At 41.9% G+C, this 1,153,433-nt stretch overlaps 3 protein-coding genes, 1 non-coding gene and 5 pseudogenes across 15 annotated transcripts; 3 read left to right on the forward strand and 6 right to left on the reverse strand.

The window, feature by feature from the left end:
* Positions 1–9,506: 9,506 nt before the first annotated feature.
* On the reverse strand, positions 9,507–10,337 carry LOC110548208 (26S proteasome regulatory subunit 6B-like; annotated as a pseudogene).
* A 123,052-nt stretch (positions 10,338–133,389) lies between these two features.
* On the reverse strand, positions 133,390–133,515 carry LOC132649411 (small nucleolar RNA SNORA67). Its single transcript, XR_009587844.1, has one exon. It is a non-coding gene; the product is annotated as a small nucleolar RNA SNORA67 (small nucleolar RNA).
* A 32,011-nt stretch (positions 133,516–165,526) lies between these two features.
* Cdkal1 (CDK5 regulatory subunit associated protein 1 like 1) lies at positions 165,527–714,950 on the reverse strand. 9 transcript variants are annotated; one of them, XM_060373110.1, is made up of 18 exons: positions 714,855–714,946; positions 714,247–714,290; positions 709,127–709,223; positions 705,221–705,390; positions 702,390–702,502; positions 697,079–697,118; positions 628,140–628,224; positions 569,487–569,583; positions 560,202–560,250; positions 549,027–549,147; positions 483,377–483,480; positions 397,794–397,960; positions 358,346–358,491; positions 313,129–313,309; positions 283,660–283,722; positions 199,711–199,794; positions 196,797–196,961; positions 165,527–166,390 (listed from the first exon to the last, which is right to left on the reverse strand). In XM_060373110.1, the coding sequence occupies exons 4-18, from the start codon at positions 705,291–705,293 to the stop codon at positions 166,190–166,192; spliced, it is 1,689 nt and encodes a 562-aa protein (XP_060229093.1). In that variant the 5' UTR covers positions 705,294–705,390; positions 709,127–709,223; positions 714,247–714,290; positions 714,855–714,946; the 3' UTR covers positions 165,527–166,189. The 9 variants fall into 9 exon arrangements, with proteins under 9 accessions (XP_060229093.1, XP_060229090.1, XP_060229089.1 ...); XM_060373107.1 differs by lacking the exon at positions 697,079–697,118 and adding an exon at positions 707,756–707,798; XM_060373106.1 differs by lacking the exon at positions 697,079–697,118.
* LOC110565798 (elongation factor 1-gamma-like) lies at positions 635,710–643,627 on the forward strand (annotated as a pseudogene).
* Positions 684,703–684,809, forward strand: LOC132649409 (U2 spliceosomal RNA; annotated as a pseudogene).
* A 44,950-nt stretch (positions 714,951–759,900) lies between the features above and the next one.
* On the reverse strand, positions 759,901–840,067 carry E2f3 (E2F transcription factor 3). 4 transcript variants are annotated; one of them, XM_060372758.1, is made up of 7 exons: positions 839,262–840,067; positions 773,277–773,388; positions 771,736–771,955; positions 769,976–770,134; positions 766,729–766,843; positions 764,447–764,582; positions 759,901–763,526 (listed from the first exon to the last, which is right to left on the reverse strand). In XM_060372758.1, the coding sequence occupies exons 1-7, from the start codon at positions 839,634–839,636 to the stop codon at positions 763,264–763,266; spliced, it is 1,380 nt and encodes a 459-aa protein (XP_060228741.1). In that variant the 5' UTR covers positions 839,637–840,067; the 3' UTR covers positions 759,901–763,263. The 4 variants fall into 4 exon arrangements, with proteins under 4 accessions (XP_060228741.1, XP_060228742.1, XP_021513995.1 ...); XM_060372759.1 differs by having other exon boundaries at positions 771,736–771,937; positions 839,262–840,055; XM_021658320.2 differs by lacking the exon at positions 839,262–840,067 and adding an exon at positions 838,071–838,781 and having other exon boundaries at positions 771,736–771,937.
* A 5,017-nt stretch (positions 840,068–845,084) lies between these two features.
* Positions 845,085–845,866, reverse strand: LOC110561798 (triosephosphate isomerase-like; annotated as a pseudogene).
* A 143,113-nt stretch (positions 845,867–988,979) lies between these two features.
* On the forward strand, positions 988,980–1,092,983 carry Mboat1 (membrane bound O-acyltransferase domain containing 1). The gene is made up of 13 exons (XM_021660055.2): positions 988,980–989,237; positions 1,040,645–1,040,790; positions 1,041,825–1,041,902; positions 1,051,274–1,051,369; positions 1,063,667–1,063,722; positions 1,067,063–1,067,117; positions 1,068,686–1,068,869; positions 1,070,303–1,070,495; positions 1,076,147–1,076,250; positions 1,080,002–1,080,066; positions 1,083,821–1,083,953; positions 1,086,661–1,086,812; positions 1,091,589–1,092,983. The coding sequence occupies exons 1-13, from the start codon at positions 989,142–989,144 to the stop codon at positions 1,091,725–1,091,727; spliced, it is 1,497 nt and encodes a 498-aa protein (XP_021515730.1). The 5' UTR covers positions 988,980–989,141; the 3' UTR covers positions 1,091,728–1,092,983.
* On the reverse strand, positions 1,000,825–1,001,027 carry LOC132649368 (U2 spliceosomal RNA; annotated as a pseudogene).
* Positions 1,092,984–1,153,433: the final 60,450 nt, after the last annotated feature.

Consider the following 1,153,433-nt stretch of genomic DNA (forward strand, 5'->3'; position numbering starts at 1 on the left):
AGGACAGAGAAAACAGGAAGGGCTTCTCACTGCACACAGCCCTCATACGTGAATGGGGATCAGCGCATAGGCTGATGGATACTAGTCCTTCAGGTCTTAAGGACAGATGCCTCCCCTCTCCACAGACAACAGAAAATGCCCCCAGACCATCTGAAACATTCGATCCTGAAGCTTGCGCCTGGCCAGAGACTGTTTCTGTCTTACTGGAAAGATGATAGAGGGAAGCTTTGCTTCTGAGAGGAACAGTTCCTCATTCCTGCTTATATCTTCCTGACTCCTATTGTTCTTAAACATAATTTTGTAATTTATTTTTTTGTTGTTGTTTTAATTTATGTTTAATTTATTTTTTAATAAATAAAAATTTATTTGTTTTAATTTATTTTTTAATAAATTTTTAATTGTATTTTTAATACAATTTATTCACTTTGTATTCCAGCTGTAGCCCTGTCCCTCATCCCCTCCCAATCCCGCGCTCCCTCTCTCTTCTCCTCCCATTCCCCTCCCCAAGTCCACTGACAGGGGAGGTCCTCATCCCCTTTCCTCTGACCCTAGCCCAGCAGGTCTCATCAGGACTGACTGTATTGTCTTCCTCTGTGGCCTGGTAAGGCTGCCCCCCATCAGAGGTTGGTGATCAAAGAGCCAGCTACTGAGTTCATGTCAGAGACAGCCCCAGCTCCCCTTACTAGGGAACCCACTTAGAGACTGAGTTGCCATGGGCTACATCTGTGTAGGGGTTCTAGGTGAGCTTCATGCATGGTCCCTGGTTGGAGTATGAGTCTCAGAAAAGACCCCTGGGCCCAGATTTCTTGGTTCTTTTGCTCTCCTTGTGGAGCTCCTGTCCCCTCAAGGTCTTTCTATCTCCCCCTTTTTTCATAAGATTCCCTGCACTCTGACCAAAGTTTGGCTATGACTCTCAGCATCTGCTTTAAAACCCTGCTGGGTAGAGTCTTTCAGAGACCCTCTGTGGTAGGCTCCTGTCCTGTTCCCTGTTTTCTCCCTTTTCCGAAGTCTATCCAGTTTGCCTTTCTGAATGAGGACTGATCCTCCTTCTTGCTTCTTGTACAGATTTTAGTATGATTATCCTATATTATATGTCTAATATCCACTTATAAGAATCAACAAGTTAGACAAACCCTTAGTCAAACTAACTAAAAGGCAATCAGAAATGAAAAGGGGGATATAATAACAGACACTGAGGAAATCCAAGCAATCATTAGGTCTTACTTCAAAAGCCTATATGCCACAAATTTTGAAAATCTAAATGAAATGGACAATTTTCTTGATCAATTCCACTTACCAAAGCTTAATCAAGACCAGGTAAATAAATTAAATAGGCCTATATCCACTAAGGAAATAGAAGCTGTCATCAAAAGTCTCTCATCCAAAAAAAAAAAAAAAAAAAAATCCAGGGCCATATAGTTTCAATATAGTTTCAGCACAGAATTCTACCAGACCATTAAAGAAGAGCTAACACCAATACTCTTCAAACTATTCTGCAAACTAGAAACAGAAGGAACATTACCAAATTCATTCTATGAAGCCATAGTCACCTTGATACCTAAATCTCACAAAGACCCAACAAAGAAAGAGAATTTCAGGCCAATTTCCCTTATGAACATTGATGCAAGAATACTCACAAACTGAATCCAGGAAAACATCAAAGATATCATTTATTATGTCCAAGCAGGCTTCATCCCAAATATGTAGTGGTGGTTCAATATATGGAAATTCATCAATGTGATCCACCATATAAGCAAACTGAAAGAAAAAAAAAAACACATGATAATCTCCTCAGATGCTGAAAAACATTTGATAACATCCAGCACTCAAGTTTAAAGTCCTGGAGAGATCAGGGATACAAGGCACATACCTAAACATAATAAAGGCAATACACAACAAGCCTATAACCCAACATCAAACTAGATAGAGAGAAATTAAATCAATCCCACTGAAATCAGGGACAAAGAAAGACTACCCACTCTCTCCATATCTCTTCAACATAGTTCTTGAAGACCTTGCTAGAGCAATAAGACAATTAAAGGAGATCAAGGGGATTCAGATCAGAAAGGAAGAAGTCAAAATATCACTATTCACAGATGATATGATAGTATACATTAGCAACCACAAAAATTCAACCAGGGAACTCCTACAGCTGATAAACACTTTCAGCAAGGGGCTGGATACCAAATTAACTTAAAAAAATCAGTAGCCCTCCTGTATACCAAAGACAAATGGGCTGAGAAAGAAATTAGGGAAACAACATCCTTCACAATAGCCACAAAGGAGATAAAGTCCCTTGGTGTAACTCTAACCTAACAAGTCAAAGACTTGTATGAATTTATAGTTTTTAATGAAACAACATGACCATTGAAAATTTGCCATTACTACTCACCCTAGAGACAGCAAATGTTGAAAATCTCCGGACTACTCAGTGGAGGGCTGGAATGGACTGACTGTACTACTCTGTTTTCTATCATGATAACAACATGTCTGAGGCTGGGTTGAAAATATATTCACTGGTTGAAACTTATTTTTATACATTGTATAATATAGAATATATACAGCTTCTCCTGTCTCATCTCTTCCCAGATCTTCCCCACCCTCCAATCTTACATGCTTTTCTCTCTCTCCCTCTCTCTCTCTCTCTCTTAGAAAACGAACAGGCAGCCGAGTGTAATAATGCATACCTGTAATCCCAGCACTCAGGGAGGCAAAGGTAGGAGGATCTCTGTGAGTTCGAGGCCAGCCTGGTCTACAAAATGAGTCCAGGACAGCCAAGTCTACACAGAGAAATCCTGTTTTCAAAAACAAAAGTAACAACGACAATAAAAAAAAAAAGAAGAAAAGAAAGAAAAAATGAACAGGTAAATTAAATTAAACAAACAAGCCAAAATAAAACAAGCAAATAGGAAAAAAGAAAAATCTTACATACTCAGAGACAGACAGGCAGACAATAGACAGAAAGACAGACACACAATTGGAAACCATAATATAAAAGCAAAAGGTAAAAATGCCCAAACAAAGTATTGTGAGACTAAAAATCTCTCAAAATACCACTGAGTCCATTTTGAGTTGGCCATCTACTGCTAGGGAGAGAGGAGGCCCTTAATTGTGGTTTATGTCCCCAGTAAGGTTCTACTGGGGAAAACTAATATTTCCCTTGTGGGCGGTTGACACTTGGAGATAGCTTCTGGGTTAAGGATGAGGCCTTGTGTCTGCTTTCCCTTTCAGTGTTGGGACGCCATCTGGCTTGGATTCGTGCAGGCCCTGTGTATGCTGCCTCAGTCTCTGTGAGTTCATATGCGTGTCAGCCCTCAGTGTTTAGAAGAATCTTTGTGTCCTTAGTGTCATCCACCCCCTCTGACTCTTGCCTTCTTTCTGCCTCCTTTTCCACATAGCTCCCTGAAACCCGGTGGGGGATGGATTTGATGGAGACATCCCACTTAGTCTCTCCTTCTTAGCACATTGTCCTGCTGTGGGTCTCTGTATTTATTCCTGTCTGCTGCAGGAGGAAGCTTCTCTGGTGATAGCTGAGCAAAAGACACTGAGCTATGGGTTTAACAGAATATTGTTTGGAGTGATTTCAATGCTACATTCCCTTAGCAGAAAAAAAAAATAGTAGTTTGTTTTCTCCTTAGGTCAATGGCCTATCTAGACTCAGGTTCTTGGGCACCCAAGCTGTATCGGGCATGCATTCCATCTCATGGAGTGGGTCTTAAATCCAATCAGATATTGGTTGGTTACTCGCACAAGCTTTGTGCCGCTGCTCTACGAGCAGAGGCTGGGTACTTAACAAGGAGAGATCTCTTTAGCTCAAAGTTTTGGAAATGTCAGAGGTTGGCACGAGAATCATCTCATCTCTGAAAAGGACCATGGCAGACGGCATCACCACAACAGGAGTGTATTTAAATGAAACACATCACATGATAAGACAGAAAGGCAAAGCAAAGGAAGATGCCTGGCTTGCTCAGCTGCATACATGCTGTGTGACAACAGTCTCATCCCGGCCTCCCTCTGCTGGCTGGATAGAAAGAGGAGGGAGGGGATAGATAGATCATAGACACACAATCCTCTCTCAAGAACTAACTCAGGTCCCCATCAACTTCCTTAATCCACTGTGAGGAGAGCATCCTCAGTGACCTGTTAGGGGAAGTGTATGAATACAACACCAACTCCACTCAGAGGGACAGAGAACTGATGATGGTGAACTGTGGTCAGACCCACAGATCCCCCAGATGTGGGATAGGACACGACTGGAGGTCTGGGAAGAACTGACGAGTGTGGAACTGAAAAGCAAGAACTACGGGCCTGGCAAACATCACCAGCCTCCTCGGGAGGCCCAGCTGGTGCAGAGATTTGGGCAGCAGTGGCTTCATCCCAGAAGAGGAGCCTCTGAACTGGGAGTGAGTCAGCAGGAAGGCAGTGGAGAGAGCGCTAGCTGTCACTCATGAGTTACTCGGTACACTCATCAGGAAAGCAGGTTTTTCTCCAAAGGGGTTTATTTCTAGCACTAGCCATCTGGATAATTTAGAGAGGGGTCTGATACCCTGTCAATCTCTGGATCCTCAGGCTGGGTTTAGTTTTAAAAATTAAAAAACAAAAACAAACACAAAACCAGCCTTTCATTTGTATCCAGGGTAGGACACTAGTCACTTGGGGGCGTGGGGAGCTAGAACACACTTGATTTTGCAGAGAGGAACCTATTAAGCCCATATTCACTTACCCCTTTACAAAGCCAGCACAATGGAGGAATTACACAGAAGAATCCAGAGCCGAGAGCCAACCTAACATTCTCCCCACTGTCAGAACTTACAACTTCCCCCCAAATGCAATTTTTCTCCCGTTACAGAGTTGAAGGTATATGAACGGTGTGGGGATATAGCTCTGTTGGTAGAAGGCTTGCTTTGCATGAATGAAGTTCTGGGTTTAAGCCCCAGCACAGAATAAACCAGGTGTGGTAGCACATACCCGTTGTCTCGGCACTCAGGCAGCGGATGCAGGAAGGTTACAAGTTCAAGGTCATTCACACCAATAAAGTGAATTTGAGATTAGCCTGGGCTACGTGAGACCCTGTCTCACAAGGGGAAAAAGTTGAAGCAAGGGGCCAGACTCATCTTGAATTTCTGTGGGACATGTGGGGCACTTGCTGTTAGGTCTCTTTGAATTGCTTAAGGGGAGCCTAAGGGTTTTTTGCTAAGGTCACTCACTCCACAAGTAAATTTCTAGTATTTTTTATTAACAAATATCTTCCATATTTCACACAGTCCCATTCAGAAGTTCAAATGGAGGGTCAGCTGTAATTTCTTTTCTTATGTTCATTGGGGCAGCCTGCATACATTAAAATGAGGCAGGCAGAAAGCAGCGAAAGAGATTGGGGGTAAAAAAAAAAATCTTGGGAATAGTCTCCTCTGTCCATCAAGAAGAAACGAGGCGGTCAAGCCACTTCACAGGGCTCTGCATCCCCACCCTCTAGAACAAATATAACCTTATGCTGCTGTTCACAGGCCAGGTCAGCGGGGAGCCAGCCCAAATTCAGAGCCCTGGAGATGCAGATATGCTGGCTCCATTCCCAGGAGGCCAGGGCAGATGAAAACCTAATCACTTGCTTGTGATTAGGAAACCAACATGTCACATCCTGCCTGTTTAGGGCAACAGACCTGAAAACCACGAGACATTCTGTGTCACGCGGCGACTGACACCGAGTGTGGCTGGGCTGCAGATAGCGACCCCCTTACTCTTGTGCTTTTGAGGCTGAGAAAGTTGTCTCAGGGATGCTCAGAAGAAGTCGGAGGCTCCCGACAGCTGTAAACAGGATAGCACAGACAGGCAGGAGCAGCTTTGCTGGCTCTCAGGGAGACAAAGCACAGTTCAGTTGTGTACTGAGTCCTGAATTGTTTGGCAAGAAAAGAAGGCAAGCGTTGGGGTACAATAAGACTTAGTGACAAAACAGACTTTGCTCAGACTTGACAGTCTCCATCCTCCGGGCCTTCTCATCACCAACACGTACATGGAAAGTCTAGGCAACCAAAATCAACTCCACTACCTCCCCCACTGATGCCTTTTCTGTTTGAGCCGAAGAAGGTGCATCAAAAACCGCAGGGTGATGCGTGCCAGCTCGTACCTGGGGGCATGTGTTTGCAGGCATAAGGGAGGAAGGGAGAGCCACATTTCTCTTTTTATCCCTCCACAATAATGAGTGGGTACTGAAAAAGAGGCCTCAATGGGCAGAGCGCTGCGGCACAAATGTGAGGACTAGAGTTTGTATCTTCAGCACCCACATAAATGCCAAGTGGGCATGGTTGCCCACTTATAATCCCAGCACGTGGGAGGTCGAGGCAGGGCATCCCTGGAGGAAGCTGGTTCACTAGACAATCCTGTATGGATGAGCTGTGGGTTCAATCGACTTTTGTCTCAGAAAGCAACCAAGGAAGGCTCTAGACTAGACATCAATGTCAGGCCACCGCATGCACACAGGCAAACACACATGTAATGCACCTACACATAAAGAGGGGGAAGACGACAAAGGAGGCCCAACTGTATCTACACAGAAGGGGTTTTCCTGCAAGATAGATGATGTCTTTCAAGTCCTGAGGCACGCTTGATTCCCCTCTGCAGACAGTGCAGGGGCTTTTCCCAGGGTGCCCTCCCTCATCCTCTAACACTTCCAGGTGTCCAGAAAAAAGAAGAAATGCTGGCTAAGGGAGGGAGTCTCTCAAAGCTCTAATTGCAACTCTGACAAGCCTCAGATCAAAGGCCTTTCCTGGGCTCTTTGATCTCTTGATAACCACATTTAGCACCCTCTCCTGGCTGTGCCTGGGGCCAGCAGCCCTCCCTTCTAACTCCCTCATCTCTTTCTGGTTTAAATAATTCAACTGCTAAACAGTTCCAAGGGGGTGAAAATAAGCAAATACTCCAAAGAGCCAACTTGCTTGCTAGATTCAGCAAAGCTTCCTCGACCTGTAAATCCCCCCCCCCATGAGGATGATAAAAGTGAAGGATGAAGAATTCTAATGGGCATGGCCATTATTTTGAAGGCCTTAACTTGAGTTCAACTCCTGTAGCTAGTGTATGGGAATGGAACAATGACCAAAACTCCACCTCCAGGGAGACCTGGGTTAGAAGCAAGGTGTAATGAGGAGCCCTTCTCTTTTGTCACCCCCGGTATCCCGTTTCCAAGACAATTAAATGACTTCTTTATGTAGCAGAGCTGAGATTCTCCACCAGGTGTGCCTGGTATGGTCTGTTCAGAAATGATCTTGATTCAGACAAGGGAGGTCTGTGGGCTGGAGGGTGGGGGGAGGAGTCCAGTCTGTAAAGAGCTTGTCTTGGAACCCTGAGGACCTGAATTCCATCTCCAGAACACAAGTTCACAAAACAAAAACAAACAGAAATAAACAAAACCCTGTGTGTGTGTGTAACACAAACAGCCAGCGCTGAGGAAGTGGAGACAGGCTAACCCTTGAGGCTCACTGCTCAGCCAGCTTAGTCTTGGTGAGTTCCAGGCCAGTGAGAGACCGTGTCTCAAAAAACAAAACAAATGGAGCATTACCGGAAGAATATCAGCAGAGGCTATTCTCTGACCTCTACACAACACACACACACACACACACACACACACACACACACACACACACTTGCTTCTACTCCATTCCAGGCTTTGCTAAACCTCAGATCCCAGGCAAATAAGGTTTGAATACAACCATGTTCTATGGAATACTTGAGCTTCCCTGACTTCAAGGTCATCTGTCCATTCTCAGCCACCATCCTCTTCCTCTCTATAACAGGGAAGGACGTTGATTCCAGCACAAACTGATCTTTTTCATCCTAGAAGACTCTTCACATTCATCTAAGCTCTAGATCTTATTATCCTTGGCCATTTCAGGCAGAGTGTGGAAATCAGTCTGAGGAAAGAGAAGCCAGCTGACAGGAAGAGATGAGGGTCTAAGGAACTAAAGAGAACTAAGTCAGACTCTCTAAGGGATGTCCTTTTGCAGAAGAGCTTGTGTAAACTCATCCACCTACACAGAGCTCAAGCCAGGACAGAGCATGTTATCAAATCCTGACTTCCTTGTCTCCAGGGCCCAGCTTCCAAATTGGAGCTGCCTCTGAAGCTCTGCCAGACCTGTTCAAACACAGCTCACTGCCCAACCCCCAAACCACCACAACTGGGAGCTCTACCTAGGTGAATTTTGTATGAAACTGGAGAATTCGTAGTTCTGGAAATTTCCTAAGTGACAATGATTAAGCTGGTCTGGAGATTCCCCTCACAGATCCACCACTCTAAGGCTGGAGAAAGATAAATGGTGCTTGAAACTCAAGTTCACATACATTTTCCAATTCAGGGCCATTCAACAGCCTTTTCTTCTCCCCCCCCCCAGCTGAAAATGCTTTACAGTACTCTCTCCTCACTAAAGTCTACATTCCTTCCTTCACACACTCCTTCTCACGAACATGCATTAGGCACCTATAGTGTACCAGGTAGCGCTAGGAGCCTGAGGACACAGAAATGAACTAGACCCTCTTCTCTTCCTCCCTGAACACAGGAGATGAGAGTCCTGTGAATGCAAGATTAGCACTGGAGGGAGCAAGGTTACAACACAGGTGGTCCAAGTCGGTCACAAAGGGGGAAAGAAAGGGAGGATGGATCCTTCACAGATTAAATGCTGGGCTGGATTTGGGAGGCTGGGGAAGAGGTTTCCAGGACAACGAAGTCAAAAGGGTTCACAGAGAGTTTGGAACCAGGAGAACAAGTCTGAGGGCCTCAGATTTAAGTCCTAGGTTTGATGGTGATGGGAAATTCACCTAATGGGTCCTGTTAAGATGTTTGGCTTTTCCCTTTTAAGATGATGGTGAAGCATTGGGTGGTTGGCTTGTCATGACAGATAATATCACTAGATTTGTCATCCTAATGAAGGAAAAGCCTTGTCATTTGGAAAGTCATGGGAGTGGAGGGGTGAGAGGCTTAGTTCATTCACCAGGACTGCTGTAGCAGAATACCATCAACTGAGTATCTTAGAAACAAACAGAATTAGCTCTCCGAATTCTGGAGATGGAGAAGTCCAATTTCAAGGTGGATATGGGTGTCTGGTGAGGGCCACTTTCTGGCTAATAGGACCCTTCTATGTTCTCATGTGGGTGAAGACATGATCCTTGTATGTGTTTCTTGTATGTGTGTGTGAGGGATGGACATTTATGTATGTGTGTGTCTATGTATGAGCACAAATGCAACAGGAGAACATCAAGTGGCTTGCTCTGTCTCTCTCCACCTTATTCCTTTGAGACTGAGTCTCTCAGTGAACCTGGAACTAGAATGACAGCCAGCAAAGGTCAGTGATTCTCCTCAGGTCACAAAGGCAATGACTTCCAGCATTTTACTTGGCTACTGGGGATTGGAACTCAGGTCTTCAGGCCTACATAGCAAGAACCCTTATCCACTGAGCCATTTCTCCTGCCCTTCATTGATCCTTTTTATAAGGGCATTAATCCTGTTTTTGAGACCTCTCCATTTATAATCCAGTCCTCCACCTCATACCATACTCTTGAAGGCCTTTGTATAAATCAGAATTCTGGGAGGATAGGAACATTCTATCTTGGACACTCTTCAGACCATTTAGGGGGCCGTTACCCAGGTGCTTCTGAACAAATTGAGCCTACCACACGGATATATGCAGCTGTCGTGTGATGCTCCACATCCTTTGCTAACATTGTCTCTCCACAGCCAGGTGGGCCATACATTAGGACACTTTAGGGAGGATCGATGCTGATCTGCTTGTGCAGCTCGAGGTATGTGAGTGGGAGTTCCGTGGCCTCCCGCACCCCCTGCTTCTGCATGTCCATGCCTCCGATGTCTGCAAACATCACATCTGGCTTCTGGTCTGAGGTGAGCATCATGATGCTGCTGTCAGCCTCGGGAGGCAGGACACCCACCAGTGTGTGTTTGCGCAAGGCCCCTGAGGCATTGGGTTTGGACAGTTCCCAATCAATGGTACTCAGGATGTGCACATAATAGTTAGAGCCTGTGGTAGAGCCCACAATGGCTGTGTTCTGATCCACAGCCTCCAAAAACTGGCCAATGGCCAGCGGGATGCTCTAGATTCTCTTCACTTCCTCCTGGGTGTGAAGGAATTCCTTCTTCAGGTTCTTCTGCTCATCCTTGATATACTCCTCCCTCATCTCAGGAACTCCAGCTCTTTCTGTAGCTTCTTGTAGTGGCTGTACACGTCTTCCAGGTCTTTGGGTTCAGGCCCCAGAAAGGACAGGCTGGTCTGGGGCAGAGACACAGACAGCGCTGGGATCTCATCCTAAATTTTCTTCATGGAAATGCCTATCTCCTCCATGGTGACCAAGCCGGCCTCAGTCCATCCCGGCCAGTCACCATAGTTTAAATTTACTGTATCTTTTGGTGGCATCTCCAAAAGCCACTGGGATTACAGAAGAAGAAAAGAGGAACCTGGAAACAGTCAAGGCTCCAAAAAATTTTAAATTCCTTTGAAATTGATGTTAGAGGATTGAATAGAAAAAATTAACTTATTTCCTAGGCTGAAAACTACTTCCACGGCTAGTGAGATGACTCAGCAAGTAAAGGTCCCTGATGATCTGTATCTGATCCCTGAGAAAACCCAGTCGCTTAAGATGACCTCTGAACTTCATAACATACACATAACCAATAAGGGTTAAAAATGCTTTTTTAAAAACTACTTCCAAGAAAAATTAAGATTTTTTTTTCTTAATAGAAAGCATAACATGGCATTCTATCATCGGTCCTTCGCAAAACACATTTTGGCACTTGAGAACTAACTTAATTAAGCTAATCTTGTATATCAATCTCATTTCAATACATGAATTCTAATGTCATCGAAAGTCTCCATTATTTCACTTTCTCCAACTAAGAAAAAAATTTGGGGATTCAAAATATTTTGGGAAGTTGGAAACAGTGAGGCAGGAGGATTGCTGCACGTTCAAGACCACCCTGAGCAACCAGGAGTTCCAGGCCGGCATTGGCTATAAAGTAGACCCTGTCTCCAATAAAAGAACACTAGTGGGGAAGAAAACAGGGCTAGAGCCCCATGGCAGACAGCGCATAGGAAGCTTTGGTTTCAGTGTGTGGCACCACAAGCTGGTTAGAAAAGGGGAGTTGTTTTTCTTGTGTGTCCTTGGGTAGGGGTGCAACCAAGCTCTCAGGCCTAAAAACCCACCATTGAAAAAGAGTCTTGACTTTAAACGAATAAGAAGGTTGGTCCATGTAAGCATAGCTAACTATGGATTAGCTATGAAGATTTCCCTGAAGATACAGAAGCAAAATAGACCCCTGGACAACGAGCTGCAGCTTCAGAGGGCAGAGGCATTTTCATAAGTCAGCCCTGTTTGCACGTGGGCAATAGGCCTAGCACGCAAAAGCGGTGGAGCCTCCTTAACAAGGCAAGGTTTTCAAAGCATCGTCAGGGGTTCCATGCCAAGTGCTGGGGGACAGAAGTGCCACAAGCTGTACTAAAAGACAAGACCCTGCCCTGTGCGAACACAAGGCCACCAGTAGTCCCGAGGATGGAGGCTGCTCCCTAGCTCCATCCACGACCTTTGTCTAGTCACAGGAGAGAGTGTCACCCACTTGGTGTCCACAAAGCGTCCTTGTCAGCTGTCACAGCTGCCAGCAGCTCTACCCATCCAGGGAACCACAACTCTAAGGGCTCCTCTGAAGTCCAGAGCCCTGACCTCACCATGGGAAAAACTCATTCTTTCACTCAAAAAAAAAAAAATCTTCTAAAATGAAGTTAAAGCAAAAATGAAATGGGAAAAATAAGAGAGCAGAAATGAGACGGGATGACTCATGACCACCTTCATGGGAGCTCTTTCTGCTGAGCTCACTCATCACTGCTTTTGCTCTTGTACATTCAGGTCAGACCCTGGTCATCTGGAGGTCAGGGAAGGCAGCTTCTAGGATATCACTTCTAGCTCATCCCTCTAAAGCCACACAGTTCAAACAACAGCCAGGATGACTCCCAGGGGCCACAGTGACCTCAGCCAGGAGGGCCTGTTTCCCAAGGCCCTTCCACCTGCAGCCTTGGCAGGGCTGAGATTGCTACTGGCCTGCTTTGGCTCTTGGCAGGCATCCCAAGAGTGATGTTTTTACAGCAAGTCCCTGTGAAGGTTGAGGGGGGAAACGGTATTGGACATTTATTTTGAGCAGTACATGGGAGAAACCGGCAGTGCTATGGAGATGGCAGAGTAAACCAGGCCGTTGTTATTGTCATTTCATTCTGCTCTCAGTGTTCCTGGCCTAGGCCTGGCTCTGCCTCACCTGGGCTCTCCAGTTGCCAGACTAATTTCTGTTTGTACAACGATCTGCACTTTGGACTCTGCCTGAACCTGTTTCCTTGAAGCACACCAGACGTTGAGACCACCCCATTCCTCACTCTCCTCTGTTTCTCTCCTAGACTCATATTTAAAATTCCTCTCCTGTGGCATCACTGAGGTAGGGAGCAATCTCATGAGTCATCTTACATGAAGGAGGATGAGAGCTGCAGCAGATACTGCTCCTGGATCAGTGATTTGCTTGCCCATTCTCTTCTTTCTCCTACCTGTAATCCCAGATGACTGGCTTGTTTGCCCAGCCTCCCTTTTAGCCTTGAGTGGCCATGAGTCATAATTCTGGCCAAAGAGACATAGGTACAAGGCGGTGCGCCCTTGGGAGTGTTTGCACCATAAATGGAACAACATAGCTAGTATTGTTGTCTTTCTTGGAAACAGGCACAAAAGCTGAAGGTAGAGGCCATGGAGGCTCCCAGAGCAGATGGTGTGGAGCCTGAGTTCATTACAGCAAGACCTTCATCCCTCCTTTCCTAACACTGGGTTGCAGGTCCCTATAGCTGCTTATCTTTCTGGCTCCTCCTTCTTCCAACACTCACTCATCAGCCCACCTCTGCAGGGCCATCTGGCCCGAGACTTTCCATACCCCTACCAGCCATCCTATTGCTGGGAGAGAGATGTTGCTTATCTTCTCCATTGCCTCTGTTTTACTTAACAGATACTGTGATGAGACTATGAGAGAGAGACTCTTCTCAGCTTCTTAAGGGTTAATATAGTATAGACACAATGGAAACAAAACATTCAATTCTCCATTTCCCCTTCCTCTTGGCTTTTCAGATAATCACCATTCTGCTCCCTGTTTCTATGAATCTGACTAGATTAGATTTCTTTTTCTTCTTCTTCTTCTTTTTTTTTTTTTTTTTTTTTTTAAATGGAATCATGTAGTGTTTCCCCTATGGTGACAGGCTTTTCTCACTGAGCACACTGTCCTCAAAGCTCATTTTTATCACTATACACAGTAGGATCTCCTTTTTGATGGTTGAATAGTATTCTATTTTGTGCACACATTTGAAGTAATCACTTCCCCTCTCTGGGTCTTGTCTACAGCCAGACTCACACGTGTCCTTGAAATGGCAAACACTGTAGCTTGGTGATGTTATCTGGTACCTCCACTTCTAGCATCCTACACAAGGATCACCAAAGGTTTAAGCTTCCTTCTTCCCCAAATATGTCTTCCATTATTTCAGGTACACGGGAATGGTTAGTGTTCGGGAAATCCTAGGTTTCCATACCAGCTCTGCCAAACTTGCCCAGTCACAGTGTTGAGTCATTTCATCCCTTTATACCCTCAAATCTCTCCCTTGTCAAAAGAGGCCATTTTGTTTAGAGTTGTTATAAAATACTTCAGAGGCACACAATAATTGTGTAATAGATATTAGTCATTATTCTCAGTAGGGTCTGTACCAATACGCAGTTGTAGGGCCATCTTAACAGACACCATCAGTGAGATTCCTACTGCACAGAGACTGGCCCATTCACTTTTAATAGAAGGAAGTGCATTGTTAGCAAGACATTACGATTGTCCTGAAAGCTTCACTATTTTAGAGGAAGAAGATGAGATAGAAATGTGAACACTTGGAAAGCCAGCACCAAGGAGAAAGCCACCAGAAGAGCAGGCGCTGCAGGTCAGGAATACATAGCTAGAACTTGTCTTGACCTTCCTCACCTTCCATCCCCACCGAAAGAATGATAAAATTAGAGCTCAATAAAAATACGAAAGAGGATGTGAGGGATGAAGGAAACCCTGGGAAAAGGCACTTTTGCCCCCTACCCACCCCTGAATGATACTAATGAGTTCCTTTTCTTCTCTCTTGTTTTTTGCTTCCTCTGGTTTAAAAATAAAGTGTCCTGTTTTAGCTCTAATTATGCCTTTTATTTTCATATTTATAAGATTAAGATTGTGCAACCTGCCTGGGACAAGCTGTGATCGCGGGCACTTGATGTGTGTTTGAGACGGAAAGGGCCTGGGGAGCCCAACCGGAGGACGCAAAAACGCTGATGTAGTGTGAGAACTTTGTTGACTTATGTCTCAGGATTGTTCTCCCAGGCAAGGAAAACCATCTTTAAAAAACAAACAAACTTGTATTCTGGGGTAATTCCCAGAAAAGACGCAGGTATGGTTAGTGAGATGGGATTTGGTTTTGTTTTTCAAGCTGCAACCGAGTGGCGAAAGGTCAGCTCTGTGTTGTAACCCACGCTGGTGCCTGTCTCCGGTAATCCAAACCACAGCCCTCGGAAAGAAGAAACCATGCAGCATGGCAATTAGTAAAGCAAAATTTCATTTTCTAAATGCCTGCCCCCGGATACCTTAGGAAGCGAACTGCTGAGTTGTAGAATGTGCTGGAAAAACTCTGGTGGTTGGAATTTCAGAATAGTTTCCTTAGGAGAAAGCTGTTAAAACTATTTCCATAAAAAGGAAGTCCGTGAGGTGGGAACTGAACAGGAGACAAGGCTCTCAGGAGTGAGAGCTTGGGGATGTGATAGAAGGGAGGATGAGAGGCTGGTGGATTGGAATGGATTTCCTAGGGAGTAGGATCCTAGCTCACCTGCAAGGAATCCTTGTGGTGTGGGCTGGGTGCTTCGTTCTATGCCCAGACCAGATAGAGTGTCAATACTAGCCTACATTATACAACCCTAGCTAGGGTGTCACCTCCTCAGGTCCCCAACACTCTATCCTCACAGCCAAGAAAAGAATCAGTCCACCTACACACAGGCTACGAAACTTCTAACTGATCGAACCACGTGGCAGCATCATGAGAACAAAAGTTTTAGACAGGCATTGTGGTTCATGCCTGGAGTCCCGGTACCCAGAATTCTGAGGCAGGAGGATTGCTCTTGAATTTGAGTCTAGCCTGTGCTATAGATTAAGGCCCTGCCTTAAAGCTGCCCACCCCTACACCCCAAAACAGGGGCTGCCTGGATGGGTCAGCAGTTGCTGTACAAGCCTGAGGACGTGGTGACAGTACCAAAACCTCCTTCAAAAGGACAACTGTGAAGGTGCACATCGTTAATCCCACAGCCCGATCTGGGATAGGAGGGGAGACCAAAACAGCCTGAAATGTGAAGTGCAGCGGAAACCATTAGAGAGACCTTACTTGAACAAAATAGGAGGAGAAAACAAACTGCTGAAAGTTCTCCTTGACACACTTACACACGTTGCTCATTAGGTGAAGCATGCTAGACTTAATTTGGCAGTTCAGCCATTATATTTGGTTGTGGTAAGAAGCCATCTTCAAATAGAGCAGGAGCTGAAAGCTTCAGGTTGACATCACTCCCCTGCCAGCCTGATACCAGAGCTTCGTGTAACAATGAAGGAAATGGACTAGAACTTGATTTTCCCTCCGTGTACTTGACTCCTATCCTAAGAAACCGAGCAGCAACCGGCTGTAGAAAGGTGAGTCTCTCTAATCCACAAACAGGGCAGTTCTTTTCTTAGAGGGTACATTGTGTGACCACTCCAACAATCGAATTCATAGGTCGAAGCCCTAAGCCCGCATCCCTCAGAACCTCACCTTATTTGGAGTTCAGTTGAAAACATACTCCGTGTATAAAGAGGCCGTTGGAGTGATCCCTAATGCAACCTGACTGGTCTCCTCACAGAGAGTCGGAGCAGACACACAGAGGCTGCCACACACCGGGAGAATGTCGTGAAAGTGAGGGCAGTGACCATGTGATGCTCCACAAATCAAACGCTGACGGTGGGCAGCCATGGGAGCAAGGGCTGAAGCGTTTCCCAGCCCTTCTCAGACCCAGCAGGAACCAGCCCTCTGCGGCTCTCAGAACTCCCTCCTCCAGAGCCCCGCGACAATAAATTAGCCACGCCGGCAAAGTGGCTCGGCAGTTAAAGACGCTTGCACCAAGTCTGGTGAGCCGGGTTCAGTCCCTGCTACCCACATGGTGAGAGGAAAGAACCAGAGCTCACAAGCTTTCCTGTGACCTGCCATACACACACATAGTATATACGTGTCCTCAGGGGCTTGCTGCCAAGTAGGCGGGGCTTACTGCCAGTGAGCCCCAAGAATCCTCCTGTCTCTGCCTAACCAGCACTAGCATTGCAAGAGTGCACTCACACACCTGCTTTATTATGTGGGCTCTAGGAAGTGAACTCAGGCCCTTGTGTTTGCAAGGCAAGACCTTTTCCGACTCAGGTACCTCTTCAGTCCCAGTATGTCAATATCTTTGTTGCCAATTGCTAGGGACTCAGAAAACGTCAGGAAAGGAGGCAAAAAGGCTCCAGAATATCGCTGAATTTCTTTTGAGCCCATGATCTATGTCGCCTGAATATTAAAGCCTACCCTAGCAAGTTTTTAATGGACCAAAATCTCCTTAGCCTAAAAGAAAGCTATTTTGAATGGTTTTCTGGCCAGAGAAGCAACAGAGGCGCCTGGATTTTGCTGGGAGACACTGACATCAACAGGAAAGCAAAGCAAGTGGAGCTGAATATCAGCAAGGAGGTTTTCTTGAATTCAGCTTTTTCGAAAATAATCCATTAGGCTGATTATTTACGTGGTGCAGGTCATGAAAATACCGGCTATCTACCGCCCTGAATGGCTCCCGGGTGTCAGGCCACCAGCCCTAACATTTACATTTCCTCACACTGCTTCGCTTTGATCTGACTTTTTCCTTCCCAGCTCCCAAGCCCAACTGTTAACAAAACTCCACCCAAAGGCTGCACCCTACCGGTCCAAATACAAAAACAGAGAACTAAAATTGGGTCTAGCAGGGGGAAAAATATGACTCCTACTTTACCGGCTCAGAAGGCAACACCTCAATTCCAGTTTGCAAAACTGCTAGCAACAGCATTTGCGAAGGGGAGAGTGACTGTACTTGGGATTAGTTGGTGGAATGCCTGTCACCCAATCACGTAGCTGTTCCAGAAGGTCACCATGGTTTGAGTGTGAAATGTCCCTCACTGGCTGCTGTGTTTTGACACCGCCCTAACTAGTAGCGCTATTTGGAAGGCAACGGAATCTCCTGGAGGTGGGGCCATGCTGGAGCAAGTGGGTCATTGGGGGAGGGCCTTGAGGTTTGACAACCTGGCCCACTTCCTGTCAGCTCTCTGCTTCCTGCATGGGAGCTGAATGTGAAAAGTGGCCTCAGACTCCCGCCACCATGCCTTGCTTACAGTGATGGGATGTGTCCGGTCCCTCTCTTACACTGCTTTTGTCAAATATTTTGTCACAACAGGAAGGAAAATAACCAGTACAGGTATGCTCCTGGACAAGGTCTTTAAAACAAAAATAGCACAAGAAAAGATTTTTGGCTAAAATTCAAATAATCTGGAGATAAATATTGAGGTTGGACCAACAAGCCATCTCACATAAGCACACAGACACGGCTCCTGTGAACCTAAGGGGGTCGCCTGCATTTTGAGTCCTCTCTGCACTCACTTTAGGGTGGTTGTCCTCTTACTAGCAGTGAACTTGAGTGTGGACGCCTGCATCCTTGGTAACAGTCTAGCGAAGTGGGAAAAGTCAAGGTCTCCGGCAGAGGCCAAGGATGCATGGGTACTCTTCCACCGTGCGTGCTGTCCAAACCTCAGAAAACTTCTTACCGTGGAGGGCTATTGTGAGGATTAGTGAGAACACGTGCCGAGCTCAAGGGCTGATTCTGAGCAGTTCTTAATGTCTACTTCAGTCTACCGTGGGATATGTTGAGTTCTTCGTCCTCTAACCTTCAGTTGCTAAGAGAGAACACATGAATGATAAACACAGTTACTCTTCTCACGGCTGTGACTAAATAGCTGACAAAAGCCAGGTAAAGAAGGAAGGGTTCATTCTGGCTTACAGTTTGATGGGCTACAGTCCATGCATACCCACATACATGTACATACATCTCTGGAGTGTACTGCCTAACCAATCTAGCCGGTTGGTGAGAATTCTGTGAGAGACCCCGTCTCAAAAAACAAGGTAGAAAGATAATTGAGGAAGAGCCCTGATGTCAATAATAAAATAAAGGGAGATAAAAAAAATTCCCTTTCTTAAAAAAAAAAATAAAATAATAAAATAAAAGAGAGCCCTGATGTTCTCTTCTGGAGTCCATATCCATGTACATATATTCAAATACATGCACACACATACATACATATACACACTAGATGTTAGAGATAGATAGATAGATAGATAGATAGATAGATAGATAGATAGATAGACAGATAGACAGATAGATGTCAACCATCCCAACCATTCCCTGTATCTTTTCTTTGGGTATTTGTTTGTTTGGTTGGTGTTTTTGTTTTTGAAGCAGATCTCCTAGCTGGTTTCAAACTCACAGTACTCTTCCTACCTCAACCTCCATAAAGTTAGCGTTATGGGATGAGCCAACACGTAGCTAGTGTTTGAGAACTTTTATATTAGTATGTTTAAGATTATGATGGGTTTGCATATATACCCAGAGTTAACAAAATTCTCCCCTCCTTATTACTGAGAATACAGTAAATCAGATACAAGACACAATTTGCTTAGGATATCCATTCCTCCATTCACTGAAAGAACCTCCCTGGTGCAGCACAAATCACTCTTCTGGGCATGTTTCTGTCACTTCCAATTCGATCTTTTTTTTTTTTTTCCTAATGTCCCTTATCTACTCCAATTCTCTTTTCCTATGCAGTCAACACTTCTCCTTTCTCCCATGCCCAGACGGCTGAATGCTGCTTCAAATCATCCAGCCGATGGAAAATTTACAGGCTCCTCCTGTATGTGGGGAGATGTATCATGTACTGAGGTTTGAGACAGGACAGGCACAGTGGCCCAGTGCCCACACGTACATCACTTAGTAAGGAAACAGTTCACCGGCAAAACAACATGAACATACCACATTATAGCAGGTGACCTCTGTCGCACAGGGAAAATGCTGAGGCTGCCATGATGGAGAACCCCTCAACATTCTCTGCTCTTTCATTCTTTGGCTGCATAGATTCATCCTCTCTGCTACTTTCAGATTCATGCCCCTCAAACACAAGCTTGATCATAGCATAGCAGCCCCGCTTATCCATGGGTTCATATGCCAAGACCCCTAGCAGTAGCTAACACCATACGTAGCACTGAATACTGCATGGGCTTGGGCCTCTCTGTTCCCTATGTGCCTTCCATACCCCCATACTCTCCACCTTTCCATGTTTTCTGCCCTCATGTCTGCTTTGAAATCACTAAAACTGGAGCCAATATCCAGTTAAGTAAGAGTCTTTTGCACTAGCACTGAGGTACTCTGACAGTGTCTCTACTAGCTGAGATGGTTACGGGGTGGGCAGTGTACATACATTGCCTACACACCGAACAAAAGGATGGCTTTGCTCAGCCAGGTAGAGATGGAGCCAGGTGGAGCAAGACTTCTTAGTAATCAGAGCAGTGTACAACTAAAAACTCACACATTCCTTATTTCTTGAATTGTTTCCATACGATTGGCCAAAAATAACCGAAACGTCAGAAAAAAAAAAACAGGTCAGGGAAGACTAGTATATTTTCCTTTTCAAATTTATCCTTAACACACATTGATGCACTTTTAGTCTTATGCTCTGGATCCTACCTGTCTTTCCAGTTTACCTTCGATAATGAGTAATCAGAAACACCTACAGCATTCTGGGATACTTTAGCACCTTCCCATGCTTCTCTCTTTGACTTTGATGTCTCTTTTGTTCTTTGAGGTCCCTCCGTAGACAATTGAGACTCTTTTTTTGGACCAAGTTTCATGTAGCCCATGCTAACACCAAACTCTGTATAGCTAAAGGTGAACTTGAATTTCTGATCCTCCTTCCCTTCTCCCAAATGCTAGGATTTTAGGCATGTGCCACCATATCTACTTTCTGAAGTGCTGGGTGTGGACTCAGATCTTTGTGCATGTCTCAAATCCTAGCACATAGCTTTCCCTCTAATACAATTGCTCCCTAGTGTACAGTCACAAGTTTTCTGTTGACACTGACCCTGTTCATAGTTGTTCTGTCTAATGGCAATTCCTTCTTTCACCAATTCTTTAACCCATGTTCCTTTGCCTATTGAAGTATGGTGGCCTGAGCATCCTGTCCCGTGTCTTCCCTGCCCCGCATTTCTAAGCCTCTGGCTTTGGCTTAGTGAAAACTGATATAGTTGAAGGAGCAGTAGGCGAGGGCCAGGGCCAGTTCTGCCTGTACACACTACTTCTCTACACCAGAATGGCCCACCTTCATCCTTGAAAGTCATGACTGAGGTTTGAAAGCCTTTCCAATCTTCCATTGAAGACTTTAAGTCTCCTCAAGTCTCCAGTTCTCTATGACTCAACCTTGAAATTCCTATTCCTTCCGCACCGAGACAATGACTGCAGTTTACAAAGCAAGTTAACTTAGCATGGTGTTTGTTTCAGAGAACAAGAGAAATGCATTTCCGGCACATGACAGTCTTTATCAAAAGGAAAGTTTCTTTTTCTCCTACTCCAAAGTAAGCTGTGTACAAATAGAGATTGCACATGCAAATCATGCTTAGGCGTATTGGCTAACCCACACACCACTCACTGGCTTTAACTGGTGAAGTAAAAGTAACAGTATTGCCCCCGGGCTCAGCTTGACCACTGATCAGGTATCAAGGTTTGTGAATATCTATCTGTGTCGCACAGATGCTGGCCAAGTAACAGGCTTCCACTTCCCCACTTCCGGAGCCAGGACCCCCTGATGTGAGCCCCACCCCCACTTCTGCTCCTGCTTAAAATCCTCCCTCTCTTTTTCTCAAAAGCACCTGAGCCTACCACAGAGGGTATTAGTATTTAAGCACCTGCTTCTGAGTTGCCTAGCAACCTATGCTGTCATTATGAGTCTCCAGCCAGGTGGCCACACCTGGAAGGCATGTTTACCTTGCTCCTTGAAGGGACCAACTCGCCACGTGGTCCCTCTCTTGCTCTTGCTCTCTCTTGGCCCCTCTTGCCCTCTTGGCTCCCTGCCCTCTCCCCTTTCTCTGTCGGGGCAGCCCTCTCTCACCCCATCATGTCCTGATCTCCCTTTTTTTTTCTTTCTTCATCTACATGTAATAAACCTCTTTCATATAAAATCTGTTGTGTGCCTCATCATCATTCATTAATTGGTCCTAACAGAGGACCTCTGAAAGACTCTACCCAGCAGGGTATCAAAGCAGATGCTGAGAATCATAGCCAAACTTTGGGCAGAGTGCAGAGAATCTTATGAAAGTAGGGGGTCATATTAAGACCTGGAGAGCACAGGAGCTCCACAAGGAGAGCAACAGGAGTCTTTTCTGAGACTGACACTCCAACCAAGGACCATGCATGCATGGAGATAACCTAGAACTCCTGCTCAGATGTAACCCATGGCACCTCAGTATCCAAGTGGGTTCTTTAGTAAGGGGAACAGGATCTGTCTCTGGCATGAACTCAGTGGCTCATTTGTTAATCAACGCCCCCCCCCTCCCCGAGGGTGGTGCAGCCTTGCCAGGCCACAGAGGAGGACAATGTAGCCATTCCTGATGAAACCTGATAAGCTAGGGTCAGATGGAAGGGAGGAGGTCCTCCCCTATTAGTGGACTTAGAGGGGCATGGGAGGAGAAGAGAGAGGGAGCGCAGGATTGGGAGGGGATGAGGGATGGGGCTACAGCTGGAATACAAAGTGAATAAACTGTAATTAATTAAAATTAACATTTTTTCAACTATTTATTTATAGCATCTTTTAAATTATTTTTTTCTTTTTTATTATTATTATTAATTACACTTTATTCATTTTCATTTTGTATCCCCCCATAAGCCCCTCCCTCCTCCCCTCCCGATCTCACCCTTCCTCCCCTTTCTGCATGCATGCCCCTCCCCAAGTCCACTGATAGGAAAGGTCTTTCTCTCCTTCTTTCTGATCTTAGACTATCAGTTCTCATCAGAAGTGGCTGCATTGTCATCTTCTGTGGCCTGGTAAGGCTGCTCCCCCCTCAGGGGGAGGTGATCAAGGAGCAGGCCAATCAGATTATGTCAGAGGCAGTCCCTCTTCCCATTACTATATAACCCACTTGGACACTGAACTGCCATGGGCTACATCTGTGCAGGGGTTCTAGGATATCTCCATGAATAGTCCTTGGTTGGAGTATGAGTCTATAGGAAGTTCCCTGTGTTCAAATTTTCTTGTTCTGTTGCTCTCCTTGTGGAGTTCCTGTCCTCTCCAGCTCTTGCTATTTCCCACTTCTTACATAGAATTCCATTCACTCTGCCCGACAGTTGGCCATCAGGCTCAGCATCTGCTTTGATAGTCTGCAGGGCAGAGGCTTTCAAAGGCCCTCTGTGGCAGGTTCCTAGGTTGTTTCCTGTTTTCTTCTTCTGGCTTTCAGAGGCCCTTTGTAGAAGGTTCCTAGGTTGTTTCCTGCTTTCTTCTTCTTCTGATGTCCATCCTCTTTGCCTTTCAGGATGGGGATTGAGCATTTTAGTTAGGGTCCTCTCTTTTGCTTAGTTTGTTTAGATGTACCGATTTTAGTGGGTTTATCCTATGTTGTATGTTTATATGAGTGAGTATATGCCATGTGTGTCTTTTTGCTTTTTTTTAATTTAAAAAAAAAACTAAAAAAAATTTTTTTAAAGCATCCCACATCTTCTAGTTGGCCCTTTCTCCATCTCTTCCTCTCGAGCATGTCATCTTGACCAGGAAGTTGTTGCCTTCCAATCCAGGAAGGAGCAGCCCCAAATCCATCCATCCCACTTTCACCTCACAGATTCTGGAAGGGCTACTGAAGACAAACTTCATACCAGCCATTTTCCTCAGTAGACTTTCCAAATTCAGCCTTCTTAATGAACTCTAAGCATGCACACCATTGATGAAGAATGAGGGAGGAAAGGGGTGAGCTTGGTGGTCCTAGGGGGCCTGCTGTGTTGGCATGCTCCGTGCACCAAAACAGGTGTTGCTGCCATCATCCACAGGGTTTGTTCTTGCTAAGAAGAAGTCTGAGCCTATGACTTTATCCATGCTGGACTTTAGTGAAAGTGAAGATATTTTCAAAATTTTGTGCCTGGGATCAACCAAAGTTTCAGGCACCTGCTTATCACTCACTCTACCATGGACTGATACTCCCTCCAAGTCCTGTTTCTACATTTTAGACGTGTACTTAACGCAGAGGGTTACTGAAGGCCAATCTTCAGAAAAATGGCCTTCAGTTTTGAGCTTAATATCCTTACCCTTCCCCAGGACTCATGAGCCTCCTCTACAGAGTTCTCTTTTCTGTGGAAAGCTTCCAACCTCAGACATGCACATGTTCAGATAGGACTGTCTCAGTCTATACTAGAATGTCCCTTCATTTTAACCCTCTTGAGTGCTTGTTAAAATGTGAGCCCTGGCTTTGCCTAAACCCAGGGAATGAGAATATCAGAGTAAGCTTTCTTGCTTACTGTGAATTCTAATTTCAATCCACTGGCTAAGAGATTTCGGAGTTTTAGAGGAAGGTGCTACCTTCTAAGGAGCTTGTGATTTCTGACCACTGTGTAGGGAGCGTGGGAAGAGGGGGTGAGCTGGAGACATTGTGAAAAACAGGGATTTTATTCTTATTGTACACAAAGTTATACTTCATTTGAGTTATCAGTTTCCAGTCACAAACTCCACCTTCTTTAGTTTGCTGGCCTCTCAAACCTATGTCACCTTAGAAACGCTGAACATGGGAGTGTCAGTAAACATTGAAGATGGGAGGCTGGTGGCCTGTCTCTCTTAGGAGTTTAAACTTCCTTCCACATTCAACTCTAAGAATCTCACTTCATGCCTTGATGGGGGAGCCAAGGACTCTGCATTCCTTCTCCACCTCCTTACATTCCTTCAATAGATATACTGCACCATGCACAGGACTTTCTCATGGATGTGTGGCAGAGGGATTGTGTGTGTTTTCATGTGTGTATGCGGGGAACTGGGGGTGGAGGCCAGAGGTTGGTGTGAGGTGATATTTTTGAGACAGGGCCTCTCACCGAAACTTGTGTTCACTGAATGGCTAGACTTGCCAGCCAATGATGAAGCTGCCTGTCCCCACTCCCTGCACATTAGAGTGACAGACACCCATAGCAGTACTCAGAGTTTTGCTTGGTTATTAAGATCCAAACTCAGGTCCCCATGCTGTGCAGCGAGTGTTTTACCCACAGAGCCATCGCCTCAGTCCTGAGAGAGACTTCTGACATAAGAAGTCTCCAGATGGATTTGAGTTGTTTTCTTAGATCCCAGCTAATAGAGTCTGAGAAGTAGCCCCTTGATATTTTCCTCCAAATAATTTTCACATGTCAGTTTCCCAAAAGGCATTAATATTTTTGCAGCCTTAATTTGCACAGATGCTGCTTGGCTTCTGACAGGGTTACATCCCAATAAAACAGCCACAGATGGAAAACACTCTAAGTGCCTAGCACATTGAATACGCCCAGTCTACCAAACACCACTGCTTAGCCTAGCCTACTTCGGACTTCCATAGAACATAGACTATGTTTGTGGGTCCATTGGTCGTATCCCAAGAGTTCTGTTTTATAACCAAGTGTTCAGTATCTCTGGTAATTTGTTGAACACTGTACAGAAAGTGAAGAGAAGACAGGTGGCGTGGATACAACTGCATCTTCTTGAAGAGAAAAAGTTATCAGTCACGGTGACCATCTTTATGTCTGTGCATAGGCACACACTCACAGACACATAATCAAACACACACACACACACACACACACAGACACACACACACACACAAGTCCATTGGCTCTCAATGGTTATTTCCTAAAATATTTTTTCCAAGCAAATTCTTAGCTGCAGTTGCTCTTCCCTGCCTAGCATTTTTTCCTTTTGGAGTTGGGACATACATGTGCCATGGCATGAGTGTGCAAGTCAGAGGACAACTTGCAGGAGTCAGTTCTTTCTTTTCACCAGAGATTTAACTCAAGTCCCTAGCCTTGGCATCAAATGCCCTTACCCACTAAGCCATCTTGCTGCCTCCCCTTTTACACTTATTTGTATCTCTTTCGCAAGTGTATTGTGATGTGCATGTGTGTATGTGTGTGTGTGTGTGTGTGTGTGTGTGTGTGTGTACATGTGCAGGTGTACACATGTGTGTGGAGGCCAGAGGTTGACGTTGAATCTTTTTGATTGTTCTCCACATATATTGAGGCAGGGCCTCTCATTTGAACCCAGATCTCACTGATTTGGCTAGTCTAGCTACCAAGTTTGCTCTAGGGGGTCCTCAGTACTCCCACCAAAGCATTGGGATGATAGGGAATTTCCCATGCCTTCAGCATTTATCAACCAGAAAAATGCTAGGCAGAAAAGACAAACTGCAGCTAGATTGGCTTGAAAAAAAAAAAACTGTCTTGACAAATAACCATTGAGAGCCAATGGAATTAAGTGTGTGTGTCAGAGATCTAAAGTCTAGTCCTCAGGCTTGTATCTTATTCACTGAGTCATCTCCTCAGCACTAGAACTTTCTTTGAGAGGAAGGCCATTTTTGTTCAGTTGCATCTGTAAACCATGGGTCTCCGTGAAAATGCAGCTTCTTGAGAGTGTATCATAATAATTAATTCAGGGTCTTCAAGGTCATGTGCCAGTGGGTCATGAGACTAGGATCATTGTAATGGACAGTCCCAGAGTACGTGTGTGCTGAATGACCCTACCAGAAGATGGACATGTCTTGGCTAGAATCTGGGCAGCAAGGATGGAAAGCAAGGCAAAGACCCAGTCTTCCTTTCTTAAAGTGTGTTACATCATCTGAGTGCAGTTTTGTGTACATACTCATTTGATTGTCTCTCTTGTTTTATTTAGATGAAGAAAAAAAACTTTTCTGAGTCCCAGTATAAGAGTGTGTGGGTGAGGAAGGAAAGTGAGTTAGTAGCACTCTGTCTGCTATCCCTCATTTAATTTTCTTAGCTACTTGGTGAGATCTCTGTTGCATATTCTAGGTGATGGAACTGGAAACAGTCACATCTGCTCTTCCACAGGATGGTTCCATGATCTCATGTGATCATGACCTAGGATCTACATTTAACTGCCACAAACTTCTCTTTTGCATATACTAGCTGAAGACACTTTGACCTCAAACTGATATGTAAATTCTCCTCAAGACACCAAATAACACTTGGATAAATAAGTACAGTGGTAAGGCTTCATGTTGTTCAAAAGAGGAGAGAACAATCCTTTTTCTCTATGGCACTTGGAATCATGCCATCTTAATAAACCTCCCTAGCCTGTGGAATTTAAGCCAGAGAAAGCAGTATCATAACATGTTTGGTGGCTGAGAATGTCCTTCAGAATCAAGAATATGAGTATGCAGAAAAAGAAGTGGCTAAATAATTCACTCGGCGGCTTTTCATATTAGTATCATTGCAAACTTTATTAATTCTCACAAAATGGTAGGATTTGAAGTTAGGATCAGTGGCCTATGAGAAAACATGAGTTTTCATCATTTTAATATGTTTTTGTAGCCCAATCCCAGATACCATCCAAAGCTACATTTCAAAACAATAGTGCTGGAAACAATTATTTTCGAACAAAGACATTATTTTAAATGTTCATGTTGAGTAAATAACTGGACAGTGACTTACTCCAATTAAAATCTCATTACAGCTTCCTGTCGTGAAAGGATTGTGGAGCTGGCTGGAGCTGAAGTTTTCCTTTATCGAGAGGATGGAATTTCCATGAAGGTCAGGGTTTATCCCTCCAGCAGAGGTTAGGCAGGGCAATGTTTGGCAATAGAATAAAGAGCCCAGGAGGGATGGAAAAGTGAGATTATAGAGAATATTAAAACACACTTGGTACTTCCCTAAACATGAAACACGTTATCATGATACATGTATGCTGTTGCTGAGTACACAGGCTTAGAAGGCAGAAGAAAAATTGTTTTCTTTTGCTCTTTCTCCCCCAAAGGCCTCTGAGTTTGTATAGACACACCCAAAACATTTGGCTTCTTCCCAAAACTCCAGACTCCAGCACTGCTATAAAAATAGCTGTGAGCTACACGGAACAAAGGGTGGGAAAGCCTACGCTGTTGAAAGGAGCCTTGTTTCTCCTCAGCCTGTTAGATTTTCACATGTACAAACTCATCTGGGCATGTAGGTAAGTGCACACAGACAGCCACATATGCAGGGCTGAGAGTCACATGACATGAAAGTTCCCCATAGGGTTATGATTTCTGAATTCTCTCTGTCTCTCTCTCTTTCTCTGTCTTTCTCTCTTTCTCTGTTTCTGTCTCTGTGTGTGTGTGAGAGAGAGAGATACAGAGAGAGAGAGAGTCATTCCAGATGTCACTAGATAACAGAGAACTGTTTCCATGAAAAGCTGTAGAAACAGTCTTAGCTCATATGGAAATAATGTTTTTAACTAGCTGGGAGTGGTTCCTGGGGCTTGCCCTGATTCTGCCAGGATCCAAGCCCCTCCCTTGGACCACTGTAGAGTCTAGACTCAGGTAAGTTATAAGAATGGGTCCACAGAACTGTTGTAAAAATTCATCTTGGATTTAGAAAAGGACAATCAATTCAACAAAACTGAGTCAGAGCCAAACTTCCTCTCAGACTGGAACAGAACCCCTAGGACTTCAGATTGCCAACCAAGCCCCAAATAGATAGATAGATAGATAGATAGATAGATAGATAGATAGATAGACAGATAGATAAATAAGTGCTGCAATAAAGCTACAGAGGTGCACAGAAAGAAAGGCTTCAGATGAACCAGAAAGAGTCACGTATATCATAGCAAGAAAGAGAATCATCTCTATATAACTACAAAATTAAACTTGCCACTCTTCGGTTTTTCTTTAATACTTGTAAGTAATGAACTACCTTGGTTACCTAAATCAATTTCACATAATTTAAAATCTACTGAAATGTCACCATTGTCTCCTGAAATTAAAATCTCTTTTTTTTTATTTCAGGGCGAGAAAATATGAGTATATTCTTCAGACCTATACATCCATTGACAACTTTGAAGAAAACTGTGCCGTGCCGGTCCCAACCTCATATTTCTTTCACACGCTCGTGTGTGTGCATGTGAGCTGAGAGAGCGATGTAAATAAGTGTATGCATTTGTGTGTGTTTATGTGTGCAAATGTATGCATGTGTGCTCAGGTGTAGAGGCCAGAGCACAATGTCTTGTGTCTTCTTCGGTTGCTCTCCATCTTAGTTTTGGAGATAGGGTGTCTCAGTGGGTCTACAGCTCACTGATTCTAAAAGCTCTGGGCGTCCTCCTGCCTCTGCTCCTCACAGCTGAGGTTACAGATACCCGCTGTCATGCCTGAGTTTTTACATAGGTGCCAGGCATTCAAACTCAGCTCCTCATGAGTAGGTAAGCCTGGCAATCTCTACCTACTTAGCCACTTCCCTGTGGCCACGCACTGGGTATTGTCACATGCTTCCAGCTCTTTTCTTAATATCTGGGAAGTAGGGAGGGAAGTAACCAAGGAAAGCTTGGGTCGCGCCATACACACTGCATGTGTCTTGTGAACCACAGACACCCCGTCTGTACAATGGTGAGGCTTTGCTGTTTCCAGGCCATGCTCCTAAGTCTTCATTTCCCCTGTGCAGTTGTGCTGGCTACAGCTGTTAAGAACAGGGTTACATAGTGCATGCTACAGAAGGCTTTGTGTGCCTCCAAAATGCTCTTCTAAAGGCTTTGTGACCTCTATCCCTCATTAACTTGGGAAAGCTACACAAATGGTACATCTTTTTTTTCTGTGCGTTCTTGCATGGTGTGATGTTCTTTCCCTCTGTGTCTCTGTGTCTCTCTGGCTTTCTGTTGCTCTCTCTCCATGAACATTGCCCACATCTTCCTAAGTCTTTAGGATGGAAATGTGTTTTCACTATCCACGTTTTTTAAAAGACAGTCTCACCCTCTGCTAAGAGTTGAGCTAACCGCTCCATGCTACATAAATATGATGGCCCAAGTTGCCCTTCCCCCAACACCCACCAACATGTTGACATCATGTACACACAACAGAATAATAATAACTACATTCTTAAAAACAACAGGGTATGGTGCCACACACCAGTACTCCCAGCACTGGGGAGACAGAGACAGGCAGATCTGTGGGCCAGCCTAGCCTGATCTGCAATAGTCAGATCCCAGTGAGAGACACTGCCTCAAAAGTCAAGGTGGATGGTTCCTGAGGAACAGTACCTGAGGTTGCCCTCTGATTTCCACATGCACCTATGCGTGCACACACACACATGCACCAGGGGGAAAAATGTGCCTGAAGATTGCAGAACATCCCTAAAAAAAGCCTGGCTAGAGGTGATACTCCAGAACCACAGTGAATACTATTCTGATAGTGTGTCTCGTGGTCAGTTTTCACTAGCCACTTAACTCCACTGAGACATCACCTAGGAGATTGGTAAGGCATAGCTCTGTGGGGAGCACATTAGGGTGTCTCCGGAGAGTAGTATCTGAAGGAAGAAGGTCTGCCTTAGACGGGAGCAGCACTGTCCCATGGCCAAGGAGCCTGCATAAAATACAAAGGCAACACATAGAGAAGGTAACAGGCTGTTCAAGCATTTTCTCTCCACTTCCTGGTAGTTATGATATGAAGGAAACCCTGTTCCCTGCCACATACTCCAGTTGCTACAATGTTCTGCCCAAGCACACGGATCCAAATAAACATGGCCGAACCACCGAAAACCAACCAAAACTTGCTCCCTCCAGTCATTTCTTCAGACATTTTGATCAAAACTATACAAAGGGAACTAATACAATGTTACCCTTCTCTGCAGACCTTGGAAGGAAAGTTAAGGGGTCCATGGGACCATGAAAGAAAGTTCTACTTGGAAGCGTATATGCAGGGCAAACTCTCACTTTCTGAGGCAAAGGGCCAAAGAAGATGCTAACCATTGATCTGTATTACACATTATTATGTATAGTTGTACATCTCATATACATATATTAGTATACAAATATGCATATATTACCTACTTATCTTATGCTTGTCTTTAATTAGAAAGCTGTATTTCACTGTGCGGATACTTGGTAAGTACATGAAGTATGATGGAAACAGCCAAGGGAGAGTCTTTACACTTCAGAGAAAGAAGAACTGCCAAAGGCTTGATGTCAGGGCCCAAGCAAAGGGAGAGGAGCAGGTTTGTGAGGTAAACGCTTAGGAGGATAAGCCCTCATCTTCATTCACATGAGTTCAGGTTATTTTTATTTGTTTATTTTGTATTTTCCCCCTTCCTACAGAGCCTTCTGGAGACCAGCATTACAGGAACAATTTCAATAAGCCTGATGGCATCCTCGTTAAAAACAATAGTGAGTGCATTTTGCCAATACTCTAATCTGCCAGGACAGGCGGTAAGCATAAGAGGGATTGGTCACCTCCATGCAGTGACATCTAAAAGGGAAGACTTGGTCAGTGCAGCTTCAAATGAGATTATTGATTAGGTTAATTTTCCGTGGGATATTGGACTTGGTTTGCAATTCAACATCAGAGTTCATTAAATTTGCATTGCGGTTGATCATCTTCCATTAAGAAGCACATTGTGAAGTTTCATTACTGGGAAATATATGTGTGTGGACACTTCCTTAGTGCCAGTGCTAAGAATGAAGATCCTGGAGCCTCCTATTGATTCCATTGAATTTTGTTGGACAGCCTAACCCCGTATTGCTAATTTCTTGAAAAATTAGCATCACTACCAGTAAATAGAAAGGTGCCAAGACTAGAAACTATTGTTGAGGTTTTTTTTTTTTTTGTATTGAGTTATTATTTTTTTATTTTAATTTATTTATTTATTCACTTTACATCTCCATTGTAGGCCCCTCTTTCCTCTCCTCCTGGTCTCACCCGCACACTCACTTTCTCCTTTTCCTCCTCCCCATATCATACCCCAGCACATCAAGTCTCATCGGGACTAAGGGCATCCTCTTCCACTGAGGGCCAACAAGGCAGCTCCACTAGGGGAAAGTGACCCAGAAGCAGGCAACTCAGTCCATGTCAGAGACAGCACCGACTCTACTTACTAGACGACCCACATGAAGATCAAGCTGCCCATCAGCCACGTATGTGTCGAGGGCCTAGGTCTAGTCTATGCAAGCTCTTTGCTTGGTGCTTCAGTCTCTATAAGCCCCCATTGGCCCAGTGAGCTGACTCTATTGGTCTTCTTGTGGAGTATGTCTCATAGTCCCTTCACACAATGAGCAGAAGGCCACTTACTAATTAACACTGTTTTAGGGCTGGAGCTATAGCTCACTGCAGAGCACTTGTCTAGAATCCCCAAGGCTCTGGGTTCCACGCTTAGCACAAAACAAACAAAACCATCAAAAACAACAACCAAAGGCAAAAACAAAACTTTAAACAACATTTCCATTTAACTTATTACTCAACTTGGTAACTGTTAATGATGACTTCACTTAGGAGTCTATTTGAAAGCTGGGTCTGTTTGTCTGTTTATGTCTTTATATGGATTTTAAAGGCTGTGTTTCTAAGGCTGAGTAGACAGTACATATAAAGACAGTTTGTCTTACAGCACAAGGACCCAAGTCCAATTCCCAGAAACCTGATGAGAAAAGCTGCCATGGTGGTGCTTGTAACTCTAGTGCTAGGGAGGCAGAGACAGGCAGATCCCTAGGGCTCAGCTTGCTGGCCTGTCAACCCAGTCTAGTTGAAAGGCCACAAGGCCCAGGGAGAAACCTTGTCTCAAACAAAACAAAACAAAGAAGCAAGATAAATGACTTCTAAGGAATGACAGCCCAAGTTGTCCTCTGGCTTCCATAGGCACATGCACAAGTCACACACACACACACACACACACACACACACACACACACACACAGCATATTTCAGTAATATGACCCAGAAGTAATATATCTGACGACTAAAATCTAAGCTCTGGAAAGCCATCATACTAACCAGAAAAGTGTTTAAGAAAGAAGAGGAAAGCATCCTTGGAAAGACAGGATGGTGGCAGGTTGCTCTACAGATCTGAACCTCTCCCTCTCAGTCTTGGTTTTAGAAGAAAGAGTACAGGGGTCCTCACGAGGGCACCGGAATATGTTCAAAGGCAAATGAGAATTTTAAAGGAGGAGTTTGAAACTCCTAAACTACTTTTTTAAACTCTCACTTATGAGAGACCAGGCTCCCCAGGGGTTTTAATCAAAGCTGTTGAGATGTGGAAAGTTCTCACATTTATTTTTTGACTGCAACCCTGCAGAGCCTGTGCCTCAGGATGATAAGCGAAGCACGGGGAAGGTATTTGTGAGGCTGGGAGTTCTACCTTGTTTCTGGACTCCAGAAACCACATGCTGTCTTTTTGTCCTCAATCATGACATGACAGAGCAGACAGGAGCCTCCCAGTAAAGTGAAGGTTCCACTTTTCCCATAGGGAAAGTGTGGACTTTGGCCACCCCATCTATCAATCTGTGTGAGATATGTTTTAGAAGAAATGCCAACTCTGAGCTGACACAGCTGAGGAGCCCCCCCCCCCAACCACCCACACCCCTTCTGGCTCCTACTTTATTCTAGAGCTGTGACAACAAGAAACCCAGGACATGTCACCACATCCTTGAGGATGCGATCCCAGAGGGTCCTCGTGTCTCTGTGTACAGAGCTCAATGTCTCATAGCCAGAGTGAAGATGGGCCCAGAAAACCAAGTCCTAGTCACAAAAAAAGTGTTCACTAAAATGTCTGTTATTATGACTGAAGTTTGTTTTTTTTTCCAGCTGTAACAAAATAGTCAAGAAAAATGCAGACCTTATAACTAAGCTAGGAGCAGAGTGTGAATCTGTAGACAAGACAACTTTTAAAGGCCAGAGCCACAGCTAAGGGAGTCAAGTCAATGTCAACTCAACAGAAGTCAATAAAATAGAAGTTAAACTCACACAGAACCCAGCCACAGGTTATTTTGAAAACTGATTCTCAGCTTCAGCTATTCATTAGCATCACCTGGCTCCAAAATCCACTCTATCCTATTTATTTCCAATCTGAAGTGAGGAGGACGTAAGCATCATTATGTAGAAAACCCTCCTCGATTGACTTTAACTTGAAAAGTCAGTTTATAAAATGCTGAGCTAAAGGTTTTTGAGACAAATATTTCCTTGTAGGGCAGGCATCGAGAGCAGGAATTTGGCCCTAGCTCAGGATAGGGAATGGATTACATGTGGCTAAATGGCTTGTGAAAGATCAGAAACAGGTTGGTAGGTAATAATGATGGTAGATGTTGGAGCAACTTCATCAAGCTTTGTTATTAAACCTGGCTTTGGCTCCAGGAAAATGGAAAGAGTCTGATCTTCAATTTGGGGCAGTCATTGCTATCATCCCCTGTGTTATAAATAAATTTTAAAAAGGTGGTGGGCTATATATTGCTTATTATTAGCCCTAAGATTATCATGGCGGTATTATCTAACCCACTATGACAAATTATAAGACACAGACACCTGCTAGATTTATAATTGTCTTGTTGACCTTGGGCCAGGCAGATATTCCTACCTCCACTGTCTAAATCACCTCACCATCCATCGCTTAGTCCCCATCCAATGCCATACTACTTAACCATCCTATCTTCCACCCATAATCTTATAAATACTTGATTTTATTCTTCATCTGGGCCTTTTCAAGCCATTATTGGAGTCCTTCATCCCAGACCCGTGTGGTTTCTTCCCCAGGCCAATCCATTGTGGCATCTGCCTTCTTCCTCTCTTCCTATCCATCCATCTCCCATGATTCTCTCTTGAACTCAAAAGCCCAGGAACCTTAACCATGCCTACCTCATTCAGCCCTGCCTAGGCAAATTCCACTTAATTAGTCAATCCCATAGGTTTATACAACATGGATAGGTGTACCCAGATCTGGAGGACTAGTAACATATATCAGACCAAGCTCCAACAATCTCCCAAATTGTGATTCCTTCAAAGTCACGTGGCCTTGCTGTTGGCTCTGTAACCTCAGGGCTCTCTTCAGAGATTCCAGACTGTACTCTCCCACTAGATCCTGCTAGATAAGAGGCCCTTAATGTGTGCACTTATCCCCACATGAAGGACCCTCAATGTACCAGCATTCCTCCAATATCCATAGGTCACCACTAAAATAGTCCTCAAACCAGTTTAGTGTTTTACAAAAGAGGAAGTATGTTTCACCCAAAATGCATCTTTGAGCATTTTAAAAGGTGACCGCCTTTCTCTTTATCTGATGGGAAATAGTTCGAAAGGCAGAACATCCTATCAAAGCTAACTTGCAGAGGTCAGTTACCAAGAAGAGACTTAGGACTGTCTGGCTGTCTTCAAAGTACTCAGCAGGTATGAGGACATCCTCCCAGACTGGCTTACTCTATCACCAAACCTTAAGCACTGTCAACGCCCAGGTAATTTCCCAGGTTCTATCACTGCCTTCCAGGTTACATACATCATGAGGACTTTCCCAAATGACTAGACCGTTGTGTCACCCTTGAACTTTCCAGGCATTGTCTGGGATTAAACTGGCCTGGTAGTGAAAGTTCTTCAGTGGTGACGCTGGATTTGATTATTAAGCCGGCTCTAGAAAGCACCATCTGTTTTGAGTGTGGCTGTCAGCAGTTTCTAGGTTAAGGGTATAGCATATCCACCAGAGCCCAATAGTGCTCCCCACAGAGCGGCCACTGCAGTTAGCAAAACCGGCACTAACAACATCCCTCCTCCTCTGACAATCATGCCCTCTCTCCTGCTTCTGAGCACTCTTGCAAGACTGCGGGAATTGTGGGCATCGCAACTAGAGCCACCAACACACAATAACACACAAAGCTTATTCCCTTCTTCAATGTCTTCAGCAAAGCTCCTTGGTGCAGGCGTCTGTGGCATTTTAGTTCTTTTCTAGGTTTCTAGGAAGGAGTCACATTGCAGATCATAAAGCTTCAATCATCTCCCTCTCCCACTTTATTCTTTGAACGAACCACACTGAAAAAAAATAACTAAAATTTCAAAAATCAGCATTTTCCATGAACATCCAGCACCCCCCTGGAGTTACTTGGGTTGTCACATTTGTTAGAAACTAGGCTTACAAGTGATTCCTTTCTTCCTCATTTTTCCTTTTATTCTTTCTTCCTTTCTTCCCTCCTTCCTTCCCTTTCTTCTCCCCAAAACTCCAGTTTGCAATGACTCAAGGTCCAGAGCACCCCTAAATCCTACCAGAGTGTGACAGTGCTGGGTTCACTATGCCACCCAGCGAATGGTTTCCCTGAAAAATGGAAACTTTTAAAGATCTATTTTATATTCTAGATTGTGTTTGTGTTCACCTGAACTTGAGGGAATGATACAGAGACTTCTCACACACCTGTGTTGTACAGCTATTTCCCCTGAAGTGAAGCATTCCCTGGCAGAGGGAGATGAGAGACTCCTAAGACGCAGAGAAAACTTGGCAAAGCTACAAGATTCACAGCCCATCCCTACCAGCCATTGTGTATATGCGTAGCAAGGACTGCTGGGAAAAGATTGTAAGCCACAGAGCTGCCTGAATGTTGCAAAAGGAGCCTCAGAGGTATAACTCTTATGAGTTTTCAACACACTGGTGGGAGCTTCTCAAATGCCTATAAGTGACTTCCATATAGCCATTAATTCATGAAGGTGCATTCGTGTGGAATCATTTTTCTTTCGTGTGTATGTGCACGTCGGTACTTATTTGTGTGAATACATATGTGTGCGGATGTGCACACATGTGGAAACCAGAGGTCGACGACTTCATATATTGTTCCCTCCAAGTCATCCACCTTTTCCCTCTGAGACAAGGGTCTCGTTGGCCTGGAATTCCCTGGTTCGGCTAGGCTGGCTGGCCAGCAAGCCCCAAGGATCTGTCTCTGAATATCCACAGCTGAGATTATAAGCACACTATACCATGCCTGGCTTTTCTTTTCTTTCCTTTTCTCTTTTTTCTTTTCTCCCCTCCCCTCCCCTCCCCTTCCCTCCCATCCCCTCCTCCCCTCCCCTCCCCTCTCCTTTCCTTTCCTTTCCACAAGAGTTTCAGGGCTGAAACTCACATCCTCATGCTTGCATGACAAGCGCCTTACCAACTGGACCATCCCAGAATCATTTCGTTGCTGTGACGTCATTACCTCATCTAGCATAAATAAATATGTTCTCACATTTCCCCTGGACCAGTCCTATCCCAGCCTACTTCCTCCATATGCACAGCGCCTCCCCCATCGTGGACGAACCCCACCAGAGCAGTGCGCTCCTATGACTGCTGAGCCCCTGCTTGTTGTTGCTTGCCGTTTTCCCACTCATAGACCTCGATTCTGAGCTATTACTCAAACAGGCCTCAATATTCCACTAGCTACTGCAACAGGCTTGTGTCCAAATTCTCAAGTGCAGAAAACGCCTGTCACCGTCTTGACGTTAAGCAAACCATTGGGGACCATTTCTAGGACACCATGTCGGTGATTGGTCTGTGTATAAAAGTTAGCCGGCGAGATCTACCGGTGCTGTGGCGGCAGCATGTGGAGCACAGCCTGCATTTTTGCTTTTTTATGACATCAAAATGGAAGGTAATGAGTTACAAGTACTTTCTTTATAAGAGAAACATCTCCCAGCTTCTTTTTTTTAGAAATATATGGATCCTCCACGTATTTCTAAAATTATCTTAGTTCCAAAGCAAACCATCTCAGCAAGTGGGTCCTCATGTGTGCTTTGGGACTGTCCAAGGGGGGATGGCCACACTGTGAACACTTTAGCACAGCAGCTTTTGCTGGCTTTCTAACTGCGATTGAAGAGGTCTTCATTCTCAAATGCTTCCAAAGATGGAACTCTTTTTCTTTTTTTTAATTAATTTATTCATTTTTTAATAAATTACAGCTTATTCACTTTGTATCCCCACTGTAGCCCCCTCCCTCATCTCCTCCTATGCCCCTCCCCAAGTCCACTGATAGGGAGGTCCTCCTCCCCTTCCCTCTGACCCTAGCCTATCACTTCTCATCAGGCCTGGCTGCATTGTCTTCCTCTGTGGCTTGGTAAGGTTGTTCCCCCATCAGGGGGAGGTGATCAAAGAGCCAGCCCCTAAGTTTATGTCAGAGACAGTCCCTGTTCCCCTTACTAGAGAAACCACTTGGAGGCTGAGCTGCCATGGGCTACATCTGTGCAGGAGTTCTAAGTTACCTCCATGAATGGTTCTTGGTTGGAGTATCAGTCTCAGAAAAGACCTCTGGGCCCAGATTTTTTGGTTCTGTTGCTCTCCTTGTGGAGCTCCTGTCCCCTCCAGGTCTTTCTATCTCCCCCTATTTTCATAAGATCCCTGCACTCTGCCCAAAGCTTGGCTATGAATCTCAGCATCTGTTTTGATACCCTCCTGGGTAGAGTCTTTCAGAGGCCCTCTGTGGTAGGCTCCTGTCTTGTTTCCTGTTTTCTCCCTCTTCTGATGGCTATCCCATTTGCCTTTCTGAATGAGGACTGATCATGTTCACCAGGGTCCTCCTTCCTGCTTAACTTTTTTAGGTATATGGATTTTAGTATGGCTCTCTTATATATATGTTTAATATCCACTTATAAGTGAGTATATACCATGTGAGTCTTTCTGCTTCTGGGATACCTCACTCAGGATGATCTTTTCTAGATCCCACATTTGCCTGCAAATTTCATGATTTCCTGGTTTTCAATAGCTGAGTAATGTAAATGTACCACAATTTCTGTATTCATTCCTCAGTTGAGGGACATCTGGGTTGTTTCCAGATTCTGGCTATTACGAATGAAGCTGTTATGAACATGGTTGACCAAATGTCCTTGTTGTATACTTGAGCATCTTTTGGATATATGCCTAGGAGTGGTATAGCTGGATCTTGAGGAAGCGCTGTTCCTAATAGTCTGAGAAAGTGCCAGATTGACTTCCAAAGTGGTTGTAAGAGTTTACATTCCCACCAGCAATGGAGGAGGGTTCCCCTTTCTCCACAGCCTCTCCAGCATGTGTTGTCATTTGAGTTTTTGATCTTAGCTATTCTGATGGGTGTAAGGTAAAATCTCAGAGTCGTTTTGATTTGCATCTCCCTGATGACTAAGGACTTTGAGCATTTCTTTAAGTGTTTCTCTGCCATTTGATATTCCTCTATTGAGAATTCTCTGTTTAGCTCTGTACCCCATTTTTTAAATTGGATTACTTGATTTGTTGCTTTTTAACTTCTTAAGTTCTTTATATATTCTGGATATTATCCCTCTGTCAGATTTAGGGTTGGTGAAGATCCTTTCTCAGTCTATAGGCTGGTGTTTTTTTCTGATGACAATGTCCTTTGCTATACAGAAGCTTTTCAGTTTCATGAGGTCCCATTTATTGATTGTTGATCTTAGCGACTGTGCCGTTGGTGTTCTGTTCAGGAATTTGTCTCCTGTGCCAATGAGGAAGAACTCTTTTTCTAAAATAGCTTCTCAGGGAGCTCATATGTAGCAGGCTATAGTAATTTAAGAAGAGTGCAGCTAGTTATTTCATAACCCCCAAAATTCCTACTGACAACACTGAAGTCAGAAAATAGGATATGTTTTGGATACTAGAGTCCAAGATAACAAGTGTTGTTGGCACTTAAGTTCGTGGAAAGGCAGGGTTTTTCTTTTTAAGATAATACCTAACTTAAGTGATTATGGAAGCCTGAAAATTCTTTCCAACTGTCCTTCCACAGGGAATTTAAACAGATTTAAGCCTATGATACTTTCCTGTTTTCATTTTCTGTTTTAAAAATAAAGCTTTGTCAAACTTCTTAACTTTGTAGAGTTCTGTTTCAAAACTTGTTCTGTTTGGCTGGAACAGTATGATGTTTGTTAAGCTCCCTTTTCTATTATGCATTGTCCAAATAACCTGTAATAGTCTAGCATGTTGCATTTATAGTATTTAAACCTTGCTTGCAAAGCCCAGTGGGCAAAAAAAAAAAAAAAAAAAAAAAAAAACCACAGACAAATTAAATTACCAAGAGACAAATTAAAACTTTTTCTGGACATCATCATGGACAGAAGAAGAATCAGAGTAAGCAGGTTATTTTAGGGATAGATATTGTAAACTGTCCTGAACCACTGAGGCCTGACAGCTAGAGCCTCTGAAGGCTAAGAGATCTGATGTGAAGGTAGGTGCTTACCAACCATCTTCTGCAGCCTTTCCCTATGTGTCATTTTATTTTTCCTTTGGGAGTGGAGTGCATGCCATCACGGGCAGGCGGTAGGGACACCTGGTCAGAGTCCACCGTCCTTCCAATATGTGGGTCTCCGGGGTCAAATTCAGAATTTCAGGTGCTTTCACCCAATGAGACATCTTACTGGTCTGCCTTTGCCTGTTTCTGCAAATTGCATATTTCAAAACACTCATGGAGGCACGGGGATGTGGCTTAGTCATACAGCACTACTGCTGAGTATGTGTCAATCCACCAATTTCACTTCTCCCGACACAACTAACAATGGATGCAGAATGGAAGACTGCACATGTGTCTTAGGTTGAGTTACTACTGCTGTGAAGAAACACCATGAGCAAAGCAGCTTGGAGAGGAAAAGGCTTATTTGGTGTATGCGTCCACATCACAGTTGATGAGCCAAGGAAGTCAGCACCAGAACTTACTGGGCAGAATCCTGGGCACAGGAGCTGATGCAGAGACCATGGAGGAGTGCTGCTTGCTACTTTGCCCCTCATGGCACGCTCAGCCTGCTTTAGTATAGAATCCAGGACCACCAGCCCAGGGATGGAACTATCCATATGGGCTGGGCCCTCCCCGATGAATTACTAATTAAGAAAATGCCCTACAGGCTTGCCTAGAGCCCAGATCTTATGGAAGCATTTTCTCAGCTGAGACTCCCTCCTCTCTAATGACTCTAGCTTGTGTCAAGTTGACATAAAACTAGCCAGTACCACATGCCAACAGGACTCTCAGGGAGGGGGTGCTCCATAGTAGAAGTTGCAACTAGTATTTGCATGCTCTGCAGGCTGTTCTGGTTCAACACACAAGACCCTTGGCCTGTATGTCACATCCCTGGAAGCTGCTAGCAAGCATAGCATCACACATGAGATGGGAAGCTACAACCAAGAAAGACTGAGTCTACAGCACTGAACTGACTGACCCAGCCACCATGCTTTATCTGGTCTGCTGGTCTCCAGATTTGCACAGTCTTCTCTGTCTGCCAAAGCCATGCCAATGGGCTCCAGCACGCAACTAAGACTTTCAAACGACAGAATATCCTTGGGTCAGAGTACAACTGATATGAAATAGCTAAGGAGCCCAGGAATACCTGGGCTTGAAGGTGAACATGCCAGCTCTTTTTCTGATACTGTTGCCAGCCTCCACTATCCTCTGTCGTTCGGCTGAGACTTTTGAGTCTCTTGTTCCTCGTCTATAAAACAGAGAGTGCTAACACCTTCCCCAGAGAGAAGGTGTGATTGAGTGGTTAATGAGAAAGAGCCTCCAACATGCTGCCCTGTATATTAACAGGGTACTCAAAGAGTTGATATTATTATCAATCGTGACTATCTGGTATTAGGCTAAAAATTATTGCCAATTTCACGTTGCAAGAAATTCTTTAAAAAAAAAAAAGAACTATGGAAGTATGTTAGTATGCTATATTTCTTCAAAGTTTTCTCCTTCCGTATCCTCAGCCCTATCACATATTTTATCATCCATTTTCTTGGATCAACATATCAATCCATCCATTCACAATCTCTTTAATAACCATTATATTTATTCCAGACTTGAAAACAAAGAAATGCTTGGCAAGATCTGGAGTCATGGGATCACTATTAAGATATCTTATACATACATACAGAGAAAGAAAGAGACAGAGAGAGACAAAGAGAGAACAATAGTTCATTGACCATCCAGAGGTGGGGAACTATCTATATTTGATGGCCTCTAACTGTCATTTATTTCTGCTAGACAATCATGCCTCCTACTGTCTTAACCCAGTTTTTAAAATTTATTTTACACACTCCAGTGGCAGCCTGCCTGTCACAAGTCACTTTTATTGCCATGATATATTTCATGCTAGATTTGCAGCTGCTGGAGACATCTTTAGGGAATAACATGATTTAATGATTAAGTCCCAGTAAGTAAATACATAAGCACCAATATGTCATATGGCCCACACACAGCCTATGAGGACATTGGGTTCATATGGGGCCATGAATACACTCGTGTATATGTAGAGGCCAGAAGTCAACCTTAGGTGTTTGTCCTCAGGTGACACTGACTTGTTTTTAAAGACAGAGTCTCTCTTTGGTCTATAAGTTGGTCAGTAGGTTAGGGTGGCCGGCCAGTGAACCACAAGGAAAGACCCATCTCCGCCTCACCTGTGCTGGCATTATAAGCAAGCACCACCACGCCTGGCTTCCCACATGACTTCTGGCTTAGGTGCTCACCCTTACAGGGCAAGCACTTTACCTCCTGAGTATCTTCCTAGACACGAACAGAGACTTGTCAGCCCCTAACCAATTCAGGTCAGGTTTCAATGCTTTCTTTGTTCCCTCACCGTGTTGAGTTTCCTCAGATACCTCGGTGATAACCCCTGCCTAAGTAGGGTACATCAGTTACTTTTCTCAAGTTCAGAGAAAAGGTGTTGAGGTATCAGGAAGTCGACTGGCAGGGATAGGTGGAAGCCCAGCATGAGTGACATAGAAGGAGAGCCTTGACATAAACCCAGTGCATGGAGGACAGTCTAATACATGTGTGTGAAACTTGGGAAGGACTTGGACTCCATGCAGAAGTCCAGGCCATTTGCTTCTGCATTGATAAGGGATGCCTGTGGCTCTGCAGGACTAAATAGGCATAGAGATAATTAGCTAGTCTGATCCCAAGTCATATTTTCTACTCTTTGTTTCTACGAGTTTCAAAAAATTTTAGTGCTGGGAGGTAAGCGTTCACTTACAAAAACAATTCTTGTGAGAGAAAGTCCATTAAACTATCATGGTGACTGAAGCGTGCCAGCCTTCGCTGTTATAAATGTATTCACAGCCCTTACACCCAAGTCAAGTGTGGAGAAGCCTAGAAAAGCATGAGGTGTCTCAAGTGCACACTTAGAGATGCCCTCCACAAATAGCCTAGCAAGCATTCCTCAGTGAAGAGCTATATGGACAGCAGATGCTATTAGCAGCTCGTGACCTGGGAACCAGAAATAGGGACCACAGCAACACACATTAATCCAGCTGCAGCTTCCAAGCTCCTATCGCAATCCCATCATCTCCTCAGTGGAGCATTCTTCTCTCCAGGAAGGATGCCTCTGGTTTTTGCTGTTTGCATTCTTAGTCTGTGTGAGGTGAGTAGTGTAGTTGAGTTTGGGCTACTAAGCTCTAGAACATTAGTGAAATGAATGTCCGAATGCGGATCCTCTGGGTATTTTGACCATTGTGACCCCGGAGTGGGAAAACCTAAGGAAGAGATGTTTGGAAATGTCACTGTAATTCTATAAGTTTGTTCATCTTTCAACAATTGATCTGGTATATGATTATCTGTTTCTGGTCCCTAATGTACCTTCCTTCCTTCCTTCCTTCCTTCCTTCCTTCCTTCCTTCCTTCCTTCCTTTCTTCCTTCCATTTTTTTCTTTATTTGGGCAGAACTCAAAGGATAACCCTTGGGACTTAATTCTCTTTTCCACCATGTAGGTCCTGGGAATTACTCAAGTTATTAGGTTTGGTAGCAAAGCCCCCCCCCACACACACACACACAAGTCATCTCACTAGCCTGGTCTCTAACAGTTTAAAGAAACTCACAGAGACACCATGCTTTCAGCTGTAACTTCCAACGATGCATTTATGATAAACTGCCACAAAGCTTCTTCTAAAGGCCCAGGGTTTGCACATTCTTTGACTTTTGCTTCTAATTAGGGTGAACTAGGAACCTTCCGGAATTTGTGACAAGTACCCAGCCATGTTGATCATCCAAGTTATCGTCTGGAGAAAGTATATGCAGCAACTTCACCACTTCCCTGCTAGGCTTGTGCCCTCTGCTCTGCTTGGTGAGCAGAACAGGGCCACCTAGTCATCCCGGACAAGGGTTAGGCCAGGGCTTTGTCCCATTTGTACAACACGACTCCTCAGATGCTGAGCAGAGCCATCACTATGTCACACCTCCTCCCATTGATACAACATGTCCTTCAATATATATATTATCTTTTTTTACAAGTCAGGGGTCAGTGCGTTTTTTATTTTGCTTTTGTTTCTGTTTTTCCAGTGGAGAGCCAAATAGCGAACACTTGGGCCTCTGAGAACACACAGGAAGAAGCACATTTTGTTCCTTGCACATTGTAACTGCTTTTGTTTTTCACTTTTCAAGGAGGGATTGTTCAGCTTCCTCGATTATTCAGTTCTGCCACTGCAGCACATCCTCAGGCATAAATGATGTGTAAATAAATGAGTATGTTGACTGCATTCTAATAAAACTTTATTTTCAAAACCAAGCCTGGGACCAGATTTACTGTGTAGTCTGTAGTCAGCTGGCTCCTGACATCTATGGTATGTGCATTTACTCATTAGCATTTTGATAGCCCATTATTTTGCTTGTTTATTAATTATTATCGTGTGTATGATGTGTGATTTGAAAATGGAAGTGCATGTGTGGATGTCAGAGGGCAGCTTTCAAGGACAGTTTCCTGTGGGTCCCAGGGATCAAGCTCAGGCTTGTGTGACAAGACTTCACCTGCTGTGCCATCTCACTGTCTTCTGTTATTACTTTAGAGCTGCTTTCATTGGCATTTATTTCCGCTGCATGGCAGACAGGTAGGGCTAGTGCTCTGTAGAGTCATTTTATATGTAGGTAATGGAGGCTCATGGACACCTCCCTGATAGGGTCAGTCAGGAAGTCATGGTGGAGACAAAGATGCAGCCTCCTTGAATCCAGTATGTTTGCTATTATGCCAGTGTTTCCCAGAATCCACCTCTCTCTACATAGCAGGTATTGAAGTAGAAGTTGTGGTAGCAGAAACAGAAGTAAGGGTTACGAAAAAGAAGTTCTGGAGTCACATGTGTTTGAGAAACTCCACATGACCCGAGCTTAAGAAGGCCTTTTGTGTTTGTTATGAGTCTCCAAGTGGGGATTAGAGTCCGATAAGTTTTCCAAACATTTTAGATGCCAGATCATTTTAAGATTCTCATCAAAGAAGCTCTTAGGACTCTTTTTTAGATTGGCTTTTGGAAAACCCTTCACTAGCAAAAACACAAACTCCAGAGAGGTCTTTCAGGGAAGAAATGCCAACCTGAAGCCCTGGATCAGAGCAAGTGTGAGTTCCAATTAGTCCTGGACCCAGGGAAGTGATAACTGATGTGACCTGTCACATAGCAGGCCTGAGTTCAGCCACCCTCTCCACACATCATAACTGCGTCTGCTGTTTGCCTTCTAGGAGGAATGGCTAATCTGATGGGTCACAGTCCAAATGGAAAGTCGGCCTTTTTCTCTAATAGCTTCTTCAGCTGAGGACATGGGCTTTGGCTGAGATGCAACATACAGTTTGGGTAAAGTCCATATTTCCTGAAGAAACACTTCTCTTTATGATGCCAAGTGCAGGCTATTTCACTGAGTCAGTCAAAGAAATTCTGTCCCTGGAAAGACATTTTGGTGATGTTTTGAAGGCATTATGACTGGGAACCCAGGGATGTCTGTGCCCTAAGTATGAATACTCCATCCCCCTATAGGACTCCAAAGTAAGGATACTCAAGAAAAAATACCATCACACTCATGCCAATTAAAATTCACATTATTAATGTCATAAGTATTCCCAAATTCTAACAATGGCTCCTCTGATAATACCAGTCTAAGTGAGGGCTTCACTCACTCTTACTACCAAATGTGAGGGCATCACCCACAAACTCACAGGCATGTGAGGATCTAAAATTTAATACTATGGCTGACCCCCAAGGGATACAGATACAGTTTACTGAAGAGGTTTTGGGCTTCTACAGTTCTGCAGCTCCATATCTTAAGTATAAAGACCTTTCTCCCACCAGTCAAACCTGAGTGATGGTTCTCAACCAGGCCAGAGGTATGTCTCTGGGGGTCATGAAGATTGCAGTTGAAGAGGAAGGGAATCCAACCAACCAGCTGGGATAAATGGAGAAGTGAATTGTGTTAGTTACTTTCTTCATTGCTGTGACAAAACCCCTGACAAAAACAACTTGAGTGAGAAAGGTTTGTTCCAACTCAACACTGTGAGGTTATAGTCAGTTCTGGTGGAGAAGGCGTGGTGGCAGGATCTTGAGGCAGCTGGTGACATTGTATCAACAGTCAGGAAACAGAGAGAGATGAATGCTACTGGTTGCCCAGCTCATTTCCTTCTTTTTTATTTGGTCAGGGAACCCTTGGGATGGTGCCACCCATACTCAGGGTGTGGCGTCCATACTATGTTAAATTTTTCCTGGAAAGACTGTCATCAAAACATCTAGAGATCTGTCTCCATGGCGATACTAAACTGAGGTGAGGTGACAATGAAGATTCACTAACATGCCATGGGGTCACTCGCTTTCACTGGGAACTTGTGTTTCACCGAAAAACCGTTGCCACCAAACTCAGCTCTGTCCCCTCACGACGTTCAGAATGGTGGCAGCCCTCATGGTGATAGTGTCTGGGCTACGGAAATGGCAACCCAGGTTCCAGTGTGTGCCCTCCATTTTCCCCACTTCATCCAGAGCAACATTCAAATGCCGGCTCAGTTTCATTCTTATTCTGTCTCCTTTGAGCAACCACAAGTTCGGGAGGGGCCCAGTGGGTGGAAATGTGAGGATGGGATGAGAGGAACACCTGAGTTCCGGACTCACACAATTACATCAGAGCTTTTTCTTTTTCTTTCTTTCTTTCTTTCTTTCTTTCTTTCTTTCTTTCTCTCTCTCTCTCTCTCTTTTTTTTTTAAACAACTGGGTCAAAGGGCACGGCAGATTTTGAAGGGATGGAATGACCAAAAGACACTTTCCCCCCCTCTGGGATTTGAACAAGCCTAACTCAATTAAGATTGCAACAGGGAGGCACTTGATTTTTCTAATAAACACGTATCTCAAGAGATGTCAGCAGTAAACAAGTTCTAATAAGCCATTGACAGGCAGGGTTCCCAGCAGTCACTTTAGGACTTGCAGGGTCAGTGGGCTGTAGTTTTCCATTATTAAAGTGGGCGGGGTTGGGGGTGTGGGTGCAGGGAGAAGCTGGAAATTACTGCCAGAGCCGATCAGTTCCACTAAAAATGCCCCCAAACAGCACTCTTTTCCCCTGCCCTGGAAATTATGGGGCTCACTCCACCCTTCTAAATTACGCCATCCTGATATACTTTATTTTCCAACTAAATATACAGAATAGGGATATCACCTGATAAAGTGACCTGAGCTGCTTTTGGCCAGTCGCATGTATTTTTTTTTCCAGTAACAGAATGAGGTACTGGATGGCAGGGCCTTTAGAATCAACAGCCAGCACGGCTTTGTCCTGTGTGAAAAATGTGTTGCCAGCAACTCGTGCCTCATACCAGAGATGAGCCCCAGGGGCTGTGGCTATAGCCTGGATGTAGTTTTGCACAAATCACAGCCAAGGAAGGGGTGTATAAATATATTGCATTTGAATTTTGCCCAATACGTGTGTCTCTCCCCCTCTGTGCCTTCATAAATAATCCAGAGCCTGCAACAGAGGGAAGAGTGATGGTGAAATCAGTTTGCAAGCTTAAAGTAATCGCTACCTGGGTGTAGGAACGGCAGCCAACGGCCTTGAAAGCTGGTTATGATTTGGGTCTGGGTGGCTCTGCTAAAAAACCCCAACTGGTCCTCCCCACCGAAATAAAAACATCTGATTCTGGAAGGAAGTCTCAAGAAAGGCAATCATCTGTTTCCAGCTGGTACAATTGTTTAATAAAATGCCTGCTGGGTTTCTAGAAGTAATATTTTGCTCTCTTCAGCAACCATGAAAATTACCCTGAGTTAGCGGGGCGGGGCTAACTCGACCCACCGGGAGTTTTCTCAACCTGAGGCATAGGATGCTCACGACAGTCATTTGTTCTGTGATGGTTTGAAGAAAAAGTTTCAGAGACACATAGTAAACTGGAGGAGAAGAAGAAGAAGAAGAAGAAAAAATCCCAACAGAAGGCCTAAGCCATTTCGCTATTGTAATAATTATTCCTCTAATGTTTTAATCAAAGGCAGCAGCCTGTCTCTCCCCTCATCTATATTCAAGCCACCACGCTTTGTAGGAGTTAATCTCCACGCCTCCAGGCTGTTAGGAGAGAGAGGAAATTGGCAGTCCCTGAACTACAGAAGCCTGTAGGAGAACAGTACCTGGCATTGCCCTTAATTATCTCGATTATGTTAATGCATGTTGTTTGTCAACAGCCAGGAGAAGAAGACTACGGGACTGTGAGGTAATCTGAGAGATTGCTTTCTACGAAAGTTTGGCCAATGAAGGTTTAATAATTCAAAAATAATCGGAATGTAAAGATAGATGGATTTTGTATTTAGGAGAGTGAAGGAACAAACTAAGGCCCTATCATGATAACCCCCGCTAGTGTGTGCTTTCTTAATCACTTGCCCAGCATAAGTGAATAAACAGACATTTCCAGTTAAATGAAAACATACAAATATTAGACACACAGGCAATGCGGGGGGTGGGGGGAGGCAAAGTATTTACTTTCCAGGAGCTCAATAATTACATAAAAATTAAACTAGATAAGATGAAAAATTGGTGTCACATTTATTCAAATTCAATTGAAGTACATTTTGAGCTATCTATCCATGAAAAAGATAATGATGCTATTTAGCATTCACAGCCCCAACACAGATCATTTTCAGAACAGAATGCAAATATGTGAGTCTCTATTTGCTATTTTTCGTTTCTGTGTCGAAGTAACTGACAAAAAAAAAAAAAAAAAAATCCTTGAGGATTTGTTTGAGTTCGTTGTACCCACAGCTCAGCTTACTTTCTCTGTTGTATCCAGCCCAGGACTCCTTGTCTTTCACATTCAAGGTAGGTCTTCCTTCTCTGGTTAAGCCTTTCTACAAACAACCCGACAGACACACCCGGAAGTGTCAGTCTTTGGTGATCCGGTGGAGCTTACAAAGGTGGATAATCATCACAGAGTCTGGGCCAGTCTTCTGGTTCCTGCTCCCCAGTCCCTGATCTAGCCTAGGCTACCCAGCTAGAGACTGGCCAACAGCTATGCTAGTCACACACAGGCAGGCTGTGTCCCCATATCTGGGACAGAAGGGAGGAAAGAGAGCCTGTACTAGTTTCCTTGCAGCCCTCCCTGAGGGTTGGTAGGCCCTGTGGAGGTAGCTGGAATGCCAGCTTTTCTCAGACTACCCCGTGAGCTGTCTGAGCTACGCACCGCTCAGTAATGCTGGGAGAGAAAGCAAGCAGGGGTTTGTGGGAATGTCCAGGCTCCGCCTTCAACTATCTTCTCTCTACTGAGGTAACTCTAACCAGGCTACTTGAATTCAGCAGGCTGTTCTGTGCCTTTGTGTTATGGCTTGCTGGAAAACAGGGGAGGAAGGGGGCCTGTCGGTGTAGGTACAGGCAGACTTCCATTCTGACCAAGCTATCAGAACTGGAACCTTCCTTCTGAAGGTTATAGGGCCTCTCAGAAGGGTCCTTCAACACCCAGGGTAGAACAGTGGGAGAGCCAATAATCAAAGACCTGGATTTACGCTGCCCAGGCAGATGCTGTGGGTCTCTACTTCTAAGTGGCTGACCTGAGTAGGACTTTTTATGAAGTACATGAGTTAGCAGGTCACTAAGCCAACTTCCTTACCTGTGAGATGGAGCTAGCACGATACTCCTTTTCATTTGGATTATTTTTATGAAAATTAAGCAAACAAAAAACAAAAGCGCAAAAAAAAATGATTATTTAGAAAATGTTATGAGCAGTCAATGTTGTATTGATGTGTTCTGCCTTTTCTTTCTCTTTTCCTGCATCTCAATGCTCTCTAGTTTTCAGGAAGAGAAAAACACATTACCTAATAAAAAAGTTATTTTTCCCAGTCCACAGTGCACCCAAGATGCTCCAGTGGAGAACAGTCTATGCCCTTCGTCATATGTTGGAACTAAACTCCACAGAAAAAGAATAATTATCTCTTTGAATTATTATCTTTTAAATTTGATTAAAAATGAAGCCAGATTAATCTGTGGTCAGCCCTCCAAATTCACAGGCTCCATTTTCACAGAGTTGACCAAATGGAGATTGAAAATATTTGGAGGCAGGGAGGGGAGGAGGAAAAACTTCTATGGACCAAGTATGGGCTTTTTCTTGCCTTTCCCTAAACAGTAGAGTGTTAGAATGATCTCCCCCACATCTGTATTGCATTCTGAGTAATCTAGAGGTGATTTAAAGTATGTCCGAGGAGCTGTGTCGCTCACATACAAATAGCATTCCACTTCACAAGGAGTGATTGTGAGCACCTGCAGGGTTTGCTGTCTATTGTGGGGTGGGAATCTGGAAAACAGTTCTTCAGCAACAACCAAGGACTGCTTAAAGAGGACGGAAAGAAATTTAGTTCCCCATATTCCTTAGATGCAGAGAGGCTGAATGCTCTGAAGCTTGAGTGGAAGATTGCACAGTAAGATCTAAAGGATACGGGTCAGGAGTCCCCCTTTTCATGATCTCCTTTTCTGATTCTGCCTGGGGCAAAGCCAGGGCTGGCTGATCCTCTCTCAACTGTACTCTAACTGTTTTAGGATGGCCAGATACAACAGTTCAGAAGCCACCTGAAACAGAGGAATCACCCATCAGAGACTTTTCTTTCTTCTTTCTTTGTTTTGAAATAGGTCTCATTATACAGCCCAAGTGGCTTCAGCCTTAAGATCCTCCTGCCTCAGCTCTCCAAGCGTTGGGATTACAGATGTGAGTTACACTAGGTCTATTCCGGGCATATTTGTGTGGTATCATTTACTTGTTTATTTTTGCAGTGCTGCAAACCAAACATGAGGCCGCATTGACTGCTGGGAAGGCATGCTACTGAGGCCTGAGCTGGTTCTCCTGGGAAGAGTAAGTGGGAGAGGGGCTGCGTTAACACTCCAAGTTGCTTTTGTATGTTGCAGTGAGACTGAGGTGAGGTTAAGTGAAGATTTGGGGTTAAAGTGACAGAGTCTGAAGCAGTGAGGAAGATGCATGCCTAAAAGAACCTATGGCTGAGTATGAGGTAACCAAGCTAGACAGAAAATACAGATAGGGCTCTGGGCCAGTGACAGTAGGGCCCCTCGACAGCCCTTGAGGAATGTGTGCAAAGCACTGCTGTCCTTTGAATATTCTGCTTTTTAATGCATCTGGTTGTAGCAGACTGAATCGTAAGTAAGCATGGCTTCTAACCAGAAGCTTCCATCTCGGAGAAAAGCTCACAGAAAGGGGCCTAAAAGTGAGCTAGCCAAGAAAGAACATCGCTGGGACATCTACAAGGTGAGAGGCAGTGCTAATGGCCAAGGGGGTGACAGCCAGCAGAGATTCAAGATTGAAGCAGGAGTCAGAGATGGACAGAGGGTGTGGACAGCACACGATGTGTGAGTTCCTCTCTGGTTGGGCCAGGGGAATAAGCACAGAGGGTCAGCTCTCCACTGGGTTGGTTCAAGATGACCCAGAGATTTAACCAATCTCAGTAGAGATTACTTCCGTCTAGTTTTTGCCCATGGTCCTATAAAATCCCCAGACAATAAGGTTCAAGAGCTTTTACCTCTTTTGGAACCCATTCTGCAAGAATTTCTCTTCTTCTTAATTCCTTAAAAAAAAAAAAATCATCACTAAAACATATTATTTGGCTTAACTTAAACACGTCAGAAAATTCTCATAAAGAACACAGCAAAAAAGAATAAAAGAAAAATCTGTCTTAAGTTCTTAAGTGTACACATGTTTTATTGCTAAAAGCTGTTTCTACAAAACCAGTATTTCTAGTTTTTAAAAGTAACCTACACTGGTAACTTCCTGTCTGTCACGCTTTCTGTCTTTCTGCTGCCAGTGTTCTCAAAGCTCTCCCTGAGAACAATGGCCTGCAGCTTCATCCTCATGGTGCTACCTCCTTTCTCTCTCCAGAATCCATTTTCTCCTTTTGTTTTAAAAAGAACCGTGGGAGTCTAACTCAGCCTCCAGCAACAGAGACCAGCAAACAGACCCGGCAAGGCAAAGCTTTTTGCTGGTGTCCCCAAAAGCAGTGCTTGACATAGAATCTGAGCAGATTTTTTTTTTCTGCCAAGTGTGATTTGGGACTATAGTTTAACCTGTACTCAAACTTCCTGTGTAACTGAGGATGACCTTGAACTTTTGATGGCCTTCTGCCTCCCAAGCGCTGGGATTATAGTGTGTACCACCACGTGTGGTTTATGTAGTGTTGCCTTTGGTATGTGCACAAGAGTACAGATGCACTCCGAGGCCAGAGGCATTGAATATCCTGGAGCAAGAGTTACAGGCAATCATGAGCCACCTGAGATAAGTATTGGGGACTGAACTCGGGTCTTCTGCTAGAGCAAAATGGTAGTTTGATGAGTAATGTCACTCCTAGGCTCAAGTATTGGAATACTAAGTCCTCAATTTGAACTCTTCCTTAGCTGCTTGGGAGGTTATGGAACCTTTAAAACGTGGAGCTTGGCTGGAGGAAGTCACCAAGGGGCAGGCTTTGAAAATTCATATCCTCACCCCCTCTCTGTTACTCTCTCTGCTTTCTGCATGCAATTGAAAACTTCACCTCTTAGCTTCCTGCTTCAGGCATGCAATGCCACAGTGCCCCTGCCATTATGGACTCTTATCTCCCTGGAACCGTAAGCCAAAAGAAAACTATTTCTTCCATAAGTTGCTTTATTCACGGTCTTTTACCATAGTAAACAAGCATGAAAGCATGAGTTCTTAATGATGGAGCCATCTCTCCAGCCCTGAGACTGATTTTTTTAAGCTATTTAGTGCACACTGTTGTCAGTTTTTCTGAATATTTATTCTCCTAAGCCCAGCAGACTATCAAACTCATTAGGGCCTGCGGTGTTTAGACCAAAGCCTTTGTGTGTTGGTGGCCGGTGAAAACAGCAATTACCATAAAGCTAATAAGGACTATCCATGGTCTCCTCTGCTTCGACCACAGGATGTAAGAACAGGAGGGGATTTGATTTGTGGTCAATTATTTACCAAGCTTGAGACATGGAGCTTTCGTTAAGTGAGGGAGAATTAGACAGGCTTGAGAAGAAACTGACTGGAGACAGACCTCCATCACAGAGCTCAAACCGAAACCCGGCATGGTTTACATGCAGCCACATCCTCGGCCCCATGCCTTGACCATCCTGCAGACTATAGGCTGCTGACCGCGTATGGTCGCTCGGACGGGAGACTGCATCCATTACAGCTGCCCTGCTTCTCCAAGAACGAGGACTGTGGATTGGAGGAAGACTGCAAACCCTGGTTAAAGCAGGAAAAAAATAATGGGGTCTAGTGACTCCAACTTCCTATTCAGGGCACCGACTGTAAGCATTGGAAGAATGGGCAGGGGTCAAGAGATGTGTTATCAAAACAGTCCTGACCCTGGCACGATCTTCTTGATCTTTGTCTCAGCTCTGGCTCTTTAAGATGATCTGATACATTGTTAATCTCTCAGTCCCAGGCAGGTTTGAAAGTGTGGGGCCAATCTGGTTCCCATGAGAGGAGACACCTTAGGCAGACGGAATCAAGGAGCTGTCTGAGCCAAAGTGTTGAGACAGACTCAGCACAAAAGCGGAAGTATCAGGTTTTCAACCTGATTTTAATTACTTTGGTGTCCCAAGTGAGGAGTCTGTATTCTCTACCAAAAGTAGCTTCCAATTGTCTCTTCCACTGCTGAAGTAGATACGGACGCAAACACAATAGCCAAAGGCTTCTGCTGTGTGAATGTAAACTTTCACTCCTTTCCTTTGCCAATCCTTTCACTGTGAGCTGTGAGAGACTGGCCATACAGAGCAGTATGAAAAGAATGCTAGCCGATAAACTTTGTCTCATCACATTTCCCTCCACACGTAAGAGCTGGCCAGCACATGGACTGTCTTGGGCCAAGTCTCAATGCCTGCAAAGTGTTCTAGGAACTGACTTTTTTTTTTTTGTACACTCTTTGTAACTTGCTTTTGACGGCATACATGCCCATCAGGGGACTTTCCCCTTCATGTTCGGCAGTTAGCATTGAATCTCCTTGGCAGGCTCCCAGTAACTGCAGAACCTCACACCTGCCAGTGCTGGAAAGTTCTGGAAACAGAGACTCTGTGCCAGACATTCCTTTGGAGCAATTCACTTCATCCTGTGCCTCATCCTGGCTAATAGAGGAGCCAACAATTTCTTGAACCTGGTGAGACTTTTTGCAGCAGTGGTGTGCAGTGGGGATGTTTAAGAGCAGATGTGAACGTTGACCCCAAAGGGTTCTCGCCATTGCTCTCGCCTGCTTTCTCAGCAGCCTCACTTCAGCACTTCATCTCCAACATCCTAACGCATCCCCCTCAGAGTTGTCTCTTATGACAACTCTGAAAAGCTGAGTGGAAAGGACAGATGACATACTTTGAGCATTTATATCATGCCAGACTTCATGCAAGGTATTTTTCTCCGTGTATGCCACATGATCCTTACTGACCAGCCTTGAGGCAAATGAAGGGCAAGTTCCCATCACACAGATGAAAATCTGTAAGCTCAGAGAGCAGAATCTTCCAGAACTGAAGGTTAACTCCTTTTTCTTATCAACATATAATCTATTCAAATAACATTTCACACTAAAAACAATAACTCATAATTATGCCCATGACCTATTACATATGCTTTTTTTGGCATGTCTGTGTGGTATGTGACGTGTGTGTTTTGTGTGTGTGTGTGTGTGTATGTGTGTGTGTGCAGATGTGTGTATGTGTTCTGTTTCTGTGGATGTAGAGGCCAAAGGTGAATGTCAAGTATCTTTCGTGATCTCTCTCCATTCTGTTTATTGTGGCAGGGTCTCTCATTGAATTCAGAGCTTGCTGATTTGGCTAGTCCATCTAACCATCCTGACTTGGCCTCCCAAGCGTTTAGATGAAACAGGCTGCTAGGCCCATATCAGCTTTTATCTGGTCAACACACGGGAAACTGAACTTGAATCTTCATATGTATACTGCAAATGCTTCATCCACTGAGCCTTCTCCAAGCTCCCTATTACTTATGCTTGTTAAGGTCCCTTTGGTGAAGGTCAAGGATACCACACATTGAAAGTAGAGAAGGGTTCCTGCCTGGAACTTCTTTTTTTCCCCCCTGCTTAGAACTTCTTAAACACACATGTCCTCCACCTTCCCTGGAGTATTTGACATGTTCTATTAAAACTACTTATTATTTGTGACAGAGAGACAGTCAAGAGAACTGGCAGTTCTTCCAGAGGACCTGGTTTTGATTCCCAGAACCCACAAGATGGCCCCCAACTGTCTGTTGTAACATCAGCTCCACTCTTCATTTGAGCTCTTTAAATCTTTTAACTGCGCTTGTGTGTTTTATGCATGTTATGTGTGTACATGGCATAGCAGGTGTGCCATGGCACATACGTGAAGGTCAAAGGACGACTTGCAGGAATCTGTTCTTTCATTCCACCACGTGGGTCCCAGGGATTGAAATCAGGCCATCAGACTTGGCAACAAGCTCCTTTACATGCTGAGCCATTCCACCGGCCTCACTCCTGGCATTTTACCACCATGAGCGAAGCTTCAATACACAACGGTGAATGCGTGTCTCTGAAATATTATTTCTATATGGAGCAAATTCCCTGGAGTATTGAGTTAAACTATGTATAGGTTCCTTTTCCAAAGGGCTGTTTCAGTGGTTCTCCGTAAGGCCCCAGCACAGGTACCTGAGAGCAGGCACTTCCGCTGAGCATCTTTCCAACATGTTTCTCCAAGGTTCGAATGAGCTTTACATTGAACTCCCTGCACTTGTTTCACCATTTCTCTCCGTGAGCTCCACCAGGGCAAGTGTCTAGAGCAACTCTTATGAGGTTATTTCCGCCTGGAGCTGTGATTGGCAAACATAAACACTCAATAAAATAGAGTTTAACGGAGCTGGGAGGGCCTGTGGGTCAGGTGCTTGTCATGTAAGCACAAGGACGTAAAAGTTGGGAGGGTACGGCTGCCCCCTGCACTCACAGTGCTCAGCAGGCACACTCAGGGGATCTCAGAAACAACACAGCTAGCTAGAAGAACTGACCAGCCCTGGCTCACTGAGAGCCCCTGCCTCTGTAAATAAAATGAAAAGTGATAAAAGAAGGCATCCAATGCCAACCTATGGCCTCCACACACGGGTGCACCTATACCTGTACACATATGTACTCACACACATGTGAATGCATGCACATATATATATATATATATATATATATATATATATATAATTTAGTGAATGAATGAATGACTATCCTTCAACCCATGGCAATTCTCCTCTGAGGAACTATTGTAAAGGCATACCAGTGGATATGCACAAATATTTATCCAAAGGAAGAATCATTACAGCATTGTTCATGAGTGCAAAAATACTGAAAACAATGCTATGAAGTAAAATAGATAAAAATATCTGGTCCAGGAAGAAATTCAGAATGATCACTCTAAAAGCTAATTATCACTTAGATGATGCTGATATTAAAAGTATAATATAAATTCTCTTGCTTAATCATATTATACCCCAAAAGGCCATTAAACACTACACAATTTCCTACTTACTCAAGGAAATGCCCCCACAAGCATGAGTCATTGGAACAATATACAGCAGACGTCACTAGCAATTTGTTTGTATCAATTAAAAACTAGAGATTATTTTTTTTCTTAATTTATACTGTTTACCCCAAACAACTCCAATTTTTTTAAGAGAAGAATTAAAACCAAAACAAAACAAAAACCTCCCCTTTAACATTGCATGGTATCTTCTGGTATCTCTCTCTCTCTCTCTCTCTCTCTCTCTCTCTCTCTCTAAACAAATGTGCCAGTATAAAGAGAACCATGATGCACAGATTCACATATTCTTGTCCCTAACTGAACCTGAGCACTGGATAGACTAAGGACAAGGCCTTTCATCTGCAAAGTAGAACACTGATAATGTCATTTACAGGTTTTGTGCTTAAAATTTCTAGCTTACAGATCCAGTGAGTCAAGATTTTAAAATTCATAAGAACTTTTAAGAAATTGTTTTTTTAGTTTTGTCACTTTGTATACTTTTGAAATAGCAATTAAGAAAGGAATTTTCTGAAAAATATGAATATGTTTTATTTGTGTAAACCTATATTTAGGTATATACACATTTTTGAGAACTCTGATTATATACATATCCAGTCCAGTCCTACAATAAAACTGCTACATCCCTCCATGGAGTAGTTCACTGGCCATCCCATTTTTCCTAGAGAATGTATGTCCTGAGGCTTGTTTCTCTATGAATGAGGTATATTTGTCTCCTTGGTCTTTTCAGGTTGGCCTAAAGGGCCATTCATCATCCTGTCCAGAGCTCAAAGAGAAGCCTCCAGGAACAGAAGGTGCAGTGAGCATGTCAGGACTGGGCAGCGATGATGAAGGTGCCCATCCACCTGGGCAGAACCAGGCACTGGCAGGCTTGTGATGAAGAGGGTCATTTGCTGCTTCGCTGCCTTGCACGGCAAGTCAGGGCCCCACATGCCCACTCCCACCCCTAGAGCATTTCTCTCCCTAATGGCAGAGGAAAGAAAAATGAGGTTTTTCCTCTCAGTGGAGAAGGGACTGGACAGTGGCAATACAAAAAGAAGCTCCAAAGTAATTATACGAGTGTGCACTCCCACCAGCAATGGGGGAGCGTTCCCCTTGTTCTACATCCTCTCCAGCATGAGCTGTCCCTTGAGTTTTTGATCTTAGCCATTCTGATGACTATAAGATGGAATCTCAGAGTCGTTTTGATTTGCATTTCCCTGATGGCTAAGGATGTTGAGCATTTCCGTAAGTGCGTCTCAGCCATTAAAGAGTCCTCTGTCGATAATTTATGTTAGCTTTTACACCATTTTTAAAATGGGTTGTTTGGTTTGTTGCTGTTTCTTGAGTTTCTTGAGTTCTTTATATATTTTGGATATCAGCCCTTTGTTAGATGTAAGGTTGGTGAAGATCTTTTCCCATTTTGTAAGCTGCCATTTTGTCCTTTTGATGGTGTCCTTTGCTTTACAGAAGCTTTTCGGTTTCAGGAGATCCCATTTATTAATTGGTGATCTTAGAGCTTGAGCTATTGGTGTTCTGTTCAGAAAGTTGTCTCCTGCACCAATGAGTTCAAGGTTGATTCCTGCTTTTTCTTCTAACAAATTTAGTGTACCCATTTTATGATGAGGTCCTTCATCCACTTAGATTTGAGTTTTGTGCAGTTATAAATATGGATCTATTTGCATTTTTCTACGTGTAGACACCCAGTTAGACCAGAACCATTTGTTGAATTTCTGTTTTCCATTGTATGATTTTGGCTTCTTTGTCAAAAATCAAGTGTCTATAGGTGTGTGGCTTTATTTTAGGTCTTCAATTAGATTCCACTGATCAGCCTGTCTGTTTCTATGCCAATACCATCAGTTTTTATTACTGTTGCTCTATAGTACATCTTGAAATCAGAGATGGTGATACCTCCAGAAGTTCTTTTATTGTACAGGATTGTTTCAGCTATCGTGGGTTTTTTGTTTTTCCATGTGAAGTTCAGAATTGCTCTTCCAAGGTCTGTAAAAAATTGTGTTTGAATTGTGATGGGGATTTCATTGAATCTGTAGATTGCTTTTGTTACCATGGCCATTTTTACTATGTTAATCCTGCTGGTCCATGATCATGGGAGAGCTTTCCATCTTCTTTCCTCAAAAACTTGAAGTTCTTGTCATATAGGTCTTTCACTTGCTTGGTTAGACATCAAGATATTTTATTTATTTGTGGCTTTTTTTTGTAAGGGTCTTGTTTTTCTAATTTCTTCTTCAGTCTATTTATCATTTGTATAAAGGAGAGATAATTTTTTTTCTGAGTTAAATTTTATATCCAGCCACTTTATTGAAGGTGTTCATTATCTGAAAGAGTTCTCTGGTAGAGTTTTGGGGGTTACTTATGTATACCTGCAAATAATGACATTTTTCTTCTTCCTTTCCAATTTGTATCCCTTGCATCTCCTTTAGTTGTCTTATTGCTCAAGCTAAAAAACATTATGGAAATCAATCTGATGAGTTCTCAGAAAACTGGAAATAGTTCTACCTCAAGACCCAGCTATACCACTCCTAGGCATATTCCCAAAAAAATGTTCTACCATACCACAAGAACACTTGCTCAACTATGTTCATAGCAGCTTTATTTGTAATAGCCAGAAACTGGAAATAACCTAGATGTCCCTCAACTGAAGAATGGATAAAAAAGGATTGTATATTAACAAAATGGAATATACTCAGCTATTAAAAACAATGATCTCATAAAGTTTGCAGACATGTGTACAGAACTAGAAAAGATGATCCTGAGTGAGGTAATCCAGTCCCAGAAAGACAAACATGTTATGTACTCGCTTATAGATGGATATTAGCCATTTATAAAGTACAGGGTAATTGTGCTACAATCCACAGACCCAAGGAAGCTAGGGGACAAGTAGGGCCCAAGGGAGGATGATTGAATCACACTGACAAAGGGAAATAAAATAGAGATCTGGGGTGTATGGAGGAAAGGAATTGGGTGAGAGGGGGTGGGGAGGGGAAACAGGAAGGGTCAAATGTGGGGAGGATGGGGGGATAAAGAACTGGAAGAGAGAACTGGAATCAATGTTGGGGTTATCACTGGGACAAGCTGGAAATCTAGGACAATGGAAACTCCCAGGAATCTATGCTAAGACTCCTAGCAATAGGAGATAGAGAACATGAAATGGTCACCTCCTGTAACCAGGCAAATCTTCCAATGAAAGGATGAGGACACTAACCTAGGAACAAAACCTTTGACCCACAGGTTTTTCTCCTTGTAAGAGGTGCAGGGATAAAGAGAGAACAGAGAGTGAGGGAATGGCCAACAAATGTCTGGCTCAACTTGAGTCCCATGCCATGAGAGAGAGCCCACCCCTGACACGTAATAATATTCTGCTATGCTTGCAGACAGGAGGCTGGCATAACTGTCATCTGAGTGGAGCTGATGAAAATGGATACAGATACCCACAGCCAAACATTAGGCAGAGCTCTGGGAATCTTGTGGAAGAGGGGGAAGAAGGGTTGAAAGGCCCAGTGAGATCAAGAACACCACAAAAAGAGAAGAAAGAAAGAAAGAAAGAAAGAGAGAGAGAGAGAGAGAGAGAGAGAAAGAAAGAAAGAAAGAAAGAAAGAAAGAAAGAAAGAAAGAAAGAAAGAAAGAAAGAAAGAAAGCCTACAGAATCAACCAACCTGGGCCAATAGGAGCTCACAGAGACTGAACCACCAACCAAAGAGCATACATGGGATGGACCTAAGGACCTGACACATATGTAACAGATGTACCATTTGGTCCTCATGCAGGACCTCTAACATCAGGACAAGGCTGTCTCTGACTCTGTTACCTGCCTTTTGATCCCTTTCCCATAACTAGATGGCTTTGTGTAGCCTCAATAGAAGAAGATGCCCGCAGTCATACTACAATCTGATAGCCAATGCAGGTTGATATCCATGGGAGGTTTCCCCTTCTCTTCGGAGAAAGGGTGGAAACATGGGGGAAGGAGATAGAAGAAGGAGGGGCTGGGAGGTGTAGAGGGAGAGGAAGCTCCGATCGAGATGTCAACTAGATAAATTAATAAATGAAAACAAACAAACAAACAAAAACAAAAAGAAGCTCCAAAGAAAGGTCACCGCACAGCAGCCACCCCTCCAAATACCCAACAAACAACAAATACTGAACTTTTAGAAAACAAGAAATACACACCTCTGGTCTTCTCATGTTTACCTCCACCCTTTGTGTGTAGTTGTTGATACTTTCCACAGAAACTGAGAGCTCAACCCATAGGTGTTCATTTATATTCTCTTTAAAGATGGGCTTGCACATTATAGCTCAGGCTAACTTGGAATTTGTGGTGATTCCCCTGCCTCAGCTTCCTAAGTATTGGGATTTCAGGCATTAATCTCTCTACACTAAGCTCAGCTTAAGCTCTTTCTTTGGTCTTGGTGGACATCAGGCAAAGCCAGGGCTAGACCAAAGAAACAGAAAAGCTGCCTTAAGACACAGTATGAGTGCCTCAAGGGCAATTCCCAAAGGGTATAAAGTTCAAGGTAAGCATGGAACTGGCCATACCTGCTGTCTCCTGGTGGGTGTCTTCTGGTCAGTTCAATGCGCCTCCATTGAGGATGAATGAAATCACTGAAAGCCACCTGGACATAAGTGTTCTATTGTTCTGAAAACAAATTCCTTTTCGAAAGAGCACTTGGGTTGGGTCACGAGGTCTGTCAGTCACTGAACCATCCCTCCCTAATATAAGCGTTATCCCTGGGGAGCCAAGGTTGTCACCCAAAGAAAAAAAAAAGGATCTCAAGAGTCCATGATGGCCATCTTCCTGTCCAATTCCCTTGGCAACAGCTGGTCCCTTCTCCTGTGTTTGCTTATTTACCTACATAAGCTGTTGTGAGGGCAAAGGATTTATTTCCTTTCTCACCAGTGTTGAAACAGTACAGAGAAAGGTATACACAGTTATTTAATATAAGTTTTAAATGACACGGGAGTTCGAGAAATAAAGACTAAGGGGAACTAGGAAATCTGTGTGCGTTTATGCTTAGCTTTGACGTAGGGTCAGTGGCCGCAGAGCAATGTTTGGTTAAAGTAGGTGTACGATCCTGTTGTGATAAGCCGGAAGAGTTTAGTAAGGCTTAGTGGTGGAGATCCTTTCCTCTGTGTCTAGGGAAGTCACATTTTACCCAAGGTCTCCTGATCTCCTTCAGGCAAAGGTCAGAACATTCATTCATGGCCTGCTTCAGGGGAGAAAAGATCGGAGGACCCTTCCTACTGCTGCTCTTCCACAGAGGTCACAAGGCTGCATTTGGGGCTACACTTCCTGAAACACAATTGGCTGACCGCCATGCCAATTCCTAACAGTGGTGGCTTGGCGCTGATGAAGCTCAAGGCCCCTTCTCTGTCACAAAGGAGCCGCAGCGGCAGCATGAGTGACAAGTGGAGGCAGATGCCTAACTGGCCAGCTTGGCCTGGAAAGCTTCACAGGCCCATGGTGGGGGGCACTTGTGAAGGCTTCAGTTATTCCTTGTGCAAGCACAAAGGTTCACAACGGGGGTGGGGGGGGGACAGGCAGGGCTGGCACCTGGCAGTCCCCGAGAGCAGGGAATTCATTGTCAACAAGTTTAAGGGCCAGTGGTGTTCCCAAGAGGCCCTAGGCCAGGAGTTTGGACTCCTGGGGATGAGCTGATCCTACTACGAATATGTTTGTCTGGGAGCCTGTGGATAAACAAGCTCCAGTACTGAGCCCAGTCATGCTGGATAAGACGAGGCCTGTAGGCTCTTCTCCGCCTTCCACCAATTAGCAATAAAACATTGGGGCGGCTCTCCCCTCTTCTCTGTACCTTCTTGCTTCTCTGCAGATGATGTCACGGGTACCTACAGGGGGACGAAATGTGTTGACTTGTTTCCCACTGTGATTTGAGTTTTTGAGGGAAACGGGTTGAGAAACCTGATATTGATCAAGATATGCCCACTGGTACAATAGTGGTGTGGATGTTATGGGAGTAATCAACCACTTTCTGGTTGGATTTAAAGTCTGCTCAAGACAGAACTCATGCCTAGACTAAGAACCTGGGGCCTGGGTAGATCAGCGGCCCTTGTGGAGCGTCTACTGCTATTATTCCATTAAGCATTAAACTGTGCCCGAAGTACTTATCTTTATGCCCTCGGGTTAGGACATGTCTGGATTCTTGTCAAAGAGGCTTCTTTCTGCAGTAATGTTGCTTAATGCAGACGCCCACAGTTAGTCAATGAACAGAGACTATGAGGCTATGGAGTGCTCCGCTGTAAACTAGACATCCATACCAATCGAATCCCTTCCTCTCAAGGCTCAGGGATCATCATGGAAGAGGGAAGTGAAGAGTCTGGAAGGTGGCGGATGACTGGAGTGAAAGACTGGGCCACTGCACACATGAACTCACAGCAGCTGTGACTGACACAATCAAGCTGTAGTGAAATTTTTGGTTTCTTTTACGTGTGTGTGTGTGTGTGTGTACGTGTGTTTTATTTTGATCCCCCCAAATGTGGGATGTGGAAATGTTTTAGTTCATCATCATTTGAAAACAAACTCGTGAGAGGGCACATGATCTTGGTCAGCTGAGGGACACCTTGAAAGCGCTTTGTGATGTTTTGCTGGAAGCTGTCTGGTGCAAGGAGTGTGGTTTTTAAACATCCTTTGTGGACTCCGAGAAGGGATAAACAGAAGCCAAGGAACAGGGAGACATCACTTCCGCATCACTATTCTTTGTAAGGTGCACATTGCTTGGTTGGTCTTCATTTTTCTACACTTCACTTCTTGAAGAGAAACACTCCAGAGCTGAGGACCTCTCCTGGCACTCCAGCTGAGTCCTGCAGCTCTTGATGACTGGCAGAGGCTCGCGGTTTCTGCCCAACCGTGCTGCTATTGTTGGTTCCTGTAGCTGTTTGGTGTTGGCTATTTGACTGGACTGCTGGCATCTGGACAACAAAGAGTGGACTTGCCCCAAGGAATTACGTCTAAAAAGATCCACATCCCCTTTTCCTAATAACCTTCTTTCCCCCCTACCTCTGGTAAGAAGGGAGGTACAAGCGTTTAAGAACCCTAAATAAAACAGGTTTGGTTTAGTTGTTGTTGTTTTGTTTTGTTCTGTTCTGTTTTTTTAAACTAAACCTACAGCAAGCCAGGCAAAATCGTAGCAGAGATGGTACAGAAAAAGAGGGTCCTGGAGTCTCACCCTTACCTATGAAGCTATTGCAGCTGAAGGCTAATAGGAGAGAGAGAGAGAGCCATCTTCTTAGGTCCTGAGAGACCGCCCATGCTCTAGTCAATGGCCCTATCTCCATGAACACACTAATGTTAAGTGCACTCAGGGTTTTTGTTTTGTTTTTTTAAGCACATGAATTTGGGAGATAAAAGTAATGAGGTGGAGAAAAATGTGTTCTATGCACATATACAATTCTCAAATAATAATAAACAAATGCAAGAAAAAAAAAAGTCAAAGAGCACAAACAAATGCTATCCCCTAAACCCGAAGGTTTACCCAAGTAACTTTAGAGATTCAGATGTCGCCAAAGGCATCTAAGTAGCAGACGACAGATAGAGAAAAACAAAGACGCACCAAATAGGAACAATAGAAAAATCAGGTACAGTGACTTCACCGGCTGATCCCCGCAATAGGGAACCAGGGAAAGAGAAACGGTCTTGGGTACTTGACAGAGTCATGGCTGAGCTGTAAAGCTGAGCTCCTGCAGAGAAACCCCAGAGATGAAATTTCATCTGTGGTTCTTGGAGAGGAGGCCTCACTCCGAGGCCCAGGTAGGCCTGGAACTTTCTAGGTAGCCCAGGATTGCCTGGAATTTGAAGCTGTCCTCCTGTTCTCAGCCTGAAGCGTTGGCATTGAAGGCAGGAACTACCTCAGCTGGCTGTTTTGCTGCTTGGGCAAAGAATCTGAGGAGTGTATAATTAGCAGGTGCAGAAACCTTGGCAACTTCGTCTACACTTGCAAAGCTGCTGTTGAGGCGCTGGGGTCCCAGTAAATACCGAGGCGGGGTGGCGATTGTTGTGTTTTTTTTTTTTTTCTGTGTGAAGAACGTTAAGCCTTCACTCATGTAGACGGTCCCAGGAAGATGTTGTAATGTGAACCTTTTGTTCCTGTTTTCTTCTTGCTGCGCTGAGACCCACGCGTGTGTCCTTTAGGACCCTCGTGACTTAAGACAGTTAGCATTTCAGGATTTGACTTTGCCAGAAGCGTTTTAGTCTCCAACAGAAAACAAAAATAGATGCACTTCAAAATGATCCAAGTGTTGTTGTGCTTCCGTTTTTGTTTTTGTTTTTTTCTTTCATCTTGCCAACCTAAAAGAAATTCCTGCCATTTGAAATAATCACCGACTCCCCGACTCTGCGGAGAAGCGTTAACAATTAAGCAGCCTTTGTGTGGCCCATCCTTTGCCTGCCTGGGTAACCTGTGAGCGGCACAGTGAACCGGAGGCGGTAATGGGAAGGCACTCAGCGGTAGGAAGGAGGCTCCTTTCCTCGAAACAACGCAATACAAGCTTGCTTTGATAAGCCCCACCGTTTCTCCTCAGCGTGATGTATCTGGTGCGTTTAACTCCTTTTGTGCCGACGAGATCACGTGGGCCCGGACACCAACTCACCAACTCTTCCCTCCCCTCCCCCTGCACATTTAAAACACTAGCAGGAAACAGAAGTAGAAGCCATTGCTCCAAAGGTATAAGCGGTCTTCGTCATGGTCACACATCTTCTCTGTTGTGTGTTCCGGTGAATGTGGGGGAAGCTCCCGCTGTAACCTGATCACCCTGAAGCCAGGAGCACCAAGGCACCACCCCACTCCCAGGCAGCTGCCGGGACAGGTAACTGGGGAGCAGCGCAAGGTCAATGAAAAAGAAATGGCAAGATTCCGTGCAGGCAGAAAGACGTCTGTCTTTAAAAAGGGAAAGAAGCTTATTATCTCTACACCCATAAGCCATTATCACCTAGAAGAAATGATGGGCCTTTTTGTGCCAGTGTCGGATGTGTGCATGAAAGGGTTAAACTCAGAGTCCTTGTATTTTATTTGGGAGTAGTCAGGTTCCAAGAAAGATCTGAGCAGCCTACCACAATATATAAAATTCAAATCAAGTAGTTAGTTTTGTCAATTAAAATCAAAATACATATACAATAAAAATCTATCCACCACCACCATCCTGAATTACAGGCCTGTACCACTAGGCCTGTATGTGTGCTTTTTCACACACGTTATAAGAATTACACTCATGTTTTTAAGGTAGGCACTTTACTGACTGAGCCATCTCTCTAGCAAAACTAAATTCTATATCCATGAAACAGCTTACTGTTAATAAGTTTTTATTTATAACAAGTTTGTGTATTGACTACTGACATTAATTGCACTAGATAAAGACTAAATCTGGGCATGGTGACACTTGTAATCCCATTAATAAAAAGGTGAGGTAGAAGGATTGCCATGAATTCAAGACCAGCCTGGGAAAGATGGCAACATCCTATCTAAAAGGAAACAAACAAACAAAAACAAAAAACAAAAAAACAAAATTTAATCATAGCATCATGGTCTTTGCTACTCTTTATATTTATATATATAACTATATAGTTACATTTGTTTGTTTATGTACACACACTATGGAATTTGTAAAGGTCAGAGGAGTCAATTCTTTCCTTCTACAGTATGAGGGATCCCACTCCGGTCCTCAAGCTTGGTGACAGATGCCTTTGATCCACTGAGCCATCTAGCCAGACCAGGTCTTGCTGTTTTTTATGGAAAGCTTCTAATTTGGGAGCATTCTGCCTCTCAACTAAACAATCCATTTGGATAACAAGTAAGGAACTCAGAGCAGAATGAAGCTTGTAATATCAGGACATTAAACACACATGTTAAGGTCTGGTAGTTTGCAGGAGCTGAGCCACAGATGTCTCTGGCGGCCTTCAACAGCCAGTGTGAAAAGAGAAGCAGAAGCAGTTACAGGAATCAAAAGCTAATCTCCCCAACTCTCCTGAGACCAGGCAGAAAATGAGTTTCAGGCGGGACTGTGAGTGAAGAGTGCAGACAAAAGGTGTGTGAGGGATTAAAACCAAAGGAGCTGGAGGGGGATGAAAATGGATGGCTCCCATGCAAGAATCAAAAGGAAATTTGAGTATCCTTTTAGGGTTCACGGATGCAAAGGACTGGATGCAATTTACTTGCCCTAAGCTGGGGGTGAGAGAGTTCAAAGGCTCCAAATGCTAGGAAATGGCACGTGCATTAGGAAATGGTGTTTGTGGGGGGAACCCTGGTGTGTGTGTGTGTGTGTGTGTGTGTGGTGTATGAGTGCCCATATGCATGGAGACCAGAAGTTGACTCTGGATATTTTCCTTGTACTCCACCTTATTTCCAAGACAGGATCTCTTACTGAACCTAGAGCTTACCTGCTCAGCCAGACTACCTGGCCCACTAACCCTGGGGATTGTCCTGCTTCTAGCTTACCAGTACTGAGACACACACACACACACACACACACACACACACACACACACACTACAGTGTCTAGCTTTTTATATGGCTTCTGGAGATCTGAACTCAGGACCTGAGTTGTGTAGCAAGCATTGTAGCAACCGAGCCATCTCCCCAGTCCCAAGGAATGTTGAGTTGGTCATTACGTACTGCATGTATGTAACAAGTTGTCATACTGTTCCTGTACCATACTGACAAAAATGTACAGTTTCTGTGTACTCACTAAAGGGAAAAAATTACAGCAAAAATGCTGACATAGATTTCGGGGTGTCTAGTGGAGAGTGGGTTCAAAGTCAGGTCACAGGCAATTATGAAGGAAACTTCTTCCGACACTACTAAGCCAGTCTGGAGACAAGGAAAAACTCATCTTCAAATTGATTTCTAAGCCCAACACCTAAGATCCATATTTTCATCACGTTCCTCCTGTACTCTGCACTGATGTTATAGGGTTTCAGGATGTTCTTCTAATGGGGAAAATCCTTCAGATGCTGGAACAAGAATCTACTAGAACAAAAATTCGAGAGAATGTCTGCTTCATATCAGGCATAAACAGAGATGAAAATCAGTCTCTCAGAACGCATGGAAGGCATGGATGTTCCCAAGAGACGTTCTTCGAGCCAGAGAAGAAAATGGTTGCAGGCAGTGTTCAGGGCAACACTTGCAGCTTGACTTGTTAAGGCAGCTTGACTTGGAAGGCATGTTAGCAGCATTTCCCAAGTCAGGAATTTTCAAGCACAAGGCACGGCGACTTCACATAGCTATCTCCCAGGTCTACAGAGCCAGAGTAGACCTCTAGAACTCACGGACCTCTAGAACTGCTTTCAGCGCAATTGGGTTCTAAGAGCCTATAAACTGGAGGAGTCTCTGGGGTTTGCCTGAAGGATAAGTTCCAAGGACACCAGAGAAATCATTTAAATATCCCCAAACTTCCAGGATTTTTGGTGTTTATTTTTTGTCATTTTGTTTTGTCTTGTTTTTAAATCTGGAGTATGACTTGATAAAAGTGCCTTTAAAATCATGGGGGAAAAGGAGAATCAAATTAGAGGCAGGACAGTGCTAAACAGGTGTAAAAATGGAGCACACCTCCATGTGTGCATGAATCTGAGATAGACTGATCCTTCTAGTTACAAAGATACAACATCTAGAAAGAAGTACATTTGACGCCAAATTAAAGGTCATAAGGGCTGGAAATGAAAGAACTTGAAGGCAAAAGAATGAAGAGAAGCAGCCCCTGGCTTTTCTCAGGGTTTGCTGGAAGAGAATGCTCGCTCCTGTGCAGAGAGATAGTGTTCTTACCTAGAGAGGATGGAGAGAGGGTGATGTCTCGGACATAGAAGTCATGTGGTGTTAAAAGGAGCTGTTGGCTAGGGGTGTGGCTTGCTGATAGAATATTTGCCTTGCATGCTCTTAGTCCTATTGTCATTCCCCGGTACTGCATAAAGAAGAGGAGGAGGATGACAAAAAAGACAGTGACAGTGATGATGACAATACAATGATGATGACAACAACTTTTCATTGGCTAGGGCTGTGATGAAAAGATCCTACAGGCTGGGTAGCTTAAAAAGCAGAAATGTATTTGCTCAGAGATCTGGAAGCTGAGCCAGATGGGTTTCTCCTGTGGCTTCTCCTTGGCTTGCAGGTGGCTACCATGTTGAAATAATACAGCTGTGATTGATGCCCACATGATCTCTGTACATGGATCCCCGAGGCGTCTTTCTCTTCATAACAGGACCTTGATGCTATTGAGTAGTGCCCATCTTCATGTCTTTTCCAAAATGTATATATGTACATTTGGGCAAGGACCCAATTTATTGTGTAACAAGGACCAGCAATGCCCCTACACTAGGCCTAGAGAGGCAGTAGGGAATTAAGAACTGATGCTGCTCACCAGAGGCCTTCCAGGAGAGGGAAAAGTCAGCAGTCCAACCTTTGTAGGTAAGGATGTGAGCTTGGAACCTCTCCTTCCTGCTGAAATAGAAAGTGTGCCTGAGACACTGACCTGGAATATTAGCCCAGGACCACTGATACCCCAAGCTCCCCACCAGAAAAATAAAACCTAGAAACTTCACCAGAGGAAAATTTTTTATAATACAGGCCGTGGCAGAGATTTTTCTCAATCACACTAAAAATCGATCCGTATTAAAAATATACAACTTGGGCTGCATTGTAAGCCCTAGGTTACAAGCACATAATGAGTCACTATCTCAAAACAAAGCAAGCAATACAACAACGCTAGGCATAGCAGCAAACACCTGTAATGTGATTACCCAGGGGGCGGAGACAAGAGAATCATGTATAGCAAGTACTTGTCAAAACTAAGAAGAAAGCTAGAAAACAATAGAATAAAAGCACAAATGACAGGACCAGGTATGGTGGTAAATGCCTGTGATCCTAATCAGTGGAAAGGAGAAGCAAGTGGGTGGGTCAGCAGTTGATGAGCCTCCTTAGCTAGCCTAGGCTACATGAGATCCTGTATTTAAAAAACAACAGCAAAAACCCAAAGGACAACAACCGTAATAAGAGCGATTGCAGCAGAGAAATGGTTCTCGGTACATCCCCTAGGTTACCACGGAAATGATTAGAAATAAGTGCTCTCAACCCCACACTTTGAGAATCAGAACACTTTAAAGAGGACCTCACTGGTGTGCATTTTGGCAGTCCCTCCAGGACCACAGATGGCAGCTGACAGGCAAGAAGCATTGCGACGGAGAAAGCAGCTTTCCACCAAGATCATGGGATTCTGCACAACACTTCCTCTCTAGAAGAGAAGCCACCTCTTAGTACTCATGCCACGTTGTCCACGGCCCCATAAGTGGCCTTCTGCTCAATTATAGGGTCACCTTTGTCACTTCTAGCTTGTTGCCCTACCCACTGTTTCTTCTGCAAAGAGCAGGTGCCCAGTGTGCTTTCACTGAGCTGTGTGGCATGAGTTCTTTAGAATGCCTCAACTCCCACTGGCGCTATTTTAAATGGGGTGGTCATCTTCTATCCCCAACATGGCCAAATTTAAAACTTACAAGCATGAAGTGATGGAAACACCCCTGTAGGGCTGCCCTGGCTTACAGTCTGTACAATGGCTATATTTGAAAACTCTGTTGGGCTACTAACATCTTAAATCAGAGCCGCTGTGTTGATCCACTTGAGACCCTCCTGAGATGACCGGGACTATGGACGTTCCGCGTGGAAGGAGAGGGAAGGGTTCCGAGTCCTTTCAGAGAGCCTCACATGGCCCAGAGATTCCAATCCCTCTAAGTAAGAGGTAAACAGTTCACTGGGGTGAAACTTCTCAGTGGCGCTGCTACCCATTTGTCACCCAGGGGGTTTCTTGGTGACTGCAGGTGCCCGTGAGTCACCCCTACTCCCTTAGATATCTCCAGTAAACACATTAGCTCAGCAATGGCTTGAATGGAATCTTTTGGTCTGTCGGTGCTCCCTCTACCTGGGGAAGGTGTTTCTTTACATTTCCCCAGGAAAAGTCACACAATATCTCCAGTCTGCATCTCCACACTGGGAATCCTGCCCTCTGGAAATTCCTGTGTCTTCACTCAACATTCGTTCCATAAGGGCATCAGCCATAGGGACTTGCCCTACTGCTGTGTGGTAGCATCTGGGCTTAACTAGCTACAGCTGCAATGTACTTTTCCCAAATAAGGTCACAACCCAAAGTACTGTGGGCTTCAGAGAGAGAAGATGACACAATTCAACCTACAATAGACACATACAATATGAAACATACATCTTAAATTACATGACATTGTAAATAGAAAGCAATGCCATGTAGAATTTATGGACACATAAATGCATTGTAAATGTATAAAATGTATGAGAAGGAAAACAGCTTCAGGACAAAACCTCCCTCCAAAGAGGGAGAACAGGAGGAATCTGGAAAGGAGATGCAACTACATTTTAACATTCAATTGTTTAAAAATACGACAAAACACAGTTAAGCGTTCAGATGTAAATGTCTATCATACTTCATTTTCTATTGCTATAACTCATATATACTCATGCCCAGTTAGAATTTTACTTGGCTCATAGTTCTGGAGGCTGGGAAGTAAACCATATCTGATGAGGGCCCTCTTGCTGTACCATAACATCATGAAGACATCACATGATGAGATAGAATATGGGTGCTAGCTCCGGCCTCTCTTCACCACCATACAAACCTACTAAGGCCATCATGGGCTTCACCTTTATAATAGATAAATTGTGTAGCTCTTTCCTCCAAATTAAATATTCCTTCCTGGGAGGAGACCCACAAGACTCAGGAAGCAAAGAAAACATGCAAGGCTTAGGAAGTTCATGAAAGCTATGAAATTCACATGACACTCCCCCGCCTCCCACACAGGATATAAAAGTAGTCAATAATTCCTCAGGGTGCAGATTCTCTAGGGGGGCTACCTGGAAATTGGGCAGGAAGCTTCAGAGATGCAGCTTCTGTGAATCATCACGCATGCAGGCTTTTCAGTGATGCACCTACTCAAGTCACCCCTGAAAATAACCCCAGTAAACTCACTGTTTCATCAAGCTGAGCTAGACTTGGGTAGAATCGTTTCTCTGGTCTATCACCAGTGCAATACACAGATATTAGTTTGAATCTCCCCCCAGGAAAGATTATAAACAACATCTAATCTTAAATTATATGCAAAGGTCCCATTAATATGTGAATTTGGGGATCAAGGTTATAACACGTGAACTTAGGGGGACACAACCAGATTATAGCTATAATTATGGTAGCTGTGACCTTGTTCTCTGATAATTTTTGTATGTCTGATATATTTTAATTTTTGTTTGTTTATTGGAGAATGTAGCAATAGAAAAGTGTTGTTGCGATGATGAAGGTGAAGTGTTTGGACATGCCCAGGCACAAAGCCATATTAAGTTCCTTCTGGTAAAGACATCAAGAAGTGCTGAGAAGCAGGTGATAGTTAAAAAAAAAAGACTTACCTGTGAGAGTTGAATCAAGAGCCAGCCCAGACTGCATGGGGATGGATGGATTCCATGTCTAGCCAGCAGCCACAGGAATGGGACAATGGGGCAAGTTGATACAAAGAGGACAACAACACACGTTGAAGAGACACCGCCAAGGTCAATCAGAAAGGCAAGGCTGCGACATAGGTATCAGTAAAATACAGGTTATCCGGGTCCAAAAATGCCATCCAAATAGAGAGAGATCCAAGGGGCAAGTCAAGATTGACAAAATAGGAACAAAAACGCTGGCTTTCAAGCAAGACAGGGTCAGAAATTTTGTCTGGGTTCCAGAAAAGAAACCACGTTCCCACAGCTTCACCACTGAAAGCTGGAAAATGAATGGCCAAGACCCAGCCTTACCCCAGACTCACTGGGAGCTAGGCGTTCAGAAATTTTCCTGCAACTCAGAGCAAATGCCAGAAGATAGCACCAAGGAGGAGGTCAATGGATTCGAACTGGTCTATTCATGAGTATTTGGGAAGACTCGACCTTGGCCAGACCTGGATCCAGAGCCCATAGCACTTACTATTTCATTTAGTACTTACATCAAAGTTAAGGAGGGAGAGAGCTGGTTTCTCAAGACGGAGTTGCCTCACAGAAAGAGTGGGCTGCAAAGCTGAGACCAAACCTCAGCTGTTGGTTTCCAGAACTCACAACCTGGGTCTCTACGCATTATGAGCATCAATCTTACTTCATCCCTAGGCACTGGAGACAAATCAACGAACGAGCCTAATAAAGTCTGTGTTCGCTATGCGTATGTTTTAGAAGTCAGCTCCTTCCTCCATCTTAAATAATAAACGTGGGACTGGAGGCTTCTTTTTAGTGTGTGTGTTGGGGTAGTTGCCAGGCAAGAAGGTGTAATCCGGAAATTGTACCCTTAGGCGGCTCTGTTCCCTGTGAAGGCCAAGATTTCTGAAAGACACTTCTAATCATTTTAGAAGGGACAAAACTATAATGATGACCTTTGAGCTGCGAGGACAAGAAGGAGAGTCGCCCTGATGGGCTGTGTGCCAGCAACGAGACCCTGGTCTGGCTGAGTACACAGTGATTATTATGCTAGCCTGAGGAGGAAGAAAAAAAAAAAGTCAATTCAAAAACTGCTTGTTCATGTCATGGTAAATCCTTAATGGTTTTAATGAAAATTCTTCTCCTTCATGAGATATTTTCCATTTTAAAGAAGAACGGCAAATTAATACAGCATTTCCAATAGCCTTTAAGTCAGGTTTAATTGGGGCAATTCCCTCCAGTGAATCGGAAGATGACATTCATCTTCGCTGCCTGGGTAGAATGTTAAACTAGAGACAGGGGTGAAATGTCAAAGTAAAATAATGCTAATAATTATTCCGAATGTTACATTCTCCTTGACTTTGGAATTTAAAGGGCCAAAATGAAGGCTTTTTGTCAAAAGTCAAGAAGTCATCTAGAGACGTGGCTGACATTTATGATTAATGTAATCTGGGATTATTAGGAGAGAAATGTAGGCCTATGATTAGCTTCTCATAGCTCAGTATTTCATTTTTATATTATTATAGGAACCATATAGTATATGGATATAAAAAATGCTGACATGCCATGGATAATCCTAATCTCCTGGAAATTTCAAAAGGAAACCTCTAGAGAGAGGCCTTTTTAATTAAAGTGGCACTGACCAAATAATTAAATTTAGAGCACTGTAGTGAAAGAGAGAAGAAAATGACCCCAGCCAAGGCTAGATAATGATTTCTTAGGCACAACACACGTGTGCACACAAAAGAAATCAGGCCTCTATCTGCCGGGGCCTGTCCCTTCAGAGAATTTTCTGGTTCATTTGCAGTGACAAAAGAGACAAAGCACAGCCCTCCATGTTATGCCCTGAGCTGGCAACTCCACTGCCTCAGAAAAATGAGGCTGTGACTAAGAGCAGAGGCCCTCTGGAGGAGGAGAGATGGTTCCCGGAGTTGCTGGGGAAACACAGCCCTCACTGAAAAATAAAGCTTCTGGTCTAACGCTGGCTCTGGGAAGAGTGCAGCGGTGCCATGGAGCCTGCCCCTTAGAACTCAGCTCCTTGCTCCAGGCTGCTGCCTTCCCTGGCAAATGCCTGGCATTCACTTCCCTTGCAGAAGCTTGCTTGAATGAAGCAGAAATGGCAGAGGTACAAAGGAGAGGAACAGGGCAGGACTCATTCCTGGGAAGAAAATAAAGAAGAGGGTAGGGAGTGGATGTCTTACAAATAGGTGAAAAACTAAGGGTAGAACTTTTAAGAAAGATGGGGAATGGGAGATAATACTTAACCCCGCTAAGGGCCTGGACTAAATCCTCCAACAGTGAAAAATCAAATAAAATTAAGTCACAAAAGTGAGAAACGTTATGCCACACAATCAAGCAGTGTGTTTGCGTGTGTGTGTGCATATAAACACACATAAATACATACATATGATATGTATACACACATACATATATATATATACACTGTGAATATATATAATTCTGCTATATGTTTAAACTTCACTATACCTTATATTTACTGTAGTATTACTTGTATTTTTTTCTCCATCAAGGACAGAGGGGAGATACAATGGGAACAGAGGAAGAAGAGGGCAGAGGGCTGGAGAAAGGAAGATGAGGGAACAGCAGACATGGAGAGAAAAGTGAGAGGAAGGAAAAAGCACTGAGACCCACAAGTGCAGCTTTGGGTACATCCTGGTGTACAATATTGACATTCCTGTTAATGTCTGATCGCCTCTCCAGAAATGAAGAAGCCGATTCTCTAGCCTGAAGTTTCTGTCTCAGGTTTCTATCAGCTCAACCACCCCAGCGTTACTTCTTTGCAGAGAACAGAGAATGAGTATTCTCTGTTCCCTGTGAAAATCTGTGCTAACAAGAAAAAGGCAGGCTCTCCCATAGTTAGTGTTGTCTTGGGTAAGGTTCAAGCATTTGACATCAGAAGGAAATTAAGAGACATTATTTGAGCCTTCCAGAGCTCTGGATACTGAGGCAGGAGGACTGCAAGTTTTACTCTAGGCTGGGCTACAGAGTAAGAACCTGTCTCATGAACAAACAAAAAAGAAAGACAAAATAAAGGAGCAAGGAAGGAAGGAAGGAAGGAAGGAAGGAAGGAAGGAAGGAAGGAAGGAAGGAAGGAAGGATGGAAGGAAAAAGAAAACCAAAACCCACCAAACCAACCAACCACGACACGTCAACAGTGAAGGGAGACCATTTGAAAAGGACCCACGTAAGCTCTTTTTACTTTGTGTTGCGCTAATATGCATGTGAATACAAATGGAAGTAGTATGCTTACAAATCTCAGTGAGGTTGAGTCAAATCTGTTAGAAAGCCTTCTAAATGAATACAGCCAACACAAGACTAGAAAAGCTTTTAAAGCGTTCAAGTCCAAGACGTGACCATTATCACAGCCTGTCTAAGTCATTCCAACCGCTCAGATGCCATTGTTGGAAATGTGTCCTCCAGCTGGCTTCACTAGAACTTGGAAGGGCACAAAGAAAAGATGCAAGTGGAATGATCTCTAACCATCAAAATTCGTCACTGTCACATGGCAGTGGGGGCTGATTGTGGCCACTAAAACTTCCCCCATCGCGCCTCTTGCATTTCAGCATTCTTGGTGACCCTGGAATGTGGTGATGCAGAAACCTCTGTGCCACATGAGGTCAAATGGGAGAAACAGAGAAAGCAGACAGCAGTGGAAACAGTGCTGAGAGCTTGTCCATCAGCAGGGGTTGTAGAGAGCAGCCCAGAGGGACAATCCCAGAATATGGTTTAGGAAACTTGTCAAAGTCATGTGGGGAATAGAAGGCCTGACTGAATGTTTAATTAGGGGAGAAAGTCCCAAGTGAATGCATATTGCTGATATGGGAACAGCCATGTAAGAATAGCACTATCTCAGACCCATGGGGGTTGGCAAAGTCTTCCTCTGGGTGAGGCTCAGAGGAGTGGCAAAGCATTTTCTGGTCTCAGTACAAGTATTTGTAAAGAGTTGAGAAGTGTGTGCAAAAACTAGCAACTGCAGCTTCTTCCTCCCTGATGACTGCAACCAAAGACCGTTCCCCAGAGACCTCCTCCCAAGACCAGCTAATGAACATGATGAGCTTCCGGTGGGTGTGTAGTTGGTGCTACTTCATCAGTCTCTCTTCCTCCCCCACCCCAGACTAGGTTTCTTTGTTGTAGTCTTGGCTGTTCTAGAATTTGCTCTGTAGACCAGGCTAGCCTCAAAGTCACAGAGATCTGCCTGCCTCTGCCTTTTGAGTTCCTGGCTTCATCTCTGTGCTAGTTCCAGATCCCCAGATTTTCTGTACATGTGTCAGTCTGTCTGTCCTTTCTTCATTCCATCCTCTTCCTAGTCAATTTCAAAGGACCATGTCATACTGGATGCAGCGGGAGGGGGCAGCTCTGAGCCGAAGTTGTCAAAAAAGAGTAGCGTATCCATTACTGTTCTCGTTGACATGCGACCTGAACAAAAGCTTAGGGAGGAAGGGGATTGTTTTGGCTTACAGTTTAAGAGAACACAGCCAGTCCTAGGAGAGAAGGCAGGGTGACAGGAGCAGAAGGCAGCTGGTCACGCTGAATCTGCAGTCAGGAAACAGAGAGGTGATATGTGCCATTCAGATCACTTTCTCTCGTTTATCAAGTTCAAGATCTGAGCCCACGGAGAGTGCTATCCATATTCAGGGTGGTTCTCTGCCGTTTCAGTTAAACCTTTCTGGAAACATACAGCTTAAGAAGTACTTATGTGAGTCCTTTTCAAATAGTTCCTGTTCAACGCTATGTTATCATTGATTGGTTGGTTTCGTGTTTATTTTTGCCCTGCCCACCCATTTGGTTTGTTTATTACTTTTGACACACAAGGTCTCACTATGTAGCCCAGCTGAGGTACATCCAGAAATATGTTTCCCTGGTGATTCGAAATCCAGTCATGCTGAGGATCAAGCTTAGCTATCACAAGCAGGAATTAGGGGAGTTTTCCTCCCATCCCAAGGAAACACTGCACAGGTGTACAGCAGCCCACGGCTCAATAAATGGCGGTATTTATTTATGACATAAATTTATTATTTATGTCAGCATAAGTGACAGAACCCACGTGTCATATTTAACCTCTCTTTTCTCCTCTGTCCTGGTAGGCTAGTGTCACCCTTAACTTCATACATAACAACCTGGTCCCCAAGGTAGTGTTATTTGGAGATGATGAAAATTTCAGGAGGAATGGCCTAGTGAGAAGTCCTCAGGTCATCCGGGTGTGTCCTGGGCCACATGAGACCTTGTTCCAAAAAGTCTGTACACATGTGTGTGTGTGTATGTGTGTGTGTTGGACACAGTGTGGGGTCCAGATCCACACCCCAACCCTACCTGTCCCAAAGTATCCACATACCATGGAAGAAGAAAGGACTCATGGGTAAGTGTTATATGTGTCTCATTAAAGCCAGTACCTCTACTATGGGTCCCTCTTTGGAAAGAGACAGACATGGCCAGCTAGAGAAAAAAAGAAGTTGAGTTGCAAAGGCTGCTACTTGAGGGTGGAAAGGGTATCCCCTCAGCAACAAGAGAAAAAAGGCAGAGTTCTGCGCATAACTCTTAGGGCTCCAAAATGTCAACCGGAACAGGGACATGAAAAGAGATGACATGGGTGGGTAAAGGGAACAGAGAGGAAGTGAGAAGTTGCTTTCACTCAACATGCTCCCTCTCTACAGGGGATGTGTGGAGACTGAAGACAAGACTCACAGAAGTTAGCTCACTGGTGACTTCAGGTAAGAGGATCATCAGTTGCAAGATTATAAAAATGAACTTGCCTGCAGCTCTGAGGACCACCAGTCGCAAGATTTTAGACTTGAGGGAGCCACTGGAAAAGTCAAAGTGAAAAGACGCAGGGCTGTTCTAAATGTCACTCTTGGGGACAAATGGAAAAAACTAGAGCTTTGTCCCAGTGTAAATTAGAGGCTCCGCCCTGCAGCAGCTCTAGAGACAGAACCATCACATTGTCTGAACTTACAGCTCAGTAATTACAGCTTGGTCACTAACCACTAGGTTAAAAGATGCCCTCCTTCTACAGCCTTAGAAAGCCCATTTCTATAACTTTTAAACATGAAAAGCAAGGCTTTAATATTAATATCCACACCTCTTGAAACAGTTTATTAACCCACTAAGTAAACACACTAATACTGATTGGAGACATTCTGTTTTTAATTAAAAACTATATCCTCCAGACTGATAAACCAGTTTAATCATCATATTTGGCCCTGGAACTGTCTCAACGGTTTCCAAACATCAAACCAAACCTCTAGGGGAAAAGATTTGTCAATTTTATAATTTTAAAGAATCTGAGACAAATTATGACAACATGTTTTTTTAAAGCAAAACTTGTTTGAGCAACAGAAACATTTGAGCAACATTGTTTTAATAAGTTTATTGTCTCAGAAAGTGAAGAAACGGAGGGCATTGGGACATAATTTTTAGCATGTGCATTTTCTAAAGATCAGATTTAAATGCTGGGGAGATAGCTCAGTGGAGAAAGGGCTTTCCCTTCACATTCAAGGACTAGAGTTCAAATCCCCAGAACCCACATGGTGGTCGACTGTAATCCTAGCACTTAGCAGGCAGAGATAGGATCTTCAGGGAAGGGTAACTAACTAGGCCAGAGGTATCAGCGAGCTCAAGGCTCAGTGAGAGACTGTGCCTATATAAATAAAGCGGAGAGTGATGGAGAAAGACACCCACAGTTAACCGCAGTCCTCAACATCCATGTGCGCGTTCGTGAATGTGTACTTCCATAGAAACAAGGGCCCCATGTATGCAAACACACACACACACAAAACTCATGCATGAATCATATGAACATGCAAAAAAAAATTGAGAGTTGTGAGTTTATATTGTTGAATGTGTTTGTGTTCATTAAGTGATGGGGATACCAGACAGAGAATGCAACATGTTCTATAGTAGAGACATTGTCAAGCTTGTCATAGAATGTTCTAGATCCGCACTCTTGAGATTATGGACCAAATAAAATGTCATGAATGCTTGTTAGCCAGCCACATCACCTTCAGCCATTATGCTTGGTTTCATGTTCGTTAAGTATGAAGGAAATGATAATATTTCTTTGGCTCTGTTTCTGAACTTTCAGTATTCAAAAAATGACATAATTTGGATACATTAGTTTAAGAATCTACTAAAAAGTCACAGAGAAAGACAAGATATTTTGTTTCTACAAACCCTTTTTTCCCCCTAGCTAGTCTGAAATGGCATCAGCCACACAAGAGAAAAACAAGCCAGTAATAATCACTATCCACAGGTCATATCATTCTACATGCTAGTGGTTACTGTCTACAGGTCATATCTTTCTATTGCTCATTAATATAGTTACCCACAGAATTACAAAAAAAATATTTTATAAAAATTAGTAATAAAATATTGGGTGTAGGTAAGAAGCACTTCTAACAAAATTTACTTTCAGAATCAAATGCATTTCATTAGCATCTGCCCGATTATGCAGTTACACAATTTGTTTTGAAACCCTGTTGGCCAGTTATATTATCTACTACAGCAGAATGGAGAAAGCCGGGACAAACTTCAGCTACAGCAAACGTTACAAATTACACTGTGAAGCAAAGAGAATTAGAAAACTTATTCATAGCTCTACCAAAATAACATCTCTGACTTAGGATATCTTCAGGAGCATTATTGCAGGTATTAATATGTACATTCACCCACAGTAAATCTAAAATTCAAGGTAGGCAGGGTGGCTCATGCCTGTAATCCCAGCACTTAGGAGACAGAAGCAAAATTGTCAAGGATTGGAGAAACAGCCCAGGGTTAAAAGTGCTTTCTGATCTTTCAGAGAACCGGAGTTCAGTTCCCATGGCAGCTTACAAACACCTGAAACTCCAGATCCAAGCTATCTAATGCCTTCTTCAGGCTTCCGTGCCTCCTTGGAGACCCACATATAAGTAGTGTTTATCCACATAGACACGTGAGTGAAAATAAAATAAATATTGTTTAATTGCCATGAATTTGAGACCTACCTGGGCCACCAAGTGATGGTGAACAAAAAAGTTGGGAATTGGAAATCATCTAACTTCGTTTTTTTCTTCAAAACCCTTTTTATTTGTTCTAGATCCTGTGCATTTTCAGAACTCTCTAAAATCAAATTAATCTCCACTAAAAACCTTGATGGGATTTTCATAGGGATAGTATTGAGCTTGTTGGTTAATCAAAAGACAGTTGTTACCCTGGCAATATCGACTATTCCAGTCCATGAACATGGACTATATATCCATTTATTTAGAATTCCTTAAGTGTCTGTCATGATAAAAATAAATTTGAGAAATTTCTGTCCATAAATCCAGCTCTACAGAAAGTGCTAGAAGAAAAACTTCAGTCTGGAGAGAAAGTTATCTATACCCAAGAGGACAAGAAATAAATAAAACCAGAACAGTTAATAAAAAGCAAGGGAAATCCCACACCACCACAACAAAATGACAGGAATTAATAAATACTGCTAATTAATAACTCTTAATAGTAAAAGGGGATCAATCTCTCTGCTGCATCCACAAACCATACCTTGTCATCAAGGACAGACATCACTTTAGGGTAAAAGGATGGAAAAAGATATTCCAAGCAAATGGAACAAAGAAGCAAAATCAGTCGGAATAGACACAGAAGGATGCTACCAATGGGATATTGCAATTCTAAACATTAATACACGAAACACAAAGGTATCCAAGTTCACAAAAGAAGCGCTAGTACAGATAAAAATCACATATTGCACCTCACACAGTGAGAGTGAGTGACTTCAGTAACCCATTCATTTTCATTCTGACAAACATTAAGCAGAGATGTATTCGGTGCTAGGTAGAGATGCAAGCCTGAACTCCAATCAGAAAATGGTTGGCTAGTGCCATGACATTTGTGCCACTATTGCATCAGTGGACATATCTTGTTACGGTATCTCACAACCACTTTATTCTCCTCTTCGATGTCTGGAAAGGAAGCTACAGACAACAAACAGTGCCCTTCCCACTCTAGCTTAGGTAGCTTGCTGTTTCTTTGCAACATGTCCCGTGCTGTCTCCTTAAACAAAATTTACTGCTTTGCAATTTGTGTGCACTTTTCCAGTTCTTTGAATAAGATGGCAAGAATCTGGAAACACCCACTCCGGATGAGACTGCTGGTTAAGCTATGTCATTCAGATTTTAGTTCCTCTGGATCTATATTCAGAAGTGGAAATGCTGGATCTCAAGCAACATTGTTTAACTTAACCACTATTTTATCTAATGATATAGGTGTTCAATATTTCCCATGGCTGACATTTGCACAGTGTATCTTTTTTCCTATCAATTTTTTAGTAAATAAGTTTGTGTCTTTGTTGCAGATATATTATTGTTAGATCTTTCTTTTCCATTCATTCTGGAAACTGCCCCCTTTGTACTTTTTAGTCTATTTACATTTAATGCAATCATTAGTTGGATTTATTTTTGCCTTTTGAAATGTGTTTCCCATGTCTCAAGTCATTTCTTTCATTTCTCCAACTCATTCTTTGTAAGTTTCTTTGGTGCTATATGTTTTCTCATTTGTTATTTTGTCTCAACTAATTTTTTAATTTATTTTTTTAAAGGTTGTTCTATAGGACTATGGGCATTTGTGTATGTGTGTGTGTGTATGTGTGTGTGTCTGTGTGTGTGTGTATGTTGTTCCCTGCAACAGGGTCTCATATAGTTCAATGTACTTGAGCTCCCTATATAACCAAATATAACATTGAAGTTCTGACCTTTCTGCCCCTACCTCCTGAGAATTACAAGTGTATACCAGCATGCTGGATGTATCGACATCCTTATATATATATATATACATATATATCATATAATTATATATATAAATATATAATATCATATAATTATATATATAATATTATATAATATATATATATATAATTAAATTCAATTGCAATTAACTTCCTTCTGGTAAAACACAGTAGTTCTCCTTTGGGAACTCCACTCCCTCCGTCTTCCACTGTGCCATCATCATCATATACACTACGCATATATATGTTACAGACAAGGCAGTGTGTCCCACCAACTGTAGCTATTGCTTTTCACAACTTTTCATAGGATAAATTTATCCAACCTTTTGTATTTACCCACTTATTTCCCATTCAACCCGTAGCTTTATTTTCTCCCCCAACAAATTCTCTGCCTCAACCTCCTCATTTCCTTCCCGGAAAGTAGCCCGGCCCCAGGAAAACACTCTGAGATGATGAGCTATGATTGGCTTCTCCTGAGAAATGTTTCTGTCTGAAGGGCGGAAGGAGCTTTTCTGGTAAGCTGCCGAGCGCCATCTTTCGAAGCATCTTCCTGGAAAGCGGCTTCCTGTCTAACGTTAGAGAAGCGCCTCAGCTTACAGTCTTCGGCTTCCCGGAGCTTCAGTACGACTGGAGAACCTTTGACCAGGTACTGAGTTGCTTCAGGGACTCCATTTGCTCCATGTTTCTGACAATCGCTGTTTCCTTTTTGCCTCTAAGTAGTGGGTTTATTTCCCAGGTGTGATTACTTAGAACATTCTTTCCTTGTACTTTAAATAAAGGGATTAACAAAGAGACGTTTTCCTGAGGTGCAGCGAATGAACTTAGACTTAAATCTGTTGTCACTATCACCCTGGAAAGAAATCCTTCTATATTCAAAATATTCAACTTTGAGATAGTTAATAGAAGAAGTCTTAGACATCTAACTTTTCATTCCACAAAAATTTACAAAATCATTATTCTTGGGCCTGACAAAACTTGACTGAATATTTCATAACGATATAATAATTATGGCTTCAGGACACCACTATGAAAATATTCCAACATGCCATATCTGTTTAAATATATGAACAAACCTATGTGTGTAATTTTGTTGTCACTAAATACACATTTGTTTTCATGTCTTTACCATTGTTATTCTTGCTGGTGGTTTGAGGTTTCTAAAATAAGTTCCCAGCTTCTTATCATTTAAAATGTCAATCTAATGTTTGTAGTTATGACATTCTTGATAATAGGGCCCGTATAATCCAGAAAAGGGGGGAAAGAATGAGAAAAAGAGAAAAGGAGAAGAGAAAGAGATAAAGAAGGACAGGATAAGGGGTGGGGAGAGGAAGGAGGAAAGGAAGAAGGACAGAAACTTAAGGGAAGACAGAAAACATAACCTAAAAAATGCTAAGTGAGAGGTTCAAGGAAATCACTCTGTTCTTTTAGTTGTTTGCTTCATCTAATTACTAACAAGGAACACCATGTGAGCCCTGAATGGAAGGGAGTCTAGAGAACGGAGTTTAGAAGAAAATCTAAAACAAAACAAAACAAAAAAACACAAAAGAACAACAAAAATCCTGCCTATTAGTCAGTCACCACGGCACTTTAATTAAAAAAGAAAAAAAAAGTAAAAAGTAAAAAGAAAAAAATCTTTTTCCCCCACACAAAAGAAACCATTGAAATGGAAGCAAGAAGTGTCTTCAGGAAAATAGAAAGGGTTTGATGCAGAAAATAGCCAACATCCTACACAGTGAGACATTGTTATTGGCAAACGGAAAGCAATAGTTCAAAATTTATCAAGCTTATCAGTTCCACCTAATTAAAGCTGTAGCCCAGAGGGCATGGTAAACCAAACTCTCATGACTCACTTCTGAGCTCCTGCCTCAGTGAACCTCCATCTCTCTCCTGAAATGTGTCGGGTGGCGTGGGCTCATCCTGACCTCCATCAGAAGGCAGCCACATAGAAACCGTTGACTCCACAGAGCCTCTGGATGAAATTAGGTAGTGATTACATTCCTGTCATCTACGACAGAAATGTGTTTCCAGCCAGACTTTTGCCAGAGGATGCATGACATTTGTATGTGAGCCCGTCTGGAAAAGGAGTGTCTGAGGAGGCTGGGAGGGTAATTTGAGAACTTCCATCTTGTATACTGACACCCTCTCCCACTCTATTTGTTTAATATGAAGACCAATGCTTTCCCAGAAAATCTCTCCTCTCAACCCAGAAGATTCTTCAGTGTGAACGTTATCAGTTCTTGGGGTAGCTGGATGACAGTCAGCAGAGGCTCTGGAAAGCTCAAATTAGAAACAACGGAAATAGAAGATGAATTCAAATTCAGACACGCACAGCTCCGTGTTCTCTTCACACTTTCCCATCATCCTAAAGTAACTTTTCCTCTAGAAGGCACTTCTTTTCCCGTTTTGGTTCCTATGAAGAGGTAGGGATTCTCAGGCACTTAAGACCCTGAAATTAGAAATGAAGTGTGTTCTCTCCCCCACCCCAGCATGGTGGAGTGTGGGTAGAATAGGTGAGAGGCAGGAAACTTGCTTCACAGAGAAGTCAAAATGCAGGAGGAAATACAAAAAGCCCAAGTCTCATATCCAGTGCTAAGTCAATGACTAAGAACTCACAAAGGTAGAGAAAAGGACAGCAGATAGGTGGGGCTCATGCTAAGCACAGACTTAGGAGGAAACTGTCCTGTACTTAAAACAAGCTGAGGGCACCAGGGGATCTGACTCCCTTCAGTGTGTCAAGGTCCCCATGAGGCTCTGTTCTAGATTCCCTTGCAGTACCCTCACACTATATGGAGCCCAACTGTGCTCTTTAGGAGCCAGCAGGAACTGTGAAGGAGTGATGACTCGGAATGACAAACTCTAAAGCTACAAAGTTTCAGAGCTTACTCATCTCCCTTCATTGGACAGATAAAGAGGCCGGGGGCTTCAGGGAATGACACCCTCCCTCCAATTACACCATGAAGAGTTACAAAGGCAGGGGCTGGAGATGGCTCAGCAGACAAGAGAGTGGGCTGCTTTGGCAGAAGACCTGAGGGTTACCCTTCGGCTCACAACAGCCTATCACTGCAGCTCCAGGGAGATCCAGTGCCTCTATCCTCCTTGAGCACCTGCACTCACGCATGCATATCCACGCACCGACACACGCAAAAAAAAAAAAAAACAGTTACTAAGGTAATTGCTAGCAAAACTGAATGCCCATCTCAGCACCTAGCACTCAGTACCGTGATATCTTTCCTCAAACAATGCTAGGAGCTTATTCTCTCCCACGTGGGTCTGGCTTAATTCTGAGCTCACTAGCCAGGGCCTTTCCTATCTCCTTAGTGGAGAAACACAATAATCCAAACTGTGAATGGTCTAGAATCAAGCTTTGCAGTTTTCCCTCTAAGTTCATGTTCTTGTGAAAACGTTCAAGACTCAGAAATTATAAATGAAGTGTGTGTGTGTGTGTGTTTGTTGTGTGTGTGTGTGTGTGTGCGAGCATGCACAAGTTCATGCATGTACACATACACAAACATTTTCCTTGGAAGCATTTTTTACTTGCCTGTTTATTTATTTTGAGAAGATCAATATGATTATCCAAATCGTGGTTTCCAGAGACACCAGAGGCTAGGGCCTGATTCTTCCTGAGTGACATTGTGAGCAGTGGCCTAAGGCCAGGCAAGATGAGAGTGTTCATCACGCGCCTGTGAAGAAAATACTATTGTCTACATTTCAAGGGAGATAGAAACATCCCTGTGCCAATAACATTCAATTGTAATGTCAGCCCCTGATATAAGTAAAGGGGGGAATTTTGACATTCTTGGAAAGTTAAGTGGAAGACTTAAAATTCTCAGAGATACAAATAACCATTGTAGATAAAGGGAAGTAAAAACACTGCAGCAGGAGACCACTATGACTGGACTCCTCTTCTGGGTTACAGAGAACTTGGAGTTCTCCTGCTAACACTGCTGTTACCACTTGTTTATACTTCTAAAGAAGCTGAGGGGGAGGCGGTTGTCACATCTACCACCTAAAGAAATAAATGGTGCCTTGGTAAGTGATAGAAAGCCTATGGTCACATTTTTTTGTCTTTCTTTTTTTTTTTTAAGGAATACTGTTTATCCTTCCCATTGGCACTACCTTGGCAAGAAAAGGAATCCAGGCCTATTGGTAAAGCATGAGGGTCTGGTCAATGGCACCTCTGTGATGGCATGGTGGCACATCCTTATAATCCCAGCAGTAGAGAGGTAGAGACAGGCTCCACCTGGGGCTCACTGACACCCAGCCTGGTCTACTTGGTGAGACTGTCTTTATATAAAGTGAGGGCATGGCTGCTCCAAGCTATGGCTGAGGAATTATTATTATTATTTTTTTTTTGTAGATGTGAAGGAGAGTACAGCCAAAGGCACCTGGAAGAAGACTAAATATGGACCAGCAGACTGGACCAGGCCATGATAAGCGAGACAGCAAAAGAGAGAGGACCAAGAGAGAGGGACCAAGACAGAAAGGGCCAAGAGGACCAAGGCGCATGGCTGAAATGGCAGGGTTCTATAGGAATAAGAAGCTTGAGGAAGGGAAGCCCATGACAAGTTTAGAGTGGGGGGCTGGATGAGAAGAGGAAGGATGCCATGAACTCTGGAACAAGTAGTTGTGATGCTCAGAGTACCTGAAGGCCAGCATGTGCTTTGGCATGCTAATAAGACACCTCAGTTAGCCATTTGTCCTGAATGGTTTCTTTCTGAACCTGATAGTGTCTGGCCTCCACACACATGTACATACAGGTGCAAAAACACATGAACATACATGTGTGAGCACATATACACACAGAATCCATTCATAGGTCCAAACAAGCATGGATTTTAAGTGCAAGAGAAAAAAAACACTCTCTCCCCAGCCCCTACCCCCACCAAGAGTTCCCATGTTGTCCTGGGAAGCCACACTGTGGGGCTTGGATTGCAACTTTGTCTTTCAAACCTTTTCAACATGCCAGCAATGAAGTGTCCTGGCCACTGCCCATCTGTAGGTCCAGCCCTCAGCAAATGTGTCAAGATTAAAAAAAAAAAAAAAAAAAAAAGAGTTGCCTTCATTAGTCTCTGCAACCTTTACAGCTTCAGGCTGCCGAAAATTGAGTCTGACAGCCACTGAGCTTGTGGTTCTCAAATCATATTGCCTGGCTGACTGTAAAATTCTTGGAGCCCAGCCCTTCCTCCTTTTGGCTACTGCCATGCTGTGGTGGAAATCTCACATCAGATCGCGGATGCTGGTGCCTTTGGGAACTGAGGTTTGAAGCACCGCCCCTGTCAGAGGTATGGGAAATAGAGAGAGAGCCACCAGCTGCAAACTCAAAGGCTGGTGAGTGGTTGGGAAGGGTAGGGGAAGCTACTTTGCTTGAATGCACCTGTCAGTTGAGGTATGGGGCCTTTTCCTCTAACGCAAGGCAATGTTTAAGAAAGGGTGAGCAAGCCTGTCTCTCCAATGGGTGACAAAGTTATCACAGAACTCCCCAATATATATATATATATATATATATATATATATATATATATATATATGCTTCCCTAAGCAATGTATGTCTATATAAGGAATCGATCTACTTACCACTAAAAGAAAAGCAAAACTAAAGAAAACTTCAGTTTCTACGTGTAAAATGTTTAGTGTTAAAAAGAAGAAGAAAGCACAGATGTTGCTTGGCTCACAGTTGCAATCAATCCTGTAAGAGATCGCTTTACATCAGGACTCCCACAAGGCTCCTGCAAGGAGCCAGGAACCATGGACTCAGTTTTCATAAACGCCAGAGAATTGGTTTCAATCCCTTCTACACAACTTGCAGAGCTCCGGCTAATGCAAACCATATCGGCTTAACTTGAGAAAATGTGAATAGCTAAGGCTTTTCATAAAATGTCCCCTCCTCAGCCTGGATTGTGGGCAACCCTAGAGTCATGTTGTAAAGCTTTGGAGTGTCTCAAAGCTGAGTCTACATGGTGCTGCTTAATCATGAACAACCAGCTTCACCTGGACTGCTTTGTGAAAGGCAGAACTATCCTATCCACTCCCTCCCCCCCCCACACACACACCCAGACCTGACGTGATTGTCCCCACTTGGCTTCCCTCTGGCCAGGAAAGCTTTGGCAAGTTTTCTGTTTTTGTAAAAGCTGAACAGAAGAGCTGAGGAAGATTCAGTCTGACAGTTAGCGAGTTTGTGGCCTTCAAATCACATTGTGTGCCTGGCTGTAGAATTCTAATATTATAATCAAGACATAATGTTTCTGTGAAATCTAATTTGAGCCAAGTAGTTACAAGCCATGGGTAATGTCAAATGAGAAATTTCATAATTCAAATAGACCATTTATCCATTTTCTGCATTTTGGGAAAGTCCTAGATGGGATTTGAGTTTCTCCATTTTCTTCTGTACCCATTGAGGCATTGTGTGGTAGGCAAAGTGTCTGTCCTGGCTGTAGAGTCCTCTGCCTTGACAAAGGAATCTATCTGGTCACCCTCACCCACCAGGGTCATCTGAAAGAGACCTTGGGTGCTATGGAAGTGTGAGATGGCAGAGTGACACATTCTCCCTCTCCAGAAAAAGAAAGTTCTTAGGCCACCAAAACAGCAAAGACGTGGAGACTTGGGCTATCTAAACCAGACACATCAGCAACTCCATCAACGTTTAAAGACAGAGCAAATGCAGGAGTGGTTGGTGGTCAGTGCCTGGAGGAGGCAGGAAGGCTTGAACCTGAGTGCTGGAGGCAACGGCAGTGCTGAGCGATCAGCCAATCCACCTTCTCAGAAACCCCAAGTGCTGAACACGGGATGATGCATTTATCTGGACTCACGGGGTGCCCCTCTCCTCCCTGATCCCAGAGACACAAGAACAACACAGAAAGAAAAAAATGTATATTACATTTAAGAATAAAGCGTAAGATGCTATTTCCAAATACGAATAAGGTCTAGTAGTTAGAAGAACCTAAAAGTTAAAAAGGAAGCCAGACTTAAAAACTCAATAAGGCACAAGAAAATGAGGTACATTTATTTTTAATTAAAGAGAACAGTCAACAGTAGTTAAAGACAATAAAATTAAAGATTAAGCAAGAATGCCCCAAACTTGAATAATGGGGAACCATCCACCACAGACACATATATAACCACAATAAAACATAATGCAACACAGGTATTTTAAGAAATGATACAGCTAGATTGGGAAGAAAGGAAAGGGGAAAAAAGTTACTACCTTGAGATGCTCAGGTTTCACAGAAGGAATTCAACATCCAAAACTGGCCCAGTAGAAAACAGCCTGGCAGTTATGGCAGGCACACTCCAAGGTGAGCCCAGCGTTCCATGCCCTTCTCTTTTCTGTCCCCTTAAGCCTGGGTATGCGCCCTCGTGCCTGCTTTAGTTCTGTAGCTCCAACCTAAGGCCTCATGAACACAGGCAGGTACCAACGTGGCTGGGCGACACACTCCAGTGCTTCGGCCACTGAATTTGTGACATTCTGTTATGGCAGCCTGAACTCACTAGTGGGCACCTTTTTCTCCAGGGTGCTTCATAGTGCATCTTAACGCTTCCCAAGTCTGTTTCTTTCAAGGAAGAAGTTTGTTTGTTTGTTTTTTAATACTGAAAGTATTTCATGGATGAGAACAAAGAATCTGAGAGCTTAATATAGTTCAAGAGAACAACTAGAAACTGCTGCTGCTGAGTGAATGCATATGTAGCAAGCAAAAAGAGGGGGGAAGAGACAAGAAAGCCCAGACCTGAGAAGAACACGTAACCATTGGCTGCACAGAAGAAAGCTTAGAGGAAATCATTTATTACAGAAAGCCTGGAGACAGGCCCAATGCCTAATAATTATGTTAGATTAATTATATAACAGTCATACATTAGAATGTTATTTGGTCATCGAAATGAAACATGATAGTTATTTAAAGCGATTTTGGAAGAGCAGTTAACACTCTTAAGAAAACACTAGCCATATTGCTAGGGAGGAAAATGTTACAAAATATGATGAGCAACACAAATCCAATCTAGGAGTGAGCGTATCTCTCTGGGTGAATTCCAGGACTTGCCTTATCCATAGTGGACACGGACTGTGGGCAGTGTGCCCGAGCTGTAGATAGTTAGCCAGTCCTGCTTCTCTTTTGTTTCATGAACAGGGAAGGGGGAGCTGTTGGCGACTCTAGTATTAAGTTAGATGATCCCTTGTGTGGGATCATCTTTCCCCAGCACCTAAAGACAGGGAATCCTGCCATGGAACTGCCTGTCAAACAACTCAGGAAGTCCAGAGGTAGGAGAAGCACCCCCAGAAGCGGTCTGGGTGCCCATTTGTGATGACGAAGGCACCTTCCTCTCCGCTCCCGCCCTGGCCATCTGTCCCAGAGCTACGGCTTTAACTGAGCTCATGGAGGGGCGCTTGTCCGCAGATGCGAGACAGGAACGCTCTGTCGGGTGCACAGAAAGGCAAGCGAGGGCTTCATAAAACATACCCTGTGCGCTCACCCCACCTAAGTTCCAGCAGTAGCTCTAGGGGGGGTGGGTGTGAGAACACCCCCCTCTCAGAAGAGGACACGGGAAATACCAATGCTGAACGTGTGTGGCTGGCAAAAGCGTACAGAACTGATTTCATGTTTATTAACTAAAGCAACCGAAAGCGTAGTGGGTGGAGATACACGGGGAGGGCCGTTAGCCTTTGAAAGGGCTGACAGAGCAGCCACGCAACTCTAACTCCCCAAAGGAAAGCAGGGAAATCAGGGAAGAAGCCAGAGCCACAGCCTCTCCACTCAGCAAGCCATCATTTTATCAATGATAGTGTATCCTTTTGCGAAACCTTCTCTAATCCTTCTGGGTGTAATGAGACCAGGGGCCAGACTTGCAGCTCCCGACTCCCAAACAATACTTGAGCTGATTTCCTCTTAGGGATTTAGCCAAGGCTGAGTTCGGTTTCTGGACGAGGAAAAACAGATCAAGCGAGTTTTATTGGTTGAACTGAGTCCATCCCTTCCCCACAAAAGATATGATGAAATTCCTAATTCTCAACATCTCCACATGTGACACTGTTTAGAAATGGGGTCGTTGCAGATTTCATTAGTGAGGTTAAGGCGAGGTCACACTGGAATACTGTGGGCCATTAATTCTCTATGACTGAAGGAAAGAAAAGGCATAGACACATGAATGTCGAAGACATATGGCCCCAGAGGCAGAGGCTGAAGTAATGTACCAAAAAGCCAGAGGACATCAGGGTATAGTGGACATCAAGGACACACAATGCCCAGAACTTGCAGCCACCCAGTCTTCAGGGTTCAGCTATGGCACCCCTGCCATAAAAGACTATGGGGAAACTTGTCTCCAGTGATTTTGAGTGGAATGTAACTAACCTACCATACAGTCAATTTAGTTGGGAATTATGATGAATAACTGTTGAGTTTCCTGTGCATAAATACAATTGAGCAAATGCTTCATTTTCATCTATTAGAGTAGTGTGCTCCCTTTGCAAACATAGGCAATGCCCACGCAGCAGAAATGCTAACGAATTTAACCTTCTCTCTGAAAAGAACTGTACTCCAGAGGAACCTATAGTTATGTCACCCAGCTCTGTGCCTTGGCCCAGAAAGAACCCTTGTGGGCTCAGACTAAGCCTTTCTGAACATGTCTAAGTGAAAATGCAAATACTTAGCAAGTTATGACACAAAAGTCAGTATATGACATGGTCATTAACCAGCTCCCCCAGCAGTTAAAAGTGTATGCTGCTCTTGGAGAAGACCTGAGTTTGGTTTCCAGCACTCAAGTCAGATGACTCAAGCACCTGTCACTCCAGCTCCAGGAGATCCAACACCTTCTTTCCCACGCTCCTGTAAACCTGCAGTAACACACACACACACTCCCTTACAGACATGTACACATCACATGTTTAAAAATAAAAGAATGTAATGAAGGACGATGAATTGAGCATCTACTATGTTCCAGATTAATGCTGTGTTTTTAAGTGTCATTTATTTAGTCATGTGCGTTTGCCCCAAGATATACTGTGTCACCGTGATGTGGGACCTAGACAAATAGTGCAGCTTTCTTTAAAAAAAAAAAAATCACCTGACATAGGCAGATGAGCCATACTCCTGGGTTGGAAGCACTTGGACTCATGCAATAGGCATTTAAAGGCACAAGCAATGTAGGTCCAAGTTGCTGGGGGTGGTGGGGGCAAGAAGTTCCCATGCCAGAAATTTGGGTTGAAGTGGCAGATCACGCCTGAGACCTGCAGAGGTGGAAGAGCCAGGGCATCATTGTTCAACATGATTCATTTAGACTCTCTAACATGTATCATGTGTTTTATAATTGCCTTATTTATCTTGAGGCGGGCAGATGTTTCACTTACACTGTCTCAATATCCTCACCATCCATCTCCCAGCCCCCATCCAATGCCATCTGCCTTAATCCTCCTCATCTGGTCTACCTTCCGTACATAATCCTATAGTACTTGCTTTTATTCTTCATCTGGACCTTTCCACACCATTTTTGGAGCCCTTTCTCCTGGCCCACATGGTTTCTTCTCCAGGCTAAGCCATCATAGCATCCTTCTTCTTCCTCTCTTTCCATCCATCTGTCCCGTGATTCTCTCTTGAACCCAAAAGCTTGGGAATCTTAGCCACGCCTATGCCATTCTGCCCTGCCTAGATGGTTGATTGCCATCTAATCAACCAATCAGGTATGTCTTAGGCAGGTTTACAAAACAAGGATAGGTGTATCCAGGTCTTGAAAGCCAGTAACACACATCAGACCAACCTCCAATGGTGACGGCTGTTCATCTCCACTGTAACATCTCTTACGTAAGGCACCTAAGAATTTATGACAAAGCCAGAAGCCATGTGATTTTTAAAAATAAGATTTACAGATGGTATGAAAAACATGCAATCACTAACACCTATGCTCTCACCCCTCCCCTTCCACCCCAGGATAAGAAGCTAGCTGTTTTCTTCTTTTCTAAGGTAACTGACAAATTCTGAGAAGGGGGTCAAAAGAAGACTGATGGATGTAACAGCCTCCAAATACAGAGAACTTGATTAAAACTAGCCACAGCCTGTATAAACTACAAGAAAAAAATTTAGTCTGAGGCACCCTGTCCCCTGATTCCTGCTTACTTTAATGAGTTATTATTTAGCTCTTCTCAGACACAGTATTTATGAGTCCTATCACTCCAGAGGCTGAAATAAGGGATTAGGATAGGTTTGACATCAGCCTGGGTTATATAGCATGACCACTTATCAATAACACACACACACACACACACATACATACAGGGTTAGTAGGTAAAAGTTCTATCCACCAAACCTGAGTTAGATCCATGGAATCTGTATATAGGAGAAAAGTGATTCCTACAACTTGTCCTCTGACCTCTGTATGTACTTACACACACACACGCACTAACCCCATGTCAAATATGTAGTATATAATAATGACTGTATGTACACATGCACATATACACATGCAGCTGCATAGCTCTTGTTGTCTGTATAAGAACAAGGGTTAGCGATACCTCCATCCTCCCCAGCCTCCCTTTTTTGGATCTACTGCCAGACTTTCTGATGATAGGTTCTCCCACCCTACATTCCTCCCATTCTCCAAGTTCAACATCACCCCAATGCAAAAGAACTGCTCAGAGAGATGGTGACATGCTACAAGCACAGAAATTCCGACTGCATGGACAAAGGCTGATCATTTGAATAAATGAAATAGACTCATGACTGCAAAGCAGCAAAAGAATATTCAGAATTGGAGTAGGAATGGCGCCTCCGGACACTTTGTCAGCTGAGAGAGCCTCCCTCTCTCCTGGAACTGCTCTAAGAGCTTTAACTATCATGCTACTGGGACCAAATCTTCCCCCTAGTAACTCAAGCTTGCCAACGATGTCAGACCAGCAAAGATAACCGGCAGTGTGCAGAAAGTCCCTTTTCTCTAGGTGTCTTAGTTAGGGTTTCTTTTGCTGTGAAGAGACAACATAACCAGGACAACTCTTAGAAAGGAAAACATTTCGTTGGGGCCGCCTTACAGTTTCAGAGAGTTAGCCCATTGTCATCATGGCAGAAAGAGGGGTGGTACGTAGGCAGACAGGATGCTGAAAAGGTAGCCGAAAGTTCTATGTCTGGATCTGCAGGCAGCCAGAAGAGAAAGTGACACTGGGCCTGGCTGGAGCGTTTGAAACCTTAAAGGCCACCCCAGTGATGTATTTCCTCCAACAAGGCAACACTCACTCCAATAAGGCCACACCTACAAATTGTGCCACTCCCTGTGAACCCGTTGGACCCATTTTTATTCAAACCACCACATTTAGGGACCCGTATCTTCCAAACATTTTCCTGTATGCTTGCTTCAGGTTTTTAGAAGGTAAAGTTGAATCATGAACTTTGCTCTCAACAGAAATAGTCCTTCCCTGTGACCAGTTTGCTAAACAAATAAACAAAAAAGGACTCCACTTCTGAAGTTTAGTCACATATTTTCATTAATAACATGCATATCCACTACTAGTTATAGATATATATGATACTTTTAAATTAATAGTTTTGTTAATTGATCTTAAAAAAATAATTTAGCCCAGATGCTAAGGCAAGCTGTCCACTTGAACCCAAAAATGTAGGGCCGAGCTTGAGAACAGAGATCTCATCTATAAACAAATATGTTTTAAAAGAGCATTTGAGGTCATAGCTTAGGTGGTACAGTGCTGACGTGGAATGCACAAGCCCTGGGTTCTATCATGGGCACTGCATCAATCAGGTGTCATAGCACAGAGCTGGAATACAGCCACTCACAGGTGCAAACAAGAAAATCAGAAGTCCGCAGCCTTCCTAGATTGCATGAGACCCTGTCTCAAAGCGATACAGAAACAAATTGAAACTACATCTGTCAACTGAAGACAGGATAATAAAAACATTTATATTCTTATCATGGAATTTTATTCAGCTGTATAAAGGAATGGAATGCTAATGCACAGCATGCTGTGTGGAAGGACCCTGTCCCAAATGAGGAAACGAAATCACACTGACCTAAAGAAAGCATGCTCTCTGGTTCCATGTTTATGAAATGTACAAAAAGACAAACCCAAAGAGACAGAAAGCAGACCAGCAGTTGCCAAGAGCTGCGGGAAAGGAAACAGAGAATGACAGTTTAGTAGACATGAAACTTCCTTGTGGGGTAATGGAAAGTTCTATAATTGGATGATAACAAAAGTCAATTCTTTTACATGTATTTTATCATAATTTTAACATTTAATTAATTCTTTGAGAATTTCATAAATGTGTTTTGAACATATTCACCACTCCCCAACTTCTTCCCACCCTCCCACTCTTTCTATTCAGCTTTGAGATTTCATCATTGTTTTTCTTTTTCCATAGAGTCCAGTATTTTTCTCTTATTTATCTCTTATTGAAAATAGATGTTCTTCAGACATTTTTTGTTTACAGCTTCCCCTCTCCCAAATCCTCCAAGATCCTTCCTACCTCTCCTCTCATCTGGATCCACACTCTTTCTGTCTCTTGTTAGAAAACAAACAGGCATCTAAATAATAATAATAAAATGAGACAAAACAAAACCAGACAAAGTGTAAAAGACAAAACAAACAGAAGAGCCAAAGAAAAAGCACAGTAAACTCATGTAAGACATAGAGATGCACACATTCACAGAAACAGGAATCCCTTAAAAACACAAAATACAAAGGGCCTGTTAGGTAGAAAATGAAGGTGGGGGGAGAGAAAGAGAGAGGGAGGAAATGAGAAAATGAGAGAGAGAGAGAGAGAGAGAGAGAGAGAGAGAGAGAGAGAGAAAGAGAGAGAGAGGAGAAAGAAAGAAAGAAAGAAAGAAAGAAAGAAAGAAAGAAAGAAAGAAAGAAAGAAAGAAAGAAAGAAAGAGAAAAGAGAAGGAAGGAAGGAAGGAAGGAAGGAAGGAAGGAAGGAAGGAAGGAAGGAAGGAAGGAAGGAAGGAAGGGAACCTGACAAAACATTATGAGATAAAGAACCTTCATGGAGGCCATTGAGTTCATGTAGTATTGCAATCTACTGTTAGACATGGTGCCTGTCCCCAGTGAGACTCCTTTAGAGAAAGCTAATTTTTCATTTGCAGGCACTTACTGGGGATAGTGTCTGGGTTGGGGATGGGGGTTTTTGTTCACTTCTCCTTTCAGTCCTAGTACTCCTTCTGGCATTGGTCTGTGCAAGCTATGAAGTCTCTGTGAGTTAGTGTGTGCATCAGCCTCTCACTCTGCACAATGTCTGGCTGTGTGTCTCCTATATCTGTTCCCATCTCCTGTAGGAGGAAGCATCTCTAATGATGGCTGAGCAAGGCGCCGAGAGATGAGCAGAGCAGAATGTTGTTAGGAGTCGTTTTATTACTCTGTTCCTTCAGTACATCAGCAGTGTTTGGTTTTTCTCCTAGGCCTCCGTCCTAGTGAGTCTCGGGTTCTTGGCCCCCTGAGCAGTGTTGAGGATTGGTTCCATTTCAAGAAGTCTTAAATTCAAACACATAGTGGTTGGTTGAGTAACTCACAAGCTTTGTGCCACTATTGCAGTAGCATGTCCTGCGGGCAGGTTATCATTTTATAGCAAAGGATTTATACCTTGTAGTGTTCATCTTTCTCTCCCGGTAGTGAGCTGAGAACCTTCCGGTATCATGAATACTGGTCCATAGGGTGAAGGCTCTATGGTGGTACCAGCTTGACGTCTCCATTTTAAATGAGTTGTGTAGGCGTGGTCTTCAGCAAGAGAGCCTTACCACCAGGAGTCTAAAATTAGCCTGGGTTTCTGCTTTTTTAACTATATTCTTGGGTCTATCTTCTTTCTTATGGTGCAGGTAATCTCTGATATACTAATTGGTTTTAAAAAAAAATCTAAAAATGAAAATGTGTGGCAAGTAAAAGAAATGAACCAGTGTGCTGAGCACACCTTCAATGGACAGAGCACACCTTCAATGGGCGTTGGAGGTGGCAGCTACAACCACCAATGTATCATAGGCTTTTATTCTATGCCCACTCAAGTAACAGCTCCTAAATCAACTGCCAGTCACCGTTTACCACAAAAAATATGAGGGTTAGGTTTAGGGTTAGAATTAGGATTAGTGTTAGCATGTAGCTCAGCGGATAAAATGCTTGCTTATTAACATCCTCAAAGCCCTGGTTCCATTCAGAGTACCACATGAGCTGGATGGGGTCGTATATGTCCAAGATCCTAGCACTTGACTCGTGAGTAAGAGAAACAGCAAGAGGCAGGAGAATCGACCATTCATAGTCATTCTTGGCTACCTAAGTGAGTCTAAGGCCAGCCTGAAATACATTAGACCCGTCTCAAACAAAACAAAACAACAAATACAAAAGCAGCCATCCATTAAACAAACAAACAAAACCCCAAGTGTTTATGAAAACTGAGAGGTTATAAATACTGCTGGTGGGACTGAAAATTTGTGAAGCCACCACGGAAATCAATATGGAGGAGCCTTTAAAAATTAAAGCTACATGTGACACATGACCCAGCTATCCCATTCCTGGTTATATACTCCAAGATTCTAAGTCAGTTAGCTATAAATGCCAGGAAATGTGAGTTCACCAAAGTTAAATTCACAGTGGCCAAGTTATAAAATCAGCATAAGTATGATGAATGGATAAAGAAAAGCTGATATATGTAAATCTGAGATGCTTTTATATAGCTTTAAGAAGCCAAGAAATGCATAAACCAGAAAGAAGAAAAAAAATATCACCTATGAAAATGGGAACTAGAGAACATTATAAGGAAAATAAACCAGATTAACAAAGGCAGGTAACACATTGTCCTTCGTGTGTTGGATTTAGAGAAAAATAATAGACATAATAATAAAAAGAGATGTGGACAGGGAAAAGAAGAAGAGGGGAGGGGTGTGAGAAAGAGTCTATTGGAGGGGTGAATATCATCAAAATACATTATATACACGTGTTAAAATGTTATGACGAACCCCATGCCTTTGTACAATTAATATGTGCTAATTACACACACACACACAAGCACACACACCGCACAAAAGAAACAGATAATTTGCATTTGTGGTACAATGCACAATGGGCTGGGAACACTAGACAGTTTTCACAAGGTTGATTTCCTTGGGGGCCTCTCTCTTCTAGATATTCCAGTGGCTTAAAATACACTGTCGTTCAGACCTGGCGAAGTCCTCCTGGGGGTGGGGGAATGAAAGGCGGTTTGGCTTGTATGCTGAGACTTCTCTTTTATTTAAATAGCTCGCATCTCAAACTGCATCTTGTGTTTGCTTCAACAGCATTAAGCCCTAGTGTGTCACCGCCTCTCTGTTTTCAGCCGTGGAGACTGGAAATCTCCACACAGAACATTAACTACGTAGTTTGAGCTTGCAAGGTAATAGATCCTTGGAAACGGCCGTGGCAAAGCCTGCCTGGGCTTCCTCCCATGACAATAAAGCATTGTGGTTCTTTTTATTGAATCAGGAGCATTTAAGTCACAAATACATCTATGCAGAAAGCCATGGTGTCAGCTCCTCAAATGGATGACTGAAGGAACCATTCAGTCCCGGCCCTGATGGGCCCTGGTGCTAACACTGAAAATAATGGGCTAGATTAAGAACTGCTGCAACCCGCAGCAATCAATGACACCTCCAGACTGCTGATTCGAGCTGTGATCACTCTTATTTCACATGCAAAGCACACTGCATTAGCAGCAGATGGCATCTTCCTTTTCCTCGCTGGACTTCCTACTGCTTCCAAAGGAACCTGCTTGGATTAGCTGACTTTCTCAGGCCAGCCGAATGAGGCTGCAGCTGGCTGACAGGCCTGGCTACAAAGAAAAATGAATCCCGAAAGATAAGCACGGCTATTTATTGGGTTTAATAAGAAGAAAGAGAAAGAAGTAACTGCGTTCTGAACCTCCTGGATCTCCTTTCTAAACCCTGACAACTCACAGACCCCTCAGCCTGAAACACGCAACAGAAGACAACTGTTCAATAGGCTCCATTCACTTATTATCACTACACGACAAGTTATAAGTTAAACTTATAACTTATAAAGTGGCATTGAAAGAATATTTTTTAATCTTCTTGTTTATCTCTGTGTGTCTCACCTGGCTCTTCTGCTTTGGGGTCTCACGTGTGATGAGGTGCATGGACTATAAGCACGTGCTGGCTTGACTTCGGAAGCATCTACTCACTAGCTGGTTGGCAAGAGTCCTGTAGGCCTGAGTTTCCTGCTTACTCATGAGCACTGGCCTAGGACCTCCCTCTGTTCCTTGCCGTAGATCCTCTCTCTACAGAGGTTTACCACAGAATAGCTGGCTTCCATCAGCAAGAAAATGGGTACCAGGAAGCAGCCTGGGGCTATTTTCACATAACACCTGTGGGGTAGATCCTTCTACCTTCAGCACCTTACTGGTCTCTACTCTAATTTCCACCATGGAAGAAGATGTGACATCTTAAGGCATCCAGTGCCTTTGATTTCCAAACTCTAACTGTTTAACCAGTTCTAATAATCAACCCAACTCCCACTGGCTTTTAAATACTTATAAAGTCTTAAGAGAACAGTAATTAAAGATATATATGAAGGACTTTTTTATAAATCGGAATTTTGAAGTGTTTTGTATTGAACATAAAACATTCCCCAAAGTCCCGTGTGTTTGAACCCTTGATTTCCAGTTAGTGATGCTGTTTGGGGAGACTGTGGAACCTTACAGAGGCATTCATCCTTTCCAGTGGTGATACACCACTGTCATCTCTAAATGTGTTGGACCAAACATGCTGAGGTTCATAGACACACCTGTAAGAGGTGAAGCCTGGCTGGTGGAAGCCTGTCACTGAGGATGGATTTGTGGGTTGTAGCTTCCTGTTGCTCCAGTGGAGCCTTTACTTCCTGCATAAATGTGACCAGAGGCAAGCTCTACTACTGTAAGACTAGAGCCTCAGCTGCAATTGCCTCCCCCGCCATGAAGGTCTGAGCTTAAAGCAAGCCTTTCCTCCACTATACTGCTTCTCGTTAGGTATTTGGTGGCAGAGGTAACTGATACAGGAATGCCCAAGAGCTGTGTGTAAAATGGGAGTGACAGTGAGGCAACTCCAGCGACCCCTGTTTGGGTCCTGAGCTCTGTCAGAATAGAGGAAGTGTGCTAAGCAGTAAACAGGCAAGCATTCATTTTCTCTGCTCCTGACTATGATAGGATGCAAGTCACTCCTGCCCTGTCCTCCCTGCTGTGATGGACCGTGGCCAGGAAGTCTGAGCTAAAATAAACCCTTCCTCCTCTAAGTTGCTTTTTGTTGGAGAAACTAAAATCACAGGTGAAATCTAACAAGGTAGCTTTAAAAATTGCCTCATGAGTTAGGAAGGTGATTGATTGATTTGCTCTGCTCTGTTCCACCTCGCAACTCTTATCTGAATCAATCGCGTAGAGATATACAACTGGGGCTGCGTACAGGGATGTAACAAACAGAAGCCCAAACCGTGTTCACATATCCAAATCCACCTCAGCAAACCTGAAGCACTTGGGAGTACAGAAATCTTTTCACTACCAACCTAAACTAACACACCAGCCACAGCCTGAAGATTTCCAGAGTCCAAGGGCTATCCAGCTGATATTTCTAGTCTAAACAGACAGGACACACCTGTACTTTACACTCTGTTTTCATATTTACAAAGTATGTGAAATATAGGTTCAAGATTAAATAATAAATTAAATAATAAAAATAAATTACTTCAAGATTAAATTCAGAAGAAAATTAAAACGTCTTCAACTAGTCCCAGTTATTCAACATCAGTGTTTTTATTTTATTTTTTTTTATGAACCCTTTATTCTGGCTCCAAAGTAACAAATTCAAGGATTATCAGCATCTTTAATTTTTTAAGAATGTATATAGCCACCCCCTGGTACCATGTCGATTTTTCATGGATCCCCAAATTGGAGGATGTCCAAGCTCCTTATGCAAAATAACACACACTTTGAAGACACACTTTGAAAATCATCTCTTCTTCAGTCATAGTATCTAGTAAGACGTAAATACAAAGCGGTGTTATACTCTTCTATTCATGGAAGAAGTGCAAGAAAACTGTTCATTTTGAGTATTGGCACGATTTCCTAATATTTTTTATTCACTGTTGGTTGAGTCCACAAAACTAAACCTGCTGCCTGGCCCATACTTCCCAGAACCACCTAATGGCAAGGGAAGAGGAGGCGTGGGGTTATTCCTCCCCAGACTTCTCTTCCTAGAAGAAAATGGATAGGTGGGCTGTGCAAGTCCTCGTGGCTTGTCAGCTGGTCTCCAGTGAGATGCGAGATACAGTGAGGCTGATCTATGTTTCTGCTTCTGGCCTGACCTAATGACTCACTAATTGTAATTGACTGAACACCAGGCAGCAGCTCTCACATGTCAGGACTCATTTCCGTCACCGTTCTGGTTCCATTGTGTTCCGCTAAGAAACACGCAGGGAGTCACCAAAACATGACACACCCAAGGTCAATATCACAATCCAGAAGATGAAGCCAGATGGTCGGAGAGCCGGGGGTGGGAGAAAGGACAGGAGCAGGGAGCGTCAAGTCAACGGGGCACGGCAGGATGAGCGACTGAGGTCACCAAACTTGAGCTACTGTTGATCACACGCTCTTATTGACACGTGAGGGAGCACAGTCCTGAATAGTTGGGGTGTCAAATAAAGGGATTTCAAAATGCAGCTGACCTCACACTCACTAGATAAGACAGGCTCAACTTATCTAAATACCTAAGCACCTCTAGTTTATCCAACTATCTTTCTGTGCCTGTTGTTGGGCTGTGTGACAATGAACTTGACTGGCAACTTGATTGGCTGGAGATCTACCTGGGAGATTAGTAAAGTACGTTCTGTTTTTGTGAATGGACTCAGACAGGTCTACTGCTAGTGTAGGTGGTACCATCCCATAGGCTGAAGATTGGGGTGGAGATGGGGTTGGGAGGAGAGAAAGCTCAATAGCCCAATAGCATGGCTCAATAGCATGGCTCTCTCTGCTGCTGTCTGTCACAAGGTGAGAAGCCGTGATGGTAAGTTTTTGTGAACTTGACACAAAACTAGAGTCACCTGAGAAGAAAGACCCTCAACCGAGAAATTGCCTCCATAACACTGGTCTGTGGGTCTTGGGTTGTATAAGAAACACATGTGTGATGGTAGCACATGCACTTGGGAGGTGGAGGCAGGTGGATCTCTGAGTTTGAGGCCAGCCTGGTCTATAGAGAAAGTTCTAGGACAGACAGGACTACACAGAGAAACCCTGTCTTAAAAAGTCAAAAATTAAAAAGAGAAAAAGGAAACTCAACAAGCCACAAGAAGCAAGCCAGTAGATAGCATCTCTCCCTGGCCTCTGCATCAGCAACCTGCCTTCTGGTTCCTGTTCATGCCTTGGATTTCCATGGATTTGATGGACTGTAAATTGTACCAAACAGGGAAAAAAAAAATTCCTCCCCAAGGTGCTTTTGGTCATGGTGTTTATCATGGCAACAGAAGCAAACTAGAATGGAGGCTTTGCTCCACCTTGTAATTCCTGCCGTGATGTTCAGCCTCACCTCAGGCCCACAGCAATGAATCAGCCAACCATGAGCTGAAACCACAATGCAAAAGAAATCTTCTCTCCTCTTAAATAATTTATCTCGGTATTAGTCACGGTGACGGAAAGTCTAACGCAGGCAGCGAGATGCCTCTTCCCATTGTCTTTCAGACTCACATGTAACCTTGTGAATTTATAAAACTATCACAAGAGAAAGATCTGGGAGAGGCTAAGTTGTCACGCATACACGAGGCTCTCGGTTCAACCCCCAGAACCCATGTACACAGAAAAAAATCCCATGCATAGTGATGCGTGCTTATAATCCAAGTGCTAGGGAAGCAGAGGCCTGAGGGTCCCCCCTGTGTTCTGACCAGCTAGCCAGCCAGATTGGTGAGTTCTAAACACTGAGAGACCCTGTCTCAAAAAAAGTACAGTGAACACTAGAGGTTGACCTATGACAGGCCCACACACGCCTGCAGTACACACATCACCTACACACACACAAACACACACCTTCAACACCTACACACATACGCTTTCAAAATCACCTCCACTATACACACACCTACACACACCTTTACACTTATATGGACACAGCTATATGCACACATACACCTTCACAAACACCTACATACACACACACACACATACACACACACTAAGCATAATAAACAACTATTAAGTATACCCAGTAGAGTACTATGTACCCAGGACTCTTCAAGGGACCAGAGAAAGGCAAATAAGAGATGCTTCTTGCTCTCAGGAAACTTGTTCACCCCCTCCACTTCACCTCTGCTTAGATATTCATTTTCAGTCATGGTGAAAGACACATAACAGCAGACTCACTGTTTCAGCCATTTTTTTTTTTCGTGCACACTTTGGTGACAGTAAGTGTGTTCACATTGCATAACCATCACCATCATCCATCCATAAAAGTTGCAAAACTGAAACTGGGCATGGAGCTGTGTGTGTAATTCACTCTCCACAGAGACCAGTTTCCTTGGCATCTCAAGCACTGCTTGGGGTTAATCCCCCCAACTCCAGGAAGCCTGGCTGGTTATGAGCTCCTTTATCTCTTCACACCCAATGCCCCTCCAACTCTCCCAGGAGACCGGGATATTGGATCTGGCCAGCAACCTTTGCTTTCAGTCCCTGCTCGTCTTCATTGGAAGAGCCTGAGAGCAGCCTGCCCGTATTCCCAAAGTCCTGGCTGCTTGCTGGGACAGATTTCTCCTCCTTACACTGTATTTATTACTGGGGTGTGAAGCACAATTTGCAGATCTCTCCCCTACTTGCCTGCTGTTAAGAGCCTGCTCCATCCTTTAGCTCGCTCTGCCTTAGAGACACTTGCTGTTTGGTACTGAGCGTAAGACAGTGTGGGATGCTCCCTGAGGCCTCCCAGACTCGCTCTTGCCCCCTCCCCTGCCTTCCTGTGCATGGCTCTTGCCATGGCTAGTTTGCAACTGTGAGAAAAACAGCAACTTAACTCTTTGCCAGCTGTAACACCCCCACTCTCTCCCAGAGAGCTGTTCCCTCCCCATTAGATTACCACAGCAAACTGATAGTTACTTAAAAAAAAAAAACTGTCACAATAGGAGACCAAATGCTGGCAGCAGATAAAACAAAAGGAGGCACTGAGCTCTTTAATTAAGGCTCACGAAAGCATGTGAAGCCTAGCTTTGAGTTACCCTGCTGTGTCTCAGCCTGATTAGCTCTACTGCATCTGCTCCGTTTCCTGGCCTCCATCTGTACTGAGAGCAAGAAATGTATTTGGGCTGCCCCGATTCTCTGTGAGATGACTCCAAGGCATAGGCTGTAGCTAGACTAACGGTGATGTGTGCTGACAGAGCCTGCTCGGTCTCCTCACCATGTGGACATTATAGAATCCCGTCACCTTGCCCGTACCTGACATTAACTGGCATCTGAAAGGCTGGCCTTGGTGAAATGCTCGATTTCAGGGAAACCTGGGCACCTCTGGATGATTCCTTTCACCATCGTGGAGTCTGCAGATAAAAACGGACCCCCCCCCCACACACACACACACACTCTCACAATCCTCATGCCTATTCGGCAGTGATTGATGAGCCTTCTTCCTGTACGGAGCGACATAAGAGACTCATCGTTTCAAGGCAGTAAAAGTGCGGTGGGTTTTCTGCAGCGTTAGAGATTGACCCTAGGCCCTTGCACATGCCAGCCAGGTGCTCTATCACCGAGCTGCACACAGCCCCAGACCCTTGAATAGGTGTTCATGTATACTGAGTTGTTCTACTAAAGACACTCTGGCCCTGTAGATTCTTCAAGAAGCTTCTTTATCTCAGGTTATAAAAGCAAGATTCGCTTTAAAGTAGCACTCCTGAAGGCTAAGGGCTGTAGCTCAGAAGTAAGTACTTGCCAAGCATGTACAAGGTCCCGGGTTCTATCCCCATCACTAGAAGAAACAATGTAGTAGGTGAGAGGGCTCAGTGGGTAAAGATGCTTGTCCCCAGGCCTGAAGACTTGAGCTTGATACCTGGGACCCATATGGTAGGAGAAGAGAGCCTATTTCTGCAAGGTCTTTACTTCTACATGTATGCTATGGCACAGGTGCCCCCTAATTAATTAATTAATTAATTAATAGGCACAAAGTTCAATGGATAAGGAAGAAAGGTTAGAGATCAGACGAGTTGGGGGAGGAGTAAAATGATCCAGCACAGTGTACAAAATTCTCTAAGAACTAATAAAAACATATCTTAAAATTAATAATAAGTTGCCAGGCATGGTGGGGCACACCTTTAATGCCAGCACTTGGAGAGAGCAGCAGAGGCAGGCGGATCTCTGAGTTCATGGCCAGACTGGTCTCCAGAGTGTGCTCCAGGACAGCCAGGGCTGCCCAGGGATGCCCTGTCTCAAAAAACATAAATAAACAAACACACAAATAAACAACAATTCTTAAAAGTAGTCCTCTACAGAAATCGGAACAATTTTATCAATACATCAATCTGTGCATCACTAAAATTGATTTCCTAAGTTTGCCTTAGTAGAAAATGAAGCATCCAAGCTAGCTCCGCTACACAAAAGCATAGGGCTTAAATTCTTCCCCGGAAGGCGCTGATCTGAATTTCAGTTAACAGTAACGTATCACTGTTTATTTCTTGGACTTCACAAGTACACCACCGAAAGGTGATACCATCAGCAGAGAGTGGACAACTGTGTAAACCATTCTGCGGGGTGAGGGGGCAAGAGAACACTGAGTGATCTTTGCAACTCTTCTGCCCACGCATATTATTCCAAAATAAAACAAATTTTAGAAACAAAACAAAACGCCCAAGCAGAGTAGTATGGTGTTCACCTGTAATCTCCGGCGTTAGGGAGGCTGAGGTTGGAAAATAAACAGCTTCAAGGTCAACCGGGGCTAAAGAGCAAGTCTGTCTCAGGGTGGCAGAAACAGCTCAGTGGTTTGGAATAAGACCTCAATTCAGCTCCCAGCACCAATACAGGGCAGTTCACAACTGCTTGTAACTCTGGTTCCAGGGGATCCAACACCTTTTTCTGGCCTCCCACACTCAAATACACATACCCATACAAAAATGCATCATTAAAAAGAAAAGAAACTTTTAAAAATTGTTTCAAAGCAAAACAAAAACAAAAAACAAAAACTTTGCATCTTTTTATTACTTAGATGTAACAAAAACAGTATTTAATTTAAACTGAGTGTTATGAGACATACCTGCCAGCTCTCTAAGCTCATAGAAGGGAAGAGAATAGAAGCATGGTACCTATGAATTCAATGCAAATTTATTCATGTATCGTGTGTGTGTGTGTGTGTGTGTGTGTGTGTGTGTGTGTGTGTGTGTGTAATTTTAAGCCTTGGGTTCCTCATTTAAGGGAAACCATGGTGTTTTTGTTTCTGAATCTGGCCTATTTCACTTACCATAATGATCTCCAGTTCTGCCAACGTTCCTGCAAGTGTCATGATTCTATTTTATGTTACAGCCTCCTCAAACACCACGGTATATATGTGCCACGTTTCCTTCACCCTTGTGTTGATGGACATAGAGCCTGGCTCTATTTGCTGGTCACCGTAAATAATGCAGTAATGAACACAGATGTGTGGGTATCTCTGTGGTTCGTTGACTTCGAGTCCTTGGAAATCTTCTGACACTGACACTAGCTTAGGGAGAGTAGCTTCTTGCTGGGTACTCCCAGTTTCTTCCGTTGTGGCAGGAGATACATCAGATGTTGAAGAGTGTCAGAGAATCTGGGGAGGAATTCTAGAGTATGAACACTTCCATAGTAAATAGTACAGTGAATAAAACAGAAGATGAAGCTAAGAGCAACTCCGGGAGGTATTTCCCTTTTAAGGGACCAGGCCAGAGAGCCAAAGTGCAAGACTCTGTAATACGGAGAGCCACTGGGAAAGTTGGAGCACATATGGTTCTCACTGTTACATGCTGGGTTCCCTATGTCTTGTTCATGCCAGCGTGTTAAATCAGAGCGGCGTTCATGTACGAGTGCTACCTTCCCCTACCTGCCACCTAAGCGACTTCTTTTGGAACTCATACGTGTCCTCCCTTAGGGACTTAGAGATGGGATAATGAATTCGCTCCCTGAGGCCCAGAAGTAGGTTTTAAATTAAACAAGGTTCTGCTGGCCCAGACAGAGGCAGCTCTGGATAGCAACAGTAATTATACCTTACCAGGCTTTGGGCTGGGCTCACTGGCTGTTTAAGCCATGGAAGAGCCTAGAATCTACAGTGCCTGGGTCTTTTAAATTAATTATGGACGGCACTTTGCCCCATGCGAGGAAGTGTTTAATAAATAATCAGGAGATTGCAGAAGCACTGTTTAATCGCACGCCAGAAAAGAGAAAGGCTTGCTTTTCTTTTTGGGAAGAGTCAAGTCCAAAGAAAGAACATTTGTTTACAAGTTTGAAGGGGGAGAGGAGAGGACCGCCTTTATTCCTGAGTGAAAATAATGCAGTGGTTCCTGCTACTGTCTCACATCAACTTAAAAGTAATTCTTACAAACTAAGAGAAAACTGAGTGGGGAGAATGCTTTCTTTTAGAAATTTAATTCCCAAATAATTATTTGTAGACCCCACCCTTCGTAAGAACACAAGCAATAAACTGCTTTGTGCCCATGTCATCCACCAGGAAAAGGAAAAAAAAAAGTCACTCTTTAGACATTTTCCATCCCCTCTTTCCTTTCTCCCCCACCCCTGACTTCCCTTGATCTCACCCAAAACCACACCAATTCCCTCCCAAGGAGATCAAGATCAAACAATCAAGTTCCGTGCTGAATATCAACAAAGTCGATAGCAATGGATGAGTGGGGGCGAAGGAGAGCATTTCACATCGCATTTAAAATGTTAAATCGGGTTCTTATAATTCCCCTGATTTCGCTTTTTTAATTAAAAAATTCAAGCTTTATTCAACATTTGCATATTCATGCCTCTATAATGTGCACTGATTGCATTAAAGGCAGAAAAAAAAAAGCATGTAAGTGCATCCCGAATATAGTTGCTCATCAAGCACACAGTCTATGTGTGCATAGATAAATATTTCCAAACAAATTAACATACACCCCAGCACAGGTGCTCTGGCCTCACAGCTCCCTCTAGCTATTTCGGTCTTACTCTTCTTTCAAGATCCAAGGGCCAGAACTCCTGTGTAAATGTGCACAGTTTGATGACTTGATGTTAGTGGAGCTTTTCTTCCTCAAAATCACTGGTCAGAGGGACCAAAGTGTGTGTGTGTGTGTGTGTGTGTGTGTGTGTGTGTGTGTGTGTCTGTGTGTGTGTGTTTGTGTTTATCTGCAATGTTCATTCAATACCAAAAGCAGGCTGGGGAGATAGCTCAGTCAGTAAAGTGCCTGTCACACAAGCATGAGGAAGTGAGCTTGGTCACTAGTACCCACAACTGCTGAGCATGGCAACATACATATGTTACCCCATTGCTGAGAAGGTGGAGACTGGGGGATCACTTCGGCTTGCTAATCAGCCGGTCTAGTCAATAGTTGAGCGCCAGGCTCTGTGAGAGAGACCTCCTCTTCGAAATAAATATATATACAAATAAAGCAGTGGGGTGGGAGAGATGGTTTTGTAGTTTAGAGCACTTGCCGCTCTTCCAGAGGATGAGTTTGGCTCTAGCTCATGCTTGCCTGTAGCTCCAGCTGCAGGGGATCTGACACCTCCGGCCTCCCACCCACACCAGAGTGCCTGCACAGTTTTCTGTAATCAGCACAGAGCTCCAGCAGTGGCTCTTGGAAGGGGCATTTCTCATCACCAGGAAATGATTCCCTATCGTCCAGTGAGGCAGGCACAGGGGGTGGCCATCAGGAGCCATCTGCTCTTGCCCTCAGGGCCATAAAGTCTCCAGCTCTGAGAAACAGGACAGGCCATGCTTGGTCTGAACCAGAGGCTGGGTACTGCCCACCCTGGCTATATAAACAAAGCTTTATCAGGACACAGACATGCCCACTTTTTCTCCACAGCTGAGTGCACCCTTCCAAGAACAGGTTTTCGTTGCATTGAGAGAGACCACATGACCAGCAAAGGCTAAACTATTTACTGTTTACAGGAAACATTTGCGAAGGCCAGGGGCAGCCAATCTGCCAGTCACCTTCAGCTGGGACGGTATAGCGTTGTATAGAGCAGGTGCAGACAAGGAGGTTGGCATTCGCTCCTCCTGACAAGAGACTATATGTCAGAAGCACTTGCAGAAATAAGAGGAGTGAAGAGCACCAAAATGTGAGTGGAATGAAGAAAGAGGAATGCATATGTGATCTGAGCATCTTTTAGACATTCAAACGCTTCAGCATAAAGGGGGGACTCAGAAAGGGAGCCTAGACTGTAGATCACAACAGTCGCTTTCTGAACTCAAGCAGACTTGCTAGGGGTCATCCCCAAAGCTCACACTGGAGTTCATCTCAGCGTAACAGGGTTGAGGCTTGGTGGGACCTTTTAGAGGTGATTAGCTCATTAGGAAGGCTGAATGTGTTTCTCATGGGAGTGAGCTCAAGGGCCGATTGGTTTTCCTTGAGTACTTGTGTTAGAGACTTCAGCTTTCCTGTGGGAACTTGCTGCTGCCCAGATTCTTTCCTGTGTGAATTCTGCGCTCACTGCTTCCTTTTCTGCCCGAAGGCCCGCCCCAGAGAAGCTGATCTGCCAACATCATGCCCATGGATGACCAAAACAGTAAGTTAACCAAACCACTTTCCTTATACATTCCCCGTGTTTCGGAGGTTTCTGATAAAGCAACAACAACAAACAAACAAACAAAAAACAACCAAACAATGAAACAAAAACCCACATAATAATATTTTTCAGAGTTCTTAACAACTATGACCCGTCAGCCTTCCAGGATTCCAGGAATGCTAAACAGCTTTCTGACATTCAATCAAAAGACAATCATGTTGATGCTTCAGCTATCAATTTTTTTCTAGATCTTGAGTACTAAACATTTCAGAGATCTACAAAGGTCTGTTTATTCCTGCTCTCTAAAAACACAGACTGGAAAGGAGGAGGAAATGAGATTTCTAAACCAGGGTAAAGGTTTGAAGCTGTAGTTAGTTGGTGGGATGTTTGCCTCGGATGTGTGAGAAAGGCCCGAGTTTGATCTCCAGCCCTGCATAAGCCTGGCATAGTGGTGTGTGTTTGTAATCTCAGCACTCCAGAAGCAGAGGCAGGAGGATCAGGAGTTCAAGGTCATTCTCTGCTACATAGTGAGTTTAAGGTGAGCCTAAAGACGGGAGACCCTGCCTAAAACAACCGCAGGTACATAAATGAGAGTAAGCAAGCAAAGATATAATTCTCCACTGTCCTTGCTCGACTTATTTTAAGACTGGTAGCTAAGCCGGTGTACTCCTTTAATCCCAGCACTCTAGAAGCAGAGGCAGGTGGATCTCTGTGAGTTTGCAGTCATCCAGGGCTATGTAAAAAGATCCTGTCTCAAAAAAAGGTAGCTTGCTGCCTAGGGTAATTGAGGAAGCATTAGAAGTCCATCTGTGTGTAATTTTTCTCTTTGTAGTAATGATTGGTTAGTTCGTGGGTGAAGAAGACTCTAGGGCTGGTATTTGAAGAGGAAGTGAGGCTAAACCCTACATGAGATCAAACTGTGAATAAAGGAGAATTAGAATAAAAATTGACAGCATAGTTCACAGAACCAGAGCTGTGGCTCAGCTGTCTGGAAGTCACTGCTATCATACGCTTTGGACACGAGACATGAAAAATTGCCTAGCTCTGTGCTGGCGGAGAGCTTGCGAGAAGCACATTTGTCTGCACTTTGTCGGGCCTGTGACACTGGGAAGGCCAGGGGCTGGTGAGAATGTTGACAGGCTGATAAGTTTCTTTGGAAACAGCCTGTGAGGGCTGCCAAGAATGCAAGGCTTCGTGTCCTGGTTCCCCAGCTCTATCTCCCATGCGCACACAAGCACAGCAACCCAACTTTAAAATAGCTAGTGCTGCATTGGGAATCAAGAACTCAGCCTTTACCCTGCCTCTGTTACTAACAGGAGCACAAAGACCACTTAACTTCTCCCCGTCTGTGTGTCTACCAAGGGTGTCAGGTTGGGCTGTGGAGAGAAGGGACCTCTCCAATGACTCGGTTTCTTGGTAGGCTTAGGACTCGGAAGGTGAAAATGCTTAGCCGGTGCTAGCCCTAAGTACCTTAAGTTATCACATTCCATCTTGCTGAAGTTTCAGCTTGGAGTGACCTCTTTAATGAGCTCTCAAAGAGTATGCGTACCACTGTGAATGTGGGCTTATTTAGAAAGAGAGAGAGAGAGAGAGAGAGGGTTTCACACGTGCAACTAAAGATCTTCCAGACACAGTAACTATGGGCCCCAAATCCAATGACAGGTGTCCTTGATGATCACATGAAGACAGAAAGAGGGGCTTAACATTTTGCAGCACCAAATACATAGAGTCCTGAGAAGCTGATGTAGATGTCGTAGTTTGAGTGTGAAATGTTGAGCTAATTAGGAAGGTTTTGAAACCCTAGGAGGTGGAGCCTCATTGGAAAAATAGGTTCGCGGGGGGGGGGGGGGGGGCTTGAGTTTGGGTGGCCCAGCCCCACTTCCTAACTTAAAACATTATGAGACTTTTTTTTTTTCCATTTTTATCTTTGTAACTTGATCACAGGTTCTCAGGTGGGAACTTTGTAGAATGAGAAACAGTGCCATGTTGCAATGTCAAAAGCTTGAAAATGCCTGTGTGGTTGTCATTCTGCTCTGGACCCTTGAACACAGTGGAATCAGACAGTGTGTCTGACTGGTATATGGATCACATGGTCTTTGAGATTCCCCATTCTCTGCATGTTGAAATTCCTTTATCATCCTTTCCTCCCTCCCTCTTGGCTGTAACACAATATGTTTATCTAGTAACACATTGTGAGCTTATCTGGAGCTAACTCTTTGTTGTTGTTTTGTTTGTTTGTTTGGTTATTTGGTTGGGTTTTTTTTTTTGTTGTTGTTGTTGTTCCTTTTGTTTTTCTTTTTGTTTATTTTTTGGTTTTTCTAGAGGGGGTTTCACTGTGTAGCCCTGGTTGTCCTGGAACTAACTCTGTAGACCAGGCTGGCCTCAAACTCGCAGAGATCCGCCTGTCTCTGCCTCCGGAGTTCTGGGATTACAGGCATGTGCAACCACCTCCCAACAACACATCTACCTCTTAGCTGTCATGAACAGAGCTGCTGCAGACATGGGTGCGCATGTGTGCTGTGTTTTACTCTTCTGTCTATGGAGCTCTTATGCTCATGCTTCAATCAGAACTAAAATATACCATATGATTGTTGGTTATTAATAACCTCAAAGAGAGTCTCAGGGCCGTAAGTAAATTCTGCTAGTGATAATCCCTGCCACCTTCTTTCCCTAAAGCCCCTTTCAAAGAAACCCCCTTTGCACATTGACAGTTTCAACAGCTGCTTTCCTGTTCGGGCCTTAAGAATAAGTACAGTCTTTGCCTCTTTTCCAAAGGGTGCTGTTATTCACATATCAGGGATGAACTGATTTGTTTTCTGCTTTATTTACATTCCAAAGAAAATGTTAGTGTTTTACGACATTGTCCCCGAACTTCTGACACCTAGGTTACCCCTGTGGATTCTGAGTGGAATTCTACAAGGAAAGCTGAGTGCTTTATCTTTTTATTCCAATGTGTGCCTCTGCCACTTTCCTTAGGCCTGAACCAGAGATTTAAGGGCCTACAATCTCCCCCTATGTGTGCAGTAGAGCTCATGTGCACAAACTTACCTGTCTTTTGGGTTCTAAAAAGAGCCAATTTCTGCTCAAAGGCTAAAGCCTGTTGTTTATATCAGACAAATGGGTTTAGGCCAAGGAGCAGTTCAGACCAATTATACCACATCAGCAAACAGGAAGGGTCATGATGTGGGTACAGGACCAGCCATTTTACTCTGCTTATGTCTAAACTTTCCCAGATTTTGTATTCAAAAAAAGCAAAGGAGCCTAGTATGGTGGCACATACATTTAATCCTAGCATTCTGGAGTCAGAGACAGGAGATCATGAGTCTGAGATTAATATCTACCACCTCAGAAAAGGCCAATTGTGTATGTGTGTGCACATGCAAAAACTGAAGGCTTGCTTACTCATGTCATTCAAGCATACCTCTCCCTGCCCCATCATTCTGTCAAGTAACTTTGTTCACCAGGTAATCTTTCCATGACTCAGTTTCCTAGTTTTCAAGAAAGAGTTAACAGCAAAAAACTGTTATGGTTATTACTTGGCATCGAAAGATGCTTAAAGGAATACCTTCAGACATTCAGGCTTCAGTAATCAAAGCAGTTGTATCAGCGGATCATTAATGGGAAAGAAAAGACTACGTTTTCTCTGTATGGGAACGTACCATGAGCTCCCCAAAACACATACACACACACATAAACACACAGGCCACATGCACCCCCCCTACACACACACAGCAAGCTACACAGATACACATCATACCACACACACACAAACACACAGCCACATGCATACACACACTCTACATATACACACACACCACACCACACCACACCACACACACACACACACACCATACCATATACACATCACAGCACACACATGCACACAGAACGTTGGGAGTAATGAGCTGCAGAGAAGCAGGAGCAAGGCTGAATCCACTGAGGACTTGGAAGGACATAGCAGACCTCCAAAGTATGTATAGCTTAAGAGTGGTGGAGTTTTGACATTTTCCCCCGAGCATTTTAATGGTGCCAATGTGTGAAACAAACAGCACATAAGAAGGGGGCTGTCTAGAACCCCACACAGGGTAAAGAGGTGAAATGGAATTAGCTTGCACCTTATGGCTGGTCCCAAATTGGTGTGCCAAATGGGACCCCAGTGAAATGATCATCCCTGCTTCCACAAGCTTCTTGTTTCCTCCCCTGCTCATTTATTTTGACTCGTTTCGTGCTTCCTTCCTGCCAGACCCTCCCACTGATCCTCAAGGAATACCCAGAGCTTGGCCTGCCCTTATCTTTTACATAAACAGTCTTCTGACTTTTATGGATCATAAAGCTGTTTGCAGATATCCAAGTTAGCACAACCTACTTCCATTAACAGCATCATTTAACACTTCCTTCACACGACAGGGATCTAAAAGGTTTAGTAGCCCAAGGAGAACCCAAAGTGAACCAAAGGAGTCTGCGCTCCGAAGAGCTTGCTTGTAAATCTGAGGTTTATGTTCCCGTGTAGGGATCCTGACATCTTTCGAAAATGACAACAGGAGTTTTCTGTGTGGAATAGTTGTATATATGTGTGGCTTTTCAGAAGGTACAATCAAGCTGTAGGTCCGGAGGCAATCACTCATGGGCTTTGCCTTGTCTGTCTGTTGACTTGCGTGTTCTATCAGAGTGCCTTTTAGTGCTGGGGCCTATGACTCTGCTAAGGTTGACGTGTCCCGTGCCAGTTCCTGTGGGTTCAGAGAATCCCTCTCCCATTCAGACAAAGGGTGGATCTGGCCCAGATTTTCGCCAGCTGCATTGCAACGTGTCCCAACTGACTTGTTCTGATTCCCTGAGTTTCGCTTCCCTCCCGAATACCTTTAATCAGGATGACCCTTGCCCACTGTGACACACAGAGCTATAGCCCTGAGCAGCCTGTTCCATCTTCCCCAACCATTAGCTTCCAGCCCCCACAGACGCCACGGTTCTTCCGGTCTTTGCCAAGCCTTAGGTATATGTCCTTCCCAGAACGCCTTTTGTAGAATGACTAGAGGCCTCTGTCTTTTTCTGGGGTAGGGAGACCTTTTCTCAGACCCCCGTTCTGAAACAGCAGACAGCTTTAAACCCTATATAGACAGATTTTGTTTTTGTTTTCTTACCTATGTGCACATACTTACAATCAATTCTAATTTATAAGTTACACACAGTAAGGATTTATAGTAAGCAATAAAATGAAGCAATTGATGCATTATGTTTGTAATTACCCTCAACTTTTCAAGACATATATTTTAAATTTTACTTTTCTGGTTTGGGAAGAGTTTTTGTTGGTGTTTTTTGTTTCGTTTTGTTTTGTAATACAAAATATCTGTAGTCCTGGCTGGCTTTGAACTCACAGCAATTCTCCTGCCTCTGCCTCCTGGCAGTTATAAACCACCATAGCTGGCTCAGGATATTTTATTATAGTATAGATCTCAACAATTCAGCATGTGATTTTTTTTTTCCCTAAGCTACATTTTCATTTAAACACTGTAGCTTCCATCTGGTAAATCTGAATTTCCAGGATTATGATTCTTGTGTGCTAGCAACATTATTGAGCAAAATAAGGGTTTCTTGAACAAAAGTATGGTATTTTCAAACTTCAACTGTGGCCTTGATTTCCCAGGTGATGTTACTAATGGGTTGGTAGTGTATACGGCATAGAAACGCTGGACAGAGGAAGGACCCACATCCCCATGGGACAAACCAGGGAAAGATGAAATTCCACACTACTAAGAATGATGTGCGAATTTAAAACTAAGAAATTGCTTATACCTAGAATTTTCCCTGTAACATCTTCAGACATTGGTCAATTGAAAGTAACTGAAACTATGTAAAACAAAACCAGAAGGAAAGGCAGAATCATTGTTTTTCTCCTCACCATTTTCCTGCAGAGGAAAGAGAAGTGACTCTGTAGCTAAAGAGACAGCAGTGAGCCCTGAACACTGACATTCCTTACCAAACACCCTGCTAACCTTTCCAGGCAGAAGAACTTCTGCCTTTCTGGTGAGGGGTAGCTATGGGGTAGGGTTGTTTGAGTTCGTGCCTTCCTCCCCTCTTTCCTGGCCTACTCTCTCTGAAGTTTTGCACACAGTCTTGGGCAGATAGCATGACTCCTCCTTGGGCCCCAGGGCTGTGTACCTGGGCAGGGCTCAGGGTCTGCCTGCCTTAGCAAGCCTTCAAAGCCCGGCATTGTTTTCTTTTCCACACTTGGTTTCTTCTCAGTTGAGCCAGACCCTCATGTGCCTTCCACCTTCTATGATCACCAGCAGGAACCACTTCCTTGAGCTTTAAGAATTTTATAAATACAAGGTTCCTGAATAAACTGCATTGAAAAAAAAATAATTTTATAAATAGAAATAAAGTTAGAATAAACTCTTCTTCTTGTGATTAGGGTACACAGGAAAGCACGGAGAGCGCACAAGTTACTGATTAATATCCTACTGAGTATGTACTCAAAGGGCAGAGAGGAAGATGGCAGAGAGAAATGCAGTCATTACGGGCACAGGGCTCACAGTGAGAAAAGCAGAAATTAATTTACATCTAGCAGAACAACACTGGGGCCAGAGATGTAGATCAGTTGGAAGAATGATTTCATAGTTTGCATGAGGCACTGGGTTCTGGTTCAGCTCTCCATGAACCAGAGGTTGCGGCACAGGCCTATGATCCCCGATCTGGAGAGGAGGAGGAAGGAGAATCAGAAGTTCAGTGTCCTCCTCAGGGGCATAGAGAATTTGAGGCCAGCTGGGGCCAGGTGAGACCCTGTCTCACAAACAACAAAAGTGCATTTTTGCGTTTCCAGGTTGTCCATGCCCTCGTGGTACACGTCAAAACTGCACGCACACTATTGGAGGTGCTGACTCCATCCTACCACAGATCTGAGGACACTGACCATAAACCACATCCTTGTTTTTGCTTCACACTTAGTGAGGGGTGAGTGGGACTCCCCACCCCTACCATGGTTGACATCCCTAGCCTAGAAATGAAAATGAATAGATCTCATCAGACTGAGATAAATGGATACAGGTGGCTCAGCTGTGATGTTCCTGTAATCTTTCTTAGACTCCTTGAGGTAAGACTTAAGTTCAAACCCCGACTCTGTCGTTCGCTAAATGGGTCAAATCACGCAATGTCAAATTGCCTGGTCAGATTGGCACTTCCCTGACTGCCCTTGTTTTCTTGTACAGCGTGTGTTGGTGATTAAATAAGGCACCGCACAGGAGCCCAGCAGTGAAAGTCATTGCTCAGTGCATCTCAGTTATGTGTCTCTTTACCATAGCTGGGAGTGGGGGGAGGCCTTCCCATCAAGAGGATGTGATTCTATCACTGTGAACTCATGGCGGCAGGCAGTTCCGTGGAGGCAGGAGTATCTGGCTGGGCCGCTAAACATCTGTGAAGACCAGGAAACAGACGGGACACAAAATGCAGCCAAGCTATAAACCTTAAGACCCATCCCCTAGGGAGCTACCTTCTCCTGGGAGGCTCCACCTCCTGAAGTTCCTCATACTCCCCATCCGGCAACTCTAGCTAAGGACTAAGAGTTCAAACACAGGAACCTATTGGGGCCATTTTCTATGTAAATTGAAACAGTACCTATTATTATTTCAGTTCCCTTTTGATGCCCCCAAGGTCTGAGGTCTGGAAACCTCCCGATAAATTCCAAGGAGGAGTGAACAAGGCTGACATTTTAAGAAACGCCCCCCCCCCCGGAAACTTCTTCATGTGTGCTGTTCACCATGACAACCAGATCTATGCTGTGGAAGTCAAAACTTCCTCCTACTATAACACACAGTTAGTCTCAAGACAGCTTTTTCTTGTCTGCTGTAGACCCTACTGTTTTTCTCTCAAGTGAACTCAGCTTAGTTTGTGTTCCTGAAGCATGTTTTGGGGCCTCTGTTCAGGCTTTACAATATTGGGGGGCGTTGTTTGTTTGATAGTAAGAGTTTTACTGTGTAGCTCTGGCTAGTCCGGAAACCACTGCGTAGATCAAGCTGGCCTCTAACTCACAGAAATTCTGTCTGTCTCTGCTTCCTGAGTGCAGAGACTAAAGGCATGCGTCACCATGTCCAGCTCCTGGAAAAGTTTTGAAAGCACTTTTCAACCAATAACAAGTTTGGGTTTTTTTGGAAGGAAGTATGTTTGTCATAGGTAAGATAATCTTGCTCAAACACAGCAGAGCAATAATATTAAATTATTCACTGTCATTAATTATAAATAAATGAAAAACATAATTTCCGTTTTCTTCCAAGTTTTTAAACGAAAGCAGTTGGGTTGGGAGCCCAGCACACTATCTCAGCAATCCAGAGCTATCAAGACAGGAATTCAGATCCTAGGGCATACTGGTGAACACTTGTAATCTCAGGCTGGCGAGGCTAAAATAGAGAGATGAAGAGGTCTAGGTCAGCCTAAGCCAAACAATAAAACCTTGTCTGAAACAAACCAAGACACAAAACCCCAACAATCAAAATTCTAAAGCATTGACTGAACACAAATCTCCCAACTAGAAAGTGAACTATCCCCAGGGGGGAAAAGCTATCACACCAACCTGCCCATGATAACTTTATCCTCCTTCACTCCAGCATTAAAATATCAAAATCCATTCATCTGTTACTCAAACTCTCGCAGGGAATGAAGAGATAAAAATGCCAACAAATGAAAAATTCATCACACAAGCATTCACAAACGTACATCTCAATTGTGAGTGTTTTACAAGTTCATAGAGGTTAAATTAACCTTCATCTTTGTCTTTGGGTAGCTTTTCCTGTCTTCTGTTTGTCAGTGGGCCAAAATAGGATAGAAGCCTAAGGCCAGGTGGTCAGATTGTGGTTTGGTTCCCAATCCAGGATCCATGATACTTCTCTCTTGCGACTCTTGGCCTTGAATGTACATTGGAATTTCCTGGGAAATGTTAAAAACTGTGAGTCAGCTCCTGGTATGATGGTTCTGGAACTTTAGTACATAAGAGGGACCGCTTAGAGAAAGCCAGATATGGAGGCACCAGCCTAACTGGCGTCATCAGGGGATGAGGAGTTTCAGGGTCATCTTAGATGACATAACCAAAATTCAAGGCCAGTGCGGGTTACATGAAATACTGTCTCAGTCAAGCATCTCTGCCAGCTCCTAAAACAGAATCACTCGGAGAGTTTCTAAAACTCCCAAAGCCCAGGCTCAACTCCAGACCAATTATATTCTTCTCTCCTCTCCAGAGCAGGCACCCAGGCATTCCTAGCCCTCTAGGGTGCTGATGCAAGCCTGCGGTGGCGTGGCAGTGGGAATGTTAAAGCTTCCTGAAAGCCCTCCTTGGCAAGGTGCTGCCCTGAGCACTGGAACAACACGAAGATGAACATCGAAAAGATGGCTGGAGGACTTATGTGGCTTAATTCTCATTCTCTCTGTGACCTATACAAGGTCTATAATACTCCTCACTAATACTGTTCTGATGGATGCTGCTGCCCTCTTGAAAACTATTTTCCAGCCTGTCCTGAGCACCAGATAGGCTTGGGGTGTGGCTTATTCACAGTCAGGGTGGAGAGTCTGGAAAAGCTCTCGAAGAATGCCCTAAGGCTACATGAGCTCTTGGCCTCAGCTCTCTTTTTTTCTGCCTGAAGCACAGGACCTGGAAAGTCAGATGACTCTCATGCAACCAATAGATGCTCTTAGAATGCTGGGCAGATGGTGGAAAGGATGCGGGGTCTACCGGGGAGCTTGACAAGCCAGCCCAGCTGTCTAGAGAGGGCTTCTTTGTTTCTTGTTGTTTCAGACCGGTAGAAGTAGCCTTGGGTGACCGTGAACTCAATACATAGCCAGGATTGTACTTCCGCTGCCAAATACTGGGATTACCAGTGTTCAGTAACACATGGCCCTTAATTTGACTAAACTTTCCACCCATGTACATCTTTAGGAGATGCTAAACCTTCTAAAGAAGGAAGGAACAAGGGAATACAAGTAGAAGGCAGGTATTCACAGAAACTTTTAACAGGGAAGAAAATAAGGATTAAAAACTGTGTGATCCAGGCGTGATGATGATCCCAGCCCTCAGGAAGCAGAGCCAGGCTGACCTGTGAGTTCCAGGCCAGCCTGGTCTACAGACTGCTCCAGACCAGCCAAGGCTACATAGCAATACCCCATCTCAAACCAGACAAAACAAGAAACAAAGTGAGGGCTAGAGAGAGGGCTCCATGGGTAAGAGCGCTTGTACAAGTCCGAGAACATGAGCCCAAATCCTCAGACAGCACACTAACAGCCAGGCATGCAGTTTTGTAAGCCCTGCACTGTGAGGGGCAGAGAAAGGACAATAATCAGGACCCGCTGGCTGCCACCCCAGCTCCAGGTTTGCCAATAAGTCAGCAAGTAATAGAACAAAACGTGGGACATCATCCTCTGGCCTCAGCACCACACACCACTCATGCACATACACAACATTTTCAATTAAAATCTAAAATCCAAAGCGGCGTGAGGCAGAAGTGCGGAGCCGAGAACATTTATATTTGAGGGATTAAGTGTCTTACTACTAATGCTATTATTACTTCTCAGTGGCCATCTGTTAGGCCATGGCTCTTTAAATTTTTGGTTTTTTTTAAATCTGGTTATTTTTCAATCTCTATGATTCTAAAATTAGCTATGTATTTATTTCAAACTTATACATCCCCAAATGAGAAACCGACAAACAAGGGAGGCGGGTTTTTGTTTTGTTTGTTTTCCAAGTATAGCGATTTCTCTAATCCTAAAAGTGTTTTGTTTGCACAACTTCCTTTCTTATTAAAGACTGCTGAGTAGCTGTGAATGACAAGTGGCCATGATTGTCACTGACTTCCTTAGCACCTGAAGAGCTGAGCACCATTAAGACAGTTGGATGTTTAAGGTTAGGAGGAGGAGTAAATGTGTTAGGAGGGCAGCAAAGAACCCTTTCTGAGAGGGAGGGTAATTTTAATGGAAAAACCTTTTCCTAAATTAAATTTATAATATAATTGAAACATAAAGACACAAAGATGCATATTAATGATACTCTGTGTGATCCATAGATATACACACATACTCAAACACATCTCAAGTGTTTGTCCCCTCCTTATGGAAAAAAAAAGAAAAAGAAAAAGAAAGAAAAACCAAAAACCAAAACCAAACCAAGTCAAACAAACAAAACCCCCACAAACCCGCCAAACCGCAAACATTCTTGGCCATAATCATTGCCATCCCTGAACTTATGATGGACACAACGGATTTTATATGAAAGAGGTTTATTGGATAGAGAGAAGGAAAGAGCAAGACAAGATAGGAGGACGGAAGGGGGCACCCAGACAGATAAAGGGGAGCAAGCAGAAGACAGCAAGAACAAGAAGGCAAGAGAGAGGCAAAGTGGCTGGCTGGTCCTTTGTTTTTAATTTTAATTTTTAATATAATTTTTATTTATTACAATTTATTCACTTTGTATCCCAGCTGTAGCCCCACCCTCATCAAGTCCCAATCCCATCCTCCCTCCCTCCCTCCCTCATCTCCCATGCCCCTTCCCCTGTCCACTGATAGTGGAGGACCTCCTCCCCTTCCATCTGACCCTATCCTATCAGGTCTCATCAGGACTGTCTTTCATAGTCTTCCTCTGTGGCCTGGTCAGGCTGATCCCCCTCAGAGGGAGGTAATCAAAAAGCCAACCACTGAGTTCATGTCAAAGACAGTCCCTGTTCCCATTACTAGGAAACCCACTTAGACATTGAGCTGCTATGGGCTACATATGTGCAGGGGTTCTAGGTTATCACCATGCATGGTCCTTGGTTAGAGTTTTCAGTTTCAGAAAAGACCCCTAGGCCCAGATTATTGGTTATGTGGCTCTCTTTGTGGAGCTCCAGACCCTTCCAGGTCTTTCTATCTCCCTCTTCTTTCATAAGATTCCCTGAACTGTGCCCAAGGTTTGGTTATGAGTCTCAGCATCTGCTTTAATACCCTGCTGAACAGAGTCTTTCAGAGACCGTCTGGGGTAGGCTCCTGTCTTGTTCCTTATTTTCACCTTCTTCCAATGTCTATCCCATTAGCCTTTCTGAATGAATATTGTGCACCTTACCCAGGGTCCTCCTTTCTTAACTTCTTTAGGTGTACTGATTTTAGTATGATTATCCTATATTATATGTCTAATATCCGTTTATTAGTGAGTATGTACCATGTGTGTCTTTCTGCTTCTGGGATACCACACTCAGGATGACCATTTGCCTGCAAATTTCATGATTTCCTGGTTTTTAATTGCTGAGTATTATTTCATTGTGTAAATGTACCACATTTCTGTATCCATTCCTCAACTGAGGGACATCTGGGTTGTTTCCAGATTCTAGGTATTACAAATAAAGCTGCTAAGAACATGGTTGAGCAAATGTCCTTGTTGTATACTTGAGCATCTTTCAGATATATGCCTAGGAGTGGTATAGCTGGATCTTGAGGAAGCCCTATTGCTAGTTGTCTGAGAAAGTGCCAGATAGATTTCCAAAGTGGTTGTAAGAGTTTACATTCCCACCAGCATAGAGGAGGGTTCTCCTTTCCTCACATCCTCTCCAGCATGTGTTGTCATTTGAGTTCTTGATCATAGCCATTCTGATGGGTGTAAGGTGAAATCTCAGGGTCGTTTTTATTTGCATCTCCCTGATGGCTAAGGACATTGATCATTTCTTTAAGTGTTTCTTGCCATTCAATATTCCTCTATTGATAATTCACTGTTTAGCTCTGTACCCCATTTTTTTAATTGGATTACTTCATTTGTTGCTTTTCAACTTCTTAAGTATATATATATATATATATATATATATATATATATATATATATATATATATATATATTCTGGATATTAGCCCTCTGTCAGATATAGAGTTGGTGAAGATCCTTTCCCAATCCATTGGCTGTTGTTTTGTTTTGACAACAGTGTCCTTTGCTTTACAAAAGCTTTTCAGTTTCATGAGGTCCCATTTATTGATTGAGCCTGTGCTGTTGGTGTTCTGTTCAGGAAGTTATCTCCTGTGCCAGAGTTCAAGGCTCTTTCCCACTTTTTCTTCTAAGAGGTTTAGTGTGTCTGGTTTTATATTAAGGTCTTTGATCCACTTGGACTTTAGTTTTGTGCAGGGTGATAAGTATGGATCTGTTTGCATTTTTCTACATGTAGCTCTCCAGTTAGACCAGAACCATTTGTTGAAGATGCTGTCTTTTTTCCATTGTATAGTTTTGGCATCTTGTCAAAAATCAGGTGTTTGTAAGTGTATGGGTTTATTTCTGGATCTTCTATCTGATTCTGTTGATCTGCCAGCTGGTTTCTATGCCAGTACCATGCAGTTTTTACCACTGTTTCTCTATAGTACAGCTTGAGATCAGGGATGGAGATACCTCCAGAAGATCTTTTATTGTAGAGGATTGTTTTAGCAATCCTGGGTTTCTTGTTATTCCATATAAAGTTGAGAATTTTTCTTTCAAGTTCTGTAAAGAATTGTGTTGGTAATTTGATGGGAATTGCATTGAACCTGTAGATTGCTTTTGGTAAAATGTGTTGCGACCCACGTAATCGTCTCACCAGCAAAAACGCACGCGGACAACAGGATCCTTCTGCAGCAAGCTTTATTACAGTCAAGCAATGAAAGGAGGAAGACCCCCGAGCCCCGAAGTGGCGCTGTTTATATAACCCCTGCTCGCACCAGAGTGGTGTGAGATGACGTATCATTCCCTGATTGGCTGCTCACCCATGGTGTGTGATGACGTATCATCCCCTGATTGGCTGCTCACCCATCACCCCATATGACAACCCGGGCTGGGCAGTGACTTGGCGCGCCTTCGCCTTAGCACATGCGCAACTCCACGTGTTTACCAGGATGAGAGCCGGATGCCAGCGCCATCTTGTAATGGCGACCAAACCCCGGCTCTCCACAAAAATGGCCATTTTTACTATGTTAATCATGCTAAGCCATGAGCATGGGAGATCTTTCCATCTTCTGTTTCTTTCTTCAGAGACTAAAAGTTTTTTTTATACAAGTCTTTGACTTGCTTGCTTAAAGTTACACCAAGGTACTTTATGTCCTTTGTGGCTATTGTGAAGGGTGTTGCTCCCCTAATTTCTTTCTCATTTGTCTTCTTGCCCATTAGTCTTCTGTATACTGATTTTTTTTTAGTTGATTTTGTATCCAGCCACTTTGCTGAAGGTGTTTATCAGCTGGAGGAGTTCCCAGGTAGAATTTTTGGAGTCACTCATATATACTATCATATCATCTCCAAATAGTGATACTTTGACTTCTTCTTTAATGGAGCAATGGAACCTGCCTGTGCATCTATCTGGCAGTGGACACATGATGACATCATAGGTTGCTAGGCAACCCAGAAGCATGCTGCCTAAATACTAACAATCACCTCTTCCAACTGTGCAATATCTGCACTGTATCTCCTTGCTCCTACCTACCTGAAAGCTTGCACCCATTGGTCAAGCTTCCAACACACTCCTCAACCTCTGGTAACCACCATTCTCCCCTCAATATCCAAGAGAATAACTGTGCAAAGCCTCTTACACCTGAGCGAGGCCACTTGGCCTTGTGCCTGGGTCATTTTACTTCTCATAACTGTCCATAGTTCATCCATGTTGTCACAAACTGAAATCCATTCCTTGCTCTTAATTCTGTTGTGTATATACCCACTGTTTCTTCACTTATTTGTCAGCTAATGAGCACTTAGGTTGTTTCTGTGGCTTGGCCATTATAAACTGTGCTGTAATAAACTTGGAGAAGTGATGTTGCTTTGACATTCTGATTTCATTTCTATGTACCCAACAGCAGTATTGCTGAATCATATTTTTTTTAGGAAAGGAGAGGGGCTAGGCTCATGGCTCAATGGCAAAGTACGTGGCTAGCATGTGCAAAACCCTGGCTTCAAGCTCTAGTACTTGAGGAATCTGCATGATGAGACTGTGAATCCCCAGTCATTGAACAGATTTACTTTAAAACCACCAGTGGGCTGAGGCTCCTTTTCCTCCACAGCTACGAAAGCTTTCCACCTGAAAACAAAACCAAAAACATTTATTTATATATTCTCTGTATGAGTGCAAGGGAAGGTCAGAGGACCTGTAGGAATTGACTTTCTCCCTCCACCATGTGAGACCCAGAGAGCAAATTGAGGTCATCAGGCTGGGCAGCAACCACTGTGACCTGCTGAACCATCACAGGCTTTCTTTTGACTTTTTAAGAGCAGTCTAGACAATCCAGTCTTGCTGGAATGAGGTGGTATCTCGCTCTGGAGTTTTGTTTGTTTCCTTGCTTGTTTATTTTGACACAGGCTCTCATGTAGCTCAGGCTGGCCTCCTGATCACTGGCATTAGTGTGGGCCTGCATACCTAGCTTTCATTGTGGTTTTGATTTGGGTTTTTTTTCCCAATCATTAGTGGCATTCTGCATTTTTCATCTATCCACTGGTCATCTCTATACCTTCTTTTAAGAAATATCTGTTAGATCTGTTGCCCATTCTTAGATTGTTTGTTTTTCTATTATTGGGAACAAGCAAAAAGAATCTTATTCTAAGTGCTAACATTTTGTTTTTGACTTCATTTAATTATAGGGAGAAACTAAGTTCAAGGTCCCAGGCCCTCGGGGAGCTGGGGACTTCCCAGTAGCTGAACAGCTTCTGTTGTAAGGAAACAGTTGTCTGAGTCCAGACATCTTAGAGACAACTTGTAAGGAAAAAGTTGTTTGAGTCCAGACATCTCAAGAACAATTTCTCCATCTTATTGGAAGGGTCAAACTAAGTTCATGTTCCCAGGCCCAGGAGCCTACTCCTATCCTGATTGATGGAAACTCCCCTGCTCAACCCCTTATGTCAAAATATGATTGGACAATTGTTGTAAGCGCTGTTAAAATTTACTATTGTTATATCTTCTGGTATAGCTGCTGTTCGTCCTAAACAGCTGTATAACCAAATCACCACACAGAGACTATGTTTATTTAGTTAACCTAGAACACAATGCTGGGCAATAGTTACTCCCTCCTAAACCTCCAAGCCCTCATATTTTCCTAACATTTAGATTTTACCCATTATACTTGCTTTTTGTGAAATATTATGCCAAGTCCATCTCCATGTAGTTCCTAGATCTCTCTCCTCCAGCTCTCTCTCCAAGCTCTCCCTTGCCCTTTCTCCTCCCACTCATTTCCTGCCCTCTGGCTCCTCCCTTTGCACAACATTGTGGCTAGTTGTTTTATTTTGGCCTGTTTACACACAGTTGAGACAGGATGCTCAGAGTAAGTATCATAATGTAATATCTAGATTGAAACCAGAGAGTGGGGAGAGAAATCAGCATTTGAAGGAACATGGGTAAGGTGCATATATTTCAAAAGAACATTATGCCAACAGACAATGCTACAGCCCACCTCGTTCCCCTCACTTTATGGTTTCATCCTTTGAGTGTGCTGCACAAGGTCCCTTTAGTGTCACAGTTCAGCTCCCAAGTCCTGCAGCCCTGATCTATCAGTAGAAGCTTGATTACAGTAAGTTTTTGTCATCTGCATTGACCTTGGTGTTTGAATTATGTTGGATTTAAGTGGACCCCACAACACCATTAAGTTATTTTAAGTTCTTCATATATTCTAAATATTTGTCTCTCCTGAGATGTGTACTTTGCAATTTCTTCCTCCCATTAGTAAGTTGTCTCTTCCTTCTGATGAGTCTTTTGTTGTTGTTGTTGTAAAGATGTACAAAGTTTTGATAGAATCCATTTGTCTGTCTTGTTTGTTTGTACTGTTTCCTGTTCTTTAGAGAATCTTGGGCAAACAGCCTTGCAAATCCAGTGTCTTAAAGTGTCCCCATAATTTGTTGTTGTTATTACGTTGACTATGTACCCTGAAGCTTTGCTCAGGTTGTTTGTTCTAATAGGTTTTTGGTTTTGTTTCTTGTTTTTTGTTTGTTTTTGGTGGGAGTCTTTGGGGTTTTCTACCTAGAAGATCACACCGTGTAGCCAGGCTCAGTGGTGCACACCGGCAATCCCAGCACTCTGGAGGCAGAGGCAGGCAGCTCTCTGTGTGTTAGAGGGCAGCCAGGACTATACCAGAAGAACCTATCTCAAAGAAAAAGATTACAGCATGTGCAAAAAACTTAACTTCCTATCCTACTTGGATATTTCTTTCTCTCTTTTGCCTGGTTGCTTTGCCAAAGACTTCTAGTAGCAACATGAATAAAAGTAGTGAATGCTGCCGCCCACCTTTTAGTTTAGGCCTTACAATAACAGTCATTTCAGGCAACATTTCACTGTTGAGTTATATTGCAAGCTCTTGACTTGGTATGCATGGCCTTTCTCACATAGAGGCCTGACTTTTCTAATCCTACTTTGCTCAGCATTTTTTTTTATCATGAAGTTAAAGTTGAGTTCCTTCAAATGCATTTTCTGTATCTATTGAGATGATCCTCTTACATTGTATTCATATGCTATATCATATTCATTGATTTGCGTATGCTGATCACAGACAATCATCTTTTTAATGTGTTGCTGGACTCAACTTGGTACCATTTCATTGGCACATTTATATCTGTATTTATCAAAGCTAATGGTTTGTTGTTTTCTTTCTTTTGGTGCCTCTATCTGGTTTTGTTTTTGTTTTTGCTTTGTTTTGTTTTTTTTTTTTTTTGTCTAGTAATTTGAGATTGGTATCATACTCAATAGTAGAGCTGCCTTTGGTGGATAACATTTTTTAACGAACTAATTCAATCTCATTAACAATTACTAATTATTTTCTTAATGATTTAATTTTGGTAAGTTTTATGTATCCAGGAATTTATTTCTTCTAGATTATTAAATTTGTTGGAATATAAGTTTTCTTTCTTAATAATCTCTACCAATTCACTGCTTTTCTGTAGCATCAGTCTCTATTTTCACCTTGAATTTTATATCCTCACCCACATCCCTGCCCCTGCCCTATCCTGAGTACTAACTGAGTACTCACACTTGCTCTACAGCTGGGTACATCCCTGGTCTCCCTTTCTTTTAGTTTGGCTGAGGATGTTATAGTTCTGCTTAAATTTAGTCTTCTTCAAGTCTGTATTTCATATAGTTCTGTCTAATCTTTACTTTTTTCTTCTATTAATTCTGCGTTTCTTTTTCTGTTTTAGTTCACTGAGATGCAGGCATTGGTTGTTTAGTTAGTTCTGATCCTTCCACTTTTTTTTTTCGGGGACAAGGTTTCTCTGTGTACTGTTGGCTGTCCTGGATTGGCTTTATAAACCAGGCTGGCCTTGAATTCACATAGATCCGCCTGCCTTTGCCTCCCTGAGTGCTGGAATTACAGGTGTATGCCACTGTGCCCAGCTCCTTCCACATTTTTAAATATAGGTTTTTGTAGCTCTTCACTTAGCTCATAATACTTCTTTGGCTCTGTGTCATGGGTGTTTATATGGTTCATCTCCATGCTTGTTTGAAGAAAAAAATTAAAAATTTTAAATTAGCAATAAGATTTCCTAGTTCATTTCTTGATTCCATTGGTTGCTCAGGAGTTAAGTTTTCAGGTATTTATATAGCTTCCAACATTTCTGTTGTTATGTAGTCCTAAGTTTATTGCAAGTCAGAAAAGTTACTTGATATGATTTCAGGTTTTTTGGGTTTTTTTGTTTGTTTGTTTGTTTGTTTAATTTGTGAGCCCTGTTTTGCGGCCTGTCATATGACCTGTCTTGGAAACTGTGCCATGTGTGTTCTGCAGCTGTTGGGTGATTCTCCATGGGTGTCTGTTTTAGGTACACTGGGACTAGATAACACTTGGCTTTGCTGTGCTTTTGTTGGTCTTTTCATTGCTTAAAGTCTCCAACTATTATTGCAATGGAGATTTTATTTTTCTCAGAGCTATTAATGCTTGTGTTAAATATTTGAGTTATTAGGTGCATATATGTTAGGATTATTCTTTCTCCTGCACACTTGTAATAACTCATTTGGAATGACCTCCTTTATATCTTTTTATTGTTTTCAGCTTACTGTTTTTTTTATCTAATGTCCATTATGGATACTCCTCCTTTCTTAAGAGGTACATTCATAGGATACCTCATCTCATTCCACACTCTCAGCCTATGTTTCTTCTCAGGGGTGAAGTTAGCTTTGTGTAAGCAACACATTGTTGGGGCTTGTTATTTTGGTGCTCGTTTTTTAATTGGATCATTCGATTCATTGACATTTAAGTTAATTATTGATATTATAATTGGCATTACTATATATAATTATATACCACATATATATAAATAAGATCTTATTAAAAACTATTTTGTGACTTGTTTTCTAGTTTATTCCATTCTTCCTTCCCTCGCTCCCTCCCTCTCTCCTACCTACCTGTCCTTTCTTTCACACATGCCACTGTGTGGAGATGACAGAACAACTTGCAGGTGTTGCTTCTCTTCTCCCACTATGTGGATCCTGGGGATGGCTCTCAGGTTTGTCAAGCTAGACAGTTGGTGTATTTATCCCTGAATCATTTCACTACAAGTGAATTTTAAATCTCAGGGTGTTTTGTTTCATTCATTAATGCCTTTCAGTTTGAAGATCTCCCTCTAGCATCTTATATAGGACATGTGAAGTTATAACCTCTCAGCTTTTGTTTGACTGAGAGTGTCCTTTGTGTCTTTCCATTTCTAAAGGATAGTTTAGCTGGAAACAGTATTCTTGATTAATCTGGAAATCTGTTCTCTGGGGATAACAGTTACTTAAAATCAAAACAGCCATAATAATTCACACAAAATCCCCACAGTGTCAGGCCTAGAAGGAGGTAAATGTGGGTTATCAGTAACATTCGCTGCCTCCTGCCCCCCCCAGCTGAACATAATCCTGCCTCAGGTACATGTGGTCATGGCAGGTGCCAAAGTATACAGAAGGTAGACAGTTAACTGTGATGAGCATCACACTAGAGTGGACTTTTCTGTGGTGCAGCTGCCTTGGAATCATCCACAGTTCTAAAAGTGGCACCTTACCCTGCTCTTATAAGTAAGCTGATCAATGACTTGCATGGAATAATTTCTTCAGGCTGTTGTGGCTCTCTTCATCAAAGGTTACTAGACTTAGACTTCATGGGAAAAGTCACTGGCAGCTAACAGTTTCTTTCTCTAAGTACATAAAATCTCATGCCATTATCTTCTGGGCTGCAAGGATTTTTTTTTTTCCCTGAGAAGCTGGTTGTCAGAATTGAGACCCCTTGTATTATGTATTTCTTCTTATCCTAAAATTTCTTTTTATCTTTTACCTGTGCTTGGGTACTGTGCCAAACTTAATTGAGAAAAAAACAAAAAGAAAAACAACTAAAAACACCTGTGCCTGATGACCTTTTGGTCTTCATGTACTAGGATATTTGTATTCTTTAATTTTGGGGGTGGGAGTTTTAATCATCCCTGAATATACTTTCCTTGGTACTCTCAAATTTCTATGACTCTATAATCTGAATGTGTGTATGGATGTATGTGTGTGTGTAAATGCATCTGTGTTTGGTGCACACAGAGGTCAAAGGTCAGCCTTAAGAGTCATTCCTTAGGTACGTTGTCTACCTTGTATTTTGAAGTAGGACTCTCATTGAGACCCATGGCCTACCATTTTGGACAGACACCAGTGAAAACCCCAGCTATCCACTTTCCCCTCCTTCTCTCAGTGCTGGGATTATGAATTTACATGGGTGCTAGAGATTGAACTCAAGTCCTTTCAAGTTTTACCAACCGACCTATCTCCTAAGCTCCCTGAAGGTTTACTTATGGTGCTGTCTCAAAGTTGCTTCAGGCTTCCTTCATGACTTTATTCCCTTTTCAGGGAGTGCTTTTTCAAGCATTGGTCACTGTTAATGCCAAGGATTTAGATTTATCCAACTTATGCTTTCCTAGTTCCACTCTATGCCCACATTTTCTTAAAAGTTATAAAAAGAATTATGAGAGATAAATGAGAACTATTCTGTTTCTTATTGCCATTGCCAGTTTTTACTTGAACCGTCTAGTAATATGGCTAAGTCACTGTGTGGGGTGAGAAGAAATGTGACAAGGACAGCTATTGCATGACCTGGTAGGTACCAGTGAGTCCTGTTATGTCCTTGGCTTTGTTTTCATGTGAACAGCAAAGAACCCACAGCCCATATTGTTCTTAATGTATTGTAGCTCTGACCTCAGGCATTTGCTCTGGAGAGAACAGCAAAATACTCTTAACATTTTGAAAATGGCAGGAATGCTAATAAGAGAAGCCACAAAGACCCAAGAAACTGGAATTCTCAGAATTAGGTGGGGGAATTAATCTTAAATCAAGTAAGCTCACAGTTCATTCTCCTTTTAAATCCAGTTTCATGCTAATGGCAAATGCCATGATAGGAATTATTTCTCATTACTGTAAACTACAAATACTGATCTGTAAAGAAACCATGAGAATCTGATTAATTTTAAGAATTTATCAAAATAAATGTTCTGTACAGAAAAGTAAATCAGGCCATAGAGAACAATTTCCATTGGTAACTTGAAAGTTAGCCCAAGGCTGCTTTAACTACAGATATTTGCAGAAGATGAATTATAAGATTAGTGTTTATTGTGCAATTGTTTGAGCAACTTTGGATAAGGCAGTGGTTTCACAAATTAGGGAAGAATAGGGGCTGTTGAAATGGCTCCGTGGGTAAAAGCACTTGCTGCCTGTCTAAGTCATGTTCTATTGCTATGAAGAGACACCATGACCAAGGCGACTTATAAGGTATTTAATTAGGACTGTCTTACAGCTTCATAGGGTTAGTCTACAATCATCATGTCAGGAAGCATGGCGGTAGGCAGGCAAGCATAATGCTGGAGCAGTAGCTAAGAGCTGACGTTTGATCCACATGATGGAGGCAGAAAGAAAGCAAGACTGGACCTGGTGTGGACTTTTGAAACCTCAAAGCCCACCCCCAGTGCCACACCTTTTCCACCAAAGCCACACCTCCCAACTCTTCCCAAATGGTTCCACCAACTGGAAAACATTCAAATGCATGAGCCTATGGAAGCCAATCCCATTCAAACCACCACACTCCTAAACCCAGTGACCTAGGTTCAAGCTCCAGAACCCACACGGTGAAAGAGAACCAAGTCTACTAATTGCCCTATGACCGCCACACACATACCCATGGAATGGGTATGTCCACAACAAACAATAAGCAAATGTATAAATAAATAAATAAATAAATAAATGAAAAAATAAATAAATGTGATACTAAAAAAAAAAAAAAAAAAAGCCAGCTCCTCTGAGTGCTGTATCACCATGATAAATGTGGTCAGTTCAGATGCTCCGAATAATCTGAGACACAGCAATATATCCCAGTGGCAACAATTCTCCTATTGAGACACACAGAAAAAAATATGGAACTCCTCCAAACCATTGAACCTTTCCTTGTAACTGTTACAAACACGCAGCAGAAAACATAGACTATTGACACTCCCCACCCCCCCCAAAAGGGTGTTTGATCTGTACATTGAGTGGCACAGCATATCTGGCCTGGTGTTTATCTTACTATGGGGAGAGAGTAGAGGCACACAAACTCCATCAGTCAGATGTTGACTAGCACCCTCCCAGTGCTTTCTGGCACATTTCACATCATGCACGAAAATAACACAACATGTGGGGCAAACCGAAGTCCTTAACCTCAGCTTTGCTTTCTACTCTTTCTGCTACGTATAGTCAGCCATCATCCAAAACTATTAAGTGGAAGATTCCAGAAATAAACAATGGTTAACTTTAGCATTGTACATTGCTCTGGGTGCTGTGATAAAATTTTGCCCCATCTGTTCCTTCCTGACCACAGCATTATGTCCAACATAATGATAACCTGTGTACAACCCATCCACCAATCAGCGAGTCCCCACTTGATTATAAGGCCAATGGTCCAGAAGACATCCCAGAGCTGTGTTCAGGTAACAATTTTACTGAATGTTGGTCCAAAGTGCCCACATGAGGGAAGGCAGAAAACCAGGAAGGACGGATGAACCCTGGTGCTGTGTGACATTGCAGAGAAGGTATACCATAAAAAAGGTACGCATGGATTTTGGTAGTTTTGGACATCTACTGGGTGGGGGTTGGGAGGTCTTGTAATGTTCCCATGCAATAGATAGAAAAAGGATACGGTACTGAGGAGCTGGCTGTCTCAAGCCTACCCTACCTTTCCCAAGGCTGAGGATATCAGTGTTTTGAGAGTCTCAAACAGGGACCTGTTTAGTCTTTCTTTCTTTTTTTTTTTTACTTCTTTTATTTTTGAGATTATAATATAATTATACCATTTCCCCCTTCCCCATTTTCTCTTTAATCCTGTCCATATACTCCTCCTTGCTCTCTTTCAAAATCATGGCCTCTATTTTCAATAATTACTGTTACATGCATGTATGAATACCTATATACATATATGTTTCTAAATATAATCTGCTCAGTCTGTATAATGTTACTCATGTATATGTTTTCAGGGCTGACCGTTTGGTTTTCAGTAACCAGTTGTTGTCTTCCTAGGGGAGACTGTTTCACCTGCTCACAGCATAGTTGCCTCTAGTTCCTTGTGTGGGATTGAAGCCTCATGGTCTTTTCCTCATCCACTTTGGCATGACTATTGTCTTTGTCTAGCTCATGTTTAGGTAGTCATGTTGGTAAGACTTTATAGGTATAGCTTCTGACGTTACTAGTGTAGAGAAATTTTAATCCAACAACATGGCTGCTCTGCTCACATCCAAAGACCTTCTAGGTCTGTGTGATCTGGCTGAAATGTAGACACACCACACAACTTTATTCCCTCTGGCTGGAGTATAGACATGCCCTTAGTATATACCTTTAATCCCAAGCAATGAATACAAAGTTAGTTTGAAGCACCCACGTTCAAAAGTGACGAATCAGAGAAAGATTTGACAGAAAACGAGTCAGAGATAGGATATCCCCAACTCTCATGAGAACAAACAAGAAAGAGCAGTAGAGCTGAGACAGTAGAGAGAGAGAATAAAGTACAGTAGAATTCAGTAGAAAAGACAGCATAGTAGAGAAAGGAGTAGAGTTGGGTACGGGAGGGTCTGTGGAGATAGTAGAGTTTGGGAGTACAGGTAAGCTCAGTGCAGTTAAATGCAGTTCAGCTAAGTTCATAGAGTTCGGTGCAGTTCACTTCATGGAGTTCAGAAGCAGAGTAATTCAGTGAGGAGCTGAAAGAAGCCAGATTGAGTCAACCTACTTGGAGAGGAGTTTCAGCCAGAATAGCTGAGTTAAACCAGCCAGCCAGAGTTCAGAAAGAATAGAAAGGGCAGGTTATTGAGTAGTAAGTCTCAGAGGCTGAAACATTCTAGGCCTAGGTTAGCACACAGAGACAGTAAGACTCTGAGACGCCAATTACAAAGCTTAACTTTACTCCAGTTAGCAGAACATGAGACTCTTAATCTCACAGTTATGGGTTCGAGCCTCACATTGGGTGCCCGATATAAAAGTAACTTTGTATTCCCTAGAGTAATTGTCATCTCAGAGGCTTACTGCTAAATAATACTAGGATTTCCCCAACGTTTCGTGTGTGTGTGTGTGTGTGCATGTGGGGACCAGAGAACAACTTTCAGGAATTGATTTTTTTCCTCCCATCATGTGTGTCCCAAGGATGGAACTGAGCCTGCCAGGTTGGCAGCAGATACCTTTACCATCTTGCTGGCTCAAATATATCATTTTATGGATGAATCAAAATCTAGCATTTTATAAGTATACATACTCATTTTTTAAATCATATTTTAAGTGGCCAAAGGAAGTCAAAGAAAATAAGCATCCCTTGATTCACCAAGACCTTAGGTATGCCGAGATGCCATGTTCAAGAGAAGGGCAATGATGAGCCCCTCGTAGAGGATATCACTTTGGCCTAAATACATTTTTTTTTATTCTCTGATAATGTCATATAATGAACATGTGTTTATCGTATCTAGCCCTTTCATCCAACTCTTCCCAGGTCCATCCTCACTTCTCCACCTACCCAACTTTGTGTCCTCAATAAAAAAGGAAAGGAAGAAAGGAAGGGAGGGAGGGAAGGACAGAGAGAGAGAGAGAGAGAGAAAAGAAAAAAGAAAAGAAAAGAAAAGAAAAGAGAAAAGAAAAGAAAAGAGAAAAGAAAAGAAAAGAGAAAAGAAAAGAAAAGAAAAGAAAAGAAAAGAAAAGAAAAGAAAACTATCAGGTCTGATGTGTGCTTCCCAAGAGGGTATGGGTCATCCACTGGAGCCTGGCTGACCTACCAGGGGACAACAGCCTTAAAGACATGGACTCTCCCTCCCCCAGCAGCTAGCAATTGCTCCTTTGCTCAGGGTGTTCGCTTCTCCTCTCCATGCTGGGATTTTGTTGGACTTGAGCTTGTACAGGCCTTATGCATACTGTCACAACCACTGCTGTGAGCTCATCTGTGCGAATGCCCTGTTGTGTCTGGAGAACTTTCACTGTAACCTCCTACTGCCTCTGGTCTTACAGTCTTCCCATCTGCTCTTCCTCAACGTTCCCTGAACCTCGTGAGGAAGGAGTGTGATATGGGTCTCATTCAGGGCTAAGCATTCTGCAGGTTCTTATTCTCTGCACCTTGATCAGTTGTGAATCCCTGTGTTAATTGGCATCTGCTGCGCAAAGGGGCTCCTTTGACGAGGGTTGAGGGGTATATTGCAAGAAGTCCTTAGGAAAGCCTAGCTTGTGAGACACCATCAGGCAAGCACTTTCCTGACTGAGCTACCACCAGCTGTTCGGATGTTTTGGTATGTCCCGTGTATCATTGATGCCTTAGCCATTTCAATATGTATTCCTTGGCTGCAAGAAGCCAGTTCTTTGTGTTGTTGGAAACATGAGAGGTGAGGCAAGGAAGCTGTGTGGGCATTCATAACAATTCAGTTTCTAGAGCTTGTGGTTCATTGTGTGCCTATAAAAATGTGTGTGTGTTTCAAGACAGGATTTCTCCGTACTGTAGCCTTGGCTGTCCTGGAACTTGCTCTGTAGACCAGGCTGGCCTTGAACTCAGAGACCTGCCTGCCTATAATTCTTAAATGCTGGCCCTGGTTAAAGGTGTGTGCCACCATGCTTGGCTAAAAAAAAAAAAAAGAAGAAGAAAGAAAGAAAATGTATTAAAGCCACAACCAGGTATCTCTTATACAACTGTTAGAGTGACTAAAATGTCAGTAACTAAATGTCCCCTGCTAATAACAACTGCTGGTGAGGACCTGAAACAATGATTTTCATCACTGGAGGGAACACAGAATCATCTAGACACATTGGAAGACCATTTGGCAGTTTGCTACACAAACAGCAAAGCTTGCTCGTAACAAAAAAGAATCGGCAATCTTGCTTTCTGATGTTTACCCAGATAAGTTGAAGACTACGTAGTAGCTTTTTATGTAATTGCTTCAATGTGAAGGCAACCAAATGCTATTGTATAGGTAAAAGATAAACAAAATATGCTTCATCCATACAATAAAATATTATTCAGTGATTTTTTTAAAAAATGGCCTACAAGCCACAAAAGACATGAATGAATTTTTAAATGTATATTGTTGTGGCCGGAGTGATGATCTAACAGTTTAGAGCATGTGCTGTTCTTGCAGAGGACCTGAGTTCAGGGCCTAGCACCTATGCCAGATAGCTTGCAACCACCTATAACTCTAGCTCCAAAGGATTCTATACCCTTTTCTGGCCTCCACTGGCAACTGCACTCAGATGCTTATATACACATATATACACACGTAATTAAAAATCATTAAAATAATAAGTAAAACAAATATATATTACTAAGTAGAAAAAAGTCAATCTAAAAATGCTACATGTTGTATGATTTCTACCAAATAGCCTTCTAGAAAGAACTCATCTATAGGGGTTGATAGCTTAGTGGTTTCCAGGAATGCAGAAAACAAAGATGAGAAGATTAAATAGGGAAGTCACAGAAACAGGTTTAGGCAAAACTCATTCTGGTTTCTGTTATAACTCTGAATGTAAGATAGTAAGAAAGTAAGAATTCTTAAAAGTCTCGGGAAGTATGAAAGAAGGAGGAGTTAGTATGATGTGGAAAGGATGAGCTCCACAAGGACCAAATATATCTGGGCACAGGGGTCTTTTCTGAGACTGACACTCCACCAAGGACCATTTATGGATATAACCTAGAACCTCTGCTCAGATGTAGCCCGTGGTAGCTCAGTAACCAATTGGTTCCCATAGTAAGGGGAACAGGTATTATTTTTGACAGAAACTCAATGGCAGGCTCTTTGACCTCCCCATCCCCCAATGGAGGAGCAGTCCTGCTAGGTCACAGAGGAGGACTTTACAGCCAGTCCTGAAGATACCTGATAAAACTGGGTCAGATGAAAAGGGAGGAGGTTCTCCCCTATCAGTGGACTTGGAAAGGGGCACGGTGGAGATGAGGGAGGGAGATGAGGTGGGACTGGGAGGGAATGAGGGAGCAGGATACAGCTAGGATACTGAGTTAATAAAATGTAACTAATAATAAAAAATTAAAATAAATAAATTTTAAAAAAGGTCTTGGGAAGCTATATCACAGCCTCCTCCCCTCACAGTTTCAAACAACCAAGAAGGTGGGTTCTATGACTGAGGAAATAATGGTTTGTTTTTAATGTTTTTAGTATGGATCGCATATCCTCCATTGTCAGGAAGCAGAGAGAGATGAATGTTGGAAATCGGCTCACAGCCCCTTCGTTATTCCTCAGGTGTGGGACCTGAGTTCCTGGGATGGTTGTCAGCCACATTCAGTGTGTGTGTTCTACATTCCGTTGACCCCTTCTGAAAGCATCCTCATAGATATACTTGTAGGAGTGTTTCCACGGTGAATAAATGCTGTCATGTTGACAATGAGGACCTACTACCATAATGTACATGTGTTTTGTGGCACAGTTAACTGAGAGGGACAAAAAGCCTTGGCACTTCAAAAGCAGCAAGCAGCCTGGCACTCGGATCTTGGTTTATAAATACTGTTATTTCAAAATATTGGTGCAGTTGTTGACGTAACATTTCCTATAGCATAGCATGTGTTTGTTTGTAAGTCCAGTTGTTTCCCATCCTCTTCCCCTAGAGTCATAAAATTAACTTTATAAACTTCATATAACTGAGTGGGTTTAATTCATTATTAAGATAAGAAGAGGAAACAATTTAAGAACAAACTGTAAAAGAAAAAAAGAAAACTTAAGAGGAGACGAAAGCATTGATAAAGTGAAACCATCCAAAACTTGGAGAATCGATATCAGCATGTGTGGCTTGTTAAGGGAAGTGTGTCACTGGAGGTGGGCTTTGAGGCTTAAGAAGCCTAAGCCAGGCCTAGTGGCTCACTCTCTTCCTACTGCCTGTAGATCCAGATGTAGGACTCTTCATTACTTCTCCAGCACCATGTCCGCCAGCCCGCTACTGCCATGCTTTCTGTCATGGCGATAATGGACTAAACCTCTGAACTGTAATCAAGCCCCAGTTGAATGCTTCATTTCTTATAAGAATTGCTATGGCCATTGTGTCTCTTCACAGCAACAGAACACTAAGACAGCATGTATTGAACATCTACAATGAACCCTATACTGGATCTGACACCAAGTAAATGTCAATGTGGTTTCTGAATCTAATGAGTGATATTTACAGTTTAATAATAAAATAATAAATTATTGGTTTAAAATAATTTAAAAAAGAAGCATCGTGTAATAAAAGGAGCCAAGGGTCCTTGGAGAAGTGGGCTCGTTCTGAGTCTGGGACAGAAAGTACAGGAGATGAGCTGGGGGTATCCTGCAGTGTCAGAAGTAACAAAGTGATTACACCCAAACAGATAACCAGTTGACGTGTATATCAATAGGGACCACTCCAAAGCTCTCATATGTGAGCCCTGTTGAGAACCATTGGCACAGATAAAAGGGAAAGAAATTAGAACCAATCTATAGACACTAAGGGCTGGGAAACAGTTGAGTGATGCGGTGTAGGCTTTTAACACATGTTTGGCCTTAATTTCTGTTCCCAGCACTCTCCTCAAAAATTAAACTAATCTAAACTAATCAAATAAAACGGACACTGTTTGGAATTTTTTATTCAAAACAGTCAAGTAAAAGACTATATTTTAAGATTTGGGGGAAAGTAATTCTTGATTACGTACTGATTGGTATCTAAAAATTTTGTGTTAATTTTGTTATATTGATTTATGCAAAAAGGTACTCCTTCCTATTTTGGATGTATTTAAGTTGAAAAAGGATGGGGATTGCTTGATATCTGGTATTTGCTTTAAAATTCTAGGTTGGGCCAACAAGATGGCTCCATGCTTGTCCACAAGCCTGACGACCTAAGTTCAGTCCCCATGATCACATGACAAAAGGAGAGAGCAGACTCTCAAGCTGTCCTTCAGCCTCCACCTGTACACCGTGGCCTGCCACCACCATCCCTCGCACACCTCGGACATGATAAACAAACAGGCAAACAAATAAATAGATGCAAATTTAAAATATATTCTATATTGTTTTCTATATTCTATAGAAAACAATTAAAAATTAGAACAGGGATGGAAGAAACAGAGCATAAGTAGGAAATGAAATGATTCAGGGAGGTATGTGATGGGACCACGAGGCTTGCTAGACTCTCAAGTTTTTAATAGGTTTGAAATATTTTGGAGAAAATCGCTGAACATATCTAAGGAAATGGAAATATATGATCCCATGGGAATGAGATGTCAATTCTAGAAAAATGGTTTGGGGGAATCCTTAGAAAGTTAAACATAGTCTTAGTTCATTCTATTTCTAAGCTACATACGAAAGAGCTATAAATAGGTACTTAACAAATGTATGCATATGCAAAATAACACTATTCACAATACTGAAAGGTGGAAACCACTCAAATGCCTTCCAAGATATGAATGGGTAAAGAAAATGCACACGTATGGATGTGTGTGTGTGTGTATACACTTTAAACTTTGAAACAGTACACCAAGTGAAATAAGCCAAGCCAAACACAAGACACATATTGTATCATTTCAATTATCTGTGATATCTAGAATGAACAAATCCATAGAGCCAAAAGAATTAAAATCAAGGTTTATGAAAAGTTAGACTAGAGGTGCCTGGGCCTGAGGAGTAGTGAGTGGTTGCTGAGTGGATACAGTGCTGTCTAGATACAAATGGAGCAGCACAGCATTGTGGAATGTATTGCCTGCCGTTGGAGTGTGCACGTATGTTGTGTGACTGTCACCGTATTTAAAAATGAACGCTGACAGTCCAACCATTAGGATGAAGGACTAGGTTAGCGTGTGATGTTGGGGTACCTCACCCCACCGCCCTTGTGACCATAGGTGACCTGGAGGTCCACGCTTCTTTCTTGTCTCTGACCATTGGGAATGATGTACAGATAAGGAGAAATGGCTGAGCTGATAAATGTTACCTTTGAGAAGGGCCCGTCATGTTTTAGCTCTGTTAGCTTCTTTGATTCCTTGGTGTTTGCTTGTTTGTTTAAGTAATTATATTGCCAGAGTACTTACTCAGGAAAAACACGCTGTTGATGTTTAATTAAGTGAAATCCACAGAACCAGACTGATTTTTAATATAGTATAGATTCTACTGAAAGCACCATCCATCCCACTTTCCAATTGTACCTGGCAGGTGGGAGGAAAAGGGGTAGCAAAACCTGTCAGCACGAATGCCTTCCCCAGTCCAAAGAGGACTACCTTAAGCTCCAACATGTAGATATATGTGTGGGTATGATGTATATGTGTGTGCCTGTTTATGAGTGTGTGATGTATATGTGATCTGTGAGATGTATGTGTGTATATATGTCTGTGTGAGTAAGAACATGTGTGTGTCGTGATAGAGGTCAGAGGACAACTTTCGGGAGTTGGTTCTATCTTTCTGCTGTGGGTCCTGGGGATGGACTTAGGCTCATGCAGTGAGTGTTTTTATCAGCTGAGCCATCTTTTCAGCCTTCTCTTTTAAATATTCATTAACTTGTGGGAGGGTACTTCTGTGTGCAGGTGAGCTTGCATGCATGTGCAGGGCAGAGGACAGCCTTGAGTGTTGCTCCTCAGGAACCATCCCCTGTTTTTTGTTTGCTTGTGGTTCTTCGAGACAAGGTTTTCACTATGGGTCTCTGGCTGACCTAGACAAGTAAGTAGACCAGGCTGACCTTGAATTCAGAAGTCTACCTGCCTCTGCCTCTCAAGTGCTGAGATTAAAGGCATGTGCCACCAAGCCGGCCTCCATAGTTTTCAAGACACTGTCTCTCAGTGGACTTGGGCTTTGCCCAATTTCATGAGGATAGCTGGCCAGCATGTTCTGGGAATCCTCCTGTCTCCACCTCCCCAGAGCTTCAATGACAAGCACTTGCCACCATTTGGGCACTGGGGCTCAAATCCGGGCCCTCGTGTTTGGAACATTCCTGGACTGAGCCATCTTCTCCCCAGCCTGTTTTATTTTCCTTCCCAGCCCAAACACTTCTTCCTTCCCTTTAGCCTTCCTTCACTTCCATCATTAGGAAAACATCGCATCTTCTACCAGCTCGTGGTATCAGTTTTCCTGGGAGGAGGCAGTGCCAGCTGACCTCAGTGTGAATTAAAACATATCAAAGAGTTGGCGTTTTAAAGTTGCCAGGCCTCCTCTGCCATGAGGAAGGACTCTAGTTACCCTTGTACTCCAGAAAGAGATTAGCAGCCAGAAATCACTTTGACATCGTCAGTTACTCTACTCATACCACAGGGAGATTTAATTCCAGCCTGTGAAATTGTAATTGCTTCTCAAGGAGAAGTGAGGAATCCTGGGTGATGGCCACAGCCAAGCTCAATGTCAGAGTTGCCAGTTGCTGCCACATCAGATATGACTTGCTGTTATTCAAAAATCACTCCGGCTTCCCAGACGGGAAGCTGAACTGGGGAGTGAAAGTAAATTAACAGAAACTGTCAGCTCCTCAGAAGAGCCAGACAGCAGTGTGACAGAGGTGGGCGACTTCCCATCAGAAAAGGAACTTTCTCCCTCACACTAGTTTAAGATAAAGAGTTCCACAAACAAATTTTATGACTTTAGGTGTGCAGCTAAATGATGTCACTATGAAGCCACGATAAGATGAAAGCTGACAATTTCTAGTCAACGATTCTTGGAAAATGTTGGGGGGGGGAGGTTTTGAAGAGTAATTAAAATAATGAAGATAACATGTCCGTATCAGACTGATGCTTACAGTGGATTGAAATTACCTGCTATTGAAGTTAAACTGTCTTGAAAAATTGCTTCTCTGGCTAGGGCTGGAAAAAGAAACTGAAGCCTCCCTGGCTGATCCCAGAACAGGTACAGACGGGGAGGTATCTGTGGTCGAAGAGCACCTGGAGCCTGTCACCTTTAGAGACAGGAACTGCCTGGCTCACGGCCTCCAGATAGGCTAGTTCATCAAAAGAAAACCTTGCCATGTCAGCTAGGCTGGCTAGCTGGCCAGTGAGCTATCAGTATCCAACTGACTCTGTCAACCAAACCTAGAGGTTATAGGCATTCCTAGCCATGCCCAGCTTTTTGTATGCTGAACTGTGATTTGAACTTAGATCCTCATGCTCACTGAGCAAGCACTCCTAACCACTGAGACATCTTCCCATCCCTTTAAATAAAAAAAAATTTACATTAAATATTTATGTTAAAAATATTTACATTAAAAAATATTTGGTCTGGGGCATTGCCTATTTGTTTTAGAACTACAGAAAGTTCAGCGGGCCGTGGTATTACATGCTTATAATCTCATCACCATGGAGGCAAGAGGATCCATAATTCAAGGCTAGTTTAGGCTGCTTTGAGAGTTCTAGGCCAGAGTGAACTCAAACACAGTGCATCTTTCTAAAAATATCTAATATGTTAGAGACGTCAGTCTGTGGTGGGTCGTTTGGCCAGCGTGCTCTAGGTTATGTATTTGATCTCTGGGAACCAAGAAAGACATTTGAGATATGGATTTTACTATTCCTGATTTGATGAATTTTAGAGCAAATTTTGTGTGCCGGCGTTCGCCTTCTGCATAAAGTTTAACTAAAAGGCGGCTGTGCCGATTTTCTTCTTTTCCAATAGAAAGAAGCGGGAAGGGATTGATTTTGCTGTTGTTTCCATTGCGAGGTGCTCCCTTTTGTCACTCTGCTTACCAGTTAAGCAACTGTTTGCTGAGACCTTGTGCGGGTCCGCCATGATAGTTCAGAACACATACACAAGCCAGATGTGGTGGTCCACACCTGCACGTAAGAGGCCAAGTGTGAGGCTAGCCAGAGTAGACAGCAAACCCCTGACTCGAAAGAATAAAATTACAACAGAGCCTCATCTTGTTTTAACCACTATGTGCTACAGAAACCAGAGTTCACCCTTCCTCTCTGCTCTGTGACCCTTCCTGATCATCTCTCCATCCCAACCCCCTTCCACTCTTTCACTCTTTGGTGACTTCCGTTCTTCCCACAAGGTCAACCATTTAGTTTCCACAATGAACGAGCTCATGTGTCTGGCTTCTTAATGTAATGACCCTCTGAGTGTCTGCCGATGACAAAAATCACATGATTTTTGTGGTTGGATAATAATATTTCATTATACACATACATCTATGTTACCATGGTAATCCACAGTGTGCCAAAGGGAAACTATAACATCTGTCTACCTGCCTATAGATAAATATATAGATACAACTTGGATCACACACACACACACACACACAGAGAGAGAGAGAGAGAGATCATTCACATTTTCCCATTCATCCACTGATGGGCATCCAGGTTGATTACATTTTACTATGAATAGTACAACCATAAACACGGGCATACGTGCACTTGTTTTCTGACTTTATACCCTTTGTATATAGTCGCTAGTAGTGTTATCAGATCATATTATAGTTCTATTTTCAGGTTTTAGAGGAATATATATATACTGTTTGGCATAATGGCTATGTTACTATCCCCACCAGCATGTATAAGAGTTCTCTGTTGGTTGGTTGGTTTGTTTTTCTTACTCATGACAGCTATTCTAACTGGGATGGGGGCATCTAGGAATGTGACTTAGTAGAGAATTCACTAAAGCAGGCCAGTGTGCCCTGGGTTCTATCTAGAATAAGGTGACGTCTCACTGTGGTCTTGATTTCCGTGTGTCTGACATTTTTTGACCATTTGTGCGCCTTCGTTTAAGTAACTATTTAGATCTTTAGCCTATTTTTAAAAATAATTTAAAATTTTTTTTTATCAGTTACATTTTATTAACTCTGTATCCCAGCCATGTCCCAATCCCTCATTCCCTCGCAGTCCCTCCCTCCCTCCCTCATCTCCTCCCTGCCCCTCTCCAAGTCCACTGATAGGGGAGGACCTCCTCCCCATTCATCTGATCCTGTTTTATCAGGTATCTTCAGGACTGGCTGCAAAGCCCTCCTCTGTGGCCTAACAGGACTGCTCCTCCCTTGTGGGGTGGGGAGACCAAAGAGTCAGTCATTGAGTTCCTGTTAGAAATAGTCCCTGTTCCCCTCACTTTGGGAAACCAATTGGTTACTGAGCTACCACAGGCTACATCTGAGTGGAGGTTCTAGGTTATATCCATACATGGTCCTTGGTTGAATGTCAGTCTCAGAAAAGACCCTGTGCCCAGATATATTTGGTCCTTGTGGAGCTCCTATCCTTTCCCCATCAGACTAACTCCCCTTCTTTCTTATGATTCCCTGTACTCTGCCAAAGGTTTGGTCGTGAGTCTTTGCTTTGAAAATACTGCTAGTTAGAGTCTTTCAGATGCACTCAGTAGACTCCTGTCATACGTTCAATGCACATCCCATCTGTCTTTCTAAACGAGGATTGATCATCTTACCCCATGTCCGCTCAATTGATTATCTTTTTTAGGTGTACAGATTTCATTATGTTTATCGTATCTTATAGGTCTATATAAGTGAGTATATCCCATGTTTGTCTTTCTCCTTCTGGGATATTTCACTCAGAATGATCTTTTCTAGATCCCACCATTTGCCTGCAAATTTCATGATTTCCTCCTTTTTGATTGCTGAATAGTATTCCATTGTATAAAAATACCACAATTTCTGTACCCATTCCTCCGTTGATGGACATCTGGGTTGTTTCCAGGTTCTGGCTATTACACATAGAGCTGCTATAAACATGGTTGAGCAAGTGTCCTTTTTGTGTACTTGAACAAACTTTGGGTATATACCTAGCAGTGGTATAGCTGGGTCTGGAGGAAGCACTATTCCTATTTTAATTAAATTTTTATTTCTTACATTAGTTATAGTTTATTTACTTTGTATCCCAGCTATAACCCCGTTTCTCATTCCCTCCCAATCTCACCCTCCCTCCCTCATCTCCTCCCTGCCCCTCTAAGTCCACTGATAGCAAAGGTCTTCCTCCCCTTCCAACTGACCATGGCTTAGCAGGTCTCTGCAGAACTGACTACAATGTCCTCCTCTTTGGCCTAGCAAAGCTGTTCCTCCCTCAGGAGAGTGCAGGTGGGTGAAGAGGTCAAAGAGCCAGCCATTGAGTTCATGTCAGAAACAGTCCCTTTTCTGATTACTAGGGTACCCACTTGGATACTGAGCTGCCATGGGCTCCATCTGAGCAGGGGTTCTAGATTATATCCATGCATGGTTCTTTGTTGGAGAAACAGTCTCAGAAAAGACCCCTGTGCCCAGAATATTTCGTCCTTGTGGAGGTCCTGTCCTCTCCAGGTCATACTAACTCCCCCTTCTTTCATATGATTCCCTGAACTCTGCCCAAGGTTTGGTTATGAGTCTCAGTATCTGCTTTGAAATACTGCTAGGTAGAGTCTTTCAGACGCCCTCTGTGGTAGGCTCCTATCTTGTTCCTTATTTTCACCTTCTGATGTCTATCCCATTAGCCTTTCTGAATGAAGATTGAGCACCTTACCCAGGGTCCTCCTTCTTGCTTAGCTTCTTTAGGTGTACAGATTTTAGTATTTTTATCCTATCTTATAGGTCTAGTACCTACTTATAAGTGAGTATATACCATGTGTGTCTTTCTGCTTCTGGGATACCTCACTCAGGATGATCTTTTGTAGATCCCATCATTTTCTTGCAAATTTCATGATTTTCTTGTTTTTAATTGCTGAGTAGTATTTCATTGTGTAAATTCACCACAATTTCTGTATCCATTCCTCAACTGAGGGACATCTGGGTTGTTTTCAGGTTCTGGCTCTTACTAATAAAGCTGCTACGGACATGTTTGAGCAAATGTCCTTGTTGTGTACTTGAGCATATTTTGGATACATGCCTAGGAGTGGTATAGCTGGATCTTGAGGTAGCACTATTCCTAATTGTCTGAGAAAGTGCCAGACTGATTTCCAAAGTAATTGTACAACTTTACATTCCCACTAGCAATGGAGGAGGGTTCTCCTTTCTCCACATCCTCTCCAACATGTGCTGTCTTTTCAGTTTTTGATCTTAGCCATTCTGATGGGTGTAAGGTGAAAGAAATCTCAGGGTCATTTTGATTTGCATCTCCCTGATGGCTAAGGACATTGAGCATTTCTTTAAGTGTTTCTCTGCCATTTGATAGTCCTCTACAGAGAATTCTATTTAGCTCTGTACCCCATTTTTTAATTGGATTACTTGATTTTTCTGCTGTTTAACTTCTTGAGTTCTTTATATATACTGGATATTAGCCCTTTATCAGATAGAGGGTTGGTGAAGATCCTTTCCCAGTCTGTAGGCTATTGTTTTGTTCTGACAACAGTGTCTTTTGCTTTGCAGAAGCTTTTCAGTTTCATGCGGTCCCATTTATTGATTGTTGCTCTTAGAGCCTGTGCTGTTGGTGTTCTGTTCAGGAAGTTGTCTCCTGTGCCAGAGTCCAAGGCTCTTCCCCACTTTTTCTTCTAACAGGTTTAGTGTGTCTGGTTTTATATTGAGGTATTTGATCTGCTTAGACTTTAGTTTTGTGCAGGGTGATAAGTATGGATCTATTTGCATTTTTCTACATGTAGACATCCAGTTAGACCAGCACCATTTGTTGAAGATGCTGTCTTTTTTCCATTGTATAGTTTTGGCATCTTTGTCAAAAATCAGGGTCCATAAGTGTGTGGGTTTATTTCTGGGTCTTCTATCTGATTCCATTGATCCACCATTCTGTTTCTATGCCAGCACCATGCAGTTTTTATTACTGTTGCTCTATAGTACAGCTTGAGATCAGGGATGGAGATACCTCCAGAAGATCTTTTATTGTAGAGGATTGTTTAGCGATCCTGGGTTTCTTGTTATTCCATATAAAGTTGAGAATTTTTCTTTCAAGTTCTGTAAAGAATTGTGCTGGTAATCTGATGGGAATTGCATTGAATCTGTAGATTGCTTTTGGTAAGATGGCCATTTTTACTATGTTAATCATGCTAAGCCATGAGCATGGGAGATCTTTTCATCTTCTGATATCTTCTTCTATTTCTTTCTTCAGAGACTGAAATTATTTTACATACAAGTCTTTGACTTGCTTGCTTAAAGTTACACCAAGGTACTTTGTTATTAGTGGCTATTGTGAAGGGTGTTTTTTTTCCCTAATTTCTATCTCGGACCTTTTGTCTTTGGTATACAGAAGTGCTTCTGTGTTTTTTGTTTGTTTGTTTGTTTTAGTTAATTTTGTATCCAGCCACTTTGCTGAAGGTGTTTATCAGCTGAAGAAGTTCTCTGGTTGAATTTTTGGGGTTGCTCATGTATACTATCATATCATCTGGGAATAGTGATACTTTGACCTCTTCCTTTCCAATTTATATCCCCTTGATCTCCTTTAGTTGTATTATTGCTCTAGCTAGGACTTCAAGTACTATGTTGAAGAGACATAGAAAAAGTGGGCAGCCTTGCTCTGTCCCTGGTTTCAGTGGGATTCATTTAATGTCTCTCTGGTTAGTTTGATGTTGGCTATAGGCTTGCTGTATATTGCCTTTACTATGTTCAGATATGTGCCCTTTATCCCTGATCTCTCCAAGACTTTAAACATGAATGGATGTTGGATTTTGTCAAATGCTTTTTTAGCATCTAAGGAGATGATCATGTGGTTTTTCTCCTTCAGTTTGTTCATATGGTAGATTACATTGATGAATTTCCATATATTAAACCACCCTTGCATGCCTGGGATGAAGGCTACTTGGTCATGGTGTATGATATCTTTTATGTGTTCTTGGATTTGGTTGCAAGTATTTTATTGAGTATTTTTGCATCAATGTTCATAAGAGAGATAGGTTTGAAGTTCTCTTTTTTTGTTGGGTCTTTGTGAGGTTTAGGTATCAAGGTGACTGTGGCTTCATAGAATGAGTTTGGCAATGTTCCTTCTGTTTCTATTTTGTGTAGTTTGAAGAGAATTGGAGTTAGTACTTCTTTGAAGGTCTGGTAGAATTCTGCACTGAAACCATCTGACCCTGGGCTTTTTTTGGAAGGGAGACTGTTGATGACTTCTTCAATTTCCTTGGGGGATATAGAACTATTCAATCTTTCTACCTGATCTTGACTTAATTTTGGTAGATGGACTCTATCAAGAAAATTGTCCATTTCCTTTAGATTTTCAAATTGTGTGGCATATAGGCTTTTGTAGTACGACCTAATGATTGTTTGGATTTCCTCAGTGTCTGTTATTATGCTCCCCTTTTCATTTCTGATTTTGCTGATTTGGATAGTTTCTCTCTGCCTTTTAGTTAGTTTGTCTTGTTGATTTTCTCAAAGAACCAGCTCTTGGTTTCATGGATTCTTTGAATAGTTTTATTTGATTCTAATTTATTGATTTCAGCTCTGAGTTTGATCATTTCCAGTCATCTGCTCCTCTTGGGTGTATCTGCTTCTTTTTTTCTAGGGCTTTCAGTTGGGCCATTAAGTTGCTTATATCAGATGTTACAAATTTCTTCTTGAAGGCACTAACTGCTATGAATTTTCCTCTGAGCACTGCTTTCATTGTGTCGTATAAATTTGGGTATTTTGTACCTTCATTTTCATTTGAATTCTAGGAAGTCTTTAATTTCTTTCTTTATTTCTTCCTTAACCCAAGTCATTGAGTAGCAAGTTGTTCGTTTTCCATGTGTGTGTAAGCTTTTTGCTATTTCCATTGTTATTGAGGTCCAGCTTTAGTCCATGGTGGTCAGATAGAATACAAGGGATTATTCCAATCTTCTTGTATCTGTTGAGGCTTGCTTTGTGGCCCACTATATAGCCTATTTTGAAGAAGGTTCCATGCGGTGCTGAAAGAAGGTGTACTCTTTTGAGTTTGGGTGAAAAGTTCTGTAGACATCTATTAGGTCCATTTGATTTAGGACCTCTGTAAGTGCCTTTATTTCCCTATTTGGCTTCTGTCTAGCTGATCTGTCCCTTGGTGAGAGGAGAGTGTTGAGGTCTCCCACTATTAAGGTGTTGGGATCAACGTGTGATTTCATCTTTAATAATGTTTCATTTACGAATGTAGGTGCTCTTGTATTTGGGGCATAGATGTTCAGAATTGTGATGTCCTCTTGGTGGATTTTTTTTTCTTTGGTGAGAATGTAGTGCCCCTCCTCATCTTTTTTCGATTAATTGAGGTTGAAAGTCTCTTTTATTAGATATTAGGATAGCTACCCCAGCGTGTTTTCTGGGTCCATTTGCTTGAAAAAGGTTTTTCCAGCCCTTTACGTCCAGGTAGTGTTTATCTTTGTTGCAGAGGTGTATTTCTTGGATGCAGCAGAATGTTGGATCCTATTTCCACAACCATTTTGTTAGTCTGCGTCTTTTTATTGGAGAGTTGAGTCCATTGATGTTGATAGATACTAGTGACCAACGAATGTTATAGTTTCTTTTGATGTGGGGTTGGTGGTGTTACTGTTTTTCATTGCTTGTGTTCTTTTGATTTTTTGTTGTGTAGTTATCTATATCCATGTTTTCTTGGATGTAGTTGTTTTCATTGGTTTGGAATTTTCTTTCAAGTATCTTCTGTAGGGCTGAGTTGCTGTGTAGATAGTGTTTAAATTTGGTTTTGTCATGGAATATTTTGATTTCTCCAACTATGTTGATTGAAAGCTTTGCTGGTTAGAGTAGTCTGGGTTGGCATCTGTGGTCCCTTAAAGTCTGCATGACATCTGCCCAGGCCCTTCTGGCTTTTATAGTTTCTGTTGAGAAATCTGGCATGATTCTGATAGGTCTACCTTTATATGTTATTTGGCCTTTTTCCCTTGCTGCTTTTACTATTTTTTCTTTGTTCTGAAGGTTTAGTGTTTTGACTATGATGTGACATCAGGAGTTTCTTTTCTGGTCTAGTCTATTTGGTGTTCTGTAGGCCTCTTGTATGTTTATGGACATCTCTTTCTTTAGGTTGGGAAAATTTTCTTCTATGATTTTTTTGAAAATATTTTCCCGACCTTGGAGCCTGGTATCTTCTTTTTCATCCACTCCTATTATTCTTAGATTTTGTCTTTTCATGAAGTTCTTGATTTCCTGGATGTTTTGTGTTTGTAACTTTTCTGATTTTATTTTTTCTTTGAGAGACATATCAATTTCTGCAAGTGTATCTTCAGCACCTGAGATTTTCTCTTCCATCTCTTGTATTCTGTTGGTGATGCTTACCTTTGTAGTTCCTGATCTTTTCTCTAAGTTCTCCAGCTCCAAGGTTTTCTCTGTTTGTGTATTCTTTATTGTTCCTAATTATGTTTTCATGTCTTACACCATTTCCTTCATCTGTTTGAATGTGGAGTCCTGCTATTCAATGATGGCTTCTATTTTTTTGTTCATTTCCTCTCTATATGCTGCTAATTGTGCTTCTACTTGTTTGGCTGTATTTGTCTATATTTCTTTGAGCGCTTTGTTCATTTCCTCTCTATTTGCCTCCATTTGTGTGGTTATTTCTTTGAGAGCTTTGCTCATTTCCTCTTTATTTGCCTCTACTTGTGTGGCTATTTCTCTGAGAGATTTGTTCATTTCCTCTTTATGAGCCTCTAATGACTGGATAAGCATGGTTTTAAAGTCATTTTCTTGTGTTTCTGATGAATTGAAATGTCCATTGATTTTGGGGGTTGCTGGTGAAGCCATGATGTCCTGATTTTTGTTGGGTGTGTTCTTACACTGGCTTCTGGCCATCTGCTTATCTGTAACCCTCACTGTTTGTTCCTGGAGTCTATACTTCAGACTGGGTTCATCTTTTTCTGGTTTCTGGAATGTTTTTCAGGAAGATAAAAGATTTTCACTGGTTTGAGAGTACATTGGTGTTTCAGCTGTACCTAGGTGAGGAATATGATGCTGGCACTATTCAAAAGCACTGTTAGTGGGCGCAGTGTGCAGGTGCAGATTTCCTGACTACCTCAGTGGCCTACAGACCACTGGTATGCAGATCTGTCTGAGAATGCTGACCCAAGAATCCCTATGTTGCCCACAATAGGAGCGTGGGGGGTAGGGATCTGTTGTCTGGTGACTTGGTAGAGGGGCCCTGGATCTGGGGCTCTGCAAGCACTCACTTGAAGGCACACTCACTCTCTAGCAGGACCAGTCAGAAAGCACAGGGGTTCCCCTTGTTCTCTAATCTCCAATTTGATCCTGCAGGGGCAAATGCGGGTGTAGGCCAACAGTCAGTGGTGCTGTAGCAGCAGGTCTTGGTGTCCACCGGCACTATGTGCTGTGCTGGGAGCCGCCTGCACTGGGGCCCTGGCACTGTGCTCTGCGGTAGACTCTGCAGGCCACCTCAGTATCTTTCACCTCCACCAGGGAGGGATTATGGCAGCCGGTCCCAGGGGAGTGCCGGGAAGGATTGAGTATGCTCGGTCCCAGATCTCTTCTTTGCTTGGAGCTGCTGGCGATGGGGCCTGGGCGCTGTGCTCTGTGGCAGAATCTGCAGACTGCCTCTGCTACCTTCGCCAAAGAAGGAGTAGGGAGGTGGATACTGGGAAGTGCCTGGGGATTGAGCCCCCAGGAAAAGTCCACGGAGGAGTCCGCTAATGACCGGAATCTAAGTGGTCTCAGTTTACGGTTAGTCCCCTTTCTCCCTGGAAGCCTTGATATCATTTTTCTGGTTTCAGCAGCCCCTCCACTCACCAATTTTGGAGTTTCAGATCCTTTGCCCCTCAGATACGGTGTACACACTGGTTGCTGCCATCTTGGATCTCCCAAAAAACAATTTAAAAATTTTAATTAAAATATTACTATAACATTTTCTCCCTTTTCAAGTCTCTCCCATGTCCCTTCTTATTTCCTATCAAATTCATGGCCTCATTTATTTATCATCATTGTTAATGTTGTTGTTACATATATTTGTAAATATGTAAAAACCGTTTTTTGGGTTTGTTTAATGTTGCTTGTATGTATATGATTTCAGAGCTGATCTCTTGGTATTGCATAGCCAATTAGGGGGCTCACCCCTGGGGAAAACTAATTCTGCCTTTCTCAGCAGTCCTTAGTTGCCTGTAGTTCTTTTGTCTAAGGTGGAGTTCCTTGACATATACCCATTTTCTGCTAGCATGTCTATCAGTGTTGGTATTAGGTCTCATTTAGGCAGCCAAATTGGTATGGTATCATGAGTGTGTTTTCTAGGAGGCACAATCTCACAGCAAACTTCTAATCCTCTGGCTCTTACAGTCTTTCTGCTCCCTCTTTCACAATATTCCAATAGCTTTGGGTGCCTATTTTTGAAATAGGTCACTTGTTTTATTTTTTCTTTTTTGACTATTTCTTGAGTTCCTTATATATTGTGGCTCTTAATCCCTTGTAAGATATATGGCTGGTGAAGATTCTCTCCTACTTTGTTGGCTTCCTCTTTATTGATTGTTTTCTTAGCAGTATAAAACTTTAGTTTTATGACATGAGACTTGTCTGTTGTTGGCCTTAATTCCTGGACAAACGGAGTGGTAGTCAGAAAGTCTTCTCTACACTTCTACCTTGTAGGGGACTGACTATATTTTCTTCTAGCATTTTCAGCATTCAGCTTTCACATTATATCTTTTGTCCATTTGGATTTAATTTTTGTGCACGGTAAGAGATCTCCTTTCATTCTTCAGCATGTGGCCATCCAGTTTTTTTTTTCTTCCAAGTGAACAAATGTTTTTAATTATTGTTTTTAATTAGAGGGCAGAGAATTTAAAATTCTGTTTCCCACATTCTCTCTCAGCCCTGCCCCTCTCTCTCCAGCGCTAGGAGTTGAACCTCGGCTCTCATCATGTTACACAAGCATGCTTCCTCCGATGGCACCCTTCTACTGAGCTCTATCTCCAGCTCATGTTTCTCTTCTGTGGAATCACTATTTTACAGACAAAATTTCTTTGTAGCCATCTCGTAGAACCTGTGTTAGAACAGGATCTAGAACACCTTAAATGTGTTGCCATGTGACAAACATGTTAGATTTGTTTTGTTTCACAGGTAAGGACCACTGTGCGAGCATACTCTGAATCCTAACCTTAGGATGCAACACATGAATATTTGATTTGAAGGAGGGGTAACCCCGTTTCTTAGGGGGCCTTGGAAAACTTAGGCCCTTCACCTAATGCTTTTGGTCATCTGTTGTCTGTGTATGCTGACAACATATGTCTTGTTCCCGTGGATTCATGTGCTTATTCAGTTATTCTCTGAGCCTCCACTATGGCATGGATGAGTCATGTGACACAGTAGTGAAGCAACTAAGATCAATCAAAAGTAACTGTCCTAGTACAGCATCTCTACCCCAAAGCAGTATTGGGATCCTTGCTTAAAAATGCCCCAAACTAGAAGGCTGGCTTCAGGCAAGTAGGTTAGTTCTTTCTGACTTCTCTCTCCCTCAGTGCAGTAAGAGGTCTACCTCACAGCCTCTAGGAGCCTCTGCCTTTTCTCTATGATGACTGTCAGGTTCTCCACCCCCAGTCTTCTGAGAAACATCAGATTCTGGCTCAAGTCAAGGGATGTGAGACAGTTCTCAATTTTTTTCCCCAAGCACTGAGAAGGAGCAATGGTTTTGCAGTCAACTCAATTCTCAACTGAAATTTCAAACATTACTGCAGAGAAGTTTGAGTTTTCTGACACATTACAGAGCAACAGAGGCTGTTGAAGATTGATTCCCAAAAGACAGGCAGCAGTGACTTTTCACAGCTTTGTATTCGTGTTTTCAGTGCCCAGTTACTAGAGGTTTTGCTTTTAATATTAATTGCAGTTGCAACGGTTACTCGGATAGACAGCTTGGCTTTGCCACACAGCACAAGGGAAAACTGCTGTTAAATTGCCTTTTCCTTTCCACTTTCTTTTTGATTTGGAAGTCGACAGCATTAAAAACATTCTAGGAAGGGGAGGAGGACCTCCCCTATCAGTGGACTTGGGGAGGGGCATGGGAGGAGGGTGGTGTTGGGAGGGGATCAAGGAAGGGGCTACAGCTGGGATACAAAGTGAATAAATTGTAATTAATAAAAAATAATTAATTAAAAAAGTATTCTTCTACCTGAACTTGCACCCTTTTGAGCCACTTCATTTTCTTGCAGCGTTTTGCCATTTTCACAGCCTTAGGCAATCTAATCAACTTGATAAGATTAACTGTCTTAGACCCTCGTCCAACTGACTTTTGCTTAAGACTGGAACATTCAACCTTCCTATCTTCAAAAGCCTTGCAGGATGTTGAGACAGAGAGATCTTAATTGAAGGCTTAGAGATTGTATCTTGCATGGACGGCATCAGACACCTTACATTTGGGAGGAAAATTATTGGAGAATCAGAGATTAAAAACAAACAGAACTGGGAAGATGGAGCAGGGAAGGGGCACAAGCACAGAAGACCTTCCTTTGTGGGGAGGATGTCCTTTAAACACAGCATTCTGATAAAATACTCAAAATTCCATCTGTGTTCTGGCTAGTGGTACGACAAGTTGACACAAGCTATAGTCATCTGAGAGAAAGGGGCCTCAATTGAGAAAATACTTAAGATCAAGCTGTAGGCAAGGCTGGAGGTCATCTTCTTATTTAGTGATTGATGTGGGAGGGCCCAGGCCGCTGTGGGTAGTGGTGCCCTGGGCTGCAGGTCCTGGCTTCTGTAATAAAGGCGGCTGAGCAAGCCAGTAAGCAGCATCCCTATGGCCTCTACATCAGTTCCCGCCTCGACTCTCCTGCCTACTTTGAGTTTCTGTCTTGGTTTCCTCTCAGTGGACTGTGTGATTCAGGATACCTGAGTCAAATAAACCCTTTCCTCTCCAAGTTGCTTTTCGTCATGGTGTTTCATCATAGCACCAGAAACCCTATCTATAACACTGTCCATCCTGAATGTTACAAAACGGAACCTGAGCTTCAAAGATGGTTTGTTTGCAGGAGGCCTTGAGTTTGCTCTCTGGTACTCATGTTTAAAAAAAAAAGAAAATCAGGTGTAGTGCCATGTGTCCGTGATCTAGTACTGAAGAGATGAAGACAGAAAGCTCATCAGTGGGGCTACCTGGCCAAGCAGCCTAGTATAACAGCAAGCCCTATGACCCAGTGAGTGACCTAGTCTCAAAAACAAAAACAAACAAAAAGCAAAAACAAAAAACAGTGGCCATCTCCTAAGGAATGACATCTGAGGTTGACCTCTGTCTTCCTCATGGGTGAGCATACATGTACATTTCCATCCACATACCAACACACACATGCACACATGTTATGGAAGTTTGGGTTTGGATATGTAAACATGTTTTCGTTTTAATCCCAGGTGTGGCATATGGGACTGATTCAGACTGTCCACAGCAGCAAACTATTTGATTTGTGCCAGCTCTAAGAGGAGCTCTTAGCCAGCTACAGATGGTTTAATTCTAAGAACTCTGAGAGCCTAAGAGTGTTGGGGGAGGTCCAAGAAAGCAGAAGGCTGCTGCTCCTGGGTGCTGTTGCAGTTGCTGAGAAGAAGTCAGAGATGTCCTGAAATGAAGACTAGACTTGCCCCAGGGAACCCAATGACCCTAACCAGCAGGAAGTAGCCAAAGAGAACTCTGCCCCTTCTCATTACCAACCTTCTTTCTCCTATATGCTCTTGGGGTGTTGTAAGGGATTGGGGTGAAGAGGGTTGTTGGAAGAGATGCATTAAGAAACCAAAATAAAACAGATTTTAAAAGGGCGTAGCACACACACAGTCAGTCTTATAAACAATCACACTCTCAAATAATGAAATTAAAATTAAAACTTAAAAGGATAATTTAAAAAAGATCCCAATTTCTGTGAAAATTTCAGTCCTTAGCCATAAGCTTTGTATTCTCCCTTTGTTTCACTTGACTTCCATTTCAGCTCTCAGATATGGAACGAAATGAGACATGATATTGACTCTTCCTGCTGTTTCTTGGAGCAGAGTGTCCCGTAATAAGGCCCAAAGCGTGGAGTTCAGGCTGCACAGTTGTCTGGTTTTTACAGTTGCAAAATGGCAACTTTTAGCACTTTCATGTGCCAGGACCCAAACTCTAGACTCTTTTTATGAAGTTTGTAATTGCAGGTGGTAGAGCATGAGATGGTACCTGTGGTAAAGGAAGTCCTTCTCTTATCTCTCAAGTGACTCCAAGTAAAGTTATAGCCTGCACACAGACTGCAAACATACATACAGTTCAGAAACAAAAAACCAAGAACATCTACTTTTTACAATCGTCTTCCAAAGAAGTTACCAGGATGACATTTTTTTTGGTAAGCATTCACACCCCTTTATTAAGGACAGAGGACTTGCATTCTTAACAGAACAAGTGTGGTAACAATCTGAGGTACAAAATGGTGGCTTTGATCCTTTAAATCACTATCAATGATCGGAGAAGGCTGCAGGTGTTAGAGAGATAAAGAGTTGCTAGGTTCCTGGAACCATTCTGTATGGGAGTGCCAAAGAAAAGATTAGGTAAGGAGAAGAGATGTTGGATACCAAAGGTGGACTTGTGTCTCACTCAGGCACTTTCTTAATTAAAAGAATGATGGGATCCACACATCCAGTTCAATCTCTTCATTATAGAAACAGTCCCAAGACAGATGGAACCAGCGTCAGCAGCGATGTTGCTGTCAGCCATAATAGTAAGATTGGGAGCACTAGGACCTGGCTGAGCTGGGGTATAGCTATATCATGTCTGAAAAGGGCCACACTGGGAAATTTGACTGTGGACAAAGGAATAAAACAAAGGTAAGGATTTAACGCTTTCTAGGCCTTGCTGTAAAGATCCCAAGATGCAATACTTCATTGTATGTTTCCAGAAATGTCAAAGCTAAGGTGAGGGATGCTCATTGACCCCAAGAATAAATAAGAGGAACAGCCATTTTCACACCATCACTGCTTGTCTTACCAAATGTGGGCCTGAAACTAACACAGGCTCTTCCTTAGCTATTGCATAAAATCTAAATTTCTCAGTACAGCATCAAAATTCTGTGTTTTTCTTGCTGTTGCTGCTGTTTTGTTTTGCTGGCTTTAAAAAAAATACTATGGCCTATTTATTTTGTGTGTTTGTGTATTTGGGGAAAGGGAAGCACACATGTGCAATGCCATCCATGTGGAAGTCAGAAGATGCTTTGCAGAAGTCAGTTCTCTCTCTCTCCTTCACAGGAGTCCCAGGGATGGAGCTCAGGTTGCTAGGTTTGGTGGCAGGTGCTCTTACAGGCTAGTGTCCAAGAAGTGTCCCATGCCCAATTTGTACAAGGTCGGGGATCAAACCCATGGCTCTATGTGTACTTGGCAAGCAGTCTACCAACGGAGCTAAATCCTCAGCCTCAAAACTCTTCATAACACGGACTGAGATTATTTCTTAGTCTAATTTCCAGTCCTGTCTCATAGGAAACACTTTTCCACATCCCTGACAGAAACTCTGCATGTTCATATATAAAGTCTCCTTTACCTGTCCCATCCACCACTGGGAGTCTGTATTCTAGGAAGCTCAGATGAGCTGACTCTTGGCCTTCTGTATCTGGTTTAATTATGTGGCCAAGGTTCCCCTGAGGCGAAGGACACAGCTCAGTGGTAGGGTGTAGGCTGATTATGTGCAAGTCCCTGGGTTAAGTCCTCGGCAGAAATGAGTGCATGAATGAATGAGGGCTCCTCTGCGTTGTATCATACCACACTTACACTCGTTTCCAGGGCCGAATTGTACTCTGTTGTATGTATTTACATTGTGTTTGTATGATGATGCCATGGACACTGGGGTAGTTTCCAGGTTTGGTTGCTGTGAATAGTATTACCATGAACGCTGGTATTTAGATTCTTTTGGGTGTGTAGCTAGGAAAGAAATTGCATCTTGGGGAATGTACATCTTGAGGAATCAACATGTTGGTTTCCAGTAGCTTTCATCAGTTTCTGCTGCTATTGGTCATCTTTTCCTGTGAGTACAAGCCATCTATACATCTTCTTTGGAGAAATGTTTATTCAAGTCATTTATTTAGGTTTGGATTATCATTTTTTTTGTTGTTGTTGTTATTGAAGTTCTTTATATACTGGACTCTCTTAACTGTTTTTCTAGATATGTTGTTTGCAAATATTTTATCCAATTCTGTAAAGCTGTTTGTTTGTAGCCATTATGTTTTTTAGGTGCATCAAAAATTGTGAAGCTCAACTTATTTTTATTGTCTGTATTTCTTTTTAGTTGTTGTTTTCTTTTTTCCTATTTGTTTATTTATCTATCACTTTACAGCCCGGTCTCAGCTGTGTTGCTCCTTTCTTCCCATTCCCACCCTCATACTCCCCTCTCTCCATCCCCCCTTCTTCTTCTCAGAGAAGGGAAGGCCCCTCATGAACCCACCCTGGCACCTCAAGTCACTGCAGGACTAAGCATACTTCTCACTGAGGCAGACAAAGCAGCCCAGTGAGGGGAAAGGGATCCAAAGGCTGTATCCCTCCTGATGGCACATCTATAAAACCAACGTCATGACGTATTCCTTTGAAATTGTCTTCTAATGGTTCTATAATTTTAGTTACGTTTTGGTTGTTAATCTACTTGGGGTCAGTGCAGTTTTTGTTGTTTTTTTAATGGTGCGAGGTCCAATTTCTTTCTTTGAATGTTCATATCAACCCTTCACTTCCCCCATAAATCTTTCAACCATGAACTCTTCCTTATTGAATAAATCATGGTTCTTTTGTTAAAAAAAAAAAAATCAGCTCGGTTTAATAGCAGGCTGACCTCCCAAGACTAGTTGGATAGCACAATTGACTTGCTCAGATTAGAAATGAAGGAGGAGGAGAAAGAAAATTCAAAGTTGGTTGGGAAGGTATGGGAGGGTGGTTATGGTAGGAGTTGGGGATAGGAGATGAATATGTTTAAAATGCATCGTATGGAATTTTCAAAGAATTAATTAAAATATTGTTTTAAAAATCAATTAACTTCCTATGCAAGAATTTACTTCTGGACTTGCTATCCTATTTCACTGAGCTGCATATTGGTCCTTATGCCCATACCAAGCTGCTGTAATTACTGCAGCATTTTTGCATGTTTTTATAATGATTTTATTATTTTTATTTTTGTTTTTCTCAAGATAGGGTTTCTTTCTCTCTGTACAGCTTTAGCAGTCTTAGAATTCACTCAGTAGTAAAAGCTGGCCTTGAACTCAAGAGATCTGCCTGCCTCTGTCTCCCATACCCAGTCACACAATTTTGTTTTTTAATTAAGAGTGATATAGACTCTTCACAATGCTGAACATTCCTATTCATGAACCTGGTATAACTCTCCACGAGTTCTTTCTTATATATACCTGCAATGTTTTTCAGTCTTCAACATACAGATCTTTCACTTCCTTGGCTATATTCATCCTAAGTAATTAATTAAAAAATACTTTTAAGATATGATTGTAAATGTAGGTACTTTTCCAATTTTGCTTTTCAATTATTTGTTGCTGGTGTAGAGATACTTGATTGTCTTCTTGTGGCCTTTTATTTTACATCTTTACTGAGTTTATTTGTTAGCACCAGTGGCTTTTTTACGAATTTCTATAGGGTTCTCTATAGGCAGGATTGCGTCATCTGCAAATAGTTTCCATCTTCCTTTTTTCTGTTTTACCATGTTGAGGAATTTTTCCTTTGTTTCTTGTTTTCTATTTCTCTTATCCTCATGTGAGGCTGTCGGATTTTAACAAATGCCTTTTCTGTGCTGTGCCAAATGAGATGATCACATGTCCCTTACTCTTTACTCATGATGTACTACGTTAATTTTTCTTATATTAAGCCACCCTCAGGTTCCTAGGATAAATCCCATTTCATTATCATAAGTGTAATCAATCCTTTTACTGCTGGGTTCAATGTGTTAATACTTATGTTAATATCCTTGGCATCTGTGTATTCCTAAGGAATCTAACTAACATATCTCTTTTCTCATCATGTTTTTTAGTTGACTCTGGTATCACATTTCTCTGAGTAGCTGGGATTTTTTCATTACAGTATAATGGTTCTCTCTTGCTGTCTAAGGAAGTCTAGTACCAAGTATTGCTGCAAAGCATTTTCTCAAGAGCTCTAAGCTCTAGGAAGAATGTTCCCAGGGTCCCTCATTTACATGTCAAGTTCAAGATGAAGCTCCACGTGCCAGATGTCTCCATTACTTCTGGTTATTTCAAAACAAACTACTGTGCAAAGGTACAGTATCTCCTCTCCTTGGAGAAGTGCAAGAATGACTTTCCAGGTTGACAATGTCATCAGGTTTACCCCAGATGCCTTTTTGAGGGAGATACTGCATGACCCTAAAGTTAGTTGTGTATTTGAAATTATGAATTCTGTATCGATTGTGAGCATAGTATGGTATACTTGTGCCCAAACATAAAATGTCTTAAGTAAACAGCATGCTTCCTATTTGGAAAACCTTAGGTCTGTTAAAAGCCACAGGTTTTATGGCTCTCTACGGAAGCAGCCTGGTGTATCATATAGTCATAATGCATTGGCCATACTAAATGCAGATTAGCTAAAGAGAGCTGAAATCCCCGATAGGCAGGCTTTTCTGGACTGCACACTCCCCTTCTTTTGGTCCAAGGCCATCCCTTCCTCTGCTACTTCCTTCTTGCACAGTCCTCATCAGGGCTGGTGACTTTATAAGCTCAGAAGCTAGGCAAACTGAGACCAAGCGAGATCCGCATTTCATGTTCTCCACCATTGGGGTGTTTTGACTGTAGAATTCTAGGAAACAGTTCTGAGAGGATAGAAACCAGTTCTGGCTCTGCCTTCTTTTGCCCTTGAGCCGGGGTGGGGGTGGGGTGTGTGGCTTACTAGGCCTCCCTTTTAATCTAGATGCCCTTTTCATCTCTGGCCACAGAAAGTCCCCTTCTTGATCTTAGATCAGCCTTTCAAATCTGTGCTTGAACTTATGCATTAATTTGATCTCTTCAAATGCAGCTGCAATCCATTTTCTTTGAATTTTCCTCCCTTTGCTGAATTTGTTAGAGTCAGACCCAAAGTCCCTTGAGGCAGGAATCTTTTTATCCCATATGTAACTCTTTTGAGTGGTCATGTATTGGTATCAGAATCTAAAACTATTAATAAAATTGGGTTTCACCCCCTAAATAATATGAAGTCCCTTTAAAAGCCACACACCCATGTTGAAGAGACGGATTCATCAGACTACTCTTGGTCTGCTGATTAGCCTCATTATATGAGTATCAGAAAAAACTGAAAATCAGCTCCCATTAATCATCAAATTAAGAATGTCATCAGATTATAGCAGAATGGTCCCTGTTTTTCTATACCTCGTTTATCTGCTGTTCCCACAAATGTGTTGAAAAGTAATTTGTTAAAAGCAATAACTTAGTGCTATCTTTTAGTCTATGACTATAAAAGTTCATAGAGCCCACTTCCACAGTGGAATGTCATTTGGGATCATCTGAATCTATGTTCCCATTCTAAAGCAACTCAGAATAAACAATCTCATATTTCCTTTGGAGCATCAGCTCTCTTTTGCCTCTATAATGGCTAATGTTTTGCAAGGAGAGGAAGTGATATATTGTGTATTTTTATTTTAGACAAAGTCTCACTGTGTAGCTCTGGCTGGTCTTGAACTTGCTATATAGACCAGGCTAGCTTCAAACTCAGAGATCAAGCTGCCTCTACCTCCTGTGTGTTGGGTTTAAATGCATGTACCATCACATGGAAACCTCTAGGACTTGCAATTTCAACATCCTATAAATCAAGTTCTATGGAGGGCTAAGAACAAGTGTATTCCTGGCTGGGTAAACTAGAACAAGCCTTTAATTCCAGCACCCAGGAGACAGAAGCAGGCAGATCTCTGAGTTCAAGGTCACTCTGGTCTACAAAGTAAGTTCCATGACAGCTAAGGCTATGTAGAAAGACCCTGGTTTTGTTGTTGTTGTTGTTTTGTTATTGCTTTTGTAAGAAGTGTAGTAAAGATGGGTGGACCCTAGTCTATCAGGTCTCATCAGAACTGGTTGCATTGTCTTCTTCTGTCCTGGTAAGGCTGCTCCCCCCTTGGGGGGAGGTGATCAAAGAACAGGCCAAGCAGTTCATGTCAGAGACAATCCCTGTCCCCATTACTATGGAGGCCACTTGGATACTGAACTGCCATAGGCTACCTCCGTGCAGGGGTTTCAGGCCATCTCCATGAGTGGTCCTTGGCTGGAGTATCAGTTTCAGAAAAGACCCCTGTGCCCAGACTTTTAGGATCTGTTGATGTCCTTGTGGAGCTCCTGTCCTTTCTAGGTCTTACTATCTCCCACTTCTTTCATAAGATTCCCTGTACTCTGCCCAAAGTTTAGCTATGAGTTTCAACATCTGCCTCAATACCCTGCAGGGTAGAGGCTTTCAGAGGCCCTCTGTGGTAGGCTCCTGTCCTGTTCCCTGTTTTATCCCTCCTCCAATTTCAGAGGGAAGTAGAAGAGGACCTTCCTTTTCATTGGACTGGGAGAGGGACATGGGTGGGGAAGAGGGAGGGTGGGATTGGGAGGGGAGGAGGGAGAAAGGTACAGGGGGGATACAAAGAGAATAAACTGTAATTAATAAAAATAAAAATAATTAAAAAAGAAAAATAAATAAAATGGAATTGAAGACTCAGAAAAAGAAAGAAAGAAAGAAAGAAAGATGGGTGGACCAATAAGATAACTTGAAGTAATTAGGACCCCAGATTAAATATGCTGAAAATGAATTTTAGGTGGTATAACACAGCAGAAGTTCTCAAATGGTCTTGAATCATGGTGCTGGCAGACTGAGGAAACAGCCATGGGTTCTATGTAGAACCAGTGCATCTATATATGCACTATATATGCACTGGTAGATCTTAATACACGCTCGTGTGCTACTATCTCAGAAGAACTATTTTTAAGTATGTAGCATGAAAAAAAAAATCCTTACTTCATGTTAAAATCATCACAGTGACTTAGCAATGCCAGCACACCACAACTTAAGCCTTGAACCAGGGTCCTTGTGTTCCTTCCCTTCCTAGCCATGCCTTGATTCTCATTTGATATTTGCTTTTTATCACACCCGTGGACAAAAATCTGTTCTTACAAAGATACGGTATCAAATGTATCACATATCACATAAATTAATGTTGAAACGGAACTATTTTTTTAAGCTCATTTGTGTTTGTGTGTGTTTGTGTGTGCTGTGTATAGCACACTGCACATGTGGAATCAGAGAATGACTTTGGGGAGTTGTGTTTCTCCTTCTCCCTGTGGGTCCCCTGGAGATGACAGTCAAGTCATCTGGCTTGGTGGCAAAGGCCTGTACTCACTGAACCATCTCACTGGCCCCCAAACGGAACTGTTGTGAGCTAGCAGTTTGCATTACATTTGATAAATGCTGTTTCCTTCAAGAACTTGAAAATACCCAAGGCGCCTCTGTGACCTCCCTGTGGTTTGTAGGGTGCTCTGGAGATCAAGCGAGCCTTCTAAATATGCATCTTCATTTTCCTTGCATGCTCTTCAGACAGGCCTGTGGAATGGTTTCTCCAAACAAGGATCCCGACAGATCTACCGCATTGCATGTCATCTTCGCTCAAGCCTAAAGAAAGTCTTTTTTCTTTTTTTCATTCTCCCATAACTTCCCTTCCCTCCCCCCTCCCATTCTTCATTTTAAACTCTTTGTTTTATGTCAAACCTCTTAAAGTTTCGCTTATCGCTTGAACCTTCCATCCATGGCATCTTATATACACTGACTGGAGTGAAGTCGACAGGGAGAGCAGGGCTGTTGATGGAACATTTGTTGACATCCGTTTCTCAGCATAGGGCATGGTTTTTACTAAATCTCCACACTCTCAGGTGGGCCATTTCATGTTTGGTGAAGCAGGGAATAGGAGGAAAGAACAAGGGGAGTAAAGAAAAAAAAAACTTGACAATTAAACTTTTATTTAGTATGTGCATTAAAGCCTAGTGTAGGATGTCACAGAAAGCCGGGCTCGCCTAGGTCCCAAGCATCTTCACAGCTAGTCCTAGATACATGTTTGTTGGCAAAGGTCAAGCTGAGGTCAAAGATGAGATGAGGGAGCAGGACAGCCCAGTTCTGGGCAGAGGTTAGATTGTGCTCCAGCTTCACCTCTTCTCTTAGTAGCTCTGTGTTCTTGGGTGAGGCAGTCTGATGAGTTCTTAATCATCTTTTCGGTTATGTGAGAACAATAACTGTGCCAATTTGTTTCTTCAGAACCGAACAGCACTGATAAGACAAAGACACACTTTGTGTCTAGCACATTCTGATAGTGAATGGGCTATCCACATCCTTATTATTAAAAAAGGGGCGGGGGCACCACTATAAGGAGCTGATAGCAAGAGGTCTGCTGAAGACCTCAAAGGTACAGAGAAAACACAGGAGAGTTGGCTTCCTACCACCTGCTGGTGAGCTGGAAAGAGGTACAATCAGTTCAGTGTCTACGATAGTTGAACACAAGCAAATGCTGTGATGAGGTAATTCTGAACTCCTCAGTATATGTCCAGAACACATTTATGTATGTCAAGGCATCTTAGCATGGCTCAAAATACGAAAGGTCAGAGACAAATATAGAATGGGTAAACACAATGTGTTTTTGGATAGCAGAACGCTATTCTGCAATAAATGTCAACGAGTCACTGCTACATGTGACCGTTGGAATGACTTTCACAAAGCTGAGCAAAAGAAGGTAGACCTGAAATAGTTTGGCTGCATTTGTGTAAATCTCTAGACAGACAGTGTTAGAGATGGGGACAGTGGTTATGTTTTCTGAGGTGGAGTTAACGGTGGGAGCTGTCTGAGTGGCCTCCTGTTGCGAGCTTAAAATGTAACTCACTTTGTGGAAATCCAAGCTAAATTTCTTACAGGACTTTTTACTGCAGTAGTGTATCTCCTCTTGTATGTCCTTCTTATAAGAGCGACATAACCCACAGGTCAAGTCCTGTCCTAGCAGACTGTTGGTATGAGTCGGGTCATATGGAGACAGCCATTAAGGCCCAGCAGTTTACACAGTAGCTCATTTCTTGCTCATTGATGCATACGTAGCTGGATCTGGAAAGTTCCCTGGATGAGGAAAATTTCATTTGGCCACAAAGCCTACCATCACTACAAGGCTGGGATTAGCACACGGCCAACTGTACTGGTTCGTTTTCACCCAGATGACCAAAGACGGCACTTTTGCACTTAATATTCACTGCTAAAGAATGCATGCAGGCTGCTTGGCTTCAAAGGAAAAGCAGTGGAGCTGCCCTAGACAGGAAAGGCAAGGCAGAAAGCATCAGTGCCAGTGCCAGCCACACCTGCTGCAGCCACACAGACATGAGTCCCTGGAAGGCTTCCACACCCTCTCAATGACTCAAATGTAGAATAGGACAATCTTCTCTCCTCCCTCCCTCTCTCTCTAGCAGCAGGTCACAGGAAAGAGCAAGCTAGATTTCCAGGCCATTGCTGTCCCCTATGCAAGCTGGTGACCAACACAGTGATGAACACTGTGTGTGACAGTTCTCTGCTACAGGGCCTGGCTGGTTCTACTGTAGACCAAAGAACACGGTGGAGTCACAGTCATGGAGAGTCCTAACAGAGGAACAAGCATTTGAGAGTTATTATGAGTGTCGTGTATGTCATTTTCTCGGAGGCAGGAAAAATTAGGGGAAGACTAGGAGAGAGGAAAGCAGAGGGTTAGAGAGGAAGAAAGGGATGGGGATGAGGAAGAAGAGAGATGGGTGAGACAAGAGAAAGAGGAAACCTGCCTCCAACAAGCTCTAGGTGTAAAGCTTTTCTGCTGTCCACTATAGAATGGGTCTAGGCTTAGAAAAGTGTTCTGATGTTTGCTAGGTTCTTATTAAATAGGCACCACACTGGCACTCACTGCTTATCATCAAAGCAATGGCCGTGCCTGTTCAAGAAAGGCCGTCAGTGGCAAGCTTCCCCCAGCTGCTACAACTCCCCATTTCTGCAACCACTGTACATGATGTGTGTGATGGTAGGAGTGAGAACATTTCAGACATGCATATGAAGGTCGGAGGCCAATCTCGAGCGTTAGTCCTTGTCTTCTGCCTTTTTGTTCTCTGATGCATACAGCAGGTGGCTGGCCTGCGAGTTTCTAGGACTTCTCCATACTGCCACAGGAGCGGGGTTACAGATGCATGCAATATGACATCTGGTTTTCTGTGGGTTCTGGGAATCTGGATGCAGGTTCTTACACCTGCATGGCAAGCACTTTACCCACTAGTCCATTTCCCCAGCTCTGATCTTTGCTGCCCTTTGAGAACTGGCTGGTTGCTTTCCCTTTCACTAAAGGTTTTAATTAGGAACTTATTCCTTACAGATGCTTCATTTCATTATATTGTAGGAATAGACTTTGACCAAAAAAAGCAAGAGAGAAGAGCAAGCAGAGCCAGGCTTGTAGGTACCTTGAATACAAAATGAATCCCTCCTAGAAGCATGTGACAGGTTCAGGAGACTTATGTTAGTAATGAGTGTTCATGTGTGAGTATTTGCACATGTACATTTTTTTCTTTTTGCTGACATTACATTTTAGGATAGGCTTTTTAGGGGACACATATAAGGAAGAGCTGACAGAGGGGATGGGTCGAGAGAGGAAAACAATCCTATCGTACCTAAAGGGATTTATTTGGTTTCTCTCTACCTACCCAATCCAAATCATTCATTCAAACTCTGATAAACGCAGGCTTCGCTTATTGCACCAATTCCATTTATTGTGAAAGAAGTCATTTCAGTTAGTAAAGACTCATGGGGTTGGGTCACAATCATAAATGTAGCATGTCTGGTCGGCCATGTTTGGAAGTTTGTGGGTACCATAGTCATGGATTCTTCACATTTTCAAAACGCTGGGAAGAGTCCTTTAAGTGGCAGACTTGGGTCCAAGTTCCCAAAATAGGTTTCTATATAAACTTTCTGGGAACACATCTGTTCTGAAAAAGATGTTTGTAGCCCAGGGCCTCCAAACACAGCCTGAAGAATGTTTATTAAGGGCTGGATGTTCTTCCACACAAGGGAAGGATGGCCAGAACCACTGGTGGTGAGAGTCACTATGCACTTAGGTTGGAGCTTAATGACTGGTAATTAAAAAAAAAAATAAAAAGAGGGAGGACCACTTGCATTTGTTGCTAAAAAGAAGTCAAAAGGTGTTTGATGAGAAAGACACGTTCCAGAAGCTGTGATCTCATTTGAGGTCAAATGGCTCAGCTCAATGTGAGACAGGGTGAGCCTCATTATGAAGGGGGTCCAGACAAGGCAGTGTGACCAGTTTGGATGACCGCCTCTTGAGAACTGGTGTAGCTGATTTCCTGTTTGTTGAGGATTTTAATTAGAAGCTTACTCCTTATGGATGCTTCATTTAGTTACACTGTAAGTATAGACTCTGGCCAGAAATGCAAACAGAAGAGTGATGAGAGCCAGGCCTGCAGCTACCCTCAATACACAGTCGTGCTGGAACATCTGAGGCACCATTCTGGAATATGCTGAGTCATGTCGAGTTGCAGTGCAGGTGTCTGAAGCTGAATTTAGATGACTCCCAAGCCTATTTCTGAATTCCTATAAAGAGAGAAACAGGTAAGTAAGAAAAATAATCTTCAGGAAAAAAGTTCCTGCTGCTCTATTAGCCATGGTTCCTTACTCTTTCAACACAGACATATCTGGATGCCCTGCAGGGTCCAGGTAGCCCCAAGGTTGGTAATAGGTAGGTCAGTTTCACTGAAATTAGAACACAGTCATGTCTTTAGCCTACATGGAAGACATTTTGTTCATCAAACACAGCCTTGAAGGCAGCCATTCCAAGGTGGTCTGCCATTGGAGGAAGGCTGAGTCCACCTCCAGGAAGGCTTATACAGGTCTGAGTGGCCAGAGAGGTCCAATCGATAGAGTTTCCTCTATTTAACTTGGTGTGCCAGACACAGGAAAGCCTAGACAACCTAGACAACCCAGCTTGAAAAGAAGGCAAGCGGTGAGTCAACATGACTGCCCTGGTTCAGTTCTCTGCATCCACATCAGGTAGCCAAGGTTCAGTTCTCTGCATCCACATCAGGTAGCTCATAACTATCTGTAACCCCTTCTGGACTCAAAAGATTACTGTAGTCACATGCACAGACTCATAAATATCACACATACATATAATTTAAAATGGAACAGAAATTAAAAAAATTAAAGCAATGTGTATATTTTACCAGATTCATGTAGAAGAACCCTTGTTTTTGCTGTAGGAGACTGACTGGCTACTTAAAGTTGTAGGCTACCCGGGTGTCTTTCTCAACCCCAACTGTGGTCAAAGTTTTGCTTCTGCCCCTCGCGGGCATTTGGGCCCATGCTGCCAATGGTGGTGTCTATGCACTAGCCGTCTTTAACGGAGAGCACGCAGGAGGGTAGGCTGGAGTAGCATCTCCCGTCAGGAGTGGGGCAGTGCTGCGCCTACCTTACCACAGCCTCCAAGAGACAGCTCTTCTGCGAGGCTGGCGTGTGTGGTATCTGCTACAAGCTTCTACTTCAACTGACTTAAAGAGTTCATGAGAGGTTTGAAGTGTTCAATAACCATTAGGAGTTATTTGCATGAAACTGCTGTCAAACCTGGAGGACTTCATTGATGTGTCCAGCAGTTTCAGTGCTGTTGGTATGTAGGCATATGTTCACCAAGTAACCTTGCTTCCATGTGTCATAAAAAACAATTCGCCCATATTCCTGTCCACAAATGTGCCTTTGGTAGAGACGACAGGTTCTAGTTTATACCAGGCTCTGGAAAGGAAAAGGTGGTTCTCAGCCTAATAAACTTTTCATACTTGGGCGTTTTATCATAATGCTGATACCAGTAAGACTTCGGTAACCTCCTAATTCCATACCTTCTTCTCTCTTTCCTGTTTGAATATCTGTTAATACTTTCAATTTTTTCCTGGGCACGAACTTCCTGCCTTCTCTTTTCCTTTCTGCTTAATCACGATGAAAAGTCCTTTTCTTCTGTCTAGTCCAGAACCAGCACTGTTCCTGTGGAGGCTTTTGCTTGGCCTGCAGTCTAATGTCTACCAGAGAGAAAACTAACCTTGCCGCCAGCCCCTCCAAGTGTCCATAAGTCTCTCAACATTTTGCTTGCTGTTTGTTCTGAGCCCCATCTTGTGTTGAACTCCTGATCCTCTTCCTTCTATCTCACAAGTGCTGGGATTATGGACATGAGCCTCCATGCCTGCCTAGTTTTTGTTTTGTTTGAGCCATCTCCTCCTCCTCCTCCTCCTCCCCCTCCTCATCTTCCTTCCGTTAACTTTCTTCCTCATTTTCTCATGATAATCCAAATGACGTTCTTACCGAGTATAATTTAGTCTATTCATTTTGAAGCATAGTGACAGCAACAGAGCTGCTGGGTACAGACTCTGGGGTGCAATGAAACTCTCAGTGGTTGGATCTCAGAGACCTACACACTGACTCTGAGCAGCTCAAAATAGAAGCAAGGACAGCACTTACATATGGAAACTTCGGGAAGAATGCAGACTTTTTCAGCTGGAGACAGAAGGCATGAACACTTCAAAAGCAGCACAGATGAGGCATGTGGGGAGGTGGCCCCAAGGAACTCCACAGCCTTAGCTGCTACCATACCCTGTGGCACACACTGCTGGGGTAAGTACACACTGTTGTGCAGGCACTAGCACAGATCCTGTGGCTATCTGACAAGAGAGGAGTGTCCTTGAGTGGGCTTCCTAGGATCTGCTGCTCTCCCACCACTGACTGGTTTGAGGCTAAGGGCTCAGGCCCTACACTGCTGCTATGGCAGAGCCAGCTTCAATAGTAGTGTTTATTTAGTATTATTTTAAATAATACGTTAAGTCCCATTTCAGAGTAGAAACACAGTACAGGGAGTGATCTATGCTGAATGTTGCCTGCATTAGCACTAGGCGAATGGCAGTGGTCCCACTCTTGCTCCTCTGACCTGCCCTACGTTCAGACTCACTGACCAGAGTCAAACTACAGGGAGACCATACCAATATACAGTGTTCCATGAGAAGAAAAACCTCTGTAGCAAACCAACACCCAAGATATACTTTCAGGAGAAAGCTGCTTCCCGAGAAGCTGCATTGTTGAGAGTACCCTGATCTATAAAATGATCAAATTTAAATGTAGAAACAAAGATAACAAGACCTCTCAAAACAAGGACTAGATGCCAAGGAAACTGAAATGGAAGAAAAACATGCCAGAGAAGAATTTAAAAGAACAATGATTTAAAAAGAAAAGCATCTCAAGGCCTTGCATTAAGGAAGGGGAAAGATCAGAGCAGAAATAAACGAAACATACATGAAAAGAGTGAAAAAAGAAAGCCTAATGACCTGAGTTTGGTTTCCAGGACTCACAAAGAATGAGAGAAACTTCTGAAAATTGTTCTCTGTTCTCCACACATGGGCAGTGGCACACATATTTATGCCCACACACAGAAGAAAGAAAATAGGTGTGGAAAGTGTCAAGTTGACCCTGTATACAAATGATATGGTTCTTCTCTGAAGAATTCAAGAAACTGTTAAAACTGATACACTCACTAAAGTAGCAGGATCTAATCTTTCTATATGTCAATAACGAGTTTGATGATAATGAAATCCACAAAGCAATTCCATTTACAAATAGCTATAAAATATGTGGGAATAAACTTAACCAAGATGTGAAAGAGCTCTGAAATGAAAATCACAAAAAAGAAAGAAAAAGGCACGAATAGAACAACCTCCCAGGTTTTTAGGAAGAATTAATGTGGTTAAATGACCTTCCTATCAAAAAGAATACCGAGACTTAATGGAATCCCCGCCAGAAGTTAACTGTCTTTATAAGACGGTAGAGTATAATCCTACAGTTCCTTTGGAACACAAACAAACCCCAAACAGTCAAATCTATATTGAGCAGATAAGAACAAAACTGGAGGCATAATTCATCAAATACCACAGCACTGGCAGAAACATCAACTAAAATCTCCCAGAATGTCCACTGGAGAAAAGAAGCACTTTCAATAAATGGTCATGGGAAAATGGACATCCACATAGGAAACGTAAAAAACAAAAAGAACAAAACTTCCCAAAAACTCAAACAAGCAAATAACAAAAGCCTATTCAAAATGGATTAAAAACCTAAAATTAAGACCTGAAATGAGGGCTGGAGAGATGGCTCAGAGGTTAAAAGCACATGCTGTTCTTTCAGAGGCCCTGAGTTCAATTCCCAGCACCCACATGGTGGCTGACAACCATCTATATAATGAGATCTGGTGCCCTCTTTTGGCACGTAGGCAGAATACTCTATAAATAATATATATATATTTTAAAGGCCTGAAACTAAAACTACTTGAACAAAACAGTTGTAACATTTTGATATACTGGTGTAGGGGAATGACTTTCTGGATAAGGCCTCCAGACCACAGGAAACAAAACTGAAACTGTCAATCAGGCTGACATCAAATTGAGAAGGTTCTTCACAGTGAAGAAAACAATGTGAAGACTCAAAAACACAAAGTGAGAGAAAACCTGTGCTAGCTATTCACTGGACAAAGGGTTAATAGTAAGAGTGTGTAAGGAGCCCCAAGCACTTAAAAAACAAAAAAACAAAAAAACAGAGAGTGGGCTAAGGATCTGAACGGACTGTTCTCAAGAAATAAAATGGCAAATCCATTAAAAAATTTTCTCGTATCATCAACCATGAAGGAAATGCAAGTCAACAGCTGATCTTAGTTAGAATGGATATAACCATAAAAGTAACTGATGGCCAGAAGCAAATCCCCAAATAAAGATGCTGGTGAGGACATGCAGAAAAGGGAGTTATTTTAATACCACTTGTGAGAAATGTCAATTACTATGCCTGCCATGGTGAACAGTGCGGAGAGTCCTCAGAGAATCAAATCCAGAGCTACCTACCATCTGTCCAGCTCCACTTCTGGGTGGATACCTAACACAAATGAAGTTGGAAGCAGGAATCGTGATCAGAAAACAGAGCTTTCGTTTTGCATGTGGATGTGTGGCGTGCATATGTATATGCATGTTTACATGTATATGGGCAGCTGTATGCATACATGTAGGGGCCATGGGTTGATGCTGCGCGTCTTTCTCAATTGCTCTCCACTTTATTTACTGAGACAGGGTCTCTTAAATCCAGGCCTAACAGATTGAGCGGGTCTAGCTACCCAGCTTGTGCCAGGGGTCCCCTGCCTCCACCTTCCAAGCACTGGGGTGACAGGCCATTACCACACCTACCCATCTTTTCCTGTGATTGTGGGCACTGGACCTCCAATCCTATTCTTGTGTGTCAAGTGCTTTATCTAATAGAGTATTTACTAATACAGACTGTATATAGGAAAAATGATTATACATGGCAAAGAATATAATGTACATTAGAGAAAAATTTAGCAGTGGCCAATAGTACCAGAAAAAAAAAAAAAAAAGAACAAGTAAGGCCCAGACTTTCCCTAGATCTTTTAACTCCTATAAGGATACTCATTCCTAAAATCTAAGACGCCTCTTTAATATGACTAATTCTATTGAATCTTATGAAAGAAGGGAAGATAGAAAGACCTGGAGGGGACAGGAGCTCCATAAGGAGAGCAACAGAACCAAAAAATCTGGACTCAGGGGTCTTTTCTGAGACTGATACTCCAACCAAGGACCATGCATGGAGATTACCTAGCACCCTTGCACAGATGTAGCCCATGGCAGCTCAGTGTCTAAGTGGGTTTCCTAGTAAGAGGAACAGGGGCTGTCTCTCACATGAACTCAGTTTCTGGCTCTTCGACCACTTTCCTCTGAGGGGTGGGCAGCCTTACCAGGCCACAGAGGAAGACAATGCAGCCAGTCCTGATAAGACCTGATAGGCTAGGGTCAGATGGAAGGGGAGGAGGACCTCACCTATCAGTGGACTGGAGGAGGGGCATGGGAGGAAAACAGGAAGGGAGGGTGAGATAGGGAAGGGTTGAGTGAGGAGGGGCTACAGCTGGGATATAAAGTGAATAAATTGTAATGAATTTTTAAAAATTAAAATGCTGGGGAAAAAGCAAAAAAAATGTTATTGCTTATTAAAACAATTCTGATATTTATAACTTTTAAGAATTTGAGTTCTCATAAAAATCTTTCTCAAAACAAATGTGAAGCAAGGCAAGATCTGATTTTCATAGAATCAGGGATACACTGAGAGTCCCCACCATGTACCCTTCTACCTCCTTAGAAATCTCACTGCTCCCTTGATCAATTTCTAAGCCTACCTACTTGCTAGCTTTTCCTAATATCTGGACACAGGATCTTTTCATGTAGCCCAAGATGGCCTAGAAGTCAAGATTCTCCCTCAGCTTTTTAAGTGCTAGGATTATAGGTGAGATTTACATAGTTTAATTTTCCACAGGATAGCTTATCAAACCCCAACAAAGTAATAAATTAGCTAAAAACAGAAGCAAATAAATACACCTCCAAACCAACCTAACAACAATAAGCTTTCAAGTTCAGAAGCGCTAGGATGAAGCCAAGGATTCAAGTCAATACTTCAGAAGCCAAGATTTCAAGACATTACAGGTAAAGGCAGTTGGGATGGTAGCCCCAGCTACCTTCCCTAGGAAAGATGTATGTTTTGCTGAGAACAGAAAGAGGGCTCTTTAACTATAGTAAGCTCTTAGTACCATGACTCTAGGAGCTGTGAGTGCTGATTCTGGGCTCCACTCCCAGCTGCCCGCGAGGTTCTCAGACACAGTCTCCTTTCATTACCAGCACTTCCTTAGCTATAAAGTGGTGATACATTAGTATTTGTGTATCACTGGGTTGTAATGAAAAATAAGTGAGACATGTGTAAAGTACTTTAGGCATTTAAAATTCAGCTGAGATCAATGCATTCCATGTTACCCTGAGGTTCTAATGGACCATGCAAATGACCTCAAAAGTTCTTGTAAAATTATAAACTCCTCACTTTATTCTCTTTCCAGATATGATTAATCCACTCATGGTATTTTGGTTTATTACAAATAGCAGCAGGAGGCATGCGGTATGATGACTGAGTGCAGGTTTGAATTCTGAGTCAAAGTTTAGCTAGCTATGTGATCCAAGCCTAATTATTACTTCTATGATAGAAGAATACTAACCTCAGCCTTAAAATGGTGTTTAAAGTTAGAAGATATGCCATGGACTCTTCCCGGGCTCTGGGCACATAAGAAAGGTTGCTGTTGCACAGAGGGATGTGGCACAGAGAACTGAAGACTGGGGTCTCTCATACTTAGCAGCAGTACCAAGATAATGATGTCCTGTCTTCAGTCATGTCCACACAGACATTAACCCATGAGAAGGAAGCTATCCTCAGCACAGCCAGCACTTATGCTCACCGAGAGATGAGCAGGAAGGCTCCCTGTTAGGCAAGAAGACATGTGGAGTGAGCCCTAGGGGGAAAGCTCTTAACTAAGGCCACCTCCACCCCTTCTCTCTTCTTGGTATGATTTTCTCAGGTTTGAACTGAAGACAGGATTTGGCTTAGAAAACCCTTGTCAACTATCACCTGCCTGCATGTCCTATGCTCTATCCCTAGCACAATGCATAAGAGTTTAGGGAGTACATCTGCTTACTCCTGCCCTATCCCATGGAGACTCCTGAACGGACCTCCTTAGTTCTGTAGCAGATGCTCAGGATCAGTACCAAGGAGGAGGCAGTGCTAGCTGAATGGACACTGAGATTTCCACCTGTTCCTTAGTGTCATATATTCACATTTTTTATGAACATGCTTTCCAGGGAAAATGCCATGTGCCTGCTGGATTTCTTATTAGACCAACCGGTACAGGGGCAAGTTCACTTGTGAGGAAATGGTACAATGTGAACGTAAATCTCCATTTTCAACTAAATCTAGACTCATCTGGGAGACACAGTGCGAGGCGTGTCTGTGATGGTATTTTCACCTAAATAAGGAAGGTGATATGCCATGGGCTGGAGTCTTGGGCTGAATAAAATGAGGAGAAAGAAGAGAGCCAGCTAAGAACGAGCATGCATCTCTGCTTCCTCGCTACAGATAAAACTGACGAGTAGCTTATCATCCCTGCCTTTCAGACCATGATCCAAGACCACCTTCCTCCTTTAAGTGGGTTATGTCAGATATTCTCACAACCACAGGAGAAGTAATTATGACTTGAACAAATTACCCTAAATCTGGGATATTAAACAATACAAAACTATTCTTAGGACTCTGGAGGTCACATGTTCTAAGGTTTTGTTGTAGACAGGGATGAACTCCTTGCAGAGGCTCTGGGAAAGAACACAACCCTTGCAGTCCTAGGTGGCTAAGAGGCTGCTTCTGTTGCCTGGCCTATGGCCTGTGCCTCCATTTCAAGCTGGTAGCAGAGAGGCAGTGACTTATCCTGGCATCATCCAGACTAATCTAGTCATCTCAAGATCCTTCCTTAGCTATGTCTGCAAAGTCTTCCTTTCTATGAAGGCATCATATGTGTAGTTCCAGTGACTAAGATGTGGGCCTACTGTACCCACCACCATATAATCCCTCAGGCTCTTCTCCCACTAGAAAGTGTGCTAAGTTTGGCAGTACAGGAGAATACACTCCAAAAGAACTTCGCGGTGCTCACACATGGCAGAGCAGCTGTAGGCAGCTGTTTGCCTGGCTGGCCATAAAGCCTCCTGGGGGAGGAAAGCAGGAGCCCTTACGGGCCCAGCCTCAGTTAACCTTTCCCTTCCACCTATCACAGGTCTGAGTCTGCTTACTGTGGGGCCTCCAGAGCTCTGTCCTACTCATGGGACTTGCAGCCACCAGAGGCAAAACCTTGACCAAAAGAAGAGCTCCTGGAAGGTGGTCAGCTGCTGTTTGCTAAGTGGTGGGACATTCTACTTGTTTGTCTATAATTTGTATTTACGGTGCCAGCAATTGCAAATATCCTTTCCTTGGGAGCTGTATGGGTTTGGTCTCCAGTGGAAAGAGGTTGGGTCATTTGGTGACTTCCTCAGAAGCCCCTGTCTCCTTACCAAGAGGACTGATGATCAGGTGCCCATGGAGTAGGCTACAGAAGCAGAGGGAAGCAGTAGTGGCATGTGCATAGTAGGCCTCACCCTATGGGCATTTTTTGTCTTCCAAGCTATCCAATGAAGGAGTAGGTAGAACTTAACTGAGCCAGTCACCTAACTCAGTATGATGAATAGGGAAGAGAGGCTAGGCTTTAGCCCTACTATGCACAGCACACACCAGAGATGTATATAGGGTCAACTGTAAGGAAGAAAGTGCTATCAGGTATCTCATCATTATCAAACTGATTGACATGAACCCGGGTTTCTAGTGAATAGGCTTGATGCACCCTCCCTGAAGCTGTACCCTGTGAGGCAAGAGTGTCAGTTCCTGTTTCTCTACAGGAGGCCATTCCATGAAAGCCAGCCAGCCAGCTATTCCTCGATGCTTTTTTTTTTTTTTACAGTTCTGCGCCACAATGAGACTGTGTCTGTACAAGGAGTATAGCTGCATTTTCTCAAAGCATACACACATACACATGTGCACACATACATACACAACTGACATGTTCATACTAGGACATGCTGCAAAACGCATTTTAATGAAAAACAGTTGGTCTGGTTCTGCTCAAATGAAGACAGCCCTGTAAGAGAGTCACCACCTGCCTTCCCAGCTTGTACAGCAGCTTCCAAATGAGCTCTTCTGTCCCTGACACCTGCAGGTGTTGCCAGGGCCCTGCAATTACATTCCAGTGCCAGCTCTGTTGCTCAGATTGGCAGGCAATGTCATTCCCCGTGCTTCAGTCATTCATGCCATTCAGAGCAAACAGGATACACAGTGACTAACGGTACCAAACTATCTCAATTTTTCTTCTGGACGTCTCCTAAACTGGAAACATGCTATATCATAGGAGTCTTTGATTCTCCTAACCTAGAACATGCTACTGTCATAGGAGTTCTTGAGTATATCCAAGCCAAGGATGCTTCTAGTTCTTGATGCTTAAGATGTTACGCACAGAGCCTGTCGGCTGAATAGGCACAGTGGAATATACACAAGTGCACTGAAGTTAAGAGTTAACCCGGCCTTTTCATCTGAAAGCCTGACACACAGTGAGCACACACTGTTAGCTTCCATGTGTTACTTTTAAGCATGAGCGATTCAACATCAGATATTATTGAGATGAAGTTCTTTCCCAACCCCTCGCCCCAAATGCTTAATTACTACCAGGCCATTAAAATTGCAAGGAAAAATATTTTAAACACGAACATAACACAAAATCTCACTCTAATTTAGTATCTTTTTTTTTTTAAGTCTTATTCTGGTGATAGTAAAGGCTTGTATTTACTTTACTAATAAGATTGAACATAAATTATTAAGCTATTTACTATACGATCAAAGGAATTTTGGGTTGTATTCTGAAATTTTGCCTTGACATCCACCAAAGTAATAGATCTGATGTGTCCCTGCATGGCCTCGGTGACCCCTCTCTTTCAGGATGCCCACCCTTTGGATGTGGGCTGTGCCTAGGGAAACAAAACAAAGCCCAGCAGATGCCTGTCACCTTATTGTGACTCCTGGGGAGTCTGCATTTCATCTGACTCAGGAGACATGAAAAAAAAACTTCCAAGCTCTGAACTTCTTATAAGGGATTGAAGACATTTCTTATGTGTAAATTTGTCTCACGTCTCAGTCAGATGCACCGTTAACAACATCTTGAAGTGCAAACTAACAAGGATGGAAGAGCTGATGCTTGATCGCCCCTGTCTCAGGATAAGTAAGCCTTTCTATCAGCTGTGTCTCCAAAGGGCCTGACGTGGGCTCAACAGAAAGGCTTTCTGCTGAGCCCCAGCACATGACCAATGCCAGGCAGCATCCAGGGAAAAATCTCAAGATCTGAGTTTTTGCTTTGAATATGAAAGTATTTTTGTGTCAGAAAGTGATCTACCATAACTGCATTTTAATTCTTCAGATACAAACTTCAAGACCCACGTCTTACAGTAAGCATCATTAATGCAAATTGCTCATCCATCCTTGACACACAGGCAGGCCTTTGCATAAAGAAGGAACAAAGGGCCACACTTTGATCTAAAGTCTCTAATCAGTGCCTAGAATAGGAGCAGAAATCTGAGGTCATTTATTCTAAACTGGAGTAGCATTAACACAAGTTAAAGCTGCTCTACAGGCAAGGTTGGGAAGAGGGAAGTTGAATCTGATCATCTGATGAGAAATGCAATTTCTACACCACTTTTACCCCAGCACATCTTGCAGGCAGGACAAATTGTAGGTAAAACGTTTTGTGGCTGAGTTGGTGTCCCAGTCCCTGCACTGGGAGTCCTGTCTGGTTACAGAAGCTGGCCTATTCTGGCTCCTTATCCTCCACTGGTAGACGTCTCAGCTAGGGATACCCTCACAGATTCCTGTGCATTTATATGGCACTTGCTCATCCCCAAGATGTCCCCAATTTTGGTTGTTTCTCCCAGAATTCTCTTTCTCCAAACTTCCCCCAATCTGATCTCTCCTGTTCTCATCCCCACCTGCCCCCCTCCGCCTACCCTCATTATCTATTCTATTTCCCCTTCCCAGGGAGATTCATGTCCTCACCCTGGAGTTCTTCTTGTTATTTAGCCTCTCTAGGTCTGTGGTTTGCACATGATTATCCTTTACTTTACAGCTAACATGTGCTGGGTAAAGGTGGTGTAGAAATTTTGTGAGAGGGGCCTACCAATGACTGGTCCAGCTTGAGACTGATGCCATGAGAGGGAGCCTACCCCTAACACTTCCTAGAGGGACAGGAACCAGAGGTGGTATAGCCCAGAGACCTAGGTCCAAACACAACTGGCAAAAATAAAAACAAGTCAATGAAATGATTTATAATGACACTCTACTCTAGCCATAGACCGGAGCCTACCATAATCATCATCAGAGAGGCTTTATCTAGAAACTGATGGAAAAAGTTGCAGAGGTCCACAGCCAAACATTAGGCAGAGCTCAGAGAATCCTGCTGAAGAGGAGGAGAAAGAGCCAGAGTGGTCAAGGATACTACAATAAAACCCACAGAATTAACCTGCCTAGGCTCATAGGGGCCTGCAGAACCTGAAATGACAACCAGGGAGCCTCAATGGGTCTGCAGGAGGTCCACCTCTTATAGGTTATGATAGTGTATCTTAGTCTTCTTGTGGGACTCCTAATAGTGGGAGAAGGGGCTGTCTCTGTTACCTGCTCTTGGGATCCTTTTCCTCTTACTGGGTTCCATCATGCAGTTTTAGTAAAAGGGAAGGTGCTTAGTCATACTGCAACTTGATAATGCCATGTTTGGTTGATATCCTTGGGAGGCCTGCCCTTTTCTGAACAGAAAGCAGAAGGGGTGGATGGGGGTTATAAAGGGATGACTGGCAGTCAGGATGTAATATATAGAAAAAAGAATAAATAAATAAAAAAAATAAAGAGGTAAATTCTCACGGAAATAATATTTATATCTATATAAAATATGAACAGATACTGCTAAGGTTGAAATCTCAGTACGCATCAGTTAACACTGCCCTCTCCTTGGTACCAGGCCCTGGGTATTCACTGGCGGGCGAGTAAAATCTTGCACAGCAGGCTCAGGACACATTACTGATGAAATCCTTTCAGTATTCTTTCCAACCACAACCAGAGCCAACCTTACTCCAAAGCCATGTACACAGGAGTGGTGAGGATACTGGGAAACACAACAATTGAAATCTTCCAATGAATCTTTAGGTAATCAATCAAACTCAAAAACTACTACTGAGAGTTTCTCTCCAAGTAGGTAACCATGTTTAGGTTATATTTTTAAATAAAAAAGAAGTCACAGGTGATATTAGCATCATTGTCATTTGATCTCCTCACAGGTTCTAGGCATCATTTTATCTTTTTTTTGTTTGATTATTTTATTAAGTTATATTTTTTATTAATTAAAATTTATTTACTTTGTATCCCAGCTGTAGCCTCCTCCCTCATCCCCTCCCCCTTCCGTGCCCCTCTCCAAGTCCACTGATAGGTGAGGTCCTCTGACCTTCCATCTGACCCCGAGTCTATCAGGTCTCATCAGGACTGGCTGCATTGTCTTCCTCTGTGGCATGGTAAGGCTGCTTCTCCTTAAGGAGGAGGTGATCAAAGAGCCAGCCACTGAGTTCATGTGAGAGATAGGCCCTGTTCTCCTTACTAGGGATCCCACTTGGACACTGAGCTGCCATGGGCTACATATGTACAAGGGTTCTAGGTTATCTCCATGCATGGTCCTTGGTTGGAGTATCAGTCTCAGAAAAGACCCCTGAGCCCAGAATTTTTGGTTCTGTTGCTCTCCTTGTGGAGCTCCTGTCCCCTCCAGGTCTTTCTATCTTCCCTTCTTTGATAAGATTCCCTGCACTCTGCCCAAAGTTTGGCTATGAATCTCAGCATCTGCTTTAATACCTTGCTGGGTAGAGTCTTTCAGAGGCCCTCTGTGGTAGGCTCCTGTCCTGTTCCCTGTTTTCTCCCTCTTGCTATGTCCATCCCATTTGCCTTTCTGAATGAGGATTATCATCTTACCCAGAGTCCTCCTTCTTGCTTAGCTTTCCTTAGGAATACAGATTTTAGCATGCTTATCCTATATTATGTGTCTAATATTCACTTATAAGTGAATATATACCATGTGTGTCCTTTTGCTTCTGGGATACCTCACTCAGGATGATCTTTTCTAGTTCCCACCATTTGCCTGTAAATTTCATGATTTCCTTGTTTTTAAAAGTTGAGTAGTATTCCATTGTGTAAATGTACCACAGTTTCTGTATCTGTTCCTCAATTGAGGGACATCTGGGTTGTTTTCAGATTCTGGCTATTACGAATAAAGCTGCTTTGAACATGGCTGAGCAAATGTCCTTGTATACTTGAACATACTTTGGATATATACCTAGGAGTGGTATAGTTGGATCTTGAGCCTTGAACTCACTGGCACAGGAGACAACTTCCTGAACAGAATACCAACAGCACAGGCTCTAAGATCAACAATCAATAAATGGAACCTCATGAAACTAAAAAGCTTCTGTATATCAAAGAACACTGTCATCAGAACAAAACGACAGCCTACAGACTGGGAAAGGATCTTCACCAACCCTGTATCTGACAGAGGGCTAATATCCAGAATATATAGAGAACTCAAGAAGTTAAACAGCAACAAAGCAAGTAATCCAATTAAAAAATGGAATATAGAGCTAAACAGAGAATTCTCAATACAGGAATATGGAATCAGTATCCTTAGCCATCAGGGAAATGCAAATCAAAATAACCCTGAGATTTCACTTTACACCCATCAGAATGGCTAAGATAAAAAACTCGAGTGACAACACATGCTGGAGAGGATGTGGGGAAAGGGGAACCCTCCTCTATTGCTGGTGGGAATGTAAACTTGTACAAGCACTTTGGAAATCAATCTGGTGCTTTCTCAGGCAATTAGGAACAGTGCTACCTGTAGGCATCATTTTCAATGCTATTAGCTAGAATCATGGTTTAGCATCATTTGGCTCCATGAGCTGCATGAAGTGAATAAAGGAGATTGCAGGTGTTTTTGTGTCTCAAAGAGCTTCATAAAAGATGAGCTAACAGATAAAAGTGTCTCCTATAGATTGTGATGATGACAGATACTCACTTTGAAAGTGATAGAAAAAAAAAACTAGTTAAGATAATTTTTATGGTATAAACTTACTAAAGTTACAAAACAATCAATCAGAAATTAACTTTTGTTTGTTCTGCTTTTGTTCTCCTTGTTTCCAGGTTCAATTCCCAGCACCCACATGGTGGCTCACAACCATCGTGAACTCCAATCCCAGGGGATCTGACACCCTCATGTGGCCTCTGCAGGAATGAGATGTGTAGATATACACGTAGCCAAAACATTCCCTTGGGCACTGCAGAGAACACTGTGCTCATGTGTAGTCAGGAGGAAGCTGTGAGCACTGGACCACGGAACAGGTCCATTACTGTGCATTACCCACTCCAGAGGAAGCAATGCATGGAAGTGCCAATCTCACTTCCCCTGTGACCTACGTGCCCTGAGCTACAGGCTCTAGCAGGGTGCGGGTGAGAGATTAGGGTGGCCAAAGGCAGAAACAGCCCCCGGAGTTGGTGCCTAAGGCGAGCAGAGTCTGACCTTCTGAGAATGCCAACTCTCCATTTGCCCTGACACCTTTCTTTCCCTTCCTCAGCCCCCGTAACTAAACTGCCTCTTCTTCAACATGTTTCTTTTGCCACCTTCAGCTCCTAAACTGTTCTTGTCTAACTTCCACAAATGGGCCTCACTGGATTAAAGTCTCCTTAGCTGACTGCCCCTTTCTGGAAAAATCTCAAGGAGAACTGTTTCCCTAGCCTCTCCAATTTCTGTCCCTAGGCTCATGGCCTGCATCCAGCTTCCAAGTCAGGTTCCCCCTATCATCCAGACCCTTGGTTCTCCTGCTTGCCACTCACTTTAAAAACAACAACAACAACAATAATAATAATAATAAACCTTTGTGATTATAGTAAGCCCATTTGAGAAACTCATTTTAAGGCCAGTTTTTAGCAAATTTGATTTGAGGGGTTAGGATGGTGTCTTAGCCAAGGTTTCTATTGCCATGACAAAACACCATAACCAAAAAGCAAGTTGGAGAGAAAAGGGATTATTTGGCTTATACTTCCAGATCAATGTTCATCATTAAAGAAAGTATGGACAGGAACTCAAACAGCAGCAATCTGGAGGCAGGAGCTGATGCAGAGGCCACGGAAGGATGCTGCTTATTGGCTCATTCTTCATGGCTTGCTCAGCCTGCTTTCTTATAGACCCCAGGACCACCAGTCCAGGGATGGCACCACCCACAGTGGGCTCAGCCCACCTCATCAATCACTAATTAAGAAAATGCCTTATGGCGGATCTTATTGGAGACATTTTCTTAGTTGAGATTCCCTCCTTTCAGATGGCTCTAGCTTGTGTCAACTTGGCATAAGACTAACCAGTACAGCAGGGATACCTTTAGAGCTGTTGTCCTGCCCACCACAGGATGCAACAGTTTAAAAGTGGCTGGCCAATGTAAGAAAGCAGAGAAATAAACATCTCTTTGGGTGCCCATTCAAATTTCTCACATTTTATATAGACTCTCTAGAAGTGTAGTTTTCAATCCCCTTTGGGGGTTGAAGGACCCTTTCTCAGAGGTCACCTGAGGCCATTCAAAACCACAGATATTTACATCATGGTTCATAACAGTAACAAATTACAGTTGTGATGTAGCTACAAAAATAATTTCATGGTGGGGGGACGGCTACAACATGAGAAGCTGTATTAAATGGCTGGAGCATTAGGAAGGTTGAGAACCACTGCTCTAGATAGAGTAACAAATGATCACAATCTATCTAACTGCCTTAAAACAATATACACTTAACATTTCCTATTGAAAAAACAGTGAGAAGGCTCCTGCTATTAGCATTCAGATTGTTTTTGAGAAGCCAGGTGCTTCTGAGGTCCAGTCTTTCCAGTTCTATAGATCTGTGAAAAAAAGGCATTATCGAGCCAGAGGCATTACATCTAAGGCTGGGGCAGAATTTTGTAAAATATGTGTAAAAACCAAAAGCGACAATTTTGGCCATTTTGAAATGCAGTGTTCCATAGCATCCTTACATTTACTAGGTTTACTTAGGGTGCAGCTGTTACTAACAGGGCATCATCCCACACAGAAGCTGTCTCCATTGTAGCAGCCCGTCCTCACCAGAGGGCCAGCACTCAAACCTTTAATTCCACACCATATACGTGAACTGCTCATTATGATCCAAGGCACTGCTTTGAGTATTCCCCATTCCTTACCTCAGTCTATTGTAAAAACAAAAACAAAAACAACCAACCAAACAAAACTCTATGAATCAGGCTTTGTTGTTCCTAATTTGTAGCTGGGCAAGCTATCCAGAGAGGGCAAATGCCCAAAGGCTGATGGCACAAACTGAACGGGTGAGGCCACAATGCCAAAGTCACTTCTGGCCTCAAGCTCATGGGCACAAGGGCTGCTTTATTCTTCTTAAATGAATGCCTGCAAGAAGGAAGCTTGATGAGCCAGGGGCCTGTGGGAAGGAAAGCGTTCCTCTTGATAAGGTCTGCAACAGTTCTTTGCTGCTAGTGTTCTTTGGACTTCTACCTCAAGGGGTGGCAAATCTGAAAGTCACTGTATCCAGTTTTGCAGATTGGCTTCCTACCAGATAACTGTCCTAGATAACCAATTTGATGTCTGGCCTGAATATTTATGCTTCTTGGTAGTTTTATAGAATTGCTTTGGGAGATAGAGGGAAAGGAGAAAATTTGTTTTCCCAAAGCTGTTCATTGCAAACCATGTCAGAAAGCAAACACAGTCTATTCCTTTAAACATTTACGATCTGATTTCTTTTTAAGAAGCATTGTTTATTATTTGACACACAATTAAAAGCTGATGCTGAGTGTGACAGGGAACATGGGCTGTGTTTTTAACTAGTTCAAAGAAGGGGTAGAAGCTAGAATTCATGGTGGAAAGTATCCCTGCTCTGTGGTACTCATTCTTATAGTTCCCATGAAAGGAATTTAACTTTCTGAGATCATTATCTGAAAGGAGCTTTTGCAATCCGTTTATCGTGATGTCAAGACTTCAAGGAGTGGACTGAGACGCTTCCCTGAGTGTTCCTGCTCAAAGAGCACACTAACATGCGAGTGGTACGCGGAAGTCTATTGTATACTCCCAACCCTCTGCTTAGAGAACTTACCCATCCCACCCTGCAGATCACTGAAAGCCAAGTGCATTCAATACATGGGGGCAGAGTACAAACTGGTGATGGCCATGGTATTATGGTCTGGAGATGAATGAACATGTCATACCGGGTAGGATGGCCCTGCTCTTGTGAACTGCCCTCGCACAAGTCTCTAGCATTTCATCCCAGCGTGTCTCTTGCCTTGTCATGAGGACTCAGTCACCAAGTGACTGTATGGAGCAGATAATCTGCTCCGCAGGGCCCACTTAGTGTGGGTAGGGCATGGCTGGTGTTGTGCAGGAAGACTGAGATCTCAGGGTCAATCTGTGCTGCAGTGCAGCAGAGCTGATTCTAGAGGAAGACATATCCTCTGACGAAAAGGTGTAGTGTAAACATTTAGCTTCCAAACCCAGAGTTCTCAGTCTTCATACTGAACATTACTTCCCTCTGACTTTCCTGCTTTAGGTGTGACAGAACATCAGACGTAGCCCTGTGGATTCTGCATCTACTCATGACCCCTTCACACAGAGAAGGGATGACCTAACAGAGTCCTTCTCACCTGCAAAGCCCAGCTCTAATCTCTCAACCATGAAACCTTCCAAGTGGAAACTGAACCTCCTCTCCACAATGACAGTTCCCACTGTCAAGTCTATCTTGTCATCCATTTCACCACAAACCCTTCTCAACTGTCTTTGTTTCTAGGGGCAAACACGAGATGCAGGCTCCATGATTAGAGGTAGCATGAGCATTTGGAAGACTGGGAGAGCAGACAGGGCATGGGGGCACAGAACAAAGGCCACAGCTCCCACCAACTCCTCTGATGTGCTTTTAGAAAACAGCAAAGACTCTGGTTCCTGCCTTCAGAGATTCTACAAACTGCCCAGTGTCTGCCTTTAAAACCTCTTTCTATTGAGGCTGTTCAGCTGTGTCCTGTTTCTTGCAAAGGGCTCTGGCCATCATACCTCTTCAAAGACTTTCTTCCATGTTACATTCTGATACTATGTAGCTTAGTACTGGGCAAGTCACACATTTGACTGACACATGCACACTGTTTTAGAATAAAAGTGCCACAGACTACTGGGGACCATTTTAATAACAGGTCTGGAGTTTTGGAAGTCTTGATGAAGATCTGTCAGGGCTGCTTGAAAATTCATATATAGTACTTCCTTGCTGTGTCTTCATCAGGTGTTGTAGAAGATCCAAACCTTCTGTACTGGGACCTCTGCCACCATACCTTGTGTCCCAAAGTCTGCACCCTTTTCATGGTGTTGATTGTTTCCACTTAAGAATTTTCAGGAGACATGAATACTAAAACGCACATTTCCCTTCCTTACTCTCTGAAAGGCAAGTCCACACCTAGACCTTTGCATTTCATGCGGCAGATAATACAATGCTTAGCATTTTTGGCACTTCAGAGTTGATGATAGAATTTTTCATCCAAACCCTTTCTGGAAGGTAGGAAAAAGTACTAGTATGTCAGAACCACCGGTACAAACTGGGATGGTCAAATAAGAGAGGGGGTCTCATCTAATACTGGAAAGTAGTCACTGAGTGGAAAGGGAAAAAGACATGTGGAGAAATAATGAAATGACACCGAAGACACAGGAAAGCTCAAGAAAGCTGGGACCCACTCACCACAGGGGACAGTGTTTTTAAAGATTTACTTAGTTCTAGCCTTTGGGGGTGCAAATGGGGCACCAAGCAATCCGGATTCATAAGCTGCTGAATCCAGCTTTTGATCTAAGAAGGAAGCTTTCTCACCAAATGCTTTCCATGCGCTGAATAGATTCACTTTACATCTGAGAAAGATCATCTACAAATTAGACAGTTATGTCATTGGGCTAGCTGAATCCAACTGATTGCTAACTCAAATGGATTATAAAAAGTCCAGAGCATTAGCAAAGAACACCTTTGGGTATGGCTGCAAGTGTGTTTCCTGAGATGAACTGAGTAAGGCCTGCCATGAATATGGGCAGCTCTATCATTTGGGTAGGGGTCCCAGGATGCATAAAAAAGGAAAAGAGAGAAAGGGAGCTGAGTGCCAGCATCACTTCCCTTCTTTCTTGGTCCACCCAGATGTGAGCAAGCAGCAACCCATTTCTGCTGCCACAGCCTCAGCTACTCTTGACTCTGTGTCATGGTGGAGTGTACCTTAAAGCCAAACTAAGCCCTTCCTTCTTTGAATGACTTCTTGTGAGGTGTTCAGTGACAGCCATGGGAGCTAGGGTACCTCTTTAAGACTGTTACCCTCACTCTATTTTCTGCTCACCAGAGTCACAAGAGAATAACACAGAATAATGCAGAACAACTATAACGGCCAGTCCTAAATCTCCACAGAGGCCCAAGACACTTTCATTGCTTATATCTAATATCAAGTCCAGTGCCCAGATAACATATTCAGTGAAGATGAAAACACAAGCAGTCAGAAGGCAACTGCATGTTGTGCATGTGAGCAATTCAGGCTCAGGTGCCAGATTCTTTGCTCTTGAACCCAGCCTCCCTAGCTCTGGGCATCTGTCACTGCCTTTGTCTCAACTTTACTACTCTTTCTCCCCCATCCCAATGGGGTAAAGGATACAGGGTATTGCGTGTGAGCACACGTGCATGTGTATTAAATTTCACTGTAGGCACCTCTTTGTCATTGTGCACAGAAATGCTGAGAACACTTTTCATGGTATCCAGCTGTCCTCCCCCAGACTACAGGAACAACCCTAGTTGTCTCAGTGCTAGGCACATAGTAGAGGCTCACTAAATGGTAGCTGTTACTATTATTATCAAGGCACAATTAGTCCCTTGATGCATGCAACTCTCCTCTGTATGCCCAGTTCCAACCCTCAGGAGGAGGAAAATTATCATCACTGATTGCACAATTAGGGTGCAAATGAAATTTAAGCTAATTGTTCAGAATCAGCTCAGCTGATGATGCTTTGATGGCACTCAAATTGGTACACGAAAGGTATCGTAAACAGATTCTACACAGTTTCGACTGACATAATCTACGTTAGTTCAGCAGTGTCCAAATGGGTTCGGAAGGAAGCGTGGAGTAACGGCTCTGTATCCAGCCTGTGCATCTCAACTGGGTCCTAACTGCTCTACAAAAGATACCGATGAGGTGCAATCTAGAAGACAGCGATGCACATGATATTACATGTGCTATGTTCTTAATTGTCTGTGACACCGATTTAACACTCAGGCAATAAAGAACTCAGTCTTGCATGGTTTAAAATGAAAAAAGGAAAATGAACTGGAAAAACGTCTTGGGATTGCAGCCAACATCTTGTGGGTAGAAGGAGAATAGGAAGGAACACACCCTTATTTGCTCCTAACACGGTTAGCTGATCTGTTTGAAATTAGATCTACTTTCAACTGTTTTAACTTAATTATTAAGCCATTTCTTAACCTCATGAATGAAGTTTTCATATGCTTTCAAATCTGGCCCCGAACTAATAGCCCCTTTCACTTCAGTGGTTTTGGAAATGAATGTCAGACGGGAAGGAAAGCATTTAAACAGTGTTTTTTCTAAGGGTCAAAGCTCTGAAAACATAGTATAGTCTGTACATAAAATTCAGTTCATCTGATGGTCTTGCTGGTCCTTTGTCAGGTAATGAGGCAAGCACAGCAGCCTAGAATGCCTGCTTCCTTACCAAGAGTGGAGACAGGCTTGGAGCTGAGCTGTCTTATTTGCTCAAGTGAGCCACACATGCCATAGTGTTGTGCAGGGGTCAGAGCACAACTTGCAGGCATTGGTTCTCTCTATCCCTCGTGTGGGTCTCTGGGATCTAACTCAGGTGGTCAGGCTTCACGGTAGGTGCTTTTTTCACTGAGCCATCTCACAGGCCCATCTGTGGTTTATGTTAATATCATTCTCATTGTAGTCTCTTAAGGTGACCGACCTGCTTTCCTCTGCCATTTTGTAAGAAGTCAATGGATAATGGGTGCATTAGACGTTGTAGACTAGTGTATAATTTCTATTGTCAGTTAAGTAAGACCATGCCTTAGTGTAAGTTGCAATGTTGCTGCTGTTGCTAGTATCGTGGCACTATGTACTGTGCTAAGCCTCTCTGTTACATCCTGTAAAACAGGTGCTCCTGTGGGTCTCATCGGCAGCGACCTGGGCTGGTGACGTTCTCCACGTTCATTCTGTTTGTGAGGGGTGGAACGAGGATGTAAACTCTGGGTATTAGGGTCCAGAATGCATGCTCTGAATTGCTGTATTGTACTGTATAGGAAAAGCCAATGTAAGCAAGGTGCTTTAAAGAGGTCCACAGTCAAAACAAAGGCTAGGAAAGCACTGTTATGCTTACTAAGTTCACATACCCACAATGTCCACGTACATGTCCACTTTCATCTCGTCTATACAAGGTAACACCTCTCCTCTCTAGAGACACTGGGGAGGGAGTTATAACAGTAGTGCAGAATTGTCACTGTAATTTGACCCAAACCTGTCAGACCACAAGCTCTCCTGGCCTTTCACAAATGGCCCATTTCTTTCTTAAACCAATTCTACCAGCAAGAAAGAACTTAACAAAAGAATAAATCTTTGAAATAAAACTAACTATTTGTAAGCTTAAAGTTCAGGAGAAAATGTTTCTGCCAGGCATGGCCCAGCTCACAGTTTACGTACTGATGTGAGAACTGGCAAGATCAAGTGCTTTGGGTAGGGTAAGTCACACAAGCCTCCAAGGGAACCGTCAGCAGCTCTGCTTCTCTCATCACGCGAGGCCAAACGCTGCTGTGACCTAGTACAGAAGGTGATCAATGCTGCCCACTTCCTCATTATTTCCTGCCTTTCTTCCCTTCTTTTCTTGGATCCAGTGAGCTTAGTCTACTATATAAAGAGGAATTCCTGACCAGACGTTATCAAATAAGACTCCTGCAATGGAGAAAATAGAATATGGCATTAAAGCACTTGCCTGGCACACCTGGATGGCCAATTGCAAAACCATGAGATGACATGGGACACTGCTGATGGCACAGCTATGAAAAGCAGTACACACACACACAAAATCAGCTCCTCAAAAAATCAGAAACCGAATTACTCTATGATCTAGAGCAGGGACTTAAGCAGACATTTGTGTACCATATTGCTAGGAAGCCCATGATGGCAGCATTCCAAGTATGCTCACATGGAAGACTGGGCAGAAGAAATGTAGTGGACTACTACTTAGCATGTAATGGAACAATGAAATATCACCAGCCTTTGGGAGGTTGACATATGGCACAATATGGATGAAATTTGAGGACATCATGCAAGTCACAAAAAGGCAAAGGCAGTACAATGCCACTTTTATTAGTCACCTCCAGTAGTCAGAGTCATGGAGACAGAGATCAGAAGTTGCAAGGGATTAGCAGAGGAGCAGAAGGGAGTTACTGCTTAGTAAGTATAGAGTTATAGTTTTTATAACATTAAAGGGAGTCCTAGAAACTGGTTGCAGAACAATATGACACTATTAAAATGGTTACAATGGGAAATTTATTCATATCCATTCTCCCTTCTCCTTTCCTCTTTCCTTTCCTCCTTTCTTCTATCCATCCATCCATCCATCCATCCATCCATCCATCCATCCATCCATCCATCCATCCATCGCTGGATACTAAAATCAGGGCCTCCTGCATGATAATAAAGTTCTCTACCACAGAGCCACAACCCTAGCCTTACTTTAAATTTTTTTTTTTTTTTTTTCTGATACGGTCTTAGTAAGTTGTCCAGGCTGGTCCTTAACATACTACATAGCCCAGGAAGGCCTTAACTTATGATCCTCTCAGCCTCTTGGGTAGCAGGGATTACAGGCCTATGCCACCAGGTCTGGCCAAATTTCAAATTAAAACAAAAATTATGTGTATGATGTCTTACGTGCACATATGTCTGTGAACTATGTGTTTGTCTGGTACCCACAGAGGACAGAAGAGGGTGTCAGATATCCTGGCATTGTATTTACTGATGGTTGTGATCTGCTACATGGTGCTGGGAATCAAACCTCAGGAATGGGTTCTCTCAAAGAGCAGCCAGTGCTTTTAACCACTGAGCTATCATCTCTCTAGCCCTACAGATTTTATGTTGGTCTTGAAGTTAGTAAGACCTAATGGAAAAAGTGGCTCCTTTCCTGTTTCTTCTCATTTCATGACTCTGAGTAAGTTATTTATTAGTCTACTGATGTGTTGGTTCCTTATCTGTGAAATCTGGATGGAAACAGTAACCTATCAATAGGATGATATGAATGCATGTAAAATACTTAGCATATCACTTGATCCATGTTAATCACTCCCTAAATGTTGGTTTGAGCCTATAGCAGAAGGCATGGAGAATTTAGCCAATGGTAAAGAAGAATCCTTATTTGAGATTTGATAATGGAACATGATTAAGTTTTTAAAAGGATTTTTTCATGCTGGGGCTATAGCTTAGTGGATTATAGGGCCTGGCCAGAGGTTCTCAATTCAATTCCTAGCACCACCTGAAATGAGGTGCTGAAGGCACACATGACTGAAATTTCAGATACCCCAGAGGTGGAACCTGGGGGATCAAGACTCAGAGCTTAAGTGAGGCCTTGGCCAGTTGCTACCTGGACTACATTATACTCTGTCCCAGGATGACAAAAAAAAAAGTTAGACCCTCAAAAACTCTTCCTGTTTTAAGGTTATTTACTGATAAGTTTACAGATAAAATGATAAATAAACTTCCCTAACAAGTAATTGGGGTAGGAGCTAGATTGGCAGTTAAGAACACAGATGATGTAAGACTGGCTATACGGTGATGACTATTCAAGGTGGGTAATCATGGGTATGTGGGTGATAATACTCTGCTATTGTTAGATGTGCTTGAAATTCCCTCTAAGTAGATTTTATTATGACTAGTAAAACAAAACCTGACCCCACTCTTGTCTGAGGAGTCACAGATAATTTTTCACTCTATTGAATGGCTGCAGATTTGCACAACTCACTATGCTTACCCACCCATAGGTTTCCTTTTTGGCTTGTTACTTGTGCCAGGATCTCTCTGTGTAGCCCAGGCTGGCCTGGAACTTACAGTAATCTTGTATCGTTTTCTAAAGTACTGAGTATTGGGATTACAAGTGGATGCCACCATGCCCACAGGTTTCCTTTTCATGTCTACCTGCAGTTTCTATATCTAGTGTGAGGAAAGCTATGTATGATTACATTAAAATATTAGAATTGCTACCTTTTAGTATAAGATACTTCTCTCTAGCTTGAGAACCATTTTCTTAGGATGCATGTCTTAAATGTTAATGTATAAGTGTCACCAGAAAGTTTGCAAAAACCAAACCAAAACAAAACAGATTATGCGGGAAGAGCATACATGACATGAATGTAGAAGGAAGGACCATTAGAGGTGGAAAGGTTTAAGTGGAAATGGAATTAAAAGAAAGGGGAAACAAGTGAGTAGAAGAAGGTTTAACCAAAATTAAAGATGCATGAAAAAAACCATATGGAAACCTACTCTTTTCTAAGTTATTATATTTAAAAATATAATAAACTTTGAAGGGAGGTATCTTACTGGGGTGGATAATGTTCTCATATCCCGTGCCAGGTATGGAATATCATCTTCTGAGCTGCGCTGTTGATCAGAGGGGACCCAGATAACCACCAAACAATACAGAATATTGCCATTGTTCTTGATTACCCACTAGAACGTGATAAGACCCTATGGCTGAAGACACTTTGGTTTCAGGTCTTAGCGAAATGAAGCTGGAAATGAACTGAAAGAATCTTCTCTATTGGCTCGCTTTCTTAGTAATGGAGTACCATGCAGGCTGGAGGAGAAGAGTCATTAATGACCTTGTCAAGCTACTGACCCTGTGAGCTGTGACAACAACCAGCCAGGCAAGATGTGCTCACTGGGACAATAGTGGCCTGACTGAGAAGAAACAGCCAACAAGTTGTGATTGGATCTGATGAAGGAAAAAATTCATGTAAGTGTGGTAAAAAACCCATGGCTTGGGAGGTCATAGTCCTTAGAGTCCATGGTAGTTAATTGCCTTCTAGACATTTATATTTATATCCAGAGATGAGTGTTATTCTCAGCTTTGGTCAGAGGTGCTTCTGTTTGTAACGAGTGATGGTTAATGTAGAGACTCATAACTGGTCAAAGTGTGGAGAATAAATGACTGCTGAATAGTCAACCCTAAGTAGGGCATCTTTATCGTTTCCTCCAAGGCTGACTGAAGTGAAGGCAGAAGAAGGGCTGTGATTCTGACTCTTGGACATGGCATGTCGCACTGATGAACTTACAGCAGTGGTGGCTATTTGCCTAAGACTGGGAAGTCGGTTTTTCTTTATTTACTAGGAAGGGGCTCATTAAGGCCCCAGCCCTTCTTAAGGAGCATGCAGGTTGAGTCACATTCCTCAGTAGTATGGTCACTGATAGACTGTCTTTGCTCAGATAAATTCTTCCTACTTATGCTCATACAAGCAAGTGCAATTAAATGTAAAGGGATGTCCCACCCAACATGTGAACTGTGTGATAGTAGGAAGAAAACTCTTAGGAAAGAAGAAGAGGTTTTGAGGAAGGAGATAAGATAATGAGGGTTCAATATAAGCGACGATTTATATATTTATATACCTGTGTATGAAATTGTGAAAAAAATTTTTTAAGAAAACAGATCATGTGCCATGCAGGTATGCACCTTTAATCCTATTCTTGAAGAAGAAGTGCTGTGAGTTCTGAGCCATTCCTCGGCTTCACAGTGAATTCCAGACCAGCATGGACTACATAGGATGGATGGCCTGATTTAAAAAACAGGGCAAGACAAAACAATTCCATACCATTAAAAACCACTTCAGTGAGCACTCCCAGAGTTTTTTGACTTAGAGGATGGTGAGAGGGTGGGTACAGAATTTGTTTTCTTTCCCAGTTCAGGGATGATGCTGGCACTGAGCAGGAGGACCATAGTAAAGAATTAGTATTTTAGAATACATGTCACCATCCCTCCCTCCACTGTGAGACCACAGTCCCCTGGCATAGCTGTTCTAAAGGAAAGGCAGTCTGGGTTTCATTTGATTTACATTAGTCTGTCAGTTCAGATGCCTTCACTTAAATTATTCCATAACATTTTCTAAGTCAACCATACTTCCTCAACCTATTTCTTAAGTTGTGAGTGGCATTTGACTTCCATCTTTCCTAAAAATAGTCAGGCTAATTGTGTCTTTTTACTCTTCTCTCCTTCTCCTCTTCTTCTTTCTCCTCCATCTTCTCCACCTCCTCCTCCACATTTCTAATAAAGCTAGAAAGAGGAGGATGGGCAGCCTATGACATTGCTAACTGTCGTGATTGTGCATACCTGTCATCTGGGGAAACTGAAGCAGGGAACGGCCTCAGCAATGGATCAAGACCCTGTCTCAAAATATAAATTAAAAAGGAGGCAATTCCATGGTAGAAACCTCACATCATACATGGGAGGCCCTGGGCCCAATTCACATTGCTTCAAAGAAGAAGATAAAAAAAGAAAGGAGATTTCTCTCTGTCCTTTTCCATGAAAATATATTTCTTAGAGACAACAAATTTACTATAGTTCCTTTCCACCGTTCTCTGGGGGATCTAATCATCATTTAAAGTAATAGTTTTAACTTTTTATTAATATTTAAGGAATTCTACCTTCTTCCACAGAGAAGCATTGAGTCTACTCTGTCAAGTGAGATTTTTTCCATCACTGAACAGTCGAAGCAGAAGGTTCTTTAGTGCTCATTATAAATTACCATGTTGTATATGAGACACAGCGTTTGAGGAGCCCAGGGATAGAAGTCAATTACAGAGACAGAACCCTATAGTGCAGACCTCTTGCCCCCCTGCCTAGACTGCGTCCCCAATCAGCGGTCCCTCTCACCAGCTCCACTGGAGGATGTCAGTCGGGCCGAACTAGAAATGAAGTAAGCCCAAAGCACAGTGCTAAACATCTAAAACATGACCAGAGAGATGGCTTAGCAGTTAAGTACACCTTTTCAGAAGAGTTGCATTTGGGGCCTAACACGCACACTAGGCAGCTCACCACCTGTAACTCCTGTTCCAGGAGATCCGGTGTTCATGTTGGGCCTCCTCAAGCCCCTGCACTCACATGCACATACAGTCACGCAGGCACTCTCATGTGTATAAAAATTAAGAAATAACTAATCATTACAACCATGAAATTATCAATTAGGGGAAAACATTTATTATTGAAAATAACTTTAGGCACAGTAACTTCCTTTAGATGCTTTGGGTTTCTCTCTGCACTCCTTCTCTTTTTTGAGATGTGGGGAGGGTCTTAGCTGTGCAGCCAAGAATGACCTTGAATTTGTGATGCTTTTGCCACTCCTCTCCAGTGCTGAAATTGTAGGCATCATGCTATTCCTTTTCTGTTTAAATTTCTTTACAAAGCATGTGGGAAGGGATTATTCAAGAAAAAAAAAATTAAAACTATAGAGTTCAGATAGTTACAAATTCTGAGAGGACTGGCTCTCTGGTATCATCCTAGCAGAAATACCCATCCCTGCCAAAGACAACAAGAACCCTTTATTATGGCTAAAATAATCAGCAACACTAACAGAACAGAGATGTTTTTCCTGAAGTCTCTTCCCAAGATTGGGCAGAAGATTAAAACCACACGAACTTGAGGTAAGGAAACTTACCAGCAGGGCTGAATTTATTCCTTTATCCACACTGTGAGGTGGGTATTTCACTCCCACTTCACAGGCAAAACTAAAGCTCTGAGCAGTTTAGACTAAGCATGTACTGGTTAAGCCAGGTGCAAACCCAGGTCCCTGTGACAAAACTAACCACACAGATCTAGGTGTTTCCCCAAACAAACTCCAGGACCATCACTGCTGTCACTGAGGTCACCATGCCTGAGGTGTGGTTATCCTCCCTCTACTCTCTGCTTGAAAAGCCTGTAACTACTATGTTCCCTTCCTGCTTGCCTTGGTTCGCCTATTACAGAAAACAGTGCGTAGTAACAGTACAAATTCACTGGCAAAGCCTTCTGATCCAGGCATGTTGGGTTTATGTTTAAAAATGAACAAATATAAAGAGTTAAGGAAAAACAATGACACAAGAAAGAGCTGTGTGATGTTTCCCTTAACATAACCCCCACTGGAGTCCTTACTTGCAGTTTCATGCATAGAGAAGAATCCATTTCTATCAGCCCAGGGAGCCAGGAGCCACATGACCTCATCATACCTAGCCCTCTGTGCTGTCCTGTGCAAAGGCAGGCTGGTGGTTGGACTTTTAGATTTTTAGAAAGCACAAAGTATACAAGAACAGCAGAAGGGGCTGCTTTCCCTTGTTCATGGATTGCTAGTAAACAAGAAGGCTTAAGAATATGAGCCCTCGGCCACAGAAGATAACAATGCAGCCACTCCTGATGAGATCTGCTAGACTAAGGTCAGAAGGAAGAAGAGGAGGACCTCCCCTATCGGTGGACTTGGGGAGGGGCATGCATGAAAGAAGGGGGAAAGAGGAGCTTATGGGGGGATACACAGTGAATAAAGTATAATTAATAAAAGTTAAAAAAAAAGAATATGAGCCCTCATAAGAGATGCAAATGTGAGAACTAAGCCAGGCAGGGTCTTTAGAAATATTTGTCTTTTCTTGTAAAATTCTTTTCACTACAGAACTGAAAATGAACCTCATAGGGCTGTAGAAATAGCACAGGGATAGAGAGTTTTTCTGGCATATGTGAGTCCATGAGTTCAAGCCCCAGAATGGCAAATAAAGAAAAATAATCTCTTAAAGCAACTCTATAGGTTAGCTAATTTTCTTGAAAAATATCCAAAGAATAAGCTGATAAAATCCAGTTTAGACTACTGTTGCTTCAAGCCATCCTCTTCAACTTCCAAATAAGATTAAAACAACAACAATAGCTAAAATACCTCCCAAGTGCCAAGCAATCATTAGTGATTTTGTTTGTCAAGTTTTAACAAGATAGAAACCTCAAAACTGGGTATAGTGGTACATTCCTGTAATCCTAGCGCTTGGAAGGTAAGGACAGAAGGATTCAGAGTTCAAGGCCATCTTCAGCTACTAAATGATTTCAAGACTAGTCTGGAAATACATGTGAGAATTGTACACATGTCAGTACATGTGAGCCTGTCTCAAAAAAAATACTGGCATGCGATAGCTCAGTGGATGAAAGTATTTGTTGTACAGCCCTAACAACCCGAGTTTAATTCCTGGATCTCACAGTGGAAGGAGAGAACAAATTCCCCAGAGTTCTCTTCTCTGACCCCCACACACATATGCACTTAAATACACACACACACACACACACACACACAGTATGTATACACAAAAGAAGAAAGATGGCATGGTTTTGACATATACTAATCCATGCCCCTCTGCTGTGGGTCTGACACCAGGTCTGGGTATCCTCCTAGGCAACTGTCAAGCACAGATGAGGTACCACTCTTGCTGGATTTGAGTTCAGCATCATCAGTGCAGACTCAGGTAGAGGTAAGACACTTGCCACTATTCCTGAAGTAAAGCTGTATTTCTGTTATTTTAATTACGATGTCTTTACCATTCATTTGAAGTAAGAACTACAAAGGAAAATGATCTAGGAATTGCATGGGAGATAAGTATTAGTTATCTTTTTTTCCATATGTTAAGTCATTGCTACATATGTTTGTGGGAGTGGGATGTTTAACAATTGTGTTGAAGAAAGGACATCAAATGATGCTTAGAAATGTGATACACATTTTCATTTTACACTCCATCAGCTTTTACAACTGTAGCTCAATGAAATGTGTGAGAGAGGTTGGCAAACAGCCATATTTACCAAGGTATAAAACAGGGGCCAGGTTACTTTTTTTTGTAGAATGGAAAAAAATGTTTAATTTTCACTTCACAGGACTCAAGTACATATGCAGCTCACACTAGCATGAGGTGCCGCGGCCACACGAATGCTACAGCTTAGTGCCTGTCCACCTGTGGGCTTTGACTGTGTTATAAATAGCTTTGTCAGCAGGAGCACACTGGGTCCTCATCTCCCTCCCTTCAAGAGCAATGATACAGAACCATACTAGATCTGTTCACCCTTGGTGTTGCATCTCTTACCTGCAAACAATGGCTTTTTACCTTCTACTTCTGGCCTGGGAAAGGAAGTAGTTTATTCCCTTTCTGGGCAGAGAAGCACAAGTCTAGACATCAGCAAAGGGGCCCTGCACACCCAGATCTCCATCTGTCAGAGAGCAATGCCTTACACGTCCTTAAAAGGGGGACGGTAATTGATCAGACACATGGCGCAGGGTCACTATGCTTCCCGAGCTACTATTTCATCAGCAGCATTGAGGGAAAGAACTTCTAACTTACCTGTGTCAAACCCGAGACTTCTCCCTTGGCCAGTGGCTTGCTGATGGATGGGGTATAGACTCTGCTGTCTGATACTGGCTGTCCTTTCAAAAAGTGCTTTCCTGATTCATAAATGTCTACTTCAACCATTTTCCCCATGAATGCAGGATTCTTTGGCACTAAAACCTTAAAACAGATATTTAGAAATTAGAAGTTTTAAATAATCAGTCTTATTTTACAGTAGTTTGAGGTTACAGAACAATGACATAGAAAGGCTTTTTGCTCCCCACAACACTCTCCCCATCATTAACGTCTTACATTAGGATGGTGTGTTTGCCACAATGAAGAATGACAAATGATATGCCACTGTCAACTAAGTCCACACTTTATTCATATGCTCTGGGATCCCATTACAGCCAGCTCTATTTCCTGGCTGCTCAAGGATTTGGAGCCCTAGAGAGTGGTAAGGCTTTTCTAAGAGGAGCTGAAGGGCTGCAGACCCAGGGCCTCTATCACCAGACGACAGCTGTCCTAAAGCACAATGACAGGAGACCTGGGAAATTTCAGCTAGCTAATCATTTATGGACAAGGCCTTCAAGACCCTGCCTTTGCCTGTCCTGCACAATGAAAAAAACATATTCAAAAATTATGAAAACCTCACACTTCCAATACCTTCCAAGTTAGCTATCAGAAAAAATGGGTTAGTAGATACTTCATATGAAGGCCTCTGTATATGTGTGTGTGTGCGCGTGCAAAAAAGTAGGAGGAAGAACATTTCAAAGTAACTCTTTCAGTAACAGCACACTGCTGCTTGTCTAAATGACTCCTCCAGCTAATGGCTGCCATTCACGCCTTTTGTTGTTAGAAAAGGAATGTATTTGTTAGTCTCCTGAGCCAATCTCTGTATAGAAGCAGCCACTCTAAAGCCTACTTCGGATGGCTCCCAGCGAATGGTCAAATGGCTCTTCTCTGCTAGAGACCGCTGACAGAGGTACATGCTTACTCAGCAAGTGCCTCCTTTGGAGGGGACTTAAAAGGCAGTTTGTGTGCATTCTATCCCCTCAGACCGCGGCTTTAGTACCGTAGCTACTTGCCAACCTCTTCAAGTCAGGGTCCAACACAAACAGGTCAGTTCTAAACCAGCAGTACTTTGATATTTTGATACAATCTTATTTAGAAAAATAAAAGCGATGGCATCATTCAAAGGCTTAGTTATAGAGACAAGTCAGGGAACGAGCCTGCAGTAAAAAAGGAGAGAGAGAGAGAGAGAGAGAGAGAGAGAGAGAGAGAGAGGAGGGAAGAGCCTGCAGTTGCATAGCCAATGTCCCTGAGAAGCCACACTGGTTGGTCTTTCTGAGGTTTTTATGATCACTGCACACACAGCTTCATCATAGGGCAGGGAAAAGGTCACCTGAAGGGTGGCTGACTCTTGGCAAGCAGGCCAACCAAAAAAGCAGTAGTATTGGGTCCTTTTAAATTAATTTTCATAAAGCAAGAAAATCCCTAGCCCAAAATATGTATAGAAATTTTGGTGCTATTCCTGGGGAATACAAACCTTCTTGATCTGCTGTGTTGACCTGAATGAAGGGCTCAGTGTTTCTTGTTGTCTCCACACCCCTTGGGTTTTAATAATTGGAAAAAGCCCAACTGCCTTCCACTGGAGGAAACAGCTAATGAGGCATGCCATTGCCTTTAAAATGAAGGGAAAAGGTTCCCTGCTGAGGCACAAACCCAGATGGCAAGAGAAAGGAGAGGGAAGAGGTGACCACATACACCGTGGTTCTCCCCAGGGCTGAGCAGAGGGTTGGCAGGCATAGGAGAATGGCTCCTCTTGAGATGGAAACAGGAGGAGGCTCGGCTTAAAGATGAGGCATGAATACTCTTTTATTATCTGCAGCCTTCTCTTGGTACCCAACAAGTGTGTCTACTTGAGCTCGGAAGGTCCCAACTAGGACCTGCTGCCCAGTTTGATAGTATTTCACGTGGATAAGCAATAGTGAGGCCTCTTTCCTGCTTTCTAACATGAGTAATTGTTTCCCTTGTCCAGCCTTATTTGAAGTGCCCATGTAGTACTTAAGAATCCCCAAATTCTAATTCCAGTCATGACCCAGAGGAAAAAAGAAAAAAAAAAATAATCCACTTCTCATCTGATGAGAGAGAACGTAAGGATAGGAAACCCCATTTGACATTAAAGAAAATTAATAGGACTCAGAACCATCTGCGGCCATCTCACTCCACTCTCAGTGTCTCCTGGGACATGATTCCCATTGTCCTACTTGGTCCATCCAGGGTTCTTACCTGAGGGAAACACTCTGTGAGTCATTCTGACACGCTTTCCCCCAATGGGGAAGTGAGGCCCAGTTGCTGACAGAAGTCAGGTATAAACCTCTCTCTATAGTAGCTGTGTTTGGATACTGGGCTGATATATCTTCTTAAATTCTAATTTGCGAAAAAAGGCTGGGCACAGAAGAGAAAAGGTCTGCTCTTTAGATTCCACTCAAGACTGATGAACCACTGTGGAGGCCTTGAGAGGATGAAGCAACTTCCCTTGGTGGGTTTCAGAGGCCACCCAGGGTGCCCTTCCTGCCAGCCTTCCTCACCTGCTGGTGAGAATGAACACCTACAATTCCTGCTGATGTGCTTAGTTCACATACTCTTCCTGCCTTCTGATCGGGACTCCCCCTCTCCACTCACTCAGTGTTAGCTTCTAGGTTCCCAATTACCAGAAGCCTAAGGCAGTCCTGTCCTACACATGTAAGCCCTCAAGTACACTCTAACAATTACTCTCTCTATGAATGCACAGTTAGCCTGGTTTGCTCTGTGAATGCACTGTTAGCCCCTGCTAGCCTGGTTCCCTCCACTCATTCAATCCTTTCTTCTTCTTGTCCCTATTGCTTAAAATGATAAAAGAAGTGAACACTGGAGTGGTTCTTACCTGCTCATAGAATCGGTTATGTGCAACATAAAACTTAGAGTCAAAAGATTCTTCTGTTACTAGCACTTGTTGTCTTTCGCCAATCTGTGGGAGAAGAAAAGACAAGGATAAAGAAGCAAGAATCTGAAAATAAGTATCAGCCCATAGAGTGTCCTGGACCTGCTTCTTGAATTTAAAGTAGGATGCAGATGGTCAGTTGCTTAACAGACAACACTGTGCATAACTCATTCAAATCTCTTGAAAAACATTAACTATGCAGGAATGTAAAATCATCACAGCACAAACCCTTACTTTTTTTTACATGGCTATGAAATGAATTAATCAGATTTCTTTCTTCCACATAAGATACAACAAAAGCTTCTAAAATATACCAAGATCCAAATACCACTTTGTTTCTTGCAACAAACTCGCACAACAAGTCAGAACAAGCTGCTTCTAATCCAAATGCAGGAAAATATTTTGGCAATACGATAGAATAGTAATAAACATTAATTTGAGTTATAAGGGATATAACACTAAAGAAAATGCACCCAGAACTAGTCATTAGGGGCTACAGAGATGGTTCAGCGATTAAATGTGCACACAGCTTCTGCAGAAGACCCAGGTTTGAGTCTGGCACCAATACTGGATGGCTTACAACTGCCTGGAACTCTAGTTCCTGGGGATCTCATCTCCTCTTCTGTTTCCAGGGCACCTCAACTCACTCGTGAGCACATTCCCCCTAACACACAGGAATTTTTTTTTTTGGGGGGGGCTGCAGGGTTTCTCTGTGTAGCCTTGGTTGTCCTCTCACTTTGTAGACCAGGCTGGCCTCGAACTCACAGCAATCCGCCTGCCTCTGCCTCCCTGAGTGCTGGGATTAAAGGCCTGTGCCACCGTGCCCGGTTAACACGTGAATTTTAAAATATGCGCATAACTTAGAAAACAGAACTGGCTGTTAGATCTCTACACCTCAGTGTTGCACATGTCCCATACAATTTTGAAATTATGACTAATTTGCCTAAGTATTTACTTATATTTTCTCTGTTGTAGGCAAGTGTCTCTGTGCTGTAGCTACAATTCCATGTCATTGTTATTTTTTTTAAGAGCAAATATGAAATTATGAACTTTGAAGATCAATGGATGGAACTAGAAAACATTACATTGAGGTAACCTGTATCAGACCCAGAAAGACAAATGTCACATGTTCTACTCATTAGTGGAACTTTAGATTTGTGCGTTTGATTGGGGGCATCTGTAGATTTCCAGAAAACCAGAGAGGGCATTGGTAAGGAGGAGGGAGAAGGACCTTAACGTAAGGTAAGAAGGATAATAAAACACAGATGAAGTGAAGGGGAAAGTGAGAATAAAAGGGGAATAAAAGGTCTAGGTGAGAGGGATGGGAGGACAGTACAAAGGAGAGATGGATGATTAATACTAAAGATGTTTGAGAAAGGCATCTGATGTACATGCACATACACACACATACATATCCATATAAAGAGTTTAATTGGAGTTACCCTACACAAGGGATGATGTTCCTTCTTGTACTGAATAGTTTTTTATTTTATTTTACTTTATTTTATTTTATTTTATTTTATTTTTTTACCAACTTGACAGAAGCTAGAGTCACTTGAGAAGTAACCTCAATCGAAAAGGTGCCCTCACCAGACTAGTTTGTAGAAAAGCCTGTGGGGCATTTTCTTGATTGATGGTTGGTGTGCATGGGCCTACGTCACTGTGGGTGGTGCCAGTCCTGGGCAGGAGGCCCTGGGTGTATAAGAAGGAGACTGAGCAAACCATGGGAAACAAGCCAGTAAGCAACCCTTCTCCATGGCCTCTGCATCAGCTCCTTCCTGCAGGTTAAGGACTTGAGTTACTGCCCTGATGTCCATGAATGATGGACCTACAAGCTGTACGATGAAATAAACCCTTTCTCCTCAAGTTGTTTCTGGTCATGGGGTTTTATCATAGCAAGAGCAACCCTAACTAAGAGACTCCTAGCAGTCATAGGTTCCCACATAAAAAGCCCAGTGCCATATGTGGGATGCATCCCCTTGAGAGATGTCCTGGAGACTCCCAAAATAATACTACCATTGCCATTGTTCTTGGTTGCCCCACTTGAATTTGAGAGTAAAGCCCTACTGCTAAATGACACAATCTGGTCACAAGACATGGAGAAAACAAGCTGGTACTGGCCAGGGAGCTTCTTCTCTGCTGCCTAGCTTTCACAGTATGAGAAAGTGCTATATATGCTGCCAGGAGATAAACTCATCAACAGTTTTCTCAGCTATGAATTCTGTAAACAGGAATGACAGGGATGGCAAGATATGCCCACAGGTGCAATAGTGGCACAGATGTTATGGAAGTCATTTCATTTTTGTTGGATTTAAGGCCCATTTTACAGGAGAAAACACTTGGTCAGATTGTTAATCTGGCCAAGAATCCATGATTTTGAGAGCTCACAGGCCCCAGTGGTGACTTTACAACTATTATTCTGCTACATGGACATAGTATCAAACTGCTGTCAAAATTAATATCGTTATACCCATACATTTGTACAGCTGTCAGAATTTTGTGTGTGTGCTCTAAATGGTAGTTAAAGCAGAAACTCACATCTGGTTAAAGTATAGACAGTTAGTGTCCGTGGAGTGCTCAGCCACAAATGAGACATCTATTACCCAAGCCTCCCTTCCTGACCCCCCCCCACCCCCAGTCCCAGGCACATGGCACAGTACAGAAGGAATGGAAAGATTGTAGGAGCCAGAGGTGAGGGAGAATGGGTACAAAACAGTATCTTCTGGACATGATGACCTCATGAACACAAGCAACTGTGATTGTCCATACAAGTCCAACCCAAGATCAAGCCAGGTGATGTTCAGGTAGCTGAAGAGCTACTGACAATTGATTTCTTATGGGGAAAGGAGAGTCAGTTTTTTCTTTTAAGAGTGTAGTCCTTGAGGGCTGGAGAGATGGCTCAGTGGTTAAGACCACTGGCTGCTCTTCCAGAGGCCTTGACTTCAATTCCTAGCAGCCATACGGTGGCTCACAACCATCTATAATGTGACCCAGTGCCCTCTTCTGGCATGTAGATGTGCATGCAGATAGAACACTACTACACACAAAATACATAAATATTAACAAACAAACAAAAACATAGTTCCTGGCAGGTTGACCATGCTCCAGTGAATGGCCTCATACCATGAAGATATGGGCAGCATAAAATGGACTCAGGGGTTAATTTTAAAAAAGAGAGAGGACACAAAGCTAGGAAAGGTAGGAGGAGGTCGGATCTCTGAAGACTTATGGCAAGAAATTTGGGGTGTATATGTGAAAATAAATTGTATGAAATTTTCCAAGAATTAATAAAAAAATATTTTAAAAAGCAACCAATGGGTCTGTTTAGCCTGTATTTCCAAATTTATGCAGCCATTTTTAATAACCATAGGTTAAATCAGCCAAACAACAGTTAAAGAAATGTGACTATGCTCCCTCCCAGTTGCCATTTCCAAGATTATTCCATTGTGAAATACATCATTTAAAGGATCAATTACTTAAAAAACAAAACCCAACATTTTTTGATAGAGCAGAAATGTCTGCTCTATCAAACCAGCTGTAAAACTGCCTGGAATTACTTTTGCTGTTGCTACTTGGTAAGTACACCCCATACTGGCATGATGATGATTTTTTTTTTTTCAAGAAAGTCCTATTTTCATTTGTGGGGACTTGTCACTGTGTTCAGGCAGTTATCATTTAGAAACCATAAACACAGCTGCACTGAACAGACCACCTAACAATTAAAAAAACCAAGAGTAAACTCCCCTCTCCGTCTGACATTGCCAACACCTAAGTACACCCCAACGTACCATCTAGCTTACCACCCTATTCAAAATGTAGTCAAGTCTCCTTAGCCAAAGGCTATGAGGTCTCTGATGATTTTTTTTTTTAATCATGACTGGCCTCACTCTCTGAGAAGCAATGCATACTGCTATAACACATCTCTTTAAAAACAATCCAGCTAGACCCCCAAGGAAGGTTGCCCTAATTCCTTTGATGAGCTTCCATAGTTTATATAAAAAAAAAAAAGACTGGAAAATAGTAGGTTTCACGGGTGTTTATTCTTTGGAGAAAACTAGGATGTTTACACACAGCTCAGTGTGAGTTGCTTATGACTTAGGATAAGGAGCTGTCGATGGTTCTTAAGGTAATCTGCAATTATACTTCATCTAGCATTAACACTGTGAGAACACTGAAGGTGTGTGCTGTTCTCTGTTTCTCTAAGCTGGATGGAATTTATGTAGCTAGTTGTTTCCATATTGTTGGGCTGTTCTATTTCACATAGAAATATAAATGAAAATGACAATAAAATACAATGTATCAGTCAAAAATAAAACTAAACCAAAATTCTGCACATTAGTGTAGGCAGCTGGGATTTTAACAAATCAGAGAATCATTTATAGTTGAACCTTTAACTGTAATTTGACAAAAAGGCCTAACACTGGAGTATGTAGAGATGGACAGTAGCAAAGGCCTTTTTCACCTATAGACCTTGGGTCATTGAAGAAAGCTGGGCACTGATCAGAGCTGCTGCAATCCATCTCCACCTGCAAAAGCTACAGTAAGAAATAATAAAGCTCCCCTTTGTGATTTTCATGAATGAAGACTTGGACTGGCTATCAGTCACAACCGTGAAGAGAACTGACTGTTTCAAGTCACCTTAGAAGCCGTAAGAAGTTAAAGAAAGGCATTTCCATAAAGGATTTGGCTATGGAAACAATAAGGACCTTACAGATTTGCTAAACTGTATTGTAAGCCCCATGTCTTTTATATTTTTTAAACCAATCCTTCAATGCTAGGCATGGAATTCAGGCCATAGCACAGGTCTGCCAACTGAGTTATACCACAGTCAACAAACCTCATTTTAGAGGAAACATTTATTTTATTTTATTTTATTTTATTTTTTAATGTTTTCTAAATAGGATCCTTTCCCCAACCCCCAAACTCCACTAAAGACTCATCCATCAAGACTTACAGTGATCAGCATGGTGTGCCTTATCATGAGTGGGGAGGCCCCACCCCAGAGATAAAAAGAAGGCATCTGGCAGGAGGGTCATGCCATAGGCCTCCAGAGATGCATCAGATCATACTTCCTAGCTACTTTGCTAGCAGCAGGGCTGATTCATGAGAAGGAACCTGGGCTTATCTTCCAGAATGATAGAGCGAGCACTGGGCCCTGGCCAGCACCAGGCCACAAGTCAACTCATCTGACATTCTGCTAAGACTTGACCTTCTGCAGCTACCCCCCTTCAGTCACAGAACTCTGCTAAAGGCAGGAACCACCCACAGGAATGCAACCCACAGGTCATGTCACCCGGTACAGAGGACGAAACAAAATCCTGTAAACACATAGGGGCTGGAAAACATGTTTTTCGAAAAATTGCCAGTGGCAGCACAATACCAGACTCAGCAGAAAGAGTTAAGATGCCACTAAGCAAGTCTACAGACTGTTCTAATGGTGACTACAGGGCAATCTTGACATTCTAGGACAGGAAGAAAGGCATGGCAGGCTGCAGGAGCATGTGATCTAGCAGCTAGAAGGAAAAACAAAATCCCCAAACTCCATAACTCCCAGCCCAAAAGCACACTGAATGCTATGCGTGTGGATAGGAGAGAAGAGGGCTCCCGGGTATCTGTCTGTCAGCAGATTATCAAGATAAAAGAGACGTGACTCTGCTTTGGCCTTCACTTCTCTATGGGAAGCTGGTAGAACTGAGAAAGCCGAGAGGAAAAATACAATATTTAAAACACTTGGAGATTTGGTTCCCAGAGCCTACATCAAAAGGCTCATAACTACCTTTAACTCTAGTTCTTGGGAATCTGATGCCCCTTCTGGACACATCTGGAACACACAGACAGACAGACAGACACACACACACACACACATACACACAAATATACAAATCATAAAAGACATTTTATACCAAAGTTTCTATCTATCTATCTATCTATCTATCTATCTATCTATCTATCTATCTATCTATCTATCTATCTATCTACCTACCTATCTATTTTTAACTCTAGATCTGTACTTAGGAACTGATATGAACACAAGACTTAATGGGAATCTGGCAAAGAAAACTATAACTGAGGCTGTGTCTTTTCTCACGGTAAACACGTGCAGAGAGCACTCTGAAAACACACCCTTGTCTTTTGCGCTTAAACCAATCAGCTGATCTTTAACGACCACCAAAGAGCACTCATAACTCTCTCAAAGGGCTGCCCATGACTACTATCTGCCAAAAAATTTTAACAAATCCCCTTAAAAAAAAAAACCTTCAGAAAGATGCCTCTTGTCTTTCTTGTTCTGTAAGTGTGTATTTTTACAGTCAAATAAAATGTTTATTTGTTTAATGTGTGGCCTCCTTAGAGCTAATGACTTTTGCTAGGGATCTATGTCCCCACTTAGATGTTCCTATGGGAAACTCACTTTCTTTTACAAAGCTGTGGTCTTCAGCACATCTGACAGGGAAACACCCTGGTCCTAACTTGGAATCAAGGGACAATGTGACCCATCTGCTTGCTTCTTAATTCAGCTCTCTGGACTCTCCAGAGCAGCACCTGATCTTGGTATCCACTCGGTAGACTCTGTCATTTAGTCATCAAATGTCAATGGAGAAAGTGATTTTTTTCCCTCAGGATGTACAAAACATCATTTAACCCATTTTAACCTAACTTTAAAAGTCACTCTGTGAAAGCTGAATTATGAAGCATCCTGTAGGACTATCTGCATAACAGACTGGGTGATGGAATAAAGTGAGGACAAAAGTGCATAAATTCTCACAAGACCCTGAGTGAAGGGGAACCTCCAAGAGCTGCAGGTAAACACAGTCCTTGCCCATGATTGTCAGTGTGTACAGTGGCCCAGGTCTTGGAGAGATGGGTTGAGAGAACCAATCTCTGGACTCCCAATCGCTCCTACCCCACCATCTCATTCCCCTCCATCCTACAACTAAGACAAAAAGTAGAAACTAAAGCCAGTATTCCCCTAGACAGAGAAAGAAACTATGACCATGGAGGGAGCTTAGCAGTCTTGCATTTGAGAGAGGGATCCAGGGTCTCCCAAGACAGGGTGACTTGCACAGCAGCAGAGGCCATGAGAAAGAGGCCCTGGAACTCAGCCAACTCTGCTGCTCCCTGTTCAACTGATAACTAAAGTGAAAAACTCACAGCTTCACGGACCTCATTCTAAAATATTTGACTTCTCTGAGTCTGGAAACACTAGAGGATGAACACAAGGGAAGGCTTTTCAGATTCAGTTCCTGTGCAGTTTTCAGCCTGTTACATTATCAGAGGTTGTGTCACTGGCGTCACATCTCAGCTTCAGGTTTCCCAAGGGCTCTAAACACGCAGCAGAGGAACATGAGTAAACACATAGCATGTAAGAAAGCAGTGGTTGCCCACAGACTCTGGCTGCTGACTGCATGCTCAATCAGAAGCACACCATTCCTCCACTTCTTCTCAGGCAACACCCTGCAACACTATACAAAAAAGCAGAGAGAAAAACTGAAACCAGCTGTTAGAAGCAAAGCAGCCGTTATTCAAATCCAAGACTAAATTGGGATCTGGGCAAATGCCTTTAACCTGGTAAGAGATGGAACTATCTAAGCCTTCTTCACGTGAGACAGGCAAACGGGTCTCTAAACTCATGTAAGGCTTTACCTGTACAGAGTGTGTGAAGTCTTTTCCTTACTATTTTTTTTTCTTTTTGCCATTGTGTTACACTAAGAAAACCTGAGAAGTATACTTGGAAAATAATACCAATGTAATTTCCATTTTCAAATTCTAGGTTATAACAAGTTTTAGTATTTTAATTTAACTGTCAAGGAGAACAAAAATGCCACAAAGCCCCACAAAGGTTAGTTAATTTGGAAAATTTGTAAACATTCACACACACACACACACACACACATGCATATATAATCTGTGAGAGAAACATCTATTGCTTGAAAAGCTGTCAAATGGGAAAGGAATGGTTGCCAGAAAAAGCCAAGATTTGCTTTTTCTACACTGAGCTTGGAGATGGGTTCCTGAGATTCCGGCACTTGCGTGCATGAGGCAGGAGGAGGCCCATCACAGGTTTGAAACCACATGGCTACGCACCGAGTTCCAGGCCAGCGAGGCTACAGTGTGAGACCATGTTTCAAAAGCAAAACAAAAGAACTTTCTGTCCATACTTGCTAAACCGTATGTGCTTATAATCATTTATATCACAGTCCTAATCAACTTGAATTTTATCTCTATCCTATGAAATATTATAACATGCTACTACCTCTGTGGCTTTATTTTTTTTTTTTTTCATTGTAGATAATAAAATACAATTTTTCTACCTGACTGACTTCTGAATGCATGACTCTGGTAAATGTCAAATGTCTTTCATTAGCTCCAGTCAAATTAAGTTTGGTTTTTTGTTTTTTTTTCCCCTTTCCCCTAAGCTGCCTGGAACATGTTAAACACAAGGCTGTGTGACCTTAAACTGTGGAATAATGTTTCTAGTGTCTGTGCAGAAGCCTGCCCTCACACACACCTTTAGACTAATTGCCGCAGTGTGCTGTTGCCAGCCAACCGCTGCCATTACACCTGGAGAGAAGCTTGGCCTTGTTGTCTGCTGATGAAAATGATGGCCTTTCCAGTTTGACTCATCGCTCACAACAGGCAGAGCTCGTGGCGCTGGATCTCCAGGCACTACTCTCCTTGACTGTTCATGCACGCTTGTGTGTTCTCCCATGCCAGGTGCTGGGATTAAAGAGCCAGGTGCACATATGCTAAAGACAGTGAGCAGTGATACCAGCAACAGCAATGAGTTTCAACACCATCCTTACGGCACAGTGCCATTCTGTGTGAAAGAGGGACACGGCACAGCAACGTGTACCCGAAGAGGCGATGCCTCGGAAAACAAGCAGGGAGGCCCAGCCCAACAGTCACAGAGCTACCTTGCAGTCACCTGGGCTATGCAAGGGCTCAGAGAGGCTGACATTTATTTTTAAAGGAACTTGTGCCTAATTATGAAACGATGATAAAAATATTTTGGTTAAAAAGACATTATTCTCCATATGGAAAACTGTTGTTTTCTATGCTTATTAACAGGTCCAATTTTATTCAAGAGGGAAAAAAATCCTCCTTTGAAGCAGAATGTCTATGCTTTTAAAGCCATCTATATTTGCATACAGATTAAATGCTCTGAGGATCTCATTGGCTCTCCTGCTTATTCCTTTCACTCAGAAATAACCTAAATATGAAGATATTTTGAAAAACAGGTCCTCCCAAAGTCTTTTGTCTCAAAACGACACAAGACACAGAAGCTAGACTCCAGACAGTTGAGGCTGACTGAAGCCACCAAGCCAGAAGCCTTAGTCCCTTTCCCTGCAGTGGCTGGCTCACTTTCTTTTGGCTGTGTGGCCACCCAGCCACATAGGCAAATCCTGGTGGTTTCTTCTCGGCTGGAGGGAAAGTCACTCTTTATTCCAGAACTGTTTTCACCAATTGACCAAAAGCAGAGGTGCCTAGCTACTTGACAGGTAACCATTTGAGACCTACGCCTTTAAGTAGGCCCTATACCTAGGGCTGACAAGACATGGAATTCAAAGACCTTTAGAGGCTTAACTACCTGCTTGGTATTGGAGAATGCTTCAGATGAGGCCTACAGTGCTTTAGTAGAGAGAGAGAGAGAGAGAGAGAGAGAGAGAGAGAGAGTATTTAATCGTGGCACTGATGGACAGCATGAGATATATGCTGTCAATGAACTAACACAAATCCTTCCCCCTTATCAGATTTGGCATAAGTATATCAAACCTACTTTTCCCAGCCCAGGGAAAGTTCTACCATGCTCAGGTAGTAAGGAAAAATGCTCAGCATCCACAGATAACCAACTTGTTTGACTAGATATTGACAGTACAATCTACCCATGGCATCTTATTAATGTGACAATGTGGCCTCCCAGGAGATAGGCAGATAGAATTCTCTACTCTTTTAAGATTTATTTTTGTTTTGTATTTTTGATAATGTGCCTGTGTGTGTGTTGGGGGTATGTATGTAGGTGGTATTTGATATTTGTATTAGTGCTGTGGAGGCTTAAGGCATAAGATACCCTTGAAACTAGTGCTCCATGTGCTTCTGGGCCATCTGAAATGGGTACTAGGAAGAGAACTTAGGTCCTCTGGAAGAGCAGAAAGTTCTTAACCATTGAGCCATCTCTCCAGACCCCATCTCCTGAAGCTCAATTCTAAAAACTTAACTCTTGACCCACCTCTATCCTACTGATCTTTCCCATTGGTCCCTTTTGGTCATTATTTGGCAAGTCTGGGCCAAATTTCTTTGATAAACATCTCAGAAAGGTAAACAAATACATTACATACTTTGACTATATGTAATGTATCACCCATACATCAGAAAGATGAAATAAGATATCTTTATCTATTTACATTTTAATGGATTAATAATTAATTAAATTTTTGTATATTTGCCCATGAAAATGTGTGCTGTGATGCATATATGAACTTGCGGGAGTTGGTTTTCTCTTTCTTCCATGTGGGCCTTATGGAGATCAAACTCAGCTAGGTTATCGGTCTTGACGGCAGGGGCCCTTGCCCACTGAGCTATCTTGCCAGCTGTAAAATGCTAATGTTGAGAAATGAATGTATAGTGGATTCCTCTTGTCTATGTTTTTCTTTTTCCCCGACTCAGTAACACTTAGCCAGCCTCAGTCTAAAACTCTAGCTTGAAACTACACACTGCTCTGAGTGGCATCACGTTGTCTGGTGACCTCCTGCTGTGTCCCACCCAGGACATAATCATCCATTGTCCAGAGAATGTGCACAGTAGGTACTGTTTGCCCATTAGTAGCCACAGCACAGTGTGGGTCAGACAGCTCACATAGCATTTATTATGCCATATTGCTATATTAGCAGTTATTATTACTACTATTATTATTCTCTTACTGTGTCTTATTTATAAATTAAATTTTAGTACAGCAGTGACACAAAAGCTTAGCTTGCCCTTCAAAGGGAATAGAATAGATAACTTACTGTGGAACTAATATGAGTGACCATGGCCAGAAGCACAGATTTAGGGTACCCTAAATTCCACGATCCAACTTACTACTATTTTGATAAAATTTTACAGTAACAGAATGAAGAACATAAGTCAAGGTACCTTTCAAATCCATGGGTGGGTGAGTCAACGTAGGGAAATCTCAGCTACAGTCCTCAGATACTATCTGAGGACATCCTCAGACTTTGATTGGTAAAAACATGGATTTTGTTTCTACATTTCAAAGGATTAACTTAATGCACAAAGATGTTAGGCCACATAGAGAGGAGATTAATAGATCACTGAAGTTCTCCATAAACTGGCCTTGAAGAAATTCTTTCCAGGAACTTCTGTGTAAGAGGAAGGTGTGCCCTGGAAAACCTCATGATACATTTAGAGTTTGGTATAACCTGGGCTTCAAGGATCCATGGATGGATCTGACTGTATCTACAGCAGGTATGGGGCCTACTATATAAGCAACATAGCCTTCAAGTTAGGAAGAAACAAGAAAAATTTCAGCACTTCTGACTTACTAGTCACATACAGATGTAACACAACAAATGCTATTACTTATGTAAGTATTATATAGTTACTGTTTCATAGAGGCTTTATGAAATAGTAAGAAGACAATGAATGCTCCCAATTAAAGAATGAATTGCTGAAAGATCAATTCAAAGCACACACACATACTATCAAAATAATCCAAGACATATGTGAAAAGACTTCCACCATGATTTTAGCCAAAGGAATAAACACTGGATAAATATCCTTTTTTTCCACAAATTGTTACACCGAATGGAGAGCTAAGAATGAATGAATGAATCAATGAACGAATGAATGAATGCGTGCATGCATGCTCGGCTTTATTTCTTGCCATGCACTCATAAGGCACGGATGGGCTCAGGCTTACTTCTGAAGGGCTCCTAAACAGGCCATCTTCTTGGAAAACACCTGTAGAAATCTGTTTCAATGATGACACAATAAACTGAGAAAAACAAAGTAAACAAAAGAAAGAAGGGCAAATCTGCATTTGAGAGAGACCAAGTTTATGGAAACTAGTGATGTGTAGTCAGCACCCATCCACCTGCTCCCAGGTTTCCTTCAGAGCCCTCATTTCAAAGAGGGGACAGCCGAAAGGCACAGTCAGACACATGTCGGTGGTGCAGGGCTCAGGGAAAGGCAGAGGATTCGTGTTTGAGGGAGGGGCTGTAGGCGTGGTTGGTACACTGGACGTTTTCCAACCCTGGTGCAGACAGTTGCTTTTCAAGTTGTTAATCAGAGAAGCTGGTTGGCTTGCATGGAATTTTCAATTCAGAATTTGGATTCAGGGTGGCATAGATGAAAAGGAAGAATAAATAAGTCTTAGCCCGGACCCAGATGAGAAAACCAAGGTCCCTTAGAAAATGTGACTTGGTCAAGGTCATAAGGCTCATATTATTTAATCCATTAAATTAAATATCCTGACAGGTGTACTCATCAAGTGATGAACTGACCGATTACTCTAAACAGCCTATGTTCAGTACAATGAACTCTAGTGACATACAGCCCAGGGCACAGCACAGGCAACAAATTCAAAGTGGAATGTGCTGCAAGTACCCACTGGTTCAAAACAAAAAACAAGGAACTCAACATGAGGCCAGGGATGTGGTTCAGTTGGTAGAGTGCTTGCCTCCCTGTCCAGGGTTCAAATACCAGCACCATCTGAAAAGGGGTGTGCTAAAACATGCTCGTAATCCCAGCATTTGGAGGCAGGAGGGACTTAAAAGGCAGAGAGTGGTCACTTTCAAATGAAAAAAATTTTAAGCCAAAAAGTGAATTCCTGAAATTCAAACTGCCTTTGGTAAAATAAGTCTTTTATCATCTACCTTTCTACCAAAGAAGTCAGCATACAGAGGAGTGATAAATAACAAGCCTGGTGCGACACAGCCCACTATCTGCCAACCATTTGCCAGTCAGGACCGTGGCTGAGGAAACAGAAAGGATTAAGCAGAAATCAAAGACTGCCAAGCTCTAATGGTGTCTAATTAGCATAACAAAAGACACAGCTACAATCTTTCAGCAGTGGGCCATACATCTCATTAAAGAAGACTGAATGGCAATTATTCTTTCCAGCTATCCTTCCTTTTTCTTGCTTCTAGGCTTAGCTCTGGGAGACCCAGACCTGAGCTGGAGAGCATCTGCTTTGTTGACCACGCATCCGGGCTGCAGGGGGGAAAAAATCCCACTTTCAGGACCAGACACCTGCATCTCTCAGTCTTCTCTGCTGGGGAAATGGAACTTCTTCAAGTACAAACAAGTCCCACTATGCGTTTGATAAGAATAGAATACTGAGAAATGTCCACATTGACTTAACAAAACAAAACCCCAAACTAAATCCCATCCCCCTTTAAATGTCTGTGTTGGAAGAAAACTCCATCTATGTGTTTCTCTTCACCTACTCTAGCTCTTCCCCTTTAATGGCACTTCCCTGTCTGAGACATAATGAAGCTGAATTGAAATTCTACCAAATTCTACTGCAACCTGTAATTAGCTGGGAGCACATGTGCATCACACATCATGCAATTTAAATGAGAGGAGCCTGGTTCAGATGCAGTCTCCCTGCTTCCTTTGGATGACAGACAAGTGTGAAAATACATGAAATTCAACACAAGAAGATGGAGCTTGTAGACAGGGGGCATCTTTTGCACACATTTAAACCAAGAATAAAAGATTCCCCCTAAACAAGTAAGCAAATAAACCTATTTCTCTAGAGTGATTGCTAAGAGAACAAAAGTCTCAACGAATCCTTATATTAAACTATTCTGGGTTGAAAGAGGAGTTTAAAAAAAAAGGACACAGTCATTTAATCTGAGTATTTTTCAGTTCTGAGCATCACTTTATGATCAGCAATGCCCTTTTCAAAAGGGAATTTGGCGCAATGGTTCTTTGACTTTTTTTTTTTTTTCTTCCCATAATGCCTCCAGCTGCCAAACACAATATTGCATTGTGGACTGAAGCCAAATCCAGCCAGGTCTGTGGCTGCTCTAGGAAAGCTGTTTATCACAGATGCAGACAGGAACCTCTGCTAGAGATCCCAGAACAGCACAGGGAAAACCAGCCAACTGGCTGGCCTGGCTGGGAAAACCCACCAGGTCTATGCAGTGTGTCTGGGTTTTCTAAACTCTTATAGCACTACTGTATGGCAGACACCAGGAGATTTTGGGACCACTTGAAGCCAGACTGAAAGCTGGGCCAGACATTTTTATACTATAATGCTTTGTGTGGGGCAGTATACAGTTAAAATAACCTTAGGAGAGTACTTAATTCCTAAAAAGCTCTTTTTTATGTGGTAAAAGACTTGGAATTCAAGAGAATTCAATGTTAGAACGCTGGCCTGTAATCTAAAAGCAGCCCCTAATTTATGGTCCTAACCAGGACAGGGCTGATCCATGCTCCCTGCCATGTATGCTATGCTCAAGTAAATGAGGTGAAGGTTCCTGCCACCCTGTAGGTTATAGAAAGCCAGACAGACTTGGAAAGGGGCAGGGAGAAGACGAGGAGGGAGGGTGGGATTGGGAGGGTAAGAGGGAGGGGACTATGGCTGGGATACAAAGTAAATAACCTGTGATTAATATTAAAAAAAAATGTAACTAAAAAAAAAAAGAAAGCCAGACCGTTCCTCTTTCCTGGTGACTGGCCGGAGACTCGCCAGGGAGACTGCTTGGGGTCTGTATATAAACATTACTTTCTGAAGAGGCCCACCAGCCTCCATCCACCTCTCCTGGTGGCTCTTCTTGCCCTCTCTCATTCTGACCCTTAATGAAGTTCCTCTCCAGGTTTTAAAGTGAAGCCTTCTTCCTTCCCAGGTCCCATCTTGTTCAGACCTCCATATATTGTCTTGTTTCCACTCAATGTTCCTCCTTTCACCTGGAGGTCCAGTCACTGCTATTCTAATACATCTGGTGGAAGCAAATGACATGTGCCAGGCTCCTTTGCAGACCAAGTTACCGCTCATAATATAACTACTTAGCCACACTGGTGGCACAACAGGGTATTTTAATTTCCCAATGACTCTCAATCCTGTTTCAGAGATCAACATTACACAAATATATTTACTTACATGTTGATTTAACGTTTTGACTCAAATATATGATAACATAATATGAGCAGCAGCTTGTTCTTTTTCTAAAGTCTATTCACGACACATTTACATGTTTTGTTTGGAACTCTCATGTGAACTATGACCTTGATGGGGAGGGAACGTAAGAAGACACAGAAGGGATACAAGTCTCTTACTGTGGACTCTGTCTAGGAGCCAGAACTTGGCACACCTGATAAAGCTGAATTTGCCTACAGGGACTATGCACATATTTCTTAAGATAACACAAAGGACAATGCTAGAAACGACTTCTGCTTCCTTGCAGCCAGCATGTCTGTCGCCCTCTCTCATTCCAGGCAACAGAGTTGCTCCCACATGTTACCTGGGAACCCCTCTTGGGCGTCTTAGTCCCATTAATAATTTAAGAACAAAGTGAAAAGAAAGCTTGAGGACAATTTTATCAGAATTTGAAAGAAAAACTTTCAGGTACACAAGCTGGAGTATTGGCAGCTGCTTAGAGGAGAAAGACTGAACCAGCAGCCCCACTGGAGAGAGAAAAACACCAAAGGACCAGAGAAAGCATACTTTACTTAGGCTCCAGCCAGCATTAAAAGTCAGCCAGCCAGCAAACAGAGAAGAAGGAAAAAAAGTACTGTCATTCTGTGTTAGGACTCAGAAAGGGGGCAGACCTAACAGAATTCATGGTATCTCTTGTGTGACTGAGCAAAGTGCAAAGATTCTGGGCAGGAGGAGTACTGCCCAGAATTATATTGAATTGATATTAATAATGGGATGATTTTCTTCTCACCTCTTTAGCATCACTTAAAGTGAATCATCAGCCTTTCTGAGGCAGTCCCTTTGGTAGGTAAGAGACTGACCTAATTTGATTAACTCTTAAGGGATGAGAAGATGGCATGTCCTCCCAGAAACTCTATTCGTTTCTTAAAAATTTTTTAATTAAATTTTTATTTTTTATATTAATTACAGTTTATTCCCTTTGTATCCCAATGTAGCCTCCTCCCTCATTCCCTCCCAATCCTATCCTCCCTTCCTCATCTCCTCCCATGCCCCTTTCCAAGTCCACTGATAAGGGAGGTCCTCCTCCCCTTCCATCTGACCCTAGCTCTGACCCAGGTCTCATCAGGACTGGCTACATTATCCTCCTCTGTGGCCTGGCAAAGCTGCTTCCTCCTCAGGGAGGGGTGGTAAAAGAGCCAGCCACTGAGTTCACGTCAGAGACAGTCCCTGTTCCCATTACTAGGTAACCCTTGGAGACTGAGCTGCCATGGGCTACATCTGAGCAGGGGGTCTAAGTTATATCCATGAATGGTCGTTTGTTGGAGTATCAGTCTCAGAAAAGACCCCTGTACCCCGATATTTTGGTTCTGTTGCTCTCCTTGTGGAGCTCCTGTTCTCTCCAGGTCTTACTATCTCTCCCTTCTTCCACAAGATTCCCTGTACTCTGCCCAAAGTTTGGCTATGAGCTTCAGCATCTGCTTTGATCTACTGCTGGGTAGTCTTTCAGAGACCCTCTGTGGTAGGCTCCTGTCCTATTTCCCATTTTCTCCTTCTTCCAATGTCCATCCCGTTTATCTTTCTGAGTGAGGATTGATCATCTTACCCAGGGCCCTCCTCCTTGCTTAGCTTCTTTAGATGTACAGATTTTTGTGAAACTATTCTTTTCACCAAATGAAATAGCTTCCTTTAACTGGCCCCCATTGCTACTACAATAAAAGGACAATGAAAGAATGAAGTAACTTTTACTTTCTGAAATATATTATTAGAATAATTATGTGCATGAGCCTTGTATTCATTTTATATTGAGAGGCTGCGATGTGATAGAGGAACTAGGCTATCACTGTAATAGAGCTGACAGCATTCTGCTGCCTTCAGGTAGCACCACAGCTATAGCCTTCATTTCAGTGAAAGAGAGAACCTCAAAAACTTCATGTAATTAACCAAATTCAAACCTTTCACGAACCTTTCATTTACTATGCAAAAGCAGCTCTGTGAGCAGAAACATTTCTAGCAGTGTTCTCTGTTTGTCTTTTTGCCTCTTACTTTGATACAAGGTCTCATGTAACTCAGATTGGCCATAATCTTCCTTTGTAGCTGAGGAAGGTTTTGAACTTCTGATCATCCTGCCTTAACTTTCCAAGTGATGGGAGTACAGGAATGTTATAACTACCATGCCAGTTATAACATATTTATGGTATCTATGCTATTGTTGGATATCTTTAAGAAAGGAGTCATGAGACTGTTCTAAGTAGATAGCTGCCTACAGGCTTTTTCTACTTCCTGCTTCGTAATGGGAGAAAGCTTAAAAAACAACATGGGAGGAGGGAATGTGTGAATAGGGAGATTGCTCAGTGGGTAAAGTGAGGAACTGAGTTCAGATCCCCGGCTCCCATACAAAACACCAGGTGGAACAACCTTCTAAGTCTAGTGCTAGGGCTGGCAGAGAAAAGAAGATCCCTGGGGTTTGCTGGCCAGCCAATCAGTGAACTTCAGATTCAGTGAGAGACCCTGATTTAAAAAAATAAGGTTGGAGAGTAAATGAGGAAAACTCAGGCCTCTACAAGTGTACACACAGAAGTGTGCACCTGAAAACAGGTATACAGATTCACACGTAAAATAACATGGTGGACTGGGATGTATTTAGGTTGGTAAAATATTTGTCTAGAATGTATAGGAACCTGGCTTTGATTGCCAGTCCCACATGAGACTGATTGTGGCACATAGCTACAATTCTAACATTCACTCAGAAGTGACAGGAGGATCAGCAAGTTAAGGCCATCCTCAACTACACAGAAAGTGTGAGGCTAGCCTGGACTATACTGAGACCCTAGCTTTGTGTGTGTGCGAGTTTGTGTATTTATTTATTTTTAACACGGTATGAATATGTGCCTCGAGATTATTTCTCATGCTAACAGACTGGAGGGTTCTGGAAGGAAGACGCTCCTGGATGTAAGGGGGCAGGTCAGCAGCTCTTGGAGTACCCCATCCCTACTAAGGAACCAGCTTGAAAATGCCCCAGCTTAAAGCCCTGGCTCAGACAGACTGCCAAAAAGTAAGACAAAATATACGTAATGGAAGGAAGACAAAGGAGTGTTTTCGATACTGATAAATCTATAATTCATTCTGAAGGAGTTTCTGGAGAAATGAATTGTGCTGGGGAAGAAAAAAAATAATCGCACAAGCAGTTTCCTATAGTATCTAAAACTCAATCCCGTGCCTGCCTGAAAGAGTTAAGGCTGTGTGTGCAATATAAATATTTATTATTCTTCTTTCAAAAGGATAAGAAAAATTTCCTCTGCATGCATGAATTTCAGATGGCCAAGCAAACATACAGATACGGCCAGGAACCATCATCTTAATGAGGATATGGTAATGATAATGATTTCTTTTCCCCCAGCCTGCTTATGTGTGATCAAAACCAAGAGGTTTTGATTTTATTCTAAGCCATGCACAGGCCCAGGAACGACTAATGCTCTTAGAAGCATATGGACAGGGTGACAGAAATACCAGCAAGGGCTTAAAGTGGGCCCAGGGTGAAAGATTCATTAAAAGTGATAAATCGGATAGGCCTTGTCTAACACTTGCCATTGCATATTCAATATAGCATGTCAGTGACGATGCATTTTAACTGTCTTTATTTTTACGAGTGCTGCCAGGTTTTAATTACAGATTAAACAGTTATTTGCAAATGAGTACTTCTTCATTAACAAACCAAAATCATAATAATAAACAATTCTCTGTGCCTAAAGAGTACACCTGGCAGCATGAAGTTTCAGAGCAGTGCACATAATGGTCCCATGGTAGGAAAAACAGCCTATTCAATGTAGGCAAGCTAAATCACCCCACCATCTCACACTGGTGTTTATGTGGGGAGCTGGTTCTCCCCTTTCACCACATGGGTCTCTCACTGGAACGAATGTAGGCTGTCAGCCTTGGCAGCAAGCACCTTTAACTTCTGAACCACCTTGCTGGCCCTACCTTGAACATTTTTTAGAGAAATAAACAGCCAAGATGAAATATACAACTAGATTTCTACTTCTGCTTGTCCTGTTTTTGAAACAATGCCTCCATCATACCACTTCTTAGTATCTCCTGAATGGTGGAATCAGCTTTTGGTGGGTATAAATGTCTATGTCTGAAGCCATACCATCAGACATTAATATTCTGAAAAATGCTAACTTGGACTCTACCTATCAGTGGTATTTTTCTCCCCAGAGGGTTTACTTCTGTAATATAAAGTAAGGGCCTTAGAAAAAGTCGTCTTTTGGTTAGCACCTATAATAGAGAGGCTACAATAACAACCTTATTTATGGAGCTCTTTATTTTTCAGTTTCTCATTCTCCTTTGCTGTTGGCAACTCACAGAAACAAAGACTCCAAGCGTCTTTGCTGGAGGCTACTGTGTGAGAGAGCCCACCCAGGCCCCCAGGTCCCAGTAGATGCTTTTTGTAGCATCTAATACTACAGTCTCTTTCTTGCTATTTATTTATGTGGCTAGAGCAACACAAAAACAAAAGCAAAGACACTATAATAATCACTAATGCCACACATCCTATTAGTTCAGGAAAGTCTAAAATGATAGGAAATGAAAGAAGAAATTTCATATAATCAGAAATTTCCTGATTATATTTTTTTGTTCTGTATTTTGGATTAGAGTATCAAATAGAGAACTGCAAATGTCAAAATGCTGACTAGATAAACTGTTTCAGTGGTATCTTTCTCATTCTGTGCTACTATCATGAAGACTCTGAGACTGGCTACCTTTAAAAACATTCCTCATAGTCTGGACACTGGAGATTCTAAAATCCAGGTGGGGCAGCTGCCCAAGACCTCCCAAGGCATTACAACATTGCAGAAAGTAGAAAGGCAAAGAGACTGAGCTCCAAAGTTGAACATCACTCAGAGGCACACGAATTTGAATACTTGGTACTGTTTGGGGTGGGAGGGTAAGGAAGCCCTAGGAGGTTCAGCTGAAGGAGTGGGTTTCTGCACAGTACATTAGAGTGGTTTAAAGTCCGACTCCATTCTCTCTTTGGTCTGCCAAGAAGCAAGCAGCAGCCACATGTCCCCGCTGCCCTCTTTCTCTGCCATGATGCACTTTCCAATCAGAATATCCTTCACCAAGGCCACAGAGAAAAGATGACAGAGATACTGGCAAACAAATGTTCTGGGCTCCTCAGGCTGTTCCCACCATCTTGATAAACATGCCAGTGAAATCATGTTGGATTGTTCAGGGACCAAGAAGACCCATGGTGGGCTCCAAACATCCCAGTACTGCCTACCCTGCTGGAAAGATAGCCTTGATAGTGCAGAAGTAACATGCAGCCTACACAGGGTGAGGCTAAGTACAGGCCCTGCTGGGTTCTAGGTTGACTAGTCCAACCTAGAACCAGTTCCATTAATGAATGCCTGTATATCAAAGAGAGAGAGAGAGACACTGAGAGAAACTGACTCACTCTGTAGCTCTAGCTGGTCTAGTACTCTCTATGTAGGTAGACCAGACCGGCCTTGAACTCACAGAGATCTACCTCCCAAGTGCTGGGATGAAAAGTATACAGTACCATGACCAGCTGGCGCCATGTCTTAAAAGACTGGAAGCTGCTGGACAAAAACAGGCTGCTGCTTTATGACATTTAATGTTAGTGAAAAGGCTCACTGGCCATACCTGTTGGGATATTGACAGCATATTGTAACTGGAGAGGTGTCTTTTTTATTTTTTTTAAACAAAACAAACAAGCCCCTCAAACTCTTTTTAACAGTATGTGCATAAACATATTCTTTTCAAGATGCTATATTTGCATGTTGAAAAACTGCCGAACCAGGGGCTGGAGAGGTGCCTCAGTGGTTAAGAGCACTGGCTGTTCTTTCAGGGGATCAGTTTAGTTCCCAGTACCTATGGGATAATTCACGACCATTTTAATTCCAGTTCCAGGGAATCTGATGCCCTCTTATGGTCTTCAAGTATATACATACACATGTGAACGTGCGTGTGCGTACACACACACACACACACACACACAAATAAATAAATAAATAAATCTTAAAAAAACCCCATGGGCTGAAGCTTAAACCTCAAATGATTCTCTGATGGTGTGCTCATCAATGAAATTATTAGCACATTTCATCTAAAGATGCATGTCAAGGAAGACTCCCATTTAATGTTTTCACTTAGCATATAAACAGTTAGTGTTTTACTAATATGGCTAAATTTGGTACTCAACACCACTTCAATCTGGCTGAACCCAAAGGTACCGAGTCCCACAGCCCTGGCCCCATGGCTGGTAGGCGGCAACTACACTCACCTTCTCACCCCATAGTCTAGAGTCTGAGCTACCATGCCATGCTACACCCTCAAGTTTAAAGTCAAGTTATAGTTATAAAGAAACATTGCCAATGCATAATTAATCCTGGAAATCTGATCACTACAGATAGCTGGTGAGGAGTTAAAATGATTTTTATTATTATTAGATGACCTTTCCTAAACCAATATTAAATATTCATGTTAAGAGATAAATATCAAGTGACACCTTGACAGCCACCAAGGAATCAAAGCCACAGCATGGCAAAAATGGTGACTTTTATTCACTTATTAGTAATTTAAATCTGCCTGGTCTCAAAAGTTGGATAAGCTGGTATACAATAAAAAGCATTCATACCATGTAGCCTTTGAAAATGAAAACAAAATAAGAAATGTGTGAAGGAAAAGCTTAGGTGTAGGTCTAAGCTAGGCCTGTGCAGCTAAGCATGGCATGTGCCTTGGGGCTGCGTGCTGCTGAAGAAGCTCAGAGGCAACAAGGCCATGGCAAGCCGATGAGTGAGAAAAATTGATTTCTAATTCTAAATAATTTAGTCAGCTGATGATTCAGTCAGCAGAGCTATTTTGTCATCTTTGCCTCGGTAAGCATTTCGTATAAAGAGCTGCCCAAGATCCAACAAAACAGAACATTAAAATATATTGCTACGTCTAAGTGTTTCTGGCTGGTAACAGCACTGCAGCTGCCATCTCAGGGGGCCATCACTAATGTTCAACTGGATTAACACTCTCCTAATGGGGTTCTCTACTCTAGTTTATGTCTCTCTGATCTGTTTTCCATAATTCACCCAGGAAGTATTTTAAAAACTAAAGTCTAGTCAAGTCATGCTTCTGCTTAAAGCCCCTCCGTGGCTCCCCACACTCACGGAAGAAGGCCCACCTTTGTGTTGCCTCGCAGCCCCTCCATACTTCAGTTTACCCATGAGTGCACACGGGGTCAGATAATAAAGATGTTATAATTTATTGAACCAATTTCCTATGAAGACACCTGGCTTGCTGCCAGTTTTTGACTATTAGCAGCAACAACAACGTGCCTCTTTGGATTTGTGGGTGAACATTTATCTAGATAGGGAATTATCAGGAGGAAAGAATGCTTCAGCGTAAACATTGCCACATTTAAGTTAAGCTACTTTCTACAGTGGCTGTGTCAATTTATACTTTCTTAGAGAGTTTATGGATACTTTCTTTTCTACATCCAACAGTGCATAGTATCATTTTCAAAAATGCCACAGACCACACACAACCAGTCTTTGCTGACATAAAAGGTCAAGTATTTGTTATAATTTTCATGCATTTTTTACTTTGACCATTTTTCTGTGAGTTACAATAACTGAATTTCTAATGCTTATCTGTAACTACATCTTGTTATTTACTATAAAGTCTTTACTATTTTGTACTAAAATTTACCAAAACCTCATTGGACTTTTTTTTATTAAGACTATAGTGAGTCTACAGAATCATATGGGCAAGTTATTACCATATTACACTATCCTACCCAGAAATAGGCTTATGTTTTAAAATGTAAACGTATCATTTATATTTTTCAGATAATTACCACTTTTCATCATATAGGCCTTGAGCAGTTCTTCTTTCTTCCCCTACATTTATTTTTGTATTAGTGTGTATGAGTGTAGGCACATGTATGAGATGGTATATGTTTGTACCACAGCATAAAAGTTGGAGGTCAAGGGCAACTCGGGGGAGTAAATTTTCTCCTCCTACCATGTGATTTCAGGGACTGAACTTGGGTTATCTGGCTTGTCAGCAATTGCTTCCTCACTGAGTGACCTATTAGACAATTAGAGCAATTGCCTGCCTCTAATTCTTTTTGGCATATTTCTAGAGTATCTCATTACTTAGGAGTGAGATCTTTATCACATTTATTGTTATGGCCCTGTCACCCTAAATACACCTGATCTTCTCCACTTCTTTTATTTAAATTAAACTTTTAGTTAAATTTTACTCTAAAGGGATCTTGTATATGGAACATACACATTTGTTTTAAAATAATTAGACTTCCTGTAAGTGTTTGTGTTCCTGTATATATACTATGTTAGATTAAAAGTTTCATAAGATGAAAACTATTTCCATGACTTATTCTGATACCTAGCATGGAGCTTACATATTGAGGCAATAAACAATAACTTTTAAATACTTATGTGTGGGGTGTATATTTACGTGTGCCCCCACACACATGTATGTAATATAAAGTGTGTGTATAGGTCAGAGGGCAGTTTCAGGAGTCATTTCTTTCCTTTCACCATGTTGGTTCCAAGGACCAAACATAGATCATCAGGCTTGAGAGCCAGTGGCTTTACTTACTGAACCATCTTGCTAGCCCAAACATAATTTTTAAAGGGAAGAGATTTAAAATATTGATTCAGAAATTTCTCTTTAAAATTTATAAACAAGAAAAGAATGTAAAGAATAATAAAAAGGCCCCAAGTAATTACATAAATGAAGTAACTAAAGACAGATGTGGCTCTTCCTTGGAATCTTAGGAGACAGATGGCTTGTTGTGAGCTTCAGGGATGGTGGGCTCCAGAGTGAGTTCTGGGGTAGCCTAATTACAGAGTAACTCTGTCTCTTTTCAAAACCAGAAAACATTTCAAAATCCATAACAATCACATGGGAGCAAACAACCCCACCAACCCAACAATAACACATAAACTTTGAAGGTTTTTATCCTGACCCTGTACTCCAGCAAGTCATTCCCCAGTAGCTCTTCCTCTTGCCTCTCCATGCACATACACAAACACATACAAACACGCCTGTACCCCCCCCCACACCAGACTAGCACAATCATCAGATAGAAACCACCTTGAGCAGCCTCTTCCTTCTTTTCGTGTGAAGTTCCTCATGAGTCTCCCCTAGCATGGACTCTGTTCTATAGCCCAGCAGGTACACCCAAATTAAGTTAGCTCCTATCTTGGGTATGAAATATCTTACTTAATATCTGTTTTGGTTTTAAAAGAAAAGGATATTTACAAATGGGACGAAAGGAAAGGTGAGCTGGAGAAAGAGAAACAAGAATGGAGCAGTGAGGGAGAAAGAATATATGGATATTGACCTCTGTTGGTTTAAAGAGTATTAATATTTTACCTGAAAGAAAACTGATAAAAGTCTGCTTTTTACATGGTTTGTGAGGACCACAATATGTTAGATGTTTTTACAGTTCTTTGAGACTACACTCATTTCTAAAATATTCTCTCTAGGCCTTAGAAACATATGGTGTGCTTTTATTTTGAAATTACTCCTTTTCAATTTTCCCAACTGAGGGTACTGCATGATGATATGGAAGACAACAGTTCTGAGTCCAAGGAAATAATGGCACATAACACTTGTCCTCTTGTGTGGCTATGTCAGTTAGGTACTAAAGGCAATCTTACTAAAAAACCAAAAGTGATCTCTCTGTAGCTTCCACATGTTACCTGGGAACATTTGCCCAACTGAGTCATCTTTCCAGGCTGGCTGTAGGACCCTTAAGGTGGCTTGAATGGGACGTTAACTAAGACACTCTCCACTCCCCTTCATTGTGACAACACTGGGCTACAAGACTGTTTTTATTTTACACTTTTTGCTTCTGATAGGCAAACAGCATCTATTGCTCTGGGTAGGATGTACCCTAAGAGCACTCCCACAATCATCCTGACTGTACACAGGGCCGGTCTCTGCAAAGCCCTGTGTCAGTAACCACACTCCTATGAGCTCATGGCTGCCATGGCTGCCATGGCCACACCTAGAAGATGCCATTCTACAAGGGCTACACCTTTTTGCTTAGCCCGTTAGATAGGTTCTCTGGTTTGCTCAAGCTCTCAAGAGCATTTTCTTTCCAGAGCCCGAGTCTGATGCCCTGGAAGCCTTTAATGGCACCCTCCGGCTACACAGTGAAGTCCAACCATCATATGCCCACAATCTCATGCGCGATGTAAGCACATGGTGTCCTCCCCTCAAATGTGTCAGCTTGACTGCAAATATCTGGGCATGCTAGTACACATCTGCAATTCCAGCACTCAGGAGGCTACGGGAGGGACATTAGGAATTAGGGGGCAGCCTCAGCTCTGTAGCAAACAGAGGTGAGCCTGGGCTACACTAAGACTTTGTCTTAGAAACACAAAGAAAACAAGTTAGTAGAGAGAGCAAATTCTCCATTAAGCACTGTTCTATGGAACTCGTATGTGACACGTCTAACTTAACATGTAAGAGGCTCACAATGCCAGGATTCTAAGAAGTACTGCTTCTATCATCTGTTTCAGGGTGTGTAACTATGAGCAGAGAAGAGTTAACCTACTGCTCAGAGCTCACACAGTAAATGGAAGAGCCAGGGAATGAGTGCAGGGGTCTCTTTCTAGACTGGTCTCCCATCTGGAGAACAGAGTTCTGGAGCAGACCCTAATTCCAGAGGTCAGGTACTGCCTCTCCTCAGCACACTCCCAGCATGCTGTGTGCTCTTCTGCAATCAGCCAGCATGGCTCCCCTGCAGGGTCCTGAGGATGGAGGAGAGCAGTGGCTGCGGGCTTGGGACCTCACCATGTCCAGCGTGCTCAGGGTATGGCCAGGACTTCTAGTACAAGGAAATGAAAGGTATCTTTCAAAGAAGAGCTATGATGTCAGCAGTCGTTAACTGTGCTAGCGTATGCACAGCGCTCCTCAAAGGGCCTCTTAATATTTCCCACAACACGAAGCAGAGCAAAAGAGATGGGTGATTGTAAAGGTTTTTTAAAGCCCAAAGTGTCAAATGGAGGAGTCATTCATATTTGTGAAAGCTTAGTAGAACTGCTCCCAGGAACAAAAATAAGGCTGTGTTTTTATTAGCTATCAATTGTTTCTTGGTTCTTTACAATCTCAACTTAAACTTGCATCACGGTTCTTTTTGCTATTTCTTTCCTTTCTTGGTTTTCATCAGTGTGCGTTTACTGTACCTGGCACATTTACATACAGATGCATTACACAGTTTGAGTGGATCTGCCCCTCTCCTCCTCCCCATTCCCATTAGTCTCCCTTGTTTCACTTCCACTTTCCTGTCATATACACATACACAATGGTATATGCATCTCTATAACATATATGAGCTACAAATGACAGAAAACTTACTTGTGCGAGATTGCCTTAATTCTCTTGCTGATTATTTCTAGGTGTAGCTATTCCCCAGCAAGTGACATACCTTTGTTCTTTACAGCTGAGAAAAATCTCAGTGTTCTTTTTTATAGTACAACACAAAAACTCCCGTATGACAGTTAGGAAAGCTGGACAGTAAAGACATTGGTGGCTTCAGGCGTGGTGTGCTCGGGTGGAAATCCTTAGACAGCATAATCATCTCAGTAAGCCAAGATCTTTCCTCTCCTGGACAGGACATGGGGGTAAGGGTCAAAGGAACATGTGCGGTTAGCCTCAGTGCTTCCAAGGATTGGCCCAGTTACTTTGCATCAGAGCTTTAGCTAGGAATGAAGTCTGTAGGAAGGAGGGGGAAAAGGGATAGGGGTTCTTGCTGTCACATCTACCGCTCAATCTTAGCTGCCTACGCATTTCTGTTTAAAAGGCAATTTCCAGGAGCCGAGAGGATGCCCCAGGTGTAAGTACCTTTCTTGTAAGAACAAGAACCTGAGCTCAAGCCCTAGGATCCACATACAAAGGCAGGTGTGGTGGTCAGTGTTCACAATCCCAGCACTGGAGAGGCACAGCCAGGTGGCTCCCTCAACTCCCTGGCCAGCCAGTCTAGCCCACCTAGGAGCCCCAGCCAACAAGAGACGCCACCTCAATAAAGGGTGGATTGCCTGAAGAACGACAGCTGAGGCTGTCTTCTGGCCTCCGCAGGTACACAAGCACACCCACACCCACACAGAAGTGGTCTTGGATGCACAGGAACACAGAATTAAAAGCAAACAAACTAAAGTGTGTTCTGAACCCATCAAGATGAAAAAGATGGATCTTCGCTATGGTGTTCCAGGACTGTGGAGGCACCAGGTGATGGTGAAGTTGGGAAAGTTCAAGTGCTAGGAACTTTTCACAGGTGAGACAAATGTTTCTCCCAGGGAAAAGCCCAGGAAAGAGAGGGTACTTAACCTCACCTTCAGTAGGGTGAGTTCTGGTCTCCCTTTTACAATGCCAAGCTTGGGGTTTACATGATAATAATGTCACCGATGGCTGTCCTCTCAACCCCCCACTAAGCAGTTTCAGGCATAAATGCTGACAAGCTGACTTTGTAGCACTGTTTTTAAATTTTTTTTCTCCTTCATTTGGGGAGTTTAGGCCTCTACTTCCCTTCCACCAGCACCACTCCCCCAACCTTAAGGAGGGGAGAAAAAGGTTAGTGGGGAGAGGGAGCCTAGATCCCTTTACTTTGGCTATTTAGGGTCAAGGGGTTCTTTTAGGGCTCTATACCTATCTCCATCAAGCGCGGACACAGCTAGCAGTATCCTCCACGCTGCTGAGCCTGGAAGTATTTCTCTTCATCTGTATGCTCCAAACCACCACAGTGTCTGGTCTCAGGTCTCTCTGAATGCCACGCTTCTATGCCTTCTCTTTCTCAGCTCTCATATTTATACTCTCAGAGTCCTAGACCACGACCCTCTCGGTGCCGCACATGGAAGGCCATTACCAGCACGAAAAAATTAACAGGTGTGGATAAACTATAGCTCAATTAAAATCCCACACTTGGGATTTAAACAAAAGCAAATTTACATAACATGCAAATAAACAAAAACTTCTATTCCACAACTTAGTGTTAGGACAGGGAGTGCTGGGAGACACTGATAGAGAGGAAAAGGGGACCAGGGGAGGCTGAGCTGTGCTTGTCTGTGCTAAGTTGAGGCCCCAGCTCAGACTGGCTGCTCTAAGGTGTTAGGGATGGCACTGGTTAGGCTAAATTCTATTCTGGCTCAATCTAAGCTTCCTAATCTTATAGATTCTAAACATGACTAAAAGGAATTAAAAAATATTCCAAAATCTGGGTCTTCTGTAGGGGTTCCACTTTTTATTTCAAGAACAAGGACAAATAAAAATTTTTAGTAGCTAGGACAACAATCATGCCAAAACAAGAGATTCTGATGAAGAGCATATCTATCTGTCTGTCTATCTATCTATGTATCCATCCATCCATCCTCTGGCAGGGTCTCATGTAGCCAACACTTGTCTTAAAACTGTGACTAGAGAAAGAAGGTAGTCTTGAATTTCTGATCTTGTCTCTACCACCCAAGCGCTGGTATTAGAAGCCAGGGCTACCATGCCTAGCTAGAAAAGCCTATTGAAGAGTCAATTAAACTTACTATATTGTAGTGTGTGTATGTTTTAAATTATGCCTGCAGATTGGCAAAAACATCCTTTGGGACTAGCATTCAATATAGCAGTAATTAGGAACAAGGGAATAAATCATTCTGGGGCCATAATTAAGCCAGAGCTGGAAGGACAATTGTAGGGGTAGAGAATCCAGTTAATAATGAGGATAAAAGCATCATTTTAATGACACAAAGCATATGAGAACTCAACTCCACACACATTTTCCTAATTTTTTTATTTAATAAGTATCTATATAAGTAATTCAGGAAGATTTGCAGAATTCGAAATTTGAAGTGGTTAGCAAGGGAATGTTGAGGAAGAGTGGAGGTCACTGGGGAGGAAAAGAAAAACTGGGAGAAAGAAGAAAAGATGGCTTAGGGCAAGACCTCTAGGTCAGGGTCTCAACCCTCCTAATGCTGGGACCTTTCACTACAGTTCCTCACGCTGCAGTGACTCCTGGCCACAAAAGTATTTTATCGCTGCTTTGTAACTGTAATTTTGCTCCTGTTATGAATCATAATGTAAATATCTGATATGTGGCCCTGCAAAGGGACTGTGACCCACAGGTTGAGAACCATTGCTCTAGGTTATTCTATGATCCACAGTAGCCCAAAACTGCCATTTGAGGGGTCTCACGCAGAGACTGAGAGGTTGGGCTTATTTCTGAAGTAAGTGGTGATCCAAGTGAGGCCTCCGCACTGCTGAGGGCCTGGCAGAGCTGTGTGTGAAGTAGTCTCAGGTGGCTGGGGCTGAAGGCCTAGGAGCAGCTACCTCTTCTATGGCCTGTCTATCTATCCCAGTCACTGCTTCAAAGACAGGACTGAGCTGGGCATTTGCAGGAGGCAGAAAGGGCACTTACCTGCCTAAGACATGAAGTAAAGGGCAGACTGTGTGTTGGGAAATAGACCTAGTGTCCTTCTGTCCCAGAGGCCTTGCTGACCAAGTGCAGCATCAATCCCAACACAGGCTGTCTCGGAAGGGGTTAGGTGTGGTTCAGATATTAGATACAGGTCCTTCAGAGCAAGCAAGAGACAGGGACATAAGGATGGGGACGCTGAGCCTGGGCACACTAGGTGGCTTCTGCTGTCTCTAGTAGGGAAATACTCATTTTTATGACTCCTAGTAGATTACAATTTTATGGGAAATACGGAATCAACATGAAAAGATACCAGCCGTGTTGTTGTGGTCTCTATATGTCCCTGGGAAAGTACGTTTTGGAAGTTTAATCCCCAATGAGGGAAGGTGGGAGGTGTTTTGGTCATAATGCTCCATTCTCATGACGCACTGATGCCTATTACCGAAGCGTTAGGGCTGTGAATTTGCCCCTGTGCATTCCTCCCCTTTTGCCTTCTACCATGAGATGACACAACACGAACAACGCTCATTAAAAAGGGACCTTCTGACCCTGGGCTTTCCACCTTCTAAAATTGCAAGAAATAAACCCTACTACTTTATGGATTAACCAATTTAGAGGGGCTTGGTAATAGCACAGAATAGACTAACATATATTTCATCTGTTTCCTAACAGCCACATGATGGTGATGTGCTTGGATGTTCTCCAGATTTTGGGGCAGAAACAATAAATCTAGGTTCACAGTGTGTGTGTGTGTGTGTGTGTGTGTGTGTGTGTACCTGTGGAGGCCAGAGGTAGATATCAAGTGTCTTCTACTACAGTCTACTTTACTAGTGTGAATTAAAAAAGTATATCCATGTGTTTGGGGGTGTGTTGCCTGTGTGTATGTCATATGTTTAGGGGTGTGTTGCCTGTGTGTTTAGGTACCTTCTACTATTACTCTTCTCGCATGGAACCTGAAACTTGCTGGTTGGCTGCTTTAGCTAGCCAGTTTGCCATGGGAATACCATCTCCACCCTCCCCCTCTGAGTGTTAGGATTACAGGTGAGCTATCATGTCTGGGTAGCTTTTATGTGGGTCTAGAGTTTCACACTTGGTTCCTTGTGCTTATGTGACAAGTGCTTTTTTCCCTTTGAACCACCTCCTCTACCTTAGCTTCTGAGATAGAGTTCACTGACTGGCTAGATTGGCTGGCCAGCAAGCCTCAGACAGCCTCCTGGCTCAGCATCCTAGCACTGGATTAAGCAACACCTGTAAAAACGACTGGCATTTGCTGTGGGTAAGCACTCTGCTGATGGAGCTATGTCCCCAGTTCAAGGTTTTTTTTTTGTTTTTTTTTTTTAATGCAAAATCCAAAAAATTTAGTGGGGTCAGTAATTTGCTCATTAAACAAATTCAGAAAAAAGACCCAAACAATAAAATATGTCTTCACCAATGTTTTGGGAAGACATAGGGGCGGGGGGAGCTAAAGCTGTGTCAACCGAGTGTAAGCAGAGTCTCTACAGGAACCCCAGACTGGCTCCAGTGTATTTCTTTTGAAAGGAGTCAGACTTGAGTCTTAAAGTAAGACTCAAACTGTCTTCTCGAATTAGAGTCACATTTCTAGAGTCTGAAAGCTTCTCTTCCTTCCACACTGAGGCACAGCTCAGCCTGAACCTTGACGTCCCACACAGATTAAGTCCTGTAAGCAGTGTCTGTACTCCTCACTAAAAGCCTCTGCTAGCAGCAATCAGCACCTGAATTCAGTTCCAGGTTAATAAAAAAGCCCTTCAGATTTTCCATCTGAATCTGCCTTTCCTTTGCACCGAGACTGAACTTCTTTCCAGGCATATCTCTTACTAGGAAATGACAACAATTATGAGCCCCCTGAGATTTAAAATCTGAAACCTGAATCATCAAGGCTTAATAAAAGCCCACTAAATTCCTTTTTGTGTTATGTCTGCTTAATTACTCCGAGGCCATCCAGGAAACAGTTCGGAGTTTGGATGTTAGCTTTACAGAAGAGTGGGTTGAGGGTCTTTTTCTAAATTAAATTTTATGCTCATATTTAAAACACACGTATTAAAGCGTTATAAATCTAAGTGTAGGTCACTGCTATAAACACCATATCATGTGGATAAATTCTCTTAATAAATGAAACATGTTCTTTTTCAGAACCAGCACATTCTTACTTCATTCTTTGGTTGAAATGGTAGATACATCGTACCTGTGAGAACTACAAACTTGATTGTGGCTACAGAGCACAGGCGACTTTGTAATGGGAGAGCAGTTGCTGTGAATCCCTCATGTCTAGCTGCTGCTGCTTAAGAACAGGGAGGATGTAATATTACTTTCACTGTGACAATGTTAATATTATGCAGTATTTTCACAGGGAATGACAATGAAGTCTTGTGAGGTACAAACGGGAGACAGGCTTTGACCAGGAAGATCAGTGACACGACTGCACAGAGCTCACCTGCCTTGATCCCAACACCCCATTCCTGTTACCATAACAGATCATTTTCCCTTTTAGTCACTTTTAGGTTTTCTTTAATTTACACCTTAATGGTCCAGAGTCCCCTATCCTTTCTTCCCTTCTTTCTCTCCTGCTTCCTTCCTTTCTTTTTGCACTGAAGGTTCAACCTAAGGCTTCATGCATGTTAAAGAAGTAGGTGCATTACCACGGAGCTCCATCAGCGGACCACAGGCCACCTTCCCAATAGACTAGCCAATGTTAGTTAGGCTGGGTTTGTTGTAGCGTTAGACAGAAAACATTAGTTCCCCCCTCATCAAGTACAGGAGTTATAACAAAAACAAAGAAGCGCTGCCAGGAGCAGCAGCAAGCCTAAACTGAAACGTCAAGATTTTCAAACTAGGTTCTAAGAAGAGATGACAAACACTTGCAGGACTTTTTAAAACACAAAAACTAGGGGCTGGAAAGATGGCTCAGAGGTCAAGAGCAATGGCTGCTCTTCCAGAGGTCCTAAGTTCAATTCTCAGCAACTGCATGGTAGCTCACAGGCACCTATAATGAGATCTGCTGCTCTCTTCTGGCGTGCAGGCATACATGTAGACAGAACATGTATCCAGAGTAAATAAATAAATCTTAAACAAGATGAAACAAAACATAGACAAACAAAAAACCCACCAAAACTGAAGGTAAGTTAATCGCAAGAGCAAACTGTATGCACTGGGTCAGTGTGGCCTGGTATACACACCTTCTGGAGTCACAAGAAACAAAACCCATCAGGCAGCACTGTCAAGATCTTCCTCAAGAGTTAGGAAATCAAAATCTTGTCTTTTTTTTTTTTAATCCACTCTGTACCTGTACCCTGAACTGGCCTCACGTACCTATCTCAGCCTCCCATGTGTTTGGGATTAAAGATGTGAGCCACTATGCCTGGTTTCTTCTTGCCTTAATCTTGATCTATGATGGAAGTAGGGGAAGGTGTGACTCTCAAACCTGATCTGAAGTAGTTTTCATTTTGAAAGGCAAATCTCTAGGACAGACCCAGGATATAAGAGCTCAGCAAAGTGGTAATCAATTGAGGAGGCAGCCCTGCTGGAGTGGCTGTCTGTGTGAGGAGGACATGATTTCACAAAACAAAATGCCATATAGTTACAATTCTTCTCATTTAACCTTTTGTTTCATAGGAAAAAAAAATCTTTGATATATAACTGACTCAATTACTCCTCAACTTTTCACTGAGCAGCTACTGCATGATAGGTGTGGTCTCTATTCTTCCAGAGTTTATACTGTAAAGAGGGAGACAAAAAGCTATCAAGTCAGCATGTAAATATTAAGCAGTGTTATAAATTGGATCCTAAATTTTCCAAGTCTCATGTTGAAAGCCAGCCAATGGTGTTCTTGTGAGATAATGGAATCTTTAGTAGGTGGGGCCTTCCACTGATAGGTGAGGTCCTCCTCCCCTTCCATCTGACCCTAAGTTGTTTTTTCCAGACTTTCCTCACAGCAAGTGGTGGGAAGCAGAAAGACACAAACTGCAACTGCTGTGTACTGAGGGGTGTGACAGTTGGGAAGAGTGCATTAAGTCGTGATTTGACCTGGGCAAGAAGGTCAGGGAAAGGTTCTGAGGAAGCCTTGGAGATGAAGTCTGAAGGTGACTAGAAGTCAGGAGGCGGGAGCCTTCCAGGCAGAGGTTGGCTGTCAACAACAGAAAAGTGTGAACAGTACTTGCTTAGAGGTAAGAAGTTCCCTGCTGGGAAACTACTCCACTGCACAGTTTGAGAACTGATACCTAACGCATTAGCATTTCCAAAAAAGGATTATTGGGGGTTGTGTGTGTGTGTGTGTGTGTGTGTGCGTGTGTGTGCGCAAAATGCCATTACTCTGGTATTATAATCCCAAGAGCTGGAGTCCTGAGTAAATAAAAAGAGAAAAGAGGAGAAGCCAGTTGAGTTCTGGCATTTGCCTTCCTTTCATAACCAGTCCCCAGGGATGTGAGCAGGCAGGTACCACATACTTCTGTCACCAAAGAGGTGCCTGCTGCCAGGCCGTCCCTACTTTGATGGACTTTATTTCTAGAAACCATGAGGTAAAATAAACCTCATCTTCTTATCTGGTGCTTGGTCATGGTGACAGGAAAAGCAGCCGATACAAGAGAGGAACAAGAAGGAACAGCTAGGGGATCTATTAGGAGGTTGAAAATATTGCCTGGGCTGTATCCAAGCTGGAGCGTTTCACAAATGTAGATTCCTTTTCACCTGAACAAGAAGTTGGATTCTAACTGGGAAATAATCTTGATACTCTAACTCTACCACATTCATTTTCAACAATACTTTAGAAATGAACTTTATGATGAGATACAGAGGCTACTTAAAACTATGTTTTAAAAATTCAGAAAACAAGGATTGCAAGACCTTACATTAAGGCATTAAGTAAACGATTATCAAGCTTGTTGATGATGGTCAAAGCAAATATATTTGGAACATCAGCTGTCATAACAAATCTGCATGATGGAAAGGCACACCATGTATAATTAGGTATATAATTACAAAAATATAAAACTAAAAGCACATAATTAGTTTGTATGTTTCCAGTTGAAAAAAATGACAAAAATTGATAGCTAAAAGTTATATGGGAATTTCATGCAAATGTTTAGTTATTCCAGCATGAGTTTTAAAGGATGAAATATCTCCACTATCTCAATTAAACTGCTCAGATTAGAGAACACTTGCTTGTTGGCAGAGATGAAATTTACAGGAGCTGCTGAGTTTAGACTGCAATTCTATGAATGCCATCATATAACACAAGGCTGATGGATAGTCAAGAGCACAGAAATGGAAATGTGAAAAAAACCTAAAGATATTCCCAACACAGAATGCCTGTCTGTGGCTTGCAGAGTAACACAGAGGGCATAAACCCACACATTTGGTCAAGCTCTAGCTGGGTCGCTCTGATGTCTGCTCTGTTAGCTGGCTTGCAGCTATCATGAAGCTTGTTTGAGTTGCCTCCCATCCTAAGTAAAGTGGTAGCAGACTGGATCCCTGCAGAAGCTGGAAGCTGAAGGCAATGGCAACAAGGGCTCTGACAGCCTGGCACTGTAGTGGGAGGACAGAACAGACTCAAGTAAAAGGAAGTAGGAGCAGGATGACTTATTGCACTGGGTCTGTAAGTCTCCAGATTCCAAGCTTAGCTTGGGATAGGAAATAAGGAAGATGAGAGAATTTCATGTCCTGACTGAGACAGGGATGTATAAAGTCAGAAACACAAGCCTCCTATGCACACAGAATCCAGTTCAGTCAGTCACACAAATACACAAAGACTTACAGAGGCTTTTGTGTAGTGTTCATACTTTTACAAACACATGTCAAACATAATGCTTACACATATGAATAACATACAACTGGACTCTTGGCCTGATAATCTATGATGGTAAAACCACAAAGAAAAGCCAATCCTTGGAAAGAATTTAAGATGAAAGAGAGAAAGACAATATTAACCTTGCTTAGTGTCACACTTCCCCGTCATGGCTACAAATAAAATGCCCTGAAGAGTGCTTCTTTCCCAAATGAACAAGCACACGTAGACATACATTTTGACTGTGAAGATTTAATTCACAACAGAAGGATGTTGCTTATGGAGTGAGAAGTGAAACTGAAGATCCCTCTAGGCATGTCCAGGTGACTGGCTAGTTTTCTATAATGATGAGCAATGTGCTCACCTTTCTCAGGGACTGATTTCCATAAGGCTAGTTTAGGTGACAGATCAATGTCAGCAAACAAAAGAAATACCTGATACCTCATCCAAGCAAGCAGTCTGCTTTTCCTTGTGGAGTATTTACTCATCTATTTATTTTCTTTTTATTTATTTTTAATAATTTATTCACTTTATATTCCAATTGTAGGCCCCTCCCTCATCTCCTCCTGGTCCCACCCTTCCTCCCTCTTCCTCACCTATCCCCCTTCCCTACTCCACTGAAAGGGGGAGTCCTCTTCCTTTACCATCTAACCCTAGCCTATCAAGTCTCATCTTTTTCTTCTGTGGCCTGGTAAGGCCACCTGCCAGGGGGAAGTGATCAAAGAGCAGGCAACCAAGTTCACGTTAAAGACAGCCTCTGTTCCCCTTACTAGGGTACCTACACGGAGACCGCACTGCCTATAGGCTACATCTGAGCAGGGGGTCTAGGTCCTCTCCATGCATGGTCCTTGGTTGATTGTCAGTCTCTGCAGGACCCCATGTGCCCAGATTTTTTGGTTCTGTTGCTCTCCTTGTGGGTCTTTCTATATTCCCCTTCTTCCATAAGACTCCCTGAGCTCTGCCCAAAGTTTGGCTGTGAGTCTTGGAATGTGCTTTGATACCCTGCTGGGTGGAGTCTTTCATAGGGCATTTATGGTAGGCTTTAGATAGTATAAATCTTTTACCTTTCGCCTATATCTATTACTTAAGACTACTCCCTACACCAACAACAAAACATATCCATAACAACCATGACAACTCATACAAGGTATCTGCGCCAGCCTATGGTCTTGCATTTATAATGCACATTCTGTGTGACCATGACCATGAAAAAGAGCCCAGCAAATACCACAGGCAACACTAGCCATCTCTTACTGTGAAGGCACAGAGCTGGGGAATTTATACATATCTTTCTTGTTTGAACTTGAAAGCGATTGCTAATAGCTTCATTTTACCACTACTATAACAGAGTGTTGAAGCAAATGTGTGCAAGGCGATGGAGCTTATAGATGATAAAGCAGGTTCAAACCTGCATTGCCTGAATTCTGCCATGCCCTTAAAAAGCCCATCTTGTTCCACTCTTCCGACCCTCGCTGTAAACATCGCAACAAAGACAAGTGCATATAGGTGGGGACGTAGCTCAGTGGCAGGGTTCTTACACAGCATGCACAAAGCCCTGGACCCACTCACAGGCACCAGAAAAGGAAAACATAAACAGAAGAAAAAATAAGCAGAATAGGGTCTAGTAGAAGAAACTAATAAAGACAAAGGAAGACTTATATGAACTTAGAACCAGTACTGATGAAAACAGGCAATGGCAGCACCAGACCCTTCCTGGCACAACTTAGCAGGTGTCTAGATTTCTGATTCCCACACAGTTTGTACTTCCATAACTCTCGGAAGAATTCCATCCTGAACAAGGCCAACAGGACATGTACCTGCCTCACTTCCAGGGGACCAGGGTCTTCTGAGACCTAAGTATCCAACTGTACAAATGCTTGGTGGCCATGTCTCTAAACAGCCGACCTGTGCTCTGTCCTACTTGTGTGCATACTCCTCCTCTCCACATGGCCTAGTCTGTTTCAGTTCCTCACAGATGGGCTGACCTCTCTGCCCCACAAAACAACACCAGGAGGAATTGGGACGGGAGGAGGGAGGGAACCATGGGGAGGATACAAAGTGAATAAAGTGTAATTAATAAAGAAATGAAAATATTTAAAAAAAAGAAAACAAACAACAACAACAACACCAGGAAGCTTTTCCCCTCCCTTTCCCTTTCACAGAAGGGATTAATGCTCACTCAGACAACTTCAAAGATACAGCCATAAAAAGAAAGCAAGGTCACCTGGGTATATACCTTCTACTAACATTATGCTATTGTTTACTATCCTTGGTTTTTCTTTTCTTTTCTTTTTTTTTTTTTAAAGATTTTATTTGTTTATGCATTGAGTGCTCTATCTGCATGGATGCTTGCATGCTAGAAGAGGACATCAGATTTCAGCATATAGGTTGTGATCCACCATGTGGTTGCTGGGAATTGAACTCCAGACCTCTGGAAGAGCAAACAGTGCTCTTAACAGCTGAGTCATCTCTCCAGCCCCAGTCTTGGTTTCTCTAAGTAAATGTATATTAATTTTATAAAATTGATATCACACATACAAGCTATAACAGTTCAAGTTTTGAAAAGTCAATGAAAATTTCTTATCACTGTAACGTGATTAATTGACCACCTTGTACTGTACTATACAAACATGGTATATTTAAGTTATCATCTATCACTGACCATGCAGGCTGTTGCTCACACTTGATCCTTATCAAACAGTTCTGTGTTGAACATCCTGTAGATTTATGTTTGCTTGGCCATGACCTACATTATAATATATTCCTCAGCACATTTGGCTCGCTTTGATTTGCCCTTCTTACAGTTTATGAAATTTCTTTCCCAGCAGGACTAATTACTAATGCATGGGGAATGGGTCTCTTGAACATAATGAATAATCACCAAATTGCACAATGACTTATAAGTGAATTAACTAATTCATTTAACAAATCCTCATTAACCTTCCATACATGCTGGACTGGAGATACAGCAGGCAGGCTCTGTCCCTGCTCTCAGAGAGCTTTCGCTGTCTCCAGGGGAAGGGTAACAATAGCCTGTGAAGGAGGAAGGAGCACCTGGGAACTGACAGGAGGGACTTCTAGCAGGGCTCTGCTGATCCTTCCTCACACCAACATCTTGCCCTTCTGGCCACCACAGACGACACCACACCCTCTGTCCCACCCCTCACTCCACATTCGCTACTTCTAGCTTGAGTTGAAGTAACATTATTTCATTTATACCCCCCTCCCCTTATAAAAAGAGTTGTTACTGAATGATAACAATTCCTTAAAACTGCCTCCCCTCAACACACTGACTACAAAGTAAACAATGTTGGGCGAGAACTAGGAAAAACAAAGACAAAAAACCAAATCATTTAGGGAAATGTTTTCAAAATATTTTTGAAAAATCTGAATTTCAATATTTTCTAGCTTATGAGTATTTAAATTATAATATTTCTCATAATTAATTTTAATTTCAACACTGGCCAGAAGTAAATGACCTAAATATTTTTTAACTGGAAACAATCACAAACAGCTCTTGTATTCTAAGTTAACTTCACCACCCTGGTATTTTTATAATTTTCTATGGTTTGGCACTTGAGCACTGTAGGAGGTTAACCACTTGCAGAGCGGTTTGCTTTTCTACTCTAACACCAACTGAACAGAACTATCACTGTGTCTGAGAAGACCTGCTGCACCACTGCTTTGGGAGCGAGCCCCACACCTTCCCTAAGAGCAAGCATAGAGGCAGCAGGAAACAGGTCAAGATCTTCACAAAATTTTGGTCTCGGTAAATACAAGATGACTGAGACTGAGCCAGACAAAACCGGTACATAAGTAATGAATTAATTAAAAATAAATTAATTTATTTGTTTAGTGTGTATACTGAATACATTAATAAGAAATAAAGAAATAGAAATGGAGAATGTTGAGCCCATTTTGTCTCCTGAGAATGAATTTTGATGTATTTTTTTTCTTGTATTCAGCTGTAAATGAAGGCAGGTGTGATGGAGCACACCTTTTGATCCCAGTACCCAATACAGAAAAGGGTGAGGCCAGGCTGGGCTGTATAAGGAAACCCTGTCTTGAACATATGTTTCCCATTAAGTTCTACCACATGTGTATCTTTCCTTATACAGAGATACGGATGTTCTATTTATCTGACTATTCACTGCGTGGATGTATATAAAACACCTCTAATCTTCACTAGTATTTATTACTAAGAAAAACCAATGAGGAAAAAGTACTTTCATTATTTCTACCTTGGAGATGCGGAAGCTGAGGCACAGAGCAACAGAGCATCTGGCCCAGAGTCACAGCTGAGGAGTGAAGGCAGGCAGGAGCATCATGGACCTCAGCTGTCCAGGGATGCAGGCAGAGGCTCCAATCTCCCTACCTTGTCCCATGGGGAAGAATTCAGTTTCCTTCCTTAAATGATTTTAAATATCTAGAGAACCTGAATCATCATGGTCTTACCTTGTCCCAAAATTTTGCTCTTCTGATTTCAGTTCTGTGATTAAGTGCACACAGGAAAGGAACAAACAATAACAACAAAACCTCAAAACACCTAAAAGTAAATACTGGCTATTCTTCATTCCTCTCCTCACATTCTTATTTAAAAATTTTAAAATTATTTTCCCTTTTTATTGAGAGTTTTTATTTTTTTAATGTATGTATGTAATGTGTACCATATGCATGCTTGGTACCCACCAACACAGGTGAGAAGAGAGCATCAAATGCCCTGGAACTGGTGTTAGGGACAGTGGTGAACCATCAGATGGGTGATGGGAACTGAACCTGGATCCTCTTCAATAAAGTATCCTCAACCACTAAGCCATCTCCCTAGCCCCACTCTTTTTCTTATTTAGGATAAGCATACAAAAATCTTCTTGAAAATTTTTATTGCAGAGCACCTAGATGTATCTATCACAGTCTGCTTCCTTCTGTGGCCTCGGGTTCTAACTGTACCCTGAAACGTTTATTAGGACTATGTTCTAAGCAAAGGCAACTTTGTTCCTAGGAGGAATTCTTCTGAGAGCTAAGAGAACTGTATCCATACATAACCGGCATGCAGCATGAGATGGGTAATAGAAAGCTTTGCTACATGATTAATCAGCTGCTACAATAGAACAGATCTGAGCTACATTCACTTACACCAGAACAAGGCAAAAGCAAAGTTCAAAGGACATTGAATTAATTCACTAAAGTCTTAAATAAATCCATATGCAAGGAATTATTTTTCTTTGTATTTCAGAATCTATGATTAGAAATGACAATGCTTAATGACAAAAAAAAAAAAAATCATATACCTCCCTCCTGCCAATGAGGCTGTCAATACAGATGACAAGTGTCAAAACACTATTAGAAAAACAGGTTAACAGTATAATTGGGGGCATACACAAATTACTAAATCATATATATCTAATTCAGATAAATGTGAAATTTCAAAACATCACCTACACCTGAACCACTGCATATGAATTATTCACATAGCTTTATATAGTAGGAGGATTAAAAGAAGAAGAAAAGACTCAAGAATCACTTTTAGACGATGGAAAATGGTTCTCAAACTGCTGATTTTCTAGTCAAATGCAAATATTTCTTGAGGAGCAAGAATGGGTACATGAGTGCACACAAATGGGTGTGTGTGTGCTGCTCTAATGGACGGCTGCAGTTTATGGTGGGAATGGCTATGAAGAGGCCCTGGTTTGGGGATACATTTGGGCAATGGTCAGGGAAAAATACATTGGGATTTTTTTTTTTTTTTTAATTGAGAAACACTCTTTGCCTTCAACATGATTTTGCTGTGGGGCTGGGGAGATACTCAGTGGTGAAAGGGCTTGCCAGGAAAGCACAAGGACCAGAGTTCAGATCCCCAGCTCCCACATAAAGCAAGCCAGGCACCCTGTAATCCCAATGGTCAGTAGGCAAGCTGCCTAGCTGTAGTAGCCAAATTGGGGAGATCTGCATTCTGTGCAAGTTCTTTCTCAATAAATAAGGTGGCGAGGGCTGAGGAAGATATCTGATATAGACTTCTGCCCCCACCCCACACACACCAAGCATACAAGCACAGATGCAAACACACATACATACACAAACAGGGATGCACTCACGCACCATGTGCGTGCGCACAAAAGGATTCTGCAGTGATTGGAGGACATTAAGCACACTAACAGATACACATAGAACATGCTTTACAATTTGGGGTATAAAGAAATGTTCAGAATGAGAGTTACAATTTGTATAGGCTGTAGGAGGAGTAAGTGCTTTGTCTATCTTGAGAGCTAGGTAGGACTTCCAAGCAGGTGACTTAGCTCAGTACCTGCCTGGTAAGTTGAGGCTCTGGGTTTGATTCATAGACCCTCTAAACTGAAAGAAAGAAAGAAAAAAAAAAGCAGCTTATTACGGGAGAGTGAAGACTGTCATTGTAGCCAGTGTTCTCTGACCTTGACTTGGCAAATGTTTGCTGAGTGAGTGTTTGTCTAGGTGATAAACAGAACATTGTACCCACTAACTAGATTTGGCAGCTGAGAGCTAGTTAAGAGAAAGAACTCTGGAGTTGCTCCTTACTCCTTGGCTCCATGCCTGCACCTACTGAGTGGCCAATTCGCTGCTAGCAAATTAATGACAACTAGAAGACAGCAGGCTAAATTAAGACTATTACTAAACTCCGCCACCTGAAAGCAAAGGGCAAGGTATACACATATAGACTCCTGGGGGCAACTGGCAGAGGTCCAGCCAAGGCCTGCCACAGAGGAAGGGGAGGAGGAGCCAGGTTAAAGAAAAGATATTCTCCTGAGACAGAATGCAAGGGGTGAGGCCATGACTGAGGCACTGAATTGGGGGTGAGCAAAGGAAAGAAGGGAAAGGGTACAGGTGTCCCCTTCTTTTTGCTTTTAAAGACAGGGTGTTCTTACTCTATGGCTCTGGTTGGCCTTGCATTTCCTATGTAGATGAAGCTGCCCTTGAACTCAGACATCTGCCTGTGTCTGTCTCTGCTGGGATTAAAGGCATGTAAAGTGATAATATAAGTTAAAAGAGTGCATAGGTGATCTTCAGTCAAGACTGCTGCAGTTACTCAGCTCAGCACACTGTGGAGAGAACAAGTAGGATTCGGGCTTTGAAAATGGCAGAGGATCACTGTGTAGTGGGGAAAATGGGGTGTTGTGCAGAGCTAGGAAAGTCAGGGCATTTTTGATAGAAACCATGCTTTTTTTAACCCAGGTTTTAACTGTTTCATGGTTTTATCAGGAACTGTGCTCGGCACTGTGGGAGATTCAGAGACAGGTAAGATCTAGCTCCTGTTCACAAAAGTTAAATGACAATCCTGAGATACTCTTGGTAGAATGTGAATATATGGAAACAAAAACAAAAACAAAACACGAAATGACAGCGGCAAAATGTTACACGAGGAGAATTCAGGACATGCCAATTCTTTTCTCGTCTACCAATGGTTTCCACTGTTTCTGATCCTTTTTAATAGGAAGTCATTTACTAAGTTTTTCATGTTGAAGATGACATTTGAGTTCTCTGGTTTGTGGGAAAAGTTGCAGGTCCCGAGATTTGGTGAACAAAACAGGTCATAGCCTTTGGTTGAACCTAGGATCATCTTTTTAGGTAGACAGATTAGATGTCTGTTTTGGAATGGCCTTTTGGCCAACAGGTGGAATGATGGGACACAGCCACACAGTTTCCACTGTCTGTCCACACTGAGGAGGGTTTGAGAAGGAACAAGCACACAGCAAGCTATCCTGCTTCTCCTTTGGGTCCATCCAGCTTTTCTGTAATTCTCTAGAGCTAGCTAGGCAGCTGACAGCATGGATTTTTATTGAAGAAATGCTATGACATTTGTTCTAAATGTCACATTTCTCTCCCACAAACTAAAAATAGCTTGTCACCATACCCCTACCCCTAATAAAATTGTTGGCTTGGAAATGACATTGATAAGCAAAATGAAGCATATAACCTTTTCTCCCCTTTTCTATAAATGTTTTATTTATTCCCAAGTAACATTTTGTGTCTTTTGTAGACTGAGATCAAAGGGACAGAGCAGTAAATTTTACTGCACCAGTAGTCTCCTGCAGTATGGGACTGTCATTTTTAAAGCACGTCTTAGCCAGGCACGGCTGTCATTTGAGTAGTGATCTAGTGACTGACAGAAAATATCTGTAGAAATAATATGTGCTCTCATAGCCATGTGACATTTTATGAGCAGTTTGACTGTTTTCATTACTCTGATTTCAGTCTGCTGAGGAGGAAGTTGGAAAGCCTGTGACGGGCACATGCACAGCCTGCCAGGATGAAGCCGACAGGACAACCTTGAAATTGGGCTGCTGCATTTAATAAGACCATGTGGCAATTATCTGAAAGCATTTTAAATAGTAAGTTGAATGAAGTGCATAATCTGATCAATTCCAAGGTCACCAGCTTTACTGATAAGAATACATGGCTAACTGACAGCCTACGTCCAAACTGCACATAGACATTATGGCAGCCTTCAGTATCCCAGCTAGGGTTTTTCTGGAGTAGGGTGAGGTAGGGAGGGTGTCAAGTAGCCCATGCTGGCCTCAAACATGCTATGCAGCCAAGGGTGATCTGAATTTATGATTTCCTGCCCTCATGTCCTAAATGCTACCACCACTGGTTTATGCAGTGCTGGGTAGGGAACCTAGGCTTCAAAATCACTAGAGCAACTGCCATATTAACTGAGCCCTTTCCCTATTAGATTTTAAGAGTTAATGTTCAGATATGACAGGAAAATCTCCTTTTAACAAACTTTACATCGAATGTGCTCGTTAGAAATGGAATTTCGTTAGAAATGGAATTTCACTTACAACAGAATTAGAACATGCTGCTGGAAGACATGTTCCAGGAGTTTTGACTTAGTTTTAAAGCAAGACAAATAAGGAATAATTGTGTACTGAGCCTGTGAATACAAAACCTCCTCTTTTCTTTTTCCTGGGAAGGTTCTACATTTGATGGAGGGAATCTTTGGTTTCACAGCTTCTGGTGTGAACAGTGTTAGGGCCTGTGCCTACTGTATTATTTTGCTGTTTGTTTTGGGTCTCTCAGACCTCTTCTGGATCAGAAATGACTGATTCACCTGATGAATGACTACAGCCAACTCCGCAACATTTGCATCTCAGTTGGCTTCTTGATTGTCGACAAGAGTCACCTTCAGAAAGACAGAACTTCAAATTTCCAATGGCCTACCATTCTGCTAGATAAGGCATGCTAACAGAGCCCTAACTCTAATAAAACTCTTGGGAGAATCTGAGGACCTATAAAAGCTTTGGGATGAAAGATCCAAAGGAAGTCATAACCAAACTATTGCAAACAAACAAGATGCTTTCTCCATGGTCTACTACTAAAATAATTCGTGTGTGTGTTCAGTTTTTAATGCTTGGGTTTAAAATAAAGCACTACACTTCCTACTCTGTTGTGAACTCCCAGTCCCCCAACTATCTACCTCACTGTCAGTTGTTCACTATCTGCATTTCTAAGCCCACAGCACCTAAAGACACACAATACCTACTGATGCTTCCCTGACAGCAGTAAAGTAAGTGTGCTCCATGCTTCAAATATGAAAAATTCTAGGTCTTAGTTGAAAATTTAGCCTCCACCCTGTTTATTATTTTTAGCCACCAATCAATGATAAAAATTTCAAACAAAAGTATTTGTACTTGTTTCTTGACCCCCATTTTTATTATCTGTTACCATGTAATTTTTCCAACTTATCATTCTTGAACATTATCTCAGACAGATACTTTTAAAATTTCTCCTCTTTTCTTTAATTTTGAAACTCAATCAGTGTCTTCAAAAGGTGTGTGGCAATTATTACTAGTGACAAATACTGAATATTTCTAATAAAATTGTATAAAATTTATTTAGACCTCAATAGTACTTTGAGTCTATTGTTTTATTCAGGATATAGAAGGCATTAAAGATACATGCTTCTGAATTCTATAACATAACTGTACATTCTTTTGTAAATAAAGCCTGTCCAACATGAACAAATTAGATATTCTCTGTATGTATATATGTGCACTGCATGTAGGTGCATGTATGCATGGAAGCATGTATGTGCATGTGGAGGTCAGAGGTCAACCTTGAGTTGACCTTATCACTCAGGAACGGTACACTTTGCTCTTTGAGATCGGGTCTGTCACTGGGGCCTAGGGCTTATTGATTGGGTGGGGCTGGGTGGCTAATGAGTCCTAGGGAGCCTTCAATCCTGCTTCTTCAGCACTGGGATAGAAGCACACATTTGCCTTTCTACTTGGATGATGGGCTCAAACAGTTCCTCACGCTTGCGTGGTGAGCATAACTGAGCCACTTCCTCAGCTACAGCCATTAAGATTTTTGCAAATCTGGTGGTTAGCAGCATCTGTTAGGTTGGATTTTGGTTAAAGCTGAATTAAGAGTATTCTCCTGAGTAAATGTAGCTATAAAGTGAGGCAGAGAAAGGCAGCCAAATTTATAGTCATAAGTCTAGATTTTCACTCTGTGACCCCTTAGTTGAGGCATAGTTTCTTTGATTCATTCATAAACCCTCTCAGATTCCAGCCTGCTTTCCCATCCCCCTCCAAAACAAAACATTTATTAACCAAAGCTTCCAACTGTGACAGAAATTGCAGTCAGGTTAATGCTACAGATGGTGTAAAAAATGCAATCTAAAAACATGATTAAAAACTCAGGAGCTAGGTAACTCAAGTTCCTCTCCGATATGGATGACCAGACATCTGGGAGGAAGGAAATGCACTTTTTTGGTTAATTAGTTTGCTTTTATCCATCCCTGTAATTAGAACATGCTTTTCCCCTACTTAATCCTAAGCAGTCATTAGATTTAATAAACCTTTCTAGATTGTCATAAGCAAGAAAATGAATCAGTTAAAAAATAAGCACTAAGCTGCATTAGCAATATGATTGCAACATCACGAGGATAAAAATGTTTCTGTTTAATTATTAAAGATTAACTACATCATTTTATAGCTTGTCACAAACAGATTATACAGCCCCATTTTCTCAATGTTAGTTTAGACGGCAGAGAAAACAGTTACCTCCACAGATTATAGCCCACCAAACAGAAGTGATTATTAATAATTCTTTCCAAAAAGTAACCTACAATTAGCTTCTCCTCAGGTCAGGCAGATTCCCACCTGGCAAAGGAGAGACAGTGGCCTTAGTTGGAGCCCCGACTAGGGCCGGAGGGGATGTGTTTTCTCCCCAGGTTCTTGGTGGCTGATAACAGGACAGTCTGTGCTGTCCTCACTGTTCTTACATCTAAGCTTTTGAGTGACAGCCTGATCTCCCAGACAGCCCAACACGGCCATGTAAAACCACATGTCTTACCAGCCCCTGAGTTGCTTGGCTGGCCAAGCTGATAAGAAAGTTAGTTATGCACATGACATTGCTTTTTAGATGATCAAATTATAAAATTGATTTTAAAGAGAAGAGGCTATATAAAGTCACAGAGCCAGCTTTGGAGTCTTCTACCTGCTGGCTTTCTCTACAGTAAAGGAAGTTTTTCTTTTGTTCTATGTCAAGAAACAATGGAATCAAATGACCTTATGTATAAAAAAGCCAAGGGCAGTGCTCACCTGGGTTTTATGACCCACACATGGAAGTTAGGCTTGTTAGATGGCAGGTTCTGTGGCACAGGCATGGAGGGTGAGTCTCCTGCACCCTTTGCCTACATTTTCCTGAAGATGCCTTTGTTCATAGCACCTGTAAACATGACTGCTGATAGACCACAGGAACCCAAAACTTCCAAAAGTGGAGCTTTGAGCCTATAGTAGACGACAGACGTACAGAGGAGAGAAGGTGGAGAGCTTGATCATAGGAGGATAAGAACCCTGCACAGATTAAAGAGGATAGGGGAAGAGTCCACCACTCAAACAACACTGCAGGGTGTACATATGACACTATGTGGTATTTTCTGTTTGTTTATTTTTGTTTCTGTTTTTCCTACTTCACAACTCACAGTGATCAACAGAAAGGCAACAAGGCCTATCCACATTTATTCCGAGCTGAGCCTGGCTGGAGTTGGTTGCATGGGCTGGGGATGTCAAAGGAAGAAATTACTCTTACATGTACATTCTCTGTGGGATATGAAAGAGGAACTCTATCTAATTCTCTTCTCTCTCTCTCTGCAATCTTGAGAGCTGATTGGCCACATTAGCCATGTTGTTTTTCTAATTTCAGACATTTTAGTTAAAAAACTCAAGACCCACAAAACACATGTCAGAGTCTCAACAGATACTGAAATGCTTTTTTTGTCTTCTCACTAGACAATTCTATGACACACAATCAGACCCACTGATACGGCGGAATGTTGTCATGCTGGATACCTACAACTGAGACGTTCATACCCCACCACCATCAGTTTTCACGTGCATTTAATTTTGATTAAAAGCGTTCCAGTCCAGTCCACTCAACCTTTCAGAAATACAACTTTTTGGTTGCCTAGTGATAACAAATGGTATCAAACTAAAGGTTCAGCCACAAATTAGCTGTGGGATTTCAGACTAAGAATAAGCACTTCTGGCCTGTGATATGGCTTGATAAGATGATCTCTATGATTTGAATTTTAAAATTATCTGATTTCACACTGTCTCTAATTCATAAACTGCAAATCTGACTGTTTTGTTTTGTGTTTTTTGCCCCGACAGATTAACAAAATTTTGTTTCTTAAAAAGAAGGGCTGGCCTGGTACCATGCTGGAAGTGTGGCTCAGTGGTAGGCAGCTTGCCTGCCATCTATGAATGCCCTGGGTTTGATCACCATCACTTCCAACCAAACCAGGAGGAATGAGTTAAGGATCTTGTTATTAATGAGATGGACTAGAAGAGCTGCATGTTGAGATGGAGGCCTGATTAAGCGCTGAGAGAGAATTCTGGCTTTCTAGGACTTTGGAATCATTCCAGATGGAACACAGTTCCCTTTTCATGGTGCTGTGACAAAGCCGGTGGTACTGAGGAGTCACTATGGAGTTGTTTACTCTAAATGAGGAAAGATCAGCTCAGTAAATAAGGATATTTATGTTAGTGGCATAATCTAAATTTTTTTTTCATAGACTTTCTGGTTTTTATCATTGGGAACCAAGGTGAAAATCTGCATATTCTCAACAGTTACAAGGACAAAGTTGCTTCCTGGAAACGCAGGCTGGGAACCAAGGCAGGCTGTGTAGCTCCCACCACTTCATCTGCAGCCCACACAGAACACGTGCAAGACATTAAACTCCTGAAGGCTGCAGGTCACTTAAGGGGACATGGCCACCTGGGGCTCAAGCCCATCAGAACAGAGCTGACTCTGAACACATGAGGGGTTTAAAGCACTTTGGATTTCAGGTGGTGGGCAAATGAGCAGACTTCAGACAGAACAGATGTGGAGACCGCAGTGCCGTGGCAGTCCCGGTACCCCATGCCTCAGCAGCTCACACCTCCGTCCTGCTCACCTGGTCTCGTTTCCTTGAGACTTTCATGTACAAGTTTTTTAAAGTTTAAATTCTGCATGTGCGACACATCTGGGTGTGTGTAGCACACACTTGCTCGTGCACACACACTTTGCATTTAGAGCCTTGTTGTCTCTCCTCTATCTCGTCCCCTTGTTTGTTTGAGGCAGTGTCCTTTTGGTGGACCCAGAGCTTGCTGATTGGCTAGACTTGTGGGCCAGTAGGCCCTGGGGATTCAAGCCCTTCCCATCCCCTCCTTTGGGAGCAGAAGGTTTACAGAAGTGCACCACGGGGTCCAGCATTTGCAGGGGCTAGGATCCGACGGTCCTCGAACAGCAGGCACTTTCTCAACTGATGCTCGTTGGGTTTTAAGACCTGGTATTATCTGTCACAAATGCATACTCACTGCCTCTTAGCTCTTGTCACCTGCTTTAAAAACAAGTATTGGGGGAGGGCACAGGGGAAAGGTTAGAGAAAGAAAAGGGATCAAATGAAATACGTTATCCTCTCAAAAATTTTTACAGAAAAATGTGTTAATTTACATGACTTCAAAGCTCTGTCATTTCTCCTTCAAAACTCTGTGAGGTTAAGAGCATTGCTTGCAATTGTATGCCCACTTTATAGATTAGAAAACTGCGAGTCAAGAAAGAATAGAAATAAACCTGTTATAAGTGCAAGACTTCATACAGATATGATTCATCCCTATGGTGCTATAAAGCACTACATAGATTAGAGTGATTAATGTGATCTGTGTGTGTGGGAAGTGCATATGTGTGCAGGTGCATATGCACAATGTGTGCTCTGTAGGTCAGAGGTCAACTGCAGATATCTTACCTTAAGGACTGTCTACCTTGTTTTTTCAGATAATTTCTCTCACTGGCCTGGAGTTTACCAAGTAGTCTAGGCTGGCTGGCTTGCCAGCAAACTTAGGGATCTGACTGCTTATTGCCCCAACACTGGGATTACAGATTTCTGCCACCATGTCTGGCTTTCTACTAAAAATTTTGATGTTTTTCATCTTTAGGCTCTCTCTTCTTGTAGCCCCGTTGAGTGCCAGGACAGCAGGCAGCTTGGCATTTGACATGGACTGTTGCATGTCTTGAGTTCTTCTAGATAGGCTATCACTGGCCTTTCAACAGAAAGCAGAAACAGACACAATTAACCTCTCAAGTTGGGTCCCTCACAACAGAGGGCTGGAAAATTAGGGTATTAAGCAACGGTGTTGGGTACAATCAACAGTCTCTCAGGTTGACTTAACGTGGAAAGAAAATAGCATCAGACAATCGTCCTACAGCTGATTATTCTATATAAGAGCACAGTGGGTCATTTCAGGGTTTCACCAAACACGTTTGCTTTTGCGTTGCACAAATACACCCAGAAATACAAACAAGTCCTGTGCAAGGCATGACCCTAAAAGTCTGATAAATTAAAAACCAAAATGTTAGCTTCTTATTTAACATGCTCTTGAGTCAATTTTTATTCCAACACAAAATCTAAGCTGTTGTTTGTGTGGCTCTTGGTCACCCTCACTTTCCTTCAAGAAGGAAATAAGTGATCAGACCCTGGGTGGGAAAATGCTGATAGAAAGAGTTACATGGTCCACCTCACCCTTAAAAGACACATTTATCACAGACACGTTTGCTTTGATGAGGTACCACTTTAAAAGCAGCCCCCCCCACGCCAACAAACTATAGAAACAGTAAGAAGAAAATACACTTGGAACCTATCACTTTGGGCCCACCTTCTTCCAGGACATGGTTAGTGCCTCCCTATTGGGTGCTCTAAGAAACAAAAGGTGACTCCACAGAATACATATCTGGATGTTTTCATTCCGTCATCTGAAAGTGAGGACCAGGGTGAGCCGGTAGATCAGTTCTGTCCCTGTGTTCTGAGCTGGACAGGATGATGATGTGGCCACATGCTGGTGGATTATGCATTCCTCTGTTACAAGGCAAATTTAGACATTCATGCTTCTTTCCAAACAAAGCAGACATGCTGTCTGGCAAGACTTTTTTTCTGCCCTAGTTAGAACTCTTGTAAGTGAAGCTGGTGAGTTTTATTATCAGGAATGCCAGTTCTGCTCCATAGAAGCCATCTTTATGAGGGTAGCACCACTTAATACACAAGTCAATAAACATGTGGCTGCCATTACCATCTCCTGTGTCTTCCAGGAACTTCATGAGAATAACATTTCCTTGCTTAAATTTGCTCACAAAGTAGTTCATATGTGCTCTTTACAGCTGAAGTATATTTTGTGGTCCCCTTTTCTCTCAGGTGTTATTTGACATCTTCACCGTGTGACATGTTATCATCTACAAAATTCACACTGGAGAGCTGTAACACTGAGTTACAAAAAGAAAATTCCTGTTTACGGTTTTGCTGGTGAAATGTGTAGTGCTGTTCCTCAGCTGACCAGGCCCAGGGCACTGAACACCATGAGGCCTGGCAACTACAGCCTCATCTCTGCTTCCCTCCTGTTCACAAGGGCCCAAGGGGTCATAATGTCTGACTGCAGTGGCCTTCCTCAGCTCTCAGCTGTTCATCTTCAGGCATCTCCCCAGAAGGAAGGCGGTGGCTTAGCAGTACCCACACATGCTTCTGTGGAGTAGAAACTGGACACTCGCTTCTGTGGAGCCCTGGCTCCTTGCAGAGCAGCCTGATTCTCAGGAGGGGCCCTGGGCTTTCTGGGTGGCATGATAGCTTTGGCGAGGTGCTACTGCCTTCCCTTGAGCTCTAGGTGATGAGAGAGGTGTCATTCTAGCTGCATTTATCACAGTCACAGCAGCAGCCCCTGCCCAGAGCAGAGGGAAGGGAAGAACTTACAGGCAAGGTCAGCTTCCTCAGCACCTAGCCAGGTGTCTGCTGTGAAATGTCACAAAAGGGAACACCTAATGCCACCAACTCCAATACCCCCTTCTTTGAAAAAAAAAAAATTCAGATCTATCAGGAGCCAGTTTATTTATAAAACATGATAAAATGGCCAGAAAAATGGAAATAAAGGCAGGTACTTTTGTTTTTAGCAGATTTAAACAGCATGAGATTATTACCAAACTCCAAAATACTCATTCTAAATTCTAAGTTTTGAGTCAATACTTTTATAAACACGCTGGGTCCATGGCTCATAGTTTGGTCACTGCTGGCCAGGCCCTCTTCTTTCTTGATGTGTCCTGTCCTGGTCTTAAGACCTGAGCTAGGTGGGATTGGGAGGGAATAAGGGAGTGGGATACAGAGTTAATAAAATGTAACTAAAAAAAAAAAAAGACCTGAGCTAGCCCCAGTAGAAAGGGCTAGCCTTTTCTTTACCTGTTCTCTAGCATTGACAAGAAAGGTTCCCTGTAGAAGAAAAAGATCATCCTGAGTGAGGTATCCCAGAAGCAGAAAGACACACAGGATATATACCCACTCATAAGTGGATATTAGACATATAATATAGGATAAACACACTAAAATCTGTACACCTAAAGAAACTAATCAAGAAGGAGGACCCTGGATAAGATGATCAATCCCCAATCAGAAAGGCAAAGAGGATGAACATCAGAAGAGGGAGAAAATAGGGAACAGGACAGGAGCCTACTACAGAGAGCCTCTGAAGGGTTCTACCCTACAGGGTATCAAAGCACATGCTGGGACTTATAGCCAAACTTTGAAAGGCAGAGTGCAGGGAATCTTATGAAAGAAGGGTAAGACAGAAAGACCTGAAGAGGACAGAAGTGCCACAGGAGAGCAACAGAACCGAAAAATCTGGGCCCAGGGGTCTTTTCTGAGACTGATACTCCAACCAAGAACCATTCATGGAGATAACCTAGAACCCCTGCACAGATATAGCCCATGGCAGTTCAGTGTCAAAGTGGGTTCCATAGTAATGGGAACAAGGAACAAGGACTGTCTTTGATAGGAACTGATTGGCCTGCTCTCTGATCACCTCCCCGAGCCGGAGAAGCAGCCTTGCCAGGCCACAGAGGAAGACAATGCAGCCACTCCTGATGAGACCTGATAAACGAGGATCAGAAGGAAGGAGAGGAAGACCTCCCCTATTAGTGGACTTGGGGAGGGGCATGGGAGGAGAAGAGGGAGGGAGCTACAGGGGGGATGCAAAGTGAATAAACTGTAATAATAAAAATTAAAAATAAAAGAAGAAAGGTTGCCTAACTTGCATTGCTAGTGTTGCTGCGATCCTGGCATACCGGGTATTAGGCTCTTCCTGGTCGGGACGAGACAGCATTCAGTGTTCTCTAGATAAACTACCTGACAATGTCACTAACAGATTCATTTAATAAAAATTTACTTATCAAGTAACCAGGATATGATAGGCAGTGAATGAGTTGCTGGGCCATGCTTTTAGTCTAGTGGGAGAAACAAAAGGTCACAATCAACTAAGTATTCAGAATGTTAAAGAGCCACGTATCCTACTCTGGGTGTGAAATTAGCAAAGGCTTCACTGAGAAGCTTATGGCTGAGCTGAGTTCAGAAGGCTTCAAAGCCCTCGCTGGAGGAGAAAGTAGGGTGGGAGAAGGAGCAATGAACTCTGCGGACCTGTGTGAGAAGACAGGAGGGTGGCTTGGATGAGAATGAAGTAGTTCAGCTAAGCTTACACACAGTGTAGGAGTAAGGGGCATAAGAATATGACTCAAGTGTAGTTCTGAATACAAATTTTAAAAATTCCAGCTGTTATCAGCATGTGCCAGGGGCTATGCTTTTTTTTTTTTTCTGTGACAGATGGCAACATTCAGGATGTTTAGCATCCTTGGTCCCTGGGCACCAAATGCCACTGGCATCATTACAAATGATACGCCCTTTCTTCTTTCCATATACTGTCTTGGGAGAGTGGTGCTAGCCCTGTAAGATCCTAAGGTAGGTAGGTGATTTGGTCAGAGCATAGACGAACCCTGTAGGGAGAAGGGCACCTTTTTGCCTGAGTGAAAGTCTTATTCTAAGGCATGCCCAAAAAGTGGGTTGGAGGTGCAGGACCACAATGTGTCCACTGACAACTACATCAAAGTCCTCTAGTGTTTTTCTATGGTTTTTGTGTAAATAATTTATACGTAACATAACCATAAATTCAATTCCACTCAACAAGCATTTACTTACAACCTTTTAAACCCCAACTCCTTTTCTAGGTTCCTTGAGGGAAGACATGTTCCCTAATCTTGAGAAATTTATATTCTAGCAGCTAAGGTATAATTAAGTAAAAACACAAGGCCATATATAACCCAGCATTTGACAGTATTATTCATATGCTTCATGGGTACATTTAGCCATTAAGTGGATTCTGCTGTGTTCCTACCTTGATCTTTCACATTTACCTTAAATCTTCTACCAGAAAAGAACAACAAAGAAACAAAGTCAGCAGAAAGCTATGACTGCCTGCAACCCTGGTCTTTCCCTTATTAGAGACTGTGGGGAAAAGGCCATCTTGATTTACCTTAGGGGAAAGCTACATTCTTGCCTGTAATGGGTATCTTCATAATTAACGAGATTTGTAGTTGTGTGCTGTACTTTCTATGAGCACAGATGTTAAGAAAAGGCATCCATCCTGAGAATTGCACTGAGGGTTGGAGCAGGCTTTCTTCTTTCAGTTTTATCATATTTTTGTTGGGGCATGCTGATGACCTTGAGTGATGGCATTAGGCAGATACCATCCTATGTTCTGTGCTGGCTACCTCCTCAAGTGACACCACTATCCCCTAGTCACTGACACCAGGGTCTCTGGGAGTGATTGCTTCTGTGTGAAGAAAGCAGTTTCTAATGATTTATGGATCTCCTTCATCCAGTCACAAGTGACCGGAAAAGTGACTTCTTATGGGGCAAAAAAGAACTTAAAATAGGTAATTTTTCAGGTGCACCATGAGGACACATTGCAGAAAGCCTGCTACAAAATAGGAGGCTTGCTATCATGGAGCAACAATTCGTAGTTGGATGTCAGCCTAAATACTGTTCTTTTTTCAAATTGAACATAGCCAGGAGCCTCTCCTGCTGACTCTCCTTAATAATTTACACATAGAAGTTCATTGTGTGGTCACGTTCATTGTGTGGTCCTGGAAGCAGGTGTCTGTGAGGGACTAGGAATTAGAAGAGGTAGCTGCCCTGTGAAGCTGGTGTGACTTCAGGTATCCCCAGGACTGGGGCTTTGTACTTTGTCTGACAGTAGGATCAGCTGAGCTCATCCTGGTATAGCTCATCCTTCCAGTCATTTTGTCTAATTGTCATGGAAAGATGTAAGACATAAAGCACAAAATGTATTTTTATATTTAATAATTCAGTTTTCCCAATGTCTAGACTAGATATATGACATAGAAATAACTTAGTAGGAAGGGAAATGGGCAGGAGAGTTTATGAGCTAGTTCTACAAATCAATTGTGTGTTATTTGTCACAAAAGAAGACAGTATTTTTCTCTCATTCACAGATGACCAATGTGTGGGTCAGAAGAATTAGGAAATGTGCCCAAAGTTCCTCCAAGTAGTCAAAGAGTGTGTGTGTATGCTGGCCAGGGCCAGTTGGATGGAAGTATTTGCTTTTCTCAATATATGATGCTGCCTAGGGTTTTAGCAAAACTGGATTTCAAAAAAAAAAAAAAAAAAAGTTAGAAATGAAATCATGTCTGTTAAATGTTAGAGATTGTAAAAGCTTTGGGTTGTGGTTATCTGTGAATGAAATGACAACAGAATGTTTTGCAAGAAAGGATGGGGGATAGAGAAAGGGGGAGAAAGAAGGAATTGGGGAGGAAGAGAGGAGGGAAAATGATGATTATTATGGCCAAGTCACTGAATTTATTTGGAGGACTCATGTTCTTTTTCATGACAAAATGCAGATGGCAATAAAGTACCTACTCATACTTCAGTTGAACCAAAGTGAGGCTCTAGTAGTACATATAGAAGTAAATGACTGGTTAATGTGAGAGAAGAAACAGATACAAATAAAAGAAAGAAGACTGGGACACAGCTCCGTGTTAAGAGTGCTTGCCTAGCACGTTCAAAGTCCTGAGTTCAGTCTCCAGCACCACAAAATAAAGAGTAAAAAAAAAAAAAAAAGATAAAGAGAAAAAGAAAGATAAAAGAAAAGAATGAATGATGAAAGGAACAGGAGGAGGAGAAGGAAAAGCAAGAGAAGGGAGGTGAGAAAGGAAGGAGAATAGGAAGCTAACTAAAGCAACAAGAACAAAATTGAGGAAAGACCAAAAGAAGTGAGGAGAAGGCTCTGGCACAGGAGCTTGTGAGTAGTCCAGAGTGGTCTCAGGAAGAGCCAGTTTTTGTAACGCGAAGCTGAATGGCTCGACAGTGAGGCTTATGCCACTTCTCAGGAAATTATGGCCACCACGCTGTTTTGCTGGCAGCTTCTTGTCTCTGATGTTTACTTACATAAACTGTATTAGGGACACTCCCTTTTATTAGTCTGCATTCTGCCATCTGACCACATGAACTCAAAGAGCAATCACACTCAGTTTATACTGATAATTCTAATGAAATTATTACTTTATAAAAAAATATTCTCAAAGTGTTTTAATTCAAAGACTCCAAAGAATGCTCTCTCAAAAGACAAATACCTCACTAACCTTGTCTATATAAGAGATGGCTTTAACCTGTTGTTTTGGGGCTTTTCATGCTTTAACTACCTTCTGAGAGCTTTATGTCGGAACAATGAAAGTAGCTTTGTTCTTTATGTGATAAATATGTTTTTGGCAATAATGGCCAAGAACAAATTGTCAATAATGGAAATATTCAAATACTCATAATTACTAATATTCTGGGTGATCAACTATGATTAAAAATAGCTTTTTTTTTTTTCTAAGAGCAGTATCCTCCACTTGAAACAAAATAATTGCAGTACTATAGGTCAACTATGCAATAAGGACTTCCTGAAAGCAAAGAATGCCATCACTACAGATTCTAAGTCAGCTGAGTCTTGTGGGCCCTTTTGCTCCTGCACATGCTGACTGAATGCGGTTGTAGTACTGTCTCTTTCTGCTTGCTACTTCTGTTTGATTTCTGGTCTATATTCTGGAGGATGCAGGCCCATGCTAGTAAGATGGACTGTGGGTGATGACAATAGTGACCATTGCTGTGGCCCATCAATAACCCTGGAAGCTTCTAGAAGACCAGGTGAAAATAATTTGTTGCAGCATTGGATAGATAATTCATCCATGTAATTCATCAGTGTGACCATCATCTAAATGCAGACATTATCAGGGGAAATATGCACGCTTTTTGGTCTCAAGGGAAGAAGAATACATTTCTTTGGCCCAAGTAATGAGTCATAATTCTCACAAACCTTTTTAGGCTTGATGCTAGCTGTGAATTCTTCATGCTTTCAAAATTCCAAGAGCCTTTGGCTAAGCTTTCACAACGTGATTTCTTCAAAATATATTTAGATCTTGTTATGAATACTACTGGCAGCTAACAACAGTGGTGCCTCTGGTCTTGTGCATGAATAGTGGAGTTTAAAGTAGCTGTTTGCCCCATCCCCACAACACACTGACAGAGTGCTAAGACAAGGGGCACACAGAGCCTTACTGTTTCTATTTCCAGAGCCTCACACACAGTGCTAGAAGTAATGAATGTGAGTTTTATAATGTGTCATAGAATGACTACTGAGTCCCACTTACAAAGACAGACTGTCCACAAACTGACACTGATCTACTCTGTGACATTAAACACAAGTGGTCAGAGGACACCTGACTTCAGCTAATGGCCATGGGAACAGAGAACACATAGCCTGTAATGGAAGTACTGTTCTCTGATTTGGAGAGCTACACATATGTCTGGTTGCTTCTTGACAATACGGCAACATTAAAAACTATAAAATAGGATAATGAAGAAGAGTGTATTCCTATGCTTCTGATAAGGGAAGAATGAAGCAAAATAGATGAATCAATCCAATACCAAGTGGTAAGCCCTGAGCATACACAAGTTAACATCATACAGAGCAAGCAGGTTGTTTTTTTTTTTTTATGTTTAGGAGTATATGTGTTTCTGTTATAATAATTAAAGAGGCCATGAATTTGAGAGAGAGCAACAGGGGTGCATGGGAAGGTTTAGAGGAAAGAAAAAAAAAGGAGAAAATGATGTATTATATTTTAATTTTAAAAATATTTGAAAAAGTAGTTACAAAGAAGGTCTGAGAGATAGCCTAGCAGGTGAAGTGCTGGCTGCACATGCATCACAACGTAGGTTCAATCACTGGAATCCAAGTAAAGACACCAAGCATTGTGGCACAAATTTATGATTGCAAGGCTGGAGCATCCCTGGGGTAGTTGGACAGCCAGTGGAACTGAAATGACGAGTTCTAGGCTAAGGAGACCTCTTGTCTCAGAAGATGAAATGGACAGGAGTCCAAGAATGAAAATGTAGTTGATCTTCGGTTTGTACATGTGTGTACATGCACCTATACACACATGTGTACATGCACGAGCGAAGTTATAGATATAAAAGCCAATCTGTGGCATCTTGGAAGCCCCCCTGAACTGATGAGATGGTATGGTTTATAGGCTCTCACACAGTGTCCTGCCCAGTCTTCACCATGAATGCCCTTAATTTCCAGGAGCACAGTCCAATAGCTTATATGTTGCTCAAAGAAAGAAATGAAATCATGGTGTATTTCACCAGTGTTTGCCTCCTGATAGGTTACGAATAGTTTGTAGCTTGAACAAGAACCTCTGAAGGGAATTCATGCAAGAAGCGAAATTCAGGCAGCAGAAAGCTGGTTTGTTCTTCACAGTGAATGGAACATAAAGGAGACTGGATCCCAGTGCCTGGACTCACACATGTGACAGATGCAATGCAGGAAATGTAAATTAGCGTGCACCTTCATACATGGTTACACAATAGTTTTACTGAATGACCCCTACAAGCTATTAAGGAGAACCCAAGGAGGGATCACCTCTTTTCTCAGATTTGAGGTCACTAAGGTTTTCCTTTATTTCTTTGTAACAAAGCAAGCCCACTAAGATGATAAATCTCTTAAAATGGGGTTAACCTGGAAACAGCCTAGCCAGTTGACAGCTATTTTTAGATCATCCAAAGATGCACAGCCAAGATGCCATCCTGTGTTCTCTGGCAAAGTCAGCACTCTGCCTGCATTCGGAGCTACAGGAGAATCACCACAGACAGAGACTGATTCTGGGAGGTTCTGCTTTCTAATTTGTCTATGCAGTGTTGGTGACTGTGAGTGCATTAGAAAAATCAATTAATAAAGGGAATTAAGCAATAATGAATTCTAAATTATTGGAAGAAACATAAAAATGAATTTTAAATAAGAAACAGATGAGCTGAATGTTAAATGATGGATTTTACCCCTAGAATGATTTTTCCTAGCTCTCCACAGGCATCTTAATGTGACAAGCCTTAAGATGACAGTTTTTGAGCAGGTAATATCTTACATACATTCTATGGCTATTGCTCCTGGTGCTTAGGCGACTAATTAAACCTCATGAAATTACATTTCAAACAGAAGCTTCAGTTCGCTTATTTCTCAACACAAACTCTGAGTATGTGCCTTCTTTCCCAGGCTTTATTCCATGATTGATCACTATTACAGTGTGTGCCGTATTTTGCATTCTGTGGAATACAAACATTAATCTTCACTCACACTTCAATACTATAATTCATTAAAACACATACTTTGAGTTTGGCACACATATAAGAAGATGTAACCACACAGGAATATGGTATTGTTATGACAAAACACAATTAATAAAACATAAAATGTGTTTTTTGAAGTTATGGTTTTAATTTGCTCCTGCAAGAAATATGCTCCAGCAATGCTGAGCGAGGTAACTTCCCCGGAGAGTTGAAATCCATTCCCTCCCTCCTCTCCATACTGAAGGGATTATGATTAATACTCACTAAATCTCTCCTCCTGGAAAATGCCCTAGCAAAATTCAATACCAGATTTGAACTATTGATAAGGACGGAGCCCCTAAATTTGGAATCTACTCTACTTGACTTGTGAATTCCTATCCTGCCATTCCTGGCTCCTCTTCTTTCTTCAGATTATTACACAGACGGGGACAGAGCTTGTCAAGAGTGGGGCCAGAGAGGTAGCACAAAAGAGCATGGCCACAGCTGCCCCCAGCAACCGTAGATACCTACATTTGGTACAAGGAGTTCATAGAACAGAAATCAGTTTGCCACTTGCATTTAACCTGTATTCCAAGAGGTAACTGAAGAAGAAGATAGTAAACTCAGGGAATGGGGTGACGGAAATACATCACTCTAAATTCATATGCAGTGCCACCAGAATGTGGTGTGGTCATCCAAATTGTGTACATGGTCTTTTTCATAATTTCTCAATCTTCATAAACAAATGTATGAGGGGGAGGTTAGTACAAGGAAAAACAGCATTAATGGGTTGTATATTAATATTTATGCTTTACTATATAAAGACCTTGCGTATATTATGACTCTCCCTTGCAAGCTGAATGAATAACTAATGTTACATTATGTATGGGTACATATTAAGCAGACATGTCTACACTTTCTTAGTTCGGGATATGATTAATGCAGCCTATCAGAAGCCAGATGGTGCAGAACCAGAGGCATCAATCAAAATGAAAAGACCACTGCGTGCTATCCACAATGAGGTTCTCACAAATGGAGATTCTGTTCACAGACCCTAACTGGTAATAGGCAGAAAACGCCAGGAACATAGCTGCACTGTCCCACTGGGACGAAAACTGGTAGCTGAGGCCTGGCGGGATAGAAAATCTGGTGTGGGAATACGGGGCCTGGAGTCCTTAGAACCAGACAAACCAACAGCCCATCCTTAAGCTTTAAAAAGGAAGCGCAGCTTTTCAAATGATTTTAATAATGTTCACACTGATGACAGATTCTGTCAAACAGCACCCATCTCCCATCTGATTTAAGAGGGGACAGGGTGCCTCGCAGCAACAAAGCAGCTGCCGCTGCCCGTCCGACACGTAAACTGGCATCTCACTTCTTTTGGATGGGCTTTTTTATAAATAACCCCAAATGCTTCAGTGTTACTTTGCAGTGTTTTTCCACGGCAGTTTGAGGCTGTTGTGTTTAATACTAATGACTATTTCTGGGGCAGCTGTAGGGAGAAAGGCGGCCGAAGGACATTTCCTGTTCCTTTAATAGCTTTACATAAAACCCACTATAGAAACACAAGGTGCTTTGTCTTTGTAAATGTGTTCTTAGAAAATGTTGAATGATCCCTATGCACTGTAGGACCTCACAAAAAATGAAAATAAATATATAGGAACTGCCTCCTAATAGCCACTGGAATTCTAGTTTCAGGGAGAGAGACATGTGCAAGCAAAGAGAAAATTCCAGCAAAAACAACTTCTCTCAGAAGGGTTGTGAGGCAAAATTGTTGAGATACTTAAATGTATTTTTAAAGTACAAGAATAAAGGTTAATAAAAGTGAAAGCATTAATATTTATGTAAAGATGTGTTCCCTGTAAGATAAAAATTATATTGTAACTGGCTGCATTTGCCATGAAAACAGTCTGGAAGGGAGACTTAAAAACAATGGCATTTCCTTCTATTTTCATTGTGTAGTTCTGAAACAGAACAGAATTCATAACTTATGTAGGATATTTTTCAACCATCTTCTCCTATCACAGAAGCATCTTCATATGAGCATTGTATAGATTCTGCACAGACATAGGTTCTTAGTTAGGTGTTACTGTGGCATACTGATCCCTGAATGCCATCTTTGCCAAATGACCTAGAGGTGATATAACTAGTTTCGTTAAAGGCAAATATTTATGTTTTTTCTCCCTCCCTCCTTCCCCATCTCACAGTAATGCCGTCTTGAAGATTATTTCCTTAGGGTAGAGTTTTCAGAAGCTGAATTATTCTGCTAACTCATATGAACTTTAAGGCTCCTTCTAAAATTAATATTCTCATCCTATACTGTAGTGTCAACTCAAAAATCTCGTTTAACTTTACAAGGAGAACAATAATTTATAGTTATTTAAATTTATGTTGCTTTAATTGTCAGCTGGGTTAGGAATTTCTCTGTGGCTACATATTTCCATGTTTAGTCTTATTGATACCTTTATAAAGATATGCTATCTATTCATTCAAATGATCACAAATCGGGCCGGAAAAGTCAAGGGGGCTTGCTGCTCTTGCAAAGGACCCAAGTTCCATTCCCAGCACCCACACTGATCTATTTCTACAATTCAAGGGGGCCCAACGCCTTCTTCTGGCCTCCAAGAGCACCTGGATTCATGTGTATGTGGCTCCAAACACACACACACGTACATGTTATCTTTTAAAAAATATTTTATAAAGAAGACTCACAACATGCATTATTTTAGAGTACTAAATACTCATTCCTTGAGAGCAGTAAGTTGTATTTCTTTAAAAATATCCACGAATAAAGACTTCAGACAGGTCTTCTCTGGAAGCAATTCCAAATCATGCAACACAGTTTAACGCTCTGGACCAATCAACAATGCCTTCTAGTTTCTGGCTACGGTCTTCCAGTATTGGGAATGTTAGATGAGAGCTGGTCTTCCCAAGGAATAAGTTTTTGTTTCCTGGCTACCAGAGCTCATGCAGTTAGCATCTAAGTGCTCTGGCTTATTTATGAAGACTTTTCTGATTTCTGTATTTCAATAAAGACCCCACAGGTAAGGAAGATACATGACAAGAAAGGAAAGAATAGTAGCTGTAGGCTTAAATTGAAAATTTTAAGATTTTTCAAACACCTACTTTATTTAAGGTTCTTAAACACCTCTACCTCTCTTTGCACACCCCAACCATGGGTAAGAGATTAGTAGGGAAAGGGGTTGTAAACCTCCTTTATCTACTCTCTGCTGATTAGGGTTGTCGGGATCTTTGGGAATATACCAATCTCAGTTGTTGGCATACCAGCAATCCAGTCAAACAGCAAAGCATCAAACCACAGCAGCAGCAAACAGCAGCAACAGCAACAGTGGTGGTGCCACAAAGCAAAAGCAGCAAAGCAATCTGAACTGTTTTAAACCGTAGAGAAGCAAAAGACATCGTCTCACTATCCATGGGCTTCTATTTATCCCTTCTCAGGGTCTACACAAGGATGTTTTCCAGCTCACAAAACCCACACCCCTCACAGGCGATAGTTTCCAGCTGACAAACATCATATGCCTTTTCACAGGGGCTGTTTTCTGAGGGGCGGAGGACACATTACTACATACCACACTTAGAACCAAAACAAAAACATATTCACATGACACAACTGAGTTTCCAAAGAAACCAGAAACTTCCACTTCAAATAGCTGCATTCAAACGTGTAAGAGAAGAGCAAGTGACCCCAGCAAAATATCACACTGGTTCAGATACAACATATAATTTAAGAGCTAGGTGTGACTGAGGAAAACCACTTGACAGGAAGTTACTACCACAAACAACTGGGAGTTCTAAAATGTGGCAATGTTTCTGCTAAAAATAGAAAATACAGTTAATACACAAGCAGAGATATACAAATCTTCTCTGCCAAAGTAACAGTCTTTTCAAAAGAAAGTGGTGCATGCATCATCCACTCCTCCCTATAGATACTGATCCTGCATAAAAGGGTCTCTCCATTAGATTGCATGTACATTGAATACACTGTTTGCCCCTTGTGTCTACCAGGGAAGCATGCTACCACTGACATAATGTATTGTATGGATGTATCTGTCCGTCTATCTTGTAGGTATCTGGTATGGCCTGGAACTTGGTATACAGACTAGGCTGCCTTAGAGTTTACAAAGATCCCACCTCTGCTTCCTGAGTGCTAAAATTACAGGTGCCACTGTACCTGGCGTGGTAACTAGTGGATTCTAGAATCATTTATGCAATTCCCTAAGTAGTCTTGGGATCACATATTTTTCTTTGGAAAATTTTAGAGTGTGTGTGTGTGTGTTTGTGTGTGTGTGCGCCAGGGTGAGCCATGTGGTGGTCAGAGGATAACCTGTGGGAGGTAGCTTCCCTTCTATCATGTTGGTCCTGGGGTTCTAACCCTAAATCATGTCATCAGGCTTGATGGCAAGCATCTCTCCTAACTGAGCCATTTTGCTGGTGTGAGGGATCGCAGTTACTTTAGTACTACCATCGGAGGTGGTACAGGGCAAAACCAGAGCTAACAGTTCTTATAGCAATGATGGTCACTACTAACTGGCAGGTGATTTCTGCCATATCCTTAATCATGCTTGCTAAGTGAGGTGTACCAGAGTTGTGGGCTCCAGAGTAAGTAAAAATCAAGAGGCTCTTCAGAATGCAAATATTGGAAAATCATAATATCTAGAAACAAAAATAAATACCAGTGTGTTGTTTAGGGGGAACAACCTACAAAAAACCAAACACTGTGGTGAGGTAAAAATATCACCAGACTAGGTGTTAGCTAATCTGAATTTAAGGTATAGATTTACCATTATGAAGTCAATTGCCTGCGGGCCTCAGTCTATACATACATCACAAAGCAAGAAAAGTTATGGGACTGTATTACACTGACCCCCCTAAGCTTCCAACCCACCAGGGCCAATGTTTAATGACTTCAAATACATACTCTGTTATTTTTATTACATTGAATAAGCCACCTACCATCAACATATCATCATATGAAAGTAGGTAATCATGTTTGGGGTTATTCCTAGAATTCTTAGTACAATTTGCTTCACTGCTCTGTGCCTTTATTTACTCATTTTTTGCTAAACTAGAACATGAAGTATCCTCCTCTAAGTGGATGGCTGTACCACACCTACTGAGTGCAGTATATTAATGAGTCTATATTCAGGTTCATACTTGGCAGTACAATGCCAAGGTACAAAATCTCTGAAGGTTCACCCTGAACTCATGTAGTCGGACTTTGATCCTGCCAACCACAGGCTTTTTCAACTGTGTTATCTTTGAGAGTCTCAGTGCTACTCCCAACTGTCTTGTTTTCAAAAGCATCAGAAAATTTTGATTGGCTCACAGAGCACCAGAACAATATTTTCATTTTTCTTCATTAGATTTCCAGATGGCTGGATTTTTAAAATCTACTTTAAAGACCCTGGTAATATTTCAGAGTTCTAAGTCACATGCTTCTAATAACAATGAGATTATCTCAATGTTAATATTCTTTTCAAGATAATTAATTATAGCAATAAATGTTTATTGACAGAATTTACAATACTAATTACTATAACAAGAAATACTTATGGAGCCCTTACTGCTTTCAAAGTACTGTGCTCATCTCTTCAACAGCATTCTCTTGTTTAATCTCTATAGTGACCCTGTGGGGTAGGTACTGCTTTTTATTTTTTGTTCCATTTTAGAGATGAGAAAGCTAAGTCTTAGAGAAGGTAAATTATGCATGCTGTACACAGCGGGTTCAAAGCCTGTGCACACTGTCCTGCTACCATACAAAACAGCTTCAGATCCTACTAATGTGGATTTTTACGATGGAGCAGTCCATTACGCTGTTTGGAGTGCTCTCATAGAAGTCTGTGAAGCATGTAGTCTATTTAGAGACTCACCCCAAGGAACAGTCATCACTCCTGATACACTTTCCATTAGCACTGCTGTGCACTTAGTTGTCTGCCTTTGCTTCCCAGAAGCGTAGGCTTTTATTCACGACTGTAGCCAGAACTCAGATTCTGTAGCAACACAGCTATTCTTATTATTACAATGTCTCTCACGTCCACCCTGTCTTAAGACCTAGCATGTATCTGAAGATGACCTTGACCTTCTGATCCTACTGAGTGCCTCGCCACATCTACTTTGTGCCTGCTAGGCAAGCTCTTTACCTACTGAGCTACATCTCTTTTAACTGACTGTGGACTTTTCATATGGGGAATTCTATGGTTTCTTTGGAAAATAATGCAAGTATTTCAAGTATTAAAGGTAATGAGTTGGCCAAACAGAATCATCTTTTAATTATAATGATATTTTATGTAGCCAGTTAAACCTCATGAGGTAGTGATCATCAAAAGTAACATTAAACTCTTGTCAAATGGAAAGTTTGCATTAACATACTCTCAGAGATTCTGTAAGTCATGTTAATTTAGCATGAAGCTGGTGATCAGAAAAAAGACAACCTACTCCAAATTGACTACGTGGGTGGGTAGCAAAGCATAACTTTGAAGTCAGTCTTCAGACTCCATCCTACAAGTATTCTAGAATGTCAATGTAGTAATAATAATTGTGTAAAAATAGCTCATAAATTCAATGACTTAAGTTTACTATATTGTTCATAAAACAGTATATGGTATACACACACACATACACACCCCCCACCTGATTCCCTAGAATATCAAATGGTCCAGTAACATTGAACAGTTGTATATATCTATGTGTATGGCATCTCAAATTAAATACATATGATTCAAATATCTGGGAGATTCATATATAGATAATACTATTCCCAAGATTTTTCAGTGGAATTCAAAATGACTCAATATGACCAAAAAATTCTATCTCTATGTGTATGACATTTTAGGTTAAGCACACACTGTTCAGATGTTAGTGAAACTCTTAACTATGGATAGTGTGGTCACGTGCGGTATTGTGAACACTAACTCTTTCTGCCTCCTTTTTCCTCTCTCAGAGAACTTGCTAAACCTTTATCCCTCATACCTCAGCCACTGCAATATGAAGGGGTGCTGCACTGTTAGATCTTGGGGTGAAAACCTTGACTGGTTTAGTCCCAATTTAGGGAAATATGTATTTGTACATCTAAGTCAATTGGGCATAACGAAATTACAGTTGGTTTTTCTAGACGCTCTGAGATCTCCTCTCTTTCTCATTTTTGATTAAGCGAGGGCCAGTAATTGCCGCTTGCTATTTCCAAGGAAGTGAGCCCAAGAAGAGTTGTGTTATCAGTGAGTGATCTTCGATACCACTCAAAACAAATGCCCCATGTGAGGCCTGATAAGGATTCTGACTTCAGAGTCAAGTCTTGATTAATGCAGAAATCACCATGACAGTCAGTTAAGAAGCTAATAAGTTATAAACAGAAGCCATCTCTGTTAATCAAGAGCATATGCTGAGTTGTTCACAATACAGTCATGAATAAAACCTTCAACAAGCCAATTAAGATCCTTAGAGAAGAATGACATCATCAGAATGAGTAAGGTGATGGCAAAATAAGAGATCCAAAGGTTATACTCAAGACTGCAGTTTGAACAAAATCAATAGAGATCAGTTGCACTTGAGGGGCAGAGAGAAGGTATTGCATATACAAGAGTGAGGCAGGAAGACCAAGCAAAGTGCTAAGATTTAGGACAAGTGCCAGGGCAGCCAGCAAAAGAATCAACTGCAGATGCTCAGTAGGCATGGGGATGTATAACTTTACAATGAAGCAATTTGCATAAATTATCCATTCAGAAGCAAAGCAACGTCATGTACATGTGTAGGACCCCGAGCATCAGAACACTACAGAGCACCCAAGAGGATTCTAATGACCCATAAGGCTAAGAATTCCTGCAGTCCAGGGAACATCTTGCCACTGTTAGGATCCTATATACTCATCACATAGCTGCAAAGGGAAACAACATCAACTTAGAGTCATTCTACATTTTATATAAAAAGGGTAATAGAAAAAAAAAATAGAAAAAATGAAACAGAATTACAAGCCTTTTAATTTCTTGTATGTGCATGAATCACAAAAGTAGAAGGCAAAAGTGAGATGCATAGCTCAGATATTCATATCAATAAAAGCCATGTAAGAACTAGACAGCTAAAACATTATGCTGGCCAGGCACAGTGGTGCCTGCCTGTAATCTTGCATTCAGTGAGGCAGAGGGTGAGGCAGAGGCAGGCGTATCTCTGTGAGCTGGATGCCAACTTGGCTTACTGAGCAAGGCCAGGGATAGCCAAGGCTACACAGAGAAACCCTCTCTCAAAACACCAAAACAAAAAAACAAACAAAAAACATTATGCTCTGTCCTGAACCATACTCCAACCCAGGAAAGCATCATTCTCATTCACACTGAACATCTACTGTATGTCAACCAATATATGAATTCAGCAGGGACCTTTCCAACACAAGCCTGTCCTCAGAGAATTCCCAGCTGTCCATAAGAGGCATGGTCTATGAGGCCGGGAAATAAAGCCAGGGGGAAGACAAGAAGAGTACCTAGAATCCTGGGAGGAGGTGAGGGTAGAGGAAAAGGGGCAACTTTTAGAAGGCAGGGCTGATTCTGCAAGATCAAACAGTGGCCATGTCAACAAAACCTTCCAGAAATAGGAAGCAGTATGCATTCAGATATGGAGAATGGAGAGTATGAGGGAAAGACAGAATTTGGCAAGGAAGGCATAGAAGACAGGAGGCAAGAAGCTACCAGTAGGGCCAGAGAAATGGCTCAATGGTCAAGAGTGTTTACTGCTGCTGCAGAGGATCCAGGTTTGGTTCCATGCTAATTTACAAATGCCTGTAACTCCCTTCTGGGGGTCCAATTCCTTCTTGTAGTCTCTACATGTTCCTGCATACACAAAGTGCACATAAACTCACACAGGTGCCCACACACCAATAAGAAGCATAAATATATTCTTAAAATTAAAAAAAGAAATTACTCGCTACAGAGAGCCTTGCTGGGGTGTGTTCTGCAAATGGTCCAGAACCATGAGGTATTTCACAGTGGGGACAAACATGATCTGAACAGTAGGTCACAAGTCTCTGCTTGTCAAAGCAGTTGAAGAGTGGGTTGGATTTGAAAGAGGTCATTGAGAATGGAAACAGGAATACTAGCGTGCAGGAGAAAAAACTCACATGAACACTGTCAAAGGTTGACTCAAAGGTAATGGCCACAAAGAGGATGAGGTCAGATCTGGGACAGAGAAAAACTCAGACTTGTTTTCTGTGGTGGTTGAGAAGCTAGGTAGCTATGTTGCTCTTTGGCATGAGGAGCCTGTGTTACAGGGCAGGCAGGGAGGCCCTGAGGAGCTCAACCACACACCTGGGCAGGGGCATGACTTAAGAGGAGCCAACATGGGTGATAAAGGCCAACAGCATCACAGAGAGACTCCAATGAAGAGAAGTCTGGAGAAGAGAAGGAAGAAAAGGACAGAGTCTCTGCTGGGCATATGTTAGGAATCTATCACATGAATGTCATGAAACTTACAGACTTAGGTATGTGTTTTGCCACCTTGAGAGAAGTTTTTAAGTACAGGTCTCTTACAGATTAGACATTTTATGAAAACACAGGTTGGAAAAGTCTTTCATTTAAGAATAAAAAAATATTTGGCTTTATGTAAAAATGAATACATTTGAATTACAACTGTTGAATTTTGGTTCACACAAAAAATAAAAGGGGTAAAATAAATTAATAGCCAACTAGAGAGTTAGCTGGAAGTGTGAGCGGCTGCTGACCTCCAGGGCACTCATTTGCTGGCGGCTGAGGAGCAATTTTAATCTGTTGCCCTAAGCCTCACTGGAGAGTCAGGTGGTGTTTTAACAGGAGACTAGTTTCACCTCAGCTTTTCAGGGCAAACTTTCAGACTTTGACCTTTTTGATCTTTTTCAAGGAAGTAAAAGGTGATTGTGAAGTCAGATACATACACTGGCAAATGGATTTGTGGTAAAAGTGGTCCTCTGTGACACACCAGAGTGATTTCTAGTCATGCTCAGCACTCATGGAAAGGGAGAGAATGACGGATCTCCCCACAGAGGACTGGCCCCATTGGGATGGATGGGTCTTGACTACGCTGGTCCCTTCAACTATGCTTAAATCTGAGCATGCTCAAAGCAGTTCAGGATTTTCCCACCACTGACAAGGTGAGAAAAATAATACCAGCCAGAAGGCATGGACTTTCAGGAGAGTCAGGACAGCCCAGCTAACACTCATGTGAGCTGAGTTCATATGTCCCCTAGCATGACATCTTATGTACACGATACCTTCCTTATGATATCTTAAGTATCATCACACATCTGCGAATCTTCTCTCATGTAGTTTGGTGTGTTAATGTTTATAAAATACTCCACATTTTTATTTCATGTCTCTCTTTTTTAAAATAACTACATCAGTATTTCCTTTTAAATTTTCAAAAGACTGAAAGAGACCTATGTAGCATGTCACCAAGTTAAATGAAGTCTATGGCAGATGGTAGTGAGAGAGTATGAAATTCAAACAGAGCTCAAGGGAACAGAACCCATGTTGCAAAGAACATGCTCTTCAGGCCACATCTTGAAAGCCCGGAAAAAGATGACAACTCTGCACAAACTCAAGTAGAGAAATTCATGTTACTACAAAGAAAATACCTTTATACCTCTATTCTTCCAGTAGTGGAAATATACAACAATAGCTCAAGAATACATATGGTGTAAAAATTATTATAAAAATTTAAATCCCCAAAGGTAGGATGTAAATAAATCCTGTGCAATTCTTATCGGGATCTCATATGTGGAATATATTGGGACCTTTGGAGAAAAATTCTTATAGACAATATTTTAATGAACTCTTTCAATGTAAAGTTTTTGGTTTTATGAGTAAGGATTCTTAAACGTTTAACCTCAGCTTCAGAGTACTTGTTTATTTTCAAAATAAAATCAGGCATTTTGTGGTAAGGCCAACAAGGGGTGGGGTGGGATTAAGACCACAGAACCTCAAACTGTATGGCTGCAATACTCTGCCTAAGTTTTGGAGGAGGAAACAGATGAATTCCTTCAGCCAGTTCTTATTCACAGAGCACAGCACTTCTCATTTTCTACCATGTCAGGTATGGGGAAATAAGATTCACCAGGGACATATCACTGCTCACATTCTGAAACCTATAACGTCACACTAGCAATCATACTGATTGACAGTACACTGTCACACTGTTTGGTACCGGGCACTACTGCATTTTATCCTCCAGATGATCCGATAAATAGGTAAACGTCATGGACTCAATGTCTTAGTTACTTTGCTATTGCTGTGATGAGTCACCACCAAGACCAAGGCAACTTATAAGAGAAAATGTTTATTGAGTCTCAGAGTTCCAGATCTCTAGAGCCTATGACCATCATGGCAGGGAGCAGTAACAGACAGGCAGACATGGTGCTAGAGCAGTAGCTGAGAGCTTACATCTTGATCCACAGGCACCAGTCAGAAAGAGCACTAACTGGGAAGAGCACTGGCTTTTGAAAGCCCAAAGGCCACTCCCAGTGACACACCTTCTTCAAAAAGGACATACTTCCTAAATCTTTCGGAACAGTTCCACCAGCTGAGGACCGAGCCTTCAAACCATGACACCCAAGGACACGTTTTTCCCTTGTATGTGTTAGAATCTCTCATGTTGATGTGCACCACTCTAATGAGCAGTGTGTTTTTTTCTTTCACAGCATTATATAAATTAATGGTGAGATTGAAACACATAGCACGGTAGTGTGAAATAGAGTAATACTCTTAATCCTATAGAGGAAGAAACTTAGGTGAGGAACACACATCTTGCCAATATCACATAGCTGGTATTTGCAAAAGTCAGAGGCTTCAATTGTAGAAGTTGCTACTTATAACAAATACAAAGATCTAATTATATTTCAGAGTTATTTGTATTAATTGAAAAAACTAATTTTTAAGAGAAAAGCAAATTAAAACAACGAGGCACTGGCTGACACAGTGTGCCACGTGTGGAGAAAGAAGTACTGTCTTAGAGCACTGCTGGAAATGAGTCATAAAACGGGTGCCTGATGATACCAACAATGACGGAAAACACATACACCTAACACCCAGACATTCTCCTAGAGCTTTCTTACAAGGAATGGCTGCACAGGCATGCAATGGCATATTTACAAGATTATATGGTGTGACACTGTAAGATCAAAAGACCAGAAGACACTCCAAGATCTGTCGATAAGAGTCCGCTGAAATAAATCTGGTCAACACCTGGTCCAGAACATAGTGTATTTTTTGAAAAAGGAATGTGTCAGCCCTTTAGGTGACGACTGAACCAATCTCCAAGATAAGCTGTAAAGTGAATGAAAGAAATAGAAGAACTCACGGCGCTTTAATGTTTGAAATTTAAAAAGCATGTATCAATATGTGTAAAATAACTCTAAAAGTATGTGCAAAACCCCAGAAACAACTGCTGTCTTTAGGGAGGGGTGTAGGAGTCTGCAGGACAGGGCCAGCAGGGAGATTTTCTTTGAATATGGTGTCGGGTACATGGACTGCCTGATTTATAACTGAAAATGAAGAGTGTCTTCGCATGCTCTCCTACAGCTGGGAAGCGTGCACTGTGACTAACACTCCTGGGCTATTACCACATCCCTGCTGTGTCCCCCCAAAACAAACTAGAGTAAGAAGACTGACTCTCAGCCCCCTATCAGCTGTGCGATGATGAGCAAACACCCTGTGTTACTAAGATATGAACAAAATACATTTCATAAGAAGAAAAAAAAAAATCAATGTTGTACCTCAATTCAGCATCTTTCCCTGGTGGAAGGGGAGGAAATCAAGCTCTGATACCTATGCCCAGCACCTTCACAGCACAGTAAGGTAAACTGTGACATCAAGTGAATATGTGACAGAGCCAAATAAATACAAAGTGATGCTCGCCCATATCCCGTTGAATTGCAAGCCTCACATCTGGTCTCTCAAGAAGAGTATGGCACACCAGATAACAAGGGCACATACAAGTTGCAGGAGAAAACCTTCTATGTGTATTAGAGAAGATGAGAAAGAGGTAAGATTAATCTGTGTCTTCTTGAAGGATGAATAAGAATTTAACAGGGCGAGAATACTCATTGTTTCCCAAACAGCAGAAGTGAGTCAAAGGGCCTCGTTAGTCTGCTTTCAGCAGCGAAAATGGACACATGTCCTGTTGATCGCTCATGGTGCCCTCTCCAGTATTAGAGAGACCAAGACTGCCGTGCACTGCACGGCAGAGCTCAGAAAGGACACCCCCAGAAGGAGCAAAGAAGGGCAATAAGCCAGACCACTGAAGCAACTGTGTGGGGAAATGTTAGTAAAACGGGAATGCGGGCTACGGACAGGGAAAGAGAACCAGACTGCAGGGCAAGAGAATGAGAGGACAACAGAAAACATAAAGAAGCTGTAGTTATTAATGGGAAGAAAGGGTGGAAGGCAAGGACCCCCAAACCATGGCTGCATCACTTAAATTTTTTTATTTTATATTAAATTATGACAAAATAATGAAGACAAATAAGTAGTGTTAAAAGCCAAATTTCACTTAGAGATTTTTATTTCCTTGAAAATAGCTAGATTATTATACTTTCTAATGATTAAAATGGAATACACTTACATACAAAAGAACTTGAGTCTTTACAATTCTTGTACTTTTATCTGCATTTAAGTTACACCTAGAGGTTTGAGCAAAGCATCTTACCTGAATTTTTAAAATTACAAATATTTTAAAAAAGAGATACATTTAAGCCTTAAAAGGCACTTAAAGACCAAATGTTGGAAGCAGAAACCTTCACCATCATTAGCAGCAGGTGGAAGCTAATTTTCTTTTCAGATGGTGAAACTCTAGTTTTCTAATTTCAAAGAAAGACAATGGAAAGACAATAGTGTAAGCCCAGTACTTGTGAGGCTAAGGCAGGAGGATTTCCAGGAGTTCCTGGCCAGGCTGGGTTACAGAGTGAGACTCTGTTTCCACTTCTCCTGTATGCTCCGAAAGAGTACAAACATACACATTTTTGAAATGTTGCAAAGAGACCCCAGAGGGACTGAGCACTTGGCCGATGGAAACACTTTCTCACTAGTATCTGGAGACAGAATTTTGGTTATTCTGGGTAACTCAGAATCTAAGCTCAAAGGTGGCAATCATTTAATGTGGCCCACATATGGGGCCTTGCAGTCACTTGATAATGTGCTGAGGAAGAGGAGCCAGGCCTGGGGAGTCCCTTCCCCAGCTGCATCAATCCAGACGCCACCAATTACAGGACTCTCAACAGCCTCAAAACAGAAACAAAAGAGGGGGAGCCTGTGACGTGTCACTAGCAGAGACGTTCAGCACATCTCCTAGCAGAGACGTTCAGCACATCTCCATACAATAAAGAGCTAAAAATAAGTCATTAATTTTATTTTCTGATAAGCTGCACTTCTGAGAAACAAAGTGTGCCATCCTAGGGGGGGTGGTTAAAATTCTTCTTTCCTGAAAATACGTTACAGCACTTTTAAATTTAATTTCTCTTTATAATTTCAATCAACTTTTTTAAATTTTATTTTATTTTATTAATTACACTTTATTCACTTTGTATCCCCCCATAAGCCCCTCCCTCCTACCTTCCCGGTCCCACCCTCTCTCCCCTTTCTTCACACATGCCCCTCCCCAAGTCCACTGAGAGGGAGGTCCTCCTCTCCTTCATTCTGATCTTAGTGTATAAGATCACATCAGGAGTGGCTGCATTGTCATCTTCTGTGGTCTGGTAAGGCTGCTCCCCCCTCAGGGGGAGGTGTTCAAGCAACTTTTAAAAAAGGATTTTCCAAGTTAATATGTTTTCATAAAATTCAAGAGAGTCTGGGTTTAGCAAGTTGTTTTTTCTTAAAAAAACCGAGTAAATGCTTGATAAGCTGTGCCTGACAGTTGTTAACCTGATGGTGTCATTTGGTGCTCTAGGCAGAAAATGAATGAAGGGAAGTTCTGAAAAATCTCTCTCTCTACCTACTTACCTATCAGCTACCTATTCATTCATTCATAACTATGTAAATATGTGGGGGGGGGTGCACGTATGTGTGGTATCTGTGGAGATCTGAAGAGAACACAGGAGCCCTTAGAGCTAGAGTTCAGGTGGTTGCAGACTCCCCACCATGAATGCCGGAAACAGAATCCAAGACTTCTGCAAGATCAGCAAGTGAATTTGATGCGTAAGCCATCTCTGCGGTCTCTGAAAATCAAGCTTGTTCTACTCTATTATGTTTAGAATTTTTCTTTTAATGTTTTGAGTCAACCTGTCCAAATGTAATGTGTAATCCATGTAGAACAAGTGTTGGCAAAGGAAGACAAGACGTACAGTTAGATATCTATTTCAGAAAGAACAGTGAATAAATGTTTTAGCACAAGTAGGCCTATGCAATACGTGGAACACATGCAATTAAACTTATGCTAAAAAGTGCTCACTGTTTACCTGAAGTTGTGATTAAGCTGGGTGCCTTGTGTTCTCATTTGCAGGCTCTGGGAGCCTGGCATAAAAGTGGGCCTACCACAGCAAATGAACACTGGGCTGACCCCATCTGTCATTTTACTGGGGATGAGAAAGGTTTGTGAGTACCATACATAAAGCTGGTGAGACATGGGAAAGATGGACCATGGGGTAGGGGATATATTGAGATCATGGCAGTATCAAGAGAGAAAGAGAATAGGCACACCGACTAACTGGACTCAGGGAGTCAGGGTGGAGGGCATGCTCTAGTGACATGAGCAGCTGGAGATGAGCAGTGATGGACCTGGTGCTGGGTCCAAGGCAACCCCTCTCTCCACCATACCAGAAGCAGTAAAGCACCAGGGATAGGAGACACCGATGCTTTCAGGGTTGATAAATATTTGAAACATAGGAACTAATATCTCAATTAAATTTTAGAATCAGGACTTTAAAAAACCGCTTTGCTTATGAACTTTGTTTTCCCTCTATTACTGATGCTCCTTTGGGATACCTATAAAAAGAAGTCACAAAGTGAACTTTTACTTCCTCCCATATGCAAAACTCTCTTGCTACCCTCTCCAGAGGGTGGTGTTGTCATACACACGTAAACAGTCTTCCAAATGTAACTGAGATTACGTCTTAATCTCACATAAATCAAGAGAATCAGTTGTTGGCTCATGGAAATATTTCCATCCACAATTCTTTGCCAATAGAACCTGCATTGAAGGGGTGGGGTTAGGGTTGGGATGGTTTTTTTCCCTGCACCCACCCTGCCCTGTTATTACTTGCAAGCTCCATGTGTCATGACCTCCCTTCCTCCCTCCCCCAGCTTCACCGGGGCTTTAGGTTTTGAGCTCCGGCTCAGCCCAGTTCTGTTTGGCCAGCTGCTGTGTTTTGGGTCTGAGACCACTCTGCCACTTGACCTCCATAGGCCCATGAGGAGAGTCAGAGAAGGAAGTAAGCTGGACAGCACACTATGGGCGAGCCCAGCAGTGGTCAAGAGGCTTTGGCTAGCTTCTGTAACACATTAGCCCTAGCACCTAGCTTCAGGCAGCTTCCTCTGCCAGGCTCATTTTGACCTAATCAGGCTGTTCATACCTGTATGTAGACTATGATCTGGGGTTAAGGAGAGAGAAGGTAAGAAGGCCCACTTGGGTGTAAGTTGTGTTTGCTAAGCTACCTCTTATGAGAACAACGGTTACTGTTGATTTCCAGCTATTTGTGCCACAGAGGTGATGGGCATCTGTGGAGCAAGACTTCTCTGAAAGTCTGGCTGAGTAGCCTACAACAGTTTCTGTGTTTCAGGTTCCTCACTGGTGGGACAGGGTACAACAGGCCCAGCCTTAAATTTATCTGTCTATTGTTTGTAGTATGGATGATATCTCTCTCTCTCTCTCTCTCTCTCTCTCTCTCTCTCATGTGTAGTACGTGTAATCTTATCTATCATGTGCAGTGCATGAAATATGTGTAGGCCCACATGCCCCAAAATGTATGTGGATGTCAAAGAACAATGTTTTGTAGTTAGTTCTTTCCTCCTGCCTTCATAAGGGTTCTGGGAATCAAACTCAGACTGCCAGGCTTGTGCAGCAAGCAACACCCCCTTCCCTGCCTTGCCTGCCCTGCCCCCAGCTATCCGTCTGGCTAAAGGACACTCACTTTCAAGAGCTAGTATGAAGGCTGAATAACATATGTGCATGCAAAGCTCTGAGAGGGGTTCTAGCTACATGGTGGGCTTTTAATGGTTTCTTTATTATAACCCACAGCCATAATAAAGATCCCCTTGTCTTCCATTCTCATCGTAAATTCTCAGGCTAACTGGCAGAGTAGAATTCTGGGATCTGTGGGTCCCAGGGTGCATCACTTTAACATTGAAGATCATTGCCCTGTATACTACTTTTACCTATTCATCCCTGTAGCTTCAGCAGTCAAATAAACTAGACTAACATGTAATATATATTTTACATTAATATCACATTTAAAAGAAAATATATACATATACCATCAAAGTTAGGCTCAGGGAAACATGACCTGCTACTTAAATATGATGCAATTAAAAGGGGGCCAGAGGTTTTGGATTAGATTAGCAAAGGGAAACACGCCATGAAAGCAGAAGACAGCTGAGCTCTGACAGCAGCCGTGGTGACAATCACATGGCCATCTCCTAAAGGGAGGCATTTTAATAAATGGAAGCAGTTTTTATATTCAAAGGGTTGTTCATATGTGCTTTATTCTGAGGCAAGGTAATTTGTCTTTAGAGGGGAACTGAGAGAATGAATTTAATCTTTTCTCAAAGTTTCACATCCCTGGATTCTGAGGCCACCACCTGAGTGTGACTTTCTTATAAGGATGTGTGACACTCAAACAGTAAGGAAATGCCATCAGTTAGACATTTGCTCAAAATCTCCTGATATTTAACAACATCCTTAAAATTACTTTAAAAGCATTTTTTTGTCTTTGCCAAAGATGGAAAATAGAGTTACATGCACAAATGACTCTGGGCAATCTGCTACAGAACTGTTTTAAGCACGGCATCAACATGCCAGATCAATAACTTGTTTCTTTATCTGCACATGCCATGAGAAATCTGGCTACTGTAGAGTGCCGGATCAATTAAAAACTGGATTTGCTATTTCCAGAGAGCAGATAGCTCAAGGCTCTGTAGGGCCAGCAGGCAGGGATCCAAATCCCATCTCTCTCTGGAAGCACGGCTCACAGCACTCTGATGCTGTGTTGTGTAGGAGCATGGGGGAGAGGGAAATGAGGACTTGACAACACAGTGGCTGCCTCCAGATTGAAGGAGGCAGCCGTCATTCTTCAAACAGCAGGAGCTGGGTATCAGAGCCAGGTGAAAGGACTTTTGCTGCTTTGCATCTCTATACAATCTGATAAATAGACATAAATATATTGCTTTTGAGATGAGACTGTACATTTTGGTTACAAGTATCATGGAAGTATTTATGAAACTGCTATCACCAAGATGCCTAAGCTCTTAAGGAAGAACAGGACAGCAGTATAGCCCAAGACTGTAGATGCATATTTCCCTTGTATACTTCTGATCAAAGTGGAAATGATGAAATTTGACCTCATATATTTAGGGTACAAAATTTCACTGAGCTCTAGTAGAAATGGTTCCAAGATATGTTTGAATAAGCAGTTCTTAAAGTATTCTTAGGATGTGTGGATTATTGAAATAAACTCCTTTTGTATGGTTGGTATCACAATTAAAAAAATATGCTGGCGTGTGGTGAGAAATTGCTCAGTGGTTAAGAGCTCTGGCTGTTCTACCGGGGCAGATTCCCAGAATCCACATGGTGGCTCACAACTGTCTCTAACTTTAATTCCAGGGAAATCACATGTCCTCTTCTGGCTCTCATGGTCACTGTGTACACATGATACAGAAATATACATGTAGGCAAAGCATACATACACATACAGTAAAATAAGAACTTAGAACTGTGCTTGGGCTGGGCTCAGTGGGTAAAGTGCTGGCTATGCAAGGATGAGGGCTGTGGTCAGAACCCAAGTAAAGCTAGGGAGATGTGGTGACGTGACTGCTTGAAATACAGAAATCACACATCTCCAGAAGAGCTGGCTAGCCAGGCTAGCTGGAATTGGTCAGATTTGGGTTCGGTGAGAGGTCCTGCCTCAATACATGAGATGGAGAATAACCAGGAAGAAACATCAACGTTGGCTTGTGCACACATGGGCACGCACGCCTAGACAGTCACACATATGTCCATACACATGAAAACATGACAGACAAATAAAATGCACTAACACATCATTACAATGTTAGCTTTAGAGAAATCTTTCCAGTTTGTTTGTTTGGGTGGGGGCGGTGGGGAGGTTAGGGGAGCAGCCATGGTGCCAGGAGTGAGCTAAGGGCCTTATGCATACTAGGAAAGAGCTGTACCACTGAGCTAGTTACTGAGTTCCTGGAATGATACTCTCATGTGTATACGTGTGCATATACACACGTTTATATGGGTACACCTATGTGTGGTATGTGTGCTTGCAGAAGTCGGGTCAAATTTAGCTGTTGTTCAAGAGCTGTGTACCTTTATTTATTTGGGGGACTTAGTTTCACTGGCCTAGAGGTCACCAAATATGCTAGTTCATAGGACAATGAACCCCGGCATTGGTATGAGAAGTGTGTGCTATCACATCCAGCTTATTTATATTTATTTATTTGTTTGTTTTTTACCAACTGTGTTCTCTATCTACTACCCCCCACGCAATCTTTATGATGAAAACACCATCATCTAAAAATGTTCGTATGTTTCACAGTACCTTATTTATAAATATTAGTGTGGGACACACTGGTCAACACGCTTCAGCTCTTACGTTCTCTCCCATTTGCTGTCCCTCACTTAACCGCTCACATATGTCCCACCTCTCCATGATAACACTGCATCTACTCAAACCTTTTCTAAGAATGAGCTATTCCTAAGAGTACATTTTTGCCCCCCAAACGCCAATGTTTTCAAAAGTAAAATATATATACCTGTTTAAAAAAAAATGTTTGCTTCATGATGTAAACTAATGCTAATGATTAACCCTGGGGTTATTAAGGTATCTGGGTCTTGGGGTCTATATTAACTGGTCCTGGGCAGCTGCGCTTTCAGAGGTCCTGTCGTTACAGCCCTCTCTTTGTTTGCAGGCTGCCATTTCTGTTGAAGCAGTAACCACCCTTTTCTAAATTGCTGTTGGGGCTGACTGTGTGGTTTGGGCAAGCAGACATATATATTGGTAAATGTGGATTTACATAAAAGAACAGACTGTTGGTGGATGAGGAACCAAGGCGAAATGAGGTGGGGGAAGGGATTTCAGCAGTCCTCTGAGCAGTCGGGGCCAGGTTGGCTCTCCTGCCAATTCTGAGCTATATTTTGAGTTAAGCGGATCACTGAGTAAGCAAGATCTTGTGCTGAAACAAGCACTGGTGTTCATTTTTGTTTTATTTGGAGGTGAAGTTGTCAAGTGCATTCATACACAGCTATTTTCTGAGACACATAAATTTGTTGAAATATATATTAAAATAATAGCCATCACCAAAAGACAATGAAAAAGCCCACTGTAACAAATTCAGAAGATGTATACTGAATTTTTTTTTTTTTTTACTGCAGCATGTCCATTAGCTGTGTCTATGTATAGAGAATATTTCTCAATACAGCTAGCTGCTAAAGGAAAGATGAGATGGGCCTCACAAAATCAGAGAGCATGACAGCGACAACCCATAGAACTGCGATTAGAACAGGAAAATTCATGTAGACTACCTAGCTTAGAACGTATTCAGCTTTGCAGATGTTAAACGCTGCTGCAGACCTGCACAGGGGTTTTCTAACTTTTTTCCTTCAAAGTGACTTCATATTTTGTAACAACTTTTTTACATTAGCAGATTATAAACATCTGTGTTCCACTAATAATTCTAGATTTCCCCTGAAGACATAAATTCTGATAAAATCTAATAAGAAAAAGCAAGGCAAAGAGAAAGAAAAAGAGAGATGCATCTTTTATGCGCATCATATTTTCCTCAGGATAAATATACATGGCACATGTTGATAAGTATGCCTTTAGTAGGACTGTTCTAATTAGATCCAGCCCTAACTTACCTGGGACTTACGGAAAGGAAAAACTCAATTCTGGATTGACACTGTGTGCCCTGGAAGGCCTGCAGGTCTGTTTTCAGAAACTACAAACTCTAGTTATTAAAACAGCATAGTGAAAAGATGGATAAAATATAACTAGATTCTCTGCTATTCTGGGCTGCCTTTCCTGAATTAGAATGGATAAAAGAGAATATGCATTGGTCAAATATGTTTATATGGTCTTTTATAAAAGTTGTTATTATAAAAATTCTTGGCAATAATTTTTAAAATATGGAGAAACAATGATCCAAAATGAATCTCTCTACATCCCTAGCTACATTTTCAAGTAAAAAAAATATTTCTCAACATTTATTCAGGTGCATACCTTGCTTTTGCTTGCTTTTTGCAATAGCATTTAAGAGAAAACCGAGTGACCATTTGCCACCTACATGAGAGCATTAGGGTATGATTACGAAATGAGCCAGCCTCACTGAAACAGCATGTTTGTTTAACCTGGTGACTTTCCCATGTCTGTGCTAAGGAGGAGCAGGCCTGGCTATGGTGAAGGGGGAGGTGACAGAGAGCAAATACACCTGACTCACTGAGACAAGGCTAGAACATCAACGACTCTTTGTAATGACAACTGTTCTAGCACTCACCAGCAGGCAAGGTGATCATTTCATTGACCCACTGTAATCTGGAATGAAATCCGAGGAAATGATAGCAGCTGAAGCATAGCAGCCCCATTTCTGAGCTCACTCAGAATAATGAACCCACTGAAATGCTGAGTTTTCCATCTTTGGCATACAAGGACATCAAGGGAAAAATTAACATTGAAAGCACAGCCAGAGAGAGACGAATATGAGAAGTTCACTTTCAAGCTCAGGCCTACGTTTATTTTAGTCTCCCATCTCTAGTATTATGGAAAGTTTCAATCATATAGAAAAATACACAGAAGAATGAACCCCCACAAAGCCGTCACTCAGGTTCCATAATTGTCAACACATGGTCCAGCTTCACTTTATGCACCGTATCCACTCCTTCTTGACATTTTTTAAGGAGGTTTTCAGATAGGCAAAGTTTTATCTTATGTAAGCTTTCATTTACAAGGCACATGTACATTTTTCTAACTATCACTCCAGACATCTCATTGAGCATAAGATGTTTGAATCAACTTTAACCACATCTTGTAAAATATTTTATACTCAAGCCTATCTACCTAGAAAACTGATTTGCCTGACTGTAATTGGATAATTAAAATGACAAAGTAGTGTGAAATGCAACTCTATTATTCTATTTATGGTAGGGGGAGAAGCACACTCTAAGACCGAGAAGCGTACACACTCATGTACTCCCTATGATTCTAGGCTTTGTGAACATTCCAATTAACGATGAAATAAACATAGCTTAGTTAAGATTTGCCTGCATGGAGCATAGAAAAGTGGGAGGAGTTATTAAGGGGCCCTGGAGCTGCCTACCACCCCTATCCCCTTCTCTACAAACATACAGAATAACAGACAATACCAACAGATCAACATTTATAGGCTCAAAAATCACTAATCTAGCAGGCTAGCTCCTCGTAATAATTTACTACCAATCTGAGAGCAGAGATCAAAAGGAATTCCATCCAGCATTTCTATTCAATTCTTCACTGCCAACGACTAATTTGTAGGGGAATGAAGTCCTCACAAGATGAAGCCAAAATCATCTGAGGTGACTTTGATACAATGCCACAAAGGATATGAAGAGGAAGCCAGTAGGCGCTACAGATGGCTAGGCTCCATTAGGAGTTCTAATAAAAGAATAAAGGAATTTCCCTCATCTGTGATAGAAGTAGGAAAAATTCAGACAACTCAGGCAAAACCTTTGATTTGTCAAAGCTTTTGAAAATTTGTTGTTAAATGCTACCTTTAGTCATTAGTGCACTTATGCTAATTAAACGGTCTCATGAAGGGCAGGCAAAACTCCCCACAGCAGTTTGGCCAGTCTTGGTCCAGTGCTGTCGCAGGACTATGTCCCCTTCCCCCTGCACTTCCAGATGTCACTGGATCCCAGTTCTCTTTCAAATGAATTCCCTCCTTTCTGCAAGTAACTGACTGGGGTTGGAAAAACATTTCTATGAAATGATAGTTTATGGTATCACACATCTCTACAAAGCATAAACACTTCTGTTAAAATTTTCTGGTGCTAAAGTCAATTAGTCCCTTGTTATACATTAGAAACTCTAAGTTCTTTGAAGTTGTATCAACTGCTGGCATATTCATTTTGTCTCTTGAGTCTAGACATCTCCCTATTCTCAACTGAGGAATGGGATTTTTACATTAGTTATTTTGGCTGGTTGAAAACTTCTACCATGTCTCCTGCAAGTTCATAGGTAAAGACTCAAATTTATAGTAACACTTCAACTGGGTGATTTTTGTTTGTTTGTTCGTTTGCTTTTGAAATAATCTCAAATTAACAGATTTATTGGAACATTCATGGCATTCATACAAACCTCAGAGAACCTCTGAGGTGTTCACAATGAGGAGGTGGAGTATTAGGAATTCTCATATTGGCATCAAGCATATGATTTTTGAACTTAAAATTGTCTGCATGTGTGCAGTTCCTGTGGAGGAGAGATGAGGGCTCTGGATGCTCAGGATGGGAGATATAGATGGTTGTAAGCCACTATGTGGGCATGGGAAATTGTACCAGAGTCTTCTAGAAGAGCAACTAATACTCTTAACCAATGAGACATGTCTCCAGCTCCTAATTTCTGTGCTTTTTAAAGGAGTTCTTAGTCCTTTACAAGTATGTTGAGAAATGCTTATAGGTAAAAATATACCTGGAAGTCAGTCCTTCAAGTGGGCATAAACTGAAGGGGAATGGCTGTAGGTCTTTTCTGGACAATAGGATGGAGTATGGGAGGCCTGACACCTTGGTCTTCTGCTGTATTAGTCTTGGTAAGAGCATTTCAGCAGTCCGGCTATGTGCTGCTTCTTGTACATATTATTTGTTTCGTACAGTAAGTAGCAGAAAAGTAAAGACTCGAGATTTAATAATAAAGGTTTCACCCACCTCTACCAATTTCACAGCCTCATTCACTCACCTTTGTATTTCAAAAGAAAACACCAATCACCTAAAATAGCAATCACTACCTCCATCTCAAGAGAATACCCAAACAGTGTTTGCATACTTCACTGATAATGTACAGATGGACTTTGTTTGGTTTGGGGCAGAGCTCAGGAGTGAGCCTGGGGCTTCATGCATGTTGGGTAAGAGCTTCCACAGAGCAATAGCTCTGGCCCCTGTAACTATATTCTAACTTGAAAAACTTGCAAGTAATTCAGTTCGGAAACAGAAAGTTTCAGTTTAATTTATAAGACATTTTAAAACATGACTATAAATGTAACTGGTAATGTATTTCAAAATCATTACGTAGCAGTGAAAGCTGGGCTGCCCATTTAGGAAGAGCTTGGTCTGGGAGGCATCACAGGTTAAGCATTCCCCTACATGTTTAGAACAGGGACTGTCAAATCCTCTAATCACATTTCTCTTACCTTGTGGTCATATGGATTGTAGGAATGAAACACCCGAGAAAGGTCTTTTGTCCTTTGTTTTTTCTGTGGAAGAATAAAAAAAACAAAAATATTTGCGTTGACAGGTAGCAAAAAAATACATGTATGTGTACTTTTCTATCTTCCTATAGACGGACTATTGCTTGGTGCAAGTGGACAGCAGTCAACTGATAGTTATATAGGTCAACTGTCATGTAGCAGGCAGGCTACCTCTTCCTAGAACAGTGGTTCTCAACCTTGCTAATGCAACCCTTTAGTACAGTTCCTCATTTGTGGTGACCCCATCCATAAAAATATTTTGTTGCTACTTCATAACTATAATTTTGCTACTGTTCTGAATGGTAACATAAATATTTTTTGGAGACAGAGTTTTGTTAAAGAGGTCGTGACCCATAAGTTGACAACTGCTGTCCTATTAGGTATTTTAATTAAAGGTAATCATCATCTCAAACTATTTCCATGTACACACCTAGAAACTAGAGTGAGGAGAAAGAAACCTTAGCACACATTTGGGTCCTTTCAACTCTGTTATGAAGCCACCAACTGATCCTCAAGCACTAGTATCTAGTTGGGTGACATTGCTACACCAGGTTGCCTGAAACATCTCGAGTCTATCTGCTTGAACGGGCAGCTGCAGTTGGGGGGCACCTTCATTATGAAACTGTTCTACAGCCTGGTACCCAGCATGATGTATCCTATACACAGTATGTACTCAACAAATAATGGCTTCATAAGTCAATGACACACTTGAGGCAGAGAAGCATGTACTATCATAAGCCTCACAGGCAGCTATGATGAGACAAGGCCCTTCACTTCTAATGAGGTGCTCTTCTCAAGCTAAACCCAGACTCTATGCAAGAACTCTCAAGCTTGCTCCCCAGGCTGTGAGAAAGATAAATATGGGGTTCTGTCATTGCAGTCAACTTGAAAAGAACCTTGTTTGCTTGCCACTGTATGCTTATACGGTTCCATATCAACTTGGTGAACAAACATGTATACATATAATGCACAAACACAGATGGAATTATTACTCTCAAAGGAGGAAGGCTGTTCTAGATTGTTGTGACATTTGCTTTCTAGTTCATGCTCCACCCTTGCCAAACTTCCATGCTGTGAATACAGACTCTCATTCACTCACTAGACATTCTCAAACTCCAAAGCTTTAGAAATCCAAATGTTTTCTGTGAATCATTTTCTGGTTTGCTTCTTTTTTGAGGTAGGGCATCAGTACATAACCAAAGCTAGCCTGGAACTTGTAATCCTACTGTTCCAGCCAGCTGAGTGCTGGGATTGAAGGTGTATTCTGCTATACCAGGCTATACATCATATTTTGATACAATGACAATCTTTGCACAAACTTTTCTATAAGCCTCAAAGTTCTTATTATTTTAAGAAACAAATTGTGTATGTCTAGTTTCAGGATCAAATTATATGCATGCTTATGACCTTGATATGGTCAAATTGCATCCTCCACATTGTTTCTTCCAATTTGCCCTTGCACCAGGAATGAATGAGCAATCACAAATTGAGAAGGGCACTCTTGATATGTTTTCTCCTCCATTTAGGTTAGAATTTTTCTAAACTTACAAAACTGATTGTTTTTTAGAATAGATAATGAATACTCTTTCTGCTTATTGAAGAATTCATAATATTTATTTCTTGTACATCACAGAATCAGCCGCTGTTATATCTTACAGTTCTGTCATGCAAGTGACTCATAATGTTCCTAATATCCAAGTAACAAGCAACTGGGTGCTCTTGTTTGAATGAATCCTTGTCAATTATTTTTGAGGCCTAGAGAGGGGTGAAGACTTCAGCATCTTCATGGCTATTTCCACCATCCAACTCCTGACTGCTAGGATCTGCCTTAGATCTGATCATAATTAGGGTCACATATGCAAATCCTTTATACATACTCAGTTGTGAAACTGAGAACAGCTCTGTAGGAAAACTATTCTGAGAGGAACAATTTCATGGGCAGCGTTTCCAGGCAGTTGGTGTAGTCACATTCTCATGCCCACTGATGGACATCTTTTCCTGATGAAGTTCCTGCCTCTTTTGCCCAGTCTCAAGCAGTGCTTCCAATCACCTCATTGAAGTGATATAACCCCTCTTTTCTTTTGGCCCACACAGCAGAGATGTGTCTTTCAGGAAATAGGAAACAGTTCTCTTGATTAATGAAACATTAATCTTACGAGCCTTGGACTCTATTAGGAACAGTCACTTGTCCCCCAGAGTTTTCAATTAGCTTATGCTTTTCTCTTTCCTTCCTTATTCCCCTTAAGTTGGTGGAATGGTTCTTGGCTATACTTCAGTCAAAAGACAAATGACAAATACTAACACTTCCTTCAGTGGGAGACTTGATGTAACACATTGGGACATTTTTTTTCCCCAAAAGGAAATTATGCTAGTGAAGGTAAGATGGGAAACATACCAATAATCAACTTAGGAAGTGCCTGAAGGCTGAAAAGCCTCACAAATGGCCCTCTGACCAGCTAGAGCTGGCTGGTGGGTAAGAAATGGCAAAAGTTCTTTTGTGTGGCATTTTATGTGGGCTTGGATATTCCAAATCCACAGGTGCCTTTCATTTTAGTTCTCTTTTTAAAATTTTACTGGGGGGGGGCACTAGGACTTCCTGCAAATTAAACACATGTTCTCCCACTGAGTCACCTCCCCCCACCCCCAGTCCTATAATACCTTTGTCATAATATACTTCAAGTGATTCGGAAGAGGAAGGAGGCAAAGGTAATGAAATAACACTATTTAGATCACCCCCGCCCCCCCAAAAAAACCCAGGAGGTAAATAATACTCTATTTCTGACAACAAACTAATTATACACACATGCAGTAGAGTCCTGGTCATGAACAACAAAAAGATAAATGCATCAACAGAGCTATCTGAATGTCCTGGGTATTCCTCCTCTGAAGTCAGTTACACAGCCAACCCTGCATTTTCTGGAAGGAAAAAGTAAGTTATTTCCTGGTTCTTATACGTAGGTTTTGTTGAGGGCTGGGGAGACAGCTTAGTTAGTAACATGTTTACCATGGAAGCATGAGGACATCAGTTCAATTTCCAAAACCCATGTAAAACACCAGACATAATCGCACATACTTGTAATCCTGGCTCTGAAGAGGTGCAACTAAATGGTATCCTAAAGTTTTCTGGCCAAATAGCTTAGCCTAATCCTCAAGCTCCAAGACAATGAGAGAGAAGGGTCTTAAAATATAAGGTGAGCCCTAAGGAATGAATTCTGAGGTCTGCCTATGGCCTGCACACACATAACCCCACACATGCGTTCAGATTCTCTTGTACATTTACACTCAGGTAAATAAAGTTTTATTGAAACACAGCCACATACCCACTCATTTGTGAGTGTTTTCATGCTCCAAAAGCAGAGCTGGATTGTCACAACAGAGAGTGTGGATCCCTCAAACTGTAAGTTATTTATCACCTGGCCCTTTGCAGAAAAAAGTTAGTGACTCAGATTTAGAGTCTGTGTTCTAACATATCAGCCAGCACCTCCACCCCCGGACTGAAAATCAAGCAATCAACTTTCCAAAAAGATGCCCTGCTCCTTCTATCTGCTCTTTGAAGATAGAGTAGAAGCAATCATAGCCTACATCCTGGAGCATAACAATGAACCAGTGAGGCAGAATAATTCCCAGTTGTCTAGTTATTATGACTTGACTTTACACTGCATTATATAGGAAGGTAGAGAATATTGCCAGTCAGGATCTGGAGCATGCTGAAATAGATTTGGGGTGTTCATAGCCTTTCTACATGTGTCCTGTGACTTTTGATCACAGAAGCTTTGAAAAGAAATATTTTACTAAGTTTTGGGCCTGAAGCCTCATGAGTTGTACATACAAATGATGAAGACATGGATGTCATGCCTAGCCAGCATGCTTCTCAGACAAGCAACATGAAGAGAGCTACTCTGCAGGAAATAATGAGCTTTGCTCTCAGCAGTTTTAACTGAGACCAAAAGGAGTAATTCGGCATTTTCCTGTTGCATAAGAACACATGCCTAAATGACCCCTCCTTTTCAGCCTCTTAAAACAAACATCTCAGTCATGCAGCCACCTGTGAATTTTCCAAGCATTTAAAAAGTAAACATTAGAACATGCCACATGATGGACTTATAACCAGGGTGACATGGAAAGTGCTTCTCCCAGAATCTTGCAAGGTACCTTCAAGCCACCTTCATCACCATGCAAGTTCCCATGCATGGATGGCAGAGCTAGAGAATGCTGAGCCCTGCTGTCTATGCAGGCTCAACTTATATACTGCAAAACAAGGCAGTATATAAGTTTTTTAGAACTTCTACATTCTTTTTTTCCTCCCTTTTCACTAAGGCCTCAATGTTTAACTAACTAATTAACTGTTTATTTTGTATTGACAAGCCAGCCATCTTCCCCCCACCTCACATCACAAACTGCTTTAGTATTCTCTGCTAAGGTCAGAAACACCTCTATCCTTTCTCTATAGTTATGTTCAACTTCTTTTTCGAGAAAACCAAACAAACTTTACTCCCTGCCCCCCCTGAACAGTACAGGTTGCCAATGTTAATAGTTTAGGCTTTCACACAGTGGGAAAAGAAGCCCTGAGTTGACAGGCAGTGGTGTCGTTTACAGACAAGAGAGTAGGCTGAGTATAGTCTCATAGACAAAAATAGAGGAGTCAGCTGGATTAAGGGAAAGGCTACATAAGCAGAATGTGCACTGATAGAGTAACAAATGGTCAAACCTGTGATGCAGAAAGAAGTCCTTAAAGAGACAACAAGACTGTCCTTCCCGTGAGAGAGTGAGAGGCTACTGAAATCATCCCAATCCAATGAAATACCCCCAAGGAAAACTGGGATGAAGTGAGAGGGTAGGAGGGATTACACACGCTGAGAGGCAGCACGGCTGGCGACTAACCCATGGTGGAGAAGAGAGCAATGACTAGAGGAGACTCCAGGAGGCTGCCTTCAGCACAGGAGTAGAGGCGCTTTCCATGGAGTGAAGAGTCCACATGAACAAACAGCAGACGGGAGTGAGGAAAGTTCAGTGTTCAGCACCATGAGTTTAAGGCGGCTGGAGACATCTGGAGAGCAGTGAGAAGAAGCTCAGAAGAGGGTGCATGGGCCATGGGCTTGGGGGTTCTGAGTACACTGGTGCCATTTAAGGCAGAACTGGTGAAAGATCACAAACAAAGCTAATGGAGTGAGGAAGGAGAGATGTGTGTCTACTGACCCTGGCCAGCTGCCTGCTCTGGGCTTTCTAAGGCCAAGCAGGCAGCTGGAATATGTCAGTGGTATCGACCCTTGCTGCAGGCAAGAATGACTGATACTCCTGTCCTCCCCAGTGTCTCAGAGTTAATTGGTCTTGTGGGATCCTAGCAAGCTCGCTGTATTTCCAAGTCATGGTTAAAGTTTGAGGTCCAGGATTCTCCTTAAGGTCGCTTCTGACTTCGATGCTACCAGGCCAGTTCCCTAACCTCCTTCGGCTCTTACCATCCTCAGGAACTTTGATCTTCAGCTCTACACTATGCCTGCAGCTTTGCCTTGCTTCCTAACCTCTTCTCTTACTTAGGACATGGTCTCTTTATCCACAAATCCCCCTGGGCCACACTGAGCTTGGGCTGCAGAGCAGGCTGATGCTACATGTCTAAGTTAGTGAGTGCTTCTGAAAAGAAAGGGAAAGCTAACTTAATAAGCTTGGCCCTTCACTGTGCTCTGTGTGGAAAACATCAGAAGCTTTATTAAAAGCATTGACAATCCCAGCTGTCAGGCAACAATCCCACATTCCTACTGTCAGTTTGTTAGTGGTGGTCCTGAGGTAGCAATCCTCCATCAAGCCCAGTGAGGAGGAAGAAAAAAATGGTCCCTGGAATTGTGGAATTTAAATCACAAATCTCAAGTTTTAGAAAGCAGATGAAAAACGGGTGTGAAATCAGGCTTTACACGCACACACACACACACACACACACACACGATCACAGAGCTACATTCCCAATGCCTCTGCTTTTTCTAAAGCATAGGAAGTATTTCCTTACTGTTTGTTTTTTTTTTTTTTTTGAAAGAGCTCTTCTGTGGCAATAGGGAAAACAAAATGAAACAAGACTGCTATGTCCAATGTAGATTTCACTGCTTGCTCTCTAGTAAGAGCTAAAAGATAAAGAAGATAATCTTTCACATCACTGAGTGGCTGCTCCACTTGGGTGAGGGGGACATGACAGTGAAAGCATTTTCTGCAGGACAAAATGGCCAGTATCAGGGTGTACATGAGTCTGGTCACCTCATCATAACAGTATACAAATCAAATAACAGGCTGATGCTAAATGTACAGCTGATGAGAAAGAAAGAAGGCATTCATGGGAAACATCTTTTCAGCATACTCATTTCTTAGATAACAAGAGCACTGTGATGACCATCCATAGGGCCAGGGGAAGGTGACAACAGAGTAGCCCATTTACCTTTAGGTCCTCAATGGCAACAGCCAGGGAAACCTGCCGGGAGATGGTGATATGTGAGAAAGTGGAAGGGAACAACCATGCCTTCGTGCGGGCACACTTTATTTTCTACAGAGAACATTTATTTGCAAGGAAAAGCCTTTATTTGACAACAAATGCATGGTGGGCACAGAAGGAAAGATTCATTTTTGTCACAGTTGTTTCCCAAATGAGTAGCCATTACCAGCAATGGGACAAAGTCCAAATATACCAAGAAGCAGATTCTACACAATGGTTCATTCAAGCATGCTCTGTGTACATACACATACGTGCAGGCAAATACAATCAATTTTAAAATCATCTCTTCCATGCTGTCACTCTATCCCATCAGAAATCCTCTCTGCAAAGAGCTCTTAATTACTGTCACTGTGTGTCACTTCCCGGCACTCAAAATGAGCAAGAACACGGGTGGCTCTGATAGCCACTCAGTATTGCCAGTCTTCACTCTGCCATCCTGACTGGCCACAGGAGAAGACAATGTCCTTGCCTAGCTACATCATTATCTCACTGGTTCCTTTCGTCATTTTATAAGTAAAGCACTTCCCAATATGTAATCTGTCAGACAAATAGATACCCGTTTTTGTACTTTGAAGTTTGTCTTTACGTTTTCAAATGTCTTGGATATGACACAGAGTGAAATTTGTATGTATAAGATACACTGGGATTCAGCAAGGTTCACTCCTTCTGTAGGCAGCACCTGTCTCTCCTACTCAGCTCCTTAATACTATTCCCACTACCTGGAAGGACCATAGTGCCATTTTCAGGTACTGGATTCATTCAAAATAGTCTCTTCTGGGGCTGGAGAGATGGTTCAGCAATTATGAACTCCCCTAACCCCCATCTGATGCCCAGCACAGATGGTAGCTTATAACCATCTGTAACTCTAGTCTCAGGGGATTGGATTCAATGGCCATTGTGGGCACCAGGTACATACCTGGTACATACACATACATGCATGCAAATAAAATTAACTTTCAAATCATCTCTTCCATGCTGTCACTGCCCATCCCAAGAGAAATCTCTGCAAAGAGCTCCTAATTACTGTCACACTGTGTCAATGCCTTTTTGATGAAAAAGCCATCATTTGGTCACTGTGTACCATTCCTTCCCTAATACTACTAAAGAAACTGCATGAGGAAGATGTTCATAAAGTTCACTTATTCTTTTTCTCAGCCTCTATAATGTTGGTTTATCTTCACTGAGCCTTCTGGGTCCTCTAACTACCTGGCCCTCTCTTCTTCTAACACCTCAATTTATGATATAACACTTCAACCTATTTCTGGTTGGTAACCTTAGCTTCCCCATTCTCTTTTCCTTTATTCCTTCTCCAAGTCTGATCAGTCCCCCAACCATGTAAACATTTCAATGGATCCTTCTACCATGGATTGTTCTTCAAAGTGTGGATGTTCTGCTGTTCTATCTCTTTTTTCTATGAGCCTCCTGACCCATTTTTCTATGATGGCCTCCTTCACATATACTCCATTCTCTGAGCTATGACTATACTAATTTTTGTATTTAACCATTTTCTGCAGGCACCATACTAGTGTACCTGAAAGTAAGCCAGCTGACACTATTGACTTAGCAGAGCTCATGAACTCACAGAGAGGAAAAGACAAGTTTTGCGCACACTTAAACCAGCAGATAAGCACACAGTGAGTGCTGACATGTTGGCAACATGAATCCCAAATGTTCTGGATGGCAATGTCTGGTATAACTACTGCTTAATAAGAGTGTCTCCTATAGAATGGATATCTAATTCAAGACTCCTATGCAGATTGTTAAATCAGGAATCAATCACCTGGTTGGACAGCACTATTATTACTCAAACAGCTACAGATAATGCTTCAGGGCTTTAAGACTATCATGGTGAACAAGTCACAGCTTTAAATTTGCCATATAGGGAGTTTTCCTTTGAGTCAACTTATACTCAAGGAAAAATTTTTAATTATTCTTACATTTTCATAGAGTTCCTTTCTCTGATGATAAATCCTACATAGGATACAGGAATGACAATATTCATGAGCTTCTGTGGGAAAGAAAAATAGCAAGATGGGCAAAACCAACAGGTACATTGTGGCTTCTCCTTACATAAAGACTAAGTAAAACAACCAATGACCATTCAGGATGTGGTCAGACAGTATGTGCTTTATGTTACCAGGTTTCACAGCAAACCCAAGTAACTGAGAATACAAGAATGCTACACCCCACTGTCTCCGTTTGGTTTTACTGCTATGGTAAACACCATGACCAAAAGCAACCGGGGGGGGGGTGCAGAGTTTATTCTAGCTGACAGTTCATAGTATAATACCTAGAGAAGTCAGAGCAGGAACTCAAGGTAGGAACCTGGAGGCAAGAACCAAAGCAAAGGCCATGGAGGAACACTGGCTTGGTCCTCACAGCTTCCTCAATCTGACTTTTTATAGCACCCAGGACTGCCAGCCTAGGCGTGGCATTTCCCACAGTAAACTGGACCCTCCCACATCAACCTTCAACCAGAACAAGTTGCCTACAAGCCAGTCTGATAGGGTTCTCAGTTGAGGTTCTCTCTTTCCAAATGATCCAAGCCTGTATCAACTGGACATAAAACTACCAAGGCTCCTCTGGCCCTTCATCGCCTGAAAGCTGATTTGCTAGATAAAGCAAAGAAAATGGGACTTCATTTCATTTCCAACAACCTTACCAGTAGTTCGGCACCCTTATCCAAGAACCTGACATCCTTGGAAGTGTTTTCCTGTTTCAGAGTCTGGCATAGAGATGTTCAATTAGTTGAATCTATTTAAATAGTCCCGAATCCAAACCCCCCTGAATCTTGAAACTCTTCTGGTCAGAAACATTTTAGAGAAGGGAAACAACCCACAGACAGAAGCTTCTGTGCAGAAAGACAATTCCTATTATTTCTAGAGTTTAAAACATCCCTTTAGGGCATGATCACTCTTCTCCCAGGGATATTTTAAACAATCTTTAGTTACAGTGTTAAAGCTCTGATGTCTACACCACCTTAAAAAAAAAACACAGGTAACATGGAACAACTCATGTGCAGCCAGTGTCCAACACTGTTATCTTTGTCTTTATAAACATCTAATATATATATTTATGGTTAAAGAAAGCAGGGCCAAGCAGATTTATTTTACTTTTCCCCACTTCCTTAATAACAATATCTGATGACCATGAATTGTTTTAAAAAGAATTATTTACAACTGAACCAAAAAGGAAAGAAGAAATCAAGCCAGAGATATGTGTGAGGGTAATATTTTGGAAGTAGATAAAACCAGTGAGGGGGAGTTTTGCTCATCAGCACCCTGGCATTCTGTGCATTTTTAAAAATTGCCATTATACTTATTTTCCCATTTGTTGAGGTCCTGTCCCTGCACTGAATCTAACAGTCAGCAAGGCTGAGGCTTGGAGCCAATCCTGTATACATGGAATCTGGAGCTGCCCAAGCCCTATTAACATCCGCAGCTTTGTACCAGCTTGCAAAGGCCAATCTGCACAGTGCCCAAGAGGAGTGGGGGTTGGGGGTGAAAGAAGAATGGAGAAAACTAAATTTCTCTGACCCACAGATAAGCTGCTGTATAGTTCTAAAAACTGATGAAAACCAATGCACCTCCTCCATGACCTCAAATAAGCCCCTGTGTCATCCCATTTGTGGAGAAGCTTGAAAACTGTTCCATGCCAGTTATTGCTGCCTCTCTCGATAAGCCCAAGACTCATTTTTATTATGATCCCACGGCTGCGACCTGGAAGGTCAGACATGACCACGGACGCTTGATAACTCCCCTACTTTCTACATCTAATTTAGCACCTACTGTAAAAAATCATTTCTATCAACAATGCAGCCATCACTGATCTCTCCCTCAGACCTATCACACCAATAATATGGAGTCTAAAATTCATTTCAAGGGTGGCTGGGCTTTTTGACCTATCTTCTCTTCAAGTACTATGTCAAAAAATAGAGTTATTTTTGTTCTATATATTAAACACACACATTTTTCTTTTATCTTTGGCCTTTATGACAAAGAAGTCTTTATTTGATAACCAGAGGACAATTTAATAGACAGCTCAGCCTTCCCCATTCTCTTGTTTTTATGTCAATTCAGAAATCAGTTTGATGCTTTTTTATGTTGTAGAGCAAGGCTGCTACACAGAGGTCCACTGGATGTAAATTCTGAGGCTGACCTTCGCCATACAGAACTGTAGCTACCAAAAGGGAGGGCTCGGGCATGTACAGATTGTGGGAGTGGGGAAAGAAATTAGAAAATGTATGAAATAGGACAGATGGCCAAGTTTTCCCCCATGCCATTCAATATACAGAAAAACTTTCATCCCACAAACCTGATGGAAGGTAGCTGCTAAGAACACTAGCTTCTGGGTGATGGCACTTGAAGCCTAGAGCAATGGGCTTCAGCTTCTCATTCTCATGGCTTTGGTTGTAAGCTTAGGAGTTTGGAAGCTACATTTTTGAGTGTAGGTTGCTCCTTGCCTGTCTGTGACTTCTGTTTGCAGCAGAATAGAGAGACAGCCATTTGAAACAGAGCCATTAATGGTAGAGAGAAGCTACCTGCACCACAGCATATTTAACCCAGTGGCTTTCCAACTAGTTACATTCATGTCCACTATCTATTATTATGATAAAACACATGAAGATCTGTACATTCTCATCATAGTTTTGGAGGATCAAGAGCATGGCACTGGGGCACCAGAGATGGGAAGAAGGGTATGGAAGGGGTGAGGCTGGGACCTCCTACTAGGTCATACCTCTTCCTGTATTGCTGAGATTTGAGCCCAGGGCTTCACGTATCCTCAGCAAGCACTTCAGTTTTGAACCGAGCATATTGGGCTCATCTTTAATGACTCTACCACTTCAGCACTGCCATACTAAGTGCCAAGTCCTCCCTTCCTCCACCCTCTGCATGCATGCCCCTCCCCAAGTCCACTGATAGCGGAGGTCTTCTTTTCCTTCCTTCAGATCCTAGTCAATTAGTCTCATCAGGAGTGGCTGCAGTGTCTTCTTCTGTGGCCTGGTAATGCTGCTTCCCCCTCAGGGGGAGGTAATTAAAGAGCAGGCCAATCAGTTCATGTCAGAGACAGTCCCTGTTCCTATTACAATGGAACCCACTTGAATACTGAACTGCCATGGGCTACATCTGTGCAGGGGTCTTAGGTTATCTCCATGCATAGTCCTTGGTTGGAGCATCAGTCTCAGGAAAGACCCTAATCAAGAGAGAGGACTCTTGCTAAAATGCTCAATTCCTATACAGAAAGGCAAAGAGGATAGATATCAGAAGAAGGAGAAAAGAGAGAACAAGTCAGGAGCCTGACACAGAGGACCTCTGAAAGGCTCTGCCCTACAGACTATCAATGCAGATGCTGATACTTATGGGCAACCTTTGGGCAGAGTGCAGGGAATCTTAGGAAAGAAGTGGGAAACAGTAAGATCTGGAGAGGACGGGAACTTCACAAGGAGAGCAACAGAACCAAAAAATATAATACATTTTTAAAACATACTTTGTGATGCCGTTATTGTTCTCAGAATTCCCTTGTCTGCCGGGTCTTTGTGATTCCACATAAATTGTTAAATGAGTTTTTTCATTTTTGTAAAGAATATCATTGGGATTTTAACAAGGGTTTAGTAGAATCTGTGTCTGACAGTTTTGAACCTTTAGAGGATATGTTGTTTAATACTATTATTTTGGCTCATGAACATTGGATTCTTGTATCTTCTGCAGTTTCTTCTATTGGTGTTTTAAGTTGTTTTTTCTACAAAGATCTTTCACTTCTTTGGATAAGTTTATTCTCCTTTATTTTTTGATGCTAATATAGAAAGAGGCTTATCTTCCAATGTCTATCCTGTTTGCCCTTCTGAATGAGGATTAAGCCTCCTCCTTAGGGTCCTCCTTATTTGTTTAGCTTCTTTAGGACTATAGATTTTAGTATGTTTATTTTATATTATATGGCTAATATCCACTTATAAGTGAGTATTTACCATGTGTGTCTTTCTGCTTCTGGGTTACCTCACCCAGGAAGCAGAAGACAAGGCCTTTCACAGGGGGCTGCTGAAAGATTCTACCCATTAGGGTATTGATGTAGATGCTAAGACTCATAGCCAAACTTTTGGGCAAGTGCGGGGTATCTAATGGAAGAAGAGGGAAGATAGAAAGACCTGGAGGGGACAGGAGCTCCACAAGGAGACCAAACAGAGGCAAAAAAACTGGGCTCAGGGGGTCCTGCAAAGACTGATGAATCAACCAAGGCCCATGCATGGAGAGGTCCTAGACACCCTGTTCACCCATGGGTAGCTCCGTCTCCCATGTGGGTTCCCTAGTAGGGGAAGCAGGGGCTGTTTCTGACATAAACTCAGTGGCCAGCTCTTTGATCACCTCCCCCTGGTGAAGTGGCCTAAATAGGCCACTGAGAAAGAAGATCCAGATACTCCTGATGAGACCTGATATCCAGGGTCAGATAGTAAATGAGAAGGACCTCCCCTATAATAATAAAAAAGAAAACAAAATTTAAAAAAGGCTTATCTTAATTTATTTTTCAACTTGGTCAGTATTTTCATATGAAATTGCAAATGGATTTTTGAAGTTGATTTTGCATCTTGCAACCAGTCAATTCGTTTTGTGGATTCATAACTGCTTTCAGCACAGAGGGTAATATCATCATTAAAGATTTCCTTCCTGTCTTATTCTTTACCTTTATTTATTTATTTTTGGTCTGATCACTCCTTAGTATTTTCAATAATACGGAAAAGTGATAGAAGAAGCAGTGCTTGTCATATACCAGATACTGAGGAAAAGGCTTTCAGTTTTTTCTCTGTTATGAACTAGCTACACAATTTTGAGGACTTTCTTTGAACTTCTAAATTGCTGGTAGCTTTGTAGTAGTTGTTGTTTTGTTTTTAATCATGAAAAAAATACAAACTTGTCCAGTGCTTTTTGTCGTGTGAGATAATCATGCTCCTTTTACATTTTTTACTGTTGTATGTGCCACAATCATGACCTTACAACTATTAATCCATTTTTGCATGTCATGGATAAGACCCAGTGGGTCATGGTGTACAATCTTTTTAATGTGCTTTGAATTTGGCTTGTTAATTTTTAACTGAAAAATTTCACTACAATGTTTATGGCCCGTGGTTTTCTTTGCATGATTTAGGTATCAATATAGTGTTAGACTTGTGAGATACATTTTTTTTTTAATGGAGTTGGAGCTGGATATGGTATCCTAGATCTTGGACATAATGGGCAAGCACATTACAAGTGAGCTACAATACCAGCCTTTCCTTTTCATCTTCTGGAAGAAGGTTCTTTCAAAGTGCTCTGGCTAGCTCTTATTTGATCTGTTTGCTCTTAAGGTCTGGCACACAGCTACCTCCTTTAGCATCCTGGAGGTCTGCTCACCTCTTATCTGTGCTAAGCCGTATATTTCCTTTATCCCATGTCCTCTTCCTTCTCCTACTCTCTTGTTTGATGATGCCCAGGCTGTCTTTAAAAGCCTTCTGAAAACTACATAAAGTCATAGACTGGAGAGCATTTTCTTTTACAACGGTCACTGAATGCCCTTTGGGTGCTGTCCAGATGTCTGAGCCACTCTGATCCCTGATCCTTTCAACATGAACTTGTTCTTCTCCCTTATCTTGGCTTAAGTCTGCTGCAGACTAATGATTCAGGCCTGTGGTGGCCACTTTTTGCCTGGCAATAAATACTCTTGAGTCAGTGGAAATACTTTTGAATTATTATCTTATTTTTGTGTTCAGTCTTCTTAGAAGTCATATTAATTAAAAGTTGAATTTCCTAAAAAATATTTCCAAACTACTTTTTTCTCAACTCCATGGTATTTTCCTCTTTTTTCTTTATTTATTACAATTTATTCACTTTGTATCCTAGCTGTAGCTCCTTCCCTCTCCTCCCAACTGCACCCTCCCTTCCTCTTTTCTTCCCATGCCCCTCCCTAAATCCACTGATGGGGATGTACTCTTCCCCTTCCATCTGACCCTTGCCTATCAAGTCTCATCAGATTGGCTGCATTGTCTTACTCTGTGGCCTGGTAAGGCTGCGCCCCCCCCCCCCCCGGGCTGGTGATCAAAGAGGCAGCCACTGAGTTCATGGCAGAGACAGCCCCTGTTCCCCTTACTAGGATACCTAGTTGGAGACTGAGCTGCCATAGGCTACATCTGTGCAAGGGTTCTAGGTTAATTCCATGAATGGTACTTGGTTGGAGTATGGCTAATATCCAGAATATAAAGAACTCAAGAAGGTAAACAGCAACAAATCAAGCAATTCAATTTAAAAATGGGGTCCAGAGTTAAACAGAGAATTCCCAATAGAGGGATATGGAATGGCAGAGAAACACTCAATGTCCTTAGTCATCAGGGAAATACAAATCAAAACAACACTGAGATTCCATCTTACAGCCATCAGAATGGCTAAAATCAAAAACTCAAGTGACAACACATGCTGGAGAGGATGTGAAGAAAGGGGAACCCTCCTCCATTGCTGGTGGGAATGTAAACTTGTACAACCACTTTAGAAATCAATCTGGCGCTTTCTCAGAAAATTAGGAATAGCGCTTCCTCAAGATCCAGCTACACCTCTCGTAGGCATATATCCAAAAGATGCTCAAGTATACAACAAGGACATTTGCTCAACCATGTTTGTAGCAGCTTTACTTGTAAGAGCCAGAACCTGGAAACAACCCAGATGTCTCTCAACAAAGGAATGGATACAGAAATGTGGTATATTTATACAATGGAATACTACTCAGCAATTAAAAACCAGGAAATCATGAAATTTGCAGGCAAATGGTGGGAACTAGAAAAGATGATCCTTAGTGAGGTATCCCAGAAGCAGAAAGACACAAATGGTATATACTCACTTATTTTCCTCTTTTGTTACCATGTTTGCAATTTCTAAGAGTTCCCCTTTGTCTTCTAGAGCATATGTTTTAAATGGTACCCTGATCTTTTTGTTGTTGTTGTTTAAACTTGAAAAACGTCAAGGTTACCTTTTATTTATTCATTTATTCACTTAATACACATCAAATATTGCATCTTTTTCTTTTTTCTTTATATTTTTTATTAATTACAATTTATTCACTTTGTTTCCCACCTGTAGCTCCCTCCCTCCTCCTTTCCCAATCCTACCCTCTCTCCCTTTTTTCCACTCATGCCCCCTTCCCCAGCCCATTGATAGGGGACATCTTCCTCCCCTTCCTTCTGATCCTAGTCTATCAGGTCTCATCAGGAGTGGCTGTACTGTCTTCCTTTGTGGCCTGGTAAGACTGCTCCCTTCTCAGGGGGAGGTGATCAAAGAGCAGGCTAAGCAGTTCATGTTAGAGATAGTCCATGTCATGAGTTCAGTATGGATAGTAGTTCCTAGAGTATTTTTCCTCCACCCAGAGTCCTGTTTCAATTTTCTTTCTCCCAACCACTTTGTTCAGTCCTTTGCTTCATATCAGTTATTAACTTTTCTGAGATATTTGATGGTCCATGAATGGTATTCATTCCCCAAAGTAAGGGCCAAAGCAAAAACAAAAACAAAAGTGAGTGACAGTTTCAAGGCCATGTCTGAGCTTGGTGTGACATTCTCCATAGGATGACCCACCTGGATGCTTAACTCTAGAATTTCTGTAGGCAATGATTCTTAGTACTGGCCTGGCCAGCTTTCCCAAAGAGATGCTTTTAAACTCTTCATAGGAAGAAAAGTACAGATGTTACTGACAGTATTCTACTTAGTGAACAAAAACAGCATTTTCCCTCAACCATATCCAGTGTCCTTCCACCTATATATAGTTTCTACTGTTGCCTCACTGTGCAAGCCACCATGTTTCAGTTAGGAAAGAGAAAGGATGTCACATAGAAGCCAGAGATAGAGGTAGGAGTAAAAGAAGAATCTAAGCATTTTCTCTTCCTGCCTCAGTTTCCCTTACAGAAGTACCAGCTAATTACCTAACCACTTGAATAATCTCCAGCATCTGTCTTCTAGTATTTGTGGTGAACTGGTTCCAAGACTCCCAAGAATACAAAGAAATCAGATGCTCAAGTTCCTTATATAAAATGGTGCAACAATCACATTCAGCCCACACAGATCCTTTGACACTTTAAAATGAATCTTCACTTGTAAATTATAATACCTAACACACTATAAGTTCTTGGCAAGTAGGTGTCATAATGAGTTACTAGGGGAATGATGACAAGGAATAATGTTGGTTTGGTAAACAGCATTTTTCCCTAAATGACTATCCATGGATGGCTGAATCTGTGAATGTGATGCCCATGCAGGATGGCCTACTCTACATGAATTCTATATGGGCCAGTCAGCTTTGGTCACATGCTCATTTGCTTTCCATCTATCACAGTGCTGCTGACTCTGAGTTCTCCTTATGGGTTAACAGTATATGCAATAAGCCTTACACTATAGTTATGACAGTGTTTGTTTATAAAAGAATAAAATCAGATTTTTTATTCATTGAAGATTTCTTAGAAGATGTGCAAAGACCCAGAGTTTACACACACAAGTAATTCATGAATTCCTTTAAAAATATCCAATAGCAAATAAAATGAGAATCCAGCACTCCATATCACAAACAGGACAAAACAGAAGAAACTTAGGATGAGGCTAGAAATCACATTTTTTGCATATTTTTTTTTCTGCAGACTACAGTAGATCCAAGCTTACAACCTACAAGGAACAGTTTCTACCAGTAAAAGGGCATCCCGACAGTAGAATGATATATTTTTGTTCTTGATTCCAGAACCAGCTGGATCGTACATGGGAAGGTTCCCCCCATTTCTTTATATTAGTTTTCCCCTAAAATAACAAGTTCAAAGAACCAAAAACTCACTTGAGAGAATACTTTGTGATTTCACAGATACCGGAGGTTGAGAGGAAGGGCAGGAAGAAATTTAAGATGGAAGGGAAGTATTTCTGACTCCAATAGCATGCAGCCAACACCAGTTTTCATTCTGTGGGAGCTAGCAGTAAGTCTCATAGCACATCAGGAGAAATGCTTTAGACATGACCTGTGAATTCTCCTTCAAGCAGAGATTTTTATCATCCATAAATCTATCCAGCTTCTATCAACCCACATACGTTTTTGATCTGCACAGTTTTGAGGAGGAAGGTTCTACATGTATCATTAACTGCCAAGTGAAGGAACAGGCACTTCAGTGAGATAAGTTCTGCCCTTTCTATCTTTATTTTCCCTTCTCTGCCCCTAAATTCTAAATTTGAGCTATTTTATTTTACTTTTTTTTAAAAGATAGGCTTAGGGTTAAAAACTGTTAAAAATAATCCAAAAGTTTGAAATAGATTAAAACTAAAGTGAAAAATGTCTTAGACTATGTGACTGTGGCAGTTTAAGTAGCCAGAAAATGGGAAATGGAACCTAAACCATTTGAGATATTTTACTTTTCATAGCCTCACGGCTCTGTCGTCTGTGACATACTTGTGATTAAAAGCTTTCATCTAAACACAGTAAATAAAGATTGTTCAGAGAAAAAGTATGACTTTGCCTCTTTCTGACTGCCCTCTTTTAGGAGGGAAGGAAGGCAGAAGTACATGTGAAAAATTCAGAAGTAAGGTGTTTGGAGGGGTGGAAACACATGCATGAGTGAATTTGTGAGAACATAGCAAAATGCTAAAATAGCAAAACTGATGAATCTTGGGAAAGTGTTAACTAAAGTCCCTGTACTATACCTACGTCTTTTCTGCAAGTCTAAAATCATTTTTAGAAAGTTAAAAACAGGGCCAGAGAGTTCAATGGGTAATGGTGTGTGCTTAGTAGCTCAAGAACCTGGGCTCCGTCCCTGGTATCCATTTGGTTGATGGAGAGAACTTGTCTTGTGAGTTGTCCTTGTACCCTCACCTATGTGCCATGGCACGCATGTGCCCTCATGTATACCCATGCACACCAAATACAATAAAACTATGAAACTTCAAAAAAGTAAGCTAAAATCCTTTCTCAAACCACCCATGTAATTGCCCTAAGAGAACATACTTTAAACGTCAGCATTTTGTTCTCTAAAACAATTAGGTATTTCTGGAATGAATATTTCCCTTGCTGTTTATAACAGCAAGGAACAAGAGAGCAGAAAGAATACAGCTGCAGTCCCAGGCTTTCCACTTCACTGTGAGGCAAACCAATGCAATGACTCTAAGCCCAGCAGAAACACTAGATTCCTGAAAAGATGACAAGAAGCAGGATACATGGAAAGCAGGGACCATGGCTTCTCTGTCACACACTGATGATCACACAATGGAAGCTTTGTCCTCACCCCGCTAACTTCCTGTTTGAGGGTGCTTTGCTCTGAAGAGCAAAACTAAGAAGTCAGGACACATCTCCAAGATGACAACGACTCAAGGATAGAACAAAATCGACAAACTACGCTCTGATCCATTTGAATACTTATCCAGTTAGGTTTAACTCTCCTGTCCTTAATTATGAAATAAACAAAATTCTAAGGAGCAGAGTCAGAAATGAGCTTCATGCTACATTACCAAAATGACTGTTGCCCTGAATGCACATTTAACATCAGCTTGAATTCTTGAAACTACGCTGATCATTCCCTTGAAAGAGGAAAAATACAGAATTAATATTGAACCATGCTTATCACAGAAAAAGAAATACAAATCAAAATAATGAGACCGAACCACAAGGTCCTTCTGCCTTAGAAGTCAGTCCAAAGAGATTCATCTCTTATAAAGCCATTATTAAGGTAATAAAAAGTGAGTTCAAATTGACTATTATAATTTTAATAAATCAGGTTCATATAAAATTCAGAATAATCATGTAGATCCTTACAATTTTTGTGGACTTTGTATAAAACAAGGCACATAATTCCTAAAAAAATAACAAAAACAAAACAAAAAAATCCTAGACGGAAATATAATAAAGACAACTTTTAAAAGGATAAGATTTATATTCTCCACAGAAATCTAGTCAGACATTCTCCATCTTCATACCCTCCACCACTCAATAGCTAACACAGAAAAACCACCTGTAATCATATATTTTCTTAGCCATGGTAATTAAAAATTCCTAAAAGCAGATTAAAGTTAATGCCAAAATAAAAACAAATATTGAAGAAATAATTTGAACACACTATGCAGGTTTTGTTTATTTTGCATTGTTTTCTGTAAGATCATTACATATCTAAAGTGAAGCTCACTCTCACTAAGGTGAAGTCATACTGACACTGTATTACCCCAAATTTAGATTTTTAAAAGGATTTTGAAATGGTGGTGCAATGACTAACTGGGGGCACAAGCAGAGACAGCCCTGTCTTTGTATGCTTGTGTGTTTTGAAATGGCTGTCATTAACAGGGGCCTTTGAACAGCTATCAACAAAACTCTGATGCTCTTTACCATGTTGAACAAAGAGGATCACAGAATCAGGGCTTGCTTTGGACCTACTCTCTAGTGCACAGTGAGCATCCTACAACTCACATAGCTGATTGATATGGTGTTAGAGTTCATCATGACATACCCAAAGATTGGGAAGATAGGCAGGAGGTCAAGTACAACAGACAGAAAACTGAGGTGGTCACAATGACTGTACTTGGGGAAAATGTTAGGATTTGGAAAACAAGGTTCTGACTGGGAAGAATCAGCTTATGCTTTTAAAAATTATTTTATACATGAGTATTTTGACTTGCATGTGTGTGTGTGTACCTCATGTGTATCTATTGCCTGTGGCGGCCAGAAGTTAAGATTCTCTGAAACTAAAGCTATAATGTGTGTGCTGGAAATAGAACACAGGTCCTCTGCAAGAGTAGCCAGTGCTCTTAACTGCAGAGCCCCACCTCTTCAGCCCCAGGAATTTATTCTTCAATACAATCATTTTCCACGTAATAGCCCTCTGCTGGGCCTGTCCTGCCAATGGGAAAATGGCATGCCGCCCCAAGTCCACATGCATGCACAAGGTCTTGGTCCTGGAGATCATGAGCACCTTAAAACTAGCCCTTACCTTCATGAGCGCTTCAAACATCCATTTCAGCCTAGATTAACACTCAGATTCAACATGGTGGACAGCCTAGTGCTTGATGGGACTGTTGAGGCTGCCGTGTTGCGCAGTACTGGCAATCCTTCCGTTCCACAGCTGAGGCTTGGCAACAACTGTGATTATTTTTATATCCTTCAAAGCTTAACATTATCTTTTTTTTTCCTTGGGTTTTTAAATAAAGATAGACAAAAGAATAAAAAGAAGCGCTCAAGTTAATAAGGTGCTTTAAGAAAAAAAAATCTAATCTTTTTCAACTGTGTTCCAAATTGATGCTTCCACAGGTTACAAAACACAGACTTGATAAGTTTATGTGGTGCCTAGAACAATAAAAACACAAGAAAAGAAGAGGGAATGAGGAAAAAGCCTAGTAACTGCATAGTAGAGACAGTTTGAACAGAGAAAATCAAGTTGAGGGTGTGAGGGAAGAGATGGGATGAGGTTGGCAGGGTTGGCATTTCTACTTCAGAGCTGCTCAGGATCCAGTCTCAGAACCACTAGGATTTAAATGTCAGTAGTACCAGTCAAGTAGAGGCAGTCGGCATTCTCCTCAGTTTTTTTAAATGTTCAGACATCCCTGGAAGATGTAGTAGTGCTGTCTAGAGTATATGAAAGGCCGAGAACATGACCCCCATAGAACAGGTTAAAATTATCCACAGAACAGAGAACAGCTTTGTTATTAGGACTTAGCTTTGCTATTAGGACTTAGAATCATCAAACCTGAAAGAGACTGTGCGATGCCTCAGGAGCTTGTCATGGACATGCCAAGACCCACTTACTAAACTGTTTCCAAATACAGTCTTGCAAAATCTCCTAATGGGCTTTCTGAGGACTCTGTCCCTCTGTAACTTCCTCTCTAAAATGAGATTTCTACAGGTAAGTACTGGTATTTGGAAGCTAGTCCCAGGTCAGCCGGGAGCTATTTAACATGGCCTGTAAAGTCACCTTATCCTAAGCTTTCCCTACAGACCCTGACTAATTATTGGCAATAACCTACTCCTGCATGTTGTGTGTCACCCAATCCCAAACAAACAAATCAGAACCCACCTATCCAGCCCCAAGAAAAAGAATTTTAAGCTCATTAAATGTTCTATGGTTCCCTTGTGCTCACTAGCTGGGAAATGGTCTTGCTCCCTCACACGTAGTCCTCTTGTGAGGAAGGACAGTAACTCAGCCTTTACAGTTCAGCTTACACATCTATGACATACTTGACCTGTGCTGAGCCCCTGCCATTTGCGTTTTAGGTCAACAAGGATAGGACAATTGCCTCCAAACTTCTCAAAGCCCAGAAACTCAGACAAGGTCCAGATGTCTTGACAAGGTCAAGGTGCAAATCGAAGCTTTTTTGTTTGTTTGTTTGTTTGGTCCTCTTGCCTCTGCCTCCCAAGTGCTGGGTCCTCCCAAGGCATGGACCACCATCACCTGGCTCAAATCAAAGTTCTTAAGCTGTTGGATGTGACAGAGTCACATAACTGAATTAGGTTTGAGAAAAATTCAGCAATGGTAAAAGATCTCTGAATATGCAGTGATTAAAAAAAAATAATTCAAAATAAAAAGTATAATGAACGTAAGAGTACCTGGCAGCTTTGTGTGTGTTCTGTCACACAGCTTCACCAGAGCCTTCTTCACAACAGTTAACACCAAGGGACATTGCTGGAACTCCCCAGCTCAGATCCAGCTCTCTGTCATGCACTGCCAGGTGGCTACTGTATATTTTCCTGCTCCTACAGAAAGAAACTCTGAACACTTTCCTACTGTCACCTCTTAAAATTTAAGAATCAAATTAGCCTATCTTTGAATGAACTGTGCTGCAGTGTTTGGCTTTAGAAACTACTTTTTGAGTTGTGGACTTGAATTTCACAAAACAAACAAACAAACAAACAAACACCACCATGAAATTACTTTTTGGCTTGGGACTAGGACAGAATTTCCTGCCACTTCTGAAATAGCCCTAAGAATACTTCTACCATTTTGTACTAATTATTTATGAAGTTTTCCAGTTAATTGATGATTAATAAATCAAAATGTCAATCATCTCTGTAATATGTTGAAGATATAATATGTTCTGCATTATCAGTTACTTAGCTAAAATTTAATTCGTACTTAAAAATAAACAAGCACTATATCACTAGTATACAAATGTTTTTGTCTTCAAAAATTGGCAAACTCATATACATTCAAGTAATTTTAAAATAAATTCTTCTGTTTCGATTTGTGTATCTGTTTTACATATTCACAAACCCAGTATCATGTAACAGTTTCCAGTGGAAAAAAAAAAAAAAAAAAGTGTGAGAGGAAGCCATTTAATAAGCCCTGGTATAAATAAGCCCTGTGAAGGTTAGTTTTAGTTGTCATTTTGCCACAGTCTAAATTATCTGAGCGATAGTCTCAATGAAGGACTTTTTAGATCAGGTTGCCCTGTAGGCATGTTTATGGGAGGTTGTCTTTGATTGAATTAATTGATGTGAAAAGACTGAGTCTGCTGTGGGTAGCACCACTTCCTAAGCTTGGGGTTTTTGATGAGTAAGAATGGAGAAGGTGAGCTAAGCACTAGAGGAATGCACGCATTCATTTTCTCTCTATTTCTGACTAGTTGCTTCAAGTTCCTGCCTTGATTTCCTCCTAATGATGACAGCATTTATGTGCTTGACCCATTCTTCCTTAAAGTTGTTCTTGCCAGAGTATTTCTTATTACAGCAACAGAAATGAAACCAAAACAGAGCTTTAATAAAGCATGGGAGAATAGCCTGCTTGGATAATAGGAGGCTTAAATGAGGGGTAGCAATGCCCCAGGTTTTTCTAACCACTCTGTCCCCTGCCATGTAAAAAGATAAGCAGGGATTCTGAAAGGAAAATCAAGGAAGTGTTGCATTTGAAGGTGAAGTGGTTCCAGAGGCCATGTGCTTGAATATTTGGTTCCCAACTAGGGGTCTTGTTTTGTGATGTTGGTGAGCCTTTACAAAGTGGATTTGCCTGAGGTGAGTTTCTGGGGCACAGGCCCAGAGGGCTACAACCCAGCTTTGCTTTCCCCCAAAGTTTAACAGATCTCGGAGATTTGAGAACTCCAAGACTTTCACTCTGACTACTATGACATTTCTTCTTACCATGATGGACTATGCCCTCTCAAACCATGAGCCAAGATAAATCCTTCCTCCTGTAAGCTATTTCTGTCTGGTATTTTGTTAGAGCAATGAGGAACATAACTAAGACAGCTGGTAAGTACAAGCTATACAACACCTGAGCAGAAGGTGCCAGAATGAACTGACCAGACATCAAGAGTAGAAGGCTAAGCAGAAGTTGCTCTGAGCCCTGAGCACATTAACCATTACTCTGAGCCCCGATTTCCTGATGTTTAACATGATGTTAATAGCAGTGCTTGCTTCAGAGACTTGATGTGAGAATGCAATTATATAATCCATACCAAGTCCCTCAAAAACTTAAGTATACTCATGACTGAGCGTCAACTGTATGTTCTTTTATCATGTTACTACAACTGGGACCAACAATTATCTTATCAGTAAGATATCATCTAGCTAAGTGTTCACAGACCTACAAATAAGCATGAGGTGTTTACTGGGACAACAAGCCTTTGTTAGAAAAAAAAAAAAATCAGTTATACAGCTTTCACCAGAAGCCAAACAGTCCTACTCACAGTGGAGGAAATTAGTGTAACATAAATGTAGTCTCTCTGTGTGTTGTTCAGACAGGGCCTCTTATGTAGCCCAGGTTGGTACCAACCAAAGACCATTCATGACCTGGACCTAGGCCCCCTACAAAGATGTAGCAGAGGACAGTTTAGGCTTCATGTGGGTCCTCTGTAAGGGAAGTGGGGACTGCATTGGCCATGGACTTACTTGACAGGTTTTTTTTATCCTTCCCCTGGTGGGACTGTCTCACCAGGCCATAGGGGAAAAGGACATGCTCAGTCCTCATGCAACTTGATGAGCTGAGGTGGATGGGAAAGTGAATTCCCATTTTCTGAGGAATAGGTGAAGGGGGAAAGGAAGAAGGGAGGATGTGACTGGGAATGAAGGAAGGATAGGGCTACAACCAGGATGTGAATAGATAGATAGATAGATAGATAGATAGATAGATAGATAGATAGATAGATAGATAGATAGATAAAAGTGAAACAGAGATACCATTCAAGCCAATAAGCCAGGAAAAGGAAGCAGCCAAACCCTCCCACTTACTGGTGAAAAGGTGACCCTAAAACCAGGCAATGGAGATTCAAGTGTCATTAAGCATGCCAAGGGATCTTGGTGATGATTACATTCTACTTTCCACTTCTTAAGTGAGCATCAAGTGCATAAACAGCCAAGCATTTCCAACCCTAGAATCATTCTTACTTCCCTGTGTTACCACAGAGTCACCCAGGAAATTCTGTTATGTGATCTGCTGAAACAAATAGACAACAAAAGAATAGTCAGGCTAGAAATCATGCCAAGTACAAAGAGAAATGGTATCCAGAAAAATAGAAGATACTGCCGCCACCCCAGAATTAAACCCAGAAACTTTCAAATGCTAGGCAAGGGTCTGAGCCCTGCACTATATCTATCCCCAACTCTCTCCCTGCCTCCCTCTCTCCTTCCTGCCTTCTTGTTTTGAAACTAAATAGTTGCTGAACTGCCTAGGCTAGTGCTAAGCCCATGTTTTACCTGCCTCTGTCTCCCCAGTAGCTGGAGTCACAGGCATCTAGCACTACCTACTCTTTAAGACAGACAACCAGAAGAGGTCACGTACAACTAAATGGCAAGAATGCCAAGGCAGAAGGGTTTCCATGAAGCTGTGCTTGGGACCCAATTCCTAATGAACCATCCTGGACAACCTGGAGTCTGAACCCCCGCTCCTTTGCTCCTTAGAAAAACACTGGATGTGGACATCTGAGACTGTGTGCGTAACATGCCATCGCGGAAAGGACCAGGGTTCCTTGTACTGCAGTGTCTTGTTTTTTAAAATACTCAGTTATCAGACTTAGGATCAGATTCAGAAATCAAGGGGTTTTGGCTTTGTTTGTCAAGCATGTAGTCAGAGATATAGAGCTCTTTCATACATGTTTATGTGTGGGAAGAAGGAGGGGTATTTTTAAATTTTTATATATTTGAATATATTTTTTTTTAAATACAATTATGTCCTGACCCAATAGGCTGTAAGATCTAGAAGAGCCATGATAAATCTGCACATGATTTAACAACCTTTTGCATTCTGCATCTGTTCTAAGCAGCCAGGTCACATATAGCAAAAATGGATTCACCTACATGAGTCTCTATCTGTCTTGAGGACATCCCTCTGGATGTCTTCTTTATCTTTCAAAATACACAGTCCTCAGGGCTAAGGCAAGAAGTGTCCACTGTGGTTTCTTTATGCTAGGGATAAAAATTCTAAAACTTCTGCTAAGTGAACCATGATTCTTTTCTACTAATATATTTAGAGACATCACTTTTAATTTTTGGCTCCAATATGTAAGGCAAGTAGTAAGCATAAGTTTAATATAACTTAACACTGTAATGAAGTATGAATAGCCCAATAGATAGTTGTGAGTGAAGGTATATTCCCCCAAGGGACAAACCTATTCAAATAAAGACCATGACATAACATGACATAATTTCATCAGTTTTCATTAAAATTTTCTAAAAGGAAGTCTAAAAATGATGACTAAGGATCAGAGTTTTTTTTTTTTTTTCTTTTTTTAACCTAAGTAACCTTTTCCAGGGAGGCTGAGAAGCACAGCCACTATTAAAAATATTGCTAGAATGAAAACAAATGACTACTAAGGGAGAAAGACATAATGCAGTAGAGAAAATAAACATGTAAATTTGACTTTTCATCAATACTCCAAGGTCACTCTCATTTGCTTGGGTAGTTACACCATTAAATCTTCTGCATAAACATCCTTGCAACAGCTAATAAATACATTTTAGTTTAGCGTTTCATGAAAATATATCATCTGATTTTCATTATAAACTCTAAGCTGTTCTGTTTCTTTTTAATAACCATAGTAAAGAACTGGCAAGGAACTTACCCTTTGCCTTTTGAAAAATGCAAACTTGACTGGCCAGTACTGTGGGCATCCGTGATTTGCATGATTAAGAAACATACATAGTTTAGTTCATATGTGTGTATGTGTATGTATGTATGTATAAAACCCTTTCTTACCAAGAGTCAGTTTTAAAGCAGAAGAGAAAGTTGTTATTGGAGAGCAGCTGGAAGTGCTAGTCCTTCAGCATAAGTTAGACTCACTTTCATTATTGATTTGTCTTAGCAAGGGAATGTGGAATAAATCAGAGAAAATATTTATTGCTCATTTACCACAGTCTTTTTATTTTAGTGAATGTTGTAATAAGCTTTTTCATAAACTACCTGAGACTGGTAGGGTAAATAATTATTAATTTCTGGTAAATGTTGGAGGTGAAAGAAGACACAATGTATACTATAAATCTACTCCATGCCAATAAATCTCTAAAGTTTCATCATTAATGTCCAATTCTCTAGGATTTATGATTCTGGATTCTATAAAGCTAAAACTTCATAAAATGGTCTTTGTTCAGAGCATAATTACTAAAATGTAAGAGGCATCAGATTATGTCCCCAAAACATTTATTTTGAAGTCCTAATCACCCCAAAACAATAGAAATCACATTGCAGAAGACAGCAGTCAAGATGAGTGATAGAAGGAATTTCTAGCCCTCTAGGAGATGGAGGTCTTTGCAAGACACACACAGGGACATCTGGTAACAATGAAGGCAGAGACTACACAATGGCAAACCAAGGAGCTCTCAGTAAACCCCAGAAGCTAGGAAAAGGCCAGGAAGATTCTTACACATGTGTCAGAGTTGGCATGGGCCTGCCTTTGCACCTCTAGCCCTCAGAAATGCACAGGCATATAATTCTGTTGTCTAAGGCACCTGTCTTGTTTGTTGCAGCAGCCAAGATAGAAACACATGAAGAAATTTAATGAATAGCTGGTAGAAAAGGGACTGTGATTCAAGACAAGACAAAGAAACAAAATCTTGTATTTCTGAAGGTTTGTCACCCCAAATCACAAAGAATTCTAAAAACTTTGCAACAAGAAAGCAAAGAACATATTCCAAATGGGCAAAAGCAGATGCCCCACCCAGGGGAACACATGTGAGGAGGGGGAACAAGTGAGAAGATACTCATCACCAGATGTATTTAGTGAACTGCAAATTAAAACCACAGCATGTTGGGGTACCACTCAAGAGCCAATAAGCTGACAGTTGAATACTACTCATTTCCAAAGAGATATAAAGCCACTGTTAGATTACATTACCTAGGTACTATACAAACATCATGAGAACAGAGCTCAAAGCTGGTAGGCTCTGATATGATATGATAGCTTTTTTATACATGGCTACAGGGGTTTTACATTTATTCAACTATTTATGAAGGAGATCTTCTAGTACCTAGCCAAGAAGGTCAACTGCACTTCCCATGAAAACACAATTATACTCTACTAGACACAGCAGTAAAACTTACACACGAATGATACGAAAGACAAAAACAAGAATGGTGATAACTATATCAACTGCAGTTCTTACTTAAGAAGCTGAAAATGCCCACTTCCTTCAGATAGTAGGATGGATAACTTATGAGGAAATATTAAACAACAGAGAAAATGGATGGCCTACACCCATTTTGCAAAATACTAGATTCACTAACATAATGAAAAGAAAATGAACAAAATCCAAATTCAAACGCTGATGAAGTCATAAAGTCTCCTGTTTAATCAGGAGAAGTTTCACGGTTTCCTCTCAGAAGGGCGGGAATAGTGATCTCTTTCTGCATGGCCATGCCTGGGACCTGAATACATAAAGAATGTTCTTAATCTGATTGATTGCACATTTGACAGCCACCAGCTGAAAATGCCCAGGAACCACTCGGAATGATACAGAAAACTTGGACACTAGATATGCTTTAGCTCACAAACATTTTTGATGAAGCTAGAAACACTGTATTGAATTATGACAGAAAACAGGGCAACAGCTGACAGAAGCCCAGGATGAAGGAACAGAGAAACGCAGGGGAGGAGAAGGTGTCGGGCATGCTGACAGACCTGTCCCACACCTGACCGTGACACTGGGTGCACTGCACATGCATTGCCAATTCACAGTCCCCCCAGCACCCTGAATCATACCTTAGTAATAAATGACTTAAATAGAAATGGTAATAAATTAGTTTATCTTCATGTCTGTGCAAAGTTAATTAATTACTTGTGGCATTAAAGTTTGGCCTTTTTTTTTGTCAATTAGAAAAAGAATTAAGCAGTCTATATATTTACACTGAGAATACAATACACATTTGTTTGGATGGATAAGTTGATGGATAGGTAGCTAATGGATGGGTAGCTAGATGATAAATGAATAGAAAGAAGATAGAATATAGATAAATAGATGTTAGCTAGACAGATGGAAGACAGTAGACAGATGATAGATGTGCAGGAATCAAATAAGAAAAACCAAAAATTTCCCAACAAATAAATAACCAAAAGGGTCTTTTACTCAGGAGGAAAATATGAAGCCTATTTGCCTCAAATATTTATTTTTTATTTAATTTATTTATTTGCTTTAAAGGGCTGGAGATGGGAATGAGAGCCTCATGTATGCTAAGTAAGTGCTCTGTCACTGAGCCACATCCCAGTCCCTGCTTCCATGTAGTTAAATGCTATCTGTTTTCAAAACATCCAAAGATTTACATAAGTAAATAACAGATAGTTTTTAAAAATTCTTTTAAACTGAACCTTTCTCAAGATAAAAGTTGATATTGTTTGCCTCTCATAGCATAAGGTCATTTAACTCTCCCATGCCCATGCACAGCTTAGAACTGACCTCATGCTTTGCAAACTAAGCATTAGCCATTGAGCCAGTAGCACTGGGTAGGCAACACAGATTTGTTGTGTAGCTACTGGCACAAGCTAATGGCTCTATGAGTGTGCTCTTACCACGTGTGCTGGAACCTGTTCAGCTTTTGCAGCAGGAGTTCCGGGTCTTGGATAGAACTGGTTGATGAAGAGGCTTGGAAATTTGTACTCTTCAACAAGTTTCACTGTTTCTTGAAAATCCTGATCGGTTTCTCCAGGAAAACCACAGATAATATCCGTAGCAATCGTTATTCCAGGAACCCTGGAGAAGAAAAACAGACAAAAATGTAAAAGAAGTTGACTTTGAGCCAGAATTATTTTTATTTCCTTGACATTTTAAATGGCATTTTAAAAATACAGTTTATTTTTTAAGGACAGAACACTTGAAAATAGTTTTGAAAAGCCCTCAGTACTAAGAGGTACAATGAATAGTGGCCCTTGGTCAATCTCAGAGGCACTCATATTTAATCCTTTTAGACACTTTTTTTTTTTGGCTTTATTTTCTCCTCACTGTCTTAAAACAGATGCTTACTCCGCTGTTTCTGGATTGTTGGTTTTCCAAGGCAGTATTTAAGGACTTTTATATTACAGTAAAATGAACTAGCTGTAAATGTACTCTAACCCTAGGCTCTTTAATACTGTATTGCTGCAGAGATAACTTGTGGACCAAGCTGTTTCTCAACAACATTTAAGGTTTTTGTTTTTTTTTAAGGATATAACTGCTTCTTTGAAAAGTTTAACATTTTCTGTTTCTAAGCTGGTATCTTCTCAAAGCTCTATCAAACATACCAAAAATTAACAGAAGGATGAACTGCTGCACAGTGACAAAGAGAGTACAAACATGTACAGTGTCCTGGGTTTAAAGCCTGTCATAGGAAGGGGTGGCAAAACAAAATCAAACCTTTTTTCTAAACACTTGATGTATTGGATTGTTCAACATTCATGTCCCTTGCTTCTGAAAAGGCCACTTAGTTTCTTATAGTATGCACTACTCTTGCTTAACTGCTGTTTCTTGCTCTCCTTTTCCTGACTTGATTTCCTGGACCTAGGGTCTTGCTAATTTTTGATTATTTTCTTCAGTCGGAAGTGTGTTCTCAGTATCAGCTGACGTTGTTGTTAGGTCTCAGGATGTCTGAACACACAACTTATTGGCACTATCTTGGCATATTAACACGCCAAGTTTAAAAGGATAGTCCACCACAATTTTGCATTGTTCCTTTTAAAAAATGCTGATAGATAATGAAGGCATGAGATCCACTCCTGTATACACTCACACTTTTTCAGTGCTGGATATTAAACCTAGGACCTGTGTCAGCCAGGTCAAGTGCTCTATAGCTGACTCATATTCCAAACATACATACTCCATTACATGTCTTATATCACTCTCTTTTTAGGGTGTCAGATTTTTCTATATCATTTTAAATTTTACACTAATATGCTTTTTATTGTATTTTAAAAATCTTTATACAAGGCACAATTTACAGACTAAAGATCTTTCAATCTAGGAATCTAATTTTCTCATATTATTTAATAATTTCTCTAAGAAATTGTCGTGTCATTTCTTTAGCAATTTCTCTAGGAAATAACTATATATACGTGCATGAACACTCTTCCTCTTTCTATCTCATTTTCCATGTGTGTTTATTTGTTCTACCACAAAATTTACTTGAGCATCTTTCCCAGTCTGTAATTAAAAAAAAAAAAAAAGACAGTAATTTGATATGTTTCAGTTTCTTAGAGATCTTTCTCCATCTTCAGTTTTCCTTTACAGGACACCTTGTTTTTTGTTTTAGAGATACAACATCATTTCCTTTGGGCTAAAAAATTTCATCAACAAATATGCATTTTCACTATAGTTTTGCTTTTAAAAAACAAAGCACTAAAAACATTTTAAAAAGATGTTTTATTTTGTTTTATGTGCACAAATGTTTTCCCTTCATTATATGTCTGTGCATCACATGCCAGGTACCCACAGAGGTGAGAAGAGGCATTAGATCCCCTGGAGCTGAAGTTACAGACAGTCTTAGAATTAAACCCAAGTCTTCTGCAAGGGCAGTCAGTGGTCCCAACTCCTGAAACATCTCTCCAGCCTCTACAGACTTTGAATCATAGATTGAATATAGAGCAAACTGCCTGTGCTTTTGGTAGGCCCAAATGCTGGAGGTGGTGCCATTTTCTCTACAGCCTTACAGTTTCTATCAGGTTGGCTGAAAGTTCTCCTACACCCCAACAGTATAATGGTAACAAAACAATACTAACGATACTCCAAAATTATGAATGACCCTGTAAATACTAGGGATCATACTCCACATCACACTATACCTATTTTCCTATCATACATGATTCCTCATGGTTGAACACAATAGTTTTTTGGTAGAAGAGAGAACGCTGAGTCAAACTGCAGAGCTCCTAACAAATTCCCCAAATAGAAGCTTTCCAGCCACCTCTGCATAGTACTTTGTGTCTTTGTGAAGAAAACATGACACATTTGTAGAAAATAACCTCTTCCCATTTCTACTTTGGCTCATATAGTCATTAATTTGGATGCAATTATAACTTGTAAAGCAATTCCAAGGATTTTTCTGTGTAATGATAAATATGAGGAAAAGTTCTCATACAGAATAAAAGAAATGGTCTACTGTGACATAAATCCATTTCTTCCTTCTTAAAGGACAATCAAGATCACACTTGAAAAACCACAGAAAAAAACACTTCCACAGAAAGATGCAGAAAAAAGAGAACATTTTCTAGACTAAGTATATGAAGAGAAAGAAGTGTGTAAATAATTTTTAATGAGCTGGTTTTACACTTGCCTTCTAACTACTCATGACCACAAGAAATTCATAGCTAAAAATGGAGGCAAAAGATAACAGATGACAGAGTCCACCTCTCCCAGGAAATTAAAAATATCTTAGAAACTGACCATGAAACATGGCAAGAAAGGAAGACAATTGGTCCTTGTCATAATTTCTGAATCCGACTGAATCTGGCAATAGCTGTGGGGTATTCCCAAAGGAAAGTCCCTTTCTGATCACCCCACCCTTCTCTATCCATCAGCTGCACTCAGCACTGGCCAGCACCTGTTTACTTTGGCTTTCTTGGTGGTGGTGGTGGTGGTGGTGGTGGAACCTTTAAAGGAGCCACAATAAATGTTAAGATTAGAATATTAAAATATGAATGTAACTAGACAATCAACTCAAAAACTGGCCTGGTAACGCAGAAGATACAATACTATGAATTGATAGCATTTCAATATTTAGAACTAGAAGCTGTTTAATTGTTTCAAAGTATGTAAGATTAGAAGGTGGTTATTTATGTCATAAAAGTGGAGTCTGTACTTTACTATCAGGCAAGGCTCATCTATACATTTATTTAAAATATGCAAATGTTACTACTTATAGTCTTGAAAATAATCCCTTAGGCAAGCCAACCAAAATCTCATTTACATTGTTAATTTGTCTAGCAAATAGTTCTTGGTATGCAAAAAAAAAAAATCAAAGAAGTTTAAAGAGAAACAAATTCTAATTTTGTATCTTGTGATTTAAGAAAAAATGATGAAGGTATAAAATAAAATACTATTACACTGCCTTTGATACACTGAATTTTCAAAATTCTAATTTTTAAAAAAATGTTCTTTTCACAAATTTATTGAAGTTGTGAGTAAAAGATATGCAATCACTTACTAGCATGTTCTTGAATTTTAAAACCTTTTAATATTTATGTTTCTCTAGTAGTTTCAGGAAGTAATTTTAAAAGGAAGAAATAAAAATATTCAAAGAGCTGCAATAACATAGAACTTTTGAGTCATCATTTTCTCTATCTTATGTTTACTGCCAAAGCAGGTTTGTTAGATAACCTGAGAACAGAATAGGAGGATCCTAACTGCACATCTGTCAGAAAAAGCTATGTTCAGTTAGGAAAGTGAGGAGCCTGTAATGAAAACATAGTATCTGCTAGCACTAGGTTGGGATTTAAGGGGTGTGTGGGGGTACCTAAGTTGGCAGAATGCTTACTCAGTATGCATGCCCTGGGTTTAATCTCTAGCACCATATAAAATAGTTTGGTGGTACAAAAACAACACAAGACAAGACATTTCAAGATTCATTTTGCCTTGAATTAAAAACAACAACAACAACACACACACACACACAAATGCACTCCACATTTTGATTTCTTAAGAAGAGTTTATATAACCGAGGCTGGTCTCAAAACTAGCCATTTAGCCAAGGGTGGTCTCAAATTCCTCTGATACTCTTCCCTCTCTTTCCGAATGCAGGGATTGTGGGTACATATACCACACCTGGCTGTGCACATGCATTTACTACTTAAAATGCATACTTTAGTTCATTTCCATATTTTCATTTGCTGTTAGGTATTTTATTGCCAAGGATGTGAAAATGACTGAAAAGCCCGGAGTGACTGGGACAGAGCCTAACATTGCTTGGACACTTATTCCCAGGATCTGGCCAGTGCATCTGGAAGAAGTAAGTTCCTTCACACAGCTGTATGTGCTAGCACTACCGCTGCAGGTGCAGCATGAGTTATGCTGCCTTTGGCTTTGCTTGTTCCTAGTCAAAACATTCACTGATAAGTTTACTTGAGTGGACAGGATGCTCAGAAGGGCACCTGCTGAACAAGGCCTGTATGCATCACCCATCCTTACTGCAACCTTGTCAGAGAAATATAAACACTGAATGACAGGTGATGCACTAACAATTTATATTTTGCTTAAGACTTCTTGTAAGCCTCCGTGACAAATGAGGAAAATATCATAACTGGAATAAGATTCAAGGAGGTGAATTACAGACAGTTACACAATTAGGGTATATTAAATGAGGGCCCTGGTCTGAAGTTTTTAATCTCTATTGAAGGTTGTCTTCCCTCTGACCTTTGTCCACATGTGTCCATGGCATGCCTGTGCTAGAAGCATTAGTGGATCATAAGTTCAGCAGGAACAAAACTTATTATTAATAATAGTTTTTCTGCAGTAATTTACTGCTATATTAAAGCCTGCCTGTATTTTTGCAGTAGTATTTTAGAGCACAGTTATCTATGCTCTGTCTAGAGGTTAAAAGATTCGTTGAAGGTCACCAGGCTATTGCTGGTGCAATCAGAATTTAAACCCAAATCTTCCAGCCCTTCCAGCCCTTTCCTTTGCTCACACTGAACAGAGAGGCAATTTAAAACTAAATGGCTCTAGGATACATTTATTCTTTCTAAGACCTATTGTTGCCTTTATTATTATCATTATTCTTCTAGAAATGAATGTGATTATTCCTCCATAGAGATGGCTCAGAGAGAAATAGTAGCAACAGTGTCAGAGAAAGAAATCATAACTTACACCCAGACAGATTTTGGGCTCTTCATTAACAGCCTTGCTACCAAAAGTTATTTCAAAGATCCTAGCTTTTGCCTCATTTTCCACACGATGGGGATCACAACACAACCCTTTATGGGTAGTTGTGAGTGTGAGGCATTGCAAATGGCAGCTGGTATACAGAAGGAGCTTAATTGATGCCCCTTTACTTCTAATTTCTGTAAGAGACTAAGGCAGGAACCACACTTGCATGAAATTTCTATGCAAAGTTCTACCACTTCCACAGCCTGTTTCTGGTACGGGTTCTTGACAGCTGGTACCTTAGGTAAGTGCTAGGAAACTACAGAACAGAATCAGAATGTAAATGCCATCGAAGGAGATCATCCATAACATAAGCGTTTCATTTTCCTTTATCACAGATTATATTAACAACACTGGAAAACATGGAAGTTTGTGGTTTATGATCAAGTGTAAGAAAATTTAAATGCTCTAGATCTGAATAATATTCAGGCTACAGTGACAAGAGACTTAAAATGTCTAGTGAAGGGATTTCATCAGCATTTCATAGTCTGAGTATCTGCAATGTTCAGCATGATTACACAAAAACAGGTCTCTACTAGTTGAAAACTAAAAACAGTCTTAACTAAGTCAATGTTTATTTACAGCAATGAGCGTAGGGGGATGAAGAGATGGCCCAGAGGATAAGAGCACTTGTTGCTCTTACACAGGACCCATGCTAGGTTCCCAGCAGTCATGTAGTACATCACAGCCATTAGTAACTCTAGTTCCTGGGGATGTGAATCCCTCTTTGGTCATCCTTGGGCACCAGAAACACTCACGGTACACATACATACACGTAGGAAAAACATTCAGACACATTAAAAAAAAGTAAATATTCTTTTTAGAAGATAGAAAAGATGAAATAAACCAGCCTTTTAGCAAGTTTAGGACACATTTCATTTTTGGAAATTTTTTTCAAATGGGTAAAGTTATCTTTCTGATTCTGTCTATCCATCCTAACTTCTCTCCAACTTCAGCATTCACGGTTTAGAATCTATGTATGCATGTGTCTGTCTGCCCATCCATCCAACTACTTTCCTATATTAAATACCCTCTGTTCAGAATATGAACATGAATTCTTTTCTTAGCACACCCCTGGCCAGACCATCAAATACATAAGGAGCTGTGTCCTGCTACTTTAATGAGACCAGAGGTGTAGTCATATTGTGTTGGGATCAAATAACAATTCACCATAAAAAGAAAGACATTAAAATCCTTCTACCTGAAAAGTCAATATAGCAAGCAAGAGCACAATTATATTCCTAGAGGTTAGCTTGGACTAAAAAGTAAGAAAATGCAGCCTTACCAGGCCATAGTAGAGGACAATGCAGCCACTTTTGATGTGAACTGATGGACTAAGATCAGAAAGGAGAGGAGAACCTCCCCTATCAGTGGACTTGGGGAGCGGCATGCATGCAGAGGGAAGAGGGAGGGTGGGATTGGGAGGGGAGGAGGGAGGGGCTTATGGGGGGATGCAGAATGAATAAAGTGTAATTGATGAAAAATTTAAAAAAAAAGGGAAAAAAATAATTTAAGAACCTTAAATGACTTTTAAAAGTGGAGGAAAACATGGAGTTAGTCAATTTACATGGAGCACGTCTCGCCCCTGGGGGCAATGGTCTCCTGAACCTACTCAGACCTCGGACACCACCACTGCTAGTTCTAGAACTGATGCAAAATGTTCCAACAAGAGGGTTAAGGCTTCTCATAATACTTCCTATAAGCCCACACCTGTTTGTTTATATCCCCCATTTTTTATTCATTATTAGCCAGATAGAGCCAAGTAATTGTGGTGATGATACTTGCTTTTTTGCCCAATGCTGGAATGCTAGTGAATTTAGGTATGACCTGGTTACTCGCATGCCTCGATGGGTGCCTGTGCCCATTGATGCCCCTCACGCTATGACTCTCTTCAGACAGAAAGGGATCTTGGAACTACAGCCGCCATTGTTACTGTAATCTCATTGGCGGCTGTTGGAGCTACCACCGTGGCATTAGCCATGAGTCATACTGTCCAGACTGCTCAGACCCTGAATAATCTTTTTTAGCCAATGTAGCTCATGCCTTAGATGTACAAAAAGGAATTAATGCTCAACTAAAAGGAGGCTTGATGGTGTTCAATCAGAGGATTGACCTCGTGCAGGAGCAAATTGATACCCTATGGCAAATCGCTCAACTTGGCTGTCAATGAAAGTATGCTGGACTTTGTGTCACTAGCATACAACATGAGAATTTTTCCTGTGCTGCAAATCTGTCTAAACAATTGTCTAGCTATATTTTAGGTAATTGGACTAGAGAATTCGATAATACGATGGAGTAGCTGAGAGTGGCCATTATCACAGTAAATTCTACCAGAGTGGACGTAGGACTAGCCACAGGATTATCATCATGGATTGCTGCAGCCATGAATCATCTGAAGGAATGGGCGGGCATGGGAGCATTAGCACGTCTTCTGGTGTTGGTCTCCTTGGTTTGCCTGTGGTGTATATGCAAGATTAGAGTCTCACAACAGCGTAATGCAGCCATGATCATTCAGGCCTTTACAGCCATTGAAGCAGGACAGTCTCCCCAAGCATGGTTGGCTACCATAAAAAGCTAAAATGTTACGCTCAGGATGCGAGGCTAAGCACTGCACTCAGGGTCAGCCGCTTTTGACCCAGAGAAGAGCAAGTCTGATTGCATGCGGGTTGATGCCCCAGGTCCCGCCTCTGAGAAAAAGGTATCGGATGGGTCTGATGCTCTTTGGATGGATGACACCTAAATGAACATCGGTACAAAGTCCCAATTTATTTCTAATATCAGAGATCAGACCTCTACTCTTGCCTGATGCGTCTAAAACAAAATGGGGGAACTGTAGAGAGCTGCGTAATGCCGCGCCTTAAAGATGGAGCTGGTTTCCGCCTTCCACTTTCCCGATGGTGAGTGCTCTCTGTCACAAACAACTCCATAATTGATTAAGGCTGAGGATCTGGCTTGCTTCCTTGTATGTGGACCTATCTGCATTGCCCACATGGCACGCTGGGGTTGGCTACCCAGAGGCTATTTAAGCTGTGGGCTGGCTTTCCCCAGGGTCAGATGATTGTTCAAGGTTCCTGAATAAACTGCATTGAAAAAAAAAAAAAAAGAGTAAGACAATGTACCAAAAGCAAGCACACACTTTTTATAAGTCAACAAATGTGAACTTTCATGCACACACACACAAACATATAAAAATTTAATGATGGTTAAAGAGAAGTTTAAATGTATTTGTGTGAAGTTTTCAATATTTCAACATCAAGGATGTTTCAAACATTAGGCAAAATGTGATGTTGACATGAGAGTAACTATTAAGCCTTTCTTTGGGGAATTTTTTTTTTTTTTTACTAATTAGTTCTAGTTTGTTGGTTTTGTAAGATTAATTTACACAATCAAGATGGACATAAGGCCACAGGAGCAAGTACAGCTACCCAACGGCCAAAAGTAAGTTTTTTTTTAAAGTCTTAGTTTTAGTATGACGGAGATAAACTTGATGTTAAACATATACATATGTGAAAATGTCCTTCTACAACCTTCTGGTGCTATATGTAATGAATATACACAATGAAAAAATATTAAAGAAATTTATTTTAAAATAATTTTTTGATATATGTATCACTAGGTTATTTATTAAAAATACAAGATTTATAATGCAGGCTTTTAATCTTTACTGAAATTAGTAAGACATTCAATAAAGAGGAAAAATCTAAATAACCCATTTAGTTAAATTTTACAGTTTGGTTATTAAGTATAAAAACGAATCCATCTGACACAGCAAGATGTCAAATCATTGAGAATATATCAAAGCTTCTAGCCATGTGGGGAAATCAGAATTTATAACTACACAACAACTGAGCTAAGTATCTATAGTGAAAATGGGTGAGTGTACGTGGAAAGTGTTCTTGAAATTCAAAAAGAACGGTGGTAATAAAACAGACAAGGGGTGGAAAAGCATGGGGACAACACGAGTTGACAACACTGAAGAATTTATTACAGTTCCAAACCTGGTATGAACCCAAAAGACACAGTTTTGCTTCAAGAAAAAAGCAAAATGAGTCATCACTGTTAACTAAAAATTAGATAAATACCACACTAAGTAAGATTTTTATCCAGTGACACTGTGTTTGCACTGCACTGCAAATATTTTGGAATAAGCACAAACCCTTACATAAGACCAAAGATATTGCTTTAAAAATTAAAAGTAAGCATACTGAATAATACTGTTATAATATTTAAAAGGAGCCATATTAAATTTCACAGGATTCTCACACATCTGTTATTAAAATCATTTTATGACAGTGTGGGTTGGAGTGAAGGTATTTACTATCTATGGTACTGTTAACATGAGTCTTATATGAGTTTTTCTGTTTCTATGGTAACTTGAATTATAAGGTTCAATGAAGCCGGATTTGGTGATGTGTATTTTTCTGTTATTCAAGGTGAAAAGGAAATGAAACAGTCCTAACATTCATAAACTTCAGCGAATGTCTGAATTCCATTTGGAGATAAGATGATAATTACTAAAGTAATTAGAATTCTTCCTGGATGGAATTATTTTGCACACAGTAGAAATTGAGATTTGGAAAAGAAAGCATGGGTGAGTACGTTCAGCATCACTAATTAATTACAGCCCAAACCACTCTGCCATTCTGATACCTTGGAAGTCACTATACCTTCTTCTGTTGGCTGCTGACTACAATGGGGAAAAAACTACCCCCCACCCCCATCCCGTAAGTCAGAAAGATAAAGTAGGTGAAATCATTTTATTCAAGAGAAAATCCAATTACAGAAATAATCAACTTTTCCCTCTTGCTTTATTTTTTCATATTTGAAAGGGCATTCACATTAGCAGAACCAATTAAATGGATATCAAGACGGGGTACAAACTACAAAGTTGGGCAAGTTTCTTAAATCTTTTAAAATTAGACTATGAGAAAAAAAATACTTATTGAAATTTCAGAAACTCAACCCTGGATCACAGGATTCTCTAATGGGAAGCATTATCACAGGGTGAGAAATGCTGAGTGTTAAGAAGGATAATTTATAAATTTATATGGTCATAATACAGTGCTTCTAATACATAGCCCAGTATCAACAACAAATGAGCCTAATTAATACTCTTCACGGGTATGTTATCATTAAAATTAGTATCCAGAGGGCTGGGGTTGTAGATTCAGAGAGTAGATTACTTGTCTAATACGCAAGAGCCACTGGGCTCTATTCGGTACTATGTAAACTGGGCATGGTGGTGCACACCTGCAGTACCAACACTGAAGAGGTAAGGTGGGAGCACCAAGGTCATCCTTGGGTACAGAGAGAGTTCAAGGCCATCCTAGACCACACGAGAGTCACAAGAAAGAAAGAAGAGGGCAGGGCAAGGAAGGAGGGAGAAAAAGAAACAGGCAAACAAGCAGGCAGACAAGAAGATATACCTTCCTCTTTTTTTAATACTGTTTCTTTTATATATATATATACTAATTACAGTTTATTCACTTTGTATCCCAGCTATGGCCCCCTCCTTCATCATTCCCTCCTAATACTATCCTCCCTCATTTCCTCCCAAGCCCCTCTCCAAGTCCACTGATAGGGGAGGTCCTCCTTCCCTTCCATCTGACTGGCTGCATTGTCCTCCTCTGTGGACTGGCAAGGCTGCTTCCCACTCAGGGGGAGGTGGTCAAAGAGCCAGCCACTGAGTTCATTTCAGAGACAGTCCCTGTTCTCATTACTAGGGAACTCACTTGTATACTGAGCTGCCATGGGCTACCTCTCAGCAGGGGGTCTAGATTATATCCATGAATGGTCCTTGGTTGGAGTTTCAGTCTCAGAAAAAACCCGTGCCCAGATATTTTGGTACTGTTGCTCTTTTTGTGGAGCTCCTGTCCTCTCCAGGTCTTACTAACTCCCCCTTTTTTCTTAAGATTCCTTGTACTCTGCCCAAAGTTTGGCTATGAGCCTCAGCATCTGCTTTGATACACTGCTGGGTAGAGTCTTTCAGAGGCCCTCTGTGGTAGGCTCCTGTCCTGTTTCCTGTTTTCTCCTTCTTCCAATGTACATCCTGTTCGTCTTTCAAGACAGCATCTTCAACAAATGGTGCTGGTCTAACTGGATGTCTACATGTAGAAAAATACAAATAGATCCATATTTATCACCCTGCACAAAACTTAAGTCCAAGTGGATCAAAGACCTCAATATAAAACCAGACACATTAAATCTGTTAGAAGAAAAAGTGGGAAAAAGACTAGAACTCATTGGCACAGGAACAACTTCCTGAACAGAACACCAACAGCACAGGCTCTAAGATCAACCAACAATAAATGGGACCTCATGAAACTGAAAAGCTTCTGTAAAGCAAAGGACACTGTCCTCTGAACAAAAAGACAGCCTAAAAAAAAGAAAAGACAGCCTACAGAAGATATACCTTCTTAATAGAAATCAAACAGCCCACTAAATCAAAGCAGATTTGCAATTTGCAATTATTTTATTCCGAATCAGTTGGACTGCTTTTTCTTCATCCTGATCAGTTCAGGGTTGGCACACTATGGCCCACATGCCAAATCATCCTGTTGCTTGCTTTATAAATGAAGTATTACTAAGCCCTGTAATACTCATTCATCTGCATTGCTTACAATAGCTTACTTTGCAGGAGCTGAAGCACCATGACAGCTCCAGGACAGACCACAGGGTCTACAGACACACAGCCAGCTACCACCTGGTGAAATTCCAGGCCAGCAACTCCCTGGCTTTTGCTAAGTCCTTTGAGGGACACTGTTTGGGAGGTGACAATAATGATTTTTCAAATTCATGTGTAAGCAAGTTCACTCCTGGCGTCTACTAAGAATCTTCCCTGTGGTCTAGCATTTTGGAAACATTTTCATGATTTTTCATTACAACTATAGGGTCTCACATGCTTTTATCTCCTAAGGGGCCAGAAGCAGCAGGTAAGTCTTAGATGAGGCAGCAACCTCACAGGTTGGGGTGGGGTAGCGCTTTTTAGAGCCACAGACCATGTGAAGTGCTCAGGAAAATTGGGGAACAGACAAGGGGTCAATGAATGCAATACAGTACAGGCTTGCCTTGTCTACCAATGGTTAATGCCTGTTTTGCCTGATACCAGTCTCAGTAGTTTAAAGTCAGAGAGGGTGACTCTGTCAGAGGAGGGGAAAGTGGAGACTCACAGGACTCTAAATGACTGGCTTCTCTTGAGGGAAAATTTACACTTTACTGCATTGTGGATGATGATGACATCCTGTCTCAAGTGAGTACTTTGTTTAAAAGTGCATGTTTAACTAAGAGCCCTCTCAGCCTCAATTGCTACCTCTAGAAATGATTGGAAGGTCAAGGCTGGGCCAATGCTTATGATGCAGAGCTTGACATTATGTACCAATTTCTGTCAAAATTTGGGGGCAGAGGGTGCAACAGAGTCCTGAAAACAAAGGCAAGTGTTTGGGGGACATGTAGAGGACTCTAGATACTGCCTCCAGGTCACAGCAGCCTGCTTTGTGACCTGAAAGGGCCAAGTCCTGTTACAGTAGTAGCATCTCTTCACTCAATAGTACCTCTCCAGAGGCTCCCTCTGAACATCTGAGAGGGCCCAGAGACAGGTGACCTCCAGCTTGTCCCAGCCAACACTCACATGGTTTATACACTGAGCCTGTCTCTGCTGTCACTACCTCATGGATATTCACACAGCATGAATTTCTACCTTGGACACCCTAGTCTATTCTGTCCCCGGCCATGTCGGGCTGGCCTTTAACTGTGATGAGTGTTCAGCTTCCATAGCCATATGGCCTTTCTCTGAACTGGCTTCACAGTCCCGTGGAAGCCAGGCTTCATGGACACCCATAGGGTCCAATACTGCAGCTGCTACAGAAGCAGTGTTAACATACCTGACATCATACCTAAAATCATCCAGGGTCTGGACAATAACATGACATCACTGTTAGTAAAAGAACTGAGGAGTCTTGTGGTAACTCTTATAGCTTGGGAGACCCTGTCTTGCAGTTTGTAGCCTAGCACATAAGCCAAGGTACTTTTGCTGCTCACACGATTCATACCTAACTGATGGCTCCAAAAACTCACAGCAGGCCACAATGCTCATGATCCTTCTGTGTTATTTCTACTGTGATAGGGTTTGGCTCAGCCTCTCCTTCAAAACTCAACATGAACCATAACCCCCAATGCTGCAGTATCAAGAGGTATGGCCTTCGGTGGAGACTAGCACTCTTTCCCTATAACTGGATGAGAAGGAACATTCTGTCTAGTTTTGTCTTTTGTGTGGGAACTCCAAGGTGGCTCCATCTAAGAAGAATTCACTAGACACTGAACCTTCAGGTGCCTGAATTATAGATCTTCAGCCTTTGGAACTGTATACACTGTCTAGTAATAGTCACTGTGCTAGGCAAGAGGGATCAGCTAAGAGACTAAAACATAAAAACAGCATTCTGACATTCAAACAGGTAAAAGCAGGTAGGAAGATGGCTCAGTCAGTACTGTGATCTGAATCTGAATTCCCAGCACCCACGTAAAAAGCTAGTTGTGGTGATGGATTACAAATCCCAGTGCCATGGAGGAAGGGGTAAGCAGATACCCTTGATGATGGACGAGACAGTCCACACAATTGGTAAGCTCCAGATTCAGAGAGGAACCCTGTCTCAAAACTCTAAGATGGAGAGCAATAGGAAAAGCCAGCTAATGGTGACCTCTGGCCTTGACATATGCATATATACATACATAGTGAACACAATCATCTCTCTCTCTCTCTCTCACATACACACACACTGTATGCACACCAAAAACGTGACTGAAGTACACAGTGGAGTAAGTTGATAGGAGTCTTTTCTTAAAGCACCTGACTGAATCCTTGGGAATTATGTAGAATAATCATTAATACATTCATTAACCATAAAGGTTAAAGATAAATTACAATATAATAATTTTGTGCAAATTATTTGAATAAATTTATATGGGTGAAGTACTGATGAGTACCAATATGACCGGCAAGTATATAAATGTGTCATACTGACAGCCAGCTTTCGGAATAGAAAGGTATACCAGGAGGAAGCTCTAATTTAAACAGGACTGGGTTCAGTCTAACCAGCGACAGTTGAATCCTTTCAAGCAGGAGCAAGGAAATGAGAGCCGAGCAGGAAGGAAGGGAACTGTGCTATGACCAGCAGCACCAGGTGCAATACAAGGCAAGGAAGAAGGTGGACATGGAGGCATGGAAGAACACAGACAGTTATGCCCCATAGAGAGTGACACCAGAATAAAGAAATGAGGGGTGCTACGGAGACAGGGGGTTTGCCACCTCCCAGTGTAGGATGTACTCCAACTAACCAAAAGTATGTCACTGCAAGTATCTCCATGTAGCTCCATCTGCAGTGCAACTATGGTTAGTTATAGCAAGCATGAATAATTTCTCATCAAAAGATTAATAAAAAAAAACTTAGTTAGTAAAATACAACTAATTTGCTTCACAGACTATAGTATCTGTTCCTAAGGACAAGGTCACACATTCCATTTAGCATTCTAGAAAAGCTGTTCTTAATGTCTGATGATATGTCTATAAAATGGTCACATAAATAAGCTGAAAGCCAACAGAAAAGCACACAAATAAACGACTGAGCAAAATGCAGAGACATGTACTGTCACTAAAAGAGAGAAGTGGAATGAAAAACATCTTTGAGGACACAAATGTAAAGATACAACATCTTCTTAAGTGACTCTAAGATGCCTCATGTAGGAGATCAGAAAAAAATGGAATGAAGCAGCGAATCACAGGTGTGGGGTCAGGAGGAACAGTAAATGCCATGTAGGTCAGCTCCTGAAAATGCGGGCAGACGAGCTAATTAGGGCTCCAATGATGTCGCAAAGAAAATCCACCTTAGTCAATACTAGCAATTGAACTGAGAATTGATTTAATCAGTATCAGTGAAGGAGGATGTCTATGCCTGAACACCGAACCATGTGTCGAGCCAGATGCTTCAGCTTCCGGGAAAACCTCACTCCCAGATGCCAGGTGCTCACCAATAGCAGTTGAAATAGCTACAGCTTTAGCAGTGACAGTGTTCAAGGCAAACCCACGTGGCATGCCCTGAGACTGGCGCACAGTCCCTCATTCGATCCTCCAATAATCACACAAACTATTACTGGTATACTATTCTAAATGCTTTTTAAAATTTGAATGTATTTTGTAGATACTCAGAGAGGTTACGTGGCTTCTCCTAGGCCATAAATTAAGGAACAGTGAGAGTTGTGATCTGTAACCTTTCAGTTTTGTGTCAAAGTCTAAGCTCTTTGTGCCATACTTTAGTATCTTTTGGTCAAGCAACATTAGAGGGATGATGCAGGAAGCCTTCATGAAAGCGATGTGTGAGCACAGGCTTACCCAGGAGATGGACAAAATAGAGGCAGGAGGAATTGGGTGGGTGAGAAACAGGAATGAAGAGTAGATGGCACAGCCCATCACTATACAAGGTAAAAAAGGCATCTGATTATAAGTGACAATAAAACCAACAAAAGAACACAGAGGCGTATGTGTGTAAATTTTGTTATTGATGACCTTTAACCAGAGATTACGCGTCATTTCAACTTGTCAGTGTAACAATCTAATGAAATACACCATGTTCACTTTCCCAGTACTAAGATTTTTAATTCTAGCATGTGTTTCCTATTTATAGAACAGTCCGATTTGCTACATTCCACATGTTCAAAAGACACAGGTGGCCATGGCACCTGTTAGCACAGGTAGAGAGAAAAATGGCACACACACTCAAGCAAAGAAGTGCACTCATGTACAAACATGTGCTCATGTATAAAGCAGCAAACACCATGGATGTGGGGCAAAGCAATGGGAGTGCAGGGGTTTCAGCTACAGAGGAGTCAGGACCAGAGGAAGGGTGTCAAAGATGTTTGCAGAAGCATAGAAAAGGCTCTGGGGGAGTGGCACCCTCAGAGTGGGATGGTGCTGCCAATGCTTTCTGTATGCAGGAGATGACTGTGACGAGGGAACACAGACAGTGATGGCCCCAGCCACGGCAATGGCAGGGAGAACCGGCCAGACTGAGAAGATCCTCGTACCTACCCGGGAACCCCAAGCCATTAGAGAAGTGCCGAGCATGTACCAGATGAGATGTAGTGTAGTGAGGGCAAGGACCAGTGTCATCAGGCTTGCTTCTCTGGCCTACAAGGCACTATAAATATCTGAAGTGTGTCTGGAGGGGACACACAAGGACCACGGAGCTGAAAGACAAGCTTGATGACAGATAAATACAATCAATTCATTGAACTTATTAGAGGTGATGGGAGAGAAGCTGCAGCCGACATGGAGTAAATCAAGACTGAGCACTTTGATACCAATTTCTCCTGTTTAAACAGAAGATATAAACAGCATAGAAGAAAGAAAAGGAGGGTCTCAATCAGAAACTGTGAGACTTTCTAGGCTCTTTCAGAACACACATCAAACTCCACTAAGGTAGAGAGAGAGAGCTCAGCAGGTCAAAGTGTTGACCACCAAGCCTGCTGACCTGATTTCAATCCCCAGGACCCTGACAGTGGAAACATAGAACTGACTCACAAAAGTTGCCCTCTGAACTCTAGACATAGACACTGTGCATATGCATGCAAACAAACAAACAAACAGTAAATGAATGAATGAATGAATGAATAGAAAAGCCTCCAATTTTACACCATGTCCTTAAAAATTAAGGTCCCTGGGCTGAGGCCAGATGGTATGGTTGGGGGCGGGGAACAAATGCCTAAACTACATGCTGCCATGCAATCTTCAAAACCAACTTCAATGATGGAGACATTTCTGTACACTGACTTCAATAATGCAGAATGACCTACTATAGACCCTTATCCATATACTGAAGCCTACAGATTTAAAATTAAGTCCATATTCATTAAAACATAAAACTGCCTCAAAAAAAAAAAATCTTTCAGATTAGCAACAAATGTGATGGCCAAACACTGAATGTTGTGTATATTAAGAAAGATTTGAAAATACATTTTTCACAGTAACAATGACAACAATCTTAGCTAGAAAGAAAATTTGATATTAAAACTGTACATTATTCAATTGGAAATTTAGTTTAAAAGCTTAACATGATTTTAAACGTGAAACTTTTTAAAATGCAAACCTCCTGTTTCCATTACTTTTTGCAAATGTAAACCCGCCCATGGCGTGCATATTCCCAATAAATACAACAGCATGAGATTCCACGCTAGCAGGACACCCGCTAACATCTTTTATTCATGTTCGTGCTCCTGGTGCAAGGCAATTATATTATTTCAAATATTTTAAAAATGTTTTCTGTGACTAGCTAACATAACCACAGGTTACCTCACAAATCACTGCTTTCCCTTTGGGCTCCATCTAAATCTACAAGAGAAAGACTTGTCTGGGGCTGTGCACACACGGGTGGAGCCGCTCAGAGGCTCTCAGCCTGGTGCAGTTGCACCTGATTGCAACAACACAGCTCTGAATGAAATTCTTGGGAAAAGTATGTCAATGTAGATTCTGTTTCCTGTCCCAGATCCAGGCCCTTTGCACTGGATAAAGCAACTGTCACTAATTCTGGAGAAAAACAACACCACCACAAAAAACCAAAACACAATGCTAAAAGCTGGTTACTGCAACTCTATAGACTTTGTCATCTTACCTGGTCTCTCGGAAAGGCACACCATGACCTGAAGTCTCATTATTGGTTTATCTTCAGATATGGGGATAGGGGCACAGAGAGAATACTGTGCCTAAGACTGAGACAGTGCAAGGATCCAGGGAAGGTGGGATGAACATTTGTCATTTTTTTCTTTATTTATTGACACGACAATTACGAACATTAAGATTGTGACTAAAGCTGGTATAACTGACAGGAAATGGATTTCTGTGTATTAATTCCAGATCCACACATGATATGTAGTATGTCATCTATTTCTATTTGAGGGAGTAGAAGGTAGCTTTAAAGATTAATATGTTTATTTTAGATGCTGAAATAATAATCTTAAAATATAATATTTTATAAATTTGAAGCTGTTCATTGACATTTGCCAAGTGAATGAAGATTTAGTGAAGTTATTCAATTTATTTAAATCCATAAATTATGCTATGTGACGTATTAGTTGTAGCTACTGACTGTTATTAGGCTATTACTTATTCTACATCATTGTCATTCAGCTTATCTCAGTAACATTGACTACTCAAAAAAAAAAAAAAAAAACCCATACATTTAATCTCCACTTGGCTGACATTCAACTCAGATTGACTATTTCACACAAAGCCTCATCACAGCGACAGAGGACTTCAGACCGTTATTGTTTTATGACTAAAAATGAGTGACTTAAGACAAAAAGCTCAACATCCTTAAACTTCATTTCTATTCATTCTCTAATAAATACCATCTGTTGTGTACTTTAGGGATATAATACCCGTCAAAAACTCCATCATATTATGAGAAGCGGCACCGAGTTGATCTGAAATGCATATTTGAACAGATGTGTTTAAATTACATCTCCGTCTAGCCACACGCATTAATTCAGAGCAAGTGTGTGTTGATTTAAAATGCATAAAAAGGGGGATTTGGAGATGCATCAGAAGTGAACAACATCTCCGAGGATCAAGGCTCGAATTACAAAAGGTCAGTACTAAAAATAAAGTTTGTTGTTTCCTCAGGGTTGGATTCAGGAGCTGTTCATGAGAACCGACTTCATGTTTGCTGCACCAAATCAGGATCTAAAACTATACTAACACTATACTAAGGCTGTTTTTTTTTTTTAATATTTTTTCCAAGTAAAATTCAAACTTCAAAATGGGACAGTTGACACTGAAGTATAGAAAATTATAAGATGTGTCTGCTGACTGACACCAGTTTATAAGGTTCAGTCTTCCATTTTCAACTGTATTTTATGGGTCTCTAAAAATTTTGTCTGTGAGTTCTCCAGACATTGTAATGTCCTCATCTCATATTTTGTAGGTAAACTAAAATAAAAAAAAAATTCAATCAAATAAACAACTACAAAGTTCATCAGTAATCGGCAAGAAATTGCCCCTGAAGGAATGTGGGCATAAAAGCAGCCAATTTGTATCTATTCTCTTGTCACTATCAATAATGGCTGAGCTGGTGAGAGTCATGGTGACTTGCACATTCTCCATTAGGTTAAGGGGAAAAAAGAATGCCACTTCACCACAGGTACACAGCCCTTGAGTCCTCATTCTCAGCAGAGAAACTGAATTTGAGAACACAAGTAAGTTACTGACTCTGGAATATTCATTCCCAGGTAATCCTATTACCTTAATCCTGGCTAGGACTAGCAGATACTTTCTTTAACCACAGATTAAAACAAAGTTTAAAAAAGGAAGACTGAGACAAAGCTTTCTGTAGTTCCCATCTTCCAAATTAACCCGTTGTTTTATTGGGGCAATTTAAGAAAATAGAGACGACCTCATCAAAAAGATTTTCAGGTTGATTTACAAAGGAGAGTTCAGGGAGGAAGAAGGAAACCCAACTTTTCTACAGCACATGCAGACAAAATGCCTGTACACATGAAGTAAAAACGAATGTCTAACTTGTCCTGACGCATGCTTTAGGAGTTTAGCAGATGATACTTATGCCTTGCTTTACACTCACAGCTAAGATTCACTTTTTCTCAGTAGGAAAAGAAAACTCCCTAAAAAAGTTGCTAGCAAACATCTATGGACAATTTTGCTATAGACTTGATAATGTTTCTTAAGAAATTCAACACCCAATTACATAGAAATTTGTTTTGATGAAAAGCATATACAGAAATCAAGTCTTTTTTAGACTGAGATGAAAGAGGGAGGAAGAGGGCTCAGTGGGTAAAAGACTTGCCATGCAGTTGAGAACCAGCATTTGAATCATGAAAACCAAGTAAAATCCAGGCATCAAAGAGTATATGTGTAATTCCAGGGTTCGAACAGGGAGAAGTGGAGTCAGGAGAGTCCTGGAAGCCCACTGGCCAACTAGCATGGGGTACATAAGGCAGGACAAGAAGAGAGCCTTCTGAAACATAGAAGGCAGGAAAGGACACCCAAGAGTCTCTAATGTGCACATGTGCCCCAAGCAAGAGAGGCCACATGGGACTGGGTAGCTACCTGTGTAGCTGAGAAGAGCTGGCACTGAAGTTTTAAGTGGATGTAAGGAGCCTGATAAAGGAGGTTCATATAAAGAGGAATGAAATGGAATTCTAAAGTGATAGCCAAGTGCAAATATATTTAGCAAAAATCATGATATACTGCCACCATGAACTAGAACAGCGTTCCTATGAACATGTATTTGTGTGAAAGAAAAAAAATGAAATTCCTAAAAGCAAAGGACATACAAATTGATTTTAACAACTAATTTTGATGAGAGGGGATACTGAGCTTTGAATTTCAGCAAGTAAAATATTGTCCCAAATAAGGTCATTCCATCTCCTGTAGCAGAATTATGCTCATTACACTATATCAATATATGTTCTTCATTTTCATCACCGAACCCTTAATGAAATTTTTTGAGATGTGTATAGATATACATACATGCAAGGTTTTGTGACTCCTAGGTGAAGTGCTCATCTACTAATTTTGGATAGCTTATACACACACACATCAAAATGGAGTTTTCTGCTCAAATATGAGTTAGAGTACCAACAAAACTTACAGCTGATATACTGGAACTAGGCATGATGGTGCCTTCCTGCTTCAACTCTAGCACTCAGGAGACAGACACAGGAAGGCGGTGAGTTCAAAACCAGCTTGAGCTACACAGTAAGACTTTATCTCAAAACAAAACAGTAAAGGGAAGCATAAGCATAGACCTTGTTTCAGTGATTGTCTATTTTGAATAATGCTATAAAGAAAATATAGATTTACCTGTTTAAAGAATTTCCTACACGCACAATGTGTCTGAGTGGACTGTAAATGGTTCTAGACTCTTGTCACGAGATGCAGAATATTTAACTTAGTATTAAAATAATCTTTAGCGCTAGGGTCTGGCTATGTAACAGAAGATGGTCTTAAATTCACGATACAGCTTGTGCTGGCTTTAAATTCTCAATCTCCCTGTCCCCACCACACAAGCACTATAGTTAAAGATTCATACCACCCAGTCAGTTGAGAAATTAAGCAACAGTCAATAATACATTCTCATGATTGCCTGACATGACTGCAGATAAAAGGAGAGATGCTAAAACAAAATCCATACTGAACTTCAATCACAAATATTAACAAAAACACTCATAGAACAAGCATTTTAGTAGGAAAGGTTTCTAATATGGCATTTCAGTTTTGTTGTATTTCATGAGAAGGAGCCTCACTAAAACGCATCATTTCTTTGTACGTGATGTGTGGGCAATCTCCCACATTGTAAGCTTTATAGATTAAAAGATTTAAAAAGTAACTGAATTTACAATTTACAAATAAGCATCCTAAAATGAATTTTTTGTACCCTCAGGGCCCTTTTTCTAGATAGTGAAAATGTCATATGTGAACTGTTCATATTTGATTTCTTTGGGTTTATCAAGTTGAACTGAGATTGGTTTTTTTATTTTTTTAAATAACAGCAGCAACCATATTTTCATTTTCTTGAGATTAGTTTATCCTTTTTATTCCCCCCTCCCTTGGATGAATGAACAGCTGCCCCAAACCAATCCTATGTTCATATGAACAAGTATTTCGTGTACTAAACTTGCAGTCAGTTTGTATTGGCCTGATGACAAAACAGATGCTTTCCTTAGTGACTTGCTACCTTTAGTAGGTAGGATCACCTTTGATATCAGGCTACACGTGTCCCCATAAAATAAAACCTTTCTGGCCAGCTCAGATACGAGCTGCTTCAGTTAGCCACCTACTGGAACCTAAACAGGTGTAATTTTGAATATTGATTTTTATTTTATGAATATCTTTTATTAGTACTGAAAGCAAAAGATTTCAGAATCTCCCATGGTAGAACAATGATGACTCTGAGCCAATAAAAGGAAACCAGCAAATGTTTAGGAGATGAGACAGAAACTGTCTGGCAATGCCATTTTGTCTTCATGCGCCTATCTCAGTGTAGTTTGGTTTAATTTTTGGTATTTTCATCCCAACTATGAAATATATTTTCTGCCTTTTACTTTTTTTCATAGGCAGGCCCTGGACCTAAGACGACATTTTTCTTGTCTTGCTCCTTTCTGCAGTACCCTCAGCCACTTCTCCTCCAACCCAGGCTTTCCTCTTTGCTGTAAGCACTTTCTCCTTGCAATTAAGCACTCTTGCAGTCTCCCTTGTAATCCCTGGTACTCTTCCCTTGCAATTAAGGAACAAATCAACTCAGTTTGTATTGCCTAACTCTTTTATCTTCTTTCCCTAACTGGTTCCAAATATTTGCCTTTTCAGACGTCTGCAAGAACAGACTACATCTCTGCTTTTACTCCTTACCACTAACTTGCTGGTAAATCCTCTCCATCCTGGCTCCTGCTCCAAAGTGCTGATGAAACTCTGGCCTCACAACGGGCCACTCCTTAAATGTTCTTTTCTGCTCTAGTTCTACTTGACCTATATACTGTACTTGATGTGACTGACTAGTCATGCCTCAGTTATTCCGTTTGACAAGTAAATGCCCATGCTCAGGTTCTAGAGCGAGGAAACCCGCCTTTCCAGAACCCACCGTCCACAGGTAAACGTGGCAAGCAGGGGCAGGGGCAAGGCAGATTCAGCAGGGATCTTGTACAGATAGCAACACTCTTTCCTTCGTTCGGGTCACTCACTCGCTGAATTGTAAACTACTAGGTATTCTCTTATCCAAACCTTGCCATCTCTCTCAGCAGGTGTCTTTGATGCCTCTCTTCTCAGTCTAGTCTTCTTCTCTTTTCTCCTTTATCTTTTCCCCAATAACATGAGTCGTTCTGGGAAACTGTACAGAAATTTCCTTGCTCAACTTAAGTCCTGTGATTTATTCCTGTGATTTATACCTACTCAAGCTCTAATGAGAGGATAAAAGGCTAAGAAAATAGCTCAGAGGTAGAAGTCTTGCCTATAATATGGGAACCCTGGGTTCAATCCTCAACACTGCAAACTAAAAGAAACAAGACAAAAAGCAAGGGGGTGTTAGCATACTGATTTATGAAAACACTTCAAGTCTGGTATGACTTGTGTGACAGTGCGACCACCCATTGTCTGGGGAGAATACAACAGCAGTGTATTCCTTTCCTAAACATGACTTACCCTCCCTGTTCTTTCACAACTCCCCAGCTGTATTTTCTTCAAAGCCTGACTAGTTTACAAGCCACAAGCAAATGTGCCTGCTGCTCACTGTACAGTAGAGGCATATGAACCCTTGTTTGGACTGGCTTTTTCTCCTGCAGCCAAATTCAAAAGGCATTGTCTATACAGAGATCTTCTTTTAAGAAAAGCATTTATAAATAAGCAAAGTGACTGTTATTAGCCTATCATCACTTAACAGTTAAAACAAAGATAGAGGTCAGTCACCATTGGTAATGGGAGAATAAAAGAAGACTTAAGACTTTTGATAACAGCCAAGAATTTTCTGAAAAATGTTCAGAACCCATGCACACAATACACTGCAAGACATTGGGTTGCTATAAAGATAAAAGGCAAAGTAGCTAAATGGGTTGTTGACATCTAAACCAAAGAAAAGACATGCAAATCAATTACATCTAGAAAAAGCTCAACTCCACCCAGCTCCACTAATCCCCAATCTTGATTTCTAGTCTCAAAGGTGCTATTCACACCTGATAGTTGAGGTTAGTTAAGCCCTAATCCATGACAGACTATGCCAGACAGAACTCAAAGATAGTTCCCAAACCAAGCTCTGTAAAGACACTTTTCCTCAGTCAATCAAACCCAAGTCTAAGTGATGAGGAGGAGGAGGAATCCTGCAGATGTAATTAAGAACCCAAATCTGTGAGCATGATGATGAAAGCTTTGTTCTGATGGCACAACAGAGTGAGTGAGCCTGTTGGTAAAGTAGCGTACTTTCAACGATTGCTAGCAGAAGGGAGTCAGAGAACATGCCAAGGTTGGCCTGAAAGATATCAAATATCCAAGTTGTCAACTCTCTGTGGAGCATTGGTGAGGAGCTATGAGTTAACCTCTAGGACCCAAGATTGGTCCTAGCCCACAAGCCAGTAGGAGCAGTCAGGAAACCACAAGACACTGAAACTATATCCATTCTCAAGGTTCTGTAAAAGGAACCTAAGGCCCAGCTGAGAAGACAGCAGTGAACATATTGATCTAACACTCAAGAAAAGCTGAGAATAAGAATATGCTGGTTAGTTTTATGTCAACTCAACACAAACCAGAGTCATGAGAGATGAGGCAGCCTCAAATGAGAAAATATCCCTGTCAGATTAAGCTGTATGCAAGCCTTTGGGTCATTTTCTTAATTACTGATTGATGTGGGATGGTCTAGCCCACTGTGGGCAGTAGTGCCACCCTTGGCTGGTAGTCCTAGTTTCCATAATAAAGCAGGCTGAGCAACACATGAGGGGCAAGTCAGTAAGCAGCACTTCTCCACGGCCTTTACGTCAGCTCCCGCCTCCAGGTTCCTGTCCTGTTTGAGGTACTGGCTTCCTTCAATGCTGTACTACTATGTGCATAAGCCAAATCAACCCTTTCCTCCCCAACTTGCTTTTGGCCATGTTGTTTCATCACAGCAATAGTAACCCTTATTAGGACAAGAACTAAATGTTACCATGCCAAATTTCTATCTATAGAAACTGAGAAATTCATTTGTGTCAGTCAAAGCCATTAAGTTTGAGGGCATTTATAATATATAGCAAGGGCAAACAAATACTCAAGAGCGTGAAATGGAGCATTCCAGTCAGGCACAATGAAAAGAAAATAGGTCATAAGAATGAACTAGTCAGTCCTCCAGTTATAGCCTCCCCAGAGGAGACAGACAGACTTACTTTGCTTGAGAAACAGAGAGAGAGAGAGAGAAGAGAGAGAGAGAGAGAGAGAGAGAGAGAGAGAGAGAGAGAGAGAGAGAAACTATATATTATTTGTTTGCCTTTGTGGTAGGATCTTTTTTTTTAGGAACTTTATGAAAAAATTTACTTCTTAGAACTACTTTGAGAATACAACGTTTTTTTTTAATTTTTATTATAGTTTATTCACTTTGTATCCCCCCTGTACCTCCCTCCCTCCTCCCTTCCAATCCCACCCTTCCTTTTCCCCACCCATGCCCTCTCCCAATCCACTGAAAAGGGAGGTCCTCCTCCCCTTCCCTCTGATCCTAGTCTATCAGGTCTCATCACGAGTGATTGCATTGTCTTCTTCTGTGGCCTGGTAAGGCTGCTCCCTCCTCGGGAGGAGGTGATCAAAGAGCAGGTCAATCAGTTCATGTCAGAGACAGTCCCTGTCCCCATTACTATGGAGCTTATGTCCATAAGGTTAACTTCACACTTGCTATGTAAATGGAGTTGGCCCTGAACTTGCTTCTATACCTCCCTTCTATACTAAGCCTGGTGAGCTTACTTTCCAAAGTGCCTCTTAAAAACATCAAAAAACCAATTTTTTTTCTTTTTCCAATAAGAATATATTATTTTCTATACAATAAGGAAAAACAAGAATACAATTTCTATTATGTTTTGATATCATACATCTTTATAGTTTATTCTTATTTGGCGCCCTCTCCACCCTCCCCAACCATCTTCTTTTGGTGGGCCCCTTCCAATCCTCAAGCCGGCCCCTCCTTTCAGAATGCATACATTAATTGCTTCCATTTCTCACTCTTGTTCCCATCTCCTTCCTCCTCTTATGATGTCTTCCTGTTCTTTGTAGGCTAACCAAAACATTAATGAAAATAATTTTTAAAAATTTCCTAAGAGTAAATGAAGTTACAGAAAAGAAATTTCTTCATATAACAAAAGAGCAAATGTGTTTAAAAAAATAAAAAGAAGGTAGTATTTGATTAAAAATAAAAACTGATGCTATTTTCATACAACCTTGAAGTTGGGGAAAGTAAGCCATTTATCATACTGCCCCCCACTCTGAAGGCTAAGCCCTTGAGTTTGAATTCCTCTTGTCTTTCCTTTCTCTCTCTCTCTCCTCTCTCTAATTTGCACAGTGATCAACACTTCAAGAAAAAAAGCTTGTGACATTAGTTAGATGGGCTGTAGGACATCCCATTAACTAGCTATGAGATTTTGAGCCTCTTCACATTCTTGTTGTTAATGTACAAATGGAGAATTCCTAACCATTTATTATACAGTAAACTACCTTCATCTCCTAACATTATATGTTGTGCCTTGTCCCCCAGCAGGAATATATGTGGTAAATAAAGTCCTGCAGGGCCAACTTTAGTTCAACAGGGCTGCTGTCCTCAGAGTGAAACAAGACAGCTGTGTCTCCTCTGCCTTCTATATACAGAAGATGTGGAGAGAAGGCAGCCATCTACAAGTCAGGGCAAGAGCCCACACCAGAGACAGAATCTGCCATCATCACCTGGATCCCCTACTTTCAGTCATTAGAACTTCAAGAAAACAAATTTTTGTGGTTTAAGCCACTCAGTGTGCTGTGCATTGTTATGACAACCCAAGCAGACTTACTAATAAGTGCCTGCTAAATGCTGTGAAGATCTAGAGATAACGCCTACTCAGTTCTAAGACCCTGCCTGGCACAGAATGGACCCTGAAATGGAACCCATTATTACTGTCAAGGTTGAAGAGGTTGAGTAAGAGTTACAAAGTGATGACCAACTGGGAAGTTCTTTCAACAGTCTAGGAAAGATACTTTATTTACAGATCCCTGGGCTTTCACCAGAGTGACTGGGTTTTGTCCACACCACAGCCTCCTTCAGCTTCCCTAGTTCCTGGTCTGGCCTGTTGCATTCCTGGAGCCAGCTTCATTTCTTCTTTTCCAACTCTACAGGTTCTAAATCAGGCTCCTAGGCCAAAGCCCTCACCAGCTCCACACAGGCCTTCCCTCAGATGATGCTTCTTTCCTGAATGTGGACACAAAGGTCTCCAGATCAGTCATTACCACTCCTCACCCATTTGCCCACAAGATCTTCTTGATTGCTTCCCCAGCCACACTTGAGGCAGGAAAGATGGGGTCAGGCCAGTGTTTAAGTGACAGTTATGAGAGGACAGTGGCTGAAGGAGCCCTTGTGAGGAGATCCAATCTTGCTGCTGAGGATTTGCTCTGGTTGTTGCAGAATTATACATAAGCTGCATGGAAAAGATTTGATATGACTGATGTGAACATGTAGGAATGCACTCAGAAGAAAAGAGACTTAGGAGCCATAGAGACGGCTTGAAGGGGATCAATTGTTAACTTCTTCAGCAAGGCTCCAGCCATAGAGGAAATGCACATGGCACAGATTGGCCACTGGAGGACAGATGGGCAAGAAACATACCAAACATGTTGTAGGAAGCACCACTAGTAAGTACCCTGGACCCAGGCTGTGTGCAAGCTGGAAGACCTGAGAGTGAGGGGTCAGGAAAAGGATGAAGAGGAGAGAACAGGAGAAGGGATGATATACGCCAAGAAGGTTCTGAGCACCGCTGGCTGGTATTAGTCACTATCGTAAATGGACAAAGTAATTCATAAGGTCATGTCCAATAAAAGATAAAGACACCCAAACAACCTGGAGTGTCTGGAAAGGAAACAATTTTCTCTGATAACATCTTCGTTAAGACTGCGTATGTGTCTGGTTTATACACGGGCTGTCTCAGTTTTTCTCCACAATGAATTCCTGGAAAATGCATCATTAAAGTCTGCCTTTTCTCACAGGAATAATAAAAACATGGACTGCTGCTCTCCTGTCTGTGACTCAGCATGGAATAAACTGTGATAACACCACAACTATACCATGAAAGCAAAGAGATAACAATAACCCACACAATCCTGGGAAACAGAAACAGCAGGATCCAAGTCATTAGGGCAGCGCCTTAGAATGAAGAGACCCCAGAGTCTGTTCAGTCCTCTCACTCAAAAGGTGGGGCTCACATTGAAGCTAGAGAAATTACTTTATTCCTGACCAAATTTAACAATAAAACTTTTTCTTTCTTTTGCCTGGAAAGCTGTCACAGCCTGCTTTAAATGAATTAACCCAAGTGGGCTAAAATTAGTGCATTTAACCATATAAAGATGTACAGTGTTCTACAGTGAACCCACAAAACAGTAAAATACAACTGTGCCCAATCATTTATTTTGTAACATCCAACATTTATATATTAGCTGTAACAACAGCACACTTATATTTAATTGTAACCTCTAACCATTACCCCCACCTCAAAAGGAATAAAAAAAAAACCAAACAACAAAAAACAAAAACCTCATACAGAAAAAAAAAAAAACAAACACAACTCATACAGAACCCTACACACTGCTAGCAAGCTGAAAAGAATTCAAGTGTTTCCGCAAAAGCAATGACTAAGCAAAGGTGTAAACTGATAAGAGTATTATATACCTTCCAAACCAAAGAGTGACCCCTGTAACAAAGACTGACTGCAAGGGAAGACCGCTTTCTCAACATGAGAGGTACACTTTTGGTGAGATAGATGCCCTTGAGCCATCCATGCTCTCTTAATTAACACACCACCCATACAAATAAATAAATAATAAATAAACATTGAAGACATACTCCTACATCTCACAATTTTCTACAAACTGCTTCAATTACTGAGTGAGTCTGTTAGACTACACAGCCTCATGCCACCTATCAAGCTGCTCTAGAGTTTATCCCAGACAAGAAAATTACTTCAAGTGTTTGGACGCTGTATTGAATTGTTTCTAAAGGTATTCTAGATCACATAACTGTGAGGTATAAATTAGCAATACAAATATAGGGAGATGTATTTATTTCCTTGGTTAAAATATAACTGTCAAACTGTTATTTTGTTACCTTTATCACCTTCATCTAGAAATTAATAACATTAATAACAAAGGGAATGTTACAGTTTAAAATCCACAAACCTTTCCTCAAGTGCTGATGGCTTCCTCATGTGAAGACACTATATAAACCAAAACAAATCAACTGTGATGCTATTTTTCCATATCTCGCCATGTACACAACTCACATACTACGTTAGAGTGGAGACTGAAAAATGATGAGACCAGAACAGAGGTATTCCCATTTATGTCAAACAGAAGCTAAGCAGATGTGATCACTGGTACATAAAAACACATAGTGCCACCCTGTATATTGTTTCTATTCTGTCTGAAAACCTACACACTGCTGTTGCATAAATGAAAACCTAACTGCAAAGTAAAACACAAATCAGGAATATTGGAAAACATTGTTTGGAGGACAAAATTTTAGTTACTGGAAAAGAGAGGCAAGTACAAATAAGGAGCCAGTTAGCCAAGTGATTTAGAGACTAAAGTGTAAGAGAAGAGAGGGGGTGAAATTTGACATGAGTATGTAGAAAAGATAAATCATTTGATTTATGTGCTTCAAGACTTGGGCATTCTGGCTTTCCACCATACATTCATTTACAAAGAGAACACAAAGGCTGTTCCTATCAAAACACTGCCCTTAAGTTATCTTGTGACTCACAGAAGAGGGTAGGGTAATAATCATTCTGCACTGCCTTCCCTGTGTGACTTGGTCCTTCACAGGAAAGCCATCCCTTTGATGAACTGAACAAATGTACTTTACAAGGACTTCATATCACCTGAGAGTAAAGCACATAAGTCAGTCCCAAAGCCTAACAAGAAGTTTCCATTAGAGCATGTATGTACACATTGATAAAATTTGGTATGACCAAATGTTCAAAGGCCAATGGCATGAAGAATTAAATCACAATTTATCTTCAAACTTCAAAAGGAAAACTTCCTTAAAATAAACTGCTGTTTTGCTGGTATATATCCTCATACTTTTAACCTTAGATCATTATTCCAGTCATTATTTAATCTGAATGATCTAATCAGGACATAACAAAAGGTGATTAATGCTAATGCAATATAATCCCTGTCTTTCCTTGGCCTAAACCATGCTACACAGAGCTTCCTAAGAAAATTATCAAGTGCTGTACTTATAGACATGGGCCATGAAACAAACGGATCAAGTATTTCTCACTAAACATCAACAATACAAGCTAGAAATGAACAGAAGTGACACTAAACCACAGTCCATCAGCAGCCCCAGCAGCGATGAGGCCAGATGACCAGCATGGACCTGGGGGGTTTGCAGGGGTTGAACTCTGCCCTAGTAAGCCCTGAAGGGCCCCAGAGTCAGGCAGTAGTGTGTGTAGTGACACAGGGGTTGAGCTGGACATGCCCTCCTGCCCTCTCTCTCATACAGTGGCAGGGTTTACTGGCAATGGGTAGCAGCTAAGCCAGTTGACCCAAACTGGTATCAGGTCTGATTATGTGTCAAACTCTTTTGACAACTTAAATCACCAGTGTGAGAGCAATCACTAGCAGCTTAGCCAGGTTCCTGCCACAATCTATTGTTTGGAATTAACTGAAACTGATTACATCTCTCAGGACACTGGACACCAGCCAAACCATGAGGATCCCAAAGATAATTCACCCCTATCAAATTATGCTCGAAACTCACTCTGGAACGTGGCATGAACCTCTAGAACATTCTTTTATTTTTTATTTATTTGTATACTAACAGGAGGGCCAGATAATGGCAGACACAATCTGAAGATTAGCATTCCTGAGTGCTGCCAGAGAGAAGGCAATGCTTCCTGAGTTAGCATCATTCTATAGCTTAGTAGCTTTTCAACTTACGGTGCAGACATTTCTGAACAAAATTATTTTGGTATATGCATCCTTTTTCTGTTGCTACATCAAAATACTACAAATTGACATATTAAATTGAGGTTCCCTTGACTCATGGCTTTAGCGGTCAGAAAGTGCAAACAGCACGACACTGGTATCCAGCAAGAAACCTCTGGTTACACCACAACGTGATGGAGAAGGGGGAAAGCAAGTGGTTCACAGAGGAGAGAGATCCCATCATGCACCAGGAAGCAAGTGAGACTCAAGGGCCACAATCTCTTTCTGTAGCAGTCACTCTTGGGGCTACTAGCTTGGGCCTGGAAAAAATACTAAGTCTCAGCATCTGCTGAGACTTATGGCCAACTGTTGGGCAGAGTGCATGGAATCTTATGTAAGGAGTGGGAAATAGTAAGATCTGGAGAGGACAGGAACTCCACAAGGAGAGCAACAGAACCAGAAAATTTGAACACAGGGGTCTTCCCAGAGACTCATACTCCAATCAAGTACCATGCATGGAGATAACCTAGAACCCCTGCACAGATGTAGCCCATGGCAATTTAGTTTCCCAGTGGGTTACATAGTAATGGGAAGACAGACTGCCTCTGACATAAACTGATTGGCCTGCTCTTTGATCACCCCCTCCTCCCAAGGGGGAGCCGCCTTACCAGGCCACAGAAGATGACAATGCAGCCACTTCTGATGAGGTCTGATAGACTAAGATCAGAAGGAAGGAGACGGGGACCTCCCCATCAGTGGACTTGGGGAGGGGCATGCGTGAAGAAGGGGGAGGGAGGGGGAGGCCAGGAGGGGAGAAGGGAGGGGCTTATGGGGGATATAAAGTGAATAGTGTGTAATTAATAAAAGTTAAAAAAAAATAACCCAAAACTACTCAGTCTCCTCTGAAGGTGACTTATTGCTTCCCGAAAGGTGCCACCAAAGGGTTCAGCTACCTCAACACCCTCACACTAGAACCAAGCTTCCCACACAGGAATTCTGGAGGGCATTCCTAACCATATCCATGCTACAGGCTCTCACACACTGCCCTGTCGAATTCCTACCCTACTAGTCTGTTATTAGTTTCTTTTACTTTAGAACTTTAAGACCTTACCCAAACACTTACTGGAATTAAGAAGGATGAGTTTCCATGCATTTTCACCAACACTTCAGTGGGAATGAGCTCATTCAAAAAGTTACCATCAGTTCCCATGATGGGGGGGAGACTAAAGTAAAAACGCACAAGGGAGAGACAACTGAAACGTGTAAAAGCTGACACGAACGGGGCCAACTTAGGATGCTGGTTGTAATCCTGGGGGAGGAAGAAAAAAAGGAGGGACAGAGGAGGAGAAGGGGACACAGAGAGAAGGTAAAGAATGTGAGATGGATGGATGAACATTAACTTAGCAGGGCTTCAGCTGAGCATTAAGGGCAAGGGCCTAGAACTGGTGATGAAATCCCTGATCCTGAAAAAGCAATCTTATTTTACCCCTAGAAACTCTAACTGACAGTATCACTCTTCTGGACATCAGTATTCATTAATTAATATGCAGAAACTGTTATACCACATTTTGGGTGAGTTATGCCCAGTGAATGATGCTTCCAATGAAAAGAAACATTTTATAAAAATGTGTAAAAGAAAATTAACAAAAGAGAAACTTCAAACATTTTTCTTCATCTATGCATATATATGTATCTATGTGTGTATGCATGCATGTATTTATGTATGTATGTAACTATCTAATCTACATACATATGAATGACTCTACATACGTATTTCTGTCTTTATTAGCATGGTTTAAAATGAATGGGCCATGGGTGTTGGCTTCAAGCACACTGAAACTGATTTGATTTTTGTAGAATTTGTCTAGGCTATGCTCTGCACTGTGGGTATCTTTGTTGTTATTGCTATTATTAGGAGGTAAAGCAGCAACCACTCTTTAATGAGTGCTGACTTTGGGAAGCCTGACATATCACATATTATTTCATTTAATTCTCATAAGAACTGTAAAGGTTTGGAAGAAGGTTTGAAAGAACATTGTTTTCATTTTACAGACAAGAAAACTAAGGTGACAGATGCTGAACAACTTGCTCAAGACTTTAGCTAGGACTTAAGCCTAGCTCACTGGTCCCTAGTCCTGCACTGTCAGCACTGAAATCGACCTTGTTATTCACTGTTACCCAATTTAGTTTTTAAAATATTTCATTTATTTATGTAGTGTGTGTGTGTTGGAGGTGGGGGTGGGGGAAGAGGGAGATGTAGGTTCATGTGTGGCAGTCAAGGGACAACTTTCAGGAGTTGGTTCTTTGATCCCACCATGTAAGTTCCAGGGACAGAACTCAGTCTGTCAGTCTTCAGCAGGAGGTGCTTTAGCAACTGAACCATCCATCTCTCTCCCCCTATCTAATTTTGATTATACCTACACAAAGTTGTTTGAAGGAAATTCTGACATTCTAGGACCTCAGCAGCTCTCTACCTAAGTAAATGGGTCCAAACAATATCTGCTTTAGTATTTTTTCCTTTAGTTGTTCATTTTTAAAATTTATGTTATGTTAGTTATGAATCTGATAAGGTGTCTTCGTGTCTAAAAGTCGTTTTTAAAATAGCCAACTAACTTCTTACCAGGAGGTGTCAAAGAAAATCACAAGTCTGAACAAAGCAAAGTGGATGGCACCTGAGGAAGGACACCCAAAGCTGACTTCAGACTTCCACAGGCATGCATACATGGCAAAACGTGCATATGAGGAACATACACACTCATACACATGCATACATACATACAGAGAAGAATAAAAAAAAATCAAGAGATTTCCCTAAGTCAGAGGGAGAGAGAGAAGGAAGGAAGGAAGGAAGGAAGGAAGGAAGGAAGGAAGGAAGGAAGGAAGGAAGGAGAAAACAGGATGTGAAGAGCCAGGAAGAGAATGAGAGAATATGAAAATACATGAATGTATGAATTAATTTATCAGGCCTCCAGCTGAACACAAATGGGGACATTTTCAGCCACCTTTTCATTTTACATGATCATGATCTTGTTAATTAGACTGCCCCAAACCATGCATCCCTTAGCGGTTTTCTTTATTTTTCTATTCTAGAACACTGCTTCTCAACCTTCCTAATGCTGCAAACCTTTAATACAGTTCCTTATGCTGTGGTGATCCCAACTATAAAAGTATTCTTGTTTTTACTTCATAGCTATAATTTTGCTACTTAGCAGTGTCTCAGTTCCTAATACCATCAGAAATATGTGTTATCTAGAGATTACAACCCAGATGTCGAGAACTGCTGTTCTAGAAAAGGAAGAAAGAATAAACAGAAAGAAATGTTTCTAGCATTGTAACTTTTTAAATTAATCAACAGGATCATCGCCTGGTGTGGCAATGAGGGCTAAAATCTCAAAGGTTTTGAGATGTAGGTAGGAGGTTCAGCGGTTCCAGTACACCCTAGGCTACCTTAGAACATGTCTCATAAAATCACCACAAAAAAAAAAAAAAAGATTCAAGAAACTGGTGTTAAATGTTCCTCTCTGAACTGATTGGTAAAGGAGGTGGTCTAAGAAACAGTGCTGACCACATTAATATGGTACTCTAAAAGAGCAACCAGCTTAAAAACTAAATTGGGAACAATTTGAGGATTCTCTTCCTATGGTCAGACAAAATAAAAATTAAATGTCCCTACTGATGACTAGGCACCTCCTAGTGGCCTGTTGGCTGTTGTAAACATTCTGAGGGAGGAACCTAAATCAGGAGGTCGCATCCTGCCTGCCACTGCAGAGATGATGCCTCCTGTACACATCCAATTAATAAGAAATATTTTCAACCACTATAATGCCCAGAAGACAAGACAGCATATTTAATCATCCACACCAGCCGAGCCCATAGGCCTCTATGACACTGCGGGGCTGCCTACAGCTTTTGGCAAAAATATGATTTGCATTTCATGGATCTAAGCCCCTAGTATTTATGCTAGATGGCCTCCAGTCTATTTTTTTAATGTGAAACAAAAGTCCTGTAGGAACTCTAATTCTACACCCAGCACCTGACACAACAGTTGGAAGATTATGACACAAATCTAAATTACAAAATACATAGAAAGCTTGCAGTACTATAACAAATGGGCTCATGTTGAAATAAATTGTCACAAAACTAAGGCAGACATGCCCTAGAAGAAAAACAGTAATTCAATATCTAGGACAACAGAAACCAATTAATTAAAAGCAAGAAAGGAAAGAAAAACTATGTCACAAATGAGAATGATAGAAGATGTTGCAAATGTCACACAAGTTGTCCCTGTAAACCTATGACTTCCCTGACATGACCGTACAGGAAGCACCAGAGTCACTCTCTACCTTCCAAAGAAAAGCAAGGCAACAATAAATACAGAGTAACACTGCAAAAACAACTATTCAGTTGAAGCCAATAAGGGTTTATCTTACTTTATCAGTCAATAAAAGCGAAAGCATCCAACATGTTGCATTTGCTCATGCAGAAGGAGGCACCAAACAGAGTGTCTACCATGTAGACAGAAGGGTCTCCAGACCATGAAGGAATTTGCCCTCTTTCTCCCTCCCTCCCTTCCTCAGTCCCCTCCTCCTGTGTATTTTTCTAAAACAGTCTCACTCTGTGCAGCAAGCTAGCCTTTGTCTCACTGTGATTCTACTGACTTAGCCTCTCAAGTGCTGGGATCACAAGCCTCTGCCATTATACCTGGATTTTTGAGAAAAAGAATAATTATCACCAACAATACAAATATTGTTGCTATCATATGCACAAGTAGGCATGATATCCAAGAATAATGATCATAAATTCAATTATTTTTAGGGGCAGCTATTAAAACCATATGTGAGAACGCTAAAAACTGTATATCCTGACAAAGAGACTCTTGGTGGTTGTTTCATAACAGATTCATTTTATCCAAGAATAAATATATAGATGCCTGGAATAAATGCTGTGTTTTGTAACTTCCTTTGTGCTTAGGAATGACCATGTTCTATTCAAATAAGTCACACAAAGACTCACAGATTAATACAACTTCCCACAGAGTGTCTTTTGCATGCTTTCACTCTCTTGGTGTTTGGAATACAGACTTGAGGCTTAGCTTTGAATTAGTTACTGTGAGCCTTGAGATAGAAAGTCCTGCTAATGATAGCTGAATATCAAAGCTACTCTGGGCCGTAGGACTTAAGGTCTATCCTGTAACCCCGGGGCTCTACACGCTCCCTCTGCCAAGCTCTGATCTCCATTGACTCTCAAGGATCAGTCTCTATCTTCATCACTTTCATTTCTCTCACTTGAAAACAAGCCAGATTGTAACTTTAGCATGCATAAAAATGGGCACACACAGGCCAGAGTGATCTAATCAAAATCTTTCCCTAGACTGCTGGAATTAAGTACATCACAAACAAGGTCAAACAAATTATACTTTTATCTTTAGAAAAATTTTAATATAAGATCTGTGACCTTGTATTTCCTGACTGACAGAAAACAAAACAAAACGACTAAACATAACCATTCATGAATTAACAGATTTTCCTCTAGTGAAGCTAACACTGTGGCTATAGGCATTTGTATTTTAACCATGATAAGCAAGCGTCAGCTCAGAACACAGTTTTATTCACATCTTGATGTTTCACTCCTAAAAAGCACACGACAGAAGACTAGCACAAAGCATAAGCATTCGTCTTCTTTTGAGTCAAGATCTAGCTGTGTAGCCAGGCTGAGCTCACACTGGTGAAGTGTCTGCCTCAATTTCCCCAGAACTGGGATAACATGTATGCTACCACACCCTGCTTGGCTCTTTTGAAATTAGTATTAATCTACAGTGATTTTGCTTCTCAAACATACACACACTGGCCAGTGATTCCCTTCCTGCTGCGTCCTGACTGGGTATCACATTGGGTTCTGAGCCTTGTATACATAGAATACACACACACACACACACACACACACACACACACACACACACACACGCACACAGAGGGGTTGAATGACTTGTGCACATCCCACTACACTGTTACCTAGCTTCTGGAGAAAACATTGTCCCAGAGCAGACGATTTGGATGAAGAAGGCCAAAGATGTGCACACAGAGACTGATGCTAAGCACAAAGCAAAGGACACAGAGGGGCAGTGACTGGGAGCCCCATTGCATTGCACCTGCACAGAAGATAGGGTGCCTATCATTAGGAATCCAGGCTGTGAACAGAAAGGCTTTGTGTCTTATGTTCTATGTACTTTGCCCTAGAAATCATAAGTACATAGAAGGAGAAACTGACTTAATTTAAAATTGTCACCATAGAGGTTATGCAAGAAAACATTGCTACAAGATAGGACAAACTTGGACTGAAGAGATGGCTCAGTGTTTAGGATTGCATACCACTCTTCAAGAAAACCAGAGTCTACTTCCCAGCACCCACATCAAGTGGCTCATAACTGCCTTTAATTCTAGGGCACCTGCAGCCATGTGGAACATTCATACTAAGGCCCATATATACATATGTGTGATTAAAACTTAAAATGAAAAGATATGAAAACCATTGGTACTGAGTCTTATTTGAAGATGTGCACTAGTATGCTTCATTAGGAATCCCTACGATTTCATTTATTGAATATTTAGTGCTGACAAACGATCTCTCTCTTCTAGGTTGTTTCCAGATTCTGGCTATTACAAATAAATTGCTATGAAAATAGTTGAGCAAATGTCCTTGTTGAATGGTGGGGCATCTTTTGGGTATATTCCCAGGGGTGGTAAAGCTGGATCTATGCATGGAGAGGACCTAGACCCCCTGCTCAGATGTAGTTGATTGGCAGCCCAGTTTCCTTGTGGGATCCCGAGCAAGAGGTGCAGGGGCTGCCTCTGTCATGAACTCTTTGCCTCTTTGATCACTTGCCCCTGGCGATGCGGGCTTGTCAGGCCACAGAGGAAGAGCATCCAGGCGGTCCTGATGAGACTTGATGAGCTATGGGCAGATGGCAAAGGAGGAGAACTCCCCTTTTCAGTGGACTAGGGGAAGGGAATAGAGAAAAAGAGGAAGGGAGGGTGGGATTGGGAGGAGTTGAGGGAGGGGAGCTTCAATTGGGATATATAAAGAATAACTTGTAAAATAAAATAAAAGTAAAGAGAAAAAAGATTTCTCTCTCTTTTTCCTTGTGGTCACATTCATATACAGGTCATTATCCTCTAATTCAGGGTGCCTCAGCCTGGACGGCAAGTGACCATGTAAAGGAATAGATGTTGACTCCAAGAAGAGGTTGTATATCTCGGAGAAGGCTTGTGTCATGCTAAACATTCTGTTTAATTGCACAGCCTATTCTTGACTGATAAACTGCCATCTTAATTGTTTCTAATGTGAACTCAGTTACTAGCTCTGTGAGTGGTCACTTCACCTCCATGTGCCTTCAATGCCCTACCCTGTTAAATGGGGAAAGTAATTTCTTCCTAGTGCTACTGTAGGAATTCAATGAACTGATGCATAAACAGTCAGGTCAGCAAATTCTGCCTGGCCTCATTGTCAGTGATTAGCTAGCAGGCACCCCCAGAACACAGAGGTTCTATGGAGACTAAATACTATATTCTAAGAAGAGGAATTTGTCAGATTTCACAAAAAGATTGGTAAAATTTCTCATGTAGGAAGAAAACTTTAACTACAGCAGAGTAAGGATACCTCTCTAAGCCTCCTTCTTAAGGGGTTCCAAAGTGAGTGACACTCATTCATCGAACATTCATTCATCCCCACCTCCTGACAATTCCGCCCTCACTGCTGTTTTCAGTGGACATGTGCACACAAGCTTGTGCAGGGGGCTCTCTGAGTACATACTGAACATCATGCTAGGATCTGAGACAGTTATCAACATAAGAGCATGAAGATCTCACCATATACTGTACGCATACACTGCATATGCTATTCAAATGCTTACCTCCAGATCTAACGTCTCACCTGCATCCTGGTCTACAGTTCCTACAGCCTATGGCATAGCTACACCCTGATCCCAGGTCAGGATGAAGCCAATCCGCTTTGGGCCACAGCTGTCTCAACTTCTATGCACTCACCTTGGGACATGCCTCCCTGGGCATTGCTTTCTAGAAACACGGAATCCCTTTTCCTGTACTTTCTTCTAATAAATGAATGTGGATCATTAAAAGGCAAAAGACAGGAATTTTGGCTCCAAACATCTGCATTTTCTCAGCACCGGCCTGAACATTTTCCTGCCTTCAAACTTCCCTGAAAGTAAATTAATCAACTAAAGTTATCTTCATTCAGGTTTTCTGTACACAGGCAGAAGGAATCCACCAGATTCCTGACCAGCATGCCCTATGAATGGTACCCAGTTGATCTCTAAATAGAGTATAAAACTTCATGAACCCAGCCCCACTGTCCATGTTTCTCTCCGCATTCTTATCTTCCAAGCTCCTACCAGAATGGCCCTTTAAGCACTTCTTTCAACATTGAGGCTTTTAACCTGAAAGTACAAACTCTTCTATATTCAACCCACAAAACAGTTCAAGTGGCCTAAGAACCACAGTCAAGTTAATCATGGCAGCGGCTCCAGTTCTTGTTATCAATTTCAATCTTAGCTTCTTTTCTGTTGCTATGATAAAATATGTTGAAAAAACCAACTTAGGGCAGACAGGGTTTATTCTGGCTCACAGGACACACAGTACACTCCATGATGGTCACATTACACATGGAGTCATATACACATGCATGCTGGTGCTTTGCTCCTTTCTCTACTTAGAATCTAGGTCACAGCCATGAATGGCACTACCCACAGTGGGTGGGCCTTCCGATCTCAATGAAAGCAATAAAGATGTCCAGAGGCTCATCTGCCAGGAGAGTCTAGATTGTGTCAAACTCACAACACTATCCACCACACAGTCCAGGTCACTATTTCTACCTTAATTTGTGACTTTTGTCATTATTATAGCTAATACAACTATAACAAATACAGCTAATATAAGCATATGTATGTAGGTGCACTTGTGGAAATCAAAGGATGATTTTCAAGAGTTGGTTCCCTGCTTCCAATGGGTGCAGGGGTCATTTGGCTTGCATGGCAGATATTTTCACATGCTTGCTGGCCTGACCATGTCCTGAGATCAGATACCAAGGAGCTGTGTTTGACATCCACACATCTCTGTACCATCTTCAGTCTAAGTGGACACTGCACATTTTGTCTCCTAGCTGCTGAACCCACATTGTGGTCTCCAGACAGCTAAGCACATGTCAGCAGCATAACACACTAGTCAGAGTAATGGATGAGCAATCACATAGCCTTGGTTTGCATGTAGGTTCTGCTGCTAACTGCATGACCTTGGACAAATTACTCACTAGCTTTCTCCTTGATGATTAAAACTGTTATTACGTGCAAGGTTCTTGGCATATAAGTAAGTGTTCAAAAAATTTGTTCAGATATTGGTTTTAATGTTATTTAAATTATCATTGGTATTACTGTTGTTACAGGTACTTCAATTGGTGTTGGAACCAGAATAAAAATCACAAGAAGAAAATAATAGTCTCACCCTGTTACTCATTAGTTCATTAATGCAGATTTCAAAACAAATTTTTAATCATTCCCACCCCCATAATACTCACTTGATACAATGTAGACTAAAACTATTTGTACTGTCCATGTGGCTAAACCTTGGTGTAATTATAAGATAATATGCAGCTGAACTATGGAAGCACTGACAAAGAAAAGGTGCTTATTATAAATATCCTACTTCTCAGTTCTGGATTCAGATCTGTATTTAAGGGGCATAGCATGAAGGCAGCAAAAATGTACCAAGGTTCAGGTGATGGTAGGTGTTTGTTTTCTGAAAGGATTATGCAATCATAAAGGATATAAAGTGGCATGAATGGCATGACAATTTCTCTTAACCATAATACATAAACACATGATACAAAAAATTTACCCAGCATGCAATTTGCCAACTGTGAATGGAACTCACAATGCAAACAAACAAACAAACAAACAATGAATTTTTCTACTGATACTTGTTCCAATGAAATATATTTACTCTGTTAAAAATTCTGAAATAGCAACAAAAACGAGAACACCACATTGAAAAGCAAAACAAAGATAAACTAGTGAACAAGACACCAGGGACACTGAAACAGCAGCCTAGTCAGAGACATGAGAAACAACATAATCCAGGAAAGCCAGAGGACACTTCTGAGGCTATTATTTCTGAGGAGCTTATTCAGAGAACACCAAACACATCTGGAAATGTACCTAGAGGAAAAAAATAACTAATCCTTGTTAAACTGGTCTTTTTATTTATTCAGGTTATTTTATTCTTACACATATTGCTACTTATATGTATTTTCTCCTTGTTTATTTTTTTCCTCCCATTTTTGAGATGGGGTCTTATTTTGTAGTCCAGTCTGGTCTTGAAATTGCGGCAATCCTCCTGCCTTACCTTGCAAAAACTGAGATTACAGGCATGAGTTACCATATCCTAAAGCCACTTATATTTCTAAGTCATTAGGAATAAAACTAGATGGACTAGGTGGAAGAAAACTCAAATTTAACACACTTCATCTTTTTCCAGCATGTTCTTGTAATAGACACATGGGGAACCCGGCCTAAAGACAGGAAGGAAAGATAACCCAGAATGTGGTGGATGAGCATGATTCTTGCAGAGCGTAGGAATGACCAGGAAATCCAACCCATTCTTAACAGGCCCCAAAGTTAGGGAATCCCATTAACAGTAATATAACATAGAAAAAAAAATCCTTAAATTGAGGATAAATACTTCAAAATTGCACAAAAAAGGGAATGATCATATTCTTAAAATCTCAGAAACATATTAAGAAGTAAAATGTATGTAAACCTATTAAAAATATACAGACTTAAAAAAAAGAACTGTGTTTATTGCTTTAACAGTTCTCTTTCATGTTCCTACAAAGCCCACTATGCATTTCAAAAACCATCAATTCATTTAAACAAAATCATCTGTTGGGTTTATATATCTGTGTAGACTTCAAGTCATGACTCTCTGCTTGTGGTCAGCTGTTTTAAATGAGCATATTAAGTAATTTAGACACTTTTTTTTTTTTTTTTTTTGCAAAGGCTGCAAGATTTAATGAATTCCCATATGCCTCAACATGTGCCAACCCTACCAGGTTATCTTCAGTCCAGCTGCTGTTATGATAATAGCTGCCAACTTTCAAACAACTGCAGAGAATAATGAATAAGCTACGAGTTGGCTCACAGGTAAACTTAGATTGCTCCCAGCTAAAATATAGGCCACTTTCAACTGTAAAAGAAAATTAATTAAAAAGAGTTCACCTCTACTCCACTGTGTGAGAAACAGGGCTCAATAAAGACCTTTGAATTTGTAGCTTAAAAGCCTGAAGCTTCAGGTAAACTCCTTAAAAATTTGTGGATTCCTGACTTAACGCTATAGGTTGAGGTAAAGGCTAGCCTTCTGAGCAGACGAACTGGGAAAAGCTTCATTCACAGCAGAAAGATCTGAGAGCCTCATGATGCTGATGTTAAGATTCACTGCAAAAGTCCCCAAAGACTTTAGGGGAAATGAGACAAATAGCAGAAGAAATACACTTCTATACATGTATGAAATTGTCAAATAACAAAATTAATCAATAAAAATAAGAGAAATAAAACAAAGAGAAGATAAAAACACCAAATAGACCAGTTTATATCAGGATAATGAGTGATCCACAGCTAGACACAGATCATCATGTGAACCTCTTTAAGAATGAAAGTGCCATACTGGCCATTAATAAATATCAGAGAAAACAATATTGTTAGTCTTAGAGCACACTCTGGGACTTCAGTAATCCAAAGCAAGCACAAATCTATCTTGCATAAAGCCATGCTAGTTTTTAAAGGAGTAGGGAATGGTACAACGAAGAATACCAACCAGAGCAAATATTCCATTTTTTTCCAACTTCCCATAGTAACTGAGAATTATTTCTGGGATTGATGAGCTTCCTTAAGGAGGTTGGACAAGTTGTCTTTAGCAGAGAACAGAGCTCTTTTGTGCTGCCTTCAAGAGCAGACATGGCTACTTCTCCCTAGTGTTATGGTTCTGATGAACTTTCTAAAACCATGCAAGGACTCCTTTACTCACACTGATAATGGCTTAGAGGGTAACTAGGTTTTCTCAGTTGTCATACTGGCTTTGTCGTACAGTTTTCCACATATTCTAATTATTATCTAACCGTGAGCTTCACTATACCAGGTTTACTTCTATCCTTATTGTATGAGGATCATGCTCAGTAAAATTTAAAGTCTCCTCTAGATGTAGACTGGCTATTCTCAACTTCATACTACATACTACATAGCCATGAAAACTGAAGTTGTGAGATTAAATGTGTGTGTGGTATATTCTCCAGGGATCTCTGGGGTCTGAGATGCTGGAAACACTAATGGGTCCCATTAGAGCTCTTGATAATAAGATCTCTAGGTAGTGAAATTAACCTTGGGAAACTCCACAAATACCACAGACAACTGAGACTACAAGGAAAGGACTCTGAGTTTATTCTGTGAAAAATGGCAAGGGATGACTTTCTAACATCTTAATGTGACTCATATCTGACCACTATACAGCTCATGGAGGCTGCAGAAAATGTTCAAGATGCAGCACATTCAACAGGCCCATCTTCAGAGCAACACAAAGACTGGGATATTCTGTGACACTACTGCTCAGTTTAGTTGCCACAGTAATTCCCCCAAACACCTGATGACTCACTTATTCAACCATGGCAGAGCGAGGTACTTAGGCCTTAGTCTCATTCCAGCAGAGTAAACCAACAAGGTACTTGGGAGGGAATCTGGTATATTCTACACAGAGAATGCTTGTCTACACTGGCAAAATATTGTGTAACATGCATGAAATTTCACCGCAATAATGATACACTTGCTGTTTGGGAAACCTTCTCCAGTGTCAAAGCATTTGGAAGGACTTTATTACATGAGACAAGTTTACCTACAAAAGCAAACGCCAATGCACAGAAATGGCATATATTTGGCATGAAAATCTACATTCTTTAGCCTGGGCCAGTTCTACTCAAGATCCAATAGTGCAGGAGATGGAAGGGATTTGCAACAATTGTGTATATTGAAGGCTGCACAAACTGAATGCTAGAATTCTGCAATCCTGGAATAAATACACTACTTATTCCCAATTTGAATATTTGAACAATTCACCATATTTGTTTGAATGTACCCTAACTGTCTTTATTCTTGGGGATTATAATAATCAAGACAGGCCTTGAGGTGGAAAAAAAATTAAAAGTCATGTTAAAGAAAGATGAAAAGAAACAGGAGAAGATCAGAAATACCGTGTGCCATAAAAATTAGTGAGTAATTAAAGGTGGAAAAAATAATTGCTGGCAATTTGTACAAAGCAATCATACCCATGTAGGACATGGACATGGTGCAAGAGCAGGTAATTAGGAATAACAAGAGGGAGACAACAACAATAGGGGTAAAACACAAATTACAGACAGAGAGAAGCACGCTGCAATGTGCCAAGATAAATGACACACTCTCAGAGGTGAAGATGGTGCCCTAGAATTGAGGAGGGTCTGGGTGACCGTGGCCAGTACCTCTGTTTCCTGCCTTGTCTAATCACAGAATGCATTCCATGTTTGGAAGGGAGATTTTGAAGAACATAATTATGGGCTGCAAGTGTTTTTCTATGGAAACAAAATTATCATTCATGTCTGAGATTGTGTAAATATGCCTTAATTTTGGTCAACAGCAATTTGAACTGAAGAAAATAGAATCCTCCAGCCTCTCTGTAAACTTCAAGCACTCAAGTTAACTATAGGGATCAGTGTGTACAAGCAAAGACATTCCAGACTGTGAAAACTCCAGTCAGGAGAAAAAGATCCATTCTGCAGTGACAGACTTGGTCACTTCCCCCATACAAAGCCAGCTCACAACTTCAAAGGCCACATGAAAGGAGATGTAAAAGGCGAGCTAAAGGAGGGCAGTTTTTAGCCAGCAGGTCAGGTATAAAAATAATCACAATTCCAACTGCCTTAGTAAGGCGGGTTGGCTTACACAAATCAACGCTGCTTTGTGAACTCGGGAAAGGGGAGAAAAGAACCCACATCAAGGGCCCCAAGGAAATGGAGGCTTTGAGAGCTTCCGGAGTCTCGCCCTCTGCCGTGTACCTTAAGTGTGAGGCTGGAGTAAGTGCCCAGCTGCCACACACCTCAGGAAGACAGAAAGAAATGGTTATTTTCCTAAGTGCTAGCAGACTTACTTCTCCTTGAGAAAATCCACAACTTGTTTGAAGTCAGCCACGCAGTACTCTCTCTTCATGTCCATGAGTACGCTGTCAGAGGCAGACTGCACGGGGATATGGAGGAAAGCGTAGACTCTGGGGTGGTTGAGGATTTTTGCCATTTCCTGAGAGAGATGATAGGAGAAACATTCATCATTTTAACAAACTCGAGGCAGCACTTTCCTTCAGATCTATATATATAACTGCTGGCGAACAAACACTCAAAAGATGGGCTGCTCTTTGTGACTCGGAGGGCTGCATGGCTGGCAGCTCCATGGTGATCCTGGGTGTCTGGTATAGCCTGCAGAGGATCCTAGAGGGAACTATGTACTTGTTCACTGTCTCTTGCATGACTTAAAAAAAAAAAAAAAAGTGAAATCAGATAAAGTCAGAGAAAAAAGTATTTTTGAGTGCGTCAAAATTAGCCAGCACTCCTTCTTCCTTACAAAGAAGTTTTCTATTCTACTTGGCGATATCAGCAGAAGAAATCTCAACAGTTAAACAGCTGAGACCTCACCATTTCATCTATTTGAACATAGAAAGTTCCACACTTAAGTGCAAAATGTACTTTTTCAATGTTGAAGATGAAGAAGATCCAGAGTTCTCTTCTTTCTTTTCTTTTAAATCTTTTTGTTAGAATTCAGTTTAGTTGCTGAGGGTGTGTTTTGGGTATTTAGAATGGGAAAGACACATGACCAAACAATAAAGAAAGCCCAGCTTCCTACAGCATGCCTGAGAGTAAGAGGCTGGGTTCAAAAGATAAGAAAGAAGTGGAGAGGAACGTTGAGGAGGAAGAGGTGAGAAAGGGGATCATGTGTTGCAAAAGTAAAGACAAAAAATCTGAGGGAAACAAATTATGCACGTCTGTTTTAAAACCTCTTCTGAGAAAATAAAGAACCAGAAAGAATGAAAAGTCGAAGTCATGAAAGAATGTCCAAAAGGTGCTGTTAACAGTGTGAGTGTGCATGTTGTATCTAGTCTTACAGGAGAGAGAGCACACAGCACACAGGACAGCTGCCACCACCCCTCCTGCTACACCCTTGGAACAATGATTTGATGGGTATTATACAGCCGAAAGCCAGCTAGTGCTTCCCATGACCCTTCAGTCACTTTCAAGTCAGTCACGCTCACACCATCCCTGCTTTTTGATGCCCATTTTCCTTCCCTTGGCTGCACATTAGCATTGTCAACAAAGCAGAAGCCAGGTGACTACCAATGAGACACCTTCTTAGCAGAAGCTTTGTTACTATTATTTCTTTTGAAAAGCCCCTTTCACTAAGAAATGCAGGTGACCAAATAAAGTTACTCATAACTACCCTACATCTCCTGGCCATCTCCTGGGAATCAGTGAGCACACATGCATGGCTGCGGATGGACTGCTATGAGTGGTAGTTGAGTTTCTAAGGAGGTAGCAAATTAAGCAGCTGCAGCTCCACGCTCAGGAGTCTGTTTGAGCAAGCACAACTTACTTGTTCTCTAGTGAAAATGTTGGCCCTCTGCTCTGATTCCTACCTTTCTGGTTTCTCCAAACCAAAAGATTAAGACACCCAAAGCTTGAGAGAAAGATCCGTAAGATCTGTTTTCTCAAGGGGCTGACTCAAAGGTTAAGATGTTGTTGGACATATCTATTGTGTCGAAAAGGTATCTGAACATACATGTTTGCATTTTTTGAGCCTCAAATTCCTCATCTGTGATAAGGGGATGGTGGCTACACTCCCTTTACAGAGCCAGTGGGCTACTATTAAAAGGCAGTAAAATAATCCAGATATGTTTTACCAGTGAGCACGCCATACACAAACGAAAGATACTACATACTGAGCAGTACAATAGTATCTAAAGCCTGCTTTACCAGGGGTGGGCAAAGGAAAGTGCATTTCTTGAAAGCACATGGGGTGGACACTGACTGTGGAGAGGGCACAGCTTTAGGCATGACTTGCCCCTAAAACAATGTGCCAGCTTACAGAAGGCTGTAGGAACATGGTGGCCTTTTCTTCTTCTGTTCTCAAAATAAGCTTCCTTGCTAGCAGGGACCCTCTGCTTGATACTACACATTTCAAAAATTTGAAATGTAAGGCAATGGGGCACAAAATTAAAAGAGCCAGGCCCCTTGATTAAAGCCTGTGTTTCATGACCTGGGCACGACTGCAGCACAGTCAGTGACGTGCTCGCCTGGGTTCCAGTCCCAGCACCACATAAAACCAGGCATGATTATTCAGGCCTGTAATCCCAGCACCAGAGGTAGAGGAAAGAGGATCTAAATCCAAGGTCATCCTCAATACACAGCAATCTCAAGGTCATTTATGAATTACGTGAGATACCAAAACTATTCTTAATAATGCCTGTGTTCTACCCTGTCACAAATACCTGACAATACAGGTTAGTAGAGCACCAGCTCTGCTTCTCTTCTACTGCTCCTTTGGCACTCTTGGTAAAGGATAACCTTTGCTTCTTCCCTTTCCAAACACTTCTTCCATTCTGGTCTCTCAGCCACCAGATCCCAGTGCTATCCAATGTTCCTACAGTGCTGTCTGGCAGTGCTGTGAGCTCTCCAAGACTGAAAGCTACACAGAAGCAGGAGTTACAGTTTACTGTTGTCTGTACAACCCAACAAGGGTTCCTATGACACTAACGATTCTTACAGGCACTCATGTATAGAGTCATATGGGTGGTGAGATGGCTCAATTGGCAAAGGTGCTTGCTGCCAAGACTGACAACCTTAGATCTGAGTTCAATTCCTTGGGATTCACATTGTGGAAGGAGACAACGGACTCTCTAAAGTTCTCCTCTAATCTACACACAAACAAGTGTACACACACACATACAAATATAAAAAATATTCAACACAGAAACAAATTAACCACAGCAACACACACACATTTTGCATTTATAAATATCTGTTTTATGGACATACATTTAACATCATATATTAGTGGGATAGAATATGATCTTTTAAAGCATGCTTGCATAATAATGAGATTATATCAGAATATATCTACATTTCATAGGAAGACAGAAGTTTGATTAGTATTGAACCAGTTTGAGAAAAGCAGGTCAACAGGCATCAGCTTCCTTTAACTTTTGGAATGAGGGAAAGCATGTCTTAATATGAAGAAAATTAAAACCCAAGACTGCAAAAGTTGCCCCATTGCAGAATCTATCTCTAGGGTCTCTAGATCTTAATCATAACATACAACCCAACAGAAAGAATCTACAGCCCACCATTGTGCTGAGGCTCACCAAAGGAATTTATAGAACAGACACAAGGTCTAGGTTCACCAATGGAACTTTCAGCCCAATGCATAAATATGCCAAAGACCAAGGGAGAATTTTGTTCTGCTGTAGTTCTATGTGTAGCTGGAGGACAGTCTGCATGAGGAGGCAGGAATATGAGGGGCACATTTATACACATACACATGCGTGCATGGGATAGGTATATGTCTTTATGCCTTGAAGAGCTTGACAACACTATTTCAACATAAGGTCACTTATAATTTAAGAGTTGATATGCCAAGGCTGATCAAAATATAGATGGCAATTATTTGACAGGCAGAGACTGAAGAATGGCTAACCAGATCAATAAGCCAGTGTTTCTCTCCTGCGCTGTTATATGGAGCTGTCTTCTTAGAAAATAGAAATTACACCCATGTTTATTATTTATTTCTGAACTCAAAATATCAAGAAAAAGCAATAAACTGAGTGCAAAAAGCTCAATATGAAAGGGCAATCTGGTGAGTGTGCACATTTTAAAACAACTGTTAAGTGTTATTTTTGTTGCACTGCAGTCATCAGAGCCTGTCTGATTTTGGAATGTCTATACCACCAATTCATGTCTGAGTACGCCTGAGTACTGCTGAGCTAGAAAGGTAGCTCAGCAGTAAAGAGCACATACTTCTTTTCTTCAGGCCCCAGGTTCAGTTCCTAGGTGGTGCAACTGCAGTTCCAGGGAATCTAACATCCTAATCTGACCGCCTAGGCACTTGCACTCGTGTGCACATAGCCCACACAGAAACATCTGTTCTGACCTCCATGGGCATTTACACTCATATCAACATAACCCGCACAGATACATCATTAAAAAGAATAGAAAGGAGTACAGAAACTATATATCAATGATAAAATGTGACATTTATCTTTCTGTATCTGCATTACCTTACTGAGTTACCTCACATCCATCCATTTCCCTGTGAATTTCATTTTTCTTTATAGCTGAATAAAATTCCATTGTGCATAGATGCCATATTTTTATCTATTCAGCAGCTGATATACATCTAGGCTGTTTCCATGACCTAGCTATTGTGAGTAGAGTAGAAATGAACTTGTTGTTTTACTGTGATGATACATATATTAGCCACTTTCATTATGCGTAAAATTCAGTGCCATCAAGCATAGCCACAAAGTGAAACAACTGTCACATGTTATCTGTAGAGGAATTTTAATGCAGTACATGGCTGTTCTAGCAAGAAATCACATCCAAAGGCCTTAGAGGTCTATGTGATCTGGCTGGAATATAAACACACCTTTAATCCAGGAGACAGAGGCAAGTAGATGTAAGTCCAAGGCCAACCTGGTATAGAGCAAGTTTCAGGTAAAGAAAAGCTTAGGTCCAGGTGTAGTGGTACATGCCTTTAATCCCAAACAACAAAGGTAAAGTTAGTTTGTAAATAGAAGCACCCATGTTTGAAAATGATGTTTAATTGAGTGGCAGAAAAGGTAACAAATCACAGAAGACTTGATAGACTAGGATACTCCCCAACTCTCAAGAGGAGAGGAAAGAAAAGCCACTTAAGGGGCAGTGGAGAGGGAGAGAAGGCAGATTTATTAGGTCAGGAATAGACAGACAGGTTGCAGAGACTGAACACAGTTGAAGACTGAATGAGCCAGGGAGGGAGAAGGAGCCAAAAGATTAGAAAAGATTGCTGGAGTTTGTTTGAAGCCAAGCAGAGCACTTCAGGGGCCAAGAGAGAAGCCAGACTGAATCAGTCAGCTGGGAGAGGAGTTTGAGCCAGAAGAGCTGAATTGAACCACCCAGCTCAGAAAGAACAAGAAATTATAAGGCAATAAGTCCCAGAGGCTGAAACATCCTAGGCCTAGGTTAGATTGTACGGAGGCTAGAAGCTTCCAGGACTAGGCCTAGATTAGCAGAGAGAGGCAATAAGCCTCCAAGGTAACAATTACCTTAGGATAATAGAAGTTAATTTTACAGTTATCTATGTCCCAAAAGTTTTATTATTCCAAGTTAAAACTGAGCACATTCAAGATCAAAACTATATTCCCTTCTCCTTGGGATCTGAAAACATCTCTTTCCTTTGGGTCTACATCTCTGAGGACTCCAATCACTATATATGGAATCATACAGTCTGTGATTGTTTCATCTCTGGTATATTTTATTTTACAGAATCTTCCAACGTCCATTTCTGTTGTAGCAATCCACATTCTTGCTTTCTCTCTCTTAGGTGGCTGATGGGTCAAAATCCACAGTCAGAGGACACCGTACAGATTGCATGCACACATTTCTCTATCCTGCAATTACACCAGTGTCTTCATACCCAAAGGCTATAAACAGTTTTATTTCTCTATTTCCCTGATCTCTAATTGTATATTAATCAAGTATCAAAATGTTACACTTACTATCTATGTGATTATATAAATGAGTGGGTATTACAACCTGTTTACATGATTGCTTCCAGTGAGTACTGCAATAACTGCAGGAGAATATTCAAAACAGCACTGCCCCAGTGCTGGGTGATCCCGTTCTGAAGTCACCTTCAACTCTGACAAAGTCATGCGTGCCCCCATAGAAGACAACCAGAAACATATTTCATCCATGGCTTCATTAATAGCGTCAGAGCAGCATTGAGTCGATCAGCAGTGCCCACATTTCCTCTCAGCAAGTGAGCAATCAATCACCATAATAGCATCAGAAAGCAAAGGAGAGAGCTTGAACTGGGGGCAATCCCCAGTCCTGGTGTCCCAAATAGAAAGGCCTGGTTATTGTGAATGGATTCTAATTTATATGTGAACTTAGTTTCATTATAACAGGATGTTGGCTTTTAAACTATAAAGGGTTAACATTTTTCAGAATTTGAGCTAAAATAGGTTGAGGAAAAATGTCTGTCCTAATTAGCTTTCACAGAAACACTCAAGGACTGTAGCACACCTTCATCTTCCCACATCTCGGTGTCAAGGCCAAGACCACACTTTACATTAGAAAGATAAAAATACACATTTCTATACCAATGTCAAAATGCTAAAAGCTGAAGACACACACACAGGCATGCGCACATGCGCGTACACACACAAAGGCACACACACTAGTTTTCACCTGATATCATCAGGATTTACCTTATATTCAAGTTATTTCTCTGTTCTCAAAAGTAGGCTGGTGATAGGGAAGTGGGGTAGTGGAACTAGGAAAAGTTAGGGAAGCAATTTGGGTAAATATTGTCAAAACCAGTTGTATGAATATGTAACGTCTCAAAGAATAACAACGTTATATTAAAAAATTGTGGCGATAGTGGCATAATTCTTTAAGTATATTAAAATTCATGGATTGAATGCAAACCAACAGTTAATTTCACCTTATTAGCTTTAAAATAAAATAACAAGCCTAGCAGGGAAATGTGTTTTTATTCAAACACTCTATATGATGAACAGATATACTTCCAAGAAGAAATAATCGTCTTATAATTTCCCTTTTTGCATTTTCAAAAAGACTGAAGCTACAAAACACACCATAAGCAAATCAATAACTGATCAGTTTAATGGGTAAAGGGCAAGCCAGTTAAATTAAGCGTTCAGCTGAGAAAGCTCAACTAGCTTCTATTAAACATGACATAAATAATTAAGGAATCTAATGGAAAGGCAGATGCAAAAGATTTGTTTTAAAATATTTACATCATTTATCTCTTGTCTGATTATCCAATTTGAAGCTTACCTTAGAAAATATTTGTTTCCCATTTTTGGCAAAACACATACTTTAATCTGATAACTTACCTACTTTAGTTACAAGTTACTTGCTAAGGAGATGCGGCAGCTAAGCAAGTATTTATTCAGCATCAAATATGTTCCAGGATTAGCCAGGCAGACAGAGACACTGTGCATTTCAGAAATGGGTGCCAAGGCAACTGCCTCTCGTGATAGTGGTGCACCAGTTATATCAGGTGCTCTACTGAAAAGCTCAAAGCGTGCAATTCAACTCCATCCTACATTTCTAAACAGAAGCCCTGATGCTTTGACAGTGGTTGTGTTCCCACTGGTCAAATATTCTAGAAGAAGAGACCCTTGAATGAATAAGGACAGAAACTCCAGGTGTAGGTGGTTATCCTGTGTTTCATTTCAGTCTCAATTTGGAGATGTAAGCAACTTAGTGATGGACAACAGTTATTGCATAGTGAGAGCAGGGGCAAATTTCCTTGGTAGCTACTATGATTTTCTTGTACAACATACTGTACACTATCTTCCCTGCCTGTGATAGCTGATGTTAGTAGGCAGCTTGACTAGGCTCAGAGACACCTATAAAAAGCCTGGCAAAATATGCCTTATCCAGATTATAAAAGCAAAAGACTTGACAAAATACTATTTCAAGGTGTAGGTGTAACAGTGGTTCCAGAAGATACTAGTGTTTAAATCATTAGATTAATAGTAATTCAAATGCATCAATGGGCAATCATCATCTGATCTATCAGGGAGCCAAACCAAATACACTGCAGAAGGGGAAAAAAAATCCCCTCTTCTTTTTTTTATTTTTTTAATTTAATTTAATTTTATTAATTACACTTTATTCCCAAATAAGATTCCCCCCATAAGCTCCTCCCTCCTCCCCTACCAATCCCACCCTCCCTCCCCCTTCTTCACACATGCTCCTCCTCTCCTTCCTTCTGATCTTACTCTATCAGATCACATCAGAAGTGGCTGCATTGTCATCTTCTGTAGCCTGGTAAGACTGTTCTCCCCTCAGGGGGAGGTGATCAAAGAGCAGGCCAATCAGATTGTGTCGGAGGCAGTCCCTCTTCCCATTACTATGTAACCCACTTGGACACTAAACTGCCATGGATTGCATCTGCGCAGGTGTTCTAGGTTATCTCCATGCCTGGTACTTGGTTGGAGTATGAGTCTCTGGGAAGACACCTGTGTTCAAATTTTCTGGTTCTGTTGCTCTCCTTGTGGGGTTCCTGTCCTCTCCATAACCTACTATTTCCCACTTCTTACATAAGATTCCATGCCCTCTGCCCAACAGTTGGCCATAAAGTCTCAGCATCTGCTTTGATAGTCTGCAGGGCAGAGTCTTTCAGAGGCCCTCTGTGGCAGGTTCCTAGGTTGTTTCCTGCTTTCTTCTTCTTCTGATGTCCATCCTCTTTGCCTTTCGGGATGGGGATTGAGCGTTTTAGTCAGGGTCCTCTCTCTTGATTAGTTTCTTACAGAGCAACAGTTATAAAAACTGCATAGTACTGGCATAGAAACAGAATGGTGGATCAATGGAACTGAACAAAAGACCCAGAAATAAACCCACACACTTAATCTTTGACAAAGATGCCAAAACCATACAATGGAAAAAAGATAGCATCTTCAACAAATGGTGCTGGTCCAACTGGATGTCTACATGTAGAAAAATGCAAATAGATCCATACTTATTACCCTGCACAAAACTGAAGTCCAAGTGGATCAAAGACCTCAACATAAAACCAGACACATTAAATCGGTTAGAAAAAAAAAGTGGAAAATACCCTAGAACTCATTGGCACAGGGGACAACTTCCTGAACAGAACACCAACAGCACAGGCTCTAAGACCAACAATCAATAAATGGGACCTCATGAAACTGAACAGCTTCTGTAAAGCAAAGGACACCGTCATCAAAACAAAACGACTGCCTACAGATTGGGAAAGAATCTTCACTAACCCTTTATCTGACAGAGGGCTAATATCCAGCATATATAAAGAACTAAAGAAGCTAAAAAGCAGCAAACCAAGTAATCCAATTAAAAAATGGGGAACAGAGCTAAACAGAGAATTCTCTGTAGAGGAATATCGAATGGCAGAGAAACACTTAAAGAAATGCTCAACCTCACTAGCCATTAGGGAAATGCAAATCAAAACAACCCTGAGATTTCACCTTACACCCATCAGAATGGCCAAGATGAAAAACTCAAGTGATAATACATGTTGGAGAGGTTGTGGAGAAAGGGGAACCCTTCTCTACTGCTGGTGGGAATGTAAACTTGTACAACCACTCTGGAAAGCAATCTGGTGCTTTCTCAGACAACTATGAATAGCGCTTCTTCAAGACCCAGCCATACCACTCCTAGGCATATATCCAAAAGAGGCTCGAGTACACAATAAGGACATTTGCTCAGCCATGTTTGTATCAGCCTTATTTGTAATAGCCAGAAGCTGGAAACAGCCCAGATACCCCTCAACTGAAGAATGGATGCAGAAAATGTGGTACATCTACACAATGGAGTATTACTCTGCAATGAAAAATAAGGAAATCATGAAATTTGCAGGTAAATGGTGGGACCTGGAAAGGATCATCCTGAGTGAGCTGTCCCAGAAGCAGAAAGATACACACGATATATACTCACTCATATAGACCTATAGGATAAACCTAGTAAAATCCCCTCTTCTTGAGGACTGAGATTTCCAGGTCTTTCCCTCAGGTAGAGAAGCCCCTGCCCCAGGCCTTTGGACACCTGGGCATACACTAGTATCTATGTGGTGCTCAGGTTTTCAGATTAAATGAAGCAGACCATCAGCATCCCTACCTCTCAAGATTCAGAGTCCTCCATGAATTGTGACAGTTATATCTCTACTAAACATTTATCTATGTGTTACTCTACATAGATGGTGTTTGAATACACATGTTTGAATACTATGTTTCTCTGGAAAATTCTGGATAATAAACTTTATGGATAATAACTATGAATGACATACTTATTTTATGGGTAAAATAGCCTAGCATTCAGAAGTTTCTAGACTAGTATGTCTATAATTAAGAGTAAGCTGGTGTGCTGGAGAGATGGCTCAGTGGTTAAGAGCACTGGCTGCTCTTTCAGAGGTCCTGAGTTCAATTCTCAGCAACCACATGTTGGCTCACAACCATCGACACCCTCTACTGCCCCCTTCTGGTGGAAAGATGCACATGCAGATAGAGCACTGATATTTTCACCCCACAAAGTATTAAATTTGGATGATAAACAAAAATTTTCTAATTAAATTTCAGTAAGAAATGTTCAAGTAAAATAAAAATGGAGGCCACAGTGTACAAAGTCAACCATCTTTAAATAACCATAAAGTCATGCTGATCGCCTCAGAAACATGCCAATCCTAAACACAAAAGTCTAATCTAGCGTTTTGTCACATTACATTCACTCAATCATAATTGAGTGAAATTAATCCAACTGACTAAGATAAGTCAACTTAGACAGTTTTATTTGCCTTAAAAAGTCATCATAGACAGCTAGTTTCTTTTTTAAAAACATATAATAAACTCTTGGAATTTTATTGTTGCATACACCTTATTGTGTTAAAATACACAATAATATAGTATAAAGCTATACTTCCTATAAAGCAATCCAAGGATCTGGCAGTCAGTTCTTTCTCTTCATCTCTAACATTACTCATATTTGGGCCCCAGTTTGATGCCATTGAGAGGCTAGGACAGAAGGATCTCAAGCCCAAGCCAGTCTGCACCACACAGTGAGAGTCTTTATGAAAAGTATGATTTAAAGTATAGGTGGAAGAATGCAAGACTGGGAGACTAGCCAGTATAGTCAATCTATTTACTATTTTATCCAATAAGTTGACTGCTAGATATTTTATCAAAATAATTCAGAAGAGAACTGTTTACTTGATAGTTGATTTATAGACTACCGTAAATTAAATTTGTTATGCTATTTAGGAAAAAGGATACATCATATAATTAGTGCATACAACAGTGGAAAAGACCCCCTAAAGATAAGCAATTTTCTCTATTATTAATATAACACATTTTTACATTAAAAACCTAAAAAAAATGGAGAAATATAGAAGACAAACTATTAATTGACACCATCACCACCCTGGGAAAAGGGGGACAGGATTCATACTCAATAGCCCAGGCTGGCCTTGAACTTTGGATCTTTTTGCCTCCCAGTGCCAGAATGATAGGCGTGCATCACTGTAATTGGCATAATCATTAATAAAAGAAAACTTCAATTCTCTTAAAATAAAAGAGAATTTCAACTCATCCCGAAACTGCTAATATAAAATTATTTCTGATTACAAAATGTAAAATAATTTTTAAGTACCAAGATAATAGGTTACAGATGCTTTTGTAGAACATGGGGGTGCATGCCTCTAATCCTAGCACCCTACACAGAATGAGTTTGGCTCAAGCTAGGTTTACATCCAAAGCCAGGTTGCAGGCTAGACAGAGCTACATAGTCAAACCATGGCTTAACAACCAAAAAACATACAAACAACAAAACAGACAGTATTCTTAATAGTATACCATTAAGGCTGAGCGTTGTTTCCAAATGTAGGAAGCAGCCCTTCTACTCAGGCCCTTGCCAGTCAAGCACTAACACAGCAGGGATTCATGAAGCTTCCACATTAGCATAGCCAGAGAAATCTGAATATGCAAATAACAAAGGTGCCTCACATTTGTGCAGAAGGTACACCATATAACAGCCATTACTGGAGCTATGGTGAAACAGTTGCAAAACCAATACAAAAAGAAACAAACTTCTTTGCTAGAGAATACGGTATGAGCAAAAAGGAAAGAAAGGAGAAATGAGCAATTCTCTTAAAGTCTTATAAACACATACCATGAGAAGTCCTTCACTGGCTTGATTCAAGAGAACAAGGACAGTTGTTTAGTCTTTGCCAAATCACAAATAATTAGTGATGATGTGGCCCAGAAAACCATGCTCTTAGAGTATATCACTTAGGCCTGCAGTAAACTTTGCTTAAAGGAAGGTTTCAGATTGCCTGAAGAGTAAGGTGATTCCTGGCCCTCAGACTTAGGGACTCCCTCTAAAGTTCCCTTAACTGGCAGAGGAAAATTCTTCCTAAAGAATCAGTATTTTGATCTCCCTCCCTCAAATCTCAATGCTAGTCACTACAGAAAAGATTATGCACCAGACTCAATGCTCATTTCCAGGCAGACATTACTTGGATTCTGCTGGGGCAGCTTTGGAAGGTATGTATCACCCACCTGGTCCCACCTGCCACTGTTGCCTGCCACAGGAGACCAAGGTTCAAGAGAGTTCCTCTGAGGAGCAAATTCAAATCGAGGCCCAACAGAAAGGCAGGGACCATCTGGGCACCATGAGAGGGAAAAGGAGGTTCCTCACTGGGAGCCAGCAACAGATCAAGAATTCTAGTAGAATTAGCAAATGCTGGAGGCCTTCTCCCTCCCCAGATGTAAGCTAGCCACTTTCTAAGAATCTCAACAGAGACTCCAGGACATGTACTACAGCCCCTGTGCAATTCTAATGGCTTCCATTTTCATCTACAAGAATACAGTTCCACCCAAGGCATCTCAGGAACCACCTCATGGCCCTTTCCTATCAAAAGAAAAAGGGTTTTTAGATTCTGAGATAGGACTTGAGCCAAAAAGGTATATTTGGCTAATACTAAGACAGAATTGTTTATTCTTTCTTGAGGACTCTGGACCCAGGCTTGACATGATTTACTTTCTGCAACCCTTTATTTGAGGCAACCATACTGACCACCCTTAAGCTCTTGGATGTTATCTTCTTTTCTTATGAGTATAGCTCTTTCTCAACACTTGTGTGTCAGCTTTGTCTTTAACAAATCCCACCTCTGCTTTACTTTACCAAACAGTCTTGAAATTATTTCCAGCATTGAAACTATACAGAACTCCACTTTGGTGGTCTGAGTTGACATCCTTAAAAGTACAGAGAACTAACTCCTGAAGCTCCTGAAGCTACTGAGGGGAGTGTGGAGCTGTGTCTCTGTCCCCTTACCTCCTATAAAACATCATCCATGTGTGAGAGTATCTCAGTCACACTCATGATTTCATTTGAAGTTGAGCACAAACTTAGGCAGGATTTTTCCTTTACTGAATCTAAGACTCAGAGCACATAGCACAATGGTGTAGCTGGCATCTACCATTCTCTGGCATGATCTCTCAAAAACACCATTCCTATGTGGTGGCTACCTGCATGGCCAGTCGAGCTAATCCTCGGCTGGAAGGTCACTGAGGATGACCCTGGCCATACACTCAGCAACTTCTAAATACAGAAGCTGAAAGTGTAGTGCACTGACAGCACTGTTCAGTGCTGCTCGAAGGCATGAGATCTGAACCCAGCCTTTAGCCCAGAAAAAGATGTGCATTCTTGGGCGCTAGAATAAAGACACTGCTATGCCATCCCTTCAAGTTAATCCAGGTCTGGTATGTTGATGGGGTTAAGGATCTTAGTACTCTGGACGTGGAGGTAGGAAGATGTCTGTGAGTTTGAGGCCATTCTGGACTACATAATAAGTTCTAGGACAGCTAGAGCTAGTGAAACCTTGTCTCAAAATCAAACAAACAAATAAACCAACAAAGAGTTAATCCAATTTGACTTGCCAATCACACAGACATAAATTTCCTCAGGAAAGCTCTGTTCTAGACATAATGGAAGGGACCAGAATATAACTTAGTGGTACAGCTTTTTCCTAGCATGCACATAGCAATCCCCAGCAACACACACACACACACCTTAAAAATATAGGTCAATATGGTGGTCTCTGGCTATTATCTATGCTCACTCTAACAAAACTTTCCTTTGCAATGGGCCTTTGGTCACTGCTCTCATTCCTGAGGCTGCCTTCAATTATAATGTAATGCACTTTTTGCCCATTGTCTATACTGCTCTGTGTGTCTCTTCTGAATTCATGTGACTAAAATCAGAAGGTCTGGGAAGCAGAACATAGGGAACAGCAATCCCAGTAATATTACCCTGGACCCTACGCTATTTCCTGTGGAATAGACAGGCAAAACTTGCACAAAAATGGTTAATAATAAATAATGTCTTGGGGATGGAGGGATGGTTAAGGGCACTGTGGTTAAGAGCACTTGTTGCTCTTGCAGGGGACCCAGTTATATTCCCGGCACCAGAAAGCAGCTCACACCTGTAACTCATGTTCCAGAGATCTACCCTTTTTTTTTTTTGGCTTCCAAGGACAGTACGGACACATATGGTAGACAGATGAACATTCAGCCAAGATACCCATACACATAAAGAATACGTGACTTTTAAAAATAATATACGACATGTTTGGGAGGCAGGGAAGAAGGCAGTGCTGAAGAGAGGAAAGGCATATGCAGGTGCCCCTTGACTCAGGGGGAGATCACACTCCTTGGCCTCACAGTGAATACCTGGAGGAAAAACTGGATTCAGTAATCTACCCAAGTTCACAGCTTAGCAAAAAGCATGCTCTGGAGTACTGGTCTTCCCTTGCGGTCCTAGACTGACTGAGATCTATGGCTCACTGTCTCAGCCCAGTATCCCAAGAAAACTTCATCATGTACCTAGAAAAAGATCAAAATTCACATTCTGATTTGTATCATTATTAAGGAAAATCTTAATCTAGTATAAATCAGAAATTATATTTATATACAGTCATATACTTACATTACACATGTTACATATATAGTTTATGCATGATAATTTTAATTTTATAATTTGTAAAACTTCACTGTGATGAGTGAACCTATTTTGTATTAGTGCAGCAAAATATTTGATGCTAGGTAACCTCATTGAGGAAAAAGCTCTGAATTTCAGTTGTTTAGCTTGCAGCTCTGGTCATTCAAGAGCCCATACCTGGTGATAACCTTCCAGACGGAATACATCAATAGTAGAAAAGAAACTCTACAAAGTCCAAGTGAACATAAAATATACCAAAGAGGACCAGGAACAGACAAGCCATTAAGAAGTTTGTTGCTTAGTTCTGAAGACAAGGTCTTGCTGTGTAGCAAATGGGAATGAAAATATCCCATGGAAAGAAACAGGGCACCATGTGCTCTGCTCTTCTCCTCTGAAAGAATCAGGTTTATCTTAGGTATTCTACCTTCTCAACCCATCCCCCAAAGGCCCCACCTGCAAAAATCCAGAAGAACTGCCCCCCTTATTAACTTGTCAACACAGGGATTCACTTTCAACACAGGAACCCTCAGGGACATACATACCCTACACACTCAGAAGTACAGGTTAGTAAATCAGTATATATTTTCATAGTGCTGAAAAGAGGCACATGTGCTCTGCCTTTTGCATGTGGCTTCATTCTGATTCAAGTGCCCTCACACACCAGTGCTTTCTCACTGGAGCTGAAGCAAAAGAAACTGTGTTATTACACAGTCAGCCTGTGAGTCTATGAACACCATGTCAGAGTATTTTCTAAGATTCTAATCTGCTTCTCCTTAAACACAGCAAGCCCACGGATAGAGATCAGGACGCTTGTGAACATTAAGATTAACTTGCGTCCTAGCGATAAATCAAATTGTATGTGTGTGCGTGTGTGTGTCTGTATGTTCACGCGCACATACACCAGGGCCAGAGCTTGTTGTGGGATGTTTACTTTGGCTTTCCATCTTGTTTTAGGAGATAAAATTTCTCAGTGAACCTAGAGCTCATCAGTTGGACAAGACTGGTTGGCTAGCAAACCTTGACCTCCATGCCATGGTGGACTGTACCCATGAACTACAAGTCAAAATAAAGCCTTCCTTTCTTAGCCAGCTTTTCCAGGTAGTTTGTAACAGCAATGACACAAGAAACTAAGAAGCTATAGTGCCAGTCTGGATTCTCAGAACGATGGCAACACAGCACTTGTTTGAAGATAATGCCCCAAGAAACCGCCAGTGCTTCCTGGTCCAGAGAACAGTACAAACTCCTCCATTCTAGTTTCTCCAGGCTAGGACTCAGTCTGTTTCACTGTCACCTCCCACTGCTGGTTCTGTCACATTGCCCATCCTCTTTTCCAGCACATAGCATCCCTTGCCCTAAAGCCTATTCAACACAAAAGTGAATCCACTGACAGTCCCAAAATATCCTGTAGAATAGTCACCTCTCAACAGACGTTACCTCAGCTTGGACTGTAACTGCCCACCTCAAGCTACACTGTCTATAAAATCCCACTCTTGTCAACAACTCTTCCTCCTGTAGTTCCTCACTCATATAAGGCACAGATCATTTCCATTCTTATTTCTGCCAGGCAATGACTACTCTCTATGGTATTTCACACTTAGCTGTCCCCTTGACAAACCCCTTGCTACCTCACACTGAATACTCGTGACAACTGAATTGCCATGATCATCACAAGCACAATGCTTCTAAGTCTGGACAACTCAGGTACCAACTTCAGTGTTTACAGTCATACAAGTTTTATTTTGAGTCTTTCCAGCACTATGTTTTAATAAATCTCAACTGCAGATAGTTCGTTCTAAAATTTCTGCAATCAAATACAAGTTTACCTTACTATTTTATAAGACAGCGCCCATGAATTACATCATTATTTGTAAATATGAAAGACTAATTACGAATATTGCCAGATTTCATGAGCTCACTTCACAGGACAGCCTAGTGAAGAGTGGTGGCTACACAGATACTGTGCTCCAGGCTTTTCTTAAGCTTCCTACCCAACATAAGATTCTCTAACTAAATAAAACTCCAACCACCTCAGACACAGTAGCCATTTCATTTTTTGTGCCTCTAAAACATTAAAGAATCAATAATTTAATCTGTTTATTTTCACCGAACACTGAAATATGCAGTATGAGGAATCCCCACCTCCATTTAAAGAGAACTTACCACATTTCATTGCTCAGCAACAAAATCTTGATCTCTGAGGAGAAACTGCATCCCCCAGTACAGCTAAGTTTTGTAGTGCATCCCTGCCTCCTGCTTCCACATGACCTGTCTGCAGACATTGTTACATACAGCCATACTATTCTCCAGGGATGGACTCTAAATATGGCCCATTATTCAGCTTAGGTGTCATACTACAATCCAGTTGTGAAGTGGAATAGTGCCAAAAGGAAGCTCCGCCCCTTACCCCATCAGAACCAGCTTGTAGTCCTTGTCCCTACACCGAGGCAGTCACGAATAATGTCAGGAAAAACTCCAGCTGCCTGTGAGGCTCTGTCAGAACAGCCTAAGAGCCACAGACTGGAGGAATCTAGCCAGTGAACTGTAGCAAGCTGCTATGGAAAACAGAGGCTTGGTGATGCTACACACGGCGTGTTCTTCAAGATTTCTATGAAAGGCAGCTAAGCAGGAGCTGCACCTGTGTCACTGTACAAACCAAAAGTGGCCAGCAAAGCTTTCAGTTTGTTTTGAAAAAACAAAAACAAAAACAAAAAACAAAACAAAACAAAACAAAACAAAAAACAAAAAAACAGCATTTTGGTACCTTAGTAATGTAAAATTTTTGGTTGACTTGTGACTTTGAGGCAGCTGATGAACAGAAATATAATTCATTAGATTATTAACTTACCAATTTGACTAAAAAGTAAAACATGTTCACTTTAAGTGATGTTTTAAAACCACAGAATGAGGAAAGACCCAAGACCCTAATAGGATGGCCCTCACATCACTTCTACTACCTGACAAAGAAATAAAGGTCAGACCTGATAATATAACTTGCCTACAGCTACACTGTGACAGAGTGCTGTAACAGAACTAGAAACAAGCCCTCAGTTTCACAACTGTGTCCCAGAAATACAATCTGTACCTTTAGACTGGAGATTAACCTTATTTGTTTCAAAGTATATTCTAATAGAATATATGGTTCGATTATTCAATCTATCATCAGAGCTGACATTAAAATGTTATGATCTAAATTTCATTATTTTAGGTATGTCTTATATTCACTACCCGCTGGGAAATATGTCCAACCCTAGCACTTCCCCTTTTGGAGGGAATTACTGTACTTGGTCATTTTGAAGGACCTACCAAAGAATGAGTCTTTGTGCAAGGTGACTCTCTTAAGAGGGTAGCACCCACATCTTGGATGCGTTCTGCCTTTTCCCTACCTATCTCTCCCCAAATGCCCAATATTCAAATGTTTCCTTAATAAGCTCAAATTTTAAGACGAAAAAGGTCTACCTAAAAAAAATAATGGCAGCTTTCTGTGCATGAATTACAAGGGTAAAACAACCAATCATGTCTACCTGATGACCCTGCAATTCCACTAAAAAAAAAAAAAAAAAAAAAAGGCTGTATATATCCTCTAAAAGACATTATAAAATGTTCATCAGAAGGATTATTCCTAGTAGACAAAAATCTAGAAGTTAATGTAATGTTGAATGAGAGAATGGATAAATAAACTGTGGGATATTTGTTACACAAAACTTCATGATAAACCAGAAACAAATTATCAATATGTATGTGAAGAACTCAAAAAACTTTGTGGGGAAAATAAAGCTAAATTCAAGAGAGTGCATACTATACAAGTCTACTTACATGGCATTCAAGAAACTGAATGGTATCCATGATGGAATTTCTTCATAAAGAACAACACTGCCTTTTGGAGGTGTTGATAGGAAATGGACGTGGGGGAAAATTACACAGGAAACATGATACGTCTTTTCATGATACAAATGTACGGCCAAGTGAACAACTGTAAAGACTGATGTACTGAACACTGGGGATTAATGTACTCACCATATTCATTACAGCACAGTGAAAGGGGGAGAAGGGCAAAAGAGGGGCAGCAAGGGGCTACACCACACATGAGCCCTGGATGTGACTCAAGGACTGTGGCTGATGAAGAAAAAGATGGACCTTTTGCTGTCGGAAGTTTCCCTTGCTTTGTACGACATACCCCCTTTTATAAATAATGTTTTACTTAGGAATAAATTTTATTAATATTTGATAGATGCTTAAGGATTTTATTTCTTTGAGTTATAGTACAGTTTTGTCTGTGGGTGGGTTTGGGCATCTGAGTACAAGTGCTACAGAAGCCAGAAGAGAGTATTAGATCACCTGGAGCTAGAGGGCATCAGCCATCTAAACTGTGTGCTGGGAACTGAACGCAGGTCTTCTGCAAGGACAGTGCATACTTTGTAGCTGCTTGCTAAGCCATGTCTCCAGTCCCTGGTAGATTTTTTTTTTTAAAGTATAAATGTTCTACAATTCAGATAATGGAGCGTTATTTAGCACACAGAGACACAGAAAAAGAGCTATCAAGGCAAGAAATGAGATTGGAACTATACATGATTACTACTTAAAAGAAGCCAGTGGAACAAGGCTGTTTACTATAATTTCAGCTATACAACACCGTGGAAAATGCAAAACCATGGCAAGAATAAACATACCAGTGGGGCCAGGATTAGGGAGAGAGAGTAAAGGTAATTAGGACATGGAAGCTTGTCTCATGATGCCATAGTGTAAATAAATACATTCCATTAGGCCACTGTCAAAACCCAGAGAATGTCTCGCATCTGGACAGTGAGCCCTACTCAAGCAACTGCTACACAGGATACCAAGTCCAAGAATCCCCACAGCCAGAGCAAGTTGGGAAGGGAATCAGATACACTTATTGGGTAATTTCTGATTGGGTTATAAACACTTTGAATGATTTTGATCTTAAGGCCCTTTAGATACATGGGAAGTACTTGTTTTACATACATTTATTATATTTTTCATAAACACACACACACAAACACACACACACACACACACACACACACACACACACACACACCACCCATCTCATAAAACATCAAGTCTGAAGGACTACCTCTATGCTGGTAAGAGTCACTTTCACTCTTTGCATACAAATTGCATCTTCTATGCCTTAAGGACTTAAAATGAGGGCCACGCACAGGAGAGGTTGCAGAACTCAATGAGGGTTGTGGAAAACTTGATAACAGTGAAAGTTCGCTGAATGTGCAACAACCAAAAATTGCTTCTAAGCCAAACATATCCTCATGGTGAAACCTTTTTGGCAGTGCCTGTCATGTGGCATTGTGTGACATCACTGAGGCCTTGGTACCAAATGCACAACACGAACCCTTTGCATTGCAAATTCTTTCACACCACACAAAACCCTAAACTCCCCAGCTCAGCTTCGACTATTGTATGTAATGAATTGCGGTGTTTCTACTGCTCTTATCTATAACAGTCTCCTGGTTTATAGAAATATAATAGTTTAATTACAGAAAACAAAGGCTTTTCATATTTTCTTGTCAGTCCATGGTATGTAAGCATCAGCAACATTAATTCCTTGTCAGAATGCATCACCTTTTCAAGGGAGGCCTGGGTACTGCATGCTCAGCGAGAAGAGAAACACTATGAAGGTGCGACAGTTGGGGGACTTGGGGTTGGAAATTCAGTCTGGGCAATTGTAGCACTGAATCCCCAAACTGTGGGAACCTTACCTGGAGATGATGGTGATGAGTCACCAGTAGGCAAACAGTAAGCACACAGCTCTGGTATGTGTCCTCCAATGCTAAACAAATGGCCTCATTTTGAGGCAGGTTGCACAGATAAGAGCTAATGTTGACATTATGCTAAAAAACAGATTACTGGTTTTGATCCATGATCCAAACACCTTACTTCCAAGGCACAATTGACTTTAAGCTACATAGTCCATTTCAAAGGCCAAAAAGGTGATAAATACTACCAAATTAATGTGTATTAGTTTCAGTCTGTCATCTGACTTCTTAGTTGTTAAAGTGAACCTAAAGGCCTGAAGGCAACAGAGCCAACCAACAGTACCCTGGAATCTTTGAAAGTGTGAGACGAAATGCACTTTTGGTCTTTCTAAGTCAGCTTATCCCAGTTACTCATTATAGTGACAGACAACAAAGAGTCTTTCCCAGTGGATTGTTTCCTAGTTAACGAAGCAGAGTTTAAGAACTTAGAGGAAAGCACTCCCACATATTGCAATTTCTTTAAAAATGTATCACAATCACTAGCTATGAAGAAGAGGCAAAATTTGGCTGGTGAACACTTAGTCTGCAATACTTAGCACTAGGCAAGATGGCGGCAGTGGGAAAAGAGGCCACACAAGCACCAGCACCATGGACCATTCCACCTGCTACCATATATAAAGCTCCCTGCAGCCTGCTCCCTGCCTCACAGGTTGGCTTCCTCTTTTCTGACAGGGTCATGACAGGGTCTGCCTCATGAGTCATGCCTTTCCTAATAAGGAAAATGTATAGAAACTGAAAATGCCTTATTTAAAAGATAACTTTATATAGAAAAAGAAAAAGTTCTATCATACTTATCTGCTCTTACATTTCTGTGGCACACACAAAGTATTACCTACTATTCTTTGTATACAGTGGAATACTGCTTAAAAGCCTCATTAATATATGTAAGCACCAAATCCCACACAAATGTGAAAATTCACACCAATCAGGTGCATACCCAGGACTGTCCTGAATACTGGCCCTGGCACTAGTCAATCACACATAGTCCAGTCTTCACAGCTTTACCTCGAGTTTTAAACCCCAGTGTGTGTGTGGGGGGGGGGCAAGTCCACAGAAAGATAGTGAAGCAGGACTCACTCACTAATAACCCGTAATTTGAAAATGCACCTGAAACTGACGGAATGAAGACAAGCATGGTCAGTTGGAATGGAAGAGGTAAAGGGGAATACAAACAGGCTGCTGAATTTTTTCTTCTTTTTTGGGGGTGGGGTGGGGTGGGCGTGGCTTACACTTTAGATAAAGATCTATCATTGTGCTGTCTTCCTTTTCTGAGACATAGTCTCACAGACCTCACTCTGTAGGTCAGGCTAGCCTGGAGCTCACTTCCAGCTTCAGCCTCCCGAGTCCTGGGATCATTGGCACGAGCCATTACATCGTTTGTTTACCCAACTTCCTTTTTAAAATTGTTTAAGAAATCTGAAGAACCCAGCAAAAGGAACCTAATAATAAATAGATAAACTTTTAATGATCAAGTTAAGAATGAGTAAAGAAAGGGCAGCCTAAGGAATTTCCAAAGGGCAAAGTAATTGCCAAAGGGTTGTGTGAGAGTCGCAATGGAACCAGCCATCAAAATGATCCAGTCTCCTACAGGGCCATCCGTGAGGAACAAGAAGTCTGTTAGTAGGTCCCTCGATCTTTAACAGAGATGTCATGGAGATGTTTTTCTATGAATTCTGCTGTTTATATTGTATTATCTGCAGCATAGAAAATACCTGCAAGGGAGGAGACAGGGTAAGAGTTACACAAAAGAAATGCCTAAGAAGAGGACCCAGGCCACAGGAGGGAGTTCCTGTGCACAAAGGACAGAACAGGAGCCCGGGGTTCTAGGCTTCCTTGACACAACCTTAGACAAAAGTGATGCACAGCTGTCATAGTGGCATGGAGACTATTAATCCACCACGCCCAATGATAAGATGATAGGACATTTCTCTGAAAAGACTTTTTGTCTTTATGTTCCAAGTTAGATCAAGTAGAATGAGTTTGAAGAGATTGCAGAAGGCTTAGAATAAGAGCTATGTCAGCATGATTCTTTAAACTGGTTTCTTTCTCTAGAAAAGTCAGATGTGAATGGACTGACCATAATTCAATTAACTTCCCAGAGGAGTGACAGACCTAATTCTGTTTCAAAGCTTCTACTTCTGTGAATAAGCCACACAATTAACAGTCAGTTGGAAGGACAGTAAAATAAACCCACCATAAAGATGTAAGAAATACATTGGGAATAGGAGTGAAACACACTAAAATCCACATTTATTCCAATGATGGTAAAATGATGCTTACTACTTCGGGAAAGCTTATTTCCACAGTATCAATGTTTTGCATTTGTAGAAAGCTTCTTCCTAAACTATCAATGCTTTCCACTCCTTACTACACACCATGGAGTTTATAGAAATTTATTTCTAATTAGTTATGTTTTCAATTTAGTAAAGAAATATCAACAGCAAGTGTCTGTCCAATGAGCAATCATCTAATTAACTGATGTGCAAAGAGGAAGAAGATGCCCTTAGAAAGGCATGTCAACCATCTAGCAAACTAAGATGCATGCAGGCCAACTGCAGCACCAACAACACAAAATGCAGAAATTATAGAACATGAGCATAGGAACAAAATATACAATAAGGTTTTAAATAAAAGTTATCACTTTAATGAGGGAAAACAAATAATTGTCAGGGGAAATATGTAATGAATGTAAGAGTATCACTTTTTTTGTGGTAACCAGGGCTCCAAGGGTGTAATGAAACAACTACTTTATCTGTAAATCTCTGTACTTTCTCTGGAGGAGACTCAATTAACAGTGATCTTTGCTGCCAGCCACTGACTAATGCCACAGATTCCTCCTCAAAAGCTTTTCTAGGACAGATGGCATCGTAAGTGATTGATGGTACCTTTGAGGTGGAACACAAAAATTAAGCAGGAAAACTGATTTAACCTCACACATGAATGGCCTAACAAACAGGCAAGCCATCTCCAGACAAAAACAATATTTAATGATGTCAGAAGGAAGGTGGCGGTAAAAATCTCTGCAAGTCCCCACTTCCATCCCACAATAAAGGCAGTGTCAAAAGGTTCCATAATCATGGTGTTAAGGACTCAGGAAATTCAGCGGAGGCTTTCAGCACCGGAATGCCATAAATGAACTATGGTAAGAACAGTATGCTGTATGTTTGTGACCTACACTATTCACATGCCCCTCCTTGGCTCCATGTACCCTTGAAAAGCAATGGCCTTCTATCAGGGTACACCAACAGCCTGTCAGCCACTGGAGCTCCTTCAAAGTCTCATTCCCATAAAACAGCCATTATTAGGCCTGTGTGCATGCAAGAGCTGGCTTGTCTAACGTGACCTGGCATTCACCCAGTGAGAAGAGCCTTTTGGCCAGGGGCGTTTGTCAAAAATAATCAGTTGCCAAGTATTTAGCATCATGGTTGCCTGAGGCTCTGAAGAACAGTTGGGGCAAACAAAAAGCCAACCAAGAGGCTTAAAAGAAAAAGTAGAGGATGTGGTATTCACAGTGGACTTGAGAAAGCACACACATACTCCTGCAGCTCTAGAAGGCCACAGCCACAATCAGGCATAGGACATGTGTATGTGTGTGTGTGTCGGTGTTTCTCTATCTCAGTGTTTCTGTCCATTCATTCATTAATTCATTAATTCATTCAGGTTATGCACATCTTCAGTAAAGACTTGAAGAGGCCCCGGGGAGGGCAGTAGAGACTGATGCACCAACCAAGGACTATGCATAGAAAGGACCTAGGACCCCTCCTCAGATGTAGCCCATAGGCAGCTTAGTATTCATGTGGGTCCCTTACTAAGGGACTGTCTCTGACATGGATTCTGTTGCCTGCTCTTCGATCACTTCTCCATGGCAGAGATGCCTTGCCAGGCCACAGAGGAAGAGGATGTAGGCAGTCCTGATTAGAATTGATAGACTGGGATCAGTTGGTAGGAGAGGGAGTTCCCCCTTTCTGAGGACTAGATGAGACAGATAGGAGAGAAGAGGGAGGAAGGGTGGGGCTGGGAGGAGATGGGGGGGGAGGCTATGATAGAGATGTAAAGTGAATAAAACCTACTCAGACCTCGGACACCACCACTGATAGTTCTAGAACTGATGCAAAATGTTCCAACGAGGGGGTTAAGGCTTCTCATAATATTTCCTATAAGCCCACACCTGTTTGTTTATATCCCCCATTTTTTATTCATTATTAGCCACATAGAGCCAAGTAATTGTGGTGATGATACTTGCTTTTTTGCCCAATGCAGGAATGCTAGTGAATTTAGGTATGCCCTGGTTACTCGCATGCCTCGATGGGTGCCTGTGCCCGTTGATGCCCCTCACGCTATGACTCTCTTCAGACAGAAAAGGGATCTTGGAACTACAGCCGCCATTGTTACTGCCATCTCATTAGCGGCTGTTGGAGCTACCACTGTGGCATTAGCCATGAGTCATACTGTGCAGACTACTCAGACCCTGAAAAATCTTTTAGCCAATGTAGCTCATGCCTTAGATGTACAAAAAGGAATTAATGCTCAACTAAAAGGAGGCTTGATGGTGTTCAATCAGAGGATTGACCTCGTGCAGGAGCAAATTGATACCCTATGGCAAATCGCGCAACCTGGCTATCAATGAAAGTATGCTGGACTTTGTGTCACTAGCATACAATATGAGAATTTTTCCTGTGCTGCAAATCTGTCTAAACAATTGTCTAGCTATATTTTAGGTAATTGGACTGGAGAATTCGATACTACGATGGAGCAGCTGAGAGTGGCCATTATCACAGTAAATTCTACCAGAGTGGACGCAGGACTAGCCACAGGATTATCATCATGGATTGCTGCAGCCATGAGTCATCTGAAGGAATGGGCGGGCATGGGAGCGTTAGCACGTCTTCTGGTGTTGGTCTCCTTGGTTTGCCTGTGGTGTATATGCAAGATTAGAGTCTCACAACAGCGTAATGCAGCCATGATCATTCAGGCCTTTACAGCCATTGAAGCAGGACAGTCTCCCCAAGCATGGTTGGATACCATAAAAAGCTAAGATGTTATGCTCAGGATGCGAGGCTAAGCACTGCACTCAGGGTCAGCTGCTTTCGACCCAGAGAAGAGCATGTCTGATTGCATGTGGGTTGATGCCCCAGGTCCCGCCTCTGAGAAAAAGGTATTGGACGGGTCTGATGCTCTTTGGGTGGATGACACCTAAATGAACATCGGTACAAAGTCCCAATTTATTTCTAATATCAGAGATCAGACCTCTACTCTTGCCTGATGCGTCTAAAGCAAAAAGGGGGAACTGTAGAGAGCTGCGTAATGCCGCGCCTTAAAGATGGAGCTGGTTTCTGCCTTCCACCTTCCCGATGGTGAGTGCTCTCTGTCACAAACAACTCCACATTTGGCTAAGGCTGAGGATCAGGCTTGCTTCCATGTATGTGGACCTATCTGCCTTGCCCACGTGGCATGCTGGGGTTGGCTACCCAGAGGCTATTTAAGCTGTGGGCTGGCTTTCCCCAGGGTCCGATGATTGTTCAAGGTTCCTGAATAAACTGCATTGAAAAAAAAATTTAATTAAAATAAAGACTTGAAGAGGTGCTAAGTTCTGACCTTCTTCTAAATCTGAGACATTCTATAAACAAGAATTGAGGCAAAAGTACAATTAAATGGCCTCTCTGACCAAGCAATGGCAGCATGGAGTAATGCTCATATAAGACCCTATGCAAAAGCTAAGACATTTATGTTTTCCATGCATGTAAAAACATTATTTTTTTTAACTATTAGTTGATCATTAATCAAAACAGGTGGAGACATCACATAAGATCTGGAGTACAGAAATTACAAAATTAATTCTGTGAAGGCATCAATAAATAACAACAGCAGTACAAGCCCTGAAGAGGATAAGCACCTGCTTTCCAGAACTAACTCCTCATGCTGTTCCTACTGTCCAGTGTTCATAAACAGCAATGAAAATCTGTGTAAATTTGGCTTATATACAGGACAAAGGTACTAAATAGAAATAGAAAGAGACTGAGAAAGGCCAGAAATTAAACTGAATACAAAGACTCTCAATCAGCATTTAAAATACAAAGAAATAAAAACACTGCTACAACACTAAATTAAAGCAGGAGAATAATGTCTCACTAAATAAACCATACCAAAACACAAAAATAACCACAGACAGACTCACATACACACTTACGTTGTGAAATGTTTATGAGCTAAAATTTAAAAAAATTTTAACATCAACTTTCAGGAGTTGTGAAGAGGTAGCAGAGTTGATAAGTTCAACAATAGATTACTTGAGGTCCAATGGACACAAAGAAGAAAAATATAAAGAAAAATGAACATGTGGAATTTCCATAAAGCCACGTCATTGGCCACGAAGGACACTGGACCACATAATAGAAGTGTTTCAGAAGATGAGAAAGGAGAAAGAACACCCAAAAAACTGATGCCGACACCTTCTTATTTAAAGACAGCATCACACAATCCCTGCACTTCTAAGCAGGATTTGGACCTCCATACTTCATAAGCAAAGCACGGAAGGTCAAAGGCAGAGAAAATACTGAGAGAGTTGATAGAATCATCTTAGCACGCACAAGGGGCTCTCAGTAAGAGTAATGGTTGTTGTTGTTTTTTTAATGTCAAAAGAAAGTAGAAGCTGGAAGTCACTGGGAGAAAACAAACAAACAAACAAACAAACAATGAACCAAAGCCTCTATGTCCTGAGAAGCGATTGCTGAGATGTGACTAAAGGATACACTCTGGAATAGACAGAGACTGACAGACTTGCAGACACACCGGCCTACCTAGTAATACAAATGCGAGACCTTTATGTTGACAGGAAGGGGCACTGGGAAAAGCCTCCAATCCACATGAAGAGCTAAAAAGCAGTGATAAAGACCACTCTGCAGTGATGAAGACGGTATAAATGTGCAAGCAATCAGGAGAGTACAGCATTCAGGGTGGCAGCACAAAGCATGAGGGAGGAAAAGGCTTTGCCAGTGTGTTATATAGGCTATTATAGGCAAGCTGACTTAAAACCAAGGTAGACCGGTGCAAACTAAGAGCTGGGACCTGGAAAAATGAGTGCTTGTGTCGGTCAGCATAGCTCTCTTCAAGAAGAGCTGGAGAGGACAGGGTCTCCACAAGGAGAGCAACAGAACAAGAAAATTTGAACACAGGGAACTTCCCAGAGACTCATACTCCAACCAAGGACTATTCATAGAGATAATCCAGAACCCCTGCACAGATGTAGCCCAGGGCAGTTCAGAGTCCAATTGGGTTACATAGTAATGTGAAGAGCGACTGCCTCTGACATAATCTGATTGGCCTGCTCTTTGATCACCTCCCCCTGGGGGGGAGCAGCCTTACCAGGCCACAGTAGAGGACAATGCAGCCACTTTTGATGTGAACTGATAGACTAAGATCAGAAAGGAGAGGAGAACCTCCCCTATCAGTGGACTTGGGGAGTGGCATGCATGCAGAGGGAGGAGGGAGGGTGGGATCGGGAGGGGAGGAGGGAGGGGCTTATGGGGGGGTGCAGAATGAATAAAGTGTAATTGATGAAAAATTTAAAAAAAAATAAAATAAAATAAAATAAATAAATTAAAAAAAAGAAGTGGTGTAGATGTAATCAAGTGAAAATGGAGTAACACTGAATTAGAAGAGGGCATTGTGTAACAGAGAGAGAGAGAAAAGAAAAAAAAAAACCACGTATGCCTTAGTCCAGACTAGCATGACCTATGCCAAGGCCTACAGCAGCAAACAGAAATCAAGATGGAGCCGACTCTCCTGCAGGCCTTCATAGGAACTAATCCTGTTAGCAATTTCAGTTAGATGTTCAGCCTCTAGAATTGAAAGAATTCTTTTCTTCTTCTTTTCTCTCCTCCTCCTCTTCCTTCTCCTCCTCCTCTTCTTCTCTTTTTCTTGATTGTTTTATTTTGTTTTCCTTTGAGACAGGATCTCACACGGCCCAGGATGACCTAGAAATCCAAATTGCTAAGCGGGGGCAGGAGAGATGGCTCAGTGGTTAAGAGTGCTGTCATTTTCTTGTAGAGGATCCTAGTTCCTTTCCCAAGGCCCGTATCAGGTGGCTCGAAATCACCTATAACTCCATCTCCAAAGGATCCAAACTGCTGTAGTTGAGGATAGCTGTGAACTTCTTATCCTCCTGCCCCCACCTCCTGAGTGATTATGGGGAATATGGGCATGCAGTGCTGAGGCTCTAACCCAAGGCCTTTTCTACCAGTTGAAGGACACCTCCAACCTACTTTCTGTTATCAGCAACCTCACTACAGCAGTTAAATATAAAGGTGCTGAGGGAGAAGGTGAAAAACATAAAATTAGTAAGAGTAAAATACAGTAGCTAAATCAACTCAAAGTATAAAATCTAACATTTAAGCTGACTAGAACATAGGCAGAGATTCAATATGACACTGTAGGAAAATCATAGGTATAAAGCTTGTTGTTGTCATATATATATATTTTAACATGTAAACTATGAAGATTTCCTTTCTTTTCCTTTAGAGACAAAAATGCCTTTATATGGACCCAACTGACCTTAATCTAACGGCAATCCTCCCTCCCCCTGCGGACTTCAGTGAATGGTAACACTTTCAGCAAGATTACTTTTGTTGTGAACTATTAGAGCCACATTCATCCAAAACATTTTCCCTTTACAGGTAACAAACTTCTCAGTGATTTTAAGACTACAATAATAGATGCTGCAAAAATAATCAGAGCTGGGCACAGTGGTGGATGCCTGATAATCCCAGCACTCAGGGAAGCAGAGGCAGGCAGAGCTCTGTGAGTTCCGGGCCAGCCTGGTCTACAGGGCAGCCAAGGCTACACAGAGAGAAACTCTGTCTCAAGAACAAACAAACAAACAAATCACACTCTCTTTTGTGAAGGTCAGTTTTACATCAACTTGATACAAGCTAGAGTCTCTGGGGAAGAGGGGTTGTCACTAGAGAAGACAAGAAAGCCTTAGCATGTTTTCTCAATTAGTGATTGATGTGGGAAGACCAAGTCCACTGTGGCTGGTGTCCTTCCCTTGGCAGACAGTCCTGGGCATCAAGATAATAGTCTGAGCAACTCAAGGGGAACAGGACAATAAGCAGTGCTCCTGCTCCGTCTGGTTTCAGTTCCTGCATCCCAGCTTCCTGCCCTGAGCTCTTGTCCTGATAGCCCTCAATGAAGGCCTGTGTGAAAGAGGGACATGTGACTGAAGTAAACCCTTTCCTTTCCAATGTGTTTAATCCCAGCAATAGAAACCAAACTAGAACACCTCACAAATTAGCCAACAATTTGCAAACTTTCCACATTGTTCTAAACAGATTGATTTTTATTGGGCCCATATTCTACATCCTCCTATACTAAAAATCACTGATTGTTCCTGTAGACCTTTTTTATCTGTTATCAGCTATTTTACTTCTGCTATGACACATGCAAATGATGGATTCTCAGCAATAAAAATAACTCTAATGTTTCAAATTTAGGAAACAGTTGTTATTTATTGTTAAGTGACATTTAAAAATCTTTGGATCAAAACTGCAAACGCTCAACATTTTCACATGTATTGTTTCTGCAGCAGAAAAAGCAAGATGGTGGGGTGAGGGGAAAGGCAGTATCTCTGTATGCTCACCCATGCACAAGTATGTGGATGTATGTGTGTATACATATACGTATCAGACATGAAATATGAATAAGTAATTCTGTGGATGACAGACAGACACAGCAGACTACAGAAATGAAGGTCATTTTGACAGACAGGCATAGTGTTCCTTAACAATTCTATGAACCTTATGTTCATCACCAGACTTTCTGTTCTACACCATGATATACCTGAGAATTCTATTACCCGCCTGATATAAAATGTGAAACTTTCATCTTATTAAGTGGTGAATTAGTTAGTGCCTAAGGTGGCCTTTAGGAGGCTACCAGAGCAAAGACATCCATATAGAAAGAGCCATGAAATCCAGAGAGAAATTGTTGAAGAACATTGACCTGTCTGTGTGTTAGCGTTTCTGTGAGCTTGTGAACTTGGAAGTTGATGGTCACTTTTCTTAATGGCCTGAGCCTAACTAACATCCCTAATGAATAAGGAAGCTAGAATACCTGTGTGGTGCACCCTGCCCTTTGAACTATAATAACTTTAACAGGTAACTTGAAGACTTTCTTAGCTACTCTGAAGAAATAATGTATTTGGCAAGCTGGAAAAATTTTCTAATAATGAAAAATTTTTAAAAAATGAGGTCATATCCATATCTTAGACAAACCAGAATATTAAAATGAATAGGAAAAGGTACACACTGTAAAAGAACAATGTAAATTCCAAGGTTTCTCAAATATCCTACAATGAAAGAAAACTACTAAACTGTCTATATTTAAGAGGACTAGTGTGCATGTGCGTGTGTTTGTGTGTGGGGGGCGTGTTTTACAAATGCAAGAGGGTTATGGCTCAAGGTATTAGTCTATGACCTCAGTTTTTCACATAAGCATTATTAAGGACTGGCTAAGGCTTTCCACTTTACTCTTATGTTCTTCCTTTTTTCTCAGAAAACAACCATCTCATCTGTAATGAACATGCACACATCACTATACATCATGACCTATATTCAGTCAGTCAGGCAAGAGATCAAGAGCTATGTAATTGGGAAGATAGCTCAAAAGTTGATATCACAACATGGATGAAGGCACCTTAGGGTAACCAAAAATGGTTTGCCCACACTTGGTCTAGACTCGGAATTTAGAAATTGGAACTGAGGTTCGCAGTGAAGCCTGCAGGACAGTGATTTCTCTATAAAGGATGAAGAGCATTAAAAAAAATTTTTTTAGGCAAGGCCTTTTCCCACTGTTCTCCCCAGAAAGATATAGCCAAAATTGTTTCCACTCTTAAAAGATTCATCCACAAAATGGTACACTCTCCCGTTAAAGCATATCCAGATGATAAATATAAAATAATATTTATAAAACAAAAGGGTATTAATAAAGGAAATGGATTATTAAAAAAAAAACCCTAGACAACAGAGTAATCTGCCCTGAAGTCAAGTCTGTCTGCTCATTCCAGCATCCTTCAGTCTCGTGCTATTTAGAGCTCTATCACAGAGATCTGTTGCTAGAATCTGGAGCTCAACGAGCGATAGATGACTGAAAATTTCTTGTTGAGTTGAAAACTGCTTCAGCATCCCAGGTTGGTTAGGCGTTAGAGGCTGAGCCAGGTACAAGTCAGCATTGTAAGAACAATGAGGCCAAGATGTAAGCATAGTGAAGACGCCAATGGTTCGGTGGAAGGCTTGACTGAGGCTGCTGAATTGGACAAACCATATTCAAGAGGAATCTAAAGGGCAGAAAATTGGATGAAGCCTACTTTCCTGTTAATGTGGAACAGCACTTTAATCTCATTTTGTTAATCAGAATTAGTCAAACCACCAGCAAGCCAGGCCTGTCCTCTCTCCCACCCATATCTTCCCCTACTGGAAGCCCTGAGATTTAGGTTTCTAATAGAAGCTGATAAATTTGCTGTACTACTTTGGTTAGTGTACAAAAATTCTGGGTTTTATTATGATATTTTCTTTTAAAATAAAGATTTATTGTTATTTTATGTGTATAAATATTTTGCCTATAAGTATGTATAAGTACCATGTTCATGCCTAGTGTCCGAAGAATCCAGAAGAGATCTCTTGGAACTGAAGTTATAGATGACTCTGAGCTACCACATGGGTGCTGGGTGTAAACCCCATTATGGCACTTTCATAAATGTATTTCATTATAGGTTGTCATACTATCTTCCCCAATGATTCTTCTTTGTATCTTGATGATCCCTTTCTTCCATCTCAAACAGTCCCTTCCAGTACATACACACAAATACACATAGTGGCCTGTCCACGCATGCGCGCGCGCGCGCGCACACCCACCCACCCACACACACACACACACACACACTACTAGTTTGCTTTCTATTGCTGTGATAAACATCATATTCAAAAGCAGCTTGTAGAAAAAACGGTTCATTTCATCTTACAGCTTATAATCTGTCAGGGCAAGTCTGGGCATGAACTTAAGGAAACTGGAGGCAGGAACTAAAACTGAGACCACAAGCTCTAAACCCCATAGCTTGCTTAGCCCACTTTCTTATATACTCCAGAATCACCTACCAAGAGGTAGCACAGTCTACAGTGTCAATCATTAATCAAGAAATGCCCCCACAGATCTGCCCTAAAGGCTAATGGTGAAGACATTTTCTCAATTAAGATTACCTTTTCTCAAATGACTCTTTTATCAAGTTGAAAAAAAAAATAACAAGGACAGACACACACACACTCACATACACATATTCACACATGTATATGTATATATGTACATGTGTATGTATATATGGATATGAACTTTCCTGATTTTTTTCTCTCTCCTCTTCCTCACAGTTTTCAGATGGGTACAAACCATTATCCCCACACCTTCAGAGACTATATTAATCTCCTGATGTTTATTTGCAAATGCTGGAGGTAAGAATGACATAGTACTGTTGAGTACCAACAGCAAGAGACAAGATTCCAGCAGGCAGGTGGAATCACACATTTATGTTGATAGCAGAAATAAAAATTCTTTCTTTCTTTCTTTCTTTCTTTCTTTCTTTCTTTCTTTCTTTCTTTCTTTCTTTCTTCTCTCAAAATCATTCAACACACAGTTTTATTTGTCAAAACCCAGGAAATATTAGCATATAATGGTACAGAATCAATTTACATATTTTTCTACTGTTCTGGAAAATATCAATACTGGGGCAAGGGAGAGATGTTGTAAAAATCCCATTTGAACTGCTCACTCTGGAAATCCTGAACTGCTCTGATAAAATGCGAGCACAACAGGTACTGAGTCTGCCATTATATTGACATTATGAGGCATTTTAAACAGTCTGCCAAGCCAAACATATTATTAATGTTCATAAATTACCATGCACCCAAAGTCCTTGACAGACATCCATTGTTGTTCATCAGACACGTGCATTCTGGTAAGTGCACAATTAGGTTAAAGGATAAGGTCACAGCTAAAAACAAGCATGCTAATATCAAGAGTAGCAGGAGGCTGACTGCTGTAGTAACTAAAATATTCCAAACAAAAGCATGGGGAGCACTGAAAGTATTCCTGTTTGCATTAACCTTGTGGTTCCATGTGTCTTACTGAGCACAAATCTTTACCAGCGTTACCCAATGCAAATCAAGAAACAGAATGTAGTTTAACATTAATGTGAACATAGTAACAGTTTCCAACAAAACTATATAAAATTTAAAATGTACAGTTTACTTCATTCATAACTTGAATGTAGGAACAGCTTGTAATAAAAAATCCAGTGTAGGTGAGCCCACCCGCCCCCTCTAAGGAAGCTGTAAAGGATCATTAAATTTCTGTCCTGATTTTGGAACATAGAGGACTCTTAAGAAAAGGCAACTGTTACTTTAAATTAATCATAATACAGGAATAACATGGCTGCTTGGGGAGCCACAGAAGACTTGGGTGAACATGTGAAAAACTAATGAAGTCCTGAGAAACTGTGTGTTTCCAACATGAGAATGACTATTTCAAGAACCAATGCCTCAGACCTATGAAAACTGTAAAGCCTTTTCTCTACCCCCAACCCTGGTGTAAAGCTCAGGGGGATTCCGAATCCTTCCTCTGGTCTAAGTACAAATGCTGACAGTGTGTGTAAAATTGAGTGCTTACAAACAACTGACCAGTGTGCATAAAAACTGCAATTTCCTTCTCCCAAATGTTGACAGCTTGTGGCTCCTGGCCTGAACAGACCCCTACAAAGGCTTAACTCTTCCCTCTGTGCTGTCCATAACAGGCATACTGAGGTTCTGGGTTGTGATATAGTTGCTGCAGCTCCATCAGAAATGGCCCATATGACCTGAGCTTTTCTTTACTTGTATCTGTCCTTTCTTCTCTCCCTTGTCACCACTACCACCCCAGTTAGTTTTCTAGTACAAAGCCATGCTCGACACAGTATAGCTTAAATAAATAAAAGCCCATACAATTCAGCAGCTTTAATAACTTTTTCCCAATACCTAGCCCACAAAATTATAGCCAAGACAAATTATGTGATTTTTCACTTCTCCTCAACTATATACTAACCACTTTTCTAATGACAATTATACATAAAAATAAAGTTAAGAAGAAGAAAGAGAAGGATGTTAAGGGTTTTGACAACCTACAGTTTCAAGAGCCAGGCAAGACCCTCATGTTCTATAGTATACAACTGAAGACATTATCAATATATAACTGAAGACAATATCACTATGACAGGAGCCAGGCCACACTGTGTTATATAATGAGCTCGGTGACAGCCTAAACTACAAAGAGCCTGTCTCAAAAAAATATCAAAAGATACTATCATTGGGTATTTTCATTTCATAAGGCAAAAAACAAGGCATCTCTTAAGTTTCCCCAAGAATATCTAGAGTATCTTTGCAGAAGTGTAACTCATGAGAGAATGAAAGAGACAGACAGAGACAGAGACAGAGACAGAGACTTGTCAATCAATCCCAACCTCTTCCCCAGTCAGAATCTTAGGTAGGACAGATACTACTCTCTAGTATCTAATGCATGTAGCTGAGGACCAGCTTGAAACTTAGAACTGCTTCAGCTTTCAGTGTACATTAAGTGTGTATCAAAGGTGCTGAAATGCAGAGACAGACAGGAAGACATCTCCAGAAGGTGACAACGGCTGTGGTGGGAAGACACGGAACTAAGTCATTAAGGTTTAACCAGCAGGTGTGAGGCCCATATATGCTGTGAGTCAGAACTCAAGTGGTGAGGGATGGAGAGCATTTCAGTGTGAAAGAAGATTAGAAAGAAGCTTACGAGTGATCTAGTGGTGTGGTTTAGCCAGTGATGTGACTGTCTTCATATTGGGCCGTCTGGACAACGGCATGCAGGCAGTAGCATCTGAACAGCTAACTACTCTACAAAGGAAAAAGATGCTATGAGGAAAGCACTCTTTATATGTAAGCAACACACACTAAGAAAACTATGCTGATTCATTGTTACTCAGTCTTAGACAAAGCTGCACACAATTTCTAGTGCCATCTTGGCAGTTCACTCCATGACTGCCACTAACCTCACAGCATCTTCCTGGGCTCATGTGTGTAATACCTGCCTATTAGGAAAAAGGTTAAACAAAGCAATGTCCTTACAAAAGTGACCAAATGTGCAAGCTTCTTTACTATTTTTAAGGTCAGCATTCCTGGAAGAACAGTATGCTGGGTTTATTTCATGAGCAGTGTCAAACATTTCCATTTGCTGCTCATGGGAGTGGGAGTAGGGTGGGGAGGGGCATCTTTTTCAGCACATCTGGCAACAAATATATGTTTGGAACACATTACCAACTACGTTCTTACATGAGAAGAAAAGAAATCTCAGAAGTATGAGTTTTTCTTTTAAATATACACACAGGACATATAGCTGGGATTATAAGGGTACTAAAGCAACAAATGAATGGAGATAGAATTAAAAAGGATCTTTAATGACATAACAAAGAGCTTATTGCTAACCTGTGGTCATAGAGAGACACCAGCAAATATAGAGGAGGAAAAATGCTTTTAGTTCTTTGTTGTAACTGCGGTTTCTATTATCATATGTAAATATAACAGTATCACATACATTCATAATTACATTTCTTCAATTCTACCAATAGTTTTTAAATCACAATTTTAAAGGCAATACATTCAAAACAGTGCTTAGATGTTCCAAAAAGACAGCTGACCTGTCTGCCTGCAAATAGTGAAGTTTGGTTCCCCTTAGTCTATATTTATTCAGTATCTGCTACAGAAAGTGTCCAACAGATTGCCAGACTCTTGAGGAAGCCATCTCTTTCCACAGAGAACTAATGAAGGCACAGCCTTAACTGATCTGTTTTCTACATCCTATCTCAAACAGTAGAATTTTGGGCTACCCTTATGTAACTTCCCCTTCACCTGCTATGGGTGTGGATGGACACGTACAGAGCATGTGTTCTCAGAAAAGGAACTTTTAAAATCCAGCAAGTCACATGGATGTGAACGGAATTCTCTTGGGTGAGACTCCTCAATTAAAGTCTGTGGTGTGAAGCATCTTTCAGGATCACAAGAAAGCCTTGTGGTACCAACAATGTCATCAGGCTGGCTTCTCTTTTGGGATACTAAGGCTCAAAGCTGTTATTTCAATAGTAGGCTAGTATCCCAACAGTGTCAACCCTGCACCCCCTTCCCTTTGCTGCTGTTCTTCTGTGTTTGTCTGTTTGTCTGTTTTGTGGAGCCCTAGCTGTCCTGGAACTTGATCTGTAGCCCAAGCTAGCTTCAAACTGACAGAGATCTTGGCCTCTGCCTCCTAAGTGCTGATGTTAAAGGCGTGTGTTGCCACTGCCCGGCCTGCTACTGCTTTTTAGTTCCACCTTATTGGCCTCTTTGGCGCCTTACCCCTTTCTTTCTTCTTGGTGACTTCTTGGCATCTTACATAGGTCCATTCCTTTCTGTTGAGTGATATACGCCTAGCAAGGGGACAGTGAAGAAGGGAGATGCACTACTGGCAAAGCGGCTGAATATCCTGAGCTGATCTCCTTTCTGAAATCCCTTTGAACGCTGGAACCCAGGGTATCTTTTGTGTCATTCAGGGTATACTTGCCAATCACATCCTGGATCTGCACCACAGGAGGAAGACCATCAAGGTATGAAGGTCTTGTGAAAATGCTAAGATCTCTTAGCATTGAAAGTAAGAGCATTACTTTGAAATGGCCTGGACTTTTAAGTTTCATGCTGGCCTTTATTCTTTCTATTGTTCTGGATGCCCTATTCCTGGGGAGGGAGGTAGATTCACCTACATCACTGCTTTAATTCATGAAACCATGACTTTCTGTGGGGCAGGCTCTTATCTTTGAAACTCATGTATCTCATCATCCTTCATTGCCTCTATTGGTCACAGTCTCATGACTTCAAAGTTTGTTGTTTTACTGTGGGCTCCACAGTTTCTTTTATGAAGGCTCTTCCTTTATTCAATCTTTTATACTCATTTACTGAAGACTCTTGACTAAGACAGTGACAGTGAATGAGGAAACAGAAGCCTATTTTAAAGCAAAGACTAACACAGTACAATGCCATGACAATTAGAATTTTTTACCATGTTGAGCTGAGGATGAGGCCACATACCCAGCATTGCTGGCACCTCACTATCATCACAAAAATTTAAAACAACAACAAAAGAACCAGGACTTCTAGAATGCATGAACTAAGCATTTGGTGTTTCTCAGACACAGTAAAGTCACACTGAACAACATCTGTGGTTCTTAAAAGGTCTTCTAGAACACGTTTGGGAGGCCAACAAATCAACCACTGCTTTGAATAGACCGCACCAGCACATGCTATGAAAACAGTATCTGTGGCTACAATATTGCCACCAATTAATATGCTGGATTGATTCCAAGAAGAACTTGCTTACCACCTTTGAACAACTTTATTCTTTTCATTATGTTTACTCTCTACCTGAACTATGTCAGAACTACTTTCGAATCTCAATCGACTTCTCTTTCCAAACTAAAGGAAACTGGCATGTTATCATCAGCTGTCTATCAGTGAGGCCCAACCCCCTTTCTACCAAAGACACAACTAGCACATTGTCGGGCCTCTGCCATGTGTGCCTCACACTTACTGCAAACACAGAGAGACTGCCATAGATCCATTTTAACTGAAAGCACTTGCTTTCGCAAGTGCTAAGTCAAAGTGTTAAGTAGAAGTTGACATGCTTGTGACTCATTTTAAAATAGCAAATTATAATCAGCTGACACTGTATGAAGCCTGAAAGTCATTCTATAAATCACATGTCTATAGAAAGACTGAGTTGGGAAAATGCAGAGAACAAACTGAAACGTGTCTCCATCATATATTACAATTACCAGTTTGTCATCAACCATTTGAAGGATTTCGAAAGTATTCTGCTGATATTAAGGTTTCTCTTTAACAAAACTCTCAACTAGCCTGTTGAAATAAATTTTAAAAGATTTATTGGGTAAGTGTCTGCTCTGTGTGTGGTGAGGAGGACAGAGGATAGAAGAGGGCATCCTGGTATACACTGCAACTGAAATTATAGGCAGTTATAAGCCACACAGTGTGTGTGGTATACTCCGACTCTGGAAGAGCAGTAAGTGTTCTTAAATTTCTGAGCCATCTATTTAGCTGACCCTACCCTCACCCAAGTAACATTTTCAATGTTCAAATAACTATTGGCATTTGGGTACTAAAATTTAGCAACTATGCTTGCTTTTTGCTTTTTGAAACATAACTTTTCTGTACAAAAGTAGTGCAAGGAACACCCTTGATGAAAACCAAGACTTGTTTCCTTACTGTACATATGACTAGCAGCATCTGGGCTTGAATCCCAGACTCTAGAGCTATAGTAATATTTCTCTAATAATAATCATGGCTCCTAGAATGTTCTTTTTCATTGGAACAATTGCTCCTTTGTCCACATTCTTTGCTTGGCTTTATGTGATATCTGTCATCAGATAGCACAGTTCCTTGGACACGTGCCTATTTTTTTTCTAGTTTGACATTTGGCTACCTAAACTAAAGGTCAAACTGTAATGTACAGAAGTCTCTAAACCACTCTCCTCTTTTGCTTCCAGATGCATTCCCAAGTTTCAAGTCCTTTGTTCTTTTGATTATACTTGCTCCCTATCTCCAAAAAAAGGAAAAAATTCAAAAGTCACCTCATACGTAAGACACAACATTTTCACAGAGACAGTTAGAGCACTCTGGTTAAACACTGACTGTATATACATAGTGAAACTAATTAATTACTCAATCAAATATTGAGGAAGTAAAAGTCAATGGGATAGAATTAAAGAAAGGTGCTTTGCAAGCCTCATTCTCTCTTGGGAATGTGAGAGCATAGACACATGTGACAATGGTTCAAAATGAACCTCGTCCGGTGATTCTGGGGCTACCATGTGGTCTGTCCTGGTGCCATCTGTGTCAGCATGATCGTTCCTTACCTCCAGATGCTCTAAAATGTATGGTGGATTCGTCATGCCCAGCCTCAGCATGGCTCCCTCTGGAATCACTTCCACCAACTTCCACAGGAGTGTGGGGAGATCAGTGCCAATGTCTCTGCCATAGGCCCCAGTGTCTTCGCTGGTCAACCATATCTCACAAACACCCTCTGTGAATTAAAGAGGATAATTAACAAATCTGTGGCCCAGCCATTCCCTTCACCATACAGCTGCTCACCCTTTTTAATGCAGCATTTTTCAACACGATTATGCAGGCAGTCTGGGCACTCAATTGCAGAAAGAAAGCAGCTTATCCCTCTGTGGCAGTGGGCTATTAAGTTCATTTTATGAACAGCAGAGAGTTTCAACAGTGTCATAAATTACCAGTGTGTCCTATGAAGTCATTAATGCTCACAGCCAATCAGTTTAAGCATGCTTCTCCAAAGCACCCTGATCAAAGCTAGACCTTCAGTCTCTCTCAGAGAACACTCACTGACCACCAGAAGCCCTGGAATGGAAACAGTTCTCTGCAGAAAAGGAAAACTGGGAACAGTCAACTTGCTGGTCAGCTTGTCATCAACCCCCCCCCCACGTCAATTGTAATTAAGGATTAACTCACAAGTTATTAATTATAATCATTTTGTCCATAGTAAGTATTTTAATCTATCTCTTTTGTTCAGTTAAAACAGTACTCACTTTATTTTCAGATTAAAAAAAAAACGGATGGCTGGTATATAGACTAAGTGGCTGCCTCGGAAACCTCTAGACTGTCAGATCTTGGGAAAGAATGTTTATTTTGTTGTTGATATACGGAATCTTATTTTCAAAGGCTACTGCTCAAGCTGGGATGGACAGCCTGTGCCTATGATCTTAGCCCTCAGGAAGCTGAGACAGGAGGACTGTCCCAAGTAGAAGACCAACCTAGGCTTCAAAGTTCCAGGATATAGAGCAAACCTTTGCCTCAGAAAGTAAAACCAAATAAACAAACGTTACAACTTGTAATAGCAAGCAGCCTTCCAAAAACCAAGAGAAAATATTTTTGGGTCACCTAGTACCATTAAAAATGAAATAGAATGAGCAAGAGTCACCAAGGTGTCAAAATATATACGCAGACCCTTTCTGAACCCAAATTCATTGAGAGGATTAGCTGATATTAAAAGGCTAAAATAAACAAAAAGGAACATGAAGTTAGCTCAGGCTCAATTGATCCCCTGCTTATAAAAACCTCAACATACAGGGGCATAAATGTAGTCTCCAAAGGGAAACATGATAGAAGTTTCTAGAAACTGTCTTAAAATTGTCATTTCATGGCAGAAGAGTTTCCAAAGCACATTTAAATTGTAATGGCCAAGAAAGGCAACAAATATGACTTGTTTGTGAACATGGACGCCAACTCTACAGAAGAAAGATCACAACAGAGCTTTTAATTACTAGTAATATGGCCCACAGCTTGGAGTTAAGATCTCTGGAAACCATTCTTTCTTTAGGTAAGAGCTATAGACTTTATTATTAACAAACCTGCAAAATTAAATCTTATCCTTCCAGAGATATGCACATGCCTCAGAAGACCCACGGGTAGATGTGAACTGCTCAGCAATAAGAACAAAAACTATTGAAAGACATTCAATTAAAAATAAAAACTGGGGATGCTTTTAGTATTAAAATCAGTAGTGTAGCTGGGTGTCGTGGTGGATACCTTTAATTAGGAGGCTGAGGTAGCCAGATCTCTGAGGTGGAATTTGGTATGGTTTAGATAGTGAATTCCAGGACAGAGATGACTACACAGTCAGACCTTGTCTCAAAAACAAAAACAAAAATCAACAAAATCAGTGACGTTAGGACTGTCTTCTATGCTTCTTCAGTTTGAATATACAGGTTCCAGAAATAAGCCTTAACCCTTCAAAGAAATAAACCTGGCATGTATGAACATAATCTTTAATCAAATAATTTCTTTTTTATTTAAAATGCAGTTTGTCAACACCCACGAACCCAAAGCTTAGGGAGCATCACGGAGGATGAGCAGAAGAATGTAAGGGGAGTGCTATGAGACACAGTCTTCTGGGTGTGACAGCCTTTGTGATGGAGAACTCATGATAGCTGTGGTTACCTGCACAAGGCCTGCCTGGGGGCAAGCCAAGCACAGTCACCGTTCCAGCAGGCAACAGTAACTGGACTCAGGGTTACAGGCTCAAGACGTGAGGCCATGCAAGCCTGAGGAGGAAGTGTTGTGGCTTGTCCAGGGGAAAAAGAGGGAGCTTAGGTGGGTGTTATTGAAAATATGATAAGAACAAATTCAAGGAGCTGGTAGAAATGAAGCAGCCTTTTAAGTACAATTCTATAGAAAAGGACACAGAACTGACAAAAAGCAAAATAGCTGTCATGTGAATTTGGTGCAGGACAGTTGTTTTTAATATGCCCTTCTCTTCTCTTAAAGGTCAGGAATTGCACCCCTCCCAAACTCTCCAGCTTGTTGGCCTCAGACAAAATTCTCTCCCAATGAATAGTTTGGAGCTTGACACTGATCATTCTTCCCAATTCTGAGCTCAGTCATGAAGCAGATCTGCTTTCTAACCTGTAACTTAACCTCTGAATTTTGAGACAAGTAGAGGCTAGCCCAGCCACAGGAGAGAAGAGCACGCATTTCTCAGTAACTCTGAAAATGGAACTATCAATCTGATTCTTATGATCAAGCTATTTTACATACATGTATGAAATTGTCAAGAAATAAAAAGAAGCTCTTTTAAAAATGTTCTGATTAATGGTGCTATCTTGATTTTAAAATTATGGGTGCCATTAGATGCTGTACTCATGCAAACCTGGTTCTTTTTAAAGATAGGGTTTCATGTGCCATAGCCTGGCCTACAGCTCACTCTGTAGCTGAGGCTGGCTGCAAACCTATGGCATCTATCCTGTCTCAGCCTCTCAGAGAACAGGAGTGAACCACCAAGCCCATATTCATACAACCTGCTTTAAAACACTATAATTTAAAAAAATAGAAAAGCTCTAAGAAGAAAGATAGCCAATTAACAACATAAACACATTTTAAAACATTCTGAAAGAGGTTATAAAAACAGGATATTAACTGTGATTTTCCAGTTACTGGCATTTGAGCAACACAATGTGAATATTTTTAAATGAAACAAATTTTAATTTATAATTTTTCCATCCAAATGGTTCCACGTATGCCTTATGTAGAAAGAGCAAGCTCCTGGAACAGTGCCCTCTCTGTTGCTAGATGAATATAGAGGAGGAAATCACTCTGGACAGAATGGAAATAACATCCACTAGAGAGAACAGCGGTCTGCTCTCACAACTGCAAAGGTGGGGACCAATAGCCCCTGGGGGGCTGCAACTTCAAATTACATCATGCAGAGGGAAGCAGCTGGGATGCTAAATCACTACAACAGGAGCAGCAGTTTCTGCATCCCTAAGACAGAGGCTGCTCCAGTACTTGGGCCCGAAAAGAATACACGCAGTGATAAGCTCTGGCTGTGGCAGCCCTGCCATGCCAGATCAATCCAAACACGTGTGATTTCCTGCTAGGAATCAACAAGGTTCGGACTTTGTAAGGCTATCTTCCAGTCATTCATTCTAGTGAGAGGCAAGTCCTCAAATTTCTACCACCAAGAATCCATTACACAATGAAAGTAAAGCAAGGTGGTATTCATGGTCTCATGACTGCTGCTCCCTGAAGTCTCATGATCATGCATACTGCAAGCAGTCCCTGCCAGACTAGGCCTGTGCATGAGCGTGATGGGGAAGCTGGGGCTGCACTGAGGTACAGACATGTTCATGTCTGCACTTTCACTGCTCAACTTACACTCAGCAGCACTTGTCTGAACAGCTTCAATCCTTCAGGAATTCAAGTACTCATACTTTATTTGCCCTTGCCTAATGTGTGCCCCATAAATGATACAGACCATTCTAAAACTGCCTATCACACAGGCACTATCAGGGGCACTGGGGCAGATACGTAAAAACTTTCTGTTCACTTCTTCTCGGGAGGAGCAGGGCTGGCCTGAGAAGCAAAAATGCCAGCCCCATTCTTGAAGCAGAGCACAAACTAGCATTCTTTTCAAAAGGACGTTTCACTTTTCCTAACTGTTCTATCCTCTGAGGTCCACTCACTTTCCCCAAACAGTTCTGTTCACCTGCTGTTCTCAAGTTCACCAGGCTCGTCAAGTCATAGCAACCTTGGAGAGTGCAAACACTGATAAGCATCCCGATGTTAGGAAGGGATGAGATGCAGTCTGCAGGAGAACCTCCCTGTAGAAATTTACCCGTCAGAACCCACTATCATCTTCCTTGAGCTCATGAAGACTGCACTTCCAACCCTAGCTACTTCTCCTTAAGTAGAGACAATGCCAAAAGCTGTGTTCCCAAACTCTGCTGTACAGTAAGCTGGAGTGACAGAGACGGGAAACAGAGAAGCCACAAAGGGTGAGTAGAAGAAAGACAATAGCCTCAATAAAATATTTTTACTACAAAGAAAGTCTTACTTAAAAAAAAAAAAAATCAAAATTTGCCAAAACTCAACTCTAAAAGACTCTCCCCTGTATGAGTGCCACTATAAAAATTAAAACATGGACATAGTTCAATTTCCTGTTTATAAAGTGAGACCTCTCTAATAGATCTTGCTTTATCATTGGGTAAAAGTTCCACCACAAAAGCTGTTTCAATTATTCTACTGTTAGAAATACTCCAAAACCTAAGATTACAGAAGTGTAACTAGAGGAGCTGGAGACGTGGCTCAGTGGTTACCTGTACTTGCACAACCCGAGTGCCAGGGTTAAAATGCCAGTACCCATAGGACAGGCCAGCATTCCAAACACACCTACAGCCCTACACTTTGGAGGAGTGGAGACAGAAGGATTTCCAGGACTTGCTTTCTTTTCAACTGGTCCCGAAAACATGGGTCTAGGGAGACATTGTGCTTTGAAGGAATAAAAGGTGGAATGTGACAGAGCTGACATCTCAGTCTCTCCGCAACATATTGTGTAGCCCAAACAGATGTGCCCGTAACACTCAATCACAGGAAGTAAACACATATCTCCAAAACGATAGCACATACAGATTTATTAGGGGAATCAATGGTAAAGAGCAATAAAGTACAATGACATAATGTCACAACAATACATATACTTTGCATGTACACTGGAGAGTAGAGGAACCTACATAAATTTAAAATTAAGCCTAACATCTCAAAATCTGTTCCATATGTCCTCCTCCCCCATCTCTTGGGTTTGTTCTCCATTCCTGTCTTTCTGCCTTTCCCTTTGTCTCTTTGGTAACAACTGATTTCTTCCTCATCATTCCATTCTAGTCTTCTTGCTCCCAATGAACCACACATAGAATTTGTTCTATTTATAGACCTACACTAAGTTACTGATCTTGCTTCTTCCTGACATACAGATTGCTATGCATATTGTTTTATGAACTCCTTTATAAAAATTTACCTTGGAAAGTTTACAAATAAATATGACTGTTGCTTAAGTGTCATGAGTAACAACACGGACAGTGTAATCCTGTACTTAAGTCCTCACTTAAGTGAACATTTCAGACCCTATACTGACATTCAAAAGTTTTGTGTCTATTTTAGATTGGGGAATTGGAAGTAAATAATCTTAAAGATGGCATTATAGTATGATTAGCCTAGTCTATGTTACATCCTCAAACCTTTAATTTTAGAAGCAAACTCTAAGTATACAGCTAAGGCTGTCACAAACCAAGCATTCTCTATCCTAAGCCTTCTGAATACTGAGATTATAGGTAGATGTATATTATACCTGGCCATTACTACTGTTATTAGTGATCTCCAGACTGGGTGTTTCTGAGTTCCAGGCTTCCTATAAGATTTACTTAAGAGCCCTTATCACTGCCCCAGGCTTCTATTCGTGGGTCCATGAGCAGAAGCTGGCTGCTTAGAGCACAAGGGTGATTTTTTGATTGACAAGCTTGACTAACATAAGCCTTTGTTCATAGCACATGGCTTTTCCACGTTGCATTTGATTTTAACCATATGCATTCCCAATTACGAACAGGCCTAATTTGGCATTAAGGAATTTTCCCTTGAAGTTCACTTGGAGGAACTACTTTGTCTTATCGCACGAGCACCCCAATTCAGTCCATATTAGATTAATATAATGCCATCAGTTCCAGAATATGCTTTATGTGTATATGGCAAGATAGGTGAAGTGACTAAAAAGTTAGGCAATAAGAGCTCAGTGTGACCCCATTGCTACCTTTTGGAGAGGAATGTGCTTACTATTCAAGACTGATGGGGGTCCCAAGTTGCTAAGCTCTTTCTTGAAAAATAGGTTTATATTGTGTAACAAGCTAAGTGCAGTCCCAATTTGGCAAGCTATACCTCCCTGCCTTTGACTATCCCATGGTGCTTGATATAAATGATGCATTCTTCATGAAAGTCTAATTCCTAGATTATCACATAAAACAACTATTAACTACCTGTTTCTCAGATGATAAATGTACACTATTAAAAAAAAAGTGGGGGAGGTAATCTGAGTCCTGTCTCTATGCCAAATTGTCTATCAAAAGACTCCCCACCCAGGAAAATATTTATGCTGTCTTCCAGATGGCACCAGCTGTAGTTTGAACATGGCTCTGCAAATCAAAACTGCACCTTCTAACCTGCTTCTGCAAAGGAAATTACTGACAAATAAACCCCCTGTGAGGTATGAAAGACCAGGACATCCTAAAGGAGAGGCTAGTCACTCAGAAAATGCTCAAAATAACAAATACAGAACCTCTGAAACCCTGGGCAAATTGTTGGCTTGAGCCACACTAATGACACTGCAAGATGCAACTAAAAGGAAATGCTGTAGCAGGCCTCCACTGCCCCCACAGAATGCATTAAACATTGTATAAAATCATCTTAAAACTGAAAACTAGGAAAACTGATGATGTTTACGGCTTCATGATCCACAGACAAGGGGCAGCCTGCATTGCAAGACATCACCTGAGAGAAAGAGTCAAGGGATCCATTAGTTCCCAACTGACCTGGAGGCATCTGCAAGTGCAGAAGGGAGCAGGTGAAACCAAGTCCAAAGCCCCAGCTCACTTCAAGAGACGGGAAGTTAGAAAGTTAGCATTCACAGCATTAAGTACTTAGAGAGTTATAGAGACCTTTAGATCTAAAGTGCAGCAAATGTTTTCCACCACTCTCAGGCAGAGCAATGGTCTAAGCATGCACAGGAGGACAATAAATATAAGGTGAGGAAAGAAATGTGAGAAAGCAGTAGGCTAAACTTGTAGAAGGCCTCAGAGGATTAAGAAGAGCTAATGTCTCCACAAGCAAAACGAGTGGCATGGGTCATCAAACTTAGTTTTTATAAGGATACTACTAGAAGTTTAAATAAAATTTCTATTAAAAAATGCTCCTCTGAACTCATACTAAGAGACCTTAAATGTCATAAAACAATCAAATGGCTTTCAAAGACCTTAACTATAAGCAGAATGAAGCAGGAAAAAAAAAAATTAAAGGAAGACAGCAAAACTCAGTGTTCACCAACGCACAATCCAAAATGCCTTACATCCCCAGAAATACCAGACATGTAAACAAGAAAGGAAATACTGTGATTTTCCATCTGGTTATAACCAATCAGTAGTATAGCCAGACAAAAAAATGGAATCTCAAAAGCACCTGGAAACAGCTACTGTAAACATGACTCATACTCTCAAAAGTGTGGACACAAGGAAAGATGATGCACCCCATAATGTTGGCACTCAGAGACTCTGAGGCACAAGGATCATGAGTCTGATGCTGATCTTAAAAAATAAGAGCTTCGGGTCTGATGCTCTTTGGGTGGATGACACCTAAATGAACATCGGTACAAAGTCCCAATTTATTTCTAATATCAGAGATCAGACCTCTACTCTTGCCTGATGTGTCTAAAACAAAAAGGGGGAACTGTAGAGAGCTGCGGAATGCTGCGCCTTAAAGATGGAGCTGGTTTCCGCCTTCCACCTTCCCGATGGTGAGTGCTCTCTGTCACGAACAACTCCACATTTGGCTAAGGCTGAGGATCTGGCTTCCTTCCATGTATGTGGACCTATCTGCATTGCCCACGTGGCATGCTGGGGCTTGCTACCCAGAGGCTATTTAAGCTGTGGGCTGGCTTTCCCTAGGGTCAGATGATTGTTCAAGGTTCCTGAATAAATTGCATTGAAAAAAAAAAAAAAGAAGAAATTAAGAAAAGTGAATGTTGGAGATAGAATCATATATTAAAAGATAACAAAATAATAACAATAAAAAAAATAAGAGCTTGCTAGAGTGATAGGAATTTAGGAGGAAGGAAACAAGGAAGGTAGGGGGAAAAGCAAGAAGGGAAGCAGGAAGGAAGGAAATGAAAAAGAAGACAGAGGAAAGGAGGGAGGAAATACATAAACCCATGCTGAAATAAGAAAATAATTGAATATGGGTACAAAGATAAAAATGGAGGCCTTCTCAGAGTCCATGTGTGCCAGAATGTAATGGAGAAGTATGTGCCAGGTCAGGAAAAAAAAACACCTGGAAAATAGTTATTGGATATGACAGGAGAGACAGAAAAACAAAGAATGAGGCTCTTCAGACAAACAACACAGTGGGAATGCATTACAGCAGACCTGTAAACTCCTACACCACCATCAGCAAAGACCTGTAAGTTGAAGAAAACCCACAAACAAAAGGAAGACAGCAGATAAGAGAAAGGAATGGTAAGTGTGTGGCCTTTCATGTAAAATATAGTTCAAGTTTTATCTCTTGAAAATTTACATGTGCCAAAGCAGCATCCCACGAAAGCTATGAGGAGGAGGAGGAGGAGGAGGACGAGGAGGAGGAGGAGGAGGAGGAGGAGGAGGAGAAGAAGAAGAAAGTAAGTATATGACACTGGTAGAAAAGACTCAAAGAGTGGGGAAAAAGGAAATATGTAATTATACAGAGTTACAATTGAATTCTGTAACCAGAAATTTTTATTATTAAAAAGAAGAATTTGTTAAGTTATGGGTGTTAGTTATTAAGCCCTAAGGAAGCTGCCAATCAAAGAATCAAACAAACAGGTATTGCTAACAAGGTAAAAATGGAAATACAATGGAATTCTAACAGGCCACCTAAAAGAAGGGGAAGTAGATGGAAGGAAGGGGGGACATTGAGGAGCCACAGCACACCTCTTCTAAAGAGGGGAAAGGGAGCAGGAAGAGGGGCTCACAGAGGTGGCACAGACATCTTTCCATGTTTCCTTTAAAACTATTCCAACTAAATGCAAAAACAACGACAACAACAACAAACCCAAAGTTAAGATGTAATACATGTGGTATTTTTAAACTGTGCTAATTTAGTTTTTTCACGCTGTAAACAATTCTTATGATTTTAATAACAATAATCCGATTAAACAATCTTGAAGTTCATCATTTTTCTATTTTATACAACACTTAGGGCTCTGTAAGCATAATTAAGAGCAAGTGACCTTTATTAAATCCTTCTTATTAATTTCTTATTAAATATCTTCTATATGAAGCTAATTTACAGAGCTAATATTCAGAATTTTAAAATAGAATGGTAATGCTCCTCTAGCCGAAGGGTGGAAATCAGAATGACATTTTAAAACTACCACCTCAGAAAAGGCAAAAATGATCACTTCTCGCCATCAATAACTGAAGGTTTCAGGCACATGCCTGTCATCTTAGCACTTGGGAAATGGAGCCAAGGAGATGTCAAGTTCAAAGGCTGGCTTGGTGCAAGGTGGGACAACTGTGCTTGAATGTGTGTGAGCACTCTCTCCTTCACAGCCTCTGGTCACGTTTACTAAACCATCCACCACATTCTGTTTGTAACGCTTTGTCTAATATTTGTGGTTAACAGTCAATGTGGGTGAATTGAAAAGAGATAAGATCAATTAAAAAAAAAAAAACAGTATTACAGAGTAATGAATATAAAAGATTTTACTGCATTTTCACTGAAAGATCAGAAAGATCGTCAAACCTGTCCCAAAACTGTAGAGTAACTAGAAGTGGAGCCCAAATTAGAATTAATCCATTCATTTTCCAGAAAGCACTCTGATTGCCTTTTGAGGGATGGAGGGAGGTTCACTAAAAGTGACTCCAGGAGAACATCTACAAACGTTAGCCATAACTACCGCAATAGGATAAGTAGGAAAAGTAGCAACTAGAGCACGAGAAGAAAGCCTTGGTAAATAAAGTTAAAAACGAGGACCAGTGACAAAAACCAAAACAAAGTCTAAATGGCATGACATGCAGTAGGAGGTTTAAGCTGGCACCATTTTGGGACTCTGGCCACAGATGTGGCTGAGCACGGGAAGGGCAGATGGGCTGCAGAGGTATGCTTAAGCAAAACATGTTGGAGTTGAAAGATTTAGGGGGAAAACCAAAATATGTAAAATATTTAGTATTGACTGCAGGTTTCAATTATTCTGTTTTGGAAATATCAAGCTAATTCACATACCCGATTAACATACATTCAATCTGTATTCTTCAGTTTTCCCTGAGATGGCAATTAGAGAAGTTTCAGTTACACAGATGGCTATCATACTTTAGTTGCAAATACTTAGACTTCAGAATTGCCTACAGTAAAGCGCTGTGACACTTCATGGAATGTAACTCACACCATGGGTACCTAGTGACAAATGGCATTTCTTCTACATACTTAACAAGCAAACATGGAAAGTCCTCTTTTTTGAGTATAAACCAGTACACCTCACACATTTTATACTTACTTACTTCTATTTGTCTTTGTTTTCACAATTTATTAAAATTTTCAAAATTATATTACTGATAAAAATAACCACTCACATATTCCTGTCTACAATAATCCTATTGTGCATTATCTTTAACTTGTTTCTCTCAAGAAAAAATAATGAAATGGTATTAACAAAGTAACAAAATTAATGGACATAAGTAGCTCAATACCTTTCCATAACATCATTATGTAGAATGTACCATGTTTCCCCCTGTTTTTGTAACCACAGATTTACTGTGGCATTAACTATGATTTGTAAACGAAACAGAGTGCTTGTGATAACTGCTTGCTCTGGTAAAAAATCAGCCAACTATAACAATGGCATTTTTTTTGAAAGTGTGCTAGTTATTTTCTTTTGATTTATTTACTTCTGTTAAGTCTCTCAAACCTTTTCCAATAAATTTTACTTCAATACTACAAATTTGAGTTCACCTAAACAGTCTCCAAAACCCTTCTAGGAGAGGAAGGAAGACTTCACTTTGTACTTTACTCACCAGCTGCTGTGTGTTATTCATGTGGCTTTAACTGAGATGAGACTGAAGCTGAAGGTTCTGGAGAGGTCTCTAGTTGACCATGTAAAGATCCCTAGCAGTGTCAGATGGAGGACAGAAAGATGAATCTCTTAGCCTTCCCTGTAACTTGTGTCTATCATGTTGTTTGTGTATTTCCTCTTTACCTCATTGTCATTGAATAAAAGATACAGTAAGACTGAGGTTGACCACAATTTTGTTTGTAGATCCTGCCTCTTGCCACAAACAGTACCTGGGAAAATGCATTGTACTTTGTTAAATGAACAAATGAATAGAACCAAGAGAAAGAAGAAATGCATGAAGGTGTGATGAAGACTGGGCTGATGACATGGGATGAGAAAAAGTAGGACACCACAGTGTCACTACTGAGATGTGTTACATGACCAGAATACTGAAAAGTAACAATATTATAAACAGCAGAAAATATAAATTTATTGTCACTCTAATACAAATCATACAACCTGAAAACACATAGAATTCATGCATTCAATAGTAGAAAACACAGTACAATATATAAAAATAAATTCTAATTGATTCTTAGTTTTTTCATTAGACCTACAGTCTATAAGACAGATTTACAATAAAAACATTTACGGTGGCTAAATTGTCAACTTGACACAACCTGGAATCATCCAGAAGAAGGGCCTCTGAAAACATGTGTGAAACTTCATTCACGCACTAACTAAGGGAGGAAGACCCACCACTGTGGGTGGAACCATTCCCAGGGCCTGGTATTCTGGCCTAGAAAATTCTCTCCCACAACACATGAAGAACAGACTACTACACAAAACCTCAACCAATCAAAATTAAGAGTTGTGGATCTCAGTATCAATTGTTTATCTACAAAACATTCTTACATCTAAGGCTCAGGGAATGCTGCAAAAGGATGGAGGGTGGTGGTGCTAATAAGACTGTAGGAGCCAGAAGATCAAGGGGCTTGGTGTGAAATTGTGTCTCCTAGTCATGTCAGAAACTACACACATAACGCCTTACCAACATGATCACCCAAATGTGAACTGAACAAGACCACCGTCAATGGACAAGCCAAAGTGGAAGAAGAAAAGTCCACAAGGCCTCAAAGAACCACAGGCAACTGAGGAATGCTAGGAACAGGAGAAGTAATCTAATGCAGGGAAGAGCACAACAACTAGTTATCCAACATCAAATGGTCAGCCCTAAAAACCTACATACAAGTAAATTATGCAGACTGAGCAGGTTCTGTTTAGGAGTGTGTATTATATAATATAGACATATACATGAAATAACAATGAAAAAAAGAGGCCGTGCATTTGAAAGAGAGCAGGGAGGGCTATATGGGAGGGCTATATGGAAGGTTTTGATGGGAAGAAATGGAAGGAAGAAATTTGCAATTATACTATAATCTCAAAGGCATTTTGTTTTTTGGAGCCAGGGTTTCTCTTTGTATTACTGCCTGTCCTGAAACTTACAGAGATCAGCCTGCCTCTGTCTCGAGCACTGGGATTAAAGGCAGCAATAAAGCAATAAAGCCTGGAACCAAACACTGTTTTAAAGTGAATAAATGCAGAAAAGCAGCTGAGAACGGACACAAGGCATCCTCTCTCTTTCTCTGGCTGTGGCCATGACTGGATGCTTCAAGTGTCTGCTACCTTAACTTCCCTGTAATGATGCAATGATGGTCTGTATCTGGGATCTGTGAGCCAAAGAAATCCTTTCTCCCCTAAGTTGCTTTCATGAGGGTCGCAACAAGGGGGAAAGAAAACTAAGGCTCTACTTGAGCCATGCATGTAATTTAAAACATATAGCCATTTTAAGAAATGTTGCAAGCCAGGTGTCATGGCACATCTTTTTAATCCCAGCCCTTGGGAGGCAGAGGCAGGTAGATTTCTATGAGTTTGAGGCCAGCCAGGCCTACACAGTGAGACCCTGTCTCAGGAACAAAAAAGAACAGATGAGTAAACAAAGAAACAGATGAAAGGACAAGAAAGGAAGGATTGAAAATACAGATTCCATTTAATCAATATCCTTGTTTCCTACTTATATTTTAATTTATTATCTCTTTTATACACTCAGAGAAATATGGAGTCACCACGGAGTAAGAAATCTAATGAGAAATATAGAAAACATTAATTTAAACATGAATTACTTTTATTGTAGAAAGTAAGGGCAAAGAAATTTTATTTTAATAATAAAAAAAAAGGCAGAGCTGAACTAGCAAATCACTGAAGACCTCCAATCGCCACACAAGTGTCCTGTTTGCTTTTAGTTCTGAAAGAATGCTTTACACTTGAAACTTAAAGAGCAAGCCAAGAAGAGACCCAGACTAAGCCAGCTCTTAGCTTCTGAAGGTCTTGTCCAACCATGAGCATGAGGGCTCTAGACAAAGACAGTTAAGTAAGAAAATGCTTGGAATCAATAGGGCCATGTCAAAAAACCCAAGAGTCACCTTGAAGAAGCTCCCAAGTGACTAACCTGGTCCAATCAGAGCAATATAATTAATCACAACAGCAGTATATATAACATATAAACTTATGTCCACGAGTCCACATTTACATAAACAAATATCTGAAAACAGTGGGAAAGGGCACAGTAATTCAAGTTCCATCAAAGCATATCAGGCAGGCAAGCACCACAGTACTTGACTGGTGGGACAAAAATGAGCGCTGTGTGATAGCAGGAAGCACAAGTGAGGACAAGGAGGATGTTTGCCTGGTCCCTAATATCTATTAGAAGAAGAAAATACTAACTTCAAAGTAGAGAAACAAACCTGGGGCTGCCTCATTCACATGAGGAACATGAGGCTCACTGCACTGACACACTGCAAACGGCAGATTGTGATGGCCCGAGCATATCACTTCACTGGTATTCTGGCCCCAAATTCCTAGCCTGCTTGTGTGGAAATGCCAAGAAGAACCAAACACAAATACACACACACACACGGGGGAGGGGAGTGTCTATAAGATAGGTGGCCAGTATGTTCTTCAAATACCAAGGTCATGGAACCCTAAGGAAGGCAGAACACCACACCAAGACTGGACACAATGAGAGGAGGGAGACAGTGACTAAAGAGAACATGTGACCGCAGACCAGGTCTGGGACCAAGAAAGTGATGCTAGTGGGGAAATGGGGGCATTCTACTAGACGTGAAAGTGAGGTACTAGTAGTTTGTTGATATTAAATTTAGACTCTGGATTGTTGTACAATGTCCACCAAAGTTTCAACATTTAAAGAAGCTGGATGAAATGACTCCACTAATGCCATTGTTGAGACAAGGTCTCACCATGTGGTCAAAGTTAAACTCCAACCCCATGCAGCCCAGGCTGATTTCAAATCCCTAATCCTCCTACCTCAGCCACATTTGGCTATTTGAACTATTTTGTAGCACTTCTGTAAGTTTGTCCTTTTTATATTACACAAGCAAATTAGAAAGACTAGAGAATATATCGGTTTGTAGGGTAAAGAACCATGAAGACAGGAAACCTCCCCTTAGAACTTCTCCTCCACAAGCATCAGGTAAAATTTAAGTACGGCAGAACCATCTTAGCCTTCGCTTAATCAAATCAAGAACCTATTTAAAGCTGGGCATGGTTCTCACGAGGCTTTGGCACAAGTATGGTGAGCCTGGGTAACAAAGCATATCTGAGGCTAGCCTGGGTTACCAAGACCCAGTCTCAAGTCTCAAACAAGCAAGCAAACAAACACAGGATTTGGTGTAGGTCACCACTAGACTGGTTGTCCAGCAAGATGCTGGGTTCAAGCCCACAGAGGAGGAAAACCGTGAGGGAAGGAGGAAAGGAGGGAGCAAGAGTGCTCACAGCCTGTTACTCTAGCACCAGATTAAGCTTTGACATAAGCAGCTATCAGTGCGATGTTTCTGAAACTTACCATCTACTTATCAAACACCTTCTTCATCTAGTAAGTACCTCACACAATATAAGGGAAACATTTCAGGCCTGTGTCTGTATGTTTCCCTGACTTCTGAAACATGCCACAGTACTTCTCCATTAGCAAATGTTAAGTAGATGCCAAGAAGGTCCATGTGAAAGGTCCCAGGGCATATGGCAAAACTATGACAGAGAATTAAAAAAAGTGTACTCAGCTTTTGAGGCCTTAAACTTTAAGATACAATGAAGTTGAATGTATTGAATATCAAGTAGGATAAAATGTATTAAATCAACACCGGAGGAATGGGATAAGGTGCAGAGGTAGAAAGGAGCTGAGAGGTTTTACATTTGAGTGTGAGAGTCTTTTGTGGGTTTTTTGGTTTGGTTTGGTTTTTTGGAGGGTGGGGTGTTTGAGATGGGGGTTTCTCTGTGTGGAGTTTCTACATTTGAAAAAAGAGCCTCTCCTCAAGGTCTAGTCAAGGATCCATGCAGAAGAGGAGGCAGAAAGATCTCAAAAGCCAGAGGTGGTGGATGAGTCCAAGGAAACATTGTCTTCTAGACACAACAGGGCCAATGCACCTATGAACTCAGACTCTGGCAGCATACAAAAAACCTGCACAGGCTCTAGCCAGAAGGGGTCTCAGCGCTAGGGGAAATGAACAGGAGATATTTGCAAATGACACCCTCTAACAAAGAGAATATCTGTTTTGTCCAGGAGTCACTGAGTGTATTAACCACATTCCAGGGCAGGTCCCATGTCCAGTTGGCCAACACAAAAAGGAACTCCATGTTGTTTTTATGTGAACTTGTTTCATTATGGCATTTTTATGTGTTTTGATTTTCTTTTTTTCCCCCCTATTTATTCATTTATTCATTTATGTGAGAAACAGACAGACAAACAGAAAGTCACAGAGAGAACATGAAGTTGAGTGGATAGAAGGTGGAAGGGATCTGAGAGGAGTTAGGGCGGGGGACATGACCAAAATTTATCTTATGAAAAAAGGTAAAGAAAAAGAACAGGAGAACCTGATAACTAGCAAGCTGGCAACCCGATCCTGCGGCAGGGATGCTGGGAAGCAGGGCTGCTCGGTGGCCAGCAGAAGACAAGTGCAACGGTGCAGACTACACGGTGCCCCTCTAGTCATCACAGCAACAATGGGAAGATGAGACAAAACCACTCATGTCCCCAAAAAAGCTTACAGATAAGCACTGGAATACCAGGGCTTTTCTACTAACGACCGTTTAGGGGAGACAGACCCTAAAATGCACTCAATATAAACTGCCAGGTTATTGAACGTCTTGAGAAAAATGGGGTGAAACACTGTTTTAAGGTTCTTTACTTCATTTTATTAATTTGTGTTTGTATGTGTGCCTGTGAAGCAGTGGTTTATGTATTTTGTTTTGAGGGGAGTACTCCCATAATCGTTGGAGGACTTCTCGCAAAGTCTATGCTCTCCTTCCATATTTATGAAGTCTAGGGGATTAAAATCAGGCCAATGGGCTTATATTGTAAGGCAGCAAGCAGTTTTTCCACTGGGCCATGAGACCCTCTTGAGTGTTTTTATTGAGAAGTCTGACCTTACTGGGATCTCACTTTGTCATCCAGGTTAGACTACAACTCAAGGCACTCTTCCCAGCCTCAGCCTCCCAAAGGGTGGCATCACAGGCCTGGATTGAAACACTTGATTTAAATAAAACGATGTGTACAGGAAAATTAAGTGGATGTTTTCCCCCTGCAAAAAGTAGCTTAGTATACTAGCCTATTAGAAAACATCTTTTTTTTTGCCCAAATTAAAAAAAAATGAGAAAAAGACATTAGTCAAGAAAGAAAATCTGTAGAGAAGGCCCCAATTCCCTTATTTATCAATCAATATCTTAATCACTGGCTATACTTGGCTTCACAATCAGTCTACATCCCGAGCATGACACTAGGAGCTCAAGGATGAGTGAGATGCACACTCATCTTCTCCCGGGTCCACTGCCTAGTGTTGCAAAGCGGCAATAAGTGCTGCAAGCACCTGGCTGTTGACAATCTGAAAGCACAATGCCGTTCCACCAAGAGAGGCCATCGTCTGCCCTCCACGCAGTCTAGAAATGCTTTCTGTGTCCTTAAGAATAAGGGGCTAAGTGCAGGGCCTGGGCTATCATGCAGCCTTAGAGGAAGACTCTTCAACCCTAAAAAAAAAAAAAAGCTCATTTTAGCTCCTTAGTCAATCAATAGCCATTTCCTGGTTGTTGCTTTTTTTTGGGGGGGTGGGGTTGTCTTTTTCTAACTACTGTAATCAGGAATGCTTTCAGCATTACTGGTGTCTCAAATACCTTTTACTCTGGTAAAAAAAAAAAAAAAAAAGGTTAAACAAATGAACCCAGACTGGAGAAATCTCTACTGACCACAAAATTGCTTTCAATGACACTCAAAGCAATTTTGCTACAAAGGCCCTCAAATTATCAATATGTAAATTATCTTCATGCCAGAAATGTACCAAATATTCTAAGATTCATAGTGCTTAAAAATATTCACCCAACTGGGATGATTTCAGATTAAAGAAAATAAGGACTCTGTAATTATATACACTTACCTTGACAAAGAGAAAGCAATCTGCGATTAGAACATAGCAATTAGTTAGAAAATGCTTCACATGGATTTAATTACCCATCCGTCTACATGCAGCTCAATTACTTTTATCTCATTGCATCAGTAAAAGATTTCTGCCTGAGGCAACTGCCAGTCATGTATTTATAAGGCTTCTAGACTTTACAGTGAATATATTATTGCATTCGGGCACATGTGCTAAAGTTATAGTTTAGAGACATTCTTAATTTTAGGTTTCCAGTTTTAGCTCGTGATTATCTCATTCTTTTTCAAGAGTCAAATACCATCCAGATTTCAAACCCATGGCGTCACATCTGACTACGTGATGTTGTTGACACACACATCACCTGCTTATTTTGGTCCTAAGAAAACCTGGAGTTAAAAACCCCCCAAATTATCTGATTGCTTGAGAGCAAAGAACACAAGGTTCAGAATGAAAGTGGCCTCTTTCTTTGCAAGGGCTAACTAAAGTTTTCCACTTCATTCAGTTCTTCCACTAGAAAAGACAGTGGTCTTCTGGGGTAAAATTCCTAAAACAGACTGAAAGATAGTCCTTTCACACACACACACACACACACACACACACACACACACACACACACCATTTGGTATGAGAGGCACACAACTTCAAAGTCCAGCCTATAAGGATTTGATTCCATGTTCATTTGGCAACTCACACTCAGTGTCACTGTGAAATTACTTAATTGACTTGAGGGTTAATCACCATCTCATTTGCCTGCAGGCTTCTGCCATACAATGAAACTCAGCAGCATGAGAAATACATAGCAAAGTGTCTGGCGCACAAAAAGTACACAGAGAGGGTATGTAGTACACTCTATACACTGTCTGCTCCACAGCCCTCCAAGATTTACACACCCATGCACACGGGGCCTTCCAGGAACTAAGAAGAAAATACATCTGTCCCTCTGTAAGGAAACATCTTTGGCATTGATTTGGAACTATCATTCCTGAAAAGTCAGTTTTCAGAAGTCCACTTTTTGGCCATGTTCTAGCTTAGAACCAATAAAGGTGACTCCCTTCTACTGAGAATGGTTAAGTCTTGGAAATAATCTTTCCAAGACTTTCAAATGCCATTTCCACTGACAGAATTCCCAAGAGCCTTAGGGAATCACAAGTCATCAAGGGTCTGCCTATTGTTCCGTATCTGCCCAAGTCCAAGTGTCTTCTACTTAAGTTTAAAAATAAACAAAACGGAATCGTCCCAGGTCTCCACTCACACATTTTCTTTAATTCCGTCTCTTACGTTCTGGCATACATGCCTTAGGAAGTTTCACCAGGAAACTGGTGGCAAAGTGCTTAGCAAGTAATACTTGATGAGTGTGACAGTCCTGTGCTGTGTGTTTCAGATGGCAGTGTGAATTTCTGATTGTAAATTTAGGATTGAAAATTTCCCTACTGTGGTAAGGTGGTTCGCCACAACCCCCTGTGAGCAATGTTATTTTTACTCCTATAAAAAACTTCAGAAATTTCCATCTTGAATTTAGCTGACATTCACACAAAGATTTCCCTTTTCCCAGATTATCAATTCATGACAGAAATAAAGGTTCTGGACTATTATAAGTAGCTTAGGTATAACAGTTCATGCATTTCCAATGTGTAAAAATAATTTACCACACTTGGAAGAAATAAAAAAGAGAGAGACAGGAATGACAACAGTCAGGATTTAATAGTTGTGAGTGGGTACTTCATAGGCACAGAGGAAAAATATCCCTTAAAATCTGAAATGCGTATTAAAATATGTGGACATAATATACACTATCAATGTTGCCTTCCCCATGACTAAGCAACATCCCAAACAGTTCTTTCACAAAAAAAAAGTATGATGAGCAAATTTATTTCTCAAAACTGCCAAGGTTTCTGTGGTTAGGAAATGAGATTTACTAGGTAATCAGAAGTCAGAGGCAAATTATCACCACATATTTCACCAACATTCACCAGTTTCATGTGGAACTGACTGACTAGTTCACATGAGCAACAAGATAGTTTTACTGGAGCACCTCCTCTTGTTCTCTCTTGTCAGGCAGAGGGATGATACTGATATTTCCTATGTTTGTATAGATAACGGGCACAGTGATACTAAGTTGTTACAGTGACAGCCAATTTGCCAATAAAGGTCTCAGTCCAAGTCTGAAAACCTGGCACAAGGCCAAGTATTATATACAGCAATTCTACTAAGATAAAACAACCTCCCAGATGAACTGTAACTAGATAAACAGTACTCAGATATTAATCAAGGACAAACCCCTATGTCCTAGAGGAAAGTGACCCTTGCTATAAAGGTTTTTGTGACAGCCTCGGTGACAACTCTGGCTCTACCATTTACTTTCAAGGTAGTCTAGAGTTTGCCTTAACTAACTTTCCCCCAGACACGGTATCAAAATGATTCCAACACCTCAAGGATTGATGTAATGATTAAATGACATAATCCACAGAAAGCAATTCCTACTCTGCCTGGTACATGTATGTAAAACACCAAAAGAGCAATACTGGGTATGGAGCCATCCCATGTCTTAACAGGGGCTTTTATTCTTTTTCTTTTTCTTTTTTTTTTGATGGACCAAGGGCCATTGCATTTGGAAAAAAGAGGAAATGAAAGTATATTCTAAAGCATTTGAGCTACCCTGGAATTTCCATTTGGAGAAGAAAACTACTTTTTTGTCAGTAAAGTTACACAAAAGAGATAATTGTGGCGTAGCCTATTCAGACCTATATGCAGAAATCATCCCATTTGCAGATGGGAACTACCCAAGCGCAGAAATGGGACTCAATGCAGGGCTGTAAAAACAATAAAGTTAATTAAAAGAAAAAAAATACTTTTTATAGAGTTCAAATCCAAGTTAATTTTTTTTTCAAATTCACATTTATGGTGTTAACAGTCAAGAAGTTAAAAAAGCAATGAAATAAATGCTTTAAAACCACTACAACTGACTTCTTTTAAATAGCTTTCATTAGTTTGGTTTGTATCTTTAACTTGTTAAGTGTTTTCAAAATTAGATTTGTTGTTTTAACACAATTTCTCTTGGAACTTTTTGGTCAAGCAAACAGTTCAGAGATCACTTTACTTTGGATCCTGAAAACGCCAACAGTGTTTGGGTGAAGAAACACACTAGTCAACCATGTTTGCAAAGACAAGTTTTAAAGAAGGAAAAGTTTCAGAGCATCTAAGCAAGAAATGAAATCATAAATCAGCCAAAGTACTTGAACCTTTATCTTTGCTTTTTTTGAGGGGAAGAGAGAGGCAGGAATATATTGACTGAAGTAAAACTTGAGCTGAAAAGCAATGAGGTTGGCCATCTCAAGAAGCTGGGAGTTGGAGGAACACTTGCCCCTGACCCGGGAAGTGGACGGGTGGCAGATCCATACATGCTAGCCAACAAAACCTAAAATATACCATGTCAGCCTGCATCCATCCTACTTCCAAACACTAACTCTACCAATTTTGATTGTTATGAACTTAAACGAAAAGCCATATATAAGGCAAAAGTAACATCAAAATGTGAAAAGCCCAAATTAAACAGAAAACAATCAGTCTGCTTATGAATGAACCCCACTGTTACTACCTCTTGACTCTCACTTCACTAGGGCAGATCTTAGGGGAACCATGTCTGCTCTCTAGCATCTTCCTTTCTCTTACACTGTCCTGTATACAGCTGTCCATGTCACCATAGTTAGGTATTGTTGATAGAAAGAATGGGCCATACTTGTGCCCACCTAGAGTAGACCCTGAGTACTCCACAAAACAAAAGGCTCACAAATGGTTGCCTGATTGAAAGTCACACCCTATACGATCACCCCAAAAAGCTACCCACTAAATGTTGTCTTCAGGAGAAGAGAAGTTTGGTTTCAAGCCCATGATGCCTACCACACTCACGAGTACCAGGGGGCAAGCATACACACTGACATTAGAGTTTAAACTCGGATGAGGTAAAATCAGTACTTAAAGATACAGTGACTATGGGCTGGCTGCAAAGCTAGTCTCTTCAGACTTAGATGCATCTAAAGACAACACCTCAGAATAGCAGAAAGACATGACTTAGGCTCATAGAGATTTCGAGTTGAGCAGACTATTCTTAAAAACTTTTTCATATTCAGGTTTCTGATATCTAGTTTGTGACGAAAAAAGAAAATCCCAGAGATAGTCAACAAAAGAAGATATTTTAATTCTAGTTCTTCCAATTTTGCCTAACTTTAAATAAATCCACTTTATTCTGTAAGATGTCAGCTTATCTGAAGAGAAAGAAGTTTCTACAAGTGTACTTAGCTTAGGTTTCTTGAGATTGAAATTTCATTTGAAAAGAAAGGCTATCACAGCTTTCATTTGGTTTCAGGCAGTTTATAGCTCACTGAAAGGACAACTCTGAAACATTTCTGGACTAGAAATTAAAATGTGGTTTAATAAGCAGTATGTCTAGTAAACCAGTTTGTAAAATAGAGGTTAAAAAGTGTGCAATTCTTCTTACTATGAATTCAGTTTCTTCAAATGCGAAACTAGCATTAAGATGTTACATTTCATTGCTGGCCTGCCCATGCCTCCTCCACAGTTACCCATTCTGCATGCTTGTAAAACAGGCGTCATGAGGCTGGCAGTACTGACTGGGAACTGTCTCTATCATTTACTAGAATCAGGATTTTGCTGACCTGGCACTTTCAAATCTTTCAGCAAACGTTTCATGAATTCAGTGGTTAAAGCTAATTAAGATCTATAGAAACAAAACTTTCCTATTTATATCAAATGTAAGCTGTCTACTCAGAGAACCAGGTCAGAGTAGTGAGGAGACACTGACCAGCTAACAAACGATACAGGAAAATAAGCAGTCTTCTGAGATTTTAATTAAGCTAACAAATACATACATACATACATACATACATACATACACACACATATATATATATATATACATATATATATATATTATTCAATGAGGTTCCTACAATTAGAGATACATAGCTCTTCTCAATTTAAGTTGGGACAAGACACCTCTCTATGGAGAAAATAACCATCATCCCTTGGTTCGGGCTTATTAGTTACCACAACAAATAGGACAACACAGACAAGCAAAATAAGCACAATTCTCTTTCAACAGTCACAGAACTAGAATATAATTCTCAAAATTCCTTTCATGTTTGCAAACTCTAGACTCTAGGACACATCTTACTACCCAACACAGGTCAAAAGTTTCCCCTCATCTTTGCTACTGTGGTTAAAAATTGATTAAAAGGCAATATCAATGCAAATGAGGTATACTCCTTCAGAATTATTAATAAGCAATACAACTGTCAATGTTTTTGTTTACCATTCTTCACTGCCCTTGCATATGGCTTTAGAATGGGAGGTGCTGGAGCATGGAACCTGGCAGACATGGCTTTTGGAAAGCATGGCTGGGAAAATGGTCAAATCATTGCTTCCTTTGGTTCTTAGTGGATAATGTGAACTTTCTTTGAAAGCAAACTAGAAATTCACATGAGGATCCCTTGCCTTCAACTGAAATGTTTAAAATGACCCCCATCTGCCACCATTTTAATGTATTCTTCCCAAAGACTACCATAAATATTTAATACAAGAAAGGTGCTGTTTAAACACAATGAATAGCTATGAAATTAAAGTTGGCTAAAGGATTACATGGTATACAGAACACACTGTAAATAATGACAAGAAAAATATGAGCAGCATTATTTTATCTCATTTCTCTTGACATTTCGTAAAGAATATTTAAGAGACAACAGACGTGAAGGTCAGTTTAATTGACACCAAAGGGTGACTAACTCTACAGAACCAGTCTATTTTTGGTCCACTCTTGGGAAGCCTATTCATTCCAGATAGGCCACTCACAAGCTAAAGAAATGATTCTATCCGAGTGGACCTGAATGTACCAACAAATTTACTGGAGAGACTTACAAGAACACAGGTGATTCAACAGCTTCATAAACGAAACCCATCATAGCTCCAGCAGCAACTAAGGAAAGCTGCATTCTTGACATCCCCACCCCACACAACCTTCCACGTCCTCCATTATCTGGCCTGGTCCAAGACCATGTGCAGCTGAGGCAGGATGACAGACAGCTAGGAGGTAAAATGGCCTCTCTCCTTGCCTTCTGCTAGAAGAGAATGTTAATAATCCTGATACTGAGAGGGTCTTCTTTCAGAGTGTCTCTGATATCCGCACAACAGCCATGTCCTGCACAGAGCACAGCATGAAAAAACAGCCACCTCCATCTTGAAACACTCCTCAATGAGAAGACATGACAAAGGGTCCAGTCTTCCAGAAGTCTCAGGTTGCTGCCATGCTCAAAGACGTGCTGAGGTGGTAGCACAAACCTTTAATCCAGCATTGGAGAGACAGAGGCAGATGGATCTCCAAGTTTGGGGCCAGTCCAGTCTATTGAGTGAGTTCCAGGACAGTCAGAGCCACACAGAGAAACCCTGTCTCGAAAAAACAAGCTAAATTAAACTAAACTAAAAACCTGCATTCAAGCACTAATCAGCATTGAACACTGCATATTTTTCCAGAAGACACCCATACATACTAAGCACCTGAGTCCATACAGTGATTGCTAGAAGCCATTGATGCCACATTCATAATTTCTAAGAAAAGATACTGCTCCCTTTCTTTCTGATTTCTATTATAACAACCAAGATGCATGCTTTCTCTTCTCGGGAAATATCTACTTAGTCTTTAACAGCTGGTGCCTCTTTCCCTCATAAACCCCAATCTCTTGGTTTTTCCATCCAAATCAAACAATTTCATCTTCTTTTAATTTCTCTCAAAGGTCTCTTTGCTTGACCTATCCCACTGAATTTCTCCAGAGGGTAATAGAATAATTTCTCAGTGCTTAGGTAGTAGACCCAAAGTAAAGTTCACTCTTACAAGAATAACATATCCTTGACATAACACACGTGTGCTGCCCAGATTCAATTTCTTACTGGGGGAGTGCCAAGCCCCAATCCTTAACACAAACAATTCTATGATCTGACTTACCATATAGCTACTGATGGTTCTGACCAAGCCATCCATAGTTAACCAACATTCCTTCATTCTCCTGATGCTAACATTTTCTCCTCTGCTGATGTCACACACCAATAAACTTTGCATGTCTTTCATTCCACTTACTAAATAAAATGCATTATTGTTGCAGGCTTATAATATATCTGCCAAAAACGTGTGTAGTTAGCAGAGTTCTCTAAACATCCCTAAATATGCAGGTACTCATCTTATTAAACTGTTATTTGTGTGTTTTCTGACACGAGTACTCTGGACATGGCCTTGGCTGGTCTGTAACTCAGTACAGAGACGAAGTGGTCTGAGAACTCATAGATATCTATCTGCCTCTGCTTCCTCAGGAGCTGGGACTACAGACATATACCAATCACTATGCCTGGACAATAAAACTCTTTAGGAAAAACACGTTGAAGCCCAACACGATTTTCAGTGACATCTACATAGCTAACATTTCCGCCTTCACGACTAGACAGGCTTATCAGTCCATCAAACCAGAGGAGGTATCCAAACGACAGGAAATCTGTTCTACTCTGTATCTCTGGCTTTGTATTTGTATTTGCTGTCATTAATACCAACTACAGTCAAGTTGATTTAGAAGATGATTACTGAAGTTAAATGATTTAAGACTCAAGGAATACAAAATACACCCTAAACGTAATAGAAATTACAAATACAATGGAATATTTCTACACAGTTACAAGATGTAGCCACATTTAGATGTAAACTTAAAAAGTATGTGGACAGTAAAGTATAGCAAACAGGCTCTGAGTTCTCTTCTCTGTAGCAGCATGCTTTATGAACATACTGGCAGGCATCCACCACATAAACTAGAGCACTGGAAATAGAGCAAGTCAGTCTACCCCCAAACCAGCACTCCAGTGTTCTCCATGAGAACTGCCAACACCTCACGCACCTAAGAGGTAACACATCCCCATTGTTTTCTACAATGTCTACAATGTCGCCTCCTCTGAAAATGTTCCTGAACCTAACAACACTCACCTGATAAATAACCTCATACCCAGGACTCGAGTCACCTTAACACATGTACCTTCAGCAGAAATTATGTTCTTCACTTAATCAATTGAATTAAATGATAAGCTGATGTTACTAAAACATTTAGCAAGTGATGGGACAGACAGACAGACCAAGTGCATGGACCACAAATACACACACACACACACACACACACAAACAACTTATTTTCTAAAATTCCACATGATAACCTTGAGGAACTTTCAGAGGATACAAAATTCAACTTTCTCATCCCAGTCTTAAATCAGATTTGCCCAACTACAGTCTATAATCCTGGCTGAAATATAAAAATAGTCAAAGCAATTAAAGCCTCATACCAAACATAATTCACAGGAAATTCAGCAGTCTGAGTAGCAGCATCACCCACTCTGTACAGGAGCTTGCCATCTCTTCTCACACAATGACAACAAATACTCATCCACATGACCAAATGCACAGGAACATTGAGGCTTCATATCTATAAGAAGAGCTTAACTATGTGACCCCCCCCCATCCAATCTCAAGACAAGCAGGCCCTCAGCAGTTTGAGCATGATCTGAAAGCACTCCTACCTCCTGGTGCAGTGGGTCAGTGAGTACAGACAGGGAATGCCAAACTCTCAACATGTCATCAATTTAATAAACTGGGAACATGTGACAGAGGAGTTATAGGTGAGCATATCCAAAGAACTTTTCCATTGTAAACACTGTTGTGGCCATACGGTGCCTTCATAGTTAAAATAAGAATCATTTGTAATGCTCAGCACAACTATGGGTAACAAAAACAAATAATTTATGGTTTTGTTCTGTCCACATTCAACAGGAGAAAAAATGTGATTCTTTGAAACTAGTTAGAGATTTATAATCTTGTAAATATGAAGAGAGTCAGAATCAAAGAATGGAAGAGGAATCTAAAATCTTCTAGTGCTGATGAACCTGATCTGCCAATGGAGACTGATTACTTCAATTCACTGCGCTCCTGCTCTCTTCAAAGCAGTATCTGACCACTTTCCACTCCTTATCCACATGCCTCCATCTCCAAGTCTGCTCCTAGAAATGCTATCATCCTAGATGTGTGCAGGCTCTGGTCTTTGCCTGTCTTATCACCACAGCAGCCTGAACAAGTCTAATATGGACACCTAAGTAAGACACTTCACTGTAGCAACTGAGAACTGCTACCTTTAAGACAATGGTTGTTGAGTACGAGCTGCTAATTATTAAAAGGAATCTGAGAACATGGTTCAAAAGGAATTTCCCAGGAATGATGCCTGATACAGTACAGCACAGAACTAACAGAGAAAATGGCCATTGACCCTGCTGCACAAAATATTCTACTTTACAACTAACACCTTGAGAGCTGAGTTCCACAGGCACCTGTATATCTAAGGGGAAAAAATGGATTCTAAGCAGAATTCTCATCTTCTCACTGCTTATTTCTGAACCTTCTATTGTTGATGGAATTCAGGTCACATTCTTGGGCCACTGGAACATTAGTTCTCTGAGTTCTCTTATGGTGAAGTCATTTTCATTAGGTTGGAATTCCCCCACATTATAAAAGAATGTGCAAATCAGGCTGGAGAGCCAGAAAACACTACTGATGCCAACTGTATAGGTCTATAAATGCTGATAACAAATGTACAAACACAGAAAATGAAGATATTTATTCTGTCACACCAGAAGAGCTGTGAGAGCTAACGTGAAATCATGGGCAATCAATGAGACACACAACTCATTTCCTCTCTTCTGCAGTAGTTCATGACTACTAATATTCTAGTTTGATTACTTCTCAGATAAACTTCTATCTTTAAGTATGTAGATGCCAACATAACAAACTTGGTAATAGGAGGATTTTATTCTGACTCAAGTGGACAAATTCCAGGTCACAGTAAACAAAAACATTGCTAGTGGCCAGTACCACAGGGCAGAAGTAGGGGGTGCTGAATACTGGTGGTTCAGCTTCCCTCAGCTACTTACAAGGAAAAACACAATGAAGGCACGTGGATCGGCTTGCTAATGCCCCTTTCTCAAACATCACCTTAGGTAAATCCCCCATGCAAGCAACATTCAGGGCTACAAATATGAGAAGCAGAGAAACTGAAAAATGAGAACGTCTAGGCTAAGCAAACAAATTGCTTTCCTATGTCTGAAAAACAAAAGCAAGGACAAATAATTTTGCAGTATTTGTGTATAGAACACCCAAGCTTTGTCATTCTTGCCCTATTTCATGGGATGCACAAGAAGCACACACCATTCAGTCGGGAAGAAAGCAGACTGAAGAGCTTACTGGAATACAGTTGGCAGACATAGTCAGCAGCAACAGCACAACTTCTGGCAAAGTTAAATTCAAGATTAATTAGGCAGCTCATTTTGTTTTTGAAAAATCCCTTTCGAGCTTTGAATAAAGCTGCTATGCTTTGTTCAAAATAGCCAGAATCTAAAAACAACCTAGATGTCCATCAACTAAGGAATAGATACAGAAATTCTGGTACATTTACACAATGGAATATTACTCAGAAATTAAAAACAAGGAAATCATGAAATCTGCAGGCAAATAGTGGGCACTAGAAAAGATCATCTTGAGTGAGGTGACCCAGAAGCAGAAAGACACACAGTGTATATACTCACTTATAAGTGGATATTAGCCATGTAATATAGGATAAACATACTAAAATCTAGAGTCCTAAAGAAGCTAAACAACAAGGTGAACCCTGGGAAAGAGGCTGAAACCTCACTCAGAAGGGTAAACAGGATAGATATCGGAAGTAGGGGAAGACAAAGAACAGGACAGGAGCCTTCCACAGGGGGCCTCTGAAAGACTCTACCCATCAGGGTATTGAAGGAGATACTGAGACTCATAGTCAAGCTTTGGGCAGAGTGCAAGAACCCTTATGGAAGAACAGGCAGATAGAAAGACCTGGAAGGGACAGGAACTCCACAAGGAGACTAACAGGGCGAAAAAAACTGAGCCCAGAGGTGCCTGCAGAAACCAATACTCCAAACAAGGACCATGCATGGAGAGGACCTAGGCCCCCTGCTCAAAGGAAGCCCATAGCCTGCTCGGTTTCCAAGTAGGTTTCCCAGTAAGGGGAGCAGGGGCTGTCTGTGACATGAACTTAGTGGCTGGCTCTTTGATCATCTCCCCCTAGGGAGGGGGGGGTGCAGCCTTGCCAGACCAAAGAGAAAAATGATGGAGCCAGTCCTGATGAGACCTGATAGGCTAGGGACACTATCAGTGGACTAGGAAAGGGGCATAGGGGGAAAAGAGAGAGGGTGGGACTGGGAGGAGATGAGGGAGCGGGCTACAGCTGGGATACAAGTGAATAAATTGAAACAAACAAATAAGCAAACGTAAAATTAAAGGCGAAAAGAAGAAAAAAAAAAAACCCTTTCCTTAGTATATTTACTGGAAAATAATTTCACACCGGTTTTGCATAGTTCGGATGGTATTGTCTTCATATGTTCAGGCTTCTAAAGCAAAATACTTAGAGGGGGAGATATAAATGACAGGAACATATTCTGCACTTTCTTGAAGGGTGAGGAGTCAAAAATCCAAGTATTCATAAATTTGGTACTTGTGATGACCCTTTTCTCAGATGAAACAATAGTGTATTTCCCTCATATGAAAGAATAAGGACAGGAGCTAAAGCTCCCAAACCTTTTTATAGGGGCATTGATCCAGTTCATCAGGGAAGTTCATAATCTCAGCACTTCTCAAAGGCTCCTCTTTTCATCAGGTCACCTCCGGGATTAGGTTTCACCACATGGACTCCAGAAAGGACACACATACACTAGGAAGTAAGTCAATTTATTAAAATGTGCATGGGAACACTATAATCAGGGGCCATCACAGAGCACAGGAACACAGTGCACTCCACTCCCACATTAGTTCAAAGAAATTCATATCCAAAAGGCCTATGGCTTAAAAGGCATTTGATGGTATTGATTACTCATTTGCCTTTCTTTAAATTAGAAAATAAGCCCTTCTTTCAAATGAGACTCTTACCACATCCATGCAATGTTACATAAAAGTCGCAGAAACACACCAAGTGCATGCAAATGGACCAACTTGAGAATGAGATGGAAATTAGGCACAGACTTGGGAGCTTCTTGTTGCTTTGCGGCTTTGTGCCTAAAACATAAATGTCCTTTGCAACTGGAGTCTGGCCTAGTGAATCAGCCCACAAGAGATTCTTATTTTTTGCACTGAAAAGAAGGTCTCAGGAGTGCAGCTGATGTCAGCAAAGAGGCCATGCTTTCTCCATTCAACACACCCTGTCTACCTTTAATTCGGAATCCTCTTTGGTAAGCCTTTTTCCTTGAGAACATTCATTCTTTCCATTGCTAAATCCAAAGCCTCTTGTGCTCTCCTTACTTCTTTTGCTCCCTTGTCTGCCCTTGCTTGTTTCCTAGTGACTCCCTGTTCAGTGAGAATTTTATATTCTTGGTTTATTTAAAAAGCACAGAAATGTTCTAGGAATATGTTTTGTTTTAATCCCAGGTGTAGGGATAAGCAACTGCCTCACAGTAGGTGAGTATGGTTTGCCTCATGCTCTAGCAGAGGCATGGTTTTGTAGGTGCAGATAGTTTCTGCAAATATGTGACGTTCTGAATTTTGGGAAATTTTCAGAGACTATATAAATGCTAGGAGTGCCATTTTCCCACCTCTATCCATTTTTAACTCTTCTATGTAGGTTAGGGGGTTAAGGCAGGTGGAGGCAGGTGGAAGAGAGAAAGAGGAGCTCACAAAATAGCAAGCACCAGCTACATCTTGAATCTGTGCAGATCTTTCATTTCTTTATCCAAACTGAAAATTATCAAGTTTGAACTAGTTTGAATCATAGTGCAGTTGTATAACTAGGGAAGAGCTCCTTTGCAGCCTTCCTGCAGGTTTCCCTTTATATCATCAAGCACACTACCAACTGTCAGACCAGAACACTGACACTGTTACAACTCTAGCCCAATGATAGGCCTTGTTTGTGTTTTCAGCAGAACAAGTAGAGTTCTATAAACATTTACTGTGTTACAGATTAATGAAACAGCCACAGCAACTGGGACACAGAACTGTTCAGTCATTCACTCTAAATTCCCTTATGCTATCTATCCCTTCACTGTGACCACTGACCCCACTCCAACCCCAGCTGAGATTAATATGTCCTCTATATATATCATTAATATGATATAACTAATATATCATTATTATTATGACATGTATATCATATAATTAGAGGGTATAGATCAATGTTATTAATTAATTAATGTTATTAATCTATGTCCTCTAAATATATCATTAATATGACTTAACTGTCACTTTATAATACAAACTCACATAGTATACAATCATTTAATATTCACTTCTGTAAAACTCAATACTCCTGAAATCTAATCACTTGGCTGCATTTTTCAATAACTGTTTCTATTTACTGCTGAGTAGAATTCCATGGTATGGTCACACTACAGTTTGCTTATGAATTCACATGCCTCAAAAGACTTGGGTTGTTTAGAGTTTAGGGCTGTTACTCATAAAGTTGCCGTGAACCTTCGTGCACAGGATTTACACAAGCAGAAGTCCCCAAGTGCTTCCAGAGAAAAGGAACTCCAAACAACTGTGATGGCTAAACTTCTTATGTTGATCTGACACCATTGTGGTTGGACCCTCGTCAAGCTGTTGCAGTTGAAGGTATTTTTCAGAAACGAGCAACATCTAACACACTGGACAACCCTCCACAACGTGAGTGGGCTTCTTTAGATCAGCTGAAGGCTCGATAATGAAAAGATTATAGTCCTCAAAACTGAAAATATTCTACTTTCAGACTTAAGAAATCAACACTGATCATTGCTGAAATTCCCAACCTGCTCCAGCATGCCCAGAGAATTTTATGCTTGCCAGTTTTTAGCTCTATGAGCCAATTCCCCTATTCTCTATAATTTAACTTCTGACTCTGTATGTATCTCTCTCTCTCTCTCTCTCTCATACATACACACACACACACACACACACACACACACATTAGTTTTATTTCTTTGGAGCAGCTTACTAATTACAACATTAAGTGACTAAGGAACAGACAAGGGTATCTACATTTACCACCTTTTAATTTCCCCTCAATATATAAATATATTTGTGACAAAATGTAAATCAACTTATGATATACTTGCCAATGATTAAGATCGAAATTCTAAAAATACACTTTGAAAATATTCCACTGTAAATTCCATTAGTATTATATTATGCAAATTATGCAACAAGGAATGAAAATACACTGCCATGTATTCCGTTTTACAACCACCATAATAAACTACGCAGAACACACATGCAAGCACTATGAGTGTGGATGTCAGCCATCCCTCAGCGATACAAAGAGCATTCATTTTGTCAATGTGTGCGAGAACTCTAAAAAAATAATCTACACATTAAAAAAGTAGATTATTTCACATGCCTAGCACCAAAGACCTTTTGGGAGGTATGCATCAGCTATAGGACACTATGGTACCCTATACAGTAAAAGAGGTATTTTATTTTATTTTTTTTTCAAATTCTGCCCTAGTGTTTTTGCAAAATAGTGCAAGGGCACAGTATGGTGTATGAGTTCAAGGCCAGCCTAGACTACATAGTGAATAGGAAGGGTAGAAAGAAATGGAAAGGCAAGAACAGGCAAGTACAACAATGTAACTCTGGCATCTCTGTGCCAAGATGACCTCCAAAAATCATAAAAATTTACTACTGACCCGTTACGTTCAGGACACGTCTGAGGCTTTAGTGGTACATATTTTTAATAAATTCCATGCAAATGCAAATGGAACATGCAAATGGCTAGTGTGGGGTAAGATGGAAAAAAACAAGCAATAAAGTATCTCAGAGCTTGACAAAGCCCTAGTAAGAAAAGAAAACCTAGGTCAGAGATTAAAAGATAGAGGTGTGAGTGGTAACGTGATAATTTAGACAGGAGTAGAAAGGGAAGACCTCCCAGGGAAGGGGTCACATGTGCATAAAATGGCTCCTTATGTTCAGGGATGACCTTTGACCTCCCAAAAATGATGGCTAGAAAAAGAGTTGCTCAAAATTTTCTCTTGTGAGGCTGATTCTGAGCCCCTCTATTTGGGCCTTCAACTCTTATTTCCTATTTTCTGGGCTATACACTGTCATCCAGTTCCTCAGACTTCATGGATCACAGGAGCCCTCATGCACATACCCTGAATCTTATATGTCTAGCTGCTCATGTGGCTTGCCCTCACTCAGGAAGTGAAGGTTTGATCAACACGCTAACTACATCAGTCATAAAACTTCTCATCTCCAGAAACCTGGCGACCAACTTTACCTCAAGAACGACTTAACCCTTTGTGCCAGGAACCAGTCTAACAGTGCCTCCAACATCCCACCCAGGAAGGGAAAATCAAACACAGTTGATTGAACTCCACTTCAGATGAAAGAATAAGAAACAAATAACAACAAAATAGAAACTTTAGGGCAGAGAATAGAGGAAAATTAACACTCCACACTTTGGTGAATTTGAATTAAACAATAATAAAATTGCCAGATAAAAATCAACATCAGAAACGGGGCTTCTTTGTATACTTTCATTCAAAACAAAATGGTAGTAGACCCTGGGTCCATCAATCACCACACAGGAGAAAAATCCAAGAACTATCAAACTATTGGGTGGTCCTCCTCAGAGGAACCCTGTCAGAGCCATCTGACTTTGATCTCTCGTTTACAGAAATAGCCCGGAGAAACTTCTCCACCCCATAAAAATAACAAATCTCAGAAGCCACACAATCTGCAGGCCAGAAATCACCTCTGGTGAGAAATCCCCCTTCCAGTGCGCCCAGGCAATATTAACTGTTAAGATGCTAGATGAGATGCCTTACAGTGACACTCAGGGGAAAAGAATCCAGGGCTACAGATCTCAGGACCTGAGCAAGACAGCGGCTGGGGAAGGGAAGAGACATCAGTAGCACACCGCGGGTCAGAAGGGGTTTCCTGCCAACAGCCTTTAAGGAAATTGCTAGATACAAATAATAATATAAAATCTGGAAGTGAAATTTAACTATGTTTCCAGATCTAAGAGCCATATTAATGGAACATAAATATGTCTGTAATACAAAAAACTCAAGTGTAAGGTATCAAATTCTGCCATTCTTGTTAAAACTTCATGAGCAAAAACACTTCAGGATGACCTTATCCATATAAAGGTTAGTGATTTGTGTTCACGTGTGCAATGGGAGCATATAAAAATAACTCCAGAGAGAAAGAAAAATAATGCAGCTAGCCAAGGTTGCCTTCCCTCAAACCCACCTCCCCCAAGGTTGTCCACTGATGAGTGTCCCTGCACAGAAGCAGCCCACAGCTCTGCTTAACCTTGAACAACACAGCTAAAGAAGAGACCATTCCCTGTCTTGTCCTTTGAGGGCTGCATGACGAACAAGTGAGGCTCTCATACAGAAGCAGTTGAGAAAGGTGCTCAAACCTGTGGACTTGCCCTGACTTTGGATTCAGCATTGTGTGAATTTTTCTAAACCACCATCCCTCCTACTGAAGTGCAGTTTTGCACAGAAAATGGAGTGACGGTGCTATGGTTTGACAGTGTCACCTGTAATTACTGTGTTAACAGCCACTGTAATGTTAAAGGTGGGGTGGGACCTTTAAGAGGTGAACAGGACCTGAGGGCCATGGATGTAGCGCCCTACAGCAGCAGAGGGTCAGTTATCCTGAGCAGATTTGTAAGAAAGGAAAGTTCAGCTCCACCTTGCACCTTGCTTTCTCCTCATCAGAGATCAACGGTCACTGTTGGACTTCCCAAAACCATGAAGCACAGAAACTTCTAAAGTTTACAATTTACCCACTTGAAATACTCCACTATAATAGAAAAGAAAATGGACCAGCTGTAGGTCTCAATTTGCCAGTTATTGCAAAGTTTAAAATCAAACAATGCATCTGAAATGCCTGGTCTGTAACAACTACTCTACAAAAGCAATTATTGCCATCTTGGGAAATAGAAGTCTCAGTCGACTGGGTTAAGAAATACCTGAAAGAGGTACACCTCTGGGCAAGCCTGTGTGTGCTTCCAGTCTGACTAAATGATGGCTGGGGGCAGGGGGGATTTGTGAATGTGAGAAGCACCACCCCATGGTCCAAATAGGGAAAAGAGAGTCTTAGCATGTGTCTTTCTGCTTCCTGATATGCCCAGGTATGAGCAAGCAACCTTCGGACTGTGTCACCACAACCAAAAGATGTGCCTACCATCATGTTCCCCACCATGATAAATGGTACCCTCAGACCAGGAATCAAACCAACCCTTTCACAAGTTGCTTCTCCTCAAGCATTTGGCCAAAGAAATGTGAAAACTAACTACACAACTATTAGGCTATATTCTGTTTACATGGCAGTCCTAGTCAGATATCCTCCACATTTGCATAGCAGTTCTACTCAGCTACCCTCCACATTTGAACGGCAGGCCTACCAAGCTGTCCTCCACATTAATATGGCACTCCTACTCAGCTATCCTCCACATTTGTATGGCAGTCTTACGAGGCTATCCTCTACACTTAAATGGCAGTGCTACCAGGCTATAGTCTATATTTATATGCTATTCAATGGATTGCTCTATCAGCTCGGATTTCTAGTGAGGTCCAACAACTCAGAGGCTTTAAGAAAATGCCCCTTTGAAGTATAGGTGTCTGCAGGGCTAGTTGACTCTGAGGGTTCTCTCCCAGCTGCTTATTTAACAAGCCTCTAAATCAGATCACACTGAGTCATTTGGGTTTAGAACTTCAAAACAAAATCCTGAATGAACAAAATAAATACACCTCATAACCCACACTCCTTCAAAACTGCCAGCATATCAGGACACACCCAGAATGTCTGAAGCTAAGCTGACACATCAAGTCTGAGAGAACTAACTCCTTGCCAGCACCCATCTGAACCCAGGCTTAAGTCTGAACTGTTGTTGCTTCTGCAGCACCAATCTATTTTCTCCATGGTAAGACTGCCAGATAGAACACCCAGTTAACTTCAAATAAATAATGATGTTTCAGTATAAATATGCTGCACGGAGTCTCCAGTGTTTTTATTGGCTGAAGCTGGCAACCTACCCACAGGGTGGCAATGCCACACACAATTCTCAGGGGAACACAGTGTTGCCTCAAATTCCTTCACAATTAGCAGTGGAACCTGTTGTGCAAACTCCCAAGCTCCCAGCCAGATGCCCATACTGTTACCCTCATAGGAGGGATCCGAGAAGCTGTGTGTGTAATCAGGAGCCCACACCATTTTTATGAGACATCAGACACCGGGATGCAATGATTATGTGAAGAGTAAAAACAATAAGACCCTAGTAGAAGGCAGACAAGCCAAAGTTCACAACTATCAGCTGGGGGTCATAACTGCCTCTAAGGAATAGGAGAATGCAAAAAAAAAACAGAACCAGATAACGGTAGCAAGGCTGAGCCCTGAGGAGGAAGTGGGTATGTTGACTGCAGTGAGGTTGTTCCCCAGGCTTCTTCATGCAGCAGGTGCACACATGTCAACCTCAGCCTACACTGCAATGGAGGCCACCCTGTGAGTGGAAAAAGGGCCAGCTGCTGGGCTGCTCCTGCGCTGCCTCTCTGATGCGACCTGAGGCCTGCCTTGAAGGGTGTTCCCAATGGGAAATTCTCCTCCTCCCTACAAGTAGCCACAGCGAGTGCAGAACTCTGCATGGTTTGTGGGTGGTCGGTCTCACTGTACTTCCAAGTACTGAAATATGTTTCCAACATGGAAAAAAAAATAGCAAGCAAAGCCACCACAGAATCTGTGCTGACGGCGATTCTCAGGAAAGCACCTCAAGTGTCCAATGAAGCTCATTGGGCAGATGCCATGGCAGTGCACCTGGGACTGACACTGGATCTGTGTTAATGAGTTCTCTAAGTTTAAGTTTCTGGTTGTTCTATATTTCTGTTGCATACTTTTCTGATAAACAATATAAATTCAGATCCTAAATTCAGATGGTGGCCACAGATCCAGTGTCAGTACCAGTGCTCATTTAAATATATGGTAGAATGACCCTTGTGATAATTGCTAATCTTGATTGTTGCCTTGACTATATCAGTAATCAACTAAACCCCAAACTGTTGGGTACTTCTGAGAGACATTTTCTTCATTGAGTTATTTGAAGCAGGGAGACCCACCCTAAATCTGGGCCACACCCTCTGATATCAGACCACATAGAAGCACATGAAAGAAGGAAGCTTTCCCTTTTTGACAACTCACTTTCACTCTCATGGCAACTTTCATCCATCCTATTGCTGAGGCACTCATTCACCTGGATTAGAACCCAATTATTCAATATTCCAATACTGACAGAAGACCAGCAGCTTTACAGAAATCTTCTAGGACGTGAGCATCAGACTGGGGCTGCTGAGATATCCAGCACCCTCTGAAAACAGGCTGTAAGCCAGCCTAATAAATTGTGTGTGTGTGTGTGTGTGTGTGTGTGTGTTCATTGTATCAATTCTGTTCCTTTTGCGAACCTTGACTAATACAACACCCAAAGGTGCAAATACTGTGATAAAAATTATATTCTTCTGATGAAGGGAACACCAGTATTTTCATGAAACCACACAGGAAAGTTCCTGTTATATAAATAATCACAAAATAAAATTACTTCAATGTAAGAAGGATATTCTGTCAGTTTACAATAAATCTAAGGAAACCACAATGAAATCAGACAACACATAATGTAGGGCATCTATTCATTTGAAGACTGTTACTCAGGATAAAAATGTTTATGTATAAGTCAAACTCTTGTCAATTGCAGGAAACAGTTTCTCCAAAGACATAAAAATGTCAGAGGACTGCAAAATACTGCAGAATTTCCATATACACTATTTCTTTTCATCATCAAAGTGAGAAATCCAAGGACAACAAAAAATATTTATGTAAAATAACAAAGCCAATATTAAAATCTAAAACACATGACACCAAGATACTGTGCCTACAAATAAGATCCAGGAAGGGGTTATTTTGTCCTTGATTAATTAAAATAGTACTTATAATTCTTATTCAGAATAAAGTATTATATTTTTAATCAATAGTAAAAATTTTCATATAAATTCATGAAGAACAATCCAAATGTGACACAATTCAATTCTATTAAGTTGATTTTACATACAAAAGACTGTCATTGGCCTTTGGTGAAAATAAATTAATCTTTCTCTTATCCCCATTTACTAATTCTAGACTTAAAATGACAGAAAAAACTCAGTCACTTGCAGAAGCCTGTATTACCCATACTGTGGAGGATGGTTCTGTCACATGGCCATGCTGGAATCCCCAGAGCGCTGTCCTATGTGCTTCTGGGGGTATTATAGTCTCTGGAGCAGTTCAAGAAAGACACGGGCACAGGAGAGAAGCAGCAGCCAACATGTTTGAAAGCCATCTCCATGGTTAGAAGATGTGAGAGGAGATGCAGAGCTGCTGAAGAGTACAGCTGATACTCCCTGACCTCCATCCTATGTCTAGTTCTTCCACCCAAGCTGCCATGTTGGTCAATACCAGCCAGATTTGACCACTACCACTACTGGGCAAAAACCCACGAAAGCAGCTTTCACCCAGAGAAGCAATGATCCAAGGTCCTCCACAGCCTTTTATTCACTGTCCACCTTTGTGGCTTGCCTTGTTGAGGTTCTGAATCACTGTAACAGTGACTGTACTAACTTCTTCTTGATCTTAGCATCTGTGGCAGATCTGTTCCTGTCATTACACCCTGCGCCATCACCGATATTTTTGGCTACCCTGGACCAATACACTGGATGACAGGTAAAGTCACCCTAGGTGCCCTCAAACTTCTAACACCCTGTCTCAGGCTCTGAGAGCTGAGATTACGGGTGTGCACACCACACCTGGCTTATCCCCACCAATGCTAAGTGTGCTGTACAGCAATATTGAAAGGATATACATGGTCACTAAATCATTACTATCCACTTGTCACAAGAGCGTTTTCTTCCCCTCAAACCCAGACTCCAGGTGCATTATAAACAACACCCTACTCTCCCTCCACCCCTTCACTCGTGTATGTGAAGCCATGCAGTATCTGTGTTTTTGAAACTGACTGATTTCACTTGGAAGTATATACTCAAGGTTCATCTACACTGTGGCATGTATCAGTATAGAATATGTATCAGCATACATGTATCAATATGTAAGGATAGGATGGATAAAGAGTATCCTGGTTTGTTTCTTGTTGCTATGATAAACTTCACAACAAAAGAACAGAAATTCAGGAGAAACAGGATTTATTTTAGCTGACAACTCCAATGTCAAACCCAACTTTTGGAGAAGTCGGAGCAGACACTCAAGGCCAGGAATTTATATGCAGGGAATGAAGCAGAAACCATGAAGGAACACTACTTACTGGCTTGCTCCTCAGCAATCTTACACAGACCAGACCCCTACCCAGAGATGGTGCTACCCACAGTGAGTAGGCCCTCCTAACTCCAATAGCAAACAGGAGAAATGACCCCACAACATGCCTACAAGCCAGTCTAATCAGACAGTCCCCAGACTGAGACTTCCCTCGGATAACTACTGACTGTGCCAAGTTGACAGACAGCACTAACTAGGAGGAGGGACCTCTGCAGATAAAATTTAAAAATTAGTCTAAAAGCCATTATTATAACTTCAGTCCTTAAGTGTACATTTTGTTTTATATATGTATATAACTGAAGAGAATAATATATGTAAACGATGAGTTTATATTTTTATACACATGATGTATGAGGATGTAATTTTGTGACAGTAGCATTCAAAAAAATTGAAGACGAATGCAAATGAGAAGAGCGTTGTATATAATTGAAGTTACGAAGATACCAAGCCAAGCTAGTGTTAAAGCTAAATGTTACCACAGACAAGCTGCCCTATAACTTGTTACAGAGAAAATGAGAATGAAATTTAAACATTTCCTCCCGACCTCTGACACCCAAACATAAAACACCGTGCATGAAGTGGACAAAAAGAGTTTATACTGATTGGAATGAAAAAGCAAAATGAAAGAAGATTGGGGGAGAATAGAGTGGTGTTTACCTGGAGTCCCCTTTGAGGGAAAGAAAAGACTCTGGTGACAATGGATAGTAATGACTGACAGTGTGTGTCTTTCACTACCACTGGACAACACAGTTAACACTGTGGAGATAAGCCCCGTCTGGTGTGTACACCTGTAATCATAGCACTTGGAGACTGAGATAGGGTGTTAGAAGTTTGAGGGTCCCACCGCTTAAAGGTTCCATAAACAAAACCAAACAGCATCATCCTGGGGAAGACTACTTAGCCACTTAGGGTTTAAATTACAGCATCTGAACACAACTTCCTTAGACGTGGCTTGGGTTGTTGTTTTCTTCTGGATGCTGCAGGCTGTCGCCATGCCAAGAATTACCCTGGGGCAATTCTTTTCTGGGTCTACAACTTTCTCTGCCCACACACAGTGAGTTTCTAATTTCCCTTACATGTAATTGTTTTAAACACCCTATATTTTAGCATCTGGCTCCCAAAGGAATTTTTTTTCTAATAAAAGTGATAGAAGATAACATCTCTAAGTTCCTCGGAACCTACATGAGTTGAAAAAGAGGGGGGTCAAGCGACAGTGGGAGGAGGGACACCAACAGTGGTTAGAGATTTCTTTGTCTACAACTCCAAGATCAGAATTTTCAGTAAGCAATCAGAGAACAGGTTTCTGATTCTCAGAAGGCAGAGTACTCACTGTCCACCCAACTCCCACTAACACCAGGCAAGTCAACCCAGCACAAATGAATGCCCACCGCAGGGCCGGCAGGAGAGGGTGGTTGCTACTATGGTAAGAATTAAAATTAGCATTAAGTAACCACAATTTATTATCAAAAAATTCCCCTGGAAGTTGCAAACCTTCAAATAGATTCCAAAATTTCAAAATAATTACAAACTATCACACCAAACAGGTCCCATCGGTAGACTTGTTACCTACAAGAGTCCAGATGCCTTCTACTCTGCCATCTTCCCAGAATTCTCTTGACATTCACTTCTTATGCTGTAATCACTAACAGGATCTGTGTCTATCATGATCAAATAAAGAAAGTTCAACTTTTTCTTGTGAGACAAACATGAATAAGTTCTCAGTTTCACTTTATTAAGATATAGTTACAAGGGTTTTCAAACAAAAACACTCACTACTTAGAAGCAGGATTTTGTTCCCAGAAGTAGTCCCTCTTCTCAGTTACTATGCTCCATGTAGGAAAAATGTCATTACAATCGAGCAATCAGAGGAAAGCATGTAAGAACACAAAAACGGCCTCAGCTTCTTCACTAAACACGGGAGAATCTGTGTAAAATCACCATTACTAAAGATCTCTGAAGACTTCTGAAATGATGCAGATCACTGTTCAATTATGAAATCTCAAAGGCATGCTGGCAGAGGAAAGTGAAGAACATATATTTACCAATGCCAGCCCTACCTCATTCAGGAACGCATCTCCCAATAATCATGCTTCAGAAGATGAAAGCACACAGTGTTTCAAAGACTGACATCCTCAGCAAAGCTTTGAAATCAGAGTAAGACATTCAGGAATAAATGTGGTGGGTGGGTGGGCGGGTGTGCATGTGTAATGGTGGAAAAGAGAAGAGGGAAGCTGCTTTAGAACAGTGGTTCTCAGCCTTCTGAAGCTTCAGCCCCTTAATACAGTTCTTCATGTTGTAATGACCCACAACCACAAAATTACCTTTGTTGTTTTCTAACTATAATTTTACTACTCTTGTGAACTGCAATGTAAGTATCTTATATGCAGGATATTGATATGTGGCCATGTAGGGGTTGAGAACCACTGCTTCGTGTTGTCTATTCAAATAGGGAAATCTGACATTGACTTTGGCAAACAGGATTGGCAGCCAGACTGTTTCAAAAAGAATGTGTTTGTGACTGAAGAAATGGCTCAATGAATAAAACGCTCACCACATGAGCACAAAAACCTGTTTGGATCCCCAGAACCCACATAAAGTCATACATGGAAGCCTGTATCTATAATCCTAGTGCTCCTGTGCTGAGATGGAAGACAGAAAAGAGAATTCTCCCCAGAGTCTCTTGGGCCAGCTAGTTTGTTATATAGAAACAACAAAAGACCTTGTTGTAAGCAAGGTACAAAGCAAGGAGGCAGTCCAGTACTCTCCACACTCACACCACACCATGCCCTGGCTAAACTCACATATGAATACACACCCACTCCAGACACAGTGACACACACACACACACACCCACACCCACACCATAAACAGTAGAACATTGTGACAGCCAACACTGGGGGTAGAAGGAGAGATGACTACTTGTGCAAGCCCTACCTTTGCCATTCAATATTAACACAGCATTCTGGATAAGGGTGCCCAAAACTTCCCCTACCCACTATGTGTGTAGTCAGTCCAGTGAACCATTTTTCTTTCCCTTTGCACACTTTCTCTATACTACCATGCTAAATGCTAAAACACTATTACATTTTATACTCCAACTTGAAGAGACTTCATCAATAGTATGGACTTAACTATAACCTATGTCTTGATAATTCTCAAGTTCACCTGTGCTTTTAAAGCTCATAGTGCTTTTAAAACCTCAGTTGCTGTGTTCATATTTCATATTTTACTTTATTGACAAAATAACTACGTTTTGAATTTACACATAAAAATGTGTGTTGTATTTGTGTGTGTGTGTGTGTGTGTGTGTGTGTGTGTGTCCACTGCCATGGTGTTTGAACTACTACATGATTTCTTCACATAGCCTTCTACTAGGACCCTCCACTGCCACACCAATTTCTACAATTCATTTGCTACCCTGTAGTTATGGGTCTCTTAGAAATGCAAATCAGATGGTGTCACCCCACCGCCTGAAACCTTCAGATAACTTCCCATTGTTCTTGGGATAAAGCTCAAAATCCCTAATCTGAACATGTACAAAGGCGAAACTAAGCCACAGAGCTGGAAGTCAAGAAAGTGGGTGCTCTAGGTGGGTGCTAAGGGAACTGAGGGCTTTCTAGACTTTTGAAATGTTCTGATTCTTAGTTTAGGTGTCTATAAAACAACTGTGGACATTGTGAAACTGAAAAAACTATATGCTTAAGCACAGGGATTTGTCTGTATATATGTTATGCTTAAATAAAAATATGCAACAAAAAATGAGAGAGGAAAAACTAATAAATCCTGCAAACAAAAGAAAGTGAGAAATGTGATCTTCACATATGAGCATCATAGAAAGGGCCCCAGCATGCATCTGTCTTTCAGATCAGCCTGCGTCTCCTGCCACTTCTCTTCTCCCTTTCTCTCATGTACTGTGAGCAGCAGTGAGGCTGTCATCTGGATTTCAAACAGAACACAAAGGCTCATCTTTTAATACATGAGCTCCAATAGACATTATCTTATCATAAATATGAAAGAGAATGTGTCCCATTGATTTTCAGTACATGATTGCAACAGAAACTATTATAGCTCACACAAACCATTCCAGATAATGACTTCTCATTCAGTTTTAATATTTAACTTCCAGGAAAAAATTATACAAATGATTAGCCATTCTGTCGTATGTTCACCTCCAATTTCGTTAAGGAATGCTGTCCATTATCTTTCATTTACAGTATATTACTTAGTCAGAAATATCACAGTATGGTTTAGAAAAGGCGTTTGTATTTTCATCCGTTATCAAGAAATCTATTAGCATAATAGCAAGATGATTCTGAGAAGAGAAAGTTGGAAAGGACTCTACCCTACAGGTGTTGTTTAAGAGTGACAGTTCTGACAAGAGAGCAGATGTTGAGGGGAAACCCCTTGAATAAGCACAGCTAATGATGCTCTGCCTCATCATTAAGTCCAGACATGATGTGCCACCAGCAACAGCTCTGGAAGTTGCCACTGCTTTCATCTGCATACTACGCCAGGCCATGCAACATTTAAAGTGAGAACAGTAGGCCACACTGAGGGTGGAGGCTGATCGGGACGCCTTTCATTACAGTTTCCTCAGGAAACAAATTTTAGCAGTGAAGGATTTTATTATAGCAGTTAATCAGTTGGAGAAGCCATTAAATACGGTTTTGATCACATCACCTCATTTGGCAACTGTCTTTAGTACGAACCCAGGCATATGCTTCCCGACACTTTTGCAGAGGATTAGAGTGGACGCTCAACATCCACTCTCACTCTATTATCAGAGAGGACACAGAAATTAAATCTACAGAGGTGTAAATTTAAAGGTTGTGGGGATGGCTATTAACATCAAACATTTTGTGAACAATAAACTCCATGTAAAAACACTGCGATTAAGACACTGAGACAGTCAGGAGTGCTCTAGTTCTCTCCAGTAAGTGTCAGACAGAACTCCATGAACTTTGCATCTAGTCATTGCCTAAAGCTAATGCAATGTGGTCAGAATAACAAACCATCTTCATCAAGTGCCTTATGCCCTTTTTGTCTCATTTCCTTTTCAAGTACAACAAAGATAATTATAACAATTTCACAGAATATTGTGAGAATAAAAACAGAACTGATGATAATAGAAATCGCCATACACTGTGCTTGGGAAGTATTCTGCTACCACATTACCAAGCAGTGCTGCATTTTCCACAAGATTCATGGCAGCAAGACCAGCACATACTGAGCTCTCCAGATAACACCTGGGCAAGCAAGACAGAGCAACAGGGGAAGGTGCCCATCATCAAGTCTAATGAGCTAAGTTTGATTCCTGAAGTCCTTATGGTGGACAGAGAGAACCTACACACACTTACATACACATGTACAAGCACATACTCACATGTACATAAACTCACACGCATATGTACACATACTTCCACACATACCTCATGTGTACACAAAAAAACATAAATGTAATTTTAAAAAAAGGGAAAATAACACCATTTACCTAACAGAGCAATGCCTAAAGAACTAGAAGTCCAAAGCTCCTGGGAGCCAAATCCGTGCTGGAGAGTACTCACCAGGCACACCAACATCACAGTTACGGCACTCACCATACATATCAATATCAAAGTTAGGTACTGAGCTCACCATACATACCAATGCCAGTTACTCGCTGTGTTGAACAAAGCTGGAGTTACACATTATATAACAATGCCATAGATACATATTGTGTTGACCAATGCTGAAGTTAGGCAGCATGGTTACCAATGCTAGAGCTGTGCTTACCAACATAACAACTAAGCTCCAAAAGATGAAATTCCCATCAAATGGATGGTGCATGTGATAACATTTTCACATGTAGCCTCGGCAGCCAGTGGGCAACACCATCAAGGTTTGTCAATGAAACCCCAAATTATTGTAAATAGCCATAGTTGCAGAACACAGGACATTACACAGACCCCATCTCCCAAGTTTTATACAAATAAAATAAGAAACTTTGTATGATAGTGCTCAAGACACTCTGGCAGTTATATTCTGTGTAGAGTTGATTAGAGTGCACCATTTGTATAGGCTGTTAAGAAGACATAGATTCAAAGAAAACTGCTTTAAAGAAGTATCCTGGGCTGGAGATGGCTGTTCTTCCAACAGACCAGGGTTCAATTCCCAGTGTCCACTTGAAGGCTCACAACTGTCTATAACTCTAGTTTCAGGGGATCTGCCACTTTTTTCTGGCCTCTGTGTGCTACACAGATATACATGCAGGCAAAAACATTCATAAACATAACATAAAATATTTTTCAAATTTCATCCTAATAAGATTATCTTAATAAGGGATTATACTGAAAATAAAACTCATATAATTGACTTTATGAAATGCTGTTCTATTTAGTCACCTTCATCATGGGATCATATAAGCATATTTGATTTGGCCATACTCTTGCAAAGTGTGTATTTAGGAAGAGGGACGGAGTTTCAAGCTCTCAGATTTCAGATGCCAAAAGCAAAAACAAAAACCAATCGTGTGGATAATAGTGGGTCCCTTCAGAATCACAAAAATTAGCTGCTCTTGAGAAGACCATAGGAAAGGCTTAGGTAAGATGCCACTCTCAGAACGACCTTCATATTTAGGACACATGCTTACTATTGTTCAAAGTTCCTAAGATCCCCATTCAGACTATCCTAACCAGAGATAGCAAAAAAGTCATCAAGAACAGAGAGAAGTCATCAACATAATGAGAATAAGAGGAGGGGACTAGAGGAGAGAGAGAGTAATATAAGGAAGGAGAATGAGGATGATAGGAAGATGAGAGAAGGGAGGCAGAAGAGAAGAGGGGAGAAAGGAGAGAGGAATTAAAAGAGAGACTAAGGCTATACAATTCAGTGCTAAGTCTATCTGGAGGGACAGAGTAAGACAAACAAGGAATTTTAATAATTAACTCTATTTAATAATTAAATGTTTACATTATTTTATGATTTAGAAAAGAAAGCTAATTCGTGTTCAATGTAGGAAAAAAGACATTTTTTAAAAGGCACTGAATACAAAATTAAAATGAAGCTTAGGTATCTTAATAGTAATTTTTTCTATACATTTATAAAGACCTGATCTTTACCTCATTAACTTGCAGAGTTATCATGGTCATCTACTAACAAAGTAGACTTATTTGAGTATAAAGTTGAGTATCTGGTAAGAGCTATTTTTTGAAAGATTTTTTCAGTGTCTCTGTGTGTAGCACAGATACTTAATATCTGAAGAACCTGGATAGCCACTAGGTCCACAGGTGAAGGAGGCTACAATAAAATGGCTTGGGTCAGGGGCTGTGCAGCCTCCCCTTAAAGACGGTTTAAACATTCACCAATTCTTCATCTAAGCCTGCACCTTCTCATCCTATCACACATTTCACATTCCCCTGGGTTAGGAAAATCAGCTTCCTGCTTCACTGTGTCTCACTTGATTCACCTGGTTTCTAAACAACCCTATAGAGTGGAATGGACTCAACCCTAGAGCCATCTCTCCAGCTTAGTGGAATGGTCTTTAAAGGGCAAAGGCCTCAGTCTTCTCTGGATTAAGACATGGAACTTTTGGAGGGTCACGGTTATATGGGATGGAAGTCAGCTCCCTTCTATAATGAGTGAGGGGCAATCTTCACCAGCCTGCCATATGTGGACAAACAAAAAGGCACCACATAAAAAGTAACAGTCTGTGGGTGGAAGATTCCACAAATGAAAATAATAAATTTATGCAGTTCACAATTTAGCCAGGTAAAAGTATTACCTTCCACCACCCCAATGGACTAATACAAAGGTTCAAGTAAACACCATTTAAGACCACCCTGTGAATGGACTTGGAGTTCCAAGGCTACAACTCTAGGCTGAAAGGTTTCCTTTGAGAACTGTGAGAGGGCCTTCATCCTGGGGAGCAGTCCTACCCCCTTCACAGCAGCCTCATTCTTCAACAATGGGGCATAGAAACCAAAATGATTGCAACTGAAAGTCTGCTGAGCTCAAAATCAGTCACAAAAGCCGTTTCATCAGTACTGATCTAAAATATTATTTGTCAGGGAAATTACTTAATAAGTAATTGGAATAACATGTGCTTTACTTCAAATCATCATATATAAATGTTGTAATTACAAATGCGTTTTTACCAAGGCTTTCTTAGGTGTTCCCTCTCACACCATTTCCAAATTTCATAAGACAGTTTTACAGAAAAAAAAAAAAGGTGTCACCACTCCTTCACCATCTGACAGCAGGTTCCCCCTTCTGTCAGTGCCTGGAATGTTTTCTTTTCCTCTTTCTCCTTTCTTCCCCTCCTTCCATCCCTCTTTCCTTTCCTTTTTCTTTGGTTATGGGGTCTTGCTATATTGACCATACTACCCTGGAACTCACCATGTATTTCTGGTTGACCCTAAATTTACGACAATTGTCCTGCCTCTATCTTCCATGTGCTGGCATTATAGGTGTGCACCGTCACACCTGGTCTAATTTGTGTGTGTGGTTTTGGTGGAGCTGGAGACCAAGGAGTGAGCAACAGCCACCGAGAGAGGAAAACAAAATGCTCTCCTTCACAAAGGCTCACTGGGAGACACAGCTGAGGAGCAGCACTTTAGATGCTGAGCACACTTCCAAAGGCAATGGGGAACATACTGTGTGCTCTGGCATGACCGTGCTAAAACCAGGTAGGGTTATTACTCTTTCTAGGAATGATTACAAATAGAGGCAATTTAGCAATACTTGAGATACTGTAAGGAGAGGGCAGGGACTGAGGGAAGGGAGGGAGGGAGATTTCTCCTAGCTGTCAACGTTGGGTAATAATTGCAAATTTCTGAAGTATCCTAATGAAAATGATCATCACACTGATAATGAATATCTACTAAGCTAATGATTACCATAGTGCCATATTTGTCAAAATACCTATTCAGTGAATGTGCCTCTCCCTGTCATTGGCACATGAGGATATGAGGCAGTCACATTTACTCTCTCACTCTCTTCTCATGGACATTTTAACAGTAGGAAATGAAAAAGAGAAAGAAGTCTATGAGGGCATTTAGATAGTATCCAGGTGGAAAGCAAATGTATTCACTAACCTAGAACAGGTAACCTACCCTGATTATTCTCACTTGAATAGAAAAGCAAATGAGCACCCTGAAAGTTGTCATTCCAATGCACAGACTATAACAAAAAAAAAGCCAAAACCCCACTATGCCAGGAGTAAACTGTAAATTAACATAACTGAACATTATACTGGAAATGAAATTGGTGAAACCAACAATGGATTAACAGCCAGCTCCAGGATCTGAATGAAAAGAGAAGACTTTGTTGGGGAGATGGCTCAATGGTTAAAAATGCTGACTGCTCTTGCAGACCAGGGTTCAGTTCACAGCACCCACATCAGGTCGCTCACAAGTGGCTGGGAATTCAGCTCCAGGGGATCAGATGCCTTCTTTTAGTTTTCATAAGCACTGGCACACCTGTGTGTTGTGTAGCAGTTTCCTCTGAGGATAAAGCTATAATTTTAGAGGAAGCCTTCTTAAGATATAGGATGTAAAAGGGAAGTGAAACAACAAGATATTTGAGGGCAGGGTGTTTGTATACAAGAACGTGAGACACGAGGATGTGCTACTGGGGGTAGTGGGAGAAACAGTCCATTCTACAGGAAAGCCATTAAGACAATATACTGAGTAGTATTCCACTATGCAAACGTGTCACAGTTTCTTTATCCATTCTTCAGGTGAGGGACATCTACGTTGTTTCCAGATTCTGGGTATTACGAATAAGATGCTATGAACAGAGTTGAGCAAATGTCCTTGATGCATGGTGCAGCATCTTTTGGGTGTATACCCAAGAGAGGTAAAGTTATTCCCAATTTTTTAAGAAAGCACCAACTTGATTTCCAAAGCAGCTGCACAGGTTTATACTCCCACCAGCAATGGAGGAGCGTTCCCCTTTCTCCACACCAATGGCAGCATGTGCTGTCACCTGACATTTTGACCTTAGCCATTCTGACTGGTATGAGAAGGAATCTCAGAGTCATTTGGATTTGGATTTCCTTGATAGCGAAAGAAGTTGAACATTTCTTTATGTGCTATTCGGCCATTTGAGATTCCTCTGTTGAGAATTCTTTCTTTAGTTCTGTGCTCCATTTTTAAATTGGGTTGTTTTGTTAATGTAATATGACTCAGCTATTAAAAACAAAGAAATCAAGAAATTTGCAGGCAAATGGATGGAACTAGAAAAGATCATCCTGAGTGAGGTAACCCAGACCCAGAAAGGCATACATGATATGTGCTCACTTACAAGTGGAGTTCAGCCATACAGTGCAGAATAAGCATACTACAAGGCAGTAGTGACAAGAAAATAAGTAACACAGAGGATCCAAGGGAGAATACCTAAACCTCACTCAGAAGGGGAGATAGAACAGAAAGAGGTAGTGGCTGAAGAGAGAAAACACGGTAGGAGAGGAGGTGCAGAGAGTTAAGAGGATGGAGATCAGACCTGGGTAGAGTAAGAGGACAGAAGTCCTGTAGAGAAAAGAGAAACTGAGGGTAGGGTTATCTCTGAAACAAGCTGGAGAACTAAGTCAGGGTAGGCTCCTTGGAGGATAAATGGGGATTCAAGCAGAGACTCCTAGTCGCAAAGGCCACAGAAACTGAAGAAGACACCCTCTAACTAGTCTCCTAGCAAAGGGAGGGGAACACCAACCCACCCACAGAAACTTTGACCCAAAATTTATCTTGCCTACAAGATATGCAAGGATAAAGACAGAGCAGCTAGCTAGAGCAGCAAATGAGGGAATGCCCAAACAATGTCTGGCCCAACCAAAAAGCGATGCTATTGAAGAGGGCCAACCCCTGACACTGTGGACAATACTCTGCTAAGCTTGTAGATGGGAGCCTGACAGAGTTGTCCTCTGAGAGGCTCTACCCAGCAGCACCTCTAAACAGATGATGAGACTCACAGCCAAACACTGGGTGATGTGTAGGGAGTCTTGTGGAAAAGTTGGAGGAAAGAGAAAAGGACCTGGAGGTGACAGGAATGATTCAAGAAGGCCAACAAAGCCAGGAACCAGGGCCCAGAGGGCCTTGCTGAGACTGAAGCATCAACCAAGGACCATGCATGAACTGGATCAAGGCCCTCTACAAAGACGTAGCAGAAGGGCAGCTCAGGCTTCATGTCGGTCCTCTAGTAAGGGAAGTAAGGACTTCATCACACAGAGACTCACTTGGAGGCTTACTGATCACTTCTCCCTGGCAGGTCTGCCTTGCCATCAAAAGGAGAAGATGACAGGCTTAGCCCTGATACAACTTGATGAGCAGGGCTGGATGGGAAAGGGAGCTCTCTTTTTCTGAGGAAAATAGGGGCAGGGAGGGAAAAAGGGAAAAAGAGAGATTGGGACTGGAAGGGAAGAAGGGACTGGGCTAAAACAAGGATGTAAAGTGAATTTTAAAACCAAAAATAAACAATATATTGAGGTAAATGACTCAATACAGTTGTGGTAAATTCTTGAAACTGATCAGGTGCAGTAGATCTCTCCTTTCCCAAGAGTACAAAAGCAGTAAAGACTGGTAAGAGCCACTCTTGGACCAGCCAAGCTGCAAAGACGACCCTGAGAGAAGCTGAAATTAGCAGAGACCAGCTGAGCTGCCTGAAAGAGGCTCAGACCGTGGGAGCCACCTGTAAAGAATATTCCACAGTGCACCGAGATGCTGGCAAGCTGTTCAGTGTCCTCTAGATTTCCAGTTTCTGTGAGCTGTTGCCCATGCTGGGCTAGGCTTCGGTGATACATCTGTCTTTGAGTCACTTTTTTTCTCCTATAAGAAGCCCTAATAAAACACATGCGTTTACCAAGTTGGACTTTGGTGGTGTCCGTATTCTCCTCTGTCCTAGGCTCTTTCAGGGATGGGTAGACATATGCTATGTCTATGAGTACACATATCACATCTCCCAAGGAGCCTGCCACACAACACTGTGGTGCACATACACACGTGAACCCACGCATGCATACACACACACACACACACACACACACACACACACACTTGTGAATAAATGTTTTTGAAAATAAAAGAACAAAGCTAAAAATAGATTATAAACTTATAACCCATAAACATTCCTGGGTTGAGAAGGTGGATAGGTATATATATCAAATTCACAAGAGCAACTGGTTCTAGAAGACAAGGATGACAAATGGACCACTGGCTAAAGAACTTAGACTTTATCTGTAATTTCTTTTGGGATTACATTAAAATTTACTAATTTTGTAGAAAAGCTGGCAGTAATTTTTACTTTTCCCAAAATAAAGTGGCAAGTGAATGCCTCAGCATAAAAAGTAAAGGAATGTTGAGCCATGCAGGTGTGGGGCGGCTGTTATCACTGAACCTAACAGTGAAAGACTTTCCTTAAACTTCTCCACGTGGCAGCTCTCCTACTCAGAAGGGCAGTCTTCACCGACAGTGCACCCCAGCTTACTTAGAAAGCATAACATAATTCTGTAAATTTAGCTGTCCTGTGTTAACATGTTCTTTCTCCTGAATCACATAAGAATTATGTGGTATATGTTTGAAAACACAGGACAGGAGAAGGCTGGTGGGATGGCTCAGTGGATAAAGGCTTTTGTCACCAAGACTGACAACCTGGGTTCCAGCTCTCAGACCCATAGGTGGAAGGAGAAAACCAACTGCTGTAAGTTGTATTCTGACCTCCATGGACAAACCATTTGTTACTAAATGTATAAGTACCTAGTTATGATAATGATCCCCAAACTGTATGGTCACAAAACTAATTTTACTTAAATATTCTAATTTTTTTAAAAAGTACCTTTCTAAAACTAGTTAATTTTTTAAGGAATCAAATAACTGAAGCAAGGGATCCATTAAGTGAGCAGCTATATCTCAACACTTCCCAAAGAACCTTTAGATGCTTATTGTGCAGAGAGAACCATGAAATAACTGCCAACATCTCTACCAACTCCACTCTCACATTCAGTAAAATGTACTTGGCACTCAGTGACAGCTCCAAAATGCTTCAACAGGACCATCACACTAGTATGAAAGAAAAGCAAAAGTGCTGACTGCTGCTCCAAGAAGGAGCATCTAAGCTTACATATCCAGTCTTCTGTTCCATCATCACTATGCCACCAGTAGTAATAACAAGCTTATTTAACAAGGTGTTCTAACCCAGTGATCAGCAACTTGTGCAGATTTCATAATTTGCCTACTCCTACCAACCACTCTATGATACTAGTTCTGTTCTTCATTCTGTTCATTCTGTTCTTCATCATAAACAAAAAGGACACAGATCTGAAATGTCTCGTCCCAAGTCTGGCAGATACTACAAACAGGAGAAAGTATTTTAACTGACATGGAAGTCAGGTATTTAACTAGTAGATAATCTACGTAGATAGAATGCTTTATGAACAATATAGCTAAGTGGGATTATTACATCTAGAACAACAACAAAAAATAATGCAACAAAGCAGAGCAAACACACTACAAATTTACGCCACCTCGCAGAGACATTCGTCCCTTACACTTTATCACAGCCACCAGAGAACTTTACTTGCTGTAGTTATCAGATTTAAACGACATATATCAAGAAACATTCAGCTACAGAGTGGGGCACACTGAGCTCTATCATCCTCTTGCTCTGAGACAAGCAGAAAGCCAGAGGATATTTCATGGCAGCTGCTGGCCCTGAATGCAGTTGGTGCTACAGCTTCAATGAATCACAATTATCTGATTTACTCTCGTCACAATCCCAAAGAATTCTGTTTTATTAAGATGCCCCAATGCACTTTTTTTGTGATGTCAAGTCAAAAATATCAATGATCAAAAATGAGGCAGTGCAGAGAGCTACATATTTGGGCTCATTCCAGACCCCCCTCCAGGGCAATGGCACTCTGTGTCCAGCAGCTGTTTCTACTTACCTGTGGAGAGACAGGTGCAGCACAAAAGGAGCCCGCGACTCTGCACCTGCTCCCTCAGACCCAGCCCAGGTCGTTGGTAAACATGACCTTTGTCAGCCTGTCACAGGAGCAGATGGTCGGAAGACCAGGGCTCTCTCATCCACTTGACTTTGCTTCAGTTTAATCCACTCAATTTAACCAATCTTACAGAACTCTATTCACAGGTGCTTAAAGCTGTACCAAAGTTAGGTTCCTCCAGGAAAGCCCTGACAGAGTACACTGAAGCAAAACTTTACCAGGCCATGGGGATGTGGACAGACAGCATGAAATTAAGAGAAAATAAAACAACAACAACAAAAATCCTCAAAGACACTTGTGGGGGCTCATACCTGAAATCCCAGCACTGCGTGAGCTAAGGCAGGAGGAGACCCCAAGGCTAGCTTAGATTACATAAAAAAGTATATGTGTGTGTGTGTGTGTGTGTGTGTGTATAAAATCTAGGCTGTATAATGAGACCTTCCCTCAAAAACCAAGCACTTAGAAACACTACCCACATGCCTGTTCCTAATGAATGACCTTGTTGTAGCTCAAGCCAAAAACTTCTGGGTGCTGTCTGGCTCAAGATCACTGATGCCTTATGACCACAGCAAAAAGAAAGCTAAAACAGGACAATTCCAAGTTCAAAGTCAACCTGTATTAGAGAAAACTAAAACTAGAGCAGGAAAGGAGGCAGTGCGGGATGAGGGGTGCTAGACAGTAGTGAGGAGAAGCAGGAAGAAAGGCCTGTAGACTGATTTAACCTCATTTCTAATCCTGTAGAAAACTCATTCCAACATTCAAAATGATCAAGCTACTCAACCTAGAAGCCATATTGTTTTTGTATAAACATGAGAGAATGAAAATTCTAGTTAACCCATATCTACTTAAGGACATTTATGAATAGTAATGCAATAAACCTTGTATATGAGCATCTTTTAAGTCCTTATTTTTAATTCCTTGGGATATCAGATAAAGCTATCTAGGGGAAACTTACAAAAGGTATTGTGGATGTGAGTTGGCTCCACCTAAAAGCCTTCTACAAGGGCCCACCTAAGTCTGTATAAAGGACAGAAAACTTCCAGTGAGTAGCTGGACTCATTTCACCTTTACCATATAAAAGCTTCATGAGAAAAGAGAAAATACTTCAAAAGCACAGAGAATAATTACCATCTATGTTAAATGTAATTTTCTTTTTTTTTACTCTAATTTTTTTTATCAGTTACATTTTATTAACTCTGTATCCCAGCCGTGTCCCGATCCCTCATTCCCTCCCAGTCCCTCCCTCCCTCCCTCATCTCCACCGTGCCCCTTTCCAAGTCCACTGATAGGGGGGACCTCCTCCCCATTCATCTGATCCTGTTTTATCAGGTATTTTCTTAAAAGTATTCTTGTCCAGGTTTTTTAATCTTGTTCGTTTTAAAAAATCATATCCTTAAAACACAATAAGACATAGATACTGAGATTTAATCATTAAACACCTCATACATCCACCAAAACACCACACTATGCCTGATAAATGCATAAACATTAAGTAACGATGGGAAAAAAAAAAAAAAAAAAAAACATTGGCTTAGGAATGGAACCATGATTAGAAGACAACATATCACAATAAAAAAAGGCAAATCAAAAATGAAAAACCAGACCACCAAGTACATATGTATTTGTACATATGTACACATCTACAAACATGATGGTTTTCATAATAGCTCATAAACACCAAAACAGTACCCTAAGCTTTTCAACTGATTATTCATGGTCCATGTGTAAAATGGAATAATACCACTCAAAAATGAAAAGAAATCAACAAGTAGGCATAAAGTTATTGTATAATTCAAAGGCTGATTTCTGTATCTGGTTGCAAACCTTATTTTAAGAATCTCCTGTCTTAATGTTGTATAAACTCTGCTCCTCAATGATCCCCTGCTATGTCAATAAAGCAGCTTCTAGCCAATCACTGAGCAGGGGAACTAATAGAGCTGGACTTCATAACCAGGCAGGGGAGGAAGAGTTGGAGGATAGGAAATAGAGGATTGGGCCACAGGAGATGTGCAGGAAAAGATGAGGAGAGAGGAGCTGTAGCAGGAAAGCTACAAAATGCAAGTATCCTGGAATGAAGTCAAATCAGATAGAGGGTTAAGAGTAGAGCAATAACTGCTCAGTTCTTATGTTGCGAAGCTTATTATAAACAAATATAAAGAGTCTCTCCCGAAAGGCAAAGAGGATGGACATCAGAAGAAGAAGAAAAAAAAAAACAGGAAACAAGTCAGGAGCCTGCCACAGAGGGCCTCTGAAAGGCTCTGCCCTGCAGACTATCAAAGCAGATGCTGAGACTTACGGCCAACTGTTGGGCAGAGTGCATAGAATCTTATGAAAGAAGTGGAAAATAGTAAGATCTCGAGAGGGCAGGAGCTACACAAGAGAGCAACAGAACCAAAAAAATCTGAGCATAGGGGTCTTTCCTGAGACTGATACTCCAACCAAGTACCACGCATGGAGATAACCTAGAACCCCTGCACAGATGTAGCCCATGGCAGTTCAGTGTCCAAGTGGGTTCCATAGTAATGGGAAGAGGGACTGTCTCTGACATGAACTGATTGGCCTGCTCTTTGATCACCTCCCCCTGAGAGGGGAGCAGTCTTACCAGGCCACAAAGGAAGACGATGCAGCCACTCCTGATGTGATCTGATAGACTAATATCAGAAGGAAGGAGAGGAAGACCTCCCCTATCAGTGGACTTGAGGGAGGGGGCATGCGTAGAGAAGGGAGAGGGAAGGTAGGATTGGGAAGGGAGGAGGGAGAGGTTTATGGGGGATACAAAGTGAATAAAGTGTAATTAATAAAAATTAAAAAAAAGAAAAAAAAGAGTCTCAATTATTTACATGAAAGCCAAGTTAAGAGAAAAACTAAAGAAACAAACACAGTTATACGACAGTAACTGTAACAAGCAGCAATATTAGTAAACCACAACTACATTATGCTAAATGAAAGAAACCTCAAGGAAAGGATTCATAATAGAGAAAAAGAAAAAATCTATTTCTGCTGTCTTCTTGGATTTTCAGGTTGGGTCCTGGATAAAAGACTGATGAAAGAAGACATGAAAAAGAAATATAAACAAATTTATTTAGTATAATATAAGGGGATTTCCTTATAAAGCCAAGAGTTGTCATAAGGAAATAAAGAAATACAGAAATAACCTGGATGGGTTTATGTAATATTTGGTGAAGACTGAAAGCTGAGAAAATATAACAGGAGGCTGAAGCTGAAGACAGTAAACTGAGCACAGCTAGGCTGTCCATACAGACTCTGATAGGTGGCCCTCGGTCACTGAACATGAGGACAACCCTTCCCACTGGGTATGTGGATTTCTCAGGTGACACTCTTCTGTGAAGGTCACAATGGCCATTTCTCAAATTCCTTCAGTCTAAAACAACAGCATCCTTAGGCACTACATTTGGGGGTAGCACATTTGGAACCTCATCTGACTCCACACTGGATAATTCCATCCATATGCCATCTAGGAAAGACAAAACCCAGAAGAGAGAAGCAATCCCTGCCTACCAACACTTGCCTTGAGAAGATCTGGGCATCACAGTACAAGGATGCCATTTTACAGGCAAGCCAACTACTTTGGACCTGAACTATATCTATAACTACAACATTCAAACATGGTGTTCATGGAGAAACAAGATATCAAGCAAAATTTAAAAATCCTTAGCATGAAATATATAGGACTATATGCTATTACCTCATATTCACAGTCTATATGTTCTGGAGCCCTTGGCAACTTCTCATGTTGATTCCTAAGAGAAGTTGTAACAGAAATACCAGAAAAGTAAACTGTGCTCCCTGTTCTTCTGTCTATGGTGTCTAAAGCACAGGTTATTTACAGGACATTTGTGTTGATCATTCATTGAGTGTTTAAGGCCCCAAACTCTTAGGCATGTAAACCCTCTAACAAAGCAAACAAAGCATGGTTCTTTAACAACATGAAAGGGCAAAATCAAATCAGGCCATTCTCTTCCAAAACCCAGAGAGGCACAGAAATGAAGAAACGAGAGGGAAATGGCCCTCAAAAGAAGGAAGATAAAGAGAATTTGGGAAGAGAATGGACTCTATCAAAACTCTGCGCTGTAGGATGAAAACCTGCCAGTCAGGAGAAACACTTCATGAACAATAAGGAAAGGCTCTACTCACAAAGAAAAGCAAACTTGGCCAACATCCTGTTTAAATGGGTAAGGTTCCGGGGCTCAGAAATACTCCAAGTTACGGGTCACACACTGGAGAGAAGAGTCAGAATTTAGGGTGTTCCTTGAACACGTAGAAGAGGAGGTGCTGAGAGGTCTGGGAAATCCTGAGGGAGATAAGGAATTTGCTGCTATCAAGTGTCAAAGACAACATACTAGCAAAAGATGGAGGCAAGTAAGCCCAGGCCCAGATAAGCCTCTTGTCTTGTTATTGATTCTTTGAATCTCTAGTTCATCTGTCAAATGTAAATAAATATTAGCTGAAATGGTTGTTTTAAAGTTAAATCCACAGAAGCTGTTTTAGCTGATACATAACATGTAGGGTAAATTATTTACTATGACTTCTTCTAAACCACATCAGAGTAGTTTGGAATTTAAGAGGTGAAGTACTTATGATCAGGAAAGACCTCTTGGGGAACATGGCTTTGAGGGTATACAGAGGTTCTGAGCCACAGAAATGAACAGCACCATCTGAGTTCAGTTCTAAGCTTGTGCAACTTCTTCATATGCAGGTCGACGTAGTCGGTGTTTCAGAGAGCTAGGAACAATACTGCTGTTTGGAGGCACAAGAACAGGGTGGATTCTGTACAGAGGAGCACTGAAAGACTGTCACAGATGAAAACCCTCAGGGAAGCAGGGAGAAGCTCACTAGATAAACATAGAAGCCAGATTTGGGGCTCTGTTGCTTTATTATCTAAGCCTGAGTCCCTACTCCACCCCACCATCAAAACACATGACATGGAATATACATAAAAAAAATTTACAGTCTAGTTAAAGTGATAAAATATAGCACCTCACAAATAACTACAATGCAACACAGAAAAAGCAAATGCACCACACTGTGCAGAGAAGAGGAACATTTGTAGAAGAGACATCAGGGTCTATCCTACAACTGTTATAGCAATTTGAGCTTACTGTGTATGAAGGACAGAGGGTCAGTAAAGGCTCCTATCTTGGTAGGAAATGTCTAGAGAGATGACCTTGACAGGAACAGCAGAAAGTGTGATAATCAAGGCCAAGGTTGGAAATGGAGAGCACTTGTAACTTCCCAGCCTGAGGGGCTAGGTTCTAGCTACACAAAGCCAACTGCAGGCACAGTGGACTGTGGAAGGAACAAGTCAAAACAAGGCAAGTGATAGACTGAGATGGTAGGAGTAAAGAGATCTCAATTCACAGACTTAAAACAAGGACCAAGTCATGACTCACGTGAGGACAGGGGACAGGAAGAAATGAACACAGAACTAACAGAGTCATAAATAAGTACTCTGGGTTCGTACTGAGAAATAGCTGAAGAAGCAGAACCATGGCTGGCCTGGGTATCGTACAGTGAGTCTAAAACAAAGGTGTCAGTTCTAGGGCTGCTCAAGCATTCTGGATTCTGGCTAGATAGAACCAGTTCAGTCAGTTGACCCAGAAGACACCTGCGGATTCTGTGACAATGGGAATGAGAGAGTAAAGGTAACAGAGGGTTCTGAAAACTTAGGCATACGTTCAAGTCAGCAGGCTAAAAATTCCTCAGGTCTTGTCAGGTTTTAGGCTACAGAGCTGTGGGTGAGATTTTGTCGGAGTCAGAAGCACTACCCTGTTTAAGCACTGGGGACATCGTTGTACCTCCCACTTACAAATTGCTGATGAGCCTATTTTTGTTCTACACTTAACAACACGGCCTGAAGTAAAGCTTGTCTTGCCACTGGTCTTCCTATCACATGGCTGTTCAGGCCAAAAGGTAAACACCTGATTCTCTTGTATTCAGAGCAGTCACACCCTCATGTTCTGCAACATAAGCTGCAGGAGGCTGAATTTATACTTCCTCACATTGTCTTCCAGCACCTTGCACATACAGTATGTTAAGTAAATGTGTTCACTGACCTGAGTGCATTGACCTTCTTAAGCTCATAGGGCTAATGTACTGTTCTGATTTGCTTTCTGTTGCTGTGATAAAACACTGAGCAAAAAGCATCTTGGGGAGGGAAGGGTTTATTTGGCTTTGGCTTCCACTTCCAGGTCACAATCCATCGTTAGCAAAGTGCTCAAAGAGCTCAAACTTGAACTAAAGGAGAAGCCATGAGGTATACTGCTTATTGGCTTGCTCCCAGGCTCACACTGAGCTATCTTTCCTGTAAAGCCCTGGTTTACCTGCTAGGGAATGGCACCACCCACAATGGGCCTGACAATATTTACATTTACATACATGCTCAGCCCTTTAACCTCAATTAGCAATCAGAAAGAGAACCCACAGACATACCCACAGAACAATCTGATAGGCATTAATTCCTTGAGTGAGATTTCCTCTTCTCTGGTGGGTTAGGCTGACAACTAAGACTAACCATCACACAGGTCTACCAGTGACACTTTTAGAATGGGAACAAATACTGCTTGTGAGGCAACAGTGATATGGCATTTCAGATACAGCCTGTTTCAGTTCTGTAGCAAGCAAGTAACTTCCAGCCAGAGTTTGTGCTTTTGCTAAATCTCTGCCAAGGGGTGGGGGGAAAACAATAAAAGCATACTAAAGGCTGTATTCAGGTCCACTTCCACAAAGAGAAGACCAAGCACACCGAAGGTGGTGTGGCTACACTTATGTTATTACATGCACAAGGTTAAACCCTCATATCCACTGTTTATATTCACAGCATCAGACATCACATAGCCTCTCCCCATGAAGAAGCATCCTCCCTTCTTAATGGCACAAGGAAAGTAGTGTGGCACTGACAGGTCACTCCCATTGTTTTCCTATAACACACTTTCAGCCTGCAAGAACAGTAGCAGCCTGATGGAATAACTTCAGAGTGTACATGTTATTGCTGACACTCCTGATGAGGAAACGAGAGACTCAGAAGACATAAAAGCTGGGACAAGATCACGAGCCCAAGAAGCAACATAATTTAAATTTAAGCCAGATCTGCCTGACGCAAAATTGTATAGTCTTACCCAGGCACATACCTGTACTCCCAACATCCAGGATGCTGAGGCAAGAGGATCGTTTTAAGTCAGCCTTGGTTGCACACTGAGATATGCATATGTATACTTATTCTTCTAAGAAACCCATTTCTTACATGTTCAAAATAAAAACATAGAAAATGGAACAAGGTGAGTAGGAAGCATAAAATTTCTCACCAATGTACAAAAGTTTCCATTTTTCCTAAAACATATCTATTACTTAAAGGGATTATTTCTGGCAGACCTCTGAGATGGCTCAATGGATACAGGAGAATGCTGCTAGAGCTTACATCCTGAGTTCCATTCCCAGGATCACACGGTGGAAGAAAAGACAAGTTTCCTCTGACCTCCATATAAGCATGGTGTGGCAGTGCACACATGCACGCACACACACACACACACCATACACCACACATCCTCTCCCAATCCTACACAACCCCAACACGCATCCTCCTTCCACCTACCACACATGTCCACAAGCCCTTACACATACAACACACCCGCATACAAATCACATCCACTCACCCCATACACACCCACATAAACTGCACACATATATACATAAATAAACATGTATATATTTTTACATTTTGGGGGGCTAAAGAGACAGTTCAGTGTTCACTGTTCTTGCAGAAGATTGGGGTTCCATTCCCAGAACTATGGCTACAGTTTTAAAGAATCCAGTAATTTCTTCTAGCCTCCAGGGACAACTGACACACGGTACAGAACATGAACACACACATGAAACAGTATTTTTAATGTCTAAGAGATGACTGCTACAGTTTTTTGCTGGTTGCTTTTCCCTTCTAGGGCAACTCTACCCGGAGGCAGCAGTGGCCTCCTGAGCCTTCTGCCATGTTGGTAGGAAGGAGCAGAAGCTTGGTCTCATTTGTCTGACAACATCTGGACAGAAAGTAGACAGTATTTCCTGTCCCAAGTGGAAGGTCTGCTACTTATAATGCCAGAGACTCTTCTAATCGCCAGACTGGCTCTGCCAGCGTTAAAGCCCAGGTTCTTAAATGTAGCAGCAGCCCAACGGTGTGCACTCATCCCGAGTCAGCTCCCAGCCCCAGCAGCAGCTGGTAAAACGGGATGCTAATTCATTACAGATGGTAGAACATGGCCTACATTTAATTTATTTACATTTTCATAAATCTTGGATCTTCAGTGACGATGTCAGATTATTTTAACATGTAAGTTTAGACTTTTTCATTTTGGTCAATGCTCAATAAAAAAATAATGTTTATGTGCTAAAAATTCTTTTAACAAGCCCAATTAGGCCTATATTCCCACAGTTTGTATTTTATAAGCTATATAAGCTGGTGAGCCTTTTCTGAATGTCTTATTACACAAATCACGTGCAAAACTAGAAAAAAAATTAGGCCTAAATCACACCAAAATGTTTCCAATAGAACCCTTTCACAAGAGGCATGCATGCCTGGTGCCTTTGTATTCTCCAGCCCTGACATTTCAGCGAGACTAAGAGTTTAATAAATTGTAAGGTTATTAAATAGCTCTTGAGACCCCCCCCCCCCCCGTTTTCATCACTTATGGCAAAAGTGACCAATAATACAAATGACTGCTTAATTTTGAATAGACAAGCACATAGAGAAAGAATGGACCAAGCTTAAATGCTTGCGGCGGTGCTGCCCCCTCCTGGAGTCAACAATCCTACCCCTCCCCACTTCTACGGAACAACAGTGAACATGAAATCTTGTAACTCAAACACTAGAAAGGGTGCAAATTTTTCCTGAGTGTTTTAAAATTTATTTTTATCAGTTCAAAAGCACATGCGCGCGCGCACACACACACACACACAGTTTTCACATTATGAACAATGGTTCTCCATGAATCTCCCACTTACTGAGAGAGCAAGGGAGTGTTGATTTTGAAAGTCTTGAACCTTCATCCCAATTTCTCAAGGCATTTTTACATGACCCCACCCCCACCCCAGCTCTTTTCCCTGTCACACCAGGATAGGACATGTTCCTAAACCCTTGCTTGCCTAAGCTCATCCGTGTTCCGTCTCTGAAACCATTCTCCCATCAACTAAGATGCTCTCCAGTAACTTCAACTCTTGCTTTCTCCTTCCTTGTTCTGCTTCATCAAGGCGTAAAGTAGCTCACAAAGCATCAAAACGAAAACACCTTTCCTCTACACAATTTCATTTCCTAGTGTGTCATTCCGATTCTTTAAAAACTGGGGGATACCCAAAGCTAGCTTGTATGGGGCTTTAATGATGTACACACCTCCAGTCCAGTTCAGTGCCTTTCAATCCGGATTAGATACAACTGTAGGTAATATCAAAGCACAGCCTTCCCATCCAGGACCACCACCTCCAGACCACGTCAGCACAGAATTCTGGAACTGCCAATACTATTCCTCAATTACTGAAGTCAGGCTTTTTTTTTTTTTTTTTATTTCTTTTTCTCCCTTTTCAACTCCTATCCCTATAATCCACCTATCACATCAATTCCTCACCACAACCTCCCAGATAACAAAAGAGGCCTGGCCATGAACAATTCTTTGGTTTCAAGCAATATAGCAAAATATTCAAGGTGAAGACAATGTTAGGAAATTACAATACCATACAAAGCAATGCCTTTAAGACATCCACAGATGCATACAGGGTAGCTGACCCTGGTGGTGTGGGTCTGGGTCAACAGAGCCCCTTTGCTGTAAGCTACTGTTTCTCAAAGCTCACTGAGAGAGGAAAAAAAAATCAAGATTGGACTCATAATTCCTTGGATGTATATATTTGAGAAAGTTATTAAGATTGTCTGTGATTCCGTTACTAATTGACAAATTAGGTAAATTACAGTGCATATCTGACAATGTGCCTTTGAGATGGTGATTATAAACGTTTTCAAATAGAACAGTGTTTGGTATATAATAAAGCAATGGGTGGGTGGGTGGATGGATGGATAGATGGATGGACAGATAGATAATAGATAGCTAATGTAGGTTTTTTTTTTTAATGCTTCCCTAAACCTAGGGACCTGTGATATAAAGAACAAACAAACAAGAAATCAATCTCCTAGAAATTTAACAGGCTTTCCAAAGTTTTTATTTTTCTTGATGCAGTCTCAAGTTTTAGGATAAGTAATTTAACTGTTCTCTAAAATTAAAGCATGAGATTTGAGTTGCCATACCAAACTATCTGTTCTGATACCTCTTTAGCACTCTGCTATAATGTCTGAGTTCCAGAACCTTACAATTAAGCTTTAGGTGATGATTTTGAGTGAACATGTATAAACTCCTACAACAAAAAGACTCATAATTTGTACTAGTCTATCGAGGTGTCTAAAACAAAACACCACAGGCTGGGTAAGTCATAAACGGGCATGGTTTACTGTTCCTAGTTCTGAAAGCTGAGTTCAAAGCTGATTAACTGTCCAATGAAGGCCTGTTTCTCATGGGTGGAGGCATCTAAGTGTGCTCAGTAGGCAGGAGGGACAGGAAGACAGGCTTCTCAGCCAATTTTCTAAAGGCAAGAATCCCATTCTCCAGGACTTCGCACCCAGGGTCCATTGAAACCCATAAAGGTAACTAACTCCTTTGTAATACTGCACTGGCCTCAAAGCCAAGATTAATTTTTCAGTATGCTTTTAAGACAATTTTGGTAATCAAAATTATAATACTGAAGACAATTTTGGTAATCAAAATTATAATACTGAATTAATCTTCTGAAGAGATAATCAGGAAAGCACACATTTAGAAAAGCAAACCTTTTTAGAATAATAAAGAAGATCTTGCTCTAAAATACCTATCTTAAATTAAAATACATTAAATAATAAACCCCTGGATATATTTTGAGACACATGATGCACTTTTTTGTGTATTCACATCTACAAATAAAGCTATCTGGAACTACACAAATAATCTCTTGTATGAGGGATAAGCCTATCTTTTCACAAGCCCCACGTCTAAAGCGAAGGACAGAGGGCTGAGGTTACAGTTCAGCGGGAGAGGCCTGGCCAACCACGTGCAGAACTCTGGATTTTATTTTCAGCATTGCAAATACTAAAACACAGGATTTTAGTCCAGACGTCTATGTGAGCTGAGACCAAACCATTTTCTAACTCAAAGCCTATAGTGCCTGTAAGCACTCTTAGTTCACAGAGAAGGGCCAGGTGTTTGTTGGTAAACAATTAAATGGTGTGGTACAGTGATGAATAAACTGAACAGGAAATATGCATCGATTTCCTGGAAATTGGAGCTCTGGGTCAAATAAAACATTAGGTTTGATATCTGTGAAGTTTAACCTTTTTTGTCAATGTACAAGGATTTGGAATCGCCATGGATGGGTCTGTGAAGGTGTGTGGGAGGGACATGCTCTCAGAGAGTAGAGTAGATTAGGAGCTACAATGGTCCTGAGTGTGAGGACCCATGGGCTGGGGTCCCAGACTAAGTGGAAAAGACAAAGCAAGCCTAGCACCAGCACTCTTCACCCTCTTTCTTGCTGCACCTGCCGTGTGGCCAGCTCACCAAGACCTTGGCCTTGTGCCGCCATGCCCTGCCTGCCATGAGAGGCTGGGGTGCTGTATGCTGCCACTTAAACTGTGAGGCAGAAGAAATTCTTTTCTATGTTGCTTTTGTCAGGATTTTTGTCAGAGCAACAAAGAAAGGAACATAGAATCGAGACCCAAAGTCTGGAGTGGCAGCAAATGAGCTCCTAGCAAACCATAACAAGAAAAGATTCAATAATTAATTTCTGAGCTACAGTTAATCTCCTCAAGGGACTGACAGATGCAGGGTTATAATTGGGACCTTAAATGTTCTACAAATGTCCATGTGTTGAAGGCTTGCGCCTCAGCTGGTGGTGTTATTGTGAGGGGATGGAAACATGAGGAGGTGGAGAAAAGTTAGGCAGGGGCACGCTCTCAAAGAGCATATTGGGACCTCAGCACCATAACCTTCCAGCCACCAAGTGCTATGCAGCTCTCTCTGCCACTCAGTCGATCACATCTACTGACTGAGTGGAGTCTTGACAGCAACTGGGTCAAATGTCATTGACAGAAACCTCTGAAGCAGTGGGCAAAATAAAAATTTCCTCCTTACATATTTATCACACGATTCAGGAATGCCTAATGCAGGAAGCACTGAAAGATTCCCAGGGGTCTTAGGCCAGGACAGCACAGGCCCGCTACTCTGATCCTGCTTACCAGGAGGGCAAGTACTCAGGCTCGTCGTCAATGCTGCTAAGTGTGTTTACAAGCCATTTTCTGTCACTAGATAACTGTGGCTTCTTCAACAAGAAAGGCAGGAGTGAGCTTCCTGTACACCAACAGGAAACAATGCATGTATATCATGTATATCGTTGAGAAAAAAACCAGAGCTTGGAATGGAGTATTTTTTCAAGTTTGTTTTCTCTTATCACTTGCTGAAATTCTATAGTTTTTTGGTAATCACAGTGGCTGCATTCTTTTCTGTGAGAGATTAAAGATTCTTTCATTTTGTGCCACCCTCATTCCAGATTACCCGAAGTATCAGCCATTACTTCCAACATATGTAATTACTAGCCACAGAGATACATTTTGTTATTTAATGGAGAAGCAAAGAAGCTATATTATGAAGATATTCTTTTTATGTTGATAATATTTTCCTTTAATTCCTATGAATTTTATATCACAGGTTTTAAAATAATAACCAAGAAAGGTGAGCCCAGATATTCCCACAATTGGCTAATTTCCTTTAGTCACCTGAAATTTCTGGTCTATGACCTTTGAACTATAGTTATGTGGACACCTTTGCAGTTAAGAAATGGGAGAGCTAAGAAACATGATGGTGGCTTACCCCTACTTTCCCTGTGTAGTGATCTCTCTGAAGATAAGCTAAGCATGGGCTTTTAACCATCTGCGTGCCACAGAACTTGTGAGTAAGCATGAACCACAGCAGGCAACTGTATAAAGTGTGACTGTAGTCACATTACTATAAAGTCTCACAGACATGAAGTCTCAGAATGTGCCCAATGTGTAGGGTTGCTACTTCCAAGTTTCACAGGAGAAGACCGCAGCTTGTTGAATAAGTTACCTGCTCAGAACTTAGCTACATGGCTGGTGGTCATGGCAGAATTCAGGCAGTATGAGCTGATGGTCTGCCTGGCCAGCAAATGGGATTTAGCAAATGATGGCTGGTGGGGGAAAATATTGTTCTGCTGGGATCTGAATACAAATGGGCAAATTTTAGGAGATCCAAAAAGACTGCTGATGTGTTTTTTGTCTATCACCGCATAGTTCACTTCTACATGCAACAAGGGTTTTCAAGCACTTCACAGCTCTATATGAATACACAGAAACAACAGAGGCAGAAAGCCAGGGGAAATTTTATCTCACAGTAGGCATATTCAAAACAAATGTGGGGGAAATCATGTGGGCATTTTAAAGGGGCTGGATGTGCCTGGACACTAGGTGGGGCCCAGCAGGAGAATGAGATGGCAGTGATGACACTATCGGAAAAGCTTCCCAACCACATCACTGGGTATGTGCAGTTCCACTTGCCATTTCCAGAGCATCCACAATATCAGAGGGCGAGGCCCAGGGGACTGCTTCAAGGGCTGAAATCACCAACCGGACTGTGCTCAAATAACAGTCGCAGCTCTAGAATCCTGCCAAGGTATCCTGAAACACTGCGCTGTTATAAGTAGCCTAGAAAACTCAGTAACGGGAGAGTTCTTAACTAAAGCTGCTTGTGTGCTAGCAAATAGATGCCATGCCTTGCAATCTTCATGTTCCTAGTCACAACAAAAAGAACCAGATGCCAACTCCTTGCTGTCCTTCCCTGTGCCGCCCCAATGATATCCAGTACTTCAGCAAGTTCCAAACACTATGCAACAGACCTCAGACATTGTTCTTCTATACTATTTCAACCATTCTTCAGTGCGCAGCTCAGTGCCACTTATGACACTCACTGGCTGCACTTTCATTACAGTTCTTTTTCATCCTAAAGCACACCTGAAAGATAATCTTAAGGTATGAGTGAAGCAAACGCTTCTTCAGCTTGTAAAAAATATGGTTTTAAAATAATCAAAGAAAATACACTTTAGTAATTATTCACTCTTTTTCATATATATCATACATTAATTTGTAAGTTGTTTCAAAGGCCAAAGATCATTTGGCTAATTTAAATAAGCAGCTGCTCTACTTTATTAAAATAACTATTGAAATGGTAAGCAGTTTAGAATTGCCCATCATGTGACTGCCATTAAGGATGGCTAGCATCACCCCCAAACAAAATCAGGTTCATGATTTATTTTAATATATTTCTGACAGTGGAGATCATGAATGACATCACCTCAATTCACTGCTGAGAGGAGACACTGAACAGATGAAGTGCTGTTCAGAGTCAGTATTGCCCTGACTCAGAGGACAGAAGGATTAATGAGAAAACTAGAATCTACCACATGGTGCTGCCTGGCTCCTCACTGTGGTTTCACTGCATGCAAAGCCCCAGGGCCCCGCCTGGTACCCTAAATGTGCACTTATGTTTCATTACACCTTGGCCATTACCGTGCATGCTGATTACAAGTATCAATTCCTCTCAGTGTCACACACCTCTGCAGTCCCCCAGCACTCAGCTGTGAAAACTCTGCATCCTAGTTTTTCCCAACACATGGCCCATGCTGCTAAAACCACAGAGAGTAAATTATTTGTCACTCGACGGGGTGCCAATTCGGTTTCATAAGGATGACATCATGCCCATTTTACCAATAACAATGGCACTAACAAGAACTTGTAATCAACAAACCTCAGGCCTCTCCTAGCCCCGGCAGGTGCAACTCTTTTATGCTAAAAATAAGCCAACATTAGCTTCAGCTCAAAACTATTTCTTTTATCACAATGCTAAGCAGAAGTTGGCTTCCATAAGGCAGTGCAGCTGCTGCCGCCGAGGCCGCTTCTGCAGATGCCTGCATTAATTGTATCAAGGACATACTGAACTAAGTGCTTATTCAGCACAATGGCTATTGGGGAGCAGCTGGAGGCACAAGACAAACTGTCTTGAAGGGAATGTCCCAGCCCAGTGTGTAAATTACAATGATGAAGTACAAAGAGTCTAAGTTTAAGGGTCTAATATAACTGCAGAGCAGAGCAAAATTTTAGTGTTATCAGTGGAGTTAAGATCCAATAAATAAGGAGGAGAGACTTGCAGATTTCACCACCATTGCTGTTACTGTTGTGGGTGATACTGAGAGCCATCTCCACACAGCAGGACAGGAACTCTTGGCTAATAATATGAGTGGTGTTGATGCTGACCCTCTTGCATGTGCAGCTCAGAATACAGCTCCCTCATGTATAGGGTGGTGTGCGTGTGCACATTTGCATTAACTAAGTGGCAAAGCTAGAACAGCCTTGTTTACTACATAAGCAACACTTGGCTGGAAATTAAAAAAGTGCTGGCTACTTTTCTCCCTGGCTTACTCAGGCAGGCCCCTATAAAGCCACTCATCTGCTCTTACATCACTGACTCTGTGTGAATTCAAGGTGATTAAACACCATTCCAGGTAATCACACAGCTTCTGATCCTAGGAGTTTAGATAGGGCTGGAGGAAGCATGCCTGAAAGCACTCCTGGAGAAGGACAGAACATAAGGGTCAGAACAGGCCAGGGCCAGATTATGAAGACGCCTGCTTCTCTCTCGGGGTTTGCCGGGGTCTCTGCAATCACATTTATCTTCTCTAGAAAAGGTAGAGTGAGGATAGACACCCAGGAAATGGTTGGGAAACTGGTCCAAAACCATGCAGTTGATCCAATAACCAGATCTGTGTGACTTGATCCTCCATATAGCCTCTGTGCAAAGCTTCTCAGATGCAAATTCAAGCCTTGGGAAACTAAAATTGCATTTTTCGAGGAATTAATAAATAGGACCGGAGGGACGGCTCAGCAGTTTAGAGCACTAGCTGCTCTTCCAGAGGACCCCAATTCAATTCCCAGCACCCTCAGGGCAGCCCACAACTGTCTGTAGCTCCAATTCCAGGGGATCTGCACCTTCAGACATATGTGCAGACAAAACATCAATGCACTGAAATGAAAATAAATAAATCTTACAAAAAGAAAAATAAAGAAATGTTTAAAACTGAGAATGGGGAGACATGAATGTTAAGCACCCACATAATTCCAGTACACTTTGTTTTCACCCCAGCTGATGGCTAAAGAGTACTGTGATTAAACAAGTAGATGCCTTGCTAGAGAACCTGAGAAGCATCCTCAGGAGGGTTAACTGCACCTGTACTCAGCTTGAGAGCCAAACCCTCACTGCCTCTGACCCCATCTCCACGTCTACTCAGAGCTTTCCCGGGTTATTGTCATAATAGTAAAAAGCTGTTACTGTCCTACACAGACAACCATATAACATGCATTTCCATACAATACCAAATAACTTCATATAAAAGCACAGATAATGTATAAGGCTGGGTGCAAACCTTCCACCCAACTTCATATGAAGTTAGTTGCTATTGTATGGAGACGCAGACTATCTGGTAGTCTGTATGTGACAGTAACAACATTTTGCTGCTATGATCTCACCCCAGTAACTCAGCCTCGTAGTCTAGAAAAATATTAAATAGTATCTGTATGAATAGTTGAAGAATTAAAACATAAATTTAAAAATGAAAGAAAACAAATTACTGCATGAAACAAAAAGCAAAGCAACTCTCGTGTCTGAGTAGGTCTTGGGGATGTCTGTCCCTTGAACCGGTTCTTTGAGGCACTGTCGGTATCTGACAGCTCTATTAGCCCTGGGGCCTTATCCAGCATGTTTGTTTTTAATAGGGCTCCCTTACAAACAGCTGCCTAAGATGCTTTTTCTTTCTTCCTTGGGCCTTTCGTAAATATTTGAAGCAACTACTCATTAACCGTAGCACATCCGTTCAGCCCTGTTGTTCGGCCTGTGAACTGGAACTGGCTTTTCTTTTATTTCACTATCTGCTGGCCATACTAGAAAACCCCTGCTGTCTGGGTTCAGTCTGTCAAGGTTCAAATTATCCTCCAACTGAGAGCTAATCAAGGGCGTCTGACCTGGTTTGCAAATAAACTAGGAACAAAAGTGGGTTTATTTTTTCTTTCTAGGGAGCCCTAGTTCCCACAAACTAAAGCAAAATACAAGCACACCACAAGTGCAATTGCCTAAAATTGGAAACAGACACAAGTACCCACTGAAGATGGACTGGATTTACCCGGCACTTCAGAGGTACCCATTTTCAAGCTATAAATCCATTTTTTATAGAAATTGGTTTGCAAATACATTCCAAATTAAAAGTCACAGTTCATTTAGTGCAAGTCTGCAGCATGCCGAGAATGCAGATTTGAAGCACTGGGGCTACCCCAATGAGGACGCTGGAGACTTCAAGCATCTTCATGGATGCCAAGCTTCAAGTTGCTGGCTACACATGGCAGAATTAAGCTCCCTGCACCATTAACTTCATTACTGTATCCACCTTATGTAGACTGCTACACTATAAACATGAAATAGTTTCCTTTTTAAACCTTCCTGTTGCCTCTGCTGCTGCTGTCCAGACAGGTTTCACTCTGTCACTCTCTCTAGAATATTACTAACACATCTCAGTACATTAAGATCTCAGGGACTGAAATTACACCTAGGACTGACCCTCAGGGTTCTTTTGTTTACAACAGGTATCTAATCTTAGAAAACAGCCTAGGACAGCAAAGCTGACTACAGGGAAAAAGCTACAGGACATCATCCCGGAACAATGTGATTGCAGTTCTATGAAGGGTTTTCCCTAAATTGCTATCAAAAGACAAAATTACCAAGTTATTACAATGCAGTTAACTGCACTGCAGTAGCAAGGCATTTGCAGCAGCCAATACCTAAATATAGATAGCACTTTCCCCAAGAGGCAGTGAAGGACAAGTCAAAGCCCGTTAGGGAGGAGCAGGCTTATCGGGCAGGAACTCTAAACTCTTCCTCAGGTGGCAAGCAGGGATAGCAAGCACCAGCAGTTAGGAGGCACTGGGCAAACAGAAAGCTGGAAGGAACGGCCAGACAGAGGTAAAACTACAAAGATTGCCTGGTATCCAATTCACAGACAACAGAGGAAGTGATAAAACAGCATGGCACATCACTAATAGTCAAAATCACACCGCATTCATCAAGACAATCATCACACACAGAAATAAAAAAAAAAAAGGAATAAAATTAGAGACGTACAATGATTCCACTTTGGACTGGCAGTGTTGTGGTGTTTTTAAAGATTAATTTTATCACGTTTCATTCTGTACACACATATGAGTCTGTGGTTGGTGTATTTGTGTGAATACTAGTTCTTGTGGAGGTGGAGATACATACAGACAGTTGCCAAGCAGCCTGACACTGGTGGTGGGAATCGAACTCCGGTCTTCTGCAAGAGCAGTACTAATTCCTGAATTAGAGAGATGAGCTATCTCTCTAGCACCAGGATAATAGTTTTGATTCCTGGAATCCATGTTTAAGAACATTCAGCAGTACTGTGCTTAAATTTATGATATCAAGAATTAGCTGATTCCCATTTGAGAAGGATCTGGTTTCACCCAAAATATATCCTACCAGGCTTTCATTTAGTTTTCTCTTTTGTATATATACCGTATCCTAGGTAGCACACTTACTGTTCTGGAGGGCCATGTGATTTATTACTCTAATCATATTTATTAAGAGAAAACCACCCTGTTTTATAACTTTATAGCAAGTTCTAGTTAGAAATTACTCATTGTTGGTTCTAATATTCCAGCATTCATCAGAGAAAATGCAAAACATAAATAGCATTGTCTTTGTATTCCAAATCCTTTACTTAAGACGTGTTCGACAAATGTTTGTTAAATAAAATAATAGTAGAAACAATTAAGAATAATATACACACTGAACTCAGCTAATGTGCCATCTAAAAAGAAAATCACAATTCTCTTGTATTTTTCAAATTAAGCTATTTTAAAGGTCATCAATTTAAGTCAAGAAACATGCAATAAAATGCAAAATGTTAGGGAACCTGAGAAAAAAACACTAGTTTTCAAATTTTACACAGTTATTTTTCAAAATATTTATGAATTTACAATAAGCATATATTACTTAAAAACCCAGATCCAAAAATATTGCTGGATAAATTTAAATATTGGGCTAATCATGTTAGAGAAGTTATTTAAAAATCTTTATTCAATTTCTGCTCCACTTAACACCAAGCCAAGCTCCTCCCACCTCCCTGTCTTTTTTACATGAACTAATTACATAGTGAATTACATCTGAAAGTCAGTGCAATCATAAGTAAAGGTCAGACCATCGAATATAAGTTATTTCAAGTCTGAAAAATAAAGCCCAGATGTTACTACAGTGAACAAATATAGATATAAAAATGGAAATTAATTCACTTGGTAGAGTTTATTGCAAGCTCATTTTTCCCCCAAAGAAAATTGATCTTTTCTTTTCAAATCAGTTTCTTCAACAATCCCTACGTAAAAAAAAAAAAAAAAAAAAAAAAAAAAAGCCTTTGGCCTTTGTTTCAAATATTCTCTAGATTGCTATAATTTGTTTATGTGCTATAAATGGGTATATATTACTATTCACATGTGCCCAGTCTATGTCATCTCCCTTAAATGACCGCACATCTGTGAACAATCCATCTTTCATTACCAATCAAGTACACCAGGGTGGCTTAGTCCTTCCAACTTGAGGAATCAGACATGTACAAGGTTCCTTTTGAGAACATTCTCTACCTCTAGCTACTAAGGATTCCTATCCAGTTATGAGAATCATCACCGCACACAGCATGCGCTCATTCAAAACACATTTACTGAACATCAATTGAACCATAGGGATAAGGAAGCCGCAGGCAGTCCTCACTGACAAGGTGGTCAAGTGGACGGCGTTAAGTGTAGAAAGAAGACTACTCTACTCCTAGCAAGCCCTGTCCCAACAAATGAACAAAGAATTCTGTATGGCTGGGGCTGAGACTACGCTGCTAAGTGACATGAGGTGATAGCTCAAGAACAGCCAGAAGACCAAAATATGAAGGACCATGGAAATTACATTCTCTAGGACCGTTTTATCTACTGTGACACCTTCTATCAGGATCACCTGGGAGTTTAAAAATATAGACTCTTAGCCCCTACCCTGACCAACCAATAAAGCATCCCCATGTTAGCATAAGTCATAGGCAATCTGCATACACCTTGCAACATGGAAAACATGCTTGAAGTCTGGTGTTTCCTCTGAAAAAATGACCTAAGCATGGACATATGAAACCATGCATGCATATGTACATATGTAGCCATTAAAACACAAGTTGTAAAGAACACCATGTAATTCCCAGTCAGTGCCCTGTTTTCTCAGGTCCTTCCTCCTTATTCTTGAGTTTAGTCAGATAAACCAAAGTATGCTTTCCACTATGTAAGGATGTAGTAAAATTAGGACTATGTTTTTTTGTGTTTTTTTTTTTTTTTAAGAATTGCTGTCCTATTAACAGAGACCATGAAGTGTGGATGGAGTAAGCCCAAACTCGTAAAACCAGGGACTCCTAGCTCCCAATGCACAGCCTCATAAGCCACTGTGCTTGCTGGTAACAGTGGGATTGGATATTGCACAGTACTTTGTCATTTTGATCAAGACCAGGATAGCTGCTATTCTGCTTCCACAGCTGTTGGCTCAGTAACCTTAAGGAAGCCATTTATTCTTTTTTTCTCCTCAGGTTTCCCATCTGGAAACTAGAATTCAGACCTAGTTAATAGACAAGTCTTATGGAAGCAGGTAGTACAAGGCTGAGTCTGCAAGACTTGGAAAATGCTGACTAGATGGTTCTTTCCTGTTAGTAGTGATTTAAAAGGAGGGTGAGTGCAGGGAATCTTAGGAAAGAAGTGGGAAACAGTAAGATCTGGAGAGGACAGGAACTCCACAAGGAGAGCAACAGAACCAAAAAATCTGAGCACAGGGGTCTTTCCTGAGACTGATAACTCCAACCAAGGACTATGCATGGAGATAACCTAAGACCCCTGCACAGATGTAGCCCATGGCAGTTCAGTATCCAAGTGGGTTCCATAGTAATGGGAAGAGGGACTGTCTCTGACATGAACTGATTGGCCTGCTCTTTAATTACCTCCCCCTGAGGGGGAAGCAGCATTACCAGGCCACAGAAGAAGACAATGCAGCCACTCCTGTTGAGACCCAATTGACTAGGATCAGAAGGAAGGAAAAGAAGACCTCCCCTATCAGTGGACTTGGGGAGGGGCATGCATGCAGAGGGTGGGAGAGGGATGGATTGGGACGGGAGGAGGGAGGGAACCACAGGGGGGCTACAAAGTGAATAAAGTGTAATTAATAAAGAATTAAAATTAAAAATAAAAAAATGAAAGGAGGGTGAGAACAAGGAAAATCCTGGAAAAACAAGCCACTGCCAAGATAGGCTGCATTCTTTACAGCCTTTATCCTCTATAACTTCACTGTTTCCTCAAGAGTAAATATATTTCCTATTTTGTATCCCTTTTCTGTATTCATTGTTCTTCTTCTGTTAAGTTACTGAGAACGCCTATTTAATTCACCACTGAATTGTAAGAATTTGGCATGACAAATGGTATATATTAGGCCCACAACAAATATTTACTGGAGGAATGCATAAGTAAAATGATAATTTGGAAGTTAACAGGCTGCTATAGCACTTTTCTTAAGGTAGTTAGTGCTTTCTTTTCAGAGAAGTCAGTTTCATAAAGGAGAATAGGACCCTCCATCCTGCAAAAGAAAGAACCAAGAACCACCTGCCAGGGGGTCATATCTAAGTCTTGTCCTTTTTACTGACATTATAACTACAGAATTCGTCCCTTCCTTCTCTCTCCAAAATTCCCCATACCCTTTCCTGATCTTCAAAATCATGGCCTCATTGTCATTAATTATTATTGCATGCAGTTATGCATGATAAGGTTTCTATAAGTATCACATGCTGATCTGAAACTTGCCATCCTCTGATTCATCCTCCTGAGTGCTGAGACTACAGGCAAGCCACCTAATTTGTCATCTCTCCCCAAATAAAGCCACTCAGTGGCAAAAGCCACCAAGAAACCTCTCATAGAAAAGAAGTGAGGGGCGGGCGCAATGGCGCACCGATGACTCCCAGAAGTCAGGGAGACAATGGCAGGCAGATCTCTGTGAGTTTGGTCTACAAAGCAAGTCCAGGATGATCAAGGCTACACAGAGAATCCCTGTGCCTCCAGCACAAGCACGAAGAGCTGAGTTTGGACCCCTAACAAAGCTATAATATAAAAACTGGGTGTCAGTGTGAATCTATAGCCAAGACCAGGGAGATGGGGGATGAGAAAATCCTTAGAGCTCATTGCCCAGACAAATCAGTGAGCTCCAGGTTCAATGAAGGATCCAATTTCAAAAAATAGGCACAGGCGTGTGCACACACACATGTCTACACATGCACACACAAAGGGTTGGGAGAAGAAAGAAGAAAGAACTGTTACATTCAGAGTAGGGTGAGAACAGGGTGGAGCCTGGGTCAAAGTCAGTGTGAGCGGAGGATGCAGCCAGAGGATATGGGGCCTAACAGGTGCCATATGCAAGCTGCACTGCTCACTTCTCAGGCAGAACCCTCCGCCCTGGTGTCTCTCCTAAGGAGTTGCTGCTCATAATCTTCCTTTCCTTAAACTACCATTCTCAACTATGCTATGTTTTACTGTGCAAACAAATCAAATTAGATGTTTTCTAATCTGGTTGAGATGTAAATTTCTAAAATATAAAAAAAAAAAATTTAATTTCTTAAATTTATTCTTCCAAAAATTACACACAAAATTACAGGCACCAATACAATCCTCCAGTACTTATGGAAACCAAAGGTCTGAGAATATCCCTCCTAAGCTCAGGCATTTGCACACTCGGTCCCCCAGGTGACTTGTTGGAGGAGGTGCATCCCTGGAGGCAGGCTCTGAGAATTCAGGACCAGGCCCTGCTTCCGTTCTCCCTGCTTTGTCTGCAGCTGCAGATGCTGGCCCTCAGCTCCCGGTCCCTCCTCACTATGATGGACAGAAAAAAAAACTCTTACTTCTGTAAGTTTCTTTAGTCATGATGTATTATTACAACAAGAGAAAAGCAATTAATACAAGTCTAATTAGTTCATTAGCATTGAGCAAGGGATTATTTCCATAATATAAGGCATGTTTGTTTTATAAAACATGTTTAAGGGAGTTAAAGGTCTCTTGATTATGCTAACTGTAAGAAATTCTGCTTTGAAAGAATCAACTATCTTCATAAAAAAAAGATGATACTTAAGGAAAGAAATTTTGGTAAAATTAAAAGCCAGCCAACCCCCCCCCCCAACCACACAAAAGATCTAGGCTATTGATTCCCAAACTTGTGGAGTTTTTAAAATATACATTGCCTAGCACATAGCTCCCTTAATCTATTCAGACAGCTACTATAAAATATCTTGGAATAAGTAATTTATGAACAGCATATATTTATTCCTCGCAGTTCGAGAGGCTGGAAGGCCACAGAGAGCCAGTAACTTCAGCATCTAATTAAGGAAAATTCTGCTGCAAGGATGGGGCCTCTGGCTGCACTCTCACACGTGGAAGGGCACACACGCAGCAAGTATCCTCACGGGCTGAAAAGAGCAAAGCCTCCTCCAGGCCTCACAGCTGTCTGTGCCCATGGGCCAGGTACTTCTCGGTACTCCCGAAAACTGTCACTGATGGATTAATAGGAACTTCAGAATTGTGGAAGTTTACAGCCACTGAAACCATAAGAAGCACCTGTGAGCTACTGGAAACTTCAGGGTAGATTTGTGACTTACACCTGTATCCTAAAAGAACAAACAGCATCTACACAAAATTCAAATCAATGCTTCTATACCATTAAAAGGTGACGTCTTTTAGGAGGAGGGAAGGCCTTCAGGGATCTTTTTCCTTCCCTCTTATCATTAACTCAGAGCACAAAGCAACAAACTGGCACTGGAAAGAGACACTGGGTCCCTACCAGACTGTCATTAAACCCTGGATTTGTAGTTTCCAGAACTATGAGTAAATAACTTTCTGTTCTTTGTAAATTACCAGGTATGTCTCATTTTATTGTTTATGAGGCAGGGTCTTATTATTAAACCCTGGAAGGCTTGGAACTCACTATGAAGACCAGGCTGGCCTTGAACTCAGAGAGATCTACTTGTGTCTACCTGTGGAGTGCTGGAACGAAACGTTATCTCCCAAACTCCCTGCCACTTCATTTTGTGATGGTGCCTTACTATGTTATTCAGGCTAGTCTTGAACGCCAGAATTCAAGCACTCCTCCTATCTAAACAGCCATGGGTATAGATGGGAATCCAGATATCTGCCACCATGTCCAGGAGTCTGTGGTGTTTGATTTTAACAGCACAAATGTACGAGTATAGCAAACTTAACATGAATAATAGAGCTGATACTTATTACATGGGAAAATTCAGGCCACATTTTTGTTACCACACATAAATAGTAAATTTCCTCACTATTTCACTGAATATTTTGATCATATGTTAGCATTAATCTAGCCATAACACTTCTCTAAACAATGCCTCGGCAAGTGGTCTATATTCCATCTTCATCTCAGTTATTTGAGAAAAACGTAGAATACCAGGTTTATGACAAAGCTACTGTATTAAGCATTCAGCGGGATTTTTGCATTTCAACCAATGATCCAGAGTCCAGACTTACTCTGAGTTTAAATTTCAAATCTATAGTTACTATCTCACCAACATTCTGTTTACTTAACTAGAAATTCAACACATTAATAAGATCAGGCTAACTTTCATAGTTTTGAGGGCACTATACACACTGCCAGAGGAGAAGAAAAAGTTGTCTTCAATCTCAGCCTTGAAAATTAGAAAGACAAAAACAAAACAGAACACAACTGGCCTGGCAAGGCATGCGGACTGGTTCAGCAGTCGCACAAATGGCACAGGAATTTTCCTGCTTTTAATGCGACCTGCTCCACAAGATGGAACTCATACTTGGCATTAGGATGGGAGCCAAGAACCTGTGGCAACACAGGTCATAGACAATAGGGGAGATCCCACTTCTATTATTCTAGTAAAGGGGCACAATATTAAATGACTCATAATGACTTATTACCCTGCATAAAGATTAGTGCATCTCACAACCCTCAAGGGAGAAGTTACATTTTGCAGCAAGTGGTGATTAATTCTAGAACCACAACTGGACAAGGTGAGGAGAAACGCCTCCTCCAAAGGTATATGTGTCATATCAGAAAAGAGATGGAAAGACTGCAAAAGCTGGAAGCAGTAAAAACAAAAAACAAAATTACACTGAATCTATATTTTCCAGAGATAACACAGCAATTCCACACATGAACTCACAGTGCTTGTGAAAGCATGTACACTGTGCAATCACAAGCCAAACTAAAATACCGACATAGAGAGAGAGGGGGTTATACAATTCGACCCCATCTATGAAACTATTGGCTATTTATAGCTGCTGGGAGAGAAAGAATCAGGTTTCTTTAAGAAGGTATGGCCCTATTAGGCTGAATACATTCCAGCGTTCCACTGAAGAATTTATGGGCTGTACAATTACACCTACTGGTTTATTGTTTAACTGTTGTTTGAGGACACAAAGTCAGGTGAATAAGAAAGGGGCATTGTGTTTGGGAGAAGTTGAGGCAGTGGCAAATATGATCAAAGTACATTGCATGACATTCTCAAGAATTAATATTATAGTTTTTATAAGAACTAGCTATAAGGATGTGCTAACTGTAAGGATGTAGAGCAGTGGCAGAGCCTACTAGGGCTGTCAGGGTTCTGAGGTGGCTCTCCACCTCGACCTATGTACGTGCTTACACACCTACCTACCTACACACACACACACACACACACACACACACACACACACATGCACGCACATACACAGACACACTCACAGAATTATGTAATTACTCATTTCCTTAATCACTAAATTCATTTATTCACCAACTTCCTTTTACTCAACTATATTGTCACCGCTGGATTTTCTAGCCCTCCGGGCTTTCACTCTCCTCTTGTTAGCAATATCAGAAATGATGCATTAAAGAGCAAGCATTTCCAAGTCAGCAACGTAAATCAAACTTTTTCTATATCACAAGCAGTAAGAAATGTGTTATAACTGACCAAGAGATATAAAGAGCATACAGAGGGCAACAAATAACAAGAAATACAGGAATTTATAACCTCTGCAGACAGCCAAGGTCCCACTAACAAACATTGTTTTTCATGCAGAAAATTGTGCTCACCATACGTGACATTGTGTAAGGGTGTTTACGGCAATTTAATATCTACGGGAGCAGGAGAAGAAATTTAATAAGTTTTCAAATGAAGGGAACTGACAGCCAGTGTGAGAAACTGCAGACTCTGCAGAATGAGCCTGAGCTGGCCTCACAAAGTAGTGTTTCTTCCCAAAAAAACATCCCACGGAGGTCAGGTTCAGAAACCACCAGGTAACAGGATCGCTTTCGCATCTTTCGAGGGTGGCTAAAATTCCCCTGAAGAACCTTCCAAACTGACTTACAACTTTCAAAGTTCACCAAAACCTTCCCAGAAAGAGATCAGCCTCAATACAAACTCTAAAAACAAAGCCTTGGGGGAACTCATGTCCTACTGTCACCCAGACTAATTTGCAGAATGTTGTTAAGAACACAAAAACCCAACACAAATGCATGTATCTGCACTAGCCATTACTGTGGAACTAAGTGCAGATACCCGATCCATAAAATGGTAGATACCTCTGAAGCATCAGCACATGAGTCTCCGCAGTTAGTCTGCTTGAAATCTGGGAAAGCCATCACCACTAGACATCTGTGTCACATAACCAAGTCTGTGTTCAATTAACTACACTAGATGAACACCTGAAGCCAAGTGGCATTTCTTGCTCATTTCTTAAACATGGGTTTTCGGTGCCACATTTTCCGTACAGGCCCCAAGCAGCACGGGAAATTACATGAGGCTTGAATTTCTATATTAGCCACACACCCAACATATACTGAGCACTGACCAAACCCATACACACTACCACGTATGCTCAAACATAATGTCTCCTATAAAAACTGCCCAAATCAATCATACCATATATTGAGATCACAGCTTTTCCAAGGCTTCAGCTTATTAGCAGAAAACAAACTAGTTCCAACAAATACTCTGGAAATGTTGCATGAACAGTAGCCATATAGTTCCAATAGTCAGTTTAACTCACAGCCACATGGGGGTTTCTTTGTCATAGGCCTCTAGCATAACATTCCCCACAAGATTCCGAATGGTATTTTGAATATTAGAGGTCATCAGAGATGAAGCAGCTGATGACCCAGGGTCAACAGCCAGCAAGATGAGCAAACTGCCCAGCAGGGAATGCCAGAGTTAGAGAGGGTGGAGAGAAACATAAAGGATGCTGACCAGCTGGCACCATGCTAGATGTTCAGGTATGCTTTCAACTCCAAAGGCCCTTATTTCTATTTTAAAGAAAGGTCGATGAGCTCTTATCCTAAGACTTGCTTCATGGTTCTTTAGACTTTAATTTTTCACCATTCCAAAATCAGGTACAGTGATGCATGCCCGTAATACCGGCATTTTGAAGGCAGAGACAGAAGGGTCAGAAGTACAAGGTCATTCTCAGCTACATAGTGAGCTGTAGGCAGCGAGGGCAAGGTGAGGCACTGTCTCATTACTTCCACTCGGTACCAACTTTCCTAAACAGAGAAGAGTGCCTTAAAACACAGTCCACCTGGTTTTAATCTTTTTAATCCCTATCCTTTGCAAAATAAGTACTCAATAACTGTCAGCCAGGTCTTCAGTCCTATCTGGATGATGATAAATGAGCCTGCTAGTGTTCCAAGCCTACAAGCAAATAGATGTCTCACTGTGCACTATGTATTTGCCTTCGTGTGCTCATGAAATTATGGAGCTTTTCCTTTTCTTGCTTTCCTAGATAGCCAAGACTTCCAGGTTAGCAAAATAATCTTCCCTCTTTCAAAGTAGAGCATAGCTTTACGAAGCTTTCATTTTCATATTCCATTACATATGATCATTTAATGTGTGATACTTAAATCCCTTCTAGAGTTGACAATGTATAGCAAACATGCAAATGAAAGTGATCTATAAGAGATATTTACTTGATTATTTTATTTGAATATTGCACAAATGGAAAAAAAATGAGAGAATTAGACACTTAACTGCCACACAAAATAATAGAATGCCATTATTGGTCCCTTTTTTATCTTGGAGCAAAATCATTATACAGTAATCATCACTAGAGGTGATAGTCAAGTCAGGGCTTCATGCAAACTCCACAACTGAGCAATTTGGATAATACAACAGAAAATCCAATATTGCTCCCAGCATTAACTACCCAGCGTAGCAGGAAGCAATGTCCTTCTCCTTGCTTTTCACAATTAATCTTAGCCATAACAGGCAGTGCTCTTCGCCAGCCTTAAGCTCTGAATTTGATTTTCAAAATTTCAACAAGAATACTGAAATCACTAGACATCAAGAAATTTTCTTCCTATTCTGAATACTCCATCCATAATTTGTATTAAATCCTATAACTGGTTAACGTCACTACTGTGCAAGGGCTTTTCAGATTTATGAGGGCAGGAAATGGTGTGCATGGGGGTGGGGTGGGGTAATGCACAAACAAGATCTAGAAAAGCACAGGATAGCTGTGAAAACAGCCCATCCATCATCCCCACATTTTGATTCAGAGACAGCAATGGAAGGTGCTGTTTCCACACCACTCACCCAGCACACACACAGAGCTTCGCTCCATCGAGAACACAACTGAAACTGATTGATTAGCTGCTAGAAAAAAAAAATCAATACAAATATCCTTTAAAAAAAAAAGAAAAAACAAAAAACCAAACAAAAAACAAAACAGGAACACCAGTCTGTGAATTCATTCTAGCCCCAACAAAGTCCTGATCACTGCCTGACATGTTCTTCTAGGTACCTAAAAATGCAGCTACAAGGAGCACAACAATCTCAGCCCAGGAATCATGTTTATCCTTCGATTTCCTTAAAGGGAAAAAAATGCCCTGACTCGGCAGAGAGACTAAGGCAGGAAGAGGATCTCCCAACACACAAGCGTCAATCTGCTCCCAACTGTAGAGCACTCAAAATGTAAAAAGAGTCCAGAAGACTAAGGTGGGCAAGAAGAAGAGGAAAGTAGTGAGGAAACCAACTAAATATGCTTTCTGCATAAGGGAAGTTAATGTTTCTGTTTACAGAGTATAATCTCGATTCCAATATTGCTATTCAAAAGTTCCTAAGTGCACTCTGGGCAGGAGACTTCAAGTGCAGCGGATTTGACACCTCAATAGGCCATTTTATCCAGAATGATTTCCAGACTGGTTTACATTCTTTTCTAAGTGCTGCTTGCCTTTCAATTGGACTTTAGTCTATACATTCGCTATCGATAGAGATAGGAGATAAGTTTTTATAAACATAAAACATCTCAAGATTTTGACACTAAGGAAGAAATTACATACTTATTGTACATTTTATTACATGACAGAAAACCTGACTTCTAATTTTAGTGTACATAAGTTTAGTTTTAAAAAAATCCTGTTACTGGTACACAGAAGCCAGTAAACAAAATAAGAAAGAGAAAGAAAAAGTCACCAAACAGGGAACAGTGACACGCACCTGAAATTCTAGCAAGAAGACTGCTACATGTTTGAGGCCACCCTAGTCAATATAGCAAGTTCAAAGTCCCAAACAGCAAGACCTTGTCTCAAAAATCCAGAAAAGGAAAAGGGAGAGGAAGGGAAGAGACAGGGCCTAGGGGGACGATTTTAAGGAAGGAAATTTACCTGTGCTAATAAGGCATTTACTGGTCACATACTTAGACCTCATCTTTGAGTTAGTTACTCATTATGGGGCAAGCTTTCTAAATAAGGGTAGAACGGTTGTGGCTCAAAGGCACACAATTTATTAAAGAATAAATTAAAACCTTAGAAATAAAAAGGGACATTTCTTCTATTCTGTTACCTGTAAAATTATCTTTTGTGATTTGAAAATGAAGACTTTGAAATTTGATGAGACCCTCAAAGTTTCAAGGTCCTTTGCAGAAACAAAGATAACACTACCCACTCAACATATTTACAGCATGTGCCTATACGTTTGTATTTCCTATGATGAGATGAAAATTTGTATCTTTCAAAATCAGAAAATTAAAAGCGGCTGTCATATTAACTAGCTCATCTATAAAGACATTTCTCATAGAAGACACTTAAAAGCAAAAGTAAAGCCTGGGATTGGACCACCACAGTCACACATCTGTTGCTTCAATGCTCTATGCAAATTAGTTTTTTCCTCCTGGATTCATTTTAGATTCCTTTACTATAAGAAACATATCTACTTCACTCCCTTTCACACAGTCAACAATAGGCATATGCCATCTAGAATTCTGACAACAGATAATGTTAAAGGGGCAACTACAGCTTGGAGAGGTCAGACAGCCTGTCAGATCACCTGGCAGGGAGCAGCAGAGCAGGGTCCCAAAACCAAACTTCCTACAGAAACCCTCCTGCACACACTGGTTCCCTTAGCAAGTGCTTCCACAACAAGGCCACATGGCAATCAACTGAGCCAGCAGCCTAAAAACCAGGGTCTCAGTTTCAACTCTAAGATACAGATAATAAGAGGACAAGTTTCAAGCTTACATTGTTAACACTCAATTCAGAATGAAAATAACACACAAACTACTGGTGAAAATTACTAGCGCAATCTTCCGGAACTTGCTCTGTGAGCAGCCACTAACTGTTGCTAGCCTGTGATGAGCTGAGTCACTCATCATCACTAGCCCAAAGCTGAACAGCTGACACTACCAACAACCCCGGAAGAAAGTGCACGCTGCTCAGAAGAGAAATCCGACTGCTAAGCTGAAAGCATTTACAGAAGCTCTCTAACCAGTTTATGAAATCCATGTTCCCTTTTTCTTAAGTCATATATGACACATGAGAGTTCTATGTAAGCCATGATACAACCATATGAAACATAAGTATCAATCATGAATGAATAAATAAAATTCTTCATTTCCTAAACAGTCATAAAAATTTATCCCTTTATATTTTTCAGTCTTTCCAAGTGAAATGAGATAGATTTTTGAAAAGTCTATGGAATTTCACAATGTTGCTGCTGCTTTCACAAGTACTGCTGCTTCCTATATTTGTAGTGGTTGGTATATAGCTCAGTCATACTTAATATCCTCATTACCAGACAAATACATGAAAAAACAAGCACCAGTCAAAAATGCCAGGCCAGATACATACAGATGGTTTCTATCCAAACTTCTACCCCTCCTAGAAAATGTTTCCCGGAATCATGCTGCAGAAAAGACAATCTTTCAGGTTTTCGCAGAACTAACAAAACCTAGCACTAAAAACAGAGTGTTACCAAGAGCCAACAAGCTCCCTTTGTTTCTTTTTCTCATCAGTGCCTGTTGAATGTGAACATAGGAAAGGAATAAGTTAAAAACAAATGGTTAAAAAAAAAAAAGTAGCTTTTATGTCAATAAATGAATCAGGGTATGTTTTATTCTATTACACAAATTCATGTTGATAAAAGCTTTATATAACCTGAATAAAGAACTGTGTTTAGAACACAAACATTGTGACACTCAGGGTTGAGTACTGAATGAAGTTTTCCAAGTTACTTGCTAAAGGGAGAAGTACATTGCCAGTAACTATTAACCCACAAGATGAGAGACAATAGGTTCTCTGCATGTTGGGTATGAAAACATACCACTGTTATATACACAGATTACAAACAAAGACAAAAGAGGAAGTTCCTGGCTTAAGCAGTTATGTGTCAAAACAACTGTGACTCATGTTAAAGATAAGGCTTGCTATTTGCTAAGGGCAGGAGGTAGTGATTCAGGCAGTAGTAAGTGAGCAGCCCAGGCATAACATTTCTCACAAGACCCCCGCCCTCACCAGCCAGTACCACGGCCCCCAGTCTCACAGCTGTATATTTCATTCAGTCCACAAAAACCCTAACAAATTTCACAGTTGCTTATATACACCCATTTATTTTTTTATTTATTTGTTTGTTTATTTAGCTCACTCATCCCTTATTTTACCTCTATCGTGATGTCTAGAGAAGAGTGATCTACAATGTGTTGTTTACCTGAGAGTGGTTAAATGGAAAAGTGGTACAGGATCATACCCAATATAAATACAGCTTGAGCAATTACATCTGATACTAGCCTGTTAGCTGAGCAGGCATATTTGTAAACTACAGACAGCTAACTGGAACCTTTTTAAAAGGAACTATTGCTTAGAAGATGAATATTATTCAGAAGGCTGACTTCATAACATAATTCTAGAAACCCTTACCTTGAAAGGACTGCTTGGCTCTCTCTACAAGCTCATCAATGGGATAGCTGGCCAGGTTTCCTCTGGCATGTTTAGTTTTGCAGTAGGTACAAGCATTGAGACACCTGTTCAAATGGAAGCAATAAATAAGGCTCAAAACCTTAAAGACATGGCGTACATAAACTGACAGGCAAAACAAACAGTGCAGTGACATTTTAGTAACATTTGCTTAATTTATATGATACAAAAATAATTATCTAAATGACACATATTTAACTTCTATGAAGACCAGAGTTGGTAATCCTTGTGACTTTTAACTATGAGAGAATGGTCACAGAAAGCCACAGATTATCCTAAAACACACAAATCTACAAGAAGTGAAGTTTATAAATACTTTCTGATTAAACACACTTTTTTTTTTTGAGGAGACCCAAGTTTAGAAACCCATGATTAATCAAATGAAATTCAAAACACAGCACTCTTTTTTTTTTCTTTTCTTTTTGGTAAACCACCAGTATTTCTTTGGCCATCAAATAACCAGAAAGTGTTTTGTATTACTTATATGAAACATTTTATTAGGAATACTGAAGTATACTCATTGAATCTTTAACTAATGATTTCTCACAAAACCACGAACTTTTAGACATTTTCAGATTAGTTTTTACGCCACGAGGAAAATATTAATATGTACCCATGAGTTACATTAGCCAGAGAAAACATACAGGATGTCAACATGAGCTTTGAGAAATGTAAAAACTGACTTGTCCCAGTAGTCTTCAGCTACGGTTAAAAGTTATTTTCTCCAAACTAGAATACTGATTTCTTTAGTTTTAAAATAAAATTTAAATAGTTGTATCCCAAAATTTTAAAATACAATTTCAATATTAAAAAAAGATAAATTTTTAGAACTGAACAAAACAGAAGTTGCCTATCCTCAGTGGTTCAGTATCCACTGTAAGGAACAAGGCTCTCAAAAGATCAATGTTACACAATGCTTTAAATTTTCCCCTTGCAAAACTATAATTTGATGAATGAACCTTATCAACATAATTTTACTGGTATGTAACTGAGATATATAAGAATCACTATCCTTAGTAGTCAAACCAACAATGTTTGATGTCTGATAGTTTACCTTCAACTCTCAGGAATAGTAACATGTGCATTTGAAATGTATTTAATTATTTGGCAAACCACTGATCATTAGCTTCTAGCACTGTTCCTCTCAGGCAATTAATATTTAATTTAAAAAACTGAGGGCCTTCTGCAGCTTTGGAAGAACGATGCTGGGCTGGCTGTCCACCGAGGATAACCCTCTGTTCCCTCCTGACTAGGGGGAACCTGTTAGATTAAGCACATGGGACCTCCTTTAGCCTTGTCTGTGCAGTGGTGGGGACAGAGCATAGTATTAACAATGTCCACCACACAGAATGGAAATCTACCTAAAAAAAGGGCAGACAAGGAATTAGGCCAAGGCCATGTAACAGCTCAGTTTCAAGTGCAGGCTTAACAGATTTCAACTCTATGGGTCTTCCATATGAAAAAGTCCATGGAATAAATGTGATTCAAACATCCTTGGGGAGAGTTGGTAGATCCTGTATTTAGCCAAACTGAGGCTTTCGCCTCCATTTACAGCATTTGCAGTATCAAAATCAAAATCAAACACCCAAACAACAATAGAAACCATCCTAGCTATGTGCAAATAAAGACAGAAGGCCCTCATCCAGCATGAGCTAAGGTAATGTAGCACATATTTGACAGCACTTAGTCTCCCACATAAAACCATTTGTTTAAGATACGTGCTTCTTTCCTTTAGTTTTGAGAACTCTGAAGTCAAGCTTCCTGTCTGGACTGGCCCATGCATGTATTTTGCATTCCTGCTGTCACCTATTTTCTGTTTATCATTTTCTTGCTGATTCTATAGACAAAACATGTCACCTCATATGACTTGTTCTGTTTCAAATTCTGAAACTCAATTCCCAGTAGTATGCTGGGTACACTGGGAGGACAGTGTGCTCTCTGACTCTTCCTCAAGTGTTCCCATGGATCTGGGATTCCCCTCTGACTGGCATTCATTGAAATCAGCACTGTTCTAGGCATGATGCCACTTCAAGCTATAATCCTACTTCAAGGACCCTGTTCTCTTCTTCTTTGTCCCATGCAGATGAAGGGCACTGAGAAGTCTACAGAGAGTCTTCATAAAATCCACTAACACTTCTAATTACGGTTGCTTCTTAAAAGATACCATACCAGAGGAAAGGGGGTGGGAAAAAAGTAGGAAGAAAGAAAGTGAAGGAAGTATTAAAAAAAAAAAATTAGTTGGATTGATACAGGTAAACCATGTAGAAAAGTGTTTACAGTTCATAAATTTTAAATACCAATCACCACGTGTTTCATGCAACTAGTGTTAAGTAAAATCTGAATTATCACATGACAAGTACACCAAACTCTGTGGAACAGATAGATGTAGTAAGGAGAGTTTAGTTTAATAGCAGGTGTGGCAAAAGACATTTTTCTACTGTCTTAATCAACAGTGGTAGAAGTGAGGCCTCTATGTAAAAAACTGATTGCAAAAATGTACTAAAAAGTTAAAATGAGTGATATTCTAAAATATTCACACAACTGCTGTTCACCAAGTTGTTGATGAGATATTTAAATTCTAAATTTTCATTAGATTTATTTTCTTCTATCAAAAAAAAAAGCTTGCTATTGTTAGTAACCTCAAAGTCAACAATTGCTCACTTCTGTAAGCATGTCCTAACAGAACCAACTCAAGCAGTTAAGTCTTACGTCTAACTTCTTAATAGGAGGAGTCTGTCACAATATCAAGGCAAAGCACAGTGCGAAAGCAGTAAAAAATGAGCTTTTTGATGCTTCAAAACAACTTTTTTGCAGTCACCAGGAACTATGTTGACCAATCATTTCAACACTTTAAAATAAGGGAATTCATAATAGACATTTTCAATTGTCCGTAAGCAACTAAATAATTGTCCAAGAGTAAGAACTCTGAGCCAGTTTCTGTAACAGTCAGAAAACAAAAGATCTTTGAAGGCTTAATGCTGAAAGCCAAAAACAAATTGAGGTGGACACTGAACAGCAAGAATGAAGGAAGTCCTCTACAGACCCTGGCTGCAGCGACAGAGAAAGCACAACACACCTACACACCTTGTGAGAAAACAGGCTCAGGAGCAGAGAGATTAGACCTACCTCAACAGTGCAACCCCAAAGCCCAAAAGAGTGTATGAGGTATAGTACTTTAATCTGCATAAACCAAACAGAAGAAGTAACAATGAAGGTTCAAAAACTACGATATCCCCGAAGATTGGAACACAGGATAATACACTGATTCAATGCCACACACAGTTCATGAAATGAATAAAAACAAATCCCCTTAGGACAGTCTTTTTAAAAACCTTAGATGCTGTGAGTTCTGGAATAATTTGGAAACCATAGTCATACTCTAAAACACAGCCTGTATGATCTGTTTTTAATGAAGAGAGACTGAGTGAGGCGCCTAATATAACTGAAATCCTATTTCTCCTGGCTTCTTGGTTGAGAATAAATTTAAATATGCAAACCCATTTGAGAATAAAACATTAACACTGAAGTATTAATTGCTGAAATATTGCAGGGTAGTCCCTTCATATACTTTAATCCTTACTTATTTTGACAGATTATAAAATCTTTTTTGAAGCTTCAATTATGACAAAATTATAAGCTCTTAGAGCCAAGTCTTAAAAAAGCCACATGATCTCCTCATGTTTTTCTATACTAACATATCATCCTGCAAATGAAAAATGAAAAACAAGACTTTCACAGGACATACATTGAGGCAGACCTGGCTACTTAACAGTACCTACTGTAGCTCCACATTGAGATTTTAAAGGAGTTTTCCAAAGAAAGAACCAAGTGTTTGAACTATCAAACAATACAAGAGATGCTATCTGCAGAGTGATGAGGTCTTACATAAAAAAAAGATGCTTGCTTGCCAAAGCTGAAACCCTAAGTAAAGAAAAATGGAGCATCAGAAACACAACACAAGTGAGGTTCCAGAATCAGGAAGCCTTCAGCTTTCTAAATCCAAGATTCTCCCACCAGAGATAATGTCTTCCACCCTCATCAATCACTGACTCCCTATTCTCTCCAAAAGCCAGTTTTCCTGAACTCAGTATCATCTTCCATTTTGCCCTTTCTAGACTTCCCTCTCCTGCATGTTGAAACTTACATTATATAGACTGCACCTCCATTCCCCTTATTCATGCTATTAGCTCCATTCTTTACTTCAAAAGGCTGCATTACTGGGTTTTCACTCCAATGGATTTCGTCTCCATTCCTTTTACCTGAAAGGATTATTCTTATAGCCAGCACCCATGGACTCCCATAAAACTCAATACCTTTAAAGTGATTCTGGAAGAAACAGAAGCTAATAATAGCAGAAGAGAATGGCTGTATGCTTGCCTGACACTAAGTTAGGCATCTTACATATAAATATGCAAAAGGCAGTATCTGGATCTTTCATAAAGAAAATTTAAACTCAAAAGGATTATAAATTGTGCCCAAAGGTACACAGAGCCAAGTCAGACTCAATTTCTTCCTCCTCCTTTCCTTTCTGTGATGCTGGAGACCACACCCTGGACCACAAGCATGTTAAACTTGTGCTATTATAACTCTAGCCCTAGACCCAATCCATCTTACCTGAAATTCCCACAAATTGATTGTATTCTGCATTGCTCTAATAACACAATAACCAACTCTGTGTGAGAATACAGACTGACTGCATGAGCCTTTAAAAGCCTTACAGTTGGAGCTGATAAGGCACCTTTTTAAATAAGAGCCCTTGCTGCCCAACAGTGGGGATTTAAGTTCAAATCGTCAACACTCATGCAAAAAGCTAGATGTAACCACCCATGCAACTATGAACCACATAGTGTGGCAGGATGGAAACAGCAGGACAGCTGAAGCTTTTGGGCCACCAGCCTAGCAGCAGGTTCAATGAGTGATACTATCGCAAAAGAATAAGGAAGAAATATATAAAGCAAGGCCCCTCCTCTGGCCTTTATATAAGCCCAGGTATCTATACACCCCACCTGCATGCACTTACAAATAAAAATCTTATCATTGCCTTCAAAAGATATTCAACAATTTTTACTGTATGCCACAACCTTTTATCCAGTCCCTATATACCACTGAAATACCAACAAATACTTGGTGCTACTGGAGACTCCACAATGGACTGGAGCAGTTACCAAGCCATTGCTCAGCTACTCAGTTAGGAGATGTGCTATTCAAGAAGGTCCTCAGTAAGACACACACAGGAAAAGACAAGACATTATGTTTGGCAACAAGAACTTTCCTAAAGTTAAACTACTAGTACTGTCACTACTAGTTTTTAAGGTTTTTTTGATTTTTTTAATTTTTTTATTTTATATTTTATTTTTATTTTTTGAGATCACATCATTTTCCCCTTCCATTTTTTCCCCTCTGAACTCTCCCACATAAATATCCTTTATTGTTCTTTTTCAAACCAATAGTCTCTTTTTTTATTAGTTGTTGGTAAACACACACAGACATGCATGCACACACATGCATACACACGCACACACACAATCCTAAGTACATAATGAGCACAGCCTGCTCAGTCTCTACAATTTTACTTGTATATATGTATGACCTTTGGTACTGAATAACCAATTGGTATGCTCTTCCCTAGAGAAGACGATTTCTCCCTCTCAGTTTTTCCTAATTGCCTGTAGTTCTTTGTGTAGAGTTGAAGCCTCATGGGCTCCCCCACCCACCCCCCCATCCACACTGGCATGGCTGTGGCTGTTGTCCTTGTTCAGCTCATGTTTATAAAGTGTGTTGTCAAGACATGGGTCTAGCTTCTGACATTCCTAAGAGACACAATCTCCCAGGAAACTCCCTCTTCCTCCTGGCTCTTACAATCCTTCCACTCCTGTTTCTGCAATGATTCCTGAGCCTTAAAGGTGCAGGATCTGTACTGTAGCCTGAGCTCCACAACTCTGCTTTTTGAATGTTGTGGCTTTCTATAATGGTCTTTGTCTCGTGAAAAGAGAAATTTCTGTGATGGTGGGTATAAGGCCTCACTGTGACTATTTAAAAAAAAAATAGATAAATACCAAAATAAAATAAAAAATACAAGCACACACATACAATTTCAAGAAACTCATTGTATTTTACTTACATTTCTAAGCTCTCCAGAGACCAGCAAAGAACCATCAAGGTCTCTGGAACCTATTTCTGCAGATCATTCTTTATCATATCCCCAAGTTTTCCTTATAAGTCTAGAAAAAGCCTCAGAATTTCAAATGTGCAAGAAAAAAAAATGGCAAGAAAACATCTTTGTTCAACTGCGTATTGCCCTGGTTAGTGGTATATCAACTGATGGAGTGTAGAATGAACATCACTCATACATGGGAGAGAGAATTCCAGGTGAATTGCCCATGCATTCTATTTACAGCTCATAGCTTACTTCTGGGAAGTGGTCTCTTGCCCACAGCAGCAGCAATTGTTTTGGGGAGGTGTTTACTAAACAGCAAGGTAAAAGATAAGAATGAAGGAAGTCCATCTATCAGTGTTTTCTGTCCACCTACAGTGCTATTTCATTATTATAAAACATTAAGAGCAGCTGGAGAGATGGCTCAGTAAACACTGGTTGTTCTTCCAAAGAAGAGCTGCAACTAACACAAATTTGCCAATTAAGCAAAAAATATCTTACTGGCCATTAGAACTACAATCAAACCTTCATCACTCACTTACTCACTCACATGCATGCATGCACATGCATAAGAGACAGAAAGAGAGAGAGAGACTTTTCCACGCTTGTTAAGTTAGACTGCTTCTTTGGGGCTTGGTTGTATTTTTATACACAGATACCTGACTCATTTACTGAACATACTAAATACAGAATGTAAGAATATAAAGAGGACATGGCTCCATAAATATTTTCAGTGGTGATGTTATTACATGTAACTGAGGTAAACCCAAATTTATAAGATGATTAGGTGAGAAAGAGCTTTTATTTCCTATGAATTCACAACATTAATCTGCTGTTAAGTAAGCAATACTTGATACACAGATACAGTCAACATATGGGAAACGATCTCGATCAAAGACTGACCCAGGGGTTATGATGATCCTACTGAGCCATAAGCATGCCAATCCAGCCCTCTGAAGAACAGACCTCATGCTGCAGCTTACAAGGAGGAACAGTGAGAAGTGCTGCTTTTGCTTCCTCTGCAGCTCTGGAGCCTGATTTCTGCCAAGGTGAAATCTACAGGAAACCCTGCTTGGAGCTAATTCCATAATATTTAACAGGTGTTCAATTTTGGTGCCTAGGATAGAAGATAATTGTCTAACATTGGTCAAAACACCCCGAGAAAGGAGGGAAATTGTTGTATTTCAAGAGTGTTGAAACTGGAAAGCTCAATGTAAATAGATAACTAACATGTGGGAATATAAATTGTTTGGGTAAATAACAGAGTAACTTTGTAAGGAATAGAGATGAGGAGTTTAAACAGAAACAGAAAAGCAAAGACTAGGCATGTATGCAGCTGCCTGGCATTCACACATCAAAACAGTCTCCAAACCTGGAGGGCCGGCCTGAGGAGGAGCTCTACTGATGATCGTAACTCCTAACCAGACTCCAAACTTCGCCTCTATTCTCTGAACTGACTGCACAAAGCAAACAGGACAAATACTGAGACGATGAGAGTGCAGTCTTTGTGCTATCTGGTGCCCTGACCACCAAGCTGATGCCCCAAGTCATGTGAGGAAGGCATGTGGAAAAGACTGTTTCTCAGGCCTTGGGGAAAGAGCCGTTCTGAGGAAGGCTGATTTTTAAGAACTCTACCTCTGGGTGCTAAAGAGATGGCTCATGTAGTAAGAGCACTTGCTGCTCCTGTTGAGAACCCAAGTTTGGTTTCCAGCACGCATGTGGGACTTCACAAACATATGTAAATCCAGTTTCAAGATCCTTTCCTGACCTCTGAGGGCACAAAGCATGCCTGTGGTACACACATGCAGGCAGACATTCACATACATAAGAAGAAACTAAAGAAATCTTTTTTTTAAATAACCCCAATGATGTAAATTAAGTCAGTCCTTCATAAGAGACTATGCTATTTTTAAAAATATTGCCTGGAGAGGGAAAAGTATATCTCAGAAGAGGGAAATAAGTCAATGTAAGAATTCAAATGTAGGACTAGAGTAAAGCTCCATAATAGAGTATTTGCCAAGCAAGCCAGAAATCATGTGTTCCAGTCCCAGCACACCCAATGTGATTGACTGAGATGGTCCCCTGTGTGCTGTGCTGGTGGTGCTGTTGAGGCAAGTAGAGGAGGTGTGGCTTTGCTGGAGGAAGTATGTCATTGGAGGCAGGCTTGGAGGTTTCAAAGCCACACATCATCTGTACTTTATTCTTTCTGCTCCCTGCTTGAGACACAAGATGTAAGCCTTCAGCTTCCTGCTCCTGCCAATTGCCTTTACTCTGTCATGATGGAGGCCTCTGGAATCATAGGCCCAAAAGAACACGTTCCCCTGTATCCTGCCATGGTATTTTATCATAGTAATTAAAAAGTGACTAAGAGACACACACACACAGAGACAAAAAGAACTCTGAGATGAGCAACCTGGCAGTTCAGTTGAGTTCAAGGAGTTCTTACCATAAGGTGGTGACAACCCCACCGTTTTAACATTGATGCAGCTATCTGTTGATTGACAGAAGCATAACTTAAGTATGAAAGACCTGAATCCCTCCTAGTCTATTTCTTTCCACCTCTCCTGGCATTTAATTTTGACACAGAATAGCCACAGCATAACTTCAGTTTCTTGGTTTCCTTACCTGAATTGCTTTTTTTTTTTAAGAATAAAACAGTTTTGTGACAATATGTGAACACTATAATATTGGTAATATAAACTGAATCCCTGCCCATCACACAGGCTTTGTCTGTTAGATTTATTTCAAGGCTTTTCTTCCCATGCTACTAATTCTTGATTCCACCTTAAATCTTGAAATCATTCTCATGTGAAGGACATGAGTTCTCTAACAATTCTGCTATAGAACAAGCTGTAGTAGCCTTTCCCATCCTCTTTTTCCATTGTTGACTTGGAAGACAGAGAGGAATGCCTGAGGAAGCAGAAACTCATGGTGTCTTTTCAACAGCCTGCCCAATGAGAAGGTCAAGAAAGGGGAGCTGTTGATACAAAGTTAAGAACATGGGGCATGGTCCCCAACTCATCTTCATCTGCAGTCTTCTTAGAAGGCATCCTGGACTCAGGGGATCACAGCGCCATTTCTAGGTGGGGAGCCTGAAGGTGAGGGGATAGAGTACTACACCTGCAAACAATGAAGAGGTCCTTTGATGGGAGGCTGTATGTAGGGTGGGAAGTTCATTTCTGTTCAACAGTGTTGAATTTTATTTTATTTTTTTTTAATTTTTGAGACTCTCATGTTCAAACACTGAACTTCATCATTTCCACCCTTCCTCCCCCTTTCCAGTTCATCCCAAATCCCCCAACTCTCTCTCAAATCCATGACCTCTTCTTCTATAATTTGCTACTACACATTTTTTTTAAAGCAAGAATTGCTAACTATGATCACTGGTATGCTTGCTTCAGCACTGTGAGCAGACGAGAATGAACAACTCTTTAACTAGAAATTTTTTGACCATGAAGCATTACTGCAGACCTGAGAGAGGGACCAAGATCCAGAGAGTCTGGTCTTGGAACTGGATGAGACTCCGAGTGTTCTAAACGTGGTGATGTGATATCCCTGATGGTCAGTGACATTTACTAAGGAAATATGTCAGGTGAAGGTGTTGAGATGTGTATGGCTACCTGGGGGAAAAGGGAATGAATTATGGCAGGTTTCCATCAGACAGGAATTTCCTCATGTTGGCCAGTTGGGAGAGAACTGTCATTCACCACCGTGTTTAAATACCACGAACTGATTCTGGATCCTTACACAGTCTGGTGTATTCTATGTGCATGGTGTTGACCTTAGCTACTTGAAAATAGCAGCACCATCAGCGGAAGAGCTGTAGGAGTAGATACCAAAGAACAGTATTAATCCCATTTTCTTTCCCTGTTTTCTCCCTATTCACGAGTCCCCCACAGCCTCTGGTCTAGACTCATAAATCTGCCTTGTGTACTCAAGCAATAAAATTACTTTAAATAAAAAAAATTAAGGATTGTGTGTGGGATGGGAAGGGGTATTGAGATGTGGTTGGTTGTCTGAGAGTAATGGGGATAAATTATACTGTGTTTGGCTGGATTCCACCCAGCACTTACTCCAAGCCTTTTACCAAAGAGAGAGACAGAGATTGATTTTGTCAAGAATCTACTTTTCTCTCACATAGTCTAAAAAGCTCAAAAGAATGCACACCAACACCTGTCCCAGAGTACACAGCATGGCTCATTCAGACATTCCTTTTCACTGTTCAGTGAATCTGGTGAGTCTGGGAAGTACTTTCAACCAAAGTCTGTTGGCACCGGGCATTCACATGGAAACTACCATTAAGCTAGAAAAGTACAAGGGACAAATTCCTATCAGGAAATGTGCTGAACATTCCTAGGGAGATACAGCTAGATACTTTAAATAGAGCATTTGTCTTCTAGAGACTGTAACAAGCTTGTGAACTGGACCATTTGATCCATAGGCTGTAGACTAAGAAAAGGCAGATACAGTCAAAAAACTTTGAAGTAGACATACATGGACCAAATAACCAGCCCATTACCTATATCCATCAGGAACATAAAAGAAACAAATAAATGGCATGATTTTAGACCCTCTTTAACCGTGACAAAATCCTCTGGAGACAGAATCTCACTGTGCAGCCGAGGCTGGCCAAAGTCTCAGGGTATTCCCTTTTCAGCCACAACAACCAGCTCTGAGACAATCTTTCACAGTTGTGGCCTTTCTAGTTGCCAACTTTGAGAATGCTTGACATTAGGGCATATACGTTAGAAATAATGAATAAACAGTACCTGCATAAAAACCCAGGAAGATTACAGAGCAGCATTCTACAAAAGCCTGTAGTAGAGAAGAAGGGAATGTGTAGAGAATGTTTAAGTTTCTGAATTTGTGGAAAAAAAATCAAACAAAAAAAGAAATTAAAAACTTCAAACATACACTCATCGAGGTCTAATTTTACAGCTAAAATGCAAATGCTACATCCACAATTTAGAGCATGTGTTGTTCCTGTAAAGACACAGTTCTGGATCCCAGCATCCATATGGCAGTTCACAATCATCCCTAACTCCAGTTCCATCAGACGCCCTTTTAGGTACTCAAAGGCTGACATACACCCAAACAGTGTACAAGCACACACACAGGCAAAACCCTCTTATGTATAAAATAAAATAAACAAACCTAAACATATTTTTAACAAAAATAATTGATCAGAGTACTAGAAGATACACAGTACACGGGCAGGCCTACCTGTAGATCTCACCCTTACTCTGGAAATCAAACCTATCACTGCATTTTCATGCTTTCAGAGTACAACTGGAGGTGAACCATCTGGTGATTCTTATACTGTCTTCTTTTATTCAGGCATTAGGTACCTTTAAAAAATTTCCCCAGATCCCTGCACACAAGATTCTACCTACTGCTGAGGTGAACTTTTTATGTTAAACTATATGACCAAGGTTGAGGGGTGGTATCTTATATTACACCCATCCAAAAACCATGGTGCAAAGAAAACAGAAGCAGACTGACCTAATATAGGAATATCTGCAACTCTAACTACTTTGCTTATGGAGGAAATCAGACACACCTTTCATTGACTGTATACACGGAGGAAGGATTATTTTGATTGTTTTGAGGACGTCCATCACGAAATGAGGTCACAAGTTCTACAGGTTGTGGAGATGTAAAGCAACACTGCGGTTACCGGAAACAACATGGCAGTTCCTCAAAAGGATAGAGTAGAAATATGCTTTGATCCAAAAACTCCATAGAAACAAAAGAACTATACACAAGGACTTCTGTAGATATTTATTTAATGATGTTTACAGTAAATATTATTCTCATAGCAAAAATGTCAAAGAAATGCAAATATTGATTAGAACTAGAATACACATATTAAATTAGGTATGTGAATAGAATAGTATATAGCCTTACAAAGTGAAATCTGCAACATGCTATACCTTGAGAGAATCATAAATATATACAACACTAACTGTAAAAAACAAATCACAAAAGGACAAAAAGATGTCTTTCAACTAGAAGGTAAGTACAAAAGTCAAGTTCAAATGCAAAAAGTAGAATTGTAGTTGCCAAGGATGAAGGCAAGCGGAAGTAGGGATGGTGGTATTTAATGAACAAATTTCAGACTGGGAATATAGAAAAATCCTGGAGCCAAATGGAGAAAGAGCCTCCCAGTAAACACTAAGACTGAGGCGAGTATTTCCAAGCTGCACAACCAACAGAAGTAAAGTGCTCAGTTTTAAGAAGTGTGTATATGTGTGTTTGTGTGTTTGTGTGTGTGTGTGTGTATGAGAGAGAGAGAGAGAAAGATCTGAGGTGACAAGAAAAGGTCTCACTCTATAATCCAAGACAGCCTTTTGCCAATGTTCAAGGTAAACTCAAACTCACTGTGAACCATCTGCCTTAACCTCCTACAAGCATGAGTCACCAAATCTGGTTTAAAACACACAGACTAGGTAAGAGACTGGGCAAATGGCTTAGTTGATAAAATACTTACCTAGCCAATTGGAAGTCCCAAGCCAGCCAGAGACATCTCACAAAAAATCACATGTGTGACTGACCTCTAAGCAACACACACACATACACACACACACACAAACAGAGAGAGAGAGAGAGAGAGAGAGAGAGAGAGAGAGAGAGAATGAGAGAGAGACATGCACACACGCACACAAACCTGGAAAAACACAGACACAAGACTGATTAATAACTTTGGATAGTAAAAAAAATGGAAAGGAATAAAATTCTACAGACAATTTCAAGAGATCACTAATCACCTAAAGACTGTTGACAAGTAATATAGATACATAGATGTTAACTTTCAACACAGACACAAAAAAACAGGAACCAAGGAGCTTTGTGCAGAATTAGTTCTATGTTGTCCCAGGAATGACTGCCAACCAAATCCCATGCCTAAACATAATGAGATTTATTAAACAGCAGAAATGGTTCTTTCTACCAAAGCTCTTTCCCAACAAAAATAAAGCATGTGGAACTCCACATGTGCTGTTTGTATTTCATCACTGTTTTGCACAGAACAAGAGAGTTGTTGCCTACACACCATTTCTCAGCATCAACACTCATTTTCTTATGCAATTTCAAGTTTGGTTGGCAGGTTAGAGACATTTTTTCCAACCACAGACAAAACGCCTTTTGATACTCATAGAAAATGTTTAAGGAAATGTTCGCAATAGAAGACAACAAAACAATGGTGTGTAAGTGCATCGGCAGTCTAGGGAACAGCTGAGGTGACTCCGATTAACCTTGGGTGGGATGTGACAAGGAATTACCAACATACTAAGTCTTTGTCTCCAACAAGAAACTTAGAAATGTAGAATGGCACAAAGCTAGGAGTGAGGCAGGCAGAAATCTTTGTTTTGATTTTTGAGATAGGATCTCATGTGGCTCAGGCTAGCCTTGATTTTTTAATTACATTTTTTTTTAAGTAAGGAGAATGACTCATGGTTTGAGGGTACAATCCATCACAACAGGGAAACATGGTGGAAAGAGCAGTTGTAGCTCGGAGGGCAGGAGGTGGCACTCTACCCACTTTTCCTTTATATACAGCCCACATCACCAGCCCATGGGATAGGCCTCCAAATTCACAGTGGGTCTTTCCTCCTCTGATAAACCCACAACTCTCTCTCTCTCTCTCTCTCTCTCTCTCTCTCTCTCTCTCTCTCTCTCTCTCTCTCTCTCTCTCTCTCTCTCTCTCTGAGATCCCAAATCTCATCTAGCTGGCCAGGAAGACTGGCCATCACAGAAAGCTCTTCACTAAGCCACACAATTTTCCTACAATAAAATTAAGAACTCAGAACTCAGAACTCTGGACAACTACATTATTCTTTCCAACTCCTGGACTCTGAGCTTCTGACAATCCTGTTTCTACCTTCTGAAAGCTGGGATTACAAGCATGTGCTGCCACACAAATTGGATAGAACCCAGGGCCTCATGTATGCTAGGCCAGAATTCTACCAGCTGACCAGCCACCAGAGCTATGTTACTGAATCTTCCTGGTAACCTTATGACAACATTTTAATGTTTAATATACTAACATATGGCATAGAAGGCCTTGAAATTATGTTTCATTTTAATTTTTCATTTCTTTGGTATTATAGAAAACTGACTTATACATGAAATATTTAGTTTTTGAAATTTAAATCCTATCATTTACCTTGAAATGTCAGAGAGAGATATCTATTTGTTTGTTTATTTATTTATTTAAATATACATGTGTGGGGGGGGTGTGGACTACAAAGATAACTTAACAGTTAAGAACTCTTAGTGCTCATGCAGAGGACCTGAATTTTATTCCCAGCACCAATGTTGAGCAGCTCACAACCTCCCAATACCTCCCAATTCAGGGAATCTTGACTCCTTAAACACTGGCACACTCACACATGTGCACATACACAGACACATACACACACACACACCACATAAATAAATAAAAACAAACTGAAAAACTTGTAAAGCAGTACAGATATGGACAATGACAGATGAAGCACAAGCAGCACTCACAGCATTACAGACTCTTTAGACACACTGTGCAAATCCTGAAAACTCAACCCCAGAAAGTGGCTGCCACTGGCATTCTTTCCAAAGATGAAAAAGACATAGAAACATAAATAATCTGACAAACATTACAAACATTACACAGCTGGTTAAGTAGGTGAACCAGACAGTCTGTCTCCACTACACAGTCACAACCAACACACACTCTACATGTCATAACATATCGGAAATAAAGATAATTTTGATAACGCTTAACAAGCTCTTTAATGGGAACACAATAGAAAAGATTTCAGTTGTCTTGCTGATCTCAGTATTATTTTTGCTTTTGTTTTTAACTGTAAATCACTATCCTGAAAGTGTGTGTGAGAGAGGGTTAAACACATAAGTGAAGCCTAGATTTTTTTTTTAATAGTGTTCAATTCCGTTAGAAAAATAATTAACAAGGGCTACTTCTCAAGGTCTTTTGTGAGAAGACAGGCATGGTAAAGCATGTAATTCCAGCCAGGCATGGTAGAGCATGTTACCCCTGACAGGCATGACAGAACATGTAATCCCAGCCAACTGAGAAGCCTAGGCAGAGCTGTGAGGTTGGGGCCAGCCTTAAACCAAACAGAAGGAAACTTAATGTTTTCCTAATTTCACAATCAGTATATGAATATAAAAATGAAGGCAACAGGATGAGTACATGGCACAGCAGAGAAATAAGCATATTATCTCTGGAGGACATGAAAAGGCAGGTGAGTAATGAGCACTTTAACACACTGACACAGGATGAAAAGTTTCAGGACATCAGCTCCATGTTGTTGAGGTGCAGGTAGACTACCCAAAATAATTAGAGGTCTGGAAGAAGGACAAAGTTCATGCTAAGCATGACTCATGCATCTCACAGCAAAACAAAATCCACCAGACATTTATCTCTTCAAAACAACACACTGGGTCTGGCAGCAGCCCACAAGCAAGAAAGACCACGTGAAAGTCAGACACTCGTGTGCTGGTTAAAAATAAAAGGGTGGGAGGCACATGACAAGTGATGACTCTAACCCTGACCTCTGAAGTACACAATGCCATTTATAACTTCCACAAAATGTCAAAACACCTGAAAACAGCAAGTTTCACAAGACAAGTTAGGAAAGAAAACCAAAAGGCCACTCTGTAAGTCAACATTTAGGATGCATTCCAGTAAGATCTACTACATCTGAAGAAGAGAACTCAGAGATTTTGATCATACTGGCTTCAGTGATGAGGGCTTTCTCTGTACTAACATGAACTCAGGGTAGCCACCCCTTCCTGCCTTTAGCTGTGTAGGCTGAGCCCACAGGCATGGAGAAAAGACTTCCACTTAGCCCAGTTTCCCTCACAAAGGAAAAAAGGCAACAGTCACGCTGGCACTGATACATCCACCCAAACACTGACTCTGTTTGAAAGGTTGTGAAATAATGACCCATAGCAAGAGCACTTTCAAGACCCAATTCAGGCCCCATCAGTTAGGAAAGACAAAGAGGCTTGTGTACCCAAAATGTAGTATAAAGAATTCACCTCCCAACAACAACAAAATCAATAAAACAGAATGGAAAGCCAAACCCTGCAATGCTACCATGAAAGTAAGATGGCAGGGGCTGGGGGACTGAGAAGGAGCCTCAGCAAGGCTAGAATAGCAGTGCTTTACTGAGTCACAAGCAATTATTAACTAATTAACTAACATTAATACCATCACACTGGGGCCATTTGTGACCCATTATTTGCACTACTATCATTGGCAAAACCTCTTTTAGATTTGTCTTTATATTCATGAAAGTTTTCTCAACGACCTATTTATTTACTTATTTATTTATTTACGTATCTATCTATCTATCTATCTATCTATCTATCTATCTATCTATTTATTTATTTGGTGTGTGTGATCTGTGTGCATGTAGGCCTGCATGCTGGAAGAGGGCAGCAGATCTCATTACAAATAGCTATTAGTCACCATGTGGTTGCTGGGAATTGAACTCAGGCCCTCTGGAAGAGCAGTCAGTGCTCTTAACCTCTGAGCCAACTCTCCAGCCCCCATGCATGAATGTTTTGCCTGGATTATATGTATGTTAACTATGTGCGTGCCTGGTACCCATGGAGGTAGAAGACAGTATTGGATCCCCTAGGACTGGAAATGGGACAGTTATGAGTCTCTACCATGTGGATACTGAGAACTGAACCCAGGTCCTTTGTAAAAGCAACAAGTGTTCTAACCCACTGAGCCATCTCTCTAGCCACACCCTCAGTTTTTAAGTAAACACAGCACATCACCGAGTAATATACACCAAGAGGAGTATATACTACAAGAGGAGCAAGGCCATTTTTCATATGATCTAGACAGTAGTTAGAAAGCCATAGGGATACATGGTATCATTACTCACCATGTACTCTCTCATCAGAGAGACAGAGAGGGGGGGTTGGGGGGAGAGGGAGAGAGGGAGAGAAATGCAAAGTAAAACCCTACATAAGCATTTGAATACTCTTCCTCTTCTCCAAGCACATTTTTAGGCCAGTAACTATCTTATACCAGCCAGCAGCCATTATACCTGGAGAAGAACTGACTTTCAGCTCTACCTGCTTAGCTGCCCACTGACACCCCTTAATAAGACCCAAGTCTCAACAGGACTCAGTTGAAAAATCTGTTATAATCAAGTACAAACCCACCTTGCCACTGAACTCACTAATTCCACATGGATTTATTGAGCATTTCACCTATGTGTGAGGAATAAAAAAGTGAATAAATTTATGAAAATTTGAAGAGTTAAACACTCCACAAGAAAAGAATAGAAAGGAACAGTGAACAACTGAAAAGACTCACAAGAAGAGCTACACCCAAGAAAAAGGGATGATAATGGAAAGTTACCAATAGTTTCAAACACCACCAGGAGGTCAAAATTGAGAAATTAATCTCTCTAGTCTCATTGGAAGAATGGTGGTGAGCATGGGGGGAGGGTTCAGAGCCAGCAGAAATCTAACTATATATCCAACCAGATTTTGCAATTAACCACAAGTCACAGCCTAGAAAAGTTAAAATATCATACTTTTTTATTATCAGAAGCACACTAGTTATTTATTAAACAGAACTAATTGGGCCAAGGCATTGCTTCTAGGCATCCTATGTATCTAGGCCTCTCATGAGAGTGCAATGACCTCCAATTTCCTGCCTCCTAGAATCTACACCATGTGTGAACCTTTCTCTACAATGTGGGCAGAATCTGAAAACTGCTTCTACAGTATTTCTAAGTGGTAAGAAGATATTTGCATAACCCCATAAATTCTGCTCACAAAGAAAGCACTCCCAGGTCACAGAGGAAGGCAATGCAGCCAGTCCTGATGAGACCTGACAGGCTAGGGTCAAATGGAAGGGAAGAAGGACCTCCCCTATCAGTGGATTGGGGGGTAGAGGGTAGGGAAGGAGGGGGAGGGAGGGAGCTGGGAGGAGAGGAGAAGGGGCTACAGCTGGCATACAAAGTGAATAAACTGTAATAAATAATAATAATAAAAGGCTGTCACATAGGGACAGCATTACACACAACTGGGGATTTCCTCCAGTAGAGCTCCAACAAGAGACTAGGGACCTTCATCCAACAGCCTATAAAGAACTGCATGTCTCCCAAAACCGCGAAACATGGGAAAGTCTCCTCCCCAGTTAGATGAGACTACAAATGATGTAATAGCCCCTGCAAACACCTTTACTGCAGTCTGCCTAAAGAGCACATAGCCCAGACACCTGACTCATAGACACAGCCAAAAAATGTTCTGTGAGCAGCCACAGAACATTACGCATCAATAAACAACTAATGCAGGACCCACACCATTGCATTGCTCAACCCTCATCAAAGAAACTTCTTTTTGCAGTAGATGATTATTAACATAGATTCACAACCTAACAATGTGCACACAGTGAACAGACCTTGGAACACTCAGCTCTAAATGGGAAGTCCATATTGACCACTGCCCAACCCTAGGGCTCAGAGACCTATGCTGAACAGGAGGTTAAAAAATTGCAAGGACCAGAGATGGTAGATGACTCCAAAGGAAAAGCAGGACTGATGTACATAAGAACTCAGTGATTGATAGCTGACACAAGACATGCACAGGTTGAAACCAACAAAATCTCAGCACAAAGAAAGGTACATGGGCATAAAGTCCTATCCCTGACCAATAAGCTATTTGCAATTGCTATCTGATAGGACAGGAAAACCAGTTTTTTTCCCAGTGGGTGCCTCTGGGAATGTCCATCCTACTCCAGGGCAGGCCTCGTGCTCAGGTGTAACTGACCAACATAAAAAGACTCCATGTGTTCGTGTGTGGGTTTTCCTGTGGCTGTTTGGCTATGGTTTAGGGGTTTGGTCTATTTATGGTTTTCTTTTGTTTTGTTTTCTTGTAGCTTTTCTATTTGTTTGTTGAAAGGGAAAGAAAGAACATGAAGTTAGATGGGGGAGGAAGATCTGGGAGGACTTCAGGGGGAGAAAGAATATAATCAAAATGTTAGAATAATAATTTTTAAAAAATACTTTCAAATGTAATAAAAGTAAGAAAAGGAAAAAAAATGAAATCTTCAGAAATGTTGAAACAATTCCCTTGTAAGACCACTAGATGGTCAGGAAAATGTGTTCCTTCAGGCAAAGGTTCAAGAACTTTCATAAACTCTTAAGTTCACCATGGAACAGATAAGCCACAGCATGCTTGCAGAAAGAGAGTAAGCCTTAGCAAGGATGAGAAACAGCCCTACAGAATGTCAGCCCATACTGACTACCTGAGCTCTGACACACAGATAGCTTCCACGACTACCAACCACAAAAATATAATAGTGTGCTGTGTTTCAAGTTGTGATTGGCATTTTTATGTAGTATTACAGTAGAAAAGGAAAGTTCAGAATGTATACCAGAATTCCAGAACCACTGAACACTCACTCTGCACAAAACATTGTGACATTTATTAACGGGGTCAGAATACAGGAATCTGAAAAGTGCACAGGTAACTACACACACACACACACACACACACACAATCATGACAGGGGGCTATAGGAAAGCTATAGTAGGTAAGGATTCTGCATAATTAGAAGAAGGGCAGCCTTCCTGAAGCAAACAGCACTTTGACAGGCCTTGAGTAAGAATGTGGCTTTGTACACATGGTCACTGGGTTATGGAGAGAGAGAGAGCAAAGACATCCTTCAAGATGCAACAGCTAACCACCCATGTACAGTTTAAGGGGGAGGAGGCAAGATGATAAACAAAAAGAGAAAGGGTGGGTGTGAATGTGGGTATGGTAGCAGAAGCTACAGAGAGAGTCAGGCTGCAGAAGAGACTAAATGGATGCTTGGCAAGAAAGCGTGTGCTTAATTTACTAGACATCTATTAAAATTTTAAACACATCGGGTCACAGAAAATGGTACCGTTTGCCATTGGCCTGCTGTTGTTGTTTCAGGGACTGATATCCTGGAAACAGCCTCAGGGCTGGACTTACAGTGTGGCCTGTTCTGATTACAAAGAGTGGGACAGAATGTGAACTGAAAATGCTCAGAGTCATTTCAACCAGATTATATATACAGCTTATCTTCCAATTCTGCCTTTTGAAGAAAATAAACAATTCAGGGTAAATAAGTCTATATTAATTCATGAATAGATATATTCTTATTCTTTAAATTTTTGCTAACCCAACTTTATTGGAACAACTTTTGACAGACCAGATCTGTACTATAAAATGTAATACATTATAATTTCAGACTAATGCTCTGAATGGGACCTAGTATCATTTCCTGTAAAGTACAAGAATATCAGATTTTAAGAGCTACTGACACTGTAGAAGTACTGAACTCTCTTGAACAACAGATGCAGCAAATGACAAAACAAAAAACTGTGTGAGCACAACCATGATGCAATTAAAATTTATTTACAAAGAAGATGGACTGGGTCTGCCCATAGGCTACAGTTTGCTGACCTCTAATCTGTATTTTGCTCCATTAATTTCCCTTCCCATAAAACAGTAAAAGGGGCCTCTCCATGATATAATTATGCCCAGGTCTTAACAGAGCTTGTGCCCTATATAAGGTAGTAAGCTAAGTTTATTACCTCTAATTTAACAACACCCAGGCATAGATGGAAAAAAAAGAAAGAAAGAAAGCCCTGTCTACTTGGTCTTCAGAATACCTCTTCTGTGCAATTGCTTCTCTTCCTCCATCATTCTTAAGTCACTCATGTCACTCATCTGCAAGAATACACTATGCCTGGCTCTGTTCAATACACTGCAGGAAGAGAGAGAAAAGCCTTGGGGAGCTTACATTCGGGGGAGAGATGCCTCTGAATCATCCTCGTAATGAATGAGTGAGTACAGTGGTGCCAGGACAGGGCTGTGCAGAGAAAGAAACAGGCCTGGAAGCCCCAGGGAAGAGGAACATCATGTAGTGTAGGTGAGTTGGGCCTGGATCCAAACTGGAACCTGCTCTAGTGACGCTCCTCCAGAGCAGGGCCTACATGGGGACAATGCCCCCGCCCAGTCTCACTGTACTCTCACAGGGTCCTACTACTCTTCCTTCTCCCATCTTAAATCTATTACATTATCCATGCAGTAGCCACTGTGCCTCTGTCGTGTTAAAACCCAGTGCAGAATGAATAAAATCCATAATGTCAGTGATCTCCAATTGGTATCCGAGCCCTGTCCCCCTCACTCCTACACAGTGGCCTCCTTGGTATTCCATATGAAGCACATACCAAGTCTTTGCTTTGACCTGGGACTCTAGACTCTGGGGCTCCCTCTCTCTCACTTCTTTCATATCACAGACCAAGGACTCCCTCAAGGCCATTGTTAAAACACTCTCTTTCCAAAATGTTTCAGGCCCTTGCTCCACAGCTCCTCAGCCACCTTTATTTGTCCTCTTCAAACTTTTAATCACTTTATATTTGATAATCGTTGTTTGTTCATCAGTCTGTCTCTAGAATCAAAACTGTGTAAAGATGGGGGTCTCATTCACAGCACAATCTCTAATTCTTCCCATACAGTAGCGCCTCAGTAGTCACTTCTGAATGAAATCGTCAAGTAAGTAAGGGGTAGTGAGCACTCTTTTACAAAAAAGAATTAAAATTTCTGACTAAAAATGTCAAATGAATAATGGATAGGACTCTTGCACACACACAAAGACTGAAAGCATTCCCAATGTCACATGGCCAGAAAGTGGCCAAGCCAGTACTGAGCTCAGATGGCTGGAAGCGAAGACCACATAGATGTCAATAACCTTGAAGGGATGGCCACACTAAACTGGAGGGAGCTCGTTAACAAACCTGCCTAGACACAAACCTAAACTGTTTAAACACCTGGTTTACCTGCTACCTAAGAACATCTGCCCAGTGGTTTACAAAGCTTTATGACAGCAAAAAGCTATTTAATTGAGATATGCCTCATCTAAACATTTGGAATAATATAAATTCTTCACCTCACAGAGTTGACTGGAAGCACAAACAAGTTAATATCTGTAAATTTACCTAGAAAGGGGTTAAATCAACAGGGAAAGTGGTCACTGAAAGACCACAAAACTTGAGAAATTGAAAGGCTTTACGGCTGGAAAACTTGAGTCAGACTAGTTGAGTTACTGTAGTTACCAAACTCCAAGTATTAATGTGACAGGGGATGTGATGAGTTCTACAGCCAGCCCTTCTCTGTCAGGCCCTCATCAGTTCTGTGTGGGAGAGGCCCACACCACCTACACTTTGTTGGCCTACAATTCTGTTGTAGAGATTATACAATTCTGTTACAGAGAGTATCAACTACAGTAAGAACCCCCAGAGATGGCCACACTCTAGACTTCAGCCACAGCTGGAAGAAACTCCTAGGTGGCGGAGGCCTCTTCCTGTAGGGTCAATAAGAGTTACTGAGCATAACATAGTATAAAAAAACCTCAAGTAACAACACATGCTGGAGAGGTTGTGGAGAAAGGGAAACCCTCCTCCATTGCTGGTGGAAATGCAAACTTGTACAACCACTTTGGAAATCAATCTGGCACTTTCTCAGAAAACTGGGAATAATGCTACCTAAGATTCAGCTATACCACTCCTAGGCATATATCCAAAAAATGTTCAACTATACAACAAGGACATTTGCACAACTATGTTCCTGGCAGCTTTATTCTTAATAACCATAATCTGTAAACAACTTAGATGCCCCTCAACTGAGAAATTGTGGCACAATGGAATACTACTCACCTATTAAAAACAAGGAAATCATGAAATTTGCAGACAAATGAATGGCACTAGAAAAGATAATCCTGAGTGAGGTATCCCAGAAGCAGATAAACACACATGGTATACACTCACTTAATAACTGATATTAGCCATATTATATAGAATAAGCATATTAAAATCTAAAGAATAAAATACTAAAATACCAAAGAAGCTAAACAACAAGGAGGACCCTAGGGGAGATGCTTAAATCTCATTCAACAGGGCAAACAGGATAGACATTGGAAGTGGTAGAAGAGAGGGAATAGGACTGGGACTACCACAGATGTCCTCTGGAAGATTCCACCCACAGGGAATGGAAGTTAATGCTGAGACTCATAGCCAAACTTTGGACAGAGCACAGGAAGTCTTATGGAAGAAAAAAAGATATAGAAGAACCCACAAGGGACAGAAGCCCAACAAGGGGATCAAAAAAAAGGGGGGGGGAAGCCAAAAAAACTGGGCCCAGATGGAACTACAGAGACTGATACATCAACCGAAAACCATGCATAGAAAGGACCTAGATGTAACCCATAGACAGCTCATTCTCCACAATCTCTGACATGAACTCAGTTGCCTGCTCTTTGCTCACTTCTCCTGGTAGGGCAACCTAGCCAACCCACAAAGGAAGAGGATACAGGCAGTCCTGATGGGACCTGATAGACTAAGGTCAGACAGTAGGGGAGGAGGACTTCCCCTATCAGTGGACTATGGTAGAGGAACAGGGAAGAAAGACGGAGGGAGGGTGGGACTGGGAGGAGATGAGGCAGGGGACCACAACCAGAATACAAAGTGAATAAATTAATAATAATAATAATAACAACAACAGCAACAAATGGTACTTCCAGAAGCTGTCATGAACACCCAGATTAGGCAAGCAGCTTGTGAAGCCCAAATAACTTCAGTTCAACTAAATGACTGTTTTAATTTAAACCATAAACTAATCAAGGACTTGTGTAACCCACAACTAAACACAATTCCTCCAACTATTAAGAATACATAGAGGCAACACGATTTTTAAAATCTATTTCCTACAACCTACATCCTGAACATTGAGTCCTCAAAATGTATCATAACAGGAGCAGAGAACTTCTAACTATGGCCTTGGCTACAGCTCCTCAGTGAGCCTGCACAGCAGCAGAGTTCCATTCATGAGCACACACATGCGTACGTGTGCACACACACACACACACAGACAAGCCCACTATATTGACAAGACACATTTATAAGAATTGACTTATGTGAGTTTGTATGAATTCTTAAATGTCTCCGAAAGTCTAACATGTATTCTAAAGCCTGCTCTCACTCTAAAGAATATCTTTCAAAGCTGAAGTCATGAATGACGTTAGACACATTCTGCTTTCAGTGATTGTGATACAGATCTACAACTGTTTAAACTAAGTGGCTTCAACTGGAAAATAAGTTGCCCTTTAAAAATAGCATCTGCTTCTTCCTTAGCTTCATTAAGTGAACAGAATTTAGTATATTTGTCCTATATTATAGGTCTATATATTCACTTTGTATTCTAAGTGAGTATATACTGTGTGTGTCTTTCTGCTCCTGGGATACCTCACTCAGAATATTTTCTAGTTCCCACCATTTGCCTGCAAATTTCATGGTTTCCTTGTTTTTAATTGCTGAGTAGTATTTAATTGCTGTGTAAATGTACCACAATTTCTGTATCCATTCCTCAGTTGAGGGACATCTGGGTTGTTTCCAGTTCTGGCTATTATGAATAAAGCTGCTACAAACATTGTTGAGCAAATGTCCTTGTTGTGTACGTGAGCATATTTTGGATATACTATAAGCTATATATACACAAATTAACATAAAAGGCTTATGTCACATTCAAGCAAAATCAGGAAGCCATTACCTAAATACTAAGTCAAACTATACCAAAAATTACCAATAACTATCCTTAGGGTTTTTTTTTCTTCATTTCTTAATACTTAATTAAACAAATGTAATAATTCCTCTCATTAAGTTCCAAGAATTAAAGAAAAGTCCACATGTAACATGCCACAGTGTATAATTCTGATTCCCTCTAGACACCCAACACTCTTCTAACTAGGCTAATGAAACTTCAAAGGGATAGCGCAGCAATAAAGAATTAATTCCCCATAATACAAAACAGCTATTAACTCTTTAAAAATTAGCACAGGATAGACATAGAAAGTAAGAGAAGGCAAGGAACAGGAAAGGAGCCTTCCACAGAGGACCTCTGAAAGACTCTAACCATCAGGGTATCAAAGGACATACTGAGATTCGTAGCCAAACTTTAGGCAGAATGAAGGAATCCTTATAGAAGAGGAGGGAGATAGAATGATCTGGAGGGGACAGGAACTCCACAAGGAGACCACCAGAGCACAAACACCTGGGCCCAGGGGGTCCTGCAGAGACCAATACTCCAACTAAGGATCATGCATGTAGAGACCTAGACCCCCTGTTCAATGGAAGCCCATAGGCTTCTCAGTTCTCAAGCAGGTTCCCCAGTAAAGGGAACAGGGGCTGTCTCTGACATGAACTCAGTGGCAGGCTCTTTGATCACCTACCCCTGGGGGATGTAGCCTGCAAAGGAAGATGATACAGCCAGCCTTGATGAGACCCTGATAAGCTAGGGTCAGAGAGAAGGGGAGGAGGACCTCCCCTATCAGGGGACTAGGGAACGGGCATAGGGGGAAAAGAAGGAGGGTGGGTAGGACTGAGAGGAGACAAGGGAGGGGGCTGCAGCAGGAATACAAAGTGAATAAATTGTAATAAATAAAATTAAATAAAAAACAAAAATTAGCACTGAAGGTTGCAGATAAACTTGTGCTTAAGAAATGAGGGAAATGACTAAGAATGTGGCAGCTTAAGTGAGGGAAGACCAGAACACAAAACAAGAAGGGTTAGGAATGGTTTGCTGAACCTAGGTAAACCAGGCTCAACATAATATTGTGGAGAATTTTCTGATGCAATTTGATCATTTTTATTTGCTTTTTATTATTCTTAGTTTGAGCTGGAGAAAAAAATTACATTCATTTTAATCACTGAAATAAGTAACAAAAAATTTTCAAGGATGGCACAACCCATCAGAGTTGAGGAAAGGAAGACGTTGCCTCAGACATTAAAGGAAGCATGGCACTGGTACATCTTTACAAAACTTCTAGAAGACTCAATTCTAAGCCACCCAGCTTGAGATTCTGTTTTCACCACCTTTGGAAACTAACACAAGTATATGCTCAGAAAACTGATCTCCGTGGTGCTATAATTAACATGTAGTTGCATGCACAATAACATATGAGGAGCTACAAAGCTTGGAACAGTGGTGATCGCGAATGAAAGACTGGGTGATTTTTGTTCTACTGTTTGTACTCTCTCCAAATTTTATAAACCTTTTTAAAATAACCATGTTTACTTTCATAATCAGAACAAAACCCAATAGAGATGACTCTACAAAAAAAATTATACAGAGTTAAGTTAATCGGGAAGCAAGGCATAAATAAAGGCATGCAAAAATAAAAAGGACAAGAAATGAATGTCTATAAAAATACACATTTTTCTTAAAAATAGAGACATTGCAAAACCTTTTGTAGATGATTTTGAAAATCCAGATAAAGTAGATAATTTTGTAGAAAAATGCAATTTACAAAATCTGATTCCAGAAAGACCAAGTCTCTTTTTTTTTTCTCAAGGTAAATTACCAAAGTTAAACTCTAAACATTGCTTCTATAAAATCCTAGGAGACTGAATGATACAGTGTGTACAAAAATAATTCCTAACAACAAGAAAGACAAGGAAAATACCTGTAGAAGAATTTTAATCCAGCAACATGACTACTCTGGCAAGAGATCACATCCAAAGTCTTATCTCTGCATGATCTGGCTGGAATACAGTCACATACTTAGTACACATCTCTAATCCCTCTAGCTGAAATACAGACAAGCCTTTAGTGTACACCTTTAATCCCAATGGTGTCTAACTGAGGGGCAGACAAAGTAATAAATCAGAGAAAGATTTGACAGAATGAGTCAGAAGTAGGATATGCTCAACTCTTACAGGAACAGACAGGAAAGAAAGGCTACTTAAAAGCAGCGCAGAGAGAGTTAAGGATGAAAAGAGTACAGTGCAAGAATACAGTGTGCAGTCGGTACGATACATTTTGGTGCACTTTGGTCGAGTTCGGTGCACACCGTTCACTGCATTTCAGTTTGTGGAGTTCAGAGGCAGTTTTTCTAAGCAGAGAGATTCTGTAGGAAGCCAAGAGAAGCCAATTTGAATCAGGTGGCTTGGAGAGGAGCTTGAGCAGAACAGCTGAGTTGAACCAGCCAGCCAGAGTTCAAAAGGAAGAAGAAAGGGTGGGCCTATTCAGCAGTAAGTCTCAGAGGCTGAAAACATTCTAGGCCTAGGTTAGCAGATGGAGGCTGGAAGCTGAAGCCTTCAAGGTCCCGGCTTGCAGAGGATTACATTGAATGAAGGCTAGAAACTTCCAGGCCTAGGCCTCGGGATATTTAGATAGAAATGCTCTGGGCTCAATCCAAGCCATGTATTTGTAAAGCTTACATATACGTCTCATCTCATCCCATAATCTGAGGAAATAAAAACAACATTTACAAATACCACAAACCTTTCTTTTTCTGTCAGATTCTAAATTCTGACAAAGAAACCTACAGGGGAGAAAGAGCGGACAAACACCTCCATTCTCAGGAATAGCAATATAAAAATACTAAACAAAATATTAGCAAAAATATTTGGCTTCTAGACAAGGATAGAATGAGAGGGACTCAATCTGTCCTTTCGTGGTAAATAAAAATGACAGAAAACATATGCAAAGACATTTTCAGATGACAGACAATAGATAGATAGATAGATAGATAGATAAACAGACAGATAGATAAATAGACAGACAGATGCAAGATAGTGAGAAAGTGAAGAAATTAAGTATGATGATAAGCTTTACAGTCCCAGCATAAGCTCTGTGAAAACACTTTCCACATTCCAGTATATTTAGATGTACCCCAAGGAGTTTTAGAAAGCAGCTCTGGTACAGGAGTTAGGTACCAAGTGCATAAGAATGTGCAGGCTGGTAACTGTAGGGTGAGAGAGCTTTACAGAGCTCTGGACACTTCAGCAAGTCTCTTATGGACTGAGAATCTTGTGCACGAGGAGTTCCTTATCAGATGGAAGGAAAAGCTTTCCCAACATACAGGACACTGAGAAGACTCTATACTTACTTGCCTTGAAGAAAGCTAGCCCACACTAAAGCTATCTTTCACCTGCTAACATCAGTAAGAGAAAGTCCAGAAAAGAGCACTGTTTCCAAGTAACAATACTGGGACCAGGAACACAATCTAAAAAATATTTGGGAAAATAAAAATAAGCCAGCACCTAACAACATAAAATTTACAGCCTGGATATTAAAAAGCAATTTCCAGACATGAGAAGAAGTAGGAAAACATGACCCATGATGAGAGAAAAATTAGTCAGTAGGGACAGAATGATAAATGACACTGATGATAAAATTAGTAGGCAAGAGCTCAAACAGCCAAAAATATTCCATGTGTTCAAAGTGGTAGAGGAATCTATGCACACAATGAGGATATGAACTGATGTAAAAATATATGTGTGTGTTTAAAAAAAGAGACAAGTCAAACTCTTAGCAGTTAAAAATAGAAGACTGAAGAAGAAAAATAGATGGGATGAGTAAGCCTGAAGCCCAGAATAGAAATAAGCCCTAATGAAATACAGAGAAAAGATTAAAATGTGAATAACAGAATACAACTGAGTTGTGGGACATGAGGTGGACCAACAAGCTACAACAAAGTGAAGTGGCAGAAAAGATCCTGCCGGAAACAATGCAATGCCAACTTCTTAAAACCCGATGGAAAGTCTAAACTCACAGAGACCACAAGGTTTAAAGAATACAATATAGAAACAGCACAACAAACCACAGGGCATGCCAGGATTACAATGCCCAGAAACACTGATAAAGCTGTACAGCTCCCAAAAGAAAATTAAAAACACATTATTTTTGTGAAATAAAATTAAAAGGCAGCTGAGCCTTGGTAAGAAACAATGAGCAGTATAAAAATTGTAGGACATTCTCAAAATATTAAAAAATAAAAGATATGGAAAACACAGTGTTGAAAAGAGTGAGTCTATCAAATGTATCAAAAATGTTATTTAAAAATCAAAGTGATCTGAAAAATAAGAGGAAGCAAATTAGACTACAGGCCGCCAAAGGCTCATGAGGAAACGTGACCTGGTGGGAAGCTGAGGACACAGAAAGGAAGTTAAAGTGCCAGAACTGATAGGAGGTAAGAGAAGAGATTGTAGTCCTCCCGGACAAGCCTCTTTAATAAATACCTCTTAGTCGAAAAAAGGTATTATATGGACATGTGGCCAGTTTACAGGTGTAAAATCTAGTACAAAATTTGAATAAATGAGACAGGAGATAAGAAAATTTTATAAACCAGAGAACAACAACTAAAGCAATGAGAAAAAAGACAATCCATGTTTAACAAAAATGTAAGAAGGAAAACAAAAACCAAAATGACATGAGATTAAAAGATGGTATAAGAGGAGAAAAAAACCGAAGACAACTCAAATCTGTGAAACTCATAGTATCTACACATATCAATTAAAGAATAAAGAACAAATATTGTCAGACTGGATAAAATAAGATCAGAATATATCAATTCTATTAAAAAACAAACAATCAAACAAAAAAAAAGCACGTTGGCCAAATTGTTCAAATTAAAACAAATGTCAAACACCAAACAACAGAGGATTAGAATAACTCTATTAACAGAATAAGTAGATTTTACAGCTACAACTGTCATCAGAGCTTGAGAGTGCCTCTTCCTAATGAGCATGAGTATCTTATCTACAGGCAATAAGAATCCTAACTGTGCATTACATAAAATGATGAATTTAAAGTACATAGATATGACGAGAATTGAAAAAAAGGCACCGAAAAGGCCACAGTTACCCTTCAACAGACAGCCCTCAATTATGGAAGAGAAAGGAAGAAAAGGAGTAATGTCAAAGAGAACCAGAACACTGCTAACAGCTTGATCTAATTGACATTCTTATCAAGAGCCATGAAATATTCACCAAAACACATTACATTCTGAACAAAACAAGTTCTCAAAAATTTAGATAAGCTGAAATCATAGCTTCTGAGTAATAGAGAATTAAGACAAAAAACAACAACAGTGATATTTTAATAGCTCCTGAAACATCTGTAGCTAATAAACATGCTTCTCACATTACAAGGGCTAAATATGAAATGACAAATGGAACTTAAAATAAATTGAAGTAAATAAAGGTATGGGCATATATGTCAATTTGCAAGATGTCTACAATAATGCTTACAGGAAAATATACAGCGTTAAATGCTTTTACTGGAAAATAAGTCCAAAGTGAATAACCTAAGCTTTGAACTTAGGAAAACAGAAAAAGAGGGAAATATCAAGGGAGACAGAAATGCATGAGAGAAAATGATCAGAAAAGAAATCTCTAAAATAAAAGCTAGCTCTCTGAAAACATGGATGAGGTGACAACCAGGGCAGATCAGCCCCATAAAGTAAGAGAGAAGAAACACAAATCAGCAGTAGCAGGAGGAGTCCTCACACAACTGAAAATCCACACATGCAAGTCAGGAGAAACAGGAAGACTCTTCTGCTCTCAGAGCAGTGAAGAGAATGAAGTGGAGAAAATTCCCTTGGGAGGAAAAAAAAATAGCAACCAAGGCAAGGCACACTTTTAATTCTGTTTAATTTTACATCTATTTAATTCTACCTGCAGGTATCTGCAGGTGAAGAAGAAATAATACAAGCTATACTCAAACGTGGAGCTCTATAGAGACTTCATCTTGCCTGGGCTACCGAGTAAGCCCATGTCTTCAAATTTAAAACAAAATCAAACAAACAAAAAACCAAAATAAATAAGCATAACCCTAGACTTCAAGGAAACTACAGACCTCGGCTGAACCTGAGCCTTAACTCCCACTAAATAAGAAGTTTGCCGAATGCTAATATAGTGAATCCCAAAATATACATAAAATGATAATGAACAATCACCCACTTTAATTCACAGTAGTGAAGCAATGGTGGTTAAACAAACAACAGCTTAGGAATAATTACCCACATTAATAGACTAGAACAAAAGTCAAGTGATTGTCCCAACGAACATGGAAAAGCATTTGACAAAATTGGGCATCCAGTCATGATTAAAACTTTTAACAAATTCAGAACAGAAGCAAACTTCCTCCACCACACAAAACTCACAACATCAGTCACTGCTGAATGACTAATACCTTCCACCTGAGAAAGAACACTATGTATCTGCTCTCAGGCTACAGGGTCACAGTAAGAAGTGAAGCCTAGCCAGCAAAGTAAAAAGCAATCTCAGGGCATAGGAGCATAGACAAGGAAGTAGAATTACATGCACACACATGATTGCACAGAAAATCAGAAGAAAACTTTAAAAATTAGATTCTTAAGCAAGTTTACCAAGATGATATGATATAATATTAACACATGAAAACTCAATTATATGAATTATTAATGAATATTTGGAAGCTAAAACATTTTAATCTCATTTATAAGAACTTAGAAAACTGAAGTTCTTGGGAGTAACTGTGAATACCAACCCCCCCCCAAAAAAAAAATATGAGAACTTTTAAGAAAAATGAGAAAACATTGTTCGCTTTTTAAGAGTTCTGGGGTTAGAAAGAGGAAAACAAGAAAGTAAGGCCTGAGTGCTGACTAACAACCTGAATTAAGGAGACAGGGAAGGCCCACCAAGTGATGGCCCAGATGGGAGCTGCAGCCGAACACTCTCAGTTGAGAAATGCTGGCCTGGGTGTTGTTTTGGAAAGAGTCCTCAGGCAAAAAGATCACAGATTTCGTTATCCTCTACACTGTAAATGAGTGTTTGCTTTCCCTCTGATAAACACTGTGGTTTTTGCAAGCAACACTAATGAAGCCAAAATGGAAGGATGCTCTTTGCCTTTAAAAAGTTCTGGATTCCACTTCAAGTAGTACAGCCGAGGAGCAAATTTATATATAGTGAAAGAATTAACACAGTCAACAGAAGACAGTGACATGTTCTCCTCCGTATACAACCCAAAGACAGCCTAGCTAGTGAAGGAGCAGCATCTACTCCAGGAGTGTTTTATAACAGAAAGCAGAAATATGTCCTTCCTTACTAAGGAACACAGAACCCATGCAGTGGACCATGCAGGCCACACTATCACCATCAATATGACAACACAGACAACTACATTCATTCCTCTCTGCAATCTGGCTCTAGATCTGTGCTGTGCTGTGCTTTGTTGGTGGTGGTACCTTGTGTTATTTTTTGTTTTTGTTTTTGTTTTTTGTTTTTCAATCTGATACACTCTATAGAGTCACCAGATAAGCAGGAACCTCAACTGAGAAATTGCCTCAATAAGGTCATCCTGTGTTAAGCTAATGGGACATTTTCTTGAATAATGACTGATATGGGAAGGACAGCTCATTGTGGGCAGCGTCTGGTGGGTACATGATCCAGGGTAGTATAAGAAAGTCATCTGAGAAAGCCATGAAGAACATCCCAGTATATAGCATTCCATCATGGTTCTTCAATTCCTGACTGGATTTCCCTCACTGATGGGCTATATAGCCCATAAGAAAAATAAATTCCGTCCTCACCAAGTTGGTTTTGGTCATTGTTTTAACCACGACAACTTACAAACAAGAACAAGACTCAAATTGTCAACAGACAGCTGAAAAATCTCCCCAAAGCATCTCAAACCACAGGTCCAAAATTCAATTGGCTCATCATTACGCAACCTCCGCTTTCTCCTGAAACCAACACATACAGAACAGTGCTGTATTGTCTATTGTGAGAACACCATCTCTCTGCAGATATAACCCTCCCCACCCTCCCTACAGAATATCATCAACAAACCCAAGGAAGCTGTGCTAACCAGAACATCTCACCAAGTATGGATAAGGACTTCCTCATAAGTGAGTAGATGGAATTCCCTCCTTAACTTAGTCTTTTACAGGCCACATACTTAGAAACCTCCTAAGAACACAGGGCCACATAAAATTATGGCAAACTAACTTACAAATGACCAGAAAGTAAAAGAGGGAGCTACTGAAACATCACATGAGGGTCCAATACTCCTCCCAAGGCTTCTTCTATGAGGAAACCAAATCCCGGGGTCTGTGAGATATAACAGCTCTTTTGGTGACGATGACAGCTGTTACACTTGGGAGCAGAGCACTCTACAACACAGTCCCAGCCAGCAACTACAGACACTGACTCCCCGTTTTTCAGACAACCTCCCCTCCCCACATACTATCAGCTATTTTTCATTAAAGAAACTCTGAATAATTTCCAGACCAGGCTTTCTATCTAAGTCATTATGTGGATACTCACAGAGTAAGAGCCTTCTTGAAAAACTTCAAAATATAGTAACAAATAAAAATGCAATGTTTTAATACAAGCCGATTAAGAAGAATAGAACTTCTTTATAAAATAATGTTTTATTGAGTGTGAAGGTTATAACCCTTAACATCAAAATCAATTACAAATATATTTCTGTTGTATTACTGTGACAAGATTTTGCCTATTCCAGCTTTGAAAAATGTCTTCACACAGATAGGTAACTGTAAATACTGGTGGCATGCATTCCACAAGCATCTCAGTTGAGCAAATCAATCAGTAGGTAGCCACTGCAGAATTCTGCTCTCCGTATGTATCTTTCAAATTGTCATTTACAATTCAGATTGTTTTCAGTGTTGGTTCTGTGAGGAGACCGTACCTAAATGAACTTTGAAATATGGAAACTGCCTTTGTTCTTATATTGAGGATTGCAGGTTCCACTCAAATCAGGTATCCACCACGAAGCTTGGAGAAAATCAAGGCTATAGTTTGGGACTTGATGCCTGCAGAGCAGAGAGCAGCTGGACATTACTATATTGTGAATGTTGTTATGGTGATGACTTTACTGTAATATAAATTTTATGCATAACTATTATTTGCCTCTTAATTTTAGATTACTTATATTAAGAAATGTTGATAAGCCTTTGGCAAAATCTAATTTCCAGGCTTATTCGGTGTTCCAAAACAGTAGTTGAAGGAGGTTCTACTTTAAGAAAAACTGAATTTTGGCTCTGATCTCAAATATAAAAAATAACAATTAAAAAAAAAAAAAAACCAAGTGTGGTGGCATACACCTGTGATCCCAGCACCCAGAAGGCAGAGGAAGGAGGATTGTGAGCCACAGGTCTCTTTGGGCTACAGAGACTCGGTCCTCCCCAATAGCAAAAGAGGCAAACACACCAATCCCAGTAACACATTACCACTGCTGAGCTATCCAATAGCTGTCCTCTAGGGTAATGTGCCACTGTCCCACTTTAGTTCTCCAAAAACTTCATGCCACCAAGCATGGATGAGTCTTTGAAGAGCAAATGAGGTTTAGCAATGGCACGACTAGTTCAAGAGAGTAGCTGGGACTGAGAAACCCCAGGGCAGGCCTTGGGAGGGTTGGTGCACTCCACCCTCACAACTCATAAGGCTCAACTCTTATGTCAGCATCTATTCACTGATGATACTTGAATACAAATACAAGAAAAAAACAACTGACCATCCAAATACAGTAGGAAACTGTATGTGTCACACCTACATGTCATGTTTTTGTGACTCTATTCCTTTTAACATACACACTTTTATCCTAACCAAGTTAACAGTCTTAGCAGACTCTGCCTCGGCTTAGCTGAATCTGTGCTTTCTTAAATCCCTAATGAATAGGAAACATTTGACAATGGGATCCACCCTCCACTCATCTTCACTCTGGCACAGTGAGTGTGCCACAGCAATGGAAAATAGAGAAATACAAACAGTGAGATGCAGCCACTATGTCACCACCAAGATGCTTATAGCTGGGATGTGTGGTATGCAGAGCAGGAATGCAAACACTCAAAGCTCTCGTTCCAGGGACCTGAGATCAAACACATGTTCAGCAGTTCAGCAAAAGAACTCGGGGCTGGAAGACAGTTGCACACATGGTGGTCATCAATCACAGCAACCAGCTGGAGAAAACGACAGAGGTGAAGCCTGGAGCAGCACGTGCGTGAGCTTTGAATTTTCTCTCACAGAAACACACCTTCCCCAGAAGAAACAAGTGTGCAATACGTATGCCTGAGACAGTCAAGAGACTGTATTTCAGCTTTATCTGCCAAATTGGTAGGATCCCTGAAGCCCATGTTCAATGCTAAACAGGTAAAATAGCTTTATCAACTTCACAAAAATTCTACAAGCCACATTCTCACAGGCTACCAAGAATCTAACCCACTGCCATACCCATTAACCCTGGCATTTTCAGACATGCTCAGCCAAGTCTCTAAGGAGAACCACACACGTTCTCCATTGTAATGCTCTACTGCCATAGAACACACCTGTAAACACAGAGGAATAGAAGTTCAGTCCAGGTGGCTGCTTCCCCATACAACTCAATCCACATTAGCTTTTGAACTTTGTGTAATTGTCATGCGTCTCACATTACTCCTTGATATCCTTCCTTGGCTGTTTAAACACATCACATCCTTGCTTGGAGTATGAGAAATGCAAAGCAGCATCCATTCTCAGCCTACAGGGTGGAGTACACCAACGCCCACACAGCCTGCCCTGGGATTTCTCAATCCCAGTTACTATCTTCTCTCTCTCTCTCTCTCTCTCTCTCTCTCTCTCTCTCTCTCTCTCTCTCTTCAGCTATCTTTGACAGAATTCACATTGCCACTGTTTCCCCACAAGCTTTAAATTTCAGAATGCTTCACTTCATCACTCTATCCATCACATTTACTCCCTAGCTACCACACAGTATGCACACAAGATGTTTCTGCTAAACACTGGGAAGATGGCTTTGTGGGCCATAGCAGTTTCTGCTCAAGCAGAAGATCCATGGTTCAGATATCCAGCATCCATGCAAAACACTAGGCCCAGCCTCTGCACATAGTGCTAAGGGTAACAGAGACAGGATGCTTGCAGGGTTTTAGTGGCTGCTAGTCTAGTCAAAACAGAAAGTTATGGGTTCCCAAGAGACTCTGGTGGAGCATGAGAGCACAGGACACCCTACGTCTTCCTCAGGCTTCAATACCTGAATGCATGTCTGCACGAATGTGTGTGCGCACACACATACCTATGCCCACACCGTACCTATGCCCACACCCTACACACACTGTTGAATGTGCTAAGCAAGCATTCTAATCTAAAATCTAAGACTTTCTAAATGTTAACATGATTCCAGAAGTGAAGAGTTCTATACCACAATGTTGCCTCATGCAAAAAAAAAAACAACTAAGAAACAGTGAATATGTATATGTTCAGGCTATATGTATAAGATATATGTAAACAAATTTTGTATGTGGATTCCATTCAGAATCTTTAAAAAATCTAAAATATTCCTACTTCCAAATATTTTAATAAGTGATAGTAAACATATAGTACAATTTTTAATACTTTAAGGTATTTTAAAAGTCAGTATAGTAGCCCACATGTGTAAGCAGAGAGCTGGGTTACAGAGGCAATATGTCCCTAACCTAATTGGCAAGTCCGGCCACTCAGTAAGGGTTCATGGGAGACTCTCAAAACAAAAAGAAGAGTAATATAAGAAGATCCATGATGTTGACATAGGACCTCAAAAAACAGTACACACAGCCACCACACATACAAAAATAAAATTTAAAGAGTAAACCTCGATAGACCATCTGTAAGTGTCTGTGACTCAATGTATTTATATATGTGTGTGTATGCACACAGTTGTATATGCCCATGTGTGCAAATGCAGTGGAGGCCTAAGATCAACCTTCAGTGTGGTTCCTCAGGAATGGTTCATTTAGGCTCTTAGCCTCAGTGGCCTGCAGTTTGCTAGTTTGGCTTAGTTGACCTGCCAGCTGCTGCAGCTGCCTGTCTCTGCATACTTGGTTTTCTAAGTCAGCTTTATAAGGACTGAACTTCTGTCCTAATGCACATATGACAGGCACTTTACCAACTAATATATCTCCTCAACTTCTTAAGGTATTTAAAAACTTATTATTTTAAAACTACCTAGAAGTCTTTGTAGTACTCCTTTCTAATCACATAACTGACACAGAGGACCTCTGAGAGGCTCTGCCCTGCAGACTATCAAAGCAGATGCTGAGACTTATGGGCAACCTTTGGGCAGAGTGCAGGAAATCTTAGGAAAGAAGTGGGAAACAGTAAGATCTGGAGAGGACAGGAACTCCACAAGGAGAGCAACAGAACCAAAAAATCTAGGCACAGAGGTCTTTTCTGAGACTGATACGCCAACCAAGGACTATGCATGGAGATAACCTAAGACCCCTTCACAGATGTAGCCCATGGCAGTTCAGTATCCAAGTGGGTTCTATTGTAATAGGAACAGGGACTGTCTCTGACATGGACTGATTGGCCTGCTCTTTAATTACCTCCCCCTGAGGGGGAAGCAGCATTACCAAGCCACAGAAGAAGACAACACAGCCACTCCTGATGAGACCTAATTGAGTAGGATCAGAAGGAAGGAAAAGAAGACCTCTCTTATCAATGGACTTGGGGAAGGGTATGTGTGCAGAGGGGGAGGAAGGGAGGGACTGGGACAGGAGGAGGGAGGGAACCACAGGGGGAATACAAAGTGAATAAAGTGTAATTAATAAAGAAAAAAAAAAGAATGCTTACTTTTCAGGAAAGATATAGAGACCATAATAATTTTTTATTTGATTAGTTAAGTGATACTTAAGGTAGTTAAGGTTATATAAAGATCATTTGCTAAAGAAAAGTAACTTGATGACATATTTTCAAGGTCAACAGCAAATATGCCAAGTGATGGGAAAATATAGCGTGAAAGAAATACGTTATCAAGTATGTTGTACAATAACGAATTAGAAGAATTTAGAACGTGAAAAATGAACTCTATAAAACTAAAGAAATCAATGATCTACATAATTTCATGGGGACTTGAGTAGGAGATCAGAAAAGAGAGAACACCTCTTTCAACTAAGCAGACACAGAACACACACTAACACTTCCTGACATATTAGGGAGTTGCTGTATTTCTACTGTAAATATTACATGAGCAGAAAACAGTTTACAATTTGTATAAGACATATGAGATTTGCAGATAAATTCAACTATAAAAACAACAGACTCCTATTATTTCTAGATCTTTCATCAAAATCTCAGAAAACGATACTAAACCCTAAGTAGTGCTGCCACATCTGATGACGTACGTAGAGCAAAGAGTCATGGTGTCTACAATTGAAACGTAATTTCAAAAGAACAATGCACACTGGTGAATAGGCAGAAACAGATAGATCAACAGACCCCAGCAGTAAATATAAATGACAAGATCTTCATTGTGGATGTACAGTGTCCACTGAACAATTCTTTCACTATTACTGTTTGAATTTTCTTTCTTCAACTGCTGCAGTGTCATATGCAAGCTTGAGGGTTCCTCTTGGAGGACACAAACTCTATCTACTAATTCTATCTTTGGGTATCTGGATCCCCACAGCCATTCTCAAGGGTCATCACACTGAAATCTGATGACCCATGCAGTCTTATTTAACTCTCCGATTTTGGAAGATGCAGTAGGGCATTAATTAAGTTTTCACTAATATTTCTGCTACACTAAAAACAGAAACTACTACCGAATGCTTTCTGAAATATGAAGAAATGACATGAGACTCCCATAAAAAGAAAGAGGTCCATACTTTTTCACTGTGGTGTTTAATGATGAAAAAAATCAAAGAACTTGTCACAGCTCTGTACGCAGGCAAGCCCACCCAGATCCCAAAAAATAAAGTAAGTAATCCCTGTGCTTGAACTCTGGCTAAGGGAACTAGGAAGGGTAAAGAAGGGAAATATCATAAATATCACTTCCTAGACCAGAAATTCTTAATAAGTCCCTGAATCCCTATGTGTATGCATAAAAGTTTTGAAGATTCTGTGACCTAAGTCAAAAATATATTTAAAAAAAAAACATTTAAAATTCATTGCTATGGTGTGATTGGAGAGAGAAAAAAAACGTTTGTAGCAGTTCCTAAAAATATAAAAAATATATTTTTTTAAAAAATTACTATTTGACAAGGCAACTGTACATGTGTGCATACTGACAAGATGATGAGAAGATGAGATCAGTAACTTATGTTGATAAACCTGGTAAACTAAATCACCTGGGAAAGCAAACTGCCACATTGACTCTTCCATTATTTTCTTTGCACCACACAGCAAACATTCAAGATCATTAATTTGAATTATGAATGATATTGGTGAAGAGAATCGGTTAAATATATGAACCTGGGTAATTAGCGGCAAGTGGCCAAATGATACAGTGTTATGGTTTGAGTATTAAATGTCTCCCACAGATACACATATTTGATAACTTTGCCCACGCAGGTGGTGATATTTGTAGGCAGTGAAGCCTGTGGGGAAAGGCGTGCATTGGGAACTGCTTACAGGCAGGCGGCACATGAAGAATTAGCAGCCTCAAAGACACAGAGATGCTCCAGCCAGGATGTCCTCCATCCAGGAGAAAAAGCCCCGCCTCCCTCCAGCTGCTTCTGTTAATCTAAGGAGCTTAGCACGTGGTAATGACTGCCAAGGAGGCCTGGATATGCACCCTGGAGAATATATGGGCACAAACGAGGGGTGGGGTAGGGGGTAGGATGAGGGTAGGGTCCCCTGGTTGGCCTGTGACCAGCTACATAAACAGCTCACCACTCTTTCCTACCTTTCAGATGTATTCATCACCAATCTGATTTAGCTTCCTTCATAGTCTAAGGAAAATGCCACAAAATGGATGAAAATATGAAATTAGCTTAGAGGGAAAACTAACGTCAAAACATAATGCAATGAAAAAGGATAAATTTTTCTATTAAATATCAAAAGAATTCAAGAAGCTAGGACTGGACCATTTGAGAAGTTTCTCAGACACATAGAGGTTAAATTTAAAGAAATGATTCCAGTATACAGTAGCTACAGATGCAGATGAAAACAAAGTACAAATTAAAAATCTTTCTCCAAAACCTATCAAGAAAAGTGAAAAGGTCAGTGAGGCACATACCTCATGGAGAGGGCAGTGTGAACAAGGGGACAAACTCTCAGCATCTTGTCCCCTCCTAATTATACATCATCTCACACCCTGGGAGTGACAGAAGGCTTTCACCAAAATGAAAAGGACTTTCTTTAATAGGAAAAGACAGCACATAATTGAACAGTTCACATTTAATAACCTAGATCAGGACAGCGCCCTGCTCTCCTTCTGTCCGGAGAAGGCAATGCTCCATTCATCAGTGGGGGAGCAGCAGGTCAGCTTCAGATGCACTCACCAGCTGGCCCAGCTCTTAGCTCCCTAGCACCCAACTCTTCTCCCTCAGCTCAGTCCCAGCTTTCCCTTGTGAATTAGGAACAAACACAAGTTTCCATTCTCTAGGTCATTTTTTTTCTTGGCCAGATCAATTTAATGTTTTCAAATCCTTAATAGTAAAGCTGGTGTTTTGACAGGTGTAGAGTTGATTGAACTCAGCATATAGATACAGATGTATAAAACCAACACCAACATCAGGATAGAGAAGTGGCCTCGCTCCAATGTCCCCCAGCGTCTGTGAATAGGTGTAGGTGTTGCACTTCCCTGAGGCACTTCCAACCACAGGAAACCACTGACCATGTGTCTGCCATCACAGTTTGATCCTTGAAATGCCATGTAGATATCTGATAGGTTTCCTCTCCAGAAGGCTTTCAAGATCAACCTAGAGGGCAATAACACTAGCACTCATTCTAGTTTGTGGCTCAACGGTACTCAATTTGAAAGAAGGTGGCAGTTTACCCAGCGATCCCACAAAGGACACAGAAGTGGTTTTCAGTTTGTTGCAATTAAGAAAGGAGCTATAGTAAAGTTGTTTTTTTTTGTTTTGTTTTGTTTTGTTTTTAATTTCAGCACTTCATATATGAGAACTGTATTTACATCATTCCCCCCTCCCTCTCCTCCTTCCTTTGTCTCTCCTTCCCAACTCCCTTTCAAATTCATGGCTTCTTATCCTTTATTGTGCTTACATATATACATAGATATAGATCTGTAAATTCAACCTGCTGAGTCTCTTTAGTGCTGCTCATTATGTATATATGTGTTGGGGCTGCCAACCTTGGAGAACTATGAGGAGGAGTACCTGGAGAAGACTGATTCTCCCTTTCTTAGCAGCCATTAATTGGTTGTAGCTCACCATAGACTGGTTGGGATCATGTGAGATTTACCCATCCACACCAGCTTTTGTTGTTGTTGTTAAACTCCTCTCATACAATATGTCCAGCTGCCCCCAACTCCCTTCTCCCCCAGATCCACTTTCTCCATTTCCCTCCAAAAAAAAAATCAGGCCTCGCAGATATATCAACTGAACACAACATAACAAGTTACAATAAGACATGGCACAAACACTCATATCAGGACTGGACAAGGCAACTCAACAGGAGGAAAAGGGTCACAAGAACAGGTGAAAGAGTCAGACACACCCCCATTCCCACTGCTGGGAGTCTCACAAAAACACCAAACTACTCAACCATAACATATAGGCAGAGGACCTAGCACAGACCCATACAGGTTTCCTGATTGCCACTTCAGTCTCTGTGAGTCCTTATGAGCACTGTTTAAGATTCTATAGGCCTGGTTTAACTGGTCTTCTCCATCCCTCTGGCTCCTACAGTTCTTCCCTCCATCTTCCACGGGGTTTTTGGAACTCCAAAGAGAGAGACCCAATGGAGATCTCCAATTTGGGCTCCCTCTCTCTGCTCAATGTATGTCTATGGGTCTCTGCATGTGCTCCCATCAGCTGCTGGAAGAAGCATCTCTGATGATGAGTGGATATGTTTTCCACTGATGATGGGGTTGTACAGTTCTTGTTTAGACAGCTACACTGTTGAGATTTCATGAGTGCACCTTCCTGGTCATGTCTAGAAGACACTATCATCCAGTAAATGTTCTAGTCCTCTGGCTCCTTTCAAGTCCTTTTATGATGTTCCCTGGGCTGTAGGTGTAAGGATATGTTATAGGGCTCAATTGGGGCTGGGATACCCAATGGTGCTTTGTTCTCTGCATTTTCATCAGTTGTGGCTTTCTGTAATCATATCCAAAGGAAGTTTCTTCGTGAGAAGTGAGATCTACACTTATCTGAGGCTATAAGGGTAAATATTTAGGATGAAGTTAGAACCTGTACTGGCTTAGGAAAGCAGCAGAAGTAGGTTCTACATTAGGGTCACTGACCTCACCAGCTATGAGGATTAGGGCTAGGTTTAAAGTACCAAGCTTGCCCCTCCTACTGAGCTAGCCTTAGGTCCAGCTGTTTGGTAACCTGTAGGATATAATACCTTTATTGCATCTTTTGAGATATTTGGCTGTGCGGGTATAGCACGTTCGGATACTATGACAGCTAGTCCTCAAGGAAGAGGCTTCTGGGTCAGATCTACCTCAACTTCTTAAAGGCCCATGTCCAAAGTGTCTGGTGTTTATAGCAACAGGCTTTTTCCTTCAGTTTCTAGGAGAAAAACAAAGGCAAAGGCAATACCTTATATTGTTTTAGGAGTCTAACAGGATCCAACAACCTTAAAGAGGGTTTCCCGTACCTGGCACTGGTAATCTATGGCTTTTAGAGGGATGATTGTCACCTCAAGTTGTATATCTTCAATTAAGATACATATGTATGTATATATGTATAGATAGATGTGTATGCATACACTTACATATATAATTTTAAGTAAACATAAAACAGTTATTATTCCCTACAGCTTTGTCACACATTTTTACTGTTATTTATCCTCCCTCCCCACTTAACAGTTAATGTCTCCCCCAGGCTCATTTTCCCCCAAATTCCCCTATGGTACCTCTGTCCAACTATTCTCCTCTCTAAAGCTCCATCTGCACCCTATGGTCCCATTTTACTTTCCTGGTATTTGTGGGTACTACATGTTATATGCTCACATCTGAAGATCTGGAGTTAGATCACACAACTAAGACAGAACATGTGTGGTCTTTCTTTTGTGTAACATAAATTTTCATTTCCTATACCCCAGAGTGAAAAACGGCCACATAACAAGTATAAGCTTAAATCATGCCAACATATACCCTTCCGAATGAGGCTATCTGAGAGTGTTGTTCCAGATCTTCCCCACAGCTCACTTTGCAAGACTGCATCTTGGCTCACGCTATCTTTGCTCCTCTAACAGCTTCGTTGAGGAGTTCTTGATTCTGGTGCTTTTTAGAAAACACTTGACAAGTGCTTGTTTCCACTGGGGTCTCTTCTGTGGATGGTGCCTGCTCAAGTCTTTCAAATTGTGTTATTCTCCTGCTATATTGAAGGTTCTTTTTATATTCTGGATAAATGTCACCCAACCTGTAGCTTGCTTTGTAGTCCCCAAATCAGATGAGACACAAAGCAAGAGCTGTCACTTTGTTGAAATCTATCTTTGGTCTTTTAATAGATCAGGTTTTGTGTTTCAAGTCCAGAATTTCTTTGCTTATCTGCAGGTTGCAAAAATGTTTGCCTATATTTTATTCTACACTTGTTAGCCTCTTAACATTCTATACTTGATCTCTATTGGACTGACTGTTGTATATGTGGGAAGTCAGAATCAAAGGCTCCCCCTTTTCATAAGGATATTCATAATGAAAACACTGCTGCCTATCTGTACTGGGCATTTGAACCTTTGGCAAAAATTCAGTTGGCTGCATCTGTGTATTTCTATTTCTAGACTCAATATTCTGTTTCCAATGACTGATACGTGTCTGTTCATTATTTCTACACTACTTTGCTGTGACTACTCCACAAAGCCATAAAGTAAGGAATTATTTACCCAATTTATTCATTCTCAACTGTATTGAAAAACACAATGTGCTTTGTGGGTTTTTCTAAAAAAAAAACAACTACTGACACTTATAATGTAATTTCTTTAACCCTATCCATGAATTTGAAAATTGATATCTTTCTTACTCTGATTTTCAAGTTCATGAATACCATACGGTCTGTTCATTTAGGACTTCCTTCATTTCTTCTGAACTTTAGGTTTTAAAATACTTACAGTGCACAATTCACAATTTTTGTGAACTTTTCCAAGGTATTAATTGTTCTTGGAACTACTATACAAAATAAAAAAAAAAAAAACTTTGATTCCCATTTTTTCACTGCTGCTATATACAGATAGGATCATCCTATGGGATCCTATGTTTTATCCTTGCTAAACCCAGAGTTCTAAGAGTTTTATTGTAGACATTATAGGATTATCCATGTACATAATCATATGATCCTAAACACTTATTTTTCCAATTGCACAGTATTCCAGCTTGACACATCTGATTTGAATGTTTTGAGAGTAAGAAGTAAGGCAGTTAGAAGTCTCAGGTACCATGCCTTAAGAGAAGGTGGATTCTGTAACATAAGAAATAGCAGTCAATTCACAGCAAGCCACATTCACTCTACCTGTTCCTCCATTATTTACCCTTTGAACTTGTGTTGTTGTAGACCTAGCTTGTTCCCATGCAAATTCAAAGAATGACAGTTCAACATTCAAGTGGTATACATTTTCACAAGAAAAACAAAACAGCAAAATCAAGTCGACATACATTCCATTTCAAAAACACACCCAACACTCTGTAATCTATTTGACATAATACCAATTTTGAACCAATTCTTGTTAAGAATTCAACCCAGGTAACATAAAACATCTATGTGAAATAAATAAGGTCAATCATTTATGGTGTTTCTTAGAAAAGTAAGTTTTAACACACTTAAGACTATCTGATAAAGGAAGTCCGCTTTCCTTAAACCTATGTACCATGAGAATGATGTACAGAAAGTAATCACTCTAAGTAACTACTTTAAGTTCTACCCAGTACACAACTAAGATCATTCCAGATCACCAAAAGATAACTAAGCACAACCGTGAGAGCCTCACAGTATTCACTCAGGTGTCAATCCACTTCTCTCGGAAAACACAGACTCAGAAAGGCTGGAATGCAGGGACAGCACTCAAGAAGCATCAAAAAAACTGCAGAATGAAAATACACCCTTGGAACCTGAAGATCCAGCCAGAAAAGTTTTCATCTAGAGCATCAAATGTACTGATCAGTATAGGTGCTACAAAAAGAAACCCATGAGAATACTGTGAAATTCAGTTGGAAAAAGCAAAGATGAGTGAATAGAACAAATGAGGAGGTTTCATGATGGCAGCAACCATTGTGAATCATATCTGAGGGGCAGAGGATCCAAAACTCAGAAACCGGTAAGGAGACAGGTGAATGGATCCAGAGCACTGACTCTGGTGCTTCCCAGACAGGAGAAGACATGCCCTGAGTTGGGGCCGATCGATCCAAGCCCCCTGTGGCTGCTTTCAAACTGTGGACACCCTACACTTTCCGCATACTCCAGGGAATGTGTACCCTGGAAGGGGTGCAGGGACCTCTAGCAGCCGGACATCTGATCCTTCCCATTCCCCAGCATCCCACCATTCAAACCATGGTTCTGCTGATTACCTTGTGGAGGCCAGGCAAACAATAGAAGCACAGAGATCAACGGACCCAAGATGGACCCAGACAAATTTGAGTAGCAGGAGCACAGATCTGGCAGGGCTCTAAGCCACAACCCAGCTCCCTTCCAAGGCACCCCAAACCAAGCCCATCAAGACACCTGTGCACGAACCATGACATCACCACACCTGCACTTGCACCCTGCCCTTCTCATACTCATATCCTCTGATCTTCAATGCAAGGGTCCACACCTGCACCAGCGCCAGGGGCCTGCTCTTTAAAGCGCTCAAGCCCGAGCCCAAGCCACACCCTTCAAGGCACCTGCAGTGCTCTAACTTCCTTAACTGCATTCGAATCACCAGCACCCATTTTAGTGCCACTGAACCTCGCTCGTCTTCCTGAAGACTACTCCAGACTCCAGACACAGTCAGACCCAGTCTGCACTACAAGCTTCAGGAACAAACATCAAAGGCTACAGAGGAACAGATGGCTAAAGGCCAGCACACAATCAACAAAGGCCAGGACATCATGGCTTCACCAGAAACTCAAAAATCAAATGGATATTCTAATGCAGCTGAAACACAGGAAAATGATCTTAAAACTATCATTATGAAGTTATTAGAAGAACATAAAGAGGAAATGAACAAATATCTCAAGGAAATACAGGCAAATACAATCAAACAAATAGAGGCTGTCATGGACAGACAGGAATCCACATCAAACAGATAAATGAAATGAATAAAATCGTTCAAGACATGAAAACAGAATTAGAATGAATAAACAAAACACAAACCAAGAAAACCCTGGAGATGGAAAACTTAGAGAATCTGGAACACAGAGGTAAGCAACACTGACAGAATACAAGAGATGGAGGAAATAATCTCAGGTGTTGAAGATATAATTGAAGAAATCAATACAAATTTGTATGAAAAAAACTTCAAGTCTCTGAAGAAATTAAAGAAGATATCAAAAGATGGAAAGATTTCCCATGTTCATGAATCGCTAGGATTAACACAGTAAAAATGGCCACCCTACCAAAAGCAATCTAGAAATTCAATGCAGTTCCCATCAAAATACCAACACAATTCTTTACAGACCTTGAAAGAACAATTCTAAAATTCATATCGAAAAAAAAAAAAAAAACCAGAATAGCTAAAACAATCCTGCAAAATAAAAGATCTTCTGGGGGTATCTCAACCCTTGATCTCATACTACAGAGCAACAGTAATAAAAATGGAATGGTACTGGCATAGAAACAAACTGGTGGATGGATGGAATCAAATCAAAGAACCAAAAATAAACCCACACACCTAGGACACCTGATTTTTAACAAAGAAGCCAAATCCATACGATGGAAAAAAGATAGCATCTTCAACAAATGCTGGTCTAACTGGATGTCTACATATAGAAAAATGCAAATAGATCCATACTTATCATCCTGCACAAAAGTAAAGTCCAAGTGGATCAAATACCTCAACATAAAACCACATATACTATATCTGTTAAAAGAAAAAGAGGAAAGAGTCTTGAACACACTGACACAGGAGACAACTTCCTGAACAGAGAACACCAACAGCTCAGGATATTCTGACTGCAATAAGATGCAACCTCAACTTTTAATTCCACTTTCCTAATAATTAAGGATGTTAATCACTTTTTCAAGTGCGTCTCAGATGTTTGTTTCATCTTTTGATAATTCTAGTTCCATGTACCATTTTTTTAACCAGGTTGTTTATTTCCTTGATACTTAGTTTTTCTGTATATTCTAGATACTAACCTTCTGTCAGATGTTGCATTAGTCAGGGTTCTGTAGCAAAACCAAATTGATACAATGGATATATATTTATAAAGAATAAATATATATATTTATAGAAAATAAATACATATGGGATTTATTAAAGTGGATTATAGATTATGGTCCAACTACTGCAACAATGGCTATCTCCCAACAGAAAGTCCAAGAATCCAGTAGTTGTTCAGTCTGTAACACTGGATGTATTAGCTGGTCTTCAGTACACACCAGAATCCAGAAGTAGAAGACTCTAAAACCAGTGAGGAAATGAACTTACAGGGAAAGTGAAGACAAGCAGGCAAAGTGCAAGTGCTCCTTCTTCTTCATCCTTGTCCTTTATACAGGTTGTCATGAGAAGTGATGGTGTAGATCTGTGATGAATCTACCTACCTCAAGTGATCCCATCAATAAAATCCCTCACAGGTGTGCCTATCCACTTGGATGTTAATTCCAGATATAGTCGAATTGACAACTAAGAAGAGCCACCACAGATAGACAATTCGTAAAGTTTTTTTCCCTATATAGGCTGCTTTTCATTCAAGTGATGGTGCCCTTTGCTGGACAGAAGTTAGTTTAACAAGGTCCCATGAATTAAATGTTGGGTTCAATGCCTAAGCTATCAGGGTCATGTTCCAAAAGTTTCTTACCATGCCAGTGAGTTCAAGCACACCATATACTTTCTTCTCTAACAGAGTCAGGGTATTAGGTCTTAAATTGAGGTCTTTAATCCACCTATTGTTCAATTTTGCACAGCATGAAAGATATGGGCCTAGTTACATTATTCTACATAAAGCTACCCATTTAGACCAGCATCATTCACTGATGATGCTGTCACTGTCTTTTCCCCAGTGTGTATTTTTGTCAAAACTCAGATGTATATAAGTGTGTAGATACATGTCTACGTTCTACAGATGGAGTTCTATTCCACTGATGAATATGTCTACTTGTATGTCAATACAATGCTGACCAAATGTGATATCTATATCACATCCCTGATCTCAAGCCTCAGGAATCTAGGCCAACAAGGAAGCAATAAGATTTCAAGAATCAGAGGTGGTATATCACCTCAAACAAACAAACAAACAGTTTTTTCCAAACACAACAAAGAAAATACAGAAATTATGACAATATGTATAAGACCTACACAAGGTCAAGCCAGACAAAATCCCAGCATGAAGCATGAAGAAAGGGAAGTGACCATGACTTGGTCACCCCTAACAGAGGAACCAGATACTTGATTGCCATTTAAAGAGGGAAAGCCAGATTTCTTTCATTCAGTGACACCTAGTATATCAACCACACTCCAGGGCAGGCCCCACACCTAGAAGTAGTCACCTAAAGCAAGCAGATGGAGTAGATGTTTTAATTTTGTTTTTAATAGAAAGAGAATATGAAAAGGGGTAGGTAGGGAGGTGGGAAGGATGTAAATGGAGTTGGAGAAGGAGGGTAAATATAATCAATTACATTATGTGAAATTATCAAACAATAAAGAAAAGCTTTTTTTTTTTTAAGGATCATCTGGCTGTCTGCCTCTTTTCAGTATCAAACATTAACAAGAACAGTGATGCTTCTTCTAGTGTTTGACCGCTGCTTCAATAAAAGTAACATAAAAATGTGTTTTTATAATGTCATACAGACCAGAAAATCTTACAAATCACCAATTAACCGCTAAATTTCTAAACATTAAAGTACAACTCCCATAACACCAACTTTTATTTCTTCTAAACCTTACTCTACTAAAAGCAAGGACAATCAAGCCCTGAAGTAACCTAGGACACTTTCACTGAAAGGAAAAGCCTTTGGGCTTCAGCGTCAGTGTCTATGTGGAAATTTTAAATTTCTACAATCTATATGCCTCTAAAAGTCTATGAATATATGCATTTCCCAAAAAAACTTTTAATTATCCAAGAACAGATTCATATTAAGGAGGTATATGGACACTTGATATTTGGCCATGAGGGTACAAACAATAAAGGGACTCATTAAATATTTCTTAAAAACTATCCCCAATCGAGAGGAGGGATTTTTTTTTTTCCATCTCTAACAAAAAAGGCCTCAGACCACTCTCATTAATTGGCAAAAGACCTTAAGCAGTATAACCCATGAATAAATAGCTTAAATAAAATTGCTGCTCATTATGTGAACTGCCACATCATTTTGGTGCCCAACCAAACACTTTCCAAAGGATGAATAAAAACTATATATTTACAGTAGAAATCTATGAATTCAAGTAGTTCTTTCTCATCTACTACACCAAAAAAAAAAGGAGGTGTTTAATAAGATATGGCCATATAAAAGTCAGAAATTCAAAGGAAAAAAAAGACTGGAAATGCAGAATATGAAAATGGGGGAAGACAAATAAAACATAAAACACAGATAAGAAAAGGCAACTGATTACTGAGAAAAGCAAATGCTAGGATAAGGGGGAAAAAATTAAGAAATTAGACAAAGAAGTCTTATGCTGTTTCAAATCAGCACTGATGACGTGCATGAGAACCTCTGTGTGGATGTATCCTGAACACAGCTGACTGTACGAGGAAGATAACAAAGCAAATGTCAAATTAACGAAGGACCAAACTCAGAAACACATTGTTATCTTCTTCCCTCGATCATCCTTAAATGAAATGTTAACCAACCTAAATCCATTTGTTATATTCCAAGTAGAATACGTGAGCCAATAAAAAAAAAAAAGCAAGGAAAAAAACTTAAAAATGAACATTCTGAAAAATAACAGAAGAACAAAATATGTACCATAAAGTCCATTCTACACACAAAGCCTCACTGTGCCATCACGACTACTCCTGGACCTTCCACAAGAGGGAGTGAGCTTGATCCCACAGCAAAGGAGCCCCAGGGCCCTCTTTCCTTGTGGGCATTTGTTACAGACAGGCATCTTCTTTCCCAGGAGGCAACATCAGCATTCCATTGGCACCCTCTCTTTCTGTTGCTTTGCATCTTTCTCTGCACGTAACTGAGAATTAAGGTCGGAAAGTAAAAGTAAAGAAATAACTCAAAGCACAAATATGGACAAGAAAGAGAGAAAAAAAAGCTTTAACATTCTTCTACTTTGGGAGTGACATCAAGGTTATTCCAAAAAAATAAGCATAGCAGGCACTGAAAAGATAATCAAGTCATCCAAATTTTGGAGTAAGGAATATGCAATGGTGGCACTTGAATTCTCTCCAGTAGCTCATTAACAAAGAGGGTGCCACTAGATAGCAAGGCATTCATGTTGGATACCACTATCACTCTGGTCCTATTCACCCATCTTCTGTTGTAGCAAACCTGTTACTGGTTCTGGACACTTACGGTAATTTCAAGGAATGCAACTCTAAGTCCCATAGACATAAACAGTAATATTACCACAGACAACTGAGTAAGAGCAAAATTATTTACCAGTTAGCTAGGACATTAGATCACAAGACACTCCTTGTATGGACTTAGGGGTAAGGTCTTGTTTCGTTTGTTGCACACAGTGTCTGATGCCTTCCAAGCACTCTGCACATGAACTCAATGAGCAAAGGAATAAAGAATGCTACAATGGATATGCAAATAAAACAGTAACACCATCAGTGTGACCGGGGTCTTCCAGTCACAACTCCTAAAGAAGTAAGCCCAGTCTTGTAGTCTTCAATATAAATTTCATAAATGTGTGTATGTGTGTGTGTGTGTGGTGTAGGAAAATAAAAGAGAAAAAGGTTAAAAAAGATGAAAACTAACATCACAGGCAAAACTATACATAAATGGTATTTTACAAGGTAAAAAATGAACAAAAAAAAACAATATAAACTCATATTATCTCATATCTAATACTTTAGGTTAGTCTTTAAAAGTCACAAAAATATACATTACAATTCACTAAGTCACATGTTGTTTTAAAACTGAAACCAGAAATTCTTACAAATGACCTTATTGTAAAACCAACTTTCTCAGTGAACTTATAGGAAAAACAGGCATTCCTCAGAGACTATTTCATCAGATAAAGTAAATGAGGTCTTAACTACATGCACTATTGCCTTTTTTAAAAGCCAAATAAAACATTCTGCTTTGTCAGGGTTAGAAAAAAATAAACCAACTGAGACTACCATGCTGATACTGTAGTAAAATGAAAGCAAAGTGGTTTTAAAAGTAAATATGGGATACGTATTATTCTAGTGTTGCAGAAAGCTGACAGGCCTGCCAAACATTACATGTGTATCCAATTACACATAATTTTGGTCGGTTTACACAAATTTGGTCCTATCCCCATCTCCTGACCAAACTGGAATAGTAGTTTTCTTGAAGCAACAGGACCATTTACAGAAGGCCCTTGATATACCTGCCCACATTTACTGGCTGCATGCACATGGAACCTAGTCACATGGACCACAATGGAAGTAGAGACTTGAAAGGAGAAAATAAGACAGCAATAAGGGCTACCGCAGTAGGTATCATCTATAAAAATGTACACGATTTAAGAGTCCCATCCTTCAAAGATCCTATGAAACTACAATCTCCTTCCACTGGTCAAATGAACATGTTAAGAGAGAGATGCCAGAAGTTCTCCAGGCCAATCTGCACTTAAGTGGGTCACTGTTAAGCTATATTCTTTCTCTCTGAAAGACTCTGGTGCCCACATTTACTTCTTAAATTCTCATCACCACTGTACACACAATGAGAGGCATGGCCTTTCACAGTCAGGGCTATTGTTCAAGGATATGTTTTGATTTTAAACTCTCCTTTGATTGCCTCTGAAGCCATCACAAGATAAATTCAAACATAGCTGTTAGTATACAGGCAGTCCCACTAGACCACCTTTCAGAAGCCTAGCAACCTCTGATGTCACCACCTGCCATGACTGCCAGCCTCCTGTTCTCATTCTCTCTCATTCTCTCATTATCTCTCTCATTATCTCTCATTTCTCTCTCTCTCTCTCTCTCTCTCTCTCTCTCTCTCTCTCTCTCTCTCTCTCTGAAGAGAGTGTATGTGTCATGGGTGCCCTCCTCTCCTTTACTGCTCTATCTTTCTCCTCTCTCCCCTTTCCCACAATAAACCTCCCTTACACCAGATCTGTTGCATGGTATATTAACCATTACTATAAGAATAACCTGAATATCCCATTCTATGGAGGCCCTCTCTAACATCCCAACAGTCCACCAGGACCCCGAGGTGACTTTGGTCTTGTTGTACTGCACAGTGTTAGGTTACAACACTGCTTTGTGCTGGTCTTTGGCTCTCACTGTGGAATTCTTAGAGAAGACATAAATGTACTCCTATCCATAATACATAGGAAATTATCAATCATACTTGAACAAAGGTAATAAATAATATAAGATAAAAATAAATATCCAGGTGTAAAGCTTCTGTTTTCTTAATGAACAAGCATAGAAAACCCTTTACATATGCAGGTAAGCTGATATTTTAAGATAATTTTATTTTATGTTATATTTTATGTATACAAATGTTTGTGTTCATGTATATACAACATGTGTGTGCCAATGACTAAAAGAATATGGGAGCCCCTGAAACTGGGACAACAGACAGTTTTGAGCAGACATGTGGGTGCTGAGAATGGAACCTTGATCTTCTGCAAGAGGGAGAGTGCTCTTACTCACTGAGTCATCCCTCCAGCCCCCCAGTACATTACTAAACTTTCTAAATTGCAGAAGCGTCTCTCAGTTGTTAGACTGATGTACGTCCACACTATACATCTGTAAAATAACCTGGATAAACTGTCAATCATTCTACTCAACTTACTTTAAACTGATGTCTACAATAGTGGGCCTAATGAGTATCTTTAGTTTTGATTTTTCTTAAATTCAAATTAAAAACTATTCTCTCATCTTCAAACTATATAGTTTTGTTCATCAGAAAAGTTATAAGCAAGGTATGTTATTTTATTTAGAGCAAGAGAATCCTATAACATGCTAGAATTTAAAGTGATTTTTTTAAATCAGGCATTTATATATGCCAGTGATAAATACATATATATGCATGTATATATAAATAGATATACATGTTAGATATGCATGTTCATTGCAAAAGTTATGTAAAATAACGGATATATGAAGAACCATTTACAAAATTTAATATTAAGCCTATCCTAATATTGTCTAACCTTTATTAACTGAGTGACTTACTAAAAAAAAACATTTATAGAGCTGGCATTTGGAAGTTCTGAAACTTAGGGATAATTATATCACAGGTACGGGCCAATAGTGCCATCCACTGTTCCTATGAGGATCTTTCCCAAATACAGTTATATAACACACTAAAAACATCTGTTGTGCTGAGATTTTGTTTAAATAATATTTAAATGAAAATAATGTTATATCAAGACTCAGGTGCCAAAATGAAAAAAAAAAAGCTACAATTTAAAAAAAAAAAAAACTGGTTTTTTATTAAAACAGTAAAAAAGTTACAAGTTCATGATAGCTTTAAGTACTTTAAGTATCAGCTTCCAGATATTTAATTGTTTGTGATATTTCATTTTTCTGTTTTCAACAACAACTAAATCATCTATAGAAAGTAAAGTAAAAGTACAAGGTTCCACCTGGACCAGAAAAGGTTTCTGCATTTCACCTTGCTGCAGTGCTCGGCACATCCGAATGGACTGAATACTAGAGGGCTCACACTAAAAGCTTCAGACACCAGGATGAGGATGTTTGGCTGTTTGTCAGGTGTTCACCTACAACGGTGGTACACACTTGAAAGCCCCAACACAACGGAAGAAGCAGGAAAATCACCACTTAGAATATAACCTGATTCAAAAACTAACAAAAGCCTGAACCGTTTCAGTCGAAGACTGAAGACAGCTTAGGGAGGATTAAACAAGGAGCACACCTCAGAAGTGAGCACCAGAAGCTTCCATGACCAAACAGCAAAAAGGATGAAGCCTCCAGGAGGAAAAGGGACCACAGGATATAGTCATACAGTGTATGATTCAACTGCCCCAAAGTTGCGCAGAAAAATCTCATCAATGTATCCATTTCAGGCAAAGTAGACAGCATCCTACCCCTCAGAAAAGAGGTGTGCCGAGAAGAGATTAATTCCCCTGCGTCCCCAGCTTGAAAACAACAGGGTCTGGGACTCCAAACTCCAACCACAGTTCATCCCACTGAACTCTGTGGCCTTCTCCAGAGCAGCCTGGTGTCACATTCCATCCAGCATACAGACTGTTCTGCACAGCTTACATAACATGAACAGTTCTGTCTCAGCTTAGGAGGTGTCAATTTACAGTTACAGTTTTTAGTGGCTAGATTTCACAGGCCCACTTTAGATGACTACACATTTCCTTTAGAAAAAAACCACACACAGAGTAAATACAGATTGGGATCTGCTATGCTACCCTTCTAAGAGCAATCAAGTTCTCCGCCTGTGTTTGACCAAAAAGGCCACTCCCTGCAGAAATGGCTGCATGCATTTTGACCACCCTTGAGCTCTGGTCAACGTGTGAGGCTTTGCCAATTAGCAAATTACATTTTTGTTTTTTGAAAGTAATGGAAAACTACTGTGACAGCTATTTGCTATTGTCAATTTGACTGGAATGAGTAAAGCACATTTTGGGTATGTGCCTGTGAGGGTGTCTTCACAGACAAAACACACAAGAGACATTAACACAGCAGAAGATGCACCTGAATGAGGTGGAACACCTAAATAGAATGGGTCCCAGATGGAACAGCAGGTGAAGAGTAAGCAGGCAGTATGCTGTCTCTGCACTTCCTGGCTCCCTCACACACAACGGCATATCCAGAGAACCATAGGCTGAGAGCCATGGGCTAAAAGCTCAGGGCCTGTGAACCAAAATAACTCTTTGTCCTTTTGAAGTGTTTCAGGTATTTGTCAGAGCTGGATAAAAGCCTAACACGACCACTAACCATTCTGGCTATGTACCAACATAAAAACAATAGAAATAATAACTCATTGGGGAAATCAAGGTCTGTGTGTTAGTTGAAATACTTTCCAGAGAACAAGAATATATTTAACAACACAGAAGCCTACTCAGTTCTGAAAGCATCCATAGTGATCAACTGTGAATTTATTTACAATCTTTTGTAAACTAAGTTTTGTGTAAAACAGAGTGAGAATGAATTACTGCAATTAAAATGAGGTAAAATCCCTTAAAAAGTTTCAAAAATGCCAGCTCTCAAGTTTACTGTGTGTCTCAGGCCAGCAGTACAATAGCTGAGATGCTGAGTAATTGGTTAGATACTGGTCCACAGAACCCACACTGACAGGCCTCAGCCAGGATTTTTAAGTAAACAGTCATGCCTTGGCCCCTGAACTGTTTCCATTGAAAAGCATACTGCCCTTACATCCCACACTGTCTCACCTGGCAAAAGGCTGATTCAATCACACCAAATGAGACATGTGGAGTCTCTCACTGCAGTGACAAGAACAGCTGATCACTGCCAGCCTATGGACAGTCTCCCCAAGCAGTCTCCTCTAGGACTTGTTTTCACTGTAACCTGACACCTGAAATGAGGGAAGAGCTTGGGGCAGGGGGAAAGAGGTAAAAGAATGGAGAAGAAAGAAACTCAGAAGGGAAGGGTGAAAAGAGGAAAGAACGGGGAGTTGGAATTGAGGGAAGGAGGGGTACATGGAGAGAGGGCACATGAAATAATTAGCTCAGGTTGAATTTCAACCATCAGTGCTCAATTTACTGTTAAAACAAGCAACATTTAGTATTACATTTATATATATAACAATAATAATTTAAAAAGAAGTGGTCATGAATGTGAGGGAGTTGGGGTACAGGAGGTGCTGGAAAAGCAGTGGGAGAGGTGGAAATGATGTAAATACAACATTATATATACTTGTTTTTAAGAGGCAACATTCAGCCATGTTACTTACACTGCTGAGGAACCCTGAAATTACTGAGCAATTTTTGTCAATTATTTGATCTTGAGACATAACCTCTTTAGACAAAAGTAGCAAGATCTCAGACCATGAACGCATGCTGAAGAACTTAAAGCAATCAGATTCAGAGTAGGGTCTGATCCATTTATTCAGAATATCTATACAATGGTCTACAATGAACTAAATAAAAATAAATGAGTATCTTTGGTTCTATACAGCATGCTAGATATAAAGTAAGTATCCAAGAAATTCATTTGGGCATACTAAAATACACAGTTGTCTCGGTTTGCTCTCTATTGCTATGATAAAACATCCAAAAGCAACTTGAAGTACAAAAAGGTTTCTCTGGCTTACACTTTCATGACACAGCATCACTTAGGCAAGGAATTCAAAGCAGGAACTCAAGGAAGGAATCTGGAGGCAGAAACTGATACTTAGGCCATGAAGGAGCCCTGTTTACAGGTTTCTTCTCCATAGAAATCTCAGCTTACTTTCAAATACAACCCAAGACTGCCTGCCCAGAAATGGTACTGCCCACAATGGACTCGGCCCTCCCATATCAACCAATAATCAAGAACATGCTGCACAGGCTTGCTTCATAGGCCAGTGCAATAGGGGCATTTCCTTAATTTAAGGTTCTTCTTCCCTGATGACTCTAGCTTGTGTCAAACTGACAAAGATCTAACCAGCACGTACTCTTTTCCAAAGTTTACAAAATGATCAACCTAGTGTAAGTTTAAGCTTGACACTGCTGTAAAGGGCCTCTGGAATTTCAAGTCTAAAAATGTTTTGAGGCAAGGTCTCATTCCGCAGACCAGGCTGGCCTCAAACAAACTCGGCCTTCCTCAGCCCACAAGTGCTGTGATTACATGCACGGTCTACTAAGATAGGTAGAACTTTTACTCCCGGCTTCCCTTTACATTATTAGGGTGTTTTTGAGATACAGTTTTGCTATGTAGTCCTGGCTGACTGGAAATTCTGTGTCCACTAGGCTGGCTTTAATCTCACAATGATCCCCCTGCCTGTTGCTTGGATTAGACCTAGCTGCCATCACAGCTGGCTATATTTCTAACTAAACTCAAAAACGCTCTATGTATTGGATGTAATTTTCCAAGAGCCACAATTACCCTGACATAAAGAGTCAGTGCACGAGATTTGAATTACAGTGCTGATAACAAGCATGTGTTTGAGGAAAGCAGCAGAGGAGATGCAGCCGATTCCTCTACTCCTTGCTGCTTTTGCATGTGACAGAGAGGGACAGTAAGAAGACACATGGGAATCCCATGGCCCTAGAGTCAGAGACCTGACGTGTCATTGCTGGTGCCCACAGCACAAGGAAGACAGCTGAGGCATTTCCACAAGGACAGAATCTATGATACCTTTGCTTGCAACTACATATTTCCATATCAGTTTTATAGGTGACTTGAGAGAAGTCTGTTTATCTCTGTATTCTATCAAATGATAATGTCATAAGCACAAAACAATTATATTTTCAAATATACTGTGACTATAACCTCTAATAATGTCCATGTTTTGAACAGACTCAGAAGTGAACAAAATGGCACTAGTCATAATTATTTCTTTAAAAATAATTTCAGTTATGTAGGATAAGCTTGTAATCACTGTCTTTCACATATTGATACAGAAGCTAGATGTCAAGGCCTATAAAAAGCCTGATATTTGGCAGACAGTTCACAAAGTGAAAATATCTGAGTTAGAATGTTTTCCTGCAGCTCAGCTGCTCACAGAAAAGAAATGGGGAGCAACAGATATTTTTTTGTAATTAATAATAAGTCCAATTATGTAATCTCAAAGAAAATTAAATTCTCCTCAATGGTCTCCAACTACCATCTTTCTTATGTCTGTCTGATAAAAAATAACAAGAGACAAGATAAATAATGAAAGAAAAAGCACCAAGCACCAGGAGGCCAAGTGGCATTTTCTGAGATGTGTTCAACTGAGGGAGGGCTTGGAGCCTATACCCTGAGACAATCTGACAGTTCCAAAGATTATACTATCCTAGCAGACAGCCAGGTAGCAGTCAACTCTCGGCTTTGGAAGATGAAGACTGACAAAAATGACAACCTTAACAATAAAAAAAATAAACAAGCAGAACACAGATTGCCTTCATTTCTCAGTGCCAACTTCTTTATGTCCCTTGCACCAAGCCCTGCTATCCTTGCCTCTGCACTCCACTTACACTGCTAAGAAAAGCAAAGGTTTCACTCAAGGAACCCCTAACAAAATACCGTGGCATTGTTGGCAGAACACTTTCCACGGGGACTTAGGACAAATGACTACCCTCTCCTTACAGGACGCCAACAGCAAAACACAGTACAACATGGGGAACTGTGAGCTTTAGGCTGACTGACAGAGAGCCTGCTGGAGGGGCTCATTTATAGGAACATGGGTGACACCAAAACAGCTACACTACCAAAAGTCTCACCCCAGCATGAATGGCAAAGAGTCTTTCCCTTCCTTTATCCTTCACCTTCTATACAGTTAGCACCATGGTGCCACATGCAATTATGGAAGAATTATAGCAGACTGAGAAAGAGACAGAGAGAGGCAAGAATTTCAGGAGGAAAGACCCTCCGCTATGCTCCTTATATAAGAGAATGTCAACTGTCAACAATGCAATCTCAAGGGTCTCTTGCAAGTAGTCACAGCTGCTCTGATGAAACTGATGGCTGTTATTCTTGGAGGATCATGCTTGCAACAGGTAGAGCCACTGGTAAGGAGCTCCTGAGAACAAATCTTCCACACACACTTCCTGTAAAAGACTAATGAAAATTATGTGGTCAGACACACACACACACACACACACACACACACACACACACACACAGGCATGAAAGTAGAGGCTCAATTGGGGAAAGAAAAAGGAATAATAAGGCCAGTAGGAGAACAAGAGAAAGTAAGTGTGAATATGTTTATATATGTATAAATGTATTATATTATACCCATTACTGTATTAACTATTATATATTAATAAGAATATGTGAAAAGAGAAACTATGGTTACTCATAATGACTCTAAGGAACCCTAACCAGCATACTCCATCTTTCACTTGGTCTGATCACATGAAGGACTGAACCTGTGTTCTCTGATCTGTGTCAGTAAAAAAACTGATGGGAAAACAACAGAGATTTCACACACACTGTCCTCCTTAACTTCTGTTTCTGGAAGACAAAAGCGTTCTTCTTTTCCAAGGCGGACTGTCCAGTACCGTTCCTGTTACCATATGCAGTTGCCATGCCATTGTCTCTAGTCCTTGATCCACTGCTTCCAAAAAATTCAGATTCAAGGGGGAAAAAGATAAGAACAAGAAAGAACAAGAGGAAGAAAGAGAGAGATTTTTTCTCTATAGACTACTTCTTACTTCAGAGCTGAGTACTCTCCCATAGCAGGCCTTACAGATTTCTAGACAAGTCTTTCATTTTCACAGAGCACAGAAATAGTTCACATACGTCCAAGAGAGAGAGAGAGAGAGTGTGTGTGTGTGGGTGTGTGTTTGTGTGTATTTGCACATACATGCATGGGTAAGCATTAAAAATTAAAATCCGGGTCTCATGAACAGTAAGAAAGCATTCTAACAACTTAGTTACATCCCCAGGCCCCAACCTCTCTTTTTAGAGGAAGATTCTTACTATATAACCCTGCTTGCCTTGACTTCATGGCAATCACCCTACACCAGCCTCTCATCAGCTGAGATTACAGGTGTGCTCCAACACCTGGCTTGCCAACATTCCTTTTGAGTATTATCCCTGCATCTCTCCATCTTCCCATACCAGCCCACATTACAAACTGCTGCCGGGAAAATCATCGCAGTGCTTACCTCACAGCTACTTCAAATTTTAGCATGAAGTGACTTGCACTTCTCACCCTGGGCAATCAGATTCTTCACTCTAAGACCATCTGCCTCACCATTATGAAATATGCTGGAATTTCCAGACAACTGAACAGATTTACACAGGTCATAGACAACATGCCTTTTGCCCTTGCAACTTCATCTTTCCTGTCTTCCTACTTGCTCTTCGTACTTCCTGTACTGAGCAGGAATGTCCCTGCAATGGCATGTGCATGCTAACCTTGAGAACACTGCAAGGCAAGATTGGCTTTAAATTGTAGTGAAATGAAACTTGACAATGAACTGACATTAAAATACAAACTATCCTAGAGTATCCTGGTGGGCCAAGAGTAACCACTTAAAAGCAAAAAGAGTTGAAAGGCAAGAAAACAAGAGAAGACAGACACAGAGAAGTGAATGTTGTTAAGAGAACCACAAGCATAAGGAACAGGGACGGTCTCCAGAGGCTGGAAAGGCATGGTGGCCAAGGCCTGGAAGGCTCCAGAACTGCCCTGCCAGCGCTGCCTCACGTAGGAAGGCCTGTTTGACTTCTCGACTCTACAAGCATAAGAAAATAGGTTCTCAAGGCTTAGGCAACCAGGTCTGTGCTCAGCAAGTGAAACCAAGTGCATCTCTGTATGCAGTTGTCCAAAATCACTGTCCCCAGATCCTTCTCATTATTCCAGTCTGATAAAGATATCTCAGCTGACCACTAGACATGAAAACTTATTTCTCTGAACCCACAAATGCATCTGGGGAGAGCTAAGGGCAAGCCTTTACCCAGTCCCATCCTATGCAGACAACTCTATGAAGTTAATTGACCTAATTTTCTTAGCTTTGTTATCTATTAAAAAAAAAAAAAAAGCTTAAGGCTATTGTGAAAAGGAGAGGATGGAAAGAATGCACACTTCACAGAGCCATCCAGCATACGAGGCACACTGAATATGCATTAGTAACTGTTATTAGCTTTACTCTCACTGCATTTTAGGGACGATGCCCAGGGTACTATCTTATCACCCTACTAGACAATAATGGACCTCTTTATATTTATTTACTCTATGCAGAAACTCTGACACATGGAGGGCAGTCTACAAATACTAGCCATACGAGATAAGTGGCTGCTAATCTCAAACAGTTCACCTCAAAAAGCAGGAATGTTAAAAATAAGATACAAAAAAAAAAAAAGGCATTCAAACAGAATTACCCTACATGGATGAATCAGGTTATTTAATGAAAACCACAGGGCCAGACATAGGCATATCCCTATGAGTTACTGGCGAGGGCAACCCCAGAGGTCTTCAAAACAACACAGCCAATTGCCATTGCCCTTTGTGCCCACCACAGCCACATAAAAAGCCACTATTAATAACAACATTGCTAAACACTTTGGCTGCAAGTCATAGAAAAATCTAACTCAAACTGAACAGCAAGCTGGTCTTTCAGAGTGCCAGAAGGTACTCTGCAGGTTGCTTGAGAGGAAAAAAAAAAAAGGCATCACATTTTCTTAGCCAGAGCTGGACTCTACATGCAACAACATCGAACTACCAGACAAGATTGCACAGATGGTGCACCTGTGACATGACTCTTACGGGGTAACTAACTGCATTCTGATTGGAGCTCAACAAAGGAAGTAATCTCATGCTTGATACTGAAATCCTGGGCAAAAGCTCATTGCTGGGGAGCTCATAAGCCCTAGTATAAAGTCTGCCATTAAAATCCTGCTAAATGGCCGGTTGTGGTGGCGCACACCAGTAGGATTTGCTGAAGGAGGCAGAGGCAGGAGGATCACGAGTTCGAGGCCAGCCTGGGCTACCATTGAACGTATGACAGGAGTCTACTGAGCACATCTGAAAGACTCTAACTAGCAGTGTTTTCAAAGCAAAGACTCATGACCAAACCTTTGGCAGAGTACAGGGAATCATAAGAAAGAAGGGGAGTTAGTCTGATGGGGAAAGGATAGGAGCTCCACAAGGACCAAATATATCTGGGCACAGGGTCTTTTCTGAGACTGACATTCAACCAAGGACCATGTATGGATATAACCTAGAACCTCCACTCAGATGTAGCCTGTGGTAGCTCAGTAACCAATTGGTTTCCCAAAGTGAGGGGAACAGGGACTATTTCTAACAGGAACTCAATGACCGGCTCTTTGGCCTCCCCACCCCCGAAGGGAGGAGCAGTCCTGTTAGGCCACAGAGGAGGGCTTTGCAGCCAGTCCTGAAGATACGGGATAAAACAGGATCAGATGAATGGGGAGGAGGTCCCCCCTATCAGTGGACTTGGAAAGGGGCACGGTGGAGATGAGGGAGGGAGGGAGGGACTGGGAGGGAATGAGGGATCGGGACACGGCTGGGATACAGAGTTAATAAAATGTAACTTATAAAAAAAATAAAAAATAAAAAAAAAAATCCTGCTAAATGGTGATATCGTCAAAATTGCTTTCTACATAGGTCTTTGTGGCCACTGACCTGGGCTACTCTCTACTTTGGTCAGAGAAGCTTTTTTCTCCCTAGTAGGTTAATAGTCACATATTTAATACAACAAATAAAAACAAACACCTAATGATAAACTTACAAGAGAAATATGAAAAATATTATAGATAAAAGGGTCTTCCTATATCTTCCTTTATGACAATATTAAACCATCCTGCGCAAAAGCCATTGTACCTACATATTGTTATCAATGTAAAAATCCCCCTAGTTTATCAAAAACTAAACGTGATCTGCGGTATCAACATGTTCCTGGGCTAAAAGCAACTAATACACTCCTTTTATACATACATTTTAAATGATGTATTTATATGGACATCTGTGTACAAATAGGTGTAGGGCGCTTGGGAATGGAGGTTCAGGTACTACAGAGCTCATCTAAATGAGTTTGTGAAGCACTCATAGGAAGGAAACTCGAGTTCTCTGCAGCAGCAGTGGGGGCTTTTAACCGCTGAGCAGTAACACAAGCCCTGCTTTGACATTTTTAAGTTAACATTAGCAGAAAAACAAATGTACATATTCAAATGGTGAGCTGGCATATTGTTAAACATTCTCTAAATAGGGCTCTCTTCCTAAAATGAATCATGTATATGATTGGTTAAATACCACATTTAATTTGCCTCAAAACACTGACGTCTTAGGGCTTCGATAAGGAGAATAATTATTATAAGCATAACCATTTAAAAGTAGTTTCAAGAAAGTTTTTTTTTTTTAATCCATTTGCTACACTGGCAATAAGGGTTAAAAAATGAAATCCAAGCAAGATGTTACAGTTGATAGTGTGGAATGACACACGCGGGGCCGCTTCGTGTGAGAGAAGTGATAAGGCTGCAGCAGATTCAGCAAAGTGATGACTAGTCACACCTCAGAGTCATATTGAGATTTTAGATAATACAAATTGATGTGGCATCAAAAATATACTTGCTTATGACTTCCAAGGGTCAATTCTATACTCTCTGATATGAGGAACAAGACTGTAAAAGTTACAACAAACTCTGACAGAACTTCAGCATTCATTACAGTCCCATCAAAGAACTAAATCCATAGGAGTAAAATTCAGATCACACATCAGAAAAAATTAACATACTACTCCTTTTGTTAACTAAAACAAAATTTTAATACAAAATATTTAACAATTTTAGAATAATCAATATGTCAAAATTGCAATAGCTTTAAAATAAAACATTTAGGGGCTAGGGAGATGGCTTCCTAGAGTGTTTGCCATGCAAATGTGATGATCCATGTCTGATGCCCAGTATCCACATAAAAATCAGGAGCACAGGCCTGTGATCCCAGCACTGACATATTAAAGACAGAAAACTGTCTGAGCTTCCTGCCAGTAGAACCAGTCAGTAGAACTGAACTGCTGAGCCCAGGTTCCATGACAGATTCTATCTCAAAGAATAAGGTAGCGAGCAACTGAGGCAGATACCTGGCTTTGATCTCTGACCTACACACACACACACACACACACAAACTAATTAATTAACTAACACTTATTGGGGGGGGGGGGGGGAGACAGCTCAGTTGGTGAAGTTCCAGCCTTGCAAAACAAAGATCTTAATATGATCTCCAGAATACACATAAAAATTCCAGGCACCGTGTTGTGTGCTTTTTATCCGAGCTTTCGGGGGCAGAGATGGGCTAGCAGATCCCTGTCTACTTGGCAAAATGAGAAACCATGTCTCAAAATACAAGGTGGATAGCTCCTAAGGAACAGGACCTCAAGATTTTTCTCAGGACATACACACACATACACATACACACTAGGAGGAGGAAAAAGGGGAGGAATGGGAAGCAGCAGAGGAAGGGGAAGCAGCAGCATTCTGGTGTCTGAGGGAAAAGTAAAGAATAGCTGAAATGAAGGAAGCTGCAAACAGCCTTGTGGAGATAATGGGTTCAGGCAGTTACCACTGCTTTACTCTGGGTTCTGAGTTTCTGTCCCGGCTTCTTTCTGTACCATCAATGCTGAAAGCCAAAAGTTTGTTCCATAAAAAATTCCCCAATTGGTTAAATGCCATCCCAGAGGGATGTTAATGCAAACCCAAAAACCTCTTCTGTGGACTACAGCAGCAGTGTGAATGGCGAGCCAGACTCAGGGAAGACTAAGAAGTTGGCTGATACTGAAGTGGACAACAGTGTCTCAAGTATGTGCCTGCATTGCAGTGGGAATGGAAGGAAAAAAGTTAGCTCATGGCCAGGCTCCGGGGTGTTAAACGACTGTTAGAGTTCAGGAATCTAAGTCCTCCTGAAACCTGAGGAAAATTAACACTTTGCCTGTGAAACCTAACTAAGGAAAGGAAGCCCAAGAAGTGTGAACAAAGCATGAATAAGAAGAAAAAAGGGCTGTGGCTTGAGAGGGCCTCAGACCAAACAGTGGCAACTGAAGGAGCACTTACTATTCACTCACAAGTTGTTTTAAGAATAAAGTTTTAGGGGATGGAGAGATGGCTCAGCGTGTAAGAGCACTGTCTGCTCCTGCAGAGGTCCTGAGTTCAATTCCCAGCAACCACATGGTAGCTCACAAACACCTATACTGGAATCCAATGCCCTCTTCTGGCATGCAGGTGTACATGCAGATAGAGCACTAATATACATTAAATAAATAAATCCTTAAAAAAAGAAGAATGTTTTAAAATACATTTTCCAGTAACAAATGATCAAACGTGGTTAGTATTTGTAGCAGCCTCTACCAGAATCTTATGGCAAAAGCAGTGAGACACACTGCATTACTAGCCTTTCCTGAGACTGTTCCAACATTTCTGTTTTGTTTTTATTTGGAGAAGGGTGGTGAAGGGTAGAGACTGGGTCTCTCTCACACTGGCCTAGGGCTCACTACATAACACAGACAGATTTTAAACTCTAGACTATACTCTGGGATTACAAATGGGAGCCTTGAGATTGTTTTATTGTAGATTTTTACAAGATTGTTTTTATCCAAGAGTATACCTGCAAAATGAAATGTTTATTGCCCAAAATGAGAAAAATAATATCAAAAATATAAAATCCTGCCTCAAACATGCATGTACTTTGAACACGTCTTAGAGGAAACTATACTCAAGAGCTTTAGCACTTTTTGTGATCTTCCTTCCCCAAGAAAATATTCAACTGCCTTTTGGTGGCATATGTCCAAGGACATTCAGGCTGAACTCATGGAGTCCATTATGTCATGCACAGCTCTGAGAGACACTCACCCCGTGTTGATTGAAATGATTTCTATCAGAGGATTCTTCCTGATCTTCGGCAAATCCAGCCTTGCTCCCCCCAAGCGCTTCCCATTGTCTTTTTTCTGGCCCAGAAGCCTCACTGAATGACCTTCAAATCAAGCACAAGACATAAATTAGCATGCCATGCAAATACACTGTCATTTACTGTTTTCAATAAATATGTTCATGATTGTATTCCATATTTTTCTCTTATAGGAAAAAAACCATCCAAGAGAAGATGTGATCATTTGAACATAAAAAATACAGGGAAAAAAGGAGCTACTGTGTTCAAAGACTGACCGTACTTCCCAATGCTTTGCTCACAGCACATGCACATCCACACAGCACACTTGAGAAAAGCTCCTTAAAATAAGCTCACAAAGGTGAACTCGATCTACTCTGACCAGACACCATACAGCAACAGAAAGGGCTTAAATGGGCATTAGGTACACCAGTGTTTTCTGACAGCATTAAGACATTAACTAACACTTGGTGAGAACAGCACTGAACACCTACCTATGCTGATATTTTCTACAGTCACCTGCTCCTACCCTCCTCTTTCCCTCCCAGCCTCACACACACTTACAATGTCATAGTGTAGTATAGGGTATGTGGTATATATATGTTTGTATGTGTATATATACATATATATACATATATGTTTATATGTGTGTATCTATATATACATACATAAACATATATACTAGAGAGAGAGAGAGAGATGTGTATCTTTGTACAACTTAACACTAGGTATTTTCAAACAAAACATTTCAAGTTTACTTGTAGAAAACGCAACCAAATGATTTCTAAGACACATTAAAAATGTGTATTAAAAACTTCGAAGTAATTTCAGACATACAGAAATCACAGAGCAAAGAACTTGCATATCTCCTCATTTGTAGAGGATAGTTGTGCTGGATATAAAACTGATGCTGCCTCTGTGTGCTGGATATCAGTTTGTCTGTGGTGCTACTGTTCATGATCAGATGTCGACTATTAACCCACTGTTCCAAAAAACGTAACAAGCCACTTCTTCCCTTATGCTTCCCAGACCTCACTTTGATTTCATTAGTTCGTTGGGGTACAGGTGTGGATTTCTGTAGCAGCCTTTATAGGACTAAGTCATCTCTGTAACGGCAACAAAGACACCAGATTACACATGCTTTTTCTAAGTAAGAATGTTCCTGTCCATGATGTCAAGAAGAGAAATGGGAGCAGCCCAAGCACAAATACAGCATATAGCTATTCTTAGCCATGTATCAGTAATATTCACAAATGATAACTTTTCAACTTATGGCTGAATGCTTTTGGTAAATTTCCTCAATAAGGCATACTTGCTGTGGACCTTTGTCCAGCTTTACCATTGTTTTATGGGCATATTCTATGGATCAAAACACATAATCATTCAAGAAGCAAATTAAATGCAAATTTTTTGAAGCATTCTCTTACAATAAGCTAAAACATATAAACGATGTTACACATGTTTCCATACCTTCAGTTCAGAAAGATGCACTGTTTAAACATCTGAAGACACAGCTGTTCAACACCAGAAACAAGGAAACCATCAGTCAGAGCCGTTGCTGCACTAACCACTAGAACAGGATTCTATGCTGACAATGTCTGTTGTAACAGTTAAGTATAGCCAAAGTCTAACTATGATTTGGCTAACCAAATCCTACAGATTTTCAAGATAAGATGAACTCCTCAATCAAGGTCCAGCTAATGAAGAGATGAAGGAGATTGGCGGGAAAACACACAGTTCTCTGAGGAAGTCCAAAAGGTCAAGAATGACTGTGCAAAAGGAGAGTACTTTTTCATGTGAGCTACAGGCAGATTTCCTCATGTCCTGCTGGTAATCTCCAATATGCAGCCGGCTCTAATAACATTCAATAAATTATTCATCTTCACTCTCTGTATGTAAATAGAAGCATATCTATATGCAATGACAAAAAGTTATTTTCTAATCCAATGACTCATTAAAAAGTGTCGTATCTAACAATATGCTAGTTCGTATTTAGTGCACCAAAGACAAAATAGAAAGCATTAAAGTTGTGTGTTATATACAGACAAAGAAGAAAGGAAGGAAACAACATGATTTCCTTAAAAATGGATTAACATAATAAAACTCATTCTCTCTTTAATGTCCTGTTTCAAAGGAAATTATTTCAAAATATTCATAAAATCTACAGGCCAAAAAGTCAGAATACACATGTTACAAATTATTTCCCGTTTCATGGGCAGCTATCAATATTTTTGCCTTCTGAAGCAAACCAAGATTTTAAAAAAAATAAAGAATAACATGAAGGAGAGGCCATAAACATGACTTTAAGAGGAAACAGGGACCAGAAAAACATACTGAGGGAGTGGAAATGGAGCGAGGAAATGAAGCAAACTTACCATGAAAATAAATATGTAAGACTTACAAAAGGACAGTGAAGCAAAGACAACAGTTAAACATTCACAGGCTGCATCTTGGCTTCACCACTTCTTGTCAGCCACTAATGGCTGATGAATGAATGACTGTTAGTGTAGCCTGGTGGTATGAGAAAGCAATCCTAGGTACCCAGGAGGCTGTAACAGAAGGATCCAAGGCTCGCCTGGGCAATTTCATAAGGCTCTGTCTCAAAAAGTGAATTCCACCCATACTGCCAGGCAAGGAAAGGCATTAAAAAAAAAAAAAAAAAAAAAAAGAATGGGGACAGGTTGTCCTTTATTTTATCAATTTTCTGGTAAGAATGAAGGATGAAAAAAAGTCAAGACAATAGAGGTTAACAGAAACAGAAAGTTAAATAAGCAGTTTTACACCAGGTCCATGTTAAAGAAATGAAAGAGAAAGATGTAAAGAATGATGCTCAACATGACAAGGCTGAATCCAAATACTCTCACTGAAGAGAAACTGATGAAGATAGAACAAGATGAAAACATGCACATGCAGAGAAGTGTGGAACCCATGAACGCAGTGAACTCCACGAATGCAGTGAACTTCTGCAGTCTTCTTTCCATTTTAAAAATAAGCCCACTTCATTTCTCTATATAATGATCAGATATAGTTCTATAGATTATTATAGGTTGTTAGCCATTTTAATAAACACTTCTCTAAGCTATTCCTTTTATGTATCACTTAAAATTCAACACTGTAAAAACTAAATTCAATTATAAGCCCTAAAAGCTTTCAACAGCTATTTACAAACCAACTTCAAACCCTGATTCTATGATGGCTTTTACATTGGAACTAATCCACGGAAACATTTCATGAAACTGTTTTATTATTACCTATCTGTGAACCCAAAAGAAAGCTGCTTATGATCCACTGATATACAACCATTTCCAAACAACAGCCACTGTCCATGTTGCACCAATGCTCAGTGTTGTCTGTGGCTCTAGAGCAAAGTCTGCCCAAACCCCACAGTTCTAAAGGCTTTTATAAGAGGGGGAAAACCACCCCAGTGACTTGTCAGGAAGCCAGTCAGCACAGTCACTCACAAGCCAACAAACACAGTAAAAGAATGTTAGAAACATGATAATCTACAAAGTATGTATTTATTAGCTAAGCTGTGATACTACACACCAATCTCTTCTCATTCTCTCACGTTAGCTTGGAGATGTTGTAAAAACATCAACAACCTGGCAACTGGGACTCATTTTGTGTACTTCTGTCTTTCGTTTCTTTTTTTCTAAAGGTTTTGTAAGACAGCCAACAGCTAGACTTTACTTCAAGATGTCACTCAACCCACCTAATTTTAGAGGCCAGGCTACTGTTTCCTTGCTATGTGACCACCCTGCTTACCACCACCAACAAAGACTCCTGACATGATGCCTTGACCTCTTGCTGGCTGCTGACATTGCATAAACGCAGACCTATTAAGCCTAAAAATCCAGCTCTGAACCCTAAGCTCTGGGTCAGCCTCCGCGAAAAGCAACCCAGTGTGATATGGGGACAGAGGGCAGAAACTAGGCAAAGTTGTTCTCTATTGCATCAAAGTAATTCATCCTATGCAGCACTTTTGATGGGAAGGGGCATTTTCAGATATCTACAACAAAAGCACAACCTTCCCTTCAAATATTTTCATCTTCAGAAATGAAAAATAAAATGAGTTCAACAGAAGCAGCGGCTTCCTCACAAGTTGAGGCTGGAAAAGACTATGTATTATTAAAACTGGCTTGACAACTCAAGTTCTATTTAGCCACTAGAAGAAGACAGGCTGTTTCTCAAGTTGAAAGAACGTAGTGTTAACCAGAATAACAGCACTTAAGAAATACTAAGAAGAGGCTGGAGTGAAGGCTCAGCAGTTAAGAGTGTTTACCATGTGACAAATCTGGTTCCCAGAACAAACATCAGGCAACTCACAAGTGCTTCTAACTCCAGCTCCAAATGGATCCAAAGCCTCTGACTTCCTGGGGCATCATGCATATATTCAAACACTGACACACACATGCATGTAAGTAAAAATATCCTTTTTTAATATACTGAAATGAAAGAACACAAAGCATAAACCAACATTAAGGAAGAGAGCCTGTGAAAATAGCAGTGTCTCGCAGCACAGTAGTTTCTAGACCTTAAGAAAATACAAAGACTCCAAGACTCTTGGCTGCCACTCAGAACTTGTTGCTAACACCCCATATAATTTGGTCATAGGATTTAGAAAAATCAAGGTGGTACTGATCTCGAAACTTTCTCCCTGATGAATAGCTTTCATGATACCAGAAGAGGCTATTCAGGATGCTGGGGAAGAAGTGGTAACAACAGTTTTTATACAGTAGTAAACCTGCAACCTACAATAATGACTGGCATAGCAAGTTATGATGTAATAGTGGCACAAATGTTATCAGAATAACCAACCACTTTCTGATTGGATTTAATGATTACTTCAAAGGGGGAAGCTCATGCCTAGTACATCTGGCCAAAAATTCATGGCTTGAGAGTTCACAGGCACTGGGGATAAAACTATCACTATATTTTGTGACTGCAAATAATATCTAACTGCCCTCAAAATAGATATATCTCAATCCACAAATTACTACAGCTTTCAAGGCTAATCAGAGAAGGATCTTCCTACAGTGAGTGACAGTTTATACAAAGACTCACAACTGATCAAAGTGCAGAGAACAAGTGTCTGTGGACTGCTTAGTCATACAGACTATGTCTATATTATAGCTTCTCCACCCAAAGCTCAGAAAACATCAAGGAAGACAAGGTAAAATGACTTAAGAACAAGTGGTCAAAGATAAATGACACAACTGGGCTGATGAACTCAGCAACTGTGGCTGTCTGCACAAGACCTTACAAGAACAATCCAGTCAACATTCCAGCTTGGATAGCAGGGGAACATAAACCGCTAGTGCCGAGCCAAGAAGCTATTGACAGTGAATGGCTGCTAGGGGAAGGGGAGTCTGTTTTCTTTAGAGATATTGTCTGGGTAAGTTGACCATGCTGCACTGGGTAGTCCTATGTTTATGAGTATATAGGCAGCCCTATTAAACTCAGCAGATAGTTAAAATAAGATAAAATAAAATATAAAATAAAATAACTGAGAAGAGTTGGAAGGGATAGATAAATATGTGACCAAAACACATTGCATGCTTATATAAGATTCTCAAAGAATCAATAAAAAACATACTACTTAACATGAATTAAATTAATTAATTTTTTAAAATAAGATCTTACCTAGTAAAACGCTATGATAAGATCAGAGAACACAGTTTAAATCTCTGCAAATCTGAAGATTATTTTATGCAAAAGTCATGTTGCACAGAAAAATACACTTGCCCTCTAACAGTAATGTATGAAACTGATATCTGCACAGGAGAGAACTTCAGAAAAAATGAAATAAAAGCATTGCTAGAACAGGAAGTTCTTAGGGATGTTCTGCCGCCATTGCACACTATTGTAGGCTTAGCTCGTAATGATTAAAGTTAGATTAAACAACGATTGCTATGAATACACCGAAACAAGTCCTCTTACTCTTACTCTAACAGAAACACCTTCTGCAGGTAAATTACAATACACATTTAATCTTATGTCTTAATTATGACTTCTGTAAGCAGAGATGCCTTTCATGACAGGGGAAAAAAAGACGTCTGTGGAGTCCGTTACCTACAGTCTAACTCAAGTGCCCATCCAAACCATCAACAGCCAAACGAGTCCTGAAAGAGCAGGTGACCTGAGGAGAAGCCTCTCAGACCATAGCCTGCCTTTTTAGGACAGGCTTTCCTGAGTTGGAAGTGTGTTGATGAGCAAAGTTGTGATCTTTGCAACAAAAAAATGATAAGTGCTTTTGTCCCTATGTGTCACAATATAAAACACTACTGTTCTCATACTCACAGCCACCATGTCGAAGTTACCACAGCCAAAAATGGAAGCAGAGCTCACTACTAAAAAACGGCAGGAGCACAACACATGACTCTGGGAACTGAGGAGACAAATTTAACATCTAAGACTGAACCTCACAGGGCTGTGGAGACAGCTCAGTAGGTAAAAGCATCCGCTGCACAAGTGTGAGGGTCTGAGTTTGGAGCCCCAGCACCCACATAAAAAGCCAGGTGTGGGAGCTCAAGCTCTAACCTCAGCCCTGGGATAAGGGAAGAGACAGGAAGATGGCTCTGGCTTGCTGACCACCACCCACGGCAAAAGCAACAACAACAAGCTCCAGGCTCAGTGACAGGCCTTGTCTCAGGAAATAAGGCAGAGTAATAGAGGAGGATACCCATCAGGGTCATTCCCCTGCTGTCTAGGAAGCTGAGTAAGTAGAACACATCTATTTCATAATACACTCTGCTAGAACTCCAGCTTATTGCTAGTTTTCCTTAAACCGATCAAGTATAAATATTATCACCATAACCAAACTGTACCAAAAAGATTTATTAAGACTGGAAGTGAAGGAGCCTGATGGTGAAAAGCCATACCGTCCAAAATGAGAATACTGCTAAGTAGCATTTATGAAGTAAGAATAAAAGCTGTCAGGCACTGGTTAGAATTAGTCAATCAATTAAATGTCTTCTCAGTTTTTTAATTTTGAGAGCTGTAATGATGATAATGAACTTTTTTGTTTTCCTTTTATGAGACAGGATCTCTCTATGTAACAGTCCTAGGTGTCCTGGAATTTATTAGGTAGACCAGGTTGGCCTCAAACTCACAGAGATCCACCTGCCTCTGTATTCAAGTGTTGGGATTAAAGGCATATGCTACCATGCCCGGGTGATGATAATGAATTTTAAAAATTGTAAGTTTCTACATTAAAATACAGGTGGTTACAGCAGTAATTCTTCCCTGACTCCAGTATGTAATTAGGACTGGGAAGTTGGTTACATCCTTAGGAAAATGTGCAGTAATTTTCCTGGCCTAACAACTGACAATGAAAACTATACAAGGTATATTTTATGAAAAATCTCATGTCACTCTTTAAACATGCACATACAAAAAAATTTTCCTTACAGAAAGTCACTATTAATTTCTTGCTGCTTCTACTAATGTTTTCATCACTAGTTCCAATGAAGAAATTCTTTAGCTAAGTTCCTAATTTAAAAACTTCAACATCAAAGGAAGAGTAAAAGATTCTATTCAAAAAAATTTTAAATGAAACAAATCTTTACTAACTTCCATGCATGAAAAAGATTCATTCCTAGCCAAAATCAAAGAAAAGAAAAGAAATTTTTAATTTCCAGGCAATGAATAAAAAAAGAAGCAAACAAGCAGAGAACAAAAAGAAAAGAGAAGCAAAAATGTAAAGAAGCAAAATATACGACAAGGATTTGAAGAGAATCAGAAAAGGGAACAGTAAAGTTAAACCATGGGGAAGAGCATGGTGACTGCAGCAAACAGATCCTTTCCTCCTCATATCCCCTGTTCACTATAAGCAGCTTCACAGAACAAAAAGAATATGGGCTCTGGAACCAGAGAGCAGGGTTTCAGACTTGCCACTGCCTCGTGCACAATCAGCGCAACCAGGCTTCCTGTAGAATATGAACAAATTATTGTCTCTGGGAAAGATAAGCTACGAAGAGCTAGACAAGGCACTGACTGAAGCTTCTGCAGTAATTAATGCAAGTGCAGTCCCACCAAGCCTGCAGTCCTAACGATGCAAGGAAAGTTCATATACTGCAAAGGACATAATCTTCCATTTATGTAAAAAACAGACGATGAAAACCACTTCTGTGAGTGATTTGTTAGCTCAATAATTGAAGCATTATAGTCAATAATTGAAGGATTATAGATTCAAGGTAATACCTATGAAGTCACTCCTGCACAGTGACGGGAAGGAAAGGACGCACGCATGGCAAGACTCTCACTGGATCCTGGAAACCTAAGCACGTGTGTTAAAAAGCTAGGAGAAGCCCAGCTGCTTTTCCATCTTAGGACCCTAAGTTACACCCAACCATAGCAGCGGCTCTTGGTGTCAGGATCCTAGTGAGGAATGATAAGGTCAACCTCTAACAGCAACCTTAACCAGGTTATGATCACCCAACCTAACCACTTTGTGTGTGGTGCATGTGCGCGCATGCGTATGCACGTGAACATGAAAGTGTTGCACTTCGTGTATGCAGGTGCAGAAAGTGTACAATGACACATGCACAGGGGCAAGAGTATGATGTGGAGCCTGAAGGGCAAGCACAGTTTGGAGCTGTTCAGGTACCATCTGCCTGGCTTTGAGACAGGCTCTCTCACTGGCCTGAACTTGCAATGCAGATTCAGCAAGGCTGGCAGAACAGGAAGCCCCAGGGATCCACCTATATCCATCCACCTTCCCCGAGCTTGGTTTACTGGCACACACTACCATGCCAGTTTTTTCCGATGAGCGCTGGGAATCAACACCTAGGCACCCAGGCTTAAACAGCAAGCATTTTTAAGGACTGAACTGTCTCTGTATTCATGGAGAAGCAGAATATAAAAAAAGAACTCCCAGCACTCTGGAGGCAGAGGTAGGAGGATCTGTGAGTTCAAGCCCAGCCTAGTCTACAGTGAGTCCAGGACAGCCAGAGCGACATAGAGAAACCCTGTCTCCAAACATCAAAAGTTAGAAGTATGTATGTTACATGAACATGTTTTAGTAATGGAGTCAGGATGTGATGTATTTTACAAGTAAGTCTTTTTATAGCAAAGAATGTGAAGTTTACATATAATACAAACTCTTTGTGAGACTGATACTTTATATACCATATGATAAACAGCAATGTGAATATGACTCTTAGCAACAGTCATGGGTATACCATGAATAGGCATACCACATAGATAGCACAATCACTGTAGATATTCAAATGGAAACTGGCTTACAGTAGATTTCACATAGTTTTCCATTATTATTAATGAAACTTAGAGTCTCATCTTCCCACATAACCAGATATTATGTTTTACATGTAACATGTATATTCTCCTCCATATCCTCCCCAAACCCTATTTCCCCAAAGAGCTAGTATGCTTTTACCCATAGACCCTTTCTGCATTCATGTTATACTCTCTCTTCCTCTCATTCGATGTCTCTATCTCTTTACCTCCCTCCCTCCCTTAAGATCAATTCTCACGTTCCTATTTCCAGTTTCATAACTTGTACCCTCCCTCAACAAAACACATATAAATAAATGCAGACATACACTTGTATAAATTAATACTTATGGAGAAAGATACTCACTGGGTAAATACACGTGCCACCAAATCCAACAGCCTGAGTTCAATTCCCAGAACCCATATGATGGAAGAAGAGAGTGACCTCCCCAATTAACCAGATATCATCGAATGCCAGAGAATGTGGATCCTAGTAGATGCCAGAGAATGAGTGTCCCACTGTGCTTCAGAGACTGAGGATTCTATTAGACACTAGAAAGCAGGAAACCTCCTGGGATCCAGAAAGCAAAAGGCCTAATGGACAAAAGAGTGATGGTCCTCCTGGGCATTGGAGAATAAGAGTCCCTCTGGGAACCAATGAGCAAAGACACTACGTAAGATAGCACGTAAGTGCCAGCCTGAATGGACACAGTTGAATGTGGAAAATAGCTCTAAAGAGGCAATCAGAGGTTACACAGTTCTGTTTGGAAAACTAAGATAAAAACAACAGAGCTCAGAAGTCTACAGAAAAACCTTCAAATTCTCTCCAGCTGCAGCTGAGAACATTAAGCATCAGAAGAGTAATGTGACAAAAGGCAGTTAACAAATGTCTCAGTGCTGTGGCAGAAGGTGGGGTGCACATTATTTCTTTGGCGTGAGCTCTGTAAATAAAATGTGGGCAATAGAAACAGAAACAGAGCATCTTGGTCTAGAAAGCGAGTCCAGGACAGCCAACGCTACACAAAGAAACCCTGTCTTGGAGGGGGGAAACAAAAAAAAAGATGAAGGCAGAGTGAATCTGCACTGAGCCTAACTTTTTCAGTGAGAAGCCGTCCTTCATCAACCTGGCTTGGAAAAGAAAGGCTTCTTCCTACAGAAACTATACCTCTACTCAACTCCAGGGAAGTTCAATGCTGAATACCATTCATTTTTAAATTACCTTCTATTTTTCAGAGAAGTTTTAGGTCCACAGATAAATTGAGCAGAAGCAGAGTGCTTCCATCACCCACTGCCAACACCCGACACAGAGTGTCTCAGCAGGTTTGCTCATTGACAGCCATCTGGGTTCACAGCTAATAGTAATTCGTGATGATTTGAGTGACTGCATAATGACACGTGTTCACCATCGCAATACAACATCAAAGCTACCACTGCCCCAAATACCTTCTGGGTTCTGCTTACTTAACTGTCACCCACACATCTAACTTCTAATAACCACTGCTTCCTTTACTGCTTCTATGGTTGCTCTCTTTTAGATGTCACACAGTATATCCCATAGTATGTGGCTTTTAAATATTAAAATTATTTTAATAACATTAAAGGTTATCTTGTTTTAATATGCAAATCCACAAGTTGCTCCATGTTTTTTCATGACTTTATTGCTCTTTTTTCAGTGTTTTACAGAAAATTTAAAATAAAAAATTTAAGAAACAATGAGCAAATTCACTTACACACACACACACACACACACACACACACACACACACATCCTAGTCAGTGTGAATCCAAGGACAAAATTTATTATTTTTATCCTACTATAAACTTCTTCATAAAAATGCTCAATAAATGTTCACTGAATAGTATATCAAAATGTTAGTTCAAAAATGCATCTTCTGATCCACAATTACCTTTTATTGTTTCCTCTACAACTTCTACCACACGATCTATCTGCTGAACCTAGAAGGAGAGACAGGTCAGAAGTCAGACAGGAAACTGCATCCACATGCCTGCTGGAGTCAACGTATATTTTCTAAGAATGCGGGTGTAAGTTTTACATGATTTATTTAATATTCCATAGTAAGTAATATTTAAATGTAAATAAAATTTAAATTAAGCAATACATACATATACACACACAAAAATAGACTAAATAAAGATATAAGCATTGGTAAAGGCTTAACTTAAATTATATACATAAGATATATGCAGTTTTATGTAAATAGATAGGTAGGTAGACAGACAGAGAACCATCTATGTAGGTTTCACTTGATTTACCTAATTAAATACATACATTAGATAGGTGACAGAGAATAGGTAGGTAGGTGGATAGATAGATAGATGATAACCAAAAATAATCTGTGTGACTGTCTTGTAAAATAGTGAAGTGTATCATCCAATGGTGAGTAAAATCACACAGTATGACACAATCAGGTGGGAGCTGTGTTTTTCTATTGCATCGCTGTTACTGGAGCTTGAAACATTACCCTAAAAGAAGAAAAAAGGCTCATAAAGTTAAAGGAATTTCTAAGATTCATGAGAATCCTAATCCAAGTACACAGCTGCTGGAAAGATGGGGGTTTGCTTTAAGTTGTGACTTTAGTGAGTTGTTCCCTGCACTGCGGTGGGATTTTTCAATGAGGATGCACCCTGCTTTGTTAAGTAACCCCTATAATAAAATAATAAGTTCACAAGTGTGGTAAGGCTATAACTGGGTTGAATTATATATTTGATCTATTACCAGAGTCTTAATTGGTTGAAGAGACATTTGCTCTTGTCTCCCATGAAAAAGCCAGGCAACAGCTATCCACATAAACTCAACACAGGCTGAAACATAAATTTAATTTTAATTAAAATATGTCTCTTCCTACAAAGCTTCAAGTTACAGGGCATAAAATGGCAGATTACACAACAGAATATGCTAACACGAAATGGATAGATGGGAAATTTGTGCTTTATTATTTCAATTTTTAACACCCTTTCAGTGAATTAGTATTGAATGCTGAGTAGCATATTCAGACCTGGGGTGCCCAAGGTCAATAATAAAGGTCATTTTCCAAATACAAGTGACCAAGAATGAATTGCTGGAATGCCACAAAAACACAGAGAAAGATAAGAAAATGAAGTGATAGACCAAAAATATCTTTTGAATGAAAAGACACTAAGAATATTGAGGGAACACAAAGGAATTTAGAATGAAATGAAGACAGTAAAATAAATAAAATCATGATCTCAGAAGTTAGAAAAGTTATCTGAAATAGCTCAAGGCTGATTCTTTTTTTAAAAAAATGCTTCAAGTGTCATTGTTCTATACAAAAGAGGTCAGGGGAAGGGCTCAGGAAATTAAAGCAAGGCAACACAGAACAGTAAGATGGAACTAAGGTAATCCACACCACACCTCTCTCCACCCCAAGAAAAGGTCTTACTGTGTAACTCCAGCTGGTCTGAACTTGTAAACAGGACTAACCTCAAACTCAGACACCTGCCTGCCTCTGCTGTCAGTGTGCTGAGATTAAAAGCACATCCTACCATACCTGGCTCACCTTCTATTGCTAAAGCACAAATAGAATAACATACTATGAAAAATAGATACTGTGAAAAATACATACTAAGATTCTTTCCGGAGTGTGTGTGTGTGTGTGTGTGTGTGTGTGTGTGTGTGTGTGTGCGTGTGTTTTCTCTGTGGTCATTTTCATTTTAACAACCCGTAGGACAGGTAAAAATCAAGATGCCAGTCTATGTGTATACATCATCTAAGCATCTAGTGATGTATACACATAGTATACACATAGTGATGTGCTCATCTCCCAGCTGCTTAGTATCCTGTTCACCGAAGGGCCCATATGCATTTATCTACGCCCTAATGATAAAAGAACAGCACTATCATACCACAGTGATGTGATAGACCTAAACTGGGGTAAGAAGAACCTTTTACATGGGATGTGTTAGAAATACATATGAGGAGAGGTACCTCAGAGGTTAAGAACACTGGCTGTTCTTCCAAAGGTCCTGAGTTCAATTCTCAGCAACCACCTGAGGACTCACAACCATCTAAAATGAGATCTGGTGACCTCTTCTCACATGCAGCCAGAATGCGGTATAAATAATAAATGAATCTTAAAAAAAAAAAAAGAAAAGAAAAGAAATACATATGGAGGCTCAGAACAATATTTCTTTGACCTCAATGTCTCACACACAAAAATAAACAGGTGTGCACTGCCTCTGCTGCTCTCAGGTGGGACCAGCCTATGTTGGCAACACAGATCATCCAGGCCATGATGAGCGCCTTGTAACTGCAGTGGTAACAAGCCACAAGGAAAGAAACAGATAATGTAACAACAACAGCTCATGTACTTCGGCCTAGGTACGAGTAACTATTTCTTAACACTATAAATGCAAGGAGAAAAGGGTGATAAATAAATGTATAAAAAAAGAACAAATAATTAAAAAAAAAGAGGTTGAGAGCATAAAAGCCAAAATGTAATTGAGAAGCAGCAGAAGCTATGGTAGCCCAGAGAGCTCTACCAGGGACTACCGCAGTTCTGCAGGCTGCCTGGCCAGCAGTCAATGGGTGCAGCAATGAATTCTTCAGGGAGGAAGGAAGGCCCTTCCTTACTGAGTGCTACAGCTCAGAATAAATGGCCAGTCTCAGACTTCTTTCCCAGGAAGTAGATGGTGCTCACCGTGCTATTTCATGTGAAACGGGACGTACAAACCTTGGGCAGTGGGGAGGGGCTTTAAGGATGAATGTGACTTAGGGCTCTGGCAATGCTCTATTTACATGGTGAAAGCTAACAGGTGACAAGCTCATGTGACTGACCACCTGTGGCCACCTGGGGGTTGTGCCATGTGTTACTTAGACAGGCAGGAAACAAGAACAGAGCTTTGTCCCACACCTTCTATTCTCAGAATGAAAATTTAAATCTCAAATTTGAGATTTCCAGAGTTTGAACATCTTGCTAATCACATGCCAATTCTCCTAGAAGCACAGCCCATGAGCTCCACAATATAAACTTTCATAAAACCCAGGACCTATTAAAGAACAGATTGGGGTTATGGAAGGAGGGTACTAGCAGGATTAAGATGATAAAAGTATATCATATTCAAGTAAGAAAATGTCACAATGAAATTCATTGTTTTGGAGAAAAGGACTTTAATTATAAACCTGAGGAAATTGGAGGCGAAGAGAAAATAGGAGAGGACCAGGGAAAGGGAAAGAGATGGGAGAGGAAAAGAGGGAAGGAGGGAAAGAAGGAAGGGAGAGGGAAAGAGAGGAGAGAGAGAGGGAAAGATGGGAAACAAGACTAGAATGGAAATAAAATAAATGATGAAAAAAATTTAAAAAATGAATTGAAGCAGTGACAAGTTCATGCAGCATGTAATTGAAGGTCTGAAAATTCAGAAATGAGAATAAAATCAGTATGCTTCCAAAAAAAGAAAAAAGAAAAAAAAAAGACTGTAAATCCCATTGAATCAAAGATGAGGAGGAAGCATGACAAGCAGAGCAGGCAGAGGGCACACGAGATGCAAATTTATCCCCTGGCCTCCATGTTTTTCAATAAAGTAAAGGGTCACCTACTAAAAGTAAGAAAGATAAGATAATAAGAATGAAGGTAGAGAAAGAACATGTGAACATGTAAAAATTCTCAGTTGAAATTGGAGATTATTTCTTATAGAGATCACAAGCAGATGAAGTTTTCTCAAGGGAAAGTGACTGACTCAAGGTTTATTCACTCCATCTCTCAGTCAGTTGGCATGCGCCAAGTGTCTAACACACACCACAATGAACCAAAGGAACGGAGATGATACTGCATGGAGAGATCTGTGGCACAGACTATAAAGAAATGGAAGAAAATAGTTGACTATGCATTGGAGCTCAGATGAAGCCTGAAAAACTCATGAATAAGTAGAGCCAATGTGTAGGGGAAGGGAGGGAGAGAAGGAAAAATATAAGAGGTTTTAATTAGTGTGGGCTCAGCTAATCAGTACCTGTGAAGAAAAGTGAGGGCCAGTATCTGCTTATAGAAACAGGGTGCTGAAACAGCATTCAGGTGATTCCCACTGGAGCTGACACAGAAGGAAGTGCAAGTTTGGGTAAGTGTAAGTCACAACACACAGTGACTTGGATTGCTTGGGATTTGGACAGAAGCGCGAGGCATAGGACTTGGCTAAATTGCGTACAGTATATAGATGAATAACCAAGGTACTGGTTGAGAACAGCAGATACTGAACACAATGAGAAAGATATAAAATAACTCAGTGCTGTTGCCAGAACAATAATATTTTCCTATATGCTTAGAAATAGAAAGGTTCAGCCAGAAGCCACCATTTCACAAAGGAGCAGAAGAACAGTGTAGCATGTTGAACACCCAGTACAAAGTCGAAAAGCTAAACTATGAACCCTAGTAAGGAAAACAGAACTATAAGCCCATGAGAACCTTGGATTAATGGGGGTTTTGAGGCAGATTAGAAGGATGCATATCTCTCTGGGACACTGAGGCAAGAATTAAGCATTGTTAAAGTATTGTTAGCTACTTTTAGAATTAATGTTAATATGTTAATCATTTCTTATAGAACCTGCTCCATGTTTGTTTTTCCTTTAAGCTAGGGTAATGGAGGCCTCCACACTAATAGACAAGTTAGATCCTTCCCTGGTGCCTTGAGTGCATTGAGCCAAGCAGCCAGCTTGACCACTAACTATTCAGAACACTGAGGCCTTAAAGATAATACACAGCAACCACATCTGCTTAATACCAAAGCACAACTCCAGTTCCAGAGGGCACAGCCCCGGACATGACTGCTTTAACCAACTCACACTAAACCTCTTCCCATCAAAAGGCTCAAATCTAGCAACCACTTTCACCTAGCATATCCCCTGCTGGTCCAGAGGAAGGTCTGTGATTGGTGTAAACACAGACGTTAATTTCTGTGAATGACTGAGCCATGGCTGTACAAACACCCATGCCCTATCACTTCAGGATATATAAGCAGCATACCTTTCATGATGGTCAGGAAGCTCCCATTGTGCTGCTCCCAGATACAACATTAGCCTTAATGAAAGGCTTCTTCCACTATGTCTTTTGCCTACTTTTATCTTTATCATCGCTAGTGATATGAGCGGTAGTGTGGAGCCTCAGCAAAGCAGTGACTATCACCCTGATGGCAGCAGGAGTAACAGCAATGGGAAGAGAGCTGAAGAGCTATAGAAAGTGACCAAAACAGAAACCAGACAGAATCAAGGAGAGAGAGAGAGAGAGAGAGAGAGAATGAGAATGAAAATAAAAACTACCAAAGGAGAGAGAAGGCAAGAAAAAGCAGCAAGCCAAGATGGAAGAAGGACAGAGAGAGCAAAGTTCTGACCTCCACCAGTAAAAAAGTTCCAAGGAGCTGCCAAGCCTTAAAGACCTGAGAGTTTTAACACTAGCTACCAGAGAACTGAAACAGTCGTCCACACAGGGCTGTGGGTCCCAGCATACAAAGCCTGTTTGATAGCCGTGATATAAGCGTGACACCTGCTGCTGCTTGGAATACAGTGTGACATTCCCTCAAAGGGTTGAACACAGTTGTATAATCCAGTATAATCTAATCAACAGAGTGAAACCTACACACACCAAAAAAACTGTGCAACATTCATAACGACCAAAGGGTGTGAACTCAAATGTCCACCTACTGTTAATGGATCATTAAGTCATAAATGAAATGATAGAAGAAATGAGATATATGACATAACTACACAGAGTGAGAAATCTGGGTAATCCTCGTACCATACAAACCCGTTAGATGAAATGTCCACAACAGAAAACATCAGGGGGCAGCAAGTCAGTGACTGCCCATGGCTGAGACAAAGGAGAAACAGGCAGATGCAGTAGAGACTTGCATCTCTACTGCAAGAAAGCCCTGCGTTTCTTCCAGGAGTAAAGAGTGTTCAGTGTTTCTGGAGATGGTCTCACACTCTGAATAAACTACAAACCACAGGACTACACACTGCAATTGGAAGCACTGTGTGATGCATGACTTGTATCTCAAAAAAAAAAATTATATCTCAAAATAAAAAAGATGAAATTTGCCAAATGTTCTACTCTGAAGGTCATTAAAGAAAAAAAAATAACAACTGAGGAAAGCATACAGATCTCTAGGCAATTGGACGTCAGGGGACTCTGAGTCCCTAAAAGGCAAAAGGCCACAAAGAAATGTGCATTAAAACAGAAAAAGAAAATTATTTTCACCTGATTACAAACAAACAGCAATGAAGTCCTCATGTAATTTGGGAAAACTATTGTGTCCACTTACAGTGATGAGGACAGTGAAGAAAATAAGGAGAAAAAGTAGAGAGAAGGAGGGACCACCACAACAAGCAGAAGTGAGAAGAGAAAGAAGTTAAGCCAAAATCAGTACAGTGTGGGAGGGGACAGAGAAAATACCATAAACAAAAACAGAGCCAAACTCCCCTCGAAGAGGCCACAATAGACTGAATTTTCTTTGGGAGAAGAGGAAAGCTATTCTCAGCACCATAAATTGTAGCCCTGTATACACAAAAGCTTATTCAACAGCATATAATTCAAATAAAATAAATAAAACAGTATCTTGTGCCCTTCGGGCACTTGATTATAAATATAGAGGGGAAAAATACTGCAGCATGTCCCCTCACTAACTCCACATGTTCTCAACAAGAAAGAAAGGTGTTGGTGAGCAAACAATTCATAAATAACATTAGTGAGTCATCCTGATGAAGGACTTTCAAAGAGCCCATAAAAATATTTTTTTTCCTGCTCTCAGAAAAGACTTCAGATTCATAACTAAACATGCAGAGAGGAAACAAAGCAACATACTGGCACCCAACGCAAATGAAAATGCTGTTCTCACATCTCCCAACTGTTGAGAGTAGAACTTTCCGCAGGGGTGGAGACATTCACAGCTGCGCAGTCCACAGCGCCGGTTACCAACCACCTGTGGTCACTACATACTCAGCAGAAACCTTGAAGGCTTATTTGAAGCCTGAAGTGAAGGAGCCATATGGACGCGGCAGGTTTAAGGAATTGGAAGTCAGCGGTCCACTGTGCAGGTCAGCTGTTAGAGGCGGATCAACACCTCAAAGACAACTGGACAATTGGGCTAGAAAGGAAGTCCACACACCTGTGTCCCCAAGGGACCAGGTGGAGGGCACACCACTGTCAGAGGTCCTGGGCCAGCATGTGTTTAGGGTATCTTTTTCCTAGACAGCCAACTAGAGAAGTCAGTGGGTAGAAGATAAAGCCAACATTGTTTAGTAATTCTATGATTTCTGGTTGCATGCTAGTCAATACTTGATCCCTAAAAGGATCAAGCTCAGGACATTAGGATTGGCAGCAAGCAACCCTATCCACTGAGCCAACTCACCTGCCCTTATATAAAATAATGTTTTATTTTCAAGATCATTCAAAATAATTATTTTTAAGAAAAAGACCTGAGCAGATCTTGAGTAGAATGGTGGGAAGAAGAAATAACCACCTTGTGGCAACTGCACTCTCAAGGAAGCTTTTCACATTATTTTCCACTGTGACTCCTTTTAGCCTAAACAATTTTATCTAAATCTGAGGATAAAGATACCTTACCAGGCGAGAGAGGGAGAAAAGTCCTGATGAGACCTGATAGGCTAGGGTCAAATAGAAGGGGAGGAGGACGTCCCCTATCAGTGGACTAAGGGAGGGGCATAGGAGGAGAAGAAGAAGGGAGAGTGGGACTGGAAGGAGACCACTGGAGGGGGCCACAGCCAGAATACAAATTGAATAAATTGTAATAAATGATAATAATAAAAATTTTTAAAAGATACATTATAAAATAGGCATGTAAATCAAATATTTGCTGACATTAAATCATAAAGAAATTTATTATAAAATACTTCACCAGTATATAATTTTACCATTTATTTAAATAACAGAAAAATTTGGATACTAATGAGATAGAAGGGCTTGCTCCTCTAAAACCACACAATCCAAAGATATACTGATTCGACGGATACTGAAAAATGACAGTAGGAAAATGACAAGTCTTTTTGTTTTCCGTAATTCAACAATTACATTTCTCGGGGAGCAGAAAGCTTGGTATGTACAGCAAGAGCAAAGCAGTTCACAACATGCATAGTTCAAAATCACTGTGGTGCACAGCATGCATAGTGAGGAATCTGAGCTGAGGCACTTCGGGCAGAGGCTTGTGGGCTGTGGGGCTGTTGGACCTGACAGCACGCTCAGCACAAAGTGCACAGCCGCTTCCAGGAACAATGCTACGGTGAAGTCACGTGACACAACACAGGCAAACCCTGCCAGAAACACTGCAGATTAGCAACTCTGAGACTTAAACCTATTTTTAATTGTTGGGCATTCAAATATGTTTCTCAGTTGCCAAATGTTTCCTGACTCTTCCCATCATTTGTATGACTCTGGGGCCATGACCCAAAGTCATTTTGTGAACTAAGCAGACAGTCTCTGGACTTCTCAGATGTGACTGCCCAACAGTTAAACAAACACTAAGAACAAAACTAAAAAAGAAAGAAAGAAAGAAATGGTCAAAATAGCCAATGACCATTTAATGAGAACATTTTTGTGTGCATGAGTGGAAAAAGCTGGAGAAACACGCAAGTTTCTAAAGTAATAAAAAAAAAGTTTGTCCTGGTGTGAATAATTATATTAGAGCTATGGGCTTTCTGAAAAAAAAAAAAAAATCACTGAAGTGTACAATCACGTGTCTAAACCTAAAATCCTAACCCTGTGCTACGACAGACACAGTGACAGGCACACAGCATGGTGCAGTGAAGCTGAGACCTAGAGGTGAAGAGAACACAAGAAGAGCATTCAAGAAACACATTTATGTACTGGGAGGACAGGCAGGAAGCTCAGGAAGGTGGAAAATGTGAGATTATCTGGAGAGCAATGACAGTAGACAAAGATCACCATTGCAAGGCGTAAACACCATAACGTAGCTTTTTACAGTGCTAGTTTCTTAGTGAGAGAACCTACAATATGGTGTGTGTGTCTGTATGTCTGTCTGTCTGTCTCTCTGTTGGTCTGTCTGTGTATCTGTGTGTGCTGAGGTGAAAAGTCACACATACAGGACAAAGTTTCAGAGGAGATAAAGACTGTTGGGAAAAGTCCTAAGTTAACTAGAAAGCAGAAGTAAAATGAGGTAAGAACAGGACATGACATTCTGTTTCACCATCTTACCCCTATGATGCTCAGTCCTTTGAGGTAGTCCTGACGAGGCTGGGCTTGGGGAACACAGCCAGCTAGGACAACCTTCTTATTCTCCTCTTGAGCTTTTCTGTAACAGTGAAGAAATTAATTGTGAGTTCTATTGCTCACCGACACAGCATTAGAAATTGGAACCTAATGCCCCTAAGTTCTCTGTCTAACATAAACCCAGATTTCCTGGCAATGGGCTAAAGAAAACATTCATCATTACACTTATACACTATATGCCCATGTCCCATATCACACTAATGATGTGTCTTATTAGTGCTTTTCATTATCAAAGCAGCAAACAAAAAAATCATGCAAAACTCAAAACATTCATATAAAACATCTGTAAAAATCTCTTTTCCAGATAGATGGGCTAAGCCTTCAAACAAGTCATATGTTTAAAATATTAATAAAAATGCATATAAAACTTCATATATTCTTTCTTAACCTTTGACTAATAGAAAAATAAAGTATAGCTCAAAACAATTCTAACAGAAAAGAATAGAACATAAAATATCTCAAACCACTGAAATTCCCAAACTCGTGGGCCACCCCTTCTCCCTAGACAACCTATGGTTATCGGACTCTTGTGTTTAATACTCTCCTTCAATCAGCAAGCATGACTGAATGATGTATGCATCCACATATATGCATGGATGTACATATCTGTACACATATTTACGTACAGTCTTGAATATTTGAGAAAATGTTACAGAAAACCTTAACGTGAAATCTATATTCCATAGCATAATGTTACAATTTGAATCTAAAATGACAAAGAATGATGAGTTAAAAGCCAGCTCCCCATGCAAGATCTGGAGTTGGGAACCCAATAAGTAAGATCAATTAGTGAAGACTGACTTCATCACTGAGTTCCTCCATTACTTAATTCCATTGGACAGGCTATGTGTAAGTGATGGAAGTCTAGGAAGCAGGACCAGCTGGAGGAAGTACACCCTTGAGAAGTGAACCTTGCTCCTGGACCTTCCCCACATCGCTTCCACTTTCTTCCTCTTCTTCCCTTTCTGGCTGCCAAGATGTGGGTGGACAGCTTTGCTCTACCATGATGCTCTGCACTGCCGCCCACAGGCCATCCACAGAATCATCTGGCAGTGCAATTCAACATAAACTTCCTTCCTATACACTAATTTCCTCTAATTTTTTTTCACAGAAATAAAAGCTGACAAATACACATAAGTTTTAAATAGAAACACAGGCTCGAATGCATATTTGGCTACTTTACGAAGCATTTCATTACAGCAGAGTGAATGGGCATATCTGTATGTGAGCATCACTCATTCCTTCAGTGCTTTCAGCAACACTGAATTTATGCTAATAAGAGCAGACTCACATGTCTATCCCCACCAACTCCTAGAATCAGCTATAAACTTTGCTCATTTTAAAATTTAAATGTCTCCAACTCTTTTTCAAGAGCATCAAATCAGAAGTTTGTTACCACTCTTTTTTAAATATTTTTTATTTTATTTATTTTTATTAAGTTTATTCACTTTGTATCCCACCTGTATCTCCCTGTCTCTTCCCCTCCCAATCCCACCCTCCCTCCCTCTTCTCCACCCATGCCCTGCCGCCAATCCACTTCCCTAAGGTACTCTTCCCCTTCCTTCTGGTCCTAAACTATCAGGTCTCATCAGTACTGGCTGCATTGTCTTCCTCTGTGGCCTGGTAAGGATGCACCCCCCTGAGGGGGAGGTGATCAAAGAGCAGGCCAATCAGTTCATGTCAGAGACAGTCCCTGTTCCCATTACTAGGGAACCCATTTGGACACTGAACTGTCATGGGCTATATCTGTGCAAGGGTTCTAGATTATCTCCATGAATGGTCCTTGGTTGGAGTATCAGTCTCAGAAAAGACCCCTGCGACTAGAATTTTTGGTTCTGTTGCTCTCCTTGTGGAGCTCCTGTCCTCTCCAGGTCTTTCTCTCTCCCCCTACTTTCATAAGATTCCCTGCACTCTGCCCAAAGTTTGGCTATAAGTCTCAGCATCTACTTTGATACTCTGCAGGGTAGAACCTTTCAGAGGCCCTCTGTGGTAGGCTTCTGTCCTGTTCCCTAATTTCTCCCTCCTCCGATGTCCATCCTCTTTGCCTTTCTGAATGAGGATTGAGCATCTTACCCAGAGTCCTCCTTCTTGATTAGCTTCTTTAGGTGTACAAATTTTAGTATGTTTCTCCTATATTATGTGTCTAATATCCACTTAGGAGTAAGTATATACCCTGTGTGTCTTTCTGCTTCTGGGATATCTCACTCAAGATGATCTTTTCTAGTTCCCACCATTTGCCTGCAAATTTCATGATTTCCTTATTTTTAATTGCTGAATAGTATTCCAAATGTAACACAATTTTTGCATCCATTCCTCAACTGAGGAACATCTGGGTTGTTTCCAGCTTCTGGCTATTACAAATAAAGCTGCTACAAACATGGTTACAGAATTGTCCTTGTTGTGTACTTGGGCATATTTTGGATATATGCCTAGGAATGGTGTACCTGGATCTTGAGGTAACACTATTCTTAATTGTCTGAGAAAGCACCAGATTGATTTCCAAAGTGGTTGTACAAGTTTACATTCCCACCAGCAATGGAGGAGGGTTCCCCTTTCTCCACATCCTCTCCAGCATGTGTTGTCACTTGAGTTTTTTATCTTAACCATTCTGGTTGGTGTAAGGTGAAATCTCAGGGTCATTTTGATTTGCATTTCCCTAATAACTAAGGATGTTGAGCATTTCTTTAAGTGTTTCTCTGCTATTTGATATTCCTCTATTGTTACCACTATTACTGATATATTCTTGGGTGCCATAATTTATGCACCAAGCTGGGTTCCTTGCTACCCTAGTAACTAAGAAAGCTGAGGTACTTGCAGCACAGTCTCTAGACTTGACTTCAGAATATATGTCAAGAAGTGACTTGACTCCATACCCAGCATATATTTATTGTTAGGTTTTGACAACTTTTCTAGGGCACAGGTTCAAAATTGGAAGCCAACAGCAACGAGAAAAAGGCCTGGGACTAGTAGAGCTAGGTCCTTCCAGTAAGAAGTCAGATCAAAAACTTCTGGGAAGTGCAAGATGATTAAATGAACAAATGAGTGGATATATATTTATTATTATTTAGTTAGTTTTTAGATTTTAACTGCATTTCTTCTTTCTGTTTCCTCTGTCTAGACCCTCCCATATATCCCACCCAACTCTCCTTCAAATTCATACCCTTCTTTATCCTCCTTTACTTGTATGTAAGTTTTCATGTCAGACCATTTAGCACTGGACAACCAACTGGTGTGCTCTTTCTTAGGAGGGACCACCTCTCCCACTCCCAGCTTTACTCAGTTGCATGTAGTTATTTGTATAAGGTCGAGGCCTCGTGGGCTTTACCCTGTCCAGTTTGACATGTTCAGTAGCATCATCCCTGTTCATGTCTGGATGGTCATGAGGAGAGCAGTTACAGGTATGGCTTCTGGCATTTCTATAAGACATCATCGCACAGCAAACTTGCTGATCCTCTGGCTCTCAAAACCTTTCCAGCCCCTCTTCCACGGTGTTTCCTGAGCCGTAGGTGGGGAAGTATTTTGCAGGTATCCACTTAGACTGCACTGCACAACTTACTCTGTATTTTGATTAGCTGTGCTACCTATAAATTGACATTTCAAGAGCCACTGTAAATGTTCTGCTTCAGTAATGTCTTAAGAGTTTTTCAATAAATTTTCCCACTTAGAATCCTAAAAACACCTGTTAAAAGAATTTTGTTAAAAACACAATCTTGGCTGACTCATATTACATTGAAGAGGCTCGTCAGCCCTCTCTGCCACCTGATTTATATTTCATTGATAAACACTTCACTTAAAAAAAATACAATTTTTTTGGCAAATGTAAAACTCCTTATCAAATAAAAATACATTCCTATTTTCATTATTAAACTGTACATGACAGTTAACATCATGCTTTTTGAGAACCTTCACTATACCATATAGGATCACAACCTAGGATCAAAAAGATCACCAAAAATTATGACCATGTAAGATCATAACGAAGTATCCAAAAGATCACCAAAAATTATGGAAACGTCTAGAGCCATAGAAATGGCTCAGCAGTTAGGAGCACCACATCTCTATTGCTGAAGACCTGAGTTCAATTCCCAGCACCCACATGGAGTCTTGGAACCATCTGTAATTCTAGTTCCAGGACATCTGATACATTCTTCTGACCTCCTTGGTTACCAGTTACGCACATGGTACACCTACATACATGCAGGCAAAATATTCATACACATAAAATGATTAAAGAAATCTTTTTAAAAGTTAAGAAGTGATTCTAAGGGAACACAGAAATGAGGAAGACTCATGCCTACAATTCAACAGACAATGTTAATAAAGGATGATATGAAAAAAAAAATAAGCAACTTGGCACCAACCACACAACTCTCAGCCACATAAAAAAGAGTTGGTGACTTAAAGAGAAGATCAATGTCCAAACAAGAACATGCTTCATGAAGGAATTTTTATAAGCAAATGTGAGAAAAAAGATGCAGAAAACAAAGGCAATGAAAGGTGCAGGAATATGCTACAGCAGAGACAATGAGGAGAAAATAGAGCCTAAAGACACATCCCAGGACAGAACAGGCTATTTGTAAAGGAATAAGGACAAAAGAATATTAGGAGCGAAGGTTCAGAAGAAGCCTGACTTCTTACTTCCTTACTTACTGTTCTGAGTAAGAACAGTTCTTACTCAGAACTGTTCCAAGGTGCTGTTGAAGTTGGCTTTACGACATCAAGGCAGGCTAGAAGTCTGAACCAGACCTTTGCCCAGCCATGGCACATTGATGCCACACTTCACCTGTGGCCACAATAACATACAGAAGTTTTGATGCAGATTCTGAAAATGTTCCTGTTCTAAGCATCCCTTATTTACATTCCATTCTTTTTCTTTCATAAGCTTTGTTCACATAAATACAAGGTGAAATTATTTTTTCTTTTGCTATATACCTAACATATTTTAAAAGATTTTATCCTTCAAAATATGAACGCCAAGAGTAACGCTGGGGTAAGATGATCAATCCTCACTTAGAAAGACAAATGGGATGGACATTGGAAGTTGGAGAAAACAAGTAACAGGACAGGAGCCTACCACAGAGGGCCTCTGAAAGACTCTACCTAGCAATGTATTAAAGCAGATGCTGAGACTCATAAACAAACCTTGGGCAGAGTGCAGGGAATCACATGAAAGAAGGGGGAGTTAGTATGACCTGGAGAGGACAGGAGCTCCACAAGAACCAAGTATGGATATAACCTAGAACCCCTGCTCAGATGTAGCCCATGGTAGCTCAGTATCCAAGTGGCTTCCCTAGTAAGGGGAACAGGGACTATTTCTGACATGAACACAATGGCTGGCTCTTTGACCTCCTCCTCCCATGAGGGAGGAGCAATCTTGATAGGCCACAGAGGAGGAAATGGCAGCCAGTCCTGAAGAGACCTGATAAGCTAGGGTCAGATGGAAGGGGAAGAGGACCTCCCCTGTCAATGGACTTGGCAGGGAGGAGATGAGGGAGGGAAGGATTTTTAGAGAATGAAAGAGGGGGCTACAGCTGGGATACAAAGTAAATGACCTGTGATTAATATAAAAAAATAAAAATTATTTTAAAAAAATGAATGCTGCTAAGAATAATAACGTAAGAAAGTTTAAAATAGTATACGAATTACCATGTCTTCATTTCAAGTGGCACTAGAATGTTAATTAAAAATTTAATGAATATAAAGTTAATTTAATATATTGATTCATATATTCTTGAAACCTAACTCTAAATAAGACTAGTGGCATGCACCTGCATAGACCATTAACTTGAGTGACATGGAAAATAAAAATAAAGCAGCCATTTCCTCTTCAGAATACCAAACATTAGAAATAGTTTGTTCAGAATCTTGAAATTCACAGCAGCATGAAGATAGCTAATGATGACAAAGTATCAGTCCTTTATTTCAAAGCTAAAAACACTTAGGTGTCAAAAAGATGCAAGAATCATATTGGAAACGAGAAAGATCCTGCTTCAAAACAAAGAGGGAAGACAAGAATTGACTGCTAAGAGTTGTCCTCTGACCTCCAAATGTGTGTACGCACAAACACACATGCTGCCACATACAAGAATACTCATGAAAACACATAAAAATAATAAATAAATGTTAAAAATAAAAATACAGAAAGGATCCTTCCACAGAGGACCTCTGAAAGACTCTACCCACCAGGATATCCAAGTAGATTCTAAGACTCATAGCCAAACTTTGGGCAGAGTGCAGGAATCCTTATGGAAGAAGAGTGAGATAGAAAGACCTGGAGGGGACAGGAATTCCATAAGGTGAACAACAGAGCCAAAATACCTGGTCTTAGGGGGGCCTGACAAGACCTATATTCCAACTAAGGACCATGCATGGAAAGGACCTAGACTCCCTGTTCAAAGGAAGACCACTGGCTGATCAGTGTCCAAGTGTTTTCCCTAGGAAAGGGGTACAGGGGCCGTCTCTGACATGAACTCAGTGGCAGGCTCTTTGATCCCCTCCTACTTGGGGATGCAGCCTGACCAGGCCACAGAGGAAGATGATATAGCCAGCTTTGATGAGACCTAACAAGCTAGGGTCAGATAGAAGGGGAGGAAGAGGGTGGGACTGGGAGGAGATGTGGGATGGGGCTGCAGTGGGGATACAAAGTGAATAAATTGTAATAAATACATATGTAAATAAAATTAAATTTAAAAAATAAAATGCAGACAATTCAATGAGATGAAACATATTATAATGACAGACAAATGTAGTATCATTGACCTACATCTGAATTTTATGATGAATCCTTAAATCAAATAAGTAAAAATCAAATCCATAAGGGTTACTACAATATTGAAGAGAATTTTCTTAATATATAAGCCACACCCAACTCTCTACTTCTTGTAACATTTCTCCTCTAAAAACAACAAAAGTTACATTTACAGCATAACATCAGAAAAGTAATATAGAAATTAGATAGAACTAATTTGACCTCAGTGTAGGTGGCACTCATCACAAAGCTACATAATTAAATTCAACTTTTTAATGAGGGAGGGGTGCCCTTTAAAAATAGCAGAGGTCTCTATACCTGGAGAAGGACAAACCTTGAAACCACTATTCACTTCCAAACCAGGCAAGCACAGTGGTTTCAGAGACAGAAATACCACATGCCATTCTATGTAAAAATGCCCTTTTGACAACATAAATGGGCAAAACAGAATCCACTTTGGGGGGTTAAATTGTCAGTTTTTTCTATTTCAATGCCAGCTCATGGGCAAACTCATACTAACATCAATTCAAATTATGAGCTAAAGCAACCGTAAGAGCAGCACTCGCCATTTACCAACACGACTTAAACAAACCAAATTATGCTGTAACATATAGCTGAAACCAGGGTTCCTCATTATTACCGACATCCATTATTCAGAGGAAAGTAGAGCTCAGCAGAATCCTACAGAAAGGGAGTTGGGCTGCCTCAATTAGCTTTGGAAAAGCACATACTCAGAATGTGCCTCGATTGGGTTCACTGTTCATTGTTATGTCCCTAGGGAAAGCTACAGTAAAATATCATATGTATCCATGAAAAATGATGCACAGCACTGCAGTGAGTGGGAAACCCGGAGCTAATCAGCCTGGACCTGCTGCTTAATCACTAAGCAGCAAGTGTGAGGCACGGAGGAGTGGCACCACCAACAACTGTATGGGCAGCACAAAGCAGGGCCTTCAAGTTATTAAATTAAAAACATGCCAAGTTGCAGGATTGACAGCTAGGGGTGAATCTGGGAGGAGTTCAAAGTGGGTGTGATCAAACTACACTGCATCAAATTCTCAGGCAATTAATAAAAAATGATTTTTAATGATTATAAATACTGGATTGGGGAAGTAGCTCAGTGGTAGAAAAGTTTGCGTAGCATGCATAAAACTCAGTATCACCCAGAATATGTTATTGGTTAGAGCTAAATTGAGCTGAAATAAGATAGCATTGATGTCCCAAAGCTATAAATATATATGCTAATGATAAAGATACTTTGTTTAACTATATAGTCTTATTTTTATCTTATATTTTGCCTATATAAAATATTTTTTGTTGCAACTGAGAAACAAAGTGAATAAATTGTAATTAATAAAAAAATTAAAAAAAAAACAAAATATGTACATATATACATTTTCATATCTATGTAAACATGAATGAGGAGAGTGGAACAGCCAACATTTCATTGGGCTAATATTAACTAATTTTAGCAGTAGAAGTAATAAGCAAAGAGCTATATATTATTTGTATTTCATACATAAGTAAAATTAGGCCTCTAATGTCATACAAATATTTTAAAATTCTTAATTTGAAGCTAAAAACAAAAGGAAAAAATTCTGAATGAGATGACAGACTGCCACTCAGAATGATCATATGAAAATTGTTTTGATAGAGTAAGTAAAAACTGAAATGAACTATGTTTTAATCCAACCTCATTTAAAAAAAATCAGTAGGCATGAATTTAATGCCTCTCTAAATAATTTTAATATGTAAACCTAAACACTACAGGTTGAATCCTCAGAGGCTGAGATGAGAAATAGGAGCTTACAGCTCAATGTGTCCCAGTGATTCAACAGACAAGACAAAAACACACATGAAAGCAAATCTATGGCTGTGATGGAAATGTGGGAGAGGCCAGAAACAACCCAAATCATGAACTAGTTTGCGTGAAACATCTAAAAACATGACACTTATAAAGAAAAGCCATAGACCCAGGTGAAGGGAGCTGAGAAAGCAGACCTCTATGACTAAAAGTGAGCCCATGCTGACAGGAGTTTCCCAAATCTCATAGCGGTCAGGCCCCAGAATTACTCACAAATTGAGACCGCCAGCACATCTCCAAACATACCCATGTGCATTCTTACACATGGGCTTTACCCCTCAAAGGCAGGCGCAGGAGACCCACCCACTGATAAAAGCCACGCCCAGCTGAAAACCACACCCTAGTTAAAAAAAAAAAAAAGTGACTAACTCTTCCACCATTCAAGGAGGAGCATCCTTGGAGAACCATAAACTTGGATAAACTTGGCCCATAGGAAGTGACAGTCAAAAGACCTGAGATCTTTGATACATTATAAGGAAGAAAGAAATGAGAGGGAGCCCATATATAAAAATAAATGTATTACACAGAGTGGTTTTTTTAATGTCAAGATTTTACTTTATTATCTAATGACAAATGGGAGAAAAGAATCATAAAGAACTCTCAAAACTGATGACTAACCCATCAGAACTGTGGTCACTTGTAGACGGAGCTAGCTATGACTTCCACAGTGTGGTGGTTATAATGAAACTGGTCTCCAAATGCCCATATAGTTAAATGCTTGGTTCCCAGTTGGTGGAGAATATCCGAGAGGAGTCCCAATAACTATCCAGTATTGACAGTGTAGTAGAAGACAACGGCCTCAAAGCAAATCAATGACTCACTGCAACAAACATTTGCGAGTAAAGCTGGGCAAAAGTTTACTGTGTGACACTCCATGACATACCGTAGCTTCAACAGCAAGATATTGGGGCGCGGGGGTAGTTTATTGTTTGTTTGTTTGGTTGGTTGGTTGGTTTGGTTTTCTTTTGGGGCGGGTAGGTTGCAAGCGCAGCTTGGAGTGCATGATATGAAATTCACAAAGAATCAATAAGTAATTAAAGTTGTTTTAAGTAATTAAAAAAAATGTAAAGTGTGGCATTGTTGGAGAAGAAGCATCACTAGGGGAAGCACTGCAGCTTCAAACCCAGGCCATCCCCAGTTCACACCTGCTGCCCCCACCCCTGGCCTGCCTCCTACTTGAGGGTTTAGACATAAACTCTCTGTGGTGTGTGCCATTGTCCCCACCCCCACCACTGGTCAAAGGGAAAGGGAGCAGAGCAATGAATGGGATTTGGGCTGCCTGTGAGTACAATGAACAAGACTTCCAGGATTAGCTTCAGAGAGGCAACTCGTTTTATTGAGTCAGGGGTGAGGTATATAAGGGTTCATAGCGCTATGGGTAGGAAGAATTGATTGGTCATAACATAGCCCCTAATTATCATTCGGGCAAAGGAGTCAACGTGGCGCTCTGTCATCCTCCAAGCAAGGTTGCGTGTCTGTGCTTCCAGGTCCTCTCCAGATAAGGTCAGGCAGAGAAGAAAAAGCTTCGCTGAGAACGGGAATCCTGTCTGGACATGGTAGACTGCAGCCTTAATAGCAAGCTCATCCTCAGCTACTGCTCCAGCACCACCAGCTCTGCCTACCTTCTGCCGTACTCTCCACCATGATGGGCATGGATTCACCCTTTGAAACTGTAAAGCCCAATCAACTCTTCCTTCTATCAGTCACCTTGGGCATGGTGTCTTATGATAAATGGTTAAAACACAAAAGCAGTTTCTAAGTCACTGGAGACATTCGAGCTCTTGAGTGGTGCTTAGACAATTTGTGGACCTAGACATTTTTCTGTGACCTTAAAATACTTTACTTAACAATATAAACATTAAAAATAAACCAACAACTTAATTACAAATAAATAACCAGAAATTTCCCAGCAAAAAAGAGGAAGAGAAATAAAGCTGTGGTTGCTGTCCCTACGTCTTTCAAACCTTCCTATTTATCTCAGAACCCACATAAAAGTGGTTTTTAACCCATGGCATATAAACAGGATGTCACAGTTAGCTGATGAATGCTGATGAATGCTTTAGGGAAGAAAAACATAGTATTTGGTCTTCTGACCATCTCAGAAGAAACTAAAGTGGTGTTTTTCAAACCAACTAAAATTTTTGATTGAAGGGATTTCAGAAATCATAAAATAATTGGTGTGCTTTCTAGATTTGGTGCCAATGAATTAAAAGCTGTATTACTGAGAAGACAAGAAAATTAGAAGCAGGAAGGGTATCCATGGACCTGAGTTGGGGTTCTCTGGTGTAGAATGTCTGGGCAACATCATTATTCCTTTACTGAAAATAAAACTTGAGGTTTTAAGGGACATGATGCATTGTAGCATGAACATAGCCTGTCTCCCCAAAGGACCATGTGTTCAAAGAACAGTTCTCAGGGTGCTACTGCAAGGACAAACTCTCAGCTTTGAGAGTAGAAACATGTCAGCAGTGACATGCCTTTGGTGAACATGGTGGAACCCCGGCCTCTCCTCTTTTTCCTGTCAGTGGTTCTGTTCTGCCTATTACCCATTCTATAACATTCAGCCTTGCCACAGGAGATCACCCAGCCACCAATCCTAGACCATCATCCAAACTATAGCTTTCTTCCCTGTGAGTTATATGTCCCAGTCATTGCTGAGGCAACATGGTTCTAGGAGGATGCTCTAAACTAACAAACTCAAGAGTTCAGTTTGGATTCTGTCTCTGTGGCAAACTGAGAGAAGGCCAGATCTTGTCTCAGTCCTAGCTTTCCCATATGATAAATGGCAGCTGCTAAACCCTGACACTTATACTGGAAAAAAAAAAAATCCACAATTGTAATAGAAAACACTAGCCTTAAGAGGCAGTAATTGCAACCAAAGCCCAGTAATATTAAAAAGAAATACCATACAAATGAGTGAAATCATTAGATTTTCTTTTCCAAATGCTACAGCATTAAATTATTAGCAAAATTTCTTTGAAAGCTTACATGAAATACTACAAATTGGAATTTGGAGGGAATCTATGACAGACACAGAGTACTGGGCATTCACTTTAAACCCTGAACAAGAAGAGCTCCTAAACCCAAGGCACCCAAATCAGCTTCCCAGGAGCAAGCTTCTTTGTTGCCTGGGACAGTGTCAAACAGCTCTAAAGTCCCAGAGACCTCTAGTGGAGTAGACAGACCCAATGCATGCCTCTGCTCTACTCTTCCAGGATGCAGGCAACAGACAGAAACAAGTGACCACGCAGATATACCAGATTTCAGGATTTCAAATTCCCCCATTGAAAACAAAGGATAGAGGGTTCCTAATGGCTGCTAAGTGAAGTTCAGTGAAACCCAGGTGTCCCGGTTTCAATAAAATTAATTTAGGCAAATACTGTTGGTTGTAACAAATTTGTGAGGCACTATCTTTTGAAATTAAACATTTTATATCTAACACAGCCTCTCCCACATCGAGGTCTCAGCAAATGAATTTCCAGCTTATTTTACTGAGAAAACAAACTGCTCTTTCGGTACACAGTCATATCTAACAGACTGTTCTACATCAAAATACTGGTTCCTCTATGGCTCAGCACAGAGAGTGCTTGCCTGGCAACCAGCACACATAGACCATATCAGGTGTGGCCCCTACAAATAGATCAACTGTCCTTATTCCCCACAAACTGAGCTATTTCTGGTACATAGTACATTGTAACCCTTCTGGCACATACTGTTGTTATAATTATATACCTTATATACTTTTCTTCTATCTAGTAATTTTCCTCTATAATAGATCACATCCAAAACTAAACAGATGTACTAAAATCACATCTTAAAAAAATAAATAAATGAATGAATGAATGAATGAATGAATGAATGAATAAAAATCCCAATACTAAACAGACGGAGGCAAAACATAGTTAATTTAGTTATCTAGGGATACATACACAAAGACACAGACACAAGCACACACAGACAGGTAGACACACACACACACCCCTCACCTATGAAGTGAGTATCTCAAATTAACATGCTCCAGACAGATCTTGATTTCTTGTTCCCAGACCCACACCACTCCACATGGAAAAAGAATAGCAACTCATTTCAGACAAATGGTACCAAAGTACACCCAACACTCGGAAGGGAAGGAAGCGAATGAAGAAAGGGAAGGAAGCGAAGGGAGGGAAAGGAGGTAAGGGAGGAAAGGGAGGGAGGGAGGGAGGGAGGGAGGGAGGGAGGGAGGGAGAAAGGGAGGGAGGGAGGGAGGGAGGGAGGGAGGGAGGGAGGATGGAGGCGGGTTCCATCTCTCACTTCACTAGTCTCTGCTCAATAGTCTCTTCTTCAAAGGCTAAGCCTAACTGGATTGAATGAAATATGCCATCTTGGCCTTCATCACCACCTACATTTTATGCCTAATTTGGTTGGTTAGTTGGTTGGCTGGCTTCTGGTTTTGAAAACTGTTTTCACTATGAACTGCAGGCTGTCCCTCTGCTATTCATACTCTTGCCTCAGCCTCCCAGGATGCCTTGTTCAAGAACAGCCTAGTCTAGTCTACAAAGAGAACTTCCAGGACAGCCTCAGCTACACACACACAAACACAAAACACACACACACACACACACACACAAACCTGTCTAGAAAAAAAAAGGAAAAGGAAGGAGGGAGGGAGGGAGGGAGGGAGGGAGGGAGGGAGGGAGGGAGGGAGGAAAAATAAATTAAAAAGAAAATTAGTTGTTAGAGCTAGCTAGAATAGGGCTTAAGTCTTGAGTACTGATGTCAATATCTGTATTAAAACTTTCCTCAAAAACAGGCCCAGTATATCTGAGTATTATGCTATTTAACAATGGAAGGGCACACTGCTACATGGCTTATTCTTGTCTGATTTCTACCTATGCAGGCATTAAGTGAGATGTACTTTTAGAAAAGTCTTTTCTGTTCATAACTCTGGCCTTTGTGTTTTCTCCATCTATGCTTCTGTGAATTCCCACATTGTAGATAATATCTATACTGTTATCAAAACTATATTGGTTTAACCGCCCGTTCTACTAAATAGTAAAGTATTATGAGGTGCCCACTATTGTCAATCAACTCAGACGACCCTTGCACTAACTGGGTTTCTGTCAAAGTTGACACAAGAGAGAGTAATCTGGGAAGAGGAACCTCAGCTCAAAAAAATGTGTTCAACATATGGCCTGTATGGCCTGTAGGCAAGTCTTATAGGCAAGTCGGTAGGGCATTTCTTGATTAATGATTGATGTGGGAGGGTCCAACCCACTGTGGGTGGTGCCACCACTAAGCAAGTGGTCCAGGTTGATAAGAAAGGAGGCTGCACAAGCCAGTAAGTAACATTTCTCCATGGCTTCTGTTTTAGTTCCTGCCTCCAGGTTCCTGCCTTGAGCTCCTGCTGTAGCTTCCTTTCAGTGGACTATGACTTATAAACCCAAATTTTACTGAGCCAATAAACTCTTTCCAGCTCAGATTCCTTAGGTATTCATCACAGCAACAGAAGAAAAACAAAGACAGGCCTCAAACTATTCCGTTTCTTCAGAGAAATCTTAGGTTGCTGTTTATTGTCTAAGGCACTAGGCTCAGGACACACACGCACACGCATGCACGGACCCCCTAGCTCAAAATTCAAAGGTGGATAAAAAGTAGTCTAGGTCAATCACAACATCATTGTTCTCCAAGTTAATAGATTTCATTTAGATCTGAGTCTGGGACCCAACTGGTTATGACGTACAGTGCAACCTTGGAGAACAGCTTTCCTCCCTACCAAATGAACAAGCATGGAGGCAGTAGTCTTGACTGGGTATCATACCTCCGCAAACAATATACAAATGTTCCTAACACATCAATATTGCTGACATGCAAGCAAATAACTAAGGATTGAATCTCAAGGTAGAAGATCCCTGTGTTGCAGAAGACTTCAATCCACAGAATTAGTTGACATAGAACTTCTACCCTCCAGATTTCTTGTTATAAGACATCATAAAATTTTTAAGTGACTGGCCAGATAGCTCAGCAGGTGAGGGCCCTTTCTGACAAGCCGACAGTATCACCCCAGAACCCATACAGTAGAGGCAGAGAATAGATGCCTCGAAGTTGTCCACTGACCTCCGCATGTATGCTATGCCATCTCTCACACATACACTTTTAATAAATAAAAACCTTTAGAGTTCTGCTTTTGGTTGATCCTCCTGATGCAAACAGCCAAAGCTATTCAGGCTATTCAGGCTGAAACAGCTTCCTTTCATGTAAATACAGAGTGTATTTACATGTATTACAGGCGGCGGTGGTGCACGCCTTTAGTCCCAGCACTTGGGGAGGCAGAGGCAGATGGATCTCTGAGTTCAGGGCCAGCCTGGTCTATAGAGTGAGTTTTAGGACAGACAAGGCTACCCAGAGAAACTCTGACTCAAAAAACCAAAACCAACCAACAAAAAACAAACAAACAAACAAAAAACCCAAAACATGAATTATGGGATGAGCCGGGATCCAGGCACACCTCCACTTGATAGCAGTGCCCACACCATAACCTCAGCAGGCTACCAGGCTCCCGCCACAACCAGCTGTACTAGGAATCCAGCCCAGCCCTGTCTCAGCTCTCTAACTCCACATCTCCTTTAGCTGTATTGCAGGTGATCTAGGGAATCCACACTTCATTCTGCTGTTTACACACTTATTAATCTAATGCCATTCCAGATGCCAGGTGTCATTAGAAGCTCATATTTGACTAATGAGGAATCAGACACACCGGGGAAATACGCTGTGCATACACCTACAAACACTTCCTGCCTAATGAACTGACATGCATATTTCAAAACAGCAAGTTGATTCCTATACTCACCACACATGTCTATCTCACAATCTTGATTCACTTTTTATAGCACACCACCACCACCACCATACCATTGCTCAGTATGTCAGTCAGTTCCCAGGACAGGAGTAGTTATCACCAATGAAAACCAAGCTGTGTTTTTAGAACACTGAGGGGAATGCCTTTACAGATAATGGAGGAAGGGCTCCATGAAGGTTGTCTGTTTTACTAGAAATCACAGACACTTAGGGTCAGGGCACGTGGAGCCCAATTCCTAACTCAGTGCTTTCTCCCAATCCCAGACTGCTTCTAAGCTGCCTATTAAATATTTACTGCGGATACTTGGCCAAACAAAATGTAATCCATTATTGCTCTCAAGTAAACCAAAAACCTTTTAGTAGGCTAGGCTGACAGATGCACATTACCCTAAATATTGACTTTTTATTTTCTGAAATAAGCTCCACTACCCAGTTATCTCTCCCACTCTTCTAGTCAACAAGATTCTATTTTATCTGAAGAATTTAAACACACCAATTGTTATCAGTTAAACACACTTAAGAGGGAGTCAGTTCCAACTGGTTTTATGTATCCACTTTCTGTTTTATTAAAGCAATGCTGAGTATCATATTTATTAAATTTAAAAAGACAGAACTTGCATTTTATTTTAAATGCTATAATTTCCTTAATGAAGTAATTATCGTATAATGTTGATTTCATCTAACACCTTCTTCATTATCAAGCCAATCAGCCTGGGAAATCTCAACTTGAAGCTCTGGAAATCAAGTCTTTAGAAGTTTATCTATAAAGGTTAATTCAGATGGGATTTTTGTGAGTGTAATAGTCTGTTCTCATATCTATCTCACTCCAGATGATTGATCCAAGCCAAGCTCTATAACTCACCAGCTCTGCTGAGGAGTCAAGGCAGAGCCTGTACTAATGACATCTGAAGAGACTGTTGTTCAGGCCTTCCTGGAAAGACAGAACAGCCTCTTATCCAATCAGGAGAGAAAAGAATAAGAGAAAGGAAGGAAGATCTCAATGAACCCACTCTGGAGCTCCAAAGACCTCCACTTGGGCAATATGTCTCACTTCCTTACCACTACAGTGACTCCTGGTTGAGTGCTGTGTTACTTGAAAGAAAAGTGCCCTTACAGACCAAACAGTAAATCAAGCTGTACTTGACAACAGTATTAGGAATAAAAGAGACTATGAACCAATAGTATTCCAAAATAATCCTTTAAAAGGACTTTTCTCTCTATCAGATTAAGTACCAGCCAAGACCCTAGTTGTCTGCAGAGCAAAGGGACACCAAGACTTTTCCCAAACAATACATGACACGTAAGCTATCAGCAAAGCAAAAAGCATTTCTATATTCTTTTAAATAAATGCATGGTGCCCAACACACACTTCCAGGCTCTATGCAGTAGAAGTAAGCAGAAGAAAATACTTGCCCTCGAAGCTTAGAAAGGGAGTTAACTAACAAGTAAGCAAGCATCTTCATGAAGGACCCAGGCAAGTTCTCACATGACCGTATCTGAACATTATGATCAATTAGAGGCTTATAAACAAAATGACTTGGTGAATTCTTCCACTGCAGTAAGGAAAAGCCACAGAGCAAAGACTCAAGGGGCGGGAGGACATTGAAAAAGAAAGAACCACAGAGATCAAGGCAAGAGTACAGCAAAGTAACAGGGAGAAGAAATTTACAAAATCGGACATGTAGAGGTAGCCACCCTATCCTCAAAATAAAAAAATAGTGATAAAATATAGTTAAATTAATTTTTTTAAAAAAAGAAATGGAGAGTTTGAAACAGCATCTATTTAAGAGCTCTGGGACAGATGGGACATTGTATCAATTAACAGGGTCTTGATCCTGAGATCTTCCAATATCTTTCTAAAATGCCCATCTCAGAGCAGACAAAAAGACCAAAGTTTCCAGCGCATATTTTCTAATCGAGAACAGCTAATCACTCTCTCATGGTGAAGGAACAGAGGACCTGAATCCAATGACTGTCTCCTGAGCTTGCAAAAGCTGCCTCACAGCTGTGTTAGAAATTCAGGCAGCCTTTCCTACAGTATATGAAAAAAAAAGAATTGGGAAAACAGAGGAAACTTTTTAAAAGAAAAAAAAAAACTGTTCAAAGTTACATTCCACAAAATTAAAAATTAACAGCAACAAAAACTCCAATGTTGAGTCTCTCAAGACTATGAAAAGCTCTGACAAAGTATACCACCACACAAGTGTAGGCAGCCACCCAGTGCTTCGTGTCTCAGGATGAAGTGGAAGTCATTAGTGAGAAGCCAGAACAGCTGTTTGGAGGAAAATGGTAAGCACATTGTGTCCTTCCACACTATATATACTTTAAACGATTTGAGACAGGACAATAGGCATTTTTAATTTATAATTTTTAAAGTCTTATACTATTCTACATATTAAAATGGTTTCAGAATTTAAGGCATAGGCCAATGGTTAATATCACCATGAGGCTGTATGAGACTGGGCATGACTTTAAAGAAAATATATCGGATTTTTAGCCCATAGCTCTTTTAGAATATATATTTTGATATGGTGGAAAACCATAAGATTTTAAAAATTAAGTTATTCAAATTCCACACATTTATCGAGTATCTACTTTCTTGAAAATATAGCTTTTAAGATGCAGCTGGTACTCAATGTAAGTAGAGAACTTTCCTAGCAAGTAAAGAGCCCCGTGGTCAACCCTCTACTAACACCAAAATTCAGAGATGCTCAAGTTCTTCATCTAATGCCATGTATGGTTGGCATATTACTCATGTACATCCTCTAGATCCTTTAGAGCAACTCAGTATCAGTTTACAAAGCCAATGAGAATGCTAGTTTCAGAGTTGTAGGCTACACTGCACACAGCTAAACTAAGCTGGTGCTTGCTGAGTACACGTGCAACTCTTCCCATAGTTTTCTTTTTCGATCCTGGGGTCACCACCTGCTAGACATATAGAAAAGGAATGCCAACTGTAAGAATCACTCTTAAATACATGAGGAATGTTTGCACAGTGACGTAGCCCTGTCATAGTAACCACCACATACATCTCCATCTCTACTGCTCAGCACACTAGCATTATTACTCGGGTTTTTATTTACCTCTAGCACGTTTCAAACCATTGAGGGTACTTGCTGAGTAGCATCCCTTCATAGTATGTAAACAGACAGGTACACGATGATAAATGTTACCATATTGCCAAATACTACCCAGATTTCTTTACTACGCTGTAGATAAGCATAAACTAGCCACAGACGAAATATAAAGCTTCAGATGCTATATCAACAGTGACAAAAAGTATTCTTCAGTTGCTGAACAATAACTTTAAAGGGATTTATTTCCTTAATTCAAATACCCAACAGCCAAATATTCCAGAGTTCTGTATTACAGGATCAATGGTTTGCAATAACCAAAAGGCATCTCAACAGCCACATAACCAAGGAAGCAGCCACAACACAGGGCCACTCACCACACTGCCAAGGAACAAAGTCCTAGCAGGTGGCCATCCTCTGCTCTAAATTCAGTCATGCTGCACATGACAGTATCTCCATGATTTGTATGGGGTTGTTTTGTGTAATGTAACCCCTGGTTTCCCATTTTCAAAATTAAGACAAAACTGTCTTTAATGGCAGGCAAACCACAATAGGAAACATCAATGATAAAAATAAGTCTGCTCAAGCAGAGCTCAGTGAAAAGAGCCCCTCCCAAGTCCCAGAGGTAACTGCCAAGCCTTACCCACCCTCACCTCAATATTTGTTCAGTGAAGCAGTGCTGTGCCTGGAACAAATCCCGAGGCCTAGTTAAACACCAGGTGGTATACCAGTGTCATTTTTTTAAGTAACAGATGGCTCAAACTTTTCATATTTATGACATGTAGCCAGGACTTACACAAGTGAAACTGTCTTCCAAGTTCTTTATACAAGTAGCACAATTACTCATGTGACTCACCACTTTGAATCATAAAGACAGCAGCAGGTGGGACAGATGCTGGGCTCCTGGATTATTTATGACTTTGCATAACAGGCAGAGAAACCAGACACATGAACACAGATGGAGTCAAGTGCAGTTACATATTCGATGGTATTCCGTTTCTTAAGTCATAAAGTTTGGAGGCCAAACCAAGAGAGCGCTTTGTTTTGAGTAAATAAAAGTAAAATGTTACAAATCTGAAATGAAGGCAGGGAGAAGAAAGGTGTGTCCAGTGTTCTTGGAATTTGAACAGTACTTTCACTAGATGTTTAAGAATGGAAAGTAAGAAGATGGCTGGGCCAGGAGTAATGTACATCATTACAATTGTTTTTATTAGTAGTTGTTAATCTCAATGAGTTTAATTTATGAATTAAACTGTATCATAGGTTTGTTTATACGAGAAACACTATATTTGTATATGTGTGCATATATACACATATTATACACATTCAGTACCATCCATAGTATCAGGTATCAATTGGGGGTTGATGAGATGTACTTCCCCCAAATAAGAACAACTGTACATCAAATTCATCAAAAAAGAAGGGAGAGAAAGGTGGAGGCAATGAAAAGAAGTTACCCTAAGTGATTTTTCTCTCTGTTCTTCTCTTTCCTTCATAATGTCCCCATTAAACAACTCTACAGCCAGAGTCTATCTAACTCTACCAAAGGCAGGTAAGGGCCTGGGTATCTCTGGACAGAACAACAGAATTAAGGAAACAGAAGCTTGACAGGAAATATGTGGGCTTTATATCTGTCTCAGCCTACTGTCGTCTAAAGTGTCTGGCCAATAAGTAATCAGGAACATGTCCCTAGCATTACCTCAGATCTCTTGTCACAGGATGAAGGATGAGACCTGCTGTCCTCAGCTAAGAACAAGCACAAATGTTTGGTAATGTCAGTAACTGTTTCACCTGTGGCCCATCTCCTGAGTCCATGACCAAGTTCCTCTACCAACACAGAAGCTTAACCTAGCAATACAGGTAGAAACAAAAGGTAGACCTCAAACAGATTCAAGATCTGCTGTTCCACCAAAACAGGTGACCAAGAAAAGGGAAAGCAAGAGGCTTCCACCTGAATGCAGATCAACTGAAAACTATTACTGGACTCATCTAAAATTCATGGAATATATTCACATACCCAATAATTTTGGGTTTACCAAACAACTGGATTACCATGGTTATTCTTCCTCAGTAAAATCTAAGTGTTTTTTCAGATGAACTTGTTTTTATGTGCATCGTCCTGGTGAAATACTTCTCTAATTGTCTAAAATGTGCTTCATCATTGTACAGATGATAATTCTCACTAATGCTACATGCCAAAAATCTAAAAGAATATACTCCAAAAGGAGTAGCTGTACTAGAGTAACACTATTCTTGTATTTTATGAAAAACCTTGCTGATTATCATCTTATGCAAGACAAAGTCACGCTGATCCACATCATTATCCTAAAAGATTGTGACAGAACTACTGAACTAGAAAAGATTTTTAGCTTCTGGAATATTGCATAGACTTTAGCATCCCTAATCCATGAATCTGAACACCCAAATGTTCTAAATTCTGAAACTTTTGAATGTACTTCTAATTCTTTTCAAAGTACTTCTAATTTCAGATCAGTATGATTTCTAAATAGGATTATTCAACTGTGCTTTAGAATTGAAATTATGACTATACCAACAGGTACTGTGTGACAGCAAACACAATTAAAATGCTATAAAATGGTCATTTGAATGAGAAAAGAGGCAGATGTTTTTAAATATCTACTTCTACTAAAGTGTACTGCACCACCCCTAGTTAAATTAGTTTATACCTGAGGCCACCTACCCAGTATGCCTTGTAATTATGAACACCATCATCAGTGTTTCACCAGTTTCAGAAGCTTGACCATTTTGTACAACACTTACAAGAAAAATTAACACTGAAAAGAGCTGACTTTTAAATTTACAACTATTAATTACTATCTTCCTTCCTTTTTCCCCTTTACCCAAGCACAGTGAAAAGCTGTTGCAAGCTATGCAACACTGTAATTGAACATGAATTGTTAGTTTCTGTTCACCCCTGCATTTTTATTCTAAACCCCATATTCCTTGCTGCAAATTAATGAGATGACCAGCCTGTGATGGACACTGTTGTTGCATGAATTCAACCATCAACATGGCCTCAGGAAACTGAATGATGTCATTCAAAATTCCAAGAATTTTCCGAAGTTGCCAAGAGATTTGGTGAGTGCAGTTTAATCAGAGACACAATGAGCAAAGAAGTATTTTTCCAGATTTCTACATCTAGTTTAACGACATGTTCTACAGATCCTTGTTTCCTGTTATGTACTGTTGTTTCTGGCTACTAAACACATTGTGGTCCCATACAACAGATATAAATTCATCTCCTAGAACCTCCCTCTGGCTCCTAATCCCCAGAAACACTGGGCTTGGCTTTAGCAAGCATGTTCCTCCACCTTCTATATTACTGCTTCCTTCTTATACATTTCCAGTCTCTACCCAAATGCCATCTTATTAAAGAGTCTTTCTTAATCCTGCGACACAAAGTATCAGGTCTAAGACCTGGTTTTCATATTCTTTATATGAAATACCTGACATAACACTTTGTTTTTCAGTGGCAATGTAAGCTACATAGAAAAGAAAATACATATTCTTTTGATGTGTTTACCACTATACCTCCAGGTCTTACAAACAAACAAAAGGTCCTTCCTTAGAAATGGCTCAATAACTAATTACATCTATGAATGTAAGGCCCTCCAACCCATGTGCACTCATTAAGTCCATTGTTCTATTTGGTACTAAAGCCCCAGAGTCTAAAACAGTACTTAATATTTGAGGCACTCAGTAATCGTGTTGAGTGAACTCCACCACACAGTCATGCTGGCTTTTTGACTGTTAATGATAAACAAAGAACATGCTCTCCTGCTGAGCTAAACCCCCATCTCTGGTCTGCTATTATTAAATGCTCTCAAAATCCAAAAAAAGCAATAAAGAAATAACTTTATTAGTGTTTAATAATGCTTAAATTTGATCATTAAATAAAAGTTAACAATTTCCCTAATCTCTAAAGCTTTTAACAGTTAGAAAAATTAAAAATTACTATCATAATGGACTACATATGGACATTTTATATACTTTAAATACCCATGAAAATATACATGAAACTGACTACATAGTACCATGCTTTAATTTACTACACTTAGTTTTCTCATCAAAACAGCCATTTTATTAAATTTTTACTAAATTTTACTAATATCTTATTTTGGCTATCTGAATCACTTCATGCTCTTACTATTACAATACAGCGTGGAATAAGCTGTAGTTGGGATTGGAGTTACTGTTCCAAGGTTAAGAGTGCTTGCTGTGCAATCAAGAGGTAACTAGATCCCAAGTCTTATATAACAAGTGGAAAGCAAGCTCAGGCTTGCAAGCCAGTGAGGCAGAGACAGAAGGATGGCTAGGGCTTGACGACTTCCAGCCTAGGAGAGAAAAGTCAAGCCTGGCTTCAAGGAAAGACCCTGCCTCTAAAGGAATAAGCAGACTGTGAGAAGTTACAGAGACAGGAAGTGGAGCCTGACTGAAGGATACACCTCAAGTCCACTCACTGTTCCTTCTTTGCTTAACACTAGACATAATGTGATGCCTTCACTGCTGCTGCCATGCCTTTCCCACATTCATGAACTATATCCTGCTGAATTGTGAGCCAAAAACAACAAAACAATAATGTCTTCCATTTAAAAAAAAAAAAGATAGGACTAGTTTGAGGGGTAGCGGAGGTCACCTGATGCCCTCTTCTGGCTTCTGGGCACACACAGATACTCTAACCCACAGACACTTTCCCACTAATAAGGTATAAATGAAGTTCTGCATAAGTATGCGTTGTAGACATTTGTCAATGGCCCGAATGCCTCAGAACAATAAAAGTGACAAAGCTTTTCCTTAGTGAGGCTCAGAGGGATGAGAAAGTCTTTCTCTGGTCCCTGTGTGGATGTTGACATGTGTGAAGGGATGTTGACATGTGTGAAGAAAATGTCTACCCTAGCTTTCTCTACAGTTCTGACATTTACACCATGAAGATTTTCCTCCTACAGAACCTGCTTCTATGAAGATCAGCCAAGCCTGCCTCCTTGCTCTGCTGTAAAATAACCCTGCCTCCCTGTTCAACTGTATATAACGAACACACTGGGCTTCTGGGGGCTCTGATGATCATCCACTCAAAGGCTCAGACCGCCCAATTCTGGCCAACATGTGAGTCTGTATGTTTGTCCTTTCTGCGTTGCTTCCCCATCCTTGTTAGGCCCTGTACAATGCAACACACACTAGGTGATAGACAGATAATGGATGGATGGACAGACGGATGGACAGATAGATAGATAGATAGATAGATAGATAGATAGATAGACAGATGATTTTGAGGATCAATCACATAACCATCACTAAGAATGTAGCTGTGGGTTCGTGAGATGGCTTAGCGGGTAAAAGCATCTGTCACTACACCAGACAACCTGAGTTCAATCTTCAGGAAGGACCCACATGGTGAAAGGAGAGACCCATCTCTCACAAGGTGTCCTCTGATCTTTACACGAAAAAAACACATGATGATGATGCAGAAAATAAATAAACAAATAAGTAAATAAATGAATAATAAATAAATAATAGCAAATGGGTGGATAAATAAATAAATAATGGCAAATGAATGAGTGAATGAATGGTGGCAGATGAATGAATGAATGAATGAATGAATGAATGAATGAATCCCTTTGAAAAGTTAGGGGCTTGCTGATTGTCCCCACAAATACTCAAGTGTTAATGGTCCCAACAGTCTCACAATGGAGAGGGAATGGAACATCAGGGCAAGGTTGTTCTAATTGGACATTGGTATTCGGTACTTTTCTGCAGCTGTGACAGAGTTCCATGACAAAGATAACTTAGAGAAGAAGCGTTGAAGCCTACAGCAGCAGAGGAATGAGAGGCCCCTATGGTAGGAAGGCATGGATCAAGCAGCAGAAGAAGGAAACTGAGAGGTCACTTCTTTTACCACAAACACAAGCACAGCAAACTAGATACAGGGCAAGGCATTAAACCAGTGTTTTCAACCTGTGGGTCGCAAAGCTTTTGTGGGTTAACCGACCCTTTTACAGAGGTCGCACATCAGATGTCCTACATATCAGATATTTACATTTCATAACATAGCAAAATCACAGTTATGAAGAGGCAGTGAAAAATAATTTTATAGCTGGTGTCACCACACCATGAGGAATTTATTAAGGGGTTGCCACATTAGGGAGTTGAGAACCACTGCTTGAAACTCTCTCAGCCTGCCCCAGCGACATATTTCCTCCAGCAAGGCTGCACCTCTCTATAACAACACCAACGGGAAACCAAGTGTTCAAACACAGAAGCCTATGAGGAACATTTTTCATCAAACCACTACTAGGGTCCTTAAGGCACTAGGGCATGTTATGAGATGTTACTCTTTCCTTCCACTTCTTGTTCATGAGGTCAAATCCGCTCAGCTGGGAGTTCCCTATCATTACCATCCAGCATCCAAACACGAGACCTAAAAGCTATGGTCAGCTGACCACAGCCTAGACTCTCCGAAACCATGAGCCAGGATAAAACTTCTCTGTCTACAAGTTAATTCTTTCATTGACTTTGTTATTATGGAAAGCTAGCTGCAGTTAAAGAAAGTACAATGTTTTTATTTCATTTGAATGGGATAGTTCTTATAAGACACACGCTGAAAATCAGAACAATGTAAAGGAGATTGTCTTGGCTGCTCTACAATTGAAATTCACAGAATTCATGAAGTACTTCATATCTTTGCATGCATGTGTTTAAATATCACACTGTAATACATTAATCTGTATAATTACATACTAATTTTAAACAGCTAAAATTCTACTTTATTTTATCATTAAATAATTTGAATATTACTTAAAACTAAATTATTATATTATTTTAAATGAGCCAGTTACTCTCTCTATAAATTATTTTTAAAATTAAACAGCCATAAGTATTTTGAAAATGAACTGTGGGCAAAGCAACAGCTCGGTAATTAAGAGCGTACGGGCTACTCTTCCAGAAGAGCAGGGTTCCATTCCTAGCCTTAGATGGCAACTCATAACTACCTAAAACTCCAGGCCAAGGAGATCCAATACCCTCTTCTGGCTTCTACATCACCAGGCATGTACATGACACAAAAATGGCATAAATGCAGGGAAAACACCAATACACACAAAATAATAAAACAAAATAAATTTTAAAAAAGAAAATTCTTATTATAAGATTAATTCCTTTTAGTTTTCATCAAAACGATCTTAGAGAGCACAGGAGAGCTGACTGGAGTTGGTGCTGTAGTGTTCATTTCTGGAAAGAACCTTCTATAGGCAAGATAGCAGCCTTTTTTTCAGTCAATTTCCAGACAACCATTTTAGAGCTTGAGGGCTATCTGGTCTATGTCACAGCTAAACTCCAAACTCTACCCTAATAGTGGGAAAGCACACTGGCTAATAAACTCGCCTGTTCCAATAAAACTTTATTAACAAAAACAAGCAACCAGCTAGGTTTGTCCTGAAGGCAGGAGTTGGCCAATCCCTAGTCCACCTCTTTTCCTCCAGGAACCTTATCTGAGCCCACAACAGCCCAGTTTATGAACAGGCTATGTGCCATAAGTACCATATGGCAATGGTTTTCCTTAAATTTCACTACTTTCACAATACAAACCGAGACAGAAGCAGTCTTACATTTAATTGGGAGATTTTAGACAACCAGAGCAATTCTCCCTCACCTCTCCTCTGTCCCTCATGTAAAAAGAAAATCATTTGAACTGCAAAGCAACTGGATCATGAAAGTCAAGGCACCAAACAGTATAGGTACAGAAACAAGAAAGAAAAATGGCACACTCTACTTTTTTTCTGGAAAACTTTCACCCTGTGGCTTCTCTTCATAACTGCACCTTACATCACCTGAAGTGAAAGTCACTTGTAGCCCTTATTTTAGGAATTAAATATTAAAAACATTAAAAGGTTTTTTTTAATCAATGTAAAACACCCAGGCCACCTTCCTTTGTGATAAACATTCACTGTTGAGTGGTTTACTTGGTTTTAAAGCCCAGGACTTTAAGAGAGGCCACGTGACTTTTCTTCATTGTCTATTTTCCCTTACTAAAACTGTACTTCTCTAAGAGCAGGGAGGAAAAGTGGCCAAAGTATGCCAATGTGTGGGGCATAGGATCGAAAACAGTCAAAAGATTCCTGTCCAAGGACCTTCCACTGTCTACATTAAGTTAAGTAGTCCAGGTCCAGCTTGATGATCTCAGGGATATAATTTTAACAAAAATGGGAAAAGTGTAAGCAATTAGGAAAGAGAAAAGTGATCAGAACTTGAAGGACTTGCCAAGGAACACAGCACCCACACAAATCAATCCTATGGGCAAAGTTACTGACACCTGTCCTTCCTCTGCTTGTTTGCTCCCTGATGCACCCTAACACCCTACAGTCCAGGTGGCACACTAACTCAGCTTGGCCAGGGCGGTGACAGAAGTACAGATGTGATAGAGACTGAGAAGGACAGAGGCACACCAGTGTCAAACAGGGACAGCTGCAGATATTTAGCAGCTCAAATCTGCTGCAGTATAGTGCATCAGTGTGGGTGATCATAGGAAACCAGAAATACAGATTTTTTTTTTTAGGATGTAAAACTATCAGTTCATATAAACACTTCACCAAACAATGACAACTCTATTGAGGGATGCTTTTGTGCCCTGTATATTCAGATGCTGATTTCTGTTCCCTGAAATCTGGCTGCAGTCTGGACGTAGGCATTGTCTTTACTATTGAAGAATCTTGTGTCTCAATGTTGTGTAAAAAGTATTCTCCATTGCCTCTGTTTGGTTAATAAATAGCTGAACAGCCAATAGCTGGGCAGGAAGAGTTCAGGCAGGACTTCCTATCCCAGTGAGGGGATCTTAGGTGGAAGGAGAGAGAGGAAGAAGGTCAAGTAGGAGTCAATGAGGATGAAGAACAATGAGGAGGTCATCATGAGGGAGTTGCTGCCATGAGGACAAAGGTAGAGAAGGAGTAGTCAGGGCAGACCAGATTGCAGGTAACGGGAGCATGGCTGGAAAATAGCTCAGACCAGCATAGACAGGTTAGAATAGATAAATATCTGTCCAACTATAGTGCTTTAGAGCTATCCCTAACAATGTAATAGGTCTCTATGTCATTACTTGGGAGCTAGCACAGGCATAGAAAAAAAAAAAAAAAGAAAAAAAGAAAGAAAAGAAAACATACTTTTATTGTACACAACTGAGCCCCCAGCCACCTCCCAGCCTAGTCATAAGCTTTTTAGTTCCTACTCTCAACAGGCCATGCCCTTTCTTAACTCAGCCCCATGATAAACAACATCAGGCATTCCTAAGAAACTGCATAATTACAGCAGCTTCCCTCTTCCCTAAAGTCACATGTATCCCTTATTTTAGAAATAAATAAAATAAAAAGGTTTTTTTAAAAAAATAAATAAATAAAACGCCCAGGTCACTGTCTTGCTGATAGCCATTGCATACATTCACTGTTGAGTGGTTTACTTCCAGAATGTAAATCAGTGTTGAAACACATCTCACACGTTCCAGCTGGCCCTGAAGCCATACCAGAGGCAGCACAGTGGGCAATTCTCTTTCCCAATAATCAACGCTCCTCGCTGTTCAGCTGGTGTCTTGCTGCAATCAGCAGCATCTTCCTGCAGCAGAAGATGAGCCTCATACTATAAAACGAATCTGAGCTTGCCACGAACTCAGGATCCTTTACTCAGGCCTGCCAGCTGCTGTGCAACTTCTGTCCCACTTTCTGCCCAGACCTGTAATTATTTACAGTTCTGCACCTGTCACAATCCTCAAACAATAACTTTCCTTGTTTCCTGGGGTTTACAGACAGTTAGACATACTCTGTTCCAAAGCTGACTGCTTAAGGCTCATGAGAAAGGAGCTGCTACCATTCAGCTCTCTCCACTTTTCAAGAGAAATAAGGCAGTGGTGAGAAGAAAAACTAAACAAGGTCCTAATGGTTAGCAAACAAAATACTCAAGCAGCCATTTCGATCTCGGTGAGCACAGAAATTATCTATGAAATGATAAAATAGAGAAAACACTTCATCTGCATGCCAGAACTGCAGAACTTAGAATTGAGAGGAGCAAATACAATTTTAGAAATGGTACGTGAAACATGTTACAAACACTCAGCAAACATAATTAATCAAAGCATCACCTTAAAAGACTGGTCAGTCACTAGCGCTGCCACAGAACCAAGACAGGGAGGGTGACTGGTTGTTAAATAATTCAGTAGATGGGTAGAACTAAAGCACAATCAAAAGAAGCGAACCTCGTCACTGATGAGTGAGCTCTGGGGCCACTTGGAGATCTCATTAAGAATGAAACGGGTCTTTAGTGTCTCTGGCTAATTCAGGGGCACAGAATCGGAAGCTCTGGCTTGCTGAGCTTCTGTTCTCCTAAGTTATGCAACGCTCTCCAGAAGGTGCATATTTCTTTAAGAAACAAGCAGTCTTGGGTAAACAGGGTGCATCTGGTGAACACATGTCCATGAGCAGGTAAACACATGATTTCAGTAATGACTTCCAACACCATCTGTCAGGCAGGTAGTGCAAAACCTACTCAACAGGAAAGGCAGTTTGAAATCATTTTTAAGCACGTACACTTCTGTCTGCTTAATAAAAGTCAAGATCAAAATACAAGCCTGAAATCTTGTCTCCCTCTACCCTAAATTTACCTGTGGCAGAGGCAGGCAGGTTCATTCTTTTTAATACAGTAGACAATAACGCCACAGTGCTTACAAATACAGAAACTGATTAATTATCCCCAAAAGAAAACGTATGATTAAAAATGGCAGTAATTTATTCATTGCTAATCAATAAATAGCAAGAACAGTCTCTGTAATAAATTAAAGTGTGTCACCTGTCTACAAAATCACCTTACCATTAATTAAGGGATAAACCACATTGGTGACAAGTGCTTTGAAATAAGATTCAATATCATTAACTCAACTTGAAAAACTAAAGCTCTAACATACAAGAACACAGGGAAAGAAGAAAATTAGAACACAAAGAGAGGAAAAGCTCAATTAATAGTGGTTCTGACTTTGAAATAAGTTGATTACTTGAGAGACGTGTGAAGTTATCAGCACATTTCCCCGTGATGTGTAGCTGTAAACCAGTGGCCCTGCCATCAGCCTGACTTCATCATTTAAGCAAAGTGAGATGCAAGAACACCCAGAGATACAAGGAGGCAAATGAGTCAGTCAGAAAAGAACTTGCTGTACAAGCCGATTCCCAGAGTTCAGATCCCCAGCATCCATGTAAAAGCTGGGCATGGTAGTCCTTGTCTTCCCTGCACTGGGGAAGCAGAGAGTTGTGAATTTCTGGGGCTTTCTGGCCAGTCAGCAGAGCATACCTGGTGAGTTCCAGGCCAATGAAAGACGCTATCTCAAAAAAACAAAGCCAAGGTGAGGGATGGAGAGATACCTCAGCAGTTAAGAGCTCTGCCTGCTCTTCCAGAGAAGCTGGGCTCAATTCCCAGCAGCCACAAGGTAGTCAGCACCTGAGGAAGAACACTTGAGGCTGGCCTCTGGCCTTCATATGTACCAACACACATAAGCACCCACATGAATATGCATAAAGCTCACACACATGCACAGACACACAAAAACGCTAAGCTTGTGATGTAGCTTTAGAGAGACACTCAAAGGAAAGCACTGATTGTTAATTTAGATTCTAATTTGTGGGCAGTTTCGACTGTTGATTTGACTGACATTTTGTGGGACTTGTGTTTGAACTTGGGCCTGAGGATCAGGGTCAAGGCTTAATCTAGCACTGAGCTACATCACAGTCCCAATCTGGGTTTGTTAAAGGGCAGATTTCACTTCATTCACTAAACGTTTCAGGGCCTTTTAGCTTCCCCTAACACTTTAAAAATTACCCCAGTTCTATCTTCAGAAGCTCTAGTGCCTTGGAGCCCAGGAAAAGCTAAAGTCCCCTGAAATATCCTAGTGTGGGAAATACAAATCTTTTTTTTTTTTTAATTTGTCCTTATTGAAAGAAGCAAGGCCTAGTATTTCTTGGAACTCTCCATGATTTCCTACCTTGCTCACAGCTATCCAAAGTGAAATACCTTTAAGGCCACAGCCAAGAAAAGAATGGCAGACAAACTGGTGAGTTAAGCCATGAATTTTAAAAATGTGGCTTTTACAGGTCTACTTTAAACATATCAGAGGACGTATTTATGAGGTACCTGGAACAGGTAAATTCAGAAAAAAAGAAGGCAGATTGGAGGTTACCAGGGATTGGGGAAAAGAGGAGTGAGGATTGCTTCCATTTCAGTTGGAATAATGCAGCCAGCTTCTGATGTACATCAGTGCCATCTCTTATTTGGATACATACACAGCACAGACACTCCCTGACCCAGAATATGATTACAAACTAATAGCCCATCCCAAGCAAGTCAAAATGCAATTAATACATGCAGGCTATGTCATGATATGGCAACACAGTACATACAGCAGAATGCACAGGATGTTTCTGCTCAGAGTATGAGGCTGACAGGAATCTACAGCCACTAGGGAATAAGAGTACTACTTTATATCACAACTGTAGGGAAAAATGAAAACTGCTGAATTCAAGTTTAGTTTTAACTAGGTAGATGCATATTGGTTCTGTGTCATGATAAAGTTGAAAATTCTTAAATTGGAGAGTAATATTTACCAGGCAAGTGAAATCAGCAAACAAGAAAATAATGGAATAAATAGACACCGGTGTCAACAAGTCAGGTGACATAATTGAACCTGAAAATACGAAATCGGAAGCTCCCAGAAGACTTCCTCCCCTTGCAATTCGGCATCTGGGCTAGGCTCTAAGGGAAAAGTTTGAGTGCTGACAAACCTGACTGGCCCTCTGTTCTGAGCAGTCCTAAAGAATTGCTTTGACTGTGAGCCCTTTACCCGAATGAAAGGAAGTGAAGAATACATATGAGAGAGAGCCAACAGACAAAGATGATAACAAGCCAATGGCTGGTGAGACAAATGTCCTCATTGTTCTTTATGTGATAATCGGGATATTCTTATCCATGTCCACTTTTGCTCAGCACCAAGAGAAAGTCTAGTTCTAAAGGCCACAATGTGTTTCTAAGTCTTGAAAAGACATGTTAGCCATATCTACATCTTTCCCAGTTAGCAGTTAGCAGGAAGTTGCACTACATGATAGAGAACCTGAGAACGATCTTCTGCCTACAGGTCAAATCACAAAGTCTTCCATCTGGGCTTGATGAACTTTAGTACACGGGAGGATAACACATCTCATGGCTTGTGGTCTATTTGGTGGCCTCTGTTGATATAATGCCACCTTAGTAAAGGCAGAAAGAACATGCAATGCGAAGGAAGAGGACCTCTGCACATTTCAAAGCATGGCATCTGAAGCACAGGGAGGAGCAGAATTCTCTATGTGTGTTCTTCACATTCAACCTGTGAGGCTTGAACCACCTGTGAGTGTGTCACTGAGGGTGTTTGCAGAGACAATGAACTGAGGGGAATGAGCTTCCAAACAACACAAGGTAAATGCTATCTTACCAACCAACTATAAATGAGGTCCTAGGAAAAAAACAATGTTTGTGTACCTGCCTCTGCTGCTATTACTGCTGTTGCTGTGACTGTTGACTTCATATTCCAGTTTCTTTAACCTATTTCCTAGGTGAACTCAAAACAAGTCATTCAACAGGGAGATTCCAGGCTTTCAGCAGACTGTGAAAACATCAACATCCTCAACCAAGCAACCATCTGGTTCTGTCTCTCTGGGATGCAGACAGACATAGATGAACTATCCAACCCCCCATCATGCAAGCCAAACTAACAGCCTCCCCATTCTGTTCCTCTAGGGAATGCTGCCTACTATATTTTCCTACTGTAGAACTAAGGGGAGTGTTTCCAGATTCAGAGTAAAAACCTGAGACTAATGAAAACAGAAGTCAGGTTCTTAGTGAGACTCATGCCAAAGGAGACTCCTGCCTTGAAGAAATGGCCTGTTAGCTCCAGAACCTTCTGTGAGTCTAGCAATCCCAGCATATCATACATCCAGGTACTAAGAGAAGCTCTTAGTATCAGATTCCCACCACCCTCAGGAAACACACTGGAAATGCCAAGAACAGGCAAGGACCTCTATAGTTCTGACCTTCAGAAAGCTAAGAAAACCAATTTGGGTGTCATCATGCTGAGTACACACCAACATGAAGTATACAAACTGGAAATAAATGTGCGTAGAACCTTTGTCCCTGATTCATAGGGAAAGATATTTCTGTCATTTATTATGGCTTTGGTTCTTTTGTTTTCAGTGGAAAATGTGACCCTTTATCTTGAAAACAGACGCACAAACACAGACAAAGAAAATTATTTAAAAAACAACAACAGGGTCTTATTTATGTAGTCTTGTTTAATCTGAAGAACTCACTATGTAGATCAGGCTAGCATCACATTCCGAGAGTGATACCGCCTGAGCTCAGAGATTCAAGGCATGTGCTACAGTAACCAGCATTGCTTATAAACATAGTTACAGAAACATAAAACATAGTTACAGAAGGATTTCAGGGATCTGGAAGTAACAAGAATTCTCTTATTTCGTCTCGAAAATTATCAGAGATGGTTCCTTAAACCTGACTACTGATATTTTTTAACAAGAAAAGGAAATGAATACATTCACATTTGAAATACTTAAATTGAAAGTCAAAGTGGATGAAGAAAGATGAAGAGCTATCCTAGACCTCCAAGGACCACTCTCTTGAAAGTAAACTCTGGAGAACACTGGTCAGCCATTCCAGCCTAGCTGACACGTTCCAGGACAAAGAGGTATACCGTCTCGAAAATCAAAGTACCTCTACATATGCACCTGCACACCAAAATTAAATGAAGCAATAAAATTTAAACCAGTTATGATGGTGCACAACTTAGTATCAGTACTTAGAAGGTAAAGACCAGAGAATCAAGAGTTTGAAGGAAGGGGAGAGAAGGGGAGAGTTCTAGGAAATAACTGAGTCCCTCTGTAAGACACGAGGAGATGCATCACAATCCACTACCAAAAGATCACAGCTGGAGCTGGAAAAATGGCTCAGTGGGTAAGAACATGACTGTGCTGTTCTGAGCTTGGAGGACTAAGTTTGATTTCCATAAGTGGCTCCCAGCCGCCTGTGACTCCAACTCCAGGGGAAGGACCCTCTTACGGATTCTGCAAGCATCTGGACTCAGACATGCATAGAACAATGCATTGAGAACACATAACAATTTTTAAATGTAAAAAGAAGAGGTCACACTGCTTTAAAGTATCCCAGGCAGTAAATATGGAGAGAGGAGAGTAACAGAACTGAGTAACTATCCGGCACATACCAAGCACATCTATGTGGAATTGAACTCCTCATTCCAACCATGGGAAGCTCCAAATAGAAAGCTTCCTGAAAGCAGTTATCCACATTCGGATCGAATGGCGGCAAAACAACAAACTGGGGATACTTTTTCACTGACTATTTCAAAAATCTGCAGTCCATTTGTCTGCAGTTCTAAAACCTCAATAAAGTAGGAAGTGTCCTAAATTTCATGACCTGCAAGAAACCCTTTGAATAATGCCTGCTTTTCTTGGAGGGGTAAAGAGGGAGCAGGCAGATGATAACCTCACAGGAATATGCAAACACCTTAGTAGGAGAAGCAGCAATACAGCAAATCCCTATGACAGTTCTGGAACGTATTTTAAATAGTGCACTGGGAAAACTATTAGAAATTAAAAATCTACTGTGCATACTCACAGTTTATGAATATTTACTTGTAAATGCTTACTTTAGTGTGTAATGATAGAGCACATGTAAAAGTATGTGAAGTGGCTCATGCTGGTAATCCCAGCACTGTGGAAACTGGCACAGGAGAATTATCAGGCCCACACTGAATAATGAGACTGTTGCAAAAACAAAACAGAACAAAGGTTTTTTTAAATATTTTGTCTTTAACTGGCTCCATACATTATTTTACCTGACCTAAGGACATGTGTACCCACTCAGAAGGCAGTTATAAGAAATGACTTTAAGGACTAATTTTTGTTATCAACTTGACCACATCTGGAATCAACTAAAACCTGAACATCTGGGCACACCTGTGAGGAATTTTCTCAATTAGACAATTGTAGATGGGAAGACTAATCCAAAATCTGGATCAATGATAGCAGAAGCCCACATAAAATGATATGGAAGAAGGAAGCTTTTGCTTTTTTGCCTTGCTTCCCCTCACTGAAAAGTTCATCTGTACTATTACTGTGGAACTCCTTCATCAGGATTAGAACCTACTTATTCAGGATTCCAACAGCAGCTTTCTAGTAATCCTCCAAGACTCCAGCACCAGACTGTACTGCTAAGACATCCAGCCTTATAAACTGAACAACTACTGGATTCTTGGCACTTAAGTTGTGAGACAGACATTGTTGGACTACCACAAACACAGGCTGAGTAAAAGTTTAAAAACAAATATCATAAATGGATGGATAGATAGATAGATAGATAGATAGATAGATAGATAGATAGATAGATAGATAGGCAGACAGATAGATAGATAGATAGATAGATAGATAGATAGATAGATAGATAGATAGATAGATAGACAGATAGATGACACAGAGACTAGATACAGATATATTCATTCTATCAACTCTTGTTCCTTTGGAGAATCATGACTAACATACACACTGACAACTAGAGATACACACGCACTGAGAGGCCTGTGAATCTGGTATGGAGTCTACACTACTAAGGCAAAATCTGCCAACTGAAAACCTCCAGCTCAGAAGAGGGGCACTCTGCACCCTCATAACTATTACTACCACAGGCAAGATAGAGGGGGGGAAATATCAAATGCAAGCACCAGGTTAAGAGCACTAACAAGGAAGTTTACCATAACTACAGGCTAAATTCAGTATCTATATTCATGCTGCCAGCCACTGACTTCCACCCACCCAGGAACTCAGGCTCTCCTGGCCTCAGACCATTCATTGCTCGAAGTAAGCACTATTATCAATCACCCTCTCCAGCATCACCAGACAGAAGGCAGGGCTCCCCTCACCCCACACCATCTACACACACACCTGCTCTCAAAGGCAGTGACTGCTCAGGGTCTGCTAGGTCTGAGATGCCCAGGCCAAGAGAGCCTCACTGTGAACTCATATTTCCTGCAGGAACTCACCCAAAGACCTAGAAAGAAAAGCTAGAGAGTGCCAAAGACAAGACACGGAAGAATAAATGGCAGTTTACAGATGTGAGCCATATCACATCCTGGTAGAGCGGTCAACAGCACCAGAGTCTAGAGGAACTTCAAAGCCACTGAAGTCTATTACGACAGGTGTCTAGCTATCTCTAAAAATCTACTTAAGCATTACTGCATGCAATATACAGTTCATTTTAAACTGTGTTCATCATTAAATTTGAGCAAAATGATTATCATATGATATCAGAATCTTTGTTATACTTAAAATATTGAAAACACTTAATCAGTAGAAACAGAGGACAATCACTTAGTGAACCTACATTACATCTTCATAACCCTTTCTCAAGGTCTGAATGTTAAAGTAATGATTGTTTTAATGTACATGATAGTTGTGACTGTAAAAACTCTCCACAGCTAATTTGCAATATCCAAAACACTCATATAAACAAACCTGAGAGGCATGGACTCTGCAGCAAAGTCAAAATAACAGTAAATAATCCCAATAACTGTAAAGACATTCAATTCCATTTATAGGAGAGGGGCAAACACAGGGAAAGAGAGGGGTAATGAAACAATGAGCTCTCATTCCAATAGCCATTTGATTGGCAAAATTGAAGCTAAAAATACTAAAAGCACAAGAGTACAGAAGGAAGGAAGGGAAGAAGAGAGGGAGAGAAGGGTGGGAGCTCTCCCACTCTCATGACCTGAGGCTAGCTCTCCTGCCTGCCCCGGTGGTGAGGGGTTGGGGTGAAGAGGAGCATCTCTCCTCATCTGTGCCATCACATGGCAGAGGAGTGGCAGAGCCAGATCTCCAGCAGGAGTTAGTTCTTAAAAATGCTCTGATTTGATCTAGAAATTCACCTTTAAGAATCTATCTATAGGGAGGGTGGGATTGAGAGAAAAGGAGGGAAGGGCCTATGACTGAGATGTAAATGGAATTAATTAATTTTTTTAAATTTGAAAAAAGAATCTATCTACACAAAAAAACTATGGTAAAAATAAATGAAGGCAAAGACTTTTGTCCAAATACCCTATTTAACTATTATGTTTGCATTAGTAAATAAAAAACTGGAAAAATAAAATCTAAGCACTCAAAGAAAAATAATAATAAAGATATAGCCATAAAATTATATATATATACTCATTTTAAATGGACACTTAATATGATTATGCATAAAAGTTTCATCTACGTAAAAGAGAAGCCAATATAGAAAAGACTAGATGAGCATTTGTTAATATGTTAGCCACAAAAACCAGCTCATAAGAGAATACAAGCAACTTTTAAATCATATCTTTCAAATATTCTATGTTGGAACTTTTTATAATTGGAAAGAAAAGTAGTTTTTAAAGTCCATGGATCAACCACCACTATAATTTCTAAAACTTATTTTTGACATGAAAACCAGCTTCATAAGACAAAAGCTGTATTCAATAGAGAATTTTTATATGATTTTTAGTTATTCTGAAACTTTCATTGAAAATATGTAACACAACACAAATGTCCACAAAGAACCTCCAATGGTAACCAAAGTGCCACTGATACACACTAGGAATTACACAACACTCATGAACTAGACCAGTTTTTCCCCACCAATACTGTTACATCTAAAATTAGTATAAACTTAAAACTTAGAAATAAGACCTTAAGAAGTTTGTATACTGAGCTTTCATTCTACCAATTGAAAAATTAAATAAATGAAACGATCAATAATTCTTCAGGTAAATAAGAGAAGTAAGGCCACAGGATACACCACTACCCTAATACTGGGCAGAAGAGAGTTAGAATTTGCCAGAGCAAAAAACAGTGCTGAGAAGACCCTAACTGTAATTGGTGGCTTTCTGGAGGCAGTGTGTGGATAACTTTGGAGTAAAAGTTCTATGGCACACAATGATTCCCTCAAGTATTAGGTGGACTTCCAGGATCTTAATGGCTTTCACAGTGGATACAGAAGCTCCTGGGTAAGCTTCTGGTGGAACCAAAGTAAAATAAGCCACGTGGAGGTACACCACAGCACTGGGTTCCTCTCTAGACAAAGAATGTCCCAAAGAGAAAGTAACTAAACAGAGTCTAACCTCCTAGGTTTTGACTGGAACCTATCTGACCTGGGGACAGGAAATAACCATGATCACCCCTGCAGCCTTCCAGTTCTACCTAGGGAAAGGCAAGTGGGAAACCCTTGGGAGGTCACAGTCCAGAGGTAAAACCACCAAGAGACAGAGACCTATTCACAGAACCACAGAGCACTCCTAGTGCCCTGCATCTTGCTGCTACAGTACGCACTCATTCACAAAGCGGTTCCTTTACCCTAGAAGACCATGCTTGCATAAGAAAACATCACAGAGCATGATTAAAAGGCACAATCTGAAAAGGAAGCAAACATGAAAAACAGACCCTGATATGGCAGGCATGTTAGGCTAATCAGACCTGGAACTTAAGACAACAAGGATTAATATGCTAATGGCTCTAACAGATGAAACAGACTACATGTAAGAACAAAAGGAAATACTAGACAGTAAGCCACTGTGAGAGAAGAGGTATGCTTCTCCTGAGTTCAGCAGCAGTCTGGACACAGCTACTTAAAGACATTCTGCACCTGAGGGTACCTCAACAGAAAACAAAAAATTAAAGCAAAAAGAGTTCAAAATAAAAACCATTGGAACATGAAAAGTTACATGATAAAAAACAAAAAAAGATACTGTGTGATATCATGTAATGAGAATCCTAGAGGAGATTTGAAGATAAAAGAAATATACAAAAGACTGACCACTGAGAAAGTCCTTTCCATTGTCATGAACTAACAAAGAATACAACTCCAAGGGGGCTGCTCAAAGGTATAAAAAAGACGTCACAGAAAGCCTCCCAGGGGAGAGCGCCTACGCGGGGGAAGAGGGAAGGCATTACCTCTGACTTCCCCGCAAAGGCCTTAGAAGCAAGAGGAAGGTGGGTGAAGTGTCTCACTGGAGCATAAAGCTGTGGACTCATGAAGATCATCCTTCGGAAGTGAGAGGTAGATCTCTTTTCAATGAAAACTGAGGGTTTCGCTGACACTAGACTGCCTTCCTGAGCAGTGTTAGAGGTTCTCTACGAAGAACAAAAAGGACAAAGGGCAGAGATACAGACCTGCATGAAAAAGAACATTACCAAAGGTGTAATGAAGGTAAAACAGAAAATTTTAACTTTTTTGTACTTGGTTACGAGGCAATTTGAAATGATTTTATGATGAATACAATAATAAATAAATAAACGCAGCAAGCCACCAATTTGATCATCCAGGTGATGACTGATTTTGGTGCACGAATACAAGACAAAAGAGTGGGGAGCAGAAAGGTGCTCAACCACACCATACAGCCAGATGTGCCACAAACCTGGAGGACAGGTGTAGGTAATACTTCATGGCACACTGCTATGAAAGGTATGCGTCATTTTATTTCTTTTATTATGTGTAAAAACCATGCATGCAGAGGCCACAAAAGGGTATCTGATCCCTTAGAACTGGAGTTGCAGACAGTTATGAGACAGTTGCAGAGCTGGGAACTGAACTCAGGTCCTCATCAAGAGTAGCAAGTACTCTTAACCAGGCTGCTCCGGCTCCACAGAATTACTATAAAAAGTGAAAATACAGCAAACATTGTTCATAAAAACAGACAAACCACACACCACACTAGGTGTAGCCTAGAAAGTCACCCATCCCTACAATGCTGCAAATAAACTGCAGCTGAGGTGTGGTTTCGTCTCACAAACACCTGGAACACTATGAGAGACAAGTCCTGTCAATATGAGTAGCATCTCTCTCCAATAAATTCTGTGTTGTTTTATGTGGTCCATATTTACATGAATATATATTTTGATAGATATCATATATTTATATGAGCATATGTGAATAAATACATAAAATACATACTTATATGAATAAATACATGGTCATTCATTCATTCATTCCCTCATTCACTCACTCATACTCACTATGTATTAACAAGGAGTTTGACCAGTAAGGTCAATAACAGACCATGAATAGTTGAGTTCTGGATAAGTCAAAAGTTGTATGGAAAAAAATATGTTTATGAGAATGCCCAGTCGAACCTCAAACTTCCTATCCATACACAAATGACCTTGAACTTCTGAGCCTCCTACCTCCATCTCTCTGGTGTTGGAACCACTGGCTTGAAACATCACTCCCAGTCTTTATGCAGTTCTGGGAATCAAACCCAGGACTTCAGACATGCTAGACAAGTACTCTACCACATCTATTCTATCCCCAGCCTCACACATGAATCTCTAGCTGCTGGAGGAGCAGAGTGGTGCATCTACCTCTGCATTTTTCAAGCTCCAGCTAATCTTAGGTACGATCTAAAAAATAATATTTATAAAAAAAATCTATGTTAAAAACACTTAAAGCTAACAAATAAAATCAAAGAACTTCACAAACACAGTGATCTATGTTCCTTGATAGAAGATATAATACTGTGCCAATGTCATTTCTTCCCAAAGTGATCAATGCAGTTAATGCAACCCTGCTCACAAGCCCAGCATGTTTGTTCTGTGGCTATCAACTAAGGGATTTTAAATATGGACAGGCAAAATGCCTAGACTATAAACACGGTGTTAAAGAAAATCCAAGTCACAGAAATGGCACTGACACTGCTCAACTTTACGATTTACCATAGAGTTGGCAGGATGGCTCTGTGTGTAAAAGCACTTGATACATAAGAACAGTGGTGCAACCACGTGCCTCTTGCAAAGGACAAAACTTGAAAAACCAGTGCTGCCCACACATCATTCGTTGCTGTCCTTATGGACAGCTTGGATGGGTATCTAGATTTGCTTTTTTGCAAAATTAGCACTCAGCCCCCTTACTGCCTTTTCAGGAGCTAAAAATGTATATATCCTATAAACTTTTGTAAATCAGCTTTAGCCCCTTTACTCACAATGGATAAACCTTGCAACCAAGATGCCCAGCAGTGGGTGAATGGACAAATTGTACAACCAGATGGCTTTGCTTGGGCTGTGGCTGCCCTGTCCCTGTCACACCCTCACAACAAAGCTACCATGACACCTGCTAACATAAGACAACTGTTCCAGAGCCTAGGTAGGTTTCATAGCAAAAAAAAAAAAAAAAGGCACAGAAGGCCAAACTGGCACACTGTCTTTCCTACCAAATACTGGGCAAGATTCTGCCTTACTCACATTTTATCCAGGGCCTCAAACACAATGCCTGACATAAAACAGCAAGATGGTTCATTGGCAAAGCACAGTTTTTAAAAAAGGAAAGAAATAAAGAAGAGAGAGAGAAATAAAGGAAGGAAGGGAGGGAGGGGAAGGAAGTGGAGGGAGGAGGGATAGAGAAGGGAAAGAAAGAGAGGAAAGAAAGAAAGAGAGAGAGAGAGAGAGAGAAAGAAAGAAAGAAAGAAAGAAAGAAAGAAAGAAAGAAAGAAAGAAAGAAAGAAAGAAAGAAAGAAAGAAAGAAAGAAAGAAAGACCAACCCTCATCTGAGCTGGCCTAGAAACAAGGCAGATTGGAGCATCCAACTAAGGTGTAGCCAACAGGAAGTAAGTGGGTTTCCCAAATATGAAACATGCTTAGGGCTTGTGCTACTCAGAAACATTTCAGAGTCTATACTATGTCAGCAGGTCTTGCAGCAAGTTAACACAGCATTCTCTGCGGGACTTCATCTTTATGCATCTTCTTATAAAAGAACGGCAACTACATTCAAACCCTAAGAAACAACAGAGGCAAAAGCCAACCAAGAAGGAAGAGGCTTTAGCAACATGTCTCTAACTAACATGTTGAAACAAATCAAAACCATGCATCCTTCCAAACCTACTTTTGACTGTTAACAAAATATCAATTGTTCACTTAAGGCCTTCTATGCTTTGGTATGTTTGGTGTCAGAATTGTTATTTTGTCTTCTTAAAATTACATCCTGATGTCAGGAAACTTTGATGGATCAAACAAGATGCCTCTCTGTAGCTAGCAAACAAGAAACACAGGTTTAAATTTTGCCCTGCTACAAACAGCCTCGCCTTGCTGAACAGAACAAGCATTGTTAGCTGTATTTTTTTCATGTTTTTAAAGCTCCAAGATTTGATCCAAAAGTGCCCTGTTGGTGCCAGCTGTGCATATAAAGCAAAGATTTCCTTTTAACCAGAACAAAGTACTTTCAAAAGAAAGAGAAAGGAGACAACATACCCCTATTAATAAAACCTTGCTTATAGAAAGACCAATTAATTGAAAACCTATCCCAGTTTTAGCTAGCCTTAAAAAGTACCAGTACTGGAATAGTCATGATTTAAGCAAGTGAACATGAGGACTCAAACAGTGAGTTCTTATTAAGAAATTCTTTTTCCTTAGTTTTCCTTAGTTTGGTACACACTTATAAGAAAAATCATCTTAAATGTATTGCCATACCTTCAAAGTCTAATAGCACTTGGATTTAACTAAGAGAACTGAAAGCCTTTAAGACTCAACACTGTTGATAATGTCACTGTAATCTTAAGTGTATTCTTCTAATATGGTTCAAAAGTAGATTCATGAAGCTTGCAAGTATTCACATCGTTTTATACAGGCATCTTTCTCTAAAGCCATTCAACCTTGAAATGGTCCATTCACAACTGAAGCAAGGACCAAGTGTGTCCCCAGCACTAACTACTGTCCAACACATGGATGGTTGATACTTGCTGAAGGAGCAGACAAAAGATCTTTCCATGAGACAGTCTGAAGTACAGGGCACTTCCAGCCATAGGTAATAGTGCTGCTCATGCCCACAAAGACAAATTAACAGAAAAACAATCTGTTTAATTGATTCTGTCCACTGCCACTAATTATAATGACTCCTTTGTTAGCCAGTTCCAAAGAAAACAATCCTAGGAGCAATATAGGTCTCACCTGAGGAGGGCTGAGACCAGAATGGTAATACCAGGGAGGGCAGTAAACAGTTAACAAAGATTTTGCTTGAAGGGTTTTCCACCAATTCTAGGATGCTTCTCTTTTACTGGCTATTAATTAATTTTCTAGAATTCATTTGTGATCTAGATTTGGACATATGCCTTTTAAAAATCTTCCTACGTAGGGCCATCCAAAAAAAAACCCCATATATCAAAAAGCCCATTACAAATTACTAATGAACATTTAATAGTGAGTATTAAACAAAGACAGGGAGATACTCAAAATAATAAGATGATAGAAGAAGCAAAGGGCAAAGACAAATAAAACAGGAAGGTAGGAAAGCATTCTTAAAATTAGAGTCCTAGCAGAAAAGAAAGAGAATCTATCATAAAATGATATAATCAATGTAACTGTATCACATAAATTTTTCTTTTTTAAAAAGGAGTCTAATATTGAAAGGATGAGCAAATTTAACTGGGACAATCAATTCCAAAACACACCCCTACTAAAGTTTTCAAAAATAAAAAATGTTCAGACTCTCTAGTAAGAAAAGATAGTGAACAAAGGCAAATATAGTTAACTGGCATCAGAGGTATCTAAAACAAGATCAACCATAATGTAAAACAATGGAGAAACGTTTTCTAGATATGTAGTGAGAGGGAGTGTGAATAATGAAGGTTGGAGCTAATGAGATGTCTTTCTAGTATCTAGACCACACAAAGACTAGTCTGAAACAAAGATTCTTGAAAATTCTATAGGAGGATGAATTCCACGGAACTAAAAAAAAAAAAAAGCCACAACAATTTGCAGTCAACAGCATGCTGATCGGTTCATTCATACACACAGTTGTATAGCAAAGACTTAAAGTGGAAACAGAATGATATAGAATAAACTCCCTTCAAAACATGGTGATGAATAATATCTATTGCAGCTAATTATTTGGACAGAAACTTGTATGGCCTGACTATGAAACACACTCCATAATAAGTCCACGTGTTAGCCTGACCCCACTGGTGGCACTAGTTGAGAGCTTCTAGGAATTTTAGTTGGGGTAGACTATATGAAAGAAGTAGGTCTCTGAGGCAGGTCCTTGAGGGTTTCTTGTCCTTGGCCTCTTCCGATCTCTGTCTCTGCTTCTTTTCCACAGTGGGAGGAAAAGTGTCTCCACTAAAGCTCCCAATACCATAATCTCCACGACATTAAGCAAGCATTTGGGGCCAAGCAACCATGCTTGGAGGACTGCAAAACTGTAAGAAAGCTAAAGTTTTTCCGATTTAAACTGTGACTGCCACATAACTTGTCAAACAATGAGAAAAATAATATGCACAGTGACTTTACATGAAGGACCAATGCTGTGACTAACATTGGCCATATGGCTCTTAAGCGATGAGAACTAGTTTGTGTGAATTTGTTAAAATTTGGAGAACTAAGATGGAAAACAAGAATGCGATGAGTGTATATCATCACCACTTCGGACACAAACCCCTAAGACCAAAATGCTGACAAGAAAGTGAACAGTAACAGTTGTGCATGCATGAGGTTCCATATGAAATAAAGGCCTACAAACTGAACTAGGGGCCGCTCTTGTTGTGCCATGACAAGGAATTTATATTCTTTTCTCTCAGTGCACTGACACTTTGTGGGAAACAGCTGACTTTTAAGGTGACAGACTAGTTCACATGAATGAAAAATGTTAGGCAACGATATTTGGGCAGCCATCAGGTGGTGCTGCTGTTTTGGCAAAATTTAGGGAAAGAATTGAATGGCAAAAGGGGGGGGGGGGGGGCAGGAAGAAAGTAAGTATTTATTTTCATCTTTTAAGGGGGCAGGGGAATGGGAAGGAACCAGTGTTTAAAGTTATGACCAAAGAGGGTGCAGAGATTAATACCATTAAAAAGCCATACGCTTTGCTGTAGGACAGTAAGAAAAATGCTTTGAATGTAGCTAGGTGATCAGCAAGACCCCACCAAAGCCAAGAGGTGTAAACAGCTTCAAAGACACACACCTGAGAAAGGAGACCCCTCCCGCCCTACCTGCTCAGTCCCTGCGGATTGCACCCTGGGATTTGTCCCCATGTGTTTAGGCATAAAGATGTGGATGCGACTATAGCCAAGGTCGGAGGAGACTCTGGTATAACTCATGCTGATAGAGTACATTAGCATTGGCCCTGCTGGTGCTAATTTTGTGTGAATGCAGCATAAATACAACAGACATTGAGTCATAGAGACTTCCAATGATACTTAATGAAAATAGTGAGCAAATCTATCCACCTCTGTAAGGTAATTTAACACAGTGATAAGATAAAAAAATAATGAATCATCCATCAATGTACACTTAGTTACATAAAATTTCAGGCATACAAAATTAAACACTATTACTCTACCAACATCAGCACAAAGAAGTATTTTATAAATCTATAATTAAATGAATGAAGAAGCTTAGTTGGATATAGAAAGGGAGCAAAATGAGGAAATGAGAAGGAAAATAAAGAAAAAAGAAACTGAGTGAAGACAGAGAAAGAAACAGAAAAGGAGGATGGTTAGTGTCAGACTGTAAGGTAGTTTCCACTATAAAACCTTATGGGTTTTCTCTTTTTTTACTATAAAAATATACTCACCATAAACAAAACCAAAAAATAAATGTCAACCAAAACAAAAAATTAAATGTCGCTAATATTAGCCTTTGGGGGTTTTGATTAAGGAATAGACACAAATTCAGTATATTACCATTTATTTCACTTAGTCTGAAATTATGTCAAAATTTCACTTTTACAAAAAAGAAGAGAACGTATAGAAAACAAACAGTCCCTGTCCACATGGTATCCAAAACTGACACAGCCACTGTGCACACCAAGGCAACCAGAGAGAAGACCAAGCTGGTACACAGAATATGACATGACGGGGGGCAGGGAGGGGGGAAGAGGAGGCTTAGACAGTATCCAGTATCCAGAATCCCTAACAACAACTTTGAACCACTAAATTAATCAAAGGTGGAACTGGTCATCCTTGAAGCCCACTTCGCTGACAGAGGCAGCCATAAATTAAAATATGTAGAACCAACATGAGTTAAGACTTAAAAAGAACCTAACAGTTTAAAGAAGCAATACCCAGTCACAGGTAACTATCTATGAGATGGGATTAGCATGTGTTAACTGTATTAGAATTACTGGATTGTATCTGTATTCTTTCCCAATATTATTTTTTATTTTTAATTATATTTATTTACTTAATGTGCACAGGTGATTTGTCTGTATGTCTGTCTATGCACCACATGCATGTCTAGTGTCTGCAGAGGTCCAGAGATGGCTTTGGATCCCCTGCATGACTGTGAGTTATCATGTTGGTTGCTTCAAATCAAACTCAGGTCCTCTGGAAGAACAGCCCGTCGCCCATGTTTCTGACTGGTGGGTTGTCTCTCTAGCCTCCCACATTCTTAAGAGACCACCCCCCACCCCGAGAGCTGGGACTGTGCTTTATTAGTGTTTAAACCTATAAAACCTTCAACACATAAATATCCAAAGTTTTTTATGGCGTTATTATCAATTCTCTCTAGCATATCACATAAAATTAGCTGGCTAGGTGTAATGCAAACATCATTTAATTTAGAAAATCACGAAGACAGTGGTTTGAAACAAATATAGTTTGTTGGCAGAAACAGGAAAAATTGAAGTCAAATGCACAGGATATTCACTGTCAAATGTGGGAGACATTCCATACATATTTAACATGGAGGCCAGGGAACATAAACATTTCTTTCAGATAAGAGCTCCAGACCTGCTATCTTAAGGTTAGTATCTGGAATGTGTCTCTTCTGGCTGAGCTGAAAATAGAAAGATGACCCAAATGATATTTTATAAGAGTGATAAGGGAAGGCTAGAAGATTCTATCTTAATTGACAAGGAGAGCTAGTTAAATCTTTAAACAGCAGCATATAGATTCCAGACATGTCAAAAACATCATCCAGACATATTTCTGCACATTTGAAAGGGTTCAAGAAAGGGTAATGTCAACACAGTCACTAGTAAGTGGGCAAGAAGGTACTTTGAAGTACAGTGGTGGCTTGGGCCGCTGGGTACGTTGGGGCTAGACAGCTTGCAGTTAGCAGACTCTGGAGCAGCTGCTGCAAAGTCATTTGCTGTGGCCAGAGAGGGAAGCAGCTAAAGCACTCCCTGAAAGGTGTGTCACAGCAGCCTTTGTGTTACGAACATGGTGCAACAAAAGACAGCATGTTCCAATCCTTGCAGGCAGGTGCTTTTAATATCTGTAGGGAAGGTCATGAAACACAGGATGGCTAGGAGCATGTGCGGTTTTATACTGCTTAGTGATAAATTTCCTAGGAAATTTTAGCAGTTCAAACTCCCACCAGCAATGTGACAGCACCAACACTTCCCTACATTCAGAAAGACTGAACCTATTCTTTAAAAATCTGATGAGATTAAAAAATAGAATCTCACTTAAATAGTGCTTTATTTTAATTTTACTGGTGGTAAATTTTTTTTTTCAAAGTTTCTTATTCATTTGTCATTAGTACCTCTTCTTCCATAAAATGCTTGCTCATATCCTTTGGATTTTTTTAAAACACATATTGAACTGAAGCAGCTCTTCAACATCATTTATTTATACTTAGAAATATATATGTTGTTAATATGTGAGAAAATAAAAGAATGTATAACTAACATATATCTTAAAGTAAAAATGTTCACATATAAATGAAAGTGTGTAGAGAGTTAACAGTGTCATATGTACATACATGTGCATATATGTAGACACATGATGTGTATGAGTAGATATGTGTATGCCTGTTGCATGTACTGATTTTACTGGTTTTACTTTTTTTTTCTTTTTGCCTTAATCATATCTGAGCTTCTGCAGGCCATACAAATTTCAACCACCAAGCAAAACAATCTCTTTGCTCTCTGTGATACTGACTGCCAGATGCACCTGCCATTTTGTGCGGGAGCTGCAAGGGCTTGCTTGCTCTTCCATAGCACAGGCCTCTCTATATAAAGAATCCCACAGGTGCTGTGTAAGTTGCAAATGCCTCATTCACATGACCACGAGCTCTCATTAGAATGTAGTTTAGTTTTGTATACAATGTGTTTCTCATCCAGCTTCCAGTTGCTTTGTCTTATTAAGAAGTGTCATGCATTTTGGAAACGCACATGGCGCCTGGGGGCACTGCTGTTCTTGCTGTGCTGCTGGGTACACATGTATTAGGCTGTAGTCATTACTCCAGCACTCGCTGTAACTCTATACACAGGCTCTTTCATGAAGTCTGCCTACGCTTTCTAAGTACGTTCTATCTCCAAAGCCATGGTATATTATCAAGTCTTATTTCTGTTCCCCTGTATTACACATTTAGAGGACTGTATTAACTGATGCATAATTATGTGTAGCAGAAATTACAGTAGTCATGGTCTTCTATTAAAGGTGTACTTCCAAACACCTGTATAAAGTGATGACTAAGTCTGATGACGTTTGGAAGCATTGTCCATGCCTATAGGACAGACAACAAAGAACCCACCACCACCCAGATCTAGGATTTTTACCCTGTCTTTTATCACCATGATAGGACCTCTGCCAATCCAAACAACACAGGACACTTTCTTCACAGGACTCACAACCTTGGTGGGTTTTCTAATACCTGGCTGCCCTTAGTCACAAAGCAGTGGGACAATGAAGGTAATCAAAAACATCTCAGGGCACCACTGCCTTCAATCATCCTGAGTTCTAAAAGTCCTAATTAGAATATACACCAATCAAACTAACCATTACTGATTACCAACATGGCATATTTTAATTTTTCTTAATTTCACAATATGAAATGATGGCAAAAAAAATGTTAGCATACCTGAAGAAAAAGAAAAATTTTAATTCTCTCAGAATTTACTCAATGCCATATCTACCAGTTTCATTCTTATGATTTGATAATTGCTATTTTTAAATCTACTTTGATTATACTTTGTTATTAAAGTGGTAAAAATTAATATAAGAGTCAATTAGTTTCATCCATGAGTGACTAAAACACCATAAATACATTGACTCAAATTATATTCTCATTTAAAGAAAAACAAGTCTTTTCCTTAACTACCATAAAACATTGACAGGCACTTCAAGAAAGCACCAAGTTAAACTCTCCAGTTTTACCACAAATGTGATTACCTGATACATCTTGTAGAAAAAAAAAGTCAAATGGTAAGCCTGAACACACCTTGGCTAGTTGGCACAAAGGACACACTGTTGACTTCTAAAACATGCTGTAAAAGAGGTCCTTCACATCATTTTCATTTGTATTTTTCCCAAAACAACTTCTTTGTGATTCCTTCAATATCTTTCTTCAGACATTGAAAAGAGCAGCCAGGAACAAGAAACTCAGAGCCATCCCAACATGAATATAGCCAGTAGCTCACAACCACAGACAGAGACGGCAACTGTGGAGGTGATAGTAAAGCCAGAATTTGAGGCCCTTAACTGCCCTCTGACAGAATTCAAGAGCAGCAAACTACAGCAAGCCTTCCTAGTAAAGAAGATTTCCAATGGCTTGATCTAATTCTCCACTCTTAAGTCAAATCTAAAACCTTACACTCTCAGCTGTCACTTATTTTTAGAATTATCCAAAATTCTATTTTCTAACATTCAATTATAAAATAAATTTAACTCTTATATAACCTATTTCCTCTGTAATATAAACTCTATTTCTGACTATCATCTAAATTCTTTTGAAACTTCTAGTTTCTGAGCCATGGTTATGGTGACTGTATGACAGAGAGCAATCTCAGAGAGCTATAACACATTTTTCCTCACAGCATCCTTCTCAGCTATGGCCACTGTAGGTTTTAAGAGGAGAAAACAAGTACAGATCCCAATGTTGTTTTACTGCATTACGCAACACCAGAGCCATGAACTTCTCCATGAATTTGCTATTACTTCATCAGAGACCACAAAGGATAAGCAGAGCTCTCAGATGCCAATCAACTATGTTATTTCTTAAGTAGCCTGAATGCAGGTAAGGGCAAAAAGGTCTGCTTGCAAACACTTTAAAGACCTCCTCTAAAATACTGGCACTGGTAAAGGATTGAAAGATAAATAAAATGTGCACCCTACTGCACACTGCAGTAGAGACATCAAGTCAGCCCCCAGAGAACAATCTGTTTCTTTTCTTGTAGAGTCCTAAATCTAGTCGGAGCAACAAGGGACTACATCCAAAAGAAAGGGGAACACGCTACGTTTCCTGGCCTCTATGTTTCCTGGCCTCTTTCACATGCAGGTAGTTCTCTCTAAGGGTCCAGACAAGAGAGGCAAACTTGGTTTGAGTAGAACTTTCCAGAAAGCACCTTTGACAAAAAGGCAGTCTCAGCTGGCATGCTCTTTTACTTCCTACTTTTGGCAAAACATGTTGGTGGCTGGAGAGTCACAATTGTTTGACACCGTAAGAAAAGGGCCACACTGACGATTCAAACGCTTCAGTCTCTCATATCCCTCATTGGCAAACCAAACTAACAACTCAGTAACTGTTGAATTGGCAATATATCAGAAAATAAATCCTCTACCTTATTTAAGCCTCTATTTATTAGGTTTTCTATGACATTTTCTGAAGTTAAGTGCAAAATAATACAATCTAATAAGAAAGAGATACAGAAAAGGTTCTTGGAAAATCCACAGAGGAAGACATTACTCTGACAGGTAGAGGGTAAAGGGGATCAGAAAGATAAATGTCCAGAGAAGCAAATATACAAGTCAGTTCATTCATTTGTTCAAGGATCACCATCCACTGACATAGTGGCTGCCCCTGAGGACTGAAGGGGGCGCAGGCAAGAAGAATGTTACAATACAGTGTTATCGATAAGGGAAGGACATGCACAACCTGCACTAGACTGTGCCTGCATCTTCTTTCTACTGTTTGTGGAGCTCCTGTCTTACTCCCAAAACTAAAACAGGGCCTCAGCGTAAAGTTAAAAGGGAAGAGAATTCTGAGGAAGACTCATACAGAGGCTATTACCTCAAAGCCCTAAAGTATTCACTAGCTAAAATCTGGGCTGTACATTTGCCTGAAGATTACATTTCCCCTCCACTGCCTAACCAAGTTTCCCAAATCACAGAAAACTGTACCACAGTATACTCGCCAACCTAAGCAACCTCATTAGAGTGCCCCAGAGAACACCCAAAACTATAAATATTTCATATTTGGGTAGCATGTGCTAAGTGAAAATGTGTTTTTCTTTCCTTTTGTTTATTATCAGTTATTTAACAACTGTGGAAAAATTATGTTTCTCATACTTGCAGAATACAATAGGGAGAAAGTCTTTTCTCAGCTGTTTATAAACACACAAAATTAAGGAGAATGTCACTCAAACAAAAACAATAGAAAATCACTCTCCCTCTCACTGAAAGAACAGGCTTAGATCATGGCAAGTTCTCCTCCAATCCTGCAAAAGCAAGTTTCTGCATGCCTTCCTGCCTTCCAGAGCCTCCACCTACAGAGCTGTTAGGACAAGGGCCAACACATATATTTAATTATGTAAGTATTCGGTGCTATCAGCCAGCTGTTGCCGGTCATAATACACTGACCTCTTTCACTAACTCTCTTGCATAAAATGGCAAAAACAAAGCAACTGTTGATGTGACAGTAATCATGAAATATGCAAAATACTATTCTCCAAAAAGATTTCAGATAACTACACAACTAGGCTTTGCATTTTAAAGTGACTTGCAACCTCTCAAGTGCTTTTCTGTTCCTTATTTGCAAGTTCAAATGACTAATCTAACTGCAAGTTCCTTTTGGTTTCTAGTCCTTTAAAAAGTCAACCTGGAATTCAAATATATTTTTTTACTTTCTTTTCAATCACATGTCTCCCTGGAGTACATCCAAGATACTTCTCTTCCTTCTCTCCATGCTCCTCTAATTTCTACGCTTACAGGATAAGCAATGTAAAGCATGCTCTCTACATGTCCACAACTCACAGCCATCACTTTCTAAAGAAAAGAAAAAAAAAATTAAGCTTAATTTAATGTTCCTAGAAAGTTAATTCCCACCCCCAATAGTATTCTAGAATCCAAAGTCACTCAACAGGTGGAAAGGCAACAAAGTCCCAAAAACAGCAGAGAGTAGACTAAACAGAACTGTAACCCATAAATCAGTGCGAATAAGATGAATTCACATATGGTGGATGATAACCAGAGCTAGCCCATGAACAACTTACCAGAGAAAGCTGGACTGCATCAGATCAGCTGAGACTCACCTCGGTGAAGAACCCCTCATCAGCTAGTTAGAAGCACTTCCGCTATAGACCTGAGGCGCCCCAGAAAATAGACTGTGCCATTCCTCCCTCCAGACCCCAATATACCAAGTTAACTTTCCAATCACAACTATGTCCTCATTAATCTTTTGTCTCTACTTTGGTGAGATCTGGCTTTCCCTCCTCCTCAGAAACTATAAACAATGTTCAAATGTCACACAATGCTGTGATGTTAATAGTTACTCAACATGTAAATGGCAGTATACCTGACATGTAAATGGCAGTATTAATGATAATACAGTAACATCAGCCGCTGAGGCAATGACTGCAGAAGTAATGACTCCGCTCCTTCCCAAAAATGACAAGTGAATTGAGCAAATCAAATAAATATGTACTAAGTAAGAAATAATCATATATCTCAAGCTCAAAGCAAAACACCACCTTTCCTTCCCTCTGACTCAGCATGACCAGGAGCACAATACTGCATCTGCCTGGCTGGCTTACTTTGGTGGAGAAAAGGTCCTGACATCCCAGCCCAGAGCCACCAGCATAGCCAGGTGATGCCAAGACACAGGTATTCTCAATGCTGTCACAACATGCCTCAGGAAAGAAACTGGAGACCAACTGTGACAAAAACAGGCTCTTCAGGACAAAAGAGACAAGTTACTTCCTAGCCCGTAAGTAAGCTAGCACTTCTTAAAAGAGGGCCCTCAACACAGTATTTGAAAGTTAGCATGTTCGCTCACCTAATTTTAAAAACATATCCTTTGACACGGAACCAACAGCAACCTTAGGGGCCATGATTAAAGAATCTGTAAGCACCTTACTCTGTGAATAGAAACAGATAATCACACAGCACAGTCTGAGCGTCAAAGACTCCATATAGAAGGCCTTCTTGGGCTGAGGCAACGGCTGAGAGCCAATTCAATCCTTAGCACTCTAAGTTTAAAAGACTGTGTGTGATGCTGTGTGCCTGTAATCAAGCACTGGGCAGACACGGACAGAAGGATGCCTGGAACCTCATGGCCCCCAGTCTAGCACGATCAGTAAGCTTCAGACTCCATTAGAGATTCTCCTTTGAAATGTAATACGGAGAGCAACTGACGAAAATACCTAATGGCAACCTCAGACCTATACACATGTGCACACAAACACACACACACACACACACACACACACATACACACACACAGAGAGAGAGAGAGAGAAAATAAATTTACCTCAGATTAATTATTACATCAAAACTCACAATCTACTAAAGACCTAAATAGGTAAATAACAAATAAAATGAATGTAATGTGCAACAAAAATGTTTGTTCGGAATCAAGAAATAGTTACCTGTTAAAGACCTGGATTAGAAGGGAGAGGATCTAACAGGCCATATTACTTTTGACATGAGCTACAAAGACATATGCCAAGCAAGAGTGGCATGGATAAGAGGCAGGAGGGCACACAGCATGTCTGCGGATCTGAGGAAACAATTGAGGCTTTGGGATGGTGTTGGGGGCTGGAGGTAGAGGAGTGTGTGCAAACATATTGTGTGCTTGGAAAATTTTACAGTTTGAAGGAAAGGGACAAGAGAGACTTAGGAGAGGTAGGTAAGGAACAAACAAACACAAATATTTTATGCTAAGAAATATGTCTTTATTGTGTAGCTGCAGGATGGGAAACATGAAAGGAATTTTAAGGAGGCCAAATGATTAAGAAGGACAGAAAGGCAGCTGTTAACAAGTGTGAAAGGTTACTATTATACTAAAGCAGAAGATAGTCATGACAGAAGAGATTCAATTCAAGCTTATGAATGGCTCTTGATAACTAGGTAGAACAGGAGAGGATGCTGTTTTGATGCTGATTCCAGCAATACTGACCACATGAGTAGGTAAATGGCAACAGGCCTGGGCTGGAAAAGAGGAGAAATGGGCTGAAGGGCAGGAAGGAAGCAGGAGCCAAAGAAACTTCTAGATGACGCCACTGAACAATACTAGTTAGTAGTAATGGCAAAAGTAGCATGGAGAAAGAGTTCCCGGTGTTCCACGAAGCTGAAGCCGAAGGAGAAAGGGCCTACGACTAGCATGGGATAAAAAACAGGAAACTCCGGTATGGTGGCTACAAGCATCTGTAATCACTGGCACAGAAATGTCCAAGAAGCACACAAGTCCGATCTTGGAAAGAAAGGTAGGGTCTGAAACAGATGTGGAAGGAGCAGATGTACAGTACCTAAATGATGGAAACAGATGAAAGAAGGGAGGAAAATGACGAGCAGCAAGCAGAGTAGTGTCTGGAGAAAGATCCCCTTATTAGACAACAGCTGATGGAAACACCCAAGGCCACACAGGCCAGTACTCCCAACCAGCTTCATCACAAGGGAACCGGAGTGGGGCAATAGCTGTGAGGCAACAAGACTGCAGTGGTGTGGGAGGGCACAAGAATTCACTGTATCTGTTCCTTACACTGCAGGCAGGACAGAACTGAGACTCAACTCAAGCAAGTCACACAAGTGGGTAAGCGAAAACATCCATGTTCAGGAAGTCACAGAACTAAAAACACAACGTGGGCTGGAGAGATGGCTCAGAAAGTGCAAGCGCTTACTGCTCAGGCCTAATGACCCAGGTTTAGATCTCTAGAGGCCATGCAAAAGCCAAATGCAGAAGTGAGGCATCTGTAACCCTGTTGCAACTACAGAAATGGCAACTGGAAGCAGGAAAGTCTCAAAGACCAACCTAGCTTAAGCACAGGTAAGGACACCCTGTCTTCAACAATGTGGCAAGACAAAAACTAGTAGCCAAAGACGATCCTCTGACCTCCACAAGCATGCTGTGGCCTGCGCATGGCCACACTCTCACACAAGCATTCTCTCTCTTCTGTCCTCCTCTTGCATGCGTGTGTGTGTGTGTGTGTGTGTGTGTGTGTGTGTGTGTGTTTGAGTGTGAAAACAATTTGCAATAGCTAACTTGTTTCTTACAAAAAGTCAAATGAGGCCAAGAGTGGTTTTATTTTCTAATGCCAAATTTTTTCATTTAAATTAGATGAAAATTAAAATTAAATACAGCAATTATGGTAAATATAATAACTATTAGTAAACCTAGTTAACAACACAATCAGTTAAGTTTTTTATTTTCTTTTAAAGAGGGTGATTAATTATTAATGAAAAGGACAAGCCCTTGTCTATTCTTAACAGCTCAGCTTATTTTTTTAAAGCCATTTACTTCATGCATTGAGGCTGAAATAGTACTCTTGTACTTCTGTCAATTTATGAAGAACTCATCGATAAATCCACATAAAACAAACATTTCCCCAGTAGGACTGAGAATAAAGCCATTTATTACTCTGCTCAGCAGAGCATAGTATAAGGGACTCCCTGTAGAGAAAAGACATCACACAAAGCAGGTAGCATACACTCCGGGCCCACCTTTTCCTGCTGTGTCCATTCTCTCTTTAGTCTCATCTATTCTTGCAAGTCATTTTCCTTGGCTATCGAACCCATCCTGTCAGCATTATGATATGTTTCTCTGGGCAAGGGCGATTCAAAGTGAGAAGGACTCTTGTCTGTCTGCTACTGGTGTGGCCTCAGTGCCCATTTGGGTAATAATGTGCAAGGCCAAACAGAGGTCATCAGTCCATGATCAAAGCAGCATGCTGGCTGCTCTCCCTGTCTTTACATGGAACACACAAGATGTGTTTATTTTTACCAGCCTCTGCATGACCTCCTTTAGGTGGCATGAGAAAGACCCCACACTTCTGTAAATCACAAGTCAAAGGCTTTTCTGATTTGATACTCTCATTAAGAGCAATTTTTTTTTCAAACTTTTGATCTTTTTCATTAACTCAAGAGTCTCTAAAGTTAAAGGCCATATTGTTTAAACCAAGCTGGCATAATGGATCAAACAGGAACCCGGTACTGACAGATGCTCAAGAGGAAACAGAGTGGTCTGACAGGCAACACCATGAAACACAGGCCCTTAGCAGTTCTTATCTGAACTAGTTCAGCAAATAACAAAAGTTCAAAGTTCAAGGCCAGTCCAGAAAGTCAACCTCACTTCTATTTTTGTTACTTAAAACCTCTATAATTTCATCAATCTGATCACTAATCTAGCATAAAACCTCAAGAACACTTAAAAAAGAAAAGCTATCTTGTTACACATACACACACACACACACACACACACACTCGCATGCGCGCCTCTGCTAGATCTTAAATGAGACTTGTATTAATCACAAGGAAAAACCCCTGTCACTTATCTTTGTTCCTGTTATCCTGTTAGAGTGAGATGGAGCTACCTCAAAGTTCAAGAAACAGAATGAAGTAATGGACAATGGATAAGTAAAGACAAACAGTGACAAAAGACCAAGATTGCTCTGGAAAGGAACAAAAGCAGATGCTCAGAGACATGACAAGCAAGAATTAATGACCTGCCAGGATGGAGCTTAGTGGTAGAACATGTGTGCAGCATGTTCCAAGCCTGAGGTGGAACTCAGGGGTAGCCAGGGGCTTCAATCCCCACACTAGAGGGAATTTATTTATAACACTGATAAAGCAAAGCAATCGATGTGGGTAAGGGACCCAGGGGATAAAAAAGAATTCTAATGGAAAGGATGGGCTACCATAAATGGACAAGTAGCATAGTAACATATTCTTCTTGAATTTAAATGCTAGCACATCCTGTTGAAAAGCATAAAGCAACAGAAAATACATACAAGAATGGAGACAGAAGGGATGGAGCCACAGGACGAGATCAGATGAATGTGTAGCACAGTAATAACAGATTACTGCATACCTGTGAGAATGTATTAATACATAAGGATTACAAAATATTCTTCTTTACCTTTTATTGTTAGGATATAGCAAGAAGTAGGAAGGTGTGTATGTAAAGTCTTCATATGTATAAATGTCACCTGTACCTGACATGTTCTCAGTATGAATTGTTTTTATATGTTACATGATCATATTTACTCTGGAAACAAATCAAACAGTTAATTGAGGTATTATTTTAGTAACAACTGGTTATAAGGATAAAAAGCCTTTAAAGCCATTAAAAATACTTAATCATATGTAATATTCCTTTTCATCTTCCTTTCAATCAAGCAGAACGGTACATTAAAGGGACCCCTGCGTACAGCTCCTAGCTTTGTAGCACTGTAAGAACAAACTTTCTTTCTCTGATTAGTGTCACTTCATTACGCACCATACTGACATTGAGGCTCATTTACCAGAGAAAAACACTGCTTATATACTCAGTGACAAAACCCACTGAAAGAAACGTGTGGAGCATTTCTGTCCTTCCCTTTCATTCCTTCCTTATGTTTTTTTCAGGGTCCAGGCTGTTTGCTGTTCTGTGATGCTGTGAGTTGAACTCAGGACTCCATGTCAGAAGCACACCTGATGGTAAGAGTAATCTGTAATCACAGAATCTCTAGGTTGTAAGCTGGGGTCACTAGCAGTACTAAATGTCTTTGTGGAGTTTTTAAGGATCCTATAGACACTATTGTGAATAGAACTAATTTCTCATTCTAAAAGAAAAAAGACAGTTTTCTGGAAATAAACAGTAGCATCCCCTGGTGTGGTTTAGGTCTTTTCTACTTATGGAGGTAGTCATCCATCCCTGTTTCCTACTTCTAGCCAGGACTCAAAAATGTTCTGTTCCTATTGAGTTACGAGACTGCCACCCTCCACCCTGCACATACACAATATGCACACACACATACCCATGCACACACACTCGCATATATATAAATTAAAGATAAATATTTAATAAATAAATAATGCAAGTAAAGCTTAGAAAAAGCCTGGTGGGAAGGCAATGGAAAATAGGTAACAAAGACATCTGTTACTGATTAGACCTGAGTAGGTGAATGGCAATGAAAAGGAGCCAATGGAGTTGGAGAGGCTAAAACCTAGGAGGAAATAATGTATAGAATGAGGTTTCTAGAGCTGGAGAGATGGCTCAGCTGTTAAAGGCTAGCTAGGCTCACAACCAAGACCATAAGAATAAGATTTCTAAGGAAGCAAGGAGACTAAGAGTCAAAGCATACGTGAAGAAAGAATCTTCCACATTGAGAGAACAAACCAAACAGCAAGGATCTGTCTATCAGTTACCTACTGGAGCTCCCTGGCACACACTGCACCACCTAGAACAGGGATAGTGGGACAAACGGAGGGCGATGGCAGGCAATTTTACCAGGAATGCCTGCCTCCTCTGAGAAGAACACATAGCTCCGACAAGAAAATTTAACTTCACAAATGCTTAATCTGCACTATGAAACTGCAGGAAAACAGTGTTCACCAGATAAATCCACAGCGATAGTAGCTTCCTTAGCCCAACCATGATCCTTGTGAGTTAGCTAGAATAGAGTGCTTTTATTTTAAAAACTGTTTACAACTAAACTCATACTTTTTGATACATACTAGATATTTAGTAATATTAGGAATTGCCCAGCAAAAGGTAAAAGATTTAAATGAACTGAAGGAAAGCAGAGTGAGAAATCTATTAAAGGCTTCTTTGGGGATGGAGAGAGGGCTCGGTGGATACAGGCAATCACCACCAAGATTGCCAAACTGAATGCAATCCCGAGGACCCTCATTGCAGGAGAGCCCAATCCAGCATCTTGTCCTCTGACCTCTGTGTGCACACTGTGACACAGACACACAAATAAATACATGTTTGTTTGTTTGTTTGTTTGTTTGTTTGTTTTTTCAAATCAAAGGCTTCTTAGCTAATACTAGCTGGTACTAATTCTTCCCTTGATTATCTAAAAGATAAAAAGGATGTCCTACTTACTTGATTGAGTTTCTAAAGTGGTCTTCAGCTGGATTTTTCACAGTACAACTGTTCAGGAGCCACAAATCTGCATCTGATGCATTTTCTAGTAAAAGAAAGAAAGAACACAAAAATATAAATACCAATTTAATAAAATCAAAAACATGGAAGTGCTTACCCAGGTGGCATGGTAATGCTGGGGGACAGCATTAGTAAACAGTAGCATCAAAGTCAAGTGAGCAGTTATAGTACTGTCAGCCGGAGCTCGTGGCTCAGATTTGCTTTGGAAACCTGAAAATGGGAGCTGGATGGAACTTTTACTTCTACTTTAAAACTACATGAAGTCTTTCACTATTACAGCAATGTTCCAATAGGTGTGTGTGTGTGTGTGTGTGTGTGTGTGTGTGTGTGTGTGTGTGTGACTTTGTGTGACGCTCTGTGTGGCTGACTCTTTCCCAAGTTTCCTCTGCTATCAACAGAAAACAGTTGGGCCGTTGAGTCAAAGACTAATTCCTGAAGTGTCCTTGTACACTGTTGAACTCCCTGGACAGAGTCTGTCCCTGGACACCTCAATGAACAGGACTTGGGAGTGCTGTTCGCTACCCTTGTCCACTAACTGTGTTGCCACACCTTTGGCCTCCTGACAATCTGCTGGAAAACAGGATCTCAGTGATGGAGCCGTGTAAATTCCTCTCTTCATGACCTGAAAGACTTTCCACGTTTAGTTTTGGAGTTTTGTTTTCTTTTTCTGCCTTTCACTGGTTCTACGAGGCTACCTAATACTTATGGAGAAATTAATGATACCTCTAGGACAGGGGTCCCAATATTTTTCTCATTTCACTTTTTTTGGGGGAGGGGGTTCAATCTTCCTGACGCCTTTCTATTTCTAAAGCATCAAATTGGTCAACCTCTTCTCTTTTTCCTTTTTTCCCCAACTTTGCCTTACAGCTATGACTAACAATTAGGAGACTTCCCCTCTTCCATGTCTGGGAAAGAACATACCTGTTCCCTTCCAATTGGCATATGATTTTTCATTTTGTTTTCTGATGTTAGACATTTACACTGATACACATGGATCCTACTGAATTTGTAAAGTGAAATAAGTACTTACATTTGTCTATCAACTTAGAAAACATATATATATATAAATATATATATTTTTTTTTAACATAAGCAAAGCAATAAGAAAAATTTTTGCTCTCTTACTGCCATCCACACTGATGAAGCTTTCAGGAAGGCAAAGTAGGAAGAGCAATCAAACATTTATACACACACACACACACACACACACACACACACACACATATATATTGAAATTCTCATTGATGATTAACAAGATAAGAAGAACTAGAAAGCTTGTGTATCTGTTATAGAAAGAGTCCTGAAATGAATATGTAATTCATGGTTTGGAGCTTAAGTTCTTAGCTTATCAGTGGTGGCTCAGCACTATTGGTGGTGGCAGAATTAAGAGGAAATAAAACTATGGGGTGTTATGATTTGGATGTGAAGTCCGTAGAAGGCTAATCCCCACCAAATGGCACTATTTGAGAAGGTTTTTAACATTAAGGATGTGGGTCATAGATGGAAGCAAGACATGAGAGCTATAACTGATGCTGCTTTCAAGCACAGTCTTCCTCTACTAGCTAGTCCATGGAATCTCCATGCCTTTCCCCAACGGTGGACTGCACCCTCAGATTCATTAGTAAAAATAAATGCTTTCTCTATAAATGTGCTTCAGATGAGACATTTCATGACACTTGTGGAAGTTATGAAGGTCACACTGCATACATGTTTTTGTTATCCCTCCCTCTCTCTTCTTCTCTCCCCCCTCCCTCTCTTCCTCTCTGCCTCTCCCTCTTTCTCTCCCTCATTCCTTCTACCTTTACTACCTGGCAGTCATGAACTCAGTAGCTTCCTCCACTCATCACAGGCCCAAATGCAACAAGAAAAAGCAACCGTGAACTGAACTCATGAATCAAAATCAACCTTTTCTCCTTGAAGCTGACTTTCTTCAGTACTTTGTCACAGTGATGAGAAACTAACTGATAACAGAGTACAGCTTTATTTATTTCATTCCACACTACTTGAGTCCTGAACATTTATTTTTATTTTGTGTATACATGTGTGTGGCCAGGAGGGAGTGAGGTATATGCATATGAATACAAGTGCCCACAGATTCCAAAAGAGGGTTTCAGATCCTTCCGGAGCTAAAGCTATAGGTGGTTGTGAGCTTCCCAACACGGTGATGGGAACCCAACTCAGGTGCACTTCAAGAGTAGTACATGCTCTTAACTGCTAAGTCATCTCTATGGCCCCTGATTTGACTTTTTTATTTTTTAACAAAAGAAAAATAGTAATTTGTTTCTTTATTCATTTGTTTCTTGGTGGTGAGCGCCATTAGTGGTACTTGTGCCACTGTGTACATGTGTACAAGATCAGAGAAAAACCAGGGGTAAGTCTCCAGGTCTTCCCTTCTATTACCTAAGTCCCAGGGATCAAAGTCTGGTGCCAGGCTTGAGCAGCAAGTGCCCTTACCCACTAAGCCATCTCAATGACCCTATTTGCCTGCTACTACTCTACTAAGCGTGTGCACATGAGTATGCACAGGTCAGGTAGAGATCAGAGGAGGGCTTGCGGGAGTAGCTCTCGAGACTGCTTGGCACCAAGTCACTGAGCCATCTCACGGCCCTGGCTGACTTAGAAAGCCATGTATTGCTTTCCTTTCTCTTGAATTGATAAACCTGTTACCACTTCTTTGATTCGTTCTTAATAGTACTTAGAGTCACTCACTTCCTTTTACTCTGAGGTGAGAACATGAACTATCTCCCTGCTGTTTGGATCAAGCAGGAAAACAAAGACCTGATACACTCCCCTACTAGGAGCAGAAGGTGTCACTGAACCAAGAAAACGATGGTCGCCAACAAACCACCCACTCTGTGTTTGAGGAAACAGGTCAGAAAAGAACTTGCAGGCATGAGTAGTTTCACAGACTGTAAGAAAGAGAAACAAGTATTTGTTCTAATCAAAATGTACTTAGTTTCTAAATTACTTTTTTAAACACGAGAAACTGCTTTTAAGTGTATGGTAATAAAGCCCCAATCGGTAATAATGATCGCCATTAGCATTATTTAATAGTGCGTCTGACAGGAGGCCAGGCAGGCAGGCCACATATACGCCTTTGTACGTAGCCCACCCCTAGTGAGGAGAGTTTAATTTTATTCCCATTGTCAGAGGGGGGAAAAAAAGCAACCTCAAGCTTAGACAGGAAAAGCAATTTTCAGAAAGTCACCAGTTAAAGGATGGGCAAGGATTAGGAGTCCAGACAAACTGACTCCAACAGACTGTGAGCTTGAGACAATCAGCATGTCTCATTAGTGGGTCTCTACCACTTGACCAAAATAATGCAGATTGTGTCTAAGGACAATGCCAAGTGGTGTGACCTGGCCTTGAGAGCATTGCATGGTGTTTCTAGGCTTCAAACCCAGCTGTTGCTCCATTTCTAGTATTTCTAACACTGAGAGACTAGGTAAGCCTTGGTCTGCTGTCATCAAGGGAGGGCATGGAAGGAAGTAACAAAAGACTTAGTAATAAATGAGAGTTATTAGTCTGAAGCCAAGCCAAGCCTGCCAGTCTTCCTGATGCCTGCAGGCATCTGTATGGCACAATTCAGCACCATGCAGAACAAAGCATTTTTTTTATACAACTGTTCCATGTGAAAGACACCGGAGAAGCAGCAGGGAACAGTAAGAGGTATATATTCCTAGACTTAAATACAGAGGGCAACTGGGCTGATGAGAATAAAATTCAGAGAGAACAACACAAAGAGAAGTTTCGATTATTTTGGCCCCATAAGCATTTTTTGAGAGTTTCTTTACCACAGAACTCTGGAAGACAAGTCAAGTCCAAAAGTTTAAATGTCCATTAAGCTTACTGAGTCCCACGAGTTTATTTACATAATACAATCACTGAGAGCCTACTAAAAACTTTGAGAGTAAACTATGTACTAATAAGAGAATTTAAATGTACCTTGAAGTGTATCTTGAAAACAACAACTTTTTAAGACCAATAAAAAAGGGACTGGGGATTTAGTTCAGTGGTAGAATTCTTATCTAGCAAGCACAGGCCCTAGATTCAGTCCTCACCTCAGCTCTGATTAAAAAGAAAAAAAAAAATGCTGGTCATTAGCTAATTTTTCCTCTATGGTTCACCTGCTATTGTTTTTGTGGCCAATATAATGGTATGGAGTAACTAACTTTCTAGGCCTGGTTTTTGGAAAGCACTGAAAATGACTCATCAGAAAGTACTCTCCCTTTAGCTAACTAGGGTTAGAACAGTGGGAGGACGAAGAGAAAGAATCAGGAGATAGGAAAGAACAAAAGTCCTAGAGGGCTGAAAGAGCCCAGACCTCCTTTCTAATTCTGAGCAGGAAAGGACCGTCAGCTCCAGGGTGCTGGTCAGTGTGGAGAGTTCACAGGGAAGCAAGATGCAGGAGGCCCTACGAACAAGTAACTTCTCTTGCAAGTTACCCCCATAATAAATTGCTCTTTCAAAATACTCCTACTGAGTGCTTCATAGAAATAATATGAGGGACCTAAAAGTCTGTTTATTCAATAAAGGAAAAAAACTTTTCCTTTAAGTGATAAGTAATAGCTGGCAAAATTCTGCCAATAACTACTGAAAATTCATTATATAAGTATCCTGGATCATAATTAAAATAAGAGTGCAAGACAGCCAAGTACTCACTACAGAGATGAGCATTGCTAATATCATTTCTCACTCCTAATAGCTATGTTGATCCACACACATAATAATTCAAAAGTCTGTGAATCTACAGAACCCCATAGTATCTGTGCCTCTGGGTTATATGAGTTTTATAAACCAAGGGCCAGTATACCTGTGCCGCCATCACCCCTCTACACACAGCCACTGCCCACCCTTAACTGTATAGCAAGCTATTTTTTTTTTTCACAGTAAACCTCCACAGCTTGTGGCTTAATACATAAAAGTCCAAAATACAACTTGATCTTTAAATTTGTATATTCCACATAAAATAGCTTTCTTCATACATCCTAAAACTGATGTAACAAAAGGACTTCTATTTAGCCAAAGACCTAAACAACCCAGAGACCATCACTCACTTGCAAATTGCCAAAAGCATCTGGTTTCTGTCAGATTGTATATAGTCTCCAGTTGTTTATCACAAATGAGTAACTCAAGTCATCTGCTAAAAATGGTACATTTCCAGGATCAGAAACAACCCTGGAATACGGGGAACGTTAATACAAAAGTCACTTTTGGATTTGACCTAGCAAGTTTACTGGGTCAAAACCACAATCAATTTGGTTATTTGAGGGAGGAGGGAGGCGCCATCCATACGAAATGGCAAGATAAAAAAAAGATTGAGATGAAATGCAAAGATAAATGCCATCCGAGATCTAATAAACAAAATGATACTGAATATGAAAAACAGGACTGAGAGATAGCCAGTCAACAAAATACTCACCATCCAACTATGCAGACCTAAGTTCCATCCCCTAAAATACACAGAACAAAACCAGGCATTGTAGCACACACCTTAATCCCAATTTAAGGGAGATGAGGCAAGCATATCCCTGGAGCTCAATGGGCAGCCATCAGGGCCTCTTTGACAGGTCCTGAGCTAGACAGGCCCTGCCTCAAAAATAAAGGTAGAGGCAGCTAAGGAGGTAAACTGCAGTTCGTCTTCCCACCTCCACATGTACAAACATACACACACACAAAAAGCAAAGTAACTTATGGCTTCTTTATTTCTCAATACTCATACCAGACCCACATCACATATTTTTAAATGAATCCTAGAAAGAAACAAATTGACCGATATAGTTAACTGTTTGTTGACTTGATAGTAAGTTGAAATTCATCACCAATATAGGCCTACTGTGCTAGCTAAAAGTACAAACATGTTTTCTTGATCTGACACAAAGGTAAGTAGCCACTGTTTTAAAGGTTAAAATATTGCCTTAGAATGCTACGCTAGGTGACTCATACTTATAAGCAAAGCACTCAAAAGGGGGATGTTTGAGCCAACAGGTTAAGTTCTAGGCTAGCCTTGGCTACAGAGTGAGACACTGTCAAAAACAGAACAAAACTTAACAAAATAAAGCACACTTCTAGGGAAAGGACAACTATTTAGAAGATCTTATCCATTTGTCAAGATACCTAAAAACTTCTTGCAGTAAGAAGGTATAGAGAATTACCTAAATATCCAAAGCAGAATGTGTCCTATGTAATGCCGTTGTAAATAAGTGCTAGGAAACCTAACTCCAAATGGACCCTTTGGATTCCAATGCTTTGCAGTGACTCGTAGTCTATTTGGACACTGAAGAGAAGGCTCAGCAGTTGGAAGCACTTGTTCCTCTGACAGTGGACTGGAATGGGCTTCCTAACACCCACAGGAGCAACTCAAAATCACCTGTAACTCTAGCCTAGAGGACCCAATACCTTCTCTAGCTGCCATGGACTCCCATGCAAGTGCTCAAACCCACACACATGCTCACGATGAAAACTTTTTTTACAAATCTTTTTAATTTATTTTAATTACTTGCCTCAGTACATTTTCTAACAACAAAATCAAATACAATGAACTGTGGTTACCATTTTGCATCAGAAAAAGAAAATATAAAGTATTAGATTTCAATAATAAAATGGCAAATAATCCAATATAAAAATGGACAAGAGACCTGAAGATACTTGTCCAAAGATAGGCAAAGAGCCAGCAAAGATAGAAAAAGATGCCTCATAAAACTAGCCAGCAGGGAAAGGTAAACAAAAAACACAATGGGATTATTTCACATCTAGTGGGATGACTGTGTCTTCTAAAGCTGTTTTAAAGATACGTTGGCAAAGATATGAAAACACTAGAGCCTAGGGAACACGGATGCTGCAGATCAACTGTAAAAAGGTTTAGCTGCTTTGCAAAGTGGCCTGCTGGTTCCTCTAACTATTAAACACAATTAACTCACAATGCAGCCAGTCCTCTGCACATCTGCCCTAGCGATGTGAAAACATGCTCAACACAGAAGCTTGTACGTACGTCAACATTCACAAAGGCCTGATTCCAGACAGTCAGAAAGTAGAAAAAATACAGACCTCCATCAACTGATGGAGATAAATACGACCCAGAATATACAACAAAGTATCACTAACCATGAAAAATGAAGTTCTGAGAGACACAACAACACAGATGGATCCTGAAGTGCTATGCTCAGGGAAAGATGTCAGTCAGAAAAGCGCAGAAACCATACAACTTGATTTCAACCAAGTGTCCACAGGATTACAAACACAGAACTAAAAATAAACTGTCTAGAGCTGGAGGAGGTAGAAAACAGGAGACAGTATGATGAGCTGTAGTTTATTCTGTAATTTATTGTGGAAATGGAAGTTGTTTAATTGACTGCTGTAGCTGGGCATGGTTACTCACGCCTGAAATTACAATACTCAGGAGGTTGAGGCAGATCTGTCACCAGTTCTTGGGCAACCTGGGCTACATAGTGAGTTACAGGACAGCGTGGGCTTCAGAATTGAGGACATGTTTTAAAATCAGATAATGGCCATGGGGTCAGGGGAGTCAGAAAGGCAACTAGAGAAACAATCTCAGGAGATGCTGAAGCCAGCTCTAATAGACAATTTGGTAAGTATCTCCTCCAGAGCATTGTCTTGTTCTAGCAAGAACCAAAAAACTAAGATGGCAGCATTTCTTCTTCTAAGTTCCTGCGTATCAATTACAAAGAAATTATACTTACTAAAGGAACAAACACACACACACACACAAATCCTGTTTGCATTTTAGAGATAGAACAAAAGTTTATACATGTGTATACTTGGAACAAAAGTAAAAAGAGAGTGCTTTTACTTTTGTAAAACAACTGACAACAACCCTGTACTTGGGAGTAATGAAAATCCAGGTCACTCTCAGATGGGAGTTAGATAGCATGCCTAGTTCAGTTGGTAACACCAATAGCTCACTCTGCCCCACTCTCATTTTCCATCTTAGGGGACCTTAGGGTTGTTGACTAAGTAAAATAGGTTAACAAGAATCCAACCAAAATGAAATGAACACCTGCATTTGTATAAATAGAATTCAAGTTCTAGAAATCAGGTCTTCCTGGATTCTGAGGCCGTGAGTCTGCTCCTGCTAGGTGGGAGTTCTTCCCTAAGCCTGAGCTCTACATCTAGAAGATTTTACGAATCTCTGGACATAAGTTCTGTATGGTCACTTAAAGACCCAGTATGAGACCCAGCAAGCGGAGGTTCTATTCTGCCTTGAATGGGGCTATTTCAATAGTTGAGAGGTGAGAAAAATAAGTAGTAAGTGTTCTGCTGCTTATGGGAAAGCTGAAACTCAAATGGAAAAGGCATTTGCAAAGCATAAAAGAAATTAGTAAATAACTAGTATGCTCTATGAAAAAAGAAGAATTGAAGGCTTCTGGTCTGTAAGGCTAATAAAAGGGGTGACTCCAAAAAGAAACAGAAGCTGTAGGAATGGCAAGTCAGAGAAGAGGAAGGTATTTTACTATTAGCCCTATTCACTTTCAGCTCCCTGCCCATGACAGATGAAAGCAGGGCTAGGCCACAAGCAACCGGAGATACATGAAAGAACTCACAAAAAGTTGATGCTGATGTCACCAACAATAACAAACAGCAAAACCTGGGGTGGGAAGGACTGTTGTACACCTGAGGTAAAAATCATCAAGAAGGTAGAAAAATGCGACAGAAGCATCATGGGTGTGGAGGACTTCAGAAGAGCAGTGTTTGCTTTGCTGAACAGTGTTTGTAATGGTGGCAAGACAATGGGCTTCAAGTGGAAGGGAAAGCAAAAGCCACACAACCTCCTCTGTACACTCTGAGTCAAAGGAAATTTGCCTAGAAGTCACAAGTGTAATTAAAATGCTTAACTTGATTCTCTATATATTTCAACTTTGACTAAGTAATAAATTAGAACTAAATAGCCAAATTTGCATAGCATTCTATCATTTGCAAAGCATTTTCAAATACATTATCTCATCTAAGCTCTACACTTAACACTAAGAAAGCATTTTTAATCCCCATTATGGAGATAAGGAAGCAAGGACAGAAAAAGGTGTTGTGACTTGCAAAGAGGTCCCCTAAGCTGGAAACTGCGGGTGGGGCAGGGTGAGCTATTGGGACTACAAACGGAACTAAGCACACCGTCTGTCTCCCATCTGGGGTGAGCTACAGTGACCTGGATATTCATTACTCCCAAGCACAGGGTTGTTGTCGGATATTTTGTTTGTTTAGCTGGTTGGTTTTCCTCTTATAATGTCTGGACCGACCACATTTAATCACTGGAGTGTAGTCTTTGGGTTCTGCATAAGGAAAATAAATTCAATATTTAGAATGTTACAGATGACCTCTGCTTTTCATGAAAAGGCAGGAAGAAGTGAAATGGTGAAGACTATAGAGCTGACTAAAAATATGGCAACTCAGAGGCAAAAGAGGGGTCAGCTGGTAAAGTACTTGGTATGCAAGCAATAAGGAACTAAGTTCTATTCACAGCATCCATGTAAAAGTGCTAGGCATGATGGAATGCATTTGTAATCTCAGTAGTCTGGGAAAACAGAAGCAGGAGGATCCCTATTTTTGCTAGTCAGCAATTCTAAACTAACCGGTGAGCTTCAGGCCAAAGAGAGGACATTGCCTCAAAGTGGGAGGATGGCATTCCTAATGACAATGCCCGAGGTTGTCTTCTAGATTCTACACACACAGAGAGATATGTGTACATATGCAAACACATACATGCACATACACACGCACTAAATACTAATATGTGTGTGTGTGTGCATTGTGTGTTTCTAAGTATGGGGCTGGAGAGACAGCTCAGCAATTAAGAGCACTCACTGTTGTGTCAGAAGACCCATGTTCGATCCCAGCACCCACATGATGGCTCATACTGTCTGTAAATCTAGTCTCTGGGGTCCTAAGCCCTCTTCTTCCTTTAGTGGATGCCAGACACACAGGTGGTACACAGGCATTTATACAGGAAAATACTCATAAACATTAGAAAATATTTTAATGAAACAAAAAAGAATAAAGGAGAGCTGACAAGAATAGAAGGAAAACTAGAAAGGATGGGGTAAATAATCAGAATGCACTGTATACAAGTATGAGACTGCCAAAGAGAACATGTTAATAACAGAGTTCTAAAGAAAACAATACAGCAATACTATTTCCAAAATGGTTTCTGGAAAACACATTCCTGTCACCCTCATCCCTCCTGAATACAAACTCAGTAAACGACAGTAGAAGGCAGGCTGAACAACGAGAAGTCGGCCTCAGCAAATATATCGGAAGGGGGAAAGGCTGTCAGAGCACCAGGAAGAGAGAAAATGATTAGGAATGCAGAAGGTCAGGATGGCCACAAAGAAGGACCTGGTAGGAGGTGTCAGGGAGTGAGCAGGATTTGAGCATCTACTCAGACAACACCCCCACACAGAATACAGAGCTTGCAGAGGGCCAGATGGCCCATGCTGCAGGGGGCAGCCAGCATACAATGTCTTAGGAAGGAAAGACAAGAGGAAGGTAACCACAAGGTGAAGAGGGGGTCAGCTACCCAATGCCTAATGAAAGAGTGTAGTGGGGTGACCATGGTCCTCATGCAGGAGGACTGCCCCATGCATTTTCAGAAGAGTCTCCCTACAAACAATAGAGGGAGAAGAACATCCCTATCACAGGTACAATCAGTAGACCCCTCCGTGAGCTCTTAGGATGTCAAAGTTTGAAGAACAAAAAATTTACATACCTTCAAAGACTCTTTTCACAAATACCAAAGGGAACCAATGGAGAGAGCAACAAATACCACATAAATCAAGTCAAAGTTAGCATCATCAATAATGAAAAAAATCAGAATCTTGGGCTGGAAAGATGACTCAGCTGTTAAGAGAGCTTGCTGCTATTGTAGAGGACCCACATTTGGTTCTCAGAAAGTATGTGATAGCTCACAATCAGCTGCAACTCCAGACATACCTGGCACACACACAGTGCACACAGTCTTCAGGCAAACCCTCATACATATAAAAAAAAATTAAAGTAAAAGTAAACATATATTCAAAAACAATCAGTAAAGTGGCAGGCCATCAGATGATGAGAGGAAGCAAGCAAAAGCATACTTCTGGGTATGCTGAGCCCAGAGGTGTCCTAGAGAGCACGAGGCAAGTCCAAACTGGAACAATCATTTAACTGCGAGCCTGAATGCTTCAATAACATCAAGATATAAAGCTGCATAAGTAAAGAACAAAACTAGCCCAGACTGAAGAATTCTTAGAGATATGACACTGACTGTAAAATGGGACTACAAACTGGGTCTTCCCACTATATAAAAGAGATATTTAGAGAACGTTATGACTGAAGCTTGAAGGTGAATCTTGAGTATTACCAAAGTGTTGACTCCATTTTTGATGGAATATATACACTAGGCTTTGGGAGACGTGGGCTATTGAGTAAAAGGCTTATTATCAAATATAACATAGAGTATTCTTTTAAAATTTCTATAATTACAATTTTCTTTTTAAATTTTTATTTGGGAAACAAAAAGAAGATTGCAGAGGCAGGGTATTTTGCAATATAAGATTATATAGGTTAACCTCCCCAAAAAAATTAAAAGGCAAGAGAATAAAATGTACTAGAAAACTTGCAACGTGACTGTAAAAACTTTCTAAACACATATGAAAAAATTTTTAAAGATATCACCTTGTAACAGAGGCCAATGGTCCTCCTAGACATTATAGGCTATCAAAAAAAAAAAAACAGTGCCAGGAATAAGCTACCTACTTTGAAATTATAGATCAGTAGAATCCCATTGACCTTCAAACACTATAGACCCTTGCCACTTCTCTCAGTTCCCCTCTAGAACTTGATGATAAGACGCTATGGATGAAGCCAATACATATTTGAGTCATGGAAAATGGAAAAATCAAGCTTGTACCAACTTGGAAGCTTTATCCATACTAGCTAACTCTGATAGTAGTATAAGGACACTACCAAAAGAGAAAAGCCATCACCAGTCTCAATCAGTTCTGAATGCTGGAAGACACAATACAGGCCTGGCAAGTTATAGCTACGGTTGCAATAGTGGCACAAATTTTTCAAAACCAACCCATCACTCTCTGATTAGATTTAGATCCCACTCCACAAGATGGAACTCATATCTAACATCATTACCAGGGCCAAGAATCTATGGCCCTGGTCAGTGATAGGCCCTAAAGGAGAAGCTACTATTAATCTGCCAAATAAACATTAAACTACTTATGAATTATCATTAGACCCATAGATTAATGCACCTCTCAACCCTCATTAGAGAAGTTTCTTTTAGCAGTAAATGGTGATTAACACAAAGACCCACAGCTGGTCAGTGTGCAAACAGAAGACTGTAGAGTGCTCAGCCCTAAATGGGGCCTACATATCACACCCTGCCCCAAATTTTCAGGGATCTTTGTAAAAGAGGAGACAGAAAAATTTTAAGAGCCGGGGGTGGTGTAGGAGATCAAAACAAGAGTAATCTGATGACAAAACAGGGCCATTGCTCATATAAACTCAGTAGAAGCTGTCATAGCATGCAAAAGCCTGTGTAAGCTCAAGCCAGACAGAAAGGAAGCGAGGTCACAAAGTCCCACCCCTGAGGAGTCACGGGCCACCAACGGGTGCTAAGAGGGAGAATTAGTTTTTCTTCAAGTGTGTGGAGCTTGAGAAAGGCTACCCATGCTTACAGTGGTTAGCTCTACACTCACACCCAAATACACACACACATACACGGGCAGTGCAGAGTAGACTCCATGGGCTTAAAGAGAGAAACAAAAAGTATATGAGGTTGGGAGGGAATAATGGGAGAAAATGAGAGAAGGCTTGGAGAGGGAGGATCAGGAGTAAACTTAAAACACACTGCATTCATGAACAAAATTTTCAAACTATTTTAAAAAAAAAAAGGTTGGAACAGAGCTTTCTAGCCACAGAAATATTTTTCATGAATAGTAAATTAAGGATCTGTTTTATAGGGACAATGTCAAGATCAAGAAAGATCTAGATCCCTCCTCCCCCCCAAAAAAGGTACTTTTTTTAAGTGTCTATTGAAAGACTATTTCATAAAAACCAAAGAGCAAAAAGAACATTTTCATGTAATACTATGTGTAAATCTTTTTCTTTATAGAGAAATAAATGTAGCTGTTTCACCACCAGGCACTGTCTCTGGTACCATGAGAATCCCATGCCTTGGACAATACTCAGATTCTATCTTTCTCCCATCCATCCACTGCTCCCTTTCCAACCCAGTTTCCCAGAACAAATACCCACAAAACATTCAATACCCATTCATGAATTATTTTTAAAGAATTAACTCAAACAACTAAGAAAAGACATTTATTTCAAACCCAACAAGAACATCTACCAAATCCTTGTACAGAGCTAGAATCACATTCAATAGCTGACAGACTCACCTCTCTCCTCCTAAGATGAAGAACAAGGCAGGGATATAGAAATCTCACCATTCATCTTCATCATAGTTCAGAAAATTCTAGTCACAAATAAAGCAAGGAAGAAAAAGGAAAGCATGCAGGGCAGAAAGGGAGAAAGAAAACACTGGAGCACAAGGCATAGTCTACTGTGCAATAAATCGAATGTATCCCCACGCCCAAAAAAAAGTGAGATCGACAAACAGAAACAAATACACTACTAGGGTACACTAATGACAAGTTAAATTGAAGCAAAAATACAATAACACTTCTTCAAAGAAAATGAAACACATATGTATATCTCTAACAAAATATGCCAACGAGTGCAAAAACAATTTCTTCCAAAATTTATATAAAGAAGTCCAAAAAGTAGTCAACACAAGTGGAAATTACGCCTCCACCCACTTTAAAGATTTATAATATAGCCATAGTAATGCAGACCTTGTAGCCCATTGCAACTGAGGTGGAACATCGCAAGAGCAATCACAAGAACACAGGTCATTTAGATAAAGAGGAGCAAACACCAGAACAGGAAGTCCTCAGTATTCACACCCTGCACCATGGGGCATGTATCTAGACCAAGAACTACTGGAGACTCCAGTTCTCCATCTCTCCTCCAGTTCTCACAGGAGGATTTGTTAGAGTTACCAGGGTTTTAGCCACTTTCCTTTGCTGATATTTTGAAAGCACAGTTCTGGCCAGCCGGAGAAACTATACAATGTGGACCGAGGCAATGTTGGCAGTTGTGGGTAAAATGTGTATCATCTCCCTCGGAGGAGTGGAGACTGCATTTCCATTAAAGTGTATTCATTAGAAAAGAAAATATAGACCCCATTTCTCTGTGGAATTACCATGGGACCCTATACACATACCCTGAAAACTGGAGGGGCCTTCTAGACCCTCATCACTGCTAAGTACAGTGGGGCTCAAGTCCACATGCTCTCCATACAACCAGCACTTGAGGGTGATGTTGTATTCTGTTTCTGAGAGCAATGCAATCGCCTATCACTTAAGCAACGAGGAGCTTCAGGGAAGGACACCAGAGGCAGCAGCTCAGGTGGTGCAGTGGGTGAGCTTTGCTGACAGCGACGTCGTTCCTCCAGCCAAAACCATGGGTGTTCCCCACCTTGGGCATCACAACAAACAAGCCACTGAAGATGCAAAAGAGGAGGTGAAGCAAATCCTGGAACTGCTGGACACTCACTTAACACAAGGACTTTCCTGGTGGGTGAGCAGGACACATTGGCTGATATCACAGAGGTTTCTTTTTGCCAAGCCTTCCCCAATGCCAACCAACAGTTCCTTACCTGCATTAATCAGCCCCAGTTCCAGGCAGTCTTGGGGAAGATAAAGCTGTGTGAGAAAATGGACCAGTTTGATGCTAAGAAGTTGGCAAAGAGCCAGCCTAAAAAGGGCACCCCAAGAGAAGAAAAGGGTTCACGAGAACAAACAGAAGCCCCAAGCTGAGTGGAAAGAGCAGCTACCCCAGCTCCTGAGGAGGAGACGGATGACTGTGAGCAGGGCCAAGGATCCTTTCACTCACCTGCCCAAGAGTACCTCTGTGTTGGATGGATTTAAGGGTAAGTACTCCAGTGAGGACACCCTCTCGGTGGTGCTGCCTGATTTTGGGGAGCACTTTGATAAGGATGGATGGTCTCCATGGTATGCTGGAGCTCACCTAGACCAGTTTGTCCAATTGCTGGAACATTCCAGTAAAGAATGTTCCAGCAATTGGACAAACTGAGGAAGAATGCCTTTGCTAGCGCCATCCTCTTTGGAATCAACAAGAGCAGCTCCATTTCTGGCATTTGGGTCTTCCACAGCCAAGAGCTTGCCTTTCCGCTGAGTACAGATTGGCAAGTGAGCCATATACATGGTGGAAAACTAGATACTGGTATTGAGGAAACCCAGACCCTCCTTCCAGAGTATTTTTCATGGGAGGGAGCCTTCTAGCACATGGGCAAAGCCATCCCTCAAGATAAGGGGTCATTAAAGGAAACTGAACGTTGAAAGAAAACATATAGAAATGAGATTCTGGTTAGCCATACATCATGTGGATTATGAAGGTATTGTTGGTCACAAACCCAGAATCTGATTCAAGGTTGTCCATCTCCATTAGCAGCTGGACAGGCTAATGCAATGCTTCCACAGTATTCCTCCCAGACAGAGTGGCCATGTGAAAGATGGGGGAAGTCTGCTGTGCTGCATGGCTTCCAGCAAGGCTCAACCTGATATAAGGAAGGGCTCCTGCTGATCCAACAGAAAGGAGAAGCCTCCAGCAGGAGCAGGCATCCTGCCACCACTAAGAAAAGGCCAAGAGAGTTGGAGCATCAGCCATCCCAACGGTGAGGAGTTAAGGCACCGAAGGCAGGTGCCTCAAACTTTTACTCACTTTTTAAAATCTTTACTCTCTTCTTCATTATAAAAACTTACAAATGCCACTATAAAATTGTTACAAAGCTCAAAACTTCTGCTAGGATCCTACCTTCAGAAGTGTCTATTACCCTCTTTGTCAGGTATTCCTTCAGATTTGTTTAGCATGCAGAAAACCATCAGGTAGAACCCTGCTGTGCCTATGTTGTTTTCCAGGGCAAGTTTTGATAAGTAATGCAACTCACTTCTTTTCAAAGATGCAACCATAAAGTAAAAAAAAAAAAAAAAAAAAAAAAAAAAAAATTAAATAAGATTTTACTATTAAATAGTGGGCAAATTAGTAAAATAAGGTTTTTTAAATTTATTTTTTTATTTATTACAATTTATTCACTTTGTATCCCAACTGTAGCCCCTCCTTCATTCCCTCCCAATCCCGCCCTCCCTTCTTCTTCCCCTCCCATGTGCACTGATAGGGGAGGTCCTCCTCTGACTATTTGGTCTCATCAAGGCTGGCTGCATTGTCTTCCTCTGTAGTCAGGTAAGGCTGCTCCCCTTCAGGGAGAGGTGATCAGAGAGCCAGCCACTGAGTTCAAGTCAGAAACAGTGCCTGTTCCCCTTACTAGGAACCCACTTGGAGGCTGATACTCCAACCAAGGACCATGCATGGAGATAACCTAGAACCCCTGAAGAGATGTAAAATAAGGTTTTAAAAAATAGGAAATCAAGAGTAAAAAAAAATCTGATACATAGAACAAAATACATCAGAAAGTTCTCCCAGCTCCTTATCAAAAACAACAACAACAACAACAACTTCCTAAAGTCCAGGCACTCTCACAAACAAACCTTAAAATTAAAATTCAAGTGCAAGAAACAGTCATCTTTACCACCAAGCATGGTGGAAAAATATTCCTACAGCTCTCCTCACTCAAACAAGAGACAGCTTAGGAAGAGGGCACAAAGTGCTAAGCCACTTGTCAGGTACAAAACAGTTCTCATTCACCTTCCTGAGCATTCCTTATGCATCCAAGGTATCTTCCAGTAGTTTTAGAATCTTTTTTATAGCAACTGTGTTCAAGTTCTTTGTCTTCTGATAAATCTTCTTTTCAAAAATACCTCAAGTTATCTTTCAATGGCAGAGCATGTCCCTCATGAAACCTGAACTCTTGAGAGTGTAGCTAGCTATGTACACCTAAAGGCTGAAGGAAGCAAGGACAGTACAAAATCTCAAGAATAAAACCATTGGAGCTGCAGAGACTCACTCTGTGCTTAGGAATACCTGCTGCTCTTGCAGAGAACTTGAATTTGGTTCTCAATACCCACATGGCAGTTACAGGAGATCCAATGCCACACTCTGGCCCCTAGGAGCACAGGCATACACATGATGTATACACATACATGTAGGCAAAACACTTATATACATTAAAAACATTTTTAAATCTTGAACAGTGTGTGATGGCACATGCCTTTAATCCCAGTACTCAGAAGACAGAGGCTACCAGATCCCTAAGTTTGAGGCCAGCCTCGTCTACAGGGTGAGTTTCAGGGCAGACAGGGCTACACAGAAAGACTCTGTCTCAAGAAAGAAAGAGAAAGAGAGAGAGAGAGAAAGGAAGGAAGGAGGGAGGGAGGCAGGGAGGGAGAAAGGAAGAAAGGAAGGAAGGAAGGAAGGAAGGAAGGAAGAAAGAAAGAAAGAAAGAAAGAAAGAAAGAAAGAAAGAAAGAAAGAAAAAGACAGACAGAAAGAAAGAGAAGGGGAGAGAGGATGAAGGAAGGAAAAAAGAAAAAAACTTTAAAAATAAAATTTTTAAGTAGGCCATTATCTTTTTTAAAATTTTTTTTACTATTGTGTATGTGTCTGCATGAATGTATGTCACATGCATACATATATGTACAGGGGCTAGAAGAGGGTATCAGATCCACTGGAGCTAGTAGGTAATAAGAGTCAAACTCGGATCCTCTAAAAGAGCAGCAGGTGCTCTTAACTGATGATCCACCTCTCCAAACACAAAGAATAGAACCATTTGCATCTTTCCATTTAAGTGCCTAAGAATCAGTTAACTGCCCTTGGAAGTTCTAGATCATGTTCCTGCTTCCAGCTATTTTGCTTTCTAACAGGAAAAGTTACTAACAAAATGAGACAGATGAGAAATGATACCTGTGACACTCAATCTTCTTGTCATGTGGACTGGATTTAGAGTCAGAATGGGACATGCCTTTGGATGTGACTAAGAGGGTGTCTTCCGAAAGGTTTAAATGAGGAGGGAGGACCAAACGAGAGGGTGGCAACATCCAGTGGGCACGCAGACTCGACTAACTAAAAAGGAGAAAGCCAGCTGCGCACCAGCTCTCTGCTCTCTGCTCTCCGATACCCTCCAGCCACCCTACTTCTACACGGTGGACTGTTTCCTCTGTGAGCCAGGTTAATTCCTTCCTCCCTTAAACTGGTGAAGCAACCAGCTATTTTCTGTCTCACAAGAAGAAGTCAGTAACCAAGTGTCCTAACACTACCACTTAGAAGGCAAGGAATTCTATTCTACCTGTTAACAGGCATCAGCCAAAACTGAATAAGACTCTGAGTGCAGGAAAATATTTTAAACAATAAAAAGGAAGTTAGAAATAAAGTAATTACAAGGTAAAGGTGGGGAAAAAAGCTACCCATTATATGTCTAAGCCCACACCACCTTCTTTAGCGAACTGCCTCATAGAAAACCAATTCTAAGTCACACCTCTGAGGGTGAGTGGGGTAGACACATCTGAGACAGACAACACTAAACCAGAAAGAAAAGCCAAGATGCTACAATTGGTCAAGAATCCTCTTCTAAAGCTTCTAAATACAGTTGCATAGAATGTGAACTTTTTTATGTAACAGTCCAAATTTTCTTTTAAGACAGTATTTGGTCATCTTTACTATAGCAAAATCTGTGTGGAACTCTACCCAGAAGCAATTCATTGATTACAAGTACCTTACTTGTACCTAACCCCATAGGGAAAACAGATTTAAATATTACAAATCACTTAAGAGAGTTGAGACACACAGAACACATTTAAGCAAAACAGAATAAATACTTATTAAACTGAACCTTAAAGTAAAATATTGACTTTTTATAAACAACCCACACAGCTTGACTCATCTGAAACTCTAGTTTCTCAAGGATCTGTCATAAGTCACAAAAGATGGTCAAGCCTTTTAGTGCACACACATTTCCCTGGTGAGAACTATGGGACTTGCTGTGGACTAACACACAGTATTGGGTTTTTACTTGACAACGTAGCACAGAAAAGAAAAAGCTCATGCATACCGATACAGTATTTTACCTGACTCCAACAAAGAACTGTTCTTATATTTGTAGACAAGAGAATTCTGGTAAATATGGCAAGAGCTTTCTGATGCATTCAAACCAACAGGTGACATGGAACAAATTCTGTAGGGTTATAATTACAAAACCACCCCAGTCTCACTGATGCCACTCTCTCAGAAAGCTATATCTTACCAGGGGAAAGAGAATAATTTTCCTTAGAAAGCCACTTTCTATAAAATTTATATCTGGGATGTTTCAGAGCTTTATCTTATTGCAAGCAAAAATAAATACTGTGTTTTGAATTAAAGGTGCCAGGCATTCTGAAAAATATTGCTAGAACTCAGAAAGCAGGTGAAGAAGAGGTATCTTTAATAAAAGCATACTCATGATCTGTACAAAAAGCATAAAACATTAGAGGCAGAACTTTGTTTTGACAAAATAATTATTATAGAAGCTAATGTTGTTGCACAGCCCACTCTAACATCTAGCTGTTGATGGGATAATTAATAAACAGAAACTTGGGCTTCCACATATTTTGTGGAAAATTAATGCTATGTAGAATTCAATACAGAAACTTGTATAAATAAGCAATCTATGTTAGGTACTTGTATAAAACATGAGTACTAAACAATCTACTTGAAATGATTCTCAAAACTCATTTCTGTTTTCCCCACTATTGTCTTTGTTTATGTTTCAGCTAATTCTAGGCCTCTGATATAATCGGTGAACTGGCAAACCACTGTCACAGGAGTATATGAGGATCCAGCGGGAGCTGGGTTGTGAATAAATGATTAAGGTAGAAAGAAGAAGAGACCCAGTTATGGCAAAGCAGGACTTTCACTCTGAACCCCCAGAACAAACCAAAGACAGTAATAAGCATCGGTAGCAAATACAAAAGAAACAACTGAAATCGAATACACTTTCACACCTGATAAGACTGTAAAGAAGTGATGTCTCTAAGGCTCTCAGTTCTCAACAACTCTATCAGCTGGCAGAAAAAAGAGCCAGCTCCTCCCATTTCTATTCTTCCCCATTCTCACAACAAACTACCAAGTGCCCAAAGATTGAAAACTTGAAAAAGTCCACTGAATTGGGTAATGAATTCACCCAACTTCTGTAAGATTTAAAATCAAGGAGGTAAGGGGACCCATAATGGTTTTATACCAAAGGTGTTACAAGATATTTGATTATACTGTGAACCCTGAGATTTTGTTATTTACTGAGAAAGCCTGGTTTTAGTTGTGGTTTGGCTCAGCCTTAGCACACACCTTTAATCCAAGAGCTTTCTGCTTGAATATTGTAAACAAGATTAAATAAAGTCGACCATAGGTTAAGAGGCAGGGCAAGCAACCAGGCAACAGGAAGTGAACATAGGATTATTATGAAAAAAAAAAAAAGAGAGAGAGAGCGAGGAAGATGAAGTGAGGAGGATGGATAGAGAAGCACACAGGAAGTGGAGGGACATTCACTTTGAGGGGTCTTGAGATAGCATGAAAGAAGGAAGCATTATTTTTGGGACATCATCTGCTGAGGAGGAGGATCACCTGGGTGCTTTCCCTACATACTTTCTGTGCTAGCAGGTTTTCACCCCAGCATCTGGTTCCCTCGACCAGATGCTAATTGAACAATCGATATTTTGTTTAAAACAACACAAAGGCTTACCCTTCTTTCAAAGAAAACACATGATGAATGACCAGTGTTCCTTAGAAGCAGGACAGTGTAAACACAGCCCACACTGAGCATGTTCATTATGTCATGGACTGAGTGTTCCCTGTATGAACATTCATTTCACACCTTGGACAGCCTGAGCAGCCAAGGTCACCAGTGACCAAATGGTCGAGCATGGCAATCTGGCCACAGACTCTGCAAGTTTAATGACTACTTTTATGAAATTATTTTTAAAAGCACATCAAAATGGATCAATAATTAAAACAAGAGGCTATCACAATCAGGTACCATGACTGTGGTGGTTTGAATAAGAACTGCCACCATAGGACCAAGCATCTGAACTGCCATCAGTTTTCAGTGCTAGTTGGGAAAGTTTTGGGGAAACACAGCCTTGCTAAGGAAGTACTTCACTGAAGCAGCTTTGCCAGTTTATAGTCTGGTCTTCCTGCTACCTCTGTGGGAATGAGGACATAACTCTTCAGCTTCCTGTTCTAGACACCACACCTGTTCTTAGCTGCCTTGCCTCCTCCCCTGCCATGGACTTATCCTTCTGGCATCATAAGCCAATATAAACTCTTTCTTCAACAAGTTGCTTTTGGACATGTACTTGGTCAACACCTTTGAGTAACTAGTACAATGGTATAGAAACCACTGATTCTTCCACTAGTAAACAGCTACCTCCCACTTTGACTAACTTTATGAAATACAAAGCAAGCACAAGGCACTAGATTAATATTTTTACTGCTAAATCCTTCAGTAAACTGTAACACAGGATTTTATTTTAGCAAGGTGAAAATAGAACTTAGCAATTTCCTTCTGAATTTAGAAAGTGTGTTGTAAAGACTCTTTCACACATAGAACGAAGTTCTACAAGACAATCCTAAACTGGAATACTGTGTCATGATGCCGTATCCTAATCACCAACTGGACCAAGGCACAGACTTGGTTTAAATTAATAGTGATCATTCCAAGACTTTTCAAATATATTCTTCTTCTCGAATAAGAATGTATATTACAATAAATGTGAAACTATTTTTTTTGGGGGGGGAGACCTTGTCTGTTTTATTTTTGTAACAGGGTGTCTATACAGACCTGGCTGTCCCAAAACTCACTATGTAGACCAGACTGGACTCAAACTCACAGAGACTTTCCTGCATCTGCCTCCCAAGTGCTGAATTATTGGTATGTGCAACCACGCCCAGCTGAAACTATTTTTGTATTTTTTTAACTGAATGGGCTTTCTATAACAACCAAATTAAACAAGAACATCTGTTTAAAGAGGAGTAAGTAATGCTTGCTTTGTCCTAGAAAGATTTATATTTCATTACCTTACTGACCAACCAAACACATATAATAAACATTCTTTCTTGTCCTAGAAATCGATATAAAAACAATACAATTACCCACCATGAACATGCAAGGCACAAAAACATCTTAATGAAAAAGGCTGGCAATAGCAACTAAGTGGTTTCTTCTTTGTTTGATTTTTTTTTTAAATCACTTCTAATGGAAATAACAGCCAATTATGTTGCTTCATCTATAAAGTAAAAGAGTTGTGCTAGATGACAGGTCACATAACAATCAGACACTATGACTGTATTTAAACAGACATAATAAATCTGGAGAGGCAGCCAGATAAGAGTAGAAAGGGTTTTGGGTAGATTTTTTCCAAGCCTCAAAGTTAAAAATCACAGAATATAAAATCAAAAATTCTCTTTCTCAAAACTCAATAAACTAAACAAAAAAATGAAATCACCAACAAAAAATTTCTATAACCAATCAAGTGTCATGCAATCCTCTTTGTCAACAAAAACTCTCACAACAACAACAATGAAAATCTGGATACTCCACATTTGGCTAAGGCCGAGGATCTGGCTTGCTTCCATGTATGTGGACCTATCTGCATTGCCCCCGTGGCACGCCTGGGTTGGCTACCCAGAGGCTATTTAAGCTGTGGGCTGGCTTTCCCCGGGGTCCGAGGATTGTTCAATGTTCCTGAATAAACTGCATTGAAAAAAAAAAAAAGAAAAAAAAAGAAAATCTGGATAAGCAAAATACTCAATTCCTCAATCAATATGATAACAATCATTGTGAAAAATAACGTGAAATTTCAAATATATGAGTAAGAAATATGAGTTAGGGAACAACTACCCAGGAACACGTGATTTAGGGCAAAGAAGAAGACCTATGTAAATAAGACAACCAGAGAAGCATAAAAAAGATCAGGAATGGAAAAGACCCCTCCTTTACATGAGGAAGGGTAAACAATGTCCTCCCAAATCTGAGTCCTAGACTAAACAACAGAAAAGGGATCTGCTGTGACTAGAAGGAGCTGTCAGAATGCTTTTACATACAGACAGGAGTTACTTAGGTTGCAGAAGTTACAATGAACTCAAGTTCACACTGGTACAGAAATGTACATATATGAACATGTATACACATGTGACTTCAAATTCTCATTTGATGACATCCCAGATGGGAAGCCTGCACCAGGACACAGAACTTCTGTAGCCACAGTGATAGCATCTATCTCTATGAACAATGTTCACTATGTGTGCATATCATGAAGAATAAAGACAACAGAGGCAAATAAATGGCAGCCAGAACTCAGTCTGCATGATATAAATGCCTAAATAGTATAGATGCTTCATTTCTTTAAGATTCTTTTTTGTTGTTGTTGTTGTTTTGTTTTTTGTTTTTTTAAGACATCACTGTACAGCCTTGGTTGTCCTGGACTTGCTTTGTAAACAAGGCTGGCCTTAAACTCACAAAGATCCGCTTGCCTCTGCCTCCCCTGAGTGCTGGGATTAGACACATGAATTCAGGGAAAAGCTTCTTGGCACAACACTAAATAGTTAAAGGGCTAGTATAGTATTGTCTCCTGAAACAGCTGCTTTCTACTGGAAGGCATTCCAAATAAGTCACCAAGGGCTTTTCTCTTTAATTAGGATCAATAAGACAAATATTTAAGCTACCATTTAAAATATGCATACTTTAAAGTAATATCTACAAGAATAGGAGTAACTAATGGTACAATATCTACAATTACTTAAAAATCTTTAAACAGAGAGCTAGAGAGATAGTTCAAAAGACAAAGTGCCTACAGGGTAAGCATGATGACCTGAGTCTGAATCTCCAGGAAAGGCAAGATGGAGCAGTGCACAGCTGCATCCTACTGGACCTATGGCAAGGCAGAAGGTGGAGACATGAGAATCCCTGCACACTCATGGACCAGCTGGTCTGACCTACACAAATAAAGATCCAGTCTCAAAGAAGATGGAGCAAGATGAAGGCTGATACTACACACATACCACAGCAGACAGCCCACATATACACACATGCAGTTATAGCATACACATCCACAGAAATCCTTCAACAAGAACATAAATGACAAGGTGTGGTAGAACAGGCCTACAATCCCAGGCATCCAAGGAAGGCAAGAAGTTGGAATTCAGGACCAGCCTAAAGTAAGATCAAAATAATAGCAAAAGGAAAGAAACAGTATTAATAGTATTAATGACTGGATCTCCTGAGGAGAGGACAAGGGAGCTTCAGAACGAGTTCCTCCTCTTGTGAGAGACTAAACATTTTCATAATAAGCTAGCAGCTCTGAAAGAAGAAAGAATACAAATATACTTAGGAATTCTGGGTATGATAATAGTGGCATTTCAAATTAGAGGAGGAAAGATAGATTACTCAATAAATGGTATCAGGAAAAATGATTAGTCATCTGGGAAAATGAGAGCAGGTCCATCCATCACCTGTAAATCAGAGTGAATTCCATGTAACTGATTTAAATGTAAGAAAATGAAAACATTAGAATAATAGCAGGGACAAAAGCAGGGTGAGTACTTTCATCTAGAGTTTTTTAATTAATTAATTAATTAATTGAAAATTTTAATTAATTGATTAATTAAAAAACAACTGTGTAAAAAAAAAAGTAACTTCCTTCACAGAAAAAGCAACCATAAACAAAAGAATAAACAGTGACAACTGTCTCATGGCAAGCTAATGTCCCTGTGAGAGTATGTACAAACTAGTAACCACCATCTAAATAAGACAATAATAAAAGGCTATGACTAGGTCATAGAAAAGGAAGTTAAATATTCTTATGAGAAATGCAAATTAAAAGTCGCTAAGTCTCCATTTTTCATTCGTCAGATTAGTAAAAATCAAAAAGGTTCACAATGTGGTATGTTGGCTAGGCTCTAGGGAAAAACAATCTCATGCATTGCTGATAGGAGCATAAATTAATACACTCTCTACAGAAAGCAACACATCTAGTAAAATTATAATTTTACACGCATTGAAGCCAGTTATTACACTTCCAGGTATTTACTCCAAAGATCTAGTTACATGTGTGCAAAATGACACCTACCTATCATACCTACATACAAAGACATAAGAATCACTTCAGGATCATTGGTAATAGCAAAAGAGAAGAAATATGAAGTCCAGAAAGAAAGGATTGGTTAGCACTATGCTCCACTGATACAATGGAACGCGCACACTTAGAACAAACCACTGAGCCTGCTGGGCACTGAAACCCAGAGTCTGGTGCATGCTAGGTGGGCAAGAGCCCTACCACGACCATCTCCAGTTCACTCACTCTCTTGCTAGCCATTCCTTCAGATTCTTTTGAACTTATATTCTGTAAATTAAATATGCCTTCAGAAAATTTCATTGCCTGTGTTATTTTGATGCAAAAATATAGAATTTAAAACATCAGTGTTAGCTATATACATTATTAATTTTAGTCTGAAACATGAAACAAATGTGTCAGCCTTCAGTTACAAGGAAACCCTTCTGTATCCAAGAGACCACAGTAACACCATTAGCTTCTGAAATACATTTCCCACTTTAAAATAACCTTTACTATCTGCCTTCCTTTCCCTGGCACCACTAAGAGGGCACTCACAAGCAGCTGTCCAGCACTCTAGCACATAGGTACAGATGTGCAAGAAATAACATGTGGTTTATCTGTGATTTTTCTCTGAATTAAAGAAAAATGATTGACAGTTCTGAGGAGAAGAAAATCACTGTGGAGTGGGCAAGTGGGAACTTTAAAAAAAATAAAGTGCTTTCTCTAGCAAGAAAGCAGGCTAGGAAAACAAAACACAGGTAAGAGAAGGACAGCAACAACAGAACATGGAAGGCTTTCAGAAGCATAACAAGCTCAGAAGTCACTAATGGCAATACACAGTCATCCTCAGATACAAATAACACTGTGGAGGTGCAGAGATGCTTCAGTGTTTAAGAGCTGGTACTGCTGTTAGAGAGGGCCTGAATTCCATTCCCAGCATGCACAGCTACTTGTAACTCCAGCTCCAGGGCCTCCACAGGCACTTTTGCATACACACACACACACACACACACACACACACACACGGTGGTAAAGTGTTTAAATAAATAATACTAGACAATGCTAAAAAAAAAAAAAAATGTGGGTAGTCTTCATTACATACCTGCAACACAGATTTTTTGAGACATAACTCAAGTGTACATGGGATACTAAGCACACAGAAATGTTAACTGCAACCTGTTAGATTTTGGTATGCCATAGTCAAGGAATTCCAGAAAGCAAATGTAAAGAAAGGGTAAAGCCAGAGAGGACCAGGCTGCCAAGCCAACAGACATCAGAAATACATAAATAAAACAATGACATGAGGGCTAAAGAGGTGTATCAGTAGGGAAAGCTTTCACCAGCGCAGAGAATATAAAGAGCAAGCTGACTGGTGAGATCAGCCCTACCGGAGAGCTGCGGGCCCAGTGTGTAGGTAGAGAACAATTGAAGAAGACACCTAATGTCAACCTCAGACCCTAGCGCAAACATGTTCATTCACACCCATATGTACATATTTTAAAAGATGGGGAAATAGAGCACATTAAGAAAGACTTTCAAACTTCCAAAACTTCCATGTACGGTATAGCTGAAAATTCTACCAACACTGGAAATCCCTCTGTTTATCTCATACAACAAAAGCTAGACAAGGGCCCAAAGACCTTTTGATAAAAGAAAAATATATATTTACACAAGAAGGAAGTGGGGAGTCAGACAACAAACTTTTCTTAACTTCTCCCTCTAATCACATCCCTCATTGGATCCCTTGGAGATGGAGTGACAGATGGTTGTAAGCTGCACAACATGAGTACTGGAATCAGCTCCAGTCCTCTGCAAGAGCAGTAAGCACTCTCCATTGCTGAGCCAGGTTTCCAGGCACAGCCTCTTAAATGTAAGAATAAGTTCACAAAATGATGAAAACCCCAAAGTTCTGACAGAAATTTAATCTAAAACTTTACACCTAATCCCAACAGGTATAAAACATTTCCAGGTATTCAAAAGAACAGAATTTACTACCCTTTTCTGAAAGAATTATTTAAATACTAGATTCTAGAGTAAACAAAGTTGAGATTTTTGCCATATTCTCCTACATCTTAGATGTTAACTTCTGATTCATGATCTAGCTAAGAGCTAGTTCTGCAAAAGATAAAAAGGGAGAACAGAGAGGGGAAGGAGAAAAGGGAAAGCCTGTTCTGAAAGGGGTTGCTGTTCTTATCATAAGTCTGGACTTGAATGGAGGGGGAAAATATATTAAAAACACATCCAAACACAATTTCAAAGTCATCACTATTTGTTTTAAAGTGTCCCAAGAGGCTAGATGGGGATAGCGGAAGATAATTACACCCCAATTGCCTCTACCACACCTAGCAAGAGGTCTGTAATTTTAAAAAGTGTCACTCATAAGGCTAGGAATTCTGTTACAAACTCACAATAAAGCACAAAACTTTATTACTCCAAGTCAGAGAAAGGTATGGAGTCACAGATATAAAATCCATTATTAACATCCAAAAAGAATTTTGTTTTGAACTAGGATCTCACTCTACGGCCCTGGCTAGCCTAAAATTCACTATGCACTCTAGGCTGGCCCCAAACTCCTTTCAAATACCCTGCTTCAGACTCCAAGTACTGGGAATATAGGCATGTGTCACAATTACCATCTGTGTTCATTTTTAACATAATATCATAAACCAAACAGTGACATTCTCTATGACCAAGTGCTACCTTTTTAGCATATATTAATTTTACAAATTAATAGATTTCATCATGACATTTTCTTTTTTAATATTATTTATTATTGTTGTTATTGTAGCTGTTGTTATAATTATTATTGTTATCTATGTGTTCAATTTGCCTGAATATAAGTCTGTGCACTATGTACATGCCTGATGCCAGGGAGGCCAGAAAATGACATGGATCTGTGTAACTAGAGTTATAGATAGTTTGGGTTGGCTATGTGGGTGCTTGAAAGCAAACTCAGTTCCTCTAGAAAAGCGATCTGCTCTGTTAACTGCTGGGTCATCACTTCAGGTCCCATTATGATGTTTTCAGACACTTCATCCCCTTGATTCTTTCTTATCCTCCCCCCAAACCCTGCTAACACTTTCCCTCTTCCCACACAGAACCTCTTCTATTCCATGTCTATTTTTTAATCTGGTTTCTGCGCATGAGAGAAAATATACATAAAATTTTCTGATTCTGGATTATTTAATCTAATATGATGCTCCCCAAGTTCTACCCATTTTCCTGCAAATAATGTCTGATAACCTCAGTGTTTATTTCCATAATATTGTCCCAAATCTACACACATACCAAAAAAAGAAACCGCCTATGAGACATCATTCTTGTAAAGATTTGGCCTCAACACAAAAAGTCCTTTACTAGCTCTCATGACAGCTGTGATCAGAACACCAATAGTTTAATGGCACTACATTCAAAGCATATCATGAAAACCTTTTTAATAACTTAATTATGATATTTACTTGTATACTGTGCTGCCCTTGCTGAGAGTACATGAACTAGACGAGCATTCTCAGGTTCTTTCCTGATCTGGTTTCCCAAGGTAGCCCCAGCTCCAACTGTTTGACTAAACCAGCTGTAAAGTACTTGACTGCAGAAACCTCAGACATAGTCTCATCTAGCCCATGCTCACAAACAAAAAGATAATTGGCTTCCTCTCTACTGGTATCAGCCATAGTTTTAACAGATGGTGCCATTAACTGAGGAAGGTATGGTACTGAATAAAACTAATGACGAACCATATGTCAGTAACAAAACAGTGCTCTTGTCAAGGATACAACACACTGGATTTCACTTATGTGTCTGTTTTTTGATGGGAGACAAAATATAGTGCAGTTATATGAGCTGAAATACCATGGAACCAGGACAAAACCATAAAAGGCTGAAAAGCAGAGACAGACACTCACTCCTTCCCAGCTTCCTTAAGGTACAAAGCACACACGCTAACTTCACACTTAGAGCCCAGAAGGGTGCATCTCCATTAGTGCCATGAACTGTCTCCACCTTGGCTACAAGCCTCAGACGTTACTTAAAGTAATGATATAGCTTGCAAAACAGACATTCAATTCTCTCTTCAGCAAACTTTTACCTGTCCAAATGATGGCATTTTAGCAACTATTACGCACACATTAATTCTTTGAGGAACAACAAAATATAATTCAGATTTAAAGTAATTTGCGTTACTTCTCTATTAACCATTATCTCAGAAGCTGGGGCATGGTGGTGCATGTCTATAGCTCCATTAGTAAGGAGGATGGCTGTCGCAGAAATTAGAGCAAGGGTTGGCCCCACGGCGAAACTCTCTCAAAGAAAAAGCTATCTCAGTAAGCCATTGTCTAGCATTCTTAATAATGCAGCAAGCTGAAAGAAAAAAATTATTCAAGTAGACATTGGATATATCCAACTTAACCTTATTCTAAGAAAGCTGGGCCAAAGAATATGCACAAAAGAAAATACATGGCATTATGTGTAGTCAAATTTGTCATAAGAATCTAACTTTCATAGGGCTACACTGCAATTTAGGCAGAAATGGTATTGTCTGATGTTAACAATGTACCTCCCAGTTTTTATTTTTACAACATAAAAATCTATTGTAGCCAGGTATGGTGGCATGCACTGTTAATCCTAGCACTCAGGAGGCAGAAACCAGCAGATCTCTGTGAGTTTGAGGGCAGCCTGGTCTATAAATCTAGCCCAGGACAGCCAAGGCTATTACAGATGAACCATGCCTCAAAAAACACCAAAAAATAAAAATAAAATAAAATAAAAAACTATTGTAGTCTACAGAACATTTAGCCACACAGCATAATTAACTGATAAAATATGCACTTAAAACTAGGAAACAATCTTATTTAGAAACATGTGACCATTTCAACAAAGTAAGTGCAGGTATTTCAGGAGAATCCCTTCAGGCAGAACAACAGTACCCAGGAAACCTAGTCTAGACAACCCACACAGCCTGGACTCCCCTCTAACCTGTAAGACCCAGTGACGTAGAGCAGCTTCCACTTCTGCTGCTGCTGTCTCATTTAAGGACAAGAATCTTTACCTATGACTACCAGGAAAGGCATCCATGTGTGTGAGGACACAGAAAACATCTGCCCAGGAGTCAAAGTTCCAGATCCAATCCCATTGACCAAAGTCAGTGAATAGTCTCAGAGTCTCCATTTTCTGAAATGAGATCACCACCATACATCCAGCAGGATTTGTTAAGAGGACAAAATGAGCTAACACATGCAAAGCTCATCCTGGCATCTGGTCAGGCAAAAGACAGCCCAATGAATGAACCCCAAATTCCTAACACTCACAAGCAGCCAGGACAGCCACCAAAACCTCATGGGCAAGCATGGAGTTTTGCAGTTTTCACCCTGAGTTGAACTAGAATGTGCGAAGCTTCTCATAAGGTTAGTTTTCTTCCTGCTTCACAAGCAGCCTCTCGGCAGCATCTGAGGACCAACATGCTCAGCCTGATAAATTTTCCAACAAGCACTGAGAAGATCTCCAATCAATAAGTAACAAACACAGAAACACATCCTTTAAGACGAGACCTGAGGAATGCTGAGCTTCAAATTCAGCTCTGGATTCTGCACCTCTCTCAGCTGTATCTATTTACAGATGATTCTCTGGAGCTTAGAGAGTCTAGTCCCAGATTTCCCTCAGACCTTGAAATTCTACATACTCAGCTTCTCTGGTTCCACAAACCTACAGAGGCACACGGGTCGATCTCACCTGTTTTTTCCCTTTCTTGTGATCTACTATTTATAAGACGACTCTAGAGAGACAAGTCTTTCATAAAAGCATAATTAAGAAGTAGTGCTAAACAATAACAGGTTCCTATTTTGCAGAAATGTTTCAACTTTCTAATTTTTTTTTGTTTGAGTTTAGTCTATTAAGAGCTGCATAAATACATGATCTGAAATGTTGCATTTAAACAACATAAAAAATAAAACAAGCAAAACATAATACAGTGGTTTTCAAGAGCATGAAGTTGACACAGTGAAGGACAAGGACAGTAACCCCGAGAGATGGAAGACAATGAGGAAAGCTCCGTGATGCCCAAGCCTTGACTTTTTTCCAGACTTAGCTGCAGTGAAAATACTGAAAAGATAAAGTTGGTGGACAAAAGGTTCACAGTACAAGCTTGAGGTCCAGATTCAGGTCCCCAGACCCACATAAAAGCTGAGCTACCATGAACCCCTGTAATCCCAAAGCTCGCGAAGCAGAGACAGGGAATCCTGAGGGTAAAGTGAGTATACTAACTATATTGGTCAGTTTATGATTCAGTGAGACATCCTTCCTCAGTAAATAAACACTAATTAAGAAGATCTAACATCAATCTCTGGACTCCACAGCATGCTAAGATATACACAAACGCACAGAGAGAATGGAGGTGATGGTGCAGACCCTTCACCAGGTACCTGCTCTTTCAGCCAACTGGGAAATTTGGTGAAACATGGGCCACCAGGTAGTACACAAAAGCATCTTACCTCAGTACAAGGGAATAATCGGTGCTGCCTGAGCACAACTCTTATTACTCTTATTACAAAAGGAACAAGCATATCTAAGTAACTTAACTATGACCCAAAGCAGAACTCAAGAATATGCATAATAGGTACGAAAATACCTATAAGAAAAAAGTTATATTTGTTTTAAATCTAACATGCATGACAAGAAAAGGAAAACGTTATCTGAAAATGAGAAGAAAAATCAATAAACAGGTGACCCAGATTGAGAAAACACATTAAAATTCACAGATAATACTATGGGTACATTATTATAACTATGTGCTAAATACACTCAAATATTAAGTGCAGACTTATAGGATACTCAAAAGGGTAAGAACCAATCCCAGCTGAGGCTTTCTAAAGATGAAACCAAGTTGTTCTGTTTCTTCAACTGGCAGAGAGAACTTTATTCTCCAAAGATGTGAGTCAGTCCTTTTTTGACTGATAAAATTTTCTGTTAACCTTTAAGATTGGGGATGGAAGTACTAAGAGGTACCCAGAGAATTCCATGCCCACACATCATCTCCCTGGTAGCACTAAATAACAAAAACTCAACTCTCCGTTGACCATCAATCATGATCACTCATTCTCCTAAGTAAACTGGCTTTTGTTGTTGCAGCAGTTCACTGCTGATTCACTGGGGCAAAGAGCAGCCTCACCTTCCAATCCCACAGAACCACCATTCTCTCCATGGAAGCATTCTCCCTTTCAGGACCATGACCTGCCAGACAGCAGAGGTCAGTGCTGACATGGCAGAAAGTGGAAGCCATGCCAAGCAAGTTTGGGTACTCAGACTTTCATCAGCATGAAAAGTTTCAGACATAAACAAGTTAAGGAAAAGAAATGTTATTTGTAGCCATAAGCCTCAGAGCTTTCGGTCCACGGTCACTCAGTCCCTGTCTCTATGCCTGCAATGAAGCAGTATATCCCAACAGCCAGAGTACATGTGAGGCTGTGCACCCACATGCTGGCCAGGAGCCAGAAAAACACAGAGGCAGAGACCAGGGCAGACAATACACAGCCCTGAAGATATATCCTCAGTGAGCTACTTCCCCAGGTAGGCACCACCTCCTAGTTTCCAAAACCTCCCAAATTAGTGCCACAGAGTAGGGACTAAGGCTTCATTCAGTACAAAAGCCTTCAGTGGGGAAAGGATCAAATCATAACATAGCTCACTAGGTAAAATGGTACACAACTCTAATTTTTACCCTCTGATCTTCCAAGCCATCATGAATTATGATTCCTAGAGAGACAACACACGCAATGGTCTCTGATTAAAAGTGTACATGATATCCTGAAAAGCAAGAACATCCTTTCAAGGTACTACTTTTCAACTGGCACTTTGCTATAGATCAACCTCTTTGGCCAGGAGGAATACAATGCAGAATGCCCTAAGAGTGGATAAAGATTTCTGAATCCACAGCTAATGATGCTGACAGAACTCTTCTAGCTAAGTAAAGGAGGAAAAGCCATATGCAGAATAGATGATTATTCTAGTAAAGATGTATCTTTCCTTCCCTGTGATGGAAAAGGTCCAATATAATTAACCACCAACAGATGGCTGGCTGCTTCCCTCAGAGAATGGTGTCACACCAGAGACTCAATGATGGGACTCTACAGTTGGCAGAGTAGGCACTCAGCAGTAACATTAGCCAGGTCAGCCTTATTTCAACACTAACAATAGTCCGTATTGTTGAACCCATGAATAGCTTTCACCACTGCCAGCACAGCCATTTATTCATGGGCCCATTGAGTAAACCCTAAGATGGCTGGAGAAAGGACTACTGTCTACACAGCACATTGCAGAGAGTCCTTCTTCACACCTTCCCTTTCCTTTACATTTAACTGTCACCAAGCCTCAATTTTTATTTGTTCATAATCTCTGATCATACAGAAAAAAAATAAGTAAATGTCCATTAATCACTGTAGATTTTGATCTGTCCAATCTTCTCTGACTCCAGAAACAACAGGGAAACACCTAAACTGTTCCAAGTTTTGCCAATGGGGAGCACTTCCTTTGACACTGTCCTTCATGGTCAGCCTTGAGAGGAACTTTGGGGCTGTGGTATCTACTCAAACTTTTCTCTTCTTCAGTCAACTGTCATGGCAGCATCTCAGGACATCATAGGCATGAGCTGAATGAAAGGGAGAAATAGGATGGCAGCAGGCAGCAAAGGGTCTGAGTCACACCTTAGAACTCACTTCCAGACCCGGCCAAGCTTAGTCTCCGGTAGACCTCTTCTCTCCAATAACAGACTGCTATTGTTCATGGCTAAATGAGTCGGAAAACTCATGACAGGAAACAAATGTGTCTTGGCTCACCTGGTGTCTCTCGAGGCCCAACAGCAGCTCAAGAGTTCTCCTGTTGATGTTCTTACTGCTAGTTGTCAGAGACAGATAAAGGAAAAAAGGAGAAGATGGGTGATTTTTTTTTTTTTTTTTTTACATTGAGCACACCCTTTGATCTTCCAGGTTTCCAAACTCAGTGGGAACAATGAATGTCGCTCCCAATATCTGCACTTCTCTGAGACATAACTGCTATGGAAATTATGGCAGTGAATTCTCATCCCTGCATTCAGAAGCTGAACGTTACCCTCTTCTGATTAGACAACATACAAATAGCATGGCCAAAAGAAATCACCACAGAGACTGAGGGGGATGAGAAGAACACAGCACCTCAGAGCTCTAAAAACAACCCATGCCACTGACACACCAAGAAATTAAGGCAGCATGTAAGCTCACTGACTCTACCACCGTAGACTGTGACCTCTAAAGAAGTACACAAAAGGAGGAAATGCGGGGAAATAAGAGTGGGCAAGTATTCCAGTCTTCCAAACAAACTCAGGGTTACCAGTTCCCTCCCACTGGTCTTCAAGAAAGAGTCAGATATCAGGATGATCTGTTCCTGCCATCAGTCCTCAAAAAACAATCAGAAATTGAGGACCTGTTCCATGATATCAGTTGAAAAACACTCAAAAACCAGGGTGAACTGTTTCCTGTCATCATTCCTTGAGACACAATCAAAAAATGAGATGACATGTTCCCTGCCATCAGTCCTTGAGATACAATCAGAAATTGCAGGTGACCTGTTTACTTGCTATTAGCCCACAAAATACAATCACAAATTGGGGTGATTCATTCCTGCTACCAGTCCTCAAGACTGGCTTTCAGTCCTTGAGATATATTTTTTGTTGAGTGATCTTTTGTTTAACTGAATTTTGGTTTTTGATTTCCGTGTGTATATGTTTGTGTGTGTGTGTGTGTGTGTGTGTGTGTGTCCATTGTGCTGTTTGACAAAACATCTTGCTATATAGGCAAGACTAGCCTCAAACTTATGGTCCTCCTGTACCACTTTCCCAAGTACTAGAACCGATTGGCACACACATTAAATTGCAGGCATGTTAGCTGCAATTCCAATGCTAGTGAAGCAGGGATAGAATCCAGAGAGCAAGACAGCTAGCTTAGAGTGCCTGAACTGGAGAATCCAGGCTAAGTCAGAAACCCTGCCTCAGTAAATAAAGTAGAGAGCAATCAAGGGATACACAGCACATCAACAGACATACCACACATATCCCTCACAAAGGGAGTCTTAGAAGCAGAAATATTATAGAAATTGACTTTCAGATGATAATGGAAAAGAAAAATTTAAAAATAATAAATAGGGGTAGGTGATTTAACTCAGTGGTTAGAGCACTTACCTGGCAAGCACAAGGCCCTGAATTCAGGCCTTAGCTTGGGGTGTTGGGGAAAAAGAAAAGAAAAATAAACAATTTTTTTTCAAGCTAAAATCTAGTAGTCACTGATCATTAGTTAAAAGGGGCTTTAGATTTGTTCAGTGTCCCCTTTGTGCTGATGGATCCAAGTGGGCAGTAGGAAGACGTGGTAGAAGTTCAAACATGCTCCCACACTAGGCAGGTAAGCGTCTTTAGCAAATTACTTCAGCCCCTCATATTTGTATCTACAAAACAGTAGTATAAGCTGTCTTGCCCACAGATCTCTTTGGAAGATTACATGTAGGTACATGTAAAGCCCTGCACAGAGCTTTTTATACGACAGGTCCTCAACATTATATTAGTTATTGTCATTAATGCCTGTCAGCAGCCCTAGTCTTGAGCAGAATTATGAAATCAACTTTTCCATTAGGTATTCCTACTGCTTTTTCAATCATGTTTAACCATCTGGCAACTCAATAACAATTATGTATAAGTAATAAACGTGGAAAAGAATAGTATGGCGAGAAGCGCTCGGTTAAATAAATAGCACCAGGCTTTCAGGCTGCCAGTAACTCATTCACAGCTTGGCACGAGCCTCCCATATATGTGAGTCTCGATTTGCTGAGCTGTAAAACATTGAGTTAAATGCTGTCAAGACTCTTTTCTCCATTAGAATCTACAATGCAATAACCACTTCTTAGACTTTTAAGATGCATGCCATTTGTACACTTATTTATCCGTGAATCATCCTTACTTAAGTCAAACGCCAGCCCACTTCCAGAGCACATTGGAGGGGATGGGGACAGCAAACATCTGTCTCAAACTGTAGATGGTCCTTGAAATCACCAAGCCCCATCTCCCTCACAAGGCTAGACTGTTCAGCAGATAAGAACACTGGCTCCTCTTCCCAGTGACCTGAGTTTAGTTCCCAGTGGCCATGTGATGGCAAAAACCATCTATAACTTCAATTTCAGAAAATTCAAAACCTCTGTTGGCACTGCACACACATAGTACACAGACATACACAAAGGCAAAACACCCATTAAAACAAATAAAATCTTAAAACGCAAGGATAGTCTGGCAAAATGGCTTAGTAGAGGTTAAGGTACATGCTGGGAAGCCTAACTACCTGAGTTTTACACCACAGATAGACATGGCAGAAAGAGAGAACAGAAGCCCATAAACAGTTTTCTGGCTTTTATGTGCATGTGCAATATCCACACATGTACACGACACACACAGAATAAATAAATAATAAGCAAATGCAACTTAAAATTAAATTTTTAAGCATATTTTTAAAAAATCAAAACAGGGTCTCACTATCTAACTCTTGCTGGTGTGGAACTCACTATGTAAACTAGGCTGTCCTCAAATTCACAGAGAGCCACTTGTCTCTACTTCCCAAGTGCTGTGATTAAAAGAATGCATCACCATGCCCAACACTCAAGCACTAGTTTTGAAATAAAAATGTTCCCCTCAAACTAATTTACCTACAAGAAAAAAAAAAATCAAGAATCATTATAATCTTTACTAGATGGACCACACACAGTGCTACTCCCAACTGATCAATAGCATTGGATTAACCTACATTAACTCGAAATTCAACAAGCTGACACCATTTGCATTTAATTACATGTCTCTGCTCCTTCTCTGAGGCACTAAGGCTTTTATGATCATGTGCACTGCATTCATCAATAACACTGATTTTCTCAGTAATCTGACCTAAGTACAGGCTGCAGGGAAAGCAAGACAGGAGGAAAACTAAAGACTTAGCAATGCCATATAACCAAAACTGCCAGTTCCCCCGGGGATTTGGGATCAATCTAGATGAAAACAGGAGTGTCTGTCATTCAGTACACAGAACATGCGAGTGAAAACATCTTAAGTTTTATACAGGTGTGACTCATGCTATATAATGTATATCCTAAATCTAACAACGTATATAAAATGTCTTTTATAAATCTAATACAAGCTTAAAAATATTAACAGTGTTTGATAGCATGAGATAAAAAATGAATACTGTTTCAGAATAAAAAATAAATGCTGTTAAGTTCAAAAAGGACATGTTGCAGGGAATATGGAAGAAAGAAATGGCCAAGTGGATAAGGTCATTCTTCAAAGTACACATAAATGAAGCTCTCCAGAATATATATATGTGTGTGTATATATATATATATATATATATATATATATAATTTAGAAAGAATATTATTAAAGAATAATTTATTTCATATATTATCAACATCTATAGACAGATGACAGATGATAGATTGATGACAGACAGAACAGATAGATACATAGATACACAGATAAATACATAGATAGAGCTATGCATGTCTTCATTCCATTTCTGACCATCCTCAGATTTACTTGAAATAAATATAAAATCTTAGGTATTAATTACCATCATATTTAAAAACTCTATTCCAAAAGACAAACATAGAGACCATACACACACAAAGAAAACAGATTTTAGAAATTAAGGGTCACCACTGCAAAAACATTATTCCACCTAAGGTCCTGCAAACAATGGTGACTTCAATGACACCTACAGAATCAAACTGTTCAAATCCAGAGGCCTCTTCAGTGGCCTGAAATGCTTACCAGCATTAACAGTACTTTAACAACAGATGGAAAAAGATAAAATATAAGATGTGCACTCTTTCTGCCTTTACAAATCCAAGGCCACTGGACACACAAAATTACTCACAAGATTTTTAGTTAAAAAGGAAAAAGAAAGAAAAATCATATACCCAAATGCAAACGGCTACAAAAAGGACCATCCTACGGAAGCAAATCATTGATCATGCTAAACATAAAGCCTCCAGTAAAGCAAGAGCTACTATTAAGTGCATTAAAATCAGTGCATGTTCTTCCATAATTATAAAGCAAATCACAAGCTGTGGTAGCCTTCTAAAATGATTCAACCACTGTGATGAGATCCATGTATTGAGAATGTGATAGCACCACTGCTAGAATATGAAACTGCTATTCCCTTTTCCAGTAAGGAAAGATAAGCTGTCAGACATCTTTCTGATATCCTCTCTCTGATATCCTGACAGGATACCACAGCTAATTTCTGGAAAAGGTTGATCAGTAAGCCAAATGTGCTTAGATTAGCCTTTTATGTGGCAGTCAATCACAGCTGCACATGCTCCAGAAGGAGTTAACATTTTGCTCACTATAACTTAAGCTATCAAGAAGACCAATTTTATGCAAATCATCATCAACTGTAAATGGAGTTGGGTTAATAATCAAGGGTCTAGATTCCACATGCAAATTAGATTTAAACACCTAAGACACAGGTACCCTAAGAACACTGCCTGTCACAGAACCTTTTTATTTGGTGCATAAAGTAATCTTTCATGTCCACAGCATTTGAACTCCTAACAACACACAAAACTAAATGAGCCAAGTCTGATGCAAATTTTAACAAAACTCTTTTGAGAAACACAAGTAAATAATACAGGTGGCACTGTTTTGATAAAACACCCAGTATTTGCATGAGTAAGTAAGTCTGCATAGGATAGGTCAATCAGAAACAGATCCAGAAAGGGCAGGTCTGTCTTCTCCAGGAACTCACTACTCTCAAGATGAAGCAAACAATATATCCAAGCTGAAATAACTGGGAGTGACAGGCAGGAGAAGAAATATAACCACATGAATGCATGTCCAAGTATGAAACTAGAGGACTCTGTTCTAAGGAATGTTAGATTTATTATCAAGCATCTAATGTCTTTAGAATTACGTTTTTAAAGGTGGAATGAACAGCAGAAAATCTAAAATATGTGTTTGAATTCGGCATCATTTGGACAACTGAAATGTCTCTAGCAGAGAGGACATGTAAGTCAAGCAAACGTGAGATTTAGACAGAAAAAAACATTTTTCCATGTAAACCTTTTCATATTTTGAGTACTTTAACTCATGTGATAGAACCAACTACTTCAAACACTGTATCAATAAAAATGTGAATGAAATGATAAAATGATGTGACCACATAGCTCAACAGCAGAAAGTACTTGTATTAGCCACAAAAAATAAAAGGAGAACTTTGTGTGTTCACTGATTTCAATTAAATTTGGCACATCAAAAGGCATTAAAGCTATTATGTAATTATAACTTTATAATAAAAAGCCTCCATTAGCACTATTGTTATACACAGAGCCCCCAAACAGCAAAAGTAGAAACACCTAAATCTGTAAAAAAATAAGTGTTTCCCTTCATTTTCCAGGAGCAGCAGTCTTACAGCACAGAGCAAATGTATTTTAATTATCTTCATTCTCAGTGCTAACAAAAACAAAGCTAATTAATTATTAAAGTTGATAAAATTAACAATTTTAAATGTTCCATTCGATTCTAGTATATTCTGTGTATTTTAATAAACATAACAGTCCTTTCTCAGAAGGCCATCACTTATAAATTTAAAATGTATCTGTGCTCATGACAGTGGTCACATAATTAATGAATGATTTTAGCCCTAGGTGTCAGACACATAGCACATGTCACACTTAACGTAAATGTTGGGGCATGCTCTCTAGTCAAACATGGCAGTAACCTAGCTTTTGGTCAGTGGTGTATTAGGTTCAGAGCAATCCTAAACTCAGTAAGTTGCGGTCTCCACTTGAAAACAACTTTGCCTTCTAGGAAAAGGGGAAACTAGCTTCTGATATTAAAAAAGCTAACTTGTCAGAGACAGGCCCTGTTCTCCTTTCTAGGGGACCCTTATGGAGACAGAGCTGCCCATAGGCTACATCTGAGCAGGTGGTCTAGGTCCTCTCCACGCATGGTCCTTGGTTGATTCATCAGTCTCTGCAGGACCACTTGAGCCCAGATTTTTTTAGCTCTGTTGGTCTATGTTGTGGAGCTCCTGTCCCCTCCAGGTCTATCTCCCCGTTCTTCCATAAGGATTCCAGCACTCTGCCCAAAGATGGGCTATGAGTCTCAGCATCTGCTTTGATACCCTGCTGGACTCAGTGGCCGGCTCTCTGATCACCTACCCCTGGTGAGGAGGCCTAAGAAGGCCACAGAGAAAGAGGATCCAGACAGTCCTGATGAGACCTGATAGGGTCAAATAGTAGGGGAGGGTGGATTATGGGAGGCACATAGCCAACGAAGAAGAAGGGAGAGTGGGACTGGGAGGAGATGAGGGAAGGGGCTACAGCCGGGATACAAAGTGAATAAATTGTAATAAATAATAGTAATAAAGAAAAAAATTTTAAAAAACAACTAATTTGGATGGCCACAGCTTTTCCTTGATTCCAAATTGCTTTTGAGTCCTTTCTGAAACTCTTCCCATCATATCCATAAGAATTTAAAGATACAATTTCTTAAAGTAAAAAGAGAGAGGGAGAGAGAGAGAGAGAGAGAGAGAGAGAGAGAGAGAGAGAGAGATACAATTTCCTACTTTGCTTTTAAAATTTGTGGCTCAGGGTCATTAAAATAAGAGGACAGTTCAGGAGAGAAGGAAGCCCTAAGTGTCTGCCCTGTCGCTCTGACCCCTGTAACATCATCACCACACAATATTGATATGCAAGAAACAACAGCAAATGCATTTTAATGGTTCTGATTGATCCTATCTAGCCTAAATATTCACAATCTATAATAAGCAAAAGAAAAAAATTTTGCTCAAGCATGGCTGTAGATACCTATGGAATCAAAAAGTCCACTAATAATTTCACAAAGCTACTTAAATAAAAAACAAACAAGATTCATTTTTTCTGTAGTGAATCTTTTATGTCTGGAACAAGTACTTAAGATTCATGTTAAAATCCCAAAGAAAAGTATTCAGTCTCCCTAAACATGTAGGTTTGCACAATAGCCTCTTTGGTATTATCTATTCTCAAATCATAGGTATTTCATATTACTCTATAATGCTGCTCTTATTTTCTATACTGAAATAAAGTACTTGTCTATATTTTCTAAACATTTTCTGATATTTCTAAAAATTTCTAAATATTCTAAGATATATTTTCTACATTAAAGTATAATAAAACTATATATACTAAAATAAAGAAAAAAGGTTAACATTACTAGATTTCAATTTTTTCCTCTCACAAAACAAAGTAAAGTACATAACCCTACAGAGTAAAAATTGCTAACTGCTAAATTAAAGTGGAGATGTCTTGATTTATTAATCACAAGAGCACATTCTTAAGACCATAATAGTGACAACAGCAATAATGAGAGATGGAGAGATAGTTCAACAGTTAAGAGCACTTGCTGCTCTTTCAAAGGATGTGGGTTCAGTGCCTAGTGACACAACTTAGAAGCTGAATTAGAAAACAATAAGAAAAGTTCAAAGTGTAATTTTATTAATTTTCCTCTGAACCTTTGAAAGACTGCCAAATCGACTTAAGCAAAAAGGGAGGGGGAAACTTTAATAATAATAATAATAAAAGTCTACCTCATACACAACTGAAAGTTGAAGTGCTACAGGGAAAACACTGAAATAGAACGAAAACTTCAAAGAGATTCTATAATCGAAGATGCCGTACTCTTGCCTGTCTCGTCTCAGAGATTAAAGAAGATTTTTAAAGCTGTTCCATGGACACAGAGATCAAACATTTATAAATGTTTATCATTTTACAAGTCTTAAATTCAAAGGTGGGCTCAAAGAAATAAGAGTAACAAAGGCAGTGAGCAGGAAAGACGAGTTGTTGGGCAAGGCCAGGGTGTGCAAGGCAGCTTTGAAGAACATACTTTTGGTGCTACAAGGAAGGAAAATTATTTCTGAAAATCTCACTCCAAGAATGCCTAAATGAACAATAACAACAAAATGCTTCAGTAGTGGCACTAGGGCAGCCTTAAACAGTATCCACTTGACTTTAATAGACATTAAAGTCACTATAGCATCTTTCACATAGCAGACCAGGGTCGCCATATAAACCTCATTAGGTCATCTCTTTTTCAACAAAAAGCTCAATCAATTCTTTGTATTTATTTTATGCTTGCATATGAGAGGGTAGGCGTACTATGTGTGTACAGGTGCTGATGAAACCAAAAGAGGGAATCAGATAGCCTTGAGCTAGAGTTACAGGCAGAGGTGAGATGCCTGACTTGGGTTCTGGGAACTGAACTTGCCCTGTGGAAGAGCAGCAAGTGCTCTTAACCAATGAGCCATTTCTCCAGCCCCAATAATTTGTATTTTTAATGTCTAAAAGCTAATGGACAACTAATGAGTATTATTATCTCAGTTAGCTTTCTACAATTTCCTTTTCCATAATGAGAAAGGAGGGTAAGATAAGAAAGAAGAAAATTGAGTCCCTATAGACATCAGCTTGGAGCCAATCAGCTGCTAAGAAAAAGACATAGACCAGTGAGGTTGTGATAAAATCACACTGACACAGTTCTCTTACTCATGTCTCTTAATGGTTACACATTAATATGCTGGTAACTGAACCTAGGGCTGGAGAGAGAGCACGGTGGTTAAGAGTACTTTCTCTAGCAGAGAACCCTAGTTAAATTCCCAGCACCCACATAATAGCTCACAACTATCTGTAACTCCAGTTCAGGGGGACCTGATATGCTCTTCTAGCCTCTACTGACACCAGACATGTATGTGATGCCTAGACATACATGTAAGCAAACCACCCACACATAAAATAAAATATTTCTTATATTAAGGAAAAACTAGAGCTACACTCACTATTTCCAATGGGTATCACAATGCCATCCTATCAATGAGCAGACATTCCAAAAGGAATTCTCTCCTGCCCCCCAGGGATCATGGTGCTGTAATAAAACTGTAGGCTTTGCTCATGCTAGGCAAGCAATTCCCCCACTACAATCCCTCACTTATCTATAAAAGGGCCAAACATAGCTGTCTACCATGTAACAGTACTCATCTATTCACATTTGTTGCCTAAACATCAGCAATATCTAAAACAAGCATATAAAATAATGAGGTAATTTTAATGTTTCTTCTAAAATCAGATACATTTGCTTTCATTCCTGAAGGCTTTGTTGTTTATACAGATGTATCATCATTTATATGAAGGTACCATGGTCTGTATAGAGGTATCATTGTTTGTATGGAAGTATGCTGGCTAGTTTTATGTCATCTTGACACAAGCTAGAGTTACCTGAAAGGAGGGAACCTCAACTGAGAAAATGTTTCCATAAGATCCAGCTGTAATGTATGTTCTTAATTAGGGATCATGACCATTGTGGGTGATGCCATTTCTGGGCTTGTGGTCATGAGTGCTTTAAGAAAGCAGGCTGAGGAAGCCATGATAAACAAATCAGTAAGCAACATCCCTCCATGGCCTCTGCATCAGCTCCTGCCTCCAGGTTACCGCCCTGTTTGAGATCCTGCTCTAACTTCCTGCAGTGGTAAACTGTGGATGTAAAAACAGAAGCCAAAAAACCCTTTCCTCCCCAACTTCCTTTTCGTTATGGTGTTTCATCACACCAACAGTACCCCAAACTAAGACAGAAGGTATCAGTGTTTGTATAGAAGTGATATACATTGTTTATCACTTATAGGGTGATATCATTGTTTTTGGAGGTATTATCTGTATGAAGGTATCACTGTTCATATGGAGGTATCACTATATGGAGTTATCATTGTATGAAGGAATCATTGTTCATGGGGAGGTATCACTGTCTGTATGGAGGTATCAATGTTCATATGGAGGTACCATTGTATGAAGGTATCACTGTCCGTATGAAGATATCATTGCTCATATAGAGGTATCACTGTCTGTACGGAGGTATCATTGTTCATGTGAAGGTATCACTGTCTGTACCGAGGTATCATTGTTCAGGTGGAGGTATCACTGTCTGTACGAAGGTATCATTGTATGAAGGCTCCACAAGTCTTGACATAGAGTTACTACTGATTCTTCCATAATTCTATAATATAGTTTGTATGCTTATGTGCATGTGAGTACATGAGTAAAAGTACGTGAGCCTAAACATGCACATGTGTAGGCCAAAGGCTGAGTTTCTATCCCTTTCCACCGTCTATTTGAGTCAGGGTCTCTCTTATTCAATCTAGTTCAGGACTTACCATTTCATCCTCCAGACTAGCTGACAAGCAAGCTCCCAGGAGCCTCCTGTCTCTCCCCCTATGCACTTGGATTACAAGCATATACCAGTCCTTACACAGGTGCTGGGGATCTAAACTTGGGTCAACAAGCTTGGAAACAAGCATGTTACTCACTGAGACACCTCCCAGCCCTCCTCCATTATTCTACAGCCAGTTATTATTCATTAGCCAACAACACATCTCCTTGGTGGACAGTTCTATTCATTGATAAATGTTTATCAAATGTCTCCTGTAGGCTGGTGACCATTCTTACATAGCAGTATCACCCGACAAGGAGGAAAAAAAAAATCAATACATGGCGCACAAGTTGATGATCATTATTCAAAAGAAATAAAAGAAATTAGAAATGATGGCCTGTTGTACACAACATCTCAAAGCAGACCTCTCTAAAGAAATTACATTTGAGCAAAAACTTAAAATGAGTGAACAAAGCAAGTAGATAATGGGGAAGGAGAACATTCCAGACACAAGAGAATTAAAAATTCAAGTGCATGTTTGGTATGTTCAAAGAACAGCAGTAAGAAACCAAGGTGTGACCGTTTGAATGAAATTTTTACTACAGTTGGTGGCCCTGTTTGAGTAGGTTTAGGAGATATGGCCTTGCTAGAGGAAGTGTGTCACTGGGGAACTGGGCTTTGAGAATTTAAAGATTTGGGCCATGTCTAGTTCACTCTCTGCTTTGTGCTTGTGGTTCAAGATGTGACTTCTTAGCTTCCTGGTCCTCCTGCCACACTCTGTTATCATTGACCCTCTGGAACTATAAACCCAAATAAAACTCTTTCTTCTATAAGATGCTTTGACAATGGTGTTTATTCATTATTTAGAAAAGTAACTAACACACAGGGTGACTTACTAGTGATTAGAGATAAAAACTTTGCCCTTCACTCATGCGGCTATCTGCATTTCAATTAAAATTAAATACGATGTAAAACTCAGTTCCTTGATTGCACTAGCCAAGCCACGTGAGGCTAGAGGCTACTCTAACCACACCAAAAACAAAAGAAAAAAAATTTTCCATGTGTACAAAGTTCTGGTAAACAACATCACACATTCCAAGCAAAGCAATCTAACTTCACTTCTCCATCCTCTGCTCTGAGCTAGGGATTGAAGCCAGGACCTCATGCAGATTGTGTAGCATTAGCTACATCTCTAACCCTCTGAGTATCTCAAACATTTCCTAACTCTGATTTAGAAAACCAATTGTGGAGGGGAAGCAGGAATAGAATCTAGCTGATATTCAGAAGGGGATATGGGAGGTGATTTAAGTGGGGAAAACCTAAAAAAAATAAAATAAAATAAAAGTAAGCATCTGAATGTATCTGTATCTCAGTGTGGACCAAGCAGGATGTTTGAATAGATGTAATGCAACACGAAAACAAGAGAATTTCTTCTTGTCTCCAATTCTTTTGGGCCAAGCAATTGAAAGGGTCCATGTTCCTCTAATTAAGACTAGAGAAGCAAACTATGGAAAAGTTAAAGAATTCTGAATCAGCATTCCTAAAACTTCCAGATTCAAATGATATACAAGGGGAGAGAGTCCAGGGAGCAAAGGAAATATGTACCATTGAAGGAGTCAGCACAGGGAGGTGGACACAAGAGCAGGAAGGCACCACAAAACAGAAAAGTACTGAAGTATAGACAAGAGCCTTGGAAAGAGCATCAACTGAGGAAGAACCTGACATCATCCTGTATAGAATGAAGGAACAGCCAGTGAATAACAAGAGAACCAACAGCCAGAGAGAACTGTGCTCCAGAGGACAGGGGACAGCAGTCCCTGAAGGGAAGAGCAACCAATTCTAGCAAATGCTGACAACGGAAGACATGAGCACTAAAAACTGACAGTTGTACTTGGCCATGAAAAGGTCACTGGTGAATTGGATAGGGCCTGACTCTCAAGACAGAGGGAGAAACAACAGTTATCAATAGATTTTTAGAAGTTTTGCTATTAGAAGTAAAAACCGGAATCATTGGAGAAAATGTGGTGGCTTGAAAATAGGACAGAACGGTAAAAAAGAAAGGTAGACAACAAAGCAAGCAAGAGGGTAAGTGCACAGCGTAGAGCTGGCCTTATACAGCAGCTCAGCAAACCAGTTACACATGCGACAAAGGACAACAGAGTCCATGACGGACACTCAGACACAGGTAGACTTGCTGCAGGAAAGTGTAGACATTGCTCCTGATGGCTCTAAGCAAAAATGTACCTCACTAGATTGACAGCCCTTCAAAGGAATCGGCTGTTGTAGTCATCTATGTTGTTAGCACTAATAAGCTAGCACACTTTAAATTATTCAAGAGTTGTACTGAACAAATACATTGATAGAAAGACTGAATACCCAGGGACCTCGGCTTAAGCCTTAACCCATGCAGGCCTTACCAGTCAGTTCTGAGCTACGAACACTCAGCATCACAAAGAAAGCCCACAGCTATCACCAGCCACATCCCAGCCTCTCCCCTCACTGTCCTGCTGATTGCTGGGAAGGAGAGCTGTGCTTCCTGTCTGCACATACAGAAAGTATGTCCATTTTACTAAAAATACTAAAATGGGGCTAGGGACCTGACTCCCTGAGTAAAGCAGTTACCACACAAGCTTGACAACCTGAGCACGTATCCTCAAACCTCACATAAAGCCTCACATATGACACAAAGACTTGTAATCCCAGCACACCTTCAGGGAGACGGAAGGCAGAGACAGAAGTCTCCAGAAGCTCGGGGCAACTAACCTGGGGGACAATGGCCATGAAGAGACCCTGTCTCAAAAGGATGGGCAAGCAGAGACTGCCACTAAAAGGTTGTCCTTTGGCCTCAACATAGGGCTCACACTCTCACATACAAACAACACACACCACACACGCACATATCCCACATATTCACACATGCACACTCGAAATCATTATTATCTACCACTAGCTAACCTCTCACAACTGTCCCATATACTCACTTCAGACCAGTCAGGTCCAATCTTCCTAGAATAGAACTCTGCCCTTAAACATTCTATACAGTACCCTATCTGCTGTAGTTAGATCTGATACCTATGTGGTTCCCTCTGGTCCCTAGATTCACAAATATCAAAAAAATCCTATTTACAAAAAATGTCTACAGAATGAGATTATGAACTAAATACATACAATGTAATTTAATTTCCTGAGCCCACCCAAAAAGTAAGGATTCCAAAAACAAACCAAATGTGAATGGCATAGTTGCATTAAAAAAAAAAAAAAAAAAAAAAGTAGGGGGAGGGAAAGGGAGCAGACTATTGCCAACATCACTAGTGTTTCCATTGCTTAGATTTCTGATAATCATTAAAGAGGCAAATTCAAATCCTATACTCAAGCTTTTGATGTATTCATAAAGATCAAACTTATCTTAACTCTAAAAGCTTTTCAATAGACTATGCTTACTAAATCTGATAAATTCATCATGATGAATTCATAATGATAAAAAATATCTTTGATCTCAGAAACATGGTAGGTGGCTGAGGAGGTAGCACAATGGGTGAAGTGCTCACCACTGTGCCTGACGGCTGAATCCCGGCCTCAGATCCCACGCATGGGAGGAGAGAAGCAGCTCCCACAAGTTGTTCCCTGACCTCCACACACATGCTATGGCACATGTGTGCATACATACATCATGCACATGAAAATGTACAAAATACAAATAAAAGCAAAAAATCGTAAGTAGCCAAAATTATTTTAAAAAGTCATTTCTTGCAGCATTGAGCTCCAACAAATTGGGAGGGAGCTTCCAAGAACAAGTCCAACGCCTGTTATATCCACGTAACGGGACTGCTCACACCACTCCAACCCTTAGCATCTCCACTCTAATCCATGAACCCCCACAGCAGTCAAGGGCTGACCCCCGGAGATACCCTTTCTCCACTATACTATGTGTTTTTGTTCAGCAGATTATCATGCAAATACTGACTGTCGTCCATCTTTCCACATCATACAAAGGCTTTAATCTTCAAACATGAATCACAGACACATGCATTGCAGATACACATCAGTGTGTGCTGAGGGCAATTCAATGTTAATAACACATCAGACTTCTACTCTTGCACTAAAACTGCAAGTTATAGACATTCATGATACTACAAACATCAATATGATAAACATTGTTTTCTGACTCGGAGATCAAAATCTTCTAATAAGGTGAAAGGAAACAGAAACAGGACAATGAAGAATCAGGTCAAAGTAGCTACACTTGTTGTAAGGAAGGGTAACACAAGTGATGAGCAGAAAAGAAAAACTCATAGGGTAAACTCCTTATGGACTTTCTCTGCAGGCTGGCCAGCCAACAAGCTTATGGTCCAAGGTAAAGTCCAGTTTACAGAACTAAATAAAAGGATTTCTTTTTACCCCAATAAAGTCTGCATAAAGTTCTGCTGCTGGAAGTTCTTCCTCTCTAAAATGCCAAATGGGCAGACTATTATAGTCTTGGACAGCCCATTCCTGCATGCACCATTGTTATCTAATTCCCATATATTCTATTTCTCTGTGAAACTAGTACCACTCTCATGGCAAACAACTAAATATCATAGGTTTGTAAGTACTCTGAAAGCCCACATATCAAATTCATAAATGTCAAGGACCTACTGTGGGTATGCCCAATCCTTTCACATACAAGGAAACCATGAGCAGCCATCAGATAATTCACATATATATGTATTCTGTAGACTCCTCCCAAGGACTCCTGTCATGAACCTAAGAAGCACCAAGCACATCTTGAAATAGCACCAAAAACTGCTTAATAACTAGTTTGTTAAAATTTGTTAAAGTACTCATATTGACTCTTGGGCCTAGAGAGTACAAACTGAAAACCACCCTTCCTAAATATCCTGCTCCCGCTTGCAAAGAGAAACTATACCATTCTAAGACATGTTTTGTAAGGAATACACATATTATAAAGAATTTCTAATCTCTAAGTCTGCTTGATATTGTAAATTTCTACTAGCCCCATCTCCCGGGTCAAGGAGTAGGTTAGGTATTGGAGCAGATATAGGCATACATCATGATGAACACCACAAGCAGAAAACCACTGTCCAGGCTACAATCACAGCTGCATGTTTACTATCTCTGTGTCTTTGATCCAGTCCTTTCACATGTAAAAAGTGAAATGAAAAAATAAAATTTTCCCAGTTCTCAGAGTTTTGAAAATTAACATATGCAAAGCAGTGATGTCATTGACTAAGCTATTAAATAAAGGCCACCAAAGTAAAAAATATATATACATGATTCAAAACTGGGGGTTGTTGAGGGAGAGGATGGCTCAGTAGTTAAAAGCACTCGCTCTCCCAAAGGACCTGAATTTGAGTCCCCAGCAATCTACATCAAGGCAGCTCACAACCACCTATGATTCCAGCTACAAAAGCTCTGATACCTTCTTCTGACCTCCAAGGGTGCCTACACACACACCATACATGCATGCATACAAACATACATGTAAATAAGACTTTTTTTAATTAATGCTGACAGGAATCTTCACAGAAGAGCCCTGACTGTAAGCACCCTGAAAAGCTACCACCGTCTCACTTCCTTACAGCCTTGAGGCAGAATCTAGACGGAGCTTTCTCCCCACCCCACCCCTACCCTGGTACTTCTCCTGGCTTAGGACTTAGGCTCAGCAACACCCAGTGCTCAGTGCACAGGAAAAGAATCAGAATGGGACAGCACAGGATTCCTCTTGGCAAACACTAAGACTGTCACTGTACGTCAAGACTACTGGTCTGCTGGGGACTAAGTACACAAGTAATTTTCAAGCACAGTCTGGAGCCGATAGCCATGAATGTAAGCTGATATTAATTCAAACAACAATCATCCTCAACCACAAAATGTGATGGCTACTTCTAACTGTCAACTTGACAAAAATCTATAATCACTGGGGAGGACTCTCAAACTGTTAGATTAGGTTGGCCTGTGGGTATGCAATGAGGGATTTTTCTAACTACATTAACTTGAGGTGGAAAGACACAGGCTGAAGGTTATACCCACCTGTCTGCTTTTACTCTCTCCCCATTCTGAACTAGAAAGAAATACGTCTGTGACAAAATTTTCTAGAATATGGAAATGTTTCCCATCTTCTATGGAGTGATACTAACATGGACCTATAAAACAGAACAACTCCCTAAATAGGCATTTAAAGTGTTAAGAGATACAACAACAGCACCCAGGACACAGAGGCAGGAGAGGCAGCTATAGCTACATAGTATATACCAGGACAGTGTGGGCCTCACAGCAAGACTTTGTCTCAAATGTCAACAAATAAATACCAATCATTTTAAGGGGGCCAATGAGCTGGCTCAGTGGGTAAGGTGCCTGCCATCAAGCCTGACGACCCAAATCCAATCTCTGGGACTGACATGGTAAAAGGAGAGAATTGACTCCTCTGACTTCCACACACAAATGCCATGGCATGCATATGCATGCAACACATTTGCACACGCATACAATATAAATACCAAAAAAATTTTTGGAAATGTGTTCATTTTTTTGTTTGATATCATTTTAGCTAAACTTTCAAAAACTAGGAAAGCAAAGGCAATAGAATGTTACTTCTACAAATTAAGAGTGGAAACAGAAAGGGGTTGAGGGGAAGAGGGAGGGAAAGTAAAACTGGGGGAGTTGAGGGAGGGGGCCTCAATGACGATATAGAATGAATAAATTGTGAAGAAAAAAAGTTTTTAAAGACTTTACAAAAAAAAGAGTGGAAATACTAAACACTTAGCAACTTGGGGAAGGAAATAAGAACAAATGAGAAGTTCTGAGTTAAAGGCTTAGAACTTGGGGTCTAGGAAGGGCAAATATTTGCATCTGTCCTCATTCTATCTACAGCTGCAGATGAAACTTCTCCCCTTCTACTCCCATGGCTTTGCATCATTCTAGCAGTCATAGTCAGGACCACCAGCCCCCTCTTCCCCTCATCTGCTCCAGCCAGCAGTGCTGCTTAGACCATGATACTAATGTTTATAGAAAGACGCTGAATACCCAATCAAAACAGCAAGGGCTTTATTAAACAGCCAAGCAGCTGTGCACAGAGGTTTGTAAATGCACCTGTTCTACGGGACTCTATGTCTAATTCAATTTGCTCAAATCAGAGCAGCAAGGCCCTGTAACTATGGGCTAGACAAGGAAACAGTTTTGCTAAATAGAATCCCATGTCAGGAGGGCGTTTGTTGGAAAAGAATTACACCTACTCTTTCATTCACTCCTTCACACAACAGCACCTATTCCATTCTGGCCATTATGTGGCAAGCTAAGAGCACAAAGCCCAAGTTCAGTCTCATGGAGGTGGCAGACAACTGAACAGATGGCTGTAACACACTGATACACACTGGCAGGTTCAATAGTACACACAGGCCTGGGGTAATGCTGCGAAACAGAGAGCAGGGGAGGATTCACTTTGAAGGCAGAAGCCTTTCTAGAAGGCAGAAAGAATGAAAAATGTGCTGCCATGCACACTCACACATAGAGGGCTTTGGCACATGGAGAATGTTTTGTTTCTAATTCTGAGTAGACAGAATATACTCTGTATCTTATTTTTTAACACTTTTCTCTAGGAAATATTTCATAATAAAAGTCTTAATTTGATGGTGTCCATAGATTTTAAAGCCTCTTTCCACCGCCCCTCTAGCTTCCTTCCCACACAGACAGCTGAAGAAGTGACAGCATTAGCTTGTGACAACTGAAGAGAAATGAAGAGAGAGACACAGGAACATCATCTTATGACAGCAGTGTGAGGTCTGAACAGCTTGAGAGGATGGCCCTCCGCAACACTAAAATACACTATGAAAGTAAAAAGAGCCAGGTGTGGGGACTCACACTTCTAACTGCAATGCTCAGGAGGCTGAGGCAGGAGGACTAGTGCTAGCAAAAGGCCAAACTAGGCTACATAGTGTACAACAGGCCAGCCAAGGCTAAATATCAGGACCTTGTCTCAAAAACCTTGTTCTAAATTAATTGTAATAGTTACAAAATGGGTATGTAGAACTTATTTCACCTTCATTTATACACCAACAAGAAAAAAGTAACATGCATTTCCCAAAAAAAAAAAAAAAAAATAGCCTAGAAACAGCTGACTACAGGCCTGCTGGCCATCACTCTCCACAGGCATTCACTGGACATTTGCTCCTCAATGCGGCAGGCACACACAGAAAAAGTAAGCTCCTGCCTCCAGCATGGCTTAACCCAAGGTAGAAGCAGTCAGGTGAGCAAAGCTCAGGAGCATCAGATAAGGAATGGCACAGAGTGCATAAGCTGGAAGGGCTGAAAGGCACCACCTAGAAATGCAAGAGCAGAAACAAAAGCTATCGGAGAACTAGTACGATGAAATACTGAAAATGTTTCATGTTAATAAAATAACAACTGATGCAGACACAGTGGGAGAGGCCGGCAATTCCATCACTCAGGAGGCTGAAGAAGGCTGAGGGCTAAAGGACCCTAAGCTATACAATGAGACCCTCAAAAAAAAAAAAAAAAAGAAACTCACCCTAAAATCTCATAAACTCATGCTGGCTTTAACTGGGCTCATTAATATCTTATAGCTCTTACAGTGACTCCCTCTGAAGCTGTGCCAGTCCGCTGCCCCTGCCTCCAGTAAGGCCTGTGAAGGCCTTCAACTTTGACCTCTTTAACCTTTTTGTAGTCGTTCTGTAACATACACACTCTTTACTGTGTACTGTGAAATGTGTGATTTGAGAGTTAATACTAGTAAATAAGATCAGAGTAAAAGAACTTGTATCTGCTGATGGCCAGCAATCAAAAGTAATTGGGACCTCTTAGCAAATTGTAACCAATGAAACTGACATAGTTTATGAATCTATTTTGTTCAGTAAATTCTGATTTTTAGAAATACAAGAAACAAAAAGATTTTAAGAACTGGGGATGCCGCTTAGCGATGAAGAGTGTGCCTAGCAGGCCTGGGTTCATTCCGCAGTATCACAAGAAAGAAGGACTGTGTTATACTTCATAATGCCTTACAATCAATGAGCACGGCAAACACAGGCTGCTCTCCCAGGCTGTAAGCACAAACTCACAGCACCTCACTAGCACCACCGGATAAAAAAAGGAGAAAGAGCCTGAAAAGGCTCCAGGGCTCATTTCAAAGTTCAAAGTGTCACCATTCCATCAACAAAATTTTGTTACATTAGTACAGAATGACCACACGGAGCAGAGCACGAAAACTTCAGTGGGTTTCTCACAGCCCCAGCGTGACATGTTTACACTGTAACACACATATTTTTCTTTTACTAGTCTCATAGATACCAAGTGATATTAGAAACCAATGTTTGCTCTACTGAAGGAGCTTCGTGTAAAATAAGTCCCTTACACACTCATCCACAGCTAAACGATTTAAAGTACATTCGATGTCAAACTTTTTTAAAACTGATTTTCCTCTCCCTGGCCCTGTAGCTCTAACATATGAACAGCTACGAGCTGCCTGCTCCTCCTGGCACTTAAGTTTAGAGGTAAGGGGCAAGACAGACTTGTGATGTTTTGATAGAGCCTGTTGCCATGGAAATGACTGGCTTGCTCCTCATGAAGCACCGTGACCTCATTGCAAATGAAAAAAGGAAAGGATGATTTCTGAAGATTCAACTGAGAGAAAAATTAATGGCTAGGGGAGAAAAAAAAATCCAAAACCTAAGAAGACAATCTGGAAAATATCACAATGTCAAGAGCTATGCTGAAGTGTTCTTGGAGAACTTCTAAAAGCTTCAGCTTCCAGAGCAGGACTACTATAATCAAAAAGAAAGACAGTATTAACTTCACGGGAAGATAAACCACACACTGTCTTGGTCTTGTGGTTTCTAAATAAATACATCACAGCCCCCATCCTGACTTTCAGTGGCTATGTTATAAAATTAAAACTGCCTTACACTTTCTCCCACTCCGAAAAGCAAGCTTTTTCCTTTTCCTTTTTTTTTTTTTTTCTCCTTTTTGTGGTGCCCTGTTTATACAGCTTATCCCTTATCACACTGACAAGACTGGGAACCACAGCAGATGGTCCCCCAGACATAATTCTAACAGGTTTTTTGTGCAAACAAAAGATAAAGAAGGCTATAGCAATGATTTACTGATATCTAAAGTTGAAAACTGACAAAATACAAACTGCTTTTGCCTTACTGTTTGAACTGTTTATCCTTAAAACTACTAAGACAGATATGGCCAAAATTAAATATAACTTAAAAAAAAAAATCCCAGTTTTAACAGCCATTGAGTTTTGCTTCTGTGGTACCAAAATGTTCAAAATGACACTTTTTAAAAACATTACCCTCCATTCCCCTGGTACCAGCAAAAAGAGAAATGTTTGCAAATTTCTATCTTATAGAATCTGTTTGGTTGTTATACTATGAAGTAAGCTACTCATCTGGATTTTTCTTTAAAAAAAAAAAAAAAGTACTTGAATTGAAATTCCCAAACTGCTTTCCCAGGAAGAGCTCACTAAAAAAAGAGCTGACTGAGCCAAATCTGGAACCTGGGTTAAAAAGCTGGAGTCTACTCTACTCACACATAACCCACCAACTGAATGTAACGCAGCACCAAGTGGGAAATGTCCCCAAACTGCACACCCTTCTAGATGAAAGCCTGTTTAGACATCATAAAACAGGAGCTCCCTCATGACGATGGGCTAGCAAAGAGCACTCACTGTGCATGGCACACCTAAAAACCCAGCAAGGGCCCCAAATGATAATCTATAACAAAACTGACAAGCATCTGAAATAAACCACCCAGACATCAAGAAAAAATATACTAGACAGACCCACAGGGCTCTTTTAATGTAGGTCATGACTGTCAGACCATAGCAAAAACATAGCGACCCTTGATAAACATTAACCTTGATTATACGTAATCATGCACATATTCTGCTCTGAGTAACCAGTCCTGTGATGTCAGTGCTTGAGGCTGCAAGAAGTGAGTATCACCATCAGCTGTGAAGCACTTTATACTAAAGATGTCTGCCCTGTCCTGTCTGTATAAAGGCATAGGGATAGCTTCTATCAAAATGGCCCAACTTCTGAGGATTCTATACCACCTCAACTAGAATTACTTCCTCTTACTGTCTAAGGGGCAAATATGACTGAGCTTTTCCCTGGAAAGATTATCAAAGCAGACTGGAATCAGACTGGTAGGAGAGCCAATCACAGCATCTCTTACATGTTCACTTTTTGTTGGAAATTATTTGCCAAGTCTCTAAGTAGGAAAGAGGTGCTGTTCAATGCTGATCCTCCAGCTAATCCAAGCTAATACAATGTTCTATGAAACCCGACATGTGGGCAAATTTTATCCACACACAGCTCACTAATTCAGGAGTAAAAGCACAATGTCACAATGTCAGGGTTACAAACAGGAACCGGTTCGAGCCAGCTTGTCACGCTGCCTTCTACAGCCACAAAGCAGATGTTTGATTGTGCTAGGCAGCTATTACACATGAGAACTGAACGCAGGAGCTAGTGGGAGACTGTGCGCCAATCAGTGCAAATCCATTACTACTGGAAGAGTGCTGGGTCAGAGGTTACCTCTGTGGGGCATACAACATTCAGAAGAAACAATAGGTGTTCTCTGCACAGGGTTTTCAAATCCAATCTAAGCCACTGTACCATGGGAAAAGCACATATTTTTCTTGATGTTAGGCATATCCAATATTCATAACAGGATAAGTGCATTAAATATAATCTATCAGTTGTTATTTGATGTTCTCTATGCTAAATAAAATAGTGAATTTATTTCTGAATACAAATTCTGTCAAACATAGTCAAAATCCAATTTTGGTTTTCAGAGCAAAACTATGGCGTTCAGTATAACACTAAGACAATGTCCAAGTCATCGTATTGATATAAATTGAAATAAAAGCAGCATATTTTCTTCGAACCATACATACTAGGTTCACTTCCATCTGTCATCATTTGGTAGCATGAAAAACTTTCTAGCTGAAATATGTTTCCTAACAATATAACATTAGTTTTTATTGAAATTAAAATTCAAAGGTGTTATGAAAACTGGTGTTTAATACAGCCCCAATCACAAAATTCTCATTACGGCCACTGACTATATATATATATATATATATATATACATATATATATATAATTTTCTTTTTTTAATTGGCGATTAATTTACTAAAATATATCGCTTCTTGGCCTTTTGGCTACGATCAAGTGTAGTATCTGTTTTATCAGTTTAATATCTGATACAGCCTACATATTGATATGTTAATATATAAATATCAACCACAGAACTGAAAGATAAAATGGTAACAATGAAATCCATAATGGAAATTTTCAACATGAAAAAAGCAACCCTAACACACTTTAAATAAAAAAAGGAGGCAAACAGAAAACATGTAACAATGTGTTATGCAATGTGGTCCTTAGGATCCCAAACTTACTAACTGTCATATTAGGAGGAGGCTCTGGCTACACGATAATTTAATACTTAAATGTTAATATGATTTCCCTATTACTACATCTGCCATGGATGGTTTTTAACTAATAAAAGCAAAAACAAAATGCATGCACGGAAGGAAAGTCCTCTCAGCAAAACCCTCCCTGCACAGATATACACCTGCTCTAGACCCCATGGAGTTGGCATTTTCCATCTTTATCACCACTTTATTTCCCAAAGACTATGATATAAACAGGAATACATTATGGAAGTACCATAACACAACTGAAATGTGGCTGTCTTACAGAGCACATGACTTTATAAAAATATGCAAAGAATAAATCCAAAAACAAGAAAATTAATTTTGTTAGCCAAAGCAAAACGTGAATCACAAAAAAAAGACTGGATGAATCTTGTTACAAATGCAGCAGTGCGGTCCCGTGTGTATGATAAATAAAGTATAAGAAAGCACTCAGCATTTTTATGAAAACTGCGTCTGAAGGATTATTATGGAACGCACACACTGGCTGAACTTAAGAGTGTTCAGGTTTTAAACATTAATTTACTTTGACTATGTGCATGTCAAAATGAAAGATTGCTGTCTGGATTCAGACATGCCATATTAATATTGAACACAGGCATTCACTTCAGGTCAGTAGTCACTCCAAGTCAGCTTCAGCAGGTGGTAAAAGTAATGCACTCATTAAAATGTATGTGGTACAAGGTTATCTCCCCAAAACAGCTCTCAAATGGAGGTAGCCTTGAAACTTGAGCATTAGCTATGCTAGAACCAACCTCTAATTGTCACAAGTATAGAGAAAATTGAACTTACTCTTGCCACCTAATAACCAATAAATTTAGTTGCTTTCATCAGTATCATGGGAGAAGTCAGAGAATTAAATTGTTCAATGCTAACCTGGCTGCTGCAAACACAGTTAAATGCTCTTGAACCAATCTGTACAAACTCAACCTTCTTTTTAGACCTTGAGGTCAAGTAAGAAATTTGTTCTCATTTTGGAGACCTTCGTCTATTTCTCAATTAAGTAATATTTTACTCTTTTCATTTTTATTAACTCCATTCAAATTAATTTTCCCATTTGTAATATAATAAGTTTCAGTTCTCCAGAATAAAAGAATAAAGTTCAAAATAGGAGGCCTGACTTATACCAAAGATGATTTTTTTTTTCAAAAAACAAAATTATTTCTGACCTTCAGCATCCAGAATTGTATGGATAACTACACAGTTCCCATGCTTTTTTAAAGTTACTTTTCAATGTCTTCAATAAATCCATTTCCTGTTTTATATACACTACACCAAATTTAAACAGCTAAGTCTTTCATCTTCTCACTTTAAAAAAACGCCTAATTAATTTACCACTACCAGGTAACATTTAATAACATTAAATCAAATATAGGCTATTGTTTTTATAGAGTATTTGTGCTCACTCACAAAAAAAAAAGTCAATCCATTTTGTACATAAAAACAGAGTCCCTATATTTGTAATTAATCACTTCACATTTCCTCATTATCTACCAAATAAGCTAACAGGGAGAAGGGCAGGTGGACAGAAAGGAAAAATGGAAGTGTTCTTCAAAGGTTGAGACCATATCTGTCTCCTTGGTTGAATACACAGCATAACAGGCATGTGATGCATATCTAACAAATAAATGAATCCATGAAGAGTCAGAGAGCACTGGAGCTCACCCCCATTCATCTTACTTATGAATAACCTGCGGTTCGGGAAGATTAAATGGCATCACTAAGGCCAGAGCACAGGCTGGCCATCCCTGCACAATCTAACACTATGCTTTGCTTTTCCCCTTCCCACCTACACACATATAAAGTAAATATAACACTCTTTCTAAAAACTTGGTCACACAAAACAATCATGGGTGAAGAATATATCTGGTGGCTAGTTTTGCATTCAGAAAAAGATTTTTTTCCACAGTGAAAAACATCAGTTGTATTAAAAGAGCATAGCCCCAAACCAAACATTCCAATGGCTAGGGGTCAACATTAGTGTGACACACTTGGATTTATCAGGTGGTCCATGACTACAACAAGAGTAAAACCTAACTCACTAGGAATGTTCCTGACCAGAATAAAAGCATTTGCTTGGCAGGTGCAGAAGTAATGATGAGTCAGGAAGAAATACCCAACACTGGCCAGACACCTCAAGGAGTCACCAGTAAGTACAGGAAGATGAAAAGAAGCAATTGAGGAAACTAACAAAGAACAATGTGTCTTTTTATTCAGCTACTTTGAGCATGAAATCCATACTTTCAGTGCCTATGAATCACAACATCTGAAAAGTACTAACAAAGCCATTTACTTTGGGCTCAAAAAAAGGGTCTCAAAAACTTAAGAACTAAATACAAACTACAAAAAGGCTATATTGCAAGTGTTCAGGTGGTAACAAGTCATCCCTGGCTTTGTATCTAACAACGAACAAGAACAGCACAAATGAGAAAACACCTATATAACAAGCTTTGTTTGCTTCCATAAAATGGTATGAACATTGATATAAACTCACTAAAAATCCCAATCAAGCACTTAGTGTAAGCAAAAAAATATGATAGCTGCTATGACTAGAAATGGAAAAGACTGTTGTTTTACTCCGGTCATCCCTAGTAAGAAGCAATGCAAAAACAATTGCAGTGTGGTCTAGCAGGCAGAAAAAGAGAATGCAGGCCAGGCAGGACACTGTATTAAGGAGCGGCCTAAGTGGGGTCTGGGTGGGACAGGACAGGGAAGGGAAGAGTAAGAAAAGTTCAAACAGGGCTTCACACCTGACAGTTGCAATGAAGTGCTTCACCTCAGGCAAAGTTACACAATGTGTGGGAAGAGCTATCACTGGGCCTCTCACTTCTGCCATAGTCAACATGATTCATTTGTGAGAATTAAAAACCCGAGAAAAGATGAGGAAGTTCACTGACTACCACCCATTTTTGGAACAAGACCCCATATCCTCCAACACCTAATCTCACATTTCTCTTACAAAAACCTCTGCTTTCTGACTCACCAGCTACTAAAAGAAGCCATCAGAGTATACCTCACTTCCTAATTAACACTCACCACAGAAAAAGATAGACAGGAGAGACGCACATGCAACTAAAAGACATTTAAATAGATCAAAATTGATTAAATACATGTTTGAATCAAACTTCATTAGCATGGTGAGTGCATGTCATGTACTGGAATTTTAAACATCACATATGATGCGCAGTTTCTTTGTTAAAGTGTAATAGCTACCGTCTGCCATCCATTTACTAACTATCATAACAACCCTAGACATAAAGAATCACAGGCTCGGAGAAGTCATTTTTATGAAAATATGCTTTATGTTTACTGGTATTTGAGTTTATCACTATCCTTAAGAACAACAGTTGATCAAAGGTTGAAGAGCAAACAGTTATAAGCCAGAACTAAAGCAGTTACTGTTCTTTCCATATAAAAGACTACCTATAAAGAGAAAATATTCTGTGGATGAGATAAAGAAATTATATTTAAGGTCTCTAAATCTCTCCTAGTGAATTTTTACTTTAACAGATGTAATTATTTAAGCCTTGGTAAGGCTCTACCCTTTTTCTTCATAAAGTCCTCAATTTCTCCACCATACACTGTGTATACACACATTTTTCTCCACAAGAATTGTTTTTCTTTAGGCACATGACTCTTACAGTTAAGGAATAGAAACACAGTATAATCACAGTGCTAACATCTTTAAAACTGTGATACCTACTTCTCAGTCTTGTGATACTTTCTCACTTGACATTAAAAAAAAAAAATCAAAAGATGTTCATAAGATTTTGCTTAATAAAGCCAATGACCCGACTCCATTTCCTAATTAAAAGCTGATGGTAGTAAGAGTACTTTCTGTTTGCAATGAATGTTCAGATATAACAGTCTTATTAAAATTATGTCTATCTTATAATTTCCTCCATTACTAATGCATGCTTAAAGAAATTGATTCTGAGATACATTTTTCTTGTCCTCTACTAAGCCTTGACACAAACTAGTGTGAATTGTAGTGGGCACTAACAAGCAGATTCAACACGGATGATTGAAATTAAAAAGCTATAACATATTAACATATCTAGGCCACACAGAAGGGTCATGTGGTAAGATCATCAGCATAAATTAGCACATTATTAAGACAGCTACAGAAGCCAGGCAAAACTCTGCACAGCAGATATTTTAATCCCAACGAATATATAATGTTGTTTGATTGTGTTACTTGAGGAAATATTGCTAGTCTAGTACCACCTTTGGCTACTTCCCCTCCCCCCCTGAGATACAAAGTTGAATCTAGACAACCTGGGTGTATGGACAGAAATGGGTGAAAGGAATTTATTAAACATATATTTTGAACATTTAGTTGACTTGGTCTATTTGTCAAGGAATAAGGATTAAAAACAGTAACAGTGCATTCTTTTTTCTTTTCCTATTTTCCCTACAGAAATCTGAAAACATAGTCATGTTGAAAAATAACCCTTTGTTGTTTACCAAACCCACAGTTTCCCTCCTCCAAGAAGAGACCGCCGGGCTAGACCCATGTTAAATAGTTACAGCACAGATAGTACACAGTAAGTCCGGAGCATGTCCTCTACGGCACCCGCACCAGAATGCAATCCTCTTGTCAGACTCTTCACAGGTCACATGACCACTGTCAACTCCTAGACGAGAATTTCTGGACAGCTGTCAGTCAGTACTCACGGCAACTGCTGCTAAGTAACCAACCTCTCCCTGAACTGTGCATTTTTAAGCAATTCCGGCAAATCACATGTGCATCATATTATTGCCATCAACCAAGGCAGTAAGAAGAGTGAAGATTTACACAGAAGTACAGCTGTTCCCAGGAACATAAAAACAAACCTCTCACAGCCAGAGGCATCATCACCCCTGAAACTACACATAGGTGGTGAGACTATCATGTCAGGATAATAAACATGGGTTTTTTACGAAATAAGGTGTAAAAATCTTCATTTTTAAGGCATACTATCCAAAAAAAAAAGCATTTTCTGGAGAAAAACATAAAGGCTGAAACATAAAATTGATGTAGATTAAAAACAGTTTCTCCATTTTAATAAAAGATGGTTAAAAGAGAGGTGGTAAAAGGCACCTGAAAGGTCCTGTGCTTATGACCTGACCCCCAAACCAAGGGCCACCCATCTCACAGAAAAAGCAGGCTAAGACCCTGCTCTCTTGTGTCCAGTAAAAAAAAATCCCTGGCAAGTGTCAGCGGAAAACAATGTCTGACTTGGGTGGTCTCACTTGGGTCACGTTTGAGTATCAAGGGCCACGGAAGCAGCTCAGCAGGCAGAGAACCTGGTTGGGTTCCCAGCACTCACATCAGGTATGTTTACAACTGCCTCGAACTCCAGCTCCAGGGGATCTGATTCCTCTCCATCTGCAGTTACCCACAGGAATACTTGTGCACAGACTGACAACACACCACACACACACACACACACACACACACATATAAAATGAATCTTTTTTCAAGATGACTCTTTGGAAGGTGCTCAACCACACATTGTTGCTGAAAGACACCTCCGTTAAGCCAGAGGCACATTATCTAATTTTGCCTTTCTCCCCTAGAAAAGCTAGTCACAGACCCTAGGTTCTCCTTCTATCACATTACTGCCAGAGGGCACAGAAACAGTGAAAGATTTTGCTAAATTTTCAAAAGTGCTGTTAATATAAAATGACTTTCCAAAATGAATAAGCCAGAGTGGTATGACCTGAAAGCCACACAAATTGTTTATTTATGCCTACTATGTTTTAATCACTGGACTGTTTTAGAGACTTCAAAAAATTAATGGTTTTGGCTATATAACAGCAACTATGTTTCCCATGAAACATTAGCTGTCACATTAAGACAAGGTTTTATCATTAATTACACTGGATTATATAGTTTATGTCTACAACATGATTGTTAAATAACTGAATTTCCAAACCATTTCAAAATAAAAATGAAATCTGGTTCCAGCAAACCTTACATGAATTAAGGATCCATTTACAAAACAGAAAATTAAATGTAAAAAATATAACCTCAATTTAAGACATTTGCAGATAAGACATCCAACACTTTTTTTCCATCAAAAAAAAAAAGCAAATGAAAATGCTAACAAGGATCAATAGTGCCATCTTTTGGGTTATTTTAGAATTGCATGAAGTTATACAAAAACATTCTGAATGCACGTAAGAGAAGCACAGCAGATGAGGCAAATCAAGCTATCAATTTTTAACTTATATAACTTACATTTAATCAATACATTAACTACATGCTCTTAAATGTATTGTCTAACCTTGTGTTTGTTCTCACTTTAGCTGCATTTGGTTGGGCTACTCTCTTAAAGACGCTGAGAAAACTTGAATGACTGAGAGCTAAAAACCACTGAGCCATTCATTCACTGCTGGATCAGAGTTTTCAAATTCCAACATTAATCATAATTATATAACCATACAATCATAATTACCCTGTTATAAGCAATGCACACATTGCTATACACAATTTTGAAAAGTAGTTTTATTGTTTTGCTTTTACAATGTTTCTTATTATACATGTTTGTGCTTAAATTACATTACCATTCAAACATTAACTGCATTCGTAAATGTATTTACGTTTCAAAATATTAAAACATGTATCTAAGACAATATTTCTATGTGCATGACAATGGGGGAGACTCATCACTGAAAATGGCAAATGACCCTTTCTTTATTGGAAGGGGGAGACTTAGTGGTCCTCACTTGCTGAATACCTTCCCTCAGTCATATGATGCTACAAGTGAACTCAGACTGACAAGCAGTTGAACAAGATGCCAAAGTTCCTTCTGCAGGCAAGGAATATTCTAGGGGCAATGGGGCCCTCTCCCTCAAGGGTTTGTGCCTTAAACTGATGAGGTCTGTGAAGCACCTTCACTATCTTGCCTGTTGATATTTTTCAGTATTTTCCCAAAGTCGTATAAAGTCATAACATATTTACTCTAGAACATCCTCAACGTTCTTTCATTTCTGTACATTAACAATTCAGCTCTCATATGAAAAGGAGAAAATATTCCACTGATCTGCCCTTGCCCTTGAATCACTCATTACTATAAATTTTACTCAAATTACCGTCAGCAAATAGTTCTTCAGAGAGTGGGTTTTAAAGCACAATTAACGGCTATCAAAACAGAGATGCCTTCTAAGGTAGCCAGACAGAGACTGACCACACAGAAGGATCAAAGCCAGAATCTGAAGGGTAAGTTCAGTGCTGCTCCGGGGCTGGGAACCTAAGTGCGCAAAGGCTGGATTAGACGAGCATTGCAGAAACTAGGATACAGGAAAGCATGCTTCAAAAGAAAAAAAAAAAAATAGAAACGTATTTTACACTGAGCACCATTCTTCTGAGAAAGCAAATCACAACAGCGATTATTAAATAACTCAGAAACATCTTCAGACCATTGACGAGCCTTATCATTTTACAGAACACATATCTAAAAGCAAAAAAACAGACACAGGAACAGAAAGACTTAGATAACTATTAAAAAAAAAAAAACCTTCCTAACTGTTGGAAGATTGTGCCTCCCCACAACTCTCCTTCACTTCTCAGGGGCTGGTGTGTACCCATAAGACCTTCTCTAGAGACAATCTCTTTCCCCTATTTCTGAGTGGTGGGTGAAAATTCCATTCTGAAGTCCCTTAGATTCATTCTTCTGTCTTATTGCCTGAGAAATAAAAGGTGGGAAAAAATGAGAAAATGCCATTCTTATCCCCACCTTTCTACTATACCTTTACTGACCAGAGCAAACATTCAACTTCTGAATACAAGGAATACTCTTAACCCTACTCTTATGGGTACACAGGAACATTCGCAAACCAACAGGAATATATGTAACCATATTTTATCAAGTTTAAAGGTCCATCGAAATTGCTACAGTCAATTCCATCCCATTAAACAGAAAGCAATTACTGCTTCCAATTTAATAAAAATGGATTAAACTGGATTTCTGATTCAATGCCATTTGTAAAAGTGTCCGTGTCAGAAAGAGTGATGGTGTGCGGTCTTATCTCAGACATGTTAAGACTAAGCTGACTGGACTTGACAGCCACCTAAAGAGGACTCTGCTGAGAGCTCCAGAGATTCGCATGTACACATACCATTTAGTTAACCATTATAATACACTTTCACTTTTTACTGTGTTAAACTTGGAAAACAATTATTTCCAATTATATATTCAAAAGTCAGTTTTACTTGATCACTAACCCACATTTTAAAAATTCCTATTTTGCATGTGGTACTCTGTGTAATGGCACTACTAATTCAAGCACGCACTGACATTTCTTATGATAGCTCATTTAATCCTACCCAACCAAAGACAGGGGCTCACTCCTAATCCTAGCACTTGAGAGACTAACCCAGGAAAATGACCATAAGTTTAAGGCTAGCCTGGGATACACAATGCATTTCAAACCAGCCTGGGAAATACAATGATATTCTGCCTCATAAAGAAAAGAGAGAGAGGAGGGAGACAAAGAAATAAAGGGCTTCTCTAGAGTAATCCTAACAAGGACACTGACATATATATTGTCATTTGTTCAGCTATTAGGCTAATAGAACTTAATACCTGATTTTACAGTGTGAGTGTTAATAGCTGGGTACCGTACCTCTGACTTACTGAGCAAGTGTCTTTGAAATGTCCAAGGTGAGTAAGATGGAAAGAATTCACAAAAGGAAAAGAAAGGAAAAATGAATAAATCATCCTTAGGCTGAAATCAACTGAGAAGGCACTATTCAGCAATTCAACAAGCAGAAATAAGGCAAATGGCAGAGGTGTTACAGAACTGTAGCTTAAAGAGTAGGCGTCTAACATGATCAGGTCCATGAAAACAATGGTGAGGCACAATTACCACCAAGAAAGCCTTTAAGCTGACATAAATATAATACACATGAAAGAGTTTATATAAACCTGTACCAAAATTCTGAGCTCCTCTTAAACCAGCCATCAAACCCAAGTCTAACCAGAGGATAAAGTACAAGTGCAGAGTTTAGCTCAATCTTCTTTACTGTTTAATAAATAGATCTGGGGGCTAATGGAATACTCCAGATGGATCCATGCCACTGTTTTTAGTAAGTGGGAAAGTACTGGAGTCATAAGATAACAAATATTCATCCTCAGATTCAAAAATCCCACCTTAATATATTCCTATAGAAAATGGCCACAACCAGATTCTAGAACAAGCACTGAGAGCGACCAAGACCAGTTGGAGCTGTAAGCCCATCACTGAATAATCACACATCTGATTTCTTGCTCATTGCATCTCAGATTAGCAAGAGCTCATGTAGTCTCTGAAAAGGTCAATTTCACAAGTTCTTATATAAATACTGTCAAAAATAGAAAAAAAGCAGAGAAAAATTAAATGTTAGGTAACTTAATGACTTCTAATCATTTTATTAGATGATCATTTGTAACATGAAATTCATGTTCAGGGGTCATAACACCACTAAGTGATCGCATGATGCAATATTGCCATCTGCTGTTCAAGAGCTAAAAACACATCTTGTCTTTAATGCAAACCTCTTTTTTTTCTGTTTTATTTTTTTATTTTATTTTTTTCTTATCAGTTATATTTTATTAACTCTATATCCCAGTTGTATCCCGCTCCCTCATTCCCTCCCAATCCCACCCTCCCTCCCTCATCTCCACAGTGCCCCTTTCCAAGTCCACTGATGGGGGGACCTCCTCCCCATTCATCCCATCCTGTTTTATCAGGTATCTTCAGGACTGGCTGCAAAGCCCTCCTCTGTGGCCTAACAGGACTGCCCCTCCCTTGGGGGGTGGGGAGGTCAAAGAGCCAGTCATTGAGTTCCTGTTAGAAATAGTCCCTGTTCCCCTTACTATGGGAAACCAATTGGTTACTGAGCTACCACAGGCTACAAATCTAAAGGCCAAATAATGTTCAACATGTTCAACTATTGCTGTCCCTCAAGTTTTTAGTCCCAAAATTAAAGAAGGCAATGTAAAAAATTCATTTTAAAATTAAGCATGTTTTTAAGTAAAGCTTTCATGATAATTTCACATCTACTCATTTTCTTAAGAAAGAAAAATACAAGTTAAGCACAGACTATTTCAACATAATTTACTCAAAAATCTTAAAACATTTTTGGCCTTCTGCTTATACTCTGTTCTACCTACAGTATTTTAGAGTTTTTATGAGAGAAATAAACACACATTTCTATATGTTCAGAAAGTTGATAACTATTTAATTATTTAAGATTGGGGTCCTGCTACAGTTCAGCACTCACTCAAGTTTATTCATGAAAACAGCATATGGCGGGCTATTCCATCACATGCTACAAAAAGCTGAAGATTTAAGGTTAGGCCAAAGGTTAAGAGGGTGAAGAACAATCTTCAAATTCACAAAGAAAAACAGGAGTATGGTAACAGTTATCAGTTTTAATAGTGAGAAAAATTGGGAAAGCGGGTTTTCAATCTTTATCAAAATGATTTCACTAGCATAGAAGTGCTAATCATTGCTGGCCATTCATTTTGGACATAAGATGAGCTTCTTCAACAGAAGAAGCAAATGTGTGAGCATACATGTGGAGGCAAGAGGACCACCTCAGGTGTGATTTATTGGGTACCGTCCACCTTCTGAAGACAGTCTCTCACTGGCCTGGAACTCACCAAGCAGGCAAGGCTAGCTGGCCTGACACCAGGGTATTTGCATTTCTCTGCCTCTCCAGGGCTGGGATCACAACGCAGAGCACCTCACTGGGTATTTGAGGGAGACTGTATTTGCTTGTTTTTCTTTGTTTTAAGTAAATTCTAGGGATGAATTTTAGCCCTTGGCTAAGCGCTTTATCAAGTGATATATCAAGAGTTATATTTTGAGCCCAAATACTTCAAAATTTCAACATGTTTAATACAGATTACAGATTATAGACATGTGAGAAGAAAATCCTCATTTGTGTATGTAATATAAGGCATACCTCCTTTTAAGAAGCCTTTTGTTTTTAATTTCTCAGTTATCTTGGTCTCTAAAATAAAGGCAACTTTACGGCAAAATCTTATAGTAAAGCAGGTAAGTTTTATTGGCAAATCTAAATAAATTATCTGTAAGGTATTAATATTTTATTTTAGTAGAGAAAAAAGTCGGTCATAGTACTTGACTGGAGCTGCGCAGCACCTTTGCCACAGCGCCTTCCAGTCCTGGTGGCACAACAGTGCTGTTATACTTCTCGAGGGCACATTCATCCCTGAGGCCACAGAGAACTGCGAATAGCATCGGCAATTAATTATATGTATCAATGGTCTTTCAAACTGCAACACTGTGAGACCCTATTATATAAATGGTTTTTCAATTACAATGGTCCACATACTTCCAAATGATGGAATTGTTATTAACACTCTCTCCCGACACCCCCTAATGTTTGTACATTGACTTTCACTAAAGTCTTTAGTTTTATTTAGAACATTAAGTCTGCCTACTGCAATTTTTCACTTTTAAAAATGTATTCTGTGAGTTACATTTAATCAAGTTGTTGGCCAAAGAGACCCCATGGGAACCCCCAAACAATCCAGGCTATTGCCAAGTCTACGGTACTACAGATTGCTCTCCACAAGCGTACAGTAAAGCCCTACTGCAGAAGGCAACACATACATAACTCACTGAGATGGAGAAGTCCAGCTGGTGCCTGCCCAGAGCCTTGACTTGCACTGACTAAATATTCACAGTACCAATGGCATTCTGCATACTACCAATGCAGAAAGGTAAACATCATCTCAGCTACAAACTCTTCAATCTACAATGATAACCTGTATCCACAACGTGCTAGTACAATAGTGGCACAAGGCTTGTAGGACAAACCTACTAACATCTGATTGGATTTAAGTCCCACTTCATGAGATGGAACCCAACCTAACAATGCTCATGTGCATAGAACCTAAAGGGCCAGGGACATAGGAGAAAACCAATTGTTCTACTAAAGAGACATAACAATATAACATTTTTGCTACATTTATAGATCAGTGTCCTGCTCAGCCATCATCAGAGAAGTTTCCTCCAGTAGCAGATGAGAATAAACAGGACAGTGAGCACAGACTAACAGACCATGAAATACTCAACCCTACCTGGAGTGTTTCCATAAATTTCCTCAGGGCTCAGGGAACCCTGTGGAAGAGGAGACAAAAAGATTTCAACAGGCAGAGGGGATGAAGAACACCAATAAAATAGTGCTTTCTAAACATAGCAAGAAGCACACATGAACTCACTGAGACTGTGGCAACATGCATAGGGCCTGCACAGGTCTAAGCCAGATGGGGTACCAGCAGTGAGAGGGTAGCAGACACAAGCCCATACTCTTAGCCCAGAAGCTATCTAAAAATTAGTAACTACTCACAAAGAAAAAATTAGTTTGATCCAATGGAGTCTCACTGAGGATATAAATGACTCATGCCAGGCCTCACACCCAGCAGTAGATGGCCAACAAAAAACAATTCAGTAACGTTTTTGGAGGCTCTTTAATTTGCAATGCTTTTTCCGGGTTGTTGTTGTTGTTGTTTGTTGTTGTTGTTGTTTAACCTTATAGGTCCTTTGCATATATATTGATTTCCTCTTCTGATTTTTATGGAATTTCTGTGTGTACAAATGTGTGTGTCTCTACATCTCTATGTTTCTTGAGCTTTTTCTCTGGTTCTTTTTCTTCAGTTTGTTTTGTCCTATTCTGGTTTGTTTGTTTTTATTTTATCTAAGTTTAAATGCCTGTTTGTACCCTAATGAGAGAAAGGATGTGATTTGGGTGAGTGGAGAACTGGGGAGGATCGGGAGGAGTTGCAGGAGAGGAAAACATAATCAAAATACATAGCAGTTTAGAATCTATTTTCAATAAAAAAAAAAACTTTTTTAATTGCTTTCAATACCAGAGAGGGGAAAATGTGTTCTGATCTCCTACAACACTGCTCAACCTAAACCATGACCTCTTTGACTCTGCTGCCCTTTTCCATCTACCTTCCTGAATCCAAATGCCTGTAACTCAAGTCCTGCTTAGCCTTCAACATGGTGTTTCCTGACTCAGGCTAGCAATTCCAGAAATCCAAGTATACGATTCCCACATCCCTTTCCCTATAAGACAAAAAGGAGAGTGCACACTGATTTTTCAACCTCACTGTCTATTACACAGCCTGCAATACTACGTGAGAGGGGTCTCCCTTTACATTTAGATATCTCCAAACTTCCCTCTCTCTCCTTCTCTCCTCTCCCTCTAACCCTCTTTCCCTCTCTCTCTAACCTTCCCTCCTCCCCCGCCCTCCAATCTGCAAATCCCAATTTTGTGAGCTGTTTCATTTTTTGTTGTTCGGGAAAATACAGAGCAAGCTACAAAGCCTCATTAAGACTGCTGGCTCCCTCCTTCAGAGCTGAGTGTTGAAAAGAACTGACTATACCGCTCAGCAATCAGTGACCACGACCAGTGGCCATGGCCATCCTACTACAATGGTGTTTCCCTTTTTCTTCATCAGGACACACCTCCTAAAACGACTGACCCACTTCTACTGTCCCTGTGCTAGCACAGCCTTGCACAAAGGCAGCTTTGAACATCATTTTCAACTTCATAGCTGCAAAACATGACTAGGAAAACAGAATGTTTCTGAGTATCAGTTCCTGCAAATAATCTATTATGTGACAATTCCCACAGTCATTGGGGAAGAAGAATTATTGGCAAGTAACAGAAATACTTTTTTGAAGATTTGCCTTATTGTACTGTATCTGTGACAGTGTTTTGCTCATATGGATACCTGCACACTGGATGCATGACTGCTGCTGGCAGCAGAGGGCACTGGATCCCCTGAAACCCGAGTTAGAGATGGTTGTATACCACCCATGTTGGTACAAGGAATTGAATCCAGGTTCTCTGCAAGAACAGTAAGTGTTCTTAACCTCTGCGCCATCTCGCCAGCCCCCTAAGAAAGTACTCTCATATATTATTCATGTTTATTTTATGTTTGAGTGTTTTGCCTCAATGTAAGTTTGTGCACTATGTATATCCAGTGCTGGTGGAGGCCAGAAAAGGGCATCAGATTCCCTAGAACTAGTTACAGTTGTGAACCAGCATATGGGTGCTGGAAAATGAATCTGAGTTCTCTGCAAAAGCAGCAAGTGCTCCTAACTGTTAAGCTATCTCTCTAGATCCATACAGTTCCTACTTTAATGTATGAGCACCTTTCTTTGTCATTATACAACCATTTCTATGGCTAACTTCTGAGCCTTAGAATAATGCTATGACAAAGTTCTATCAATACAGTGATGGTCTCCCCTTGCTCTAAGGACACTTTGGTAACAATCAGAGTGGAAATCATTTGCATTGTAATTCCAGGAGACTTCCATGTTGCTGGATATTTGATTCCATTATGAACCCCGAGATTGTGAACTGGAAAAATTTGTTTCTAATTATGGTATGGGTCAGTCTTTGATCCTAGAGCTTTCTGCTTCCTGTAAACAAGTACTTGTGTGGTTCAGCCTGAGCATACACCTTTACTCTAAGAGCTAAATAAAGTCAACCATAGGTCAAGAGGCAGAACAAACAACCAAAATGACAGGAAGTGAACATGGAAAAAAAAAAGAGTAAGAGAAAGTCCAGAGGATGGAGAGAGAGACACACAGTAAACAGAAAGGAGGAATAGTGAGTTGAAGGGTGTTTAGGACAGCATGGAGAAGGAGAAAGGGCTTTTTCCTTATGGGATGTGAGATGAATAGGTCAGCTGGGTGCTTTCTCTGCCTCTCTGATCTAGCAAGCTTTCACCCCAGCATCTGGTTCCTGAATCTTCATTAGTAAAATTGAACAATTGGAATCTTTATTTAAAAAACAACACTTCCAAGTTTATCAAGGCATCATCTTTGGCTACAAAAAAAATTCTCTGCAGAGAAATTTCAGTAAAATGTTTTTCTGGTTTTTTGTTTTTTTTGGGGTTTTTTTTTTTTTTTGCTAAATACACTACTTAATATATAATTAAATACCACATGATAAACTCATTATTAATGCAAAGTCAGAAACCAAAAGGATATATTAAATATTTTTAAAGCTTAGGTTAATAAAAGTCCCACTTTTATTTTTTATTATAAGCTATATAAAATTAGCATCAGAAAAATTAGTATTTTATAAACTGCACTACACTATACAAATATAAATGATCCTGGTGATGAGATAGAACAAAGAGATATATGAGAAAAGATAGTTAACAGCCTATAAGATAAGGTAATAATATTTTTCCACTGAATTTCATTTTTGTTATTGTTCTAATTTCTGTTTGGTTTTTGAGACAGGGTCTCACTGTATAACTCTGACTGGCCTCAAACTCACAGCGCTCCACCTGCCTCTGCCTCCCAGAGTGCTGGGATGATAAGCATACACCACCACAACAGGCTTTAAATGACCTTCATCAGAGACTCAAGAAGAATTCACAAATCAAAACTTTTCTTCTTGTGTTTCTATGGAGTTTCAATTAATTCTGTTTATAATTAGGGAGATAGAAATTGACCAGACAGCTCTCCATTGACATGGCTACGCAAAATAAAAGAAAAAACTCCAACTTTCAACTCTGCAATGAAATATACTGCCAATGTGCCAATGGTCCTCTTCCCTCACAAGGACCACACTTAAGACTCCTAAAAGAGATTTATTTTTTTTTTAATGTTGGACAACAAAAACTACTCTGCCAAAAGCTATTATTCATAGTAAATTTACTGCCAGGCACAGTGGCACACACCTGTAATTCCAGTACAGGTGAGGAAGAGGCAGGTGGATCTCTGTGAGTCCAAGACAGCCAAGGGTACACAGAGAAACCTTGTCTCAGAGAAAAATTCTATGATTTCCCATTATCCTTGATACTAATTCATTGTTCTGAGTGATGTTTGTTAGGGGAAAACATCATTGTCTCCATGGGATCTCCTCCATGGGTAGGGTGCTTGCTCCAGGCCCTGGGTTCCATGCCCAGCACTGCACAAATACAGGCAGAAGAACAGAAAATCAAGGTCATCTTCAGCTACCTAGTCTGAATTCCTGTCTCAAAACAATTTAAGTTATTACCTTTTTCTCCAAAATGAAAAATGGTAGAAAGAAATAAGTAACAACTACTCTATCTTTATAAAAGCTTTACTGAAGAATAATTATGTACTGGACTCAGTTACAAGCAGCAATTTCAAGTGTCTTAACCCACATCATTTTTCTTCACCTAATAGTAAAATGTCTACAAGTAGCTATTAAGAAGTCTTTACTTCTGCATAAACTGTTTCCAATAACTTCTGTATTCAGTACATGAGATCTAAATTTCACACCTATGTTATATTCATTGTTATTTCAAGCCCATAATTAATTAATAAAAACAATTTAAATTAATATTTCAATAAGATCCCACTATTCCATAATAATCAAGAAAACTGACATCAGTATTTCAGAAACCATGCAAATTATGTTTCAGATCTAAACTTGAGGTCTACAGACAGTTGAGGGACATAGGTCAAGAAAGAGATGTTTAGCTCAGGTAAAAACTCAGTAAATAACAGTGGAAAGAAAGAAAAAAGTAGGGCTGTGGATGTCTCATCTGCAGAATGCACAGTGCACATATGCACAGTAAGTATGAAGCTAGACCATCCTGGTAGTATATGCCTTTAATCCCAACAGAGGCAGAAGGACCAATCTCTGTGATGTCAATGTCTGCCGGTCAACACAGAGTTCCGGACCAGCCAGAGCTATACAGTGAAACTCTCTCCAAAAAGAGAAAAAGATATATATATATGGATGTATGTGTGTATATAAAGCTATATCAGATCATCCTTTATGTAATATAATGCCAAAATTGTACTGCTATATGTAAAATAAATATAGCTTCATAAAAAATAAAATAAAAATTGATACATGGGACTCAGCATGGGTGCTCTTCCAGAGGACCCAAATTTAAGTCTTGGAACCTTATATCTGTCTGTAACTCCAAACCCAGAGCATCTAATGCCCTCATCTTGGCCTTATGTGAACCTTCCTGTACCATTTTGCTTCAAAATAAAAGGTTATAAGATTACTTTAAAACACAACAACTAGGGCAAGTGAGATGGCTCACTGGGTAAAGGCAACTGTGACCAAGCCTCACCATGGAGTCCCACAAAGGAGAATGAGAGGTCTCCTCTCCTGTAGCTGTCCTCTGACCTCCATATGTGTACAACTGCACATACATGTGTATAAACAAAACACAATCTAATATAAACAAACAAGAAAACATAAAAGTCACAAAATATATAACCAGTTATCTAATAATACATAGTAGTTATTAGTGTTCTACCTTCAAATCATTAAGTTACTCTAAAATATCCTTAAATTGCTGGGGCTAGACAACCTGACTCCAAAATCTGCAACCCTGAAATTTAATCAATAAAATACATTCTGGATCTCATTACCTGTAATTTTATAGCCATAGGCAGCAAGCTGTCCAGCCATGTATTCTCCATCTGAATTATTATGTGAGCAGCCCCATGTTCGTATCCAAATTTTCTGTATGCCTGGAATAGTGCTGTTAAGTAATCAATTAAAACAAGGTGAGTATTTGTAAATGGTTTTGAAGATAAAAGCCACTAGCTGACTTTAGGGCACATTACACAAAAAACAATTCACAAGCTAGTTACAAAATACATCAAATTATTTTAAAATTTGCTGTTACAACAAAACTCTAAAATCAAGGGACAGTGAGCTAGCTCAGCACTTGATCCCTGGAAAGCATGTGAAAGTAGAAGGACAGAACCGAATCTACAGACTAGTTCTCTGACTTCACACATTCAACATGAAGGTCAGGGTCACACTTTGTGCTGGCTTGTCTTGGCAGATAACACAAGCTAGAGTTATCTGAAAGGAAGAAACTTCAATTGGGAAAATGCCCCCATAAGATCCAGCTCTAAGGCATTTTCTTCATTATTGATTGATGGGGAAGGCCCAGCCCATTATGGGTGGTGCCATCCCTAGGCTAGTGGTCCTGGGTTCTATAAGGATAACAGGCTGAGCAAGCCATGGGGAGCAAGACAGTAAGCAGAACTCCTGCATGGCTTCTGCATCAGCTCCTACCTCAAGGATCCTGCCTTGTTTGAGTTCCCTTCCTGACTTCCTTCAATGATGAACACTGAGGTGAAAGCATAAGTTGAATACACCCTTTCCTCCCCTACTTGCCTTTTGGTCACAGTGTTTTGTCACAGCAAAAGAAAACATAACTAAGACTTACACACATTATGCACAAAGACAAAATAATGGTATTTTAAAACTAAAATCTAGATAAAATAACCTCAGAATCACAAGAAGAATATATTTAAACAATGTGCTTTTGCTTGTCTTCTCACTAAATTTCAGTACTGGAAATGGGTTATCTCTAATTGAGTTGTTGGCCAAAGGGTCCTGTGGGAACCCCAAAACAACCCAGGCTATTGCCAAGACCATAGTACTATAGATTGCTCTCCACAAGCTTATGGTAAGGCCCTACTGCTGAAGAAAACACATACATAAATCTCTAGCATAGAGAAGTCCAGTTGGTGCCTACCTAGAGCCTTCACCCCTTCCAACTAAATGTCTATGGTACTGGAAGGTACTGTGCCTCCCTATCAGTGGACTTGGGAAGGGGCATGCATGCAGAGGGTGGAAGAAGAAAGGGATTGGGATGGGAGGAGGGAGAGAACCACAGGGGGGATACAAAGTGAATAAACTGTAATTAATAAAGAAAAGAAAAAGAAAAGAGAAGCAGGAGGATTAGACGCTCAGGGTCATCACTGGACCCAAGTGACAAGAGATCTGGACCGTAGTTTTAATTCCTACCACCCATACCAACTAGCCACTGATTCAGCTTAAAGAAGGTCACACACAGACACAATCGCACAGAAACGGCAGCAGCAGTAGTAACACCCAAAGAAGAAGGAGGGGCTGAGGAGCTGGTGAGGTCCTTAAAGCACTGCCCCACAAGTAAGACAACCTGACCGGGGAGAACAGGACTCCCAGCACCCAGATAAAAGTCAGGTGGAGAAGCAGGCATCTGTAACCCACAGCATGTTGGCGGAGAAGACAGAAGAATCACTGGAGCACACAGGCCAGTCAGCCCGGCAGAATGAATAGATATAGCTTCTATGAGAGTCCATCTCAAGAAATACAGTGCAAAGCGATCAGAGATGCCTGATCTGATCTATGGTATGTTCACATATACATACACCATACATACATGTGCACACAGGCACCTGCATACTCTCAATGAACACATACACACGTACACAACACAAAAATATATATAAATAAAAAATAAAAACAAAGTCTGATGACCTATCTGCTTGCAGACTCTTAAAACACTAATTGCAATCTTTATCCATTTAAAATTTACAGACTAAAAATAATCAAAATTGAAAGCTTCCCCATGATTCAAGTTACTCTATTCACAGGTTTCTAAAGGATTTATTTAGGAATTAAAAAAAAGAAAAAAGAAAAAAAAAAACAAAACACTCTCCTCTTAGACTACCCTAACAATTTATAAGTAAACAGAAATGACACCAAAAACATGCTTGAGATAAATGTGACAAATTCCACTAACTAAAACACATTCTACATGCACAGACTTTAAAAGCTCAATAATCTAAATGAAGTGATCATTAAACCAGCCCACAATTACTAGATAAACAATTAGGAGCTAAAACTGCACAACTGTGCGATTGTTTCTAGAGTATCGTGTTAGACTCCTACTGCCTAGAATCCTACCACAATAGTATAAACAGGACAATGACTTTCTGTGCCCGGTGCCTTTGTCTGATCCTTAAGCATTCATTAATATGCTAAAAATAATCACATGTCCAAAACACTACTGTCAAATAGGAATCACAAATTTCAATAAAATTTTTTATTTTGCAATTACAACAGATTTATACCAACTATAATAAAAACAATCCATAGTGTCCTATCACCTTCCTTCAAAGAATATTTTTAATCTGGTGTTTTGTTCTTAATTAGTTCTTAGAAAATTCTCTGTAATGTATTTTGATCACGTTCATTCTCCTAGTCCCTTCTACACCTACTACCCATCCATCCACTTGGTTATTTTTCATTTTTGAACCTACTCCCAGATTTAAAGTAATTCAATTTTTATGAAGCCCTGTATTTCCAACTAAAAATACAACATGCTTAAAACTGGAGCTATTGCATATATGGTAGAGTTCAGCAGTGGCAGCCTCTCCCTGGCATGGAAGTGGGTGTCATTCTGAAGAATGCTTACCTGTCACTTGGTGGCATGGGCTCCTCTTGCAAGTATTTTTGGGTATTCCGCTTTCGTACTTTAGGAAACACATGTTTTCTTGAGAAATGTCTGTCTTGTGGGTTTGAATCTTCCTGTGACATGATATCTTCTATATCATCCAGCAGCACATCGCAGGATGGAGAAGGCATCTTTTGTAGCACATAAAAAAGTTACAAATAGCATGAGTTTAGGAATATCTGCTTAGCACTGTATAGGTAAAAAATTCTCTCCAACCTTGAATCTAACTGACTCTTTAAAGTCTTAGTTCACAGAAAACATTAGAGGATAAGCCCACATAAACAACTGTGTAAGTCCTGCAGATAGTGGAACATCCCATAATTGATCTGAAACTGTTATAACTAATACCATGAAGGGAAAAGTAGGACAGGATCTTTTCATGAGAAAGGAACCTGAAAGCCAAACAACTCATATCAGCCCCTGCTGCTGAGGCCAATGACCAGCAAGGCCTCTAGTGCTGTGAGGAAATCACAAGTATAGCCTTCTGAAGGAATTGGTCTACCTGCCTTTAAGACCAACTGGTAAGGCTGGAGAAATGGTTCAACAGATAAGAGAACTTATTGCTGTTGTAGAAGTCCCAGTTCAGTTCCAGTACCCACATGGAGGCTCACAACCATCATGTCCAGTTCAGGGGATCTGGCAACTTCTGATCTCCTTGGGCCCCATGCACACTTTTGGTCCACACACATGCACACAGGCAAAAGACACAAATACATAAGTTATATATAGTGAGTTATACACACACACATACACTGGAGAACTCTGCCAATCAAAACTAGTACTAGTAAACACCTACAAAATATTACTCTAATGCTAAAACCAAATAAAGACAACACACAAAAAAAGAAAACTACCAGCCAATATCCCTGACAAACACAAATGTTAAAATCACAAATAAAATATTTGCAAACCAAACACAGGTATATATCAACAAGATCAATTTGGTTTTATCCCAGAGATACAAAAATGGTTCAGCATACATTAAGTTAATAAATATAATAAATCATATAAATGAACTTAAAAATAAAAATCACATGATCATCTCAACAGATACACAAAAGCCTTTGACAAAATCCAACATGCTTTCATGATAAAAGTCTTAGAAAAGGGGATAGAGAGATAGTTTGGCAAATAAGAAAGCTTGTTGCTCTTGCAGAGGATCTCAGTTCCATTCCCAGCATGGTGAATGAATTCCCACATGGTGACTCAACTCCAATTTCAGAGAATCTGATTCCCTCTTCTAAACTCCAAGGGCACAAGGCATGCATGCGGAGCACATATGTACATGCAGGCAAAACATTTATACATATAAAATAACCATGAAGAAAAAGGAACAAATTGAGGTTGAAGCTTAGTAGTAAAGAGTCTGGGCTGCATGGCAGTTCAGTGTCCAAGTGGGTTCCATTTTAATAGGAACAGGGACTGTCTCTGACATGAACTGATTGGCCTGCTCTTTAATTACCTCCCCCTGAGGGGGAAGCAGCATTACCAGGCCACAGAAGACAATGCACCACTCCTGATGAGACCTAATTGACTAGGATCAGAAGGAAGGAAAAGAAGACCTCCCCTATCAGTGGACTTGGGAAGGGGTATGCATGTAGAGGGTGGAGGAAGGGAGGGATTGGGATGGGAGGAGGGAGAGAACCACAGGGGGGACACAAAGTGAATAAAGTGTAATTAATAAAGAAAAAAAAAGAGTCTGGGCTGATAAACACTGTGGTATCTACCACCTATTAACTTTCCTCATCAGGTCTTTTGAACCTCATCAGTCTTAAGACTATATATCATCAGCTGGGCTCAGTGGCACACGCCTGTAATCCCAGTACTCAGAGAGACAGAGACAGGCGGATCACTCTGAGTTCCAGAACAGCCAAGGCTACACAGAGAAAGCCTGTCTCAATAAAAACAAAGAGAGAAAGAGAATAACCTGCCTTCAAGCCTATCTGATGAATTTCTCTTTTATTCATTTATAAAAGTCCCATCTTTCTGTTCACATCATTCAATTAACAGAGTGGCTTCCTATCAGGCCTATTTTTGCGCCTGGTATTTGTAATGCACGTTTTAAAATTTTAACAGATTATGAGTCATCATTTAAACCTCTATTTAAATCTCAGCCACTTTTATAGTGTTAGTAAGAAGAAATAAAAGAGTGAGATGAGCACCCATCCTTAAGACTGTTATGGTAATGAGCATGTCACATGGTCAGTCAATCCCCCCCCCTTTCCTAGACAGTGATTGGTTCAGAGTCAGTCACAACAAGCCCAGCCATCCAGAGAGGACTTTTACACAACAGCTGACAGAAGAGATGGCTTCTCTTTTCACTCAATTGAATGTCAACTGGAGGTACAGGCTCTCTTTCCTGGCACAGAGAAGGCGGCTACCTAAGTAGAGAAACCTAGCAGGAGGTGCAGACACAAAGAGCTAGACTGACAGCATTTAACCAGAGTGCACAGGCTGGGACTGTGAAGAACTGCGGGAAAGCAATTTTTCACTGACCTTAGGAATTTTCTTAACAAACTCTTACAGAAGAGATGTGGGTCTGAAAAAAAATAATAATAATAAAGACCCAACACAGACTTCAACCCTCCTACATCCCACACACAGAGACACTTCCTTCTTTTACTGGAAAATGATTTTTCTGCCTTGTGCTCTTCCTTCCAATCTGTCACTGAGTAAACTGCTATAAGCCTACTACTCTCCAGCTCGAGCATGAAGGCCCGACAATGCTCCCTTTTCCCTGAATTGTCATGAGCTGCCTCTCTACTGAAAATTCACTACCTGGAAGCAAGCATTCTGTTACTTCTTCCATTGAGAAGACAAAAAAAAAAAAAAAAAGAAACCAACTTCTTCTTAGCTCCCCTACAGTTATCTCATTTGAAGAAAAGCTTCTTCAAGAGTCATCTGTGTAAAAGAAACTTATTTGCCTGTTTCAGCTGTTGTCTCGGGGGCTTACCACCTCTGTCTGCTAACCTAGGCCTAGTCCTGGAAGCTTCTAGCCTCTGAACAATCAAACGTAGGCCTAGAATGTTTTCAGCCTCTAAGACTTACTGCTTAATAAGCTCACCCTTTCTTGTTCTTTCTGAGCTCATGGCTGGTTGGTTTAATTCAACTGTCTGACTCAAACTTCTCTCCCAGCAAACTTATTCAATCTGGACTTTCTCGCGGCCTCTGAATTGTTCTGCTTGGCCTCAAACTAACTCCAGCAATCTTTTCTAATCTTCTGGCTCCTTCTTATTCTTTGGCTCCTTCTGTCTTCACCTGTGTCTAACCTGTGTTCTCTCCCTGCAACCTCTCTCTGTTACTGTCCCAGTTAAACTGCCTCCTCTCTCTCCTCTTTCTCTCTCTCTCTCTGCATTGCCTATTAAGTAGCTTCCCTTTCCCCTTTCTTCTCATGAGAATTGGGCGCATCCTATTCCATCAACTCGTTCTCTGGTTCGCCACCTTATCTGCCGCTCAATTAGGCAGATGGTGCTTCATGGGTGCTTCATTCTATAAACTATCTTTACCTTCATTGTTTGGGAGTAAAGGAATGTACCACCACACCTGGACCTAAGCTTTTCCTTACCTGACACTTGCTTTATACCAGGCTGGCCTTGAACCCAGATCTGCTTGCCTCTGTCTCCTGGATTCCAGCCAGATCATATAGACCTAGAAGGTCTTTGGATGTGACCTCTTGCCAGAACAGCCATGTTCCGAATTAAAATTCCTCTAAACATCTGTATTTCCACATTGATCCCCCACCTCCATTCAGACTGTAGCCATCAATCATCCGTAATTGTCTGATTTCAATGGCATGCAAAATGATATACCATAATTGATTCTCAGTCACTTTATGAGACACAGTTTGCAGCAAATGACAGAACCAACCTCCCTCCATGGGCATCAGGATGCCACTCTCCTAGGCCTCCTAACCACAGGCCACCCCTCGTGTCTTTTTCTTGCTGCTCAATCCAGCTTCTTCACCCTGGAACAGAGCAAGGTTCCATTATAAAAGTTCCTTCTCTACAGTCACTGCCTGGTGATTTCATCACTCTGAGGCCTCGAAATACCAACACTGTGCTTATATAACCAGCCTGCTCTTCCCCTGAACCTCACACTCAGATGTTCAACCGCTTATTGCACATCACAGCCTGGATGCCTCATGACAAAGCAAACTTTACAAGTCAAAAACAGAACTCCTGGTCCTCTCCCTATCTCACTAGAGCACCTCACAGCTTTCCCTTTTTCCTTTAAAGGCAATGCAAGATGCTAAGGCGCAAAACACTAAAATTATTCCTAGCTCCTTTTTGCTTTCTCCTTAAATCCAAGCCACCAATAAAATTCTATTGGTCTCTTTCAAAATACACTGAGACTCTGCTGGCGACCATTCCCTCACATTTGATATTCATGACCCAAGCCATCACTTTTAAATATTTTTATTACATGTATGATGAGTGTCGGAGTGCAGGAGTGCTGGGGCAGACTTGGCATGTGCCATGGTATCTGTATGAAGTTCAGAAGACAACTTGCAAGAGTCACCAAGTCCCTTACTACATCCCCATATTTGCGATCACCCTTTCTTAATCTTGTTTTTCTTGCTGTTATTGTGTGAAGTTTTATTTGTTTGTTTGTTTGTTTGTTTGTTTTTCCTTTTTAACTGCAGTACTTAGTCACCTGCCCAGATGTGTTTTACTCTCCTTCTGGTAGAATACATAGTCAGTAAGGACACAAACTTCGTGTGCTTTGCTCACTGTTTATCTAAGGTACATGAAACTGTATCTAACAGCCTGCAGCTTTTCACCACAGACCATCCATGGGCCTGGCTACCTCTGAGCTACTTTTCTCTTTGCTGTAAAAAGGTGATTATTTTGGCTCATAATTTGAGAAGATACAGTCCATCCAGAAAAGAAGGTTTCATGGCATTAGGTGGCTATTACATTGTATCTAGTCAGGAAAGGAAGATATGAATGCTCATGCTCAGCTGGCTTCCTCCATACATTTCTTAACCAGTCTTAAAATCTAGCCCATGGTGCTACCCTCATTCAGTGTGGTCAGTAAAGACGACCCATCACAACTTCCCACTGTTGGGACTGTTGGGACTGTAGTCAGTCTGTGTAAGCCCAACCACTTGCAAGGCTTACTGGAGTACAGGCCTTTTCCCAACCACCTTGGCTACAATGACCACAATGCCAAGGGCACACAATCTAACTTTGTATGTAGGCTGCATTTTTCTTCACGGAACTAACTACCTGATATCGCAGATAACTGCGCGTCTTTCAAACTGTAACATAACATTCATAAGCAGTAAATCGTCATCTCACCTTCACTGCCAACAGCTCCAACAATGCTAGCACACAGCAAGCATTTCATATTTAATGACTAAATACATGGATAATGCTTGATAATGGAACTCAAGTAATCTTTCTATAACACAAGAGAAAATTCTTACATGGGAAGGGAATCTTTGATAAAAACTTAATCCCTTGGGTTTCTTCTATCAGTATTTGGTTTTTCAAGACAGAGTTTCTCTGTGTAACAGAGCCCTGGCTGTCCTGGACTAGCTTTGTAGACCAGGCTGGCCTCGAACTCAGACACCCTCCTCCCAGTGGCTCCCCAGTGCTGGTATTAAAGGCATGTGCCACCACACCTGGCCCTCTTCTATCACTATTATCCTACACAGTAAGAGTGAGAAAGGCTAAAGCCAGAGAGAACCTCTGAATGTTAATGATAACCGCTGAAGGATTGCACATGATTAAATGGTGTTTTAAAAGTCAAAGTTTCTTTCTAAAAGTTATACAATTTTTACATCTTATAAGTAACTGTGCATAGATCCATTGAAGGAAAATATACTTTAAAAAACCAGAGATAAAAGAAGTCAATACCTAAGTCACTTGGTACAGAGTTAGGGAGCCCTGTCGAGTACATTATTTCCAAAGTCAGCATCCAGTGAAGCTAAAGGATTTGTAAACTGACTGAATCAGGCTTAGACCTCTCAATACGATGCTTTTCCCATACACTGGGAAAGCACAAACCATGTAAAAGTTTAATGTAACACTAAGGACTAAATATAACCCAGAAAACAGAAGACTTATTTAAGAAAATGGTCAATAAAAACAGGATCAAAGGCTCAACTACACAAACACTAAATAATTAAACAGTGACTTATCTATCATCTACCTTGATGAGAAATTAGACTGGCAATATCCTTATGTTTCCCTAAAAGCATGGCACATCTAGTATACTATTTCTGTGGAGCCACCCACCAATACATCTCAAGCTTTACAAAACACACATCTTTCATGTAGCAATTCAATTACTAGAATTTCACTCTAAGAAGCCAAACAAATGTAATGTAATACAGACATTCTTTAACCTGACTGTAGAGCATAATCACTTTCACAATCTCATTCTTCACTATGAATAAGCTAAACTTTTTATACATCACACAAGCTGGAAGATAGAAAGCTTTAAGTCCTCACAAACATTTAAGTATCATGAAAATGAATTTTAGGAAAATAAAGTAACAGTTAAATAAGGCAAAAAAGGCCTCTTAAAAATTCTTCTCAAAAGCACAATAAGTCAAGTTTCATAGAAGGATAAAGATAGAAAAGATAGAATATGGTAGAGTAGTGTTTCCTTACATGGGTGAATTTTTAAGGGACTTTTCATAATATCAAATACCCAGAATGATGAATTTCCAGTAATAACAGTCCTAGATCTTGAGAGCTCATTCTGGTTCCCTAAGGAGCTTTTGCAAATTACTACCAACAATATGAGTTCAAGAGGGAGAGGAACAAATGAAAGAGGAAAGAACAGAGAACAAATGACCAATAACTAAGCCCTAGGCCAGCTGAATTACTCTCTGGGAACAGAACCTAAGCATCAATATGTTACTTTAAACTCCCAGCAATTCTCTTATATGCAGCCACAACTGCAAATCAATGTGCAACATGAGTAGTTTTCACAACATAATTCCCAGAAGAGCCAGAGTAGCATCGGATGGAACTAAACAAAACCTCATTCCCTCACCATAGCCATGCTGAATCAGGTACTCTGAATAAAGCCAGGATCAACACACCCTCCAATAATTTTGTTTGATAGTCACTGTTCTGGAGTTATTACTTCATAAAAACTGACTAGAGGGTGTGTCAAATAGATGTTATTGAATCAAGTGATTTTAATGGGAAAAAGTGCAGTCTTTTCAAAAAATGATACTAGAACAACCAGACAGCCACGCACACAAAGAAATGTACCTGGAGCCTCATCTTACCTCATACTCGGAAATTAGCTCAAAGGGGGCTAAAGACCCTAATACTATGAAAGTCTTATAACTATAACAAGTATAAATTTTCCCAATTAGACACTGGTTTCTTAGTTATGACACCAAAAGCACAAGCAGCAAAAGGAAACAACAGGTTAGACTTCATCAAAATTAAAATGTCTGAGTCAGGCACAGGGGCACATGCTTGTAATTCTGGCACTTGGGAAGTAGAGGCAGGAAGAGTCAAGTATTAAAGGATATCCTCAGATACAAATCAAATTTGAAGCTAAACTGGGCTATGGAAAAACTGTTCTCAAAAAGAAAAATTATAATAATAGTAATAATTTTTATGCTTCAAGGACAACATGAAGAGCTGAAAAGACAACCCAGGCAGCATGAGAAAACAGAAATTCATATAATATGATATGCGCCTCATGTCAGAGTAAATAAAGAACTCAAAAATACAAACAACCCAAACTAAAATATGGGAAAGGGATTTGAACAGACATATTTCCAAAGAACACGTATAAGCATCTAATAAGCACAGGAGAGCCACCAGTAAAATTAAACATGAGGGAAAGACCATTCAAATCCACAAAAACTTCGCACTCATGGGGACAACCAGAATCATAAAGGCAAGTAACCATGCTAAGAGCAGTGAGTCACATCACACAGGGAGAGAAAAACAATCAGGCCTGGCATGGTGGTGCACAGCTTTAACATCAGCACTTGGGAGCTTGGTCTATATACTGAGTTGCAGGTTAGCCAGGAATACATATTAAGACAATGTTCTGTTTTTCTTTTCTTTCTTTTTTCCTTTTTTTTTTTCTTTTAACTTTTGTTTTTTTGAGACAGAGGTTCTTAGTGTAGCCCTACTGTCCTAGGCTCTCTCTGTAGACTAGGCTGGCCTTGAACTCACAAATATCCGCCTGCCTCTGTCTGCTGAGTGCTGGTGTCCGTCACCACAATAGGCAACAATGTTCCAAAAATTAAAAAAAGAAAGAGAGAGAGAAAAGAAAGATAATTTAGCTATGAGAGATACAGAAACAAGCCTTCAAGAATGTAATATTTAGGCTGGAGAGATGGTTCAGCAGTTAAGTGCACTGATTGCTCTTCCAGAGGATCTGGGATCAATTCGCAGCACCCACACGGCATCTCACAACTGTCTGTAACCCCAGGATCGGACACTCTCACAAAGATATAAATGCAGTAAAACACCAGTGCGCATGATATAAAAAATAAACTGTTTTTAAGAAAAAGAGAGCCAGGCACAGTGGTGCACACCTGTAATCCTAGAACTTTGGGAGGCAGAGGCAGGCAGAGCTCTGTGAGTTCAAGTCCAACCTGGCCTACAAAGTGAGTCAAGGACAGCCAAGGCAACACAGAGAAACCCTATCTCAATAAATAAATTAATTAATTAATTAAATAAATAAAATAAAAAATAAAAAGGAGAAAGAGAGAGCCATATTTAACTGCCAGGTAGAGAAATAGGATATAACAGAGACTAAGAAACAGCCAAACAAGAAAATCGATGTGCCACAAATAGCAAAGGAAGAGAACAGGTCCATGCTACTTAATGAAAATGAAGAATTAAGAAAAAAATACAAAAATGTCTCTCCGCTTTAGTTATATAGAAATCTAGTTTTCACAAAATGATGGTAACTAATTACTAAGAAGTTGGGACATCTTTTCATATTCCAATACCAGAGTGATCACTCAAACATAAAAGATTTTTAAAAACCAATACCTTGATTATCTGAAATCGATCTCAGGTCCTCTTGAAAGACGAATCTGGAAAATTAAAATTAATTAGAAATTGAAAGTATCCTGGAAGTTCACAGAAGACCTCTTTACAACTTCCTAAACAAATAAAAATGACGCGCCTGGCCACTATGAAAACTGTTACCCCGCACTGCAATGCCTGGGCACAGTGTAATTCACCAGAAACAAGTGTTGTCTTGAGTACAATAAAGTTTTCTAAGCAAAGGGGCGAAGCAAAAAAAAAAAGGGGGGGGGGGGCAAGTGACCTGCCCTTATAACCCAACTTCAGTATAAAACCCTCATTTACCGAAATTCTCACCACTAGCACAAGTACACTCACGAGAAAAAGCGAGGAAAGAAATGAGGCTAGACCAGACGTAAGTCCCTGACTACGCCAGCATCACCTGCGGCCGCTCCGGGCCTCCGAGTCCCCATGCCAGCTGCAAAGTCTTTTCCAAACTGCGAAAACAAGAGAGCGATCGGCCCAAAGAGGAAAATCTGTGGAAATGAGGCTCCGCCAAAAAAAGTAGCGCGGCCCACAGTCGCTGGGTATTGGTACATTTGTCCCGAGTATCCACAAATCCGCAGACTCACCTGTCCAAAGTGAGAGAAACACCACACGCCACTGTCAGGAAACTGCACAGACTTCAGATGGAGCGCGCCATGACACTTGTATCCCGCCGGACTTATTTGCGCATGCTCCGCGACGGTGGCCGGGAGAGGTCCAAATGCGTCATTGTTTCAAGTTTGCGTTTGGTTCTAATTTTGTAATTGTTGCTAAATTCTTCTACAAATGAAGACAAAAATACACTCCGACGTCATTATGTTCTCAAAGTGGCTTGTCAACTAACTTCTGCTGAGATGTTATAACCTGTCCTGCACAGTTTGAACATAAACATTAACGCAGAGATTAACATAAACATCTTCCCATTATTGCTATTCTTCATTCACAAAAAAAGAAGCTTGAAAATTTAAGTACTTACCAGAGTAATTACCTCCAATAACCCTTTCATTACATCCATTACATTTCACCAGTTTCCTCCTTTATCTGTCTGTCTGTCTGTCTGTCTACCTACCTATCATCTCTATCTCCTTTGAGACAGCATCTCTCTATACAGCCCTGACTGACTGTCTTGTCACTCACTATATGAACAGGGATAGCCTCGAACTCAAAGAGATCGGCCTGCCTCTACCTCTCAAATGCTGGAATTAAAAGCATGTACCACCATGCCCGGCTAATTTCCTTCATTTCTATGGAAAATAACAGGCAAGGAATGGTTGTTCTACTGAATAACAGAAGTCATTTAACACCAAGCAATTTGGGGGTGCTCTTTGTTTCTAGGAAAACTTGGGGGTTCTTGTTTTTATTTGCTTGGATTACAAATAATAATAATAATAATAATAATAATAATTAATGTTAACATTAATATTAATATTAATAAAGTATTACTTAGGTAGTCCATCCTCAAGCTCTTGCTCCTCCAGCCTGCCTCTGCCTCCTACTACTGACCCACCACATTAGACTTACATTTCTGCTTCTGCAGAGACAATTAAGCCTTATGCTTTCTTTACCAGTAATGCATAATTTTAAATACAGCAAAAAGAAAAGAATGACATGAAAAATACAGACTAAAATCCTTATGTTTTCAGAGTGATGCAGATTTTTGTTGAAGGGCAAGTGGTTTTGGTTTGGTCTCTTTGAGGTTTTAGCAGTCCCTATATTGGGACCCGGGGACTTTTGCAGGCTAAGCAAGCACTGTAGCACTGAGCTATCTCTCCAACCCCTAGTTTTTGTTGTTGTTTTGTTCTGTTTTTATTTTTGTGGGGTTTTTTTTTTTTTGCCTCCATAGTGAAAATTGAAAGGAAAAAAAAATGTGAGCAATAATGAAACCAATGAATTCTTACTACTCTCAATAGAAAAGGGAAGAATAAATCCAGAGATTATAAAATTTAGAAACAAATTAGTTTATAATCTTAGCAAATACCAGTTGTACTAATGAATTTAAACTAATCAATAACCTTTTCATGAGACACAATCTGTGTGTTTAATTTGCTTTTAGAAACGTGCATATGAATTGCTTGTGCAGAGATTAGATGAACAGAATAGTGGCAGACTCGAGACAGGTTAATCTACTTCCTAGGTGAACAGGACAAGCATAGGTGCTCTTAATTTATGAAGTTCAGGAAGTTGCCATGCATTCGGCAAGTATGCTGTGGTTTACATTGACTGAACATCCTGTAACAAAATCCAGCTCTGATTTCTTAAGCAACAAGGGGTCGGGGTTACACGCAAGAATTGATATTGGATGCAAAGACTGAAACCAGGTATAAGAAATTTGACAGAATAAAGCTCCCCTGGAGGAAAACAGTAATTTGGGGGGAATGTGGAGTTTGAGACACCGTTTCTTTGTGTAGCCTTGGCAACACTTTGTAGACCAGCTGTCCTGGGACTCACAAATATCTACCTGCCTCTGCCTCTCTGAGTGCTGGGATTACAGGCGTGCACCACCATGCCAGGCACAACAGTGATTTTTAAGAAAGTTGTTTTGTTTTGTTTTGTTTTGTTTTGTTTTATTATTCAAGAGTTGGCTGAACCCAACAGAAAAGAGTGGTAGTAGGAACAAAGAGAAAACACAAGGAATACTACATCAGTGTCAAAAGAAACATTGGTTCAAGTGGATGAGTGCTTCAATATCTAGAATAAGAGGGAGACACTGAAGTTCTTAATGATAGTAGACAGTAAGACTTGAAATCACCTGCTGTCTTTGAAGGAATACCAAAGGGCCATCTTATAAAGTAACCGCTAGAGGTCAGAGTGCTGTGCCTCTGACACCAGCTAGTCTGCTCTACCATTCCACGGGGTTCCTATAATTCTACAATTAGTTTTCGCTTTTCAGCCTCCTGCTCTCGGCACGAGTGGTTAAGAGACTATGCAAATGGCCTGTAACCCTTTGCCAGAGCAATGAGAACATCACGCTCCCTTGCCATAGAGCAGGTAACCTACCCAGACCAAGAATTCTGGTCATCTGCAAGAATCTGATGCTGGCTCAAAGGGCCACCACAAGAAAAATAAATAAATAAATAAAATATTCATTAATTAATTGATACCTGCCCAAGAAGGCTGTTTCAAAGTAAAATTAGAGGTGATGATGAGGGGGAAGAAAAACAGTAAATTCTAAAGATAATTTTAAGACCCCCTGCTACCCAGCATACCGAGAGCTGGCTTTATTTCTAGTTGTTCAATTTTGTGAGCAAGTGAATTGTTACATTTTTCCCTTAAAACAATCCAAATGCATTTCTAATCCTTGCAACCAAAAGCGTTCTATCATCTTCTGTTGTTGTTGTTGTTAATAATGATGATGTTTAGGCTTTGACTTTAAATATATTGAGACAGACCCTCATATACCCAAAACTGCTGGCTCCAAACCTACTGTGTACGTAAGAATGATCTCAAATTTCTGACACCTCCCCCCCTCCACTTCTCAAGCTCTGGGATAAAAGGCATGCACCACAACACATTAAAATTTTTATTCTTATATATTCTCTCAATGATTTTTAAAAAATGACTCAGCTGGATGTGATGGTGCTCGTCTTTAATCCCACTCATGGAGGAAGATGCAGATGAGGAAATGTGAGTTTAAGGCCAGCCTGGCCTACAAAGTGAGTCCAGGACAACCAAGGTCACACAGAGAAACCCTGTATCAAAAAAATTTAAAATAAAAAATAACTCATGTCCATTATATAACATTCTCGTGGTTTATAAGTATCAGCAGGAAACATGTCTTTCATTTCTGTCCTTCTAATATATGACTTCATATAGAATAAATTTGTTGTTGTGTTATTAGTCACATGCCTACATCGCCAGGTTGAATATTCACTGTTATAAACACAATAATGATAACACAAATTGAGTTACATACTTTTTACTGCTTGGATTCAGGATACTAAGGACTATTCTAAGTGCTCAGGAAATGAAACGCAGCAGTCTCCTAACTTAAGAGGGTGGCAGATACATGCCAGCAGACACAGACAAGACATAATATAGCCAGGTGTGGTGGCGCCCTGCTTTAATCGTTAAGACTGGGAGGTGGAGGTGGAGGAATCTCTGTGAGTTTCATGCCGGCCTGATCTACATAGTGAGTTCCAGGCCAGCCAAGGTTATGTAGTGAGACCCCGTGTAAATAATGCAAAGCAAGAGAGGAAGATGCGTGATACTGACTTCTGACCTCCACACGGGCACGAGCAAGCACTCAAAACACACAATGATATAAAGTTCTTTCTTTCTTCCTTCTTTCGACAATGCTTCACTGTGTAGCTCTGGCTGGGCTAGAATTCACTATGTAGACCAGGTGTTGGCCTTCCTGATCAGGTGGGAAGCTGTCCAGGGAACCCACAACTCTGAAGCCTGCGAAGGTATCCCAATGGAACAGCATCCTGAGATACAGGAACCACACAGCTCTGAGGTGGGGCAGTGTCCCAATGGAAGCGCAACTCCTCAGCAGAGACACTGCAGCTCCCAGGGGAGGATTTCCCAACCTCTGAGGAGCTGAGGCACTTAGAACGCTTAGAAGACTGAACCCAGCTCCTTTTTTGTTTCTTCTCTTCTGGGCTTTTGGCTTCTTCAATGAAAGAGTCCCACCAGGCAGCAAATCTCTTAAAAGAGATTTACTGGGGGGACTAATCCAGGAGTGACTACCTCTGCTCTCGTATGAAGACAGGAGAGAACAAGGCAAGCACAGCCTTTATATAGGATTATAGGGGGCAGAGCTTTCTAGGCAGAGATTTCCAGAGTGAAGATTGGTGGGATTTCAATTCCCAAGCTTGGGGAAGCTTAGGGATTGGTGGTTTTTTGTTCAACCTTTCACCTAAAATTAGCATAAATATGAGAGGGTCCTGCTGAGGGACTGGAGATGGTCATTGTGACAGTTGGGGGCTAGAACTGCCAGTTTGACAGTTAGAGAGGCATGGGTGGGGGTTAGTTTTGCACAGACTTGAACTCTAAAACTAAACTAAATAACTTTCCTTGAATTTATACTAAGGGGTCAGATTCCTAATTCTAGGCTTTGGCTGGCACTGTCAGACCATGTAAAACTCCCTGCCATGGAGGAATGACTAGTTCATTCATTGTTGCCATAAAAATGGAGCCTAAGCTCTGGGACTAGCTCCACTTGAACGCGACTCTCTTCCCCCTGAGTTCGCTGCCATAACTGAGCAGCAACCATAACTGAGGCCTCAAGGGCTGCTTTCTCTGTGGCTTCAGCTTCTCAGTTTCTCCAGGTGTCCCTAGGTTGTGGGGATTTAGCCTTATCAGCTCTGGAGTCTTGAGGTATTACTGTCCAAAGGTGTAGAGAGGCCAGCAGCACAGCCTAAAGATCCGAGTACCTCTTTCAGGGACCACAGGGGTGGCAACCAGCGGAGCCAAACTGCTGAATAGGGGACACACGAGGAAAGATGTAGGGGAAGCACAGAGGCAAAACCTGAAGCTGTCCATCCTGGGCGCTGAAGCTCCTCGGCAGGGTCCCAGACGCTTTCCTCCAAAGTATACAAAGTTTACAAAGTATGTAAAGTAAACAAAGGGAATGTGGCAAGAATAGCCAATATCGGGCTGGCCTCACACTCAGAGATATATCTCTCCCTGCCTCTGCCTTGCTAGTGCTAGGATTGAAAGCATGTTTGTGGTCTACATGGTATTCATAATGAAGACAAAGACAGCCCCAAAAAAAATTACATCAGATTAACTTTCAGGTGATTCCTGGGGACAGATTTTGAATTTCCAGGTATATGCTGCAAGCACCTTTACCAGCTGAGCCATCTAGACAGCCCACGGCTTGAGATTTACTAAGAGGTGGTCAGGTTAGGCTAATAAAAGAAAAGGGACTTTAAGAAAAGTCTGAGGGCAGGACATATCTTCAATCACGGCACTCTAGAAGCACAGGCAGAAGCAGGTGAATCTTGTAAGTTCAAGGCAAGCCTGGTCCACACGGTGAGTTCCAAGCCAACCAAGGGAGAAGAATGAAATTCCCATGAACAGAAAGGAGGGGGAAGGCAAGGCTTTCATAGAACAAATATGGAAGAAAAAAATATATAAACAATGTGGGGTCTTATCTCCTCCCCCAAGCCCCCAATATATTTATTTTATATGTGTTAGCTTACAACAGGTGTTCAGAGTTACACATTTAAGAAACCTCATAAACCTATTAGCCTTCCTACCAAATATTAAAGACATTTGAACTGAATGTAATAGAAAATCCTCGCTCTCTTTAAACGGGATGACTAGAACTACATCTAAGGTAATTTTTAATTATTGTTTGAGAATTTCATTCGTACATACATATTTTGTGTTTTGATAAAAAATCCATCACCCTCAACTCCCTCCCACATACCCTCAGCATCACTTCCAACCACCCCAAGAGTTTTATATTTAACTTTTAAAACTTTTTATCTGAAATCAATTTCAAACTTTATTTTTTTTCTTTTCGTTTTTGAGACACGGTGTCTCTCTATAGTCCTGTCTGTCCTGGAATTCGCCATGTAGACAAGGCTGGCCTCAAACTCAAAGAAATTTGCCTGCCTCTGCCTCCCAAGTTCTAAGGTTAAAGGAGTTCACCACCAAGCCCAGTTCATTTCACACTTCTTAAAAGTTGCCAAACTATTATAACTGAGACTTGTATAGTCTTCACCCCCAGAGAGTAACACCTCATATGACCAAAGGACAGTGTTCACAGCCAGGAAACTATCATGGACATAAGCCATTCTAACAACACCAATCCGGAGGAAGTCTTTTGTTTTATTATCTTCCATAGCCTTAATGCTTTAGAATGGTGCACTTGTTTTGTAAAATGTCTCTTGATTTCAGTCTTCTGATATTTTCACAGCTACCTTCATACTTTTTTTGTTTTCTGCATTTTGCGTTGCTTTGCTTAGAGACAGGATCTGGCTATGTAGCCTTGGCTGGCCTGAAGCTCATAGAGATCCACATGCCTCTGCCTCCAAGTACTAGGATCAAAGGTGTGCTCTCTCACTCCTGGCACTGTTACATTCAAGGTATGGGTGTGGGGCAAGAATACCGCAGAAGGAATGTTGTCGCGCCCCTTGGCCTATATCAAGAGACATGTGCCACATCTTGTGATGTGCTTTGAATGCTTGGTCTTACTACTGTGAACTGACTCTTCTACCCTTTGTCATCAGTGAGTGGCTTGAGGGAAGCCATGCTGCGATTACAGTAGCATCTTGTTCCAGAGCATGTTGCCACCTCTAATTGCAGCGTCTCTCAACGGCACTGCAGGGAACAATTATTACTGTGCCATTTGCCAAATGGGGACTTTCCATTTCTATCATTTCTTCTACTTATATTATTGAATGGGCTGTCCCTTCTCATTTCTCTATTCAATTATTTATATTGGTATGGGTACATAGTGTTCATTTTATGTTATAGCTTATAACCCATTTATAGTACAAGTTTTTTGCTCAACTTATTCCCAATTTGGCCATGGCCTTGGGTTGCCTTCAGTGTTCCTTGGACATGTCTGCATTTTAATTATACTTTTTTTTGTCTATTACTGAAATATGCACTAAAGCTCATCGTATACCTCTCTGCCCCACCCCTGCAATCAGTCTATTCTCCGTAAGACTCTAGTCCCTACTAGTTTAAAATGGTATTTAGAAAGCAAGATAGGAAACCAAATGTTGTGACATACGTCTATACTTCAAGAAGTTGGGGGATGAAGACCAGAGGATCAGGAATTTAAGGTCAGCCTCTGTTATATCGCAAGTACGAAGTCATCCTGGACCATATGGCACTCTACCTGAAAAGAAAAGAAAGAAGAAAAAAAGGTGCAGGAAGAGGAAGAGAGACAGACATACACAGAGAGACAGAGAAAGAGAGAGAGGAGCTAGGAGATGACTCCACAAGTGAAACCATTTACTGCTCTTGCAGAGGACTCAGGTTCAGTTTTCAGCATTCATATAGAGGCTGTTACAACTTTCTAGAACTCCAGTTCCAGGGGATCTGATATCTTCTTTTCTGATCCTTTTAGGCTCCTGCACCCACATATGCACATAAGTGCATACATGCTCACACACATAAAACATAACTAAAAATAAGCCAATACATATAAATCCTTCCAAAAAGAAATAATATGAGCTGCAGTATGCCATTGCTTCTGGGTACCAATGCTGCAAAAGCTGCAGCCTAAGCACGGCAAACTTAAAGTATCTGTTAGATATTCTCATGGCTCTTTGACCTGGCAACAGGATTTATCATTCTAAAGTTCTGAGAAGTCCAAGAGGAAGCTATAAAGTTGGGGATCACTGGCATGCAGGTAACATATCAAGCCAAGACTGTATAAGAGTACCAATGCGGTGAGCCTGAAGCATGCCAGTTGTGAGGTTGGAGAGAAGAGGAAGAAACAGAAAAGAACACTGAGAAATAACAACCAATGGAAAAGAAGAGAAACAAACATGGGATCTTGGGCGGCAAGCGAAAAGCCAGAGATGGGAATGGCAGGGCGCATTAAATGGTGCTGAAGATGGAGTAGGATGAATGATGAAGATGAACCATCAGACTGAACAACTTGGACGGGCAGTTTTTGGTGGGGTGATGAGAGTGAAACTTGAATGGATTAAATTAAAAGGTGAAAAGGGAAGAGAACTAGAGACAGGACTTCAGTGAGGAGCGGAGAGATGGGACTGTGGCAACAGGAGAGGTGTGTGCAAAAGGAAAAATGGTGTTGAAGAAACCAGAGAACGCTTACGTACTAAGTTTCCTGGAAATGGGAATACAATGGTGAAGCAGAAAGAATGGGGACCGTTGGAATGATATTCCTTGAGATATAAGTATTTAAAAATACACAAAAATACTTAAAAAATAAAAACAAATGTCAGGAGTGGTGGCATATGCCTTTAATCCCAGAACTTGGGAGGCAAAAGCAGGTGGATCTCTGTGAATCCAGAACAAAGTGAGTTCCAGGCCAGTCAAGTTTACAGAGTGAGATCCATTCTCAAAAACAAACAAGCAAAAAACATTTTAAACAACCTAGGAACCTACCACAGAGGGCCTCTGAAAGCCTCTGCCCTTCAGACTATCAAAGCAGATGCTGAGCCTGATGGGCAACTGTTGGGCAGAGTGAATGGAATTTTAGGTAAGAACTGGGAAATAGTAAGAGCTGGAGAGGACAGGGTCTCCACAAGGAGAACAACAGAACAAGAAAATTTGAACACAGGGAACTTCCCAGAGACTCATACTCCAACCAAGGACTATTCATGGAGATAACCTAGAACCCCTGCACAGATGTAGCCCAGGGCAGTTCAGAGTCCAATTGGGTTACATAGTAATGTGAAGAGGGACTGCCTCTGACATAATCTGATTGGCCTGCTCTTTGATCACCTCCCTCTGGGGGGGAGCAGCCTTACCAGGCCATAGTAGAGGACAATGCAGCCACTTTTGATGTGAACTGACAGACTAAGATCAGAAAGGAGAGGAGAACCTCCCCTATTAGTGGACTTGGGGAGTGGCATGCAAGCAAAGGGAGGAGGGAGGGTGGGATTGGGAGGGGAGGAGGGAGGGACTTATGGGGGGGATGCAGAATGAATAAAGTGTAATTGATGAAAAATTAAAAAAAAGAAAAACAATAAAAATACACATATGTGTAAAAAAAAACATTTTAAAATTTAAAATCAGGCTGAAGATTCAGTTGGTAATTGGTAGAAAGTGCTTGCCTAGGATACATACAGGAGGCCCCAGACTGCACATATTGACACTGTAAAGAGAACGATCAGGGTGGGCATCATGAAAAAGTCTAGAATCCCAGATCTTGGAAAGTAGGAGGATCAGGAGGTTAAGTCATCCTCAGCTACACAGAAGTTTGAGGCCAGCTTGAGCTACAAAAAACCCTGTCTCAACAAACAAACAAAAAAAAAAAACATTTAATGTGTGGCATTTTTAAATCTAAGCTTAAAATACTATGGGGGTTTTTTGTTGTTGTTTATTTTTTGCTTTTGGTTGGGTTTTTCAAGACAGGATTTCTCTGTGTAGCCTAGGCTGTCCTGGATTTGCTTTGTAGACCAGGCTGGCCTCAAACTCACAGAGATCTGTCTACCTCTGCCTCCCTGAGTGCTAGGATTACAGGTATGAGCCACTGTGCCTAGGGAGGGGGAAGTTTTAAAACAACGACCAAATAATTTTTTTTTTTAAAAAAACCTAAGATTGCTAGCAGTAAGGTGTTAGCATGACTATCAACGGTCAACTATAACAGCCTACCAGAAATGTACCTCTCTGTCAAGTACCTTAATGTGTTTGGTTGGTTTCTGCCAGGAAGATGTGGAAAGAGAAAATAGAGGGAGAAAACGTGAACAGGACAGGAGCCTTCCACAGAGGGCCTCTGAAAGACTCTACCCAGCAGAGTATCAAAACAGATGCTAAGACTCACAGCCAAACTTTGGGCAGAGTACAAGGAATTTTATGAAAGAATGGAGAGATAGACCTGGAGGAGACAGGAGCTCCACAAGGAGAGCAACAGAACCAAAAAGTCTGGGCAAAGGGGTTTTTTCTGAGACTGATACTCCAACCAATGACCATGCATGGAGATAACCCTGCACAGATGTAGCCCATGATAGCCCAGTGTCCAAGTGGGTTCACTAGTAATGGGAAGAGGGACTGTCTCTGACTTGAACTGATTGGCCTGCTCTTTGATCACCTCCCCCTGAGGTGATCACCTCCCCCTGAGGTGGCAGCAGCCTTACCAGGCCACAAAGAAAGACAATGCAGCCAGTCCTGATGAGACCTGATAGGCTAGGGTCAGAGGGAAGGGGAGGAGGACCTCTCCTGTCAGTGGACTTGGGGAGGGGCATGGGAGGAGATGAGAGAGGGAAGGTGGGATTGGGAGGAGATGAAGAAGGGGAATACAGCTGGAATACAAAGTGAATAAACTGTAATGAATAAAAAAATAATAAATTTTAAAAAAGAAAAATTTCTTTAAACTTCCTTGCTTTTTTTTTTTTTTTTTTACCACAGGGCATTTAAAGCTTTTGTTTGATTGGAGAATACACACACACACACACACACACACACACACACACACACGTATTAAACACTCTCTACAGCTTACATTCCTCCTTGGTTTGGTGCCACACACACGTACATACTTCACAAGTGCTAAATCTGTAGGCAAAATTCAGACTTGCAGTTCCACCAAGCGAGTCTTAGGGTGACTTGTGAAATAACAAAGGCAGGAGAGGGTCTTGCTGGTGAGGAAGTCTTTCTCAGGGAACTGAGCAGACCATGCAGCAGCTGGGTTCATGAGAATATACTCCCTAACCTACAGAAAAGGCTGCACAAGTATTCCATTTCAGCTTATTTACTTTTTCTAAATATCTGCAAAGCCCTTTCCCAGGCTGTCCATTCAACAGAAGTGGAGATCAAAAGAAAATGCAAGGAGGACAAAATAAAGAGAGAACAAAAGGTCTTCTGTTTTAAACTTGTGTTCTCATATTTCCCTCTATAACTTCTCTAATGTTGGTCAGAAGGAGGAGAAAAAAATGTTTAATAAAAGGCACTCAGTGAATTGTTCCAGAGTCTACTTCCAAAAAAAAATTATGTTGTTAGATTTTAGTTTATTTATTTTGTGTGCATGCACATGCCACAGGGACAACTTTCAGCAGTCAGTCCTCTCCTTCCACTGTGTGTGTCCCAGGGATCAAACTCAGGGCCCCAAGCAGCTGAACCATCTCAATGGCCCAGACATCTATTTTCAAGGCATATGTTTATTTATATTACATATAGCTGTCAGTAAAATTTAGCTATATATTTAAATATGTTATTTTATATGTATGAGTGTCTACCTGAATGTATGTATGAATACCACATGTGTGCCTGGTGCCTGAATAGGCCATGATAGAGCATAAGATCCCCTAGAACAGGAGTTACAGAGGTTGTGAGCCATCACATGGATGCTGGGAATCAAACCTGGGTCCTCTGGAAGATCAACCATTGCTAGCAATTGCTCAGCTATATTTCCAACCTCAACTCCAAATTTTTTTTCTATGCTGGCCAAGATTACCAAGAGTCAATTAAATAAACTGATATTTTATAAAAATCTTCATAAAAAGATATATTATAATGATATACAAACAAACCAACTTCAGGGAGTAGTTTTGCTTCCAGAGAATTCACGTGGGCTATAAATTTTGCTCATGGAGGCTAGAAAGATGGCTCAGAGGTAAAAGCATTGAGTCACACGGTGACTCACTAACTACTGTCTGTCACTCCAATTCCGTGGAATCTGATACCTTCTTCAGACTACTGCAGGAAGGCACATACTGCATACATGTGGTACACACACATGCAGGCAAAACCACCCATTCACATAAAATAATAGAAGAAAGCTAGGTGTGATGGCACATGCCTTTAACCCCAGCACTCGGGAGGCAGAGGCAGGCAGGTCTTTGTGGGTCTAAGGCCAGCCAGGTTTGCAAAGTGAGTCCAGGACAGCCAAGGCTACACAAAGAAACCCTGTCTCAAAAAGCCAACATAATAAATAATAATAATAATTTTAACTGAAAAAAAAACTAGAGGGGTTAATTTCTAAAGATCAAAGGCCTTTACGTTTAATTTCTGGGGAAAACAGTTTGGTAGTTAGCAATAAGTGTGAATGTTCTACACATCGAAAGATCATTTTTAAAACATCAAATAAAGTGCTGCTGACCTCTGGGAAAGAACGCAATCCCTCACAGCCTGGTCCGACAAACACTGAATTTGCAAACACTGCATAGTAGTTGACTACCTGGGAATAAATCTCTGTTTCCTCATAGGTCTGTCATTGAGCAACTATGTCTTGACAGTCAATATTTTCTCTTAGAGAAGAAGACTTGCTGTGACCAACTGCTGAAGTCAGGCTGTGCTGTACCCGAAGTTACTCCATATTGCTTAACACCGTGTTTCTTTTTCAGGCTGTCCTTTGCCCCGGGAAAACACTATTTTACAAGCAGCTTTAGACTTCACCTTGAGGGAGAAGAATGCTGTGGCCCCTGAGTGAACCCAGAAACAGCACCATCTGGCAAGCGCCACACATCCGGCACAGACTGATAAATGACTAGTTCTTGGGACTAGAAAGGAAGTCACCCCATGAGTGCATTGGAGAGAATTGAAACTGGAGGACACACGGGTACATTAACATCCCATCGAGAGAATCAGACCCAAGAACATATGGAACACATCAGATAGAAGAAAGGGTGTAACTCCGTCTCCTGGACCCCATAAAGTAAGAGATACACCCCTAGCACTGTGATGGCACGAGCCAACACCAACCTCTCACCTAATACTTGGTGCGTGTATCGAAGCCCAAGGCCTGTCTTGACTTGGGTCAGTCCTGCTATTGACACAGCCTACTTGACTACCTGCCCCTCTAGCTATTCACCCTTCTGGACCTGACCAGTTGTTTCCTGCTCCAGCCTGGTTCGCCCTTTTCACCTCAAAGCTGAGATCTGTAGCTTCACTCCTAACCCTGGCTTTTTCATCTTCCCCAGTAGTTTTTACTAGCAGCTTCAGCCCAGCACTGGTCTGGTTCGTTATCTTATCTATAGAGAGTCTTTCTCAGGCCCCTTCTGGAACCTCTTGAAAGCAGTAGCCTCGTTAACTTGCGTTCATCCCATAACTCGTAAACATTCAGAGCAACATAGAGACATGTTTCCTATATACTAAGTGATAGGTGATAGGAGAGATAAGATTGCTAATTAAGACTTAAATAAAGAACTTACTTTTACCTTGGCCAAACTACTGAAGTGGGTGAATTTTACTACAAACTGTAATACCGTTCTATTGCACAGCCAGTATGTAGTAGATGACCTTATTAAGGGAGTTCTATATGACTGCTGGAAGAGAATGCTCTAGAAAGAGAATGAAAGGGAAAGGAAGCAGGAAGAAAGAAGTAGAAACTTTGAAGAGAAAAATGTGGCTCTGCCCCTGTAAAGGGAAGGTTACATTCTTATGTATTTTAGCTCTGAGGAGCACATGATGGCATGCGTGTGGAGACGGAAGGACAGTTCGGGAGTTGGTTCTGTCCTTTCGCCACGTGGCTCCCAGGAACTGAACATGGGTTGTCTGACAGCAGGCATCTCTACCCAGTGAACCCTCTCCATAGCCCCAGGTTGCACTGTGACTCTTTGTTCCATAAAGCTTCAAGCTAGCTCCATCCAGTTGGTTTCCTGTCAAAGAGTGTTTACTGACTACTGACTATGCAGCCCATGGCATTACCAGCAGAGAAGTCTGAGGACAAAGACAGCTGAAAAGAGGAGATAAAAGAAACTGAGGAGTTGATGGTTAGATATCAGCAGTCTTGAAGATCACGGAGGAAGCGCCCTCATAACTGCGTACTTTTGCCTGGAACAGCAAGAATCAAAACTGCAAGACCCAGGAGAATGAGATCTGAAAGGAATCACTGGCCCTGGGTGAGGACAGGACATCCTAAACTTCCTGAAAGATCTTAAGATTACTTTCTAGCTGGAGGCTTTCTGGAAAAGTACAAAGACATACCATTTTCCCCACCCTTAAGAGGTAACCCAAATGGAGACGTCAAGACCTTGGACAGGAAATTACCCTCCAGGAAACTGTCTGTCCAGAAATGTTAAGAAATAGTGTAAGACCACCTGAAAACTGAAGGTGGTAGAATGAGCTCTCTGACACTGGCCTTCTCACTCTGTATTTTCCTTTGGCCACTGAACACTTTGTCGTTTGTTGTTGTTTTAAAGCAGGGTTTCTCTGCGTAGCCTTGGCTGTCCTGAAGCTCACTCTGTAGACTTCAAACTCACAGAGATCTGCCTGCCTCTGCCTCCCAAGTGGTGAGACTAAAGACCTGTGCCACCACTCCCAGCTTAGGGTACTTTTATTTCTTGAGGATTTCCCTCTTAACTTTTATGATAAACCCTGCGTGCCTTCTGCACTATTCTATGTCCTTGTACTTACTGAAAACAATGGTCACATTGGATTGAGAACAGCAAATGGAAGACGTCCAACTGTAAGAAAGAACAACACTAAGATGGAGGCTGGACAGCTGAGTTTGAGACCTTATGGGAGTGGGTATTGAGAAGGAGGATGGAAGATGTGTTCAGAGAATGGGATGTCAAAAGCAGATACATCCTAGGTTAGAACAAGATCCAGGATGTGGCTGGAATAGGGGGCTGCAGAAGACAGGGAATAATTTTATAGGTGAAGGCACGAAAGCACAGGGTGGAGACATGGCTCACTGCTGCTCTTTCCAAGGACCTGGGCTTGATTCCCAGCCCCCATGAGGGGCAGCTCACAATCTCTAGCTCCAGGAGATCTGACACCTTCTTCTGGCCTTCTTGGAGACGCCTACACACAAACACACAAATAAACATTAATATATATATATATATACACACACACACACATATAATGTATATATTTGCCTAGGAAAATGGTAGGAGTAAGGAAAAGAAAACTGTGAACCAAATGCCAAAGCTTTGGTAAATGTGTACTAGAAATACAGGCAATTTACAGAATCAAAATTATGCTGAGGATTTTAATTCTCCAGTGTCAATAATGAGAAACTGAGTGGATAAAGTATTATATAAAAAGTCCTGAAGTTATCAAATATAAAATCAAATGATATTGTGGGTAATTAAATGAATTACACAGCCTGTATTTATAATGCATATGAAACATCGTCTAGGCTAGTGAACTGTAATAAAGTTGGGGGGACTTGGCTTCCCAGAGCAAACGATACTGTTATAACAGAAAAGAAAAGGGCAACTGGCCATCAAAGCAATAACTTTACGACACAGAACTGATTTTTTTTCCTAAGGCTCCCACAGGAAGCGGGGGTGGGGGAGACGTGTACTTACTAAAGCTTTGCAGACTTTTGTGATTACTGCCGGGGTGGTCCTCTAGTGAGACTTGGCCTAAAACAACCTGTTATGCTACTTCTCTACAAACACTGATGTCTTGTTCCTGCTGCTTCACCCGGCTCCATGTTTCATGCGTAGACATGAGTGGCATTTTCTGCATTTCCTTATTTGCTACCCGCTCTCCTTATTCTGCCCCCGTGTTAATGCTGCACATCTCCTGGGAAGGCTTCTGCCAAATGGTGCACCATCACTATGTCTCCTGTGAGGCCAGGTAAAGGCTGACAGTCTGGGCTTCAATCAGCTGGCCCTGGCTTCAAGTCCTAGGAAAGCCACTTTCTAATTCAGTGAGTTTGGTCAACACACTTAAAACTCGCTGAATTTCATTTTCTTATGTGAAAAAGTGGGATATTAAATATTTCAATGACACCGTAAGATAAGTATTGTTATTTGAATGAGAAACGTCCCCATAGGCTCTGGTATTTGAATATTTGGTGCCCAGTTGGAAGTGCTGTTTGGGGTAGTTTAGAGGGAACAGCCCTCATGGAAAAAAAAAAAAAAAAAGTCACAGCTTCGCGATTAAAAGCCTTGGGCCATTTCCAGCTCACTCTGTTTGCTTCGTGCTTTCTAGTGAAGACATGATCTCTCAGCATCCTGCACCAGCTTCCATACCTGCAACCTGCTGCCATGCTTCCCCACATGAGGATTCTAACTCTTTGGAATTGGATGCCCAAATAAACTTTCTTGACTCAGTTGCCTTGGTCGTGGAGTTTTGTCTCAGCAACAGAAGAGACAGCATAAGGAGAGAAAAGAAACATCACTTTCTTAAATTCCTTTCATGATCTAATACGGGAGTTTGGAAGACATGTTTGGTGTGTTTCTTGAGACTAGGATACCAGGAGTCAAGGTCTTTTATGAAAATATATTTGGGGACAGCTGAGATTCTCTTTGATTTTAGTGGGGAATTGAACAGAGTTTACATGTACAAAATTGATCAGTCCAGCTCAAAGAGTAAGTCTTCGAGAAAGAGGCTCCATGTGATTGGCTCAGAAGTTGCTACATGGTGATCCTGAGCTGTCCCCATGCTGCTCTGGCCTGAAGGTTGGCATCATTTTCCAACATTTAGAGACCCTAAGAATCGCAGCTCTGCAAATCACATTTCACCCAGCCCCTGAAGAATTAGTCAGCATTTAGCAGCATAACAGTGGATAAAATAATAGAATGTCAGAACAGAAAGAAATATGTTTTGAAAAATGACAAATCAAAGAAACTTTTTCAGGGTTTTTTTTTTTTTTCTCGTTTATCTTGACATTTTCAGAAAAGCCCTTTTTAAATTTTCACTACTGTTTTTATGCAAGCAAAGTCTTGAAGGAGCTGAGAACAAGAATACAACTGACACCAAAATACCAACCAACATAGCAATGATTATCTTTCTTTCTGAGTATTGTTTACAACAGAAGGAACAGCACCATTCCTCCTCCATGATACTTCTAAAGCTGTTTTCCTTGGGACAACAGATTCCTCTTCAAGCACATCTTTGAGAGACACAGCTCAGGCCCCCAATTACGAGGGACAGTTGCTCTGTTAGAACCGTAAGAGAGCAGTAACATTCTCTCTGAGGTTCGGACATTTAAGCAGATGCCTGGGATAAGAAGTAGAAGGGGGTGAAGGGTAGAAGTGAGAGTGGAGAGCATGGGGAAGAAGAAAAAAAGCATTCCAGAGCATGGCAAATTCATAGGCTCTGAGGTGGGGAAAAGACTAGTAAGAAAGGAATATGTGAATGAGAAGATTGGCATGAGCTGAAATGCAGAAGTCAGTAGAGATCAGGAGGCTGGGACTTCTGTGCCCTTCCTCAGCAAGAGATATTTATTACCCTCAGGGAACTTGTCAGAGATCATGTTGTCAAATTTCCTGCTGTTTAACTCAGACTGGAGGTGGCCTGACAGATACAGTATTAATAAAGGATTGCCTTAAGGGTGTGGAGGGCATACTTGTCTCCAAAAATCTATGCGTAAAGTCAGATGAGCTGAGAGCTGGCGTGCACAACAGGTGGTTCTGTGACTCAGTACCATGTGGTTCTAGTTAGTATGAACTGTCAACTTGACAAGCCTAGAATCCCCTGAAAGAGCCTCAATTGCCAGAAATGGTGGCATACACTGTTAACCCCAGTATTTGAGAGGCAGAGGCAGGTCTCTGTGGGTTCAAGGCCAGAGTGTTCTGCACAGCAAGCCAGCCAAGACTACATAGTGAGACCCTGTCTCAGACAAACCAAAGATAAAACACAGACTCAACTGAGTAAGTTTTTCCTCTGAGAAGCTGTCTTGATTGCTGATTGATATAGAAGGTTGCAGTCTACCTTGGACCAATCTGGTCTCAGCTTGTATAAGAAAGTTAGTTGAGCATGAGCATGTGTGAGCAAGGTAGCAAGCAGTACTTCCTTCAACATCCCATCTTGGCTTCTTTCAGTGATGGACACTGACTCTGAACTGTAAGGCAAATAAATCCCTTCTTTCCCTAAATTGCTGCAGGTCAGAGTATTTTATCATAACAGAATAAAACTGTAACATACATAACATACGGACAGCTAATTGCTGAGACGGTCCTTAGCTTTGTATATTCCTGACCATGTTGAGTCTGTCTGACTTCAAACACTCATAGGATACCAAAGAAATGACAGTATATGATTTGGGCATTGTCCTAGTCCCTGTTCTGTTGCTGTAAAGAGACATGACCAAGGCAACTTATAAAAGGAAGCACTTAATTGGGGGAGGGGAGGCTTGCTTACAGTTTCAGGGGGTTAGTCCATGAGCATGGTGATGGGAAGCATGGCGGCAAGCATGGTGTTGCAGCAGGAGCTGAGAGCTCACACTTGATCTGCAAGAGGCAGGCAGAGAAAAGGGAGTGACACGGGGCCCGGATTGGGTTTTGCAACCTCAAAGCCTGCCCTCAGTGACACACCTCCTCCAACAAGGTCACCCCTCCAAATCCTTCCTAAGCAGTTCGCCAACTAGGGACCAAACGTTCAAATATATGGGCAGATAGGATTCATTCTCATCCAAATTACCACGGGGGAGGGGAGCTATATTATAAGGAATATTATGACATTTGTGTTTTTCTCTCTTGGGTCACTTGCTCTGAAGAAGTTATCAGCCATGTTCATGAAGACACTAAAGTAGCCCTATGAAGAAGTCCACATGGAGAAGAACCAAGGCCTTGTGCCACCAGCTTGCCATATATGAGAGTGTCACCTTCATTCAGTCTTTCAGCCCCGGGCCCATCTCCAACAAAGATCACCTTGGTGAACATCTTGACACCCACCTCACACTCAAACCAGACCTACCTAGCAAAGTTGCTACAGAATTTCTGATCTGCAGAAACAGCATGAGGTGTCTAAGGACTCTGTTGTCTTAAGACAATATATTTTGGGGTTCTTGTTATATAGCAACAAATTACAACAAACATTATAAAAAGCAATCCAAGAGGTCATTTGCTGTGATAATTGTAACACTCTATTTTAGTGTTATCTGTGAGTCTGGGCAAGTTACTTCTGAAAACTGTTCATAGCTAATGAAATGAATTTCAGTACTTAAATAGCTTAGAAATTATTTATTTATTTGAAACGGAGTCTCTCTGTGTAGCCGTGGCTGTCCTGGAACTTGCTACATAGACCAGGCTGGCCTCAAACTGGCCTGCTTCTGTCTCCTGAGTACCTATAGTGTGTGTCACCATGCCTGGCCTTAATTTTATTATTCAGTTGTGTATGTGTTTGTGTATGTGAGTGCCATCAAGTGCCCATGGAGGTAAGGAGAGGGTATTAGAGCTTCTGGAACTGGAGTTACAAGCAGTTGTGATCCACCTGTGGTAGGTGCCTGGAATGGAATCCAGGTCCTCTGCAAGAGCAGTATATGCCCGTAATCAATGAGCCATCACTCCAGCCCCAACATGAATTTATCTGTCTTTTATGTGTAGGCATACTTGTAGGCATGTGTGTAGAGGTTAAAGGACAGCTCGTATGAGTCAGTCCTCTTTTTCTGCCAGGTGAATTCAGGTTGTCAGTCTTAGCGATGACTGCCTTTACTCACCAAGCCAGCACACTGATGCTCCTTTTCGTATTTTAACATCAAGTATACCTGCCTTTCCTTTTCAAATTCAACTCCCAATGGAACGATTCAGATAGTCCAGCAACCTGGAGACCATCCTAGACTTATTTCCCTCTTTGCTTCTTCACACTGGGTGGTAATGAATACGTGGACTAAGCATTTTCAGGTTCTTTCACTAGCCGACTCTCACCGCTGTAGCTCAGGTTGCCATTGACACCCATAGGCGCTATTAATAATAGATTTGTAAATGCCTGCCCGGGACCTCATTCCCTTCAAACTGCTTTTCACACTGTAGCTGTTGACCTGTCCTCAACAAAAGTATGACAGTCATTGTCAGTGTTCCCCTGGGTGAAAAGCATTCACTGCCTTCTCAATAGTTACAGCAAGCCCTGTCTCCTTAGTGTGACCACTACATCCTGTTGTGAACAGTGAGGGCTGTCCTGTTTGGATTCTCTCTCTCTCTCTCTCTCTCTCTCTCTCTCTCTCTCTCTCTCCCTCCCTCCATCTCCTTCCTCCTCCTTTCCCCTCTTTCTGTGTGTGTGTTTGTCCATCTTCATCCTTCCTCTTTTTTTTTTTTTTTCTTTCATCCCTTAATGGCCTAGAACTTGCTGTGTTATCAAGCTCGCCTTGAAATGAGAGCGCCATCTGGTTCTGGCCCCTGAATTCTGGAGGACACCATCATGCCCTGTTCATTTGTTTAAGGATGTTTATTTTTACTTTATGTCTATGAGAGTTTTGTCTGAATGTACATATTTATACCACATGTGTGCCTGGTGCCAGAGGGCGGCAGAAAAGGGTGTCAGCTTCGTGGAGCTGGAATTACAGGCAAAACTGAGTTACTGTGCATAGGCACTGGGAATTGGATACAGGTCTTCAAGAGCAGCAAATGCTCTGGTTCACTGAGCCATCTCACCTGCCCCTCTGTGGCAGGGCCATGCTGTGTAACCAGGCTGGGTTGGAACTTCCAATGTAGCCTCCTCCTTCCAATGCAGGTGTCCTCCTGCTTCTGCTGCCTCGTTACTGGGCAGGAAATCCCCTTGCACACACAGCCCGAAAAGCAATTATTTGGGGATGGGGTTGTTGTTGGTTTTTGTTTTGTTTTTGATGGAGGATTTCACTATGTATTCCTGCCTGGCCTGGAGTTCACTGTGTGGATCAGGCTTACTTTGAACTCACAGAAAGCAGCCTCCCTCCACCTCCTGAGTGCTGGGATCAAAGGCAGGCAGGCATACCTGGTTTATACAAGCTTTTTTTTTTATTTTTGCTTGTTTGTTTGTTTGTTTGTTTGTTTGTTTTGAGACAGAATTTCTCTGAGCAGCCTTGGCTGTCCTGGCCTCGAACTCACAGAGATCTGCCTGCCTCTGCCTCCTTGATTGCTGAGATTACACGTGTGTTTTTCAGATTTTTTTTATGTTTTTTTCATACAATGTAGTGTGATCATGCTTTCCCCTCCTCCAGCTCCCCCATCTCTCTACCCACCAGAATCCATACCCTTCTTTATCTCTAATCAGAAAACAAACAGCAACAACAATAAGAACAACAAAACAAAGAACCAAAGAAAAAGCACAAGAAACGCACAGATGCATAGACAAACACACACTCACAAACACAGAAAACCCATAAAAACACAACAATTGGAAATGAATATATATAAGCAAGAGACGTATAAGGTAAATTAAAAAAAAATTCTCAGACAAAATATTATGAGAAAAAAAGAACCCCCAAAACACCCTTGAGTTTGTTTTGTGTTGGTCACCTACTGCTGGACATTGGGCCTGGCCTTAAGAGTGGTTTGTATACCCAGTGAAACTACGTTGAAGAAAACTAATTTTCCTTTCTGAGTGGTTGTCATTTGGAGATAGCTCCTGAGTTAGGGATGGGGGCTTGTATCTACTTCCCCTCTCAGCACTAGGCCCCTCTTCTGTGAGTTCGTGTGTGCTTCAACCCTATCGTGGGTCTTGTTTCCTTGGTTCCCTCCATTCCCACTGGCTCCTGTAATAACTTTCCTTCCCTGAGGGGAGAGATTTGATGGAGACATCCCATCTAGGACTGAGTGTTCCAAGGTGTCTCACTGTCTGCACATTGTTCCGTTGTGGGTCTCTGTGTTTGATCCCATCTACTTCAGGAGGAAGCTTCTCTTGATGATGGCTGAGCAAGACCCTTATCTGTGAGTATAGCAGACTCTCATTAGGGATGACTTTATTGCTATGTTCATTTAGCAGAACAATAATATTTTGTTTTCCCATAGGTCCATGGCCTACCTAGTCTTAGGCTCTTGAATGTTTGGTATGGGTTCCATCTTACCGAGTAGGCCTTAAATCCAATCAGATAATGGTTGATCACTCTCACAACTTTTGTGCGCCTGTTGCACCAGTGTATCTGGCAGGCAGCTCATCATTATAGATCAAAGAGTTTGTAGCTGGGTTTATGTTTACCTTTATCTGTTGGTAGTATGCACAGTACTACCCAGTACTGTGAATGCTAGTCAGTAGAGGTAAAGGCTCTAGGTAGGCACCAGCTCAACTTCTTTATCTTTGTGTTATATAAGTTATATAACACTTTGAGTTAAATAATTGTTGTCATCAGGTCCTTACCATCAGTTTGTGGAGAGCACCCAATACCTTGGCAATAGCCTGGGTTATTTAGGAGTTGTTTTCTTGGTATCTAGGTTTTCGAGTTTTTGGCATTTTTGGCATATTATGGGTATCAGGACTCTATCCAAATGATGGTGCCCCTTGCCATACAGAACCTTTTCAGATTCACGAGGTCCCATTTATTAATTGTTATTCTTAGTTCCTGTTCTACAAGGGTTCTGCTCAGAAAGTCTTTTCCTGTGCCAATGTGTTCAAGATTATTTCCCACTTTCATTTCTATCAGATTCAGTGTATCTGGTTTTATGCTGAGGTCCTTGCTACATTTGGAATAGTTTTCTGTGGAGTGATAAGTATGAATCGATTTGCATTCTTCTACAAGCCCATTCTGATCAGCACCATTTGTTGAAGATGCTGTCTCTTTTCCAGTGTGTATTTCTGGCTTCTTTATAAAAAATCAGGTGTCCATAGATACATGGACTTATTTCTGAGTCCATAGATTCTACTGATCAACACGTCTGTTTTTATGCCAATACCATGCTGTTTTTGTTACGATAGTTCTGTAGTACAATTTGAGGCTGAAGATGGTGCTGCCTTCCACAGTTCTTTTATTATTCAGGGTTGTTTTAGTTATCCTGGTGTGTGTGTGTGTGTGTGTGTGTGTGTCCATATGAATCTGAAAATTGTGCTTTCAATTTCTGTGAAGAATTATAATGGGGATTGCTTTGAATATGTAGGCTGCTTGTAGTAGGATGGTCATTTTCACTATATTAATTTTACCAATCTATAAATATAGGAGTTTTTTTTCCATCTTCTGATATCTGCTTTATCTTTCTTCAATGTTCTAAAGTTTTTATTATACAAGTCTTTCATTTACTCGGTTAGAGTTAGAATTTAATCTTAGTTAGAGTTTCTATTGCTGTGATGAAACATCACAGCCAAAGCAACTTGGGGAGGAAAAGGTTTATTTGGCTGACACTTCCATTTCACATTGTTCATCATCAAAGGAAATTGGGACAGGAACTCTTAAACAGGGTAGGAGCCTGGAGCAGGAGCCAATACAGAGCCATGGAGGGGGTGTTGCTTACTGGCTTGCTCTTCATGGCTTGCTCAGTCTGGTTTATTATAGAACTCTGGGCCACCAGCCCATATCCCACAATGGGCTGGGTTGGGCCCTCCCAAAGCAATCGCTAGGTAAGAAAATGCTTTACAGGGTTGCTTAAACCCAATATTATGGAGTCATTTTCTTTATTGAGGTTCCCTCCTTTCAGACAACTTTAGCCTGTGTGTCAGTTGACATAAAACTATCCAGCACAATTGACCCCTTGTCAACTTGACACATGAACACATCACTATTAAGCCACAACCTTTCCTTTCTCATTTATCCCCAAGATCTAACATTAAAAAAATATATATAACTTTTATAATCTCACAGTCTTTACAAATCTGAATACATTAAAAGCTGAGTCTCTTTGAAATAGCCAACCTTTTTTAAAATCTAAAGTCTCTGAGCTGTGGCTTCCTGTACAATCAAAAATAAATTAAATATATTATTATTTTAAAAGGGGAGAATCTGGGCACAGTTGCAATTGAAGCAAAGCAAAACCAAGCTCCAAAAGAGTAACTCAACATCCAATGTCTAGAATTCACTCGCAATCTTCTGTGCTTTTCCAAGAGTTTTGGGTCACTCACTTCTCAGGCTCTGTCCTCTGCAACACTCATAGCCTTTCTTCTAGGCTCTGGTTGGCTTCACTCCACCGCTACTACCATGGTGGTCAACCCCTGTCATCCGCATCTTGCTGCAACTGGGCTGCACTCTCAGTAACCTCTCATTGGCTCTCTTCATGGTGCCAAACCCCAACTTTTCTGCGTGACTCCTTCATCCTGGACCTTCAACTGCAACTGAGGCCACACCTTCACCAATGGCCTCTCCTGGCCTCTTGAGGTACCAGGCCTCAGCTGCTTCCTATAACTCCTTAATGCCTGAGTGACTCTTCCACGTTACTGAATTTGGCTGCCAACACAAGGTTCAAGTTTGGCCATCTCCAGAATACAGCTTCTGTGTGCTGACCCTGAGGAAACACTTCCTAGAAGACTTCACCTCAAAGAAGCTAGTCACTTCTTAAGCACCACTGATTTCTCAGTTCCAGCCAACCAACATGCAGGATCCCAACAAAGCAAAGGTTTTTACCTTAGTAGTTCTGATATCTTGTCAATCACAGCTGATTCTCCAGCCCCAACTAACCAGAACCATAGAATCTAAATTCAAAATAACAAATGGCCCTGACAGAGTTTTTAAACTTCCCTCTGAAACTTTACAAGCCATCCTTTTATCCTGAGGTGATGTCTATCCTTGATTTTAAGGTGTGTTTCTTAGATGCTTCACAAGGATGGATGCTTTTTGTTTGTTTGTTTTGGTTTGGTTTAATTTGATTTTTTGAGATAGAGTTTCTCTATGTAGCCTTGGCTGTCCTGGACTGGGTTTGTAGACCAGGCTGGCCTCAAATTCACAAAGATCCATCTGCCTTTGCCTTTCTGAGTGCTGGGATCACTACACCTGAATTTGAACACAGGGAACTTCCCAGAGACTCATACTCCAACTAAGGACTATTCATGGAGATAACCTAGAACCTCTGCACAGATGTAGCCCATGGCAGTTCAGTGTCCAAGTGGGTTACATAGTAATGGGAACAGGGACTGCCTCTGACATAATCTGATTGGCCTGCTCTTTGATCACCTCCCCCTGTGGGGGGAGCAGCCTTACCAGGCCACAGTAGAGGACAATGCAGCCACTTTTGATGTGAACTGATAGACTAAGATCAGAAAGGAGAGGAGAACCTCCCCTATCAGTGGACTTGGGGAGGGGCATGCATGTAGAAACGGGAGGGAGGGTGGGATCAGGAGGGGAGGAGGGAGAGGCTTATGGGGGGATACAAAATGAATAAAGTGTAATTAATAAAAAAAAAAGAAAACCAAGCACAATCAAGCATATCTGTGGCTTCAGTGCCAGAGGCTGCAGAGACAGAGAGTAGGAAGCAGAGTGCAAAAAAAAAAAAAAAAACAAAAACAAAAAACCACCCACAGTTTATCTGATATTCAAGTTTAACAGTTTAACGAGGGTTTCACGGTTTTGTTTTCCAAATATGGAAGCATTAAAGATCTCTTCACTTACTGTACCTTACTGTCATACTATACTATATATTATACTATAATATATTATACTATACTATGCTGCCTGTCACTTAGCTGCTGAAGTTTCTTTCAAAAAGAAAGCATGACTTGTTTGGGTTTTTGTCTGTCCGTCTGGTGAGCAGTTGGAAGGGTGGCAGAATGTTAACTATATGTTTCCCTACCCTTGTCTTTTTGCCTTTTTTGCAGCCCCGCCCTTTTTCATTGGTGGCTGGAAAATCATCCAGCACACTAGCCTTTAATAGGGTATTTTGGTTGCAAGTGATAGAAATGCTTCAGATAAAGGATGCAGCAGATTGAGACTTGAAGACACAGTGCAGCTGGCTCTCAGAATCACAGGCCCAGTGCTCTCCAGCTCCCATTTGTTTCTCTCGACTCTAGAGCAGCCTCCTCTAATTGCCATGACACTCTCTGTCATTTGATTCATTTGGGAGATGGCTAGCAGCACCCCTGAACCATTTCGTGTTTTCTATTCATTATTACTTTCTTATACTGGTTAGTGAGTTTTTGTCACCTCAACACAAATCAGAGTCCCCCAAATAAAGGGAACTTCAAATGAGGAATTGCTTCCATCAGGTAGGTCTATAGGTGTGTCTATGGGACATTCTCTTGATTAACAATTGATGTGGGAGAGGCCATCCCACTGTCTGTCACGGCATCCCGGGTAGGTGGTCCTGGGTTGTATAAGAAAGCAAGCAGAGCAAGCCATGAAAACTGAGCCACTGTGATCTTGGCTTCAGTTCCAGCTCCCAGATTCCTGTCAGAGTTCTGCCCCATCTGTCCTCAGTGATGGACTATAAAGTGGAAGTATAAGCCACATGCACTCTTTCCTCCCCCAACTTGTTTTTGATCATGGGATTTTATCACTGTAACAAAAACTAAACTAGGACGTTTATCTTTGCCCCGATTCCAGGTTCTTGGAAAAGGATCATACATCTAGGAGATGGGGCTCAAATGAGATCAGGGCTCATCGGAGACCCTGTGATGTAAGAGACAAAGAAAGGCATACAATAAGACTATTTCTATTACATAGATTCTGTGCTAGGTTCGTTAGAAAGCAAAACTCTATGAAGATGTATGTCTGTGTGTGTGGTGGTAAGAGCAACATTTTCAGAGTGGGCTATTTGGCTGGTGACAAAGTGTTCGGGATAATTTTATGTCAACTTGACACAAGCTAGATGTGTCTGAAAGGTGGGAACCTCAATGAAAAAGACTGCCTCCCTAAGATGGGACTGTGAGACATTTTCTTAATTAGTGATTGATGGAGAAGGGCCCAGTCCATGTGGGTGGTATCATCCCTGGGTTGTTGGTTTTGAGTTCTGTAAGAAAGCAGGCCAAGATGGGCAAGCCAGTAGGCATCACCCCTCTGACTTCTGCCCCGTTTGAGTTCCTGTTCCAACTTCCTTCAGCAATGGACTACACTGTGGAAGTATAAACCAAATAAACCCTTTTCTCCACAATTTGCTTTTGATCATTGTGTTTCATCCTAGTTATAATAACCCTAACTAACATACCAGTTTCTTGGAAAGGGATAGTATTACAGTTCACATCCAGGTAATGTCTGCAGGTGGACTCTTCTATCTCCAAAGTTAGTCTTTGTTCTATTTGGACCTCCTTCATCTGATTGCATGAGGTCCACTCTTGTTCAGAGGAAGAACAACATGCTTTACTGACAATCCACAGATTCAAATGTTCATGTCATCACCAAACTCATAGCCACAGTCAAGGAAATGTCGGATCACCTGTGTGGGCACCACAGGCCAGGCACGTTAGAGCATAAATGGAACGCTCACAAGTTCTTAACAACAGTTTGTTAAATCAAGCTGTGTTTTTGTTTTGTTTTGTTCACTGGTACATTCAGTCTGGGTTCTCTGTGTGAAGATCTGCAGAAAAATTATAGTTTGGATTTTTTTTTGTTTTGTTTTGTTTTGTTTTGTTTTTGTTTTTTTGAGACAAGGTTTCTCTGTGGAGGGCTGGCTATCCTGGAACTTGCTCTGTAGACCAGAGCTTGCCCTGGCCTCTAACTTAGAGATCCACCTGTCTCTGCCCCGAATGTTGGGATTAAATGTGCCACCACTGCTGGGCTAGGTTGGGAATCTTAAAACCAGGAATCATTAGACTTTTCCCTGAGTCCTTGGTTTATTTCTTTTGACTCTGAATTGTGTAAGAGACTGCATTACTGTGTTCTTGTTGGTTCTAGAAAAGTCTTTGAATTAGTGTTTCTCTGTAGCAAATGCATAGCACCTTACAGATACATCTGATACTGTGATCATATTCCTATGTATGTAATATCTCTGAAACCTTCGTTTTTCATTTCTTAATTGCCTTACTAATTTGTTTTGAAGTTGAATTTATTTAGCAGCCCTTTGTGACAAGAATATAAATTAATTGTGAAAACACTTGTCAAAAATGCTTGATCTTTTTTTAGAGCAAAGATGAGCATCCTCCATTTTTAATGACTCTGAAATGATCGGTTTGTAGCTTTAACGACATTACCCTACAATCTGATTCTGACAGCCTATCCATGCTAGAATTCCCGTTTACAGTTCTAAAAGGGAACTTTGAACACATCAATCTCTCACTACTCGAGAGCAACTAACAGAAAGTCAACAAAGTATTCATATGTGTTGTCTAAATATCTTTAGGCACTTTCTTTCTTACCAGATTAAATTGTTTTGACCATCTCAAAGTGTATATTCTTTTCTTCTGACCTAACATGTTACCTTACCCCTAAAAGTGATCCTTTCTGGGTGCTAGAGTGATAGAGCTGAGAGAGCAAAGATAAGAGTTGTTGAACATATATAGAACCAAGAAGGGTTCTTTATGATTATGTTTCTGAATCAGTTCAGATACATACATGGCTGTGGTTAGAATTTCCAAGAACATCTTGGGACATTTCCTTTATTAATCTTGTACATAATTTACATAATTTAATCATGGGAAGTTACAGTGCAACCCAACACTATCTATATAGTAAATTAAATATAATAAGTTATATATATATGTACAATTTATTTTTATTTTATGTCCCATTGGTGTTTTTCCTGCATATATGTCTGTGTCGGTGTGTGAGAAGCCCTGGAACGGGAGCTATAGACAGGTTTAAGCTGCCAAATTAAACCTAGGTCCTCTGGAAGAGCAGCCGACTATCTCTACACAGCTCATAATCACTACATTTAAAAAAATGGAAACAAGAGAAACTTCACCCTAACTTTCATTCTACTGGTTGGAGCTTTCCATGTCATCTTCATTTGGTGTGTGCAATAGCCCTCTGGAGCAGGACAACTGTAGGTAACACATGCAAAGACAGGAAACAGCCTTAGGGAAATCTCCACTACGACTGTCAAATCAACTCCTTGCCCTAAGCAAAATTAAAAAAAAAAAAAAAAAGCAACTCTAAAGCAGAGGTTTCACAAATGATATAGAATTTTACTAAAATATAGTCACCCATCTCTAGACTCTAGAGGAACAGAACAGATGTTTGTGCATACATTCGTGTATGTGTGTGTGTGTGTATCTATGTTCATTTGAATAGGAATAGCCCCCTTAGACTCCTGTGTTTGAATGCTTTGCCCATAGGGAGTGGCACTATTAGGAGGTGTGGCCTTGTTGGAAGAAGTGTGTCACTGTGGGTCAGGCTTTGAGGCCTACTATGCTCAAGCTACACCCAGTGTGGTACACAGTCTCCTTCTTCCGCCTGTGGATCAAGATGTAGAGCTCTCAGCTCCTTCTCCAGCACCACGTCTGCCTGCATGCCACCTGCCATGCTTTCTGCCATGACAATCATGGACGAAACCTCTGAAACTGTAAGCCAGCCCCAAATAATGTTTTTCTTTATAAGAGTTGCTTTGGTCATGGTGTCTCTTCACAGCAATGAAACCCAAACTGAGACAGTGTGTGTGTGTGTGTGTGTGTGTGTGTGTGTGTGTGTGTGTGTGGTATTTATTAGAATGGTTTACATCTGTGGCCCAGCTAGTTCAACAATGGCTATCTCTCAATGAAAAGTCCACATATCCAGTAATTGTTGGGTTCACTAGGCTGGATGTCTCAGCTGGTCTTTAGTATACACAGCAGTGGGGAAATGAGCTTGCCAGGAAAAGTGAAGGCAAGCAGGAGAAGAACAAGAACGTCTTTCTTCTATGTCATTTATATAGGCTTCCCCAGAGAGTGTGGCCCCAATTTAAGGTGGCTCGTCCCATCTCAAATGTTTTAAGCAAGAAAAAGCCCCCACAGGTACACTTAGCTGCTTGGGTTTTAGACATTTCTGACTGTATTCAAGTTGACAACCGAGAATTGCACCCACAAGTCTGTTTCAAACTTGCCAACTAATTGCCTGAAGAGGTAGAACAGGAAGAGATTGGTGATCCCACCACAGGGAATAACATGATTTTAAAAGCTAAATAATGACAGGGTTAGACGGTGTTACTTTCTTTTCTGTTGCTGTGGTAAAACACCGTGACCAAAACAACTCACAAAAAAAAGTGTGTTTGGGCCTATGGTTCCAGAGGGTTAGGGTACATGCGGGTCTAGCAAGGGCTCACATCTCACGCTAGGCATGAAACAGGGAGAGTGAACTAAAAATGGTGATGGTCTGTAAGCTCTGAAAGCCCACCTCCTGTGGTACACTCCTTTCAACACGACCACACCTCCGAAGCCTCCCCATACTGGGCCACCAACTGGAGACAAAGCACTCAAATGCCCGAGACTGGGGGAGACACCTCATTCAAGCCATCGCTGAGATGTACGTGTATAATATAGCATGCCCCTGCACAGTACAGTAAGTGGATGTGGGGAAAGAGCATAGGCCCAAAGGTCTTAAACTGAATTGAGTAGCTAATTTAAGGAAGCAAAGGTCAGGAATGTGAATTCTTTTTTCTTTCCTCTTCTACTTGCTGTATGCATGTTGTGAAGGCCAGAACTGAAATACAAAAATTTAAGACACAAATGCTAACACCAGCTAGCGGAAGGGTGATTTCACTGTTAAATAAGTACATCCATGTGAAGCCAACTCAAGAGAGGAAGGAACTAGAGATGTATGGGGTAGGCAGGAACACTTATAGACCATATAGAGTTAAGAAGCAGTAACTTGGGGGCCTGGAAAGATGGCTTAGCAATTAAGGGCACTGGTTGCTTTTACAGAGAACATGGGTTCAATTCTCAGCCCCAAATGGTGGCCCACAGCCATCATGACTCCAGTTCCAGGGGATCCGACACCCTCTTCTGATCTCTACAAGGCACCAGGCACGCACGTGGTACACAGATATCCATGCAGGCAAAACACTCATGTGCATAATCTCAAAGAAAGAAGGAACAAATTGGGGCTGAAGCTCAGTAGTAAAGAAATGTTTAGAATGCATTAGGCCCATGGCTTGATGCCTGGGGCGGGGTGGGAGGGGTTGAGGAGAAGAAGGAGGGTAAAAGAGAGGGGAGATAGAAGGACTTCTAGATCATTCTCCTTAACGCTTTCAGGAAATGCTGAGGAAGGGAAGGGGCAGTAGGAGGACAGCAGGAGTAGGCGTGTTTCTGGTCCTCAGTACTACCTGCTTTTCCGGGCTTCCGCGCTGGCACTTGTCCACAAGCCAGTCTAGAACAGGGCTAAGATGGGAAGAAAACAGAAAATAGCAGAGTCTGGGCCAAGAATGATAAATCATCTAAAACTTTGTGTCTCATTCTTTATCTTCTATGTTTTCCATGTCTGGTTTAACTCTTCACTGAAAAATATATTGAACTTGAAATCTCTACCTTTCACTTAATTTAACTATATTTTCTGTTTTATGCCTTCTTTCAAACCCTTTATTGTAGTACCCTGCAAGAATGCCAGGTTATTTTCCTGTAATTCACTTATACTACAGACAAATACATTGCAGTACACTGGGCAATGAGAAATCGCATCTTGTCCTCTAAAGAACAATTGTCAAAAGCTCTAATTCTTTTATATTTATCCTTGTGTTATTTTGGGATTTAGCCTCACAACGGTTATTCTTGGGCTGATGATGTAGCTCAGTTGATAGGGTGCTTGTCTAGCAAGAAGGAAGCCCCAAATTCAAGGTCATCTATCCTCAGCTACATAGTAAGTTTGAAGCCAGCCTGGAGTACATAAGACCTTGTTTTAAAAAATGTTTCTCTCTCTCTCTCTCTCTCTCTCTCTCTGTGTGTGTGTGTGTGTGTGTGTGTGTGTATCTGTGTTTGTAGGGTTTCTCTACACAACCCTGGCTGTTCTGAAACTTGTTATGTAGACCAGGCTGGCCTCAAATTCACAGAGCTCCATCTACCTCTGTTTCCTGAGTGCTGAGATTAAAGGTATGCACCACCACTTACAGCTTAAAATATATTATTAAATTATAATAATTAATAATATTACATATAAAAAGGTCATAAATAAACTGGATGCCTGTAATCCTAGCACTCGGGGAGACAGAAGCAGGCAGATCTCTGTGAGTTTGAGGCTAGCTTAGTCTACAAAGTGAGTTCAGGACAGCCAAGACTACACAGAGAAACCCTGTCTTGAAGAGAAAAAAAATTATTATAAATAGCATAAAAGTAAAGTTTAATGCTTGATAGTAAAATAAGTACCTGCAAACTTACTATTTCAGAACAACGCATTAACACTATTGGGAATATCTAACTTGGATTTTTTTTTTTTTTTTTTTTTTTTTATGGATCATCCTCTTGGGAGCTGTATGTCAAAATCTGTTACTAAGACGGCTATTTACATGGGTGTTTGGGATTCAAACTCAGGTTTTTGTGCTTGTAAAATAAGCACTTTGTCAACTGAGCCATTGCTCTAGTCCTGTAGGTAAAGTTTCACTGAAGTATAGCCATTGTTATTTATAGACTCTTTAGGAATATATTCAAACACAGAAGCAGAGTTTATGCCTAAAGAGTTCCTCCACTCTTCACAGAAAAATATGGCAATCCTATCAGCATATTTTAACACAGGCTCACCTCTCTCGTCTTCTGTTCTTCCTATGCTACAGCCTAGAAAATGTTTCCAACTTATTTCATTAGCCATTTTTAATTTGTTGCTTTAGTCTCTTGCTTTTTGTTGCTTTTGTTTTCTTCTTTTTGCTTTGTTTTGGTTTGGCTTTTGAGACAGGGTTTCTCTGTGTAGCCCTGATTGTCCTGGAACTCACTCTGTAGGCCGCTTCCCCAAACTCTAAGATCTGCCTGCCTCTGCCTCATGAATGCTGGGATTAAAGGAATGTGCCACCCTACCCCAAGCTTATTGCATTTTTTTTTAACTCTAGTGTTTTATTTTATCCTTTCTCTAATCTGTCTGGTAAATTATGATACTCCTATTGCTCATCATTTTTGAAATGCCATTTTTCATTTCTTTAAGTATTTGTTTATTTGCTTGTGTTGGGGCTGGGCTATATGTATGACAGCACGTTTGTGGAGGTCAGAGGACAGCTTACAAAACAATTTCTCTTCTAGCATGTGCATCTAGAGGATAGAATTCAGTTGTCAGGCATCTCTACCCATGAAGCTATCTCATCACCCCCATCTTTTATGTTTTAATCATTTCATAGTTATATTATTTTCTATATCTATTACTTCTGAATTATCTAAGATCTAAATGAAATTTGTGTTTTCTTCTATTAGTGATGGTGTTGTTTACATTCACTGTCAACATGTCAGGATGTATAATTAATTACCTTGGAGACAGATCTCTCGGCTTGTCTGTGAAGAATTTCCTTTTTTTATTCTCTGACTCTATCTCTGTCTCTCTGTCTCTCTTTCTGTCTATCTGACTTTCTCTCTCTCTCTCTCTCTGTGTGTGTGTGTGTGTGTCTACATGTCTACAGAGGCCCGGGACTGATTTGTAGGAGTCAGTTCTCCCCTTGTGACATGTGTGTTCTGAGGACAAAACTCAGGGTCTCCATATTAGCACCACACACTGTCACCCACTGAGCCATCTTGCCAGCACTATGAAACATTTTCTAGATTAAATTAGTGGAGGTGGGAAGATTCATTCTAATGGCTGACTAAATAAAAAAGAAGAAGTGACCTGAGTACCAACATGCATTTCCCTCTGCTTCCTGACTATGAATGGAAAGTGTCCCGCTGCTTTAGGCTCCTGTAGCCATCACCTCCCCTCCATGGAAGACAGCAACCTTGAACTGTGAGCCAAATATATCCTTGCTGAAGTTAATTTAGTCAGATATTTTATTGTCACGACCGGCTGAGGAATTAATACAGACGGCTCAGCAGTTAAGAGTGCTTGCTGCTCTTTAGATGACCCAAGTTCAGTTCTTGGGACCCTCTCTGGGCCATTTTCAAACTCCTGAGACTCCAATTCTATGGACTCCAATTCTATCTTCTTTTGGCCTCTGAATACATCTGCATGAACATAGTATCTATTTTTTTGTGTATTTGTCTTTCCAGTGTGCATGCTTATTGACCTGGTTTTCATTCTGACTTTTTGGGCTTGTTCTATCTCCTTGGGATTTTCCCATAATCTCAGCAATAAAATAGTTACTCTTTTTGTTTAATTTAGCTGCTTTGAAAAAGGAGGACCTTAAGTCTCTCTAATTTATGTTATTGCCAAGTGTCTTTCCCAATGCCTCTTCTGTTTTTACAAGTATGTTTGGGCCTCACTTGCTGACATACCTCCTGCCAGAACTATGTGTGGAGATTATTTCTACACTTTCCATCTTCTTTGTCCTTCACCACAGCCTATGTCTGCTCTTTTCTTCAGAACTCTTTGTAGTGCATTAACCATACCCAAACTCTGAGTGATGATGATGATGATGATGATGATGATGATGATGATACCTCTTTATTGGCTAAAGGAGCATCATCCATTCTTTGGATTCTTGCCAAGGATTAAGCGTAGCTTGTGGTTCTTTTAAACTTATTAAGTTGGCAGGGTGGTATGGCCAGCTTGCCCTACAAAGTGAGAGTTCCAGGACAGTCAGAGCTACATAGTGAGACACTTTCCTAAAAACAAAATACAACCCTCTCCCCCAAAAAACCCTCAAAATATCTTGGACATCATTTTGTCTCTTCCTATTCCTAAACGCACGCACGCACACACACACACACACACACACACACACACACACACACACACACACGAATGCACACATGCATACAAGCGTGCACTCACTTTGGCTGGTTGAGCATTGACTTAGTGTTCTATTGCCGTGAAGGGACAACTTGACTATGCAGCTTTTAGAAAAGAAAGCATTTAATCGGGGCTTACTTACAATTTCAGAGGTTTAGTCCATTATTATCATGGCAGGCAGCACAGAGACATGCAGGCAGCCATAGAACTGGAGAAGGAGCTGAGAGTTCTACATCCAGATCCATAGGCAGCAGGAAGAGGAAGACACTAAGACTGGCTTGGCCTTTTGAAACCCCAATGCTCATTCCCAGTGACACACTTCCTCCAACAAGGCCATACCTCCTAACCCCCCTAAAGCAGTGTCACTCCCTAAAGACCAAGCAAGCATTCAAATGTATTAACCTACGGGGCCATTCTTATTCAAACCACCACAAACATTTTCCTTGGCACAGTTTAATGTGATAGCATTTCGGTTCTCTCCTGTGAAAGTGCAGCCCTCTCTTTGCTCCCTGGGGTCTCCAGGCTTTGAACTGAAGCCAAACACATTCTTCTTCTTTCATTTCTAGGACCACACACGCACATTTCTTTATCTTCCAGATTAGTTTTTATGCAACAGTTACCATCACTTACACATGGCTTTAAATGAGGCAGGCACACGGAAATACTCGTAATCTGTGAAGACCCTGAACTGCTCAGGACTATTCAGAAACAAAATTTACAGTAACAATAAGACTTCTGAATTTAATTATGAAGAAAAACCATGAAAGAATTCTGAAGCTGAGCAGTAGTCTACAGAGGCAGCGTCTTTTAAGGAGGAAATGGAATATTCTATGTAGGAGCCAGTGCCAACTTGATTCCTCCTCTATTTGAATAAGAAAAATCCATTTTTATTGCATACTGAAGACAAGCCAAACACTGAGACATCTTCCAGAAGTTTCTTCCTAACGAATTTTCTCGCTCCCAATTTGTTGTGTGGGAACTGAAAGCATGACTGCCGCACACTTCAGGAAAAGAGTGTGGAAGCATAGGCATTACAGGGATGGCTCAGAGATTAAGAGTACTGGCTGCTCTTGCAGAGGACCCAGGATTGGTTCCCAGCACATACATGGTGGCTCACAGCCACCTGTAACTTCAGATCCAGGGATCCAACTTCCTCTTCTGGTATCTACAGGTTTTCTAAGTGGTGCACATGGCATTATGCAAGCACACACATACAGTAAGGAAATAATTTTAAAAATAGAATATGGCAAAGAATCAAAGAATCATTCAGAAGCTCAAATTAAGCAAAAGTAATAAACTAACCATGACACCTAGGTTGTAGTTCTAAAGCTGAGACTCGGAAGGAGAGTGTATTTGTTTTTTTGTTTTTTTTTTAGATTTATTTATTTATTACACATACAGTGTTGTGCCCACGTGTGTCCCTGCACATCAGAAGAGGGCACCAGATTTCATCAGAGATGGTTAGAAGCCACCATGTAATTGCTGGGAATTGAACTCAGGACCTCTAGAAGAGCAGCCAGAAGAAGCGCTCTGAGCCATCTCTCCAGCCCAAGGAGATAGTTTCTGATGGGCATGTCTGAGAGAGCAGAGAGACTGTACACACAGCAGAAACTGCTGGAGCAGGAGGCTAAGAACATTTTCTTGATGAAAAACTGGGCTGAGGGTGAGCTCAGGGGGTTGTCTAGCATACTCGAGGGTCAGGGTTTGACCTCCAGCACACAGAGGGAGGGGGCAGGGCACGCGATGGAATGAGCTGCTTGCTGGATGTGCAGCTGTCTTTAACTCATGCCCGAAGATCCTGTGACCATTTCCAGCTGATGTGGTTTGCTCAGTGTCGCAAATCTAAACTATGGTTTTGTCTTGTTATCTTATCTTTTTAAAACTATTTTTATGTTAAGCTCTCTATTACTTTAAAAATTATATGTGTGTGTAGGTGTGCATGTGTGTGCAGGTGCCCACAGAGGCCAGAAGTGTTGATCCCTCTGGAGTTGGTGTTCCAGGTGTTTGTACGCTGACTGACACAGGTGTTGGGAACCTACCTTAGGTGCTCTGAAAGCATCAAGTGCTCTTACTTTCTGAGCCACCTCTGCAGACCCTATTTTAACTTATCTACACACCTGAGTTTAAATTCCTGTTGTCCTGTACTTGTAATCAGAGAGAAATCAGACCCCGTAGTTGATGGAGAGAAGAAAACACACCTCCTACCCTTCCGCTGGGAACGAGGTCTATCTGCTCTGTTATACGAGATGTACCCAAGTCCTAAAACATCCCAGCAGGAGTGATGCTGGAGTTTCCAGTGTTCCTTCTCAGGCTGGACCGGGCCCCTGACCCCGATAACACAGGTCCCTTTTGTACTTCCCTAACACTCCAGCATTAGTGGTTTCACGATTAGTGTCTTCCTCCCTAGAGCATTCCCAGAATACCTGATACTGTAAAATTTGGCAAATCAGTAAATTCCTCTGACTTTTGCTCTCCACGTTCTAGATTTAAGAGCACAATAACAGATGTCTATATCCTGTGCAACACTTCAGCCTCCTCTGAGGAGAGCTGCATCTTCAAATTCTTTATCCCCCTTATCAAAACCAGCATATTTTAATTATACAGAAGAACGGGTCTCATTGTGACATCTCTTCCTTACACTCTGTATTTGTTGGTGTGTGTGCACGCATGTGTGCCATGATGTTCAGAGGTCCGAGAACAGATTTCAGAAAGTCAGGTCTCTACTTCCACCAGTACGTCCAGGTGTTTGAACGGCAAGTGTCTCCACCTGCTGAGCCATCTCAGAAGCCCTCACTTTGACATTTTTGTACATGAACATAATGTGTTTTGATTAAACGCACCTGCTCCATTACTCTCTCTTGTCCCCTTGGCTGGTCCTCTTACTTCTCCCAAACAATCCCCATTGACTGGAGACTTGTATCTTTTTTAAAGAAAAATCTAGATTTTTCTCACAAGAGAAAATGTAATGGTATTTGTTGTTCTGACTCTAGTTTGTTTTACTTAACACGATTTCCAGCTACATCTAGCTTCCTATAAAGAGCATCATTTCATTCTTTTTATAGATGGAAAATATTCCACCATGTATGTATACTGTACTGTGATTATCCATTATCTGATGGGCATCTGAGCTGATACCATAACTTGACCATGATACACGAGTGTGCAGGGATCGTTATTGTATCCTGACTTTGGCTCCTTGGGGCTACCTACCTACCTGAATTATATGATAATCTATTTTTAGTTTTAAAGGTATATTTAATTATTTTATGTTTACGAATGTTTTGCCTGAATATATATATCCATGTGCCATGCAATTTCTCCTCCCTCCCCTTCTCCTCCCCTCCCCTTTCTTCTAGATCCATGTTCCCTCCACCTAGGAGGGAATAGAAAATAGCAAGACTCCTAGGGATATCAATCAAACACAGCATAAAAAGCTACAAAAAAATCGGGCACATGTTCTCACATCAAGGCTGGATGAAGCAACTCAGTAGGAGAAAAAGGGTTCCAAAAGCAGGCAAAAGAGTCAGAGACAGCCCCCATCCCACAAAAACACTAAGCTACACAACCATACAGAGGGTCCAGGTCAGACTCAGACAGGCTCCCTGATCTCTGTAATCCCACTTGAATCTCAGTTAGTTGATCCTGTGGGTCATGTTCTTGTGATGTCCTTGATCCCTCTGGCTCCTCCAATCTTTCCTCTCCTTCTCTGCAGGACTCCCTGAACTCTGCCTAATATTTGGCTGTGGGACTCTGCATCTGCTCCCATCAGTTGCTGGAGGAAGTTTCTCTGGTCTCTTTGATGATGCTTATGTTAGGCTCTGGTCCCAGCACATCCTGCAGGCATGACAAACTGTAGGTTGGAGGTTTTGTAGCTGGGGTGGTGTCCACTTGAGGCCTTGTCTGGTTTCAGAGACTGTCTTATCTTTTTGAGACTGTGCCTTTCACAGAACCTGGTGCTCATCCATTGGCTAGAACAGCCAGTTGCAGAAAACATCTCTCACTACAACAACATCTTTTTAAATGTGGGTTCTGGGTATCTGAACTTGGGTACTTATGCCTAAACAACAGGCACTTTAAGGAATTTCCCTAGCCCTCAGAATCTGATATCTCTTTATTATCATCCATGCAACTGAATTTCTCATCCAAGTCTTGAGTTAACCTGCTTACTTCACTCTTCTGTTTAATTCTTTGAGGCAATTGGTCACTTAAAACAATGGCACTGTCATTAGTAACTTGACATACTCGGGAAGAGGAAACCTCAGGTGAGAAACTGCCTCTATGAGACTGGCCTGTGGGCATGTCTGTGAGGCATTTTCTTTTCTTTTTAGTGGTTCACTTATTTTTATTTTATGTGCACTAGTGTTTTACCTGCATGTATGTCTGTGTAAGGGTGTTGAATCCCCTGGAACTGAGTTACAGACAGCTGTGAACTCTCAAGTGTGTGTTAAGAACTGAACCCAGGTCCAGCCAGAGCTCTTAACTGCCCAGTCATCTCTGTAGCCTCAAGGCATTTTCTTAATTGCTAAGAGTGGGCCAGGGTTGTATAAGAAATGTAGCTGAAGGGGCTGGAGAGACAGCTCCGTGGTTAATAGCAGTGGTTGCTTTTCCGGAGGGCCTAGGTTCAATTTCCAGCTCCTATGTGGTACAACCATCTATAACCCCAGTTGTAGGGTATCCAATATCCTCTTCTTGCCCCTATGGGCACAGGCATGCAGGCAAAGCACTCGACATAAGTTTTAAAATAGCACTCTTAAAAGTAGCTTAGCAAGCCAGAAGAGACGAGCCAGGAAGCAGTGTTTCCTCATAGTTTTTTGCATCAGTTCCTGCCTCCAGGTTCCTGCCTTGAACTCCTGCCCTGGTTTCTCTTGGTGCTGAACTGTAACCTTGTATGAGTCACAGGGCTCCCTAAAGGAACAGAGCTAACAGAGCCGAACTGATTAGCTCACAGGATATGGCCTGGATTTTCCAACAATGGCTACCTCACCCTGAAAATCTAGTAGTTGCTCAGTCTATGATGCTGAATGTATCAGCAATCCCAGTCTAGTGCTGAAGGCCTAGAGGGCTTCCAGAAAGCTGCTGGTCTTCAGTCCACACTGGAAGCTGGAAGGAGTTGACTTCCACATCGGCGGAGGAATGCTTCAGCAACAGGCTGGATGGGCTTGTCATCAAGAGTGAGCGCATGTAGGCAAAAAGCCAAAAGCCTCCTTCTATCTGTGCCGCCACCTGAAGGTGCCATGTACATTTAGAGTAGGTTTTCCTGCTCTAAGTAATCTGATCAAGAAAATCCCTCACAGGAGTGACTACTAGTTTATGTTTAAGTGGATTTGGACTCAGTCAGCAACCAAAGATCAGCCACCACAAAGCTCTAGCTGAAATAGACCATATCCTCTAAAAGTGGGGTTTGATTAGTTTTATCCCAGGAACAAAAAGCCAACCTGGACAGGGACCATTTCGATTCTGCTGACTCAGCATTTCGAGAGCAGCTACTGGAGGAGTCCTTGCTTTGCCTTTTCACTGTTTTATTTGCTGGTTTCTATATGGAGGTTTATGCAGCTGTATCTCTTCTAGTTTTATAAGGATGAACAGTCGTTCTGAGGCCTCAATCCCCAGCCCCACTCAAGAGAAAGCATGCTTCTTCAACAGCAGCATGCCAGAATGAATCTTCTAGAAAAAACAGTATCAGTGAACACACCCGCCACACCAATAACCACGCTGAAAAGAAAGGAAAAAACAGCACAGGAAAAGCATGACGTTAAAAACTTGAAAAAGGGCTGGGCTATGGTGGCGCACACCTTTGATTGCAGAACTAGCGAGGCAGAGGCAGGCGGATCTCTATGAGTTTGAGGGCTGGCCTGGTTTGAGTTCCAGCACAGCCAGGGCTACACAGAGAAACTCTGTCTCGATGAAAGAAAGGAAAAAGCTCATCAAAGGAAAAGTAGTACAAATAAAAAGTAAAAAAGATGGGAAGAAGAGAGAGGGGGTGTAGTAAGGAAGCATTAATTAAGGAACTAATTAAAAATTAAAGAAAGCACTAATAATGGGCTGGAGAAATGGCTCAGCAGTGTAGAACACTTGCTGGCTTGCTGCCCTTCGGATGACCCAAGTTCAGTTCCCAGCACCTACATTGGGTGGCTCACAACTGCCTGTATGTAACTCCACTCCAGCGGAATTGGTGCCCTCTTCTGGCCCCCACAGGCACTCACACATACATGCGTTTATACCCAGAGACACAGCCATTACAAAATATCTAATAACAAAATAAACTATGAAAACAAAATCAAATTAAAGAGGAATGACAAAGAATTAAAAACAAAAGAAAAACAACATTTAAAAAATAATACTGGAAAAAGAAATAGAAACTGGAGAAAGAGCTTTCTGGGCTCTCTTCCTCGGGAATCTGTGAGGCAGGGGTCGGGGTAGGGATAGGGGCTGGAATCTACTACAGGTCTTCCCTCTTTCCACTGTAGAGGTTGGTGGCATTATGGACTTGAGATCAGGCTGGTCAAGCACACATCAGGAGGCCTTACACAAATACTTTTGTCCCTGCACTGTATCCTCAGCCCCACAGTCAAGCAGCAGTCACTACTGCCCCAGCAGACTCTCGCTTGCTCCAGCCCTCCCCTCTTATGATGTGTGCACCCGGGGTATGGTGCAAATGTCCTAGTAAAGGAACATACTTCCAGCGTGTCAGAGGGGACAGCATAAAACGGTTCTGCGCCTGATGGGGAGACAAGGGCATGGGTTCTCTGCCTGTCTGGCTTAGTGCTTTCAGATACCACCCAGAAATAAACCACCAAATGGGAGTAAACTGCAGAATCTGGACATCTAGTAGACCTGGCTCAGCACTCAGTGAGCAGCCTGTTGACCTGGGCTGAGTCATTACAGAGGGCAGGGCTACAGGTCACCATGTCACTTAGAGCCAGAGCTTCCTACTATCTGAACTTCGAGGTTTGTCTATGTCTAATTCCCCCATCTACAAGGGCGTCTGGTTGGTCACCACCTTGACCTTGTTGCAGGGTGTTTTCGGCTTTCCTGCCTTGTGATTGTTCCTTATTTCTAGGTAACCAGAGTAGCTCAGGCCTCTGGAGATGGCCGCCTGCTGTAGCCCTCCAGGATCTGAGAGCACCGTGATGAGCACCTTTTCCAATGTTAGTTGTAACCGAAGTCAGGCACACCATGTCCTCCTATGTCTAGGACGTCCAGCCTGACATTACAGAGATGCCTGGATCCCTCATGCTGATTTTGTGGCCATGGATTGGACTTCCCAGCTGAGGTTGAAGTTATCGATGGTTTCCTATCTTTCTCTGTGCTTAGCTTTCCTGTCACTTGCATCTTCATTCCCTCTGTCCTGGGGTTACCACCTTCCTTTTCGTAGCCTGATTCTCCTAATAGTGTTGCCTGGGGAAAAGTTCTAGGACATCTTACTCCAGAACTTGAGGCTTTAATGAATGTTGCTCCTCTGGGTTCCAAGAGATCAATTCCTCTTTGCTGGTAGCAGAAACCAACCTTCCAAAAAACTGCTACGTAACTGCAGAATTTCTGCTGACATTGTAAGTAGTTCCAGTAGATTCTGGAAGCAATTTGTAGACATTTATTCAGATCTGACTTCAGGCTGCTTAATTCTAACCAGTCAGTACAGGAGTTCTTGTAGGTCACTGATGGATGAACATATCAGTTATTTTTCTTATTGCTGTGACCAAATACCCGAGAATGTGCAAACTGAGGCTTTATTTTGACTTACAGTTCAAGGGCACGTAGTCCACCATGGTGAGGAATGCATGGAGCCACTGGTCATGTGTCATGTGTCACTATTCTCTAGGTTCCATGAGTGACTCACTTCCTCCAGTGAAACTTCACCTTTTAAAGGTTCCACAAGCCAGGCTGGAGAGATGACTCAGTGGCAGGAGCAATTGTGGAGGCCCCATGCTAAGTTCCCAGCATCCATGTCAGGTGGCTCACCACTAACTGCCTGTAACTAGCCCCAGAGGGTCCAACGCCTCTGGCTTCCAAGGCCACCTATACTGATATGCACATACTTCTCTCCCTAGACACACAATTAAATAATAAAAAGACAGTTAATAGTCAGCTTTAAGGTACCACAACCTCCTAATGTGGGGGTACCAGTCAGGGACCAAGTATGGAAGCGCAGAAGCACGCAGGGGACATGCTCAAACCACACTGATTTACAACTGAATCTTGTTATTTTCTTCACATCGGGGGTATAGCCTAGATACAGACTGAGGTGACCTTACCTTGCAGACAAGGGACAGTTGGTTGAGTAGAGTTTGAATTGTGCCTATCTGGGCAATCTTCTCCAAGCACTCCCGCGTTCAGACACACAGGCCCGAGGCTGGGCACCACACCAAGGAACCCTCCGTCAGATGCTCTGTAGAGCTCCGCCATGACAGGACCGCACCCAGCCTTCACGTCTGCTTCTGCCTCTAACCATCTGTTGTTCTACAAATGGCTTTAGAAAGAAAGGTGTGAAAAGATCCACATTTGCTTCTCTCAGCTAAAAGTTCTTTCTCTGCCAAGTAACTATACCTACACTGCGGTGTCCCCCGTTCCCCCCCCCCATCAACTCTAGCACCCAGAACAGTACCTGGCATAAAAGCACCACTTTCTGAGTCTTCCGGAAGGGCAGCAAGCCAGCAAGTGTTCTTCCCTACTGAGCCATCTCCCCAGCCCGTTACAGTATTCAAAGCATGACTGAACAACCCAACAACTTACATAGATGAGTGACTACACACACATTTTCTGTTAATGATTTCATTTGCTATCTTTAAAAAAATACACATCTATTTATTTATTTATAATGTGTGGGCATGTGTGGAAGTCACACAACAACTTGCAGGAACCAATTTTCTCCTTCCACCATGTGTGTCATAGGAATAGAACTCGTCAGCAGCCTTGGCACTAAACGCTTTCACCTGCTTAGCCTTCACCCACCTGTTTGCTAATTCTAAATGGTCCTCAGGCGAATCTCCAGCTTTTCCTCACCACAGACATTACAATAATCAAGCATGGTTCTGAAATATTTACAGATCCTTGCCTTCAGTCCATGTTTCTACATAATCCAACCTATGTGACTGGACTCAAGATTCATCTGTCTAAACTTCTCAGCTGTTTTTGTAGTAGGTGAGAAATCTTTAATTTGCCAGCTTGGCATCAGCAGATTGCTGAAAGAAAAAAAAATATAACTGTTTCTGTTATGCTTCAGTCTCTGGCTTGCTTGACTGTAGACTTCTTGACCTGCTGACCAAAAGCACAGATCCTCGGGTAGGACAGCAGCCATGTTGAATGACAGAAGTGCCAGGCCCTCCGCTCTGCGTGAGAACATGACTCTACACAGAGCAAATGAAATGTAAAAAATGTACACAAAGGAGATCACATGACAGCCAGGCTGAGAAACACAGTAATGCACAGGCAACAACAACAACAACAACAAAGCAAGAACAAAACACAAAAGCCTGAACTGATGATGTTGCCCTTGGTTATTTAAAAACAAAAACAAAAACAAAAACAAAAACAAAAAAAAAACCAGTTTAAATGTACAATATGAGAACTTTCATTCACTGGGTAGTGGTGGCACACACCTGTAATCCCAGCACTTGGGTGGCAGAGGCAGTGAGACTCCATCTTCTAAGGTTCTGAGTTCAAGGCCAGCCTGGTCTACAAAGGGAGTTCCAGGATGGCTAGGGCTACACAGAGAAAACCTGTCTCAAAAAAACTGAAAAGAACTTTCATTCAAGTATTTATTAGGGATTTAGTACATGCAGGCACTATTCTCGGAGCTGAGGTCCTAAATAGTGAACCAGACAGAAAACATTATAGAACTTACGTTCTAAAGTGAAGAAGAGACAGTATGAGCCACTCATATATGCTTTAAAAACACCCAGAACATTCATCAAAGTCCTCAAGATAGTGCCTAGAATTCTAATAGTCTACAGCTGGAAGCAACCCAAATATACATCAGCTGATGGATAAATTGTGGCATATCCATACAACGGACTACTATTCAGGCATAGAAAAGAATGAAATACTGGCATGCTACTGAATGGATGGATCCTGAAATAGTTATCCGAAGAAGCCAGACATAAAGACTACACATATTTTTTATTCCATTATAAGAATTATCCAGAGGTAAATTCTCCGCAGCAAAACAGCGTTAAGTAGGGGGATAGGAAGTGGCTGCTTAGGGTGTACAGGTTTCCTTTTGGAGTGATTATTCGGGAACCAGATAGATATGGCTGTGTACTGTAAACAACAAAATACATTCAGTAGTGATAAGCTTTGCTGTGTATTTTACTACACTGAAAAATAGTTCCTGGCTTTTGATAACAACTGTAACCTCCCCACCCCCTTTTTCTCAAAATAGGAAATTGCCTGGGTAATGAATAAAATCTTACTCACTGGAATGGTATCTAGCCATTAAAAGCATGATGCTTGTCTGTAAGTGCCAACATAGAAAAATATATAAGACAAGACATGTATAATGAAGGAATAAACACACCATAGGTTTGGGCCACATAAGATCCTATCTAAAGAGAGGGGAACATGCTGAGAATGTAGCTCACTTGGTAGAGTGCCTGCCTCGCATGCACGAGGCCCTGAGTTCAATGCCCAGTACCACATAAAATGAACCAGGCATGGCGGCACACCACGGGCCTAGAATCTCAGCACCTAGGCGGTAGACGCAGAAGGATCTGGAATTGAAAGTCATGCTCAGCTATACAGCAAGTTTGAGGCCAACCTAGAGTACAGATTATCCTACCTAAAAAAACAACCACCCCATGGGAACTTAAGATAATACTAAGAAAATCCATCCACAAGTCTGAACTCTTAAAAAAATCATTTTATTGACCCTTTACCATACAAAATTTATTCAAATTACATCCATTTGAAGTGGTAAGATCACAGCTAGAACAGGTCACCCTGTAACAAATCTATTTACAAAATCCATCATAAAAGCTTTTTGTTTGTTTGTTTGTCTATTTTTACATTATATTACATTATTTATTTATTTTTAAACTAGCATACAACACAAAGCTGAACTGGTTAGTAGTTTGCCTACTCCCAGTGTTGGGAGAAACACCTCCTTTTTACAAAAGCAAGTACCCCGTAGGAAAGACATTCCCACACCCTGCCAACTGCCACCCGACTTCCTCCGCAAGGCATCTTCCTTCAGATCCCTTTCTCATACACACAACTCGTCATGCACACACTTGGATTCTTACTTCGTTTTTCCTGAAAGCTAAAGCTTTAAATACTGTGATTCTATTTACAGACAGAGCTACACGTATGACAAGAAGGCAAACAAGAGTCACAGGCGCGACAACAAAAACAAAAACAAAACAAGAAACCGGAAAACCAAGGCAACAGTCTTAAAAAAAAAAAAAATTATAAACCAGCTAGAAAATGTTCTGGCAGTGGTTACAAACGAACTGCTCTCTCTGTACAAAACTGGGAAAGAATGGCGATGTGAGCGGACTGTATCGACTTAAATACAACTGCTATGTACACAAACACATCCCTAACACTGTTTGACAGCTCATGTGTTGCCCTTTATACAGTTTAATTCTCTGAGGCTCACGCCGTCATCATTCGCACACTTGTAACTTTCAGCCATCCCGCATGTGAGCTTTTAGTAGCAGCAACTCAATGGTACCAGGGAACCTGCATTCTCAGGACTTAAAGTAACAAAAATACTGTAGTACTCACCTACTTTGTGTGCCAGATACTACGAGCAAAGAAAAAGCCTAAATGCAAACAGAATATAGTGCCATGTCTCATCTACGTACGCCAGTTAAGCCCATTAACTGGAAAAGTCCCGTTATGCATTTAAGAACTCTTGAAGACTTATTAGTATTCCTTTCATTTCTTAAAACAATAAATACGGTATTACAATACGAATAGTTTCAACAAGGAAAGTCAACCAAACACAACAACCTGGAGCCAGGTGAGTTCAGTCATTGGACTTTGGGGAAAGAAACCCAGCTCTGTGCAGCTGGCCAAGAGAATTACACAAAGCCAGAGGCAGAGGCAGCTAACCAGATGAGATAAATAGAGGACATGGGGGAAAGCTTGGCATAAATGGTTTCCCATACAGGAAAAAACCCCACAGTGCATTTCCAGTAGGCACTTAACACGAAGCTCCCCCTCCCTCCTCCACCCCAGTGCTTCAGCTCGGACCACACGGATTATTCTGTACCCAAGTCCAGAGTGTGTGAGGGGAGGAGGCTGGGGCTGGAGGCTGAAGAAGAGAGAGGAAGATAGTCTGCACCTTTGATTTTTTTTTTCTTCCCAAACATACACCACACATACCCACACACAGAGTTTAAAGTGCCGGTGTCTTCTGTCTCCACCCCCACCACCACCACTTTGCATATTGTGGAAATCTATCTAGAGTAAACTGGCCAGGGTTCTTGTGGTTTAGTAAAATGTTTTCCCAAGGGATATTTTTCAACTGGATCAAATGTGTTGAGTGCCTACTACGTGCCTCCCGGGTGGGCCAGGCACATAGCGTTTCGAACTGCTCGGCTGGGGGTTAGTTTTCACGACTAACTCATTTCCCCAGCCCTTAGCATCCAAGGAATGGATTTGAGGTACTATGCCATATTCAACACCAGGACAAGGTGGCGGCCGCCACCTGCCAGTGGGAACGCTATTCTTGGAAGAAACTGGAAGGATCATTGCTGATACAAAGCCTCCAGTTTGGGACACCATTCCTGAGGAGTAACGAGGGAGTCGCCCTGGCATTCTATCACTGCATTTCCTATCTCCCGACCTCCCTTAATCGAAGGCACCCACTCACAGTGGAAGGGCTGAGTAGGTTCTGGCTAGAACTAGTCCAACCCCCGACTCCACCCTATCCCCGACAGAGCGGGAGCTCCTCCTTCAACTTAAGGAAGTGTCCCTGATAGAATGCCACTCACACAATGGGGTATCTTTCTCCCTAGGGCCTCTCCACCTGACCGCATCCTGAGAAGTGGTCTCCCTGAGTATGGCATTAGAGCCCTTTCCCCGGTCACAGGGGCCCGGGAAGCCCAAGGATGGAGGGATCCATGCCTGCTGCTCCATGGGACAGCTGTAGCATCTGGCCCGAGGTCCTCACTACGGGCCTCTCGAGTCGGTGAGCTCCAGAGCTGGTCTCGCTCCAAGCTCCCCTCCTGGGGAAAGAAGCAAGACAGAGGATGCTTCTTGCAGAGGCTAGTGGACCTTAGGTCACATAGGTTTAGATGCTCTGATCAGTAGAGGTTCTTTCCCTCTGCTAAAGGAACAGGAATTTGCAAGAATCGCTTTAAGGTAAACAATTCAATCGAAATGGTGATGGGCGCCACAGGAATGCTTCAATGGCAGCTAGAAAAATAAAAACTCTAAAACAACCCACAAGGAACTCCTAAGTTGCAAGTAATCGACCGAAAACTCACAAATACAAGGGACGGGGGGTGGGGTGGGGTGTTGGGGGGGAGGTGGGAGTGGGGTATGGAGACAGGGAAATCCACAACAGCTTCGAGCAGCAGAACTCTACTAGTCTCCGTTATCTGCAATGAGTACTCGCAAACAAGTTCTTCATCCAAAAGGCTGTGGAGGCTCCTGCAACCTCCTGGTGGGACACAGGGCCCATAGCTTACACTGGATTATGAGAGTAATTTAAATATTCCTAAGAGCTGAAGAAATCCGGGTCATTCCTTTGCATGACTTCAAGCTTGCATGTGTGGCAGGATTCCATTCCATGTTAGCAGACTCACAAAGACATGCATTCCGCAGAGAAGGCACGGCTTGAAATGCTGTTAAGGGAGAGTGCTGTTTTCCAGAGGGCCAGGTGGCCAGGCCCGTTCAACAGCCCATCCGTTCGGCACAGCAAGCCAGTCCGCAAGGAAAGGAGAGGAAGGAGGGGGGGAAGGACAGGCGGGAGACACCTGATTGCACATCTTCTCACTTGCTGACTCATCAGGAAGATTTTGGAGCCTGGGACCAGGCAGGGCTTTCCCAAGGGAGCCTGCAACTGTGCGTTTAGGATTAAAAAATAATAATAATAATAAAATTAATAATTCATCAAAATGTCAGCTTTGTTCTGAAGTTTACTTCATGATACTCTTGGAGGAAGAAGGCAGGAAGGGACAACACTGTGATACACGTTCTGATTCCGTGATAAAAAAATATTGGTTTATAAGGACAGTTTGTACAAAGCCCAATCAACTACACATGAAGTCCTCCACGAGGGGCAGCTTTTCCAAATCATACGCATCGAAGAGATCACTGATGCCCTCCTCCTCCCCCAGGCTCAGCAGGTAGTCCTCTTGGAGTAGGGGAGGCAGCAAGTTCACAAAAGGTCCTTCGAGGTTGGAAGGAATTTGGTCCTCAGTCTGCTGTAAAAGGTTGGCTGGGGAGGCCAGAGGAGAGAGGTTTGCTGTAGAAACCGAGCATTCGCTATGTCCTGAGTTGTTAGAAGCCAAGTCTGAAAGGGGGAGAAGAGGGGAGGGAGTGGGGGCGGGGTGGGGAGGAGAGCCAACGTTAGAAGAAAATAAGAAAACCTACTTCGTCTGGAAGAGTGTGTGTGCGGTTGCTCGTCAGCTCAGTGAGGCTGCTTGAGGACACTGATAACCCTTAGGCTAGCAGGCAGGAAGAAGGACATCACTCTGCTTTCTCCTAGTGTGTATATGTTTAAACTAAAAAGAATTTTTTTTTCTTCAATTTTTTTGATAAAGGTTTTATTTATCTATATATCCAAGCCGAAGCTTCCAAGAGCTTTGCTTTAGCGGGAGGAAAAGAAAAGTGAGCTGCTTTCTGGCCATATCCTCCCCTAATGATCTCATCATTTGAGATGTCTCGTCAAGTGTGGCTGATAAACCAACACTGTCCATAGCCTCACTCCTCACTGTAGTCACTGTTCAGTAGGCCAAGGAAAAAAGCTTTATGCTTTTAAGAGACTGCAGGCTCTTCATCGGTGGTGAGGGACCATTTTGACCAAGATCATTATTTCAGTCTATAAATTAGTAACAGTGCCTCAGAAAACTGTTATGATAACATGAAGCTTCTCTCCCCATCCCTTCCACACAACATGAAGGCTTTAAGGTACTAATCATCCCGTGGCCAGCCCCTCACCCGTTCACACGAGGCCTTTAACATGGCGAATGAGGGAACGGATAGTGTCATCCATAAATTCCAGGCCCATTTGCATGCAATGACCCTGCGAACTGGTCCTGTCCAGCACTTTGGTTACTCTGGCCATTTTGATGGGCTGCACGTGACTCCTATCAATAATGGCCGCAATCTAGTAGCCCTAAGTATTTTTTTAGGATGTAGCCATGTGGTCCTGAAAGAGGATCTTTCATTCTTAAACATTGCTTCTCACAAAGACAATCGTGACATATTTACCTTTGGAAGTGGGCTTAGGGATATTCCCATTGTGGTCTTGGTTATTTGTTTTCATGGGTCTGTGTGTTTCCGTCTCTTCTGGACACAAGTAAACCTCAATGGGCCCTTGGGTACTTGCCAAATGTATTTGTAGGCTCTAGAAACACAAGAGGTCAGCTCAAGTTCACTTAGAAATGAAAACCAAAGCATACCTCACCTAAAACTGGAAGGACAACATTCATTGTTCATTTTGCTCCCTCATTCCGAGTCTGTCAGTAATGACATTCTTCTAGAGCAGGGGCCAGCAAACAACTATAGCCTGAAGGCCCAATCCAAGCCACCAGCCAGCTTTGTAAGTAAAGTTTTATTGGGACACAGTTTGTGGCCATTCTCATGCTGTATGTGTTGTCTCTAGCTATTTTCATATTACACATTAAATACAGTAGAGCTTAATACTTGAATAATCCAAACTATGTTGCTTACAAGATCAAAGACAAACTGCTACCTGGAACTTTTGAAAGTTTATTGATCTTTGCTACAAAGAAATACTTTTTTGGGTTGGGGTGTGCAGTATCCTTTAGATATATTATTTTCTTGCAAATTATTTACAGGCCTGTTAAGTATTTCAAAAAATGCATTTCTATTAAATTAATTCGTCATAGTAAGGCTTTCTAATATTAAACTCTAATAACCTTCTTATATCAAGTATTCTAAAGTGCTAAAGGAGCTTCAGTTAATAAAAGAATAAAGCTATTGGGTTTTTTTTTCTTTTTTTTACAGGGTTTCTGTATAGTCCTGGCTTTACTAGAACTCACTCTGTAGACCAGGTTGGCCTTGAACTCAGAGATCTGCCTGCCTCTGCCTCCTAATTGCTGAGATTAAAGACATGCGCCACTGACTGGCACATATTGATTTTTGAAATATTTTTATTTACTTATGTTAAAATAATTTGACTGTAAGCCATCTGGTCTATGAGAGGATTCAAAAACTTTTATCCATTTATTTTTATGTGTATGAGTGTTTTGCCTGCATGCATGTCTATGCTTTAGCATATGTCTGTTGGCGCTCGAGGAGGTCAATGGATCCTCTGGAAATAGAAATTATAGATGGCTGTGAGCTGCCATGTGGGTGCTGGGAACCACCCAGGTCCTCTGGAAGAGCAGCCCGTCCTCTTAACCACTAAACAACTTCTCCGGCCCAAGATTTATGTTTATTTTATAAGAATTATTATTTTATGTGTTTGTGTGTTTTGCCTGCATGTATGTCTGTGTCAGGATGTCAGAAGCCCTGAAACTGGAGTTATAGACAGGCTTAAGCTGCCATGTGGGTGTTGGGAATTGAACCTAGGTCCTCTGGAAGAGTAGCCAGTGCTCATAACTGCTAAGCCATCTCTCCAGCCCAATATTTAAAGGAATCCTTTTGTGTCTGGTTGAGTATAGCTCGCTGTGTGTGGCTGGCTGTCAGAGACCCAGACGGCACTGCATCCGCTGGAGCTGGAGTTACAGGTCCTTATGAGCTGCTCTACATAGGTGCTGGGAACTGGACTTGGGTTCTCGGGAATAAGGGCCAGTGCTCTAACCACTGAGCTATCTCGCCGGCTTGCTCAGTGCACTAATATTTAGAGACCTTCCTCATCTAGATCATAACATTATAATTTTATAAGGTAAGAAGTTTACCTTGTAAATTTAATATTTTAGGCATTATCTTTTAATAGTCTAGATATTCTCTTTTCACTATAGTTCCTTTATCTTATAATTACAGCCTAGGCTGATTTTATCAATGTACACCTGAAAGCAATTATAAGAATGCCTGTCCTACTTTCTCACAATATTCTTGTCTCTTGATTACCCCACGGCCCCATTTAATTTTCTCACAATGTAAAGATGCTATAAATCAATTTAAAAATTCTTAAAGTGTGATAAGACGGAGAGTTACTACTGAAATCCCTGGAGCTCTATTTGTCGTGGGGACTGTCTCTCCAACATAAAATTTCTCAAGTTGTTTACACTGATCATAACCACCAGATAACAAATTGTGAACAATGAAAGTTTAAGAGAGATGGGGCAGCAAAGACTGCTATGACCAGAATGCCCTTCTAAATCGAAACCAGACATTTTGGACATTTAAGAAGCAGGGAACTGTTGAACCTTTTTAAATTTTGGATTAAGTGAAATCAATGAGAAAAAAAAATTATAAAATGCTTGGGAGGCGGGAAACTTTAACCAGGAGTCAACAATTCAAGCTCAGGTATTCCGAAAAGATCTCTACATCTCTACAGACGGACGGCGTCGCTGTCCCCTTACCTCTATTGAATCAGGCACTTCAAGTCTTGTTTCTGGAGGGGCTTTCACAACTATAACAGTTTGGTCTTTAAGGCCACTAATTTTTCGAATATCTTGATATGTAACATAAGCTAACGTAAGAACTGTTAAGGAAATCTTCCATCTAGTGGCCACTGATACAGCTATCATGAAAATAACAAAACAGACACATAAAAAAAAAATTATCCATTGCATCATGACTTAAAAGTATAAAACCTTCCCCTTTGGATCGCCGAATAAATGGGTTCCTCCATGGCCTTTGTCTTCCAGTTGATGTCCTCGAGAATCAAAGAAATCTCTACGTTAGCTTGCCAGTCTTGTGTACTGGCATTCCATGAGCTCCAATGAAGGGCCCTGTCTATCAAACTGATTGACAGATGGTCCTAACTTTCGGCAGAGTGGGGGTGGGGGTGGAGGCTGTAAGATTTACCAATCAAAAAATTTTTGAAACAGCAGCCACTTCTGCTTGCCAGTAGCAAGTGCCAGGAGACACCAAATGAATGAATAAATAGCCAACACAGGGGTGGAAGAACGGAGTCTACTGCTCAGGCAGACAGCGTGTTTACGCAAGCACACCTGGGCTGGTGTGATTACGTACTGCCTAGGGATCAGAGCATCATTATTTCTGTTAGGAAAAATTACTCTTGTTATTATTAACACTAGGATTCAGGGTTCCCAAGGAGGCGAGCAGTGCCCAGGTGCTCGGCAACCGAGCGAATTTAAGATACAATGACTTCGCTAAAAAGAATAAATTAACATTTCACGGCTCTCAGTAGTTACGTCAAGTGCTGAACAATTCATTTAAGGGTCCCAGAAGCCAAGCCTGAAAGGATATCATGAAAGAGCATGGTATTTACCAGATGACAAAGCACTCACCCAAACCCAGCCAGAAACAGGCACTCAACAGGACAGGCAACAGGAACAAGGCTTTGACTTGAGAAGCGACAAAGAGGAACATGTTTAATTTAACAAGTGTTTTCAGTCAACTTATGAAAAAATTACTTATTACTGTTATTGTTGGTGTGTGTTGTGTGTGTGCGTGCACACGTCATGGCAAGAGTGGTAGTCAGCTGGCACTCTTAGGAGTCAGGGTGTCCCCTTCCACCATGGGTTCCACAGATCAAACTGAGGCCATCAGGCAAGAGCGGCACGCACTTTTGCTAGCCATCTTACGAGTCCTTTAGTGAGCTTAAATTTTTTTGAAAAAAGATTTCTTTTTTAAGTGTCTGCATGTTTGACTGCTTATACGTATGTGTGCCATGTGTATGCCTGATGTCCGTGAAAGTCAGAACTCTTATATTTATTTATGTATTCTTTTTAATTTTTTTTGAAACATAGCGTCTCACTCTGCAGCCTTGGCTGCCTGGGACTTTGCTATGTTGACTAGGTTGGCCTCAAAATCAAGAGATCTGCCTGCTGCCTTCTCAGGGCCGGGAGTAAAGGGGTGTGCCATTAGTCAACTTTCATGATACAAAGGAATGAATGAACACACACACTCGCCAAGGCAGGAGTAAGTATGATGCTCTTGGAAGATTCTAGGCTTTTGGTCACCACTTAGCCTCCCAGAGAAGCCAATGGGGGCCATTTGGGGACACTAAATTTTTGTTTTAAAAAACACTACATAAACTGATAACCAGGTTTTTAACCTTGAGCGCATTGTCTAAAAGCTATGTGACAAGAGCTTACTAAAATAAAACACATCCACAATTACTCTAAAAGCCGAAGGAAGCAGAATTTCAACACATCTGTGAACAAACTGTACCAGACTGGGACCCGAATGGAAGGTTGAGACAAAAATTTTATAAATATAGTTTCTAATCTTACAAACTTAAAAGTGTTTCCAATGTACTCCCTCAGGAATGTGTTTCTTAGGCTAGTGGTCCCCCTTCAAGGAAACTTGTTTGTTTTTTGTTTTTTTTTTTTTTAATTTTGGTAACAAAGGTCCCAGAAAAATAGGAATGACAACACTACAAGCCACATGTTCAGGACAGCTGTCAATCATGTGTAACCACACAGCGTTTCCACAATGTAGTTTCTTACTTTTGATTTCCTTTTTAAAAAAAAAAAAAAAATGCTATTACCTATTTATTTAGTATGTGAATGAGTGGGTGTGTGTGCCACAGTGTGTGACAGCGGGAGCTGAGGGCACGAAAACTTGCTGGAGTCAGATCTCTCCTCCTACCATGTGGGTCCCAGGGACAAAACTCAGGTCTTCAGGCTTGGGGACAAGCACCTTTACCTGCTGAGCCATTTACTCGTTCATTGGCCTGGAACTTGCTTTGTTGAACGGGCTGGCCTCAAGTTCACAAAAATCTGGCTGCCTCTGCCTCCGGGATGCTGGGATTGCTGGAGGGCACCACCACAGCAGGCTCTTCTTATTCTTAAATTTTTACTTATGTAATTTTTTGAGAAAAGGTAGACTACGTACTACATACTCACTATGTAGTTTTAGCTGGTCTGGAATTCTACCTGCCTCTGCCTCCCAAACTTGCTATGGCGCCCAGGCTGGCTTTGAACTCCTGATCATTATCTCTTTATCTTTTCAAAGGCTGCTATCACAGTATGCACCACCATACCAGACTTTAAAAGTGTAGTTTCCTTTGTTTTCTTCTTGAGATCGGGCCTTGCTACTGTAACCAGGGTGGCTGTGAGCTCAGGACTGTTTCTCTGCTGCAAGGATTACAGGCAGTCCCACCACACCTCCCACCACACCTGGCTACAGTTTACCTTTCTATCCTCAACTGTAGCCCAATCAGACAGGCTCAGCAAACTCCAACTGTTACAATGTCTGATGAAAAGAAAATAGAATTCTGAGAATCCCAGAAGTAACAGCTAATGCACACCTGAAATCTGAAGCCAAAGACAAATCTGCTGAGTGTTACCACTAATATTAATACTGACACATTATAACATTTTTTAATAGTGTGTTCATATGATGACAGAGGATCTGCATGTTCCAACCACACATGAATAAAATGCTTTAAAAAAACAGTTTTCACCTGGCTATCAACATTGATAATAATATCATATATTCTAAAGGTACCTTATTAAAAGCCCTGTCCTTCGAGGCACGTACACACACACACACACACACACACACACACACACACACACACACACACTGCTTGTTTGCATGATGACAGATTAACATATATCTGGCCCATGAATAAGTCTGTCAGCTCTGGAGAGAGTACAGAGGGCTCTAACCAGCACTAGGCACAAAGGATATCTTTGATTCTCTGAATCCTCGGTTAACAGTTTGAGGTCCAGGGTGCAGCTTTGGATCAGCTCATCTAATTTCTTCTCTTCCTGACTGAGCTCGGTCACTTCTTTGGACAGGCCTTGACACTGGGCCAGCATGCCCCCATCCTCAGACAGACTGCAGCCCCTAGAAGCAAACACAGAATCTTTATGGCACTTTACAGGAGCTAAAGTGAGGGGGGTAATTAAAAACAAAACAAAACAAAACAAACCAAAACAATCCTTGGGGGCCAACAACCTCCCTCCGCCATGTCATGGAAGGCCATGTTTGTTAGCCAAGTGTTAAGAGAAGAGCTTTAGAAATACATTTGCCATAAATACAGTCATGTACTTTTCAGACGCCACAGAAATCAGGTGAAAACAGTTATGTTCAGGGTCCTTTTCTTTAAAAAAAGAATCTGCTTGTTCAGAACTCTGAAATTCTGAGGGCAAAAAAGGCAGCCACCTGGCCCTCCACCACCATCTCCTAATACAAGCACCCCTAGGGGGAAATGGAACAGGTGTGTTAGGCATCTGCAAGAACAAAGACGAGCAGCCAACAGGTTTTTCTAAGGCACAGGTCAAAGTGAGTCCCTGAGTTGTCCACAATTCCACACATACACACACACAGTTACCTGTGTTAGAAATCCAAACTGGGGACTGAACTTAGGGGCTTCTTTCATGCATGCTGGGCTATTGCTCCACCAGCAAGTTACATTCTGAGCCCTTGAACTGTATTCAGACATTTACTTGTTTTTCTGAGTGTGTGGATACACCAGGCCATGTCGGGAGTACAGAGGCTGGGGGATAACCCTGTAGAGTCGGTTCTCTACTTCCATCTTAATGTACCTTTCAGGGACTGAATCTAGGCTGTCAGGGTTTTGAGGCAACCCTTTCACTGGCTAGCCTAAAATTGTATTTTTTTCAAAACACCCCCCTCCAAACAGTTTTGACCCTTTTAATGATTTCGTAGATCAATGCTGTACTTAAAAAATGCCTGCCTCTGTCCATGATTCACGAATGAAATTATCACACAGAATCAGACACACCGTTGATAAGTTTCTGCAAAAGAAACCCACTGAAGTCGTGCCTTCAAGGACAGAGAAACTGTGTTAATCTATTAGGAGCAGGGATAAGGCTTCTTCATGACTGTGTTTGTTCATCTCTATCCACAGATGACCAAATACAGTATCAGCCACATGCGTGTACATCTATAGATCATACATACCCACGGACTTAAGTGTGATGGGTGGCATCTTCCTTCCTAATCTACAACTGCATTGAATTCTAAGATCCTCTTGATTTACACTAATCAAATAAGAACCAACAATGTCGAAAAAGCAAGCCTCAGTGCTAAAGACTTTTTTTTTTTTTTTTGAGATAAGGTTTCATTTCACCTATCCTGGGCTGGCCTTGAACTCCCTATGTACTGGAAGATGTCCTTGAACTTCTGCTTGCTGCTTTTCAATACTACAGGCAGCGTATGTGGGGCTGGGGAGTGAACCCTGGGCTTTACGCCTTACAGGCAAGCACTCTACCAACCGAACTCTACCCTCAGCCCTGATTTTCTAAATACAACTTTGGGAAAGAGAGAGAAAACTGGGAGAGGGAGTAAGGGAGGGAGAGGAAGTGGGGGAGAAGTATGGGTCTATCTAACTGCAGAAACTGAAGCAGCCATAAGGCCGCTCACACACCCCCGACCCCACCCCCCGCTGGCGGTGCCCGGGGACACAGCGGACCCCCACTCACATCCACTGGACGTTGTTCTTCGACTTCTTCTTGATGAGGTGGATGCCTTCCAGCACGTTGGTGATGTCGTAAATCCTCCTCTTCTGCACTTTGAGCACCTCTGCTGCCTTGTTCAGATCCAGGACCCCATCAGGCGACTGGCTCAGGAGCTGAATGAACTTCTTGGTGAGCAGACCGAGTGACGTATCATACCGCGTTTTTTCTGAGGGAGATTTTGGAGCTTAAAGAAAAACAAAAACCGAACGGGTGGGGGATAGGGGGAAAGGTAAAGAAATGAAGGGTCTCTTCGCAGCTAAGCAAGCCCTCTTTCCCACGGCAGCCAGATTAGTACCTGAAGCCAAGCTGGTGTTGTTTGGGGTGAGTTACAGAAAGCTATGAGGTGGCTTTATCAAGAAAAGAAGCAAACAAAAGCCGAGACAATACAGACTTCCTACGTCGGGTAATGGCATTTCCTTGAACTTTGTTAGTACTTTCTACTTTCCCTTAACCTATTCTCTGGGTCTAATGAAACATCTCACAGAGATGTTCAAAAGTATCATCAGGTGAATGGATTAAAAAGAACTGTAGCCTCCATGAATCTCATTTAAGAAGCCTAACCTAACGGAGCCAGGTCACCACTTTGTTCAAGACAGGGTCTCAAACAGACGTGACATCACTAGTCCTTCAGGCACTGCTGTGTTAAGACTTGTCAATCCATCTTTCAGAAAAAGTCAAATACTTCCAAAAGTTCAAGCTTCCCCCCTCTTTTAGACAAAATGTCATTTAGTGTTATATTCTTCTATTGGAGCTCAGGTTGAGGTTCTAATTTAGCCCTTACATATAGTCTGTGGATACCTAACAGAGAAACTACAGGAAAAGTCTAGGTTAGCTTTTGTATGAAGTGCAGACACTTAATGCAAATATTTGGCTATTTATAATGTTTTCATTTCTCTCTCAGATGACATGATGACAGTACTGACGAAGGCAGAAGTTAGCTGGGACTTAGTATATGCAACTACTTTTTAATTTTTGTTCCTTCACCAGACAAGGTATCATGTACCCCAGGCTGGCCTTGAACTCAACATGCAGCTGAGGATGGCACTGAATTTATGATCCTTCATTCTCCAATTCCCAAATTGCTGGGACTATGGGTGTGCGCTACCTCACTCAGTTTATGTGGTGCTGGGGACTGAACCCAGGCCCCAGCATACTAGGCAAGCACTGCTCCAGTTCCTAAGCCACTGTGTGTGGTGACCTAGAGAATAAGGTTCCCACTGGCTTAATCCACCATACTCCTTGCACTCTTAAGTAAAGTCCATTAAAGGGAGGGAAGGCTAAATATGACTAGTTCAAAGCGCAAACGCATTCAGGTACTGGAGTGACTGTTGCCCTTTTGCCAGGTGCCAGGAGAAATTGTATCTGCCTTTTGGACAGGCTCGGGGAGAAATAAGGAAGAAAACATGCCCAAATTATTCAGACCTTGGCACCCTTCCAGCCCCAAGCTTTGCAAGTTGGGAGCCCCACACCAAGGAGCATGGGGAAACAGACGAATGTACCCTTACTTTTTGGACTATCAGGACTCCGTAGTGCAGCTCTTCCTTTGCCCTTGGGGGTCTTTAGACCATCTGAGAGGTACTGATGGCCACTCTCGCCCAGCTCCAGCCTTCGCTTTGCCTGTAATCAGAAGGTGAGATAGCTGTCACTGGTCCTGTGTGTGCCCTCCTTCTCTTGCTCTGTCCCACTCTGTGACTTCTCATGGCCCCCAGACGGGGTCTCACTCAAAAGGCCAACCTGTCACGCAATCTCCCTTCCCCTGCAGTGACCACACTTGGGTGGTCAAACAAAGTGACTCTTGAGCTATGGCTTCATCACTCAGTTACTGATTCAGTGTATGTACTGGGCCCAGGGCTGACTGCTAGGAACATCTCCCACACTGCAGAATGTAAGTTCCCGTTCGTGGGTATCTCTCGATCTGAGCTGGTTGGACACTACTCCTTGTGTTTCCCAGAGACTGTGTTTACTTATACCCTAACACTTATTGGTTACTTATCCACCTCTCATTTCCTTTAAGACAGTTCTCATTTATCTTTGTATCCTGGAGCTTGGCGAAGAGCCCGGGTCTGTAGGTATTTCAATCATTCTTTCTACATACATTCATCAAATGAATGATTTAGAGGAACACAACTAGCTACAGGCTACAAACAGCCCTTCATCAGAAAAACAAACACTGCAAGTACACCATCAGGAGCCCCAAAAACAGCACTAATATCCGCCAAGTGAGAAGCCTTCATTTCAATTTTTTTGCTTTACAACTTTTTTGAAGAGGGAGGGTAGGATTGGGAGGGGGAAAGGGAGGTACAGGGGAGATACAAAAGAATAAACTGTAATTCATGCAAGTTTCTTTTTTAAAGATTTATTTATTTTATGTATATGAGTGTTCTATCTGCATTTACACCTGCCAGAAGGGGGAATCAGTTCACATTATAGATGGTTGTGAGCCACCATGTGGTTGCTGGGAATTGAACTCATGACCTTTGGAAGAACAGACAGTGCTCTTAACCACTGAGCCATCTCTCTAGCCCCTCATGTAAGTTTTTAAACTTACTTTTCCACTTTACTTATTATCCGTCTAACATCTTCTGCATACTGGGAACGGTAGTCAGGAACCTCACTGAGCAATATGGATAAGAATCTCTTCCTTCCCAGGGTGTCGAGTCCAAGAAAGCAAGTGCTTCGGAAGTACTTACTGTCTGACTATAATGGGTGTTTAGAGCAAGGTGTCTCCAACCAGACACCTGGCAGGACAGGGTGTACCGAGCTCCCTCCCTTCCCGGGAGTGAGACTTGCAGCTTTGGGTTAACTGCCTATGACATGGGAAACGGAACTTATCCAAGGATGATGGCTATGTGGCTTGTTAATGCAAAGTTTCTGGCTAACCTAGTCCGTTGGCTACCAGGTTATCCCAATCTACACACTCTACCAATTGAAAATACACACTGGATATCAAATGTACAAAAACAAAACAGCCTATGAATTTTGTGTGCATGGCTGCCAGGGCATAGCCTCTGACATTATTCCTTGGGCACTTGCTGCTCATCTTATTCTTTACAAGAGATTCTTTTATTGGTCTCGGATTTGTACAGTAGGCTAGTCTAGCTGGCCCTGAGCTCCACAGATCCACCTGTCTCCATCTCCCCAGCGCTGAGATTACATTACACTCAGATCGTCCTAGACACGCCAAGCTCTTTACCAACCAAGCCATCTTCCCCAGGGCAATAGCTCATTCATTTTGATACTGATTGTGTTTAAATGATACTTTGGCCTTATAAAATATTGGGTATTATGCAGCTTGCATGTGTGAATGGCCCTGGAAGGACCTTTCAGCAATATGCTTCCCTATTCCCAGCTCTTCTGTCAAATCCATGTGTGCCGTATAGTTTTGGGTTGTCCTGGGCGCTGTTCCCACTCTGGGAATCTGTCCCCTGCTCCCAAGAGCCTAAGTGTGAACACACCTGGGTCTGGGTGATTGCTGGGCTGCCCCTGGCACACCCTCACAGTGGATGGGTTATAGGGCACAAGGCCAGAGCTGGGGAAGGGACATCTCTAATGATTTTTCTGGAACTGCAGGCAAGAAGTTGTAGGTTTATAAACAGGGATGGAGAGAGAGGAGTGTGACTTGGCTCAGGCATCAGGAACAATAATTGGTAGTCTTCTCCACACTTTTTTTTGTTGTTGTTGTTGCTTTATTTAGCCAATAAACATCTCTTTATTGAAAGCATTTTGGGTTGAAATGTTGGAAGTGTGTTATACCAATGAAGCTGGGATGGGCTGGGTGCAGTAGGAAGCTGCAGGGTCCTGGCAGAATGTAGAATGGTAGGGTGTGTGTATGCCACTGACTTCTTGTGAGAATTGGAAAGCTATTACAGATAGAAAACCTTACTTTGAGCCTCTGTGTTCTGGTCCTGTTATCACTGTGCCGAGGTGTCTCCTGTACCCAAGGCAAAGCCAAAAGTTTGGGACACAAAACTTGGAGACCCCTGATCTACAATCTCCTTCAGTCAAGATCTACCTTCTGGCTAACAGCTGATGTACATGTGACTTCTGTCTTGTCACCCTTGGCCATTTTGCTCTGCTTTGAGGCAAAGGCCTAAGGAAGCACAAAGTCACAGGCTGGGGAATTCCCAGAGGTCTGTTGCTAAAAGACTGAAGTCTAACTTCAAGGACCAGAACTAGTTTTCATGTGTGACTCTGGTCACCAAGCATCAACAAAGGAAACCAATTCTAAATACCAGATAATCCAATAAATGATGGGTGATAGAGCACAGGCCTGCAACATCTCAGTCTCTTAAGGAAATTGATCATGAGGCTTAGAGACCCACACTACAAACAAGCTATAAGAAGAAAGGCAGCCCGTGATATCCTTTCCAACAGTGTCCAGTTGGGGAGGCCATTAGCAGCTTCAATCATACCATCCGCACGTCAGTCCCTATCTGTCATCCCTGCTGAGGACACATGGTCTATGGAGAATCATCACTGTTTAGTGTTCTACTTTCTTAAGTGGGTATTTCTATTGGGTTAGTCTATTCTTTTTCTTCCATTTCATGAACAGGAGGCCTAAACTACACTTGAATGCACAAAATGTATCCCGTAAGTCTCCAGTCTGAACATGCCTGTAGTAACTGGACTCTTGTGGGCCAAGGCTAAGAAGTTTGACCTAAGACAGGGAAATCATATACACTGAGTAAAACAAAAAGCTAGGTTAAACAGTGTAGGTGACCTCTGCCTCCACTGACTTATGCTGCTGCAAGTCTCTTCCGGCAGCCGCCATTTCTTTGTTTGCTCACAGTGTGAGCATCCTGGTGAAAATTGCGATATGAAACATCTATTTGATTTTCATCCATTGCTTTTGCACACAACTCCAAAGACCTACGGATTTTGGAGTGGCCTGCCTTTGGTATGTTAATGAGCTAGGTGGTGGTGGTTACTAGAGGGTTGGGGCCTGTATTACTTTTGTGCTTTTGTGAGAGACTAGACAGAAGTAACAAGGGAGCTCATGGTTTTAAGAATTTCAGTCCATCACAGAGAGAAAGGGTGTATGCCTTCAGGAGTGTGGGGGACGCTAGCATCACAGCAAATGGGGAAGCAGAGGTCTGCCCCTATGACCCATGTCCTCTACCTAGGCCAAACCTCCTAACGGTTCCACAGCCCCGCATCAAACACCTCCACGAGCTGGGAAACAGTATCCAAGACCTGAGCCTGTGATAGACAGTCAGTAGTCAACCACAACAGGGATTTTAGCTCCAACTCCAATCTTCAGGCCGAGAAAGGGGCTATCGATTGAATTGCTTATCAGTGGCTAATAATTAAGCCAATCATGTCTATATAGTGAAGCTTTTATTAAAAACTCAAAGACTGGGTTCAGGAGGTTCTGAGTAAGTAAACATGGAGACGGGTAATCAAGGAGGTACATTAGGGCCACCAATCACTTTCCTCTGGAATATTCTTCGTATTCAGCCTGTGTGCTCATGGCAACTGATTCAAGAGTCGGAAGCTCAGGTAAGACAGCCTGGGGCTTGAGGACTGAGCCCTTTAACAGAATGGAATCAAGAGCTGAAAAGACAAGCCAAGGTCCTAACATAGACCTTATATAATCACTCAGTAATAGACCTACGTTAACCACTTTGTACTTGATTGTGCTATGTCATTTCATGATCACTCCATATGGCAGTTGCTATTACCCTCTATCTGACGTGAGAAAACTGAGATTCAAGATACCTAGCAACAATCTCAAGAGCCCAGACCTGGTATGCCTCATTGGTGTTCATAACCACTTCTTGAGAAGCTTAGCAGTTATTGCCATATAAAAACATTTTAGTTTTAATTTATCTGTATGTGTATAGGTGCCCACATAGGCCACAAGAGGACATTGGGTGCTCTGGACCTGGAGTTACAGGCAGCCATGAGCCACCTGACATGGGTGCGGGAATTGAATGGCTCCTTTGCAAGAGCCATTTCTCCAGTGCCTTATTTATTCATCTATTTGCATGAGTTTGTACACAGATGTGTACACAGGTGTCCTTGGAGGCTAAAAGGCGGCAGGGAAGCCCCTGGAGCTGGGGTTACAGGAGGCTGTAACCTACACGATGTGAACCCCACTCCTCTGGAAGCGCTCTTACCCCCTGGGCCATCTCTTCAGTCCTTTGATATTACCTTTACAATAAACTTGAATATTATCTTATTAAGAAAAGCCAAACCTCTTCTTGACATAAGTGCACATGGCATTTTAATCATCAGGTATGTGTGAAATGCAAGATTTTTCCCCCACTACCGATCCCCAGTTTCTTTTCTCAAAAATAATGACGCTAAGTCACCTGGACAATTTTTTAGCTGCAAATAAATCTAAGTATATATAATATACACACCACCATAGCATAACGCTCTTAACCCTTCTCTTTTGACAAACAATAGCAAAGCCTACGCTATTTTATCAACAGCAGGCCTTGGAGTGTGATGTCTGGCAGTGCATGTAGAATGTCTTTGCTTTTTCATAATGGCATAATATAGCATTAAGAAACTACAGTTTTACTTAAGCAGATAGCTGTGACAGAGCATTCGGCACTATTATATAATAATTTCTCCATAAATATCAATGCCGGCTCTGTGGAGTGTGATTAACACACTCCCTCTGTACTGAGCTAATTAATGGATGCGGTCTGACCAAGACTGTAAGCGATCTTGCCTTTTTTTGATGCTGAGATGAGTGTCCTCCGCTTCCAACTTGTGGGCCACCACAGCATGATTTTATATGACAACAATACACAGCTCAGATGTGTTGTTCTTAAGACAGGATCTCACTGCACAACCTGGAACTATGTGGACTAGGTAGGCCTTGAACTTACAGAGAGCTGCATGTCTCTGCCTCCCAAGTGTTGGGATTAAAGTTGTGCACCAACACCCAGCATAGAAGCTCAAGTCTTAAGTGGTTTAGGATCCCCAGAGCAGGGCAAAAGACAAGTCGACCACATGTATTTCGTTGTTTATTTATTTATACTGAATAAGGCAAAAGGTTAATTCTCCAATCCCCTCTGAGGAAGCTTTAGTGTTGTCAACCTCCAGGGGTTACGCACATGTGTCTGTTTAACCTCCACATATCACATGCAGAGCCTTCCCTGAAAAAAAATGCTGTGGGGATTAGAGTTGTAGAAAAAGATATATATGGCAGGGGAGAGTACAGAATGATGTACTAAAACAAAAATCCCCCCATACATGTATGGGGGAGAGAATTGTGGAAAGATCCATGTCAATCTAGGTTAGGATTACACTTGTAACCTTAGCACCCAGGAGGTGGAGGCAGGAGGATAATGCGTATGAAGTTGCCTATCATAAAAAAAAAAAGAAAAAAAAAATCCATCCATCAAATGTTAATGGTGGTTATTTCTGTGAAAAAAGAGAAAAGAGAAAAAGAAATGAGGCAACAACTTCGTGTTTATTTTTGTAACATTTTATTGTATTTTTAAAGGGACACAACCACACATTAAACTTATAACTAGCAATTCCACAACATAACCAAAACATGTATTTCTTCTCTGGGACCTATGTATCAAAAACGGCAGTTGAGGCATGGTTTCAACACATATTTTAATCCCAGCACTCAGGAGGCTGAGGCAGAAGACCCCCGAGAGTTTGAGACCAGCCTGATCTCCATTAAGTAGACGGAGCTACTTAATGAGACACTGTCTCAAGGTAAACAGCAGTTTCTCAAATACTTGTACTTTCCCAGTTGTGTCTACTATAAACAGCCAAATCTTGGAGGTGGCACAGTGGTCCCCGCTACCAGAGGACACAAGCAAACAAAAAGCAATGCATCAGAAATCCTGCAGTGAGATCTCAGAGGCAAGTCAGGAACAGCATGCTGTTTGGGCTTGTGATAAACCCTGAGAAACAAAACTACTCCAGCAAAGAGGAAGCAGTGAACACACAGGTGACCAGGGAGCCCCAGCCTAATTTTCTCCGCCATCATTTCTTACTTGAATTACAATGACTACCCAAGCTCAGAGCCATTTTTCTTCTCTTGACTTTTAAACATCACAACAACTTTTATGTATGGACTCACTTGGGAATCCAGTTCTACATTTGAGTGTTTCTAAAAGAAAAGCCACCTCAAGCCAACACACAATGCTTAGAAGCCATTTAATCACAAGCTAATATCTGCCTTCCTTCCTACATGTATATGGGAGTATATGCACCTGAGAGCAGGTGCCCTCAGGCCAGAGGCATCAGCTGTTCCTGGAGCTGGAGTTACAGGTGACTGTAAGCCAACAGCTGGACATCTCTTTACCCACCTAACACATTGTTTTAATTATACGTGATGGGTGTTTTGCTTGCACATGTCCATCTACTGTGTTCATGCACTGCCCACACAGGCCAGAAGAGGGCGTGGGATTCCCTGGAGCTGGAGTTACAGGAAGTTGTGAGTGGGTGCTGGAGATCCAACCCAGGTCTCCCCTGTGAGACTAACACCTGCTTTTAACTGCTTAGCCATCCCTCCAGCTCTGTTACGCTGTTAACGATTTAAGATAAACTAAACATAACTAGATGTCCCAAAGCCTACCATTTCAGAGCATTTACCACTAGTGGTTGCCTTCCCAGGAGAAACGATGTCACCATTACACTGGTGTCTGTATGCAATAGCAGTATGCTTATGCAGCCAACTCTTGGTTTAGCCATCTTTGTTAGTCTGCTGCTTGCTAGCTTCAATGGTGCCGTACACACCTTCCCTCCTTTTCCCTCTATAAACAAACTATACTCTTGGTGTGTCCAGTTCTTCCTTCCCTTCACTATGCTCCTCGCTTCCCTAACTCTCCAGGTTAGACAGTCTAAGTCCCCACTCCTCACGCTGCTTACATCTCCCAATCTGCTGTCTAGACCCTCGGCTATTTCCCAACATGGCTACTGTTCTGCAACCTTCCTTTACTTACTGTCTACAGTGCTGAAGCCTCAGTAGACATTACTTTATCTGCCTAAGATTAGAACCTTGCCCTCCCATGTTAAGAACATGCTGTCTTGTCAGTGTATGGCAGGTAGTTCCATGTGCTAGAGAAGCTGAAAACACCCACTGCCCCGTTCTAGTTTCTCCGTAATCTTGAGCAGGACTCTACTTAACATCTAGCTTTTGAAGATGTAGGTTTTGACCCCACATAGGTTCACCTAACTGAATATGACCTAACATACACACTTGTTAACAGTGAAAGGGTTTTGAATGTGCAACCATCAAAACTTAGCCTGCCATTAAACATGTTAAAACAATCCAAGGTGTGAGCCCGGGTTGCACCAGACAACTTTACTGCCGCCTTGGCTCTGAATGCACAGCACACAGTTTGCACTGTACATACTCTCATGAAGACTACATGAAATAGCACAGATCTGAGACTGTAGGCCACAATTACTGTGTTTCCACGAAACATACAAAGCTTTCTGCTGACAGAAACAGTGTGGTTTAAATGTGGAAAACAAAGACTTTTAAGTATTTTCCTACCTACGTTCTCAAGCATACAAGAACCAAATCAACGTATGTTGAAGTGCAGCTTTAGAATGCTTGATTTAAAAACCCAAATCCAAAAACTACTGCTTGAGTTGTTGACTTCAGTTCAATTAAAAACTTGGGAATAAGACAGGCTTTCCAATCATTTCTGAAACGACCCCACACAGACTTCTGCCATTTAGTTATGCATTTATGTGAAGTGGCGTTCTCATTATTGAAGATTATAAAGCAGAAATTATCAATTGACTGTAAAGAAGGTTGGATATGCTTTGGTTTCTGTGGTGGTCTGCCAAGATTTAACTCCTCAAGTCCCTCAACCCAATATTTCGGACTGAGCCCATGCAAGTGCTCTACTATTGACTTAAGATTTCATTGTTCATTTTCAAATAATAACACCTGAAAAAGCACACCTGAGCCAGAAGCAGTGGTGGGAGGCAGAGGCAGTCGGATCCCTGTGAGTTCAAGGCCAGCCTGGTCTACAATGGGAGTCCAGAACAGCCAAGGCTACACAGAGAAACCTGTCTTGAAAAAGCCAAACAATCAAAAACAAAAAAATTGTCTTATTAGCATGCAAATTTGCCTTTGTCCTTAGTAAGTGGCACGTTTCTCTGTATGGACTTGAACCTGGGAACATAATTACGGTGGTGGTACCCACAGCAGGAAGCAGTACACAGGATCATGATGATGGCTACAGAGACTCCAGATAGTAGCCTCAGAGGCCCGAGAACTGCTGTGCCCTCCTCTGGGGTTTCACATCTTAGCTCTAGCTGCCAAGGTTTCCTTGCTCCCACTTGTTTCCCTGAGTTTGGTTTTCATCTTCCCAAACACCCTGTGAGTTATCCAATATCCTTTCAATAAATTCCTCTTCTGTTTCAATATATTCCAACGGGTTCTGCTTACAACCGAGTCAGCACCCTTGTCCAATTCTTAATCTACTGCCTCCCTGGAACACATCCAAACAGTGTATGGGATATTAAATTGCATTTCTTACAGGGATAAAACCATGTATTTAATCCGGGTATTTGATAGTTTGGCTAAGGAAAGAATTCAAAGCTGAACATTAGCGATCCTCACGGCCCCCGAAGACTTGTTTTCACAGACTCGCGCGTGCGCGCGCGCGCGCGCGCGCGTGTGTGTGTGTGTGTGTGTGTGTACCACATGTATGCAGTATGTGCCTTCCTGCAGTAGTCTGAAGAAGGCATCAGATTCCATGGAACTGGTGTGACAGACAGTAGTTAGTGAGTCACCCTGTGTTGAGCATGGTGTTCTCAGCATCAGTGCTGAGAAACCTACAGCCAGTATGATCTTTCTTCTTTTGGATTTTGCTATTATTTAACTTTAAACCTTAAAAAACATAAACCTTATTTTTACATATATGGCGGTTATGCCCGCACGTGCACCACACGTGCACCTGGTGTCCTTGGAGGCCAGAAGAGGAGGAATCGACTCCTCTAGAACTGTAATTACAGGCGGCTGTGAGCTGCCGTGTGGGTGCCAGGAACCCAGGTCCTCTGAGAGCAGCAAATGCTCTTAACTCCTAAGCCATTTCTTTGGGGTTTTGTTGTTTGTTTAAATGAGAGAGAGAGAGAGAGAGAGAGAGAGAGAGAGAGAGAGAGCCAGAGCATGTACGTGGAGGTCAGAGGGCAACTGTCAGGATGGAGCTCTCTTCTTTCACTATGTGGGGCCTGGGGAATGAACTGAAGTCATTAGGTTTGGTGGCAAATGCGTTGCCGCAGAACTGTCCTATTGGTCTTTATTTTTCCAGTGGCAGTGTGAACTGAACTCAGGCCTTCATGCATTCTAAGAAAGTATTCTGCTACTGAGCTACATCTTCAGCTGACCTCCTCGTAACCTTCTAGGTCTGCCTATCGATTACTGTAAACTGCCAGCATGCCCTGAAGATGCACTTCTTTCCTTACTCAAAGAGCACATGGGTCCTCTTGACCTCTAACTACAGAGACGTGTAAACTGTCGGTCACAGTCTCGCTGCTTCTGTCCAATCTGCCAGGAGTTTCTAACCTTTTAGATGGATTCTGAAACAGCTGTACTGTTCCCCATTTCTTGGTTATTTTGTTGTACTTACCTAATTTATCTTCTGCTGCCCTACTTTGGTTAATTAGCCTTAAAAGGGGTATCTTTGATTTACTGTGTGTTTGTGTACATGCGGAGGTCAGAAGGGAACTTGGAGCAGTCAGTTCTCCTCCACCATATGAGTCCTGGTCATCAGGCTTGGTGGCAATGTCTTTACCCACTGAGCCATCTCTCCAACCCCAGTTACTTAATGTCTGTCTATGTGTGTGCACGCCTGTGTACAGGTATGTGCGCTGTATGTGTGCAGGCACCTGCAAACCCGAGAAAGAATCAGACCCCCCAGAAACTGGAGCTCCAAAGGGGTTGTGAGCCACCCTGTATGGGTGCTGAAAAGGAAACCTGGTTCTCTGCCAGGACCGTGAGCACTTAACCTCTGAATCATTTCCCCAGCCCCACGACTAGATTTTTAATTTTTAGGGGCATTTGTTTATCTCTCTCATGAACTTATTTCTATGGCATCTTGCTTTTGTTTTATGAATAAGTTATCTTCTCTCTGGTGATACTAATACTTCAAAAAAAAAAAAGAGAGAGAGAGAACTGACCCCTTAGTCTCCACTGGAGCCCCACTGACTCTTGATTTTATCATTCTGATAGCTGTGAGCCCTTCAGGGACTATGTTCATAGTTTCTTCCTCATTCCTGGCATTCCAAAATCTGCTGAGTTGTCTTTCATATCAAGGCCCTCTCTCATCACTCATTAAAGTATCTGGGGAGGCAGGCCTCGATGTACAGTCCAGGCTGTCCTCGAACTCACAACCATCTTGAGTGCTGTGATTACGGGCGCTTTCTGCCTTGTCTGGCAGTTGTATTATCGTTTCTAAAAAGGGGAGACAACGAGTATGATGGTCAGTCTTCCTGAAGTAGGAGGAAGCCTCTGAACATGATAGCGTAAGCTTGCAACCCCAACACGGGAAGAAGCGGCAGAGGCAGGAGGCCGGCTGCAATTTCAAGGTCAGCCCTGTTTCCATGGGGGGGATTGGAGGTCAGTTGGGGCCAAAGTCTGAAAAGTAACTTAATAAAAATAATCCCCGTTCATGGGTAAGTCTGCGCCAGTCAGGCTTGTTAACACAGAACTGTGATGATTTCTCAAGTCTTTTCTCCAGTGCATGATGTTGGCTTTCAAAGCCAGAAATTGCTAGGCACTAGGGTTAGCTGTTATCCTAGCTGGTGTTTTTATGTCAAGTCAACAGAAGCCAAAGTCATCTGAGAAGAGGGCACCTCAACTGAAAAAAATGCCTCTCTAAGATCTGCTGGGAGGCAAGCCTGTAGGGCGCTCTCTTAATTAGTGATTGACTGGAGAGGGGTCAGGGAGTGACTGTGCTGGTCCACTGCGGGTGGTGTCATCCCTAGGCATCCTGGGGTCTATAAGTAGGCTGAGCAAGCCAGGAGAAACAAGCCAGCGAGCAAGCACCCTCCATGGCCTCCAGCTTCCTGCCCTAATTCCATTGAAGATGAACAGTAACGTGGCAAACGCCATAAGCAAAATAAACTCTTTGCTCCCCAACTTGCTTTTGGTCATGGTGTTTCACCACAACAATAGAAACCCTTAGACTCCAGTTCCTGAGGACCCAACACCACCTGCTGACCTCTCACACACGCACATGGTACACATATATACACTCAAGCGCACACACATGCTCATTCATAAACATAAAAAAACAGCAAAACCAGGTTGATTCCGTCTCTACACCAACTGGAGTAGAAGGTAGGGAGAAGGACCTGAGGAACAGCTCAACTAAACTTAATGTAATTTACATGAACAAGGGCAGATGGGCAATATTTGTAATAGTCTGTAGATAAGCTGCTGCCATGAGTAACCCGTGAGTCCAGTGGTCTCCCTGGCGAGAGTGGCCTGGAAGGAGACGCTGAACGCAAACACTGAAGCCTCTATGCTCCAAATCTAAACATGATAAGGCTTTTCCAGACACAGGGAGAACTATATAACTAAAGCAACTTGAGAGATGATGTGTTGTTTTCTTAAAATGAGTGTTAACCGTAAGTAGGTAAATAATGCCCATGCAAGGGATACCCAAATTTCTACTTTAAAGTTTCCCCAAAACATGCAAAACATATTCAGTCGAGAGTGGTGATGAAGCTGAGGCTAATCCTGCCGTGCAGGTCTCACAGCAAGTGTTATGGAATCTTCTACTGGAGTTCAGTTTACTTTACTCTTCTTTCCCTTCGGGGTCCCAACTCTTGGCCTTGTGCTTTTCATATTTTGCTTCAACACCAGTGAAATAAAAGGAGTTCAAAGTATTTTCTATAAAGGGCAAATGAGTCTGTTAGGCCCTGGCATAGCCACAGAATGGGCTGAGCTGTGTCCCCATAAAACCTTATTTATAAAAGAGGATGTGGGCCATATCTGGACTACAGCCAAGTTCCAGGACCACAGGGATAAATTCGTTGTGTAGCTTACTATGTTCTTTTAAAATCCCTGTGTGGGTGTACAATGTATGTGTTCATTTTGCATGACTGCCACCATGAGGGTCATATACTGTGTGTTATGGAAGTCACAGGACAACCTCGGGTATTATTCTACTTAAGCGGAGACAGGGTCTCTTGTTTGCTACTACATATACCAGGCTTGCTGGGGTATGGATATGCACGACTATGCCTGGCTTTATATGGGTCCTGGAGATTTGAACTCAGGCTCCCACATTTGTAGGGCAAACACTTTACCCACTGAGCCATCTCCCAAATGTGTACCTTTTTGTTTTGTTTTGTATACAGGGCCTTACTATGTAGCTCTGGCTAGCCAGTAACTCGTTATTTAGACCAAATCCAGAGACCTGCCTGACTTTTCCTCTAGAGTGCACCACCAAACTCAGCAGTAATTTGTGTTTTTATTAATGGATCCTGTGTTGCTCATTCAATCACCTTTTGGGGTAGTGGGATATCACAGCCATGCCTTAGTCTTTTGGTTGAGGACTGAAAACTGACAACATGTACTGAATACAAAAGTGATGCTAAGCTGTTCATTTGAATCATAGGACATGATCCCACAGCTAGAAAACAATGAGAAAATGTTTTTTTGTCTTCAGCCATTCATAGCTACAGACATAGTTTACAGGGAAATGAAAAACCATAAACAGTTCCTTACTTGGGGGTTGCCAGATCTATTTTAGGGAGTAGCTAAGGCTAGCCGATAATCTAAAGAGCATGAGTTTGAGGACTATCAAGATACACAATGAAACTGTCTGAGCAGTAAGGAAGGCAGGCGAAGGATGAGAATGACTGTTGGTTTTGCATTGTGCCACAGATATCAAACCCTTAGATAAACGGCGGGTGGCTCTGCTCACTCCACTTTCACTCTGTATAAACTCAAGCCCCCAACTTCTGTAATTGGAAGTTGAAAGTTTCCAGATTGCAGTAGAGGAAGAAGCAGCACAGGTGGATCCTGGGACGCTCTTGAGCTGAAAGGATGGAGCCGATGAAGGGCAAAGGGTATCAAAGCAGAATACCAGAAGGAAGGAGCTACGGGTGGGAGAGAGGGAAAAAGTGAACAAGAATGCCCACCCCCCTTGGAGAGCCATGGAAAGTCCCTCCTGTGGACCCAACGGAGCAGAGTTGGGCACAGAGAACATAAAAGAAAACTGAAGGATGCAAATAAACCCAAATCCTACAGAAATAAAGAGCATGGACAATGGTGGGAACTCCTGCAGGGCCAGAAACTGTCTGTTCCTACCAGGCAGATTAAAAGGCCTCATAAATTATGGGTAAAGGGTAGAGAACTGAGGTCAGGATACTGTCACCTCATTCAGGAAGAAAAGTAGCCCCCAAATATTGTTCTACTCACACCTAACAAAGCAAGACCTCAAAGATGAAATTAGTGGCTGCATCTTGGAACGAAGTTCAAGAATATTTACAGAAATACAAAAATGTTCAGCACCCAAAAATGACTAGTATTCAGTTAAAAATTGTTAGGTTCCTAAAAAGGCCTAGCTGGGAGTGGTGGTGCACCTCTAAATCCCAGAACTTGGCACGAGAGGCAGGGGAATCAGGTCAAAGCAGAGTACAAGGTCAGTGTGAGATACAAGAGACCGTCTTCCAAACCAATCAACTAATCATCCACCCACCCACCCACCTACCCATCCATCTACCATCTCCCCCACCAATCCAGCTACTCATCTATCTATCCAAAATCCTATCAAGACACAGAGTAAGGGCTGGAGAGGTAGATGGCTCAGTGTGTAAGGCTGCTTGCTATCAAGACTGATGACTTGAGTTGATTCCAGAACTTACAGTAGTGGGAGGAGAGAACCAACCCTTTTAAGTTGTCTTCTAACTTCCAAGTGCATACTGTGCTGCATGGACACACACACAATAAATACTTTTAAAAACATTGCTTGAAACTGGTGATAAACTGAAAATACAACTTTTTAAAGAGGAAAAGAACAACCATGATAGAACAGTTCTCATTTATAACAATGCATCCAGAAAGCTGAACAACAGCTTTTTAAGTATTGGAAGAAAATACACCAGCAAACTTGACTTTCATACCCAGCAAAAATATCCTTCAGAGTTCAAAGAGAAAAGACTTTCTTAGAGGTAAAAATCTAAAAGAAGGCTGGGTAATAGAGCCTAGTGGTAGAGTTTGAGCAAAGGCCTGGTCTTGATCCCCAACAGTACCTACAGAAAGGTTCTTCAACAGTGGACCCAAAGCAGAAGAAATATTAAAGCCCTTTAAGGAGGAGATGATGCCAAGTGGAAATGTACATCAGCAGGAAAGGCATTAGCCGTGTGACCAGAGGGTACACATACAGCCTCTCTCCCTTGATTTTTAAATCTCCTTAAAAGACAACCATGGCTTAAGAACACTTGCTGTTCTTTGAGGAGACCCTAGTTTGGTTCCCAGCACCCACACCAGGAAGCTCACAATAGTTTCTGACTAGTGCTTCGGGTAGTCTGACACCTCTAACTTTCTCTGGAAAATGCACTCATTTGTACATACTCACACACAGGCACACGCACCTACACAGAATTAAAAATAATAAAAACATCTAAAACATTTAAATTTAATAAAAACATTTAAAAAATTAAATTTAAAAAGTAATAATTTAAAAACCGGAAGAACCCTGTGATTTCCTTCCTCTTGATGTTTCTTTGAAGTCCTTTCTGTCTATATTACTACAAGAAACTGAAGAAAATCTTGCAGAGATCCAACTACACATGCCACTCCCACACTAGTAAACACAACATTAGGCAACTTTTATTTTACTTTATTTTTTGAGACAGGGTCTCACTATATACCCTATAGAGCCTGGACTTTACTATACAGAGCAGGCTAGCCTGAAACTCCCAAATAGTCATCTGCCTCAGCATCCCAAGTGCTGGAACTAAAGGCATACATCACTACGGGCTGAATGACTTTTGAAGTAATTAAATCATATTCGAGGGGCCTATGATGGAAGGTCCTTCAGAATAGTACACACAAGTTTCCCAGTTATTCCCAGGGAAGCACCAGGGACATTTCTGGGTTCCAGAACATCAAAAGCATCCTATCCGCCTACAACAACCAACAGTTCAGCTCCTCTGTCACCAACAGCTTCACAGTTTCACCAACAGGTCTAGCCGCTTCTGAGCTAACTCACTGTGTAAAGGACAGAACAGTACCCGTGGGAAACAAATTAAGTCCCCAAAGGACACCCACCCCCTATCTCTAAGATCAGAATGGACCTTTCCTGTAACCAACACCAAAAAACCAGGATTCTCCAGGTGCTTCCAGGGAGCCTCAGCAGCAGATTCTCCACACTGAGGAAGAGCCTAGCTGAGGAGAGTACCAGGGTCGCCCATCCAGGCTTAGGCACCTCGGCTGAGGGGTGCATGTATTGAACCCCACAGCTCCTCTGTTCTACACCAGTTTTATGATGCTTCTGTCTGATAAGGCTCTAACTCCCCATTACACCTAGTGTGGGCAAATGTTTTGAGAGACTGTGGTTTGGAATTCTCTCACTTACCCACAAAAGGTACGGAACAAGGCCCCGGTTAGTTTTTTGTTTTTGTTTTTTTCTTTTTTTAAGCAGGAGCTATTATCTTTGAGGTTCAGAAGGAAAAAAAAAAAAATCAAACAGAAAGGCCTCTGGCAGGGGCTCCTAATGAATACATATGAAATCATGCTCATTTTTCAGATGCACTTAAAAGGATCTCGAAAACACAGTAGGAAGAAAGGTGGTAAGAAATATGGCCTGGAAAAAGAGGAGAGTTGTAGCCCCGAAAATATACAAACCTGAAAATTCTGAAGCCACTGAACACAAGAGAAAAAATGCTCTTTATTAAAACAAGCTTGAAAAATTAGTTCATTGTATAGGAAAAGGATAACACACAAATAACTTTTACTAATGACAAAAATCAGTAACAGACCACAGCTACCAAGGATCCTTGCTTTACTCAGTCGCTCAGGGAAACCAACCATTTATTTGAGCAAGAACTCAGCTGACACCAAGCATAAAGTCATCCATGGGCCACAGCACAGCTAGGTGTTCACAGTGAGATTTTGTCAAGTTCATTTCCCAACTTCTCGCTTATGTATTTTATAATAATTCTAAGCATCTAATTAGATGCTGTTTCATAGGTATCTACTAATTAAGAGAGCAAACAGGGAACTAAAACAAACAAACAAACAAAAACAAAACAAAACACTATAGTTCAAAGCTTCTATTTTTACATTTATACATTTATTTATTTTGTGTGTGCCACACCATGGCTCACCTATGGAGATCAGAGGACAACCTGCAGGAGCCAGTCCTCTCCTTTTACTCTGTGGGTCCTCAGGGATCACACCGGGTGTCAGGCTTCACAGCCAGTACCTCTGCCCGCCAACCCATCTCATTAGATCAATCGTGGGGTCACATAACTAAATGACTGGGTGGTGAAAACCTGGCACTATCAAGGGTCTCTTAACATGTAGTGAGCAAAGCCAAATTAAAATACAAAGAAGAAGTGAGTTGAGGAGTTTTTGACAGTGCTAAAAAGCCGTGTTTGTTTTTAACATGTATTTGTTTGTTTATTGTGTGTGTGTGTGTGTGTGTGTGTTTGTGAAGGGAAGAGGACAACCTGTAGGAGTCCACTGTATCTCCACCATGTGGGTTCTGGAGACCGAAATCAGGTCATTAGGTGTAAGGATGGCCTCTTTACCAGCCATGCCAGCCTCCCTTAATCCGTAACATAGGGCACACACTTTTTCCGTGCATGTTATCACAAGATGGACCACAAGAGCACTTTGGCTCAGATGAGATTGTTATGTGTTATGAAATGCAGTGTTTTTTACTGTCTACACACAAAGCTGTGTGTGTGTCCGCAGAAACATGGCAGTTTAATTATGGAAAACAAAGTCCATTACTAATTCCCTGCCATGATCCCTAGTAAGTATCATGTGCGTATGGATGTAAATTAGTGCATCTCTGAGTTGTGCTGTATTAGATAAACATGTTCATCTTATTAGTGTGTAAGTTTGCTTTCATCTTTACTACGTGGAGAATTAGAGGTATACCAATGAATTATTTCAAACCCATTCTTTATAATCAGTGTGGAGAAGGTTTAGGAAGTCCCATGCTGGTTGAACATGACTGGTCTGGGAACAGCATCTCTCTCTAGACTACATTATTTCCAGATTAACTCAAGGGGAGAGGGGAGGAACCATTCATCTTGGAAGGCTTTCTGCGGCTCATCCTCCCACCCACCCCTCCTCCTCCGCTGCCCACCTGGGAAAGCTCACCTGTGGCCAACCTAACCCACAGATCACAGATGCTTTGCTTTGCTTGATGATGGACCCCGAGTGAACTCCACAGAGCCCCAGGAACCCACATGGCCCTTCCTATCAGCAGGGTTGGCTCTTTCGGCAATGTTATCATGATAAATGCAAAATAACCACCCAGCCAAAAAGCAGTGCATACACGCTAAGCAAACAAAACCTCAGGATTTCTACAAATTAGTCAAAGCTTATTTACGGGTCTGAAAATATTATTTACGTGTCCCAACCCGTACAATACCCCGCAGCTCAATAGTTTCTAGATACACGGTTTGCTCCTGCAGTGACTGTGGTCTGATTTTAATACTGGTGGACTGACACTAACCTCTCCTCCTCTGATCCATTTCCAGTCACACTTCTCACTGCACACTAATATGTGCACGGAGGCTGTTGACGCATATAAAACAAGGAGGTAAAGAAAGGACCACCTGATTCACATTAAAGTTTAGGAGTGTGTTCTTTGTATCATGGTTCTCAGCCGTTTACCAAGGTGAGTAATAATTAAAAAAAAAAAAAGCCCACAAATACCTGTGTTAAAAAGACATGCCTTCTGTTGTATCAGCATACAGCTGTTTTTACAAGTCAGCAAAATACAACTTGTTATTTAAGCCGGGAGTTTGGATAACAGGCAAGAAACCTTCGCCAAGCTGTGGAGGATCCAGTGGATCTGAGTTTCACGTGTAGAAAGTGACGAGGAGAGAATGTCCAGGGAACGCCTTCAGGGTCCAAAGCCTCCCACCAGTGAGGTTCCCAAGCTTGGTGTCTTGTACCTGAGTGTGCACAGACATGTTCAGGTGTGTGAGCGAGTGTGAGGCTGGAGGTGGACATTAGGTGTCTCAGGGACTGCTTTCCACCTTACTGGCTTGGCTGTGTAGGGAGTTGCTGGAGTCCCCTGTCTCCTTCCCCCCAGTGCTGGGATTATAGGCACACAGTGATAGAATGAGGAGCCTCACCATGCATGTGCTATGTTGTGCTAACTGCTTTAGTCACGAAGCCACCTCCCCAGCCTCAGGAGCACCCTCCTTCAACAAGTGATGGGACCTTGGCCAACACTAAATTTGTCAGTAACTTTAGCAGATCAGTTAGGAATGGGAAGGAGAATTCATGGAAAGCCACGCCAGAATCCTAAACGGAAGCCCCACCGATGGCTCTGCTTTGTGACTAGCACCCTTAACCCCAAGAGGACCACAGAACTGGTCGATGCTGCATCATTCCATGAGCACTCTCCCCCAGCCCTAGGGTTTGGTTCGAGAACTGCCTGGTGTTATGAAGGGGATGAGAGAATTTCTTCTGTTCCCACCCTATTAACACACTGTTTAGGACAGTGTTAGGACATGACATTCCTGTCAATGCCACTGGGGCACCCTTGCCCGAGGGCCAGCTTCAGAACTCCCTTCCCGTTCACGATGAGCAGCTGTGCTCTTAATCCTCATCGTTCTTTCCTTCTGACAAAATGAGAGTTTCTACAGGGAAAACTACGCAGGAGAGCCAATAAATACGGCCACAGATTTCCTAAGAACGATTCTCAACTGTTGCTACAGACAAGAGAACAGTTAACACGGCAAACACCAGAAATAAGATCTAGAAGGGGCCGTTGCTCTTGAAGGTAGCACAATCCTGAATAGGTCAAAGTCTCCAGAAGGGGTTGAATCAATCTGCTAATGCCATCAAAACAGAGCCAAACAGGGAAGTCTAGCCCTGACCTCCCTGGCACTGGTGGCCTCTGGCATTTTATCACATTCGCTTGCAGCCAGCAAAATCAATGAGCAAGACCATTACAAAGAAACACAGAAGGAAGCAAACACTGCAGCCTGAGTTCTTCTCAGATGGGAAAGCCATCCCAGGAGCGACGGTCCATGCAAGCTGCTACATAAATGACCAGTTTCTTGTTCTGCCTGTACTCACTGTGAGACCCCTATCTTTAAATAATGTGATACATTTATTTGTTGGTCTGTTTGTGGTGTGTGTGCACATCTGTGTTCATTTGCCACTGTGTCCGTGTGGAGGTGAGAGGACAACCTGTAGGAATCAGTTCTCTCCTTCCACGGGGGTCCTGAGGGTTAAACTCGGTTGCTCGGCCATCTTGCCAGGCCAAGATCTCTTTTTGTATGATATCTAGTCCCTATTATAAGAAACTACATGAGTTTAAAGGCTCGGCGTTCAAACTCAAACACACAATGGAATTGACTGGGGGAACTTTTGAAAGTCAATTCCCAGGACTCACTCTGGATACATGGAACTTATTTACACAGATGTGGGCGGGGTGCTGGCAAGATTTCTCAAAGGTATTTAGGGGATTCTGCCCTGCAGGACTGCCCTAGGTTGAAGGTGGGCACAGTGAGGTTCAGAAATGACTGCTGCGTAGGCGAGCTCTGCCTCTCCTGGCCCACAGCCACAGCAGATAAATATGTATTCCATTCTGGTGTCAAATTATTCTTAAAGGCAAGAGGGGCAGAGGGATGAGGAGGAACAATGCTGCTTTTGTTGGGGGGTAAACAAGTCTTCAGTGCCACAAAACTTCCTAGCATATTCTGGAAACCTGTCCGTCTGGTTTTTAATTACATGGCATTGGGAAGCATGGGCCCAGTAGGCAGGATTTTGGATGCAATGGAGTCCAAAGCAGCAGTGAAAAACTGTGAGCACTGGAAAATTCCGGAAGAGCCTTCCCACTCTAAGCACACGAGGGTCAAGTAACAGAAATAATCATTTCCTAAGTCCTGACGCTGCCACATGCCGAGAAGGGCCAATCCCACCCACCCAGATGGCAGCATCACAAGACTGTGATCTGCTGTTACAAAATTAAATACAACTTCTAAGGAGGCCACTGGACTCAAACTGGAGTATGCTCAGATGCCCCCACCCCAAGGCTTAAGAAGCAATCTGTCCCGGCTGCACACAGGATCTTTAGTGTCTGACTCCACACTTGGTACAAAGTAACAAGATGTATAACCTCTAAACAGAAGGCAACACGCCATCTCTGCTTCCACTCTGCCCTCTGCCTTTAGGTCTATTAGCCATTGGCTTTAGCCTTTTCTCTTCAGTCACCTTGAATTCCAGAAGAGCGAAGGACAAAAGACAGTGCTAGGCCTCCCCCCATCCAGGTGAGGGCAGTAATCCACAGAACAGGGCTGCACCAGAATCAATTACTTGGTAGGAATCCACCACCGGGATGACAGCAAGGAAGGAATCAACAACTAAACATCAGACCGTCTGCAGGACCAGAGCTGAGACAATGGCCAGGAGCGTTCTTGAGCCAGGACGAAATGACTCTGTTTACATCTTGGTTTTGTTCCTTTGTTTGTTTTGTTTGTTTGTTTGTTTTGGTTTTCCAAAACAGGGATTCTCTGCTTAACCTTGGTTGTCTTGGACTCACCTTGTAGACCAGGCTGGCCTTGAACTCACAGAGATCCGCCTGCTTCTGCCCTGAGTGCTGGGATTAAAAGCGTGAGAAAGCACGCCCGGCTGTCTGAATACTTCTGGCCCTCTATTAAACCAAACCCTGATGTCAGGACCTTGAAGATGGACTTGGGGGCAGGGGAGAAGAAAAGCACAGGTCACTGTAACCCTACCTGTTCCCCTTCCCAGTGTAGACACATGGAATAAATATCGATTCCTCTGCCTTTCACCGCTGTACGTCTCGTTAACTGGCTAAGCCTCCGTGGAGCCAGGCTTTGTTGTGTGAGACAGCAGTCTCATGTAGTCCAAGCTGACCCTGAATTTGCTACGTAGCCAGGGTGACTTTGAACTCCTGCTCTTCTTGCTCTTACCTCAAGTGCTGGGATTATACATGTTCACTACCCACCCCCAAGTATATGCAGCACAGTGGACAATACTGGGACCTCATGCATGCTAGACAAGACCGCTGAGCAATATCCCCAGACCTGGGGCATTTGCCATAAAAACTTAGTAACAGACCAAAGATGGGAGTGTGTGTTCCCAGCAAGTTCCAAATAATGCAGATATTGCTTTGAGAGTCGCCATATTAAGGATTCAGAAAAGGCATGGTCCTTAAGTAACAAGACAAGTTTCTATTCAGCTTCAGGCCTGGGGATAAAGAGTGAAACACTTGAGGGAAATAAAACACTGTCTTCAGGTATAGCATGGGATTTGTTCCAAAATGCAAAATTTCATCATACCCCTCCTTTAGGACATGCAGGTGGACTCAGTTGGTTTATTCATTCATTCATGCTCACAAGCATTATTACCCTTGAGGGAGAAAGCAGGAGAACTGCCTTAAGCCAGAGAAGGACCTAAATGCCCTCCCAAACCCCAAAGGTGATCCTTAGCTTCTGGTTGTATATGGGCACAGTGTGGATTTTTCATTTAAAACTCTATACAGGATGCCCCGGCAGGGGCATCCTTTTCACAGTATTGGGACACACATCAGATGGGTGACATATTTAAATACAGAAAGAATACTACAACTCCTCTATGTGTTGGGGCCAGTGAAGAGGCTCTCAGTGATTCACAATTCAGAAGCTGGAAAGAAGAAATATGCTCCATAAACAGTAACTTCCGGCAGGGCGCTAGTGGGGCACGGCTGTAATCCAGCACGTGGGAGGCAGAGGCAGCTGCATCTCTGTGAGTTTGAAGCCAGCTTGGTCCTCAAAGAAAGTCCAGGACAGAGAAGGAGACACTGAGAAACCATGTCTTGAAACAAAACAAAATAAAACAACAACAACAAAGTAATTTCTGGGGTCTAGTGAGATGGCTCCACCAGCCAAGAACTTGTTGTTCAAACATGAAGACCTGAGTTCTGATCCCAACACCCATGTAAAGGCTGGTCATTGCAGTGAGCAGCTATCTGTAAACCAACAACAGAGAGGCGGAGACAGGCCTCAGTGGGCACGTGTGTATGTGCACGAATTACACAAATAATTCTGTATCAGGCGAACAAAATAACCCCTGGAAGATAATAAAGGAAGTGATGAAGCAAGGGGTAATTCTTGGAGGTCCTGTCAGAATTACAGCCAATCTTCCTGGTCTATAAAGATCTCTCACATATCAAAGAGAAAAGGAAACACACACACACACACACACACACACACACACACACACTGAAGTAAAAAGCAAACCAGGCTCAGGGCATGCAGTGTGAGGAAGAGCGAGAAGAAGAGAAACACAAATGGCCTTTAAATGAGATGATGCTCAGCCTCTTGCAATTTTTAGCTATGCAAATTTAAACCATATGGATACTGTACTTTTTTTTTTTTTTTTCGCTATGAGAACGGCAGGAATCCAGAATGTATAAGAACCTACTCTGCCGGCAAAGCGCTCCTAAACAAATCAGTTCTTAGAGAGAAATCAGGTTGGGCCCGCAGGGCAAGCCTGATCCCAGCTACCAGCAGGATTGCAGACTCAAAGACCTCTTGGGCTGTTGAGTGAGATCAATGCCGGCATGGGTAACTTAATCTTAAAGTAAAAAAGTAGAAACTGAAGGCCGGCCATGTAGGTGAGTGGCAGAGTACCTGCCTGCCTTGGGCAAGGCCAAGATTCACTATTTATTTGGCAACTCAAAATAAATAAACAATAAATAAGTACCCAGATATGTCCACACCATTAGACAGACCTATGAACACACATACTTGCCCAAGTCCCCTACACACAAGGCTTACACATGTAGGAAGTGATGCTCATTTATAGGCCTGGACAACTCAGTGTTGTTCAATGTGCAGGCAATCGGTAAATACCTCCTTGTCATCTGTTCTAAGACGACAGGGCAACAGACAAGTCAGAGGGCTGGTGAGATGGTAGATGGGTCCATGGGTAAAGGCATCTGAGGTCAATCCTCTGGACTCTCACAGCACCAAGAAAGAACCGGCTTCTGCAAGTTGTTCTTTGAGCTTCATAATGTCCACTGTGCCCTGTGTGCATGTGTGTGCATGTGCACACAACTTAAAAATAGATCTTTAAAAAAAAAAATCTTTTATCTGGACAAGATGGCGTGAGCCTTTAATCCCAAGCAGAGGCAGAAGTATGCAGATCTGAGTTCAAAGCCAGCCTGATCTACAAATAGAGTCCTTCAGCAATGCACAGCAAAACCCTGTCTCAAAAAAAAAAACAAAAAAAAACAAAAAAGAGAAACTTTGAATCTCATAGTGAAAGAATTTGTGAACATTTTTAATAGCATTGTTGGCCTGTGAAAGGCTTTACAGAGCAGCTGTGGTGGGGACAGGCTGGTCAGCAGGACTGTCCAAGTGTAACATCCCATGGAGGTTTCTTTACAACAATTACTGCAAAGCACCCAACTACATCCAAATGAGAACTGGGGATACCGCTCAACTGACAAAGTGCTTACTGGGCAAGTGTTAGGTGCAGACTTTGATCTCAGGACCCACATTTAAAATACCGGAAAGGCAGGGTGTGTATCAGGAGGCAGGGGCAGATGGTTTTCTGTGACTTCAGGCCAGCCAGGGTGACACGGTGAGAGACCTTGTCTCAAAACAAGTAAAAAAAATAAATCACCACCACCACCACCACCACACACACACACACACACACACACACACACACACACACACACGGGGTAGGGGGAGCAAGAACATGCTAGTTTTCTCCTGTGATCCCAGCCTGGGGAGGTGGACACCCGGATCTCTGGGGCTCAGTGGTCAACCTAGGCTAACGGGTGATCCCCAGGCCGCTGTAGAAACTGTGGCTAAAAACAGGGTGGGTGTCTCTGAGGAAGGACTCCAGAGGCTGACTTCTGGCCTACACACACACGTGCACACATTCACACAGACGACGAGAACCTTTCAGTACCCCCAGGAACATCTTTTACGGATGTGATTTTAGCACAGCCCAATGGCACTGACCTCAGAGATGGCGGGAGTCCCTGTGGCAGAGTCCACCCAGCAGACATGGGCTTTTCAGAGACGCACGGCTAAGGCCGAACTCTGAAGATGAAAGCGGCCAGGCTTTTAGCTTTATGGGTTCATTCAATTTCTATAAATACTGTCTTCCAATTAAGACAATGAATTTACATTTCTCTGTGGCCCGCGCTCTTAAGCGAGCTCCGACGTCTGCATGGGAGGTTTCTGACTATGAGGCACCCCCCAGCTTTGTTTTAATAAATAAACAATCAACGGGAACACCTAATTAAAGACTTCAAAGACAAAATCCCTCAGATCAGACAGGAAAGTCTGAGGTGCCTTTCCCTACCCCTAAAACTTGCCATTTAACTAACTCAAAGTGAACTTGATACTTTGCCATTTAACTAACTCAAAGCGAACTGGATACTTTTGGACAATGTATAAAAGTCCCAGCACCCAACTTTTCTCAATGTCTCCATGCCTGCCTTTCACACTGTCTCTACATTCTTGTCCTCATGCTGGGGATCAAACCCAGGACTCTGTGCCTGCTAGGCCAAGTGCTCCACCATTGAGCCACATCCCCGGCCCTATAAAGAAATGAATTAATTTCTTCCTTACGATCTTTTTTTTTTTCCCCTGCAGCCTCCCAGTTACTGAAATTTCAGGTAAGAACCACTATGCCATACTTCATACCACTTTTTAAGTTCTCCTATAAAATAAAAAACAAAAAGTATCCCTGGCCAGGCTGCTGCTGCTGGGGTGTATAAAATAAAGACCAGTGTTTAACAGTGCTGAGGATACGGCACCAGGTGTGCATCTCCCGAGCAGTCAGTCCTGTCGAGAGGGAAATTCTCAAGCCTCCACTGACTCTCAGCATTAAGAAACCAGCACTCAGGGAGGCCCAGCTGCCTGCACAAGCTCACAGTTCTTGCTTCTCGGGAGAGGCTTCTAGGCTGCGCGTTGGGAGTGCTCAAGATACTCAGAGCAACGAGGTTTCACTACAAACAACACGAATAAGCTTTCAGTACCCATTGCTCAGCCTCTCACATCTGTAGAAAGAATGAGGCCAGCAGGGTCAAAATCCTTTCCACGAGGAACCAGGGAGAGCAGAAGAACCTACAGGACAGAGCAGGACTGGCCCTTGCTGTACCTGCAGGACACTGTGCTCCTTCCCCCAGTCTGACCTCACGTGGTGATACCTAAAATATGGATTCCAGGCTACTTGGTTCTTACGGCTTACCTCGGCCACCTGAAAACCCTATCTACCATCGAGAATTAAGTGCGGACAGAGAGATGGAGTGATCTCTCCCAGGAAGACCCAGGTTCAAGTCTCAGCACCCACATGGCAGCTCAGAGACTCTAGTTCCAGGGGATCCGATGCCCTCTACTGGCCTCTTCAGGCATCCTGCAGACATATATGTGACTCCTGTTAACTCCAGCTCCAAAGGCACCCACACACATGAGCACAAGCACATACATACCTATAGGGAGATACATACACACACACACACACACACACACACAACTAAATTTAAAAAAGTATAGCAGGAACGGTTGTTTGGTTGGTGACAGTTTACAATGGACGAAACACACACACACACACACACACACACACCGACAACATTATTTCGAAGGCTATTCTCTAAGGTGTTTAATCCCTAATTGTACAGCAATGCCTGCACAAGATGACATAACTCCAGCGTATCTTCCATTTCCAATTCATCACGACCTCATCTATGGAGGCTTCATTAGTACAGGCAGGGTAGAGAAAGCCCAGAAAGTTGCCAGGGAGTCGCTGCTACAGTGGGAAACTGCCAAGACCTGCTTAAGTTTAGAGTTCCCAAGTCCCAGGCAGAAAACTCAGTTGCTTGGGGGCTTGGTGCATTCCTGCACCAAGGGGTAAGGGTGAGCTGTCTGATAAAAGGCCAAAAGAGCAAGACTTACCAGTTTTCTCTCTCGTGTTTGTGCATGCACGCACGGCCATCTGCGCTCACACACACCTCTAATAACAGTATTGCTTAACCCTTTTGTCCTTTGGGCAAGAAACTTCACAAGAGAAAGGGTGCCCTTCCCCCACGTCTATCACCTGCCATGGAGCACCAGGCCCTGGCTGGGGACTCTCCCTCCACTATGACCTTAAACAGGCCATGTGGACACCCCTGGACCTTTAGGCTCCCAGCCAATGTGCTAAGCTAACTTGTCACATCCTTATTACCCAGAAAGACAATTCACAGAAGGCCCACCTCTGAGTCTAGGGCGACTGTGTGGCCCTACAAAATGGTGACATTTCACAAACCTGCTGCTGGTAAAACATGTATTTGGTTTTCGCTTTGTCTTCTCAGGTTCCCTTTCGGTGTTGAGCTGCCTACCCTACAGACATAACCCAAAGTAAGAAAGGAGTGGTCACGAAGCTCCCTCTGATTCCCAGGCCACAGACAGGCGTCTTACATCATGTTCAGTAATGATTCCACCCCGAGCGACAACTGTAGTGTTCCACGCACCTCCCGTGCATATCAAGCAGACATTTCAATGCCTTCAAGGGTAAATCCATAAACCTTTGGTGAAACAACTCCATGAAAGCAAGCAAGGTTAACACATTCAGGCCTTCCGAGGCAAGTCAGACTGCTGAGGAAACCCAGTTACTTCATCCTCTCCAAGTCACATGTGGCACAACTGTCTTGCTTCTTAGAAAACTGCAAAATGGGGGAGCTCCCACGGTATGACAGTGAGGACAGTGAGGTTGCAGAGTAGAGACTTGAACCCCAGAAGGTAGAATCTGTAACGACCATTGAACCCAAGTCCTTCTAAATAACAATTAGTAATGCTGTACTGCCTCCAAGAGTGAGGACAAACTTTCTGGTCATATGAGGCAAGGCTGACAAGATCTACCACACTTTATCATCAAATGCAGAGGAAGGGCAAGGACAGAATTCAAGTACACACATGAAATGGAACATGTCTTAGGAACAGAGAAAATCAATGGGGCTGGAGAGATGGCTCAGGGGATAAAATGCTTGCTGCAGAGACTACCTGTCTGGAACTACAGCTCCGGGAGATACAACATCCTCCTCGGGCCTCCTCTCACACCTATCCTATACAAACATGCACATACATACACACACAAACACACACACACACACACACACACACACACACGAGCAGCAAAACGGAGAAATAAAAGTAACTTTTATTTTTTCAAAGAGGAGAAAGTGGAAGCAGGCATCTGTACAGTTCCCAACCCCAAACTGAAGATACCCAGGGGAAAATCTAGGTGTCTGTACTCAGCACATGCATTTGTTTTATTGTTCCCACAAACAACACGGTATTTAGTATAGCATTACACGACATTAGTTACTATAAATATCCTAGAATGGTCAGAAGTATGAGCGGGTAGACACATACTATTTCTTTTTAATAAGAGTTTTATAAAAGAGACGTGTGTATTTTAGTATTCTGTGGGGTTGTTTCCTAGACACAACTGACTACATGTAATGATCGGTGGTTAGTCTTCCCAAAGCCTTAGAAGCCTGGGAAACAGTAAGGCAGACAGTATTCTTTGCAAGGATGGCATGCTAGGTTACCAAGAAGTCTTATCTGAAAGGAGTAAGCACTGTGCTCCAACCCCCACCCACTTCCCTAATGAAGAAGAACCCGAGAGCACGATGACTAGGATCCATCCAAAGGAACTAGGAATACCACAATCAATGTGGGTCAGTGCTAAATCCTACTGTATTAGAGGAGTTATGCTGGGCCTGGGCAAAAACAGCCAAAGAGTTGGATCTGTGTCACTCTGGAGGACTACATCTCCATGCTACCACACCCGTTCATGACTCAGGGGGACTTCCCAGGGCCCGTGGATTAACTTGTAATGTCTCCAAAGACTTAATAACAAAGTCTCCCACCGAACAGTTAAGAAAATGTGTTTTCTGCTTTGCTGCTGTGGTTGACATAGCATTGAATTTCCAGGGACCCTGCTTGCTTGTAAACAAGCAGACAAAACAAGCTGTGCAAAACTGCAAGGCTGGCGTTGGCTTTCTGCACTGTCTCCTGGGCACAGTTGTACAACGAAGAGCGCACACCAGTGGAACGGCAAAACACACTACGACCTGACTTTTCGGAAAAGGTGGAAGCTAGTGCTTCTGAGGGCTCACTAGGGATCACGGTGGGTACAAAATATTCTTTTCAGGAGGAATGAGCTAAGAACCAAACACAACATTCAGCTGTCTCAAGCCTCATTTCTTTGGCCACCAAAAAATGTTATTCTTGAGGACCGGAATCAAGCTTTCTTTAGAAATGTGTTAAGCTCCCACACCCATATTAGCCAGGTACAGTGGGGACAGGAGGACTGCCATGAGCTTAAAGCCAGGCTGGGTTACATACCGAGTGAGTGCAGACTAGCCTGGGCCAGAAAGACTGTCTCAACTAAGATGAGTCCGTCACGTTGTAACGGTCTGTTAAAAAGGTCTAAGGCAGTATGGGACAGTGACCTGTAAGCTTTACCTCTAAGGGTTGTGACTGAGCTGAGAGCACCCTGCCAACTCTAAAGATCAACAACAGGGAGACTGACAGGAAATTCGTACCAAATAAATGAAAGCACTATTGCTTTATAAAAGGCACGCAGGGGCAGGTACATGCCACGTAACTTGTGAAGGCCGGCCCTACCAGAATTCACATGCTATCCAAAGCACCACAATTGATTTGTTATTAGGAATGGTCCCCAGCTGAAGATTTCAGATTATGTGTTTGTAGAGAGTAAGGTATGGAAAAGAATTCTGATTGAATGTTTGGCTTTATGGGTCCATGAATCCATTAAGAAAACTAACAACAAAACAAATGAAGTGTCAATGGGCCTGGGGAATGTCTATGGAGGTTGGTCACAGAAAGGAAGGCAGACAGCCCGACTTACACATGGCAGTCCCAAACGGCACCCCAGAAAACTCTTGGACAGACCCAGATTTCTGTGTTGACAGCCTCCTTACCTGTCAAGAAGATAATGGCACCCACAAACCACCCACTGCCCCTAAAAACTTCAAAGGTTGAAGAAAAAAAGAAAAAACACTACACAAGGAAAAGGAAAGGCTTTGTCTACGAGCAAGAAATCATGTCCATTTGTAGGACACACGCGATATAGGACACACACGGCAAAGACATGCCTAACAGAAAGTGTACAAGCACTTCCAAAAAAACCCTCAACTTCCTCCCAAGACTTTCTCTCACTGGAATGACACAAAGCATCACAAAATTGGATATTCCAGGAGCTCACACTACTCTAAACTTTGCTTTGAGAAATGAAAAGCATCTGAGTCACCCAGATAATTGGCAAAATAATATCTGACATGCAAGGAGCCGCTCCTTTGGGCTGGCAGAACAGGATGAATCTTTCATTCGCATGAAGCTGCACCTCTTACGATGCAGCGATGGTTTCCAAAAGAGTGAGAAGGCTCATGGCAGTCTGGGGTGGGGCACAGGGGCACACACACCACTGTGTCAAAGGAACGTTCATTCGCCTGTAGTGTTGTCTTACCTACTGCTCACCCAGGCCTAGCCCTGGAAGCTTCTGGCCTCCACAGAGTCTAACCTTGGCCTAGAATGTTTTCAGCCTCTGAGACTTACTGCTTAATAAGCTCACTCTTTTTTGTTCTTACTGAGCTCTGGGCTGGCTGGTCCAATTCAGCTGTTTTAGCTCAAACTCCTCTCCCAGATAACTTAGTCAACATCTTTCTGTAAATCAATCTTTCTTTCTCTTTCTCTCTGCATTGCCTCTTAAGTAGCTTCCATTTCCTCTCTCTCCTCATGACACTTGGGCATATCCTATTCTGTCAGTCTTCTCTGATTGTCTCTTTCTTTTTCTGCCACTCAACTAGACATCACTTTCAAACATGGGTGCTTCCCTTTACAAAGTAACTTTACCTCCACTATTTGGAATTAAAGGCATGTGCCATCATGCCTGGATCTAAGCTTTTCTTTACTTTAAATCTACTCTATAGCAGGCTGGCCTCGAACTCAGATCTGCTTGCCTCTGTCTCCTGGATAAAGGCATGTTTGTATTCCAGCCGGATCACAGAGACCTACAAGTTCTCTGGATGTGATCTCTTGCCAGCGCAGCCACGTTCTGAATTGAAATTCCTCTACCTGATGCTCCCCTCATGCTTAGAGCACAGTTGCAGAGTTATGCCTCCAACACCTCACGGACAGACATGTACACCCAGCATGATCAACAACAAACCTGCAGCCAGCAGGACAGGGGAGGGGGGGCTTGCCACAGACCGGAAACAATACCGGGAGATGAAGTGACCAAAGATGAGGCAGATTGAGTGAAAGCAGCAGGTGGCTTTCAAAGGACTCAACAAGCCTCCTGCCAAGGCCTTCTCCTATATGTAGAATGTAACATGGTTTGGTTACTGCAGGAAATTCTCAGTTCTTCAAAAAGTTACCCACTGTGTAAGCATATGACAGCAATTCTATTTCTGGAGATATACCCAAGTAAGCTGTTACAGGTACTGGGAACTAAACCTGGATCCTCCGCAAGAGCAGCTAATGCCCTTTCGAAAGATCTCTAAGCCACTCTTCTGCCCCATACCCAAAGAAGTAGAAAAGAGAGACAGTGCAGGCATGTTAATGTCCAGGCAGCATTATCTGTGAGAGCCAAATAGTGGAACCATACCGACAGCTCATGAATGATAAACAGAATGGGCGGACACACATAGAAGACCATCACTGTCATAAAAAGCGCTGAAGTTCTGATCCATGCCACAGCACGGACGAAACCTGAAGACACTGACTGTGCTAATTGAAACAAACGGCTCACACAGATGTTTGAGTCTGTCTGTATGTGTTATCTAGAGCAGTCAAGTTCACAGAGAGCAGAAAATAGGCATCATGAGGGGCTGGAGGGAACGGGCAGCCTGTGTTAGGATGGTGAAAACATTTTGAAGATAGACAGGGATGATAGAGGTACCTGGTGCTATTGTATCACAGACCTAAACACAGTCAAAAAGGGAAATGTTGGGCGTGGTGAGATGGTTCCATTAGTAAAATGCTGCAGGTGCAAGGCACCGGAATCTGAAATTAATCCCAAGTATTCATGTAAAAAAAAAAAAAAAATCCAGGAAGGTCCCTGGAGTCCACTGGCCACTTCCAGTTTCAGTGAAAGCTCCTGTCTCAAAAGATAAGGTGGAGAAAACCTGATGTGGACCTCTACATGCCTGTACAGGGTACACACGTACACAAATAAACACACATACAAACCAAATTAAAAAAAAAAGTTAAATCTGCATGTTCCATCTAATTACCACAGCAAGGTAAAACCAAAAGGCAGGCCAAGTTCCCTAAGCTGCTCTCGCCAAGGACCAAGGCAGGCCCTGCCCATCTGTGATCCACCCTGGATGCCCTCCCCATAACCACCTGTAAGTTTCTCCTCCAGAAAGTCCGCTGAGTTTATTCCTGGCAACAGCAGGCACAAGTCAATCTGGAAAGCAGAGTTCGGGCAACCTTGTGCTTCAGCGTGTGGCTTCTAGTTCCAAGAGGAACAAGTCCCTCTTAAGGGGCTTCCCTCAGAGAGGGCTAATTATCAGCCTTGAAGACTATCATGGAAAGAAAACACCTAGTGGGCCGCAAAGAGGAGACAGGGTCGTTTTCTACAGATGTCACTGATTTCCAACCAACAAGAAGCCAGAGAGCTGGAGAGGGAGCAAGCACTTCCTGTGACGACAGTGCGTCTGTATTCTCTGCCCCTGGCCCCCTGCACGGGTCATACTCTCTCCTGTGTCTTTAGACTAACGACTACATTTTTTTTCTTGTGAAAAACCTTTTCTGAATAACTGTGTCAAATACTTGCAACCATTTCTTTGGAAGTAACATACCTGGCTAAGTATTTGTGAGATGAAGACCATAATAAAAAACGACTCCCTAGAAGAAAAGTTGATCTCAAAATGTGACAAGCGCCGATGTGGTGATGCATGCCTTTAACTCTGGCACTCAGAAGACAAGAGGCAGGTGGGCCTCCTAGAGTTTGAGATCAGCCTGGCAGAAAAAGTTCAGCAACAAAATGACAAAAAAATAAAAAATAAACTTACAAAACGCTTTTTATACAATAAAGAGGATCAGAAAGCACATGGTGCTTTTCTACTCCACACGTGCCCTCGTTCATGACTAAAACACAATCCTACAGAAAGAAAAAGACCAAAAGCGGCCACAGACTTAGGCATTCCTACCACGTGTGCTAAATAAGACGAGGTCTTTCTGGGAGATAAAGAAATGTGAACTATCTGTTTTTGTTTCGAGAAAGGGTCTTACTTAGGCCGGCTGGCCTTGAACTTCTGACCCTCCAGCATCCACCCCCCCCTCCCCGTTACGGGTATTCTATGCAAGCATCACCATACCTGGCTCAGGTTGTGCTGAGGATGGACCCCAAGGCTTCCTGCATGTTAAACAGCACTCTGCCAACTGGACTTCATCTCTATAAAGACAAGTCATCCCTCAAAGAAAACACAGGGATGGAGGCCAGACACTCAAACAGTAAAACAATCTCATAAACTCTTATAGAAACATTTTAGAGATGGGGAGATGGCCAAGTGGGGTTCAGTGCTTGTTAGGTAAACAAGAGGTCCTGAGTTTAATCCCCAGCACCCATGAAAGGAAGCAGAGGATGGCTGTGTGTTGCCTGTCATGCCAGCATCGGGGGCTGGAGACAGACAGATCCCAGGTGTTAAGTGGTAAGCTCCAGGTTGAGTGACTGTGTCTCAGAATCGGGTGGAAAGTGATACGTCTGAGGTCAACCTCTGGTTCCAGATGTACATGCAGCACATGCTCAACCCCACAACCCCACTCATACGCCACCCACACATTAGCAAATGAACACACAGAAAATGTTATTTTAGACAGTTAAAATAGCTGTAACTTACACACACACACACACACACACACACACACACACACACAGAAAGAGCGAGCACAAAAGAAAGAGAGCTCAGTGGTTAAAATCACTGGTGGCTCCTCCAGAGGACCCTGGTTCAGTTCTTAGCCCCCAAGATGGCAGCTCACAACACTCTAACTCAAGTTCCAGGGGCATCTACTGCCCTCTTCTGGCTCTCATGGGCACTGCACACACATGATGCACAGATATACAGGCAGGCAAAAACATCCAGGTACTTAAAAATAAGAAAATTATGTCTTAAGTCATTTGAAAGAACTGGGCGATAAGTTAACAAACAGAAAAGTAAAAAGCAGCACCTGAAGGAACCCTTTCCACCTCCGCAGAGCCAGCTTTATGCACCACGCTCTCCATGGCCTCTACACCCAGAGACTGGGGTCAAAACACGGATGAGTTTTGCATTCTGTTCCACAGCGACAGTTGTTCTTTGCTAAGACTTATTTATAATTTAATTCCCTCGATGGTTCTAAAAGCAAGGGAAGAAATAGTTTCAAACAAAAATCATTATTTATACAGCTGGCGTTTCCATTTTTGTTAGAAAAATTAGAAGGAAAAAAATGTTTGGTCTGAATTTTAGATAAGTTTTGAAGGTTTCACAAGACCTCATACTATCAACTTCTGACTCCCTGTTATACCCCTCAACATTAACTAGGGAAACCTCCAAATCAACTAAAATTCATGAAAATTTGTTTTGGGGGGGGGATTTCCAAATTAAAATAGTTCCGTTAAAATCACAGTCTGATACTAAGTTAGTTTTTGCTTGCAAACAAGTAACTTGCCTGTATAAGTAACAGGAGCCAGTCACTCAGGCCAGGACCTACAAAACAGTGAGCAAGAGAGACATCTGGAAAGTATCTGATTCCATTGATTCACTCCTAAACTCACTCTGTGTCCACTTTACCCAGACTGGAGTTAATCCACAGAAAAACTAGAGTGTAATTCTCAATTCCTACTCTGTATCCACAGCCACACCTAAGAGCCGTTTTAAGATGGTGGCCGTCACAAGCCATTACGGACCCATCATCCCTAGCAAGGAGTGTGCTGGGATTTCCACAGTGTGAATGAAGTGGCTTTCATCTTCTAAATACAGTTTATCAAAAATGCACACATGCCAGGAGTGGCATGTGTGTACCTTCAGCCAGAGTAATCTGTGAGCTCGAAGCCAGCCTGGTCTACAGAGTGAGTTCTAAGGTCTACACAGAGTTCCTAGACAGCCAGGGCTATAAGGGAGACCCTGGTTCAAGCCTAACAAAGTGAAGTAAGACAAAAGTGCAAATCTGCCAAGGGAATGATGAATTAGAAGAAGTGGATGCTTGAAACGGAGACAAAGGCTGCAAGAGAAGTACCATAACTGCCAACATGTAGACTTCCATAGGGGGGAAAATACTGTGTAAACATACAAAAAAAAAATAAAAAAAAGAAAAAGAAGAAGAAGACGACGACATGGTGAGGCATGTCTGTATCTAAGTGCTTGGAAGCCAGTAGGGAGTTCAGGGCCTACTAGGAGAGTTTAGAGGTAACCCAGGCAACATGAGAACTGATCACAAATAAGAAGCAGAAATACAAACAAAGGTGAGAGAGGGAGAGAGGAAGACAGAGAGGGACAAAGGGAGGGGGAGAGACCAAGAGTGAGTGAGCATGCGACCATGTGTTTTTGGTGGACCAAAGACATGGGAATGACACCTTCCTGCCTGCTTGCCATTGCTTTCAATTTCATAAAGCCCTTCTTCCTGGCATAAGAGAAAAAAGTTCAGGAGTGTTAGGACTCCCATTTCATGGATCAAGAAAACCAAGCACCTACAGATGTACTCAAGCAAAAGCTAATGTCAAGGCTGAAACTTGAACTCAGGGCTTAGGATCCAAGTTTGGTGAACTTTTCCATCACGCTTCACTGGAAGCTAAAGTTAACTTAAAGCAAATAAAAACGATCGTATTGCCCAGCCACATCTGTGGTATTCACTATCATGAATAGCCTGAGTCACACATGTCATTAAATAAATCTTACAACCAAGGAGAGCTTGGGTGCAGATGGCAGGAGAGGGCGGGGATGACGAAGCTCTGGCTGGCCCCGAGCAAGCCTTTTCTGCTGGACTTGTTACCAAACCAGCAGAATGAAGGAGACAGGAAATCCCGCAGTCTCTTCCCCATCAGGCTAGGAAACAAAGTGGTGTTAGTTTTTCCTTTGGATACTAGAGGCTTTTGCTCCAAAGTTTGCTCAACGAAAATAGCTGTTACTTAAGGTCAGCAGAACAATCTACCAACACTAAAGGAACAAACTACTTAAAAAACAAAATAAACCCCCCTAATTTTAGTGTTTTCTGTAGAGGGCTGCATTGTTTCTTTGTATTTCCGACCTTGACTGACTTAGGCCAGTTTTCATGCCCTGAAGTGGATCATGAATCAGAATGGCTCCTTTCTGCATCAAAAACCGAACACTATTTCTGAGGCTGGTGCTGTCAGGCCACCAGCTGTCAAACCGAGTCGAAATGACGGTCACCGGGAGGAACTGCTACTGCCCCGTGTTCTAGCAAACCCTATTGGTGAATCAACTGAGCCTTCTTTTTCTCATCTGAGCACACTCGGTGTGTGCTAGCATGCGTACATGTGTGCTCCAGAGAGGCCGGGGCGGGGCGGGAGTGGGGGGAAGCTGAAGTTGCAGGCACATTTAGCCATGCCTGGCTTTTTACCCGGCTGCCGTGGATTCAAACTCAGGTCCTCACCCCAGCACAGCAAGAACTCTCACCCACCGACCCACCCACCTCCCCAGCCCCAGAGGCCAGCTTTCAGTCCTGAAAGATTTCCCACTCCGTAAGGGGACCCAGACACTATGCTTTCCCACGGCTCTCCTTATCGGAACTGCAGCTGAGCTGCTTAAGCCGTAAGCAGTGGGGATAGTCCCTTGGTCTTTATGGCCCTGTTCTTGCTTGAAATTCACAAGGCAGCCCTGGCTGGCCTCTACCTCACAGAGATCCATCTGCCTCTGTTGGGATTAAAAGCATGAATCACTGTGGCCTGGCCGGAGACTTCTAAGGGAGGGAAACAGGGCTCCTACTGTGGGAAGCCAGCTAGCAAACAGGGCTGCAGCCTCTATCCGAACCGCTATCTTAAGCATGCTAAGACTCAAGCATTCCTCTTAGTCTCTTAGTTTGAAAAGTTCTCTTTTTCTTTGAGCATGTTGGAAGGGACCAGAAAGCCGGGAAAGACTATAATAAAATAGCAATTATTGTTATTATTATGGCTATATACCCAACAAAGAGCTCATTCCTGCCTCCCATGTCATACTAATTATTGTCTGCCCAGCAAGTCAATGCTTATCACCCCACCCCCCTTTCCCTTTTAAAAGAACAAACTGGCTGGTAAAATCTTTGCCTTTTTATCATCCTGGGGTTTGTTTGCTTATTTAAGATGGGGTCCCCCTCCCCCTCGCACTAGGGAGGCAAAGGCAGGCGGATCTCTCACTTTGAGGCCAGCCTGATCTACAGAGTTCCAGGACAGCCAGAACTTCACAACCATGTCACAAGGGGGGGAAAAAGTGAGGGGAGGGCAGGTCCTCTCTGCTTCCCTAGTGTTGCCTTCTATTATTCTTAATCGATTTGATCTCACTATCAAGCTAAAATAGCAAAGAGTAATACTCAATCCTCTCATAGCAGGCAGTCAGGATTGGCTGCTTTAAAAAAAAAAACAAACAAAAAACTTGGTTTTGGGCATGTTGTAACCAACTGGGGCCTCACGCTCCACCTCTGTAAAATGGATACACCATTTAAAGGCTTCAAAGAACAGCTGCTGGGAAGAACAAATAAACCCAGAGGGACCTTGCTCAGTTCAAAGCCACACCTATCTGCAACTGGTGCCAGGGGTCCCGGCTCCTGCACCGGGTTACTGTGCCACCATGCCTTCTTCGATGCCAGGGCCTACAGCAGGTCACTCTCTAGAAGACTCCATGGATACATGGAGGCACCTAGTGAGTTGGAAGACTGAGGTGCCACATGGGGAAATTAAGTACTATACATCTTCCTTCTGGCACCACGATATCACAGTTTCTAATTAAGCCACAAATCACAGTGTCTTCAAGTTCAGAAATTCTTAGATCCCAGAGATCAATCCTCCCCTAATTACATGCATCACAAATTGTTAAGTACCCAGTCCACGGTGTCTTGACTCCTGGTGTTAGTTCACCAGAATTTAAGCCATGACTCCCACATGGGCGCTGTTTGAGAAGACAACACTGACTTGCTCATGGTTATTTTCCTTTAATAAATTCTTGCCACAAGTGGACCGAGGCTGTTTTTAATTAAGCTCTTAACCAAAAGATCATCTGGAAAGCTCTGTCCCTCCCACAAGGCAGGACAAGCTTGTTTTGACCAGCTGTCCTAGATCCTTCTGCTCCTTCATCAAAGCCTGGATATCCTGTGGCAGTCCCGATAAGCTGAGCAGCCCTCCCCCCCATCCTAACTCTATCATTATAATCCACTCTGCAACTGGCAGGCGTGGGAGGGGCCCACAGCGGTGAGGGGGGCGCATTTCCTAGAGGGAGCTTCACTGGCAACACCATTCTACACAGACATACCCCAGATTTGGGTCTCAAGTATTCTAGGCTGCCCCTGAACTTCTGATCCTATTTGATCCCAAGACATGTACCACCGAGCCTGTTTCTGCGGTGCTGTGGATTGGACGCAGAGCTTCCTGGGTGCTAGGCAGTCAGTGCCCCAGTGGAATGAGGTACATTCCAGCCAGTACCCTTCTGGCTGTCTAGCAAAGGCTATGGCAGTGTTCTAGGCCTAATGTTTCTACATACTGAGAAATAAAACACACCAAGGAAATGCTCTGTATGGAAGCAGCTATTCAAAGCACCGAAAAGGTTATGTGTGATGCAGTAATGTCCCTGTTCGATGCAAAGGTCCAGCAGGAGGTCCAAAGAACTCCTATAGCTTTAAAATTGTAAAACCATGTTGAATGGATGCAGTATCTCAAGACAGTGGCAGCATATGAAATGAGACCTGAAAAGACTTGCACAGATAAAGAAGTCACTAGTTCCCTTAATTCTAATATGGTTTATTACTTATATTCAAAATGGAAGGAGAGGCTAACAATTACATAGTATCTATACTTACAATCCCAGCAGACAGGGAGCTGAGGCTGGAGGATTACTGCAAGTCTAAGGCCACCCTGGAATTCACATAGTGAGTTCCAGGCCAGCCAGGCCAGGCTACATGGACAGACCTTATCTCAGCAAATAAAACAGAATGGGTGCTTTCTGGAATTCTGCCAAAGATGACCTGTTTAAAACCTTGCCTTTGGAATTCTTCCTGAGGCTCTAAAGGTCTGATTCCATCTCATTTAAGTTTTTAATGATAAAATTTAACAGAGAAGTTAAAATGTCATGTCAGTACTCAGATAAGATTTTCATATGCTTTTGTTCCTCTTGACTCTACGTACGTCCTGACTACTTTTATGTTAACTTGACACAAGTTAGAGTCATCAGAAATGTCGCCTCAATTGAGAAAATTCCTCATAAGACCCAGCTATTAGGCATTTTCTTAAGTAGTGATTAATAAGAGGGCCCAGCCCATTGTAGGTGGTGCCATCCCTGGGCTGTTGGTCCTGGGGTATACAAGAAAGTGGGCTAAGCAAGCCATGATAAAAAAACCAGTAAGCAGCACCCCTCCATGGCCTCTGCATCAGCTCCTGCCTCCAGGATCCTGCCCTGTTTGAGCGCTTGTCCTGGCTTCCTCTGATGATGAACTATGAGGTCAAGTGGAAGTCTTTCCTTCCGGTCAGAGTGTTTCATCACTGCAATAGTGATCCTAACTGGCGCAACATATTATTGTGTTGTTTCCAAAAGTGAATTTAGATTTTTAGTTATTTTTATGTGCAAGGGCGCTCTGCCTGCATGGATGCTTTCATTCACCTAGCAGATAATAATGGAACACTGAGAAGGTGTCAGCAAAGCTAAGATTTTGACTTTCGATGGTGAATGACAGCCCAAAGCGTGACACAGAGTGGATGCTAGCAAAAGCTCTTCTCAAGTTTCTAAGCCACTAAGGTGCGAGGCAAGGCTGCAAGGCTGCTCCAGATAGAGGGGACAGGGGGTTCAATGACCCAGGGCAGGACGCAAGTTGGCAACAACTACAAGGCATCCTTGGACAATTTTCCATCATGGACACTTTTCTCAAGCTTTAAGTTCCTTGTTCGTAAAACCCGTTTAACATACCGTCATAAATGCCCCAGGTCTCTTCCAGGTCCCAAACGAGCCTGTTCACTGCCCCTTCTATCTTCTGTTCTATCATTCACTCTTCACCCGGCAGGCCACACATACACAGATGTATGTGAGGACTTCTGAGCCAGAGTTGTTCCAAAAATCATGAAATTCCACCACGACCACCACATACCCTCACCGTTTCTTTATATGCGCCAATACTGTGGAAGCCAAGTTCCCTCAGAGCTCTACGCTCACTGTCACATGGCCTGTCTCCAGAGACTCGTGTTCTGTCCAGGTGTTACACTTCTCTAGTCTAGCAGCAGATCTCCTTCCAGGCCCTCCCAGACCAGAGCATTTGGAGCACAGGGGAACTTGATGGCACCTTTTCTCTCATTTCAGACCCATCTGAAGACTCCTACAGCAGGTCCATTTCAGATAAAGTAGAAAGTTTTGTGAAACTTCTACCCTCAAAGCCAAGTAATTCCATTGAAAGGCCTGAATTGTTCTTCACAGGTGTTAGTATGGACTGAACTGTGGCCCCACAAACCCATATGCTGAAACCCTAACCCCGGCACCTCAAAATGTCACTGCATTTGGAGACAGCGCCTTTAAAGAAATGAAGCTGTAAAATAAGGTCTTCGGCGCAGATGGAATGCTATACGCCTGGTCTGTATGGAAAAGATACAGTAAGAGCACCCATGTACAGAGAGAGATGCTCTGGGAGCACACAGCCACCTGAAAGCCAAGAAGAAGCCATGGCCTTAGACTTTTGATCTCTGGAATGGCCAGAGAGTATATTTCTATTGTTTAACTGGAACCTACCACAGAAAGCAGGTGGACATTGAGGGGAATACGGACAAGAGATAGAGAACAGTGACTTAACTCTGCTAAGGCTCCCCAGGAAGTACTCAAAATGCAACCCTAAATAACACTCATTCATCCAACGGCTTGGCTTCTGCTCCTCCAGGGTGAGAGGCTGTTCCTGAGACATCAACTGTCCTGACTTATAGGGTGTTGTAGGCAGGCAGGGGACCCAGGAAATTGCTGGCGAGACCACTAGGCAGTTGAATACCATGGACACCTGATGGCAGAACCATCAATACAACCGAAGCTCACACAGAGCTGGAAAAAGAAGTGAGCCAATGGGGACATGCTGAGGAACCAGAGAGAATGTTAGGTCAGTAGACCACACACAAGGGCCAGAAACACCTTCAAGGTCACAGGAGGTAGCAAGGTTCTTCAGTGGCCTCATTCTGTGCATGGTGTATGCATATGTAGGCCACAGGTCAACATCAGGTGTCTTTCTCGATTGCTCTCCAACTTTTTATATACCTTCTAGTATTTAATCTCTCTGTGTACTACGATGAGCATGTGAGGCCAGCTCACAAGAGTCGGTTCTCTCCTTCTACCAAACTTGGGCTGTCAGGCTCAGAGGACGTGCCTTTTACGTGCTGAACCACTCTGCTAGCTCTCCACCTTATTATGATCTTTAATGTGTGGGGCTGTTTTGCCTGCCTGTATGTCTGCGGACCACGTGCATGCCCAAAGAGGCCAGAAGCAGGCGGCAGATCCTCTGGAACTGGAGTTACAGATGGCTGTAAACAGCCACGTGGGTGCTGGGAATCAAATCCAGGTCCACAGAAGATCGAGCGGACGGTGCCTCCACCTTGTATTTTGAGACAGGGTTTCATTGAGCCTGAGGAGACTGGCAGCCACTAGCCCTTGAGAATCCAGTGTTTCTAATGGGATTATAGACATGCTGGTTTTAAGGATCCGAACTCGAGTCCTTATGTGTGTAAATGTGTGTGTGTGTGTGTGTGTATATATATATATATACACATATATATAAAAATATATATATATACACATATATAAATATATATATATATATATATAAATATAAATGTATCTATATATATACACATACACACACAAACAAGCATTTTAGCCACTGAGCCACCTCCCCAGTCCCACCCCCACCAGTGGACTTGTTTTAAAATCATAACGATGTAAAGATGCTGGCGGCAGTCTGTGGGTATGGGTGTCCTCACCCTGATGAGCCCTGAAGAACATTACATCTCTACATTCTCATTTTCAGCAGATTTCTGTGAATTGTCTTTGTGTGTGTTATATGTGTGTGTGCATTTTCTACAGCAAATCTCTATGCCACCATTTACCTTTTCTACTTGTTAACTGATCCTCAAGACTAAAATAAAATCTATTATTCATGAGCAACATGAAGGTTTTAAGTCCTGTTTCGTTGCCTCACTGGACCTCTAAGGAATCCCTGAAGTCACCCATGAAAAGGATTCTCTCCTGGCCAGCTTTGCCTCTGGAAAGGAGGTGTGGGTCAAATATGGTGTCCTTGGATGTCACAAAGGACATTACTAACCCAGGTAGCGATTCCCTCGATGTATAAAACATTCCCTTATGAGAAGAGGGAGGGGGAGGGCGCTCATGAAATATTAGAAGCTTGACTCAGAAGAGGTCCCTCTCTGAGGCCATCTAGGCCATGAACTGCTAGAAAAGAGGAGATTCTTTGGTGGACCTGCCTGTAAGTTGCACAGGAAATTCCAGGGATGCGGCTACAGCCAGTCATGACCCAGGCTGGGGTGGGCTCCATGGTGCGGCTGCCTGAGCCCCCTGTGTTCCCCAAAGTCACCTCTCACTCGCACTCCTTTAAATCAGCTCAAACTGGTTCATCAAACTAGATTTTGATGGCACTGTTTTTTGGTTTGGTGTCTTTGCTTGCCTGGAGGAGGCAGACTTTTATTCACACCTTCCCAGGAAGTCACACCACACCAGTTTATTTGAGCTACATGGTGAGACAAAGGAATGCAACCATAAAACACATTTTGTAAATCACTTTCAGAAATTATTTCCTTCCTTATGGCAAGTAATTACTTGAGATGTATTATTTAACACTTTGTAAAGTGCAGTATCAGAGATGAAGTTATGCCTGGAGATGTTAAGGATGGGTGGCAAAATGGGTGTGGTGGCACGTGACAGTAATCCCAGCGCTGGGGACAGAAGAAGGAGGCTCCTGGGACTTGCTGGCCAGTAAGCCTACCTGAACTGGTGAGTTTCAGGTTTGGGGACAGGTCCCGACTCACTGAGATGGCCCAGTGGTTAAGAACACTGTCTGCTCTTCCAGAGGACCGGGGTTCAATTCCCAGTATCCACATGGCAGCTCACAACTGTCCATAACTCCAGTCCCAAGGTATCTGACACTTTTCGTACTAATGCACAAAAAATAAAGTTAAATAAATTTAAACACACACACACACACCAAAAAAATGATAGAGAAATTGAATGGATGCCAGACCTCAGCCACTGGCCACCACAAGCAAGTGGGAGCCCAAATACCACAAGTATCACCTCCTCCTCCCCAGGCTCCCCTCCCTGAATCTGTGTGAGCATCCTCTACTGGTTTCACAGGATCCCTCCAGGCATCATCTTACAAGCACAATGCTTTCTGCCGTAACACAATGTCAGGAACGCTCGTTCTGTTCATGTCTCCTACCCAAAGAATCCCATGTCCTTTCCATCCAATCTGCGCCCCACCAAGCACTGTGACCATAAATTCGGCAGTTTAGTGTGTGGCAGCAAAGCCAGCATTGTTCTTCTCCACTGTTCGCCGTTTAACAGATCCGCTGGTTTGTATTGTAGATTGCAGCAAACTCAGCACAGTTGGTTTGTTTTGTTTTTTTGTTTTTGTAGGTTGAGAACCTCCACCTTTTTGCTGGAAGAAAGCACTTCACAGCTTCTCTTTGGCAAATCTGAGTTGCCACAATCACTACTTTTGTGCTTGAGGCCATTATTAAGTCATGTGGGTTTCTTGAACACAAATACTGTGAAAGCAATCAATCTGCTAAGTAGGATGACTCATACAGTGTCATGGGTGGGTAGCTCATACAGTGGCTACACGCTGGATGAAGGGAAGAACTACAGCCAGAAATGGCACTTTATCGTTGATGCCTCTCATTAAGGGCATACAATTTAACTCAGGAAAAGTACTTATTTCTATTATGTCCCATTTAATACCCTTAGTTGACCAGGGGCTGCTAAAAATCCAGAAAGCCAAACTGTGGCTTCAAGGGAACTACTGTACTGACATCGGAGGCCAGGTAACTCATTTACTGCAAGGAGGAATTGCCCTGCCTATGTTAGCTTGTCTAAATATATCGAACTCCACGGGTCTGATACTAGTAGCAGCTCCCATACCCAGTTATGATAATAAAAAATATCTGTAGACAATGACAATTCACCTGAGGGGCAAAACCATCCCCAAGCTGAGCACAAATGCTCTAGGAGGACCACTGCTGCCTTGTATTTGCATTACCAATCAAATGTTCCCAAGGTCCTAGACTAAAACAAACAAACAACAGTGCAGTGGGGCTCAAGACATGGCTTAGTGCTTAAGAGTACTTGCTATTCATCCAAAGGACCTGGGGTCGGTTCCCGGCACTGATATGGCAGCTAACAACCATCGTCAATGCCAGTTCCGGGAAATCTGACAGCCTCTTCTGGCCTCTGCCAATTATGCAGATGGTGTATACACACACACACACACACACACACACAGGCAAAACATTCATACATGTAAAATTGAGAAGACATATAAAATGGATTAAAATCAGTCGGGAGACTGCTTTTGACATCACTCTTGTTCATCACAGCAAGAGCCAACTTTATGGACCCTACCTTTTGTTTTGGTTTGGTTTTTTTGGAGACAGGGTTTCCCTATGTAGCCTTGGCTGTCCTAAACTTGCTTTGTAGAACAAACTGGGATTAAAGGCGTGTGCCATCACACCCTGCTTATAGATCTTTCTTAAAAAAATAAAAAAAAAAAAAGTGTGGTCATGTGTGTAGATGCACTCATGCATGTGTGTGCGCACACACATGCCTGCAGAGGCTAGAGGACCATCTGAGTTCCCACTTCCTTTGAGACAGGGTCTCTGTCTGACCCAGAGCTCACTAAGTACTTCGACGTACAAGCCCAATATCTATCTGTCTGTTTACCCAGAGCTGGGATTACAAGTATGCACCACCACGCTTGGCTTTTTTGATCTAAGTTCTGGGGCTCAATCATTTCTCTTGCAAGGCTTTACTGACTGGGCTACCCCGCAGCCCTTTGTTTATCTGCTCGCACCCCGTTTTTTTCCAGTCCACCTCCTTTCACAACAGGAGGTCATCGATTGTCCCACATTACAGACTTGCCCAGCTCCCACAGCACGTAAGATCTTAAACCCGAGCGACCCTGAAGTCCAAGGCTAACCTCCTCTTTGGGGACTGAGCATCTGCTTCTGACCTTTACCCCTCTCCTCACCTGGAACTCTGAAATAGGATTTCAGTACTTCAAAGCCTCACGAAGAATGGAGGCATTCAGTGAGTCATTCTATGTATGGAGGCATACATAGAGCTTGGCTAAGTCAGTCAATAGAGTACTGGTAAGGCATTAAATCTTGGGGTTACAAAGGTTCATTGGGGGTTGGAATGGCTGTAAGAAAGAGACACCAGGAGAGTTTGGGATTCCTATTACATAAGAGATGTCACCAGGCTGAAGTCAATTCATGAGGCAGCAGACACTGCTCCCTACTTCATCACAACAAAACCCAACACGGTGCCTCGTGGGGAACTGTAATTCTCAGGAAGCGCCAGGCCTATTGCTCCATTTCCTTCCTTCAACATCTCATTTCAGAAGCTACTGGAAGGTGGCTCGAATGCCAATCATCCAGACTCTCTGAAAAGGAAAATGTCTCGCCCATCATTTCATGAAGCCACATTTAGATTCTAGGTCTAATTTCAACAGATATCAGCACAGCTTAGCTACAGTTACAGTGGACAGATCATTTGTCAAGAATGGAAAAAGCCAGGATGCCAGGGCAGTTGTGTTGGGGGAAGGGAGGATGGGAAAGACATGTCAAGTACGAGTAAAGCCCTTGGGGGGAGCGAGGGCCCAGCTGGCTGAGCCCAGGTCAGGACTCCAGGCACACAGGCCCCAGCAGTCACGGCGGTGCAGCCCTGGAAGGCTGACCTGTGCCCATAATGCCCGTGTGAGGCTAAGAATGGCAGATAGCCTAGCCCCGACTGCTGGCACGAGCAGCATGTTAACAACACAACACTCACTCCTGTCCTCAGTCTAGAAGGAAACCATCTAGGCTTTCATAAAATTAGGAACAGTCATGCAGTAAATGTAAGAAGGATTTAATTAAGAGCCTTCTTTCTATTCGTTAGTGCTGGGATTAGACCTAGGGTTTTGAACAGGTCAGGCCCCTAGGCACTCTACCAGAGCTGCATCCCTAGCTCCTGGTTCCTTCAACGGTACAGACAAAAATCAATTAATATGTATTGATAAATAAGAGAACAACGCAAAACCACGTTTTTATAAATGCTATGAAATTGACTTAAGTGCTGACATTTAACTGTTGGTAAAACATGCAGTAAAAGACATTGGATATGGGGCTAGAGAGCTCTGCCACCGTGAGGAACTTAGTTCAAATCCCCAGGTAAAGCTGGACTTGAACCTGTCTAAATCCCAGTGGCCTATGGTGAGACAGAGACAAAGGCAAGAGGATCACCAGAGACCCATGACATGAGCCCCTGTGTGTGCACTCGTGCTCAGACACACACACACACACACACACACACACACACACACACACACACACACCAGAGACCCATGACATGAGCCCCTGTGTGTGCACTCGTGCTCAGACACACACACACACACACACACACACACACACAATTTCTGAAAACAAGACAAGTAAACTTTAATAAATACACCACACGCACACAAACCAAATTATAAAAACCCACGAACTGTCTCACTACTTCCATTCTAGGGCATGATGTTTCAGCACTGTTATTCTGCTAGATGCCTTAAATTATAATTCAAATGGACTGATGGTCACAGGCCTCTCTCTGGGTCCAGTTTACACACACAATCAATACATTACTACTACTAAATAGGATTACTTCAAAGTCTGATGGGAGCTCACTGGGTCTTGTTAGGGAGTCAGCTTCAAAGGTCCCCAAAGAAATGCTCACCCATGAACAGCTAGCAGAAAACACTAGAGTGAGTAAGACTCAAGGGGCTACCCTACCTGGTGGTGAGAGGGGAGGCTTCCATCGTGCCCAGCCTGAAGCCAGATCGATAGGAATGTGGCCCAACACATAATCTTAAACTTACACAGACCATTATAACCATTAAAAAAAAGTCTGATTATTTAGGAATCTCACATCCTGTGCCTGATTGCACTCATCTCCCATCTTTCCCATGTCCAGCCCCCTCTTCCTGTAATCCCCTCCCCAAAGTCCATTTTGTGTACTCTACCTATCAACTGGAGTATGGCCCAATTCCTAGTGGCCAGCCCCCAAAGGGAGGATTAATCTTTCTCTGCCTGTTATCAGCACCAGAAGCTATCAATGGAGGAGAGCCCTGCGAGGGCTGGGGCCAGCTCTCTCTCAAGAGGCAAGTATGGTCTCAGGTGCTTAGACATGCCACTTACATTGGCATAGCTCCCCAAGGCGGCAAAGCATGAGGACATCAGCAAGGCATTGTGAGTTTCAAGCTTTATCGTAGTCTGGGGTGGCAGCATGGAGTGGACCACAGACAATAACCATGGCCTCCAAAAGCATCGTGGATCATGCTGGTCTTCCAAGGAGGTCCAACCCATAGAGTGAACCTTTCCTCATCTCAGGCCTCCATTGTTGCCCAGAGCCACGGGGATTCCTTGGCCAGGCAGCAGGTCTGGAGCCGAGTCTGTGTCTGCATAAGCTCCAGGATACTGTACATCATTCCAACGACCCTACTAGCCAATGACAGCATCAAGACTTCAGTCCTCTCTCTCACCTGTCACCACCATCACCTGCCTCTTTCCCTAATGCACGCACCACTCAGATTTCCAAGCTCTCCTACCTCTCAATCACATTTGTTCACTGTAGTGGTGCTTGGGTGTATTCCGGTGCTTGATTTGAGCATCTTTTAAAATAATCTGATTTCATAGTTCTTGAGTGTAAGCTATGTAGATGACAGGCTGCATCCTCTTCATGTGCACCGCCCCCCAGGGTTGTGTACACGTCTCCTCTGACCAGAATGTCTAAGGATGTTATTACCTTTGTGGTGTGGTTATTCTTTAGTTCCCGTGGGTATTGGACCTTGCTGTGGTCCCAGATCCAAAGATGCTAAGTCCTTTAAGCAAAATGGCGTCCTACTGGCTTTTCTCTTCCACACACCCAGTACACTTTATCCATCCTTACACTCTTTCAGACAATGCTAATGCACTTGTTACTCTGCTGCAGTGGTTCTCAACCTTCCCAGCGCTGCAACCCTTTAACAGTTCCTCATGCTGTGGTGATCCCCAACCACAAAATTACTCTCACTGCCACGTCATAACCATAATCTTGATTCTGTTACAAATCATAATGTAAACAAATATCTTTGTTTTCTGATGGTCTTAGGCAATCCACGTGAAAGGGTCACTGTCCAGGCTGAGAACCTTCTACGTTGTTTAGAGGGTACAGACAAGAAGAAAAAGAACACTTCTGCCTGTGTTCAGTGTAGATAAACTTAAAAGTATATTGTATCCCTGGCTGAACTTATAGGGGGAGAAGCTGTGGCTATGGGAGTCTGTCTTCTAAACCACAGACCCACCACTCTAAGAGGGCTGGGGAGCAGAGGGAGTGCCAAACAGTGGCACAAAAGCACCTGATATCTCACATTAAGCAAAAATAACACAAAGGTCATAGGGGACGTAAGAAGGGAAAAAGAAAAAGTCTAAACAGAGAGGGGAGAGAGGAGTGGGGGAATAGTGATAATATATGTGCCCTATGATCCCAAAACACACACACACACACACACACACACACACACACACACAGTTATGTGTATACAATAACATTTAGTTAGTGAGACCACTTATAGGCAATGATGCCCTACGACTGAAACAGACCTAAAAAATTCTTATGACATGGTAGCTGTGGTAACACGTCAGCACAATGACAGTAGTGACACTGATGTAAACAAACCCTTGTTGCCAGTCACAACAGCAGGGACACCTGCACCATCATGGACACACACAGCATTTGACAATGAAAACAGATCGATTACCTACCGACTTAGATGTCCTCCACATTATACTTTGTGTGTGTGCGTCTTGATGTGTGAGGGAACATGGGAAAACCAGAGATTAACCTTAGGGGGAGCTCCACCTTGTCTTCTGAGACAGGGTCTTGCATTGAATCCCAGGGGCTCACTGATTATGCCGGGCTGGCAGGCCAATGTGCCCAGGCGATCCTATCTCAACTTCCCCACAGACGTATGCGATACCACACTTAATTTCTTTTTAAGTTCCTCATATTGTGTATATGCACTTTACCGAATGAGTGACAGCCTCCGCCATATTATACCTCTTATTAATAATTTAGGTGTAGCCCTACTTACATGGTGACCAAGTCTTCTGACTGCACAAGAAGGCCACACCTAGTGATGGTCTTAGGCCCTCTACATTGTTAAGGACATTCAGTAATGTTCAGCGATGGCAGTGTCACCCGATGACACATTTCAGAATCCACAATGGCAGCAACAGCAGCGGGAGCAGTGGCAGCAGTGTTAATTTGTGCCGTATGTGACGAATGATAGTGTCCTCATTAGTAGCTGATGGAGGGCTATTTGTGGCTATCCAATGTAGCACTATATAAAATAGTAAAAGCTAGAATCAACAATAAGAGAAATCAAGTAGGCATAACTAAATACCTTCTGGCATATCCCCTGAGTGGCCATCAGAAGGAGTAACAAACATCAGTATACGCTGATAAGGAGAGGCATCTGCATAGAGTACAATTTGCAAGCCAGTTTATATTCCCTTTGTATTTTAAAATCAGTTGTACTTTTATATAAAATACCTATTTGCAAATGGATAGGAAATGGACAGACCCAAAATTTTATTGTGGTCTAAAGGTATTTTAGGATTAAAGGTATCTTAGAGTTTTACTCCACTTTCTACTTTCTGATTTAAAAAAAAATGTCCTAAAACTAAGTATGTTCTATCTAAACAAAGTCAGTGTTCCCCATCAGAGTGATGGAAGTGGACACCTCAGTCAATAACTATCCACATGTTCCTTGGACAACTTGCAATACGTACACCTCCAAGGCCCACTCCAGAAAGACGCCGCCATAGCAAAACAATTCTAACGGGGCCATTCAACTGGTTTATTCTTCCTCTGATAAGCATGAAAATATCTGTAATTGTCCATTTGGCAGTAGTATTTCCTGAGGTAAATTAATAAGTGTGCATTTTAAGTTTAAGCCAGCCTTTGGAACTGATTAACACAAAGCAATCTCCCAGAACAATAAACATCATTTCTGGGCCAGTAAGGTGGGAGAAGGACCTCTTCCAACAGCCGTCACTCCCAGGCACAAAGATCACAGGAGACTGCCTTTCTTAAAAAAGGCAGCCAAGTGATGGCATTGTCACTCTATTGCTCATATAGCAGAAGAAATGGAAACAAGACTCCAACCAACGACAGGGCTCAGCAGCCCTGAGTCATCTCCCAGACCCACAAGACGAGAACCAACTTCACACACACACAGAAACTAAACAGATATAATTGACTTAAGAGTTCCCCCTTTCATAATCCAATCACCAGGTTCTAACAAATATTTATGAAACTCACTGATGCTAGTACAGTATGGCCCTATTTTTATGCCTTTTCAAGAGGACAGGACTCCACGTTCGTCCCCAGGGCTGGCTCCAGGAAGAGCGGTAGTGCTGAATCAAACTAGAGTTTCATAGGTGGTGGGTGTCTAAGGGGCCACCTTTGCTCTACAGAAAAGCAAACTGAAAAGCCAAGGCGAGAAGCTGATCCTTATACACTGCAACAAGTCAGGAAGCAAGAAATGATTACCACCTGCCTTCTCTTCACAGGCCCTGGGGTAAAACCAACCACAGATGGCAAACTCCAACCTACTGCTGTGGCCAAAAGTTATTTGAGCGCAAGGTGGGCAGAAAAAGAGGAAACGCCACCAGCAGAGAGACCATTTTTAGAGAAATGAACACACCTGGACCATGACTACCTTTCCCATGCTCAGCCCGGACTGTCTTTGTTCAAAAACAATGAACTCGGGGTTCCAAACATGTCTCTTAACGTGGAGGCAATTCATGCTTGCCTCCATGCTAAATGATGGATGTTCATAGGAAACAAGATTTGTATTCCTGGGTGCCTTCCACTCCCCCAAGGCAGGAAGTGTCCAGTTTGGGTCTAACTTCCCAGGAAAATAAGCTGTAGTGTTTTTAAACTTAAAGAATTAAATGATGGTTACTGAGGGAAGAGGTCACTTTTAATTCATACTCGGGGGCTATAGAACAAAGTAAAGTGTTTTTTGCCAATCAGATTTGGCCTTTTCTAAGGAAAAACAACAACAACAACAACAAAAAACCTCCTCATCACACACGTATACACAAACAAATAAATTAAGGACCATTCATTTTTTTAAAAAGGCTTTTAATTTTTTCCCCTTTTGTGGTATTGGGGGTGGGCATTAGGGCCTTGTACAGACCACGTAAGCATTCCACCAGAGCTGTATCTCCAGCTCTTTACTTATTTACAAAATAAGTTCTCACAAATCAGGACTTTAGATTCTATGCTTCTTGTTCTAATTTAGAGGATGGCAATGCAAATGAAAACTGAATCCCAGGGTGGGGCAAAAAAAAAAAAAAAAAAAGAAAACTGAATCCCAATGAACCGTGGTGCTTATTTAATGCCTTGGTTTTCCTGATTAACTGGGATGGGGCAGAAGTCACACGGACATTTATCCTGAGGCTACGCTGTGCCTGGTTCCCAGCTGGATGCTTTCCCATGGTCTACCATTTCATTACTCCTCATGATATCTTTAAATACTCAAACTACCAAACATGTAAGGAGAGCCACCATTCCATTTCCAAATAAGCTGGTGTGCTTGGCTGGCAATTTGATTACACATATAAAGATTTTTAATGGGAGCAGATAAAAGGAGAGCTAAGAAATTAAAACAAGAAACACAATGGTCAAACAAGCATACTGTGAGTGACAGCAGTGAGAACAGGACATAGTGGGCACAGGCCTGCAACTATCACTTACGAGACTGGAGGGAGAAATTCAAGGTCGTCCTTGACCATATATTGTGTTCAAGGATAGCCTAGGCTACATTAAACTTTATCTCCAAATTAAATAAAAAAAAAAAAAAGGAAGCCTCCAGACAAATGAAGTACTTTCCTGTTTGCTGATTAAAAGCCAATGAAAGAGCCAAGAATTTCTGTTACCCGGAACCCATCCTTCAGTTATTCTACTTAAAGCCTAGTTGGTCCATACAAAGAATTACCTTGACATACCCAGGTTTGTAAATTCTGATGCTACAATCACCACACAAGACATACTCACTTGTTACCACAGAGCACCGCAGCCCAATCAAAGCCTTGGGTTCTTCCCAGAACCCTTTCTCTCAGCACTGGCCCTCATACTAGTCCTCAGATAACCTCCTGACCTTGACACCCAAGTTTTTGACTCAGTAGGTCTTGGGGTCCTGCAGGAACATGTTCCCAACAAGTTCCAAAGCGATAACCTTGGTTTACGGCCCCTCATTGTGAGCTAAAATTCACGAAATGCATCAGAAATGGCAACAGAAGCGGGTATTTATTAATGGGGAAATTTCTCATTAGTTATAAGGCCACACGAAGACAAGGAATTCTGCCTGTTCCGATACCGCTGTTCCCAACACCTGGTGACAGTGGCCACTCAGGAACATTTCTGCCAGTCAAGTTAAATAACTCCCTGAACCCAGTGGTTGACACTGCCACCTACGAAAGGTAAAAGAGAAGAGTTGCCGCCGAAGCTGTTAACCAGGAGAGCAGGTAACGGCTCAGCAGCCCTGAAAGAGAAGCCTGACTAACAGTGACCATATAGATGATGAAGGCAAGGCAGAGGCCCTTACCATAACTGCTTGCTACCCTCCGAAGAACGCTGGGAGGCAGGACCTAGAATTCTTCTCCTGTAGCAGGGGAGGAAGCAGGCCGCAGAAGGAAGATGATATGCCCAAACTCTCAAACCCTGAGGTGGTGGGCTGCGCTTAAAGACCAAGTAGAGCAGCGGATCTAAGGAGGCCTGTCTCAACTGGCCAGTTAAGACAATGACAAATGATAAGTTACTTCTCCGAACTGCAGACTTTGAGCCTTTCTCTTCTGAGTTGCGGAGAGGCTCCTCATAGTGCATTAATATCATGTTGGTCGTAAAGCGGTCAAGAGCTCCAGCCAGCTGCACAAGTCCCATCTACCGAGAGTGGGAGCAAGAAGCTACAGCTGTGGTCTGTGGGGCGGCTGGGAATTTCACAGCAAAATTTCGGGACGAGGAACCACTGGCTTGCAAACTTATGCTGTTTAAAACATTAAAACTACATGCACACGCATGCACGTGCACAGAAGAACACAGATACGTGCATGCGTACGTTTAGGGCCAGGAGATGGTTTAGTTGGTAAAATGCTTACCACACAAGGCAGAGGACTGCAGTTCAAGACCCATAACCCAATGTAGGTGTGACAGTGCATGCTTGTTACCCTAGCTCTAGGGAGGCAGACACAGGTGGACACCTGAGGCTGAACAGCCAGCCAGGGCAGCCTGCCTAGCGAGTTCCAGGCCAAAGGGAGATGACGCCTGAGGAACAACATCTGAGTCTGCCTCTGCCGTCCACATGCGCACACATCAATACACGTACAAAAATACCTATAGTATATACAAGAGGTGCACGTATGATCCCGCAACTTCCCTTCCTTCGGAGTCTAACCCAGTGGTTCTCGGTCCGTGCTGGTTTTCCTCCCAGGACAGTTAGTAGCATCTGGAGCCCATGCTGATTGTGACATCTGCCAGGATGCTGCTGGCATCTAAGAGCAAGGAGGTGAGACATGCCAGGTATCCTAAATGCCCAGGACTGTCTCCCTCAACAAAAAAGTATCTGGTCACTTAAAATGTTAACAGGGTTGGGAGCTTGCTCTATTTTAAGCCTTTCTAAGGCGGCTTTATAGTTCCCCCCACCCCCCGGGCCTCCAAGTCCAGATGCCTAAGAAACATCATTGATATTTTTCTCACTCCCTTGTACATTATTTTCATCCTTAGTGAACAATACTCCTGTCCACTGAGGCACCCCTGGAGGGCTACAAAGACAAATTAATCAACTCTTGAGCCCCCAGAGTATCGGGACATACACACCAAAAAGGGGGTGTTCAAAGAAGTACTGTTCACAGCTTGTTTTCCTGGGAAGTTAGGCCAAAACTAGACACTTCCTACCTTGGAAAGTGGAGGGTACCCCGGAATACAAATCCTGTTTCCCCTAAATGCCATCCCATTTAGCCCTGCCAGCCAGCCAAGGAGGCCGGATCACTAATTTAGGCAAGTGCGTCTCACCAATGGAACCGGTGAAGGGTCACAAGCTTGTAAAGTAGGAAAAGGTGTTTCTTGAGTCAGATCGCCCAAGTCCCACGCTCCTTCCATACCCCACTGCTGCATCACGCGTCTCCAGGGCTGAAAACCCACTTTAAAGACTATTCTCAGCATCACAGTGTCCGAGATGCTAACAGACAATGCAGTGGCATGAACTGCGGGCAACCCTTGGACATTATTAGCGTGATCGTTACATACTTCGCTACCCAATATAGCCAACAAAATCAGGCAGCTCAAGGAGCGCTGCAAACGGCCTTCAACATGGTTACATATTTTTTAACGATTAATCATAGATATTTAGAATCTACTTGGCTCTATCCTCTGAAACACTCATCATTTACAAATTTCAATTTGACGCAGCCTAAGAAAAGTTTTAAGACTTTTTTTTTCCACCTTGGCAAAATCAAAACAGCACAGTAAATTATGACGGGGACACACCAGTCTTAGGCATAATGACGTGACCTGCGCTGCTTTGACACAGCAAAACCTGGGCTACCGGAGCTTAGCAGCCAGGCGCAGACCTGGTAAGGCGTCACAAATAACATCTAATGGTATGTCTCTGGGAGCCCTGACAGTATGGACAGCCCTACTACCACTAAAATCAGCCTGATGAATCTGACTTGGCTTCATATTACAGAGGGAGAAGCAAAATGATGAGCTTCTGTGCTACTGTACATATTATGTGGTTTTTCCTTCCAAAAACTAGAGAGACTAGCGTTTGGCCTGTGGCTTCTGAGCAGTTCCACTAGAACATCTATGCCAGAGCCATGAACGTTTGTTTCCAGGGCTCAGCCCCAGGCCCTTAGAAAGGCCATAATAAATATTCCTTCCCAGCACCTAGTATTCCCTTTACACAGCACCTCCACACAATTAGGGTTGTGCTAAGCCTCAACTATTCTTCCGGATCCCAGAGTTATATATCTTGAGTCAAATATCTAGTAATCCCTCCCTTTTCCATCTTTCTTCCAGTTATGTCAACTCTATAGCACCCACGTCCTCAAAGGCATGCCCTAGCTCTCTTCCAATTCAAATCCAGTTTTCTGTCCATTGGGTTATCTGTTCTGGAGACCAGGCTAACAGAGCAGAAAGCCTGCAATTAGAGCAAACCACTCGAGGCAGGATATCCAGTTGGTGTCAGTGCCTGGACACAGCAAACTTTCCCACTTTGACCTCCCAAACTTAGAGCCTCAAGTCACTTGGAAAACTCCTTCTTGTATCACCTTTGGATTTTATGTGTGATTTGTGTATTCTCGTGGGTGCATGTAGGGATGATTTCAGCTGTCTTCCTCCATCTCTCTCCATTTTATTTCTTTTCCTCCTCCCCTTCTTCTTCCTCCTCCGCTTTCAGACAGGATCTCACCACACAGCTCTGGCTGGCCTGGAATTCAGAGATCTGCCTGCCTCTCCCTTCTGAGTACTGGGATGAAGGCATGTGATTCCATACCTAGCTTTACCGTATTTCTCAAGACAAGGTCTCTCATTGAGCCTGAAGCTCACCAACAGGGCTCAACTGGCTGGGCAATAAACTCCAGGGATCACCGGCCAGGGTTGTCTGCCACTCCAAAGATGGGATTCAGACAAGTGTCGCCATGCCTGGTGCCCTTTGGGTTTTGATTAACTTATCTTTGGATGATTTGCCTTGCAATAACCTAGCAATCCAGAAGCTGGTATCGACAGAGTAGGCACGAAGGTCTTCAGGTCTGTTCCTTAAAATGGAAGACTGGCTGAGCATCAAATACTCTATATGAGATTCTTGCCTGCTGGAGACCTTAACCTGTATTTTTGGCTACTCAGGTATTTCACAAGATTAGATGTCACACTTCCAACTAAGGATAGGGCTGGAACCTGGAAATCTTTACCTGGATCAAATGCTTCAGGCTAATCTTACTACAGGTTGGACATCCCTAATCTGAAAATTGGGAAGACTTTAAGAATCTGAAACTTTGAATGCCAGCATGTCTCCACAAGTGGAAAATCCACATCGTAAAATGGTGTCCTACACAAAATCAGAAGCAACTTATAAAATGACCTTAAAGCTGTGTCGACAGCACAAATTAACTTGTGTTTAGACCCTGAGCCTCACTCCTAAGATAACCTCACTAGCCATATGCAAATGGTACTGTATTAGAAACAAACATGCAAACAAACAGCAACCAGGCAAGATGGTGTTCTCCTGCAACCTCAGCACTTAGGAGGTGGAGGCAAGAGTTAGAGTCAGCTTCAACTACATACTTAGGTGAAGGCCGGTCTAAGCCATAAGTGGCTGTCTTAACGTCCCAAATAGAAACACTTCTTGTCCCAAGCACTTTGAATAAAGGTTCTCCAACCTGCATCAGGTAAGATGCTAACTTAGTTCCTTTGAACAGGTATGCTGGTTTCCTGCTATTTACTTAGCCCAATGCCAGGCCACAGAGGATAAAGAAGAAAGAAGCTGAGACTCTGAGGCCAGGCTGCTTGGGTTTAATTTTGGTTGTCCCACTTATTATTAGGGCCCTAAGCCAGCCCCTTAACCCCTGGCAGCCTGCATCCTCCCACGTGGAACAAGGGTGGTAATAACACCACTTCATAGGTTGCCATGCAGCTAATGTAGAGGTGAGGAAGGCCCTTAGTCTAGGGCCCTTGGTACCCACAGGCACGCCACAAACACCGGCTATTATTATCCCTTAGACCATCCATTGCCGAGTGGCAGCGCTTAAGCCAAATCTGGCCTACAGACCTATTTTGTTTGGCCTTCACATTTTCCTTTTCAATCAAACCAGCATTTAGAAACTGGTAGATTTTTAGAATAGGTTGGATGTCTGGCAACAACACAGGAATAGCCTGGCCTCTGGCATCCAGAACCCACGGCCAGGGACCTGGGCACTCTTTCAGTAATTACCCACCTTCTCTGCAAGGACAGCTCTGCCCCACTGGACCCTACCCCCAATTAGCCCCTTACCTTGCCTGTTCATGAATGTAACAACCCCTATTCTAGACCAGTCTTTTTCCCCTAGTTTTGTTGTTGTTGTTAATCCAGACTGGCCTTGAACTCAGCAATTCTCCTAAGCACACCTAGACCAATTCTACTAACATATCTGTCTCCCATTCCCCACACTGACACCAGTCCAACTGGTGGTCGTCATAACTGACTTCCTGCTTCCTGTCTGTGGGTTCAAGTCTCCTCAGCCTGGCCAAGAATGTTCAGTGGGTGGCACACACCGAACCTGTATGAGGCATTAAAGCCAAACTTGCTCTCTTCACCTGGCTAGAGAGAGTCCAATGGGCAGCACATAATGACATTGTCTGGGGCATTAAAAAGATACATCAATATCTTACCCCCAGAGATTGCTAGTTTGGGTAGGACCCAAATATCTGTATTTTTCAGTGCACCTGGAAATACCTTTTAAAACTATGTAAAGTCTCATGTAGCCTGGATGGCCTTGAACATAACATACTGGCCAGGTATTTTTCTTCCTGCCTCCACTTCCCAAATGCTGGGATTAAAGCTGTGTGCCACCATGCCAGAACTGACAACTTTTGTTGCTGTTTTTGGAGACAGGGTTTATCTGTGTAGCCTTGGCTGTCCTGGGCTCGCTTTGTAAACCAGGTTGGCCTCGAACTCACAGACTTATCTGTCTCTGCCTCTGCCTCCCCAAGTGCTGGGATTACAGGCCTACACCACAATGGCCCACAGGATCACTCAACAACATTTTAAGGTGCACATGGATGTGGTCTGAGGCCAGCCACCGCAGGAACCATGGCCTCTGGTTCTGAAAGCCCAGCGGAGTCTAGTGACCATCACTCTCTCATCTGGTGCTTCCTGTCTGCATCATACAAAGGACTGGGTGAGTCTTGTTTTCTTTCCAACTCTTGCTTCGTATTGCTTAGAGATGGACTTGTATTTAAAGCTTGTCTCCCCAAACACACTGTAAACTCAACAGTGGGCAGATCCTGCCACATCCTTCTCTTCTACCCCAACAGAACTAACAGGGTACCAGGAGCGTTGTCTAAGGAAAACACCTCTTCTCAAATGGTTCATTCTACAGTCGAAAAGGCCTTGCGGAGAACACATGGAGAACCTGCTACACTGATCTCTGGAGGCGGGCCTGGAAGGACTAATGGGAAAAGCGCAGGGCAACAGAAAGGAAAATACCTCGGGGTAACCAATACAACCTTTGTCCACCCAAAACACCCACAGGGAGTACCCATTCAGAGAGGCAGGGAAAAATAAGGCAGGAAAAGTCTTATCAAGATTTCAGCATACCCCAAAGCCAGGGAACCAGGTGCAAGCCACTTGGTTAAGAAGCTTCTCAAGGCTGCAAGTCTGACCCTAAGAAAGAGGCAGAGGGAGCAGAGAGAATACAGAGAATGTGAAATGAGGAGCAAAGAGGAGTGTGGTGGCTCCCATCTGTGAGCTCAGTTCTGGGGGAGGATCAAGAGCTGAGACCACTCACAGCTAGATAAAGAACCAGAGGCCACCTTGGGCTTCATGGACCATCTCAAAAACAAAACCAAACAGAGAGAATTATGGGAAAAAAAAAAAAAAAAGCTCAGTGGGAGGTTTAGAGGCCTCTGGCAAGCAAGACTGTTCCTAGCCCTCATACCCTACGTACCTCCAAGTTAGATAGGGCTCAGCATCCAGTTCCTGAACTAGCCTTAAACCATGGCTTACTGTACAGACATGAAATTATGTCAACAGTGCGATTCGCATTCCTCGTGCCACTTCACGAACATGTTCCATCAGAGAAATAAAGGTTTTATTCATAACACTAGTACTGCTGATTGTACCACAACAATAAAAACTTATTCTTCTGTTTCTTCTCCCAAGTCAATGGGCAGCTTAGAAAGAGGTAACAGGGGCCCAGTGACTTCACAGGCAACATTCACCCAAGAAGACACACCTCCCCCCTTGCAGGCACCGCCATTCTCACAGGTGCGAATGGTTATGAAATGAACACTAATGGGTAGCGAAAGACACAGAATACGGTGCGAGAGATGGCCTGGCAACAATACCACACATCTGCGGGACACTGGCTTAAACACTTCCCAGACATCAACTCATTTTCATCTTCTCCCCGCTCATGAGTATACCCGCCCCCACCCCAGAATGAATGAGAAATGAAGATACCTAAGTCATACAGCTTTGACAGGTGGTGGCAGAAAAGGAACCCAGGCAACTCCAGCCTCCATCACTGAACTTTTTAAACCCAGTTGCCTCCCACTCTGCCTTTTGGGAGGAGAATGTGGCCTTCATACTCAAGCCACCATCTCTGGACAGTGAGGCTGAAAGCAGAAGGGCAGAGGTGATGTTGTAAGTTGTTTTCCCAAAGCCACAACGCACAAAGAAGATGCGGGACATATAGAGCCTGTGCCTACACCTGTGAGCCCATAGCCACGTACAACTGGACCACAAGACTACAACAGGGTGGAGTTCTCAGCAATCACTCAGAAACATGCTAGAAAGGCTACAGGGAAGACGTTGACTGGCAAGAGCTGGCAGGGAAGGCCAAGGGCATTCACCTCCTCCAGCCTGCGCTTCCAGAGGAACTCAGCCCTGCTGATAACGGGGCTCTCATCAATTGCTACTCACGGCTCACAGGAAGTCAGCCCTTACACACACAGGGGACCTTCCTGGCTGGTGGATTACAGATAAACAGATACCCTTGTCCCGGGGCAGCCTGTGAGCTGCAACCATGTTGGATTATATTTCACTTTCCGGCTTCAGGGCTTGAAGCAATTCTATTTTTAAGCTTTCTCAGTTCGACAAGTAAAATAAGGTCATTTTAAGGAAACGAACTTTGGCTTTAGACAACTTCCTCTGAAAGAGTTAACTGATTGGTGGCTTTGACGCATAGAAATCTTCCTGATGTTAACCACAGAGGAAGAGCCTCTTGGTCAATGGTGCAATGCAAAGGCCCAGGGAACCCTGCAAACTGTGACTGAGACTCAGGATGGGGATGGTTCAGGACAACCTTTGCCGTGACGTCCCCCTCTCAAGAAAGCTTCAAAAGTCCTTTTAGGCTGTTGCCGATTAAGCAAAATCGTCCCTCGCAGGACACCAAAAATGCCACATCTAAAGAATAATTAAAATTTCAGATATCAGAAAGCTTGCAAAAACACTCCTGCCACTATTTAGGAAAGCCTGTCATTCCTTTCGATCTAAAAGTCCTTCTCAATGAGCATCTAAAGTACCCTTGATTTCTCAGTGGCTCTGGGAATAAGCTGTGACTTCAGAGCTGGTAGTTCAAAGTACACTTCTTCAGGAAACCCCGGAATAACTACTTCTGGTGGAACCTTAAAATGTAGTCCACACACCTAAGCCTCCCACATGAGCCTATGAGACAATTAACCCTCTCCTCACGAAAGAGGTTCTAAGAAAACAAGAATCTCCAGTTTCAGTTCTGGCTCAGCCCCCTTGCTGACTGGTGACCTTGGTTGAGAACTTTAACTTCAGCGGGCCTCTAATTGTTATCACCTGCAAAAGGAGTGGGTTGGATAGTAAATACTGTTATTCCAAGACCATCAGTTGATCAAGTATTGAACATGCTATAACCTGAAATATTGTCGTCAAATTAGAAGAATGGTGCACAGACATTGCAAATGGCCCAGAACGGTTGGGCTACAGTAGAGAGAGCAAAGGGAAGTCAGTCATTAATTCTCTCTTCTGGGTTCTCCCAGCTATCTCTTCACTGGCTTCAACCTCCACCTGACATACCTCCTGCCTTACACTACAAAGCACAAAACCTGGTACTCAGGGGTCTCCTGCAAAGTCATGTTCATGGGGGCCTTTGGATTCCATCCTAGCTTTACCACCTCTTCAAAGCGGCAGATCACAGTGAGACTTTATTCTCACTAAGGATAGCAGGGTAGAAACATATTCTTACAACTTCAATGCTTGAGAACATTTAAGGGAAAAAGTATGAGATGAAAATAAACCAAACAAGCCCCCTCCTATTGGAAAGGCCTGTCAATAATCCCGCTGGCTGTATTAACTCCACCCCCACCTTGCTGGTCTCCTTAAGTTGTTGCTTTCTTCTGTAGAACACCTCTTCTCTGCATGAGATCATTTTCCCAGCCTTTCTTGGAAGGCAGACAGGATGGGAAGGGTATAGCCTCTACATCTGTGCTTTCCTATACACAATACTTTCTTGTTCATCTGGTCTTTTTTGTCCCATGCCCTATACCTGGGCGCGCAGAGGGGGGGTGGGGGGGGCGGCGGTTCTTAGCAACTGAAAACTCAATCTCTGAAACACTACTTAAAACTCACTGCTCAGAGCCATGAAAATGTGCATCAATCCACATACTTTGTACTTCAAAGAACTCAAGGATGTTTCCCTCAGCATGGGGTCCAAGAAAAGGAATTGGAATATCTCCTTCTCGTACTATTTCAGGTAGTTTCGTAGACTTTGAGGGACTCAGTATGCCAAGTAAAGGACTTTCACCCATCCTGATTAAAATATTATTGAAAAGCAGATAAGTGAAAAGAATGGGGAGTTGGTAGCCTGAGACAAGGTTTACAGGTAGTCATATGGGATACTTACATATTAGGGTGAGTTGGAGAAAACAGGCAATTGGGAAGGGATTAAAGGAAGGTGTGAGAGTGTGTGCATGTGTATGTGGTCTCCCTGGAGATGACAGTATCAGAAAAGTTAAGGGGAAACTACTGCTTTTTATTTCTAAGACATCAAACCCCCACCAACACACACACACACACAAACACGCAGTCCATCCAGCCTTTTGCTCCCCAGGTGTTGGTATTTACTTCTACCTAAGCCCTAAGAGGAGATTCTTTTCCCGAGGTAACTTTACACAGCACCCCGTTAGACTCTGTCTTTCCAAGTATTATACAAGGTGGTGATTTTTAGAAAAATACATGCACACACAAACACACAAAAATCCTTCCCTGTTCTCAAGCTTGGGTGCTTTAGCTCAGTTAAGGGTGCTTTGTTCCCAAGGATGATCAGGGTGGCACCCTTGGTCCTGATTATAGTGGAGCTATTTGCACTGCCCACGTCTGGGCACTGCATTATATTAAAACTTCCATTTTGGGGTATGTAGTGACTAAAAATTCTCTCCCAGCTTCAACTTGGCATCAAGCATACATCTCGAGGGAAGCAAGATCACTGCATACAGAACCACAGGAACCTGCATTTTTCTTCTTTCAAACTTGTCCAGGAAAAGAGACCCTGCTGAAGCAGCATCTCCAGCCCTCCGAGCTCAGATGAGATTTTCAGGCACAGAGGGTTCTTTAGAGAAATATAATCAGCAGGTCGCTATGACTGGATTAAATTCAATCTGACATGATAGGCTGCCTTTTGCATTGATAGATTCTCAATTTTCTGGAAGAATGAAATTACATACCACTTTGGGAAACTTACGAGCATTCTGCTCATATAGGTAAACAAAAGGACAGCACATTATGTAGTCTCTGACTCACAAAAATGCTTGATTTATGAATACGAACAAATTTTATGGGGCAGCTACTATTTGCCAGGCCTAGAGTTAAGTATTGTACATTCATTATTATATTACTTTTTTTAAAAATGCCTCAAAGTTAGTATAATTGTTCTATTTTGTTGGACAATGAACAATTTTGGCAGATGAAGTTTTCGTCTAAAAGCAGGCAACCTGTAAATGAAGACAGAAAGCTATACAGTTAGCAAGAAGGCAAGCTACTTGCTTCTGTCAGTTTCTTAGATGTTCTAGAGACTCAGGTGGGTGTTCTAGATGTTCTAGAGACTCAGGTGGTCAGAATTCTGATCACCTCAAGAATTCACTTCCTCTTCTTCAACATGGAATGTCTGGATAGTCCTACCTTGCTTCATTAGGGGAAAATATCAATAGAAGTCCAAAAGACACGGTCATGTTATGTCTTTCATCTCAGAACTTGGGCACCTGAGGCCAAAAGACCAGGAGTTCAAGGCTATAAGAGACCCTGCCTCAGAAACAAAATAAATTCCAAGACTCAACTGGAAGCCCACAGAAATACTGATAAGAAGAAAAAATAAATAAATAAATCAAACTTTGCCTTTAACGCTTAGGACTTTGTATGCACTTGAGAGATAAACTTCATACCCCTCCCAGAAGGTACAGCTCTGCAAGCGTAGATTAACCAGTGATTCAGCATACATTACAATCTTACATAAAACTACATCTGAATTATGTATAAGAGGCATTTATATTCCTATAATGAAACATTATTTTTGAGTAGACAAATTCAAAATAATCTACATTCCTGGAATAAAAACTTCATGGCAAGAAGGATAATAAAACTTGGAAGATGGTGAGGGCAATATTTTTATACTTTAAATACTTAACTACAGTGAACTTCCATATAAATTTGGTTAGACAGCCTTGGTGATCTGGTCCAATGAATGATCTAAATTTTTTTTTGTTTTAAAGAGCAATTTAGTAGTCTCACAATTTCCTATCATCAAAAACAACTTTCCCTGCACACCTGAATTTAATCCAAGAAGTGTGTCAATGGCTGGTTGTTTCAGGTTATTTACAATATAGGAACCGAGTGTGTAAGGGGGAAATAGGCTTATTGTATGGCCAAGCATGTTCAATCAAATAGGCAGAAGTATTTACTGCTAATGAAAGCACGGACTATCCTGTGCCTGAGAATCCAGAACACTGGATACTCTATGTGTTAGCAGGTACTGTACTCGGCTTCCCCCCTGCTGGCGGACCCTGTCATGAGGCTCTTTGACTGGGACTGTATTACACATCCCCAGTAAGTATCTTCAGGCTGGAAAGCACTCAAGAGCCAATCCAGGGCAAAATCATGACCAGAAAGGGAATTTTTTAAAAAATTAATTATTTCTCTACCCACCCCGTTCCCCAAAGTCCTATATATGTGCACAGACTTTCTTAGAAGACCCCCAGCAAAATACTGAGTGTGCCAAAACAAACACATCTAGACCTAAGACTAGGTGAGGTCCCCGACTGGTACATCATGCAACCATAGGTATCTGCGTCCGGGTGGGTTCTAGCCTGGTCTGGGCCAAGCCTCAACACGAGGGTGAAGACAGGAGGCATGGAGGAAGGAATGCAGGAGAGAAAGGAAGGGGGGGGAGGACCTCGGGGCCACACTTCTTTCTAGTAGCAACAAAAAGGGAAGCCGCGATACTGACCTAAATCATCTCTCAAAGGCGCTTTATAAATTACAGGGACAAAGGGAGGGGGTGGCGGGTGGCCTGGGAACCCCACAGACACCCTACCCTCTGACCCGCCCCCTCCCCCTCCAGCACAAGGGAAGCAAGACAGAAAGCAGCTCAACTCGGCCACCGGCTTGAAGCCTTCATCGGGGTTTCAATTGCCCATCTATCCACCCCCCAAAAGAAACACACGTAAACACTGTACCCACCCCGGGGGCGGCCACTCCCGCCCCGGGGCTCCCAGGAGCGGAGGCCGGGGATTTACTTAGTTAGATTTTTCTTGCTTACTCATTTCCCTCAAGCACCCAACCCCCCGTTCCCACTCCAAAACCCCGCTCGGTCGCCTACCCTCCGGCTCGGGGGGCCCCCGGGGATCCCGGGTACCCTCGGCGGTGGCTCGGGCCCCCGCGCGGTCCGGGTCACTAACCTGCTGCTGTAAGGGCATTTCCGAAAGCAGCCTGGCTCCGGGGGTTGGTGGGGGGCCGGCTGGAGAGGGGGCCCGAGGCCGAGCGGAGCGGCGGCGCCGGGCGAGGGCGGGCGCCGTGGGGGGGGTGGGGACGGGAGAGGGAGGGTGGCGGTGCCGGGTGCGAGGGCGCCGGGACCGTCCCAGGCCTGGGAGCCGGCGAGCAGGAGGAAGTGGGTGCCCCCTCTCCCCCTCCAGCGCCCCCTCCCGCCGCCGCCTCCTCCCCAGTCACAGGCGCGTCCTCCGCGCACGTGTGCGAAACGTCACCGGCGGGTCCCGGAGAGAAGGGACAGATCCTGGCGGCGGGACGGGAACCCGGCTGCCCCCGCCCTCCGTCGCCGGGGGGCGGGGAGGGGGACAGGGCGGGGAAGGAAGGGGCAAGGGGAGAGGCGGGTCAAGGGCAGGCCCGGGGCCCGGTGAGCAAGGCCCCAGCGCTCCGGCCACGCGGGCGCCGCCGCTGCCACCGCGGGAGATGCGCCCAGGCCGGAGCACCCGCCCCGCCGGCCCCTTGTCGCAGACAGCGCGAGCCCCGGCCCACCGGGGCTCTCGGCTCCACCTCCCCCACCGCAATTACCCCTCCACCTCCCAGATCCCCTTTGTTGCCGGGAGCTAGGTCCCCAAAAGGTGCCAAGCACTGGAGCCCCTGCGCGCGGAGCACGCCTGCGGGACCCCCGGCCACCCAGGGGGAACAGAGGCGGGAGGGGGAGCCTGCACGCCTCGGGTCCCCCGGTTTACCTCCCCTGGGGTCCCCCCACTCTCCAGTGCACTTCTCCCTCCCCCACCCCCTTCTCCATCCGGGGCGTGACCCCTTCCTACGCCCGAGAAAGAGGAAGCTTCGAGTTGCAAGGGAGGGGAGAGAGTGGGGGTAGGGAAAAGTGCAGGAAAAGAAGGGGGGGGGCGCGAAAAGTTTTAAGAGTGTTGGACGTGGTTCGCAGAGAGGGGCTCCCCGCCGCCCCGCGCGCCCGCCCAGGCCCCCAGGTCCTCCCCAACGTCCGCAGGGAAGCAGCCCCCCCCACCCCGAGTCTTAACAATAAGCACACGCCGGAGGGACGGCAGCGAGGCCCACGATGCTCAGCCCCGCGCTCCTGCCGCCACCGCTCCCGGGAGCCCGCCTCCCACCCGGGCCAGGGGACGCTGCGGAGGGAGGGTTATTACCGGTGGGCCGCCGCCGCCGCCGCGTCCCGGTGCTGGTGGCTGCTGCAGCAGCCCGGCTCTGCTGGAGGGTCCTTGCGGCGTGGTGTAGAGGAGGCTGCCGGCGGCCGGCTCCGCGCCGGGGACACTGGGGAGGAGGGGGCCGGCGGCCAGGGTGCCGCTCTGGAGGGAGGTGGCACAGGACGTGGTGGAAGGGTTCGTGGTGAGGATCTGGATGTACGTGCCCGGGGCGGCGGCGGCGGCGGCGAAGCCGGGGCTGGCCAGCAGTGCCCTTTTGTCCATGGAGGCTGCAGCGGCGGCGGCGACGACAGCCGCCCCCTCCCCACCCCCGGCGGTCACCAGGTACGGCTCCAGGGCGGGCTGGATCCCCTTTCGCATCTCTCGCTCCTGCTCTCTCTCTCTCTTTTTTTTTTTTTTTAGTGTTACGATATATTAACGTATTGCTTTCAATTCTCTTTTTATTATTTTGCAGCCGGAGTTTCCAAGTCTCTCCTTCTCGCCTCCCTTTCCCGGCGCTTCCGAACCCTCTCTCTCTCTCTCTCTCTCTCTTTTCTTTTTATTTTTCCGCACCGCCCAGGCCCCGGGGGCCAAAAATAATCGGGGGTCTGGAGAGAGGAGGGTCCCGGCCGCACGGATATCTGGCCCCGAGGAAGGATGGAGGCGTCGGGGGCGGCCGATGCAACGGATTGCGAGGCGGTGGCGGCAGCCCGGGTGCTGCGGCCGGCAGCTGAAAAATGGCTCCAGGAAGCTGCTGCTGACAATGAATGAAGGGATACGGTTTACGCGCCAAGGTCCTCCCGCGAAACTCAGATTTCCCGCCGGCTTTTCAAACCATATTTGCATATCTCCGCCCCTCAACCCGCCGAGGGCTGTTCCCGCAGTTCATTGGATCCCTGTCGCCTTACTTCGGTACCAATCCTGGAGCGAGGTCGCCACTGGCTGTTTCCCATTGGCTGCCGTACCTCATGGTTACCGGGGTGACCCGAGCTCTATTTGCATAGGCCAGCCTGATTGGCTGGAGGCAGGGCAGGCTTCTTAGGAGGAGGGGCAACGTTCTACTCTCCCACGGACAGCCACGCCCATTCCAGGCCCCTCCCTTGTTCCCGCCCGCGGGGCTGGCTTTGATGACCTGGGCAGGGACTCTGCCTCGCAGACTCAGTATGGAATCTAGTCTGGAGCGCAAGTTTCGGTTTTGGAGACTGTCAAGGTGACATCCTCCGGGACTTCTTTCGCTTTCACCAGTCAGCGTAGCAAATGAAGGACTGGTAGAGATTCTCCCAAATACATGTCAAAGGCAAGTTGGACCCGGCCTGGCAGGTGGAAAACTGAGCCCTTTAAATCCTGGGTTTCTTCCTTCCTGAAATCCAACCAATGACGCGAGAGCGGATCCGGAGGCCGAGGCTGATAGACAGAAGCATGTGGGCAGACAGAACCGTGGGGGTAGAAGGTTCAGCTGACGCGACTGCAGGCACACTTGGGTTCATATTCCAGATCATTCCTGGTTGCTTCATGATTAGCCCAAATTGGGTTTAAGTAAAGATTAACTCTTTGGTACAGTGAACTCTTACCACAAGTATAGGTTTGAGTCTAACAGACACCCTCTGTTGCCTAGAAACACCCAGGGGAGTTAATCAGGGCAAACCTAGAACTGATCCGCGGGGTTTTAATCCGCCATGCAGTAATCCAAAGAAGTACAGGCTTTTAAGGTGACGTGGGACTTCCAGTGAAAGCTGCCTGCCAAGGCTCTTTCGGACTCCAGGAAGTTCTCCGGCTAAGAGCAAACACTACAACCTAAACCTAACCCAACATATTTTAAAAGAGAGGGAAAATGTATACGTAGATATGTATACGTGTAAATTAGAAAATGTCAGGAAAAATGGAATGGTTGTTGAACTAACTTATATATTGAGCCAAATACTCATGGATCTATAAAATGAGGATTCCGGGGCTGGAGGGATGGATCAGTTAGTAAAATGCTTTCCTACATAAGCAAGAGTACCCCAGTTCGATTCCCTGACACTCACATTAAAAAGCTAGGTTTAACAGCCTGTATCAGTAACCCCAGAGCTGAAGATCCTGGGGCTTGATGGTCAGCCGGTGAAGCCAGTTTGTAAATTCCGGACTCAGTGAGCTACCCTATTCTGAAAAACAAGGTAGAGAAATATTGAGGAAGATGCTGGAGGTTGATCTCTGGCCTCAATATGGGCATCCATACACAAGCATGTGCGCTCATGCATACACACGCACAAGCACACACGCACGGAAAGCATTTAAGTATGAGGAAGAAGGTGGGGGAAGATGGAGCTCTAGAGGCCAGATCTTCATTCAGTAGCTGAGAACTGTACAAAGTAGCCGTAGAGATGCATCCTTCTACCTCAGCCACGTTATAATTTTTAAATGAAAGGTATTTGGTAGCATGCTCATTGGGTGATGAGGACTGCAATTATACCCAGTCTTTCACCTGACCATTGTTTATTATTATTATTATTAGTTCACCCAAGCTGACATTCAAACTCCATAGGAAGCCTCACAATTTGAGTCAGTTCATGTAAGGACCTTCGAATGCTTCAGTTCTGCTACCTTCTCTGAAGTCACAAACACTGCGAAGTTTTATACCTTGCTTGTAAATACTTTGGTTTTGCATTCAAGATTGTTGAGGATCCAGAGGTTTTGTACGTTTGAAGATCTGTGGGCACGGACGGAACTGGCCAAATTTGTGGGCTCGATAAGGTGAAATTCAAAAGACGTAAATACCTGTTTGAGCCAAAGGAGCCATCGAAACGTCTTTGATCTTTTTTCATCACTGTCGCTTTGCATTATGGGTCACTGGAGAAAGCTAACCCTGTAGGCTAGGCTATTGCCAGCTGCATGATATTATGATCGCTTGCCTTTGGTGGAGGTAGAGAGGTGTTGGGGGAGGGACATTGGGGCTCGTAGTCACTAAAGAGCTGCATGTGACATTAGAGACAATGCCAGATTCCGGACTTTGCAAACTTGAGCTCTCCACGGGTAACAACAGTGAGGTAAGTAGGACAGAGCCCTAAGGGCTGGGGAAGCAGGCCGGTTGGTAAATCCTCGGGTCCTGAGTTCAGACCCTAGAATCCATGTGTCCTTGGTGGAGAGTTAGCACATTTGTAGTAGGTTTGCACTTAGTAATCAGGATAATCTGGGGTTGAGTTCTGGCCCTGCTGCCTCGTAACTGTTAGTCCCCAAACCTCCCCCCGCCCCCCATTTAAAAAGAAAATAAAGATGGAGGAATGGTTCAGCTGGTCAAAGTACGCTTGTTGCCAAGAGCTACAACTAAGGGTTTGATCCCTAGAACCCAAGTAGGGGTAAAAAAGTTGACCCCAAAAAGCCATCCTCTGGTCTCCACCTTCTGTTGCATATGACACATGTATCTTTATTATTGTGTTTGGGGGGAGGATAAATGATGCATGCGGGTGTTGGCAGGGTGTGCGCCTGCAGCGACAAGGATCTGGAGTCCAGAGGACAGCTGTGTGGACTTGGGCCTCTTCCTCCGACTTTACTGGGACTGAATTCAACTTATCAGCTTTTATGCCGAGCACTGTTTCCAGGTGAACCAGCTGACCTGTCCTATGGGAAATGGAACCTCATTCTGTGGAACTCATGCTGCAAGGCGGTGCTGAAAAGAGACAATAACACATATGCAGTGTGCTGGGTGGGGAGGGGACAGCGGCTGTGCAGTAAGGGATAGCTGCTTGGGAGCCTACTAATTTGGATGAGCATGCTTTGTGGCTCTTTGTAGGACAGTCTGGCTCCCAGCCTCTAATCTTCTGAGAGCCCCCACTGTCCACTTGCAGGTGCAGCTTATTTTTTCCCCAACTGAAAATACAGTTGTCTGCTGGTGACTAAGGATTGTAGGGTCCCAACTCGGAAATCGAGGGGAATGCATGCAGTCAGCTACGCCCTTCATTCTGCTACAACCTGCTCCTCCGTTAGTAACCCACTTCTGAGCCCTCTTCACCTCTTGAACAGGCTTTGCCATAGTTCTAGCTCTGACAACAACCATTCCCTCTCTTTTTACTCCCAAAACTAGCTAGTCGTCTTAGAATTGGCCTGTGTGCTTGAGCAGGACCCTCAAGAGATGATGGTCTTTGCAGGTGATGTTTGCCACCTGCTAGCTATATAGCAGTCCTCTTTTCTTTCGTTCTTGAAAAGATTATGGAGAAAGGTCTCTGTGGGTCCAGGTGCCCTTGCTGCTAAACCCTATGATTCGTTTCATTCCTAGAGCCAACACAGGAAAAAGAGATATGAGCATTCTGGGTTATCCTGGGGTGCCCCTAAATCCAGCATCCTTAGAAGATACATCCAGAGAGCAGGACAAAGCTCTGTGAGGATGGAGACAGGGTACAGCAAGGAGTTGCAGTCAAGGCACACCTCACCGCTGCTAGAAGCTGAAGAGGCAAGGGGGGGGGAGTCTCCAAACCTGGAGGGAGCAGAGTCCTGTCAACAACTTAGAGTTTGGACTTTTGACCTCTAGCCCTGTGCTAGAATGCATTCCTACTAAGCTGTCCACTGTGTGGTGATTTGCATGACAGCCTAGGAAGCAAATACAGCCTTTTCTCTTGCCTACCTACCCTTTCAAACCTTTTGTCTCCAACTCACATTGTGGGTCTCCCACGGGCATATTCCTTGTTGAACATCAGTGATTCCAACTGTGGTCTGGGCTATAGACTCTGGACAGGAATTTTGAAATATAGTTTGCTTAATGGAGGAGATTTAGAACATGCAGGTACCTGGGGAGTCAGAAGGTATTGGTTTCTTTGGAGCTGGAGTTACAGACAGTTATATGAGCCACGTGACATGGGTTATGGGAATCTTACTCAAAGTCTCCGCAAGAGCAGCAGACACTCCTAACCACCGAGCCATCTCTTCAACCCACCCAAAGACTTCTTCTTGCTCCTGTACTTAAATTTATTGTCTGTATTCTGCCTGGTGCTTTCTCACCTGCCTGTCAGTCAATGAGAACTCTGGATTCCCCTTCCTATACTCGTTGACATTTACATGTATCAGTTGTAAACCACTAACGAAGTTAGCAACCTCAGAATCTAGCCACTTCTCAGTAGAACTGCTGGCTGGATACCAGGCCTTCCTCATGTGTGCCTGTGGAGGTTTTGCCTCTAGGAACTGCAACAGAGTCTTATCTATTTAATAAAAACGACACTTCGTCTTCATGGTGTCTTTTAGGCTTATGGTCCTTCATGGTTCTTCACCAATCCCTTAACAATTTATTATAATAATGATTATTATTATTGCTGTTATTATTTTGCAATCTAAATGGAAGAATGAAGTGCATTGAATGCTGGCCCTCTTCAGAGATATGCCCATTAGGAGCTGACATTGTGGATCTGTGAATAAGGACACTTGCTGCCAGGTTGGCTCTATAACAAATGCTTACTTGTAGGATGGTTCACAAACACAGTAGGAGGGCTTCAGCACTGTGGGTGACGAGAGCATCCCTGGCCTCTCAAGAAAAGAGGAGCTGGGCCTTCGTGTACTCTGGGAAGGTGATTTCACTCTCCTGCCCTTGCTAGGGACAGAGTTAGTTCCACCTTCCACCCCTCGGCCAGGAAGCCACTTTGGTGACATATTTTATTCTAACCATTGTAAGTGGTAAGGGGAGTAGCCTGGTCCCTACTGTTGTAGGGAGGAGTCAAAGGATCAGGAATGCACCGCGCAGCATGGATTAGGCCACATGATAGGGCAGATGACATCATCAGAAGCATGTGACTAGTGGGAGGAGTTGCTAAACTTCTGGGCAACCTAGTCCTGGATTAGCAGGAGGGTTGAGGAGATGGACAGTGCTTAGTGTTTGGCATTGACAATGTCCACGAATTCAGGCTTGAGGGAGACTTCACCCACGAGGAAGCCGTCGTCAGGCTGGCTTTCCAGCCAGGTTGCTTCAGTCACAGAGCTTCCATGAATGATGCATGTGCTCTGAGCCATCACATCAGAGACATTGGATTTCAGCCATCCCTAAGCTTCTTATGTACTTTCTGGGTCTCCTACGGTACTTGCCAGTACCAATGGCCCAGACAGGTTCATGGGCTAAGACAACTTTGGTCCAGTCCCTCACATTATGTGCAATGACCTTGGTTCGGTCAAAAACAGCCTTCTCAGTGATGCCAGCTTCCCTTCCATCTAACTTCTCCCCATTTCTGGTACCCACTCCAAGTCCCTCTACTAGGGCAACAGCCACTTTCTGCCCAATCAACTTATTGGACTCCCCAAAGAAGACATGCCTTCTCTACGAGTGCCCGAGTACTACCCACTTGGCTCGTCAGTCTTTGCTCATGCCAGGGCTGACAGCCCCATTGGCTACCTTGTTGTTCTGTGCAGCCACAGCAATTTTGGGATCTAGCTTCTGCCTGGCAAAGTCAATGTAAGTGAGGGTGGGGTGCACAAACCACATTGGTGTCTGCTGATACCTTGGCTGCCTTCAGGGTGCAGATGAGCTCTCCTGGGCACTTCTTCCTCCGGTTCATCTTCCAGTTGCCCCCCACCCCCACCCCAAGGAAGAACTTCCTGGAAGGCACCGTTGCACTGGGACCTACTTGCTGAGCACTTGTATCCTCATCTTGAGCCATTTTCACTCTACTCTCAGTGGTTTCTCCTCAGTGAGGGACCCTATCCTTAAAAGGAATGCCGGTGATGAGAGTGTGTGTTTTTCTTTAGGTGCTCTTCACCTTGATTTTGAGACAGGGTCTCTCCATGCCCTGAAGTTCACCATACAGTCTACACTGGCTGGCCTGCAAGCCCCCAAAATATGCCTGTCTCCCCATCTACTGAGTTCCACCATGCCTGATTTTTTTTTTTTTTTAATGTGGGTTCTGGAAAACCAAAGCCAGGTCACCATGCTTGCAGAGCAAGCATTTTATTGAATGAACTACCTCCCAAGCCAGTTGGATATCAGTTTTGAGAGGGAGACAAGTAGGATTGTCCCAAGTCCTTTAGATCTTCCAGCCAGAGTCCCTTGGCCTCACCTGAAGCTGGATGACAAAACCCTTCTCATACCTAATCATTGGCATCCAGTGGAGATCTATTGCTGCCTGGGGCTTCTCATGACCTTGGGTCCTGTATGCACGGCCTACTTCTTCACTGAGTAGTTGACCCTGATTCCTTGCACCTTGGGGCTCAGGTGGTTTATAATTGAATTTTGTTTTAATGCTTCCTGTGAATTTGGGGCTCTGCTTTTTAGAAGTCATTTTTGGTGTTTTTTTTTTTTTTGTTTGGTTTGTGTGTGTGTGTTTTTTTTACAAGGGAATAAGAACAGATGGAAGAATGTTACTAGCTATCACCTTCAGATGTATATTCCCTTTTCTTTAAGACAGTAGTTCTCCTTATCCGGTGGATTCCTACCCCTAAGGCAAAACTCTATCTCAAAAAAAATTACCTTACAATTTATAACAGTAGAAAAATTACAATTAGGAAGTAACAACAAAAATAGTTTTATGGTTGGGGGTCACTACAACCTGAGGAACTGTATTAAAGGGCCACAGAATTAGGAAGGTGAGAACCATTGCTTTAAAATACTTATTTTGAACCCACAGACTTGGCTTGTCATTGAATCATGTCACTTAGACAGATGTGCCCACAAGCATCAAAGAAAAGGAGGTGGGCTGTTTTATATCCAGTTGCTCAGAGAACGTTTGCAGAAGACAGCTATCGGCGGAACAGGAGGGGAAGGCCTCAGCTCTTGTGGGCAGCGGTGACATGTGGTTTGTAGGGGAAGAAGCAGAACACACAGTACCTTTCGGATTTGGTAGGCTGCTGGTGCCTTTTGTGGGGTTTAGGTGGGGCACACTGCCGGCAGCGTGTCACAAGGGCCTGTGAGTAAAGAATTATTTTTTTCTTTGCAGTACTCCTTCTTCATCTTTATTCTACTCTGGCCTCTTGGATCCCATTGATGGCTTCAAATTTTTATTTTTTATTTTTCTGTATTCCCTTAAGCGCCACCCTTCTTCTGTATTCTCTCTTGGACCACTTCTTCTTGTTGTGGTTAAATGCTCCCAATATAATATTTAACATTGTAGCCATTTGTAAGTATTCAATTAAACACATTCACAGTGTGTAACCAGGACAACTCTCTGTACCCAAACCTTTTTATCATCCCCGGCAGAACCTCTGTACCCGCCAAACACCAACTTCCTCTGTGACTCACTGCTCTTGTTACTGTGACTGAATTCCTGCAAAGAAGCAACTTCAGGGAAGAAGGGCTTAGTTGGAAGGAGAGCTTATGGCTTGAGGGCACAGTCCAACAGGGCAGGAAGGTGGCTTCAGACTGTGGCAGCAGAAGTGTGGGGCTGCTTTCTTTCATCTCCATGGACTGGAGAACAGAGATGGAACCAGATGGGGTGTTGCCCTCTAAACCTCAAAGTCTGTATCAGCTGTCACACACCCCAAGGGTTTCATAACCTTCTGAAAAAGCCAGGTATCCAAAATGTGAGCCTGTGGGGCGGGGGGAGGGGGCATTTTACAACCACACCCATTTTCCATGCCCTCTTATAACTCCTCTGCTATTTTCTAGCAGTCAGACGCTAGCAGGTGCATCCCATAAGTGGAGTCTTAAGCATTTTGTCTTTTGGGTCTGGCTAATTTCACTTGCCCTAATGGTTCCGAGCTCTGCCCAGATTGTGAGATATCCCCAAATTCTATTCCTTTTTATGCCGGAATGATATTCTACTGTCCATGCAAACACCATGTTTTCTTTATCCACTCAATTGCCAATGGGCTCTTGGCTGCCGTGAATGATGCTGCAAGATGAGGAGGCAGATAGCCATTCAAGTTCCTGCTTTCAGCTCTTCTGGAGACACACTTAGGAGTAGAACGTCCATTCTCTGTTTTACCTTATTTAAAAAATTTAACTCCTGTTCATGGATTATTATCAAACAGAGCTATCTACAATAGTGAACAGGCTCTGTAATTTCATGGCATCGACTGTGCTAACCCCTAGCTGTGTGACTAAGCACATACAGTAAGGATAGCATGGCCAGTGAACATAATTTTAAGTTCCGCTTGTCTTTGGTTTATTTAAATTCAATATTAGGCATATATAGGTGAGTATATGGTACAACATGTGTCTAAAACTTGAATTTTTCTAATTTTATACTTCTAGTCTGGCCATGGTTTTGAGTCTAAAAAATCCCCAGATTTCAAAATCCCAAGAATGTAATTTTGAAAACTATAATTTTAGAAATTACTTAAAATAACATATTTTGTAAAGAAATTTTACTTGAGAAATATCAGAATATTACAGGGCACTTCATAGGATACTTTATATAATGTTAGTCAATAACAGATCTTTGCAAGCATATAATAACTCAAGTGTACTAATGACAGTCATGCATGTATAAGAGATAGAAGCATTTGAAAGATATTCATAAAGAAACAGATAAAAGAGCAAACTATATAAGAGTGTATCAGCCCAACTGGTGACATGTCTGTAATCCCAGCACTTGGGCGGTAGAGTCGGGAGAATAAGGAGTTCAAGGTTATCTTCAACTTTATCATCAATAAAGTCAGACCTAGACATGAAAACCTGTTTCAAAAAAAAAAAAAAAAAAAAAGTCATGTCTCTAAGGTTCGAAGTTAGTTTTTTGACCAGATAGATCAAAACCTACCACATACAGCTGCCCATCAAGGTACTTATCAAGAAACTATCTTTCACAAATGCAGATGTACAAAAGACAGTTCTATGGCCACTGAGAAAGTTTAAACATTTTTGCGTGCACACTTTGTGCTTCTATGCAAAGTCAAGGTTGTATAATGTTCTTTCACAGACTCTAATTCATGAAAAATGCATGGAATGGATTAGAACTCTGTAGACGTTTTTTATATAATTTACACTTCCATTATAGGCAATGATGCTATGATGACATACACAGCATAGCAAAATTCAAAAGCTGACGCTGATAATTTAAAATAGTGGGGTGAAGAGGAGGGGAAAGTGAAAACTAAAAGAAAAATTTGGCCTATAAAAAAAAAAAGGCATTGTAGGGGCCAGGCAGTGGTGATGCATGCTTTTAATCCCAGCATGTGGGAGGCAGAGGCAGGCAGCATTCTGAGTTTGAGGACAGCCTAGTCTCTACAGAGCGAGTTCCAGGACAGCCAGGGATACACAGACAAACCGTGTCTCGAATGAATGAATGAATGAATGAGAAAAGAAATGTAGGGCTACATTGTATGAAACCCTAGGTTCACTCACCAGTACTGAACACAGCAGAAATTGTGTTACCTACAGTCCTAGCACTCAGAAAGCACAGGTAGGAATTCAACAAATTCAAGGTTATCCATGGCTACATAATGAGGAGTTGACCAGGGCTACATGAGACCCTGTTTTAAAAAGAAAGAGAATCCTCCTCATCCTACCCCCCAAACAAAGGAAAAAACCTAATGTTAATGCGGGGCTAGATTGTGGCTAATTCATGACATGGAGGTTCTCCATCAGAGCTGGCTGACTCTCACTTCTGGAGCCCCATTTGAATGGCTCTCCATTGAACGGCTTTTTTGGAAATTCTCATGATTCAGTAGATACTATTCAAGCATTCCTTCCTAAACCCGCCCATCTTCTGGGTCGCATTTCTGCGTTCTTTGGGATTTAGAGATTCACTCCACCTTACTCACACACAGGCCATAGATTTGCTAGAAACAATAGTGGTGATAGGACACCTCCACTGCCCCAGTGTCTTCTCATCTTGTTCTACATTGATTTTCTTAGAAGCTCTTGGTATTTCTTCAGATAGAATTCAGCCAATGGGGACTGTAAAAGTAACTTTTTATTCACCTGTTTCAATTGTTGTATCTGTTAACTTATACCTAATCCTGGAAGCTTCTAGTCTCTATACAGTCTAACCTAGGCCTAGAATGTTTTCAGCCTCTGAGAATTACTGCTTAACAAGCTCACTCTTGTAATTACTGAGCTCTGGGCTGGCTGGTTCAACTCAGCTGATCTGGCTCAAACTCCTTTCCCAGCTGATTTATTCAACCTGGCTTCTCTCTTAGGCCCTGAATTGCTCTGCTTGGCCTCAAGTAACTCCAGCAATCTGTTCTAATCTCCTTCTGGAACCTTCTTATTCTCTGGCTTGTTCTGTCTTTATCTGTGTTCTCTCTCTGCAACCATTTTCACTATTACTGTCCTGGTAAAACTGCCTCCTCTGCTCTCTGCATTGCCGCTTAAATAGCTTCCCTTTTCTCTCTTTTCTCTGGAGAGTTGGTTGTGTCCTGATCTTTCAAGTCTTTCTATGATTTTTCCTGTTTCTGCCACTCAGTTAGACATCACCTTCAAGCATGGGCGCTTCCTTCTACAAACTAACTTTACCTTCATTGTTTGAGATTAAAGGCATCATCACTCCTGGACCTAACCTTTTCTTCACCTAAAACTTGCTCTGCACCAGGCTGGCCTTGAACTCAGATCTGCTTGCCTCCGTCTCCTGATTAAAGGCATGTTTGAATTCTAGCCAGATCACACAGACCTACAAAGTCTTTGGATGTGATCTCTTGCCAGAGCAACCATGTTCTGAATTAAAATTCCTCTACTGCAGACATACATGATGCATTTTTAATTCCAGTTTTCAGCCTCATTGTCAAACAGAGTGGCCAGTCCATTCTCCTGCATGTTGTGGGATAAGCAGGAAAAATAAACTTTATTGGTAACACTTCAAAAGTTACTTATTATGGCTTGTCATAGTGGTACTTACCAATAGTTCCACCATAAGGCTGAGGCAGCCTTGCCTTAAAAACATAATAAATCACTTGAGAAACCTTGATTGTATCCACTTCCTAATCTGTCATTCCAGTTTGGGGACAATTGAAATCGATTTTGATTTGCAAAGTCCACTGACTCACCAAGTTCATGCCTACAAAATATCTCACCTTTCTCAGTCATTAATACTTAAGCAATCAAAAACCTAGAATTTTTTTTTTATTAATTCAACAAGGGCATAAAGTGTATATAGTTGATTAAAAACGAAAAAAAGCAGGAGGGACAATTGTCCAAGAACCGCCGTTGTTCGTTGTGAGGAACACAGTCCTTTGTCTTACAGTAGTGCATTAGTTACTTTTCTACTTTACTGTGATCAACACCTGATGAGAGGCAGGGCTTATTGTGGGTCACAGTTTGAGAACAGATACAGTCCCTCACGGTGGAAACTTAACAGCGGCAGGTGCCTGAGGCAGCTGGTCACATTAGCTCTGCTGTAAAGAAGGAGAGAGTGAACAGGCTGGGCAAGACACCTGCCTGGTAAAAGCCGCCATGCCTGCCAGACTCAATTCAATCCCTGGACCTACACGGTGAAAGGAGAGAACCAGCTCCCAATGGTAGTTCTCTGAACTGCACACGGGTACGCATAAACGCGCGAGTGTGCATGTTTAGAAGGCTTGGGTAAGGATTAGAAGGTGTAGCCTTATTGAAGTAGGCGTGGCCTTGGTGGAGGAGGTGTGTCACTGGGGGTTGGCTTTGAGTATTCAGAAGCCCACATCAGGTCTCACATCTCTGTCTCTCTCCGTCTGTGGGTCAGGATGTTATGCCCTCAGCTACTGCTCCAGCACCAGGCCAGCCTGCTTCCCACCATGACGCTCACGGACTAACCCTCTACAGCTGTAATAAAGTCCCCAATTAAATGCTTTCTTTTATAAAAAGTTGCCTTGGTCATGGTGTCTCTTCATAGAAACAGGACAGTAACTAAGACAGTGCGATAGATAGATAGATAGATAGATAGATAGATAGATAGATAGATAGATAGATAGATAGATATAAGAAAAAAAAAATTCAAATCCCAAGGGTGGTCCTCAGTGACTCCCCTTTCAGCAAGCCTCCACTTTCCAAAGGTTCCACAACCTTCCAAAACCCTGGAGACCAAGGGTTCAAACACACGAGACTACAGGGGACATTTCACATTCGAGCCAGAATCGGTTACTAGAATCCCAACCTCTTCCAACGCTTAAATCACTAGGAAGAGTGCTGACTTGGGTGCATTTTTGTATCCCCCTTCTGTCGCCCCTCTCCTGAGGAACTTCCACGTTTCCCATGTGCCTTTGGCTCTGAAGGCCACTGAGTTTGCTGTAATCGTTTGCTTTGTTTTATGCAAACAACATGCTTTGTGTGAAGGTTCAGAGGTGATACCCAAGTGGATCACCGGACAATAGAGACGTCTGTATTTCTCACTTATGTCTTCATTCTTGAGAGCTTCAAACCCGCTCAGTTTGCTTGTATTTGGGGAAAGGTTGTACTCTAAAACTGTTTTAAATATATAATGCTGCCTAGTTTGAATTCTGGTTATTAATCAGCTGTTGTAAAGAAACGATTCTGTGTTTTCACAGCAGGCAGCGAACTAATCCCTCTCCAGAATTTATCTTTTCAGACTCTACCCCTCCCTCCATCGCTGCAGGGTGGGGTGGGGAGGTGGGGGTGGGGATGTTTAGCTTTCAGACTTTCAGGCTTTCAGTTTTCAGAGTTATGGCATTTGGTCTTTTGAGATCTCGATCCAAGCCTATAGGAGAGACCCCTAGACTTCTTATTGAAAGGTGATTTTTTTTTTTTTTAAACCTGGAAAGGTCACCCTCTGCTTCCGCCCAGCCAGGAACAAGAAGGCCACCCACTGGGGAGTAGCTGTTTGTATGCGGTTGCTGAAGGGTGGTGAGCACAGGGACTTGGGTTTGACATTAAGTAGAAGGGGCACACAGAATTCAGGGAGCAGGAAGAGGAGGGGATGCTGTGTTGATGAATAACAAGAATGAGGGAGTCGGAGGAGCAAGTTGGTGAGCAGGATTCTCGAGAGCCATCCTCCTTCTAATCAGCCTTATCTAGAGTTGCCTTTGTCTCTGCTGGGCCCAAAGTCAGGAGGCAGCCAGAAAGAACAGATGAAAGTTTATTTCTGTAGGCTCTCACCACTCCTGTTTTGAGATGGGGAGGAGGAAAGTACAAGGAGAAAGTAAGAAGAGAATGTTCTGAGAAAGAGAAGGAGCCTTCCAAGAAAGTCTCTCACTCTGAGGTAGCCCTGACCTTGGCTTTGGACTACAACAGGAGTTAATTTTTCCTGTCACCTTTGAAAATCCTCCTCCCTTCTCAGGTTACTGAACGGAGGTGTCCTCCACAGAGAAGCTTTTGGTCCACTGAATGAGAAAGAGGACATCGTTTCCTACTTATCAGAAATGCCTCCATAAACATTTGTTGGTTGATTGATTACGCCCACGTTGCCCTATCCAATCCACATCTGCCCCAGGTCTGCAAACTTCCTGCTCAAAGACACACTTCCTACACGTCACACCGAAAGAAGAGAAAACCGAAGGGAATGGGGCCAGCACGCATTTGGCAGATGTGATCCAAGTTCACCCCGTGAAGAACCAATGGCAGAAACGCACAGGGGCTAATGGGATTCAGATCAACAACGGTTAGAAACTGTGTCTGAGAACAAATAGGCTTTCCTCAATGAGCACCGGCTGGGAGGGAGGGAGGGAGGGAGTGAGGTATGAAGGAATGCATGGAATTACTGGAAGAACATCTGGTTCAATTAAAGAATAAAACCCTTAAAAAAAAAAAAGCAGCAAAACAGGGGTCTGCTGGTGTAGCTAATGTTGTAATGTTGGTGATTGCTTCGTAAGAGCTGGGATTTACTCGTTTTGGCTAAGTTCCCGATATGCCAAAGCAGGGGCACAGTTTCTGCTGAGTGAGTGAGCGAATGAATGAAGCTATGGAACAATTCTTTGTGTGTGAGGAAACTCACTCGAGCTATGATTATTAAAAATCAATGACGTGAGGTTTTAGACACGAGATTCTCTGTTGCAATACAGTCCTGGTGAAGGTAAAGAGCTGCAGTGATGCGAGCTCCAGTGGGAAGTACGTTACGGGCTTTATACCTCTTCCTGGCACAGAAATTCCAGTTCATAGGCCTGGGGAGCAGCAGTCAAGGCCTGATGTCCTCAGGAAACCTTCTGGGTGATTCTGACGCAGAGGTAGGTTTGGGACATTGTCCCAGGGAGCCACTAGGCACAAGACTGGACTTCATCAGGCAGGGAGTATCTTTTTCACACCCGGAAGTCAAGGTTCACCGTGAACCTCGTCACTCTCTTCCTTACTCCTTTTACCACAGGAGTTGCCACTTTGCAGTCTTTTCAAACTTTCCCTCGGAGCTAATTTTGGCTTTCCTTTTGTTTATCTGTAATTTCTGAGACAAGGTCTCGTGTGGTCCAGGCTAACTTGAACTTTAATCTGTACGCACATATCTTCCTGCCTTCACCTCCCAAATGCTGATATTACAGGCATGGCACCACACCCAACTCCCTGTTTAAATTTTTCAATTTTCTTTTTTTGTCCAGTCTGGGCTACAGGTAGCCCAAGCTAGCCTTGAACTTACTATGTAACCAAGTCTAGCTATGAGCTCTATATCCTCTTACTTCTACCTCCCAAGCACTGACTTGACAGGCATTAACGATGACGAAGGCTTTCCTCGTTTGTTCCTGGTCAAAAGGCAATTTAAAGAAGGGCTGGAGGCTTGGCTTCCACACACATGCCTGCAGTGGTTGCTGTTCCTCCAAGAAGAGAGAGTTGGTTTTGTTTTTTCGAGTCATATATTACAACAAACCCTTACTTACGTGTCTTCTATTTAGCAGACAAATCGTTGCTTACGATCACTACAAAACTTCGTAATGTTGAGCAGTGGACAGTTTTATAACTCATTGGAAAGACTATAAGCTTCTTATCAGTTCATGATATTTTATATAATTTGGACCCCTGGGCCCTTTTGAAAGCTCTCTAGTAACGTTCTCATCAGCAATGTGCATAGAAAATGTTTCCTATTTCTTTTCCTGGAGCTGGCTTCCTGGAGAAATCTCTAGCAAACTCCTCTTGTGACTAAATCCCCAACACCTGCTAGAACCTATGAAAGAATGGATGGGTCTCCTCTGAAAGGCAAACAGTTGAATGAACCATTTTACACTTGGCTCCTTGAAGTTTTCTAGATGACCTTGAAAGGGTAGCAGCTTGGCATTTAACGAATATCGCGGGAAGGTAAATGTTAAGACCCAAACCAGGAGAAGAAGTCCTTGGGTTCTTTCCCCAGACTTGGGCCCATGTATCCTAAAAACGGGTGTATTTACAGACAGCGATTATGTGCAAATTTATGTGGAAATACAGAGGATTCTAATCACTCCTTTCCTCTGGAGCATCTCTCCTCAGTCTGAGTATAATTTCTTTCAGTTTTGATCAGGATGTCAGGATGTGTGATGCATAACTAATGGGCTTCCCACTACCATCTGGCAAGCTGCGTGAGTCCACAGCGCACATTACAGCAGAAGCCAGACCACAAGCCTGGTATAGAGGGAAGCGGGTTCCAGGAGGGCCATACCTGTCAATAGCGAATCCTCCTAGAGCTCCATCCATCTCCTTCTGGCTAAAGTTCCAGCTTCTGCCACCAATAAATATCTGTAACTCTCAAGACAGCACCCTTTACCTGTGCTGATGAAATTCAAACTTAGTTTTCAAGTGCTTTCATTACCAAAAGATAGCCAAAAGAATACTTTTCTTGCCTGTAGCATTTAAAAGTTGTCTTTGGTTTGAATCATTCACACATCACTAACTGTTACCAGAATTTTTTTATTATATCAGGATTGTGGCCTTTGAGGGCTTTCCTATTCTGGAGAAGATGCTTATGCGTGTGAACTGAGATTCAAAGTTTGCTTTGATAATTACAGAAAAATATCTCCATTGACCCTCTTGGAGCTACCGTTTCTTTCATTAGTTCCCCATCTCAGGACAAGATGGCTCACTGGAGCACTTCATGTAATCGCAGAGCAAATGAGGATAGTGGCACTCGCAATTACAGTCAGCGTAATTTGTGCTCTTAATAATTCTTCCGTGAATTTTTTTTCTTCAGAAGTAATTATTGCCATGACTGTTTTTTCACATTATCTCATTCCCAGGTTGGAAATTTTCTATACAGCTCATCCGCCTATGTAAACCCACAATATATTAGTTATTGTAAGTCAAAGCAAGTCAGCTTGAATTTTCGTGGAATAAGACGTCTGTTTTGCTGGTTTTAGAATGTACGTTACGTTTCTTCTTTAAACACTTTTAATGAATTTGCTTATTTATTATTACTGTATGTACTTGTGTCTGATGTGTGTCTGAGTGTGGGCACATTCGTGCCAGGGCGCGTGTGTAGATGCCAGAGGACAACTTTGGGCCTTAACTTTGGGTTAAGGCGGTGTGTCCGCTGTGTCTGCCATGGTGCACGCTCGGGATGGCTGGTCTGTGAGCTTCTGGGTGATTCTCATATGCCCACAGGAACTCCATAATTACAGGCGTGCACCAACACATCCAGCCTTTTTACATGGGCTTGAATTCAGGTCGTCAGGCCACGTGGGGAGCACTTTTACCCGGATGAGCCTCTTATCAGCCCTGTCTTTAATATCTCCGAAAGGGAAGTTGGGTAGCAGTTTGTATCCCATCCTACTTTAGTCACAATCCTTGTCTCTTACCTTACATAAGAGACAGGGTTAACAGGGCGGCTCCTCTTCTTATTGGCGGTAAACCTGAGCATATAGGGTGAGTTGCAATAAGGCAGTAACACGGCTGAGCCTCAAGAACTACGGGATTAGAAGCTTGTCTACGATCTTGACTTCCTCCATTTGGTTGTCTTTATTTCCATTTTAACAGATAACCGGTTCCTCCTCTGCAGCAAATAACTGCTTTTGGTCAGGTCCCCATTGTTGTGACCTGACAAAAAGTGATTTAAGGGGGGAAGCTTATTTGGGGGCTCAGTTTTCTTAAGAAGGAATACCATCCGTCACGGCAAGGAAACCATGGGAGCAGGAGTATGAGGCAGCTGGTCACACTGGGTGGGCAGTCAGAAAGCAGAAGGCAGTTAGGGAAGGGCTGGGATATAAAAACCTCAAGGCCGGCCCTCAGCAACTCACTTTTTCCAGCTGAGGCTCCACCTCTTAAAGGGTCCGCCATCTTTTATGAAAGCACCACTGTGTGAGGTCAAGCACTGGACACATATAAACTTAGGAGGTTACGCTCCGCATTCAAATCATCACAGCTACCAGTAGCTCTTCAGGTTCCTATCTCATGAGTTCCGGCACTCAGTCACACCAAAACTCCCATCGAAGTTTCTCAGTTTCTTGGTTGGGGTGAGGTTCCCATTTCTAGATCTATATCATCGTATTTGACTGGGCACATTTAATCATGTAAGAATGATAAGGAACAGAACCGGATCAGACTGCTTCTGGCAGGGATATGAGCGTAAGTGTGGCGGGGTGAACTTTCAGAAGAAGTGAGTTCAGTGATAGAGGGATTACAGTTGACATTCACCATTGTTTCATTATATTAACTGACTCCAAGGGTCTGCCTCTTACTTTGTTGGCATTAAATATAAGTGACTGACTCTTGATTGGGCGGTGTGAAGTCTAAGTGACTGGCTTCCTTGGTTTGGTAGTGTTAAAATCTTTACCAGCTTCCGGTTCTGTGTTTTGTTTTCCTCACAGCTGGAGCCATTCAATTCCGCTCAATTTGCACTCATAGGCTCAGCCCTGCATAAATCTTAGGACAAATCACACAAAGGCCGATTCAGGAAAAATAGGGTTTGTTTATAGACCACTTTCTCACCAATCCGATAGAGGACAGCATTTTATCGAATGGTTAGAGTAGAAAGGATGTTTGCTTCTAGCGGAATCCACCGGTTGTGTAAGCTCACTCCAAACCCTTCTGTGGCATGTCTTGAGGTTAGATCGCTAAAGCAAGTTTTCTCCAGAAACCTGGAAGGTGGACTGAGCCATGGTGTTTTCATCCAAGGAGGTAGCAGGAGCTTGGGATGGAGTTTATGATTTGCTGGGGCCATTCTCACAGTGACATTGCTGTCTGGTACTCAATGGTCAAGAGGTGCTGAGAGATTTCCTGGCCTTAGATAGGCTCCTGTGTGGTTAAATGTTTCCCTGATGACGTTGTTTCTGGACATCAAACTTCTTGGCTCTTTTAGGAATTCTGAAAGCCTGAATAGTAATGATAAATCTATTTGTGTTGACGCTATTGGGAAATGATTCTGCTGTTTGCAGTGCATATCCCTAAGCAATGGTAGGCCATGGAGAACGCAGATAACTGCCATCAAATGGAGAAGTACTCCGTTGGCTGTTATCTTATAATCCTTTTTATCCTCGATACCCACAGCAGAGCTCATGTAGCATGCTCCGCTACATTGTCTCACTAGAGACAGACAGACATTCACAACTCCCCAGGACGTGTGCAAGGATAGATGTGCCAGCTTCAGGCAGTACATGGTTAAATGAAAACTGTCTCATTGTGAGCAGTCGATACAGTCTGAGCCAACAAGTGTCAAACAACACTCTACACCTGTACACAACCCTGACCTGGCTGTCGTCTACCAAATTCGGTGTATATTTCAGGTGGATTTTGGAGCGTACTCGGTGGTACCACCACTTCCTTATCTGCGCTGGCTCTGTTTTCCCTCTTGGAGACCTGTCTTGTCTCTTAGATAACGGATGCTTCTCACCTCACTGTATTCATAGGAAGCCCTCACCAGAGTAGCTGAATAACTCCTGAGGTGTTACTTGGTTCTTCTCGTTCCAATGGCTGCTGATTCCAGGACCGCCAGGGCTACACAGTGAAACCCTGTCTCTGAAAAACAAACAAACAAACAAACAAACAAACAAACAAAGCACCAATGGCTGTTGAACCCCCCTATTGCTTTGGTCTTTGGCAACCTGTTGGTGCTTCAGAGAAGAAAGCTGACAGTCTCCTATCTTCTTACTGTGGTTGCTTCCAGTCTGGTCCCTTATCCTAAACCACACAGGCACCCTCGTCATGGTCTATGCCCTTTCATCCCTCAGTCCACCTCCTTCCTCATTTCTGAGCACAGAAATTGAGTTTTCTGTCTGTTATACTTTCAAACTGTTGTTCATAACATGGGCTTTTAGCTATTTCAAGGTTTGGTTTTGATGCACAATACCATGTTTTGCTAACTGGCCATCCGTTTCCTTCTTCCAACGCTCAGGTCTTTGAAACTGGATGCTTTGGCTGTGCGTTGCCAGTGTCCCTGGCTGAGTGCGTCATGACCTTGATCTAATGGTGTATGTATAGGGCAGGAACATGACTGTGAGAGTTAGAGCAGAACAAGATTTTTTTTTTTGTCAAAAAGACAAAATTACAATGATTGATATATTAAAATATTATCCCACACATAAAGAAAAATTTGGGAAGTCTGCCTGGCTGTGATTATTTCTGAGGAATGGAGGAGGGTTGATAACAGTGTGAAAGCAGATTTCTATTTCCATTCTGTAAACTTCTTTTTGTGTCTGTAATTATTTATAAATATGTTTGAATATTAACTTCTGTAGGAAAACCACTGATTATGAAAAACAATAACAGATTTTCAACACTTTAATTTTGGGTATATAGTACATGTGTAAATATCTGTCTGTCTGTCTGTCTGTCTGTCTGTCTGTCTCTCTCTCTCTCTCTCTCTCTCTGTGTATACACATGCAAAGGCCAGAGGAAGGTTTTAGGTGTCCTCCTCTATCACTCTCTGATATATTCCTTTGAAGCAGAGTCTCTCTAAACCTGGAGCTCATGGTTTTGAGTTAGGCTGGCATGTGGCGAGCTTCATTGATCTTCCTGTCTCTGTCCCTCTCAGTGGGACCATACCTGGCTGTTGTGCCAGCACTGAGATCCAGACTTGGGTACCTATGTGGGCATAGTGAACACTCTTAACTGCCAGACTGTCTTTCCTGCCCTTAAATTCTCACTCTTTACTCTTGATCTTTACTGTTTATGTTTGTTATACCAATGTCAACTATGGCTGCACTTTTCTATCTGCCCAACTCTTTCCAGATGCTGCCAAGAGCTCATCTCCTCTAGAAGCGTTTCTCCCTTCCAGACTGGGTTGTATGTACGTGTCTGCTGGGACTCCCCGCAAACTGTTACCATGACACAGTGGTGACATTTGTGTTTGCATCAGTGTTTTTCTTCTCCACTCTGCTGTGAACTCTTTGAGGATAGAAATTGTATCTCATTCATTGTTTCATCTTTAGATCTCTGCACTTTGCTTATTGAAATTCTGTTTCCACATCTCCATCATAGATTTGCTGCCCTGACATAGGCGAAATGTGTGAAAAAACAAACACTGAGGTGACTTAATCACCCTCTGCTACTTGACAAGTTATTTTTTTCCACGTCTTCTTTTATTTTTTTCAGATCCATTGTATCTCTTCCTCGCCAACCTCCTTTCTCCTTAATTTCCTAAGAAAACTCAGTTCATGCTCCCTTTCCTCTACCCTCAGCTGACAATGAGCCCCCTTTTTTGAGAGCAATACCACCACTTCTGGTTTTGAAAATATCTTCCACTTCCTGCTTCCTCTTGATCAGAAGTCGTTTAGTCCGTGGACAATCACCACTTTCTGGGCTCTGAGACATCACTAGACTACACTTGGAGAACTGCAGCTAAGTTACACATGGTTTATTTATTCCGTTGTTACTGAGAGTTTATTACATGCCAAACACCATGCTGGATGCAAGGTGACATCAACAAGTAAGACTCCACGTCTGTGCCTGAATAGTGAGGATCTTTGAAGAAAACAGATGGCATTTACTTTTTTTTTGGTTTTTGTTTGATTTTTTTTTGTTGTTGTTGTTCGTTTTTCGAGACAGGGTAGCCTTGGCTGTCCTGGACTCACTTTGTGGACCAGGCTGGCCTCCAACTCACAGCGCTCCTCCTGCCTCTGCCTCCCTGAGTGTTGGGATTACAGGTGTGCACCACCATGCCCGGCCAGGTGGCACTTTCAACTGGAATAAGTTGAGGACCATATAGATCCTTTAGGGAAAACACATCAGATAGTGTGGTCTCACCATCACCAGGCCTGCAGTGAGATGTAGGAGCTCAGTTGATAGAACATGGAAGCTAGAGAGAGGTACTGGTAAACCACATGGAGATGCTTCCTGCCAGAGCATGTCCTAAAATTAATGTCACAGTCAGCCCATGACAACGGAGCAGGGAAGGGCCCGGGGAATATGTCCTCTGTCTGATCTCGCTGGTGCAGTAGAAGAGGAAGCCCATTGGGACAGCCTCCTGGAGCATAGCTGGAGGGAGATGCCCAGATTGGATCAGCAGGTGGAAAGCCATTCAGCACCTAACAGGACTAAGGGAGGGCAGAATAGGGAGATGGTGAGCTGCACCCTCAGGAAACCCTGGGGACCTGGAAAGGACGACCTCAGAGTGGGGTGGGCCTAGAGATGGATACAGAAGTAGTGGAGGAGAGGAATGACAAGGCTGGCACTCCAGCTGGGAACAGGGTGATGGACTTGGAAATGCTCAGGAGGCAAAGAGGTTAGAGACTGTGTGTGAGAATCGAGGGAAGACTTAGGACTCACAAGTGTCTAGCTCATGTAATTATTAGAAGGCAGTACCTTTAGATGAAAGTAGCAGACTAAAGAGAAGAAGGACCGTTTGGGACTGGGGCCACCTGGGTGATATTGAAAGTGGCCTTAAGAAAAACCACCTTAAATTGTAAGGAAAGAAGTATGGGCAGGAAGGATGTATCTGACGCTTATTAACATGTCAATGGAAGCAAGACTGGAGATTTAGGCTTGTGATTCCAGCTATCCGGAAGACTAAAATAGGGAGATCACGAGTTCAAGCCACCCAGGGCAGCAGAGATCAGCCTGGGTCACTTAGTGAAGCCTTGTTTTAAACTAAAACCACTTGATCACTCCTGCAGAGCCCCTAAATTCAGTTCTCCGCACCCACATCAGGGTGCTCAGAATCACCTGTAATTCCAGCTCATGGTGCCTGGGTACCTCTGGCCTCCAAGGGCACTTCCATGCACGTACACACACATGCATAACTAAAAGAAAAAGAAAAGCAAAGAAAGGACTGGGAACCTGACAAAATGGCTCCGTTGGTAAAGGTGCTTGCTGCCAAGACCGAAAACCCACGTTTGATCTGTGGGACCCACATGAAAGAAGGACTGAATTCATTCCTGCATGTGCCCTCTGATGTCCACTCAGACCATGACATGTGGGCACACGTACACACGTACACACGTACACAGACACACACACACACACACCACACAAAATAAATATACACATACATAAATAAATATAGTCCAACAATGTTAAGGGTTGATATTGTAGGTTAATGGTAGAATGCTTTTAGAACATGTGTGAAGCCCCAGGTTCAAAAATCCCCATCGCCAGAATAAAAGAAAATAAAATTATGAAGCTAGGATATAGCTGAGATATAGTTACCCACAGAGTCACCTATGAGGAATGCATCAATAGACAACTTTGTCATTGTTTGAACATCATAGAATATACTTACATAAACCAAGATGCTTATATTACTAGACAAATGTAATCTTTTCTAAAGATGTGTGTGGGTGTGATATGTGTATTGTGTGTATGTGTGTGTGTTCATATGTGCAAATGTGGGCTCACGCATGGTAGAACGTGCATGTGGAAGTCAGAGGACAACCACATGTTTTGGTCTTCACCTTCTTCGTTGTTTTTCAACAGCCTTGTTGTTGTGCTGCATCCATCAGGCTAGCTGGCCCTCAAGATTCTGAGGATTCTCTAACTCTGCCTTCTATCTTGTCATAGGAGTGTTGGGATTTCAGAGATAAGGGTGCTGCACCCAGCTTTCTGTGGTTTCTGTGGATCTGAACTCAGGTCCTTACATTTGCACAGCAAAGCTCTTGCCTACTGGGCCATCCTCCCAGCTCCTAAATCTAATCCTATGGACCACATTGTATAGTTGTCTGTCACTGACTGAAACATTGTAGCTGGTACATTATGGGCATCTGCTGTAGACTGAATCACCCAGTGACTGTCCTAACAGAGAAAGAAAAGGACGCCTAAGAAAGAATATAGTCAGGCAGAAATTGGCTACTAAAAGCGGATGTGTAGGATCCAGAGAGGATTTTTAAAAAGAAGTCAAAGAACTCAAGAATCCTGTTTGGATATACTTAACATGGCTTGAGACTCCACTCTCCTGGCTTCTGTGGGGATTTCCATGTTCCTTCTTCTCTTGACATTTTTTAAAATTTCTCCACCAACCAACTTCTTTTCTTCTGTCCCCTAAACATGGGTACTCTCCCAACCCCTTACACAGCGATGTCTCTAACTCACAGTAGCACTTATTGACTTGAACTCACTCTCTGGCACAGCCCTCAGAGCCTTCCAAGATATGAAACCATTTTCCAACACAAGTGATGTTCCTCAGAGAGGTACTTTTACCTGCACTTATCTTTCTTTTGGTCACTGTCCTGTATCTGCGGCCTTTGGTATTCTTTATCTTATTGACTTTGCAATTAAAATCTTTAGATATGTGGACAAGGTGGGTGTGCCATAGAGAAAGAAATAATAATAATAATAATAATAATAATAATAATAATAATAATAACAATATAAAATAATAGCTACAAATCATGGAGCAAGTTGTTGTTGTTTTTTCTTCTCCTTTATACCAATGCATCAAATATTTCAAGGAGGATCAAGGAGCAAACGAAGCAGGAAGTACTTAGTAGGGAGAAGAGTGAGGCATCTACCTTAAACACTCTCATATCTCCCTGGCCTGAAGCTCACCAAGCTTCCCCTATGCATCTGAGCCGAGGCTTTTGGTTTGCACCTCGTTTCTATGTTTGATTTGAAGGGTTCAAGCAGGTTAGGTAGTTCCTTGAAGTAATAATAATAAGAGGAGCATCATTCACTGGTGGGAATAGGATTACTGATGGATAACCCACTCCAAAATATAAGATGTCATGTCCAGACAGGCAGTTTCTAGAGACACTGGTCTATGAGCCAAGTGTCTTTCTAGAAGTAACATTTGGGCTTATTTTTGGATTTATTGCTGATGGGTGGGTTCTTCCACTCCCCACTGCGGGGCTAGCGATTAGAAGGTACATCCCCACCTACAGAAACTCATTACAGCAAATGGCCTCTTCTGTCTTCTGTTAATTTAGTCTGCAGTCCGAAGCACATCATGTTAACGCTGCCCAGGTAGAAGATGGATGCCGTCCGTGCTTATGTAACTTCTGGTTGGATGCTTTATGCTCCAGCCATGCTTATTTGTGAGTCATAATTATGTCTGTGTTAAAACACGGAAGAGAGCTGTGTGTGCCTGTGTGGGTGTTTTATGTATGGGTGTTGTCTACCGTCTGGGAAGCTAAACCTGTTAGTGAAGCATTTTCATTTACCTAAAAGAAAGATCTTAACATTGAGTAGGGATCGGGTTAGTTTCAATGAGATGTTTAGATGGAAAATGAGGCAGCAGACTGTACACCTGGGTAGGCGCTAACCTCCCACCTGCCCAGGTATCTTTGGACATGCTGACAGGAGGCTGAAGAAGTTCTTAGCGTCTCCCAGCCTAGGCAGTCAGTCTCTGGTCATTTCTGTGTCCTAGATAAGGGGTCCTCCACCTTAGGGGACAGATGGTATCACCTTTTAAGTAAAGGAAAACCATCATCCACGATGGAGAAGAGAAGAGAGAGAAGATCAACTCTGGCTCAAGAGCTCTTTGTTCTCAAGCAAGCCTCCTTATCTATAAAATGGGACGATATTAGAGCCTGTTTTGTGGGCTAGCTGTCGGATTAAGTTTGTTACTACTTGAAAGGCCCCAATTGCCTCTTGCATAGTGGTTCTCAGATAGCCATCTTCAGAAGATTTCATGGAAAGATACTAAAATTGGCGCTGACGCACGCCTTTCTATCACCCGGGAATCAGAAATCCCCATTCCTCGTTGTCTCTCTTGAAAGCCCAACTAACCAGGGTTCTCCTTTGTCCTTAGAGGATGAAGGGGGCAATTTCTCCTCCTTTTCCAGGAGTTCGTTGTTCACACAAGCTGTGGTGTGTGTTTGTCTTTTGTTAGGCTGTGTTCCTTCTACCCACGCTACACTACACCCCCAGCCCCGCAGGCACCGTGGCCTCATTCCCAGGGTTGATTCTTTTCTTCTTGCTCAAGTTCAGACAGCTCTGTCAAAGCCCCTGCTGGCTCTGATGGAGTGTGGGTGACTTCGTGACTGCCTTCCCACCTTACCCAAGACCAGCCTATTTTTCCCCAAAATGCTACGAATCGTTTGCTATGTGGTTCCTGCTCTTCTGTACCCTAGCCGGTGTGGCAGGAGGCCTAGGAGACACTTCGTGAACATTTAGTAGGGATTAACATTAACATTTAGCAGGGATCAAGCCCCAGCTCTGCTTATTTTATCTCAGGTTCACTCTGTCTGGTGCACCCCATTTCCGCAGGCTTTAGTCTCCTTCTCCAAGTAAGAGTGCATCCCCTGGTTCATGCTATTCTAGGCTTCCCCAATTTCTCCCCAGCAGCCATTGTCATCACCACACTCGGAAAGCAAAAACAAACAGAACAACCACAGAGAATGGCTTTTTGGGTTTCGAATATTGATGAGAGAGCTTACATTTTCATGGCTCAAAAGAGAAGGAAGTGGAGTAGGAGGACCTCCCACCATGCTGTTCAGCATAGCTCGACAATCTTGTTTCCTACCTGGACCACTCTCTTGAGGTTCACAGAGTGGCTTTATTCTTTTCTTCACTTTCTTGCTGCTGCTGGGGGAAAGTCTGAAGAACTGGATTTTACTGCCTTATTTTTTCCTGATTTTTTTTTTTTTTAAGAATTTGCCATGAGGCAGATTCATCCATATGAATCTAGAAGTTTTAGTACTTTTCCTTTGACTACAAATGAGAAACTGTTCCGTATGACACAGAAGCCTGGACTTAGAAGGTTAGAGTTCTTTTCCGGGTTGGCTTTTTTCCTTTAAAAAAGCTTTGTGTACAAAAGCTAACAATGGTTTTCCTTGGGCCACCGCTTCAGAAAGCACCGTATTTTATTTCCAACTTTCAAACATCTCCCGGATAACAAGGGTAATGGAGCACAGGGAATGGTTTCCATGTATCACAGACTGCTTTGCCATAACCAGTCATAGAAACAAGTCTCCCTTGAGAGCAGGAATATAGCAGAGCCATGGGCACGGGTTTTCGAGCCAGACTGCTTCTGTTCAAGTTCTGTCATTCATATTTCCTAGCTAGCTGTGCAAACTCGAACAACTTGCCCAGCCTGCTGCACGCCTTCTTCCTCATCTCCAAAACGGGATGCTGAGAGTCGGTTGATCTGTCTCTTAGGGCTCCTGTGAAATGTAACGGAGTGACTGTGTATGATACAGTTAGGGCAGTGCCTCGTCTAGTGTACCTATTTAATAGACATCAACGACCATCTTCTTTGCTTTTCCCCCTGCCGTTTGTTCACTACTTAAGCTAATAACCCTGCTGATAGAAAGTTGAGGGCAGGAAGTGGAACAGATGAAATAGGGAGGGATGACTAAAGCCAAGGGATGGGCATATTCATTACAGTAGCCTCTCATCTCTGTGAATATTCATTTTCTCTATGATGAAATTTAAAGACAGGAAAGGCTGAGCTATGAAGTGCCAGCGTGGATCAAATGCAGTATGAGAAGAGCCCATCCATGGTAGGTGGGAGGCCAAATGGCTGCAATCTGCTTAGACAACAGTTTGACAGGATGTATCAAGAACCCCCGAATGCTCGCTCCACTTACTATTTTATTGCTGCATGAAAAAAAAAATTCCTCAGAAACTTGGCTTAAAACACCCATTTTTCTATGCTTACAGAATCTGTGGACGGGAATTTGGACGGGTATATGGGGGATGCCATCTCTTTGCTTCGTAAGCTGCAGCACTTCAGCAGGCAGGATTTACAGGCCCAGGTGACGCTGGGGCTAGGGCTGGCCTTCGGAAGAAAGGCGTCTTCACTCACAGGTGTCCAGACTGGCTTTATACAGAATTTAGGAATGTTCCCTAGACTCCCTCAGGTAGTCTCCCTGTGTCCTGACTTCTCTGCAGTATGATGGCTCTAAGCTAAACCTGTGCCACAGGTTCCAAGGACAAGGGTCTTAAGCACCAAGGCTCAGTGGTTTATTTGCCCTATTGGTTGAAGTTGCCTAAAGTCAGCTGCGAATCAAAAGGAGGGAAAACGGATCTCAGATCACCATAGGAAGAACGGTCAAGAACAGAGGCCAGTTTTATAAGTCGTGGAATATTTGTGACTTTCGACCCGGTGTTTTCCCATCTAAGAATTTATCTTAACGAAACTATTTAAAACGTGGACTGTAGATGAGGCTGTAGGCCAGTGGCAGAATGCTTACCTGCTATATATGAGACCCTTATTTCCAGCCCCAGCACATACTAAGCACAGGGAATGAACAGTTTTATGCTCATATATATGCATGACTATATTATAGCATAATTTGCAATAATAAAACTTTAGAAATGAAGTTAAGACATCAATAGAAAAGTGAATAAATTAATGCTAGAAAGTCACAAAGATGGTATGAACCCATTAATATAATATCATAAAATCTTTTCATACATAGGAAAATGTTCATATTTTAAAATGGTAAACGCAAGAACCATATTGTATGTACTATGATCTAAAGTGTGTTTTAAAATCTGAATGATTAAAAATGATATGAAATGAGATAAGGTTAAACTATCAAATCCTGACAGGGGAGACTACGGATAATCAAATTTTTTCATGATAGTTTTTTGTCTTTCAAAAAATTCCTACAGCTAGTATATATTTTTTAAAGTTTTATTTTAGCTTGTAGATGTGTGTGTAGGCCCTTGGAGGCCAGAAGAAGGTGTTGAATCCTCTGGAATTGGATTTATAGGTGGTTATGAGTTAAGTAGAGTGGGTACTGGGAATCAAACTGAGTTCTTCCGACAGAGCAAATATACCAAGCCATCTCTCTAGCCCCTACACACACACACACACCATTAAACCTCCAATGGTTTGTTACATTAAAATAGTGGCTTGCTACCACTTTACTTGCTACATTTCAAAACTAAACTTGATGACTCGATTGAAACTTAGGTTTATATTTTTCTTAACCCATTTAGGTTGCTATAACAACCTATAGTGAAACGATGTTGCTCTCTGTGAGTGTGTGAGAAAACGCGGGCCACACCCTTTGTGCTCATGCATGTGGAAACCAGAAGAAGATATCGGGTATCTTTCTATATCACCTCCTGCCTTATTCCCGTGAGACACGGCCTCTCACGCTCTCACCTAGGCTGCCTGGCCAGTGAGCTCCTGTGTCTGTCTCCCAGTGTTGGGCTTACAGGCATGAGCAGTCACGGCCAGCTTTTACGTAGGTGTTGGGAATTCAAACTCAGCTCTTCAGGCCTGCACGGCGAGTGCTCTTATCCCACAGACAATCTCCCTAGTCTCTAAAACTGGGTAGCTTACAGACAACAACTCTGCCCTATTCTGTACCAGGAAGTCCAAACACCAAGCTGGAGGCTGGTCGATTTGGTGTTTGGTACCAGATCACTCTCTAGTTCACCGAGTGCAACCTTCCAGCTCTGACCTTGCAAGTTAAAACAAACAAACAAACAAAAGACTCATTTTGGTTTTAAGTTGTATGTCTGGGGGAGGGGGTATGTGCAAGTGAGTGAAAGTACCCATGGAGGCCAGAGGCATGAGACCCTCCTGGAGCTGGAGTTACAGGTGGTTGTGTACCACCTGATATGGGGAGCTAGGAACCAAACTTGGGGCCTCTTTAAGGGCAGTAGATGCGCTAACCACTGAGCCGTTTCTCCAGTCCCTCTTGCAGTGGTTTTATAAGGCCACTAATCCCCTCCATAAGGATTCCATCCCCATGCTCTAATCACCTTCCTAAGGCATTTCCTCCCAGAACCATTACCTTGGTAGGCAGAATTTCAGTGGATGGGTTTGGAGGGATAGAAATACTCAGACCACAGCAGTATCGTTAAACACACGCACTCCACAACGCAAAGAGGACACCCTAGGCCGAACAACAGCAGGGCTTGCAGCATCCTTCCAAAGCAGTCTTTCCCTTACTCGCAAAATCCGGTGGCTACCAGTTTGAGAGGCCCAGGTCTTGGCTCAGGGTCATCAGGGTTGGGGAAGAAAGTGTAAATGGGTGCCACAATCCAGTTTTGCCCTCTTTACCTGTCCATTAAAAGGGAAGTAGATGTTACGCCCCATTCCTCAACTCCCAACGGTGCATTTTTTTCTCAGCTCTAACATTTGCCCTTAGGTCTTCATATCTGTTTTCTAGGATGCTTTCTCAGTGCACGGAGAAATCAGCCCCTGTCCCAGTCTCATTAGACCTGTACCCTGGGCCCACCGCTTGCCGGCTCCCCTTCCTGAGGTTGCAAACCCGCACGTTTGTGGTGCAACTTTCTGTACCGCTTCGCTCTTTTCACGTCACGCACACGTCTCCCAGTGAGCTCATTAGTTGCTTCTACGTGAGTATTGTATCTGTTCTCAGTAGAGGTCATCCTCTGAACCTGTTTGACCCAAATTCGTAGCTTCCAACAGTACTCAGCTGGCTATGTTGTTTTCCGCTTCGCCCCCCTTTCCCCCCCCCGAGACAGATGGTGGCAGCCAGCCCTTCCTTCCGAATCCTCATTTGTGAGTTCAACATGTACAGATTCAACCAAGCTTAGAGCAAAAACGAGAAAAAAAAATTCCAATTGTATTGAGCACACAGAGGCTTTTTCTTTTTCTTTTTCTTTTAAGTTTCTAGACAAGGTTTCTCTGTGTAGCGTTGGCTGTCCTGGACTCATGTTCTAGACCAGGCTGGTCTCAAACTCACAGAGATCTGCCTGTCTCTGCCTCCCTGAGGGTTGGAATTACAGTTGTGTGCTACAGTGTCCAGTGTAGAGGCTTTTTTCTTCTTCTTAGTCCCCAAACTACATAATACAACTCACAGAACATTACAAGAATCACTGGGGTCTAAATATCTCCGCCTCTCCAAACTCACTCATTGATAGTGTGCTCATCAAGGAGATGGTGTTAGCAGGAAAAGCCTGTGGTGGAAGACTGAGGAGGGTGGAGCCTATTAGGACCTACTTTGCATATCATTACATTGTAAGAGGTGTTATTGGCAATGTGGAGGAATATAGGAGAATATGTAATAGGGTATATGTAAATGCTAAAGAGAACCTATGGATCTTCATCACCACAGGAATCTTGGCGCCAATCCTTTGCGGACACGAGGTGCAGAGGAAACACAGCTTATACACCTAGATTCCAGCGGATATCCAACTTTCCCAGATCATCTCTGGTATACTCAGAAGAACTATTCCATCTTTCTCTTGGGACTCATCAATTGATATTGAAAGTATATGTTTTAATTAATGTATTTAAAGTAGAAACACAATTTCAGACACACACCATAACAATTACAGCCACAGTTTTGCCATAATTTGTGCAATATACTTAGCAGCATGTTTGTAAAACTATCTTAAGCGTTTAATTAGCCAACACAGTCCTACGATAACATTTAAATGAACTGGTATCAAAGCTACCTATCACGATCAACATGATATTCTTAACACTTTCCTGGTCCCAATTATGCCTGACAGTTCTCTAATGTTAATGTTTAATATTCAAGGACAGCTTTCTGGACTATGTAGTCAAAACTACTCATATTTTGGCTTAAGTCACCCAGAATAAATAGCACTTTCTTTTTAATAAGCACATTATAGCTTCATCCTGTGTGTCAGATACGAGCACCAGCTGTCTGTTCCTTACTCTGTGGTTTGTTTCATGTTCTACGAGCCGAGGATTAGAGAGAATGACACAATAGGGTTTGAGATAGAAATGGAAATGGTTTTTGAGGCAAACTCTAGTTAAAACACTTTATCCTCTTAAAGGATTTCCAACTGGGAAAGGCTTTACTGTCTACCCCAAACTTATTTTTATGCTAAATTGTTTTGTAAACTCAAACAAACCAATGAAGTGCCAGCCAGGCCATTGGTCAACATTTTAGTACTTCTAGCAGGGTCAGTCTGCAGGATTGGTGCCTTGGAGTTAGCTGTGCCATGAGCTGTTGTTTCACCAATGCATTGTGGGTAAAAATAAATTTATGTATCACTTCAGGGCAAAGTGTTAAGAAGGCGAGGTGTACTTTGCCATATTCTGTTGTTTGTTTGTTTGTTTGTTTTTTCTGGATAAGATGGAGCCTGCTTTGTTCTGCTTCCGTGCCTGCATTGACAGGGAGGGTAATGTAGCAGGCTCATTAACCTTCTGACAGTTCAGGGTTGTTTGCTAGAGGAGCATAGTCTGGCGAGCACCTCGTCACTGGTAAAGCTACTTAGACAATGAAAAAGTGTGTAAATATAAAGAGGATATACAGCGATTCATGTACACCGGAAGTTGTTTACAGATGGGGTCATGGGTCTGGAAACTGTGAGTCTAAAATCCTTAGGCTGATAGTGACGTATTGGTCTAGTGCTTACTACCTTTACAGCTCATTTGCATGTCCGTGCCCTGAATTATATTTCGATCATATCATTTTCCATAGCTTTGGCAAAATATTTTGGGATAAGTCTCTACAACCGATAATGCCAAATCTATAGCATAACTCAGTTTATGCAAGGATATAGCAGTCAGAGAAAGGTTAGTCTTGACTGTTAACTTGTCAAATTTAGAGAATCCTAGGAGAATGGGAAAGCTTCTATGCAGTGTAACCATTATTCATGTTTTCTCTAATGTTTTTACACAGTTGAGTACTCCTTCCTTCTCTTTGGAATTAGGGTTAGTGATGGGACTTAGCTTGACAAATAAGCTGGGAATGGAAGCAATATTCCACCTGCACACAAGAGCAGTTATTGGTGAATTCATAGCTTGTCGTGACGGTCAGTGGCAAACTCTGTAATTTTGGCTCTCTTCACCCCTGTGTCATGGAGTAAAGCTCCTCACCCACAGTGGGCCAGGACCACAGTGTAAGCACAAATAAGACTTTATTGTTCTAGGTCACTGAGATGTGGGACTGTTTGTTATCTTTAGTTTTCTTATTCTTTTTTCTTCTCCAAACTTCAACATTTTTCTTTACGTAAAAAAGCTCATGAGTTAAATTTCAACCAATATAAACATTTGTATTTGTTATTCCTATTCAAATTTGCAAAGTTTATAATTTTAGCAATGCATTATTTGATGGCCCTATCACTATGAAAAACTAATCTGTATTTACATATTTTTAAAAACATATTTTAATCTTAATATAATTACATCACTCTTCTCTTTCCTTCCTCCAGTGCCTCCTTTGTCCCTGGCTCCAATCTTTAATTAATATCTTCTTTTTCCTTTATTATTATTGTTGCATGAGCATGTGTTCTCACACGCTCGCTCGTGTTCACACACACACACACACACACACACACACACACACACAGCTTGTTTGAAAAGGGCAATTTAGTTTTAGTGACAGATACAATGGACATATCTCCAAATAGGTAGGAATTCTAGTGGATATGGTTTAGACATCATGGTTAATGGTTATTGTTTTCTTGACACAACCTAGAGTCACTTGTGAAGAGTGAAGAATTACCTTCATCCAGATTGGCCTGGGCCATTGTCTGGATTTCTAATTGACGTAAAAGAGCCCAGCCTGTTGTGGGCTATCCTATCCCTAGGGCAGGTAGTCCTGGGCTAGATAAGAAAGTTAGCTGAACGAACCAAAGAGTTCTATGGTTTCTGCTGCAAGCTCCTGTTCGAGTTCCTGTCCTGAGTTCCCTCGGTGAGTGATTGTGACTTGGAAGTATAAGCTAAATAAATCATTTCCTCTCCAAGTTGCTTTTGGTTGGAGTGTTTCACCACAGCAAAGGAGATCAGGCTTTCCAGCCTGGCTATGGATAGGGTGGCTCTGGTGACTTACAAGATTAAACAATTATAATGCTGAGTGTGGACTAGCTGTAATCAGAAGGAACTGTCCCCTCAAGCTCTGTGTATTTTATGCTCAAGAGGTACTTCACTGGGCCAAGAAAGTCTTTGAAATAACACATCCCAACAGTTTGACAGCAGGAAGTCCATCACTGAAGAAAGGAAAAGGATCATGTCTGAGAACAAGCATTAAAATTATCTGTGACAACAGAGCCCTGGGAGAGGCTGGGCAGGCTGACACGCCCCATGAGAATCTCTAGTCTTGAAATGTGAGCAGCCGACATATCCTCAGTACCAACGGCTGTAGTCATTTGATCTGTATTTCAATGGGAAAAAAAAAGAATGGTGTGGACGTAGCAAGAAGTTAAGAAAATATCAGATAAAGTATCATGAATGTGTCCTCATTCGTTCATTTTACAAGATATTTAAATTGTTCTGTGTTGGCAAGCTTGATGGAACTGGCAAATTGCTATAGTCCCTTTGCAGACTGATAAGGTAGCATGTCTCAAAAGTTCAAAAAAAGATGTGTACGTAGGTACGTGAAGAACAGATGAAGTCCTGAGTGAATATGTATTGCTGACATGGACACAACCGTGTCTCAGGTCCATGGGACTGGTGAAGCCTTCCCCTTGTGAGGCTCAGGATAACTGGCAACGCCTTCTCTTGTCCAAGGGTGAGTGTTTACAAGCAACTGACAAGTGTGTGCACAACCCAGCAATTACTGCTTCCTCTTCCCAGATGACTGCAGTCTGAGACTGCTTCCCTACAGAGACCTCCCATTAAGACTAGCTAACCCCCTTCTCGTGCTGAACAGAGTAAACAAGCTGAATTTCCACATTACGTAGTAGGTGCCCTCCATCAGAGTGAACGCAGCCCACCCGATGCCAGCTCTTCTGTTTGTGTGCCTGTCATTTCCTCGTTCTTGCATCACCCCTGTCAGGTTTCCATGACCACGCTTTGAAGGATGACGTGCCTATTAATGCTTTCTTCCAAGGTAAAAGTTCTAGTCAGGATGCCCCAAATAAAGATTACATTCCCAACTTACCTTGGTAGCTGGAATGGGCAGATGAGTAAGTTCTGTCCAATGGAACAATAATGGAAGTGATGTCTTAAGGCTTGAAAGCACAGGTTCATGGACACTTGCTTCCTCTATTTCTACCTGCTCTATGGAATAAATATGTGATGAGTGGATGAAAGTGCTATCTCGGGTCGGCAGAGCCACGAGACTGGAAGACTGTGAGTACTTGACAGTACATGGCAGAATCACCACTCCAGCCACTGACTTTACTTCAGATGGAATTTATTCTTCCCTTACTTCATTCACTGGATATTTCAAATGTAGCCTACATATCCTCACTAATGAACCAGAATGCTCATTTTTGGAGCATTATCCTAGATCAGCGATTGCATGCTTCATGCAAAGATTTAAATAATAATGAAATTTATGACAGACATTTCTAGATCTGTGAGAGATACAAAGAAAGTTGCATTTTTGGTTGAAGCAGACTTTATACAATGGAATAGTGGTATGAAGACCATCAAAGTTACCACACAGAAAACTATTATTGTAGACAAGCATTCATTGCCAAATGATCTATACCTAAAATAAACAAAAATGCTTATTCATGAAATCTCAACTTTCTCTCTCTATTCTTGCAGAAGAGAATTCCAACTTTGCCCACTAATTTCCTTCTCCTTCCTCTATGGCAGGACCTACTTTGTCAGATATAGAAAAAGGTCCTGAACATATGTATCAAATACCTAGGGGTTTTTCTCTTGGTGAGTATGGTAACATTTTCTCTTTTTGGTTTCCTGCTATATATTTCCATTTTTAATTAAAAAAAATCCTAAATGTTAACATTTATTGTTATTGTTATTATTATTATTATTACTACTACTACTACTACCTTTTCTGGTTTCTTTAAGATAGGTCTTACATTGTAGACCAGGCTATTGCTAATTAATCCTTCTGTATGACCCTCCTGAGTGATAGAATTTGCTTCCAACCTAAAATTTATTAGATAGATAGATAGATAGATAGATAGATAGATAGATAGATAGATAGATAGATATAACAGTTTTTTTCCTGGTTATTTGAGACAGGTTTCTCTATGTAACCTTGGTTGTCCTGGACTTACTTTGTAGACCAGGCTGGTCTTGAATTCATAAAGATCTGCCTTCCTCTGCCTCTCTGAGTGCTAGAATTAAAGGTGTGCACCGCTGTGCATGCCTCAAATTTTATTATATTAAAAATGGACTCTGGAGTTTATTTTATTTTATTGTTACTTTTTTAAACTTCAGTTACTTACTTTACATCCCAAGGGTGACCCCTCCCTCTTCTTCCAGTCCCCCCTTCCCTTCCTTCCCGCTTTCCCTCTCCCTTTCCCCCCCAGAAAAAGGGGAGTCCCCCTTCCCCCAAGTCAACCCTCCCTAGAACATCAAATCACTTCAGGTCGGAAAATATCCTCATCCCCTGAGGCCAGGTAGGGCAGTGCTGCCAGGGAGAAGTGACCCAAAAGCAGACAACAGAGTCCATGTTAGAAACAGCTACCCCCCCGCTCCATTTGCCAGACACCCCTTGGTCACATATGTGCAGGGGGCCTAGGTCCAGACCATGCCTGCTCCTTAGTTGATGTCTCAGTCTCTGTAAGGCCCCATAGGACTGGGATTGCTGTTGGTCTTCTATTAGTTCTGTTGGTCTCTTGTGAGGTTCTTGTCCCCTCCAGGTCCTTCCATCTTTCCCCCAACACTTCCACAGGACTCCCGGAGCTCTGCCCCATGTTTGGCTGCAAGTCCCAGCATCTGTCTTGATCTGCTGCTGGGTGGAGTTAAGTTAGGTTCCTATCTGCTAGCATAGCAGAGCATCACTAATAGTGTCAGGGGCTGGCTCTCTGCTGTGGGGTGGTCTCAGGTTGGGCCAATTATTGGTTGGACTTTCCCTTAGTCTTTGTTCCCTCTTTATCCCTGCCCTTCTTGTAGGCAGGATAATTTTTGGATCAAAGGTTTTGTTGGTGGGTTGTTGTTCCCCTCCCTCCACTAGTCCTGCCTAGCTAGGAGGTGGTCACTCAGTCTTCATCCCCCACCCCCATTCCCTATCACCCCCACTCCCTATATTCTCCCAGGAGCCTACCTTGTTGAAGGCCTCTAGCTTGACAAAGAGATGTCCCCTCTCAATTTCCCTTCTTGTTCCCAGCCTTCTCACTCCCACCCCAGTTCTCCCCACATCTGATCCTCACCCTTGTTTCTTTCTGCATTCCATCTCCTGCCAAGTTCCTTTTCTTCATCCACTTCTGCTGTCTATTCTATTTCTCCTTCTGAGTGACATTCTGGTAGTATAGTTGTCCTGTACTATAGGTCTAATATCCACTTATAAGTAAGTACATTCCATGTGTGTCTTTTTGCTTCTGGGCTACCTCACTTAGAATGATTTTTTTTTCCTAGTTCCATCCATTTGCCTGCAAATTTCATGATTTCCTTGTTTTTAATTGCTGAGTAGTATTCCATTGTGTAACTGTACCACAATTTCTGTATCCATTCTTTGGTTGAGGGACATCTGGGTTGTTTGCAGTTTCTGGCTATTATGAATAAACAAGCTATGCGCATAGTTGAGCAAATGTCCTTGTTGTATGGTGGAGCATCTTTTGGGTATGTGGCCAGGAGTGGTATAGCTGGATCTTGAGGTGGAACTATCCCCACTTTTCTGAGAAAGCGCCAGATTGACTTCCAAAGTGGTTGTACAAGTTTTCACTCCCACCAGCAATGGAGGAGGATTCCCCTTTCTCCACATCCTCACCAGCATGTGTTGTCACTTGAGTTTTTGATTTTTAGCCATTCTGACGGGTGTAAGATGGAATCTTAGTGTCATTTAGATTTGCATTTCTCTGATGGCTAAGGGCATAGAGTTTATTAATAATTATCCAGACTTAAGGGGAATCAAAATCTTCACAGTAAGTAAATGGCTTGGTTGTGTTCCATCGAAAGCTATGGAATATTACTCACTGTTACAAGGAAATGATCAATCATGCTACTAGAAGACATGAGGAAACTTTCAGATACGAAGTGAAAGAGGCTAATCTGAAAATAATCTAATCATATGGACTATATGAGTTCCATTAAATGACATTCTGAAGCAAGGTAACTATTGTGGAGGAGTGCAGGGCAGTGATACTACTCCACATTGTTAGTGTAACCTTTTTGTGCACTGTCTGAAGGTTGTCTCTGTATATCCAATTGTTGATTGATGCACTAGCAAGGAACTGTGTCCTGGCTGGGTTTTGGTATCATTATTCTTATGGCTCATCACCTGTCTCATATTTTGTAAGCATTAACCCTCCTCACTTGCTGATTGGCTTAATAAAGAGATGATGGACAATAGCTAGGCAGGAAAGGAAAGATAGGATGTCTGGTCTCTGAGAGAAGCATCAGATGTGAAGATGGGCCAGCAGAACATGGAGACAGACTGAAGGAAACAGGTGCAGAGAGGTAAAGGCCTGCTGGTAGGGCTGGTCATAGCTGTTTCATTCTCCATCAGTGAGTCTGAGAGACCCTCACTCATTTCATCATTTTTAGTGACCCATATGCCCTAGTTTGCTTTCTATAGTGAGAAACACCCTGACCAAAACCAACTCGGAGAAGAAAGGGCTTATATTGTCTTACATCTTATAGACCATCACAGTGGGAATTCAGGGCAAGAACTCAAGGCAGGAACCTGGAGGCAGGAACTGAAGCAGAGGTCATGGATGAGTGTTGCTTAACAGATTGCTCTATATCTCTTGCACATCCTGCCTAGATGTGGCACCACTCAAATAATCTAATCCCTTCCTCATCAATGATAAATTAAGAAAATACACCCCCCCACAGACTTGCCTGTAGACCAACTTGATGGAGGCATTTTCTTAACTGACATTCTCTATCCCCAGATGACTCTAGCCTATGTCAAGTTGACAAAAAATAACTAGTATACTATGTCTTCAGACATTCTGAAGTCTTCTGGACCAAAGAGAAAAGAAGTCATGGTCATTCTATCTACAGTGGATGTACTAGAACGGAAGGCATTAATTTCTAGAGACCCCATAGCAAGCTCAACTCATGACGTGTATCCCAGAGACTGACCTACAGCTTACCTGTAGGCACAATTGTAGCTCTTGGGTAGGTGGGAAGGATGATGGGGTAAGCCACAGTTACTGTGAGAAATGTTTCAGTTGGTCATGCAATATATATATATATATATATATATATATATATATATATATATATATGGGGCGGGCAGAAGACAACTTGTGTGGGTTGGTTCTCTCCTTCCACCATGTTAGGCCTGGATGAGCAAACTCATGTCATCAGAAATGACAGCAAACACCTTTCTGCACTGAGCCAGCTAGCCTGTTCTCCAAGCCTGAGTCTAAAAATTTTTTGTTTTACAACTTGTTGTGCCTGGCCCAGAGTAATAGTTGGTAAAATACTTACTGAATAAATAAGTGACAAGCCATTTTCTAGAATCTTCTAGGTAGAATGGCAAATGGTCTTGGATATTTTGGGGTCCAAGATAGGAAGCAAATTTACTAGAAGCACACAAAGAAAGAAATTGCCCCTCAATAAGCTTGCTGGCTAAATTGCCTGCTGGTCTAAAGAACAGAAAGGATCTAAAGATCTAGAAATGCTTGAAAAGTAACACTCATAGCTCCCTTCTTTTACATAAGGAAGTTTTATTTATCACCAATACCCTATGGGTTCCCCATAACCATCTTGAAAGTTCAAAGGGGAATTTGTATCTTAGAAAAGTAACAACCTTGGTTAAGTGACTATTTGTCCAGCTAATCTGTGAAGGAGAAACATGGTGAACACTTTCTCAATTAACCACACATATGGCTGAAGTCTGAGACTGTGTGATGTCATCAAAGCATTCACTGCCTGGCTGTAGACTGCTGTAATTGTGGGTGCAGTTTCTAAAAGTAATCATGAAGTTTGAAATGATAAGTTTATACACATCCATTGTAGATATGAGCATTACAATACACCCACCCACACCTCCTCATGAATATATGGTTGGCTCTCCCTATCTGTTCTGCTACTGTAGAGTCATCCAACCATAGATTGGATATTTAAAAAAATATTTAAAAAATTGCATCAGTATGGCACATGTGCAAATATTTTCTTGTCATTCTTTAAGCAATATAGTAAAGTAAATATTTACATTTTATTTGGGCATTATAAATACTTTAGCGATGATTTAACATATATGCCAGGACACACACAGGCTATATGCAATGCCACAGAACTGATGCACAGACTTGGGCATATGTGCACTTTGGTGTCTCTACAGGATCCTAGACCCAGACCTCTGTGGATACCATGGGACAAGTACACATTCAAACGTACACACTTGACACTAGGGTTGGCGGATTCATATATTTATTCTACAGTATCTTAGTTATTGTACACACATACGCTTATGAATAGACATGCAGTAGCATGATTACCTTGATTTCACATCACGAGGGTTATATAAAATGAAGCCACCTCAGGGAGCACTCCTTCACTTTTCCTGCCTACCTTAACTACTCAGATCCTCTTTCCCTTTGCCTAAGACAGAATCCTATGCGTTTTCTCACATAGGATCGCCGGTGTTCTTCAACATGTGCTCCAGGAGAGGAACAACGAACATGAGAAGAACATAGCTGGGTTGATGATGAAGGAAATGACCAGTGAGTTAGCATTCCTCATGCTTTGCGTAAAGAACAAGCACTTTCAAGTCTATAGACCTAGCCATGGCCATTCCAAATATGTAATTTAGACATCACTTCAACCCAATAATTTAATGGCAATATTTCATGCCAAGAGTAATGCTCTTTTTCATTTCTTCAAGATTTAGTGAATGGTATACATAACCTAAAGTCTGCTGGAGACCAAGGCTTTGAGTTGTATTTGTCCAGCATCTAACACAGACCCCACAAGGCTTTGTACTGAGCAGTAGCTCAGGAAGTGTTTTAATTGAACAACTTTGTTAAGTGCAGACAATTGGGATCAGTCTCTTGATTTAATTAAGGTCAATCAATGCATTGTAAAACTCACAGGCAAATTCAGTTATAGGTCAAGCTATGGAGCTCAGGACAAGGTCTAAAACAGCCAGGATCATTGTCAATCTCTGTTGGCATTCAGAAGAATTTGGCCCTTGATCTCTTATGCCTACAAAAAATATCTGCTTGGAGCTGGGTGTGGTGGCACATGACTGTAATCCCAGAATTTAGGACGTAGAGGTAGGAGGATCAGGAGTTAAATGCCAGTTTTGGCCACATGGAGAATTTGAGATTAGATTGGGTCAAGGTAGAACCCATCTCAAAAAACCAAAGAAGAGTCTGGAGAGGGTCCTCAGCACTTAAGAGACCTGGCTGGTCTTTCAGAGAGCCCAATTCCAGCATCCACGTGGCAGCTCCCAACAGTCTGTAACGTCAGCTCCTAAGAATCTGATACCTTTTTCCTGGCCTTCACAGGACCCAGGCATGTACATAGTGCAGACATCCGTGCAGGCTAAATGCCCATACACATAAAATAAAATAATAATAAAAAATACAGATAAGCCAATTGTAGCACCATTAATAGTACATTTAAGAAGGGACCTGGTTCAAATGTAAGAGAAAGATGTGAGGTTGGGCTTGACATGCATTCCTTCATATCTTTGGCAGCTTTTCAGGAGTGTCATCCAGGGAAAATGATACATTTCCTCTGGTGTTTTCAGCAAACCAGATTTTTTGATATGGCACCAAATATAATTACCAGTACCTGGAAGTCAGACAGGTCATGGGCAGAATATCTTTATGCCTCTGACTGACGCTTATTATGCTGTTTCATGACAACAAGGATAAGGGGAGGTGAACCTTGAACTGGTTGACAATGAAAAATTGCTTTTAGCTTTGTGTCGGCCCTGCAGGGCTGACAGCCTTAGACTCCCAGCCTCTTCCTTATTCAATTATCATGCTCCCTGACTCTTGAATATTAGGTCAAAGTTTTTAAAATCTACTTAGCAAGAACTACCCATTAGGGCTGAGGAACTCAGAGGGTGATTGATCAGTCTGTCATCCCTTTTTCAGTGCTGTTTATCATGGCTTCAACTCTCACCTGTGCGCATGAACTCACCATCTTCATCTCCCGCTTGCAACGCTTGTCTGAGGGCAATCCTGTTCAATAATTCATTTAAAATTTACTTCTCCTAGGTACCCAGGTAGTACACATTGATGCTGGAGCTGAAATAAGATGTGTTTTCATTCTCAAGGAGTCCACAGTCGGCCACAGAATATGTATGCTCACGAGGCAGGGTTATGAGTCCACGATAAACACGCACCAAGAAGATTCCAGAACCACTAAAGCTGATGGGAGGTGGATGGAGCTTTCTGAAGAAAATAACCTCTCAGTGTCATTTCCACATACCTAAAACTCAACATGTCTGATCAAGTGTTTGTGACTTTCTTTCAAAAATTCCCATGCTTCCTAATTTTTCTTTTCGGTCTACCACAGCACTCAGCCGTTAAATGCAGCCAGTTCTTGCTGTAAATTGCAGCCAGCCCTGTTTATAACAACGTCTGGAAATTTTGTTTTCTGCCTTCAGCTATCAGAGTCCTAAGCGCCTAAGATTGTCAGTCTCCAAAAAGCCGAAAAAGAAACAATCAGGACAGATGAACCCACCTGTCTGTCCACACCCATATACCACTTGTACTTCCTGGCAGCAGTCTCTTGGCCGGTCTCGCTGGCGCCAGGCCTGCCTGCCATGGTCTACCTGGGATGTTGTTGCATTTATTCGCCTGGAGTCAAGTGGCTTTATGATGAAGAAAGTGGGTGGAGTGAAACACCTACAGAAAAGCCTGTGAAACCTGGGTGCAATAAACATGAGTGGGAAGAACAAGAAGAAGGGCAAGAGGACAGGAAATATCTAGAGATTCACCAGCCCAGCTGGCAAAAAGCAATAAAGTTAACAGCAAGAGAAGAGCTGCCAAGGTGTGGAGCTTGGGGCTGGCATTCGCCTCCCCTGGCTGTTGCAACAAGTTACCCCAAACGTGGTGGCTTAAGGCAGAGGAAATCGACTTTTCACATAGGTGTAAGGTCAGAAGTCCAAAGTCATAACTGGGTTGAAATGGGAGGTTTGACAGGGCCACCAGGCTTTGCTCTGTCTAGAAGCTGCTGGGGTTTTCTGACTGCTGTCTTCTCAGCTCCCATCTCTGCCTCAGTGGTCACACTGCCTTCTCTTTTCTGATCAGTTGGTCTCCTGCCTTTTCTTGTAACAGGATTGTTCAGATAGTCTGTATAATTCCCCCATACTGAGATGGTTATGTCTTAACCTAGTCTTCTCTGCAAAAAAATCCCCTTCTATCTCATAAAGTCATATTTAACAAGCTCTGGAGATGTGGATGAGGAATCCTTTAAAGGGGGTGTGATTAGCCTGCGACCATAATAAATTCAACTTTAGATCATGACCCAGGCATATAAATTTGGTCTCCTGACCATTTTAGAACTGTCATTAGGGATTGGAGACGTGAATGAGACATGGCAGGTGACTTTGCAAGGGATGTGAAGGAGCGAAGGTCCGGGGTCATCTGTGAGGATACAGAGAATGGACTAGGACCGGAGCCACAGTCCTGGAGACATCTATGTGGTATTTTATTGTAGTAGGAGACCAGGATAACTATATAATTAAGGGGGAGCCAACTAACAGGGGTGCTTGAGCAATGGAGAAACAGCTGCTGTTGTTCCAACAGTAAAATGGCATCTTGGAAGTTTCTTTTCTGTTGCCACGACCAAGGCAAACTGTAGATGGAAAGGTCTGTTTGAACTTTTGGTTCCAGAGAGCTAAAAGCCCATCATGGTGGGAAGCATGGCAGCATGAGGCAGGCTTGGTAGCTGGAGCAGCAGCTGAGAGCTCACATCTTGAATCACAAGCGTGAAGCGAGAGCAAACCAGAAATGGCCGTTAAACTTTCAAAGCCTGCCCCCGACAAGGCCACATCTCTTAAACCTCCCAAGTGACACTATCATTGGGGACCAAGCATTCAAATGTCTGAAGCTATTAGGGGACATTGCTCACTCAAACTATCAAACTTAGCCACTTTGTAGGAGGATCGATCTGTAGTCACCTTGTAATGCTTGTAATGGCTGCCCTGTTTTCTAGCTAAGAAACAATGCAGCAGCTTTAAGGAATGGCTCAGGACTCTGTGTTCCATCCTTGGCTTTCAGTGTTTCCTCCGACCTTTATGTCAGCAGGTCTAGCCTTTGACAACACTGTGAATAAAAACTAAATTTATCTGAGAGAGGCAGTACAGGCCTGGAATCTCAGGAAGAAAGGGCAGGAGGGTTAGTCTTTCATCCTTGGCTACATAGCTAGTTTGAGCATAGCCTGGGCAACATGAAAGCCTGTCTCAAAAAAAAAAAAAAAATTAAAAAAAAATTTTTAAAAAGAAAGAAAAGAAGAAGAAAAAAAAGAGCTCATGAGGTCATTAACAATTTAAGTTCTCATCTCTCTGAAGAAGCCTCCTTTCTACTCTCTGAAGATGTCAAACTCATTCATGCCTTACAAGCGTCTCTTTCTCTCTCTTTTTTTTCTCTTTTGCTTTCTCTCTCTCTTTCTGACAAGATCTGACCATGTAGCTCTGGATGTCCTTAAATTTGCTATGTAGATCGTTGATGGCCTTGAATTCCCAGTATCTGCTTGCCTTCACCCCGAACTGAGCATTAGGACTCCGCCTCAGGATCTTTGAATGTCATTTTTCTGCCCTGGGTCTTTTTCACAGTTTGCAGGGCCAGCCTCATCACATCACTTTAATCGCAGGCCAAATGACATTTCTTTCAGAAGGTCTTCTCAGAATCTCAGAGAAATCTAAGCAGCAACTTCATTCATCATAGCACTTGTTGGCTTTCTCATTGCACTTGACTGGTTATGAAATATGTATCAGAATTTCACTTATTTCTTTTTCTTTTGTATCTACTTGTATGTGTGTATTTGGGTTCATATATGTGCACATATTCAGTATGTATGTTTGTGTTGAGGCCAACCTTGAGTCTTGTTCCTTAAGACATCATCATATTTTTTTTTTTCTTTCATTTGTTTTCTGCAGATCAAACTCAAGTCCTCATTCTTGCATAGGATCTTAGTTTTGTCTCCTGTTGTTATGATAAAATGCCCTTTAAAAAGTAACTTAAGGGAGACAGGGTTTAGCATACAATTCCAGTTACTGTCAGAGAAGTCACAGCTGCACAGCAACATTACATACACGGCCAAGAGCGGAGAACAATGGGTTGATGAGCATTTGGGAGTTCCCAGTCTGTTCTCTACTTTTCATTCAGTCTAGGGCCCAGACCATGAAATGATGCTACCCACATTTAGCATGGGTCTTAACAATTCAGTTAACCCAACAACATAGATAGTTCACAAGGCAACCAGTCTGGTGGAGACAATGATTCCATTTTCAGTGAGAGACCTTGTCTCAAAAACTAAAGTGGAGAGTGGTTGAGGAAGATACCTGTCACTGAACTCTGGCCTCCATGTTCATGAGCACGCAAAAGCACACACAAAGAATAAAGCACTGAAGAAGCCAGGCTACTAATAGCCAGAAGACCACTGGGAATTGCTGCTATAATCCCCTTGAACTACACAGTGGCTTGCCTCAATAGAGCCAAGGTGGACATGGAGACTGGTGGTCAGAATATGGATTTATTTGAAATAAAATTTGCTTTAATGGATTAGAAGTAGAAAGTAGGAAAAAGAGGAATCACAGATGAGATACTGGTTAGGGTTGTTTGTTTGTTTTTGTCATCTTGACACAAGTTAGGGTCACCTGGGAAGAGGGAAACTTAATTGAGAAAATACCTCCTTAATTTTCTTAATTAATCATTGGTGTAGGAGGGTCCAGCCCATTGTGGATGGTGCCATCCCTGAGCAGGTGGATCTAGGTTGTATTAAAAAAAAAAAAAAAAAAAAAAGCAAGCTGAACAAGTCATAGGAAGCAAGCCAGTGTGCTTTTTCCCCCCACCCTCTGTTTCAGTTCCTGCCTCCAGGTTCCTGCTTGAGTTCTTGTCCTAACTTCCCTTCATGATAGACTGTGATTAAGATGTGTAAACCAAATAAACCATTTCCTCCTTCACTAGGTAGATGTACGGAGTTTCATTATATGGGAGTGTAGTCCCATAATGTTGCATCTATCAAATATCCAAGTGGAAATTTTGGAGAGGGGGAGAGAGGAGGAGAGATGAAAGGAGGAGGAAGGGAAGGAGGGAGAGAGAGATTGAGAAATTTGAGGTCCAAGGAAAAGGCTGTATGTAAGAACCTGGTTAGGGATAAGTCACCATCAATGCACAGATTGTATTTATAGCCACTGGAATAAGGTGATAACAAATAAAAGAAGAGAAAGGTAAGCTCTGGAGAATGGCTGTACCACAATCTTCAAAGATCAAAGGTCATTGAGATGGATCAGTAGGTTCAAGTGCTTGTTGCCAAACCTGAAATGCTGAGTTCAACCCCTGGAACCTATGGTAGAAGACTGTAGAGAACTGGCTCCTGAAAGTTGCCCTCTGACCCCCACATGTTCACCTTGGTATGTACACACCCACACACATTACACACAATCCAGATGGACAGACAGTGAAAGATAACTGAGGCAAAGGGATGCCAAGAGGCCCAGGGGGCAGGAGTGGCAGCTGCCCCAAAAGCTACTAGAGAACAGGGTCTGGAGTCCAATTTGTTGGTCCTTCCAAGCTGGGCATCAGTAGACACTACAGGAATACTTGTCTAATGAATAAAGAATGGAGGTGATGTTTGTGCCTCTCTGTGCCTAGCAAACAGGTAACTTTGTAGCTTTTGAGGCAGAACTAGACTAGTTTATTGATTTGTACAGGAAAGACATCACACAGAGCCTTGAATTCACCAAGACAGAACCAAACAGATGACGGCTCCATGGATACCCAGTCTAAAGCACCTGCTGTTAGGAAAAAAAAAAAAAAAAACAACAGAGAGATAGAAGTTTCTGTTTCCTGACATTCAGGCAGAGCTGCTGGGTGCTGGTGCAGAGAAAGGGGCCAAGAGAAAATTGCAGCTGCCCACGTGTCCTTTTGTCTGATAAGAGAGACAGTATTTGCCCTCAAAGATGCTAGTGTGAGGTATAATGCAGCTACTACCACCACCCCCTCTTCCCAGAAAAGTCTTTCATGACTGGCCAAAGGTTAGTTACCCACCAGGCTAATGAGTCACAGTGGGAGTGGCCAGACCTTTGAGAGCTCAATCTCCTCTGGCAATGTTATCTCCCCAACTTGCCTAAATACAAATATAATGGGAGGCACAGCTGTCTGCTTTTTTTTTTTTTTTTATGTCACTAGTCATTTTTGAGAGAAAAGGCTAAGAAAACTCATTAGAATTCATTTATTCATTTTAATATTTATGTTTTACCTAATTCAATGTAGCTTAGACAGGATCCTCTGGACATACAATCAAAGAGCATCGTTATTAAGAAGACAGTTTATAGGCTGGAGAGATGGCTCAGAGGTTAAGAACATGGGCTGTTCTTCCAAAGGTCCTGAGTTCAATTCCCAGCAACCACATGGTGGCTCTTAACTATCTATGGTGAGATATGGCCCCTCTTCTGGTGTACAAGCAACAACATTGTATAAATAATAAATAATATTTAAAAAAAAAGAAGACAGTTTATGTTTGTTTTGTTTTGGCAATGCATCTGGAGTCTGGTGTGTATTTCACACTTGTAACAGGGCTCAACCCAGACCAGCCACAGACACAAGAGCTTGGAGGCCCCGTCATGCTGAGACTACCAACTGAGAAAATGTAAGTCAAAACCTGGATTTTATTGGTGTTGGAAATTCAGTCCAGTGGTAGTGCTTGACTGACAAGCTAAAGGGCCTGGGCTTGATCCCCAGTATTAGGAGCCAGCAAGCAGACAAACATGTCACCTTTTATAGGCAAGCACTGGCATGTTTCCAACGTAGCATGGAGCTCTCAATTCAGTCACCCCATTCAAATTTTATATCCAAGGCTTATGGGGGAAAGAAGGTCTCATCAGGAACATAGATCCCAAGTCAGGGAAACAACGCAGGGGCCCTCTCCCTGAATTTCTGGACCATCTTCCCCACAAACAGATGCCTAGTTTATACTGCTGGGAACCTTCTGTACCACAAAGAACCAAACGGATAAACTCAGTTGTGTGAGTCAGGATACCAGCCAAAAGAAAACTGAGACTGTGTGGGCATCCGCCCCTTCCCGTCTCCTCCTCAAGGCTTACGGGCCTACAGATGCCTCCTCTTCTTTTGTGCTGGTGGCCATGTGTTTGGGAAAGGTCAGGACTGGCAGGAAATGTCCAGACACAATGCAGGCATCTGAGGAGATCGAGGCCTCAGTACAGGAACAATTTAACTGCCAGTGTGTTCCACGTCAGACAACACTTAATTTTGAACAATTATGCCCAGAGAGAGAGAGAGAGAGTATTGTTTACCCGCTGTCTCCATGGGAGATTAGCTCTAGGACCTCCTACAAATGTCAAAATCCGAGGGTGCTCCAGTCCCTTAGAGAAAACATCACAGTATTCACACATGACCTGGCCATAGCTTCCTTTGTATCTTAGATCAACTTTAGATTCCTTATAGTACATAACGCAAGTGCTCTACGAGCAGTTGTTACATTATGTTGCTTAGGAATATCGAGGGCAAAAACCTGCATATATTCAGTACAGATACAGTTTTCAACTATCTTTTTTTTTTTCCTTCCTTCCTCCCTTTTTCTTTTCCTTTTGCAGTGTCAAGTACTGAACCTAGGCTTTACATTTGCAGCAAGCACTCTACAGCAGCTTGGTTGTGCTCCTTAGGCCCTCTTTTCAGGCATTTCCCACCTGTGATTGGTTGACTCCATGGTTGTGGAATCCACAGACGCGGAGATCCAACTGTGTTTAGTTCAGAGGAATGAATACCGGTGGCATACTGAGGGCATGTCTGCCCTTTAAGGTGAAGGGTACAGTAGAGGAATGACAATAGCTAGTTGCCTTCTTAATGTCATGTCTTGTTGGTCTCTCTGCAACAGTTTTCAGGACTGTGCCTGTAGTTTTTCTCAAGATGGAAATGGAGGTCGTAAGTTAGCACCCTGAAGCCACTCCTCTGAACCTGACCTGCTTTAGGTCAATAGCCTCGACCTTTGCATTTTTCCATAGGGTCAAGTCCAGACCTAACTTTTTACTATGCCAACACCATAGCTCTCAACTAGGTTCTGCATCATGCCATTCCCATGGTGATCCATGTCAGCCTGACAGCGTATTATAAGCTTCGTCCCCATTTTTTCCTCCCTACCTCTGTGTTTTGGAGCAAGTCTTAATGAGCATAATAGCTTTGTTTATGAAGCAGCCACGATGGTGCCACATCCCAGGCCTAGTGCTTCATGCACACACATTACATCACTTACTCTTCCCTAGCACCCTGCCAAGAGCTTGCTGTTATCCTCATCTTAAGATGAGGCAACCACAACCCAGAGATGTTAATTAACTAGCTAATGGCCTCACGGTTAGGCAATGGTAGGATGGAGAGGAAAACCTCCATTAGTTTGAGTTCAAAGTGAAGATCAAATTCTGCTGCCCCAAAGGCTTGCTGTCCCTTCCTGCTCAGGACCTGGTTGGCTTGAGATGCTCCAACAAGCTGCAGCATTCCAGCTCACCTTTCACACTCCATCCACGTGACCACACTTCTCCTCTGATCCTGCCTTTTATCCCAGAACATAGCTGTGCCCTGCCCCTGGTTTACCTTGCTGAAATTCTTACATTCTTCTTGACTCCCGAAGGAACCGAACCTAGTCCCTTTAGCTGCTAGATAGAGTCTAGTTTTCTGTTGGGCAGACATTCCTGGAGCCATGAACTATGTGCATGATCTGTGCCTGGAAATGGTTGTGTGATGTTGACATGAACTTGCTCTCCCTCTCCTTTGTTGGCTTAAATGCACACACGTGACCCTGTATTGGAACCGGTCCATATAATCAATGTATATGTATGATACTTGCTATCTAATTGCCCCAGGATGTGCCCTGATCAATTCACTCTATGCTTTATTTTTTTTTTCTCCCTAGTTTCAAGACCCCCACTGGATTTTTCTCCCAAGTCTCAGAACTGATGTCAGTTCAACTTTTCTTTGAATCCAGTTTTGGATTTGGTCAAAGATTTGACGTGACTCCCAGTTTCTGCCGTCAGCCTCAGTCGGCAGAAATCTACCACAGCTGCTCGAATTGGGCCTCGTGGTTTAACAAGGCTTCTGCTTCACAGCAGAGGCAGGAATTGGGCTCCTGCTGGTGAATTTGAGCATGGGTATACCCCTTCGATTTTTGTCTGGTTGACAAAAATCCAGTATCACCTGGGAAAAGGGAACCTTGACTGAGAAAATGCCTCCATTGGATTGGTCTCAAGCAAGTCTGGCAGAAAGTTTCTTCATGAACGATTAGTGTGGGAGGGTCCACTATATGTGTGCCACCCCTGGACAGGGGGTCCTGGACTGTATGTAAAGCAAGCTGAGCCAACCATAGAGAGCAAGCCCGTAAGCAGCATCCCTTGGCAGTCTCTGCTTCCGCTCCCGCCCCTGAGTTCCTGCCTCAGTTTCCCTTCAGGGTGGACTATAGACAAGTTGGTTTTAGTGTTTATCACGGGAATAGTAGACAAGCTAAGACACTGTCCTCAGCCCATGGTAGACCCTGGCTTTGGTTTGGAGAACAGGCTTTTTTTTTTTTTTTTTGGTTAGCTCATTCTTTGGCTTCTCAATTGCCAGTGAGAGACTTGCTTGTCCTGTCATCAGATTAGCTCAACAGATAGCATTCATACTCATTCAACATCCTCAGGTTTTGCCCAAATCAATGTGTCCTCCTCACACCTCAGTGAACCCTCTCTCCAGGGCTGCAGGATGCCAGAACTCAATGCCTGCTTCTTCCTACTGTGCTACCCACCCTCCACATATGGACCTCACTGACACCAACTGCCTTTCTGGATCACTGTCAATTGCTTTCCTCTGTGGAGTGCTGCCAGCTGGCTACGCATCCCTACCAGGCCCAGCTCCATCCCCCGACACTTCCTACTGCCCCGGTCCCATGTTCTAGGAGTGCTCTGCTTGGTGCCTGGCTGTTTCTCATCTGTACTTTGTCTCCAGGTCCCATGTTCAAACTGAGATGTGCTCTGCTAAGAATGAACACCTGCTCGTCTCTGAAAAAACAAAACAAAACAAAACAAAAAAAACAAAAAACATAAATCTACCTGTGGTCCTGTTCATGCGTCGTTCCATTACTTCTCCTTACTGTACACTGGTGTGTGTTGGTTCTGGAAGCTTCATTCTTCAAAGTCATCTTGTCACTTGGGCTTTGAACTCTGTTAGGGTAGTGACCATCCTATTTTGAACTGATTTCTATATGTCCTTATTATCTCCTTGGCCTGATGCTACATGCAGAGGCGGATGGGAGGGCAGGGCACAGCCACACAGAGTGCAGTGAGCCACACGGAGGCGTTTATGTGTGAGAAGACTGTACACTTGATTGTGTAGACTGGGAGGGAAAGGTGTCTTGAAACTAATCAGGTTTTGGTCTTCAGTGAGTGTAAACCAGGACTAAGCTGTGCACGGTGGCACATGCTTGTAATTCTAGTACTTGAGGAGAGGAGACAGCAGTTCAAGGCCAGCCTTGGCTACAGAGCAAGTGTGACAAGGCATGCTAAAAACAAACAAACGACAACAATAAATAGACAGCAGGTGGTGGTGGAACCAAGACCACAGGTCCCACCTCCCAATTCCCAGCTCTTGCTCTTTCTGCTGTCTTCCATTTGGATCCATATGAATTTGCTATCATGCTAACAAGCAGCAAGAATCCAGAGGAAATTTGGGATGATGCTTACCTGCTACGCAGTGTGACAGGCGTGCAGCTTTCAAACCGCGTTTGTTGGGTCCCCACGGTTCCTGGGGCTAGACATAAAAGGATGCCGAGGGCACTGAATCTTGCATCTATCGGAGCCCCTTTTTCTATATCTGGTCTCTATACTGGCGTCTGCAGAACTGTTTTTCTCAGTGAGTATCTGACAGTGACAGAAAACTGTGAGGAATCCAGGGCCTGAAGGGGGAGAGACTCCTTACGTCAGATGTCCTGCTACTTCACACGAGACTTTTAGAGGTGAATGGAATTTGTAGACTTTCCCTTAAAAATTATTTTTAAATTATTTATCTGCATTGTCTCTCTCAGTGTGTGAATATGAGTGCCTAAGGAGGCCAGAAAAGGACATTGGGTTTCCTGGAGCTGGGGTTACAGCTGATTGGGAGAGCCTCTTAAATGTTGGAAATTCTGTAAGAGCAGGAAGTGCTCTTAACCACTGAGCCATTCCTCTAGTCCCATGGTGGTTTTCTCTCTCTCTCTCTCTCTCTCTCTCTCTCTCTCTCTCTCTCTCTCTCTCTCTCTCTCTCTCTCTCTGTTGTTGTTGTTGAAATAGGGTTTCTCTGTGTAACAGAGCCCTGGCTGTCCTGGACTGGCTTTGTAGAGCAGGTTGGCCTCAAACTCAGAGAGATCCTCCTGCCTCTGCCTCCAGAGTGCTGGAACTAAAGTCATGCTCCACCATGTCCGGCTAGTCCCATGTACTTTTAGCGAAATCTCAACTCAGCCTAATAGCTACAAGTTGGCCTTTTGGGCCCTCGTGTTCACGTAAATATATTTTTATAGTTAAAAAGTAGGGGGAAGCATTATAAGGGGCTTAGCAGTTGGGAAAGTACACCACCCCTGCAGAGGACCTGGGGTCCCAGCACTCACGTTGGGTGGCTCGGAAACACCTGTAATCTCTAGCTCCATGGCATCTGATGTCTCTCACCTCCATGAGCAGCCACACTCATGTGTGCGCACACCCACACACGTGTGTGTTGTTAAAACAATTAAAAGTGATGGTGCATGCCTTTAATCTTGACACTGGGGAGTCAGAGGCAGGAGGATCTCTTTGCGTTTGAGGTCAACCTGGTCTATAAAGCAAGTTCTAGGACATCCAGAGCTACACAAACAGAAACCCTGTATTAAAAACAACAACCACAAAAGTACAAGTTTTTTCAAAAGTACTAGAGGGTCAGAGAGATCTCTCAAATATGGTAGAGAGGGAGAACCGATTTCCATGTGTTTCTTTGACCTACACACATGCACAGACACATACACACACATCTGTGTATGCACTCACACATCACACATGTACACACACACTAAATCAATGTAAAAAGGGATTACAGGAAGTGCTAACCCGCATTACCTAGGCCCTTGCTCTTCTAATAAATGTTTGCTATTCTTGTTTCCACATCATGAGGGGCTCCCCAACATTAAGGGATTCTGTTGATTCCTGGTGATGAAGATAGCATTATGATGCTACCCCTGGCCTGGGGAGTGGAAGTCAGTGTCTTACAGGGAATTGGACAGAGTCCCACCTGTTAGAACACTGTGACCCTACGTTATATCCACACATGGTCCTTCTGGAGTATCAGTCTCAGAAAAGACCCCTGTGCCCGGATATATTTGGTCCTTGTGGAGCTCCTATCCAGCCCTGTGTTTTACTTTGAGCCTTGTACCTGTTTTCAAATATGGACATCTTCTATGTTAGTTTAATACAGTTAGATGTTTTCTAAGAATCCAATAAATAAGACCTACTCATTTGTGGGAGGAAAAAGAGTTACAGTTTTGCTGTCCATTACAGAATGGAATGTACTAGACAAAAAAGGAGATGGAAGAGAAGCATGTTTGGGTTACATGCAAACTATTGTGACTCAGCCACCTTATAGTTGTCACGGTGTCAAAGGATGTGTCAGAACATCTGTTTCTGGTTCAATGTTTACTGACAGATTTTTTTTTTAATTTTACCTTAATTTGCCCAAGATTTCAGACTATTTGCAAAGGTATCTAAATTCAGCTCCATCAGATCTACAAAGACTTTCTATTTTGAGGAAGTTAACCGGTTCAGCTTTCTGTTCAGGGGCATACTCCAATCTTCCTGTGACCCTAGAGGGGATGAGAAGATCTCCCCTGCTGCCCCCCTGTGCGAGAGAGAAAATCAGTTCTCCCATTCCTCGGGTTAGCATAGAGCTCAGCCACACACAGCCCTGAGAACTGGACAGTTTGTGTTCACCCAAATTAGAAACAGACAACTAATGGCTTGTTACCGCAGGCTGGACAAACGCCAAAAAAATGAACAGAAGAGGCTGCCACGGTCAAGCTGTCATGGGTGATCAGGTCCTCAAATATCTCATCTACAGAAAGAGATATTAGCAGCTTTCTTTCTTCATTTTTTTAACCCATCTTTTCACTGACAAACATTATGGCATGTCAAACGTTATGGCATGTTACACATTTTCTTTTTCTAAATTTTGTATTGGTGCATATCTGTTGCACACAGGGACGGGTTCTCTAGAGACCTTTCATTTGGGTGTGTCACGTATGTGGACCATGTTTACCCCACTGTCCCCTTCCCTTTTTCTGTCCCGCCCCCAATAGTACAGGTCATCTCACTTATACTGTCATGTCACATATACATATGTATTATTTTATGTTCGCATACATATACTAGAATTTATATATGACAAAACATAATGTATTTAACTCTCTGAATCTGACTTACTTTTTCTTAGTATGATGATCTCTAATTGTGTCTATTTCTCTGCAAACAGCATTAAGATCTCTCCTCCTTTCTCCTTTCCTCTCCTCTCCTTCCCTCTCCATCTTTTTCTCCAGTCTCCTTCTTCCTCACCGTCTCTTTTGACAGGGTTGGTGCAGCCCAACCTAGCCTCACATTTGAGCTCCTTCTGCCTCAGCCTTCCAGTCTCTGGGCATAGGTGTATACCATCACAAACAGCTGCCTGTTGATTACCGCATTCACTTCTGCCCATCCTCTTATTCAGAACCGCTGGGTGTCTTTAGCAGTGCTTTGTGGGCGGGGCAACAGGTGCAGGGAATCAAATGGTTTTTCCGAGGCAGCAGACCTTCACCTTTCCGAAGCCCGCACTATCAATCAGAATGCTGTACCTTCCTATCAAGGGCCCATTCAAGGGTGGACTCTGTATTGTACGTATTCAGCATCCAACAGAACAGTGTTTCTTCTAGACTGCACCCTAGAAGGCAATGGATGCTGAGCCCGTGCCTCCCTTTTTAGAAGCTGCTCTGGGAAGAAGAAGCAGGAAGGTGAAGGAAGAGCCTGGGGCTGACTGCAGCCACCCGAAGCCTGCTGAGGGTTTCTCAGTGCTTGTGAAAGGCCCATTTCCAAACAAAAGGTTAAGTTCTTCTGCCACTCCACCAAGAAGAGGCTTGCAAGGACATTCTAGTCTCCCTTGACACCCAGGAGATGTTAACAGTCATTTAAGAGTGGCCAGAAAGATCGGCATCAAATTCAGGCATGGACAGCGTGGGCCTCCTTGCACTGAGTGGCAGAGGGTGTGGAGGCGTTCCACTGGACACCCAGAGACCTTCGATTCTTGATTTCACGTGATTTTGTGCCTTATCTGCTCAGCTGCATTACAGTCTCTCCTACAAGGGCCTGGGCTTACGTCTTTTGGCTGGGAAAATAAGCGCATGTGTGAGTGTTAGGAAAACAAACAGGAAATTGATTTATACTGAGGATTAGAAAAAAAAAATCAAGTGTCAGGAAGAGAATTGACGTGTGAGGCAAACACAAGAACAGGACTCCAAGGAAGACATAAAGAATAACAAGGCTAAAAGAAAGAAAATGGGCATGTGTGTACAGTTCAGCTTCTAAAAACCCAGGTCAGAAAATCCCAGATGGGCAGATGTGTAAGGGAGTTGTGTGTGATGTATGTGACTTTGAGAAATGCAGTCTCTCCAACTCTACTTTGTCACATTTAAAGCAGTCACAGGACACCTCCTGAGCTCTCAAAGATCACCGAGGGAAAGTACACAAGGACATGAAGAAATGCACACACAGGTACGGGATTTACCTTGTATCACAAGCCATGCTGCATTCCACGTTCGTTGCCTTTAGCTACTAAATACTGAAGCAATACTGCAAAGCGATCATTGCAGTGTAGGTGCTCATCACAGTTCCTGCTCTGGGTGACTCCCTCCCATCCTCTCTCGAGTTCTCTTTCGAAATGTGAAAAAAAAAAATCAAAAGTTTGCCAAGTGTGGTGGCTTATGCTTTTCATACTGGTACTTTGGAGGCAGAGGCTAGCATAGTCTGCATAGTGAGACGCTGTCTCATATATTAAAAAAAAAAAAAAGAAAGAAATCAAGAGTTTATGAGTTAACTCAAGGTCTCTACATGAAGCCTGAAATAGAACACCTGTAAAACTTGAGTGACTTAAACTTCATTTTTATTTTAAAAGCATATGGGGTCTTGAAAAGAGGAATTTGGATGTTACATCTTGTGGAGTACAATCATTGTTGTTTTTCTTGTGACAGGGTCTCAGTATAATAGACCTGGCCAGCTAATGACTTGCTATATAAATGAGGATGGCTTGGAACTCACAGAGATCCACCGGCCTCTTCCTCCTAAGTGTCACCAGATGACAGATATGTGGCACCAGGCTGTCAAGAACCACATTTAAAAAAATTATAGATTGTAGTCATTTTGAGATCCAGTGTAAACTTTTAAAATAAGAACACTGACTAGGGGGAAAGATAGACAAATCCAACCAAGAGAAACTCCAGTGTCTTCACATATGAACTCTACACAAGAGTGTTCTAATATAAGGAGATTCAGTCAACTCCGAGTTCCTTAGGGGGTCGTTGGAGATGGCCTCTAACATGACACCATCCTGGAAATGACTGTCCCGGGTCACAGATGCTCTGTGGGTTTTGCTGAAGACTGTATCTAGGGCTCAACCTTCCCTAGGAAAGCTTGTAAAACCATGTAAGACCGAAATTCCCCAGGGTGGCAGCAACTACGTCGACAGAAAGTAACTGCTGCCGTCTACGAAGGCTGCTGAGTTAATCCTCAGGATATCATCCAGATAAATGGTGGAAGAGGTCATGGGTTGCTCAGAAAGAAGACGCGTGGGGCTCTGAAAGCTCACATTTCAGACCCGGTCCTTACTTCCTGCCCGGACATGGCCTCTTCTTCCTGTCCTCCATCCCGACGCTGTGTACTCCGCTGATTAACCCGCTCTCACGAAGATAGCGCAGGCCTGGTTAGGCTCTGTGGGACCAGAGGAGGAGGAAATGTGGGCTTGTCTTTTAAAAGATCTCCATCTGTGTTGAAAGAGGATAGAGAAGTCCTGCCTGGAGCATGGAAGACATGCTGTGAAATGGGAATTACCTAGCCTCAGCTGGGAGTTTCCAGGTAGGGCGGGAAACAGGAGTAACAAGCTTGAGAGGAGCCTCACTAATACCCCAGAGTACCCGAGGCAGAGCCCTGTCCCAGCACCTCCTCCTTCAACAATAAGATGAAAAGGCACCATGTTAGAGTGGGGGATGTTAAAGGAATATGGGCTATTTCAGCCACTGTCTTTAGTTTCTGTTACTGTAATAAAAAAAAAAATACCCTGACAAAAGCAACTTAAGGGAGAAAGGATTTCTTTAACTCCCAGTTCCAAGTTACAGTCCATCAGGAGGGGCTTGAGGGAGCTGGTAACATTATATCCACAGTTAAGAGCAATGAATTAATGCATGCTTGCGAGTGCACAGCTCACTCTCTCCATTTCAGTCACTCTAGCCCTCAGACCATGAAACGGTAGCATTCACATTCCGCTTGGGCCTCTCAGCCTCAATTAGCCCTATTTAAAAAAGAAAAAAAAAAAAGTCTTTCATGGGCATGCCCACAGACCAACCTCATCTAGAGAGTCTCCCATTCCCTGAGATGTTCCGTGGTTCTAGATTGTGACAAGTTGGTAACTAAAACAAAGCGTCACAGTCACTTAGCATCCAAAGCCTGCAGGATGGGGCATGTGGCTCAGGGCTGGCCAATTACTGCATGGAGTTCTCCCAACTCACCTACCTGTAGATGGTGGGCCACTTTAATTCCTTCAGTCAGGAGGAACCCAGCTGAATCACTCTCTTATGACAATGATACTTTTCTGAACATTGCTAGTCTTGTTTGTAAAATGAGGATAATGGCACCTCACCCCGGGATTCCTGTGAAAAAATAATATGACTGGTCGTGCCTACCACTGAGATGAATGAGTGAACACTTGGACGGTTACTTGGAAAGTGCAAGAAGGTATTTTTCTCCTGAAATTAAGAACAGAGAAAATGGAATGAGCCTGGATTTTTCCGGGAGTCACCATATAGTACCTAAAGTATTACCCTCCTCCTCACACTCTGGGAGACGGGACTGAGAGAGAAGGGGCGTGGATATTGAGCGTGACAGTAGAGCCACCAGCTCAGGCTGGTTCCGTCTGGCACCGGCCCTGCCTGCACTTTTCAATGACATGCCCCACTTCCCTTCAGGGTGAGTTACTTTTTTCACTGAGTTTTGATATGGAGACATAGATGGAAAGACAGTCCTCTTGATGCTGAGGTGTGAGACGTATCAGCTGAAGATGATCCAACAAAATGGTTGACTGCGAAAACAGAGACAAGTTCTGGCTACGATGGGAATAGAACCAGACGGACAGTCTGGTTCTGTCTAGGGGGAGCGAGTCTCAGCCGGTGGAGGGGGACAGTTGGTAACTAATACACACTTCCAGTGAGCATCAAATATATCATCCTTCTTCCTCACGGGTTCCAGGCTAACTAGTTCCAGGAGGACCAAGCGGTGTGGAAAACACTTTTGGCAATTCCTTTCTTCTCAGATTTCCCCAGTGCATGCATTTCTCTAGCTGGTTGTGTTGCTGAAGGCTGCACAATTCCAGCCAAAGATGGAGTAGGTGAAAATGGCAAGAGAAAACGATTTTTTTTCCTCTGTAAGGAAACAGTAATCGGCATTAATTCCCCTCCACTGTAAGAGCAATTACAAAAGAGAACCGGATAGCTAAGGAGAGCATATGCCTTGCACCACTAAGCATTTCTTATGGCGACACATACTCTCTAGAAAGATCTATGGAAAAGCACCAAATTCCTAGATTTGAATGTCTCCCATGCCCTTCCCCAAGCTGGACAGGCTTCTTCAGCTGTCAGTAACAGGTTTATGAGGATGACCACTGTAGCTATGTTTTGTGTTTGTGAGGGTTGCCAAACACAGACTTGCAATGTTGCCGAGGATGCTGTGCCTTGACACAGAGAGGCAGAGCAGTGAAGAATAAAGAGTACAACCTCAGAGTCAGAGGGAGCTGGGAGCTGAGGCTGCAGCTCAGTCATCGAGTGCTTACCTGGCACATGAGCAGCTCCTGGGGTCCATCCCCAGCACCTTGCCGTCCCTCCCTGTCAGAAGGGTCTCTTTGGCTCCCTGTAGCATCTATCCATTCCCTGAATATTGTTAGTCTCTCTCTCTCTCTCTCTCTCTCTCTCTCTCTCTTGGCTCCCTGTAGCATCTATCCATTCCCTGAATATTGTTAGTCTCTCTCTCTCTCTCTCTCTCTCTCTCTCTCTCTCTCTCTCTCTTTAATTTTATTTTTCTTATTAGTTACATTTTGTTAACTCTGTGTCCCAGCTGTTTCCCTGTTAGTCTCTTTTTAAAATGAAGAAGACGGTGCCTTCCTTTCAGGGTTTTTATAAAAAAATTGAATGAGAGTGTGGTTAATACACATAAAACAGATGGACAGTGAATGGCTATAGTCAGGGTACACTCTATTAGACTTCTGTCTCCTCTGAAATCAGATTTTATAAATATTTAACTTTCCCTTCTCCAAGTTCAGTGTTCCATACTTTACCTTCTTCTGTCTGTGAGTGTAAGGGTCAGACTTCCTACCAATACTTACAAAGGAAGATGGAGGCTGACCTCTGAGGTGTGTGCCCAATGGGAATCACAGGCCAGTGTGATCGGTGAGCTAGGGGTGGGGGAGATCCTCCCTAATAGTGTGAGGAGCACTATTCCAGATGTGGTGCCTTCATGGCCTGAGGCCACATGATGGCTTTCACCTCCATTTCCATAGGCACAGTTAGGTCAACTCTGCTGACTCAGGACCCAAGCTCAGTGTCCTTACATAGCTCCTCTCAAGACACACCACTCGGGGTCTCTGCAAACTCTGTAAGGCAGGGATCTGACCTCATTCCTTACACATTCCTGTACACAGTAGACACTAATAAAGATGAAGGAAGCACCATATAAACAATGGAGCCAGAATGCTAGCTGCCCCCACCCCCTCCAGCACTCCCAAGGGGCCCATGATCTATGAAGGTTCGGATTATAAAACTTCTTGTCAGATAATGGGGTGACTCCTCACCTTTATACCCTTTCCCATCCAGGTTAAGCACCCAAAAACTTCAGACAAATCTGAAGTTGCAGGAGATATTTTTGATAACTCAAAGAAAATTAGCTGGGAAAGTAAAAGCCAAATTGATTTTCTGATGGCTTTTTGCTAGAGCTTAAAACACACACACACACACACACACACACACACACACACACACAGCTTCCAGCTGGATATTGTGCCGTGTCTATTTGCCTTTTAAGTTCTTAAGAAATGTATCCCAGCCTATGTGGATTCAATAAGATAACTGAAAAGAGAAAATCTGTCATGGTGCTGGGAGCCAGGCATTCCAGGGCTGGTTAGATGTCATTCCTGACAACACCAGGACTCAGCCTCATTCTTGCTTTCGTCACAGCTCTCCATAGCTTCTACTTTTGAAAGATACCTTTTGAAATTAGGATCATCCATCCAGATTAGAAGAGGAGGACGAATGTTTGCTCTCTGAGTAGACTCCCCAAAAGATGACCTGTCTAGAGTCTTCCCAGATTTTTGTTGACTATTTATTCTACAAGAGAATATGGAAACAGAGCCTAGGCTTTAAAGTCATGATGTATTAGCTGGGTGTGATGGTTTATGTCTGTTGTCTCAGCTAATCTGGAAGCTGAGATGGGGCAAGTTTGAATTTCAGGAGATTAAAAATTGTGTGGGAAGCATACCCATATCCCCTCTCTCAAAACAAACAGGCACCATACCATACTCGAACCTCCTCAAGACCAGAGGGAGAAGAGAATGGACATCAGAAAGGTGTGGTTGTGGATTGTGGAGAATTTAGGGAGAAAACAAACACTTCCCAAATAAATTACTTCTGTGAAAAACTTAAGGGTTTTGCTGTTCTTGTTTTATTTGTTTGAGAGGGGATCTTGTGAAGCCCATGCTGGCCTCGAACTCACTAGAAAAGTAGAAAGCAGCTTTGAAAACCTGATCCATCTGCTTCCGCTGCCTGGATTCCAGGTGTGGCCACCAGGGTCAGCTGACTGAGCATGCAGCATTGTTAAGATCTCCCCACAGAGCCAAAGAGGCCAGAATATACATCTTCATGCAAACTCTTTCCCTTCTTCAAATCAATGTTGCTGCTGTTGTTGTTTTACTATGAATTGGACATAAGAAAAGTAACTGAAGTTACTTTTACAATGAACACCAGATTAATCATGAAAAAACATTAAAGGGTTTCCAAATAAGGGGCATTCTACAAAATCCCTTCCAGTCCTTCTAAGGATGGAATCAAGGTTACCAGGATCAAGATTAATCTGAGCAGCTGTAACAAGAAATGCCTAGAGTACTGATAAACACTTGTAAGACAGTTGGGAGGAAATTCAAAGCCAGTCTGAGTTATATAGCAAGACTCTGTCGAAAGAAAGAAAGAAGGAAAGAAAGAAAGGAAGAAGGAAAGAAAGAAAGAAAATAGAAGAAGCAGGGTTGGGTGGGAGAAGAAGGAAGAGATGGGAGAGCTGGCTCGATAGTTAGGAGCACTTGCTGTTCTTGCAGAAGGCTTGAGTTTGGTTCCCAACATGCATGTCAGATGGCTCACAACTGCCTGTAAGTTCAGCTCTGGAGGATCTGGGCAGGCATGCACAGACAGTGAAAAATAAAACAAGTCTTTAAAAGAAGAGGATGAGAAGGACCCTGAGGAGGCAGGACAACTGAGTGAAAGGTAGGATCCTGGAGCAGAAACTGTCATTAGGGAAAACCCCGAGAAAGCGTGATACGTGAATAGAGAGCGGCAGTAGTTGGCCAGAATGCGCAGTGTTGGTGTGTTATCTGTGACGAAAGTTCTGTTCCAGTCCGTGTGAACCAGAAAGACGAAGAAGGAGGGTGAGATCCACAGAATCACTGTGCCATCTCTGCAAGAACTCTCCAAACGTAAAAGTGTTCTCAAAGTCACCAAAACATGAAAATCAAATACTGATGTCCGGGCCCTCCCTAGACAAACCACAGCACAGCCATTGAGAGGATGGACCAGGAAGTCTCTTGGGTGGTTTTGGTGTGCAGTGGGGCCTCAAGTTGCTCCTTACATGTGGCACCTAATTCCTGTGTTTTAGAATACAGTGGTGTTTCAAGGACACACCTGGGAGGCCATGTCTGACCCGTCACCACCAATTTGGGAATTCTGTTCTACACTTTCAAGACAATTATAGATAGTTAGGGATACGTGTCTGTAACCAAACATGGGGCAATGATTGAAATTTGCACAGCATAGGAATTCTGAAGAGGCAGCGGCGTTTCCACTGAGCGAGCAAAGTGCGGTGGGAAGACGGGTTACAGCTGTGAGCCTCTGCCTAATGATTTTTCCGTGGATGGCCCATTTTTATTTTCTTACTTTTTTTTTTGTCAGCTATTATTGTCCTGTGGAAGCGAGCTCAAGGAAGCAAATACCAGTTTGTCAAAGTGAAGCACTGACGAAACTATCTCTCGCTCAACAGCACTCGCTCAACCAGCACCTGGGTGCTCCATAGGAATTCAGACTCCCGGGCTACATTCCAGAACTACTAAACTGGAATCTCCATTTTAATAGGATGTTAAGAAGTACTAAAGTGAAGGAGCTTCCATAAACCAGCGAGATAAGGAACGCTGATTAGGTGCTGTGGAACAGCAAGAGTTTCGTCAAGAGTGATAAGCTCTCTCCAGGGCTGGGGACAGGCACAGGAATGAGTAAACAGTCTCGTGGCATCCAGAAAGTCTAGGCAGATTCAGTGTTTCTCCGTACGTTTTGGGAGAGCGTGCAATGTCCAACACAGTCACACCCCACATGACTTTACTGCAGAGAGAACTGACAGAAGAGGGGTCCAAATACACAGGTCCCAGTAGGGGCCCGGGTGCCTACTTCCTGTCCCTGGTGTTGAGACTCCAGAAAGCACAGCGCAGTGATGTTAAAGGGATGGGGAGCTGAGGGACCAGAGAAGTCTCCTGGGCTCTGCAGGAGACACTGAAGAGTCTTTCTGAATCAGAGGCCAGAGGCCTCTCTTTATGCAGCCGGTGGGAACATCCTCATTCTGTCCCATTGCCAAGCCAGAGAAACTTAAAGTCAGCAGCTATTTGGTTAGAGTAGTCAAGTAATCTTTCTCGAAACAAAACCAGGGAGGTGACTAAAACACATCATCTCATTGAGATGATTCAAACACCTGGGAGGTGCTGGGGTGCACATGTTCCTGAAAGGAAGAAAGAAAGGAAGAGAAAGAAAGGAAGAAAGAAAGGGAGAGAAAGAAAGGAAGAAAGAAAGAAAGAAAGAAAGAAGGAAGGAAGGAAGGAAGGAAGGAAGGAAGGAAGGAAGGAAGAAAAGAAGGAAGGAATGAATCCCATGAGAAGTTGAAACCTTTATTCTCTCTCTCCCTCTCTGAAAGTAACAGTTTTAGACTTAATGAGACTAAGTCACTTTTCATTGGCAAGTTGGGGTGCTCCATCTCCAAGGCCCCCCATCATGGCAGGAATAATAGGAGGGGAGAAAATAAGACCCTGTCTTTTGGTTCATCTGAGGGAAAAGCCTGCCTTTTTTCTCTGCTGCATTAGGAAGGATTTATGGGGATGAGAAGCTTGGGTTAAGGTTAAAAGGTGAGAGGCATTTGTCAGGAGGGCCAGAGGGCAACCGAGGGCATTCCAGTCAAGGCACTGGGCTGTAAATAGCAGCATGGAGTGGAAAGGAGTCAGTGTTTTTTGTGAGAAAGAAGAAACATGGGGTGGATAGGATCAGGTCTTGGAGGTCTTTGCATGGCAGGCTGCATGGATTCCATGTTTTGGGCAGTTGTGGGGAGAGGGATAGGAGAAGGTGGGTTTTTAAATCCGTCTACAGTGTCAGAATTAGCATTCTGACACCAGTGTGGAAATAGAGGTGGAGGAGGTGGGGGTGCTAGAGACAGAGACCAGTTGAGAAGCTAATAGATGAGGAAAGGGCTTAGTTTCCCTGCTGGGTGACTGAGGTGAGCTGCCAGCATGCAAGCAAGCAAAAGCAGGGACTCTTCAGGGCTCATGCCACCATCTGCTCCAAGCAGCCACTTTGTGCTGGGCATCTGGGCTGTTCCTCAGAATACTACGTGAACATTCCTACATGAGGTATTCTGGAGATTTGGAGTTGGGGTTGCGAGGAGGTGACATACCAGAATTATGAATTGTGAATGCACGGGAATGTTACAAATGCTTTCCAGCTTTCCACTACGGACAGGTTGCTTTTGGGAGGACAGCCCTAACCCTACAGATGCTAGTTTTAGTACAGTTCCCTGCACATAGTCCCGGCACACTGTACTTCACAACATAAATCCACGTTAGCTGCATGAGAGACTACAGATTGATTCTAGGAAACAAATAAATCCATGAGGTGAGAAGCACCAGACTCCAAGAGGGCTTAAGCCAAATGGAGAAGCATGAAGGAGAAGCCTCAATGGCTTAGGTGGGAATAATCTAGAGGGCATCCATCTTGCTGCAACTGTAGAGCTGAAGGATTCGAGGTATCCCATTGGCAATTCCCTAATTATATTATTTTATATTTTTTGGCTATTCCTTGTTGAGTTTCAATTTTGTCTTTAAAAATTTTTAATTATATTTATCTGTTTTGTTTCATGTGTATGGGTGTTTTGCCTGCAAGAGTGTATATGCATCACGTGTTTGCCTGGGGCCTGGGGAGGTCAGAAGTGGGCATTGGATTTCCTGGCACTGGAGTTAGAGATGTTTGTCCACCACTGTGTGGGTGGCTAGAACTAGGACCTGGGCTCTCTGCAAGGGTAACAAGTTCTCTTAACCACTGAGCTATCTCTCCCAGCTCCCTCTTTTTCCTTCCTTCCTTCCTTCTTTCCTTCCTTCCTTCCTTCCTTCCTTCCTTCCTTCCTTCCTTCCTTCCTTCCCCTCCCTCTCCCTTCTTTCCTCCCTCCCTTTCTTCCTTCTTTCCTTTCTTTCTTTTCCTTCTTCCCTCCCTTTCTTTCTCCCTTCCTTCTTTCCTTCTTTCCTTCTTTCCTTCTTTCCTTCTTTCCTTCTTTCCTTCCTTCCTTCCTTCCTTCCTTCCTTCCTTCCTTCCTTCCTTCTTCCCTTCCTTCCTTCCTTTCCTGTTAAAACATGTATATTTATAAAACACAGCTCAAGTTATATTTAGCGTCTGTTGGAAAATGAAGTGAGGTGAGGCCTACCTGGCTTTATCTGTTCTGTGCCTCTTTAGAAAGCTTTGTCTTCATTTCATCCTCCAAATGTGTGTGTGTGTGTGTGTGTGTGTGTGTGTGTGTGTGTGTGTAGGTCAGAGAATAACTTTGTGGAGTCAGTTCTCTCCTTCTACCATGTAGGTTCAAGGAATCAGACTCAGGTTGTCAGGTCTGACGATGAGAGTCTCACCTGCCTTAACATCTCCCTGGCCCTTCAACCTTAGCTGCTGAGACAAGGTCTCTCTCACTTGGAGCTCCTTGAATTTCTAACACTAGATTGCCAACAAGCCTCTGTAATCCTCTTGTCTTCTGCCTACCCAGGGCTGGGATAAAGGCATGTGCCACAGCACCTCGCTTTTTATTTGGGTACTGGGGATCCAAACTCAGTTCCTCATGCTTGTATGGCCAGTGCTTTATCAACTGAGCCACACACCCCCATCCTAGCCCTCCTCAGCTCCCTTTAACAAGTGAATTTAACAGCTAGATCTTGTTAAACCCAGCATTTGCTGACTTGGCTGGTCCTGTGGGCTAACTTGCCCTAGGGATTCCATCTCTGTCTCCTGAATGCTAGGATTGCTTGTGGGACATGGTACCTGCCTGGCCTTTCTATGCTTTCTGGGAATCCAAATTAACATTCTCGTACTTACTGGGGAAGCATTTTATCTATGTTTTCTCCCATGTATGCCACTTTTTAATTAATTAACTTCTGGTTGTGCTGGAGTTGGCAAATTGGACACAGTGAAACCTCAACACAGTCTTCAGACTTCATTCATTAATTAATTAACTAATTTTGGATTTTTGAGACAGTTTCTTTGTGTAGCCCTGGCTGTACTAGAACTCACTGTGTAGACCAGGCTGTCCTCAAACTCACAGAGATCTACCTGCCTTTGCTTCCCAAGTACTGGAATTAAAGGCACCTCCAATTTAAAAAAAAAAAAAAATTTCAAAAGCCAAGTGCCTCTCTCTTTCTCCTCCTTTCCTGTGTTTTTAAATGCAATCAACAGCTTTTTCTTCAAGTCTACTGCATCAAAGCATCTCTTGTTGGTGTCTCACTCAAAGTGGGGTCACCAGTGGCCAACAGCTGTAGCCCTTGCTTGCATGAAGCTCTTGGAGAATGTTATACAAAGTCCTTCAGGAGCCTAGGTCTGTGGGGTGAAGCCTGGGTCTCCGCCAGCCTCTCAGCATTATATACTAGATCTTAAAAACATCCACTTTATTTCTGCTATTGGATGTTTTACCATATAATTGAAAATAGCAGTATCTCTGCTCCAGTGAAACAAAGCATTGGTTTACATTAGAATAGCTTTTTATTTGAACTGGATATTAGTAATTTTGCTTTCTTTTATTTCAATGATTAGCACTCAACGATTGCCAAAAAAAAAAAAAAAAAAAAAAAATTCCTTGTGGATAAGCTGAGTGTGATGGCTCATGCTTCTACTCCCAACACTTGGGAGGCTAGTGTGGTGGGCTGCTGAGTAGGAACCCGTGTCAGGAAAAAAAAAAAAAAGAAAAAGAAAAAGAAAACCCAGAACAAATAGACAAAAATAAATAAATAAATAATAAAATCCCCTGCTGTCAGTAACCTTCATTTTTCTTACTTTATTTATATATAATTCATTAGGTCTCCCTTTTCCTTGTTCTCTTTATGCTTTCTTTTTTTTTTTTTCCTCCTTTGAAGATACTTTAATTTTGTGGTTCCTGGTGAATTAAAAAACACATTTTCAGCATTTCCTAGCTAGGGTAGTGCATAGGAAATTCCAGTCTAAACAAAGAAGACGTTAATAAAATAGCAGCACACCTTACATCTTACATTGAAAGCTTACAGTTTACAAGGTGCTTTTACATACATTATTCCATTTGATTCTTACAACAAGCAGAAGCAGAGAAAAACAGTCAGTGGAAAAGGAAAATTATCCTTTTTTTCTTACAATGAGCATCTTCTTTCCAGACCTCTTCACACTTTCTTAAGATGTGTGTGTGCGTGTGTGTGTGTGTGTGTGTGTGTGTGTGTGTGTGTGGTAGCTGTGCATATTTGGGTACATGTGTATACTTCGGTATGTGTGGGGACCAGAAAACGATGCTGTGTGTCCAGCTCTACCACTCTTCAAGCCTATTTCCTTGAGCTCCAGGTCTCTCACTGAGGCTGGAGCCAGGCTGGAGACCTGCAAGGTCCAGTGCTCCCCCTCCCCCACCTCCATCTCTGCTTTCCCAGTCCTGGTGTTCCAGGCTTTCTTGCAGCTACATCCAACCTTTTATTTGCATGCTGAGATCTGAACTCAGGTGCTCATGTTCAGGTAGGAAGTTCTCTATCCGTTGAGCCTAGTGCAGCAAAAAGTTCCTGAAATCTGTAAGGGTGACCCTAGTGAGGATCCCCAGGGCTAGAAGATACGGAGTCTGAACCGGCCATCTCTTGTAGCCAAGCAAGGCTTTCAGTGAGGGGCCAGGTTGCACACACATGCACATAAATAAATAATAAAATGCATCTTTAAAATAAGATTTTAAAAAAATGGTGTGAAATATTGAACCCAGAACCTTGCCTGTGTTAGGCACAGGCTCCCCCTGCTGACTTCCATCCCGCCCCCAAAGTTAAAAATTCTTCTGATACTGTTTTTGTGTCAAGCTGTGTTCCTTTATGCTTGGAATCCAGCATGCAAAACTTTCTGATCTCCCAGGCTCATGGCTTGGCAGGATTAACAGTAAAAATGGCCATCTTACCAAAAGCAATCTACAGATTCAATATAATTCTCATCAAATTACCAACACAATTCTTTACAGACCTGGAAAGAAAAATTCCCAACTTCATATGGAATAACAAGAAACACAGGATGGCTAAAACAATTCTCTGTAATAAAAGATCTCCTGCAGGTATCTCCATCCCTGATCTCAAGCTGTACTATAGAGCAGCAGTAGTAAAAACTGCTTGGTACTGTCATAGAAACAGGCTGGTGGATCAATGCAATCAAATAGAAGATCCAGAAATAAACCCACACACTTACAGACACCTGATTTTTGAAAAAGATGCCAAAACCATACAATGGAAAAAAAAAAAAAAAAGAAAGCATCTTCAACAAATGGTGCTGGTCTAACTGGATGTCTACATGTAGAAAAATGCAAATAGATACATTCTTATCACCCTGCACAAAACTAAAGTCCAAGTGGATCAAAGACCCCAATGTAAAACCAGACACACTAAACCTGTTAGAAGAAAAAGTGGGAAAGAGCCTTGAACTCATTGGCACAGTAGACAACTTCCTGAACAGAACACCAACAGCACAAGCTCTAAGATCAACACACAATAAATGGGACCTCATGAAACTGAAAAGCTTCTGTAAAGCAAAGGACACTGTCATCAAAACAAAACGACAGCCTACAGATTGGGAAAGAATCTTCACCAACCCTTTATCTGACAGAGGACTAATATCCAGCATAAATAAAGAACTAAAGAAGTTAAGTAGCAACAAATCAAGTAATCCAATTAAAAAATGGGGTACAGAGCTAAACAGAGAATTCAATAGAGGAATATCAAATGGCAGAGAAACACTTAAAGAAATGCTCAACATCCTTAGCTATCAGGGAAATGCAAATCAAAATGACCCTGAGATTTCACCTTACATCCATCAGAATGGCTAAGATCAAAAACTCAAGTGACAACACATGCTGGAGAGGATGTGGAGAAAGGGGAACCCATCTCCATTGCTGGTGGGAATGTAAACTTGTACAACTACTTTGGAAATCAATCTGGTGCTTTCTCAGACAATTAGGAATAGTGCTTCCTCAAGATCCAGCTATACCACTCCTGGGCATATATCCAAAAGATGCTCTAGTATACAACAAGGGCATCTACTCAACCATGTTCATAGCAGCTTTAGTCGTAATAGCCAGAATCTGAAAACAACCCAGATGTCCCTCAATGGAGGAATGGGTGCAGAAATTGTGGCATATTTACATAATGGAATACTACGCAGCAATTAAAAACAAGGAAATCATGACATTTGCAGGCAAATGGTAGGAACTAGAAAAGATCATCCTGAGTGAGGTATCCCAGAAGCAGAAAGACACATAGGGTATATACTCACTTGTAAGTGGATATTAGATATATAATATAGGATAAACATACTAAAATCTATACACTTAAAGAAGCTAAGCAAGAAGGAGGACCCTGGGTAAGATGATCAATCCTCACTCAGGATGACAAATGGGATAGACATCGGAAGAAGGAGAAAACAGGCAACAGGACAGGAGCCTACCACATAGGGCCATTGAAAAATTCTACCCAGCAAGGTATCAAAGCAGATGCTGAGACTCATAGCCAAACTTGGGGCAGAGTTCATGGAATCTTATGAGAAGGGGAGATAGGAAGACCTGGAGGGGACAGGAGCTCCACAAAGAGAGTAACAGATCTAAAAAATCTGGGCACAGGGATCTTTTCTGAGACTGATATTCCAACCAAGGATCATTCCTGAAGATAACCTAGAACCCCTGTACAGATGTAGCCCATGGCAGCTCAGTCTCCAAGTGGGTTTCCTAGTATTGGGAACTGGAACTGTCTCTGACATGAACTCAGTGGCTGGCTCTTTGATCACCTCCCCCTCAGTGGGGTGCAGTCTTACCAGGCCATAGAGGAAGACAATGCAGCCAATCCTGATGAGAGCTGATAGACTAGGATTAGATGGAAGGGAAGGAGGACCTCCCCTATCAGTGGACTGGGGGAGGGTCATGGGTAGAGAAGAGGGAGGGAGGATGGGATTGGGAGGGGACATGGGAGGGGGCTACAGGAGGGATACAAAGTGAATAAACTGTAATTAATAAAATAAAATAAATAAAACTGTAATTAATAAAAAATTTAAAAAAACCTTTCCCCCTTTTTGTTCATATGAATAGTTTGGGTGCTTTGATATTTTTGATGACCCATTCAGTGGAAAAAATATTATCTTCTTTTGTGTTTCTACATGCCTTTTAATTATACCTAATTTATTATACTAATCAACTCCAACTTCCTTCATTAAATGTGGATCCTCTTGATTTGCCATGTGAAATACTGACATTTCAAATTATTATTCCATTTCCGCCCATTTGTTCCCCACAATGTGTTCTAGAATTTTCAGTCCCTTCTTTATCAAACCACTCAGGAAACATGAAATCACTGTGCTTTTTTCACTCTGAAGTTAAACAGTCAGCCAGAAAGTCTTGCTTTTCTTACGATGAAGAAGCAAGTTATGTTCTCACCTAATCGGCGTCTGCCAAAGTATGCTATCCTGTTAGCTTCCTAACATTGCTGTAACAAAGTGCCACAGACCAGAAAACTTAAGAAACAGAAATGCACCGTCAACAATTCCAGAGCCTAGAAGTCTGAGACCAAGCTTTGGACCGGGTCAGTTCCTCCGAAAGGTTCAGAGGGAAGTAGCTGCTCCAGGGCTCCCTTCTTGGTCTGCAGGTGCTGTCTTCTCCCTGTCTCTCTCCACGGTGTCTGCCTTCTGTGTGCATTTGTGTTCAAATATCCCTCTTGCTATGAGGACACGCCCCAGGGACCTCATGTTAGATTGATCACCTCTGTAGACGCTTTGTTGTTTGTTTGTGATTTATGAGGTAGAGACTCCTATAGCCTGGACTGAGTCCGGACTGGCCTTGATCTTCATTCGTAGCTGAAGCAGCTGGGATTGCAGATACCCCTTGTATTCACCCGCACCTGGCTGTAGATTGAAGTCCCCGGAGTGAGGACTTCGACACATGAATTGTGAAAGAGCCACAATTTAAACCGAAACACCGTATTAATAGTTCACGTGACGGGATGCTAGGAGTCTATGTTTAGGAAGCATCCATTAATGTCATTTAAACATTTTTCTTGGAAGAGTGTTTCCTGCTTGTATAATTTGCTATTTTAGGTTTTAAATATTTTTACAAAGATCCAGAAGTTAACCATGCAGTACATGAAGTTTTTAGGGGATATTCACGTCAGCAAATGATTTTTGTCCCTGCAACAAAGTTGCAGGGCAGGGGGATTGAACCCTGGACCTCATCAGGCGCTAGGCGAACACATCACCGCTTAGCTATGTGCAAAGCCCAGCAGATTCTCCACAGAACACCTTATCACTGCATTAGACAGGAAGCTAGTTCCACTGCTCATTAGCATTTCCTCATGAAATCCTTACTTTTGCTCTGCTTTCTTCTTTCGGTCATGAAACTTAAAAAAAAAAAAGTGCTTTAACACTTGATTTCCTTTGAAATTATGGTCTTATCTATTTTTATTAACCTTTTGTCATTTGAACTTTTTACATTTAATTTATATTGTTGAACTTAAGTAACATCTTTAATTGGCAATATTGTGGAACTTTTTTGATTGTTTTGGTTTTGGTTTTTGTTGTTTGGAGTCCTAAATAGCCCAGGCTGGCCTCTTCTAAGGTTGGACTCACTCAGATCCTCCCCGCTCTGCTCCCAGTTGCCTGAATAATGTGTATGTACCACCATGTCTAGATGTTTTCTAATATTTTTGAACACTGATTATTTAAACAATGTTTACTTGCATGGCTTCTTATATAAACTGATGAACTTTTCCACCTACATGGGGGAATCCTCGGTAAAGGATAAGCTCTTGTTTTCATTTAAAATTTTTTATTTTTTTTTACTTTTAAAAAGCAAAGTTGCTCTGGGACAGGGAGAGGCACAGCCAGAGCCAGCTAGCAGGAGTGAGTGAGTGCATGTGTGCATGTGTGCATGTGTGCATGTGTGCATGTGTGCATGTGTGCATGTAGAAACCATTGGCTCCCTAACCGGGCTCTTCTTTAAAGCCGAACACAACCACCCCTGCTGCTATTTTTACTTAACTGCTGATAATTCACAGCTGCCTCCCCGCCCCCCCCGAATGTTACCCCCAGTATGAGGCTGTCTCCCTCGAAAGTTACAACCTCAGTAGTCCTTAGCTAAGGACCAGCCGAGAGGGCGCAGGATGAAGGGCCTTCTGTCTGCAGAGCATGTAGAGTGGCCCTTGAGCATCTCTCGGAAGCTAGGCTCCACTGCCCTGTTCATCTTTTCCCGCTGGCCTTATTTTGCTCTCTCTCCTCCGGGTGTTTTTCCTGCACAAGTTACTTCCATACATTCTTCCTAAGACACCAGGAAACGTCTTTCATTTTCTATAGCATATTCTTGGTTCCAGGGCATTAGGCAGAGAACCATCCTGTAAATCAGGCAAAAGTTCCTCTCTAGGCATGTGCAAGGGCTCCTCTCTCCCTTTTTTTGTTGTTTCCAGGATGTTAGTGCTAGGCTGGACTGCAGCCTTGTTTGCTCCAAAGATCACATTCCTTTGTGCAAATTATAGATCAGATAGCGCTTCATAGTGACCTTGACAAACAGAAACCAATAGCTTTGGGGAAGCTGAAAAAGAAAACACCCACAGGTAGATTGGGTTTGGTCACAGAGACTGTAGGATTGCTTATCAACCTCAACAATGATACGGACAGCCACAGGAAGGGAAAAAGCCTTCGGAATAGAAACTTCAAAGCCAAGACAGCACCTAATGGCCTGTGTCCAATGGGACCATCTTTGTGATATTTTACAGCATACTTGATAACATATTTTTCTTTATAAGCGGTATACAGAGTGGTGGGACCTTTATGTTTTACAGCAGCCTAGCATTGACCCTAAACTTTACGAAAACCACTGAAGGATGGATGATATTCAGCCACATGTCAGAGAACATGAACTAATGTGCCATCATCAGTTTGTTTTTTCTTCTCCTGTTCCAGGAAGCATGGAGACAGCAGTTCTCGGATGATATCAAGTTATGATAGCTGATCACCACAGTCCCTTTAATTTACCTGTGTAACCCTGCTTGGAACTCTCTATGTGCACAAGGATGGCCTTGAACTCATAGAGATCTCTTTGATTCTGCCACTCATGTGCATATATCCATGGAGGCCAGAAGAGGGCATTGGTTCTCCTAGAGCTGGAGTTGCAGGCAACTTTGGGTTGCCCAATGTAAGTGCTGAGGAATGAACTTAGATCCTGTGCAAGAGGTACCAACTGCCCTCAGCCATCTCTAGCCATCTCCAGCCACAGCTGTGGGTTTATCTCTTTTGTTTTGTTTGTCTGTTTGTTTGTTTTGTCTTGTTTTTATCCTCTCTTTCTTTCAGAAATTGCAACTATTGAAAAGGATTTTTTCAGAAGGAAGGACTGGAAACATTGTTTGTAGAATTCACATGGAAACCTAGCATGGAGTGGGAAATCTTAGGGAGGTCAAGCGAAAAGCTGAAATTGCCAATGCTTTGTATTTAGTATATCTTTTTTTTTATTGATTGCCCTATTTTAAGAGTCTGTATTCCTCAGAGAGGAACAGGGTCATGAGGTGTGGCTTCGTGGTACTATATGATATTACCACTACTAAAAAAATAATCGGGATATGAAATGAATAAATTTAATAAAATCTTTTAAAAAGTAATAAATAAATAAATAAATAAAGAAAGAAAGAAAGAAAGAAAGAAAGAGTGTATTTCTTACTAGAGTGTTATCATCTATTAGTTACCTACCAGAGCAAGAATCAGCAAATTCCAGCCCACAGAACAAATCTGGCTGCCCCCTCCCCCCAGTTATCCTAATTCACAATTCTATAGCTACTGATAAGTCACAAGGACAGAGTGGGGCGGGCATATGGCTTCCAAAGCCTGAAATGCGTATCATCTTACATTAAAGGAAATGCTTTCATACCCACGCGGTAGATAGAGTCTGATGAATTGTACTCAGCCCAGTGGTTATGTAATGTGCCCAAAGGCGCCTACCTCTTAAGCAAGCTCTGCCAGGGTCGGGCCCCATCTCAGCGACTGTGTCATTACGCACGCCGCACACACAGTGCCATTTAAGGCCCACAACAAGCCTCTCTCTTTGCCGATGAGGAATCCGAGGTTCGATATCGAATCCAAGGCCAGGCGGTGGGGAGCCAAAACAAAAGTTGAACTAGTCGGTCTAAAGCTAACTCTTCAAAATGCAGCTCTGCCTCTGAATGTTGTTGCACTATTTAACTCTTTTTTTTTTTTTTTCACTTGAACCCAGGACCTCTTGGATAGACAAGTATTCTACCACTGAACTTAATTCCCAGCCCTTGAGTATTACGTTATTAGCTGTATTTTTCCTCAAGGATTTTCTGAGGAGTACTGATTTGATCCTTGTTCTGAAACTGGTCATGAAAATACTCAGTCTAGTTCCCTACAGCAACAAAAGGAAAACAGTAGGCAAGGTTGGGATTGGACAGACCCATTTTTGGCCCTTCAGTGCTAGTCAGTGCTAGTATTTTTTTTTTTTCCTTTTAATCCTTAAAAAATGTGAAGACATTGTTGGCCTAATACAGCAGGCCTGGCAGGCACTCTCTACGCCTTGGCTATTCGATGCAGTCTGTCTTCTATGCTTTGTGAAGGCAAACAGACAAGATATTTGGACTTCTTTTACAAGTCAACTATATAACTCTATTGGGTTGGCTAGAAGCATGTACTTGGAAAAAAAAACAAAAACAAAAAACTGGGAAGACTGTCCCTAGTGTATTTCTTCTTGATCTTTGAACAAGTAACACTTAAAAAAAAAAAAAGTGATCATCATTTTATGATGTCCAAATATTTTCTTTCTTTCTTTCTTTCTTTCTTTCTTTCTTTCTTTCTTTCTTTCTTTCTTTCTTTCTTTCTTTCTTTCTAAGTGCAGGTAGTCTATTGAAATCCCATCTGGTTTTCAGGGAGGGATTGACAGCCAGATGGAACTTAGAGAAAGAAACCAGAAAAACAGAGGCACAACAAGCAGAAAGAGAGGCAGTGATAGAGCAGAAAGAGGGTTTAGAGAGATGGCTTGGTAGGTATGAACACTAGCTGAGCAAGCACAAGGACCTGAGTTCAAATCCTGATAGTTGTCATGAAACACTGAGGGTGGCCATGCATCTTAGTGAGGTTTCCATTGCTACGATAGACATTATGACCAAAAGCAAGTTGGGGAGAAAGGGTTTGCTTCATCATACATTTTCAGGAAACTGTTCGTCACTGAAGGCAGTCAGGGTAGGAACCTGAGGCATGAATCGAAGCAGAAGCCAAGGAGGAGTGCTGCTGACTGGTTTGTTCCTCGTGGCTTGCTCAGTATGCCTTCTTATGTCACCTGTGACCATGTGTGCAGGCGTGACACCATTCCCAGTGGACTAGGTCTTCCTCTTTCCAATAGCCATCAAGAGAATGCTCCACAGATTCGCCTACAAGCAATCTGATGAAAGCCTTTTCCCCAGCTAAAGTTTCTCTTCCCGTTTGACCTTAGCTTGTGTTAAAACCAACAAGGACACCTTGGGTAAGCTGTTAAGATCCCACGTTTGAGATCATTACTGTACCTGTTTAATGCCTGGAGGATGCTGCCTGCTTCTGAGGACTCACCAGGGAAATAAGCAGACACACACACACACACACCCCATGTCTTCAAAGAGGACAGATGCATTATTTGGATGCCAACATGAAGCATCTTCTGAGGTGAAAGCGTCCATCCAAGGGCTTCATGGTGGTACATTTTATTTACACATTGGTTTGTTTTCCTCTGGGTAAGACAGAGCTGTCTGTATTTGCTGTGCATCCAATGGGGGTGCATGGTTCCTGGCCTCTGAGGCTTTTAATGGACAGCATCTGTAGACTGGACGCCTACAGAATGCAGAATCGTATGTTGAAAGCCTTGTGGGACAAGAGGTCCCATTATAATTATATTTCTGCAAGTCTCCTTTTTCTACCCAGGCTGTCTTGAGTCAGGCCCTTTGTGTCCTAGCAAGCAGCAGGTGAAATTCACACCCAGCAGTCTGTCAGAGCTAGGCACTGACACAAATGGTTCCCAGAAGGCTATTTTTGTAAAGGTGTAAAATTTGTTTTGTTAAATTTCTTTGAACGTACTTCCCATGTTTTCAGAGACCCTTTTAACGGGGCCCAAAGGCCAGCTAAAAAACTGGACTCTGTGGGTGTTTGTTTGTTTTTTAAAGACACAGAAAGATATGAGAACGTGACATCGAGTAGGTAGGGAGACAGGAGAGAATCTGGGAGGAGTTGAGAAAAGGAAATGAATGTGATCCAAATACACTGTATGAAATTCTCAGAGAAATAAAAAGATTTTTAAAAATCTCTGCAGAAAGTATTAGAGGAAAGTGGTCTTCTTTCCTTCCTCCCTCTCTTCTTTTCTTCCTTTTCCTTCCTTCCTTCCTTCCTTCCTTCCTTCCTTCCTTCCTTCCTTCCTTCCTTCCTCCTTCCTCCCTTTTTCCTTCTCTCTGTATATGTTTGTTCTTGAAATAGGGTCTTCCTAGGTAGCCCTGGCTGGCCTCAAACTCACTATAATCCTCCCACCCCAGTTTCTTGAATGCTGGAATAATAGGTGTGTGCCACCACGCTCATTTTTAGCAAATATGATCTTTCTAAGAGCTATATGTATGCACGGAGGTGTGAGAACATGCGTGTGCACGGGGTGGCCAGAGGTCAGCTTCGCATGTGCTTCCTCAGGAGTGCGTCACCGTGTTTTTTGAGACAGGGTCTGTTACTGGGCCCTGGGCCTTGCCAGAGGTCAGCTTCGCATGTGCTTCCTCAGGAGTGCGTCACCGTGTTTTTTGAGACAGGGTCTGTTACTGGGCCCTGGGCCTTGCCATTAAGCTAGGCCAGCTGGCTAGTGAGGCCCAGAAGTCCTCTTGGATCCTCTTGTCTGTATCTTCCTAGAGCTATGCGCAACCACAGGGTTGAGTGCCACTATGGCCAGCTTTTTCCTTTGTGGATTCTGAGGACTGCATTAAAGCACTCGTGTTTCACTGCAGGCACCATATTGGCTGAGCCATATCTTCCACACCCACCCCTGGCCTCCCGCTTTGAGACAGGGTCTCAGCTATCTCAGGCTGGCATTGAACTTGCTATGTAGTCAGGAGTGACTTACACTCCGGATCCTCCTTTTTCTACCTCCTCCCTACTGGAGTTACATGTGTGCACCAACAGGTCTGGTTTATGACCTGGTGCTAGAGATGGAATCCAGGGCTTCATGTGTGTTAAAAGAATATGCTACTAACTGAGTTACATCTGTCACCCTGATATTGTCATTATTGTAAGGACTTTTTAAATTAGTTATGACATCAGCCTTAAGTGCCTGGAGCGACACTATCATAATTGTCATGTTTTTTTTTTTTTTGTTTTTGTTTTTGTTTGTTTTTTTTTTTTTTTTTTTTGCTTCAAAGCCCTGCAACAGGACAAATGCATCAACACATTTATTAATTATCTTTATTTCTGTTCCGCCAGCTTCATCATACCACTGAAAGGAATAATTGCAGAATTAGTGGGAACATCTAATGATGCATTTAATGAGAGAACAATCAGGTGATGTTTCATTTGTACTAAACAGATTGCACTGCACAGAGCAAACAAAGACATTCACTCAAGAAACAAGACTGTAGACTAGGTCAGAGTTGAAAGAGTTTATGAACCAAGTGAGCAAATGAATGGCATCAAGTGGTCATGGGGGAGAGCCACGGTGGCCACTGGGAAAAGCCACTTGATCTGAAAGAAAGCGGCATACCACCGCTTTCCTGGCTCACTTAGAATGAAGTTGTGGCTGTGCATGGTTACAGGAAGGCGTCGTGGCTGACTGGCTTGGTAAACGTCTACAATTTCCACCATCACAAACTCGGGCACTGTCTTGGTCCACTTTCTGTTACTATCACAGCATCCCACAGACTAGCTAGCTCTGTGTCTCTCCCAGTTCTCAAAGCTGGGGAGGCAACCACAGGGGTGTCTACAGCGAGGGTCCCCTTGCTAAGTCACAATATGGCAGAAAGTGTCAAGGTGAGACGAGAAAAGGGAGCGGGCAGGAACAGACCATGTTCGCTCAGTAACTAACAGCTAATCCACCCTCAAAGGCAGGGACGTTAGTCTGTTCACAAAGGAGTCAAATCACCTCAAAGGTGGCAATGACAACTATAGTTCAACCTAAGTATAGTGAGGACATTCAAACCACCACGCATAACTCACAAATAACAAAAAGATGCCTTGATTTAGGGAAATTCGATACTGGGAAGAGGACAAAGAGAAGGCATGCCAGTTGTATTTCTTTTTACTTTATTTTTAAGTCCCAGAGTGATGGAACCAACCCACAAGCATGAGAATGCAGAGGTACCCTCTGGAAGATACTGGGGCCTGAGCATAGTTGCATTTGGTTATTCATATCCAATCTTTCCAGGCCACCTGCCCCTAAGGCCAGAACTAGTCCCCCATCCCTGGGTCCATTATTTTTGGCTTAAAGTGTTTATTAAGTACCCAGCACTTATATAGTGTGAAATTATGTTTAGACAAGTGACTTGCACATGAAAGGTCACTGTCCCCAGTGTTTGTGTGTGTGTGGGGTAACAGGCTGGGGAGATGCGGGTACAAACTTTCTCGGGGTACTCTGGGAAATTCTGGAGTCATACAGTGACAGCTGGGAGGAGAGGACGTCTTAATTCAAGGACATGCAAGGGTGTCCTCCTGTAACCAGAAAAGGTAGATTTCAGCCACTGATTGCACAATGGGCTAATGTTTCATCTAAAAACAATAGATGTTGTCTAGACACCTGCCCACCTGTTTCCTGCAGCTAGAAGTCTGAAGAAATCCCTCTCCACTTCTAAGGCCTGATATCAGTGTCTATGTCAAAGTTTGGGAGGGACACCAAGGATCTAGGCTACAACCCACCGTTGGCAAGATCTTGACTTTTGCATTGACTAAAGCAGGCGACTGCAGAGCTCTGGCCTCGGCATGATAGAGCAGATTGAACCGTGATCTTTGCAGAATGATGGATGCAAGGAAAGCCAGCAGATGGTTTATAGGGATCTGGCCCAGGCACTAATAGCAACAGTGCTTGCAATTGCTTAGTCAGCTGAAGCCCCACACGCTACACAGACAAGGGAGTGGGCTGTTCCAAGGTTGTGTAAGGACAGATGAAACACAAGTCCCAGCTGGGCAAAGCAGATTTCACCTAATCTCCTAAGCGCTTGTCCTGTGGGTTCAGCCCTACAGAGCTGCACAAATTCCCTAGGGATGTCTCCATTCATGTGTGGGGCTTCATGTTCCTAGGATGTTACATCATGTCTTTGGGTAATATCTGGAGCTTATCAAATTTAGAAAGTCTACGTGTGTGTGGAAGTTAAATTCTGATACCAACTTTTTGCTAAGTGCTTTTTTTTTTTTAATCAATGATTTTGGCTGAGTGTGTAAAATAAAACTGGATCTAATTAAGTAACCTGACACAGGCAGTTTCTAATCAAGAGATAGGTGTTGGGTACCACACACACACACACACACACACACACACAAATTGAATATCCTTTATCCAAAGTACCCAAGACCAAGTATATCAGATTCTGGACTGGGAATATTTGTCTATTCGTAGTGAAATCATGAGCTATCTTAGGAGGAGAGCCAAGAGGAAACAGTAAATTCATTTACATTTCCTGTGTAACTCATTCACAGAGCTTGAAGGTGATTTTGTACAGTATATTTACTGTTCCTGTACCTTGACCCCAACCCACCACGTGAGAGGAGGTGTGGAATTTTCTACGCGCCGGCGCTCAGGAAGTTTCTGATTTTGGCTTGCAGATAGTTCGATTAAAGATGGTCAACCTGGAAATACATTCCTGGGCCCTAGCCACAAATATTCTGATAGGCTCCATTCCAGTCACCAACTTTTCCAAGGAGGTAGTTCCTCAGTATTTCAATTAGAACAGCATTCAACTACGGAAACAGAAAATCCATCTACAGGAGCATAAACAAAGTAAAGAGAAACAGTTTTTCTTACCCCAGGCTGGGGAGCCAGCTCAGTGTAAAAGGCCTGCCGCGTAAGCATACAGATCTCCAGCTCTCATTTGAAAGTGAGGTGTGGTGGCACAGGTCTGTGGCTTCGTCTCCGAGGGGGGTGGGCCTGGGCAAGTGGACGCTGGTTGGTCCCGGCGCCTAGCCCAGTCAGAAGGATCAGTTCCAGTTCAGACATAAAAAGAAAAGTGAAGAAATGAGGGAGAAAGAGCCTTGATGCCAACCACATTTGCATGCATGGTGGAGCATGCATGGGGTCCTTGTCACACAGAAAGAGAGAGAGGCAGGGGTAAGGCACAAATACACGGTGACTGCTGAAGCTCCAGCCACCTTGTCTAGACAAAGGAAATTGAAATGCAGAAAAAAAAAACAAAAAACAAAACAAAAAAAAACAATGCCCAAGTTCACCCATTTATCTGCCTCTTAACGGAGTCATGTGGACAGGACCACCTACTGAGCGGCATCTCCAGCGGGCAAGTTGGAGAAGCCATGAAGGCTTCGACCTTTCCAGGGATCTACTGCAATTCATCCTGGAATGGAGAAGATTGGAGACTCCTGGAGCTGTCTGCCCGACCCTCGCAACTGAAGCCGTGTCCTCTTCTGCCTCTGTTACTGTATTTTTGGTGCTAAAAAGCAGTCACTACTGTTTGGTTTTTGAGATAGCCTCTAATAATAATTCTTTGACGCTCAGTCAAGAAGACCAGGCTTTGGTAGCTAGGTATTTTAGCAGTGTGCAATCTGAGCACGCCCCGGGGGATCCTCTCTTTATTCTCTAATGGTTCCGCTACACACCTTCAACAGTGCATTAAATTTTGCTGAAATGTAATCAAGAGCAAAAATTCAGTGCACAGCCTCCCTGGGTGGGGCACATGGGAAACTGAAGGCTGTCTAGGTAGCCTGGATGAACCACAGTGCGGGGACAACACACATATCTAAGGATACGCTGAAGCAACACAAACACAATCAACACAGTTTATGGACTACTAAGAAACAGTCAGGGACCTGCATTCCTGTGTGGCTTTGCTTGTACCCCGTGTGATCATAGGCATGCCATTAACCTCTCTGGGACTTTGATGTCTTCCTGTGTGAAAGGAGGAAGCTGGACTAGGAGGCCTTTCTTATTTAGTGTTTCGGTGTTAAATGCCTCAAGAATGCTAACCATGGGTCCCACCTCAGAACTGCCCCTGGCTTGAGATCTCTTTCTCTGACATGAAGTTTTGCTGCACAGTCCAGGCTGACTTTACCCTCATGATTCTCCTGCCTCAAGCCCTCCAAATGCTGAGATTACAAGGTTTGTGGATACAGCATAGGTGCGCAGGCACACGAATGAGTAAATAAAAAAATGAGTAAATAAATGAATGACTTTAAGAAGTTATTTAAAAAGAAGTTTCAAAATTATGCACTGAGAGACTTACACACAGTTTTAACACGAGACAATAATGGATTTACTCTGTTTTATTAACATGATCAAATTATATTATATAAAAATTATGACTGCTTGCCGGGGAGGGAGGTAGACAGCTCAGGGAGGAAAGGTTATTCCTCCCACCCCCAGCTCAATAACCTTTCCTCTGAAGGATGCCTGCCTGTCCCAGGATCATCCAGGCCTGAGGATCCCCACGAACAGCCAGCCAGGTTAGACCCTGCCCAGCCTTGCTCCTGCCCACGAGGGGTAGAGCCAGCAGGGGAACATGCAGGCCTGCAGGTCCCTAGAAACACCCAGCCAGTAGAAATTAACAGCCTGCTATTCCCTGAGCCCCACGGCTCTGCCTGCTTCCCCGAGGAGTCCTGCCCACTCACTCCATATCTCTTCAATATAATACTTGAAGTTCTAGCCAGAGCAATCAAGACAACTACAGGAGAGCAAGGGGATTCAAATTAGAAAGGAAGAAGTCAAAGTATCCCTATATGCAGATGATATGGTAATATACGTAAATGACCCCCAGAATTCTATCAGAGAACTCCTACAGTTGATAAACACCTTCAGCAAAGTGGCTGGACACAAAATTAACTAAAAAAAAATTTTTTTTCAGTAGCCTTCCTACATACAAACAACAAATGGGCTGAGAAATAAATTAGGGAAACAACACACTTCACAAATTGAAGCCAGCACCTAGGCCAACCTGGGCAACAGGAGATTAAAAAACAAAACAAAACAAAAAGCCAAAACTCAAAAGCCACAAGACAAAAGAGGGTACAAAGCACTCAGCATCTAAACCCCTCAGGAAGGCGACTGCCTCCTTCCAGGCAGAATAGCTGCTAGCAAAAAGATGAAAGAAAAATGCTGGCCAGGAGATGGAGAAGTGAAAACTCACACACGCTGTCGGTGGGACTGTAAATGATGACAGCTATGGAAAACGGCACAGAAGTGTCTCAGTCAGGGAAAAACAAAACTATCACGTGATCCATCAAGGTACATATGCAAAGGAGAACAGTAGAGGGAGGAGACACCTGCTACTGCAGCATCATTTGTGGTAGTCAGGAACTTGACACAGTGTGAGTGTCCACCAAGGGATGCTTCTGTAAGCGTATTGGTCAACATTCTCTAAAGCAGAAGTTCTCAGTCTTCCTAAGGCTGCGGCCCTTTCATACAGTCCCTCATATTGCGGTGACCCCCAACCGTAAAATTATTTCATTGCTACTTCATAACTATCATTTTGTTATCGCTATGAACCACAATGAAAACATCTGTGTCTGTCAATGGTCTTATGTGACCCCTGTTGAAAGAATCGTTAGACCCCCAAAGGGGTCGCGACCTATAGGTTGAGAACCACTGTTCTAGAGGAACAGAACTGATAGAATGAATGTGCGTATTAAAAAGGCACATATCAGAGTAGCTTATAGACTGTGGTCCAGCTATCCAAAAGCAGCTGTCTCCCCGTAGACAGGCCAAGAATTCAGTGGTTCTTCAATCGGTGAGGCTAGATTCCTGGGAGCTGCTGATCTTCAGTATACACTGAAATCTCAAAGAAGTTGGCTATAATTCTAGCAAGGGAAAGCCTCAGCAGCAAGACAGATGAACTTGCCAGTCGGAATGAAGGTAAGCAGGCAAAGAGCAAGAACTGCCCTTTTCCATGTTGTTTTATGGGGGTTGCCACTCGAAATAGCCATATTTAGGTGGAACCTCCCACCTCAAATGATCCAATCAAGAAAATTCCTCATAGGCATACCCAACTGCTTGGGTTTTAGCTGATTCGCATATGAGGTTAAGTCGAAACTAAGATCCCCATTCCAATAAAGAAAAAGTGACATGTACCCACCATAGACTGTTATTCTGTAGTCAAAAGAATGGAATCTTGTCACTGGTAGCAACTTGAGTGGACCCGGAGGCTATGGTGGTGAAATAAACTATGCACAGAGGAGAATCTTGCATGATTTCACTCATGAGCTGAATTTCAGAAAGTTGGTATCCTAAAAGTAGAGAATGGAATAGTGTTTGCCAGAGTGAGAAGAGTAGGAGGATCATAGGGCTGGAGGAAACATGGCGAAGCAGGCGAAGATGGGGAGTAACTTGGCAGCCAGGAACTCTGCTTGGCTTGACTATACACACGCCCTTTTCGAATGCACGTGGTAACTCTTGGCAACCTGGGCCCTCCCCTCTGAGCTGTATGGGGCGCGTGCATCTGCTTTACGCGACGGAAATAAGTCACTCCTCCTTGTAAACCCATGGAAACGCCCCGTTTTCATTCGAACACGCCCTGGAAGCATCAGAGAACTACTTCAGTTGACCAGTCTGGCCTGAACTGGTTCGGGGTACATGAGAAATAAGGTAAACTACATCCCCCAAGGGAATTTTAAGGAGACTCCCCTATATCCATCTTATGTCTATGCACAATTAGACGTGCACGTAATTAAAATCAAGTGTATCATGGGAAGGAGCATGTGCAGTAGAAACAGTTTTATACAACTACCCAAACCACAGTCCTTAAAAGGCAAATTCCTTCTTTTGCCCCCACTCCCCTGCCACCATGCAGAAACCACAAACAGTAATCAGGGCCTTTGATATTTTTTTTTCCTGATTTGTACTATCACTTTTCTTTAATAGAGTTTCCTTGCAATTTGTGTGAGACTTTATTTCAGTTCCTTGAATGAGAGGCCAAAAACTTGGAAACACCAAGTCCAGACTCGGACCACTGGTAATGAGAGAGCGCAGAGTCCCATTTGGACAGTAGGAATAGGTTTCCTGTGCTGTTTCGTTGAAGGGTAATTATAGTTAGCAATGTTTGTCATATGTTTCAAAAATATCTAGAAGATAGGCATGATATGAATTGTTTATTCCAAATACGTGGCATTTGAGATGATAGATCAGTGAAATATCCTGATATAGCTACACAACATAGATAGGCATCAACATCTCACCCTGTACCCCCTAAATATGCAGTTATTGTGTCAACTTAGGAAAAAAATCCTGCACTGGTGTCACCCTTAGCATCTTGCACAGTCTCTTTGTCCCTGACCTGAAGTTCCAGGGAATTTCTCTGAATCCCTGGAACAGGCTCTGCTGCCTCCTCCTTCTCTTCCTTTTCTTCTGCCTTCTCCTCTTTTCCCTCTTTCTTCCTCTTCCTCTGCATTCCTCCTCTTTCTCACTTCCTCCCTCAACCTCTGCCTTCTTCCTCTTCCTCCTCATTCTTGTTCCTCGTTTTTCTCCTTTAGTTATTATTATTATTATTCTCTGAGACAGGCTGTTCTTTGGAGTCCAGGCTGGCCCTGAACTCATGGCAACCTCCTTGCTTCAGCCTCCTGAGTGATGAGATTACAGGTGGGGACCTTCTAGCCTGGTCTGGGTTAGGTTTTCTGATGTATCGGCTCTTTCTCTGTCTCATGCATTTCTTCCCTGAAGTGCTGTAGTTCACTGGCCCAAACTTCCTCCGGAGCCACCTGCTGTGCCTGACAGGGACCTAATAGATCTCAGGTGAAACAATATTATATAAGTGAACAAAGAAGATGAAGGAGGCTGGAAATTTTGCCTATCACAAGTGATACAGTATTATAAAAGGTAAGTCAAGGCCAAAACAAACAAACAAACAAACAAACAAACAAACCATCTTTCAGAGGGCAGTTGGATGACCTACATGTGTGCTGTGGAGGGACAGGGCTTGATAAAGTTGAGGACCCAGAGCCTGCCAGGGCAAGGCTCAGTAACATCTTTGTTACCACTTAAAATTAGGAGATAAGGAAGTGGCTCAGACAGTAGAGCTCCTGATGCTTTATTCCCCAGCATCACAGCCAGCCAGCATGGAGGTGCCTATAATCCCAGCACTCAGCAAATGGAATCAGGGAGATCAGCAGATCAAAGCTATCCTTAGCTACATAGCGGATTGGAGGCCATCCTGGGAGACCTGAGACTCTGCCTCAAAGAACGAAATCAGGGCCGACGAGGTGCCTTAGTAGGCAAAGTGCTTGCTACTTTACCGTGAGTCCCAGCCTTAGCACTCGAGTATAAAGCTGGATAAAGCGTGTGTGCATCTAGAACCCCAGCGCTGGGAGGGTTGAGACAGGAAGATCCCTAGTGCCCGTTGGTCAACCAATCTAGAAGAACCCATGAGCTCCAGACCCTGTCTCAAAAGTGACATGGCATGATTGAAGAAAACACCTAACACTGAGCTTTGGGCCTCCGCACACGAACGCACACCCGCTAACAAGCAAAAAGTAAAAATCAGCTCAATTACAAGGGGCATTCTGTTTTTCCAACTCCCTAGCCACCAGCCAGGTGCCCTGCAGGGAGCAGCTCCTGCCACCATCCTCAGTGGCACAGATGTGGGACCGTCCATCATCACAGACAAACCTGAGTGACAGCTCGACAGAGGAGTGCGCGTCACACCTGATGAATCTACATTTAACGTTTTCAAACACAGATCCAGCCAAGCAGAACATCTGGAGTACCCCGGCTTCTAACTCTTGCCCTTCGAAGCAAATCTCTGAAAGAAGCCAGCCATCTTTGGAGATCACAGAACTAGACGATTCGCTGCAGAACCGAGAACCAAACTTGTTGAGGAGGGCATGGGACAATGGTGCTGAGTCCAGTACTTATTACCTAAATCCCGTGGTGGAACTGAGATAGATTTTTTTGAGCCGGGGTCTCACTGTGAGGCCGGCCGGCCTGGAACTTACTAGGTAGACCAGGCTTGCCTTGAGCTCACGGAGATCTGCCTGCCTCTGCCTCTGCCTCCAGCGTGTTAGGACTGAAGGAGTGTGACACTAAGCCACTCTATGAGAGATACTATGAAATATCCAAAGGGAAAGAATCTTCCCACCTTAGTGCCAGCAGCAGGTCTCATATGGTTAAATCATGGCACGATACTCTCATCCATCACATCTCCTTTTGCATTGATGTAAGTGGCCAGAATCATATTATGGCCCAACTCTAGCACATATTTTATCTCCCTTTAAGAAATACCCTGAATGGGCTGGAGAGATGGCATAGGGGTTAAGAAAACATATTTCCTGTTGGGTGGTGGTGGTGGTGGTACCAGTCTTTAATCCCAGAACTAGGGAGGCAAGTGGATCTCTATGAGTTCAAGGCCAGCCTGGTCTACAGAATGAGTACCAGGACAGTCAGGGCAACAGAAAGAAATCCTGTCTTGAAACACAAATAAATAAATAGATAGATAGATAGATAGGTAGATAGATAGATAGATAGATAGATAGATAGATAAATAAATAAATAAAAAGGAATGCATATTCCCTTTCAGAGGGCCCGAGTTTTCAAGTTGGGTCCCAGCACCTGCATCAAGACTCTCACAACCACCTTTAACTTAAGTTCCGGGGATATGTGATTGTATGCCTGTGGCCTCTACACTCATGTGCGTAGATACACACACATACACACACAGACACACACACAGACACACACACAACTACAAACATAATAAATCTTTTAAAAAATATCCTGTGATATGTGTTTTGTAGGGATGGACTGCTTTCTAACCTATTTACTTGGGTGCTTTGTAACATTACATATTAAAACTATAATTTAATACCTTTTCCCTTTACTGCCAGATATTTTTTATGTTCACATTAATGTATGCTGTCATGCAGAAATAGCACTGTTTGGTTGTAAGGTACCCTTCTCTTCAACTTCGTTGTGTCTATTTAATTTACTTAGCTTAACGTCTTGTACCTTGAGCCCAAGGCCCTGGGCATGCTAGGTTCTTCCCTCCATGTTTGTTGAAGATTGTACACTGAGCTAGAAGCTCAGGCAGCTGTTGCTGTTGTGGCTTGCTATTCACTGTTGTTTTTCTAGTACTGGAGATCAAACCCGAGCTTCAGGTTTGCATCCCTGAGGTGTTGCTGAACCATGCTCCCAAACCATCTCATCAACCTTCCCACCAGGTGTGTGCGAGATTCGTAGTCTCACATTCCACCATCATTCAAAATAACCATCATTTCCGCCAATACTGTGAGTTTAAGTGATCTCATCTTGTATTGTGTTTTCCATCATCTTGTGACACTCTGTCTCTTTTTCACCCTTATTTGCCTAGCTGTGGGTTTTCTTTGGTGAACTTTCAATGCATGTCCTTGCTCATTTTCTATTGTGATGGTTATTTTCCCATAGGTTATAATGAGAGAAATCTATTTTCTTGACGTATGGCTGTGAGCCTACCCTTTGACAGTTGAACCATCTCCCCAACTCTATTTTCTAAATACTATTTTATTAAATAGAATACCTATGTCAAAAAACTCATTCCTTTCAAATATGCAAATTGGTGTTCATTCTGTACATCCACAGAGCTCTGCATCCAAAACAACTCCTTATGCTAATTTGAAATGTCTTTATTTTCTTTATTTTCTTTATGTGCATGTGTGTGGGCGCGTGCTACAATGCACACATGGAGGTTAAAGGATAACTCTCAGTTGTTGGTCCTCTCATTCTGCCATGTGAGTTTGAGGGTTTGGACGCAGGTTAACAAGCTTGACAGCAAACACCTTCACCCACTGAGCCACCTTGCTGTCCCCGCAGTATTTAAACCGAATGCCATCATCTCTGTGACCTCCTGAAGAAAGCTCAGATCCATTAATCCGTTTCCTTTCTTCCTTACCTCCTAGCCCCAGGCAATCACCACTCTAACTGCTATCTTAGATTTGTTTATTTCAGACACTTCTTATCAATGGAATCAATCAATTAAGTCCACTTTGAAATAAAATGGCTAGTTCAACGAGCTATAGAATAATTTTGCATTTTTGAATTACATAAATAGCCCACTGTGCTTAGCCCATTTTGCTTGCACCGAAGTGCTATTTTTTTTCCCCTTCCACCATAAGTTATGATGAACAAATATGTGTTTTTAAGTCCTGGCTTCCTGTTCCTGGTATCTTTCACCTTCAAGGATTCCCAGGGGTTCCAAACCTCGCTTTGAAAAGCATTGGCCCAGAGCAAATTGTAGTCTAAACACAGCTCTTGTGAGAGCAGAGCCAACATTCAGCTTTGTTTACATTTGGCTGAACTAAAAGGGGTCATTTCAAGAAAGAGTCAAGGACCAGAAAAGGAAATGGCCTGGAATGAGTCTAAAATATTTAATGTTTAAAAATCAGGGATGTGCGGGAGAGCTTCCAGCTATTGTCAATGGCATGATGGAGAAGAAATCAAGTGTTCAGGGGTCCCCCTCCCCACAAACTAAAGTTCCTTTAAGGACTAAAAAAACCAAATAAACATAAAGCACATATTTTCATATGTATATAATAGAACATATACCACACACAAAAATGAAGATATTTACCACGAGATACATAGTTATGGGGAGAGAAAAAGCTGGTTACTTACCAGATAAGAAAGATATACTCAGGGCATTTCAAGGATTGGTTAAATAGCAGAGCCTGTGAATTCTGATCAGCAAGGCAAAGATAACATCTGCGTATTTTGCTTTTTTAACTCTGCCAAAGCAAGCAATGATGGCCATTGATTCTCCTTGCACATCCTGATAGACAAGATGATATTTTAATTTTTATGGATTTAGAGTTTTGTTTGCATTATTTGCAGCAGCGATCTTTTTATGCTGTGGGACAATTTATGGCAATATATGTTTCAATATTAATGTGGTATGATTTTTCACCTTAAAATACAAACTCTAAAGATGCCCTGTGACTTACCTAGCATCTCCCACAGCTCCGGTGGGGCTTAGCAATGCTGCAAGATGCCAGACACAGATAATGACCATGGAGCTGTTATACGGGCTGACATCTTCTCCCAGGAAGTGTGTATATATCAAGGCCTTTCAACCCGAGGTAGATTTGAGGGTAAACAGGATTGCAATATAAATGCAATGTATTTTATGGAGTTGAAACTCCCCCTTTTTTTCTCACCAGTTGGCCTCATCTTTTTATCCTGCTTTTAAGGAGAAAATTGCCCAATCCTCTAGTGGTCTCTTGTAGTAAGGGTAAGGAGATTCATGAGACATTCACGGTAACACTTCAGTAACCTCAGCTAACAGTGGGAACACAATCTAACCCAGAGAATATTTTTGAAGAACTGAAGTTTATTTCTTCCTGGCACATTCATAAACTAAAGCTGCAGACAAGGTGTTTTCATGTCAAGGGATCTCGGTCTGTGTTTATGTCTCATTTGTGATGGATGGTGAAGGCACACACGATGCAAAGGTGCTGTAAGCAGCTTGTGCAAATACACACACGGAAATAGGAATCCTCTTATTTTCCTTATTAACTTGCTTACTGAAATGTTCTAACGAGGTAAGCAGTAGCACTTTAAGTATTTAAGTGATCAAGGTTAAGTCACTAATTTCAAACACTTAAACCATAGTTGTGCACTGAAGAAAACAGCAGGGACTTGGCGTGAGATTCAGTGGGTGTAGCGCTTGCCTGGCATTCAGGAAGCCTGGGTGGAGGTCAGTGAATGTAAAAAGAAATAGAGGGAAAGAGCATGACTGTTCCTAGGTATGGTGGAGGAGACAGCTTATGGTAGATGAAGGAGAGAGCACAGCCAGAGACAGGGACATCTGGGAGAGAGAATGGACATGACTCCGAGCCTGGTGAGGAGAAGGCAGAGGGGAGGGGGAAGGAGGAGAGAAGGGAGCCAGATGCAGCCACCAGGAGGGCAAAGGCACAAAAGAGGCAGGTAACCAAAATGGCTGGATTACGGGGGGGTGGGGGGGGGAAGACAAACCCCTGAGGGAAGGACAGCCCAGCCCCTGGGCTGGAGAAGTTTAGGATAAGGGGCAGGGTATGCAAGCTAGGAGGAGCCTGTAACAGGGAGAGACAGGGATGCTAGGAGAAGCTGGCCACCAGCTTCGATTTGATATGTTAAGTATGCATCTCAGTCATTTGTCCCAGGGTCTGAGACTTAACAATAGGAGCATCAGAAGTTCAGAGTACTGCACAGTTTCTTAGCTAGAAAAATGGCAGCCATCAACAAGGTAGTTACATATCCTCAGACAACATGGCTTCCAAGAGGCCATTTTCTGTTCAAGAAATGGTATCATTGTCTCTCTATTAGAACCAGTTCTCCAGTGCTGTTATTTGGTTCTTCTTCAATGATGTCACCAGCCTGGTTTCCCACTGTAACAGAATACTATATCGTCTTTAATAGGCCAGCTTATGAACTATTCCCTTCTCTGTATCCTCACAGTGCCTCTAGGCCTTGGCTCATGATGGTTCCTTGTAAGACATGCACCATGTCTTATTCCCATCCCCAAATCCCAACTACAGTTCTAAAGCAAACATGGGACCAAATTCATATCCTTGGTCACGATCTGAAATTGACTTTATTACAGTGGCAGGCTAAATCATGGCTCCTGCCAAAAATCCCCACACCCACACATACTGGCAAGCACTTTCCTGATTGAGCTGTCGCAGCAGTCTACTTATCTCTCTCTCTCTCTCTCTCTCTCTCTCTCTCTCTCTCTCTCTATCTACCTATCTATCTATCTATCTATCTAAAATGTGTGCGTTATGGAAAACCACAAGGTAAAAGAATAGACTGACAGAAGATGGGCTGAGGAGAAGGGCTAAATAAAGGGAACATGACAGAATCCGTTAGCACTTATTGGGCTTTCTAGTCAATGGTGGCTATTTCCTCGTCCTCCTCGTCCTCCTCCTCTTCCTCTTTTAGATAGAGCAGTGGTTCTCAACCTGCCTAACGTTGCAACCCTTTCACACAGTTCCTCATGTTTCGGTGACACCCAACCATAAAATTATTTTCATTGTTACTCCATAATTGTAATTTTGCTACTGTTACGAATGATAACGTAAATATCTATGTTTTCCAATGTTCCTGAAAGGGTCATTTGACCCTCAAAGAGGTCACAACTCACAGGTTGAGACCCTCTAAGATAGGGTCTACTATAGCCCAGGCTGCTCTCAAACTCAATAGGTAGCTGGGCTCATTTTGAACTCCTAAACCCTCTACTCCCACCTCTTGAGTGACAAGATTGTATATGTGACTTCTGTATTGTTTGCATAGGTGTCATATACATGTGTTAGAATCTACGCATATGTTTAAACTCCTGGATTGTACACTAGTTTGAATTCTTTTTTGTGTTGATTTAAAAAAAAAAGCATAAGCCATAGAGTAGGAAAATATTCACAGCACATATGTATTTGATGAAGGACATGTGTCCATATATATTATTTGAATATGTGTTTTCAAATATAAGGATAAGAAAGGAACCTCTCTAGGGTTCTCCTTAGGGTCCTCCTTTAGCTTCTTTAGGTCTGTAGATGGCTGTCCTATATTATATGACTAATATCTGCTTATTAGTGAGTGTATACCATGTGTGTCTTTCTGTTTCTGGGTTACTTTACTCAGGATGATCTCCATCCATTTGCCTGAAAATTTCATGATTTCCTTATTTTTAATAGCTGAGTAGTACTCCATTGTGTAGATGTACCACAATTTCTGTATCCATTCCTCTATTGTGGGACATCTAGGTTGTTTCCAGATTCTGGCTATTCATTCAGAATATCAAACAGGATAGACACCAGAAGTGGTGGAAGAGAGGAAACAGGATGGGAGTCTACTAAAGAGGGTCCTCTGAAAGGATTCACCCAACAGGGAATCAAAACAGATGCTCAGTCTCAGGGCCAAACTTTGGGCAGAGTGCAGTCTTATGAAGAAAGAGAGGGGTGGGATTAGAGGGACATGGAACCCCACAAAGAAACCAACAAAACTAAAAGATCTGAGCCCAGGGAGTCCTGCAGGGACTGATGCACCAACGGAGGACCATGCAGGGAGAGGACCTAGACCTCCTGGTCAGATGTGGCTGATTGGCAGCTCAGTCTCCATGTGGATTTCTGAGTGAGGGGAGCAGGGGCTGCCTCTATCATGAATTCAGCTGACTGCTCTCTGATCACTCGCCCCTGATGATGTAGCCTTGCCAGGCTACGGAGGAAGAAGATCCAAGCAGTCCTGATGAGACTTAACAAGCAATGGGCAAATGGCAATAGTGGAGAACTCCCCCTTTCAGTGGACTAGGGGAAGGGGATGAGGGGAAGAGGGAGGGAGAGAGAATGGAGGAGTTGAAGGAGGGGGACTTCAATCGGAATAATAAATTGTGAAGAAAAAAATAAAAAAAATTAAAAAGAAAAGAAGAATAAGAAAGCAAATGATCCATTTAAAAGTACAAAAGGTTTGAACATACATCAAAGAACAAGTTTAGGGGCTAGGGATGCAGCTTACTATATAGAGCAGGTTGGCCGTGAACTCGGAGCTGGGCCTGCCCCTGCTTCCTGAGTGCTGAGATTAAAGGCAGGTGCCAGCACACCACGATGAGGTCATAGTTCAAAGGTCGAATGCTTGCCTAGCATTTGAAAAGGCCTGGGTCCATTCCTTAACGCACAATATTGCTGGGCAAATGCAAATTAAAACCATGATGCAAGCTTATTGGAATTGATGAAACTAATAAAACCATAAAACAAAGAGTGAGACTGTCACATGCCAATGGAGCCAAGGCTGGAACTGATGGGATTGCTGGTGGAAAGGGAAAACCGTCTGAGCCTCTCTGGAAAACAATGTGTGGTATTTCTAAAGAAAAGTTCAGCCTACCACATGATCCAATAACTGCACTTCTTCATGTTTAGCCAAGGAAAATGGAAGCATATGTTCATACAAAAACCTGGACATGAAGGATTATAGCAGCTTTATTCATAATTGCCCCAAATTGGAAACAGCCCAGATTCCAAATGTTGTCTGGCTGCTGAAAGGATAAGCTCAGCAATCCGTCCATGCATCTTAGCATGCCACTTGGCAAAAGGAATGAACTACTCATATGCGCAACAAGGACAAACTTCTCGTTTTCATTTGCATTATGCTAAGTGAAAGAAGCCAGACTTCTGTACCAGAATATGCCCATTATATGCCCTCTAGAAAAGGAGACTGCTCCAGGAACAGAAAGCAAATCAGTGATTCCTGGGGGGGCCATTATATGCCCTCTAGAAAAGGAGACTGCTCCAGGAACAGAAAGCAAATCAGTGATTCCTGGGGGGTCCAAGGTCTCATGGCTACCAAGGGACATGGGAGCGCTGTCAGTGACAGAACTGTTCTGTGTCTTGATTGGGACAGTGGTCACGTGGCCGTGTGTATTGTCACTCTTCAGAGACCTGTGCATGCAGTAAGGAGCAAACCCATTGCATGCAAATTATATCGTCTAGTTTTTTAAATGTCAGCAAAGGTCTTCCGAGATGGGAGAATCACCTATCGAGTTAAGCATTTGGGGGGGGGGGCTGTGAAAGAAGTTTCAGACAATCTCGTGTTCATGACTGCGAGAACAAGGTTTGCAGTTGAGGCTCTACCTGGCAGGTTACAGCGGGTCATTGCAAATCTTCCCATGATCTTGCAAAAGTCAAGCACATTTTCCCGTTTTTTTAGATTATAGCTGGGACGGATGGAGAGGAAGAGGAAGAAAGCAGGTGACGAGCAACAAAGCTGACGGTGGAGATGGGGGATGGAGGGTTTGGATCCTTGCCTGGCAGGTTAAGCACGTTCCTCTAGGGCAAATTGGGGGTAACTAAAAGAAGAACCCCTCGGCTTTCACAGAACTTCACACACTTTCCCTACCTATGAAGAAGGGCAGTGTGTATTTTTAACTTCGGGGCCATGTCTTACTCTGTCTCTGTGTCATGACAGTGGAGATAGAAAAAAAAAAAGGAAAATTGATAAATCTTAAGACACTAGAGAAGTCTGGAGGTGTTTGTATTTGTTACAGCAGGTCAAGCTATCTGCCAGGGAAGATTTGGGGTCACCATATTTTGAAAGGGTTGTAAGTGTGACTCAACAGTAGAGTGAGCTTAGCATGTGCAAGGCTGGGTTGCATTCCCAGAACTGCAGAAAAACAAGCCCTAAACAAACAAACAAACAAACACCAAAGAAACAGAAAAACAAAACAAAAAACAAAAGCCTGTAACGAATGAGGGAAAAACCTGAACTGGTGATTTCCAAATCACAGTCTTTGATGGATTTAACATTAACAAAGAGGGGGAAAAAATTCTAACAGACACGGAGGCAGGGGGATGCCTGGTTTGTTTGGGGCCCCATGTGCAAATGGTGTGCGAAGTTTGGGAGAGTGTCTTTTTCACCCCAGACTCTCTGGGCAGACCTGTAGCTGCTGACCTGGCCCTGGCCCTGGCTGTGTGCTCAACACGAAATGCTCTTTCCCACAGCAGAATTGTGTGGTATGTCCACGCCCTACCTTCTAAGTGAGGCCTACCCAACCACCCTAAAAAACCAGAAACCGTGATCAGCCCTCTCAAGCCTCCATATCAGCTCCACTTTCCTATCCCATAGTGCTTATCTTCTTGCTTCAAAGCATTCTTGACTGCCTGGAATGCCTGCTGTTCACTGTCACCTCTCTTGCTAGGATGCAAGCCCACAGTGTCAGGCACCCTTGGTTGGCTATTTTGTTCATAGACAGATAGTAGGTGCCCAGTAGATACTTGCAAATGCACTAATAATCGTTGCCATTAGCATTTACTGAGCAGATGCTCAACACACAGAGTTCGCGACATCAAATAGTTACAACCCCTTGATGAGGTAAGACTGATTCTGGTTCCCATTTCAGAGAGAAGGAAACAGGACCACGAAGAGGTTATGAGGGTCTGAACCCAGGTTGCCTATAAAACTAGTAAAAAGTGATGCCAATGTCCAGATATGAAAACGCTTATAAGCTTGGAAATGTGGATCCCAGAAATCATGAACACGCACACCACTGGCACTTGGAACTCTTGGAAGTGTTCTGGGTTGGCAGGAATGAGCCCTTAGAGAGAGTGTCAGAGGAAGCCATTTTAAAGAGTGCATTCTCCATGAAAAATCTGGCAAGGAAGACACGGAAAAACACAGGGGTAAGGAAAGGATTTTTTGCGGGGTAATACAAGTGGAATTAAACTCGAGTTTGTTTTTTTTTTAATTTTTCAATAATTATATAAAGTTTAAAATCACATTAAAAAAAGGTAAGTACAGGGCTGAATCCTTTATTCCCCACGTTGGGTGAAATATACCTAAAATAAAATCCACCTAATGCTAGCCAATTACTAAAATCGCTTCATGCGAGTAATTAATTCGGTTTCTGCTTTACCCTGCAGAAGGGACAATTTATTATTACTGCTAGTAAATCTCTAGGAATTAATTATTGAGATGAGATTAACAACCTCAAAATAGTTGGAAGAAGAAAAAAAAATCTTAATTTGGACCATGATTTCCTAACTCTGTCAGCAGCTTCTGATTATAAAAATAGTCTCACCCCCCTGAGGCGGGACTTACTCTTCCGGTGTCTGCCGAGGGCAGGGTGACCTTTCACTCGCTTTTGATGACCGCCCTCTTGTGGCGGACCGCGAGGATGCGCGACTCGCTCCAGGGTTCTTTGTGAGATCCCAGCCCCGCGTGGTCTAGAGCATTCTGGGATCTCCCTGGTGGAAGAGTCCTGCTCTCTTTTCCTTCTCTGGGAGCCCGCAATATTCTGTAAACACAAGGACGAATGTACTGCTGTTATTTCTATATTGTGTTTTTGACTGTTTATTTGTGTGTGTGTGTGCCAACTGCTATTGTAGCCAATTTTAGTCATAATTATTTTTCTCTTTCTGTTTTACAGAGGGTTATAAGTAAATGTGAGTAGAAGAAAATAAAGTAGGCTAAAAGATTGCTCTTCATTCACGCTCTAAACTTTACTTCTCCAAACGGTTACAATTTTGTTGTTGTTGTTTTGTTTTGTTAAAAATACCAGGCAAAACCAAACAGAACCCAGCAGGTTGAGGTGTGGTAGCACAGGTCTGAACTCCATCTCAGCCCTCAGGAGGATCACAAGTTCGGGCCCTACCAGGGCTAAACAATAAACAAACAAGTGAACAAACCCATAAACAAAACGCCAAAGGATAATGTGTATTTAAGCCTGAGAAATACCAGAAGGTCCAAGGTAGTGAGTTCTCTCATTTAGTAGTTGCTTTAAGGCAGTGGTTCTCAACCTGTGCCTGGAGATCCTTTTTGGGAGGTTGGATATCAGATACCCTGAATATCAGACATTTACATTACGGTTTATAAAAGTTGCAGCATTACAGTTATGAAGTAGCAATGAAAATAATTTTATGGTTGGGGGTCACCACAACGTAAGGAACTGCATTAAAGGGTCGCGGCATTGGGAAGTGAGAATCACTGCCTTACGGTCAAAAAGAAAGCATAAGGTTTGGGATACTGTCTTTAGTTATATCTATTTATATAGTATTTTATTATATAAATAAATATGACTATATTCAATATATAACACACACACACACACATATAAGCATCCACTCCTATTCCTCCACCTAGCCCCTCCAGCCCCACTGCCCACCTAATTCATATCCTCTCTTTTTTCTGGTCCACTGAGTCCAATTTGTGCAGCCCATATGAGGGGGTGTGGGCCATCCACTGGAACACTGTTGCCCTACTATGGAGCACAGCAGTCTTAGTCAGGGTTTCCATTGCTACAGTCAAACACCACGACCCAAAAGCAAGTTGGGGAGGAGAGGATTTATTTAGTTTACACTTCCATATTGCTGAAAGAAGTCAGCACAGGAGCCCAAGCAAGGCAGGAACCTGAAGACAGGAGCTGACGCAGAAGCCATGGAGGGGTGCTGCTTACTGGCTTTTGTCTCATGGCTTGGCCAGCCTGTTTTCTTATAGGATCCAGGAACACCAGCCCAGGGATGGCACCACCCACAATGTGCTGGGCCCTCCCCTATTGATCACTAATTGAGAAAAATGCCTTACAGCTAGATCTCTTGGAGGTATTTATCAACTGAGACTCCTTCCTCTCTGATGACTCCACCTTGTGTCAAGTTGACACAAACCAGCCTGTAAAATACCTCTAAAAACAAAACAAAACAAAAAAAAAAAAAAAAAACAAAAAAAAAAACAAAAAAAACAAAAAAACAAAAAACTGGATCTCCTTCCCCAAACAACCATCAATGTCAAAAGCTCTTCAGCTAGGCACGGGACCTTGGAGGCCCCTCCCTACTTCATAATGGAATACTGACTGGCTTAATCTTGTGCAATCATAGCTGCTGTGAATTCATGAGTGCAAGGGTCTTGCCATGTCCTGAAGACACTGTGTCACCCTCCCTCAGCCTTGGGCTGGGTCTTCAATCTTTCTGCTCCCTCTCTGCCGTGCCCCTTGAAGCCTTTTGGAGAGGGATGTGGTACAGCTATCCATTTATGAATGCATGGAGGGACAGTGTCCTAGGTATACTTCATGACACATCAAAAGGGTCTTGGATCTCTAGGATCAGGATTGGATTAGAGCCTGAACTCTTAGCAGCTGAGATGACTTGAGTAAGAATGGCCATAGGCCCATAGATTTGAATGCTTGGTCACCGGGGAGTGGCATTATTTGAAAAGATTAAGATATGGCCTTTTGAATTGGTATGGCCTTGTTGGAGGAAATGTGTCCCTTGGGGTTGGGGTTTGAGGTTTCAAAAGACCATGTCAAGCCTGGAGTCTCTCTCTTTGCTAGATCAGGATGTAACTCTCAGCTACCTCTCTGACACCATTTCTAGCTGTGTACCACCATGATAATGGACTAAACCTCTGAAACTGTAAGCAAGGCCTCAATTAGATGCTTTCTTTTACAAGATCTGCCTTGGACTTGGTGTCTCTTCACAGCAACAGAACAGTGACCAAGACAGTCTGACTCTTCACCTCTTGTTGCAAACAGATGACATTCTCCATTTGCTAGAGTCGGGTGATTCAGGGGAGGCAATGAAAGATCCCGGTCCACAGCTTTTCATTTAAAACCTTGCAAGAAAACTCCCTCAGCCCTTGTCTGTTTATCATAATGTGGCCAGGAAGACAAGACGCTGGGAAAACACCAAGCAGATGAGACAGAATGCATTGAAAATCATTTGTTCTGTGCACTAGCTCTTCCCATCACACTGCCAATATGCCTGTGTGGTTGGAGGGATCCAGATTTATAGTTGTGATGTCGTCCAGGTTAGTTGAAGTCTTTAAAAATATCATTATTTATCAGCTTCTTGTGACGTTTGCCTGAGAGTCTGTTTTGGTGGCTAATGTCTCAGGTGCATGAGCTGCCCTTGGCTAATATTAGTACTTGTGGGGTTTGCTTTTGAGCCGTTGATACACTGATTTCCAAATGTTGAACCTACTTTGCATTCCTGAGGAAAAATTCCATTCGACTGCTGTATTAGTTACTATTCTTCTTGCTGAGACAAAACACCTGACAGCTTGGATGTGAAGGCTCTCATTTGGCTCATCACACAGACAGATCAGCCCACCCCGTCTCAGCAGGGAAGGCATAGTGGCTGAAGCCCACCGCTCCTCAGCTACCCACTTCCTCCAGCAAGGCCCCACCTCCAACCTCTCCAAATAACACCACCATGGGGCCCAAGTGTTTAGATACATGATCCTTTGGAGACATTGTCTATTCAAGCCCCAACAGGCACAATATTTTATTCCTTTTTCATATTTCATTTGATTGTATTTTATCAATGTTGATGTTATTGTTTGAGAGCATGGCGGTATTAGGTTAATACTGAACTTAGAATGAATTTGGGAAGTACTCCCTCCATTTTTGGAGGGGCCGGGAGCTGTTTAAAAAACATAACCGCTCTTTAGTCAATATTTTCAACATTGAAGCCAACTGGGCTTGGGATTTTTTCTTTCTTTTTTTCTAGAAAGGTTTTTTTTTTTTAAATTTCAGATTCAGAGTCTCCTTATTTGTTACATGTCTACTCAATTTGTTTATTTCTTCCTGAGTTAGTTTTGACAGTTTGTGTCCTAGGAATCTATTTATTTCATCTAAGTTGTGTGATTTTTCCACACGTTATCGTACTTGTTTATAACTCTTTTCATCACTATGAAGATGGTAGTAACTCTTTTTTTCACTTCTAATTCTATCCGCTTAATTCCTCAAGTTTTTCTTTGTCAGGTTAGCTTAAGATTTCTTCATGTTTTCAAGAAATAGGCTGATGGTTTCATTTATTTTCTCTACTTTCTTTAATCTTTCTGTGTACACCGTTGTGTGTGTGTGTGTATGTGTGTATGTGTGTATGTTCCTGTCCGTGAGTACAGGTGCACATGTGAAGGTCAGAGGACAACCTGAGGTATCAGTCTTTACCTTCCATCTTATTTGAGACACAGTCTCACCACTGTATACTGCAGATGAACAGGAATTCCGCGTCTGCTATTCATCTCCCCTTAACAGTGAGATCAGAGACCTGCCCTCCATTTTCTGTAGGTTCTGGGGATTTCAGCTTAGGTCCTCAGGCTTTGCAAGTACTTTACCCACTATGCCATCTCTCCAGCCCCATTTTCTATATTGGGTTACATCTCCTGTATCATTAATTTCCTTCCCAGTCTTTATTAGTTCCTTCCATCTGCTTGTTTTAGGTTTGGTTTGCTCTTCCTATTCTTGTATCTTAATTTAAAAGATTAGATTCTTGATGCATAATCCTTTTCTCTTAATATACACATTTCTAGAAACAATTTTTTATCTTAAGTTCCACTTTAGCAGCATTTCTGAGGTATAGCACAATGTGTCTTTAATTTCATTCATCTCAAATCTAATATACCATTTAATTTCTTCTTTGTCTTAGCATATATTTTTTCTCTCATGAAACATATTTTTTTGGCATTGTGTTTTAAATAATGTTGCCAAACTCAGAGTCATGCATGTTTTCTGTAGTGTTTCTTTCAGAAATGTATACTCTTACATTTTACAATTAGGTCTGTTATCCATTTAAAGTCAATTTCCTAAAAAAACATGAAGACTGAGCTTAGATGCAATCAAATTTTTTTTTTAATTTACTAAAAACAAAACAAACAAAAAATTATATGTTTGTAGTACCCAAGGAGACCAGGAGAGAGCATCAGATACCCCAGAGCTGGAGTTAAAGGTTTGAGCCACCAGATGTGGGTGCTGACAAGAGAAATCCAGTTCTCTGTAAGAGCAGGAAGCACTCTCAACTGCTGAGCCATCTTCACATCCCCTAGAACACTGGTTCTCAACCTTTCTATGGCTGCGATCCTCTGGCATAGTTCCTCACATGTTGGTGACCCCCCAACCATAAAATTATTTCATTGACACTTCATAACTGCAATTTTGCTTCTGTTATGAATTGTAATGTAAATATCTGATATGCAGGATATCTGACATTTGACCTCTATGAGAATGTCATTTGACCCCCACAGGGGTTTTGACACATAAATTGAGAACCAGTGATCTAGGTAATTTCTTTCTCTTTTGCACGTGACTGTTCAGCTGTTTCAGCAATGTTTCTTGGAAAGACTATTCTTCCTTCATCAAATTGCCTTTGTTTTCTGCATTTGTTTGCTAGAAGTTTTTGTTTTGTTTTTTTTTTAAATTACCTTTCAGGAATTCTAGAACTCAGATACATTTTAATTTATACCAGCAGCTTTAGATTCATGTAGACCTCATCCTAGGGAAGTGTAGGGGCATTGCTCTCTACCTTCACCTGCATTTTCTTCCTTTGTGCTGTTTTGTTTTACATATTCTTCTTACAAACGTTTCAAACAAAATAGCACATGCTATAGGTCTTACTTTTCATACTACTGTTATCTTTCAAGAAAGATGAGACATGCCAGAAACGGAGGCACATACCTTCAATCCCAGCACTTGGGAGTAAGACCTCTGAATCCAAGGCCAGCCTTGGATTACAAAGCTAGTTGCAGGACAGCCAGGGTTACATAGAGAAACCCTGTCTCACAAAAAAATAAATCAAACAATAGTAACAACCAAAAAGAAAAGAGAGAGAGAGAGAAAGAAAAAAAAGAGCGAGCTGAGAAATGAAATGGAAAATTGGGACTTGAGGGATAGATCATCACTGATTTTCCTTGGCCCTTAAGTATGTTTTAGAGCTACATTGGAGGCTTTTCTAAATTTCATTATTTTTTGGTACCCTAGGCAGTTTCTGCTTTCTTCTCCATGCTACCCACTTACTAGCATATGAGCTATCTATCTATCTATCTATCTATCTATCTATCTATCTATCTATCTATCTATCTATCTATCTATCTATCTATCTCTCTCTCTCTCTCTCTATCTATCTATCTATCTACTATCTACTCCTTCTCAAGATCTTTAAAACCACCTCATCCCTGGTGGTGGAGCACTTGTTAGGAATGCTTAAGGCTCTGGGATTCAGAGTGAAACACCTCAAAAATAAAGCAAAACAAATAAGTACCCAAGCCTTCCTTCCTGTCCCCACGTTACACAAATAAGGAAAGATACTTATATTTTAAGTGTAGGAAGGAGTGTCTAAATGGTTGATTAATTTTGACCATGGGCCATATGTCACCAGGAGACTCCTTTCTTTTTACCCTCAGCTCAAAACCTGTCCCCTGTGAAACCTTTACCAGCTTCCCCAACTAAATTAAATTTAACATACAGTTGTTAAGCATCCTTGAATCTCAGTTTGTCTTAATCCATTTTTGTTGGAAGAACAAAATGACCAAGACCAGGTACTTTTTGAAGACAGTGTCATCTGAGCTGGTGGTTTGGGAGGAAGGAAGTTTGGGGCATAGACCTTTGTCTTTTGGCTTCTGGTGATGATTTCATGCTGTTTCACAACAGGGCAAAGGAACAGGAGGAAGTGTGTGCTGAGAGGAGGAAACAGGCTCCAGGGAGCAGTATTGGGAGTGTTGGAGCCTGCTTTACCATTACCCACTCTCAGCAGCTATATGATCACTGGTGAAATTTCCAGTGCCTAAACCCCTCTCAGAGGGCCCCAAACATGAGTTTGGGCAGTGACAAAACACATCCAAATCATAGCAGAGTTTGCATTTCAAGGAAGAACTTTGATTTAACCTCATATGAGTATGTGCTTTCCATGGTTCACCTGTGTGCTATAAACCAACCAACTATGGTAGTCTTTTATAGTTTTTTTTTTTTTTTAATTATGTGTATGTATAGGTACGGGTATGTGCATGTACGTCATGGAGGTCAAAGGCACCAGGTCCTCTGGGGCTGGAGTTGTAGGCAGTTGTGAATTGCCTCACTTGAGTGTTAGGCTCTGAACTTGGTCTTTCTTTCTTTCTTTCTTTCTTTCTTTCTTTCTTTCTTTCTTTCTTTCTTTCTTTCTTCTTTCTCCTTCCTTCCTTCCTTCCTTCCTTCCTTCCTTCCTTCCTTCCTTCCTTCCTTCCTTCCTTTTGGTTTTTCAAGATGTATAGCCTTGGCTGTCCTGGACTCACTTTGTAATGGAGAGTGACTAGTATAGCTTTCCTGGACCACCCTATTAAATAGCACATACTTCTCTACTCTCCATCACTCCCAGTGTAGTTCATTTTCCTTTCAGCAACTATCAGTTTATAAGTAATCAAAGTTTATTATACACACTTTTTTCTCCCTGTCTACACCCCCTATACATAGGGTCTTTGAAATTCCCTATGACTGCTATTATTGGCTACATATCACTATCACAGGCTACACCATGATGGATTTCCAATATCCATTCATTGAATCAAAGAAGTGTGCTCATGGAGGAATGCATGAGTTGAAGGTCTAGGATGTAGCATGGAACAATATGGAAATGCTGGTTGTATTAGAAAAAGCACAGCAGTGGAGGAGATGAAGGGCCAGTGGGAAAGTCAGAGAGCAGCTACTTGTGCAGTTTTACTTGCAGCCTTTGGACACATCTGAGCCTTTGGCTCTGTCTTCCTCAGTTGTCTATGGCACATACTTCCTTCCTTAAGGCCCTGAAAGCAACTCTCACCAAATAGTTCTTGACCAACAGCTTAATTAAGACATTAGAAGGGGACTTCTCTTGCTTGGTTCAGGGGGAAAAAATGAAGTCTTTCCCAGATTGCTTTGTTGGGCAAGCTTGTTCACTGGGCTCTCCAGGGAGGAGAGATCAGAGGTTTCCTGTGCTATGTGAGGGGCCTGGGTCAGAACCAAAGGAGACATAGTGAGGCGTTTGCAATGGAGGTTAGTCAAGTACAAAGCTACCCGAGACAAAGGTAGAATCAGTGAGCTGCAACAGTGAGAATCCAGGGTGAGGAGAAGCAGTGCAGGATAAGTTCAGTATTGACTTTTCTTGGTGGCCGTCTCCAGCTCAGTGTCACACACTCTCTAATGTCTAACTCCGAATGCTTCAATTTGTGTGTGCTTGTTAAGAGTTTGTGTTGTCTACTGGAACATAAACTGGGGGAGACGATCTGATTATTTTGTCAGCAAAATACTTCAGGCAAAATATTTGGTCATGCTGTGGCTTACACACAGCAGCAATTATATATTTAAAACACAAAATTCCAAAGAGGAATTCCAAAGAGGAAGTAGCTGGCATTTAACCCCAGTTGTCCCAACCAAAGGCTATCAATGAGCAATGGGTGGGGGCTTCTAGGGAAATGATTTTCCTCCAGTCATCATCTTGTCTGAAGTTACTCTTCCTTTTCTTCCTTTTTGATGACAAAGACAAAGATTGCGTTTTTCATCAGAGGAAAGAAAGAGTACCCACATTTTGGAATGCTGCTTCCCATTTTGCATTTCATTGTATCTGTGCAACAGCATTTAGAATTGTAATATCTAAAGAGATTACAAGATTTGAATCTATGTTCCTGTGAAGTGGAAATTTCTAGTTTCCTTAAAGAATCAGTCATGTGAAGTTTTGCTGTAATCTGGGCACGTGATGTTTTGCTGGAGTTTGGCTTGTGAAAGGGCACATGATATTTTGCCATGGGCTCTCACGGGTGAGGGGTGTGACTTGGGCCAGCTGAGAATATCCATGAATGGACTCTGAGGAGGGGAGATATATAGAGACCCACGCACAGTGAGAGATTGCTTCTTCGTGCTTCAGTGTTTGACTTCGCTGAAAGAAATGTTCCAGAGAGCTTCTCAGCACAATCCAACTGTGTCTTTTGGCTTTCACTGACTTGTCCTGATCTCCTGAATCCTGTTGCTGCTTGGTGTTGGCCTTCGGACTGGATTGCTGATGACTGCTGATGACTGATTTGGTAATCCCCTAAAGACCTATTAACCCTTATCAGCAGGAAGTAGATAAAAGAGGTCTACATCCCTTTCCCCTACTAACCTATCTAAGGTTGGGGGTGGGGGTTGAAAGGGAGGTAAAGGTATCTAAGAACCTTAAATAAAGCAGGTTTGGTGAAAAATCTAAGCCTAAATTCTTAAGATGCTAAGCTTTGAGAGCCACAGCTCTAAGAGACTGAAGTCCCTCCTGTAGCACATAGGGCAGGAGGCCAATAATGTGGTCTGGGCTTATGCAGGTAGCAGGGAGGGTGCAGTGGCATGATTGGCAGTTTCCAAGGGCTGCAGAAGCACCTGAGCAGATGGATGAGGCCAAGGACGCAAACGCAGAGCTGTGTGGGGAGAGGTCACTGCTCAGACAGAGCAGCAAATGACAACTACAAACCAGTCTGGGCAAACAAAAAGTGTTGTTGTTTTTGATGGATTTATGTACGTGTGCATGAGTCTGTCTGTGCATACATGTATGTAGTGCCTGTGGAGATCATAAGAGAGCACCGGATCTCCCAGAGCTAAGTTACTGGTAATGAACAGCTTTGTGTGGACGCTGGTAACTAAGCTTGGGTTCTTGGGAGGAGCAGCAAGTGCTCTTGACTTCTGAGCTACGTCTTCAGCATCCCCTCTTCACCATAGATATTTATCTGAAGCATGGAGATGTAGCCCAGAGCTACTCTGGAGTCCTGGGAATCCAAACAATCATGTCTCTCTTTCTTCCTCCCTTTCTATTCTTGTCAGTGTCCTTCTAGCTTCTATCTGTCTGTGTATATATATGTGTGTGTGTATCTTCCTTTCTACCTACTTCCCTCATTTCGTCCCTGTCTCCCTCTCACCCACCTTCCCTCCCTTTCCTGCTACACTGAACCTTTCTTTCTCTACTAATAGAGAAAGACATTCTCTGCCCATCAGGAAAAGCAGCTTTTAGCAAATGTCAGAGACACATTCTGAGAGATCCATAGCTAGACATGAGAAGATGCTTCTGTCAAATTGCCCTGGCTGGATTCTCTGTTCCTCTGTCTCTGTCTCTTTGTCCTTCTGTTTCTATGTGTCCTCCCTGTCACCCCTGTGTGTGTGTGTGTGTGTTTTGCCGAGGACTGAACTTAATACCTTTTACAAGCTAGGCAGTACTCTACCCCCAGCTTCCTTTTTATCCTTTAATTTTGGGACAGGATCTCACTAAGTACCCAGGAAGGCCTTGAAGTTATAATTCTCTTGCTTCAGCTTCCTGAGTAGCTGAGATAACAGGACTGTGTTCCCAGGCCCAGCTCAGATTGGAGTCTATGTCTGTTTGTTTTTCAAGACAGGGTTTCTCCCGTAGCCTTGGCTGTCCTGGAACTTGCTCTGTAGACCAGGCTGGCCTTAAACTCAGAGATCTGCCTGCATCTGCCTCCCAAGTGCTGGGATCAAAGGCGGGTGCCGCCCCACTCAGTTCAGATTGTAGGTTGCCTATGTCTTAAGATGTCACTGGGGGTGGGTAGTTAGCCCATATTAAGGAAATTTAATGTGACTAAATATTTTGTCTAAGAGCATACCACTGCAGCCAGGTGTGGTGGCATACATCTGTAAATCTGTATTCATATCACTTGGAGACAAGGAGGATTATGAGTTCAAGATCAGGCTGACCTACTCACTGTTTATCACAGGAAATCAAAGTCACAGTGTGTGTGTGTGTGTGTGTGTGTGTGTGTGTGTGTGTGTGTGTGTCTATGTCTTCATACAGACAGGGTTCACGTGACTACAGTCTGATTTAATGGCAGGGCAGCGATGTTTCCTATGTATAAACTAGAAATATTAATGGCACCAGCTCCATGGGACTTTGGATAGGATTGAGTGTCCTGCATATAAAATCGTTAGAACCAGCTTTGAATAGGACAGATCAGCTATGGCTGTTACTAGCATAGGTGTCACTAAACTAACAACATAAAGACAACTCATTCAGTAAGGACAGGTTTCACGCCGCCTTACACACGCTCCATTTCCCCCTCATTGTTCCTTGCTCAGGACACTGCCTCCACTCCCTGAGAGGTGCTGTCACTCGGCGTCTGTCCAAGCCTGGATGTCTTTGTCCTTTTATGATCCCCCACAATTTCTTTCCTGCATTACTTTTCTCCTCACTGGGGTGAAGTGCTGGGGAGAAGCAACCTGAAGGAAGGAGGGTCCATTTTGGCTCATGGTATGGGAGAGTACGGTCCACCACAGCGGAGAAAGCAGAGTGGGTTCGATGGCACTCGTGGCTGTGGCAGTGGGAGCTCAAGGCTGCTTGCTTGCACCTCAGGAAGCAGAGAACCTTCGAGGAAGATGGTCCAGTCTGTAATCCACCTCAGTGCCTGCTGCTGGGTGACTCATTTCCTCCAGTTAGACTCCAGCTCCTAAAGGTTCCACAACCTTCCCAAGACAGCAGCCCCCACAGAAACCAGGTTCAAATACACGAGCCTGGGAGTAATGTTTCCTATTAAATAAACTACAATCTTCTTCAAAGCCAAGGTTCTTCCGGGACCCCAGAAGAACAACCAAAAGTAACACACACAGCTGACAAAGCTTTGCAGCCTTGACCTGACAGGTCTGCGTGCAACGCCCCCACCCACCTCTCTCCAGCAATGGCTCCTCATCACCATAGTGACTCAGGCTCACCCTCTTCTGCCTATCATCGTCTACTCACCCCTAAGTATAGAACTGTGTATTTCAAGTGCCTGCATTTTTTTTTCTTTCTGTTCAATTTTTTTTTTCTCTGCTTTGTTACACAAGATGCTTCCATCTTGATCCAGCTCAATTTGGCAAAATGCTACCTGAGGTCCTGCTATATCCCTATGTTATGCTTTATATCATTAATTTTCCTTCCTTCTTCGGTCTCCAGGTCTCTCTTTGCGGAAGATTCCTCCATAGAGGGAGTGACAGCCTTCAAGGACTTTCACGTACTTGAAACAAAATTCTCTTGCTGAAAAATGTACTTCAAAAATAAACCTCTTCATTTTCTGTGGAGTGATGCCAGTTGGGGCCAGGATGGATAGATCACACTGTGTGCGGGTAATATGCTCTGCATTGTGATTTCATAGTGTGGGCTCCTTATTCTCAGTCGAACCCTTTGTTCCCAGCTTTTGAAGACGTGGCTTCAAATACCTTTCGTAAGAAGAGCTAGGTCAGGTTGCTCTACCAACATTTATGCTCTCTTTCCTGGAGAAGAGTGCAGGAAGATTGGAAGAGCCAGAGGTTGGGGAGGATGAAGTCAAACTGTCTGGACATTTTGGGACCCCTGTACTCATGAGCTCCCAGCCAGTGAAGATTCTAGCACGGAGCAGGGAGGGACTTCTGAGCGCCATCCCTAGATGAGAAGCTGTTGATGGCAGTGGGGGGCAGGGAGGCTGTTTTCTTTAAGGATGTAGCTCCTGGTAAGTTGACCATGTTTCATTTGATGGTCCTAAGCCTACAGCTATATGGGCAGCGCAGATTGCGCTAGGTGAGTTATTTATTTTTAGTGGTTGGGCACATACCTTTAATCCCAGCACTCAGGAGACTGAGACAATTAGATCTCTTCGAATTTGAGGCCAAACTGATCTGCATAGAGAGATTTTATCTCACAAAAGAAAAAAAAAAGGACATAAAATTGGACAGAGAGAGGGTGGGAAATTGTGGGTTTCTGGGAGGGGTTGGGGGAAGAATAGGAGGTGAATATACTGTATGTGTATATCAAATTATCAAAAAATTAATAAAGAAATATTTTAAAAATATTTTTAAAAATATTTTAAAAATATTGCTGGGCGTTGGTGGCACACACATTTAATCCCAGCACTTGAGAGGCAGAGACAGGTAGATCTCTGAGTTCCAGGCCAGCCTGCTCTGTATAAGTGAGTTCAGGACAGCCAGGGCTATATAGAGAAACCCTGTCTCCAGGATCCAAAACCAAACCAACCAACCAAACAAAAAAACCCCAAAATAAAACAAAAAGAAAAAACAAACAAACAAAAAACCCCCAAACATTTATGGTCTCTATTTGGTTTTCAAAGGTGGTGAAATCTATCAGAACAGGTAAATGCCTTACAGGGAACCATTCCTGGCCAAACATGACATCTACACACTTATGTACACACTTCAATGCCTCTTGAAGTGGCAATAATAATCTCCCAGACTAGAAGGAAACAGGTCAATTAGATGCAGGTAAAACTCTTTTAACTATGTTGCTAGGTAACTAAAGAAAGCCATGATTATTAAGTAATTTATCATATAAACATAATTACTGGGAAGACAAGGATCCACGGATAATATGCTTGGAGAAGTATTCTCAATTTTATTGTCTCCCTATTAATATCACAATTACCATGCACACATTCACTTATCAATCACTCATCAAGCATCTTCTCTGTGACATGTACCATGCTCTGAGAAACAATACATTCACAGTGCAATCCCACTGCATGACATCAACACACACTAAAAATACAGTTTTGTCACTGTTAAAATATTTTACCCTTCTGTGAGGACTAATCTTGGTTGTCAACTTGACTACATCTTGAATCAACTGAACCCCAAGCTGGCTGTACAGGTAAGCAGTTTTCTTGATTGGACCAATGAGGTATGAAGACCCACCCTAAATCTGGGTTACACCCTTCTCCTAGAAACCCACATTTAAGGACATAGACAAAGGAGCTTTTGCTCTTTACTTTGCCTTTTTGTCCTGACTCTCAAATGACCTTGTCATTTGTCTCAATGATAGATGCTGATGAGGCATTTCTTTGCTGGCATTAGAACCTACTTCTTTTTGATTGCTGAGTAGTATTCCATTGTATAAAAATACCACAATTTCTGTACCCATTCCTCCGTTGATGGACATCTGGGTTGTTTCCAGGTTCTGGCTATTACAAATAGAGCTGCTATAAACATGGTTGCGCAAGTGTCCCTTTTGTGTACTTGAACATACTTTGGGTATATACCTAGCAGTGGTATAGCTGGGTCTGGAGGAAGCACTATTCCTATTTGTCTTAGAAAGTGCCAGATAGCTTTCCAGAGTGGTTGTACCAGTTTACATTCCCACCAGCAGTGGAGGAGAGTTCCCCTTTCTCCACAACCTCTCCAGCATGTGTTATTGCTTGAGTTTTTCATCTTGGCCATTCTGATGGGAAATCATGAAATTTGCAGGCAAATGGTGGGATCTAGAAAAGATCATTCTGAGTGAAATATCCCAGAAGGAGAAAGACAAATATGGGATATACTCACTTATATAGACCTATAAGATATGATAAACATAATGAAATCTATACACCTAAAAAGATAATCAATTGAGCGGACATGGGGCAAGATGATCAATCCTCGTTTAGAAAGACAGATGGGATGTGCATTGAACGTATGACAGGAGTCTACTGAGCGCATCTGAAAGACTCTAACTAGCAGAGTTTTCAAAGCAAAGACTCATGACCAAACCTTTGGCAGAGTACAGGGAATCATAAGAAAGAAGGGGAGTTAGTCTGATGGGGAAAGGATAGGAGCTCCACAAGGACCAAATATATCTGGGCACAGGGTCCTTTCTGAGACTGACATTCAACCAAGGACCATGTATGGTTATAACCTAGAACCTCCACTCAGATGTAGCCTGTGGTAGCTCAGTAACCAATTGGTTTCCCAAAGTGAGGGGAACAAGGACTATTTCTAACAGGAACTCAATGACTGGCTCTTTGGTCTCCCCACCCCCGAAGGGAGGAGCAGTCCTGTTAGGCCACAGAGGAGGGCTTTGCAGCCAGTCCTGAAGATACCTGATAAAACAGGATCAGATGAATGGGGAGGAGGTCCCCCCTATCAGTGGACTTGGAAAGGGGCACGGTGGAGATGAGGGAGGGAGGGAGGGACTGGGAGGGAATGAGGGATCGGGACATGGCTGGGATACAGAGTTAATAAAATGTAACTGATAAAAAAAATAATAATAAAATAAAAAAAATAAAAAAAAGAACCTACTTCTTGGGGACTCCAACATAGACTGAAGACCAGCTGAGACATCCAGCCTCATGGATGGAGCAATTACCAGACTCTGGGTCTTTCTGTTGAGAGACACAGACATTGTTAGGCAAGTCACCACTCTATTAAATCGCCTTTTATTATCTATTCATCCCACCAGTTCTTTTCCTGTTGAGAACCTTGACTAATAGACCTTGTAGTCATAGGGATGAATTAATTTACTTTTACAATGTTTACCCTTTAAGAGTCTACTGAGTCCTAGGTACAGCAGAGAAATGCACAAGGATGATGTCTTAGTCAGTGTCTTATCACTGTGAAGAGACACCATGACAACAGCAACCTGAAGCCCAAGCTCCCAGGAAGGTGGTAACAGGAGGACCACTTGGGCTTTCTAACTTCCATTCTAGTCAAGAAAAAAAGAACTCCAGAATCAAGGAGAGACTCCGCCTCAAATGAATAGGTGAGAATGACAGCGGATACCAGGTGCTGCCTTCTGGCCTCCAGGTGTACACAGGCATAGGTTTATCTGTGCATACACATGTGATGATTCTCTCTCTTTCTCTCTTTCACACACACACACACACAATTATGCAAAACATTTTTTAAAAGCAAAGATATTCTGTATAGAATCACCTATAAACCCAAATGCCAGAAACAAAGTTAGAATCAGGCCTTGCTATAGGATGAAAACATGAACATGTAGTTAATCACAACTTTATTAGAATGAAATCAGAAGAGTCAGAGAAGCTCCTGTAGTTTTATATGTTTTACAAAACATATAACAACGTTTTGTAAGTGTGTGTATGTGTGTGGGGGTATGTGCATGTGAGTTCAGGTACCTATGAAAGGCCAGAAGAGTGCACTAGATCCCTTGGAACTGGAGTTACATACAGGTAGGTTATGAGCCACCTAATTTGAGTGCTGGGAACCGAAGTCGTCAATTCCTCTGCAAGAACAATATATGCTCTTAATGGCTGAACCATCTCTCTAGCCCCATAAGCATCGCTCTTCTGTACACCATCCTTTCATTCTGCTTTTTATGTTGCCAACTGTTGGGGGTTGTTCTGATGCTGGCCCTCAAGATATGGTTACTCCCTGGATATATCTGTCCTTGTTGTATACAACTGCCTAAGACATGCCTGATTGGTTGATTAAATGGCCTGTACCTGGGCAGAGCAGAGTGGGGTAGGTGTGGCTAAGGTTCCTGGGCTTTGGAGGAGAAGAGAATCATAGGAGACAGACAGACAGGAAGAGAGGAGGAAGGAGGACGCCATGATGGGTTAGCATGGAGAAGAAATTACATATGCCGGTAGAAAGGACTCCAATAATGGCATAGAAAGACCCAGATAAAGAGTAAAAGCAAGTATTTATAAGATTATGGATGGAAGGTAGACCAGATAAAGATGACTAAAGCGGATGGTGTTGGATGGGGGTTGGAAGATGGATGGTGAGGTTATTGAGACACTGTGGGTAGAAATATCTGCCTGGCCTAAGGTAATAAGGCAATTATAAAACCTAACGTGTGTCTGTGTCTTTTTATTTGTGATAGCAGGTCAAATAATACATATACAAATATTTATAGGGCTAATAATATTTAGCCCAACCCTCATTTTTATTTACAACAACACCAACTCTCTCACTATCATCTTCAGACCCTGGTCAACCTCAGAGAAGAGGCAATGGCTCCAGGCCCTTAACTTTGGGGAGATGGCTTCCAGAGTAGAGAGCTTAGGCTGGCTCCCAAGTTGTATCTGGGCAGAAGTGTTTCCCCAGCAACAATGATAGTTTTGAGTAGGTATATTCAATATACCTATGTATATTAGCCAAGAGCTAACATACAACCTACCCACTCAGAACAATTTACCCATGTCCTGGGAGGCTGGGTCTCTGAGACCAGCTAGGCCTGTTGCTGGTGGTGAGTGCGTCTGGGAAAGAAAGCAAGTAGATATCCCCTGTTGTGATGAAAGGATGCCTGTACAATTGTCCTGGACTTTCTGCCACCTCAGTGCCAGGATAATTGAACCTATGGCCCTGTACATGCTAGGCAAGTGTGCTAATGCTGAGCTACAGCCCGAGTCTAAACTTCTGAAGCTTTACTTAGCCAAGGAACATTTACACAACATTAAGAATATACATCTGCTGGGTAGATATTCCTACTCTTACAATGCTTATGAACAAATAAATACAACAAGATACAGATAAGTATGATTATGGCATGGGTCTTGTAAATGCATATCCTGGAAGAAATGATACCCCACCCTGCTAGTCAGAGGAAGTGAATGGAAATGAGTAGGTCTTCTGGACAGAAGCATAAAATGTTGCCTTAAGGTCAGTGACGGCACGATGTTCACTGTCCAGATAGCCCTCTTTTCTCGAGTTCTCCAAGGAGCTAGTGCTTTAGAGAACCAGTACTGGTGAAATCAATGATGGCAGGCAAGGGCCAGCGTGAGCCGTACAGTTGTCAGGATGCAGATGTGTTGATACCTGTGGAAGGAATCAAGTTGGGGAGGGTCCGTTTGCTGTTTGTGAAGGTTACCTATTAGGCTGTGGGTATTTATTGTAAAAGGGAAAGACTCTGATTCCTTGTGCCTCACCTGGAAAGTTAGTAGACTCATGCTCATCAGGATATTGTTTGTTTGTTTAGTTGTTTGTCTGTTTTTAATCAGCATGCCATACACAACCAACAGCAGAACATACTGATACACAACCAACAGCAGAACATACTGATACACAACCAACAGCAGAACATACTGACTATCTCAGAATCATCAAATGAATGAAGAAAGTTCAAGTAAATATGTTTGATGGCTAATAAGAGGAAAAGGTAAACTAATCACACATCTGCTCTTTTGTTTCTGAATAGTTTCATATAGCCTAGGCTGGCCTCCAGCTCTTTAGGAAACCAAGGATGCCCTTGAACTTTTGATTCTCTTGCTTCCATCTCCTAAGTGTGGAGATTGTCGATATTACCCACAAAGCTCAGCTTATGGAGTTCTGGGGATCCATCCATCCATTCCTGCATACCAGGCAGGCCCTCTACCCACTGAGCTACATCTCCAGTGTTGTTTTTAAACAAAATCCCAAATGTGCAATTTTACCAGTAAAGATCTGGGAGCCAGATGCTGGGGTAAAAACCTGCTCACTCAGAGAGACAGAGAAAGCACCCAGCACCTCCTACTCAGGCAATGTCCCCCCCCCCAAAAAAAAAAAATAAAGCCTTTTCTCCTTTTCCATGCTGTGTTAAATACCCTTCAACCCAATGCCCCTATTTCCTGTGTTTTCTTATCTTCATTCCCTGTCAACTGGTTGCTTGCTCCACCTCTTGACCTATGGCTGACTTTATTTAGCTCAATTGTTTACAGAAAGCTCTTGGGTTAAGAGTGTGTGCTAGGGCTGAGCCATACCACAACAAGAGACAGGTTTCTCCAGCTTCTCAGGGTTCACAATGGGATCAAATATGCTGCAACACTCCAGCATTCTCCAGCAAAGACCTTCAAGATATTTTCATTCACAGTAACTGGCATTTTGTGGTGATGCTGTTGCCCCGTGTCCATTGTCAGCTCCAGAGACGGGCCTTCGATAATAAGGTTTCCTGGCAACAAAACCCTTCAACAGTTTTGATGTCAGTCTGTGTAACAAATTTCTGCACTGTGTCACGGTGCATTTAACAAGCCTTTGGTGTTGCTTTGGTATCCTGAGGGTTTATAGAGCAGTAAAACAAGATACCTAAGTATCCCTGGGTGTTGCTATAGTAATAGCTAGTGTAAAATGTGAGCTCCAATAGAATATTTATAGAATTAAAGTTGTTTAAATATTTTGGTAGTGCTTTCTCTAAAATAAACTAAAATACAGGAAACTCATTAATTTGCTAAATATTGAACCTTACAGAGTCCTTTGTTAAAGAAACCTGGAAAGAGTAGCTAGAAATTTAAACCAGATGAGAAGGTTAGAGACTTTTGAAAGCTGTAATCCAATATGTCACTTCCATTTTTTTTCCCCATGAAAAACTATAGCCTCTTTTCTGCTATTGTCACGAATTATTGACACCAGGTTAGATATTTCTTTGCTAGGCAAAGCATAATAATCTCCCTGACAGAGTGAGACACTGATATGTGGCAAAAAGGCGATCTCCCAGTACTGACCCAAATTTGAATTACTGGGGAAACCATAAGTAGCCAATGTTGTATAGAAACATGTGGTGGGTCCATCCAATTCTGCCATCTTCCGTGCTCAAGAGTATAAACAGAGGCTCACATGATAGGTCCATGAGCTGTGAACCAACTCAACAAATTGTTAAAATAGTCTTTCTCTCCCTCCTTCCCTCCTTCCTTCTTTTGTTCCTTCCCTTCTTTTTTTCCTCCTCTTTCCTCCTTCTTCTTTGGTAAGGCCCTCCTTGCCTAAGCCTTCTGTTCTGTGGCAATTTGAATAAGAATGCCCCCCTCCCCATAGGCTCATATATTTGAATTCTCAGTCACCAGAAAGTGGAGCTACTTGAGAAGATTAAAAGGATTAGGAGGTGTATCTTAGTTAGGGCTTTTATTGTGTTATGTGTCTTTATTGCTGTGAAGAGACACCATGACCACAGCAACTATTATAAAGGGAAGACACTTAATTGGGGTTGGCTTACAATTTTCATTATCATCATGGCAGGGGGCATGGCAGTGTGCAGGCAGACATGGTTCTGGAGAAGGAGCTGAGAGTTCTACATCTTGATCTGAAGGTAGCAGAAGGAAACTGAGCTTCCCACAAGGCCACACCTCCTAATAGTGCCACTCCCCATGAGCCAAGCATTCACATATATGAGTATATGAGTCTACAGAGGCCATTCTTATTCAAGCCACCACAAGGTGTGTTACCTCAAAGCCCACACCAGGCCCATTCTCGTAGGCTGTAGCACTCAGCTACTGTTCCAGCTTCATGTGTGCCATCATGCTTCCCACCAGGATGATAACAGACTAAACCTCTCAAACTGTGAGTCAGCCCCCACGGCTTCCTTTTATAAGAGCTGCCTTGATCATGGTGCCTCCTCACAGCAATAGAACTAAGACCCTCCTTTCCTTCTTCTGTGGTGAGGAAAGGGTCTCACGTTGCTCAGGCTGACCTCAAACTTGCTGTGTAGTCAAGGATAACCTTGAACTTCTGATCCTTCAGTGTCGGCCTCCTGATGGTTGGGAGTATGAGTTATGATGCCCAGTTTATGGGGTGCAGGGAATAGAATCCAGGGTTTTATACATACCAGGCAAGTACTCAACCAAATCACCAATGCTGGTTTATCTTCTATTGACAAGAGTACTTTCTTGACACAAGAAAGGCAAAATCTGATTTCACATTCTGGGGTTACTTAATGCTGCCGTGCATGGATTTGTAATCCTCTGGGGATAGGTAATCCAATTGCCTACCACTCAGCTTCTCCCTAAGGACTCCTGTACTCAAGAGGCCCTGTGGCACATGGACTCTAAAGGAATACCCTAGCCTTGCAAGTAAAGCTCTTCCCACCTGCCCACAGATGCCCACACCTTACAGGGTGGGCTGGTTTTCCAGCCAGACACTGAGAAGACACTAATGTAAGACTGAGCCAGAAGAGGGTATAGGGCCATTTGAGAAGGAGAATCTTGGGTACCTGGGGTGAGCTTTAGAAGTAAGAGTACTTGGTGTGTGGACAGAGGGGAGGGAGAATGAATTCTCTAAAGCATGAGGTCATGGGTAGGACATCTTACCAACACCAGAGAGCAGGGATTAGAAACCTCCTTAAGCTAACATTAAGCGCTGAAACCATCCTCCTCCTGTTGAACTGTTATCTTTTTCCCAGAGTGAGCTGTTTGCTTTTCTAGTTGACTACTTTTATAGCCCTCTGGGTGTGCCATCCCATGGTGAAATAGGCAGCATCAGGTGAAAGGCATCCTAGGAAAGCGCCAGTGTCACCAGAAGCTTGAGTTACAGAGAAGATACTGAAAACAGGGTCCTGAGACCCTGCTCTTTTTTTCTAGGATGTCTTCAAACCCACTAATACCTCCTTACCTAACTCAGACCCCTTTGCCAAGGTGTCCATGACTTCTGTCTGCTCCTCTGCCTCCTGTCCCCACTTAAAGGATTCCAGCAGGGTTAGCTGAGATAGAAGGAAGGTTACCTCCCTTCTAGTGGTGAGCCATCCACTCATCCATCCATCCATCCATCCATCCATCCATCCATCCATCCATCCACCCATCTATCCATTGATTGTTCGCCATCTGATGTTAATGATTTGTGTATGGGTGTGACAGGGCTCAAGGACGGATCCATCTCTGATAATCTCTGTATAGTGACTCATCTGGGGGTGGCGTGGGAGGCGTGAGAAATGTGCCTTTTGGATACTGGAGATAGAATTACTCTGTACTTTGTATTTGATTTAACTATTTCAAACAACCTAATTGGGGTGATGAGAACAAAACTGTTGTTAACATTTCCTTATGTCACACCAGGAACTTAGAAGTGTCCTCTCTCTGTGTGTCTTTCTGTTTCTCTGTCTCTCTCTCTCTCTACACCCCCAAGCCTCTCCCTTTCATCAATCTATGTTCCTTAGCTCATTTCCTGCAGGGTGATTTCAGGTTCAACCTGTTTTAAGTTAATGAATCATATCAGTGACTCAAAGCCAATTTGGATTGAAAAAAAAAAAAACCCTTAACTTCTACAAGAAATCAAAACTAGAGAGGAATGTGGGTTATTATTCTCAGAACCCTAGACAAACACCCATCAAAGCATTATTTATTCATTCATTTAGCAAAAATATGTTATGGGCATACTCAATAGCACTGTATATAAAGGCAATTTTATATAAAGGCAATTAAATGCTTTTATCTGAATGGCACAAGGTTGTCTTTAAAGATATATATGTATTTTAATAACATTATACACACACACATATATGAACACAGAGTGGAACCATATGCAAAAGTACTACATACCATTAACCAGTAAAGAGAGAAACAGACATAGTAGTCACCACTTTTAATCCTAGCACTTAGGAGGCAGAGGCATCCAAGTCTTTGTGAATTTGAGGCCAGTCTGGTCACACCCAAATTCCAGGCTAGACATTCTACTTTAGAGACTAGCTCTGCCATGTTCATTGATATTCTAGTCAAATAAGTAAGAAGTGGATAGAACCCAAATACAAATATACTTCAACTGATGAATAGCTAATGATAATGTAGCACATACACACTGTGGAATGCTGTTCAGTTGGGAAAAAAATGAAATCATGGATGGATTTAGAAAAAAAATCATCCTGAGTGAGGTAACTTCAAGCCAGAAAGATAAATATGATATCAAGTATGATATGTATTCACTTACCTGGAACTGGAGGTCAAGTGGAGAGGGGGAAGGAAAAAGAGGGACAAGAGAAGGAATATGGAAAGAGACAGTTAAAATTAAGGGCCGTTTGAGGGGCTGTATGAAAATTTAACGCAGTAGAAGCTTAACAAGTGTATACAGATATGAAGGTGATCTAAATGAAACTGCCAAATGAAGGGGGAGACAGAGCCACAGCTGGCATATCATTGTCACCAAATGAAGCTTCCAGTGCCAGCAATGCATTGTTGACCAAAGGGGTCTCATGGGAACCCCCAAACAACCAGGCTGTTGCCAAGGCTATAGGTTGTTCTATACAAGCTGATACCAAGGCCCTATTGCTACACAACTACACCAGACCGGATAGCCCAGGGACCTAAGGTAAAAGGACTCCTAATGACTTTCTGCTATACTCATAGATCAGTGCCTTGCTCAGCCATCATCGGACAAGCTTCTTTTTGCAGCAGATGGGAACAAATACAGAGACCCACAGCCAGAAAATACGCAAAGAAAGACCTTGGAAGGCTCAGACCTAAGCGGAATATCTTCATTCAGTCTCCTCCTCAGTGACACCTGCAGGAGAGGGGGCCAGAGGGGGTGGAGAAGACCCAGAGACAAGGCCTTCCACACACGACAGGTCCAACCCACAGATGAACTCACAGAAACTGAGGCAGCGGGCACAGAGCCTTGCACAGATCTGCACCAGATGGGGTCCCAGAGCTACAGCCAAAACAAGAAGTGGACACGCACTTATCTCTATCCCAGAAGCTACGTCCAGTTGATAGCCATTCGAAAATAAAAATTTAGTTTTCTTCAAGGAAGTCTTTCTGGGGAAACCACTCTTTATTTGTATTTTATTTTTTGTGTTTGTGTTTTTTTTTTATCATTGGAGTATTTTTTTATATTAATTACAGTTTATTCACTTTGTATCCCAGCTGCAGCCCCCTCCCTCATTCCCTCCCAATCTTACCCTCCCTCCCTCATCTCCTCCCTGCCCCTCTCCAAGTCCACTGATAGGGGAGGTCCTCCTCCCCTTAACAAACCACTCTTGAGGGTAGTCTGCATGGCCAGTAGGGGACAGCCAACAGAAAATGAACTCAATTGCATCTTTGGAGATTCCTTGTCTCCTAATGTCGTGTCAGGGCTTTAAAAAATTATCTTTTTTATTTTTTGTTTTTATGTAAGTCCTTCGTATACATATTACGGTTTCTGGTTTTGTGTTTTCATGGGACTGCTGAGTGCAGATGAGTGAGTCCCTTTTTGTACCTGTTTCTTGGACTCTTTTCCATTTGTTTGTTTTGTCCTATTCCAATGTGTTTATTTTTCCTTTATCTCAATTATATTTTATTTATTTATTTATTTATTTATTTTTCAACAGGGTTTCTCTCTGTCACCCTGGCTGTTCTGGAACTTGCTCTGTAGTCCATGCTTGCCTCTTACTCAGAGATCGCCTGCCTCTGCCTCTCAAGTACTAAGATTAAAGGTGTGTGCCGCCGCCACCACCACCACCTTTACCCAGTTTATTTGATTTTACTATTATACCTTAAAGGCCTGTTTGTTTTCTAATGAGAGACAGGAAGGGGGTGGATCCAGATGGGAGGGTAAGGGCGGAGGAATTGGGGGAAGAAACCATAAACAAGATATACGAGTGAAAAATTATTTTCAATGAAAGAAAAAAAATGAAAATAAAATCATAAAATTTGCAGCCAAATAAATAGGACTAGAAACAATTAAACTGTGTGAGGTAAACTAGTCTCAGAAAGACTAATGTCACATGTTTTCTCTCCTCTGAGGCTCCCAGCTCCTAATCTTTACATGTGAGTATATATCCTGGAGTAATTGCAGAAGTCAGTAAAGTCGAAAGGGAGCATTGCTGGGTGGGGAGTGGGGCAGCTGAGAGGGGAATAATAAGGCACAAGTGAACTGATGGGGGAAAAGGGAAAAAACCGGGGCAGAGTGTCTAATTAGAGAGGGCTCAGAAGGGAGATAAATGCAAAGGAAGGAGAAAAGAGGTAAAGTAATGTAAGAATGTCCGGAAAAGTTATAAGAAATCTATCTAAAAAGTATCTGTAATACATGTAAGCTGGTGTATAAATATACAAGTAAAATTTAAATGAAAAATTTCCGTCGGGGCTCACAATGTTGCTGCCTCGAAGAGCCAAAGACCATCTAACAAAAATCCCCACACAGGACACGGTAAGGCCTCCTTTGAGTTGTTGGTCAGGGCTGTCCAGGACACCCCCCAAAACATTACTGGATATTGCCTTTGCCCTTGGTTGCTCCCGTAGGTGGAAGGTAAGACCCCCTTGCTAAAGACGCCATGCATTTCAGACACAGGGCCCAGAGGCTTCTGAGCCGGAACTGACCTGAAAGCCCCTCCTTAAGGACTAGCTTTCATGGCACCAGAAGGGCCGTGCAAGCTCCCAAAGGAGGGATGCAACCAATAGTCTGACTCAGCCATGATGCCTATGGACCACGGAATGGCAAGGCTTGTTGTATTTAGGAATGTGAGTGTGTGTGTGTGTGTGTGTGTGTGTGTGTGTACATGTACATATATCAGCAATTAACAGAAAAAGAGGACATGAATTTTTGAAAGAGAGCAAGGGGGTATATGGGAAAGAGAATGGAGAAATGTTGTAATTTTGTTATAGCCTCAAAAAGAAAAGAAAAGAAAGAAGCAAGAAAAAGGATAACAGCTTTCCAGCCCAAACATGAGATCTGGCAGAAATCTCAAAGATAATATGCACGACTGATTCTTCAATCTCATTAATGGTGAGAGGGAGGCCCAGATCTGGGAACAACTGGCTAGCAATTACACACTGGCTCAGTGAAAGGCAAAGCCAGGCTTTGGGTCACAGCTTTGATTCTTCTGGGGAAAAGTGCCTGCTCCACATACTTTAAAAATTGTGATAGCTCCTTAAAGAAAATTTTATTTTTACATATTATGAAAATGAGGCATTAAAATACTTTCACATTTATACTTTGAGGATTTCATACACATGTACAACATATTTTGAGCATGCTTATCCTATTGCACCCTCCAATTCCTTCCAGACCTTCTCCCAACCATGACCTTCCAACTCATGTCTTCTTTATTTTAACAGACTGAGTCCCGTTAGGGTTGCCCCTATGTGCACGGATGCTTTCTGAAATGTCACCTTACTTAATCTCCGCATATATTTTCTTTAGAGGAAAAGATGTCAAAGCTATGAGAAAACAAGCCCTTTAACCAAAGATTGCCAGATTGGTTCCTGTCACAAGGACGATTGCAAAAGGCAAGAGTCTGCTCTCTTGGTGCTGGGGAGACAGCTCTGTTGATGGAGTCCTGCTGCATGAGCAGAAGGACCGAGTTCAGATCCCAAAGCACCAACATAAAAGCCAGGTATAGTGGGGGCATCTGTAACCTTAGTGCTCGGAGGGCAGAGATGGGCAGGTGTTTATAATTCACTGGGCAGCCAGTCTAACCAGCTGGTGAGCTTTGGATTTAGTGAGAGATCCTGTTTCAAAAAACACAAGGTGGAGAGTAATAGAAGGGAGCAGAGGATGACCTCTAGCTGCGCGCGTGCGCGCGCGCACGCACACACACACACACACACACACACACACACACACACACACAGTTTGATTGTAAAATCTAAGCATGTACCATGCACCCCTACCCCTTTGTCCCACTCTGTGAGCACACTGGTGCGCTTGTCATCACCTTTCTCAAATAACCAAAGTCACTTGGGGCTGGAGTAGAGGCTGCCCCCCAGGTTAATGTTTGTCAATGAAACTTTCATTGATTCATTCTTCTCTGTGCAAAGTATTGAATTATGCCTTGGAGAGTTTTAAAAGGTGGGGTGGATATAGTAATAAGCAGCCCTTCTGATACTCAGTATCAAAGGATGACTGAGGACTTGTTCACTTATAGATGAAATAGAAGATAGAATGTGGCAACAGAAAAAGCAGAAAGTGCTACAGGGATGCCAGTGTTAGGAAAAGCAGAAACATTTTGTGTAATTTAGAAGGTTTAACTCTGGGAAAGAAACATATTAGAAAGATTATGGGTTATTTTTTTTCTTTGACATCTATGTGATTTTTCTACACAGAGAAAGGCTGTAATGGTTTGTCAAATAATAATTTGCTGTAAGATTTATATGTACGATGTGGAATGACTGAATCATGTTAAATAGCATATCTGTCACCGAAAGTACTTATCGTTTTCTGTGGTTAGGGCATCTGAATTTTACTCAGCAATTTTGAATATAAACTACAGTATTGTTAACTAACGCCACCCCTTATATAATTAATCTCAAGACTTGTTTTTGATTCTTTGGGCTATGTGATGCTCTGTACCTCTTACTAGAATCTTCCCCTCTGTCCATAAGCTCCTGGTAACCTCTACCCTGCTTTCGCCTGAGAGTTTGCTTTTTAAGATTCCATGCATAAGAAAGGAAATGCGGCACATTTTTTGGACTCTACCTCCCGGTCTGTATTATGGCATTTTCTCCACATTTCCCCCTGTGTGGCAAATAACAAAACCACTGGCAGAAAAAAAAAAAAAATTCCCCTTCCCCAGAAACTGCCAGCACTCCTTGTGGAGAGGTGGGCCCTTATAAGCCAGTCCCCCATCTCTGATGGAAGGTTGATGGGCCCCACACTGTGCAGGTAAATTCACCCGCTGTGAGCACGTAAGTGCCAAAGCCATTTCATGTCCTGAAGACAGCGTATCACAGCATCCTTCACAAACTCTGCCTCTTACAGTTTTCCTCCCTTCTTCTGTGATGTTTCTGAGTCTTGGAGGTCTGATAGAGATGCCCCGTTGAGGGCCAGTGCTTGGGAGTTTCTCATTCTCAGCACTTCGTTTTGTCCTAATTTGTGTCACCTTCCCCTCCCCTGCCCCCTTAAATTAATAAATGCTATCTTGATACAGGCCTAACTTTCCTTTCCCTACTAATTAGCCATTTTGAGAATGTTTCCATAAAAATCAACCATTCAGTCTTCTTTTAAGAAACGTCTACTCAAGAGCTTTGCTCATTAAAAAAAAAAAAAAATCAGTTTATTTATTTTTCTTGCTATTGAGTAATTTTGGCTCCACATCCCATTTTAGACATTGACCCTTCACCAGCCATATGACTCCGAGATATCGTCTCCTATCTCTTTCCTGTCCTTGCTTTGCTGCACAGGAGTTTTCCATCGTGTTGTAATGTGTGTCTGTTTTTGTTTTGTTGTTGCCTAAGCTTTGGAGGTCAAAATAAAACCCTTTTCTCAGAGCAGTCTTGGGCCGTTTCCTCTGCTCTAGTAGTGTTACAATGTCATATCTCGTGCTTAAACTTAAAGCCAATTTTGTATTAATTTGTTGTTGTTGTTTTGGGGAAAGGGTCTCTATGTGACGCTGGCTGTCCTGGAACTTGCTATGTAAGTCACAGATCTGCGTACCTCTGTGTCCCAAATACTAGGAGCAAAGGCATGCACCACTATACCCAGCTTCACTTTCATATTAATTTTTTATATGGTATAAGAGTGAGGTCTAATTTTATTCTTTTGTGTGTATCTGGTTTTTCTTATTCTCTTCGTTACATAGACACTCTTTTTTTTTTTTTTTTTTTTTTTTCATTTTGTCAATAGGCCACAAATTTGAGGGTTCATGTCTTGCCAAACCATTGTGCTCCCCTGGCCTTAGTAAATATTTTTGTGTCATTACTGTGCTATTTTAGTTATTATAGCTTTGTAGTATAGTTTGAAATCAGGAAATATGATGTCTCTGGCTTTGTTCTTTTTGCTTAAGATTGCCTTAACTATTGACTTTGTTTTGTGGTTTCCAGATGAATTTTAGGATCACCTTTTCTATTTCTGTGAAAAATGTTATTGGGATTTTGATGGAGTTTGCACTGAATCTATAGGTTGCTTTAGGTCACATAAAGTTCTTAATATTACCTGTTTAAGTTATAAACACAGGTTACGTGTGCCTTCTAGCATTAAAAGCATTAAAATTTTATAGTTTTCAGTGGACAGGTCTCTTATCTCCTCAGTTAGATTTATCACTAAGTATTTTAATAGCTGTTGTAAATGAGGATTACTTTCATGATATTTTTTCTTCTTTGGTAATTTCACACGTGATTATAATCTATTTTGGTCTATTTTAATTTCCCATTACCCTTTCTCAGTACCATTCATGATGTTCCCTGTGTCTTATGAGCTTTCTTTGTGTGCATTATCTTGTTTAATTTTCAAACTACACTTTAACACAGCTTTTTCCTTATTTAAACTACTATAAAAACAGCTTTAACGTTGAGCCCCTAGTGATACACACACACACACACACACACACACACACACACACACACACACTTCAAACTGCCTGACAAAAGTTACATAGTAAATAATGGAGTCATGATTTAAAGGTTGTATTACTGATGGCCCAGGTCCTGCTGTTTGAAGGCGCCTACACCACTGCTTTTCTATAGTTTGTATGGTTAATTCCTTCAAAGGTCCATGTGCTAAAAGTCTGGTCCCCAGGGTGGTCCAACCTGGAGGTGGTAGAACCCTTCTCCTCCGTTTTCTATCCCTCATTTTCCTCCTCCACTTCCACTTTTAATTTTTTCTATTCTTTTTCTCCCTTCTCTTTACCTTTCTCTTCCTTCTTCCTCTCTTTTTCTTTTCCATTATTCCTGCTTCCCCTCTTCCTTCTCCTCTTCCTCATTCCACTTTCTTCTTTCCTCCTCTTCCTTCTCTTCCTCTTCCAGAACAACGAAGTGAGCAGTTTGTCCTGCTTTGTACTTTTCCCTCTCTTAACAGTGGGGGTTGGGCTGCTGTCCCAGCAGACCCATCCCTCATAAGGTCAGTGGGTCACTCAAGTCCGTTGCATAGCCTTGCCCTGTGTGTCCTTTCTCTTGGCAATTTATATACAAATAATTATTTCTTATATACTGGTAATGGTTCCTCTAGAACTATCACAAAGTCTATGCACATTTTAAGAACTATCCAGCGTGAGGATGGGGCCAGGGAAAGCTGACTGACAGCCAGTGAGAAGTACAGCAGCAGATGGGTGGGGCAGTCAGGAGACTGAGCTCCTTACATACAGACCTGGCTGTCCTGAATGGAATTCCTGGACAGCCAGTTTGATCTGGAGAGCCGGAGTGGTGGTAGGGTGGGCTCCAAACAACCCACAAATTTGATGTTGGGAGCTCATGAATAAAAAAAACCCAATCATTTCTACATCCTGAAGATCTTACTGTTTTTTTCCTGTAAGATTAGTACTGTGTTTGTTTGGTCCAGCTTACTTTTGTTCTTATTTTTATTTTCATGATTTTCTCGCTTGTTTGTTTGTTTGTTTTCTTGAGACAGGGTTTTACTGTGAAACCCAAGGTGACTTCAAACCCATAATTTTCCTGTCTTGTCCTCTCTAGTACTGGAATTATAGGGTGTACGTACCACCACATCCAGGTAAGATTAATAGACTTAACTAATTATATTTAAACCTGTGACCCACTTTTGCTTTTTGTGAAATCTGTGGGATTTATTCTGAGGCTCAAGTTTTAAATTCTTTAAATTTAATCTATTTCTCTCTCTCTCTCTCTCTCTCTCTCTCTCTCTCTGTGTGTGTGTGTGTGTGTGTGTGTTTGTGTCTACAGGCACATATGCTACAACATACATGTAGAGGTCAAAGAACAACTTTTGGGAATTGGTTCTTTTCTTTCTCCATGTATTTTTGGGGACCAAAATCAGGTCATTTGGTTTATACAGCGATCATTGAACCATCTCCTCCACCCACAAGGCTCTTTCTCTCTCCCTCTCTCTTTTTTTTTTGCCTGTGTAAAGCTCATCACTCCAGCACCTCTTTTCTCAAATAAGTTGCTCTTGTGCCTTTTCCCAACCTTCCAGACTGGGTCTGGTTCTAGGTTCTGTCAGTGTGAAACAGAGTTCTGTTTCATTGACTGATGTGTCTGTTTCCCTACCATTGCCACAGTGTCATTATTACTGTACCCCATAAGCTTTAGTTACTGGCAGGACTTCCACTTTATTCTGTTTCAAAACTGTCTTAGCTGTCATAGGTCCTTTACCTTTCCATTAATGGCTGAGAATAAACTTGTTCATGTTTTTCTGAGGATAACCCCAGAAAATTTTTATTTAGTTGTTTTTATTTTTATTTAGTTAGTTAGAACCATGACAGCAAGTATTTAGAAAAAATGTCCCCAGGTGATTCTGAGGTAAAGCCAGAACTGTGAACTTCAGTTTAAAGCAAGATGCACTGGCATGAAAATGGCCTTTAGAGAATAAACAACTCAAGGATTGAAGGTTGAAAAGTAGGTGGGGAGTTGGAGAGACAGCTTAGTGGTTAAGAGCACTGGCTGCCCTTCCAGAGGTCCTGAGTTCAATTCCCAGCACCCGATACATAAATAAAACATCTTTAAAAAAGGTGAAAGGGGAGTGTGGTGGCTAGAGAGACACGCAGCAGTTAAGAGCAGTTAAGTTAACTTGCTGTCCTAACCAAGGCTCCAAGTTCAGTTTCCAGCACCCACATAGGGCAGCTCAAAACTGCCTGCAGCTCCAGTGGATCCATCGCCTTCTTCTGGCCTTTGGGAGCACAGCACTCATGAATACAAACCTCCCCACAAACACACACAATTAAAAATTAACTAAAATCTTTTCAAGAGAAGAGAGAAATTTGGAAGGGTAGGCAATATCTAAGAAAATGGACTTGTGAATGTTTTCGTGCTTTGGTCTATGTGCATAGGTCAGAGGACACCCTGTAAGATTTCTTTCCTTCTTTCTTGGGGTTCAACACGGGTCTTCAGGCTTGGCAGCAGGCTCCTTTACCCGCTGAGCCCTCTCAACCACCCTGTGCCATTGTTTCATGCCACTGCGAGGCAGGATAGAAGTACAGGGACAGGTTGGGATAAAGGAAGGAGAAGGATTCCCCTCACCTGGAATCTGAAGGAAGATGCTCACTGTCTCAGCGGCGAGAACTCCAGCACAGTGAACGCCTGCTGTTGAGGCTGGCTGCACGTAGATAATAGAAATTTCATGTGGATTTTCAAACAAGACTGTTAAAAGAACAATGAATCACGTTTGAGGCCTAAGCGTGTATGGCTCTTCCCCTTCCCCAGCTGTAAACCCAATCATTTCTAGGAATTTTCCAAGGACCCCCATTTACTGTAAAAGACACATTTCATCTCCTTGTCCTACCTTTGTGGCTCATGATTTAACAGGATTCTATTGTAATTCTGTCTAACGCAGCGCTATATTCTATAATCTCATTTATCAAAAACTGGCACAAAAAGGAGATAAAAGAGAAGGAGTTTTTTTTTTTCTTTCTTTCTTGAAAGTCTTTGAAAATGTAAAGACTTGAAATTTCTTTTCCAGCAAGGGTACCAAGAGCAGCCCTCACTTGAGAAGCCACACCCACAAGCTTGGTTTGTGTTGTATTGTTTCTTTGGGCATCTCTTCCTTCCTTCCTTCCTTCCTTCCTTCCTTCCTTCCTTCCTTCCTTCCTTCCTTCCTTCCTTCCTTCCCTTCTTTCTTTCTTTCTTTCTTTCTTTCTTTCTTTCTTTCTTTCTTTCTTTCTTTCTTTCTTTCTTTCTCTCTCTTAATGACATCTCTTTATTTTGCAAATGTATCCCAAACATTACCTGTTATAACTGCAAAACAAGATAGAATTATTATTATTTTCTTAAAGATTTATTTATTGTTTATACAACATTCCACCTGCACACCAGATCTTACTATAGATGGTTATGAGCCACCATGTGGTTGCTGGAAATTGAACTGAGGACCTTTGGAAGAACAGCGAGTGTTCTTAACCTTTGAGCCATCTCTCCAGCACAAGATAGAATTATTATTCAGGAAGGGAGATGGCTCAGCAGGTAAAGGTGCTTGCTGGACTGGGTTCAATCCCTAGGACCTACATGATGGAATCAATTCCTGTAACTGGCCTTCTGACGTCCAGAGCATCTCTTTCTTAACCCCCTTCTTGGATCCATGTTAAATTATTTTCTTAATAAACTCCAACTCCTTTTTGTACAGGCATGTCCCCAAATTCTTTTCTGTGGTATAGTCAAGAATCTGGAGGAGACTGTGAAAAGCAAGCCTCAGGATGCTACAGGTGGCAGCATGGAGTTGTGTGTGTGTGGCCCATGCTGATATCCTGTGATGCTGCGTGTCTAATCTCAGACAAGCTGCTGATGAGAATGTTTGTCTGGTCAGGTCTGCTGGTGAAGATGGGGATCTCCTGAAGGTCAAGGACTTTAAACGATCCCATGCTCTTGAGGTAAATACGCTCATTCTGCATGTGAGCAAAGGGATGAAGTGGATTGGGATCTTGCTCCAGTTCTGCAGCCTGCAAACAGCGAGAATGGCGACGCCCACCACATCTTGGAGACGGTCCAATGCCCTATTTTCCTTTCATACACACCATGCTATGTCTCACGATGTGAACTCAGATAACTGGAATGTGGACTTCCAACTATGTCTTATACACCGTATTAGCTACTTTCCCCATTACTGTAAAAAATACCTAACAGAAGCAACTTCAGAGGGGAGAGATTTGGTTTTGGCTGGTGGCGGGGAAGGCATGGTGGCTGCAGAAACTCTCTTTACGGCAGTGGGGGCATGATGTCCTCTGGTGACAGGCAGGAAGCAGAGAGAGAGCTTGGGATGAAAGCAGGCTCAGAGGTCCTCAGTGACTCTCCATGTTTCTCACCCCAGGGGTTCCACAACCACCCGAACTGGCTGGAGATGAAGTGTTTAAATACATGGGCCTGCGGGGTACATTTCACACTTCAAATTGTAGATACACACACACACACACACACACACACACACACACACACACTTACACACACGTACGCTCACGTGCGTGCACGGTTTTCCTGATCTTATTTGATTCATAAGCATCTTTTTTAAAAATCTGAAAGATGGACCAGTGAGATGGCTCAGCAGGTGATGGCTCTTGCCCTGTAAACCGGATGACCTGGGTCCCAGATGGCAGAAAAGAAACGTGCTCCCACAACTGTCTTCCTTCCCCTACACGAGCACTACAACACACGTGTGCTCAGCTACATGAATTCACACAAAAAATAAATGTGATAAAAAAAAACTTAAAAGCAGATTTACAAAGAGCCTGTAATTAAATCTACCTTTTTGGTCATTGTCTTCTTTCACCCTTATGGGGTCATTTATAATTATTAAATAAGATTCTTTTTTCCTTCTGAGTACTTTCCAAGACTCCTCCTCATCTGTTAGAGCTTGCTCACTAATTGAACACAGGCATTTATTGCTAGAATGTAATTTAGGGGTTCCTGGGGAGCTGGTGTACTTGATAATCTTTACAGCCACAGGAATTTTAATCCAGCCCTTACTTTCTGTTGAGACTACATTTTAAAGCCTTCCCTCTCTCTGCTCACTTAACATGTATATCACAAAACGAGTGAGTTAAGAATGGAAATAGTGTTGGTAAGTATTTTACCTTCTTCATGCTACAGTGAGTAAATTAATTCAAAGACAGTAACTCATTTACTCACAAGCACAGAGGAAACTATTGGACTAATACATACAAAGTGCAGAGCTGAGGCAGACATCTGATTTTATCGAAAGCTTGCTGTTGATCTCGAATCCTTTCATTACAGAGTCCTATTTAGTGCCCCTCTCCCACTTTCATTCTAAAAGGATCCAGTTCCATCTCCATCTCTACAGAAGAGGACATGGTACAAATCAGAGTGGTGAGTTCATTCCTTGGTTTAAAGGTCATCACACCACTCACTCCGGGCCAATGGGAGTCCATTCTGGGATTTCATTTGGGAGGAGAGAATGAGTCTGATTCCTGAGACTCCTGGTTAGCTGAACTTGACACAGTCTAGAGTGATCTCAGAGGAACGGCCTAAACCAGGTTGTCTTGTGGGCACGTCTGTTGATTGTTAATTGATGTAGGGTGGGGGTCTAGCCAATGTGGATAGTACTGTTCCCTGGACAAGGGGCTCTGGACAATGCAAGAAAGTAAGTTGAGTGTAAGCCAGTCTGATCCAGCTAACAACCAGCAGCCATGGTTCCCAATGTACTTTGGCTGTGAAGTGATTCTATCACAGAGGTAATGCTGTGTGGAATAGTGAGCACCCTTTAAGCTCCAGCTTGGATTCCTGCCCTGACAGCCTTCATTGGCAGATTGTAACATGTAGGATGAAGTAAATGTTATCATCCCCTAAGCTGCTGTTGGTCAGAAATCAAACTAGGGCAGAATGCTAGTCAATCTTGTCAGCTGATAGAGGGAAGATAGGAGACCATGTGAGAATGAAGCCTTCACAGAAGAACTCAAAATTCAACTGGCCAATGGCCAATATTCAAAACAGAAAGGCTGTGGATAGAGCTGAGTCTTTTATGTGGTTTCTGGGGACTGAACTCAGGATGCCAGGCTTGGGTAGCAAGCTCTTTTACCCACTGAGCTAGTTCTGAAATTAGTTATTTCTCTCATTTCTTTGACAAAAGCAACTTGAGGAAGAAAGGAGAGGTTCATTTTGGTTCCCAGCTTTAAGTTAGGGTACACCACAGTGGGGAAGGCATGGTTGGAGCTTGGAGTAGCTGGTCATATTGCACCTAACTTCAGGAAACAGAGAGAGATGAATGCTAGTTCTCAGTTCACTTTCTTCTTTTGATTCAGTCTAAGACACCAGGCCATGGGATAATGCCACCCACATTCAGGATGGATCATCCCTCCTCAGACTCTCTGGGAATGGACTCAACAGGTACACCAGAGGTATGTTTCCTAAGTGATTCAAATACAGCCAAGCTGACAGTGAAGATGAACCATACTTACCTCCTCCCACCATTACTGCCATGTATTATTTAAGGAAATAATGTTCAAAAAGGACCTAGTCCTTAGGTATAAAAATCTTCCACTAAAGGCAGAGTATGTCAAAGGGCCAAAGACAGAGGCAGCAAGTCCAGGGTCACACAAGTTGATTTTACAAGGGACCTACAGACAGACCTAAGTCATGGGTCTCATAACGCCAAGGCAGGAGGAAGTGGTTTACATGCTGAGTTAAAGAGACGAGGGTCAAAACTAGCTGGAATGTGCCTGGCCTTTCTAAACCACTGTGAGCATTTTCAAGATCCATTAACAGTCTAGCCATCAGTGGCCAGCACACCATTCCGGGCTGACTGCTTAACAATGTTGACCAATAGGGTTTGTGACACACACCAGGAGGTCATGTGACAGGCAAAATGAAGGTTATAGTTAAGATGGCGACAGTCTTATCAAGTTAGGCTATTCTAGACACACAGCTTATAGCCTCTATTTTTGTTTGTTTTTTCAATAGCTTTGTAAAATTTGCTTAGAAGCTGAAATGGTTAATATTATTTCAGGATCCAGAGTCACCTAGGAGACAAACCTCTGGGCATGTCTGTGAGAGAACTTCTAAACTGGGTTAACTAAGATGGAAAAAAATACCCCCTAACTATGGAAAACCCATGGGCTGGGGTCCAAAATTGGACATTGAGAAGAAAGTGAACTGAGCAACAGCCTTCTCTCTCAGATTGTGGGTGCAATGTAAGCAGCTACATCAAGCCCCTACCATGAAGCCTTCCCACCTCCACAGACTGTGACTTCAAACTGTGAACCAAAAGCCCTTCCTCTTCGAGCTGCTTCTATCAAGCATTTTGCCACGGCAATCAGAGAGGGTATAGGCAAAAGCCAGCTGAATGATGACATTCCTCTTTGTCTGCTTTCTGTCCTTGGGCCAGTGACCACATTACCAGCCACCTCGTGTAATCAGGAAAAGAAGAGACATCTGATAGGTCAGTCATTTACTTCCTACAAGACTTGTTCATTGGGACCAATTGTAATGACCCTGCTAAGCATTGCCCTGTATACGTGAGTTGAAGTTCACAGCCAAACAAGCCCGCCTGTGTTGACTGACTGACTGATTAGAATGACTGCTGTGGAGAGTTGGAGTGCCACAATTGAAATGCTCCAGAAGGAAATTGTCTTGGGCCATCTATAGCCCGTTTAATGGCCACTCACTGTCCACCTTTGTATCAGATCTAACACTTTCATGACTATCACGGGAAGCTTTTTGGGACATGTGAACTTGATGGACTTCTAGCTCCCGTCAGTTCAATGGTGAGCATGCCATGTGGTAGCAGCAGGGGCCTAAAGTAGAACTTTGCTCACTTTGCTGTGAGTTGCTTGCCTCACGGTACTACTATTGTTTTTTGAAAGTGCCTTGATTCATGTGTTTCTCTTGTCCTACAGCTGTTGAATCTGTAAGACCTTCATGAAGCTTACCACAGTCGAGTGGGGTATGTGGGTTAACTGGAACCTCGTTTTGTAAGCTATGATCACTCATATTCAGTTCTAGAATGAACCGTCCCTTATTCTTTGGATATTAGGGCTGTCTCTACATACACATATGTAACCCACTGCCCCTGTCCCTGCTGTACCTTTTTTTTTTAATATATATACTTATCGTAGTTTAATAACAATGGTTTAAAGTGGTCTGTTGGTTGTTTAGAGGCGGCATGAGGGGAGGAATTATATGGGGGGAGGGTGGATGACTGCTTCCTGTGTATCTGTCCAGAGCATAGAGAACAGAGCTTTACAAACCATAGCCCTGCCCTGAGTAGTGGCACAAGCCTTTAACCCCAGTGCTCAACATACAGAGAAAGGCAACTCTGTGAGTTGAAGGCTGTTCTGATCTACATAGAGGGTTCCAGGCTGGACAGGGCTACATTGTAAGACCTTGTCTCAGATACAAACAAACAAATAAACTTAGCAACACCAAACAACCAGTCAACCAAACAACAACAGAAACAAACTGTACCCTCTTAAAATAAATGCTTGCCAAACGTAGAATCAGTGTTCACGGCAGAAGGCAGGATTCTCCTAGTGTGTTGTGTGGGATGTGCATCCTGAAGCAAGACTTGCAGACAGGGCTGTGGTCAGATCATCTTGAAGGTTCTTCTTGGAAACAGACACAAGAAGTGCTCCCTGGTATGGACCATGGTGGTGCATGCTTGTATTCCCAACACTTGGGAAGGTGGAGGCAGGAGGGTGGTGATCTAAAGGCCAGCCTGGGTCATATAATGAGACCCTGTTACCAAAAAAAAATAATCGCCAAATACAGCAATAACAAACAAAATAAGATAGTCAGAATATTGATTGATGTTTGAATGATTGAGAAATCCAAAATAAAATGAAAGGTTAAGATACGGTACATTAGCCTGTTGTGGTGTTGTATGCCTTAATCCCAGTACTTGGGAGGCAGAGGAAGGGGATCTTTGTGAGTTCCAGGCCAGCCTGGTCTACAAAGCAAAATTCCAGGACAGCCAAGGGTTGTGGCACAGAGAAACCCTGTCTCGAAAAACAAACAAAACCAAAACCAAACAAAAGATATGGTACATTATGGGTACATAAAAAGAGCCAGGGGTTGGGGTATATGAATACCAGTCTTATAAACATGAGTTTTCCCTAAAGTGTCTGCGCTGGCCAGTCTAATACGCTGACTGACACTATACAGGCTTAGAACAATGAGGTAGGTCATGAGGATTTTATTGAACAATAGAAGCGGCAGTCATGAGTCTGGCTGGCTGTGTTGATTGCCAGGAAACATCCATCAACTTGTGCCACAACACTGCTATGCTTGGTCGTAACATTGGTTCTGGGGAGTGAGGTTACTGAGCAAGGAGTGAAGAATAAGGGTAAAATATGAGTCAAAGCCCCCAAGACTATGACTTTGAGGGCTATTAAGAAGGGCTTGTTCTACAGAGCTCTGTGAAGCTTAAGACAAACTGGCTTCACCACCAACATCCCTGGAGGGATGGGAAGGGAGTAAGGATGGATCGTGCCAGGTCCAAGCATCTTTGGATACCCAAAAGCTTCAGTGACATTAGTAGAGATGTAGATGATTTTTGAAGCTCAATCTAAACCATGAGTGGTGGTTCATGCTTTTAATCATAACACCTTAGGAGTCTGATGCAGGGGGACTTTAAATAGTCCTGGGGCATATAGCAAGACCCTATGTGAACCCTTCCTTTAAAAAACAAAAACAACAATAAACCAACAAAACCTCCATCAAAACAATAAAACAAACAAACAAAAGCACCCCCACTCAGCCCAGCTCAAGTTTTAGCTGTATCAGTTTCTATCTCTAGAGTCTGAAACATTAGTTGTAATCACATTTTCTTATTTGTAGGATTCTTTTCCTGCAATAGAAATTATCTGGGACCCTGCCAACGCAGCAGGGTATCTGGCACAGGACACGGTGAAGTCAATCTTGAAATGGCGCACCCTCTCCAAAACCCCACGAGGTGGTCTACCAATGTTTGTGACTGTGTGGCTACCTCTAGAGTTCCCCAGGTGGCAGGAGGCACAATAGAGCAGGCAGGCAGTGAATGTTGAAGGAGAAAAGATGAGGACAACAGAGAGCAGAGAACGCTGACTTCCCTGAGTCAGTTAATGCAAGGACAAGCTTAACGTCACTGGTCTCCAACAGCTCTTTGGACTGAACGCTGAGTTTTTCCTCCCAGCAGTACCCAACTTATTAATAGTAACTCAGTTATGATCACTAGACCTATTTAAGTATGGGAAGACATGAGAAACATCTCTTTCCTCGAAGACTAAAGATAACAGGAGTTAGTTTTCAGGGCTGGAGAAATGGCTCAGCGGTTAAGAGCACTGATTGCTCTTCCAGAGGCCCTGGGTTTGATTCCCATCACCCACATGGTGGCTTACAACCACCTGTAACTCTAGTTCCAGGGAACACAGCACCCTTTTCTGATCTTGCAGGCATCAGGTATGCATGTGGTGTGTAGATACACATGTAGGTGAAACATCCATAGACATTAATTGCATTAAAAAAAGTTCAGCAAGGGGAGCATCAACCACGCCGGGTAAACATTGAACAATCGTCACGTGCCATGGTATTTTACATAATCTTTCCTTCACTTCTCATCTCAGCTTCGATAGTTCTTCATCTTTGTGTGTGTGTGTGTGTGTGCGCGCGCATATAGAGATCATACTGCTTCTCAGGTGCTGTTTACCTTTACTTCTTTTGAGACACATCGTCTCGTTGGCCTGCAACTCACCAGGTTTGAATAGATGTGTCTGGCCAGTCAGTAAGTTCTCTGCTTCCCCAGTGGTGGCATTACAAGCACCAGCCTGTATGCCCAGCTTATTTTGTGTGGGTTCTGGGGATGGCACTTAGGTCCCTGGGTTTTCAAGGCAAGCACTTTTCAACATACACCTCCCCAGCTCCCTTTCCCTTTTCCCTTTTCCTTCCCTCTCCTTATTTTCCTTTTCCTTTTCCTTTTCCTTTCCTTATCTTCCTTTCTTTTTCCTCCTCATTCCCTTTTCAGATAGCATCTCTCTATGTAGCCCAGGCTGGGATTGCAGGTCTATAGCACCATACTGGACAAAACCATCATTTTAATGCCTACTTTGTAGTAGAGGAAGCTGAAGCTTGAGATGTGGATGGCTCAAAGTCACCAAACCAGAAAAAAAAAAAAAAAAAAAAAAGCCAGTAGACTCCCATTTCCTCAGGGTTGGAAGGATTTCATTATTTGCCTTCTACAGTATATTTAGGCTCAAATGATAATCATTCAGATACACAAAATCACATCTTAAAACATCGTTCTGTGTATTCTAATTAAGAGTGCTTTTAGCAGGCTTGATCTCTGCACCTGGCTTTCTGATTTCCATTTGTCATGACTGATTTGTTTTATCTTTTAATAGATTGTGTTGTCTTTGGATTTATCAGTATCCTCTGGCTGTCAGATGGTAACTCACTGAGATCACTGGTGTTGATATATCTCAAATGCCTACGTGTACAGAGTAACCTTAAGGGGAAAAAAATGTGGTAACCATGGTAGTAATACATTAAATAGCTTTTCAATTTTGTTATTTTCCTAATTTTCTGAACATGTGAAAATTGAAAAATGGTGTTTATCTTTGATCTCCAGCCTGGAAAACATGTTTGGCCAATTGAAAATCATATACATGCAAACACACATCTATCAGTTGAGCTAAAACCTGAAGAAAAGTGAAACACGCATTTCAAAATGTAAGTTCCTTGCAGCTTTGTGGGTAGTGTTGAAATCACTCACAGCCCAAAGACCATGCTCCCTGGGGCTGAGTCTCTACCCTCCCCAGATCAGTTCTCAGAAGCCTCTGGTTTAACATCTCATGCCAACAGTTTCTGCTTTTTCCTGAAGATGGACTCCTAAGTATCATAAGAAGATCTCTGGATAATGAAAAGTAGAAATGGGATCATGAATTTTGTTTGTGTCTTTGGTGTGTACTAGCTGAATAAGCCTGGAGAGATCTGCAAGTCACCGGTAACTTGGTGTTCTTATGAATAAAAATGCAGATGACATAATAATAGAAGTGTGGCCTTCCACCATCCTAGAGTTGTTGGGAGGATCAAAAACAACAAAACAAAACAAAACAAAACAAAACAAAACAAAACAAAACAAACCCGTAGAAATGCAAGTTTAGCTTGATACACAGTACGAGGATAGTTTTCATTATCCTCTTAGAGGTTTTTATCTTTGCCAGCTTTGAAGATGGCGTTATGTTCTTTGATTATTTTAGGCTTGGTAGGACGAGTCTGTGACTAGTGTTATTTCTGTGTGTGGTGGTGGGGGACGGTGAGTAGGAAGGAAGATGGTGGGACTTGCTCTGCAGCCCCATCTGGCCTAGAACTCATGACCCCCCTTTGCCTTAGTTCACTTGGTGCTGGGATTACAGTCCGGTGCCACTGGCGTGGTCTCTCCAACAACAGCAGCATACACCTTTCCACAACAGGCCACGATCTTTTTTTATTATTATTATTAATTACACTGATTAATTTCACTGATAGGGGAGGTTCTCCTCTCCTTTCTGATCTTAGTCTATCAGTTCTCGTCAAAAGTGGCTGCATTGTCCTCTTCTGTGGCCTGGTAGGGCTGCTCCCCCCTCAGGGGGAGGTGATCAAAGAGCAGGCCAATCAGATTATGTCAGAGGCAGTCCCTCTTCCCATTACTAGGTAACCCACTTGGACACTGACCTGCCATGGGCTACATCTGTGCAGGGGTTCCAGGTTATCTCCATGAATAGTCCTTGGTTGGAGTATGATTCTCTGGGAAGTTCCCTGTGTTCAAATTTTCTTGTTCTGTTGCTCTCCTTGTGGAGTTCCTGTCCTCTCCAGCTCTTACTATTTCCCACTTCTTACATAAAATTCCATTCACTCTGCCTGACAGTTGGCCATCAGGCTCAGCATCTGCTTTGATAGTCTGCAGGGCAGAGGCTTTCAGAGGCCCTCTGTGGTATGTTCCTAGTTTGTTTCCTGATTTCTTCTTCTGGCTTTCAGAGGCCCTCTGTAGCAGGTTTCTAGGTTGTTTCCTATTTCTTCTTCTGATGTCCATCCTTTTGCCTTTCAGGTGGGGATTGAACATTTTAGTTAGGGTCCTCTCTCTTGCTTTGTTTCTTTAGATGCATAGATTTTGGTGGGTTTGTCCTACATTGTATGTCTATATGAGTGAGTATATACCGTGTGTGTCTTTTTGCTTCTGGGACAACTCACTCAGGATGATCCTTTCCAGGTCCCACCATTTTACCTGCAAATTTCATGATTTCCTTGTTTTTCTTTTTTCTTTTTTTTTACACTTTATTCATTCCCCATCCCCCCATAAGCCCCTCCCTCCTCCCCTCCCAATTCCACCCTCCCTCCTCCCTCTGCATGCATGCCACTCCCCAAGTCCACTAATAGGGGAGGTTCTCCTCTCCTTTCTGATCTTAGTCTGTCAGTTCACATCAAAAGTGGCTGCATTGTCCTCTACTATGGCCTGGTAAGGCTGCTCCCCCCCAGAGGGAGGTGATCAAAGAGCAGGCCAATCAGATTATGTCAGAGGCAGTCCCTCTTCACATTACTATGTAACCCAATTGGACTCTGAACTGCCCTGGGCTACATCTGTGCAGGGGTTCTGGGTTATCTCCGTGAATAGTCCTTGGTTGGAGTATGAGTCTCTGGGAAGTTCCCTGTGTTCAAATTTTCTTGTCAGGTTGCTCTCCTTGTGGAGACCCTGTCCTCTCCAGCTCTTACTATTTCCCAGTTCTTACCTAAAATTCCATTCACTCTGCCCAACAGTTGCCCATCAGGCTCAGCAACTGCTTTGATAGTCTGAAGGGCAGAAGCTTTCAGAGGCCCTCTGTGGTAGGTTCCTAGGTTGTTTCCTGTTTTCTTCTTCTTCTGATGTCCATCCTCTTTGCCTTTCAGGTGGGGATTGGACATTTTAGTTAGGGTCCTCTCTCTTGCTTAGTTTCTTTAGATGCACAGGTTTTAGTGGGTTTGTCCTATGTTGTATGTCTATATGAGTGAGTATATACCATGTGTGTCTTTTTGCTTCTGGGACAACTCAGGATGATCCTTTCCAGATCCCACCATTTATCTGCGAATTTCATGATTTCCTTATTTTTCATTGCTGAGTAATATTCCATTGTGTAGATGTACCACAATTTCTGCATCCATTCTTCAGTTGCTTCAGTTGAGGGGCATCTGGGTTGTTTCCAGCTTCTGGCTATTACAAATAAAGCTGCTACAAACATGGTTGAGCAAATGTCCTTTTTGTGTACTTGAGCCTCTTTTGGATATATGCCCAGTAGTGGTATGGCTGGATCTTGAGGAAGCGCTATTCCTAGTTGTCTGAGAAAGCGCCAGATTGCTTTCCAGAGTGGTTGTACAAGTTTACATTCCCACCAGCAGTGGAGAAGGGTTCCCCTTTCTCCACAACCTCTCCAGCATGTGTTGTCACTTGAGTTTTTGATCTTGGCCATTCTCATGGGTGTAAGGTGAAATCTCAGGGTTGTTTTGATTTGCATTTCCCTAATGGCTAGTGAGGTTGAGCATTTCTTTAAGTGCTTCTCTGCCATTCGGTATTCCTCTACAGAGAATTCTCTGTTTAGCTCTGTTCCCCATTTTTTAAGTGGATTACTTGGTTTGCTGCTTTTCAGCTTCTTTAGTTCTTTATATATACTGGATATGAGTCCTCTGTCAGATAAAGGGTTGGTGAAGATTCTTTCCCAATCTGTAGGTGGTCGCTTTTTGATGACGGTGTCCTTTGCTTTGCAGAAGCTTTTCAGTTTCATGAGGTCCCATTTATTGACTGTTGCTCTTAGAGCCTGTGCTGTTGGTGTTCTGTTCAGGAAGTTTTCCCCTGTACCAATGAGTTCTAGGGTATTTCCCACTTTTTTTTTCAAGCCGATTTAATGTGTCTGGTTTTATGTTGAGGTCTTTGATCCACTTGGACTTCAGTTTTGTGCAGGGTGACAAGTATGGATCTATTTTCATTTTTCTACATGTAGACATCCAGTTAGACCAGCACCATTTGTTGAAGATGCTATCTTTTTTCCATTGTATGGTTTTGGCATCTTTGTCAAAGATCAGGTGTCCATAAGTGTGTGGGTTTATTTCTGGGTCCTCTATTCGGTTCCATTGATCCTCCTTTCTGTTTCTATGCCAATACCATGCAGTTTTTAAAACTGTTGCTCTATAGTACAACTTAAGATCAGGGATGGAGATACCTCCGGAAGATCTTTTATTGTAGAGGATTGTTTTAGCAATTCTGGTTTCTTGTTATTCCAGATGAAGTTGAGAATTTTTCTTTCCAGGTCTGTAAAGAACTGTGTTGGTAATTTGATGGGAATTGCATTGAATCTGTAGATTGCTTTTGGTAAAATGGCCATTTTTACTATGTTAATCCTGCCAAGCCATGAGCATGGGAGATCTTTCCGTCTTCTCATATCTTCTTCTAATTCTTTCTTCAGAGACTTGAAATTTTTTTCATACAAGTCTTTGACTTCCTTGGTTAGGGTTACTACGAGGTACCTTATGTCATTTGTGGCTATTGTGAACGGTGTTGGTTCCCTAATTTCTTTCTCAGCCCTTTTGTCTTTTGTATACAGGAGTGCTACTGATTGAGTTAATTTTGTATCTGGCCACTTTGCTGAAGGTGTTTATCAGCTGTAGGAGTTCCCTGGTGGAGTTTTTGGGGTCACTCACGTATACTATCATATCATCTTCAAATAGTGATAATTTGACTTCTTCTTTTCCAATCTGTATCCCCTTGATCTCCTTCAACTGTCTTATTGCTTTAGCAAGGACTTCCAGCACTATGTTGAAGAGATATGGGGAGAGTGGGCAGCCTTGCCTTGTCCCTGATTTTAGTGGGATTGCTTTAAGTTTCTCTCCGTTTAGTTTGATGTTGGCTATAGGCTTGCTGTATATTGCCTTTACTATGTTTAGATATGTGCCTTGTATCCCTAATCTCTCCAATAACTTTAAACATGAATGGATGTTGGATTTTGTCAAATGCTTTTTCAGCATCTAGGGAGATTATCATGTGGATTTTTTCTTTCAGTTTGTTAATATGGTGGATCACATTGATGGATTTCTGTATATTGAACCACCCCTGCATACCTGGGATGAAGCCTACTTGGTCATAATGGATAATATCTTTGATGTGTTCTTGGATTCGGTTTGCAAGTATTTTGTTAAGTATTTTTGCATCAATGTTCATAAGGGAGATTGCAGGCCACGATCTTTATCAGAGCTTTTAGTACCTGATCCTTAGTTTTTATCATGATGTGCTGTGGTAGATAACATTCACTGTGATCAATTCCTCCATCTCCTTGTTTTTGTTTCCTTGTTGGTTTGTTTATAATTTTGAGTGCAGGTGCCCTTGCAGGCGAGAAGAGTCAGATCCCCTGGAACTGGAGTTATAGGCAGTTATGAACCACTGACCTGGGCGCTGAGAAACAAACTCAGGTCCTCAGGTCCTCCGGAAGAGCAGGAGGTGCTCTGAATGACTGAGTCATCTCTCCAACCTCTCATCCTACAAGATAATTTCTACAAGTCCCAGGAGCCTTGCCTTATTTATGAAAATATTCACTTGAGAACACTGATCTAGCGGCTTACTTCTGGTCTGTCTGTTCCCATCTAGGAGTTTCTTTCCCATTCTTTTGACAAGGTCTAGATATATCCTAGGCTGCCTCTGAGCTTCTGGGCTCAAGGATGACCCTGCCATCCTTCCAGTAGCTAGGACTGCAAGTATACTACAGTCACAAACTGTTCAGGTTGTACGTAAGCAGAACCCAATAGCTGTTGGTCTTTCAAAGGTACCAGCCTCCCTACCATGGTTATCTGACAAACTTGTGTGGGTGGAACAATGGCCTATGACAAAAGAAAAATTACAGATACTAAAACAGCTGGGACAGGACCAGCTAAATGCTTAACATGTTGAGGAAACTAACATCCAATGGAATTCCTCTGTGTTTGCTATAAAAGAGAAATCAGGAAGATGGAGGGTATTAACAGATTTAAAAGCCATAAATAATATGACACAGACAATGGCTCTTTAAAGCCTGGAATCCCATTGCTTTTTTTTTTTTATTACTTAAGTCATGGACTTTGACAGTAATTGATTTAAAAAATTGCTTTTTCATATCGGACGGGTCTGATGCTCTTTGGGTGGATGACACCTAAATGAACATCAGTACAAAGTCCCAATTTATTTCTAATATCAGAGATCAGACCTCTACTCTTGCCTGATGCATCTAAAACAAAAAGGGGGAACTGTAGAGAGCTGTGTAATGCCGTGCCTGAAAGATGGAGCTGGTTTCCACCTTCCACCTTCCCGATGGTGAGTGCTCTCTGTCACGAACAACTCCACATTTGGCTAAGGCTGAGGATCTGGCTTGCTTCCATGTATGTGGACCTATCTGCATTGCCCACGTGGCATGCTGAGGTTGGCTACCCAGAGGCTATTTAAAGTGGGCTGGCTTTCCCCAGGGTCAGATGATTGTTTAAGGTTCCTGAATAAACTGCATTGAAAAAAAAATTGCTTTTTCACAATCCCTTTGCAAGATCATGATAAGGAAAGGTTTGTTTTTTTTATTATAAATATTTACTTATAATAGTAGTTGTAAAGAAAAAAAAAGAGACGTCATTGAAAAATTTTACCACAAGCAATATTAAACAGCCCCTTTTTTTTGGTGCCAGTATTCTATACAATAGCGTTTAGAAATAATTCGCAAAGTTTTCTCAACCTATAATTTATCATTATATGGATGATATCTTACTGGCTGATTCAGATGCTATACCTTAGAAAAAAATGTTTGATGAAATAAAGAGAATTCTGCCTTGCTGGGGATTACAAATTGCTCTTAAAAAACACAAAGAGGAGATTCTATCAATTATCTAGGATATAAGATAGTTTCACAGAAAATTTGACCACAGAAAGTACAAATCAGGAGAGATAAATTACAAATTCTTAATGATTTGCAAAAATTGCTGGGAGATATTAACTGGCTACAGTCCACAACTGTATTAATAACTCAAGAGATAAGTAATTTATTTAAAACTTTACAAGGATGATTAGGACTCAAATAGTCCAAGAAAATTATCAACTGAGGCTGAGAGAGAATTGGCTCTGGTAGAAAAGAAACTACAGGCCACACGTATGGACTGTTTGGATCCAAAGAGGGATTGTATTTTGGTTATTTTGCTGTCTGCTAATTCTCCCACAGGAATTCTTGTGCAGAGAAAAGATAATATCTAAAATGAGTATTTTTAGCACACAAGCAGAGCAAAAACTCAAAGACCTATGTAGAAAAATTTTCTCAATTGATTCTGAAAGGGAAAATGAGACTTCACCAATTAGAAGGAATAGACCCAGCAGAAATTGTGGTGCTTTTACTAATGCCAAAATTGCCTCATTATGGGGAGAAAAATAAACATTGTCAAAGAGCTTGCAGTAATTTTTTGAGAGAGATTAACAACACATATCCCAAAGGCAAGAAACTTCAGTTTATAAAAAAGAATTAACTGGATTCTCCCTCATATAGTAAAAGAGATACCAAGTTCTGGAGCCCATACGTATACATATACTGATATAAATATATTAGGAAACACAGGTTATAAGTCAGGGAAAATAAGTAAAGTGGCTCAAAGCTCCTATGATTCAGTTAGAAAATCAGAGTAGCATTCCATTCTTATGGTATCACTGGATCTTCCTGAATTTCTTAATAGTTACCGACTTTCAATGTGCAGAAAGAGTTGCTTTACATACTGAAACTGCTGAACTTACAATTCTGGGTGATTTAGAATTAACTTTGCTATTTATTTAATTACAAATGGAACCAGAAATAGAAATCATACATTGTATATTACACAGACCAGATCCCATAACAGGTCTGCAAATCCCTCCAGCACAAGGTAGTGATGAAATTGATATTTATCATCTATTAATAGAAAATGTGCTAGAAGCTTCAGAGTTTTGTAAGAATCATTATATTAACAGGGAATGTTTGAAGAAAAAATTTTCTATCACTTGGCAACAAGCCAAGGCGATTATGAGGCAAGATGTCCCATTTGTTCTTTGTATAAAAAACAAAACAAAACAAAACAAACAACAACAACAACAACAACAACAACAAAAAACTTTATTACCTGCAGAAAGTAACCCAAAAGTTCCCCAAAGAAATGAAATTTGGCAAATGGATATGTTTCATTTTGCAGACTTTGGAGAATTAAAGTATGTGCATCATACCATAGACACATATCCAGGACTTCAATGGGCAACTGCCTTAAGGTTTGAAAAGGCTGATTCTGTGATTACACATTTATCAAAAGTTATGGCTATTATGGGGACAACTGTGCAAATTAAAACTAATGAGGCTTCAGCATGTCTCTAGTAAAATGAAAGGGTTTTTTTTGCATATTACAGCATAAAGCAGATTACAGGTATACCACATAATCCTACAGAACAAGCAGTTACAGTATGATCTAGTCACACTTTAGAAGATGTGCTTTAATAAACAAAATAAATAACAATCCCAGAGGTAAATTACATAGCACTTTATTAACTTAAAAAAATTTAAACGCTAATGAGAGAGGAACAACAGCTTTGGAGAAACATTGGATAGTAGAAAAATTACTGAATCAAATCAGCCTGTACACTTTAAAGATGTGTTGACCTCAGAACATGTTACTTCGGGGAAGAGGTTTTGCCTTTATTTCCACAGGAGAAGAAAAGCTGTAAATTGACGAAGATTAGATTCAAACAGGAGAGATCTCCTGAAAAAGGAGAGGTGATAGTTCATCAGACATCTTGTTCATCCAGTCCAAACTAACTTCTAAACACTAACAAATGACTTCTGTTTGATCGGGCATAAAAGGAAAAATAAAAATCTAATAGTATTTTTGAATGGGTAATTTACCAAAGGCACACTTGTCTTACTGGCATGAAATGAAAAATGGGTTTCCTTAAACCACCTGTCATAATTCCATGTTAGAATGTTAGGCTGAAGAGTGCCGCGTGGTTGGACATCAGCTTTTGAGTTTTCCTCTTAAATAAAAAGGATATTTTTATTGTTTGGTATTAAAGCACAGCTAAGATATTTAAAATGTCTTGAATAAATCAAAGGGTTACTTCAGTTCAAACTTGTTTTCCAAATCTCTAAGGGTGGGTGTGATTTGGAGCCAAGATAAAATATTTGAGCAGGGTGGTGGTAGCCCATTTCTTTAATCCCAGCAGAGACAGGTGGATCTCTATAAATTAGTTGTTTTCTAAATTCTACAGTTACAGTGAACAAGGTAGTGGTGGTGCATGACTTTAATTCCACCATGCAGGCACAAAACTCAGAAACAGCTCCTAATTGTTATGTTTACACACTAGAGAAATCATATACTATATTTACAAATTATTATAAAAACCTTCTACAGGGTTACTAAGAAGGCAGCTAATTTCCAATGGGGACTGGAACAGAAAACAGCTTTTTACAACTGCCAATAAACTCTTCTCCATGCTTGCAACCCTAACCAATATTAAACCAGATGATACCTTAATTATGGATATCATAATTATTGGTGAATTGGCAACTGGGGAGCAAAAAGGAGTCCACCAACGTTTGCCTGCTGGCTTCTATTGCAAATACTTTCCATGTACGGAGAATAAATATTCTCTTTGAGAAAACCGATCTGGATATTTTATGAGGCATTGAGAACCTTATACTTAGCCATTGCCAACCACCCTATGGTCATAAGGGGGACCCTTTAAAGGATGGGTTGAATCTGTTTGAAGGCAGGGTCCTTTGCAGGCTTAGCCATGGAAGGAAAGGTATTACAGTGGAACTCGTACCTGTCTGAATTCCTTACTGATCAGGATGTGGTAGCAAGGGGGTCTGTGCCTTCTCAAACTGAGGAAACAGCTCAGTTGCTTATAATTCCCATCCCTAAGCTGCTCACTCCTCCACCGCAAGAGGCACCTATTGAACTGTGGGGAAATAACGGAATGGTCACAACATGTGGCTAATGCATGGTTTACTGATGGTTCATCAACCACTGATGGAGCAGCAGCAGCCTATAGACTGGGGGAATGGAATGGCCAATTCTGAGGAAGGAACCACAGATTCAGCATAGCACTAGACAAACAACTAGGGAAGTGAAAGGAAAATCGCTATTTTCTCCAATTCATGATGAGTGTGCAATGGTACAATCATCAAAATGGAAACCACTAACTGGCAGATAAATGGTTATGGGAGGCATGAACGGAAGTGGCAAAATCTAGCAAAACTTAGCAAAGACATCAAATTTTATGTAGCTCATACAGGTTAGACAGACAGAACATTTAAAAATAATGAAATAATGGACAAATTGGCATCATGTTTAATTAGGACTAAAATATTAAAAATTTCTGGGGAACAGATTCAGAATAAATAAACAAGAATGTTAGAATACACATTAAAAAAAAAAACTTGAACGTTTACCCCTCACATTGAAAAATAGGCATAAATGGAGAACTAAATTAAGCCAGGACAACCCTCTGAGACTAAGCGTTACAAGGAATCCATAGCCAGGCAGTGGTTCATACCTTTAATGCCAGCATTCAGAGGCACATGCCTTTAGACTCAGCACTTGGGAAGCAGAGGCACATAAGACGTAGGAACATAAGAATTACCGTGCTTTCAATTTAAAAGACGCTTGCAAAAGGCAGGCTGAAATCCAAAGTGAATGTCCTTTGTGATCTAAAAATGAATACACTTAAACTTTGAATTTATATTTAAGGAGAAAGGGAGTATAGGTATACTGATATACACATATTAAGGCATATTTAGTTTCAAAATTTCTAAAGAAATTAAAATAAAAATCAGTTGAAAGATAGTACTTTTTCTGTTGCCAAAAACCATTTTGCCTCAGGAAAGATACAAACTGCTAAAAAGGAGCTCCTCCCCCCTCCAACACCACCCAGAGATAGGGTTTGAGCAGGGTTTTGCTTTTATCTTTCCAGGAGAATAAAAGCTTCTAAGTAAGGAATCCGGTGATCACTGGACAAATGAAACACCTGAAGAAAAAGGATGGATCATCAAGATAAAATGTCCCAAGACTGCTTTTCCACCTGTCTCTGCTGCCCTCTACAAACATAAGCAGCAAATGGTCTTTATATGGTCCCAATTCAAGCAAAAATTAAAGCAGGCCTTGGGCTGGAGTGTGGCTCTCTTCTCTAAACCCATGAGTGCTTGTTAAAGAAAAATCCAAAATCTCTGTCTCATATCAGAAGAGCCACCTGGTATGAGACAGAGGAAAACAAAAAATGAGAGATTATTCTATTGCTACTGATCTCATAATCTTTGGTTTTCATTTGACTCTATAAAACTTTTCCTAAGGTATAAATATTATCTCAAAATCTATAAAATTGTTATGTAAATATAAACTTTCTGCCGCGATCCTAGTAGTCATACAGAGTACTAATTCTAGAAATGAGCTTCCTTTAGTTTCCTGGATGTGTTTTCAGGTTTGATTCTGAAGCAGTTAACAAGGAACAAAGTTTGTGCACCTCGGATGTACATAGATGTGGTCCTCAGACCATTCAGACACCTGCTGAATATGGCTTTTAAAATGTTTACATTTTCTACCATTCCTAACAGCAACCTTTAGGTCTCTGAGAAGAGGGTGGGACCCTGCAACTATGAATCCACCTGAATTGTGGTAACACTAACCACTGGGTGAAACTGTCCCATGCTTCTTTGCTGTCAGGTTCTGCGCAAACAGCGGACACCTTTGGGTTGATTGTTGTGTTCTGCCTGGCCACCATTGCCACTAAGCTGACAAACACCGCCCAAACATCAGCTTTAGACTACCAACTGCTTGGGACATTAAAATTGCTCAGTTCATGTGAGACCAACACAAACATTTTTACAGAGCTTTGAACTCAAAAATACTTACTGCAAGATTGCCAAACACAACCATTGTGGAAGACTTGGCAGAAACAGCTTCATTATTGTGAATAGTTTAGAGTTAAACTCTTTCCTTTTTATTTAGACAAAAAGGGGGAAATGTTGAAGGATATTTGATCACACTGTGAACCCTTAGATTGTGTTGTTTGCTGGGAAACAAACAAAGAAACAAAAAAACAAAAAACGGTTTCTAGTTGCAGTATGGCTCAGCCCTAGCACACATCCAGGAGGTTTCTGCTTGGATATTGTAAACAGGATTAAATAAAGTCGACTGTAGGTCAAGAGGCAGGGCAAGCAACAGTTGACTGGACATGAACATAGGATTATTAAGAAAAAAAAAAATCCTGGTGACCGACAGGAAGTCAGGAGAATGGAGAGGCACAGAAAGTGGAAGGGAGGGACATTCCGTCTGGGATTTTTGAGACAGTGTGAGGAAGGAGCATTCCTTTTGGAATGTCAGCTGATAGGAAGGTTCACCTGGGTGCTTTCTCTGCCTCTCTGAGCTAGCAGGCTCTTACCCCAGCATCTGGTTCCTGCTCTTTATTGTCAAAGTCAAACGATTGAGATTTTGTTTAAAACAAGAGGCTGTAGCTTTCCAGGGATGATATTTCTAAATACCAACAATGAAGCCTATGTTTCTGGGAGAAAGTTGTCATCACTATTTAAAGGCCTATCCATTTCATTTAAAACCTTAGTTCACATTCATAAAAATCTACCCGAAGTCACTGACTGCATCTCTGGTTGGCTATCCCCCTCACCCCCCAATCCTTGCTTGACTGGAGCCTTCCAGATGCTTGAACGTGGGTCCGAACAAGTTTATTTTATTTTTTCTTTCTATACATCAGCCCAGTCTCTTCACCAGCTAACATTTAATGTTTCCTGGAAAGGATGGTCACAATATTTTAGAAAAAATGGAGTGTCAGGATATTGTTCAGGCCTATCACCAGCTGCAGGCTCAAATGATCCTGTAGCCTCCGCAGGGTGTGTCATCATGCCAGACTTATGATGTTTGTTTCTTTATTTTCACATTTTACTCTCATATTAGGTGGAGAAAGGAGCTATCAGCAATGAAACTCTACAATTCTGCGGTTCTTCGGAAAACAACAGTCTTTCCATTGTCTTCATTGCCTGTCTGGATGGTCACAGACCACTACTTGGAGGCTGGGTTTTCCTAGGCCAACGACAGGAAGTAAGTTTGGGAGACTCAAGTTTCAAGGCTTCCTCCAGGGTGCCGGAAGATCCCTATGATGATTGCTCATAGGTGATGGGGGCCACTGAAATTTCCTAAATAGAACAAGGATGCCATAACCCTGAAGCTGGCCCATGGAGGTGGGAGGGACACGGAGCCTGGAGGGAGGGAAGTGGGAGCTCAGCAGCTCATCACAGACGGGTCATTCTTCTTGTGTCTGTATCCCGTATTCTGTGCACTCTCTCCATAGGACAAAACACGGCTTTACTCCGTGGCCTCTCATTGGCTGCCTGTTGCACGAATAGTACAGTACAGATCCCATGGGCTCATGGGCCCATGGCAATATCTCCAGTTTGGCATCACCGGCACCTTGTAAAGATGCTGAGAAGTAGCTTTCGACTCAGTGTGGATCTTCTCCTCTCTGAGACAGACTTCAGGAGCAGCTACTTCAAGTACTCTACAGGAAGGCCCCACTTCCCAGTCACTCCATGGTCCAAGCAAAGGGCTACAGGGGCTGACAACAGGGTCCACTGGTTAAAAGTGGTTAAGAGTGTTTCCAGCTCCTTCAGAGGACTGGATTTCAGTTCCCGGGACCCATGATGAACTGCTCACTACTGCCTGCAGCTCCAACTCGGACTCGTCCAGCCTCCACAGGAGGCTCACATGCTTGCATGTGTGAACGCGCACGCACACAGGCACACAGACACAGGTGTGTGCATGCGCACACACACACCAAAATAAAATAAAATAAAATAAAACATCTTTAAAAAGGTGCGGTTTGACCGGAGAAGGTATGGAAAGATGAGCCTTGGGTGCTAGAGAGATGATGGCTCAGGACCTAAGAGCAATTGCTCCTGTTGCAGAGGACCTGAGTTCAGTTTCCAGCACCCACACGGCGGCTCACAATCACCTGTAGCTCCATGGTCTCTTCCGGCCTCTAGAGGCATTCACATACATGTAAAGTAAAGGACACACATACATGTAAAGTAAAATAAACATTGTGTGTGTGTGTGTGTGTAACCTGTTATCCCTCACTAAGGAGGTTCAGACAGGAGGTCCAAGAGTTCAAAACACAAACAAAGAAACAACAATGACACACAGAGACACAGAGACAGCGAAAAACAAAGAAGGAAAGGCCACACACACACTCACACACAGAGAAAGAGACAGAGACAGAGAGACAGAGAGGACAAGGACAGAGGAGAAGGAGAGGAGGAGGGAGAGGAGGAGGAAGAATCTGGAGTGGGTTTTGTGGTTGGCGCACTCCTGTAATTCTAGTATTTGGGAACTCAGGGCCAGTTTGGGCTACAGAGGATCCTGCTTACAAATAACAAATAAATCATAAAAAGTGAGCAGAATCAGAGTGTTGGCTAGCTCGAAGATCTCTTCTGGCTTCCGGAGCGGCAGCAGGAGCAGGGCCTGAAAGGAGAGCGCAGGGCACCTCAGCTGCCTGGGAAGAGGGTTAGAGGACTTCGGAGGAATTCAGATCGGGCCACTGCGCCCTCAGGGAAGGCCGGCGAGCTGGAGACCTGGCTGGGCGTCTCCTGGCCGCCGCGGGGCCGGGCTCCTGGGGATCCGCGCCCGGCTCTGCTCGGCTCCTCCTCCGGGGCGTCCCCGGCTGTCAGCCAATGGGCGGCGGGCGGCGGGGAGCGGGAAGCCCAGCGCCGGGGCCCAGCCTCCTAGGCACGGTGGCCCCGCAGCGCCAGGTCCGCGCCCTGGAGTCGGTGCCCGGTTCCCGCTCGGTCCTCGCGAGCCTTCGAGGTGGCCAGCGTGCAGCGTCCGGGCGACAGAGCACCCCGAAGATGCAGGATGGCAGCGCAGCCGCCCGCCAGCCTCTCCTACCGCACCACGGGCTCCACCTGCCTGCACCCGCTCAGCCAGCTCCTTGGCATCCCGCTAGATCAGGTAACAGCGTCCCACCCGCGACCCCGGCCCCCGCTCTAGGGAGAGGGGTGCGCCCGGGTCCCCGCCCACGGCTTGGTTTACGGCTGTTTTTATGTGTGAAAGCTATCTCTTCACTTAAACTAGCAAGTTAGACTGAACACAAGTTTTGGTCTGTGATCAAATTCTTTAGTGGTGCCATTCATGAATCCAGCATCTTCCCACCGTTGTAGTTAAGTCTTTCTGATGTTTAAACTTAGGCTATCCTACTCCAAGAATAAATCTGATTAATCTGGGTGTGGTGGATCCTCAGAGCCCGGGGCAGGAAAATTGCTGCGAGGTCCAGTTTACTCTGTCTAGGTAACTGAGGGAGGCTCCTCCAACCCGAAACAAAAATAAACACAACAAAGAAGTGAAAAGCCTAACTAAACAGGTGTGTATACAGTATACGTGGTGGTGACTTTTTTTGTTTTGTTTTGTTGGTTGAGGCAGCATCTGGCCATGTATCCTAGACGGCCTTGTACTTGACACCGAAACCTCTATTTTGCCTAGGCTGGGCTAGAACTTGTGGCAACCCTCCTGCCGCAGTGCTGAGATGCTTCTCAGACCAAGAGGGCCTTTCTTACTCATTCCTCATTCATCCTTGCTGTGCGAAGCTGATGAGTAGGGCGGGTTCTTGGAAGGAGAGGGGCACCTCTGGGGAAGTCTTTAGAACTGTTCAGCAATTGCCTGCTACCTTACAGGTAAAACTGGCAATGGTAAGCTGGTCAGAAGCCTTGCAAAAGACAGCTGGGGGTGGGGTGCAGCTCAGTGGTAGAGCTTGGAGTATCCAGGAGGGTCTGGTGCTGGCCCCAGTACTGAGGGTTAGACTCTTCTTGAGGTGTAGTCTTGCTTTCTTTCTTCTGGCGCCTCAGGCCAAGTCCCCTGTGTAAGATGCCTGTTGATTTAAGTGGAATCAGGCAGGACAGGTTGAAAGGAGTTCTGCAGCCCTCCTTACTATTTTGTTTCTGCTAGCCTGCCCAGTTTATTTTCGCTTCTTTTGCTGGGTGTTGTGGTGCATGCTAGTATTTCCAGTACTTGGGAGACAGGCGGGAAGATTGCTTCAAGTTAGAGACCAGCCTAGGCCATGTGGACAGTACCAGGTCAGCCTGGGCTACATAGAAAAACTGTGGCTCAAAATGCAAAAGAAAACAAAAATTTCCCATCTTCTTAGAGCTGCTCCCTCCCTCCCTCCCTTCCTCGCTTCCTCCCTCCGTCCCTCTCTCCTTACTAGAGCTACCTGCTGTCCCTTCCATTTGCATTCCTCTGACAATGAGGAAGTTGGACCTGCCCGTTTGCTTTCCTCACGGAGCCAACCTCATTCTGACTCTTAGGTTCTGCCCATTGCCTTCTCATCAGTTGCAAAACCTCAAGAATCAGGAACTTGGTAGAAGTGTCAGATGTTAAGTCAGTTACCCTTCACTTTGTAGTAAAGATCAGGAGTCCAAGGGACCCAGGCAGGGGTGGGCACAAGAACAAATTCTTTCTCTCGGAAACTAAACGTATTTGTTGCTGAATTTCCACAGGATGAGTTCATTCTACATCGACCTCTCTAATTCCTACCAGAACCTACGTAACGGCACTTTCTATTTTACAATAATAGAAAACAATACAACGATCTATTTTACAGAGCGGGCTTTCTCACCTTCCCTTTGCACAGAAAGAAGTGGACTGGGGAAGGACCGAGGCAAGTTGAGAGAGGAGGTGCTAGTGTGTTGTTAAGCTTCTAGTTGCATTCATCTCCATCCCCAAGTTCCAGAATTTTTGTAAAAGTTACCCGGGTTTTATCCTTTATTAGTTTAAATTGTGTGTGTGTGCACGTTCCTGCACCCATGGGTGGGTATGTGTGCTGAGTGCTGGTGCCCACCGAGGTCAGAAGAGGGACTTGGATCCCCTGGAGCTAGAGTTACAAGCAATTGGGAGCTGCTGGGTGTGACTTCTGGGAACTGAACAGGGTCCTTTGAAAGAGCTGTCTTTGCTTTTAACCTCTGAGCCACCTATCCAGCACCCCCCCACCCCCCCCAAATCAACCCAGTTTTTAATTTATGAAAAGGAAGAAGAGAACACTACAGATGTGACTGATTTTAGTTCACTCCACAAACCAACTCAGATCCTCACTGGATGAGTGGAAATTCAGAAGAACACTTGGCATCACTGAGCTAGATGCTAGGTCGGCCCGACCAGCAGGGTCAGCTTGAGCACCGTGGTGGAAAAAGTGCTAATCATATGACGCCCCAAATCACTTGTTTTCAGCCTGGGGAAAAATCCCAAGCCATAAATAGTATGATGCGGGGGCCAAACTGGCAGTAGGTTCGCCTCTGAAGCCTTTTCCCGGTGTCTTAAGATTTCATGTTCCTGTTTATCATTTCTAAGAAATTGAATTTCTGTGTCTTCATTGTCTGGGTTTCCCTGCATCAAGAGATTTGTTGTCGGGGTTGGAGAGATGGCTGAGAGGTTGCCAGTGCTTGCTGCTCTTCCAGAGAACCTGAATTTGGTTTCCTTCACTTGTATCAGGCAGCGCACTAACTCCATCTCCAGAGGATTCCGTGCCCTCTTCTTCATGTCACCTGCAGGCATGCATCTGCACGTGTCCACATACAGACACACATGCATACATCAAAAGAAAATGGATCTTTCCAAAAGCTTATTATCTGAAAAACACTGTACCATTCTCTGTGTTCCGGCTTGTGAGAGGAACACTTTATTGCTGCCCAGCGATGCGCCTGCCTGGGTACCTGCTCTCCTGGGTAACTGGAAATAAGAACGCTGTGTGCAGTTATGTCTATGATGGAAGTCTATTGCTTTTTCCCCTGGGGACTTTTTTTTTCTTTTTTCTGGGAGCCACTGTGTGTGTGTGTGCTGAGAATTGAAAATGAGTCCTCTTAACCACTGAACCATTTCTCCAGCCTTCCATGATGAGCTTTTAAATGAACTGCAGCCTCCTTGAATGCAAGGCAAGGCAGACTCAACCACCTGAGTGGAATCTGGCATTCTTCGTGTGGTGTGTAGCTTGGGAACAATGCATATATATATATATATATATATATATATATATATATATATATAGGTGTGTGTATGTTTCAGATTTTGAGGGACTTCCAGTGTGGTGGTTGTGGTGAATTCTGGGGGATCAAGACATCAGTGCCTAACAGTATCCCCAAGATTTACATGTTTTTATCAAGGGTCAATTCAGCCTTAAGTCATGTACACGGTTATTTTTTTTTTCCTTCCTTCCTTCCTTCCTTCCTTCCTTCCTTCCTTCCTTCCTTCCTTTCTCAGATCACATTCTCTTAGTTTATCATCTGCTGGTAAAACAGACAGACTAGAATTTGAATTCAGGAAATGATGCTGAGGTTAAAGCAGCCAGGGTTTAAGAGTTTAACATAGGCCTATGATCTGGATTAAAGGAGGACTCATGGAAATGGAGAGATGGCTCAGTGGTTAGGAGTGCTTGCTACTTTAGCAGAGGACCTGTGTTCGGTTCTAGCACCTGTGTGGTGGCTCACAACCACCTGTAACTCCAGTGCCATGGGAATCTGACCTTTTCTTTTGACCTCTGAGGGCACCGGGCACACATATGCTATACATACATACATACTGGCAAAACACTGATAGACATTAAGAAAAAAAAAAATCTTTTTTTTTTTTTTTTTCAAGCATTCATGAAGACCAGCCTTGGAGACCTGGCACACTAGGCTGACGGTGACACAGCAGAAAGTTCTTACCCTGAGGTCTGTGACTTCAGGTTTCGGTCACCTGGTTGAAGTCCTTGGCTATGCTTGGAAAATCCAGCCTCGGGTCCTGTTCTTATCTGAGTCTTGCCCTGCATTAAAATCTCGGCCCACATTCCACTGCCATTGTTAAACCATTAAATATTTATTTAATCATGTCAGTACCAGGTACTTGCTGTGCGGTGAAGTGAAGTCAATGTCCCCATCCTAGAAGAGTCTCTGCACCCACAGAGGAGAGGCCCGCACACGGAAACAGGCAGTGTGCATTACAGAGTGTGTAGCTGGCACCTCAGGGGAGCAGGGAGGGAAGGGCCCAGGACACATTTGATGCCTATAAGATTTACTGTGTACAAACAAGACACTGGCTGAAAGTCACTTTACATGGTGACCTTGCTGGGTTTCTGGACTTGATTTCAAACTCCGGTTTTTCCGTGGTTTCAGATTTTGTCCCTCTTTCCAGGGGATTTTGGATGTCTGTTGTTCATAACAGTAGATGCCAGTATTGCCAATTATTAAAGTTCCATACAGAGAATAGTATTTTAATTTTGTGATTCTTGGTCCCAGGGATTGAAACCAGGGCCTTGAAATCTCTAGGGCACGTCTTTACCACAGAGATGGTCCCAGCCCATGAAACTTGTTTTTAAAGGGGTCAAGAGGCTGACCTTCTGGAAGAAGTGACCTCATCCTCACACTGCTATTAACTGCGGCCTCCAGACTGTGACCCGGGCTTGTTCTAGCTCACCTCAGCTCAGTACGGGAGTGAACACCCATCAGGACCAGCATCAGCTGAGAGAGAGCCTTCCCATCCCAAGTTCCCCTCCTCTCCATCCTTCTTCTCATTCCCACCTTCCTTCTTCTTCGGCTTCAGTCCTTTCTGCAAAATTAAAGCTCTTCCCAGCTAATACTCCTGTCATTGTTGGATGTCCAAAATGACCGGGTTACAGGAGGAAACTAATCTAGGTAGACCACAGACCACAAGTGTCAAGTTTCTGTTGTGTTCTAAGGGTTTCCAGAGTCGTGGGAGCCAGTGACTCAAGCCTGGATAATGTGATGCTGATCCTAAAGTTCACTGTGGGTGAGTCAGGATGCACTTCCTGCGTGCCACCTGGACTAACAGAGTCCTCCTCAGAACTTGTTAACAATGGCCCATCTAAGCCGAGTGTGGGGGCTCACATCTGTAATTTTAGCACTTAGAGGCGAAGGCAGGAGGGTTCCCGAGACTTCCAAGACCATGTGGTCTATAGAACGAATCCAAGGGAAGACACTGAAGGGTTTAAAGTATAAAGAGATGGTCATATTATCAGTGACACAGGCTATCATTGCTGAAAGAGGCAAGGATGCAGGGTGGAGCAAGGGCCCCGAGGATGGAGGAAAGTTTAGAGAAATCCTTAAGGGGGTATGTTAGTTACTTTTCTCATCTCTGTGACTAAATGCCTGAAAAGAAGCAACATATGATAGGAAGGACATGTTTTGGCCCCTAATGTGAAGGTATGATCCATCGTGGCGGGAAAAGCACGGTGATAGGAAAGCCTCAGGGGAAGTATTGGGTCCATCAAGGCAGAGAAGGCAGATGGCAGGAGAGGCTCTGTGGAGGCTCTGTGTTGCTTCTTCACATCCACAGGGATTGGAAAAGCAGAGAGAGACGCAAAGAAGGGATGCCAGATCTTCAGCATCCCATTTTCTCTAGTGAAACCTCACCCCATCAAGACTTCAAACCAGGTCACCTGCTGAGGACCAAGCATTCAGTCATAGGAGCCTGTAGGTAGATATTACACATTTAAATCAAAACAGGGGAGCTGGAGAAAGACATCAGTTCAGTGGGCATAGAATCAACTCACGGGAAATTACGTTTTTAGTTGTTTACTCTGTGTGTGTGGGCACAGACATGTCTGTGGAGACCAGGCCACAGCCTCCAGTGTCAGTGTCATTCTCAGGGTCATCATCTACCTCCTTTGAGACAGGGCCTTCCACAAGCCTAGAGCTCACCAAATCGGCAAGGCCAGCTGACCCACCCACCTGGGCATCCTCCTGTCTCTGCATCACCAAGACGGCACTTATAAATGTGCTACCACTTCAAGAATTTTGACATGGGTGCTGGAAATCAAATGATTGTAAGGATGTGCTTTACTGACTGAGCCGTTTCCTCTGGCCATCCAACTTGTAGAGGGCGAATCACACCTTTGTATCTCTTTCAGCAGCTCCTTCCAGGAGCAACTTGGAAGAGATGAAGTTCTCAGAGAAGGCTTTTGCAAAGTTAAGCACAGGTGTTGAAGGATGCCAACAAGTAGGCAAATGCTGTAACAGTGTAAAGGGAGATACGGATGGTGGAGGAGGATTAGGTGCAGAGCAAGTTTGAGATGGGGGCTGAGAGTCTTGAATAGAGGATTTCTGGGCTTCCATGTAAGGCAGAGTATAGATATAGGGGTCAGGGTAAAAAAAAAAAATCAAGTATTCTGCACAAGCCAGAGGTACCGGGATGCTGATGGACTGCCCTCACAGTTGAAGCTGCTCACGTGTATTTGCGGCTTTGAGATGGAGAAGATCTCTGGACTGTGGAAGGTTTTTGGCAGCAGAAAGAAAGATCAAAGGAGGATATGGTCTACTGTGCCAGCCCTTCCTGCATGCATTATCTCATTGAATGCTAGCAGTGGGAGGAATCTGCAAGGAGAGCCTTTGCTGAGTGCCAGAAGAAAAATGATCCCAGGCGGGGTGCGTGCGTGTGTGTGTGTGTGTGTGTTTGTGGTTCTGGAAAAGCACTGACCCCTTTCTCTCGACAGACTTTGCAATTTTAGTTAGATGGGAGCAAAGTGGGGTTAGCAGTGGGTGGGAGGAGGCTGGTGGGAAGATGAGTCACAGAGGCGGAAGTCAGGAGGGTGGTGGTGAAAGTTGAGAAGCGGCGTCTGAGGTTAGGGTAATGGCATGGGTCTTGGGAGGTGCAGGTGTCTCCCCGAAACCCCAGAATCCAGTGACCTACCTGTGAGGTGGCAGTCTTTCTTAGAGCAGTGTATGACTGTGGTGGAAAGTCCCTTTGTGCCTCTGAAGAGATGACAGAAGGTAGACTTTGGGAGCAGCTAGAGAACATCACAGGGCTGTGTTAGGGCCACATAGGTATAAGCTTTATGTATATATTCCATACCGTTGGAGACACACACACACACACACACACACACACACACACACACTTCAGAGGCATTCCCCATATTTCAAATCAAGGAACACACTCCCAGGATTTGTCTATAGTTCCTCAGGAAGAAAGGGGAGGGGCAGGGTTTGAACCCAGCGCTGTGGCTAACGGCGGCTCTGAGTCTGAAGGCTCTGTGTCCTCACCATGCGGTGTCCCATGCCACACTGAACCATCTTATCGTGACAACGGATGGTTGATAACCTGGCCCTCCAGTGTCTTCAGAGCCTCCTGCCTTTGCGCACACACTTCCTCCTCTGACAACGTTATTCCTAGTGTGTGTAGCATGTGCCTTCCTGTCCACCCTCCGACCTGGTCCTCCCTAACCCCTAAGGCCTGGGAGAGCTCCCCCCCCATGGTTCTTTTTTGTGACTGTTGTGATTATTGTATTTTAAAATTTGTGCGCATTAACTGAGGACTGTTCAGCTGGACACAGCATCTTAGGGTTTGAAAAAAAAAAAAAGGTTAAGTTTGAATGAGAATATAGTCTCCTGACGAGACAAAGGAATAAAACAGAGGTCATCACCCTGTATAAATTGCTGCATTCATGCATTTATACATTTGGATTTCTAAAATGAAAATTATATGAGCGTGGTGTCACACGCCTTTTAATCTCAGCGCTTGGAAGGCAGAGACGCAGGCAGTGGGTCTCTGTGAATTCAGGGCCAGCCTGGTTTACCTAGCGAGTTCCAGGATAGCCAGGGCTAGGTAGAAAGACGCCGCCTTCATCTCAAACAAACAAATAAATGAACAAAAAACTCCAAACCAAAACAACAACTACAGAAATTATAATTTAGTCCCTGGTTTACACTTTATTGGGATTCACAACAAACGGGTAATACTGCTGCTGCTGATTTTTTTTTTTTTGGTAATTTACATAAAACAGCAGCAATAAAGCACCAAGCATCATTTCCCTTGAAAGTTCCAACTTACAAAATAAAGTCAGTATTTTGTTTCCTGTGCTGGGGATTGAACCCAGGGATGAGCCATGTCTCTGTCCTACCACCCTTTTGGCTCTTCAGACACCCTCTTTATTAGTGTGCCACTTCCCTCATGCCTTGGGCATGTGTCTGTCATTCAGTGTTTTCTGCCCTGTCCAACACAGAAAGGCTTATTTTAAAAGTTATGCATCGAGTGCCCCAGGTGCTCAATGGCCAAGTACATCTTGGCCTAGAGTGAGGTGCAGAAACCAATGTGGTCTGTGTCTTCCGGGAGGACCTGGAGCTGCTTGTTAAACTGTGATCTTGGCGTGTCAGCGTTCAGTGTGTGTGCACGCCACTTCTTAGACCTTGAGGTCTCAGAACTGCTGGGTACCCCCCCCAGCACTAGAAGGAATGCTATAGGAGAAGGGCCAGAATATTCTGGAAAGGAGCTGTTTTCAGCACAGGCACTGAGACTGCAGAGAGAGGCGCCTTTCTTTCTTTCTTTCTTTCTTTCTTTCTTTCTTTCTTTCTTTCTTTCTTTCTTTCTTTCTTTCTTTCTTTCTTCTGTGGGTTGCTTGCCATCACAGAGCAGAATGCCAGAAAACTGAATTTAAAGACCCCATTGTCTATTATTATTACTAGGAATCTGAGCTGTACAGAGGAGGTGGCTCTATTAGCAGAATGGCCAAGGGAAGCAGAAACAAGAGACAAAAGCAGACCCATTATGTCAGAGTTACTTTCAGAGCTAGTGAGATAGCTCAGCAGGTAAAGGTACTTGCCACCATGCCTGACTGTCTGAACTCTCTCTCTCTCTCTCTTTCTCTCTCTCTCTCATGCACATGCACACACACTACACAAATAAAAAAAAAACAAATAGTAAACTCAGAATTACTTTATGAACAAAATTAAAGACTGGATGCCAGGTGCAATGGCACACACCTGTAATCCCAGCAAGTGGGAGGCAGAGGCAGGTGGATCTCTGAGTTGGAGGCCAGCCTGGTCTACAAAGCAAGTTCAGGACACTCAAGGCTACACAGAGAAACCATGTCTCGAAAAACAAACAGGCTGGACTTTATTGCCAGTAGCTTAGACTTCCTGGGTTGGGAGGTCTGGTTCTTTTCGACAAGAGGTCTCATGTAACACAGGGTGGTTGCTAGGAATCAAACCCAGGGCTTCATGCATGCCAGGCAAGTATTTTGTCGACAATCCCTGGGGATCTATACAGCATTGCTTGCTGTAAGCATTCCTTTAAAAGACAAGCAAACAAGCCAGCAGCCGCTGGTCCACCTTGAGGTTGATACTTGTGTGTGTGGCTTCTCACACCAGTGTCCCTCCTTGTTTAGAAGATGCTGGGTCTAAGAGCAGGATATGAGTCTCAGCAAAGGCCTCCAGGACATTTTAAAATTAACATCAGCAAGAGTGAGTGTTAGGCACCTTTTGTACACTTACTACAAAGTAGGAGCTAAATATATGTTTGTTGAATTGTGATGGAATTTTATTTACATTCTTGGTCTGGAATGAATGACTAAATGAGATACATTTGGAAAGCAGGGCTTTTTTAAAATTTTTATTTTATTATTTATTTTTTATTTTTGCTAAGGGAATTGGTCTGTGTATTATTTAGAGCCCGAATTTCATGATGATTAGATCTTTTTTTGGTTTCTGGCTCCATTACTGATAATTTAACCATGCTTAATTATAACATACTGCATTCCTGTTTTTATTGTGTGGAGTTGAAGTACCATATCTGAATATTACTGTTGATTTCTGTGCTGTTTCTGGAAAAGTTGTCACTGATTGGTATGTATGAAGTGTAAGCAATGCTTTTCTTTTTCTGTTTAAAGTCAAGTCACATATAAAAAATTCCCCCAAGTATTCTGTAACATGGCCCTTGGACTCTATAAGAAAAATTGCAGGGAAAGATTATACTCGAAGAGATAGAATCTGGAAATAGCTTTGGTGGTGGCAACTTGTACAAATTCAGGGTCATTCAGAAAAGTGGTTCTGTATTTTGGAGATCTATTTAAGCTGGTTAGGGCTTTGAGTAGATAAGGTATAAGGAAAAACTTTCGTCAGTCTAATGACAACTTCTAGAAATTTTGCTGGGAGCACAAGACTAAAAATGTGTTTCATTAAAAGACTGCCATCCCCCAGCCTGAACTTCAGCTACCCCGACCCGACTGAACTCATAAACCTATTTCTAATGTGCATTTTAGTTCTCAAAAAAAAAAAAAGTGAGCTTGGTGAATCATTGCCCAACTTCCTTGTAACAGCTCTGTTTGTAGCGTTACTAAAGTTTTCAGCAGTTCATCTTCTATGTGTTTTGTGATCCTATCTGACTTAGGTTTGGATTTGAAAGACCACGGTAGCATTCACACAGCTTCAAATGCTCAATTCAGATTTCTGGGCCAAGCTGCTGGGGACCTCCCACCACTGTTACCTTCGTCTTCCATCGTCGGGTTTAGTTGCCAAGACAATGTAGAGCTCTGAGGTTGGGCTGGTCCAGTTTGGAAAAAGAACAAAAGGACAAGTGATGCGATACCTTCGATGCCTTCGCTTCCAGCTTGTTCTAAACTCTCGTTTTCCAGCAGGGGTAAAGGTTAAAAGTGCTCTTGGGTTTTTTTGTTTGTTTGTTTGTTTTGTTTTTTGTTTTGTTTGTTTTTTTTTTGTTGTTTTGTTTTTCTTCTTCTCTGGTTAGCCCTTCTTGATCATTTTGCAGTTCCAACCTGTGGCCGATGTCTCAGTGGGATGACTTAGCCGAGACGCTCAGAGAGGGGCTGCAAAGAGGAACCCACCACTTCCAGGTCCCTTGTCCCAGTCAAAACTTCTTTGTTCCTAGGACTTTATCATTAATTTTCTTTTCTTTCTTTTTTTTTTTTTTTGTGGTAGATGGGTTTTGAAAATTTACCTTTTCAGTCAGGCATGGTTATTTATGAGTATTATCATAGCAACTCTAGAGGCTGAGGCTGGAGGATCGCTATGAGTTTGATGCCAGCCTGGGTTACATAGTTGAGTTCCGAAAGGCTGGCCTTGGTATAGAGTGAGATAGTGTCTGGGAAAAAAATAGCAAAAAAAAAAAAAAAAAAAAAAAAATTAGTTTTTAGACTGGTAGCATATACGCTTGGTATCAGACATACGGGCAGACAGCAACGGGTGGTTAATGAAGACCAGGCTCTCTGCTGGCCCATTTTCTAGACGGCCCTTCCTCCCTCCATCTCCTTTCCGAGGTGGTCTGTGTATACGTACACCCGAGATCTTTTTGTGTTTCTGCCCACGTGGCAGCCTATAGTTCTTCAGCTTGCTTTCCCCTCTCTACTTCCACTAAACGCTCCTCCTCCACTTACTCTGATTTCTTACTCTTTCATATCAGCACTCGGAGCTTTGAAGGTACCTGACCTCCTTTCTGTTTTTTTCTATTCTTTCCGGAATAGCCATGGCCTTTCTGCACACACTGACCTGCTGCTGTTTGGGGGTGAGAGGCCTGGGGCAGGGTCTCTGATCACCTGGCGCAGGAATACGGAGTCCCAGATGGTCCTTCGTGTGAAAGCTGTGAGAGAACAGACTGGTTTTTACTGTTCCCCTCAGACAGACAAGAGAAGTGGGACCTGGATTCTAACATCCCTGTGTATGAGAGGGGAAATGGCTTGGCCTGTAGCTAAACTACTGACCACGGCACTGGCGTGGAAGTCTTGATTATCTACATCCATGGAAATGATACTCTTTACGATTATTATTTGATGACGTGAATCATTCTCTGAGGCACTATAGTTCCAGGTGGATGGATGGAGTAGAAGGAGAAGAATCTTTGTTTCAAAACAAACAAACCAACAAACCAGTCAAAATCTGTTGACTATATTGTTGTCAGATAGAGGACACATCAGATATTAAACTGATAAGAACACGTGCTACTCTTGATTTGAGCCAAAAGCCGAGAACATTTAGAAACTAGCTTCTTACAGGCCCACTCAGCTGTGTGATTTCAGTATCTTTGATGTTGAGGTTGGGTTGGCTTTAGGTTGGAAAGGAGGATCTTGTAAGAGTCAGGACCACAAACTAAAAACCTTCATTTTCGTTTCTACTTTTCAGTGGACTTGGCTTAAAGGTCATAGCCATAATATTTTTACAGTGTTATTCCTTCTCCAAATGAAAGGGGCTAATTGTGGTGTGTGTTGGCCAGAGTGGATTGGCTTTTGTGATTCTAGAATCCTCTCCCTATTAGAATAAAGGGAGAGTGTGCGAGGAATTTCCATTATACTCCGGGGAAGAGTTCATGCAGAGAACAGCTAGCTGTTCTCTCTTGCCTGTCAGGGGTGAGATTTTTAACCTCTCTCTCCATGTGAAAGGAGCACTGGCCTTGTCTTCCAACAATAGTTGTCAACTTACCTATAGGTTATTTAACAAAAGGGAAGCTAACCGATATGGGTAAATTGTGTAAGGGAAATAAAATTTAATTTTTTTTTCTCAATTTTTTTTTTCTTATTGTGTGGAGCATGGGGGTAGTGGACTTCCAAAGGTTGTAGAAGCCAATGTTACCTGCTCTTCCTTCTGCCTTGTAAACGCTTTGCAGTCTTTCTTTAAATTTTGACAGAGCCTCATGCATACTAAGCTGGCCTCAAACTCCCTATGTATGGAGAAGATAGCCTTGACCTTCTGATTTCCCTGTTTCCACCTCTGTGGTTCCAAGATTACAGGCAAGCAACACCACGCTTGCCTTATGTGGTGCTGGGGCTCAAAATCAGAGCCTTTTCTGTGGTAGGCAGGCAGTCTTCCAACCAACCAAGCTACATGTCTAATCTGTATTTTCAGTTTTATGCTTACTTTTCCACTTTACAGAACTTAATTTTCTGTATTTCTCATGTAAGTAAACATTTAGAGTGTCTTTGGAGATGGCTTTGTCTGACTGCCGGCTTTTGTTGTCTTAGTTTATAAGATAATGAGGTTGTAAATGAAAAACAGCCATTTCATCAAGATACAAGGTGGGGCTCTGACTCATGCTAGTGAATAATGAATTATGATTGTGTGTCTTAGTTAGCTGAAATTGCAGAGAAAATTTGAAGGGAACCAGTGGGTTATAAAGCAATTTAGAAATAACTCACTCATGGCTTTATCAGAGTTGTAAAGCCACATTTTGTGTACTTGGCAACCTTCAAACCCCCTTGGAGTAATGTGTGTCTAGGTTTGGTTCCGTATGGTAGTTTCTAGAAAAATGGGAGGTATTAGAAAGGAGCAAGGAAAATGGCTCTAAGAAAACCAGGCTGGCCAAACTGAAGGAAGTGAAGGACGAAGACAGCTTCACGAAGAAGAGTGCAAAGCTACATGATCATGGAATAGCTATCGTAAGAAAGACCTCAGGAAGGCCAGGATCAGGGGGACCTCAGCGTGCTATTTAGGAAAGTGGGTAGGGTGGGGTATCAGTGGGGGAGGTTGGGGTTTCAGTAGGGCAGGGTGAGGTATCGGTAGGGCAGGGTGGGGTATTAGTGAGGCTCATTTCCTGAAGAGGACCTTGAACATGGAGGGCAGCTTCTTTGTTGTGCTAGCTTTTGAGGAACTCTCTTCGGCTCCCGAGAAAGTTCTGTCATCATTACTATCTTTAATAAAAACTAAGAGCCACCAAAATAACTATTAAATAACCCAAGTTTTTTATTTTTACTAATTTCTCTACTAATGCCCTTTCTGTGCTCATATTCTATTCCTCATAATTCACATACTTTGTATATTTTAATGTACTCATAAAGTTGCCCAACACAATCTAATTCTAGAACATTCCATCCCTTCTAAAAAGAAGCCCCATCTCATCAGCAGTTTCCTCATCCTAGGACATCCTGCCTCTGCCTTTCCTGTCCCGCTAGCCTAGGCAACACTGCTCTTCACAACCACACAACTTTGTCAGTTGTGGACACTGCCTTTAAAAGACTTCCACTGTGCGTGGTTCTTTGTGGCTGGCCCCTGCACACTGAGGGTCTCTGGTGATTTTTGGCTGAGTCTTTATGCTATGTTTGAATCTGGGAACTTCTTAGAAGTCTCTCACTTAAACAGCCTTTCCTACCTGTGAAGTTACCGTCATCCTCAGGGGACTCCTTACACTGCTGTCTCTGCCCAGAACCAAGGCCTGTAAATGCAGTGTGTGGGTGTTGGTTGTCTTCTTCTACCGTGGGAGTCCTGGGGATGGAAACTAGGTCATCAGACTTGGTGGCAAGTGTCTTTACCCACTGAGCCATCTCATGGGCTCCAAGAATTCTTTTTTTTTTCTTTTTACTAGATCAGATGTGCATGAAAATGACCAACCTGTCATTATACACCCATGCTTAGCTTAAAAGAAATACAGAAAGTTACAAAGAAGAACATAGATATTTGAAGATTCAAAGGTTAATGTGTGCCTGCACACACACACACACACACACACACACACACACACACACACACAGTTCTTTGCTTTGTCAGCTGAACAGTCTATAAGAATTAAACTCCACCAGCTGTTGGGTGTTCCTAAGCCTGGATCATGGTTTCTAATGCCATTCTTTATCACAAGGAACTAGAGCCCTTGGAGAAATACTTCTAGGGCTCAACTGTGAAATCTAGAATATGAGCCTAGATCCCCCCCCTTTTCCTTTTTGTAGTTGCAGAAAGATTAGAAGTACCCAAAAGCAAAACCAACCAATCAACCAACCAAGTAAATAAGTCATACACGACAGTCATCTGTCAGATGGTTGCAGGAGCCAGTTGAAATTTTTTTCCAGGGAGAGTCCTGGAACAAAGTGAGCAAGCAAGAAAGAAATATAAGGACATGGGAGGATATACTAAAGAAGTATATAAGATGGGCTTACTCAGAGATGATAGACAGTCCACAGTGTAAAGTAGGAAGTAAACGCTCTGTACATTCACACCAGGAAGTGCGCCGGCCTAGGTAAACGATAGCCTAGATAAGTAAGTGGAGGGAAGCTGAGAAGCAAGGTTCCCTGAGGAGACACAGAACACCGTGCGTTTTACACAGACCATCTAGAACATTCTGTAGAATACTCGTTAGTTTATAAGCTACCCCCTCCCTCCCATTACAGTTCTGGAGAGTGCGGTGTGGGGTCAGGCTGGGGCTAGTAACCTTACCGTGGAGGAGCCAGGTAGGCATCGTCTTAGCCAGGGCTCACACTCGGAATGGTGGCTGTGCCCACAGCCGGTCACCCTGAGCGTGTACAAGTGGCACTTAGCGCTCTGACCTTTTTTGCAGAAACCCCTAACCCTGAAACCCTGTGTGATTATGAAGGAAGTGCCTGACAGTGACTAAGTTTGAGTTTTCTTTTTTGAGAGAGAGTCTTGTATAGCTCAGGCTGACCTCAGGCTGATGCAGCGGGGGGCTGTTTTCGGCTGCAGATCCTCCCGTCTCCACCTGCTAAGCGCTGGGATTACAGGGGTGCACAGTCACGCCCGGATGAGAGATTCTACAAAGATATTCCAAAGCCTTCAGGGGCAAACAGTAACATAGTCTATATTTCAAAGTGGGAGGGGTTTTTGACGTGGTAACAAGGATGATGTGAGGTGACAGACATGAGCAAAGTGAGCTGTGTAGCTGGGCTGTGTAGTACGCATGTGTTAAACTTAACCCATGGGGTGCTGTGTAATGTGCATGTAATAAACTTAGCACGTGGCTGGTGGATAGCATACACGTAATAACGCACCGGGCAGTATGTACTGTGTTAAAGTTAATATGCAGGGCGGTGTGTAGTGTATGTGCAATAAACTTAACACACAGGTGGAGAAAATTGTCACAGTCACCCAAACCGAGGAAAATCTGAGATACTGTTGAGGAGCCTAAAATGACAAGAAACTACAGTGTGCTGTTCTGGAATCCTAAGCAGAGCCAGGAAAACTAGGAATCTGAATAAAGTATAAATTTTAGTTATTAATGCAAAAGGCTCATGTTACAACAATCTAAGGAGCTTAAAGGGATTTCTCTCTTTTTTGTTCTTTTTGTAAAAGTTGGTGTTTTTTTCCTTAAATAATCTACCTACCTACCTACCTACCTATCTATCTATCTATCTATCTATCTACCATATACCAATCTATCTTTTTATCATCTATCTATAATCTCTTATGCCTGTTATTTATTATTTGTCTGTCCATCTCCCTTCCTCTTTACTTATTTTTGGTTTTATTTTTCAATTGTAGAATGGGGCAACTTTAAGTATCCCAATGATTTGGCAAAAGGATTTTGATGATTTGGGCAGAGCCCTTTAATCTTGCAGAAACAAAACCAAAAACATGGACGGGTCACTTTAGCCACTAGTCTTGTCAGGCAGGACCCACAAGAGTGTGTTTGTCTGCTTGCCTTTACTGCCGAGACTTTCAACATATAAAACAAGTTTGTTACGGATCTTGCCTTCGGAAGAGTCAGGTTCTCTGGCCATGTTGCTTTGGGGGTGTAGAGTCATAGTATATGTTAGTGTTTATTTTAAAATGATGCCACGCACACAAGGGGTATTATGTAACAGAGATTTATTGGGTGGAGGTGGAGAAATAAAGAGGAAAAGGAGAGAGAGAGAGAGAGAGAGAGAGAGAGAGAGAGAGAGATGGTGGAAGACCCCCAGGAAAGCAAGGTGAAGAGAGCAAGAGAGTGAGAGAGGAAGGTAAGAGAGAGGCCAAGTGGCTGGTTGGTCCTTTTATAGCTTGTGCATGAGCAGCTGAACCGTGACGGCAACACACCTGGTGGGTGACACATGATGACATCATAGGTTACTAGGCAACTCAGAAGCAGGCTGACTATACACTAACAGTACATCATACTGGGTGTGTGGCAGAGGAGTTTCTGCTTCATGGTGGCCTGAAGCAAAGTCAGGCAGGAAGGGCCCGGGGTCTCCATATCCCCTTCAACGGTGTAATCCTCAATGACCTAACTTCCTTCCTCTGGGCCCCACCTCTAAAGACTCAACCATCTTCCCATAATGCCACAGGCCATGGACCAGGTCTTTAACATATGGGTCCTTGGGACACATTTAAGATGAAAACTGTTGAAGATAAAATACTAGGAAGAGAGCTAATTAATTAGCATCAGGTGTGTGTGTGTGTGTGTGTGTGTGTGTGTGTGTGTGTGTGTGTAAGAATGGAGGAATTCAGTTGTTGAGACCTTGCCTGGGTGACTTCATTTTTTGATTTTTAACCTGTCCTGTTTGGATTCAGTGCAGGAGCTAATCTAGAACAGTGATCCCTGTAATTTTATCTAATTGTAACAAAGTGTCAAAACGGTCCATTGACTGTGGTGAGTACAATCAGCTGGTGGAAGGTGTTGAGAGGGTGAGTGTGGGAACCCGACCACTGGGATACATTTCTTGTTATTCTGAGACTCTTGCATGCAGCCTACACTGATGCCTTGTAACTGTAACCTAGGATTCTTAGTTTTATTCCACTGATGAACATCATATTTACCATATTGGTGGAAATGGAATTAGGACCAGTATTTTGGGGAGGGGGACATTCCCTTTCTCCTCTGCTCTCCTTTCCCTCCTTCCCCTTCCTGCTTTCTTCTCTTCCCTTTTATTTCCTTCCTTCCTTCTTCCTCCCATCCACCTCTATTTCTCTTCCCCTTCTCCCTTTCCTGTTTTTCCTTGTGCTGGGGATCAAGCTCAGGGCACACAGTGGGCAATGCTATTTAACTGAGCTATATTTCTAGCCTCTGTGGGATTTTCCAGCAAAAGATTGCATCGGCATGTAATTGTGCTTAGTTTTACTTTCGTCTTACAGTTGACTTTATTAAAATCTTTGCATACAGCTTAAGTCATTTCTGTGATGATGAAAGGACTTTAGCTCATCTTACATTTTTAGGCTCCTGATTGGGTAAGCTTCAGGAATGAACGGTTGTTAAATAAGAAAAATACTTCTCTTTCCCTAACCCTTAACAACAGAGACCCACCCAGACAACCCTTCATGTATTTGCTGTAGCTCACAAGCTTCTCCGTAAGTTTTGACCTTGGAAATGATCTTAGAATGTTGTCCCCACCCCTTGTCCATTCAGTCTTTCCTTATTACAGAGCCCTTTAAATGCATGTCGTTGAAACCACAGGAGTCTGGTGCCGTAATCTATGGGTAAGGAACTCAGGTATTTGCCTTGAGATCATTACAACCTTCTTATTCATGAGGAGCATTGGGCCAGCCAGGTGACTTTGGCAAGTGTCCCAGCCATTGCAGGATAGCGTTGCCAAGATGGCTAAGAATTTCCTGACAGCCATTGACACTGTTTCTTGCGTGACACTGACTTGTTGCTAGTGTTTGAGAGAGGTGAGAGGTCCGAGCGTTCTGATCGTCTTGAGCTCCCTTCTGGGCAGACCCACACATGAGCAACTAACTTGTGCCCCTGGGGTGCAGGGATCTGCAGACCTGGCTGTAAGTCTTTAACAAATGCTACGTGCAGAATCCTGGATTTGAGTGTCACTTTCTTTGGTGTCCTGAGACCTTCTGCGAATTCCCTTGGAGTGCAGGTGCCTGTAGAGATCAGAGGCGTCAGGTTCTCCTTGGGCTGGAGTTACAGGTAGCCAGGAGCTACTGATAAGCATGCAGGAACCAAACTCAGATCCTATGCAAGGGTGGTGTGCTCTTCACTGCTGAGCCACCTCTCAGCTTCTGGCAGAGGTTTCGTTCCATGGGGACTCATTTTTTTAATCAAGAGGTTTTGAGTGGCAAGCTGGAAGAATGAAAGCAGACAAAGCTTCAGAGCCAGGCTGTGTGATGAACTTTCGGGCTTCCTGTTGAGGTCTGCCTGTGACCTCACCTTGCTTAGTGATGGCACTTATAAGAAGAATTGGTTTGTGGAGACTTCATTTTAGGGCCTAGAGCTGATATTTATTAGTGCAAGCCAGTTAAACTTTCAGGGCCTGATCTCTCATCTGAGCATATGATACGTACACGAAGGACTGGCTGTAAACTCAGATGGTGCGGCTGACTCTTGGGTAAGCTTTAGCTTAGGAAACTGTTTAGTCAGCACGTATTATCTGCCCCGTGGTTTTGAAACTCAGAGAAAAGGTCTTTCTTGTTAGAACACTTAGGCAAAGAGTTATCTTTCAAGAGTTACCTTAGGGTTATTTTGGTGCTTCTGGGGTCAGAACCCAGGGCTTTGTGCATGCTGGGTTCGACCACTGAGCTTCTCCTATGACCCTAGGTACTTGCTTTTCAGGGATCCTTTACACCATCTCAGATTCCAGCCTGTCCTTGGAGCTTCCTTAATGAGTGTCTGGGATGCAGGGGCAGGGAGACAGTGAGAGAGGTGTTTGGATGTTTCTAGAGGAAAAAGAAAACTCAACTTAGGGTTAATTTCTGGATAAAGGGACTTACAGTCCTTTAAAAATGGGAAAAAAAATGGGGCAGGAGAAAAATAGGCAAAGGTATGTGAATGACAGATTGGATGGGGAAAAAAAGGTTTTGATTGTTCTGATACTGGAGAATGGAATTCTGATCAGAATTCAAGGAAGTTTGATGTATGCAGGAAGTGTCAAAACTTCTCAAAGGAATGGCTCTTTTTATTAGATAAAGACTGTTTCTTAGCTCTGCGATGCTGGGCGGTTAGTATACTGGGTTCATAGTACTCACCACCCCAGTGTCTGTAGAAATTCTGAAATCACTTATTTCCTGAAATAGACAGTGAGCTATTGAGTCACCATATTTTCTTTCCCTCCAGCCACCTGGATACATACAAAGGTGTAATTTCTGTCTCTTCTAATGAAATAAGACTAATTTTTGTCTTTTTAGTTAGGGTCTGGCTGTGTAGACCACACTAGCCTTGAATGCTTAGCTTGGATTGACCTTGATCTCCAAGTTTTTTTTTTTGTTTTTGTTTTTTTGGTTTTTGTTTTTGGCCTTAGCCTACCAGTTTCTGGGACTACAGGTATGGACCACCGTGCCCGGATCTGGAAATACATTTACTTTCTGAAAAGGTCTGGGCTGAGGCATCTTATTCATTTCATTACATAGGAGCACATCGCCTTCAGCTTCTGGTCGTATTGCTAACAGAGGTGTGAGTAAGACTTTCAAATTGGGGCCTTCCTATATTACCATATTATCTCTTTTAAGCTGCAGAGTATCTTTATGTGGTAACACATAACATTCCTCCAGAAAAGCCCCATTGTGTTGGCTCCATGGCTGACTAGCAGTATAGCTAAATTCTGACCCGGGCCCTGTGACTTTCAACCCTCCGCTCTCATCTGCTTGTTGATTTTTATGCTCCAAAGCAGGATGACTTGGGAATATTTGGGTAGGTGAGGGAACACACCAAATCACTCCACAGCTTAGTAACTCCCTGGTTTGGTTTGTGCCGTGACCGGGGAACTTGCTCTGCGTCATTATCCCTTGCAGGTGACACAGTAGCTGGGCAGGTGGGTCACAGTGTTTGGACTGTGTAAGTTAAGTCATGTTGCTCTGTAGGTTAGTCTTGGTATTTTTTAGGAAGGACCCTAGCACGCTGAGATGCTGCTGAAGGACAGTGAACAGGAAAGCACTCGACCTTGAACCTGTATCTTCGAGCGGGTATCATCAGAGCAGAGGAAAGACAGCACCCCAGAGGCCAGAGCAAGGAAATGGGTGTTACAGTCCCACGGGAGGAAGGGGAAAGTTAAAATTTTCTGAAAAGAGAATTGTTGAGGTCAGTGGAGAAGGGAGTTTGGTGAGGATAGTTAATTATTTCTGAGTTATGAGAGGATGCGGTGCCAGGAAACGACCATAGGTGTCGGTGACTGATCACAGGGAAACCTGACGGCCTCAAAGAAGAGAGATGGAGATGGCAGGGAGGGGAAGAGAGTTTTGTTCAATGTTCTTAAAGACAGAAAGGGATTGGTGATACTGGAAGACAAATGTGAGGAAACTACAAAACCTGAGACAGTATAGGAGACAAATTGAAGTTAATGTGACAAAGGATGGATATGGAGCTTCATGGACAGAACACAGTGTGGGAGGTTGGTGGTGAATTAAAGTCACTTCCACGTGCACACTGGAAGAACACTGAAGTGCCTTTTTAATTCTTTAATCTGTGTTTATATGTTCCTTAAGAAAGAACCAAATAGGAGGCGGATGCAGTGAATCACGCCATTAGTCCCAGTACTTGGGAGGCAGAAGCAGGCGGATCTCTGTGTGTTCAGGGCCAGCCTGGTCTACAGAGCGTGTTCCAGGATAGCCAGGGCTACCTCCAGAGAAACCCTGTCTTGAAAACAAAACAAAACAAACAAAACCAAATAGATAGAAGTAATCAGGGTGGGTTGGGGCGCAAAGCCGGAAGGAGCTCAGGTCCCTCAGGGGACTGAGCCTTTCTGCAGTCTAAAGTCCAGCCTGCAATGCTGGACAATCACCACGATGGTCACCCGGGGCCTTCTCACATCACTGTCTGCTTCTCATCTTTCCAGAATCTTAGGAGCTGCCTGGGGAGCATTGAGGGGCTGTAAGAGGAAGCAGGATTTTCCAGGACACAAAGTCTGAGCTTTGTACAAAGGGATATTTGAGCTTTTACCCGAGTAGGGGTTTGTCCCAAATTTTTACTCACTTGGATATTTCCTGCCTCCCATCGTAATTAGGCAGTTTACTGTTTCCAAGGCTGAACCAGCCTCTGTGTTGTCGGTCTGTGTTTGGTTTTCTTTACTGTTCTCAGCCTGCCATTTCATCTGTGCTCACCCTTAAATCCTCCTCTAGATACTGTTTCGTTCCTAGGCTTACCTGTCCATCCATGCAGCGTGCAACCTCCTTCCTCCATTCCCTTTCCTTTTCTTCCAGTTCTCATTTCTTCCCTTCTCTCTTTTCGATTCGACAGTGTTTCATGTAGCCCAGGCTGACTCCAGACTTGCTATGTAGCTAAGGCTGGCCTTCATTTTCTGACCTTCCTGCCTTCCTGCCTCAAGTGCTGGAGCACAGATGCTTGTTACTGTACTTGGTTCAGTACGTCAGTCTCTACTGTAGGTAGAAAACCCATGGGTGGTATCCTTTTTATACTTCTTTCACCAATGAGTCTGGTGACTCAGTATTCTATATTAGGACCACTTCCCCATTCACTGCTGAAAGCAGAGATTACTGACTTTTTATTGTTTGTGTAATTTTTAAAAATATTTAAACATTTAAAAACTATTGTGTGTATGTGCCACGCGTGGGTTGTGTGGGGTATGTGTGGGTTGTCTTCGGAGATCTGGGAGATCTGGGAGAGGGCATTGGGTTCTCCGGAGCTGGAGTCACTCGTGGATGGTAGCTGCCCCATGTAGGTGCTGGGACCTGAATGCTGTTCTGTAAAAGCGTGGAGAAGCCTTCATCCCCCTCCCCCCTCCCAGTCACCTCTCCAGCTCTGCAAATTGTTTCCAGTTTGTAAAACTAGAACTTGGAACTTTTCAGGGGGATATGGGAAGGAGTATGTGAATGCTTTGGAAGCCTAGCATTCCTGCTGAGTGACCACACCTCATTCAGTGTGCTGTGGTTGGGCCATTTAGGTGTGTGTGTGTGTGTGGTGTGTGTATGTGTGTGACATGTTTTATTTGTTTTGATTAGGAAATTTAAAAATTACCACGACTGTAATCTCAGTCCTTTTTTTACTTTATAGTTGGAGAAGACCCAAGCTCATCATAATTTGATACCTTGCCCAAGAACAGCCAGCTAGCTGGTGCAGAACTGTTTTTTTTCTTTTTTGGACACAAAAGTCATATTCTTTCCAATTTTGCATGCTTTTCTATTTTGTTCATCTCTTCAGAAGCAGTAAAATGGGGCTACATTGAGGAGGCTAGGCTCGGGGTGGTGGTGCAAACTTTTAAACTCAGTACTGGGGAAGCAGAGGCAGGAGGATCTCTGTGAGTTTGAGGCTAGCTTGGTCTACATATGAGTCAAATAAGTAAGTAAGTTAGTTAGTTAGTAAGTAAGTAAAAAAATAAATAAATTTTAAAAAGGAAAATAAAAGAGAAGGCTAAGCAACCAAATTAGGTTCCTGCAAATGGAGTTGCCGACTGGTGTTAACCTTCCAGGCATCTTAGGAATTCTCTGTGGTGTTCTTGGGAAGACTATTTTACTATCTGAATGAATGAGTTTTGGGAGTCAAAGCTGGTTTAGAGGAATAAACATGCGAAGCTATTTTTATCCTAAAGACTTTTAAATTTGTCATAAACATTTCCAGCCAGGTGGTAAGTAGTTTATAACTGTGTTTACAAGCTTTAGCTTTTGCCCAAAGCTGAACAGGTCACCATGCCAACAGCTTCTGCTTTGCTCTTTGGAAGGTGGAGAGTGGAGCTGTTAAGGGAACTAGAACCGATCATCATGATTGATCCCAGGTGCTGCGATGTGGTTTTTCTCTCTGAATTGCCGGTTCGTTTATTTCGTTTCAGGAGTCTATGTTTACTTTCTCGTGCAGAAGTCCTAAATCCCACAGCAGGACACAGTTTTCACCCTTCTACATTGTGACCCAAACACGTGCCATGTCTTGAACGGTTCCCCCATGGGCTCTGCTCGGAAGTGATGGAATTTCAGCCTGGGCCTTTGGACCCTCCTGATTCGGTCTCCCAGCCAGCCAGGTCTCAAGTCATGCGCTTTAAGCCAGTGGCCTCCCAGTCTACCTAGGACTACCCTTGGCCACTCCCTGTTTCTCAAGCCCTCATCTTTGACTGTAGGAAGGGTGAGGAAACTGAGGCTGTGTGGGTCTTGCTGGGACCCAGAGAGCAGAGGCAGAAGACCCAGGCAGTGGGCTTGCCAGAGGCATCCTTGGTGGTAACGTGGATAGCACACAGTAGAGGAAGCTATCCTCTCTGTCTGGGCACAGCGCCTGCAAGCAAGCCTGTGCCAGCAGCGAGTTTGAGTTCGTTTCGTTTCTCCCTAATCGCATACTGATCTGAAGCTTTCAGTCAGAAGTAATTGGAATTGTATCAGAACTGGTGAGGCTTTGAGCATGCAGCCAGGGCATAAGTTTAACCCTTCATCTTTTGAAAGGAGGTGACAGTTACCTCGTGGGTTCAGGTGATGGAATGGGGGGGGGAGGAGAAAGTCCTTGGATCCTAAAGAATAAAATTAATGTGTTAAGAAAGATTTACTTATTTTTTAATTGTTTGTATATTTTTTACTTATTTTTACTTATTTTTTTTAATTGTTTGTATATGGGCCCGAATGTATGTATGCGCACAGCATGCCTGCAGGTGTCTGTGGAGGTCAGAAGAGCCACCTGCCACCTATGTGGGTGGTGTTTAACTGATTGATGCTTTGTTGTTGTTTTTGAGATAGTCTCTCATAGCCCTGGCTGGCCAGGAACTTTCTTGGTAGACCACGTTGGCCTCGAATTCAGCAGAGATTACCTGCCTCTCCCTCCCGGTACTGTGATTAAAGGCATGTCCCACCATACTGGCTCAGCAGCAAATACTCTTAATCATTGAGCCATCCTGCCAGCCCTCAGGGGTGAAATCAATTTGCATTGCCATGCATGCTATGACTTGTATTATTGAGAGTCAGTGCTATGCGTCTGAATATTCTTATAGCTGATTATCTGCCCATCCCTCCATCTATCCATCTTGGTTTATTTTAAAGAGTTGGCTCCTATGATGTGGAGGTGTGGATAGTCCAAAATTTTACAGCCAGACTGGCAGGCTGGAGATCCGGGGAAGAGCTGCATCTCAAGTTCAAACGAGGACCGCTTGCTGGTCGAAACTTCTCTTGTACATGGGTGAGGCCCACCCCCTTTAGAAAAGTTTTTTCCTTTATTTTGAATAGAGTAATTTCAGTAATGCAGACTGTTTCAGCCCATCCATTTAAATGCTAATCTCATACAAAATATGCCTTCAAAAGAACATCCAAATAACACTTGAGTGATACCTGAGTACCTTGGTTTAGACAAATTGGAGTATAAAATAAGCCACCACATTTACAAAGAAGAACAAAACGTGTTCCCCACTTACAGAGAACTCAGATCTGGCTGGCATGCAGACACATGTGCATATATGCACACACACACACACACACACACACACAGAGAGAGAGAGAAAGAAAGAGAGAGAGAGAGAGAGAGAGAGAGAGAGAGAGAGAGAGAGAAATAATTAATTTAAATATACAGTATAGGCAGTATAGAGGTAGGACAAGTGGACATTCAGCCTAGCAGCTGTTGCCTGGGGAGCAAGGAGGCAGCAGGATGGTGAGATGATGGCAGACTTTTCCTCCTTAGGAGATGGGGAGGTCCTCAAAAGGCTTCAAGCCCGGAAGAGAAGGGGTGGGTTAGTGTGCTCTGTAGTCCCTTTGGCAGACAATGGTGTGGGAATGCACAGACTGACAACCATGAAAGCTGGAGAGACGATAGATACGGAGGGGGAGTCATCCTTCAAGGCTTAACCCTTAGCCTTTGCTGGAACTAGAGCTCTGCTGAGTGTTGGTTCATTGCCTGTCTCTTGAATACTTGCTGCCCCGGGTGGACTTCCTGCAAAGTCACGTTGATCTCTGTCCACTGATCATCACATGACATCACCTCAGATAGGACCATCCTCTCCTTCACCTTGTCCTCTAACCCCAGATGGTACTTGGCTCCAGTTCATCTCTGGCACACTGAGGTGTCTTCACATTGTCAGTTCTTTTTTTTTTTTTTTTTTTCTTTTAGTACCAGGTGTTGTATAACCATTTCCTTAGAGGAAATGAAACACTCCTCCCTGGAGGAAGGAGGGAAGGCTCACAGAATTGGGAATCTAACGACTCATTGCAAGGCTCAGGAGACTCAGAAAGTTACAGGATTTGTTAGGCCACTCCTCAAGGTAAAGCAGTAAACAGTTGCTGGAGAGAAGAGTCCCTAGTGGACCTGCTGCAGGATGGGCAGCGAGCACCAGGGATGGAGCCTTAAAAAGTTGCCATCTATGGTAGTGTGAGTCACCAGGCATGGCAGCAAGTCAGCTTTATCCACTGAGCCATATCTCTCACTTTTTAAATTTTGATCCAGGGACACACTAAGTGTTTGTTCTTGGGTGTTTTCCTAAATGTATGTCTGTATGCCATGTGTGTAGAGTACCTGCAGAGGCCAGAAGAGGACATTGGTTCTCCTAGGACTGGAGTCATAGACAGTGTCTGCTGTCATGTGGGTACTGGGAGTTGAACCTGTGTCCTCTGGAAGAGCAGCCAGTTCTCTTAACCGCTGTGCTATCTCTACAGCCCTCCACATTCCAGCAAAGCTAACAAAGAGGTGTCAGTATGGACCCAGAGATTAAGCAGGTGCTTCTGCATCCTTGGCTGAGCTGATCTGTTTTAATTGCAGGTAATGCCACTGGACGAGTGCTTTGAGGAGTGTGTGTGTGTGTGTGTGTGTGTGTGTGTGTGTGTGAAATAGGAGGGTGACAAAGGTCTGTTGGCTGGAAGCAGGAGAGAGGGTCAGAGGGTGAGTCCTTGGCACACTGGTCTTCCCAGAGGAAGAAAGAATGTCTTCATATTAATCTTTCCCCTCCCTCAGGCAAGGTGACTGAAGACAGCGAGAATGGTTAGAAGGTCACTTTCCAGTGTTCTAGAAATGGAATACACCTGATAATACATAGACATAGGTAGAAAGATTGACAGCCTGCTTGATTTTGCTGGTGGTGTGAATACTGAGTCTTCTCTGGAATGAAAGTAATGAAACCACATGACCAGTGCAGTAGTATTAAGAAAGGGCTGCTTACTGGAAGGAATTTCATGTCCCTATAAAAAAGAAGTGGAAGGACCTCCTGCCAAGTATAGGAGGCACCGTCTAGAAGACACTGAGTCTACTGCAACTTGACCGTGGACTTTCCAGGCTCTAGAACTGTTTCTGTTGTTTATAACTGACCCAGCTCAAAATGAGTTGTTGTACTAGTACAGAAGACAAAGATAGTGTCACATACTTTCCATAAAATTATTTCTACTTCTATTTAATTATCATCACCATCCTCCTCCTCCTCCTCCTCCTTATTATTATTTTTAGGCAAAGTTTCTTTGTATCTCTGGCAGTCCTGGAACTTGTTGCCTAGACAAGGCTAGCCTCAAACTTATAGGGTTTGCCTGTCTCTGTCTCTGCTGGGATTAAGAGCATGTGTCACTATGCTCCATTTATACTTATGTATAAATTTTTATAAACTTTTATATTCTGTATAAACTTTTATAGCTAAGGAATTTGAGCAGTGTGTCTTGAGTCACTGGCTGTCCATGTAGGTGAACAGGGACTTAATCCCAAGTGCTTCTGACTGTCTAGCCTGACTGTGATACCATGCTGCCTGTGTAAATGATGTGCGCTCTTTTAAGTTCACTGCAGATGTGAGGAAGTCATCTGAAAAGTTAGACCGTTAGCTCATTAGTCCATTTGACAACTTTCCTTAGTGCTTGCTGTTGGAAACACAGTGTCTTAATTACTTTTCTGTTGCTCTAATAAGACACCATGACCAAGGCAATTTATTAGAAGATGGCTTTATTAGGAGCCTACAGTTTCAGAGGGTTAGTCTATGGGTATCATGGCAAGGAACATGGCAGCAGGCAGGCAGGCATGGTGGTCCTGGGGCAGTAGCAGAGAACTGATATCCCAGCCCATATGCAGGCAGAGAAAGAGAGAGAGAGAGAGAGAGAGAGAGAGAGAGAGAGAGAGAGAGCTGTATATGTTGGCTTTTGAAATCTCAAAGCCTAGCCTCTTCTCAAGGCTTCTTCAAGCCTCCACCTCCTAATCCTTCTCAAACAGTTCCACCAAATATTCAAATATTCAAATATTCAAATGCTCAAATATTCAAATATATGAGCGCATGGGGGCCATTCTCATTAAACTGCAACACAGAGTCTTCATTTTAAGCAATTCTTTCTTTATCATTACATCTCCATGCAGACATGAACTGTAGACATCGCATGGGTTGGACCTCATGTGGGGGGCACTGAGGATGTCTTCTATTAGTGGCCAGTAGTATTCACTGTATCCGTATTTCCAAAGGTGGTACTCTAGCTCCTGCCATTTGTAACATGTACAATACATGCTGAGCCCAGAACTGGCCTCTGTGGCATCCTGACTTAATTCAATAGATCTATGGCTACTGTTTTGTTTTTTGTTTTTTGGTTTTTTTTTTTTTTTTTTTTTAGTTCAGATCCTATTTCTGTTGCTGGAGTTTCTAATGCTGGAAAGAGAAATCATGACCATGGCAACTCTTATGAAGGAAAACATTTACCTGGGGCTGGCTTACATTTTCAGAGGATTAGTCCTTTATCGTCACAGAGGGAAATATAATGGCTTGCAGGCAGACAAGGAGCCAAGAGTTCTGCATCTTCATCTGTAGGCAGCAAAAGGAGCCTGCGTGCCACACTGGCCATAACTTGAGCATATGAAACCTCAAAGCCTGCCCCATAGTGACATACTTCCTCCAACAAGGCCACAGCTCCTCATAGTGCCACTCTCTATGGGCCAAGCTTTCAAACACATGAGTCTGTGTGGGGGTCATACCTATTCAAACCACCACAGATCCCCAACATGCATCTATAAAACTGAGCACAGTGGTACGTCTCTGTAATCCCAGCACTGGGTAGTGCAGAGACAGGCTGATCCCTGCAGTTTGCTGGCCAGCCAGCCTAGCTGAACTGATGAACTTGAGGTTCAGCGAGAGCGTTTCTCATCACTGGCATATCTATTTTAATTACATGTCTCATTAAAGTCAGTTTGGGCAACATCCAACTACTTTCTGGTTGGCTCATTCTCTTTTGTTCTTAATTTTAAAATTCTAATTAAGCTCTTGTATACCTCCAAATTTAAAGCAGTTTGCAAGTTTCCTTAAGAGAGGCTAGTTGACTAAATGAAAGTATTAATCAAATTCATTTACGCATGGATAAATCATCTGTTTGAATTAGGGAAAAAATTCACAAGTAATTGGCAGAAGGAAGAGTTGGGGTCATGTTTAGAAGTCAGAATTCTATTTCAAAGTCCAGCAATTCCAATGACCCCAAGGGCAGTGCAAGGTGGATTTTCGCTGGCAGCTTTCTAAGTGTTGATGGGTCTTGAGCTTGCTTAGCAGAATATTGGAGCAGGTGTTTCTGGAAGGGTCAGAAAATAGAATACAGGGCAGCCTGAGCTGGAGTATTGATTGGAGTGAACAACCAGAGAGTCCTGAGAGTGCACACTGGGGCTACTCTTAGGAATGGTGGTAGGGGGATAGCTGTAGGGACTTGGCAAGCTGTGGGACAGAAAAGGAGGGTCGTGGCATTGGAGAGTGTATGGTGTGGTGGGGGCTGGGTAAATGGGGGTGGTTGGAGAAAGGAGTCATTAAGGCAAGTGGGAGGAGGTAAAGGTGTCTTGGGTTCCTGTAAAAAACTCATGAAAACCTTTTCTTCCTGGATGATGGCAAAAGCAGCCAAGTAGGACTGTCTTCAGGGAAGATAGTCTGTATTAGTGACTTCCTGATGCTTTGACAAACATTCCTTACAGAAGCAACTTAAGGAAAGAAAGATTTTTGTTGCTGCTGTTGTTGTTGTTTTTCTTTTTGGCTCACAATTTAAAAGGGTATAGTCACTGTATGTGTTTCTGTGTGCCTCTTTGTGTGTGTATGCGTTTGTCTATTTATGTCTCTGTGTGTGTCTCTCTCTCTCTCTGTGTATCTGTGTGTGCTTGTGCTCGTGGTAGAGTTCATGTCCAGGGGAAGTTCCGCACATCATGATGGATCAGGAAGTAGAGAGGTGTAAGCCAGCACTCAGCATGCTTTTTCCATTTCCCCTTTTTATTTAGTTTGGGAAGCCAGCCCATGGAAGTGGGCTGCCCACACTGAGGGTGGATCTTCCCTCCCCAGTTAATCCCCTATGGAAAGGTTCCTACAGACACACCCCAAACTGGGCCTCATTAATGCCCTACATGATTATTAATCCAATTAAGCTGGCAGTCAAAATTAACCGTCACACAATCTGTTAATGGAGATGCTTAATGTCCCAGACTGGATATCACAGGCACATTAAAATTGGCATATGTACATTATAGCAATCATCAAAAGGAGGCAAAGGTTGGGTACTTTCCTCTCCTCTAGAGTGTGTGTGGACATTTCTACTTCATTTATCTTTCTTTTGGGATTTCCTACATGCTAGATACTGCTGGTATGATCAGGACTAGTGAGAAGATGGGGAATGGGATGACCTTTTCCTACTCCATGGTGTGTGCATTCAGTATTATATTGATATTATACTGTCATTATATTGTTATTATGCTGATTGTCTCAACAATGACAACTTTATGTGTAGCGAATCAGCTCATCATTTGCTGTGTAGTCATGAACCCCCTTTCCTGGTATAAGTTACTTTATCTTGGCAAAATTACTAAATATTTTCGTAGGAGTTTTTAGGCCGATGGGAACCTTATGGATCATTCGTCTGAGACCCAGATTTTCTTATTCAGAGCATTTTGATGCTGAATGGTAAGATGGAGAGAGGCAAGCACCCAGTCCTTACCTCCTTTTGATGGCCAGTGCAGTTTACATAAGGCTGCACCATTACATCTGTGTGAATAGCATCTCCTTTAAAGGCTGTCTAATGAAATTCATACCAGAGGTTGACAGCAACCCTTCGTGCCTCTGTCACAGAGCTAGGTAGTGGCTGTTACAGGATCAGCGAACCAGCGTCCTTACCGTAACACCAGGCGTGCTTGGGCGGACCGTCATGTTTAAGATAGCAGCAACTGTTTAAAAAAAGATTTCTTTATTTTATGTGTGTGTATCATATATGTACAATATGTTTGTGAAGGTGTCCGTGGAGACCGGAAGAGTGCATCAGGGCAATTGAGAGTTGCCTAATTATTGGACTTGGGAACAGAACTGGACTCCTTCCCAGAGCAGCAAGTATCCTTAATTGCTGAGTCATCCATCCAGACCCCAGTAGCAATCCTTAATTTTGATATATTTATTTCCCATGATTCTCCACACTGCCGTGTCTCTAGGGCACTAGCCATTTGATAAAGATTGTGTTGATGAGTCTTCATTTTACTTGGTTGCTCTAACAAGCCCAGCTTCTGCTGAGAAGGAAGTGGTGTCCTTGGTAGGGGGGCAGCAGGGTGGTCACATCCCAAACAAAATTACAGGGGCTTTTGTGTCTTCTTTCCCTGTAGGCAGGCGTCCCCCTGACCAACACCACCCTTCTTTCCCATTGAACTTGCATTCCTGGGAACTAGCTAGTAGCAGCAGTAGGTAGCTTCTCTCTGCCTATTGTGTAGACTGATCTAGCTCAAATGTGAAACAGAAAGAGAAGAACCAACATAGGAGACAGGAAGTTTCTTGTTGGCTTTGAAGAGTTCTGGAGGTGTAAGTACCACTTGTTGAGATAGCATCCCACAATGATAGCCCTTGAACTCAGCATGTAGAGGGCTGGCCTTATACACACCATCCTCTTGCCTCAGACTCTCAAGTGCCAGGGTTATAGGTGTGCAACATTACACCCGGTGAGAATAGCCTTATGTCAGTTCAGTTCAAGAACCTTTTAGACGGCCCCAGGATGTGAGTCTCTCAAGTGATGCTCAGTTCTGCCATCAGGACTTGGTAGAGCTGTCGTAGAGGTAACGGGATAAGTTAAAGCCTTTAGGGATAGAGTCACAGCTTGAGATTTGGGAAAAGGAACAGAAATGAGAAAAAAAAAAAAGGCATCAGACAAAGCGGACCCTTTAGGAAATGTCTCTAGCAAACCTGCTGGGGTCTAGGAGACATCAGGATATCCGCTGCTCTTGGTGTTCACTGCTGCTTTTCTCGATGGGTTTTAAAAATAGTCGTATTTGTTATCACAGCATCTTCAGGTAGATCAGAGGCCTTTTGTTTGCCGCTGAAGAAACAGGAACAGATGAAACTTCCTGAAGATCAAAGACCAGATTGTTGGCAGAAAATGGCTAAACTCAGCCTGGTTTTCTGAACCGCCTCCCCAGCAAGGCCCCAGTTACTGTGTTCTTCTGAGTTATGAGGGTGGCTGGTTGTTCTTGATGGGTGAGTTGGGCTGCGAAGGACGTGGGCTTTCTTCTGTGTGAAGTGCCTTTGTAAATGGTTGAATTCTGCTTTTAACTATAATTGTAGTTATGAGCACACACCTCTCTATAATCTTTGTGATGGAATTAAGAAGTGAGTACTTTTGGTCATCCTCTCCCTGGAGTCAGATAATGGGCCCAGCTTCAAGGCTGGTGAGATGGCTCAGTGGGTAAAGATGCTTGCCACCAAACTTAACCTGAGTTGGAGCTCCAGCACTCACGTGGTGGAAGGAGACAACCGACTCTCACAAGTTATCCTCTGACTTCACACATGCACTGTGACAGTACACCCCCCCCACATTTAAAAATGTAATAAAAATAAAAAGGCCCAGCTTAAAACAGTTAGCTAGTTTTTAAATAAAATATTGTCATCATCAACAGAGTCCTTGAAGGCACTGGTGTTGGTATTACTATTTCATGTATCTTAATGTGATAAGGCCTCCTCTCCTCTGAATGTGGTAGGGTGTGCTCCCATTTCATGGGTGTAGGTAACACACAGTGTGGGCGTACCAGTTGAGGACACAAGTAGGGCCCAGATTCAATGCTCACAGCCACAACACTGCATTTATTTTAAAACAGAGACAAAAACAAACTCAAGAGCCTTTATGGCCAGCTTCTCAGATGCACTTTGCAGATGAAGATGCCCCAGGGCTACATGACACATTGCAATTACTGTTTTCAACATATGGTAGCGTGCCTTCAGTTTCTCTTCAAGAAAAAAAAAAAAAGATTTGTTTCGAAAACCTAAGCTTTGGTACCGTGCTTAGGAAGCAATGTCTGTGCTAACGGTGATTTAATTGCTGGAATGTTTTTCACAGTATTTTTTATATTTGTTTATTTGCGCATTGTTTGTGTGTGTTGAAGTCAAAGGACCGTTTCTCTTTTTCCACTGTGTGGGCTCTGGGTGATGGAACTCAGTTTGCCAGGTTTGGCCGCAGACACCCTTACCTCCCGAACTGCCTCCGTTTATTTGGCTCACAGTTTTGGAGGGCAAAAGTTCAAAAGCAGCTAGCCGCGTCTCTCAGCCTCTGGTGAGGAGGGTCCCTTCGTCCGGGTCACAACATGGTGGGAAGATGGAAGAGCTGTTTGCAGAAGGTGGCAGGTGCTTAGGTGGCCTCACGTGATGAGCTACTTTGTCAGGACTGTCTTGGGTCTCAGGAGAATTGTATCAACTCATTCTGAAGATGGTTCCCACCTTCTGCTAGGTCCCACTTCCCAAAGGTCCACGTCCTCCTGATGCCACTGCACTGGGGACCACATCTCCATCACGTGAGCCTTCGGGATACGTATTAATCTCTGTTTTTCACTCTGAAAATAAAACATGCATCACCACTACCTAGAAAGTGGGCATGGGGTCCCTGGCATCCATTTAAGATTTATACATGCACAGGTATTCTCTTTAGACCCCAATGAATCCAGTATGTACCACTGAAATCGTGATTAGGGATAGAATTTTTCATTGCACAAACATTTTTAACTTTCCCTTGAATCCTTTTTATTTAAAACACATACATTCTTCATAAGAGCCAACAGTTATTAGCCCTGTTTTTCATTTGAAGCTACATGCTCTAAAAAAGTGACTGGCTTGTGCTATTGGCTTCTGTCATGTAAACTTGGCTCTTGTGTGGGGAGCTGCCTTTGCTCGTTGGTCTGTACTGCTTCTCTGTTGCATTATTGAACCTTTGGGGATTGAGAAGAGATGGGCGAGGTGGTGTAAGCACTGAGCTAGGTTTTCCCTTGCTTTTCAACTCTAAAGAAATGAAAAGCCAAGTAGTCTTTCCATTCACTGATGCAGAATATCTGCTTTTACTGGCTGAGTATATGACTTATAAAAGGCCAAGTCAAGAAGAATAAGAAGGAGGGATTTATTCTTGAAGCCACTAGTTATGGGAACCATTGATAGCTGTTGGGATCATCTTAATATTCTGATCTCCCCCCCCCCCCCGCCGGAATTTTCTTTAGCTTTCTTCTTTGTGAAAATATCCAGATCCAAAGGACAACAAACAACTAGGTTCCTATGAATGAGACTGTTGTGTGACTTTTACTTGTTTACTTGGAAGACACAAACTAACATCTATTTACCTCAGATAGGGCAACTATGACAGAACAATGATTGCACCCAAGCACAGCATGGCGAACCAGTGGGTTTGTTGCAATTACTCACTCACAGCCGCATGGGTGAGCAGTTACTGACAGGAGCATGGGTGACTCCAAGGTAGCTGCATCACTGCAAATCCCACCCATAATGGGTAACAACTCACACGAGTTGTATTCCTGGAGCGCCCTTCCCAGTTCCCTGCATCTCAGGCAGCTGCGGCAAAAGTTTCCTCTCTCCAACAATGAATGGTCCATGGCGTTTGTAGCCTTAGGATGGAGTCTTGTGGATCCTGTAACTTTCATGGGTTTCCCGAACCCCAGAAGTCTCATTAGCACTCTGAGTCTTATGAGGCCCCATCCTCCCAGCAGGAGGAAGAGCTTCAGTTTGGAGGAAATGGCTGCTCCACGGAGCCCTCCTGTTCCACCTGGAGTGCGCCCCGGTTTTGTCTAGAGTTTTTATAGTTTTCATCATTCTGTCAGTGTGAGGCTTTCATCTGAGCTTTACAACTATCTTGAGGAGATGGACTGTTTCAACATCGTTTTTTGCTGCTCTGTTTTTTATTTCTTTTCCTTCCCAAACATTTATTTCTTTCCATCCTCCATTCTTTACACTCTGTATGCCCAAATATTTACCTGCATGGCCCAATTCTACATGCAGTTCTCAGATTTGAGAAGCCGTCTGATCTCTGCTCTACCTCTTCTTCAGCTAAACACATTCAAACAGTATTTTTTTTTTTTTATGTGCTCTGGTTTGCAAGCAGCCAAGTGCATTTTGACTCAGTTTCAGGTATTTTTTCCAGCATGATTAATTCATCATTTTTGAGGAAAGATTTTCATTAAATTGTGGTATCTTTTAAAACCTGTTTAACCTATGACTAACTGATGGAAGTTTGAAACTTAAATCCTAGATTTTCTATTAGAATTTTTTTTTTCCTGCTTTATGCATGCAGAGGTCTAGAAATGCCAGTTGGTGTAGTGAGTGAGGATGCATGTTTTTACAGGAAATTTAGACACTCTCATGCTTTCTCCTCTTTTGTGTTTAACCACCACTATGTTTTGGTGTAGCCTATTATTCTGAAACATATAACTTACTGCAATAGTATGAAACATACTATTGCTATTAAATATGCTGTTCATTGATAAGTATACTCATGATACATAAGGTAAATATTATACATGCATGTTATTATTTTATATTTTCATTTTTATATTTTATTTTTCACTGTAGTTCTTGCTGAAATTTTATTTGCAAACATTTAGGCATATAAAGGCCTTGGTAACTATAGACTTGGGAAGGCAAAAAGTTTTACCTTATTTTTATTTTATGTGTATAGATTTTTGCTTGTGTATCTGTCTGTCTACTGTCTGTGTGTGTGCTGTGAGCTGCCTCCCATGTAGGTGCTAAGAACCGAAACCTGAGTGCTCTGTGGGAGCAGCAAGTATGCTTTACAGCCAAACCATCTCTTCAGATGGCTAGTTTTAAAAACAAGAGTTGGGGAGACAAGGGTGTAGGCCCTCTTACAGTGTAGTGTGAGAAACTTTAGCCTCCCTGAGAATTCCTTTTCACAGCACTTTAAGCCCGGTATATGTAGTAACTTCTCTTATTTTTTCCTTCCTTAAAGTTTTTACTGCCAGAGATACTCTACTCCTTGGCCAGATTAGGAGGACTAATTATAATACGTCCCATTCAAGTTGAAAGTGAGGATTTGATATGAACAAGATTTCTTCGGTAGCGGAAAAGTGTCACCTGACCCTCAAAGGATTATACTTTTGAAGAAATCACTAGTGGTTCTAGAACGTGCCTAGAACCTAGGCACACTTTTGACAAAGGTTTTTTGAGTGTCTGTTCCAGGCTGGAACTACTGACATTGTTCTTCCAGATTGTAAGGCCCTGGATTACCAGTTCTTCAATCTGTCCCCCTTTCTCTATTTTTTTTTTTTAAACTGCCCCTGGACATGCTTACCACCTCTTATACTCTTGAACCTAACCTTCCTTCGTTCTTTTCTTCATTCATTCATTAACAGTATCGAGACCCTAATGGAGATGCTAGGCACTACAGATACTGTTGTGTAGTTGTTTCTTTGGAATTGAAGCATTCCTGCTTGGAGGGAAGAAGAAGATTTATAAAATAGGAAACTTAGTAAACTTACAAGGCCCAAAAAGTTCCTGAAAGTTACAAAACTCACAGTGCTCATCCTTAAGGCCATATGAGTCGTAAACAATTGCTGGGCGTGTGGATGCTTTCTGGCGGAGCTGCCTGCAAGTCTGCAAGGGAGACAGGGATGTGACTTTCGTGAGTTGTTAATCTGAGGCAGAGTAAGCTTTTGGGGGATGCAGCAGCCTGAGAGTCACCCCTGTTCCTGTGAGTAACCCCTGGTCCATGCTTCTGTAAGTCACCCGAGTCAACTCAACTGATTTTTCAAGCTAGATGGGGGCAGAATTGTTCCTCTGGTTGGTTATTGGTGCCCCACGTGGAGCGAATGGACATTTGCTGACGTCTTCTCAGAACAAAAATCCTATGACAGCTACATTGATGAAGCACGGCCTCCATCTTGTTGAATGTGTTTTTGCTTAGGTGAAGAAAGAGATCATTACAGACGTGTACAGGACAAATGTGCCTGTGCACACCAAGGCAGCTACCCAGCAGCAGCACGTCTGTTGTTTTGGAACATGGTGAGAGCAAGCTTCTAGCAGGAGTTGACCCTGAACTGAGATCAGGACTTAGGGGGAGAAATGGACAAAGCTGGGGGGTTGGGAGTAAGCCAGTTAGATGGCTGCTGGAGTTATAAGTTACCATTATGATGTAAGGGTGGCCGCTTGATGGAAGGATGGTCGCTATCGGGAGGGGAGTGGATGGATTTAAGACGGGCAAAGGAGGCCCAGTATACAGTGAGGAGACTGAGCCTCTGTAGGTGGGCATAAGACAGAGTTATGCAATCATCTGGTTAGTTAAATGGCGTGGCCCTCAGACCAGCAGTTCTCAACCTGTGGGTTGTGACCCCTTTGGCAACCCTCTTCCCCAAAATATCCACGCTGTGATTCATAACAGCAACAAAATTACAGTTATGAAGTAGCAATGAAAATAATTTTGTGGTTGGGGGGGGGTCACCACATGATATGAGGAACTACTGATTAAAGGGTCGTGGCATTAGGAAGGTTGAGCACCCCTGCCTTAGATAAATAGAGTTGGATAAGCAAGAGGAAAATGGTGAGCTGTTACACATGGAATGAAACTGATGATCATGGTTTGCTCAAGTGAGGGTTTCAGTAGAACAGTAGGGTATATGCTTGGGAATTCAGGAGAGACATCTGGGTCGAGAAGAGGGGCAGGAGAATGTGACTCCCACGTCAGGAGGAAAGAGCAGAATTGTGTGGTGGCAAGTAATGCTGAGAAGTCTCAGTGCTCTCCGGCTTTAATAAAGTAGAATCTGGGCCTTGGCCAGAGCAGCTAGGCAGTGTCCTGAATGTTCTATAGTCTGTGAAAGAAAGGCTAGGGGTCAATAATGGAGTTTGATTTTAAAAATGAAAATCCGTCTTGAGTGTGGTGGTGCATGCCTGTCATCCTAGCATTTGGCAGAAGGAGGCAGGAGGATTGGAAAATCCAGACCAGCCTTGGCCAACAAGACCCTGTCACAATAAAACAAACAAAAGTTCAAATAATTTCCTTTTCCTGTGACCCTCATAAAGAGCTGAGAAGGTTGGAAAATTAGTGCACACTAAAGAAAAGCTTGCCCGCTATGGAAAACAACCTTCATCTATAGTTGGTAACTGTGTCTTCCATCTGAGGAAGGGATGGTTCTTAGGGACGGGCACTTGCTTCGCCTTTTAGTCTGTGTTAATTTCCTTTTTATTGTACAAAATGTTTTGGAGAAGGTGATGCTATAAGAGAGCTCAGAATAGCATAGGTCCTGGGGAATACACACAGTCATAGTCTCCCTCTTTTGACAGCCTCCCTCCTCTATTCCATACCGGCCACCAAGCCTTTGGGTCCCTCCACTTTTGGAGATGTGACATTTGTGCTGTATTCCAGCTAACCCCAGGAGAGCTTTGTTTTATCAAAACTAAATGGCAGTGTATTTTATTTTCAAATTAAACCAAATTAAAATTAATTTTGTTTTGGGACTTTTGAGAATTTCACAACATATTCTGGGATAATTGGTTTTGCCCCTGGGTATTGCACAAGAAAACAGCTCTCACTATGCTTTTTTTTATTTGTCCCCAAAGGTCTCACTGTAAGATCTTAAATAGCAATATTATTGTTATTATTATTATTATTATTATTATTGGTATGACTGTGGAGAAACCTAATTTGGAGTAATAAAGTTCTATCTTAAGTTCAGCAAGAAAAAGAGTGTTCATAGTTAGTTTTCGTTTGTTTATTTAGGAGACAACATAGGTTTTGGGGCAAAGAAGCCATTTGGGAGTTTGTTTTTCTTTTTCTTTACCTTCTTTAACCTTCATTTTACCCAGTGGGAAATACTGATGATAGTTATGCCGACGGCCTTGTTAGTGACAGGAAACAGCTAAACACTCTGTGTGTGTATGTGTGTGTGTGTATGGAAAGAGAGAGAAAACAAAAGAGAGAGAGAGAAAACATTTCGTCTTTTATAGGGCACTAACTTATCACATTATTAATGCTGGTTGAACTCATTTAAAATTAATTTTTACATTTCAAATGTAAATATTAATGTAAATGTAAATGTAAATACTTAGGGGATTTAAAAGTAAAAAGGAGATCAGGTATTAAATTGTGAATGTTGCCTCTTTAAAGCACAATTACGAACCCGAATGCCATTTGAGAAAGCTGATGGGCAATCCGGTTGTCTTTTCACACATAGGCCGTGTCGGTTACTGAACTGTTTATTACTTGTTAGGGCGTTGTGACTTGGGGGCGGCCTCTTCATCCTGTACATGGTTTCTACTCAAGCTTGTTTAGAGAAACTGATGACCTCTCAGTAGTGCCTCTGAGGGTGCTTCCTGTTCTGTGTCAGAAAACAGTTCAAAGGAGCAACAGAGATGCTAGCTGTAGTAGCTAGTGTGTGTAATAGTAGTATTTATGTGTGTGTTTAATGCGGTGGTAGATGCTGTGTTCCTCACCTGACGTGTGTTAACTCAGTTTTATGAGAGCAGCTACAGAGTTCTGACTTTTGGGTATAATCTTTAAGTGTTTACATTTATGTGCATGTCTGTGCCTGTGTGTCTGTGTGGGTGGGTTCCTACACCACGTGGGTCCTGGGGATTGAACTCAGGTCATTGGGTTTGGCAGCAGGCGTCTTCAGCTGCTGAGCCCTATTCTCACTCGATAGAGACACAGGCTATATGATTTAGCTGAGGTTAGACCAGGAGACAAGGTGGCTTTCTGCTCCACAAGGCCACTTTTACACTCGTGCCACTGTTTCACTGCCTCTTCGTTTCTGCTGATCGCGGGCCTGGGTTCAGCTCATCTGGGTGATGTCCCTCTGTAGCGAATGCTTGAAGGTGTTGGTGTGGAGACCACGAAACTCTTTGTCTGAAGGCCAATCAGGCATGAAGATGTGCTCAGCCACTAATCAGGAAATTGAAAGCAGTGCTCTTCACTTTCTCACCACCTGATTGAAAAACAAAACAAAACAAAACAAAACAAAAAACCAAAACAAAACTGGGCAGATTCCTCCATCCAACGGCAGCCACAGAAGGGGTGGGGTGAGGCCAGAAACAGTCTTATATGTGACTAGGAGGAGCTGAAACGGGCTTCAGCGTTTAGAAAGCATAACTAGCAGGACTTTGAATTGGTAACTGTATCATTCGGTGGGGCCAGGACCTTCTCTTCCAGGCATGAATTCCCCAGTGAGTAATTGTAAGTAGGAAAGTGTTCTTCTATGTAGAGCAGTTTATAACAACAAAAATTGTACCCAAATGAGAAATCGTATGCTGTCATGCACATCATAGCATCCTAGACAATTGACACACAGTGTGTTTTGCTTTTTCTCCCAGATACAGGACTGATTTGGAAAGAGGACCCGAGCAACAACCACCAGTGATTAAAATACTACTTTAAGAAAGATGGAACTGGCTGATCACAATGGGTTTACTGTCTATTATTAATTATTATTGTTGTTGGAGTCTTGAGGGTTGGGCCTGGGGCCTTATGCATGCTGGGCTAGCACTCTCATGCATATATTATTATAATATAATTATTATATATGATTATTATATATAATACATATAATATATGTATTATATTATATTACATATAATATATTATAATTATATATTATTATAACATAATCATATATAATTATAACATATTATATATAATAGATGTAATATATATTATATAATAATATATAATATAATACTATAATTATATTATAATAATATATTATTATATATTATCTATATCCAGCCCTGCCCCTTTCTTCGAGATTTCCTTGGAAACAGTATCTCTCCATGTTCTCCAGGCTAGCCTTGCCTTCACTGTGTAGTTCAGGCAGGCCTTGAACACATGATCCTTTTGCCTCCACACCATCAGGCCTTGCCATATGTCATTACTCTTGAATGAAACTGACTTCCTGTCCCTACGCGCTGGTGCTGCTGAGCAGCAGGACTCCTTGGGTGGGTTAATGTGGAGAAAGCGTGGAATGGAGAATGCTTCTGGTGGACAGGCTGCTTCTGGATGAGGGAAACGCATGGGGCCCGGACTGGGCATGCTCAGTGCTTCCCTTTGACTTTTGTTAAGTCACTCCCCCTTCTCTGGGGACTCCTCAGGATGGACAGGAAGTGAAGTGCATCTTCCTTGTTATGTTTGGGTCTTAAATGTCCTCCAAGGGTCACTGTATTGAGGGATTGGTTGTCAGCCATTGGCACTGTTTGGTGAAGCCTTTTGCAAGAGTGGGGACTAGTAAAAGGGTTGGGGTATAACAACTGGAAATGACAGGCTCTCTGTAAAAATCTAAGGAGTGAGGAATATCCGTTAAGCCCTCCACTGCCCCACACTGTGGCATACTCCTTAGCTTTAAAAAGTGCAAGTTAACTGGAGATGAGCAGATCTGCTGTACGGTTGCTTTCCCCATTGCTGTGGAGGAGTTACTCGAGGAAGGGATGCTGACTCAGGCTGACAGTTCCGGACCTACAGTCCAGCCGGGAGGGGAAAGCTTTGGCTTTGGAGCACGCTGTGGCTATGATGGCAGAAGTCTGCTGCTCACATCACGGTGGATCAGGAAGCAGAGATCAGGGAACCCAGCGCTCAACTGACTCCCCCCCCCCCCCCCCGTTCTCGTGGTATTCAGTCCGGATCCCGGCCCGAGGCACGGTACCACCCATTCAGGATGGGTCTTTCCCTCTCAGCCAGTCTTCCTTGGAAGCACCCTCAGAAGTGCTTGACTGATGCCCTAGGCATCTATTAATGCAGTCAGGTTGACAGAATTAATCAACATGCCGAGAAGCGCGCCTGCCTTTATAGCTGAGTTGAAAACCACACCACAGGCTGGTCATTATGCCATGAGCGTATGAAGCCAAGGGAGAAACCAACGCCTGTGGGTTGATACTGCCTCTTTATATCCAATTAGAAACAGAACTTATTAAGGACTGTTCTCTGGTCTTGTAAGAAGGAAGGTGGATGGAGAGATCGTCCCGTCATTTAATTTTTCTTACATCTTCTATTTAATACGCATTCCTGCCACCTTCTTGAAAGTGAGCATCTATTAATTTCCATAATAAAATGGAATCAGTGAAAATTCACATGGATGCTTATGACGTGCTTCATTTAGATGTGGTTTTATTCGCTGCCTGGAAGAAGAAAAGGGCGAGGCATCCACCCAGTATGTTTCATGCAGTCTGAATGGCTAGTAGTAGTTTCATTCATCTGAATGGCCTTATATACTCCATGTGGACCAGTTGGTTTTATTTGTGTTTGTGTGTGCGTGCCCGTGCACACGGGTGTGTGTGTGTATGTATCTGCGGTTACACGTAGAGGTCAGAGGTTGACATCCATGTGCTTTTTAAACCTTCTGTAAAGACATAGACCTATAATGTTCTAAGCCTTCTTTGTAGCCTTCTCGCAATACGTACAGCAGAGGATGTGGAGGAGCCAAGAGAAAGGCACTCAGGATTTCAGCCGGCATGCGGGAATGCCAAGTCTAGTGATGTCATTGTTCCCACTGGCCAGGTAACCAAAGCAGATTTGGCCATCAGGAGACTCCATTTCCTTTTGTTGAGAGTGAAGCCATGGTCCACCCCTCTGGGGACCACTTGAGGGGTTTGGACCAAATCAATGATATGTCTGATAGGTTTTTCAACTGCTTTTAATTTCTGTAGCATTTACTCCTATCTCTTCTTACCTGCTACTTAACAGCAAGTCGAAGCAGCATCTCTGCTCTGTCTGCATGGTAGAATCACCCAGGGAACTTTCACAGCAGAAAGGATACCCCTTTCCTCATTGTGGTTCAGAGTGAGGCTGCGGCACCTATGAACATTAGTCTTTTTCAGTTTTGTTTTCAGAGGAAACAGAAGTGTTTTTATTACATAATTTATGAGTATGTGTGTTGCTGCATGGGTTTATAGGTCAGAGGGCAACTTGCTGGAATTGGTTCATGGCAGGAAGTGCATTTACCTGATGAACCATCTCTGGCTTAAATGTCAGTCTTTTTCAGTTTTCTTATGGGAGGAATTTAAAAATAATTTTAATTTAAATATTTATTTTTAACGTTCTTTTGACTCTAGTGGCTAATTGAGTGTCCTTATCTCAGGGTGTTATCTTGCTAGTCAGTTAACTTTACAGTTTTTTTGGTTTTTGTTTGTTTGTTTGTTCCTTTCTTTGGAGACAGCGTTTCTCTGTGTGTAGTTTTGGCTGCCCTAGAACTCACTCTGTAGGCCAGGCTGACCTCGAACTCATGGAGATCCTCCTGCGTCTGCCTCCCAAGTGCTAGGATTAAAGGTGTGTGCCACCACCTTCCAGCTAGCTTTACAGTTTGTAGCTCAGATAATTCACGTGGAACTTTGTAGCTCAGAGAGTGCTGGCACATTCCACTTAGTGCCCATTACTGTCTTGTGGATAGATGTTATTTTCTTATATAACCAAGAACATAGCAGCAGTTCTGTTCTGGATGTTACATTTTATTACTCAACCAGGTTGAGAGAAGCTGAATACAACCTCAGCTGGGTGGAACTGAGAAATACAGAAAATTTCAGATTTCATAAAAATATATGCTACACAAGTATCCTTTTGTGAAATATATGTGTATTCATGTACATTTTATACTAATATATATAATGTTAATGTTTTATATTAGCCCTATAGACATTATACAAATGTGTATTATCTATATGCACTGCACACACACACATGCACACGCCTGCACATACACACACGCACACACTGGCTAGTGGTTGAGATCTTTTTCTATACGTAGATCCTGGCACATTTAAGCTTATAACACACATGTTCCATATTCTTTTTCAGGCCTGGTCAGCATCCCTTACTCCCTCTAGATGCCCTTTGATAAGACCCTATTCCTACATGGGCCCCTCTGACTCCCAGTTTTATTTCCACCAAGGCTGTGGAAAGCCACAGGAAGGCTTTCCAGATGTGAACCAGGAAGCTCTGTTTGGACCCGAAAGGTCTTTCAAACACCTGTACGTTTAGGTGTGAGGCATGCCCTTGGAGGGGATGTTGCGAGCTCTGCCTTTTCCTCTCTGCATCCTGGATCTCGTGAGGTGGGCAGGCCGTTTTTACCGCATGCTTCTGGCATGATGTTCTGTGCTGCCTTGTGCCTGAAGCGGCTGTGCTCACTATCCATGGACTGACAATGTGATTCAAAGTCTACCATTCTTCTTCTTCAAATGCCTTCTTGCAGATATGTATTATAGCCACCGGAAGCTGACTTCACACAGGATGCCTGGGTTCTGGTCCCAACTCTGAGGCTCACAGCTATGGGACCCAGGACACTTACTAGGTTCAGGTTTCCTCATCTGGAAAATGGGTTATTGGAATTGAGAGTGAGAAGGTTGATTTAAATGTGCCCATTTGTGGGCTCAGGAGCCAGACTCCCTGTTTGTTTGTTTGTTTGTTTGTTTGTTTTTTTAAACAAGGTTTTTCTTACTCTAGGCTGGTCTCAAACCTGATATGTACCTGAGGATAGCATTGACCCCAGGGCTCTGTGCGTGGTAGGCAGGCAATGTATCAAATGAGTCACATTCTCAGCCTTAAGAGTCCCTGGGTTCAACTCCAGTATTGCCACTGACTTTCTGGTATGTGGACTTTTGCTAAGTTTCTTAACCCTTTTGTGACTTGATCTGTCTAACACATGCTTCAGATGTCCTTAGAGTTGTGAAGATGGAAGGTCTTATCTAGACAGAAAAGAGGATTTCGACAAGTTCTGGCCGTGTGCTTGTTACCGTAAATGGCACCACACCATCACTGTTGATCCACTAACAGGAAGAGTGGATTTTATTTTCAAAGGAGGTGGGTGGGAGTGTGTCTGAAGACCATTTTCCACCTCCCACACGGTCCTGAATTCCAGTCATTCTTCCCTGTCTCCTAAAGCAAGGATTTTAAACATACGACTTCTGAGTAGATTATCCTCGTCCTGGATCAAGAGACACGACAGCCATTTGCCCCCCATAGCATCAGTTTCGAAAGGGTTTTTTTCATTCTGAGCTGTAGCTAATGCTCTGCTGCATGAAGTTTTTAGCACAGGACAAGCCAGAAAGAAGTCTTCCTGTGCAATTTAAACTATAACCAACTCTGTGCAGATTGTTTCTTTGGGAATTAAGAGGGATAATCTCATCTTACTCAGAACTGCTGAAGGAGTATGTGAGAATACAAACCCTCTGAGACTTGGAGAGTTTCGCTCAAAAAAAGCCTGTCACTGGCAAGGACTCTTAGCTCTGGTAATATTGCTTTAAATCCCACCCTGGACAGCTCTGGTGTCTTAACTCAAACTGCTACTGTATAGTGGAGTATTTTAAGGAGCTTTTATTTTAGTTTTCTTGGCAGTTATTGACAGTCTTTGAGAGGGTTAGATGAGATAATAGACGTCAATCACTTTGAATGACAACTGACAATTGTTGAGGCCCTGACACATAATATGTTCCAAAAAATGCCGATTGCCAGGTTGGGGGAGTATGGCAACCCACAGGTAAATTGCTTGCTATCTCAGCATGGAGAGCTGGGTTCCGTCTTCCAGAATCCATGAAAGAAGTCCAGGCAGGCATGCGTGGTGCTCACCTACAGTCTCAGTGCTGGGGGCTGAGACAGGCACATCCCTGAGGTCCAGCCAGCTTAGCCAAACTGATGAGTTCTGGGTTCAGAGAGGGACTCTGTCTAGAAGGATGAGGTGAGGAGTGACCGAGGACAATGGTAGATGGGCATCAGTGTATGCACAGGTGCTCAAATGCACACTTTTTTTTGAGATGGCGTTTCTCTGTGTAGCCTTGGCTGTCTTGGACTCACTTTGTAGTCCTGTCTGGCCTCAAGCTCACAGCAATCCACCTGCCTCTGCCTCCCCGAGTGGTGGGGTTACAGGCGTGCACCATTACGCCCGGATGAATGCGTACATTTTTAAAAAGCGCTTTTTGTCACTTTTCAAGCTTCTGTGTTCGAAACAAAGGCCAAAGGACAGTGGACTTTTTCAACGTGTCCAACCCTAGAATCAGCTATCAACCGGGCTAATAGTAGCATCCAAGCAGGACCAGCAGTTGAGTGGCTGTTCTGGTGGTCATTTTTGTTGTAGCCTCTAGGTAGCTGGCTCCAGATTATGATGAGGCCCACAGTGTCGCCTGCACCCCTGGCTTTGGCCTTTGCCTACTCTCCCCCTTCTGGGGTAAAGAACAGTGATGCCTACTTCAGCTCCCGGGCTTGAGAAGAGGGTTTTTTTTAAATCAGGCAGTGTTACAGGTTAGATTCACGTGCTGAGGCCATAACCCCAGTGACTGAAAATGTTACCATGTTTGGCGATGGTCTTCAAAGAGGTGGTGATGAGGGTGGGTCGTACGGAGTCTAATATAGCTGGTGTCCTTATAGGGAAAGTCAAGACCCTGATACGCAGAGATTATGTGGGGACACAGAGCAAGATGGTCAGTAAAGCTAAGGGGAGAGGCTCCAGGGAAGCCAGTCCAGCTCACATCTCGGACTCAGTCTTCCAGCTTCCAGAATCAGGAGATGATATGTGTCTGTTGTCTAAGCCCCCTGGCTTGTGGTTTGTTATGGCAGCACCAGAAAAGAATACGGGTAGCCAGCAAATTTTCCCAAGTCCTGTGCCTGGGAGTGAATGCCAGGACCTGAGATGGTGAGTGGTGAGTGACCTCAGCCCCTGCGTCTCATGGTGTTGTTTCTAAATCGTCTCCCTGTGTCTGGAGAAGCAGGTGACTGCATCAACCTGTCAGGGTCATTAATGTGAAGTTTGTCATTGTCCTCCACCCATCGTAAGCACTCGTTAAAAGACACGTCCAGGATGAGAGGAGACGTCAAAGGAAAGATTGCTGGGCTGTAAAATTATGCACATTTGCTTATCCACAGGCTGGGGAGAAAAATAGGCTTGTTGGAGATTTAAAAACATGTCTTGCTCACATTCCAAGGTGCTGGGAATAAGGATCTCTTTGAAAGTGAAAAGTAGCAAAAAGAGTGTGGGACAGACACTTTTTGTTCTATGGAACAGCAGGGAATCACAGTTTGAGTTTCCGTCTGTTTTTTTTTTTTTTTTTGAGGCAGGGAGGGAGAGAGTACAAGAGAGTACTGTTTGTGCTGTTTGTAGTGGGAGAATGACTTTCCTTTGAGTCAGGGGTCATTTAATCATGTTGTTTTTTTGTCTTGGTGCATAGAAAGAAGTGCTTCTGAGGAAAACGGTCCAGGCCTGCCTTCTTGTCTGCCCCTCCTAGGTACACCGCTGGAGGAGGGGGAAATCATTCTGGACTGTTGATATTTGCTATCTGTTAAAAATAGCATGCTTGCCTCTCCTTAGTTAGGAGGAAGGCCATATTTTTAGGTCCTGACCCAGTTTGTTTTCAGTTGGAAGCCATGAAGGCCATGAGACAGAAATCCCCAAATAACAGCTTTGGTCTGGCAGAGTGTGAGAGTAGCGGGGTGGGGGTGGGAGGTCGGGGTGGGGGCTGTACTTACCAGCCACTTTTGAAAATCGCAGCACAGCGTTCCCTGGGCTGGCGGAGGGTGTGCTTGATTTTCTCCAAGTGACTCTGGAATCTTGCAAAGGCTGTGGAAATTGAGACTGTGCTGCATCCGAGTTATGTCAGCCTGGCTTGCATTTTGGAATCTGATCAGCAAAACAGCTGCCCTCTACTTTCTGCAGCGGGGGCCCACACAATACTGTAATTGTGGGGAAGGCGCTGATAGAATTCAGGAATGGAACTGCAGCCCCCAGCATGCCTCTCTCTCTCTCTCTCTCTCTCTGGACACTGCAGCAGTCAGGCCTCTGGAGGCCACAGCACTGGAAAAAGGAACTATCCAGCCAGAGTACCTTGTAATTATGAAGGATGTAATAAAGGATATCACGATGCATGCCCACAAGTCGTCTTTATCCATGTGTCCTCTAAGAGGTGGGGCTAAATCTTTGGGGGATTTGGCATATGTCGAGTTCTTTTCATAATGACAAGTTTTTAGAATGAAAAGGAAAATAAAAAAGATCTCTCTCCTTTCCAGTCTCCTTTCTGGAAACCGCCTTGACTTTCAGGTTTATCTCTGTTGTAGGTTTGCATCATAAGAGCTGAAAACCCCGGGGGTGTATTGCCTTTTCCTACAGAAGGAAAGGAAGAAGGTGACTTGGGCTCTGTGAATGAATGCTGTGTGGGAGAGAGACTGGGTGCAGAGCTGGCAGAAAGAGGCTGGGGAGGTCAGTTCAAAACAGTCCTACGTTAGTGGGTGAATACATCCCTTGCCCAACTTGAGTACCTATTAACTGTCGGAATGTAGACAGAAAGTGCTCACATCGTTTCAAGAGGCCACATCTGTTAGCTTCTTTAGTCCAAAGACGACCCTAGGTGATGGTGGAGCAGGAGACAGATTAAACACTAAGGGTGATCAGGCATGGAGGCGGGGTATGGTTCTTGCTAAAACTAGAGATGGGCCTGGAAGATTCAGGAACTTCAATGAAGTTTGGGCAAGCAAGTGATCTCCGTCAGTTCAGACAATACCTTACAATCACTTTTAGGCTGTGTTCTTCTTTTTTTTTTTTTTTTTTTTTTGGTTTTCTTTTGGTTTGTTTTTTTGAGATAGCATCTTGCTGTGTAGCTTGGCTGGCCTAAAAAAACAGCATACAACCCAGGCTGGCTTCAAAGTTGTGATAATCCTCCTGCCTCTGCCTCCCAAGTGCTGAAGTTATAAGTATGCATCATTCTGCCTGGCGAGATTATGTCATTGATAATTTAGCTCATTAAAAACACTGCTTTTGGAATTATAAGTATACACCATAATGCCTGGCTAGGCTCTGTTGTTGATTACTTAGCTCATTGAAAACTTTCTTTCTACTTCATATCAGAATTTCAAAGTGGATTATAATGGGGTAAAGGGAGGGGGCACAAACACGTGTTCCTGGGTCCCACTCAAAAAGTGCCCAGACTCAGTAGGTCTGGGGTGCCAGAGAAGGTACATTTCTTACTGGTTTCCAGGCAGTGCCATTGCTACTTTTCTGAGGACTATTTTCCAAGGAATTCTGCTATATCGCCTGATTTCTCCTATACAAATGTTCCACATTTCCTGGCCAAACAGAAAGAATGGAGCAAATTTCTCTGTGGCCACTTTCCTGAGTAAAAATGCCTTTCTGTGGCTGTCACTAGGCTGAGAGGAGAGAATGTAACACATACACACACAAACTTAAACTTTTCATTTTTTTTAACAGGATCTCACCATGTATGTACCCTGAAGCTGGCCTTAAACTAGTCATTCTCCTGCCTCAGCCTCCCCTCTGTGAGGTTACAAGAGGCTTGACCACACCAGAATCTCTCTCTCTCTTTTGTGTATGTGCATGCCAGTTGTTGGCTATTCATTTTAGTCTAGATTAAAAGAGGATCAAAGCTTGCATAGCAGGCTCTTAAATCCTTTTCTCTGGTTCCTTTAAGGTCATAAATAAAGGTGGTGTCTAGTGGGAACAGGTGCATCTGGTGAGATATAATCTTTTTTTTTTTTCCCAAGACAGGGTTTCTCTGTGTAGCTTTGGCTGTCCTGGAACTCACACTGTAGACCAGGATGGCCTCAAACCTACTGAGATCCACCTGCCTCTGCCTCCTGAGTGGTGGGATTAAAGGCATGTGCCACCACCGACCTGCCAGATATAATCTTTTAAACAGAGGGGAAACACAATACAGCCATTATCAACAAAAACTTTCTGAAAGTTCAATTTTCAATAAGGGATCTAAAGTACTGTGGCTTTTTATGGAGAAAACGAAATGAACTCAAGTGAAGATGGTGCCCTTCCTTTTTCTCAACTTCTCCCTCTCCTCTTCCCCACTATACAGCTAATGAACCTCAAAACAGCCGCCTCTCTTTGAGGCTTGGAAATATTCTGATGAAATCCTGTTCATGACTTACATCTTTTTTTTTTTTAATTTTTCTAAAAGTGACTTGGTACTGATCTTCATCCTCAATACTTTGAAGAATTTACATCACTTTTCTAGCTTTTATAGTGGTTGAACCACTCAATGTTCACAATTCGATTTGGCTTAAGTTTAAACTGCAAGGATAGATGTTAGTTCTTTTTCAAAAGTTAGCTGATTGGGCTGGAGGGATGGCTCAGTGGTTAAGAGCACTGTTTGTTCTTCCAAATGGACCTGGGTTCAATTCCCAGCATCCACACTGCAGCTCACTAACTGTCTGTACCGCCAATTCCAAGGGATCTGACACCTTCACACTAATGTACATAAAATAAAAATTTAAAAATTATAAAAATGTTAGTTGATCTTTCCCATGGGTTTTGAGGAATTGTTTACATATATTTATATGTATTTTTCTCTGGCTTGCATATATAGCTCAGGCTGTCTTTGAACTCATATGTGCAACCAGAACTCCTATCTTCCTGCTTTGACCCTGTGAGCGCTGAGGTTATAGGGATGAGTCACCATACCCAGCTTTTAATGTTTCATTTTTTTCCCCTTCTCTTGCTCCTCTTCTTCCTCTCTGCCTTGCTTTCCTCCTTTTGTTAATGCTGGGGATTGACCTCACACATGCAAGACTGCCCTACCACTAAGCCATGCCCACAGCCCTTACAGAAAATGTTCTTCAGAGATAGAGCATCAAGACTTGTTTGTAAGAGCATGGTGTCTGTCTTGCCCAGCTGCCTATATTTGACACTGAGCTCCAATGTGGGTTGTGTCTCTCACGGATTTCCAGTGTCACACCTTGAACTTGACTGCAGCCTTTTCTTATTTGGTGCTGATTTAAAGGAAGATAAATGGGGTCAGAAAACTCCTGATAGCCACCTTGGCAAAACATGGATTTTTAAGTTTTGTTTTTTTGTTTGATTTTTTTTTTAAGCATAAAGTTAACTCTTCTCTTTGTTGTGACCAGATGCTTGACAAGAAGTATTTAGGGAAGAAGAGCTTGTATGTTGGCTCACGGTGTGTGGGGATCCAGTCCACCGAGGAGAAAAGGTGTGGTGGCAGGAATGGTCATCTTATATACAGTCAGGAAGCAGAGGGTAGACAGGAAGTGGGGCTTACCCCCTCTCATGATGTACTTCCTCCAGTGAGACTCCACCTCCTAAAGATACAACAACCTTCAGAATAATAGCATCACCAGCTGTGGAATCAAATGTTCCAGCACATCAGCCTAAAGGGGGCGCTTTACCTTTAAAGTCCGGCACAAGGGCATATAGGACAATACAGGCTTCCTTTTAGAGATGTGCAGGAAAAGAAACCCAGTCAGCAGACTTCCCATCTCCTTCGACCAGTGGTTCTCAACCTCTGGGTTGAGACCCCTGCAGGGGTTGCCTATCAGATATTCAGCATATCAGATATTTATATTATGATTCATCAGAGTAGAAAAATTACAGCTATGAAGTAGAAATGAAATAATTTCGTGGATGGGAGTCATTGCAGCATGAGGAACTGTAGCATTAGGAAGGCTATAGTTAGGGCTGCAGCATTAGGAAGGTTGAGAGCCACTGCCTTACACACTAAAATTTCGTGCTGTGGGAAGGAGAGCGTTTGAAGGTTTGAAGGGGCTGGAGAAGGGACTCTGGTTTATTCTTTCTTTCTTTCTCTCTCTCTTTCTTTATGTGTGAATGTTTTGTCTGCATATATGTTTGTACGCCTGATGTATGTTTGGTACTCAAGGAGGCCAGAAGAGGGTATCAGATCCCTTGGAAATGGGCTTCCTGATGACTAAGAGCCTCCATCTCTCAACAAGTGTGTGCTGGGAACTGCTCCAGCCTTAGGCTTATTATACCTTAGGCTTAGTATACCATTATACTCTTTTTCTGTTTCTCATCCCTCTCCCAAACAAACACTCACCTGAGGGGGAAAACATCTAAGTTTCAGATGCATCTTGGTACAGACACCCGAAAAACCAGAAGTAGATTTATACGCAAGCAAAACCCTGAAAACGTCTCTATTCTCTTGTCCATAGGTTAACTTTGTGGCTTGCCAGCTTTTCGCCTTGTCCGCTGCTTTCTGGTTCAGAATCTACCTACACCCTGGTAAAGCCAACCCCGAGGTCCGGCACACGTTGGCCACCATTTTGGGCATTTATTTTGTTGTGTTTTGTTTTGGCTGGTGAGTATGAGCCTCATACATCCTCATGTTTATTGACTGGATGTTTTGTGATGGTGTGTTTCTTGGTAAGAAATATACGGCATTGTAAAATATCTACTGTACTGAAGAGGTTGGTGAGATTGTGAATGTTGTAGGAATCCTACTGTAAAGTAATGGGGTTGTGTGAGCCTTCACTCATGTGATAGACTGGAACCAACAAACGGGTTAAGCATTGAAAGTGCTGTCTGTTTTGTTGTTGTTTGTTTTCTTAAGATGACATCTCTACAAACCTCCTTGAATCATATAGATGGAATGCTGTGAGGTTTAAGTCTTTCTAACAGAGGGCCCTCCCTAATCTTCACAGATGTTGGTGTGTCTCTAGTCTTGCTGTTGGAGACTTGGTGTCAGTCCAAAGGTTTCAGGGCAGGTATTAGGGATCTGACTCATTCTCTAACAGATGGGGGATTTAGCTTTGTGTAGACACCTGCTAAGCCTCCAAGATTGCAAACACCTAGGGAGTGGCACTTCTTAGGCCACACGATTTAGACACTAAAATTTCTAGAAATGACTCTGAAAGGAAATTTGTGAGCTTGCAGAAGGTACCAGAATACTGCTCTAATTTTTCCACAAACCATTAGGAGAAGATGCATATTTCCACCATGTAAAAAAGCCCGTGTATGTGGGGAGTTTGATTTTGGTGCTGGTACTTTGAAACTTACCATAATAGCTTTGAGACCTAAAAACATAAAGTCCACCTAAAAGAATTCTTTTTGGCCTTTCAATTTTATATGGGTAGAAAGCAGCTGCAGACTTTCCCACTTAATGATTCCGGACATTCCTAGGGCTTTAACTGCAAACTGTGTCCAAGTTTCCTGGTGTCTTTTTTGAGATACAGTGTTTCAATTCCACAGAACAATAATTTGACTAATGTTCTCTCATGAGTTCACTGGTCGCCTGCTTTTTGGAACGGGGGTGGGGGTGGGGTGGGGTGGGTATCCAGTGGGTGGGTTGGTGTGTTTTCAGCATCTTCCCTCCCCTTTTCTTATATCTTAAAGGTATTCTGTGCATCTCTTTGTGATGGTGTTGATGGGTTATGGGGTCATGGTCACCGCAAGTGTCTCCAGCATTCACAGGTAAGATCCTGCCATTGAGCAGTGTGCAATTTTGTGATCTTTTGGAGGAAATGTATCTTGCTTGTTCCCCATAAGTGAAACATCTGAGTGTCTCCAGGACGACAGAGAATAGAGAGGATGGGAATCTTCAGGAAGAAGGAAGCAGAAAAAAGTTTTTAAAATCTTTATGAAGAAAAAAAATACCAAGTGGGACTGAGTCGAAAAATGGTTTATCTTTATCAGGCAGCCTCAAGCCGGGCACAGGTTAATCACCACATTGGAATACCATGCAGCTGTAGAAAGGAATAAACCAGAGATACAGAACGATGTGTTTGCATCGTTAAGTGTGTTGAAGGAAGGAAGCCACCCAGATGATGTTTTTAAAAATGCAAGCTAATCTGTGATGGCAAGAGAACCAGAAGTGACTGGTGGGGGTGGTGCCGGGAGACTGAGCAAGGGTTAGGAAAAGAAGCATGTGCAGGGGCGAGGCAAAGTCCAGTCTACGGTTTGGGTGCAATTTTCTGAGTATTTGCATATATAAAAACGTATTAATTTTACACTTTGAATATGTAAATGTATACTATTTAAGAAAACTAATCCACAAGAAAGGACTAAGTTTTGCTGTGTTGTTTGCTTTTATGGCACCGAAGGAGTTTTAACACTTCCTTGAAGTCTGTATGACCACACGATCAGCAGGTGTGTGTGTGTGTGTGTGTGTGTGTGTGTGTGTGTGGTGTGGCCGTCTGAAAACTCAGTGTTGACTGTGCTTTTTGTGGCCTCTGGCTTTTGTGGCTTTTTTTTCAAGTTCCTTTTATTTAAAAATTTATTTAGAGAGCTGGAGAGAATGCTCACTGGTTGAGAATATGCACTGCTCTTTCAGAGGATCCAAGTTCAGCTCCTGTTATCTGTGCATGGTGTTCACGACTGCCTGGACCTCTGGCTTCAGAGAGCCCAGCTCCCTCTGCTGGCCTCCAAGGGCACCTGCGTTCACGTGCACACACTCTGACACAATCACACACAATTAAAAATAAAGAGATCTTTAAGGATTTATTTTTATTTTTATGCATACATGTGCCTGTGTGAATTTATGTGCCCCACATGTGTACAGGAACCTGAGGAGGACACTGGATCTCCTGGAACTAGAGATATAGGAGGTTATAAGCCCCTCTGTATTACCTGTCAGAGCACCAAGGGATCTTAATTGCTGAGGCATTGCTTCAGCCTCCAGTGTATTTTGTACACATAAAGACTTTTATCTTTTGCTTACATTGCATTTTCAGCATTTAGAAAGATTCTTGGCACAGACAAGACTGAAGGCTCAGTAAATATTTATGGAAAGAAATAGATGGGGTTCTTTGGAAAGATACTTGCAGGTCAGACATGGTAGAACACAACTTTAATCCCAGTACTGGGGAGGCAGAATCAGGCAGATCTCTGTGACTTTCAGGCCAGCCTGGTTTATTTAATGAGTTCCAGGACAGCCAGGGCTACGCAGAGAGAGTATGTCACAAACCAAACCAAACCAAACCAAACCAAACCAAACCAAACCAAACCAAACCAAACCTTGTGCTTATCATTTCTTTGTTCACGGCTTCTCTGAAAAGCTTCCCTTCTGGCTTCAGGAAGCCCTTTGATTAGTGAGGGCATCACCATTCTTGTTAAAAACACTGAAGTGTAACTTTTCAATATATATAACTTTGCAGTTGCAATAAAATTTTTGTTTTGGGAGGAAAGTATTTTTGTACATGCTTTTAAACTTCATAGTCTTCCAACTTTGTATTGAAATAAGCTGTGGAAATGTGATTTCTAATCTCTCTTTCCTCTGTTCTCTTCCTGAGAAGATAGTATCATTCCTTCTGGAAGAACATTAGGAAGTTTTCCTATTTTGAGAAGGATGCTTATAAGAGCCTTTTAAAAAAGTCACGTTGCAGGGTGTATGTGTGTTGCTTGTCTTTTCCTAAACATGGTTTTAAACTATTAGTGACGATGTTACATTTTATGGCATGTAAAATATTTTACATGCTATAAAATGTCCTTTTCTTCTTTTCATTTTGTTACATTGTTTTTTTTTTCCTTTACTAGTATTTTATTTCTAAAATTTTTCATGCAGCATATTTTGATTATGTTCTTCCCCTCTCCCAGCTCCTCCTAGAGCTCGGCTCCCACCCTCCTCACTTCATTTTTTTTCCTTGAACAAAGTAGGAACAAAACAAAAATCAAACAAGAAACCACATGGATTCTGTTTTGTGCCAGCCAACTGTTCATGAGCACATAGCCCGCCTACCCTGAGAGCTTATATACCCGGTGTTGCTCCATTGAAGAAAACTAGTTTTCTCTCTCCCACCAGTTATCAACTGCAAACACCTTCTTGGTTAGGGATGGGACTCTGCCGGTTGCCTACCCTTGACAATCTGTCAGCTCTTCCTCATGCTTACACAACACCAGTGAGGTGCCCTCTGGTTTTCAGAGAGTCAAACACTTAGATGAGCCCTTGTTTCAAGGCAGGCTTAAGTTTCCATATTCCATTCCAGAGTCTGGGAACGGGACACTCCAAGCTGGGTGGAGCTGAGCGGGTCACAGAGAGTGAGTGACTTTCACCACAACAATGCTGTGGTAGCAGACAGCTCTGCTGTGAGAGGGAAAATGGAAGATGCCCAAACCCGTTCTTCCTCTTTCTGTTTGCTTGAACCGTTGCCAGTTTGCAGAAGTAGGGAGTGGTCTATTTCCCAAAGGAAGAACTCCATGGAACTCTGCAACATGCCGAAATGTTGTTTTCTCTGAGTTGTCTCAGGCAAGGAAAGAGGCTGGGGTTAGAAAATGTGAAATCTGGATAGGTGGGGTGGTCTCCCTGTGTATTAGCTTTCTCCTACCCACGAATTGTGGCATTTGTGAAAGTGTAAATGACAGTCCTTTTTTTTTTCTTTTTAATTTAGAAAGTATGATTATTTCTGGATGGTTATGGATAACTGTATCTGTCTCTGTCTCTCTACCTGTCTGTTCTCACCTTTCTCTCCATCTCTCTGTCTCTCTGTGTGTGTGGTACATGCAGGAATGTGCATGGATGTATGCAGAGACCGGAACAGAATGTCGATGTCTTCTTCTGTTGCTGGAGACCTCATTGGCTTGAGACACTGTCTCTCACTGAAACTGGGAGCTCACTACTTTTTGGTCTAGGCTAGCAAGCTTCCAGGGTCTGTCTGTCTCTGACCCCAACTGCTAAAGTTACAGGCAAGTACGGCTATGGCTAGCTTTTTACATGGGTGCTGGGTTTTGAACTCAAGTCCTCATGCTTGTCTACAAGCTTTCTTACTGACTGAGCCATCTTCCCAGTTCCCTTAAATGCAAATGCTGAAGATTGTGATTTATGATCCCATCTGTATTGTTCTCCTTTTCATGGCCAGAATTGAGAGTTCGGTCTCATGGTTGAGAAGAGACACGGAGAGGTAGTGTTGGCTACCGTCTGCAATGAACCCACTTCTGGCTTACCTGTTACCCAGGGCATTTTGGGACCCTCTGTTTCCATCCCAAGTCACGGTGTAAGGGAGGAAACACAGACGTCAGGGACCAACTGAAGCAGATCTAGTTTGTATCTTCCAGGATGGAAGCCTTGTGTGACAACTGGTGGTATCGTTAATTGATTCTGGAGCCCTTGCTTTGTGCTACATCCTAGGCTAAGCTCTTTTCAACGTGCTGCATTATTCTCAGTACATAGTGGTTAATATATCAGTTGACGTTTGTTTTCATTTTTTTTTTTGCTAACACAGTCCTTCTAAAACAAGTGTATAGGATATAGATATTATTTTAATATCTGAATTGAGGAAATGAAGTGCAGGCTGATGAATTTTTTTTCTTTTATAAATAGAAGACACCTAACCAGGTAATAAGAGAATGCTACTATCTGTCCTGCCCCAATCTATGCTACACTCTTATTTCCAGAAATAGCCTCCCTGCCAATTTCTCATACCAGAGACTACTTTTGATAAGTTCTAGGGTTTGCACTCTTATTATTTTGTGTGAACAATATATGTTTTCTTTACCACATAGTAATAGGTCCAGACAGGGCAAAAATACCCTGCCCAGTTGTATTAGGATTCAGTACAGATCCTTGTTATCACAGCTGTGGTTTAATTACAACCACCACATCAAATCTGTTTACCTTGTAAGCCAGAGCAGAAACAGGTGTGGGTATAGTTGACCTGGTTTTAGAAGAGTCCACTGTCTGTTGAATCTGCTTTGTACTCTGTCTTGAATTCATGAACTTTCTGGGGAAAGGGAATGGGAAGCCAGAGGTAATGGGCTTCTTCCCTCCCATCCTGCTCTAACTCCTCAGGGCATTTGCTCTTGGTCATTGGCTTTGTGGTTAGAAGGGATTTAGGATGGATCCAAAGCAAGGGAAGCCTTTTTGTATGGAATAGGACAACTATTCTTTATCTAACGGGCTTTGGAAAGAAATGTTTCCAGTTTTGAAGGCTTTAAGATTTTGAAACATGAGCATAGACCTCAATGGTCTGATTATCTGAATCTGAAACCTTAGGATTGGAAATATTTCACAATTTGAATGTTTCTGAGGGTCCACATGACACTCATTCTTATGTACTTATTTATCATTGTGGAGTATTTTTTTATTTTAGAACTTTTGGTTATCGCTATTTGCCTCCTTACTGTTTTCCTTCCTTCTTTTTAGTGATGCTGAGTAGCAGGCTCAGTTTTTGTGCAAATGCCCAACCTTGGCCCTTCAGCTGTAACGTCATCCTCTATAACTAAGATTAAGAGGAACCTAAGGTTGTGCGATGCTGGATAGAACTCCTTATGCTCACTATCTGGATTTTGTCTTTACTACTCCCTGGGCTGACCTGGAATTCCTGGGTTATTTTAATGTGAACACGTGGGTTTCAGTACAATGTAGTGTCAGAACATTCATCTTCCCTGGCTTATGACATATGTTAGAAGTTCTAGCTTTTAGATTTATGTTTCTCTCTGTTGGGTTCCTGAGACACTTAAAATGTTAAGTATATTTATTTCAACTGATAGTAGGCACTGATGCCCTCCCTATCTCCAATCCATGTGTCAGGCTGAGGGCTGGGGTGATGAAGGTTCCTGTGAGTTGGGCAAACAGATGTCCATGTGGATAATTTTAATTTATTAATGTTCTGTACTTGAAGAATTCAAGCAGCTGAGCAGTTACGCTGGGCTTGGGAAAGAGGGTTGGTGTAATAGGTAGGGCGTTCTAGAGCATCAAGACCAATAGAATATGCATACATATCCACACATAATGGTACCTCTTTAGTCCCAGCACTTGAAAGGCAGAGCAGAGGCAAGTGGAACTCTGTGAGTTCCAGGCCAACCACAGCTACAAAATTACATGGTGAAACCCTGTGTAAACACACACACACATAGACACAAACACAGACAGACAGAGATAGAGACAGAGATAAGGACAGAAACAAAGACACAGAGAGACATACACATGTAACAAAGGGGTTTTACTAGATTGCCTTACATGATGGAGGCTGAGTAGTACAACAGCAGCTCTCTGCTGGAAAGGCAGAGAACTTAGCCTAGGAGCTCTCTAAAGCCTAGAGCTCCTTGGATACTGGGCCCACAATGGAAGGCTGAAGAAGCTGGAGTCTCCTGACAGCCGCACATGCTCAGAAATAAGCAGCTAGAACTGGAGAGATGGCTCAGCAGTTAAGAACACTACGCATAGACTTGAATTGGAAGAAGGCAAGTACAGTCTCAAAAAGGAGGTAAAGCCACTGACTGTTCAGCCCCAGCCTGATGTGATCCAAAGGAATCAGAACAGCTAAGGAAGCTGTTTATTGGTGCTTTGAGCTTTGAAACCACAGATGATAGCTTAAGAGAACATTTTGAGAAATGGGGCACCTTTACAGACTGTATGGTAATGAGAGAGTCCCAAACAAAACGTTCCAGGGGTTCTGGTCTTGTGACCTACTCTTATGTTGAAGAGGTGGATGTGTGATGTGTGCCGGAGACACAAGGTGGATGGGTGTGTGGTGGAACCAAAGAGAGCCAGCCGTTCCTAGAGAGGATTCTGTGAAGCATGGTGCCCATTTCATGGTGATGAAAGTTTTTTTCAGTGGTATTAAAGAAGATACAGAAGAATATAATCTGAGAGACCACTTTGAAGCACATGGCAAGATTGAAACCATAGAAGTTATGGAAGACAGGCAGAGTGGAGAAAAGAGAGGATTTGCTTTTGTAACTTTTGATGATCCAGAAACACTATTAATGGCCATAATTGTGAAGCGGAGAGGGCCCTTTCTAAATAACAGATGCAGTCTTCTGGATTACAGAGAGGGTGTGGAGGTGGATCTGGCAACTTTATGGTCATGGTGGAGATCTTGGAGGTGGTGGAGGTAACTTTGGTTGTGGTGGAAACTTTGGTGGAAGAGGAGGCCATGGTGGTGGAGGTAGTGGCAGAAGAGGTAGTTATGGAGGTGGTGATAGATATAATGGATTTGGAGGTGATGACAGAAGCTGTGATGGTGGCCCTGGTTACAGCAGCAGAGGAGGCTATGGTGGTGCTGGAGCAGGATATGGAAATCAGGATGGCAGTTATGGTGGAGGAGGATGAGGATGTGATGGTTACAATGAAGGAGGAAATTTTGGTGGAGGTAACTATGGTGGTGGTGGGAATGATAATGACTTTGGAAATTATAGTGGATAACAGCAATCAAATTATGGACCCATGAAGGGGGCCAGTTTTGTTGGAAGAAGCTCAGACAGTCACTATGGCGGTGGCTGTGGAACTGGTGGCAGAAGTGGTGGATTTGGTAGCAGAAAGGCTACCATATCAGAAAAGGCTGCAGTTCTTAGCAGGAGAGAGAGCGAGGAGTTGTCAGGAAAGCTGCAGGTTACTTTGAGACAGCCAGTCTTCCAGAATGCATTAGAGGAACTGTAAAAATCTGCCACGGGAGGAACGATGATCCATAGTCAGAAAAGTTGCTGCAGCTTAAACAGGAAGGACCTTCCTGTTCAGTGTGTCATAGCCACAGTTGGCAAAAAGCGCAGCTATTGAGTAATGCAATGTAGTGTCAATTAGATGTGCATTCCTGAGGTCTTTTCTCTAGTGCAGCTTTTTCTTTTCGTTATATCAGGTATGTTGTCCTGTAAATTGTGGTAGTGGTACCAGGAATAAAAAAAGTAAGGATTTTTTGATTTTTCAATATTTGTGTCGTTCATTTTTCCTCCATGTTAGTACAGAAACTTTAGCAACTGCAGTTTTGAAGGTGTGAGTTACGATTAAAGAAATCATTGTTCACCATCATTTTGTATGGATTTTGCTAAAGTTAACTGTACAGAAACACCCACGGAGTTGCAGTTTAAGCGGAATCTATTCTCCCCATTTCCAAAACCGTGATGCACGGGAACTGACATGTGGAGAGAATAGATATTTGTATGTTTTCGATATGTGTTTTAGACAATTAGGACTGGGTAGTAAAAAATAGCTTATTTGTGAAATTAATACCTTTAAGATTACCTTCAAATGAGAAAGGTCTCAAAAGTTAAAAGAAAAAAAAAGAGAGAAAGAAAAAAGAGCACTGGGTGCTTTTCCAGAGAACCCAGGGTCAATTCCTGGCACCCACATAGTGGCTCACAACTGCCTGCAATGCCAGTTCCAGAGAATCTGATGCCGTCTTTTGGCCTCTGCACATACTTGGTGCACAGACATACATGTAAAGAAAACACTCATACATATGAAAGAAAACAAAAAAAATCTTTAAAGGAAAGAAAGGAAGAAGGAACTGTACACAAGCTGAGTTCTTTGTATGTGTGTACTTGTTGGAATTGCCACAGGCACTGAGCGGGGAATCCTTTTCCCTCGGCTAATCCTTTCAGGAAATGCGCTCGCAGATACGTCCAAAGGTGTGTTTCCTCAGCAGTTCTAAATCCAGTCAGGTTGACAACCGAGATCAACCACGGAGGAGGTCTGAGCAAGGCCAAGACAAGTGATACAGTAAGAGGTGACATCGGAGCTGAGGCTTGCCTGAGAATTGGGCAGTTTCCAGATAAGCTGTTGGATGGAGAAAGGAGTGACAAGCAAAAGGAGGGATATGCAGAAAGGCATCTGATCTGAAAACACAAGATCCAGTTGTAGACCACCGGCACTCAGGGGCCACGGAGCACAGCTGGGGACGTGTCTACAGAGGTCAGGGAGAGCTTAGAGTGGGGTGCCCCTTGCATGCTGTGTTTGGGAGTTTTACTGTGACTTGACAGTGGGGTTTACTGGACACTTAAAAGTACTGTTTACATCCTTATTTGTACATTTAACACCCAGTGGGTGGATTCGGCTAACAAACACTCACGGATGTCTGTGCTTTCATGGAGTGGACAATCAGGAAAGGGAGACAATAACAGACAATAACTCTTCAGAGTGTCTTAATCTGCTTAGGCTGCTGACAAAGCACTCCCCAGAGGTGGCTTGTAAGTGATAGAGATTAGTCTGTAATGTCTCTGGAGGATGGAATCTGGAATCAGGACAGCCCGGTTGGCTTCTGGTGAGGGTCTGTCTTCTTGTATTTTTAGATGAGAAAGCTCTCAGTATATCCTGCCACCCCCAACTTTCCGGTTTGCCTCAGATTTGCTAGGTACCTGAGGGTGGCTTTGAACTTGTAACCTTCCTGTCTCAACCTCTCATGTGCTGGGATTTACAGTTATGCTCTACCACAAAGGCTTCTTTTATAAAGATGCTCATCCCAGCCACTAGGACTCCACCCTTATGATGTAACCATCCCGTGAAGGCCTCAGCATCTGGTACCATCACACTGGAAGTTAGGGTTTTGACACACACACTTGGGGGTATGCATTTTTTTTCCATCGCACAGATTATTGTATTTAAAATTAGAAGTCAATAAGTGAACGATAGGGACACACCTGTATGTATTGCTAGTTCATATGTCGTATCATCTGTGGCAGCTCGCTGACAAACACAGGGAAGTGCTCATGAGTAAGTGGTAATGGATGCCTGCGGTGTGGGTAGGGAGAGTCCCGAACAGAACCCTGGGGGAGTGGCCGCTGGTTATGGTGGTCATACGTGTCTGATGGCGTTCATCATGTAAATGTAATGAGTCCGAGAATGCGCTCAGGCGTACCTGGTAACCGTTAAACCAGACTAGCTGGAAGAACCCAGGGGTTTGCCGTTTGTCAAGTTTCCAGCTTGTCTTTTTTGCTGTCAAAGCTGTAGCCTGGGTAAGCAAAGACGAAGGCCCCAGAGGAATGGATGGAAAGGGGAGAGGGGATGGGCTAGGATGTTGCTGGGACATTCAAGAGTTTGTGACCAGTCATTTGCAGAAGGTGAGAGAGAGAGGACAAGGAGAGCATTTATCGTCACCTTACTGTCGCACACATTAACCCCGTGTCTTCGGTTTCAGGTATTCCTTTTTGGTAGCGATGGGCTACCTTACATTATGCCACATCAGCCGGATATACATCTTCCACTATGGAATTCTCACTACAGATTTCTCTGGGTGAGTATCTTAATTGGAGGGCGGAGGGGGGAGGTTGTTTGACTGATGACTCTGACTAAGTCTCTCAGGGTCTATAAACACCACGTACTCATTAAGGATTATCACAACCAGCTAAATCACAGTGAGTCACTGTGCTACGGAGGGTGAGATTAAAAATGTACTTGTTCTGTACGACTGTTAAATCTGTGTATTGTAAGAAGAAGGTCACAGAAGGTAGCAAGAAGGTATAACCCAGGTGCCTCATCCTCTCCCGTTTTCTTCTTTAGTTTCATTGGAACCCAGTTAGGCATGTGAATATGCCTTGTCTGTAGTGGAATAGTTATATACATGGCCTCCAGACACTAGAGTATATATTTATTGTGTTTTCTGATGTAGTTAGGGTTTCTTTTGCTGCAATGAAACGTCATGACCAAAAGCAGGTTATACTTCCAAATCATAGTTCATCCTCACAGGAACTCAAGCGGGGCAGGAACTTGGAGGCAGGAGCTAATGCAGAGGCCATGGAGGGGTGCTGCTTACTGGCTTGCTCCCATGGCTTGCTCAGCCTGCTTTTTTCTAGAACCCAGGACTAGGAGCCCAAGGATGGCACCTCCCACAATGTGCTGGGCCCTCCCCCATCAATCACTAAGAAAATGCCCTACAGTTGGATATTATGGAAGTATTTTCTTAATTGGAGGTTTCCTCCTTTTCAGATGACTTTAGCTTATGTCAAGTTTACATAAAACTTTACAGCATACTTCCTTTATCTATTTTATTTGAAAGGATTTTTAAAAACGTATTTGTGTATGTCTGTGTGAGTGTATGTGTGTGTCTATGTAAGTGTATGTGACCTGAATTCAGTGCTGGTGGAAGCCAGAAGGGGATATTGGATCCCTGGAGCTGGAGTTACAGATGGGGCCAGCCAGAGGAACTGAACTTTGGTCCTCTGGAAGGTCAGGAAGCATTTTAACTGCAGAGTCACGTCTCCTGTCCCCTGCATTTCATCTCTTACTAGTTGACAATACATAGTGGCTGATAAAAAGTTCGTACCTTCATGCCTTTTAGCATCCTTCGCTTGTACTGAACGCACGATTCCACTTCTAGATCCTTTTGACCTCTGTCTACTATAGAGGAAGTCCTGGACACTGCTGGCAACCTGTGACTTCGTGGGCCACCCCTCTCCATATTGGCCCTCTGGTAGAGGCCGTTGCTAATTCTTGTCATGGCATTGGGGAGATTGTGCAGTCAGTAAAGGGCTTACCTGCCAGCATGAGGACCAGAGTTTATCCCCAGAACCCACAAAAAAAGCCAAATATGGTGGCACATGTGTGTTCCAGTGTTGGGGAGACAGAGACAAGCAGATTCCTGGGGCTCCCTGGCCAGCCAGCCTAGTCTACTTGAAGAGTCCCAGGCCATGAAAGACCCCATCTCAGATAATTAGGATATCATTTGAGGAGCAACATCCAAGGTTGTCCTTTGGCCTCCTCATGAGCCTGCATTACTCACATGTGTGTGACAGCTTTTTATGACTCTTACAGAACCCTTCAGGCAGGGTTGTTGACTTCATGTCATGTGATGGAATTCCTCAGGAGCTAGGCCCTGTTCCCCACAAGTGGCATGGATCAGGAGAACCCGAGTTTTCCTCTCCAGCTACATAGCATCTCATTTAGTGAGTCCTTGCTGAATAGGCCTTGCTCTAAAGAGGAGGGGATAAGTAAATTCATATAAACCATAGTGAGTGGATAGGCCGTCAATTATGAGGTTATTTCATTGATGCCAAAAAAGCTTAAGCATTTGGACTGACCTAAATGTATGAAGTAAATGGCGCTCATACTATAAATAGCCATAAGGGAAGTGATGATGCCTGTGATCAGTAATGGTGATGGTCAAGACCCATTGTCAAACTGATCAGATGTAGAGTCACCTAGGAGATTGATGAGGTTTGTCTCTTGGCATGTCTATGAGGGTGTTTAGAGAGAATTACCTGATGGATAGGACCCACCTGAATAGGGCAGCACTGTCTTATGGGATGGAGACCCCACAGAATAATGGAAGAAAGGAGGAAACCAGCTAATACCCACATTCTCTCTCTCTCTCTCTCTCTCTCTCTCTCTCTCTCTCTCTCTCTCTCTCTCTCATTCATGGTCTCCATGATGTGTGCTGCTCCTCTGAGTCCTTCCTGCTGTGATGGACAGACTCCTCTGTGCCTTGAGCAAGCTAATCCTTCCTTTCCGAAGGCTGTTTCCATTGGGTACTTGGTCACAGCATCAGGAAAATTTAACTAAATCAGTAGGGCCGGGTCACTGGAATATGACTGATTTGTGTGCTCAATGAAAAGCCTGTAAAGAGAGGTGTACCCATGAGTGCCAGGGCTGCAGTTATTAGTGAAGGGGTGGAAAGACCTCAGCCTTGAGCATTTTGAGCAGATGGCTGGTTCAGCCTTCATGCAAACATGTGTGTTAAAGTATGGAAGGATGCTAGGTCAGATGGCTGATGTCTGGGTGTTGCAGCACAGAACTAGGAGAATTCACACTCGCTTCACCTGTTTGTCCTATCCAGGCTTGAAGGGGACTGGAAAATACTTCCATCAGTGAGGATAGGATTTTTACACTACCGATTCGCATCACCTTCATACACATATCCAAAAAGAAGTCTTCCCAGGTGTCTGGGCATCCTTCAACCTAATCAAGTTGGCACAAGAAATTAATTAACCATCTCAGCTTACATAGAAGCTGATTATATACACATATACTTATAATCAGCTTCTATGTATATATACATATATGTATATAATCTTTTATATATACTTTCATATAAGTGTGTGGCTATATCGATATACATGTAAATAAATAAATACAGATATGTGGATATGAAAGATAGTAGTCTAAAACCAGGGGACTTTGGAAAGCCACCGAAGAAAGTTTAGTACATTAAAAATAATGACTGTGTAATTAAATGTGGATGAGGCTGCTGGGAGCATTAGAGAACACTGCAAACATCCAGGTTTCTTTGCTCAGATTACTTTGCAAGCACCTTTTTGTTTTTAAACCTCCCTCTAGCATTATTTTGTGCTAGAGGAAACGACCCTACAGATACCAGGTGGGGTTTATGAAAGGGCTGCCATTGCGCAGGGGAGCTGCACTCCAAGGAAAGCCTGTGGTCCTACATCAAAGGCTCTTTCATTCATTATTCAGCCGACGTAGACTGGGAACCCTGTGTGTAGCAGGCATGGATGAAACAGACAGGACTGAGCACAGCTGCAGGGTGAATGTGCACTCATTTTTCTAGATCACATAGAATAGCAGCATATTTGATATCACGTCCAGGGTTGCATGCATCCTTCCCAAACTCATGTTCACCCAGCCTCAGCATGCCTCCTCACTTCCAAATAGCATCTTTGCAGATGCACTTAGTCAAGATGAGGCGACCCTGAGTTAAAGTATGTGCTTTAGATGCAATCTGGCTGGTCTCTTTGTAAAAAGCACTGGATAGACAGCTCCCAAGCCGCACACAGAGGGAAGATGACCGTGTGAAGATAGAAGTAGAAATTAGGGGTGCAGCCTGGGTCCAGCCACGTTGAGAATAGTTGTCAATGAGCAGAAGCTTAGTGAAGCATGGGGCAGACTGCTCTGCTGAGCCTCCAGAAAGAACCACCACCGTGCATATCCGGTTAGCTTTGGACTTCTGTCTAGAACTGTGAATTTACAAATCAGAACCCAAATTTTGTTGTCATTAGCCATCTGGCACGTGACAGTTTGTCATAGCAGCTCTAAGCAGCTCGTACACATTGATTCCTGGTTCTTTATCTTTTGCTGGATCTCCTGCTGCTGACTTTGTGGGCTAAGAGCACCTTACCATTCATGGCTTTGAGGTTCTCTTTATACCTCCTCCTCCATTTGCCTTGTAACAGCATACACTCTTCTCCCTTTATTTTTTTTTCTTTCTTTCTTCACCCCACTCTATCCCATCTCAGACAATCTTGCTTTGTGTATTTCAGACTAGTTTCATTGCCATTGCATAATTGGGGCTTCAACTCTCAGTTCCGCCTCTCCTCTGTATGCTGGGTTTGTAGGTATGCATCATGCAGTTGGCATCTTTTGCATTGTTTTTAGTATTGTTCAGAATCATGGAAAGTTACCAGAAGGGAAAGGTCAAGGGCATTTGGGGAAAATAGCCTCATACTTGCACTATGTGGCTGATGCTATGTTTGCCTACAAGGAAAGTGCAACTCAGCTCCTGTCTTCATCACTTTCTGTAAGCTGAGTCTTGGTGAATTTCCTCAAGTGGTGTGTGTTTTGTGGCTTTCTAAAATTTTTTTTTCCTATAAGAAATCTCTGGAGTTTATACACAAAACTGCTGAGTGTTCATCTTGGAAGGACATGGTTAGGGAGCAGAAATGAAGAAGGCATGCCTGCTACTTGGAAGTTGTATGTGACTTTGTTTTTACCTTTTCTTTCTTTCTTTCTTTCTTTCTTTCTTTCTTTCTTTCTTTCTTTCTTTCTTTCTTTCTTTCTTCTTTCTTTCTTTCTTTCTTTCTTTCCTTCCTTCTCTCTCTCTCTCTCTCTCTCTCTCTCTCTCTCTCTCAGAGATGTACCTACCTCTGCCTCCCAGCTGCTGGGATTAAAGGTGTACACCATCATTCTTTCTTTTTATTGTTTCACTTTTAGTTTTAAATGAAAAGAGCAGATATAAACCTATCTTCCTGGCCAGTCATCATAAATGGAGAGGTACCGCCACCCTGAAATTTACAAAGTGTTTCAATCACAAATTGACAATTATAGGTAATCTTTGCCAATGTTAATTCTTTTAAAATTATTACTATTATTTGTTATTATTACTTTTAAATATTAAAATATTTTGAGCTTATTTGGAAGGTCCAAATGTGTGCTTGTGTGTGTTTGTGTGCACATGTGAATGGCATGGCACCCATGTTGGAGGTCAGAGGATAATTTGTGTGAGCCAGTTCTCTTCTTCTATCAACCATGTGAGTCCTGAGGAATGAACCCAGATCATCAGACCTGGTGGCAGTCACCTTTACTGCCTGATCCATCTCATTGGCCCAGAATGCTGGTTCTTACTAAAAGCATGCATCTGGAGAGGATGTGGAGAAAGGGGAACCCTCCTCCATTGCTGGTGGGAATATAAACTTGTACCACAACTTTGGAAGTCAATCCAGCACTTTCTCAGACAAGTAGGAATAGTGCTTCTTCAAGATTCAGCTATAGCACTCCTAGGCATATATCCAAAAGATGCTCAAGTACACAACAAGGTCATTTGCTCAACCATGTTTGTGGCAGCTTTATTTGTAATAGCTAGAAGCTGGAAACAACCCAGATGTCCCTCAACTGAGGAATGGATACAGAAATTGTGTATATTTTCACAATGAAATATTACTCAGCAATTAAAAACAAGGAAATCATGAAATTTGCAGGCAAATGGTGGGAACTAGAAAAGATCGTCCTGAGTGAGGTATCCCAGAAGCAGAAAGAAACACATGGCATATACTCACTTATAAGTGGATATTAGGCATATAATATAGGATAAACATGCCAAAATCTGTACACCTAAAGAAGCTAAGCAAGAAGGAGGTTCCTGGGTAAGATGATCAATCCTCACTCAGGAAGGCAAATGGAACAGACACGGAAGAAGGAGAAAATAGGCAACAGGACAGGAGCCTACCACATAGGGCCATTGAAAAATTCTACCCAGCAAGGTATCAAAACAGATGCTGAGGCTCATAGCCAAAGTTTGGGCAGAGTTCAGGGAATCTTATGAGAAGGGGAGATAGGAAGACCTGGAGGGGACAGGAGCTCCACAAGGAGAGCAACAGATCTAAAAAATCTGGGCACAGGTCTTTTCCGAGACTGATACTCCAACCAAGGATCATTCCTAACCTAGAACCCATGCACAGATGTAGCCCATGGCAGCTCAGTTTCCAAGTGGGTTCCCTAGTAAGGAGAACAGGGACTGTCTCTGACATAAACTCAGTGGCTGACTCTTTGATCACCTCTCCCTGAGGTGGGAGCAGCCTTACCAAGCCACAGAGGCAGGCAATGCAGCCAGTCCTGATGAGACCTGATAGGCTGGGGTCAGAGGGAAGGGGAAGAGGACCTCTCCTATCAGTGGACTTGAGGAGGGGCAGGGAGAAGATGAGGGAAGGAGAGTGGGATTGGGAGGGGGCAACAGCAGCAATACAAAGTGAATAAACTGTAATTTAAAAAATAAATAAATAAATTTAAAAAAAGCTTGCGGCAGCCACAAGATTTCTTTCAGAATGGAATTGACTTAACCTTGCTGTTTTGTTTTTGTTTTTTTTTTTTCAATTGAAATGTTCTGTTTCAGATTTTGTTAAAACATAAAGTGCTGTTTGGGAGCCTGACGGGGGAGCATCTGTCTTTTGGGCACATGTGCAAATCTTAATGCTTAACAGTCTTTATTGCAGCTTTAGTGTACGAGCACAGACAGGCGCTTAGTGGGCGCGGATGTGATTAGTGTTGTGTCTGAACATATATGGAGAACTTGAACTTGGGAGAACATATGCACTTAGACCCGAGGTTATTACAGGACTCGAAATTATATTTATCATTCAAAAGGAATCAAATTGCCGTGGGCTGGACCAGTAGAGAAAACACACAAGATGGGCTTTGTCAGTGCTGCGAATGCAGTTTAAATTGATACATGCATTAATAGCTGTGAGCGTCTTCATGTTTTCTCCGTGAATGTGGCTCCAGAAGGCACTAGAATATGCGCCCCTCTTTCCGGGGGGAGCTCAGCAATTGTAGTAAAGCTGATATTTTTTTAAAGTTTGTTGTAGTAAATGGATTCTTGTATTTTCACTCACAGAAGGGCGCAAATGAAGCTATTTTTTTTTTTCCCCAAGGACAGCAGCCAGAACTCTTTTACTTCTTTTTTCCAGTCCAGGCCAGGTCCAGGCAGATAATTTTCCTCCCTCGTGTTGGCAATTCAGGGCCGCCCAAGCATTTTTAAAAACATGGAATGACAGCTCTCACACACTGCCAGTGGGAGTATAAATACTTACAGCCCCTCTGGAAGGCAATTTTCCCACAAGTGTGAAAAAAAAGATTTTAAAATGTATGTTTTATTTAGGCTAAATTAATACAGCTTAAGCAAGGAAATAATTTTATTCACAGGGAGTTTTAGCTATTCTCATTAATAGTGAAAAACTGGTGGTATCCTAAAAAGTCTAAAAAATGTGAACAATTAAATCAAAGAGCTAATTAATGCTGCCATTGACACTGAACAATCCCACCTCTCAGTCGGCTAAGGCAGGAGGATTGTCCTAAGTTGGAGTGATGGGTAGGCTACTGGGTGGGACCCCATCTCAAAACACCCAGAAGAAAGAAAGAAAGAAAGAAAGAAAGAAAGAAAGAAAGAAAGAAAGAAGAGAGAGAGAGAGAGAGAGAGAGAGAGAGAGAGAAAGAAAGAAAGAAAGAAAGAAAGAAAGAAAGAAAGAAAGAGCGAGCAGAGGAAATGTTTTTAAAGTGTGTAAGATGAATCTGCGCCAAAGTTCTGCTTCTTTCCCTGAATATGGATACCTATGGAATAGGAATGGGAAGAAATGATGGAAGGGTAAGACAGCTTTTTCCTAGAAGAGCCATCACTAGTGATTTGGAATATTTGTTTTATTAGTAGAATCAAAATGAAGGCTCCTGGCATGTATTTAAGTATATTTAAATGCCTATTTCAAGATTATGGAGATTCATAGTTGGCATAGGAAAGTCACCGTTTATGTTCTTGGCTATCTTCTGGGTGCACATTAGAACTATGACTTTGCTCCCCTCCTGGTGATGGCCATTCGCCCCATTGTCCCTGTGCAGTGTTTTCCTCTGTTGCTTCCTGACGTCTGGCCACTCCGTCTGGTGTCCACATAATTGGGTCCTCTGATCTGGACAGAGAAGACACGTGCAAAGAGATCTCAAGGATAGTTTTTTTTTTTTTTTCATATATTTTCTCCTTCAGGCTCTTGCTAGGCTTTCAGTCTTTAGCACAGTCACTTGGAGTTCAAAGTTTAATTCTGCCAACAAAAGTCACGCCGTGTCCATTTGTCCAGTGCCCTTCTGAAAATGAAAAGTGGTGTTTGTGTTCTTAGACAAAGAATAGAGCTTAACTCATTAAAATGTGTGTGCGTCTGTGTGTGTGCGCATGCGCGCACGTGTTTTGTTGTTGTTGTTGGTGGTGGTGGTTGGGGATTATCACTGTTTATCTTCTTACCCCAAGCTTATATGCACTTGCTTGTTTTCCCTCACTTCATTTCTGTGTTTATGCTTCTCTTTTTCCTCACTTATATTTCTTTATCCCAATTAGGCTAAGCATCTTAAGTTCAAGAAGAAAAAGTATGATTTTACTTTTTTTTTTTTTTTTTAATCCATGGGGAGAAATGGCCCAAAAGGAAGATGGCCCAACTCCCCGTGTTGGCCTCTCCTCTTGATTTCAGAAGTTTCCACAGGACCAAGGGCACAGCCTGAGATTGAGGAGTGAGTGTGTGCGAATCTGAGGAAGTCCTGAGTGCTGACGGTGACGTAGGAGCGCAGCTCAAGCTCAGAGGCCTCACTTGGCAGGGAAGCACTTCAGCTGCCCGAGGGGTCCACTGTGTATCTCCTCCTGTTCTCTCTGTGCTTGCATTGTGTGTTCAGGATAGTCCCTCACAGGCATGCCAGAGGCGGGCCTCATCCAGAAAAACCTCTCACTGGTGCATCCCGAGGTTTGCCTAATCTACGGACCCCCTCACAGGTGCTTACCAGGCCTTCCTGGTGATCTTAGATCCTGACAGTTGACAATGTATTAACCACCACATTCTGCATGTTGAACTTTGAATTTTGGGCAGAAAATGAGCATGAATACAAATCATAAGCCAACAGATGTATCTTAGATAGTTTCATTTGATTGAAATGCAATAGATGTGGAACTTATAAGTCCAAGTATTCAATTCCCAAGCTCATCGCCTTATACAACCTGTGTTTATACTCAGTAGACATCACTGAGACTCATAGCGAGAGAGTGGTGGTGTGGGGAGCTATGTGAAGGAAAATTTGATGCTGACTGTCATGCTTGCAGACTTGAGCCTTCAGGGTTCAGAACCACTTTTCAGTGGAACAGGCTCTGTTTCGAGCTTGTGGGTTCTGGATATACAAACACACGACGGCACATGTCAATTGTTTACTTTCTTATACATAGAGCGCATACATGTATGAATGTGCGTGTGTGTGTGGGTGCACACATGATTGAGGACGGATATATACGACTGTGTGTAGGGTAGCTTGTGGGCATGGGCTTACCCCTTTTGTGGTTTAAGTGCCGGCTAGGGCTGTTGGCGGCAGCGTTGGCTTTCCACTGGTTTCCAGCAGTATAGACTGTATTAGTCTGCATCCTTTGAGAAGCCAATATTCAAATGGAAACAAATGTATAGGAGATTTCTTGGGTGAAATCTGTTTTCTCCTCTTACACAGGGAAGATACCAATGTGGGTATATAGGGTCTCAAATAAGACAGGCATTTAAGCCAGGCCCATCGGCACAGGACTATAATTCCCACTGCTCAGGAGGCTGAGTCAGGAGTGTCATGGGTTCAAGGCCTGCCTGCGCTTCATAAATTCAAAGCAAACCCGACCAACTAAACAAAACTCTTAAGAAAGAACTGAGAATGCTTCTCTAGCATACATGAGACCCTTGGTTTAATTCCCAGTGGTATGAGAGAGAGAAAGAGAGGAGGGGAGAAGGAGGAGGTGGAGGAAGAGGAAAAATAGAAGAGGATAGAGAGAAAAGAGGGGAGAGAGAAAGGTGTTTATGCAATGGAGTACACTTAATGTAGCCATTGGTAGGTGAAAACACATTACATTTTTACGGAGATTGATATCTAGGCTAATTCCATAATATTTTATCATTTTGTTGATATGCCTGTGTTCAGACCCTATGGCAAAGGTATGAGTTAAGTTGACTCTGAAGCCTTACGTGGTTTGCAAATAGCACAGTCACCAGAAATAAGGCACACATTTAAAAATATGCTGGGATTTGCTTGCATAGGAAGCTCAATTCTTAGCTTTCAGACATCAGGAATAGAGCAGAGGAAGACTTTGGAAAGAAAACTATGGTGCTCCGAAGGCCACATTTAGAAACTACCTTGAGTGCGGTGCCTATATATAGTGAGCCTCTTTTAAGAAAAATAGCTCTCAGCCTTTGATGTGCATTGTGAGTCAGAGGTCTTGCCAAACATCAAGAGGGTGAGCTGTAAAGATACATAGCTCTGTGTGACCAAGCTGTTCTTTTAGAAGCTCCGAGGAAGCGCTTCAAGGATTAAAACCATGGTGCTCAATCATTTTTTTCAATATAAAAGAGCATGGCGTGGCTGGCTTCCCTAGAGTGACTGGCCTGGTCACTTCCTTGTTGGCTGCTAAGTGTCGTTACCTGTCCCGGCAGACCACAGATGCCCTCTCATCTTCTGGGCAGACCTTGGTTTTTCTTAGCACAACATTATGTTTTTTTTTAAAGTCCTGCCTATTGGCTATGGGGTTTCTGCAAACAAAATGTTAGATGTGGAAGGATTTCAAAGAAGCTGTTGTTTTTCTGAGCCATCTCTCCAGCTCCATACCCCCTTTTATTCAGACTGGTACTCTAGCCTATGTTATGGTGCTGTCTGCATTTAGGGTGAATCTTCCCTCGTTAGTTAAACCTCTTGAAATGCACTCACAGACACAGACAGAAGTGTGCTTCATTAATTTCCTATGTGGTTTTTTTTTAATCAAATCAAGTTGATGATCAAAATTAACCGTCGTATACCAGCAATGTATGAGGGTGCGGCTTTCCTGGTATCTTTGCAAACACTTGTCATTGTCCATCATTTTGATTACAGCTGCACGGGTGCTTGGGAATGGTGCCTCACCGTGGGTCTCACTTGAATTTCTGTGACTGCTCATTATGAACTGCTATCCTTTCATGTGCTTTCATGCGCGCGCACGCACACACACACACACACACACACACACACACACACACACACACATAAGTTATTCATTGAGATGCCATGGTTACCTTTACATTTAACTGCCTGCTATGAAGTTATAAAACATATGGTTTACAAATATTTTCATTCATATTTTTCCTATCTTTACTTTGAAGCACAAAAATTTATTTTTCTTTTGTAACAGGTTCTCTCTAGGTAACCTAGGATAGTCCCCAGCTTCTGCTCTTCCTGCCTTAGCTTCCTTGCATGATGGGATTACAGGCATGTGATAGATGTAGTAAGCTGAACGTTAAAATGATGCTCCTTACCCTCATCCAATCATCCCAGCTTCTTTCTTTTCAGAATAAATTTTTATTTGGGGCTATTGTGAGACTTGATCCTCTGGTGCTGTTTTAAAATTAGAGCAGTTGCAATTACTGCCTCAAGTCCCTGACATGACATGATAGGCCCACTAACAAGGTGTGTCAGCTTCCCAAGATGGCCCTTAAAGCCCCCGGAGGCCTCACCCCTCCTCAAGCATATACAAGCAATCGAGATTTGCTAGGGGAGATGGAGGCGGGGAAGGGTTCCCCAGGGCAGTAGCTGCCCATGCTCCTGCTGATAGCTCTTCATCCATGAACCTGGGAGTAACACTAGTTAAATTCGCTACTTCACCAAACAAGGCTTGAATGAATTAATTTCTTTTGTCTTTCATTGGTGCCCTCTCTGGGATGAATACAAGTTTGTTCACGTGCCCCAGGAAAGGGCTCACAACAGTGGTTGGCTTTACCAAGTTAGGGTTGATTCTTTATAGACAGCTGCATTTTACAATTGTATCTTATTATGTGGGCATGCAAGCTTCCCTGTAAGAGACAAAGCAGATTGCAGCAATGCGGGCTGAAGAAGATGACGACAGACCCATGTCTCTTAACACTGAGAACATGATTTGAGAAAGGTGTCACTGGGTAATTTTGTCATTATATGAACATCCCGGGGTGCACTCATACAGATGGAAATGGTTTAGCATACCATCCATATGGGCGAGCTCTTGCCTAGAAACATGGAAAAGAACATTCTGTCTTGCTCGCCCTCCCTTAGCCCTTTCCATGATGCAATGCTTATTGACCTGTGTGAAGGTCTCATGTGAGCTATCTACATCAACACCCGAGAGCAAAGGGTCCCAGCAAGTAGTGTTACATCTGCATATGTAAAGCGGTTTACAAGGGGGATAGAAATTGAATATTTTGGATTTTTTGCTTCGGCATTTAATCAAGTAAACTTCACGATGAAAACCTCCATGCAAAGAAATAAGTCTTTTTCTTTTCTTTTTTAAACCAGTTTTTATTTTCTGTCCCCTTTCCAGGCCTCTGATGATCGTCACACAGAAGATCACAACCTTGGCTTTCCAAGTTCATGATGGTGAGAAAACAGTCTTCCTATTGGTTCTTAGAGCCAGCCTGGCATCTGGAGTGCCCATGTATGCAATATAGTTCACACACAGTCCAAGCTTTATGTGAGCACCGCAGGCCTTGCTCTCTCCTGTTCAGAGTTTCCAGGCCTTCTGGATCACACCCTTCTGCTTTCCCACATTCCCTCATTGAATCCACAGTCTACATTTTCTAAAATGTTTGCTCCAAGAACAGTTGAGTTTTTGTTTATATTTTAAAGTTAATTCATGATGCCCTCTGACCTTGTCCAAATTTATTAAGGCAACCACTTCCTTTTTGCTTTGATTTCATCTCTGGAAAACTTAGAGGGTAATAAAAAATTTAACAGCACCGGCTGGTTAATTGGTTTTTAATGCTAGGGTTTTTAGCCCCCTGGGGGAGGTGTGTACTTGGAGAAATCATCTGATAAGATTAGCCCGACCTATAAAAAGCTGGGAGAAGGAAGAACATTTTTTTCACTTAGGTTCTTCCTAAAAATGGCTTGAACATGGGATTTACATCCTTAGAGTGGCTTTCCAGGGAAGGGAGGAAGACTTTCATCCAGGTAGATTCCAGTACAGGATTAAAAGGTACCCTGTGGGTTTGTGCTTCTCAGGGAATGTCAATGGTTGACCTGTGTTTCTAGTAGGGTTTAGAGGATTTCTCTGGAAGGGCTAGTTTCCCTGATTTTCTTAAAGCGTGGGAACAGATTGCCTTTCGTTTGACCCAGTGTGCTTCATTCATACTTGGGGCTTTGGCTACAAGTATGAATGAAGCTGCATAGAGCTGGGTCATTTCATGGCAAGAATGAGGTGTACCCTTCCTTTAGCAAGAATTGGGTGTTTGTAGGGTCACCAAACACCCTGAATTGCTCACGGCCCAGACAAATCCCCAAAACGTGACTTTTATCGTCAGAATCAGAAAGTCCCGGGAAAACTGAAACCTTGCTTGGTAGTGGCTGCCAGGAAGGTCTAACCTATGGCCTCTGGGCCTGAGGAAGCCTATGATAGCTTTCAATGTAGCCCTACCCCAAACTATAAACTAACTTAAAACACTGTAAGATTTCTTGGGGTGGAAGGGGATGGAGTGAGGGTTAGCTGTGCTGTTCTGTTCTTGAGTGTAAACTTTATACATAACAGTTTTGTGTCACCGTGTCAAAAGGTTGGGCGTGCCTACCAGTGTAGACTAACAGAAGTAATGTAACCAGTAGTCAAAGTCAGTTCAATTCTGCCAGTTGCAATGGATGTATTTCTTACTGAGATCTCAAGGAAAAACAGAGTAGGGTTTTCTTGTTGGTTCACTCTCTTCCTGTTTATCTGTCTCTCTGTCTCTGTCTCTGTCTCTGTCTCTCCTCTCTCTCTCTCTGTGTTTGTGTGTGTAGGCATGGCCTCAATGTGTAACCTAGTTTAGTCTTGAACTTGGGAATTTTCCTCCCATGTGTTACCATACTGGGCTGGAGTGAGTAAGTAAGGTTTTCTTTTCTTTCTTTCTTTCTTTCTTTCTTTCTTTCTTTCTTTCTTTCTTTCTTTCTTTCTTTCTTTCTTTCTTTCTTTCTTTCTTTCTTTCTTTCTTTCTTTCTTTCTTTCTTTCTTTCTTTCTTTCTTTCTTTCTTTCTTTCTTTCTTTCTTTCTTTCTTTCTTTCTTTCTTTTTTCACTGCCCCCTCCTCTTCCTCCTCCTCCCCTCTTCCTTTTCCTCCTCCTCTTTTTTAATTTTGAAAAAGGCTTTGGGGCTAAATTTACATTTAAGTACTCTCCCTTTACCACATTTCCTCCAGTATTCCTAACAAGGAATATTCCTAACACTGAGTAAAGTGTTTATTTACTTTTTCTTTTCTTTCCCTTCCCTTGTGTGTGGGAGGAATGAGGGAACTCCAGAAACACTCTGTCTTTTCTTAGGCATTTTCTTTTGACAAGATCTTATTATGCCTCCTAGCTGGCCTGAAACCCAATCCCCCTGTCTCTGCCTTCCATATGCTATGATTACAGGCCCGAGCCACCACTCCTAATTTAAGTGCTTTGTGGAATTGCCTTCATGGTTGCTAGGCAGATTTAGTCTCCTATGTTGCTTATTGTACTTCAGAGTCGATATGTGGCTCAATTCTGTACTCCCAGCACTTGGACAGCATAGACAGAAGGGCTGCAGGTTCAAGGCCAGCCTGGGCTACATAGTGAGATCTTATCTAACAAAAAAGGGGCAGGGCACGGAAATCCACAAAGATACTACTTTTGGTTTCTTTGACTCCAAGGTAGCATGTAAAGTTACAGGAAGCAAACATTGCTTTCAGTTGTGAGTCTGTCTACTGTGGATGAGTCTGAAGGAAAAGAAGAAGGATATCTGATAAGCCTTTGTGCTTTCCCTGCTGTTGGGGTTATATTCCTTCTGCTGTTTGGAAGGAGGAAGTCTTTGCTTCTTCCCCAGTTGGATCTCATCCCAGTCCTCCCAGCTTCCCCCAGTAGATACAATCTCTCCCAATTCTCAGGTAGATTAGGTTTTGTTTTGTTTTGTTTTGTTTTTACCCTATGACATGACAAAATAGCTCTGACCAAGGCAACTTAAGGCACAACCGGTTTGCTTTGGCTCCCAGTTGGAGGTACAGTGCCCATCAAGGCTGGGAAGACATGGCGGCCAGCGCATGAGTGCATCTGAAGCCAGGAAGCAGAGAGGGATGCATGCTGGTACCTAGCTCACGTTTCCTTTTCAATAAGCCCAAGAACCCAGCCCTTGGAGTGGTGCTGCGTATAGTTAAGGTGGGTTTTCCCCACCTCACTTAACCACTTTTAGACAGTCCCTCACAAGCATGCACAGAGAGGCTTGTCTCCTAGGTGATTCTAGGACCTGTCCAGTGGACAGTCACTGTTAACCATCACACTGGGTTTCCCACTTGGCATCATGAGGCAGACATTTGAATCGACTCAGCCCACAAAAGGCACTCTTACGGCTGTTAGGGCAATGGAATCCTGCCATGTGGTAAGGCCTGGGCAGGGTTCTCCGGAGCTAACATCTTACCAGACAAACTAAATAACAACTGACCTTGAATAGCCCCTTAGTCATACAAACCTATGGAGACTCTCCTTCTTCACGTGGACTCATGGGAAACTAATCCAGGATAACTTGATACCTATCATAAAGATGGAGTCCAGGGCTTCATGTGTGGTAAGCTCCTGGTCAACTAATACCTTTCTCCTGCAGGGTTTTTGAAAAAATAAAAACTGGAGACTCTTTATAGTAGATGAAGCAAAAAACAATTGCCTTTTCCCAAATGAGTTTGGGAAGACTCCTTCAGGATTCGTGCCTTATTTCACTTTACACATCTTCTAATTTCATTTCGCAGGATTAGGTCGAAAAGCTGAAGATCTTTCCGCCGAGCAACTCCGGCTTGCTGTGAAGTAAGTTAGTAATGAGCAGAACTTTCTAGAGCCACTGGCATGTGTCTAGGGCAGTGGTTCTCAACTCTCCCAATGCTGCAACCCTTTAATGCAGTGCCTCATGTTGTGGTGACCCCCAACAGTACAGTTATTTTCACTGCGACCTTACAACTATAATTTTGCTACTGCTTTGAGTTATAATGCAAATATCTGACATACAGGATATCTGATACGCAATCTACCAAATGGGTCGTGACCCATAGGTTGAGAACCATTGGTCTAGAGTTTCCTTATTTTAATAAATACTCAAATATTAATTTCATTACGTGGATAGGATATTCCTGTTGAATCTGCTATTGATGGCCTCTTCTCTGTCTACTCATCTTTGCCTTTGGACCATGCTAAGCAATGGTTACTCTTGCATATAGATTATTTCTGTGTGTGTTTGGGTTTGCTGTAGGGTAGAGGTAAAGGGCCCATGAATCTCTCCTCTAATTTTGTCACTTGTGTGATATTATCTTTTCACAAGGTGTGTGTGTCTACTCCAGAATTATTTTTATTGGGCTGTGTCTGGGGTCTTTGAGAAATAGTAATTACCGATACGTGTAGTATGATTAGGTCCCCAGCACAGGGAATGGTAGGAGGTAGTTCACAGAGAATCCAGGAATCAGAGGGATTCTGAAGGTGGTCCTTGGCTAGAGTGGACAGGCAGAGGAAAGAGAATGGTGTTAGAGAGAAAGGGGGCACCCCCTAAACGATCAGGAGAAAAACACTGATTGGGGATGAAAGCACCATTGGGATGGCTCACTAAGAGCAGACATGGCTGGGGGGTGGGTTCCTTGTAGAAGGTCCCAGGAGCTAGCTGGCTTCCCTAAGGGGGCCCAGGTGGTGCCTTCACTAAGAACTAAGACTTGGAAACAGCTGTGAAGCTCTGTCAGATTCTGCTAAGCCCGGCTTCTTGCTCAGCGCTATGTGGCTATTAAGGCACAGTCTGACGACAGTGTTTCACGTGCTCCCTTACCACACTTTTTCCTTACTAGAACATGAACCCTTGAAGCTTTGAGAAGGGCCATGCACTCCAGGTTCTCCCTGCTCTTCTTTCCTGGGCCCAGACGCCCAAGCAGACGACAGATTGTCACAGTTGGTTTTGTGTGGCTTCCAAGTGGAAACCGGTTGGGTCCGCCCACCATTTACTTTGTATTTATGTTGGCAGTTGGGAGAGAAATTCCCCTTTCTGGAGCATCTCAGCCGCGGACATTAGGTCAGATTCTCACCCTGCCTTTGTTTATACCTTCATTTTGTGATGCAGGCAGATAGAGGTGTTGAGAAAAGACCAGTTCTGAGACTCGGAGATCTCTCCCTCAGTGTTTATAGTCTTCGCCAGCAGAGGGTGACATGGAACTGTGACCATCTCAATAACATTTCATCCAGGGTTCTTGCCTGAAAGGTGTCTCTCTTAGCTGGATTTTACAGAAAACAGAATTGAAAGGTCTTGGTATCAATAATAACTTTCAGGTATATGGGCATGTTCTGATGAAGAACTGAACATCGATGAATACTCAGGTTCTAAATTTCGCTTATCTTTACAGAGTGAAGCCCTCGCTTTTGGAGTACTTAAGCTACCATCTCAATTTCATGAGTGTCATAGCTGGCCCTTGTAACAACTTCAAGGACTATGTGGCCTTCATCGAAGGGAGACACATACACACAAAGCTGCTGGAAGTGAACTGGAAGCAACAAGGTTTCCATAGTTTGCCCGAACCTTCTCCCAATGTAAGTTTTTAGCACTCAGTATGGTTTTTTTTTTTTTTTTTTGGAGTTTCAGAGAATGGGTTTCTCTCTCAAGGCTGCCCCTTGCTAACAGTCATTCTCATGAAAAACTCATAGCTGGGAGTGTAGCTTGGTGATGAAAACTTGCCCAGCTTGCATGAGATCCTGGATTTGATCCCTAGAATGGAAAAAGAAAAGAGTAACAGCCAAATGTCAAACAGCTTTAACAGAGAATATGACCAGTCATCCACACCCTATTTGCCTAAAGTCAAATCGAGGCAATTATTTAAGTTGTTCTCTGTATAAGATCACTTAACTAGGAGCCAGGCACTGTTCTAGGCCCCTTGTCATGTCCATTCACAGAAGCCCCAATGCCCTCTGGGATGGATACCATTGCTGTGCTGTGTTACAAAGGGTACCCATCCTTAGGAAGTTGGAAACTACAGGATGACATTTCCTGGAAAGTCAGAGGAACTGGACAAAATTACTGAAGCCTGATAAACCTAAAACTCAGCACATCCTAACCCCAGATGTCCTAGTTTGTATCTCTAATGCTGTGATAAAACCATGATCAAAAACAGCTGGAGGAGGAAAAGGCTTATTTAGCTTCCAAGTTATAGTCCATGGTTGAGAGAAGACAGAGCAGTAGCTGCAGGCAAAAACCTGGACACTGGCTGAAGCAGAGACCACAGAACTGCTTCCTGGCTTGCTTGTTGGCTCATGTTCAGTTACCTTTCTTCTACAGCCCAGGCCCTACTGCCTAGAGCCCCTGGGCCCTCCTACATCAATTAGTAATTAGGAAAATGCCTCATAGACATGCCACAGGCCATTCTGGTAGAAGCACTTCATCCACTGAGCTTCCTTCTTCCCTGGTGACTGTAGGTTTATGTCAAAGTGACAGCTAACGATACCAGATTAAACACTTGAGTCATCTTTGGAAGCTAATGTTCCCCATTATCTACCCATGAACTGTCTTGGGTGTTCAATCACTAGCAAAGAATTCATTATACGGGAAGCCTTTACCTCCTGGCTGTTGACTCAAGCATGTTTTCCTGGCTTTGCAGGCTGTACTAGTGGAAATCAAAGGGTAATTGCTTTCTGGTGGAAAATTGCTACCCTCCAATGGTATCCATCTCCCTTATGTTTTGGACAACAACCCTACCTAACTTATGTTGGTAGGAGATGCTGAAAGACTAAAATTCAGATATGTTCCGTGTTTATAGCGAATACTCCATTCCTCAAGGGTTACATGTGTGTTCTGCATCATATGCCACTTAACCTAATCCAATGAGATTTGTGTTTTGAGGAAGAAAACCCACACCCATTGCCCTTCTTTCTAGGGTAGTAATTGATAACCATGTTCTTTAGATGCTCTTGCCAAAACTGTGGTCTTCATACTTTTGTAGTTACATGGCTTTTCCCCTCCTCCATTCTAGGGAGCTGTGATACAGAAGTTGTGCATGACCTTGATGTCTCTCCTGTTGTTTTTGACACTCTCTAAGTCCTTTCCTGTCACCTTCCTTATTGATGACTGGTTTGTACATAAGGCCAACTTTCTGAGTCGTCTCTGGTACTTATATGTCGTCATGCAAGCCGCAAAGCCCAAGTATTACTTTGCATGGACATTAGGTAAGTTTGATGGAGTGGCCCAAACTGAATGAGGAATGGAAAGGTCCTCTCTGGATGGCTTGGCCAGCATATCATTTGTTTTGTTGAGTCGTAATAAAGTCCAGTCCTTCGTGGGTGGCAGTGAAGCCACTGCCAGTTTTCACCTTCAACATTGCACTCCTTTCTTCTACCCTCCGTAAACTCAGTTATCGGTGAGAAGAAGGTGTCTGGGCTGGTTGTTTAAACTCAGCGTTCATAACGGCTTCCAACTCCTGAACTTGGCCATTGACTGCAGTGCAAAGTTAAGACAAAATTCCAGTACAGTCTGGCTTGCTTTTCACTTTTCTTGGCTGTATGTATGCACGATGAATTTTACTAACTCACACACCAGTTTAGGTTGCACCTGGTGAAGGAAATGCTGAGCTTGCTGCTTCAGAGGGAAGATGAGTTCAAGGTTTTCCACTCTACTGAACATTTAGATTCACTTGGTTTTTACCACAACTCTTTTTTTTTTCTCAAGGCTTTATCTCTTTCCTTCGAAAGAATTTTGATAGAGTTGTACAAAACTCTGCTAAGAGAAGAACTAATGCACTTACCAAGGCTAGTAAAGGACTGTGATTTAAGACAGAAGGTTAGAGTGAGTCATTCAACAGTTTCTGGTGATTTGTCTCCAGACTGGAGATTAAGGAACAGTACGTGACTCAGGTCCTCTTCTTAGTTTGTGCTTCAGGTTTTAAATTCAACTTTGCAGATGCAAAATTATTTTCTTTATTCAAATATTCGTAACATGCCATTTAGGCATGCGGTTCAGCATTGGCAGGTTTTTCATGACAGTGTGTGACTACTGAGAGCAAGAAACTTCCATTGCCCCAAGCACAAACTTTGTGCCTGGTAAGCAATTCCTCCAAGGCCAGGTTACTTTTAATTGCAAAACTATGTATGCATAAGTTTAGCCCACATGTAGTATTTCCCTAACGACTGGCCAGTGACATCAGACTTAGAGCTGATTGTTTCGTTTTCTTTGAGAAAGGATTTTCCCCCCCGGAAACTATTTATTTATTTATTTATTTATTTATTTATTTATTTATTATCTATATAGTGTTCTGTCTGCATGTACACCTGTGCGCCAGAAGGGGGCATCAGATATGGGTGGTTGTGAGCCACCATGTGGTTGCTGGGAATTGAACTCAGGTCCTCTGGAAGAACAGCCAATGCTCTTAACCTCTGAGCCATCTCTCCAGTCCCAGAGACAGAATCTTACTATGTAATCCTGGCAAGCCTGGAACCCTCTCTGTAGACCAGGCTGAGTCAAACTCAGAGATCCACCTGCCTCTGCCTCTGCTTCCGCCAGGACATAAAGTTATGGTGTGCTGTGTTTTGGTCCCTTCATTCAGTTTAATGTAGGGGTGTTTGTTGAGCACCAGGCTTTGCGCTAGGAAATATCTTCTGCTTCTCGAGACTGTGACATTTTGTGTGAACACAGACCTTTCCATCAACTGGGCAAGAAGCATCAAGAGCTGCCCCAGTGGGCACAAGATGGAGGAAAAATGTATTTCAAAACCTGTTCCCCTCCTTCCTGATTCTGCTGCTGCTTTGCTAGTTTTTTTTTTTTTTTGTTGTTGTTGTTTTTTTAATGCTGCCTTCTTTGTTTCCTTGATAGCTAGGCAGTTTTATCTTGGGTAGCCAGAAGTCTACTTGGATCCCTGCTTATATATGCTTTTCTGTGCAAAATAGTTAATGCTTTCATTTTGCTCCAACCTAAGTACGGATGTGTGCAGGTTTGTGTGTGTGTGTGTGTGTGTGTGTGTGTGTGCGCATGCATGCGTGCTTGTGTGGAGAGAGAGAGAGGGCTTGGGAGAGAGTGAGAGCGTGAGAACTGTCTTCCTCCCTTTCTGTATTCTCTATTTCCACTTACTTTGCTTTTTCTCTTCTCTCTCTTCCCTTCCTGCTCCCACATTTTGTATCTCAGGGCTTAAGGGCTGGCTATGGACTAAATCAGCTCCAGATTTAAGGAGGAAAGAAGGCCATTCCGTGGCCTCATGGGGCGAGTCTGACTCAAGGTGGGTTGTGCTGACAGGGTTTGGGTGGGAGGGAGCTAGGGAACAGGATGCCATTCAGTCCTTAGGAGAACTCCCAGACTTTTGGAATGCAGGTGTGACTCTTCTGGGCAGCTTTCTCTTTCGCTCAGCTGCTTTTTTCCCTCATCTTTATGTTTTCCTGGTTGCACACTGGAAACACTTCATTAATTTTCAGAGTTTTGATTTGAAGTTTTTTCCAATTTATATAACCTGGGCTGGTCTATTAACCTTTGTATTATTTATGAATAAAAAAAAGCAATGACTAGCCCATTGGGGGATAGTTAAATTGCTTAACCACATAATTGTTTTAACCAGCTCTTTAAAATGCCATCTACATATAATTGACATACTAATTATAAATTATTATAAATTTAATCCTTAAAGCTGGCCTCTTCTGGATCAGCTGCAGTGCACTATGATTCTTGCTCTCGTTACTGTTTTTCTCGAAATAGTAAAACAATTCTCTTTAGACATCCAATTCTGATTCCCCCTAACTAATTGGCAGTCATTAGGGACACTGAGCTGTAGTCTTAAGGACCACAAACTTCAAGAAAGGGATATCCAAATCAGCTTGTCTGCCATAGTAAGTTATACCGTGCATGGAGAAAGAAAAGCCGGTTTGGGGCTATGAGTCAGAACCTCACTCTGGCTGCTCTGGGCCATAATGGAATCTTAAGATAAACTTCTGAGGAAAGCTCCGTGCAGAACAGGGAATCCTGACTCTCCAAATAGGGTGATTCTGGGAGCAAGTCATCTCTCAAAGGCTCTCTTAACCCTTAAGGATGTGGAACCAGTTCTGGCCTTCAGATCCAGGGCTGCCTACACTGGAATGGTCTGCACATGGAACAAACAAATGCAGTCCTGGTATCCTTTGCATTCCCATTAGCAGAGGCCATTATGATTAACAATGGCCACAACCATCCTTTCTTGAGGCTTTCTTGGATGGGCTCTGTGCTGTGTACTTTATACCTATCTCCACAACTCTTTAACTCGGGTGCCACTGTCATATCCATTTTATCCTTAGGAGACAGTAGGCTTCTAGAAGTTAGTCAAACCCTCTAGCTTTTGTATTAGTATGCTGTTGAGCCCACCTATACCTTACTGACCCTGCTAATGCTGCTGTGGGGGTAAATAAGAAATACCTGTAAGGTACAGAAACCCAGAAAGCTGTATGATGGCTCATCTTGAAGGTCAACTTCCTAGCTTTGAGATGCTCCTAGGCTGTTAGTAAAGCACTCTTGTAGGTGTGTCTATAAGGTTATTTCCAGAGACAGTTAGCTGAGAGGGAATTCCAGTTCTGCCTGCTGGCAGCACCGCCCATAAGCTGAGGGCTCTGGTGGGACAAGATGGAGGAGAAGAAGAAAGATGAGGACATGGGCATTCGTGCTCTTTCTGCTTCCTGAGTGCCATGATGTGACATGCTCTGCCACACACACACCCTTCTCTACAGTGACGGCTCTGGGGCTGAGCTGAAGTAAACCTGTCCCGGCCTTAAGTGGTTTTTTTTTTTTTCAGGTGTTTTGTGAAAATCTGAGTGTCGAAGATGATGGCAACAGAAGGCACACATTCATGCACACGAGTGCTGCTTGGTTTTTTTTCAGCTCTGTGTGGTGGGCACAGAGTTGAAGGAGAAGACAGGAAGTTAAGAATTGCTGAGCTGGCCTTGCTGTGGGCTGTCCAGCTGTGGTTTCAGTTGTCACCTAGTTGATGTCTGTCATTCATAGATATATTCTCACATATATGAAGACATGATTCTCCTTTTTCAGGCATTTTCTTTCTTTGTTTTTCCTTTCCTCTCTGCTGAGTTTCCCTCTAGGGGAGAGAGGATGATGTGGGGCTCTGTCCTTTTAAATCCTTTCTTCTATGAGAAACCAGATAGTTTTCAACTAAGCCAAGCCTAAGATAAGCATCGTTAAATCATCAACCACACTAAAAATAGAGGAGATAAACATAGATCTGTGTTCTCTTTTTCTCCACCCCCCCCATCCCCTTCTCTCACCTCCCTCCCTCCCCTTCTCCCTCTCCAGTCCTGGGGATTAAATCCATGACAAGTGCTGGACGACTAAGCTCAAATCCACCCTCCCACCTGGAGAAGGCCATCTGCTTTGGAGTGGCTCTTAGGAAGGTGGGCTCCTTTCCGGTGGGTTGGAAGGCTGTCAGCACTTGGACTTGAACTTTTATAGGAGGATCCTCTGCGATTTCCTCCAGATCTAGAACTGTAAAGCACTGTGGTTTAGTTAGTGTGAGTCACTAATGACTATTTTCTTGAAGAGTATATTCTAACAGAATTTGGAATATGATAAAGGAGAAAAATTAGTCTTTTGGTCTTCATCATAACATTGGGCGCTTGTCAGGAGTCTAGTTGGTTACAAAACACCTCATTAAGGCATTGACTTGAGGTAAATTGTTCCTTTGGGGACCATTTTCTTATAGTTGAGTAAATAGAGATGGAAGCAGGGGCTTTCAGAATGACTGTGGGTAAAGATGGCTTGCTATTTTCTTTTTATCTTTTTTTCTTTTGAGACAGAATGTTCCTGTGTAGTTCAAGCTTTATTACTTCCTACATAACCAAGAATAATCTTGTACTCTCCATCCTTCGGTCTCTACCTCCCAAGCTCTACCACCACACACTGTGGTGGGTGCTGATCACTGTGTCCTTGCGTGGCTTCCATTGAGCTGGTTCCCCGTTACAAGCTTGGCTTCTCTACCTTGTTGTGAGCTGAAACTTTCCTTAATTGCATCTTGTGTTAGCCTGTCAGCGTCTTGTATGTAACTTATCCAGAAAAAGTCCCCGTTTTCTTCCAGTATGGGGTCTCTCTTCACATAGCACATCTACCCTTTAACACCTGAGATGTTTAATGTTGAAAGTCATCTTGGTGGGATTTCAGATAACCTGGGGCACACGCCTCTGAGCATGCCTGAAGGTATTTCCAGAGAGACTTAACTGAGGTAGGAAGACCTGCCCTGGCTGTGAATGTGATTCCATAGTCTGGGGTCCTAGACGGAATCAAAAGGAGAAAGTGAATAGAGAGCCAGCATTCCTCTCTCCCTTCTTCCTCACTGAGGGTGCTGTGTGTGTGTGTGTGTGTGTGTGTGACTGCCTTCTCCACCATGAGCAGAAATAAACCCTTTCTTCCTTAAAATTGCTGTAGCCACAGCAAGAGGGACTGTAGAAAATTCAGTATCTTCCAGTTCTAGTGATAACTCTTGCCCTCTACAATGCCCCTTATTGGCATGTAAGCAGTGGTGTATTTTACCCTCTTCTCTTCCCCTAACACCCTGCCAGTCACTGAATCCTCCTGCTAACATCTTCTTCTCATTTCCTCACTCCTCCCTGATGTTCCTCTTTCCGTTCTATGGTCATCCACTCTTGTGCCGTCTAGCAAGGACTCACTTAAAGGCCAGGGAATGAATGGATAAGAACCAAGGTCACCAAATAGCTCTATCATAATGATGCCCAAACCTTTGTTTGTTTTTTTGGTTCATATTCCAAGAAACTATCAAATAGGCTTCCGGTGTTGGAACTACACAGGTGTTTGCACTCCCTTAAAGGCCTCTGCTGGGACCCTGACTTTTCTGTCTTTAAAAACACAGCGGACGCGGTGCACAATGCAGCTGGCTTTGGGTTCAGTGGCGTGGATGCCGATGGGAACTCCCGTTGGGATCTCTTGTCTAACCTGAACATCTGGAAGATTGAGGTGAGTATGGTGCTCCTGGAATGAACAGCAAAGTGAGCAATTGCTGTGAGTGTGGGATTCCCAGAGTGCCTGGCGAAAGCTGTTTTTTTTTTTGAGGACCGCCTCAATGCACACCTTTTAGGCCGCTGGGATTAGTGTGTCTCTTCCCCTGTCTTTATTTTCGGATCACTGTTCTCTCTGTGTCTTTGGAAACAGACATCGTTCCTTTGGACCACATTATTTCAGTTTGCTTTGACTTAATAAGCATTAGCATGGATAGGGCTACCACGTCACAGAGCCTTTGGTCCTGTGGAGCAGAAAGCCACCTGTAACGGCCTTTTTAAAAACTCTACTTTATTTGGGGTGTTTAGGCCTCTACCTCCCTTTCATCAACCCCCCCAAGCTTAAGTAGGAGAGAGAAAAGGTGAGTGGGAAGAGGGGGCCCAGACCCCTTTACTTCTCCCGGGTACTTAGGGTCAAGGGGTTCTTTTAGGGCTCTATACCAATCTCGGTCAACCACAGACACAGCCAGCAGGCTCCTCCACGCCACTGTGCCCCAAAGCGTTTCTCTCCACCTCTCTACTCCAAACTGCCACACCGTCTCTGGTCTCTGGTCTCTCCAAACTGCTACTTGCTCCACGCCAACACCGAATGCAACCACACACACACACATCCCCTTTTCTTTCTCAGCTCTCACATTCACACTCCTAGACCACACCCCTCTTCAGGCCTCGCACAGAAGGCAAAGATCACTCCCCACATGTGACAATTAACAGGTGTGGACAAACTATAGTCCAACTAAAATACCACACTCGGGATTAAAACAAAAACATATTTACATAACATAACTGAGTTTACAAAGAAACCAAAACTTCCATTACAGTCCTGCAGCAATGGGGGAAGGCCAGGCTTCTCACCATGCAGGAACACTGGTTTCCTAGCCAGCCTGCTCAGGGTGGCTGTGAGTTTTTTATTCCTACCTATCCTGGGGCAGATGTGAGAACAGGAAGCCTGGGAGATTGAGTATCTTCCACACACATTGAGTGGAAAGCTGACAGAAAGGAGCCACTGAGAAAAACCTCCAACTTTTTTTTGCTTGAGGCCTTTTGCATTTGGGAGGCCTCCAGAGGGAAGGTGGCCTGCCTTTCACCTACCAAAACTATAAGGAGGGTTAGATTTCTTCCTTCTCATCATCATCCTCCTCCTCTTCCTCTTCCTCTTCTTCCTCCTTCATCTCCTTTTCCTCTTCCTCTTCTTTCTTTTGCCCTTCTTTTTCTTCCCCTCTTACCCCTCCTCTTTTTTGGCCTTCTCCTTTTCCTCCTCCTCCTTTTATTCCTTCTTCTCTTTTCCCACATCTCTCCTTCCTCCTCCCCTTCTCTTCCCCTTTCCTCATCCTCTCCTTCCCGCTTTTCCTCTTCCTCTTCTTCTTTCTTCTCCTTTCCTTTCTCATCCTCCTCCTTCAACTCTTCCTCCTCCTGTCCTCTTCTTCCACTGTTACTTCAAAAGAAAAATGGGTAGAAAGAAATAGAAACACTCTGTACCTGTTACCTAACCAAACTGCATCACACATTCACTTTCAATTCATGGTACTGTTTGATGCCTCAGGCTGACCAGATTGCATAAACAGCACTCACTATGGGGGGAAAATGATGATATTTGGATTCTAGAAAATCTGAGGGCTCTCTGGGTCAGAAAGCCCTGGAAAATATGGTTAAACAAATGGCCCAAATTTAGAACTAGTTCTGAGCGAGCAATGATACTTTGCCCACCACAATAAACCATTCTTCCAATAGAAAATTTCCAGACATCACAACCACCTTTTCCATCCTCAGAAAAGCATATGAAGACTGTGTGCCGCTCTTTCCTATGAAGATGTCAGGGAAGGCCCTGGGCCTTAGGGACTTCACGCCCTTGGAGCACTGTGGGCTGGCTGTCCTTCAGACTGTTGACTTTTGGCTGCCCATGAGCGTATCCCAACTGTGCATCCAAAAGACAGAACCCTTTCATATGCTTGGGGTCAAAAGATGATATTAAGTTATATACCTATTGTAAGAGAAAATGAGAATAATGATTTTCATTGTATTTGGTATGGGGTAAGAACGAAGGAACAAAGGAACAAGTCTGATTTAGTTACAGTGCTCCAGGGCCATGTTATAGAATTCTATTAGCTATGTAAGCAGAAACACACTAAATAATTGGTCTAACAATCTATTATACATCATTTGTTACCTATCACCCATTTACCTTCCATTTGTCATCTGTATCTATAATCTATTTTCCTCTTATCTTTTAGTCTACTCTCTATCATTTATCTAATTATCATCTATCCATGTCTATGTACCTGTCTTAGAGTCTCTATTGCTGCGATGAAACTCGGTGACTAAAAGCAACTGGGGGAGGGAAGGATTTATTTCAGCTTACACTTCTACATCACAGTCCATCACTGAGGGAAGTCAGGGCAGGAACTTAAGCAGGGCAGGAAGCTGGAGGCAGGAGCTGATGTGCAGGGGAGGAGTGCTATTTACTGGCTTGCATACTAATGGCTTCTTCAGCTTGCTTTCTTGTTCATCTCAGGACTACTTGCCCAGGGGTGCCACTGCCCACAGTGGGCTGGGCCCTCCCACGCCAATCGTTAATGAAGGAAGTGATCTATAGACTTGCCTACAGGCAATCTGTTGGGGGCATTTTCTCAATTGAGGATCCGCTTCCCAAATAACTCTAGCTTGTTTCAAGTTGACAAAAAAAAAAAACAAAAAACAAAAAAAAAAAAAACAAAAAAAAACCAAGAAGCATGCTACCTATGTATCTGTTATACATCATCTATCTGTTATCATCTGTTGCCTGCCCAACCTGTGTTCTCTATCATCCGTTTGTTATCTGTATTGTGTATCTGTCATCTGCCAGGCCATCCTCCATCAATCTTTTTTGCTCTATTGCTCTACCCTCTCTTTTTAAGCATAGAGTATTAGGCAGGTATGTGGCCTCTCTCTGTGTGTCTGTCCTTTTCATTCTTCTCTCAAATGCTACATCCAGACCGCACTGTTTCCTCCCTCTCCTCCCTGCACAAAAAGGGTTTCTAATGGCTGAAGGTTTTCCATGGGGAAAAGCCATGCTTCACGTTATTCTTTGAGTGAGAAAGGACAGTTCATGGCTTATTTGGGGCTGTCTTCTTTTGGCAGTTGCCTGAATTACACTGTTGCCAGATGGGTGATATTTCTATATTTTCTTCTCTGTATTGTGATCCCCTCATGCATGAAGTCTCTTACTATCCCAGGCAAAATTGGATACAGTCGGGACTGTGGAGCTATTTTTAGAAATGACTGTAAAAGGCTGACCTAGTTTGCATGTGGTCACAAAGTACAAAGATAACAGTTTCATTTAACTTGTCCCCAAAGCCCTGCAATCAGATGATTAAACTTTCCTCGTGTTAAACCCCCATCTAGAGTAGTTTTAAGTCATTTGACTTTGCTTTTTTTTTTTTTTAAATCAGAGTGGGAGGGAATTGACAGAACTTCCCTTCAGTTTTGCTCTAATGTAAAAATAAGTTTTGAACAGACCCAAGTCTCCAAGCCAAGGTTTGGCTGCAAAGTAAATCTTATAAATGCCAGAAAAATGTTACTGCCTGTGTTGGAACAGCTGACTGACTGAACTGTGAGTAATCCCGATTGAGAGCCACATTAACTCTGAGAGCAAGGGAATTCTGGGCAGGACTTTCCATTGCTTGGGTATTATTTTTTTCAGCTAATGATAGGTGTTATTTTCTTGTTTCTAGACTGCCACGAGTTTCAAAATGTACTTAGAAAACTGGAATATTCAGACATCTACTTGGCTGAAATGGTAAGGGACACAAGAACTACCTTATTGTTCATGGAAGGGGCTTCCTAGGTGAACGGCAGCTGCCTGCCAGTCACGCCATCTGACACTTTGACATCAACATTCACACCTTATAAATTAAAAAAAAAAAAAGTAGGAACAGTGACTTGAGAGGATCTCTGTATGAGTCCATTTCATCCCAGAATGCTCATTGCTGTGTTCCTCACAGCAGTCCTGTGAGAAGTCAGTAGTTGTGTTACTCCATTTAATAGCTGTGGAAAGTGAAGCAGAGGAGTAACATGACGTGCCCAAAGTCACAGAGCTATGACTGACAGCTACCACGGTCTGTTCCCAGAATGATGCTTTGGCCTCTATGCTATAAGGCTTGGTACCCAGGAGAGTCTAGTTTTCATATCTTTGGACGTCAGTGTGAATATCAAATCCCTGATGAGGGCTGATGCTATTCCCAGAACTGAGGGCTTTATGGGACGGACAAGCATGCGTGTGTGTTGACATTTCTCTGACCTGCTTCTATGTGTTCTAAATTTAGAAGCATTCCTTGTTGGGAAACTCTGAATATACTATCTTTGGAACACCAAACTCCACCTAGTGAATGCACCCAAAGGATGTGCAGGGGCAGTATGAAAATATTAACTTTTGCTTTTGATGAGCAGTGTCTTTCACAAATCAAAACAGTGAGTCAGAGCTGAAGAGATGGTTTGGTTTGGGGATTGTCCTGCTCTTGGAGAGGACTCAAGTGCAGTTCCTATCACGTCCACGGGTGTCTCACTACCGCCTGTAACTCCAGCACTCTAAGAGATCCAGTGCCTTCTTCTGGTTCCCAAGGCACGTGTACAAACCCCCACACAGACATAACATACCTTTAAAACTATCTTAGAGCAAATTCTTTCATTTAAATTTTTATTAAATGTTTAAATAAAATGTTTTTATTTAAAAATTATTTAAAAAATAAAATTTTTTTATTTAAAACAAATTAAACATAGCTTGAACATAGCTATTGAAGCAAAGGAGATAGTATAGTAATTCTTCAAATAAAGCTTATGTGGTGCTGTCTAAAAACTGTCTGTTCCCGCTGTTTTTAAATTCTGATATAAACATGATTGTTTGTAATTAATATTGCAGGCAATTTTACCACCAGCCTTTATTTCTTTATGCTGAGTAGTCCCAACATGCTCAGAGACATTCAGTCTCCATTAGGAGTATACAGACTAAGATGATTGAGAATGAGAAATTTTAAAGAGAAAATATTTCACTCACGCAAAAAGATACATAGAATGTTTTTTTTTAAAATGCACATGCCTAATCCTCATGTCAAAAAAGAACTCTTACTAACCATTCTCTGAGAGGCCCACCTCCAGAAGCTGATTGAATCAGATGCTGAGACTTACAGCCAAGCATCAGGCAGATCCCAGGGAGTCCTGTGGAAGAGTGGGAAGGAAGGTTAGAAAGACCTGGAGGGGACAAGAATGTTGCAAGACCAACAGAGTCAACTAAACTAGACCCCATGGCAGCTCCCCTACCTATATGTAACTGATGAGCATTTTGATCTTCATGTGGGTTCCCTAGTAAATTGAGCAGGTGCTGCCTATGACATGGAGTCCGTTGCCTGCTTTCAATCACTTTGCCCTAGCCAGGCTGCCTTGCCTGGCCTTAGTGAATGAGCTCCATCCTGATGTGACTTGATATGCTGGGGTGGGTTGGATGGGGGAGGGTAACTCCCCTTTTCTGAAGCTGAGGGAATGAGGGGAATAGGGTCGAGAGGGTGGGAGGGAGGGACCAGGAGGAGAGGAGGGAGGAGGGTATGATCATGATGTAAAGTAAATACAAATATATATATATATATATATGTATATAAAACCTCATTATAAAGAAAAGAAAAATTTTATGGAGAATAGAGTTTAATTCTGTGTTTCTTCCCAGTTGTATTTGTTTTCCTCTAATGAAAATGGAGAATATGAGTGTAAAAAAGGGAACCCTGAATTTGAGTGTAAATCAATTACATTTACCAGGCAGTGGTGGCAGGCAGATCTTTGAGTTTGAGGCCAGCCTGGTCTACAGAGCTAGCTGCAAGACAACCAGGGTTACACAGAGAAACCCTATCCCAAAAAAACAAAATCATCATCATCAGTTACTTTTGAACCATCAGTGATGGATTCATGTTAATTGCTTGAATTTGATGTTTTATTTTCTATTAGGACACTCTCATTCACTGCAGTGTGCAGTGGCCACCTCTGACTGCCATTGGCAACAAACAGACTGAGTTTGGGGGAGAAAGCCCCTGCCACTTCCTTTCACTTATTTTAATTAATCCAACGACCTCAAGGGAATCAGCTGTGAGAACACGCAGCACCTGTCCTCACAGACCCAGCAGGTGCTCAATGGTGCTCTTGAATTTCTGCCCCTCTCCCAGACTTTAAGCTTTTTTATTTTTTATTTATTTTTTACAATTTATTCATTATATATCCCGTTTGAAGCCCCTCCCTCAACTCCTCCCATTCTCACCCTCCCTCCCTCTTCCTCCCTATCCCCTTCCCTAGTCCACTGAAAGGGGGAGCCCCACCTGCCCATAGCTTGTTCAGTCTCACAAGGACTGTCTGGATCTTCTTCCTCTGTGGCCTGGTAAGGCCACATCACTAGGGGCAAGTAATCAAAGAGCAGGCAATCGAGTCCCTGACAGAGGCAGCCCCTTGCTCCCCTTACTCGGAAACCTACATGGAGACTGAGCTGCCAATCAGCCACATCTGAGCAGGGGGTCTAGGTCCTTTCCATGCATAGTCAGCCTCTACCTTTGTTGCTGTTTTTGTGGGGCTCCTGTCCCCTCCCTGTCCTTCTCTCTCCCATAGCCTCTCACTTCCCTAGCCTCTCACAATGTCATTTCCACACGGAGCATTTTATACCTGAAAACACGAAAACGCAAATGACCCACAGCTGAAGCCTTTGAACATGATGTCTTAAGTGGAAAATGCCACATCTGACCTCACGTGACAGATGGCAGTCAGAAGACACATGCTAGAGCACTGGGTGAAGCTACATTCCAGCTGTGTATGCAAAGTGTACATGAGATACAAATGAGCTTTGGTTTTAGACTTGGGTCCCCTCCCCAAGATAACTCACATCTATGCAAACACTCTAAAACTGAAAAGGCTTCTTGTCTCAGGCACTTGTGGTAAGGACCTATCCACTCGGTCTTGGTTGTTTAAAATCTGATTGGCTCTGAGCAGGTCCTCTAAGTGGCACACTGATTTCTCCCCGGAGTTCCAGGAAGATGAAAAGTCTTGTCATGTTGATCAGTCAGATGGCATAGGGGCCTGATGGAAAGATAAATTAGTGTTCGCTAAATGAAGATAATTTCGACGGATGGTTAATCTGGAGCCCAGGTGTCTGAATGCCTCTGACGCTCCCATCAGTACCCTTAGTGGGTTCTCCTTTTGGTAGGTCCTGCTTCTGTAAGGCAGGAACTTTTGCTGAGCTGCACCCAGACCTATGTTATAATAGCCCAAGTGATGGGGTCTGGACCATTTAGCCTAATGAGATTAAAATTTATAGCGGAGCCATGAGCTCGGTGTCCGATAGTGCTCAAGGATGCTAGGGAAGCACAGGCTGCCTGCATTTCATTGCAAGCATCTGCTAAGGGTTAGGCCAGCATCTCTCAGAACAGATCTGAGGACTCCGCGTGGTTTGCCCCAGGAGATGCGGGTGTCGCTGGAAGCATGCAGTGTTCTCACCGGGGCTTTGCTGGTCCTCTCTCTCTTCCCAGTGTGTGCTATGAGCGGGTGCCCTGGTACCCTACCGTGCTCACCTTCGTCCTCTCTGCTCTATGGCATGGCGTCTACCCCGGATACTACTTCACATTCTTAACTGGAGTGCCTGTCACATTGGCAGCTAGAGCGGTAAGCTTTCATAGGGTGCTGGCTCGTCTCTCTAGCAATCTGGCGTGCGTGCGTGCTTGCGTCAGGGCGTACATGCGTGCGTGCGTGCGTGCGTGTATATGTATTGGTTAAGTTGTGGTATTGGAAGTGTAGGGCTGTTAGGAGTGACCTTTTGATGCAAAGTGATGAGGTCCTACCTGCAGTACCTTTTTTGTTTGCTTCAATGTTTAGGGACTTATCGTAAAAGTGGTTAACTGGCAGAGCGTAAAACACTAAGAATTTCCCGAGCAGCAAATTACTCCCTTGATAAATGGACACATTTTTAATCATTAAAAACGGAATGTACTTGTATAGGTGATGATGTTTATTAATCAATGCACGCTCCATCAGACTTCAGTTTGCTTATATCCTGCTTGATAGCTCAGGTTGTTATACCAAGCCAGGAAGTAATTCACCATGGCTCTGTCTAGGAGTCAGTGAGAAAGCAGCTCAAGGAGCTGAGTCTAACTTGAGACAGATCTGACCTCATCTGTCTGATCCAATCAAAGCCATAAAATTATTTATGTTAAATACAGACTTTTGTATTTGACTTAATTTTGCTCTTTGATCATGATTATGGTCTTTCTTGTTTCAGGTTCCAAAAGGTTTCAATGCCATTAGCTGTATTATATGTAAATTTTATTATGTACTCATTTTGTGGTGTGTGTGTGGGTGGGGCTGAGGGGTGGTGAGTGTGTGTAGGGATGTTTGTTTGTGTGTGTGGACAACAGAAGACAGCTTTGGGCATCGTTTTTCAGATGGCACCCACTATTTTTTTTTTTTTTCCTTTTGAGACATCTCTCATTGGCTTGGAACTCAAAAGCAGGCTAGGCTGGCTGCTAACGAGCCTCGAGGATCTGCCCGTTTCTACCTCCCTGGTGCCAGGGCTGTGAGTGGATGCCACTATGGCTGGATTTTTTTTTTTTTTCCTTTTTGAAATGGGTTCTGGGTATTCAATTCACAACTAGGTTATCTTCCAAGCTCTTGCTATTTACTCATTCTTCAGTGCACTTTAATATGAATATTTCAGCAGCCCTGTCACATGCTGGTCAGCTTCATAGGTATCCAGACAGCACAGTGGATAAGACAAGAGCACTCTTCTAAAGCTTCCTATTTTACTTAGATGAAGTATATTAAATTCTACATACAAACAGAAAATTGCTATTCAGGCTAATTTTAAAAAATTCTAAAAATTAAATACATATTTGAACATGAGAAGCAGGAAAGACCTTTTATTTGTTCTTCATATACCAACTCCGATTCTGAAACAAAGCTAAAGAACAGATTGCCAGAACAAACCAAGAAATAAAGGTCAGCCTGCTTTGCTTTGTTGATGTACTCAGAGTATCATTCCTTAAAATATCTATACCCTGGTGGCCTCTGCTGGCCCAGGCTTTGATTTATGTAGATGCTGTCTATTACAGCCTTGGAAACAGCTTTTTAAAAGGAAGTTTGGGAGCAGGTGGAAAGAGAGGGATTGATTGATAGAGCTTCCAATTTTTTCTAGCAAGGGAATGAACTCAGCAGTCATGAAGTCTTTGCTTCCGGAGATTAACTCCTTAGCAATTAAAATTCACACCTGTTGCCCAGCATTTCTGAATGGGTGGAACCTCAGACTGTTCTTGAGCAGGTGAGAATGAGCAGAGGAAAAGGATCACTGTTGTTGTTAGGGGTTTTTTGTTTTGGTTTATTGTTATCTTTAGGCAAAATCTCACGTAGCTCAAGCTATCCTGGAACTCCCTATATATCAAAACCAAAACCAAAACAAACAAACAAATAAACAAAAAAGACTGAATTACTGATCTTCCTGCCTCTACCTCTGGACCTCTGGAGTGCCTGGTTTTAAGAGGTGCTGGGGACTGAGCCCAGGGTCTTGTGCATTACAGACAAGTACTGACCAACTGAGCAACATCCCCAGCCCAAGAAAGGTCTTTCACTTCACCAGGTCATGCTGAAGGCTTGCTAGAAGACTCAACAGACATGATCTGGGTAAAGCACTAGCACAGACATGGCACACAGTAAGCACTCAGTAAATAGCAGTTGCTTTTAGTAGTGGTGATCATTGGTACTTGTGCTATGGTAGCCATGGAAACAGGGACTTACCAGTAAGACATACAGAGTATGTACCACAAGGGGCAGGAAGATAAGGTAACTCTCCCCCAATTAATTACCTTAAGTGACACTGAGGATTAATATTTACGGACATGGCAAAAAGTTTATAACAGATTACACCAAAAAAAAAAAAAAACTCAAATAGGCTAAAAAAATACACTAGTACCATTAAGAATATAAATGTAGATACATATAAATAGAAAGGTTTTGGAAGGCTCTGTGCCAAATTCTTAAGCTTTTGGAGGTGGATAGTTTAAAAAGGATATAAAAAATGTATTGCATATATATGTATATAATTATATCTATGTGTATATAATACAATATGTATAATATGTACAATATGTATAATATAATATGTATATGTAATACAATATATGTAATATAAACTTGTGTGTGTGTATGGTTTTTGGTTGAAAGCAGAACTCAAATGGTGTGGTTTTTGGTTGAAAGCAGAACTCAAATGCTGGTCATGCTCTACAGCCTGTTGTTCCTGTGGTTCTACTTCTTTGTCTCTGATTCAGTGGAAGTTATTTCAGTTTTCACTCCTACCTCCTACTTCTGCCTTTTTGGTTTGCAGGTGAGGAACAACTACAGACATCACTTCCTTTCTTCCAAGGCTCAAAAGATTGCTTATGACATTGTTACCTGGGCTGCCACTCAGTTGGCTGTCTCTTACACGGCAGCGCCCTTTGTCATGTTGGCAGTAGAGCCAACCATCAGTTTATACAAGTAAGTTTCCGTTTGATTGCTAATACATTTATCCTTTTCTTGACTTCCGAATTCGTAAACCGAGTCAACATACTAAGGGATTATACTAAGAAATGCTAAATGTGAGTTGACTTACCACAGTAGTTGCTTTAAGAGGAAATGACCATCCCAAAGATGCCAACACGTGAACAGCGAATCAGAGTACAAAGGCAAAGAATTCTCCAGGCAAGGTAGTACACACCTGTAATCCCAGCATTCGGGAAGTAGAGGCAGGAGGATCTTGAGCCTAAGCCAGGGCTATGGGATCCTGACTCAACCAAAGGGTGAAAAAAAGAGCATATACATATGCCTCCCCCCTGTCCTGCCCTTGGTTCCTTTTCCTGAGGATTAAGCTGTGTTGGAGAGTTGGATATGCTGAGACAGGGGCTGCCAGGGTCTTGCTGGTGGTTGACTGACCTGAAGTTTGTAGAAGAACTCTGTGCCTTTTACTGAGAGGTGATGCTGGTGAGTGTGCATGGAGATTTTCATTCCCAGATATGCATGATGGGTAGAGATATGAGAACCAAGAGTGAGGACTAGAAGGTTATAGGGAAAGGCCTATCAGGCCTTGTATTTGAAAGTCTTTGCTACAGATAACTATAACCTATAGTTATGTGCTTTTATATTTCATGTTCATGTTTAATTTTTTTTCTCACCATGGAGTGTGTAGGCTTTGGCCTTGAAATTGTGTGCCTTCGCTGTGAAAGGAGGCTAAGAATGCCTCAAAGCAGCCCTGTTAGGAGTGGAGAACACACAGAGGACACGGGCTAGGACCTCTACTCAGTCAATGCCAACATGCATTATTTATTGGATAACACAGACCTTTCCAGGTTAACTTGTGTGTGTGTGTGTGTGTGTGTGTGTGTGGTGTATTTGAAGACCAGAAGTCAATCTGTCAGCCTTGCTTTCTGAGGCAGGGTCTGTCATTTGGCCTATAGCTCACCGAACAGGCTAGTCAGTGAGCCCCAGAGATCCTCCCATCTCCACCTCTCTCACACAGATGACAAAGCATGTAATAACAAGCACATGTATGTTCTGAGGGTCAAACTCGCTACTCATGCTCATGTGGTGAGCACTTGAGTAAGCTATCTTCCCAGCCCCAAGATTATATATATATATATATATATATATATAAACTAATTTGGTTATAAAGAGTGACTTAGAAATAAACAGTGCAGTCCCCCAGGCATGATGCTTAGGCATGTTGGTGCTTTGAACTAAAGGAACCCAAAGTTCTCCGACTGTTTTCCAGTCTCTGCCTCTCTTTTCCTCTCCAAAGTGCAAGACAGAGCAGCCCCCGAATGCTCTCCTTCTAAAGCCCAAGTGTTCCAGAAGATCGGCGTTCAGGTAGATAGACTAGATTTAACACCGCACACAGAGCTCCTGTGGAGCTTTTCTCAGACTGTCTGCTCTTGCGGTCATAGTTTGGCTAGGCTTGCTGGCTAGCAAGCCCATGTGCTCATTCTGACTCTGCCCCTGCATCCTTCTCCCAGCCCCAAACTCTGCACCAGTATGGGATTACAGGTACATACTCACATACCCAGCTGCTTTTTTTTTTTTTTTAAAGCATGTTCGTTGGGGATCTAAGCTGAGATCCTCATGCTTGCACAGCTCTGACTGACTCTTAATAGAGGCACTGAATCTAGTAAAAGGAAATTCATGGCTGTTTACAGAAGGTGACTGTAGTTGCCTTGCCAATCTGTGGCTCATCTGGGGATAAGTTCAGTGCCCAGCAGTAAAGGATAACTGTGTGCAAACTCATTTCTCAAATGCTGCCCATCTTTCACATTTACATTTCTGATATGCTTTGTGTGAGACCTTGTCTCTCTCTCTCTCTCTCTCTCTCTCTCTCTCTCTCTCTCTCTCTCACACACACACACACACACACACAAGTTATGAAAGGAAAAGAAAAAGAAACTTGTGGAATTGTTTGAAAGACCAATACTCGCCCCCTCGCTTATCTTTAAATAGTGCTCTTTTAAATTCAGTGTGTAAGGATATTAGAATTTGGCCAGGGTTAGCTCAGTCAATATAGCACTTGCCTTGTAAGCGGCGGATCTGGATTTGCTTCCCAGCACTCACATAAGAAACTAGATACGGTAGCACAGTTTTTAATCTCAGCTCTGGGGAGTCAGAGACAAGAGAATCTCCTGGGCTTACTGGCTAGCCAGCCTAAGCTAGTTGGAGAGTGCCCAGCCAATCAATGAAAGACCCTGCCTCAAAGGGGGCAGTGTTTCTGAGCTGGTGTTCTTGCTTCCACACACAGATGCACACACAAGCATCCCATGAGCACACACATACACACATTAAAAATAATGCTTACATTTAGAATTTATAAATAACTTTTATAGAGAGCTAGCTCTCTGAGAACAGACACCGTGTGTTCAGTAGATGGTAGCTGATGAGATTTTCTGTAATAGGAAGATGGAACATTCCATCAAGTTTTAGAGGAGATGTGGACTGTCAGAAGAAGTCACTAAACCTTACCAGGACACTGAAGTTTGCTTTTCTCGATTGTGTACTTGGATTTAATCTAACATAATTGCCTAATGTCCCGTAAGGCTAAGTAAAAGAACAGAGTGTCTTGGGTGTGTTCCCTTTAATGTTGTAGTTTACCGCAGCCCTGCCTCTGAGCTCTGAGAATTCAGTATATGTACAGGGCTTTTCTGAAGAAGCCCCTTCTCTCTCAGTGTTCTTTACACACTAAGTTAGATGGTAGATAGGTTCCTACTCCTTTGCTGTTTAAATAGCTGTTCATCATACACAATCAAGCCTCCAATCCATGAGCTGAAAATAAATTTTTAAGACGCTGTGTCTATATTGATGTCTCTCTCATGACTTTCCTTGAAAGATGTAAAGAAACATCTGTAGCCCAGATAGAAAAGAAGCTGACAGATCAAAGCAAGGCCTGTCAAGTCCGGATGGGGAGTAAATGAATTTATTGTGGTTATTTATAAAATCATCAATGATTTGCATGTTAGCTTCACCATGGAAAACAAAACCCCCATCAGCTTTGTACATCTTACATACTGTGCACAATTGGCATGGAGGGAGACGTGACTGGGATTTCAAGGAAGCATCATTTGTCACCCTCTTCCTCCCCAGGAGGGAATATAAACACCCCCTTATCCTTTCCATGGATTTTCTTTCTGTTGTAGAATTCTGTATAGTCACTGTCATGACTGTGGTCCAGGGTCTCCTGTAAGTCACTGAAGCCATTCTGCTTCAAGATGGGGCTGGTCCTGCCAAGTTCAGAGAAAACTGGTCCTATCATAGAACATGCACAGAGCTTTCCTGTTGCTATTTTCCTTGGGCCATTTGCAGTGTATTCAGTTTTCTAAGTGGTTAAAGGCATAAGAGAAGTTTCTGTAGATACTCGCAAGTGTTGCACTGTTTTATATGGGAAATGAAGTGTCTGGAGATTTGGCATGAGCCAGGATCCTGGAACTAATCCCCTTGTGGGTACAAAAGGACGACTGTGCTTTTCCTGTTGCTGTTCTCCCGGGAGAAAGGGCAGAAACTCATGCTTTTTTTTTTTTTTTTTTTTGGAAATCCCAGTTTAGTGTCTTTGTTTGTTTGTTTCAGTGCTGAGAATCGAAGCTGAGCAGGTGAAGATAAGGTAGTACTCTTGACTACTGCATAAACATCTTTAGGGAGCCTTAGCCTTTTGCTAAAGGTGGCACAGATTGGGAGAGATCTGAGTTACTTGGGCCTTGTCATTACTGAGGAATGGATCCTGTGTCTTTTACCTGTTTTGTTTTGTTTTGTTTTTTTGATCTTTAGCGATGGGGTTTCCAGGGAAACAGCACAGTGATAGGTACATGCCTAACACACAAAACCCTAGGTTCAATTCTTACCATAAAGAGAAGGTAAGGAGGGAGAGGAAGAGAGAGAGAGAGGGAAAGAGGGAAGGAGAGAGAGGAGGAGGGAAGGAAAGAGAGAGCACAGGTGAGCCGGGTTGAGGGATTCAGGTTACAGTGTTACTTTAGCCTTTTCAATAGATCTGGGACATCGAAACTTACAAAAGCAACATCTTGTTACATGTATTTATTAGTAGGTTCTGCCCGGTGTTTACCTGGCACGTACACCCTGCCGGTGGCACTCAACACCTCTCAAAAGCAAAACTTGCTTCTTACTTAGTGTGGATGAAAGTTATTGTCAAAGCGCTAAATGGAATTTTCAAAATTCCTAGATCAGTGAAATGGTCCAGCCACTGAAAGCACTTGGTGCACAAGCCTGAGAGCCAGATCCCGGGACCCATCCTAGAAGGGATGAGCTGACTCCTAGCAGTGCTCGCCCCCTGACCACACTTGCACTGTGGCACCTCTTTGCAAGCCTCTCCCCAGCGAATCATAAAGTGAAAGTTAAAAAAAAAAAAATCAGGATCCTTCCAGTTCCTGAGGTAGACAAGAACTCCCCCGTGTTGAGAAGCACACAGGAGATGGGGCTGAGCCTGTGCTTAGAGGACAGAATGGGGCTTCCGTGTGCTCTGCACATCCTCGGCTTTTGAACAGCAGAAATGTCTGCTTCCACACAGTGCTATTCCATGTCTGCCTCTCCCAGCTTTGTGGTTTCATCCATCACTGGCTGGCTCGCCTATCAAAGCGAGGAGCACATGGCCAGCCGGAATCATCGGGACTCACTGCTACTGCTACCGTTGAGCACCTGCTCCTCTTGCCCTGCTGAAGATGATGTCATCGTGTGTGTTTTCTGCTTATGCCCTTCTTTGGAAGGTAACTCTTGTGTTCTTACTTCTAGGTCCATGTTCTTTTTCTTACACATCATATGCCTGCTGATCATTCTTCTTCTGCCAATCAAACCACGCCAGCCTCAGAGGCCGTCCAAATGTAAAGCTCAAATGTGCAGTCCAAATTCTGTGAAGAAGAAGGCAGACTGATACCCACGGAGAGAAGCTGAACGACAGACTTGCGGGACATTGGGAAGATGCAATGGGCAGGCTCCAGGCTTCTCTGGTGACTTAACGGAGATGTTTACAATTGCATTTTTTTTTTTCACTGCAGGGAATATTTTTATAAGTTCTTTTTTTTTTTTTGTGCAGTTAAGTCACCATGTCTAGCTTCATCTTTATATTTTACAGGGCCTTTCAGTGACACATTGTAGAGAACAGGCCTCTGGGTGGGCTCTTCTGAAATCAGTCCCACCCACCGAAATCTGGAAGCATGGATCCGGGCAGTGCCTCCTGCACTTAGGAGGTGTCCGCCGAGATGACTTGTCCTAGATTTTTGAGATCTGAACATTCCCAGGCATGAGTTTTCTCTTGACAACTCTAGACCCTTGGATGTGTGACTTAAACCAGGTTGCAGACACAAATCCTATGCTCTGAAGCCCTTGCAGGGGGGAAAAAAAAGTGATTGTGGAGGGAGGTTTTCAGGGTGTAGGGGGAAAAAAAACCAAACTCCACAAACTGGGAAGATTAACCCTGAATGCTTGAATGGATATTTGTGCCCTCAAACAGACTGCATTACCCTCCTCCCAAGAATGTACCGTTTTCTTTTTCCTCCTGAATTGAGCCAAAATTGGAGATCAGAATGTCTCCTGCCTGAATGCCCCAGGAGCTGGGGAGAGAGTAGGGGATACTGGGGAGGGTGTTGGGGCTACTGCTTTCCATTTCACCTGCTTCGATAGGCTTGACCTATGTTGACCCTGAGAAGGTACCCACATACTTTGACACTGTCAAAAGTGGCAGATGCCTTTTCAAAAAATGATTGCTTTCCATATGGAGAGGCTCTCTGTCTCCCTGCATATCATGGAAGTGTCAATGATCATGGCCAACGTGTAGACACCAGCTGACTTTTGTAATGGGTTAAATCCAGCTTTATTTTAGGTGAACTGTTATGTTGGGAAGCTGCAAATGAAGAACAGTGCTCCACTGTGTCTTCATGATGAATGTGCTGCGGCTCCCTAGGGAGATTTATTTCTACTGGGAAAAATAGTCTATGTGAAAGGAGAGATAATATTTAAAATGTAGAAAATAATAATAATGATGATGATAAATAATAATAATAAAATATATGCTTCCGTGATGTGCCCTCAATCAAATGGCCTGGGAGGTGAATATTTGTTCTGATCAGATGATTTTAAAAAATTAGTTTCTCAATGAATAAATAATATATTTATATTTTAGGAAAATGATTCCTTATGAAGTAAGTGTTTTTGTTTGTGTCAAGACTTCTGTGTGTTTTCACAAATGTGTGCATAGCTGAAGTTGTCTTTGTCTTAAGTTCTAGCACTGTAGTGTGGCCAGGACTCACCATATATATCAGGAATGGGGGTGGTTTTGGCTTCTTTATATGATTTCTTATCTTTATTCACAGCTTTGTAGGTGTAACTTATTTCCCCCACAAAGGAAGGGACTGCGGATTACAGACACTTAGGTGGCCCTGTGTTGCCAAATTAGTGATAGAACTCAGACTTAAATCCAGGACACTCTTGGTGAGCTACTAGCCATGAGTGTAGGCATTAAATTATTGTATAATTCAAATGCTGATTTCTGTTACCCCCTCCCCCCCAGCCCAATCTGGTTGCAGTACTGGTTCTGGCAATCTCCTGTCTCAATGTTGTGTGAACACTGCTCCCTAATTGTCCCTGGGTATGCCAATAAAGCAGTTTACAACCAATCACTGAAGGAGGAGAGAATAAAGCTGGGACTTCCTGTCAGCCAGGGGAAGACGAATTAGAGGAGGAGGAAGGGGATTAAGCCAGGGATTGGGGCACTGGAGAGTTCCAAGAAGCATCAGAGGAGAGGAGCCACAGTGAGAAAAGCTACAAAATGCATGTATATCTGAGTTGTAAGCTAGGAGGGAACCAGATTAGTTTAGAGCATTCGGAATAGAGGAATATCTGTTCAGTTATTGTGTTGTGAAGCTTATTATTAAACAAAAATAAAAGAGTCTCAGTTATTTGTGTGATAGTCGGGTTAAGAGAAAAACTGAGAAACAAACACAGTTTAATAAAAATAACTTTAACACGTGGGTTTTCCCATGAGGTACCCTTCTAGTGTGTCTAATAGGACAGTGAAATGAGCAAGTCTTTTACCTTAAATTTTAAAGCATTTATCCAGTCTTGGTGCTGGGTAAGAGGACAATAGTCCCTCTCTGGATTATCACTGGAGGATTGGCATGAAGCGTGGGTAATCCACATTGCAGAGATGTTCTTTCCTTCCAGGCTGCCCTGTACTTAAGCATCTTCACTTCTGAGAGAAGAACCTTGGTAAGGGGAGGAGAGGTGGCAGCTTGGCAACCATCTTGTTCCTGTGAGGCTTTTCATCAGCTCTAAAGGGACAGCACATAGAGGGGGAGTTTAGACTATTTCCCATGGCTTCTCTTTAGGACCAGGGTTTAAGCTAGTATGTAGAACTATATTCATTGCCTTGGATTTCTAGGCTGTCTGAGATAGAATGTGTGTTTAATAAAAAATGGGTTGGACTGGGAGGTTTGGGTTGAAATCAATACATTTTCTGCCTTTTATTTTTTAATTTAAAAGGTGTATGAGTGTTTGTCTGTATGTATGTGTACCAAGTATGTGCTTGGTGCCCCCATACCAGAGGAGGGCATGGATTTTCTGGAACTGGTGTTACTGATGGTTGGTGGGTTTTAGAAAATGAACCTGGACCCTCTCCAAGAACAGAAAATGCCCTTACCTACTGAGCCATCTCTCCAGATCCTGGTTTTATTTCATTTTTAAAAGGCAAGTGTAAAATATTCTATTTTAATGGTCTTTTTTTTTTTTAATTGACTTTTTTTTTTAGGGGGTGGTCAGGCTTCAGACTCAGAGATTGGCCTGCTTCTGCCCGCTGAGTGCTGGGATTAAAGGCACGTGCTACCCCTGCCAGGCCTGCACTCATTATTTGGTAGTTGAGAGAAGCAGTAAGAAAGTCAGTCTGAGATTCCAGCTGGTTAAGAGAGAAGGCAGCAGGAAGTGATGGGACAGGAACATAGGAATTGACATGTGTGCCCAGAACTGGTAAGGCTCAAGCCATAAGTGTCTGGCCAGTGAGTAGATGACTTGCTTTCTTTCTCTGCTGTATGTCTGAGCTACTTAGGAGTCTTCAAAAACAACAACAAAAAAAATAATGCCTTCTTTTTCTAGAAAGTTCATCTTTTTTCTTCCATTGTCCTCGGCACTTGGCATATAGGGCCTGCTGCATAATGAAGATTTAGTAAGTGTTTGTTGAGGGATTGAATAGACTGGTTTAATGTGTCATTGCTCTTGAAAGTTTTGATTGAGCTGTGTTTGCACTGGGGAATGTTTCTGCTTATCAAAATTAGTTTTTGAGGTAAAGGCTTGTGTTTGCAGAGAATGCTGGAAGCATGTTATGGGTTTGGGGTCGGGAGGTCACTCAGACAACTAATTTACATAGTCTGAAACTCCTTGCTCCATTCATTCACTAATTAATGCATTCACTTACTTATCAGATATGTTGTATTTGGTGTGGGCTTGCCACTCTTAGGCATTGCAAATCAAAGGTGCTGGAGACTCATTCTCTGCCCTATACAGTATATAAGAAAGATGTAGCTCAAACCCCTGTGCTCCAGGGATGCCCTGGGGACATGCAGCACTCCCAAATTAGAAAGCAGTTGGATTGGAGGCCTTATCCCTGCTTTTCTGCAAATTTAGAGCAGCTATTTCTTAGGGCTAATGCTCTACCCAGGACAGCAACTGCACCATCCAAGGCCTGTGTCCAGAAAATTTAAGTCTGCCCTTGTCTGAAGACACACTGACCTCAAGCAAACAGTCAGGGCATCAGCTGACTGCAAGCAGGCTCCACTTGCACAGTTGCCCACAGAGGTAATTTCCAGGCTCTGCAAAGTGACTCCAAGGGAGCCATGAGGAAAGTTATCTTTGCAGAAAAGTCCTGGCTCACATGAGCTTTGTCAAACTTTATTACCTTGCCTCCTCCTGAACATGAAGAAGAGGAGAGGCATGCAGAAACAGCAATCTTTTTACTTGTTTTTCCCTCCTACAGTTCTGGGAACCTGGCGGTGGCCTTCTCTTTGTAGTCTCTGAAGCCAGGGCTCAGAGACTACAGGTTTCAGTAGATGAAGTTATGACCAGTTCAGCTGGAGATCCAGTTGGCTTTTATTTGTTGCATTCACTTGGCCCAGAGGTTTCCAGATGGCAGGCTGGCTGGCCCCTGGCACACTGTACATGCAAAAGGCAGAGAAACCAATGTGCTATAGAAGGTCATTCACCCACTTCCACATTGGAACAGCTCATCCAGGGCAGCATGATTCCGTATTCCTGGGCCACAGTTACTCGTATGTGGCTCAGAATAATCTTTTTTATTTAAACTGAGAGCTGTGTTTGGCAACAGTAGCTAATCCTCACCTCTATTTCAGAGGGCACAGGACCTAAGGAGTACGGGAGGAGGATGGAAGCCAAGCTGATCTGTTAGCTGAAATTACAGATACGGATCTTCTGCCAAAACCTTTGCTCCTAAAGGCCTTTTTATTTAATATGGCCCTTGATGTGTTTTGATATATGTAAAGGTCCAAAGGTTTCCCTGGACTTTGGCTATTTGAAGCCTGTTGTGAAATTCAAGTTGCTTTTCAAGATGAGCGGTCTAAGCTCGGAGCACCCCAGTGCAGAACAAAGACGTGACAGAAGTTCCAGGTCCAAGGAGAAGGAGAATTCCGACTAGATAGACTGGTCTGGTGACCTTTACGCACAGGAAGGTATCTAGTTGCCAGGTTGTTTGTCTCTTAGCTAAAGAGACATTAGTTTTGCAGTGCTGGGATGCCATACCTGCTAGGCAAGTGTTCTACCCCTGAACCACACCCGCAGATCTCTAGAAATGTTCTTCATTCTAGAAAAGGCTATACTTCGTTTCAGTTTTGTGTAACATTGGCAAGAGAAAGAAGAAAACACTGGGTAAGACAAAGGATGTAGAAGGAGCCGAGATTGGACCAGGGTATTCCTAGAGTCAGCCAAGCCTGCAAGGACCCACAGTTGGCTAAGATATTGTCTGTGTTTTCAAAGGTTGCTATGCACCCATTGTTTGCATTTCCAAATATGTCTGTAAGGTAAGAGATCTCGGGATATGATAGTAATGGGTACCTAGCTTCCTTCCTTGGCTTGGTCCTGGAAACCTGACAGGGGCAACTTGTGGAGAAAGAAAGGGCAGACACACATACAGATAATCTGGGATTGGATGGGCTGTGCTTGCTCTGACAAAGGACACTCACTTTACAACCCTGAAACTCAGCAAGCTTATTAGGTGCAGCACAAGAAACAGGGGTTAGCTATTCTCCATGGAAGATATCTGTAGGAGAACAGACTCAGGCTGTAAACATCAAGAATGAGTATGTGTCGGCCAAAGCTTTCTGCACACTCATCCACCAGTGCAAGGACCAGAGGAAGGCTTTGCTGCTACTCTGGGTCTGAGACATTGGTGTTCTTGCTATAGCCATGCCAGTGTCAACCACACATTCACTCAGGACTTCATCAGCTCCCTACAGATACCTTCACAGATTCTTGCTTACAAATATCCTAGTCTCTGCAGGTGCCATGTTTGAGTGTGTCTGGGGCTAATCCAGAGTCAGTATTCTTAGTTATCTGTCTACATAATTCGGATGTGTAACCAGGTACAGAATTAATGGCAGAGTGTTGCCTTTTTGCATTTAAGGAAACTGAAGCTTGGGGATTTTAGGCCTAGCCAAACACATCACTAGGCTCCTTCATGCCTGGGATAAGAGTGAAAGCATAGTCTTTTGACCCACTGGAGTGTATGGTTAAAAAATATGCTTTCTTGATGTAGCAAACACCTAGCATAGCCTCAATTGTGGAACAAATGGTCCCCAAAAAGAATTCCCTCTGTTCATCCTCCTGTAGCCTTAAGGATGAGAGTCAGCTCAATGTGAAACCTGAAATGCTGGAAGAAAGCAAAGGCAGTCCACTTCAAGATAAGATGTATGTTGTAGGTGGTGATTAATATTTTCTATTGATATATCTTTTAGTAAAGCTGCTGTTATACCAACAGATATAGGAAAGGGCTTTCTGAACAGGGCTTCTTTTGCCTAGAAATTAAGGCCGACAATTAATGAGCAAGACCTCATGAAACTAAAACAGCTAGTTGTAGGGTGGGAAAGCTCCTTTAGAGTCCTTGGTCAGGGGTATCTAAGAGATTCTCCACATAATGTAAGCAATTGGTACCTCTGGTTGCTTTCCAGAACTTGAAGGTAAGACACTGCACACTTCAAACACAGGATGGGGAAACTGAGCTGGCACTGACCTGCAAGCCTCATACCTGAGGACTAGCGCTCACGGTATCTGAAGGTGCTGTGCAAGCTGCCTAGGAAAGAAAGCAATCACCATTCTTCCCCAGCTGTAAAAAGCCCATGAACCACAACAGTGGCCATCCCATCACATTAGCATTAATGGCGCAATAGTGACACTTTCATCTTTGGCATCACCAACAGTTTTCTTAATTGGACTTAAGGTCCTCCCAACAAGGAGAATTCCTACCTAGTAGTACAAACCTAGCCTAGCTGGTGAGGTCATGGACCCTAGAGAAGACCCCACTGCTGCTGCTTCCCTAAACCGGTATAATTGTTAACTTTTCCAGATAAGTGTAGCTTTCACCCCTTTCAAAGGTGCTTCCTTTTGATTCCGGTGGACAGTATCACAGAAATCACAACTGATCAAAATGCAGAGAACTACTGACTGTGAGGACTCCCATTTCCCTTCATCCTCAACATTTGTTGCCAGTTGCTGCCCAAATCCAACTGATAAATCTATAACACAACCTCTACTCTTAAGACTCAGGGGGCATCCTGGAAGGAGGGGACCATGTAAGAGTCAGAGGACCAGGTCCAGGACCCTGTTGAGAGACAGTGTCTTCTCGCTATGACAGGGAAGCCGCCCTCATAAAATCTCAACAAGATGATTATGTCAACAGGACCCATACATGACAACAACAGTTGATATGCCAACGTGGATGGGGGAGATAGAGCTACAGGTAGCCAGTGGGTGCTGAGAGAGGGAGAGTCGGCATAGCCACCTTGATAGGTCATCCAATCCCGAATGGTCAGCCTTTAACACATAGACATAGGAGCAACATTAAATGGACTCAGTAGTGTGTGTGTGTGTGTGTGTGTGTTGTTGTTGTTGTTGTTGTTGAGACACTCATGAGTAGCTCCTGGGAGACAGGGAAGGGTAGGAATGCTGTAAACACAGCATTCGTGTATAAAAAATTTTGAAACACTTTAAATTAAAAAAAAAAATTAAAAATGAGCATTATGGTTTGACCCCAAATTATGTAACAGAAATACACTGACAAAAATGGCCTGGTATCAAAACAAAGAGGCAGACCAATGGGGCAGAAGACAGGATCCAAAATAAGCCATCAAAGCTATGGCCACCTAATTTTTCACAAAGGTAACAGAAGCATGAAGTGGAAAAAGCCTAATCAACAAATGGAGCTGGCAAAACTGGATCCCACCTGTAGAAGAATGAAACTAGTTCCATATCTTTCACCCCATACCCCCCCCCAAAAAAAAAAATCAGCATGAAGTGGATCAAAGGCTACTTTAAAGCCAAAAGACAGAAACTGCTAGAAGCAAAAAGGGAATGCTCTTCAAGATATGTGTGCAGGCAGGAAGTCTCTGAGCAGAATTGCAGTAGCACAAGCCCCATGGGCCAACAGATGGGGCTACATAAAATTAAAGTTTCTGCACAGCAAAAGAAACTGTCGGTAGCGCAAACAGACAGTGTGCAAAGTGGTAGAAAATCTTCAGCAGCCAGACTTCAGACAGGGGCTAACATCCAGACTCTACAAAGAACCCCCAGAAATGAAACAGCAAAGATACGAAACTGCCCGTCAACCAATGAGTTTGTGAAACGAACTGTCTATCCCTCAAAAGAAGAAACAAATGGCCAATAAGTACTTACAAATGTTTTCAACATCCCCAGTCACTAGAGAAATGCAAATTAAAACTATTTTGAGATACCAGCTCACCCCAGTCAGAATGACTATCACCAAGAAATCTGACAACACATGTCAGAGCAGATGTGGGGAAAGAGGAACCCTTCGCACTGAGTGTGTGTGTGTGTGGGAGGGGTGTGCACTGAATGGGGGTGTGCGTGCAAATTAATACGGCCACTGGGGAGATCAGTGTGGAGGTTCCTTGGGAAACTAAAAATAGACTTACATATGACCCAGTTATCCCGCTCCTGGGCATACTCAAAGGACTGTATCTTACAGAAACACATGTACATCCAAGATTACTACTGCTGCATCTACACTAGAGTGTCAAACCAGCCCAGATGTCCTTCGGCAGATGATGATGAAAATATGGCATATACTAAAGGATTATTAGCTGTGGAAAAAAAAAATGAAATCATGGAATTTTCAGGGAAGTGGATAGATGTGGAAGGTATACTATTAAACAAGGTGACTCAGATTGCGAAGGCTCCCTCACATGTGGACCCTAGCCTGTAAGGTACACTCGTAACTCGTGTAAGCAAGTGTCACTGCGGCTGAAGTCTAAGAATCTGGAAAGGAGACAAGGGGGTGATGAGGAACGATGGAGGCTGGGCAAAGGACACGTGGGGCAGGAACAATGAAAAGAGCCTGGGAGGGTGGGGGCTACGAGGGGAGAACAGAAGTACCAGGAGTGTCGGGTCAGTGGGCTTTCATACCAGGCTTTGAGTGTCATCCCCTTAGGCCTCACTTGGCCTCCAGGGCCTGGCCTCATGCTGGAGTTCTGCCGGCCAGGGAGGTAGGTGGCAGGCCTGCTAAACAGAGCAGCATTTTTCTAGAGAAAATCCTTTCTGGATACATACAAACTCTTAGGATTCAATGGTCCCTTTTGTTCTTGGACAAAGAGGATTCACACTGGTAAGCACTCCTGATTTTAAAATTTAGAGTAAGCAGTTGACAGCCACAATCGGCCCTTTGCCCTGCACCTTCTGTCTATTGTCTCGACAAAATGACCCCTCAGCATTCCCAGCTGCAGCCAATGGCAGCTGTCTCTGTGGGCTGCTCTGGAAAAGCCAGCAAAGGCCAGGATTAAATCTGCCTCCTCGCCAGTGACCTTTTCCCTGGAGTCTTCCACACTGCTGCCAAGGACTTCCTGGACAGCTCCCCAGGCCCTAACTATTTATGACTCCTGTTGGCTCCTGCTGTATACAGCACAAAGCCCACACCATTGCAGTCCCTCCTAACCTACCTCCTCCCACCCCTGCTTTCAGGCTTGCAGTTGCCCCTGTTTGAGCTACCTCCAGTTAGTGATTTGGGGGAGGGTACGCACCGGCAAATCAGACAGAAGCAGTAGCACCTTCCAGGGAAAGAATGGACCCAGCTGGGAAAAGGAAAAGCAGCAACTCTGCTTCTCAGGCAGAGTATTGCACACAGCTGTGTTCCCCGAGAAGTCTCCACTCAGTGGCCCCTGAATTCTGCTCACTGATCCCCAACAATAGCATCTGCTCTGGTTCTCTCATGCCATTTGCCTCTCTGCACCTAGAATGGCAGCTGCCCACTTGTGTTTCCTTCTGTCTTCATGCCTAGCAAGGTCCAGGCTCAAAGCAGTTCTGGATCAACTTTAGGCGAACAAATGAGGGAACTTCCTTACGGTGCAAGATTATGTTGTCACTTCCCTGGGCTGAGGGAGAAGAGGGCTGATATTGGGGTTGTGACCTTTGTTGCATTTAAAGACCACACTGGGCAGTACAGGTGGCCCTGGTGATGAGCCACGGGTGACGAGCCACTGGCTCTGAATGTCTTCTGAGTCCCTCTCTCCCTTGCATTTGGGACTGCATTTGGGGTTTGTTTACTAGGCTTTGGGTGACGTGAAACCAGTGAGCTAGATGGAAGTTTCCAGAAGTTTGGCAGATGCTGGACCCCCTATTACTGAGGTCTTGTACAGCTTCCTATAGCATCTGGTTCTGCTGGAGAAGATGGGCGATGCCATCCTACACAACCAAGGGCTCTTGTTTTACCCATCTGGGGACTTGGGACTTTTGTTTTATTCATCTATGGAGTTTGCCTTATCAAGTGCTGCCTTCCCCAAATACCAGAGGCTGTGTCTTAAGCAACAAACACCCATTGTCTCACAATCCTGGAGGCAGGAAACCCATGTAGGGGGTGTAGCCCGGTTGATAGAGCACTCGCTTTAACATTCACAAAGTCCCGCCTTTGCATCCCAGCACTACACAAAGCAGATATGACAGGACCTGTCTGTAAGGCGAGCACTGTGGAGGTGAAGGCAGAAGGACCAAAAGTTCAGGGTCATCCTGAGCCACATAGAGTTTGAGGCCATCTTGGGCTACATGAGACCCAGCCTCATAGTGTCATTAGGTTTAGTTTGTTCTGAGGCCTCTTAGGTAAGGCTGTGTTTCTCCTGTCCTTACAGATCTCCCCTCGGAATGTGCCTCCATCCTAAACTCAACTTCTTTTATCCCTTGCCACAATTTTATTTTAAAAAATAATATAGGGTAAATCCTGACCTGTTTCTTTTTTTAATTTCAGTTCTATGAGTTTTGTTTTATTTTTAATTTTTTTCTTTTTTCTTATTTTTTCTTTTATTGAAAATAGGTTCTTTTCTCACATGCTATATCTTGATTATGGTTTTCTTTCCCTCTACTCCTCCATAACCCCCCCCAAATCCAGATTCACTCCTTTCTGTCTCTCATTAGAAAAGCGCGGGCTTCCAAGAGATAATACTAAAATATAGCAAAGTAAAATATAATAAGACAAAACAAAAACTATCACGTCGAAGTTGGATAGGACAAAACCAAACAAACAACAATAACAAAACAGAAAGAAAAGAGCCCATGAGAAGGCTCATGAAAGAGAGACCCACTCATTTACATTCTGAAGAATCCCATAAAAACACTAAACTGGGGACCATAGTGTGTACACAGAGGACCCGGTGTGGACCCGCGTAGGCTCTGTGCAGGCTGCTCAGGCTCTGTGAGCCCATACGAGCTTTTCTTATGTTGATTTTGGAGGTCTTGTTTTCTTAGTGTCCCCTACCCTTCTGGCTCCTACACTCTTCCTGCTTCCTCTTCCTCGGAGTTGCCCAGAATCTCAACTTCTTATAGGAGCACTGGCCATATTGGTTATAGCCCACCTTCAGGATCTCAATTTAACACTTTGAAAACCTTGTCTCCAAAGATAGCCACATTCTCATGTGTTGGGGGTAGGACTTTGAGTGAGTTTGGGGGGGAGTGAAATCCAGTCCCTATAGACCTGTAGGCTTTTCTCATTGTTTCCACGGCAACAAGCTGCGCTGTAGTGAGCATCGTTGTGCATTTCTCTGGTGCACACACTGAGTGTGACAGTATAGACCTGGAATGACAGGGTAGGTATGGCGAAGGCCAATGTTAGGAGGCTCAGGTAAAGAAATGGGTTTTCTGGCAGGCTTCCTTCAGCAGGATTGCTGCAAGTTTGAGGTCAGCTTGAGCTAGAAGCAAGACCCTGTCTCACAAGGCAGCAAAAAGAAATGGAATATCAGTGTGCCTTTCTCTTCTACTTCTCCAGATGGGTATGTGAGCCTACCCTTTCCTTTCCCTGCAGTGTGGAATGGCTTTCCCTCGCCAGTGTTCATCATAGTATTGGTACCACTGTGTGTGTATGTGTGTGTGTGTGTGTGTGTGTGTGTGTGTCTTATATGTGCATATGTACTCACCTGTGTGTGCAGGTGTCTTTCCTTCTGCATTGTCCATCTTGTTTTTGGAGACGTGGTTTCTCACTAATCTAGAGTTTCCCAAGAAGCCTAGGCTGGCCAGTCAGTGAGCCCCAGGGATCCACCCTTCTCTGCTTCCCCCGGACCGCTCACACCAGACTTCTTTCCAGGTTATAATTCAACATGAACAGGCAGTCACGGCAACAGAAGCTTGAAGGAGTTGGTCAGACCATGTGCACACTCAGAGGCAGAGAGCAATGACTTAGTGCCCGTGTGCTAGTCATCGGCTTGCTTTCCCTCCTCTCTGCTATGTAGCTAAGGGCCCCTTGGTTAGGGAATGATGCCGTCCATGGTGGACGGTGGTTCACTCAATCTCAGTTCACACACTCAAGATAATACACACCCACAGGCTGACCTCCTGATCTAGACCGTCTTTCACTGAGACACCGTGCCCAGCAGATTCTGGGTTGTATCATGTTGACAATTAAAACTAAGGATTATACCAACCAGCCCTCACCAGACTCTTTCTTTCCTTTCTTTCTTTCTTTCTTTCTTTCTTTCTTTCTTTCTTTCTCTCTCTCTTTCTTTCAAAGAAATTCTCCTTCCACAGTCTGCCCTCAGCTCTCTGGTCCCTGTTTTCTGCCGTAGCTGTTCTGACAGTTCTCCACATGGAATCTGGATGTTAGCTTACTGCAAATATACCACACAATAAGCACTTGTGTGTGTTACTATGTAACTTCTCCAGCATTTTTAATTAGCTTCATTTTATTTACTGTTGCGTGTGTAATGTCTGTATGGGAGTGCTGGTGTGATTGTGCCGCAGCTCGTGTGTGAAGGTCAGAAGATACATCTTAGGAGTCAGGTCACATCTTCTGGGGGACCCAGGGATTGAACTCAGGTCATCAGGCTTGGCTAGCAAGCACTTTTGCTCACTAAGGCTTGACGACTAAGCCATCTCACTGGCCCCCAAACATTGTTTTTAGTGTCTGTATAAGTCTGTGGATGGGAATGTCATGGAATCACGAACTATTCCCCTGATTGAGCACTTGGCTAATGGTTGAGTTATGAAAAATAATTCTAGAAAAAAATTGAAATCACAGAAATGGTAAAGCACCCATTGCCTTCAACACCAGCCAACATTTCACCATATTTCTAGTTATTTTATTTCATTTTTAGTTTTGGTTGTTCTTTTGGAGAGACATTTCTTTTTATAGAAGTCTAATTCCTCCCAAAATTTGCAGGGATATCTCATGCTGAGGGACCTCCCACCCCTTTCTGCCCCAGCAAGCATAATAACGAAGGATGGCTGGCTTCTGTGTGTCTACCATGTATTTAATTTTGGCAAGGTCAGTCAATCACCAGCCTCCACTGTTTAACTACTGCTTCTCAGAAATTACTTCAGTGTATCTTCCTGTCTATCATGACTTGGGGATGGAGTTTCTCCGAATCACACATTTCCCCAAGCAGAAATGGGCTGTTTATTTGCTGTCCCAACAAGCAGGTGCATTTGTACAGGGAAAATGGACCTTCGGGGCAAAACAGTTCTTTTGACCCATTACCTCCAAACCTACCAGGTGCTGAAAGGGTGATTACTAATTCATTGTTTCAATAAAAACATTGGGGAAAAGTAGCATCAGAATACTAATGACATCTGAAACCTCTAGCTTACATTCAAGGCCAGCTTGGGCTACACAACGGGATTTTTCTCTCAAAAGTCAAAACGAAATTAAATTGACAACCTATAAATACATTTTAGCACTAGTAGGAACCAAGCGTCCAGATTTTGATGTTCCAATTTTGTCACCCATCAGCACAGCTGAGGCGGACACTCTGGAGGCTGGATGAAGTGGGGCTGCCTTTTAAAAACGCCCAAGAACTTGAAGCAGTGGTTGGCAAACTGGAGCCCTCCCCCTGCTCCTCTCTCTCTTTTTGAAGACAAAGACACAGAGATCCCAGGCTGGCCTCTAGCTCTTACATAGAGTAGGATGACTGAACTTTGGATTCTCCTGCCTCCACTCCCTTAGTGCTGGGGTTATAGTACCAGTGTCTGGGGTGCTGGAGATGGAACCTAGGGCTTGCTCCTGCAGGCTAGGCTAACTCCACCCCTGAGCTACGTCCCCAGCTGCAAATTGGATTCCACTGATAACCCCTCACCCATACCAGTGAGCAAAGGCCATACCCTACTCTAATTCACGTGTGACACACAAACTCACAGCAGTACTTTGGTCTTCAGTTCCAACAGAAAACCCAAGTGGCATTTCAAGAAGGAAGCAGTTAACCCGGGACACGTTGCCTGTGGGACTTTGCTGAATCAGTTTCCTGTGTGTCTGGAGCAGCAACTGAAGGAGAATTACGGCAAAGAGCCCGGAGGAAGCGCTGCACGGGAGCCAGTGGGGGAGTGGAAGCTGGGTGGTGTGGTAATTCAGTTTGTTTTGCTTTGATCTTGGTGATGGGGTAATTCCATTTGTTTTGATCTGAAACAGGGGCTCCTGCTGCCCCAGCTGCCTTGAAATTTCTGGGCTCAAGCATGCGCCTGCCTCAGTTTCCCCTGCACACCCAATAGTTTTTGCTTTTGCTTTCATAAAGCAGCCGGGGAAAGAGGTAAATGAGTGACTTCTGGGTTAATGGTTTCCTAGATGTCTAAGTTTCAGGGTATCAGCCCTGTGTGTGTGTGTGTGTGTGTGTGTGTGTGTGTCTGTGTCTGTGTCTGTGTCTGTGTCTGTGTGTCTGTCTCTCTGTGTGTGCCATGCTGCATGTACAGAGATCAAGAGCACAATTTTGTAGAGTTGGTTCTCTCCTTCCGCCTTTCTGTGAGTTCTGTGTGCTTGGGCAAGGAGAATTGTGGACGTTGGGGATTTGGGGGTGGGGAGGTGGTTGGGCTAATAACTCTTGTTCTTGCAGAGTACCTGTGTTTGGTTTCCAGCGCTCACATCGTGCAGCGTAATTTACAACCGTCTACAACACCAGCTTCCGGAGATGTGAGGCCCTTTACAGGCCGCTGCAGGCTTGCATACATTCACACACACGCACATACACAGAAACAGATATAAAAATCTTTATATTTGTATCTTATGTGTAGGAGTGTTTGAAAAAGGATTCCTTGGAACTGGAGTTAGAGATAGTTGGGAGCTACCATGAAGGTGCTAGGGACCAAAGAGTAGCAAGCACTCCTAATTACTGAGCCATCTCTCCTGCTCCCCAAACAAACCACCTCCATCCCTGAGCCACCTCCCTGGCCCTGGGCCTTATTTAAAGTCTACGCCTTGCAGTGTGTGTTCGAGAGGAAGCGATCCCAGAGTGCCTGAGAAATGTCCAAGGCTTTCCCACTTAGGACCAGCCTCAGCACACACCTGTGCCCGAATGTGACGTCTCTGAAGTGGTGTGAAATAGCGACATCTCGTGGCTGCATAGAGTAATTTCATGTGGCTTTTGCGGCTCTATTCACTCCTGGGCTGCAATCTTTAATCTCTCTACTGCCCCCTTTGAACTTTAACTGCTGGTCTGTCACAGACACGATGCGTGAATTGCCCTCTTCCTACTTTAGATACAAATAAAGACAGGATGGTGGGAAGACTTGAAAGAGCAGAAGCACATGAGGTAAAAACAGCCACAGGAATGTCCATGCTTCGCCTTTGCTGTGGACCTTGGAGAAAGGGAACAGCCTTTCTATGGTCTTCCTGTCAGTAACTAATGTGAGGGTTAAGTGAGACAGTGTGAGGAATTAAAGCCAACAGACTTCTGCAATGCTGGTAGAGTTTAATAAGTCATTGTGACGAGAGGCCAGAAATTATTTTGAGTATCACTTTCCTCAAGAAAAGTGTAAGAGGCAGGTGTAAGATGACCACAAATTTCTTGGGTTGTTTCATCCTTTTACCGTTGGTTACTTTGCCTCCCATCACAAGTCTTTTCGTATAGTGCGCTCCCCAGCCTGTGGTCGCCAGCCTGAGCTCGCTTACTTTGCTCTGCAACTTTGTGGAAAGCATCTCATCTCGGTAATTCATTCCGAGTGACCAGCGTCTGCAGGAAAACCCAGGCCTTTCCCAGTTCCCTTCCTTTGCTGACAAGTGAGAGTTCTGGTCCTGGCAGCTTGGGCGCATTTCTGAATGGGGAAAGAAGCTGTCATTCTGGGAAAGATGAACTCTTCGGGGTGCTCTGTTAGAAAACAAAATATATCTATCCTACTTATGACAGCACAGGCCCCTGTGAGCTGCTGTCCCGCCGTGCTGAAGCTCATCCTGGTTTTCTCCCTCGCTCTTCCTAGTGCCTTTCTCAACAAAATGTCGGGACCCAGGTAGAACCTGAAAATTGAGTTATGCTCGTTAGCATACAGAATGGCAGAAAGCGAACTCCTCTGGTAGGTTGTCACGTTATTCTTCACTTCGCTCCTTTCTTGCGCCGAGTTTTCTACCCTCTCCCCATCCCCCATCCCCCATATGCCCCAACTGTCCAGTTCCCCAAAGGGAATAGTAAACGTTTGTTGATACAGAGCCCTAACCTCAAAGCATAGGAGAGAGGTAGTTTGTTCTGAAGCTAAAATGAGCGACTCCAGTCTGGGAACAAGGATCCGTGTTGCCCAGAGAGCGTGTTCTACTGTGAAAGGTCTCAGCAAGTTGTTATAATTATAGAACAGAAAACAGTCGTAAATCAAGGCGCTTCTCAAATACACAGTGGGAACATTGGGTAGGCGGGTTACGGCAGACTGGGAATCTGCCGTGGGCCTCTTGAGATGCTATCTAATGGCCTTCTTAGTGTTGGGGCTCGTGGGAGCTGGCAGCTGTTAAGTTAAAACTTTTCCAAAGGTTTCACCTGCTGGTCACAGGATGTTAGGTCAGGCACACCCTTGGGCAAAAACTGGCTCTTACAGAGGCCAAAGGAAGCCTAAGGTAATTTTGTCTCTGCAACATTTCAACTCTGCTCAGCCTGCACATCCTGTCCTAACTAGTCAATCAGCCAAGCAGCATCAATAACAAGGTGCAGCTTTTCTTCCAGGAACTTCACACATCCTGCTTCAGCCACATTTTATTTGTAATTTACAGTTTGGCTAAGTTTCTCATCTGGTCTCACCATTGGTTCCCGAACAATCAGGAGTAGTGGAACAAGGTATTTTATAGGGATTTACTTTTATTATTTTTAAAATGTGCGTGTATGTTTGTGTCAGTGTGGGTATGTGCACATGACTGCAGTATCTGCAGAGGCCAGAAGAGGGTGTCAGATCCTTTGCAGTTACAAGCAGTTGCGAGCTGCCTTACTCAGGTGCTGGGATGTGATCACCCAAGTCTTCTGCAAGAACAGTAGGTACTCTTAAACAAACAAACAAACAACACACACTTTTAGTTCTTTGTGAATTTCACATCATGGACCCTAATCCCACTCAGCTTCCCCATCTCTCCATATCTGCCCTCTGCTTTTGAAACCTTCCACCCAAAAGAAAAAAAAGATTTAAAAAATATCTCACTATAGATGCTTGGATGTGTCATACAACTCTTGCAAATGTTCATTGCAGTGAGTCACTGGTCTGGTTCGAGGCCTCTGACTTCTGTTACATTATCAATACTGGATCCTCCTCAAGATTCTTCTGAAATATCCTGCCATTGCCCTGTGTCATGGAGATCCTGCAGCTTTGGATCTGCAGGACCAGCCCTTTTATATACTCTAGCAGTTCATAGATGGGGTAGAGTTGGGGTGGGCCAGGTCAAAGCACTGGATTGGGGCCTGCGTGGTAGCTGAGTTGGTCAACCTGCCAGCTCTCCCACGCTGACTCCATCGCCTTTGGGGCTGGCTCTCCTGCACTGACACCACTGGGGCCAGCTCTCCAGCACTGCCCCAGCTACAGCTCCCCACCCACCCTGCCCAGAGCCAGCTCTCCTACTTACTGCAGGCAGTGAGGGACAGGGCCAATCTAGCATGCCCATGCCACGAGGGCCAGCTCTGCTGTGCTGCCCAGGAGAGCTGAGGGCAGTAGGAACGCTTAACTGCTGAGTCATCTCTCCAGTTTCTGGGACCAGATATTCATCTTCCTCTTTAAACCTGGTAGTAATTGTCTTGTGGACATACTTCTAGAAGATGATATTATCAGGACCTGACCTTCAGCCTCCATCTAGGGCCCAATTCTGACACTGCCAAAATTGTATAAATTTCAAAAGCTGTATAAGAATTTCCTCCTGTTCTATTAACCTGAATGACTTGTATATTTAGAATCAGCTGTTTGCTCTGGTAATCTTTTGAATGAGGCATTATCTCTGCAGAGAAACCAAAAGGCTGCACACTACCCTTATTGCATTTCTTTGTACACAGACACCAAGATGAGGATTTAGTGATAAATTAACAATGCTTTGTTTTGGGCATGATAGCAGGAAGGATCTAGAATGGGGAAGTGAGACAGAAGAAACTCATATGGGGCAAACCAATTAGTAAACTACCATCATGCCAAACCCTCCCCAGGGTTATAGAAACTGAACAACCGCTGAGGAGCGGAGACTGCGGAGTTCCAGCCGGTTGTGTAGGGAGCCTGAGGGCTGCAACTTTCCTGAGTCTTCACCTGTCCCAGACTGCAGCTTTTCAGTGACAGAGCTGACCAGAGAAGCTATTCCACCCAAGTCTAGAGTGCTGGAACACTGTGATTGCTGGGGTTTCTTACAGGAGCATCTTGGAGAAGGCTGAACCGCAGGTGAAGTCACACCACTGGAGTACCCACCTCGGTCTAGTGCCCACCTTCTGTCTAGTCTCTGCCGGCTCCCTCAAGGCCACGTACACCTGGAATTCGATTACATGCAGCTGTAGTTGGGGACAGGAGAGAGGTCTGGTGACCCTTCCTCTCTTCTCATATATGAGGAATCGTTAGGAAGTCCTGTTGTTTGGTCTTTGGATCTAGAAGTTGCCACCCTACGGCCACCCAGTGGCCAGCATTACTACCATCCATAACAAAGGAATAAACGTGGACTTCCCTCTGTAGTCACGGAGAAGAAATCAACATCGGCTGTGATAGCTGGCTACCAATGATCTGGATCTGACCATGAGAAAATACAAGGCACACTGAGCTGCAAGTGCACTCTACAAATACCGGATCCTCCTCCCCCATCACACACACACACATCTCATTGCAAAAGACTGCAGAGACAGGAGGAACTGTTTCAGGTTGAAGGGAACAAGAGCGGCATGGAAGTATGTGATCTGACTTAGATCCTGGACCCAGACTTGGCTTTTTGTTTTTGTTTTGATAAAGGGCAGTGGTAGGATAATTGGGGGAAAATCGCAGCAGTCCTATAATTAAGTTTTTAGGTAAATCTTTATTCTGTGATTTTGCTAATCAGATTGAGGTTGTCAAAAATAACATCTTTTTCTTAACATAATAAAACATTTAGGACCAAGGGAGGCCTTTTGTGTAGAACTTACTTTCAAATACAGAAATGTTTAATATAGACTGTAAAAAGAGAAAGATGAATCAAACAATGTAAAAGGTGAAAAATACTACTGTTTGATAATATTATCATTCGATGTCATGAAAGAGTCAAAGAGTTTTGTTGTGGAACTTCACAAGTTCAATGAAAGTCAAATTGCCTCAAAATTAAAGAGATTGTTCAGAATATAGTGAGAGAGAACTGAAGGTTGTATGTGGAGGTCACTTTGCGAGCAGAATAATCATCCAAGAAAATAACACTGATAACTTGTTTGGTGACAATGGCCACAGAGACAAGTGATGGATAAAGAATTATTCAGGCCATGAAATAGAGGTTGAGAATGGGTCAGGGCTGCTGGGTAATGGTGATGTCATTCACCGAATAGGGAGAGCAGTGATGCAGACTGACAGGCACAGTTCACAGAGTTTAACTTGGTATGATGTACGTGAGCTTCTGCCAAGTGTTTAAGTGAGTTGCTGAAGCAGACTGGGTATGTGGTTCCAGAGCATAAGGACACAAATGTGGAAAATAGTAGTTTAATTTCCTTATCGCTCATCAAATACCTGACAAGAAGCATCTGAATGGGAAATGTCCCCCACAGTCTCAGGTCCTCAAACACTTGCTCTCCAGTTAGGGGCGATGTTTGGAGGAGGTTTAGGTGGTGTGGTCTTGCTGGAGGAAGCACCTTACTGGGGCCTATTTTTGAGAATGAAAAGTCTCACCTACTTTCAGTTTGCTCTCTCTTCTTCATGCTTGTGTTTGAGAATGTCAGCTGTCAGCTTCTTGAGTCCACCTTCATGCTCATTGCATACTGCCACACCTCCCCAAATCTGATCGATTCTTACCCCTCTGAAACTGGAATAAACTCTTCTCTAAGTTGCCGTTCCTATGGTGTTTTAGCACAGCAATGGGGAAGTAACCAATATGAGAGGAAGGATTTATTTTGGCTCACCATGGCAGCGAAGGTGTGCTGGTGATAGCAGCTCTCTAAGGTAAGGGATGTGAGTGGAGAAAAACCGTTTAGTTATCCAAGTACAGACTCCAGCCCACTGAGTGGCACTTTTATTTGATTTCTGTTGCTTTAGTTAAACGCTCTGACCAAAAGCAATTTATGGCATGAAAATGTTTATTGGTTCAGACATCTTGGTGCAGATCCTTGTCTGTGGCTTAGGGACTGATCTAACTAGGCGGATGGGGAAAAAAACAGACACAGAAGCAGAGAAACTGGGATCCAGTGGGCTGGGCGGGCCTTGCGAGCTGTTGGAGATGCAGCCACAACAGCCTGGAACCTGCAGGCATTCGCTGCACACAGCATCAACCAGGAGGAGGTGGGTGAGCTAATTTCAGCAGGGCATCAGTAGAAGGAGCAGCCTCAGGTCGTAGTCCTCTGGGAGGAGGAGGCTCTGGCTGATGCTTTCTGCACTCGCTATCCACACCCATACTCTGGCCTGGCTTTGCATTCCTCCGAGCCTGACCCTGGGAAGGCCTTGCCACTGCCATGGGTCTTGGGTCCGTGACATGGCCATGCATAGCCCCTCAGGACTTCATCTGCTTCCCACAACTGTCCATCATTGAGGGAAGTCATGGAAGAAATCCAAGCAAGAATTTGAAGAAGAGAGCATGGAGGGAGGATGCTTGCTGGTTCTCCTTCAGCCCCACGCTTCTTTTAAAAAGATTTATTTTTCTTATTTTATTGGCATGTGCATGTGTGCATGTGTGAGTGCCACGTGTGTATCAGTGAAGGCCACATGCATGTGTGTAAAGATCTGTTTTTACTTCATTGCATGCCATTTCAATTATTATACTCTGTAGAATATTTTGAAGACAGAAAGTGGGATGTCTCTGGCTATTTTATTTTTTTCTTAAGATCACTTTGAGTATTTTTTGAGGTTTCAAATGAATGATAAAGTTTTCCTTCTCTAGCTCTGCGGAAAATGTCATTTGAATTTTCCTAGTAATTATATTGAGTCGATAGATCGTGTTGGGTACTGTGGGCATTTGAATATTACTTCTTTCAATTCATGAGCATGGAACATCTCTTCATTTGACTGTATCTTGGGTTGTTCCTACAAGTGTTTTGTAGTTTTCAGCATACAAGCCTCTTGCAGTTGCTATTATAAATGGGTTTATTTCCTTGATCTGTTTCTCAAAAAACCTTCCCGCGTGTCTGTGGCCACGCTACTGATTTTTGTGTGTTGTTACCGAGCAGGGCTTTCCACGAGATTCTGCTATCCCAGACTTGTCTGGAGTCTGGAGAAGGGAGGAGGCTGGCCAGAAGGCAGGCTTCCACTTCCTGCCTAGATAATGAGCTCGAGGAGGCAGGAGAAGCTGAAGGAGACAGCTGCAAGAGAGCCGGCAGCCACTCAGTGGTCCAGCCCTTGGGGGGCTATGGCTGAGCTGTGTTTATCCAGAGCTGCGTGCTGCTCACTGCAAGCCACAGTACAACTTCCATTAGTCTTTTTAATTGATGCTAAGTTTAATGAGCCAATTTACAGAGGGCCAGTCAGTGCAGCCGTGAAACCAACGTGCAGCAGGACTCAAATAACCTTCTGCACACACATAGCCCGGTGTAAAACCACAGCCTGATTAATTAGTTGCTCAACCATATGGAGGCAGCTTTTCTGGTGTGAGTGCTTCTCACTCCTCTCTGCAGCCCCCTGTGAGTGACAGGGGACTCACAGTAGGGACAGGGGGACAGCTTAGGGGCCCTCAGAGAAGGAAAGACCAGTGATTGCTATTCCAAAGATCAATAGTTTTCTTTCCATGCTGCTATTTTTTTTTTCCCTGCTCCTGTTTGATTAATGTTTCAGGGTAGTGTCATGTATGGGTGACAAAATTCAATTAATTGGATATGAAATATTTATAACCCCATTGTATGTGCCTATCAGAAAATAGCTTTATAGCTCTTTTCATTAATATAGGCTGGTGACTCATTTCTCTACTCCCAGAGCCATTCAGAATTAAAATCCAATTAAGCACATATCCCTGTGAATGTTATTGGATTTTGGAAAAACTACATTGAGGATTGAGGGTGAGGGGAGGGGACAGGCCTTGTGAGTTCTCGTTTATTCTTTGCCAAGCACAGACTACCAGAGGAACCGCCAGCCCCTCTTCATTTGGATGCTCAGCTCCAGGTTGGGGACCCAAGTCTGTGAAGTCTATGAAGGGTTGTGAACCAAGGGGCTCTCAGCTACTGATGCTGCAACCGCCAAAGTTACTGATGCCTCAGCAGAGGCAGTGCCTACAATTGCAGAGCGCTGGATTCCAAAATGTCCAAAGCATTTGCAAAATGCAAGATTAAAGTTGAGCCGAAACATAAGGTTTGTAAGTGTTTTATGCAGTTCTGAAGAGAACCCCTTTACTGTGGAGCAATGACTGTCTCATGGGCTAAGGGTGTAGATCTGGCTTGGGTGCAGTGCATAAAAACGACATGTATTCAATCGCAGCACCACATAAAACCAAGAATGGTAGTGCATATTGAAATCCCAGTAACTTGGGAGTTGGAGGCAGGAAGATCAGAAGTTCAATGTCATCCGAGGCTGTATAGCAAAATTCAGACCCTGTTTCAAAAACCAAACGAAGAGAAAAAGAACTGATTTGGAAATTCTCGGGTTCCGTAAGGTTTTTAGAATGCTGCAGCCTTAGGATTTTCTAATCGAAATGCCCAGTCAAGAGTTAGAAGCAGTCTATCATGTAGAGGTGAGGAGCACTACAAAATGGCAGGTGTCTGGAAAAAGAGCCATTGCCATCATTGCTCTCCTTTTTGTTTGTTTGTTTTGTTTTTCGCCAAAGCCAGTCACCCAGCCCAGAGATTTGCGTAGATATGCAGCCATGCACTCTGCTACAGACACTCTCGGCCTGCTAGCACGATCAATGACTTTTTCTTCCATCGGCGATTTTGTTTGTCCAGCGGTCCACGGGAGCACTTGAATTGTTTGTGTTTGGGGTGGAGGGGAGAGAGAGACAATAAAGTTGCTGTGCCTGTAGTGAGGAGTGCCCAGAAGTTCTTGCAACTGACTGATATGACGATAGTTTGGCGCATTATTTGGAAGCTGTGCCTCCCACGGCTCTCGTACCGACATTGACTGAGTTCCTTCTGCCTGACCCTCACTGTGCCAGGTACTGGAGGTTATAGAACCACCAGTTATGTGGATTATGGTTCTTATCCAATGACGGTTCAACTTAAGATGGTTTCACCCCTGATGTTTTGACTTCATGCTGGGGAACCATCGTTAACTCTTTGGGAGAACGTGCACTTTTGCATGCTGATCTTTTCCTGATCTAGAGACGGGTAACGCGGTCCTCTATCGAGACACTGGGTGGCAGCAGCGAGCTGCAGCGTTCACTAAACTCAGGACAACCAAGAAGGAAACAGCTGGTGATTCCACAGCATGGCTAACCCCAATGTTTGGTAGTTAAATGTGTTAAGCGTATTGGACATTTCCTTCCTTCCTTCCTTCTCCTTCCTTCCTCCATCCCTCCCTCCGTCCTTCCCTCCTTTCCTCCGTCCCGTCCCTTCCTTTCTCTTCTCTGTGTGCATGTGCAGGTGCATCTGTGTGAGGGGTCGTGCACTCAGACACGTGTAGAGATCAGAGGACAACTTGCGGGTGTCCATTCCTTCCTTCCTTCCTCCAGGTGTGTCATGGGGATGGAACTCAGGTCCACAGGCTTGGTGGCAATCACCACTGAGCCATCTTGTCGGTTCTTCTATGCCTTTTTAATATGCAATATTTCCTCATCACCCCACTGTCATGTCAAGGAGCGTCTGTATGTGTGTAAGAAGATGTTTCCCCGAAGATACGATGATGAAAAGATTCTGACTTTGAGAAGCTTTTGGGTGGGGAAACAGATCCTGGAAGCCAGGAGAGTGGACAGGCTCCACTGTGAGATCAAAACAGGGAAACAGGGCTGTTGGGTAGGGCTTTCTGTCTTGGAGGCGTGATGGGCCTGTGCTCCCGTACTGGATTAGACTCTTTCTCCCTTCCTTACTACAGTTTTGTCTGCACTAGTGTTACACAAGTGCTAGACTGTGCATAACCTTCTGAGAGGACAGAGGACATGGCGCCTTTGAGAGTTTCCCAAGTTTTCGGTGTCAGTACATCTTTCCTTTGGATTATTTGACTGTTCCTTAGTTTGAATTTCTACTGACTGGTTGGACATTTGTTTTTTGTTTTTTTTTCCCCCTGATCTGGGTAGTTGTGATTACAGCTGCTATGAATGTGTATGCAGAAGTTTTTGTAAGGACATACTTTCGTTTCTGGAAGGTAAGTGTCTAGAAGAATTGCTGGGTTGTATGGCAAATATATTTTCCTGGTTTCATTCTGTTGCTGTGATCAAGCATCCTTACAAGAGCAACTAAGGGGAGAAAGGTTTTATTTTGGCTCACAATTCCAGGCCACAGTCCATCACTGCAGGGAAAGTCAAGGCAGCACACTCTTGAGGCATATAGTCACATGACCTCTCAATGAGGAGCAGAGGTAGAATGAATACATCTCTATTCCTATCATGAGTGTGGCCTGTCTAGCTCCCTTAGGCTTCTACCCCTCACTTCCTGCTGTGAGTGGCTAAAACCTGGGACTGTGAGCCAAAATGAACCCTTCCTCCCTTAAGTTACTTTTCTCAGAGTATTTTGTCATGGCAACCGGAAACAAAACTAGGAGATGCACGGGCCTTCCAAAGTGATGTTCTTTTTCCGTTGTTCTCATATTGGAGAGCTCTGTGCCCCTCACATCCCTGTCAGCATTCAGGACAGGCAACATCTTGAGTTTGAACCATTCTAACTCATTATTTGTCATTTTTATTTGAGTTTCCCGATGGTCTTTGATATGCCTATTTCCCATCCTCAGATGCTGTGAAAGTACCTATCCTTTTATAGCATATATCAAATTGATATTACCTGCATATATATGTAATATATGACATATATTACATAGATTTTGGATAATGTGAGTGTATTACTTACTAAAAATTAACATTTAAACAGAGCTGCATCATCTCCAATGTGTCGGGCACTATTTTTCTTTTCTGAAAGGGATGTGGGCACAGGGATGTAGAATGCCTCAGCTTTCTCTGCTCTGTAAATAGAAGATATATGTATATTCTTAATTTGCTGTGTATTAGTTCATGGGAAAGGTGAGTGACATGGAGACCACATGACCTTTGTGGCCTTGTGGTGCTCGGCTGAAGATCTAATACGGAAATCGTGAGGTCTCGTCTTCCCAGAGGATGCCAGGCAAATAACATGAATGCACTCACTGCTGGTGATGGCTTTCATCAATTCAGTAGCTGGAGGAACTTTGTGCAGGTCTATAGAGAGGTTATTTTGCAAGTGAGTTCCTGAGTGTCAGGTTCACAGTCCCACCAGCAGTGGAGGAGGGTTCCCCTTTCTCCACAACCTCTCCAGCACCACATGCTTTTTATTTTTGTTAGTTACAGTTTATTCACTTTGTATCCCAGCTGTAGCCCTCTCCTTCATCCCCTCCCAATCCCCCCTCCCCCCCTCTTCTTCTCCTATGCCCCTCCCTGAGTCCTCCTCCCCTTCCATCTGACCCTAGTCTGTCAGGTCTCATCAGGACTGGTTTCTTTGTCTTCCTCTGTGGACTGGTTAGGCTGCTACCTCCTCAGGTGGAGGTGATCAAAGAGCTAAGACTCCAAACATAAACTATCTGCAGCTGGCAAAATCACGTCCCTGCCAGAGCTTGCAACAAATCATAGATCCTATGGACAGTCTGAAGCAGCCCCTGGCTCACACCTGAGATTAAAACCAAAACATATTCACATAACAGTTCTATATTTAAAAAAAAAAACTCTCACTATAATACTGTTCCTCACTTTCTCTTCTATCAGACTCAACATTTCTGGCCTTATACAGAGGTCTTTGATCAATTTGTAGTTGGTATTTTTTTGCACAATAGTAAACATGGTTCTATTTGCATTCTACATGTAGTCATCCAGTTTGATGCACACCATTGTTGAAGATGTATTTTTCCCAATGTGCAGTTTTGGTTTCTTTGCCAAAATCAGATGTTCATAGGTGTGGAGAACTTATGTCTGGGTTTTCAGTTTGAGTCCCCTCATCAACACTTCTGTTTTTTATGCCATCACCATGCTATATTTATTACTATATATTTATAATAGTAGAACTTGAGGTCAGGAATAGTGGTACAGCTAGAATTTCTTTTATTATTCAGAATTGTTTTTAGCTATTTTGAGTTTTTTAATGTTTCCATATGAAGCTGCAATTTTTCTTTTCAATTTCTGTGAGAACTTGTGTTGGAACTTTTATGGGAATTGCATTGAATCTGTAGATTGCTTTTGTCAGAATGGCCATTTTTACTATGTTAATCCTTCTGACCCACAAGCATGAGAGATATTTCCATTTTCTGATGATATTTTCTTCAGTTTCTTTCTTCAAAGACTTAAAGTTTTTGTCATATGAGTCTTTCTTTTATTTGGCTTTTCTTTTTTGAGACAGGGTTTCTCTGTGTAGCCTTGGTTGTCCTGGACTTGCTTTGTAGACCAGGCTGGCCTTGAACTCATAGAGATCTTCCTGTTTCTGTCTCCCCAAGTGCTGGGATTACAGGTGTGTGCCACCATATCCAGCTTCATACAAGTCTTTCACTTGGTTGGTTATAATTATCCCCAAACTTAAAAGCTTCAGTAGGGCAAAGGTAGCAGCCTACAGACTAGAAAAAGGTTTCTACCAACTTGGCATTTAAGAGGGGACTAATATTGAAAATATATTAAGAACTCAAGAAACTAGATATCAGAAATTCTAAATAATCCAATTAAAAATGGGCTAAAGATCTAAACAGAGAATTCTCAATAGTGGAATCTCAAATGACGGAGAAACACTTAAAGAAATGCTCAACATCCTTAACCATTGGGGAAACACAAATCCAAACTGCTTTGAGATTTCATCTTACACCTATCACAATGGCTAAGATCAATAACACTAGAGGCAGCTCATGGTGGCAAGTATGTGGAATAAGGGGAGACTCATACATTGCTGGTGGGAATGTAAATTCATACAGCCACTATAGAAATCAATATGGTCGTTCCTTAGAAAGTTGTAAATTGATCTACCTCAAGATCCAGTCTTGGGCATATACCCAAAGGATACTCTATCGTATCACAAGTACACTTGTTCAACCATATTCATTGCTGCTTTATTAAAAAATAGCCAAAACTAGAAACAACCTAGATATCCCTCAACAGAAAAATGAATAAAGAAAACGTGGTACATTTACACAAGAGAGTATTACTCAGCTGTTAAAAAAAATGACTCAGTCCACAAGATGGAACCTGTGCCAGACAGTGCTTGGGTGACCAAGAACCAGAGACTAGATAACCCAGAGAACTAGGGAAAAACCTAATACTATTGTTTTGGTTCTAAATAAAAATGATCAATAAAATGACTTCTAATGATACTCTGCTATACTTATGTATCATTATCTTATTCAGTCATTGTTAGAGAAGTTTCTTTCTGCAGCAGACTGGAAAAGATACAAAGACCCCCAGCCAGAGATTACACATGTGTGCACAAGCGTGCACATGCACACACACACACACACACACACACACACACACACACACAGATAGAGACAGAGATAAGGAGAACTCAGAGAACCCCAAGGAAGAGGAAGCAGAAAGTGTAAGAACCTGAAAGAATAAAGCCAATTCAACTGAGCCAGGCTCATATGAGCTCAAAGAGACTGTAGCAGCAAGCACAGGGCTGATGCAGGGTATGGAGAAAAAGGACATCCTTGTCTTGTTCCTGATTTTAGTGGAAATCCTTTGAGTTTCTCTCTGTTTAGATAGTGCTTGCTTCTTAATTCCATTTGCTTGGGATATATTTTTCCATCCTTTTATTCTGAGGTGATATTTATCCTTGGTGATAAGATCCTGTTTTTTAATTCAATCTGTTAATATTCAGAGATTTGAGACCATTGATATTGAAAATTATTAATGAACAGTGTTTATTAATTCCCATTATTTTGTTATCATGCTGTGTTTTTTTTTCCCCTTCTCTTGACTTACCATTCTGAGACTAGTTATTCTTTGTGTTCTCTTGGATGTAGTTAACCATCTTTTCAGACTGAAGTTTTCTTCCTGGTGTTTTCTGTAGAGCTGGATTGGTGGATAGAAATTGATAAAAAAATTTTTTTATTGTGAAATGTTATTTTTTAGTCAATTGTGAATGACACTTTTGCTGGGCATAGTAGTTATGGGCTGGCATATTGAACAAAACACTCAGCAGTAAAGCCTTATGAACAGATTAAAAGACATGGAAGAAGGAATTTCAGATCTTGAAGACAAGACAGAATAAACACACATGTCAATCAAAGAAAATGTTAAAGTTGAAAAAAAATCCAGAGATGAAACATCCAGGAAATATGTGAAAAAATTAAATACATATAGAGGGAAGAGAAGAAAGCTAAGTCAAAGACACAGAAAATAATTTTTAATAAAATCATAGAAGAAAATTTCCCCAAACTAAAAATAAGAGACCCATCAAGGCAAACAAAACACCAAATAAATTTAGAAAAGAAATTTTTCATGATACGTGACAATCAAAATACAGTACAGAACAAAGAAATACTATTAAAAGATTAAAATGGAAAAGACCAAGCTATATATAAAAGCTAGAAAAATGTGTGACTTTTCAACGGAGTCTCCAAAAGCCAGAAGGGCCTAGACAAATGTTCTACATCTGGATCCCCAGGCAGCAGGAAGAGACAGTGAGGCACTAGGCCTTGTTTGAGCTTCTGAAGCCTCAATGCCCATCCCCAGTGACACACTTCCACCAAAAAGTCCACATCTACTCTAACAAGGCCACACCTCCTAATAGTGCCAACTACCTATGGGCCAGTGGGGGCCATTTTTATTCAAAACATTGCATTTCACTCCCTGGCCCCCATAGACTTGTAGCCATTTTACAATGCAAAATGCATTTAGTCCAACTTCAAAAGTCCCCCAGTCCATAACAGTCCATAACATAACAGTCCAAAAATTAAAGATAAGGCTAGGGCCAGGTATGGTGCTGCAAACCTTTAATCCCAGCACTCAGAAGGCAGAGGATGGCAGATCTCTCAGTTCAAGGCTAGCCTGGTCTAGAGAGTGAATTCCAGGATAGCCAAGCTTAGGCAGTGAAGAAAACCATCAAAAGCAGAAAGCTGGTGAAGATGTAGTTGAAGGAGGGGCCCATGTTCCAGCTTCTTATAAAATTAAAATGAAAAAGAAGATCACATACTTCCAGCATATGATGGTGCAGGATATACATTAGCATTCCAAAAGGGAGGAAAGGGAACATAAGGAGAAAATACTGGACCAAAGCAAGAATGAAAAAGCAGCTGGGCAAACTCCAAACTCTGCATCTCCACATGTGATGTCAAAATGCTCTTCAGATCTCCAATCCCTTTCAGCTTTGTTGACTGCAACACACTCCTCTCTCTTGGGCTTGTTCCACTTCCTGTTAGCAGCTCTCTTTGGCAGGTGTCCCACAGCTCCGGGATCCCCAACATTTTGGGGTCTCCAGGCTTCACCTTCACAATTTCACACAATGCCCTCTTCAGGCCTCCTGACACAAGCCTGGCCTCAGTAGCTCTCCTTAGCCATGGGGGGAGGTTCCACAGCCCCTTTCTTCCATCCTTGACTCTAAAGCCAGAACCATGCGGCTGAAGCTTCCAAGTTCTGCTGCTTGCTGTGGCTGGAACATGGCCCCCTCCTTCAACTACATCTTCACCAGCTTTCTGCTTTTGATGGTTTTCTTCACTGCCTAAGCTTGGCTGTTCTGGAATTCACTCTCTAGACCAGGCTAGCCTTGAACTGAGAGATCTGCCATCCTCTGCCTTCTGAGTGCTGGGATTAAAGGTTTGCAGCACCATACCTGGCCCTAGCCTTATCTTTAATTTCTTTTTGCTTTCATTTAATTTGTTTTCACAATTGGAAGCTTAGCTGGATGAAGTCTTGCTCTGAGGTCACCACTGCCCTTATTCCACTTAGCATCAGGCATTTCTCTAATCTGTTTACACTTCCTGGTGCCCACTTTCTCTTCAAAAAGTACATTTTGTATTTTTCCTTGCTCAGCTTCCTCCTTTTCATTATAAATCTGTATAAGTGTGGCCACTAATAACCAAGCAACACAGTTAATACTAGGTTGTCTGGAAATTTCCTCTGTGAAAGCTGTTAATCCACAACTCTTTAATTTAGCCTCAGACAGATTTTTTTTTTTTTTTTGGACAAGGGCAGAAAGCAGCCACATTCTTTGCCAAAATATCACAAGAACATTCTCCTCAGCCACATTCTAATATTCTTCTCTTCTGAAACTTCTTGAACTGAATCCCACAGTTCAAATCACTCTCGGTACCTTCTTGCTCCTACTAGGATGGTCCCTTAAGCCCCACTTAAAGCATTCATCTGCTTTTCTAATCCAAAGTCCTAAAGTCCACACTCCTCCCAACAAAATACAGTTAGGCTTATCATAGCAATATCCCAGTCCCTAGCACCAATTTCTGTCTTAAGGTTTCTATTGCTATAAGAGACATCATGACCATGGCAACTCCTATAAAGGAAAATATTTAACTGGAGCAAATGTACAGTTCAGAGGTTTAGTCCAGTACTGTTATGGTGGGAAGCATGGCAGCATGCAGGCAAACATGGCATTAGAGAGGTAGCTAAGAGTTCTACATCTGGATCTGCAGGCAGCAAGAAGAGACAGTGAGACACTAGGCCTGGTTTGAGCTTCTGAAGCCTCAAAGCCCATCCCCAGTGACATACTTCCTCCAATAAGTTCACATCTACTCCAACAAGGCTACACCTCTTAATAGTGCCACCTACCTATGGGCCAATGGGGGCCATTTTTATTCAAGCTACCAGAGACACCAAGGAGAGAAGACAACGTGTTCATGCTGGATGAAAAAGGCATTGAGCAATATTTTTTTCTTGGACTGTAAGCAAAGAACAGATTCTCTGTCTTCTAAATTCTCTCTTTTTGAAAGGCTTTAACAAGCTTCTTGCAACATATTGAATATTTTATTCATGAGCACTAAAATGTGCTCTTATGAAAAATTTCACACTGAGTGGAAGATGAATCGCACATTACATCTGCTCATGGATTACAGAAGATGATGAATTCCTAATCCTCCATAATTAGCAGTTCTGAAATTTCTTGTCACATAGCTTCTTTCCCACTTAGGAACACTGGAATATATACCCACGGAGCAGAATATGTTCGTGATTGATGAAAGATGCACCACACATGAGCTTCTTGAATTCAGTGGAAACAGGTGGCACATCTCAATGTTCCACAAAGATACCTTCCCAAATCTCCAGCAAGGTTCTTGTCACATGGGGGCTATATTATAAAACATAATCTCATTTTGATGAGTGTGTCGAGACTCTTCTCATGAAATGAGTTATGGCGCAGTCACTTGTTCTGTAAAAGGTCTCTAAGAATAGCTTTACATATTGAGTGTGGCACATATGAGCAGCGGGGAATATATCCTTAAAACTTACTCTCTCAATGCTTGTTGAAAGGTAAATCATACAAAAATAGTCCAGTGGTGTGGAATACAATGACACACATGCATTTCTCACTCTGAAGAAGGTTCCATCGAGCATCTTGTCACATAGTGACAATACCTAACTTGGGCAGTGTTGGATGTGTTCTAACAAAATGGAATAGCTCAGAATAAAAAGGGAGCTTAAGTATTGGTTAGAAAATTGAAGAAGAGTGTTTTGTGGGAACAGGTGGAATCAGTCAGTACCTGTGACAACCCCTGTGACCTCACAGAAGGCCTAACTCCCACTCAGGGATGTTGAAGTTTACCTGAAAGATGTTGCATGGACACGAAGAAGGTGTCTTCTCATCAATACAGGACAAAGGACTCATCTGTTGCATTTTACCTAATCTTTATGTCTGCTCTCTACTGGTGGCTTACATTTAAAAAAAATGTAGATACTTAAAAAAAAATGAACTCTTTATTTTTGTAAACAAAATACTTCCTATGTGAGAATGGCATCAAGACTCACTGGTATCTTTTCCAGTACTTCCCAGGACCCATACTGCTGTACAGGAGTTCTGCCTTCTGTCTGTCTCCTAAGCATTCTATAGTAAAATATTTCTTTCTGAAATCCAACCTCTGTGATCTATGAATTTTGTTCTTTAAATTTTGAAGAACTCTCTGGCTTTGGGTACCTTTAGCGGCTTATCTTGAGTGGACCCCAGCCTCTCAAGATAAGCACTTGGAGCCAAGAAAGGCTCTGCTTTGAGTACAAAGACACCACCAAATTTCCACAATTTCTGATGCGTTGGCTGAGTGTCTGAAGGAGGGTACACGGGTCAATATTCTATTTTTGCTGCTTTCATTGTATCTCATTTTCCATCTTCCTGCTTTCCTCCATGTTCTAATTGTTTTTCTGTTGCAGTGATCAAACACTGACCAAAAGGGACTTGGGGGAAGAGGGAGTTATTTCACTTGCAATCCATCATCAAGGAAATTCAGGGCAGGAGCTCAAAGCATGAACCTGAAGGCAGGACCTGAACCAGAGGCCAAGGTGAAATACAGCTTCCTAGCCTGCTCAGCTACCTTTCTTATACAACTCAGGTCCATCTCCCTTGGGATGGCACCATCCATATCTTTCAGGGCAATCCTGCATCATTAGCAATCAAGAAAATGCCTAACAGACATGGCCACAGGCAAATCTGATGGACTTAATTTCTCAGTTGAGCTCCTCTTTTCCTAGGCATATTTAGGCTTGGTCAAATTGACAAATAATAATAATAATAATAACAACAACAACAACAACCAGCACACTCATTCTCAGCACCCCCCTTTTCTTGGGAATTGGGCACATTTATTTCAGACTAGATGGAGAGGTTGGTTTTTATGGGGAATCTGAGTCACCTTCTGCTTCCTTCTCTGACCCCTGTGAGGGTGAGAGCCAGAGAGCCAGAGAGTGCATGCTCTATGGGGCATGGACTGAGGTTTCCATCTGGGCAAGAAAGCATTCTACACCATCAGGTGCCAAGAGCACTTTGAGATGGCTGGCCCTGAAAGGCCACAGTGAATCTCTATGGCTAAGTCTAGGGAAAGCATAGATTCTGTCTGTGACCCTAGAAAACAGATTGTCAGGTATTATAGAAGTGTAGCTAGCAAAGGGATGGCCACCAGAGCAACAGAGACAGCCCAGCTCTGCTGGTGGTTACAGTGGCTACAGCAGCACCTAGGAGATGGTGGTGGCAGGGTGAGCGATGGGGGATAGGCGATGGGAGATGGGAGATGGGAGATGCTGCCTCTGTCTAGTTTTAATTCTTGTCCTCTTTCAGTTGCCTCCAGTCCTAATTTCCTCTGGTGGGTGGAATGTTTTTTTTTTTTTTTTCTTCTGCTACTCATTGTACCTTGGGTATTCTTGTGTTGGCTTTTGCTTTCCAGTTTCTGGGACACTAACAAGCAAAGGGTGAAGAACATTCTGACATTGTCTATCTCCTTCTAAGTTCTTTTAGATGCCACTGTCTTCTGTCTTCCATATTTTCTAGATTACGGGTACTTACTTAATCCAAGATTGAGTGTGGTAAATTATAATGTGCCTTTTGTAGTTTAAGCAGCCTGGCTGATAGCCTTCTTCAAAAGTAGAATTCACCCTAAGCACCCTCATGCTTGCCCCTACCTAGACTGAGAAACACAATATGGACTGACAGTTTAAGAATTTGAAGAAAAAGGTCACATACGTTTACCACCATACTTCATACCTCATGAATCATACCTTCTTCATACCAGAAAGCCAAGACCTTTCTTGCCTCATATACTCATTACAAATTAGTTGATTTTCCTGATATGCAAGGCTCAATATGTACTCCAAATATGTTTTTGGTTTTGGATGGTGGATCTGTTGATGATTATTAATATTTAATATTGATTTATCGTTTAGTTAAACAGTAGCTATTCCTAACCAGCTGTATACACAAATTATGACACAGAGATGAGGATTTTTTAAATTAACCTAGAGCACAATGCTGGGCAATAATTATTCCATCCTAAACCTCCAAGCCTGCATAGTTTCCTCCCATCCAGATTTCCCACATTATATTTGCTTTTTAGTAATTTCTTAGGTCTCCTGATGTTTCCTGATGTTTCCAGGTCCTCTTCTCTTGGATCCCTCCTTCCACTCTTGCTTCTTTCTCCTCTCCTCTGGACCAGTATGTCCCACCCTTTTCTCTCCATTGCTCAACATTGGCTGGTTATTTTTATTGACAATAAAGAGAACAAATGGGGGAAAGAATCTTCACCAACCCTTTATCTGACAGAGGACTCATATCCAGTTTATATAAAGAACTAAACAAGCTGAAAAGCAACAAACCAAGTAATCCACTTAAAAAATGGGGAACAGAGCTAAACAGAGAACTCTCTGTAGAGGAATATCGAATGGCAGAAAAGCATTTAAAGAAATGCTCAACCTCATTAGCCATTAGGGAAATGCAAATCAAAACAACCCTGAGATTTCACCTTACACCCATGAGAATGGCCAAGATAAAAAACTCAAGTGACAACACATGCTGGAGAGGTTGTGGAGAAAGGGGAACCCTTCTCCACTGCTGGTGGGAATGTAAACTTGTACAACCACTCTGGAAATCAATCTGGTGCTTTCTCAGACAACTAGGAATAGCGCTTCCTCAAGATCCAGCCATACCGCTCCTAGGCATATATCCAAAAGAGGTTCAAGTACACAAAAAGGACATTTGCTCAACCATGTTTGTAGCAGCTTTATTTGTAATAGCCAGAAGCTGGAAACAGCCCAGATGCCCCTCAACTGAAGAATGGATGCAGAAACTGTGGTACATCTATACAAGGGAGTATTACTCAGCAATGAAAAATAAGGAAATCATGAAATTTGCAGGTAAATGGTGGGACCTGGAAAGGATCATCCTGAGTGAGTTGTCCCAGAAGCAAAAGGAAACACATGGTATATACTCACTCATATAAACATACAACATAGGATAGACCCACTAAAATCGGTACATCTAAATAAACTAAGCAAAAGAGAGGACCCTAAAACGCTCAATCCCCATCCTTAAAGGCAAAGAGGATGGACATCAGAAGAAGGAGAAAACAGGAAACAACCTAGGAACCTGCTACAGAGGGCCTCTGAAAGCCAGAAGAAGAAAACAGGAAACAACCTAGGAACCTGCCACAGAGGGCCTCTGAAAGCCTCTGCCCTGCAGACTATCAAAGCAGATGCTGAGCCTGATGGCCAACTGATGGGCAGAGTGGATGGAATTTTATGTAAGAAGTGGGAAATAGCAAGAGCTGGAGAGGACAGGAACTCCACAAGGAGAGCAACAGAACAAGAAAATTTGAACACAGGGAACTTCCCAGAGACTCATACTCCAACCAAGGACTATTCATGAAGATAACCTAGAACCCCTGCACAGATGTAGCCCATGGCAGTTTAGTGTCCAAGTGGGTTACATAGTGATGGGAAGAGGGACTGCCTCTGACATAAACTGATTGGCCTGATCTTTGATCACCTCCCCCTGAGGGGGGAGCAGCCTTACCAGGTCACAGAAGAAGACAATGCAGCCACTCCTGATGTGATCTGATAGAGTAAGATCAGAAGGAAGGAGAGGAGGACCTCCCCTATCAGTGGACTTGGGGAGGAGCATGCATGCAGAAAGGGGAGGAAGGGTGGGGTTGGGAGGGGAGGAGGGAGGGGCTTATGGGGGATACAAAATGAATAAAGTGTAATTAATAATAATAATAAAAAAATTTAAAAAAGAACATAAATAAAAGAACAAATGGTAGCATGTTTACACAAACTTGGGACAGGTTATACTTAGAATAAGTATCACAATGCAATGTTTGGGTTGAAAACCAGATAGTGGGGTAGAGAAATTAGAATTTGAATGAACAAGGGTAAATTGTATACATTCCACAAGAACATTATACCAACATGGATCTAATATAGTTTCTGGTTAAAATCAGGAAAAATTCAGAAAGAATTCATCAAGGTCACAGGATATTAAAGAGTTGCAACTGTTGTATAATGGGGTATCAGAGTCACCATGGCAGACCTATGCCAAGGTCACCTGAGGGATTACACACCATGAAACAGTTCTGGTATAAAGGAGGTTTATTGTGGGAAAGGGGGAGGGAGATTGAGAAGGGATAGAGTGAGTGGGTCATGAAGGCAGAGAGAGAGAGAGAGAGAGAGGGAAGGGAGAGAGTGGAGGTACCCATGACAGAGAGGGAGAGAGAGAGACAGAGACAGAGTCAGAGTCAGAGAGAGACAGGGAGAGTGAGGAAAAGAGAGAGGAGTAGAGCTTGGGGACAGAGGGAGAACAGAGAGATCAAGAGAGACAGAGAGGAAGAGAAACAGAGAGAGCTGTGGTGGCAGGTGGGTCTTTTTTTTTTTTTTTTTAATCCCTAAACACATATGGTGCACCTGGTGGTGGTGGCAAGTGAGGATGTAAGACATTGCTAGGACCCTGAAGGCAGGCTAGTGGGATTGCCTGTGAACTAACATTGCTCCCTTTTTATTTAATTAAAAAATGAGGAACCAGGAAGGGGTAACGGTGGGTCAGGAGTGGAGGCATTGTGCTCCACTTAAGTATTTATATACTTAAGACAAGTTAAAGTATATAAATGCATGTTTATTGGAAGCAGCTCTCGGCAGCCATGCAGTTGGGGAGAGGGTGAACAAGAGCAGCAAAATATCCAGATTATATAGTGAAGCGGGAGGGGAAGCCCCTGCCCCTGGGCTGGAAAGTTCAGGGTAGAGGGCTGGGTATGTGAGTCATGCCCCTGCAGCAGGTAGGAACTGAGGGATGCTGGGAGAACCTGGAGCTGCTCGTCCTGTGCCTGAAGCACAACATCCCAGATTTTGTTTATAATAAATGAATAAGGGATGACGTACTGATCTATGACTGCTTCCTGCTGACATTGGGGGGTGAGGGTGGGGAGCAAAAAGCTGGAATGTTGGCCATGTCTGGGAAAATCAGGCCGTCCTACTTGCTGTCCAGGATCTGTGAGAACAGTCTTTAAGGTGAATTTAGGGAAGAGAAAAAAAACCTCATGATCCTTCTGACATCTGTCAAACAGCAATGTAGGTGGTCCTAAGGCAAACTCTGGGAGGGACAGAAACTTCCCACGAAACAAAGGCAAAAGCTCACTTGATCTTGATTTTCAGTGCGACCACACATCATGAAAGAGGAGCCTCTTCCCTCTACCCAGGAGACTGGATGTATATAAGTTTAACACAGTGAGAGACACTTTTAAGTCTATACTTAAAAGACAAACCAGAGGAAATTAAAACTCTTAAGCTTGGAACTACGAGAGTGGATCATATAGTGGAATGTTTTAACTAGCTGATGAACTGACCAATGAAGTAACACGGTGAATTACCTTGGAGTAAGGAGCTAATTGTCTGTTTTCTGAGTCTGGTAGCAAGGTAGACTGTATCTAGACCTAACAGTAGCAGTTCTAGGAGAATGAGACTTAAGGCTTGATTTTCACACATGAAGACGACCGAGAAGGCACCTGAAGCCTTGGTTTCTGTGGTTAAACTGATAAATCTCTCACTAGCCTAGTCTTCAAACCCATCAGAGACCAGAGAAGGATAAATTGTAATCTAAATGGCCTATGTATCAATTAAAATGACAGAGACCAGTCCTTAATCCATTACCTAGACAGCTGTCCCAGATTTCTGGGTTTCCATAGCAATCGGAGCAGAGGCAGTGTGGCCATCAGGCACAGAAGAGGCTTTTTCTGTGGAGGAAGAGCAAGGTAGAGACGGACCTCACCTTCTCTTCAGCAAAGTGAGACAATAATGAGAGTTATTGTCCAGTCTGTCCACAGTTCAGGCTTGGCCTTAGCAGGAGGGAGGCACTGGGGCATTCTGCCCATTGGTTAGCGTATAGTAGTCTAAGCAGAGTCCTAGTTGTTGTACCCTATCTTCTTGGAGACCTTGAGGAGTTACTGTTAGGATTTGGGAGTCCCTGTCTGTCACAATAAGTTTAAACATATTAAATGCCATATTCAGCAGGTCTCTGAAGGCTAGCATATCTGAGTTAAACAATCTCCCTGCTTCCCATAGGGAGCCCGGGGCACCCTTAGTGAGTGTGTAAAGAAGTAAGTCTGGAGTGAATGTGTACTGTTGACGTGGACTTGGCCTCAGACCTCTGGAGTGGCAAAGTCTTCCCTCCAGGGTGAGGCCCAGAAGGATATTAAGCCTTCCTCTAGTCTGAGAGTGAACACCGACAGCCTGAAAATACAGTGCGTACAAACATTTGACCAGTATACAGAAGCTAACAGCTTCAGTGTTAGAGCTTGAGACCGCTGCCTTAAAAGGCTCCTCTCACTGTGCTGCACGTTATAAACGTGCTGAGGTTCTGGGCTGTTGCAAAGTTGGGTGCTGCTCTATCAGAGTGTGAACACCCCACCTGATCCCAGGTCTTATTGATGTGTCTGTCCTTTCTTCATTCCCTTGCTACCCCTAGCCAGGTCAAGGCTTCAAAACATGCAGGACATGGGTACCTACCTATAAAGCCTTATAAACTTCAAGGCAGTAATGCTTAATGGTATACTAATTATAGGGACCCTTTCTTCTATACAGGAGCTCTAATTTTTTTTATCTCTCTTAAGCTCTAGGCTGGTTAAGTTTTGGTAACTTAATACTAGTGAGAGTCACCTTGGTGGAAGGAACCTAATTGAGGAAGTGCTTCCATCAGCCTGGGCATGTCTGTGGAGACATTTTCTTGATCAATGATAGATGTAGGAGGGCTTAGTTCACTGTTGGGAGTGCAACTCCTGGGAAGATGGTCCTGGGTCATATAAGAAAGCAAACTGATCAAAAACTCAAGTGACAACACATGCTGGAGAGGTTGTGGAGAAAGGGGAACCCTCCTCCACTGCTAGTGGGAATGTAAACTTGTACAACCACTCTGGAAATCAATCTGGCACTTTCTCAGACAACTAGGAATAGTGCTTCCTCAAGATCCAGCCATACCACTACTGGGCGTATATCCAAAAGAGGCTCAAGTACACAACAAGGACATTTGCTCAACCATGTTTGTAGCAGCTTTATTTGTAATAGCCAGAAGCTACAGAAATTGTGGTACATCTACACAATGGAATATTACTCAGCAATAAAAAAACAAGGAAATCATGAAATTTGCAGGTGAATGGTGGGAACTGGAAAGGATCATATTCTAGAAGCAGAAAGACACACATGTATATACTCACTCATATAGACATATAATATAGGATAAACCTACTAAAAACTGTACACCTAAAGAAACGAATCAAGAGGGTGGACTCTGGCTATAATGTTCAATCCCTATCCTGAAAGGCAAAGAGGTTGGACATCAGAAGAAGAAGAAAATAGGAAACAAGTTAGGAGCCTGCCACAGAGGGCCTCTGAAAGTCTCTGCCCTGCAGACTATCAAAGTAGATGCTGAGACTTATTTGGGCAGATTGTAGGCAATCTTATGAAAGAAGTGGGAAATATTAAGATCTGGAGAAGACAGAAGCTCCACAAGGAGAGCAACAGAACTGAAAAATCTGAGCAGAGGGGTCTTTCCTGAGACTCATACTCCAACCAAGTACTATGCATGGAGATAACCTAGAACCCCTACACAGATGTAGCCCATGGCAGTTCAGTGTCCAAGTGGGTTCCATAGTAATGGGAACAGGGGCTGCCTCTGAAATAAACTGATTGGCCTGCTCTTTGATCACCTCCTCTTGAGGGGGGAGCAGCCTTACCAGGCCACAGAGGAAGACAATGCACCCACTCCTGATGAGATCTGATAGACTATGATCAGAAGGAAGGAGAGGAAGACCTCCTCTATCAGTGGATTTGGGGAGGGGCATGCATGGAGAAGGAGGAGGGAAGGTGGGATTGGAAGGGGAGGAGGGAGGGGCTTATGGGGGGATACAAAGTGAATAAAGTATAATTGATAAAAATTAAAATTAAAAAAATTGTAAAAAAAAAAAGAAAGAAAGCAAACTGAGCAAGGCATGTAGAGCAAAGCAAGGAAACAGTCTTTCTCCCTGGTCTCCGCTTTAGTTCCTGCCTCCAGGTTCCTGCTTGAGTTACTTTCCCTGTTTCCCTCTATTAGGAACTGGAACTTGTAAGCCAATTAAACTCTTTCCTTCCCAAGTTGGTTTTAGTCAGTGCTTTATCACATCAACAAAGAAGCAAACTAGAATAGCACTCTAAAATAAAATACTTCCAGAAGTCACTCTCCGAGGACTCAATCATAATCAAAGACACCCCAATATTCCTGTATTGATATTTTGATAATGCTGCAAGAGGAAAAGAAATATATGACAAGCGTTTATGATGGGGTTTGGTCTTCAAGTTAAGATTCCTCTCCATTTGTGGAGGCCTGGGATGGGCTGTGTTTTTGTTTGTTTCTATGGTGGGAGAGTTGAGGAATCTGAGACTTTCCAGTTTCCCATGGAAAATATTGCGATATTGTCTCATTTTCACTGTGTGAATAAATGTGCACACATTATATAGGTGTACAATTTATATACAGCATATTTCAATAACACTTGCTAGCACCATTTCCCTTTATTGCTATAGTTTTATTATAACATGTTCACGTCTGTGCATAGATACTCTATGTTTAATTTTTGCAATTATATTTAATCCTGAGGTTTATTTCTGAAATGAGTCATTTCCTTCAATTAAGTGTAAGATACACTGTTTCATGGACACTATGTTCTTGGCCATCTTTGCTAATTCACTCTCTGCAAAAAAAAGAAAAAAAAACAACTGCAATTTAAAACCTAGACTTTAAAAAAAGATTTTGTTCTACAGAAAAAAAATAATAAAGGTAATTAGGATTTTGAGTACAGGAATAAAAGAGCCTTCATTAAACTTCATTAGTCTTATTCCAGTGTCTAGAGTGTTAGTTCTTTGGTACAAACACATTTTGTAATGTACTTTTAAAAGCATAATATGCGTTTTGATGTTGAGTGTGTGTTTCGAGGCTCCTAGCTGTAATTTCTTGGGACCAGTAATCACATGTAGACCCCCACATAGATTTATCTATTTATTCAGTCACCCACTCACTTATTTGTGTGTATTTTTAATGGTGGAAAACAGAAAAAGGAGTTTTTTTTGTTTTTGTTTTTTTTTTTAATGTAGCAACATCGGAAAGGTGAACAATGAGATCCAGTGACTCCCCCTCCCCCACTGCAACCCATCTGAGACTGAAGTGTACATAGAGGGCCCAGGACTGGCACATCTCAGGTGTTGTCCTGCCCACCTTTGCCCGGCATTGCTTGGGTTTCATTGGCTAGCCCCTAGAACTGCGTGAAATCTTTCTGAGATGCAAATTCCCCTCTGGCTGGTACTTTTTCCTTCTCTGTGAATGAGATTCTTGGGGAATGTTTACTTTTGCGGGGGGAAGCAGGGGGGTATAAAGCAGGTCCTTTATACCAATGATCTGATAGACTGAGGGGCATGAGTTTCTCTTTAGAGAAACTCTCTAGTTAAAACTCTCCACTTTTTGTTTTCACACCTCAACCTTAGGGCAGACTCCGTCGGTGTTTGAAATAAATATAACAAACATTATGTAAGCAGAGACCAAGGTTAGAGCACATTTAATCAGTGCCAGGCAGCCATTTTCCACAATGTCTTGGTTTTAGTTACTTTTTATGGAGGGCAAGCATAAACAACTCAGTCTAGTCAGCTTAAGATGGGGCCTCATCATTAAAGTTTAGTCTGGCCTCAAATTTATAATCCTTCTGTTTCAGCTCCCCAAGCACTGGGATTATAGGCAGTTATAACCATGCCCAGCATGGCTTTATTTTAATTTTTCAACTCCCTTACCACTTGTTTCTGAACAATAGCTTCTGAAGACATTGCTGAAGACATTGAGTTTTGTTTTCTATTGTCCCTCAAGGCCAGGAAAAGATCCTGGTTGGTCTGACTTAGAATGAGAACCTAAGTAAAGGTAAGGGTGATAAGCATTATTAGGAATTGAGAGAAGCCAGAACAGAGGATGTTTCAAAAAAGGATGTTCAAGAAAAAGTCCACTGCAATTTCTTTGAGCTCACAAGATCATCCATCTATTTGGCTCCTCCTCGGTTGTTTTTTTTTTTTTTTTTTTTTTTTTTCCCCAGGCCTCCAAGGTTGGACTCAAGAGTGATTAACCCAGGATTTGATTTCAGGCATTTTGATGAACAGTTGGAGTACCTCCTAGAATCACAGTGTGAGGTTCCTCCCAAATGGCTTCTAGAGAGGGATAGAATAGAAATTTAAGCTATCATTTGACTGTATGTAAGTTCTACATTGTTGTTATTGAATTGAGATAAGGTTTGACATCATTTCTCAAGAAAAATCAGTGAGAACTCGTTGTCTAACTATCAATGGATTGAGTCCTAATGTCTGGAGAGCATGGTCCCTTGGAGCATCAAAAATTCTAACAATCATTTTAATCCTTGGTGGTATTTCCTGTTAGGTGTTTATGGCCATGCAGCCGGCCAGCATGAACCACTTTCCATTTCCCCATCTTCAATTTTTTTTTTAATAGCAAACAAATAGAGAAGTGTCATAATCTGAGTTTTGTCTCTAGGTCGTTAGGTTGGGGACATGGCAATCCAATCTGTCTGAAATAGTATAACATTACATATGGTCCCTCCTTCCACGTAGTTGTTTGCCAGAACATTCTGATTAAGCTGGGTGCCTTTTGAGATCTGAGTTAAAGAGAAAAAAAATTAATTTAAGAATATTTTAATTGATTTTGGGTACTCTCCAAAATCCCAAAGCCTATCTGGATTTTAATTCTTTTTATTATAACACAGCAGACTAAAATTATGGGAGATAAAAATATGTTTATAAGAAGGAGATGGGTGTTATGTGGAAGCAGTAGCTTTCCCCAGCCAGGCAGTAATATGCAAAGTGACATGGAAAATAAATGAAGCCCTGCCAGGCTTACCTACCGACTCCCCGTCACTGCTATCCATGCTGTAGGTTTCAGGAGACATCATTTCTTTACCTGCTGTTATCTTAACATGAATACAGGCATTCCATGGTCCGAAAAATTCCAGAGGAGTCACAGCAAGTCTCCAGCCTTTAAGAAACTTCTAGGAAGGTTAGCTAAATTCACTAAGTGCAGAAAGTTTTCATCTACGGCCACATGAAATCCCTGCCCCGGCCACGGCCTCCCTCTGAGATGGAAACTGCCTTTCCTATGGCCTCTACCCCACCTTCCCAAGCCTGGACTTGAGTCAAACTATGACCTACACCCATTACTCCTGTCTGTCCTTTTGTCCTCAAGTTTCCTTCTGAGCCCTGTATTCAAATTTCTACATCGATGAGACTAAGAACCAGTAAAAGGGAACTATAGCACCATCTTTAGATGTTAAGATGCATCATTTAGAACACTGTAATTAGACCAGCCCAGCAACTATGTCAAAGCAACAGCCTGTCTCCACATTGTCAGAGTATGTGCATTTTAAATCGATCAAAGCAAAGGTATTTCTGTATACAGGTCAGTCCTGAAACTAATCCTTTTAAATGTGACCAGTGAAAGCAGTGTATCTGGGGGTAGTTAAAAAAAAAAAAAGATACTTTAAGCCATTTTTAGGTTATTACTCCTAAATTCTGTAATCATATTTTCTTTCAACCCAAGGTTTTGTAATTAACATATAAAGCACCAGATCCAAGTCATTTTAAGGAGCAGTCTTTAAAAATGGCTGAAAAAAAAAATGAACAGAACAAAACACCAACCAACAAACCCTCCACCAATCCAACTAATATTGCAATATGTCTGCCAGAGACATAGCCCAGAAACAAATTTCCTTTTTTTAAAAATTAAAATTTTCTAAATTCTTATATTTTCCCAAGATTTACTTATTTATGAATGCATAAATATATGTGCATATCTGTTTAACTGCCCTTCCCCCTCTTCTCCTCCCCTGCCCCTCCCCAAGTCCACAGATAGGGGAGGTCCTCCTCCCCTTCCATCTGACCCTAGCCTATCAGGTCTCATCAGGACTGGCTGCATTGTCTTCCTCTGTGGCCTGGTAAGGCTGCACCCCCCTCAGAGGTGGTGATCAAGGAGCCAGCCTCTGAGTTCATGTCAGAGACAGTCCCTCCTGTTCACCTTACTAGTGAACACACTTGGGCACTTGGAGACTGAGCTGCCATGGGCTTCATCTGTGCAGGGGTTCTAGGTTATCTCCATGCATGGTCCTTGGTTGGAGCATCAGTCTCAGAAGAGACCCCTGGGCCCAGTATTTTTGGTTCTGTTGTTCTCCTTGTGGAGCTCCTGTCCCCTCCAGGTCTTTCATCTCCCTCTTCTTTCATTAGATTCCCTACACTCTGCCCAAAGTTTGACTATGAGTCTCAGCATCTGCTTTGATACCCTGCAGGGTAGAATCTTTCAGAGGCCCTCTGTAATAGGCTCCTGTCCTGTTCCCTGTTTTCTCCCTCTTCTGAAGTCTGTCCTGTTTGCCTTTCTGAATGAGGATTGAGCCTCTAGATATCCAGGATCCTCCTTCTTGCTTAGCTTCTTTAGGTGTACAGATTTTAGTATGTTTATCCTGTATTATATGTCTAATATCCACTTATAAATGAGTATATTCCATGTGTGTCTTTCTGTTTCTGGGATTCCTCACTAAGAATGATCTTTTCTAGTTCCCACCATTTGCAAATTTCATGATTTCCTTGTTTTTAATTGCTGAGTAGTGTGTAATGTACCACAATTTCTGTATTCATTCCTCAGTTGAGGGGCACCTGGGTTGTTTCCAGCTTCTGGCTATTATGAATAAAGCTGCTATGAGCATGGTTGAGCATATGTTCTTATTGTATATTTGAGCATTTCAGATATATGCCTAGGAGTGGTATAGCTGGATCTTGTAGCACTATTCCTAAAGGAATCAAACAGGAGGGGAAAGTGTGCAAGTAATAAAATAGTAAGTGAACATAAGGCATTGTTATTGTTCTGGGACATAAGGTATCCCCATTGATAAAAAAGCATGAACACATGATGGGGTATGAGGATTTATGACGATTCAAGTTTGGAAGTTTTAAGCATTTGCCTTGGAACCAATTCATACCTTTGCCAGCTCTTAAAGTACACATTTGAGAGTTAATTATGACACTATAAGATAATTTGGATGCAGTCTTCCTTTGTTGACTCATTCAGAGAATTTCTTTTCGCTGCAGAATTCAGTACTTCCAGTGCTCTTGAAATAAGATGTGTTTGCTAGATTGAATTTTCAGTATTTTTGTGCTAAGTTGGTCAAGATACCACTTCCTGGGGTATGTAAAAGAAGCATGGAAAAATCCTGAATCTCTCCAAGCTAATTTATCCCTTACATGCATTTAGAGTAGAAGAAGTATTTACACGGTGTTTCATTTTTCCCTAACATATATAACATGTATCGTTTTATTAGTGATGGGAATGAAAACAAAACATTAGACTTGTGAGAAATCAGGGCGCCCAGGCTGTGTGGGCCTAAGCAAATCTTATTTCTTCTTTTATAATCAGAAAGAAAATGGTGCTCTTTGGACATAGCTAACAAGAATCAAAAGAACTTACGTTACCGTAACGCAGCATTGACTATTGTAACATTTAATATTTTAACTGTGCATCTCTATGAGTAGGTGTGTATGGATGTATGGTTCACATGAGTGCACATGAATGTTGAGGCCAGAGGTCAACCTTTAGTGTGGCTCCTCAGGAGCTATACACGTTATTGTTTTAAACAGTCTCTCATTGGCCTCCCATTTCTTGAGTAGGTATGGCTAGCTGGTCAGTGTGCCCCACGTACCTGCCTCTTCAGCGCTAGAGTTATGACACACTACAACACCTGGCATTTTTTATATGGGTACTGAAGCAAATGCAGGTACTTAAGCATTCTCAGCAAGCACTTTATCAACTGAATTGTTTCCCTAGTCACCTCTCTTCCCAGCATTTACTCTTGATAGAGACACAATGATCCAATTCTTTGGATCAAGTTATTAATCTTTCCTCGTCTATTTTTTTGTAGTACAAAGAATTTTGCTTAGGCTTGAGTTTGCATTTAAAACAGAGGCACCTCAAAATCAAGTTCCTATTCAAATATTTAAATCTTTGTAATTTTAATAATAAGACTTTTAAAGGCACGAATTACACTGAATAACGAGAGTATTCTTCTACAGAGGCGTGAAAAAAAAACTTGAATCTTGGAAATTTGGTTCAAGTAAGGTTGCAGGCCTGGGTTAAAAAAAAAAGGTACAATAAAAAACATCATGAATCAGGAACTCGGAGAATAACTCTGTTGGCAAACTATTTATCATGTAAACATGGTGGCCCACATTTGATTGCCAGAACCTGCATCAAAGGGCCAGGTATGGAGGGTCCCTGAGGCTTATGGGATGGCCAAGCTAGCCAAACTCATGAACTCCCAGTTCTGAGAGATCTTATATCAAAAAAATAAGGGGAAAGTAGACACACATGTACACACACATACAAAGATAAACATGGTAAATGAAGGGACACGTTATTGTCATCATTTGTAGCTTCATTGAAACTGACTGGCATTATTTCTTTCACTTAAGGATATGTACACCAAAGAAAATCTAAAATATCTCAGATAGTTTACAAAAACGTCCAAATATGAAAAGTTTAAGAAACACAAAAGTCTAAGACTAAGCAGAAGTGTTGAAATGTTAAGTTCTGTTCATTTGTACTCAGTTTTGTTGTAACTGATGGGCATCACTGAGCCCTTTGAAGCCTGTGGAGATGTGGTCCCCAAAGAGGTTGGCATGGGTATGAGGTGAGATCCAGCAGTCATTATTCATCTCTTGATGTTCTGTAACACAGGGGGTGGGAAGTACCAGGAGTCCTTCTGGTGGTGCTTCTGTGTGAAGAAGTCTTAGCTATGGTATGTCTTCCGATGCATAAAACCACCCCTCTCAGCTCTCCTTCTCCCAGACTGCTGGGAGCTCTCTGAAGAAAGACTATGTAATTCTGAATTTCCAATTGCCATCTTTAGAAGGCCCCTGTGGTAGTGAGCAATGCCTACCTTGAGCAGAGGCGGCTCATATGGCACTTGAATTCTTATAGGATGCCCACATTTTGTAAGTAGCTATTTAAACATTTTCCAAAAACTGTAATTAGAATGACTAATTACTAGTTAGGAATTAGAAGAACTGATATGACTGTCAGTTCCCAAGGAAGCCTGATTCATTAGTAAATTTTGACAATTAGTGGCATCTGTTTACTTACCCACTTGAGTATAGACTTTTGAAGATCATAGCCAAATCCAGAGGGTCCTGTTATCACGCAGGAAACACCACAGTCAAGGTTCTTAGATATTTTGTTGTCGTTTAGTTTATTTCACTTTATGTGCATGACTGTTTTGCTCCATGTGTGTCTGTGTGCCATGTATGTTCCCGTTGCCTGAGGAGGTCAGAAGAGGACATTGGATCACCTCAAATTTGAGTTATGGTTGGTGGGAGCCACCATGTGGGGCTTGGGATTTGAACCCAGATGTTCTGAGAGTGCTTTTAACAACTTAGCCATCTCTTCAGCATCTAGGCCATTAAATATTTTTTTTTTTTTTTTAGAACTTAAGTATCTTCTTTTAGTACAGAATCTTGATATGCGTGGAGTTAATGAAGGAAGGTGGAGCCAGGCAAGGTCAGCTGATACTCAGGAGTTGAGAAAAGTGAGATTCTTCAAGAGTTAGCTATGACATGTCTATGATTTAAAACTGAATTTCTGTTTATTTTTTAACATCCATTTAAAAGTCAGATGTAATTTCTAAAGCCTTCATTAATCTTTTGCATACTGGTAGTTTCATAATTTCTTTTTTTAGATGCTTTTTTTTTTACTCAAAATAAATTAGGTTGATCTCTTAATGGTAATTGGTTTTATTGATGAGGAATTACAGTCTAGTGTGGAAAAATTTGGAATATCAAGTGTTCCCCACTGAGAAAAACATAAGAGCGTACTTATCTTTAGTGTTTGATTTGCCCATTTCCCAAATTCTTTTAAGTTGAATTAATACAATTATCAAACGTTATACCAGCTGGAGTGCCAAATAGAAGTATTTCCTGAGCATTTCTCCCTTCATTGAATATCTGTTTTCCATTTTCTACTAAAAATAACACGCTTCTTCATGGTAGCTTGGATCTGTGTTGGGGGAGCAATTCCCTTAGCTGTCACCAAGCTCAGCTACTCACGCTGAGCCTCAGGCTTGTTCTGTACCTTTGTGTACCTTACCAGAACAGGAGGAAACTAAAGACACTGGGTGACCAGCCTATGTGTGTCTTCCTGGCTGAGTCAATAAGGTGAGAGAGAGAGAGAGAGAGAGCTTTGTTGAGCAATCTCTATGTGGTTGGACTGGAGGCAACTAGCCCTTCTTATCTTCAACATCTTTATGATCAGGTGTTCAAGGGATTCATAAACTGAAGGCCACAGGAATGCAATAAGCAGTAGAGGTCACGAAAAAATGTAGAGGAGAGATAGGAGGGAAAGGCCAGACGTTAGCCAATCGACGAAGATTCAGAGAGCAAGCTAAACCAGAATTCTCTGTAACTGAGTGCTCTGGAGACAAAACGAATAACCGACACCAAACAGCTGAAACAAACACGAGGAGATCCTAGCAACCAGCTCAGAATAAACCAAAAGACTGTTGACCAAACTGAGGGAGGGCAGAACCTTGGAAAGGACTCATCAACTTCCCTGACCATGTGCCGGTACCGATCCATGTACAGAGACCAATCCAGGGGACCCCTCCAGTGAAAGTGTGTCATCTCTGGGGCTCCATGCTGGAGCCCCAAAGCTTTTAGGCACACAAACACAGCTCTGTTCACAAAGGGAGTGAGTTTCTTCTGGAGTCAAATGTGCGTGACACGGTAGTTCACGTTTGCTGTATCTCACATGCCTTGTTCCAACGTAACAGCAGTTTGTGGCTGTTTTTACAGCCAGCTCCATCTTACAGTTCTAACACCATTTGGAATGGCTAGCTCTAATTCTTTGGTTAAAATGGTCTTTAAGAGCCAGATTATCGTAACTTTTGTTCGTGGATATTGACTTGATCTGTTTTATTTTACTGGCATTATACCAGATTTAGCTTGGGGAAGTATATGGAAAGCCACACTTCAGAAGCAATTAGATAACAATACAGTATTCCTTTAACTTTTCGTTTAACAAGATTGTCTTTCTAGGTATGCCAAATACTAATAAGTGGTAGACACAGGAGATGAGATCCTTTAGCAATCGGGATTCTATAGGCCTTGTAGGCCTAACCAAATCCCCCCTTTTATTTTCATGGTTAGAAATAGAAATGAGATTCTAGAAGGAAATCTCTGGAGTGCTGTCCATTTCCTTTGTTTTAATCAAAATACAACAACTGTTTAATTCAGAAACGTTTATTTTTACTATTTTTAGGATTATATGTCTATATAGGGGTATGCTCACGTGAGGGCAGGTGTCTGTTAAAGGCCAGAGGTATCAGATTCCCCTGGAAGTGGAGTTACAGATGGTTGTGGAAAGCCTGAAGTGTGTGCTGGGAATCAAACTCTGGTCCTCTGAAGGAGCAGCAAGTGTGCTTAATTGTTGAAACATCTCCCCACCCCTAAAAATTTTTGTAAATCCTGGCTAATTATACTATATGACTTAACTATTTCTTTAATCAGGGAACATCGGCGCTTAAGGTAAAAACCTCATGAATGCTGTTATTAGAGACTGCTGTCTTCTGCATAATTTGGACAGGAAGAGTTAATGCGAATCTTCGCACGTCTCTAGCTGGAGGGTATGAAGGCAAGTTACTTCCTTTCTTACACATCCGAGCACATTGTAGGGTCTTTTATAATATTGAATGTGTTGTGTCTTAACGTTTTCTCTTTGGCTTTTTGAGACAGGGTTTCTCTGTGTAACCGCTGTGGAACTCACCTGTAGACCAGGTTGGTCTTGAACTCACAGGAATTCACCTGCCTCCTGCACACTGAAATTAAAGGTGTGTGCCGCCACCTATGGCTCATCTTAATATTTTAACATTAATAGAAACATAGTATCCAATTGGCTGGACCCATTATATATACATTATATATAATATATACATATATAATGTATATATATGGCTTTTACTTAATAGGAAACAGTTAATTCACTTGTTTAAGAATTTGGGTTATTTACATACTGGAGTTTGGGTCTTTCTTTCTTTCTTTCTTTCTTTCTTTTTCTTTCTCTTTCTTTCTTTTCTTTCTTTCTTTTTTAGATTTAAAGTAAGTTCTTCTGAATTTAGATTTCCTTTATCCAATTTATACTGAATTTCAGTTAGAAAAGCGTGTTTCGCAAACACTGTGAAGAAAGACTCTTGAATCTTTTCGGCATGAAAACCAGATGTACGTAAGTAAGGTCGGAGTCTGAGATAAGCAAGTAGTCACCGAAGCGTGATTAATGAAAGGAAGTGATACCGTTATCATGCACAGCTTCGTTAAAAACAAGATTAGCCTTATTGTGCTACATAGAAATGTACAAATGAAACATTAAAAACCATAATTAAAGGGATTTAAGAAACGTAAAAGGTGTGAGAAAGCTCAGTTACTCGGTGTATCTGGCTGTCAGCAGCGTTGAAGATGAACATCGTCCGTGTTTTTGAATATTGTGTGGATATGTGTTCTCAGATGTAGTTGGCATATGGTGGACGTGAAAGGAACGTCAGTCTAAAACTTCATCTTCTTGAGTTTTGTGATCCAGGCATTGCTTAGAAGCACCCGGGGCGTCTCTTTCCTCCGGCCACGGTGAAGTCTTCGCTGTGATGTCTTTTTGTCTCCTGGTTGGTGGAATCATCTGATTTTCTTTATCCCTCACAGAGGGCTTTGTAACAGTTCTGAGTTTTCGGTTGTCATATTTTAAAGTCCTTTTCTAACTGTGTACGTCTTTATAGGATAAAGATGGCTCATCCTTCATACTTAATTTTTGTCGGACACCAAGCATTTGGTTTGCAGGGAGATAGGAGTGTTTTCAAAAGGGAGTAAATCTTCGCAGAAAACCCAAAACTTGAGTTAATTTTGACAATTCGTTGGAATGATTGTTTGTCTAATAGGTCATATTTTATGAACAAATTTCAAATGTATCCATTAAAGTGAGTTTCAGAATCTTTACATAATTTTAGTAGGAAGATCTCAAGCAGGAATTAAAAAGAAACCTTCACTCAGTTATGACAGTGACTGCTTAACAAGCAAAGACTGTGTCCAATAGGAAACATATAAAACATAAAAAGAAGCCCTAATCACGGGTTTTAATGCCTTCTCTCGTAAAAGAATAAAACAAAGTCCTTATTTATCTATGCCTACACTTAATGGTTTATATTAAGAATATTTATGAAAAAATAATGTCATTCTTTTTATGTCAATCATGACTATTACATAAATGAAATAATATTTTAATTAATATATTTTAATTTAGAGCCTGTTTTTGAAGGAATTCTTGTCAAAATCTATGTATATAATGTTACATTTTATAGTTTAATGAAGTTTTTATCTTTTTTATCTGAATCCACTGAATTTGTTTTACAAAAACAAATAGCATTTTAAGATTTTATTAGACACTTAATACTTTCAAAGACATCACTTTAATACGTTGAAGACTTTAGAGTACGCAAGCATGCAAGGCAGTATGTATTTATTGGTGTTTTTAGTAAATAACCAAAATGCTTGATAGCCCTTTTCTGTCCACTCTGAAATTAATTTTTGAAATTAAAATGACTACCTCATTTCACCTTTTATATATGTAATATATAATATGTATATTATATATATGGTATATGTATATATATATGGGCGTATGTGGTTATACATATACACATGAACATATGTACATACATATTATATATACATTATATATTATATACGCACATATTATATGTGTGTGTATTCCTAAATATATAAGTACAATTGCTCAATCCATAGAATGTTATTTGTCTGTATATATTTTCAGGGCTGACCATTTGGTGTTGGATAATCAATTGGAGTGCTCTTCCCCGGGGAACACAATTTTATCATTCTCTCAACATTCCTTAGCTGCCTGTGGTTCTTTGTCTAGGGCTGAGATTTCCCCCTTCCAGGTTATCATGTCTGTTGGTGTCATCCTTAGTCAGCTCTTGTTTAGGCAGCCATGTTGTTGAGACTTCAGGTGCAGCCTTCCTTGACATTTCTAGGAGATGCAATCTCACAGCAGACCTTCATTTTCTTTGGCTCTTAGAAACTTTCTTCCTCCTCTTTTACCATGCTTTTAAGCCTTAGGTTTAGGGGTTGTACTATGGAAGGGCAGTAGTTTAGGTGAAATTCTTCTACCTGGTCTGGCAATGCCCCCCTCAAAAGCCATAGACTGTCTAACTCCAGTCGTGAGATCCTCCCCCCGCTTATCAGTTATTGGTTAGGGCAGTCCAAGATACTCCCCCACACAGTAAAGGCTATTGCTGCTGCTCCTGGTGCATTTCAGACACAGAACCTGGAGCTGGATCTGACCTAAAAGAAGCCTTCTTTAGATGAATCTAGTTTTCATGGTACTAGAAGGTACCATACAAGCTTCCAAGGGAGGCAAGCAACCAGTGGTCGTGCCCAGCTAGGATACCTATGAACCACAACTATCATTTCACAATAAAACCTAAGGGCACAATAGTGGCATTCCTATCTTGTGGTAACCAATAGTTCTCTAATTGAACTTAGGACCTGTTTAACAAGAGGAAAATCAGTCCTGGTATGGAAAACCTAGCTATCGATCTGGGGATACTGAGGTTACAGATCGTGGAGGGGAACCTGCAACCACCACTGTGCTAAACCAGCATAATTCATAACTGCATTCTAAACGTGTATCTTTATAACTACAGATAGGTATAGCTCTCGCCCATCATCAACACCAAAAATAACAACAACAAAACTTCTCTTTGCAACAGATAGAGATCATTACAGAAAAACAGAACCAATCAAAACACAGGGAACCAGTGATTCTGTGGTGCTGGGCTATAGTTGATTCATGCTGGAATTTTTAATTAATTGGTTTGATCTTGTATTAGGATACAAAAGTAGATATTCGTGTCTTTGCAACTTAAAAATATGGAGATAAATTTAAAGTAGTCAAAGCAGCCTGACATTACTTAATCAAAGGTTAATGAATTGGAAACTAGTATAAAAGTGACATTTGCAAATATGTTTGATTGAACAATGGTTCCAAAGATCAGTGAAAATAATAATATGTTTAACAAATACTGATGGAAAATTGGGCATGAATAAGGAAAATGTCATGATTGCCTCATGATCTACACAAAAATGAATTCAAGTTATAACATAAATATTTTAAAACTTAAAGCTATGGAACTGTTATAAATAAGAGAAAATCTTCTTAAGTTTGAGATAAGGGAATGAATGCAAAAGCTATAAAAAAAATAAATGGCAGCTGAGTGTGCTAGCATACACAGGCAGGGCAAGCACCTGGAAAACCGGGGCACGACTGAGAAGCCACGGCCAGCCTCAGCTCCAGCGTGAGAAGAGTCTGTGTTAAAACACTGAGGGCTGGGGATGTAGGGCTGGGAACTGGCCTAGCATGCACAGGTTCTGCACTTCATTGCTAGTCCTGGGAAGAAAGGAAATAAATGAGAAAGAAGAGGAGAGGGAGTAGAGTAGAGAAAGGTAGAGGAGGAGAGGGAAGTAGATGAGAGCAGAGACAAGAGAAGGTAGGGAAGGGATGGAGGAACAACAACAAACCCGATTAATTTGGTTTCACTAACGCGAAGAGCTTCTAGTCTTCTAAAGAGAGGTTAAAAGAAAATAAGTTAAACTGAGGGAAAGTATTCACAACACATATATCTGATGAATGACCAGCATCTTGGTAATAATCTATGAGATATAGTCTGTGTTTTTTTTTTTTTTTTTTTTTTTTAGTTTTCACTACACTTCTCCCTCTTTCTATGTTTGCATGTAGCACCAGACATAGGCTTATATCTCATGTACTGTGGACTATAGACTTACTAGTTTTAGGAAAGCTAATTAGATACTCAGGGATTCAAACCGAACACACAGTATAAGACGATGTGGCAAGAATACTCTCGGAGCACAGCTGTGTGAAGGCGGTGTACTCTGGGCTATGTCCTCACAGTGAGTGCTTACAGCTACATAACATGAGAGCAAAGCAGAAAGTTGGCAAATTTGTGTCTAAGCGATCTTAACATGAATAAGCAGAGGAAAACAACTTTAAAACCCACAGTTTGGGCTGAGGATGTAGGTCAGTTGCTTTTCTAGCCATCACGAAGCCCTAGGTGTGAGCGTTAACACCACAGAAACTGGGAAGGGATGGCACACACCACAATCCCAGTGCGCCAGGGGTGAACGTGAGAAGATCAGAGTTTCAATGTCATTCTCGGCCACATACTGAGTTTTCAAAGCCACTTTGGTGTACATGGGGGTCCTGTCTCTAAACTAAAAGAAAGAAATTTGATGCTACTATACAGTAAAACAACTAAGTTACAAACTTGTGACTTCAATGCTTAATGTGGGTTGAAACAACACAAAATGGAGCCTAGGCTTAAGCACACAATTTGACCATGTGACCCAACTAACTCACTCCTGGGCGTTTTCTTAATGTAAATAAAAACATACATCAAGATATACAAGTAGAGACATTTTTCTGGATGATTTATTAGTAACATCTCCAAACTGAAAAAAAAATTCACATCTGAACAAGATAAATAAATAACGGTAGATCTACAAATGAAATATGTGATAGTTAATTTTATGTGTCAAACTGGTTATATATTTATACAAGCATTAACAAATTTTTTTCAGATGGGGTTAACATATAACTTGTTAAATTTTGAGTAAACTAGATGACAGCCACAGACATCATTAATCAGTTTAAAGAGTATGGAGAAAGTTTGACCTCTCCCAAGGGTCAGAGAATTCTGTGTATGGACTTCAGCATGAGGTCTTCATTAGATCTTGAGCCTGCTCTGAAGATCAGGAGACTCATTACTCTCTGAGATTACATGATACAAAACATTACAATACATTTCTTTTTCTATGTGCAAAGAGTAGATGTATGGATAGATAGGTGATAGAAACTTTGAGGATAGATAGATAGATAGATAGATAGATAGATAGATAATGATGATGATAAAGATAGATAGATAATGATGATGATAAAGATATATATATATATATATATATATAGATAGATAGATAGATAGATAGATAGATAGATAGATAGAATTTTTTTTTCTCCAGAGAGCTCTTATTAGTGTTGAATACAACCCAGGAACAAAAATGGATGAACTGTTTTTACATGCCATGCTAATCTCGTCAGTGAATGTAGTCACCTAAAAGACAACATGCTTTAATTCCATTATGTGAAATTCTAGGAAAGATACAGTTTATCTTTACCAATAGAAATCAGATCAGTTGTCACTTGCAGATGGACATGGGAGTGATGGACAGTGGGATGTGGTACTTGGGCCTGTCCCTTGTGACCCACCTGTGGCACTTCCCTTGCTCCAGCCATCAGTAGGGATCTTTCTAGCAGCATAACAGAGAAAGGGTGAGGCAGGTGACCAATGCAGTGTCCAGGGCCTGACAACAAAATGCTCTGAAGACAGCCTCACCTCCATCCACACTCTACCGGCCACATCTCATCCACATGCCCCACCGAGAGGAACAGTGCAGCTGGAAATGGCAGATTGTGCTTTGCAGAGTGTCTACATACATAGATAATATGAAAGACTTTAATACCAAGAAGAAACTGAAATAAGCACCGAAGAGGAGCTGCAGCAATTATTATGTGAATAGGTAAAACTTTGCCCAGAAATTCTATTCCTTCTCTTAGTTTAGTTATGTGCCTGCCAGATTATAACACTCAATAAACATATAGTAAATGACAGGATGAAACAGCATCATCTAAGAGAGTAAGAACAGTGTCTTCTTTCTCATAACCATTCAGCACAGAGGGTCCAATGACTTATGAACTGTTGTTTCCTAACAAAGAGTTATGTAGTTCCATTTATTTCATAATATTATCATCTCTTAAAACTCATTTTCCTGCTGTCATACTATTTCCTTCTGAATCATTTAAAAAGGTTTGCTTGTACCCTTTATATTTTTACTGGGAGATGCTCAGGCTAGAGAATACCACTTTTCCTTGGCTTTGCTTTGGGAGCAAAGTTATCATTCTGGTGATCAGGGAACACAACCAGAGAGAAAGCACCCAGACCTTAGCATCCCCTCTACAGTTCACATAGGTCTTCTTATACCTGAACTGACATGAGCACTGCGACTACAAATCATTGAAGAACCCTCTCTAACTGTGTTAAAGATGAGAAAACTAATTGTAAAGCAGCAGGCTTCTCTAACAGGTACAAAGACAGAGTCAAACAGCAATGGGACAGGCAAGGATCAGAAACCTGTAACCGCCCATGTCACTCAGTTATCCAGTGGCAGCCAATAAGGAGTTAACTCTCTATAGAAGCGAGGCAAGCAGAAGAAGGAATCAACAGGGAGGCAGCCGGAGAAGTAATAAAATGTTCTTCTGCAACTTTGTAGTTGTCCAACACTGTCTGAAAAAGAAAGTAGACACCAAGGTGGTGACACCAATGACAGCACTAACAGGGAGTGGGAGGAGTAAGACCCCAGTCATTGAAGTCACTGATATCCAGGTAAATCTGCCTGTGTCGTGAGTTAATGTTAATGGAAAAGTTATTATTTCAAATCATGCCCCCTGCCGGACTCCATGCACCAAGGGGTGGATGAACACACCAAAATTCACAGCAATACTATCTAAAAGTTTTAGGATTTACAAAGGTGACTCATTAATAATCTATCATACAAATAGCTGAATATGCCGTGAGGATGAAAGAAACATTGTATTGTTGTTATACATTGAAATATGCATTAATTGGTAGGTGCAACATTATTTTTCACAGGAATGTTCTCTCCTGAAGGGTGACACATTACCAAGGTCTAACCTGTACATATTTCTTGCATGCCCGAATAGCAACAGAAATCCTGGAATTAGATTACATTGGGTCATTTTTTTTGGTCACAGGTCCATCTTTGAAGCCAGTCATTCTCCTGTAAAAGATGGCAAATATTGCTTAGTCAGGCTTGGGTCACTTGGCTGTTCTGCAGCCCCTGGATAAAGTTTCTTTACTGGGACACAGACTGAGACAATGTGAACAGTTGTGCTGTGCAAGTAGGCAGAAGGCCTTCACCGTGACCCTACACAACAACAGCAAAATACTCATTCCCCAGATCAGCCTGTTTAGCTGTTTAGGTGATGGCTTCCATGTTTAAAGTTGAGATTCATTACTTATTTCTGGATGCTGTTATGAAAGTGTCATAACTATATAAAGAGACATTTGGAAAAGAGGCATTTCATCTGGTTAACCCACTCTGTTTAGAGTGTTCAAATATTCTTATATGTTTTTATGAATAATTGAAAACTATGTGATTTAAAACATCAATTGCTGAACATGCTTTGGCCTTTTTGGTGACTGGACCGTCCTTATGAATCCCCGTGGCTGCATTGTTCTGTAAAGCACACAATCTAGAGTCTGTGTCTTCATCTCTCCTTCCCTCTTTGTCTAGCAACAGACCCTTTATTGCTGCCAGCTTTCTTGCTTCTAATTTCTCACCTCCTCTAATTTGTGTGTGTGTTTTAAATCTGCTTTGAGCAGGAAACCGGAAAAGCCACAATTATTATGACCTTGATTGACTCAGAAGAAACAATCTCTGGGGAAAAAAAGGCTCACATATGTGCAAGGATGAAGGAGAGATGACGTTGTCACCTGACCGCCACACCTACACATCATGGCATACATGGACACACACACACACACACACACACACACACACACACACACTTAAAAAAGAATCCTGATAAACTCTTCTCCCCTACTTCAAATGTAATTGATCTTCATTCACCAAAGATGCCTGGGTTTTAACTTAAAATCGTTTCCTTTCCTTCATCCATGTCAAGCAAATCAGTGATCATTACAATCAAGCCACTTGACTCTACAGAATCCTGGATGAACCGGTTTCTTAGTGGTGACAATGAGTGGATCACAGGAGTTCCCACTTATCACTTTTGGGCTCAGCTATGTTCGTGAGCCTTTCCTGAAATGGACGCTCTGCTGTGTGAGCATGGCTACTGCACTGAAGCCAAACAGACAGAAGCAGGCTCATAAACAACAGAAGGAGTGCTTGTGCTTTGTGGAACTGTGTATAAAAATGGCACAGCGTGTGCTTCATATTTTCTAGAATAGTTCATACTGTTGAAAATATGAGTCCATCTTGATACAGGCCATTTCCTATCAGTTTCCATGTTTTGAAGCGAGAGAAACAGCACCATTCAAGAACAGGGATGGGCAGGGATGAATAAAACAGCTGTGCCAAATGCTTGTCTTTTGTAACACAGAAATGCATTACCACCAGCCTCAGAGTTTTAGGGACTCTCATTAAGTAACAGAGGGCTTATGGAGTGTGAAAACACATTCTCTCAGCCAGGATGTGTGGTAGAACCCCACAGCTCTAATGGACCGGCCACAGTCCTCAGAGAACACAGGGCCTGATCCCTGTGTTGCCAGGACTCCCGCTGCACGCTTCCGTTATTTCTTCATCCCCGTGCCAATATGGCGTATTTGTCATCCATCCCTCGCTGTTTTAATCAGCATGTAAAGGAAGAGAGTGAGAGGTAGGGCCTGCGTTAGGAGGAAAGGTAATTTAGTTCAGCGCTGCTCGCTATCACATGAGCCTAAAACATTCATTCATCAGTCCTCGGAACTATTGGGATTACATTACCAAAATAGATGTCAGAATGTCTAAAACACCTGTCAAAATAAATCTTTCAAAACCTTCCTGCATAAAAAAGGATTATTTATGAGGCTTAAAGTGAAATCTCTTTTCTTTAGTCATTGAGTGAAACATTGTTTTACAGATCATTCTCGTATCTCTTCTGAGAACAAGAAAATGAGAGACATTTTGAGTGATTCTTTTTATTTTATTTTCAATTAAAATGAACTACAGGAAGAAACAAAATATATCACTTCTCTAGAAGACACTTAATCCCCCAGCTTTTTTTTAAAGGATAATTTAAAAGTGTACACTCTCTGGTACCATTTATGTTTTCCAGCTGCAGTATGCAGTATAATCTAGAGCAAGGTATTTTTTTTTTATATCCACACATGAGGTATTAACAGAAGGTTTCAATCGGAATTACTAACTATGATTTCCGTCACTGAGTGCCGATGCACACGTGCCGGGGGGAGTAAGAAGAATGATTTGATGCACAGGTCACAAACTGTATCCACCATGGATGCAGTGTTCTCATGTACCAGTGTTGAATGATGGATGTCAAACTGTGACTCTTCTCTCCTAGTCCATGCAGTAAGTCACACTAAAAATATATAACAATGGCCCCCGTTATAAAAGGCAGCCCAGTCCTGAAATGTTAGATATTGATGTCCATTTTGAAGGTCAGAACATGAAGCTATAGACCCTGGTGCATTCAGAATGACAAAGGTTTTTTTTTTTTTTTTTTAAATTTAATTAAAAACATTCTTGGGGGTCTTGTGCCTGATGTCTGTAGAAATTTTTTTATGTAATTCAATTCCAGTTGAAATATGTTTCACACTTTGGAGCAACATTCTTTTTTTTTATGACAATGATTCAAAAATCATGGAAAGTTTGGTGGCATGTGGGTTATGACCATGTTCTGACATTCCTAATGCAAAAGGCGGGCGTTTAAATTCTATCTACGGGTCATTTTGAAAAATATGAACTATCTGAATTCTGTTTAAAGAGAAATTTAAATTAGTTCAATATTCTGCAACACAAATGAAAAAATTATCCCTGGGTTCAGGATATCAAATCATTGCCTTGATATTAAACATCTTGTAATTAGAAAAGTAATTAGAAAGTAATTAGAAAAACAAGTTCATGATAAAATTGAGAAGAAAATATACACTCTAGAAATAGTCACCAGTTTTTATTCATTTTTCTTCCTTTTGTTCACTTTATAGTAATAGCTTACATTTCACAAATACAAGCAAATGTAATGAGTAACCTATAAGAAAAAAAATAAAAATAAAAAAATTAGAGCCAAAAATTTAGACACTTTAGAGAAAGAGTATGCATGTTTATATGCTGATGACAAGAAGAAAAGAAAATTGAATTTGTGTTGGTGTGAAGGAGAAATGTCCCCCATAGGCACAGGTAACTTCAGCACCTGGGCCTCAGCTAGTGGCACTGGTAGAGGAGGTAGTTGTGGCGGTTTGAATAAAAATGGCCCCCATAGACTCATATATTTGAATGCATAGGGAGAGGTACTATTTGTTGGACTAGGTGGTATGTGTTGGCCTTGTTGGAGAAAGTGGGTCACTGAGGGTTCATTTTGGGGTTTCAAAGACCCAAGCTAGGGCCAGTCTCTCTCTCTCTCTCTCTCTCTCTCTCTCTCTCTCTCTCTCTCTCTCTCTCTCTTTCTCTCTCTCTGCTTGTGGATCAGGATGCAACTCTCAGCTACTGTTTCAGTGTTATGCATGCTGCTATGCTCCCTGTCCCTGCCATGATGATAATGGACTAACCCTCCGAACGGTAAGCAAACTCCCAATCAAATGCTTCCTTTTGTAAGAGTTGCCTTGATGACAGCAATAGAATAGTGACTAGGACAAAAGGTACAGACCTGTGGTAGGAAGTATGTTACTGAGGAGAAACTTTGAGAGTTTGTAGCCTCACCCCATTCCCAGTTCTCTCTCTCTCTCTCTCCCTCCCTGCTTTTTGCATGTGGTGGAAAATGTGATCTGTTAGCTTTCTGTTCTGGCCACCTGCTGCCATCCCTCTGCCACCAGTATAGAGTCTCCCAGTGGAACTCTAAGCAGGAATAAACACTTTCTTCCAGAAGTTGCTTTGGCTCATGATGTTTTGTCACAGCAGCTGAAATGTAACTAATACAGCTCTCTATCTGCCACTTACCTTCTCAGAATAATGGCTGATAATGATGAAAATCACGCTGGCTAATAGTATGCTTCAATCATCCATTTAACTGTTTAATATACATTCTATGTATGCGTTCCTTTTACAAGCTCTAAAAATTCCACTTGGTCTTTCTTTCTTTCTTTCTTTCTTTCTTTCTTTCTTTCTTTCTTTCTTTCTTTCTTTCTTTCTTTCTTTCTTTCTTTCTTTCTTAGATAAAGGAAGTTTGGAAAGCTTAATTCCTGAACCACAAATTCCCCATTTTAAGTCTTCGGTTCCAACGGAAAAATCTTGACTTCATATTCAACTCATGATTTTATTTTATGCAGTTCTTACAGGCTGATCCATGGACTCTGAATCTACGGAGTCTCCAAGTCTCTATAGTAATCATTAGGTTACTTGCCTTTCTAAGCTAATGTGAGAGAGAAGATACGGCAGTGGCATGCACATCATTTTGGAACCAATATATATGTTTTCTGAGCATTGACAGACTAACACTGATGTGAACAAAACTATCTCAAACAGAATGTCCTGAATGAAAGTCTCTGGATTTCTTTGTTTTGTGTTTAAATCTGGTTTTATTTGGAATGAGAGGC

The sequence above is a fragment of the Meriones unguiculatus genome, chromosome 19 (assembly GCF_030254825.1).
Source record: "Meriones unguiculatus strain TT.TT164.6M chromosome 19, Bangor_MerUng_6.1, whole genome shotgun sequence".
Lineage (NCBI taxonomy): Eukaryota > Metazoa > Chordata > Mammalia > Rodentia > Muridae > Meriones > Meriones unguiculatus.

Bases quoted from the DNA above. Each gene is read 5' to 3' on its own strand.
- E2f3 (XM_060372758.1), bottom strand. From the start codon at position 839,636: ATGCGAAAGGGGATCCAGCCCGCCCTGGAGCCGTACCTGGTGACCGCC. The intron at 773,389-839,261 runs GTAATAACCCTC...TTCTGATTACAG, and splicing joins GCGGCGGCGGCGGCCCACCG to GCAAAGCGAAGGCTGGAGCT. The intron at 770,135-771,735 runs GTGAGTGGGGGT...GTTTGCTTCTAG, and splicing joins AAGAACAACGTCCAGTGGAT to GGGCTGCAGTCTGTCTGAGG.
- Cdkal1 (XM_060373105.1), bottom strand. From the start codon at position 705,390: ATGCCTTCTCCATCCTGCGATGTGCTGCTGGATGATATAGAAGATATC. The intron at 702,503-705,220 runs GTAAGCATTCTT...ATTACTTAACAG, and splicing joins CCCATGCCACCAAGTGACAG to CACTATTCCAGGCATACAGA. The intron at 628,225-702,389 runs GTAATGAGATCC...TTCTTTTACTAG, and splicing joins CTATGGCTATAAAATTACAG to AAAATGCATCAGATGCAGAT.
- Mboat1 (XM_021660055.2), top strand. From the start codon at position 989,142: ATGGCAGCGCAGCCGCCCGCCAGCCTCTCCTACCGCACCACGGGCTCC. The intron at 1,068,870-1,070,302 runs GTAAGTTTTTAG...CCTCCATTCTAG, and splicing joins TGCCCGAACCTTCTCCCAAT to GGAGCTGTGATACAGAAGTT. The intron at 1,076,251-1,080,001 runs GTGAGTATGGTG...TCTTGTTTCTAG, and splicing joins TGAACATCTGGAAGATTGAG to ACTGCCACGAGTTTCAAAAT.